This window comes from Heloderma suspectum, chromosome 1, assembly GCF_057233095.1.
Source record: "Heloderma suspectum isolate Gila_16-S chromosome 1, 16-S_ref, whole genome shotgun sequence".
Classification (NCBI taxonomy): Eukaryota; Metazoa; Chordata; class Lepidosauria; order Squamata; family Helodermatidae; genus Heloderma; species Heloderma suspectum.
Genome location: NC_139458.1, coordinates 95,575,170 through 96,728,602, shown reverse-complemented (window position 1 = coordinate 96,728,602; position 1,153,433 = coordinate 95,575,170). Strand labels below are relative to the sequence as shown.

At 42.6% G+C, this 1,153,433-nt stretch overlaps 5 protein-coding genes across 10 annotated transcripts; 4 read left to right on the top strand and 1 right to left on the bottom strand.

Annotated features, from left to right (window-relative positions):
* Positions 1-134,357: 134,357 nt before the first annotated feature.
* ANO1 (anoctamin 1) lies at positions 134,358-312,347 on the top strand. The gene is made up of 28 exons (XM_084852047.1): positions 134,358-134,924; positions 138,681-138,773; positions 193,907-194,085; positions 201,000-201,320; positions 210,228-210,326; positions 215,319-215,470; positions 217,189-217,243; positions 226,838-226,889; positions 231,218-231,283; positions 231,798-231,853; positions 233,893-233,934; positions 240,997-241,061; positions 243,680-243,814; positions 250,875-251,035; positions 269,543-269,625; positions 273,143-273,214; positions 278,221-278,298; positions 280,251-280,325; positions 282,263-282,464; positions 284,300-284,411; positions 285,804-285,861; positions 285,966-286,066; positions 289,083-289,228; positions 292,187-292,339; positions 293,362-293,414; positions 297,392-297,576; positions 302,788-302,893; positions 311,625-312,347. The coding sequence occupies exons 2-28, from the start codon at positions 138,722-138,724 to the stop codon at positions 311,883-311,885; spliced, it is 3,120 nt and encodes a 1,039-aa protein (XP_084708173.1). The 5' UTR covers positions 134,358-134,924; positions 138,681-138,721; the 3' UTR covers positions 311,886-312,347.
* A 25,760-nt stretch (positions 312,348-338,107) lies between these two features.
* On the top strand, positions 338,108-356,795 carry FADD (Fas associated via death domain). Of its 2 annotated transcripts, XM_084852035.1 has the most exons (5): positions 338,108-338,165; positions 338,529-338,837; positions 340,541-340,714; positions 349,244-349,339; positions 355,718-356,795. In XM_084852035.1, exons 2-4 carry the CDS (start codon positions 338,540-338,542, stop codon positions 349,336-349,338), a joined length of 567 nt encoding a protein of 188 aa, XP_084708161.1. In that variant the 5' UTR covers positions 338,108-338,165; positions 338,529-338,539; the 3' UTR covers position 349,339; positions 355,718-356,795. The 2 variants fall into 2 exon arrangements, with proteins under 2 accessions (XP_084708161.1, XP_084708152.1); XM_084852026.1 differs by lacking the exons at positions 349,244-349,339; positions 355,718-356,795 and having other exon boundaries at positions 340,541-340,980.
* An 8,755-nt stretch (positions 356,796-365,550) lies between these two features.
* PPFIA1 (PPFI scaffold protein A1) lies at positions 365,551-456,291 on the top strand. 3 transcript variants are annotated; one of them, XM_084851992.1, is made up of 32 exons: positions 365,551-365,937; positions 366,381-366,805; positions 368,286-368,549; positions 395,835-395,936; positions 400,338-400,502; positions 406,374-406,448; positions 407,748-407,849; positions 408,354-408,575; positions 409,879-410,025; positions 412,389-412,523; positions 413,374-413,457; positions 414,076-414,207; positions 414,709-414,771; positions 416,105-416,184; positions 416,329-416,476; positions 418,188-418,411; positions 421,117-421,351; positions 422,195-422,224; positions 424,277-424,428; positions 426,614-426,786; positions 427,694-427,787; positions 432,885-432,966; positions 433,055-433,255; positions 434,994-435,056; positions 435,798-435,824; positions 437,093-437,268; positions 437,353-437,450; positions 439,281-439,456; positions 439,989-440,057; positions 447,124-447,289; positions 449,567-449,637; positions 454,892-456,291. In XM_084851992.1, the coding sequence occupies exons 3-31, from the start codon at positions 368,286-368,288 to the stop codon at positions 449,623-449,625; spliced, it is 3,744 nt and encodes a 1,247-aa protein (XP_084708118.1). In that variant the 5' UTR covers positions 365,551-365,937; positions 366,381-366,805; the 3' UTR covers positions 449,626-449,637; positions 454,892-456,291. The 3 variants fall into 3 exon arrangements, with proteins under 3 accessions (XP_084708118.1, XP_084708139.1, XP_084708128.1); XM_084852013.1 differs by lacking the exons at positions 422,195-422,224; positions 434,994-435,056; positions 435,798-435,824; XM_084852002.1 differs by lacking the exons at positions 434,994-435,056; positions 435,798-435,824 and having other exon boundaries at positions 365,551-366,805.
* A 7,386-nt stretch (positions 456,292-463,677) lies between these two features.
* On the top strand, positions 463,678-502,479 carry CTTN (cortactin). Of its 3 annotated transcripts, none has more exons than XM_084851968.1 (16): positions 463,678-463,765; positions 468,712-468,795; positions 469,131-469,204; positions 472,391-472,520; positions 476,822-476,932; positions 478,760-478,814; positions 479,440-479,550; positions 481,238-481,348; positions 482,467-482,577; positions 486,224-486,279; positions 487,823-487,892; positions 488,809-488,957; positions 494,831-494,920; positions 496,908-497,091; positions 497,896-497,964; positions 500,624-502,479. In XM_084851968.1, the coding sequence occupies exons 2-16, from the start codon at positions 468,712-468,714 to the stop codon at positions 500,758-500,760; spliced, it is 1,542 nt and encodes a 513-aa protein (XP_084708094.1). In that variant the 5' UTR covers positions 463,678-463,765; the 3' UTR covers positions 500,761-502,479. The 3 variants fall into 3 exon arrangements, with proteins under 3 accessions (XP_084708094.1, XP_084708104.1, XP_084708083.1); XM_084851978.1 differs by having other exon boundaries at positions 463,678-463,857; positions 500,624-502,478; XM_084851957.1 differs by lacking the exon at positions 463,678-463,765 and having other exon boundaries at positions 468,682-468,795; positions 500,624-502,478.
* A 16,442-nt stretch (positions 502,480-518,921) lies between these two features.
* Positions 518,922-1,075,862, bottom strand: SHANK2 (SH3 and multiple ankyrin repeat domains 2). The gene is made up of 22 exons (XM_084851942.1): positions 1,075,717-1,075,862; positions 1,028,726-1,028,954; positions 1,016,257-1,016,460; positions 1,013,915-1,013,986; positions 1,009,287-1,009,395; positions 1,008,961-1,009,112; positions 1,007,541-1,007,708; positions 996,835-996,951; positions 978,397-978,474; positions 941,344-941,410; positions 881,097-881,403; positions 876,248-876,417; positions 859,345-859,458; positions 802,115-802,190; positions 764,650-764,732; positions 762,935-763,059; positions 579,122-579,257; positions 575,282-575,362; positions 547,412-547,542; positions 540,488-540,599; positions 533,920-536,329; positions 518,922-520,572 (listed from the first exon to the last, which is right to left on the bottom strand). Exons 2-22 carry the CDS (start codon positions 1,028,927-1,028,929, stop codon positions 519,999-520,001), a joined length of 5,490 nt encoding a protein of 1,829 aa, XP_084708068.1. The 5' UTR covers positions 1,028,930-1,028,954; positions 1,075,717-1,075,862; the 3' UTR covers positions 518,922-519,998.
* Between the last annotated feature and the right edge of the window lie 77,571 nt (positions 1,075,863-1,153,433).

Here is a 1,153,433-nt window from a genome sequence, read left to right as displayed (position 1 = left end):
TACACTCCTCTCTCTCACACAGACACGCACGTGTGTGTGTGTGTGTGTGTGTGTATGTAGGGAAACCTCTGGTGCTGTGAAGAAGAAAAAGGAGCAAAGAAAGGAGCAAGACCAGAAGCCAGAGTGGACGAAAAGGTGGGGAGGAAGAGAAAAGGGGGGGAAAGACAGAAGAAGAAGGAAGGAAGATTAAGAAAAAATGAAGAATGAGAAATGAGCAGCAGAAAGCAAAGGAAAAAGGAGAGAACAGGAAGAGTATGGGAGGAAGGAGAGGGAAAGACAAAAAGAAGGAAGAGAAAACAAATGGGAAAGAAACTACTGCTTTCTCCCAGCCACACACCCTGGTCTCAACTTCTTTTCCTGCCCGCTACACCCACCTGTCCCCAGATTCTTCTTTCTCAGTCTGCTGCCCAGGCCAACCTTTCCTTCTCCCATAAACCAACATGCTAGTTTGGTGCCCTTCCTTTCTGACTGGGCAGACTCCAGCAGCAACGGACATTTGGATTGGAAGGCATCCTCCCCTTCTCTTCTTACCAGTTCAAACATCCAGGAAGTACAGGAAGCTGCCTTATCCTGAGTCGCCCCACTGGTCCATCTAGCCTAGTATTGTTGATGCTGACTGGCAGCAGCTCTCCAGGGTTTCAGTAGCTCCTGCCCTACCTAGGAAAGTCCCAGTTTCAAGGGATTGAAACTGGGACCTTCTGCATGCAAAGCATGTGCTCTACCACTGCGCCACGGCCCACTGCCCATCACTGCTTGGCTCAGAAGGGAAAGGGGGCAGGTTCAGACAGCAAAGCCCAGGCAAGGATACCTGGGCTGTGAACAAGCAGGAGCAGAGAGACCATTTGGTGAGCAGTCTGATGTGGAGAAGAGGAGGTCACCTGGTGGGCAACATGGAATGCCTCTGTAAATTGGGGGCCCTTGTTCCACAGATTGGCAGAGATCCCCTACTAAAGCAATGGTCTCAGAAGATGCCCAACAATAGTGCCAGCCCTGAAAATACTCTTCAAAGTGGAGAGACCATAGCTCAGGGACAGAGCCCATGCTCAGCTTGCAGAAGGTCCCAGATTCATTGCCTGATATTCTCCAGCGAATTAATCAGGGCAGTTGTGATGTGGAAGACCTCAGCCCAAGACCCTGAATAGCCATTGCCAGTCAGGGTAGACAAATAATCTGAACAGGTCTAAGGCAGCTTCCTATGTTCGCTTTAGTGGACTGTTTTAAAATGGTACTTCAAGAATGATAGATCTCAAGGTGTGTTTTTGTTGTTTATTCGTTCAGTCGCTTCCGACTCTTCGTGACTTCATGGACCAGCCCACGCCAGAGCTTCCTGTCGGCCGTCGCCACCCCCAGCTCCCCCAAGGTTGAGTCTGTCACCTCCAGAATATCATCCATCCATCTTGCCCTCTGCTTTTTCTAAGCACATACTCTGCTATAGGGTTTCTTCACACGGAGCATTTGTCCTGCTATTGAGACTGGTTACTCCCAGAAGTTTGAGGGTCCTTTAGATGACATCACCAACCTCCAGGGTATCTCCCGCACTAAATGACCTTTATTCCATTTTTTAAAAGATCGGAGATAATGAGCTACCACATTACCGTGCTTGAGTTCCGCTTGAGTTCCCGCCGTGAAAAAGGAAAAGCTACAATAAGAGGAGCTAGACCACAGCGCCATCTAGTGGCTGTATAACAAAACATATAGAAGATGCAGATAAGAGGGAAAGGGGGGAAAGGAAATGTGTGTAAAAGGAGTCTGTTGTGATCCTGCATTTAAAACAGAAGCAGAAAGCCCCGTTTTAAATGTAGGATTTTAGGCTGGTGTTGATATGTTCATAGTCTTCACGTTAGTTATATTTTTTAACATTAGGCAAAATCCACCAGAAATTCTCTTCTAGGGTGGCCAGCTCATGCAAAGGAATACCAAGCTCCAGTCCATTGATGTAGAAGAGGTAATTTTGGAAAGTGATGGTTTTTTCACCTCTCCATGATAAACTGAACCTACCAGGATTCTCTTTTCTACACAACCACTAAACCCGGGCTGGGGAACCTTTGGCCCTGCAAACATTGTTGGGCTACGACTCCCATCATTCCTGATTGGCCAATGGCCATGTCTGCAGGGTCTGGTGGGAAGTGGAGTCCAGCAACATCTGTAGGGCCACACATTCCCCAATCCTGTCTTAAAAATCCAGGAGCCCCATCCTCCATTTTGTCTGGTCTATCCTATTTTATCTCCCTCAAGGCCCCTTGAAATTCATTTCAAAACAATTTGCTCAGGGGATTTCCTTCCTTCCAGTCGATTTTGCTCATTTCTGGAAAATTAGTGGAAATGAAAATAACTAGTGGAAGTAAGGTGATTAGGATCAAGATGTAAGAGCCCTGTATTCTGTTCAGCATTTCACTTTTATTGCTCCCCAGGAAGCACTCCAGATTTGTGGCTACCAGTATTTTATCTAAAGACTGCGTTGGTCATTTGCTTTAAAAAAATCCAGATGTGCCTATATGATTAGTCACTGAATCTTTGTACAACTTCCTGTGCTTTTGTGAACAATCTCCTATTTTTGGTACATGCTGCTATTTAAACTCCCTCTTCCCCCAGTCTCTGTTTCCCATTGTTTCTCTCTCTCTCTCTCTCTCTCTCTCTCTCATTCTCTCTCTCTCTCTCTCTCTCACCCTGTTACTCACACATACACATACACAACACCACACCTCATCCACAATCCACATATAATTAGCATTAAAGCTGGGCACATGTTGTCATATATTTTTATGCATATTCACATCTTTCAGCAAATTTGCCACAGCTGTGTTCAAGATCCTGTTCTCCTTACATTCCCAGAAACATTCAAGCATAATATGTTCAACAACTGGAATGTTTGCAGATCCCCTAAAGCAGCAGTGGGCAAGATGTGGTCCACACTACCCCTTGCTGCCCCCCCCCCACACACCCCAAATGATTTTTTTAAAATATGAAAACACTGGCACCTGGAACACTCTGGAGTGGCCAAAAAAGTCAAATTCAGCTTGTTTGCAAGCTAGATTTGACCCCTATGTGGCTCAGTAGCTGCTCTAAGTATGACCTGTGTGCCTTGTTCACTCTGCTGTCCAGGTACTGTTGATGGGCAACTTCAAAGCCCAGCTCCTCCTTCTCATGGTTCTTTATCTTTAGACCAGACTTGGACTGGAAAATCCTTTCAACAGAGAACACCTTCAAAATAGAGGACAGCCCTCTGACAGCCCTTCAGATACAGGACTGCCCTCTGTAAAAGAGGACACATGGTCACTATAGCTGCTTTGATGACAAAGCAATGCAAGAAATAAATGTATGAAGGCATAACCTCCAGTTGCTAGAAACCACGATGGCCTCTAGCAGCTATTTGCTAGAGACATTTGAAAGGGTCATGTTGTCAGGGGCTTTATGAGGATAAGAACAAGAGGGGCAACTGAAATATTCAATTCTTCAGATCAGGACTGAGGGAGAATTTGAGTGGTGTAGCTCAAAAAATGGCTATGAGTTAATACCCAGAACATGAAAGCAAAATCTGCCTATTGAGTCTTCTTAGGAATTTTTTTCTACCTCTTCAGCATAATCTAACATATTCAATGTCCGTTGTCCAGGCAAAGCCTGCTCCATTCCCTCACATGAAAGGTTAAATATATATATATATACACACACACACATATATATATCCATCCATCCTATGAACAAAAATTATCCTTTTTCTCCATGGTAATCTTTTGAGTTGGTAGAATAAAGGCATCTTCTAATGACAATCATAACTGTTATGAGTTCAGTTCTGAAATAAATGAGCAATTCTTTCCTGTGACTTAGGCACTCAGTATTCCATTGCTAATCTTCTAGGAGTTGGAAGCCTACATCTGAGGGGCCTGGAAGTCATTTGGAGGTAGCGTAAACTGACTTGTCATCTAATGTATTGTCGCAATTTTTTATCTATGTGGATTTATCGTCCTACAAAACAAAGTGTCCCTGAATTCACGCATGTGTGCTGTTCAACAAAACTTTTCTGCACAGCTATTTTCCGCATGGGGATGATTCCAACTGCAGTGTTATTTACATTTTCATCTTTCCTTTGATGTCAGAACAAAGTCACTGTATATTACTGCTGGCATTTTCAGTTACTACTTGTTAATGTTCTGCAGTGATCATTGTTTTAGAATAAAGAAAAATATATAGGATATTAAAAGGGGGAAATATTAGGAACCTACACTGGGAGACGAGGGTGGAGGATGACATCAAAGAGAGTTGAAATGAATATTTTCATTGTCTTAGGGCATCCCATCCAATTCCATTAAAATCAACTGCTGTATTAACCATTGGTTTCAATGAGTAGCGGATTGCACCTTTAGTTTTCTCATGGGAAAAGTCACACTTTGCTTGCTTAAAACATAATAAAGGACAACCAGCAGAAGTGATTTGATGTTTGCGGGTCACACTTTGTTTTTGTTCAAGGCATAAACATAATTATTAAAAGACGCGGTCTTGTCTCCCAGAGCACAAAAGTCCCCCTTGCTAATTGCCACATCAAATGACCAGAAAGGTCCCAGTGGAAACCTTCAAATGGCTGTGAAAAAATTCAGGCCATCAATAAATGCTGGGTAACTTTTGGGGGGAAATTTCCCATCCCAGCTTAGGTTACTTGGGTGGGGGCTTATCACACAGGAAGGGTCTGGACGCAGATTAGTTCTGCACCATTGCAATTTTGTAATTCCAGCTTCGTCCAAGAGCCCCAACGACACCTTTATTGTATTTTTTTTCCATGATAGCAAAACACTGGACTGCCTCAGAGACAAAGGAGAAAGCAGAAAAGCGAGCGTGTTACCAAAGTGTAGCTTCTCTCCCTTTGGTCATGCACCAATGACATGAGTGCTAGGTCTCGGACTCTGAACTCACATAGAGCCAGGAAAAAAGCTGTCCATTTCGGCTTGTTCAAAGACTATTCTCTTTGTGAGGGGAATACTAAAGTGGCATGGCCTATATACCTACCAAAGCATGCCAGGAGTCAAAAAGTCTTAGTGAACTCCTTTGTAGTTCTTGCCATTCACATTTTCTTCCACACTTGCTGTTGCTCTAACTTTGTCTTTTGTCAGGAAGCCATGTAGGTTCAGCTAGCATACATCCAATTTGGGTCATGACCCGCTGCATTCAGACTTTTCAGATATAAGTAACAGATCTCTTATCAGTGCCATTGGCTCTATCTACCATTAGAAACCAGAAAAACAGATCTACTTGGCAGGTATTGCTACGCATTCCCTTTTTAGCGGTGACCCACGGAACTGAGCTCTGCTATTCATAGGTAAGTTAAAATATTGGAACCTACTCTAGCCTTTAGGGAAGCCTCAGAAACTATTCGTTCTAAGGGGACTGCTTTGACAGAATATGGGATAGTGTGTTTGGAATAATTGTCTTGGACACACAGAAAATGTTGTGTCAGAATGTGTGATTCACACGTTATGTTCAGTGACAATCCTATGAGCTGAAGCCTGGATTCTTGTAACAAAAAGATAACAGGACCATCCCTGAACAAGCTGTTTGGATGACACAAATCTGTAAGCCAGAAAGATATATGTCATTTCCTTTCCTCCACACCCCTCCTCTCCCAGTTTCACAAACAGTGGCCCAAGTGGGATTCAAGCAGTTGCATACATGTGTAGGCGAAACAGATGTAGAGAAAATGAAATACAGAGGCAGCCCCAACAATGCATGACTGGTCCAAACATGCGTATTTGTTACTTGACTGCATTATGAGGTTGTGATATTCATGTGTGAATAAACCATCACAGATCAAACAATACATTCAGAAATTCCATACCACCTCACATCAGAGATAATGGGGGTATTTGCATGACCATGGGGGTAAAAGAAGGCACTAGGGCTTCTCACTCCACCCTGCGTGTGGCGCATGCATGACCGTCATTTGCATAACTCCCCATGCTGCAGTGCGGATTAATGTGTTGTCCGACCCCAGCACAGCAGGAATGGCTTTGTATCCATCCTACAACCCCTACATGCAAATGATGGTCATGTGGCACATGCAGCGGCAGAGGGAGACGCCATGATGACTTCTTTTCCCCCCATGGTCATCTGAACCTGGACAATGTCTTTCAGTGGAGACAATTCATACACTGAGCTTTGAGTCCTCTAGTATGACAAAAGAAACTATGAGAAACTAAATAAATTCAAGATCCATGATCCAACTGATCATACTGATGTGAAAAATGTTTTCTTCTTCACAACCGCTATTGATTGTTTGTCCATTTATTGATGTGCATGGCAATTACAAAGTACAAGAGGATGAAGCTGTTGTCCTGAGGGGCTTACAATCTATAATTCATTGCAGGGATAAGAGGAAGGGAAGGGAAATTGAGTCAATGATAAACAGTAGAAGTATACGTTTATTTCAGTTCCATGTACTTAAAACCTAGTTACATTAGGGCAGCCTTCCCCAACTTGGTGCCCTCCAGATGTTTCAGACTACAACTACCATCATTTGTGACCGTTAGCCATGCTGTCTAGGGCTGATGGGAGCTGTAGTCCAAAACTTCTGGAGGGCATCAGGTTGGGGGAATCTGCAGTAGGATATGGGGATTAGGGGATTATACCAAGACTTCACAGGAAAGGTGTGTTTTGTGGAGGTATCCCAATAATGTAAGAGAGGTGACATCACACCAGCATTCTGGGAGGCAGTTCCAGGCATCAGAGGCAGCAAAGAAGAAAGAGCAAACTTGTTTGAGGGAGCAAGGGACTGATGGCTGGTGGAGCTGGATGAGCAAAACTTAGAGGCAAGGATTATCAAGTTATAAGCACAGAGAAATAAGAGGGGCAAGGCTACGGGTTTTTTAAAAGTCAGGACCAGGAACTTGTGCAGAATCTGGGATCAGAGAAGGAGTCTGTGTGGGAATTTTAGGAGGGGTGTCATATTTATTTTTTGATTTAATTTGTACCTATCTTTCTACCAAAAATGGCACTCAAGGTGGCTTAAAAGCATAATTAAAATTGATTAAAACAATAAATAAATTAAAATACAATAAAAACGTATCAGTTACAGAAAAAATAAATAAAAACAGCACCCAACCCAACAGACCCACTTATAAGCCAAAGCCCTTCTTGAATAAAGTGGTATTTGACCACTAGTGGAAGGACAGCAGAGAAGTAGCGAATCTATCCTCCCTTGGGAGGGAGTTCCACGGTCTGGGAATGGCCACCAAAAAGGCCTTCTCTCATGTCATCACCAAATGTGCCTCTGATGGCAGAGGTCTCGAAAGAAGGGCCTCTTCAGAAGCTCTTAAGACCCAGGCAGGCTCGTATGGGAGAAGGCGGTCTTTCAGGTAGCCTGGTCCCAAGCCATATAGGGCTTTATAGGTCATAAGCAGCACTTTGAATTCTGCCTGGAAACAGACTGGTAGCCAGTGAGGCTGCTGTAACAAGGTAGTTGCGTGCTCCCCGTAACCGGCCCCAGTCAACAGTCTGGGTGCAGCATTCTGGACCAACTGAACATTGTCAGAGGTAACAGAGGTGTATAATTTTGTCAGCAGAATGCTGGATAGAGGTGAGGGAACAGAGGTAAGATAACAGAAGATCAGAGAGCAGAAGGTTTCAGTAGTCAAGATGAAAGCTAACCAGCCTTCCCCAAAGTAGTGCCTTCCAGATGTGTTGCACCACAATTCCCAGGACCCCCTTGCCTGCATAGTGGATAACACTGACTAGGAAACCTGTGTACCTGCACAGTCTGCTACCCAGCTGCTAGCTGTTGACAGGCAACTTCAAGGCCCCTGCTCTCCTTCTCTATGGTCTGTTGACTTTAAACCAAACTTGGACAGGACTGCCCATCAAATAGAGACACCTTCAAATAGAGGACTATCCTATACCACCTCTCCAAAATAAGAGGACTGTCCTCTGTAAAATAGGACACAGGCCACCCTATCATCAGCAAACAGATGACACGGGAAGCCATGGGATTTGATGTGGTCACCCAGGAACAGAATTCGGCCTATCATTAGGCAGAGTGACAGTTGGGTGCCTCAGTAAGTCGTGAAAGTACGGCAAATGGTTGTGTTATTTAACTTACTATTATTGCATTTTTTTATTGCCAGGAAAGGGGAACAGGTAGTTGTGGGATTTTCTGCCTCAGGTACCAAAGTAAGTTGACCTGCCTTGGGCACTATGTAACTAGACTTGGATTTGTTGTTCTGTAAAATGCCTTGGGCCGGCCCTGTTCAAAGAAGGCCAAGAACAGATCCCGATAGAGAACGAAAGTCAAGGAAGAGTTTACCATGAAGGAAACATGAAAAGAGTGATGATCAGACAGGAAGAAAGGGAACCAACCATAGACAGAATCAGGAAACTTGCAGACACAAGATCTCAGGCATAATTCCTGGCATCTCCAGGTTAAACAATCTCAGGCAGCAGGTGCTGAGGAAGAACTTCTCATGAGATGCTGGAGTGCCACCACCAATCAGACCATACCAGGAGGGGGAAAATTGTGGCCCTCCAGATGTTTTGACCTACAACTCCCATTAGCCTTCCCATCATTCCCATATTCAGCTTGTGATTGACAACAATTCCAAGAGCCTTCTTGCTTGCAGTAGTGTTGACCAAAGTATCCCCCATCTTGTAACTATGCATTTGGTTTCTTTTTCCTAGGTGCAGAACTTGGCATTTATCCCTATTAAATTTCATTCTGTAGTTTTCTGCCCAGCACTCCAGGCAATCAAGATCTCTTTGAATTCCGTTTCTGTCTTCCAGGGTATTAGCTATCCCGCCCAATTTTGTGTCATCTGCAAATTTGAGCAGCATTCCCTGCACCTCCTCCTCCAAGTCATTAATAAAAATGTGGAAGAGCACTGGGCCCAGGACTGAGCCCTACGGTACCCCACTCGTTACCTCTCCCCAGTTTGAGAAGATCCCATAGAGAAGCACTCTTTGAGTCCGATTCTGTAGCCAGCTGTGGATCCACCTGATAGTTGGTTAATCTATCCCACTTTTCGCTAGTTTGCTCATCAGGATATCATGGGGCACTTTGTCGAAAGCTTTGCTGAAGTCGAGGTATATTATGTCCACAGCATTCCCACAGTCCACAAGGGAGGTTACCTGATCAAAAACGGAGATCAGATTAGTCTGGCATGATTTGTTCTTGGCAAATCCATGTTGACTTCGAGTCATCACCGTGTTGTTTTCAAGGTGCTCACAGATGGATTGCTTTATAATCTGCTCCAGAATTTTCCCAGGGATTGATGTCAGACTGACTAGTCTGTAGTTTCCAAGTTCCTCCTTGTTGACCTTTTTGAAGATAGGGACATTAGCCCTCCTCCAGCCATCTGGCACTTCACCCGCCCTCCATGATTTCTCAAAGAGAACAGACAGTGGTTCTGAGAGTTCTTCTGCCAGTTCCTTCATTACTCTAGGGTGCAGTTCATCTGGCCCTGGAGATTTGAACTCATTCAAAGTAATTAGGTGTTCCTTGACCATATGCCTATCGATCTCAAGCTGCAATCCTGCCCCTTCAGCCTGTACTTCACCTTTGCCAGGGGGGTCATAGACCCTCTTTTGGGAGAAGACTGAGCCAAAGTAGGAATTTAGCACTTCTCCCTTTTCTATGTCATCTGTTATCATTTTGCCATCCTTATTTAGTAGCTGAACCACCATTTCTTTCCTCTGTCTTTTACTATGCACGTAACTGAAGAAAGCCTTTTTTGTTGTTTTTAGCATCCCTCGCTAACCTCAGCTCATTCTCTGCTTTAGCCTTCCTGACACCATCCCTGCAATTCTGTGCTACCTGCCTGTACTCTTCCTTAGTAGCTTAGCCTTCCTTCCACTTCCTATATGTGTTCTTTTTTGTTTTCATCTCTAAGCTTTTTGTGAAGCCACATCTGCTTCTTCTGTTGTCTTCTGCCTTTTTTTCTTGTTGGAATTGATTGTAATTGTGCCTTGAGAATTTCATTTTTTAAAAACTCCCACCCATCTTGGACTCCTTTTCTCATTAGAGTCACTTGCCATGGGTACCTTTCTTATCATTGTTCTGAGTTTATTAAAATTGGCTTTCCTAAAATCCAGGGTACATGTTTGGCTACACTCCACTTTTGCTTCCTTTAGAACCAAGTACTCAAGCATAACATGGTCACTTTCCCCCAGAGTTCCCTAACTGCTACTTTATCCACTAAGTAATCTCTGTTAGTAATATCAAGTCAAGGATAGCCAATCCTCTAGTTCCTTCACTTTCTGTAGGAGAAAATTATCAGCAACACAAGTCAGGAATCTCTTGGAGGGGCCATGTTTTGCAGAATTTGTCTCCCAACAAATATCGGGGAAATTGAAGTCCCCCATTACAACTATATCATGCTTCCTTGAAACATTGGCTATTTGCTTTTCAAAAGTTTCATCCTCATATTCTCCTTGATTGGGTGGCTGGTAGTAGACTCCTACCACCATGTTCCTTTTATTCTTTGTTCCATTTATTTTAACCCAGATGCTCTCGATGGGGCTACCAAGCTCATCCTCCTGTACTTCTGTGCAGAGATATGTATTTTTAACATATAGTGCAATTCTACCTCCCTTTCTGTTCCTCCTGTTCTTTTTGAACAAGTTATATCCTTCAATTGCTGTACTGCTGTATCAACATGAAGGAATTAGTTACTTATGAAGAAACAAAGGACCAATGAAGAGTACGAAGCTGCTAAAGATTACTAAAATGTTATGAAAGATGCAGATATTAAAAGCAAAATATGTGTGGGAGATAGAAAACTCAGAAGAAGACGCAATCTCACACCTGCTTAAAATGGTTCTATTAATTTGTTTGGGTCTAAGAGAAACTTTTGCTAAAATATTACATTGGCGGTACAGCAGGTTGCCAAAATGTATACTATTTTGAATGTATGCTAGATGTAGCAAATGAATAATGCAGGGAGTTTTCACATCGGATGAAATTATATGTTATAAGACCTTTCTGCAAGGAAGTGTTACAATGGTGCATACAAATGCAGTATACAGAATACCTTTGCTTCCTGAAATGATCTTGCTTAGATTTTTTTTCTTGTGATGGTTTATGTAAATCCAAAGGATCAGGAATTAGCTGGGAATTCATCAACAGGAGCTAAAATATTGGTTTTAAAAAATGGGAAAGCAATTTCATTCCCAGACAGGCAGACTGGCTTTCTGAAGTCTGGAATCCCCTTGTGTTGGTCAGTGATGTGTGTGGCCCTATTCAGATTCAGCACAGGACCCCTGTGTCCTTTAATTCAGAGCCTGAGCAACCTCATAGCAGGATCTGTGGGTGAGTCAGTTCTTATGGTACTATACAGAATAGTTCTCTAGTCAACTGTGGAAATATCGAGCCGGTAATTTCAGGTATGGAATGGACACTGATAAATAGATGAAGGAAATGTTTTGTTCCTATGGAAATAATATTATAATTATTAATAAGCAAAATGAACAAATTATATTAAAGCAACGCTGGCAAACAATATCAGTCCTTGAGCTAACGGTGGAAACTGTGCATTGTAAGATGCCGTTTAACCTCACAAGCTGTTCTTAGTTATTTTGGATAACTGTGGGTAGTTTATATGACCACTACAAACACTTCCTATCAGAATATCCCCCTTGTGTAAGTTATAATGTGCTTTAATCCTTCAAAGTGCTTAAATGCTAGCTAAGTAATAGAGGAAATAGGATGACTTATTTTAGGAAAATAAGGAACAACCTAGTACTTAGAGTGGATTCTTTACTAATCAAAATTCTTTATTTAGCCATTTATTAACTTTGCTTCACCAGAATTAATGGCTGGGCAGCAGCACTGGTTTGCGAACACATGCAATCTGGTGGCAACGGCAGCAATTTAGGCATGATTAAAGGCAGAGAGTCAAGCTTCCCACTTAAATATATACATGTATATAGAACAAGATGGATGGTATTCGTTTTAAGATCTGAAATACAGGGTGCGATATTACGTTTTTTTCCCAGCCAGCCTCACAAATGGAGTGAAAGATCAGACGGAATGTAACTTCAGCATGGCTAATGAACCTGATGAGGAAATGCCTTATACAAGGTCAAAGGATTCGTTCATCTAGCCCAGTAGTGTACACTAGGGGTGGGCAACCTTCAGCCTGCAGGCCAAATTTGCCCCACCAGGCTGGCCCATTTCACCCACAGGGTCTCAGGTAAGACCCCTCCCCCTCCCTGAAGTCCCACTCCCTCAGAGGGACAGGGGGCAAGAGAGCGACCCCACGCTTCGCTGCTGCTTCCAGGAGCCTGACCTGCTAGCTCCTGGAAGCACCCGCTGTGCGCATCACTTCTCCTTTCTCTTCCCTGGCAAAGGATGAGCCAAGCCAGCTGCACACGCTGTACATGCTGCCAGTGTCCTCTGACTAGCAGCACTTCCCTAGAGTCTCTGTCTGAGATCTTTTTAACTGGAGGCGGCAGGGAATGAACCGGTGATCTTCTACAAGCACTAGGTTTTCTGCTGTGGCACCCCGGCTGTGGAATGAGCTCCTTAGTGAGGTTCACCTGGCACCTACACGGTATTCCTTCCGGCGCCAGGGGAAGGCCTTTTTATTTCCCCAAGCATTTTAGCATGTTAGCTTTCTAGACTGTTTCTAGACTGTTTGCTGTTTTAAATCTGTATTTTAAATCTCTGCATTGCTGCTAGGTTTTATTCTGGGTTTATTCTGGTTGTATTGTTATACTGTGGTTTTAATGTTTTTATATTTTAATGTTTTTATATTTTATATTGTTTTACTGTGCGCTTTTTGGTTTTAATTTTTGTGAACCGCCCAGAGAGCTATTGGGCAGTATAGAAATGAAATGAATGAATGAATGAATGAATAAATAAATAAATAAATGTTTTCTCCCATTGAGCTAAAGGCCGTAAGCTTCTAAACGCATCAAATGCCTGCAAAATGAACAGTCTTTTGGAGAATGGTGTTTAGCCTAACTTTTACTGCATTTCAATTAGTGCAGTGCCAAAAACTTCTCCCGCATTTTTTCGATCATTCTCATTCAATTTGATAGAAAAGAAATTGCTTTTGAAAAGAAATTCAAAGGAGGAGAAATTTTGGAGAAATTCTCATGGGTTGGGTTTGGAGTTCTTGTGCTTACTTTACTTAGGAGGTGGCCATGGAGTGTGTGTGTGTCCTGCCTGTCATTGTACAGTAATCTCTGTGGCAGCCTGTAGCCTTCACGGCTTTCCGCACTTCAGTTAAAGCCATCATGAGGAAGACATCACGAGGCAATTCCTCCCATGGGGCTTTTTCAGTTCAGAAAGTGCAGGTGGCCTGGGATGCTGCAGAGCAATGAGAAGAGGTGTAATAGAGAGAGAAAACACACACAGCATCCTCAGCCACCTCCCAGTGTTTCAGCAAGCTCAAAAATACCACCAAAAGAAATTCAAAATTCTGCCTCAAAAATGTGGAAGTCTCAACTCAGCTGATGCTGTTGCCACCTACAGAAGCAGTGCAATAAACTGAAAACCCTTAGGAAAAAAAGAAAGAAGCTGTGCTACAACCCCTGCCAATAGTGAGCCCTATCTGTGAGAAACTGCTGGAGAATTTCTCCTCCCCTAGGAGAAATTCGGTGAAATTGTCCCCCAATTTCTCTGCCCACAAATAGGATGGAGAATTTTGAGAGGCCATTTGTGCACAGCTCTAATTTCAATACTGAATCAAATTAATTGTTATGACCATTATTCTTGCTAGGAAGACCAATTCATGGAGGACAGCTCTATCAATGTTTAGAAGCAGAGACATCTGGCTGTCCATCCTCCATCGCTGAAATCCCACGTTTTTTATGTTCTTATTCTAGTCATTTTATTGCAGGCTGCAGTATGCAAAGTGCATAGTAATCCTCATTTTATCCTTTTATCCTCAGGCAAAGACCCTGAGAAGCCAATGAAGCTAAGGCATGGGTAGGCAGCTTGTGGCTTTCCAGATGCTGTTGGACTGCAATTCCCATCATTCCCTCCCCATTGGCTATGCTGGCTAGGAATTATGGGAGTTGCAGCCCAACAGCATCTGGAGGGCCACAAGTTGCCCACCCCCTGGGCTAAGAGATAAGGTATAAAGCAGTTCATAGATCTAGTCAGAGTACAGGGGCAACTGTCCAGAGAAGGCCACATAGAGGGAAAAGGTTAAATGCTGAACTATAACTTGGAAAACAGCATTAATATGTTTGTATAAACCACATGTCCAGTCTCACAGCATCAGTTCCTGACAATGGTACAAAGGGCTTGCTATGTTATTTGCATGACAATTCCTTAAATACAAAGCACAAATGCAGCCATGTTGGCCATAAGAAACATTCCAGAATCCATATCATGTAATACCTTTATTAGGCCAACTCAAAGATCACAAAAAATGTGCAAGCTTTCGAGATCCCCAGGTCTCTTCAACAGGCAAGGTGTTACAAAAAGAGGCTGGCAGGGTGGTGGAGAGTGGAGGTGGAGAAAGGCTGACTGGATCCTGATTATAACAGCCAGCCAGCCTTCCCCCCCCACACACACACACACTTATTACACGCACGCACATGCGCACACACACACACACACACCCCAGCCTGCTTTTTATAATATCTTTCCTGATTAAGAGATCTGGAGATCTTGAAACCTTGCACACCTTTGTGATCGTTCAGTTGGCCTAATAAAGATATTATACTGTATGAATTCTGGAAAGTTCCTTGAATGTTTTCTTATTAGATATTTAAAATTGAGACTAAAACCCTACACAAAAGAAAATATAAACAGTACAATGTAAAAATGAGGTCCTTTCTTTGTGCCAGTGGGTGAGAAATCTTTCACGTATATTGCACCTGTAAGGCTGCAATTCTATACCAGTTTACCTGGGAGTGAATCAATGAGATATACGTCTGTGTAAAAATATAGAGGATTGCACTATCAATGGCCTTGGGTCATCTCTGGTTGCACCCTCACACCCAGTGGGGCAAAGAAAGAACCTCAGAGCTCAGTGGATTTTTTATTGGCATGTTATGGTGAGGGATTTTTTTGAATCAGTTTGTCTTTCGCCGTGATAGGCTACGTAGGGATGTAAGAATCCCTTACCTGTTCCAGTCGGGGCATCCACTGGGGGGGGGGAGGCGCTCCGTCTCTCCCCCCAGAATCCTCAACAGGGGGGGAGGCGATCCAGTCCTCCCCCCCCCCCCGGAATCCTGCCTGGCCAGCTCTGCTCTGCAGTGGCTCCACGGAGCAGCCGGCCAGGGCCGTCTGCAGCCGGACTTCCGGCCGCGGATGGGCTGCTGCAGATGCAAATGGCGACCGCCGTAGCAGCCGCCATTTGCATCCTCCCAGGCTGCCGTGATAGGCTACGTAAGAATTTACGTAGCCTATCACAGCATGCCCCCCAAAAAACAAAAAACGGCGTACGCAAATGGCAGCAGCTATGGCGGCCGCCATTTACGTTCCCTATTTTTCGCCGTTTTAGCCTATGTAAATATTTACATAGGCAATTATGGCGGAAAAAAGGGAACCGCAAATAGCGTAGTGGGCACTATTTGTGGTTCCCTTTTTTTCCCCCGCTGTAATAACAGCGAAAAATAGAGAACGCAAATGGTGGCCGCCATAGCCACCGCCATTTGCATACGCCGGGTTTTGGGGGGGGGTAGCCTATCACAGCTCAAAGGACAGCAATGGCGGCCACAGCAGCCTGGCCGCGGCCAGCCAGGAGACCAGCCGCTGCCGCCTCCAGAGCCACCGCCGCCACCGCATCCGCCGCATCCGCCCCAGGTAAGTGACGTCCCGGGGGATTCCGCGGGGGTGGAGGGGGCAGGAGGCCATTCCGCCATGGTTTCCGGCGGGCCAGATTCTACAGAAACCGGCCTCACTGGAATCCGTGGTGGAATTCTCCGCCATCCCTAAGGCTACGTAAATATTTACGTAGCCTATTACAGCCAAAAACATGAACGCAAATGGCAGCCGCTGTAGCCACTGCCATTTGCGTTCGCAGGCTCCAGACACTTGCAAATGCACCCAGCCGGCAGCTCCATGGAGTTGCCACGGAGCAGAGCCGGCCAGGTTAGGATTTCAGGGGGAGGCGCAGAGTGCATCCCCCCCACCGCAAATCACCCCTGCAAAAAGGTAAGTGACTTTCGTACATCCCTATATATAAGTCCATTTGGAAGTGGCACTGGTATGTGACTCTTTCGAATGTTGCTACTGTTGTTAGGGCTTCAATCCATTGCATTATAGGGGATGAACATTTATCCTGTCAGTGTTGTAGTATCAGTCTTTTGGCAATCAAAAGGGTGTGAAAAATCCATTTAGGATTACAACGTGTTAAATTCCAAGAAGCAGGTAAATAATTTAGAAGAACATGTACATCAGTAAATACGAAAAGGTGTTCCAATATGAAGTTTATCCGTATGATAACTTCCTCCCAAAAGGAGGCAACTGTTGTTCATTTCCAAAACATATGATTAAAAGAAGCATTAGCTGTGTTACACCTCCAACAATTAGCCGAGTTAGACAAACCTTTATTAAAGAGACATTTTGGCATCCAATAGACCAAGAACAAGAGTTTTTGCGGAATAAGACATAACCAAAGATCCACAGACACATCAGATATGGGCACCAAAGCGGTGATCCATTAATTAGGCAAAAAATAGGACAATCCAGTTCCCTGTTCCATTCCTGCTGAAGACCCTGTGTATCATATTTATGCACTGATAGTAAGTATTTATAAGCATTTATTTATTTATTTATTTATTTATTTATTTCTATACCGCCCAATAGCCGAAGCTCTCTGGGCGGTTCACAAAAACTAAAACCAAACAACACACATTAAAACAATTTAAAATAAATAGAACATTAAGCATGAATACCTGATCAATGTACCTGATCAGCTTCAATAAATATGTTCAATAGCAAAGGGGTCTCCAAGACTGTGAAAGCAGCAGGACCAAATCTAGATTCTAACAAATGTTGCAGTTGCAAATATTGCCATTCAGCTATAATCAAATCAAATCAAATTTATATCTCAAAGATGTTATGGTGAGGGATGATGAGAGTTGCAGTTCAAAACATCTGGAGGGCCACAAGCTGCCCAACCCTGTCTTTTAGCTTTTTTACATGAGGCCGTTAATCATCACTTAATCCACTATATCTACTTTCTCAGTTCTGACACAGAATTGAGTTCTGAGCGCTACACAAGAGCATTTCGTATCCTGCTTTTCCACTATATAACCTCTAGGCGGCACTGTGGTATAGCGGAATAGCACAAATACACAAGAGGAAATCACACTTTCCTTTGCTTTCAGAAGTAAATGCTGCATTTTCCCTGATCTAAAACACCTCTCCAAAAGTGCTAGTTAGACACAAATAATGCATATGCCATTTGAAGAATCATGGCCAAAAAAATGAGAGTTATATAATCTTGGGCAAAGTACCACAACAGCAGCTGGGTGGCTGGTCTGGTTCTTTTAAGGACTGTACTGCTGTGGACTTAAAATAGCCATAGTAATTGAGTGTTTTCACACTCAAGTTTTAACTGCCATTTTGGTAGGCTTGTATATGTGGAACAGGGGGTGGGGCAGGCATCATCTTGTCCTTTGCCTCAGGGAGCAAAAAGTCTTGGGCCAGCCCTGTTTCGCTTGTGCTTTGCATTGTGATCATTGGTGCAAAGCTGAAAAGATCCCCTCCCCACCCACAGTGGCACGAATGGAACCTTTAACCTATATATAAGAATCCTGCTGGATCACAGTGAAAGCCTTTGTAACCACTGGCTGGTTTAAAAGGACAAGCAGCAGAATTAAGCATAGTTCCTGACAAAATAATAGAGGCATATATAGAGAGTGCAAGGGTTTTACACTAAATGCAAACCAAACATGCTATGTTTACAGGTCGATATGAACTAATATCATCTGGTACAAAAGGCAAATGACCTAGACACCAGCTATAATGATAGCCGTCCATAGCAAATGGTTCTTATTCCCTAGTATAAATCATTGACAGTAGTATCCTAGCCTGGGCCTTGAGGAATGCCTAACAGCTCCCAAATCTTGATGCAAATAACTCTCCAAATAACTCTATACTTTGCCAAATCAACATTTCCATACCAGCTATCCCATACCTTTTAGAAGCGGTTCTAAATTTTGGTTGCTTTCATCCATCCATAATGTTGCTTTCTTGAATTCAGACCTCTGGCAAGTAGATCATTTTGGTTTTTAATTATTATTTTTTAAAATAGAAATTACTGAGCAAGCATTGCTCATTAAGGGATAAGAAGGCATTCATAAGATAGCACAAGCAAAACCCAAACTCATAATGAGTACAGAAGATATTTCACTGGGGCTCGAAGTGGAGTGGAATGCTTGGGCAGCCATTCCATTTCTTCAACTGATATAACTGAGATCCAGTGTGGTGCAGTGGTTAGACTGCTGGACTGGGAGTTGGGAGATCCAGGTTCTAGTCCCCACTCAGCCATTGAAGCTTAGTGGGTGACTTTGAGCCAGTCACTAACCCAGTTCGCACAATCACTACGGTTTAAAGAAGGCATGATAGCTTGTTTAAGCTGCAGCATGTAGGGATGGCGCCCACGCCAGGTTGGGTCTGGGAGTCCAATGGACTCCCCCCTGCTTGCGCCAGTGAGCCACGCTTGTCGAGCCCCTGCCCCCGCTCACCCCCCCACTCACTGAGCCACCCATACTCACCCAGGAGCTGTCAGCGAGCGCCGCAAGTGCCATCTTATGAAAAACAATGGTGCTCGCAAAATTTGTGCGCATCTAGTTGTGCGCAAAAGGGGGCTGTGAACGGCCCATATACGCAAGAATCAGGTGTTTACGCCTGTATTCTTGCATATATGGGCCATTCATCCCCCCCCCCTTTGCACATAATTAGATGTGCGCATATTTTGCAAGTTCCGTTTTTTTTTTTTGTAAAATGGCGCTTGCAGCAGTTGCCGACAGCTCCCGGGTGAGTACAGGTGGCTTGGCAAGCACGGGGGCGTGGGCGGGGAGGTGAGCACGGATCCGGCAGCGCATGAGCGGGGGCAGGGGCTGGGTGGGCACCTGGTGAAACTGGGAGGGGGGTGCCTGTCCATCCCTAGTGTCATGTGCTGACATGTTCTGGGCACCATTTGCCTAATTAGCTACCCGGGTGTGGCTTGTCATGTTGACCAAACCGGGGTGGCACAGCTCGTTTGAGCGGGAAACAACCTTCAAATAACCCATGGACTGTTGTTGGGTTATCTGAGGGTTGTTTTCCCCTCAAACATGCCTCGCTGCCCAAGTTTAGATGACACAAGAAGACACACTCGGGCAGGTAATTAGTCAAATGGCACCTAGTATGCATCGACATGGGCTGCAGCTTAAACAAGCCACTACTTATTTAAGCTGCAGTGATCATCTGAACCTGATCAGTGACTGGCCCAAAGTTACCCAGTGAGCTTCATGGCCAAGTGGAGACCGTGATCATGCGAACCGGGCCACTGACTCTCAGCCTAGCCTACCTCACAGGGTTGTTGTGAGGATACAATGGAGAGGAGGACCAGGTAAGCCACCTTGAGTTCCTTGCAAGAGGAAAAAAGATAGAATATAAATGTAATAATAAATAAAAATAATTGAATATGGTCTAATTTCAAAGAAAGCTACCCCACAGCCTGGGGTGGGGGGTGGGGGTGGCTTTGTGCACTGAATTTCACAAATATTAATCCAGTACATAGGTCTGCCAACCATTAAATATTCTGCACCAATTAATTGAACAACCAACTTCCATATTTAGTTGTTCCATCAAGGATGACTTCTTACAATGCAATACTATGCATCTTTCCCCAAAAGTAAGTCCTTGTTTTAGCAGGTAATTCTCTCCAGATTGCAGCAAGGCAGAACTATGATATGGGGGGGGGGGGGAGCTATGAGAATTTGTGACAGAAGAACTGAGAAACCCAAATTCCTGCCAGGATCATCATGCCTGCCAGGGCAGAAGGACGGGCAGGCAGGGGGATTCTTTGATTTACCGGACTTTTTAAATTTCTGCCCCTATGTTTCTAATGAGAGGGAAAATAACAACGCCACCTCCAAGTAGTGGGTCCAGGGCATCCCCAATCCACCCCAGTATACCCCTTTTCTGCCCCATCAGAGGAATGATGGTAAAGGAAATTTCCACTGCCCGAATGAGGTGTCTTTTAAGGGCAGGCCTCCCTCTCTACCCATGGAGAGGGAGGTCCACATCATCCTCCCAGGGGCCATAGCGCTGCACCCAGAGGAAGCTAGTGGCTCCGAAGTCAGTGGGGCAGTGAATCCATGATGGGTTTCAGTCGGAACCAGTCAGAACTCTAAAGGAGCTATACAAGGTGCAAAGCAAGGTGCTAGGCACCTTGAATAACTCTTCAGACTCCTGACTGGTTCTGACCAAGACCTGGAGCGGATTCACCGCCCCACTGATTGCACCCTCAGGCTACCAACTTTATGGATTTACTCATCCCCCGTACTTTTAGGAACCTTGGCCACGATCTGTTGGATGGCTTCGTTAGTGCTACTGTAAGCAGTAAGTAGCCACCATTAAATATAGCATGAGCTCATGCAAACTTCCTGGTACCCCAGACTTTGTGAAAAGGCACCTTAATTGGTTTATCCATTAACAGGCACATCCATATACAAGCAGCATCAAGTCATTTTGTAGCTGGAGTGAATGTCATGTAAGATTAGCCCAGATGTTAAATGTGGCGTGTCATTCCGAACTGAGAGCTAAAATGCAACTGGGCCAAGGTTTCATTTTTGTTGATGATAACAATGTGTCAGCCCAAGGAATCGCTTGAACATTTAGGAAGGAGGTGCCAGGGTGGAGCAGCAGTACAGATTGAAAGAGCAGTGAAATGCAGCCTCTTTTCATCTTCTGAGTTATATGACTCCCTGAGTTATATTACTCCACGGGACGTACGAGTACCTACCTGCTAATGAAGCATGAAGGTTGCATTTCATGGCAATAACAATGGAGTGGCCTTACCTGTGTGTGAACCAACCCACCCGCTGTAGCAGCGGAGCTTGTGATGGGAACACATGGTGTCATAAACTGATTGAAGTGACATGAACTGATTCTTAGCTAATTATTTTATAGTTCATTGACATTCACCAAATGTGGGAATGAGAAGCCTTATAGCTATGAGGTGCTACAACAGTATGGTAAACCAAAAGGCTTTGATCGGGCAAATGGCATGAGAGGGGCAATTCCACAGGAGCCTCGTGATGTCAAGGCATCGCTGAGAAGTCACTGCCAAAATATAAAATAAAGTTGGCACACAACTGCTCCTTCAAGCCAGCATCCATTGATAATCACTTCTGTATGAAAAGAGCAGTTAGCCTCTTCCCAAGCCTTGTCCTTGTCTTTCTTTACCACATCGTCTATCCCAATCCAGTGGATGTTGGTTGATTCCAGGTAGATATAGCTCTGCTAGATATAGTTATCTTATGGTTGCAGGTGAATCATAGAATCAGAGAATAGTAGGGTTGGAAGGGGCCTATAAGACCATCGAGTCAACCCCCTGCTCAATGCAGGAATCCAAGTCAGAGCATCCCTGACAGACGGCTGTCCAGCCTCGTCTTGAATGCCTCCAGCACGGGAGAGCCCGCCACCTCCCTAGGTAGTGATGTGCTTCTACTATTGTTTCAGCATGTATGCCAATTATCCCACGCTACTGCCAAGCATCCAACACTGGATTGAGTTATGACAGAATACGAACATAGTCGTCTTATACTCAGTTAGACCATTGGTCCATTTAGTTCAGTATTGTCTGCACCAGGAATGGGTAGTCTGTGTCCCTCCAGATGTGGTTGGATGACAACTCCCGTTATCCATGACCATTGGCCATGCTGGATGGGAGTTGAAGTCCAATGAAGCTGTTCTGGTTCTAAACTGGTGCCAGATGTCAGGAATGGACTGGGTGAGGGCAAACAAATTGAAGCTTAATCCAGACAAGACAGAGGTGCTCCTGATCCAATGAAAGGCAGATCAGAAAATAGGGATTCAGCTTGTGCTGGATGGGATTATGCGCCCCGTGAAGACTTAGGCTCACAGTTTGGGTGTACTCTTGGTCTTGGCCCTAAACTTCGATGTACAGGTCTTGGCGGTGGCCAGGAGAGCATTTGCACAGCTGCGCTTGTAGTGCACCAACTGTACCTATTCCTAAAGATGTCTGATCAGGCCACAGTCACGCATGCCTTAGTTACATCCCATTTCAACTACTATAACATGCTCTACATGGGGCTGCCTTTGAGAATGGTTCAGAAACTTCAGCTGGTCTAGAATGCTGTGGCCAGACTGTTGACTAAAGCCGGTTACTGGGAGCTCTTGACTTGATACCACTATACTTGATACCAGTAACTGGGGAAGACAAACAGGAGGGTGCTGTTGCACTCATGTCCTGCTTGTGGGCTTCCCGAATGGTTGGCTACTGTGGGAACAGAATGGTGGGCGTGATGAATCCTTGGCCTGATCGAGCACAGCTCTTCTTATGTTCTGATGTTCTGTCCCTCTGTCCCGGTAGCTCACTTGCTGTGTTACCTATGCCTCTTCATCTCACCCTACGCACTTAGGCGGCTTTCTCGGAACTGACCTAGCTACCATCCCAACTACAACTTCATCTCATCCCTCAACTAGGCACCTGAGCCAGGCTCCCACCGGATCTCTGCAATATAGAACTTCCACCCATATCCCCCTGTACATGGACACGCACACACCTGTCATTATTATGGGCAATTGACTGGTTGGAAGAAAAAAGCTAGTTCAATAGGATCTGTAATTTCTGTCTCATTATACTTGATACAAAGGCCAGGGTCCTCACCTTTCCTTCCTTCCTTGAATTTTATTCTATCTTTCTGGAATGCTTAACATTTTGTGATCTCCCTGAAAATTAGTGTGTGTGATGGAGTGGGGTGATATACAATATGTATGTAGTTGGTACTTTGTCACTTTTAGGGAAATGTTTTCCAGAAATCTGTAAGGGAAATACACAGTGCCACCTTGTGGTGAAGATTATATTCCAATGAGGAACTCTTGGGTGTTCGGTATCTTTTGCTTAGCACCATGAGCATTGTTAAGAACAGCCACCCGGGCATGGCTCCCAGATCTTCTGAAGTGTGCCCCAGATCTTCTGAGCAGCCCCAATTGCCATCATCTGCCTTAATACAAGTCTGCTTCTTCCCTCTAAGCTCAGTAGCCTTGCAGTTAATAAGGAGGCCTTAGGATTCGCTCCCTTGGAAGACCAATAGAGAGTGTAGTCTGAATGCACCAGCCTTTTAAACTAGAGGGGAGACTGCCACGTTTCTTTCCACTCATTGTTTTTTCTCTCTCCCTCTACTTTTCTGTTCTTACATGCCCACTACTGGGAGCTTGCTTGCAATGACTTTTTGTAGAGGGAGAGGAAAGGGCAGGAAGAGCTCCATGTGAAATACTGGTATTTCATTCAGCATCTGAGTTTACTGCCCCAAACTGGAAGCTTTGGCTTCTGCAGAATTTTAGTAGCTTCAGCACAGCAAAAGATTCAGTCAGCATCCACAAATGGCTCTCCCCCCATCCTTCAGTTTAAGTTCTTCTAAATAGCCCCAGGCCACAAGATTATTCCAAAAGGAGGGTTAGCACTATATGACATCATGATAGAGGAAGTGCTGGGGCTTTTAAATAGGTTTTTACAGTTTGAAAAAAAGCAAAAAAAAAAGCCCTCATCTACCTCACCTCATATAGTTAATTTGTGCAATCCTTACAAACCCTCCACAGCCTCCTAAATTCCTCCAAAGTGCTACCACTCTGAAAGGAGACACTTGGTTTGGAGAATTCTCTTCCCCCACCCTTCCACTTCCAATCACCATTCTTCTTGTCTTCTTCTTCCTTCCCCCATCCTGGTCTTTCTATCTCTTCTTTATTCCACCCAGAGCATATCTTGGGGAATTCTCAAAGAGAATTCTCTTTGGTAGGCGAGAGAACTTCTGAAATGTATTTGACTTTATACAAGCATACAAGAGGGTTGGTTTTTCTCCTCCTCATCCAAGTCTTGGAGAAAAGTGGGTTCACATAGTTGCAGAGGAACAAATATGGGGTTCTTTTGTTTGTCAGTTGCCATTAACCAGCAATATGAAGGGCTGTAGCTCAGTGGCAGAGCACCTGCTTGGCATGCAGAAGGTCCCAGGTTCAATCCCCAGCATCTCCAGGGAGGGCTAGGAAAGAATCCTGCCTGAAACCCTGGAGAGATGCTGCCAGTCAGCGTCAACAATACTGGGCTAGATGAGCTGACATTCTGACTCAGTATAAGGCAGCTTCCTATGTTCCTATCAATAGAAAGCTTTAAGAAAAATAGAAGGGGGTTGGAAATGGAGGGGAGATAAATACTGATCAATCATCCAATCCTATGTATGCCTACTTAGAAGTAAGCCCCATTATGTTGCATGAGGCTTAGTCCCAGGAAAGTGTACACAGGATTCCAGTACAAGTTACTTCTGCAGGGAGGTTTGCATGGTACTTCAGGCTTAGTACACTGCACACCCCATTCCAGTCTAATGAATTGACTACACTTTGAGGCCAGTCCTATGCATGTTTTGCCATTTGTGTTTTTTTTCCATTTTGCATGATCTCTAGCTTCAGTGGTGAGGGAAAGGCACTTAGTACATGCTGACAGTTTCTCCATAACTTAGTCCTAGTTTTGAAAACAGACTCATTGGCTGAATCCTGGTGAAGTCTTGGCACAAATGAAGTTGTGCGGAGGAAGATACAATGAGAGCTTGTGTATAACAAAGAGGAGGTAGAGAAGGCCTCTATTTTTATGAAAACATCTGTTTTTATGAAGAGTTGCTGGAGGATGGTCAAATGAGGAAGGATTATTGTATGGAGGGGAATGGAATTGGTAGGGAGAGAATGTAAGTGGTGAAAGAAAGATATATTCTGCATATGCTCAGAGGCACTTTATATTTAAGAACATAAGAAGAGCCATGCTGCATCAAACCAAAGTCCATTTAGGCCAGCATTGTGTTCACACAGTTGCCAACTAGCTGCACATGAGAAATCCACAAGCAGGACATGAGTGCAAAAGTACCCTCCCACCCATGTTCCCCTACTGCTAACATGTAAATATAAATGGTGAAATATAAATTCTAGAAATTCTAAATTTGCATGCATATATGTGCATAATTATATGCAATAATTATATATACATATAATAATTATATATATTATATAATACAATCCATTATATATGCACAGCCCTCTCTCTCTCTCTCTCTATATATATATATATAGAGAGAGAGAGAGAGAGAGAGAGAGACAGAGAGACAGAGAGAGACAGAGATGCATTGGGATGTGCATTGAGTTCGAACCAAGTCTGAAGCCCAAGTAGAATTGGGCGGTCTTTATGTCTCAAATTAGCATATTTTGCTTTTGTTTCGCGAAGAGCTGCAGGTAGGGATGTATGAAAGTCACTTACCTTTTGCGGATTATGTTGATGGGGGGAGGCGTTCCGTCCCTCCCCCCGGAATCCTTGATGGGGGGGAGGCGCTCCGTTCCTCCCCGCCGGAATCCTCCGCAGCCGGCTGTGCTCCACGGCAGCCCCACAGAGCAGCTGGCCAGGCCCAGCCAGGCCAAAGCCGTCCGCAGCCAGATTTCCGGCCGCGGAGGGCTCTGGGCAAAAAACAACAACAACAACCTCGTACAAAAATGGCAGCGGCTATGGCCGCCGCCATTTGCGTTCCTTATTTTTGCCCTCTTAATCTACATAAATATTTACGTAGACTATGATGGCAAAAATAAAGGGGAATGCAAATAGCGTAGCGGGCGCTATTTGCATCCCTTTTTGACTCCCCGTTTTAGCCTATGTAAATATTTACGTAGGCTAAAATGGGGAATCAAAAAGGGACGCAAATAGCGCCCGCTACGCTATTTACGTTCCCATTTTTTTCGCCGTCATAGTTTACGTAAATATTTACGTAGACTAAGACAGGCAAAAATAAGGAACACAAATGGCGGCGGCCATAGCCACCGCCATTTGCATACGTGGTTGTTGTTTTTTTTAACCCACCCAGCCATGATAGGCTACGTAAAGATTTACGTAGCCTATCACGTCATGTTTTTTTTTTTAAACCTAGTCATGATAGGCTACGTAAATCTTTACGTAGCCTATCACGTCTTTTTTTTTTTTTTTTACAAGAGTAGAAATGGTGGCGGCGGCAGCCGGTCAGAAGACCAGCCACTGCAGCCGCCGCTGCCGCCACCCGGAAGATCCGCCCCAGGTGAGTATCGTCCCGGGGGGGGGATCCGCAGGGGGGCGGGGGGTGGCAGGCCGTTCCGCCACGGAGTTTGGGGGGCCGAATGCACTGGCATTCGGCCTCACCGAGATCCGTGGCGGAATTCTCTGCCATCCCTAGCTGCAGGAGGAGGGAGGGAGTGTGGTTCAATGAGTTACAGGTCCATCTTCTAATCCTAGGACACATTCTTACCATGGTCTCCCATCACTGTACTTTGGGAGAGGGCAGGGATGGGACCATGAGATGGCCATTCTTCCAATGCCAGCACACGTAACGATGGAACAGCCTTAAACTGGATTTCAAGCAACATAATTCTCTAGCCCCTCCTCCTATCCTTCTGAAAGTTTGTAGCTTCCTTCTCTGGGGGACACCTCTAATGACCTGTGCATTTTCATACAAATTTACCCAAAAACTATGGCAGGGGGTGAAGGAAAGGGAAACCAAATCACTCCCTCCCCCAATCTGGAAAACTCCCCTTCCACATGAATTGCTGCACTTATTCTTCTGAAACTTTGCTGGTTTCTTACTTAGGGATACCTCTAGCTATCTGTAATTTTCAGAACAATGGACCACAAGGAACATAGGGAGGCAAGTATATCCTCTTTTGGAGACCCTCAAAATGTCAGGCTACCCTTGCACAAAAACCCTTCAGGTTTGGTACTGAGCTGAAGTGGACTGACTCCAAATTGGCCTGAGCAGAAATTAGATGATTTCCAAACTGCTGAATCAAGGGAGGGGGGATCAGTGCACACTTCTAATGTATGTATGTATGTATGTATGTATCTATATACATACACACACACATATATATATATATATATATATATGATGTGTGCACTGACACACACACCTCCCACTTCAACTTGGACATATATAACACTAATTTACATATGAGATAGATAGATGGATAGATAGATCACACATGCAAATTTGTATTATGGGCCTGTGCCCCAGATCTTTTAAGAACCTAGCAACGCTTCCACTTAGCACCAAATTGACTCTTAATGGCATGAGACTGGCATTGCTTTAATTTAAGATGAAAAGGCACAGATGGCACAGCTAGAAACTGCTCAGTCACAGCAGCCATTTAGTATTACAGGATTTCACACTCAGTAAATTACCACCATGATTGCCCCTTCTAGGCCCTATATTGGCTAGGTTTTGTCCTCATGCTCCAATACTGTGTGTGCACCACAAACAAGAAAAGAAATAAGACATTCCACACAAATAAGGCATGTGTTCAAGGCCTCTGATAAATCCCTGAGTTCATATTTTCCCACATATGCAGACAGATACGAAGATTTACATCTGGTAAATGTTGATGTCATGGCAAGGATTATCACTTGGTCTTTAAAAAAAAAAGAAAGAAACAGGATGTTTCAGTTGTTCATAGCTGAGTATTGTACATGGCGGGGGGGGGGGCAAATTCAAGTGCTCCTTCCTGTCCTGACTAACAGTGATCCCTGAAACCTAAATCTGTAAGACCAGGCGGGCTCTTTCCAGACTCTGCTCACCCAAACTGCATGGGCCCTGCCTGTTGCTGTTCCCAGATTATGGATAATAGTACGGTTGTCCTACCTGTTTTCCCCTCTTCCTCATTTTCCCAGTCCCCACACTGGGTGCTGACCAACCACTGCCCCTCTGCGGACAGGAGGCTCTTTGATCCTGCAGAGACTTCTGGGCATTTCTACACAAGGCATTTATCATATGCTCATGACTGTTCACTCACGGAAGTTCATGGGTCCTTTTCACAAAGTGGTCAGCCTCCAGTGCCTTTCTCATCGTTTTTTAGGTTTATTCTGCCATTTTATAAATTGCTGAAAATGCAATAACAAATAAAAACGGCAAAAAAACACCATCAAAGGGGTGGTGTAATTCAAGAATCAGGCAACATTGTAGAAATCTTGCAGCGCCATCTACTGGCTGTATAAATGAAACATATGGAACGTGCCCACAAAGGAACCAGAAAAGGGGGGTGGGAGTGTGTATTGTATTGTGCCCCTAATAAACCTGCAAAGACTCTGGAAGACGAAGCCCTGGTAAGGCTGCAGGATTTTTCCTTAATGTAGAGAGGCCCTCTGTCCAGTTCCTCTTCTGCCTGCAGCCCTTTGTGCCACTATCTGTGCTGTTCCAAAACGTCCCCCCAATCCTCCAGAGCTGATTGGGGGGCATGGGGAACTGCAGGGGGAGGAGGAATCTCCAAAAATCACCTCTCCCTCCACCCCCACTCATTCTGTGGATAGAAACATCCACTAGATCAAAGAGTTTTTTGCCAGTGCAGGGATACCTACTGGATGCAGCCCATTGTTTTAGCTAGCTCCCTCTCCCGCACTTTGTGGGATTCTCTAGACTGGTTTTAGACTCTAGTTTCTCTAGACTGGGGTAGGCTTGGAATTTGCACATGCTCATTTCAATCATCTAAAGCTAGAGATGTGGCAGTTATTAAATGGAGAGTTTGGGCCTTGTATAGCGTGCACATCTACAAGAGTATGCAGTTCAGTATACTAGACGCAGGCTTTCATCACCCTGCCCCATTCCCAGACATTTACCGGGGGTCTAGACAACATCACCTTCTACTGGTAATCTAACCCCCCACACACACACGTTTTCCCACTGCCTCTTCCAGTTTTTCCCGTACTGCAGAAAATCCATTAAGGATAAAAAGATGGATCAACTGCACCATGATTTCTGGTGGATAGCGCTAGGAGCTCTCCATCTGTAAGCACACTGAAAGCCAATTTTGTGTCTTCTTAGATCAGCCCAGTATGTTAGCTCTTAGAGTATATAGAGAGTTTGTAATATCTCTGTAATATGCCTGCTATGGACCTGACACATCAGAACATTATTCCTTTACAGGAAATTTACAGCATAACAAAATGTAGTCATCCCAGGGAGTGGCTTTAGGAACATACTTGCAAATCCTGGAATGTTCATATTTTCTGGAACGCTTACACCCTTGTTGTACTTTTGGAAAATTATATCATCTGTTTGCCAGCAGTAATAACATCATAAAATGTTACTCAGTACTTCTAAGGGCTATGGGCTGGTGCAATATCTGACAACGAGCAATAAATAATCTGAGAGCTACCGCATTAACTTGTTCCACTGAATTGCTTCCGGATAAGAGAAACCTTTTGAAGTCAAGCACAGTGAGGGCTGGCCATTCCATCCGTACGTGTGTGTTCTGTCCAGGTTTGGAACTGACACAGAGCAGGAACCGCTTGAAGCCTGACAGGCAGGGAGAGGCTGCATCCAGCCACTGGCTTTGCACATCTGGGAATGGCTGTGGGGCACCATTCTGTAGGGGTCCCCAGCAGGCAGGCGGTGCTATACAAGCCTTTGCGCCGATGCTGGCCTGATGTGAGGAACACAACAAAATCCCTGTTCCTATAATAGGTTCTGTGCCTAGAGTGAGCACATACATGGCGAGAGGTGTTCAGCTCTCTTCCCTCCCACACACTGGATGAATAGTTGTGGGCACGTCCACCAAGTGCCTATCTATGTGCAAGCACAGGCAACATGCCATGTGATCAGGAACCCTGCTTTTTCAGGGTTCCAGATCATGTGGACTGTTCACTTAGGGTTCCACTGACTTGTCCCATAGCGGTCGCTTCTGCTAGCTTCCTGGGTTGCACCAGCAAGTGCTAGCCTCCCATTGCGCTAGCAGTTGTTCCACTAGCGCAACATGCATAGTGCTGGCAGACTGCCAGTGCTGGATCCTGCCCCTATGGAGCAGGATGGACCATGGCAGGGGCAGGGGCCCTGGGCATGTCCCTCCTTCCCCTCTGCACATAGAACAAACATGTGGAGGGGATGCCGGAAAAGGTCTTCTGCACGCCAACTTTTTGTGCAAATCGCTTTGAGAGCTTAATTTGCTGGAACATGTTTAATTAATGTGTAAAATAAATAAGACATCTGGCGCGCATCCTTGCAGACTTACCCGAGGCATGCTGGCTGCCAGAAAGAAGATGCCAGAGGCCCTTCATCTGATCCAGGAGGGCTGTTTTTCAGATGCCACCAAGGAAAGAGAACGATCACCCGAGCTTGGCCACTGTGTGAACAGAATACTGGACGAGATGGATGCTTGGTCTGATCCAGCATGGCTCTTCCTAGGTTCTGATGTAAGCAGCTGAAGGCCCTGACTGAGAAAGTGCCACCCCTGGTGCAGCCAATCCATGGGTGGATCCAGATTTATGCTGGATCAACTGCACTGATGGAAGTGGACTCCACCCCACCCCACCCCACCCTCCTCTTTACGGCAGCCTCTCCAGCCCCTTGAAAAGGCTACGCAGAGAGACAGGAGTCCCTGCTGAATGGGCTGAGCTGTGGGGGGGACCCCAAAAATTGGGCAGAGGGGCCTTCCTCAAGTGGAGCCCTTCCTTTTGCAGAAGGCAGATCCTAAATCCAATCCCATGTCAGGACTCCATTCTTCCTCCTAGCTCTCTTCAGCTCCAGGTTGTTGTTGTTTAATATGTAGAGCTGGCAAACATTCTGACATATAGGGAATGTAGAAGCAGCTGTAAAGCATGGAACAGCAGTTGGATGGGGCGGGGAAGAGAAATGAACTGAAGTAATACACAAGGCCGCCTAAAGCCCCACCCCGCCCAGACCATTAAGAGCTTTTCTACATGAGGCTTTTAACCCGCCACTTTACCAAGGCTTCTGCTTCCAGATTCTTTGCAGGATTAAGATCAGCTCCTTTAGATTTGTTTTTCTGGGGGTTTCCTTTCTCTGCCTTTCTATATGTTCAATTACACAGCCACTAGGTGGCACTGTGGTATAACAGAATTGTGCAAATACACAAGTGTTTCATGCCGCCATTTACAGAAACACCAGACTTCCCTAGTTAGAAAAAAAAACTGCTATAATGGTGGCAAAGCACGGGACAGGCCCTAGAGGATGACTATATCGTGTAAAGCACTTGCAAACTACCATGAGGAATCACAAGCGCATAATAAATGCCTCGTGTAGAAAGGCTCTAAGTCCAGGGTGTAAAATTACTTAGCTGCACCACAGCTGGGAAAGAGTAAAAAGGAGATCTAAGAAGGTAGCAGCCCATTTCTAAGGGAGAGTTTGATTGATGAGGTTCTTTCTCTCCATACCCCCACCCCACCCCTGCATCCTTTTGTTTCACTCTTGTCTCAAATGTCTTGCCTCCAGTGCTCAAGTGGCATCAAGGGAACTAGTCAATTCGCACTACTTTGTGTAACACTGTTTTTTATTATCCAGAACAAGACCCCAGAAAGGATCATTGTTATCTGGAGAATCATTCCTCTTTTTAAGTTTGAAGAGCACTCAGCTGATGCTACCTTCCTATAATAAGTCATAACATTTCAGGCAAATGCTGGAAATTAGAGACAGATTTTTTTACAAAATATATTCCTGTGTTTTGGTGCACTCAAAATAAGGCAGGCCTAAAAAACAAAGAAAAAATCAGACAATATGAAAAAGATTACCCTGTCATGAAAAAAACAACAACACCCAGTGTTTCTTTTCTTGTATTGTCTTTAATCCATTCAGTGGAATGCTAGCATCCATATAAAGCATGTCAGAATTATTTATTTAGATTTATAGCTTGCCCCTTCTGGAAGCTAAAATATCCTGGATGAACAATGCAGCACATTTAATAAAGGCACTATGGATTTTGGTAAGGCTACTTGCATTTTCAGAACAATTTGTATAAATGCATTTTGATGGCAAACTCTGTTATTAATAAATAGGAAAAATATATTGGGTTGGATCCAGACTTAGTCATACTAAGAGAAGACCCACTGAAATAAATGGGACCTAAGTTAATCACAACTAATTTAGGTCCCCTTGATTTTAAAGGATCTGCTTTAAATATGACTACATCTCCATCCAACTTATAACACTAATATAACTCTATCAAAATAATGTACAAAGGCAGACAAAAGCTGAATCGTGTATTGTCATCTGTTCCCCATAAGAAAATTGGTGCTTCACTTGAATCAGAAAAGAGTAGATTCTACAGTTCAGTGGATATCAGGTGACTTTTATTTTAAAATACCAAAAGTAATTCATTATTTCATTATTCCTAACCTTTGCTCCAAAAATATTCCCCAGAGCTAACACACAGGGAAGCATTAGGTGCCAGATCTTAGCACCTAATGATACACTGATGCTATGAGGTAATTGACTTCATATGACCAGAAATAGCCATAGGCTAAATACTAGCTTTCGGATGTGGCAAATACATAAATGAATGTGATAGATTTCTGCATAGGTCAATGGACAAGGAGAAGAATAAAGCTTTCTTTTGTCAGACTGGAGGTCATAGCATATAGGGCTAGCCTGTAGGTGATGTTGTGAGTCAGAAGTGGAACAGTACTAAGGGCTATTCCAGACGGATGGTTGCGAGCTCCACCAATCATTGAATTCTGCTGTAAAGTACAAGCAGAATTTCCATGTGTACTGCCCACATGGTCTGCCTGAAGCCATAAAAACACGCCCTCAGCAACATCACCTTAACTGTCACCCAGCCACACCTCCACAAATCACTGCAAGCTCCCAAAAGCAGCCATACCACTGTGGGTTTTTTGGGTGAATCATGAAGCACCAGAACATAATTCACAGATTTTTCCTGGTGTGAGAAAATACAAGAGAAACCAGGTCATCTCCACACCAGCCTAAAATCCTGCATTTAAAATGGGGCTTTCTGCTTCCGTTTTAAATGTAGGATCACGACTCCCTTTTTCACCCACTTCCTTTCCCCCCTCCCGTTTCCTCCTTCTCCCCATATCTGAGTCTTCCATTATCTTTCATTGATCTTGCTCCTTTTCTTGCCGCTTTAACTCTTTTCACGGAGGAAACTGAAGCAGAACATAACGGGGTAATTTGATAATTCATTATCTGCAATCTATTTAAAAACGGAACAAAGGGCAATTAATGCAGGAGACACCTTGAATGATCACAGTGTCATGTGAAGAGCCCGCAAGCTTCCGTGAAGGAGCAATCTCAATCACAGGATAAAAGCTCAGTGTGAACGAGCACCCAGAGGGACATATGGGATGACATGGGACGACTGCAGGAAATTAACGACATCATGTAAGCAGTCCAAAAAATCCCACTAACAAGGCAAGCTACACCTTAAAACCCCTGTTGGGAAGAGCCCTAAGAGTGAAATCCTGTTAGCGTACACATTTATTTGGTAGGAAGTCCAAGTTCATTTAATTGGGCTTGCTTTTAATGGGGCTTACTTTTGAGTAGAGATGTATAGGATTGCACTGTAAGTGTACTTACTCAAGCTGTCCTAAGCCAGGTAAATGGAAATATTTATTTATGTATTTATTTAAAGCATTTTTATCCCGCTCCTCAGCCAAAAAGGCTCCTGGAGTGACCTACATGCAAGCAGTAAAACAAGACAGTTCCTGCCTGCAGGCTTACAATCTAAAAAGTCATGACACACAAGGAAAAAGGGATGGGGAGGGAAGAGGAAAAAATCAAGTAGTCTTTCAGCAGGGCTGATAGAAAAGCCCTGCTTCTGCTCTTATCCCCCTCTGTACAGCCTGCTGGATTGGGTGCTGGTGATGACCAGCAATACATAACAATACTGGTGCACCCAAGAAGCATGGGAGGGATCAAAAGATTAAATTTGAGGGTGGGACCATGTAACAGAATTGATCTATCACAGGAACAAGGTATTTAAACAATTATACTGTGAAGTTAAATGTGCAATAAATTCTTTTTGAACATAAATCAGGTGTACGTAACCAATGTGTAATCAGACTAACGTTAATTATTAGATACAGATAAATTAGGGGTCAACAATGTAAATGTAGAATATTGATTCTGGGTTTTCAAAGTGTGAATGCAATCGCCTGAAGGACATGGTGACTTTTCCTAAGCCATGTGTTTGCAGAAGCTGAAAATAAAGACAGGGCAAGGGAAGGGTGGATTAAAAGAAACAAGCAGGAAGAAATAGGGAAAAAAGCAAAAAGGAACATAAAAGATGGATAGCAGTGGATAACCTTTCAGAAAGCATAGGACTGTCATCCAAAAGGGTCACCAGGATCTCTGTTTTAGGATCCTTACATGGAGACACATCAAATCTGAGGTGGTCAAGAATAAAATGCTTTACATCAATTATTGTAAAGAAATATTAACTTGATTTGAATACCAGAAGGTATGTCCATGTGAGTCCTGTTTCTGAGATTGGATGTTCACCACCCACTTACATTTCCACATGGAGTTCATCACAGTCCCTCATTTGTTGGACATCTGAAATACTGGCACAGGATGCATGAAGTGGCTTAGAAAAAAGGTACCTGCCTTTTCCAGAGGCATTTTCTGTGTTCCACAGCGTGTTCCACATTGCCCAGCTGTGAGCCTCTACTTGCAAACATTTCTTGAAGTCTTTAAGTAACAGGGGTGTATTTGAAGGAAAAGCCATTCCGCTGAAGGAACAGCACCTCCACAAAATATGCCATGGAACAGTGGAAAAACTGCTTGGGTGCTGTGATCCTCTGTGATGTGCTCCTGAACCATTTGCAGAAGAGTTTCTCTCACTCTCTAATGGTTATTATTATGACATCACCCTCAAACCCTTAAAAACATACAATTTAAACCAAAACGAACAGTAAATCACAAAGTGAATTTAGTCCTAATTTTTGCTTTATTTACTTAGAGTATTTTTATCCTGCTCCTCAACCAAAACGGCTGCTGGTGTGGCTTACAAATAATCAATAAAATAAGACAGTCCCTGCCTGCAGGGTTACAGTCTAAGGGTGCAACCCTATTGAGACAGACATCAGCCTCTGAACTCAGAGGCTGACACCTATCCAATGCAGGGCGGATGGAACACGGAGGGGCTCCTCTCCTCTGTGCTCCAGCTGCCCTGCATTTGTGGCTAGACACGCGTTTTCAGGGAGGGGGAGGGGGAAGGGAGGGGCCCGGAGAGCCAATTGGGAGCCATCTACAGTGGCTTCCGCGGTCTCCTCCCCTCCCCTGGGACCGTCCTCTTTTCGCCTTCTCCACACTTCGTTTACGAGCATAGAGACAGCAGCGGTGCAGAAAGAACCATGCTGGCTACAAGGGGGAGGGGACGGGGAGTGCAGTTCCTGGATACGGAAAAATTCTATGACTGCCCAGACAGTGAGCATTTCTATACCAGCCTAAAATCCCACATTTAAAATGGGGCTTTCTGCTTCTGTTTGGAATGCAGGACCACAACGGACTCCCTTTACACATGCTTCCTTCCCCTCCTTTCACCCCTCCTTTTCCCCCTTATCTGAGTCTTCAATATGTTTCATTATACAGCCACTAGGTGGCACTGTGGTCTAGCTCCTCTTATTGCGGGTTTTCCTCTTTTCACAGAGAACTCAAGCAGAACTCAAGTGCTGTAATTTGATAGCTCATTATCTCTGACCTTTTAAAAAATGGAATAAAGGTCATTTAGTGCAGGAGACGCCCTGGAGGTTGATGATGTCATCTAAAGGACCCTCAAACTTCCATGAGTAACCAATCTCAGTAGCAGGATAAAAGCTCAGTGTGAAGAAGCCCAGTGTCTAGTGGCCATAGGACTGCTCTCTAAAGGACACAACACACAAGGAAAAAGGAATAGGGAGGGGAAACGGGAAATTAAGTCTTTCAGCAGGACTGTTGGAATGGCCATGCTCTCCCTCTCATCTCCCTCAGCTTATCCTGATGGAATGACTGCTGGTGATGACAGCTCAGAGAGAGGAGGAGGCTTCAGCAGCCACTTTCTTGTTCATTATTGGGCATTCTTCCACATCATCCCCCTAATTTGAAATTTTAAGATAAAAACAATACAAAAATATGCAAAAACAAATAGAAGGTCATCAATACTCATTAAAATACTATAAAAATTATTTAAACAGATAACTCTAATAAAACATATTATGGAAAAGCCAGTGAAAACATACAGTATGGGTCTTCAGAGCCTTCCTGAAGACTTGCAAAGAAGGGGCCTAAGGAACTCCTGTGGAAGCTGATTCCAGAGGTTCAGAGCCACCACTGAAAAGCCCCCCTCCCTTGTACTCACCAGCATAACCACACTTGACAGCGGGCAGGTAAGAAGGGCGTCTGCTGATGACCTCAGAGTGCAGGTGGACTGGTATTATATATTTGATAACATATATCAAATGCCCTTGGAATTAGGTAAAGAATTAGGTGCTGACATCGAACAAGCAAGTCCTTCCTGTTTTAATTTACAAGGTAACAATACAAGCAATAGTATTTCATTTTACAAATAAGCTTATACAATATGAAGTTTTGTATTATACAATACGGAGTTCTGAATGGTGTGTGTATTTATGAGTTCCCTGTGTATTTATGAGATTAAGTGGATCAAGACATCAGGACATCATCTGTCTCCACTATTGGACACATAAGAACGTAACGGCCTTATTGGATCAAGCCAAAGGCCTATCTAGATACCTACAGGAAGCTGACAAGCAGGAAATGAAGACAATAGTCCTAAGATATCTCCTGCTGCTGTTCCCAAACAACCGGCACTCAAAGACCCACTGCCTCTGATACTGGAGGTGGTATACAGCCATCATGACTAGTAGCAATTGATAGCCTTATTCTTCATTAATTTGTTTAATCCCCTCTTAAAAGCATCCAAGTTGGTGGCCACCACCACACCTTGTGGGAGTAAATGTCATAGTTTAAGTATCGGCTCTGTGAAAAAGTAGGTCCTTTTGACTGTCTTGAATGTACCTACACACACACCCTTCCTGTTATCATTTTCTTGATAAATGCCTCAGAAGTGCACTTTTATTATTCCTTAATTATTAGAGGTGGAATTTGCCCACCTTCCGAACTTTGATGACAAGTAGAAAAGGCGTGCCGCTAGTGTCCTTTTCCTTTAATGTGTTTTTCAGATCGATAAGCTGGTAGGAGCCAAGACAAAACTGAAGCACATGTTAGGCATATAGATATAAGTTCATCAGTTATAAAGTCTAACAATGAGCTTTATCTATAATTTACTTCTCACTATCAATTACAGTTTTAAAGCTTGATGAGAACAATATTATTTCTTATTGATAATGGGAAGTGAGTATCAAGGGTGGGGTGCATATTTGCCAGTAGTCACATAAAACCTCCACTATATTGGCACAGCTATTTATTGGGATTATTGAGGGCCAGTAACTATCACTCTCCTAATTGCTAAAGATGGCCTCTGAATAAAAGTCATTAAGGGTGCAAGTTTAGACAGAAAAAAGGTCTACAACTCCCAGCATGCCTCAGCCAGCCATGCTGACTGGGACATGCTGGAAGTTGTAGGCCTTTTTTCTGTCTAGATACGCATAGGATTGCGCCTTAAAATGTTAATCCAGACTCTTGCAGGGACAATATCTGCACATATAGGGATCCTCCCAGAGCATAACAGAATCCTGTTCCCATCCTCCTCCTGCAGCTACATGAGGCTTTTATTGTGCACTCATGATTGATCACTCATAGAAGTTTGTGGGTCCTTTACACGACATCATCAGCCTCCAGAGCCTCTCCCATGCTTTATAACCTCTATCCTGTTTTTTTTTTAAGATAGGGGAAAGTCCGGCATTTTTCTACAAGAGTGACAATGGCTGCTTGTAATTGCACAATTCCACTATACCACAGTGCCATCTAGTGGCTGTATAATAAAACTTACAGAGAAAGGAAATCCTGAAAAATGCACAGGTAAGCACGTGTAAAGGAGCCAACTTAATCCCGCAAAAAATCCAGAAGCACAAGCCCCAGTAAAGGTGTGGGATAAAGCCCTGGTGTAGAGAAGCCCACAAGCAGTGGTGCAGCTAGAGTATACCTTAGGGCAAAGATCCGGGGTCCAGCAGCCCACCCACTCCCAAATTACCACCCAGACAGCAGCAGGTGATGAGGGCAGCAGTAGCAAATTCCATTTTATTCCTGCAGTCATGATGGTGCTCTCAATTAAGTGAGTTTGAAACACATGCTCAGGATATTAGGGTTCACAAACTGCATTGTTGTTTGTTGTTGTTGTTACATCTCAGGAATGTAGAAGCAGCTGTAAAACATGGAATGGTGGTGGTAGGAAGAGAAATGTTAGCTGTCTGCTTCACACCTGAGGCATCTAAAGGGAACTCCCATAAGATCATTAAGTCCAGGGTCTAAAATTACCTAGCTGCCCTACTGCACACAGGCGCGCGTGCGCGCACACACACGCATGTGCACACACACACACGTACCCTGCCAGGCCATTACAGGGAACCGGAAGGCTGTACGTGTTTGAATCAGTTTTTGTCCAATTATGCTAACTTCAGAAGGGTATCTGTCCAATTACATAGAATTGTGGGGCAGGGGAGGTCAATTAGAAATGATATTTTCACCTATAGAGCAATACAGATGCTTTGGGAACTTCCTTGTGGAAGTCAAAAGCCATCTTCTAACACTCCTATAGACTTTCAGATCTTCAAGGGCCTTACATCATGCAACAGAGTCAATTCATATAAAAGTCTTTTAAGGACATGGGGAGAAAACAAAGCTCCAGCATGTCACCGAACCACAACTGCAGCACATTGCAACCTGTGAAATGGTCCTGGAGCATGCTGAAGTTTTCTTGCTGAAGTCATTCTAGTCTTGTTAACTTTGGACCATTTTCCTTTGAGAACGCTCTAAAAGAAAAAAAAAGCCATGGATTAGGTTGGAGCAGCAAGCTACTAATATTGTTATGCTTTTGCAGTCCATTGCCCATGATTGGTGCAAGTACCAGACAAGGGCCATGTAGCATAGTGGAATCCAGACTTTGAAACCGGTGGGCAGGGGGAGTAACAGATGGGCTTTAATCATAATCTGATTTGGTTCTAGTGCCATATTTATTTATACACCTATTTATTTCTGAGTTTACAACACTAATGAAATCTAATCTCATGGAGCCCACAGACCAAAACAACTCAGAAAATGTTAAATAAGAAAGCAAACCACATTTGAACAATACCAACACATCAACTAAAGTCCATGAATAAAGAACAGGCAGAAGAATGCATTGAACTGCCATGCTGGCTAAGCTTGCTTCCCGAAGTGTTTCTCTCCTAGCCCACCTTCCCACAATATGAAACAACTTGGAAACAAATGATTATTTAATGGCCTTGGGAGCTATGGATTGACAGCAAAGGGAATGTTCTCTTGTAAGATAGATCTACAACCCTTTATGATATAATTGTTTTGAGGGAGAAAGGATCAAATTTACTGCTTCAATAAAAGTAGTATCTGATGTTAGTGTACAACACACAGCAGCAGAAATATTTCTGCATAAAAAGTATAATTTTCCTTCTTTCTTTCCTTTCCTTTCCTTTCCTTTCCTTTCCTTTCCTTTTCTTTTCTTCCTTCCTTCATTTTGAGTACTCATGGATGAGAAGTGATTTGGATCTGCAAGACCTGAATTTACGTTCCACCTCTGCTATAGAATCATTGGGTGAGCTTGTGAAAGTGACTACAGCTGCTAAGGAATACAGACTTAGCTGGGAGTAAGTCCTATTGAATTATGTGGGGCTTACCTCTTGAGTAGATAGATATGTACAGGATTGCAGTGTGTAGCACTGTTTGCACAACAAAACACACTCAATGAAGTCAATATGCATAGGGCAGCCTTCCCTGGCCTTCTCGCTGGGGATGATGGGAGTTGTAGTCCAAAACATCTGGAAGGTGCCAGATTGGAGGACACAGGATCACAGTAGCAAGCACTGCACCCTGTCCTACATGTGTTTACTTCTGTTAAGTTCCTTGCTTTAAAAGCAGTCACAATTGGCTCACTTTTTGTATGCCTCAAATCAACAGCAGTTCATAATTGCTGTATCTACTTTTGGTTTTGTCACAGAATCGAGAGCCGAGTGCTACACAAAGCGCTTTTCCTTTCCTGCTTTTCTGCTACATAATCTCTAGGTGGTGCTCCGCTGTAGCAGAATAGCACAAAGAGTCGTTCGTTTACTTTCAGAAATAATATCCCATTTTCCCTGCTCTAACCGCCCCCCCACAATGCTCTTAAAAAACAGAAGCAAAACTGGAGGATCATGACATTGTCTGAAGAACCCGTAAACAACCATGAGTAAGGAACTGCGAGTGCACAATAAATGTCCCATGTAGAAAAACTTTGGAAGTAATGGTAACCACAAGAACAGTTTGGGGGCGAAGCCTTTAGCTCCAACCCAATACAGCAAAGATGTAACCCTGTCATTTCCCCAAGCTACAACTTGACTGTCTGTACTTTGTACAGCCCGTATGTGCGTAGGAAGTGTATGTGTGTAGGCTGTGTACGTGTGGCTGGGAACAAGGAGTACACGAAAGCCACTTACTTGGTCTTGCAGCTTTTCGCGGTGCGGGGGAAGAGCTTCGCTGCTCTCCCCCCGAAGTTCAGGCCAGGGGGGGGAGGCTTCCCGCCTCGCCCAGCCGAAATTCAGGCCAGGGAGGAGGCGTCTCGCCTCGCCCGGCCGCGAACTAAAAAGTAAAAAAAAAAAAACGCCCCCGTGATAGGCTACGTGACGATTAACGTAGCCTATCACGGCTAGATCTGCAAAGTCAGCCGTGATAGGCTACGTTAATCATCATGTAGCCTATCACGGGTGACTTAAAAAAAAAAAAAGCGCGTACGGCTAATGGCGGCCCCCATAGGGAGCTGCCATTCACGTTCCTTATTTGGTCGCTGTAGTCTACGTAAATCTTTACGTAGACTACGGCGAAAATGAGGGCAACGCAAATAGCGTTGCCCTTATTTTCGCCGTAGTCTATGTAATCTTTACATAGACTACAGCGACCAAATAAGGAACGTGAATGGCGGCTCCCTATGGGGGCCGCCATTAGCCGTACGCGCTTTTTTTTTTTTTAAGTCACCCGTGATAGGCTACGTGACGATTTACGTAGCCTATCACGGCTGACTTTGCAAATCTAGCCGTGATAGGCTACGTTAATTGTCATGTAGCCTATCACGGGGGCGTTTTTTTTACTTTTATTGGAATGGTGGCGGCGGCAGCCGGTCGAAAGATTGGCTGCCGCCCCCGCCCCTGACGAAGACCCGACGAACCACCGCCGGGACCCGCCGCCGGGAGGGACATTCGGGAAAGGTAAGTCCCGTCCCGGGGGGGGGGTGCGGGGGCGGGGGGCGGAGAATTTCTCCCCGAAACTTCTTCGGGGGGCCGAACACGTTGGCGCTCGGCCCCTGAGAGTTTCGGGGAGAAATTCTCCGCCAACCCTACTGGGAACCCGCTCCTTCCTCCATGCATTCCAACCATCAGCTTCTGTTCTGTAAAACTGCTAAAATACTGGCCTGCATCAGAGGTTTTATTCCAGGAGCAGCACCTAATAAAGACAGAAAATCATTTTGCATATTAAAAGTAGCAGTGGTTGAGGGCAGGTTACAGAATTACATAACTGAAAATATTTCCTCTTTCCCAAAAGCTCACAGCTGATTTCTTAAGCTAAATTATTTAGGGCACAATCCTGTGCATGTTAACACAGAAGTCCTACAACTCCCAGCATTTCCCAGCCAGCAATACCAAAACTACAAGCACATTTTAGCTTAACCTCTTGCTACCAGGAACTCAGCCTGAGGAGAGGCATTTCAACCTCTTAGAAGGGGGTGGGAATATGCAAAAGCTGGGAAACCACTAAACAATCAGCAGAAGGAGGGGCAAGGGAAGGGTGCATGGCCACCTGGCAAAACCCAGAGAGCCAGATTGTTACCCTGGGTGGGCAGGATTTTACTCCCTGGCCTGAGTTTCAACACCTTTGATTTATAACAATACTAAATTACTCTGTTTGCAGAATCAACTGGCCAGAAATTAAGATGCTCTTGAAGAAAGATTACATATGGTCTAAAACATGAGCCGGGCAATGCTTCCTTGAATAGCATCCCTACCCATAACCAATTCCTGGGCTCTATCTACATGGAAACGGAATGAGAAGCACCTTTTGGTTATATCTGGATTTTCATGAAATCGCTTTGGTCTGTCAGGGGCACATGAAGCTAGAAAAGTGGAATATACACTACCTAAAACCCCACTTTCATGGGTCACACAGCACTTGAAATCCCCACACTTCTGGGTAGAGTAGAACTGAACATCATCAACCCTGTAGGTGCTGCTCAGCGAATGAGGGAGGCTTGTTCCCCACCCTGTCCACGCTCCCCTGCTCGGGGAAATTTACTGGAAGCGCTGAACTAAGCCCCTGTAGTTTCCCCCACACCTCTCCCCTCTCATTCACCATTGGGATATTGTGAAAAGTTAAAAGATAGTGCACTATTCTAATAATCTGAATGGGTAAAGCATCTACTGCACTATTGTGAATGCCTGGAACAGCACTACTGTGCTATTCTGAATGGGAAAAACAGGCTACATATGGTGAATTGGGAAAGCAGCTACTGTTAATATTGTTTCAATACTTCCATACTGTGAATGGGAAAAAGAGGCTAGATATTGTGAATGGGAAAGCAGCCCTACTTTGAACGGGGAAAAAGAAGGAAAGGGGGAAGGGGGCAGCTCCACCCCTTGACCAGATCGCAGAAATAGGCACACCAGGATTTAATGCGGGGGGATGGGGCACACCACAGTGGAACCGCATGGGAGCCACGTTTAAAGAAAGACGCACTAAAAGGACTTTCCAAAAATGTGCCTTCTTCCAGAGGGAAGCTGCAGGGTTGCTGTATATTGCATCATCTGTCACAAATGACCCTGATATGCGCTCGTTCTGCACTAAATCGGAAGTTTACATTGGGCCCAGGTCAGCTCCCGTCCACTTAATTTCTGCCCTGGCCTTTCTTCATTCATAACACTTTCAAAATAATCTCCCCAATCATCCAACAGAGATTGCTTCTGTTGCAAGCGAAATGTCTTCATCCTTTGCTGTGTCTTTTTTCTTGAAGAGGCGAGAAAAGAATCTCTCTAAATCTGCAATTAGTAACAAAGCATTCTGATTTGAAACCATTTACATTCTACTCCAAGCTGCAACCTAGCCAGAGTACCAGGAATTCTGCATCTCATATTATAACTGCTTTTACATCAGCTGGCTGCATGCAACATCAATTGTAGTGGACAGCAGCAGTTGGGGGCCTTGCTTGCTGTCTGACCACAAGGGGATTCATTCTATTATAACCTGTCATCAGACATCAAATGCATCTGAAGCAAGAGCAAAGGCTTCTTGGTCATAATCGGTGATCTTTAGAAGGGGTGGTACGAACCCACAACTGTTATGCATAGCAGTATCAGAGCTGAGCATTATGTGTGCTGACGACAGTGTCAGATCAATTTGCACACTTAATTCCGGAGTCAACTGGGCATATAACACGATGGGCTTGCTAGGCAAATACACACGTGTGTTTCTCTGGGCCAAGGCAGTGCTTTGATAAGCTTGCAAGAAAAATATAATTTTAAAAATCAAATCAAAAATTCCTTTTTTGGATGATTTTTCTCTTAACAATCATTTGAACTGGAAGCATTGCAATTAGCAGCACAACTCTAGGCATGTTTATTCAGGAGTAAGCTCCACTGTGATCAATGGCACTTACTCCCAGAAAAGTGTGCGGAGGATTGCAAATGCACAGTGCAAATCTATGGGAGTCTGCTCAGCAGTAGACACTATTAAGTGCAATGGGACTTACTCCCAGGTAAAAGTGTATCAGACTGCAGTCTTATTAGTGCACAAGCCCCACTGATCTTAATGGAACTTATTTCTGAGTAGACATCCATAGCCTTGCACTACACACAATTTTATTTACTTTAGGCCCAACTTTTGTGTGTATAGATCTGAGATAGCCATTCAAGGATCTCCTCTCACATGCCCCATCCTCAGCTCTCATCCACCATTTCCTTCAAGAATACATTGCAATCAACTGTATAAGGGGGGGGAAGCTGTCTTCCTAAATCTTCTTTATAAGTACCTCAGCTGTTGACATCAGGAAGAAAGTATACTTTGTTCAGGTTTTCCCTAAAACCTTAACATTGATTCCCTCACATTTACATTTTAGAGAATAATAAACAGATTAGCCGAGAAGGCTCTTGGAATTGTTGTTGATCACAAGCTGAATATGAGCCAACAATGTGATGTGGCTGCAAAAAAGGCAAATACTCTTTTGGGCTGCATTAATAGAAGCATAGCTTCCAAATCCTGGGAAGTACTAGTTCCCCTCTACTCAGCACTGGTTAGGCCTCATCTTGAGTACTGTGTCCAGTTCTGGGCACCACACTTTAAGAAGGATGCAGACAAGCTGGAGAGGGTTCAGAGGAGGGCAACAAAGATGATCAGGGGACTGGAAACAAAACCCTATGAAGAGAGACTGAAAGAACTGGGCATGTTTAGCCTTGAGAAGAGAAGACTGAGGGGAGATACGATAGCGCTCTTCAAGTACTTGGAAGGTTGTCACAGAGAGGAAGGCCAGGATCTCTTCTCAATCATCCCAGGGTGCAGGACACAAAATAATGGGCTCAAGTTACAGGAAGCCAGATTCCGGCTGAACATCAGGAAAAACTTCCTGACCATTAGAGCAATACAACAATGGAGCCAATTACCTAGGTTGGTGGTGGGCTCTCCCACACTGGAGGCATTCAAGATGAGGCTGGACAGCCACCCGTTGGGGATGCTCTGACTTGGATTCCTGCATTGAGCAGGGGGTTGGACTCGATGGTCTTGTAGGCCCCTTCCAACCCTACTGTTCTATGATTCTATGACTCTAATGTATAATTAGCAACTACATCTGTTTGATTGTTCTAAAATAATAATTACAGATGTAGGGAAAGACTGGTTTTCTTCAGGACTAGAGTATGCAGGGAGGGGAGGTTTAACCTTCCCTGCATACTTTAATGCTGATGAAAATTGCTGCCCCCCCTACACCTGTACTTTTAAAAACCAAATACTTTGGGCTAATCTGTTTATTATTCCCTAAAATATAAATGTAAGGGACTCATCCTAGCCCACCCACCCCAAATCACAGCTAGGATGCTTAAAAAAAACAACTCCCATAGGTGCCAAGACTGTATTTTGCCAGCCAAAAGATAAATCGTCCTCCTGGAATAGCAGCCTAATCTGTTCCTTGCAACATTTTTTGCTTCCAGAGAAGCCAGGTGAAAAGGGAATATTGCACAGGGCAAAGGGGGATTTGTTGTAATCTGGGCATGAAAGGAGAGTTTCGGGGGTCACCACCAGACCTAGTTTTTAAAAGGTACCAGTTGTGTTGAAGTAACAAAAAAAATTGTGTCCCTTTTGGGAAGATTCTACCAGAGGTTTTCTAGTCCTGGGATGCAAGAGCAACTGCTTAGGGCCAAGCTACACATGTGTGAAGTGTGTCTCTTTTGTGCCGCTGGGAGCTTCCCTCCCAATGCAAATAACTGTTTAGGTGGTTGGGGGGGGGGAGATTTTCATCAGGACCATGGTTATGCTCCCCCCTTCCCCTTCCCTACTGCAGTCCTGAGCCTAATCTCATTTGATCTCTCTCTCCTCCCTGCCTCGGGCAATGCTGGGGAAAAGACAGATCCCCTTGCCAGAAGTCTGAACTGATCACTGGCAGAGGACTTTTGAAATTCGTCTGAGGTTCACATGTGGGTTGCAGGTTGCCCAGCCCTGCTCCATGCAATGTAATGGATAGCAGGTAGATGACAGATAGGTAGATAAAGAAATAGATATTATAAGCTGCTTGGGGCCACTGTCATTTCAACATAGCATGAATTGCAGGCCTATACGAACAGCACACCCTGTCCACATGTCACCGTGGCACTGTGTACACTCAGTGAGCATGCACAAAGCAGAGGTGGTATTGCTGTGGCAGGCTATACCTCTGCCATACACACCTTTGTTGGCACATCCGTCACGTGCCTCTGCGCATATCCTTGCATGCACATAAGGACTCTTCATGCATTTGAGAACCCTGGATGCCACCTCATGCACTCCATGCATTCATTGAGGATGTGGAGTGCCGCTGAAGTGGTAAACCCCATATCTAGGTTGTACCAATTCAGACAGGGAGATGTGGGCTCACATAATTGAATGCCCCTCCCCATACACCCCCCCCCCAATGTCAGGAAGAAGGCCAGACTCAAAACCACTTCTCCCCAACATAGGTGAGCATCAAATACTAGACCTTTACCCAGAGAGGTACTCAAAAACATATATGTGAGGACATGTGATCTGGCTTTGGGAGGGTACAGTTCTAAAGGAAACCAGATGAATTCTTCAAGCAAGGCTCTGTTCAGCAAGAAGATTTGAAGTTTGTGTTGAGGGCAACAGTAAAGTACAGCAGGACAAGACTTACATCAAGGCTTTAGAGTGCTTTCAGACAGAGCTTTCCTAGCACTAACAGTCAAAAAGGCATTGTGCAGCTAGTATTCTGGTTTTTCTTCCTTAACAGATTTTTTTCTAGTAAGAAAAAAGATAAAAGATGATGTGGGAAAACATGGGAAGGCTACAAATAGAAGAAGACAATGTCTGTGGGGCCCATAAAATTCCATGACTGTGGCAGTGAGATTGCACAGTAAAAGCTTCATCTGGAAGCTCCCTTGATTTCCTACAAGAGCTATTATGGGTGATGAAATAATCTAAGATTTGATTTACAACCAACAGATGCACCTCAATACTCTTGTTTCAGAAGGATATTGTCCAGTAAGGCATCTCACCAAGTACATGGCACTGTTGTGATTTTTTGTAAACTATATAATCATAAGACTTTGCAATATAACTGGGGGAACCTCAGCTTTCATTCATAGAGAATAAGTTTCCATCCCTCTCAGTTGTGGAAAAACCTTAAAAACATAAGGTTTGCCATAAAGAGCAGAGACTAAAAAGTGGTCAATGACAAATTATTATTTTTATCATTATCTTAAACTATCTTATGGATTTAAAGCATAACATTGAGTTTTGCACATTAAGACGGCACCTAGAACTGCTAGTGGTGATTTTGATTAAATTAACTCCTTGCAGTGATAACCACAAAATAATATAAGTTTCTGTATGGATAAATATCCAAACAGAATTTCTTCTTTTCATAGAAGTGTGTAAAAGCTGCCACCTTGTGTTGAAACACAGAAAGTGGAAAGTCTAAGTCTCTCTCTCTCTCTCTCTCTTGCTGTGTCCTCTGACAGCAAACATTACATTTCCTATCGCATCCTCCTACCTTACTCTAAAATCTATTGTAGGAAGCCTCACCTCCCATTCATACAACAATTTATCACAAATCCTCAAATTATCGTTTCCACAGAATCCAGTTTCCCATTCTAACATGAAAAATCCAAGATCCCTTACATTTTCTAGTGTTACTTCCTTCCCAACATGCATCATATATATTATTATCCTCACCTTCTACATTTTGCTTAATTAACTTAGTCCAAATATTTAAATCCCCAAAAGTTCCCACTGAAATTTGACCAGTCCTGCCATTAGGCACAGTGAAGCAGCTGCCTCAGGCAACAGATGCCGACGGTGGGGAGCGACAGTGAAGTGTCGGAAGGTAGTGGTGGGGTTGTCTCTGTTTCCTTCTGAGAACACCCATTCCAATGATACCCATCCCAACCATATTTTAATTCTTATCCAGGGCTGGCACTACCATTAGGCAGAGTAAAGCAATGAGCTATGTGTACCACATGGCCTATGCCCCCTAAGCTAGGTGAGGTGGAGGATGCTATCACCAGTGCTGGACTAAGATTAAACTGCCAGTCTGGTTGGCTTCTATACATTGAGTGGGAGGCACCATATTGTCCTTTACTGCAGGCAGCAAAATGTCTTGGGACAGCCCTGATTGGCAAGTCCCCACTTACAACTTAAAAACACAGGATATCACTTCTTTCCCCATTTGTCAATCATATCAGTCATACTTTGCAGTCATTGGCTAGACCACTGGCAGGAGCAAGATTGTTTGTGCAGTTCCATGATCCTTCCTCCCAACATTTTTTTTAACGTAAAAAAGCAGCTGCGGGAAACTGAAATTTGGAATGGAGGACCAGCAGGGGAGGGGCTTTTTTATTCCTTTCCTCCTGCCATTTGCCTCTTCAAAATGGGTGGGGACCCTGTGTTTTCTTCCATGGGTAGGTAACAGCTTGGGGAGAGGGGTGATTTTAAGTCACCAAGGCCCATTTGCCATGCTCCGTGGCCTACTAGGGACAAGCAGGCACCTGTCTTGCAGCTTGCGTTGCTTGTGTTTTGTTTGGGCCTGTAGAAACTGGGGTTGTCAAGCACTTAGTCAGCCATAAATGGGTTACATTTGGCTTTGTAGGTCAACATCGTGCAAGTCTGCCATAAAGCATAGGCAAGAACAATGCTTTGAGCACAGTATTTTGGGTTAACTCTTGAAGTTTCAGTGTCAGACTATATGCAATGTTAAATGTCTGTAAGCGTTTAACATGCACTTCTCTAAAAATTATTTGCATAGCAGCCATGGAGTGAACAGGATTGGGACTGTGACCCATGGGGACGGGGTGGTTGGTGCTAATGTAAGTTTCCATTACTAGACATTTTAGGGTGGGGGTGATTTTTGGCAGGACCACAGCCCACAAGGAGAGGTTTAAAAACCATGTCCCTATGTTCTAAAGTCTTGCTCTTGCTCCCACTCCCCGCACCCCACAAATGCTAGTGAAAATGTGCATGTTACATGTATATGAGCATTTATCTTCATATGTAGTTTTAGAAAATCTTAGAAATTTGTTTCCAATAGAGCTGATAGTTTTGAAAGTATATTGAGAAACGTGACTAGATGCCAACTGAATGGAGTTAGGGATATAGTGACAAAGCAGCAAAAATGGCAAATAGAACTAAACATTACAGGTGAAATCCTAGAATCATAGAATAGTAGGGTTGGAAGGGGCCTATAAGACCATCGAGTCCAACCCCCTGCTCAATGCAGGAATCCATTTTTTCTGATGGTCAGCTAGAATCTGGCTTCCTGTAACTTGAGCCCATTATTGCGTGTCCTGAAATCTGGGATGATCGAGAAGAGATCCTGGCCTTCCTCTCTGTGACAGCCTTCCAAGTACTTGAAGAGCGCTACCATATCCCCCCTCAGTCTTCTTTTCTCAAGGCTAAACATGCCCAGTTCTTTCAGTCTCTCTTCATAGGGCTTTGTTTCCATTCCCCTGATCATCTTGCCCTCCTCTGAACCCTCTCCAGTTTGTCTGCATCCTTCTTAAAGTGTGGCGCCCAGAACTGGGCACAGTACTCCAGATGAGGCCTAACCAGTGCTGAGTAGAAGGGAACTAGTACTTCACATGATTTGGAAGCTATACTTCTATTAATTCAGCCCAAAAGAGCATTTGCCTTTTTTGCAGCCATATCACATTTTTGGCTCATATTCAGCTCGTGATCTACCACAATTCCAAGATCCTTCTCACTTGTAGTATTGTTGAGCCAAGTTTCGCCCATCTTGTAACTGTGCATTTGGTTTCTCTGTCCTAGGTGCAGAACTTGGCATTATCCCTATTAAATTTCATTCTGTTGTTTTCTGCCCAGAGCTCCAGCCAATTAAGATCACTTTGAATTCTGTTTCTGTCTTCCAGGGTATTAGCTATCCTGCCCAATTTTGTGTCATCTGCAAATCTGATCAGCATTCCCTGCACCTCCTCCTCCAAGTCATTCATAAAAATGTTGAAGATCACTGGGTCCAGGACTGAGCCCTGCGGTACCCTGCTCATTACCTCTCCCCAGTTTGAGAAGATCCCATTGAGAAGCACTCTTTGAGTCCAATTCTGTAGCCAACTGTGGATCCACCTGATCATTGTTTCATCTAGCCCACTTTTCGCTACTTTGCTCATCAGGATATCATGGGGCACTTTGTCGAAAGCTTTGCTGAAGTCAAGGTATATTATGTCCACAGCATTCCCACAGTCCACAAGGGAGGTTACCTGATCAAAACATGAGATCAGATTAGTCTGGCAAGATTTGTTCTTGACAAATCCATGTTGGCTTCGAGTAATCACTGCATTGTTTTCAAGGAGCTTACAGATGGATTGCTTTATCATCTGCTCCAGAAGTTTCCCAGGGATTGATGTCAGACTGACTGGTCTATAGTTCCCAGGTTTCTCCTTTTTGCCCTTTTGGAAGATAGAGACAACATTAGCCCTCCTCCAGTCATCTGGAACTTCACCCGTCCTCCATGATTTCTCAAAGAGAATAGACAGTGGTTCTGAGAGTTCTTCTGCCAGTTCCTTTATTACTCTAGGATGCAGTTCATCTGGCCCTGGAGATTTGAACTCATTCAAAGTAATTAGGTGTTCCTTGACCATATGCCTATCAATCTCAAGCTGCAATCCTGCCCCTTCAGCCTGTACTTCGCCTTTGCCAGGGGGGTCATAGACCCTCTTTTGGGAGAAGACTGAGCCAAAGTAGGAATTGAGCACTTCTGCCATCTGTTATCATTTTGCCATCCTTATTTAATAGCTGAACCACCATTTCTTTCCTCTGTCTTTTACTATGCACGTGTCTGAAGAAAGCCTTTTTGTTGTTTTTAGCATCCCTCACTAACCTCAGCTCATTCTCAGCTTTAGCCTTCCTGACGCCATCCCTGCAATTCTGTGCTACCTTCCTGTACTCTTCCTTTGTAGCTTGGCCTTCCTTCCACTTGCTATATATGCCCTTTTTTGTTTTCCTGCTCCTGTTGCAATCTATAGCAAGGCTCCTATTTATTTTAGTGGAACAGGATTGCAGACAAAATCTTTATTAGGCCCTCTCTGCATTTGTAACTAAAGCCATTCACCTGGCATTTTCAAATGCAAGCCAAGCAAATACACTAATGATTAAGCATATAGAGCTCCTTGCCCAAATATATGTTGGTTCTCATCCTCAGTGTACATTGCCACCATTCATGAAAATAAGGGTCTCCTACTCAGTCAAAGCCACCAATTGGGTTAATGCTCCTTATTGTAAATGCCCATGATCCAAAGAAGGGACACACAAACGTGAGATAAACCCATGAGCACAGCCAAAGCTCTGCTTGATGCTTCTGCCACCACAGTTCCTACTGCTGAGGAGATATACTTTTCCCACTTAACTGTTCCGGCATGGTGAAAACTGTAGGATGGCCAGTTACTCATTGCAAAAAAAAAAAGAGGACAAAAGAGAGGATTGCACAAAAATTGCATATGCTAGGTTATAAGTACAGGTGCCAATTTAGAAATAATTACAATAATTTAATATTGTAAATATTGACCATGACATGATCCTGGATGAGGGTGCAGACCTGGCATGTATTACGGAGACCTGGCTGGCCGAGGCTGCTGCTCCAACCCTTGCAGCCATGTGTCTAGCCGGATTTTCGTATGCACAGCAGCCGAGGGCTGGGGATCGGGGAGGGGGAGTGGCTGTTATCTACCGAGAGTCCTTGGTCTTCGCCAGACCCCCTCTCCGGGAGACCAAGGTTGCTGAGTGCATGTACTGGAGGTTGAGCCCGAAGGGCAGTCTGGGGATTCTGCTCGTGTACCGTACACCCCGCTGCACGACTGACTCCCTGGCCGAGGTGCTTGAGGTGGTCTCTGATGTGCATGTACAGTCCCCTAACTTATTGGTGTTGGGGGACTTCAACGTACATTCGGAGGCCATCCTCACAGGAGCACCTCGGGACTTCATGGAGACCATGGCCTCCTGGGAGCTGCACCATATTCTAACTGGGTCCACCCATGTAGCCGGTCATGCACTAGACCTTGTGTTTGTTTCTGGAGAAGCGGGGAGTGATCTGGAAGTCGGGGGTATATCCACCACCCCCTTGTCATGGTCAGATCACTATCTGGTGACTATCGGTTTCACAACCCCTCCGCAGTGGTGGAGGACCCATTAAAATGGTCTGCCCCAGGTGTCTTATGGATCCAAATGGATTCCTGAACGCGCTTGGGGATTCTCTGGGGCACGCCAATGGCCACACTCAGTCGAGACCCTGGTGGGTGGCTGGAATGCCGCAATCACTGGGGCATTAGATCAGGTGGTTCCGAAACGCCCTCTCCCCCTGAACAGGGCTCGGACTGCACCATGGTTCAATCCGCGGTTACGAGCTCTGAAACAGGAGGTGAGACGGCTAGAGCGCCGGTGGCGGAAGTCTCGCTCCAAAGACAATCAGACACTGGCTAGAGCTGTATTTTCAGCCTATCACGTGGCAGTGAGGGCAGCAAAAAAGGAATATTATGCTGCCTCTATCGCGTCTGCAGAGTGCTGTCCCAGGAGGCTGTTCCAAGTAGTCTGGAGCCTGGTCAGTCCTGTGGCTCCTGAACCACTGGAGCATTCTAAGGCCTCCTGTGAGGCCTTGGCAAGGCACTTTGCAGATAAAATTGATCAGATTATGTGTGTTACTCTGCACACTGTGGATACAGTTAGTGAGCAAGAGGCGGCCTGTGGCAAAACGGTTTTGTGGGATTGGTTCCAGCTTCTTCCTCCTGATGAAGTGGACAAGGTGCTTTCATCTGTAAGGCCGACCACCTGCTTACTTGATCCTTGCCCATCTTGGCTAATTATGGGCTGCAGAGAGAGACTGGGTGAGGGGATCAGAGCAGTGGTGAACGCCTGCCTTGAGGAGGGAGTGATGCCATCAGCCCTCAAGGAGGCAGTGATAAGACGGCTCTTAAAGAAGCCCTCCTTGGATCCTCAAGTTTTGAACAACTTTCGCCCAGTCTCAAATCTGCCATTTTTGGGCAAGATCATTGAGCGGGTGGTGGCGATGCAGTTGAAAGCACACTTGGAAGAAACTGATTATCTAGATCCATTTCAGTTGGGCTTCAGGCTTGGGCATGGGACAGAAACGGCCTTGGTCGCCTTGGTAGATGATATGAGGAGGGCTCTGGATAGGGGTGAATGCTCCTTCCTTGTTCTCCTCGACCTCTCAGCAGCTTTTAATACCGTTGACCACGGTATCCTCCTGGACCGCCTGGAGGGGTTGGGCACTGGAGACACTGTATTGCGGTGGTTCCGGTCCTTCCTCTCCGGCAGGTACCAGAGGGTAGCACTGGGAGAGGATGTTTCGGACCCGTGGCCACTCACTTGGGGGGTGCCACAGGGTTCCATCCTCTCCCCGATGCTATTTAACATCTATGTGAAGCCGCTGGGGGCTATCATCAGGAGGTCTGGGGTGCGGTGTCATCAATATGCGGATGACACGCAGCTCTACCTCTCGTTCAAATCTTCACCAAGGTTGGCCATAGAATCCCTGTCCAAATGTCTGGAGACGGTGAGTGGCTGGATGGGGAGGAATAAGCTGAAGTTGAACCCTGACGAGACCGAGGTACTTTTGGTGGGAGACAAGAGGAGGCTGAGGGATGTTGACCTGGTGTTGAATGGGGTACGGCTACCCTTGAAAGACCAGGTCCGCAGCCTGGGGGTCATTTTGGACTCCCAGCTGTCCATGGAGGCTCAGGTGTCAGCTGTGAGCTGGACAGCGCTGTATCAACTCCATCTGATACGGCGGCTGCGCCCCTTCCTTCCCGACCATCTGCTCCCATCGGTAGTACATGCCCTGGTCTCCTCTCGTTTAGACTACTGTAATGCGCTCTACGTGGGGTTACCCTTGAAGACGGTTCGGAAGCTGCAGCTGGTACAGAACGCGGCGGCTCGCCTGATTAAAGGCAGCCGCCGGCGAGATCACATCACTCCAGTGCTGAAGGAGTTGCACTGGTTACCAGCTGTTTTCCGAGCCAAATTCAAGGTGTTGGTTTTGACCTTCAAAACCCTATATGGTTCCGGCCCAGCCTATCTGAAGGAGCTCCTCCAGCAGCACCAGATAGGCCGCTTAACAAGATCAGCCTCGGATGGCCTTCTCTCTGTCCCATCAGCCAGGACAGCTAGACTGGTGAGGACAAGGGAGAGGGCCTTTTCTGTGGTGGCCCCCACTCTGTGGAACTCCCTCCCTAGGGAAGTCCACCATGCCCCCTCTTTAATGAGTTTCCGTCGTGCATTAAAAACGTGGTTGTTCAGGCAGGCATTTGGAGTGGGTTAGGGTATTTTAGAAAATGTTTTTACTGTAGAATTTTATTGTTTTAAACTGTTTTATTCTATGCTGTACATCGCCCAGAGTGGTTGGGTGACCAGCCAGAAAGGCTATTAATAAATTTAATAATAATAATAATAAATACATAAATAAATAAATAGAAATATAATACATTTCTCCCTAGTGGGGAAGACTCTGACCAGGTAACTTGTATGCTAACTCCTGATGGGCAACTCCCTTCTTACATTTTTTTATGGTTCTTTATCTTTAAACTGGGCTTGGACAGGACAATCCTTCAAATAGTGGACACCTTCAAACAGAGGACTGCCCTCTGACAGAGCTTCCAACTAAGGACTGACCTTTGTTAAGTAGGGCAGGTAGCCACCTAGCAGAGAGCAACCAAAGCTGAGGCTGCGTGTGGTTCTTTCCCACGTTCCCAGGTCACTTGTATGGATCACAAATTCTCCTCTTTGATAACACTTCCCTCCCCCATGTCCTCCTATCACCACTGCCAGAAGCCCTATGTAACCATTCCCTGCACACCATTGTGGATGTGGAGACTGAGGCCACACCCACTGGCCTGCCCCCACCATTGCTTCCCTGCTGGCCCCACCTCTCTGCTGACTATGCAGTAGGGAAAATTTCTGTATAGGAGAGCCTGCAACAGGCAAGTAGGCTTCCCCCAAGACTGGGAAACTCTGATTGCAGACCTCCACCCCTTTACAGACGTTTCCCCAAGCTGTGGATGGTGGAGTGGTGGGGATGGGACGACACAAGTGTGGGGGCAGGGCCCGCAGGTGCGGCCCGACTTCTCTCCTCCAACCAGTTACAGTCGCCTGGAGGGAATGCATAGATAGGGCTACAGATGACATAATCTGTTCAGCTGGGAAGAAAAAGAGGGGTTTTGTGTGAAACTTATTGCTGTAGTCCAGGTTTCCTAAATATGGGTGTATGATTCCTGCATCTCAGCTAGGCCCAAATAGGACAAATGAGAGAGGAAGATTACCCCTGTCTTTCTGTGCCTTTTTTTTTACGGGGAAGCACCATAGGTATGGTTTGTGTTTTATATTAGCCTTCAGTATCTGCTGTATTGAGACCTGATCAATTATGACATACAGTTTTAGCTGCCCATCTGCTTTTATGCTACTTTTCAATCCTTCTCCTTTGATTTCATTATATTAGCTGAGATTTAGTCCGTCTTCAGCATACCCAAACTTGCTCAAGACCTCGCAGGAGAGCAAGGGGGTACACAATTTTGGCAGATCCGTCCTTGTCACCTTTTGTCACCTTTTGTCCCATTTTTACTGTTTTAACCATTAATCGCAAATTTGCTGCCCTGGCCCCTGTTCATGCCTGATGACCTCGTGAGCCCTTTCCAGATGTTATGCTATACATACATACATGCCCAATATACATCTGTACCGTTGCATATATGCAACTACAATCAATTGTCCAAATATCCCAATCAATATTCACTCTGAAATAGAGCCATCTACCACCAGCTGCTCTGTGGGAAGGATACCGATGACTTCTTATATATTAATATTGTTTTGGAAGGATTTGTATTCTGAATAATTGTAATAAATGAACAAACCAACAAACAAATCCATGCATTTCCTGTTTCTGTTAAAGTGGTACAAATTAATAATTGCCATTAAATGACATCAAGAAATGATCTTTTAACTATCAGAACACACCACAGCTTCAGTGATGTTGGGAGAGACAAAGCATTGACCCCCTTAAATTTATTTCAAGGGACGTTCAGGCATAAGAGGAGATGCCCATGGGACATTCTTGAAATGCAAGTATTTACTGAAATTTGAGGGTCTCCTGCAGTCCAGCAAGCCTTAGGAGAAATCTATAGAAACAAATACCACATTCCAATGACGGAAAGGATGCATGAATGGGGTATTAGTGAGATACTCAGCAAATTGTTACACTGGCAAAGGAATTAAAGCAGAGATATAGAAGTATAAAAACAAAGAACGTTCCCTCTAGGTGAGAGCAAAGTCTTGTGGGCTGTTGTTGGGACCATGTATTACTTATGGGCCATCTTTTAATGTATTTAATGTCTGGTACACCACTTAGAGAACTTCAGTGATTGGGCAGTTTAAAAGCACAGTAAATACATAAATATATAAATATATATACATTATGCAGGCCTGAACTACAACTTCCTTTATGAAGGATCACAGAAGCAAATAGTGCTGGTGTAGAATTATTTTATGTATTAAATATTAATCACATCTCAGTGCACTACTAGTTTGTAAGATGAATGTGTTGGCAAAGGCTCTCTCTTCAGAGAGATTCTTGCATACTCTTGCAAGCTGTGCATTATTAAGCCATTTCCAGTCAGGATGCCACTTCCAGCCTCACAAATAGATCCAAAAAGTGTACATTGCCTAATGGAAAACAGAAATGAGTAAGCCTGATAGATGTAATATTCCCTGCACAGCTAATATAATGCAAAACTGGGAAGTGGGGCAGGGGGAATGTTTGTGTATTCCTTATCAAGTGCTAATCTCTGAATGAAAGCAAGTTCTGTTTCTGATGCAGTAATCTGCATTTGCAAAGTGTTTTTATTACTCACTACGACTCATATAAAAATAGATAAAATATACAGAGATATCAATATATCGTATTTCATTCTAAATGTATTTATTGTAAATCAACACGAAGTGCATATAATATAAGGGAAGGTTCAAAACAGCAGAATACCTCAACAATTTTGAGAGACAATATGCAGGTACAGTTAAATGCTGGAGTCCGGTATTATTTACTGTTTCATTGAACAAATGTATATCATGACAGAGGTTCATTTCCTGTCCTTAGATAAATACTTTAGGTGCCAGACTCCTCTGTGAGATGATGAATGACTTCCTAGACATCATAGTAAAGGAAGCTGTTCTTTACAACTTTTATAAAATCTGTTCCACATCAAATTTCCTATGCACTGCTGTCATTATATGACATTTTCCACATTGTCTTTCACTCACTGCCAGCATGTCCTACAGCAACAAGACTCTCTTCAGTCACTGGTATAATTCTTAAACATGGATAGCCCTAAACTGGCTTTGTGATTTACTTATTTATATGTTATTACATTTATATTCTGCCTTTTTTTCCTCTTGCAAGGAACCCAAGGTGGCTTACATGATCTTCCTTCTCTCCAGTTTATCGTCATAGATTTGTAGTTGCTGTTGATGATATTTGATGGCATTTATTTATTTATTATTACATTAATATCCCACTTTTTTTCCTCTTGCAAGGAGTCCAAGGTGGCATACATGATCTTCCTCCTCTCCATTTTATCGTCACAACAACCCTCAGTACATTAGGCTGAGAGTCTGAGAATGGCCCAAAGTCACCCAGTGAGCTTCATGGCTGAGTGGGGACTAGAATCTGGATCTCCCAAGTCCCAGTCCAACACTCTAATCGCTACATCATGTGACATCTATCTGCCTATCTAGAGTACACATCATATGTAATAGGTAACCAAAAAAAGTACTTCTTTTTCCATTTTAATGTCCTTTTTCATTCTTTCTGGAATGTAATAATGGTTCATATTAGCCAGGACTATATTGAGCATCCTATAGTAAGATGCAAATACATTTTTCTCTGGGTTGATTTGACTCTTGACATTTCTGTTGACTATGGATTGTATCCATTCTTAACATTGGAAACAACCCTATTTGAGGAGTAGGGGAACCAGGCCCATGCCACTGGCCCCTGCAATGGGAAGCCCAGACGCATGCAACTGTTTGCTCTTAGGCTTCCATGCTACCGTGGCTCTGGCTGTGCCGGGGTCCCCACTGCATGGAAGCCGCTGCCCAAACAGTTGAACGTGTGTAGTCTTCCTTGTTGCAGGGGTCACCCTCAACGCGTGGACATCCAGGGAGAGTGCCAGTGGTGGGCACCACACTGAGTGTGGTGCCATTGGGTCAGCACCACTGCCCCCCTTCTCAAGCCACACATGGAGAAAGTCCAGAGAGGGTTAATGCGATATGCCGCTGTGATCTTTTTCTAACTAATAAATAATACATTTAAAAGAATAAAAATTATACACAGTTCCAATGTGTGATTCATGACATTAAGAGAAAGAAAGAAAATATAAAATATGCTTCACTTTTTAAAATAAAAATTGAGATACCAACGGTCCAGTCGAGTATAGACTGAGCTGGAAATAAAGCTGATACCGTTACATATCTTTTCATATAGTCACATAATAAAAATGAGCATAGCTTGAGTGAGAAGCAGCAACATGTGCATGGGCCCCGTATGCGCACACATTACATAATATGGAGCCAGTGCTGGTTCCAGGTTTTTGAGGGCTCTTGGGCAAGACACCCTCAAGGGGCCCCCTTCTCACTGCCATTGTCACCAGCTGCTGTTGCTCCCCCTCCTTTTTCTCATAGAATAGTAGGGTTGGAAGGGGCCTACAAGGCCATCGAGACCAACCCCCTGCTCAATGCTCGTCATTGCTACCACTTGCTTGCTTGACAGGCAGAGAGCTAGTGAGCAAGGAGGCCATGGCATCTCCTTTTCACCACCACCATTGTCTGAGCCAGAGTGAAAGGGAGGTGAACACGCAAGTTGCCATGGTGAAGAGGAGGAGCAAGTCCAAGGGGCTCTTGCTAGTTGGCCCCTCCTGGGGCATGGGTCCTCAGCAGGTGCCTGACCATACCTACCCTTAATGCAGGCCCGAGATGCAGGCAGGTAATACATTTGTTTTACATATGGAGAACTGGGAGTGATTTACCTAAGGCCATCCAACGAGGCCTTACCTAAGGCCATCCACAGTGAAGGTGGGATTATGCATGGATCTAAGGCCTATAAGTTATCTGCTGCTGCACATATACATTGGACTTGATGGTCTTATAGGCCCCTTCCAACCCTAGTATTCTATGATACCTTCTTTTAAGGATTGCTTTCAGGAGCCAGTGTGGGGTAGTGGCCAGAATGTTGGACTGGAAGTCAGGAGATCAGGGCTCTAGTCCTCATTCAGCTATGGAAGCTCACTGGGTGACTCCGGGCCATTCACAGACTCCCAGCCCAACCCACCTCACAGGGTGGTTGTTGTGAAAATAAAATGGAAGAGGAGTAGGATTATGTATGCCGCCTTGGGTTCCTTAAGGAGGAAAAAAGGCAGGATATAAATGTAACAAATAAAATAAAAAATAAGTAAATTGCTTTCTGTGGCTGTTCTATGCTCACTGAAGTTATTATATTGTTGCTTTCAAATTATATTTTTGTTGTAAAAGGTAAAGGTAAAGGTGTCCCCAACCAGTCGTGTCCGACTCTAGGGTGCGGTGCTCATCCCCGTTTCTAAGCCGAAGAGCCAGCGCTGTCCAAAGACGCTTCCGTGGTCATGTGGCCGGCACGGAACGCTGTTACCTTTCCCGCCGAGGCGGTACCTATTTATCTACTTGCAATTTCTTGCTTTCGAACTGCTAGGTTGGCAGGAGCTGGGACTGACAGTTTATAAATATTTTAATAAAATGAATACTTTTATTTTTTTCTGTCTGCATAAACACGCAAAGTGTTGTACTACACATCAGTGTGCATGCCTTTGTGAATACTGACTGTTATGTCTGAATGTGTGTGTCTTTTAGAGAGATAGTAAGGAAATTCATAGTTAAAGGGAAACAACCATCTGCTGATCATAGGGATGGAAGGGGCCTACAAGACCATCGAGTCCAACCCCCTGCTCAATGCAGGAAGCCTGATTCCCAGGCAGTGTCCCATCCAAGGACTAACCAGGACTGACCCTGCTTAGCTTCCGAGATCAGATGAGCTCAGGCACATTCAGCCCTTTAAGAGAGGGATAATGTGGGGGAGGGGGCAGCTGTGTGAAGGCAGAGGGCATTTAGTGGTGTGATACAGAGCAAACCTCCTGTGGGAAGGAGGTGCAAGTGTAAAGAGGAGTGTGACAGATGCAAAAGGCAAGGGAATAAGTTGCTATTTAGACTTAATATATTGGGGCGGGGGTAGGCAAGTGGGCCTATTAGGCTTTTTATATTGGAGATCTATGAACTTGAGCACACTCTGGGAGAGAGCGGAGGACAGGAAGGCCTGGCGTGCTATGGTCCATGGGGTCATGAAGAGTCGGACACGACTTAACGACTGAACAACAACATTGGAGATTTTATTGTGTCTGCTTTAAGTATTCTGTGTATGACTTTTTCTTGTGAAATGTTTTTAAACAAACTGAGAAATTAGGAAGTCTGCACTATCCTAAGGTTTTAGGGATAATGATTAATCTTAAAAAGAAAAACAAAAAAGACATGGACCATTGTACGTGCAATATAGCCATTGTTAGAATTAGACAAGGAATCTGGATTCCTTAAACTCCCTTTGAAGTTTATGTAACTTTTGTCATTATTTTCTTCCAGATTACTAGGAGAGGCCAATTGTACTTTTTTTGTTTTGTTTTAAAAACTAAGGAAGGGATGAAAATCAGCAACATTGGTAGGACCTGAGCTACTTCCAACTTCTACCACTAAGGGGAGTGTTTTAGTTTTCATAGATCTGTATTTTTTAAATTCAAGAGAAAAAAAGTTTTAAGCCGTTCATTAACACTCTGGCTAATTGCTTTCCAAGGCATTAAAACTATTTAAAAAATGTACTTAATTAAGACTGCAATGCTGTGCACACTTATTTGGGAGTAAACCCTGCTGAACACTATGTGTCTTATTTTTGACTATGACTAAAACAAAACTGGAAAACATCCAAAGTGATCCAATGGAATAAAGAGACGAGGTCTCAGGAGGTTGAAAAAAATATGTAGTTTTATTCCAAGAAGTAGCCCTATGCATTTCAGCCCTGAGTATGGACCTTCTTTGGGGGTCAGTTTTTATAATAAATACCCGCAGAGATCTCTGAAAAAGACCAGTTGCAAGATTTGTCTTGGAGATCTCTGCAGGTATTTGCATTATCCATTATTTCATTTCATTTCATTTATTTATTTATTTATTTCATTTTTATACCGCCCAATAGCCAAAGCTCTCTGGGCGGTTCACAAAAATCTATACCGCCCAACAGCGGAAGCTCTTTGGCTGGATCACAACAATTATAAAAACTGACCCCTAAAGAAGGCCTATACTCAGGCTAAAAGAAGTAGGATTACTTCTTGGAATAAAACCAAATATATTTTTTCAATATCCTGAAGTTTGTCTCTTTATTCCATTGGATTATTTCTGAGCAAACATGCACAGGATTGCACAGTAGGTCTGCTTTTTAAAAAAGATATATTCTATTTAATGTCATGTCATTCAGTGTGGCATGGTGGTATAGTGGTTAGAGTGTTGGACTGGGACACTGGAGACATGGATTCTATTCCCCACTTGGTCATGGAGCTCACTGGTGGACTTTGGGCCAGTCACTGACCCTCAGCCTAACCTACCTTACAGGATTGTTGTGAGGATAAAATGGAGAGGAGGAGGATCATGTAAGCCTCCTTAAGTTCCTTACAGGACGAAAAAGGTACGATATAAATGTAATGTAATAATAAACAAACCAACAAGTAAATAAATGTATTAACAGATTCAACAAGAAAATAGTACCCTGTACCAATCTTTTACACAATGCTATAAAACTTAGTTGGATTCTTTATAAACAAAGACAAAAAAAAAAAATCCTACAGAAGGTATTGAGAACATTTCCCAAACAATGAGAGACTTGGACTGATACCTCTCAGAAACAGTAACTTCCAGCAATTCTTCTCACAAAAGATAACTACCAGGGTAAGGGATTGTCTTGTTCCATAAATTAATATACTTACCTGATCCATGTTATTGTATAAAATAATAATGATAATGATAATAATTCCACTCTTCCACTTGCATAATCAGTGTGATTTACAAAAGATTTATGTAACAATAAAGTATAAAGCTTACAGGAATTTAGGATCCACACTATGTCATTTGGTCAGTTTGTTTTCCTACACTTATTTCACCTTAAACTTTGATCCGGGGCCAGGCCAGAATAAGTCATTTTCAGTAGTGCTAGCAGACTGGCTCTGCTGCTATGCAAAGAGAAGTTGCCACCTCAGGGAACAAAGTTTGGGCACCACTGAAGTGTGGCAAGTAGACAGTTATTTAATTTATTATTGTATTTTTACTGCCATTTGGATTTTTGGTCTCAAATACCAAAATGTCTTGAGTGACAATGCAATGAAGATGATAGTTGTAGAGACAAGGAATTTGCTGAACTGATGAAGGGAAACAACTGTGGTTATATCTGCCTTTTTAATCTTTTTTTTTGTGGGGAGGCTATTCCATTCTCTCTCAGGGCTTCACTCCAAGTAACATATTTAAAACCAGATAACAAGTACACAGTAGAAAGATATAAACAAAATATGAGTTTATTAAAATAGTTTATAAAAATAGCTCTGTACTGATGTAAACTTATACACTGAACAGAAAGGCCCAAGGGCCCATTCACATGGAATTATAGAATAGTAGGGTTGGAAGGGGCCTACAAGGCCATCGAGTCTTGTGGCAGCCGTGGTTTTAAGTCAGTTCCACGGCCTGCGGTGGCCATGGGCCTTTCTTGTCTGCACTTTCAAACTCTGCAAAGCTGAGCTCTAAATGTCAAATGTATAGGTAGATAAATATTTTCAACACAGATAATGGGTTTGCATTGTTTGAAATGTGAATTCTCACCTAGGCGAATACAAAAATATTTCTGAAGAAATTATTAGTTTGTACTACTAACCCCCCTCCCAAAATAAAATAACCTCAGACCACTTTCATTTGCATGTAAGTATATCTAAGTTCCATTTATAATTAGCAGACATTTTTAGCATTCCAGCAAAAAAATATTTTAAATTAAAACAATCACATTTGCATGCTACTCTGTCCTGAAGCTACAAAGCATTGGTAACATTCTGTAACTGTAGGAGAAATCTGGGTGTTCTGCCCAATACATTTCATTATTTTAGTTGAAATATGATACAGTATTTAAGAATATAAACATTCTGACTTGACAGTTCATTGCTGTTCAAATAAAAAAAAGCTCTTTTCTCAAAGCAATAGCAGACATGAACATACACTAGAATATTCTGCATAGTGGTCTAGGCCACCCACAAAGTTTTGTAAATTTCACTTTTCATTCCTGTTTCCCTACAACCCAAGGTAGGCCATGGCAGTTTTCAGCTGAAATAGTTCCCTAGTTGGTGAACATGTTTCTAGACTGTACCACTTAAGACTGCAGATGTGATGGAAGGCTTGCGTGTCGCAACTCCAGGTTTTCTTGTATTAAGCTGATTATTTTGATACTTTTCAGGCGGAGTGCGATTTAGTTTTGGGATGAAAACAGCCTTTTCTCCCCTTGATGGATGACCTCTCAATGGCATTCGATACAATCAATGATAGTATCCTTCTGAGGCATTTGGCTAATGTGAAATATTTCGTTTTACAGTGGTTCTGTTCCTATTTTGTTGGGTATTCCTAGAAGGTCATGCTGGGGGAATCTATGGCCTATGGGATTCCTCAGGGATATACTGTGTCCCCATTATGGTTTTTAACACCTACATGAAACCACTGGGTGAGATTATTCAGACTTTGGTGGTTGGGTCTCATCATTAGGCTGATGATACCCAGCTCTCTCTCTCCTTTTCATCTGATGCAAAGGAAGCTGTGGAAGTTCCAAACCAGTTCCTGAATGCAATAATGAATTGGAAGTGGCTGAATAAATGAAGGCTTAGTCCAGAAAATTGGAGATATCAAGGGAACGTTTTGTGCAAAGACGGGCATGATAAAGGACAAAGAAGGCAGGGACTTAACAGAAGCAGATGAGATTAAGAAGAGGTGGAAAGAATACACAGAAGAACTATACAGGAAAGATCTAAATGTCCCTGATAGCCATGATAGTGCGGTCACTGAACCTGAGCCGGACATCCTCGAGAGTGAAGTCAAGTGGGCCTTAGGAAGCATTAGTAACAACAAAGCTAGTGGAAATGACAGTATTCCAGCTGAGCTATTTAAAATCCTAAAAGATGATGCTGTTAAAGTGCTGCACTCAATATGCCAGCAAATTTGGAACACTCAACAGTGGCCACAAGACTGGAAAAGGTCAGTGTACATTCCAATTCCAAAGAAGGGCAACGCCAAAGGGTGTTCAAACTACCGTACAATTGCGCTCATTTCACATGCCAGCAAGGTGATGCTCAAAATCCTACAAGCTAGGCTTCAGCAGTATGTGAACCGAGAACTACCGGAAGTACAAGCTGAGTTTCGAAGAGGCAGAGGAACTAGAGATCAAATCGCCAACATTCGCTGGATCATGAAGAAAGCAAGAGAATTCCAGAAGAACGTCTATTTCTGCTTCATTGACTACGCTGAAGCCTTTGATTGTGTGGATCACAACAAACTGTGGCAAATTCTTAAAGTGATGGGAGTACCAGACCACCTTACCTGTCTCCTGAGAAACCTGTACGAGGGTCAAGAAGCAACAGTAAGAACCGGACATGGAACAACCGATTGGTTCAAAATTGGGAAAGGAGTACGACAAGGCTGTATATTGTCGCCCTGCTTATTTAATTTACATGCAGAGTACATCATGAGAAACGCCGGGTTGGACAAATCACAGGTCGGAATTAAGATTGCCGGGAGAATTATCAACAACCTCAGATACGCAGACAATACCACCCTCATGGCAGAAAGCGAAGAGGATCTCAAGAGCCTCTTGCTGAGGGTGAAAGTGGAGAGTGCAAAAGCTGGTTTGAAACTCAGCATTAAAAAAACTCAGATCATGGCATCTGGCCCCATCACTTCCTGGCATATAGAAGGGGAAGAAATGGAAGCCGTGACAGATTTTATTTTCTTGGGCTCCAAGATCACCACAGACGGTGACTGGAGCCTTGAAATTAAAAGACGCTTGCTCCTTGGGAGGAAAGCTATGGCAAACCTAGACAGCATAGTAAGAAGCAGAGACTAGGGATGTCAGAGAATTCCGCCACGAATCTCGGGGAGGCCAAATGCCAGCACATTCGGCCCCCCGAAATCGGTGGCGGAATGGTCTGCCCCCCGCCCCCCCGGGACGGGACTTACCTTGGGCGGATCTCTGTCAGGGTGGACACTGAGCCCACAGAATCCCAGAGTAGTTCTGATTCTGAGGAACAGCAGTCGCTCCTGGGAGGGGAGCGCGCTCCTCTTTCCCAGGGCCAACAGCTGATGGAGATTCCTCCCACCAACATTCCTAGCTTAGATAGCAGTCCAGGGAGTAACAGAGAGTAGATAGCAAACTTGGTGGACGCGCAACGCCGACGCAGAGAGCGGCGCCAGATGGAGGGCGCAGAAAGGAGGCGGAGTGCCCGGTTGGCGCGCAAACAACGGCTGCGCCCAGAGGATCCAAGGGAAAAGGGGAGGGACTCTCCCTAGTCCTTAAGTTCAGGGGTCTGCCAGTAAACGGGGACCAACTGTTCCAACTTAGGGCATAGGTTCGGTGCTGCTCAGATCTAGTTGCAAACGGTATAGTGGTTAAGGTGTAAAAGAAGAATAAAGCTTTGAAAAGAATCCCTTCGTCTGTGTCTGGACTTGGCTACTTGATTAGACTGAGAGAGGCCTCCAAGGAGCCCTTGACAATCTCCCTGGCAGCGGTGGCTCCGGCAGTGGCTCTGGCAGCGAGGCGGCAGCGGGGCGGTGGCGGCGGCGGCCGGTCTTACGACTGGCTGCTGCCGCCGCCATTTCCAGTAAAAAAAACAACAATAACGTGATAGGCTACGTAAAGATTTACGTAGCCTATCACGGCTAGATTTTTAAAAAACACCATGATAGGCTACGTAAATGTTTACGTACCCTATCACGGCTGATTTAAAAACAAAAACAAAAACGCGCGTACGCAAATGGCGGCGCCCATGGGTGCCGCCATTTGCGTTCCTTATTTTAGCACGTCTTAGTCTATGTAAACATTTACGTAGACTAAGACGGTGAAAATAAGTGGAACGCAAATAGCATAGACGCTACGCTATTTGTGTTCCCCTTATTTTTGCCATCTTAATCTACGTAAATGTTTACGTAGACTAAGACGTGCCAAAATAAGGAACGCAAATGGCGGCACCCATGGGCGCCGCCATTTGCGTACGCGCGTTTTTGTTTTTTAAATCAGCCGTGATAGGCTACGTAAACATTTACGTAGCCTATCACGGCTGACTGCAAGGACACAAACGGCAGCAACTACAGCCGCCGCCATTTGCGTCCCTGCTAGCCAGTGGCCAGATGTCTGGCCACTGGTGGAGCTGGCCGGCGGCTCCGTAGAATCCCTGCGGAGCGGAGCCGGCCGGCCAGGATTCCGGGGGGGGGGGAGGAATGGAGTGCTTCCCCCCTGGCGAGGATTCCGGGGGGAGGGACGGAACACCTCCCCCCCAACCATTAGCATAATCCCCGAAAGATAAGTGATTTTCGTACATCCCTAGCAGAGACATCACCTTGCCAACAAAGGTTCGTATAATCAAAGCTATGGTTTTCCCAGTAGCAACGTATGGCTGTGAGAGCTGGACTATAACGAAGGCTGAGCGCTGAAGAATTGATGCTTTCGAACTATGATGCTGGAGACTCTTACAAGTCCCCTGGACTGCAAGGAGGTCAAATCAGTCAATCCTAAAGGAAATCAACCCTGACTGCTCATTGGAAGGACAGATACTGGAGCTGAAGCTCAAATATTTTGGCCACCTAATGCGAAGAGAAAACTCCCTGGAAAAGACCCTGATGCTGGGAAAGATTGAAGGCCAAAGGAGAAGGGGACAGCAGAGGATGAGATGGCTAGATAGCATCACCAATGCAATGAATATGGACTTGAGCACGCTCCGGGAGAGAGCGGAGGACAAGAAGGCCTGGCGTGCTATGGTCCATGGGGTCACGAAGAGTCGGACATGACTGAACGACTGAACAACAATAACAATAGTCCAGATAAGACAGCGTAGATCAGTAGACAAAGTGACCTAGACCTGGGAATACAATAGCACTCCCTCTGAAGAACCAGGTTAGGTACCCAGCTTGGGGTTGCTCTCGGACCCAGTGCTGTTTCTAGAAAGTCAGGTGGTGGCAGCCTCCAGGAATCCCTCTGCCCATCTTTGTCTGGTGCTCCATTTATCCCCTTTCCTGGGGAACAAGTATCTGCACACAGTGATTCATGCCTTAAAGACGTCTAAATTATTGCAACATCTTTGTAAACTGCACAGAGAGCTTTGGCTATTGGGCAGTATAGAAATGTAATAAATAAAAGCAAGCAAGCAAGTGAAAAAATAAATAAATAAATAAATAAATAAAATACTTTATGTTAGGAGTCCTGTTGTGTTGAGTGGGTGGCCAGAGGCTTCATGGTTCTGCTGGGAAATTGATGCATGAAGAGACTCAGTGTGACTATTTCCCTGCTAAATCTGCTACCATCAGCCTGGAAGCCACATTTATTACAGGAGTGGGGGGAGAGCAGGACAGAATAGTGGCTACATCAGTGGCTTACAAAGTGTGGCAATGGCTGCACTGGTCAGGCATTGGTGGGGTGCAGCTAAGGCCTAGAGGGCATAGACCAGGTGTTGCCCACCCGTGCTCTGTGTGAAGCTGCCCTTGAAAAGTGTTTGGAAATTACAGCTCATGCAAAATGCAGCAGCCAGACTATTGTCAGGTGTGTGCTTTACAAACCATATAACAACAGATCAACTTCACTGACTTCCCATTTATTTCCAAGTGCAATTCAAGGTGCTGGTTCATCCCTATAAAGCCCTGAACAGTTTGGAGGACTGTCTGTGCCTGTACGAACCTGCCCATAACTTGCGGCTGGCATCAGAAGCCTTGTTATATGTCCCACTGCCTAGAAAGGGATGTAGATTAGTGGGTAGCTAGAGAGCGTGCCCCACCTTATGCAAGCAGAAACAAGGCATTTTCTGTAGCTGCATCCTGCTAATGGAACTCCCTCCTTGTGAAAGTTAGCTTGGCTTCCTCTTTATTATGCTTCAGATGGGCAATGAAGACTGTTCTGTTCCATCAAGCTTTTGTTATCTTTTAATGGTTTTTAATTGTGTTATCTGATTCTACTGTATTGAATGTTTTGCTCCTGTGTTTAATTGTTACCATATATGAGGTTTTTAAAGTGATATTGTATTCAATTGTATATAGCCTCAGGGGCCTAGTAGGTGGAAGGGACATATTCATAAATATGTCTATTAAAGAAATACATGTAGTACCCAAATTTTGACCACTTAAACTTGCACATGAATGACACATGATGAAGAAAATGCAACTGAATTTCTGTTACCAATAATTTCAGCTCCAATAATATCAAAAATTGCCATCTCTGTCCTACAGTTGAGATCAGAGATCAGCTAATTAATTACATTTGTTCCAGGGTCAAAGGCCCTGGCCTGTTTCTTCTATATCCTGTGTCTCTGGCTTAGGATAATACTGACAACTGGTCTGATTGGTCCCACCCCAGACCTACTCTGTGAAAGATGTGAAGTCTTGTAGCTAATTAGTTATCTGTTCCTCCCAGGCACCGAGGGCCACAGAACTATTAACAGTACAAATCTTGAAGGCTCCAGAACAGATACTTGGGGGGGGGGGGGACAACTAACAGAATTAGACTAAACAGAAGTAGATGCTATAGTGCTTGTAGCTTAGTGAGTGATGATGCATAGGCCCTACCTTAATATCCGAGTGATCAATGGTTCTCTTCCAGCACTCATTAAAAACAATGGCCTCCTGCTTAACATCTGAGGCTTACAGCTGCTAATTACACCATGTGGGTGGTCAGAACAGTTTGCTTCAGTTGTGCAACAGACAAGGTGGTGACAGAGCATCAACACAGAAGAAAAAACCAGAATTGCATAAACCTGGCAAACTGGGAACAAAAAGCAAAAGAGCACATATATTTTTAGCTTTCAGTAGAAAAAACACAAAACACATGTGCAACTAATACAAAAGTGCCCATTTCTGTTTCTTCACATGGAGTTAGCTCTGTTTATCACTCACTGGGAATCCAACCCTCAGCTGAAGATCGACATTCTTCTCCTGCTGAGTATCCTAAAATGTCCTTCCTACATCCTACAGCCATTTAAAAAACAATAACAACTTTAGAATTTGTTTTTCTTGGCTTTGTAGAATTGGTTACTCCCCATCCCTAAACTGAATGTCTGAGATTGCAGGAAGACGTGCTAAGACACCTTACTTGCTTAAAAACTATCATTCTCTTGCCAGATATGATTAGTCAGTATTTCCATGTCTGTGTTCACATCCTTATCTGAGATGATAGATTGGATAGATACTGTGAGTCAAGACTTTCTCTAGTCAACTGTTTTTCCATCGTTTGTTTCCTAGGATTGCGAGTGGGTGCTTAAAAATTATTCCTAATTAATTCAAGTCTAGGCCCGTTATTCAAGGAGTGGGATGTATAATGCATGAAATGTTTTGGGAGGGGTTCACTTCTGCCAAGAGCATGCAGTTAGTGGGTTATATCCAACTGTGGTTTTCTGCTACTAGTGGAAAGCACTTCCGCTGATACAAGGCAAGTTACCCAATTTTTGCCGTCCCCCCAGCCCCACTGCATCCCCAACTACTCCCCAAAGCTGCTTCTGAGAGTTGGAGGATGCTCCAGAATAGTATGGGATATGACACAGAGGGCTGCAGTAAACAGGAGAATGCCTCACCTTGCACGAGATTAAGCACTTTCCAATAGTGCAAAGCAACCATTAGATACAAGCCAGAATGTTTAGCAGGCTTAAAGAAATCCTAAAATATATTTTCATGACCTACATAGTCGTGAACATTCTGTCTATACCTTATACTGATGTGCATCTATTTTTCTGACAGAATCAGCATGTTATTACCTTTTAAGTCAATAATACTGCCATTTCGGTATGAACAGGAAGTTATCGTAGGATCTGAGTCTTATGGTCAAGATCTGTATTTATCACATTGCAGGATTCAGGCTTATAGGACAAACTCCATTCATGTTTACTTTATCTTCTGCCCAGGGCCTCTCACTGAGGAGTCCGTGCCTGTTGACGTATTGCTTTAATAAAAGCAGGATGTTCTGACATCAGCTCAATTACCCTTTTGATATATCATCATGGAAATCTCATGGACTTTTTGTCAAGAGCTTTAGCACAAAGCCAGAAGCACAAGAAGTAAGATTTTTAAAAAATATACTACATTGTATGTGGTTATGTGTGTCCTTGTCCAGTACAGACCATGCCACTGAGGCAATCAGAAGGAGAGGAAGCCGTAGTCAGGCACTCTCCATCATGCCTATATACAGGCCTAGCTCAGAGCCTCCCTCAAGTTACCAAGGGCCATTGCTAAGGCCATCAGAGGGAAAGGAAGCAGCAGCCCTTCCACTGTGCTTAGATGCAGCTCCATTACCTGCTTAGGTTTGTAACTATGAATCAAATGCCTCGATTTGCTTTTTTCCTCCCTCCCAATCCCTTTTCCTTTTTTGTCGTATCTTGTTGATCAGGGTGGGCAGAAGGTAGATGTCCAGCTATTTTGGACTTCAACTCCCAGAAGCTCCTGCCAGCATGGCCAATGGTCAGGAATGCTGGGAGCTGAAGTCCAAATCATCTGGAGATCTCCTTGCTGTTCACCCTGTTTTAGATTGTAATACTGCGGGCAGGGATTGTGTTATTTCTGTTAAGCCACTCTGGTCTTGGTAAGCCACTCTGGGAGCCCTTTTGGCAGGGTAAAAATGCTTTAATTAATTAATTAAGTTGACCAAATAATTTCTTGAATCTGTGATGTTGACTTTTTAGGATCAGATTATTATTTTAACTTATTACATCCCCCCACCCCCACCTCTTCTCCCACTCCACCTTATTGTGGTGAATTGGGGTGCCGCACTGAACAAGACCCTGGGCAAATAGATGACTTGAATTCAGGAAAACTATTCATTCAAATATACAGCTGCTTTGCATGTGTTTGACAGGCCATGCCTTTCTCTCAGGGCTCAAGCCCGGCCAGCTCTCTCTTTCCAGAGAACTGAGTGGAAAGCTTAGAGACTGTAGAGTGTGCCATGATATTTTCTCAAGCTTTAATTACACTAATGACAAATTGGGAAGGTACCTGCTCTCACATTAACAGTTGCAGCCAAACCATATTCCCAGTGCATCGATTAAAGTTGCACTTAAGTGAATTCCAACACGGCCCTGACAAAGGTTCAAGTAATGGAGCCCTTGGTAATGCTGAACACTAATGAGGTATTTGCGTCTATGTTATAAGGCACTGTTATTCAGCTTTTCTGAGTAGTCAGGACTTCAGCCATTTTGTACTTTGACCTTTCCACTATAGTGAAGTAGGTGAAACATGTAACTAAAGAAAATGGTAATTCATTGGTCTTTATCACTGAATAAAAAATGAGAGGGTCAACTGCATGCTATGTATTTCATGTACCACATAGTTCAGAGGTGTTCCAATCCAGCCCTCCAGGGTTCCCCAGATGCTTATGCCCCCTTCCCCCAACCGTTCAGTGGTTTCCCGACCTTTGCGCAGTTTTTTCCCCCAAGTCTAAAAGGATGAAATGCTTCCCCTAAGGCTTAGTTACTGGCAGTAAAAGCTTTAAGCTAAAATATACTGATATTCTGGGTATTCTCACCCACCCACCTCACCCCCACATACATGTTGTCTTCTACTCAACAGCTTCATAGAAGTTCTCTGGGCCCACATTCCAGCTGTGACTGGAATGTGGGCCCCAAGAGCTTCTATGAAACTGATTTCAGCCCTGAGGCTGAAAGAAGTTCATCACCTCCTGGTGTAATTTGATCCTCAGTTAATTCACATCTTTGAACAATGACAGAAAATGGGCAGAATTATTTTTGTTCTTCCTGTATGGAGGAAAAACCAGAAACGGAGGGATCATTGTGTACAGAGCCTGGGATTGTGGTTGCGACCTATGGAAGTCTGGGTTTGGGATGTGATTGGCAGAGCTTCAGAGAAGGCAGAGGAAACAGGGAGGGTTCCTAGAGACTTAGTCAGATTCATGAAAATAGCCAGCACTGTGGGCTTCCCTGCTGTTACTCTTCCAGCGGATTAAATCCTGTGGTCTCTTGTATGCCTATTTTTCTTGCATTACCTCAACAGTGGCAGCAGTTCAGTGTAAATATAGGTTCAATTTTTTTTTTTAAGCCAGCTGGATTTAGCGCAGCTCACTAGTATCAAGGATTCCCTGTGGGACTACTTGCTTCAAGTTGTGCATGCATATGAAGACTGTTTATCAAGCCTTCACAGGTATCCTTTTAGGAGAGCATCTTTACTTTTGCAAAATCAACAGATCCCCGTGCCAGTTTCACTTGGTAGCTATAGGCAGTGGAGGCTGGTGGCTCCGATGTCAGTGGGGCAGTGAATCTACTCCGGGTTTCAGTCAGAACTCTAAAGAAGCTATCCAAGGTGCTCTGCAGAGTTCTGACTGGTTCTGACTGAAACCCAGAGAGGATTCCCCACCCCACTGGCTTTGGAACCATCAGCCTCCACTGGCTATAGGAACAGCCATTTCAATCAAGAGTCTGGTGAAACAGCAACTGTGGATTACAACATTGGTTAAATCCAGCCCATTACACTAGTGCAACAGGATTTTCTCCCTCTCCCCTCCCTCCTGTAGCCTTCCACACCACCTGAAAATCTGCTCTGCAGGCTTTCACAGCCCTCCAGAGCAGATTTTGAGGCCATGCCTGGTGCTGCAGGGAAGGGGGAATTGCCTTCCTCCCAGGTCTACTGATGGAACCGGTTCTGCCAGTGGATTAACACTACTGAATCCCGCCAGTGTTTGTTTCTTTTCTTGTTTTATAGGTAATGAGATAAGAATGAATATGTGGACAGTTTTACTTTTAGGAGAGAATCATTGTCCAGTTCAACAAAGGATTAAATGTTTTACTTGCTCACAAAAATATAGGCATGATACAAAAGGTTGCTTCTTTCTCTTACTGAACAGCCAAAGCTTGCCAAACATTTGAGGAAGAACATGCCATGGATTGCTTTTATGATGTATGAGTTATAGACAGCACATTTATGTTATTCTTTTATGGTTTTACAGGTTGTTGACTTATGGTTCTGACAAATACAATTCTTACTCTCCTGCACATCACTGCACTGAAGAGTGAGTGAGCATGCAGCCACACTGGCCTTCAGTGACTGCTGTGTTCTTCTGTTGCTACAATCCTAGGGTATGGTCCCAGGGTATGGTCTGAAGGCACATGAGTCAGCTGTCTTGCTGAAGCTAAGCAGGTCTGGGTCTGGTCAGTAGCTAGAAGGGAGACCACCTGGGAATCCCATGTAGCTACCTTGAGTTCCACACTGAAAGAAAGGTGGAATATAAATGTAATAATAGTAATAATGAGGACCCATGGGAAGGATAAATGCAAATAGGAAGGTGATCAAGGTTACAGTTGCTGGTTCTAAATTCCTTCTCAGTTCTGTTAAGCTCACTTATGCTGCCAACGTTATTCTTTCTAGGCCACTTGTGGCCCTCCCGATTTTTTGGCCTACAACTCCCATGAGGCCTAGCCAGCATAGCCAATAGTGAGGAATGATTGGAGCTGTAAGGAATTATTGGAGCTAAAACAACTGAGCCCCATCTACATGGGGAATTTGCTTGGGCTCTACTGCCGCTTTCCAGCAATTGTGGTGCATGACAGATGCCCCTCTCTGTGGCAAGTGCATATTCTAATGCTATAAAACCCCACTTTTTTGCAAACTCATTTTGGGACGGATTTTCCCATCATGACAGCTTCAGTGCGGTTGGAAATTCAGTGGGCTGGGGGCAGCAGCAGTGACTGGCTGAAGGGGAAGTTGCTATCATGAAAGGGTGGACATGAGAAGAGCAGTGGGCTAAACACGTTTACTCAGAAGAAATTCATTGTCTTCAATTGCATTTTACTGAGTACAGAGCGGAGGGAGGTGTCGGGGGAATTCCTTTGCCTCTTGGTTTAAATCTTCGCTCATCTGAACCAGCGTAGGTGCAGAGAAGTTTAATGAGTTTAAGAGGTGATCGCCCTCAACTGACCCCTATTCCCACTGAGAAAGGGTGGACATGAGGAGACAAGTGGGCTAAACATGTCTAGTTGGAAGTAACTCATCGCCTTCACTTGCACTTCAGTGATCACCAGAGCAGAGAGAGGGGCTGGGAGCAGGCCTTCTCTTATTTGCTGCACTGCACCTATGCAGTAGATGATATTCCATTCTACTCGTGGGACTCTGCCCACCCAATTCTGAACTAGTGCAGTTTCAGGTACTGTTTGCCCCATGAAAGCCAGTTTTTGTCAATGCATACATCACTTTACTGGTCCGTGTGCTGCGGAAGGCACTAATTCAATTCTTTGAAAATCCACTTTTAAATGGAATCACTTTGGAAAGTATCTCTATGCACATAGAGCTGTGGAAAGCTGCAAGTTGTCCACCCCTGGTCTAGGCAATGTGGCAGTCACATAGCCTGGTCCCATCTTTATTTTATTTTCAGCAACAGGTGAACACTTTTTCTTTTTCCCTAGGCCTTCTATATATTTTTTGCTGAAATTTTCAAACAAAAAAATGGTTTGCAATGTTCTTGCTTGTTTGGCTTTATTGTGTTATTACTGATTGTTAGAAGTTTTTTATTGCTTGTATTGGTTTTATGTAAGCCACTTTGGGAGCCAGAAGAGTAAGATAAAAAATACCTAATAAATAAATGTCTTGAAGGTAAAATCCAGATCCTGCTATATACAGTCAGGGCCAGAAATATTGGAACAAGGATAACTGTTTTGGCAGTTGACCTCTGTACACTACCACATTGAAGTTGAAAAGAAACACACTCAGATGGGAGCGAAGTCAGGACTTTCAACTGTAATTCAAGGGGTTTGACAAAAGTGGGGCACTAACCATTCAGGAAGTACAGCCAGTGGCATACCCCCCCCCATTACATTTCATGTAATGAAATAAAGGTCAAACACTTTTCTTTTTCCATGAAAAATGGCCTTGGGAGGACAAAACATAGAGAAGAGCAGCAGGAGAAGAGGCTGCTAAACTCTTTCCCTACCGGCTGTTTTTATCCTCATAATCGCTCCCCTCAGCTGCTTTTCTTCCCATGGGGTTCCAAGTGAGTGTTTACAATGGGAAAACATGCATCTAGAACCTTATGGAATAATGTAGGAGAGGACCTTTGGTGTGATTTTGAGCAGAAAAGCAACCAGTCAAGAAAGTGTTAAGAAGGGCTATCTCTTGCCACTATTCTGCTCAACACTATAACCCTCCCGATACTATTTCTCATGTAGAAATTGTTGGATCTTCCTTGCATGCATTTGCATATAGTGTTCCTAGTTTGCCTGTACCTTTTTTCATGTTCATAATGCTTTTTTTAAAAAAATCAATACATATTTCTTCGCTCGAGGTCCAGGCACCTAATTTTAGAAAACAGAACAATTCTTTCATCATTCTTAAAACAGTTTTAAAGTGCTATAAAAGCACAGTGTAAATAACTCTGTTGCTATAATTTTTCAGTTAAGACAGAGTGTTGCTAGGATATTATCTTGGTCAGGAAGTAAAGCTTGCTGCCATGAAGGAAAATTGACAGCTATTATGATACGTATATGCAAATAACATCCTGCTTTTTTAAAGAATTCCACCAAAGCAATGCTCCTGCCTCTCACACCCTAATTCATCACACATACTTCACTTTATGGAATTCACTGAAACTGAATGACAGGAGGCTCAGGATAAACAAAAGAAAGTACTATTTCTCACAACCCATTATTAGCGTAGGGGATTATTGCCCTAAGATGTGGCAGTGGCCATTAGCTTAGCTAGTTTTTCCCTAGGAAACATTTATGAAGGATAGGCCTATAATGGCTGCTAGCCATGAGAGAAATGAAACCTCTGTGTTCAGAAACATTACACCTCTGTAATGATGTAATGACGACCACATGCTGGGGACAAATGACAGAGGATGGCCATATGGATGTACAAGGGGCAGGAGGGAAGCGTTTTTGTTATTCCATGCATTTTCATTATTAAATGTTTCAGTCATTTTGTTATTCTTTCATAGGGTAGCTACTTACATATCGCCAAAACAGAGGAAATGCATCACAGAAAAAGATTTATATTTAAAAAGTATAAATAATTATACTAATTATTTCTAGACTTGCACCTATACTTATAAATTAGCACATGCAATGTTTATGGAAATACTCCCCCCCCCCACCCTAGTATTCACTCAATCACCACAGTGGGTAGTTGCAGGACATGCAAGCATCTGCTGGGCAGCTTGGAATATTCAAATCGCAACTGCAGCTTGTCATGTCATGCGCACGTGGTGGGGGTAGGTTGTTGGCATGGTTAACAAACGGCCCACAACCCTAAAACAGCCCATGGGCTCTGGGTGGTTTATTTATTTATTACATTTATATCCCGCCTTTTTTCCTTCAAGGAACTCAAGGTGGCATACATAATCGTCCTCCTCCATTTTATCCTCACAACTCCTGTTGTGTGGTACACACCTGTGAGGTAGGTGGGGCTGAGAGTCTGTGACTGGCCCAAAGTCACCCAGTGAGCTTCCATGGCCGAGTGGGGACCAGAACCCGGATCTCCCGACTCCCAGTCCAGCACTCTAGCCACTACGCCACAGTTAACAGTGGTTTGTTAACCAACACCCCACCTCGCTGGGTCCCCGTGACATGGCAAGCCACAGTCTCAGCTTGAATAATCAAAATGGCCATGTACATGTGCTGCTAAGCCCTGCAGGTTAACTAACCCATGGCAGCTTAGTGTGATGTGTCAACTGGCCCATTATGTTACCTAGCAAGCAGCTACATTGCTTGTCTTTTTTCCCCTAGTGTAAGCACAGGGACCTTGATTTGGAGGGGGGGTTAGGAGGCTTTAACACCCCACACACATACACACACACACACAAACTCACTGCAGTCCTGCTCTGTATTGGGGACATAAACCTGCAGTTTATAGTGCCAAATAGTGAGCCTAAATGCAAATAGATCACTATTTGGCACTATGCATTTCAGCCACTGGGCCCCCAATCCAGATTGGGACCACAGCTGAGGAGCGGGGGGAAGGTGGAAGCCCTTCACAGTAGGATCCTGATCTGGATTAGGGGCCCTGCATTTGCACTAGTGTAAAAAAAAGTAACGAACAAAATACGTAGCTGCTTGCTACGTCTTTAACGTAACGTCTGCTTTGGCCTCAGTAACTCCCATTCATTTTTGTTGCCATTTATTTCAGTCAAAACCCCAGGTAGTTTTGTGCCTCCTGTAACTTTATTGCATCCAAATGGCATGGGACTGACAAACATTCTATTACCCCTCCAAGTGGTGAGGTCTGCCAAACTTCAGAGAGATAGGACAAAGGCTCCCCCAATTTATAGACAATTAAAAAGGTTCAGAGATATCGCTTAACTGTTATCTGAACTAATAGAATTTCAGTGTTGCACAGCAGAATAATGACCAGGTGGGCAGATGGATGGCAGGCATGAACAGTACTGCAGCAGAGTGTGGCGTGATGGAGGAATTGAATACCAGAATACAGGTGCCCATCAGTCTTAAGAAGCAGCAGAGGAAGAACTGATCTGTTTTTTGCACAAAACAAGCAGCAAAGGGAACCCCTGCAGGCAGAGGAAGAACTCACAAAGGCAAAAGGAAGCACGTGTTCCTGCCTACTTTGATAGATTCTCTCCCCTACCCCCGCCCTTGCTTGCCATCACCACTGTGATTCAAGGATTTCCAGACCTATTAGGTGGTTGGAGACTTTATTGAAAGTGTTGCTAAAATATTTGTTTATTTATTTATTACATTCATATCCCACCTTTCTTCCATGGTGGAACTCAAGGTGGCTACATGTGGTTCCCAGGGGGCCTCCCCTCCAAGCACTGACCAGACCCAGATCTGCTTAGCTTCAGCAAGGTGGCTACCTCATGTGCCTCCAGACCCTGTTGTTGTTGTTGTTGTTGTTGTTCAGTCATTAAGTCGTGTCTGACTCTTTGTGACCCCCTGGACCATAGCACGCCAGGCCTTCCTGTCCTCCGCTCTCTCCCCAAGTGTGCTCAAGTCCATATTCATTGCATCAGTGATGCTATCTAGCCATCTCATCCTCTGCTGTCCCCTTCTCCTTTTGCCTTCAATCTTTCCCAGCATCAGGGTCTTTTCCAGGGAGTTTTTTCTTCGCATTAGGTGGCCAAAATATTGAGCCTCAGCTTCAGTGTCTGTCCTTCCAATGTGCAGTCAGGGTTGATTTCCTTTAGGACTGACTGATTTGACCTCCTTGCAGTCCAGGGCACTCATAAGAGTCTTCTCCAGCACCACAGTTCGAAAGCATCAATTCTTCGGTGCTCAGCCTTCCTTATAGTCCAGCTCTCACAGCCATACATTACTACTGGGAAAACCATAGCTTTGATTAGACGGACCTTTGTTGGCAAGGTGATGTCTCTGCTTCTTACTATGCTGTCTAGGTTTGCCATAGCTTTCCTCCCAAGGAGCAAGCGTCTTTTAATTTCATAGCTACAGTCACCGTCTGCAGTGATCTTGGAGCCCAAGAAAGTAAAATCTGTCACTGCTTCCATTTCTTCCACTTCTATATGCCAGCTTCAGACTCTGCCCTGGGACTGAGTCTGTTTACTGTTCCTAAAATGTAATTTCATACAGATTGGACAGTTTTCCAAGCTGTTGATTTCACTGCTCCCTCTGTCTTCATCCTTCCCTGTAAACATCTCTGACCTGTACTGGCTGTTCCAAGACTCCAAATAAATGAGAAATGAATGGAATTTAATGGAAAATTCATTCAAAACTGATTCATTTCAATCAATCTGAATTTATTTATCAATTGGCCATAATACATACCAAAAAGGGGACAAGTCAAAGGAAAATATACAGCATATGTACAGTAAGGAAATCGTTTTGCCATGTCTTGACAGCGGGCCTTCTCGGTGGTGGTCCCCATCCTCTGGAAAACCCTCCCCCATGCATTTCGGGAGGTAGAATACCTTGTATGTTTCAAATACCTCCTGAAAACGCACTTGTTCACCCAGGCATTCTCTGGCTTGTAATTAACTACAGTTAATCATATGTTTCTCTGTCTTACTGCTCTTTGCATTGTTTTGTATTGCTATTATAATTGAAATTGTTTTTAATAGTGTATTTTAAATGTGATATTTAATATGTACATGTGAACTGCTTAGGGATGTTATTATATTAAGCAGTATATATAATATACTCTATTATTAATAAATAATAAATACAAATTTTAATTCCCCCTTTAAAAAGCAAACAAATGAAATGAATGAGGCTCATTGGTTTTGTTTCCTACTTCTTTCTAAAAAGAATGCATCCCTGAACACCATCACCATCATGCACTGTTTGCTTACTTCCCTAAAGCCTCTGGATGTCCACTGTCAGTGCCATCCTAAATGTATCTACCAAGAGTAAGCCTCATTGAGCTTGATAGTCTGGCCATGGGCTTTTCTAGGTGAGGCTGTTGATCTGCTGCATATGCTTTCAGTTTTGTTGCAGAATTAAGATCCAAGCACTACACAAGGAGAATTTCCTTTCCTACTTTTCTGCTACATAACCTCCAGGTCACTCTGTGATATAGCAGAACAGCGCAAATACACAAGTAGAAACAGCATTGTCTTCCGCTTTCAGAAATAATACCCCATTTTTCCTGTAAAAAAACTTGCCGAAAGTGCTGTTTACAAACAAGTGAAACTGGAGGGTTACAACATCGCTTAAGGAACCCATAAACAACTGTGTGTAGGGAATGATGAGCACACGATAACTGCATCTGGGGAAAAGATCCAAGACAGATCCAAGACAGAGATCCAAGAATAGTCCTCTGTCTCAGTGCATCCTTTATTTGAAGGGCTGTCCTGTCCAAGCCTGCTTTAAAGATAAAGACCCATCAGAAGGGACGGCCCGGGGGCCTTGAACCTGCCCATCAGTGGCTAGCACCTGGACAGCAGATGGAGCGAGCACACAGGTCACCTGGTCACAGTCTTCCTGATGATGGTGAGATGTGTTCTATTTCTCTTTAAGTCACAGCAATTATTTCCAAATTTGCATCTATAACATATAAATTAGCCTATGAAAATGTGGTGCAAATATGTGTCCTCTTTTTTGTGATGCATTTCCTCTATTCTGGTAAAGCAGAAGTAGCCGCCCTATCAGTGGGGCTTCCTCCCAGGATGCCACTGCATGTGTAGGATTGCAGCCCTAGAGACCGGACTAGATGGAAGTTTGCGTCACTCTAACCCAGCACGGCTGACCTTATATTCTTAGTGCAAATCTCTCTTGCCAACATCTTTGTGCTGGAAGGCTTCCCATACGCCATTTGTCCTTTCTTTTCAGGAGAGGTTGCAACTACAATTTCATCTATACTCAGTATAATTAATTTATTGCTGGGGAAATACATGGCAAAGCGCCATCAAGGCAAAACAGTGCAGTTACTTTTGGCATCCAATCCAGGCACTGAACTTCAAACCATTCCACTAAGGCAAGTCACACTCACTTTTTAGTATTTGGTGTGTTTGTTTTATAGAAAGCACTTTTACATTTAACAATCTTCCTCTAATCTTGATGCTTTTCTCCCTAAAGAGAAGACAACGAGGAAAATTAGACATCGTATTATTTGTAATTAATTGTTGTGAACTGCCAAGACTGGGTGGTATAGAAATAATTTAAAAAATAGTTGCATATCTCTCTGCTGCCTAAGAAAGTAAGTAAAGTATTATCTGCCTTAGATAAATGGGGGGGGGGATATAATCTGATAAGACCACCTTGTGAGAGGTTGTTGTTGTTGTTCAGTCGTTCAGTCGTGTCCGACTCTTCGTGACCCCATGGACCATAGCACGCCAGGCCTTCCTGTCCTGCGCTCTCTCCCGGAGCGTGCTCAAGTTCATATTCATTGCATCCGTGATGCTATCTAGCCATCTCATCCTCTGCCGTCCCCTTCTCCTTTTGCCTTCAGTCTTTCCCAGCATCAGGGTCTTTTCCAGAGAGTTTTCTCTTCGCATTAGGTGGCTAAAATATTTGAGCTTCAGCTTCAGTATCTGTCCTTCCAATGAGCACTCAGGGTTGATTTCCTTTAGGATGGACTGATTTGACCTCCTTGCAGTCCAGGGGACTTGTAAGAGTCTTCTCCAGCACCGCAGTTCGAAAGCATCAGTTCTTCGGCGCTCAGCCTTCCTTATGGTCCAGCTCTCACAGCCATGCATTACTACTGGGAAGACCATAGCTTTGATTAGACGGACCTTTGTCGGCAAGGTGATGTCTCTGCTTCTTACTATGCTGTCTAGGTTTGCCATAGCTTTCCTCCCAAGGAGCAAGCGTCTTTTAATTTCAAGGCTACAGTCACCGTCTGCGGTGATCTTGGAGCCCAAGAAAGTAAAATCTGTCACTGCTTCCATTTCTTCCCCTTCTATATGCCAGGAAGTGATGGGGCCAGATGCCATGATCTTCGTTTTTTTAATGTTGAGTTTCAAACCAGCTTTTGCACTCTCCTCTTTCACCCTCAACAAGAGGCTCTTTAGATCCTCTTCGCTTTCTGCCATGAGGGTGGTATCGTCTGCATATCGGAGGTTGTTGATCATTCTCCCAGCAATCTTAATTCTGACCTGTGATTCATCCAACCCGGCGTTTCTCATGATGTACTCTGCATATAAGTTAAATAAGCAGGGTGACAATATGCAGCCTTGTCGTACTCCTTTCCCAATTTTGAACCACTCGGTTGTTCCATTTCTGGTTCTTACTGTTGCTTCTTGACCCTCATACAGGTTTCTCAGGAGACAGGTAAGGTGGTCTGGTATTCCCATCTCTTTAAGAATTTGTCAGAGTTTGTTGTGATCCACACAATCAAAGGTTTCAGCGTAGTCAATGAAGCAGAAATAGACGTTTTTCTGGAATTCTCTTGCTTTCTCCATGATCCAGCGAATGTTGGCGATTTGATCTCTAGTTCCTCTGCCTCTTTGAAACCCAGCTTGTACTTCCGGTAGTTCTCGGTTCGCATACTGCTGAAGCCTAGCTTGGATTTTGAGCATCACCTTGCTGGCATGTGAAATGAGCGCAATTGTGCGGTAGTTTGAACACTCTTTGGCGTTGCCCTTCTTTGGAATTGGAATGTAAACTGACCTTTTCCAGTCTTGCGGCCATTGTTGAGTGTTCCAAATTTGTTGGCATATTGAATGCAGCACTTTAACAGCATCATCTTTTAGGATTTTAAATAGCTCAGCTGGAATACTGTCATCTCCGCTAGCTTTGTTGTTACTAATGCTTCCTAAGGCCCACTTGACTTCACTATCTAGGATGTCCGGCTCAAGTTCAGTGACCGCACTATCATGGCTATCAGGGACATTCAGATCTTTCCTGTATAGTTCTTCTGTGTATTCTTGCCACCTCTTCTTAATCTCATCTGCTTCTGTTAGGTCCCTGCCTTCTTTGTCCTTTATCATGCCCGTCTTTACACAAAACGTTCCCTTGAGATCTCCGATTTTCTTGAAGAGATCTCTAGTCTTTCCCATTCTGTTGTTTTCCTCGATTTCTTTGCATTGTTCATTTAAGAAGGCCTTCTTGTCTCTCCTTGCTATTCTCTGGAATTCTGCATTCAGTTGGATATATCTTCCCCTTTCTCCCTTGCTTTTCGCTTCCCTTCTTTCCTCAGCTACTTGTAAAGCCTCCTCAGACAGCCACTTGGCTTTCTTGCATTACTTTTTCTTTGGGATGGATTGAGTTGCTGCCTCCTGAACAATGTTACGGACCTCCGTCCATAGTTCCTCAGGCACTCTGTCTATCAGGTCTAATCCCTTAAATCTATTCCTCATCTCCACTGTATATTCATAAGGGATATGATTTAGGTCATACCTGAATGGTTTAGTGGTTTTCCCTACGTTCTTCAATTTAAACCAAAATTTTGCAATAAGAAGCTCATGATCTGAGCCACAGTCATCTCCAGGTCTTGTTTTTACTGACTGTATAGAGCTTCTCCATCTTTGGCTGCAAAGGACATAAAATCAATCTGATTTCGATATTGACTATCTGGTGATGTCCATGTGTAGAGTCGTCTCTTGTGCTGTTGGAAAAGAGTGTTTGCTATGATCAGCGTGTTCTCTTGGCAAAACTCTATTAGCTTTTGTCCTGCTTCATTTTGTACACCAAGGCCATGCTTGCCTGTTATCCCGGTGATTTCTTGACTTCCTACTTTAGCATTCTAATCCCCTATGATGAAGAGGACATCTTTTTTTGGTGTTAGTTCTAGAAGGTGTTGTAGGTGTTCACAGAACCGATCAACCTCAGCTTCTTTGGCATCAGTGGTTGGGGCATAGACTTGAATTACTGTGATGTTGAATGGTTTGCCTTGGATTCGTACTGAGATTATTCTATCGTTTTTAAGATTGTACCCCAGTACTGCTTTTCCCACCCTTTTGTTGACTATGAGTTCTACTCCATTTCTTCTAAGGGATTCTTGCCCACAGTAGTAGATATGATGGTCACCTGAATTAAATTCGCCCATGCCTGTCCATTTTAGTTCGTTGATTCCCAAGATGTCGATGTTCAATGTTGCCATCTCATGTTTGACCACCTCCAGTTTACCTTGATTCATTGATCTGACATTCCAGGTTCCTAAACAATATTGTTCTTTACAGCATCGGACTTTCTTTTCACCACCAGACACATCCACAGCTGAGTGTCCTTTCGGGTTTGGCCCAGCCGCTTCACTCTTTCTGGTGCTACTTGGAAATACCCTCTGCTGTTCCCCAGTAGTATATTGGACACCTTCCGACCTGAGGGGCTCATCTTCCGGCGTCATATCTTTTAGCCTTGTGATATGTTCCATGGGGTTTTCTTGGCAAGAATACTGGAGTGGGTTGCCATTTCCTTCTCCAGTGGACCACATTTTGTCAAAACTCTCTGCCATGACCTGTCCGTCTTGGGTGGCCCTGCACGGCACAGCTTATGGCTTCACTGAGTTACGCAAGTCCCTTCACCACAACAAGGCAGGGACCAAATAGAGCCTCTTGCAAAATATAGCTTCTTGCCATGGCAACTTCATGGAAGTAAATAAGGAGAAGGAGAAAAAGATCTAGTAAAAAGAAGGATGAGTACTTTTAAATAGATTGAACATGGGGCAAACTTTGAACTGGAAAAAGTCTTCCAGATATACTTTGAAACAACTCTTAAGAGCTGATCGCATTTGGTATAATCAGATTGTACAGCTTTGTTAGAACTATATTCTACTTCAGCCTGCAGGTGGGAGATTTCATGTCTGAATGCTCCATTAAAAAAAAGCTTTCTGCACATAGAAAAACAGCATATCAGCAAGAGGGTGAGCTTGGAATCTTTCTCTGTAATGTGCTACTTTTTTAGGTGTAAGGAGTTGGGGTGTTTTCCTCCAACAGTGGGCGTTCATTTGAACATGTCCCACTGGGGCTGTGTTTCCACCAGTGATTTACTCCAACCTGGTTGCGCGGTGACGTCTCTGTGTTTCCATGATGTCGTGGCCATTCAGCCCCGCATTTTAACACAGAAAAACCACTTCTTCTGAGATGGGTTATAGTCCGACTTTTCCAGCTTAGTTCAGCTCCATTACTGACCTGTTTCCACAACTGCACTGGGTTCAGTATCATAGTCCTGCCCATGAGGCATGTTGCCCAGCCTTTGTGGGTGTGTCGCTCTGACCTCAATGACCCAACTCTTTCCCTCCCTCTTTTTCGGAAGTTTCATGCTGTTTTGGAGCAAGATGCCAAGGGACCAACTTTTAAAACGTCATTGAAAATAAGCAGTAGAACACAGCCCATCAGTGAAGGGGTGTTTTCTCCCATTGTGCTGAGTGAGGCTTGCCCTCTCAATGACCACAGAAATAACAGAAGCCCCTCAATTGACACAGCACATATCAAAGCCCTGAATTCCTTAAATGCGATTAAGTGCGATGTCCATTGCCTTAGGACATAACTCCTTCACAGCTTCCATATAGAGATCCTGTGCATTAAAATGGGGGCTGGTTTCAGTCTCTTTCCCACAACAAACCCATTAGTGTCTCAGGTTAATAAGGCTTGCCTGTGAATGCCCACATCAGAACTTACAAAGATTCCCCCTCAATTGAAATGGCATACTTTAAAGTGCAATTCCTTAAGTGCGATTAAGTGACCAAGTGGGATCTAGTGGCTCCGATGAATTGCCTTAGGAAGAAAGTACTTCACAGCTTCATTATAGATATCCTGCAGGTTACAATGGGAGCTGGTTTCTGTCTTTGTGTTTACTGCTCTCTTTCCCAGAACAAACTCATTCCTGTCTCATCAAAAGTAACTCCCATTGTGGTCAATGAGGTCCTCTGGGCTAAAATGGGGGCTTGTTTCCCTTTTTGTGTTCTCCCCCCCCCCCCACTTTCTCACCACAAGCATATGTGTATCTACTCAGAAGTAACTCCCATTGCGCTCAATGAAGCTTGCTCCTGAAATGCAGGTGCATCTGGACTTTCAGGGGAAAGGAGAAAGTGGGGGAGAGGGGGAAAGCCTCTCTTCACAGCAAAGCTGATTCCTTTTTTTAAAAATCCCATACTCCTTCATTAGCATCTCCTTCCATTGTCCTGGAAACACAGCCGAGGAGGCAGGAACACTGATGAGGTAATCAAACCCAAAACAGACTCCACTCAGACTCTACCCAGCCATCAAGAAAATAATTTGATTAGAGCTCAGTGGAAACAGCACAGAGCCCCAGGCTACAGCAATGATAAGCTGGGTCTTTTTAGGGCTGTGGAAACAGGAAAAGGAGAAGACGTGATCGGGGAAACATCACAACAAAATTGCAAACAAAGTGAAGCTGATAGCATGCAAACACGCCCCTAGAGTTTAAAGCAGTACAGTCCCAGCAGAGCTGAATGTGTAAATTGGCCATACCTTTTTATAGGAAGTGAGCTCCTTACTTCTAAGTGAACATGCATAGGATTTCATGGGCAGTTATCACAGGATAACCCCAAATCTTCATTTTTATAAGCAGCTCTCGAATTCTAGCCCATTGCATGGGGGGTCTTTGAAAACTACCCACCAAGAAGATGAAGGCAGGATGTGCTGTAGGACACTCTCTTTTCTTCTTTGACAATTCAGACTTCTAGCGAGATCTGCCCATAGAGAGCTTAGTGGGAATTTACTCTTCCTTTCTTTCTTGGTTTGAAGCAAACCATATGTTCCTACTTTGTTCCTTGTTTGCATGGCAAACACAAACCATAGTGTGCTGGTTTAGATGAAATGGGATCCCAGGAAAGGAGAGACGGAATCACTACCTGTAAGGGGGCGGGGGCGAGAAGATGGAGCACATGAGGCCAAGCTTCCTTGAAGGCTTGTTCTAGTGGCACCAAACCATGGTTTGGTCTTACATCTGAACCAAGAATAAACTTTGATTACTATATCTGCCAGTGGCACAAAAAAGCACACCAGTGATTGAGGTGCCTAGACTCCTAGAAGTGTAGTCTTCTCCGTCCCACTACCTTGCTCAGCAAGAAAAAGGACGTGCTGCAGTCTCTTTAGGAATTTCACATTCAGGACCTGGAATGTCGTTGAAAGTGGTTGGCAAGTTCTCGCAATCTCCACTTTGCTTTGTAGCACTGCCAGATTCATCTAAGCCGGTGTTCAGCTGGGAGGAGAACAAGCTTCACTGAGCAATCAGGGACACGGTCAGGGAGGTCAGTTGCTCTCTTCCAGCCTGAGAGAAAGTTGTCCACTTCTTAATCAAGCACCTCTAGGAACAGCTTTAGGAGCATCCTCCACTTTAGGAATGCAGATGAAGGTTTTACTTGCCACCACACAGCTGAACTCTACTTTCAGGAGGAAGACAGAATTGTTTTTAATGCACAAAATACAAATGTTAGGAAATGAAATATAGGAGTGAATTTGTTAAAAAAAAGGGGGGGGGGAGTTTGGACCTGCCTGGAAGTCATACCTGTGGAGTAAGAAGCCTCAGCTCGTCTTCCCAGATGGGTAGCATCTGGTGTAATGGATCAGACATTTCTCTTCCTTGTTTTGACTTACCTAGTTCCAGGACTGAGTAGATTCTTCAAATTATGGCCTTTAATAGTTGGGGATAAGCAGGAGAGATGGGTCATTTTAACTATTCTCTCCCTTTGTATTTTTATTGCCTTTGTATTTTTATTGAAGGTTATGGGTTGGATCCAACCCTCGCACGAGCTGTACTCCACTCATGCAACGGGACTTCCACTTGTGCAATGGGACTTCCCATCCTCTCCTCCTCCCTGTAGCCCCTGTAGCACCCCAAAACTGTTCCATAGGGTCCCCCAATCCTCCAGAGCAGATTTGAGGGTTGTGCAGGGAGTGCAGGGGGAAGGGAGAATCCACATACTAAGACTGGCTGATATGTACTTACTTACCCTAATAAAAATAGAAATAGAGTAAGGAGAGAGGGTGGGGCATATGAGTGGAATTCTGTCTCCCATGCAGGGAGTTCACGGACAAATCTCAATGCTTTTAACACAACTCCAGGTTGGATGTGAAGTCCATTGAGGCTAAGACCAGATTTCTGCTTCTGTTACTTATAAAAGTAATTTCAATATGTCATTGTCGATGGGACATTTCTTACAAGGTAAATGGGCTTGGACCACATGTTTACAATGTGAAATTAGTTACTTTTTACAATTCTATAATCAAATAAAAAGAAGTACATCAACCATGCATAATAATATGGAAGTGATTGTTTTTGCCATTGTTTTGTAGGGCTTTCAAAAGAAAGACTGCAAAAAATAGAAAAATAAAGAAAAATGAACTATAAGCCTAAAATGAAATCGTTTATTATTTATTAGGTTTATTAAGCCTAAAATGAAATCACTTATTTCAGCCAACTACCAAAAGAATCAGTGAAAGATTTGGTTGCATCTTGGTTGCAACCAAATCTTGGTTGCATTTTGTGTTCTGCAAGTATTTTGAAATGAAAGGAATTTTCCCACTTGAGTTTTTCCATGAGTGTTGTCTCTTGTTTTGCTTTTGAAATTGCCTTCTCAGGCTACAGAAATACATCCTCACTCTTGTAATGTTAGAAATGCAGCTTTATTTATTCATGTATTTATTACATTTCTATACCACCCGATAGCTGAAGCTCTCTGGGCGATTCATAACAATTAAAACCATAAAATACAATATCATCAAACATAGTTTAAAAGTCTAAAACTACAGCATAAAACCCAAATGAAAACTAAACAAACTAAATTAAACCTAGTAGCAATGTGAAGGTTATGTAGTAGCATATATAAAAACGTAGCATATAGTAGCATATACTATTTTGTATATATAAAACAAGTCTATAAATATATAGACTTTCAGTTTCAGCAGAAACTGAAAGTCTAAAATGCCTGGGAAAATAAGGTCTTCACTTGACACTGAAAAGATCGCAATGTAGGTGCCAGGCGAGCCACTCTGGGGAGCTCATTCACAACCGGGAAGCCACAACAGAAAAGGCCCTCTTCTTAATAGCCAGAGAAGTCACTTCTTTTGGTGGGGGTCTTCTTTTAGTCATCTGTGACTTGGTTAATTGTTCTCAGTCTCTCAAGCCCTATATAGGCATTCACTTGAATGTATGAGGGTTCGAAGTGTGTACTGGGACAGGGCATGCTATTATTCTCATCTTCATTGGCAGCCCTGGTGCAAACTCTCTTGCTGCCTGAGGTGGGAGAGAACATCCACTGCCTCTGCCACCACTGCCACTGCTACCACATCTCACCCCTTCCCACATCCACTACATTGCACCCCCACCCACCCCCTTCCCTTTGCCACTGCCATGCCGACTCTATGGAGAGCTGCATGGCCGGAAAAAGTGGCTGCGGGGCGGTCACAGGACCTGGGTGAGTTCTCATGACAGCCCTGCAGCCACTTCTGTCCCTGCAGCTCTCCATAGAGTTGATGTGGCGGGGCAAAGGGAAGGGGAAAGCAGGTGCAATGAAGGCAACGGAGGGCAGGCAGCTGCTCCAGAGAGCCCTGCTGGCTGCTCTCACACTGCAGCAAATGCCATGGTGGGGGTGTGGCTGGCAGGGCTCTCCAGAGCATCCACCGGAGGTGGTGGGGCAGCAGTAGTGGTGGGTCTGCCTGGTGGGGGCAAGGGAGGGAAGCCGCACAATTCACCACTCCTCCTGCTCCTCCCCCTGATGCAGGCATCTCACTCTGCTTCATGGGAGGGCCAGCCCTGTATGTGAAGTAGACTATATCCAACCAGTGTAAAGAGGAGAAACTTCCTGACTGTTAGAGCTATACGACAATGGAACCAATGACCTAGGGAGGTGGTGGGCTCTCCCGCACTGGAGGCGTTCAAGACGAGGCTGGGCAGCCATCTGTCGGGGATGCTCTGACCTGGATTCCTGCACTGAGCAGGGGGTTGTACTTGATGGCCTTGTAGGCCCCTTCCAGCCTGACTATTCTGTGATTCTATATGTAAAGTATGTATAAAGTATGTATGTAAAGTATATGTAAAGTAGACTATATCCAACCAATTGTTTTTATACATACATAAGTCGTTTATTTTTAAGACTTCCATCCTGGAAAAATATAAGAAGTGGCTTGTGCAGAACCAAATGTGTGCTACATGGAGGGGTATTACAACACCTCACTTAAGCATATTTATACAGCTGCTTCACACAAAATGTAATAGTCTTAAAACCAGTCCAACTTGTTTCTCATTCATTACGGCTGCCCTGGAGCTACAACCATTTTTAGCACCCTTTTCAGTAATGGTTGAGCTTTGTTTTTCCTGCTGTGCGAATTTAATTTAAATTGCTATTGTCCTCAGTCAGAATGAACATTTGCTTAGAATGATATCATGCCTTCGCCTGCACCACCCTTTTAACTTCTAGCTGAGATTCTAAGGCTGAGGGCAGAACATAATGTGCAGTTCTATTATGGGTGGGGGGACATTCTTTTGCAGCTACCAAAGCTGCAATTTAAAGTGGGATATGAGTGTAGGTCTTAACTCTTTCCTTCATGCCGATTTCCTACCGAATATCACCTTCCCAAGCTGCTTTTACTCTTGTGAAAAGGTATGAGTATCTTTTCCCTGGTGGGGATAAAAACCTATGGGGAGAGAGAGAATTTTCAGCAGAAAAACAGTACCATAGAGAAGGGTTAAAAAGTCACAGCTCTGCCCCCTGGTGTGACTCCAGTTTCCTAGCTTGTGGTTCCACCTTGATAGCTGCTCATCCCTGACACAGAACCCACGTACCATTTCAAAGCCAGACCAGGCAGGTCAGAGACAGTGTTTGCTACCTCACTGGGCCCCTAGCAAAATGAGAGTAAAGATGGTGCATCTGACTCTCAGTGGGCCTCTTGGGCAGTCTGGATCCGTGACTACACTGAGCAGTGATGAGAACCAAGTGGACAGAGCTCTGTCTTAACATCTACCTCATGTTCCATTTGAAGGCACTGAGGAATATCCTTTGCAGAACTGGGATAAGGTGTTATCAATATACCCAATTCCTGCCATTTTGGTGCTTTTCAATTATGGCCTGCTGTTGTTAGGAACTGACAACAATACATTTGAAGCTGAATCTGGACAAGACTGAACTGATCACAGTCAATAGGGCTTATGACTTGGAATGAAAAGGACACTGGTTATTGAGGGTTTAACTTCCATCCCCTGTTCCTTGGATCCAGGGCCAGCCCTACCATTAGGCAAAGTGAGGCAACCATCTCAGGCAGCAGATGTTGGGGGGACTGTAGCAGCAGTCCACAGCCATTCCTCTATGCCCCTTAGTCATTCCCATCAGCTGGAGGACAGCACTATGTATGCCACATGGCTTGTCCTGCTCCCCTAAACTAGGCAGCTGTCCTCAAGTGCACTATGCAGTGAAGGATGTTACCTCAGGCAAAAGTTGCTGGGGGCAGCAGCTCCACTCTCACTGTTCCCCCTGAGTCCCCTAAACTAGACTACGCTGTGCCCTTGAAGCTAGCCAGCAGCCCTCAGGTACAATGAGGAATGTTCGCCACCAGTGTACATAGTCCGTTTGGCTTCTTAACATGCAGTGCGTGGGAGGAGGGGGACGACACCATCTTGGAAGAGTGGTCTCGGAAGGTGGTACTGGGGGATTTTTGTTCCACCCTATAGCCATTACGCTATGTGGAATGCTGCAAGATTCCATTCTGTCCACCATGCTTTTTACCATCTACTTGAAACCACTGGGGGAAGTCATCAGGAGGTTTGGACTGAAGAGTCACCAGTATGCGGATGATACGCAGCTCTGTCTCTCGTTTCCATCTACACATCCCAGGGAAGCTGCTGAATTCGTCAACCAGTGTCTGGAGGCTGTTTGGGGGTGGATGAGTGTAACAAACTAAAACTTAATCCAGACAAGACAGAGGTACTGTGGGTTGGGAAACCAACTATGCTAGATGGAGGTTTACAACTGATCTTAGATGGGGTTGCATTCCCCCTGAAAGACCAAGAGCATAGTCTGGGAGTCCTCCTGGACTCTGTGCTAACTGACGAAGCCCAGAGAGAGGGCTGCAGTGTCCAGGAGTGTGTTTTACCAGCTTAGGCTGGTACGCCAGCTGCAGCCCCATATGGAGAGGATGAACCTTGGCTCAGTTATTCATGCACTAGCGACATCGAGGCTGGACTACTGCAATGTACTGTAGGTGGGGCTACCTTCGAAGATGGTTCAGAAACTTCAGCTGGAGCAGAATGCGGCTGCCTGAGTGTTGATGGTGGGGAGGTGATTTGATAGTATAACGCCTATACTGCACCAGCTGCACCTGTTACTGGTGTGTTTCTGAGCCCAATTAAAAGTGCTGGTTTTGACCTTTAAAGCCTTATATGGTTTGGGACCATATTACTTGTAGGACTGCCTTCAACCATATCAGTCTGGCTATACCTTAAGCTCAGAAAGAGAGGTGCTTCTCATTTACCCACCTGTGAGAGCAGTTAGATGGGTGACCACACATGAGAGGGCCTTCTCTGCAGTGGCCCCACACCTCTGGAATAAGTTGCTATCAGGGGTCCACCATGCTCCAACACTGCAGGCTTTTAATAAGGCCTTGAAAATATATTATTTTACTCTGGACTTCTCCTAAAATGATTGTTTTTGTTGCTGTTTTTACTGCTGTATTTATTGCTGGTTTTGTTGTTGTTTTTATTGCTATTTTTATTGTGTTTTTAGTGTTCTTAACATCATAGCAGTTTAATGTATTTTATTGCTGTACACCACTTTGGGTGGGCTTCTGCCCTGAAAAGTGGCCAAGAAATATTTTAAATAATAATATTAATTAAAAATAATAATCTTGTGCTTTATCTTAGGTAGCCTTACTTGGATCTACCATTTTGAAATATGCCTGGATTCTTTATAGCACCAGGACATGAAAAAGGTAATAAACATTACTGTCAGCTGCTTATTTATTGAAATTTTGTGCTTCTTACAAATGTTGTATTTTGCTAATTGTTATTTGCTAATTGTTATTGACACATTTCCCCCTTATTGATAGGTTTATTGATATGGATACTTATTGATATGTTATTGTAGCATTGTTTTTGTTAAATACCTTTCCCCATAACTGTGTTTGTTGTTTTTGATATAATTGTGCTTGTTTTGGTATGTTATTGTTAGCTGCTTTGGCTTCCTTTTAGAAGAAAATGTGGGGTACAGATATGAAAATAACTAGCTAACTTCATATGGTGAGTAGTTCTCAAAGCTTCCTTTCTGATGGGGGTACTGTAAATAACAGACACCATAAATACATAAGTAAAAATAACTACTCACACACCCAGGCAGAAGATCTTCACTCGGTTAGGGTGCAATCCTATGCAGGTTTAGACAGAAAAAAGTCCTACAACTCCCAGTATTCCCCAACCAGCCATGCTAGCTGGGGAATGCTGGGAGTTATAGGACTTTTTTCTGTCTAAACCTGCATAGGATTGCACCCTTAATGACTACTAACATGACTTAGATCCATCTTCAGTCAAGTTTATAATCTAGTTCAGCATAATGAATGAGGTAGAACTGCACACAAAATAAGGATATTAAAAAATTAATGATTCACCCATGTAAATATCAAAGCTAATTGAAAAGGAATTAATACTTTATCCTTGGCTAATTCTACACTCCAAAACCATATTTAAAAGTCTTGAGCAATTAGCATCTGTAGCATCTGTAGATGCACAAGTGTATGGTAGTACATTTGCTACTAGGCAAAAAAAAGAAAAAACGTATTTGTACTTACTGATTTTTAAAATGATTAGGGCTGAGAAAGATACATTTGCATATGGTATTACAGGCCAAAACAGTTAAGGCAATAATAAAATTAAAGCAGCCTCCCCTACCTGGTTCCCTCCAGATGTGTGAGACCACAACTCCCAGCCCCTCCAGCCAGCCAACACATCTGGATGGCAACGCACTGGGGAAGGCTGATCTAAGGCCTTCCTCATCCCTGAATCTCATCGTCATTGAAAAGACTTGTTGCAATGATATGCATCCTGAGTTAGTTAATGTAACTGAAATGAAAGGTGTTCATAGTCATTTAAATCTGAATATTCTTCACTAAAGAGTCTTCATTGCAACAGATAGATGGAGACCCTCTTTTTATTCCTTGAGGGTTGCAACCTCAGCTGCTCTTTGAAAAAAATGGCATCGCATCCTCACCAGAAGGAAGACTGGGTTTAAAAAAAAAAAATCCTTTCAAGCAAAATAAATGCAGATTCTTCTGTCCCTTTGAAGAAATAAGTTAAAAGGGACACAAAGGGAGACTGTAAAATACAGTCTCGGCAGAAAAGGAGCAATACATTTGGTTTCAGTACATTGTGCTGCACTTTTATGTTACACTCAACACAAGTAATCTGAAGCCTTAATTCTAATTCTCATTCCAAGAGGAACTGACAATGTATAAATGAAGAGATTCAAGAGAAATATTTTTGTATGTTGTTTATTGTTATTTTAAAGAAAATTATATCGGTCTGTTTCTATGTGAATAGGAAAGACACACCCTTCTCATATAGTCTGGCTTGAATCTCCTCTGTAATGAACGCAAAAGGAGGAGCATTCAGTGTATCCCAGGAAACATTCTCAGTTTATAATGATGGACAGGACCAGCCCTATCATTAGGCAAAGTGAAGCAGTCATCTCAAGAAGCAGATCCTGGGAGGCGGCAGCAATGTGTTGGAGGTGAGAGCTGTGGGCCATGCGGCCTGCTCTGCACCCCTGAAGTTAGCCTGCAGTTTTCAGGGGCAGTGGAGGATACTGTACCATCATCAGTGTTGAAGACAGATCCATCTGCCAGTCCACTTGGCTTTTGTACCTGAAATGGGAGGGGGCACCATCTTGTCCTTTTCCTCCAGCAGCAAAAAGTCTTGGGCCACCCCTGATGATGTGTTATAGTGAGGCCTAACAAGGCCCCCATGAACTGAGTGTTCCCCAAAGCGTGCACAAATTCACAAGAATTCCATGGCAAACAAATCAATGTGTCAAGTGTTTCATGAAGGTAAACAGTATGAAAAATGCTGCTATACCCCATTCCCTACCACCTTTCATATGCAGAGTAAGCAGTCCTATGGATGTTGCCATGGGGAGAGAATCCACGGCAGTTGCTCCACTGTGCCCAAAGCCCTGAGAGCTTGCTGCAGCCAGGGAAGAAGGTGGTGGGGTATTTTCCCTTTAACCTTCCTCTCCCCTGCCCTGCCCCCGCCCCCATTGACTTCAATGGGAGCAAATTTATGCCAAGGCTGGCATAGTTCTGGGCCTGTTTTGGGGGCATGTCAGGGGAATAAAGAGGATCCTTTGGACCCATGACCTCCCCAGCACATCCTTGTAATGGGTGGTTTCTGCCTGCCCACCCCCCTCCAGCAGACCACCGCCTGCAGTACTGCCACAATGACAGACCTTCCCATGGCTGCACCAGGGAGGCTTCCGGTGGCAGACTTTAGTATCAGCCCACAGATCTCCCTCTCTGCAGGTGGAAAGCAAAGCCTGCAACGTCCTATGGCCCCTTATCTGCCCTCCCAGGGAGCATAGGATTGCTCCCTGAATATCATTGCACGTTATCATATTGCCAGATATCACTGGATGCCAAGTCAAATAAAAATATTTGGTTCCTTTTTTCAACCAAGATTAGCACATTGAGAAAATATCTGGACAATATTCAACAGCAAAGAAGAATTTTGTTTCAGCTATGTATCTAAAATATTTTTTCTTCCAATGGTTAATCTTTGAACAAGGCCAGAAAATTTAGAGATCTGTTCACCACAGTTACAACAATTGCAATTGTCACTTAAATTATGTGGTAATAAATACCACTAATACTGAGTTTGGGGGTGGGGTGGGGGAATCTATTTTGTACAAAAAATCTTGGATTATGTTACATAATCCTATACTGAGTTGTGAGCTTCTTGAGAAACATTAGATTCTAAATCAGCAACTGAGACCATGCCGCTACAATGCTTTTCAGTTTGAGATATTCCAAGAGCCCGGAAGGATGAAGGAAATGTGAGGGATCACAAGAGACACTCATGTTGTCCTAGAGCAGCCTTCCCCAACCTTGCACCCTCCAGATGTTTGGGACTTCAGCTCCCAGTAAGCATGGCCAATGGTCAGGAATGCTGGGAGTTGTAATCTAAAACATCCTAGAGTAACTCAAACGCAATAATGCATTATGCCATTCTAAAGTGATCAGATTAATGTTACAGATAGATAGATGCATAAGATTACATGTGATGTACAGATGCTGTGTCAAACATAAGCAAGAACACCACCACCACCACCACCACCACCACTTGTTGTTGTTGTTGTTGTTGTTGTTATTATTAAATCTTGTATACCAACCAACTGGCAAATGCCCTCGGAGTAGTTTACAATCATAAACTTGGTGTGGAGACAAGCCTTCCACATATAAATCCATATATATCAGGGGATTTTGCACTTTGTTGACACCTAGAAGTCTCCAGTTTCACTTGAGAACAATTTCTGTTTTCATCTCTAAATTTTCCTTTTGCTGTCCCCTTCAGGCAAAATTCTGAAAAGTGATTTGTGTTATTATGCAGTTTGAATCTATAAAGGGAAAGAAGCCCCCTGCACTTTACACCCACACATAACCTCTCCAAAAAATAAATCTTAAAGACATAGTGATCCTTACTGCTAAGACAGTGATCATGACAGCTAAAGGCATCAGTTATGAGAGGCGGAATGGCAGAGAACTTTCGTCATGAATTTCCAGAGTAGCCCGTTTGTCATCAAGTGCTTCTTGGCAACCAAAGACAGCAACTCTGTAATGGCCTACTAGACTTGAAGAGGGGACTCCCTTGGAACGGAAATGTACTTTGAAGGAATCATTTCCTCCACAAATTATATCTAACTCTGTGGGAAACTTTCCTCCTATGATGAGTTCTTCTAAACTAGTTTGGAATTATGTTTATTCTTAAACGATGTTTATTCCTGGAAACTCCACCAAGTAACTTTGTGTGCCAGGAAGAAGAACCTTCAGGGTATTCTCTGAAACCACGGTCCTCAGTAGCAATGTTTAGTTGTGCTTACCCAAGTCTCTCTGTTGCGTAACTTTCTTCTTCAGAATCTTTGCAAACATTAATTGTTATAACTAGGCCATCAACTAGGCCATCTTATTGTTGTGAGGGTGGCCTCTTATGCCTCACCAAAAAAGAGAAAATCCATCACCAAAAATGGGGGTCCTTGTTTGCATAAAATTTGCTTGTGCTAATTTATACATATAGATGCAAATTTATACTTTAAAGAGAAATATTATACATTACACCATAGTGTGTGAACTGTGTCCAGGGGACCTGTGCCCCTGCTCAGTTTGAGGTCCAAGTGCTAACTGTTGATGGCCCCTGTTCTCCCTTCTTAGGGTTCTTTGTTAAACCTGACTTTGACTGGACAGCCTTCAAACAGGGCAGAGGTGGGCAACCTGTGGCCCTCCAGATGTTTTTGCCTACAGCTCCCATCAGCCGTAACCGAACTAGCCATTGGTGAGGGATCATGGGAATTTTAAGCCAAAATATCTGGAAAGCCACAACCTGCCCACCCCTGAAACAGAGGATGCCTTCAAAGAGACAAGTTTCCTCTGATAGCCCTTCAAATAGAGGGCTGTCTTCTGTGAAGTAGGACACAATGCCACCCAGTGAGTTTGCTATCAGATTGTTGTGAGTGATTTTGGGGCTTGGACAAGAGAATATTAATGTCCCTTAATGGCAGGGGTGTAGTGGTTGGGGGTTTCACAGGGATGAAGACCCGGGACTTTTTTAACAGCCAGGTCTCAGCCAGGGCCCTCCCACTCCCAGCCTACCACTGTGGGCCAGGCTGTTCCAGCTGTCTCCTCCCCTTCTCTGCCACTGAGTGAGGGTGAAGCTTCTATAGAGTATCATATTTTGAAAACCTAAAATGTTTGTGTTTGAGTGAGTGAGTGAGTGAGTGAAAAAGATTTCAACACCCCTGCATTTTTTTCTCAGACATCCAATTAAAATACCATTGCCTTACTCTCAGCTGCACTGTTTTTGGATCCCAGCTGAAGGTTGTATATCTTACAAGGTTGTGTAATCTTAGACGGGGGCGTGGCTGTGCGGGGGCGTGGCTGTGCGGGGGCGTGGCTGTGACTGTCATGAAGGGACCCCGCACTTCTGAATTTGCCACTACACTACTGCTTAATGGTCAGTGGCCAAGAATGGGAAATGGCATGCTAATGATCCAGGGTGGCCAGAGAATCAGGACTGGCACCATGCTTGCGTGAGCCCTGGGTACAGTATCACTGATAAGACTGGGCCTGTACTTCTTCCCCACCACCCCACCACCCCAGCATTGCTGCTGCTGGCCCCTTCTGTGACTCCCCCCTCCCTCCAGTGGCACTGCTGCAGCTACCAACTTCAGCCTTCCCCGCACCCAGGCAGGAAGGAGGGTTGTATGGCTTACCAGGCATCATTGCTGTAATGGGTTGAGAACCAAGAGGCTGCTCATAAGATGCCAGGGCCCAGGCACTGCATTGTGGGAGGCAAAATATGGTGGCCTTCAGTCTAGCCCATTATAGCAGCTGCTGGGGAAGCTCACAGGGGGTGGGGGGGCTGGCGGCTACAACACAAACAGACTAAAGTCAGGCCAGCCTGGGTTTAATATAAGCCATGTGAAGGCAGTCAAAATACTGTTTAAGGGAAGACAAGGGAGATTCAGATCTCAGGTATGTGGCTGTAATTGTTTTTAATGTGGGCTATACAAGAGCAGAGAGTCATTTGCCAGTGGCATGTGCACTGTGGTAAATTTAGATTTTACTAGTACATTCCAAACTGATAAATGCAAACTCTGCTTTAAGACCTGTGTGTGAAAACACCTTTTGTATGTGAGCTTTGTGTTTTGGGTGGGTTTTTTAAAATTAAAACAAACTTGTTATTTACAAAGGCTTATCTATTCCTGAAAAAATTCCCCAGCCATTGGGAACCATATCAAAGCAGTTCCCTATGACTGCTTACAAAATACACTAAATCTACAGTCCCAGTCATGAATACCTGACCTGCAAATCATGATTAGGCTGGGTCAAACAAATGTCTTCTTTTATTTCATAAACATAGCAGTCTAAACAGGACCAGGTTATGCACCAGTTTCTGCATAATCTTTCCTTCTGGCATTATAATACAGTGGAATTCCGCCCTGCCATCCCACAAACATACTGAGCAGGAATTGACACGTTTTCTGTAATGCCACCTATGAATATGTGTATAATGGTGCAGATTAAAAAGGCAGAGTGTTTCAGAGGGCAACACATGGCCACAGGCTCCATGCAGTTCCCCTGGCCTCATCTGTGGCCCCCACTGCCCTCCCCTGCTGAATTTGCTGCTGCAGCAGCAGTAACAGCAAAAACCAACCAACCCCAAAACAGAGATTTTGCTTCCAAACAAGGCGCATGCTCCCTGTGCAACTTATTTTCAAGGTAAATCGCGAGCAGCCCCTGGTGGAGTCCCGGGGACAATGTGGCCCCCTGACGCCCCAAAGTTGTCCACCCCTGGTTTAACTGGTCCTTTAAAGCTCATTGTTGTCCCACCCATTGAATAGGTAGGCAATTTGTCACTGAAACTGGCCCTGAAAGAGATGTACAGTAAGTAGGGGAAGCACTGAATAACAATAGTAAATTTGGAGTAGGTGCCATGCGGGTGGGAGGAAATGAATCTGGGAAGAAAAGGAGAAGATGTGGCAAAGGAGCCCGAGAAGCAGTTAAAAGCCCTGGCACTGGGATGACAACATTGGCTTGAGCAGAATGGCAGCCTGGGCTGGACTTACTATATAAGTGAAATGGTGGTGTCCCAGAAGGCTGATGTGTTGAAAGTGATGCTTAGGCTGCTCTCCAGAGTTTATGAAAATTAATGCCATGGTAGAAGTGCTCTGGCAAGAACATCCAGCTTGGATTAATCATAGGAGGGGACGACGACAGAAAGCAATATGCATCTTCTGATTGTCATTACTCAATCTAATAGCGAATGCACCTGGTTGAGTGACAACAGGATTGCAGCCAGAATGGATCCACTGAGAAACAAGAGAGAGTTATCAGCATGCTCAGGGGAACCCATAAGTTTGTGGAAGGACATAAATTCTTTAAAAAAAAATAACAAAGGGGGCATCCCCCGCAAGTACAGAGTGAGGCCTGAGCATGCTCAGTAGCCATGGAACGCAGAATGACAATGGAGCAAGGGATGGGGGAAGAGTGGAATGCCCTGCTTACAGGGAATGGCTGGCTGGAACCTGATCAGGAGCATTCCTTTGAGGAGGGTGGATACACTGCACCATGGCATCCCACTTGTTTTATCTGGATTGATTTGATGTCTGGGGTTTGGCACATATTGGCAGGAGTACACGGGAGCTGCTGTTGCCATTATCAGTTAGCAGAGAAATCATGTATGCAGGGCTGTTCTGCTTCTTGGCCTGGTCACCACTTGGCTTCAGGTCCTAATGAAGGGAGAGGACTGCTCTTTTGAAAGTAACATAAAGACTTCTTCTCATTCCCGGATTTCCAGCCATTTTAGAATTATTGTCATCTGGAAGGGCCATGGCTCAGTGGCAGAGCCCATGCTTTGCAAGCAGAAAGTCCCAGGTTGACTCCCTGGCATCTCTGGTTCAGAGGAGCAGGTAGAAGGATGTGAAAGATCTCTGCCTGAGGATCAAACTACATGTTATGCTAAATGCAGAGCATGCAGCTACATCTCTGGCTTTTCTTTAACTAATTACAGGTATATGTGGGGTTCTGAGTTTGATTGGGACTGCAGCACATGGGGAGGAGAGGCAGATGCCTTCCCTCCCTACCCACGATCCAGATAAAAATCTCTCGTTTTTAGAAAAAAGTTCCTAATGATGCCAATGGGAATTTTTCCCCCCAGGCCTCATAGCTGCGCAGGGAGGTGTGATTTTGTCCAGTTAAGAACATAGGAATGTAAGAAGAGACATTTTGGATCAGACCAAGGGTCCCTCTAGTCCAGCATTCTGTTCACACAGTGGCCAACCAGCTGACAAAGGGAAACCCACCAGCAGGACATAGGTGCAACAGCTCTGCCCCACCCAAATTCCCCAGCAACTGGTGTACATAGGTATACTGCCTCTGATACTGGAGGTAGCATGTAGCCATCAGGACTAGTAGCCAATGATAGCCTTATCCATGAATTTGTTCACAGCTGGGGAGGATGGAATTAACCTCCTCTGCCCCTGTGCTACAGTCCCAATCATAATTGAGATCCACCCACCTCCTGCACCTGTAATTAATTAAAGAACAACTGAAGATGTAAATGCACACTATGCGTTTAGCATAACATGTAGTCTGGCCCTAAGACCCTAGAGATCCATTGCCAATCAGAGGAGACAATGCTGGACAAATAGACTGGCCTGCTATAAGGCAGATATTATTTTCCTGCCATAAAGCATACACTGACTCACATTTTAAATGTTAGGCTTGCAGCCAAATTAAGGATGGAACTACATATTCCAAGAAATGTGGTGCTTGAAAAACAGCATCCCCATTTCAAATCATCCTCTCCATAATGGCTGCATTCACATGTAATGCTAAGCAGTTGTTGCTTTAGCCAGGAATTATCTTGCAGACAGACAAACCACAGCTTGTTTTCTCTGTTTTTTGTTTGTCTCCCCTCTCACCCATTTTGCCAGCCTTCAGAATGGTTTTGTTTTCAGGCTGCTCTTGCTGATTGCCTCTCTTTCAGGGCAGATAGCAGTGCAAACAAGCCAGGGATAAGCCATGGTTCTGGATTCAGATATAATGATAAGCCATGGTTTAAACAAGCCAGACTTCATAAGCCAACAACAAACCATGGCTTCTATTTGTAGTGTGTAGCTGGCTAACAAACCATGGTTTGTTTGCAGGGATGGGTTCAGACACAACAACAAGCCAGATTTCAACAAACCACACCGTGACCCGGATCACATGTCACAACAACCCACAGTTGAGAATGAAGCGGAAGCAAATGAGCATGCTACTTCTTTCCATCTGATCGTTACTGCTGCAGCCAAGTGGAGCTAAACAACCCATTCCTGAGTTGTTTATCATGACTTCTGAACCCAGAATTGTAGGTTGTTGGGAGAGAAATAACCCAGTCTTGTGACCCATGGTTTATTCTTCGGTTACTGTATTGTTCCTCCCCCAGCAGCCTACAATTTTGGGTTTGGATGTCACAATAAACAACGCAGGGAAACATCCCTAGATTGTTTAGCTCAGCAGGAGTAGGTGGGTGGGTGCCAGCACACTCATTCACTCACATTTGTTCATAATTAACAAACCCTGGGTTTAAACAAACCCCAAGTAGCCATGACATGCAAACCTGACTCATGGCTTAGCATTATGGGCAAACCAGGCCCCTGTGTAGTGCAACATATCCCATGGGCATCTCTACACTAGCCTAAAATACTGCATTTAAAACGGGGCTTTCTGCTTCCGTTTTAAATGCAGGATCATGACTCCCTTTTTCATGTGCTTCCTTTCCCCCTGCTCCTTCTCCCCATATCTGAGTCTTCCATTATCTTTCATTGATCTTGCTCCTCTTTTTGCCACTTTTACTCTTTTCACGGAGGAAACTGAAGCGGAGCACAATGGGGTAATTTGATAGCTCATTATCTACGATCTATTTAAAAATGGAACAAAGGACATTTAGTGCAGGAGATGCCCTGGAGGGTCACAGCGTCATGTAAAGAATCAGCAAACTTCCGTGAAGGAGCAATCTCAATTGCAGGATAAAAGCTCAGTGTGAAGGAGCCCCATGTCCTCACATGACTGCACTGCATGATTCCTCATCCCTGTTCCACATCATTGGCTACCACTCCTGTTGAGTGTACAGTCAGTGGCAACCTGAGTTTGCCTCTCTGTAATTTGTGAAATGACCTTCAGGAATGTTTGCTTCATGCATTTAAAAATGCCTAAGTAAACACCTCTTTCCCCTTCATGGATCACTGCCTTGTTGTGGTGAAGGGGCTTGCGTAACTCAGTGAAGCCATAAGCTATGCCGTGCAGGGCCACCCAAGACGGACAGGTCATGGTGGAGAGTTCTGACAAAATGTGGTCCACTGCAGAAGGAAATGGCAACCCACTCCAGTATTCTTGCCAAGAAAACCCCATGGAACGTATCACAAGGCTAAAAGAGATGACGCCGGAAGATGAGCCCCTCAGGTCGGAAGGTGTCCAATATACTATTGGGGAAGAGCAGAGGGAATTTCCAAGTAGCGCCAGAAAGCGTGAAGCGGCTGGACCAAAGCCGAAAGGACACTCAGCTGTGGATGTGTTTGGTGGTGAAAAGAAAGTCCAAAGCTGTAAAGAACAATATTGTTTAGGAACCTGGAATGTAAGATCAAGGAATCAAGGTAAGCTGGAGGTGGTCAAACATGAGCTCAAATATTTTGGCCACCTAATGCGAAGAGAAAACTCCCTGGAAAAGACCCTGATGCTGGGAAAGATTGAAGGCAAAAGGAGAAGGGGACGGCAGAGGATGAGATGGCTAGATAGCATCACCGATGCAATGAATATGGACTTGAGCACACTCCGGGAGAGAGTGCAGGACAGGAAGGCCTGGCGTGCTATGGTCCATGGGGTCACGATGAGTCGGACACAACTGAACGACTGAACAACAACAAAACACCTCTTTCCTATAAACCCTGTCTGAAGGGAGGGGGGGAAAGGTTAAAAGAAAGTTTATACATTCAATATATGAAATTCAAACTATTCAGTTGTTCATTTTCAATTGACTTTGGATACATGCTTTATATTTCAACATCACTTAAACACTTGAAGCTTAGACATTTTACACTGTAAGAATCTCACAAACTGTGCTTCTTTTTCATCTAAACAGAGGTTATGAACTTTATCTCTAAACTAATTCTTTCAATATTTGGTTTCAAAAACCAGTAGCATCAGTCTGGTGTGAAAACCAGTGTGAAAACTTCTCATGCTGCAATTAATAAATACTGCAACAATAACAAAAGAAAGACTGTCTGTTCTCTGCCATTTAGCTCATAGTGGGGTATTTTTTACCAAATAAGGCAATAGAGCTTTCCTCTGCTTATAATGCAGACATGAAATATGATGTTTCAAATGGATAGAGAAAACACATTTCATCTTTTCTTGCCCATTTCCAAGGTTCTCCCCCTAACATTGAAAAATCTGGCTATATTCTTGGACAGATTTATAGATATCCCCCCCCTTTTTTGCTATAAAAACCCTTTAATAAAGGTCCAAGGGAAAGAACAAAATATCAACTCAACAAGAATTTGTTCTAGTCACTGACAAAAAAACCCCCTGGAACTCATTAAAAAGTCCCAAAGTGCAAAAAATACACTGGGGAAAGAAATGCATGCCAGTGTTCCCTAACACATCCATCCTGTGGATGGGAGAGGTTTCTTTGTGAGGACAGAGAAAAGGAACAGCCTTGTTGGGTCTCGTCTTTTGAGGTTTCCAGGTTATCATCCAAATCTCATGAAACCCATGGACCCTGGTATCCAACAAGATTTGCAACAAGGAACTGATAATGGGGCCTATAAAAGTCCAAATGGAGGCTAAAGGCTAGCAGAACTGATATCACTAGCTGTGTGGGCTGCCTTGCCTGGACTTGGCTCCAACCTCCTCGGAGCAATTTTGGCACCCAACCCCCCATTGGGGGTGGGGGCATTTGTAACAAGTCCTCTTTTTCAGTAACTACACCTGCTATTTAGTTGATCAGCAGCGAGGCCAACCATCAGATTTAGTACACGTACACATCCAACTTTCTTTGGGGACATGCTATTAGCTGGAGCCCTATGGTACTGGCTCTTGGCTCTGAATTGCCCCCATTTGGTGGGGACTTTAAATAATAATGAAATAAATCAATCTCCAATGTGGTAGGTTATCAGCATTTGTACTGCATCCACTACCACCGCTAAGTATGAGTGGAGCCAGGCAGGCTTCAGGTCAGAGGGTGCCCAGGGCAGGGAGCCCTCCGCTTCCCTCCCGCACCTCCTGGCTGGCCTCCCAAATTTCCTCAGCTCGCTTTTCTTCTCCCAACCCCTGCCACCTGGGCTGACCTCTTCATCCTCCCACCCTCTCCAAGCTGGCTTCCTCCCCATCGTCCCATGTGTTTAGTGGGGGGCCGGGAGAGGATAGAGGAGGATCGCCATCACCTGCACTATGCTGGGCAGCAGCACCTTAAAAAAAAAACCCTGTTAAACATTCTCAGCACTCCAGTGAGCACCAGGGGATATCTCAGGACCAGCCGCAGAGCCCTGAGTAGAACAGGCGGCAGAGTTTCTCCTCTCTTGCTGGCTGCTGGCTGTCCCCACCTGCCTAGAGAGGCACAGGCTCTTCTAAATCGCCACCCACACTGCTCTAGTTGGACGGGGATGGCAGAAGTGGATGTGGGCAGTTGCCTGCAACAGAGAGGCACTGCTCGCTTCAGCCATTGCCAGCTGCCCAGAGTAATGCAGGGGGAAGCACTTTCCTCTGCTCCTGGCCCTGCCTGCATGCAGCGCTGTTGCCACACCCGTGTGGTCTCCTTCTCCTCAGTGCCTCTGGGCTTTGCCCCTGATTGGGGGTAGGCCCAGAGGCATTGAGGAGAAGGAAGAAGATGGCCGCCGCCGCAGCAGCTGCTCCCTCGTCCAGTGTTCCTGTCTCATGTTGGGCAATTTACCAGTCCCCCTTTTTTGTCAGAGGAGGCTGGCAGCAGTCCTGGTGCTCTCTCCCACTTTGAGACCTGACCGTGCTACACCAGGCCTCCACAGAGCTTCTCTCCCTCCATTTGGGATATGTGGCTTCTGGAGGATCCCCTAAATCACTGAAATCAAGAAAAAGGAGGACACATTCTTTAGTGTCTGAGCAGTAAGGGATTTGTTTGGGGCATTTTGCTTTAGAATAAAGATGACATAGGGTGGGGCAGGATAGAAGTTTATAAATGATGGCCGGGGGGTGATGGTGAAAGTGGACATTTTTCTCTGTCTGTCATAATATTAGAACTCAGTGAAATTGGGCGGCACTGGCAGTAGATTTATGACAGATGAAAGAAAGCCCTTCTTTGCACAACACATAATTAGCTGAAGGAATTCGTTGCCACGAGATATAATGATGGCCATTGACTTAGACAGTTTTCTAAAGGGATTAAACAAACTCATGGTGATATGTCTATCAATGTCTATTAGCTATGATAGCTAAATAATCTGCCATGTTCAAAGGCAGTAACGCTACTGAATACCAGTTTCTGGGAGGATAAACAAAAGCAGGGCAGGACTGTCGCCTTCATGCCCTGCCTGTGTGCTCTGCAGAAGCATCCGGTTGGACAGGATGGGCTCTTGGCCTGATCAAGAGCAGGCCAGGGCTCTTCTTTGGTTATTCCAACACAGCCTTCGTCGACCTGGAGCCCTCCGGATGGGTTGGATTACAACTCCCATCATCCCAGGCATCTTGTCCCATGCTGACTGGAGGGCACCAGCTTGGGAAGGCTGTTCTAACAATTGCCATTCTGTGCCCCCAGAGAGAATTGCAGCTGATGCTGCAGGAGAGTACAATCAACAATCAGTGGCTTACTTGTCCCTTTTGGGGTACAGTTGAGGCTTTATGTGGGAGACGGTTAATGTCTAATCCTAACACTGATCCTAACTACTGTTCTTCCACCTTTGCCTCCTTTGCCTCCTTTAATCTGGAGGCTGGAAGGAGGGAGATTATGCTTAAACTTTTGAAACTGGATTGGATAGAGGAACCCAAGCTACTACCCATGGGCAGGGGGCAGAGGTTCAGCATCCCACTCAGCAGAATAAGCAGGAGGGCCTCCAAAAGCAGCAGGGATAGCTTACTCATTTTGAACTAAGGGAAGTAATGCACGTTCCCATCTGAAGCAGGGGTTGGCAATGTATGGCCTTCCAGATGCTTTGGCCTACAGCTTCCATCATCCCTCACCATTGGCTATGTTGGCTAAAGCTGATGGGATTTGTAGGCCAAAAATCTGGGGAGCCACAATTTGCCCATTGTCTAAAGAGAGCTGCTCATAAATCCATTAAGTCCAGAGTCCAAAATGACCTAACTTCACTGCTGCCTTTGCACAGGATGGGAAAGTGATTAGGTACAGTCAGGCTAATAGCTCTGATTGGGGGGCTTACTTTGGTTGACACCCAATATTTTATAGAATTCCTCTTTCTCAAGTGGCTTTTTCTTTTCTTTTTAAAAAGGCATTGGGCCATAGTTATACATTGTGAGTGGTAAGGTGTAGTTTGTCTCTTGTGCAGCGCTGGCAAGGCATGGGGAGATGCTAATGACCTACTGGACCTGGGACCACAGCAGCGCCATGAGTGTGGCACTGTGACCTTACTTCCCAGCTCTGTCAATGTTCTTTCCAACCAGTGCAATGAATCCTAGGACTGAACTTCATATTGTTTAAACAAACAGGAATGCAGAATATAAGCACATAAGAGGACATGATACGTCCACATTTAATGTCTTGAATTTACAAAGCTCAAGAAAATGCTGTTTAAATGATGTATTTGAAAAGCAAGTTACCCAGTTCATGGCCAGTAAGACTGACAAAGTTCCTTTGGAGATCTAGGATCAAACCTTCATATAGTAAACACCCTTGGATTAGAGCAGGGGTGGGCAATCTGCTGCCTTCCAGATGTTTAAGATACAAATTTCATAACTCCTGATCATTGGTAATGCCCGGGGGGGGGGGGGACCAGAAAAATGAGGGAAACCATTTTCTCCAAGGACCTTTTTTTGCTTTTTTTCTGAAAAATGGGGGGGGGGGAGTATGGATTTTTTAATGAAATATTTTCTTTTGGAATGATGTATAATATTTAAAACAGGGTGTTCATATATTGCTATCCAGCCTTTACTCTCCCCAAGTAATTTCTAAAAACTACGTAATAAGAAAGCCTTTATGGGAACACTAGATTAGCAATTTCTGGAAACACTGAAGCCAAAGGCTGGGAGGGAATGCTTTCTTTAATCCTCTGCGTAAACTTCCTAGCATAGTTATTTCTTCAATTCTTTATTAAAATTATTGACCTACTGTATCTTTTAGTTATAGACATTTAGGGTGTAATCCTATGCATGTTTAGACAGAAAAAGTCCTGCAATTCCCAGCATGCCCCAGCCAGCCATTGGATTTAAGGACTGAGCCCTTAAAGGTGCTCCAAGTCATGCTCAGTTTCTCAGCTTGTGACTAGAGTCACCATATCATCATCTGTGAAGAAAATGTGAAGTACCAGAGGAGCTAATGGAGGAGTACAGGATCGCCACCTTGCAATAAACAAGATTTCATAACCAAAAAACCCACTCCAGTGTCCCAAGTTCACTCCCTGGCATCTCAGACACAGGGCAACAAAAATTATCAAAGGGCCTGGGACAACTCCCCTATGAGGAAAGGTTCTTCTATGAGGAAATGTGGGGCTCTTTAGCTTAGAAAAATGGTAAGCAGGGAGTACATGATAGATGTGATGCATGGTATGGTGAAAATTTCTCCCTTGCTCACAATACTAGAACCTGAGGTCATCCAATGAAGCTCAATGGTAGGAGATTTAGAATAGCTAAAAGAAAGTACATCTTCACACAGCACATAGTCAAACTATGGAATTTACTGCTACAAGATGTAGCGATGTAAACCAGCTTGACTGGGTTTAAGAGGGGATTAGACAAAATCATGGAGGATACTGTTATCAGTGGCTACTAGTCTTGATGGCTAGATATTACCTCCAGTATCAGAGGCAGTATGCATCTGAATAACAGGTGCTGGGCAGGGCAGGGCAGTATTGTGCTTGTGTTCTGCTTCTTGGCTTCACAGAGATATTTGGTTGGCCACTGTAGGAACAGAATGCTGAACTAGGTAGGCCTTTGGTCCGATCCAGCATGGCTTTTCTTAAGTTAAGAAATTAAGTACACAAGAAGAGCCATGCTAGATCAGACCAAGGATACATCTAGTCCAGTATTCTATTTGCAAGTAGGACTTGAATGCAATAGCACCCTCCCATTCTTACCTGCTACCTGACCTTTTAAGTGAACTTGGGACCATTTGCATGCAAAGTATCTGCTCTACCATTGAGCTATGGCCCCTCCCCAGTTACATACCTGAGTAACTGCATATTTTTAAACCTTGGATCAAGCAGAATTTTAAAGCATGACTGGACAGCTTGGGAAAATAAGGTGAAAATACTTTACAAATATCAGCATGTGTCACTGACCAATTACGGTTTAAAGTTGTTCAAAAACAACAAAGGCATGCTTCTTTTAGAACTCTGAGCCACACCTTAATTACGTTAAAAAAAATTGAACTTAGTTATTGTCTTTCATTTCTGGAATAGTGTAGTATCAGAAAGGAGCACTTGGAGAGAGCGGACAATTTCCCCGTTCTGGAAATGTATTATACTCACTTGTTAACAGGTAAGACGAGTGTTCCATTGTAAAGTCTTTTATGAATACATGTTTAATATATGTTTTTAAAATATGTTTTCCTAATATATGTGTATATTTTGCCATCATGAGTTTTCATTTGATATTAGGATCCACTTAAAATATTGAGGGCTACACACACTCAACTTCAATCCCTAAAATCACAATTAGTTTACTAGTAAAAGTGTAGTTGTTCTTTGAAGATGAAAGTTCCCAATGTCAAACAGACCAACATAATACAGATAAGAGCTAAACACCATGAAATGGAGAGCTCTTTTCTTCTGACAGGAGTTTTTGGGCTTTAAACAGTTTATGCAGCATTTCAGGATCCCTTAGACAAATGATTATTTTGCTGTGCTGTTTTGTTTTAATTCCAATAGAAAAACAGATTTTGGTTGAAAAAAGAATTTAAAAATGAATGACAGGTTATTGAAGATATGGTAGCTGCTTGGCTAGTAGAAATGGCTTATTGTCTTTAATATCAGGTGTCATCAATTTCAGTTTTCTATAAGAGCACCTTCATAGCCAGTACAGTGCGTATTCCTCCTTTAGAACTAGATCTATTAAGCACAAGGCCGTTTACATTTTTTGGGGATATTTGGATGATACCCAAATTATTTTAATAGAATGATTAAACACTATGTCACCTATAGATGTAATTAAATAATAGGAGGCCCTCTTTTAAAATGTAGGAATTTGCTAAGGTACTCCTGAGATATACAAGGGAATCTGGGAATAGTAAAAAACAAACAAACCCAAAAAAAACCTTTGCACCCCATAATTAACTACAAGTACTTATAGAGGTATCTTGTTTCAAACTTACTTGGTAAAAAAGCGGGGGGGGGGCTATTATGAATAGAGTTCATTCTACTAAGAGAAAAGTCCGAGTCTGTTTCTTTGTTGTGCAACACCAACCAGAGGAAATGGACAGACAGTTATTTTGGGAATTTTAATATGGAATCCTGTAGCAAAAACACCTAGGATAACGGGATATGCCTGAAGAAAAATATTACAAGTCCAATGTGAAAGTGTAAAACATGCAGAAGAAATAACAACAACACCATTTTAAAGCAATTAACTGCAAACCAAAAAGCGGCCCTTGACATTAATTATAATACCACATTGTTCAGAGAACAAACATCTTTTATTAGGAACACTGGAAATAAATGGATACTGTGGTCACGTCCATGTGTAACCTTACAGCCTTTTACAGGATGAGGCAGAAAAAATGGGATGGTTAGGAAAAGATCAAAGTACCACTGAGACATACAGTGCAAAAAAGGACTAAATGTGATTCGGAGCCTCCCTCTTGCTATTGGTGTGCATGTATGAGAGACAGAAATGTAGTTCTCACTGTGCTCATGTCAGATTTTTAAATTGATTTATCGGGATGCATCCAATAGTGCCTGTCCACCAGTGGAATGGACACCACTGGTAGAACCTATTGCCCCTGTAGCCTTCAGTCTGCATGTCCCAAATCTGCTCCAGAAAGTTAGGGGACCCAACAAAAGAGATGGGGGGTGTGGAGATGGGGTGAAGGGGTGGCAAGAAAGGGAAAGTTCCATTGTGGAAGTGAAAGTCGGCTCATGTGACACTGGATGTAGCCCTTGGCCATGAAGGAAGGTAAGATTGTCAATCATGTTTCTACCTTCCTGTCATGTTTCTACACTATTAGTCCTCTACTGAGCATCCCGCCCCCATAGATTTGTATGCATCTGGGAATGGCTTCCCCTCCCTACACATACACATTTTAACCTTTTCTTCATCTATGGAAGTAGGATGGGTGGGAACAGACATCACCTCAAATCTGTATCTAGCAACTATGTCTTTTTCATTTTTACTCTAGAGTAGGCACAAGGCCCCTGATCTAGATCTTAAAATTCTCCCTACCACTCATGCTAGGGTCCCAATCTGTACTGTGGCTCCTGCACCTAAAAAGGTAAAGGTGTCCCCAACCAGTCGTGTCCAACTCTAGGGTGTGGTGCTCATCTCCATTTCTAAGCCGAAGAGCCAGCGCTGTCCGAAGATGCTTCCGTGGTCATGTGGCTGGCATGACTGAACACCCAGGTGCACGGAACGCTGTTACCTTTCCCACCGAAGCGGTGCCTATTTATCTACTTGCAATTTCTTGCTTTCGAACTGCTAGGTTGGCAGGAGCTGGGACTGAAGACGGGAGCTCACTCCGTCACGCGGCACTTGGGTCTTGAACTGCTGTCCTGCCGACCTTCCGGTCTGCAGTTCAGCGTCTTAACCACTAAGCCACCTACTCTAGAGTAAAATGACAAAAAAAAAGACATAGCTGTTAGATACGGATTTAAAGTAGTGTCTGTCTTGGCCTTGGATGTGTAAAAATGTTGTCAGTTTCTCCAGTGACATTTCCTTTACCATCCACCATCTCTGGTGAAACTGAAAAGATCAGGGAAAATCTTTCTCATTTTTTCATTGGGAATATTATATGCAGCACAAACTACAGGTGCAGCCCCACTCCCTGATCTGGACTGGGACAAGATTGGGGGGCAAAGTGTTAAAGCCCACCAAACTTCCACAATGGAATCCCATTCAGGATCAGGCCCCCTACACTGGCAATTTGTGTGTGTGTGTGGGGAGGAAACCTACACTCGAGGTAGAACTACCCAGTTAAGGTCATGTGTAGTTTGGGCCTGATGCTGATTTTCCTCTATTTTCCCCACACCCTTGCTTCTGGGGAAATAATTTGGTCAGAATAAATGAAATGGTCAGTCCATCCTTTCCCCCTACCTCCATTGCTTCTGCTCCAAAGAGAAGGGGAGTTTTTCTGCTTTTGGGGTTTCCTTCAAAAAAGCATGTACACATACCATTGCTGGTGCACATAGCAATACTTTAATGTTGTTTTATTTTCAACAAAAGAAACTGAAATGGAATTGGTGAAACGTACATAGCTTTCTTTTTCCTTTGTCAGTCTCCAAGGAGGGTAGAAGATTGAAGGAAATGATGGTGAGGTGAGGGATTGCCGAGTTCAGCTTCCCCCGACCTGGTGCCTTCCAGATGTATTAGACCGCAACTCCCATATGCTGGCTGGGCTAGTCCAACACATCTGGAGGAGAAATTCATGTCTTTTGCACCAATTTCCGTCTGGTGGAAATTAGGGTCCAAGCAAAAACAAATTAGATCCTGCAAGCTTGGAGTCTGCCCACTACTGGCTTACCTATAGACTTTCCTACCTACTGCTGCCTGAAGCTACATATACTGCGGATATAAGCAGGGTTTACTTATTTATTATTTATTTACAGCATTTTAACCCTGCTCTTCAGCCAAAAAAGCTTCCCAGAGCAGCTTAATCAATGCTCCTGCAGCGTCACCAGCTAACTTTTGATTATGCCGTAAACCAGTGGTGGTCTTCCTTTTTGACAAGTGTGCCACAAGTCAAGTCCAAAGTATGAAATAGTGGCAATCGAGTGCATGCTACAATACAAACATGCCTGCACACACACACACACACCTTGGTATGGCATTTACCTTGGTATGGCATTGCCAACTGAATCAGAGAGATGGTAGCAGTGCAGTACCAGAGAGGTTAGCAGGAGCACTGTAGGAAAGGAAAAGATTCCAAAGCGCCACTGAGTATGGTCTGTAATAATTGTGCATTCATAGTGCCAATCTCTAAAATGCTCTGCTCTGTGCGTTTCGAGATGAAGTCTCTTCTTCAGGAGTAATTCATCTCTTGGTCAAGCCGGCTTCTGTTTCTGTAGGAACTAGTCTGTTCTATCGGCTGCATCCAGCAGAGCATTTTGGAGACTGGCACTATCAATAAACAATTATTATAGACTATGCTCAGTGGCGCTTTGGAATCTTCTTCCTGGTGTTTTTTGTGCACAGCAGCACCTTCCCTTTGTTAGAGAAGTTAAAACACCTTAGTGTTTAACACCTTTGTTAAAACACCTTAGTTTTCTAGCAGGAGCATCAGCCTGCCTGACTGCGTGCAACAACGAGTCCCACCAGCCCTGCTACTCCTGGCCAGAGGAGAATCTGCACTAGAGCCCATTTAGTTTGTGAGGCACTGCTGTGCTGGAACTTTTTCAAAGAGCAATTGCTGCCCCGGAACCACGTCGTAGTGAATATAGCACAGTATCAACTGTATTTATAATTAGATTGAGTTCCACATGCAGTGGGATAGTATGACATGAGCACCTGCGTGCCACAAGCCACAGTACAGTGCTGCAATTGTGGGAGAAATGGGATCATTCGCTGTCATTTCAGTTTGCTTTTCTTCTCCTTTTTGAGTCCAGTGACTGCATGCACACCTTTCCCGCTGTGCAGAAAATGAGGTTTAAAAATGAAGTGTATGGCTATTCACAGTTGCACAGCTGTGTAGGTGTGCGGTGAAAAATAGCCACCCCCACTCCCAAATCAAAATTTCCTGCCCGGAAATCCCATGAAAACCAGTGTGAGGAAAGAGCTGGGGCCAATCTATGTGGCCAATTTAATGTGGTGATAGAGTGCATTGGGGTCGCATGCAACAGATGATGCTGTCATCAGTCCGCTGCCACCTCACAGCATCTATCCTGAAAATGCACGTTTTTGGAAAGTCCTTTTACTCTGTTGTTTTTCTTAAGTGCAGCTCTGGAACGGTTCCACAGCAGTATGCTCTGTCCCCCTGCATTAAATCCTGGGTGTGCCTCTGTGACCTGCCTGTGATCTGCAAGTGACATGGTCAAGGGGTGGGGCTGTCCCTTCTCCCCCCCCCCTTCCCTCTTTTTCCCTATTCGCAATTGGGCTGCTTTCACAATAAGTATCTCCTTTTCCCATTCACAATAGCGGTAGTGCTGTTTCATTCACAATAGTGGAGTAGCCCATTTATATGTGCTTAAGAATACACAGAGCTGAAGGAGAAAGGGGCAGGGGCAGGAGTATTACTGCTCCTCCAGTAGCAGGAGCCCACAGCCACAGTATTTCACAGTCACTTTACTGAGATACATGGTACACCTACAACTTCGCAGTGGCGTGATACATCTCCAACTAAGGAATACCCAGAAAGGAAAGCGAGAGGGCAGCCAGCCTCAGTTGCGATACACCTGCAATTTCTCAGTAGTAATATACCTACAACTAAAGAATACCCAGAAGGGAAAGAGAAAGGGTGGCCAGTACAGCAAGGGAGCATGGACAGGGCTGGGAACAAACCTCCCCAATCATGGAATCACACTGGGTTGCCCCTTCAGAGTAACGCAGCAGTTTGCTTTTTCCATTCGCAGATAGCAGCCAGTGATTCATTCATGTCTCCCCTTCAGAATAATTCCCTGTGTGTGTGATTTTCCTGTTTGTTTGTGGGGAGGAGGAGGAGGCTTAGTTCGGGTTGGGGAAGTGGCGGTGGCAGCGGCAGCAGAAGCTGCTGCCTCCAGAGAGCTAGCAGAGGGAGGCAATTCCAACCCTTTCCCTCCGTGCAGGACATAGGCGCCTCCTGTCTGCCTACCCATTGGTCTGTTCCAGGCTTCAAAATTACTGGTTCACAGACAGTTTTGTGGGTGGAGCATGGAAAGGGGCAGGGAGCAAGCCTCTCTCATTGACTGAGGAGCATCTATGGGGTTGATGATATTCATTTCTACTAGCAGGACTCCGCCTATCCAGCCATAGAGTAAGGCAGATTAAAGTGCAGTGAATAGTGGGGTTTAAGGTAGCGTTTACTCCACATTTTTTGCTCTGTATGCTTTGGATGAACCAAAAACAATTTCATGAAAAGCCAGATAATACCAGAAGCGTTTCTCATTCCATTTCCATGTAGACTCCCTGCAGGACACAAAAGAGGTGGGGGGAGAAAGTGTAGATCCTACCATGGGAGGGTAGAAAGGGTGGGGAAAATGTTGCAAAATAGGTTTTACAGCTTGAAAGCCACTCCCGCCTCTAAGAGTTATAATACTGCTAAATTGGACACACATGTTTTTGTAGTGCACACAAACTGCAAGCAGCACCCCCCCCACACACACACACACAGTGGTCATAAAAAATAGTATGAGGGAAAATAGAATATTGAAGGAGGAAAGGTGACAAGACAACAGAATGGAGAGTGCATTGTTTGCACCCATATCTGAGCCAGATGTTACAGTACTAGGATAGAATGCTAGTGTAGATTCATCCCAAGAATATCACAAATTCTTGTTGCCTAGGACATCTGTGCTGTAGGTTGGCCACCACTGCAACATGTTGTGAGTAGAATCCAGCAAAAACCAATTATGACTAAGTCCAATTAAAATTAATAAGAATTAAATTAGTCTTATGTGACTCAGTCCCATCCCACTGCTTTCAAACTGAAGTAGTAATAACTCAGTTTTGCTGCATCATGCCCAGGATGCATGAATTGGCTAGGGGCAATTAATTCCCTGCATAGGCATTAAAATTAAGCTTCATGTTATTGTTTATCTATAACTATGAATGAATTGTTTACAATCCATGTACAGTTATGTACACTTGGTTCCATTGGTATCCATGTGGCTTAAACACTTAACTCAGGGCTGGATTTCAGCCAATATGTATCTTCTTACTGATTTTTAGGGGTACAAACTTTTCTCTTTCCAGGAAAAGCTGCTGGCCTAGACATCCTTCCTCAAATACGGTGATTAAGTTCATGTTATTGCCCAGCCAACTGGCCGTTACAAGAAAAACGGTTTAAATTAAATGTGCCAGAAATTAATGAAATGTCATGAACCATGTGGGTTTTCCATTGGTTCAAATTGAATTAGTGAAGGACTACCACTTTGGATGTTACTCTCCCATTTTCACTTTTAAAGGTGTTTGAGGATCAAAGTAGATGCCTTTTCTTTTGAGAAGGATTAGCTTTGTAGTGCCCCCTTGTGTTTAAAGTAATGTAAAATATTTAGCTGTTACTTAACTCTCCGAGAACTGACAATAATGAATAAATTTGAGCATATATTTTATCACAAGAAGCTTCTTTTATTTTGAAAAGTTTAGGAGAGATGTGCCTGGGTTTTTTTTAAGTTCATATGTTATTATTTCTCATTTAGGAAACTACAGGACTTCTAACACAGGGGCTGTGGCAAGTAGACAAGCCAGAAAAAATGACTTAGGGCACAGTCCTATGCATGTTTAGACATAAAAAAAAAGTCCTACAACTCCCAGCATTTCCCAGCCGTACTCAAGGGCAGAACTACCCAGTGACTAGGGATAGGGACTTCTCCATGGTGGTGCTCTGACTGTAGAATGCCCTCCCCCAAAATATTCATTTGTTCCTTCCTCTCTTTTGAATTCCATCCAGCAATAAAAACAAAACAGGTTTTTGATGAATGATGTTGCTCTCTGCTACAGTCAATTGATTTGTCTGAATTTGTGGTTTTATGGGATTTGACTATAGATTGTTTAACTTTTTGTCATCGGTCTTGAGGGTCTGGAAATGCCCCTTTCGGATTCCTATAGTCCTAAAAAGTAGGGATGTACAAAAGGTACTTACCTTTCGGGGATTATGCTGATGGTGCGGGGGGAGGCGTTCCGTCCCTCCCCCCCCCCCCCGGAATCCTGGCCAGCCAACTGTGCTCCGCAGTGATTCTGCGGAGCCGCCGGCCGGCTCCACCAGCAGCCAGACATCCAGCCGCTGACTAGCAGGAACGCAAATGGCAGCAGCAGTAGCCGCCACCGTTTGCATCCCTGCAGTCAGCCGTGATAGGCTACGTAAAGATTTACGCAGCCTATCACGACTGATTAAAAAAAAAAAAAACATGCGCGTACGCAAATGGCGGCGGCATGGCCGCCACCATTTGCATCCCTTATTTTGGCACGTCTTAGTCTACGTAAACATTTACGTAGACTAAGACGGCGAAAATAAGGGGAACACAAATAGCGTAGCGTCTACGCTATTTGCGTTCCCCTTATTTTTGCCGTCTTAGTCTACGTAAATGTTTACGTAGACTAAGACGTGCCAAAATAAGGGATGCAAATGGCGGTGGCCATGGCCGCCGCCATTTGCATACGCATGTGTGTGTGTTTTTTAAATCAGCCGTGATAGGCTACGTAAACATTTACGTAGTCTATCATGGTGTTTTTTAAAAATCTAGCCGTGATAGGCTATGTAAATCTTTACGTAGCCTATCACGTTTTTTTGTTTTTTAAACCTGGAAATGGCGGCGGCGGCAGCTGGTCGGAAGACCGGCCGCCACAGCTGCCGCTGCCGAACCACTGCCGAACCGCCGCCGGAGCCGCTGCTGCCAGGAAGATCCGCCCCAGGTAAGTCCCGTCCCGGGGTGGGGGGGCATTCCACCACTGATTTCAGAGGGCCGAATGCACTGGCATTCGGCCTCCCCGAGATCCATGGTGGAACTTTCGTACATCCCTACTAAAAAGGGGTACTTCTGACAAAGCCACATGGTCCTGAGGTTTGCCTGAGGAGTACCTGTAACAGAGCATTTAGTGTTGTAGCACATACCCTCTGGAACACGCTCCGTATTGACATTAGGCAGGTGTCTTCAGTTCTGAACTTTAAGACACCTGCTCAGAACCCACCACTTCATGCATGTTTTCCCTGAAGTGTGACCCAACTAGTATACAGTCAGGGCCAGAAATATTGGAACAAGGATAACTGTTTTGGCAGTTGGCCTCTGTACACCACCACATTGAAGATGAAAGGAAACACACCCAGATGGGAGCGAAGTCAGGACTTCCAGCTGTAATTCAGGGGGTTTGACAAAAGTGGGGCACTAACCATTCAGGAAGTACAGCCAGTGGCATACACCCCCCCCCAATCATTGGTGGCTCATAAGTAATGGAACAAACCAGCATCATTTGAAACTTAAGGATCGCCTTTAATACCTGGATGAAAATCCTTTGCAGTCAATGACTTCCTGAAGTCTGGAACCCATGGACATGACCAAATGCTGAGTTTCCTCCCTCGAGATGCTTTGCCAGGCCTTTACTGCAGCTGCCTTCAGCTGCTGCTTGTTTGTGGGTCTTTCTGCCTTCAGTCTTGTCTTCAGGAAGTGAAAAGCATGCTCTATTGGGTTGAGATCAGGTGACTGACTTGGCCATTGAAGAACATCCCACTTCTTTGCCTTGAGAAACTATTGGGTAGCTTTCGCTGTATGTTTTGGGTCATTATCCATCTGCAATATGAAGTGGCGTCCTATCACTTTGGCAGCATTCAGATGAATCTGAGCAGAAAGTATAGCCCTATACACTTCAAAATTCATCCTGCTGCTTTTATCAGCAGTCAGGTCATCAATAAACACCAGTGACCCATTGGCAGCCATACATGCCCATGCCATAACACTGCCTCCACCATGTTTGACAGATGATGTGGTATGCTTTGGATCATGAGCTGTTCCTTTCCTTCTCCATACTTTTCTCTTCCTATCATTCTGGTACAAGTTAATCTTGGTTTCATCAGTCCGAAGAATCTTATACCAGAACTGAGCAGACTTTTTTAGGTGTTTGCTGGCAAAGGCTAATCTGGCCTTTCAGTTCTTGAGCATTACCGGTGGTTTGCACCTTGTTGTGAAGCCTCTGTATTTACATTCATAAAGCCGTCTCTTGACTGTAGATGTTGACAATGACATGCCTACCTCCTCAAGAGGGTCCTTGACCTGGCTAGATGTTGTGAAAGGGTTCCTCTTCACCATGAGCAGAATTCTGCACTTTAATTGTCTTCCGTGGTCTTCCAGGCCTTTTGCTGTTGCTGAGCTTGCCAGTTAATTCCTTCTTTTTCAGAATGTTCCAAACTGTTGCATTGGCCACTCCAACTGTTTTTGCTATATCTCTGATGGGTTTATTTTGTTTCCTCAGCCTAATGATGGCCTCCTTCACTCACATGGACACCTCTTTGGACCTCATGTTGGGAGTTCCAGTGAACAGCTACCAAATGCAATTGTAACACTCAGAACCACCTCCAGGCCTTTTATCTGCTTGATTGGCCATGGGACACCCAGGAAACAGGCCACACCTGGCCATGCAGCTACTTGTCAGCCATTCATTCCATTACTTATGCACTATCAACGCTGGGGTGTGTGTGTATGCCACTGGCTGTACTTCCTGAATGGTTAGTGCCCCACTTTTGTCAAACCCCTTGAATTACAGCTGGAAGTCCTGACTTCGCTCCCATCTGGGTGTGTTTCCTTTCAGCTTCAATGTGGTGGTGTACAGAGGCCAACTGCCAAAACAGTTATCCTTGTTCCAATATTTCTGGCCCTGACTGTAGTTATGGTTTTAATGCTGACTAGTGATTATTATATTGTATTTTTATTGATCTATTTTTATGGTTATATTATTGTTGTTAACTCCTTTGATGGTTCACTCTAAATCAGTATTTGACTATGTGTAGTAGTAGTAGTAGTAAGAAGTGTAACCCCAGTTGATGTGATGCTCTCAGGTTTCATTTCAAGATTGGGTTAGATTCACTTTACTCTCATTTAAACCAACAAAACACAACATGAGCTTTGGAATATCTCTAGAATTAGTAAATATGAGATGAACAGGGTGAACTATTTACAGGTGAAAGGCAAACAAAAACTACTCATATATATAATGAACATATAGCGACACAAAATACAGGAACACTCAGAGAAGGAAAAGTTAAAAGTACCCATGTGGGAAAAATGCAGACATAAATGATAAATCCACAAATGAAGGATTCTACCACTCCACACTGTAATCCAACGATTACAGAAATCAACCAGTTCTCTCTTCCAAAACTTCCAACCTGATCGCTTCGTCCCCTCAGCAGTCACCAACCAGACTCTTCCAGTCATTCAGTCAGCTTCACCAACTTGACAGTCCCAGCTGCCACTCCAAGATTCTGTGCTCGCGTTCCCCTCTGCCATTCAGATACAATGTTTGCAGGCAAACCTTAGAAAAAGGTGGAGTATAACTGTTTTTAAAGACATATATAGATAGATACATACAATGATCAAACAGCTATTCAAAGGATGAAATATAAGCTCAAAATCTTGATAGCCAATCTGTGTAACCATCCAAGTCATTATGGTTCTCTGCAAAAAGAATACCACAGGACTTTCCAGGAAAATCCTTTTTTTTTTTTTTTTTGTATTTGATCAATATAGGGTGAATGGTTAGATGTCAACTTGGCACTGCAGTCTTATAATTTGTTTAATGAAACTATTTCTGAATACGCAAAGAAATATACTGTATATTTAGGGTGGGGGTCAGAAGCTAAATTCAGGATCTGAAAACCAAGAGGTAGAAATTCCATTAAGGTAGCTATATGCATTTGCAAGGCATTTTCTATGACAAATTGCAGCTACTCAAATGATACTGAATGCTTGTCACAAACTTTGTCAACTCCTTCTGAGACCTCAGAAATGGACACATCTAGTAATGTGTGTGTGCACAGCCACGCACAAGTCTCACTGTCATCTTCCCCTCACACACACATTCATAGAAGAAGAAAGTTAACCCTCCCCTCCCTGCATGTTGTCCTCCCCATATAAATCATGCTTCCCCCAAGCTGGGGGAAGTGAGACTTCCATGGGGAGGAGGGCATACAGGGAGGGTCATTTCTGCATGGTGTCCTCAACTCCACCCTAAGAAAATCACACTCTTCCTAGCTCACCAAACAGCGGGGAGGTGGCCTTGGGGCCATGCAATTTGCAAGGGAATTCAGTGGAGCTGCTGGCAAAACTTGATGGCGTGCGGGGGGGGGAGTCGGTGGTAGTGGCTTGGGCACCTCTGCAGACTGCACTGAAGGCCTCTGAGGGCTGCATGCTGCCCATAGGCCACAGATTGCTCACACGTGGCTATAAATATCTCTGGGTTAGTGCTACGTGGTCCTTCCTTCTTTTCTATATATGGGACACCACTGAGTGGATGACAGTATATAGCAGTCTTCTATGACATGCTCACATCTGCTAGGAGCATTTGATTATGGAAAATTATTCAGTCTCCAAGCAGCACTGTTGCAATTGCTATCCGTACCACACAAATTTGATACCACACAAGAATATTTTTTGTAATACTTTGGTGGATCTTTTGTCATTCTTTTTTTAAGGCCACTGAGGTACTCACTGAGCTTTAGTGTACAAATAGTCCCTTTGAGCTCACTGGAACTATGTAAGGAGAGAAGATAGAAAAAATATGGGTATAAAATATTTATTATGCCAGTAAATCAATAACACACTAATAGCTGTTCCAGCGACCTTTCTTGAAATACATGTTGTGTATCAATTTACAGCCAAGTTGCGCATCTGCATGAATTCTTTCTTGGGTGGGGGTGGGTGTTAAACACATGCCCTACTTCTGTGGTCCATGCTGCATCAGCAAATATGCCCTTTCATCCACACCACGGTCCATGCAAAAAGGAACACCATATTGTTATCACATTGTGCCTTTTAAAAAATGGGGGCTGTTACTCTTGCTTTAGTACTAGAAGCCAAAGTGGGTACAAGGGAAGCTTTCTGTGCAGGCAATAATATTTTGGCTATCGCACACTCCAAGAAATGTTAGGGATTTGTAGAAACACATTGTACAAAAAAGGGTTTTAATAGTCCAGAGTGATTAAAAATAATAAGTACTTAGACTGTGAGACTTTGAGGGATGGATGGAGATGGATGAAATTGCTGTAAGCCACCCTGAACCCATGGGGTAGGGTGGGCTATAAACAAACAAATCATCATGAATCTTTAGAGATTATGCAAATTAGAAATACTGTGGAGGTGCAAAATGTTCAGCTATATAGGTGAATAAATCATTTTCAGTTTAAGCTGAAAAGTACTTGATTCCTCAGCAGGAAAGGGAGTGATATCATTTTGTAAATTGCTTCATAAGGAAGTCATACTCATCAGACATGTAATCATGCCTTTCAGGATGTGTCTGGCATAATCAAAACTACCCGTAGGACTCTTGATTTTGGAGTTAGATTGTACCTCTCACACACGCCTACCTTAAGTTTTATAATATGAGTTACCCAGATTTTGGAGATAGCAAAGCAGCAATGGGCATGTGAAGGTGTGTGGGAGAAGATGCAGAATGGAAAGAAGACTGTTTTCACCTACCCTGGATATCAGCCAGTGCAGCTGGATCTAAACAGAATTTTCCCTGGAATCAAGGATGGCTCTTAGGAGACTATGACTCAGAAGTCTTGAGTCACGGTGTTTCCCATTGTTATTCCTGTGCTGAGTGATTTTTTTAAATCTTTTTTTTACTCTGTCCAAAGTCACAGTTCTCTTTTAGAACACTATTTTAACCACAGATGGCTAGAGCTGATGACGACCTGTGCTTCACCCACAGAAAGAAATGCTGGCCTTTGTGATATTCTAAATCAGCTCTCATTGCTGCCCCTACATTACCATTTTTATCCTTGGGGGCCCCTTCATAAATAAAGGTTTCATATACAGAGATCAATATTGGGGGGGGGGGGATATGTACATTGTAACCAATGTATACACAGAAACAAAAACCAGCAGTGAGGAACCCAAACGGAACATTGGGTTCAAATAAAGAAGTTGGCACCTTTGAGAATATGTTCCCTTTTTGCATTTCAAACCAAAGTATGTAGCAGTATCTTGACCGATAATCTATGTTAGAGTGGTGGAGTAGGATTGGGGGTGCCTGGGTTCAAATCCCCACTCAGCCATGAAGCTCACTGAGTGACCTTAGGCCATCACCTACCTTACAGGGTAGTTGTGACAATAAATATGGGAGAGTGACCACATATGCCACATTGAGCTGGAAAAAGCATCTGTGCTGTACATACACTGTACACACATTTTCCTGCATGAAGACTGATCCCTGTGGTAGAAATAATAAGTATCAAATGCCCCTTATTTACCACTGAGAAAACTCCTAATCATACTGTCATGTGATGTATGTAATATGAAGATATATGGGTGGTCAAGTTTTAATGGCCATGGGGGCTGGAAAATAATCTAGAAAATAATAATTCCATTACTTCTGACAAATATGCCTGTCTATAAGGATGTTAGCGGTGTCAGTGAAATGGCACAAAATGTTCCTGAGCTTTTTTATGTAGCATGTACAGTAGGGGTGGGCAACCTGTGGACCTCTAGATGCTTTAGCCTACAACTCCCATCAACTTAAGCCAGCACAGCCAATGGTGAGGGATAATGGGAGCTGTAGGCCAAAACATCTGGAGGGCCACAAGTTGCCCACCACTGCTGTACAGTATCTGAGCAGTCTTTTAAGCCTTGCATGCTGTCTGGAGATTATATATGCGGATCATCCATAACATTCAAGCCTTATTCAAGGGTTCTCAAATCATGTTGTTTAAACACGTGAGGAGATAGTGTGCTAGCTCCATCCCCTTCATTGTCATTCTCATTGTGCTGTATATGCAGAGGGCGACTTTGTGAAGAGATGACCCTCCTCCATGTACTTCCATCATGGATAATCAGGGTTCATAGAATCATAGAATAGTAGGGTTGGAAGGGGCCTACAAGACCATAGACTCCAACCCCCTGCTCAATGTGTGGGGAGCTCCCACAGTTAGAGGAGTTTCTCCTCTTCACAAACATACAATGTGATGTGCATGACAATGGTGTGTGTGGCTATCATGCTCCCACCCCCCCATGTATTTAAACAATGCAATTTGAGAACACCTGAATGGGGCTTGAATGTTATGGATGATTCATATATATAATCTTCAGACAGCATGCAAGGCTTAAAAGACTGCTCAGATACTATACAGCAGGGGTGGGCAACTTGTAGCAATATGATTTGAGAATGTCTGAATAGGGCTATAGTTGTATGGATATAAAATGTTGTCATCTCCAATTCAGACATGCCGAACCATGGTTAAGGAAGTGGTTTGGTGTGGTTTCTAAGAGAGCAACCCTACACCCCCTAGACAATTTCTGGGATCTGAGGTTGGAACCCCACTCCCTCATAGGTGGCACAGCCTCCTCATACGTCTCCAGGCTCCTTCCCTCCCCCTCCCTGAAGCTGTGGCTAGATGGGCAAAATTGCCTGTCTAGCCACAGCTAGCCCAAAATTCAGGGCAGCCAGAGCACAGAGGAGAGGATCCCCTCCATTCTCCAGCTACCCTGCATAAGATAGTCAGCAGCCTCCAATTCCCAAGGCTGGAAACTATCTGGATAGGGTTGCACCCTAAATGGACAAACCATAATTTTCAGTCAGCAAACTAGAATCGGGATGTTTTGAAGTAGATCTGTAAACTTTGGTTGGCACTCTTTCTAGTTTGGTGCGTTTTCTGAACTGACAGACAATTCCTTACAGATTTTCCTGCACCATAAAAATGCGAATGTTGAGCAGATGGAAAATTAAAGCAGACAAGCAGCTCTAAACCATGGTTTGCTTGTAATTTTGGACTATCAAAGTATTGTTTGGGTTCTAAACTATGGTTAGTGCAAACCAAAATTTGGAGGAATGCCTGAATGCGTGAAAGCAACATAAAATAGATGACGCTGTAACTACTTTGCTGAATGGATAGTTTTGATTTCAGGTAATATAAAGATTAGTGTCAATGAACTGCCTGCTTCAAAAATAATTCATTGTGAGCATTGTACTTCTTTTGCTGGAATACTTGCCCCTTCTTGCACCTATTATTTTCCAGAACTTTGGACAGAATGTCATTAGTGTTTCACATTGTACCCATTAATCCAGAAAAGTGTCACTCTTTTAGTGGGGTTGGGCTTATTATTCTCTCTAACCCAAAAAACAGATCTTTGAATGGGACTTACTTCCAGGTACGTGTGTATAGGATTGCAGCCTTAAGGTACAATCCTATGGATGTTTAGACAGAAAAAACTCTTACAACTCCCAGCATGCCCCAGCCAGCTGGGAGTTGTGGGACTTTTTCTCTGCCTAAATATGCATAGTATTGCACCACTAGTTAATTATAATGATCCCACTTTCCCTTTAGAAAGTTCAGTGCAGCTTAAATTGAGTCTCCTATCAAGACAGGTTCACTTCTTTAATTTTACTGGTTAAATCTTTAATCGCTTCCTACCATTCAATAGCCTAGTTGTAGCTATAGGAAAGCTGTGTTACTCTCAAACAAAACAATAATATTCTAGAAATGGAATCAAGCTGAATCTGACTGTGGCTTGTGAAAAGGTGAATTTTGTTTGAGCAAGGGAGACCTTGATTTTTGCCAATTCCCCTTTTGTGCTCTAGTCCTCTATCCTGTTCTAGAGGGTCCCCCAATTGTCAGGATTTTCAGGGGCTCAGTGGGAACCCAGGTCTCCCAAGTGGGAAGCCCCTTTTCTGCAAGCAGAACTCCATTTACAGAAATGAGGATCCAGCCATAATTTCCCCACAGAAGATAGCGCCAGCTGTTGTGTTATATTATATGAGAAAGTCTTACATGTTTGCTTTATAGCTTTTCAACACAATGGGTTTTAAGGTTATTCTTAACGATTTAAAAAATCATGTGAAAAGCCCTCCGTAAAAGATTTTCATCTACTCAACATCTTATTGCATCTGCCGTGCCTCTCCATCAGGTAGGGATTCAGGCTGAAGAACATTATCTTTGGAACAGATGTCATGATTTTGCATCCGCTCACATAAGAAGGAGCAAAAAGCAGAAAGGCTATGCTTCAATTTATCACAAATCAGGAACATCTCATACTGTACTGTGGCTCTAATAAAGTAAATGCTGTGCATTTTTCAAAGTTATCTAAATCCATATTTGCACAGTGAACCATAAAAGTTACAATGAATTGAATAATGGCTATTAAAAATAAAGTTAAGCACATTTACTCCTTTGCAGAGTCTTTGAGGATCACATTTTGTCAAAAAGAATCCACATTTTAAAAATGTGCCTGATTTATATATTTAGAGGAACTGTCTTTTATAGGCAATTGTGTTGAATTCCTTTTGAAAATGATAGTTTTAAATACCACTGTGAACACAAAAGCTTAGTGAATCAAACCATTTGGATAAAATAAACATAAGATCACACAAACTCTTTCTTTGAAAAGAGAATTAACCATGCCAGTGTGGTGTAGTAGTTAGAGTGTTGGACTGGAACTTGGGAGACCTGGGTTCTAGTCCCCACTTGGCCATGAAGTGACTTTGGATCGGTCACTAACTCTTGATCTAACCTATCTCACAGAGTTGTTGTGAAGATAAAATGGAGAGGAGGAGGATCATGTATGCCACCTTAGGCTCCTTGCAAGACAAAAAAGGATGGGATATAAATGTAATAATAAATAAATGCCATCAAATACCGTCAATAACCACGAGAAATCTATGACAAGTCTTTCTAACGCTCATTCTGATACCAACGTCTTCCAAGGTCCCCTTCTCTGGCAGCGTTCTCCCTCAGGTGGTAAACCACTGCCTGGGCTATAACACATCAAACTTCAGATGAATACTCACTGGACTGAAATTCCAACTGGCATAGCAGGGAGAAACGTAGCTAGAACTCTTTCACTGGCATCTAGTTTTCTAGGCAGAAAGACCTTGTTTCATGTAGAGGAACATCTCATCATGTGAGGCCCCACCTTCAGTCCTGTCCATATTCTCAGATCAGGAAAGCTTCGCAATAGAGCATGGGGTGGGGAACCTCTTTCAGCCCAAAGGCCATTTTTGAGAAGCTCTTGGGGGCCACATTCCAATGGTGGGCGGGGCCAAAGGCAAAAGGGGTAGGCTCAGATACCAGCATATTTTAACTTAAAGCTCTTACTGCCGGTAACTAAGCTAACCTTCCCCAACCTGGTGCCCTCCAAACTTCAGCTTGGCACCTGTTTAAATGGGTATACGTTGATAGCGACCCTGCACCATCACCACCAAACCCAACCTGGTAGACCCTGCCAGAAAGTGCCGCCTTTACAAGAAGGATAAAGGGTAGGAGTGGATCACCATGTATATCATGTCAGTCAGATCCACCTCAAGATATACCCAGTTTGGAATCAAATAACATGCAAAAGCATACAAGGCCTGACTGCAATTACATAGAACTTTTGAATGTTCCAAGCACTCTTTACAGCCAAAAGCCTTGCAACCATTCTGTAAGGGAGGCCTTTATAATTAGCCCCATTTAGTAGACAAAGGTTGAGAGTGCAATAATGACACCCTGCCAGTCATTACACCAGCTCCCTTCTGCCTGCGCAACTGTGCTGCATCACAGACTGCACAGAGAGTTAACAGAGAAGGCTTAGTGTTTACATGCAGATCAGTGTGGCAATCCAGAAGAAAAAGGAAAAGAGAATGTAGCTAAGTTCTATGCTAACTATCCACCGATGGCCAGCAGTTCTCAGCTTCCCCTGTCAACTTTGATGGGAAGTGTTCATTCACATTTTTTTTTTGTAAAATAAAAGAGACATCTTTCTTGATTGCAAACAAGGTATCATTTTTATGATTTATATAGCACCTAAAATGACCAGTTGGTGAAAAATGATTACATAAAACAGGCCCAGCCCATAGGTTTACAATCTAATTGAAGATGAGGCATATTTGGGAGGAATGTGAAGGAAAGGTAAAGGGTAAAAATGACAGTTATGCTAGAAGTCTATACAGTAACAGGAGAACTTCCTTAATCTAAGTCTAGGACAAAGCAGGCAATAGTTTTTCCTTCTCTCATACCATCACTAGTGTTCATGATATCCAGTAGACTGTTGACTCCTTCTGATGTCATTTTCTTTACAGTTCCTGGACGCCAAAGGTGGCAGTGGGAAAACAATGTACACAGTTGTGGCTTGTGTGGGGCGGGGCAGGGTTTGTCTAAAGACAACGCTTTAATCTGTGGCTTGCAAAAGAATCAAGAAACACCCTGGAAATGTTGAGGCTTGTAGTTTGTTGTGAGATCAGAGCTAAAACAAAACAATTGGTCTTTTAAAAGCATTAATATGTGATTAACTAAAGAAACTGTATATACTTAATATGTGCATTCAGTAATACCAAATACTATACTATACCATGATTGCCTTATTCCAGTTGTGGCTGACTGGCATTTATTCATTTTATTGGAGGATTTCTATACCATTTTTCATTTAAAAATAAATAAATCCCAAAGTGATTTACAAGATAAAACCATGATCACAATAAAAACAAGAACTGAAACAATTAAACAGTGATAAAACAATAACATTGCATTAAAATAACCAGCGGTAGCTGATAACGCTAGTTGTCAGGGAAATGCCTAGGCAAACAGATGTATTTAAGTCAGTGGTGGAAATACTCCACACTAGGAGCCCACCTGATCTCAGTGGGGAGATCATTTCTCATGGTGGGCACCACAACTGAGAAGGCCCTCCTCTGCACCACGGCCAAGCAAGCCTCAGTAGGCCATCGTATGGTAAGCAAGGCCTCTCCCTCAGAATGCAGAGATTGGGCCAGCCTATATAGAAGAAGGCAGTCTGAGAAGGCCCTCCTCCGCACCACGGCCAAGCAAGCCTCAGTAGGCCATCGTATGGTAAGCAAGGCCTCTCCCTCAGAATGCAGAGATTGGGCCAGCCTATATAGAAGGCAGTCTCTCAGATACAACCATGGGCCAATCAGGCAGGAAATTCCCCATATCAATCTATTATGTTCTTTCACTTTGGTGCTTCTTGCTCACCTTTTTATCTCGTTTTGCCTTCATATGGTCAATTACATCACACCTAATTTAGAGGTAATATTTTCTAAATTACAGTAAAGAAAAACAGTAGTAGAGATGGTAGAAACTATATCAGATCTTTGCACTGCAAGACATCAAACACACTTTGGATGCACTGGCCTTCAAGCAGATGGATTGGTCAACAACGTGGCCATTGAAAGTTTAGATATGGGCCACTTCTGCCTTACTGCATCGCACTGGTTATCAAATCCTGTGTACAAGTACTTCTACTAATGTTCTGGCTCGATCCTGAGTGAGAGCTCAAGAAGTGCCAATGTGTTTACTAATAATAACACCTCCTGCAATGTGGCTCAGTTATTTATGAAAATTGGGAAGTTTTGGAGAGTAGTCAAATTTAGGCTAGATTAAATAATTAAATAAACAATTAAATAATCCCATGGTAGGAAAAGAGCACAGGAAGATTTTAAATTTCACTGAAATGGGGAGAAATTAGATTTTTTTAAAAACCCAATATTAATAAATAACCTATTTCTAAATGGCATTTCACCGTGGAGATATCAAAATGAACCTTCAAAGCTTTTATCTATAGAACTTCTTAACAACATCTCTTAATTATCTCTCACCCCAAAGGTCCTTAGTGGCAGAATGTATGCACAATCTCAGTTCTCTTAACACAGAGGATGTGGTCCAAAGCCCCACCTCTTTTCCTCCTGGGCTAGCACCCTGCCGTTTTCAGTAGCTGCCTCTTCTCCTGCAGCCTGCTGGCAAAAGTATGTTAGTGACCTTTAAAGAGGAATTCTCCCTGCACATGTCAGCTGCTGCTATCATTCAGGGGCACTGTTGCTCGAATGCCCAAGGTCAGTTCCCCCCTGCAAACTGCTTTGTTTAAGGTAGACTTGGCTGAATTTATTATATTTATCTGTGGATGTCACTGGCCAAGTTTTATGGATACACAAAAAGGCGCCATCACTGTAAGGGATTATTTTCTCTCTCTTTCTCTTAATGTTGTTGCAGCCAAGCTAGGGTGGGAAGTCTCTGGCATCTGCAGAAGAGCCTTGCATATTTCAGTGAGAAATTAGAAAGTCTCCACACAGCAGGGAAGACAGGATGAAGAAAACCAGGTCTGTGCTTACGGCAGGTCTTTGAGATAGGTACAAATGGGAATGCCAGTGTACAGTAGTAGATAATCAGTCATTGGCCGGGAAGAGCTGGGTTCAAATCTCTGCTCTGTCATCTGGGACATCTTGGGCAAGTCATTCTCTTTTAGTCTAACTGACTTCACAGAGTTGTTGTGACGGAATAACGGGGGGGGGGGGGGAGGAGCTCTGCAGGAAAAGTCAGTCTCCTTTGTTCCCAACTGAACCAGTCTGTTTCAGTTATTGTTTTTGAACTGGGTTTGGGAGGTCTACTGCCTTAAAAAACATCCTGTCCAAGCAACCATCAGATTAAGCTCCCTTATTTTAATTGTAAAGACTAAATCCCCTGACAAAGGGTATATACTGAGTATATACTGAAATGCATAGGCATTAAGGATATTGTCCTTTCCTGTTTGTTGCTTCAGCTTTTAAAAAATATTTTCCCTATATATTTTGATCCAGATTATTGTTTTGTTGAAGAGGGGGAAACCCATGTATGCCACCCCTGAACTTCTTGGAGTAAGGATGGAATTCAAATGTGTTAATTAAGAATATGCCATGGTATATGGTTTACCCTGTGGCAAAACGAAACTGGGGTTCGTCCAATGTTGCCTGAGTGGACTTCTGCTTGCATTCCTGTCCTTTCCTGTCATCTCCTCCATTCTGCAGCTAGCCCATGTCCCCAAAAATCTGCTCTGGGGGTTCCCCAAACCTCTGGAGCGGATTTAGGGGGCTGCAGAGGGCAGGTGGAATATACTCCACTGGCAGATTCTATTCCATCAGCAGATGAAACAATTACATTTCACCCTATCGCTGTTGCACTACCTGAATGTTTGTGTCTTGCAAGTTCACTTGAACACTTACCTGTCTTCTCTTCTCCCCCTCTCCCCAGTTTTTTAAGTATTTCAAACTACATAAATTATTCCTTAAGCAAGTGCAAATTGACAACATTACTCATACCTTAAACAAGATGATACTGTGATACAGAGATGTCTTATTAATTTTTCTTCAATTGTAGTACAACAAGCTAAGGAGAAAGAGAAAATTGTCAGGATTGTCAAGAGCCACATATTTTAACCAGTATTTGAAATCAATAGGGTTTGTATTTCAGAAAAAAAATGAATCTCCATAAAACATGATGGATGACCAGTATAGATGGCAACATCTAAAAAAGAAGTCATGAATCCATGCATTTTTCATCTGTTGATTTCTATGGGGCTGCATGATTGTGCATTGTTGTGGGGATTGGGCTAACCTGGAATAAAAACAACCATTTAACACAGGGGCAGGCAACCTCTTCTGGTCAAGGAGCAAATTGCCCCCTGCCCCCTAACCAAGCGGGCATACCAGATGATGTCAAGGGGTGGGGTTCTGCCCCCAACCCTCCTGTGACATTATCCATCCCACCCCACCCATTTAACAAGAAAACTCCCCCTCCCCGTATTCTTCATGGCTCTCTCTGCGTCATACACCTGCCGTACAAAACTGATGTCTCCCACACCACACCAAAGCGTATTCACCTTCTTCTCTCGACCCACCCCGCTATTTATTGTTTATGGAAAATAGCAGCTGGGGTGGGGATTTCTGGCTGGACAACAGCACTGGGAGGAAAGGGTTAAACTGTGTTTGCTGTGGTCATGATCGGGATTTGGCCTCCGCATAGCTTCTTCTTCTGGGGAAAAAACTGGCTGGTGCCAAATATGCTTTTAAAATGTCCGCTTAGAGCAGCCTTCTAACCTGGAGCCCTCCAGATGTTAGATTACAAGCCCTATCATTCCCAGCCAGGATGGTATGCTGGCTAAGGATGATGGCAGTTGTAGTCCAACACATCTGGAGAGCACCAGGTTTGGGGAGGCTGGCTAAGCGTAATGTGTAGCTTGACCATCTCCTAGCAGAATCCCCTTCAAACTGACAAACTCGTCCCACAACTCTTAAACCAGATGCTTTAAAATACACTTGGCCGTGTAACTCCTGTTAGCTGCTTAAGGTTTAGGGTAGCCTTTCCCAATCTGGTGCCCCCCAGATATGTTGGACTACAATTCCCATCATCCCCCAGTCATGCTGGCTGGTCAATTCTAGGAGTTGTAATCTAACACATTCGGAGGGTACCAGGTTGGGGAAGGCTGGTCTAGGGGGTTGAACCCAGGACACCCATGCTGGTTTTAAAATATATGACGGTATATTTATATGTAGCTTTCTTGACTTGGGTCTTAAAACTAGGAGTGGTGCTGCCCCACTGCCTTTAGCAGCTAAAGTTTAGCTCATTTGCAAACCCCTATCCAGGAGCAGAGCAGTCTCATCTGAATAGATGTGAGGTGCAAACTGCAGTTTATGATTATTCCTTCCTCAAGCACCTTGTTGTGTTGTACGTGTGTGTGTATATACAGTACATACTCTTGTGCAGCACACTTGCTATAAACTTAGTATTTCCAGCCCAAATGGTGTCATCAGAATGGCATGTAAGTCAGCCTAACGTGCAAAAGAAACTCAATAGTGACAGAACAGCACGCAACACTTACTTAGAAGCACTTTCAACTTCAACTAGTATATGGATACCAAGGAAAAAAAAAAAAAGCCATCCCAGCTACTCTCTGCTACTGGAAACCCTGGTTTTCATAGAGGTTTTGAATGGATCCAATGCACATCAGACCTCTACAATTCACATATGCCTGGATCTTTAGTCCACACTCACTCGCTGGCCGTTCACAATACAAACAGGAGTGACTGAAAGGCCAATACCACCTATATCAACCTTCCCCAACCTGGTATTCTCCAGAGGTTTTGGACTACAACTCCCATTGGCCTCAAGCAGCATGGCCAATGGTTAGAGATGGAAGTTGCAGTCCAAACGATCTGGAGGGCACCAGGATGCAGGGGAAAGCTGGTCTATACAGTGTGTCACTGGTAAGAAACCCCCTCAGTTTCTTGCTTCAGCTACCCACAACTCTGTTAGTGCTAGAGCACCAAACCAACCCTTAGGAACATAGGAAGCTGCCTTACGCAACGTCGGACCACTGGTCCATTTAGCCCAGAAGTGTCAATACTGAGTAGCAGTGACTCTCCAGGGTTTCAGGTGGGAATTTTTCCAGCCTTGCCTGGAGATGCCAGGAATTGAATCTGGGGCCTTCTGCATGCCAAGCACACACTCTACCACTGAACTTTCAACAAAACTATGAAAATGTTCCCTTTCATTCCAAAGCCTTACATTGGCATCTGAAACAGCATTTGAGTGTTGAGCCAAGCAAGTTTCTCTACAGCTGTGGAAGTGACAGAGCTACTTCAACATAGCTGGAAATTAGTTCTTATTCTGGGTTCCTGTCGGAACACAGGAGAGGGTGGCAGTCCCTATCCCAGTGTCACCCCCTCTTCAGTGTCAGTGGACCCACTGTCCTGATTATGTTACTGCACTAAGAGATTAGCAACAACTCTGAAAGGAACAGCAGGTGGTCGCAGCAGGCGAGGGTGGAAGCTGCCATTTTAGTTTCTTCATTAATTGTTCCAATTTAGCATTGCTCCGTCAGGGACACTGGGGAAGACAGATCCCTCCCTTGCTTGTTTGTTTGCTCGCTCACTCACTCATTGAGTTGCTTGGCCCTCTCAGGGAATTTTTAAGGAGCTCACCAGCCAAATGTGCAGGCAGGTGTCAGCGGTGGTGAGCCCTGCTAGGGCCCAGGGTCGCTGACATTTGCCCAGGCATGCCAAGTGCTGGCGCTGGGCCTGTACAGAACACAACCAAAATATACTCAACACCAAGAAGCAGGAAAGAAATGCGTGTGCCAAAAGGTACAGTAAAATACAGTAAAATAAGGGATTGTGACTATACTTCTAAAGGATGGATGAAAACCAAGGCTGCTCCAACATATTTTGTTGGCTGAGGTGAGGGGCAAGATGATGCCCACTGCAGTCAGCTTCTGCACCTTGACTGGCAGTTGAATCTTACATTTGTGATGGGATAGCATCCTCCACCACACGTGAAGCAGCGGGCTAGTTTAAGGAGCCCAGGACAGGTTGGGCTGTATACACAGCTCTGTCCTGGAGCAGAAAGGAACAGCTGGAGTGTTCATGAGGAACAGCCAGGAGGCCGCTACTGAAGTCCCTAGCATCTGCAGCCTCAGGCAGTCACCTCCCGGGCCTAATGATGGGGCCAGCCCTGATCAGAATATAAAGTCTGAGGTTAATAATAAGCATACAGAAAAAATTATATCACACATTCTTCTTCAAGGTTCACGTGGTGATCGGAGTGCACCTAATCTGGTACTGAGGGATCCCTGTCTCTCATCACGGCCCGCCTCCAGGCTTTGGGTATTATGGGGGTTGCCAGGTTGGTGTGAGCCCCAACTCGCTTTCATTGTACATATTAAGTATTGGCAGGAACTGTTCGCACAGGACGGGTCAGCAATTCCTTTGGCACACTGAGAAGTAGCCCTGCTCCCCACGCAAAGACAGTGCGGCAGCCTTAGCAAAAAAAGAAGAGAGAGGCCCCTGCCTGGTTTGGGCCCTCCCCAAAACCCTGCAAAAAGCCTGCAATGAAGTGACGCACGCGGAGGCAAGCAAAGTCAACCCAAAGGCATTGTCCAGCCGCCCTCCAGGCTAGGCGGTGGCGGCTGGAGAGTCCGTCGAGGCTGCGCTTTGAAATCCCGGACGCTGCCGCCGCCTCCACTGTTCCCCGCCCCGCCCTACATACAGCCTTAAGCAACGAGCTCGAAACGGTTGCATTTGGCGATCGCCCTATAAGAGCGCGGCGTGCGACCATGCGGAGGAGGAAGGCAGAAGTCCTCCGGTGCCCGCAGCCGCCTCCACCTCGCTCTGCTGCCGCCGCTCCCCTCCCCGCCCCGCCGGCAGGAGTCACGTGGAGGGCTGGCTCTTTCCCGCCGCCTCTGGGCTCAGCGGCAGCAACAGGGGAGAGCCCGGCTGGGCGCCCAGCGGCGCTGCTGTTTCAAAGTCAGTTCCGCCTCTCCCGCCAGGGAGTTCCTCCAACCCCGGGATCAGCATCAGTTTCAAATCTCCGTGCGCCAGGCGAAGGTGGCCCCCGCGTGCGCGGCTGCCCGCCTGTGAAAGCAGCGGAGTCTCCTCGCGGACAAGAGCGGCTTGCGAGGCGGGACGCTTCGCCATTGATTCTGTCCCCCCGCCCGCCGCGCTCCGCTCGCATTATTAAGGCTGCCTTCCGTGGATGGAATCGCTAGCGAGCATCATGAAATAGTATGTGCGGGGGCTATCGTGAAGTAGTGGCTCCTTCTTACGAGTATGCTTGATGCCTGACAAGACGGGGCTGCAGCAGTAGTTGGCTGCCTTCTTGAATGAAACTCCTGAGGGGAGAGAAAAAGAGAGACAGAAGATTCCCGCAAGCACTTCTTTCTGTGCGCCAACTTTTCAGCTCAGCCTCCCAGAGTTGGCCAAGAAATGGATGACGAAGGCATTGATCTTCACAGAATCCCCCGCGAGTCGTGTAAGTGTCGTGTAGTTGTAATGGGAAGGAAGGATGGATGCACAGGACATTTAGCGCTTGGACTTCAGGGGTGGCATTATTAGTCCAAAACGTCTTCCTTCTCCTTTAGTCATTCTTCCTGGGTAACAAGTTATTAAAGCCCTCCTCCCATCAAACATAAAAGGCCTTAATCATAAATGGGAAATGATGGTGCTGTTGAAAAGGATAAGAATTACTTCATAATCGTAACGGTCCGGCTAGGATACAAGCACCAGTTTTCTTTAAAATAAATGTAAGAAACCTGATATAGTAATTCAGAGTTCATATTTATTAATCCAGGAGCAGTTTTGAAACCATTGTTTCTATCATACTTCATATGGAACAATGTTTTCATAGGTATGTGTTCTTATGCATGCAGGTATGTGGATATATATGCCACACGCAGATTAATGTTAAAATTACAAAGAGAAATTATAGTTAATGTTATAATTGGCTATATGACATGGACTTATCTGTCTTGGTTCTACTCATCTGGTATTGCCACAGTATTGACTTTTCTTATTATCACAGAGTTCAATTCTTAGTGTTTCAGGTATTGTTTAATGTTTAGGGAGTTGTGTTCCAACTTTCTTTCAACTTTACTTCCTTAAATGTGTGTGCAACATAATTAACAACAGAGGTTGGACAGCGGTTTTTATTGATGACACCATGCATGCATATGATACCCAGTATAATCTAGGTTGGTAATTTGTTAAAGATGTAAATGCCATAACAATTTCATAAACCAAATAAGAATGCAAAGTATTTAAAATTTAGCAAAATGAGTCAGTTCTTTGCCTGTGAAGTGGCTAGATGTTAAAAGCAGGAGAGCTTGGAAAAGAGAGACTGGAAGTTGCTCTAAGTTCCCTTTAGAAAGAGTTCCATTTGGCACATCTGAAACATATATGTTTTTAATGTGCATGTTTGTGCGTATTTTCTATACATATTCTCATGGCTGGACAACAAATGACATAACCAGTGTCTGTTGTGTGGTTCCATTTTCCTTCTACTTTCAAGGGTGTTAACAGAACTGAGCTGTTAAGCTGGGACATGCTGAAACGCAGGGCTGTCCAGCTGAACTGTATACAAATGAAGTAAATTTAGAATGGCACAGTTTATAAATTCCATGCTTTGTAATCAAGATACCAAATCTGACTGTTTGCTTCTAAGAATAGTCCAGGGAGCCCTATTCTTTACTCCCTTCGTTAAAGTTCCCATGAAGTACCACTATCCCAAAGCTGCTTATTAAACTGGACGTCAGCCCATGTCTAAAAGTAACACTGTATGCTCATCAAATCTCTCACCAGCCACAGTGTCTCATTCTGGGGCACGGGAGACGAGGGACACTTAGGAAAATTAGCCTGATATGGATCAGCTGTGTTTTACACCAAAATATTGCTCCTTTTCTGGATATTGTATTCTCTGCAAGCTTCTCATGATCCGTATAAAAAAGGGGGGACCACTTCTACCAAAGTTTAATGTGAGGAAAAGCTTTTAAATCAAATAATCTCAGACCAAACACAGGAAATGGGTTATTAGAGGGCATTAATCAATTTGAGGGCTCAGTGTATAAATGTACTGAACAGCAGAGGCATGTTGGAAATTATCCATCAATACATAGTTCTACATAAGAGACTGAGAAACTACTGGAAAACTTCAAGCAAATTAGGAAGAGGAATGCACTTTTTCACTTTTATCTGATAAAATTAAGGGCTAATGTCAGCATACAGCTGCCAATGTGATTTTGATATTTTCCTGTTATTTATATGGGGTATTTATATATCTGCTTATATACCCACAGATCTATAGATCTACAAATAATCAGACCAGCCATGTGTTGTGCACATCCCTCACATTTATTTCAGTATCAAAAAGGCTCTACAAATTGTCATTTCTTCCACTGTGCACTAGATATTCAAAGTTAAAACCACACACACAACTACGCAGTTCTAGTTAATTTGTAGAACATACTGCCATGGGAAGTTAAATATAATATATGTGCATTTTAAAAGGACTGGCATATTCCTTCAGGATAGTTCTATATCGTTGGCTATTTGCCAGTATCATGACATGCATGCTCATTAGTGGAGAGTCCTTAAATCTTAGACTACTAGATGTCAAGTCCATTTTAAATAACAGACACAGTTTATTCACTTCTGGACTGTACTTTTTCTGAACACTCAGAGTAGACAGAAGACTAAATATGTGGCTAGGCTGGACCACTACTCTGATTTTCTTTATGATTTGCTCTTTATCATAGAGAGATTCTAAATAATATTTTGTGATTACCTCAGTGCTTTAATTACAGAGGGGCCTTTGACTGCTTAGTTTTTATTTATTTATTTATTGCATTTATACCCCGCCTTTCTCCCTCTCGCAAGGAACTCAAGGCGGCTTACATTATCCTCCTCCTCCTCACCGTTGTATCCTCACAACAACAACCCTGTGAGGTAGGTTGGGCTGAGAGTCTGTGACTGGCCCAAAGTCACCCAGTGAGCTTCCATGGCCAAGTGGGGACTAGAACCCAGATCTCCTGGCTCCCAGTCCGTCACTCTCACCACTACACTTGTGATGCATCTCCTTAGCTACTGTTCTTAGAAGGCTACAGGGAAGGCATGGTTAACACTGGGGGTGGTCAAAGGGTAAGCCTTTGTGCTTTTCATTAAGGGACCCCATGCCTTTCCCACCATAATTCGAGCACTGGATTTCCTTCTGTTTTGCCTTCATAACTCATAAACAGAATCCATTCTAAAAGGGATAATTTTTGCTCATCCAAGACTGAGCAAGAATTTAATCCTACTGACAAACCTTGCAACAAACAAATGCCTCTTGGACCATTTTTCTCTGTGCAGGAGACTAAAATAAATAATAACCCCGCCCCTGATTTTGTAGTAAGTCTGTGATTACTTTTGACCGTAGTGAGATTTAACCTCAATACCAGTGGAGGGAAACCTATGGCCCTCAAGGTGTTATTGGACTTCAAAGCCCATCATCCCTGGTCTTCGGCATGCTGGGTGGGACTAATGGAGGCCAGCAACATCTGGAGAGCCACAGGTTCCCCACCCCTGTCTAATACCATCCATATCCTGCCTTGTAGAGAGTCTTATATTCTGAAATATACAGGATTCCTTTCCCCTTTAGGAGCCTTGAACAGGCCAGCATCTAACAGGTGCTGGACTACAGCTCTTTTCCTTTTACTGCAGTCCTGGGATGGGAGAAGTTGCATGTGCTGGAATTTTTCTAAGCTACTTCGATTTTCTAAAGGGACAGAAACGCCCTTTTGAAAACGGTCACTCTGTGCCTCTGAGTCATTGGAATTCTCTTTCATGAGTCTGTGGTTTCACTAAGGGAAAGGGTACATGAGATGACTGCTTGCCTGCTCTGTCATAATCCTTCAAACTCATAGGCATGTTACCCTGCAAGGGAAGCATTACTGATATTTCCAGCACTAGCTTATGTTGATTCCCCTTCTGTTTTCTTGTGAGGCGTGAGCGCGGGTGTGAAGCACCAGTTGGGGGCAGCCCAGAGTCAGCTTTGAAAAGGGTAAGAGTCGATTAAGATAAGGATTAATAAACATGGTTTTGTTTCTAAGGGAACTGCATTGTCTGCCCAGTCAGTATACTGATGTTGTTGTCGCCGCGTGGTAATTCGAAGACAAGTTTATAGCCCCATCAAGTTTGATGGGAAGGGGGGAAATGGGAGCTGCTTGCTTCTCAAACCTACTCACTACTTTCACAGACACACAGTGCTGAACCCGAGAAGCTGGCCAGCTTACAGCAATGTTCGGTAAAGCTGCTAACAAACTGAACCAAACTACCATCATTATGAAAGGCAAGTTATGTGTGGAGGGAGGGCCCATATATTGTACTTGCATGGATGCGGGGACACAATGTTAGGGATGTGAACAGATGTGGCATGTACTGTAATGTTCCCAGGTGCGGCATTTTACTTTTCCCCATTGCAGCCATTCATTTATACTGGAGAAAGTAAAGGGGTACACTCAGGGCACAGTTGAGGCTGATGCTAAGTCTGTTACCTTCCCTTGGAGGATGCAGCCACTGAGAATCAAGCCTGCTCCCATCTGAAAAGCTCCACAGTAGCTTAGTTCTCACTGATGAGGTAAATTTATGTCTGGACTGTAACCACATTAGACTGAAGATGGGGGGATCACATAATGAAATGCTCCTCCATACCAAAAATAGTTATCCCACACATAGAAAACTAGATGTCAGGAAAAGAGGCCTAGCGTCTCCCTGACATGCTAGTTTTCAGTGTGTAGGTGTTTGGTTTTTCAAGCATTCAATCAAATGACTACCTACCTTCAGTCTGATGTGGTACAACCTACCTCAGTTTACCAGCTTGATGAGAACTGGGCCACTGTGTTCTGTTTCTTGGTTGCTCTAGGGTGGGATGGCATGTAAGGAGAACAGGAATGTTGTGAAATGGTAGCATATAAGTAACAACTCAGTTATTCCACAACCATTTTGGCATTCACCCATGTGGTGGGGAATGTTGGGTTGCCCCCAACTATCCACAAGTTGTGGGCTGGATGGCTGTAGAGGGGAGCCTGCTGTATGCACACAGGTTTCCCAAGAGATGAATTTGCCTACAGCAAGCTCCCCTGTACAGATTTCTCACTCCCAGCACATGGCTGCAGGGGGGCAGGACTGGCAAGGGTGTGACGGCCTGATCGGAGAGCACAGGCCTATGCTCCCATAGGGATGTCAGAGAATTCCGCGACAGATCTCGGTGAGGGCGAATGCAAGTGCATTCGGCCCCCCGAAATCCATTGCGGCACGAAGCCCCCGCCTCCCCCAACCCACGAAAGTCGGGCGGCACGAAGCCCCCACCCCACGAAAATAGCGTGAAATGGAGCACTTACCTGCTCCCGTCGGCACCGACTTGCGAATGGCAGCCGCCCTGCGGCCGCCATTTGCTTCCTCTTTCATGCTGTGATAGGCTACATAAATACATACGTAGCCTATCACAGCTAACGCAGGGACGCCTACATAGCCTATCACGGCAGGCTAAAAAAAAAAAACGCGTTCCTTATTTTTGGCCATCTTAGTCTACGTAAATATTTACCAAAATAAATTGGAACGCAATTGGCCAAAATAAATTGGAATGCAAATAGCGTAGCGGGCGCTATATTTACGTAGACTAAGACAGCCAAAAATAAGGAGCGCAAATGGCGGCGGCCGTAGCCGCCGCCATTTGCGTACGCGGGTTTTTGTTTTGTTTTTTAACCCAGAGCCCTCCACAGCCGGAAATCCGGCTGCGGATGGCTCTGGCCTGGGCCTGGCCAGCTCTGCAGAGCCGCTGTGGAGCACAGCCGGCCGGTCAAGGATTCTGGGGGGGGAGGAATGGAGCGCCTCCCCCCCCCCCGTCGAGGGTTCCGGGGGGAGGGACAGAGCACCTCCCCCCCCCACCACGAAGCAGATCCGCGAAACGGTAAGTGACTTTCGTACATCCCTACTCTCCCATGACTGAACACCTGAATGAGGCCCTAGCTTCAGCCACACCCTTGCTGATTGTACTGGGTCATCCACAAATTACTAGAACTGTGAACTTCACACATCAGAGAAAATAATTTAATTATCATTAGCATAATTGTTAATCCTGAAATGCATGATCATTTATCCTCAGGGATAAAGTACATGTTACGTTCAGAGTGTGATTTGCATTTGCATTTTTAAAAAAAAAATTAACAGGAGCCATGGAGTAGTGTGTTACATTCCCATGACTTTCTTTTCATTCATTTGAACCTCTAAGGGCACAATCTTATGCATGTTTAGACCGAAAAGAGTCCTACAACTCCCAGCACTCCTCAGCCAGCCATGCTGGTTGGGGAATGCTGGGAATTGTGGGACTTTTTTCGGTCTAAACATGCATAGGATTGAGCCCTTATTCATTTATGTTAAGAAATCAGAGATTCTATACATTCCAACATCTCACAGAATAAAATGGGGATACTTAGGGATGTTATAAGCATTCCAATCAAGACCTACCCCCATTACACACTCTTACTGATCACTGAACGTACTTCTCTACCATCTTTTCATTTACTTTGCAATAGCCTGTGTTGCACTGGCTTCTGGAGATGGAAAGCCGGTGTGGTGTAGTGGCTAAAGTGTTGGACTGAGAGCCAGGAGAACTGGATTCTAGTCCGCACTCAGCCATGGAAACTCACTGGGTTAGTTACAGACTCCCAGCCCAATCTACCTCACAGGTGGTTGTTGTTGTGAAGATAAAATGGAGAGGAGAAAGATTATGTATGCTGCCTTGGGTTCCTTGGAGGAAAAAAGGCAGGATATAAATGCAGTAAATAAATATATGTTACAAGGCAGACATTTGTCTCATAACAGTAATTCAAGGGCTGTATTTACAGGGGAGAATTGGTAGATGAGGGGGATTGTTTAACGCTTACCCCACACTCCCCCGTCACCTTAATGCTTTTTTTTTTCTCCAGCCAGGCTCCAAGATCAGGAATAATAAGCTTAACATGGGGTGGCAGGGAGAACAACCTGGGGAAGGGGACTGTTCAGGAGAACTGGCAGGTACAGGAAAAGGTTAATCATCTCCTCTGACCCCTGTTTTTTCCTCACAAATGCTTCCCACCTCTCCATTTGTCTTATCTCAGCAAATGCAGGTCTAGGAACATCTGTTGAGGTAGCACACAAGCCCCCTCCAGACTCCACTCACATGCAGGCACATTTTGTGTGATGAAAGGGGCTGTGGGGCCACACCTCTGGCCTCAGCCCCAATGACACATGGCTCCTCCACCCCACTCCTCACCCCCACCTACACACTTGCATGGATTCTGAGGCAGGAACGTGTGCGTGTGTGTGTGTGTGTGTGTGTGTGTGTGTGTGTAGGTTTACATGTGTAGGCTCCCCCACCTCAGATGTCCATGGTAATACATGGATTGTTGGGTAGGGGAAGCTGTGTGTCATCAGGGACCCAGAGGCATGGCTCCTTTACTTGTCCAACACCCCTAGACACAATTAATACATGAAGAATGCTATAGTTTCACCCTGAAGCGAGTGCGTTAGTATGAACCCAACAGTAAGAATGTTTAATTTCACATAGATCAGGTTGTTCTTGGTACAGAATAGCTATAACTCAAACATATTCAGCAACATTTACTATCTGGATAGGTGGTGTTTAGGTGTGGGATAGAAGAAAGCAGTACACTGGTATTATTATTATTTTGTTCATGTGTATGCGTTTACACCCACCCGCCCCCAACACAGAAACAAATATTTTACTTCTAGAGACACAGCAAGGGCAGCTCATACTAATAAAGTTTTCAAGAGGCATCCACAGAGTGTCTTCAAAAGTCAAAATGGAAGCAATGACTAATGTGGGGGCTCTCAGAAAATAGAGAGTAGCTCTTGTATATAGGAACAGTTGGGGTATGTGAGGTTGAAGTGACTTCCAGGGTTGCTTTCCCTGGCCTACATCTTTTGGCACATGACTGGACTTCCATTTGCACAGCAGGACATCCTCTTCCTCTCCTCCTCCTCCCTATATGCCCGTGTCCCTCCAGTCCTCTCTAAAGGGTCCCCCAACCTCCCAGAGCAGATTTGAGGGTGCGGTGGGAGGGAGGATTTGTTTTGTGAACACTGTCTATTCAGCTGGTGGATGGAGATCATTGAAGATCATATTTACCCAGTGGGTATATTTATTTATTACATTTATATCCCACCTTTCCTCCATTGTGGAACTCAAGGTGGCTACATGTGGTTCCCAGGGGGCCTCCGCTCCAAGCACTGACCAGACCCAGACCCGCTTAGCTTCAGCATGGTGGCTGCCTCATGTGCCTTCAGTCTATGCCCTGAATATATGATCACCTTGGGTTGAGGTGGGGAAATTGCTTTGAAACATTTGTTAAAGGATCTTATGATGCTGTTGATAGTGGAAGGCTCCTTCTTCAGCTCAAGGTGAACATATAAATGTAACATCCTTCAGTTCTTGAAGGCATCACATTCATTTTTCCTAACTTTCTCTTTAATGGGGTCTTTATTGGGTAAAAAATCACCCCGTTCTGAATTATAATTTCCAAGGTAGACCGGTAGCTTTATCTTCTTTATTCCATTTCTTCATTTGGTAGCCATTTCCACTGCAAATTAAAGTGATGAAGTATCTCATGCTAATAATTAATCAATAGTGACAAGAGACTAATAACCACTTTGATTTAATTAGGCCTCCTTTCCCATCCCTGAAGCTGACAGTCACACACATCATTAACTTTATATATTAATTTGAAATAATGCTATTCATTTATGGAGATTGGTACATGTTCAACATAGCACTACATATAAGTGTTGAGGAAGAACTTTTCATGGGGCTGTTTACAACAAAGCAGGGTGGGTCACCAGCAGAGCTGGAAAACTAAGAGGGCTTTTGATTCCTTGAGGGTGTCAGTGGTGTTTCTGAGTGCAGGGAGTGGGATAGCAGTTTAGATTCTGAAGGAGAACTGCCAGACATGGGGGAGATGTTTTCCCAGGCTAGACCAGACATCTACAAACGCCCAGCTGGCTGAGGATGAGGGTTCCTCTTCACACACCCCTGTGAGAGACAGCGAACAAAAGGAGGCAGGGTTTGGAGAGTCTGATCTAATAGATGCCAGGTGCAGGTGCAGAGCAAAGAGAGTGAAGGCAGGGGAGGAACTTAGACAGTCTACCCATTTGGCCTTGTGTGAGAAGCTGCACTCAGAAGCCTCATGAGAGGTACCTCCCCCCACAACTTAAGTTAGGCTAGTGAGACCACCTTCCTTTTCAAACAGTGGGAAACTCTCTAAACTTCCTTTTGAATTCCCCTGAAGGCATTCCTTTGTAGACTGAGAGTCACTGAGAATTTGCATCTGTGTGACCCTGTGAAGTAATGGATTAAAAGCTGTAGACTGAAGCGTCTCATCTGTGTTTGTTTTCGGTGTTGAAATAGAGTGGGGGCTAAAGGAATCCTGACAGTGGGTCAGATTAAACATTTTGTTTTAGGATGTAGGAATTTGATATTTTTATTTATTATTTGCGATTGGTGCAGATATAGTTTGTGCCTTTAAAAAATATAAATAGATGTAGGATCCTGAGGAATTTAAAAAAATTATCCTGCCCTAGTCAGTATGTTTTGCAGAAAACTGTGGCCCTAATTGCAATCTATGTGAGGATATCAAATTTGCTGAATAAAAATACTAATAGGTGGGGGAATTAATTGCCAAAACGGAAGTAAGGGTGAGAAATATATTTTCTGTTTTCCAAGATCCAGAGATGAAATTCAAAATTTTAAGAAAATTAGTGCTTTGGGACTTAGTGTAGCTGGGAAAAGTGATACGTTCACCATATTCATTTTTATTGGCCCTCAGAAAGTGGTCTTCAGGAGACAAACAAGAGGAGAACTGACTATCACAGACTTAATTTCAACAGGCGTCACAAAGAGCACATTGTAATTACTGCTGTTCTGAAACATTAAAGTGCATTTCATGAAGATTTGAAAATCTTTTAAAATGTGTCCCCTTTTTGGTTTTCTTTCTCAGCCCTTTGTGAATAGATGTGAAACTCTTTACAAGGTGTCAGAAGGAGGAAAGTTTCCCTATTACCAAAGCAACTGAGTCAGTTTATTTATGAAATTCATTACCTGCTTTTCATGATAAAATAATCCCAAAGTGGGGTACAACTAATAAAACCCAATAAAATCATAAACACTGACTAAAAGAAATTTTGATCCAATCAGACATAGCTGATGAGTTGGCTCAGACTGCGAACAGATTTGCGTATCTGAATGTATGTACATCTCATTAAAAGTAATGCTGTGCGTATAGAGGACATCCACATTTTGGTTGGGTATCCTGATGTAGATGTCATCCATCTGCAATATATTGCTTTCTATGGAATAATCCTTCAAATATGCATCCCCATTCACATTCTGTCCCAGCTAGTCATGTGTAACTATGTATGACTAGAGGCAGACTGGGGCAAAAGTTTTGCCATGTAGCACTGACGGGCAGAGCAACCAGTAACAACGTGACAATACAGGAGCATCAGCATGGTTGCATGTCAGTTGGTGGTATTTCATCTTCGACTCACTCCATTTAGAGGGAGGGTGTTATTGGACCTCAGTAACTGCCACATTTGATTGGCTACGTGATACAGTATTGTCATCATGTTCGCTGTGTGATCTCTGATCGGCTGGTATCATGCACTGAATAAGCCCTTTGAAGTAAAAGCAGCAAAAACAAAACAGTGCTGAAGCAGCAGCAGATTGGGCTGGGAGGTGGGGAAGGCCACAAACGGGTGCAAAAATATGCCAAAAAGTGGATGATCAGACCACCCGCTGGAAAGAGCAACTTTCCCACTGAAAAGTGAAACTTCATGAAATTGTGATGATGAATTCTAATAGAGCAGCACCATCCTATCATCATCTTCATTTATTACATTTCTATACCGCCCCATAGCCAAAGCTCTCTGGGTGGTTTACAGAAGTTAAAACATTAAATACAATATAAAAAATGTAAACTCCATTTACATAAAAGCACACAGACAATATATACAAACAACATATAACTAAAAACAACTTTGAACAATTCTACAATCCTTATTATCAATATATTAAATGTATTTCACATAGCCAGCTTACAGCTATATGTGTACACACACAGAGAGAGAGAGAGAGAGAGAGAGAGAGAGAATATAATTGCTGTGTATTTTAAAAGCCACTTCTCTAGACTATGTGGTTTGAAAGATGAGGAAGTTCTTGGGTAACATCAGTGATGGCCATCTAGAGAGCCTTCCTTTTCATAGACATGAACAAACAATTTAATTTAGCATCCCTTAATATAATATATTTTAATGGCCTCATGGGAATCATGGTGGACAAAAGTCCCATGCACAGATGTGGGAGCCGTTGCCAGTGATCTGGGAAACAGAAACTCTGGCTTTGCAGTGTTTGCATGTTGACTTTAAATAACATCTCCCTGCTTCATGAGTTTTTAGATGAATGAGCAGAGGAAGCATTTTACCTATGTTATCATGCTTAAACATTTTACCCAAGCTAGAGTTGTCCTACACATTCAGAAATACCATGTGTTATAGCCCTCTTGAGACTATAGTTGTTCATACTGCAGATGGGGAGATTGCATGTTCGAATGCTACACACACGCACGCACAAACACGTGTACACACATGCACACACAGCCCTCTGCGAGGAAAACTAGCATGTTAGGGATATTACCCTTTCTACTGACCTCCTTGTAGGGAGTTTCTTATGTGGGAGGAAGCATTCAAACCTTCCTTTCCTTACCCAGATTCTGGAGTGGCACACCCTCAGGAGGGTTGTGCCCTATAATTTTTCTGAACTTGTAGTTTGGCCTTACGTCCATCTGTATGCTATGAAAACATTATTTGCTCATCATTAACCTTTAACTACCACAGTTCAGATAAATAGGAATTATATGTATTGTACTCTGTTTTTTACACAGAAATTGGATTGAAATATTTGCATCAAACTGCCTCCTTACTAATGCTCCTCTGATCCACAAGTTTCTTAGTGCTGTTCATTCAATTCTGCTGAGTTTTACAGTCTCAGCTTGCTGTTTCTTCAGAGCATGAATACTATATCAGAATTCCTGAAATGAGCCCATTTGAAATATATAGAGAAATGAGAGTAAGTTTTAAAATTAATAATGGTGAATATTAGCTATATGCAGTAGAGGAGGACAAAGAAGGGTTGGATCTAAAGGTTCCCTTCTTCTGATAGAAGGAATCTTCCTCCAGTGCAAAGAGTCCTTTCATTAAAAGCCAGCTCCTTCTGTCATAGGACAGGACCTAATATATTTCAGGAGTACAAGACAGGCAAAATATTTGAATAAAGTTCCAGGATCCAAGCTTAAACCGGGCAGAAGAACAGGAAGTTCTCAGGAAATTGTGGGTTTGGGGCTGTAATTGAGGTGTTTGAGTTCGCAAATGGAAAACCACTTCCACATGATGATGCTCTACCTTGTGGGAATGGTGTTGGATCCTTCATCTTTTCCTGTAGGTTTTAAAGATTCAGGATAAATATAGTTAAGGATGGAATAAATTTGCTGCAGTAAATTATTAATCTCATATTATTCTGGGGTTCTGTTTTATGATTCTATTTATCTTAATTTCCTGGGCAGCATCTTTTACAGTGGCACCTTCAATTGTACTTTGAAAAAAGACATTCTGCATTAACAGGACCCTTGAGAAATAGTTGCTGGCTACTATGCTTGGAAAAGGGGAGCAATTAGGGCAACTCTCTTAGAACTGATGATAAACATGGGTCTTTTAGCTAGCACTGTAACAAGTGGTTTCCTAGATTTTAATCACATGAAGTGTGTCTTGAGTACCTCTATGCAAATACTGCTGCAGACATTAGCAATTATAAAAAGTGAGAGAGTAATCACACTTTCACTTCTTTCTTGTTTTTCCAGTAGTGCATCTTTAGAGTCACAGCTCTCAAAGAGGAAGGTTAGGTTCAAAGGAAACACAGGTCTCTTCGTTCTAACCTTCCTCTCAAAAGGTAATTTAGGATTATAACTGGGAGATATGTACTAAAACTCTTTCTTCCTGCTTGATAGGCACAGGCTGTCTAGAAATGCTGTTTATTGTTTTATGGTCTTATTACTTTTTTTGAGTTAGATCCAGGCTAATAGTGCAATCTATACATGTCTACACCAAAGTATGTCCCACTGAGTTCAGTGGGGCTTACTCCTAGGCAAGTGGGTGTAAGATTGCAGCCTAACTTAGTTTCCACTTAGTTCCCATTATAATAAATGAAAAACTTAGTTATAACTTGGTTTCCAGTGTGATCAATGGAACTTAAGTGCAACTAACTTTGTTTAGATCCAGCCCACTGTTTTGTTGCTGTAAGCCCCTTGGAACATGTTATTTGGATGGAAGATGCAATATTGAAGTGATTCTATAAGCTGAATCAATGAATGAATAACTTATGAGGGAAAGGAAGGTGTCTGTCCCCCACCCCACCCCACCCCACCCCACCCCACAGAGCTAGTAACCATTGTAGAATGAGAGAGAAGATTTATGTTGCTGCCAGCCGTCCCCCAAGTGGCTTCATTTTTCTGCGCTAACTTAGAAGCCTGCAAAACTGGTATTTGTGGGTTCATTGCACACGTTCTGCAGTGGGTATTGTATGGCCCTAGCTCAGGGTTGGGCAACTTGTGGTCCTCCAGATGTTTTGGCCTACAACTCCCATCAGCCCTATCCAGCATAGCCAGTGGTGAGAGGTCATGGGAGTTGTGGGCTAAAACATCTGAAGGGCAACTAGTTGCCCTAGCTGGTCCCATGCTTGCTGCCACCTGCAATACAGATGGATGGGAACAGGTGAGGAACCAGTTTTAAATGGAGTCTCTGGTGCATTCATTATGGTCCATATGCACATCTGTCCCCCTTCAAAACAATATTTGGGGCATGTTGTCACCTTTGGAGAGGGTCATGTAGTTCTTTTCTTGGACTAAATACCCCTACTTTAACTTCCATTTCCATCTGACTAATCTCCTTTCTACTTGAAGACCACTTTTCCTAATAAGTGTCTTCCCTTCAATTTGCATTCATGTAATATGCCAGCTCAGCTCCTGTTGCTGCCTTCTTTCAAGAGTGACTCCTTCTCATTTATCACATCTTTCTGTCATTGTGCCAGATAACCTGACTCTACATAAAACTCCTCCTTGTATACACATTACCTCAGCCTTTCACTGTTGCCATCTAGCTCAAATATCTAGCTCATGATTTCCAAATATTTACTCTATTTCTTTACAAAAAGAAAACCTCAACTCTAAAGGGTGATATAAAATGTGATGTATCTTGCAGCGGTGCATTACCATTCATGCTGATATTGTTTGGTCCTAATCTGAAGACAGTCACATTTAAATCCCATTAAAATCAATGGGGCTTATGTTAGTTGTGACAACTAAATTGTCTTATGATTTAAATGGGAATTAAGTTAATCTCTCTTTTCCAGATAAAGTTTGGGCCATAATCTTGTCTATACTTTTCTTTATTGTTTTCCAGTCATGCAGCTTATTTACCTTCAAAGGTGCTTAGGTTTATTTTGGGGTATATTGCTCAGAAAGCTAACTCTACTAATGTTAGCAATGTCTCCAACTTAGAATGTTTCCAAGTAAGCCTGAGGGTGTTATTGGCCCTTTATCCTTCACTGACAGGGCAATCCTATTGGGGTGTGGGAGGGAGAATCTATTTATTTATTTTTATTACATTTCTATATTGCCCAATAGCCAAAACTCTCTGGGCAGTTCACAAAAAATAGAATCTATGGCAGAGAACTGCCATGTCCAAAGCCTGTGCTGGGCAGGGCTGAAGGTATCTGTGGGTAATGGGAAAATAAGTGCACCAGAGCCAGGGCATTTCCTCTCCCTTGGGGAGCATATTGGGGGAATAAAGCCAGGAGGGCTTTGGATCTTGTTGATGCAAATCTGCCCCCAGAATGCCTTCTTTTTCCCAGCAAAGGAGCAACGGTGGGGGACCTTTCTACAGCTGCTGAGAGGAGCCTTCCAAGAGTGAGGGAGATGTGCAAAGTTCTATGGCCACTGGACTGGGACATTCTCTCAGAGTAAAAGGTTGCACCCTATGGATTGCACCATTTTGGATTTTGTTTTTTACACATAAGTAGTGAGGTGCTTTTCTAGCTATTGCCCACAAAGTAACTATATTTTATTAAAGCCTTGACAAACTGTTTCATTGGTAGTACCTAGACTTCATAACTCCTCATTATTGTTCGACTTAACAGTTAGTAGCCTGGTTGGCACGTCATGGTAACTCAGAATTTTTTTAAAATTCTGGGTTTTCGTGAGTGATTGCTCTCGCTTGGTTCCCCCTGGCAACAGCAGGTTCCTCTCTATCCCTGGCTTGGTTAGCATTGCGCTTGAACCAGTAACTATGGCTTGCCACAACCCTGACAAGCCAAAGTCGTAAGCCAAGAACAAACCTTGGGCTACAATTCTGGCTTGTCAGAGGGGAGTTTCCAGTTCAGATGTAACCAAGCCAGGGACAGCAGCAGGGTGTGCCAAGCGGGAGCAACTGAGTTGCATGCAATATCACACTGGCATGCTCACAATAACCCAGATTTTAAATAAATAATAATAAAAAAATCTGGGTTGCTGTGATGTCTGAATGCCATCATTATATCAAAGCAAGGAAGAAATATTTTTCATTTCTCATTCTTTAGCCTGTTTCAGTCAATCAGGTCATAACCCCTCTCCCTATGTTTCTATACTGAAAAACAGGGAGTTGACTATGTGGGGAAAGAAATACTTCCCTTTTTTGTGCTCATGGTCAATTATAGTTAACTATTTATTGTACCACTTAGAGAAGTGCTGCAAAACTGGTTGAATTTAAATGATCATTCAACCTTGTGGGTTGGGTTATGCCGTAGTGTTTTTCCCCTGGTTTTGCTGGCTGTATACACCCTTTTTTTCCACCACAGTCAAAGAAGTATATCTTTTGCTACTAGCTCTCCCTTCTCTAGAAACTTCAGCTGTAACAGAGTGGGTCCTTCAGACCATATTTGTGAGGCAGGACAACTAGAGAAACTCGAAACGTGATGCTAAAGATCACTTATGATGATTTCTACCCTTTTATACTAACAAAGGCTTTCTCTATGATGCATGGTGGCATGTGTGAAGAAAGGAGGACCTGTATACTGCAAGGTATTGCAGCGGATTTTATTTCTCTCTGTCCATGTAATCCCTGTTACTGAGGCTTGGCCACCCAGGCTCAAGGGTGGGAGAGGGCAGGTTTTCCCCTTCATGTATATGGAAAAGAATAAAAGGCGAACTCAAGAGACACCCGTGGGTTGAAAGGTTAAATCTGCTCCATTCCCCCTGGTGACCCCAGTGACCCCAGCCTTTGAAAATCAACCCTGCTCCTAATAGCAACAGCCCTGATTCTTCATCTGCTAAACCCTATCCTGGATTCTGTTTTTCAGACATGTTAATGTATTATGGAATTTGGGGCATTGGGTAATACACAGAAGGATCCTGAGAGGCCTGGGGCCAAACTGGATGTGATTCTTTTTCAAATAGCTTTAAAAAAAGCTTTAATCCCAGGTGCAAGGAGTGATTTTCCAGGACCCCATTGAGCAAGGAGGGGCATTAACTCTTCTCTCCCCAGGTGGGATTCCAATGAAAATCGCCCCCTCCGAATGTAGGTATTAGCCTTAGGAAAGAGACTCCCATTGGCACAAGAGCTAGTCACCCTCACCCCAAGGCTAATACCTGATAGCTGCGGGTGGAGGGCCTGTCAGGATTGCGGATGGGGAGAAAAGGGGTAAAACCCCTCCTTGTGCATGATTATCCTGATAAAAATGGCCTCCTCGTGCCTATTACTGAATTAAACATAAACCTGACATGGTTTCTGTTGATGTGTTTAGAATCATGTTTCATTTGGCCCACATTCATTGGTGAAAATTACTTTATTGCTTAAAATAGCAATTGGCACAGAATCTCCTGTTTGGCCTAAAGAAAGCAAAGGATTTTCTGTATTCTGCACTTCAATGTGAAGCCAAAAAAATCTGTTGTTGATTAATGGCAAGCAAATGATAGTCTGAAGTAATGTTGTCTCCTTGCTTTCATTTGTAATGTTTAAGGCATTTTTCATTCATGTGGCATAATTTAGGTATGCCAAAAATGCACTGGATAAATGCCTTTATTCCCTACCACATATCCGCATATTTAGATTGAACTGTCAGGACAGGGGAAGGCAACCACATTTGCTCCAGGGGACGGATTACACCCTGGACCAAGCAGGCAGAGCTAGATGATGTCAAGGGGGTGTGGCCCCACCCCCAAAACCCAGGCCCCTCCAATAACATCATCCACCCTGCCCACTTTTTTTTCTCTGTGCATAGAGAGGCACGGCAGGGGCTTGCAGAAGCTGGCTCCTGAAAACTCTGGCTGAGTTGGGCTCTTGCTTCCCGCACCCCTTGTGTCCAATCAGGGGTCAAGCAGCAGGGGAAGGGACCTGGCTGGCATTTGCAGGAGCTGGCTAGTGTGAGAGAATCCCCAGGTTATCTCCGATATCTGATCAGAGATAAGAAAGGGATTCCCCTTTTGCCCCGCCCCCTCTTCCAAGCACAGAGCCTGGGGACAATCCGTGCCACCTACAAGGTGGCAGAGGAGGGGCAGGGAGGTGATTTTCTGGGAACCAACCTTGCATCGCAGGCTCCAAGGTTGGTTCCTGAAAACTGAACAATCCTACTGCTGTCTAGCCGCTGTCTAGCAGCCATAGGTTTGCGCCCTAAGGATATTTTCTTGCTGAAGTAGTAAAATGAACTCACATTTTATGAATTGTTTTAGCCTATAGTCTGACAGCAGAATACAGAAATCACACTAATGGCATTGATCATAGAGTCAAGCCACAAAAATGTCCATAAAATTAGAAGCAAATGATCATTCATAAAAAAGGAAGGTCAAAGTAGGTCATACTAAAGAAATTAATTGTGAGGAAGTTCTCTGTTAAATAACGTGTCACTTCTAATTCTGGCAGGACTGTAATCCAAACCAGCAGTTACCCCACTTCTATCCAATTGCACAAAATGCTCCCAAGGGCTTGCAGTAAAAGCCCTTTGGAGGCTTTTATTGCACCATCATCATCATCATCAATGTGTTAATAATAAATAAAAGGGAATATAAAAGGGAATGTGGTAGAAATAAAACAAACAACTAAATAAATGGCTAATATCCTTTAGAAGCCATATCACAACCTTAATACAGAATATAGGTTTCTCATCCCTAATGCTTCTAGTAATATTAAGATTCGTTAGTTGGGGAGAGTAGAGGAAATATATGCAGATTTTCCAAATTATAGAATACCTTGATCTTGATCTCATAAGTCAGTAATAAGGGATGACATAGGACTCGACTTAGGAGCCTGGGGATCAGTGCTAGCTCACAACTGCTGTGGACATGTTTGTCTGATGAACCCAAGCCCGATATGGGTGCTTCCAGATGAAGGGCTCCTAGTCCTACCAATTAGCAGGCATTGTGTGAGTATTCTGTTGTTTTTTTCCTCCATGGATTTTCTGCTGTGAGAAAAAAGATGGAAAAACTAGTGGGCCATCATTGGATGATTACTAGTGAAAGATGATGTCCCCATAAAATTCCATGTATGAGGCAGGGTGATGGCAAGATAAAAGCCTCATCTGGAAGTGCCCTACATAGTTGACTCCTGCTGTATCAGCTTTTGTAAATCTTGGCAAGGCCACCTATTTCAGGGCTGAGCTAGCTCCTTCCACTCAGTTCAATGACAACTGGGGAGGCAGCCATATTCCACCATTCCTGTCTATTATTGCATGACCCAAACAGAGTGGTAAATCCATACCCGAAAGGAAATGTTACAGAAGAAAACAAGGGCTTAAATGAACAGAGAAGGTAAGTACGATGACATATCCAAACTTTACTGAACTCCAATTTTATTTGTGATGACCACACTTAAAAGAGTGAAGGGTGAAATGCAATGTGAACTAAATACATATTTATTTCATGTACATTTATGAAACCTCTCTAAAGTCAGTGTATGTAATTTTTTAAACCCTCAATTTTAGTGATTATCTTATGCTGATAATTTGTAATAGCATTACCCAATGACACAATCTGCCCTCAATATCATTAATGTCTTAATTTTCATCAACAATAACCCCTATTCAGGCATAATGAACATGTGAGGGAGGAGAACAACGCCAAGCATGCTAGCTCCATCTCTCCATCACCATCCTCACTGCCCCCCATATGCCTGCAGTGAGGAGCCTTTTGTTTCCATGTAGGCTCCACACATAATTTTTGAAGCCTTGAGGATGGTGGGCGGGGGAGGGGAGCTTTGTTGTTGTTCAGTTGTCCCGGAGCGTGCTCAAGTCCATATTCATTGCATCAGTGATGCTATCTAGCCATCTCATCCTCTGCCGTCCCCTTCTCCTTTTGCCTTCAGTCTTTCCCAGCATCAGGGTCTTTTCCAGAGAGTTTTCTCTTCGCATTAGGTGGCCAAAATATTTGAGCTTCAGCTCTCAGTATCTATCCTTCCAATGAGCACTTCGGGTTGATTTCCTTTAGGACTGACTGATTTGACCTCCTTGCAGTCCAGGGGACTCATAAGAGTCTTCTCCAGCACCACAGTTCGAAGGCATCAGTTCTTCGGCACTCAGCCTTCCTTATAGTCCAGCTCTCACAGCCATACGTTGCTACTGGGAAAACCATAGCTTTGATTATACGAATCTTTGTTGGCAAGGTGATGTCTCTGCTTCTTACTATGCTGTCTAGGTTTGCCATAGCTTTCCGCCCAAGAAAATAAAATCTGTCACTGCTTCCATTTCTTCCCCTTCTATATGCCAGGAAGTGATGGGGCCAGATGCCATGATCTTAGTTTTTTTTTAATGTTGAGTTTCAAACCAGCTTTTGCACTCTCCACTTTCACGGAGGGGAGCTACAGAATGCTTATACTCATTCATTTTGCTCTCGTGGAGTTGGGCTGTAGCTCAGTGGTAGAGCACATGCTTTGCATGTAGAAGGTCCCAAATTTGATCCCCAGCATCTCCAGGTAGGACAGAAAAAAGTCTTGCTTGAAACCCAGGAAAGCCACTGCCAGTCAATGTCATCAATGCTGGGCTAGATGGACCAATGGTCTCAATCAGTATAAGGCAGATTCCTATGTGTTCATTATTCTCTAAAGCAGAATGCCTGAATAGGGCTATAGTCTTTAATGCTCTCACCATCCCTCGCCATGGCAATCACCACATGTTGTTACTCATTGGAAGCCATTTTTATGACACAAGCAAACTCCTTTATCACAAGGACACCTCATCAGTGACATTGCATATATTGTCAGGAGCAGTTGCCTCATCAGACATAATAGGAATTATTGTCTTATTTTCAGTTTGCTGTCCTCCAGACTGTCTGTAACCATGGGGAAGAAGGAAGTGGTGTTATAGTTAAGGAACTTAGTAACAGGGTTTCTTTCCTTAGGAAGATAAGCCATAACAAGGTTTGCTGACCTCAAGGGCAAAGTGTGGCTCTTTCAGACATTATTGCTGAGTGAAATGAACATACTCGGGGGGGTGGGGGGTGGGAAGCAGCATTATGGGGACAAGCCTCTCCTAACCTGTGTACCTTCATTCGTAGATGTACTTAGAACCCCTGTGCGTACATGCAGGGCTCTGTAGATCTGTCTGTCTGTCTGTTATAATGAACATGCATGGTCTGGGTCTGGGAGAGGACCCTGTTTCTATAATTCCTCTCTCTGCCTACCCCCTGGCAGAGAGAGGAATTGTTTAATTCCCTCAACAGTATCCTCTGAAAAGAGCTTCACTGACTCACTGAAGAACACCTATTTAAAGGACATATAATTGCTGAAGATGGTTGGAATCCACCTCAACCTCTTATAATCATAATAATATTGTGTGACTGATGAAAAGAGCTGTCATATTGTAGTGGAATATGCATCACAGCTAGTGAAATTGGTAAGAATTTATTATATTTTGTAGATGTGATTAGTTTTTTTGTGAATCGTGACCTGTGAGTACTAGAATGTCTTCTTGGAAATGAGGGAAAGAAGGTTGCCACAAGTGGGTTGGAAGCAGAAAGTTGCTTAGCTTAGGAGGGATACCTTCATCAAGGTGTTACTGGTAAACCTGGCTACATTGGGAGAAATAGGAATATTGGTGTGTCCAGGTCTGAAACCTAGGATGAGGTCGTCAACATTGTAGGGGTTACAAAAGACAAGCGTTTGATCTGTTTGGGAGAAAGATCCTGGCAGAATGAGAAACCTGTCAAACGTGCTTATGCTGGCTTTGTCCACCATGCCTTCTGTTTAGGTAACTATGAAATTCTGATATTAACTGTTAGACTGAGAGGAACTTAGGTTTTACTGTGTTAACAATATGCTTCCTAATATTTTCATTATACTTTTAGTGATTATTACTTGCGTATATTTAGGGATGTTTGTGATCTGCGTTATCAATACGAAAGCATGTTATCCTGTTTGAGCAATTATTGTTGTTCAGTTGTTCAGTCGTGTCCGACTCTTCGTGACCCCATGGACCATAGCACGCCAGGCCTTCCTGTCCTGCACTCTCTCCTGGAGCGTGCTCCAGTCCATATTCATGTTTGAGCAATAGATATGTATTAATACCAAATTTATGTTGTCTGGCTTTAGGGACCACTAACCATACATTAATTCTTGAAGCCCAAAACACTCAGTAAGGATTTGTAAATCGTCACTGAGTGGGGTCTGTCCTTAAAGCCGCTGTCTTCTCTCTTGGTCAGGTGAACTCAGATACGCTCATTCAAGTTAGGGAAACAAGCTAGTCAGATGGAGCGAGAAGGAGTTACTTGCCTCAATATATGTGCTTTAAAATTTTTAAAACTGTAGGATATGCCTACAATTGGCTGAAGACAAGGGTTTGCAAAAGTCCTTTGAACACAATAGTGAATTACCGAATAATCCACTGATGCAAAATACAGCTATTGAATTGTCTGGAGACATGTCCTTCTGGCTATTTTGAAATATCTCCTTAATATGATAGAAGACTCAGTAATCTTATGTGTGCAGACAAGGGATTAAAGAAATTTAGACCATCTCTCCTAGAAATATATACAGTTTTGCTGTGTACCCTCTGACCTTATGTGTCTTGCAAGATAAATAAGAACTCTTATCCTTTCCATCCATGCATTCCTTCTGTGGGCTTTCTACAATACAGACTCCTCAGGTTATCTGGTACGAATGGTATGTACTGTGTCTGCGCACTTTAGTCTGCTAGAATCTCCGTTTGGGAATCTGTTTCTTATGAAAAAATCATGTAATCCTTTTCCGGGTAGCAACCATAACTTTGGCCATGGCCTTATAGCTGGATTACCATGTTTTCTAATGGTGCCTTTTGCAATGGAATGAATTGTGTCCCTGAGCAGAACATGTTCAGTTAGACCTGAACTGGAAAAGGGAGGAAATTAAGCTTGTCTGGCGTGATTTAGCTACTTGTTGTAGTGATAGTTTTGTCCTCTTGCTGTTATGCATTCCCCACTTCCCCAAGTGGTGACAACTTCCAGTGGCAGCACTGCTTTGGTTTGGTTTCCTTTGAGTGAAAGACCATTTGAGAGCTATTGTTTTGCCCCATAAAATGGGAGAGCTCACAAAAAATCCTCAATAATAAAATAACAATGGCTTAAAAACAACAGACAACCAATGCACAAGCTCCAAGATGCATGACAAGGAAGAACAGCATCACCTAGTCTGTAAACCAACAGCAGTGTGAACGACATCAGCAAGGGAGCAAAAAGGCCCTCCTGGAGCAGGGAATTCCACAGTCCGGGTGCTGCAATTGAGGAGGCTCCATCCTGCAGATGCACCCAGTACATCACTGACTGATGTACTGTACTGTGATGTACACAGTACTGTTGCATGATGGAGGTACATGCAACAGTACCTCCCCAGAAGTCATGAATGGACTGGTGGAATCATACAAGATTCTTTGTATGATATCTTTGTCCAAACTAGGGCAGGGGTGCAGAACTCTTCTAGGCCGAGGGCTGAATTCCATTTTGGAGAAGTTCTTGGGGGCCACATTTCAGCAGTGGGTGGAACCAAAGCAAAAGGGGCAGGGTCCAAACACCCAAAATACCAACGTATTTTTAAAAAGTCTTACTGCCAGTCTCTAAGTCTTAATGAGCAATCAAATTACCCCATTGTGTTCCGCTTCAGTTCCCTCCATCAAAAGAATTAAAGCGGCAAGAAGAGGAGTGCGATCAATGGAAGATAATAGAAGACTCGGTTACGAGGGAGAAGGAGGAAGGAAGGGGAGGGGGGAAAGGAAGCGCGTGTAAAGGGAGTCAGTTGTGATCCTGCATTTAAAACGGAAGCAGAAAGCCCTGTTTTAAATGCAGGATTTTAGGCTTGTGTAGAAATGCCCTCTGAAGAGGCATTTCAACCTTTTAAAAGAGTGAGCGGGGGGGGGGGGGCTACATAAAAGCCAGGAAACCACCAAATGATTGGTTGGGTGGGGCTGGGGGAAGGAACATGGCCCTCTAGGGAATTGCAGGGGGCTGGATCCAGGCCTTAGGTGGCCAGATTTGGCCCTCCGTTCTGCACCCCTGATTTAGGGCTTTAAAGCACTTGATGCTTTTGTAATATTTGCTTTCATTAAATCCCGCCCCCCATACAGGTAGCACATAAGTGGAGGCAAAGAGGCACTCAGAACCACTACTCTGCATCTGATCCTCAGAGGAAGGACCTCTACCTCTTCCAGACGTCAAACCAGTGTTATGCTCTTGCGCTCTCTCTCTCTCTCTCTCTCTCACAAACACACACAGCACACACCCCTACACAGCCCCTTAGCTGAAAGTCTGTGTGTCATCTCCCCCAGGCTTTGATGGGAATCTCTACCAGGCTTTGATTTCTAACTATCTTCTGACCAAACCATTAGCTCCCATCAGTAGATCATTTTGGGCTGTTAACCAGCAGTCTTGATAACAAAGGAATGGTCAACCAGCGAAGTAAAACTGCCTTGGTTTGTATTCCAAAGGATTCATATTGCGTAGAAGTGAGTCTCAAGGCCACAGTTTAAAAGGGGGATAGGTTTTGTAGAAACTTTGAAAGTACCATAAATGAAATAGCATTATATATGACAGCATCAAAGGTGTCATCAACCCCTTTGAAATATGTTTGGGGATACCTTTAATATCAGTGACAGACATCATAGAAATAAACTCTAGACCAGAATATTTAGTGACATGGCAGCCAGTCGCCGGAAGTAAATGTGAAAGGAAGTGGGCTTAATAAGCAAGCAGAATGCCTAACTAGTTTGTCAGGATTTTGTGCTGATGTTAGCACAGAAAAAGATTTGCAGCATTATTTTGCATTTACTGCCATTATCGGTAATGATATTTGGCAAGTGGCCGGATCTGAGTTTAAATGCATTTCACGATGAAAGCTGAGTCAAAGGCACTTCATTCAGAGGATGACGCAAGCTAAAGACTTTTTTTTTTTTAAAGCTGAAAGGCTTGATTGGATTTTTATTCTGCTCCACTCTGGCAAAATGTCTTATTTCCAAGAGCTGCATGCAGAAGAATTTAGGATAGCACAACGGCAAAAGGAGGAGTACGTGCGAAGCCATAAACTATGCCATGCAGGGCCACCCAAGATGGTGTGGGAACCAGTCCTGCACATACATCTGCAGAAATTTCTTCAACTCTTGCTGGGGTCAACCTGGATTGTTTAGAAGTTCCCTAAAAAATTGATCTTATTCCAATTCCAACTCAAATGTTGAGTAATCAAGTGATAAGAAATCAGGTGGTATACAGGCAAATTATTATTTTATAAGGACATCTATGATTCTGTCTTTGGGGGAGTTTATGGTCAGGAAGGGAGGAAGAAGGCTATGTGTTATCATGAATTGGATTATGAAGTTTTGGAACCCAGAGGATTTGGCCCGAAGTTCAAATATAAATACTTATTTTAAACATTTATATCACACCACTCTAAAGCTTGACGGTGGTACAAGAAAGATTAAAACAATGAAACTAGAGAAAAATTTGAAAAGACGTATGAATACACCCCCACCCCCCTCCCCCAAACAGCAAGAATCATACCATTTATAGCAGTAGCAACAACAGGGGCAAGAATTCATTGGCCTAGAGCCCTTTGGAACAGGTGAGTTTTATACTCTCTCTGGAAGGCTAAGGGAGAGGAACAACTCTCATCCTAATTGAGAAGGTCATCCCACAGCCTTGGAGCAATTGTAAAAAACACCCTTGTTCTTTGTTGCAGATGTCCTCTTGCATGTAGTGTAGGTGCGTGGGAAAGAGCCAATCTGTAGAATGCAGGCAGTGAGACTGATACAGCGCAGGGGTGGGCAGAAAGTAGATTTCCTGACGTTTTGGACTTCAACTCCCAGCACTCCTGACCATTGGCCATGTTGGCAGGGGCTTTTGGGAGTTGAACTCCCAAACATCTGGAGATATACCTCCCATCTACCCCAATCCAAGATATATGGCTCCCTATGCTAACACCAGCCCAGACTTGGGTCAGAATCTAAGTGGCAGCCAGTGCAGTCACCACAAAATACGTCTAATAGAAGGCAGTTAACAGATCCTAACAATAAGAGCTGGCACTATATTTAATAGAAAGTTTCAGCTGTACTAGTTGAAGCTTTCATGTCATCTTCAGGGGTGACCCCATATAAAGAGTGCTTTACAGTAGTTAATCTTACAGGATACAAAGATGTGGATCAGCATGGCAAGGAAGATCTCCTCTCTCCAAAAAGGACAGTAATTTATATAGATCAACAGATAAAATGGATAAAAGGCACTCTTAGGAGCCACCAACACTTGCCTATCCAGGAGTAAGGAGCACCCCTAGTTTCCTAACCTGATCATATAAGGAAACTTTTGCCCCATTTCTCTCAGGAAGGACAACTTCTTCCAGAGCGCTGGGATTTCTCAGCAGCATTACCTTCATCTAGTGTGACTTCGATCTCAGTAGTAGGGAGCCTCCAACAAATCCACTGGCCAAAAGCCAGGAGCAAGAAAGTATTTTGTTTTAGTGAGAAAGAATGCCCAGGAGCCAGATGTCCAGAGGAAGCTTGCATTGCAGCAGCCAAATTGGGCTGCCAGAATAACCTGGTGAGGGTTTGGGGGAGTAGCAGCCTGTGTTCCATTGTTCTCAATGGCATCCTTCCCTACTCTGATGAACATCTTCCCCCTCCAGATTTCTTAATGGATCTCAAGGCATGGGTGATGGGTACATGAGTGGCCTCAGCAGCACTCTTCCAGCATTTTATAGGCAAATACAGTTTTTTTTAAGGCTTGCCTGATAAGAGGAGTACAACAAAAGGATCCCATTCAAGCACTATTAAGTATCGTTTAATTGTCTGCAATGGAAGTTTTGTTTAGGATTAGCTTCCCTTAGGAGGGGAGAGCAGAAGTGTCAAACACAATTCTCCAGTTCCTCTTCCTTGTGTTCTGGCAGTAAGGCACAGAGAAGAGGCAATCTGCACAAAAAATCCTGAGAGCAGCTCCGTCTCTTCTCTCTCTCACACACACACACACACACACTCTCCCCCCCCCCCCCCATGCTGCTGCTGCTGCTTTTTTGGTTTTCTTTTAAAACCTGCTCAGGATAGAGGCTTTGAGAAAGTGGGAAAGTGTGCAGACATTAGGTATGGCTGCTATGCTAGACTCTTAGGCTCTGATATTATGAAGGCTAGTAAGTCCGGACACAATTTGGACACTCCTGGCAGTAAGGCAATTCAAAGACCTCTCTCCTCTAGCTTATGGCGCCTTTTTATTGTACTGAAATTATGTTCACCCTCAAGGGTAAGGCTTATTAACTGATGGCTATCACCCTAGAGGAAAACCTAGAGAGAGTAGCATTTGTGGCAACAGGGCTTCTCAGTAGGCTGCTTAGATGGGTGGAGGATGGGACATTGACCTTCTTCTACCCTCTGCTTCATTCCCAGAGTGGCCTTCCAAGAAAAATAATTGCTGACCAGGGCTGTATGAACACATCTGTGCTACTGAGTTATACTCATTTTATACTAGGGTTGCATGGTTAGTTAAGTAATTTTCCAAAAAGTGTGCTTTCCCCCCATTTAGAACCTTTAGAAAATAACATCTCGCTTTTATTTATAGACAAATGTATGCAAATTTAATCAAAATATCAATTAAAGCTCATACAATTAATTGACTGAGACTTCTTTTTATTTGGTTTAAAACTGACATGGCTTTCACCAAACAACCCTGACAAGTGTAGTTTGCTATGGTGCTAAGGAGTTCCTTTGTCGGCCATTCCTTCCCCCAGTCATAGAATTCTGGGGCAGTACTGCCTTGTTGTGGCGAAGGGGCTTGCGTAACTCAGTGAAGCCATAAGCTATGCCGTGCAGGGCCACCCAAGACGGACAGGTCATGGCGGAGAGTTCTGACAAAATGTGGTCCACTGTAGAAGGAAATGGCAACCCACTCCAGTATTCTTGCAAGAAAACCCCATGGAACGTATCACAAGGCTAAAAGATATGATGCCGGAAGATGAGCCACTCAGGTCGGAAGGTGTCCAATATACTGCTGGGGAAGAGCAGAGGGTATTTCCAAGTAGCGCCAGAAAGAGTGAAGCGGCTGGGCCAAAGCCGAAAGGACACTCAGCTGTGGATGTGTCTGGTGGTGAAAAGAAAATCCGATGCTGTAAAGAACAATATTGTTTAGGAACCTGGAATGTAAGATCAATGAATCAAGGTAGACTGGAGGTGGTCAAACATGAGATGGTAAGATTGAACATTGACATCTTGGGAATCAGCGAACTAAAATGGACAACCATGGGCGAATTTAATTCAGGTGACCATCATATCTACTACTGTGGGCAAGAATCCCTTAGAAGACATGGAGTAGCACTCATAGTCAACAAAAGGGTGAGAAAAGCAGTACAGTCTCAAAAACGATAGAATGATCTCAGTACGAATCCAAGGCAAACCATTCAACATCACAGTAATTCAAGTCTATGCCCCAACCACTGAAGCCAATGAGGTCGATCGGTTCTGTGAAGACCTACAACACCTTCTAGAACTAACACCAAAAAAAGATGTCCACTTCATCATAGGGGATTGGAATGCTAAAGTAGGAAGTCAAGAAATCACCGGGATAACAGGCAAGCATGGCCTTGGTGTACAAAATGAAGCAGGACAAAGGCTAATAGAGTTTTGCCAAGAGAACACGCTGATCATAGCAAACACTCTTTTCCAACAGCACAAGAGGCGACTCTACACATGGACATCACCAGATGATCAATATCGAAATCAGATTGGTTATGTACTTTACAGCCAAAGATGGAGAAGCTCTATACAGTCAGTAAAAACAAGACCTGGAGCTGACTGTGACTCAGGTCATGAGCAGCTTCTTGCAAAATTTCAGCTTAAATTGAGGAACGTAGGGAAAACCACTAAACCATTCAGGTATGATCTAAATCATATCCCTTATGAATATACAGTGGAGGTGAGGAATAGATTAAGGGATTAGACCTGATAGACAGAGTGCCTGAGGAACTATGGACGGAGGTCCGTAACATTGTTCAGGAGGCAGCAACGAAATCCATCCCAAAGAAAAAGAAATGCAAGAAAGCAAAGTGGCTGTCTGAGGAGGCTTTACAAGTAGCTGAGGAAAGAAGGGAAGCAAAAAGCAAGGGAGAAAGGGGAAAATATATCCAACTGAATGCAGATTTCCAGAGAATAGCAAGGAGAGACAAGAAGGCCTTCTTAAATGAACAATGCAAAGAAATCAAGGAAAACAATAGAATGGGAAAGACTAGAGATCTTTTCAAGAAAATCGGAGATATCAAGGGAACGTTTTGTGCAAAGATGGGCATGATAAAGGACAAAGAAGGCAGGGACCTAACAGAAGCAGATGAGATTAAGAAGAAGAGGAAAGAATACACAGAAGAACTATACAGGAAATGTCCCTGATAGCCACGATAGTGCGGTCACTGAACTTGAGCCGGACATCCTAGAGAGTGAAGTCAAGTGGGCCTTAGGAAGCATTACTAACAACAAAGCTAGCGGAGATGACAGTCTTCCAGCTGAGCTATTTAAAATCCTAAAAGATGATGCTTTAAAGTGCTGCACTCAATATGCCAACAAATTTGGAACACTCAACAGTGGCCACAAGACTGGAAAAGGTCAGTGTACATTCCAATTCCAAAGAAGGGCAATGCCAAAGAGTGTTCAAACTACCGCACAATTGCACTCATTTCACATGCCAGCAAGGTTATGCTCGAAATCCTACAAGCTAGGCTTCAGCAGTATGTGAACCGAGAACTACCGGAAGTACAAGCGGGGTTTCAAAGAGGCAGAGGAACTAGAGATCAAATCGCCAACAATCGCTGGATCATGGAGAAAGCAAGAGAATTCCAGAAAAACGTCTATTTCTGCTTCACTGACTATGCTAAAGCCTTTGATTGTGTGGATCACAACAAGCTGTGGCAAATTCTTAAAGAGATGGGAATACCAGACAACCTTACCTGTCTCCTGAGAAACCTGTATGAGGGTCAAGAAGCAACAGTAAGAACCGGACATGGAACAACTGATTGGTTCAAAATTGGGAAAGGAGTACGACAAGGCTGTATATTGTCGCCCTGCTTATTTAATTTATATGCAGAGTACATCATGAGAAACGCCGGGTTGGATGAATCACAGGTCGGAATTAAGATTGCCGGGAGAATTATCAACCATCTCAGATATGCAGACAATACCACCCTAATGGCAGAAAGCGAAGAGGATCTAAAGAGCCTCTTGTTGAGGGTGAAAGTGGAGAGTGCAAAAGCTGGTTTGAAACTCAACATTAAAAAAACGAAGATCATGGCATCTGGCCCCATCACTTCCTGGCATATAGAAGGGGAAGAAATGGAAGCAGTGACAAATTTTACTTTCTTGGGCTCCAAGAACACTGCAGACGGTGACTGTAGCCATGAAATTAAAGGCATTTGCTCCTTGGGAGGAAAGCTATGGCACACCTAGACAGCATAGTTGTCAGGAGCACTCTGGCGGCCTCTCCCAGTAGATTCCAATAGCCAACTCAAGACACAGACAGCGAAAGGATTTCTTTTCAAAGCTTTAATCCTTCTACAACTTAATGACTCTTTCAGATGCTAATCACCAGCGACTAAAGCAAGGAACAGCAGGGTGGCCTAAGCTTCAAGTAGTCAGTTGATCCCCATTTGAAAGAGAGTCACTTGAAGACCCAGAACGTATGGGCTAGGGAGAGATTCTCCCTCTTTCCCTAGGGTCCATGGGAGGCGGCCGTTGCTTGCGCGCCAAACGGGCTCTACGCCTCCTTTCTGCACCCTCCATCGCTCGTCGCTCTTTGCGTCTGCGTCGAGCATCTAAGAAGCCCCCCTCCCACATTCCCTCACTGCCAGGGTCGCTATCTATCTTAGGAATGCTAGCAGGAGGAATCTCTGCCACGTGCTGAGCCTGGGAGGGATGAGCTGGCCCCTCTCCCACGGATAGCTGTTCCTCCTCAGAATCCGAACTGCTCTGAGGCTCTCTGGGCTCAGTTTCCACCCTGACAATAGTAAGAAGCAGAGACATCACCTTGCCGACAAAGGTCCGCATAATCAAAACTATGGTTTTCCCAGTAGTAATGTATGGCTGTGAGAGCTGGACTATAAGGAAGGCTGAGCGCTGAAGAACTGATGCTTTCGAACTGTGGTGCTGGAGAAGACTCTTACGAGTGCCCTGGACTGCAAGGAGGTCAAATCAGTCCATCCTAAAGGAAATCAACTCTAACTGCTCATTGGAAGGACAGATACTAAAGCTGAAGCTCAAATATTTTGGCCACCTCATGCGAAGAGAAAACTTCCTGGAAAAGACCCTGATGCTGGGAAAGATTGAAGGCAAAAGGAGAAGGGACGGCAGAGGATGAGATGGCTAGATAGCATCACCGATGCAATGAATATGAACTTGAGCACACTCCAGGAGAGAGTGGAGGACAGGAAGGCCTGGCGTGCTATGGTCCATGGGGTCACGAAGAGTCGGACACGACTTAACGACTGAACAACAACAACAAATCCAATGGGGGCCTTTTGTGCGTGGCCAGCCCCCCCAAGTTCCAGTCTGTGCGTGGCTTGTGCAACACGATATAGTGGTCTGGGGGCCAAGCCCTCAAAGGAGCAGAAATGCTCATTTTTGGAACAGGGGAAGTCAGAATAAAACCAGTTTAAGTCTGTAGTGAAAATATGCCTTAAGAATGTGAATGTGGAGAAAGAAAATCAAGAGGATGAAGGCCGAAGCCTGAGAGGTTCGATTGAAAGACTCAACTGGGAATTCAGTGCTCTCAGCCTCTTCCCAGACTTTCTTAGCATGCTCCTGGGAATGATTAGAGCCTGGAATGAAATGTAGGATACTGTTTTGTTGAATATACAGCTCAGCTTTCCCAAAACTATTATCTCCAAATGTTTTGGGCTCCAACCCCCAGCATTCTTGACCTGTGGCCATGCTGGCTGGGGCTGATAGGAGTTGAAGTCCAAAAGTCTGTAGGGCAACAGATTGGGAAGGCTAGTTTAGCGGTATGCCTGACTTCTCTGTAATCTAGATCCTTCCTTATTCTGGAATATACTTTGTATTCCTATTTTTCTTGAACCTTCCCAAGGCAGAATGCCCCCTATTTTGGTCAAATATGAATGTGATCATAAATATTTTTACTATCTTTTCCACTCCCCTGGTACTTAACTCTATTGTGCTCCCAAACACATTCACCTCTCCCCAAATTTTCATAGACAAAATCTGTGGGTTTTTCTCCATTATTCCAATTGCAGGCATTGTAATTCATGTTGTTCTCATAATTTATACCAGTTTTTGTTTTCTTTTTTTCTGTGAAAATATTTTGTTGCACTTTGATCTCTTCTTCTCTTTAGTTTGCCCATCTGCTGCTATCCCAATGCTGCCTTGGCAGCACAGTAAACACCCCTGGTCCTCTCCACTGTTGTCTCCATTGGCTTCATTTCTCCTGCATAAATTATTTATTTAGGGTGCAATCCTATGCATATTTAAATAAAAAAAAGTCCTACAACTCCCAGCATCCCCCAGCCAGCATGCTGGCTGGGGAATGCTGGGAGTTGTAGGATTTTTTTCTGTCTAACCGTGCCTAGGATTGTGCTTTTATTCTATTAATTTTTTTATCTTAGCTCTTAGTCTAACCACTCAAGATGACTAATAGCAGTTTAAAACAGTAGACATATCAAAATCACAAGACCCCCAATAAAATCTAAAATGGACTCAGCAGCCAGCAGTAAAACTGCAATAAGTTGCAATGCCGTTATCAGCCAGAGAAAACAAATGCCTTGAACATAGTTAGGGTGGGTGCTTATTGGTTTGCCAGGAGCAGGGAGCTCCAAAGGTGAGGTGCCACAAATGAAAAGGCCCTGCTATGCATTGCCAGCCGCTGCACCTAAGAAGATATGAGCACATATCCATCTTGCTTTTTCATGGCCTGTCTCCACTTTAACTTTCTATCCTTATCTCTTGCAAAAGCTGTGTCCCATCAACCAATCACCTAAATAAACAAATCCAAGGTCCCAGGGTATCACATCAGCCCAGCTTTATTCATCATCATGTATCTGAACCCTTTCCCTCCCCCACCCCCAATTAGAGATTTTTAAATTAACTATCTTGTCCCATATATCTTTAGACAGTACCGCTTCTTTTCACCCTTGCTCTCCGTCCCCACAGTTGTCTCCACATTTGCTGTCCTTTCCTTAGGAATTGCTTTGGAAGACATAACATTTTATTTTTAAAAGAAACAGAGATAGAGCAGTGACACCAGCGCAAGAAGAATATGCATGTTAATATAAACAGGGGAGTGGAAGTTTGTAGTCTGTCCGGAACATGAATAAAGTTTGGAGCAGTGTCATTATTTTTAATGTATCTGTTTCCCTGCTTGGCCCTAATGAGCTAAGGAAACCAAGTTTTTAAAACGATAAAAATAATGAGAGCAATTCATATTTACTGATTGTGTGTATGTGTGAAACATAGAAATATATCAAGAGGTAGTATACAAGTGGGACCTGCAACAGGATATTGCAGTGTAGAATGTTCCTGTTCAGGGTTCCAGTCAGCAGTCTATGTCCTTTTCCAAGACACTCCATTCCATCCCCCCCCATGCGGCGCGCGCACACACACACACACACACACACACTCTCACACACTCAATTTAGCTACGTAAGGATCAGTGCTTGGAGAATGAATTCAGTATTAGTAGATATCATATGACATGTAATATCGTATGTGATTCTGAATATGTAAAAGTGCCCAGACAAAATGTAGAAATGTACACTCTTTAGGCAATAGTTGAGGAAAATATAATACTGGGTGGACCTGGAACTAATTGTGGTATATCTGACTCACAATGACTGTACCCTGTTAAGAAATGCCCAGTCACTTCCTGCAGCTAGTTAGATTGGGCAGTTTGTTTTATGAAGTTGCCTGGATTTGGGAACAACCCTAAATGTATTGATTTAGTAAAGATGATAAACACATAGTTTTACATAGTTTTAAGGTGGCTTTTGTTAATATGCAAAATATTAACAGAAGGTGACAATGGAATGCATGCCTTGAAACTAACTCATGGATTTTTTTAGAGGTTCCCCTTATGTGCTGATGTAGATGTCCACTGAAGTCCTGAAGGTCAGAATTTAACAGATAGGGCTGGCTCAGAACGTAACACCAAATCATAGATTGGCACTATTTGAACAAGCCTTCAAGCATTCTTGAGCTTATGTGCTCCCTGCTTCCCTTCCCTCTCCCCTTCCCTCCCCTCCTTCTTGGTTTGCAGGAAACCATTGTTTCCCATTTTCTCTGAACCAACAAATTGTGGTTTGCTCTTGCCCTGAAAACCAGAATGGAAAACCACAGTTTCATCATGGTTTTGCAGAGCAAGCACAAACCATAGTTTGCTGGTTTTGATAAAATGGCAAACTATGGTTTGTGGCAGACCTGGAAGGAAGAGAGAGAATTGTGGAACATGAGGAGGAAATAGAGTGGGAGGAGGGAGAGCAGAAGTCTGAAGGTCCTTAAAGGCTTGCTCACATTGTACCAAACCATGGTTTGGTGTGACATTTGCATCAGTACACACATGCTCCAATTGGGGAAGTGAACTTTCCTCACCTATTCTCTGTCCCATAGGAATTGAGGGGCCAGAGAATTTCCGAGCCTCCCCCTTTTCCATAGGCTGCAGCAGAGCAAGAGCTACCCTTCTTGGCTCGCCTGCCTAGAGAACTGGCCAGAGAGCTTTGGCTATTGAGTGGTATAGAAATGTAATCAATCAATAGTGATATGTGACACCAATGTAAGGGGACAATTCCCCAACCCGCTTGGGATGGACCTCAGTATTGTGAGGATGATTGTAATTAGCTGATAAGTGAGGAAGAGTAAGCAAATACTTTTTTCTTGAAAATCTTGCAGAACAAACTCTTTATGAAGGTTGCTTTCTTCTAATTCCTTTCTCTGCCCTTGATGCCTTGGCTAGCAACAGGAAGGTCCTTTCGTTGTTGTTTTTGTTGTTGTTCTTAAAGCACATTTCTTATTGGTTCACATGGATTCCTTTGAACTGAATGTGGATGTACTGAGCTATCTGCTCACCACAACTATTCCATTTATAACTATTTGTTCCTTCTTTTAAAAATCAATGTGTGCTTGGGTACCCTGTTGCAGGAGCTTTGTAACAGAATATTCCCAGTTAAACTCAGTCCCATGTGGGATTTCAAAGGCTTCGCCCCCCCCCCCCACTATAGCTTTCTAATCTGGCATAACCTCTCTTTTAATTATAGTACTGAACAGCTCATCTGCATAGTCTTCCCATGGCTGGATCCTTCAGTTTACCAGATATGCTGCACGGAAAGAGAGCTTATCTCCCCTCAAACACTAGAATAATAAATGTGACTGTCCATAATTTCAGAACGGACAAAATAAACTTACTGAAATCATTACTTTACTATAGGATATGAAGATGGTCTCTGTGCTTTCGGAGAGAATATGCTTCTGATTACCAGGTGTTGGGGCATAATCAAAAGGGTCCAGCTACCTCCATCATGCTTTGCTAAGCTGTATGGCTGACTGCTATTTAGACAGAATGCTGGACTGAAGGTTGAGCTTTGGTCCAATCCAACAAGGCAATTTTCATATTTTTAATTAACAAATAACAGAAGGTTGTTCTGGAGGAATACCCACCATATAACAGTGTTCATACTGTAAAGGTGCAGTCCCGTGTATGTGTAGACAGAGAAATGTCCTACAAATCCCAGCATCATAAAATGATCTACCTAGTCTCCACCCTCTTCCTTCCATGCTCACTTATCTTCACTTCTTCTCATCCTGCAGCGTGTACAAATTTTACATGCCTCCGTGGGTTAGGATAAATAGACCAGCGTTGTGTTATAAGCTTTCAATACCTGTGTAGGCAACACTCTTCAAATTACCAGCTTCTACTATGCATGTGTAGAACATTGATTTCCAAGTATTAGGTTCAGTTCCACAAGTGAGTTACATGAAGGTTGTAGGAGAGTTACCTATCTGTTGGGTATTCCGTGGTACAGAAATACAAGAAGTGCTGACTTCTGGACCCGGGAACTTAATTAGGTGCAGGAAATGGGATTGAATAAAGACACTTGTAGATATCCTGCATAAAGCAATTAGAACCACTGGTGCAGAAGCCTAAAGTTTCAGTTTGGTTTGCAAATACCTTCTCAAAAGAGTTTCATTATGTAGTAAGACTTAAATGCAACTTCTGAAAAAGGCTTAGTGTTTGGAAAGTTAATGTTTGTACTGGAAGCCCTTTTTTCCTTTTTTCTTTTAGCATTTAATCATCTGTATTACGTGTTACATTCCATTATTACATGCTGGTTGATCAAGAATGTTTGTTACCCATGCACTTATGGATAACTACTTTAGGCATATCAGTCAGAAATTTAACTTTTGAATGAAACAATCTCATTTTTGTTTGCATTTGCCAGCCTTAGTTGACTTTAGTCATTATGGAGAAGGAAGAAAAATCTAAGGAGTCTGTTTTCAGTCTAAGACTTTCCTCTTTTATAATCCAGGTAAACAAAAGACTATAATCTGGAGGGGCTCAAAATTCAGTGGTGGAAAGTAGTGTTCTTTCCTTCAGCAAATAAATCAACTCCCTGCACAATGCACAGGCTTTATATGAATATAAAAGGATGTGTATGTTAAGGATAAGCAGACCTATCAACAGAGGGAAATCACTTGACAGGCCTTAAGTATGTCCTATGTACAAGTGATGTCTCTTTGTAGACAGGTCTGTCACATTTGTTCCCTAATAACTTTTGACAAGAGGCAGGCCTTATTACAGCGTTCTTGGTCGTTTATCTTAAGGGAGATTGTTTAATTTTTTTAAAAAAACTCGTTTGTGGTTTCTTTATCATTTTTTTTAAACAAAGAAAATCTTAAATTTGTGGGGTGAGTTGCATTTGGATAGCTGGTTACATCAGGGAAATAAGCAAAGGAAAAAGAGGACAGCTGGATTATATTCACAGTGTTCAGTTCTCTGACCCTAGGGAAAGTTCCTGAAACTCCATGGCTTCTGTGTACATGACTCCCGCTGAAACAAATAAGAGCATTGTGCACTCCATAATTGCTGGTCCTGATTCTATATTTTGGAATGTGCATTATATTCTTGTGTATATAACGCTAGTTGGAAAGGAAAAGAAAACACATTTACTTTGATGCTTGTACTACACTTCATTCCTCATTCATTGATCAGATTACTTAAATCCAGAAGTCTCTTTAGAGTCTACCAAGACCTTTTACTCACATGATGATCTTGCTATTATATCCCCCAGATGTAGTGAAAAAAGGACATTATTAGGGCTACAGGCTTAGATCAAGCAGTTAATTAGAGCAATTAATCAAGATGAATAGCATGAATGGTAAAAAGACTGAAAATAAGAAAATGACAAGATTCTAAAAGGAGAAGGTGATGAGAAAACTAAAATAAACTCCCCCAATCCAGGATGAGGTAAATGTAAAAAAGCAAAGTCGCTGAAAGAAAGAGCAGCCGGACTAATTCTATCAAAAGAACACAGTCATGTTCCCATTAAAGCAAGGAAAAAAATAGAAAAAGATTGGGAATAATGGCAAGTTTATTAGACACAACAACCATTCAGAAAAGGAGCTATAGACGGAATGGAACAGAGAAGTAATTAAAATTACACTGAAATGCAAATTTAAAAATTAGGCAAGGAGGAGCAGAGTGAACAGAACTATCACCAGGTAACAAAAGAAACAGCACAACATGCAAACCAGAGAAGACATATGCTTTGCCCAAAAGGAATAGTCTGGGCTTCAGCGGACTAATGAAGGGCTATAACAAAGGCCCTTTGGCACAAATCTTGGGTAGCCCAAAGAAGTAGCCTCCTCAAAAAAGAATGGCTTAATATCAGAAGACAGGGGTAGCTCCATACCACCTGTTTTTTCCAAATGTCCAGGCTCAAGGAGCACGCAGCCTCAGCAATGGAGAATAAGTTGGTTGTTGAGGAGATAGGATAGCTCTACCCAGAGCATTTGGGCTCAAGGAGGAGCACTCACAGTCTCTCTCCAGCTACCTCAGAGAGAAGAGCTTGATGTGAAGAAAATTTCTAGCTCCCTAGGTTTTTCCAGATGCTCAAGTTTGAGAGCACTTATACTAGCCTTACCCAACCTCGTGCCCTGCAGTCCAACACATCTAGACAACAGCAGGCTGGGGAACACTGACTCTTTCAGATGCCTCAGAGAGATGGGGGGGGGTGTTCACCCAACTCTCTAAGTTCCATCTCTCCTGTTTCCTCCAGATAATGATGCTCAATGAGCACTCCCTACTTCTTGCAGAGGAGGTCTGCTATTTGTTATTTTCTGCATTTCACTTTGTGTACAGCATATGCATGATGAACAGCATAATCGGCTTTCTACCAGGAATAGAAATATAGGCCAAGCAAGTAAAGCCTGATATTTGGACAGGAAATAGAATGGAGGTGCTTTTTGAAATAGAGTAGATCAGCCTTCCCCAACCTCCTGCCTTCCAGATGTGTTGAACTACAACTCCCAGCATCCCCCAGCCAGCCATTAGATCATCTAACCTCTGTCCATGTGTCTTGCTGATAACATCTCTTGATGAAAAATCTGACGGTTGGCAGTGCAGCCGTATCTTGGATCTCCATCACTTTTCTCTCTTTGAGGCTTTACACTTGCTTGCTCATTTTCTCATACATTTCATTACATCAGATATATTCACAATTTATGATGCTCAGTGGTGGATCATGAGTCAGAACTGACAGTAGTAAGAGGCTGCTCCTTCTGAATGGCAACTGAAGGCATTGTTTTACCAGTGCTTATCTCTTGGTGTCAGTGGAGACAGAGATGAGTAGGGTAACACTGTGCATGGGCAGGGCTGTTGAATGCCCAAGAATACTCAGTTTAGGACAATGATATTATTGTGGGTCCCCGTTTCCCCTTATTCACCACTTGGCAGTAGCAGCTTTTTACTGTCAGCACCACTTCACAAGCTGCACTGATGAATATACAAAGTCCCTAAAAGCTAATTCCTATTTGAATCTGTCAGGACACAAGTCCATCTTCAGTACTGAATTGGTGGCTTAAGGCAGGAATTCAACTTATGTGTCACCACTGAGCTGTGGCAATGGGAGAAAACAGGCCAGCCAAGAAAGCCTCCTTTCAACAGGACAAAGCAGGCCCAGTGGCTCTCTGACTCTAAACTTTAGAGAAGGTGCCAGAGTGGCGAAGGATGCTTTAGAGCCTAAAACATTTTTCCTCAACCTGGCATCCTTGAAATCTGTTGCACACTACAACTCCCAGCAACCCCAGTCAGCATTGTCATGCTGGCTGGGGTTGATGAGAGTTGTAGTGCAACAGACCTTGAGGGTGCCAGGTTGGGGAAGTCTGCTCTAAAAGCTTCCAAGTCAGGCATGCTCATTGTTCTCTGAGCCGCCAAAAGATCAGCTGCTTGTACTGGCTACAGACTGCCGTGACCCCAGAAGGTCTCAGATCACTGGCATTTTTTTTAAAATGGCAGGTGTCAGGTGATATGAGAAGCCTCTGCCTGAGGCACTGGAGAGCCACTATACTGAGCTAGATGGACAAATAGTCTTACTTGTCTTATGTTCTATCCCACCCCCACCCAGCTGATAGGAGCCAGGTCTGACAGAATCTAGAATTTAACACCATTCTGTATCTTTTTATCTATCTATGGTTTATTGGTCAAGTGAACAGGGTTTTTTGAAGCACATTTTATGAAATGTAAAGGAGAGGGCCTCTCCTACCATTGCGTTTATGAGAGTTCATTCAACAAATTAAAAAAGGGACACTGGACTGTTTCCCACAGTTTACCTTTAGTGCCCTGTGACCATGGCACCTTACTGGCAGGAATGATGGTTAGTGGGACAAGTAGAGGGAAATATCTTCAACGTTATTCATGCAAAATAATAAAAATGTACATTGACTTTGATGTCATGAGCTACACTGATAATTAGTTTGGAAAATATGAGCTCACGAATCAGAGATTTATATCCATATGGGATATTTACATGTTATATATAGTTCTGCAGTTCTTTCTCCTGATAGAGTTTTCAATGAAAAGTACCTGTAGGAAGTTTTAAGTGGAGGATGGGGGCGGGGGTCTGCGTAACCCTTTCCCTGCCAGCCATTTGCCTGTTTAAAATCTCTCCCTCTCTCTCTCTCTCTCTCCTTCTCTCTCTCTCTCTCTCTCTCACACACACACACACACACACACTGCATGCGCACACATTGTTTTCCTATTCTATAACTTGTCCCCAATGAAAAGAAAAGCATGAGATGGGGGTAGGGGTTGGGGTGAGGGTAGGAGTGGGGAGAGAAGACAAACAGCTGGGAGGGAAAGGATTAAGCAGTACTTCCTGCCTTCCGCCACCCCTTTTGTCCTCTGCCAAGAGTCTAGCCTCCCTCTAGTTGTGGGAGGGGAAGTAATAAGGATAGAGAACAAGAGTAAGAATAAAGGTATAAGACTTGTGGAACTACATAACTGTGGCTTGGCCCAAAGGTAACAGGAAACATTAAATGGGAAATGAATAATGACTATACTGATGTCTTAACCATACACTGTTTAATATTTATGATACGTTATTTCCCTCAGTGATTGCAATAATAACGGCTGGATACTTAGACAATTCACTGGGTTGTTTTATTGGGCTAGCGTGTGATATGCCACCCTGTCCAGTTTGGGTAATATAATGAATCACGAAATGCTACAATGTGCACAGGGAAAGGAGCCAAACTGGTCATTAACATAGCCGAAAAGTCCGCATGAGGTCATTCCTCTGAATGGAGTAAGCAGTATAGCTGGACTGGAGTGCAGAATAAGCAGAGTTCTGATATGAAGTCTTCCAAGGAGCTTTGCTTGTAATAGTCATAACGTACAAAAATGTTGTTGCCTGCAAGGTACAAGCAAATTAGAATACTTTTGCTCTTGAATACACCAAAGTTTAAGAACTGATGATCTAAACTTTAAGGGTGCTTTCGGTACAACACTGGGCTATTTCAAAGACCAGAAGAGCTTCCTCTGATGGAAAAAGGGCCAAGCGTGAACTCATTTGGAGTGTTTCTGATTTTGATGGAATTGATTTATGTAATTCATGTTAGCCCAGCGCTTCGAAATACATTCTACACAATGTATTTTACGATGTGACAGTTCAGGAACATAAGGAAAGGAGAGTAAAGTGAAGTACAGATGCTAAAATGATTAATTTGGTGTCCATGGATTGAGGAAACATTGGGTCAATTCTTGGCTGTGACATAGATTTCCTGTATTGTTCCGGAAAGTAACTTAATCTTACTGTACTTCAGTTTACAATACGTGAGCAAAAGGTTTATAAGAATACTTCCTTGCAACCGCTCTTTTGTATGATTTTAACTTTCTAAGAATATAATCCTTTAAGATTAGGGGGTGTTGCATGCTTAAGAGTCTGTACAGTTCACAGTTTACTGGTCCTGCCCTGTGCATTACTGTAATCCAAAGGGTAATCGTAATAAATTAAATAAATATTAAAGAAAACAAGAAACTTACTTTTTAGTACAGTAGCTGTCACTGATTGCAGTCTGTGGATGAACTGCAATTCAGTGAAAGATCTGAATGAGGACGCATGCAGCATGCAAAACTAGGGAGGTTATGTTAGGTATAGTAAATTTTTATTTATTCATTCATCTAACTATCTAATCCATCATGCTTCACATGCTTGGGGTGGGTGAAAGTACAATACACAAAATATCAAAATAGATCACAGTCTCTGCTAAATTCCAGTCATTTTAACTGCAGCTTCTGGAAGTAAGCCCAAATAAAAAGGCCTTACAGTGCTTCCAAAAGATGGTCTGGCTAAGCTTATGGAACAACTGAAAACACCTCTGTACCTGCCCTTCATGTCTGGTCTTTTTATACAGAGGCATAAAGGATGCTCTTGGTTGAGCTGTGTGCTTAACAATGTGATACTGCCATGTATTTTTAGGATAGCAAGCCATGCAATCCAATCCTATGCATATTTGTTCTGAAGTAAGTCTGACTGGGCCTTACTTTCAAATAACTGTGTATAGGAAAGCAGCTTTTTTGCATTCAATACAAATGGATTTAGATGTGCCTACCTTTTCTCTGGATTGCACCATGCTATCCTATTGTGATTAAAACTATGGTACTGTGAATATTTGGGTTTAATGGTTTTAGAGAAGTTTTATTTTAATGTATTCCCTTTATAAACTGCTTAGAGATATTTTAAAATATGGTAAATTGTATATACCCATTCATGGATCACTGCCTTGTTCTGGCAAAGGGGCTTGCCTAACTCAGTGAAGCCATAAGCTATGCCATGCAGGGCCACCCAAGACGGACAGGTCATCGCAGAGAGTTCTGACAAAATGTGGTCCACTGGAGAAGGAAATGGCAACCCACTCCAGTATTCCTGCCAAGAAAACCCCATGGAACGTATCACAAGGCTAAAAGGTATGGCGCCGGAAGATGAGCCCCTCAGGTCGGAAGGTGTCCAATATACTACTGAGGAAGAGCAGAGGGAATTTCCAAGTAGCACTAGAAAGAGTGAAGCGGCTGGGCCAAAGCCGAAAGGACACTCAGCTGTGGATGTGTCTGGTGGTGAAAAGAAAGTCCGATGCTGTAAAGAACAATATTGTTTAGGAACCTGGAATGAAAGATCAATGAATCAAGTAAGCTGGATGTGATCAAACATGAGATGGCAAGATTGAACATCGACATCTTGGGAATCAGCGAACTAAAATGGATATGCATGGGCGAATTTAATTCCGGTGAACGTTATATCTACTACTGTGAGCAAGAATCCCTTAGAAGAAATGGAGTAGCACTCATAGTCAACAAAAGGGTGGGAAAAGCAGTACTGGGGTACAATCTCAAAAACGATAGAATGATCTCAGTACGAATCCAAGGCAAACCATTCAACATCACAGTAATTCAGGTCTATGCCCCAGCCACTGAGGCTGAAGAAGCTGAGGTTGATCGGTTCTGTGAAGACCTACAACACCTTCTAGAACTAACACCAAAAAAAGATGTCTGCTTCATCATAGGGGATGGGAATGCTAAAGTAGGAAGTCAAGAAATCACCGGGATAACAGGCAAGCATGGCCTTGGTGTACAAAATGAAGCAGGACAAAGGCTAATAGAGTTTTGCCAAGAGAGCATGTTGATCATAGCAAACTCTTTTCCAACAGCACAAGAGGCGACTCTACACATGGACATCACCAGATGGTCAATATCGAAATCAGATTGATTATGTCCTTTGCAGCCAAAGATGGAGAAGCCCTATCCAGTCAGTAAAAATAAGACCTGTAGCTGATTGTGGCTCAGATCATGAGCTGCTTCTTGCAAAATTTCGGCTTAAATTGAAGAACGTAGGGAAAACCACTAAACCATTCACGTATGACCTAAATCATATCCCTTATGAATATACAGTGGAGGTGACGAAGATTTAAGGGATTAGACCTCATAGACAGAGTGCCTGAGGAGCTATGGACGGAGGTCCATAACATTGTTCAGGAGGCAGCAACTAAATCCATCCCAAAGAAAAAGAAATGCAAGAAAGCAAAGTGGCTGTCTGATGAGGCTTTACAAGTAGCTGAGGAAAGAAGGGAAGCGAAAAGCAAGGGAGAAAGGGGAAGATATATCCAACTGAATGCAGAGTTCCAGAGAATAGCAAGGAGAGACAAGAAGGCCTTCTTAAATGAACAATGCAAAGAAATCAAGGAAAACAATAGAATGGGAAAGACTAGAGATCTTTTCAAGAAAATCGGAGGTCTCAAGGGAACGTTTTGTGCAAAGATGGGCATGACAAAGGACAAAGAAGGCAGGGACCTAACAGAAGCAGATGAGATTAAGAAGAGGTGAAAGGAATACACAGAAGAACTATACAGGAACGATCTTAATTTCCCTGATAGCCATGATAATGCAGTCACTGAACTTGAGCCAGACATCCTAGAGAGTGAAGTCAAGTGGGCCTTAGGAAGCATTACTAACAACAAAGCTAGCAGAGATGACAGTCTTCCAGCTGAGCTATTTAAAATCCTAAAAGATGATGCTGTTAAAGTGCTGCACTCAATATGCCAACAAATTTGGAACACTCAACAGTGGCCACAACACTGGAAAAGGTCAGTTTACATTCCAATTCCAAAGAAGGGCAATGCCAAAGAGTGTTCAAACTACCGCACAATTGCGCTCATTTCACATGCCAGCAAGGTGATGCTCAAAATCCTACAAGCTAGGCTTCAGCAGTATGTGAACCGAGAACTACCAGAAGTACAAACTGGGTTTCGAAGAGGCAGAGGAACTAGAGATCAAATCGCCAACAATCGCTGGATCATGGAGAAAGCAAGAGAATTCCAGAAAAACGTCTATTTCTGTTTCATTGACTACACTAAAGCCTTTGATTGTGTGGATCACAACAAACTGTGGCAAATGCTTAAAGAGATGGGAGTACCAGATCACCTCACCTGTCTCCTGAGAAACCTGTATGTGGGTCAAGAAGCAACAGTAAGAACCGGACATGGAACAACCGAGTGGTTCAAAATTGGGAAAGGAGTACGACAAGGCTGTATATTGTCGCCCTGCTTATCTAACTTATATGCAGAGTACATCATGAGAAACGCGGGGCTGGATGAATCACAGGTCGGAATTAAAATTGCCGGGAGAATTATCAACAACCTCAGATACGCAGACGATACCACCCTAATGGCAGAAAGCGAAGAGGATCTCAAGAGCCTCTTGTTGAGGGTGAAAGTGGAGAGTGCAAAAGCTGGTTTGAAACTCAACATTAAAAAAAACTCAGATCATGGCATCTGGCCCCATCACTTCCTGGCATATAGAAGGGGAAGAAATGGAAGCAGTGACAGATTTTATTTTCTTGGGCTCCAAGATGACTGCAGACGGTGACTGCAGCCTTGAAATTAAAAGACGCTTGCTCCTTGGGAGGAAAGCTATGGCAAACCTAGACAGCATAGTAAAAAGCAGAGACATCACCTTGCCGACAAAGGTCCGTCTAATCAAAGCTATGGTTTTCCCAGTAATAATGTATGGCTGTGAGAGCTGGACTATAAGGAAGGCTGAGCGCCAAAGAATTGATGCTTTCGAACTGTGGTGCTGGAGAAGACTCTTACGAGTCCCCTGGACTGCAAGGAGGTCCAATCAGTCCATCCTAAAGGAAATCAACCCTGCGTGCTCATTGGAAGGATAGATCCTGAAGCTGAAGCTCCAATATTTTGGCCACCTAATGCGAAGAGAAAACTCCCTGGAAAAGACCCTGATGCTGGGAAAGATTGAAGGCAAAAGGAGAAGGGACGGCAGAGGATGAGATGGCTAGACAGCATCACCGATGCAATTAATATGAACTTGAGCACACTCCGGGAGAGAGCGGAGGACAGGAAGGCCTGGCGTGCTGTGGTCCATGGGGTCACGGAGAGTCGAACACGACTGAACGACAACAAGAAGTTGTATATAAGTTTATTAAACAAAATGTCTTCTTCACACACTGAATATTAATACCTTGAGCAGATATGTGTCTAAGGACCAGTTTATACACTCACCTGGGCATCAATCCTGTTAATGTGGTGAGGGAGGTGGTGTATGTGCTCCTTTCACCATGCACGTTAAGTGTAACATGGGGAGCCGCCACCACCCTGCCCCCCCCCCCCCCACGAACACACTTCTTTTTCTTTGAAGGGGAAAAATTGCACAAATTTGGTTTAGGCCCACACAGACACAAAGCCATCTCGGCATGTTACCTTATATGCATGGTGTGTTCACTCCCACCCTCCCGCCACACAAAGTGAATCAACAGCAAGGTGAGTATGTGGCCCATCTCTAAGCCCAAGGCACTTGAATTCAATGGAGGTTACTGATGTCCTTCAAACTCTTTCACACATGTGTAATAAATCCTTTGTTAATGAATCAGGACTTGAAACACCTATATGTGATATTGCCGATGGAATCTGCTAACAGGATACTACAGATATCTGAAACAGAAGGACGGAGCAGAGAGCATCAAACAGGAAAGGAGAGTCTGTCATGTGTACCTGGGCATACTGCCATTGACCTATCTACATACATTTAAGTCATGATACTTTTAAAGCAGCTGTTCCCCACTAATGCTGCTTAAGTTTTCATCGGAGAAGCAGAGAACTGTAGGCCTCCCACTTTCACTGTGTACTCAGTAATGGTGCCAATATCACACCAGCTAAAGCTAGGAGACAGATAAATACCAGGATGATCATTTCTTTAATAATTCCCCCCCTCCCAAGTGTGAGTTTTTACTATTAGTTCTGTGGCAATCCACTCCCCAAAATGTCTGTAATTGAATCCATTTTTTGTTTCGGTAATAGCAGAGTTGTCGGGAAAAGAAATATAGCTGTCACTGCCAGAAAAGTATGGCCTGTCACAGGCCAAAGTCCAAATAGCGGAGATGTAAGAGGAAGCCACCTGCTTTCCAGCCACCTTCTGTGCCAGAGAATAAACTTTGCTTATATAACATAAGCTTAGTACAGTTATGCACTTTCAGAGTTATCCAAACAAATAACTGCTAGGAGAGAAAGATTTTAAGGTACTGTTTTAGCTTAAAGTGCTCTGAGGATTATTTAGGGATTCCAAAAACTGCTCACAGCAAGAAAAATGGGTGCATATAATGTGTGAATGACTTCTCTGCACCAGCTAATGCAAGAGATGTAGTGACTCAGATTGTTTTGATGATACATCTTATGCGCTCATGGTCCTAAAGTTGTGAACACACAGACAGGCAAAGTTCACAATCAGTGAAAAAATTCCTAATTTCTTCAGCAGCCCCAGGGATGCTTAGAATAAGGAAGGACATGTCACCACCATGCATTGTGCATTATTTTTTTTATTTACTTATTTATTTCAGAGTATTTCTCTTCCGTTTTTCATTTAAAAAAAACCCCAAAGCAGTTTACAAGATTAGATCATGATAACATACAATAAAACCAATAATTAAAACGATAAACAATGACAAAAACAATAACATGTCACTAAAATAACCACGGGTAGTTGACAGTACTAGTAAGGAAATGCCTGAGCAAATAAGGTGCCTTCAGTTGTCAGCAGGAGTACTCCACACCAGGAGCCCACCTGATCTCAACGCGGAGATCATTCTACATGGTGGGTGCCTCAACTGAGAAGGCCCTCCTCTGTACCACAGCCAAATAAACCTCAGTAGGCTGCAATATGGTCAGCAAGCCCTCCCCAGTCCCGAGCTCTTTAGGGCCTTATAAACCAACAATAATACTTGGAACATGCCTTGCTAGCTAATTGGCAGCCATACTAGGAACATAGGAAGATGCTTCTACTCAGTCAGACCGCTATTCTACCTCACTCAGCATTGTCTACATTGGACTGACAGCGGTACTTCAAGGTATCAGACAGGAGTCTTTTCCTGCCCTACTTGGAGATGCCATGCTTCAAACGTGGGACCTTTTGCATGCAAAGCGTGTGTTCTACCACTGAGCTACAGCCTTTCACTTTAGTCATGGAACTGATTCTTGATTTGATCTTAAACTCTGCCTGTAATACAGTGCAAGATGTAGGCATTGTTGAGCTACTTGAACACACCCATCTTTATCTGGTGAGAGAGATCTAGCATGATTATGCTATACGCTATTCTGGGTGCTTTTAGCCGAAGAGCAGCATATAAATATGTAGTGGCTGTTATGCCCTCCTCTGCACACAGATGCACACCTAGGTGCACATCCCATCCATATTGGTCCAAATCTTATTGAACTGGCTAGGTGCATCTTTTGATGCAAAGGGATCATGCAATTGTATCCAGGACTAGTAATCATTACAGTGCTGTCAAATTCAACCTATACATGAGAGGAAAACTGACCAAGAAGTCCAGTGCAGACATACTCCATTTCAAAAAGGAAAAGTTTCGAAAGTGAGAGTATTCACTAAATCCTGGAGTTATAGGTCCAACTTTCCTGGCAGATGGCTGTCTAGTCTCTGCTTTGAAGGAGAATCTTACTGTTAGGATGTCTCTCCTAATGTTTAGCTGAAATCTGCTTCCCTGCAATTTCCACCCACTGGTTCTAGTCTTGCCTTCTGGAGCAGCAGAGAACAACTCTGCTCCATCATCAGCCTTTCAGATATTTCAGGACGACTATCATGTTTCCCCTTAATCTTCACTTCGCCAGGCTAAACGCACCCAGCTCTTTCAACCATTCCTCATAGGACTTGGATTACAGACCCTCATCATCTTGGTATCTGGACATGCTCCAGGTTGTCAATGTCCTTCTTAAAATGTGGTGTCCAGTACTGGATGCACATTTCAAATGTGGCCTGACCAATGCAGAATAGAGTGGAACTATTATTTCCTGTGATCTGGACACTATGCTTCTGTTAATGCAGTCCAAGACTGCATTCACTTTTTAAACAGCTATATAGCATTGCTGGCTCATATTCAGCTTGTGATCCTAGATACACCGAGATCTTTGTCATATGAACTACTGTCAAGCCACGTCTCTCCCACCTTATACTCATGCCTTGGATTTTTTTTGTCCCTAAATTAATGATTTTACATTTATCTCTGTGAAATTTCATCTTGTTAGTTTTGGCCCAGTGTACCAGCCAGTCAAAGGCTTTAAAGCCTTTGATCACAACAAACTGTGGCAAATTCTTAAAGTGATGGGAGTACCAGACCACCTTACCTGTCTCCTGAGAAACCTGTACGAGGGTCAAGAAGCAACAGTAAGAACCAGACATGGAACAACCGAGTGGTTCAAAATTGGGAAAGGAGTACGACAAGGCTGCATATTGTCACCCTGCTTATTTAACTTATATGCAGAGTACATCATGAGAAATGCTGGGTTGGATGAATCAGAGGTCGGAATTAAGATTGCTGGGAGAATTATCAACAACCTCCGATATGCAGACGATACCACCCTAATGGCAGAAAGCGAAGAGGATCTCAAGAGCCTCTTGTTGAGGGTGAAAGAGGAGAGTGCAAAAGCTGGTTTGAAACTCAACATTAAAAAAACTAAGATCATGGCATCTGGCCCCATCACTTCCTGGCATATAGAAGGGGAAGAAATGGAAGCAGTGACAGATTTTACTTTCTTGGGCTCCAAGATCACCGCAGACGGTGACTGTAGCCATGAAATTAAAAGACGCTTGCTCCTTGGGAGGAAAGCTATGGCCAACCTAGACAGCATAGTAAGAAGCAGAGACATCACCTTGCCGACAAAGGTCCGTCTAATCAAAGCTATGGTTTTCCCAGTAGTAATGTATGGATGTGAGAGCTGGACTATAAGGAAGGCTGAGCGCCGAAGAATTGATGCTTTCGAACTGTGGTGCTGGAGAAGACTCCTACGAGTCCCCTGGACTGCAAGGAGGTCCAATCAGTCCATCCTAAAGGAAATCAACCCTGAGTGCTCATTGGAAGGATAGATCCTGAAGCTGAAGCTCCAATATTTTGGCCACCTAATGCGAAGAGAAAACTCCCTGGAAAAGACACTGATGCTGGGAAAGACTGAAGGCAAAAGGAGAAGGGGACGGCAGAGGATGAGATGGCTAGATAGCATCACGGATGCAATGAATATGAACTTGAGCACGCTGCGGGAGAGAGCGCAGGACAGGAAGGCCTGGCATGCTATGGTCCATGGGGTCACGAAGAGTCGGACACGACTGAACGACTGAACAACAACAACAACCAGCCAGTCAAGGTCCTTTTGAATCTTGATTCTGCCATCTGTGGTGTTAGCTATCTATCCCAGCTTTGTGTCACCTGCAGTCTTGATGAGCATCCCTTATATATCCTCATCTGAGTCATTTATAAAAATGTTGAATAGCAGGCCTCCTAGGACTGATTTTTGCAGACCTTCCTCCAGATTGATACAGAGCCATTCTCATTGGGTATGGTTGCTCATCCACCTGTAGATGTACCTAACAGTGGTAGCATCCAACCCACATTCTACCATCTTGTCAACAAGGATATCCTGAGAAGTGTTGTCAAATGCTTTACTGAAATCCGGATATACTATATCCATAGTGTTCCCATGAACTACCAGGCTAGTAAGTATATCAAAAAAGAGATAAGGTTGGTGTCATGTTCTTTCATCCTCCCCCTTCCCAATCAACACACTCCAAGATACCAGGCTTCAGGCTCACTACTATATTAGTTAAGGGCTAGCTTCCTTACAGATGCAAATTCTAGGAAACTCTCAAACTACAATGAAAACAGCTACTCCACATAATTACGGATATCCATAGAGGAGCTGAAGGGAAAGTTAGAGAAGTTGCCAGCAGTTTGAACAAGAACTTCTCGGCCAGACTAGCGCAGGAGGGATGCCCCTCCCTTATGGTGGCTCCCTCTTATGTAGGCTTTCATGCATAGCCAACCTGGTGGAGTGTCTGAGCTCTGCCTCTACCCTCAAGTCATGCCCCTCACTCTCATCCTCCTCTGAAACCTAGGTTCTCATGGAAGATGAAGCGGGGGCCGTTCAGGCTGAGCCATCTGTGAGTCAAGGTCTTGGGAAGAAGGCCTTGCCATATCTGAGCTCACTAGGGAGGGAGCCTCCCCCTGTTCTGGCTGTTCCCATTCTGAATCCAAGCTACTAAGCATCTCTACATGCTCAGATTCATTCCTGACAGTTGGTCTGGCATGATTTATTCTTGATAAGCCCATCCTGGCTCCTAATAATTAATGTATTATTTTCCAGATTCTTACAGACCAACCACTTTATAATCTTTTCTAGAATGTTGCTCAGTATTGACATCAGGCTAACTAGCCTGTAGTTTCCTGGATCTGCCTTCCCTATCTCCCCTTTTTGAAGATGGAGACAACATTTCCAGAACATTTCCTTCTGTTATCTCACCTGTTTTCCAAGATTTCTCAAAGATTACAGCCAGCAGCTATGACATAATGTCCACTTTCAGCACCCTAGGTTATAATTCATCTGGCCTTGGAGACTTGAACTAATTTTAAAGTAGCTAGGTGTTCTCTAACAATTTTTTAAGTTGAACACAACCTTGTGGGAGAAGACTGAGGCAAAATAGGAATTGTCTCCATCTCCTGTTAACACTTCACCATCATCCATAAGCAGTGGACCTACCCCTTGTTCTTCTTTTTCCTCCAAAATAGCGAAAGAAGCCCTTTTTTGGTAATTTTTAGCATCCCTCACACCATTCAGCTGATTCTGGTTCTTAGCCTTCCTGACGTCATCCTTACAGGTTTGAGCTACTCTGTTGTACTTCTCTTTGATTATATATCCCTCATTTAATCTCTAGTATATGTTTTTAAAAAATTGAACTGTACAGGCAGAATGGTCAATTTCTTTCAGGGAATTTTGGGTACGTTTCCTGGCTTTAATGAGTTTTGCAAATACACAAAACTCTAAGCTCTTATACAGAAGTACTCGAAAGGAGGGGGTGACACACACAACTATGAATGTATCTTCTATGTGAATATTTGTGTGGAATTTTTAATCCTTGGAAGCTACCACAACAGAACTCATGCTTCTATGCCCTAAACAATGTTGTTTTTTATTTACTCCTGTGCAAGTACTAGCAAGCATTCTAGGATGAGCGTTAGAGCATGTTGGGAACAGCTGCATCTTCAAATGTGAATATACTTTCTATAATATTTTGCTCATGCAATATTCCTAAACAAAACCCTAACAGTGATAACAAAGGCTGATTAGATAGGAGAAGCCAGCTTCAGCAATGGTCATAGTGAGAGAAAAGTTTCTGCCAGTGGTCTGTTGGAAACTGTTTACATACAGCAGGCTGACTTTATAATATTGTGTTTCATCTGTTATGGATGTAAGGGCTTGTGTGCTTGATTTGTTTGCTTCTCTACCTTTGAATTTAGTGTGAATGCCATATATGTTCAAAGTGTACTAAAATGAAGACTGCCTGCCATTGCAGTGTATTCTGCAACATGCTCTCCATGGATAAAGTCCCAGATTTAATCCCTACCCATCTCCTGTTACAGCATCTCAGGTGGCAAAGCTGAGAAAGGGCTGGAGATTTGCAGCCAGTCAGAGTAGACTGTGCTCAGCTAGATAAACCAATGGCCTGTCAGCCTTTTTATATAATATTTTAATCCTGGGCCACCCAGCTGTGGTTTGAGAGCCACATCATTGGCATTTGATCCTTCCTGCTCTTTCAGCTGAAAGGTAGGCTAAATGAAGAGAAGAATGTTTAACCTGGGCAGAAACAGTGCTGATAGCTTGATGCGTGGGGGTCCTGAAGAAGAAGAGAGTTTTCTCTGAGTCAGACGGTGGAGTGGAAAGGAATAAGTAGCTGCCGAACTGAGAGTGAGCGAAACAAGGGATAATGAAGAGCTTTGAAAGAGCAGCAAGAGGGAGGGACAAGTGGCAGTTTCAGAAACTGGAGAGGCAGAAGCGGTTGGGCATACTGGGAAATGGAGTGAGATAAGCAGGGACAGCCGTCATTCGTTTTCAGCCATATGGAGATTTTTGAATGCAGTAACTAAGCTTAGAAACTGTGCTACCCTTTCTATATTGATTATGCCAAGCAGTAGCCACACATAAACCTGTTTCAGCTTCAAGTGGGTTCAATATATGGATCTGAGTATTATGCATACTTAAAAGAAATTAGCTTTGATAATATTTTGGCATCTCTACTAGGTTACTAATTCCTCAGAAGGATTTTTTTGCCTGATTGAGCTTACCATTACACACACAGTATTCTTCCCCACAGTCCTATTAGCATTGATATAATATGCCTTTGTTAAATTTGGGAGATAACTAGGGAATCTCAGTCCTTTAAAAATCAGGAGAACAGTAATAGTGCATGGTGTCCATATTGCATGGTTTCATAGTCACTGCTGTTGTATCCCATAGTTCATAAAAGTTAGTAGCCCTCAAAGATGTTTTCTAGTTTGCATGCCTGCAACAACCTAAAAGAAAAATGGAGTGAAATATTTTCCAGTTAACAAAAGCATTGCTGCCTGGTCACCTGAACATGATTCTTATTCAGCACAGTTGACCAGATGAGTGGCTATTGGCAACCCGACAGTATGTATAAATACACACACGTGTGGGGGGGGGTGGGGTGTGTGTGTGTGCGCGCGCGCACGTGTGTGTAGAAAGATAGAAAGACTAAAAACAGTATACAAAAAATATGTTTAACCTATACATTTCAACTTCCACCTTCTTCAATAGCTGTGCTGTTAAATGGCTATCAGGAGTGGCAGTTTGGAATGCCTGGAGATGAAAGTTCCTTAGGAGAAAAAAATGGATGTATGAGTGGTATAATGCTTACAAATTTTCCTCCAGATCAAGGCCATTTGAACTAAGAGTTCTTGGTCTAGAGATCCAGAAATTTTCCCTTTTATCAAGCATGTTGCTGTCTTTTGTTTGTTCTATTGAAAGCAACTGTAAATCCAAGAGACTATGTGCAGGAGAGTTGAAATATCTTGCAACAGGCTGCTCCAGGTTTTTGGTAAAAATTTCAGATTTCTGGTTACGGAATCTTGTTCTTAGGTCCATTGTAGTTTTTCCTACATCTTGCATTCAACATCCATTTTTTTACATTCATTTAAATAAATCACATTAGTAGAAGTGCACGTTTTGCCTAATGCAAAAAGTTTGGTTAGGAACTGTGCTCCTGAAATAAGCGGTTTCCTGGAAGTAACTGCAAGTAATGCAGCACGTTGATTTACAGTGGTATGATCCTGAGTTGCAAGTATTTTGTTTAAGTGCAGCTTTAACTAACAATTTATACAGATTGGGTGGTTTTCTGAATGTGATGCATGGTGGAGAATTAATGGCTTCCATTAAACTTGCACAATACGATCTAATAGGGTAACTATCTTTAATTATCTTGTGGTAATTAGGGGCAGCAGGATGGTAGTCCACAATAAATGGAATGTGATTTTCTTTTGAAGAGGTAGCCTTTGAATCACAAAGAAGGGTATCCTCGGATATTACTGATACTCAACTATGTGACTAGGGCATCCACATAGAGAAGTTCTTTAAGTTTGTTTCATCGTCTTGAGAAGTTTTCTTTGTTATTACAAATGTGTTTTATCCTAAGAGCCAAACTATGCATAATGTTCTTCTTTAGATGGTTTGGGTGACATGACTGGAAATTATATATATGGGATTCCTCTGTCAGGGAGCTATTGAATGTTGGCTTTCATGGACGATCTATATTAGCAACACAAAAGTGTTTCATATTCAGATAAACATTCAAATATTTGACTTAGGAAGTGACTTACAATGGAGGGTACTACAACGGCCAAGATTGGAACCTTGCCATTATATTTTCAGACCATTCCCCTACAACCAGGAATGAAGTTTCAGACTTTTCAGATTATGTCCCATAAGAAATGAAGGACCATATTATCACAGTCTTTATAACATTTCATTACAATAACTGGTAACATTAGCAACAGCTTGGCACAGCCAGAAAGAGAAAAAGACAGGGACAATTAATTGCACAAGAGGACATCTGATGACAGTCATTCTCTATCTCAGTTTAGTTCTTCTTTTTCATAATCCATATATTGGTAACTTGCTGGTGTTGCATGCCAGTCTTGAACCACTAGTACTAATTCTCACACCACAGAGATGCTGGGGGATTATAACATAGAGCAGGAGTGTTGGGTCTCAGGCCCGTGGGCCAAATCCAGCTGACTTGGGGTTCCAGTCCAGCCCTCTGGGTGACCCTTCCCCTTTCCACTCCCCTTTTCCCCTGACCATTGATCACTGTGTGGTTTTCTGGCTTTAGCAGTTTTGCCTCCCCTAATGCTTAGTTACTTGCAATAGGAGCTTTAAGATAAAATATGCTGGTATTTTTTGCTCCGCCCCTTTTGCTTTGGGCCCACCCACCCCTGGAATGCAGCCCCTGAGAGCTTCTCTGAAATTGAATTCGGTCCTCAGGCTGAAAGAGATTCAACATCCTTGACACAGAAAGCTTGCTTCATTAAATGGATAAAACTATAGCTGCAAGATACTCAAATACAAGAACTGGTGTGTATGTGTGGTCCTTGAAGAATTAGATAAAGGCTCCCTTTGTGGCTCCACTTTCTTTGCCTGAACACAGACATCCAGCTTGGCCAATTTTATCCTTTCATGGATAAAATTCAGAATACCTAACCTGACAAGGAGGCACAGAGTCACTGTCGATTTTCATAACATTCCCCCTTCTGCTTACCCCTCCTGCCACTGCTGCTCTGGCATAGAAGACAGCTTTTTGGAAGGGAGGGCTATTAATAGCGATCATTCATGCACTGGAACTGGAACCCTTAATGGAAGTTCTCACCAAAGGCACAAGAACCAGGAAATGCCCCTTCTTCTTTAATCATACTGATACTCAGTTAATGTTATTGAATAATTGGATTTGCCTGGCAGTCATCCATAACTTGTGTTTCATGGGAAAAAAGGATTTGAAAAGCAAGCTATGCATGTCTAATCTGGATAGGATATTTTCAAACACCACCCTCGTTTAGACCATCTCATTCTTTATGTAATGGTCAGGACTGTGCCTTCTCTAAAGCATGAGGCAGCCCTCATAGTCTAGCCTGAGTGCTAGAGGAAATCATGGGCAGAAAGATCAAGTGGGTGGAACACTACCTGGGGGGAGGGGGGCACAAACCACCACTGGTAGGTTTTTTTTTACCCATACATTTTCCTATTCTAAAAACAAGCATCTGTTCTTTAAATGGAAGCTGTCATGTCACCAACTGGAAAGCCTTTAAAACAATAAATAAACCTTAGATTAGAAAAAGGTAAGATGAGACAGGCCATCAACACAATTGCTCCTGAGTGCCCTTTGTGGCCTCACAGAGCCTGGTATTCATGGGAACTGTGACTACTGAAATAGACTGGATGGCTATAGCATATTTGGCAATGAATGTGCCACAAAGCTGATCAAACACACACCATGGCATATAACTATACCTGTTGCTTGGCAGTAAAGGCAGTGGAAAAAAAGGTTACTCTGCTGCTTCTGTTATGTCTTCAAGCGGCCACCCAGTGGAACTGTTCCATGTGGTTCAAGAGTTGGGGATAGTTGGGGATAGGGGCACTGTTTTATAATGTTTTTGCTCTTACTTGTGAGGCCGATTGCAGCGAGTAGCATTGGGTGGTTATTTTTAGCTCCTTTGCACTTGTGCCAGGGAGTGCTCACCAGCTACTTTCCTCATCCCAGTGCTATTCAACATCTGGGATGATAACTCTGGGATGATACCTCTTAGAACATTGTACTGTTTAGCTGAGAGCATCATGCAATCCTATCTGTATAATGGACAAGTAAGGTTGCATTATCATAAATACTGGTCAGTTTGGGGGGTCCTAAGAAACACTGAATTTTTTCACACAAGGAATCATCCCAAAAACTCTACTGATGAATCTGCAATGTTCAAAATGGTGAATACTGTTATGAGTTTACTATCAGATTTCTATGAGCAGTACTATCACTGTGGGTTGCCTTAACACAACACTTGACCAGAAGCTTGGACTTGACAAAGGAGGGTTAATAGCCCAGGATATTTTGCCAGTGTGTCTACATGTGAGCTCCTTGTTAAATTATTGCTTCATGATACAGGACCACTCTGAAATATTCTGAATGGGGGGAGGAACAACTAGGGACGGGGGTAGAGGACATGCCTCATTTCCAGCTAAGGATGAAATAATCTAGTTATCTGTGTGTATGTGTGAAAGGGAACAAAGGGGGCAGACCACAGTTTTCCAGTGAGACACAGAGAAAGATACCTTTTGAGAAGCTGCCTCTCTCTTGAGATCTGATGTGGACGAGTGGATTTGGCTGTCTGTTGAAGCTGGGCCTCTATCCGTACTCAACCTGTATATTTGTAATAAACTGAAGTATTATAAAATCCATAAACCTGCAGTGACCTCCTTCCAAGGGAAACCAGTCCTGGGTATGCCCTGGAACTTCTCACTGCTTGGTGAAATGGTGCAGGGATAACACTATGTTAACATGGTACTAAAGAAGTGTGCTGTCTTATATAAAGTAGCCAGAAATAGATGTAATTTGCAAGTTGGTTCTTGTTTAATATATTTTATTTATTTATTCATTCATTCATTCATTCATTTCATTTCTATACCGCCCAATAGCCGAAGCTCTCTCTCTAAATAAGTCTCTTCTTTATGAAATAATGACATTGAAAACTACATACATGAGACAAAGTGTTATTGTGGATATGTTCACAGTACAGCCTGATTCAAATATAATGGTAAATTAAGTTTTAGCATTATGTGCATGAGCCTGAAGCTCATGTGCTGCCCCCTTCCCTTGCTTCTGGTGTGGCTGTGGGGAGATTGGAAACTTTCACTTCTGTTTTCAATTAACTGCATTTTCAGCTTGTGTCTGAACCCTAAACTGTGGTTAATCTTAACTTATGGGAACATGCCCAATTCATAAACTATGATTTAAAGTTGGCTTGTTTCCAGTAACCATAGTTAAGATTAACAGTGGTTTGTCTTGGTTTGGAGAATAGTGCAAGCTACAGTTAATAAATAATAGAACTGAAAGATTCTGAACTTCACCTGACTGCTCTGGAGGAGGAGAGGGAGGGGAGAGCTGAAACCCCAAAGCTTGTTCACATAATGCTAAACTACAGCCTAGGACCCAGTTCGCACATCATGGCAGCAAGTCCTGGGTTGTTTACATTACATTAATTGTGTATCGGGTAGTTGAGAATTAACTTTTATTAACACCAACTGTTAATAAAACTGGCTTTGATTTCGACGGGGACCACCACATAGTTGGAGGAGAGGATTAAACATCCCCGACCATTCCCCCCACCCAATCCGCCCATGGGAGTGTTAAAAAGAAGAAGAAAAAAGAAGTCTCAATTGACCCTAATATTTAGTTTAACCCACAGCCTCCCCCCCCCCCCTTCCAACATTCAGAAAAATAAATTCTGGGAATAAAAATGCTTCATGTAAGTCTTCCATATGTGACCAGTAACTATATAATTCACTAATTATACACATCTAGGGATTTGAATTACATCAGTCTAGTATTCATTGGCACTCTCCTAACATTATACTCACTTGAAGTGGAGCATTAACTGTGCAAGCTTTTATTATTAAAGTATTCATATGTCACATCTTCTCTACTATCCATAACAAACAAGTTTTATGGTTCCCTCTCTATTATGTTGATGTGTTTGTTCTGCCTTATGTCATACATTACCAAGGCTCATGATACTAGAAGCTCAGGTATACACACTGGCAGATGGGCCATTGTTTGAAATTAGACAATAATGGTTTGAAATTAAACAATAGCATTGATTTTTATGAACAGAGTCGAATCCATTCCCATACTTAGTTACTTACACAAGATTGAACATCATAAATGCACTATGTTGGGAACTTGTAAAGAATTTCTTCTTCATGTGAAAACTCATTTGAAATTTTGGCTACATAAGAAGGTCTTTCCCCCTCTTGAGATGTAATTTTGCCTCTGGGTAAAGCATTTTGTGCAAGTGCTGGAAAGTGTGGATTCTTCAGCTTAACAGAAATCAAACATAGAGCCAATCCACACATTACATTTTTCTCCACTAAGGATACAAGTATTCTGTAATGTTAGAATAGCTACACTGGCATGTATTTTCAGTTGAAGCTGATGTAGCCTTCCCAGGTAGTTGCACCTCTAGGCACTAATAGACTGAGGTTGCACTCTTCAAAGCAGACATGTATAGGATTGTGCTGTAAGCGGTAGTGTGGCTAGGGCTAAGCTCCAGGGCTCCACAGCCCAGAGGGCCCCCAAGACTACCCAGAGAGTGGCAGGTGCTGAGGGCGTCAGCGCAAACTCCAATTTCTACCATCATGAAAGTGATATGATTGAAATGAGTTTAAAATGGAAAACTGCACATACTCAGGACAGAGAGAGATATTTTAAAATCCGGGTTCACAAACAGTTTTGTTGTCATTCTAATATATCAGGAATGCAGAAACAGATGTCAAGCAGCAAATGGTGGTTGGCGAGTTGGTAGGAGAGAAAAATCTTAGTTGTGTGCTTCACACCTGAAGTAAGACACATGGACATCTAAATGGCCCCCATGTAAAATAATGAAACTCAGGGTCTAAGCATACCTAGCTGCCCTACTGGCTGTAAGGTATGTTTAGCTTTAACAGTATAACACTGTATGCGCTCAGTAGAACAGCAGTGTGGGTGCTCAGGCCATTCTCTTGGCCAAGTTGCAGTATCCCTGAACTATACTTTGAACAGGTAACTTCTTCCTGTCATCCAGCAAGGTGATCCGCGTGCAGCAGTATACATGCCAATGGATATCAAGTGTGATTTTTAAGAACTTGCATCCGTCACCCAGGCTAAATGATGGGACCCCATTGCTTCATTGATCAGTGTTGTTGAACTGCCAGCCTGTTTGACTGTGAAGATTCTGTTTTCATTATAAAATATAAAAATGATTATATATAGGAATGGCGATGCTCTATTGACAGACTAGCATGCAGTGCATTGTGTGTTAGTCTTGCTTGTTTTGTCATGCATACGTTACCGCTATTTATTTGTAGTATTGAGCACAATGAATTTGCAACGGCTATTACTAGAACAATTAGAAATTTGATTCACTCCGCTGCTAGTGCAATTTGGAAGAGTCCATTGGTGCCTGTACCCTGAGACAAGGAATTCTTTCTGTAGTGCTGATTGGCTTAGCTAATATCAAGAAGGAACCTGGGAGAAAGCAGACAAGTGCTCAGAGGAGAGCCAGGGGAGCATAAGGCAAAGCTGGCAGGGGAGGTACTTACAAAGGGGTGGGAAGACAAAGGATAGGGGCAGATGCAGGCTGGAACAGGATCTGTTCCAGCTGGATAGTGTCCTGAGAGACTGGGGATGAAATGCGATGAAAGGCTTTAAACCAACCTGTTTCTCTTTCCTTTAGACACTGACGGTTCATTTCATGGGGTGGAGTTTCTGCCAGAAGATTTCAGAAACACTTCCAATGAAACAACAATGAGGGTGAATGAGAAATACTCCACGCTACCTGCAGAGGAGAAGGGGATCCACATTATCAACATCAGAGCCATTGAAGATATAGGATATGTTCGCACGGAAAGCACGGTGAGTAGAGGAGCTGCCTTCTCAGCCTGTTTATTGGCATATCTGGGCATTACAGTGTGCATCCATCTGAGTCCTCAATCCCTTTGCCCCTTGTTGAAGTTGTGCATCCTACTGCACACTATTCCTTCCAAAGACAGAGCTGTTTCAGATGTCAGTCACTAAAAAGCTTTGCAGGTTTTCACTGTCTTATGAAGGCTTAGTATGAGAGGCTTCCATTTTGATCAAAGGCTTTTTAAAGGGGATCTTTCTTGATCAATCCGTATAGCTGATCCATGATGGTTTTTGACAACTGTATAGGAAATATCTGTTTGTGTGTGCGTGTGTACAAACATATAAGCAAACACACGCACACAAACATACACACGCTTCATTCCCACTTTTCATTACAGAAAGGATGTCTAGTTTCTGAGAAGTTTTTTCTCTCTGCCTTTACCCTTGCCTTGTATTACTTATACTGTGAAATTTCCAAGAGAATATTAATTTATGTTACTTTATTAAAACGTTTATATTTCCATCAAGATGGCCCTCAAATATTCTTTGGAAATAAAATGTTAATGATGTTGTGACATACATATACACATAGATGCTGTCTAATTTAAGGTTAGGCTGTATATCTTTAACCTTACTCTCTGTGCCTTTAACAGCAGGGAACATCAGAGGGTGCAGCTTTCCTTGGCATAGATATGCTGTGATGGAAGAAAACAAAAGCTTTACCTATTAATTTCTGGCTATTATACAGCCTCTGGCCATGAAAAAAGTGAAAATTCCCAACATAATAAAGTGCTAGATTCAATTTCAAGAGGGATAGCTGTGGTAGCCTGCTGCAGAAAACAACAACAGAGTTTTGTGGCACCATAAAGACCAATTAATTTATTATGGCATAAACTTTCATGGCCCCATGTCCACTTCATCAGATGCATGAAGCATTCTCCAAAGTTAGCAAGTATACACACTCACACATAGTTGCAGAGAGAGAGAGAAGTGTAAGCTGTGAGTTCAGAGGGAAATGAAATGCCAAAAATACAATCTGTGATAATTACATTAAAGCTTAAGTGTATGGAGATGAATTATAGTGACCATTTAGAAAACAATGTTGATATCATAAAATTCTGGCACTGGTAAGCGGATTAACAAAGTTAGGGATAAAGAGATAAAAAGTTGAGAAAACTGGAATTCAAGTTTGTTTTGTTTTTGGTTGAACAACATACTAGAAATAGAACGTTATCTCTCTGTTAGAGATCATTTGAATCGAAGGTACTTGAGTTATTTTTCAGGTATGGATTTTTAATTGTGGTGAGAAAATACTTGTACATTTTCCATTCAAAATGACTTACTGGTGACTGTATTTATAAACGGCATTATGTTCTAGGAGTTACACATTTATTGGAATTATACCTTTCAGCAGGCTTATTCAAATCTTTCAGTACTGGAATTTCTTTATATGGGCAATTTTTTTAAAAAAATGGTTTGCTTAGAAATCTTAACACATGCAGGTTTTCCAGCTAACTAAGCCTGGAGGCATAATGGCATGGAAATAACACAGTTTCGGTGTGTGTCATATTGCAATTAGTTGTTTGAATGAATATTCTTACATGTCACTCCCATGATAAAAACGGTGAAGTGGAAATAATTTATTCTTGAGTCTACCTATGAATTAGTTGGATACATGGCAAGAATCTGGAAGTGGCTCAGTGTGCCTATGTCAACATGAGAATGTACAAATCCCAAGACCAGTCCAATATGCTCCATCTTCCCAAGTACAAGTGTAAGCACTGGGATGACTTCCAGGACCATTCTAGTGAATGAACATTATAATGTGGAGAGCAGCTCTTTGAAAGCATTGCATAAAGGTGTGTCAAAGAAGCAGAAGGCTGAGACAAAACGTTCCTTCATCATCTCATAAATTCAAGGACAGATCTGGGGGGTCTTTGTCCAGAACTGGACTATGGCACACTAATTAGCTATCTAAATTGCAGATTTTGCAACTGGAAAGATCAATAAAGATATGTATGAAAATGCACCATTTGAATGTGAATCCATGAACGAGGTCAAATTACTGGTTAAATCTTTGCTGTATTTCTGGGCTGTGTAAAAACAGGATTATGAACCTGGATTATTAGCACATGCCCGGAATTGAATCTGCAACCTTATATATACAGAACATGTGCCAGTCCACTGAGTTATGACCCTGCCCCTGTAGTACAGCTTCCCTAGTAGAGATGTGTATTTATTTATTGTTCAGGGGGCGGGCGGAGGGGGGACCAAATGAAAATGAAATGAACCTGATTTGTTTCATTTGTTTTATCATGAAAAACAAATGGAAATTTAAACAAATGAACAATCTGTTAGTTTCCCATTCTTTTGATAAGTTAGTTTCTACTGGGGTAAAAACAAGCACCGTGGAGCAACCTGTACAGGTCACAAAAATGTTACAGGGAGGGGAGAAAAGAGAGGGAGGGAACAGGCAGACAGAGGAGGGGAGGGAGTAGTGAAATGGACAGATTGGAAAGCTCTAGTTTAGATATTGGACTATGCCTGTATACCTATTTTAATTACCTATGAAATGGAGACCCTTTGAAATTTCTCAGGTCTGATCCATTGGAGTAGTAATAGAATGCTTGACAAAGTAAATCCTTTTGGAGAACACAGAAGCTACAAGGAGGAAAAATGCAGTTGGGTAACCCATCGAAATCAATGGGGACCTTATAGAATGTCTGCCCTTGTTTAACTGCATATAAAACAGGACACTTTGTCCAATATGTCTGAAATTTGCTAGAAAAATGAATGAAATGAATGCAATTTGAATGAATGAAAATGAAACCAACTAATTTTTGTAACTAACAATGAATATAAGTGAAATTAAGAAGAATTTTCTTGCCTGCGCCCTAGCCTCCTGGGCAGTGGTTCCAGCAGGATTCTTGTAAGGACAGCACTGTGTTCATGGGCAGATAAAGTCCATCATTATTATTACTATGCTTCGGGAGGTGGGACTGTGGCTGAGAGACTTTGGATTATGCCAGCCCTGGAAAGTATAACCAGTGTTGTTATACCTATTTTGCTGCAGGGAGTGGGGGGTAGGGGAGAGTAAGTAAGACAATCCTACAGTGTAGTCTATCAATAGCATACCAGTATTGCAGGAGGTGGGACTGTGGCTGAGAGACTGTGGTATATGAGAAGCCTGCAGTGTAGTCCAGTGTTGTTATCCAGTCTCCTGGTGTGTTGGCTTTTTAAAAAATGAAATGCAGTCTGGACTAGGGGGGCGGGGGCGTCGTGAAGTTGACTGTAGCAGCAGGGTCATTTTCCTGCCTGAGGCAAAGGACAAGGCGCTCACTGCCCTCTCATTTGATGTACGGAAGCTGACCAGACTAGCAACTGAATCTTACATCAAGACCAGCAACAGGGCAGTGTCTTCCACTGCACCTGAGGACAACAGGCTAGCTTAGGGGGCACTGGGCCAGCAGTAGAGGGGCTGTAGTTCAGTAGCAGAGTTCTGCTTTGCATGCAGACGGTCCCAGGTTCAATCCCTGGCATTTCCAGGTAGGGCTGGAAAAACTGCTGCCTGAAACCCTGAAGAGCTGATGCCAGTCAGTGTTGGCAATACTGGCTGGACTGAATATAAGGCAGCTTCCTGTGTGGCACACAACTCTGTCCTCCAAAAACCTGCCACTACTCTCCACCTGCCAACATCTGCTACCTGAGGCAGCTGCCTCATTCTGCCTAATGGCCTTAAACATCAATGCAATGTGTTAAAGGATAGAATGGGTTGTGATACATGTATGTGTGTATAGAGCTTTAAGGAAGGCTGCAAGTTTTAAGTTCTTTCCTGGAGGCCTGGACAGGGCCTCTCCTTCTCACTTTTAGTGCAGGCCTCAGAGCTGAGGCAGTGTGCTATGTGGCTCCTCAGAAGTTAGAATTTTCTCATGTATTGTAGTAATGAAGAACTTTGTTGTGAAGGTACCTGTCTTTTGTGTGTTGCCTGGAGAATAGACCCTAGGGACGGACTACAAACTGAGTGGGTAAGCTCACTGCTATTGATTTATTAACCATGCTCAGGGGCTATTGCAGGGCAAGGGGAACCAAGGAAAGAATGGAGGGTTTCAGCCATGGATGGAAAGACATTGTCTAGACACCAGGTCTATCTATAGAGAAATAACAAAGGGGTAGCCCTAAAGCTTTTCTACACGAGCCATTTATTTTGCACTCGTAATTCCTTACTCAAGACTGTTTACAGGTTCTTTAGACAATGATGTGATCCTCCAGTTTTGTTTCTATTTTTTAAGAGCACTTTCACGAGGGAGTTTAGAGCAGGGAAAATGGGGTATTATTTCTGAAAGCAAAAGAAACGGTAGTTTCCTACTTGTGTATTTGTGCTATTCGGCTATAGCACAGCGCCACCTAGAATTCATGTAGCGGAAAAGCAGGAAATGAAAAGCTGTAGTGCCCAGGCCTTGCTGCTGCTCAGTTACCAGATCTACCAGAAGTGGTAGGCCAGTTCCTTGGTGCTATCAGGGCTTTTTTTTTTAATGTACAACCTGACACAAAATGTGCAGTTCCAAAAGAACATATGCGCAGTTTAAAATTCAAGTGAAGTAAGTAGTCTAGTCTCCTCTATAACCCTAAGTCCTGATCAAGCCTACCCATTCTACCAAATTTTCTCTTTCCACGCACTACCAAACACATTCCCTGCAGATCCTACCGCTACTCTCTACAGAGTGTTCAGCAATGTTTCCAAGATGAAGAAAATTATTCTAGAATATGGGGACCCTTTTCTGATAAGTCATGTGCCGTTTTCAGTGTTATGATAGGGTCAGTGTTTCTAGTGGAGAACTTGAATATAACCATCTTCTCTGTTAGTGCTGTCAAATTCCGCGAATTTTCTGCTGCTCTGTGTAGGTTTCTAAATGACATCAAATGTGATACTAAGCATCAAAGCATATGCCCATACACACAAGGAAAATGCACTGATACGCTGTAGTTATGTGCACTATGTGCACAAATTGCAATCACATAACACTGTGCAAATCACACACACACTGGAAAAATCCCTGTGCTCACCCATGCCCAGGCATCTCCCTGCTCCTTCCCAATAAGCTAAGGATGTGATGGGCAGGGAGATGCACAGTGCAACAACACCATGTCACACATTATTTGTATTATATGCTATAAAGATGATAGAGCAAAGAGACATGGGATTGGTGGCAGCCCCATGCCTCTTAATGTCTAGTTTGGCCTTTAGTACAGTCCTTACGTTTTTTAGTGGCCTGGCACCATTTTTAAAACTCATCTAATTATATCTCTCCACATTATGAAAGCATTTCGTCACTTCAGCTAAGATTGTGCACTAGAATTGATTAAAAGCTCTTGAACAAAACACTTTGCAGATCAGGAGGCCGTGACATCTTTGAGAAATGGCACAAAAAGAAGCAAGAAGCATTAGATTCCCCCCCGCCCTCAAAAGGAAGCATCTGCTTTTTAAACTACAGTCAAATTTATGGAAAAGTGGTCTCTGGAGAGAGACCACACATACAAACTTGGAAGCATCAATTGCTTTGTTTCTTCATACAGCCTAATAAAGGAATAATTCTGAGTTCTTTGTTTAATTAAGAAAAATTTGGTTTATACATGAAGATCCTGATCTGGAACATTAGTAATAGCCTTAACCACCCAAACCAGCCAAATCCTTCTTATATTCCAGTTCCAGTAAGACTCTGGTGGACTTAAGGTGTCAAGTCTACCTAATATAAATTTGTAGCTAGTATCAGTTCACCCTGATTTCTCCTTCCTCTAAATTGCAGGGGGGGGGGGGGCTCCTTCACTGATTCACAATGTATAAAACAAATGCACCTCCCAATGCACAGTGTAAACTTGATTTATCCACACTGTATTGATTTCAGCGGAATATGAACTTGGATACACAACCAAATGTACCATTTTATTTAGAAATGTACCTCTTTAGGAGATGCATCCCTTTTTAACAATGCAAGCCTTAATTGCAATATCAACTTTTCGCTACCGGGACGTTACAGGGGGTAAGGGGTGGGAGATGCATGTCCATTTTAATTTTCCATGAGAAAGAGCCATGAACAAAGCAAAAACTGAACCTTGGTCCCTCCCTGGCTGGGGTCCATTAGCTTTTTTGGCTGAGCTATATAACCAGCTGGCTCCTTTCAGTCTCTGTTAAAACTGATCTCTTTTTCAGATGGTGCAGAGTAGTGACATGTGTTTAAACATAAAATTAATTTGTTTGTCAGTAGTATAACATAGATGTATTTGGTGAAGAAGGGCAGATGCTTTCTGCTGTGTTTACACCCAGAGAGAAAGAGAATGCACAAAGTGGCAAAATGAAGCAGTGGAGCTAAAATTCAGACTGATCTACACGAGTATTTCTAAGGTGGAAAAGTCAGCTAATGATTTTCAGGATGTGGTAATTTGAAATCTTAACATATATTGGGTGGGTGGGTGGGTGGGTGGTGATTTGATGTGGCCAGCTCACTGTACAGAAACTGAGGAGGCAAATCACTTTGTGTTGATCTGTTACCTGAAAATTCATTGTTGGAATTATCCTCAGTCTAGATCAGCCTTCTCCAGCCTGGTACCCCCCCAGATGTGTTGATCTTCAACTCCCATAATTCTGAGCCAGCATGGCCAATGGGAATTATGAGGGTTGTAGTCCAACACATCTGGGCACCAGGTTGGAGAAGGCTGGTCCAGATAGATAGATAAATTTCTCACCACTGAATCCTCTGATTGATCAGCCAACAAAATCTCAAGTACCAAACTGCCTTGTTTGAATATGTTCACAGCCTGATAGGATTGCCCTCAGGTTATTTCTGCTGTGGCTGAAAATAAATATTTAATACTTAACAATTTCCATTTTTAATGTCAAACGTTCTTCCTTTCCTTTTCATTTGCAGTTATTAAATTCGTTCTCGCAAGATCCAGATGCCAACTGCAAGTACGGACTTTATTTTAGAGATGGGAAAAGGAAAGTGGATTACATCCTGGTTTACCACTACAAGAAGTCGTCTTTCAGCAAAACACTGACCAGACGAATCCATTTCAATGACTTAGCGCCTCGAAGTATCAAACAGGATCAGCCACTTCCTGGGAAAGGAGGGCACATGGATGAAGGTGAACCCCACATGGACTACCATGAAGATGACAAGAGATTCCGCAGAGAAGAGTATGAAAGCAACCTTATGCAGGCAGGCCTTGAGCTGGAAAGAGATGAAGATGTAATTACTCTCCCTCTTTTAATTAGCTGGGACTGGGATTATTATTGGGATTGGTTGGCGAGGTGCTGAGAGGTTCCTGGGTTTTGTGCACACTTCATAGCAGGGGTGGAAAACTGTTTGGCCCTGCAGTCCAACGTGCAAAAATGTAGCAAGTGAAGCTTTTCCTAGCATGGAGATCAACTTCTGCTGCTTCATTTCTGCACGATTGAGTGCTATTTAAGACACAGGAGCATGGGTAATAAAAGGCAAGTCAATTCATTACCATTCTAGGAACCCTTATTTCCAGAAATGTTGAGGGTCTATCATTGTCCATCCTACTCAGTTAAGGAACAGGTGTGGGAATACGCTATAGAGACTGGCAGGATACCTATGTAAGATACACCAAGGACTACTTTAGTGTTTCACATTGCATTTTTCTCATTAAAGTTGAGGTGGCTTACTCTAGGGCTCCATCACCATGATCCTTTCAGTTTAGAGCAGCATTTGTATTACAGTAATTTGTTCCTGTTCCTTTAGCAAACACAAACTGGCACTAAAAACAAGGCCCCTGAAAGAGGTGGCTGGAGCGCACAGTAGATAAGGAGGCTTGGAAGATGCAAATGAAAAGAGCTGGAAAGTTGATATGTAACAGCTCCACGTTATCCTCCAGTTTTCCTCCTAGAAGAAGAAAGTAATGACAGCCTGGAGTAGCCTTCCCTAACCTAGTGGTCTCCAGTTGATATGGACTACTCCAGTCAGCCCCAGAATGAGCAATTATCAAGGATGATGTAGTCACACAACATCTGGAGGGCAACAGGTTGGGGAAGGCTGGCCTAGGACTTTAATTTGAACTGGCTCCAAGCTAGAAGGTTCATGAGAGAGGACAAGCAACAGCAAATGTAAAGCAGACTGTAGTACACAGTGCCACCATTCTGTAGATCAGGGATGGATAATACGAGGCCAACAGGCCTCATGCAGCCTCTGCTGCCTCCCGAATTTGGTTCAAAAAATGGGGGGGGGGGATCTGTAGCAGCTGTGGAGCATGGAAAGGGTCAAAACAAGCTAATTTTGACCCAATTTATTTATTACATTTATATCCCACTTTTTTCCTCTTGAAAGGAACCCCAGGCAGCTTACATGGTCCTACTCTACAGTGGCTAGTGTTGGACTGGGAGCCAAGAGATCTGGGTTCTAGTCCCCACTTGGCCATGGAAGCTCACTGGGTGACTTTGGGCCAGTCACAGACTCTCAGCCCAACCTACCTCACAGTGTTGTTGTTGTGAGGCTAAAATGGAGAGGAGGAGGATTATGTACTCTGCCTTGGGTTCCTCAAAGAGGAAAAAAGGCGGGATATAAATGTCATAAATAAATAAATAATACTCTCCATTTTTATCCTCACAACAGCCCTGTAAGGTAGATTAGGCTGAGAGTCAGTGACTAGCCCAAAGTCACCCAGTGAGCTTCATGGCCAAGTGGGTACTAGAACCCAAATCTCCCAAGTCCCAGTCCAACGCTCTAACCACTACACTGCACTGGATCTGTGTAGCCACTACTGTTTTCCAAAAAGGTCAAAATTAGCTTGCAAACAGACTAACTTTGACCGGTGATCCATAGCCGCTAAGACTGCCATTTTGATTTTTTTTTTTAAGGATCCTCCGTAAGGAGGTGCACCCTGCATAGGGCTTTGGGGGGCAAAATGGCCCCCAGACCTCCCACAGTTGTCCATCCCTGCTATAGATCCAGAAAATCACATATCCCTCATCCAGAGTACTATAGGATCTAGCACTTGGTCTGGGCACATGACAGGTGTTCTGGTGGTAGCTGCGCAAGTGAATATATGTGAAATAAGAGACAAAAGTGATGTGAAATCTGTTCCACTCTCCCACTGAAATAGATTGGTTTGGTACATGCTGCAGAATGAAGTGGTAGGATGCTGAAGTACAGTAGCATTTCACTTTGCAGGTGATAGATATTACTTTTCGGTTGTCCCCAATTTAAAAAAAGAAAAGAATCTAGCTCAGCCCATTCCTTGCTCTGCTATTTGTATTTACAAGTTTGTTTTTTACATTTTTGCATTTTTTCCCACCTGCAATCACCTGAAGTGGGTGGGGGGGTGTAAATGTGTGCAGACCTTCTTGTATTAAATGCTGTTGATAATGCACCTTGTAAACATTGGAAGGACAAAGGCTATGCTGACCTTGCTGAATTCAGATTCTCGGGATTTTGTTATTATGCCGATTTTTCATACGGACTGTACTAGCGATAAAATGTTAATCCTTTCAGAGCTCTAACTATACAGCTTACAAAAGACTAAAACTCATTCTGACAATATAAACAGAAGTAGGAAAGAACTATTGTTTCAGGTTCTCCCTTAAGCTACATATTAAAACCCCAGTTTTGTAGGTTAGAGCCCCACCATGGGAACAGCTTTTCTGCAGGTTCATCCCATGGTATGATTGTAATGTTTAAAGATCCATAGCCATGGCTTTCCCACAGAATTGGCATTCTGCCTGGAGGGAAGGTGCTAGTTCCAGAGGAACGGCCCACACAAAGTGTGGATGTGATTACGGGCTTTTAAAGATTACAGCGGTATGGTAGAACGAACCTAGCCTAAGCCATAGACATTTCACTACGAGCAGCATATTGTCAGGAATCTGTATGGCAGGGGAGATAGATAGGTGGAGCATATAGTTTCATTATGGGGCAACGTTCCAAGACAAACCAGTGGAGAGATTCCCACGGAAGTATATTTGACCTTGTCAGTATTATCTCCCACAGGGATGTGTCCCTTTCTGCCAGTGGCCTCGTACAAGGCTTACATGCAAGGGTGAAGATGAGTAACAGAAAAACAAGGATCATATTTACTGAAATAAAAGCAAGGCCTGGGGTTTCACACAAAGATCCCAGTTTTCTGTAATCCCAGTAGAGCTCTTTGTTGACACTCACACTTTTGCAAGCTTTCTCTGCAGATCTCGGAATATTCATGCTTAATCTTGCCAGGTCTGCTTCCTTTCCCTCAGGACCCCAACTATACTCGGAGTGCTGTAGGCCTCCAAGTTTAGCCCTTGTCCTCCAGTAGTTTTCTCTGCACTTTTGATAGATGTTACATGTTTTACATAAGCCTTCTGAATTTAACCTGAACTAGGGCCCATTCTCATGACCATACCTACCCAGGGAATGTTCACTAGCAAGGAGTTTGGCATGTGGCAAAGTGTTTGTGTGATTTGTTCACAACTCAACCCTCAACCTACATTCCCCAAATGCCAGTTTTAATTGTGTGACCTGACCTCAAAGCTTGGAAGGAATCAGATGACCTCTGTATGCTGCTGAATTAACCTTCATATTTAGAAAACTGAGTACAGTTTTAAACAACCAGTGTTGAAAAAACCCTGTTTCAAAAGATTATTATTAAAATGCCTTTATTTGATCTAGATGACTTTTGTTGTAATCAACTATATTTTTCTTTAAATTGATTTAAAAAGGTAATACTGATACTGGTCCCAAATCAAGCCTAGATGTATGATGACAATCCCAGAGGGATTTAGAATGGTCTCAGATTCCACTGGTTTAGAACAAGACTTGCCCTAAATCATCAATAATCACCCCAATTCCAACCTTGCACCAAACATCAAAATTATGGTCCTTTATTGGAGTGGGAGAGAGGATTATGAATAAATCTCTCCCACCCACCAATAAGTGATTGGTGCAGTCAAAGAACTGTAACAATATTATGTCCAGCAATATTCATAGCTGGACATAATATGGAGGAGGAGGGTACAGAATGTGTGAAGAGATGGCGCTATATCCCATTCTGCACCATTTTACATACATGGATCACATCCAAGACGGCAATTTGTATAAAGAAGCAGGGCATAGGATTTAAAACAGAAACCTGAGTAAGATTTTTTTTTGCATTTAGAATTTCATACTAAGGTTTTCCTCCACCTAAACGCTGAACAGTATTCAACAGATACACACATTTCTCGTGTCACTGTTTCTAACAACTATAGGGATTCCAATTCTCTGTCAAAAAGAAGTATTGATACTGCTATTTTAGCTTCCATTTGTACATGGAAATTTCAGCAAATGTTCCAGGTTAAATGCTGGGATCCAAGATGCAATTAGCCTGTGATTAAAGAGCAGTAGCACAGTATAGCTCCTTTTCAACTTTGTAGCCAAAGCAAAGGGTTCTATTAAAAGAGTGCCTATCTTAAATAATTGTGGTATGTGTGAACCAGTGCCAGCATGATTAACTGGGAGAACCTCAGCCGTACTAATTTCAAAGTGAGAGGCTCAGGGCTCCTTCACACGGAGCTTTTATCCTGCGATTGAGATTGCTCCTTCACTGAAGTTTGTGGGCTGTTTACATGACGCCGTGACCGTGCCGTGACTCTCCAGGGCGTCTCCTGGAGGGGGAGAGGGAGGGGGAAAGGAAGCACGTGTAAAGGGAGTCATTTGTGATCCTGCATTTAAAACGGAAGCAGACAGCCCCTTTTTAAATGTAGGATTTTAGGCTGGTGTAGAGATGCCCTCAGTTTCAATTGGGTGCTGCACATTTTGCGTTGCCAGAGGCAATATGGAAGCAGAACTTCTATGTGCTTAATACTTTGTAGAAGGGGAAATCTGGACAGTTCAGCTTTTCTCATTTAGTAATTTATGAAAGACGTAGGAGCATTATCATATATTGGATCTGGCACACCCATGGAGTTGCAAGAATACATGTATATGTGTATTTACAGGGCTGGGAGCTGTATTTGAACTCTGCTGCCTGAATACATAAACCCTATTCAGATTGTAGAATTAACAAATCATCAAGTTTCTTTTGAAATATATCTAAGGAATAACAGCTTTCAACCACGTTAGCAACTGTTAGGACATATTAGAGATTTCCTACTTTGTCCGTCTTCTCAATCTACCATGGCAGCCTTCTCCAACCTGGTGCCCTCGAAATCTGTTGGACTGCAACTCCCATAGTAGGAATGGCTGCACCACGGTATGGAATACATATGCTGGTGTACTTCTGCACTTGTAGAATGAGGCAGATTACAGATGGAGGCACAATTTTTAGTCATTAGTTTTTAAATTGAATTTTGGAAATAGGTTATGCATCTAAAATACAGTAAAGTTGTAAGAATTTCTGCAAATAATTTAAAATATTTTTCCTCATATTAACATCTTGAAAAATAATCATTAGCATTAAGCTGCTGTTTTCCTTTAGTTTAATTTACATTTTGAGATTTTCTTTTAAAAATGTCTTCGAATTCTTTCTGACAACACTTAATGTAGCAATTTCACTTAGTTTGGGATTCATCCATTATTTTATGGGCTGCAATAACCATTTTGGATGCTCTGAATATATTTGTAATTACTGGCTGATGTACATTATGCACAACACTGGCTAGAAACTAGCTAGCTGGATCTAAATGTAAACTACAATGTGTCATTCATTTGGTCTCTTTTACTATTTTAAGCCAATGGATCTCTGGATTTGTTTGGATCCAGTCCATTTGAGAGCATCCCCTGAGCAGAGGTCTGCTTAGAACACTTTGGTCAGTGGAAGGACTGGGATGCAATTTTTGCCAGTTTCTTTATCCCTCTGCAATCCCCAGCACTACCTCCCCCATTGTTTTTGAGGGTCCCCCAACACAACAAAACAGATATGCTGGGGTAAAGGACTGGAGGGTAAAGGAAGAATCTACAAAGATCACCTCTTCCAGTCCACCAATGGAAATGCTTTGCTGGATCTGAAGCCTTCCATGGACAGAAGGAGCCCTTCTGTCCTCAGAAGACAAATACTGGATCTGACACAATGTGTCTGGATTGATGGACCAGTTTCTACCACCTGTGTATAAAGTACTCAAAGTGAATGACTCCTACATTTAAATTATTCTGATTTATACAGCTTAGTAATCTTTTCTGGTCAAATATCAATAATACAGGAACTGTTAATTATCCTTTGTTAAGTTAGCACATACAGATTTGGTTCACAATTTATGACAAGCCATGGGCATATGCATTTTCTCTTCTTCCAATTACAACTGGATTGTCAAGCTATGATTTGGGCTTGCCCTCCAAATAAAAGCTGGAAACCATGGTTTGAACATGACTATCAGCTTTGGTTTGGAGGTCAAGAACAAATTGCAGTGTGCCAGTTTGGATGAAGCATCAGACTTTGGCTTGAACTATATAGGAAGTAAGTAACTGAATTGGGGCATGCATAAGGGAGCAGAGAGTGTGGATGCAAGCTGTATCCAAACTGTAGTACCAAACTGTAGTTTGGAATTATGTGTTAAATAACTCACAAAGTTAGCAGCTTTTTTTTTTTAATTGCTTCTATCAAAACACTGTAATCATACTGTTCAGCATATTTTCCCAACTGAATATAACATTATTTCCAATGACTGTTCATTCATTAAAGTACTCTGATAATATCTTGTTAATAAACCAATTGTTTAATTCTACTAAATTATTTCTCAAATGTATTTAAAGAATTTCTTAAAATTCCACTTCTAATTCCAATGTTAAAATCTCATAGTTAGAAATATTGTTATTCTCTTATTTAAAAATATGGTTATTCATCTGCTGTCTTATATCTTGCAAATTCAAACATGGACAATTACTTCTTGCATACTTTAGTTTCTCTAGCTGAAATCCCAGCTATAAAGCAGTCTTATTATTGATACATTGATAATAAAAGAGGCTAATAGTGATGTAGGTAGACTAAATGAATGATTAATTTTTCCCATAACTCTAAAGATAATATTAAAAGATTATGATACACCACTACATTAAGGCTGCAGTCCTATGCCCACTTCTCTGAGTAAGCTCTGCTGTGTAGACATGGGGTTGTATCCAGTGTTAGTCCTTCTTAGAGTAGTCATTGAAATTAATGGGACTTAAATTAGACTAACATTGGATACAACCCATTGGATACAACCAATGCATAGTATTGCACTGTACCTCATTTAATCCCCATAGTATGACCATGGCATGTATGGAATATGTAAATTATCCTGTAAGAGGTATAGTATTGTGTTTCTGGAGAGAGACTATTTATTTGTTACATTTATATCCTGCTTTTCCTCCAAGGAGGAGCCCAAGGCGGAGTACATGATCCTCCTCCTCTCCATTTTATCCTTACAACAATCCTGCAAGGTAGGTTAGGCTGAAAGTCAGTGACTGACTCAAAGTCATCTCAGAGTCAAAGCTGTGCTTCATGGCTGAGTGAGGACTAGATTCAGGGTTTCTCCAGTCCCAGTCCAACACTCTAACAACTACACCGCACTGGCTCTCACTATTCTTCAGCTTAGTTTGTTTACCATTTTTACAGAAGTGGTGTTATTTCAACATTTTTAACTGACTGGCAGTATGCACGTTTACTTGGAAGTAATATGTGTTCCAAGACCTTACTCCAAGGCACGTGTGCATAGGATTGCAGTTTATGGCTGTAATCCAATACTTTTTTTATTTTATGATTGATTGATTTGGTTTGTATACTTTAATCTGTAGGCTGTAATCCTATATCCATTTACCTGGACCTAAACCTCAGTGGGTAGATATGTGTAGAGTTTCACTGTATGACTTAAAAACCTTTACAAAATTACCTGGAAATAAATTCCATTGAAGTAAACATGCATCACATTGTGTTGTAAGATGCTATCCAGCTATATAATCTTATAAAGTAAGTAAATGTATGAACGTGTTCACAAAAAACTGAATCAAGTCTAGATATAGGGCAAAGGGGTGATGTGCAGTCATTTGATTCGCTGTCATTGAGAGTTCCCTGCAGCCTTACAGCTGACCTTAATATTGGTTAAAAGTAAATGCTTGTTTCAAGGAAGGCATATATTAAGTTGATTAAATTCTCCTCCCTGAAGTAAGCTAGTACATGTTTTTGAAGCTGTGCCATATTGGAGATTGGCAGCTATTTGTGTCCCTTGAGTAACGTATTTCTAGTAAGCAGGTGCACAGGGCGGCAGGATGGAAACAGGCTTTTATTGCCCATGTAAACTAGTACAGCAGCAACAGCAGTAAAACAAAGGACTGGGAGGAGAATCTTTAAGCCTTGGAGCTGGTGTTCCTGAAAATGTTGACTTGCGCATACTTAAAAAAAGTGTTCATCTGAAAATCATTTTTAAAACTGAAGTCCAAATTTGAACATTGCCTAATGAGATAGCCAGTTAATCCACTGACTCTAATACTTCGAAATCTTAAAGAGCATCACTGTAGAACATGCTTTGAAATACCCAGATTTATAACTAGGGAATTAATCAAATATTAAGGCTACCATCTTGCAGGCAAGACTTAGAATTGAAGACAATTGTTAATTTGAGCTAAATAAAGAGATATTCTGATTACAATTAATGGGACTCCTGTGGAGTAAATGAGTAATGAATTGCAGCCAAATGTTTCTGATGAACTGTCACCTTATATTACAATCTTTATCTCGTAGGTTTAGCTATGGTTGCTAACTTTTTAAAGTGGGATTATTTAATTTTAAAACATGACCATTTAGTATCAACATTGTGCCCACAAACTATCTTTAAAAAATACTGAGTTATCCTTTAAAGACACAATCCTATGCACGTTTAGACAGCAAAATAAGTCCTACAACTCCCAGAATGTCCCAGCCAGCATGGCTAGCTGGGACATGCTGGGAGTTATAGGATTTTTTTTTTCTGTCTAAACGTGTATAGGATTGCACCCTACACTTATTTATCTCAAAGTAGCATAAGGGGTCAGTGCATCTCTCCACCAGCCCTGCCTCGTTCTCTCCATGGTCACTATTCTCTCTCAGATATCTCTTTTTATTATTTTAATGCTTGTGTTAGGGAAAAGCTTTCGGGCTCACATGAAATTGAACAACTTTGTGTTTCATGTTATTCGATCTGAAGGTTCCTCTTTCTCTCCTGTTTAAATGTTTTTTAGACAAAAATACATGGGCTTGGATTTGTAAAAATTTATGCACCTTGGAACGTTTTGTGCCGGGAAGCTGAATTTATGAAACTGAAGATGCCCACAAAAAAGGTTAGTTTCAATACTCTTATTAAACAGAGACACATAAAACCGTTATTTATGGTCTATGCTTTTCAAAGGACTCTACACATGTTAATGGATTTTCTCAACCTCCTCATAAAAAGGATTGTCTTTCTATGTAAAAGAAGTGAAATAATTAACTGACTAGGTTGATGCAATTTGCTATACTGTTTAATGTATCTGCATGAGCTATGAATGCTGAGAGCTGTAAATGTGAGTGCATGTTCAGTGCACTGCAACGTTAAAACATGTGCCTTAAGAGGCATAGAGAGGTGGTTGATTCCATTTTCTAGTTTGATTTCTATAAATATTTGTAACCTGTCTTTCCATAAATTGTCCCCAAAGCGGCTTGTGCATGTTTTCATTTGAAACAGCCGCACTTTTCTCTGTTGCTGACTGCCAGCCAGTCCAGAGCTGAGTGCAGTCCTCTTATACAGTCAAGAGACCGCTTGTTATCTTTTCCTGGCTTGCCTCAAAACCTTAATGGGCCAGCATTGCCTTAAGCAGACAGTCTGATAACCAGGTGGAGAATTCAAAATTCCATGTCATCTCCAAACAATCCCTAGACTAACAAGGGAATATTCCTTTCACAAAGAAGCAGCACTCTGCACATGCTTGAGATACTTCGCACTTTTCTGAAAAACAAAAACATTCCTCTCACAGAAATAAACTGTCTACATGCTCATATATGCCAGAATTTTTGAAAACAGATTTGTAACCCTAGCCCGAATGATGCAATTTTAAGGGTGTATTTACTCTACAAACAGAAAATGTTTTTGTACCAGTTTCACTGTCATACCTTCTCCCATGAGAGTTTAATTTTGCTGACCTGCTGTGAAGTTCTTCTCTATTAGAACAGCATAAGCCCTTACAGGAATGCAGTTCTGAGGATCCTTAATGGAAAGTCTTGAAGTAACCAAATTACAATGGGTTGGATGCAGGCTTAGTTATACTTAGAGTAGACCCATTTAAGTCAATGGGACTTAAAACAGTCATGACCAATGGAAGTCCTGGCTTAGGTCTCATTGATTTCAATGCGTTTGCTCCAAGTATGCCTAAATCTGGATGCAGCCCAGTGTGGGTGGGATTTGTTCACTACAGTGGTGGATTCCCAGTCAACTTACTACAGGCCTTGCTGCAGTGGTCCAGTTATGTTATACATCTTCTTGTTTATGACAGTCCCACCCAGCATGCTCTCTTATGCTGTGGGAGGTTTTTGTTGCAACACTGGGAGGTAGAAAAGACCCAGGAAAAGGGTTCCTGTCTCTCTGGGTATTGCGGATTGGGTATTGCATATGCAAATATGAAAAGGGTGGTCTCTGCGTCCTCCAATCCAGTACTGCCTATCACCTCAACAACAACAACAACAACATTATGGCAAGGTATATATGATTCCATATATGGGGGGGGGGGTGCGTGCGTGCGTGCATGCATGAATTTCTTTATGTATGTGAATAGCCCCAGGTCTGTCTGTGTCCAGTATAGCCAAGCATGGAAGGATTGGTAGGATCCAGTCCTAAATTCCCAATGAATATTTGAAGTATCATTATAAAAGTAACAGCAGATTTTCACCAGAGAACCAAGCTTATATGATAAATGTGAACCTTCTGAGAGATGTATCTGTACCTGTTCAGGGTACAAAACTGATAAATGGATCAATATTTAATGACACACTAAGTGCAGAACCCAGACTCTGCAGGGAAATGTCTCTAATGGAACAAGAGACAGCCTGAGAGTGCAAAGTAATTTATTGCAAGTAAAACTAAAATTAAACTTTGGGTTTGAATTTTATATTATTAGCCAGTCCAGTCCTATTTGTCATGTTACGTATTTTAATTATGTTTCCAAGGTTTTAAAAATAGCCTGCCCATTATGCTTAAGAATTTTAAATAATGGAGAAGTAGGATTGGAAAGGATCTGATCCTGCCCTGAAGTTCAGTACTCCTTGACCAAAAATAGATGGAAGCATGGTCCAAAGCCGGAAGATTGTAAGCAGGGGTGTGTGTGTGTGTGTGTGTGTGTGTGAGTGTTTATATAGAGATATCTGTAACCTGTATAAATTATTCTAATTTCCATGATCTCTTATTTGGCATAATTAATTCTGCAATAGTACTATTTACAAAATTCATGCTGGGGAGGAAAGTCATGGGAAGAAGCAAGGAAGCATAGAGGCACTGTAGCCCTACTTTTGTCAAGTGTCATTTTCATTCAGCTGCTCTGGCTTCTGAGATTCCGCTAGGGTTTCCCACATACAACTAAGTTCTGATGTAACCATGAGAGCTAGAAACCGTCTTTAAAATGAGAATTAAGATTCTTAAAAAGATGAATTGCTGAAGCCATTTTTTCTGTGAGGTATTATGCTAATGGTCTGTATAGCCCCGTAGCCTGTCTCTGAGGTCTGCTTTTTAACAGGTTAATAATGTACATTATACTTGATGGGTGTAAACTAGAGGTGTGCACTGACTGCCAGATTTGACATGGACCCTGATTTTGCACTTCAGAAAATGGCCTGATTCTGCTTGGACTGATTTGGAGGCTTCCCACTTCAACTCAGGTACCGAACCTGAGCCAAGATTCATAAATCCAAAGCTTCGTGCCTCCCATTGACTATTATGGGATTTTTTAAAAACAGCTGTAACTTCTTTTCTCTTAATCAGAATTGGATGATATTTGGAGGCATTATAATTTATTAGGAGGGGATTTTAATGGAATTGCCAATAATGTTTTAATTTTTAGGTGGAATTGGATGTAATTTGCAAGGATAGTAGCCCCTTCTGATGGGATTGAGCCCGACAAATTTCAGATCAATAAACACAGGGGGGGTTGTGCAAGAGCAGCCTTGCCATTTTGAGAGTATTCCAAAGAGAACACCATTATCCCCCTATGTTGATTGCAGATCATTGTCAAAATTGCAGGCAGGCTAGAGGTGAGCCTAAGGAAGAAAATTGCAAAGTTTCAGAAGGATAAGAGCAATGGTTCGTGCATAAGGGGAGTTCTCAAATTATGGGGGAGAAGTGATGTGCTTACCCTTCCCTCCCTGCTTTTTTGAGGTCAATTTGCATGAAAATGGCACACATAATAGAGGTATCCCCAGGCAAAAAACCTGCAGAGTTTCAGGACAGCCCCCCTACCCAGGGGCTGGGTAGTTATGATTACCAAAAAAAGTCTTTAAATGGTTTTCAATAGTTAAGCCTGGTGGTGTTGGAAGAATGGCTATCTTATGTTCCCTTCCTTGTTCTCCCTCAAAGCACAGTGATTGGAGCCTGTGGTAAAGTGTGTGCTAGGATTATAAGATGGACTGTCAGACACTCAACTGCATTAATTCACTCCCCCCCACGCTCATCAGTGTTTTAGAGAAACATTACAGAAAATATGCTATTTGGAGAGGAGTCAGAATGTCTGTATCTCTGAGCACTAACCAGGAACAAAGCCTCATTCTGGTGGCTTTGGAAGGAAGCCCGTTTTATCTTTGAAAGCACCAGAAACAGTCCAGTGGAGCCCAGTCCTGCTAGGGCTTCAAGCATCATCCGAATCTGATATGCATCCCTACTGTAAACATAGTGTACAGTGTAACTTTTGACGGGGTTATTCTACCGCATGTACACACAGCAGGAAACAGGTGCATGGCTGAGGCTTCTTAGTGTGTGCACTGAACATACAATCAAATAGGTACATGCACCTGCTTCAGACATGATGAGACATCCTAATGTTTGTAAGGTATGTCCTCTTAATCTTACCTCTTAGCTATTTTTTAGAAACTGATGTTGTGACATTTTGAGTCTTTACCTTTACAGAGGAAGAAGTGCATTCATGAGGTTTTGGGTTGTTTCCTCTTCTCTGTGCATTTCCCTGTTTTACCATATGTTTTTAAGGATGGGGCAGCCAGTACTGCACATAGTATTCAGTGTGTGTACTCTATGGTTTTAATACGTGGACCCTATTCTTTTGATCCCTAACGTTTTCTCAGCCTTTCAATTGCTTGCCTTCACAGTGTGTCTCCTCTTGTTCTTTATACCATCGAGACTGTGAGGACTAGCAAAGTAACATCTGAATATAATGTGTTAGTTGTGAAGGGGGTAACTTTTAGGAGCAGTCTCAACTAGTGGTGTGCCACACTTGCTGGCAGTTCTCATCCAAGCATTTTGAGAACATGTAGGCTGGTTGCTTGGCTTGCAACCATGGAAATCAACCAAGGGGGAAGAAGGAGTTCTCCACTCTAGCAGGAAAAAATGAATAATAGAACAACAATGACCAATTAATTATATAAAGGGATTCATGCAGATCCATTAGTAGAGGTGTCCAGAGCACAATCTGGTCCAGTTTTATTGGATGAGTTTCAGTTATTGAGGCCTGAGGATGTGGACAAGGTGTTTGGCCAAGCCCAGTCAACCACCTGTGTGCTCGACCCTTGCCCTTCGTGGCTTATTACGTCAAACAAGGAGAGGATATCTGGCTGGGTCCAGGAGGTTGTAAATTCCTCTTTGAGAGAGGGAGTGATGTCGGCCTCTTTTAAAGAGGTGGTAATTAGGCCCAACTCCCTGGAAAAGACCCTGATGCTGGGAAAGACTGAAGGCAAAAGGAGAAGGGGACGGCAGAGGATGAGATGGCTAGATAGCATCACGGATGCAATGAATATGAACTTGAGCACGCTCCGGGAGAGAGCGCAGGACAGGAAGGCCTGGCGTGCTATGGTCCATGGGGTCACGAAGAGTCGGACACGACTGAACGACTGAACAACAACAACAATTAGGCCCAAGGTATCAGGGAGGGGTCTGCCCTACTATCCAAGATGCTGGCGATTGAACCTGCGACTAACAGCATGAAAAGCATTTGCTCTTCCACTGAGTTATGGCTTCTTCCCACTTTTAATTGTCCCCTTACAGACGTTTTGTTTCCTTTGAAGTCCATTTTGTTCCCAAAGCCTTCGTATGTTTTCCAAATGACTTGGTAGAAATAAAGATTGTTTCTTTGTTTGGTTCTCAGGTGTATCAAATTCATCAACCCCATGGCCTTTTGAAAAAAATCAATTCTGTAATTCAAAAAATAACAGAGCCTATCCAACCTAAAGTGGCAGAACACAAGCATCAGACAGTGAAACGCCTCTCCTATCCCTTCTCCAGGGAGAAACAACACTTGTAAGTCAAAGTTCATCATCTTTATTTAATGTCATTTTCAGCAAGATTGGCCTCTGGGGATACCACTAGAGGCTAAATCATGAGAATATTAATAGAAATACGTAGGCCAGTGTTTTGATACAACTTGCACTAAAATTATCATTTTTTCCAAATAAACAGGATCTGGCTTAGAAAAGAGCTCTGTCATAGTGAGCTTCCCTAAGGACTTACAGTGCAATACTATACATGTCTGTTTGGAAGTAAGCTTTAGGCTGCAATCCTGTACATACTTACTTTGGATCATGCCCCATTGAACCCAATCGTGTTTGCTTCTGAGTAGACATCTATAGGATTGCACTGTAAAACAAAGACATATTTGTGCCTCCTTACAAAATCATTCTTGTTCTTATCCTAAAGCCCAAAAGGGGTCTGAGAAAAAATGGCTCAAATGTGATTTCATTCCATGGTTCAGTCCTCAGTTGACTAGTTCACCACAAGCAAACTAAATTCCAAACCAGAAAAACAGCAGCCTGTGAAATGGTCAATGTTTGCATGAACCAGGGATGAGAGGGAAAGACTATGTCTCTTGGTGTGCCATAAGGGTCGCAAGGAAAAAGAGGACATAGGAAAATAGGGCACCACCACTGCCAGCTACCAGTGAAGCAAATGAAACAAAATACTGGAGTGACCTGGGCTAATGCACACATTTTGGGGTTAAAATCAAACATTAATGCTATCACCACTTCAAAACCTGCCACACAGTGGTTCTGACCACATAGAGAGCTAGTAAACTGTAGCGGCTAGCAATGTGGTTAACCAAGAAGTAACGCCTTTGCACAACTGCTCGGAAATCCCAGTTGAATGGCTGGAAGAGATAGACGACCAGGTCTTCATTTTGTTAGAGTTGTCGTATGGTCAGTTTTTCGGCAGCCATTGTGTGGATTGGCTCCAAACTTGCGTTAAACATGGAATTAGGGGAAACTTTTGCCTTCTTAGGGAGACCAACCTCTCACAACAAGAGGAGTACAAGATTTGGGTCTCTTTAGAATCTCTGTGTGACAGTATTAATTTTAGCTATCATTACAGGATAGATTGCGATTCTCAGCATAGAAACAAATGTGCCTTTTATTTTGTTGAGATACGTTTTTACTGTACCAATTGTGATTTTACTGTGCAGTTTCTCATAGTAAAAAACAGTAAGTTTTGTAGCTAGGAGTACATGAAATCAGCAGAAAGACATATTAATTTGCAATAGAAGGAAAGAGGTGCTATGCAATATCTAGGAAATAGCAAAAACTTTTGATATTTTTCCCATTGATGCTTGTGAGAGATTGGGCATGAAGGGCCAAAATGGACAGTTCTTTAAAGCCGTATCTACGAGCTATGCCTTTTTTTTTCCATTTTTATTCCAGAATAGGGACAGGGGACCCAGTCTGTATCTTAAAAAATCCCTACCCCCCCACACACGAGGGCCCCCATCCAGATCAGCAGTCCTCTGCCTACTCTAGAGTAAAAATGAAAAAGACCAATTTGTTAGATATAGGTTTAAAATAATGTTTGTTTTGGCCCTAAGTTTGGCTGTAAAAGTCTTTGGAATTCTAAGATTTCTAAAGAAGAATGCCTGCAGCCCGAAGGCTGTGAAAATCAAGGAATGACTTGACCAGAAAATAAGGTTACCTTGTTTGAAATCCACATTACTATACATTGATTCATTTCCCCCCACCCTAATGTTTTGACAGATTTGACCTCTCTGACAAAGATTCCTTTTTTGACAGCAAAACCAGAAGTACCATAGTAAGTATTATAAAAACAATAAAGTAATACCATGTGATAAAGTTATTTTCCCACAGTAATCTGGTATTCCTCTTTAGCTAAACATATTCAGGATGGCCTTGTAGGCCTCTTCCAACCCTACTATCCTATACTATTCTATGATTACTGTTACAATACTTTACCAACTCTGTCCATGCCGATACACACACATACACGTGTTTATGTATACATAATCCATGTATGTATCCTGGTCAGTGGAAAAATGCAGTAGGTTTTTCAACTGATTTTTATTGACTGATCTTAAAACATAGTGCACTTATAAATAAATGATAAGAACAGAGTATATTAATGACTAGGACAATGTGTTACAAATATGTTGACATACTGTAGCAGCAGAAATACTTAGGACTGGGGTATGGCAAGTGATTTAAAGCTTTTATTAGTTCTCACAAAAGTAAGAAATATTCCAATTAATATTTCAACTTTATAAAGAGAGAATGAAAGTAAGAGATATTGGCCTCCTTTCTCTCTCTCCGACGTGCACACACAGGTTCCAAAGTGGCCCCAAACTGGCTTCCCAAGACACATTTTGGCTTTGACATCAGTAATCCTCAGTGAACACTGGGCAACTGTGTGATCAAGTGCGCACAACTGATCCAATAAAAATAAGGAGAAATCACTCACATCCAGGCCTAGTCATACACTGGGAGTAAGTAAAACCATGCCTTCATTTCCAGAATGTTTATACCAACATCCTATGGAAAGACAACTATGTGAAGAATTTCTGGCAAAGAGATAATATTGTGTGTGCTTCCTTTTACATATATCTTTAAATTTGCATATATCTTTAATTATAACTAATTAAAACATGTCGTTCTTCATCTGCTTCTGTAACCACATTCACTCAGGGGAAAAAGGTAAAACATTTGGCTTTCCCTTTTAATTCACTCATTTCCTACCTTTCAGGGCCTCATGATTGTGAGGTAGGTGACATTTTATAGCAAACCTGGGTATGTAAGAAGGAGCCTTTGTTGTTCATTTCTCAAGAGACAGGGAATACCTTGATTCCAAGCTGCTATATAGCAGCACTTGACTGAACGGTTAGCATGGTGAAAAAGCTCTACGGCAGAGGGCTAACTATAAATCACTGTTGATTAGCATCCAGCTTGTGGTAGCTCCTCTTACTCAGCTGTTATGGGCCAGAAGAGGCCTGTATAAAGGCTTTTACAGCCTTCACACAGTTCCTTCATCTTCCTCCCTACCCTAATCTGCCCTCAATAATCCAGTACCCAAATACTTCCATAAATCCTGCTCATGACTCCTATGTTTGCTCATATGATGATCTCACCTCCACTTTGCTGAAATTCCTTCTCTCTTCCAGTTCAGGTTCTTTTCTCCCCAACAGATTCACTCAGTTTTCTCATATCTCCTTCTTTTCCCTTCTGGTATCTGCAAAGAGAAATCTCAAATGTTGTTAAGTTTTAATTTATTTATGTATTTCCGCTTCAGATTTTGTGGGAAGGGGATATAAAAAACATTGGCTCTCAACTGTTTTAGTTTACGTGACTATGAATAATAGTTGCTAATTTGTAAAGCTCATTTTAAGAACAATCCTTTGGTAAGAATGCTTGTCAGGATTCATTATCATATAAGATGCAATCCTATGTATGTTTAGATAGAAAAAAGTACCTACAACTCCCAGCATTCCCCAACTAGCTGTGCTGGCTAGGGAATACTGGGAGTTGTATGACTTTTTTCTGTGTAAACGTGCATAGGATTGTACCCTAATTCTGCATAAAATGCAACAATTTCTCTATAGAAATTCATATAGAAATCCCATAAACAAACTAATATCAAAACTGCTTGCCATAAGAGTTACAAGCAATTATCCTGATTTCCTTAAGCATTCAAATAAATATACAAAAAAAAAATTGAAATGTTTGAATTCATAGTCAAATACTTTACAAATACTGTAGAAAGAAACAAATAACTTTTTTCATCATATCTGATTTTTAAAATGTGAATAGTTATAAGATATTTCTTATAAATATACATTTTCCAAGTTTTCATTTAAAAAAAAATCTCTGAAGGCTGCAATCCTATACAGCTTTCCTAGGTGTAAGTCCCACTGAACTCAGTGGGGCTTACTTCTGAATAGATATGCATAGGATTGTGCTGTTAATATTCATTCTACCTGAAGCACTTTTGCGGTTTTCTTTTGCAAGAAAGGAAGGTAAGTGAAGATGGTACTTACAATTCTTTATAGTTTGTTTCCATGGCTCGAGAATACAGCTGCAGTAGCCTAATTATATGACTTCTACTTTTTGACACACTAACATCCATCTGAAAGATAAACATAGCCACAATGCTAAAACTGTACATGTTTAAACAAAACAAAAATGTTAAGCAAAACAGGAAAGAAAAGGGCATCAGCCTAATTCCAAACGTATACCTAGACTTGGAGGTAATATATGCCACTTTGGGGCTCATTAGAGTGAAAGGGAAGCATACGGCTTTGGAATTTTTTAATTGGCTTGAACCTTCCCTTCAGAAGGCAAGGAACCACAAACATACAGATGATTCATGCATCTCAAGGGGAATGGTTGCAAGTTATCTCTTATTATTCAGGGTGCTCCATATTTACTGCAAGTGGTTATTACAGTCAGATGTTTATAACAGGCACAACTGGTAACTATTTGCCATACATGGCAATAACTACAGTTCCTGCTTACATTATCCATATGTTATGTTGACCAAAATGGGTTTACACAAATGTAAGACTTCAGCATTCTATTGCATAAAATTGTAAACGTAAAGCAATCATTTTTCCTTTTTCGATTCCACTGTTCTTCTTGAGTGTTAGTGTGGAGATCAGCTTGTAGTATTAACCTATATCTGTGCTTATAATAGTGAATTATGAGTGTATTAGCTGATTCTTCAATGATAACCAATCATAATAAGAGGAGTGACAGCCCTCTCTTATTTTTTTAATTCACGTATCTATCTATTCGAAGTTATATACTGTTCTATACATGACTGGAGTAGTAGCTATCTTATATGAATGCAAAAGAGTATGTGTATGTTTGATATTTATAGTTCTTGGCTTATTCATTTTTTGGTTTTGCTTGTGAATCTGAGTGTGTTTATATTGGTTTAAAGAACAATGCTTTCTTTAGTTAAAATAGCTGAGCTTGTTTGTAAATGGTTTTGCTGTTATTTAGTTTTGTTGCATAAAGATATATAGGGTTGTATCCAGCTGTCATTCGACTAGCACAACTGACTAGCGGAAATCAGCTTATGAACTATGTGTAAGGGAAGACTCCAGCTAAAATTCTGCTTGCACAGCTCCTTGCAAAGCATAGGTATACAAAGTGGTCTGCTTGAACTTATGCAACAGGAGTAGAGCAGTTTCTTCTGCTAACCGTACATTGGATTTAGACCATAGGTTTTCTCTATATTTATTGTGTATATTCTATATAAAAATTAAAATTAATATTCAGTTATATAAATATATGTATAATTTATTATTAGATACCATTTAATTAAGATTTAATTAAAAATTAAAATTAGTATTACAAATTCTGCCTGTTGCAGTTCAGAACAATGTGGTTCACAACAATGTAAAGAATAATGATTGTTGTTGTTCAGTCGTTCAGACGTGTCCGACTCTTCGTGACCCCATGGACCATAGCATGCCAGGCCTTCCTGTCCTGCGCTCTCTCCCGGAGCGTGCTCAAGTTCATATTCATTGCATCGGTGATGCTATCTAGCCATCTCATCCTCTGCCGTCCCCTTCTCCTTTTGCCTTCAATCTTTCCCAGCAGTCTTTCAGTCTTTCTCTTTTCCAGGAAGTTTTCTCTTCGCATTAGGTGGCCAAAATATTTGAGCTTCAGCTTCAGTATCTGTCCTTCCAATGAGCAGTCAGGGTTGATTTCCTTTAGGATTGACTGATTTGACCTCCTTGCAGTCCAGGGAACTTGTAAGAGTCTTCTCCAGCACCACAGTTCAAAAAAGAATAATGATACAGTGCAATAAATAAATAAAAATAATTGAAAACATCGAGACATTAAACACATATAAATATAATAGTTTTTAATCTAGCATATTTTATATTTTAAAAAACCTGACACATGACTGCCATACCTGGGGTGTCTCCATCAGCGATCTACTCCGAGCTGGCTGCATTTGGAGGACGTTAGAGATACATGATGTTGTGACCATCCAGCAGCTGCCCTGGAGCTTATCGCAGAAAAACTGGATTTCCTGAGACTGCTGAAAGTCCAATTATTTTCCTTAAGTCTGGTTCTCTGTGATATAGTTGCTGTGTGCCCCAACCCCTGCATTTACCTCAGGTATGCTAGCCCTGCCCAAGGGTGTGCCTTTCACCATGATCCCGGTCAAGGAGTGTTTCCTGTCCCTGTACAAACCAATTAGTGTATACTCAGAAGTAACGCCCATTGTGGTCAATGAGGCTTCTCCCCTGAATGCCCACATCAGAACTTAACAGAGATCCTCCTCAATTGAAATGGCACAGTTTAAAACCCAAATTCCCTAAGTGCTGTAAAACGGTGATCTCAAGGCTTCTATTCTCCCCATTGTTTGATTTATTGCCTTAGGAAGTAACTGCTTAAACCCTTCGTTATAGAGATCTTATTGATCATAAGCTGCTCCGGGAGCCTTTTTTGGCTGAGGAGCGGGATAAAAAATACAATAGATAGATAGAGATCCTGAGCAGCATAGTGGGGGCTGGTTTCTTGTCTTTGTGTTTACTGCTCTCCTTCCCACAACAAACCCATTAGTGTCTCCTCAGAAGTAGCTCCCATTGTGCTGAATGAGGCTTGCCCTCTGAATGCCCACATCAGAAATTACAGAGATCCCCCAGAATTGAATACAGAGTTTAAAGCACTGATTCCCTGAAGCCTGTAAAGTGCTTTACCAAACCTGCATGTGCGATTCTCTGTGGCTTGGTTTATTGCCTTAGGAAGTAACTACTTCGATATAGAGATCCTGAGGTTAGAAAGGAGGCTAGTTTGCCATCCCTGTGTGCCCCCCCTTTCCCAGCACAAGCATGTGTGTGCCTACTCAGAAGTAACTCCCATTGAGCTCAATGAGGCTTGCTCCTGAAATGCAGGTGCATCTGGAGTTTCAGGGGAAATGAGAAAGTGGGGGGAGAGCGGGGGAGCCTCTTTTATTAGTTGAGCAGCCCCTGCCAGTCAGATGATGTTCACTCCAACCCCCACTGGGAAGTATGTTCTGTGAAGCGATTTTTACTGGTGCGGAGCACTTGCTCATGGAGCCCTGCATGGACCAAAGCGCAGCAAAGCTGATTCCTTTTTTAAAAAATCCAGTACTCCTCCATTCGCCTTTCCTGCCATTGTCATGGAGACACGGTCCCTATCTTTAAAGGGTAGAAGAAAAATGTGTTTACCTGATCTTCTAATGCTGCAGCCTGCAGCCCTATAACACTTATCTGGGAGCAAATCTGATTGAAAGTGGGACTTACTTTAAGAAGACATGCATAGGAATAGAGTGGATCTAGCAAACCTCCTGGAGGAGGGAATTCTACAGTACTGCTGATGGGTAAGCTCTCCTAACTCATGTCAGATTGCCTTGGCAATAAAACCCCAAAGATCAGAAAATAGCTTGTCCTATTTCTAAGGCTATCCAAACTTTCAAAATAAGCCTTCTCCTCCCCCTCTTATTCATCCCCGAAACCCCCTTTCTCCCATTGTTCCAGCCTGCTCACCCACGTCCCTCAAACTCCTTCCCTTCAATCCCATTTACCTGGCTGGGGCAGACATTTCTCAGAGACTATGTGTGGGCTGGTATGCTGCTGTGCAGCATGCCAGGTGCCAGAGAGAGGCGGGGAGACCTCCCCCTCTTCCCCTCCCCACAACTTGCCACCATAGTTTCTAGTGCGCTACCACTGGCCACACATGCCAAGTAAATGAGATTGAAGGGAAGGGCAGGGGATTCGTGAGATTGAGGGTGGTGATGGAAAGGAGGTTGGTTGGTCAGGAGAGTGGTATGGGGAGGGAAATATCTCTCCAACTCAGATTAAAATCTAAGCCAAAAAGAATTTGGGGGTCAGCTTTTAGGTGAAAATTATGAGCTCCTGAGACTCGCATTTCCAAGTGCACAAATATGAGTCACAGCAACTTGTATAGGTGCCACTCCCTCATTCCAACCAAACTCATTTTGGATTGTGGTGGTGCTAAAGTATTAGTCATAGTAGTAGTATAGTAGTAGCTGTAGTAGTAATTGGATTTTTTCGTTGCCTTTCTCTTAAAAAAAAAAAAAGTCTAAGGCGATTTGCAACAAGTAGTGATCCATTCAGTGAGTTTAATATATAGGGCAGAATGTTGCACTCATGTCTTGTTTGTGGGTTTCCTGTGGACAGCTACTTGGCCACTGTGTGAACAGAATGCTGGACTAGATGTGTCTGCCAGGATTTGTTGTGCAGCACCAAGCTCGACTAGAGGGGGGTGGTAGCCTTGGTCTATAGGGATTCTGTCCCCCTGGTCAGATTCCCTATCCAACAGTCAGCCAGTTTTGAGTGTCTGTACCTGGTGTTGGGCACCCGAGACAGGATAGGGATTCTGTTGGTGTACCGCCCACCCCGCTGCCCAACAGTCTCCCTGCCTGAGCTGACTGAGGTGAGCTCAAGCGTGATGTTGAGGTCCCCAAAGCTTATGGTCTTGGGGGACTTTAATATTCATGCTGAGACTACTTTGTGAGGAGTGGCTTAGGATTTCATGGCTGCCATGTCAACCTTGGGCCTGTCTCAAATAATATATTGCCCAACACATGTGGCAGGACACACTTTGGACCTGGTTTTCAATGCTGGATTGGGAGAAAATGATTTTCAGGTGAGGAAGCCAGTAGTGACTCCTTTGGCATGGACAGATCATTTTCTGATCAGTTTTGACCTTCAAGCCACCTGTAACCTCCGCAGGGGTGGGGGACCAAATTTGATGGTCCGCCTCCAGAGACTGATGAATCTGGATGGATTTTTGAGGTCTCTTGGGGATTTTCCTGCAGGCTTAGATGGCAGTCCTGCCGAGGTCCTGGTCACTGCTTGACATGAGATGACCTGGGCTATTGATATGATCACTCCCAAACGTCCTCGACCTAGTTGTAGAACTGTGTCAGCTCCTTGGTATTCTGAGGGTGATGAAACGACTGTGTCAACGATTAGAGCGCAAATGGCGGAAGACTCGGAATGAATACAATCGAACACAGGTAAGAATCCACTTGCGATCTTATTCTGTGGTGGTGATAGCGGTGAAGAATTCCTACTTCTCCGCCACCATTGCATCTGCTCAGTGTTGTCCAGCGGAGTTCTTTCGTGTGGTTAAAGGCCTCTTGAGTGTAGGCCTTGAAACACAAGAACTTGAACCTTCAAAGGCCCTCTGTGAACAATTTGCCAGACACTTTGCAGATAAAATCACTCGCATTTGTGCTGGCTTGGATGCTATTGTTTTGACAGAGTCTGATGTGGACGAGGCTGGTGCGCCATCTAGTCATGTTATGGATATCTTTCAGCTTGTGCAACCTGAGGATGTGGACAAACTGCTTGGAGGACTGAGGGCTACTACTTGTTCTTTAGATCCTTGTCCATCCTGGCTCGTGAAATCTGCCAGAGCTGGGCTGGATATCTGGACCTCAGAGGTGGTAAACGCCTCCTTGAGGGACAGCAAGGTCCCCGCAGCTTTGAAAGAAGCTGTGGTGACACCCTTGCTGAAGAAACCAAATTTAGATCCCATGGTTCCAGATAATTACTACCCTGTGTGAAATTTGCCATTTTGGGGGCAAGGTGCTAGAGTATGTGGTGGCCTCACAACTCCAAGCCATTTTGGATGAAACTGATTATTTAGATCCATTCCAATCAGGTTTCAAGCCTGGTTATGGGACAGAAATAGCCTTGGTCACCCTGGTTGATGACTTACGTCAGGGAATGGATGGGGGGAGTACTACCTTGTTGGTTCTTCTGGACCTCTCATGGCTTTTGATACCATCGACCATGGTATCCTTCTGGATCGTTTATCTGGACTGGGCTTGGGAGGCACAGTTTTAAAGTGGTTCCAGTCCTTTCTGGAGGAGCGGTCTCAGAAGGTGGTACTGTGGAACTTCAGTTCCACCCCATGGCCATTAGCCTGTGGGGTTCCCGCAAGGTTCTATCTTGTCCCCCATGCTTTTTAACATGAAACCACTGGGGGAAGTCATCAGGAGGTTTGGGCTGAAATGTCATCAGTATGCAGATGATACTCAGCTGTACCTCTCGTTTCCAACTTCACATCCCAGGGAGGCTGTGGAACTCTTGAAAAAGTGTCTGGAGGCTGTTTTGGGATGGATGAGCGTGAACAAGCTCAAACTTAATCCAGACAAGATGGAGGTATTGTGGGTTGGAAAACCAACTACTTCGGATGGAGTTTTACAACTGGACTTAGATGGGGTTGCACTCCCCCTGAAAGACCAAGAGCACAGTTTGGGATTCCTCCTGGACTTTGAGCTAACTGGGGAAGCCCAGATGGCTGCAGTGTCCAGGAGTGCTTTTTACCAGCTTAGGCTGGTACGCCAACTGCGGCCCTATCGGAAGAGGACGGACCTTGCCTCAGTTATCACATCCAGGCTGGACTACTGTAATGCGCTATACGTGGGGCTGCCTTTGAAGACGGTTCAGAAACTCCAGCTTGTGCAGAGTGTGGCTGCCCAAGTATTGGTGGGAGCAAGCCGATTCGATCATATAACACCTATACTGCGCTAGCTGCACTGGTTACCAGTGCGTTTCCGAGCCCAATTCAGAGTGCTGGTTTTGACCTTTAAAGCCTTAAACTGCTTGGGACCAAGTTACTTGAAGGACCGCCTTTACTCATATCAGCCTGCCCTCACTTTAAGATCAGAAAGAGAGGCCCTTCTCATTTGCCCACCTGTGAGAGCAGTCAGGTGGGTGACCACACGTGAGAGGGCCTTCTCTGCAGTGGCCACACATCTTTGGAACAAGCTGCCGTCGGAGGTCTGCCATGCTCCCTATTGCAGTCTTTTAAGAAAGCCTTGAAAACATATTATTTTACCTTGGCCTTCTACTGATATGACTGCTACTGTTGCTGCTGTTAACATCATTGTTGGTTTTATTGTTGGTTTTAATTGTTTATTGTTGGCTTTTATTGTTCTTATTGTTTTACATTTTTATCCGTTTTAATATTTTAATTGTTTTTATGTATTTTATTGTTGTAAGCCCCCTTGGGAGGGCTTCTGCTCTGAAAGGTGGCCAAGAAATATTTTAAATAAATAAATAGATGGATGGATCCTTGCCCTGATCCAGCATGGGTCTTCTTACGTTCTCATATGTTCTCATATGTGAGAGAGTATGTCATCAGCCTTAAGTAGCAAAGACTCAGTAATGGTGCTCTAGACGTACTGTACTAAACTATGAATTTCTGTGTCGTGAAACAATATCAAGTTCTTCATATGCTACTCTGGTTTTCATTACGTTGCTCAAGAATGCACATGTTATGACTGTTTTAATTTGATCTGTGCACAATGAAAATCTTATAGCTCATTTCCCAAGTGTTACTTGTGGCCTGGTGCTTATGAAACTTTTTTTTTCTATAGGTTTACGAAATATTGAAAAGAACTACATGTACCAAAGCCAAATACAGCATGGGTAAGAAAGTTTATGTAGGTTTCAGATCAGTACTTTTTTCAGATTGAAGAATGTTTGCAACTTATACTTGAAGAGATTGTGAGTTGGTCACAGTTTTCCCTAGTATAGTTCATATAACTGAGTGCAACTGATGTGATATTTTAATTTGGAGAGGTTATGAGATGCTTAAAGTAATTTTGTGGATCGAGGCTTCAGTTTATATAATAAAACTACCTATATAGGTATATAATAAACCTATAATAAATTATCTCTCACACACATGCAAACACACACGTACTTATTGTTTAGACATCTTTGTTTAAGCCAGCATTTATGGATAAATATCATAATCCCCAAGATCTCTGGATGTGGTTCTGCCATTTCTCAAAACAGACTTATGCAGTGCACTCCTATGCATGTTTACTTGAAAGTAAGTCCCACTGTGTTCAGTAGGGCTTACTCCCCAGAAAGTGTGTTCAGGATTGTAGTCTCGGTGTGTATCGACCATTTCACTATTATAATCAAAGTTAATTTTTTTTTTATTTTAGTCTTGTTTATATTCTAGCAAGCCATTTATCCACAGGGGGTTAAATTCAACTGTGGGAAAGTGGTTTACTGCTATGTGTGTGCAAATATTGGAACAGAAACTGATTAAACATCCTTAACGTTCAAACAATGGAAGACAACTTAAGCCTTGATTATTTATCAGCCCCTGCCACATGATCAACATATCCCACAGCATTCATGTACATGTACTTATTTATTCAAATAATTTATACTCTGACTTTCAGCCCTTATACGAGCCCCCATAGCAGCTTACAACTATAAAAAAAAATACAGAGAGCTTTATAAACACAAAACACAGTGAGTCTGACCACAAAAACACAATGAATTAGCAGAGAGAAAACTCAAACCTGATCAAATGCATAAACCTGATTCACACATAATGCCGATTCATGGGTTAAACAACCCATGAATTGGTGAGGCTTCACGGGACTGAGCGAGCAAGCAATTGCACAGCTCCTGCCTGCTCGGCACTTCAGTTTTGCATCTGTTTTGCTAAACAAAGGTGTTAGCTGTGACACCCAAACCTGGCACTCTGGGTTGTTGAAGGTTAAACACCCAGAATTTGAACCCAGCAACAAACTATGAGTTCAAATTCTAGGTTGTTTAACCCTCAACAACCCAAAGTTCCAGGTTCAGACTTCACGGCTAACAATCCAGGAAAGGAGTATTCCTGAGTTGTTTAGCAAAGCAGGTGTGAAGCAGTGAGTGGGTGCGAGACAGCATGCTCGTTCACTCTTGGACCCCACAACCCATGGGTTGCCATCATGCGTGAACTGGGCCCTAGTGAAATAAAGCTTTTTTTACACCCCACATAAAAACTGTAATCGCACTTGTGCAAATCCCCATGTTCTAAGGGGCCAATATTCAACAGGGCCGTTACACATGCTGCTGATTCTCCTGCACCTCACCAGTTTTGTTGTACAAGTGGACCCCACCGCTTGCATAATGGCAATTTAGCACTTCCAGGGGCAACCCAAAATGAGTGGATATGTTCTTTTCAGGAAGGAGACAAGTTGGCAGAGCTCGCATAGAGGAGCTCCGCTGACCTGTCTCCTTCCAGAACAAGCATTTCCATTCATTTTGGGGTTTCCTCTAGGAAGCGCTAAATCTCCCTTGTGTAAGCAGTGGGTCCCGTTTTCACAGCGGAATCGGTGGGACCCACCACTCGTGAAACAGAATCGGCAGGGCAGAAGGGAATCGGCAGGGGCGTAAACACCCCATTGCATACTGCCCAGGGTGAACAACACTGAGGCGCATAGTTGTATGGAGCACTGTCTACATTTGTCATTGAAAGTTGAGTGGCTTCTCCCATGCCTTTAAGATATTGGAATCTAGGGCTTCCTGTGTGCAGAAGCTCTTCCTTCAGTGGTATGTTACTGAGAAGCTTGTTGCAGGAAATCTCTAGAAGCATGTGTTTGAATAAGCGTACGCGTGCAAGATGCTCAGTACTGTGCTTACGAGAAACTAGAGTTTGATGTGTTAATGGCATGTGTTGAGTTGGCCTTGTTCATCTATGACTTGGCTTTACACAATCATAATCATCTATTTGATCCTAAAATCCACCAAAAAACATTTGTGGAATCAGTCCATACCTAAAGCTTGGGTATTAGCTTTGGAAAGCTATAATTTTTCTCTTCCATGAGAATTCAGGATTGAGGCTCTCATTTCCTCTGCCGGTGTCAGATCTGTTTCATAGCATTTACAAAGCACTTTACCGTTGCGGTCGCAAACTGACCTAACAGTCATGGCTACATTAACAGAGAAAGTGGTCTAATAAATTATTTATTCCTTCCATCAGATGTGGATGTGGGTAAAACACTGGGGTGCATACCTTGATTTAAAGAAAAATGCTTCAGTGCTTTCTGCAAATTAAATAAATCAATATAATGTCATTGGGGGTTGTATTTTATATCATTCTGACAATATATCAAAATTTGAAGTCAGTTAGGATCAGCAGTCATACAGATGGCAGTTTCATCTGGAAAAACTCCAATATTCAAATAATATATCTAGCTTTCAAATATGTTTCCAAGATGTCACTATTCCCCAAGTCTGGCTTAAGATACTTCCATGCTTCTCAGTTTTCTGGTGATTGGCACTCAGAACGCTTTTTGCCCTCAGAGCACTCATTCAGTTGGGAGACATAGGTGGATCCCCATTCCAGTGGATGGACTAGCAGCATAAGTGCTATTTAGCTTTTTTTGTGGTCTCTGGGTCCATAGATGTTTCATGGTGATAAAAGTGGCACAAGCCTAGCACTTTTCTGGATCACTCTTTGGCACTGGGTAAACCTGTTATCAACATGTGGGTTTGTACTTTCAAGCTTTTAATGCTGAACAGAACGCTTAGTGATTTGGTTGCTTCCTGTGGGCGGAAATAATTCATGATGTTTGACAGATGAGCAGTGTGGGCATTTCTTTTTTTCTTTATAACCTCATCCAAGCTTCTGACAAACTGAGAGCTTTTAGTAACTCTACTGGTGGTCTTTGGCCTTTTATAAACTCAGACCTTTATTTGCCATTTACAGCCATAAACATAATAGTGTGCCAGCAGCACTGAGGCAATAAAATTGATTATAGTTTTTCTAATGGCCTGATGACATACACCTTTGCTATTTTCAGTATTATAAGCAAATGTTGGCAGAAGACTTGCTTGGCAGAAAGAATTAACTAAGGTTGCTATTTCATTGTTGATAATAAATTGGTTCATGCATGTGTGTATGCTACTCCTTTTATTATGACATAGTAAACAGATTAAGCTGCATGTTTTCTTGACCATTGCAATCATTTGAAAGCAGAGTCCATGCTTTGGTCTTCTAAGTGAATTTGCTCAGGGTATCTCAGTTTCCTGATAGGTTACTTCCAGAGACAAGCTGTCCTGTTGAGCATGAATTCCCTGAATGCCATGCAAAAGATCTATCAACAATACAGAACAGGATGGAATCCCAGCATGCAACTGGAAATAGTATTGTTGCCACAGCAACAAGCAGCAATCATAGACTGTGGTGTGAGGATGTTCCTCAACCAGAAGAAATGCTATTAGTGAAATAACTCTTAGGGGAAAATGAATTGTGTGTCTTAGGGTACAATCTTATGGATGTTCAGGCAGAAAAAAGTCCTACAACTCCCAGCATTCCCCAGTCAGCATAGCTAGTTGGGGAATGCTGGGAGTTGTAGAACTTCTTTCTGTCTAAACATTCATAGGATTGTGCCCTTAATTACCTTAGGGGTGGGTGTGGAGAAACTGAAAATATTTCTCCCACCACAGAATACACCATATCATAGCTCATTGTGTATGTTTTTTTATTCCTGTCCAATGTTTTATTATCATGTCCATATCCACATTGCTTTCTTTCATATTGCTTTTTTCGTATTGGTCTAGAACCAACTCAGCATTAAAGATAGGGTATCAGAATCATCAAGCATGTTTTGTTAGGTAACACCACCCTTTCAAAGTCTGTCAGGTATCCCGTATTTGGAAGTAGCTATGCCAGCAGCTGTAATGAAAAACATATATAGGAATCAAATACTGCAGCCTTCAAGAGTCTATAACTAAGCTAGCAGTCACTGGAATTCTGTTGCAAGCTAAGATTTCTAAGCACATTCTTCACTCATTGCAAAATCCCAGCTATATTTACAGCACCTCCCAATATGTACACTCTCATTCGATTCCAAAATTAAAGATTATGCCCCTGAAGGAATAATATACACTTCCTCAGATTCCCCATCGCAGAAGCGTTGTATCTGCTCAATCATATAACTAATAGACAAATGTGTAAACAGGGAAAGGAGAGGGAAGAAAGAAGGAAACTACCCTTTTAAATAAAAGACGAAAATGTGGTAAATATGGTAAGTATTATGCCAAGGTCTTTTTGAAGGCTTTCCAACCAGCTTTTCTAATCAAGCTTAAATCTGATTTTAAAACTCTTGGTATGAATGTGTGCGTGTATGGTTGTGTGTGTGTATTGCTCCCAATGGTCAATCCCAGCTGAATTCTCTTTTTTTCTTACAACCTCATCTTTTGCTACACTTCCAAATCTGTGGGCTTGCTTTTCAAATCCAACTTGAAGCTTCAGGGTGTGTAATTTATTACAATGACTAATTTCAAGTCATTGGCCTCCAGCTCTTGACTCTGCAATGTTTGACTTCCTCTCATTCTCCACAGCTTTCCATTTCTTAAAATGAATCATGTTTAATAATCTATACAGTCAAAGGATGTGGAGGTAAACAAAATAGATCAAGATTCATTATCTAACAAAATTACTGATGTTTTGAGGGGGAAATCTCCAGAATTGGAAGGTGGGTTTACTTGAGGGAATTCAAACTTGGAAGCATAAATAGATATCCTCTGTTGTTTTTCCAGGGATCACCAGTCTGCTTGCCAATGGCGTTTACAGTGCTGCATATCCCTTGCATGATGTAAGTGGTCTTGGAATATGTTTTATGTTTCTCCAAACTGATACCAAGAATCCTTAGTGCATTAGGTATGAATGGCACTATCCTAAACATCTTCAGTGTTTCAGGAGCTTGGTGTCCTGCTCTACTTTTATATTATGTTTTAGCAATTTCTTCAAGAATACAGCTGCCAACATTTTAAAGGCATTGCTACACATAGAATAACTTCCTTTAGTTTTATATAAAATAGAGCTGTAAAAATGACTCGGCAAAGGACCAACTCAGCAAATAGCCATGCTTTCGACCTTCTTCTGTCAAGGGCACTGGGACCTTTAGGCTACATATTTATCTGTGGCACCATCTAGCTGGTTTCCTGATCTAAATCTCTTTGACATCCTCTGGACAAATGCAATGCATGTTTGTGATGGTGTGGACAATTTTGGTTGGAGAGGTGGATTAGTTATCTATTCTAATTGTTTATAGCCTGAAACATGGGCTATATATTAACTCATGTTTATGTTTATGCAAGGATGGCCAACTTGTTGCTGCTTAATATTTATAGTAAACTACCCCAATGACTGCAAGTAATTTTCATATTTAGAAGTAGTGTGTACCTTTACTAATGTACAATTACTAGCGTGCGTTTGGGTGCTTGGTGGTAATGATGATAATGTTAACAGTAGCAACAACAAAAGCATATGTGTTTATTCAATGATACATTGATTTGGCCCACCAAAGCCCAAATCATACATTTCTGGAGAAGTGTGGGAGTCACTTCCCCTTGGTCTTGGAGCTACATCTGGTCACTAGTTTAGGTTGCCTTCCATTTTATTAAAGCAATGCATGTATATTAATCTTTTTCTGATTAATATGGGAAATTGCCTCTAGGCCTATTCTTTTATTTCATTTTACATTAAAAAAAACCCTTTCTAATGTGTTGGCCCTTTTGAAGTACCAGTTCATCCTCATCGTCTTGTGGATTTTTCAAACCAAGCCAAAGAAACCTGTGGCATCTTAAAAGACTATACAGATTTATTGTAGCAAGAGATTTCATAGACAGCAATCTACCTTTATCAGAGCCTACTGATGGAGTAGGCTCTTGTTGCCTTCAAATACCAAGGAGGTGATTTCTAGCATTACTGCATCACACCTGTCATTAGCTGACACTGGTTAATCAAAAGATTAAGGAGTAGAATGCTGAACAGAGTATATTCTTCAGTCCTTCTGAACTTCGGAGTTGCTACCAGCATTCTCTGTGGGAAAGCAGGCTCAAACTACACATGGTGTTGATTATGTAGTTTTTACCCCAGTGTTTTCTTTGTTATCTAAATCAGCCACTCAAGCTGCACTGTCCAGTGGGAGACCAGAATGGAGAAGGGCATATGGACCCTTCCTTTCTGCCAGTTTTCAACCTCTAGACCACCCTGCCCCCAACTGCATTCAATCCCAGGGCGGGGGGAATTTCTCCCATAGGGCTTGGAGCTGGAAAATCAACACAAAGTAAAGGGTTAATGCACCTTTCCCCACTTCAGTGCTGGTCTTCTGTTGTAGATAGCAGCCTGGATGGCTGCTTTCAGTGGAAGGAAGGAAGGAAGGAAGGAAGGAAGGAAGGAAGGAAGGAAGGATATCAGGCAATGAGAGGCGAATATGTATGATAAATATCACGTGCGGTTTGATCTTAAGATGGTTATTTGGTTGATTACAGTGTGAATCTCGCTAACCCAAGTTGCATCCTGTTGCCAGAACACAGGACTAGACCTTCAAGTAGAAGGCTCTTGCTGAAGCCTTTATGCCCCTTTTGCCACCTTCTATTAAAACATGTAGCGGAGAGAGAGGAGGGATTGTTCTTCCCATAGTCATTGTGTACCCAACACAGCCAGAAATCTTCAATTTCTGTTCATTTGCTTGAACTGTCCAGGACATTGTTTGCTACTTTGAAATTCGTATGTTACTTTGTCTAGGCTACTTTTCTGGCCGTGAACCATTGCCCTGTATGGAAGAAATACATCATATGTAGAATGCATGCCAACTTGTTGATTAATACTGGTTTTCTTTTTTTCAAGGGTGATTACGAAGGTGAACATGTTGAGCCCAACGACAGAAAAGTAAGTTGGTATAGTGGGACTCAGCAGGTTCTCAAGAGTTTCCACTTCAAAGCCACCTCTTGGGATGTGAACGCTTGCCAAGATTTCACAGAGCGGCAATCAGTGCTGTGTAGAAGTGTTGTTTTTAAATGTTACATTCACTCTAGCAGAAAATACAGTATAGATATATGCCAACTGTCAGGGTCAGCCAAGCCACCCAACTGATTGCTTTGGGCAGCAAGTGGGAGGGAGAAGTATTCTGGTAGCACATTCCAGTACCACAGAGTCAGGGTAGGGGAAAGGTTGGTAGCAGCTTGGACATTGTGGCAGGTTGTTTCTGTGCATGTGGGAGCCATCACACTAACACATTTCTGAGCATGTGTTCAGGGTGCAGTTGCACCAGTTTCTTTGTAAATAAGCCCCTTTGATATTAGTGGGACTTATTTCCCAATAAATATGCATAAAACAGAGTTGTAAACACCCTTCCAATATTTACTCAGATGTAAGCCCCACTGATTTCAGTGGGGCTTACTCCAAGAAGATCTGCACAAGAATTAGAGGTGGTAAGGCTGCAGTCCTGTACAGATTGACTTGAGAGTCAACAAGTCTTATTAAAATGTGGGACTGACTTCCAAATAAACATGGATAGGAACAGACTGTAACCATACTTGGAAGGAAATTCCTGTCACAGTCCAGGAGGGATGAGACTGCAGTCAGGTTTCAGGACCCAGGGGGAAACTGGTTGTCAGCCGGATGGGCCAGACAGATACAGGTGATGACAGGAAAGGCTTGCATTCGGTAAGCAGCAGCTGATGATCAGAAAGACCAGAAGCAAGACCAGTGAGCTTTAATGGCAGGTAAGTAGCTCTTTGCTCGCTAAGGGCAAAGGTAGCAGCAAAGGGCAAGGGGATAGAAACATGGCCCTGGTGGCACAGAAGGCACCAGAGTTTAGGTGCTTGGAGCTCCTGTTCAAGATACTCCTCCCTGCAGCTTACCACCTCATTTGAAATCAGTGCCATTTGGGGCTTCTCCCCAACTAAATGTGGTTAGCTGCTTGTTATAAGAATTAAGGCATTTACCTGTTGTTTTATTGTTGTATTTTATGTTGTGATTTAATGAATTGTGCACTGCCCTGAAATTCTAAACAGAATGAAGGGTGGTATAAAAATGTTTTAAATCAAGAAACAGAATGGAGCTGGGTTCCTTTTCCCCAGCCCCAGTTAATAGCAGCAATGCTCAGCCTTACTTTTGAGCTAGCAAACCTGTACGTATCCTTGCTTGCACATGACATTTGCAGTCATATAGCCCATTTTGTAAGCCTTGGGCCAAACACGAGCAAGGATCCAGGAAGAAAATTGCTCTAACTGTAAATGGAGAAGAGGTTTCTTTTTAGGTTTTCTAAGGGCCATTTTATAAATTCATCAAATTCAGTGGTTCATGGACAGTACTAGACTGCCAGGTGTTGGCTATCAAGTGAGGGAGGGAATGCACTCATCCAAGCCACATTATCTTCACAGTCCATACTTACAGATTGGGTTTTTAATATAATAATAATTTTTATTCCGGCCTTCCTCCAAGAATCTCTGAGTAGCTGGCTAAGTGTCAGGACGGAGGGGGGAATTACTGAGACTTACCTATGGATAAACATGCTTAGGGTTAGGCTGAAAGCAAGGTTCTAGCTCCCATGGAACCCTGATTCTGATGCAAGTTGCACCATTCCAGATTAATATTTTGACTGGATCTGTTTTTCTTTCTTCTGATTTTGTAGAGAGAGAGGGGTGGGTGGGGCAGGGGGAACAATGTGCAGGCCTTACTGAATTTGCACTGCCAACTGATCATAAATTCCACTAACATGAGCAAGTGTGTGTGAGTATAGGACCAGGCATTCTGGACGGAAGAGGTCTAAGCTAACTTGTATAATGTAAGGATAAATGTTATTCTAGAATTTATAATCTAGAATTTGGCGCATGATTTATAATCTAGAATCTAGATTATAAATCATGTATAAAATTCTAGATTATAAATCATGGGATCTTTGGTTATGCAGCCAATATTGTGCTGTTCAGATGGCCAGGGGAGGGGGACCGCAAACCTTTATCTCGCCAGACTTTGAGCCTGTCCTGCCATTTGTCCTGAATGTCATAGCAAATGTTACCCTTTAACAGCAGATGTAATATGGTCTGGATCCTCCGGCCTATTTTACATGTCAGGACTCATTGCAGGCCTGTGAAAGAAACAATAAAGAACAGAGTATCTTTAAGAATACACAGAGTGAAGGCAGCTTTGTATACTACATTTTATACTTGGGGCAGATCACTTGAATACTCAATATTTATACATCTTGTCAAATGTGATGGGCACACATATATAAAATTCAGAATATATGCCTTTTATAATATTCAGAAACAGTAACTGAGGGAGGAGCACCCTCCCTCAAGTATTTCAAACAGACACTTGCCAAATTTAGCACATACACATGCTCTTTCCACTTAATGGGATGTATCAGGGCCAGCCCCCCCATTAGGCAGAGTGAGAGGTTGCCTCAGGCAGCTGATTCTGGGTGTCATGAGTGGTAGCAAATTGTTTGTGATTAATTTATTGATGGTTGGGGTTACTCTCAGGGAGATGTGCTTGTGGGATTTTCTGCCTCGGGTTCCAGAATAACTTGGCTGGTTTGGGGCACTCTGCATGTTGACTTGCAAGGGAGGCATCATTTGCTATTCTGCATCAGGCACCAGGCCAGCTGTGGGTGTATTTAGCATTCTCTGTTCTCTATTTGAATCTAACATATATATTATTCTGGCCAAATTATATGTGTATGGGGGGTGTGGGGGCGTGTAGCCCTGGTCATATCACTGGTGATAGCACGAATCATCTGTGTGAGAGGAAAGATGTGAGTGCAGGGAATTTAGGAACAGGATCATAGGAAGCTCCCTTATGGAGGGCTTTTCTACACAAGGCATTTATCATGAGCTCATCATTCCCTACTCACTTTCATTCACGGGTTCTTTAAACAATGATGTGACCATCCAGTTTTGCTTCTGTGTCTAACCAGCACAAGCAGTGAGGGTTTTTTAGTGCAGGGAAAATGCAGCATTTAATTCTGAAAGTAAAAGAAAGTGTAATTTCCTCTTGTGTATTTGCGCTGTTCCACTATACCACATTGTCACCTAGAGGTTATGTAGCAGAAAAGCAGGAAAGCAACTGCTCCTTATGTAGTGCCCAAATCTCAATTCTGCAACAAAACCAAAAGTAGGTACAGTTGATTAACAGCCAATTAACAGCCTTGTGCGGAAAAGCCATAGGTCAGGTCATTGGTCCATCTAGCCCTCTGTTGTCAACACTTGACTGCCAGTAGATTTCCAGAGTTGTCCTGCCCTTCCTGGACATGCCAGGGATTGAACCTGGGACCTTCTCTACGCAACACACATGCTCTACCACTGAGCTACAGCCCCTTCTCTATGCCCCCGCTCTTAATGCAGCAGCTCCACATATGCAGCACCCATTTGCATACACGATTCCTCATCCGCATATGCCACACACTTCACTAGAATAAGTGTACCACCTCTAGGTACCACAGCCCACATAACCACACATTTGAGATTAGGAGTCACCGTTTATGCATCAGAAGTAATGCCGTTGAGACAGGTTTAAGCCCCAGCATCTTTTTTTCCAAATTAAGCACATTCTTTTCACATTCTTGTTTTGCCTTGACTTAATGCTAGTTCCATGTCATAGCCATGTTAAACTACTATGGAAAACTGGAAGTTTTCTGCTGAAAGTACCCTGGGAATGAAAGCAGAGTCACAGCCACCTATTGCCGTAGAGAAAAAGAAAAAGAGGGAGAATAGTGGATGATGAAACCTGGCCGTTGCTAATGTGCATATTTAAAAGAACCATTAGTACTTATTTGAAAAAGGAACCAGTTCTAAAAATGGCAAAACAGGAGGGGAAAAGAAACGGCATGTAATTTGTTTTGTCATGAACCTATGTAAAAAGATAGCCTCCCCTACTTCAGAACTGGGTGTCTACAGTCTGGCATACTGGTCCCAACCTAGAGCTCAGAAGGCATTCATTAGGCATGTTAGAGCTCTGATAGCAAAGGATTCCCAATTCTTCTCTGAGGATGCGGCGGGGGGGCGGTCCTGCGTGCAAGGAGCCTCTGGATCTGGCTGTATGAGTATGTTGGTCCCTATCTGCACGAGAGTACTTGATTAAAAAGTGACTGTCCCCATGCAGCTGGTGCAGAGGCAGGACCTTTACAAACAATCTTTTCCTGCCTGGACCTTCTGAGAAGTTGTCACATCATCCAGAACATCTTACTGAATGTTTTTGAATGGATGGATAATAGTAGATGTATTCTAAATCTACCCCTTTGCTCTCTTTTTTTCCTTTTCTTTTTTACTGTCTTTGGAAAAAGTGAAAGTAAAAGAAACCTTAAATAGGATGAATAATACTCTAACAATATAAAGAGGACCTTGATCTATTCGTATCTAAGTGTAATTCAGCCAGTGATCCAGGGTGAATCAAATGTAAGACACAGGCTCTATCTACACATAGCACAAAACCATAGTTCAGCATTACAATGTTGACCCTGTGTGAGCCTTGGGCTAATGAGCTCCTGCTTCCCTTTCTTTCCCTTGCATGGCCATGAGGAGGAGATCAGAAGCTTCCACTTGTTTTTGATTAACCACTGTTTAGTGTTACGTGCAAACCCTAAACTGCAGTTAATTTTAACTATAGTTTACAAAAACAAGCCAGTTTCATAAACCAAAGTCTGAAGTTGGGTTATTATAATAAACCATAGCTAACTGCAATTTGTCTAGATTGTCACAACAAGCTACAGTTAGTCCAAAATGGAAGTGAAAGTTTCTAGATTTCTCCTAACAGCTATGCTGGAGGAGAGGGGAAGCTCAGGATGCTAACCCATGGCATAACAAGAATATAGTAGAGCCTTCTGAACTTCTGAGTGAACATACAAAACATTTCAGTAATCAAAGGTTTGGCTAAATTTAGAATATTGTTTACATAGAAAAACACTAATGGATGAAAAGGAACTTATATAACTGTCAGATTAGGGCATTCTATTTTGTGTGAACCTCATTCTTCCAAATGATCCTGAAGTAATTTGTTATTACTCTGAGAAGCTCCAGTAAAGGTACAAAGCCTTTTTTAAGCTGAAGGCTAGAACATACTGGCCTTTCACAGTAACTTAAGACCATCACAGACTGTCAATCATGTAAGTTGGGGAGTACCCAACATGATTAATTCATTTTGTGTTTCCATAATAAATAATGCAGGGTTTAATTGACATTGAGTGCTACAGGCAGTTGCACCTGTTTATTAACAGTCTGTGTCGCTGTCGGTCCTTGTGATATTTTGCACATACCCCACAGCTAAGGAATTATATCTGATCTTAGGCACCATAGCATAAATAAAGAAGAGCTCTGTGACCTTAACGATTCTTTTTCAAGTTAATGTTCAGTGCACTTTGATTTGTGAACTTAGGGCTAAAATGTGCTGTTGCTCAAAGTCCCGAAGTAAAGGCAGGAAGCTGATCTGATGTATGCAAGTCAACGTTGCTATCTCCAGAAATAAGCTTGCAGTAGGTCTAATATACCTGATGCAACTCTTTTATCAACCACTTGGGAACTGGAATAAAATCAGTACTCCCCTCATTCATGGTTTTCTTGCACTGATGGGAAGGAGAGTCCCAAAATGTGATGGAATATCTATCCCATTCAGCAAGATTTTTTTACAATATTGACCTGGGCAAGGATGCTTTCATTATCACCTCGTCCAAACTGCAATTTCTCGTCCCAACATCATGTGAGAAGACTTCTCCATCTTCTCCCTGCAACCTCCAAATCTGGTCTGGGGGGGGCAGTCCCCCAGCCCCCCACAGCAGATTTTGTGGGACATGACTGGGGGGACTGCAAGAGGAAGGGGAAATAATGTTTCACTAATGGTGTCAATTCTGCTGGTGGGTGGAGACTGCCAGATTTTACCCATTGAAATCATGTAGTCAGTCCCAAAGTATTAAATATGTTTGTTGTCTCAAAAAACAAGGCGGAAAGCTTCCTTGAAATTTGGAGAATGTGATTATTTCAGAAGTTAAACTTCAGCATAATAAATTAGAGTTGGATTATTGGAATAAATGCTGCAATAGTGAAAACTCCACAGTCTTGCCTCCTGAAGGGGTGTGGTGTGCACCTTCCACTGTCACATATTTGAAACAGCATGCATCCCATGTAAAACTAACCCCTAAATTTGCACCCATGTTGATATACCCTAAGGAGCTTAGGTGCAAATTCAAGATGCTTGGTGATAAGATGCATGCCTCTATAGAATATTTAAAGTTCCTGGCAGTGAGCCAATGAACAAATCAAAATCAATATCCATAATTTAAAGGGGTGGGGCAGAATTGCACATCCAGAAAGGGCCAGTGTAATGACTTACAGCAGCCAACCATTCCCCAAGCACAAATAGGTTTAGTCTCCATCATTACAGTGGGACAAGAAGATTCACTCTAAACGATATAATTTGTCTTCTTTTGCCAACTCAGTTTTTTTCTGTACTAACTTTATGAATTTATACAAACAGTGACCTTTATTTCATTTGGCTAATATCCTGTGTCTAAAAAGAATTAGTAAACATCATGTTGTTCTGCTCTTGGGTTCAGTGTGCATCTTGCATGTAGAGGCATAAAATCAGTTCAGTGATTGAAAGCCAGTTCCTTCTGGCTCACCCACACCGATAACTCAAAGAACAGGCATCCTCCAAATCTATTAAGCGCCTTCCTGGTATATGCAGTGTTACAGATCATAGCATCGGGGCCTCACTTGCTTCCCCCCACCCTTTACGTCTGTCAATTAGCGCTGTTGTAGATTAATACAAGAAGCTGTCAGTGAGGCAAACCACCAAGCATGTTCAATACTTAATGCAAATAGTATGTATCAGTGGATTAAGAAACAGAAAAACCTCAAGGTGGTGACACAGAGGACAGTGAGAACTCTGCAGTGGAGTGGAAGGGAGGAACTGCTTGTTTGTGGTTCTCATGTTCATTTTAAATTTATTTTACAGCTCCTGTGTGAGGAGTGGGCAAGCTATGGAGTCTTTTATAAGTACCAACCAATTGACCTAGTGAGGTAAGAATAATTTGAAATTTAGAGATACTTCTTGTGTTAAAACCAGGATATTACCCCGCTTTTCTTCTCCAAGTGCTTCCATGTTTGTATGTATGCTGGGTTAAAAATCTGATGATGATGACGATGATGAGTATGTGTGTGTGATAGTTGAAGCATGGCTGGCCGTACCATTAGGCAGAGTGAAGCAGTACTTTGGGCAGCAGACGTTGGGACGTGGCAGCAAGGAGTTGGAGGAGAGAGCTGTTGGTCACACAGCCTGCCCTGCACCCCCTAACCTAGCCTGCTTTATTTATTTCGTGTTCAGATAAAACTTTGCTCTGCCAAAATGTAGCCACCGCCACAGCTTTGTCATTAGCTTGCTGTAGATCATCAACAATACAAGACTCCGGCAGTAATCGACACACCATCAGATGCACTGGGTCTTGGGTTTCTCCACATTCACATAATGTATTGTCGTCAACCAGCAACCCCCACTTAAATAAATTCATCTTACATCTTGGTACCCCCACCCTCATCCTATTCATTGTCCTCCAAACTATATAAGGGAGACTATTTCCAGCGGCCATTTCTTCCTTCGTTAAAATACTCAAGTTGGTACCTAGTCTGCTGCCTTAGGGTGTGGTGAAAGATGCTGTCCCATTGCCAATGCTGAAGAAAGATTCAACCATCAGTCCAGTCAACTTTTGTACATGGAATGGAAAGGGGTGCCATCTTGTCTTTTGCCACAGGCAGCAAAATGTCTTGGGCCAGCCCTGAGTTGCAGAGCTACAACTATCTGAAAAACAATACACGTGGTTAGCAGAAAGCTGCCTCTTTGTTCTGCCCAGATATTTATATATTTTCTTCCTTCTTGCTGTTTCCAAAAGCTGTCATTTTGGCTGTGAAACATTGTCTTTGGAAAATGTCATCTAGAAGCTTGGAGTCAAATGAAATGATCCAAAAAAAAGGGAAATTGAACTTGAGGCTCAGGAGGAAATTCCAGATTGCCCAGGCCATATGGTGATCATCTGGCTGTATCTGGTTTCACAACCAACAGCGGTGCTAAACTGTGGCAAAAATAACTTTTCCAAACTAGCATTTATTGGTTTTGCTTTTTCAACAAATGTACTAGAAATACAATACACAGATCTCAGACAGCAACAGAATCAGATCAAGATACTTTTAACATAAATTGTATAATTCCACATCCCACTGCTCCTGTGGTTCTCAAGTCTTCAGAATTTTACTTCCCCTTTCTAAACTTACTAGATCCTCCATCTCCCACTCCTCCAAACCTGGAAACCTTGTTCAATATATCTGCCCAGATCCCTTTCCAAGCCGTCTGCCTGATGATGAGGACAAATAGCCTGCAGGGAATGAGCAGAAGAAGGCATGGCTGCTTCATCTCCCTCTTCATCAGTGAAGTAAAATGTAAAGGATCGATAGCTTTATCTCCAGCCTGAAGCTACAGGGTAAACAGCAGCTACTGTCTTGAAACTCCCCTTTCACTCATTCCTGTGGAGCTGCAACTTTGGGAAACCCTGAATGTGCCTTTATGTTGCTGTTGTCCCCTGCCATCCCCAGTCCCTCAATTCAAGTATCACCACAGTAGTCCAAACTTGGTAATTGGAGCTGATTGTAAGACAGTATCCATTAGCAGTTCACTCTGACTTATTGTAAGCTTTACTAGGGGAAATCAGCAGGAGAAAGCATTTTTCTCTCTCAACTCCCACTTCATTCTTTCTTCTCTTGGCCAGATATTCCAATATACTGCACATTTATCACATTTATCACATTCGTTTACACAGAATAAAGTAAGGCTTTATTAAAGTAAGTCTCTTTGCTTAGAATCAGAATTGCATTTCTTGCCTTTTTCAACAGGAGGGTCTGTACATTAAGAGGAAGGCAAGACATAATAAAAAATGGTTTTTCATTATTAGGATGAGCAGGGATGAGCCTCAAACTCAGGCACCCTCCTCCCCTTCCTCCATGTACCACGGAAGAAAATTAGAAGGTTCTGTTACTTGTTAGTGGCAAACCACAGTTTGCTGCTATGGTTTGCTCAAAGCATAGCTTGCCCACAAACTAGGATTCCAAACGTGGATCAAACCGTTGTTTGGGATCCCAGATTGTGATCAAACCATGATTTGGCAAATCATAGTTTGCTGATTTTCAGATGTACTGGCAAACTGGTTTGCTTCTAACAAGAAACAGAAGCTTCTGATTCCCTCGTATTCTATTTGCACACGGAGGAAGGGGAAAGGGAATAAGAGAGCATGTGAGCCTGAGGCCCATGCCTGATTGACATCGTAACAATTAACCATAGTTTGTCATTACTTCAGAACTGTGGCAGTGTGAAGAGAGCACCATCCTATAGTGACCAGGATAGCTATAGAAACAGAAGGGCAAACCTGCTTGATAAACAGGATTGAAGGACTTACTTGATGCCTTCAGCCCTGGATCTGTTCCAAGCAGTATGCCATCAATATTTCTCAAAGGGGAAATGCATTCCAGCTAATCAGCAGGGCTTATTTGCTCCTTCAAAGTCAAACCTGCTGTGCGATTCATACTTTTAGCCATGATATTATTTAAGAAATAGTAAACATTACACAGTGTTTTTCGTCTTCAATGTATTTCAGAAAGTACTTTGGTGAAAAGATTGGATTGTATTTTGCCTGGCTGGGAGTTTATACACAAATGCTTATTCCAGCTTCCATTGTGGGGATTATCGTGTTCCTGTACGGTTGTGCAACAGTGGATGAGAATATACCAAGGTAACACATACATGCATGGGTTTCCATGCTCCATGTATTCAAAGCTTCCTCATTCTGTTTTATGACAAGGGGAATGTTCAGTGTACTCAAAGGCATGCTAACTTTATTTTCATAGGAGACCTTGGGTTTTATTTAGAATTTCAGCCATAGTAGTCTTGTATGTCATAATACAAAATGCATTTCAGAATTCAGAATATTTTATGATCCCAACCCAGCCCTCACATGAAGGCATAGTTACGTTGAAGTTTCCATTGTGTGTTAGCTGTCACAGCTGTTTACCCATCAATCCTATGTCACACATGATAGCTGTGCACACATGGTTGCTGTGCACACCTGATAGCTGTTTCAGTGATGAGATTTCTGCTGTGTGCAAAAAAGGGAAACAATCAATTATATACATTCTTAATGCATAACATAACACAACTGAGATAACACCATCTCTCCATGAGGAGAGCAGATCCATTCCTGCTCCTTTGACTGCACAAGGAAGTGACCAAAACCTATGTGCTTCCAATCTCAGCAATATGGAGATAATCAGATATTCATTATGAATGGCTATCCATCTCCACTGTATGTCTGTGGCTGCCAACCACAGTTTATGTGCATTGAACTACTTGCGTTGAGTGCCTATATGCACCACACAGTTTTTGGTACATAAGAATATCTGGATTGTGACCAGAGTGTAAATAATACCTATCAATGGGCATGGAGTATTGAACTGTACATGTGTTTTAATTCTCACATGTGACTTACACTGCTATACTCACATTACATGTAAAAGATAAACCTGTAACTAGCATTGTAGCAGAGTATTAGCAGATAAATGTAGACATTATGGAAGATTGCCAAAGATTTAAGAGCAATCTTTTTCATTAGGAAGCAAAATTCATGGTTTAAGATAAATAGACAGACATCCAACTTTAAAATGCATATGTACGATGCTTTTGCCAATAATACAAGTATTAAGGTAGGTGAACACTCATCTACCACAGTCATAATTAGTTCACTGTTTACAGTTATATTCTCCAAGGATAAGGCTGCAATCCTATGTACGCTTATCTGGGAGTACATCCCATTGAAATCAACAGAGCTTACTTCTGAGTAGACCTGTATCTTACTGCACTGCATGAGATGCAAGGCTAATGAGGTGATACCTTTTACTGCCTCTGCTTAATTATCATTTCTTTGTAATTTGAAGTTTTGTCAGCTTGAATACTCTTGACACCAACAGATGATGTTCAAGAAAAAAGGTATCAGCCTACTTGCTCTATATCTCTCAAGAGTCCTAGTTCACTGTAGCTGCTTTTTAAAGCTTTCAGATGTTTAATTGAAAATAGATCAATATAGGCTACAGGAAACAGAATGAAGCTAATAATATATATTAGTCAAATGCCGCAACAGTATGACAGTATTGTGGTTTATGGGAAATGTCTGCTTTTACTCAACATTTTTGCTTCCTTTTGGTATTTGGCTGAAATAATTTCTGAAGAATATAAAAATAAAATATTAAATATATCTTCCAAAATTTTTACCTATTGAGTGATGAACTTAGCATGATTCTACCCTTAAAAACAGCCTATTTTAAAATAAATAGATTTTTTTTAAAAAAAATTATTAAATTTATTAATCGGCCATCTGGCTGGTCACCCAGCCACTCTGGGTGATGTACAGCATACAATAAAACAGTTTAAAACAATAAAATTCTACAATAAAAACATTTTCTAAAATACCCTAACCCACCCCAAATGCCTGCCTGAACAACCACGTTTTTAATGCACGGCGGAAGCTCATTAAAGAGGGGGCATGGTGGACTTGCCTAGGGAGGGAGTTCCACAGAGTGGGGGCCACCACAGAAAAGGCCCTCTCCCTCGTCCCCACCAGTCTAGCTGTCCTGGCTGGATGGGACAGAGAGGCCATCCAAGGCTGATCTTGTTAAGCAGCCTGTCTGGTGCTGCTGGAGGTGCTCCTTAAGATAGGCTGGGCCGGAACCATATAGGGTTTTAAAGGTCAAAACCAACACCTTGAATTTGGCCCGGAAAACAACTGGTAACCAGTGCAGCTCGTTCAGCACTGGAGTGATGTGATCTCGCCAGTGGCTGCCTTTAATCAGGCGAGCCGCCGCGTTCTGTACCAGCTGCAGCTTCCGAACCGTCTTCAAGCGTAATCCCACGTAGAGCGCATTACAGTAGTCTAAATGAGAGGAGACCAGGGCATGTACTACCGATGGGAGCAGATGGTCGGGAAGGAAGGGGCGCAGCCGCCGTATCAGATGGAGTTGATACAGCGCTGTCCGGCTCACAGCTGACACCTGAGCCTCCATGGACAGCTGGGAGTCCAAAATGACCCCCAGGCTGCGGACCTGGTCTTTCAAGGGTAGCCGTACCCCATTCAACACCCGGTCAACATCCCCCAGCCTCCTCTTGTCTCCCACCAAAAGTACCTTGGTCTTGTCAGGGTTCAGCTTCAGCTTGTTCCTCCCCATCCAGCCACTCACAGTCTCCAGACATTTGGACAGGGATTCTACAGCCAACCTTGGTGAAGATTTGAATGAGAGGTAGAGCTGCGTGTCATCCGCATATTGATGACACCGCACCCCAAACCTCCTGATGATAGCCCCCAGCGGCTTCACATGGATATTAAATAGCATCGGGAAGAGGATGGAACCCTGTGGCACCCCACAAGTGAGTGGCCACGGGTCCGAAACCTCCTCTCCCAGTGCTACCCTCTGGTACCTGCTGGAGAGGAAGGACCGGAACCACTGCAATACGGTGTCTCCAATGCCCAATCCCTCCAGGTGGTCCAGGAGGATACCGTGGTCAACGGTATCAAAAGCCGCTGAGAGGTCGAGGAGAACAAGGAAGGAGCATTCACCCCTATCCAGAGCCCTCCTCATATCATCGACCAAGGCGACCAAGGCTGTTTCTGTCCCATGCCCAAGCCTGAAGCCCGACTGAAATGGATCTAGATAATCAGTTTCTTCCAAGTGTGCCTTCAACTGCATCGCCACCACCCGCTCAATCACATAGATGGATGGATGGATAGATAGATAGATAGATAGATAGATAGATAGATAGATAGATAGATAGTTGGGATAAGGAACTCCCTTAGTAACACAGAAGACTTTCCACTGCCTGGAGCTAGTTTTCTATCAGCTTTAGTTCCAAATTCTGTTTCTGAGCTATTCTATACCTATTCTATTGTATATTAGCAAAAATGAGGCAGTAGATTGAAGTGGTGATAGAGTTTTGGGCTGTACCATTTCAGGCTCTGTCTAGGTGGTAATATATCTGAATGTTCCCCTTGGTAAAAAGATCCCTGAATGTAGTAATCTAGCTCATGAGTGAGAGAGCTACATTAAACCTTGCTGTCTGAAGTAGTTCAGTCCAGAATTCTACCGTTCATCTCATTCTGCGTTGTATAGGTCAGTTGTCAATCTATAGCCCAGATCTACTTCTCTGTCCATTCTATGGCCCTCTTTACACATTAATCACTTGAGGGGGCCATGCAATTAAAGGGGCCCCAAGAGTGCAACATTGGCCTGAGGTCACATGGCTTTTTGGGCCCACTGCTGACATGCACATGTTGAGCATGGACATCTGAGAAAGTGAAGCCCATGTGTGTAGGCTTGCACAGGATCTAGATCTCTGATTGTGTAGGGTTCCAACTCCCATGGAGGCCTGTATACTTGTCTACATGAATAGGCATCCCCTTCACAATTGTTCATGCTCAGTGCATGGGGTTGGGAGTGACTCCAGGGATCCGTGCAGTCTTGGAGGTGGGGTCATTGATATGGCCCCACTGTTCCTTTAATCATGTAAACAGTAGGCTAAAGTTCTTAACATCTCTCTGACATGACCCACCATTACAGACTGTTAGCACAGGCTATATGGGGACTCCCTTTTCCCCAAGAAACTGCTTACTGCTTTTTAAAAAGGAAACAAGACTATACCATCATCTAGTTCAGGCAACCTGGTGCCCTCCAACTGGTGGATTCCAGCATGTCCAGTGGTCAGGGATAATGGGAGTTGTAGTCCGACAATACCCGGAGAGCAGTTTATGATTAATCAGGACTTAAGAAACATGTTAAAACAGCTATGGTAGTTTGCTTATGATTATCATAATTCTCTCTATTTCTGATGTTCAGGCTGTGAATGCCATTACTTATGAAGCTAACAATGGTACCGCCATGCACAAGAGGGAGGTCACAGCTGGCTTGGGGGAACCCCAGGGCTTGCAGAAGTACAAAACATTATTCAGGAAAGAAATTAAGTAGGGAACCCAAAACCAGCCCAATGAGGGCTGAGCATGCTTAGCAGCCATATAATTATGAGTGTCTGTTCAGGGAAAAGTGGGGGAGAGGAAATGGAATGGGTGGAATCCTAAACAGCTGCACACCACACTGCAACATTTTGTTGTATATCTCACTTGTCTTTACTACTAAGTTCAAGAAAAACGTTGACAGTTTGGAAAGCGTTCAGGAGAGAATGTGATAAAGTTCCAGAAGGCAAATCATATGAAGAAAGGATTAAAGAACTGTTTATGTTTAGCCTAGATAAAAGGAGTGGGTGATGTCCTTAGATTCTGGAATTATTTAAAAGGATCTGAGGAAGAAGGGGAACATTTCTTCATCCTGTTTACTGAGTAAAGGACAAGAAGAAATTATTTAAAACCATTTACTTGCCACATTGAATCCCATCTTTCCTCCCAGAAGTTCAGAGAAGCATACATAGATATATGCTGGCATGATATTTAGTAGTGGTGTCTTGTTACTTTGTTAAGCTGTGATTTTATTGTTTTTACTGCTTCTGAATTTTGTAAGCTGACTTTTAAGGAGTTATTTTTTATTCTTCTTTTAGAATACTTTTTTTACGCTCTTACAAAAAGGCTTAGGGATAGAGTTAGTTTCAGAGAAAATGATTTCCCCTGTCCCACCCAGTAATCTTCATGCCCAAACCCAGGCTTTTTCAGTCCAAGTCGACTACCCATCAATATAAGAAGTCAAATTCATTAAAATGCCTTCTTGTATGTATTTAATTTAATTCATTTAAAACATTTATTGGCCACCTTTCAGGGCAGAAGCCTTTCCAAGGCGGTTTACAGCAATAAAATATATAAAAACAGCTTTTAGGGCAGGAAAGCTAAACAAGATGACATAGTGTGACATAGCATGTGTTCCTTCTACCTCAGTCATTTTATGATTTTCCTAAAGTAGAGTGAATGCTTTTCTAAAAAGCATCTCCCAATCAGATCTAGACTAAGAGAGCCATCCTAACTCAAATCTGCTGGGGAGGGGGGATTAGGATGGGCTGCAAGTGCTCCTATGCTGTCAGAGAGGAGCTCGCTCTGCCAGTGGGTGGAGGCCCCAGTATGCCCTGGTGTGCCTGTGGAAAGCTCTGTGGTAGACCCCGAAACTAAGCTTTCCAGTGGCATGGTAGAAGCAGCCTTGGATCTGCTGGATCCAAAGCCCCCCTGTTCACCCTAGAGACCCCAAGACTGAGCATATTACCTATAACAGCCTGGAACTCACTTAGGTAATTTCCTCCCTACTGAAATCAAGAGGTGGGAAGAGACAGTTGGAAAAAAGAAAAGAAAATAACTATGGTAGTTCTCTCTGGCAAAAACGTAACCCCCTCCCTTCGTGGCCAGCACAAGCCACCACTTTACCTTACTTCCAACCACATTTAGGATTCTTCTGCCCATTAGTTGAACTTAGTTCACCAAGACTTAATGACTTTCAAAACAGCCCCCCCACACACACACTTGCTTTTGGTAAATCTTGCCTGATGAAGACATCTGGAGATCTTGAAAGCTTGCCCACAGCTTTGCGCACATTTGATTGGCTCTTATGAAGGCATTACCTGACCATGAATTTTGGGATTTTACTAGAGATTGAGCTCCACTGAACCCAATGGGACTTGCATCTGAGTAAACTTGCATAGGATCATGCTGTTAGCGCAGGTTCCTCTTAAGGCTGTTCCAGAAAAAGGCTCAGCCTTGTACCTTGTATACCTTGTATACAGCCTTTGTCACATTCATATAGATGCTAATCTAAATGTATGGGGGGGGGGGTCCCATGAGGGGTAACAAAGCAAGTGTTAGTCCACTTGGGACAAATTCTGTTGCAGTTTCCAAAGCTGCCTTGACCTCATTATTTACTATAATTCCTGGCAAGAGGCAAATTCTAGTTAGAGACAGGTCCTGTACAGAAATAATATCTTAATCATTGTTAAGAGAATGAGAATAGGTTGTAATCTTGCACATTGCCTCCCCACACCCAGTGTGAATTAGTTCCTTCCATGTCATGGCATTACATCTGCATTGTGCTATAAACAAGGTTAACATTACCTAGGATTAGCTTTAACTGATGTCTGAAGACCAGATTCAAACTCTGGTTATCAAACTTATCAAAGAAAGTGAAATTTCCTCTTGTGTATTTGCGCTATTCAACTATACCACAGTGCCACCTAGAGGTTATGTAGTGGAAAACCAGGAAAGGAGTCTCGCCTTATGTAGTGCAGTTCTGTAATCCTGCAACAAAACTGAAAGTAGATACAGCAGATTAACAGCCATTTAACAGCCTCGTGTAGAAAAGCTGAATGTCTCAGGAGATTCAAATAGAAGATCTTAGTGCTCTTCTGCAGTCTCCCAGGCTAATGTTGTCTAAAGCATTTAACAGCCCAAGCCGAAGATACTGCATCAACACAGAAATATTTAGATTAATACAGTATCACAAAACACAAACCAGCAGAGATAACAACAACATAATAGGTTCACATGTTTTAAGTTAACATTTTCCAGTTTGTAAAAAGAAATACATGATAGTACTTCTTTCCTGGCCTTTCTAATCTATCATGTATATTTGTATTCTACGTTTTTGCCAGTACTTTATGCCGCTTTATGTAGAATCTGAAATGGAAAAATCATGAAAAACAGGTTGTGACGGACCTGTCAGATAAATGTGCCTTGCATATAAGTTACAAGTCAGAGGGGAGCACAAGGCAAAACCAAGCTTGAAAAATGGGATGTATTCACTTTACATTTACTGCTTGCTTTCCCTCAGCATGGAGATGTGTGACCAGAGAAACAATATCACCATGTGTCCCTTATGTGACAGCACATGTAGCTACTGGAAATTGAGCTCTGCTTGTGCTACAGCTCGGGCAAGCCACCTATTTGATAACCCAGCAACTGTCTTCTTCTCGGTCTTCATGGCTCTATGGGGTAAGAATGTCTGCATGACTTTCGTAGGCCTGGGCTTTGGTTGGGGTCTTCAGTTTGGTTACATGCATAAGAAAACAAAGTAGGAGGATAAATCAGTGTTTTTACAATTCAACAGTTAATTATATGTAGTCCCTTCTTTTCCTCTTCTCCCATAAAACTGTCATGCTTATATTTATGTTCTGAACTGAAGGTTAAAATGCAGAAAGTTGCTTAGATGAATATAAAATTAAGCATTTGCCATAAAATTGCTGCATGGCATGTATAGATAGCATTACGGGGATTGCATAGCTTGCCAACAAAATCTATTTGCAGACTTGGCTTCCAAATTAGACTATTGGAGAAGAGATTTATGGGGGAGGGGGTTCTTACACAAATGGTCTTTAACTTCTCAGAACAAAGCAAGGTTGAATAATGGCCAAGCTTCTAAGTGCATTAGTGTTATCAATAGGATGGTGTTTGTACCTCTCAAGGTGTCCTTTTATTTTTGAGGGGCATCCCACATTTGCAAAAACTCTTCTGTGGTCTACTATTGAGATGCTGTAGCAATTGAGAATGATGTATTAAATGGACTATGAAAAACCAAGGAGAAAAACTGAGATCTACACATAAAGTCTAAACATAAGTAAGGGTTTTCTTCACATGAACATATGACTTGCACAAACCCTCATCAGAGTTCCTGAAAATGCAGGGTGGGTGGTGCCTGGATGTGCATCCCCACACATGCACCATATGCAAGAAATAACGTGTTATAGGTGTTTTCACATATAAAATCACTTGCATATATTCCAAGGTGATCAATGACTTCTAGTTGTGATGGCTATATATTACCTTCAGTATCAGAGGCAGTATGCCTCTTAATACCAATTGCTGGGGAACACAAGCAGGAGGGTGCTATTGCACTTATGTCCTGCTTGTGGGCTTCCTATAGACATGGTTGCCCACTGTGGGAACAGAATTTTGGACTAGATAGGCACCATGGCTTTTCTTAGGTTCAATCTGGAGACCATGTTTAATGCATTTCATATGCAGAATGCACAACCCAAAGTGCTGATTTTGACCTATAAGTTTCTGAACAGTCTGGGATGAGGTACCTTCTCCACATGTCCCTGCCTTTAGTGGTTAGTCTGGTGGCTACTGGAGAGAAAGCCTTTTCTGTGGTGACATTGCCATGGTTGTGGAATTTCCTTCTCCTACAGCTTTACCTGGCATTGCTGTTACTGTCTTTTAGATGTAAGGCTAAATCTGTCTTGTCCGCCTATGCTTGAACAATATCTCATTTTTAATTGATCAAGGGTGCAATCCTATGCATGTTTAGACAGAAAAAAAGGCTTATGACTCCCAGCATTCCCCCAGCCAGCAATGCTGGCTGGGGGAATGCTGGGCGTTTTAGGCCTTTTTTCTGTCTAAACATGCATAGGATTGGGCCTCTAATCTACTTCCTAATTTAGTTTGGCTGCTGATTTTATTTTGTATATTTTTTGTTGGGATTTTTTACCTTTTTAGTTTTCGTTTTCATTTTGTTTTTGTAGTTACTGGGTGATTTTGTTTCCTTTGATGGTGTATTGTTTTATTGTTTCAGTTGAATTTGTAACGGGGGGCAGTTGGACAATGTTCAGACTATCATATATGAGATAGACGATGCAATAATTTGCACATAGAACTAAAAGTCAACAGTTCTCAAGGTCCAGTTGTTCTGAGATTGCCTCCATTGCTTTAGAGCAGGGGTAGGCAACCTGGTGACTTCCAGATGTTTTGGACTACAGTTTCAATAAGCCTCAGCCAGTTTAGCCAATGGTCAGGAATTATGGGAGCTGTAGTCCGAACATCTGGAGGGCACTGGGTTGCCTACCCCTGCTTTAGAGGAAGAAGGAAAGAATGTGAACCCATCCTGTGTTCCATACTCTCATTGTTTTTCCAGCTATTGCCTACAGAAGATCTACTAGCGCTTGTTTGAGCATGCACTGTCCAAAATCCAGTGCAGGAGGAAAAACCTGTCTTCATTTACTCATGTCCCTCTTATCCTTTGAAACTTGCAAATGTAATCAAAAAACTATGGGTGGTATCCAGTTGGCAACTCTCTGCTGACGGAAGGCATCCATCAGTGCAACAGGGAGGAGAGGGATTTTCAGCAATCCCCCCTGCAGCCAGTGCTCTGGAGGGTTGGGGGACCTTTGGGAACAGTGTGGCAGGTGGTGCAGGGGTCTGCAGTGGGGGCTATGAGAGTTGGTGAAAATCTCTGCCCTCCCCATTCCACCTTCCAACAGTGGAGGGACACCAGTTGGAACTCACCCTTTAACTATTTCGTAAAGGCCCGTAAACCCCAGAGGTGCTTCCTAAGGCTTAATTCACACATTTAATTCTGAGGTGGCAAAGAATACATTTGAAGGGTTTATCATCATATTTTCAAGTGGGGAGATACCTAGTAGTTCTTATATGGTACTCTTCAAACCTGAGTGCTGTTCTGCATAAATGTTCGGAAAAAGAGACCGTAAGGTCATTGCCTACAGATGTTGGAACCTCAAAATCAGATGTGCCAAATAGGCCCACTTTGCACATGACATTTTTTTCAATATAGGTATTCACATGTAGGAGGAAAATTGTGCAGGCTTCTGCTTTGCCATGTGTATGAAACCACAGTTCAGTTCAGCTCCCTACAATTTGCCTTTCCCCAGGAATTTTGGTATATAGTCTGGCCAAGGCAATAAACCATAATTTCAGAAGTAGCAACTGCAGTGCAATGCATTCCAAGCTCAATGAGTCATACCTGCTCCTGCATACCTCATGGCAGGAATCTATGCGCTCAGTCTTGCACTCCGCTGGCTGTGAGGATCAGAGAGTAAAGCTGAAATAGATATGTGAGGAGCCTATCCAAACATAGCAAATTAAAACTTAACTTCTAAAAATGCACTAAGAAATACTTTAATCCAAGGTGCACTGTAATTTCTAAATGTGTTCACATAGGAAAAATAAACGTCGACATTTTTTCATGAGATGATATAAACAGGTGTACGTCCCTTTCCCCCCCTGTATCTGATTCGGAAAAATGCTATGTGACTCAGCTTTCGCGTGCCATTTATGATAGTCTTTCATATGTTTGCATCTATCTTGGGTCACAGATGTGACTTGCAGAAGTGTCAGTGATAAGAGCACAAGCTTTGCATGCAAAAGGTCCCAGGTTCAGCCACACCATCTGCAGGTAGGGCTGGGAAATACCACAGTCTGATTGGAGAGCCACTGCCAATCAGTGTAGACAGTTCTGGGGTGGATGGTCTGACTCAGTCTAAGACAGCTTCCTATATATTCAAGGAACAAGTGTGAGCAACTTCTATTATACCCCTTTATGCTAGTATTACCTCTAATATATGTTGGTGGGATAAATTCTCCCACAGGATGGAAGACTTTTTTCTGCCCTTGAAAAGATGGCCCACATGGATTGATTTTCGACTGTGTCCCAGAGACTATCCAGAAGAAATCTGAGATTAGACTAGAAAAGGAAACACTTTCTAATACTAGGTTTATGAAGAATAAAGTAGCCTTTATTTACTTTTTAGACCATAGAACTTGTAACAATTATTCTTACCAATCTGACCTCCACCTCCTACATGAAATCCTACTGTGGTATTTTAAAAATTAAGATAATTGCCTGCCACATAGAAAATGTTTTCATTAATGATGTCACATTATGCCATTTGATAAGAGAAATACAGTTCAAGTTTCTATTTGCTCAGCTATATAGTGAATCAATTTTTTTTATTAAAATAAATTCCAGTTGAGATAGCCTTTGTGAGAGTTCAGCACGTGGCTTTTCTTTCTTTTCACTCAATCATCACTTTTTATTTTTCTTAATATAAGGGGGGTATTGGGGAGGGGGGTGTAGTAATGGAAGATTGAAAAGCAGAGTGATTGAGTTTAGATTTAATTTTATAGTGCAGTCAGCAGCAGGGAAGCCAAGAAGGAAGGAAGATTAATCTGAACAAAATAACCTATGCCACTGAGATAGATTATTTGTTATCATGTAGAGTGCCTTGTCACATTACATACATTGAGAAATGTGATATATAAGCCAAAGCAGAATGTCATGTCTTTAAATAGTCTCATCTCCTCATCCAATCAAATATCCATTTGCTCACTTCCAACCACCACCACCATCACTCCTTTATACTCTACATTTTCAAGTCCCTTCGTCTAGCCTTGAGCAACTCAAATAGATGATACACTGAAAACAACACTCTGCCCTCTGAATCAGTTAGTTCCTAGTCCAGGGATGTGCAGAAGATAGATCTCCAGATGTTTGGGGCTTCAACTCCCAGAAGCCCCTACCAACATGGCCAATGGTCAGAAATGCTGGAAGTTGAAGCCCAAAACGTCTAGAGATCTACCTTCTGCCTACCCATCTCCTAGTCTATGACCGGTTCGCATGTCCAAACCTGCTGCGGTTTCTGAAGGGTAGCTTATTTTTTTTACAAACAAGCCACCCTGAGAACCCATCGCTTGTTATTGGGTTGTTCAGGGTGGCTTGATTTCAGGGTAGCTTCTTGTGACGTCTGAACCCGGCAGGATGACTTCATCGTGGGTTGTCAGGAACGGCTAGACAGGTGCCTGGCAAGAGCAGGAAAAAACCCTGGCACTCCTCAGGATCTCACTAATGCCACCACCATCCTCCCTCATCCCTTGTCAGTGCCTTCCGCCCCATGCTCCTAAAAATCAAGAAGAAAGGACACTGGAGAGTATCCCCAAACATGTTTGCAACCTTTTCGGGGGGGGGGGTATCTTGCACAAGTGCACAGATATGAAAGTCCACCACTATGAAATCTGCATAATTTTCCCCTCAGCTTTACTTCTTCACCATGAAATTTGCATATTTTTAATGATTAGCATCACTGCTCTGCCATGCAATTTGCGTATGTTTATTAGCCCATCTCACTGCTCTGTAACACATATGTATAAAAAAGGTAAAGGTGTCCCCAACCAGATGTGTCCGACTCTAGGGTGAGGTGCTCATCCCCGTTTCTAAGCCAAAGAGCCAGTGCTGTCCGAAGACGCCTCCGTGGTCATGTGGCCGGCATGACTGAACACCGAGGTGCACGGAATGCTGTTACCTTTCCCGCCGAGGCGGTACCTATTTATCTACTTGCAATTTCTTGCTTTCGAACTGCTAGGTTGGCAGAAGCTGGGACTGAAGACGGAAGCTCACTCCATCATGCAGGACTCTGGTCTTGAACTGCTGACCTGCCGACCTTCCAGTCTGCAGTTCAGCGTCTTAACCACTAAGCCACCGCGGCCCCTTAACACATATGTATATCTGACATCTAACAGTGGAGATCAGTGGAAGGAAGCAACAAGTATGAAAGGGGTGGAGGGAGCCAAAAGCAGCCGGCAGCTGCAAGAGAAGGATCTTTTGGGGCAGGTGTGCTTATTTTGGAAGTAAGTGAAGCAGCCTTTTTTTAAAAAGGTGTTCCCTTGCAAGAGAAGCATTGAAGGGGAGGATGAAATTGACCAGAATATTGACAAAAGGGGGATATCACTATGCCTGGCTAAATAGCGGCAGGCAGTCTTGCCTACTTGCTCAAGACCCCCCCCCACCATTGTGAATGTGTTACCCCTTTCATAAGGTCTGAGAAAATTAATTCCATTTGGCAATCTGATGTGGGAGGAGAGGAGTTTTCCTCATGAGCTGGCAACCCCAGTGGAACAATTGCAGAAAAGGTGCTGACACAGGGACTGAGGAAACGAGGTGTTCTGCCACAAAGGTGCCTGGGATACATGCCAGGAGCCGGCAGGGGGACTGAGGGGGGAAACAAGCTGCAGCAAACCAAAGAGTGCCTGATTGTCTGTCAGGTTAGCGAGCAAAGAACCAACCCATGGTGGCTTATTCTCAGGGTGGTTTAGTGTGACACGCAAACTTGCCTTGTCATTCAAAACAGTCCTGTAGACCCTCTTTTCACTAATACGTATATACCATGGTAGTTTTCAAAATATATTATCCCATAAGCTGTCACCCTTCTTGAAATAGTCTGGTATAGCCTTCCATAACCTGGTACCCTCCAGCTGTGTCGGACTACAACTTAGAGAACACTGCCCTAGGTTGATGCATGTGCACAAACACATAGTGTGATTTGCTGAAGTATCATGTGACTCAGCTGTAGAGGCAGCAGACTCACACAAGACAAGACAGGTGGGCATATTCTGGAAATAATCAGGAGGTGTGACTGGGGAAGGAACATACCAAAACAACATTGATCTGTGAAACCCTAGCTTAGAGCTAGAGTGGCCAGATGCAAAAGAGATGTAAAAGAGGGAATTTCAGCAGGTTTAACTTGCATGACAAGCTACACTTGCTGAAATTCTCTCTTTTACACAGCTATTAAAGAAATTCTCTCTTTTACACAGCTATTAAATGGTGCAGCAACCTTGTTCTCCTTTGCATCTGATCGCCCTACTTGGATCAGGAATCTGGCTGCTGGATGGGTTTAGATCTTTCAAGGTAGGAGAGAGATGGTGTAATAACTGTTGCTCCCGTTCCATATGATGGATATCATATCTCTGACATATGATGGATATCATATATCTGACAGCTCTGTAAAAATAGTTTGTTGGGCAAGGATTGCATTTAGTTACCTCTGGCTCCTGAACTTTCATGGGTTCTCAAACTATCTCCATATTTCTTTTGGATTACTTTCAGGTACACCTCCCCCACCCACTCCAAAATCCTACCCTTCTAGTCTTTTGGAATTTTTTCTGTGCCTGATAGCAGTTATTGTTTGCATGACCTTCTGTAGCCTCAGTGTCTTTTTTGTTTATTTGTTTTACTTGAAAGAATATTATGTACACTCTCTTTTTTCAGCCCCTTTCCTCTGAACTGCTGTGTATGCTAATACATGGAAACAGTGCAATTATATACATACCTACTGAAATGTAAGGTCAGTTCAGTGAAATGAGCCTACTCATAGGGAAATGTGTCTAGGATTGCAGCCTAATCTTAAATACTGAAAACAGCAACAACCTCTAATTGTGAAATCCAATGTCCTTTAAGCCTGTTGCTGCCATCGTAGTGCACATGAAAGCCTGGATTATTTGTTTTATAAAAAGACAAACCTCCCAGCAAACATTTTTGCACCTTCCGAGTCCCCACATAAAAATCATGAAAAATGGGGGGGGGGTACTTTTGAGGGCACAAAACTTTAATGAATTTCCCACACACACGCACACACAGACACATACATACACAGCCATCCAGCTCAAGATTCTGGAGAGGATGTAGGAATTTAAAGATTCGGGGAGAAGAAGAAATGGCCTGTTCCTAGCTCAGTGCAGGTGGTTCTGTCTGATTCCTTGGAGAACCTTGAGGTCACCATTGCTCTAGCAAAGTAAGGAGTTGTGTTTTTAAGGCTTGTATTTTTAAAACTCTAAATTCTACAATTTAGAATGCCCCATGTTATATATCAATTAAAATATTAAAAGCAGGTTATACGCAGATGATACCACCCTGATGGCAGAAAGCGAAGAGGATCTAAAGAGCCTCCTGTTGAGGGTGACAGAGGAGAGTGCAAAAGCTGGTTTGAAACTCAACATTAAAAAAACTCAGATCATGGCATCTGGCCCCATCACTTCCTGGCATATAGAAGGGGAAGAAATGGAAGCAGTGACAGATTTTACTTTCTTGGGCTCCAAGATCACCGCAGACGGTGACTGTAGCCATGAAATTAAAAGACACTTGCTGCTTGGGAGGAAAGCTATGGCAAACCTAGACAGCATAGTAAGTAGCAGAGACATCACCTTGCCAACAAAGGTCCGTATAACCAAAGCTATGGTTTTCCCAGTAGTAATGTATGGCTGTGAGAGCTGGACTATAAGGAAGGCTGAGCGCCGAAGAATTGATGCTTTCGAACTGTGGTGCTGCAGAAGACTCTTACGAGTCCCCTGGACTGCAAGGAGGTCAAATCAGTCCATCCTAAAGGAAATCAACCCTGAGTGCTCATTGGAAGGACAGATACTGAAGCTGAAGCTCAAATATTTTGGCCACCTAATGCGAAGAGAAAACTCTCTGGAAAAGACCCTGATGCTGGGAAAGACTGAAGGCAAAAGGAGAAGGGGATGGCAGAGGATGAGATGGCTAGATAGCATCACTGAAGCAATGAATTTGGACTTGAGCATGCTCTGGGAGAGAATGCAGGACAGGAAGGCCTGGCGTGCCTTGGTCCATGGGGTCACGAAGAGTCGGACATGACTGAACGACTGAACAACAAAATGTATTTGCATTAATTTGATGGGTTTTTCTATGAAATTTTGTTTTGTTTTAAAATGATTTAACCAGTTTAGCTTATATTTTGTGTCTCTGTAAGTACTACACAAAAACAGTGTCTGTTACAGAAGATGCCTTCCTCATCAATGTTAATTGTTTTAAGGAAGCTTATTTCTAACTCTCATAATCATGAAGGATAGCTTACAAATGTATGAGCAAATCCTATTGAAAGCACCGAAGTCAGGAAAATACTGCACAGAGTTCCCGGTAGGAACAAGAATCCAAGGCTGCAGTCCTATACACACTTACCTGGAAGTAAGCCTCACTGAACTCAGTGGGGCTTCTGAATAGACATGTACAGGACTGCACTGCATGGGTTGGATCCAATGGCATCTTTTCACAAGTGGGATGGACACCACTGATGGATCAAGTCCCCCCTTTCAGCTGTACCTTGGCCTGCCCCTCAAATCTGCTTTGGAGGATTGGCAGTAGATTTGGGAGGTGTGAGGGGGCTGTGGGAGGGGGAAGAGAAACTCCTCTTGCACAAGCAGTTATCCACTCACATAACATTGTATTTAGCCTTAAGTTCGCAATGCTAAGCACACTTACGAGGGAATAAGCCCCACTGAGCTTAATAGGACTTACTTCTGAGTAAACATGCTTAGGATTGTGCTGTCAAGCAGTTTAATAATGTGGAAATATATATTCAAAGAATAGGTAAATAAAATATAATAAAGAAGTTAAAAAAATAATCAGATACCTTTATCAAGTCATTAGATACCTCCCTTGCACCCTCTTTCCACACAAGCTCCTCATTTGCCATCTTGCCCTTGTCCAAATGGAACCCTGCTTGCTTTTGCATTTCTTATGTAATGACTGGCCTGGACAGTAATGGCTGGCCAGACGCTGCTGGGTTTCCTGCCTGTGCAGACATAGGAATCTGTCTCATACCAGGTCAAACTGTTTTATCCATCTAGTCCAGTACTGTCTACTCTGATGGTCAGTTTTGGTGTTTGGCATACTTGCTGAATGTAGAGTGAGAATTATGGAAAATGAAAGATTTATTTTTCTTCATTTGCTATCAGAAATCCTTTTTACAGCATCAACTCATAAATGATCTGGAATTAGGAGTGAGCGGTGAAGTGGCCAATTTGCTGATGACACCAAATTATTTAGGGTGATTAAAACAAAAAGGGATTGTGAAGAGCTCCAAAAGGGTCTCTCCAAACTGGGAGAATGGGCACTAAATGGCAAATGCGGTTCAGTGTAAGCAAGTGTAAAGTGATGCACGTTGGGGCAAAAAATCCCAACTTCAAGTATAGCCTGATAGGATCTGAGCTAGCAGTGACTGACCAAGAAAGAGATCTTGGGGTTGTGGTGGACAGCTCACTGAAGATGTCATCCCAGTGTGCGGCCGCTGTAAAAAAAAAGGCAAACTCCATGTTAGGCATAATTAGAAAAGGAATTGAGATTAAAACTGCCAATATCATACTGTCCCTATACAAATTTATGGTGCGACCGCACTTGGGATACTGTGTTCAGTTCTTCTCACCACACCTAAAAAAAGATATTGCAGAGTGGGAAAAACTGCAGAACGGGCAACTAAAATGATCAAAGGGCTGGAGCATCTCCCCTATGAGAGAAGGTTACAACAGCTGGGATTGCTTAGCTTGGAAAAAAGGAGTGTATGGGAGACATGATAGAGGTGTACAACATTATTTGTGGTGTGGAGAATGTGGATAGGGAGACATTTTTCTCCCTCTCTCAAAATACTAGAACCTGGGGTCACCCTATGAAGCTGATTGGTGGGAGATTCAGGACAGATCAAAGAAAGCGCTTCTTTACACAGCGCATAGTTAAACTCGAATTTGCTACCACAGGAGGTAGTGATGGCCACCAATTTGAATGGCTTTAAAAGGGGGTTGGACAAATCCCTGGAGGAAAAGGCTATCAATGGCTACTAGTCTTGATGACCATGTGCTACCTCCAGTACCAGAGGCAGTAAGCCTATGTACACCAGTTGATGGGGAATATGGGTGGGAGGGTGCTGTTGTGCTCATCCCCTGCTTGTGGGTTCCTGCTCAACAACTGGTTGGCCGCTGTGTGGACGGAATGCTGGACTAGATGGACCCTTGGTCTGATCCAGCGGGGCTCTTCTTAGGTTCTTAACTCACAAAACCACAAAGGAAATATATTACCGTGCAGGACGCAAACCTGCTAGGCACCAGAACAGGCATTCCTGAAGGGAACATAGGAAGCTGCTCTATGGGCTGACGCTCAGTGGTAGAGCACATGCTTTGCATGCAGGAGGCCCCAAGTTCAGTCCCTGGTATTTCCAGGTAGGTCTAGGAAAGAATCCTGCCTGAAACCCTGGAGAACTGCTGCCGGTCAGTGCTGACAATTCTGGCTAGATGGACCAATGGTCTGGCTTCGTATAAGGCAGCTTCCTGTGTTCCCTTCAGGAGGACCTGGTTTGGGGTTTGCATGCTCAGTGATGATATATTCCCCTTATGAGTGTGAGTTGATGCTATAAAAAGGATTCCTGGCAACCAATGAGAGAGAAAATAAGTATTTCATTTCCCATAATTCTCAGTCTGTATATGCAGACTACATTCAGCAGGTATGCAGAGCACCAAAAGAGCTATCAACAAGCTGCAGAAAGTCAAAAGAGATACTTTAAGGATTATTATATATAATTATGATGTCCGTTTATAAGGAGCATTTAAGATTTATAGACAGGAGATACAGAACAGCATAACGGAGCTGAATGAAACATGTATACAAATGATTAATGCTAAAAACAGTTGGCAAATTTCCATTGTTGCTACATAATTAAGATACGTGGCGACCTTGTCTAGTTCCTCCCATTTTCCCTGTCTCCGGGGGTTTACTGAAGACCATAGTACAGCTTGTTGATCACATCTGTTAGCAGTCACTTCAGAACTATTCTCATGGGGTTAGACTTTCTCAGTACACTTGCTTCTTTCACAATTACTTATTTACTTTGTAGTACTGGTTTGTTCCCAGTATTCAAATCCATGTCCCTACGGCCTCCCACAACCTCAATGGCAGATAGATTGATGTACACAAACTATATTTATTGCAACTTAAGAATTGTCACTATGCTCCTCTTTTACAGTAGTTTCCCTACTGAAAATGAAATTATAACTGCTCTCTGGGTTCCATTCCAATTACCACTTCAAACCTCCTTCTATACATATCTTCTTGTAATTCATGTGTCCTTTTAAAGTACTTGGATTTAACATGATGGTTTCACCTTATGCAAATCTGTATAACTCCAAAGTAGTGCTATCACAGATTCGGGGAGGGGATTAATGCAGAGGTTTCAAAGGGCTCACATACATTATTGCAGCTTCTGACTGACCATTTCTGTGTTAGACAGATTGCTTGCTTAAGATGGGTGAAAATCCCCCTGTTCACCTTAAAGCTTTTGTGATCATTCCTTGCAAATACTAAAAAAAAAAAAAAAACCCATCAAGGACTTTTGTGACTACCTACAAATCTGCCCAGTAGAGAGCCGGGTTCCCTTCAGCCAATGGGTTGCCCCATTCCTTTGCAGCAATAATGGGGGGGGGGGGTTGCTTGTGAAACAGGAGACTGGCATGGGAGAGGAGGAGGGGTTTAAATCTGTGACCTATTTTATTTATTTAACAAAATGTTTGACTCACTTACATTAAAGAAATATATAAGCAATGTACAAAAACAAGTCTTCATACAGAGGACAAGGTTACCTTCCTGCTGGAAATGGTAGGTTTTCAGTAGGTGCCAAAAACCTAGGAGGGTTGGCACCTGCCTAATTTGTAGTGGTGGGGAGTTTTAGAGAGTGTCGCTATGACAGTCTGTCATGGCCCTATTCTGAGCCATGATAGACTGGACCTCTAAATCTTGGGTACCATCATGAGGGTGTCTCCTGATGACTGCAGCAACTGAGCAGGCCAGTAGGGGATCGAGGGATCTCTTAAGTATCCTCAGGGTCAGCCCTCCCATGAGATAGGGTGAATACCCAGCCTCACCGAGTGGATTGGGAAGCATAGTGGATCCTGCACATTGGCCAGCAGGAGTCCCAGTGCTGCTGCTGCCCTATACCTCTCAAAGTGGGGCATAGGGCAGGCATTCCCGAAAGCCCCACTGGCCACTCTCCTGCTGCAGCAAATGCTGCAGCAGGAAAGCAGCCATTGTGGTTCTCCGGACCAGTTGCTGAATAAGACATAGGTGGGTGGCCGCTCCTCTGCCAGGGCAAAGGCTGCAGCAAGGGAGCACCCGGCATGGCTTGCCACAGAGCCTGACCAGCCCAGCTACCTCATTCCGAGGGGTCCTTTTTTCAGGGCGAGGCATCGGCAGGGAGGTGACCCTGGAGATTGCCTGTGTTGCCGCAGCACAGGCAGTCTCCAGGGCCACCTCCCCACCAATGCCTTACTCTGAAAAAGGGCTCCTCAGAGCGAGGTATTGAAGAGAAGGTGGATGGCGGCTAGCAGGGCCGCTCACACTACTCCCACGCCCCAGCAGTGGCACATGGCAGCAGCTCACACTCCTCCACCCCCAGCAGTTGTGGCATCTCATGCTCCCCCTCACTCATTTAAGCAGCAGCAGCTCATGCTCTCCCCGCCCTGCCCCCCACAATGTATCCTTCCACCTCAGACATGGGATGTCTTGCACCAGCCCTGAGTATCCTGGGGGAGGGGGGGATCTTCACGACAACAGAATGAGAAGTGCGGGGGCGTATTACCCAGGTTTACATAGAATCACCTCTGGTTCATTACACAAAGCAAAATAAGCAGAGTGTAGCGTACCCTTAAACTTTTTCAGGGGTCACACAGCGCTTGAAAGAAACATACTTACAGGTGGGGTGGAGGGAGTAGAACTGAGCATCATCAAACTGGCAGGGGCTGCTCAACCAGTTAGAGAGGCTTGTTTCCCACCCCTCTCCATGGTCCTCCCTGCTACTATGTTATTATGAACAGAGAGCAACTAATTTTCCCCATTTGTGCAGATTCCCCTGAAGAAGCCCCAATCCCCAGTTTTCCAGTGCAGTATCTGAAGGCTTCCCTCCACCCCAATTTCACAGCATTCTAGCAATCTGCCATGGAGTTATTGCTCCCACCCCATTTTTCCCCATTTGTGTACTTTTGCCTATTGTTTCCAACCCCCTGCCCCTTTCTCCTTCTCCTTGCTCCCAATGAGAAGCTCCCATAAACCCGAAATATCTTACTGCGATAAAGCAGAGAAGGGACTTTACATAACAAGGGAGAAATGACTTTATATCAGAGAAACTACAGAACATCAAAGAAGCACAACATCGCAATAGACATTTAAAAGAGCAAACCAGAAGGAAAGAGCGCTTTAGGGCAAGTTTCTAAAGTTAGCCTTTAACCCTTTCACTGCAGGGGAGCGAGATTTATTTCTTACTTTTGAGCCAACATGCACAGAAAGGGGGATTTGATAAAAGATTACAAGCAGGCTAGCTAAGGTGAATGCATATCCCCACGACTGTGATACTGTGAGGGGTTGCTGCTGCGCTCCTAAGGATTTTCTCAATGGGAGAAACTACTTCCATTGGCGAAACAAGAGGGAATGGCATCCCAGCCCCTTGACCATGTCAGTGCCAGGTCACGGACACATGCCCAGAATTTAATGCGGTGGGGACATGATACACTGTGGTAAAGCCACCAGGGAGCCGCTTTCAGTAAAAAAAAAGTCATAGAATCATAGAATAGTAGGGTTGGAAGGGGCCTACAAGGCCATCGAGTCCAACCCCCTGCTCAATGCAGCAATCCAAGTCAGAGCATCCCTGACAAATGGCTGTCCAGCCTCGTCTTGAAGGCCTCCAGTGTGGGAGAGCCCACCACCTCCCCAGGTAATTGGTTCCATTGCCATATTGCTCTGACACTCAGGAAGTTTTTCCTGATGTTCAGTCGGAATCTGGCTTCCTGTAACTTGAGCCCATTATTCCGTGTCCTGCACTCTGGGATGATCAAGAAGAGATCCTGGCCTTCTTCTCTGTGACAACCTTTCAAGTACTTGAAGAGCGCTATCATATCTCCCCTCAGTCTTCTCTTCTCAAGGCTAAACATGCCCAGTTCTTTCAGTCTCTCTTCATAGGGCTTTGTTTCCAGTCCCCTGATCATCTTTGTTGCCCTCCTTTGAACCCTCTCCAGCTTGTCTGCATCCTTCTTAAAGTGTGGTGCCCAGAACTGGACACAGTACTCCAGATGAGGCCTAACCAGTGCTGAGTAGAGGGGAACTAGTACTTCCCGGGATTTGGAAGCGATGCTTCTATGAATGCAGCCCAAAATAGCATTTGCCTTTTTTGCAGCCACATCACATTGTTGGCTCATATTCAGCTTGTGATCGACGACAATTCCAAGATCCTTCTCGCTCGTAGTGTGGTTGAGCCACGTATCCCCCATCTTGTAACTGTGCATTTGGTTTCTTTTTCCTAGGTGCAGAACTTGGCATTTGTCCCTATTAAATGCCATTCTGTTGTTTTCTGCCCAGCGCTCCAGTCTATCCAGATCACTTTGAATTTTGTTTCTGTCTTCCAAAGTATTAGCTATCCCTCCCAATTTTGTGTCATCTGCAAATTTGATCAGCATTCCCTGCACCTCCTCCTCCAAGTCATTAATAAAAATATTGAAGAGCACTGGGCCCAGGACTGAGCCCTGCGGTACCCCACTCGTTACCTCTCCCCAGCTTGAGAAGGTCCCATTGATAAGCACTCTTTGAGTCCGATTCTGTAGCCAACTGTGGATCCACATGATCGTTGTTTCATCTAGCCCACTTCGAGCTAGTTTGCTCATCAGGATATCATGGGGCACTTTGTCGAAAGCTTTGCTGAAGTCGAGGTATATGATGTCTACAGCATTCCCACGGTCTACAAGGGAGGTGACTTGATCAAAAAATGAGATCAGATTTGTCTGGCAGGACTTGTTTTTGACAAATCCATGTTGGCTTCGAGTAATCACGGCATTGTTGTCAAGGTGCTTCCAGATGGATTGCTTTATGATCTGCTCCAGAATTTTCCCAGGGATTGATGTCAGACTGACTGGTCTGTAGTTCCCAGGTTCCTCCTTTTTACCCTTTTTGAAGATAGGGACAACGTTAGCCCTCCTCCAGTCATCTGGCACTTCCCCGGTCCTCCATGATTTCTCAAAGAGAATAGACAGCGGTTCTGAGAGTTCTTCTGCCAGTTCCTTTATGACTCTAGGATGCAGTTCATCTGGCCCTGGAGATTTGAACTCATTCAAAGTAATGAGGTGTTCCTTGACCATATGCCTGTCGATCTCAAGCTGCAATCCTGCCCCTTCAGCCTGTACTTCGCCTTTGCCAGGGGGGTCATAGACCCTCTTTTGGGAGAAGACTGAGCCAAAGTAGGAATTGAGCACCTCTGCCTTTTCTTTGTCCTCTGTTATCATTTTGCCATCCTTATTTAATAGCTGAACAACCATTTCTTTCCTCTGCCTTTTACTATGCACGTAGCTGAAGAAAGCCTTTTTGTTGTTTTTAGCATCCCTCGCTAACCTCACCTCGTTCTCCGCTTTAGCCTTCCTGACGCCATCCCTGCAATTCTGTGCTACCTGCCTGTACTCTTCCTTTGTTACTTGGCCTTCTTTCCACTTCCTATATGTGTCCTTTTTTGTTTTCAGGTCATCCCTAAGCTTTTTGTGAAGCCACATTGGCTTCTTCTGTTGTCTTCCACCTTTTCTTCTTGTTGGAATTGTTTGTGATTGTGCCTTGAGAATTTCCTTTTTTAAAAGTTCCCACCCATCTTGGACTCCTTTTCTCGCTAGCATTGCTTGCCATGGGACCTTACTGATCATTGTTCTGAGTTTATTAAAATCAGCTTTCCTAAAATCCAGGGTACGCGTTTGAGTACACTCGGCTTTTGCTTCCCTTAGAACCAAGAACTCAAGTACAACATGGTCGCTTTCCCCCAGAGTTCCTGTAACTGCTACTTTATCCACTAAGTCATCTCTGTTGGTTAGGATCAAGTCAAGGATAGCCGATCCTCTAGTTCCTTCCTCTACTTTCTGTAGGAGGAAGTTATCCGCCACACAAGTCAGGAATTTCCTGGAGGGGCCATGTTTTGCAGAATTTGTCTCCCAACAAATATCGGGGAAATTGAAGTCCCCCATTACTACTACATCATGCTTCCTTAAAACATTGGCTATTTGCTTTTCAAAAGTTTCATCCTTGTCTTCTCCTTGATTGGGTGGCCGGTAGTAGACTCCGACCACCAGGTTCCTTTTATTCTTTGCTCCATTTATTTCAACCCAGATGCTCTCGATGGGGCTACCAAGCTCCTCCTCCTGTATTTCTGTGCAGAGATATGTATTTTTCACATACAGTGCAACCCCGCCTCCCTTTCTGTTCCTCCTGTTCTTTTTGAACAAGTTATATCCTTCAACTGCTGTATTCCAGTCATGAGAGTCATCCCACCAAGTCTCAGTTATACCTATCAAGTCATAATTTCCCTCCTGTATTAAGAGTTCAAGTTCGTTCTGTTTGTTTCCCATACTCTGGGCATTAGTATATAGACATCGAAGACCATGTGCTTCATAGTCTGGCTTTCTTCCTACATGTGTCTGAAGACTATTATTGGGCGCTATCAGAGCTGTTCTCTCCATTGCAGTGCATGCGCCTATGTCCATTGTTACCCCCAACATTACATCTCCCTTCCCCGTAGGATTCAGTTTAAAGCCCTCCTGATGAAGTTCTTCATGCTGTGGCCAAACACATTCTTCCCAGCCTTTGTGAGGTGCAACCCATCCCTAGCCAACAGCCCATCTTCCAGGAAGTATAGCCCGTGGTCCCAGAATCCAAATCTCTCTCGTCGGCACCACCTTTGTAGCCAGTCATTCACCCGGAGTATTTTTCGTTCCCTTTCTATCCCTCTTCTAACTACTGGAAGGATGGATGAGAAAACTATCTGGGCCCCAAAGTTCTTGAGTTTCCTTCCCAAAGCTTCAAAGTCTGACGTGATCTCTTCGTAGCTCCACTTGGCGGTATCATTTGTTCCCACATGGATGAGAAGAAAGGGATACCTGTCAGTGGGCTTTATGAGTGCAGTAAAAAGTAAAAAAGTAGTCAAAGTAAAAGGAGTTTCAGAAAATGCAACTTTTCAAGAGGGAAGCGCCTGGTTGGTAGCAGATGAAGGAACTCAAATTGCTCTAACTTTGCACTAAATCTATCGTGAAGACAGCCCCCTGGTCCTGAGTTAAGCCTAGATCCAGATTTCCATGGGTCTGGATTAGCCAAAAATGGATCACAACCTTTCATTCTAGCAGGGGTGTTTGCTTTTCAAAGCACCATCACCACCTCCACACCTTGAATACACACCCCAACCTACAGATTGCTGGTTAATAGCCTAGAATGGATGGGTGACATTTCTTCAATGGGTACTAATGGAGATCTATGGTTAAATGAGATACCCATCAAAGTGTGGGAAAAGTGACGCACAATTACACAGCCAAAGGGAGGGACCAGATTGTGTGGAAGAGCCAGAGAGAGTGGTGAGTTGACTGAAGGCATCTTGGGAGTTCAGGGCCTTTCTCTGGCAGTCTGATACATAGTGGTGGGTCTCCTGCCTGGTAGGAGTACTTCTTGGTCCACTGTTGATCTACTTATCTATTTGTAAATAAAGGATTGCAGCTTTAATATTCTTGTTCTAATGTTTTTGTTTTAATTAGTTTTCTTGTAATTGTATCATTTTGTAAACTGCCCTGGGAACTTGTTGAAGGGTATAAATCCAATGGGTGGATGAAGAAATAAATAGATACCATGATCCCAATCTGAATTGACTTCCCCTCCCCCAGAGCTGCTTTTCACATTAAAAAAGAACTCAGTGGGATGACCAACCATGTCATCTATTTTTATCCTTATTGAAAGCAATGAATAAAATGATTTACATTAGGATTATCCAATTCTTTCCTGAACTGGGATGATTTTTTGTTAACTGGATTTTAAGGTGTGCAAAAAATATGATGCCTAGCCCATATTTGGATTTACTAGTAATTTGCCTTTCTCAAATCAATTACTAGTATTTAAGATTTCTCTAGAATCAGCAGTGTTATAGGCAGCAGGTTCTATTCCAGTTTGAGCTCTCTAAGAATCTTTGGATTTATCTTTGGACAAGGCAAAAAAGTAGTGCTGTATATAAGCCAGGCTAATTTGAAAACCACAACAAAATGTAAGTCATGGAATTAGCCTTCTCTTCTAAGGTTTTGGGTGTTTTTTTTACCATACAGCTGCTACATTCATGGAACACTGGAAGAGAAAACAGATGCGTCTGAACTACAGATGGGATCTCACTGGGTTTGAAGAAGAGGAAGTAAGTTAATTTTATCATATGGTATTTCATTGGCTGTTACGTCTGTTGAATGATCTTTCATTTCCAGTTGTTGACCCACTAGAAAGGAAAATCCTGCGCATACACTATTTCTAAGTTTGGTAAGGGTGTGTTAGTGGCATGTCATGTTACCATGGAAGCATTATGTCAGTGTTACAAAATGAAGGTCACGCCTAGTACTGTAGGCATTAAAACATATATAACTCACAAATTATTCCCTTGATGTAGAAAACATATTAAGTGAGCCCACTCATTAAAAGGGATGGAGAAAACATCTCCATCCATTACAGCTAGAACTGTGTAATTTGTTCAGTTTTAAGGCTAATATTCCCATGAATACAAAGTTTGCACGTAGTCAAATTGTTCATGCTATGCAAATCCAACTTTCTGGAAATGTTGCTTATATCCAGCATGTTGATTAAAAGATGAAATAACTCAAGCCACCAAATTATATACAAAATATTAGCACAGGCATACTTAAGAAATGAAAAAAAGGAAAGTATGTGTTTTCATATCTTTTAAAAGTTTATCATTTTGAAAGTATGTGTTCTAATATCTGTGAAAATGTTTCCTTTTTTCTATTCTTTTTGAAATGTACAATAAAGCCATGTCTGTACAATTTGTTAATTTTGGTTTTCTAAAAAAAGTGTACATTCTCCTTAAAATACTCCTTTTAAAAGTGTAATGAGGAGGAGATCAGGTAACTACTTAGTTTAAGTTGTGAGCTTTTATTTATACAATCAGTTATGGCCTTGAAAATTAGAACTGCCGGGAGACAGAGAGTTACACAGTGAGTTAAGTTACTCAGCCAAAAATTTTTGTTAAAAAAAAAAAGAGAGAGAGAGAGAGAAATGTTTGTTTAAAAAAATGAGTGTAAGATGAAAGGGCTGCACCAGATTTAAGACAGAGTTGGATGCATTTATGAGTAATATCTTGTGATGTTTGGATGCCTCAATCACTGCTTGTTACAGTTAGAAAAGGCGTATGAACCTAAGGGCTTCCCTCTTTTCAGAGTTACCAGAACTTCCTCCAAATTTATTTTTGGAAGATTCAGTTGGTGGGTTTTGATCACATTCAATATTAGGACCACATTTTAAAAGTACCACTGAAGGTGTCACTGGAGAAGAAGAGCGGTTAGGGAGAGGCTGCTTAATAATTTCCCTCAGGCTACTCTTTTCTCTGCAGCAACTGATCCAGTTTTGTTCAATTGTCAGTAGATTCATCTACTGTTCCTTTGGCTTTCTTTTTAAATTTAGTATTTAAATTGAAATACTAAAATTAAAATGTACTTTAATACTCTCCAGTATTAGAGTACATATCCATAATATTTTTAAAACACTGGTGAACTGGCAATCCCCCTGCAGCAAAGGTGATCATCCAACCCTTCTGAGCGGCTATGTACTACTAGCATTCATCACAGCTAGTGTAATATAGTACACTACACACAGATGTATATGAATAAAAACAAGAGTTCTGAAACAAACAAACAAACAAAAATGTTGTTTTTAGATTATGAGTGTGTATGTTGTAGTAGGCATCATCTTAGAAGAGGCATTCCCTCCTTTGTGAGAGAGAAGGGAAATACTCTCCCTTTCAGATGGTGTTTGCCATTTGCAGTTAGTTTAAGCAAAGCTATTGGGCAGTATAGAAATGTAATCTTATTATTATTATTATTATTAGCCGAGCAATTAATCAGGGGCACCATTTTCATCAATCAGAAGTTTCTTTATTGATTGATCTAACTCATTAATTTATTAAACTGCACCCCTAATAGTTTTGGCCCATTGTCTCAAAAGTCCTTCAGTGGCATCCAACTATTCTGAGGCCCTGATCCTGTTGTCTGCTCACATAGCACTGTGCTAACATAAACTACATATCTAGGACTGAGGCCTAACCTACTGGATAACAATAGTTGAATGTTTTTATGGATACCATAAGACAACTGTTCTTTATTTTTGGTACCTTGTTGTTAGCTTACATGAAAGTGGGAAGGATTAACTGTATCCTTCTAGTGGCAAATATCTTTCAGGGTTATGTTCAGTGTTCTCTGTAGTGATAACAGCCTGTGACCTGAGATAACTGCTGTTAATAGAGCGTATTTTATTTTTCACTTAACATGCTCCAGTCCTGTTAATTCAGTCCTATGAGCAAAGCACTTGAGCATGCATTTAAATCCTACTGAAAACTGGAAGGGGCTATGAGATAAAATCCCCAAGAACACTTCTGGGGGCAAGTCCAATTAAAATGAATTAATGATATGCTGGAATATTGCCACACAACTGTTCTTTCCTGTAGTTATTTATTTCAGTGAGTGTTGTGCAAGAGGGGATCACATGCCATGTGCTTAATTACTTGACACAATCAGGGGTGTTGGCCATCATACTACATAAACTCATATATAATATTCTGGATCTTGATGCAATAAGAAGTTTCCTACCATGCCATCTGTACATTCTCAGTATAAATGCAAAGGAATTGCATTTCCCGAAAGATACAGCTATATATCTTCTAATTCTTTCATCTACATTCAAATGAATAAAAACAATTGTATCCAGTGTGCAATTTTGCAACAGTGAACTAATTTTAATTTTTGTTTTTTGTGTGTTTTTTATGGTTTCCTGAAGGAGGCAGTCAAGGTTTGGAATTTTTTTTAGTAATTTCTCTACCTTTTAATCTATCTGGTGGTGAAAAATGCCTTTTGATCTCACCTCATTCTTTTTTCTAGTATCTGTTGTCCTTTAGAGCTTACACTGCAATGATTCTTTCTTCCTATATATATCCCTGTGATGGGACTTTTTCATATCCTTTCCCATCTTCATCCAATGCATTTTTAAGGTATTTTCTGAATCTTTTGGCTGTCTCATTCCTTCAATTTCTGATTATTTTCCACATGTTTTTCCAATGTGTTTGGCTAATCTGAAATGCAAGCTTTTTGCAAGATAGATCATGTTAATTTATAGGAGGAGCATCTAAGATATCCTTGAAGTGGATATTTAAATAATGCCATCTTATTGCCACTCCACTTCCTGAGACATGTGCAGTATATTCTGTAACGTAAACTGATATTGCCCCTCTGAAATACCTGGAATGAAACATTTCATTTTGATACACATTTCAAAGCTTCAGACCAAGCACATTCTATAATCTGAAGCCCTTTACTGCTAGATTAAAGTTTTGCAGACTGTGCCTGATCTGATTTATTCCTTCCCACCCCTAGCAGTGAGGTGCAGTGCTGTGCCACATTGGAGACAGGAACAACTTCCAGCACACCAGCAGTTTATCCATCAATGCAATGCCATCAGTTGTGCCAGCATAGCTTTAGGCCCTTAGTTTTAATATAATACCAACAGACAGCATTGGCGTTTGCAACAGAAATTAATGATATGAGGAAACATTTTACATTAAATTATAGCAGAACACTGATTTAGATCTGTTCCTCTACATTTGAACTAGTAGACAATGGGTTTCATGGCTCACTTGATATATGACTTATTTGCAGGATCATCCAAGGGCTGAGTATGAAGCTAAAGTATTAGAAAAATCACTAAGGAAAGAATATAGAAATAAAGAGGTAAGCTAACAATGTATTCTTAACATTCATAGCTAAGGGTTTTCCCATTTATAATAATCATAATGCAATAACAACCAGCTCCTTCCCACCCCATTACCATTCTTTAACCATGTACAAAGAACGAAAAGGTCAAGATGGAGAGGGCAGACACCCAGACATCAGAGAGGAGAGGAAGGACAGAGTAGGAAGAGAGGGCAGCCTCAGTCAAAATAGTCTTGAGTCCTACGGAGTAATGCAGATGCAAGTTCATGACAAATGTAGTGACCATATGAGTTGTTGTAAGTTTCCAGTAATTTTTTAGAACGTGTACCACCTTAGTCTGTTCATATTCTCATAAGTAAGGCACAAATAAGTTCAAGGGGGTTTATTCTCAAGAAAGCGCATAGAATGGTAGCTTACATGTATGAAACAATTTAAATTAGCAGCTGTGAAATGAGCTGTTTCTGAATAGGTAGGTAGAAAGTAAATAATTTATTCAAAGCTGGTAAAATTGTGGAAGCTTGTAATAATAGCATGGCACATGTTTTTTAAAACTAAAATTTAACTTTCATCCAAAATTAGAATGTGATAGAGTAAGAATTACCCTTCCATGAAGAGCCCGCCCGTGTGACCCTGCCTACATCACTGATTGGAGTAACAGTGACTCATTACATGCAGAAATGCCATGGGGAGTCTCTCTGTTGAGGGGTACTTTAGGGACACAGGTGCCTCTATTGAACAGATGTATGTCTCATGCAGCACATAATTTGCAAGTTACACTACTGAACAGTCATTTGGACCTGCTGGACATAAACATACCTTGTGACATTGACTTCTATTCACTAATTATGCACTGTGTGCTGGCTTACCTTTGTATTCAGTCATGTTCTCCAAAGTGATCAATCACACCCACTACTTAGCTGCAGTTCTGACATCAACATAAATAGTACTAGGGTTTTTTGCTTGGAAGGTCAGTTAGTGTCAGGAGTGCCCTAGCGTCCTCTTTCAGTATACTCCAATAGCCAAGTCAAGACACAGACAAAAGGATTCTTTTCAGGGCTTTACAACTTAATGAATCTTTCAGATGCTAATCACCAGCGACTAAGCAATGAACAGCAGAGTAGCCTATGCTCCAGGTAGGCAGTTGATCCCTGTTTGAAGGAGAATCACTTGAAGACTCTGAACTTATGGGCTAGGGAGAGATCCTCCCTCTTTCCCTTGGGTCCACGGGAGGCGGCCGTTGCTTGCGTGCCAAACGGGCGCTACGCCTCCTTTCCGCGCCCTCCATCGCTCGTCACTCTCTGCGTCGAGCATCTAGCAAGCCCCCCTCCCGCACTTTCTCACTGCCAGGATCACTATCTATCTCAGGAATGCCGGCAGGAGGAATCTCTGCCAGCTGCTGTGCCTGTGAGGGATGAGCTGGCTCCTCTCCCACGGATTGCTGATCCTCCTCAGAATCAGAACTGCTCTGGGGTTCTGTCGGCTCAGTTTCCACCCTGACAGTTAGCTCGGCAGAGGACATTCTTTCTATTTTTCTTGCACAACTTAAAAAGTGCATTAATTCTTTCATTGAGCTGCTGCAAGCATGACTACATGGATTTCGCTGTCCTCTGTAGGAAAATTCATATGAAACCTGTGTATAGTTTATTGCATGTTTACATTTACACATATGTGAGTTTGTAACGCATGGTGTGTCTGTACATGGGTTTCATGTTAATTTCTTTTAAAGAAGTGCTTTTTTTTGTAGCTGTGTCACAGTCTGAATTGCTTACTAAATAAAGTGGATTGGTATCTGTGGAGCATCAACAGCATAATCCTGTGTATATTTAATTGGACATGTTCAATTGTGTCCAGTGGGGCTGACTCTCTAATAAGGGTGTTTAGGATTGTGGTCTAGCTCAGAGAAAGGAGATAATAAGGAAGATGCTAACTGTAAATTTGTCCTTTTCTGGGGATTCTATGAGCTTCTCTATACAAGCGATTTATTGCACACTGGTTATTTGTCACTCACAAAAGTTAGCAGGTCCTTTACACAACGTTGTCAACCTCCAGGACATCTCCCACACTTTTCCCCGTTTATTCCACTTTCAAAAAGATCGGAGATAATGCAAAAAAGGACATTATTCCAATCTATCGGCTGTGTGAAATGCCAGCATAGCACTATAACGCGCTATAATGACAGCACCATCTAGTGATTGTAAATTGAAACACACAGAACTTGCTGAGTTCAAACCACATGTCCGTCATCTAAAGGAGCCCATCATAATCCCGCAAAGAAACTGAAAGCAGAAAGCCCCGGTAAGGATGCAGGTTTTTTGCTTAATGTAGAGAAGCTCTATGAGATGGGAGTTCAGTATTTAGCTGATCCTGAACCAGGAGGTAACTCCTCTCATTCAGTTTCCCAAGAACAAAGTGTTACCAAGAATGCAGGTTTACTGACTTCTGGTATAAACACACAGAGATAATTTAACAGGACTCTGAGATCAGGCATGACTTTGTATTTTTTTACTTCAAAGTCTTAAGCAGTTTTTATATTTTCTATAAACTCAACATTATACACCAATAGTTAACCCAGATCTTATTTACTATATATGCTGGGTTCAGGCTAAAAAAAGTCAAACAAAGGTTTGACTTAAATTAGACTGGAGGCAGGGATTTCTCACAAGATAGACTCTGGGTGGACCGGAAGAGATGTGTGGAAAGGATTCAAAACAATATATATCAGCAAGGTAGTGTGACCTCTGTTTGCTTAAATACTGCATTCCCAAGATAGGATCCCAAAAGAAAAACATATCTGACAACTTACATGGTTATTACTTTTCAATATATAAATATGTACGATAAAATTTTGAATGCCTGTTTCTTCCCATTGATTTTGGATCAGAAAAAAGAATACACAGCAATGTTGACTCATAATACCTTGCCAGACCTTGACCTCACCAAATGCTTTGGGACAGTCACTTCCATGAAAGTCAGCTCAGTCCCGTTTGAACTTTATAGTTAGTGCAAGCCCAGCTCTTTCTTCAGGGTCCCTACATGCATGATGGTTTTAGGTGTACACCTAAAAATGTAAAACGTGACTGCAGCAAACTATGTCACACAAGAACACTTGTGATTGGGTACAGCTGGCTGTTGAGTGTACAGTAAGTCTGAGCTTGCCTCTGCATAAGGTATAGAATAGGTCAAATTCACCTGAGCAGAGAATAGCAGACTAGGAGATCTGCATCTGGTTGATTAGGGTTCTCTCTCCTGTCCCCGCAATACTCAGTCCAGTGAGTTCCAAGGAAGCCTCTTTTCTGTTTAGCTGCACATACCAGTCATAAAAGTCCTACGTCCTGACAATTTCCTGTTTAGTCATTAGCTTCCCTTACTTAATTTTCCAGGTTAAAGTCTACTTGACGTATCATTTTCAGTAGATTTATATGTATTGGATGGGCGTTCTAAATGGAATATCATGTGTCTGGATTGTAATTCAAGAATCAAAACCTTTATCAGTTTTCCAGTTTTATAATGCCTAAGGCTTAATCCTTTAAGTCACTGAATCAGCAAACAAACAGTCAGAATGGGACACAGGCATCTTACTGTATTGCACTGTGCTGGTGTCACACTCTGTCCTATCAAGCCACACTAGTGATACAACCTAGATGGATTTCAATGAAATTTTTGGTAAAGTTCCTCACCAAATTCTCCTTTGTAAAGTTAGCAAGTCATGGAATAATAGGAGAGTTCTTCTTATAGATTAGTAACCATACAGGGCAATATCCTATGCTACCTGTGCACCAGTGGGGCCCACTGCTAGCGCAACAGGGAGCTAGCAGGTCTTAAAGCAACCAGAAATTAGCAGAAATGCTCATTTCTGGAATGGAGCAGGTCTGTGGATGAGAGCTCCACTGACCTGTCCTGATCTGGAAACGACCATTTCTGGGCTTGCTTTAGGCAGCACTAACTCCCTGTTATGCTAGTGGTGGGTCTTGCTGGAGCAACAGAATGAGAGGAAGTGGAGCAACAGAACTGGATACTGCCCATGGTCTAACAGGAAGCAGAGAGTAGGAGGAAACAGACCATGTTTGTAAGTTACACCAAATTAGTCAGGATAGTGAAGCAGACCTCAATGAGCTCAAAAGGATATCTCCAAAACAGGGGAACAGGCAACAAATTGATAAATAGGATTCATTGCAAGTGTACAGCAATGCATATGGGGCAAAAAAACAAGTCCGTAACCACATATACACTGATGGGGGCTGAATTAGCATGACTGAAGGTAAGAAATTTGGGGGTTGTGTTGAGTAGTTGAATGAAAACATCCACACAGTATGCAGCAGTGCCGAAATAGTAAATTCGATGGGCTGTATTGGAAAGGGGCTGAAAAACTGCAGTGTTGTTAATACCTTTATATAAATCTGTAGTGCGTTTGGAATGCTGTGGACAGTTCTTCTCAGCCCATCTCAAAAAGGATATCACTGAGCTTAAAAGGGGGAAGAGTAAAGGGCTGATCTCCCAGACCGATCAATCTGGATTTCTTCATGGTGCTTTCTGTTTCATCATACTGATTAATTTGGTTTCACCTGCAAACATGACCACCTCACTGCTCACCGCTGACTCCAGATCATCTCCAAATTAGTTAAATTTGGGCTTTAGTCATCCCGGTACAGGATCTTGTGAGACCTCACTGCTTACTTTCTTCCATGACGAAGATCAGACTTTTACATATTGTGAAAATATAGAATACTACAAATCCTATTTTTTATAATCCCTTGCACTGTTGTTGTTGTTGTTGTTGTTTTGCTAGATAATACTGGTCATTTTCCCGCAATTTTACTTTATATTTTCTCCCTTATAATATAATTTTACTTCATATATGAAAACATAGCATTGGCCCATAACAAGTAACAGGCAGCTTTTATTTACTTTTAAGCTGTAGCGTGTCCATATTTTGCTGAGGGTATAGATTTATTTACCTATATGAGTCAATGCTTTGTAACAACCATATTGCATGATCCTTTTCTGTTTCCTTCAAATGCCATCAGAAGGGCCAGCAATTGCCAGAAGAGGCAGCAAACAAATGGCGACAAAGAGTTAAGAGAGTCATGGCTGGGGTGAAATTGGTACATTTCATTCAAATTTGTGGAAACTTTCTGAACTATGAATAACTATGGAAAACACAAAATGATTTCCCTCCCCTCAACCGTGTCTGTTTTTTAATATTCACATATATGTTTTTTCCCTTCCCCCTCCCCTTTCTTTAGCACTCTTGCTGAGTCTGGTTTTTGCCTCTGTTTGGAATGGCACTGCATGGTTAATCTTTACCTATTGACTGGCGTGCCCCTTTTGCAATGGTGCACGTGCCTGCTGTTGTTTTTCCCCCCAGACAACATGCATGTGATACGCATGTAACATTAAATGCTTATTCTTACAGTGGCCTTATACATGTCATGTCATTACATTATTAACAGATCATTCCGTAACTTCAGGCTTTACAATTAAAATAATCTTAATGACAATATATTGAGATAAAATCACTCAGTGGACCATGAAAATAAACAAACAGATGATCAAATATTCTGTTACTATATCTGAGTCTGAAGATGCTGCCTAAGGGCTTCTCTCCACCAGGCTTTTATCCCACAACTTCACTTGGGCTTCTGCTTCCAGATTCTTTGCAGGATTAAGATTGGCCCTTTACACACACTTCCCCCTTTTTTTCCAGGGATTTCCTTTCTCTGCAAGTTCTATATGTTGCATTATAGTCACTAGATGGTGTTGTGGTGTAGCTGTGGTTATAGCACAACTCCATAATTACATGGAGCAATTCAACCTGCCATTTTAAAATGTTGCATTTTCCCCAGTATAAATAAAGCTGAGGAAATGGTCACAAAGCATGGGAGAAGCCCTGGAGGTTGACAATGTCATGTAAAGGACCCGCAAACTCCTGCAAATAACCAATCTTGATCGCAGGATAAAAGCCTGGTGTAGAGAAGCCCTATACCTTTAAAAGTCCTGGAGCATCAGGAAAGGGTGCAGCCATTGTACTTCCCATTCTCTTTCTCCACCAGTCTCTTCTTTCACCTTTCTTCCTTGCTAGCTGTAGGGTACATTAGATTCCTTCTCACTACAGGGGAAGAAGATGGAGGAAGGGGACCAGTGGACAAACAGGGTGGGAGATGCAGTGGTTGCATTCTGTCCTTCAGCCTCAGAACTCTTAAAGGAACAGCAGCAGTCTCTGGTACAAGACTCAACTACTATTACCAAAAAAGATAAGACTGGACTTTCGTGTTTTATTCTCTACTGGCATTTACAAACACTGAAAGACACATACCTAGACATTATCCTTCATGTTTGTCCAGTCTATGCTACCTGTCCTTGAAATCTTCTGTGGTACAGATGCTTCTCATGCTGGCCAGACTACAAGTTTCCTGGTTTACTACACCTGGGAAAGCAGCTAAGAATGGAATGAGGAAGACAGTGCACAATTAGCACACTCCATATTAGGATCCTGTAAACAACTTATTTTCGTGGTCCCTCAAAATACCTGTTTTTTAAAAGCTGCTTGGCCCATGAGGACTGAATCCACTATTGTCTGTCCACCAGTGGAACAGCATCCACTAGCAGAACAGATCCCTGCACTCTCCCAAAATCTGCTCTGGAGCATTGGAGGGGCTCCCGGATCAGGTTGCAAGGGAGCTGCATGGGGTAGGGAAAAACCCTTGCACAACTGGAAGTCTGCTCGTGTAATGTTGGATGTAGGCCTTACACCAGGGTGCACAGCCCACATAGAATGATACACAGATTAACTCTATGGAAATACAGTGATTTACTGACTTCCTCTATATAGCTATAATTCAACGAAGGTCACTGTATTGACCCCACACTGATCTGATGTTTACGTCTTTTTAAAATGTTTACTTCCATTCCTGTGTCTTTGCACTACTACCAAGTTATGCATCTGATTCCTTTATTACACACCAGAGTTTGGATGACAAGCACAAATGAGAATGTTTAGCCGCTGCATAGTGCTATATTAAATTACACTGTTGTTGTATTTTCTTTCATGACTTAGACTGAAAAAGAAAAACTGACCTGGAAAGATCGTTTTCCAGCATACTTCACAAATTTTGTGAGCATTATTTTCATGGTAAGCATTACATAATAAATATGAATCATTTACTGTACTGCCAGATTTTTCCAATGGCAAGGAAAGCTTCCGTAATACATTGGAGAAGTAGCTGTTTTCCCATGAGTCCTCCTAGCTGTTTTTGGCTATACTTTAATTGGTTCAGGAACTGGAACATTTGTTATTTGGTTTGCTTTTCAATTAATGTATCAATGTATGGTGGCGCTAGTGACCAGTATAGCATCCCCTTATTTTTTGTGGGTTTTGCCCTTCCTTGCAGTAGTCCTCCTTTAGGAATCATATGGACTTCTGTGTGTCCAGATGTCTTTTCTCTCTCCTTTGACTTCCTGCACCTGCGGGTATGCTATTTGAACTTCTCATTTCATTTTGCCAAAGCAACATTTTGAGAAGGTTGAAGCAAACCTCTCACCACACGTGCACACACAAAATACTCCCCAACGCACCTATGACATTTCACAGGACTTCAAGCTAGTTATTGAACACATTCAGTGGAACAACATATGCCTGCAATTCTTTGCATTCCATAGCTGATCATGCGACCCATCTGTGAGCATGGATCACAGCCATCGTTTAATGATATTTCCTTGGCAATCCAAAATTTCTCTATTCAGTACTGATTTATTCACATCAGCTTAGGACAGTGATACAACAGAATTCAGGAAATGCCTAGAATTGGGAGCAGCAGTGTTTTTTGTTTTGGGGTTGCTGTTTTTTTAACTAAGGGCTGATTCACCCTAGGTTGGGAAGGCATGCAGGTACTTTGGCAGTAGGGGCCACCACTGAGCTTGCAGCTGGTTAGTGCTTAAGTATATGTCCATATGTTACAGGGAGCACATGACTCCCTTGTGGCAGCAACTTCACTGGCCTCCGGCTTGTTTTTCAGCCTAATTCAGAGTACTGGTTATGACCTATAAAGCCCTATATGGCTTGGAACCAGGCTACCTGAAAGACCGCCTTTTGCCATACAAATCTGCCCAGGTTTTAAGATCTTCACGGAGAGGCCTTTCTTTTGGTACTGCCACCATCAGAGGCATATTTGGTGGGGACACAAGAGAGGGCCTTCTTACTGGTCACATTTGGACAAACGCAGGGGCAAAGGGACCCTTTGTGAGTTCTGCCCCAGTGCGTGTGTGATCACAATTTGCATAATTACCTGCAATGAAGCATGGGTTGCCATGTCATATGAACTCGGCTCATGGCATGGCAGGGGTGGCTTCTCATCCACCCCACAACCCTTACTGGAAGCCATGGATTGCGGGGTGGGTAAGAAGCCACGTACACCCCTGCGCTGCATGCCAGATTTAGATGACACAGCAATGCGCACTGCAGTGTGGGTAATTATGCAAATTGTGGTCTCACGTGCAGTGCGCACAGGGGCGGGGGGAAGAGCTTACGATGGATTTTTTCACCCCTGCGATCGTCTGAACCTGGTTAGTGGCTGCTCCCAGACTTTGGAACTCCTCCTAATGGAGACTAGGTTGGCTCTCCCTCTGTTGTCCTTCCATTGGCAGGCAAATATGTTTTTATTAAAGCAGGCCTTTGGCGTAGAAGCTTGTCTGTTGGGTTGGGTGCTGTTTCTGTTCTGCTTTGTATTTTAATTGTATTTTAATTGTTTTTTTAATATATTTGTTTATGATTATTTTAACTTGGTTTTTAGTTAAAAATTGTGTTCGTATTTGTTGCCTTGAGGGCCATTTCATTGGTGAAAAGGTGGGCTATAAATCAAATACATAATAAATAAATGTGCATGAATTGGTGCCTACACATGGGGATTGTATGTAGCCACTGCTCCATATTGTTTTTTTGATAGGGAGTGAATCATTCTACTGCCATATCTTGCTAGAATGTAGTTCCTTACAATCTAGATCTGGCCACCCTTTAAAAAATTATTGATGTGTGAATCTTTCTATAACAAGTTACATTCTTTTTGTTTCCAGATTGGACTGACATTTGCTATTGTTTTTGGGGTTATCATATACCGAATCTCCACTGCAGCAGCTTTAGCCATCAATTCCTCTCCAGGTGGCCGATCTAATGTTAGAGTAACTGTCACTGCAACTGCAGTGATTATTAATCTGGTGGTGATAATAATCTTGGATGAAGTATATGGCTGCATAGCCAGATGGCTGACCCAGATTGGTAGGTACAAATCCACAAGTTACTTGACTTAAAGCTGTGGTTTCATTAAACAACCTGTCCAAAGAGCATAATAATTCAATTTTGGCCATGCAAGCAAAACTACATAGCAACGAACCTCTGGCCAATAATGTAAAAACATCACTTGGCATTATTACACGAACATCTTTCAACAACTAACATTGGTTCAATTATAAATGGAGAAATGTACTTAGATTAATCAAGAGCCTCTTTATCTTGGAGAACCAAAGCTTTTTCAAAAGTTGGGTAACAATTCATTTTCATTTCTAGTCATTGCTTACTTCATGGGAAATATAAATCAAGAACTGAAAAATAGACTTGTCCAGACAGTGCTGAGCACGAGCTTCTTGTCGTATCATCTAACAGAATAAGAATGTTCTTTGAAATAGTGCTCTGACAAGATTGATATTTCAGATGCATGTAGTCCACGTATAGCCACTGTAATGCATGCAGCCCTAGTCATGGTATTGTAGGGATTTACTGGGAGCTAGAGGCTTTCCAGTTGCACCTTCAGTGTGCAGACAACATCATCCACATCCAAGACATACAAAACATCAGTCCATGTACTCTGCTACAGTATATTGTGCGGAATGCCAAAAACAAGAGGGACCAACATTTACTTGGAAAATGTCAACTTCAGGGAAAGGTATACTTGTACGTAAACAGATTATTTAAGCAAGCATATTGTGCCCACTCATGGGACTACCCTTCTGCGGAGAAGGGTAGTCCAGTCTTAAAGCTCAAAAAGCAGTTTTCATTGTTTTGCAGCAAAAGCGCATGCTATTCTAGGCATTCAGAGGCAGTGAGCCTATGTACACCAGTTGCTGGGGAACATGGGTGGGAGGGTGCTGTTGCATTCATGTCCTGCTAGTGAGTTTTCCACAGGCAGCTGATTGGCCACTGTGTGAACAGCATGCTGGACTAGATGGACCCTTGGTGTGATCCAGCAAGGCTCTTCTTATGTTCAGGGTAGAATAGGCCAGCTTTGCTAGAGACACCCTGGTATCCCCCCCGCCCTTCCGAAAATAGTACATATGGTTATACCAAGTTACCTTTGTCTGTAGAAGCCAAAAAGCTGCAAGGATGGCTATCTAGAACCTCTCCGCCTGTACATGAATTCCTTGCCACACTCCTGTTATAGAAGTGTGCCTGAATAGCATAGCCATGCAACAGCTGCAGTAGCACTAACAGATGCTGCTATGCTGGGACTGGTATTGAGACCATCATGCCCCACACAGCCGTTCGTGGGAGCCCGGTGAAGGCTTTTGAATATTCTATATAATATGGAGAGACTACCCTTGTTTTCCAGCCAATATCATCTTATCATCTAGAGATCCGTTAGCTTAACAGTTTGGTCTCTAGATATATATAAACAGCTGTCGTAGAGATTGCATGGAGATCAGCGTGGAGGTTTTATAGAAACGCTTATTCACATCAGTGAGGTTGTGATAATTGATTTAAATTTAATCACAGTTTGACTTTAAATAGAACAGGCATATAGAAATATGAAAAACCACTGAGAAACACATACATACATATTGTATGTCGTAATGATTCTTCAGCTTCATTGGCATATTGGGTTTGTATACCTGTATTTGTTTTATGGTTGTCCTCTTTTTATATATATTGCTGTGATTTTTGTAGGAACCATGTTTTCTCCCATTTTCATCTTGAAATAGATACACCCTTTTTTTAAAAAAAAAAAGTATACATATCAGGGGAAGTCTTCCAAAATTGTAAAACTTTAAAGACTCTAAAATGTGCGGTAATTTGAATGCACCTTTCAATCACATTTATATTAATGTTTTTTATATCAGAGGTTCCAAAAACAGACAAGAGTTTCGAAGAACGTCTTATCTTCAAGGCCTTCCTTTTGAAATTTGTCAATGCCTACACTCCTATTTTCTATGTTGCTTTCTTCAAGGGCCGGTGAGTTGTGTAAGAAGTGAATTTAAATGTTTAGCTCTTACTTCAAGCTGACTCTTTGTTCAGATATTGTGACTATCCATGGACAACTATCACTTATACTGTGGAGTTAGCAGAGTATTCACACAATATATTGTATTAGTTATGTTTCAGTTAGAAATATCTTTCCTGCATAATGGCATAAAACTGGCTTGTAATACAGGTGAAAATGGGTGCATGTGTATGTCATAACTGAGAAGGGACACACCTAGATTCTGAGATAAAACATTTCATAGCTTATATCAGTTTATGTTTATACTTTTGTAAACTATCACCTATAGAGGAATTAGCATGAATACTTGTTTTACCATAATATAACATCTACATTGCATTAAGTGTGCTTTCATTTTTCTTGCAAATATTTCAGGTCAAATACTTGTGTATTGGGACAAAACATTAACATGGAGTAATTTTTTAGCTTTGTTTACTAAATGCAAGTAAAATAAACATGCTCAATTAGATCATTCTCTAGAGCATCAGAAAATTAGCACTGGAAACTTTTCTGTTTGCATCAGAAAACTTTTCTGATGCAAAGTGATACATTTCTGGTGCAGAATAGCCCAATTTGTGTAGAAACATCTTCCTGGAAAAAATCCAATGAAAAGTTTTCATGAAAACCCACATTCTGCTAAGAGCCTGTAGCTCATACATGCAGCACAACATGTACAAAATTATATGGTCATTGCAACTGCTTTGTGTTCTCAGACTCCATTAGGAACATTTGCAAAGATGTGTCTATAGCGGCCCTCTCCAACCTGGTGCCCTCCAGATGTTTTGGACTACAACTCCCAGCATGGGCCATGCTGGCTGGGGCTGATGAAAGTTGAAATTCGAAACATCAGGAGGGCATCAAGTTGGGGAAGGCTGGTCTATAGGTTGTCTTCAGAAGTGCCACCTGGAAAGTTTCCACAAGAAGCAACGTGAGGGTTTTGGAACCTTAAAAGGTGACCACTGATACATAGACCTGCGATCAGAATGGGAAACTGGGAAGGCCCAGGTACACGTGTGGAATCTCCTGAGTATGCCCACAAGATTCTTTGTATCCATAATATTTAACATCAATAAAGCTAGCTGAAAAGATAAGTTACTTCTTTATATTGGAAATATTGGTGATGGCTTTTGTTTTGAAAAAGGAGAAAATATTCCAACCCCATTACCTAGGTTTGCTTTTCTGTGCTTTCCTATATGACGGCAGATTATTAGTTGATTGTAAAATGTGTATCCATGTAGATTTTGGATGCATGGGAAAAGTTCCAGAAAGAGTATGAAAGAATGAAACCATCATACTCCAGCAAGAGTATGAAACTATAGAATAGGCAGGACACAACTCTAACCATTGTTTCAAAATTGTCCTAGATTTGTTGGGCGCCCAGGAGATTATGTCTACATTTTTCATTCTTTTCGAATGGAAGAGGTAACTGCAATTTATTTTGTGCATGCTTATTTCCAATCTAGAAAACACCTATGAAAATTCGAGCTATACGGCAGCCCCTAATTTATTTGTTTTTTGTACTTTAGTGTGCTCCTGGTGGTTGCTTAATGGAATTGTGTATACAGCTTAGCATTATTATGTTGGGCAAACAGCTGATCCAGAACAATCTTTTTGAAATTGGCATCCCGTAAGTAGCAAAGGAATTAAAACATATTAACTATCTTCTGCAAAAATGTTTGCATATCAACTCTTGATAGAGAAAACACCATGTTTTTTTCTTGTCTGACATAAAGACAGAATTCAAGAAAAGATCAAAATAAGGCTATACCACAGATACCCTAAAACAGGGGTCTCCAAGCTTTTGGGGCATGTTTGGCATTTTGAAAAAGTATGCTGGGCAGCACCACAAATGGGATGCTGTAGGAGGGGTGGGGAGCCAATCACAAAAATGATCTGAGTGCCCCTCCCCCCTTATCTGTGTTTGTGTGCATGATTTGCACCCTGTGTGCCCGCGTCTCTGTCTCTGGGCAGTACCCAAGTGGGCCATTCCACAAGTGGGGGCCACCACCGATTCCATTCTGCAAGTGGCACCCACCACTTGCACCATAGGAATTTAGAGCTTCCTTTAGGAAACCCCCCAAACAAGTGGGAACACTCATTTCTGGATTGGGGCAGACCCGGAGCAAGTTCTGCTGACCTGCCCAGTTCCAGAAATGAGCATTTTAACTTGTTTTCAGTTCCTAGAGGAAACATGAAATTCCTGTTGCATAAGTGGTGGGTACCACTTGCAGAACAGAATTCGTATCGGGCCTCACTTGTGCAATGGCCCGCTTGGATATTGGCCTCTTTTCTCTCTTTCCTTTTCTCCCCCGCCCCCCTCTCTTTCTCTGGTTCCTCTTTCTTTCCCTCCTTCCTTCCATCCCTTGGAAGGAAGGGCCCCATCTACACAAGCCTTTTACTTCAGGGCGGCTGTGTCTCAAGGTCCCTCAGGACAGATGATGTAGTCGCCACTTTGCAGCCATCTGTGGTTTTCTCCTGGAAAATGCAGCTTTCCAAGGAGGTGTTTTGATGTGATGTTTTTGGTTTGCTGCAGGTTTCCCGCGGTTGTGACCTGTCTGTCCCTTCCCCAAACCGACTTCGCATTTTGGAGTGGGCATATTGTAGACGTGCGTAGTGCCTGCGTCGCTCTGTGACACCCCTTTACTCCCCCACTCCCGTCGCAGCTGTGCAGTTACAGAGGCACAGAGATGAGTTTTCATCTATTTAATTACACTTTGGCACATTTTTGCAGCTTCGTATCTTCGCAATGGTTGCTTTTGGACTCAGTGCCCAAGGGCCAGGGGTGGTCTTCGGGGAGGACCAACATCGCTCTGGCGACCATTTTGGAGTGATGGGTAGGCACGTACCGCTCACGTGAGTGCGAACTATCGCGAGAGTCTCAGGCTGGGGAACTGACAAACACATGGCGTGGAAATGAAGGAGCACAAAACACTCATTTTTTACCTAATGAGGGACAGAAAGACACAGCAGAGCCCCTAAAATACAAAACAGCCACTGAAGTGTCGCACCCCCCCACTCACAGGACTGCACAGCTGCGCATTAGCATATAATGGCAAAAAAAGGGCACGGCGGAGTCTGTTAAGGAAGCATGCAGTAAATCGCAAGTGTATACCACCAGAAACTAATTCAAAGCTGAAATGCTGCGCAGTTGCGACAGAGTGGAGGGGGAAAGCGGTGCCATCTAGATGGGGCCTTGGGCTTCTGTCTCTCTTTGGCTCCTGTTTTCTCTCGCCCCCTTTCTGTCTCTCTGGCTCCTTTCTACTTTCTTTCTCTCCCCCTCCCCAAGCAAATGAATGGAGCAATTGCTCCATTCATTTGCATGGGATGAGAAAAAGTTCCATTGCTGAAAATCGGCTGAAGGCAGGATGAAGGTCACCCCACGCCCAAAGGACCCTGATGCCCAAGGGTTCTTGTTGGGAGGGTGGACTTGCCCCCCCCCCCAGCCATTTTTCGGTAGGGAAATTTTTTTCCTCTCCCTATTTAAGTTAACGGATGAATTGGTCCATTGGCTTGAATAGGGAGGGGGAAAGGGGCCACCCCATCAAAAATTGGCTGGAGGGTGGCAGAGTTCACACCCCACCAAGGACCCTGTTGCTCCAAGGGTCTTTGGTGGGGGGGTGGATTTCACACACACACATACCCTGCAGCATATTTTCAGCAGGAAGGACTTTTTCCCCCCTATACAAGTGAATGAAGGAATCGCACCATTCATTTTCAAAGAGGAAAAATAACTTCATCTTAGCCTGGCCTCGCAGGTGCCATGTTGGAGACCCTGCCCTAAAATAACATGCATTTGCTTTATTATATTATAAATATGTATTATTATTTCAATGTATATGCTGCTTTTCAATCATATGGTTCCCAAAGTGCTGTACAACAAATAAATAAGAATTCTGAGAGCAGATTCAATCAAATTTGTACCTAAACAGGATCGAAAGAGGAAGCTCAAAGTATATTTAACTACAAAAATAAATGAAGGCCTAGTTCAGGGGTGGGTAACCTGTAGCCCTCCAGATGTTGCTGGACTACATCTCCCATTATCCCTGACCATTGACCATGCCAGCTAGGGCTGATGAAAGTTAGACCCCCAACAACACCTGAAGGGTCCCAAGTTCCCCATCCCTGGCCTAGTTCTTACAAAATAGGCCACTATTAAGCCTGTCTTTGCCATCTTTAGGGAATATCGTGAGGAAATGTATTAGTTCCATACCATTTAGGTTTCCTTGGGAATCTTGCAAATATATAGATTGGGATCTAAGGAGCTACTGATCTCACAGTAGGGTTTCTGAGTCCTACTCTTCTACTTTGCCTCCCAAACAAGCCACTCCTGGAGCTCAGAGGAACTTCAGGAAAAACCTTTGCTGCAGCTGTGGGTTGGGAGATTAAACACAGATGCCTAGGTGGGCACACATGAAAAAGCTTGTGCACATCTGAGGCGCATTTTGAATCCTCTACACAAGTCCAACATAATGGATCTCATAATCAGTAAATGCTTGCATACACTCACAAGCAGTTTTTGTCTTTACACGTATAATTTCTTACAGTAAAGTGTGATAAAAGTGGGTATTTTCAAGCCTCCAAATGCTGTAACGGAACTTGCAAGACATCTAAATGAGTTATCTTTTTTTTTTGGTTCCTCTTAGAAAAATGAAAAAATTTATACGATACTTGAAACTGAAACGACAGCGTCCTGTGGACCACGAGGAGCATTTGAAGAAAAAACAACGTTATGAAGTAGATTATAATCTGGAGCCTTTTGCTGGCCTTACTCCAGAATACATGGAAATGAGTAAGTGAAACTTTAAGCATTTAAACTAGGGTTCCAAACTTGAATTCATCTAATCACTGATTAATAAATCAGGGCCAGTTTTAATTGGTTGAAGGCAATTTTAGTCAATGGGCTGAGAGTTGAGGCCGGGCTTGTTTATTGATAACCTATTTTGGATATTATATGTTACAGTAAGAGTGAATGAAGAAGAAACATGGCCTTCTAAGAGTGAATGGTCATTCCTTTTTTAATTGAACTGTAAGATATCCAGGACCAGATCAAGGCCATGATGGGGCCCCTGGGCTAGCCGTCTGTAGCGGGCCCCCTATTCTGCCCCCAATACTGAATTCACACATGACATTTGTGCATACACAGACACACAGTCAACAGTGTACAATAATAATTCAAAGATATTTTTTACTACATATTTTAGTGTAAATAATCTTCCTAGCTTTCCTGGAAGCAAAATATTAATATCTCTCCCATAGTAGAGAACTCAAATAGAAACATAACCTTCCCCCTTTCCCAGCATACAGCACACAGACACAGAAAACATAAACAGATATTGAAGCACTCTTGCTCTGTCTTTCTCACACATGCGCGCGCATGCACACACTCAAGAGACATATGCTGACTCACTGCCTGATTCAGACACAACAGCCAAGCAGGACTCACACATACACAGCCAAGGCTGGCCCAGGACATTTTGCTACCTGAGGACGACCAGCAAATTTCTAACTTGATGTTCTTGGCCTGTCACTATCTCTCAGCCTAACCTATCTCACAGGAATGTTGTGAGAGTAAAAATGGGGAGATCTTTAGTTCCTGGAGTATAAGCAAAACATAAATATAATAAAATGAAGTAAATAATTCTGTACCAGAAAAACATAGTAGTCTTAAAATATGTTCATAATTGCCTCCCTAGTATGTAAAAGGGCCATCTACGCATTGCATTACTGTGTGAACTCATTTATATGCATGTGCAGTAGAGACGAGAGATATAGTGCATCAAATAGTGCACTTGGAATTTTATCTTAGAGACCCTGGGGAGGGAACCTGAAGACTGACACCAACTCTTATAATTCATATTAAATGTTCAAAATTTGAAAAACGTCCTCTTGCTTCTCATATGCCCCACCGGTGTGCATGAGATGGGACCTGAGCTAGAAATAACACGAACGCCTGTCGTTTGTACTACCCACTGTTTGAGGCTAGATGTGCTACTGCCCAGCCACAGCTACACTAAAATTCTGGATTTCCCCATTGTTTTCTATGGGCGGTAATCACTCTTCCATGAGGGAAACAAAAAAGGGGGAGTAGGAGTTCAAAATGAATCAGGAAATCCCTTCTACAGACAAGTCTTCAGTCTATATTTATCTCTGTGGCCAAATGTTTATTATAGCTGCGACTTTGCTGATTGGCTAAACACGCTAAAGAGTGATAGCAGGCTCATTTCTCACAAAACAATTGGGCAAAATTATTGTCCATTTCTCAGAAAACGATTGGAATGTGCCTGAACATTTTGCCTGATATATCAGGTTCTACAAGGACTAGAGACTTGCTTTTTCTTTCTTTTTTGGTTGAAAGCTGGGAAACTGGGCTAGCTAGTGGGCCACCTGAGACGTTGGGCCAAGGCGTCTAGCCCCCTTAGCTCTGTGGTTATCATGTGTTTTTCAGAATCTCAGTGGGCCACCTTCCTTGAGCTTCTGATAATATGCACAATTACATAAAATTACTTAATTAATTGGTTAAAAAGCAAATGATTAATCAACCAAAAATTCTTTAATCAATTGAAAATTCAAGTTTATATTATAAAAATGTGTCCAGGTGAAACAGCATGCTATGAACCACTAGATATGGATTGTCTTAAACTATGCATTTTTTCTCTGTGTATATAATTCTACACCGGCTAACTGGCTAAATTGTGGAATGAATAGCAAGTCTGGGTGTGCCCCATATTGACTTACCAAATCAAAACAGGTGCCCTGCAGAACTGCTCCATATGCTGTACGTTTTTGGTGATAGCAGACAACGATGAAGCCATGTACTTCAGTACAGTGTTGGACTGCCACAACAGCAGGGTTGTCCTTTGCCCCCAAACAATGCTTCCGTACACCAAGGGCTCAGTGCAGCTGCCCTTGCAATGTTTGCAAGGTTGTTCTGCCTGGATCAGCACTATCATATGGAAAGTCCCCACAACCACACCACTCCTTCTGGTGGTAGCTGCTGCTGCCATGGGAATTTTCCATATGTGGTGATCCATGTGAACCGAAGAACTGTAGGTGTTGGATCAGAGCAAAAGGCCACCCAGTCCAGCATTTTGTGTCTGACGGTAGCCAACTGGATGCTTTCAGAAAGCTAGCCATTTCCACCATCTGGGGGCATTTAATCTGCATATTATTCAAAAGTTATTTGCAAGGTGTCAGTGTGGCATTTGGCCTTGACAGAGGGTAGAGATGGAGGCAAGCATAAATGGACATCTTCGGAGATAGAAAGGTTAATTGGAAATACCATAGTCTTGAAAAACAGCTAAGAAATTGATTAAATAAATAAATAAATCCCCAATTTGAGAGGTCATTTTCATTCAGTAACTACCTAGACCCCATTCCCTTCCCTATACTGATCAGCCTGAGGCTGCTGCAATTTTCAAGTACATATTTTTATTTTAAAAAACTTTGCCAAGCAGCTAGCCCTGAAGTCCTTTCCTTATCCAATATATGATTCTAATATTTTTGCACTGAAACAAAACATGTTGTACTCCCCCAAAGTTCCTATTACATAAAGTTATATCATACATAAAACAGCTGGCAAACCTAGATAACATCACGAGCTAAACACCTAGTTACAGAAATGTGCATACTATTTGTGTGTGTTATGGTTTCAGTAGTTATTTTTGACTGTTTGTGGATGCTAGTTTCCAAAAATACGTTCCAGAACAGTATAATATACAAATTACACAATTTCTTTTTACATTTTCAGTTATCCAGTTTGGGTTTGTAACCCTGTTTGTTGCATCCTTCCCACTGGCTCCCTTGTTTGCACTGCTGAACAACATCATTGAAATACGTCTGGATGCAAAGAAGTTTGTTACTGAACTTAGGAGGCCAGTTGCAGTTAGAGCAAAGGATATAGGTAAATTGTCTACTAATGCCACAGTCATGAGTTAATGTTGGATTGTCTCCAGTGGAGGCTTTGCCTTGGCTGAAAGTGCTTCTGCTTGCAGAAGTTGAGGCATCCGATTTTCACCAATGCCCCCTACTTACTTAACTCGCCATCACTACCACCAAACCTGTTCTTGAGGGTTGGGAGTCTCTCTGGAATAGAATGGTGCAGTGCGGCTGCAATGGGTAAGGGGAAAATTGGGTGCCAGGATTTGCAGAAGCACTTTCTGCTAAAGCAAAGCCACCATTGGATGGAACCTATTATTCCATACTGATGTCACCCTGATCTCAGTGACAGGGGAGGAGGGGTTATTATTTCTATTCTGTTTTCCTTGCACTAAAGAAACTCAAAGCAGCTAACAAAGAGATTCAAATAACCAATACAGTTTCAACTAGCATGATTACGTAGTATAATAATGAAATCATGAAACAGGACAAAATATTGGTTTATCTTTCCCGAAGGCCTCCTTAAAGAGTCAGATGTTCACCAGGTGCCATAGGGGGTCATACAGACTTCTTTAGGGAGCGGTTTCCATCAGAGCATCAGTGCCACAACTAAAAAGGCCCTGTTCCTTGTGCCCACCAAACTTCACTCAGCAGGGGACTGATCTCTGGTATAGAATATAATGTACAGGATAGTACATATGGTAGAAGGCCATCCTTAGGGTACCCAGGTTCCAAGCTGTTTAGGCTTTAAAGGTAAGAACCACTATCTTCAGCCTTTACAACACAAAGGTCACAGGCATGGTCTGAAGGCACATGAGCCAGCTACCTTGCTGAAGTTAAGCAGGTCTGGGTCTGGTCAAGGCTTGGAGGGGAGACCACGTGGGAACCACATGTAGCCACCTTCCATAATAGAAGAAAGGTGGGATATAAATGAAATAAATAAATAGGGATGAAATAGGTGATAATGTAGCTGTGATATTATTTATAGTCATCAGTGCTTATGATAGCCATCTAAAAGTCTTCAACATCCCTCTTGTCTTCTCCCAGGAATATGGTATAATATCCTCAGAGGTGTAGGAAAACTTGCTGTGATAATCAATGTAAGTAATTTCTTTGCAAATGGTAATTGATCACGATAGTTCACATTTTCTTTTCAGTTAGTTTGAAATGCTACATGGAAGTAGCTAGTGTGGTGCAGTGGCTTGAGCACTGCGTGCAGCAATGCAGCAATCCTAGATTCAGATTCTCACTCAGCTATGAAGCTCAGCTGAGCAGCTCACTATCTCTCAGGTTAATCTATCTCACAAAGTTGTTGTGAGGCTAAAACCCCACTCTGAACAACTTGGAACAAAGGAACGATAAAACTATAATTACAACAAATGTTTATTTTAGATTTTTAAAATCCCAAATATAAGTTGTCATCTATTGCAAATTACTTTTTAAACACCTTCATAAGCAAAGGATTATTTATCAGTAAAGTAAAATTAATGGTTTTCCTGACACTGTTGGTATATAACCTTCCCATTCAGACAGAAAATAAGGGAACACACAGGTTTTTCACATGAGTCAAATTCTTTAGGGCAAGTAGGAAGTTGCTACAAGACAATCAGAGATGCTCCCAGACACCTCCCAACCCAGTTTTTGTTTTTCTTGATGCAGAGTGTCAAGTGGATGCCTCCCAGTCAATGGAATTTTGAGCAAATACGAACCATTTATCGTCCTCCCTCCCCCTTTTCCTTTTTCCTCCCTTAGGATGTTTTTCCTGCTCTTCCATATTTCTTGAAACATTCTCTTTAACAATGGCAATATCATTTTTGTTCCTCTGAGTCACCTACTCTTATTTTACTTTCATGGAACAAAGTAAACATGCAGTGTTCTAGATATTGTCTCACACACCCCTTTCCCAGGCACAAGAATTTCAGAGCAGGCTTTACAAGCTCAGGTTCCTTTGAAAAAGACAACATGATTGTGTTGTTGTAATTAATATTAGTTATACTTACAAATGTATATAGTGAGCAGGCATTACAGAAACACAGATGCGTGCACACATGAAAGTAGTGGTAGACCAGGAGTTTCCAAATATTTAGGGCCTGTAGGCACATTTGAAAAGTTGAGAAACTATTCTGGCCATCACAACAAAATCGCTGCCATAGAGGGATTGCCTAATAACAAAATGACTGTCGTGGCGACTTCCCTAGTCACAAAAGATAAGTGACTTGCCCAAGAAACTGAGTTCAAGGCAGAGGATGGGTTTCATCCCCAAATACCAAACCACATATTTGCCCCCCACAAAGCAAACAAAATACCTATTTCACAGAAGTTGTACTAGTGATGCTTAGACATACACACACCAGACAGAGGCAAAACATGCACACGCACAAAAAAAACCAGCTCGCTCGCTCTCTCACATTCTCATTCTTTCACTCTCCCTCTCTCTCACACACACACACACACACACACACACCCCACATGCAAACACATACACCAGACAGAACATGCCCAGGCCACTTCCCACTGCTCCTCCAGCCCCAGGTCACTCCCCCCAAGCCTGCAGCCCTCTCCCTACTGTCCCTATCACACAGCTGTCCCCAAGTTGCTCCACATTGCCTCCCAGCACCCAAGCTTAGTACACAGCAGCGGGGTCCCCTTTTTCCCCTTCAAAGGAAGTTTTAGCTGGCAGGCTGGGCATGCTCAAAGGAAAGCACCAGCCTCCAGACAGTGAGGCAACTAAAAGTCAGTGCTTTCCTTTCCAGCACTGCACAAGGTAAAAAACAAATAAAAATAAGTATAAGTATAAGGAGGGACAGAGAGCCTTGGCAGGGGCCACAGGAAATGTCCAAGGTGCCCATGGGGACTGCATTGAAGACCCCAGTTAGACCCAAATCAACAACAATTTCCCCAGACCACAAACGCCTTGGTCACTATACCAGGCAAAATATATTTCATCCCTCACCCTTTCAGGTGAGTGTGAGTCTCATTCCAGAAATTTGCAACAACCAATTGCACAGTAGTGACCATTGTTCTCCATCAACAACCACCTGACAGTAACAAGCTTAAGAAAAACAGAGCAATTCTCTGCTTTGCTAAATAGAATGGCATGACATAACCGTATATTTATCCCATGCCTAATGCTCACTTCTTAAACACAGTGGCAATTAAAAGGGGGAAAGTTGTTGAAAACACATCTGACCTAGGCTTTTTTTTCCCCCTGTGTTATGTGTCTTGCTTATTATAAAACCTCTCAACAAAACTGGTAAAAATCCTTAGGCATATAATATTTATAAAAAGCCATATGGCCCAGTGGGCCAGGTCCTTTTATCTTGATGCTTTTAATAGCCTTGTTAAAATGGATGTTTTTATGTAATGCAGCGGTTGGGTTAAAGAGTTGGTTGGTCTTCAGTTATTTTGCAGCACTTAAAAGTACATCCACAGAGTTTGTCAGGGTTCACACAATTCAGCTGGGACTTGTTGAAGTAGAGGAAAGCATTATGATTTTGCTAGCTTTTTAGTAATTATTTTTGTTAGCACATGAACAACAACAACAACAACAACAATAGAACAGCACATAAACTCTAAGAGACCAACATGTCATAATTTCATACCTTAGTAGCAGGATGCCCAGCAAATGGTGGGAATATGTTTGGAAAAGTACCTATAAAGATGGGCTGAAACTAAAGCAAGCCCCAGCCTCAGCTCCTCTCCCCAGCTGGCTTTGCTCCACCGTCTTCCCCCTTGGCTCCTGCTTCCTCCTCCTCTCTGGTTCTTAAGGGACCCTGGTCTCTGCCCACTGCTTCATTTGCATCCTTACCTGAGGCCCTTGCCTCCTTCCCCTTTTCCCTTCAGGTGTAGCCCATCTCTGCACCCTTGCTAGCAAGATGCTCACTAAATGGTGAGAAGGTATATGAGATGTGGAATAGAGGCTAGTGAGTCTTCGTTTATGGCCAAGCGATGGAGGATGTCCCACTGCTCCTGCAGCTCCTGCACTGTCTCTCAGCTGCGTTTCTAGGCAGTAGCTGTGCTGGTTGTTGCTCACCTCTGTGTCCCCACATTCATTCTCGACTTTTTGCTTCCAGGCCTGTTAAGCATGGTGTGCTTTGTCCCTTTCCTCACTGTGATGTGTGTTAGTTGTTAGGCATGCAAACAGGGCTTGGGATTGGTATGTTGGCTGCTAATAGGCACTGGTGGCTCTCTAAAGCAGGAGAAAACAGTAATATTCTCCCATGGGATTACAATGGAAAAGGATGATTTGAGCCTCTAGGTGAGCGATCATAGGTTCCCCAAACAGAGTATTCTGTCCCCCCCCCCCACCTGCTCAACTTTCTGGTGGTACTTGTCCTGCTCACACCAGCAAATCTTATTATGTAATATTTGTTTTGATTACAAAAGACAAAAAGTCTTGGCGAATTTTTGAACAATTGAGTCTTCCTGAAATGATTTTTCTTGCCTTCCGCTATGCGAAGTTTCTTATCCCCGTTACGTTATCATCAAGCCTGCATTATATATGAGGCAAAAGTATAATAAATGTAGGTGCCCTTGACGAAGTTATCTAACTGGAGCATCTGCACAGCCAGCCTCAAACTGCAGTTGCTTTCGAACCAATAGATGCAAGGTAGTTTGAAATGATTCACTGTGCACATGACAAGCAAGGGGGGTTCTTAACCAATCATTTCCCCTAGTGCATTAGTGCACAGACAGTAAAAAAACACCCATGAGCGGACCCAAAACCAGAGAGAGAACAACATATCGGATGTTGCACCTCTATTGAAAGCATATTATGATTAGAAGAGTAATGTCAGCATTTCCTGAAGGGCCTGTATTGTCTACGTGATGTTATCTCCCCAGTCAACCTCAGCTGCTCGTTCTTAATTTGCTGCAGTGCTAGAGTTTGAGTATCAGACTTCCATGATGTGAAGAAACCCATTGACCTGCAGACCTAGTGGTATGGCCTGAACCAGCCTGATTCCCGGCAATCCATCTACTCATGAGCCCTACTGGGGGAGGATACAGTTGAGTCTGGTTATGTAATCAGTCAAGCGTTGCCTGAATATTGTGCTCATTCTTTACTCTTATGGCTTAGGCATTTGTGATCTCATTCACATCTGACTTCATTCCACGCCTCGTGTACCTGTATATGTACAGTGAGAGTGGCACCATGCATGGCTTCGTGAACCATACGCTATCCTATTTTAATGTCAGCGATTTTCAAGAAGGAACAGCTCCAAATGAAGCTATGGAGCTTGGCTACCCAGTCCAAATATGCAGGTACATAAAGTTATTTCTTTGAAATAATTTTTCCTTAGGTCATCCCCTGTGATGTTGGCACATACATGCATCTCACAAGGTTGCATATGTAAGTTTCCATGTACTGGTCCTAGGCTCTGTATGTATTTTAATATAGACTTGCTGCTACCATCTCCCATTTGTAGGTGAATCTTCCTTCTCGCACCTCCATCTCCTGTGCACACACTGTCTTGTCAATTGTCACAGTGTGAGCCACACCAAGGGTGTAAAACCTCAGTTAGTGGGAACCTCTGGTTTTGAAGATGGGACTTTCTTTCCTTGACACCTTTCTCAGAAGTTGAAAGTGTTGAGCTTCTGTAGCTCTCACAAAATCTCCTCTCCTCAGGATTCCACCTGAGATGTCCCCAAAGAATCTTAATGCCAATTCACTTACTCGCATCACACCCCCAGGGAGAATAATAAAGTAGCCCCCTCACTTCACTGCGAAGCACAGAGCTACTGGCATCCACACTAACAACTCCAGCATGTTAGGGGACAAATGCCAGAAACGTTATTATCCACAGGATTCCCAAACACCATTTGTCTAACACCCACCTAATGCAGAGATCTGCAGAAGGATCCACCTACCCACAGCCATTGCATAGAAAATAGATGCTGCTCCCCTGTGTCCTTACTATGATTCTTTTCCTGAGCTTTCATACACTCAACATAATTACTCCTGCTCCATGGCTAAGCTAGCATCAACCCATGTGATTAAGGGATGTCAGGGAAAGCCTGTTGGTTAGATGGCTGTGGTCAGGAGTGTAGAGGTCCAGTCAACTTCTACACTCCTAGGCTCTAGAAGCCTTTGCCTTTGGTTCAAAGACTGGAGCCTGAAGATCTAAACTTGAGACTAGACCTTGCTGTCCCATCAGTTACCCCAGGAACATACTTAGTTGTAAATATAATCTATAAATATATTCTAGATTATATGCATGAATAGATTCGTAGATTCACCAAAGCTAGCACCCTTCCCTCCCTGCACAAAAGTGCCTCTTCCGCCTCATTCTCCCTCCTGTCTCTGGCCTCACCCATCCCATAAGACAAGCTGCATCAGGATGTCCTCCACTGCACCCCATGCTTCAATGCGTAGGAGGCATGGTAACACTTTCCCAATATATTATACTCCCAGCACACGCCTTTTCAGACTTCCCCACCCTCCCATCCAATCATTTTTTTTAATTGCTGCTACACCCCTTTGCCCCAAAGCAAGTCTTTTCCTAGATATGAATTCCAGTCAGAGCCAGCCATTCCTACTGCAAAATGCAGGAGGGTTGTTTTGTTACGTGTTTTTCTTCAGCCCTTCCAAATGGAACAAGGAAGAGTTACTAGAGTAAGATGACTGCAGCTACTAAAAACCCTCCGTAGGAACTTGTTATAACCCCCACACACATGTAGGGCATTTCTACACTAGCCTAAAATCCTGCATTTAAAACGGGGCTTTCTGCTTCTGTTTAAAATGCAGGATCACCACTGACTCCCTTTACATGTGCTTCCTCCCCCCCCTTCCTCCCCGTATCTGAGTCTTCCATTGATCTTGCTCCTCTTCTTCCCTCTTTAACTCTTTTCACTGAAGAAACTGAAGCGGAACACAACACACAACAGCGTAATTTGATAGCTCATTATCTGCGATCTATTTAAAAACGGAACAAAGGGCATTTAGTGCAAGAGGGTCATGGCAGGGTCATGGCATCATGTAATGAGCCTGCTAACTTCCGTGAAGGAGCGATCTCAATCGCAGGATAAAAGCCCGGTGTGAAGGAGCCCATAACGGTCTACATTCTCTCAGTCCTCTCAAAAAGCAGGGCAGAATCCATGTGTGGCAGCACATCACCCATCAATCATATATTGTCCTTTCACCCCAACATACTCAGCCAGTCACAGCCTAAATTAGTAGCTGTGCTACTGAATAAGAAAAAAAAATTGACTCAGAAAAACTACCATTGCAATGCTCTCAAAGGACATACTAGTCCTACTCATGCAGCCTGCATCTTATTGGCCTTTAGATGGCTGGTAAAAACTATATAGTTCCACTGAGATTTTACTGATTAAGGCTTTTTTATTTTAGAATGTTCCTATTTTATAGTTATGCATTTTATCAGTTTTGTTTTAGTTCTGTTGGGAATTGTTTAATTTTATTGTGCTTGTGGTTTTATTGTAAATCACCTCGAATGCTCATTGAGTGGAGGGGATTCAGAAATAACAATAATGGAAGGCTCCATGCCTTCCTCTGATCGCAAGTCTCATGGAATCCCAGGAGCCAAGCCAGCCCTAGGTCTTGCGAGCCCTTGGTTGATACAGGTATCAGGCTTGCAAGACCCAACAGATCCTCCTCATTTGTTCCCTCTCCCATCACCAGCAACCTTTTCCTCTTCTCCTCGCTTAGGTACAATGGATAGGAGGGGATAATGTCCAGTTATTGGGCATAACCAACAAGGTAACAGCACTTAGGATGCTTCCAAAGAAGGCTTTTATCGCACCATCACCTTCCCACTTTCACAGAATTTGGGGGTCCAAACAACGTTGTCTTCCACTTGTAATCCTGCTGTGTTTTCCCACCGCTTCTTCTGTCTTCCCTCCACACACACACACAAAAGATCCATTCATAAGGAAAAGATGGAATAGCTGCACAGTGCCTTTTGACTGGTAGCACTTGGAACATTCTGTCTTGTAGCAGCCTTAATTTCCAATCTACCGTTACATTTGGAAATATTATTTGAAAGAATCTAACAATGATTTTTTTTTCTGTGAAAGTAGCTCACATCATTACATAGATAACTGATTTTAAAGATAGTGGCTCTCTTCTGGCATTTTATCCCACTACAAACTGACACCTGGCATTTTATCCCACTACAAACTGGTCCTTTTGATTCCAGATCCTTTCCGCAATTTAGACTGGCCCTGTGTACAGGCATCTCTCACAGCATCCCTCCGCTCTATACCTATTCATAGCTGGGCGGAGCTGCATGGAACTATCAGGACAGAGGGGGGCTGCTGGCCCCTTGCTTCCTCCCCTCCCCTGATCATAGGTTCCTGTAACGTGATTGATGGCTCCGCCCCATCCCGCCACTCCTCCACAGCAGGAGGGAAGTCGGAAGCACTTCTAGTGGCCTGGATAGGGGGCTATGGGAGCTGGTCCCCTCCTTCCTCCAAGGGAGAGAGAGTCTTCTCAGTGGCTTACCCCAAGGTTGCTGGCGCTGCCAATCCTTCTCTGTGTCATTGTGTGACAGAATTAAATGCTATATATTGCTTGTACTACTGAGTTTGAAGGTATACCGATTTCCGAGTTCCCAACTACAGAAATAAGAAATCCACATACGGACTTGTATACAGTCAGTGCACCATGCCATCCCTAGCCGCCCCACCCCCACCCCTACCAGGCGACCACTTCACGGGGGACACCTGACCCAGCTTGCTTCCCCCCCCCCACGCTGTTGTTGCTTTCCCCCCTTATTCTGGCTTCCCAACGACCCTGCAAGGTGGGCTAGGAGAATAGATAGTGGCTGGCTAGGTGGTGGGAGGGAGTACTATGGAAAACCACCCCAGCATTACTGTCTTATATGAAACAACTCCACACCCAAAAAGGAAAGCATTAAAAATGACCATTCCAAGCTCTGCATTATGAATTTATTCTGGGGAGGAGAAAAGGCACTTTTAATACCCACTGAAATCCTGTCTGTCAAGTCTTTCTCCTGTGTGGATGAGAAGGGAGACTCCCCCATCCAGCCTGGGAGGAAAAAAGCCCATCAAATCTGGTGAGCAAAAGGGAGACAAAGCAGTCAGTGAAGTCAATGGGAGGGGGAAGGTTCCAAGTAAATGCACTGAAGGGGATGGGAGACCTTAAGACTGCTACTCTAAGTAGACTTACAATGCACTCCTATGCATTCCTACTCAGAAGCAAGCCACACAGATTTCAATGGCACTTACTCCCAGGAAAGAGAAGCCTTACAGCCAATGAGTTTACTCAGAAGTAAGCACTGCTGTGTTCAAGGGGATCTCAGAGCCCGTAGTGGAATGGGAGAGAGGCAGAAACGGTCATTGGTAGCGTGGTCAGTGACCTGCCTCCCCTCCCCTCCAATTTGTTGTCATGACAGTGTTATTCAACACTGCCCAGCAACACCCCCTAGCACAAGCCCACACGAAGCAGGACAAAGCGCTAAAGGGGAAATACACAGAGGGGAAATGGCCATTTCAATCACAAGCGCAGAAAATGCTGGGTTTTCCCCATTCTCAGATAACACGGGAAGAGGGAGGGGCAGTTGTGAGATAGCAGCAGGAGAGCAACAGCGTCATCTAAAACTCCCATGAAAACCAGTGATTAAAGAAGAATGATCCTGCTAAAAAAAACTCAGATGTGCAGAGAGCTAGTATCCTGTATTTTGAGGCTTCAGCCCATCATGGGGGTAGTATACAAGAATAGACATATGCAGACACAACACATTCTCTCACTCTCTCACTCTCTCTCTCTCTCTCTCTCTCTCTCTCTCACACACACACACACACACACACACACACCCTATCTCTATAATGTTTTCAACTGAAATAAGGAGACACCAGTAGGTGGATATGAAAAGAGTGCAAGAAAGCAGCAACACGTCAACAGTGAATTCAACATGCCAAGTGTCTGGCTGCTATCATACTTTTTATTTTCTCCTGAACAGAAAGCAACATCATTTTAAGATTATTTTTTAAACTGAATCAAAACCATGCGTCTTGGCAAACTTTTACTCTTTCTGCAAGAATCACACTGTAGGATATATGTGATGTCGATCTAACCCAGGGGCACTGAACTACTTGCAACTTGAGGGCCGAATTCCATTTTGGGGGAGCTCTGGGGGCTGCATTCCAGGGGTGGGCAGGACCGGAGGTAAAAGGGGGTGGGGCAAAAGGGGTGGGCCAGTAGGCCAAAAATACCAGCATCTTTTAGCTGAGAGTTCTTACTTCCAGTAAGGAAGCCTTAGGGGAAGCATTTCAACCTTTTAGAATAGGAAGAAACTCCCCAAGAGCCTGGAAACCACCAAACGATTGGTAGTTGGGGGAAGGGTGAGGGGCCAGGGCCTTCTGTGGAAACCCAGAGGGCCAGATTTGGTCCCTGGGCCTGAGGTTCTGCACACTGATGCAGCCTTTGATGTCTGATATAATCATGATTCCGAGCTGGAACCTACTGATTCTCAACTCTGTCCTGTTTTTCAGGTACAAAGATTATAGAGAGCCCCCATGGTCTGAAGATAAATATGACATTGCAAAAGATTTCTGGGCCGTGCTTGCAGCAAGATTAGCATTTGTAATAGTCTTCCAGGTAAAGTATGACCAAAGCTTTCTATAACGCAATCACAGTGAAATTAACCAAAAATGGAATGTCATATTTAGGATGGCATGGTATTTTAACAGATGGAGCTTTGAAAAGAGACGTTCCCAGTTCAAATCAAGGGCTTCTCTACACAAGCTTTTATCATGCACGCGTGATTGGTCACTCATGGAAGTTTGCAGGTCCTTTACACAATGTCGTCAGCCTGCAGGGCCTATCCCGTGCTTTATGACCTTTATCCCAGCTGTTTTAAGATTGGGGAAAGTGCGGCACTTGCTCTAGAAGCACCATTATCCACTTTAATGGCAGCGTGAACTTCCGTAATACCACAGTGCCATCTAGTGGCTATATAATGAAACATACATATAATGAAACTTGCAGAGAAAGAACCCCGCAGAAAAACAGTCCATGTCAGCCCATGTAAAGGAGCTGATCTTAATCCTACAAAGAACCCAGAAGTAAAAACCCTGGTAGAGCTGCAGGAAAAATCCCTGGTGTAGAAAAGCCCCAACTCTGTGGTGCTTGGGGGTTGGATTCAGTTGGTCTTGTAGGCCCCTTCCAACCTTAGTATTCTATTATTCTATGCTCATTCGGTGGCACAAGAGACATGGAGCTTGTGTCACTCCGTATTTCTCCCATTTTCCAGGTAACATCTAATATAACACAACATTATTATGTACTTTACATCATAGAATCATTGAATAGTAGGGTTGGAAGGGGCCTACAAGGCCATCAAGTCCAACCCGCTGCTCAATGCAGGAATCCAAGTCAGAGCATCCCTGACATATGGCTGTCCAGCCTCGTCTTGAATGCCACCAGTGTGGGAGAGCCCACCACCTCCCTAGGTCATTGGTTCCATTGTCGTATTGCTCTAACAGTCAGGAAGTTTTTCCTGATGTTCAGCCGGAACCTGGCTTCCTGTAACTTGAGCCCATTATTCCGTGTCCTGCACTCTGGGATGATCAAGAAGAGATCCTGGCCTTCTTCTCTGTGACAACCTTTCAAGTACTTGAAGAGCGCTATCATATCTCCCCTCAGTCTTCTCAAGGCTAAACATGCCCAGTTCTTTCAGTCTGTCTTCATAGGGCTTTGTTTCCAGTCCCCTGATCATCTTTGTTGCCCTCCTCTGAACCCTCTCCAGTTTGTCTGCATCCTTCTTAAAGTGTGGTGCCCAGAACTGGACATAGTACTCCAGATGAAGCCTAACCAGTGCTGAGTAGAGGGGAACTAGTACTTCCCAGGATTTGGAAGCTATGCTTCTATTAATGCAGCCCAAAAGAGCATTGGCCTTTTTTGCAGCCACATCACATTGTTGGCTCATATTCAGCTTGTGATCGACAACAATTCCAAGATCTTTCTCGCTTGTAGTGTTGTTGAGCCACGTATCCCCCATCTTGTAACTGTGCATTTGTTTTCTTTTTCCTAGGTGCAGAACTTGGCATTTATCCCTATTAAATGTCATTCTGTTGTTTTCTGCCCAGCGCTCCAGTCTATCCAGATCACTTTGAATTTTGTTTCTGTCTTCCAAAGTATTAGCTATCCCGCCCAATTTTGTGTCATCTGCAAATTTGATCAGCATTCCCTGCACCTCCTCCTCCAAGTCATTCATAAAAATGTTGAAGAGCACTGGGCCCAGGACTGAGCCCTGCGGTATCGCACTCCTTACCTCTCCCCAGTTTGAGAAGGTCCCATTGATAAGCACTCTTTGAGTCCGATTCTGTAGCCAACTGTGGATCCACCGGATCGTTGTTTCATCTAGCCCACTTTGAGCTAGTTTGCTCATCAGGATATCATGGGGCACTTTATCGAAAGCTTTGCTGAAGTCGAGGTATATGATGTCTACAGCATTCCCACAGTCTACAAGGGAGGTTACTTGATCAAAAAATAAGATCAGATTTGTCTGGCAGGACTTGTTTTTGACAAATCCATGTTGGCTTCGAGTAATCACGGCATTGTTTTCAAGGTGCTTCCAGATGGATTGCTTTATCATCTGCTCCACAATTTTCCCAGGGACTGATGCCAGACTGACTGGTCTGTAGTTCCCAGGTTCCTCCTTTTTGCCCTTTTTGAAGATAGGGACAACATTAGCCCTCCTACAGTCATCTGGCACTTCCCCCGTCCTCCATGATTTCTCAAAGAGAATAGACAGCGGTTCTGAGAGTTCTTCTGCCAGTTCCTTTATTACTCGAGGATGCAGTTCATCTGGCCCTGGAGATTTGAACTCATTCAAAGTAATTAGGTGTTCCTTGACCATATGCCTATCGACATATCTCTGTATATCCCTTCCAACACCAATGATTTATTATTTTTATTAATAATGTGAGGTGGGAGCAGGGGTCTGACATCATCTATTGATTCAGATGTTACCCGGAAGAGGAGACAAACAGACATCAAACAGCAGCAGCTACATGTTCCATCCTTAATCAAGTTACTATCTTTCAGCATCAGGCACTCATCTAAAATACAGGGGTAATTATCCTGAACAACTTCACAGGGTCACTGTAAGGATTATCGAGACAATAATTGTGAAGGGACTTCTACACTCTAAAGCACTACATAAATTTGCTCACAAGGGTGGGAGCAGGTAGGTCAAATTAAAATGACTTTGGAATTAAGCCAAGCTGTTTCCCAGCTGTGGGGTGAGGGGGAAAGTAGCTCACTGTTATTATTGTCACATGGCAGCAGCCCTTCCATCAGGCTGCAGCAGAGGGAGAGATGAGAAGCAGGGCCATTCCATCAGCTTTGCTCAGAGACCTCAGAGATGTAAAATTTCCGGAAATTTTGAAGCCATGGAAAAAAATCCAAGTTTTTCTTGTTTTTTTCCAGAAAAAAATGGAAATTTGAGAGAAAATTGAAAAATAAGCAGCACTCTTTTCATATCTAAAGTCACTTTATTGGTTTAGGACAGCCTTTCCCAACCTGGTGCCCTTCAGATATTTTGGACTTCAGTTCCTATCAGCCTCAGGCAGGATGGCCAATGGTCAGGAATGCTGGCTACTGTCGTCTCAAACATCTGTAGGGCATCAGGTTGAGGAAGGCTGTTTCAGGAATATAAAGCAGCCTTTATGTTCCTAAAGTTCTATTTTGTATAACTTGGTTTGCTCATAAAATTATCATTATATTTGAAAATTTTAAAAAGTGAACTCAGTAAATTTGTAATTATTATCTGAATAAACTATACTTTTAAATTTTAATATACCAAACATGATTAATTTTAGGAGCAAATCAAGTTATACGTAACTTATTTTAGGTTCCTAGTTTATGTCGGACCAGTGGGAAGTTCAGTACGTAGTCCCTGAAACATCTGAATCATCCTAGAAGCCAGAAGAAGCAGAAAGAACTGGAGGCAGAGGAAGACTGGTCCAGAAACACAGCTCTCTGTAGAACTGTCAAGAATGTACATATTCTTTCATATTATGATATAGTGACTCTATTCACATGTTGAGAAACTGAGCATAACTTGGAGCATCCCAAAATGTCTATCAGTAAAAGATATGTTGGTTCAATAATTTTAATAAGAAATACTGTGCTCATAATCTTACAGAGAACATTTATAAACATTTTCTCCCATGGCGTCATTATTTCCAGACATTTTACATCTCTAGTGTTTCTATTAGCATCTCTACACTAGCCTAAAATCCCTCATTTAGAATGGGGCTTTCTGCTTCCATTTTAAATGCAAGATCATGACGGACCCCCTTTACACGTGTTTCCTTTCCCCCCTCCCCTTTCCCCCTCTTTCTCCCCCTTATCTGAGTCTTCCATATGTGTCATTGGTCTAGGTCCTCTTCTTGCGGCTTTTCCTTTTTCATGGAGGGAACACTAGCGGGGTAATTTGATAGCTCATTATCTCCGATCTATTTAAAAACAGAATAAATGTCATTTAGTGCAGGAGACGCCCTGGAGGTTCACAGCGTCATCTAAAAGGCCCGTGAACTTCCGTGAGTGAGCAATCTCAATAGCAGGATAAAAGCTCTGTGTGAAGAAGCACTATGACAGTCTTCTTATTACATAGTTTTTAGAAATCAGTTAAACACCTTATCTTAAATTCTAAAAGAAATTATTTCATAATCCTTTTTTTCGGGAAAAACAAAACAAAAACAGTCCTTGGAAAAAGACAGGAAAAAAAATGTATTTTTCCAGTTTTTTCCCAGGCCTTCACATCTCCTCATCCTGAACTTTTTCTATTCGAGCTGGTCATTATAAAAAATATTATTTAAATTTAAGAATTGGTGCTTGCTTTTTCCTCTCCCTCCTCACCACATTTTCCTTTTATGTCATTTCATTTACATTGTAAACCTGTGGGCAGGGACTGTCTTGTTGTTTTTTATCGTATGTAAGCTGTTGTGGGAGCCATTTTGGCTGAGAAGGCCCTCCTCTGACCACAGCCAAATAAGGTTTGGTAGACTGTGGTATGGTCAGGAAGACCTCCCCTGCAGAACATAGAGACATAGAGCAGTATCCAATTAGGCCCTTCCATGTGTGGCCAGCCCCACCAGTCCCGGTCTTCAAGCGGCTTCTACTGCTTCTGCAACACAAGATAGTGCTTCAAGGGGCAAACCCCGAAAGTAGCGGAAACGCTCATTTCTGGAAGGGGCAGGGCTCCGGCTACCTCCCCTCTTCCAGAAACAAGTGTTTCTGCTCATTTCAGGGCTTCTCCTAGAAGCGTTATATTACATCACGCAGGCGGTGGGGGCCGCTTGTGGACCAGGACAGGCGGGGCTGGCCATGTGCAAACCGGAGGGGCTGGACGTGCATGGAAGGGCCCGATTGAATGCTGCCCATAAAGCCTAAATAGAAGAAGGTGATAACCTGGTCCCAAGCTGCTTAGGGTTGATATACATAGATATATATGTTATGTAAGACACAGGCCTATAAGATTGCTGCCCACTAGACAGAAACCTCCAATCTCGGAGCATCGCAAGTATCCCATGCCCTGCCAGGCTGCTGCCAGCATGGCCAGAGGAGCAAGGGAGGTGATTTTCACCTCTCCATCCTCTTTCTTTCCCCCTCTAGATGGGCATCTGAGCCCGTCTAGGGAGGTCGTGCTGCCAGAGCCAGTGCCTGGGCTGGAGAGGCCACAGGATACAGCAGATCCAGGCCTCTCCTCTCCCTTCCCCTTTGACCTCTGCAAGATCTTCCGACCTCAGGAAGCAATCTACAGCTTCAGGAGGGGGACTTGGACATATCCTATGGTCCCTGTTGCACTCTCCCAGGGACCTTAAGATTGCTCTGTTAAGAAATTACATAGATGTCGGACAATATACATTATTCTTCACAACAAAAAATCAAATCAAAGAAAACAAATAAGGACTGACGTTATCACAAAAGTTATCACTCCATAAAATAACAAAACACTACATCTCTCGATAAACATTTTCAAACGTTTGATCTTCTCTCACTTGTATGTAATAAATTAATTTCATCATTTTGTAGCATCTCAGATCCTAAAGAACCAATGAGACAAGAGAGGGGTGATTCTCTCTTAACAAAATAAAGAAATGAAGAGTTTTGCTGCCTTTCAAAGGCTAATGACTACCTCCAAATCCACCTTTTCTGCCCAATCCTTTAAACTAAGAAGGACCCTAAGAGGATCCATTGGAAGCGTATAGCCCATTATCTGTCCACATTCTTTCAATAAAATAAGTCCAAATTCCAGTAAGGTATGTTCATACAGTGCCAAAATATATGCATATAGTCAACATCTTGGGAGCCACATCTCCAACATCTGCTGTGTTTTAAACCATAAATCTTAATTTTATATGCTATTAAATAGATGTAGCAGTTTAAAATAATTTTGCTTCAAATTCATTGTACCAATCAAATTCATTTTCACCAATCCATTGCAAACTCTAATGGTAGTTCAAATCCTAAATCCTTCTCTCACTTTTTTTGAAAACCTAATCCACTTATAGTCTATTCTTTGCTAGAGAAGCTGAAATAGCATTTTTTCAATAGGAAATTCCTAAAGCTGGGGTCTCCAGTATGGTACCCATGGGCACCGATGTGCCCACGGACATCTCTCTTGGTTCCCACCAGGCTCTCTGTCCCTCCTGATTTTTATTTTATTCCTTAAGATTTTTTTTAAAAAAATATTTTTGTTCTTAACCAAAAGGGTGGCATGCTGTAAAACAAACTGCTACCTGCCAGTACAACCTTTACTTGGGTTCAAAAGAGTAATTTTGTCTTTCAGAGCTCAGAGCACGGATTCCTTAAAAACCTACATATACCTATTTTTTCCTGATACCATAATGCCTGTCCGAAACATGGATATATTCCAGTTTTCTTTTAAGTACCCATTTGTTAATCCAATCATATATTTGCTAATCTATGGGGATCATAATATTTCAAAAATAAAGGGGGGGAAATTCCTCCCTTCGTCCAAAGTAGTCAGTGTAATTTTAGGATGATCGTTTGACCAAATAAACCTATTGCACAGGTTTTGCCATTCTTTCAGTCCAGAGCCATAGAATCATAGAATAGTAGGGTTGGAAGGGGCCTACCAGACCACTGAGTCCAACCCCCTGCTCAACGCAGGAATCCAAGTCAGAGCATCCCTGACAGGTGGCTGTCCAGCCTCATCTTGAATGCCTCCAGTGTGGGAGAGCCCACTACCTCCCTAGGTAACTGGTTCCATTGTCGAAAGTCTTTGACTGTCAAGGGAATATATTTATTAAATTGTTGTTGTTGTTGTTGTTGTTGTTGTTATTAAAATCAAAGTAGAGTTCTTTCCAGATGCTGGAGAAGTAGTTTCCCAGTTCAAATCCAGGAACGGGCCCTGGCTCAGTGGCAGAAGGTCCCTGGTTCAGTCCCCAGCTTTTAGGGTTGGAAAAACTCCTGCCTGAAACCCTGGAGGGCCGTTGCCAGTCATTGTCAACAATACTGAGCTAGATGGACCCATATTCTGACTCAGTGTAAGACAGCTTCCTATGTTCCTAAGTCCACATGACCTAACTGAGCCGTAAGACTAGCGTTGTCACCGAATCTGTACTTCCGGGCTCAGAAGTCTAGTTTCAGGTTTCTCATAATACTCATCTCAATTACGAGGCGAGTATAACAATGCCTTCATTTTTCACCGGCTCAGGTATTAATCTGAGCTAGAGAAGAATTCTCCTTTCACCCCTTCCCACCCAGCTTGGCTTCAAGCCCCCTTTTCCCTTCCCTTCAAACCCACTTCTTAGGCTGACTTAGCGAGCTGTGTGGCACTCCAGTGGTGGCAGCAAACTGCAGGGAGAGAAAAGGGAGTAAGTTCTCTCTCCTGCCCCCAGTCTGACAACTGACCACAAAGTGTAACTACATTTCCCAGAGGCTATGTGTCCCCTTGTGCCATAAAAGGGAGAAGGGAAAAAACTCCCTCCTTTTCCTTTCCACTCCATGCCATGCCAGCCCCCACTGAGGTGTGGGGAGGCATTACAGGGCTCTCTTTTTTTTTATTACTAAAATATATTTAAACTGCCATTCAGCCTTGTGGATACCAGGGCTATCTACAAAGTAAAAATACATTTAAAAAACCTGTATAACTAAATCCTCATGATAAAACAGTTGAGAGACATTTAAAACAGCAGTACAGACTGACCAACAGAGCTCATGGGGGCTGGAGTCAGGCAGGCCAAATTTAGATAATTTGGAAATAAGCCACGCTGTTTCTTGAATTCTGTAGGAAAAGAGCTCGGCTTATATCCAAAGCACTCTGGCGCGAGCTGGTGATGAGACTTGTTCTTCAGTACTTAAAATATTAATAAAATGAATACCCCTTCAATGAGAGCTTTTGTGAACCACTAGTTTTTTACATTTGCATGTAAACTGAAGGCAACTTCGTAAGTTCCCTCTTCCCACATGGAGATTAATGTCTAATAGAAAAGGCATATATTTTGTAACATATGGAGATACATAGATCTGCCTGCATCCTCTTCCCACATCATGAATCCAAGACTGAAAATGGGTTGTGCTCTTAACTTGTTACAAAATACATATATGAAAAAGTAACATATACAAAGTAGAGTCGTGTACAGACATATCAGCAGATTTTATCTGTGGATTGCTGATTTTATCAGGGCCCTTAAAAATGCGTGTTCATGTATGTTATGGAGAAAGACGTAAATTGCACATTAATTTCACACAACTGTGGTTTCTAAAAATTATTTCTTACATTTCAGTCATAATCTTGGAAGCAAATCTTATTGATTTCAGTGGAGCATTTTTCAAAACAAGTTGGTTTAGGAATATAAATTTAGGACAAAATGACCTGGTTCACACAATCAGATAATCTATGCTTAATAAACCATGGATTGTTTGTAAGCACACAGGAGCAAATGAGCACACTGGCTCCTGCCTGCCCACCTGGGTTAAAACTCTGGGTTGTTTAACTATAAACAACCCAGAGTTCCAGATTTGTATGTCACGCTAACAACCCAGGAATGGGGTGTTTCTGTTGATTACAGTGGATTGAAAGCCGAAGTGACGAGTGCGCAGTGCACTCGCTCGCATGGTGCTGTGTGGCCCCACCAATTCCTGGGTTAAACAACCCAGCAACTGATGTGACGTGTGAACCGGGTCATTCTCTAGCCAAAGTTAAGCACTTTTGAAGTTCCATTGATTTCTGTGGGCCAGATCTGTGTGCATACTTAATCCTCCACTGAAATTAATGGAATTTCAATGTGCTTAGTTTTAACTGGCCTTAATTTTGACTTTGCTTAATTTTTCAAACATTCTTATTTTTCAGAACTTGGTCATGTTTATGAGTGACTTTGTGGACTGGATTATCCCAGACATTCCTAAGGACATTAGTCAGCAAATTCATAAGGAGAAAGTTCTGATGGTGGAAGTCTTCATGAAAGAAGAACAGGGAAAGCTGCAGCTACTAGAAACCTGGAGGGACAAGGATAAAAGGAAAGGTGAAAACTGTAACAACCACAGCCCCAGGTCATCAATGAGCCATAGAGGGAGTGTGTCTTCCTGTCATTCATGCCACGTTGATGTGTAGAAGAGGAAGTTGTTTTATGCCTGGGCATTCCATTCATAAACAAGCCATTACTTAAATGATAGACCTTAATTCTTTAACAACCTGGTGCATGTTTAAGCATATGCAACCATTTTGCTTATATCTATGTGGGAAATAATGTTCTTACAAAAATGAGGACCATATTTTATTTCTGACTAGCGGGGGGGGGGGGGGGGGGTTTGCACAAAAAGTAATGCAGGGATTTTTTTACACACACATATAGATATTACATTGTTTGCTTATAATAATCACTGTTTTTATTTTAAAAGCAGATAGGATTCTGTAGGCTGTTATCAGAAAATTTTATTTTAGCTTATTTATTGAAAAATGACAGAGGTAAGAATCAAATTATAAGTATTAGTATAATTATGGGCGCCCCATTCCTGATAAGCTATATGGGAGCCTTACAATATGCAAAACAAAATAAACAGTGTGCTTCCTTGAAAAGCTATGGCTGAAAAGCTCTGGACTTCAATCTGCTAACTTTTTTGAAAGCAGAAATCCTGCTGAATCTCCTTGGCTATCTACTGAAAACTATATTTTCACTATATTTTCTCTCAAGTGAAAGCAGTGGCAAGAACGTTTTATTTTTCATTTGGGGTTCTCGCCTTGGTAGAATTCAGTTCATCACTTCGGTTGCACTTCACTCACTCTAATGAACAAAACAGTTGGAGCAGAGTTGCTACCTTTATCCCAGTGCTAAGGAGAGTGGTTCACCTGAATATCTTTCATTTCTTCTCCACGTGAAAGATGAAGGATTTGTGGAAGGGAGTTTAGTTTAGTAATCCAGAGTGTCTCTAGTGCACATTCCAGAGGGGGTCAAGAGGACAAGAAGGAGTATTAGCAACAGCACAAACTTCCCCAAGCACTGAGGGGCCTTTTTAAAAAGTGCCCTGACTTAAAGAGCACACAGAGAGCTACTAGCAAATCACACTGCCCACCACAAACCTAGAAGCCTTGGAATACCCTGAATAAAAGTATTCCCTGAGTGGTTATGCTCACATGCCATCCCGGCCGATTATAGCCAGAAATCCTATATTTGAAGATGTACCATGGCATACTACCATTTCACTGATCAAAGCACCATCATAGCTCACAGCATCCTTCAGTTCAACAGTTATGACCCAGCAGCCAGATTCCCCAATAAAACCATCGAGATGTTGTTCTTTGCCACTTTTAAAGCCTCCAAGCCCCCTTCTATTCTTATTTATCTTTCTCTCTCTCTCTTTCACAGCAAAATGATCAAAGGACTGCAGCACCTTCCCAATGAGTATTTGGGGAGTTTTCCTTTTTTCTAAAAATAAAAAAGTTGTATGGAATTATACAGTTGTGAATGGCATGGAGACAGTGAATACGCAGATTTTTTTCTCCCTCTCTCATCATACTAGAACTCAGGGTCACCCTGTGAAACTGATCAGCAGTTAGTTCAGAACAGACAAAAGAAAGTGCTATTTCGCACAATAAGTAGTTCACTTAGGGTGCAATCCTATGCTCGTTTGGACAGAAAAAAGTCCTGCAGTATTTCCAGTCTAAACATGCATAGGATTGCACCCTATTATAGAATCCACTACCACAAGATATGCTGATGTCCACTAGTTGAGTTGACTTTTAAAATGAGTTAGACAAATCTATGGGGAGGATAACCCTATCACTGGCTGTTAGCTGTGATAACTAAATGAAACATCCATGCTCAGAGGCAGTATAGCTCTGACTTGTAGGTGCTTGGCATAGTCAACAGGGAAGGGCTGTTGCTTTCATGCATTGCTTGTAGGCTTCCAGGAGGTATGTGGTTGGCCACTGTTGGGATCAGGATGCTGGACCAGGTGAACTCTAGGTCTGATCCAAGCAGGGTGATTGGGTTCCTCTCTCATCTTTTTAAGGGTACCTGCAGGATCTGTGTAAGGGGAAGGTCAGAGTAAGCCCTTGGCAACTATGGTCAGTTGTCAGAACTTGAAATGATCCAGTAGAATTAATAACAATTACAGCTGTCTGCAGAGTAAGGTTCCTCTGGGCTCATCACCAGTGGCTGGGATTTGTAAATAGGAGCCCCAAAAATGGTAATGAAAAGTGTGGGGCCATGGACTTCTGGTAGATCCTGGCTTTGCATGTATTTTTCCTCTTTGAATAGCTAGAGCTAAAAGCCCTAAATTGCAGGGGTGACTGCGTAAAATACATTGGCAGTTGGTTATCCCTTGACAAAAGGTGGCAGGAGAGGGAGGGAATGTGGAAAGAGTGGAAATTAGCGGCATAAAGCCTGGGGAGAAATAGCAAGTCTAGGAAGAAGCAGCCTGCTAAGGGTGTGGGGAGGAAAGCACACCAGAAAGTGTGATGGGCAGTAGTGCCCTTCTGTAAGTGTATTATAGATTCTGGGATGGAGTTATTCCTGGAGATGTGAGGTTCTTTGAGCACTGGTTGTTCTTCTTTTACCAGAAGAAAGATCAAGGTAACCTTCAGAGGTTTGGTGAATGTGGGATAGTATGTCCCCTGTATTAAATTATAAAATTGCATCTTTTGGACCAGGTAATTCTGTGGTAGAGTAGTTCTCTTAATTTTTCGAGTTCATTGGATGATATGCCCTCTTTGACATATAAAGCAACACTACTCCAATATACCCCTCCCTGGCCCTTCTTTATAAAATACATTCAAGAATACTGGTATTCCACCTATCCATTCCAGTGGGTTCAGACATGTTGTTTTTTAGCACCAGGCACTCCAGTTCCCTCGTCTTGGCCTGGAGGCTTCTAACTTCAGCATATAAATGCTTCGTATTGCATCCCTTGTTTTTCTTTTTTTTAAGTGTGTGCAATCTCTTATGACCAAATGGAGTACCGCGATGGAGTACCACAAAGAAAGATCCAGTTTCCATATGCAGATCTCAGACTTATTACAACATGTGTCGCACCGGCCGTGAGCATTGAGCTCTTAGGTTAGAAGTGCCAAGATAGTGATAAATCAGACTCAAAGGTTTGCTTACAAGGAAACTTTATTGAGTAACTTACAGCACACAGGCGTACTCAATGGTTGGATCAGACAGCTTCTCTGAACCCCGAGCCACTGGGTACCATGGGTCTTATACTCTACATGTCAGCAATGAGGCAGCACAACACTAGCAAGCGCCCCTAGCCTTTAATCCCAGAATAGGCTAGGAGTGTTTGGTTCTCAGGCACAGCCACCTGTAAACAGACTTTGCTTCCCAGGCACATCAGAGATAAGACTCTCCTCATTAGCAAGAAATGCACCAAGAGGGCTGTTATCGGCCTTTTGACTCATCTGCACGTGCTCAGAGGCTTACTAGCATGGGAATTGCACCAGCAATGAACTTAAGCAAGCATTATGGATCTCTAGGCCCCTCTAACACTACAAATGACTTGGCTACGCTCTTGGGGCCAATACACAACAACATATAGTAGCTTCATTCCGGTAACATCCATGTCCCAGCAAGCCAGGAACAAAACCCTGGCCAGGAACACCTACCTAGCTCTCAAGGTTGGTTTTCACTTTACATTTTGTACTGGGACATGGATAGCCAAGTACAAAATCCACATGCCTCTCATCACATCTAAAGGGCATGCATTGTAAAATGTAATGCATGCCTCCTTAACGTATTTGGAAACTGCAACTGAGATCAGATGAGAGCAAGATTTACACAAATCATCATCATTTGTATAGCACCTTTGAGTGTTCACAGTTCTTTGGATATATTACCTTGTTGAAAGCCAAGATGAGAAGCAAGTGTATTTTGTACACAGGTATTTGTGCAAATTATCAATGATAGTACTAGCCAGCATGTAAGACTTGCTGCTTCACACAGGCCAAGGGGCTAAGAACCTCCTTTGGTGCTTTTAGACAGCATATATCCAGTTCCTGAGATGGGTAAAGAAAGAGCAGGAAACATCAGTGTACAGTTTGCTAGGCAACCATCACATACACTCCCTGCTATTGCAAAACATTTGGCAGCAACTGGCACTAGTGACAGGTTCTGGGCAGCCAAGGCACATGACAACATTCCTTCCAGTGTCAGTAGCCAGGAAATATAACCCAGGAAGGAGGAGTACAGGTTCTAGACCTAGAACATCACTGCTAGAACCCCACTTAGGTCTAGTGTCAGGCGTACTGTTTAGGATAGGAGTTGCTAGTTGTTGTAACAACATGGTATTATAGAGCATTAAACTCAGAGATGTAGGTGGGCTCACAGTTGACAATAAAAACAAAATGGGGAGATCCAGAGGAGATCCAGTTAAAAATCGTTGTTAAAAACAATTGTGCATATGTACGTGTTCCTAACAGTGCATCCGTTCCAACTTACATACATCTTCTATGCAGCTCTAACTTGGGGAAAAGCCTGTAACTTCAGTCCATGCAAATTTAATGTATAGTATGGTTTAGTTAACTGTCTGCCTAGTTATGAACTGCAGCACATGATATCATATACCAGATTATTCATGTGTCATATAAATTGAGGATGAAATTTAGTTTTGATAGGGAATGGAATTAAACTTAATTTCATTCACAACTGCCAATGTCTGTCAACATATTGCTAGTTAACCTACTGTATGGTTTGTTACAAAACCAAATGTCCAAGACTGTTATATATCAATAAAAAACCTTTTGCTGCAAAATAATTTAAATTAAAAGCAAAATCACCACATAGTTTTTTAAAATATTTATTAGTTTCTATAAAGTATGAATTCAGTCCTTTTTAATATAATTTGTCCAAAAAAACACTTTGTGGAAATGAATTATGTTAACGAAATATTGTCCAAACATGTTTAAAATGTCAATCTAACCAAAGATTGTTCTTAATAAAGGGCTTATTTTGTTTATAACTGCTTCTTATATATTGAATTGCAGGAATGTCACTTTTAACAACAATAACAAAATACGTATAAGTCTTTTATTATAATTGTAGTCAGCCTTGTCTGCCAGATTAAAACACAATAAAATGTATTTTTATTTGACCTGATCCAGCAATTGCCCTTGGCAATGGTAGGAGCTTTTTACAATAAGAAACAGCTTCTGGACATGTAGGCTGGCCCTTCTGCCAACCTGTATGCATGGATTTCGATGTAAATTAGCAGGAACCATGATGCATATTAGATGCAGATGTGACCCATTTGAGGACATTGTATAATGTGGGTGAAAGTCAAGATTCCCGTCCATCACTTGAAATGTGTCTCCATATGCCATTTGGGACATCACATGCAGTTTTTCTTCACATATTATTAGCCACACCACTCCCTGAGTTGGGGTCAAACTGTGTTGCATTAGGGTATAAAGCCCTATGTGTAGTCAACAGAACTAATCTGTTCTTGGTCTCAGTGAGTTTGTTTGATATAAATAAAGACGCCCCCTAAACTGTCACCTAGACTACACAGTCCAAATTTTGCTATGACTGGCCACTCAAAATCTCTAGTCTCAAGATCCTTTAAGGTAGCATCATGTGCAGAACTTCCCACCAAACTGATAGACAGCAGTGTCACCTTTGACAGTGTTCATCATCTGTTAAGATTGAGAGGGAATGCCAGAGAATCCACTCCCTCAGCCCCCAGCAAATGGTCAGTACTTTTAGGGTGCACACAGATGCATATTTTAGCAGTGAGCCTGCTAAGTGCACTTACTGCATTTTGGGCACATGTACAACCTTTTCCCATGGGAAAAACATAGGGAGAACCCCGTTCTTCTGGTTTTTAGTGGAAGCCAGATTTGCACAGAACTGATTGAATGACCTTTGTGTCAGATAAAACCAACTCTGAATTTCTTGCAGCAATTTTTAAAGTGTAAAAAAAAGTGTAATTAAAAAATAATAAAGCACCAAACAAATGTTTAAACAGATAAACATGCAAGGTGCTTGAAAAACAACAACAAAAACAGCACTCTTGAAACCTGGAGCTGGGCCAACAGGATGACATTTTATCTAGAGGCTGTGCATGTGTTCTTTGAGGAGCAAAGGCAGGGGAAGCAGAATTCGCCCTGTAGCAGAGCAACCTGTACCCAATTGTCTTCATTTACATCTGTATGCAACCAGAAGACTTGTTGATAGCATTGAACATCTTGTTCAGTGGTACAGGTACAGCAGGGGTGGACATATGGTAGATCGCCGGATTCTGGGACTTCAACTCCCAGAAGCTCCTGACAGCATGACCTATGGTCAGGAATGGTGGAAGTTGAAGTCCAAAACATATGGAGACCTAGTTTCTGCCCACTCCTGATGAATTCAGTGAGAGCAAGACCTGCATGCATTTTGCTCCCTACATAGATAGGACCATATTTAGAAGAGTGATCTACATGAGGAAGTTTGTTTCTATGTGCAGCTTATATGCTTGTTGGGTTGGGATGAATATGAGGGAAACAGAGAAATAGTAGAACAAGATAGGAGGCAATCGCCTCTTGTTTTCACAAGGAAAAGTTAATCCCGTTGTAATTTTCATCTTGTTGTTGTTCTCCCTAGCTAGTTTACATTCATGTAAAATGTATACTTAGCTATTATACTCCAGTTATTTTCTAGTTATTTTCACTAGATGAATGTACTACACAGCCATAACAATTGTATAGTTCATTTCATGCTTGATCAACTTGCAAATTGAAAAAGTGGATGGATGGCCCAATGTAGTCACATACTCAGAAAAAATAGTGGGAAATAAAGAAATTGTAAAGAATTATCTTGAAATGTTGGCCTAATACTGACATTCCTGTAAATATTAAGACTATATACTTAGAAATGTTCATTATTTTCTGAGATCATTAAATAATAGCAAATGCCTATGCTTGTTTTATAGTTTCTTTTGTACTACTTTTTTTGAAGAAGGGTTTTGTATATAATACTGTATTACTACCTAGAAAAGTATATAATGCTCCTTTTCATGGAATCTTTTTTTAAAGAAAAGTAAATGCATATAAAGCTGCTTTAGTTTTTTTTGTTGAATATTTATTTGTATAACTAATATCCATTCATTTTCCCTTTCAGACAAATGCCATTCATACCACTCTATAAAAAGAAAAAACTCAGTGTTGTTGGACTTGAGACATGTAATAAGACAGTTGAAACTGACTTTGTTTTAAGTTTAAGTATGCTTTAAGAATAATGCTACATCCCACTCTGTTTGGGGATTGTGGAAATTCCAGTACTTCGTATGATTTTTCTGTTGCTATCTGGGGTGTTTCCAGACAAGGCTGTTATCGTGCAATCACCCTGCCTCAGTCACCGAATTTTACAGCAGGTCCAGGCAATGTCATATTCCCTTTGTAACCCTCCCATGTTTTCCCACCATTTCTGTTTTCTTTCCATACAAAAAATTGTTAAGGAGGAAAAGAAAATAGCCGCACGATGCCTTTTGATTGGTAGCGTTAGGACCCATCAGTCTGGAAGCACCCCTGGGGAAAAATCGCTAAATATTATGGCACCTTAAAGATAAACACATTTATTCTGGTATACACTTCCGTAGTCAATGGGCTTCATCACACAGGCGGAGAATTCCACATCAGTGCCAGTTCCTTCCCCATCAGATATCACTGCAGGACTGGGTCTTTCTCTTTAGATGGCTGACCCCATCATGGTTTTTTTTTTTTTTAGTTTCTTTCCTTCTCATGGGGATGAGGATGCCGCTCAGAGGAATCGCAATCTTTCCGCGAAGAAGCATTACACGCGCTCGGGGTGTAGCAATAATTCCTCCCTGGTTTCTGCCCCTTTCCCTCTCGTTGCACGTTACTGGTAGATGGGGACTGACACGCAGACAGCCCCCCCCCGATCTCCCCACCTCCCCGTTCAGTGTTTTTGACAATCTTTGCCGTTTTCTCAGCTGTTTACTCACTGGAAATGCACAGCAGGGGGGTGTCCCAGCAGGTCGGAAGGCTGGCACACCGCCCTGCCACCTTGTTCAGAACACTGCAGGCTGAAAATGGCAGGGACCCAAAATGGCGCAGGTGTGGGAAGGCGCCATGCACCACTGTTGTCACCACTTTCACCATCATGACCACACACCCAACAATCCAAAACAACCGGCCACAGCTGCCAACACAGAGTGGTTCATTCGCGCTAGGGAAGAAATACACAGGGAGGTCATGGCACTCCATTTGCACATATTTGGAAAAAATACCACATTTTTTCTATTTGGTGAAAACATGAGATGGGTGGAAATGGTGGGATAATGTCGTCATCGTCCAGTCATCATGTAACGGACCCGCAAAATTCAGTGAGTGTCTAATCATCAATGTGTGATAAACTGGAGGTGTAGAGATGCCCAGTGAATAAATTAGAATAAATTTAGAATAAATTAGTTTTTAAGGTGCCACAAAACTTTGTTATTTTTGCTGCAACAACACTGGAAATTGTGAGAGGAATGGTTTTGAGTAGAAAGGAACAGAGAATTTGTCATTGATCAAAGATCTGAACAATATGAGTGTAAATACCAACACATATTTCATTCATTTCTTGCTTTTATCCCGTGCTGTTCAGGTGCTAATCTTTGTGAGTTTCCTCCTCCCAGAATGACAGGCATAGATCCTGCTACATGCCCCCCACCTCACACCCTAATGCTGAATCCATGCACTCATGAATGCAAGCATCTGTAGCAAGCAACCACCTTCTTCAAATGCTGCTGCCCTTATTATGAGGATATGGTACTTATACATAAGGAAGTTCCCCCTTTTCTCCTCAAAAATATTACAGTTTTGCCCTGCTGCAGCAATATTACTTACCTGGACCGCTAATAATTGTGGAGTAGGAAAGCAGCCCCCCCCCAAAAAAAAAACCCCCACCCAAGAAATAGTTCACTTCTGGCAACCAATGTGCCTTTTATTTTCCAGTACTGTGACAGTCATAAGAGTCCAAAAAGACCAGGACACAATTTTTCTCCCCATCCTTCATTGCCACTATAGGCCATGTCAAATCTATATAGTAAAATGATGTGTTTGTAGTACACTTACAGATCAAGATCAGTTAATCTGATCTTAACTTCACTTTCAAGGTACATTCAGCTTAAACATGGAAAATTTCTGTTCAAACACTCCGCGCCAGGAGGGGGGCTTTTTGAATATGGGGCATTCCCTTATGAAGTCACCAGCTAGTACAAACGAGCTAGTAAGTCATAAATCAATCCTGACAAGTGAAATAACAAATTTGGTCATGCTGTCCATTCAAGTGCATAATTTAGCCATTTTAGGTTTGTTTATTAGTGAAAGAGTGTAATTTAGGGTGCAAAATTTATATAAATATCTTGCACTTGCCAAGATTGATTCAAGACTTACTGTCCCGGTTTGCGCGTAACAGTGGCAAATCGTGGGTTAATTAACTAACCCACAATTTGCTGCAGCACATGCTGCATGTGCCACCACCATTCTGAATATGCAGCCTCCAATCAGCCCAGTTGGAGGTTGCTCCATAACATCCAAATCCAGGCACTATGGGTTAATCATGGGTTAAACAACCCAAAGTTAACCTACTATTAGTTAGCCTACAATCACCAACCTGTGTTTAGATAAAACTTAGCCTTCAAAGCGTCTCTATACAAAATATGCATTGCTAAGAACATACACACCCCACCTGTACTAACACCTTTGTTCCATTTTCATGCCACAGCCAAGAGGAACAGCCCGCTGTGGATGAGTTTTCAAAGACCCAAATAATGCACTGATAAACTGGTAGTTGTGCTGCTGGCACTGTTGCTATTAGAAGACTGATGACAAAGTGATAGAAAGTATTCTTCAGATAGGCTTCAGTTACTATTCCCCTTGCAAGTGGAGACATGTTTTGTTGTTGCACCTTCCAAGTGCTAGTCTGAAGACTAGTTTGTTTTATAAAATATCACTCAGCAAAATCAATTGAAACCAGATTAAAAACAACAACAATAGTGTTAAAAGACAAACAAAACTTTAAGCTGTGACAGAGGCAAGAACTTGTTCTCCTCTTCACAACATCCCATTCAGTGGAATCTCTACTCTAAAGGGTGCTGTCCGCAGGCCTACCAAAGTCCATGCAACAACTATAATACAAAAACCAGACAATCTGAGTGCAAACTAAAAACTGAATTTGTAAAATGGAAAGAATGAGGTATGCTGGTTTTTTTGGTAAAACCGTCGTGCCGAGCAGAACTTGAAAATGTGGGAGGTTATGGATGGAAATGTCTAGCTGGAACATTTGACTTAAACGATACCAAATATATGTTAACCTACGCCAGGAATGTGGGAAAGGCCCTGGCTTCTGTTTGAATGTTTGACATGAAAAGCACTCACACACCCTATTCTGTTAGAGCTACTTGAGTAACCCTTTTTGATTTCCATGGCACTGTGTTTCTAAGATACGGCTCTACAAATAATTGGCAGCCTTAAATTGTTTGAGAGTAAATAGACTCAATTCAACACAAATACGCGTACATTTTTAACCCTTCCCTGAAGTACGGTATTTATTTCCTGTACTTTTAAACTGTCAAATACCTGAAATTGTCTGGGCGGTGTACAGTACATTAAAACCATACAGCAGAAACATTAAAACAAAAAATAAAACAGCATAGAATAAAGCTAAGATAAAACCAGCAGCAAACCAGTACAACATCATAAAACCAAATTAAAACCAGCAGTAGAATAGAGTACTAGAAGCACTATAAAATAGTTCTTAAAATGACTGGGAGAATATAGAGATCTTCACCTAGTACCAGAAAGCCCATGATGTAAGTGGAAGGTAAACTTAGGGAGAGCATTCCACAAACAGGGTGCCACACTGAAAAGGCCCTCTGTCTTATAGCCATCCGCATAGCCTCATTGGTGGAGGGGGGGGGACCTGAAGGAGTGCTTCAGACAATAATCTTAATGTCTGGGTAAGTAAATATGGGAGAGGATATTCCTTCTGGTAACCTGGCCCCAAGCCATTTAGGGCTTTAAATGTTAAAACCAGCATCAAAGGAGAGCCCCATCTTCCAGTGTCCACTCATAGAGGAAAGGCATGAGTGAACTCACCGGATGATTCCTCTACCAATACAGTAAGGCTCAGATGCTTCATAAGGCAATATAGGACCAGGACAATGTGAGCCAGATTTGCTGGTCCCGGGCACTCCGTCCTCCCCATCTGGATTTGGGCCTGAAAGACCAAGGAAAAGCATGAGTGCATGGAGGGTAAGTTGTAAGCATTTGTGACATTGCACAACATCATCACTGATCACGGGGCATGTCAATTAAGGCTGTTTCCTGGCTTTTGGGAGTTTGGACCAACATGAGATAGCTTTAACACTGGTCTTTTAAACTGGCAGGCTTTTTGATCATTGAATAATAATAAATGTGCCATTCTTCAGCTATTGTACCCAAAGCAGGTTACAATATAAGGATAAAACGGGCATAACACATTCATTTCCTGATTTTGGTTCCAATATTTTTAAGTGCTCTGTCAGTCAGGACTGGCCCTACCGTTAGGCAGAGTGAGGCAGCTGCCTCCAGCAGCTGTTGTGGGGGTGGGGAACATGAAAGGGCAACAAATCATTAAGTACTTCTTGTTGTTGCATTTTTAATGCCAAGGAGGGGGAGAGGCACTTCTGGGATTTTCTCAGGTGCCTGATTTTCTCAGGTGCCAAAATACCCAGTCTGTCCTTGGGTACTATGCACTTGGACTTGATAGAGTTAGGGAAGGTACCATTTGCTGCTCCACCTCAAACAGAAAAATGTCTTGGGCCAACTCTACTGTCAGCGCAAGTGTCTTTGGGTATTACATTTTCTTGCATTCTCAGAATATGCTAAATTGGACCAGCACAAGAAAGCTAATATTCTCAAGGAAAGTAATAATGAGAAAGAACCACAAGGAAAGTTTTAAAACCTACTATAAGACAAACTTCCATCCTAAAGGAAATCAACCCTGAGTGCTCATTGGAAGGACAGATAATGAAGCTGAAGCTCCAATATTTTGGCCACCTAATGCGAAGAGAAAACTCCCTGGAAAAGACCCTGATGCTGGGAAAGACTGAAGGCAAAAGGAGAAGGGGACGGCAGAGGATGAGATGGCTAGATAGCATCACGGATGCAATGAATATGAACTTGAGCATGCTCCGGGAGAGAGCGCAGGACAGGAAGGCCTGGCGTGCTATGGTCCATGGGGTCACGAAGAGTCGGACACGACTGAACGACTGAACAACAACATAAGACAAACTGCAAGCACTCAGTGGGATCACTTCCTACCATGCTCTCAAGTATCCTAGGTTTAGGACTAGATCCAATAAACAAACCTTTCTGTTTAACATTCATGTTCACTCATGTTCCAAAATGCCAGGAAATTACAGCTATTAAGTGCTACGCCCTTAACAGACACATTATTTAGGCAATCTGCATATGGTATGGGATCCTAGGCTGCGGTTAGCAACTGCTTCACAACTACCTTGGAGCTGGATAGCAGTCAGTGGGAGAGTGGTGGATCCCAGTCCCAGATTTGTCTGTTCACTGGAATAAGACACATGGAGTCTATGCATCTGACGCTATCATGCACCTGAAGCTACCATTCCACATTACAAGTGCCCAACTGACAACCAACACTAGCCACATAGAATGATAGAGTTGGCCGTGCTGACTGGGAATGATGGGAGCTGCAGTCCAACACATTGGAGGGTACCAGGCTGGGAGAAGACTGAAAGATGTGCATGGCTTCTAGAGCAAATTCTAACCACAATTAGTTGTACTGAAACTGGTAGCAATAGTAGGTGAGCACATACATTTTTGGCTACTTCCAACATAAGCTTGGAATGCGGGTTTGAACACAGACCACATTTCTTACATCTGAGTTTCAGTAAGAAGTCTGAGATTGCTGGCAAAAGAGAAGAATCATAGAATAGTAGGGTTGGAAGGGGCCTATAAGACCACACAGTCCAACCCCCTGCTCCATGCAGTAATCTAAGTCAAAGCATCCCTGGGCTGTCCAGCCTCGTGTCAGGGGTGTTTCAGAGTGGGATTGCAGTTCAGATTCTGAAGGAGAACCATCAGTCATGGGGGTGGGGTGTTTTCCCAGGCTAGTCTAGATATGAGTAGGCCTGCTTCTCAGGTTACAAACGTCCAGATGGCTGAGCTTGAGGGCCCCTCTTCACTCCCCCACCCCCCCGTGAGAGGCAGTGAACAGGAGGATGACCTAATAGATGCCAGGTGCAAAGCACAGAGAGAGTAGGCAGGGACATAATTTAGACGGTCTACCCGATTGGCCTTGTGTGAAAAGTTGCACTTAGAGGCCTCATGACAAGAGAGGGACCTCCCCCACATAAGTTAGGCTAGCGAGACCGCCTCCCTCTTCAAACGGCGGGCAACTCTCATAAATTCCATTTGAATCCCCTGAAAGCATTCTTTGTAGACAGAGAGTCCCTAAGAATTTGCATCTGGTATGACCCTGTGAAGTAAGGGATTAAAAGCTGTAGACTGAAGCCTCTCGTCTGGGTATGTTTGGGCGTGAAGTGAAGTGGGGGCTAAGGGAATTCTGACACCTCATCTTGAATGCCTCAAGTGTGGGAGAGACCACCACCTCCCTAGGTAATTGGTTCCAGTGTTGTATGGCTCCTGTTTTTCCTGATGTTCAGGAGGAATCTGGCTTCCTGTAACTTGAGCCCATTATTCCGTGTCCTGCACTCTGGGATGATCAAGAAGAGATCCTGGCCTTCCTCTCTGCGACAACCTTTCAAGTACTTGAAGAGCGCTATCATATCTCCCCTCAGTCTTCTCTTTTCAAGGCTAAACATACCCAGTTCTTTCAGTCTCTCTTCATAGAGCTTTGTTTCCAGTCACCTGATCATCCTTATTGCCCTCCTCTGAACCCTCTCCAGCTTGTCTGCATCCTTCTTCAAGTGCGGTGCCCAGAACTGGACACAGTACTCCAGATGAGGCCTAACCAGTGCTGAGTAGAGGGGAACTAGTACGTCCCGGGATTTGGAAGCTATGCTTCTATTAATGCAGCCCAAAACAGCACTTGCCTTTTTTGCAGCCACATCACATTGTTGGCTCATATTCAGCTTGTGATCGACAACAATTCCAAGATCCTTCTCGCTTGTAGTATTGTTGAGCCAAGTATCGCCCATCAATGCACTTGGTTTCTTTTCCCTAGGTGCAGAACTTGGCATTTATCCATATTAAATTTCACTCCATTATTTTCTGCCCAGAGCTCCAGCCTATCAAGATCTCTTTGAATTTTGTTTTTGTCTTCCAGGGTATTAGCTATCCCACCCAATTTGGTGTCATCTGCAAATTTGATCAGCATTCCCTGCACCTCCTCCTCCAAGTCATTAATAAAAATGTTGAAGAGCACTGGGCCCAAGACTGAGCCCTGCAGTACCCCGCTCGTTACCTCTCCCCAGTTCAAGAAGGTCCCATTGATAAGCACTCTTTGAGTCCGATTCTGTAGCCAACTGTGGATCCACCGGATCGTTGTTTCATCTAGCCCACTTTGAGCTAGTTTGCTCATCAGGATATCATGGGGAACTTTGTCAAAAGCTTTGCTGAAGTTGAGGTATATTATGTCCACAGCATTCCCACAGTCCACAAGGCAGGTTACATGATCAAAAACATGAGATCAGATTTGTTCTTGACAAATCCATGTTGGCTTCGAGTCATCACTGCATTGTTTCAAGGTGCTTACAGATGGATTGCTTTATCAACTGCTCCAGAAGTTTCCCAGGGAGTGATGTCAGACTGACTGGTCTGTAGCTCCCAGGTGCCTCCTTTTTGCCCTTTTTGAATATAGGGACAACATTAGCCCTCCTCCAATCATCTGGCACTTCACCCATCCTCCATGACTTCTCAGAGATAATAGACAGTGGTTCTGAAAGCTCTTCTGACAGTTCCTTTATTACTCTAGGATGCAGTTAATTTGACCCTGGAGATTTGAACTCATTCAAAGTAATTACATGTTCCTTGACCATATACCTATCGATCTCAAGCTGCAATCTGGCCCCTTCAGCCTGTACTTTGCCTTTGCCAGAAGGGCCATAGACCCTGTTTCGGGAGAAGACTGAGCCAAAGTAGGAACTGAGCACTTCTGCCTTTTCTTTGTCATCTGTTATCATTTTGAAATCCTTATTTAATAGTTGAACCACCATTTCTTTCCTCTGTTTTTTCCTATGCATGTATCTGAAGATAGCCTTTTTGTTGCTTTTAGCATCCCTCGCTAACCTCAGCTCGTTCTCAGCTTTAGCCTTCCTGACACCATCCTTGAAATTCTGTGCTACCTACCTGTACTCTTCCTTTGTACCTTGGCCTTCCTTCCACTTCCTAAATGTATCCTTTTTTGTTTTCAGGTCATCTCTAAGCTTGTTGTGAAGCCACATTGGCTTCCACTGTTCCACCTTTTCTTCTTGTTGGAATTGTTTGTAATTGTGCCTTGAGAATTTCCTTTTTAAAAACTCCGACCCATCTTGGACTCCTTTTCTCATTAGAGTCACTTGCCATGGGGCCTTACTTATTATTGTTCTGAGTTTATTAAAATTGGCTTTCCTAAAATACAGGGTACACGTTTGGCTACACTCAGCTTTTGCTTCCTTTAGAACCAAGAACTGAAGTGTAACATGGTCACTTTCCCCCAGAGTTCCCGTAACTGCTACTTTATCCACTAAGTCATCTTTCTTGGTTAGGATCAAGTCAAGGATAATGGATCCTCTAATTCCTTCCTCTACCTTCTGTGGGAGGAAGTTATCCGAAACACAAGTCAGGAATTTCTTGGAGGGGCCATGTTTTGCAGAATTTGTCTCCCAACAAAGATCGGGGAAATTGAAGTACCCCATGACTACTACATCCTGCTTCCTTGAAACATTGACAATTTGCTTTTCAAAAGTTTCATCCTCATCTTCTCCTTGATTGGGTGGCCGGTAGTAGATTCCAGCCACCATGTTCCTTTTATTTTTTGCTCCATTTATTTTAACCCAGATGCTCTCGATGGGGCTACCAAGTTCATCCTCCTGTATTTCTGTGCAGAGATATGTATTTTTAACATATAGCGCAACTCCACCTCCCTTTCTGTTCCTTCTGTTCTTTTTGAACAAGTTATATCCTTCAATTGCTGTATTCCAGTCATGGGAGCCATCCCACCAAGTTTCAGTTATACCTATCAAGTCATAATTTCCCTCCCGTATTAAGAGTACAAGTCCGTTCTGTTTGTTTCCCATACTCTGAGCATGAGTATATAGACATCAAAGACCATGTGCTTTACAGCCTGGCTTTCTTCCTACAAATCATTTCCACTTTAAAAAGACAGACAGACAGTCAGACACACACAGAGAGAGAGAGAGAGAGAGAGAGCGAGAAAGTTAAATAGAAAATGTGTTATGAAAGAATAATTGTTTTCTTATTCATATAATTTGAGTAATCAGCCTAGTCATATCCTGTGTCCTGTCCTGTTTTATTCACAAGACTGAAGATAACACACTTCTTATGACAAGGTTGGGCAACTCCCTTTCTTGCAGAATTTTAACAAAGCACAAATCTTCCCATTTCCTGGGAAGGAGAGGTAATGAATCATGACAGAGGGGAAAAAGGCTCTTTAGGTATTGACTTGTATTAGCATTCTATCCATGCAATGTAGAATGCATATCCTAACCAACATTAAAACCAGAATTAGATGGCTTCTATTCTCTGGTTCAGTGATAGCTCCATCTTAACAAGTACAACTGCTTCTGCTGCTGAGGGAGGTGGAGAAAGACCATCACTCAGGCCTCAACAAATAATATATATCAGTGTTGTAATACACAAAACTAGCGAATGGACCCAGCTTTGCACAGGTTAGAATAATCCTCAGTTTGATACAGCAAAGCCTTTAAGCAAATGTACACAGCCGTCAGAGTTGGTCACATTGCGCCTGCCCCATCAGGGTGAAGCCACGCCCCCTGGCACCTCCAGGCATGGCTCCTGCTGTGGTGCACCCTTGTAGCCCCCCCCCCCCGAGAGTGGGGCTCTTGCTATCACACAGCACAAGGAAGGTGTATAACTTTGTCCCTTGTCCTACTCATCTCCCGTGGGATCAAATTGTATGGCGGGAGAGGGGAACCTCAGGGGGCCAAATTCAGCCCTCCATGGTTCCTCAGATGGCCACATCCCCTTCCCCAGGCCCTTCTTCCTTTTCCCCAGCTACCTCACATTTTGTGGATTTCCAGCTTTTGTGATTCCACCCCCCCCCCAGCTCAAGGTTGAAATGCCCCTCCTAAGGCTGTAGTAAGAGCTTTGAGCTATAATATGCTGGCATCTTTTGTATTTTTGGCTCCACCACTTTTCCCTTTGACCCAGCCCACCACTGGAATGCAGCTCCTGAGCTCTTTTCCAAAACTGAATGTGGCCCTCAGGCTGAATGGGCTGCAAAGCTGGTTAAGGACATCTGCCCCTAGTGTTACCGTAGATGCTACTACAGACTTCAGCCACATGGACACATTAGAATTAATTAAAATTAACTGATGTGTTTCAAAACAAAATAACCCTCAGGTGCACACCTCTAGGGACCCATTAGTATGCAAGCCAAGTTTCAGGTGTCTAGGACCCGGTTCACATATCACCACAGCAAATCTTGGGTTAATTAACCCACAATTTGTGTGGACGTGCATCATGTGCCAACCGATTCCAGTTTTCATAAACAACCTATGAATGCCCCATTCATAGATTAGCATGATGTCTGAACCTGTACACTCTGGGTTGTTCATTATGGGTTAAACAACCCAGAGTTAACCTATAATAGGTTAACTCTGGGTTATTCAACTTTGGAGGGAACAATCCAATGGCCCCTCAACAGCGTCTGAGGGGCCATAGGATTGTTTGGAGCCCCCCCTTTGAGGTCAGAGACAACACTCCACCTCAGAAGGAGGAGTCAGAGTTCCACTCCCTGACTCCAACCTTCCACAGCCGGGATGGAAAGAACTGAGCGGGCTGCCCTCCAGAGTTGGAAAAGTGACCTCGGAGAGAGGGAAAAGGGGGCGTTTTGGTGGGCGGGGGTAGGAGGAGACTGGACAAGCCAGGGAACAAGCTATTCTGAGGCCTCCTTCCCTCCTCTTCCGAAGTGCCCCAGCTAGACGGGCAAAGAAGTCCATCTAGCGAAAAATGTAGGGTGGGAGGACAGGAAGGCAAAGATTGTCTCCACTCCTCCTCCCACCCTGCATAGGATGATTGTAAGCCTCCAAGTTCGGGGGCTTATGACCATCAAGGGCTCAATCGATAGGACTGCACACTAAACAACCCAGAGTGTCCAGGTTTAGATGTCATGCTAGCAACCTATGAACGGGGTGTTTGTAGGTTGTTTATGAAAACCAGAAGCAGCATGTATGACAAGTGAACTGGCCCAAGTTTTCACAGTCTTGGTGCTATGGCAGTGACAAATGGATGGACACACACATACATCTATAATAATAAAAGTGAATATCTAATATGTCATGCTTATAGTTCCATATCAAACAAAGCCAAGGATAGCCAATATCTGTATTTTCAGGGGCCATGCATGAAAGCATGAAAGTGGTCCAGGGGTCAGAAGTATATTTTGTTGTATAACCAGTCTCCCTCTTGGGTGGTCAGACTGCTTCTTAAGCCTCAAAGAATCTCTCAACTCAAGAAAAAAACATGCAAACCCCAATGAGCAATACAGCATAGATGTGTAGATCTCCCTCTCTTATGTACTTTAAGAAGCTAATTAAGCATTTTTACTGTCTCTTGATTAAAGGGAGAAGGGTTGTTTAGTATTCTTCCTTGAAGATTTTTTTAAGGATATCTGGGTAGTTCCACTTCAGACAGTAGGCGGGGGAATCACATCACTGAATCCTCCTCTATCCAAAATAAACCCTTGCCCACAGAAAAGTAGATTTCAGCGGGAAGTCTAGCCTATTATTTTATCTAATACACTAGCTTTCTATGCGCAGGTACATATTTTTTGCATGCAGCCCACACATACGCAATCTGAAGTGGAAAGTCCAGGCACAGATTTACTAAATAAGCCCTGAAGTTAAGAGCCCGCTCCTGAAAAAACATTCCTTGGATGCTGAGTACTGTAATAACTATTTGCTGGTCACAAATAGTCTCTTCTTGGGCAGAATGCTTCAGTGGGTGGTTGTTACAGATCTCCAGGAGCTCTTGTATGAAACCACTCATATGGATGCCCAACAGCCTGGCTTCAGGCCTGGTTGGCACAGAAACTGCATTGGTCCCTGTGATGTCCGCCCCGCCTTTTACCCAGGCTTTCCTCTCTTATCCCTTCATGCCCAGGATAATAAGCCTAAGGAGTGGGACATCACGGCCAAATCAGCTGCATCCACTGACCTAGCTAACCTTTTACCCAGCCACAATTAACGCCAAGTGTGTCGAATTTATCACTGTTACTTTTATTCCTAATTTGGGAAGGGGGTGCTAGCTAATATGCATTCATGTATGAGGTAGCATAAACAAAGACCAAGCTGGCACATGGATTTAACTCAAACAAATAAAACAAAAGTGTATTATTTACTTATGCTGTTTTCGTGTTGTAGATATTATTATTAACATAGATTTGTTAAGGCTAAGCCTGCCTCACTACTCCCACAAATCCTCCCTCCCCATTCAAGATGGTGCCCCCCCAAACCAACTGACTTCCCCACCAAAACCCTCCTGTCCCCACTCACTCTCCCACCCGCCAGGTAGAACAAGAACAGCCAATCACACACAAACCCCATCCTGCCCACACTTCACGCTTTGTCACCTGTACATACATTTCCTGCAAAACTAAATAGATTAATATCAATGCAATAAAACAGATTAACATAACAAGCAGGTGATTCTGTCCCAGTCCCCTGGTGAACGACCAGGAGATGATTTGGGGAAGTGCAACCCTGCTAATGGAAATGCTGACGCACAGTGTTTCCGTGGTTCATCTCCTACTGAGAGGGTCAACATGGAAAGGTAGTGCTGGGGGGCTTCTGCTCGACCCCGCGGCACTTACGCTTACACAGTGGGATCCGGCACAGTCCCATCTTGTCTCCTATGCTTTTCAATATCTACGTGAAACTGCTTAGTGCGGTCATCAGAGCTGGCGGGATTGGTGTCATCAGTATGCAGATGACACTCCGTTTGCTCTCTCCTTCCCTGCTTCTTGTGGTCATCTCTAAACCAGGCTTGGCTTGGACAGCCCTTGAAACAGAGGGCTGTCCTCTGTAAAGCAAGACATACGGCCACCTAGTTGTCCTGCTGCTTTTTCCTCCCTGCACAAAAGTGTTTTCCACATAAGAAAAAAAAAGTCAAACATACAGTACAAAGTAGTGGCCCTCATATAAGGAGACAGGAGGTTGCTGGATTTTACTATGGTCATTCTGACAATGGAATGGAATAACGTTCCTGTCGTCTCTGATTCTTTGAGCTCCCTCTGTTGGATTTCAACTGATACTGCCAATTGAAAACTAGCCTTTATTTTCTTATGGAACAGAATCACACTCTGGCTGGAAGATTCCCTTCATTAAATCCCATATGCTTTCTTGACTAATGTGAAGAGGTCTTTAAAAAGTACACATTCTCATCCAACGAAGGTGCTGCCTTTCATGTCGCTCCCCAATGGATCAAGGACCCCAAAAGCCCCCATATATGTAGTTCCCGGTACTGGATTGCCACAACAGCTTTGTTTTTAACTGTTTGAATATTATTAGTGGGAAACAGTCATTTTAAATTGAATTGCAATCCCTATAAATATGACAATTAAATTTGAATGGACATTCCTATGAATGCGGGTATTCTTATGAAAAACTGCTGTCTTAAAGGTAACGTTGATCTTCCAACACCCAGTGTTATAGGTGCGACCCATCTCTGTTCAAGAGTCTAGGCCAGCCCTCCCCAACCTGGTGTCCTCCAAATGTTTTGGACGTCAACTCCCATCAGTCCCAGTCAAGGTGGCAAATAGTCAGGGATTCTGGGAATTGTACTCCAAAACATCTGGAGGGCACCAGGTTGGGGAAGGCTGGTCTAGTCCATCAAATCTATTCTCAAAACTTACCTTTTCATAAGAACATAAGGAGAGCCATGCTGGATCAGATCAAGGGCCCATCTAGTCCAGCATTATGTTCACACAATGGCCAACCATTGTTCACACAATGGCAACCAGGAACCCACAAGCAGGACATGAGCGCAACAGCACCCTCCCACCCATGTTCCCCAGCAACTGGTGTACATAAGCTCATTACCTCTGGTACTGGAGGTAGCACATAGCCATCAAAACTGGTATCCATTGGCCTTTAGACCTTATCCCTAACAGAGATAAAGCTTAGGGATGCAATCCTTAATTCCCTGCCTCTATATCAATTTACCTGTACATCAAGATCTTCTTTGGAGTCTTTCTCCAAGTGCCCTCACCATCTGAATTGAGGAAGCCTTCTCAGTGGTGGCACCCTGACTGTAGAATGCTCCCCCCAGGGTAGTTTGCCTGGCACCTACTTTGTTATCAGTCCTATGCATGTTTAGACAGAAAGAAGTTCTATAACTCCCAGCATGGTTACAACAGAGACTTTCTTTTCTTTTCTCCCCCCCCCCCCGAGTGGGTGTGCAGAATTGGAGGGGGGAATAGTGAGCAGAAGCTTTAACCTTCCTCCCCAGACATGCCATGGACCCAATCCACATTGGGACATGTGCTTACATGAAAGTAAAGAAAAATAGACTGAACTACAGCAACATGACTAGTAGAACGTGTAGTTTGGCCCCGAGAGACCACCGTCTAGAAAGGACTAGATCCACCTTAACACCATGCCTCCAGAACCTAATCCAGACAAGCAATCTAGAATGATAGTCAGTGGTATCGAGAGCTGCTGACAGGTCCAGAAGAACCAACAGGGCTGTATCCCCACCCCGGTTTAAGTTATCAACCAGGGCGACCAAGGCTGTTTCCTCCCAATAACCATTCTATTACATAAATCTTAAACTTGGATTTCCCCCTAGGGCTATTTTGAGGGCAGTGGTGTAGTTAGGGCTGGACTTTGGGGCCAGAGTCAGGGCTCCACAGCCCAGGGGCCTCCCAAATGACAACTGAGAAAGTGGCAGATGACGGGGACAGTAGCAAACAGGCTGGGAGTCAGCACCTGGGCTAGCAGAGACATGCCCAGGACCTACTGGGGCTGGCAATTCTTACTGCAGCACCATTTCTTTTTATTTTAATCACTGTTGGGGCAGCCAGGCAGGCAAATGGTTAGACAAGCTCATTTAATTATTTTCACTTCAAAAATATATGATCCTTTTATAACAAAATGGTGCTTATTCCCAAGAAAATGCATTTAGCATCGGGGCGCCAGAAGCAAGCTCCGTTTTATTCCTGCAGTCATTATGGTGCTATGATGCAAGTTTAAAATGCAAGACTGTACATGCTCAGACCCCTTCATGGATCACTGCCTTGTTGTGGCGAAGGGGCTTGCGTAAATCAGTGAAGCCATAAGCTATGCCGTGCAGGGCCACCCAAGACGGACAGGTCATGGCAGAGAGTTCTGACAAAATGTGGTCCACTGGAGAAGGAAATGGCAACCCACTCCAGGATTCTTGCCAAGAAAACCCCATGGAACGTATCACAAGGCTAAAAGAGATGACGCCGGAAGATGAGCCCCTCAGGTCGGAAGGTGTCCAATATGCTACTGGGGAAGAGCAGAGGGTATTTCCAAGTAGCGCCAGAAAGAGTGAAGCGGCTGGGCCAAACCCGAAAGGACACTCAGCTGTGGATGTGTCTGGCGGTGAAAAGAAAATCCGATGCTGTAAAGAACAATATTGTTTAGGAACCTGGAATGTCAGATCAATGAATCAAGGTAAGCTGGAGGTGGTCAAACATGAGATGGCAAGATTGAACATCGACATCTTGGGAATCAGCGAACTAAAATGGACAGGCATGGGCGAATTTAATTCAGGTGACCATCACATCTACTATTGTGGGCAAGAATCCCTTAGAAGAAATGGAGTAGCACTCATAGTCAACAAAAGGGTGGGAAAAGCAGTACTGGGGTACAATCTTAAAAATGATAGAATGATCTCAGTACGAATCCAAGGCAAACCATTCAACATCACAGTAATTCAAGTCTATGCCCCAACCACTGAGGCCGAAGAAGCTGAGGTTGATCGGTTCTATGAAGACCTACAACACCTTCTAGAACTAACACCAAAAAAAGATGTCCTCTTCATCATAGGGGATTGGAATGCTAAAGTAGGAAGTCAAGAAATCACCGGGATAACAGGCAGGCATGGCCTTGGTGTACAAAATGAAGCAGGACAAAAGCTAATCGAGTTTTGCCAAGAGAACACGCTGATCATAGCAAACACTCTTTTCCAACAGCACAAGAGGTGACTCTACACATGGACGTCACCAGATGGTCAATATCGAAATCAGATTGATTATGTCCTTTGCAACCAAAGATGGAGAAGCTCCATACAGTCAGTAAAAACAAGACCTGGAGCTGACTGTGGCTCAGATCATGAGATGCTTCTTGCAAAATTTCGGCTTAAATTGAAGAACGTCGGGAAAACCACTAAACCGTTCAGGTATGACCTAAATCATATCCCTTATGAATATACAGTGGAGGTGAGGAATAGATTTCAGGGATTAGACCTGATAGACAGAGTGCCTGAGGAACTATGGACGGAGGTCCGTAACATTGTTCAGGAGGCAGCAACGAAATCCATCCCAAAGAAAAAGAAATGCAAGAAAGCAAAGTGGCTGTCTGATGAGGCTTTACAAGTAGCTCACGAAAGAAGGGAAGCGAAAAGCAAGGGAGAAAGGGGAAGATATACACAACTGAATGCAGAGTTCCAGAGAATAGCAAGGAGAGACAAGAAGGCCTTCTTAAATGAACAATGCAAAGAAATGGAGGAAAACAACAGAATGGGAAAGACTAGAGATCTCTTCAAGAAAATTGGAGATCTCAAGGGAACGTTTTGTGCAAAGACGGGCATGATAAAGGACAAAGAAGGCCGGGACCTAACAGAAGCAGATGAGATTAAGAAGAGGTGGCAAGAATACACAGAAGAACTATACAGGAAAGATCTGAATGTCCCTGATAGCCATGATAGTGCGGTCACTGAACTTGAGCCGGACATCCTCGAGAGTGAAGTCAAGTGGGCCTTAGGAAGCATTAGTAACAACAAAGCTAGCGGAGATGACAGTATTCCAGCCGAGCTATTTAAAATCCTAAAAGATGATGCTGTTAAAGTGCTGCATTCAATATGCCAACAAATCTGGAACTCTCAACAGTGGCCACAAGACTGGAAAAGGTCAGTTTACATTCCAATTCTAAAGAAGGGCAATGCCAAAGAGTGTTCAAACTACCGCACAATTGCGCTCATTTCACATGCCAGCAAGGTGATGCTCAAAATCCTACAAGCTAGGCTTCAGCAGTATGCGAACCGAGAACTACCGGAAGTACAAGCTGGGTTTAGAAGAGGCAGAGGAACTAGAGATCAAATCGCCAACATTCGCTGCATCATGGAGAAAGCAAGAGAATTCCAGAAAAACGTCTATTTCTGCTTCATTGACTACGCTAAAGCCTTTGCTTGTGTGGATCACAACAAACTGTGGCAAATTCTGAAAGTGATGGGAGTACCAGACCACCTTACCTGTCTCCTGAGAAACCTGTACGAGGGACAAGAAGCAACAGTAAGAACCAGACATGGAACAACCGATTGGTTCAAAATTGGGAAAGGAGTATGACAAGGCTGCATATTGTCACCCTGCTTATTTAACTTATATGCAGAGTACATCATGAGAAATGCCGGGTTGGATGAATCACAGGTCGGAATTAAGATTGCTGGGAGAATTATCAACAACCTCCGATATGCAGACGATACCACCCTAATGGCAGAAAGCGAAGAGGATCTCAAGAGCCTCTTGTTGAGGGTGAAAGAGGAGAGTGCAAAAGCTGGTTTGAAACTCAACATTAAAAAAACTAAGATCATGGCATCTGGCCCCATCACTTCCTGGCATATAGAAGGGGAAGAAATGGAAGCAGTGACAGAATTTACTTTCTTGGGCTCCAAGATCACCGCAGACGGTGACTGTAGCCATGAAATTAAAAGACGCTTGCTCCTTGGGAGGGAAGCTATGGCAAACCTAGACAGCATAGTAAGAAGCAGAGACATCACCTTGCCGACAAAGGTCCGTCTAATCAAAGCTATGGTTTTCCCAGTAGTAATGTATGGCTGTGAGAGCTGGACTATAAGGAAGGCTGAGCGCCGAAGAATTGATGCTTTCGAACTGTGGTGCTGGAGAAGACTCTTACGAGTCCCCTGGACTGCAAGGAGGTCAAATCAGTCCATCCTAAAGGAAATCAACCCTGAGTGCTCATTGGAAGGACAGATAATGAAGCTGAAGCTCCAATATTTTGGCCACCTAATGCGAAGAGAAAACTCCCTGGAAAAGACCCTGATGCTGGGAAAGACTGAAGGCAAAAGGAGAAGGGGACGGCAGAGGATGAGATGGCTAGATAGCATCACAGATGCAATGAAAATGAACTTGAGCACGCTCCGGGAGAGAGCGCAGGACAGGAAGGCCTGGCGTGCTATGGTCCATGGGGTCACGAAGTGTCGGACACGACTGAATGACTGAACAACAACAACACATGCTCAGAGTAATTTCTTTTTTAAAGTCAGGATTGGCAAACAGTATTATTTTTGTTCTAAGGTATCAGGAATGTAAAAGATTTCTAAAGTGTGGTATGGCACGGCGGCAATGAGAAATGGTAGTTACCTGTGGCTGCATATAACACCCTGCGGCCGCCGTGGCCGCCGCCCCATGAAGCAGTCTAAAATTACCTAGCTGCATCACTGCTTACATCAGTTATCTATTCTTTTTCCCACAGCAGTCAGTGGATGCAATTATTTATTAATTTTATTTATTTATGCCATATATATCCGCCTTTTTCCCTCCTTAAGGAACCCAAGGTGGCGTACATAATCTCCCTCATCCTCCATTTTACCATCACAACAACAACCCTGTGAGGTGGGTAACATGCTGTTTAACATATTTTTAGAAATCCTTTCACTTAAGTTGTATTTAACTTGAAAAGCAAGAGCACGGTTCTCTTCTCCGTGCTTTCTGTGTACAGTTCGTTAAGCGCCGGCCGGCTTTGGTTTTGCAACGGTTTAATGCCGGTTGGCGACTCTGGGCGTCTGCTGCAAAAGCTGCACAAACGCTGCCACCCGGCGGCAAGGGCGCATTCTGCAGTTCTCTCGTTGCAGGAGGCTTCCAGAGAGGGGCCGGCCCGGCTGCCTCCTGGAAATAGTCAAAACTAGTGGGCGGAGTGTCCCAAAGGCAGCCCAGGGACCTCCTTATTTCTCGCGCTATGGCCTCTTGAGACGGAAAGTTTAAACCAGGAAGTAAGTAGCGTTTTCTAAAACTCGCGGTTTTCTTTCCTCCGGTTTCCTAACAATCATTCAGAACGTTACTTGGAGTTTGTCTGAAATAGTTTAGAAAATAAAGAATCTTGTTAACGTTGAGTTCCGGGTGCATTGTGAATGAGGAAGTCAGATCTTTGGCATTGTATTTCCTACAAGGAAGAGATCGCGGTGGAGTTTTATTTAACGTACACGAGTAAAATCTTTAATATTGCTAGGCCAGAAGTTTCTATGCCTATTAAGAATGTGCATATTTAAAGACAGAGAAGCAATGTAAGTGAAGAAATGCCCTGAATACTGGCATCTCGGCTAGAGTATTCTAATCCTCCCTCCTGCTCTTCCTAGGTTTTCCAGTAATGGATCCATTTCTGGATCTGCTGAATGCGTTTTCAAGGGCCGTTACTCCAGAGGAGCTTTCTGCTCTCAAGTTTCTGTGCCAGGATCACATTGGTAAAAAAAAGCTTCAGGCTGTGAAAAGTGGCCACGAGCTCTTTACCCATCTCCTAGAACAGCAAATAATTACCCGTAACAATGTAGAATTCTTAAGACAGATGCTAAGAACCCTGAAAAGAGAAGATCTATTAACCCAGCTGGAACAGTTTGAAGACGTTGGAGTTGGTGATCCAGCTAATCAGCTGGATATTCAAGAAAAATGTAAGTGGATAACTGATTTTTGACCTGATGAAGAGGGCTTTGATCCACAAATGCTGGTGTGCGCACTACTTGGCAGTAAGCCCCATCAAACATAGCAGGAGTTATGTCTGAGTAAACACACACAGATTGCAAGCTGTGAAGCTGTTAGTCTTCAAGATGCCACAGAACTCGTTTCTGTGTGGCAAAATAGTATATTGACACATAGGGTTCTTCCAGACTACCAGTAAGAAAACACTGTGTAGCTATTCTGTCTTTTCTTCCTTACTGGATTTCTATGTGGTCACAAAAAGAAAGAAGTGGTGGGAAAACACAGGAGGATGTCTGCCTGATTTCTGGCAATTCCCAACTGCCCAGGCCTCATATCATTCTGTTCTGGAGGGTTCCCCCGACCAGCAGATTTGGGGGGATTCAGAGGGCTGCAGTGAGGATGAGAGAGATGTGGAAGTTCTATTTCATGAACAGAACTCGAGGCACGCTTCACTGGATCCAACCCATTACTTTTCTAGAAATGTAATTACTGGAAATTTGGGGGAGAGGGTAGGGTTCAATCAACCCATAAGTGCAATCATATGCACCTTTACTCAGACGTAACTCTCACTGTGTTCAGTGGCTCTTACTTCCAAGAAAGTGTGCATAGGATAATAGTCTAAATCCATACACTTAGGAATGTGTACTAGAAATAAACTCTGAATTCTGCATAGACACTTTGCGGCCTGAAGCAAAGCCCAAATGCTCCCAAGCTCAGGCCAGCACTTAAAGACCTTGCTGCACCATTCAGATACCCAGTTCCTGCCATCATCTATCTCCACCTCAGTTGCTTAAACTGGCTGCATAACAGGGCCAGTCCTGGTTCAGTCTTCTAATTTAGCTTGATCTAGGTCAAGCTGCTTTTTTTTTTAAAAAGAAAGATACTGGAGCTAGGGCAGATGAACTGTTGGCAGCCCTAGTAGCAAACTTTTCCTGTCTTTAACTACTCATGGCAGTCAGAAACAGGCATGTCATTTACCACTATATCATCTGCATTCCAAAAAACCTCCAGCCTGTTAAAGTTATGAGAAGAAAAAATGTAGCTACTGTATTCCTATGTCAGATATAGGAATAAGAACAAATACTTTCTATGTTGATATTTACTGTTCCGATAAATCGAAAGTCAGAAGTATCTCTGAGCTTCTTGAATCAAACTGGAGGCATGAGCAAGAGGATAAATTTTCTTCTGGCTAATCCAGTTTGGATTTTTCCCTTCCCTCCAGCAGGCTATCTAGGGCAGCTGAAAAGGAAGAGGAATTAGAATGAAATGAGTTTCCTTGCACACATCCGATACCCAGTCCATCCCTTTCTCTCTAGCATAGCTCCATCTCTTCTTCATTTTGAACCAAGGAAGCTTCAGTGGGAGGGAGGGCTAGCAACTGATAGGGGCTAAAGAGAGCCTACAGGCAGCTAGCTGACAATCCTGAAGTGTAGGCTGAGATTGGTTGACATCTGATGGAATTTGTGGTTACCCAGAAACTCTGCCCACCTCACTGTAAAGAAGACGATTGAGTGGTGGCAGACACTGAGAGCAGCCCCCAAACTGGAGTCTTGCTGCAGTTTGAACCCTAACACCCAAGTGTTTTGGATGATCACCTAGAGCATTCTCTGGAGCACAACAGTAGATGTCCTGCTGTGAGTCAGAGATTTGACCCAAGCAATTATTTCTTTTCTAGGTAAGCTGGACAGAGCTTTTGAGATCATATGTGAACACGTTGGAAAAAACTGGAAAATGCTGGTTCGAAAACTTGGAATTTCAGAAGCCCGAATGGATAGAATCGTAACTGCCAATCCATATAACTTGCGAGAGCAATTGATGCAATCACTTCTGGAATGGCGTAAATTAAAAGGCAAGGAAGCAAAGGCTCACGATATAATAAAAACCCTCAGGGACTGTCATATGAATCTAGTGGCAGACTACGTCGAAGAAGGTTTGCAACCAGAAGTCTGAAACTCAATAAAATAATTGAAAAAGACCATTGATGAGACATTCAATTAAACAATCCCATGAAAAGAGGCTGTTTAGTTGTCACAGAAAACATGGGGTATTTGGCTGTAAGATACAATCCACTTACACTATTGCCTTTGCACATAAACTTGCTTGCTTTTAACTCGGAGTTAAGGGTGCTTAAGTGGTTTTCCATTCTGTCCTTTGTTCCGAGATTAATTTAAAGGGCAATCCTGAGGTCTCAGCAGGCCAAGGACCAGCTTATGCTAGCTAAGCATCAGCATGACTTCGTCGGGCCCTTCCAGCCCAAAATTTGAGGAGAACACCCAAGCACTCCAGCACACGTGCGTGCGCACATAGCATAGCAAACTTGAGACATATTTCCCCCAGCAGACACGGCAAATTAACCAACACCCAGCAATTACGGAGCAGTATGCCAACTCCCTTGCTCACATGGGACAGGCACGTAGAGAGGCAATTCATATACAGCAACAGGAAGACACCTGCATGATATCCCCCTACCCCACCACACACAGTCTGCCAGAGACTCTCCGTTCCCTGTGCTGCATGAGCCACTGTGACACATGTCGTAAGAGCCCAGCAACTGCAGGAATCACTGCACATGGGTTCATATCCCTGTATGCCTCTCACATCCAGCCTGCTAGTAAGCATCCTTTTAACTGCATAGCACAAAGAAGGAAGGACAGGCCGTATAGCAGACCACCCAAGTAGTTCCTTTGAGTAGTTCCTAGCAAAGGTAGGACCCAAGACAAGCAACAACCGAAGCCGCAACTACATTCTTAGATCAACCTCTGTTAGCTTACTGCGTGAAGCACACCAATTGGTGAGACAGGAGGTGCAATTTCAAGCCACACAATAGCAGGACTAAATGCCCAGGTCCCCTGTCTTATGCCTGGCCAGCAACAGTCCTGTCAAGAGGCAAATGAGAAGGAACAGACAGGAACCTACATTGTACATAGAGGGCCCCCCTGTGCTTTTAGACAGAGGACATTAATCATCGCTCACCCATAATGCACCAACACTACATAGGTTATATATGTAACTGGGAAACTTTTATGTAGAACAGCAGAGGCTTCTTGTCTGAGAGATCCCAGGTTTAAGCCTGACTGAGTTACAGGAACTGAAGTCCCTTTCCAAACCATATCCTACGTTTTGGAGGTATGCAGCTGGCTGTCCTGCTCTAGACTGAGTCTTGGCTCTTTGCAAGCAAATACAGGGAGGAATGCAATAGAGTAGTCAAATTGGCAAGCAAATGGTCAAGTACACAGATTTCAGTCCAAGGAGGTTTAGGCTAAGGCAAGAGTGGTCAAAATCCAGGCAGAAGTCAGAACACAGGCAGGCAAGAAGGATCAGGCAACAGCAGGAGTGGTCAAAGTAACAGGCAAGAGGTCAAACACAGTAAATTAGGTATGTTAGTCAGTTCAGAAGCAGGGTCAAGAAACAGTCCAAGGTCAGTAGCACAGAGCATCTCACAAAACAAGGCACAGGAGACAAGGTAGCACATACTGGAACTAGCAGAGGTGTTGCTTCTAGCCGCTCTCAAGTTACCAGTGAGAGCTGATATAGCTAAAGCAACTAGAGCCCCACCCGGTGCTCAGCTGCTTCCTGTTAGAAGCTTGTCAGATGTCCGCATGAGGAGGGCCAAAGTCAAGAGCAGTCCTCTTCAGTAAGTGAGCACTCCTTCGCTTGGCAACCACCCTAACGTGGACCTTAAGGCGCTGGTGTTCTCAGGGGCTAGGTGGCGGATTCAGCATCTTCCTCTGCCTCGGAAGCCAAACTCTCCCCCTCTCTGGGAGGCAGATTCAAAGGCATCACCTCTGAGGGTCCTGGACTGTCCTGGCTAGTTCCAGGGTCTCCTGAGGGTCAAATGGCTCTGACAAATCTGGCTACCCCTCTGAGGATGACTCCAGTGGCAGCATGACACCTGGGGCCATGACATTGGCCACTTCCCCCCCACCCCCAGGCACATGTTGCCCAGAAGTGAAAAAAAACAGGAACAGGACTTTATCCCACAAGGGATGCTTACCCATTTTACAGATGGGAATCACTGATGCTGAGGAAGTCTAGTCAGAACGAGGATCAATAAATCGAATAAGCCAGCAGCCATATTTGTTGTTGTTGTTCAGTCGTTCAGTCGTGTCCGACTCTTCATGACCCCATGGACCATAGCATGCCAGGCCTTCCTGTCCTACGCTCTCCCGGAGTGTACTCAAGTTCATATTCATTGCATCGGTGATGCTATCTAGCCATCTCATCCTCTGCCGTCCCCTTCTCCTTTTGCCTTCAGTCTTTCCCAGCATCAGGGTCTTTTCCAGAGAGTTTTCTCATTGATTTCCTTTAGGATGGACTGATTTGACCTCCTTGCAGTCCAGGGGACTCGTAAGAGTCTTCTCCAGCACCACAGTTCGAAAGCATCAATTCTTCGGCGCTCAGCCTTCCTTATAGTCCAGCTCTCAGAGCCATACATTACTACTGGGAAAACCATAGCTTTAATTAGACGGACCTTTGTCGGCAAGGTGATGTCTCTGCTTCTTACTATGCTGTCTAGGTTTGCCATAGCTTTCCTCCCAAGGAGCAAGCGTCTTTTAATTTTATGGCTACAGTCACCGTCTGCGGTGATCTTGGAGCCCAAGAAAGTAAAATCTGTCACTGCTTCCATTTCTTCCTCTTCTATATGCCAGGAAGCGATGGGGCCAGATGCCATGATCTTAGTTTTTTTAATGTTGAGTTTCAAACCAGCTTTTGCACTCTCCTCTTTCACCCTCAACAAGAGGCTCTTGAGATCCTCTTCGCTTTCTGCCATTAGGGTGGTATCGTCTGCATATCGGAGGTTGTTGATAATTCTCCCAGCAATCTTAATTCCGACCTCTGATTCATCCAACCCGGCATTTCTCATGATGTACTCTGCATATAAGTTAAATAAGCAGGGTGACAATATGCAGCCTTGTCGTACTCCTTTCCCAATTTTGAACCACTCGGTTGTTCCATGTCTGGTTCTTACTGTTGCTTCTTGTCCCTCGTACAGGTTTCTCAGGAGACGGGTAAGGTGGTCTGGTACTCCCATCTCTTTAAGAATTTGCCACAGTTTGTTGTGATCCACACAATCAAAGGCTTTAGCATAGTCAATGAAGCAGAAATAGACATTTTTCTGGAATTCTCTTGCTTTCTCCATGATCCAGCGAATGTTGGCGATTTGATCTCTAGTTCCTCTGCCTCTTCGAATCCCAGCTTGTACTTCCAGTAGTTCTCAGTTTGCATACTGCTGAAGCCTAGCTTGTAGGAGTTTGAGCATAACCTTGCTGGCATGTGAAATTAGCACAATTGTGCGGTAGTTTGAATACTCTTTGGCGTTGCCCTTCTTTGGAATTGGAATGTAAACTGACCTTTTCCAGTCTTGTGGCCACTGCTGAGTGTTCCAAATGTGTTGGCATATTGAGTGCAGCACTTTAACAGCATCATCTTTTAGGATTTTAGATAGCTCAGCTGGAATACAGTCATCTCCGCTAGCTTTGTTGTTAGTAATGTTTCTAAGGCCCACTTGACTTCACTCTCTAGGATGTCTGGCTCAAGTTCAGTGACCGCACTATCATGGCTATCAGGGACATTCAGATCTTTCCTGTATAGTTCTTCTGTGTATTCTTTCCACCTCTTCTTAATCTCATCTGCTTCTGTTAGGCCCCTGCCTTCTTTGTCCTTTATCATGCCCATCTTTGCACAAAACGTTCCCTTGATATCTCCGATTTTCTTGAAGAGATCTCTAGTCTTTCCCATTCTATTGTTTTCTTCAATTTCTTTGCATTGTTCATTTAAGAAGGCCTTCTTGTCTCTCCTTGCTATTCTCTGGAACTCTGCATTCAGTTGGATATATCTTCCCCTTTCTCCCTTGCTTTTCGCTTCCCTTCTTTCCTCAGCAACTTGTAAAGCCTCCTCAGACAGCCACTTTGCTTTCTTGCATTTCTTTTTCTTTGGGATGTATTTAGTTGCTGCCTCCTGAACAATGTTACGGACCTCCATCCATAGTTCCTCAGGCACTCTGACTATCAGGTTTAATCCCTTAAATCTATTCCTCACCTCCACTGTATATTCATCAGGGATATGATTTAGGTCATACCTGAATGGTTTAGTGGTTTTCCCTATGTTCTTCAATTTAAGCTGAAATTTTGCAAGAAGCAGCTCATGATCTGAGCCACAGTCAGCTCCAGGTCTTGTTTTTACTGACTGTATAGAGCTTCTCCATCTTTGGCTGCAAAGGACATAATCAATCTGATTTCGATATTGACCATCTGGTGATGGTCTTTTAGCCTTTGTCCTGCTTCATTTTGTACACCAAGGCCATGCTTGCCTGTTATCCCAGTGATTTCTTGACTTCCTACTTTAGCATTCCAATCCCCTATGATGAAGAGGACATCTTTTTTTGGTGTTAGTTCTAGAAGGTGTTGTAGGTCTTCATAGAACCGATCAACCTCAGCTTCTTCGGCCTCAGTGGTTGGGGCATAGACTTGAATTACTGTGATGTTGAATGGTTTGCCTTGGATTCGTACTGAGATCATTCTATCGTTTTTGAGACTGTACCCCACTACTGCTTTTCCCACCCTTTTATTGACTATGAGTGCTACTCCATTTCTTCTAAGGGATTCTTGCCCACAGTAGTAGATATGATGGTCACCTGAATTAAATTCGCCCATGCTTGTCCATTTTAGTTCGCTGATACCCAAGATGTCGATGTTCAATCTTGCCATCTCATGTTTGACCACCTTCAGCTTACCTTGATTCATTGACCTTACATTCCAGGTTCCTAAACAATATTGTTCTTTACAGCATCGGATTTTCTTTTCACCACCAGACACATCCACAGCTGAGTGTCCTTTCGGGTTTGGCCCAGCCGCTTCACTCTTTCTGGTGCTACTTGGAAATTCCCTCTGCTCTTCCCCAGTAGTATATTGGACACTTTCTGACCTGAGGGGCTTATCTTCCGGCGTCATATCTTTTAGCCTTGTGATACGTTCCATGGGGTTTTCTTGGCAAGGATACTGGAGTGGGTTGCCACATTTTCTGCAGTGGACCACATTTTGTCAGAACTCTCTGACATGACCTGTCCGTCTTGGGTGGCCCTGCACGGCACAGCTTATGGCTTCACTGAGTTACACAAGCCCCTTCGCCACAACAAGGCAGTGATCCATTAAGGGGAGTCTATGTAATATCAAACATCAATTATAAAACATTTTAAATTACTTATTTTATATTTTTTAAAACCAGATTTACAGAGACTTTGGTGAAGGTTTGCTACCAATCAAATCCTGTGATAAACCTTTCCAATAACTGTCCCTACTTTTGTTTGAAATTACCTGTTGAATGATAAATGAACAGTGATAGTAAATACTTGATAATACTGCCTTATCCAAATTCTACACATGAACTCATGTAAACCAAATTTTGTGTATCTAAGTGCATGTTTGTGCATGTGAATACTGATGCAGATGCATGTGTACAAAAACTGGCGCTAAGCACTGAGTGCTGTATGGTATCCCCTAAGGCTGTTTGCAGTGCTGTATATCACATTGTTAATTACACAAGATAATTCTTGGCTATGATACCTCATTTTCATATAAACACTTTAATGAGCTACAGGTCTCCTGAATTAGAATTCCATGCATCATCTGTTCAAAGACAAAATCAAATTCCATGTAATTTACACATTATTAAATTTTTAACTGAAGTTAAGGCCCAGCTTGCAGTCTGATACTTCTGTAGGCTTTCTTGCCAAAACAAGGAGTTACTTTTTGGAAGAAGCCTGGGAAGTTTCCAGCCTCATGGAAACTTTTTTTGTTCTTTGCATTGTGTAGAGCAGGGGTGGGCAAGAGATAGATCATGATCTACTGGCAGGTCTCTAGGAGATTTGCAGTAAATTGGCAGGGATTTCTGACTTCCAATCATTTTAGCAATGGATAAAATCCAATGCCAGCATATTCTCTAATCCAGAGGACATGAGCCTTGGTCCTTTTCTTCATGTGAGCAAATTTATTTATTTGTTACATTTATATCCCACCTTTCCCCCAAAGAGTGAAGGCGACATGCATAATCCTTCTCTCCATTTTATTCCCATAACAACTCTGTGAAGTAGGTTAGGCTGAGAGTCAGTGACTGGCCCAAAGTCACTCAGTGTGCTTCATGGCCGAGTGGGGAGTAGACTCCAGGTCTCCGAAGACCTGGCCCAACTCTCTAACCACTACACCACACTGGCACGTGTCTATTTAACCCTCTCCTCCTTGGCAGGAATAGCAAAAGAGGCTTTGGTAGAGAATGTCAGTTTTTAGTTCAAGACAGAGGGGAAAGGCTCATCAATCCCCTCCTAGAAGTAGAAAGACCTACTGAATTCTCTCCTTATGTGTGAGCCAACACACGCAGAAATGGCCGTGAGAAGCTGATGTGCACAAGAGAACAGATCTGGCAGAACCTTTTGCTCTTGGGCTCTTGGGAGTGAGTCAGTGTGCACAGCCAATGTTTATAGGCCTACATGCCTTGCTCCAGCCCAAATATGGCCTCTGTTAATAATTAGTTATCAGGGTCTTATAGGCACCATGTCTGGCATCTGATAGCGTTTCTTAAAAGGTGTGGCTTTTGTACCAGCCTCCAGGGGGAGTGCTTGCGTGCGTTTTATCTATCAAATTGAAAACTGGCCCAAACTAGTGTCAAATATGCACCATGCTGGAGAGTGGTATGACTTCAAGAAGTACATAAGTGAAACAATAATTCAGAAGAACCAATAGGAACATTGAGGAACTACTGTTGTATGCTGCCATCCACTCAGCCATGTGAGGAGGCTGATGCTTTAAATATCTTGAAATGAAACTGGCCACAAAGTTATTCTCAAACATTTTCTATGCAGATTTTGATGTTTTAAGATTTTCCAAATATTTCTTGGGGTGTGCACATAGTTGTTAAATGTTTGATATTAAACATTAGAATTTGACATCTGAGGATTATGCAGTAGCAGTCAACGGTTGACAGAATCTGATATGTGGAAGCCATGTTTTGAGAGTATTTGATAGCTGAATGTAGTAGTAATCAGTATTGGGTAGTTTCAAACGTGCAGTAGCAGATAATACTTGACAGAATCTGATAATGACTTTAGACATTAGTAAATTTTATATAAATTTAGGGAGCCATCCTACCCTCTTCGGTAAGTTGACTGAGGGGCCTCAGAAGATGGCATAAGTGCTGCTCCATCATCAGAGGAATGCCAGCGGGACAGCACTTTCACTGTTGGAAGCTCCCTGATCCACCCATGGAAAGCTCTGCTGGTATACATGTTCTGCTGATGATGTTCTGCTGCTGAGCGGGGAGAAACGGCGTGCTGGAGGCATGCCAGGGATGAGGGTTTTCCACACAACTTGGAATGCTGGAAAATCATGGCTTCCAATCACATAGAGAGCCTCCACTGATGCAGGTGGTTCTCCTCTTTGGAAAGTTGCCCACCGTGAGTACAATGGAAACATGTGAAGAGAAAGCAGGGCTCCCTCTCCTTATGCATTAAAGGTAGCTCTTTCAGAATGCCTGAACAGGGCTAGTGTGATAGTTAAACAAGACTTGGTGATGGCCACCAACTTAGATGGCTTTAAAGGGAGATTAGAGAAATTAATGAAGGACAAGACTATCAGAGGCACTATGCCTCTGAATATCAGTTCTTGCTGGGAACACCAATGGGAGAGGGCTTAGGGCTCTTGCCCTCACACCTTGCTTGTGGATTTCCCATAGGAATGTTGTGGGAAACAGGATGCTGGACTAGATAGACTGTTGGTCTCCAACAGGATTCTTCTTATGTTCTTCTTAAACACCCAATCAAGCTTATACCACAGTTTTCTGTAAATTACCAATAACCATTTTTCCTCCCCGAAAACATCAAAAAACTTCTTTTGTTGCAGCAAAAAATATTTCTTTCCATCCTGAATTTTCACTTCCTGCCATATGCAAGACTGCTGTTGTCCATTTGCTCTTCCCTCCTCTGACATTATTTTGCAGCAGGATAAATTTAATTTTAGAGTGAACATTTGAACAGAGCATGGCAGTATTAATGATATGAAAGCAGGTTGACCCGAGCGTAGGATTTCTGAAATCGTATGTGTCTTCCTATGCACAGTGAGCTTTTTATGTCAATTAGGAAAGAGGGACAAATTTTCCACAGAATACATATTATCTGACTGCAGCTGGATTTTTCTGATTATATTCAATGATAAAAAACCTGTCAGTTAAGACCAGTTGGCTGAAGCTCAACAAAGCCAGGAAATTGGAAGTTAAGGCTGATGCCTTAATAGATGTGCCCCGTGATCAGTAATGAAGTTGTACAATGTCACAAATTGTGTTCCTTATGACTTTACCCTCCATGCACCCATACTTTTCCTCGGTCTTTCAGGTCCAAATCCAGATGGCGAGATTGGAGTGTCTGAGACCAGCAAAGATTATTGCCTTCCAAAGCATCTGAGCCTTACTAGAGGAATTCTCCTGTGAGGTAACCCATGCTGGTTTGTAGTAGTTCCATCCCTCCCACCCCTTTCACCAGAAATGTAGCTTACTAGACATAGCTTACTGGGGTAGAATAAGGCTAAAATAAAAAGATGCCTCTTCCATGTTTACATCCCACACCACTAATCGGTGCTCAGGTATTCTCTCTGGCACAGTACTGATATGACAGCCCTGCAGTATTTCCAGTTTATGGAAGTGTAGCCCCTTGCAAGATCCTTAGGGCACAACTCTTCGGGGCACTAAAGAGCTGCCACAGGAGATTCTGAGGAGTTTTTGTGAGGCAATTCTGAGGGAGAGTGGAAGATCTGAGAGATGAAAGAGATTGGGGAGACGACAGTACTAAACAGAGAAGATAGTAGAGGAGAGAACTGCAGTCAAATACCCTCACACGGTATTAATCCAGCAGCAGCTTTGAGACCAGAGAATGGCAGGCTGAGGCCTACAGCTGTGTAGCAGCAGACAGGCCTGAAATGAAAGATCTTAATCATTTGTTAGTGATGGCTAGTGTATTGGATTCCATCCCCATCTATTTTTTGTTTTGTTTAGAGACTTAAATTGTATAGTTATAGTTAAGAAAGTAGAATTGCTTTCTTCCCTCTTTCCCCCTCCTTAGTAAATAAATGTGCGTCAGCAAATATTTTTGACTTTCATTGGCATTTTTTTTCAATTTCCAAAGTTTCGTAGTAGTTTTTTAGTGGGTAGATAATTTTGAAAAAAAAAAAAAAACAACCAAAAAAACCCTGTACGCAACTACTGACTTATATTTTTAATAGCTTTGGTAGAACTAGTAATTTTTCAGAGAGCACAATCCTATTCAAGCCCCACTAAACACACTATGACTTATTCCTGTGTAGAGTAGCAATTACAGCAGGGGGGTTAAATTTTTCCACCCCACCTGGCGGGGAGTGAAATTCCACCCTAAAATGCTCTATTGACTCCAATGGAGCTGGGTGTGTGTGTCTTTTCTCTCTCTCTCTCTCTCTCTCTCTCACACACACACACACACACACACCCATGGGGTATGTGGAATCTCACCAAAAAATGGGTGGGGCTGAAAGGTTTAAAACCACCCCTCCCGGAGTGCCATGGTCCCAGTCCAAATTGGGGTCCTGCCTGCTTACATGGAGATAAAGAAAACTAGCACAAATGGCTCCACCATGCATGTTAGACAGAACATTTAGTTTGGGCCAAAGGGACAAAAGCCCAGGGTCCAATTTAGACCAAGCAGACAAAAGAAGGGGAGGTGACTCTGGTCAGAATGGACAATAGCCTCAATAGGGTGGACTCAGGATGGGTTACATCTAATCAAGATAGTACTTGATTGCAGTGCATAAGGGTGGGGAATGTCTGCCCTACCAATATGCAATTCACTAATTATGCTATACCTTGGAGGTATGTGACTCTCCCTGGGGTGTATTCATGCCTAGTTCCCGATTACTATTTTACTATTAAGTACCTGATCTATTTGTGATATATTAACTTGGAGTGACTTCACTGAGTCATAGCACTGAATTTTTGTCTTGAGAATGTCACTAGATGCCAATGGCTTCATGGCACAATTGCTTGCTTTTGGCTTCTTGCAGCTGAAGAAGGCCCCTCAGGCTTGCCTTTACACCAGGTGCCAGGCTGGACATCTGTACGTGACAGCACAGTGTCACCCAAAATACCGGGACAGAGTGTATTATTACAGGCTTTCATGACAAACAACTTGCTAACACAGAGCAGTAATTTCTGCGTCACTGCAATCACATGCAGAATTTGCATACTAGTGTCACCAGTGGCAGAAATATATATACACTCCGCATGCAATTCGGGCAACACATACAGGGAGGAATTTTTAAGCGTTATGCCTGCTGGGTGGATTGTCGCCCTGTGGAAAAGCTTTTAACATTTAAATCAATGTTCAGTAGTTGCTCATTTCCTGGCTGTGGCAGGTCTCCATGTACAAGCAGGCATATGAGTGAGATACTGACCTGATTGCGATAATGCTGTTTGGTGGGTTTCCAGAAGGGCAGAGGTTAGTTTTGTTTATACTCTTGTACATTTGTTTCCCTAGGGCTGACTCAGTAATTTCCCATATTTGCTCTCTGTGTACCTTGAGTAAAAGTTTCTTTCTCTGGATTATTTTTAATTTTTTAAAACAAATGTGTTCCTAGTTTAATCCCTTACACTGAATCAAAAGCAGAGTCCCACCTCTAACGCATCAACACCTTCCTACTTCCAGATTAAACGTTTCCAATACACTTTATTGCAGTGTATTTGTATATTAGGACATAATTGGATATTTCCATGGATATTGTTCAACCTCTCTTAGCCATTATGTTTGTAGATTTATATCCCAATCCATTATCTCTTGAAAGCATGGGGTATGCAGGACAGAAAGAACCCAGTATCTGGCTGAAAGAGCATCCTTATTCATTTCAGTAAAGACTCCAGCTTTGTGTGAATATTTATTTACACACAGAAAGCTGCCTCCTCCAGAGAGTTATTGGTTGGAGTGTCAGACTAGGGCCAGGGAAAACCCACTCAGCCATGTAGTTCACTGGGTGATCTAGGGCCACTCACGATCTCTCAGCCTAACCTACGTCACAGGGTTGCTGTGAGGATAAAATGGATAGTGCATCCATGTACATCACCTTCAGCTCTGCATCAAGGCAACAAGAAAATCTGAAAAATCAGGTACACGTGCGTGTGTGTGAACCAGCCCTAGGGGTGTAGTAATCATCAGAAGAATGCTTGAAACTTGTGTGCATGCCAGCTCCCACCCTATGGCCAGCAGGCTATATACTTGCTCTGCCACGTGCAGCATTAGGTTGTTGGCATACTACTGCATATGCTCAAAAAGCAACATTTGCAGAAGCATGTCAAAAAAAGTAAGTCTCGGTGTGGTGATCAAGTACATGCAGGAATTTCCTATGGCTACCCAATTAGTGGGTTGTTACATTTCTGCTTTGCAAAAGATATATTTCCTCCATCTCTTTCCTTTCACATCTGCTCTAGATTCACATAAACATTCTCGGAGCTCTCATTCTCTTGTTCTGCTGACTATGAATCTGTTGTTTCTGTGATTTTCAGTTGCTGTCTCTACAGGTTTGAACCTGGCTTTAACTCTCTAAAAGTTGTACATATCTGCTTAGGGCAACTGTTAGATAGACCTACTGTTCATTTCACACAGCTGTCATGCATATTAGTCCTTCACGTCAGATCCTGACATATTGCTATCCTTTGTTTTTGGGGTGGGGGTCACAATGCCCATGGAAAAGTACAGATTTAAAGGCAATACCTAGAACTTAGCCTATCCAAAACAGAGTTGCTATTGATCAGCACAAAACAATAATGCAAGGAAGGGAAGCACATTACTGTTGTTGTAAATTAGGTGGCTTGTTTCATTGGGATACTTTCATTCTTATTATTCACACAGATTGAGATAATGGAAATGTGGCTTAGTGGTTGTGTATTATCTTAAAAGTTAAAGAATGACATGTGAAGGGCATGATCCATAAGCTGCAATTTATTATTATGCTAATTTCAAACAATTTAAAATGTTATGTTTCCTTGAAATCAATGGATGAAGTTAGTTTAAGGAATATGCCCAACTGAGCAATTTGTGGACAATACTGTTAAGAATGTTTGTTTATTCGCTCAGTCGCTTCCGACTCTTTGTGACTTCATGGACCAGCCCACGCCAGAGCTTCCTGCTGGCTGTCACCACCCCCAGCTCCCCCAAGGTCAAGTCTGTTACCTCCAGAATGTTAATATTGATTATAATATTAAGAATACTAAGAATGTTACTTAATATAAATCTAGCAGTATCTCTTGTATGATTAGTTCAAATACTAAGCTGCATTCTAGCCCAAATTTCTCCTTTATACCTCAGTATTATATACAGAAAGGGTGTCAAGAACACCGGCCTGCTTTTCCACCATGAAGCTGGGCCTTGCTCTCACGTATGAGGCAACCACCTGTGAGTGCTTTATGGGGGGGCGGGGAGCTCTGTCCTGCTGCTCAAGGGCAGGCACAGTCTTTCTTAATTGGGAAAGTGATAACAGCTGGGCTTGGTGGGAAGCTCCTACCTCCTTCTGGGGTGCTGATTGGTTGGGGGGAATCTGCCTTGGGTTGCCAGGGCTGAGCCCTAAGAGGAGCTGAAGCAGAGGTGTGGTTGTCTCCCCTTGTTATGGCAGTCTTTGGTTAGGTGGCTGGGCTCTGTCCTGGGAGGCTCTTACTTTGGTATGTACAAGGATAGGTTAGCCAGCTTTTGTTATTTTCCTTGGGTGTACTGTTAAAAGGCTCTCTATCCATAAGGGTTTCTTGAGTATTTCAGCTTTGTTCCCCTCTGTACAATTTACTACCTCCACCCCCCTCTTTCTCTCTACCCACTTCTCTAAACAAACATTTATCCAAATCAAGGTTGCTGTAATTCCTTCTGGGTGACCTCAGTGCTAATTTCAGTGCCTATTAGCCTGGAAGGGTGGCTACTGGGTGTCTTTTGGGAACTTGAGGCCAGAAGTGGGAACTAGTTTCAGCTCTCCTTCACAAAGGGTAAAGCTATCATAATAAATACTATAGTGCATTCTAGTGTCTCTGGCAGAGCAGTTTCCCAGGCCTGATACCCAAGGTCCTTTAGAGGATTGAACATGACATCATAAAGGACTGAACATGACACCATATAGGTGCAATATGTGTGTTAGACCACTATGCTGTGACCCTGCCTATATTTAACACCTCCAGTCCTTCAGCTTAAAGGACATAAGCCCTCTTCAGACCCCCCCCCCCAAGAGAGAGAGACTGAATGCAGAAGGGGAAAGTGGGCCACTGAGCTTATGCAGTTGACGTAGTGCTAGCTATGCCCCTGATGCCAGCATACCATTTACTTTTGAATGCATGTGCAAAGAATCAAGCTTTCAGGCATACAGAGACAGAGGACCAGACAAATTGCATAAAGGGTGTCTGTATCTGCATGGTCAATGTTTCTGGTTTGACTGTTTAGTTCATAAGTAAAGGAAGTGCCCCTAAAAAATTAACCCATCTAATGTACCTGTGCAGATCCACCCTGGGACAAACAAACATACATAGATAGATAATAGGCATACGGATAATGGAGCTGGGGCCTGCAGGTAGGAGAGAAAAGGGAAGTAAGAAAGCAAGTGGTGTAGCAAGGACTTCAAAGGATAGAAATTGGGGCATGAGCCAGCAAAGTTAAGCACTTTTAAGGTGCAATCTTATGAATGTTTAGACAGAAAAACTACAACTCCCAGCATTCCTGGTCATTAGGCATACTGGCAATGACTTCTCAGACTTGAAGTCCAAAACATCTGGAGATCTACCTTGTGTCCACCCGTTCCAGAGTACAGCTGATGACGTACAGCTGAGCTTTAGGTGGCGGCTCTGGGAACTCAGACTTAAAAGCCTCAGTCTCTGGCAGAGAGTTGCTCGAATAATGTCCCTGCACCAGTCCTTGTGTGCGTATCCCCTGACTGCCTAGCTCTCTTTACTGGACTCCCCTGGGCTTAGACATTTGGATTGTCTTCAGACCTTGCCTTTGACCTTTCCTGGCTACCTTGTTCCCTGCTTGGACTCTGCCTGCTCAGACTATCTTCTGAACTTTCCTTCAAATTGAACCGTTTCTGATGGCTTGCTCCCCTGCCTTGGCCTCACCTGAAACAGGGCAGGAGTCTACATTACCCCCTAACCCCGAGCTGAGTATCTGGGGGTGGAGCCATATGCCCTGATGTCATTTGGCTTTGGTATGTGCCTGGGAAAGCCGCTGTGCACTGAAGCCTCCCCAGCTCAGGTGCTGGGTGGAGAAGCGCTCCTCTGCCCCATGCTTCAGTCAGGGTGGCTGCCTGCCCTGCACCTTCCCTCATTGGGGAGGACACAGGGTGAGCAAAGCACTTAGCATGCTGCTCCCCCTCCCTATTAGTGTGCTACATAAAGGGAATCCCTGCTGTCATCTCCAATCTCTGATAGAGGTAACAGCGGGGATTCCTCTTCTCACCCCTTCCCAAGTTCCCAGCAGCCTCCAGAGGGTGGGGGCTTGGGAGGAAAGGGTGTGGAGAGAATCCAAGCACCTACGGGTCAGAGCTTCGCCATCCCTGCTGTGTGTGTTACACTTACACAAGGAGAGAGCATCTAAACAGCCCTTATTTCTCAACCTATTGTGAAGATAAAAGGGTGAGGGGGAAGACAATGTACATTAACCAACACTCCTTGAAGGAAGGGTGGGATAAAAATTATTAATACATTGTGTTGCAAAACAAATAGTTGGGTCCTTTCACATTAATCGTTTTGTATATCCCTTCACATAGCTATTTTTTTCCAGTCAAGGCTATTTAAAAAGCAACAACACCATATGGCTGTCTTGCAGGTGGCTACAAGAGAGAAGGCCTTTTCAGGTGTGGTGCCCTGCTATGGAATGCCCTCCCCAGAGAGGCTCACCTGACGCCTATGTCCTTTTGGCATCAGGTGAAGATCTTTTTATTTTCCCAAGCACTTTAGACTGTTTTATTGCTTTTAGATATTTGCATTGTTAATTTTACTTTGGTTGTTATCCTGTGCTGTGTTAGCTTCCTTGATTTCACTTGTATTTTATTATTTTAATCTATTTTGTATTCTGCCCAAACAACTGCAGTTATTGGGTGGGTTAAAAATGTAATAAATACATACATAAATAAAATTAATTAAGACTAGCACTTACCTCAAGCCTTTAAATGGCAATTTCCTTCTGTTTTCAATGTCGTACTTGTGTAAATGAGCTTCAAATGATTGTATTAAAACCTTGTTGTTGCACAACAGTATGACTCACACAGACAAGACAGGAAACAATAGGGCCACAGCAATATGATGAAAAAAACAGTATGCAGTCGGAACAGTCATCATGACTTTCAATGAAACAGTGACTGCAATCACATGCAATGCTTTAGCTACAAAGATTCTTCAGAACTTTTAAAGAACAACAAAACATTTAGAATGTTTCCAGAAAAGTATTATTAATTTATATATACACAATCACAAGGTTGTTGACAGGGGGTGTGTGTGCAAATATAACAAAACCAGTAGTCTGTATTTGCTTGCAAATTGGATGCAAAATAAGCATATGCAAAGCATCCTTATCACATAGGCACAACCCTGCTGGATCAGACAAACAGCCTATCTAGTCCAGCATCCTGTTTCCCCACAGTGGCCAACCAGATGGCCATGGAAACCCATAAGCAGGACATGAAGGCTCTATCTACTAAAAACTTTATCCACAATTAATTTGTCAAATCCCCTTTTAACGCTGTCTAAGTTGGTGGTCATCACCAATTCCTGAGGAAGTGAATTTGATGGTTTACGTGTATGAAGTACTTTCCTTTGTCCTGAATCTCCCAAAATTCAGATTCACTACATGTAACATATGGATGTTTATTTTTTTAAAATAAAGAACACACAGTTGTTTGCCTTTGCCCCGTTTCTTCTTACGTAACAAATGTGACATTAACCCAGTTCAATGTGTTAGATGGAGGGAGCAATCCTATGGCTGCTAGTCAGTGGCTAGACAGCCATAGGATATGTCAGTTTCTGGGAACTGATCTCGGAGCCTGCACTCCAAGGACGGTTCCTGAAGAACTGACCTTCTTCCCCCCGCAACCTCGCAGGCAGCTTGGAAGAGGCGTGCGGAGCAGCGAAAACAGGGTGTTCGGGGGGGGGGAGGCGGAGGTGCCAGTACAACACATCCTGTCATCCGGCAGCCGCCTCCCCGGCTCTGCTGTCCTGCAGCTAGACAGCCGAAATTGGCTGTCTAGCCGCAAATGCAGGGTGGCTGAAGCATGGAGGGGATGATCCCCTCTGTGCGTCTCCTGCCCTGCATTAGATAGGTGGTTGCCTCCAAGTTCGGAGGCGGCCACCTATCCCCATAGGATTGCGCCCTTATTTAGTAAAACCAGGGCAAATAAGGACAGAGGCTACAATCCTATTGACACTTACGTTGGAGCAAGCTTAATTGAACACAGTGGGGCTTGCTTCAGGGTAAACACAGATAGGATTGAGCTATAAGTCTACTACATTTTATAGAAAACAGAGGCGTTCCATGCTGTAGCTTCTAGAAATCTTAACTTCCATAACCAAGGGGATGACATCCATTTGAATGCACATACATAAAACAAATGGGGGTTACCCTTGACATATATCTGTCCTCTTGACTATGGGCTAGCCTCAGGGCCCTCCTCTATCTCTGTGGAGTATGATCTCTCTTTTAACCTGCATCTTCTAATCTAAGGGGAAGGGACACATTTAGGTCACGTCATTGTACTAAGAAAAAAAAGTCAGTGCCACAGGCAAACACCACCCCGCAAAGAAGCCTCTCTTCCCTTGCTTCTCACATTCAAGTTTGCATGCAATGGCCACTTGGAAGAGCATATTTCCCTCATACAGCAAAGTCATCTAGCCAAAGGACACAGTAGAAATATGGTGCTTTAAGCATAGGAGAGGAAGGGGAGGACTGCGCAGGCAATTTATTTTTCCAGTGAGGATTTTTATGCAGTGGTTATGGTAATTTGGAGTAGAAAACAAATACTGGATACCAAAAAAAACAATACACAGGAAGCATCTGAAATAAGATCTGAACATATATAATCTATAGTAATACCCAAGATATATATAGTGCTTTATGGTTTTCATAAAAAAATACTTCACATACATTATCTCAGAAATATCTATATAGGAGATCAGTGTTGTTATCCCCAAATTATGGAGGAAAGGGGAAAAATTAAGCTGAGAGACGAGTGACTTTCCAAAGACTACTGATGAGGCAATCTCTGAACTGGGGCTATCCCAGCATATTGCACTAGCCACTCTTCCACATTGTCCTTAATGTATACTAGTATGAAATAAACCAATGTTAGAACCTGAATTAATACTAGAATTAAAATCCTGTTTCTGACAAGTATCTGTCCTCATATGTCACGATTGCGAAAGAGGAAAGCAAGTGTGTGTGTCAGAAGAATAATATGGATGCAGCTGAGCACAGTTCAGTCCAAGATTACATAAAACAAGCAATATATGTAAGAACAGTTAAAAAGGCTATTCTCCTTTCCTGAGCTTTAAAAATCTGAGTTCCGACACGTCAAGAGCTCAAGAAAAAGACTTTTGATATCTTCCAGTTCATCTGACTTTGACTTTATGATTGGGTTATTGTCTTAGAGGTGTATGCTGGGGACCTTGTTGTGCTGGATGATAGGTGCTGATGACCGCTACCCATGACATAGAGCATGCTTACATGAGATTGTAGCTAAATATATCACGTTATCTTATACGCCATATACAAAGAACGAATCTGTATACAAGTGCAATCTCATAATGAATTTTGGCTGGCAGAAATTAGAATAACAAAGCATCATAAAACCTCTTATCAGCCAGAAAGCTATTACCAAGACATCATTCTTTGCGTTCTGTAATACACCCACAGAGAGGTTTTTCTTTCAAGATAGTAAATTAAATAACTTATTCTTTTATTTATTAATATTTTGATTGAGTTTTGATTTTTGTTTGATATAAACACAAACATTGTTATGACAAAAAAGATGAAGTAAAACAAAAAATCTGGTAGAGGGGGAGGGGAAGCAGTGTGCATCAGTGGAAATAACCTATTCTTAAAATGTATTGCAGATGTGCTGAGGATATCCAAAGCCCAAAATAAGTATCCACTGCATGTTCCCCTATAATGATCCTCTGTGCATCTCTTTAAATATGTTCCTTTTTCAAGTGCACTATCTACCTTTTCGTACTTCACCCTTACAAAACTGGTCGAGCACATCCACTGTCTGCACTTACAATCTTCTAGCTTGTTTGAAGAATGGCAGCTCTTTCCAGTTGAGTTGTTGTGGCATCGTAGGCCCAGCAAAGAAGCAAAGCTGTCAGTCTGTTCACTTGTCTGCCCAAGCATTTACTGCTGAAAACACTGTGGGTGCAAAAGTGGTGCCAGAAAACACAGCTCCTACGAGGACAAAAGACTTCATGCTGCTGCACTGTAGTGTCATTGGTAATCCCATGCCATCTTCACTCCCAGAAGCATGCCATTATGGCACCATCTGGCATAGTAGCACTACAAGGGGGTTCTAAATTATACAAAAAGGAATATTTCTTCATTATAGGTATTTCTTGTACTGAGAATCCTCACAAGGTAAACGCTATGCCCGTATAGCATGGCCACAGTTACGTAGGAAGCTGCCTTTTGTCAAGTCAGTCCATCTAGTTCAGTATTTTTGACACTGACTGGCAGAGGCTCTCCAGGGTTTCAAGCAAGATTCTTTCCTAGCCCTAACTGGAGATGCTGGGGACTGACTAGACCACCGGCATGCAAAGCAAGTGCTCTGTCACTGAGCTACAGTCCTTCTCTTAAGTTTTATTACTTGACTTCATAACATTATATTCACTAAAATTATCCATGTCACATTTTCTTCCACTAAAAGAAACCAACACAAACATAGGACTATGCACAGAGTGTTAAGGAATGTATCCTTTGCATTCCACCATGATATGAAAATCACATTAAAAGGATGCATGTGGACCTATTCATTGGGCTACTGCAGCCTTTAGAGCAGTAGGCAATCTGGTGGCTGTGGGCACCAATGAGCCCCCAAACACCTTTCTTGACACTTGCCAAGATGCCCTCTCCCTTACATGATGGAGATGTGTGTGTGTGTGTGTGTGTGTGAGAGAGAGAGAGAGAGAGAGACCGAGAGAGAGAGAATGAGAGAGAGAATATCTATGAATGCTGATCCAGAGAGAGAGAGAGAGAAAGAGAGAGAAAGAGAGAGAGCTAATGAGTTTCTGGCAGATGAGGCAAGGGAAAAAAAGAGTTTCCCTTCTGTGAAATAGGTTTCTGTTGGTGCTGAAAATTATAGAATCATAGAATAGTAGGGTTGGAAGGGGCCTTTAAGACCATTGAGTCCAACCCCCTGCTCAATGCAGGAATCCAAGTCAAAGCATCTCTGACAGATTGCTGTCCAGCCTCATCTTGAATGCCTCCAGTGTGGGAGAGCCCACTGCCTTCCTGGGTAATTGGTTCCATTGTCATATTGCTCTAACAGTCAGGAGGTTTTTCCTGATGTTCAGCCAGAATCTGGCTTCCTGTAACTTGAGCCCATTATTCCGTGTCCTGCACTCTGGGATGATCGAGAAGAGATCCTGGCCTTCCTCTCTTTGACAACCTCTGTGACAAATGGTGGGATCAAAGGAGCTGTTTAGGGAGCAATCCTATGGCTGCTAGTCAGCGGCTAGATGGCCATAGGTTATCTTGTTTTCCGGGAACCAACCTTGGAGCCTGCGCTCCGAGGTCGGTTCTTGGAGAACCAACCTTCCCCCCATTCCACGCTGCAGGCAGCGTGGAGTAGCCCCATGCTCCACACTCACAAGAGGAGAGTGGAGCAGCTGAAATGAGGCAGATGGAAATGCCGGTATGACGCATCCAATGTGTTGTCTGGCAGCTTCCTCTCCTGCTCCACCATCCCACGGCTAGACAGCCAAAAGCAGCTGTCTAGCCAAAAATGTTAATGTTAATATTTAACAAAATGTTAATTTGTTAATTTTTTAACAATGTTAAAAAATTATGTTAATTTTTTTAGCCTCTTCTGTATAGGAGCTGTATTTATTTTTCTTATATATACAAAATGATTACTATATTATTTTCATCCTCATTCCCATGCCCTCCTGTGACTTAGCCTAAAACTAGGCTTAAGCACATGAAACTGAAGCAATCGCATATTCCTTCTCTATTTACACCTACCTCCACTTCCTTCTCCTTTCTCTGTTGTTTCCCGCATGTTGCATTTTAGACTGTAAGTTCCTCAGAGGAGGGACTTGTTCTTTTGTACTCTCTAAAGCACTGTGTACCCCAATAGGGCTAAATAAATAATTTATGTCATTAATGCAAATGCTGAGTACCAGAATTGTATGGTATGCTGCTTGATTATTCCCCAAGAAATAGGAAATAGTAAAACCCAGTTGTGAAAGAAGTTTGTGTGAGCCATGAAGTATACAAATAACTATGGATCAATTCATTTGAATAAGGTTTTCCAATTAACTGGGTACTACTTCATAGGGGCAATGGTCCGGCTCGCACATCAGGACAACCCACCATTTTTTAGAATACTGGATGGTCCTGAATGCTTCTGTTACATTGCGTCCAAACCTGGATCTCTGGCTTGTTTTTCCCCTGACAAACCTGAGGAAGAACCCACCAGCACATTGCCTCATTCACAGCAACTCACAATTTTAAACATTGTAGGTTGTCATGATATGTGAACCAAGCCAAATGTCTACTTACTATCGACATATAAGAATTTCCAGTGAAACTGTGACAAAAGCCTTTCTTTATGTTCTTCAGTAATCATGTGTCCTGCTGTTTCCTGTATGTTTCCGTTCTGCTTTTCAGGACATCCGACAGCTCCTTATTCATCCAGCTGGCTTTCGTATGAGCCCTCATTATCTTTCCTTTGGATCAGAATAGCCTGAAGTTGTGCTTCTGATAAAATCTCTTTCTAGAGCAACTGTCAGTTTAGACATGTTTCTACCTCAGATTTTTTTCCCCCTTCTGTGAATATCTCTGCAAATCCCCAGCTGAAATCTGCTGTGTGTTTAAAACTTTTTTGTTCTGCTGCTTTCAGACCTTAACTTTGGTAGTTCCATCTTCATGTGGTAAACTAATTCTTCCTTATTTGTCACATCAAAACCAAAACAAATGATCCCCCTTGTTTTGTTCTTCTAAGTTTCCAATGTAAAGCACTGCCATTTATGAACATCAAAAACGTAATTTCTAGGCTCTGTAGTCACAATTCAGCAAGCCCATTTATACTAATTCACAAAAATGGTGCATGCATGATGTTCAAGACTTTGGCTCTCATCCATTATACCATGAAAGATCACTATTTTGACCACTTTGTGTGATTAGGATATTCTTAACATCCTTTTGCTCCTCTCTCTCTCTCTCTCTCTCTCTCAGTGGCTTTCAAACCATCTAATTTTACAGAACTCTTTCCACATCAACTTGTCTCTTTAGGAACCCCATTGCCAACTTCAGGTTTGCAGGGGGAAGGGTCCTTTTGGAACCCCTTCCTCCCACAGTGCACTTACCTTCACTGCTGGCTGCTACTGCTTCTCCTCCTTGCCGCCTGTACAACGGCAAAAGAAAGAGTGGTGGGTGAGTGAATGAGCAGGTGTCAGCAGCTGATGCTTTTCCCTTTTGCTATTTTCAGTGCTCTTTCCCTATGGAGTGGACAGGTGAGCACTGACGACTGCAAAGAGCAGCCACTGCTGCTTGCTTGCTGTTCTCTCTTTTTCTGGACAGTGATGGGAATTGGGCCAAACCTGGGTCCAATCCCAGCTACTACTTAGAAAGAGTGCAGGTGAGGATGTGGTGGCTGTTGTTACTCTTCCTCTTCGCTGCTGTCATTGCTCACCCCTCTTAGCCAGAGGGAGAGTGTGGGTGAACAGGCAGGCAGTAACAGTGAGGAAGACAAGCAGCAGAGGCCAGGCAGCTTTTGGTGGTTAGCCCCTTGCCAGGGTGTGGCCCTTGACAGATCCCTGATTAAGCTGACTCCAGCCTTGAGGAATCTCTATACGCTGTGGAAGATTCCTGGGAGTCACTCTGCTCAAGCAGGGTTCTTCTACCTGGGTCTGTTGGGTTTCATCATTGCCTTGTGTGAACCAAGAGTGTGCCTGGAACATACCCAACACTTGTCTGCAGTTATGCATTGCAGGGAACATCAACAATGGTGGGCAAGGTGGTCTTCTGAGAAACAGTGTCCTCTATTATTGATCTTCTCATAGAGGAAACTCTGATAAGCTTCCAGGGAACACCACAGTTTTCTGAAACACAGTTTTAAAACTACAGATTGATCTGTTTATCTATTTCTCCTAATTGGGTGGTCTATAACAGATTCCTCATCATTATGCCACTCTTCCCAACCACCACCACTCAGTTAACCTTTATTTTTATTTGACCACTTTGAACAGATGTGCCACTCACAATACTACTGCTATTCTTTCCTGAACAGGCTCTCTGAATATCACAAGAGTATTCAGACCATGAGAGCTATCCCATTAGGTAATGATTACTTCAACATAATTAGTTTTCCACACCGTAGGTTTCCTGCAATTGTTTCCCATTAAAAGGTTAAATGGTATTTAATATAACTGACAATGCTATCCTCCCAGGTGTTGAGGATCTAGCCATTAAAAAGAAAAATGCATTTTTGCTAGACTTTCACAGGTGTAGAATATGTAGAAAATGAATAGGTGTGGAGTTTCTGCTAAACTTATCTTTCTTCCCTGTTAATATGACCGCATCACCCTTCTCTGCAAGTGGAAAACTGCACTACTCAGGTGGTATGAAGAAAATTGCCTGATTATGTGGCTATCCCTGCACATATATGGGGAGCAACTGTACAGTCCATTCCTACGCAGTTGGGTGCACCTAAGCCCTTTGATATCAATAGGCTCTAAGCAGGCCTAATTCCGCACAGAACTGCAGCTGAAAATAGCCTTCATGAAAATGGCTATTTTATGTGCAATTTCCTTCCTTGTTCCACATTTATTTTTTCTCTACCCCCGGAATGTCAACTTTTGCATGTTCCCTTTAGCACCTCTCTTTGAGCCCTCTGCCATGCTGCTTCTTATGCTGAGAACAGCTCCTTATTTATTGACCTATTTCCCTCTTTTCCAAGTAAATTCTGAAGAAGACCCACATCTTTAACAATACAGCGCTATGCATGATTACTTGGATGTAAGTCCCACTATGGTCAATGAGGCTTACTTCTAAGTAAATGTGTATAGGATTGCAGCCTATGTCTCTCACCACCACCTAGCCACTTCTTACATCCTCTCTAAATGTTATCTAAGGGCCAAAACAGACATTACTCTATTTTTTCCATCTTTACTCTAGAGTAGGTGCAGGGGCCCTACATAGCTGCTAGACACAGATTTAAAGTAATATCTGTTTTGGTCCTAAATGGCCAACCCACTCCCATTAGGCACTGGCTATCTCTGTCTTCTCCCCTCCAGCACCTCCCTCCCCCAACCTTGACCATCTAATCTAAACTTGGAACCTTTTTGTAGGTGTAAGGCTCCACAGTACTTCTGTGTCCTGTACAACACCCAAGCGCTATGTGAAAGCTTGAAAGCAACAGTAGCGACATGGACTTCTATAAATATATTCCATTCATGAAATCAGTAAAGGCTCAATAACATTTCCAGAGAACAAATGTTCTGAAGTTTTAAAGAGAAAAACAAAAACACTAAGCTCATGAGCCATATACTGCTGGTTGGATTACTCATGCAGCTAGATGTGTATGTACTCAGAAGCCCCACTATTCCTTCTAATCTCATCCCACTCTCAGTGGAGCAGGGACAATTATTATCCCTTCTTTTAAAAATCTTTTTCGATGCTTGCAATACACACATATATACAAGCATGACTTCTGAAAATTAACAACTTTCCACAAGACTGAAGCTATTTGTAAGTAAAAAATATGAAAGAAACTGGAGCAGCTGAACATTGCTCACTGTGTAATTCATTAACTGGTGAAATGTCGTTCCCCCTCCCATCCCCCTTCTCAAAAATGTTAATCCCCTATGGCTAAGCTCTCAGAAATCCTGCTAGGGAGTATGTTTTCTTTTCTCTTCTTAGCCCAGATGCCTGCTAGCCTCTCTGGTGTCTGTCTGTCGCAGCGTCTCAAACTCACTAGAGGAATAATATCATTGGCAGGACAGTATTGTACAACCGCACCGTACGCCCATCAAATGAGAAAGGGAACGGATCACGTCCCTAACGCCAGACCTGATCGCAGACCGCATAGCGGTGGAAGACCATGTGTGTGACGTGTGTGCATGTTAACTCAGAAGCAAGCCCCATTGTGTTCCACGGTGCTTATTCCCAGGTAAGCGTGCGTAGGACTGCAGTCTGATCCCTCGCCCGCATGAGGAGGACCTCGCTGTTCTTCCCAATCCCAGTTGTATTCTCTCAGGAGAAAATACGAGCCCGCCAGGAGAGTTTTAAAACCCGGCAACCACCAGAACTTGATTTAATTTCGCCGGGCTGCGCGGAGGTAGCGCTACAGGCTCGAACCTGCAGTCCCACCTTCTGGGCCGACGGGCGAGGGAGCCACCGGCCAAGGGCCTGTCGCGGTGCATTGTGGGCCACGCACCGTTGTGTGCAGAAGCCGCAGAGGCTGCCGGGAACAGCGGGAGGCGGCGACGAAACTCCGAGCGGCGACGGAGGGCCCGGCTGGAGCCAGGGGCGGCCAGACCCACTCAGTTTCAGCGAGACCGTCTCCTCGGGAGTACTGCGGGACTCCACCGGGCCCGGGCCGCCGCCGCCTCGGGTCGCCGCCGCGGGACAGAGAAGCCCCGAGTGAGCAGCATTTGAGAGCGCCGCCGTGCTGGCCCCCTCGGATGTGGAGGTGGCGGCGGGAGCTGGAGGCGGAGCGACCTGGGCAGGGAAGGCCGGACGTGAGAGCGAAAAGCGGGGAGCAAAGCCCCACGCCGGCGCTGCCTGTCCCCTGAGGCCTCCGGGAAGGGGAATTCCGCCTACTTTCGTCGGTCGGCTCTCCGGTGAGGGGGAACTCCAAGGAACCCACCTTCAGGCTCCCCACCCCCTTCCTCCAACTTCTCAGCCTCTTCTGGTCTTTTAGGTGTCGTTATCCAGCCTCTGTTACGGGGAAGGCGCGTGTGTGAGAGAGTGTGTGAGGGAGGGGGGTGGGGAGGGGAGGGGGTAGGGTTCCCTTGTTTTTCTGTAGGGAAGGAGGATGGTTGGCCCCCAGATCCCACGAACAGTCTTTGTAGTCCCCTAAAGAGTCTCCTCCTCCTCCTCCCACATCAACCTCCCGTAAAACTCCTCGCATAAGAGTAATTATAAATGTGCGAGAGAAGACCCGGGAAACTGAAGGAAGTAAAAGATAATACTCTGCCTAAAAAGAGGCGAAAAAGAGGAGTGCCTCGCAGCTCCTCCGAGAGAAGAGTAATATTCTCAACTTCTCTCTTTTTTTTTTTTTAAGTAATGTTATCCTGACCAAAAGTGAGTTTTCTACACCATGCACTGTTGATTGTTGGCCCAGAAGCACTGAAACTAGTTGGCCTTTTTTGCACATGTTTCTCCCGATTTGGCTTTTGAAAGACCTGTGGACCAGGATTAAATAGGAAGGGTGCTGGAGACTGAGTTGTTTGTATCCATTCGTCTGCTCCGAAGAATTTGTCTAGTTGCTGCTCCTGTTGGACTATCTCCTTTTCTTGGCAAGATTATTTATCGCCTTCTGTGAGTTTCAATGTTGTGGATTATTTAATGAATGGACAATGTAGTCAAGCTGGATGGCTGCTCTACCGCTTGAAATGTTTTTGGAAATTATCATGCAAAGTTACTGAAAAGAGCTGATATTGCTGGAAAACATTGGCCTCTGGCAAAGGCATTTATTTCATCAACAAGGTAAATGAAGAAATGGAAGATTATAAAAGATTTAAGTTTACAGCTATACAACATCAGGGACTACTAGAAAAATAACTTGAAATGCATTCCACTCTGAATCTGTTGGGTAAACCCTGATTATGTTACTTGATATTAAGAGTTTTGTGTATGAAGCGCATTTTCATTAAATAATTATAAACTTATGGGAAGTGGCATTGGTCCCATTGGAGCGCTCTTGAGAAAATTACTTGCTTATGTTTAACTGAATAGTTATGAACATCTAAAGAAGGGCAAAGAACTTTATTAGAAGAATTGTTTAATTTGGTTGGCTTAATAAAAATACCTGTTTAGTTTTTATGGCTTAGTTCAGGGAACTGACAGATTTATTCATGTTTTTTCTTAAGTTTCTAACTCTGTACTGAAAGGTACAAATCCATATATATCTCTATGTAATCACTATTGCTTTTATCATAAAGAATTAGTAAAGAAGTCCCACATCTGTCTTCAGGGGCCTTGTGTTCAGTTCCTGCTGTTAGTCCCTTGTAATACATTGTAGGGCCTAGTTATACTTTAGCTTTACTGCTTTGATTTGCTGCACTTTCTCAAGTTTACTTTCTGCCTTGTACTTTCTAAGGAGTTTCCTCTTATTAACCAGTGGCTTCATCCAGCATCAAAAAGGCTCTAGTGTGCCTCTTTGTCTACTTTTGTAATGACAAATCTCTGTAACAGAGATTATATGGCCACCACAATAAGCCCAGAGTAGTGGATGCAGACAATAAACCTAGCTAGTTCTCATGATGCAGAGTGCAGTTTTAAGAATCTGCAGGTGCCTCTTTCTTCCACACGACTCTAGCGTTGCAGTAGATTATCAATGTTTGGTTTATAATACATCATATGAACAAGTGTGCCTGCTTGTTCTTGAGTCTAGTTCCGCATACAGGATAGCATACAGGATAATGTAGTGGATAACTTTGAATAAATATCTTTGCATTGATCAATAGATACTGCCTGTGGTTCTGTACTTGTAATTACTAATGCAGATGAGAATTCCTTGTTCTCACTATAAGCATGTATTGGAAAGAGCAGAAAGATTCACCCTCTCTCTGACAGGATAGTTTGTTAAACACTAATCCCTGTTAAGTGAGCTTGGGACACTAGAGGCAGTCAATTTTGTCAAGTTATACGTTATGTACACAGGTCTTTTATTATACAAGTTATTTTGCAAGAAAACAAGGTCTCAGGTTAGAAGTAAGTACTACTAATGCCTCTTTATCTTAAAGTTAGCTTATAAATTTCAGTTATGACATAACATTGTTGTAAAAACAGTGATGTGCCTCTGCTGTTATAGCAGCACATTTTCATAAGCGAAGTGAGGAATTGGGGGCTTTTATTATGGAGGTAAGTACAGCCATTGCACACAAAAGCTCTGTTACTTGGTTTGAATTTGTATTCTTTGTCTTTTTAATGGTATAACTATGCAAGTCTTAAATTTCATTTCAAGATGATGTGTGAGGTGATGCCAACCATCAGTGAGGCAGAGATTCCCTCGGGGGGAAGTGGAAGCCATGGTTCAGGTTCTCCGTTACAGTCGGATGCGGATTCCCATTTTGAGCAATTAATGGTATCCATGTTGGAGGAACGAGATCGCCTCCTGGACACGCTGCGAGAGACTCAAGAGACACTAGCATTAACCCAGGGTAAATTGCATGAAGTTGGTCATGAGAGGGATTCTCTACAACGACAGCTAAATACTGCACTTCCCCAGGTATGATTTCTTTGAATGAGATATTTTCTACCATTAAAGTTCAGACTGCTTTCATCACAATTAACATGTAAGAGAAATAAAACACTGCAGAGAGCTTATCGGGAAGCTATACTAAAGTGATTTATTTTTTGTTTAATGAAATCTTCTAGGGCAAAACATTTAATGTGAGTGGCAAAACTTGGATGGTTGCTTCATGCTGCATTGGCATTACAGTGTAGTCTCTCAGACCCTTGCAAAATGGTGGTTCTAATCTTCCTCTGCTAAAGTAACACGTGCTGATCAAAGTGGGCAACAGGTGTCTAAGGCTTGTATAAGCAAAGCTTTTATGTGGTCTTGGTGAAATAGTGGGAAATGGACAAAATTGACTTCCCATTAAAAGTGAAATAGTTACAGTATTTAGGAATCACATTTACACAGATGGGATTGAGTACATAGAGTACCTGAACATTTAAGCAGCAACAGGAGGGATAGTAGTTAAAAAAATAAAATAAAACTAATGCTAATAGAATGGCAATTCTGGGTTGTGTCCCCCACTCTTTTTGGGGAGGAGAAATGGAGAGACTGCAGAGACAGTAGCCTGTAGTGGCTCACTGCTCATCCCCATATGAGGAAATGCAGGGTACTTTGTCACCATGGTCGGTCTCTGTGCCAGGAAAGAGATGAAGCAGTAGCCCTAACTCACAGTCATGTTTCTATAGATGAGAAAACACAGCATATGGTGGTCCTGTCCCTGTAGTCTGTGTGCTTTCTCTCTTGCCAGAGAGACTGAACTTCCGTATTAGCAGTAGCCACAGTATGCTGCTGTTCTCTTAGCCTGGCTGGGAGAATAGTGAGGCACCCAAGCATAAGTGCATATTCTGTCTTTCTCCTGGAAAAGGCCTAGCTTACCTGAAAGAGTAACTGGCCCAAGGACACCCAGTAAACTTCATAGCTGAGTGGAGATTTGAACAGGGTCACTGGTCATCAAACATAGCAGAGTCACCTGCTGGCAAAATTATAGTAAATTTACATTTTGGCAATATAGCACCTCTCCAATTAATGCTAGGTGAAATATGAACAGATACTGATCTCTAATATTTCCTACCTTAATAGAACCATTACAGCTGCTTTTGAGATGTAACTATGGGTAACTGCCTGTTTCCCTTGTACTGCTTCAATGTTAGGTCACTTCAGAGTATTTGAGTGTGTTTTTTAAGCTGCCAGTTAAATAGTGACATGTGTGTCGAGCTTTAATGGAAAGCAGAGTCTGTGGAGAAAAGCTCCTTATTTTGGTAGTGGTTTTAAATGAGAACACTGCATTTGTTGTTGGAGAAGACAACCTTAACACTATTTTTCAGCGGCATCTTCATTTATAAAAAGTGTGGGGGGGGACTGAGTGTGTATTGGTCTTAAGAACTTGCCTTAAGTATTGCCTGAAAGAAAGGCCAGATAAATGTATGTGATTCATACACACTCAAGCAGATGAATGATGGGCAACTTTAGGGCAAGTGTGCCACAGTTTAATTCTACTGTATGTAAGATAGTACCACTCCAATAATCAGCATGATACTATATTACCATATTTAACAAAAAGACAAAGAGTCCCGTGGCAACGTAAGACTAAGATTTATTGTGGTGTAAGCTTTTATGGACTACAGTCCATCAGATGCATGAAGTGTTATCCTGAGTTAGAGGTAGGTGTATGCATGCTGATCTCTCTCACACACACACTCACACACTCTCAGACTCACTCTCTCTTTTGGGGGGATTGTAAACAGTTGGTCAAAAGGAAAGGAAATGGAGAACGTACAAATAGCGACAATCATATTATTAACAGTGGCTATTCTCAAAACAGTTGTTGCTAATAACACAAATATCCTGGCACTGAGTGAGCCAATTAATTCATGTAGTATGATAAAGGTTTTTTTGGTACCAATTCAAACCACAGGAGATGGAATTGAACTTCTTGTTGAAATGCATTTAATTGTCAGTGCTGATTATTAAACACCATAAATATCACTGGGGAAAAAACAGGAAAAAGAAATACAGCTTTCCCTTGAGTTAGATCAGTTCAGAGAATCAATATTCCCTGTAGATTGAACTAGCAATGGGTCTAAAAACCAGTTTCATTGATGATAACTAGATGTTGAAGATTGAACCTAAGGCCTGATGTATTCAAAGTATGAACAGTGACAGTGTGAGGAAGGAATGATGTAATGGAGTCTCATGGCATTCTTGTTTATTGAAGATGCTGTCTACAACAGCTTTTTGTAAAGGAGGAGAGACACCAAATGAGTATTTTCATAAGTAATAGAGTTAGATTAAATACATTGATATATTGTTTGCCAGGCTGTGGCAGTTGGACTTTTTGGGGTATGCATATGGCAGTCTTATTAAAATTGAAGATGTGTAGAGGTAACTGTTCTTGGGGAAGAGGTAATTTCATCCCCTCTTCCCCAAGAATATTCTAAATAGGTTAATGACAGATCTTAAATTTCCTGTGGTTCTGATCTAACAAAATACAGTATTTCCGGTATTTTTGGAGTCATTTTTCAATTACGGTTTTATTCCTTCAGGTTAAACTCTTAATATTTTGGTTAATTCTGTTTGTTTTGAGAATTTGAGGAACAGAGCCAAACCTCTTAGTGGAATATTTTCAGAAACAGCTTATTTTAACTGCAGCCCTAATTAAGAGGCTTGTTTGAACAATCCAGTATATGTAACTTAATTCAAACAACTGTCCTTTTGTCTTAACTGAAATTGTTTGCCGATAAATAGAATATATTGATGTATGGAATGGATTGTGTAATTTTGGAATGCATGTTAAGAGTTATAATTTATGTTAACTTGGCTAATGTTGTAGAAGAGGAATATTAAGAGTAAGCTTGACACAACTGTACCAGACCATGAAGGCAGAGAGGGCTTATAAGTTCTGTAGCGTATGCGTAAGGGACATTATTTCATACTCTGGGTTAGACTTGTGACACTTGCTGAAAAGTTAGCTACAACTTTTCTAAGACTAAAAACATCATGGGAAACTGTATTCAGTTAACATCAGTGGGATTGGATTCCATATGATATATTAAGGGATAAGGTGCTAGTCTTAATCCTATAGCATGAGGCCACAAGGCTCAGTGGTCTGATGCTATCTTATGATCAATTACTTGTTGGAGACATTGACCCGTTCTGCATGATCACCGCAGCCCACTGGGTTGCAGCAGGTGTTGGCGGCTATTGTGAATATTCAAGTCACAGGAGGTTGCTGCAGCTTATCATGATGTCTGAAAACAGGCAGGGTGGGTTCTGGCATGGTTAACAAGCTATTTTAGGGTTGTGGGTGTTTTGTTAACCATGCCAACAACCCACCCTGTGCCGGTTTGGACATCACGATAAAGCGTGGCACCCACTGCTGCTCTTGAATATTCAAAATGGTAGCTGGCACATACTGTAACCCATTGTGGCTTAAATAAGCCACGGTGGGTTGCAGCAATTGTGCAAACCAGTGCACTGACTCATTTCACATGTAACAGCAATTCCTGGGTTGTTTAACCCAGATGGTCAAGCAGAAATGAGCAACCACCCTGCCTCCCATTGTCCTTCCACTTTCAATCAACAACCCAGGAGCAGAGCATTCCTGGGTTGTTGATTGAAAGCAGAAGTGATGAGCACAGGGGAGGCAGCACGCTTGCTCGCTCCCAGTTGTTAACATGATGTCTGAACCCAGGAACTCTGGGTTGTTTAACCCCTAAACAACCCAGAGTTCATGGGTTCAGACATCACGATAACAGGACATTCCTGGTTTGCTAATTGAAAATGAAAGCCATGAGTGTGTGGGAGGCAATGTGCTTGCTCCTGCTTGGCCACAGCAATTCCTGGGTTAAACAACCAAAGAATTCCCATTATGTGCAAACTGGATCAGAGTGTTAGATACAGACATAGTCATACTTCAAGTAGACCCAATGAAATCAATGGGAATTAAGTAGTCTTGACTAACGTCCCATTTATTTCAGTGGGTCTACTCTAGGCATCACTAGGACTGGATCCAATACTTTGTGATGAATATATTTGTGTTAATAATGTTTTTGTACATCAAATATACACTTAATGGAATTTGATGCAAGTGAAGTTGTTACATGTTCTGATTAAACTAATTTTCCTTTTGCCTGTGGCTGCAACTAAAGATCAGTTCTGCTCAGTTCTTGAAGTTTACTAATAGTATAGAAAATAAATATCACTTCTGGATGCTTACTAAGAATGCTAATTGTTGACAAAATGACTTTGTTCATGGTTTGATCCATATCCTAAATGAATTCTGGAACTTTAAGTATTTTGCTTTAGGCAGGATCTGTCAGCAGTTTGTATATCACAATGAATGGGTATGGACAGACTCCTTAGCGGAAAAATTGATGTTGGAATTGGGCTCTGAGGATACTCCTGCAATGCAAAAGTGGAACTGAATCCTAGCCTAGCAAGTTGCTGATGTTCACTCTGGAAATTTTAGTCTAGCTTATTGAAATGAATATTTTCTTGTGGCGCTCATTTAATTATTACACTTGCAAAACACTGTAGAACACATCACATTTGCAAGACAACTGTCATCCCTTTATAAATCATTTTACATTCAGTGTTGCTATGTATATTAAGGCATTTATGTGTATTTAAACCTTGTTTAAGTTTTTATAAAATTAAAGGCAGCTTCCAACATGTATTAAATAAATCCAGATTCTATAAAACAGGCAGCATAAAATGAGAAAGCAGCAATAAAACCATAATAACAAATTTATGGATTAGCAACTCTAAAATCAACATAGCTGTTCATTTAAAGCGTGGACAAAAGGGATGTTTTGAACCTGGGATCTTTTGAACATGGTAACTAAAATTTAGAGTTGGTGCCATGTGAGCATCTTCTAGGAAGGGAATGCCACAGTCTAGGCTTTCTCTGTGGTGGTTCCTCATTTCTGGTTGCCATCTGGCTAACTTCTGAAGGTGGGGGCAGCTCCAAAGTAGGCTGGAGAGATTTGCGCATGAGTGTGTGTGTGTGTGTGTGTGGAGGGTAGGGGGAGGAAGGGTGCTGTCATCCATAAAGAGTCTTTCACTTTCACCAGAAGGCCAGTCTGCTCAGATGCTAGTATTTGAGTGTTTGTACTTGATGTTGGGCCAGAGAGACAGGATTCTGTTGGTGTACTTGACTACTCCACTTCCCATCAGTCTCTCTCTGGCTGAGGTGCTTTCCACTCTAATGTTGGAAAAGTGTTGGAAATCCTGGGGGATTTCAATATTCACATTGGAGCTGCCCTAGGGGGTCCAGCTCAGGACTTTATGGCTGTTATGACAACCATGGGGTTCAATGTGCTTCAGCTATGGGGCGGTATAGAAATGTAATAAATAATATGTCATCAGCCAAAAACATTTAGCAGGAATTTAGTCTCAACAGAGTGAGAGGCTGGAGGTCTGGAATTTGGAGGGTTCTCTGTAACCCCATTGTCATGGTCAGATCACTTAGTGGTGAAGTTTGGATTGATAGTGCCCGTTATCCTTCGCAGGGGCCCATTCAGATGGTCTGCTCTAGAAAGCTTATGAAAACCAAGGGATTCCTGAATGTCTCTGGGGAGTTTCTGATTAACATGACTGACACTTCTATCAAGGACCTAAACTCATTATGGTACAATGAGATGGAAGAGGCTTTTGACACAATCACTCCCAAGTATCTTCAGCACTGTCAACCCCAACTAGCTCCCTGATTTACTGGGTGACTACAGGTTCTGTAACTGGAAGGATGGTGATTAGAATGCAGATGGTATAAATCTCACAGTGAATATGATTGGACACAAGTGAGAGGACACTATCATGCCTATTTGGGGCAGTGCTGCTGGGGAAGCAGCCTTACTTCTCTGTCTCCATTGCATCTGTGAGTACCCATCCAGCAGAAGTTTTCCAAGTGGTGAATAGTTTGTTGAAATCAGAACTATGTGGGGATGTGGTGGAACCCTTGGAGGCCTGCAGTGATAAGTTTGCTAGGCACTTCCTCTCGTACCTGCACTGTTGGTGCTCGTCATGTCCAGGAATTGGTGTATACTTCCTGTTGTAGATGGAGTTTTGCTCCACTGAAAGAGCAGGTGCATAGCTTGGGGGTACACCTTGATTTAGCTTTATCATTGGAGACTCAGATAGCTTTGGTGACTAGGAGTGCCTTTTACCAGCTCTGGATGGTTTTCCATCTATGACCAATACTGACCACAGTGGTTCATGCTCTGGTAATCTCCCAACTGAATTAATGTAATGTGTTGTACATGGGTCTGCCCTTGAACGCAAGCTGGAAACTTCACCTAGTGCTGAATGCAGTGATCAAAATTATAACTGGTACAGCCAGGCAGAATCATTTCACAGATTCTGAAAAAGTTGCACAAACTGCCTATTCACTTCTGAGTCCAATTCAAGGTGTTGGTGCTTATCTTTAAAGTCCTAAATGGCTTGGGACCCAAATATCTGCAGGAGCATCTCTCCCTAGACCAGCCTGCCCTCCCATGACTTCAGATCATTGGGAAAGGCTTTTCTTCAAGTAACATTGGCACATTATGGGGCAACAAATTGGAAGAGCCTTCTCTATTTTGGTGCCCTGATTGTGGAACACCCTCCCATGGAGGTACAACTGGTGCCAACATTATGCTCTTTTCAGCAAAACTCTTTGCTTGCCCAGGCATTTTAAGTTGGTTTATCTTAAGTTGGTCGATGTGAGCCATCTTATGTATTTCCTGTTTTTTATTATTGTATTTGTTTTGTGTTTTATGTATATTGTATTGGATTTTTGATAACATGTTGTATACTGTCCCGGTATTATAAGATGAAGGTCATATAGAAATATTTTTAATAAATAGAAATTCAAATGCTACTTCTTGCTCATTTCTTAATGAACTTTCCTTATACCAGAGAAATAAATATGTTGATGACAGAGTCAACGTTTAATTTTAACTTGGAGGATCAATGCAGTCAATATGCCATGTGATTAAAATACTCAGGTGTTGGTTTCTGGAATACATAGGGAGAAATGACACTTAAGGGTTACATGAGGCAACTTTGGTGCTCACTTAAAATACGTAACAGAGCTGTTACCTACTTCCCCAGTCATGAACATTAAAAAAACTAAACAGGCAGAACTTTGGGCTGCTGAATAACTTGAAACATTTAAAACTGTACCCCTTAACTCTTGAAATTACATTCAAATGTAAACTGTATTTAAAAAAATAGATACATAGATTGGACATTCTGGGTATATCTTTTGATATTTTTCGTCAGTGTATGAAAATTACATAGTTCTTTGGGGTGTGGTTCTACAACTGTGCATTCCAGCACTAAATACTTTTATTAAATCTGCAATGCATGGTATAAGCAACTTACGCTTACAAATCGGTGAAATATGAAAAAATTAATATTAAAGTGCAATCCTGTATTTGTCTACTCAGAAGTAAGTCCCGTTGAGTTCTATAGGCTGACTCCCAGATAAGTGTGGGTAGAATTGCAACCATAATTACCTTGTAGATGTTCAGTGACTAAAATAGGTTTCTGAATTAGTAAAATACCTTGTTTGAATTTGCAGCCATAAGAAGCTGCACAGTTTTATGACTTGCTGTTCGAAAATCACAGGTTGAGTAAGTTCAAGCAATACTGATTAAGTTGTAGAAGAAATTGTCATAATTGCTATTACGTGGCTGATTATAGTGATTTAGCCTGTGACAAATAGCATGAACTCTGCAGAGAAGATTGTTAACATTTAAAAGCCTTGACTGTCCCTCTTAGCAAGATCCCTTCATGTTATTCTGGCAGCATAAAATGGACAAATATCTAATCACCTCTAATATCCCATAATATTGAAAAATTGTGACAGTTCTGTTTTTCAGGCAGTTGTATTTAGAATGTCTCATGTTCGGTTTTGCTGTGTATTTTAGTATCCTGGGTGAAGAAGCGATAATTAAACCATCTCAGTAAGCTCTTTAAATATAGGCATTCATTCTGGATTGGCCTTTGTGGCATAGGTCCCTTAATTTCTTAGACTTCTCTCCCCTTACCCACAAACTCTGATGTAGAAGAAGGCTCTTCTGTCTACACCCCATACCCCCCAGCCATCAGTAAGCAAGTAGCCCAACATTTCTCCAGTCAGACCTGCACCATGCAATCGAGCTGTGAGCATTGCTACACAACATAAGCAGGCTTTACCCTCTTCTGGAACCAATCTGCCTATGTTCTGACATGATGCCCCAGGGAAATATGAATGGAGCTCCCTGCTCTACCTTATAGGTTTTTTAATTTTCTACCTATCTGTTGGTTGTGAGGTGTGCTTTCATGTTTCAGATGTTGTTGATGAAACCAATTAGAAACATCTGGAATAGTACTCCTTTCTTTGTTCAAGAGGTAGGACACTTTCGGAAGGTTTGAGCCTCCCACTTTTTGTGAGTAGATGCAGATGTTTATGAAGAGAGCAATAATTTCCACAGTGCCAGGGTGCATTAGTGCACCGTGAGAGACTGGTTTGTGTATTGTGAGAAACTAACTACTCCTATGAGCCCAAAGAACCCAGCAACCCAATCTCTGGATAATTCACTGCTTTAGCCTTTCCTCCTTCCAGTCTGCCTCCATGGCAGTTGGGTTAATCTAGCACATCTCTGTATTAAGTGGGTTTGGCTAATTCAGTTGCTTCCAATGTGGAGATGCAGCATAATTGTCTATCCTTAGAGAAGGTTTCCTATTGCATCTCTACATGAGTCACTGTACTGGGTATGGCTCCTTCCAGTCAGGTTGTGATCCCAGAATAGTGACTCATGCAGGAATGTATGGGGGCTGGGTTCCACTGAAAATGTGTAATTCTTACTCTAAAAGACAAACTTTTTTGAGAGTTTTTAAGAGGAGCATGCCTCCCAGTTTAAATACTGGAGGGGAAAAACTGGCTCAGCCATCTGAGAAGCACTGGGGGGAAAGTGTTTAAAACACAACATTCTAGCCAGTGTGGGAACTGCATTTTTATTAGATGTGGTAAATTTAAACTGATTCAAGTGGTAGTTGTGATTATGAACAGACTAATCTATAACGCTTATCTTGCTGGTTTAAGACATTAATCAGATGTCACATTGCATAATCTAGACTATATAATCTCATCTTCCAGTAGCAGAATTCTAGATCTTTTGCTTCTATCAAAACAGATGTCTCCAAGTTATTGCATTTTTCAGCACTTCATGAGCAGCTTGGAATGTAAATAATTTAAAGTATTATAGTTGCTTCTCCATCTTTGCTTATGGAAAGTAAATTTTGTTTGGCAAAATTTAGACTTGACAAGACTTTGACAAGACTTTTGTATTAATACAATTTTAAAAGTAGCACCAGGATCCTCATTAGTTCTGTGTCAGGGCCCAGCTTCAGCACTGCAGTAGGCCTTCTAGGCTATAGCAGGATTTGATTAGAAGTAGCCTGGAAGGACTTGGGCCTATTCAGCCTCTGGAATGTCAGAATCTGTGTGAGCTTATCTCTGTCAGTGTTTTCAGAGCAGAGCCAGAGGATTCACCCAACTCCCTGTCCACCTGCTGGTCTGGTCTTGGCAGGCAGGGAGGCTGGAAGCTGTGAGAACCTGACAGAGGTGGGGTGGGGTCTGCAGAAGGGTCACCCAGGTTGAAGCGTCACTGCTGGAGGGCTGAGCAGCGATGCCCTGTTTAGACAAGGGCCTTGCTGAAAGGCTAAAGGCCCTTGTCTGTCAAGGGATCCAGAGGGGGTGTCTTACAGACACACCTTCCCTTTGAAGCTGATGCAAAGGCGAAGAGCCTTTCCTAGGAATATATCGTTTTCATTGCCTGAAGCCTTCTCTGTTTGGATCCGTCATCGTCTGGGCTTTTGGAGGTACTCTACACATGGACTCTCCCTTTTTTGGAACTTTGGATTGTTAAGGACTTGCCATGAAAAGTACTGTGTGGCTTTTCATAGTCTTCAACTCTTGTTTGCTGTGGTTTGTATGTCTTTGTCGTCAGTTCAGCATACTGGCAGGCTGGGTTTGATGTATAACTTTTGGACTTTCTTCTGCCTGGACACGTGCAGTGTGAAAGCGATGGCACAGAACTCCTTGCGTGTCTGGATTTACCCTTCCCTTGATCTTGATAGGCCTTGACCATGTAGCCTGGAGTTATCAACAAGAGATTCAAAGTTGGACTCTCTATGGGTGTGGTTTTGTTTAGGACTTTCAAGAATTTATCCCTTGATTGCCTCAGGAATCATTCCCATTCCTTGTCCAGGGTTGGAGCCTCGTGTATGGATTGCCTGGGTTAGATACGCCAGGAATCCAGAGTCCCTTCCCTTGTGTTCAGAACCGTGGAGATGGCAATGGGGAAATCACGTTGATGAGGATCTCAGTCACAGTAGTAGTGTTTAGCTTTGGACTGTTCTGGAATTACATAGAGCCTATAGCTATTGACCATCAGCTATATGATTTCTGAAGCATGTAACCATTCAGCTTTCGCTGTGGGATTTCCTGCAATAAAGAAATCTGATTTGGTTGCCCAATGTCAGATTGCCTGAGCATGTGCTCTGGGGGGATCGGGAAACCTGACAGCCTATGTCTCTCAAAGTATCATATCAACTGCTCCATTCTTCCTGTTGATGTCTGCTGTTTTATGTGCTTGATAGTAGATGTTACCTAGGATATGTAGAAGCAAAAGGAGCAAGATCAGAAAGAACAATACATATACAATCACTGAAACACTGCATGGAAATGTGCTTGTAGTCGGCAAGTGTTAACTTTGCAGAATGTCCAAATGTTTAATTGTGAAGTGCCAGTTAGCATTATTTCATTGAACAGTATGTGCTTGGCATTCCATAAAAAAGCAAGAACTTGGTTTTTTGCCCAAAGAAGCTTATAGTTCTTACAGTTCAGTAAGATTTGCCTTAAAATAATTTAGTCTTCAATATCCATAGATATGCTTGCTGACTTTTAATGTGATGTCTTAGCAAGAATTGTAATTACATCTAAATAAATTAATTCTTAAACAGCTGGCACAGGAGGAAAAGATATCAGGAGCCATTAACACATGCTATCCCAGAACACTTAATTCCAGTGTTGTCAGCTAGGAACAAAAGGCAATTGACACTTGTAACAACTTCAAAGATTCATTGAAAAGGGGGGGGGGGGTTGTGCTGAAAACCTGCTGTACTGGAAGTACTGGATTTTTCTTTTAATTAAAAAGTATCTTCTACTTTACAATATGTATCAAGAAGAGAGGTGACTTAGGGAAAGGCTTCCCTTCCCCTATGAGTACTGCAGATAAATGCCTAAAGGTAGCACAGCCTTAACACAATCAGTTGCCAACCAAAACACACTACAGGGAATGAATGTTCCTTTTGTGAAATCCTGGCAAGTTTTTCTCCACAGTCCCTGGGACTATTGGACTTGACATAGGGGAGCTGTGGGGGGAAAAGTCTTAATGAGAAATTCAGAACTCTTGGTGCTGAAAAGTCAAATGTAGGCTGTTAGAATATGAAAAGGATACTTGTTTCTAGAAGGTATTCATATGGAAAAATGCAGTTGCCACTGGCATTTTGTAATAAGCTTTCTCATTTTATAAATATGACAATAGGATTTATGAAAATATACAAGTACACATCAAATAAAAGGTCTTCTTCTGTTTGATGGGTCAAATAATGGTTAATGATTTTTAAATCATTGATTTTATAAGAACAACAAAGAAGACATAATTCTGATAATTATGCTAACAACAAAAGCCAAATTAGATAGCTGCTGTTCACAGTGCAATCCTATGTGTATTTACTTGGAAGTAATTCTCATTATGTTCAATGGAACTTACTTCTAGGTAAGCATGCATGGGATTGCAGCCATTTTGAAACAATGACATTAACTTAAAAAAATATTTGGAATGCATTTTGTTAAATTTTTTATTCTGCTCTTTCCCAAAGGAGCTTGGGGCAGTGTACATGGTTCTTCCCATTTCACCAATTTTATTTTATTTATTTATTTATTTCTATATTTTATTTTATTATTATTTTATTTCATTTCTATACTGCCCAATAGCTGAAGCTCTCTAGGCGGTTCACAACAATTAAAACCAAAAAGCACACAGTAAAACAATATAAAATATAAAAACATTAAAACCACAATATAACAATACAAACAGAATAAAACCTAGCAGCAATGCAGAGATTTAACATACAGATTTAAAACAGCAAAGCTAAAAGTCTAGAAAGCTAAAATGCTAAATTGCCTGGGAAAATAAAAAGGTCTTCACCTGGCACTGAAAGGAATACAATGTAGGTTTCAGGCGAACCTCACTAGGGAGCTCATTCCACAGCCGGAGTGCCACAGCAGAAAAGGCCCTCTTCCTAATAGCCACCTGCCTCACTTCCTTTGGCAGGGGCTCACAGAGAAGGGCCTCTGAAGATGATCTTAAGGTCCGGGCAGGCACATGTGGGAGGAGGCGATCCTTCAGATAACCTGGCCCCAAGCCGTTAAGGGCTTTAAATGTTAATCAGGCCCTGAAATGGACTGGCAGCCAGTGCAGCTGAAAAAGTACTGGTGTAATATGAGCTCGCTGGCCAGTCCCTGTTAACAATCTTGCTGCCCTATTTTGGACCAGCTGAAGTTTCCAGACCGTTTTCAAAGGCAGCCCCACGTATAAAGCATTGCAGTAATCCAGACGAGAAGTTATCAGAGCATGGATAACTGTAGCTAGGCTATCTCTGTCCAGTTAAGGACGTAGTTGGTATACCAGCCTAAACTGATAAAAAGTGCTCCGTGCCACTGAGTTCACCTGTGCCTCAAGTGACAGTTCTGGATCCAAGAGCACCCCCAAACTACGAACGTGATCCTTTAGGGGGAACGCAACCCCCACCCAAACAGGTTGAATATCACCTAGCCGGGCAGACGAACCACCCACTAACAGTACCTCCGTCTTGTCTGGATTGAAGTACCCTTAGACAGATGACTCTCTCCAATATGGTGATAGAAAGCGGTGGGAAGCTCATTTAAATTCATTCATCTAGTAGAACTATAATTTTATTGTTGTAAACAACCCTATGATGTAGTTAAAGTGTGTGATCTGCCCATACTTAGGAAGCTTCATTATGGAGTGAGGATGTGAACCTGGGATGGGGGCGGGGGGAGAAAAACAAAATAGGTTTCACATATAGCTTTCTACTATTCTGAATTTGAAAATGTAATCTATACTAGTTCTATAACATTAGACTATGGTCTAATCTTGAGTTTCTGGAATACCCCTTTAGACCCATTCAACAGAATTCTCTTAACCCTTAGGAGTGGCTGCCAGGAGAGGATGTCATGGGAAAGTCACCTTTCACCCATCCGCTTCTGTGGGCTTATCTCTGGATTCAACCTAGGTCTAAGCATTTTGCAGTGCTCCACAGAGTTGTATGCTCCTGCCTCTCCCCATTGGCATTGCCAGTGTAATGTTTAACAATGACAACCCTGATTTATGAGGGATCCCTGGTTAGCTTTAACATAGGTGCTGCGGTGGGGGAGGTTACCTTGTAATCCTGTGGTGTGTTCCCAGTTGCTGAAAGTTTTACATCAACTCTTATTATAGCATTCTAGCTTGTATAAGGCATTAGCTATTGTACTTGGTTTAAGCTTTTTTAAATAGCCCCATTCCTTTTTTATGGGTGAGGTTTAAGGTTAGAGTGTGACGGAAATCTGTATTCATATTAAGTATGTCAGAAAGTATTCTTCAGTTTACTTTTGAAATCATCATCTTCAATAGTTGTTCTTTGTTAATGGATTTATACTTCCCATATTGGTGCCTTTAAAACAATATAGAAGTGAAGATCTTGGCATACTGCTATAGTAACATAAAGTACATATGCTGAAATGTACTATATAAATTAATAACCACAGTGCATCCCTATGTTCTCAGAATAGCTTGGAGATATACTTACTTTTGTCTGTAAGGATAAAGCCAGAAGTTTAATTAAAGAAAAATATGTAAAGCATCTGCAACTAGTAGACTGACACATGGTTCTGCTGTTTGCATCTGGTGTGAATCCAAGAAGTACCCTTAGACAGATTACTGTTTCCAGTATGGTGTCAGGAAGCAGTGGGAAGCTCATTTAAATTCATTCACCTAGTAGAACTATAATTTTCCAGTAATGTATACCAAGCTTTTGTATTGGAAAAGTGAGTTAAGCACCCATGCAAGGAGAAGAAAATCTCCACTCCCAGGGGGCTCAGCTGAACTACATTTCCACTCACTGGAAGCTAGTGCAGACCAGCATTTGAGCCACAGACTCCCTTGCTTTTTAAACAAGGCCCTCTAATCAGATTGGCTGCAGCAGCAGTTGGGGCAAGCAAGTTAGAGCTATTTAAGGAGGCAGACCTGTGAGGGAGCCAGCTCTCTGAGCACAAGGAGCCCCGGTGACAACATATTAGCACACAAGCAAGCTAAGCACCTGTGCAAGTTTAGCAAGAGGGCAAGGAGGCCAGGGCAGCTGATTCTTCCCTGCCTTCATATAGTAAGTAACTATAAATACATAACTATAAATATAAAAAATAATATAAAAAATAACTATAAACATATTCCCCACCTTCTCCTAGTAAATAACTTCATTTTCTAGGTAAACAAACCCAATAATAGCAATAAAAAACGAGCTATGAAGGTAGAAAGCCAGAATGGGTGTAGGGGCTAGCCATTGTATTGCACTGAGGGCCACATCTGCCAGCTGGACAGAACTATGGATGTGTGCTCAGTGTGATGAGCTCCTGGCTCTCAGGGAACAAGCTCTTTCCCTTGAAGCCAAGGTTGTTAACCTGGGGAAGCTAAGACAGGCAAAGAGGTTGGGGGACAAGACCTTCAGGGACCTAATAGTGATGACCCAGCCCTTGGGTGACAGCTCCTCTGCTGTCTCAGAGAATGGGGGTCTTGGGGAAGGAGGGCATCAGTCTGAGGAAGAGTGAAATGGTCCCTTAGAAGGGACCCATTCCTTGGAAGATGAACATGTACCCCTCCTGCCAAGGATGTGCCTCAGGGGGCAGGAGTCTTGTGGTAGTGGGAGATCTGATAATTAAAAACATAGAAATCTGGGTTTGTGATGGGCATGTAGACCCTATGGTAAATTGCCTGCCTGGTGCAAAAGTTGCAGATACCATGCACTGTCTAGATAGCTTAGATAGCGCTAAGGTAGAGTCAGTGGTCATGGTCCATGTTGATACCAATGACATGGGGAAATGTATTCATGAGGTCCTGGAAGTGAAATTTAGGTTGCTAGGTAGAAGGCCGAAACTAGACAGGCGAAACTGAGGAGTCTCAAAGTGTGGATGAGATGGTGGTATAGGGAGGAGTGGTTAGGCACTGGGGAACATTTTGGGACAAGCCAGGCCTGTATAAGAGGATGGGCTCCACTTGAACCAAAATGGAAACAGACTGCTGGTGCAAAGCATTAAAGAGGTGGTAGAGCAGCGTTTAAACTGCTCTCCCTGGTTGAGAGCTGACAGGAGCTGGGAAGCATCCTGTTCGGGTTGAATCATCCCTAGGGGATGAAGACAAAAATGTTTCTGATTGTCGAAATGGAAATGGGGAGGAAATAGGCCATGAGCATATGGTGAAAAATGATGGCCAGTCAAAGAGGCATAAGGACCATAGCAGAAGATGTACACATCAGAGACATCTGGAGAGGGACACCACATGTTGGTGTTTCTGTGTTGATGCAGAAGCCTCTGAGCCAGAAGGGGATAGTTGCAGTGCCTGGTTTTAAAGGAGAACCTAGATATAGTCGGCATTATGGAAACCTGGTGGATGGAGAGAACCAGTGGGATACGGTCATCTCTGGATATAAACTGTATAGGAAGAACAGGGAATGGCGTACTGGACGACATGTTACCCTGTATGTCAAAGAGGGTGTAGTGCTGAGCAGACTAGAAAACCTAAAAGGGGAAGAGTCCTCTACAGAGGTCCTGTGGATGACAGTCCCTGTCTCCAAAACTAATTTAGTATTAGGAACATGCTATCATCCCCTGAATCAGAACACTCTGGGTGATCTTGAGATAGAAAATGAAATCAGGAAGGCCTCCAAATGAGGAAGTGTTGTAATAATGGGTTACTTTAGTTACCCCCACATTGACTGGATAAATGCATGTTCCAGTCACAGCAAAGAGGTTAAATTTCTTGAAGCCCTAAACAACTGTGCCCTAGAATAGTTGGTCATGGAACCAACCAGCGGGGAGGAGACTCTGGATTTAAAACGAAGTGGCGTCGCCCACGATCTAGTATGAGATGTAAGTGTTGTTGAACCAATTGGAAACAGTGACCACAGTGCTATAAGATTTAATATATATTTAAGTGGAAAATTGCCAAGGAAGTCCAACACAGTCACATTTGGCTTCAGAAGAGGAAACTTCTCTAAAATGAGGGAACTGGTAAAAAGGAAGTTGAAAGGGGGAGACAAGAGGGTTAAATCCTTGCAACATGCTTGGAGGTTACTCAAAACCACAATACTAGAAACTCAGATAGAATTCATGACACAGGTTAGGAAAGGTAGCACCAAGTCCATGAGGTCACCAGCATGGTCAACAAATAGCGTCAAGAAAGCTATTAGAGAAAAGAAGGCTTCGTTTTGATGCCTATTCTCTCCAAGCTGGGAGAATGGGCATCAAAATGTCAAATGCGGTTCAATGTAAACAAGTCTAAAGTGATGCTAGTTGAGGCAAAAAATCCCAACTTCAAGTGTAAGCTGATGGGATCTGAGCTAGCAGTGACAGACCAAGTAAGAGATCTTGGGGTTGTGGTGGGCAGCTTGATAAAAATGTCGACCCAGTGTGTGGCTGCTGTGAAAAAGGCAATTTCCATGTTAGGCATAATTAGGAAAGGAATTGAAAATAAAACTGCCAAGATCACTCTCTCCTTATACAAATCTATGGTGCGACCACACTTCGAATACTATGTACAGTTCTGGTCACTGCACCTAAAAAAAGATATTGTAGAATTGAAAAAAATGCAGAAAAGGGCAACTAAAATGATCAGGGGGCTGGAGCAACTCCCCTATGAGGAAAGGTTACAACATCTAGGATTGTTTAGCTTAGAAAAAGGGCAAGTAAGGGGAGACATGATAGAGGTGTACAAAATTATGCATGGTGTGGAGAAAGTGGATAGGGAGACATTTTTCTCCCTCATAATACTAGAACCTGGGGTCATCCCCAGGTTGGTGGGAGATTCAGGACAGATAAAAGGAAGTACTTCGTCACACTGCATAGTTAAACTATGGAATTAACTTCCACAAAATGTAGCAATGGCCACCACTTGGATGGCTTTTAAAGCGGATTGGCCAAATTCATGGAAGATAAGGCTATTGGTGGCTTATGGTCCTAATGGCTATATGGAACCTCCAGGATCATAGGCAATATGCCTATGTACACCAGTTGCTGGGGAACATGAGTGGGAGGGTGCTGTTGCAGTCATGTCCTGCTTGTGGGTTTCCTGTGGGCAGTTGGTTGGCTACTGTGTGAACAGAATGCTGGACTAGATAGCCCCTTGGTCTGATCCAGTATGGCTCTTCTTATGTTTTTAAAAGCATTTTTTCCTCCAAATATTGCCATCCTTTAGAGAGTACTACTGAAGTTTCACTAATACTAAAATTAATTTTCAAAAGTAGCAGTGATGCATTTAGAAGTGGGTGCCATAGATGTTCATACCAAATACCTGTCAGGAAGATGAAAAAAATTCTCTCTTCAGCTACCAGAGCAATTCTATTAAGCTAAATATTTCTACCTGCATATGCCTAAATCCATTCCATACTTCAACAGTTCTCCTTAAGTCAGATATATAGAAGTATATGAATCCAGTTAAGTAACTTTGGATCTACAGTTCTCTTCACTTTCATTATCAAGCTCTTACATTCCTGGGAAAGATCTGTTAAAGCTTGACAATTACTGCAAGGCTAAATGCCATGATTTAGCCAATAAAATCTGTGTGTATAACTGGGCTTGTGTGTGCATGCCACTTACAAGGCTGGTAACCATGGACATAAACTAGATGCACATTGTGATGTTAAACTACTGCTTAGTGTAGCTGACTGACCATTGAGGTCTCCAGATTGCATGCATGGACATATATGTGACCTTAGTTACTACATGTGTAATCAACCAATGTGTGTAAATATAGAACTTAGGCCTAGAAATGAGATGCACCATGGGGAGGTTGCACTTTACACTTAAACCAAAGGGACATTAAGCATTGAACACTGACTGAAACCTGAATCAAATAATACAGTCTTCATTACAAAATACATGAGAATACTCAAGATATGGCTTTGATACAGAATTAAGTTGGTTAGATCAACCCAATTAAGCTTGGACTGGCAGCTCTCACACTGGGTATGTAGAACCAAGAAGCAGACAGAAAAAAAGAGCAGTAGAGGCAGAGAAGTTATGATTGTCAAGTAAGGAAGTGAGGAAGGTTATAGGGATTTGGTAGACTGTGCTGAAGGCCTAGACACAATGGGGCAAACTTGGAAAGTACATTACACAGTTGGTCAACATGAGGAATAAGATGGAGAGTTCATAGAGAAAATGAAAAAGTAAGAAGATTGAAGTTCAGATATTTACCTGTTCCAGAGGAAAAGGGATCTAAGGAAGTATCAGTACAGGAATTTGTTAAGAGGGGATTGACATTTCATGAAGTAATGGTGGGACCAAAACACCCTGCCTCTCCAAAAGGAATTTTTGTTTTGTTCCCAGAAAGACAAAAGCTGTGTTGGGGGATTGAAGGCAGGCACACCTTGGGTTGGACCTAATGCTGCTGTTCCATTGATAGAAGCAGTTCCATCAGTGAAACAGAGAGAGGAGCAATTCCCCCCTCCCCACCCCCATGTGAACTCAAAATCTGCTCATGAGGGCCAGAATCCCTCTAGAGCAGATTTTAAGGCAGCACAGAGGGCTGGAGGAGAGAGGAAGAAAGTTGTGTTAGTGGAAGCCTGTTAGTGCAACATTAAATTTAACTCCTTGTTAGGTCCCCTTGAGCCTGCAGGGTGTGGCAAACAACTGCCCCTTCCTCCCACACAGTGGTTCTCCTTGAACCTTCCTGAGTTAAATATAGGCATGATTGGCCACTTGGATGAAGATAACTTGAGTTGGAAGAAGCCAAGAAATGAACTTGCTGGTTCCTGGTTGGGAAACACCAGGCTATTGTAGAGGAATTTAAAAAGAACAAAAGGGGTTTCAGGTTGATCTTGACCTTTGCTGTGGTGTGCAAAATTGAACAGATAACTAAGCTGAGTTGGTCTTTTACCACTGATAAACAGGGAGTTGTGAGTGCACAATAGTGTAGGGATTTTAAATTGCAATAAACAGTGTGTAAATGTTGGGTGGAAGTTCCTATCTTTAATGTCTATAAACAGCTGCAGACATGTTTAGCAGTAGTCCTGGCAGTATTTTCCCTGCAGGGCTCTGGATGGGCCAGTTCAGGATGTACTTTGGGTAGAGTAGTGACTCAGCAATCAGAGGTTCACGTGCAGGTTATACCAGTGAGGATTGCTCCTAATGATGTGATCAGGTTAGAGATCAGCAAGTGTAAATTAGTTTTCTTGTCCCGGCTGAACCTAAGCCTTTGCTTAGCCGGCCTTCCAGGACAAAAATGGAAACTCCAGAGTTGAGGTGTATGAGGCATACCTTAAATATAACAGTGCAACTGAGCTCCTTGGTAACACCTTCCATGGCCCCATCTGTAGTAATGTCAAGGTGTTCATTTTTTGAGAAATTTGCCAACAGACTCAAGCAACCTGGAGAACCCAGAGGGTGAAGCAATTCCTCCCTGCCATGGGCCTGTGAGGAAATAGTGCAGCTAACCTCTTCCTTATAGCAAGATGTCCTAGAGGAACTAAGGTACTCTGTTATTACTAGTATCTTTCCTTCCTTCTACCACACTGGGTATTGCTTCTTTATGACAACCAGTGTTGTGAGGAAGAGAACTAAGCCCACAACATATAACCAAATAATGGAACCAGCTAAAAAATTTCCAAATGGTTTTAAGTGTCCCCAGTTAATTGGATGCCATTTTAGATGAGGCATTCCCCACCTCTTCCAAATATGTGCCTGCCATTTCCCTTCTTTTCCTTTCCTCCTCCTACAATCTTGGGTGACAAAACAGGTTGAATGAGTTTTTAGATGAAGGAATTGTCTCGGTGACATTGAGTAGGCCATTCTCCTTTATGCTACTGGCTTCCATTCATCCATTGAATCCATTCTGGCTTCAAGTCATCACTGCATTGTTTTTAAGGTGCTTACAGATGAATTGCTTTATCATCTGCTCCAGAATTTTCCCAGGGATTGATGTCAGACTGACTGGTCTGTAGTTCCCAGGTTCCTTCTCTTTGCCCTTTTTGAGGTTAGGAACAACGTTAGCCCTCCCCCAGTCATCTGGCACTTCACCTGTCCTCCATGACTGCTCAAAGAGAATAGACAGTGTTTCTGAGAGTTCTTCTGCCAGTTCCTTTATTACTCTAGGATGCCGTTCATCTGGCCCTGGAGATTTGAACTCATTCAAAGTAATTAGGTGTTCCTTGACCATATGCCTGTCGATCTCAAGCTGTAATCCTGCCCCTTCAGCCTGTACTTTGCCTTTGCCAGGGGGATCATAGACCCTCTTTTGGGTGAAGACTGAGCCAAAGTACAAATTGAGTAGTTCTGCCTTTTCTTTGTCATCTGTTATCATTTTGCCATCTTTATTTAATAGTTGAACCACCATTTCTTTCCTCTGCCTTTTACTATGCACGTAGCTGAAGAAAGCCTTTTTGTTGCTTTTAGCCTCCCTCGGTAACCTCCGCTCATTCTCAGCTTTAGCCTTCCTGACGCCAACCCTGCAGTTCTGTGCCACCTGCTTGTACTCTCCCTTGGTAGCTTGGCCTTCCTTCCACTTCCTATATGTGTCCTTTTTTGTTTTCAGGTCATCTCTAAGCTTTTTATGAAGCCACATTGGCGTCTTCTGTTGTCTTCCACCTTTTCTTCTTGTTGGAATTGTTTGTAATTGTGCCTTGAGAATTTCATTTTTTTAAAAACCCCACCCATCTTGGACTCCTCATTAGAGTCACTTGCCATGGGACCTTACTTATCATTGTTCTGAGTTTATTAAAATTGGCTTTCCTAAAATCCAGGGTACACGTTTGGCTACACTCGGCTTTTGCTTCCTTTAGAACCAAGAACTCAAGTGTAACATGGTCAACACAACAACACAAGTCAGGGATCTCTTGGAGGGCCCATGTTTTGCAGAATTTGTTTCCCAACAAATATCAGGGAATACCTCTGGCAGCATGGCCAATGGTCAGGAATACTGGACATTGTAGTCCAAAATATCTGAAGGGCACCAGGTTGGGAAGTTTGCTTTGTTGTTCAGTCATTCAGTCATGTCCGACTCTCCGTGACCCCATGGACCATAGCACACAAGGCCTTCCTGTCCTCCGCTCTCTCCCGGAGTGTGCTCAAGTTTATATCCACTGCATTGGTGATGCTATCTAGCCATCTCATCCTCTGCCGTCCCCTTCTCCTGTTGCCTTCAATCTTTCCCAGCATCAGGGTCTTTTCCAGGGAGTTTTCTCTTTAGGTGGCCAAAATATTTCAGCTTCAGCTTCAGGATCTGTCCTTCCAATGAGCACTCAGGGTTGATTTCCTTTAGGATGGACTGATTTGACCTCCTTGCAGTCCAGGGGACTCGTAAGAGTCTTCTCCAGCACCACAGTTCGAAAGCATCAATTCTTCGGCACTCAGCCTTCCTTATAGTCCAGCTCTCACAGTGATACGTTGCTACTGAGAAAACCATAGCTCTGATTATACGAATCTTTGTCGGCAAGGTGATGTCTCTGCTTCTTACTATGCTGTCTAGGTTTGCCATAGCTTTCCTCCCAAGCAGCAAGTGTCTTTTAATTTCATGGCTACAGTCACCGTCTGCCAAGAAAAATAAAATCTGTCACTGCTTCCATTTCTTCCCCTTCTATATGCCAGGAAGTGATGGGGCCAGATGCCATGGTCTTAGTTTTTTAATATTGAGTTTCAAACCAGCTTTTGCACTCTCCACTTTCACCCTCAACAAGAGGCTCTTTAGATCCTCTTCGCTTTCTGCCATGAGGGTGGTATCATCTGCCTATCTGAGGTTGTTGATAATTCTCCCGGCAATCTTAATTCCGACCTGTGAATCATCCAGCCCGGCCTTTCTCATGATGTACTTGGCATATAAGTTAGATAAGCAGGGCGACAATATACAGCCTTGTCGTACTCCTTTCCCAATTTTGAATCAATTGGTTGTTCCATGTCTGGTTCTTACTGTTGCTTCTTGACCCTCATACAGGTTTCTCAGGAGACAGGTAAGGTGGTCTGGTACTCCCATCTCTTTAAGAATTTGCCACAGTTTGTTGTGATCCACACAATCAAAGGTTTCAGTGTAGTCAATGAAGCAGAAATAGACGTTTTTCTGGAATTCTCTTGCTTTCTCCATGATACAGCGAATGTTGATGATTTGATCTCTAGTTCCTCTGCCTCTTCGAAACCCCGCTTGTACTTCCGGTAGTTCTCGGTTCACATACTGCTAAAGCCTAGCTTGTATGATTTTGAGCATAACCTTGCTGGCATGTGAAATAAACGCAATTGTACGGTAATTTGCACACTCTTTGGCATGGCCCTTCTTTGGAATTGGAATGTACACTGACCTTTTCCAGTCTTGTGGCCACTGTTGAGTGTTCCAAATTTGTTGGCATATTGAGTGCAGCACTTTAACAGCATCATCTTTTAGGATTTTAAATAGCTCAGCTGGAATACTGTCATCTCCACTAGCTTTGTTGTTAGTAATGCTTCCTAAGGCCCACTTGACTTCACTCTCTGTGATGTCCGGCTCAAGTTCAGTGACCGCACTATCATGGCTATCAGGGACATTCAGATCTTTCCTGTATAGTTCTTCTGTGTATTCTTTCCACCTCGTCTTAATCTCATCTGCTTCTGTTAGGTCCCTGCCTTCTTTGTCCTTTATCATGCCCGTCTTTGCACAAAATGTTCCCTTGAGATCTCCAATTTTCTTGAAAAGATCTCTAGTCTTTCCCATTCTGTTGTTTTCCTCGATTTCTTTGCATTGTTCATTTAAGAAGACCTTCTTGTCTCTCCTTGCTATTCTCTGGAACTTTGCATCCAGTTGGCTATATCTTCCCCTTTCTCCCTTGCTTTTCGCTTTCCTTCTTTCCTCAGCGACTTGTATAGCCTCCTCAGACAGCCACTTTGCTTTCTTGCATTTCTTTTTCTTTGGGATGGATTTCGTTGCTGCCTCCTGAACAATGTTACAGACCTCCGTCCATAGTTCCTAAGGCGCTCTGTCTATCAGGTCTAATCCCTTAAATCTATTCCTCACTTCCACTGTATATTCATAAGGGATATGATTTAGGTCATACCTGAATGGTTTAGTGGTTTTCCCTGTGTTCTTCAATTTCAGCCAAAATTTTGCAAGAAGCAGCTCATGATCTGAGCCACAGTCAGCTCCAGGTCTTGTTTTACTGACTGTATAGAGCTTCTCCATCTTTCGCTGCAAAGGACATAATCAATCTGATTTTGATATTGACCATCTGGTGATGTCCATGTTTAGAGTCACCTCTTGTGCTGTTGGAAAAGAGTGTTTGCTATGATCAGCTTGTTCTCTTGGCAAAACTCTATTAGCCTTTGTCCTGCTTCATTTTGTACACCAAGGCCATGCTTGCCTGTTATCCCGGTGATTTCTTGACTTCCTACTTTAGCATTCCAATCCCCTATGATGAAGCGGACATCTTTTTTTGGTATTAGTTCTAGAAGTTGTAGGCCTTCATAGAACCGATCAACCTCAGCTTCTTCGGCCTCAGTGGTTGGGGCATAGACTTGAATTACTGTGATGTTGAATGGTTTGCCTTGGATATTCTATCGTTTTTGAGATTGTACCCCAGTACTGCTTTTCCCACCCTTTTGTTGACCATGAGTGCTACTCCTTTTCTTCTAAGGGATTCTTGCCCACAGTAGTAGATAATGATGGTCACCTGAATTAAATTCACCCATGCTTATCCATTTTAGTTTGCTGACTCCCAAGATGTCGATGTTCAGTCTTGCCATCTCATGTTTGACCACCTCCAGCTTACCTTGATTCATTGATCTGACATTCCAGGTTCCTAAACAATATAGTTCTTTACAGCATCGGATTTTCTTTTCACCACCAGACACATCCACAGCTGAGTGTCCTTTCGGGTTTGGCCCAGCCGCTTCACTCTTTCTGGTACTACTTGGAAATTCCCTCTGCTTTTCCCCAGTAATATATTGGACACCTTCTGACCTGAGGGGCTCATCTTCCGGCGTCATACCTTTTAGCCTTGTGATACGTTCCATGGGGTTTTCTTTGCAAGAATATTAGAGTGGGTTGCCCTTTCCTTCTCCAGTGGACCACATTTTGTCAGAACTCTCCACCACGACCTGTCCGTCTTGGGTGGCCCTGCACGGCATAGCTTATGGCTTCACTGAGTTACGCAAGCCCCTTCACCACAACAAGGCAGTGATCCATGAAGGGGGAAGTTTGCTTTAGGAATGTAAAAACGGCCTTTATGTTCTTAAAGTTATATTTTGTATAACTTAGTTTGCTCATAAAATTATCATTATATTTGAAAATTTTTAAAAGAAAACTCAATTGGTAGACTTGTAATTATTGTCTGAATATACTTTTCAGTTTAATATACCAAACATAATAATTTTATGAGCAGTCCAAGTTGTACATAACACACTTCAGGTTCCTATTTTATGTCTGGCCAGAGGGAACTTCACCAAGGAGTCTCTGAAACATCTGAATCATCCTAGAAGCCAGAAGAAGCAGGAAGAACTGAATATAGAAGAAGGCTGGTGCACAGCATCTGTTTCTGTTTGTAAGGAAGTTTAGGGAAATTCCTAAACCTATTCCTGTTTCTGAGGTGGAGCTTAGGGAAATCTGATCTGAAGGAAAAGCTATTGAGATTTTATTTAGCTGGGAAGGACTCATCTTAGGAATCCACCATATTTAACTTAAGAACCTTTAAGCGATCTCAACCTGTTATTTGAAGAGTGACATTTTATACACTTTTGTAAATAATTTCCCTTAATTAGTTCCGTTAAAATCTTAGTTTTTGTTCATTTTGAAAGATTGTCTCTATTGGTAGTGTCAGTCCCATGCCTACACCATAGGCACCAGGGTACTGAGTTTCTTTTAGGTAGAGAGGGTTTATTCTAGTGGCAGCAGTTAAAAGGCTTTATAGTTGAGGCAGCCTTCCCTAGTGGTGTGATCTAATTGAGAATTTTATTAAAAACTGGCAGTGAGTTCTATTAGATTCAAGCCTCAAAGTTAATTTTTTAAAAAGTAAGGTAGGTGGCATAACCCACATCCTGTTTTGTCGCATCTGATGACAGTGGTGGGATAACCTACAGTGTTTCTTTCACATGTGGGTTTTACATTAGAACTACATTAATTGATTGCTATAACATCTAAAACCAGAACAAGCCCAGAAACACAGAACACAGAACCCCATGGAACAAAACCCAAACTGTCAAAAATACACACTGTCTTCTATATTCCGTTTTGGTGACCCTGCTGACATGCTGGGAAACTGAGTATGACTTGGAGCATCCCTAAATGTCTATCAGTAAAAAATACATTAGATCAATCATTTTAATAAGGAGTGGAAGAAATAACTATGCTCCTGGGAATCTTATAGAGAGGATAAAAAAATTTTTTTCCCCATGGCTTTGTTATTTCCAGATATTATATATCTCTAGTCTTTCTATTAAAGTCGTCATATTATATAGTTTTTAGAAGTCATTTGGGGGAGTAAAGACTGGATAACAATATATAATATTGTTTAATATTGGGTAACATTGTATAATATTGGGTAACAGTGTATAATATTATATTAATAAATGTTTCATATATTTATGAAATATTTATGAAATATTCATATATTTATGAAATGAAATATTTCATAATCCAAAGCTGTTAAATATTTACAATTTTTTAGAAACAAACAAAAATGGTCCTTGGGAAGAAATGGGTAGAAAATGGTTTCTTTCCTAATTTTTCCAGTTTTTTTCTTGGGCCTTCACATATTTGCTTTCCTTCCCTTCCTCCCTCCCAATCCCCTTTGCTTTTGTGTTGTCTTTTAGATTGTAAGCTTGAGGCAGGGACTGTCTTAATATTCATCTTTGTAAGCCACTTTGGGAGCCTTTTCCAGCTGAAGACTGGTGTAAAAATGCCCCAAATAAATAAATAAATAAATAAATAAATAAATCTCTACCTCTAGATCAGCCTTCCCGACCTGGGTCCCTTCAGATGTTTTTGACTGTAACTCCTATCAGCCCTAGCTAGTATGGCCAATGGTCAGGGATGATGGGAGCTGTAAGCCAAAAACTGGAGGGAGCAGGTTGGGGAACACTGGTCTAGGACTACTGCACACAGAGAGAGGATGAGGTGAGTAGAGCCTGCTGCTCTTTGCTCTTTTAGCTGCTTGCTTACTCGGAGAGCGAAGGTGATCAAGCAGCAACAGCGAAGAGGAGGAGGAGGGCCAGAGGGCTCCAGGGTTTGGCAATTGGTCCTGTGGTAAAGCATGGGCCTCAGTGGGTGCTCAGTGATACCAACCCCTAACAATGGCCCTGGGTGGAACAGCACACTGTACTTCCACCATATATCTTCAGAACCCAGGAGCTACTTCTCTGACATAAAGCAGATCAAGAAGGGCATGATGTCAAGAAGGGCATGATGTCAAGAAGGGCATGATGTCAAGAAGGGCATGATGTCCATTGGGCAAGTAGCGGGCAAAAGGAAAGGTGTTAAGCTTTTTCTTGCTTGCCCCTTTGTTCTTCCCCAGCAAGGGTTCCAGTGTTTCCATCTAACTACATTCTTCCTGCATGCCGCTTCTCTGCAAGAAATAACACCCTTCTTTAAAACAGAGGACCTAAAGCTGCATTTTGCAGACAAGCAGTGGAGATGGAATAGGCAGTTCTGCCCTGAGATATAAAGGTTGGACTTAGTAGGGTTATTAGCTGGACCAGAACAATGCAGGCCCATGTAAGGAAATTTAGTTTACTTAGTGTTATGTCGCAGTGGGACAAAGGTGTTACGCAAAGTTTATTACTAGCGGTATTTTATACCATAATCCTTATAATGAGTAATTGCTAGAAGAAGTGACAGTAGGACTATTCCTGCATAGTACAGCTTCCCTTTTTTTCACTCAGGATTTATCCTCGGCCTACTGTGTAATACATATGATTGGATATATTTATAATGAGTTCATTCTTGTTTGCCTCTATTCTAGGAGTTTGCAGCACTTACTAAAGAGCTTAATGTATGCAGAGAACAGCTCCTAGAAAGGGAAGAAGAAATTGCAGAACTGAAAGCAGAACGAAACAATACAAGGGTTAGTTCATTATCTGGGATACTGTGTGTTATGATACCAACACACAATATTGTTGGTATTGTGTGTTAGGAATGGTTTTTGAGATGGATTCTTACATGTAGTATATTCAGTACTCTTGCCTTTGTTTTCAAAAAGGGGGAAATGAATGAACAGAATCTTTAGTTACTTTTTTTGTTTCTGAATACTATATACCCTGTGTGATGCGTACACTATGACTGTGGATGGTTTGAATGAATTCTACATTCATTAGAACTGAAGTGCTATAATTCTAAAAATTCTAAAAAATATAAGTATACAACAAAAATCAACTGAAAGTCAATTAATTCATAGCTCAAACCAATAATGCAACACAAATTGCAAGCAAGATGCCATATGTACATTTGTTATTAATCAAAAACATAATGGGTTGGATTCAGAGTTGCACAAGCAGATAGATGGCTGTTCTCATCCAGTGGGGAAAAATTGAAAGTATTGAAGACCATTGGGTTTCACCATCCTCCTAGATTTAGTAGTTAACATAGCATAAATGGCCTTTGCCCAGATACGGTGGTTATTCAACCTGTACACCACTCCCAGTTCTTTACTGTTGGAAGGACTTTGAAGCTCATAGAGAACCCTTTTTATTTTTTGTAGGCAAAGTCTGCAAACTATACCTCTCCAGTTCCATAAAAATACAACCTCTCAGCATCCTAGTAACACCTTTTCTAAAAACAGACAAAAAGCTGATTCACTCTGTAGCCCAACACCTTTTATCCAGCCTTTATTACACAATGCATGTGGAAGAAAGGTCATCTGATTTGTCTGTCATAAGCACAAGCTGTCATCTTGTGCACCACTACTTAATCAGCACAGGATAGTTTAAAGTCATATGGCAAAAAGGTAGCAAAGAGTCCTCTTAGACTATAACAATTAGAGCTGATTCACACTTTCTAGCAACATGTTTGCTGCATTTACAGAGTTCTTCAGAGAACCCTGAAAGTGTAAAGGGTTCATGCACATCTCCAAATGTTCAGGCACACTGTATCCGTTAATGTGTAATGCCAAATAATGGGTTTCTGACATTAGTTTCGCATGTATTGGCTTCATAGTTTTTAAAGCAGTTCCCCATTTTGGTTTGGAGGCAAACTATGGTTTGGAGGCAAACTGTGGTTTGCACAAATTATAGTTTGCCATTGTATCCAAATTGGACAGACCGTAATTTGCCATAAACATGACAGCATGAGGAAAAAGTAAAAAATACCCCCTTTACTCACTTTACCTCTCGGGTTCAGGGTTAGATTAGCAGTTTTCTGCTTACTTAGTTCTAACTGCACCAGTTAGTGCTGTAGCGCTAGGACAGTACTTTTTGTGTGTTGTTGTTTTTTTTCTAAAAGGACAAAAAAGCGAGAGCGCTAGCTTAGATCCTCATAACATTGAATTTTTTATCCACTACTAAATCCCATACTTGATATAAAACCTTGAGCTTTTGGAAGATATGTTGAACGTATGTGCATAACAAATCTGTTACATATAGTCACAGAGAATCAGATGCAGTAGTGATGCTCACATCTGCTGTTGCCACTAATAAAGTAACATCTAGATTGGCTCTGAAAACCTAGAAATACTGAAAATGATTTATCCTTGTGGAGTAGCCTTGTAAGAAAGTAATCCTGTAGCCCCTAGACAGCATCTTGGAGCCATAGGATTGTTCTGTTCCCTGGCTGCAAGATCGGAGACGGGGCTGTGACCTTGGAGACAGGGCTCCGACCTCAGAGACAGGAAACTCTGATCCCCGCCCCCTCCTCCTTGAGCCAGCACGGAGAGAACTGCATAAGCTACCTCTCCACACTCGGAAAAGGGGGCATTCCCAGGGACAGCAACGAAGGAGATGGGAGTGGCAGCAATATGACGTATTTTATTGCCGCCCCAGCCTCCTTCCTCCCCTTCCAAAGTGCTTCTGCTAAATAGGCGATAGAAATGCAGGGTGGCTGGAGCGTGGAGGTGAAGATTGCCTCTGCTTGCTGTCCTCCTGCCCTGCATTGGATACTCAGCAGCCTCCGAATTCAGAGGCTGCCAGCTACCCACGTAGGAATGCATAGAATTTAACTCACTGTGGATGTGGAACCTGTGCTGGGTGGTGGGAAGAGCATCTGGGGAAAGGAGTTTACTAGACAAAAGTGGTAAGTGGGGGCAAGGTCAAGCACCTCTGCATCTCCTGACACTACTTAGTAGAGAAGAAACAATGGGGTTTCAAAATATGATGTGGAGGTGGAGTGTATAGTTTTATTAATCTTGCCAAAGAATCCTTATAAAAGGCTGAGCCCACAAAAGTGGTAGTCATTGTGGACCTGGAACATTAACAAAGGTAAAAATAGATTGCTGACTGCTGTCTGGGGTAACCTATCTGGCTTGAATGAAACAAACGACGTTCCCAAGTTTCTTCTATTTTGTAATTGCTTTGCCTCTTGCTTTGAAAAAGAAATAAAAAAGGAATAAAAATGGCTTGATATGTTTTTATTATTATTTTTACTTAACCAAGTATCTTGCTTTTTGCAAAAGTCAAATTTGTAAAGAAACGTTTTGGATTGCACAATTTTTCAGGCCAGCAGAGTTTCAAGAGACAACTTTTAATATCAGCAGAATTACAGTCAGGGCCAGAAATATTGGAACAAGGATAACTGTTTTGGCAGTTGGCCTCCTTATACCACCACATTGAAGTTGAAAGGAAACACACCCAGATGGGAGTGAAGTCAGGACTTTCAGCTGTAATTCAAGGGGTGTGACAAAAGTGGGGCACTAACCATTCAGGAAGTATAGCCAGTGGCATACACCCCCCCCCCATCGTTGGTGGCTCATAAGTAATGGAACGAATGGCTGACAAGCAGCTGCATGGCCAGGTGTGGCCTGTTTCCTGGGTGTCCCATGGCCAATCAAGCAGATAAAAGGCCTGGAGGTGGTTCTGAGTGTTACATTTGCAATTGGTAGCTGTTCACTGGAACCCAACATGAGGTCCAAAGAGGTGTCCATGTGAGTGAAGGAGGCCATCATTAGGCTGAGGAAACAAAATAAACCCATCAGAGATATAGCAAAAACAGTTGGAGTGGCCAATGCAACAGTTTGGAACATTCTGAAAAAGAAGGAATTAACTGGCAAGCTCAGCAACAGCAAAAGGCCTGGAAGACCACGGAAGACAATTAAAGTGCAGAATTCTGCTCATGGTGAAGAGGGACCCTTTCACAACATCTAGCCAGGTCAAGAATGCTCTTGCGGAGGTAGGCATGTCATTGTCAACATCTACAGTCAAGAGACGGTTTTATGAATGTAAATACAGAGGCTTCACAACAAGGTGCAAACCACCGGTAACGCTCAAGAACAGAAAGGCCAGATTAGCCTTTGCCAGCAAACACCTAAAAAGGCCTGCCCAGTTCTGGAATAAGATTCTTTGGACTGATGAAACCAAGATTAACTTGTACCAGAATGATGGGAAGAGAAAAGTATGGAGAAGGGAAGGAACAGCTCATGATCCAAAGCATACCACATCATCTGTCCAACATGGTGGAGGCAGTGTTATGGCATGGGCATGTATGACTGCCAATGGAACTGGGTCACTGGTGTTTATTGATGACTTGACTGCTGATAAAAGCAGCAGGATGAATTTTGAAGTGTATAGGGCTATACTTTCTGTTCAGATTCAGCCGAATGCTGCCAAACTGATGGGACGCCGCTTCATAGTGCAGATGGATAATGACCCAAAACATACAGCAAAAGCTACCCAAGAGTTTCTCAAGGCAAAGAAGTGGGATGTTCTTCAATGGCCAAGTCAATCACCTGACCTCAACCCAACAGAGCATGCTTTTCACTTCCTGAAGACAAGACTGAAGGCAGAAAGACCCACAAACAAGCAGCAGCTGAAGGCAGCTGCAGTCAAGGCCTGGCAAAGCATCTCGAGGGAGGAAACTCAGCATGTGGTCATGTCCATGGGTTCCAGACTTCAGGCAGTCCTTGACTGCAAAGGATTTTCATCGAGGTATTAAAGGCAATCCTTCAGTTTGAAATTATGTTGGTCTGTTCCATTACTTATGAGCCACCAACGATGGGTATGTGTGTGCGCTGTCCTTCCTGAATGGTTAGTGCCCCACTTTTGTCAAATCCCTTGAATTACAGCTGAAAGTCCTGACTTCGCTCCCATCTGGGTGTATTTCCTTTCAACTTCAGTGTGGTGATGTACAGAGGCCAACTGCCAAAACAGTTATCCTCGTTCCAATATTTCTGGCCCTGACTGTATATAAGGAATCTATAAGAGATGTGGTCATAAACAATCCATCGTGCTTGGAGCATATTGTTTGAAAATAAAACACTTCTGTTTAGTTGTTCAAAATGGATGTCAGCTCTTTTCCTTATTTAATTTTGATTATTTTTCAGTTGCTGTTAGAACATCTGGAATGTCTTGTCTCCCGGCATGAGCGGTCTCTTAGAATGACTGTAGTAAAGAGACAGGCCCAGTCTCCAGCAGGAGTTTCTAGTGAAGTTGAAGTTCTCAAAGCACTAAAGTCTCTATTTGAACATCATAAAGCCCTTGATGAAAAGGTAATGGAAGGTGGCTGCTGAAGTACTGAGTACACATCTTATTATTTGTGATTTTTTTATTAAAGGGTTATGATGAGTCAATTAAGAGCATACATGTAAAATCAGTAACTCACAATTACTGTCATTGAAGTCATTAATGCAAGTGGAAAATTAGCTGGAGAGCACAGACTAGTTAGGCTTGTTTTTCTTGGTGTAACTTGCTTGCCTTTGTAAGTAATAGCAGAGGGAAGTTGAAAGTAGGTGTTGGCCAGTGAGCTGAGCTTCTGAGGGGGTTCCCTTAATAAAACCAAAATAATAAGTGAAAAAAATTGCCTTCTACCTCTGTCCGATTGAAGCTTGATAGCACTGCTGCCTCTTCCAAAGTCTAAGAACAAGGAGAATAGTGGCTCTTAAATTGAAGTGCAGAACATTGTTATAGTTCCTTCACACTCCCTTTTCGTTCATTTAGTTTAGGGGTGCACAACCTTTTCAGTCCTGAAGGCTGCATCAGATGTCTGCTGGGGTCCCAGGAGCTGCATATGAGTGTCCTCAGATGCACCCACACACTTTTCAAGTTAAATACCCCAGTCAAGCAATTATTTCATTTTCCAAGTTAAATACTGCTAGTCATTACATTTCATCTCACCCCAACACCACTCTACTGCGCTGTTGTTTTCATTTTTTAAAAAGCATCAGCCATTCCTAGAAAATCCTTCAGGAATCAGGAAGATGCTTTACAATGGACTGAGAAAGATTGTGAAGGAGGAGACCAGTGGATTACTGGTGGTAGCGGGAGGGCTTTTCAGCAGCAGTTCTTCCAGCAGTGGCAGTGCCACTATAGTTTCTGCAGCTGAGAGTTGGGGGGGCCACACAGCAAAGCTTGGGAGGGCACAGTTTTTGAGTAAGTGATCTTGCTTAATGTGGTTTTAATTTAGCTCTCTGCAAACATGGCAGCAGATGCACACCTGAGTTTTAAGCAAATACCTCTGTAGCACAAAAGACACACAGCCTCTATAGCTTGGATCCTATAATTGGAAATCTCATGGAATGGGACTTACTTCTTCCTCTCCTCCTTTGGCTGCCACCATTTGTTCCCCCAATAAACAGTCTGATCTTCAGATCAGAGAACCTCTGGAACAGTGTAGGAGGCTCTGTGTATATGTAGCGGGGGCGGGGGGGGAGATTATGGAAATAAGAATCCATTTGCATGATTAGCAGTGCCTTCCTCCTGCACTTGGGTTTCATTGGAATAAAGCCCACATGGTTTAGTGTGTGCTTCTGGGTAATATAAAGGCTTTATTTAATCAGTATTCTATTACTCAGTATTCAGTATTAATCAGTATTCTACTACTTCTTATGCCAACCAATAAGTATGCATGCTTGATCAGGAAAGATGGATGACAAAATAACAAAATTAAATCAAATCATTAAAATCAATTCACCCAACCTAACTATTTGAACTCTGACTTTATTATCATAATCACAAATTTCTGTGGTGACAGCTAGTGCTATTTTCTCATGCTTGTCTGATCCAGAATCCATTACTAACAAATTGGAACTCTAAATGCATATTGTCTCCTCATTGGTCTTGTATAAGCTATTTGTTCTGAGTGGTTCCTGTTACATGACAGAAATGTGTCAGTGACAACTTTGTTGTTTCTAAGAATGAAAAGCGATGTTTTGCATTCATTGTCAGGAATAAACATATACGACATGTCAGACAAAACCTTTTGATATTTCAGCTTTACTAATGCTAGCAGAATTGCATGCTATTTCTCCTTTTCATCTTCTTCAGGTGAGGCTGTGGATTGGCTGCGACAGTGGACTAGATGAGGGCTAATAAATTGAAACTAAATCCAGACAAGACTGCGATGCTGTTAGTGGGTGGTTCTCCTGACCAGATGGAGGGTGCTCAACCTGTTCTGGATGGGGTTGCACTCCCCCTGATGGAGCTGGTTCGTAGCTTGGGGTCCTCCTGGAGCCACCTCTGCCACTGAAGGCTCAAGTACGCTCAGTGGCACAGAGTGCCTTCTACCAGCTTCAATTGGTGGCCCAGCTACACCCCTATCTGGACAGAGATAACTTGGCTTCAGTTGCCTCTGGTAACCTCCATGTTAGATTATTGCAATGCATTCTACGTGGGACTGCCTTTGAAGATGGTTCAGAAGCTGCTGCTTGTGCAAAATATGGCAGCCAGATTGATAACCGGGACAAGAAGCCCTCTTCTGGCCCTCTTGTACCAGTTGTCTGTATGTTTCTGAGCCCGATTCAAAGTGCTGGTTTTGACCTGTGAAGCCTTACGTAGCTCAGGACTACAATACCTGATGGAGCACTTCTCCTGGCATGAACTGACCCATACACTGCGCTCAGCATCCAAGGCCCTCCTCCAAGTTCTACCTCTAAGGGAGGCTTGGAGGACAGCAGCAAGGGAGAGGTCCTTCTCGGTGGTGGCCCCCAATTGTAGAATGATCTCCCTGACGAGGCCTGCCTGATGCCAGCATCGTTGTTTTTTCCAGGGCCAAGTTAAAACTGCACTCTTCTCTCAGGCATTTGGCAGCATATCATGGAATCATAGAATAGTAGGGTTGGAAGGGGCCTACAAGACCATCGAGTCCAACCCCCTGCTCAGTGCAGGAATCCAAGTCAGCGCATCCCTGACAGATGGCTGTCCAGCTTCATCTTGAATGCCTCCAGTGTGGGAGAGCCCACTACCTCCATAGGTCATTGGTTCCATTGTCGTATTGCTCTAACAGTAAGGACGTTTTTCCTGATGTTCAGCCGGAACCTGGCTTCCTGTAACTTGAGCCCATTATTCCGTGTCCTGCACTCTGGGATGATCGAGAAGAGATCCTGGCCTTCCTCTCTTTGACAACCTTTCAAGTACGTGAAGAGCACTATCATATCTCCCCTCAGTCTTCTCTTCTCAAGGCTAAACATGCCCAGTTCTTTCAGTCTGTCTTCATAGGGCTTTGTTTCCAGTCCCCTGATCATCCTTATTGCCCTCCTCTGAACCCTCTCCAGCTTGTCTGCATCCTTCTTCAAGTGCGGTGCCCAGAACTGGACATAGTACTCCAGATGAGACCTAACCAGTGCTGAGTAGAGGGGAACTAGTACGTCCCGGGATTTGGAAGCTATGCTATTAATGCAGCCCAAAAGAGCATTGGCCTTTTTTGCATCCACATCTCATTGTTGGCTCATATTCAGCTTGTGATCTAGCACAATTCCAAGATCCTTCTCACTTGTAGTGTTGTTGAGCCACGTATCCCCCATCTTGTAACTGTGCCTTTGCTTTCTTTTTCCTAGGTGCAGAACTTGGCATTTATCCCCATTAAATGTAATTCTGTTATTTTCTGCCCAGCGCTCCAGTCTATCAAGATCATTTTGAATTTTGTTTCTGTTTTCCAAAGTATTAGCTATCCCGCCCAATTTGGTGTTATCTGCAAATTTGATCAGCATTCTCTGCACCTCCTCCTCCAAGTCATTAATAAAAATGTGGAAGAGCACTGGGCCCAGGACTGAGCCCTGTGGTACCCCGCTCGTTACCTCTTCCCAGTTTGAGAAGATCCCATTGATAAGCACTCCTTGAGTCCGATTCTGTAGCCAACTGTGGATCCACTGGATCGTTGTTTCATCTAGCCCATTTTGAGCTAGTTTGCTCATCAGGATATCACGGGGCACTTTGTCGAAAGCTTTGCTAAAGTCAAGGTATATTATGTCCACAGCATTCCCACAGTCCACAAGGGAGGTTACCTGATCAAAACATGAGATCAGATTCGTCTGGCAGGATTTGTTCTTGATAAATCCATGCTGGCTTTGAGTCATCACTGCATTGTTTTCAAGGTGCTTACAGATGAATTGCTTTATAATGTGCTCCAGAATTTTCCCAGGGATTGATGTCAGGCTGACTGGTCTGTAGTTCCCAGGTTCTTCCTTTTTGCCCTTTTTGAGGATAGGGACAACATTAGCCCTCCTCCAGTCATCTGGCACTTCCCCCGTCCTCCATGACTGCTCAAAGAGAATAGACAGTGGTTCTGAGAGTTCTTCTGCCAGTTCCTTTATTACTCTAGGATGCCGTTCATCTGGCCCTGGAGATTTGAACTCATTCAAAGTAATTAGGTGTTCCTTGACCATATGCCTGTCGATCTCAAGCTGTAATCCTGCCCCTTCAGCCTGTACTTTGCCTTTGCCAGGGGGATCATAGACCCTCTTTTGGGTGAAGACTGAGCCAAAGTACAAATTGAGTAGTTCTGCCTTTTCTTTGTCATCTGTTATCATTTTGCCATCCTTATGTAATAGCTGAACCACCATTTCTTTCCTCTGCCTTTTATTATGCACGTAGCTGAAGAAAGCCTTTTTGTTGCTTTTAGCATCCCTCGCTAATCTCAGCTCGTACTGAGCTTTAGCGTTCCTGACACCATCCCTGCAGTTCTGTGCCAACTGCCTGTACTCTTCCACTGTTGCTTGGCCTTCCTTCCACTTCCTATATGTGTCCTTTTTTTTCCAGGTTATCTCTAAGCTTTTTGTGAAGCCACATTGGCTTCTTCTGTTCCACCTTTTTTTCTTGTTGGAATTGTTTGTAATTGTGTCTTTAGAATTTCCTTTTTTAAGAACTCCCACCCTTCTTGGACTCCTTTCCTCATTAGGGTCGCTTGCCATGGGGCCTTACTTATCATTGTTCTGAGTTTATTAAAATTGGCTTTCCTAAAATCCAGGGTACGCGTTTCGCTGCACTCGGCTTTTACTTCCTTTAGAACCAAGAACTCAAGTATAACATGGTCACTTTCCTCCAGAGTTCCCGTAACTTTATCCACTAAGTCATTTCTGTTGGTTAGGATCAAGTCAAGGATAGCTGATCCTCTAGTTCCTTCCTCTACTTTCTGTAGGAGGAAATCATCAGCAACACAAGTCAGGGATCTCTTGGAGGGCCCATGTTTTGCAGAATTTGTTTCCCAACAAATATCAGGGAAATTGAAGTCCCCCATTACAACTACATCATGTTTCCTTGATACCTTGGCAATTGCTTTTCAAAAGTGTCATCCTCATCTTCTCCTTGATTGGTACCCAGCAGTAGACTCCAACCACCATGTTCCTTTTATTCTTTGCTCCATTTATTTTAACCCAGATGCTTTTGATGGGGCTACCAAGCTCATCTTCGTGTATTTCTGGGCAGATATATGTATTTTTAACATATAGTGCAACTCCACCTCCCTTTCTGTTCCTCCTGTCCTTCTGAACAAGTTATACCCTTCAATTGCTATGTTCCAAGCTTGAGAATCATCCCACCAAGTCTGTTATACCTATCAAGTCATAATTTCACTCCTGTATTAAGAGTTCAGGTTCATTCTGTTTGTTTCTCATACTTTGGGCATTAGTATATAGACATCGAAGACCACGTTCTTCGTGGTCGGGCTTTCTTCCTACATGTTTGTGAAGACTATTATTGGGCGCTGTTAGAGCTGTTCTCTCAGTTGCAGTGCATGAGCCTTGGTCCATTGTTACCCCCGACTTTAAGTCTCCCTTCCCTGTAGGATTCAGTTTAAAGCCCTCCTGATAAAGTTCTTCATGCTGTGGCCAAACACATTCTTCCCAGCCTTTTTGAGGTGCAACCCATCCCTTGCCAACAGTCCCATCTTCCAGGAAGTGTAATATAAATGAGTCTTAGTAGGTCGTGGATTGTCCTTGGCTGATTGTTTAAAAATTGTTTTTGGATATATATTGTCTCTGTGTGTGCTATTTGTTTATATGTTTTTACATTTTTCTACTTTGTATAATGTATTTTAATGGTTTTTAATTTTTGTGAATTGCCCAAATAGCTTTGGCTCGGGGGCGGTATAGAACTATAATAAATGAAATGAAATGAAATTATGTTTACAGCTTAGCTTTATCTTTTAGGTAAGGGAAAGGTTACGAGTAGCACTTGAAAGATGTAGCTTGCTGGAGGAAGAACTGGGTACTACACACAAGGAGGTAGGTCTTTTCCTTTAAGCTAAAGCCAGTTTATTAGCTTTGAATGGGCCCCTAACTGTCTGGGAAAAGACTTGCAGGAAACAGAAGGAACTGTTGTAGAAAGGTAGGCAAGGCTCAGAAGCCATGAAAGCTCCTGCTGCAGCATTCTTGAATTCTGTAAGATTGAGACTATGCAGTGGTTATAACATTGGGAATCCATTTCCCATTTATCCTGTTTCTAAATGGAAGCAATTTCAGCAGCTAACATGTCACTGTGGGAATGTTTCAACTGGTCCTAAGAGCCAATTAACTCAATCATGTTCACAGTTGAACATGACCATCACAGTGTGATTATTATGGATAGAGTTTTCTTGTCTTATAGACCAGTATGCCTCAAAGACATGTTTATTGCTTGATAAATATCCTCTGAATAGATTATGGGAATTGGTCCTAACTCTGTTTTAAAATTGCAGGCAGTAATAGATAAGCTACACTGACCTGGCTCAGACATAATGCTAACCCGTGGTTTGTTGCCCTACACAGGGCTTGTTTGGCAGATGATAAAACAAACTGTGGTTTGTTTTTTCAAGTCCTGGGTTGTTTGTTTCCCTCCTTCTTCGCCCGCTCCCTCCCTATATCCCAAATGCCTTTTTGGTGCTGTAGTACTGACATGTAAAGTGTCTGGGGTTTTTGACCACTCTTTCCCACTGCCTTTGTAGCCTGGTGAAACAACCCCTGAACAATCCACGGTTCTGGGTTCACGTGTAATGACAACCCATGGTTTTAAACAACCCAGAATTCACAACCCAACAAAAAACTGTGACCTTGTTTGCACGACACGTCTGGCTCACCATAGGTTTTTCAACATTTGGTTTGTAGTAGGGTTATGTGAGGATTGATTAACCCTCAAATAATCTGTGGTGGCAGGGTTTGGATGATATGGCACAACCTCATTGGGGGTTGCATATTCATAATGGTGCCCACTATAACCCATGGTGAGTCTGGTGTGTCATGCGAACCAGACCCATGGGTTCTCTTTTTGGCTTGTTTGTGGTTAACAAACCATGGTTTGTTAGCATGGTTGTGTTCGCTAATCACAACAACCCAGAATTAAACAACCCATGGGTTAAATAAACTATTGGTTAGAGTTATGTCTGAACCAGGTCACTGTTTTATCTGTTTATTGGTGAATGCAGTCTTCTAATTTTGGAAATATTGTTACTATAAATTATTAACATTTGCTAAGATTCCTGTTTCTATTTCAAAATTAATATCCTTTTTTCATGGCAATTGATCCAGTATTTTAATTTTCTTTTTCAGTTAATGATTTTGAAAGAACAGACCAATCAGAAAAGAACGCAAGCTGATGGGATGCCTGATATTAATCATGATCTGGAGAATACTCCTAGCACTAATGGGAAGGTAGGTACAAACCCTTTGTAGTAGGGTCATGTGAGGTTATTTCTCATAGGGCATGTTCACTCATCACTTTTGGGAAAGAAATCTGGACATGGTATAGGTAGGTCTATGTACGTCAGGGGTGCATGTGTCTCTAGTTCATTCCAGTGAGAACAAGTGAAAGAAGCTATGTAACACATTAATTTGGATATGTTACTTCCTTGATCACCTGATCAAACTCTATTCTTTCCAGGTGATGATTAGGTGGTAATGTAGTGCCATTTTCAAATAAACATGGTTTAGTCTGGTTTAATTTTTTTCTTGAAAATATGGCAGTGAGAGCGAGAGACTCACTCTAAATTGAAACTTTTCTTCCTGAAAAGTAGTAAGTGAACAGGTCCTTAGTCATGACTTTTCTCCTCACTTGAATCATGATGGCTGAACTTGAAAAATTATGATAGTGTGTAGTCAACCATCTTACTGTACTAAAAGTTTTTAAAAAATTAAAATAGCTTTTTTTCAAAATAGAGATCTTCCAATGGCTCTCTGAGTCATGATGAAGACCTTGCTAAAGTAATAGAACTTCAAGACATCATAGAGAAGCAAACTAAGGAGCAAGCCCAAATGAAAGAACGGATCACTGCCCTTTCTAACAGAGTAGCAGAACTGGAAGAAGACCTTGACACTGCTAGAAAAGATCTAATAAAATCTGAAGAAATGAATACGAAGTTGCAAAGAGATGTACGAGAGGTGAGAATGTCAGTTCTAAGCATCTAGAGTCTCTTAAATTCATGTTCTGTAATTGTGTTTGGCTTATGGTCCAAATTATTTATTTGTGGCTTGATGGAAGGATTGAGCCCATGGGCCAGTTCTCATGACTTGGCTCCAAATCGTGGGTTAATTAATTAACCCACAATTTGGTGGGATATGCACTGTGTGCATGCCATTCCATTTTCAGTAAACAACCTCTGATCGACCCTATCGGAGGTTGTGAGCATGATGTGTGAATCCATACTGATGGGTTGTTTAGGGACTAAACAACCCAGCCATTAACCCAACAACAACCCAGTGGTATGGGTTCACACGGCACACTGACAACCTCTGATTGGGTCAATTGGAGGTTGTTTACAGAAACTGGAAGTAGCTCACAGGTGGTACATGTCCCCATGAATCATGGGTTAATTAACCCATGATTTGAGCCATAATGCGCAAACCAGGTCTATGTGTTTGGGACAGGCTGTGGCTCAGTACTAGTGCATTCCTGCCTGAAATCCTGGAAAGTTTGTGCCAGTCAGTGTTGACAGTACTGGGCTAGATGAACTAATGGTCTAGCTCTGAATATGGCAGCTCTCTACGTTCCTAGAATATATCCATCAGTTATTTTAAGTGCAATTATCAGCTTGCGTTTATAGTTGTCAGTGTTTCTTCTGATTAAAAACTCAGTTTTTCTAGATTTTACAGGCAGTATGAATTTTAGTTTGGCTACCTATAAGTTATTTAATGTTTGTTTTTTAATTCAGTAATTCAATATTTTCGTGTCCATTGATCAACTTCAGCATGGGCCAGCTCAATAATATAATTACTTACGGATCGTAAAAGGAAAAGATCCTGCTACCCTTCTATTAAGAATAAATTGTCCCAGCGTGTACTTTAGTACTGGATACATATATAGGCCAATGGTTCAAAGAGCTATTTAGGATTGGATAAGCGGAATTTCTGTCTTCGATTTTCTTTGAACAGGCAGCTCCCATTCCTTCTCAACTAGTTTTGAAACTCTCAGTATCAAAAGCAAACTATCACAGATTTGAAACCTGTAGATCTTAGTTTTGAACATCTTGAGATAAATAACAATTCATTGTACTACTGCCAACTTGTACTATCAAGACACATGAAATAAAGGGAATCTTCAGTTATTACAAATATTACAAATGGATCTTGTGGTCATTCACTTATGTTTCCATGCCCAGTTTTCAAGACAGCCTATTAAACATAGAATGCATCATATCTAGGAACCATGTATTTCCTCAATCTCCTTGCAATTTTCATAACTTAGGCAATGGCTCAAAAGGAAGATATGGAAGAGCGAATCACAACCCTTGAAAAACGCTACCTCGCTGCACAACGTGAAGCTACATCTGTGCATGACCTCAACGATAAACTTGAAAATGAAATTGCTAATAAAGATTCATTGCATCGACAGGTAGAAATTGTTACTGAAATGAATAGTATAAAACTTCCTCAAGCTGTAGTAGCACCTAATAATCCGCTAAGTGTATTTGATTTTGAGGAATATAAAAGGGATACCTTTGCATCAATGGAAGTAAAAGGTCAGTCGCACTTCAGAGATTTAAATAATAGGTGGTATTCAACAGTTATGCAATGGGAGGACTGCTCGCATAATAGGGCTCTCCCAACATCTGTATCCTGCAAAGCCTCTCCTGGGGTTGGTGGACCCTCAGGAAAGGCCTGGGATAGAGCCTGGGGTGTTGCAGATGTGGGGGGCACCTTGTACTTCCGTAAGTGGCTTGCAGGATAGGTCAAATGTTCAGTTTGCAGCTGATACAACTAGTTAATTGAAAGGCTTAGTATATATCTGGTCGTGATCTGAATGATGATTTATACATTGTACCAGTTGTCACTGGTAAACTCATTTGGACAGAATTTAATGTCACATGAGTAGATATCTACTTGCGTGACAGGACACTCTTCCTCCCTTCTCTACTCTGTAGTTCCCCACATCCCCTGAACATCTGCGGCAGAGGGTCCCTCAATTCTCTGGAGCAAGTTTTGAGGGGGGAGGGGGAATTGCTCCCTCCTGTTTCCACTGACGGAAGTAGCTCCATCATTGGGTTCCGCCACTTATTTCTAATCTTAAAATGAACCTCTCATTTGTGGTAGTAGTCTATCCTTTGCTTTGAAAATTTATCTTCTGAACTTCTCTAAGAAATAAAGATAGAGGATATTCAACTGCAGGTGCTCTTGGAGAATACTGATGATCTAGACCCATTCCAATCTGAGTTTTGATCTGGTTATGGGACGCAGTCAGCCTTGGTCACTCTGACGGATGAACTTTATAGAGAGAGGGACAAGGGGAGTGCAACCCTATTAACTCTGCTCGACCTCTCATCAGCTTTTGATAGCATCGACCATGGTATCCTCCTGTATCGACTCCGTGGGATGGGTATCAGAGGCACTGTGTTATAGTGGTTCTGGTCCTACCTATGGGGCCGATTTGAGAGAGTAACATTGGGTGACCATTCGTCAACCCCTTGGCAATTGAGCTACAGGGTGCCACAGGGTACCATCTTGTCCCCAGTGTTGTTTAATATTTATATGAAACCGCTGGGGGCGGTCATTAGGGGATTTGAAGCTAAATGCCATCGGTATGCTGATCACATGCAGCTCTATCTCCCTGTGACATCTGAATTGGGAAACTGTGCAAGTCCTGGATCAGTGCCCAGACACAGTAATGAGCTGGGTGAGGACCAATAAACGAAAGCTGAATCTTGGCAAGATGGAACCCCTGTGGGTGAGTGGTTCCTGGGTCTGGGTGATAGGCTCATTGCCTGTTCTGGATGGGGTCACACACTCCCTCTGAAAGATCAGGTTCGTAGTCTGGGGATATTCCTATATCCATCATTGTCAGTGGAGGCCCAAGTGGCCACTGCAGCTTGGAGTGCCTTTTATCAGCTTCAGCTGGTTTCCAGCTACGGCCTCTCCTGGAGGGATAGCTTGGCCTTATTAGTAAGGCCTTAGTAACCTCAAGACTGGATTACTGCAATGTGCTCTATGTGGGCTGCCCTTCAGTCTGATCTGGAAGCTGAAGCTAGTGCAGAATGCAACAGCTCGGCTGGTGTGAGGAGCTGCCCCTTTTCAGCACATAACTCCTTTGCTGAGGGAACTGCACTGGTGCCTATTCACTACCAGGCCACATTTAAGGTATTAGTACTAGTGTACAAAGCCCTAAACAACTTGGGACCAGGATACCTGAGAGAACGCTTTCTTCTTTACCAACCTGCCCGGTCACTGAGGTCATCAGAGGGCATGTCCCTGGTGGTCCACATGGACCCATGGCCCAGCTGGAGTTCACCAGGAAAAGAGCCTTCCATGTGGTGGCCCCTTTCCTGTGGAACTTTCTGCCCTTGGAGGTCAGGCAGGCGCCAGCGTTGTGTTGCTTTCGGCGCCTCCTGAAGACATTGTTATTTCAAGAGGCCTTCCTTGAGTGGCCAGCCACAGTTTCTTAAGTTCAGAATCTGTTTCTTTTAAAATGTTTTAATTGTTTTAGTATGATGTTTTATTCTTTTATCTTTGTTGTTCACCACTCCGAAATCTTTGATGTGGAGCGATATATAAATATTGTAAATAAATGTTACTCATGGAAATGTATGGGAGTTAACTTGCATAATCTCTGAAGCCCATGACATTTCTCTACAATTTCTCACATTAGTTTTCTCAAAAGCTGACCCTACCACCACCACCAGTGAAGAAAGCTATTGAAAGTAACACCTGAAATATTATCTGTAGTAGTAGATATAAGCAAATTTATTATATTCTTGCCTCTAGAGTGAAGACAAGAATAGGCAGTTACAAGAACGACTGGAACTAGCTGAGCAGAAATTGCAGCAGACTCTTAGAAAAGCTGAGACTCTGCCAGAGGTGGAGGCTGAACTGGCTCAGAGAGTTGCAGCACTTACTAAGGTAGGCATACAGTGTGTAGGTCTGAGAAACCTTCTTCTCTTCAGGTGAAACCATTTGTTCTTAGTAATGCAGTTCTTCCTGTATTCCTGATGCTTATAAAATGGCCTGACATCATGCTGAATTTTTATATAAACCTCCAGCTCTGTAATATAACAATTCATTTTTCAAAATTGTTTGTAGGTTGCTTGAGCAGTTCTTGTGTCATCTCTGTGTGGTGCATTATAAAATTGTCTTCCAATTCCAAGTGGAGAAAATTATATCCTCAAACAATGTTATGTCTAATTATTTACAATGGGTACTTGGCTGCCTTAATTTTTGTTTCTTGTTACCTTTCCTATTCCTTACTGGCTTTTTTAGCCTGACCATTTGCCTTCTGGGAATTCTGCAGCTAAAGATGCTATACTGTTGGAACATACTTCCAAGCACAGGAAGGTGGAATTTGCACAAAGGACACTAGTCCTTATTTTTGCCTGCTGCTTGCTTAAAACACATACACACATATTAAAATGAAAGTGGGGAAGAATTTAAAGAAGAAGCAATGTTTAGTATTTTTTCTTTGGTTTCAAGGGGAGTGAATGCGATATTTTGCATTTTTTTACTTCTTTTTTTTTTTGCTGAGTCTTTCAGTTGCCATCAGTCACCAAAACAAGTTGTCCTGGGGTGAGAGAATTAATTGCTCATTTTACACATGAATCCATCTACTATGTTTTTGTTGGAAATTGGCAGTAAAACATCTCGCAATTGGTGAACAAAAAAAGCAGTCTGCATAAAGCATGATATGCTGTTTTGTAAATAGCTTTTCCTAATACATTCTCAGATTTTAATTACCAATATGATTTTAAAATGGCAGGCTGAAGAAAGACATGGCAACATTGAAGAACGATTGAGGCAAATGGAAGCACAGTTGGAGGAGAAAAATCAGGAATTGCTAAGGGTATGTCAAGGCCGTTATTACCAGTATCTCACTATTTCTTTCCCCTTCACCCCAAACACACCAACTTGATGAAATGGCAGGTTGGTAGTGGAAAGTATATCTTTATATTCCACATGAAATTAAACTGAGTGTGTAAGCTTTACCTAACAAGATACTTGAAATACCTGCATAAGGCTAGAATGTTCTCTGGCACTGGTGGGTGAATTGGCTTCTTAGAACAAAATTAGCTGTTTGTAACTGAACATTAAATGGTTAATTGGAGTACATTATTAGTGAAAGGACTTTGTGTGCAGCACCTGGCAAAATTACTAATGGCTGGAAGTTCTGGGAATCATCATTCCCCAAAATCACATTGCTGGTTCAGTGTGCTGCATCATGGTGTAAGACTTGCTAGCTGTCAAATCTTGAAGGCTTGCTAGCTGTAAGATCTTGAAAACAAAACACATCTTGCTATAAACGAGAGAAAAATGCAAATATGTACAGCATAATCATTTTAGGATCTTCATAGAAAAAGTGTGAAAAATGCTTGGCTTAGGGGTGTTTTCTGTATGCAAAGTATTGGGAAAGTAATATTGCTAATAATGTTATTTCTTACTGCCCCCCGCCTCACCAATGTAGGCTCGCCAAAGAGAGAAAATGAATGAAGAACATAATAAACGTTTATCTGATACTGTTGATAAACTTTTGTCTGAATCCAATGAGAGACTTCAGCTTCACCTTAAAGAAAGAATGGCAGCTCTGGAAGATAAAGTAATTGTGAAGTCTATGGTTGTTGCTTGAAATGCTATAACAAATTTAGTAATACACTTTTAAGAATTTGATACATATTTTAATGGACATGTATCCAACTGTTTATGGTGAGACAGAGAACCAAGCTAACGACAATATAGATAGTGGAGAAGATCTAGAGTACACAAGTTCCAGAATCTCTGCTTTGTGATTGCACCAAAGAATATACTACTTGTTTTTAAATGTGTTAAACAGTGGGTTGAAATTGGCTGATCCAAGTCAAAACAAGTGGAAAAATGAGAACCTCAGAGATTGATCTTGACAGGTTCCTAATCCTAACTAAAGCCAAAGGGGAAAACAGTGTAATAAAGTAAGCAGGCATGTTTCAAAAGAATACAGATGGTTTTATAAGTTGTGGTATAAATACTACAAATTTGTACCACAGATATAAATGTTAAATATTAAAAAGTGAATGTTTTCATTCTTAAGTACTAACGCACTTTTGAACTGAATTTTATTTAGAATGCTCTTCTTCATGAAATTGAAAATGCTAAGAAACAAGTTGATGAGCTTCAAAATGAAAAGGTATCAGCTGAAAATAAAATGTATCTCTTTATACCACAGCTATCATCTAATTCAGATGTGGCAATGAATAATCTTATTAATGTTTTTGAAGTTTCAATAAATTACCTCTGTCATTTTGTCTCTCTCTCTCTCAATCAATCACATCACAGGCTTTGAACGTATTTTTCTTGAACTAATTATTTGTTGTAGTAATTATGAACAACTGGACAAGATTATTTCACCTTCACTAGGTTTGAAGGCTTATTGCACCACTGAACCTCATGCCATGCTGCAACAACCCAAAGATCATTAGCACATGAAAATAATATATGTTTAATAGATTATTTTTGTTATTAGACAATAATTCCCAGAAATGTGGTCATTTTCTCTTTACAGTAAATCTATTGCTGCTATTGGGGGTGGGGGGATGGAATCTAGCCTAGCTTCTTCAGAGGTAACCCTTGTGGTTCACTACTCTATCCTCACAATTTATGCTCAGTACACCAATTGATATGGGCTGCCATAATTATTCAGTGCCATTCTATAAGTAATAAACAAATGAAGGATATTTGGATGACAACAAAGGTATTTTTGAACCTTTCATTCAAGTGGGCATTTGACACTGGAATTCAGAACTCTACTAGCTTTGCGTCCATCAGATGTGTATGAGCGTGTAGTACTGCTGCTGCACTACTGGCCAGGTGTTGCTCCAACAAGCTGTATAAAGATTTTATAGCTCTTCCTAGAAACTTGCCCCCATATTTGTCTTTTATCTGCCCATAGTTTTAGATGGCTCTTAACTAAATGCAGATTAAACACACTGCAGTTAATGGAGATTACATCCAATGTATAGTGGACAATTTAGGGTGAATAGGCATTGTCCGGTTGGATGCCAGAAATTAGAGGATCTGGTTCACTTTATCTTAGAATGCCCATTATATCTCGATCTGAGGACTTGATACCTTAATTTGCCTTACTATTGGTATTAGAGAACTCCTCTTTAAACAAAATCTTATTTTAATTGGCTGGGACAGATTATTTTGTGTCATATCATAAAGTTAAATTTGTTAAATTGGCTCTAGGGGAGTTCTTTTATCTCAACAGATGATAGTATAGGCCACTGAGCTATTTTAGCTAATTTAATAGTTTTTATGATAATATCAGTTGTTGACAGTTCGTTAATTTATCACTTATTTTCCTATTATATTTAGCCTGATTTATTTGTATGTTGACACTCTTTCTTTTGTGTATTTAATCTCATATATATGCACAGATTAAACTAAAACTGATTGTGTTTGAAAATAATTAATAAAATGAATGTATTCAAAACTTTTGGTATCTATTTTCTTCGTAGGATCAGCTGGTACTAAGCATTGAAACAATGAGAACTGAAAATGACCAGATGAGGATCAGAGGCCCTTCCCTTCAACACAGGTATAAATTGTTACTGAAGATAGCTCTGTGCTAAGTTATAAAGAAGTGCTAGATGATTTATTTTCATTGCCTGCATCTAAATTACTGAAATCTTTGAGACAGTGTCTCTTATTAATGCTAATATGATATCTGCTCTTGTTTTAGTCGGCCACATTTGGGTAGTGTACCGGATTTTAGATATCCAATGGCACCTTCAGATATAGCTGACAATCAAATGGATTCTTATAGCACCTCAGTTTTAAGGCGTCCGCAAAAAGGACGTTTGGCAGCTCTGCGAGATGAACCTTCAAAGGTAAGAGGGCCTTTAAAAAAAAATCACTTATAGAATAGCATGCTTTAAAACTTACTTTCTTGTCTTAAAGCTACAAGAAGCTTGTGGAATTATTTCATATCTATGTACAAGTGAAGTTCTATATGAAAATGTAGGGTTCTGAACTTCTATCTAAGCCTTAATGGTGGTAGGCAGACCAGAAGTACTAGCTGCAAAAAAGCAAGGTTTTTACAGAGTACTCATTTTATTTCCATCTTGAAACTAAACAGTGCTGTGTGGAACTTTGACCTCTTAAAAGTTTTATTCTGGTTCTATCAATTGGACTAAGTGACCTGTCATGATGATGTGCATAAATTACCCTGCCCCTACGGTCACTATGGAAGTAAGCTCTATGTGGATCTCTTTCTGGACAGGGAATCACATAGATCCCTGTATCGAATATCCAGAGCTGTGCATCTGGTTCCAAATGTTGGATTGGACTGTGTGTGCAGCACTAAACAGATGGGCCTGACATTTTTAGTCAACTGTGGGAAGAGCAACAACTGAATTTAGGATGCCCCCCCACTCCTGATCACTGGGACAGTTCTAACCAACTATTGGGCTGATGCACATGCATATGGGGTTGGATCCAGACTTGTTATTCCACAAGTTGAAGGGGTTCTTACATGCACAAACCAGACTCTGATACAGTAGAAGCTTCTGCTGGAGAAAGTGTGCATGTTTGATTTTTAGCTAATTCCCTCTTCCCCCAACAGCACTACTATCTGCACTGTTCCGAAGGGTCTCCAACCCTCCAGAACAGATTTTCGGGCACCATAGGTGGCTGCAGGGGAAAGAGGAAATCAACAAAAATTTCCTCCTGCCCACCCCCATTTTTGCTAATGGGGACATCCCCTGAGCCAGACTTTCTTAGGGGAAGTCTGGATTTAATTTGTAGGTCTCATTCGCTCAGAACGCATATCCAGGATTCTGACAATCCTGTCTTGCTATAAAGAAGCATGCAGCCTGTTTACTCCCACTTGGCTTCTCCCTCTAGCACAAGCAGCTTAACAAACCAAAAATGGTTTGTTCATTAGGTTGTCCGAATCAGAGATTCTGATTTGTTGCTGCCTTTATGAACCAGGATCCCAAACCACAGTTTGTTTTTGGCTTACGAATCGTGGCTTGTAAAGGGAGCAACAAGACAGGATACTGGATTTGTATGTCACACTAAGCAAACAATTTCTGGTTTCTTTAGCTGCTTGTACTAATGAGAGAAGCCAAGCAGGAGCAAATGGGCTGTGTGCACCAGCCTGTAGCTTGCTCACAGTAAGACTGATTCTCCAGAATTCTGGTTTACTAGTCCCTGAGAATGCAGCCGTAGTCCACTACATTGTGCACAGACCTATAGAATAAGGCTTTCTCTGTACTTAAAAAGTACACAAACAAAACCTCGTAAGAAAACCTTTCCAAAATTACTGATGTAACAAGCAATGGAGTTATCTTTTGTTGCACTTTCATAATGTTGAATTTATGTATTCTGATACCTTGATTTCTGACCATATATGTCTTACTAGAAAAAGTACCTGTGAATATGATATTGTAATGTTTATTATTTTGGTTTTACTGCATTCTAATTATTGCTGTCTTGATGGATTACTGCAGCATGTAAGTGAAGTCATATTGACTATATTTTCTATATTTTTAATTGGAGAGTAATCTGCAATTAAAATTGATCGTGTATGTTAAACAGGTTCAGACACTTAATGAGCAAGACTGGGAGCGTGCACAGCAAGCAAGTGTGTTGGCAAATGTTGCACAAGCTTTTGAGAGTGATGCTGATATCTCGGATGGTGAGGATGACAGAGAAACTATATTCAGCTCGGTTGACCTCTTGTCACCTAGTGGTCAGGCAGATGCCCAGACTTTAGCCATGATGCTTCAGGAACAGTTGGATGCCATTAACAAAGAAATTAGGTATAGCGTATATTTTTGTCGTTAACTTCCAATGTTATATTTGGAGACAGTATTTTTTTTTTTTACTATAGGCTAACTTGTTTAGCCTCATTTCTCTTCATGGAAGATATACTTAATTTACACAATACTTTTTATCGTGTGTGTCTTGATATAGATCTGATTGTTGCAATTTGCCAGACTTCTTGAAAAATCGTTTCTGTCTGTCATCATCGTATGGTTTCCTTCAATAGCTTGGATTGTAACTTTTGCTCCATGAAGGACCACTTGCATGCCTGTAGTTCTCCTTATATGAACAGAAACTCCTTCAGTTCATGGAGCAAAAAGTTAGGGTCCAATCCCATATCTGCTACTGTTCAGTTCTTTTGTGAATGTTAAAATTATTGGCCCTAATGCAAGCACCAAATTATTCTTGATGAAGAAGAGCTAGTAGGAAGTGTTATTAGCTTTAATAGAACGTCCCAAAAGGGGCACAGCTTTATCCGGTTTTGTGCCTGTGTTTGTGTCAAGGCAGTATTTAAGACTGGAAATAGGTATATTAAGGGCAGATCTGAACATACTTTTAATCAGACACATCCAGTTAAGTTAGTCACACTTTAATCCTATTGAAATCAATGGGAATAAAGCAGGGGTGGACAACTTAGCCCATCATCCCTCACCATTGGCTGTGCTGCCTAGAAATGATGGGAGTTGCAGTCCTCCAACATCTGGAGGCCCGTAAGTTGTCCAACCCTGGATTAAAGCATGACTAACCTACTCTGGATCCAACTCAGTGACTGGGATCACACGACATGGTAACCTATCGTGGGTAACCCATTATAGGTATCATCCCATCATGGGTTGTGGTGATCAGGTAAGAGCTGCTTGGCAAGAGCAGCAAAAACCCTTGTCGCTCTTCCTGATCATGCCCGTCTGTGTCACCTCAAGCTTCTCCTGCCACTGACAGCAATGTGACATCAGTGCCCATATGGCATTTTGGAGGGGCTATCACTCATTTGCCAACCCAGACCATTGCGCAGATGGGGCTATAATATTTTTAAAATTATTTTTTCCACCCCAAGAATTTGCAGAAATGTGTTCGTAATTTTATTATTATTATTTGTCAGTTTTTACAAGTTGCGCAAGTGCGCACTTGTCGTTGTCAGATATGTGTATGAGTAGCCTTGCCTTGGCAATATCCTTGTATGTTTCAGCTGTCAAAGGGAATGCCATGTGGTATGAAACATACAAGGAAATTGACAAGATGAGACAACATATAGGCTAGTTTGCACATGGTTTGACAGTGACAAGTCAGAAAAAGGGGACAAAAGGTTGCCCACTTAGCAAGGTGATCATGAAGGTTTTAAGTGTTGAAGTGACACTTGTGAGTGTCTTGCTCCCATTCCACACTTCCCGGAGTCCCCAGCAAGTCCTTTTAAAAAAGATCTATCCCCCCACCCCCCTTTGCATCTACCATGCGGAGGAGTTACTGTCACAGTTATTGTGAATAGGAGTCCCCAGTTCACAACCCAACAACAAACCATAGATTCTCTTCATGAGTTGTTTGTGGTTAACAAACCATGGTTTGTTAGCATGGCTGGGTTCAGACAACACTATTTCAAAAAGGGGGCAAATATGCTCATTGAGTGAGGAATCGTCACCTTTATTCTCTGTTGGCTTCATCTTCTCCTTAGTGATGTTGCTACACAGCCAACTCTAATTGGCTGCATAGCATTGTGATGTTGACACATTCTCAACCTGATATTCAGTTGGCTGGGACTGTCTGGTTTGCTAATTCCAAGAAGAAGGCCTTGTTTAAAAAAAAAAAAAAAAGCGAGAAAAAATGTGCAGAAGCAACAGCGGCAGATCAAGGAAACAATGACTGTGAATGGGTGCAAAACCTGGCAAATATTCATAGAGGTAGGGTTTGGGGCATGCATGTCAGCTGCCCAAATACTATTTTTGCTTTGAAAATCAAAATGACCTCTGTTCATACAGCCCCAAAAGCAATACAAAAGGATGTAATTTACCATAGCATTCATTAGGACTTGTAAGAGCACATGTGAACCAATACAATGAAATCGTCCTCTATAGTCCTCTTCATATTATAACTTAAGTTATTAAATTGTAAATAATAGGTTGGATCCAGACTTAGTCCTGCTTAGAGTAGACCCACTGAAATCATTGGTTTCAATAGGTCTTCTCTAAATATAACTAAATCTAAATCCATTCCACTTGCTGCTTGTTGGCACCCATATAAATGTCAATGTAACTTTGATAGTGACACCTAAAAATCATTTTGAATTGCAGTCATTTGAATCCAGGCAAACATATAGAAGTATATGGTGTTCCCATGCTTTTACAGCAAGAAAGAGGCATTTTTGCTAGAAAATTAATTTCCATTTTAAATTCTTCTTGAATTTAAGTGACATTTTGCACAGCGTGGAATAGTTTAAAACCAATGGTCCTTCCCTGAAAGCATTGTACCTATATTCTCCTTTTCATCCCTGCTACATTGCCAGACAATGCTGCACAGGCTCCTTAAATTAATCCTGCAGAGTGAGTGAGTGAGTGTGACTTCCCCACCACCACTGTGTATAGTAGGATTCTGTACAAATATTTATGCAGGTGCACTGTTTTGCTTGGTTGGTTGGTTGGTTCCTGGTTCATGTCTGTCTTGTAGCACATATGCTTGTATAAATGAATTGCATCATTTATCAATTATTTAGATTGATACAAGAAGAAAAGGAAAACACTGAGCAGCGAGCAGAGGAAATTGAAAGCCGTGTTGGTAGTGGAAGTTTAGACAACCTTGGTCGATTTCGTTCAATGGGCTCTATTCCTCCTCCCTTTCCTGGTGGCTCCCTTTCTGGTTCTTCTCCACCTGATAGTGGCCACTCTACCCCACGACGAATGCCACATAGTCCAGCTCGAGAAGTGGACAGACTAGGCATCATGACACTAGTAAGTATCTCCATTTTCCTCTCTTCTCCCCATAGGAGAAAAAGGCCAATAATTAGCTCTTGTTTTGTTCCTCATTTTTTCCATTTTCCAAAATTTTCCAAGACTTTATCCTGAAGCATATCTTATTTGTGTTCAGAATAGGCAGAAAATTACGTCTAATGAGAGGTGGCTCACTTTCTTTCTCTTCCGATCCCAGCAGCCATTCTATAGTAAATTTCATCTTATAGGAAGATCATCAAACTACCCTTTTATTACTTACTCTAAACTCTGGTTTGTAAATTATTCAGATGAGAACAGTTAATTCTGTAATTAAAAAGTAAAAAAAAAATACTTTGGTTTTTTCGTTTGCTATCTAGCTTTCAAAACAGCCTGATAAGAGCCGAAATACCTCTATGTCATGTCCAAAATAGCATGTATTTATAGAAATGCTTAGTTAAAATTAAGAATCCAAATATATTTTATGGTGACAAATGTACTAGTGCATCAACAAAACATGAATGAATTCACACTCCAGAGTGATCCTTCACTCTTGGTTAAGGAATTCCCACTATTACTTTCTGTACCAGCCCTAAAAGCTGGCCTCCAAGGTTGGTTAAATTTAAACTATTCTGGAAAGCAAACAGTTACAAATGAGGTACTTTGACCATGCACACCTTTTTAGGAAGTGTGTTCTAGTTTGAGCAATAGTTTAATGGACAGGTTAATTGGAAAAAAATATGTCTTGGCTTCCCCCAGAGAATGTTATAACAGATAAAATATTTTCCTTGTATTAATGCTTTCCAGTTTTGAATCATCAACAAATCTGCTTTATCTTAATTTCTCTTCTTTGCATGCATCTGTCAGCCTAGTGATTTAAGGAAACACCATAGAAAGGTAAATCTTCAGCAATAAATATATGTTGACTGTTGTAAATTAATGATGTAGTTTTATAATACATTAAAAAATACTGTAATTAGTCTTTGGTCAGCATGACCAAAAAGACTGGAGTGGTACTATGCAGAACAGTTCTTCATGTTCACCTCCACTGTTTGCTTGCTGTCCTGGTAGGCCTGTCCCACTGTGCTCTTTCAGTGGTAACACTTCCATATTGACGAGTGGAGGTAGAAACTGGGCAGTGCATGACTACATACTTGCCATTCAAAAAGTAAGGTCTTCCCTTCCAATTTAAGAGCTATGTGGGCTGGGACTGTGTTCATAGTATTTCCCTGCATTCTCTTTCTATGCCTGATCTTCCCCATGATCTCACTGCAGCAGTGATACTGCAATCCAAGAAGGCAGGGATTCATTCCTGTGTTTCTACATTTGGCTCCTGCCAAAACCAAAGTGGAAAGGAACCTGAGCCGTGCCAGGCTACTGCAGATAATTGGCATAGAACAACAGTCACTCATCCTTGCTCACCATACTCATGCATAGCTAGCTAATCATAAACATTTCAAACATAATTGCATATTATCCTCTAAAGCGGAATAGGGCAGATGCATCTCTTTAGTGTGAGTACTTAGGGAACATATGCATTCTAATGGTGTTGTGTGGGCCTCCCTCTTCTGTTTTAGTGGTCCTCAAAAGCTTGCCATAACTGAGCATACTTTTACTTGTGTAAGTTGTTATTTCATATTTAAACTTAGTACTTACAATAACTTTTAGATATTTTAGAATATTAATATACTGCTCTTCAGCTGAAATGTATCAAAGAAATACACATTCTAAAATAGGTTTATTCTAAAGGTTTCCACTACAGTTTCATCAGACCTTAATGGGCAGATGGCATCAGCAGCTCCTGACTTTCATAAGTCTTAGTGGAAGAGGCTGGTAGAAGCACTGGTGGATCAGTGATGTAACGATCTTCTCTTCCCCAGCCCTCTTATTCTTTGTTTATATAGTGCCATCAGTGTACATGGTTCTTTAGAGTATGAGAGGACAAGTCCCTAACTCAAGCAGCTTAAATCTTAACAGTATGAATGTCTTGCTGGCCCTGGAGCAGCTACTGGGGAATCAGTCCCCTGCACTGATAGTATATTACTGAACACCAGGCCTCAGTAATTCAAAGACATTAGCATCACAAGAGAGCAGGGACAGCTTCTCACTAATTAATTGCTAATTGACCACATCAAATTGCACTTAAGTCCCATTGAAATCAAATTTGTCAAACCTTGACAAACTTTTCACATAGATTTCAATGAGACCTAAGCGCGACTTACTTAATCTATATTCCCAACTCACTAAGTGGGTTAAAACATTGCGGTAAGCGTGAATATTGCATCTTATGCCAGATTCATAGTTGTGTCTCTTCTGATGCATCAGCAAATCATAAAAACATGGGAACCAATTTCTGTGCCCCCCTCTGTTACATATTGACAGTGCCCTGCCCAATCTCCTTCTCCACAAACTTTCAACCCACTTGCATTCCCAAGAGTTCAAAAAAGACTTTAGATATTAGGGCTTGTCAAAGGAGAAGTCTGTAACAGCGGTCTTTCCCATTTTGAAAAGGTATTTCCCCAAACCCTTACATTTCTGTTTTGAACAAAGTTTATAGAGCAGTACTGGGGTACTGAAGCATGCTTTTGGAAAAGGCAAATCTGGTGAAATACCCCTCTGAATTCCACCCCTTAACATTGGAATTAGTTTGATCGGTTTCACCAAAGTCAATTTCAAATGTTTATAATTGCAAGAAATAAGTGTTTCTTGTAAACTGCCATACCCTCCACTAGGTAAACAAAAATGGACAGAACAAGAAAAATCTATCACTACATCTCTAACCTGCATAGTCTTCATGTACTTTTCTTTGTTGAAACAGGATTACATCTATTCACATGTGGAAATGGCAGTTGTTGAATTTATAAAATCTGTAACACTTAGAACTCTTTAATGGGATATTCTGCCTCTTTGTTGGACATGAAGTAATACTCAACTTGCATTCCTTCTTAGTCTCCAGTTTCTAGAGAAGAAGTTAGAGATGACAAGACCACAATTAAATGTGAGACCTCACCACCCTCTTCACCTCGATCTTTGCATTTGGATAGAGCCTATAAAGGAGCCTTGCATACTGTGAGCCATGAAGATATAAGAGATCTCAGAAAGTAAGTGTTTTTATGAATATAGTTAAAGCTAAAGACCTGCATCCAGAGTTTAGTCGGGTAAGTATATGATATTGTAAATGCCGATGCCCAGCTTCAATGGCCCCTTATTGGTGTACTTCCTTCCTGCCACCCTGTATTGTCCATAGACTCTGCATTTTCTGAATTTACCCTTTCTCGGCCCCCTCCCTTCCCCAACTGCCATTCCCCATAGGCCTTTATTTCCTCTTCCCCTCAGGTCCTTATTTCTCATTCTTCTGGACCCCTTGTCTTTTTTGTGTCTGTGCTTTCTGAATCCTATTCCCTCCTTATGTGCCCAGTATCACTGTCCTGCCCTTTCCTGAACAAACACATCACATTTCTTCCTTGCACTATTTGAAAAGATGAAAGAGATGTGGGTCTGCTGCTTTTGATAGCAGCCACACAATCTCCGACTCCTAGTTTCAGACTAAAGCTGCAGTCCTAAGCAGACTTACTAGGGAGCAACTTCCATTTGACTACTTCTGAGTAAATATGCTTAGGATTGAACTGCATTTGTTTAAAATGTCTATCCTGTCTTACAGTCAAAAAGAATTCTTAAGGAGGTTTGCCTGGTTCTTGCCTATAAAGCCTTAAACAGCTTGGGGCCAGGATATTCTGAAAGACAGTCACCTCCCATATGAACCTGCCTGTAGGTTACGTTCATCGTCAGAGACCTTTATATCCCATCTCCTCAAGAGGTTTACTTAGTTGGAATGCAGAGGCAGAAACTTTTCTGTGGCAGCACCCTGATTATGGAGCTCCATAAAGAGGTGGGAAAGAGGTTAGAAAGAGGTGGGAAAGAGGTTAGACTAGCTCTCTCCCTGATGTGTTTTAGGTGGGCAGTAAAAGTTTTTAATCTGTCTGGGCTTCAGTGGTTTGATATTCAAGTTTTAATATTCTATCTTCTCTGGCTTCTTAATTTTTGTCTTTAATTCTGGTTAATATTGTTTTAGTGATTTTATTGGTTTTGGTTGTATTGTAAAGCACCTTGGAGCCTTTGTTAGGGCTGAAAGGCAGTCTATACATGTTTTATAAATTAAAAAATGCTACATTTATAAACTGTAATAAAATGCTAAAACATATCAAAAGTAGATAATTTCCTACAACCATCTATAATGATAAAAGAGGATATGTGTCTTTTTGTCTATCAGCACCATAGCACCAAACCCATGAAACCTAGACACTGGAAACATGGCATGCATTCTAAGGGGACCTTAGAGGTGAACACCTCAGGGTTATTTATTTATTTATTACATTTGTAATCCACCCAATAACTAATGTTATTTTGTTGTTAAAGTGCATTAATTAATTTTAATTGTGTCCATGTGTTTGAAACGTGCAGTACCATCTTCAATCACTAGGTGGCAGACTTCCCTAACCTGCCCATAGCTTTGCAGTCAAGACAGTTTGAAACCAGGGGGGAGTAGTCCATATGGCTGCCCCCTCCCCGCTGTGGGGCAGACCCTCCCTAAGGGGAATTTAGTTGGCAGACCCCCTTCCTTGGGGGGCTATATGGGTGTATTATGGCAGGGGCAGTACCTAGGGGTGCCAGCAAGTATGACTTCACTCAGGTGGGGCAGGTGCAATGTGTCCAGCTCTGGCAGCTAGGTAACGTTACTTGAAGGCTTCAGTGTATAAAATTAAGGGCTATTTACCCACTGTAAAGCCAAATCCATTCACTAGTTCACCACCATCGAGCTAGATCACTGGATCACTACCGCATTACTTTCTACTATGTCTTGCACTTAATAGCTGAAGTCAGAAGCTCAGAAACCTGTACTAATTTAGATTGCTGTTAATTCAGTTAACTATCTATTAGTTAATTAAAACCAGTGCATAACTGTATTAATAGCAATCCACATTAGTACAGGTTTCTGAGCTTTTGACTGCAATCATTAAGCATAAGATAGTAGAAAGTAATGTGGTGATAGTGATTCATTGCCTTTAAAAATCATGGATATGTTCTAGAGGATTCCTATTTTCAATATGAGCAATACTATTATAAAAACTAGGATAGTGTAATAAAAAGGAGATTGACAACCCTCCCTAGCTTTCACTTGAACCACAGGTTGCTCCCAAAAGTTTAGTGAAGCTTGAAAATTCAATGTGTAATTAAAATGTGTATAGTGCATGTTTTGTAAAAGACTGAATGGTACTTGTTTTATAGTTCCACAGGTTCTCAAGATGGACAAGTAAGCAATCCCAGCAGCAGTAATAGTAGCCAAGATTCCCTTCATAAAGCCCCTAAAAAGAAGGGAATCAAGTCCTCAATAGGTCGCCTGTTTGGTAAGAAAGAAAAAGGTCGACCTGGACAGATCAACAAAGACAGCTTGGGACAAGGTTGGTACATTATTGTACCCAAAGCGGAAGGCTGAGCAATTGTTAACAATAATTACTGTATAGAGTACAAAGTAAAGAAAGATTATTAATTTCTAGCTGTGTAGTTTGCAGATTGCACCTACCTTGTACTATCCTAGCAATATAAGTAGCATACCCTTAACAAGATGTAGGCTCACTTGTGTACACAGATGAATGTGTACCTGCTTCTTTCCAAATATTTCATTCTCCTATGGCTCCTAGAGGGCATTCCAGAAACATTGGCATAGTGCTTCATCCTAGAGCATCAGGCAGGGTCTAATTTCTGTAAATCTCTTCCATGGGGAGAGGCTACCTTGCCTTCCCAGACCAGCCCTGCATAGTTGCAGTGAAGCAGGGGGTTTGGTGAGCTCTCCAGAACTCCCTCTTCTCTCTCTCTTTTTTTTTTTTAAAGAAGGATTTTTCTGATCTTCTCATATTATTTATTATAATTATATTTGTGTACCGAAGCATAAGCCGAAGCTCTCTGGACAGTGTACAAGATAATGACATGTTGAAGCTAGAAAAGTTTAGTCTTCAGTGTCACACACTGAAGAAGTGCGCCATTGGCTTGGCTTTGTTGCAGCAAGAGCAGTGACTGGCCTTCATATACCCCACACGGATCTTCACACCTACCCTACCATGTTCGGGTCAGACCACCAGCTTCCGTGATTCTCAGATGTTGTGAGGTTTCAAGACTTTTGATCGATATAGTCATGTAGATTGTCTGAAGTCAATTTATGTATGTAGCTTTGAGGTCACTAAATAACTTGAGGCATCTCTATACACTGATAAACCTGTATGCTGAAACAGTTGGCGAGAAAAACACAAATGTCATAAAATATTCATTACAGTAATTATTGTATGCTAACAGCTTCTTGAATTATTGCAGTTAGTGTAATAGAAGCAGAAAGTTCAACTCAGGATGGCTTGGGACTTGGAAAACTCGGAGGACAAGCAGAAAAGAGTAGAAAACTACAAAAAAAGTAAGCTAAAGAAACTTGCACATAGACCAGATTTTTTCATAGTTATGTTGATTAAGAAGTGTCTGTTTTCCTTTCACATCTTTTTTACGGAACCTTTAAGTATGTGTATGAATGCAAAATCATTATAGTATGACTGTCATAAATATCTATGCTTGATGCATCTGTCTGCAATTTTTCTGTAATATCATGATTTGTGGCATGGCTCTGAGAGAGTAGTCAGTAGTCATCATGAGTGCTTATATGTGTGGTTGCTGTGGAGACAACTTGGAAACTTCAGCAGGGCTAGAATGCAGAGGCCTAGAGGCAGCATGCAGGGAGTAAATTACACCAACTCTGCAAGAGTTACACTGACTTCCAGTTTGTTTCTGGGTAAAATTCAAGGTGCCAATTCCAACCCTTTAAAGGCCTAAAAGTCCTGGTTCCAGGATACTTGAGGTAACACCTTGTCCCATATGAACCCCCTCCCAAGAGCTAAGAGTGCCTATCAAGGGTTTCACAACCAAGGGAAGTGAGATTACACTATTGATAACAGACTCGGTGGTGGTGCCCTGTACTTGTGAACCTCCGAAGGGAAGCCCATCATATCCCCTCACTTGATTCTGTTAGAAGTAAAACCATATCTTTAATTCTGTCCTGCTTTTAAATTTTTACTTTGTTGAACATTTTTATTGTACATATTTTATGATGCCTCTTTATAGTTTTATCTGTTTTATTTTATGCAAAGTTTACAAACAGCCATCAATTGAAATAATAAAATACATATATGCTGCAACAAGCCTTAGGACCTGAGTAAATAACATGGATGTAGAGACAAAAATGTAAAACATTGGGGTCAAAATAGCATTTCAATGCAAAAGGTAAGGCCAGTGTCAATTCAATTAAGTCTTTTTAAACTTAAATGTATACAAAATAACCACAGTGACTATTGACAACAGCAGTTAATGATGTTTGCTTTGCATACAGTTAAGCTTTACTTTGTCACCCACTTTATTTTTTGCATTTCCTTGCTATTTGACCAATATATCTATCAGGGCAGTGGTATATTCGCATGTAACAACAATCTATGGGTTATATAACCCATGTGTTGTCAAGAGCGAGCCGTTAACCTACAATTTGTTCTTGGGTTAACTCTGGGTTGTTTAATCCAGAGTTTGTGGAATTCCCTCCCTAGTGACCACCTCCATGCCCCCTCTTTGATGAGCTTCCATCAGGCTTTGAAAACCTGGCTGTTAAGGTGGGCATTTGGGGTGGGTTAGGCGTTTTTTAGAGCAATGTTATTTTGTTCAGTTGATTATGTTGTATTTTGTGTTGTTATTTGTACTGTACGCCTCCTGGAGTGGCCAGGTAGCCAGCCAGATGGGCGGCTAATAAATCTAATAAATAAATCCCTAAATAACCTGAATTTGGACATCACGCTCACAACCTATAAACAGGTGATTGTAGATTGTTTACAGAAAGTGGAAGTGAGGAGCACGCCAGAGACAGCGCACTTGTGCATCCCTGACAATTTGTGGGTTAAATAACTCATGAATTGGTGTTATGTTACGTGCAAACTAGCGTTCTGCTGGCACCAAGTCTTGTAGCTCCTCAGCTGGTATAACTCGATATAGGAGTGTGCCCTTAAATCCATTGTGCTTCGATCCTTTCTAAAATTTAGATTTGAGGAATGTTTGGGGAGAAATCTATTTCATGTTGTACTATATGTAGAGAACTAAATGAATTCTTCATCTTGTCAGTGTCCTGTCGGTCTTTCTTCATCCATAGTGCATGTCCATTTTCATTTAAAAAAATCTGTAGTAAGTACCGTGTGTTAATCTCATTTTTACATTTTATTTCCTTTATTTGCTTTATTCCCTTTTTAATTTTCCATTTGGTGTGGTAGTGCAAAATCAGGGTAAGTTGATTTTAATTTAACTTATGCAGACTGTGGAAGTGTGATGTGTTGGGGAAATAAGATAGACTTGTATTAAACACTGTTGATCTTCTGATGACCAATCAAGTTGGGATATATAGCGTTAAATCCAGTGTCGCACTAGGGGACATCTGCTAGCACAGTGGGACTTTCTCTCCTCTGTCATGCAGCCCTCTCCACCACCCAAAAATCTGTTACAGCTTGGAAGCCCTCCAGAACAGATCTTGAGGGCACTCAGGAGGCAGGGGGAATCACCCCCTCCCAGTTCCACTGACAGAACTGCTTCCATCAGCAGACTGACATTATTTGATACAACCCATAATATCAACAAAATAATGAATTTCACAAACACTTTACAAATAGCACATTTTATAGCTTTTTAGGATTAGCCTTTGGTTTGGCAAATTTTGTACCCTGGCTGTAAAACTTGTTTGAATTTGTAAAGTGTTTGTGAAATTCATTTATTTTGTTGATATTAAGAACATAAGAGCCATGCTGGATCAGACCAAGGGTCTGTCTTGTCCAGCTTTCTGTTTACACAGTGGCCAACCAGCTGTCAACAGAAAACCCACAAGCAGGACATGAGTGCAACAGCACCTTATATTTCAGCTTTATTATTAATCCTTTGTTTTTGTTGTTGGGTTTAATTTCCTTTTCGTTGTTCCATAAATATCAGTGATTACATTGATAAAATGTTTTTTCTTGCAAGATGGGTATGAAAGAACATTCTGCTGAAATACTTTCAGCAACAGTCTGTAAATATCTTCATGAATTACACATAACATTATTTGTCAGTGGGCTGCCTAACATCATACTATAAATATTTAAAAACTGATTGTGTGGTTCTTAACTCACACAGTTAAGCTTCCTAGCATTTGATTTTATACTATTTGACTTGCTTTTTAGAAGCCATATTGCAGTACTCCATTTTTGTAGGGGTGGTGTTGCCAACATTGCAAAAGAAGAGTAAAATCTGCCTGTGTACTTGGATGTTCAGTCTTCAGAGTCATTATAGCAATGTTCTTCAGTTCATCTACCATCCCACTCCCTATCACTTTCACTTTATTCCTCCACAGACTCTAAGGGGGATTGCTGCCCATTAGACAGAAGCCTCTGAACTTGGGAGCCTCTGAGCTTCCTCAAAATGTTGTTGGGGGTTCTTCCATTAGAAGATAAGTAGTGATGAATAAATTTTCCTAAGAGCTTTCCAACCACTACCAAGCATAGCCTAAAAATCACACCCCAAGAGTATATTCTGGGGCATTAGTTCTTAACTGGTGGATTGGGACCCAAAACTTGGTTGTGGGCCAATCTAAGTTGTGTTATCTAGTGGGCAGAAGCACCCCTATTTTAAAACTTTTAAAAATAAAATGTAAAGCAGAAAAATGGATGGGGGCATAGAGAAATATAGAATGTGGAAGGGAGAGAGAAGCAGAAAGATCAACATGTATATTAAAAATGAAAAGTGATTCCTATGTAGTAGGATTGGGTTAAAGGTTGGTCCCAGATCAAAAAACATTGAAGAATGTTGCTTGGCCAGTTGAGGGGTGGAGGCACACACTTGCTTCATGGTAAGGCAATGGTAAGGCCAACAGGGCTGCCCATCACCCAACTATGCACATTAGACTATTTCCCAGAATCCTGTCCAACATGTAGTAAGTAGCTCCATGAGAGATGTGCAGTAGTTCCTTGGTAGTGCATTGTACATGTAAATGAATCCCGTAAGCTAGGAAGTTTGAGAATGCCTGTTTTAGAGAGCAACACAAGACACTTGGATTATACTGCTTCAAGTCTTTCCTTACTCTGTCTACACAGCAAATAAAATGTGAACACCATGAAGGGCCATGCAAAAACTGTAGAAGGGAACCATGAAGGAATTGTGTGCCAATCTGAACAGTTTGGTGTGTGTGTGTTCAGTCCCATGGAATGATGCTACGTGAACTGTTGTGTAAAAACATGGAAGGCAGATCACTTTGCCTAGCATATTTGAATAATGTTTTTCATGAAACATGAATATGTAGAACATTATTTGGAAACATAAGTATGGTGAAAAGATGCTTCCTGTGAAGAGTACAGAAGTGATGATGGTGTTGTCTTCTTTTATTTTATTTTTTGTGAGGCAGATTCTTTCAGTATCATAGGAATACAGGAAGCTGCCTTATACCATTGGTCCATCTAGCCTTATATTGTTGACAATGACCAGCAGCAGCTCTCCAGGGTTTCAGGAGTTTTTCAAGCCCAGCCTGGAGATGCCAGGGATTGAACCTGGGATCTTTTGCATGCAGTGCACATGCTCTACCACTGAGCGATGCTCCCTATTGTGTGGGTGGAGTAGAGAGGACTTAAGTTTTGTTTTAGAGGTCCAATTGAAACTTAAGCAAGCACTGCTATATACCTCAAGCGTACTGGCCAAAATTAATATGCCAAAATAGCTGCACAACACATAAGCATTTATTTCTTCTAAAACCTTCTAAACCATTAGTACAGAGTTGTGGAACCTCTGGCCCACAGACCAAATTCAGCCTGTTGGGCCACCCCATCCAAGCTGCAGAGGCCTTGGGTGAGGCCGCACTGTGAAGCCCTGGCTCCTCCAAGGGAGGGGGGCAGGAGAGTAACTGTGCTCCAAAGAGCCCATGAAGGGAGGGGAGTGAAGCTGGCTTGGGACTCAACTAGCGCCTCAAGAAGCCAGCTGAGTCCACTTTGCTGAACCTGTGCCTCTCTTTGCAGAGAAAGGGAAAGGGGGCTAGATGATGTCAGGCAGAAGGGCTTGAGGGAGGGCCCCCTCCCCTCTAACATTTCCAGTCCCTAAGAGGTATTCCAGCCCTCAGGGCCAATCTGTTTCCCCACTTGCCAGTGTTTCTCAGTAGCAGTTACCACAGGTTCTCAAACCATCTTCATACTGGGGCTGTACTTTACTATGTTTTTCTAGCACACCTGTACATGATAAATAATTTAGGCTAAGAGCCTCTGCAGTGTGATGGATTCTGCTTTCAGTAGGATGAACACAGTCTATTATTCAAATAGTTTTACCATTCTACTAATCTTATGCAGTGTGTTTATCATAGCCTTGTGACTCTTGTGAATATTGTGCTGCGTTTAGAATTGTTGAAAGAAGGGAAAATTACCAATGAAGCAAATATGTTGAAGTAACCACTTCAGTAGTATATTTTTCTGGGTTTTTTTAGGCATGAACTGCTTGAAGAAGCTCGGAGGCAAGGTCTACCCTTTGCTCAATGGGATGGGCCCACTGTGGTTGTCTGGTTAGAGGTAAGGACTCTTTTGCAATATTGGACTCGGCACAATATTACTTCTAACTTGAAACTTATAAATAATTCTCTTTTTTTCTCTTGGCTAGTTGTGGGTTGGGATGCCAGCCTGGTACGTAGCTGCTTGCCGTGCAAATGTGAAAAGTGGTGCTATAATGTCAGCCTTATCTGATACTGAAATACAGCGTGAAATTGGCATCAGTAATCCTCTACATAGGTTAAAGCTGAGACTTGCCATTCAAGAGATTATGTCACTAACAAGCCCATCTGCTCCTCCTACATCAAGAACGGTAAGAGAAATTGGAAGAGAATTACTTTATTTGAGTAATGAGAAACTAGCAAATCGTTTAGAATTTTACCTTGTGTAGACCTGCATCAAGAAGGCCAAATATTCTAATAGGAAAAAAAATGAGGTCGAGGAAAGTAAGTAAAAAAATGATAAAGTGAAATGAGCTGTCTAAATAAGTTTGCAACGCGTTATAGTAACATCTGGCTAAAGGTGATTACCTATTTAAAGCTGGCATATAGTAAATATTAGACTGAGAAAAGAACATGCCACTTACTCTCTCTTTGTCATCTAAATGATGATGATAATTAAACAGGATTTCACAATTCTGCTGAACCTGACAGGTGTCCTGTCTCCCTTTGGCAGGCCTCCATTCCAGTGCTGGGTACGGCCAAAGGCAAAGGGGTGGGGCCAAATGCAAAAAAGAATTGGACAAAAATACAAAAAATACTAAAATATTTTAGTGTAGAACTCTTCTGCCAGTAACTGAGCCTTAGGAGAGGCATTTCAGCCTTTTAGAATGGAGAAAAAAAAACTTCACAAATGCTGGGAAACCACCAAACAATCAGTAGTTGGGGGAAAGGAGGTGGGGCCATGGGGAGGAGGGAGGGGCCATCTGGGAAACTCCGGAGGGCCAAACCGGGACCCCAGGAGGGCTGGATTTGGCCCCCGAGCCTGAGGTTGTCCACCCCTGGATTATTGTAACTGTGGCTCCTATGAATATTCTGCTGCGTTTGTACGGTGGTTTCAAAGAAAACTATCTGACAAAGAGTTAGCAAGCATCAATAATGTAAAAATGTTAGGATCCAGGGTTCCTGTTTCCATGGAACCAATATTTATCTTGTCATATCATATTATGAATGAATTTAAATCTGATTACATTTTATTTGAAAAGTAATTTGGTGGCAAAAGCCACCTACTTAACTCAGTCCAGTTCACATATAATACTGAATCATGGTTTTATGTTACATGGCTGAGTCTTGTGTTTGCACATTCCACTTAATTATTTCCTGGTTTGTGATAAACCATAATTCATTGTTTTCTCCACAGTAGCAAACTGTGATTTGCACTTGCCCTCCAGACAAGGATTGCAAGTCGGTTTCTGGCTTGCAAATTACAGTTTTACTGTTAGGACGTAACAACAAACTATATGGTTTACCACAAACCAGAAGTGTTTAATTAGATGGGGTGCACAAGGGGAGGAACTGACCCTCTGTATACTATGGTGTAGTATAGAATCATAGAGTTGGAAGGGGCCATTTAGTCCATCGAGTCCAATCCCCTGCTCAGTGCTGGAATCCAGTTTAAAGCATCTCTGAAGCATAGCTGTCCAGTTCCTGCTTCAATGCCTCTAGTGACAGAGAGCCCACCACCTCCCTAGGCAGTTCCTGAACATTCATAATCTCTGATCAGAGGGATAGATGAACTGTAAGGAACTAAAAGCAAATGAAATATCCCCAAAGATGCTTATTTGGAGTCGCCAGATGGCATATTGTAAGCAACTCTCAAAACTTGCTTAAATACTGTGTAGTTCTGTATGCATTAACTTATTTTTTAAGGCAAATGTATTTGCTTGCAGGGTTGCATCTTACATCAATCTATATTTAACAGTCTAGAAACCATTGCTTTTGCCCATGCCTGCTCCTTATATGTACCTGTTGCTTATATATTCTGCAACCTTTCCTCTTTGTTACTGCTTTCCTTTCACTGGATGTGATTGGTTCTCTGTGGGGTCATATTAGACCACAGGAAATGTCTGGGTAACACATGAAGAAATGGAAAATCTTACCTCTACACCACAAACGGTTAGTTGTAGCATTGAAGCTTCTGTTTTTACAGTGCTTTCCCCTCTTCTTGAGTGCTTGAATCATGTGCTTCATTAGTCTCTGCAAAGAGTAGAAATATTAATATTAACTAAATCTTCCTTGGGTTTGACTGATTTTAATTACTAACCTCTATGAAATCTATATATCATGCTGTAAGATGTTTTTCCACCAAGGTCATTGGGTGGGGGGTGGGGATGGGTCTGGAGCTGGAGCTGGAGATTAGGTGTATTGCAGGCAAAACCAGTGCACTGATTTCTGAACTGTATGAGAACACTGCTTAATCTTTCACTTGGGTTTAAATGCTGCTTCTTGTGTGGAAAAACAACAGTATGTGGTGGTTAATTTCCATGAAGGTATGAAAATATAAAGAAAGATGCATATATACATAACTTTGGATGCATGATGCTTGAATTCTTAGATGATTAGCATGATGTTGTTTCACCTTTGCAATATGGCCACAATCCAGAGGAGTCATTTTATGCACAGAAAGGGCTACGTACAATGTACACATACTAAATATGCCACAGTCCAGGCACCGATAACACCTCTATTGAGAAGTTTATCTAATTCAAACCTTAACTCAGGTTTGCACATTTCATCAGTTATGTGCCTTTCTCTGCATGCTGGACTGCGGCCATTACCTTGAACTTGCTTGCATTACTAAACTTGTAAATACTAATATTTGTGTGTTCTTTTGCTTTTCTAATAACGTAACATCAGGAAGATGAGGAAGGAAGCTGGGCTCAGGTTGGAGACTTCTTTTAAACCTTCTGTATAAAACACATCCATTAAAGATTTCTTAAACCATAAAACCGAATTTAATATATGCATTTGCACATTTGAGGGAAATTTAATGAGCAAACTTTTACTCCTTTCAAATTTTCCCACCCAAAATAAATGTTGAAAAATTAATTTGGCTTAGAAGTTGGCATTATACTGACTTCTACTTGAGGCATGTTCTCTAGGAATTTGTCACAGGCATATGAAGAAATTGTCTTCCCCTGATGCTAGAATAAATAGTCAAAAGTCCTGCTGCAACATGGAGCTAAAAGCACAACTCCTTGGATCGCAGCCAGTGTGGTCAGTGGTCCTACGGACTTCAGACTGCAATGCTATACGCACTTACCTGGGAGTAATTTCCACTGAACTCAATAGAGCATACTTCTGAGTAGACATGCATAGAATTGCACTGCGAATAGCTATGTTTGTGCCAAACTGGTGTTCCTTAGAGGATGTGAATTTTGTGTAAAATCAGCAAAAAGTCATGAAAGTATAACCAAAGATCAAAATGTGTGCCTGCTAATTCTGACTTTTACTCCCCCCCGCCCCGTTCCTGGCTAACACATTCATATTCAAATATTTGACTAAAATTGTTCTAGTAACGATTCCTACTTTGTGGCAGCTGGTGAGCACCAGTAATCTAGTGGTGTCTGATGTGGTAAACACATGAAGTATGAAAGGGTGATGCATGCCTCTACATGAGAAAGGGTGATGCATGTCTCTAGGTGCAGCTCCCTGGCATGGTCTCTGAAAATTTGGAGATTCACACACCACATGTTTACATAAACACTTGTAGCTATATTAAGTGTGAAGTGGATTTAAGTTTAAGGCATGGTTTTGCCTTTTCAGTAGTTAAAAACTGTACCTAGTATGAACTTCGAGCACAAACTATGGGTTGGGTCCAGCAAAAGCCTCATGTGGATGGAAAGGCTCCCTTCATCGGGAGGCTTTTGATTCAGCCGAGCTTTTCTGCTGGCTGAACAGGGGAGGAGGTGATATTTGCCCATTCCCCCATCTCCCTGTAGTCCTGTATGTCCCCAAAAACCTACTCCAGAGAGTTGAGAACGCTTTGGAACAGTGGGGGTGGTGGCACTTGGGGCTGCGAAGGGAAGAACAAATAGGGAAAATCACCTCTGGATGCTCCTGCCAGCAGGATACAACTCTGGATCAAACCCCCACTTTATATTTAAAAGCTCCTTATTTTAAATTGCACTTTAATGTTTTTCTTTAAATAGACTTTAGCCTATGGTGATATGAACCATGAGTGGATTGGCAACGAGTGGCTTCCCAGTTTGGGGCTCCCTCAGTATCGCAGTTACTTTATGGAATGTCTTGTTGATGCTAGAATGCTGGACCACTTAACTAAAAAAGATCTTCGTGGTCAACTTAAAATGGTTGACAGTTTTCACAGGTAAATATATTTGAAATAGTCATTATTAACAAACATTTCAGTTGCACTTCCTAATGCCCCACCCTCTTTTTAAACGCTTTACAGAAATAGCTTCCAGTGTGGGATTATGTGTTTGCGGAGATTAAATTATGACCGAAAAGAACTTGAAAGAAGAAGAGAAGAAAGTTTGAATGAGATTAAAGGTAGCCATTTGCTTTCCTGGGTTTGACACTACCTCTTAATGGTATATGAAATCATAACATAGTAATCCTTTATGGAATATTTTCCATTGGCTGAAAAAATGCAAAAGTGAAAGTCTTTTCAATGTAAGATAGATATTTCTCTTAGGTTCTGTACAGGGCCTGTGATGTTCTTTTTAAGGTGCCTTAGTATTGTTAGGCCCTGTGTTCAGTACTTTTTAACTACACACAAGATTTTGCGTAACATAGATTTTATGTGTCTGGCTAAGATGCCTACATTAAACAAGTCCCAAGCTTTCTAAAGAAAGATTTGAAGTGTGAACCAATATTGCTTATGTTTATCTTCTTCCATAAAACCTTGTACATGCTGACTACTGCCCCTCCTTATTTGAAATTGGTGTGTGTGTTTTGGGGTTAAACAACCGGTGCAATTAAGAACTAAGAAGCGTATGTCTAATCTTACACATATAGTCCTACCCAATGGGGCAAAATGCAGGTATTATAAATTATCTATACTAAGGTAGAGAAGTTGCATTTCAGTCCCAAATACTATCTTGGCTGGGATCCAGTAGGCTGTGCACGATGTTGTGCATGAGTGCCAGGGTTTTTCTTCTCCTGGGGACCCCCCAAAAGCAGTTCCTAAAGGTAAGGGGACCCTCTGGAACAGTATTCACAGTATTCAATACATCCAAGGGGCTATAGCCAGAAAGGGAAGTCAGCACATGCAAGGAGCCACATGAAGCTCTTTGGCTTCTGACCCTTGACTTTTGAGTACCTATGTCCTCCCTCATGCTTGACTCTGTACGCTTTAATATGTGCTATATGATCACTAACCCACATGCTTTAAAAAGTGATACAGTGAAACACGTAGTAGTGGTAGTAGCAAGGCTGATGAAACACCATTTGTTGTTGTCGTTCAGTCATGTCCGACTCTTCGTGACCCCATGGACCATAGCACGCCAGGCCTTCCTGTCCTGCGCTCTCTCCTGGAGCGTGCTCCAGTCCATATTCATTGCATCAGTGATGCTATCTAGCCATCTCATCCTCTGCCGTCCCCTTCTCCTCTTGCCTTCAGTCTTTCCCAGCATCAGGGTCTTTTCCAGAGAGTTTTCTCTTCGCAATGAAACACCATAGCACTTACCAATTATGAATGTTCTTGTGTCTTAATGGGGGTACTTAAAACTTGCTAAAATCTGTTTTAGAAATCTTTGTAATACAGATATATAGATATAGATATACTTAAAATATTAAGTCTATAATCAATGCTGGAAGAACATTTCATAGCCCCTCTGTAGCAGCACCAAACATTTAGATGACTTTATCTCTAGGATTTTTCCAGTCCCATCTGTATTTGGTGCAATAAAACACAAACTTTGGGCAATACTAAAATTAATATCAAGTAAAGTGTACTATATGTCAGTGCAGGGTCTTAATACATAATACTGTTATTTATGAATTTTAATTCTACTTGGTACTGGAACTACACCCAAAAGAAACTATGGGTTGGATCCAGACTCCCCAGGTGGAACTCCATGGGACTCTCCTACTTGAAGAGAACGGGAGGTGATTTTCACTGACTCGCCTTCCTCCTGCAGTCCCTGTGCCCCCTGAAAAGCAACTCTGGAGAGTTGGGGGTTTTCTGGAACAGTGTGGGAGGTGGCGTTGCGAACTGCAAGGGGAAAAGGGAATGGGTGAAAATCGTCTTCTCCGAGTGGGAGCCTCCACTGGATCATGGTCCCTTCTACAAATGAAAGGGCAAGTCTGGATCAAATCCTCTGTCTTGTGGTACTACATATATTAAACCGTTTTGTGGCTTTACTTTCCCCCCTGTAGATGTCCTTGTCTGGAGCAATGACAGAATGATTCACTGGGTGGTGTCAGTTGGTCTTAAAGAATATGCAAATAACCTCATAGAAAGTGGAGTTCATGGTGCGCTTGTGGCCTTAGATGAAACTTTTGATCACAATGCATTAGCTCTTTCTTTACAAATACCCACTCAGAATACACAGGTAATAACAATAAAATAATTTGGGGAATGTTCCTTAACAGGCATATTTAAAACACTGTCATATTTAATGTTGGGGCAGTGAATAAGCTTTTATAGAGTATGACCAATTTTAACATTGAAATATTACTTTGGTCTCAAAGAACCTAGGACTCTCAGCAAAACTTTTCACGTTTTCTAAGGCATACCAATTCTGGCACGCCTATTATGACTGATTTTTTCTCATTAAAATTAATTTTCCAAATGTATAAATTTTGTCTGAGTATTATCATCTGAAGAAGATTCCAAAACAATGTTTTTAGTTTGGCACAGTGACTTCAGTGCAAATTTACAAAGATGGTGATGTGTAATATTTAATAGTGTTTTGGGACATTCAGAAAATAAAGCAGACCCAGTGGTAGTAATGCTATATTGTTGTCATATCACACATATGTGTGACTATTGTTAAAATTGTATTTTACAAATCTGGATTCTCAAAATAAATTCCAAATGTTTGAAATATTTTGAGTTTTGTTGATGATTCTTTTTTAATTTAGGCTCGTGCTGTGTTGGAGCGGGAATTCAATAATCTTCTTGTGATGGGCACGGACAGGAAGTTTGATGAAGTGAGTTTTACTGTTCTTTGTTTTTACAATTCTGCCTAGCCTGTTATGATTTGTGCAGACAGCCACCCTGACTTAATGGCATCCTGCAACAAATCTTGAGCTAAGGTTACAGAAGTCTTTTAACTATGGTTGGTTTATAAAGCACTCTCATCCTTACCCACTCACTGCAGTAATGGACTTCCTAGATAACTGAGTGACTCATCTTTTCTCTCTGCTGTCACAGCACCTAGGATTAACAACCATTTCCCTGTGCAGACATAGCTGACTCACTAAGATCAAAGATATTTCCACTAGTTCTGTTTCTTTATCTTGAATTTTGAGAAAGGAATTCTGTATAGTAGTTTCTTCGCTATTATATGTCCAGCATGTATATCTCTCCAAGAACCTTTCATTTCTCCCCTCTTTATGTGTATTGGTTATGATTCACTTTAACACAGCCATCCACAATTTCATTTGCTAGCAACAAGTGCCTCTAGTGAGGAGGACTCCTAGCAGCCCTCTGCACTGCATCATCTGCAAACTGCATTGGGATTTCATAGCTTCCATAGGCCTATCTAAAATTATACTGGGCACAAAACTAGTGGCAGGGAATATTGTAGATCTGGTTTCCTGTAATGGACTAGGGGAAATGATATAAGAATAGAGGATTCACTGACCCCTTCATAGATCACTGCCTTGTGGCGAACAGGCATGATAAGCTATGCCGTGCAGGGCCACCCAAGACGGACAGGTCGTGGTGGAGAGTTCTGACAAAATGTGGTCCACTGGAGAAGGAAATGGCAACCCACTCCAGTATTCTTGCCAAGAAAACCCCATGGAACGTATCACAAGGCTAAAAGCTATGATGCCGGAAGATGAGCCCCTCAGGTCGGAAGGTGTCCAGTATACTACTCGGGAAGAGCAGAGGGAATTTTCAAGTAGTGCCATAAACAGTGAAGCGGCTGGGCCAAAGCCGAAAGGACACTCAGCTGTGGATGTGTCTGGTGGTGAAAAGAAAATCCGATGCTGTAAAGAACAATATTGTTTAGGAACCTGGAATGTCAGATCAATGAATCAAGGTAAGCTGGAGGTGGTCAAACATGAGATGGTAAGACTGAACATCGACATCTTGGGAGTCAGCGAACTAAAATGGATAAGCATGGGCGAATTTAATTCAGGTGACCATTATATCTACTACTGTGGGCAAGAATCCCTTAGAAGACATGGAGTAGCACACATAGTCAACAAAAGGGTGGGAAAAGCAGTACTGGGGTACAATCTCAAAAACGATAGAATGATCTCAGTACGAATCCAAGGCAAACCATTCAGCATCACAGTAATTCAAGTCTATGCCCCAACCACTGAGGCTGAAGAAGCTGAGGTTGATCGGTTCTATGAAGACCTACAACACTTTCTAGAACTAACACCAAAAAAAGATGTCCTCTTCATCATAGGGGATTGGAATGCCAAAGTAGGAAGTCCAGAAATCACCGGGATAACAGGCAAGCATGGCCTTGGTGTACAAAATGAAGCAGGACAAAAGCTAATAGAGTTTTGCCAAGAGAACACGCCGATCATAGCAAACACTCTTTTCCAACAGCACAAGAGGCAACTCTACACATGGACATCACCAGATGGTCAATATCGAAATCAGATTGCTTAAGTACTTTGCAGCCAAAGATGGAGAAGCTCCATACAGTCAGTAAAAACAAGACCTGGAGCTGACTGTTCCTCAGATCATGAGCTGCTTCTTGCAAAATTTCGGCTTAAATTGAAGCACGTAGGGAAAATCACTAAACCATTCAGGTATGACCTAAATCCCTAATGAATATACAGTGGAGGTGAGGAATAAATTTAAGGGATTAGACCTGATAGACAGAGTACCTGAGGAACTATGCATGGAGGCATAATGTACCATTGTTCAGGAGGCAGCAACTCAATCCATCCCAAAGAAAAAGAAATGCAAGAAAGCAAAGTGGCTGTCTGATGAGGCTTTACAAGTAACTGAGGAAAGAAGGGAAGTGAAAAGCAAAGGAGAAAGGGGCAGATATAGCTAACTGAATGCAAAGTTCCAGAGAATAGCAAGGAGACACAAGAAGGCTTTCTTAAATGAACAATGCAAAGAAATCGAGGAAAACAATAGAATGGGAAAGACTAAAGATCTTTTCAAGAAAATCGGAGATCTCAAGGGAGATTTGCGTTTTGTGCAAAGATGGGCATGACAAAGGACAAAGAAGGCAGGGACCTAACAGAAGCAGATGAGATTAAGAAGAGGTGGAAAGAATACACAGAAGAACTATACAAGAAAGATCTGATTGTCCCTGATAGCCATGATAGTGCAGTCACTGAACTTGAGCCAGACAGCCTAGAGAGTGAAGTCAAGTGGGCCTTAGGAAGCATTACTAACAACAAGGCTAGTGGAGATGACAGTATTGCAGCTGAGCTATTTAAAATCCTAAAAGATGATGCTGTTAAAGTGCTGCACTCAATATGCCAACACATTTGGAACACTCAACAATGGCCACAAGACTGGAAAAGGTCAGTTTACATTCCAATTCCAAAGAAGGGCAACGCCAAAGAGTGTTCAAACTACTGTACAATTGCGTTCATTTCACATGCCAGCAAGGTTATGCTCAAACTCCTACAAGCTAGGTTTCAGCAGCATGTGAACCGAGAACTACCGGAAGTACAAGCTGGCTTTCGAAGAGACAAAGGAACTAGAGATCAAATCGCCAACTTTCATTGGATCATGGAGAAAGCAAGAGAATTCCAGAAAAACGTCTATTTCTGCTTCATTGACTACGCTAAAGCCTTTGATTGTGTGGATCACAACAAACTGTGGCAAATTCTTAAAGAGATGGGAGTACCAGACCACCTTACCTGTCTCCTGAGAAACCTGTACGAGGGACAAGAAGCAACAGTAAGAACCAGACATGGAACAACCGATTGGTTCAAAATTGGGAAAGGAGTACGACAAGGTTGCATATTGTCGCCCTGCTGATTTAACTTATATGCAGAGTACATCATGAGAAATGCCGGGTTGGATGAATCACAGGTCGGAATTAAGATTGCCAGGAGAATTATCAACAATCTCCGATATGCAGACGATACCACCCTCATGGCAGAAAGCGAAGAGGATCTAAAGAGCCTCTTGTTGATGGTGAAAGAGGAGAGTGCAAAAGCTGGTTTGAAACTCAGCGTTAAAAAAACTAAGATCATGGCATCTGGCCTCATCACTTCCTGGCATATAGAAGGGGAAGAAATGGAAGCAGTGACAGATTTTATTTTCTTGGGCTCCAAGATCACCGCAGATGGTGACTGTAGCCATGAAATGAAAAGACGCTTGCTCCTTGGGAGGAAAGCTATGGCAAACCTAGACAGCATGTTGTTCAGTCGTTCAGTCGTGTCCGACTCTTCGTGACCCCATGGACCATAGCACGCCAGGCCTTCCTGTCCTGCGCTCTCTCCCGGAGTGTGCTCAAGTTCATATTCATTGCATCCGTGATGCTATCTAGCTATCTCATCCTCTGCCGTCCCCTTCTCCTTTTGCCTTCAGTCTTTCCCAGCATCAGGGTCTTTTCCAGAGAGTTTTCTCTTCGCATTAGGTGGCCAAAATATTTCAGCTTCAGCTTCAGGATCTGTCCTTCCAATGAGCACTCAGGGTTGATTTCCTTTAGGATGGACTGATTTGACCTCCTTGCAGTCCAGGGGACTCGTAAGAGTCTTCTCCAGCACCACAGTTCGAAAGCATCAATTCTTCGGCGCTCAGCCTTCCTTATAGTCCAGCTCTCACAGCCATACATTACTACTGGGAAAACCATAGCTTTGATTAGACCGACTCTTGTCGGCAAGGTGATGTCTCTGCTTCTTACTATGCTGTCTAGGTTTGCCATAGCTTTCCTCCCAAAGAGCAAGCGTCTTTTAATTTCATGGCAGCAGTCACCGTCTGCGGTGACCTTGGAGCCCAAGAAAATAAAATCTGCCACAGCTTCCATTCCTTCCCCTTCTATATGCCAGGAAGTGATGGGGCCAGATGCCATGATCTTAGTTTTTTTAATGTTGAGTTTCAAACCAGCTTTTGCATTCTCCTCTTTCACCATCAACAAGAGGCTCTTTAGATCCTCTTCGCTTTCTGCCATGAGGGTGGTATCGTCTACATATCGGAGGTTGTTGATAATTCTCCTGGCAATCTTAATTCCGACCTGTGATTCATCCAACCCGGCATCTCTTATGATGTAGTCTGCATATAAGTTAAATCAGCAGGGCGACAATATGCAGCCTTGTCGTACTCCTTTCCCAATTTTGAACCAATTGGTTGTTCCATGTCTGGTTCTTACTGTTGCTTCTTGTCCCTTGTACAGGTTTCTCAGGAGACAGGTAAGGTGGTCTGGTACTTCCATCTCTTTAAGAATTTGCCACAGTTCATTGTGATCCACACAAGCAAAGGCTTTAGCGTAGTCAATGAAGCAGAAATAGACGTTTTTCTGGAATTCTCTTGCTTTCCCCATGATCCACTCAGCTGTGGATGTGTCTGGTGGTGAAAAGAAAATCCGATGCTGTAAAGAACAATATTGTTTAGGAACCTGGAATGTCAGATCAATGAATCAAGGTAAGCTGGAGGTGGTCAAACATGAGATGGCAAGACTGAACATCGACATCTTGGGAATCAGCGAACTAAAATGGACAGGCATGGGCAAATTTAATTCAGGTGACCAACATACCTACTACTGTGGGCAAGAATCCCTTAGAAGAAATGGAGTAGCACTCATAGTCAATAAAAGGGTGGGAAAAGCAGTACTGGGGTACAATCTTAAAAACGATAGAATGATCTCAGTACGAATCCAAGGCAAACCATTCAACATCACAGTAATTCAAGTCTATGCCCCAACCACTGAGGCCGAAGAAGCTGAGGTTGATCGGTTCTGTGAAGACCTACAACACCTTCTAAAACTAACACCAAAAAAAGTTGTCCTCTTCATCATAGGAGATTGGAATGCTAAAGTAGGAAGTCAAGAAATCACTGGGATAACAGGCAGGCATGGCTGTGGTGTACAAAATGAAGCAGGACAAAAGCTAATAGAGTTTTGCCAAGAGAACACGCTGATCATAGCAAACACTCTTTTCCAACAGCACAAGAGACGACTCTACACATGGACGTCACCAGATGGTCAGTATCGAAATCAGATTGCTTATGTCCTTTGCAGCCAAAGATGAAGAAGCTCTATACAGTCAGACAGCATAGTAAGAATCAGAGACATCACCTTGCCGACAAAGATTCGTATAATCAAAGCTATGGTTTTCCCAGTAGCAACGTATGGCTGTGAGAGCTGGAATATTAAGAAGGCTGAGCGCCGAAGAATCGATGCTTTCGAACTGTGGTGCTGGAGAAGACTGTCGTGCTATGGTTCATGGGGTCACGAAGAGTCGGACGTGACTTAACGACTGAACAACAACAAGGGGATTCAATGATGACTCCATTGTCATGGCCAGAACATTATCTGATAAAGTTTGATCTTCAAGCTACTAGAAAGCTTTGCAAGGGTGGGGACCAGTTTTAATGGTTTTCCCTGAAGACTGATGAATCTGGAAGGTTTTCTGACTTCTCTGGGGGATTTTCCTTCAGCTTTAGCTTGCAGATCTGCTGAAGCCCCAGTCTCTAGTTAAAATGAGGGGATGACTCAGGCCATCAGTATGATCATTCGAAATGTCCCCAGCCAAAGCATAGAGCCATATTGGTTTCTTGGTGTTCTGGGGAGCCGAAGGTGATATAACCATCAGGTAGACAACTTGAATGCTAGTAGCAGAAGGCTCATAATGAATATGACCAAACACAAGTAAGAACCCATCTTCAGGCTTATTCTGTGGTGCTTATGGCAGCAAAGAAACGTTACTAATCTTCCATTATGTTGAAATAATTTGGTTCAGCCATGCTGTTTCATGTGGTGAAGGGTATATTGAATTTGGGGAATCAATGGTAGAGCCTTTGAAAGCCTGCTGTGACCAATTTGCATTACATTTTGTTGATGAAATTTTTTGTATCCATCCTGACTTGGATGTCATAATTTACAGAGACAGGTTCAACTAGGGCATTGTGGGTCCTGTTACGGATATTTTTCAGGTTGTGCAGGTTAAGGATGTGGACAAGCTACTTGAAGGATTGAGGCCGCCTACATATGTCCTGGACCGTTGCTCATCCTGACTGCTGTTTAGAGAGGGGTAGTTCCTGCCACCCTCAAGGAAGAAGTAGTGAGACCCCTTTTGAAAAAGTCTTGATTCTAATATCAAGGATAACTATTGCTTAGTGTCTTCCATTTTTATCAAGGTTTTGGAATGGGTGGTGGTCTTTCAAATCCAGGTAATCTTAGGGGAAACCATTAATTTGGATCCGTTCTAATACAGTTTCAGGCCTGGTTTGGGGATGCAAATAACTTGTTTGCACTGGTGAATGACATACGCTTTGGAATTGATGTGGGGAGTGCAGCTCTGTTAGTTCTCGTGGACTTCTTAGCAGTTTTTCATACTATTGACCATGGTATCCTTTCTGGGGCAGCTGGCTTGGTTGGGTTGGGAAGTATTGCAGTGGGTCTAGTCCTTCTTGGAGGGGTGTTCTCACTGAAATTTTTCCACTGACAGAACTGCTTCCATCAGTGGAACTAGAAGGGCGTGTTCTGCCTCCCCCCTGCAGGTCCCTCAAAATCTGCTCTGGAGGGTTGGAGAACCTTCCTGAGTAGATTTTGAGAGGATGCTGAGGGCTGCAACGGGGAGGGAAATGGCCCCTTTCCCATTCCACGGACAAAAACAGCTCTGTCAGTGGAAAAACTTGACTGGATTTCACCAGATGTCTTTGAAAAGCAGGCATGGATATCACGCTTTCAAAAGATCATGATTTGCTTGATAGGCTCATTATCAGTCAAAGGGCCAGTAGCATGCCAAATGTATGGTTCAAAGACATGTATACCTACCTGATTGTGAAGTTCTGAGCCCTCTGGAATATTATGGTTGTGTTGTATGTTAATCATATCTTAAAAGTGTATTGTTAGCTTTCTTTTTGTATCATGTTCAACTCTTGTTATGCTTGCTTTGACAGGATGATGATAAAAGCTTTAGACGAGCGCCTTCATGGAGAAAGAAGTTTAGACCAAAGGACATAAGAGGTTTAGCTGCTGGATCAGCAGAGACTCTCCCTGCAAACTTCAGAGTTACCACCTCAATGTCTTCACCTTCTATGCAGCCAAAGAAGATGCAAATTGATGGTAAGGTATTGCTTAATTATTTAAGCATGATGATTATGCCTGTTGTACATGAACTAAGTAGCTGAAGCATCTGTTTTTTTTGTGAGCTGGGGAAAGAACTTACTTTGTGCATGACTTACGGTATTGCTTTAGTTACTCGGAGAATGATGGCAATATTTGTGTTTTCTATTTCGGCAGTATTAACAACTGGCTTTCTATGAGTTCTAATTAAACAGACTTTCAAGTTGTCTTCAGATGATCATTTAGAAATATTTCAAAATACTGATCTTTATTTGGAAATAGAACACATATGAAACAATGTTGCATGCAAGTCACAAAGTGTTGGTGTATGTAATCCAATTTCAATTGACCCCTTATGGGAAACTGCTCCAGTCCACTTTGAAATGAATACAGATATTCAGCAACAGTAATTGGTAGATTCCACCAACTGTCTTCGCTATGAAGATCTTAATTACTTCGTCTGACAACCTGTTTCTTATCTCTCTGCATCACCTTTATTTCTTCTTTTCAGTTACCTTTTCCCACTCTTTGTCAGTATTCCTCCTCCTCCCAGCTATAATGATTTCTTCCTCCTTCTTTCCTAAACTGACTGAACACTTGTTTCATACCTATTTCCTTTGCTGCTTGATCCCCTGTCATTGTCTTTGACAATCTGCAATTGTGTTCCATAAATTCCACCTCACTGAAGCTGCTCTTACCATAACTAGCTGCTGTCTTCTGACATAACATAGGAGATTCTTCTCATTCTTCATGACCAAATGATATGATATACATGACATACATATTCTATCCCAGGAGCTAAGAGCACTTAAAACAGTTCTTCTAAAAGTTAATCATTCTGTCACAGCCTAAGGAAATGAAATAGTCTGAGGGATAATTAGCTAGTCCAAAACATCATCCAAAGGATAGTGCTTTTTTCAGGCAGTCACTTGTTAAATGCCTATTAGTTAAAGAGATGCTGCGGAGTGGGCAGGGCATGGCAGGGAGCAGTTCCAAGGTGCGATGATGTTTGGAACTCTGCCCAGGAAATAAGTAGGTTGTTACTGGCAAGCTCCTGCTCTGTAGCAGCAGCACCAACTATCAGTCATGACTGCTATAGATTTGGATGGGCTGGGTAAGGAGCAAACCTTAGTTCCACGGGTGATGGAGATTATGTCTCTGGATATATGCTGCAGCTTATTCATAAACTAGGTAAACTGGCAGGCTTGAGATTGTATCCAGTGGTATCTGTCCACCACCAGAATGGACACCACTGACAGAACATATTCCTCCTCCCTCCTTCAGCCTCCCCACATGCCCCCAAATCTCCTTGCCTTGGTCTGTAGAAGAAATGGATAAGCAATATTGATGGATTTTATTTTATTTTATTTTAGAAATGGCAACCTTTCATTATATACTGGTATCAGCATTGTAGTTTATAAAGTTTGTTTTTTTTCTATATGTAAATTATGTACTTTTGAGGGGGGGGGGGGGAGAGAGAGAGGAATACATGTGCCACAGTGCCATCTCTAGTTTCATAGAACTTTTCAGTATCTATTAATTTTTGCCTCCCCTATTTTGATTAAGTTCTGGTTCTTCATCAATCAGATATGAGGAGGAACTGGCTCAGTATCAACGTGCACAGGACCGTAGTGGTAGGAGGCACCTGACCTCAAAACACCAGAGGGAGACATTGCCATATAAATTGAAAGCTAGTTTGTAGACCATATTGCTAATAGGAAGCTTACAGATACATGACCCCAAGCTCTCCACTGAATGCTATTCTAGGGACGAAGCTGTTAATTAATGTAAGAAACTGCCTTATACCAAGTCAGACCATTGGTCCATTTAGATCAGAGTTGTCCACAGTGACCGGTAGCAGCTCTCCAGGGTGTCTTTCCCCAAACCTCCCTGGAGATGCCCAAGATTGAACCTCAGACTTTTTGCATGCAGAATATGTGCTCTACCACTGAGCTTCAGCCCTTTACAAATTTGGGATAGTTAAAGGGATTGTTCTGGCCTACTTAGGAGAATGGAAAGTATATACTGGTATGGTTCACTGGATGAAATCTCCTTAATTAAACATGGCCTTCAGTATGTACCAAGTCTTCCCACTATGTTAAAAAGTGATTCTAAAAATACATTGAAAGTAGAAGTAAATATGTATCCATTCATTCACTTTATATCCTGTGTAGCTAACCTTTTGTAACTTTATGGTGTTACTGTAACTGCATTGATATGTGATTCTAATGCTAACTGCATGCTGTATTCTGCATGTCTTCCTGATTGTTGAAATAGGCAATGTATCAGCAACACAAAGATTGGATTCTGCTACAGTAAGGACTTATTCATGTTAAAGCCTTTCATTGGTAAGTAAGAGTTATAATGGTGATTCTTATCATTACAGTATAGGAAGATAGGAAACTATTGTTAGTAACTAAAGTGAACTCATACTGGCTGCTATCTGTGGCAGCTGGGATCCAGATCGTGCTCCTCCAAACCATAAATTGCTGTCCAGCCTCGTGAATTTAAAAAGCAAGTTACGTATTACACAGAGTAGCTGCTCAGAGAAAATTGATGAAAATACTTCACATCCACCAGCAATAATTCCCTTTTGAATAGTTCTCATGCCTAATCTCCAAACTGTTTTTTTTTTTTAACCCAGTAGTTTAAACGTAAGTTTGCGTTCTGAGAGGGCACCTTCTGAAAGGCTCTTGTGGTGGGAGTCCTGTAACCCCCTTTTGAATTCTGGCCAAAATAAGATACCAGGGTTACCCAATATGAGGTGAGGATAGAAATTTAAACCCAAAATAATACGAGAATTGGGAGTTGTTGTTCAGTCGTGTCCGACTCTTCGTGACCCCATGGACCATAGCACGCCAGGCCTTCCTGTCCTGCGCTCTCTCCCGGAGCGTGCTCAAGTTCATATTCATTGCATCCGTGATGCTATCTAGCCATCTCATCCTCTGCCGTCCCCTTCTCCTTTTGCCTTCAGTCTTTCCCAGCATCAGGGTCTTTTCCAGGGAGTTTTCTCTTCGCATTAGGTGGCCAAAAAATTGGAGCTTCAGCTTCAGGATCTGTCCTTCCAATGAGCACTCAGGGTTGATTTCCTTTAGGATGGACTGATTTGACGTCCTTGCAGTCCAGGGGACTCGTAAGAGTCTTCTCCAGCACCACAGTTCGAAAGCATCAATTCTTCGGCGCTCAGCCTTCCTTATAGTCCAGCTCTCACAGCTGTACATTACTACTGGGAAAACCATAACTTTGATTAGACCGACTCTTGTCGGCAAGGTGATGTCTCTGCTTCTTACTATGCTGTCTAGGTTTGCCATAGCTTTCCTCCCAAGGAGCAAGCGTCTTTTAATTTCATGGCTACAGTCACCGTCTGCGGTGATCTTGGAGCCCAAGAAAGTAAAATCTGTCACTGCTTCCATTTCTTCCCCTTCTATATGCCAGGAAGTGATGGGGCCAGATGCCATGATCTTCGTTTTTTTAATGTTGAGTTTCAAACCAGCTTTTGCACTCTCCACTCTCACCCTCAACAAGAGGCTCGTTAGATCCTCTTTGCTTTCTGCCATTAGGGTGGTATCGTCTGCGTATCTGAGGTTGTTGATAATTCTCCCGACAGTCTTAATTCCGACCTGTGATTCATCCAACTCGGCGTTTCTCATGATGTACTCTGCATATAAATTAAATAAGCAGGGCGACAATATACATCCTTGTCGTACTCCTTTCCCAATTTCGAACCAATCGGTTGTTCCATGTCTGGTTCTTACTGTTGCTTCTTGACCCTCGTGCAGGTTTCTCAGGAGACAGGTAAGGTGGTCTGGTACTCCCATCACTTTAAGAATTTGCCACAGTTTGTTGTGATCCACACAATCAAAGGCTTTAGCATAGTCAATGAAGCAGAAATAGACGTTTTTCTGGAATTCTCTTGCTTTCTCCATGATGCAGCGAATGTTGGCGATTTGATCTCTAGTTCCTCTGCCTCTTCGAAACCCCGCTTGTACTTCCGGTAGTTCTCGGTTCACATAGTGCTGAAGCCTAGCTTGTAGGGTTTTGAGCATCACCTTGCTGGCATGTGAAATGAGCGCAATGGTGCGGTAGTTTGAACACTCTTTGGCGTTGCCCTTCTTTGGAATTGGAATGTAAACTGACCTTTTCCAGTCTTGTGGCCACTGTTGAGTGTTCCAGATTTGTTGGCATATTGAATGCAGCACTTTAACAGCATCATCTTTTAGGATTTTAAATAGCTCGGCTGGAATACTGTCATCTCCGCTAGCTTTGTTGTTACTAATGCTTCCTAAGGCCCACTTGACTTCACTCTCTAGGATGTCCGGCTCAAGTTCAGTGACCGCACTATCATGGCTATCAGGGACATTCAGATCTTTCCTGTATAGTTCTTGTGTGTATTCTTGCCACCTCTTCTTAATCTCATCTGCTTCTGTTAGGTCCCTGCCTTCTTTGTCCTTTATCATGCCCATCTTTGCACAAAACGTTCCCTTGAGTTCTCCAATTTTCTTGAAGAGATCTCTAGTCTTTCCCATTCTGTTGTTTTCCTTGATTTCTTTGCATTGTTCACTTAAGAAGGCCTTCTTGTCTCTCCTTGCTATTCTCTGGAACTCTGCATTCAGTTGGGTATATCTTCCCCCTTCTCCCTTGCTTTTCGCTTCCCTTCTTTCGTGAGCTACTTGTAAAGCCTCATCAGACAGCCACTTTGCTTTCTTGCATTTCTTTTTCTTTGGGATGGATTTCGTTGCTGCCTCCTGAACAATGTTACGGACCTCCGTCCATAGTTCCTCAGGCACTCTGTCTATCAGGTCTAATCCCTGAAATCTATTCCTCACCTCCACTGTATATTCATCAGGGATATGATTTAGGTCATACCTGAACGGTTTAGTGGTTTTCCCGACGTTCTTCAATTTAAGCCGAAATTTTGCAAGAAGCAGCTCATGATCTGAGCCACAGTCAGCTCCAGGTCTTGTTTTTACTGACTGTATGGAGCTTCTCCATCTTTCGCTGCAAAGGACATAATCAATCTGATTTCGATATTGACCATCTGGTGACGTCCATGTGTAGAGTCGCCTCTTGTGCTGTTGGAAAAGAGTGTTTGCTATGATCAGCATGTTCTCTTGGCAAAACTCGATTAGCTTTTGTCCTGCTTCATTTTGTACACCAAGGCCATGCCTGCCTGTTATCCCGGTGATTTCTTGACTTCCTACTTTAGCATTCCAATCCCCTATGATGAAGAGGACGTCTTTTTTTGGTGTTAGTTCTAGAAGGTGTTGTAGGTCTTCATAGAACCGATCAACCTCAGCTTCTTCGGCCTCAGTGGTTGGGGCATAGACCTGAATTACTGTGATGTTGAATGGTTTGCCTTGGATTCGTACTGAGATCATTCTATCATTTTTAAGATTGTACCCCAGTACTGCTTTTCCCACCCTTTTGTTGACTATGAGTGCTACTCCATTTCTTCTAAGGGATTCTTGCCCACAATAGTAGATATGATGGTCACCTGAATTAAATTCGCCCATGCCTGTCCATTTTAGTTCGCTGATTCCCAAGATGTCGATGTTCAATCTTGCCATCTCATGTTTGACCACCTCCAGCTTACCTTGATTCATTGATCTGACATTCCAGGTTCCTAAACAATATTGTTCTTTACAGCATCGGATTTTCTTTTCACCACCAGACACATCCACAGCTGAGTGTCCTTTCGGGTTTGGCCCAGCCGCTTCACTCTTTCTGGCGCTACTTGGAAATACCCTCTGCTCTTCCCCAGTAGCATATTGGACACCTTCCGACCTGAGGGGCTCATCTTCCGGCGTCATATCTTTTAGCCTTGTGATACGTTCCATGGGGTTTTCTTGGCAAGAATCCTGGAGTGGGTTGCCATTTCCTTCTCCAGTGGACCACATTTTGTCAGAACTCTCTGCCATGACCTGTCCGTCTTGGGTGGCCCTGCACGGCATAGCTTATGGCTTCACTGAGTTACGCAAGCCCCTTCGCCACAACAAGGCAGTGATCCATGAAGGGGAAAGAATTGGGAGTAGTGTATATTAAAAACGGGGGCAATGCCACTCATGGCTTCTGAAGGTATGCCAAAGTTAAGCCAAGTGTCCTAATCCGAGGAACAGATTAGTGAAGAAAGAGCCACTATTTGGATTATTTATTTACTCCTCTTTAGTTACTAGGACTTGAATGAGATATCGAATGAAGTAACAAAATGTACTAAATACAATTGTAGACCATGTGTTATGCATAATTTATGGACTCTTGTCTGTAATAAACAATACATCGTTCCTGATTGCCTTCAGGTTCAGGCACAGATGAGCCTTCGTGTTTTGATTTAAAGCAGGAAAAACTTCAACATTGCTCAGATTCCAAATTTATTTATTAATTACAACATATTCAACTCTTTGGTAATGGCACTTTGTATTCTTATATCTGAATAAAACGTTCAGGACTGGCTCAGTCAGATCTCCTGATTTATATATTCAAGATTGGGAAGGGTGGAGGAAAACCATTCTGCAGTGCATATATATAACTTACATTGGATTGCATCCAGGCATACTCAGCAGAGTTTTGTTCACACAGCAAGGATGGGGTGGTGCTTTTCACCAGTTCCTCCTCACCCCCTGCAGCCCCCTGAGAAGCTGATATAGAGGGTTGGCGGACCCTCCGAAACAGTGTGAGCAGTGGCTGCATGGGGAAGGGGGAAATTGGCAAAAATCACTGCCTCTCCCCCTTTCTCCAGTGGGAAGCCTCCGCTGGATACCAGTCCCCTTCACAATCAGAAGGACACCTTCTGTTTCATAGGGTCAGGTCTGGATCCAGCTTATATATGTGTACATATAATGCAACAAACACATAAATTTGTATAATGCCTGATTTATTCTGCTGTTGCTAGTTAAGCTAATAAACAAAAGCTGTGTAGGCACTGTTTCATATCCTTAGATATTCTACACAACTCTTAAGGGCTGGAATCTTGCTTTGGAAAAAAGGACCATCATAGCTGGGTCAACCTCTATAAGTAAAGTGGTGATTTTTTAAAAGACATGTTTATATTATGTGTATATTTGGGAGGCAACAAGGAAGAGAATATAGAACATATTCTTGCTATACAATGTTTGCTTTAACTTAAAGGCTGGTTCATATCCAAACACATTTCTGTGTGTAGCCTGTCAGTGCTGTCAGATTTCCACAGAACATGTCCCAACCATCCCCAAAAGATGTACTGTATTCAAGATGACATCTTATCTTTTTGTGTATAAAATTTGTTGGTTCTTCAAAAGCCAACTATAGGGAGGAACTCCACAAATAACTGTGTGTATCTGATACAGTTGCCATGGGGTGTGGGGGGAGGGAGACCTGTGAGTAAAGTCTTTCATACTACTGATAAGCTGTTGTAAATCTGTTTGTTCCTTCCCATTCCTTTGCTTAATAGCCATTTGGCACTAAGAGAGGCTTGTACCGCCTGCCTTGATTTAATGCGGTAAAAATGAGTGCAGCAGCATGTACTCTCCCCTTTGTTACACTTGCTGTTCCCTGGATCAGGGAAATGGTGTGTAGTGCTTCCTAGATTTTTCTTCTGACACTAAGAGAATTTTATTTTATTTTCAGTTTATCCCCACTATTTCTACAGATGATCTGAAACATTTTGAACTCAAAGACCATATTTTGGAAACAACTGAAATCTTTAATCTGTTAATACGTGTTAAATCAACACTTTGAAATATTTTATTACAGAGTTTTTAATTAGCAGATAAATTTGTGAGTACTATAGAGAAAGTATTTTAGAATTAAATGTTCTTATATTTATCTAAGTGTATGTGAGTCCCATTACTTAACTTTCTGTTAGTATTCAGTCTAAATCAAATTATTGCTGATTTGTTAATTTTAGTTTTTTCATTGGAATGTACTGTAATGCTTGTATTTTTCTGCCCCTATAAACAATATAGGGTTTTTGTAAATTATGCGGTTATTGTAATTATCAGCAATGGTTTTTAATAAAGTGAAGGTGAAAAGGATTTTGCTATCTTTGTAAAGGTATCATGACACCAAGCAGTATATATATATTGCCATTTGGAAAATGCTATCTCTAAAATTTAAATCCATTTTTTTCAGAGAAGCATATATGTGTTTATTAATAAAACAGGCATGGTACCTGATTCTATTTCCGTTCATAACTGTACCTTTTCCACATAGCATATGATTTTAGTGTGGATTTATTTATGTCTTTTGTTCAATATAACTTGCATTACATTCTAAAATGTGGGAATTATTAGGACACTATGAAATGTGTGAGGCCTTTATAACTACTTTTTGTGGCTGTATTTGTACAGTCTATGTTCATTGACTGAGCATAAGCCATAAGTGAAAATATTTTCTTTTAACCAAGAATAGCTCCTAATAGTACTCAACGGGCAACAAAGAGTGCTCTTCTGTATTTTGATGTGAAAATGTTTGCAGGAAGATACTGATGCAATTCTTTTAAGTGGACCAATCATGATGCACTGCAGTCTCATGGCAAAGATGCTGATGGCACAACAAGCTGAAGCATGTAGTAGTGCAACTATTACAAAGGCCTTACTTTTCTTATGTCATCTTTTGCATATATTTATAAACACATTTTAAATTCTGGACAAAGTTTTAGTTGTTAATAGTTTTAGCCATTTCAAACAGTTTAAGTACAAAATGCATCATTCAGTTTTTAAAAGCATCTTAAGAAGCCAGCAAGGAAGACATTCAGATCATGGTGCATTATTTATTATGCAATAATATATACAGCATGTCTTTTTCTGTTTTTAGTTTTGGCTCTTTTTAATTGTACAACTGAAATTCATTGTTACTGTTTTTTTCTATTAACCTTGTATGTATACTTCTGATTATGTAACAAATTATGTACAGTCTAAGTACTTTGAACTATTTTTATCACAGTATTATTTATTGCTTTCTTTCAATAAAGTACTGAAGCATTTTTTCCACTGCCAATAAAATGCTATTACCTTGTGATGGGATTTGAAGTGTTTTAAAGCTGAGATTTCATTCATTAATGCAAATGGGAGTTCATGCTTTCCTTCACCTAAACCAGACATGAGCAACCTTTTTGCCTCCGAGGGCCACATGTGCCAGTGGTAATGGCTCAGGGGCCATGTGCTAGTAACTGAAGGTAGCAGTGGGCATGGTCAGCATCCTTTCACCCATTCTGTCTCTTGTGTGCATATGTGTAACTTATACTCTCTCTCTCTTCCCCCTTACTCTCCCCAAACAATAAAATACCAATAGAAAAATCATGCATTTTTTTAACTATTCATCCTTTGCTCATTTCCACTTCCTCACCTGAGATACAGTAGACTGTCTTAACTAAAAGCTGGGCAAGGAAAACAAGCATCAACCAAGCTCAAGGTTATATCCAACATTAAGCTTGCAGAAAAATTACAAGAGTTGGTGTTCTGCTAGCACTTGCACAACTGCTATTAAAATTAGCACAACTAGTGCAAGCAACACCTAGCCTACTGAAGTTATAATGCCTTGTGCAGCAGCTTGTGCAAGTGGAATCAAAAGTATTAGATTTGACACTTGTGCAAGGATAGAAATAGGGTTTCTGCAAGTGATAGAAACATTGCACTAATGGAATGACACCATTAGCTACAACCCTCAGATTTAACCATGGCAATTTCCCCCCTTTACCTACCCAGTTTAAAGATGAAATAGACAATCAGGCAGAAGCAAACATTTTTGCTTTACTTTCCACTCAGACTGCCCTCAGCACATGCTTACCCAAAAGTTAGTCCTGCTGAGATAATGGTAGGCCAGGCACAGCAAACATGAACCAAATAGATTTTAAAGAGCACTAATTTTCTTTGAGTCCTTCCCCTGCCACACCAGCAATGAAACCAGCACTCAGCAGCTATAGTTTGATTTTTGTTTTGTTCTGGTTCAAATACATACTCTCCTGTCAATTGCAATCATGGAGGATACTAGCAGCAGCTAAGAGCTGATCATAGAGCCCTTGAGCCAGAGCACCTTCCCCACTCAAGAAGGCAAAAAAACCCCTCAGAAGCAGCAGAGATTGGTGGCAGGCAAAGGCCTTTTTGTGCCAGGATGAATGGTGGCAGCAATAAAAACAGCAACAGCAGCAGATATTGGCAGTAGAGGTTGGCAGGGATGTGTGTGTGAAATCAACAGGAGGGATGCTGAGGGGAAGCTAGGCCCTTAAGCTGTATGCTAGCTATGGATTGATGCAGTACAGCATGCGCATTGAACTTCTTTCAGCCTGATACCCGAATGCCATTTTGGAGAAGCTTTGGGGGGGCTGCATTCCAATGGTCAGGCCTAAAATGCTAGCATCTTTTAGTTTAAAACTCTTACTGCCACTAACTAATCCTTAGGAGAGGCATTTTAAATTTTTACAATGGGGAAAACTACAAAAGCCAAGAAACCACCAAATGATTGGGGGAAAGTGGGTGTGACCATCTATGGAACCCTGGAGGGCTAAATTTGGCCCCTGGGCCCTCTGCAACCCTGAAGTAAACTCATTGTGATGTGCACCCCATAAATTCCAAGTCTATTTTCAAAACCATGGATGTCAAGGCTTTTGATATCTCTGGTTAATCATTCCAACATAAGAATATTGAAGAAATGGGAGTGACATCCAAGTAAACTTGCAGAACAGCTCTCACCATTAGCAAGACACCCAGATCCTTCTCACATCTACTGCTAGGTCTGGGGTGTCCATGCACCAGCAAGGCCAGGATGAGGCACCCACAGAGCTATTTTCCCCCGTTGCAAGTGAATGAAACAATTCCTCCATTCACTTGACTAGGGAAGGTAAAAATTCTTCCCTGCCCCCCCCAAAATGACTGGAGAGGTGTGAAGCCCATGCCCCACCAAGGACTATTGGGGCAACAGGATCCTTGGTGGGGGTGAGCTTGGCCCCCCTCCAGCCAATTTTTGGCAGGGAGGACTTTTTCCCTTCCTATTCAAGTGAATGGGAGAATCATTCCATTCACTTGAATAGGGAGGGGGGAAAGCCTCCAGGTGAAAAATGACTGGAGGAAGATCAAACCCATCCCTGTGCCATGGCCCCTTGGGATAACAGGATCCTAGCCAGTTTTCAGCTGGGCAGCTTCTTGCCCCATGCAAATGAATGGAGAAATTGCACCCTTCCATTACATGGGGATGGGGAGAGACACACCAGAGAGACAAAGAAAGAAAGCACTCCCAACGTTTTTGTGACTCCCCCACCCCAACAGCAGCCAATTTGTGTGGTGCTGAGGACACTTTTTCAAAAGGCCAATGTGTCCATGGACCCACAAGGGTTGGTGATCCCTCTGCTAGGCAGTTAACAATTGTCTGCAAATGTACAGTATAAAATAATTAAAACACTGTATAAATTAATCTAAGATAAATTAAAAAGACTCTCATGCCCTCAAGAAGCTTAACGTCTAGATCTCAGCAGTAGAGGAAAGAACAAAGGAAGGGAGAAGCAAAGATAATAACAAGCAGGCTTGGCCCAAAACTGCCCCCTTCCCTTCCACATACTGAAGCTGGTCAGAATGGCACTGAATCTTACTTAAACACTGATGAAGCAGTATTCTCCACAGCTGAGGGAAAGGGATTAACCTGGAGGGCAGAGACTGCACAGCATATACAGCTCTGTATTCCAACCTTGCTGCTGCCCACTCACCCCTCTCTAGGGTCTGCACTGCCCACTCAAATGCAGCAATGGCAACATATGTCACATGACCAGACTAATGCAAGTGCATGCATAATACCTGCTATAGACCAGGCTGCCTGCCTCTCTGCCCACTCAGCCAGGGACTTTGCCAATGTCAACGAAGTTTTGGGAGAAGGCAACTAGGTGAGACATCTGGCAAGGTGAGGCCAGCAGCAAGCAAGTATTGCTGTGTTGGCTCACAAGGATGGGAACAGACTGAGGCAGCCACCCCACTCTGCCTAATGATAGGCAACAAGGGACAAATGCAAACAAATGCAGTTACACTTTATCTTAGTTTCAGGTGTACAGGAGGACTAAGGAACTAAGCCAGAGGGCACACTGCTTTGCTGAGAATGACCAGAGTGAAGCTACATAAGAAAATTAAGAACACAGATTACTTCAGATAGCTTTGCCTGTGTGTGTGAGCACGTGCATTACGATTCCCTGAGTATCACCAGTTTACCTTCTGTGAAATGGGTATTGTGCTTTGTTAAGGCAAATATATGATTTGCCATTTGGAGATCAGACCTCTGCCTTGTATGCTGTTCCTCAGCCAAGTTATTCAGATCTGAGCCTCATCAGTTTGCATCTGTGAAATGGGTACTGGAGCAGAAAACTGTGGGTTCAATGAGTGGGTTAAAAAATACAAAGTGGTTTTGTACTTTGGAGCTCAGAATCCATCTCTGCCTTGTACTTAGGTTCTTGGGCAAGTTTCTTTTAATGTTATAAATTTGTCTTCTGGGAAATGGCTATTTTGTGACATGTGCAATCCCCCCCCCACTGCCTCTGCCCCCATGGCAGCCATTTCTGAGAGTGCCCATGACACTCTATAAAAATTCCAAATGTGCCCCCTGAAAAAGGGCATTTAGGAATCCCTTGGATTCTATAAATCTCCTAGAGCTGACCATCTTAACAGGACCATCACCCCTGAAGAGGGGAATGGGCGCTGTCAGTCTAAACCTCAGCCAGCTTAGACAGGGCTGGAAGGTCGTTGGTACACCAGCAAAATCCCTAACCTGTCTCTCTGGTCTAACAGCACTCAAGCCTGGCACCTGAGTGGACTGGTCTCCTGATGAGGGGGATGGATTTCTTATAGATGAAATCTGGGGGCTTTCCCCTTTCTAGTACTTTAAAGTGGAGTGGGTTCAATGTTTCTGGTAACTATAGAAACTATGTTAGATGTACTTTTCTAATGCTGAATATTAATAGGAATCAGCCTAGGTCTGCATCCATTTTGACAGCAGTGTTTCATTATAGAAGTTTAAATCCAGTGGTGTCCTTCCACCAGTGGAACAGACACTGGTGGATTTAATCACACACACACACACACACACACACACACACAGTATAACTCCTTTCACCACCACCCCAAATATATGCCCCCCAAATCTGTGTGAAGCAGATTGGGAACGCTGGAAAAATGAGTAAATGCACACAGAAAGATTTTGTCAGGTTCAGCTATTTGGATCAAGTTATCCAGATTGCACTGCCTGCCTGATACCACTTGATACTTGGCCAGCTTATTCTTCTCCTTGGGAGTTATATATGACCCTAGGGCTGAACCTGAGTGGAAGAATAGAAGCTTCAATATGGAAGTCCCTGACTAAGGGTAAAGGTAAAGGTGTCCCCAACCAGTCGTGTCCGACTCTAGGGTGCTGTGCTCATCCCCGTTTCTAAGCCGAAGAGCCAGCACTGTCCGAAGACGCTTCCGTGGTCACGCGGCCGGCATGACTGAACACCGAGGTGCACGGAACGCTGTTACCTTTCCCACCGAAGCGGTACCTATTTACTTGCAATTTCTTGCTTTCGAACAGCTAGGTTGGCAGAAGCTGGGACTGAAGACGGGAGCTCACTCCGTCACGCAGCACTCGGGTCTCGAACTGCCGACCTTCCAGTCTGCAGTTCAGCGTCTTAACCACCGCGGCCCCTCTGACTAAGGGACAGGTTGCCAATTAATCCTTTGGGCTTGAAACAGAAAAGAAGCCTGTATCCGAGTAGCAGTAGTTTGTCACAACAAGGGAGCCAAGACTCACTGAAGGCATGTCTCCTCTGAGCCTGCTGGGTTTCACAAGCTGTATGAAAACTGCCTCAGTCCTTCATTAGCTTACATGTTGGAACAGGGGAATCCCAGGGCTAACACAAGTGGCAGATGGGGAAATGTGTACTACAGAGGAATTTTTGCAGTCACACCTTTCCACACTTCTGGTTTCATTATAAAATTAGGAACCAAGGTTGACATGTGAACAAGTGCAGTAGCAACAAGGGGGAAGTTGGGGAAACCCAGTTTAGGAGGCTAGTAGGTGCAGCTGTGGGGATGGGGGGATGGGAAAGACCCTGACAGGGCCAATAAGTCACAACACAAAGCAATGTGTGTGTGCAGGGAAAGGCACACTTAGAAGATACATGATCAAATGTGGGGTTGGAAACAACGCGAATAGTGGCATTAGAATCCCTTCAGCTGGCCCTAAGCATATCTTGAGAAACACAGACTACAAGTGCTACCAATCAAAAGGCCTTGTGCAGCTGTTCTGTCTTTTCCTCCTTAAAGGATTTTTTTGTGGAAAGAAAAAAGATGGAAGAAGCAAGTGGGGTTACAAGTGGAAGATGGTGTTTGGACCACCCTCACCCTCATAAAATTCTGTGAATGAGGCAGGGCAATTGCATGATAAAAGCTGGAAGCACCCTATATTTCAGATTAAATTAATCATGTTAATATACAATGTTGCTAGTGTTTCATTTAGGATAATCTTATATAAACAGAACAATTTTTAAATTAACAATTTAATTAGAAAGTAGAGAAAAGAGGGAAAACTGCACAAATTTTCCATATTATAATAGACAAACTATCTTGTTGGAACAATTTTATATTCTCATATTGATTTTAAAAGGTCATTTATTTCCCAGTGTGTGTGTGTGTGTGTGTGTACAGATGGATGGATGGATGGATGGATGGATAAACAGAGGAATATAAGCTTACGGGCGCAATCCTATGCAGGTTTAGAGAGAGAAAAGTCCTACAACTCCCAGCATTCCCCAGCCAGCCAGCCAGCCAGCCAGATAGATAGAGGAATATAAGCTTAAGGGCACAATCCTATGCAGGTTTAGAGAGAAAAAAGTCCTACAACTCCAGCATTCCCCAGCCAGCCTAGCTGGCTGGGGAATGCTGGAAGTTGTAGGACTTTTTTCTCTCTAAACCTGCATAGGATTGTGCCCTTAAGCATTCAAAAACTAGCACATAACCACTGTATTATAAGTGCTATTCAGCTACTAACTCCACAGATGGAACCAGTTTGCCTTTCAAGAATCTTCCTCACGTTTTTGCTGCCATTAAACAGAATTAGTGATTCTTCTCTTGTTTTCCCCGATGTCATAATATCTGAAATTTATCCTAACAAATTAACACTAGGTGGTTCTAAGAGCAATTGTATCCTAGAATATTTTTTTTTAATCATTGGTTTCTAAAAAGGAAAAAGAAAAGTGTTCCTTTATGAGGGTATTATCCAATATTAATCCTGCATAGAGCAGACCCATTGAAATGAACTAACTTAAGTCTTATTAATTTCAACGCGTCTATTCTACGTAGGGCTAACACTGGATTCTACTCCATGTTTTTCTAAAAAGTAATTGTGCCTCCGACCGTTTCCAACATTTATCATCGCTATCACCAACATGAATTTTGACTTCTTAAAATGTTAAGATACCAGCGGAGTGCAGCTTATAAAAGATTTGTTTCTGAAACTTATACACAGGCTCGCAGCTGAAATTAGTCGTTGCTTTCTGCGCATGCCTGGCTTAAAGCGTGACAGCGCCTCACCCTCCCTCCGCCCGGAGCCTGGCCAGGCAGAAGGTAGATGCCCGAGGGGGTAAAGTGGCGGCAGCGCCCTTTATTCGTTCCCGAGCTGCCGCTTCGTCCGTGGCCCCCACCCCACCCCATCCCTTTCTTGCTCATTCATGATGGCCCTACTCGGTATACACACGAAAGGGCACCCCGGAGGTGCCCGTCCCGTGCCCACTTAGCCGGGAGCAAACCCCATTGGACACAGTGGGGCGTACTTTTGAGCGGAGCGCCCCAAGCCCCGACTGGAGCGAGCGCTAATCAGCTCCTTTCGCCGCCATGCCTCCCGGTTCACGCTGTTAATCTAAGCCAACCTTCCCCAAACTGGTGTCGACCAGATGGACTACAACCCCTAGCATCCCCCGGCCAGCAAGGCTTTTGCGGGATCCAACCCTTTGGCTTGGAACAGCCCTGACCCACAAGGGCGTCCTCCAGATGTGTTGGCCTACAACTCCCAGCCAATGGTCAGGGATGATGGGAGCTGTAGTCCCAGACGCCTGCAGGGCATCAGGTTGGGGAAGGCTGGTGCAGGTTTTTCTTTTGTGAACGGCAAAAGCGGCTTTGCATCGCACACTACAGCAGAAGCCGAGATGCTCCGCGAGCGGGTCGGGAGGCCACCAAACGCGCGAACCGGAGGACGCCGCCGGGCGCCTGCAAGGAGCTTTTTCCTCCTGTGCAGGAAACGGGACGCGATCGCCGGGGCTGTATAGGAGGCAGGAGCTCGCCTCTCCGGGCTTGCGGCAAAGCCCCCGGGCGCCCACCAGCGCCCGATGGCTCTGGCCCTCTCCCACCTGATGACGCGCCGTGATGAAAAACAGGAAACGGGATCTCGGGAGAGGCGGAAATTGCAGCACCAGCAGAGCGAGGAAGCCCGAGGAGGGGGAGACGCTCATCGGGGAAGGAAGGCGCCTGGGCAGCCAGGAAGTGGGCTGGGGACGAAGTAGGTGCAGGAGCCCGCTGAGCTGCTCGTGCGGGGCTCCCTTTGCGGGAGCGCAGGAGGCTCCTTGGTCCCCTGGCAGGCAGAGAGATCAGGCACGGTGGGCAGCGAGAGGCGTCCGTCCTCGCTCCTGTTGCTCGTGGCTCTCTCTGCCGGCGGGATGGCGCAGCCGAGACGGGCTGGGCGGCTGCGAGAGTGGGGCTGGGGGAGCTTGGGCTGGGCGGCTTGGGCTGTGGCCTCTCGGTCTTGCTGGCGTTGCCAGCCTGGCGATCTAGCTGGGGCGGCGGCAGCAGGAGCACGGCGCCGCTGCAGGCTCACGGGGACCAGGGGGGCCCGCACCTGGAACAGCTCAGGCCTTGAGAACGGGGGGCGGAGGCGGGGAAGCCGCGGGCCGAGCAAGGCAGCGGGGCGGGGGTGGGCTGGAGGGCCGCATGGCATGGCATGGCATGGCATGGCATGGCTGGGCGGGCCGGCTGGCTTCCTCCCCTTGCTCTGCTGGCTCTTTGTTCTCCAGTGGAGAGGCAGCTGATCAAAGAGCGGGCTGAGCTGTTCATCCCGCCCTTCCTTGTCTGGGACACTCATCCGCCTGGTAGGGAGGGCGCGACTTGGCCCTTTCCCCGGTCTCTCTCCCGTTCTCCGCGGCTGCCCACTCTCCGTACTCTAGGAAGGGTGAGGATTGGCTCCCTCCTTCGCTCTGTATCCTGATGGTTTAGAGATCGGGAAAAAGGACTGACCTCCACCCTTGGCAATGCAAGCTCCTGGGCAGATTGAAGATGCTAATTCACACTTGTGGCTGAGAATATGAAAATGGCGCGCGGGGCGCGGGGAGTTGATGGATCTGGAGTGGAACGGGGGTGGGGGCCGCATGGCCATGGGAATGTTCTTGGACTGCAGCTCCCAGCATTGGCTATGCAGGCTAAAGCAGGTGGGGGTTGCACATCTTCCCCACTCCTAGAGCAGAGGATTGTCCTTTTTTTGTATGTTTGGTTGTGTCTGTTTATAGCAAGTGAAGGTGTATTAAAGCTCTGGGAAGGGGAACTGGGCAGCTTCCTCTCTAAAGATCTGCCTTGGAGGTACTTGGTGCTGCAGCCTTAAAGCCAGGGGGAGTCTTGTCTGGGTTACTGTCAAAATAACACCCAAAAGCAGCCTTCCCCAATCTGATGCCCTCCAGATGTTTTGGACTACACTTCCCAGCATTCCTGATCATTGGCCATGCTGGCTGGGACTGGTGACAGTGGAAGCCCAAGAGATCTGGAGGGCACCAGGCTGGGGAAAGGTGTTCAAGTCTTTGCCGTGAGATTGAGTATTGAGGGACCATCGCTCAGTGGTGGACCACATGCTTTGCATGCGGAAGGCCCCAGGTTCAATCCCCAGCATCTCCAGGCAGGGCTAGGGAAGAACCCTGCCTCATACTCTGACTTGGTATAAGGCAGAAGGGTGACAGCAGGCTGGGGAGTGGGGGTTCCGTGTACATATTTACAAAAATTCTACGATGTATGGACCAGTTGTTCATGGAGGCCAACCATGGAAATGTGTGTGATCTTGGACATGCTGTTTATTTTAGCACCGCAGATCACAGACCTTGCCAAAGTTCATATCTGCAAACTGCTCCCTAGCCTGTTCGGTTGCTTCTGTGAATGCAGATGCAAGAGTTATGTGTAAACCTGCCCCATCATAATGTGAGAACCTGCTCTTGGAATGCAGTCAGGAACACTGGTCTGTCCCACCAGAAGTAGGAACAGTTGTTTGGAAATGAATCGTAATGCTGGGATATTTTATTGCCTGTGATTCAGTAAGTCACATAAAATCTTACTCATGGGTTACTGCTGTGGGCAGAAGCTTGATTCATTCAGACTGAGACTTGCATAGCACTGGACTATCCACCATTTAAATACGTATATAAAGCATAAAGCTGTTCAACATTAAGATAACACTGCTGAAGGAAGGTGTTTATTTCCAATGTTCTCACTGTCTTGCTTTCTCGGGGTTTCACAGTTGGCCATGGACCTGTTTGCATGAGCTTTTCTTTGTCCCGCATGACAATGTAGGATTCACTGCCCCACTCCCAGGCCCATGTTTTATAGGTTTACTCATAATTGCTCACAATACAGATTCCTTGGCAGCTTCCAGTCTTCTTTGCAGTAGCTTCTGCTTGATTGCACTTGGACTACCAAGTGTCAATAACCTTGATATGTGATGTTAAAATATCAACGTGAGTAGTTTGGTGCAGGTATATGCTATCTCATGGCCAAACCATGGTTTACTAATCAGGAGTGTCCTGCAGGATTGCTGGGATTCCTCTGTCCTTTTCAGTGTGGGAGATTAGTGTTGCATCTGCATTTACATTTCTGCTGTTCTTGGTGCCAAACCACAGTTCAAAACCATGATCAGAAGTGAGTTTGCAAAGTGCAGTTTGGACCAACTATGCTTAATAAAAATGTTGGTACTGGTATAATGTTTTGATGTGGAGCGGTATATAAATACTGTAAATAAATAAAATAATAAATAATGCTAATCATATTCTTTCTCTAAAATGGAAATGAATGTGAACGGGGGAGAATACTTGTGCAAGAGTGGAGGAGAAAAAAAGAGGCAGATCCATGGTTTAGCAATTGGTCAGCATTGTGACTGCTTTGAGCTTCTATGACAGGCAGGTTTAAAATACAGCAGTATGCATATTAAAAACTAAAGCCAGTGAAAATAGTACAGTACTGTATTATGATCATAATACCCAGTTCCAGTCAGTACCCTAGCTGCCATATTTTGTGCTAATCGAAGTTTCCAGACTGATTTCAAAGTCAGTCCCACATACAATCTATTGCAGTAATCCAACTAGGAGCACTGCAGTAATCCAATTAAGTTAATTACTAATTTAATTGCAGTTAACTGGGACTGTTGGACTTCTTTTTAGCCCTCCTCTTGTGCTTTTAACAGCAGCTAGGCATGCCCTCTGGAAGTTTTGGACTACAGCTCCCAGCATTCCTGACCATTGGTCATGCTGGCTGGGGCTGTTGGGAGTTGAAGTCCAAAGGAGGGCACCAGATTGGAGAAAGCTGGCAAATGCAATACATGGCTAATGTGAAAGACTTGCTCTGACATAACCTGTGTTGACTTACTATGCCATTTCTCACATTCTCACGTTACAGAATAGTGTTTGCACCATATGCCGTCCTCCTTTCTTTACTATAGTCTGGATAAAATCTAAAATCCTCTGTCTGCTGCCGAATCAGTAGGACAAAGTAGCCAGAGTCTCGGGTTGTTTCTAAATTCTCTATTCTTTCCCCCCACCCCAACCCGAAATTGCTGTGTGAGTCAATGACTCATGGGTACGGCATGGATAATGTTTCTCTCCAGCCTAGTTTGAAAGAAATCAGCCAGAACAGCAAACTGCATAGGAAATGTAAAGCTGCTGTGCTGCTAACCATGTCCAGTGGAAAATTAGAAAGATTATAGCTGGAATGGAAAATTCAGTATCTCTTCGGTGCTAAACTAAAGTCCTGAAAAGAAGAAAGGCTAAAATGTTGCATACTGTACAGCTCCTCCGATCCTTTCTTTTGGATCTTTTGAGTGTTGATGGGCCTGTGCTGCATTTTAAGCTGTTAGAGTGTAATGCTAAGCATGTTTACTTGGAAGTAAGTCCCACTGAATTACATGGGATTTGTTTTCAGATAAGTGTATATAGGGTTGCAACCTTCTCTTTGGAGGGGCCGTAGCTCAGTGGTAGAGCAGCTGCTTTGCATGCAGAAGGTCCCAGGTTTGATTCCTGGCATCTCCAGGTGGGACTGGAAAAACTCCTGCCTGAAACCCTGGAGAGCCGCTGCTGGTCAGTGTTGACAATGCTGGACTAGATGGACCAAGGGCCTGACTCAGTATAAGGCAGCTTCCTATGTCTGGTATGCGTGGGGGAGAAGTACTTGGGCTTCATCGTCGAGCTTTATGGGAGTTGCGGCGTTCTTAAAACTGTTTGCGGAGAGACAAGGAGTTGTGCCAGATTTACCCACATGGCAGTACTTAACATTGTGATAGCTTTTGTCTTCAGCTTTTGTCTCAGCTGGAAATGTGTGAAGAGCATATGGAGCCTACCTTTTTAAAAACCCTTTTCCACAATCATAATGCATATTGGCAGAAACTAAAACCCTTGCCTTGCTGTAAACGTATAGAGATGAGTTGGCTGAACAGCTCAGCCCATGAAGCGTCTTCTCTGAATGGACCTGTCTTTCTGTGGTTTGTAATGTGTTTCGGATGAATGAACAAACCAAGCATGTGCACTGCAGGTTGACTCTTAACCAGAGTAAACTTCCTCTTTTTCTTTGAAATGATGCCAGTAGCTATTTCTAGCTGCTGAATAATGGCGAGAAGATTTTAAAAATGAAGATACCTTCTTCCTTTCCCCCAAATTAGTCTGAGAATTTTGCTTGCATCCATCTGGGGTTGATTAAACCCATTGTTGTTGATGGGTATTTTGACACTGTATTTTATTGTAACTGGTCTTATTTAAAATTGTCTATATATCATTTTTGCAATGAATATGAACTTGAGCACGCTCCGGGAGAGAGCGCAGGACAGGAAGGCCTGGCATGCTATGGTCCATGGGGTCACGAAGAGTCGGAAACGACTGAACGACTGAACAACAACAACAAATATATCATTTTATTATGTTAGCTTTGGTTTTTATACTGTAAACTGTGTTGGGAAGACCATGGTCTTGAAAGGCGGCTAAGAAATGGATTAAATAAACACAAATAAATAGGTTCTGCCACTGGTTTCACTGGGATTAGATATTGCTAACAATGTCCAAGCTCTCACTGGGCTGAAGGGCATAGGATGGAATCCGAATATATTTCTTAGCATTGTAATGTATTTTTTGTGGAACCTTGGACCATTTTGTAATGCAGTGGATGAGTTTAAGTTTTTATCTAATGTCACTGATGTTTGTTCTGATATTTCAGATGTGGAAAGCAACCGCAGGTCACACCATCTCTGTCAGCCAGGATGATGGCGCTGATGACTGGGAGACAGATCCTGACTTTGTGGTATAGTTACAAACTATTTATATACTATCCAGGCTACAACGATATACATGCTAGCACCACAAGAAATGTAGGGTTTGCTAAGCCAAAGTTTGAGAGTTCCTGGGAGCAGGGCTCATGTGTGTGCACCCAGTAATACATGTTCAACTTTGGGGTTTCTCAAAGTTGGGTATGTCTAGCTGACAGGCTTGTCTGAAGAGGGTGGAATGTAAAAGTGAAAAGGGAATGTGAGTGCAAGGAAGATGGAATCATGGGGCTAGCTTAAAGTCTCCTTCATCTCTGAACTCTTTGGTTCAACTGTTAACTGCTATGTAATCTTTTTTCAATATGCTTTACAGAATGATGTGAGTGAAAAAGAACAACGCTGGGGTGCTAAAACGGTGCAAGGATCTGGTCACCAAGAACACATCAAGTAAGCTACTTCTTCATTGTCTTAAAACTGTGACTATGCTGATGCACAGTGATAGTTTTGGTGCATTATCCATTCACTAGAGCAATAGGGGCTGTTAACCAAGGGCTCTTAACCAGAGTTTGAAGCTGGTCAAGAATCCTTGATTAAATGGGGACTCTAGTTAGCCTTAATTGCAGGTAATGTCACTGCTGACATGGCTCTTAACTTTGGAAAGGCAAGGGGAGGCTTTGCCCTGGAATCCTTCTGCCCACTCCCGATCTTTTAATTGTGGTTTAGAGACTAATTCATAACTGTACCAGCCCAGTGCATCATTGTAGCTGCCATTGTTAGTGCTCAGCTGTTTTTTGTTTTTGTATGTTTGGGATTCTTCAGTGAAGTGGTAAATAGTTCCAACTACCATCTTACCTGCTAGAGATAAAATGTCTCTGATCAGGAAAGGCAGATTCCAGGTCTTCAGATCTTCTGATCTAAGTGTTGTATATGGTGGTTATTCCTAGTTCTCTGCTAAGCATTCAACTTGAGTCCAAAGGTGGGCCAATGGCTGGTTATACTAAGACCAAAGAGTTTTCAAGTTTTTAACTTACCTTAATAGAAAGCAAAAGGGTTGTTTTGAAGGCTAGCCTCATGTAGAGAATATTGCTGTAATGAATTCTGAATGAGCTGAAGGCACTGATTGTTGTTGCTTGGACTAAATATTTCAGTGGAAATATTGTTTGAGAATATGACATAGTTGAGAAACCAGTTTTTCTACTTTGCTCAGGTTAACTGGTGTGGTTTGCTTCAAAACATAGTTTGGGAAATTTTATAGCAGTTACTCCTAAGGGTATGTTTAAAACACTGCCATTGTGAATATTTTAGTTGCATAGGTTCTAGTGTTTTCCATCTAGTCTTGGAAGACAGCCATCCCTGGAATGGTACAGAGATGCATTTTGTACTATGTGGCATTTATTTGGGGAAATCTCCAGCAAGTATTGCCATTGTCAGCTGGGAGCTCTGTCAGCTGGAAATTGCTTAGGAGGAATGAGACCTTAATCCTCTTCTGATAAACCTCTATTTTATAACCCAATGTGATGTTGCTGCAAAAATTCAGTTACTGGAGTAATTAGTGAAACATTTCAGGTGAGGATAGTGGAACATTGTATCCCTTCATGGTACAAGTCACTAAGACCATATCTGGAATAGTGTGTTAAGTTTTAGGCATCCATGTTCAAGAAGGATGAATTAAAAGTGGGAATAGGTGCAAAAAAGCAGCTAAGGTCACAATAAAACAGTGGCAGAGAACCTCAATTCAAGACAGTGTGAGACACATTCTTGGAGAATAGCATATGACTGCTTGTACTCCAGTCAAGACAAGAAATACTATTTTTGCCCTGAATGTTGTCATCCTTTCTATCTTTGTGGATTCATTAACAGTCATAATCAGGAACAGGTTGTTGGATGGTGAAAAGCTGCACCCAATTAAATGTCACTTATGATTGCCTAAGAAGTAGTTGCTTTTACTTGCTGTCATCAGAGGCCCATAAACTCCTCATCAAGAGAAGGGGTGTGTAGCAGTTGCTGCACTAGGACCTGGTTCCATTGCCAGTGCAAGGGAACCTTCCATACCAACTCATAGGATTGATTAGTTAATGTTTTATGAATACTGTTCTCCTTTTTGTCAGTGACAAATTCTGTACAAGAAAGGAAAAGCACATAATTAAACTATGGCATTCACTACCGCAAGATGTAGTGATGGCCACCAACTTGGATGGCTTTAAAAGGAATTAGACAAATTAATTGAAGATAAGGCTGTCAGTGACTACTGGCCATGATGGCTATGGATTATCTCTAGTATTGGAGGCAGTATGCTTCCTTATACCAATTGCTGGGGAACATGGGCAGGAGGGTGCCGTTACACTCATGTCCTGCTTGTGGGCTTCCCACAGGCAGCTGGTTGTTCACTGTGTGAACAGAATGCTGGACTAGAGAGGCTTTGGTCTGATTCAGCATAGCTCTTCTCATGTTCTGAAAAAGCCTGTAAATCGAAGCATATTTGCATGTTGGGGGATGGGTGTAGGTAGTACAATACAGTATTAGAATTTGGATTTCCTGGTTGTAGATTTCTAATTTTCCTTCTTTTTTAAAGAAGAAAGGGGGAAAATAATCTGCAATAGACACATAAATAGTGCGCTGGTTTGGCCATAATGCTATACCATTATTTGGTGTTACACGAACAAGCCTACCCTACCCCCCAGGTTTATGCAGTCCTCCAGCATGACCACAAGGAGGAGACCGGAAGCATTTGTTTCCATTTTAGATGAACCATAGCTTGCTGCGCCATCTGCACTTGGACAAACTGTGATTAATCATGACTATGGTTAGTGAAAACAAGCCAACTTCAAACCATTGTTTTATGAATCTGGCTTGTTTAGGATGTGGATGGTATGCTAAACTGCAGCTAATCTAAAATGGAAGCTGAGGCTTCCTATCTCCTCACAACCACATCAGAGGAGTGGGTATGAACCCGAGTGGTAGACTGATTACCATCATGTTAAATCACGGCTTAGCACGCCTGAACACAGCCAGCATTTTATTGATTATGGGAGGGATTTCGGTAATTCCTTTCTTCTTTCCCTATATATAACTTAAAATGTTAAAGAAAAAAAATGGCCAGCGGGACATAAAATTTTCCAAAACAGGTTTTTTTCCAGAAGCTTTTCCAGTGCTTAATTTTTCCACAGAAACATTTCCATTTCACAAGTTCATTAGTAACAATACATTCGATGCCAATTACAAATCCAATATTAGGCAAGCCTGGCAGTTTCAGAGTTGTAATTAATGTTTCCAGGTGATTATTTCTAGCACGTATTTGAGAGAATGCACGCATGTCATTGAAATACATAAATGTCTCGGTGTGAAATGGAACTGGAATGTAGTGACGGTGAACTGAAGGTGCTCCAATAAGCTCTGTTGAAATAGATGTGTCGTTGTCAGCATATCATGCACAGTTCTTTGGGTTGCTAACATTTATTAGGATGTCAACGGTTTTCAGCATCTTGTTTTTTTTCTTAAATGTAAACAACGGGGGGGGGGGGATATATACTATTGTCTTTCTGTTGTTACAAGTATTCCAGTAAATATTCTACATAATATATAACGTTTATGCATTCGTGCATTCTGCTCGTTTTACTGGTTTATCTTCAAAAGCATTCATCAATTGAGAGAGAATGTATTCCAAGAGCACAAGTCCCTCAAGGAGAAAGAACTTCAAACAGGACCAAAAGCTTCCCATGGCTATGGTGGGAAGTTTGGTGTGGAACAAGACCGCATGGACAAAGTAAGTGAAGAAGAACCTGCATGTCTGACATGCTGTATATGGGCTTGATTTGTCAAGTCATTAGGACGATGGTCACATTTTCTTACATCCTGCCACATGTGCAACTCTGCTGTCCCTTTTTCTCCCTCTGAGGGTATTCTGCTGCTGTATGCCGTGTCTCAAAAAAGATCCTGGCTTGGTAGAAAAATTGGTTCAGCTCAACTTAGCAATCTGTCCAGCTCTCACTTTTGTCCCCTGATTATAGGATGGTAATTTAAGTCATGTGCTGTTCCTTCTTGCTTTCTCCTGCAAAAGTGTTTAATATTTCCAGTATACTTTCTAAAATGGAGAGAATGACTACACTGCACTAGGTTGGATCCTAATTTCCCTTCCATTTGTGGAACAAGACTTTGCCCCCTGCGCTCACCCCAAACCAGCTTTTGTGGGTGGGGGGCCCTTGAGATTTACTTACTTACTTACTTACTTACTTACAGTATATACGGGCTGCCCTATAACAAAGCTTCCAGGATGAGAAATAAACAAGAAATAAAACTTAAGATTAAACAACAATAGAAACAACAATGAAAGTATAAATAAAGCAAAAAAGAACTGCAGAGAGTAAAAACAGTGTAAAGTTAAGACAAGTTAAAAAGCCTGGGAAAATTTTAAAAAAGGTCTTTTCCTGGTGCTGACATGACCCCACAGCAGGTGCCAGACAAGCCTCTTGAGAGAGTGTTCCACAGCCAAGGCTGTGAAAAGGCCCTCTCTCCTGTATCCACTCATTGCACCTCACTCTGCGGTGACATTCGGAGAAGGGCCTCTGAAGACCCAACCGTCTGGGTAGATGCATGTGGAGAGAGGTGAACCTTCAGGTCCCAAACCATGAAGGGCCTTAAATATCAAAATGAGCACCTTGAATTGGGCCCAGAAATGGACTGGGAGCCAATGAAGATGCAGAGCACTGGCGTGATGTGCTTGTATCGCCCAGCCCCCATGAGCCATCTCAGAGTCAAATGCTGAACCAGCTGAAGTTTCTGGACTGTTTTCAAAGGCAGCCCCACATGCAACTAATTGTAGTAATCCACATGGGAAGTTAGCCTTCCTCCAGTGATCCGTGCTTTGCTATCTCTGTTCAGGAAGGGCTGTAGCTGAGGTACCAGCCTATACTTGCGAAAGGCCACAGAGGCTCCTTGTGCCTCCAGTGACAAAGATGGAGCCTGAACACCCTCAGGGTATGAACCTCATTATTTAGGTTCCCCCTCTAGAAATGGCTGAACACCAGTTACCTGTGCAAGCAAACCACCAGTAAAAGCACCTCTGTCCTGTCTGTATTGAGTATCAATTTTTTGGCACCCATCCAGCCCATTACTGCTTTCAGATACTGGTTTTGCACTCCTACTGCCTCATCTACATTAGATGAAAAGGAGAAGTAGGTTGGGTGTCATCTATATATTGATGAGACATCACTCCAAACCTTCAGTTGACTTCAATCAATGGTTTCATGTAGATGTTGCAAAGCATGAGGGATAAAATAGAACCCTGTATCACCCCAAAGCCTAAAGGCCAAGTAGAAATCCCCTAGCACCACCTTCTGGAATCTGCCATCCAGGTAGGAGCAGAACCACTGGAAAGCAGTACTTCCAAAACCCAACTCGGACAGCATTGCCAGAAGGATACCATGATCGCTGGTATTGAAAGCTGATGAGATGTTCTGGAGAATCAACAGGGTTGCACTCTCCCCTGCCTCTCTCCCAGCAAAGGTCAATCCATAGGATTACCAAGGCAGTTTCCGTGCCAGATCCAGACCTGAAACCCAGCTAAAATTGATCGAGAATGGTGTGGAATCTGTTAGACGGAGATGGAGGTTAAGCTGGTGGAAATGGCCTCCTCTTGTGTTAGCAGAAAAGCAGCATGTGAGCCAGGCAGTTTAATGCCTAGCTGGTGAGGAGTCTAGTCTTTTAAAGTTATTAGTACTGAGTGGGGAAGAGAAGCAGAAGCCCGAAATAAGAATTTCAGAAGGCCATGTTCCAAACTTACTAGGGGGCATTTGTCTCCATTAAAAAAAAACTTCCACTGATGTGTGTCGCTGTGGTTTAAGGTGGAATGTGTGCACTACTATAAATCGATCTGGCTTTATATCATGGTATGCAGCAAATGGCCACTGATCCTTAACAATTTATGAAGGAGAATTGTATTAGTAAGCATACACGCTGCTGAAGCAATCACCGAGTCCTTATTCTCACTTCAGTGCAAGGTTGGTGAAGATAAGATTTCCCAAATATATTGATTCCAAATGCAGGACTTGAGGAACTAGCCCTTCGATGGAACTGAAACCTCCTGAGCTGATGAAATAGGCTGTGATTTTCTAGAATGTAACTTGACTCTTTTTAAAAAATTGGATGTGCTGACTGACTTTATATAAGCCAGGAACTATATGCCACAGTCAAATAGATTTTGTTTCTCTTTATTGAAGTTTAGAACAGAAGTCTATTCTATCTCCCTCCTCTCCCGTGCCTGAAATAGAAAATAAAAATTAGACACAAAAATGGTAAATCATGCACTAGAAAAGCTGCTATTTGATAAGGGATAGTCTGTACTTTGCTTCTCTGTCTTCTGCCCTGCAGCAACAAGAATATGCAGACCAAATGTGGAAGAAGTTGTTAAAAGAGACTTTGAGAAAGGAAGAGTATCTGCTGGCTTCCTGTAGCATAGCTACACAGCACGATCTTGCTCTTTGAGGGCACAATAATCTGAATGCATATGCAATTTTGAAGATGCCTTTTGGTAAAACAATGTGCCAACAATTATGGTAGTTAATTGTTTGGAATAGATTAAATCTATGGTTGGTAAGGCAAGGGCCCCCAACACAGCACCCACAGGTAATATGGCACTTGCAGGGCCGTTCAACAGTGCCCGTGAAGCTCTCCCCTCCCTGCCCCTTTCAAAAACATTTTTTTTTATAAAAAAAACCTTGGAAAATGTTAGGTCACCCTTCTTTCTCTTCTTTTCTAAGCCCTCCTCTTTCTTTCCCCTCTACCCCTTTGCCTTGCTATTTTCCCATCACTCCCAGCCTCTAGCTTCTCTATTTCTCTCCCCACATACCTCCTTAGCTCACTTTTGACTAGCCAGGCCCCCATGGCAGCCATTATGTGACTAGCTGCATCCTCTGTGGGAGCCATTTTGTTGTGGTGCCCATAGCAGTTTCTCAAGTTCCCAAATGTGCTCAGTGGTCCAAAAATTTGGGGTCCCCTGCATTAAGGGATATTCCTCTGGCCTACTTTCATCTCTAGCCAATGTGCAGTGATATGCTAGTGCTCTGACTTTTTTTTTTTTTGCCACTGACAGTTGAAAGCTGGTTATGGCTCAGTGAATGAAGTGCTGATCCCTACAACCTGGAGGACAGGTTATTTAAAGGATCAGGCACCTTCCTGTCAGTCTCTTGCTATGGTTGTTCGAGTTGAACCTTAAATACATTTTGAATTTGAGAATATATATATATATACACACACACACACACACACACACATACACACACACATACACACACATACACATGCACAGCGCATGTATATATAAAAACAGAAAAAAGATGTTCAGATCATGGGCAGCATTCCCAGTCATGCAGAAAAAGATAACTGCATCAGTCTTCAGACCTTCCTGGTCCTTATGGGGAGATCAAGGGTGGAGGGGATGGGGCGGCATGTGGGGTCCCCATGTCCCCTCCATGCTTTCAATCTTGTAACACCTCCATAGGTCTAGTGTCTTAACCTACTTATCCTATATGGCAAATGTGAGGAGACAACGGGAGAAAATCCATACATCACCCCCTGAGCTCTTCCGAAGTAAGGTTGGGGTAGAAACGTGATATATAAATATGTGTGTACTTAAGCCTCCTGATATGCAGAATGCTACCTGTGTTGTGGATAATATGATATCACAGTGGGCACCATCTTATAAGAGACATCTCTTTATGTGTGAAATTGGATAGAATTCCTTCTCTTAGGTGGCCTATGCCTTCTATAGTTTTAAAAATAAATGAGTATTTATATTAAACATAATTGCTTTAAAAACATGTTACTCAATTAATCAGGGGTGCCTTGCTGATCAAAAGGTTTTCAACTAGCTAATTAAAGAATTAGTTAGTTAAATCCTAATTAAATTTCGTTGGCTGGGCCTGAGTGAGAGGGAGGAGTATTGGGAGTAGTGATATTTTTTTGATGTATGTAGGTTTAATCTAAACTCTATCATCAGTATGGGGTGGAGATTAAAGTCCAACCAGTATATGTATAATACAGTACATGTGTGTCTTTCTCTTCTTTCAGTCAGCTGTTGGTCATGAATATCAGTCTAAGCTTTCTCAGCACTGTTCCCAGGTAGACTCGGTTAAAGGTTTTGGTGGGAAGTTTGGTGTGCAAGTTGATCGGGTTGACCAGGTAAGCAACCTCTTGCATTTCTAGAATTTCCTTCGGTGGCTGCCTCCTACATTTGCATGTGGTATACTAGTGTAATCACTGCAGATTCTACATTTAGAATATGTAAATAATTTACCTAGTTATTCTGTTTTTTTTAATATTTAACTAGTGCTCTACTTCTATTCCAGTCACATATGTTGAAAGAAAATAAAGGCAAGCTTGAGTTGAGAAAGGAGCTTTTAAAAACCCACAAACTGTATATTGGGTTGGCAATGCAGTGCCTGCAGGCACGCTAGCACCCACCAAGACCCCCAAGTGTGTCTGCCAGACCCTCTTGCTCAGTATCTCCCCCCCACCCCCAGCTTCTGCCACCTACCTCCATGTTCACCTCAGCAACCCTCACCAGGAAGCAGGAAGCTGGAAGATCAGGAGACTTCTGTTGCCTAATCTGCTAGCTTCCTCACTAGGACGTGACCTTCCATCTAAATTTATGTCAAGGGAATGTAGTTGGACAATGAGTCCAATTTTTCCTGTCACTGGGCAATGTTCGAAAAGGGGTTTTCTCATCATTTCAAAGTGGCTGCTTCCCAGCACTTCTTGGAAAACCCAAGGAAGGAAGGTCAACGTGGAATATGTGTTTGTGCAAGTTGGGCCCTGTAAAACAGTAATGGGTGGGATAGGGGTAGGTTCAAGGCTGTAATGTGAGGAGGTGGAAGACTTTCCCTCTCACTTTGCCTGAGGTAGGAGTATGGAAGCCTGGATATTTATTTTTTTATTTAAAACATTTGTATCCTGCCCCATATCATTAAGGTCTCAGGGCGGCGTACGGATAAAATAAATGTAAATAGTATGAAACAATGAATCATTTGAACCGCTAAAACCATATGAAACTATTAACAAGCTAATACCAATTAGAAAATCTAAAACCATAGAATGGTTAAAGCAGTGTGGAACTTTAGGGAATTCAGTTCGCCCCCGAATACTCCTCAATGAACACTAAAGGGTACTCTGCAACTTTGCTGGTGGCAGCAGCCAGTTTACCCTCCTTAACACTGAGGGTTAAGGAGGGTAGGGAGAGAGGAGTTGAATGGGAGGGCAACGCTGGAGCTCCCTGGAAATAAATAGGAACAATTTGAATGGAATGGAGTGGGGGAAAGATGAATAAACAGCACCTTGCTATAGAAGTGAACAAAATTTGACTGTCTGGGGTTGGGCCTCCAAGGCAACTGAAAGTATGTAGTTGAGTGCATCATATGGGGTGCACTCCATTCCTCATTGAAATCGATGGCAACATTCCCATTGCTTTTAATTGAGTTGGACGGCACCATAAACTTGCAGGCTGCCTACCCCTGATCTACTGAGTAGAGAAAGTCACAAGAAAAGTCAGAATCCAGAGAGGATTCTCTTGTGGTGGTAGCCGGGATATGTTTAAAAAATGGCACATATCCCTACAGGCTCACAGAAGTTTGCCTACCCCTGCTGCATGTAGTTCGATTAAAGAATATGTAGAATGTGATACATAGGATTGATTTGGGATAGTGCTGGTGTATTGCAGTTTGACCCAAGAAGTTGCTCCTAGATATACAAACAGTCATGAAACTTGAGTAGAACTTGCTTTGGAAGTGATTGGCTGAGATTTGTAATGCACATTATGTTTGGACAGGGATTGTGAGATACTGCCTAACGGGCTTCATCTAGTATCTTTAACATAGTGTAGATGTTGATGTGCCAGTATTAAGATGGCTAATAAGTAGCTCTCATTCTTTAGAGACATGCTGGGGTGGTCTTCATTTAGAATACTCTTATAATGTTATGCTTCTCATTCAAGCCATTTTTTCATTTCTGCAGTCTGCTGTGGGATTTGAATACCAGGGGAAAACGGAAAAACATGCTTCTCAAAAAGGTAAAGCATTCTGAGGAATGTGTGTATGATCCCCCACTTGCACACTAACAAATGCTACTTGACCTTGAAGATTCTGTTCCGTTCACATAATCACATGAAGATTTATGGGGAAGAGCTGTCAAATCTGTCCAAGATAGTTGTTGGTGAATGACGTGGATGGAATAATTCTTCTCTCTAAGAATATGCCTTGGCTGCTTCTTCATATTCTACTGTGATACTAGTTTGTGGCACACAGCTGCTTCTCTACCATGCATTTTAACTTGCCTCTCAAGAATGTTCCTGTAGCTGTGATTATCCCTTAATGCCAAAAACTTACTCTTTAACCCACTTCAACTGCTCTGTCATATGTATAAGCAGTGTAGCTGAAATAAAAGTGAATGTCTCCAGCATTTTGAGTGATTGTTTGTAGAAGGTGGAGTCTGTAATCTGAGTTAGTGACTTTGAGTGTAAACCCATGGGATGATAACTATGAATCGAGGCCAGATACAATGTAGTATATCTATTCTTGACCTGTGTACTAGACATTATTGAAGGAAATGCTACTGATTCTCTTCCTATTTAGATTGTTCTACTAGTACCGTGGCAATTTCTGATAGTTTCAATTTGCTTGGTTTTCTGTTTGCAGACTATTCAAGTGGATTTGGTGGGAAATATGGAGTACAGGCTGACAGGGTAGACAAGAGTGCAGTGGGATTTGATTACCAAGGAAAAACAGAGAAGCATGAATCACAGAAAGGTTTGTTGCATTACATTGTCTTCTGTACATTTTTGTTCTAGTCACTTGCGATATGCTAGCACATTTGTAAAATATTCCTTCCCTTCACAAAATGGGGCAGAGATTCGCCTCATTGTTATACTGCCAACACATTCTTGAGGAGAATCAATTATCATAGTTTAGCTAATGCAGAGAGCATCTCCAGTCTAAATGTAATTGTTATTAGTGATGGGAAAATCTTATCAAATAGATTTTATAGAAACTCTTAATACATGTAAGTTCTGAATTCTGTCTGCAATAGTGGAAAAAACAAGAAAAAGTGCCTCTAAAACTCACACCTTGGTAGGTAACGGTTCAGTAAATCCACTCTCCTCCTTGCTGTAGGTGAGTGCCTCCCATATCTGGTGAGCACCTGAGCTTCCACCAAAAGCCCTGTGTGTGGGGAAACTACTTTTTCTTCCTGGTTCTATGGGCAGGAAGGAAAGATGCATTCCTTCCTACAAGTTCCAGTATCAGAAGCAGTATGCCTGTGTACACCAGTTGCTGGGGAACATGGGCAGGAGGGTACTGTTGCACTCATGTCTTGCTTGTGGCTTCCTGGTTGACAGGTGGTTGGCCACAAGGGGTGATTGCATGCACATCACTATGTCTCTCTCCCATATTTAAGCATTAGGTAGCAGGCTATGGCATCATACCCTTCCTCCCCTGGCCCTTCCTTTTTGGAGCACAAACACCCAAGCCCTTTCGTGGTTGGCTTTAACCGTGGTTGTTGGTTGGCAGCAAAGCTGACCATAATTAAGGGTAGCCTGAGCTCCTGCTTAACCAAGATCTGACGCTGGCCTGGAGCCAGCTAAGACAAACTACTGAGAGCCGAACTACACATTACGGTGATCATGTAGTGTGTAACTGAGGCTTGCCTCTTGTCTTACTCTTGTGTAAGCGTGTGTGGCCCCAATTTGAATCAGGACCATGGCACTCCAGGAGGGGAGGGTTAAATCTTTTCCCCGCCCGCCCATTTTTCCCTGAAATTCCACCCCCCATGGCGGGAGGGTTAAAACAAGAAAAAAGTCTCCATTGGAGTCAATGGTGACTTTTCTCTCTCTCTTTTTAAATCCCCCATTGGGGGTGTGTTTGCATGGAATTTCATGGGGAAGAAGTGGGTGGGGGGAAGGTTTAACCCTTCCCTCCCAGAGCACTGTGATCCCACTTCTAATTGGGGCTGCATGTGCTTACACAAGGGTAAGAAGTAAGACCAGCTTTGGCCACCTGCTACATGATTAATGTAAATTGTACTTTGGCCCTGAGCTTCGGCCTTGAGGTGGGCAGTGGGAATTTACACTCCAGATGGGGCAGCGGATGTGCAGAGGGATCTTGGCAGCCTGCTCCCAGTTGCTTGATGTTGGTTCGAAGTGTCTCGGCACTTGATAACTCACAGCTGCATGCACAACTGCCTCCATGAGAAAATATGATTTGACGTGATGTCAGGCAATATGAAAGCTCTGTGGGGGTTTGACCTGTGATGGTTCTTTCACACTTGCAAGTCAGCCCTCGAGGTTTTGGTTAGAGCGATGAGCATGACTGCGTGAACTGACCCCTAGTCAAATAGCTGTGCTATTTAGAAATATATTTATTTGTAAATTTATTTAGAAATAGTCTAGTGTCTTCATCTGTACTATTATGAATGATTTTTTTTTACTCCCATCTCCAGATTATTCCAAAGGTTTTGGTGGTAAATATGGTGTGGACAAGGAGAAAGTGGACAAAAGTGCCGTTGGCTTTGAGTACCAAGGCAAAACTGAAAAGCATGAATCACAGAAAGGTCTTTATTTTAATTTTATTCCATGGAATTATGTGTGAGCGATCTTCTTTAATCCTGACCTATTAGTAAAAAAAATTCTGTTCTGCTCTATGTCCATAATATATTTTATTTATTTATTTATTTGTTATACTTGTACCTAGAGATGGGAAGGGGGGGGCAGGAAAAAGGGGGTCACACAGGAAAACACTTTTTCTCATACTTTTGGGAAATTGGGGGTCCTGGATTGTTCTGTCCCCCCCCCCATTTTTTCTGTTTTTTCCCCAAGCCTTCACATCTCTACTTATACCCCGCCTTTCCATAAAAAACACTCAAGGTGGATATTAACAATAAAATCCACAACAGATTGCTTAAGGTGGGCCTGTATGGTAATACAGAGCCCTGTTGAAGTGTGGAATTTTATAACTAACTTTGCAGTACCTAAGGTCCTTTATATTTACCTCAGGCTGATATTTATTCTATCCAGTAGAAAAGCTGGATGATAAAATTGGTAACTGTTGCTATGGCAGAAGCCTGCTAGTGTTTGTTGTCTGTTATAAAAAGCTGTCTAGCAAGCTTCTATTGCATTGGATTAGCAGCATCCACACTTGTGCACTGGTGGTTTGTGTGAATTAGGCCATATTAAATATTGTTGAGCTCTGTGCAGTATTTTTATTTATTAAAATATTTATAAGCTGCTTTTTTGGACCAAGTAGCAGGCTAGAATTGCAAAATTAATAAAAATCCTCAGCATGTTTATTCTATAGTTAATTCTTCTGGGTGAAATCAGCACTGGGTGAACGCAAGTCCGCTCCCAAGACAGGACTTTTTCCTCCCTCCACCTGTGCTTCCCCACACCCCTGAAAATCTGCTCCAGGGTGTCCCCCAGCTCCCTGTTCCACTGATGATGCAGGTCCATCAGCAGAACTTAGTTGGATACCATCCTCTGAGTTCAGTAAGTGCTTAGGATTGCAGCCTTAGTATGTTAATATTTTCTTGCATGCTTAGGACTCCAAGAAAAGGCATCTAGTTGGACTTCTAGCTAATTGCTCTTGTTTATTCAAATCCACCTTAAACTGTCTGCTTACCTCTAAGACAAAAATGAGGTCCCAGAAACACCTTGTGAATTTTTCTGTACATAGACTATACAAAAGGCTTTGGTGGAAAGTTTGGCGTACAGACGGACAGACAAGACAAATGTGCACTTGGCTGGGATCACCAGGAAAAAGTACAACTGCATGAATCTCAGAAAGGTATGTTTATATACTTAACCAACACCTAATGCAGATTGGTTGCACATACTGAAGGACAAAAGTTAGTGCAGTGTGTAATGCTATAGTTGGTTTCAGCTTATAAGGTGGGTATCTGAAGATCACATGATCTACAGTCTATCTTTTTGGTGTGTTAGTCAAAATCATAATATCTGCTTACTTAGAAAAAGAAAGAAAGGGGGAAAGCAACAAAAAGAATGAAATGATTTGCTGTATGCATAAGCTGTTATGAGGTAATCCTATTGAACATAGCTGGGCAATAAAAACTGCACTGCTTTACTCGGTCTTTGATAGATGTTAATATTGTCCTGGCTTGTTTTAAATAATATTTTGTTTTGGATGTTTTTCTGTTTTTCAATTATTTTTATTTTATTATTTTACACTGTATATTACTTTAAGGGCCTTAGTGGGCAGAAAAGCGATTTATAAATACTTTGAATGAATGAATGAAGAATGAGGCTAAACTAAACAGATGTAGCCAACTATTTCTTGCAACAAAGTTGCTTCTGCTTTTGCATGACACTATTTCTGCGAGGGTGTGTGTGCCATGTTACATTTGACACTATCCTGGAGTGTCAAGTGTAACTACATTTGGCACTGTTTTGAAGTGTCAAATATTTTGGCATAGGTTTTCAGGGGGCTGCAGCCAGGAAGGAAAAGTTGGTGGATCCACCCCATTGTGTTCCACTCATGCATGGGGAAACTTTGGATTCAAACCCGAGCCTCCTAATTCCGTTAAAAGATTTTTCAAGTTCTTTAAGATGCAAGGCCTTGTTAAACACTTGTTAATAAATAATGAGAGATATGCAGAGTTCATGCAAGGATGCTCATACAAGGGGAATTCTCCGTCCTTCCTCAGTGCAGGCCCTCATGGCCTCTCCTCAGGTCCAAGGGGCCATAAGGAAAGGTCCTAGATGAGGCACATGGGAATGGGGAATTGGCAAAAGTTGGGCAGAAGTAGCTTCCAGGAGCTGTCTCTGCCCAGTTACTAACAGTAAGTACCTTCACATGGTCAAAGAATGAATTAACCATGCAGTCCTTTTTCTGACATGGGATACTACATTCCCAGTGCAGCGTTCCTCAAGGTGGATTGATTGTGGAATATTAAATGCATAGTAGGTTGTGATAAATCAGCAGTCGCAACCATTTTGTTATGGCCTGAGCTGCAGCAAGGATCAAGCCAATCTATATTTCATCATGCAAAAAGTGTCTTGTGAATAAGCAGTTGTTTGCAATGCGGAAAACTCAGGTTAATGGATATTACATATGTGTCAAATTTGCACTGAACTGTGAGTAAAGGTACACAGGGTCTGAATGAAAGTTCAAACTGTAACATGCTTTAGTCTATCTGCTGTTCATATTTCTCTTACTAAATGTGAGTATGTATATACTGTTTTATACTCAAGCTTGGAAACATTTGTATGTTGTGTGGAAACTTGTGAAAGCATTCTTCCTAGTTTTGGAACCAAACTATGCATTCCAAACTATTACATGGGACTGTACCATTTCAGACTGCAGCAGGGTGGGGTGGGGAGAAATTGCATGTGTAAGTGCTTTCCCATGTCACAAACTTTCTCTGCTTGTGGGAAACTGGTATATTGAAGAAGGTTCTAACACAGCCTTCTCCCTGATATTACATATTTTGGCTTCATGTTACATGTTTTGGCTTCATATATGCAGGAAATCTCTTGGCATGGGGGGAAAACATTAAAACTTCTGATTTTTTCCTCAGGTCTAGTGTGAAGTGATACAGTCTAGAAAGGGCTGTACCATATGATATGCCTTAATATGTAGTTTGGTTTTTAATCGAAGTGATCTATTAAAATCTTTATGTAAGAACTGGTTTTGAATTCTTCCCTACCTAGCACTCTTTAGAGCTGCTGTTAAAGAGTTTTGGTTTGGGTTAATATATGTTGTATCTAAATATGTTCCTCTTCCCCCGCCCCTTCCTTCTCTACTCTTGGTTCTCTTCCCTTATACCCTGGATTTCTTACACTATAAGAGTGGTTTCGGAGGGAAATTTGGTGTTCAAACTGAGAGGCAGGACCCATCAGCTGTGGGGTTTCACTACAAGGAGAAACTAGTGAAGCACAAATCACAACAAGGCAGAGATTCCAGTTGTAGCTCTTTACCCAGTGCAGCCACTTCTAATGCAGATTTAAGTTGCTCACTTTGAATGGCCTGCACACACCACAGGAAATTCATGGCAAAAAAAAATCTCATTGAATCATTCTGTGCAAAAACATTGGGCAATCTTTAACTGAACTTGAGTGATTTAAGCCAGTGGGCAGCCAACCTTTTTGGCAAGCGTGCATCACATCAGAAGTATGAAATAGCATCACCTGAGTGTGCACTGCACAGTATGTCTGGAGTGCCTCATGCAGTTTGCTTCTAGCCTGACTGTTAAGACTGCCTGTTTGCCTGACCACTGGCCATTCTTCCCCTGTCCAGGAGTACCACCTGTGGCACCCATAGTTTTAGCAATGGACTTCAGGTTTCTTCAGTTGTAACAAGAAGCCAACATTTTAGGTGCTCCGTTATGATCAAGGTGATTTGCTATTTCAAAACAAAAATATAAATGCCCCTTTCTTTAAGTGCAGTTGTTGAACTAGCATTAGGGGCAGCATTATGAGGAGCTCTGCTCCTTCAGCATCTGCTATACAATAGGCCTTGACACAAGTCTCTAGCTTTCCCCCCTTTTGAAGGAAAAATCCATGCATGTGCTTTCCCTAAGATTAGTAGTCATACGTTGCAACATTATACTAAAGTCATACTCATTCTCATAGAAAATATACTGGTTTGAAACGTTGGTTTTTGGAGATTATTGTTTCATGCAGTATATCCATCAATATAAAATATGGGGATTAATAGCTGTATTTAAAATTGTAGGCCAGGGAATTTGGTTCCAGTTTTCTGGCATACCCACACATTCACACACCCACATGAGCTCTCTTTACATAGAATTCCTTTGTTGAAATAAGGCAAAATAACCATGAGACAAAAAAGAAGTCAGAAGTAACTTTAAAAAACTTGTTTCACTCTGTATGTTTTTCTGCAGTGTGTTTGTCTTATAGAAACTTGTCTGTCCTGCATTTAATTGTTGTTGGCAATCTTTAACGAGGTAATATGGCCAATATTTCTGTGTCTTTGTGGCATTTAAATTCCTTTTCCTTTGGAATGGTAAATTCTTGAAGTGGCTTGTGGGGCCCTAACATTTCAGCATTACTGAGGTTATGGAATATCCGGATTTACAAAGCTTGTATAATGATGTGGCAGAGTAATCAAGGCTGTGCTACAGAAGTGGTGTGAGGCAGGGGTGGTGGGCTGCAGTGGGCTGAGGGAGAGCACCTTTTTCTTTGCTTGGTTCCTGCCAACCCTCATCCAGTTTCATTTCAGCCAGTGAATGTGGAAGTATGAATCTGGGCCACTGTATTATCTTGCACACCTGCCTATGCGCCTATTGAAGTCTCAAAGTATATAAGCTTCTTTTTGCATCTACTTATTTTGCTTGGCCGCAGTCATTGGGAACTCTATGCATGCAGCTCCTTATAGTACTCATCTGTATTTGATAAAATGTAAAAGGAGGATAGAAACGACCACCTACAGTGCATTTTTGTCCTCTTTTTAGACTATTCTAAAGGATTTGGAGGAAAATACGGTGTGCAGAAAGATAGGATGGATAAGGTATGACTATACATTGAAATTTGCTTATGGATTTAAATTTTTTTTCCTGCTCTGCTCTTAGAAGCCTGTCCCTACAGTGCTTCTTAAACAGAGGGACTTTTTGTGAAGTGGATCCAAAGCCTGTTGTGCTGTACCCATGGGCCCACTCCAGGGCAGGCACACTTGCCCCTCGCTAGCAGAGCCTGTCTCTGCCAGTGGAGGGGGACCTCAGCCACATCCTCCACTCCCCCCCCCCACACAGCCATCCTAGGAGGTTAGGGTTGCCCTGTTATTCTGTTGGTAAATATGGGGAAACGGTGTATATTCCAAGTCTGCCTACTCCAGCACAGCACCCGCAGACATTTTCCTTGGTCCCTGTGAGGTTCTCTGCCCCTGCTAATTAAAAAAAAAAAAAATTAAACCGGTGGTGGACAGGTATGTTGCAAAGTGTCTTCAGCTCCCTGCCAGCTTTGTTTCCCCAAAATGCCTGTGGGCCCCACATGGGTCCAGAGCCATTTTTCTGACATGAAGATGGTGGGACGCTGGTACTTCATTTTGCAGTGTGCCTGACTACTTACTTGAAAACACTTGAAAAAGGGACCCAGCCACTGCTTGTTAAGCTTGGTGGTTGGAGAGGGCAGCAGGGAGCAACTGGGGAGAGGCTATGTCTTTTCTGCAAAACACACACACCTAGACAAAACATGCACATCGAGAGAGAGAGAGAGAGAGAGAGAGAGAGAGAACGAGAACAGAAACACAAACAACACCCACAGGTTAAACAGACACACCCAAAATGTTTGTGTAGTCTGTGTTTTGTGTGTGAGAAAAGACACTCAGACAAAACGCAGAGTAGAGGAACACTCCCAACATGGTGACTAGCCATTTTGTGGTCATGCCCAGCAACAAATTTCCAAATTTGCCACAGGCCCAAAAGCTTTGGGCACCTCTGCTCCAAGCTTGAATGGTGGTCAATAATGTAAGAACCTTAGATATTTGTGGTGAATACATCTATTCTCTTTGCTACTTCACGTCATTGTGCAGAGTTAAAGCTACTCTACTGGCTGCTGGAAACAGGTGTTGCTGACTTTTGCATTGGTTTGTTTTTGGCTTGTGAAAGCACAACTTCAGTTCTCTCCTGTGTGGAAATTTACCTTTGTGTTTCCATTCTTATTACATATTAGTATTATAAGTTAAAAACCTCCCTGTGTCCAGGCTGGCATCTGTTACTAGTTTGCCAAATGTCAGGTGACATTTTGGTTTCTCTGTTTGGATATCTATCATGACACACGATACTTTTTTTGTTTCTGTTGAATTGAGTATGCATCTCACTTCTGAGCACACCCAGCTTGTATATTAAAAGGGTCTAAAAGGATCATAGCTTGGTGAATTGAGCCTTTTGGTCATATAGCTGATGCATAAAAGTGACTTATCTGAATAAAACGTGTATGTGTGTTTCTGACGGCTTAATGCAAAATGGAAGTAAATGATTACACACATTGTCTAATTTAGTAATGTAATTTTTGTCTCTTCTCTGAACCTGACTCCGTCTGCTTCTTATTGAAAGAACGCATCAAGTTTTGAGGATATTGAGAAATTGTCTTCAACGTACCAGAAGACCAAGCCAGTGGAAGCTGGTAAGACTATATTTTAAAGTACCGAAAATATCTCTCTTTAATCTTTTCCATGTTGGATGGTTCAGCTTACCTTGGGAGCTTAAAGATCACCAGGCAGTCATGATATTAGTACTGAAAGCTCCTAGGTGTCTTTTAGGTTTTTACACTTGGAAAACTGAAATTGCTCTCCCCATGGTCTGTCAGTTCAATCTTATGGCCCCTAGACAGAGTCTGGGGGGCCATAGGATACTTCAGATTCCTGGAACTGAGGTCGGAGACACTGCTCCAACTTTGGACCCAGGAGTCTGAGCTCCGTGCCCCCTCGCAGCTGGCGTGGAGAGAACTGTGCCGGCTGCCTCTCTGATCTCCCAAAGGCGAACTCAGAAAGGAGGGAAAGGGAGGGGGTGCTGGTGGGCGGGGAGGGGCCTGAGGAAGTGGGGATATGAGCTTTCCCCAGTCTCCGTCCCTCCCCATCCACGACGCCTCAGCTAGACAGGTGAAGATTGCCTGTGCAGTCCTCCCGCTCTGCATAGGATCCCCATCAGCCTCCGAACTCGGAGGCTGACGAGAATCCTGATAGGACTGCGCCCTTAATGTAATTGCTTTGTGCCTGCAATATCTGAGGAAGAGAGCACCATTTAAATGGAATGTATCAAATTGTCTTTAGCCATATTTCTGGAACTCCTGAATTCCTAATTTTAAGTCACTCATTGAATTCAAACTTTCAGTTGGTGCAGATATTCGTAGCACCTGTTTCTAGTAGGAAGATGAAGAAGTTATGCTCCTGAGTGAATTACATGACTGTAATCATTTATATGTATAGAGAATTTGCTTAGTCTGCATTTTGATTACCACTTAACTCAGGAACTGTATGTTGTGGCGAATTGCTTAAGAAAATACCCTGTGAAATGAACATCTAGTATTTCTAATATTACAGCAAATACCAAAACCAGCAACATCAGAGCTAACTTTGAAAATCTGGCTAAGGAAAAAGAGCAGGAGGACAGAAGGAGGGCAGAAGTTGAAAGAGCTCAAAGAATGGCCCAGGACAAGCAAGAACAAGAGGAAGCTAGGCGGACGCTGGAAGTCAGTGAAATTAATCTTAGCTTTTCTCCCCTCCCCTCCCGGCTGAACAGGACACTTGTGAACAGGATGCAGAGCCTGCTTTAGAGAAAAATTAGGCCTGTCCTTTGAAGAGATTTGTCAGCTTGCTTACACTCTATCTGATTGCAATTTCAGTCCTAATTAGGCAGTAATTCCTCCAAGACTGAACATTATTGGGCAGAGGGGAATCTGCTTTTAGATAGCAATATGTGTAGAATCCATGCTTCCTAACTGCCACAGCGACACACATCATATAAAATGGGAGGTGTTGTCAGTCTGTTCCCATTCAGCATAAGCAAATGGGACCAGATGGCTTGAGTGTTACCCAAACTTCAAAAGACATTTGCTAATGAGATTGATTTGAGACAGGGTCACCAGGTGGAGTGAGTTCAGCTTTATTTCTTGGCTAACTAATATCTATGCTGAAGAGGTCAAAGACCAGATTGTGGGACTGACTTAATGAACCATCTTTTCCCTATGTTATCTTATGATTGTGAGAAATTAAAACAGCACAGCTTGTCATTATATGTCTACAGTGTATTAACAAACTGACTTACAAAACAAACCCCTTGTTAGAACACATCACCAAAATACGTGTCATTATTAGGGATGCTACTGAAATTCAGATTTCAGTGATGGATTTGGGTTCTGATTTATTGAACCACTGGCAGATCAGATCCACAGTTTATTAGAATTCATAAGGGAGTCCAGCAGGTTTTGAACATGTCTGGATCGGGTCTTGCTGTGCATGTGCAGAAACATCTTAGCGTGTGACACAAAACTGTTGCATGGTAGACATACATGGCTGTGTGATGTGCTCTGAGAGGCCTCTGGGCTATAAGTCGAGGTCTTGTGGCCATTGTGGCTTCTGTTTCTGAGCCAAATTTGCCTATTCCAGAACCAAATTGGAAGTTTGGTGCAATCCAAACTGAAAAATGAATTTCTCGGCTTCAAGAGGTTTTGTGCATTTCTAATAATAATGCTAGAAGCCAATGTTGTCCTAATACTACATGTGATCAATATATTCTGGTTGTCTACCTAATATGTTTAGTCAGACACCATCTGAGTTACCCAGGATATCAGATGGTCTTTGTAAAGCCCACTTATTTCTGTAGACTTGTGGGGAAGAGGAAAGAAATGCATGAGCGTGATGCAGCCAGCACCTACAAATGCAGCCACCCAACATGAGATCTGGTCAGGGAGATGGTCAAATATTCTAATCGCTTGGCTAGCTCCTCTTTCAGGGCCCAAACCAACATTACTTTAAATGTGTGTCTAGCAGCTATATCTTCTTTTTGTGTTTACTCTAGAGTAGGTGCAGGACCCTGATTCCGGATCTTAAAAGCCTTCCCTCCCCCGCACTAGGGTACCAATCATGATCAGGCCCTGTGCCTAATCTGGAGCAAAAATGAAAAAAGGACATAGCTGCTAGATGCATGTTTAAAGTAATGTCTGTTTTGGCCCTCCTTCACAAGCCCCACAGGTATCCTTATTTCACATCCGAGTTGGGTCAAAAGAACAAGCTTTTTCTCACCACCTGCCCTTCCCCCCAACTTCTAATTCCTGGGTGATTAACTCAGTTCTAGACTGCATACCAAATTTCGGATATGTAACAAAGATAACTGCATGCCATTTTTAAAAAGAATAGTGAAGTTTGGTTCTCCCTTTCCCCCCAGTGCTAGCTCTACTTTTTATGATGGATATGTTCATTGAATTCCTCTCTTCCAATTCTTTGTTTGAACTTGCCGATAACTTGAGGTCTGACAATTGCAGCCTGTTTTCTGTACAAGACTCATTATCTTGCCTCTTTTGAATTGTCCCACTGCTCACTCGCGCTGCCTCTCTCTCTCTAGGCCTCAGCCAGTCTTGCATTAGTACAGCCTTCCCCAACCTGGCACTACCCAGATGTGTTGAACAGCACATTTCCCATATTTCCCACCCATTGGCCATGCTGGCTGCGAATTATGGGAGCTGCAGTCCAACACATCTGGAGGGCGCCAGGTTGGGGAAAGCTGCATTAATAGGTTGCTTGGAGGACTGAGCAGTCAATTTCCCTTTGTCTGCAATGATTAATCTTATGCTTCATCTTATGCTTCCTAATCAGGTCTTCCTTGCACACAGGCTAGGCAGCTGATTGGTGGCGACCCCCCAAAAAGACTCAAATTATTTTAGCTGTTGCACAAAAAAGCTCTGGCTTTGTCAGGAGTCCAAAAATGATTTAAGCCACAGCCTGGCATGTATGGAGTAATTTTGTGGCCATTTAACTCCAAAGTGATTCTACCTTGAGCAGCTGAAAGTGTTATTGTTGCAGAACCCAGAGTCAGAGAGACCATGGAGTGAAGGAAAAAGAGATTCTTTATTTAACGCGCGGGCTTAAGGCTGGAATCATTTCCAAAGAGCCAGAAGCCCCGAAATACATCAGCACATTGTTTTTATAGACATTGTGACACATATGAAACGGCTCCTCCTCCCCCTCCCTCCCGTGTGGGGTTGCAGTCCTCAACATTTCTTCTCCTAGCACCATTGTTTATAATACAAGAACTGGGTTATAAGGTAGCCATGATAAGGAGAGAACAGGAGAGAACAGCAGAGAACAAGATATACAATTGTATGACCTTTGACAAGATAAGGAATTCCTGTGTCTCGTCAGCTTACAACAATATATTCAAGGGAGAAAGAGCTCAGCAAGAACATGAAGCATGAGACTGCATGAGGCTACTTAGTCTGACCCCCGATATGGCTGCTACATTATAATAGAGGAAATTTGAAATGTTGCCCTGAGCATGCTGCAGTGGCTTTTAACCAGGAAAGCCAAGTGATATTAACATCCATTCCCACATCCGTTTCTTCAACAACAACAACAACAACACAAATAAGGAGGTACCAGAGTGAAAAAAACTGCAGAAGTTCACAAAGCTGAGTGATTTGGACATAAAATAAGAGAAGATCAAGTAGGCAGAGAGCCAGAAAAAGAAAAATCAGTCAAAAGGGTGATCTATGCCACATGAAAGGGTAATTTATGCTGCATACTGCCTGAGCATTGTTTGGATGTCACACATGAGATGCTAATCGTTCCATGTCGTGGTGTTTAAAAAACACCTCTAAAATTACCTAATTCACCCAATCCCTAGCGTACAGCCCTAATTCTAGGCCCAGCTCTGTTAAATAGTCACTGGGCTGGTTCAGATGCAAAAGCTAAACCACAGTTTGGCCATCAGGTCTGAGCCTCAGGCTCATGTGTCCCCTCCTCCCCTTGCTCTGATTCTGATTCCCTCCCTGATTTTCTGGGTTGCCCAGATTAGTAAATTATGGTTTGCTCTTGCTCTCCAAACCAGAACTGAAAATCCGGTTTGGAGGGCAAGAGCAAAGCATAGTTTGCCAGTTTGGATATAACTGCAAACAATGGTTTGCCAGTACCTGGAAGTCAGGGAAGGAGGGAGTGTGTGAGCTTTACAGTCATACCTGGTGGCCAAACAGTGGTTTAGCTGCTACATCTCAACCAACCCAGTGACTTTTTAAAACAGCATGACATAGAATGATTAGCATCTCATCTGTGACACTCGGAACAACATTCAGGCAGTTTTTTCTTTTTTATGTAGCACAAATCACCCCTTCAACCATTTTTCTTTTTTTAGATCTTTGCCTATTTGATTGTCTTTTATTTATATAGGACTCCTCAGTTACATTGTCTTTTTATATTAAGGAGAGACTTATAACAACAATGCAAGTGATTTGATTTAATATATCAGAATTTGGTAATATACATTGCAGGCATCCCCTCAATCCAGATTGGGACCACAGTGGGGGGGGGCTAAAGTCCCCCCTACCCCCCCCCATGCTAGGATCACAATCCCGATCACTATCTCTATGCTTTCTCTAGAGTAAAAAAGTAATGTGTGTTCTGGCCTTTAGAGATGTGCTGTTATTTCGTTAGGGCAAGCAGTGGTTCTGCCCCCTGTCAGGGGCCCCACCCCCTACGTTGGGTCATTTTATTATTGAACCACTTGGAAATGCTGATGCGCCCTCAGTGTCACGACCATGAGAGATTCAGCCCCCTCCCTTCAGCACTCTGGGGTCGTGTGTGTGGAATCCTTGCCCAGCATGGATTACTGTGTGCACGATCCATGTGCTTGAACTGAGTCCTGATTGGAAAGCAGCAGCTGGGGCTGCTCTGGCACCCTAAAGCTTGAGCCTGTGAGTCAATGTCCAGAAAAACAGGTCAGAGAACTGTGCTGCCCAATTAAGACTATAGAAAGGCAGGGCAGCTGCCAAGTTTGAGTTAAGTAGCTGGCAAAATGCAGAGCTGAGTCCTCTGTAAAATCCTCAGAGCTAGCTGGAACGGATGTACTGGATTTTTATTTTTTTATAGAAAGTGTCAGTTTCTCTTTGCTGCATTCCATGAATGAAAATAATTTGGCTGTATCCGTGTGCCAAATTGATACCTTTTATTCTTTTCTGTGTTCCTGAAAAGAAAAGTTATTTAAATCTAAGAAAGAGAAAAGCAAGGTGGTGGTTTAGTGTATATTTCTAATGAGAAAAGATATATTGGATTATTGCTCTTAGATGTCTACCTCTTGGAATGTCTTTAGTCATAAAAAGAGCCCTGCAGTTTAATCTGGAGAAAATTACAGGCAGCACCTCCCAGCATGGGCCTGCCTCATGCCACCCACTCCGACTCCTGACTTTGAGCCATTAATGTAAAAAGGAATGGCCTGTCTGCTGCAGAGCGCACGTGCTCTGTGAAACCAAGTGCACCAGTACTGTCACGCTCACTTCCAGCACACATGGTAACAATTCAGCGTGCCAGACCGCAGCTCTGGGTCTACAGATGGGAATTAGTTCTTCTCCCAGCTCTGTAGTATGTCTTGCCTTGTTAGCGGGTTAACAAGACAAGGAAAGACTTTTACAGACTTGGTCCTCACCCGTGATTACTCCCTCTGCATCTTTTCTCTATGGTAAGCAATTTTTATAGTTAACATTTCTGCACATTATGATTCATAATCAAGATAATGCACAATGTATAAAATTTCAGTGTAGGTGAAATTCACTGCTAGCTCAGTGCTAGAGGAGGAGGAGGAGGAGGAGGAAGATGGTTTGGTGCATTTGACTGTCTGGTGTGTCATATTTCTTGAACAAGTGCTAAAATAGGATCTTGAAACCAGCGTGGTGTAGCGGCTAGAGTGCTGGACTGGGAGCCGGGAGATCCGGGTTCTAGTCCCCACTCGGCCATGGAAGCTCACTGAGTGGCTTTGGGCCAGTCACAGACTCTCAGCCCAACCCGCCTCACAGGGTTGTTGTTGTGAGGATAAAATGGAGAGGAGGAGGAGAATGTAAGCCGCCTTGGGTTCCTTGCAAGAGGAAAAAAGGCGGGATATAAATGCGAGAAATAAATAAATAAATAATAAACAATCAACCTGGTTTCTGAATTAAATTCTGAATTACTTCTGGGAAGTAGCATGGTGACATGGGTTCATACGTTGCTTGCTACTGGTGGCTGTAGTCGCAGGGCAACTCCTCATGAAAGGCTTAAAAGCATGTGAACCAGCCCACAGGGTGCTAAGCTTTTCGTTTAGCATTCTCTCTATGTTGGCTGCCTTTGGTTTTAGACTATGGCAGTGCTAATGCGGATCCACAAGTAACTTTGATTAGGGTAGCCCAGCTGCAGAAAATCAGCTTCCGACCCTAGAAATCTCCACTTCTAAATAAAGGGGCTCTTGAGCGTGCATGCGTGTGGGTGCGTGTCAGAAACTGCCTCTCATCCGTGCTACATTTCTTGTTTTGATGTATGTGTATTTGCTCTTTCTTTTGTTCTTTTGTTTGTTTGTTTGTTTGTTCGTTCTTTCTTTTTGCAAAAGGAACAAGCCAAAGCCAAGAAACAAACTCCTCCACAGTCTCCCGCTCCTCAGCCAGTGGAAGAAAAGGTGCCTTCCAGTCCAGTCTATGAGGTTAGTTTAGTAGTTTAAGCAGAACAAAGGTGCAGAACCCCAGGCCCAGGGGCCAGATCTGGCAATCCTGGGGTCCCAATCCCACATGAAAACGTCCTCCAGAGGGCCGTGCCCCCTTCCACCCAACCATCGATCATTTGGTGGTTTCCCGGATTTTGTGCAGGGTTTCCCCATTCTAAACAGTTGAAATGCCTCTCCAAGGCTCAGTTACCGGCAGTAGGAGTAATAATTAAACGTATTATAGTTTAAGCTATAATACGCTGGTATTTTTGGCCCTTCCCCCTTTGCCTTCGGCCCTGCCCCCCACTCAAATGCAGCCCTCAAAGCTCCTCCAAATGGAATTTGGCCCTCGCATTGGAAGAGGTTCTGCAGTCCTGAAATAGAAGAAGTCTTGCTCCTGTGCCTTTTATACAACGAACAGGCTTTTAATGAACAAATTAATGGAACTAGTAAGTGTGTTTTGGTTGGTATCTCTTAAATCAATGCTTATTAGTTTTAAAAAGTCACAAAAATTGTTCAGGAACATTAAGTATAACATAGATACATTGTTTAACCAAATGGGTCATATGTAACCACACAGGATAGAATACCGTAAGGCAGGACCATAAGCCCATGATTTTGTTGTTGTTGTTGTTCAGTCGTGTCCGACTCTTTGTGACCCCATGGACCATAGCACGCCAAGGCCTTCCTGTCCTGTGCTCTCTCCCGGAGTGTGCTCAAGTTCATATTCATTGCATCGGTGATGCTATCTAGCCATCTCATCCTCTGCCGTCCCCTTCTCCTTTTGCCTTCAATCTTTCCCAGCATCAGGGTCTTTTCCAGAGTGTTTTCCCTTCGCATTAGGTGGCCAAAATATTGGAGCTTCAGCTTCAGTATCTGTCCTTCCAATGAGCAGTCAGGGTTGATTTCCTTTAGGATGGACTGATTTGACCTCCTTGCAGTCCAGAGGACTTGTAAGAGTCTTCTCCAGCAGCACAGTTCGAAAGCATCAATTCTTCGACGCTCAGCCTTCCTTATAGTCCAGCTCTCACAGCCATACATTACTACTGGGAAAACCATAGCTTTGATTAGACGGACCTTTGTCGGCAAGGTGATGTCTCTGCTTCTTACTATGCTGTCTAGGTTGGCCATAGCTTTCCTCCCAAGGAGCAGGCGTCTTTTAATTTCATGGCTACAGTCACCGTCTGCGGTGATCTTGGAGCCCAAGAAAGTAAAATCTGTCACTGCTTCCATTTCTTCCCCTTCTATATGCCAGGAAGTGATGGGGCCAGATGCCATGATCTTCGTTTTTTTAATGTTGAGTTTCAAACCAGCTTTTGCACTCTCCTCTTTCACCCTCAACAAGAGGCTCTTTAGATCCTCTTCACTTGTGTTTTACTTGCAGAAGTAACTTGCTTAATCCAGTTGAGACAGACCAGGTAGTAGGTGATGTGAAAGTCCTTCACCTGAGACTCTGATGAAATGCTGCCAATCTGAGTAGGCAGTACTGGACCAGATGGACAAATAGTGTATGTTCCCAGCTTGCCTAACAGGTCATGATGATCACATTATAATCAGATTTACTAGATTAAAATCAGTACATTTCACAGGGAATGTAACAAGGGGGGAAACTGACAATACACTGGAAAGAACCATCATGGAGTAGTGAAGTGCTGACTTCCATCTCTGCAATAAATAAAATGCTGTGCAATTTCATTCCCACAGTGACCGCAATGGGGCTGTTGCATTGCACAATCCCGGGTTACATTTCAGCGTGCCAAAATACTTGCCCAAAGTGCTGCTGCGTTTGCTATATTTGGAGGAAAGCCACATGCAAAATGTAAGAGCTGGGACCAAGAGTTGGTTCAGCAGGGTGATTTAAGATTTGCCTCCACCTTGGTGTTCACTGTATCCTATAGACAGGCAGCAATAACGGTCCACTTCAGTAGTGCTATCAAATATTAAGGTCTCTTTGTGTTTGTGTCATGGCTGCCTTTTGCTCCCTTAGGATGCTGTTTCCCTCGAGCCTGGCTACAAGGCTTCAAATACAAATTATTCAGCTGTCCCGGAGCCAGAAACCAACAGCAAAGCTGAAGAGTCTGACTATCAAGAAGCGATCAGTCAGCGGGAGCCAGAGTATGAATCTGATACAGTTTATGAAGTGGCTGGGGCAACAAACCAGTATCAAGCAGGTTTGACAGCTTCTGTTTCTAACCAGAGCCCTTTCCGTTATGGTGTTAGGCAACAGAGGGTTATATCCAGATCAGTGCATGGCGGAGTTCTGCTTGTGCTGGAGGAAGAGGATGGGGAGGCGGTCTTTGCAATTCCTCCTTTGACTTGTGCCTCGGGGTGGGGGGCCCCCTTTGGAGCAGCATGAGGGGTGATGCAGGGAGAAGGGAGATTCAGTGAAGATCGCCTCCCTGCCCCTTCCTCTTGGTCTGGTATCTGGCAGTTTGAGATGTTGAGGCTAGACGGACTGAACACCAGACAGGACCCATGAGATAGCACTGTGAGTAGATGTTCCCCTATCTTTTAAAGCTAAGCGGTGTCTGGCCTCTGTGTGCTGCCTTAAGCTCCATGGAGGAAGGCCAGCATACAAATGTAATAAATAAAATATTCCTGGGCAATGCTTTCTGAAAAAGGGAATTAAGAAAAATGCTTACTAGCTTGACTTGCAAGGCTTCACTTGTTTAATGGTGAAACAGTAATGGCACAAATCTAAGCACCTGGAAATCAGTTCCTCCCATATTCATGGGGCTTACTGCGAGGAAGTGTGTTCAGGATTCTGAACCTCAGTCTGCCAGTTCTTGACTTCATGCAATACAAACTGCTGTAATCAGTGCTTGGAAGCTGTGCTTTTGAGCCACCAGGGGTACAACAGATTACAGCGGGGACTTATTTTAAGTGCCAGACCACATGCTAAGAAGATGAGTTAAGGAAGCCATATATTCATATGTTGTGTAATGTACAGTAGTAATGTGTCTCTTCCTCTTTAGATGAAAATACTTATGAGTATGAAAATGACCTCGGAGTGACAGCAATAGCCCTCTATGATTACCAAGCGGGTGAGCAGTCCTGCATGTTGTGAAGGGCCACCTTCAGTTTATACAATGGGCTTGAACAGCCATTATCCTGTATCGACAGAACTGCACAAAGCAGAACATTTTCACGGCTCTGTAAATTTTGCAGTTCTCTGAATACAGATGGCTGGTGGGGCAGCTAGGGCTAGACTTTGGGTCCAGGGCCCCACAGCTCAGCCTCTCCCCATTCACCACTCAGAGAATGGCAGGTGATGAGGGAGTTAGAACAGCAGAGACAAAGTCTTATTTTAATCCTGTAGTCATGATGCTGCTGTGATTTAAGTGAGCTTAAAATGCAAAACCGCACATAGTCAAGAGTATTTTTTTAAATCGGCGTAAACAGTTTTCTTGTTGCTGTTACAACATCTGGCATGTAGTAGCAGTTTTAAAGCCTGGAAAGGCGGTTGGAGAGATGGGGAAGATAAATGCTAGTCGTGTGCTTCAAGTGAAGTAATACACAAGGCTGTGCAAAGGGGGCTCCCATGAGACCATTAGGTTCAGGGTCTAAAATTACCTAGCTGCACCACAGCAAATGGCAAACACAGAATTGGCACTGGACGTTAATTCCACATCTGAGAACTTCAGCTTTCAATTTTCTTTTTACAACATTTCTAACCCTTAAGACTGCTGAGAAGTGTGTGGACCATGCCTGGTAAAATCTCAGAAGCCAACAAGGTTGGGTGAGGCTTTAGTACCTTGCTTAACTCTTTCTCATGGTTAGCAAAAACATTTATTTATTTATGAAATAAGTATATTCAGACATGGCTAATCTGCACAATTTATACAGGAAGCAGAATTACAGCTGAGCATTTACACAGCCCTAAATATTTCTCTTCCAGTTGTTATATGGTAGAGGAGGCTTTTCTGCTTAAATCAGTGTTAACTGGGTGCAACTGTTGAATTTGAGTTTGTTGTAATTAGTCGGACAAAGCCATTGGGCACTATAATGCACCAAATCGGTGCGGAATCCATATTGTTTTTTATTTGGGCCTCATTTGCTAGCTCCACCTCAGGGCCCAAAAACAGGTCTCACTCTCTGTGACTAGAATGGTCAAGAGCTAGAAAATAGCATGCGGGCAGTATCCAGTGCTGCCTGTCTGACAGCGGAGCCCAGCACCACTTCTATTCCATGAGCCAGCCCCGCTGATTCCGTTGCACAAGCAGCACCCGCTCTTGCAGGATGGAGACTTAGCGCTTCCAGGACAAGCCCTGAAATAAGCAGAAACACTCATTTCTGGAACGAGGGGGTTCCTTATGTCAGTTCTGCTGGGCTACCCCTTTCCAGAAATGAGCGTTTCCACTCATTTCAAGTTGGCCCCGGAAGAGCTAAATCTCCATTCTGCAAGCAGTGGAAACCGCTTGCAGAAGGGAATTGGTGGGGCTGGCCACTTGCGGACAGTCTCCATCAGATACCTCCCTAAGAAACTCTCTTTCTCTTTCAGGAAGAAGGATACAGTATCCAATGTAAACATTTGTGTTTTGCTCTTTGAATATGAATAAGCCTTTCTTCTGCATGTTTTCTGGCATCCACCAAGAGTATCAGCTGGCCTCCTGCTATGCTTAGTATATCCAGCCTTCTCCAACCTGGTACCCTCCATGAGTTTTGGACTACAACTCCCATCAGCCCCAGCCAGCATGGCCAATGATGATGGGAGTTGCAGTCTAAAACATCTGGAGGGCAAAACTCCCATCATCCCTCACCATGCTGGATGGGTCTGATGGGGGTTATAGTCCAAAAGTTCTGGAGGGCAAAAATTGGGGGGAGGCTGTCCCAGAATCTTTGTGAACTGGACCATGAGAATGTCCTGATCCATTGCTGGGTCCTCGCCCCACTTTTTAGATTCTGCTTCATACGTGTTTCCTTTGAGTACTGGTTTCACTGCAGGATTGCTATCCAGTGTGGCCTGAAACACGGAGCAAGCCTCTTGGGATTTGACTGATTCTTCTACTAGCTTCTGCCTATAAGTACATCATGCTGGCGAAAGGATCAGCCATGCTTCCTATGAAATACGATACATGCGTGGAAGGCCCATATCTTGGGTGGAGCCTGAACTTTGCACCCACGTGCACGCTGCGTTCCAAGCCCTCTGATGTTCCTTTCCCTTCCCTGAGCTATCAGTGGGGGAATGCTGCTAGAGCAGCGGTCCCCAACCTTTTTGGCACCAGAGACCGGTCTCGTGGAAGACCATTTTTCCATGGACCGGGGAGGGGATGGTTTCGCTGGTGGACTTCCGGCCACAAATGGCGTCCCTATTCTTTGCAGCAATCAGCTATATAAATATTTACATAGCCTATTACTTGAAGAACAGGGACACAAATGGCGTCCCAGCGGCCGGAAGTCCGGACTTGCTGTGGAGCGGAGCTGGCTGGGGCCAGCGAGGATTCTGGGGGGCGGGAATGGATCGCCTCCCCCCCCCAGACCCCCGCGGACCCAAGGTAAGGGTCTGCACACCCCTACTGTGGCCCGGTTGCTAACAGGCCACGGGCCGGTACTGGTCCGCGGCCCGGGGGTTGGGGACCCCTGTGCTAGAACATAGGGAACTGGCTTGCTGAATAGGACACACTAGTATGAACCTACGACCTGACCACAGTTAAAAGTTCTCATGAGATACTAACCCAAAGATTGCATCTGCTCTCTCCACAGCTGGTGATGATGAGATTTCCTTTGATCCTGATGACATCATCACTAACATTGAAATGATTGATGACGGCTGGTGGAGAGGAGTGTGCAAAGGCAGATACGGGCTGTTCCCTGCTAATTATGTGGAGCTGAGGCAATAGAAAATGCTGCCTGCCATTTATGCCTTAATACCGTGATCATTCATCTGATTTCTTACACTACAAATCATGTTCTTTTGGGAGGGGGAGGGGTGGATGGAGGGGTCTATACATATTGCTTTTATATTTAAAATACCTTGCTGATGCTTTTACAGATGTTTTTGGGCTCAGAAATCGCTAATATATTGTAACTCTTACGTTCCCCACTACAGCCTGTTATCATAGGTTTTTAATGCGTTTTGAAAATTGGGCTTTTCCTTATTCTTTTGCCAAATTGGTGGTGGTGGTGGTCATAATTTTTTTGAGGAGTTTTTAGCTCTTTCTGACAGTGATGCATGTTTCATTTTGTATCTGTACGTATACTAAACTCCCAAGTGATTACGTCCAGCTACTCTTGTACCAAACATTGTCAGTTTCCCCACATCTTAGCTGTGTAAGCTTATATTGCATTTCCCTATATAGGGAAACACTGCCAGTATGGATGGGGGAAGATAGTAGGAGGCCCTGAGGATTACAGTGATGGCAATTACTCAACAGGAAAAGTTCTTCATTTACATAGATAGATAGATAGATAGATAGATAGATAGATAGATAATAGGAAGAATCCATTGCAGGTATTTTTTTTCATTTTCTTGAGAAGCAAGTGTGCAAACCAGTAGAAAGCTCTCTTGTGCATCTTATCTCTAGTGGGGCGCATCCAGGAGATGTTCTCATCAGGCCATGCCAGAAGCATTTGCTGCCTGTTTTTTCCCCCTCCAAAAGAGGCCTCCAACATCATAATTCAGCTTTTGCTTGTGTCACTTTTCCCAGAAGGTTGTTGGTCCCAGGTTTGTTTAGAAGTTTCTATTGTCAACTTGAAAAGACCCATTGGTCTCCCTAGGACCCTCTTGCTGGCCTTCCAGACTGTGCTGCTGCTTGCAGATACCACTGCCTTGAGGATAAAGAATGGGCAGTGGAGCGTGTACATGCATCATTGTTTCTACAAATATTGGTTCGTATGATTTGGGGGAAGGAGGGTTGCGGGGAGAAAGACTGCTGTGTAGTAAACCTGTTATGCAGTCATCTATATTTCAGTCAAGGAATGTTAATAAGGGTAGCTTAAAACCATGGAGATAATCTCTACTTCTAAGCAATGTGCAGAAAATTACTATGTTTTTATATGTTCAGCTGAAACTTCCAGTAACAGTACAAGTGTCACTGCCTTTTGCCAAATGTGAAGCTGAAGCTCTTGCCGCTCCACTAACGGAATATGTGAAGAACCAGTGAGTTATTTTCACCAGTAAGCATCCCTACCAAAGACAGTATGTACATGTGTTCAGTGTGTGTCCTGTCCATTTTTATTTGAAAAGAGAATTTCAGGGAGGAACTGAGTGAGCAAAAAAAACACCCACACACACAAAAGAGAAAGAGAGACTCTTAATCAAGCCCAGTGGGATATAAAAATATTTATATGAAATGGCAGTGTACAGTGTATCTAGGAAGAAGACATGGGGGAGGGGGGACAATCTTTAAGAAGGATGTCATTTTTACCTTATCTTTCCCACTGGTTCCTTCCTGTCTCACATTGCATTAATAGTATTATGTTGGGTTGGGCTGGATTTTATATGCAGTTTATCTTATCCATTTTTGCATAGGACACCTCATAGGATACATGATTCTTTTTCTTTTTCTTTTTTTGTAAATTAAATATTCAAATAAACTTTTGGAACCATTTGCACAGGATATTCATGTGTCTTTTAACTATCCTTAGGTGTATGTATAGCAGGGCCCTGGGGACAAATTTCATTGTGCATTAATTTGATTATCGTTATTGGGTAGAACGTCTTCTGTACTCTTAAGATCAAAAACTTGTGGTGGTTAGCGATGTTGAACTCCAGTGGTGAAAACTTTGCAAGAATATTCCTGCACCGGTTTCTAGACATGATCAGAGCATCCCGATGACCAGACTATTCCTGGCATCAGGTCTTTCATCCAGGCTTACCTTGACTATCTGTTCACTCTTTGGTTTGCTCCTAGGCCACATAAAGGTGCCCTACACATGGCTTTGGCCACTGCCATCACTCAACATCCAGGCTGCCTTCAGACCATCCACTGGGCATTAACTTCTTGGGCTTTACATTCAGCAACCTGTGGTTTGTGGACAAAGCCATGCTGATGGGCTAACCCATTGCTTGTGCCACCTTTGAGATGATTAGCACATTTCTGGAATGGGTGGCCACAGATAGGGTTGGACATCCCCCCAATTCCCCCAAATGTTTGGAATTCCTGCAGTCCTTCTAAGTCTTGGCACATGACTTTGGTGAAAGGTAAGACAGAAGGCCCCGATACCCTGCTCAGTTACTTGGGTATTCAGCTTGATTCAGTGGCCTGTACTGCTTGGTGATCTGATGACAAACTGAGTGCCCAATGGGGCTAAACTGCCCCCCCAGCACAGCAAGTGCACCTTGATGGACTTGCAGGTGCTGCTTGGCTATAGACAACATCACCAGTGGCAGCTTGGTGGCTCCAGTTCCAGAGGGGCTGTGATTTCATTCAGGCTTTTAATCACCACCAGCCAAATGGCTAACTGCGCTATCCAAGGTGCTGAAAGGCACTGTCCAAGGTGATGAAAGGCGCTGTCCAAGGTGCTGAACCCATTTTGAGAATAGGGTTCAGCACCTTGGATACCTTTCAGTGCCTTGGATAGCGCCTTTAGAGTTTGGGCTGATGATAATTAAAACCCTGAATGGAATCACAGTCCCTCCGGAACTGGAGTCACCAGCCACCACTGAACATAGCCAATGCCCCATCTCTCTTTCTGGAGGAGAGCTTCAGTTCTTTGGCACCCAGGATGAGACAACTCAAACCCCTTTCCAGAGGCACTATGGGCTCTTGGAAGTGCTCAAGAATGCTGAAAGTATTGCATTCCATCTGTTTTTATGCTGCTCTTACTCAGTTGCACCCCTTTCTTTCCAAGCCTTTTTCAACTTCAGAAGGGAACCCTAACACCTGGCCTCTTTCAGAGGTGATAGTGCTACAGTGCTTAGCTTCCCTTAAGGACCATGGCTATTCACCTGGTGACCATTTCTTTTTTAAAAAAAGCCTCTGGTTTTGCTGACCCCCTGGAGTTGCTTGTATACTTGCAAGGCACTTGAAGGTTGATGCAAGATGTAACCTGTTAGCCCAGTCTTAGGAGGCCTATAATGTTTGACTTGCTTTCCAGTTGGCCACTGCCCTGGCTTCACTCTGCTGGTCCCCCTTCGTGGCTGTCCTTTTCAAAGCAGCCCTTTCCCTGGCTGCTTTTGGGGCCCTGAGAGTGGGTGAGTTGGTTGCATATGTGGAAGGGACAGCTCAGCACAGGCCTTGGACTTGTGGGATGTCCCCCTATCTTGGGGTGGGATCGGCCTTCACATCCAGCAATCCCCAAAAACAACCAGAAGGGGACTTATATCTGACTTAAGGTGCCCTTGCCTTATGTGGGACTTTCAAACCCTTTTTGCAGTCTCGCCAAGCCGCCCAGGTCCTGCTCCTCATACATGCAGGTGCTCCAGCCATCATCAGGTATCAATTTATTGTTTCAGCCATAGGGCTCCTTCCTAATTAATTTTAAGACCTCTCTTTCAGGCTTGGGGTATCACATCAGATCACCACCTTCTGGGATTCAGGCCACAGGAGATGTCTGTCTACAGATCTTACATCTGCCCACACCAGTTGACTCATTTTTAATCTCTTTCTTACCCATAGGGCCAGGACTTAAATTGGTGTAGATCTTTGGGCACAGCATTATCCATTGGGCCCAAAGGTACTCCGCATCATCCTGAAGGGGTACCCACTTGAGTCTGGAGAACTTGGGAGAAGGGGTTATGCTATGGGAAGGGCTCATCCTGATGGCACTGGTACTTTGCACAGCCACCCAAACAGTGTGGTCATCCAACTGGACAAGAATGACCTTGGAAGGAGAAAAAGGCTTCCGCCATTCTTGTGCTGCCAGGGTGGATGCGGGTGAGATGCTAGTCCAGTTTCAGGGATCTGTCATATAGTCTGTCCTCTTAGAGAGATGGGTGTGGTGGTGAGCCACAAATCCTGCAAAAGTGGATGGAGCCAGGAAGAAAGTGAACAAAGGAATAAGCGGCTTTCTGTCAGCCACTGGGGGCCACGTGATACAGCAGCCTGCCATTTAGGCCTGATGATGTCCACCTCTCTGATACTGACAATGAAGTGTGGCTCCATGACCTCCAAAGGGGCCCATTTGATTGGCTATGGCTGCATTAGGTTTGGCAGTGCATTGGGTATGCTTTGCTGCCAACCTATGGTTCTGGAGGTGTTGGGATGGATCTATTTCAGGTGTAAGCAGGAATTGGTGGCACTCTGCTCCCTAAAAGGGGGAGCCCCACAAAGGAACTTTGGGGAGGTCTTTAAGGCACTAGCCCAGTTTGAGGGCTGGCCTGCTGGCCATTCACCCAGATTGCAGGAGGGGCCTATTTATCAGTCCATGCTGTGATGATCCTGAGACGTCTGCCACTCCCAGTGATAGCCCAGCACAGCCTGGAGAACTGGCCAGCAGGCAGGCTGCCCAATGACTGGATCCTTGCCCGATGCAATCCCAAAGCTGTATAACCTGTAGCCAGTAAAAAGTGTGGCCATTTTTAACCCAGTCCTAATAGTAATGTGGTTACTGCCCCCTCCATCCTGCTTCCCCATAGATGCTGCTTGTGCAAAATGGACTATGAAGCGCTCATACCTGGTATCATAGCAGCCAACAATCCCAAACTGTAGCCTCACAAGTGAGGCCCCTGAAAATGTTAGGTGTGTCTTCAACAAAACTTGCTTTATTTGCTAACACTGAGACTTACAATGTAGGAAATCTCTTTTCATTATTTCCTGTAAAATGGTAAAAGCAACCCCCTCTGCTGCTTCCAGTTTTCCAGTACAACTGCTCACTCAGCCCCCCCCCAAATAAACAGCCAAATAAAACCTTGAAAATGTCAACACCTTGTGATGAAAAACTGAAAAATGTCATGATAGCGATACTCAGTAGTGGGAGTAGCCTAGGAGGTATATTTTTTAAAGAGTCCAGCCAATCTTAAGGCGTTTCTATGCTGCGTTTTACAAAACCCCTCTTTAAGCTGCTAGTTTATTTTTAGCTTGCACAGATGGCAAGCTTTAAGAGCATGGTGAAGAATGTTGTTGCCTCCAATTTATTGTATATAAAGCTCTGAGGCTGAGGGAGACGAATAAAGGGGGTGGTCCATTTCCCAATGGGTTTAATTTTTAATGCGCCATTCAGTAGTGGGGATAAATCTAGATTGCTTTGGGATTGGGAATGAACGAATGACAACGAATAGTTCAGCGATCCCTCATAGTGTAGTTTGCTTGTTTTTCCTTGGGTCACGGCTACGTCTTGCTCCTGGTGTTGTCTTCCTCCCCCAGGAAACAAATTTCCGATTCTTCAGGTGCTTCCAGACGAGGTTTTTAACCCACCATCACCTTACCTCATTAATGGAATTTTATTGAGCGGGGGGGTCCAGACAATGTTGTCTTCTATTTGTAACCCTCCCACATTTCCCCCCTCACCCCCCACCCCCAGAAAAGAATCCATTAAGGAGGAAAAGACAGAATAGCTGCACAATGCCTTTTGATTGGTGGGTCTAGGAGCCCTCCATCTGGAAGCACTCCTAAAGTGATACCCTTGAGGCTGGTAATTCTGGGACGGACTGCTTATAAATGTTTCCACCGCAAACTCTTTCTGTGTTAGAATATTCTGCTTTGGTGGATAGAAGTAATTATTCCCTATAATAGCAGGGGTCTTTTTTCAAAGCCATTTTGTTTCTGTTTAAAAGGGGAGAAAAATGAACTAATTCAATAAGTAAACACATTAAATACATTGGATTTTAACAAGATAGCCACTAGTGAACAGTGTAAACTGGACTGTGGGAAGGGAATGAAAGCTCATAGCTAGTACTACTACCTTTCCAAACACAAATATTAGCTTCCATAATGTGTTGTAGGCTTATTTTAAAATTAATGCTATCAAATGATTTGTGGATTTTAGTTATGCTTTTAACCTGTTAAGTTAGCAATTAATTATGTACCCAGCACTATTGCTTTTCAAAAATTAGGAGCTTTAAATTGCCTATAACAAGAGGTATGTAGAATGCTTCTCAGTGGACTGTTTAAAATAATTTAAGAGAACATATTCTAATATGGCAAGTGGAGTACAGGGCAATCTTACGATTCAACTACATAGCTTGGTGTAGGGTTTGCACTTAGAGCTGGAGCATTTTGGAGATCTGGCTGAAATTACCAGGGACTCTATGCTGTTGGATTGTCATGGTGTAATACTATGCTAGCTGAAAATGGTTGGCACTGGAGATATGTTGGTGTGTATGTAGTGGGCAATCTTAGTCTGAATCCTAAACTCCCACTTCCAGACCCTATGTTGGCATGTTGCATCAGCAAAAGAGTTCATATATGTTACATTTTGAACTCAGTGGGGAGACGAAATGCATTGCCCTGGACTACTTCCCCCTCCACGCACAGAAAGGTCGCAGTTGGACTTCTCTGTTCTCTCTGCATCCCACTGCAGCACACCAGCATCAGTATCTAAACCCCTGATAGGGAGCCTGTAATTAGATGATAGGGCATGTGGCATGGGACTATATCACTTTGGTTTTGGGGTGTGCACACAAGTGGGACTTCGATGATGGGAACCATGGTGGAAAGGCATTTTGCTTGACTTGGGCCAGTCATTTACTCTCAGCTTCCTACCTCACAGGGCTGTTGTGAAGATCAAATGGAGAGGAGGATAATATAAACGGCCTTGGGATCCTAGAAGGAAAAGGCAGGATATAAATGTAACAAACAATATATAAGAGCACGTTGCTACCACTTCTCAGAACCCTGCTGGCACTCCTCATTCTAATACCTCACCTGGAGATTCAAGGCCAGTGCACCTGTTACCAAGTCTCCATTAGTATTAATACACATGTACACATTCAGACATGCAACTCTGACACTTGGAAGGATCTTTTAAATGTTGAGCACTGAGCTTGGCACCTTAAGGATTGAGGGGATCTGTAGATTAAAAGACACAATTCCTTGACCACAGAGTAATTCACTTGAAAACAATTTAGAACATACATTCATAAGGTCAAACTAAAGACATTCATAGGATTAAAGTGAATTCATACAAACTAATAATTTAGTCTGAACTAATTCTGGTCAAGGACGAATTCTAATTATTAAGACAACCAGTAAAAGCAATGGTTTGGTGTACTGTGTGTGTGTGTGAAGCCCCAGGAGAAAAGGGGAGGAGGAGCAGCAGGATAGATGTGAAGAATGACATAGGAGCAAAAGAAGAGTGGTAATGGACCTAGCTGAGCTTGTGATCAAACGGCAGTCTTCAGCAAGCTGCTTACCTCCCTGGAGCTGTGCATAAACTGGGCAAAAGGTAGTATATACGGCAGGCAAAAGCTGGCTGGATTTTCCAAAAAAATGGGGTTAATGAAAGAAGGAAAAGGGGGGAGGTGTCTGGCAAGCTAATGGACTTGATGGAGAGAGGTTGGTGTGTGTATGGATACCTCTGTTTCATCTGCACCATTTTGAGTATAATGATGGTAGAAGCAATGTTGCCTTTCAGCAACAGAGAAAGGGGCAGGGGGAGAGGGAGAAGGGTCCCCCCCCCCAAGATTCTTATTGTGGGAGAGAATGAGGCTTCTGTGTATCAAAAGGCTCCTAGCTATTGGGCTGTGTGGTTTGGTGTGCTGTCAGTTCCTTCTTAGGTGGGTGTGCATAGGAACTTGACTAACCTACACTGCCATAGTTGGTCACGTAAGTTCTCCAGCTGACCATCATGCTGAGAGTCTGACCTGGTTCACATGATTTGTGGCACCCACCATGGCTTTAAATAAGCACCCTGGGGTGGCTTGTTAACTATGGGGTTGCACATCATAAGCTGCAGCGACTGCCCACCACAGCTTTAACATTCACAATGATAGCTGGCATGTGTCACAACCCACAATGGCTTATTTACCAACTCTTGTGTAACAGCTGATGGCTGGGTTCAGACACCACACCGCACCCCTATTCCAGGTTGTATATTCAAAATAGTGCTAGACACATGCTGCGGCTCATCATAGGTTAAATAACCCATGGTGAGCCCAGCATGATGTGTGAACCAGGTCATCGTGTAATGGATTTCTGTCCAGTATTGTAAAACTAAAGCAGAATAAAAATAACCCAGTATGTCTTCAAGTGTGCTTTGAAATGCTCAGATCAAAGGTTCCTGGAAAGTATAGGATATCACTGCACATACTTTCCTAATTTTGTCCTACCCATCTCTACTTTGTTTACATCAGTTATGCTTTTGTAGAACAAATTATCCTAGCATCTGGTCTCACATGTCCAGTTGTCCTAATCCTCACTGGTGGATTGCACCCTCAAGGCATTTTTAAAAAAAAACCAGGATTAGCTACAACCTATTTTGTATTTTATAGATAACTAAAGACCAGCAGCTACTATTTAGTCTGAGCCTATGAAGAGTTCAGTGCATCAAACCCATTTTTATTCAGTGGGCTTGGGGACATCTAACTTTGCATTTGATCAGTTTGTTTTATATTTAAGAATTTGTATTCCCGCAAAGCCTGTATCTTTTCCCACTGACAACAGCTATAGTATGGATATAGGAGTACTCCCTCCCATTTGGATAAGTTTTAAATTACTAGAGTAACAGTAAAACCTCCTACCGTAGAACAGGCAATTGCACAGCATGAAGGCAGTGAGTGCTATCCAGCTTCTGTCTTGAAAGAAACATTGCAGCATTTCAAGATAGAAGTATTGGAAGGATTCTTTTTGATACATCTGAAGAAAGATAAAAGGGCCCCAGAGGAAGGAAATTTCTGAAACAAGTTACGTGGAATTTTAAAATAATTCAGGCACCTGAGAACTTTGTCTCTTCTGTTTCATGTTGTAAAAATGCATCAGTAAATTAACAATCATTAGATTTTAAAGCGGCACCTACAAAGATGGTTTTGAAAGGGATTACTGCTTCTCAAGAAGAAAATATTTTGCCTATCTTATGTTCACATGAGTGTAGTGAGTGCCAATGTGTAGCCTGTTAATGCAGTTCTTTTATTCACTATTAAGTTCAGCAAATCTCTTAACGGGTACTACAAAACAACTGGAACAGATGTTACATTATACATTTTCAAAATTAGTTAAGTGTTAGGCTGAAAAAATGTTAAACTTGTTTATCAAACTTTTCAGTAAAAGGTGATGGCGAATTTGTTTTTATTGTTCAGTTCTGGGATAATACATCTGGAAGTTTTCAGTTTCTACTAGGTCACTGCATAAGATAAAGGAGAGCAAGTGGGTGCTTGCATATGCAGATATAGTCTTTTTGGCTCCTAGAATGCATGCCTATAAAATGCATATAAGGAGAAACAGACTTTTCAAACTCTATGGGTCACTCAGATCAAGCTAGAGCCATATGCCTCTAGAACAGGGATGCAGGACCTCTGGCCTGCAGAAATTCTGCATTCGGCCCATGGAGCCTCTGTGGGTTCCCCCAGGGGCAGGGCTTAGCCTCCAAGCCCTGACCCCTGGAAGAATCCCTGCTATTATCTCCAATCAGATATACTGTAACAGCAGGGAGGCGGGCAGCAAGTGGCCAGCAGTGGTCGGAACTCAATGATACTTCTGCGGAGTCATGTAGTCAAAGATTAAACTGTAAGTTACACAAATGAACAAGACGAAGTATAATGCACTAACCAAGAAACTAGGTGATCTTGGTCCAGTCATTCTCTTCCAGCTTAGCATACCTCACAATGGTGTAAGGCTAAAATGGGGGAGAATCTGCTATGCCACTTGAGTGCTTTTTAATTTATGAATGTGCTAAACAACTTTAACATGACTATGACAGTTTCTCCTGGCATTTACACTAGTTCAGTCTCATTCCCCCCCCCTTTTTTAAAAAGCAACAGCTTTTACCCCTTGCTTGACGCTGCCCTCTTGCCTTTTCTCCTCCTCCCTTGCATGGCAAAGATGTTGCTCTAGGAGTGCTATTAAACACACATATGGGCCCTATGTTTGAAATGGGCCCTAGAATTTCATACCTAAATAAAACATAGTATCTGAAAAAAACCCCATCTCTTATGATGTTTTAAGTGTCAAATGCATGGATGTTTTAGAGAGCAATCCTATGGTCCCTGGGGGAGCGTCCCAGGGACCATAGGATTGGATGGAGTCCCCCTCCCGAGGCTGTAAACACTGTTACGGCCTCTGGAGGGATACTTTGAGTTCCGATCCCCCTCCCTTGCAGCCACCACAGAAAGGACTGTGCCGACCGCTTCCTGAGATTGCAAATGCAGCCTTGGAGGGAGGGAAAAGGGGGCATTCTGGTGGGCAGAGAGAAGAGAGGCTGGGATACGAGAAATCCCATGACCTCCCCAGCCCCAGCCAAAAAGGCCCATCTAGAGGAAATACATTCAAAAGGAGGGCGGAGAGGTGAAAATCCCCTCCATCATTCCTCTCATCTTGCCAGCAGTAGCCTGGCAGGGCACTGGATATGGGGAGGTTTCCTGCTAAAGTGATCGTGGAGGCTTCCTCCTAAAGGGAGCACAACCTTAATGAGATAGAGGCCACTTGGTATAACAGACTTATAGCAATGCTAAATACACACTCAAGGCCAGCCACCACCTGTGCATTCTATATCTGTTCAACGGCCAGCTTCCAAAGAATTGTGAAACTAGTTTTGTTACCCAAGAGGGCTTTAGACTGTTTTAGACCCTTTTACTGCATGGCAAACTGGTTCTGAAACCGAACAGCTGACTCCCACGTACTTTGAAACTCTCCTCAAATAAAAACATCAAAAATTGGGCTGAATGATTGCAAGCCCCTTGCATAACTCTAAGCAGCTCTTCAGATCTCTGGCAGTATCTCCCATTTGCTTCAGAGAAACTGATCCCCAACAATGCACCTAGCCAGCCTTCTGCAAAATTGTATTTGTTCTCAGTGGTGTAGTGGTAAAGTTTGAAGTGCAGGCACTCATCATGGCAGTTCCCATATCCACAGCCCCAAAGAGCTTCCAAAAATGCAGGCAGTTGTGTTGATCCGTATCCAGCAGTTTTCATTTCCACCAGGAGATCCTTTGTAAAGCTAACGGGTCTTAATTGCCCATTCAAGACTATGCCATCCCAATTGCAACAGGTATAGCTCACAACAACATATTGTTGCTGGGAAAATTCATTTCCCTCAGGTACTGGGAAGACAGCAGCTAAACTCAAAGGGAACAGGGAAGTCTGTGGGATGTGTGGGTGGCAAATGATGATAAGCATCTCTGCTGAACAAAAAGTATCCTTGCAGCGTCTCTGTGAGCCCTGGCTCACCTAGACTGTTGTCTGCTCCTACCAAACTGCTCTCATACTGCACACCACCACATTAGAATGGAGAGTTTATTTTTGGAACGGAAACTTGAGACGTGTGTTCCTTTGCTGTTCCTAGCCCTCTCCCAACACAAAATGGAAAGATATATACAACATGAACTTTCAGTAATGTGCACACAATCCTATTCCAAGGTTTCAGACTTCAGCATTTTCCTCAAACTTGCCTTAAACGCCAACTTCAGTGGGAGATTCTTAAACATGTATTTAATACTCCCAATTCAAACAGATGAAATTAAAGCTACAATCCTGTACTCACTTGTTTGGGAGTAAGTCACCTTGAATCCACTTCTCAGTAGACATGTCTGGGGTTGCACAGCATGGACTGGATCCAGTGGTGTCCTTTCACAAGTGGAATGGACACTGCTAATGGAGAGAGTCCCCCCTCTCAGCTGTACCCTGGCCTGCCCCTCAAATCTGCTTTGCAGGGTTGGGAGATGCTCTGGAGCAGATTTGGAGGGCAGGAGGGGGCTGTGGGAGCGGGAAGAGAAACTCCTCTTGCACGAGCAGATGTCCACCCACATAACGTTGTATTTAGCCCTACGGCTGCAATCTTAAGCACCCTTGTGAGGGAATAAGCCCCATTGAGCTTAGTAGAACTGAGTAACATGCTTAGGATTGTGCTGTCAAGCAGTTTACTAACATGGAAATATATATTTAAAGAATAAGTAAATAAAATATAATAAAGAGGGTTTTAAAATAACAGATACCTTTATAAATTCATCTGATACCTTTATATACATTACACACAGGGATGTTCCCCAGCAAATGCCACTAAGAGTCAGCGTAACTATCTGTTAAGATCTGGTGTCTGATACATAACAGCATACACTCTCGCATTTATATCTGGGTTAAAGTACAGAAATTATATCTTTATGCACTGAACAGATGTACAAATTTATTCCTGGGAAACAACTGAAAAACAATTTTATTTGAATTTTTTATTTCGCTTCGGTGACTCATCAAGTCACAGTTTCGGTAGTAAGAGAGGACTGCAAAATCATATTTTGATATTTTTCAACATTAAGAAATTTATTATTTTTTAGCTCTGCACTGATGGACTTCTTAATTCATAAAACAAGGCACTGTAAACTACAATACATTGATGCTGAAATGGTCCTTCTCATTAAAACATACATCATTTTGTTACATGATTTTGTACAAGTCAGGTTTAAAGCATCCAAGGCCCACACTTTGTTCTTCTGTTTACTGTGCTTTGATGTGCAATTTCAGTATGACCTGTGCTGGTACTGTTTTTGAGTACTATTCCTGTCTTTGATCTTTGCAATTGGATGGAAATATTGAAACAGAGGAACCACCAATACAGCTAGGAACATCTCTATGTTAAAGCTTGTTGATTCAGGAAACTGGTTAAACTACTACATGGAACTCTACCTCGCAGTTTCATAGCATGGTGGGAGTCCTTTTTTTTTTTTTTAACTCACTCTTTCAGGGCACAGTCCTATGGCTGCTAGACAGTGGCTAGACAGCCACAGTATTGTTCAGTTTTTGGGAACCAACGTCGGAGCCTGTGGTTCAAGGTTGGTTCCTGGAAAACCGCCTCCTTGCCCCCGCTGCCTTGTTGGTGGTGTGGAGAGTCCCCCAGCTCCTGCTCAAATGAGCAGTGCGGAGTGGGGCAAAAGAGGGAGTTCCCAGGAGTGGCGGGGAGTGCGGATGTGCCAGTACGATGCTTCCTATGCGTCATCCGCTCCCCCCGCTCCAAAGTCCCTTGGCTAGACAGTCAAAATCAGCCGTCTAACCACAAATACAGGGTGGCTGGAACACAGAGGAGAAGATCCCCTCTGCTCTCTGCCCACCCTGCATTGGATAGGTGGCTGCCTCTGAGTTTGGAGGCAGGTGCCTATCCCAATAGGATTGCTCCCCCCATGTATGCAGTTATGACTAACTCTAGCTATATAAAGATCTCTCGGTTCTCGGAATAACTGAATAAAACATTTGATAAAACAAGGCTACTGAATGTCTTGAATATTACACACAATGGAAATGTATCAAAAAGCCACACATGGAAGAAAAGTAAAGCTCCAAACAAATCATGAAACATAAATTTAAATGGTGGTTAAGGCATTTGCTTCCAGAAATTTTTAGCATTTAAACCATGGGTGGCAGGAGAGAATCAGATGAAGAAACAGAGAATTTTAAATATTCAACATTTTTCTCTTGGAGAAAAGAACAGAATCATTCCATAGGTATTAATACACTTTAATTGCAGAATCCTAATAACAGGAAGCATAGCCCTGACAAAGGCATCACCTTCAGACTGATGAGTGAACAGCATCTGGAAACAGGCTTCAGTAGCCTCATTCCTCCTTCAGAAAGTATTTCCATATATGTAAAAATTTACTGCACATGTGTGTGTGTGTGTGTGTGGGGGGGCAATAGCTCCTCTTTCAGCACTGTAGAAGTCTACTGTGGTCCTATGCTGCAAATGCTCTGAAAAACAAGTGCTCAAAATGATCCACTTTAACAGTTTTCATTCCAATGGGTGCTTGCAATCCCTTCCTTCTCCAACTAGCGATCAGCACTGTCAGAGGTTACAACAGAGATAAGCCATCTGTGTGGTGGTGCTGATCCTCATATGCAGCCTGAGGATTTCTTGATCAGTGCCCTTGCTTCTTCTCTGTAATGTGTATTCTCATACAACTTTGTAGCAATTCACCAAACTAATGATTTAATGACTGGAATGACAACCAATATTCCTTTGGGAAGCTCAGAACAGAGAAATCCGCATGTTTAGAAAAAATGCTTAAGAAAACAGCCCTCAAAGTAAGAAATCAAATGAGTCCAACATAATAGATGTTTTCTCTCATGTTTTTACAACACACATTTCTCATCTGACTTATGAATATGGAATTCAGAATGATACATTTCAGTATGTTTTAACTCTGACACCAATTCAGCTATCTCATAGGAGCTAATTTAAAGGTAAGTGTGGTTAGTTTTTTTAACTGTTTAATATTAAATAGCAAATTTGGCAACTCTTGAAAAACAAAAGATTCAGACTGCATTTACTGTTTATAATCAGATCCACAACCTTAGTGCAATATTATATTTATTTCTTACAGTAATTTTGGTTGCCATACAAGAGTAGTAAGGATTAGGGAAAGTGCAAGTTACAGGAGCTCGATTTTGTTTTAATCAATTTGAAATAAGAGGAATTAAAGCACAAAAATTACAGCAACATAGATAACGTGAACACAAGTTGTTACACAAACCATAGCAAAAACATTACTATCTAGAAAAAAAATAAAATAAAATGTAATGGGAAATTATCAGTATTAGAGGCTCATACAAGGAGTCATTGCCAGATCAACTGGGTAATGCTTGTTTGTAAAGGAACTCAGAAAATCACTTTTATTAACTTAAGTACCACAAATAGTTAGCTTTTGTGATATGTAAATTCTGTAAATCAACAGTCACATATAGTCATTTTATAATATATTAATTAAAACTTAAATGTTCCTAGACACCCAGGAAAAGGAGTCTGTGCAGTTATACACAATTTACATCTTGTGTGGTTTTGGTATTGTATACACAAATATTACAGAAACTAGGCATGTAAATGCAATTTATTTAAATTACAGTATATAAACAAAAGCTGTTCCTAAAACCTGGAATATTGTAACAAGATTATCTCTAACACCTTATTTTGCACCATCATAGTAGCAGGACATTAAAAGGGCCATCCCTGCCCCCCACCCCCACGTTTTCGAAATAGAGAAAACCATTAGGAGGCAACTCTGTATCTGTTACTATTGCTTTCTGTGATAAAACCATCAAACAGTGCTAAAGACTACTTTATCTTGGCAAAGGTGTATTTTATTGATAAAAGCAGTTTCTCGTAGGCTCTATTACTCTTCAGATCATAAGACACAATGTAAAAATAAACTATTTCATTAGCTCTTTGATGTTTAAATCTCTTCTCTAATAATTATATTGTACCTACTATTTAAGTGCCTGAAAAAGATACATATGAGACCCCTTTTAAGCAAGGGATTACTATCATCTGTAACTTTGTTTACATCATCATATATTAAACAGTAAAAGGTTATGATTAACAGCAGCTTAAACATAATATCCCCTATTTTCTTTTCCTATCATTTGTCCTAATGTATTTTCTGGCACATATTATAGAGGTAACACCAACTGCATTCGAAGAAACAAAAAGGAGCATGGCGTTCATGGTTAATTTACTGAATTCTGCAATATCACCAAATGGAAGACAATGATGGCTGAATTATCTGTGTGTTTTTTTACATTCCCCCCACCCCAAATATTTGATGGCTTTTTGTAGCCACCGAATATTTGAATGTCGTCCTCTACATAAAAATCCATGTAATTATGGAAATTTCAGTACTTTTGCATTTAAACTAGATTTTAATTACAAGGTTACTTGGAACTTTCAAATGCAAATAGAAACCTGTGAAGGGTACAACAACAGATGTTAAGTCAAAAGACCAGTTTTTGCAGGAAGTGGGGAGGGGAGAGAGAAAGAGAGATGAATATTAGTTTTTCATAATTAACCACTGCATTGTTAATTGTAACCATGTTTGAAGAAACACGCATCTTCTGAAGAAGAAGTTCTAGCAAAGATAGAAAATATAACACAGCTCTGCTGGTTCAGATGCATCCAAATGAGGTTGATTTAAAAAGGTCAAGACTTAATAATTATTCCACAGAAATAGTAGTAAACCACAAAAGTTTTATTTTTTTAAATTTCTAGCATTGAAGTGGCACAAAGGCTGCCTAGTAGACCAGCCACTTATATTCTTAAAATATTGTGCTTATAAACTATCTGTACAACTATTTAAACTTGCAGTAAAGAAAGATATTGAAATTGCTAAACTTTATGTACTAATCCTAGGGCTGTTGCGGACCTAATTAGACACTTGATTGTGAGAAAATAAAATTATAATTAGAGATAGGCTGGAATATATTAAAGAAAGAATTTAGATGCCTTCCAAAAATAGGAGGCCTTCTGAAAGTTAATTGATTTGATGATTGAACAACCATGCACCATTTAACCTTCTAATACAGGCTAAACTCTCCAGGAAGTTGGGACCTACAACATTTCAAATGTGAATTACTTATTGTGGGAGAGAGGGTGAGGGAATATTGTTAATTTTCATAAGAATTACGAAATCTAGAAATATACATCCCACAAAAGACTGCCATTCTAAATATGCACTCTGGCCTTCATAACCAGTTAACCAGCTTTGGACACAATCTCATGTTAACCCTGTCATCTTTATCCTAACACATGTTGTGAGAAATGAGTGAATTCTCCTGAAATGCTGCTCTAGTTCAATTGGCAATGAAGTACTAAACTGCAGAATACTTCGTTTTATGTCAAAAGTTAATACATGTTTAAACTGAAGCTCTTGATCTGTAATAGCTATCCACCATTTTTATAAAACTACTTCTCAAAAACACAATGTTTCGATTTTCATTTTAAAATTTGTTTTAGACTGCAGGCAATCACTTTTATACGGTCCTTTTCCTAGCACATCAAGCGTGCAATCCTATGCATGTGTAGACAAAAAAAAGTCCTACGACTCCCAGCAAGCCCCAGCCAGCCATGTTGGCTGAGGGATGCTGGGATTGTAGGACTTTTTTCTGGCTAAACAAGCATAGGATTGCACCCTTGATGATTGTAAGCCCCGAATGCAGAGGCTTACAATCCCCCTATGCAGGGATGGATGAGCAGGGGAGGTCATCTTCGCCTCCCTGTCCTTCTACCCTGCATTTGTTGCTAGATGGGCTTTTTTGCCTGCCTAGCAATGGTGTCTTGGAGAGGGAGGGAAGGATGCTGGCAAAGGCTCAGGATAGCTTGTATCTTGGCCTCTCCTGTATCCTCCCCTCCCCACCCACCAAAATGCTCCCTTTCCCCCATCTTTGAGGTCAAGTTTCAACCCTGGAGGCCAGTGGCCATGGTTCTTTTCGTACCAGCTGTGAGGGGGAGGAGGGTCAGAAGGGGGGGTCAGATCTCCAACTCCCCCTTCCGAGGTCAGAGTGCTGTCTCGAAGCGCTGACACTGAACAAACCTATGGCCCCGCAAACACTGTCTAAGGGCCATAGGATTGCTCCCTCCAAGACTAAAGCCAAGACCTAAAGATACATGTCGGCATGCGAAAACATGTGGATTCTGCAACAGATAGCTTCCTCATGCAGGTAAGGATGACCAGGCAACATCTAAAGATTTCTTCAAAGAGGAGAAGCCTCCTGAGTACAGTTAATCAAACACATATCTTGTGCAAGGATTTGTGTACCCACTGACAGAATAGCAGAAGGAATATTTATTGTTCTTTTTATAACCTTTTGGATCATAGATGTAATTGATCACCCCACCACATGTGATCACTTTGATCTAGCAAGATCAGTCTATGCATTGCTATTTAAGATTTGGAATTAACTGTGCTTGGGTAAGGAAACCACCCACTGATGACCTCTTTAAGGCAGACACACTGGATCTTGGTACCCATCCTTACCTCCAACAGGATATCTGTCAGCACTGGTCTTCTATTTGGAGGGAGAAGAGTGGAGAAGAAAGAGCACTGAGTGTGGTAGTGGGCATACACCCTGCTCCTGTATGAGAGAATCTCTGAATTGGGGCCAATATCAGAATCTTTCACTTCTTTAATACTAGAAAGCTGTAAAGGTTGCTTCCTGCTATATTCCTCTAGTTCCCTGCTTTTTAGAGCCATTAAAAGACAGACAGGTAGAAGGAAACAGCGTTTGGAAGTGTTTACTATTTTGAAAATGTGACAATAAAAGACAAAAAATTACTTATCTATCATCCAAATCCAGTACAAAGAAACATTGAAAAAAATTGAGTTGAATTATCATCTAAGTGTGAACAGATGTCTTCCACTGCAATCTTTTAGAGATGTTTTATTCCCTGTCCTAGAAAGCTAGGATAGGTCTCTTACATAGCTTCCACATGTCCTACTGCATCATGTATGAACAGAAACCATGCATGAAAGCTGTTTGGCAACTTGGAAAGGCACTAAAGATAAGTGGAAAAATAAAGACTTAGAAGTCATACAACACAGGTACATTGGATGACAAGAACTAACTTCATTACTGAGAAACCAAGAAATATAATAATCAGGCCAATAAGATGTCAGAAGGTAGTTTGTGAAAACTCTGTTCTGAGAACCCTATGAATGTATAGATTTTCTTAATTAAAAGCAATAAATATATCATGAAAAATGTGAACATTAGTATGAAACACTAATTGGCTGAACTGAGAATCAGAATGGGAAAGCCCACTGAGAAGTTAACTTACAGAAGCAGTGGCACTGAGCGCAATGGGCATGTGAAGAGGAAGCAGATATTACAAAAAGGGCTGGACATAACACTTTATCGTGAGTGGGGAAACACTGCAGGTTTTAAACCAAAAAGAAACTGGCACATTATTGTTCAAGCGGAAGGGCATTTCTGAAGGGCAGAACACCAAGGGATGAATACTATGCCCTGTTCCCCTCTCCTCCAATAGTAAAATAGGAATTTTAGAAATAATTTCTATGACCAGTGCATACATAACTTTTGGAAGTTAGCAATTTTTCCTTTCCTTATCCTCTCCCCCACTTTTCTCCCTCCTTTTTGTAAGATATAGTCCCATTAATAAAAATTTACTCAGTGTTGCTCCTGAACTACGATCTACACTGTTGCAAATTAGAAACTACAGGGACTAACTGATGCTTTAATTTAGTGGTACTCTTAGGGAGTCAAGGCATTTGGGGTGTTTCAGTACCAGCCCATCTCTATTTATAACAAAGGTTTGTGAGGCAAGAGCAGCCATTCTTATCTGTCCAATAGCTGTTTCAAGGCTCTTTCTATGTTCATTCTGTGACCAACTCTAGTCACTCCAAGGTCTATCAAGTCTTCCTTCTGAAGGTTTGGTAAGTGAGTGCCATCTATTTCATTATCCATAAAGGTCTCTTTATGTTCACCTAGGTTTAAACTTTCCAACCAATCTGCCACATCTGGTTTAGTCCACAGGTGGACAGGCTTAGTTGTAAAAGGCTTATTTGAGATTGGCTGTTGCAAAATTGAGGGAGAAGGAGACCTGCTGCGCCCTGTGTTCAAAGCGAAGAGGTCCCCAGAAGGAGGTTGGCTGGGTAGGCTAAAAACATCAGAAAGAGTTGGAGAAGGAGATGCAACTGGAGCAGAAGCAGTCAGAGGAGCTGGCATGATGTCTTTACTTATCTCTGTGGGAGACACCACTGGGCTTGGAGCATGTCTTGCTCCTGACGTCCTACTATCATAGTCTGGGGATCTGCTCTGCAGTGTGATTGGCTGGCTAGTCCCAGGTCGGACAGTAAAAGTGATGGTTGAACTTCGAGTACCTGAGACAGTGCTCATGACTTCTGTGCTCCTGAAATCATAAAGGAACAGGAGATATTCAGACTTTTCATACATGGCACATATGATTCACTTTATTGCTAACTTAATGGCATTTCCGTACTATACATAACATATGAAAAAGGCATAAATGCAAAAGAAATCCCATACGACTTTATGAAAGAATAATAGCAGAAAATTATGAACGACTTTTTAAAATATTTTAAAAACCAAAGGCAATCTTAAATACACTATTAACATCTGCATTACTAATCTCTGGCCACTGACACTTACTCCAAACAGAAGAGAATTCCAAACTCAGACACAATCATGCAGCCTTCTTTGTGTGTCACTGCTGTTCTAACTTGTTGCAAGTAAAGTAAAGCACGCTCAAGCCTTCGTCACATGGAGCTTTTGTTCTGCTATTGAGACTGCTCACTCACAGGAGTTTGCAGGTCCTTGTCATGACACTGTCACCCTCCAGGGCACATCCAGTGGTATTTCCTGGTTATTCCATGTTAAAAAGATCCGGAAAAAATGAGGTATCCCCTCCAAACAAAAAAACCCAAACCCCAACTTAGATTGTTACACTATTAAAACAGCCACAAGATGGTGCTGTTTCATTGAGTTCTATGGAACCTTGACAATTAAAAGCTTCCCCTCTCAGCAAGCACATGGTTGCCCTGTGGAAGCCGGATGTACGCGCAGAAAGGCTCCACAATGGTAGGGCTGCAGATTTTTTCTTTAATGTAAAGGCAGCCTCAGTACATCTAAAAGATCACAGCAGGATGGAAAAGAGGAGGCAGTCCCTAAGATATATAGTAAAAAGGTAAAGGTGTCCCCAACCAGTTGTGTCCGACTCTAGGGTGTGGTGCTCATCTCCATTTCTAAGCTGAAGAGCCAGCGCTGTCCGAAGACGCTTCCGTGGTCATGTGGCCGGCATGACTGAACACCCAGGTGCACGGAACGCTGTTACCTTTCCCGCCGAAGCGGTGCCTATTTATCTACTTGCAATTTCTTGCTTTCAAACTGCTAGGTTGGCAGGAGCCGGGACTGAAGACGGGAGCTCACTCCGTCACGCGGCACTCGGGTCTCGAACTGCTGTCCTTCCGGTCTGCAGTTCAGCGCCTTAACCACTAAGCCACCGCGGCCCTAAGATATATAGTGCACACTTTTAAAAAGCTTAGTATGTTGAAGTCAGTGATTTTCAGGAAGCAGATAATTGCATTTTGCACAAGCAGAACCTTCTGAACGCAGTGAACTCCTTGCCTCACCAAGGGTGAACCGACATACAGTACATTACAGCAGTCTATCTTTGAGGTCATAGTCCATGAATGATTGGTAATTGGGCGAAAACTGCAAAAACAGGCTGCGGTGGACTTGGCAAAAAATACTTCTGGCTGCTGTATCTGGAGCATCTAGATGCAGGACAACCTCAGGCCTGCAAGTCTGACGGACCAGAGGAGGCTGTACCCCACCCAGATGTCCCCATCTACCCCAAGTCACAGTACATGCAGGTCTTCATTACCTCAGTCTTGTCTGGATTCAGCTTCTTTAGATCTCCAAATTTCCCAGTAAAAGAGCAGTCTATCAGCATGAATCCATACTAAACTATTTTGAACCATTTTAACAGGATCTAAACAAAATGTAAGTTTTCAGAATATAACAAAACATTACTGTTGGACAGCTTGCTACACTATACCCTAGTTTGTTCTGCTGAAAAGCTATGTGCTCATAATCAAACTTATTGCCCCAAATCTGCTTTTGCAACAAAGTATTGTCTATATTCTTTTAAGAGGCGCAACGTGATCCTAAATATGTTTGCTCAGAAGTAAGTCCTAACTGAGCTCAACAGAATTTATTCTTTAGTAAGTGTGTTTATGACCACAGGCTTAGGGTAAAACTAGATGCAATGTTAAATTTGTCTTTGCATGTTTAAAAAACAAAAAACAAATAGCAGCTCCTGGGCTGCGTGTGTGTGATAATTATCGGGATTGCAGCTGGCAAGGAGAAGGGGTTACTGGTTGTATGGGAAAGAAATTCTGCATTGGTATTAGAGGGTTAAACTCCCTTCCTCACCTGCTGCGATTCTGACAATTATCTTCTTCCTTCTAGCAGCTGCTATTTGCATTTTTAAAATGTGCACTTGAAAAGCAAGGACACATTAAACATCATGCCTAGTTGACCTTTCGTGGTGCTATTTTTAAGATGATAAAAAATCACGCCCAGCACCACCTCCCCCACTGATGCCGATGGTCCCCCAAGCCTCTGAAAAAGATTTTCAACAGACATATTGGACTGTAGGGAACTTCCACCCCACCAGATTGGAACATCTGGCCCTCCAGGCCTCAAGCACTGCCCCTCCCCCTCCCCCAAAGCCCTGCTCCCTCTAGGGTTGTGGGAACAGAAGTCTCCGCTGTTATCTCCAATCAGTGATCAAAGATAACACTGGGGATTCCCGTGGGTGTGCTCCTCTGCTGGTTGGGGAAAGCCTGTGCACAGCAAAACCATCCCTGTTGAGGCATTGGCTGGAGAGGATAACAGTGGGGATCCCGTCACTGTCCCAACTGGGGGTAATCTTCTGATCTTCCCCAATGAGGAAACCCCCTGCTATTCCCCAATGGGGGAAGGAAAAGAGCACTCCTCCGCCCTATGCCTTCATAGGGGATGGCTTTGCTGGTGTGGGCTTTCCCCAGCCAGGGAAAGCCTGCACATAGTGAAGCCAGATCCCCAGCTGAAGCATTCCAGTTAAAGCTTTGGACGGGGACCAAAAGATGTCAGGGGGCATGGTCCTGCCCCCTGCCATCATTCGCCCTGCAGAGGGGCTGGCTGAGGGGTCATTCAGCTCCCCGCCAAACCAGTTCTTCAACCCTGCTGCAGGAGGGGGTGGGAATCAGCAAAGATTGCTTCCTCCCCCACTCAGCAAGCAGAAAACTCTGCATGGTCAAAAGCCCCCCCACTGTTGGAAGGAGGCTTTTGCAGGATCCAATCCATAGTGTATCAACAGCAAAACAAAGAAGCTCAAGTTAAGCGGCTATTTTTCATGCGCTTGGTACACTTTATTCAGCTGTTCCCTCCTTCAACCTCATTAGGACTGCATATTAATGAAATATTAATTAATACAAACTGCCAAATTTCACTGTACCTTTCTCAAATGTGAAGAGCACATCTGTAGATGCATATGCAATTAAAACAAACTAAGAACTCTGGGTTAGATCCAGCCTGAGTCATACTTAAAGCATACCCACTGAAATTAATTGCACTTAAGTCAGTGACCAATTAAGCCCCACTGATTTCAATGAGTCTACTCTAAGTATGACGAATGCTGGTACCACCCCTCCATCTTCCACACCAGCATCGTGGCACCTTAACGTATGCCTTTCCGGTGCCACAAGAAACTTTGGGTGCTTCCAGACATGGGATCCCTAATGCTAGCAATTCGAAAGCATTGTGCGGCGATTCCATCTTTTTCTCCCTAATAAATTTTCTGTGGTAAGAAAAAAGATGTAAGAAGTGGTGGGAAAACACGGGACAGTTACAAGTGGAAGATGATTCTGGGCATCTCTACACCAGCCAAAAATCCTGCATTTAAAACGGGGCTTTCTGCTTCTGTTTTAAACGCAGGGTCACTGCTGACTCCCTTTACACGTGCTTCGCCCCCCCTCTCCTCGGAAGTTGAGTCTTCCATTATCTTTCATTGATCTCGATCCTCTTCTTGCTGTTTTAACTCTTTTCACGGAAGAAACTGAAGCGGAACACAACGGGGTAATTTGATAGCCCATTATCTGCGATCTAGTTAAAAACGGAACAGAGGGCATTTAGTGCAGGAGGGTCACGGCAGGGTCACGGCATCATGTAAAGAGCTGGCAAACTTCCGTGAAGGAGTAATCTCAATCGCAGGATAAAAGCTCCATGTGATGAACTCATCTGTCTGGACCTCTTGTAAAATGTTGTGGACGGGGCAGGGCAATGGCATAATAAAAGCCTCGTCTGGAAGCACCCTTTGTTGTTTTTGTCTCAACAGACTAACATAGCTACCCATCTGGAAGTTACTAGATAAGTTAGGAAACTACCAATTAGACTTAAAAGCTAAAGTGGCACACCAGTGAAGCTGAAGTACTGATAATTCTTGCTCAGAGGGTTTTCAATCTAAAGGCAAAACCCACCAAAATATTCTCCTACACAAGTCCTGTTGAAAGAAATGGGAGTTGCGCAAAGCCTGGTGGATTATATCCTAAATTACATGGGCATAAATAAAGTGTTTAAGGAGGACAGCAATACAATTTCAAAACAGATTATTACATTAGCGGCTATCAGGGCCAGCACCAAGTTTGACAGGTCCTCACAGGTGGGCCCTCTCCTGGGTAGACCCCTCAGCAGTGGCACCTTCTCCTCCCCTCCCCTTGGTGGTGGTGTGCGGGTGTAGCAGCAGCCAAAAAATCCAGTTTAGCCAGCAAGTGCTGCTACTAGGACAGGGCATTTTAATTCCCATACAATGCCTCTAGAGTCCCAGTGTAGAGCAAAGCTATGTTGGGCCCCCAAAAGCATTATGGGTGAATTAAAATGGTGGGCCACATCCACAGACCACCTGATGTGACTGCTGGGCCTGGGTGGCTGCAGCCAGCATTTAGGAATGGCAACAGGGTAGGTGGTGGGCCCTCCTGAGGGCTAGGGCTGTTGCAGATGGTGCCAACTCCTGACACTGAGCCTGGCAGAAATATTAGACCTAGCTATAGATGTAAAACCCCCTCAAAAGCACTGTTAAACAAAAATCTGTGTGTCCCCTGCCCTTGTTTTTGAAAAAAATCAACAAATACCCCCCCCCCTTTTCTGGATATTCACCTCTAGTCCTACCAAACATGGGATTAGGTTTAAGGCACCAATCCATGTAAATGCAAATACTTCATTAAACTGATTTGAGTAGTGATATAATATTGAACTACTGTTAATTATTTCCAGAAAATTTTTAAGGAGAAACATTATATATTTATTATATTGGTGTCCTACCTTTCCTTCAAGGAATTCAGAATGGAAACTGAGATTCACAACAGCCCAGTAAACTACTAAGCCAGGGGTCCCCAACCTTTTTGGGCCTGTGGGCACACTTGGCATTTTGAAAAAGTACCCTGGGCATCATCAGGAATTGGATGCTGCAGAGGGGCGCCAATCACAACCACCTTCACAAAAATAAGGGCAGGGCTTTGCTTATCTGTTCTGAGAAACTAATGCGAAAGAAGGTCTTGAACTGCAGCAACTGCTTGACTGGGCTTACAAGGTTAACAAAAAGGGAGAACAAGAGGTATACTTCTAAATGCTCTCCAGAAATCCTAGGATCATGCTGAGCCAGCCACAATAGGCCTATGACTAAGACACCCCTCTATAGCATCCAAGTTGGGGTGATGGCTAGGGTGCCAATCACAAAAATGATGGGAACGTCCCCCACCCCTTATCTGTGTGAGTGTGTGTGTGTGTATGTATGTTTGTGCACCCTTTGTGTGTGCTACACATTCTGGCTTCTCTCTCTCTCTGACCTGGCTTGCATGTCACATTGCGCCATGGTGGGTTGTCACCATGAGTGGTTGCAGGGTGGCTTACGTGTGACATTCGAACCTGATGTGGCTTTTCCTTCATGGCTTGGAGGGTTTTTTTTTGCAAATAAGTAACCCCTAAAACCCATGGCTTGTAGTAGGTTTTAGTGTGGCTTGTTCTCAGGGTGGCTTGTCATGATTCTTGAACCCAGCAGAGTCGCCTTAGCGTGGGTTGTTTAAAATGGCAAAAGAGCCGTCTGGCAAGAGCAGCTAAAAACCCTGCCAGCCACTCCTTGCAATCTTGCTAATGATATCCCCTCTCTTCAAATGACATTAGTCAATATACTCCTCCAATTCATCTCCTCCCTAGACAACGACACTGTTTTTCCCTCCAACTTTGACGAGATTCGCACAAATTTAACTCCTTTTTTCCACAGTTGGGGAAATTTGCACCTATTTACCTTCCCCCACATACACCTTTGAGGAAATTCGCACCAATTTAACTTTATTATTACTGTTTTTAAAAAACTTTTGCACAAAACCACTAAAGCGCAGTTAGCCCCCCTTACTAAAAATTAGCTGGGGGGAGGGTGAAGGTCCCCACCACTACCACCAACAAGGACCCTATTGTCCCAAGGGAACTTGGTGGTGGTGGGGTTGACTTTGCCCCCCTGCAGCCATTTTTCAGCAGGGAGGTTTGCCCCCTCCTGCCATACACGTGAATGGAGGAATCGCTCCATTCACTTGAAGAGGGGGAAAATAGGTTGGTGGGTGCTTCAACCTGGCCTTGCAGGCACAGTAGTGTCTATGGATGCTGCATTAGAGACCCCTGTACTAAGCTAAACAGAGATTTGAATTGGATTATTCTAATCCAAACTCAATTCTTTATCCCTCTACACACTACTGGGTTGCTTTTCTACAGGTTAGGTTTCTAGGTGGAAGATTTCAAGGCACAAATCATGTGTGCCAGACATCTCAGTTGCAACGATATCTACAGAAGTGCTTAACTGTTCTTTGTACCAATGAAAATCTCCTCACCTTTCCCCTGACTGAATCACTGCTGACACTCTGTGTATTTCTGTATTTAATTTTCTACTCATTTTCACATATATCTTACCCTTCTTGCTGGTTATTATCAGATATGGGTCTGTCCAAACACTTTGAAAATAATATCCTAATAGGAACAAAAACATGGTCATAACTGCAGTTGATAGGCAAATTAGTTGTAAATTTGGGCACAACTCTGCAAAGGTTAACTGCACCTAAGGATATAAGTAGGCATTTTAAGACACTGGGCCAGTGCCAGGGCCCTCGGCAGCTTTCCCAGGTAGGCCTCCCAGTGGCAGAGCCGGTTAAACTGCATTGCTCAGCAGTAGTGGAGAAAAAGCTAGTGTAGCCCTCCTGGGGCAGCAACAGCAACTGCAGCTTCACTCAGCTCCATTCCGGAGCTGGTTGAATCCCTCCCCTGTAGCTGCAGGAAAGTCTTTTTTGAGTGTGAATGGCAGCTCTGCTTGGCACGTCTCCCCTTAGGTGCCAGCAGTAGTAAAAGTGCTTCTGCTGGTGCCTGCCATTTTAATTCCCACACAATGCCTCCAGGGCTCCAGCGGAGTATCACTCTGGAACATGGTTCCATCAGGGCTCCAGAGATGGTGGTGAAATTGAAATGGTGAGCACCAGTAGCCCCACTAAACCAGCGTTCTTCCTGCGGCTGGGGTGGTGGGACCGCCCGGAGGACTCTTGGGCCATCAGTATTTGCGCAATGGAACTGACTCAGGATGCCAGGCTTGCTAAGGGACAGGGAGTTGTTGCTTCAAGGTGTTGAGGATCCCAGCTTGGAGGGACTATACCTCAGTGATAAAGCATGTGCTTTGTCTGGCTGAAAGGAATCGGTAGCACATAAAGTGAGAGGCCTTGGAAAGCTGCTGCCAGTCAGAGTAGGCAATATTGGACTAGATGAACAAGTAGCCTGACCTGGTTAAAAGCATCTTCTTATTCTCCTTGTTCCCTTTTTCTCATAATGCCTACTAACTAGAACATGTGTGATTCAATGCTGTGTCATTCAGCGTTCGCTGAAGGTGCACAGAAGTACAGCATGATGATGTCACATCTTGCATATTACATATTATACTATTACATATTATGAGAAGAAGGGGACCAGAGACACAGTGTGGTGGCAGCTCTGTGTCTCTTTATAATGCTTAGTTCTGCCTTAAGTCCCCCCCCCCCCAAATCAATAGAAACTAAAAGCCTTCAGCCAAGAAAATGGCTGGTTAGCTCAACCAGTATGTGAAGTTCAGTTCCCACTCCCCTACCCCAACTTCTTGGCCTTCATTGCCCCATAAGTCGCAGTGCTACAACTGACACATTTCCCCTTCTAACTCACAGGGCCAAAACAGATAGTACTTTAAATCTGTGTCTAGCAGTTATGTCTTGTTTTAATTTTTACTCTAGGGTAGGCTCGGGGGGGGGGGCAATCTGGATATTAAAAGCCCCCTACCCCCATGCTAGGGTTCTGATACAAACTGGCCCCCTGCACCTATTCTAGAGTAAAAATAAAAAAGATAAGCTGCTAGGCACAGATTTAATATGTTTTGGCCCTTAAATGAACAGCAGCCCTCTAGAGTAGACCATAGGCCTAGCAGCCGTAAGGTCTTTGATTCCCTGGCCCATTGTCTTTAGCCCTCCACAGTCTTCTTGACTCTTCCACTTCCTTCTACCAATAGTGCATAGTCTCCCCTGTTCCTATGCTCTACTTGAGCTTTTGCCTAAATTTTCCTTTGCTCTTTATTTCTTCTTTATTTCTCCACCACTCACACAGCTTTTCAATACAAGGCTGTTAATCCACTGTATCTACTTTTGGTTTTGTCGCAGAATTGAGATCTGGACACTGCACGAGAAGCATTTCCTTTCCTGCTTTTCCACTACATATATGTAATAGAACAGCACAAATACAATCACATTTTCTTTCACTGCATAATACTGCATTTTCCCTGCTCTAAAAAAAACTTGCTGAAAGTGCTGTTTAAAAACAGAAGTGAAACTGAAGGGTCATGTCATTATCTAAAGAACCTGTAAACAACTGTGAGAACGATGAGCACACAATAACTGCCTCATGTAGAAAAGCTCATAGTTTACTCAGATCCCTGCTTTTTACTGCACTGTCTACTTTGTCCCACTTTCTTTAGCCAAACTGTCTCTTGGCTAGACTCACAACTTCTGTCTGCCTCCCCACTTAACTCCTCCTGCCCTTAAGTACTATGGGATTTCTTCAGAGCCCCTTTTTGTCTCCTTAGTAAACGTTCTGACAGCTTTGTTTCCTTGGCAGTTTCGAAAGTTCATGAGTTGAAATGCTTAGCCAAACAGTATCAGAGGCTTTACCACCATGTGCAATGCAATGATAAACTAAAGCCTTCAGCAGAACAATTGGCTAGTTAGTTCATATCAATATGTGAAATTCAATCACCCCCAGTGCTTCTTGGTCCTTGTTGCCAGATCACAATGCTGGAGTAATGGCAGAAACCACAGCTGGCAGAATTCTCCTGGCAAATCTAGATTCTTGACCACTTTTTTGCCACACTGTCCCTTAAACTAACCTAGCGAGCACGCATTCTCCCTCCCTCAACCTCCATAGCATGTCATTCCTGACTTAAGCAATGTGAAATTTCTTCAGAGACCCCTCTCTCATTAGCACTTCTTGTCACAATTCTGTCACCTCTGCGCCTTTTCTCAAGCATCACTCTCCAGTTATTCTTCCATCAGGTTCCTCCTTACCAGGCCCTTGGCTGCTCTGCAATCTTTCTCCAGCCTTCTTGCCTCTGGGCTTCCTGTCCTTATAGCTTCTCTGCATCTCATGACCTCTTTCCAGCCTTAACTCTGCCCCTGTATGAATTAGTAATTCCAGCCAAACTAACTCTCACTTCCTCTCACAGAAATTGGACTGAAAACGTTTCAGTTCACAGAACAACTGAACATTTCATGCCACCACACTAGGTCAGAAGCTTCATTTCCACAAGCACAATGCAGTATATATCAAGTATTTAATTCCGCCATTGATTTCAATGGGGCTTCGCTAACCTTTCCTAAATGTATCCTTTGCATCAATTCCCCATACTTTAATTTAAATTCCTCTACCACACAGCAATAATTCCTACAGGAGAGTGTTTACTGAGTGCCACTGAAACTTATAAAAGAAAGCATCTAATGTTGAAGACGCAGAGTTTATTTTACAGAATGGCTGCTAATTCCGGATAGGAGAATGATCTGATCTGAATTACAAATTAAAAAACAAAAAGAAAAAATAACAAATAACAAATGTGATTTAATGCATGGATTTAAAAATCAACCTAAAACACAGAAGGCACAATGTAGAATATTCTTTGCCTTTTGGCCGTCACTTACTTCATGGCACTTCAGCATAACCCTCTTCTGTTAACAGCAGTCATGACAGCAAATAAAATGACAAAATGGAATGACTGAGACACAGTAAAATTACAAAGCAAAAACACCCGCAAAATTGGTCGACAAACAGTTAACAAGATGAAGTGACAGTAATGGATACAATAAAGTTTAACTTAAAGAAATACCTAATTGTTGGCTTAATTATGAAGTTCAAAACGGCCAAATCCAAAATGTCCCAGTGCATGCCATCAAGGTCTTGATTTATCTTTCACTTACCTGACTGTGGTAAAATTATGTTGACACTGAGGACCTCACAGTGCAGTACATTAATGAATGATAATTAATTAATGATAATGCAGTACATTAATGAATGCAATGCCTTGAATACTCCCTGGGTTCAGTAAAGACTGAGCATAGGTAATAGGGAGAAGAATTCCTAACATTCACTAATGGGAATCAAAAAAATAGAATCTACCCTGAATGAGTTATCAGTTAACAGTTTCAGGATGGCACCACTGTAACTACTGTTAAAACTCATTAGTTCCATTGTTAGAGCAGGAATAACATTCTGGATTAAAATGAAGCAATAAACCCCCAAGATGAACTAATGCTCATTCTCTTCTAAACTGTTCAGTTGCTTTTTCTTTCACTCTTCATAGCCACTTGCTTTATTCCCTTGATACTGCCATTATCCACTGTATCCTTGATTATTATGTTACCAAGCAACGATCTGGTTCAGAGGCAGATTAAACATTTATCTATTTACTTGCTTATTTGGGAGTGGAGGTACAGAGTTTATAACAAAGGGTGGGGAGAAGGCACTCAGACAGCTGCTCTTTGATAATCAGTGGCAACATTTTTGAGCAAGTTTTCACAATTTGGTGTTTGCCTAAGACAAATTTAACAACTATGATGTGGTAGAGACACTAGATTTCATCCCATAAAGAGATTAAAGCAGGTTTGGAGCTCAAAGGACAAAAAAACTAACTCATTTATTTTTTATACTTATAGATTGAATTTAGCTATGAAATTAATTTGTTCTTTTATCCAAAAAATGAAATAACATTACTACCCATTTTGTTTCCGAAGAACGAACTTAATTTCAACAAACATGAAAAAATATGGGCTCGGAGAGTCACAGTCATTGATTAAAGATTAATTTTGCAACGGGTGGTCATCCAAACTTAAGAATGGCATGAAGGTAGAGTAGCTATATCTGATATAGAACAAAAATTAAGAACACTGAAATTTTCCAAAAATATGTGTGCTTATTCTTGCCTGTATCAGGATTTTGACAAATGAATTTTTAGTAAGGGTGCAATCCTATGCATGTTTAGACAGAAAAAAGTCCCACAGCTCAAAGCATGACTGGCTAAGGGATGCTGGGAGTTGTAGGACATTTTTCTGTTGCAAAGTTGCAAAGTTAATCTACAGCAAGCTACAAATTATGTTACAGACAAATATGTATCATGGGAAACACTCTGCAATGAACCTCACAACAATAAAGTATAGGTTAGGTTTTTAGCCTTCACTCACAAAAACAAAGCACAAAGTGTAGTATTCACATCTGTAGGTCAAGTAGATAGCTAGCCATGTTCTAATTATTACTTAATCACCCTGATCCAGCAATCTGTTCTGGATATGACTCTGATGAGTCCTTGGCTTTCCCCCTATCCTGTGCTCTAAGTCCAGCAAAGAGGGACAATCTTCCTGTACACTCCACTGGCTGCACAGATTGGCTCCTTCCACTGAAACAAATGGGAACCACCACATTTAGGTATTCCATGTACACCTCTGAGTGTGGACAGATTTCTGGAACAAGGAGGATGTTTCTACAGGATTAAAAAAAGTGTGCTTGATGCTTTACAGAGTAACTGAAGCCTTTGACATTTTGACTTTTGGTATTACAAATCTAACATTAGATTGGGGTGGGTGGGATGGAAATAAATACACATACTTAGTATGCCTGCAAACAAATGCAGACACATCCATAGTTGCTGAAGTTATTGTGGACAAAATTGTGTGTGTGTGTGTGTGTGATGAATAAAATAGATACTTTATACAGAAAATGCACCTTATGAACCCTTCTCTTTTTTCTCTATGGGAAAACAAGTAAGAACTCACAGAAGGTTCATATATAGAACATATATAATTTTAAGGTATCCATTTATAGCTGAGATGTTTACTGGGCAGCAACAGCCTTAATAAAGTGATAGAGCAGCTCAAATGCCATGTCTTCCATCCCTAAAAAAACTTGTGATGTTGGAGCTCCACACAGAGGCCTGTACACACCTTTGCACAATGTCAACTTTAAAAATAAGCAGGACAAATGAAGGCTTTTAGAAGTAGTAGTTGTAGGGCAGGTTGGTTGAAGATGGGACACAGTCCAATAAAAAACCCTCAGAGGGGAAACAGCTGGCCTTGCCCTCCTGTTCCATCGATGTGATTAATATTCTTTAAGGAGTAATGCAGTATTAGCCATGGAACTTTTATGCACTGAGGAGGAGGAAAGGACAGGCCTCCCACATTCTTAATAGCTGTGTAGAAAATGGCATTTTTCAAAGTGCAGCTGTTCTCACCCCTCATGACAAGCTGCACCTGCCAAAATTCCACCTTCTACACAATTATAAGAGGTAAAGAAGCCCTGTCACTTTTTGCCTCTGGCCACACTAGAAAAGGTTAAAGGGCAGGTTTCACTCCTACTCTTCTCCAAAATTAAAACCAAATAACTCAAACCACAAATCATTAATGTATATTGCTCACTTTACTGAAGTACCCGAACTGACTAGACTTGGACAATTCCTAAAAAAAGAAGAAGGCTGTGCCTATTTCTGCATCTTCCTGCTTTCAGATACTGAAGTCCATGCAATAAATACCTATTTCTGATATTTAAAGGTGTGATCATTTAAAGAAGGTAAACTGCAGTGCAACCTTTGCATCAGATAGAAGATAAATTTCTTTTACTAAAAAAAAGCAAAACAAGATTCTGGCTGGGATCCAAAGAGCCCCAGGTGTGAGCAGAAAACATATGAGGTTGCTGATTTCCCTCCTCCCCACAGCTGCATCACCCCATGCTGTTCTGGGGAGAGAGGTGTCTCTGGATCCTCAGGAGTGGCTTTTTGGTGGGTGTGACACAGCAGAGAAAGCAGAAAAATCCTGGTACATGTATGGAACACAATATGAGGGCTTTGTATCTCAGCCTCTATGTTGTCCACCAAACATTTATTATCCATCCATCTATCTATCTCATAGGGAAACATAGAAGGGCAAAATTTAGCCACTTCTGTAGATTTTTAAGAATGTAAAAAATAATACAGGAGCATTAGTACCATGTATTTTTAACAGAAGGTTGCATGGTGTTTAAAACAATTACTTATTCAGTGCTTGATGAAAGCAAAGCTAATTGAAACTTATAAGCAGTACAGACTTCAAAAATATATTTTAGTTGCATTTACCTTGTACTAAGACTTGCAGTTTTTGTTCCTGTAGGTGACTCCAATCCTTCCCCTGGTTTTGAGGATTTCTCTCTGTTCATTTGCTGTAGTATTGAGTTCAACTCACTAATAACATTAGCCTTAGGGCCTGAGAGAACTGGGCTTTTAACCTCCGTTACATCACCCCATAGCTTAGAGGTCCTTTGCTGTACAACTTTAGCCATACTGGGCTGTGCGCTGATAGGAGGTGGGGGTGGGGCAGGTGGAGGAATAACAAAACTATCTACAGTTTCTTCAATTAGCGCATCTTTGTAAAGTGCATTGCTTTTGTTGATTATGGGCTTCATTTTTGGCTTAGGAGGTACTGGGGGTTTGTCCACCAGAAATGTTTGCCCATCTGCATAGACTGTACAAGTATCCAAGTTCTCACCACCTTCAGAGGACAAGGTAGAGATGCTGGACACAGTTGAGATAGTGCTGGTTGTCTCTAGGTGATGGTCACTACTGCTTCGACTGTCCACCTCTTCAATCCCAGAGTCGGTGACATTATCAAAATTTTCAGGGGGTGGTAAAAATGAAGCCGGCAAACAGTTGGAAAGACCCACTGGTTTCTTAATGTCTATTGAATTTGAGGACTGAATGTGGTTAAATGAAGTGGATGGAGTTCCATTTTTTCTCTGTTTGAGCAAGTCTGTTAGTGCAGAGCCTGGAACTGAATGGTCATCAGGGATATCAAAACTGTTAGCAAATTCTAAAGGAGGAGGTAATGGCTCAGTAAAGATGAAATCTTCATCAAGATCAACAGACGCTAAAGGGGGTGGAGGGATACGGAATGGCAAAATGATAGGATCATCGACAGAGCCAATGGCTACAATTGTTTTGCAGGGAGATGCTGGTGGCTCAGGAACGCCAGTGTCATCCAGTCCACTTTCTGCTGTTTCTGTACTTTCCTGAGCTTCTGGTAGAGGCTTTTCAGTATTCATATCCATCTCAGTACTTTCCTCTTCATTTTCAGGGGTATCATTGGATTGCACTGTGTCTACTGTATGAACCATGAGCAAACCAGCTGATTTTTGTTGTGAGGTATCCACAATATTTATCAGCATGTTCTTTTTTTCTTCTGGCCTCCTCTCTTTTGCCATATCGGTCTCATATTTGTTCTCCGTTTCCTGCCTTCTTAGTGGACCACGTGTATTTTGCCTAGCAATTGTAGCTGTCACTGGAAATGTTGTTTCTATATTGGACCTCATCTTTGTATCTATGTAAAGTGGTTTATTAAGGTCCGCTTTGCCAGGTTCTCCTTTTCCTGGAATTTGTTGGGTTTGCTCTTTCATGGCCCGATCTCTGGCAGAAAGGGCAAGGGCTAATGGTGAATTTGGATCCAATAATTTCCCTGTGAGTGGATGAACATAGTTATCCAAACTTGACATACCAGAATTCTGAGTTGCTAATGTGTTGTTTTCAGAACCCGCTGTTTGGGCTGAAGAGTTAGGTGTCCTTGCATCACTTTGATTACTTGATTCATTACTATTAAAAATGTTTTCAGACTCTCTAGGTGCTGGGATAGGAGATGCTGATACAAGTTGCCTAAAACTGTCTTCATTACCAAACACGACTTCATCGCTAAACTTAGACTGTCTCATACGTGGTGTTGGAGGCATTAGCCCAATGTCCTCATCTCCCAAATCTGTGGAAAGGAAAGCTGGAGAGTTACGTCTAGCTTCTAATCTTTTCTCCCTGTCCCTCACTGCTCCAGCAATGGCTGCTGCAAATGGACTACTGACAGTCAAATTATCTTCAGGTCTGAGTTGTCCTGGTTGCTCTGAAGACTGTGGGTCAATTTCCATGCTGCTTCCTTGACTACTTTTCCCACTACTGCTGGTAGATGGCTCTTTAACAATGATGGTTGGAATTGGAATGGAGCAGGTTTTTTCTGGACTATCCTCAACATTAGATTGTTTCACTAACATTCCCTTCCGTCTAGCTGGTTTGGCTGGAACATACACTGCTTTGCTTGCTATTTTTCCAACTTCGGAGTATGGGTTCTCTGGCATATGACCTCTCTTGTTTCTGAAGTTTGCCTGAGTTGCGGCATTTCTGCTATATAAATCCTCAGAATCTAGAGAATAACGGTCCATCTCTCTCCGGTAATATATGCCTTTGTCCCTTATCACTGTCCCCATATTTTCAGATCTAACTGAAACAGCCATTTTTGAACCTGAATTCTGATTAAATGCAGGCTTAATAGTTCCATATATTCTAGACATTGGAGATTTGGGAGAGTTGTAAAGAGAAGGAGAAGGAGGTGGTGGTGACGGAGGTAAAGACTGTGGTGGAGGAGGAATATCTTCAGAGGTGTCCGGCATGGATAGACTTCTGGTAAATTTTAGCATGGGGGGAGCCAAAAATTGTCGTTCTTCCTCTGTTATCCCTTAAAAAAAAAACCAAGCTACAATGTTTAAACTGTCCTTTAAGTAGAATGCATTAATCACCAAAAACATGGTAAAAAGGGTTCAGGAAATATTGTATTACATATACTATGCATTGCATGGTGTTAAATTATATCTACATTAGTGCTTTTCTTCTGCAGATCTTGATTTTATACTTGGACTTGTCTAAGTGTCCCTTTGCTACTTTTTCTTATGTTTACAGACAATTGTGCATCCCCACAGACAGTTGCGCTTTTCTAAAACGTGCCCAAAAAGGAGGAAGTACCAGCCAAGGATCATGCAAATTTGGAGAAAGAAAGAAAGAGCGTGCATCTATCCATTAGTGCACATTTGTGAACAGGTAACCATGCATGAAATAAAATAAAATATTTCTGCATAGACAAAAAGGGTGGGTTGAGAGGCAGTGTGAAATGTCTGTCTAAATAAGCAGTGATAGCTTCCTGTTGTATGAGGTACTACAGTTCATGCTGGAAAGCCAGAAGCACGAATCATGACAGGACATGATATGTTGACTTCACAAACTACTTGTGGTATTTTCTAGTGCAATTAAACAGAAACTAGCTGTTGCAGAGACACATTCTCCACATAAGCCTACTCTCCATAGGAAATTTACTATGGTGCTACTGCGCATCACACATGGGCATGACACATGACGTTACCCCCAATCTGTATCAGTCCCAGATTTTCTTGTCATAAAACCCACATTTTTGGGAAGTCCTTTTGTGATAGATTTTCGATCTACTGCGACTTCCCTGTGTTTTGGGACTCAGTGTGTCCTAAGCTTACAGTACTACTCTGGGGGGAGGGGGAGTGGCTTCAGCGCTGTAAGGACAAATGGAAAGTTGTGTCAGCAAAGGGTGGACTCAACAGGAATGGAAGGAGTTAACCCTTCCTGTTGGCTTCACCTGTCAAGATCGGGTTGTATGTCTTTTAATACTGTTTGCTAATGCATACCTGTGGAGATATGAATCTATGAAAAACAAACACACATTTCTGCTGCCTTCTCTCTTGCTCTTTCAATCTCTCTGCCCTGCCCAGTGAACTGAAGAGTTAATGCATGAAGCTTACTCCCAAAAGAGTCAACACGTTGCTTTTGGGATGACTTTCTTTTAAAATTTTTTTGACTCGTTCACATCATCACATCACATAAGCTTAATGAACATAAAAATAAGGGAAGGAAATCTGTTGATGTCTCTAGACAGAGAGAAGTTATTAACCCATTCCTAGCTGAAAACATGCTAATAAACATGTCTGCTCAGAAGTAAATCACATTCTCTTCAATGAGGCTTTTCAATGAGGCAAAGTGGGCATGTTGCTTTTGGTAGGACTTTGTTAAAAAAACAATACCCCACTCCTCTGCAATCCATCTCATCTGCACGTAAGCTTAATGGATGTAAAGCGGGGAGAAAAAGGAAGGAAACTTGTTGATGTCCCAAGAGGGAGAGGAGCTAACCCCTTCCTTTCAGCTTCACCCTCTGCTGACCAAGATCAGGTGTTTTGTTGTTTTTAATAGCGTTTGCATAAGCTTAATGGATGTAAAGAGAAAAAAAAAGGAAGGAAACTTGTTGATGTCCCAAGACCCTGCCTACTAGGGATGTACGAAAGGCACTTACTTTCGCGGATTATGCTGATGGTGGGGGGGGAGGCGCTCCGTCCCTCCCCCCGGAATCCTGGACGGGGGGGGAGGCGCTCCGTTCCTCCCCCCCCCGGAATCCTGGCAGGGATTCTGCGGAGCAGCCGGCCGGCTCCGCCAGCAGCTGGACATCCGGCTGCTGGCTAGCAGGGACGCAAATGGCGGTGGCCGTAGCCGCTGCTGTTTGCGTCCCTGCAGTCAGCCATGATAGGCTATGTAAATGTTTACGTAGCCTATCACGGCTGACTTAAAAAACAACAACAACAACGCGCGTACGCAAATGGCGGCAGCCACGGCAGCTGCCATTTGCATTCCTTATTTTGGCACGTCTTAGTCTATGTCAAGATTTACGTAGACTAAGATGGCGAAAATAAGGGGAACGTAAATAGCGTAGCGGACGCTACGCTATTTGTGTTCCCCTTATTTTTGCCATCTTAGTCTACGTAAATCTTGACGTAGACTAAGACGTGCCAAAATAAGGAACGCAAATGGCGGCAGCTGTGGCTGCTGCCATTTGCGTACGCGCGTTGTTTTTTTTTTTTTAAACTTAGCCGTGATAGGCTACGGAAACCTTTACGTAGCCTATCACGTTTTTGTTTGTTTGTTTGTTTTAACTGGAAATGGCGGCGGTGGCAGCCAGTCAGAAGACCAGCCGCCGCAGCCGCCACTGCCACCGCCGAACCGCTGCCGGAGCTGCCGCCACCAGGAAGATCCGCCCCAGGTAAGTCTTGCCCCGGGGGAGAGGGCGGGGGGGGCAGACCATTCCGCCACCGATTTCGGGGGGCCGAATGCGCTGGCATTCGGCCTCCCCGAGATCCGTGGCGGAATTCTCTGACATCCCTACTGCTTACACAGCCAGATTCATGCAGTTAAAATTACACATTTGCCTCACAAAAGTGAGATTTATATCAAGTCTACACCACATTAATGGGCTAAGTGTGCCATTGGAGGAATAGATGTGAATTCAAGTAAATGCATTTTTAAACCGAATCAATATTGGAAGATGCCTCGGTGTAGACTGGGCCACAGACGATCTCTGAAATAATTAGTATAGCTAGCTTGCTGAGGTATGCTCATTGCACAATACAACTAAAAAACTGGACTAAGGACAGGTTGCCATTCCATCTAAATTCAGAGAATATATATTTCTTTCACTACATGATCCTTAGCTACTTTTATGCAGAGAGCTGCAAGGAAGAAAAACATTATTTTACCAAAGAACTGAATATTCCCTCACATCAAAAGGAGCAGAGAGGACAAGAAAAGTGTTGTCTCTCAACAACTAAATCTTATTAAAACATTTTATGAAGTACCTCTTTCAGACCTTGAGTGCCATTGCTATTCTGGCAAAAATAGCATGTGCAATAGTGGGGATGAAAAATAGAACTAAGTTTCCAATATGGCTAAAACATTATTTACAGAAAAAGTCATTCTTAAAGAGCAAAATATAGAATTAATTTTGCTATATATACAACTTGCTTATTATATAAACAAGTACCTCTACAATAGATAAATATTAACAGAATTAGTATATATTTATATCAATATACACCTCAGCAGCTCACTGTCATTATTTTGAATAGATCATAAAACACAGTACAAAGCACAGAAGAGTGATTTTATTTAAACAGCAATCTGTGTGACTAACTCTTATCAATAGTCATTCTTTGATTCTTATTCCTCTTTAATTTGCAAGAATTTAGCCTTGTGAAATAAAACAAAATAGAAATGGAGATTACAATCCTAAAACATCTTCAAATATGCAAGTGCAGGTGCTTTTGTTTCAAAGAACTTATAAATTAAAAATGTATATTCAACTTGGTTTGGATCTGGAAGTTCTTGATAGGGACAGTCTGCCTATCAGGTCTGTTACAGTTTCCCAATCAGGTCTGTATGTTTTAATGCCTTTTTGTACACTGGTGTTTGGATGACTATATTTATTTACTGAAGAGTGCCAGTGCTCAAGAGATAACATTATAAATTACTAAAAGGACTGTATATTGCAAAGACTATAAATTCCATTTCATATATTCCATAAAGTTTGCAGATAGACACACAACACAACAACCCACACTCAAGGTTGAGTGTGGGTTGTCGTTGAACCATGGGTTGTTGTGTTGTGTGAACCTAGCTGTGCTAACAAATCATGGTTTGTTAACCAGAAACAACCGCAGTTCACAACCCAATAACAAACCATGGGTTCTCTTTGTGGGTTGTTCATGGTTAACAAACCATGGGTTTGTTAGTGCAGCTGGGTTCACTCAACACAACAACTCATGGTTCAAGAACAACCCACACACAACCCATACGCAATCTTGAGTGTGGGTTGTCGTGTTGTGTGAACCCAGTCACTGTGTTCTCATGTAATGGTTGTTACATGCAATTTTATCAAGGTTCAAAGTTAATTCAAGGATAAATGCATTTCTAGCAAACGATGGAAATGCTACAAGCAATAGTTAAAAATAAAAGAATCTATCCAGTACATATATAGAAAGTGATACTTCACCTATTGATTTTTGTCTTCTCACTGTACCTCGTGGTATACCCAGAAATGGGCCTTGAGGGCTCCCAGGTACTGTAGGTGGCATCACAGCAATCCCTTGTCTATCATACATAGACTACAAAAACAAAACAAATAATTATGTCCAAAGGCTCAAATATATAACGTCCTGCTTTATTCTTACGTATCTGTCTGGTTTACATGATCTCTTGACAAGCATGGTTCCATACCTTCACTGTTGCTGCCATGCCAGTTTGGAAATGCGTGTCTGACCATGTGGCTAGAGCAGACTGCGTGCTTCAGTGATCCCCACTGGGCCAGATATCAACAGTGTGGCAAGCAACGATGTAATCTGCCCTAACCAGATGGGTGGAAGATATAGATGTTATTGGACCAGCATGGGAGCAGCCACAGAAGGTAGTGGCAACCACACTGTGCAAGGTAAAATGTACCCCAGTCCAGACCATGGTTTTGATATTCACTTCAAACTATGTTAATATAGAAAAAGATACAAACACATCATTTGGCCAATAGCGTAATTTTTCAAACATTTGTTCCAAGAGATGTTTGGGAATTTGGAAGTACTATTTCTATATTACGCATAGCCAGATAGCAACACAAGGAATACCTGGTAAACCGGTGAATGAAGGCAGCTATGAAGTTTAGCTATGGGTGTGTGTGTGTGTGTGTAAATATAGTATTTCTATATAACTGCACGTTACCTTCAAAAGAAAGAAAACCGTTATCTATGTATACAAGAAAACAGTTTCATACCTATAAGTGTCATTCTTCAAGCGTGGACCATACACATTCTGTAACATATGGATGGCTTGCTACTGGGCAAAAAAACCTTTCAGACTTGCATCAGGAGCTACTAGGAAGCCCTTTTCAAACTATCAACTGCTTGCAGTAGCAAGGCTATGCAGAGGTGGGAGCAGTTCAGAACCTGACGATTGGGATGAAGGAAAACCTGGTTAATGGCTTCAAATGGATTGGAGGGCCAGTGTATGTCTAAGGGTACACCACTCGCAAAGAAAAGCACGTAAAAGTAAGGAACTGTTCACTTTTTCCAACGGTGCCACACACTGGCTTGGTTCACAGTTGAAATGACCCATGGTTTATTTAAGCCATGGTGATTGTGCAAACCAGGCCACTATGTATGACAGCGATTGGCTTCGCGCGATCAAATGACCCATGGTGGGTTAAATAAGCCACTGTGATTTCTGGGTGCCCAGTCTGTAAACCAATCCCCCTCACAGGTTGCTGTGTCATGTGAACCTGGTGAGGGTGGGCTGTTGGCATGGTTAACAAACCACCCTCAACCCATGGGCTGTTTTAGGGGTGTGGATGGCTGTTAACCATGCCAACAGCTTACCCTTGCCAGGTTCACATGACATGACAACCTATGAGGGGTCGGTTCGTTTACGGAACGGCCACTCCCAGGCACCCACAAACCACAGTGGCTTATTTAAGTCACCATGGGTCATTTGATCGTGCAAAGCCAACTGCTGTCATACATAGTGGCCTAGTTTGCACCATCACCATGGCTTAAATAAGCCTATTGTTGGGTTATTTGACGGTTGCTCCCCCCTCAAATAAGCCATGCTGCTCAGGTTTGGATGACACAACAAGCCACACCTAGGCGGGTTATTAGGCAAATAGCACCCAGCATGCACCACGGCTTAAACAAGTTACCATGGCTTGTTTAAGCCACAGTGATCATGCAAATTGTCACACATGACTAGCAAGTTCCCAAGGGTAGGAGCCATTAAAGTAGAACCGAGAGAGACAGAGAGAGAAAGAAAGAGAAAGTGAAAGAGATCAAGAGACAACTCCAGATTCTGACTTGTATCTAAGATATGTATCTGATCATTTATCCTGTACGCCTCCCCTGAATAGATGAAGGTAGGAATAAGGGGTATACACAAATAAGCTGTAAGGTGCTATCCAAAAGAGACAAGAAGAAAGCAACAGGTACACAGCCTTTAAGTGTGATAGAGTCCAACGTTGGTGAAAACAATCTCTTTTTGCCTTTTTAAAAAGCAAAAGTATATTGTTCATTCCCCCTGCCCTTGACAGATATGGTTTCTTGGGGAAACAGTAGTGTACAGAAATTCAGGTCACATCCACAGGACTGTGGTACTAGTTGATGGATGAGGGCACAGCACAGGACCACAAACCCCCAAAGAAATGCAGGATAGGCAGAAATGTGTTAGGCCTCTCCCCATGCTAACCCTGTATGCCAGCCTGTTGCCTATGACCACGTCCATGCTCCACATGTTGGTACAACCACATCCCCCTTGACTTAGAAAGTTTAGAAGCGCACACAAGGACAAACAGGATAAGGTAAGTCAAAACGCAATGCAAAACCATATAATACAATGACAATATAATACAATGACATCTATTTAGAATACGGCATAGGACTAGGGACTCACCCCTCCCCTTCCCTCTTTTTTTGGGAAAAAAACATTATCTAGGTAGCGGGAGTCACAAAGAGACAGCAAGCCAATATGTGAGTCCTTTCTGTAGTAGAAATGCATTTAGGGAGGCAAAAGAAAGAGAAACCAAAATACATTCTTCCTTTAGAAGATCTCACTGGTCCCCTCAGTGACAACAAACAACACACTGAACATTTATGAACTGTCCCTGGCTAAGATCTGGATGTAATGTGATGTGCCCCTTCCTTTCTTAAGCAGATACTCTGAAATGTATTCCACCATTTGGGAGACTCTTTGGAAGGCTTCCATGGAACCTCTGGGTTAAGTTGGGTTAGAGGGAGGCTGTTCTTCAGATTCCTGCAGAGGGGAAAACTATGTGAACTATGAACAATCTTATTCAGCCTTCTTGTTTTAGGAGGGGAGAGGGTGATAATGCCTCTATTTCCAATTGGATGGGAACATTCAATGGGGCTTCACCTTCTAATAAGTGTGCAGAACCAAGGTGGGACAATAGGAAGAGACTTGTTGGGCCCTGTTGGATATTAGCCTGGCTGTTGGCCATCCATCCATCTACACTTGTGTCCACGGGAGCAAAGGAGCCCGTGAGCCAAAAATTGCACAAAAGAGATTGTGTAACTCCTTTTTTGACAATTAATAGTCAGAGCCTTAGTCCCTTGATCACTTGCTTTTACTGCTGTGCTCCCATTTGCAGTGGTAGGCCTTTGTTGGCACCTGGAAGAAGTTCATGCTGTCCAGGGGACATAACATTGCTCCCTAGGTCACCTAGCTAAGCTAGTGTCAGAAGCAGGAAGGTATCACTTTTGTTCTGCCTTCTTTCATCCCAGAGAAGAGGAAGTTCCCATTTGTTCAAGATATCCTTCTGATCCTGAGTGAGAATACCCCCCTCCAGTGTAGCTTTCTCCCCAGAGCAATTAAAAACACATATGTACACACAGTTTGAGCTACACATGGGGAAAAGCCATGCACGGTGATGTGGACTGGAGGAACAGCAAGCACGGAAAGGATTAGGTACTGTCTCTCTACCACATATCTCTTCAACATTCTCCCTAAATCTGTTATTTGGTTAGCCTTATAGTTACTGTGACCAAGCTTTAAAAATATATAAGTTCAGCATTAGCCCAGACATGCAATAGTGTAAGGATACCTTCAGAATACCTACAGATACCTTCAGAAACAATGCTAAATACAGCATATCTACAGTTATCCAAGTGTCAGCAGATAATTGGAAAGCCTGTGATCACACAAAATTAAGTGCATATGTGGGGGAGAACTATCCACAGCTAGAGGTTTATTTGAAGTTTCTACTGCAGTGGATCACACTACTGAATCTGAGAACTTTTCAGTTTTAAATGCAAGTTGCCTCTTCAGTACTGCAAGCAACCGTGGGGGAAATATCTTTCATAGTTCTCTGCCACACATATGCATAGCTTTATTATGTGACCTGAGAACAGTTCACAAATGTTTCATTTTAACGATGGCTATCTGGCTGTCCTCCAGCCCAGAAACTAGACTCAGTTCTTGCCTTAAAAATCAACACCCATAAACCCCCAAACCAATAAATGTATCCACATTCGTTCACCACCTGATATAGTATATCCAAAGAAGGTACAAAATGCTGTTGGGGATGGAAGAAATTGGTCTTAAACAGTTGGGATTTGTAGATGAGAAGAAACAAGATCATAAAAGAACATAAACATCTATTGTATAAATGTAAAGAGTAGAGTGTGATAGGGAAAATGACCTTTTTTCAAATGAACAAAATAATATATTATCAAAAGATGGGTAGTTTCCTATAAAATTGATAGTCAGCAGGTTATTCAAACAAAGTGAATTTTTTTTTTTTACAAAACACATAATCATCCTATGAAACCCATTTTCATGCTGCCATAGCTAGGTCCAAATGTCCTCATGCTTTTATCCAGAAGCAGATTTCCATTGATGGTGCCACTTGGGGTACCTATAGCACAGGTTGGCCAGCCATATGCTCATGGCTGTGACAGGTTTCATGACAATTATACTTGATCAGCTGTTCTCACTTCCATTTGTCTATTTCACTCTAGACTGTTTCTAAATCCATTTTTTCCCCAAAAGTAGAAAACATAACAGTTTCTCAGTAACAGACTCAACACAATAATCTAGACAGCAGGGATGGGGAACCTCTGTGGCTCATGGGGCTTCGCAATCTGGACTGCTCTCTCCCAAGGTCATGCTCCTTCCCCTCACCCAGCATGATTTTTAATTCACATCGCAGCACGCTGGAGGGAGAAGTTTAAAACTCACTGATCAGGGCTCAATCTACACTGCAGTGCCTTGAGATGCGTTTTCATCTTCTACCCGCTTTTTCCTGAAATTAGCTTAGCTCCATCAGGGGCACACGAAACAACAAAAAGCAGACTATACACCTCCTAAACAAACCGCTTTTACGGGTCACACTGCAATTTTATCTGCCTTACTCTAGGGTTGGTTGGGCGGAGTCCCACCAGTTGAAATGATGTCATCAACTACCTGTGAGAGCCATATTACACACCACCCTTGCTCCCTGAGCACATCCAGAAAAAGCAACAGAGCATTCTGACCCCAAAATTTACTACATTCCCACCCAGTGAAAGTGTGTCACCAAGAGGTTTACTTGTCTGCCTTCTTTCTGCACAGAAACAAGCCTTCCACAGCTAGGCAGAGATATACCATGATACTGCCCACACAGAATAGCTCTAAATCGCTATGGCACTATACCAGTATAGCAATATAGAGCTATTCTCTATGTGTGAAAATGCTATCATGGAGATTCGGAACTGCAAATTCGATTGTCTTTAGGGTTTCACTTGTATTTTGTACTTCAATGTTGTACTTCAGTTTTTCCCGTTTTTCTCCACTTTTGGTTCCCTGCCTTCTTAAGCCCCTGAAACAAAAAGGTGGTGGCAAAGGACCCGTGGCCCTGATCCCGCAAAGCACACTGTAATGAGACCCCAAAGTAGTGTGATTTTGATGTCGTGCTATGGCGATTTACTGGTTCAGCGCTATCGGGAGATTTGGGGGGATTAAGCTGGGAAATACTGCAAGATAGAAGAAACAGCAGAGAAGAGAGCTGAAGGAGAAAGCTCCGCTGGTCTTGATCCCCAAAGGATACACCACAGCTCAGGAAGGAGCAAAAGGAAAGGGGAATACAGCCAGAAAGTTCCCACTAACAAGAAGCTGTAGTAGAGCTATTTTGATGTTGCAGCACATTGCAACATTGATTTAGCAATTTTCTGGGATTTCAGGGGATTATAGGGTAAAAAAAGATTCAACCAGTGGTGGTGGTGGTGGTGATGGTGGGGATAGATTAAGGAAGACACAGAAAATGAAGCCTCCAAAGCGAGCTGCTGGAGGTGTGATAAAACAGGATAGTGGGGGGAAAAGAGCAAAGGCACTATTACTTCGAAGCTGCACTATCTTGGGAATGTGGTCCACTACCGAAGAAAGAAGATGTGAAGTACAGTGGATGGCAAAGCAGAGAGTACAGAAACGCTGAGAGAGGCAGAAACACTGGTAGGGCAAATAACTACTGTGGGGCAAGGAACCAGACCTGTCTCCTCCACACGCTACTGTGAAATGGCAGCAAATCAAAACAATACTGGGAAGGGGGAAAGCATCACCACTTGACCGAGGTCACAGCTAGGTGAAAGACACACCCCTGGCACACCCACCAGGCTGGATTTAATCTGGAGTAATGAGGCACTGCAGCTGAACTGCTTGGGAGCTGCATTTAAAAGATCCCAGTAAAATTACTCTGAAACTGCGGAGTTTACAGAGGGAAGCAGTGGCGCTGCTGCAGATTGGTGACAACATCATGTGTCACACGCAACCTCAAACTGCTTTCCCTCTGCACTAAATTGCACATGAAGATTGGCCCCAGATCTGCAGTGTGGATTAAAACTGGGTCCTCTCTGATCCTCAGCTGACCTGCACAGATCAGCTGAGAGGACCTGGTTTTCCTCCTCATTGTGGAAGGCTGGACAGAGTAGAAGGGCCGCAGGTTCCCCACCCCTGCAATAAACTATGAGCAAGATTTTGATGTTGATTTCAAAGTTCTCTCCAGAAGTTAACCACCTAGTTAAACCTGAATGTTATTGCTATAGATGCAGTTCAAGAATATCATGCAACAAAGGCTTAATTTTACAGGACATAGAGAAGTGAAAACCTAATGCATCATATTTAAGCAGAGGTAACTCCCACTGACTTCAGTCGGACTGGCTTCCAAGTACGTTTGCATAGGATAGCAGCATTGATTCCTTACTGTGAAGAATCTCACAGTGGAAGGAGATCATAGGCACAAACTGGAATAATCAGGGATAACAGCATGAAGAGAAAAAAATATGAAAGGTTGGAGGATTATCCTGTACTATACACTACTATTCAGAATCTAGAAATATATTTATTCAGTCAAAGTATCACAACATTAAGGACATTTATTACAGCCATCACTCACATTCATATCTGTAGCTGAGGGAAAGCATCTACTAGAAGGTCGTTGTTTAATTGTTGCCACTCTTGAGTCCACAGCTGCATTGTCTGCAATTCTTGATGGCTTGGAAACTGGCACTATTTCATCAACTTTATCTGTAACACAGAATTATTTGCTAAAATAAATATAATTTATCCAAAGAATGAAAATCTAAATATTGCAATGTAAAATAAAGAGTTTAACTTTTTAAAAGATGCAAATAAAAAGGGGATTTTGGCATTTTAACAAGGCAATGCTTGAGCATCGTAAGTCGTGCAAGCCAAGCACTTTTATTGCTGCTGCGTAACATGCATGCTTTAGTTTTAAGCCTGCATGCATTTAATGTTTACTTAGTGTGACTCGAAAAACAATCCTCTTCTTCAAACCTTCAAAATGTGAAGGGAAAATATCTATACAGAAATGGAAAGAAAACCTTTAGAAATAGTACACCTGCAGAGCACTGTTGCACACAGCAGTCACTAGAATTGTTGTGATATTTTAAACAATAAAAAGTATTTTAAGTGCTCTTTATACTATTACTTTGTAATCTCCTCTTGATGTCAGGCTGTTAGACAAAATGATCTGGCACTGCTTTAACAGCACTTTTTTAGTATCTTAAAAATGGAAGTATTTCATAATTTCATTTTTTTCTGACTTCCAAATATTAATTAGGTGCATTATATTTGGGTCAAATGAGGCAAAATTCAAATCTTCATTAGAACATTCATAGAACCCTGGTAAATAATCTCTCAGGGCTGATTCTCATCACCACATTGCTAGTAATGAACCATTTTCTTTCAGCCTGGAGTATAATATCCCTGTATTTGTCTATGAGGAAATATTCATGGAAGACTTCCACCATGGACTCCGATTGTGTTATAGTGTGCAAAAATTCTTCAAAAGGTGTGATGAGTGATGGCTATCAAACTGTGATTTGAGATCATAGTGGAAGTCATGGTATGACCACTTCAGTATGGACAAAAGATAGGAAAACTAATCTGGGCTGGAGAAAAGAAAGTAGCCCACCATGGACAAAATTGTGGTGAGAATCAGCCCTCAATTTTAAATGCACAATAGAAGCCAACAACACTAATTTTATCTACAACCTTTGTAGCTCAGGAAAATTTGGACACAATAGGTACAATATAGGACATACCTAATTACAAGCACAAACCAAAATATATGCAGCCTCTATTGAATGTTATTCTTTTTTAAGACGCAAGAGGAATTTTCAAATGAAGTCTTAGACTGCAACTGGATTACAGCATTACAGTTGTCCACTACCATTCTCTTTGTATTAATGCTGAAAGCGAGTCACTTTACTCATCTAAGATCACACATCAATTTAGTCTCTGCACTCGGAGAAGGATTCAACCTATGCTAAAATAAATAGTCCTTTATTCTTTCTTTGCCACACCTTCAGGATCAACATTTATATCATGCAATCAGATTAATTATATGCACTATTTACAGATGTCTTTAAAAAAAATCTAGAGTATCATAATAAAATTAATGAAACATCCCTCCTAACCATAGGGCTCTGGATACACAGCAAAAATGCATACATAAAAAGTTGTGTAACAGCTGGAAACAACTCCATAGTCTGCCAGTATTCTTTTTTCCTCATCTTCGACAATTGGAGTCTTAAAGACATCATAGTTTCCCGGTTAACTTCCCTAGAATTAAGTATAGCATACCTGCATTGCAAATTGCTTTAAGAAGAAAGAAAAACTGGTTCATTAATTATCAACTAAATACAGCCACCTCGATTTTCTACAGGCAATTCCACCCATGCAGAGTGTTGGAACTAGAGAATGATTATCACTTTCTCACTGGAGAAGAGCATATTCAGCCTCTAACAGTCTGGTTTAGAATGGGATAATGGTAAAAGGAAATGGCTTTTAATATAGCACATCTAAATAAATGCAGAGATGCACCCCAATCCAGAGCACATTGCTGGCAATGTGCACAAGGGGCCCCCACACGTATGGGCATCTCTCAATTCACTTCAGTGGAAGGAGCAGATCCATGTGCATATATTTTTACACACAAGAGCACAGGTGTCCCTACCACTGAAGTGAACAGGGAAGATCTTGTAGCTGGGTGAGTTCTGTGCGTGCATCAGAGCCCTTCTGCCCACGAGGGATAGCTGGATCAAGGCAATGGTGTTTAAAGCAGAGGAATCACAGTTAACTTCTCTAGTTGAAAAGATAACTGTCCTGGAAAAGCAGATTCTTAAGTCATTTATAAGGCTCTAGATCAAGTATTGATGTTATGGAATTGAACAATGCAGCTGACAGGATTATTAGTAAATATTAATATTTGCTTCCTATATTCTTTTTTTTTTTGCTTGGTATAAACAAAATTAAAATGATGTGATAACTTTATAGTCCATGTATCAATAATCCAAAAAAACTGTCTTTGTCAATCTATGACTGAAGCATAAACCTTACTGGTTTAATCTTTGACATTTGGGTATGCTGGTGTATTCACCACCAAGAACATCAAGAGGGAAGATTTCATATTAAGCCTCTCCAGCCCTGTAAATGATCCCACAAAAACCTTTTGGGATCAACTGTGAAAGATTTTGGAGATGGGAACTATTTGTTACTCAATGTCTGTAAATTATGTAAAATTCCACATAAAAATTCGTAACTCTTTTAACTAAACAGACACACATAACTATACACTAGCCAGACAATGAGAACTACAGGGAAAGGATGAAGAGGCTTTGACAGACACTTGGAAAAGCATGGAAATATTCACTTTGAAAATGATAAAAACCATGCGCACCTTCAACTATTGATCTTGCAATACAGTACTGGAAGTCTGATCCGAGCACTGGATCAGACTACAATATCAGTTTGGAGGTATTTTCTAACAAAATCTGATATTGCCACTATACAATAGGTTAGTGGGAAGCTCTATCTTTTGTTGATCTTATAGCCTTATTATTGTCAGCTCATTTGTCCTTGCTCTATAGCTTCTCCCATTCAAATGGTAGATATTGTGACCCTTTCCAATCATAGATAAGCATAGCTGAAGCAAGTTGGAATGGGAAGTGGGGTTCTATATATTACTATAAAGAATGAAGGGGTACATCAATTCAGCAGAAATTATAACAGCAGTTCTGACAGCATTGCTAGATGCCTATAGGCTTGCAAGTTCGTGCTGTTTTTAAAAATCAGCATACTGAAGTAATACAATGGAATGTAGTAAATCCTGATACACTCAATGTATTAAATTTAGGAGGGAAATCCAGCCATTCAAACAATAGTTATGTTCTATTTGTTCGAAGTTACTGAAGAATAATTAAAAATTACAGCAGCATTTTGATAGGTTCTGCAATATTTGCCAAATTCTTAAAATCCTACAACTGCCCCCCAGTTCCACCACACTTTTAGAGTGACATAATGCAAATAAAACATTTCATTATATTGCACAGCTAGGCTGAAACAGTCCTATGGGTGTTTGTTGAACTCAGTGTCTTTCCCTTTTCAAACATACAAAAATGTATGAGGGAAAGACATATTTAGGGCTAATTCTCAAAGAGCTGTGTAACTTGTTTCTGTGTAGGAGTTTGAAAACAATGTTAGAAACTTAACAAAGGCTGTCAAATTGGACTTGTTTGTCACACTTGCTAGTTGACATTTCCCCCTTGATTTTAATACTATGTAATTTTGTAAAAATGTGTATTCTTGCATCAGTGAGAATGACTCTTACATGCTTCAAATTGAAACGTATTTATTTATGAAGGTATCTATAACATGTTAAACAAACAAACAAACAAACAAACAAGAAATTTAAAAAAAACAGGCACAGATGGGGCGCAAGTGGTATTGCAGATGTGAAAGGTCACATCTGGCAGATCGGATGTGTTTGAGCATATGGACAAGGTAGCCTGCCCATGGAAGTATCCTTAATAAGAGTACATCTAGATCTAGTTTGTCTCAGGACAAATATTTTGAACCCAACGTTGCGCCTGCAAAGTGCCTGCATCAGAGTTAGCCCACACCAGCTGCATTTCATCATTAGCCCAGTCATTTAGCAAAAAGCAGCCACAAGCAAATCTTTCACTAAGGAGCACATTATGGCTGGTTTGTACTGCAGCAAAATGTTTCCTACTCCCATTTTTCTTCAGTCTCAAAGAGTGGGGGTGAGGTGGGGTGGAAGTGACGGTCCACAGACAGCTCAGATATATCCACAAACTTAGATTACGTCATGGGTTTGACAAATACGTTCTTATAACTCTTTAAGAAAGTTAGTTTAAAAGTGGAACTGGAAAGTCAAGCAGTAACTACTCTGTGCCTGTCACAGTGGTAGCAGCCACTGCCTAGTTTGCTGGTGAAACAGGAGTTTAAACAATAATCCAGGATACCACTTAGGTAGCCACTCTGTACTCCTCACATGCATAGAGATGATTTTGAGTCCCACTGCGTTAACTGTCCCACAGAGGCAGTCCCAGCATAATAAGAAACCCCCTCCCACTCCATAATGCATTGTTTATCTGCCTGGCGTGCTATATTCACCCTGGTTCCATTCAGACCACTCAAGCACCAGTAAAAGAAGTGGCCTAAAAGGAAAGGTGATTCTATACTATTAATGCATACACATCTGTGATGCAAAGCTGGTTTTCAGACATTGTGGCACAGTACCCAACAGCATGTCATGACTCTTAAATTCTGAGGAGGTCTGGCTATAAGGAAGGTGATAGCTTTGGCTTGCATAATTAATATCTGTGACATTATTAGGGATAGTTTCACTAACAAATAATATTTCTTTATTGCAAGAACTGATTGCTATACAATAAACACATTACTATTTTCTCTGTTTCTAAATCTCCAAACTCTCTCACAGGATAACTATGTTACCCACCAAGCCCCAACAAGAAAGAAGCTTTTGAAAGTGTCGTTCATGTGCCTAGATAGATCTGCTGGCACATTTTTGTACAAGTCACAAATGCTGCAATATCATCCTGGCATGTTGCATATTACACAACCCAGCCAAGATATGTTGGTTATTTCCACACAATGGGCTAAGAACTAATCTGGTCAGACCCACAGAGGATAAGAATGATCATGATCCAAAAAGGCACTTACAGGCTAACCCCAACACCTCAGGCCAGCATGCCAGAAACACCAGGCAGAGACTGATTGAACACAATTTCTGAGGCGAATATTGCCAAGACCCACATACTTACCAAGAACTTCAGTATGCTTGCTCAGAGGGAATGAGGGGAGGAGGGATAATGGAAAAAGAAAACTCAAAAAACAGCTGTGTCCAGAAATGATTTGTATTTGTAAGAAAAGCAATGAATGTCTGGCACAGAGTAAAAAAATGCTCTCATGAAGCTAAAGTGAAAGAACAGAAGCAAATGTTCTTCAAATACCAGCAGCACACATTGTTAACAATGCAAATATAAACTACAAAATGTTAGACTAATCTAGTCAGCCAGAATACAATGTTAGCCAAATGTAGAAATGGTCAAGTTCTGCCATTCATGGCCTTATGGCTAAGAATTAAAAGGACAGGCACATTAAAAAAAACCCTTAAAAATACTATCACGAGTGTGATAATTTATTTCTTCTTCCCTCCCCCTTTTGCCTGACGCATGGGCATGGGCAATGAGGCCCTCTCTGTTATGGCTCTCTGCATTCGGCCACTGCGCCGAGGCACTGTGGCTTGTGGTGATTCTTGAGAGTCATTAATCCCTTCATCCCCTGGTAAGTATCCAGTGGGCATTGCCACTGCATCCTCACCAGTCCACGTTGAGGCACTAGTTAACTCAACATGAGGGGTGGCTCTTTGGGAGATACGTGTTTCAAGGACCTGCGTCCTTGGCTGTTTGAGGAAAGCTAAAATCTCAGACAGGTAGTTATGGATGGCTCTTGTGGACGTTGCCACAATGCCTAGCTGCAACTCCATTCGCCCCATGGACTGTGACATGAGACCCATGGACTGTGCATGCTCTCTCTTTATGTTTTCCAGCAGCTGCACAATCCTACTGTTGGTTTCCATCAATAACCTCTCCCCCTCTGTCAGCTGAGTTTGCCCCCTCCAACCCCGATCTCTAGGGACAGGCTGAACACCGTGGTGCTCTTCGTTCATTTCATCATTTCCCTCCTCAGGAGAGTCACTTTCATATTGGGGAGTTCTACTGAGAGACTGATCGCCAGGAGATTGTATGTCCATTGTACACTGTGGAGTCCGCTCTGGTGTTGGAAATCCCTCAAAATCTTCCCCAACATTGCTGTGCGTATCGGATGATGACAATGGCCATGGCCAACTCTCTGTAGTTCTGGCTGGTGAATCTTCATCAGAAGCTGGCACGGAGGATTCTTGCTCTTCTGCGGGTGTGGATGGTGAACTTCCTCTCTGGTGCCTGGGTTGCCCCGAAGATCCAGGAACCTCCCCATCTTGCTCCCCAGTGACATCTGGCAATCAAATAGAGGAGCAACAACCACTGTATCTGAGGCCAGGAAGATGGAGGAATCTACATACATTGGACAACACACAGAAAGAAGCCAGTTGGGAAACCAGAGTGTTTGTGTTTGGGCAAACAGTAGGGCAGACTAAAATTTAGAGACTGAAAAGTGGAGATGCCAGTTGAAATTATTAATACTTTATACAATGCACACTGTCCTGCACCCATAACACATACAACTATGCTGGATCCCAAGGCACAACTTTCAATACACCTTTTTGTGATTGTGACAGTTAATGTCTGTGAACCTATCAAAAAGCTCACCTATGCATTGTAGTGATGTCACAGTCAGAAATCTCTGTGATGAACTTTGGGTCAATTGTCCAAGCGACCTGAGCTTCCTGTAGTGTCAGATGTGCTCCACCACTGGCTTGTGTGGCAGCCCTTGAAGCACTGGTTGCTATCTTCTCTTTTGTCCGGCGTTTCATCTCACCCCTAAACCCCTTCCAGAACTATTGCCACTAAGTCAGTGTGACAGTCAATCAAATTTATCCTGTGAACAATGTCTCTTAGGTCTTTCATTTTCTATATGCATCTATTTCCTTGCTGCTACTTCTAAATTGAAGGTAATTATACACAAGGGCATTGTTCACCAGGATGCTTTTTGTTTGTTTGAATACAATATTTGCCTTGCGCCTGCTGACTTCCTGCTCGCTTTTATAAGGGAAATATAAACACATGTATTTCCATGTATGTTATAGCTTACAAAGAAAGATTAAGTATTAAATAAGGGCATTTAGCCATAAATTCACATCTACGCTGAAGCAAATGTTTCCCTGAACATGATTATATATTGCATGCATTTTCTAATTAGATTGTCATGTTCTGCACTTCTATATCTTATGCAGGCAAGTGAAGAATGAGAAAACGTCCTGTGTTGGAAAAATAAAGCAAGCCTTCTGCCTCTGGGACAATTTAGCCATTTACATTAATCTGAGATATCCACTGGAATGATCATAATAACCACTGCTTCAAGATACCACACTTTCCACTCTCAAGCAAGAGTTGTGTGTGAACAGCATTATCCTTATTAAATCTAACTATTAAACAACAGTAACTACTTCTGATCATTCCTGGTGAACTGATTGCTCTGTGTGGTTGGTGCTAGGTAATTAGCACCTACTTTATATAATCTCAAACATTTGTATTTTGTTGGGTGTAACTCCTGCTCATTGACACACACCACATGCTGCTCTTATTAACTTTATCTGGAGTTGTGTATTTGCACGAGAGGGGCATGGGTGTATGTACATGTTAGATTATAAATACAATGTTCTTTTATTGATTGTTCCTTGAGATAACCCCTCATATTTTAGGATGGGGAGAGGCATGTTAGGGATGATTCCCAGATAACCACAGTCTACCTCACCACCTCAGGTCCTGAACCCACTAGCTACATAATCTAAAGGACACTGTACATTTCGTGATTCAATGTAACTGAGTATTTATCTCAACAATAATGATGCTGTAAGTACTAATTATTTCTTTCTCTAATGATTAAAGTATTCACATTCAAAGTATTCATGTTCTGTTTGTGTTGGGTTAGACTGTCCAGTTGCATGTTTATGGAAAGTGATAATGAAGTTGTGTTTATATAAGATGTATGAGATCCCTATGAAAATGGATGTGGGGACAGAGTGGCATGCAAGCATTGGATCTTCCACTGCATGGATAGTTTGAAAAGGGACTTCTGAGGTAATTTCAATATAATACCTGCTGCTTTTGCATTTTTATTCCCACCTTTGCTCCACCAGCACAGCAATCGCTGTGACTAGTGATTCAAATATTCCTTAGACAAAGTTGCAGTGTAGGACTACAGCATTCATTTTCCAAAATTCTCTGCTAGGGTACACATATACAACTGGGATGTTTTTAACCATCTAAGCAAATATCACTTTCAAGGTTCTGACTGATGTTTTGAGCAGGGATGGCCAACTGATGGCTCATGAACAAGATGTGGCCCAGAATAAAATTGTCTCTGCACAATTCCATTGGCCTACCAAATTTATTAAGCTGTAAAATTTTATATATAAAGGAAATTTGCTTTTAAAATGGCTGTGTGAGAGGCCTTCTATGCTGTTACATTAGATCTCTCACAGTTTTGAATGAAACGCTCCGAGTCACTCTTCAGCACATGTGCGCTGTAACTATGGAGTCCTTTCTGCTAGGCCATGCTAAATTTAGAGTCTGACTAGCTATGAGAGGGTCAGATTGGACATCAAAATATAGTTCTGACTCCTTTGAACAGTGTGTGGAGAACATAGCGGCCTCTTACAATACAGAAGTTGGCCATCTCTGTTTCAGACAAGGCATTTTATTATTGGTATGTCATTGGTCATATGAAGTCAGACATTTTTTATATTTGAAAATTATCTTTTTCTGAGCATTTAGAATGGAACCAACCCAATATCGAAAATAGCAGAACTCATAATATAATCTATAAGAATAAAACCTATCCCTCCCCCAGTTGATTTGTGAGTAAAGTTATCTTGATTACACAAGTAAAGGTATAGTTCAGGAGTGTTTGTTATTTATGTTTATGGTTCATCTGCCAGTTGCTTGTGAATCCAGTTTCACAAATTTTAAAATAAATGTTTATTGCTCAGAAATACCATGATTATTTGCTGTAATCTCTTCCTATGTAAATACTTTCAGCCTCCTAATCAGAGAGAAAACACAATATTATATGGCATGGGTGGCCAATCACACAAATAACAAACAGGGTAAACAGTTTATAAACAGTCAATGGACTTAAATTCTGACACTGCTATTGAATACTTGTGAATCATGAATACATTCAAAGATGCTGGGATGATTTGTTAAACTGACTATTAACAAAGAAGGGGATAAATCAAGAGGTAACATTAACAGTAACAAAGAGTTCAAGCACCTCCAATAACTAGAATTTGCAGCCTTTATTTAATATTAATATGGGGCACAGAGAAGAAAAATAGTATTGTGTGCATGACCTTAAGCTGATTTTCATTCAATGCAGAGAGGTTGTGGCAACTTGAGATAATGGTGGACATCACTGTGTTGAATGCATCAGGCTCTGCTTGAGAGATCCTTTTCTTGCTGTCTGCAAGTTGGCCTGAAAAAATTCAGGACTTGAACTGGTTAAGATGATGGCACCAGCTGCTATGCTGGTGGTGTGGAAGAAGTGCATTTGGTAGAATGGAGGCAATGGAGGTTTGGTGTGCCTAGAAACTGTGCTGCTCAACAGCAGGACTGGATGATCCTTAGAAAGATTAAAATCAAATCAACCTCTCCTATATTAGGTGTTTCAATCTCACATCATTGGCTGCCTCTTCACAGGGGCATAAATCAAGGCATACTACAAGGACCAAACATACATACACACACACACACACACGTGTGTGTGTGTGTGTGTGTGTGAATTGACCTAAATATTTTTCTTCCTCAGATTAGGTTTCACTACAAGGACATAAACACTAACTTGTAACCAGACTCAGTGGGATGTAAAAAGTGAAGTGAATATTATAAAGCAACTACTCATGCGTAATGCAGATACAACACTGCTGATCTCTTAATTATGGTTAAGAGATTGGGAACAAGCTGTGGGCACATGAGCTCTCTCACACTGACTTTAATCAGTTTATCTGTGGTTTAGTACAGGAGTTTGAAGCTTTTTCAGCCTAAAGCCTAAATTCCATTTTGGAGAAGCTCTTGGGAACCACATTCCAGTGTTGGGTGCAGCAAAAGGCAAAAGAAGCAAGGACAAAACCAAAGGGAAAAGGGCCAAAATACCAAGAATACCAGCATATTTTAGCTTAAAGTTCTTACTGCCAATAACTAAGCCTAAGGAGAGGTCTTTCAGCCTTTTAGAATGGGGGAAAACATGCAAAAGCCGAGAAATCACCAAAAGATCAGTGGTTGGGGAAAACAGAGTTGGAAGGGGGTGTGGTTATCTGGGAAACCCAGAGGGCTGGACTGGGAACCCTTGGGGGTTGGATTTGGCCCCTAGGCCTGAGGTTCTGCACCCCTGGTTTAGTGTTACATTTGCACAGACACCTAAGCATGGCTAATGCTAAACAGCTTCCATCTTAACCAGGGTTTGCCAGCTTCAAACCTGGTTTCAAATCCTGATAGTAACTGGAGTTAAGCTTATAATCATACTTAGTGCCTCTGCAGAATAACAACAACAACAATAATTTGAAAGTAGTTCACTTTCTATAGGAAAGCAGATGTACTATACAAAAACACATTAATACAATTACAAGCAAAACATAACATTCTAAAATGAATTAAAATAGTAAATATTAGAAACAAGCAAAGCAAACCAGATGTAGTACTAAAACATGGTTAAAGCTGACAAGGGGAGACGGGGGAAATAATCATACCTGAGACAAAAGGAGAGAGAGGACAGAGTGTATGTATCCATGGCCAACACCTACTCTCTTAACCATGATTAAGAAATCAACAGAATTATGTCTGCACTCTGTCTCAGACCTCCATCACCTTCACTTATTAGTCTACCTAACTGAGCAATATATTTCCCAACAGCTACCAACTCGACTGTTCTTAGAAATATATTAATGAGTTCTATGATATCTGGATCCATGGCTTCCTAATCAATATTCCCTATTTTTAATTTGTTCTGAACTGTCTTTCAGAGTTCTTAACTAGAAAAATGTATTTGAAGACAGATGGGGAAAAGGAAAGAGAGAGGACTGCACCAAGGATCTGGTAATTTTGGACCCACTGGTCTTTTAGCTTTTCATCCCATAATGTTAATTGTTTTTTGAATTAAAAACAAAAAATCCAGACGGTGTAATTATGGTCTTTTCTGTTTCTCTAATGATGTTATTTTATTTGGAAACAACTAGACTGTTAAAGTGCTCTATGCAAAGTGGCAGTGTTAAGACTTTTCACAGTCCCTCTCCTCTGTGTGATCAGATGTCTCCATTTCTGTGACGAAGTAAACAACTGGTTGTACACCTGGGTATATTGTTCTGACACCTTCATGTGCATGATGCTTTCCTGAAGTGGTGATCTGCATCAAAAGTTGTAACTTCTTCTGGTGAGCAGGGTGACAGGCTTGACATAGGTTTTATGCGTGTGTTCATTATTCATAGTTTGCTCATTCCCTGCCCTGAAGAGTAAGCTGTCTGTTCTGGGCAGGAAGTCTGTCAAATGTTGCCAGAAGTCAGAACTACACCAGCTCCATAGATGCATGGGTAGGATCATGGTGTTGGAGTACTGCTGGCTCCTTGCATCACGGAAGTCACTGTCACACTCATATGGTTATTGTGCTTCGGGTTTCTCAGTAAATGCAGGATAGAATTTACTGTTTATTTTTAGTTTAAAGTCCACAGAAAAACAGCAATGACAACCTAGTTGTGGAAAGTCTATGGAAAAAGCACAAACTACAGTACATTTTAAATAATAATCAGAGGTTTTAGCTAGAAGAAAAATATTTAATTTGATTCACTAAGAATAGTTGACTCATATGCTCATCTTGAGTCTTACCTGCCACTTGTATTGGCAGCTGATCCCTCCCCCGAGATGTGCTGCTCTCAAAGAGTCCCTCCTTTTGAGATCCCATAAGTTTTTTCATCTCCACTATTGGATTGCTTTCTTATATATTCTTCCCTTTCCCCCCATATGAACAGCAGGATTGAAGGAGTAGGTATGATCTTCTTGCTGCGAGATACATGGAGAGTTCTTTGGGCACAATAAATACAGCTAGAAATGCAACAGCCGTGGTAGCACAACTGAGGAACTTCTTGGGGCCTTGAATTGTTCCTCTACATTTGGACCCATGTTTGCATCATGCCACTTCTTCTTACACTATTCAAGCTGCTTCAAATACGATGAAAGTTTCTGAATACCTAAGACAGATACAGATAATACTTTGCCAGGCACAATACATAACACAAAACTGGGTGCAATATCCATTGCACCTTCATACTGTGGCTTCCCAGTGCACCCACCCAATGTACTGTACACAATTGGGGACAATTCATGCACATATTATTCCACTGCATGTTGATGTTTTGCAAATACAGTAGGGTTCCATTTAGAAGTTGAACTTGTGAAGGGATCTAGCATGTGTTAATTTCTCCCACCAGCACACTTGGATGCTGACAACCTGAATCTTGAGGCTTGCTGAACACATACTGCCCTGTGAGCCTTTCATGACATAAAATGCTTTGTACAAATTCAACCCTACAGTAGTGGAAAAATGTGTATGTGGTGAGGAAATGTGTGAAGCAGAATACAGGTTCTAGACCCCATGTCTCATGTTAGTGTAACAACACAAAACCCAATCCCCCCCACCCCATTACTACAATTGAGGTGTGCTTCCTACTTCTTCACAAGTTAAAAAAATAAGTGAACTAATGAAATCTCTAATGTTATTTATTATGTTCCTGGAACAAACTAAAGCTAAATAAAATAAAATAAAAACTACAATACAACAACCCCACATAACTGCCATTAATAGAATACTGAATTATACCTAAATATAGGAACACAAGTGCACACCTAAAACTCATTGCAAATTCTGTGCATATTTTGTTATCTATGGCTTTTAACAACACCCTCATCATTCTCCTTTTCTGGCAGACGTTTCAGTTTCAAAGCAGTATGCCGGAGCATATACATCACAGAAGAAGTAAGCCACCTCTGAACAGTAGGGATGAACGACCCTTGACAGTTTCAGTTTCTCCCCTATTTGAATGTTTTTTAAAAACACAAGTTCTTTCAGTCCCATTTATGAACAAATTTGCAAATTATGTTACGTTCTTCTGAAAATACAAACCAAACTAAATTCTCACCTATCTGCACCCACCAATACGATACAGCTATTTCCAGCACGGAGCATAAAGCTATTTTCAGCATTGTACTGCCTGCCAGTAGCTGTTAAAGATGAGGAGCCTCTCATTAAAAAGTGGTGGCAATTCTAATCCTGCACCACAAACATGGTTGATTATACAGTGAATTAAATCTAGACTTCTAAGAGCTAAGCACGCAAAGCCCTCTCCCTGGATGAAGAATCTGCCAGTTTTGTTTTCTCCTACATTCGATTTTTTAACATTTCAAGTCCTTTCCATCCCATTTCCGAATAAATGTGTACATTTTAGTAAGTTCTTATCAAAACACTAATGGAACAAACTTCTCACAGATCCCTACACAACAGATTAAGTAGGGAGGAGGGAATGGCATTGTTTTTATTTATTTATTTATTTAATTTCTATACCGCCCAATAGCCGAAGCTCTCTGGGCGGTTCACAAAAATTTCATTGGAAGAGAAAAGGGCACAGGTTACATGATGAAGAAAATGTAGCCAGTCCCAACCAAAGTTAAGCATTTTCAAGTACCATTGATTTCAAAAGAGGAGACATACAGCCCAATCATATGCATGTTTATTGGGATGCAAGCTCCTCTGAGTTTAATGGGGCTTACTTTTAGGAAAGTGTGTACAAAATTAAATGTCCTTAATTTTCCCACTGGAACCAATAAGATCAGGGCTGTTGATAGGCCTAGGCCCATGAGGCCCTGAATCTATTTCCTATGGCCCCAGTTCTATTCCCAGGAGCCCTAGGTGTCCATTGGTGCCAATGGAGGGTTTTATTTGCTTAATTGTCATGTAGGGTGTGATTTTCAAGGTGGATTGCAGCTTGGGAGGGAAGGGTTAACTCTCCCCTCCCCAGAAGCTTGAACACCCTCTGAACAAAACCTCTCCCTGCATGGCAGTTAAAGAAAGAAAAAAAACACCTTTTCCTTGGTTTGGGATGATCTGGGGCATTTACTAAAGAATTCATTTTATTTGGATGATAAATGAGTTGGGTGGTTTTGCTTCCTGTGAATTTTAAATAAACCCATATAATTATTTCTAATTTTGCATATATAGATATAAATCAAGATATGCACATTTTATACAGATTTGTGTCCTTTGGGACTGAGCTCTGAATCTTTTAATTGCCTAGTAACACCTCTGAATAGGACCTACGTTGTTTTATTTTGGCTGGTTGCACTTATAACATTTGTAAGACATTTTACATTTATAATGATTTTAATATTGTTGATATGTTATGAAGGCATAGGAACCTTAAGATATCTTCCACAATACTGAAATACTTTTTTGTTAGCAATTCAGAGAGACTAATAATCAAAATGAGGCTTCAGGATTAGTGCCCCAAAAGGTAAGGTCGACATTTGCAAACTAGTATTTTTACTCTGGAACGATTATGGCTAAGATCCAAAGAGACCTATATTGTGACTGAAATGCTTCCACACACATGTGGAGCATTGTTAATTTTTGCTTACAGCTGCAGCCTCTCAGACTATGTCTGACGCTGCACTGGAGAGTGTCCAAACATCGTAAGAGGCTTTTCAGGGAGGCACAGTGGGATGCTGTGGGGAGTGGAAACGTGAAGGCTCCTGGTGCACACAGGGAAGCAATCCAGCAGTTCCTTGAGTCTCAGTCCAAAAATATTAATCTAAACAGGTTGCAACATGCTACTTACTGACCGAAAAATAATTGATACAGACAATATAGTAACGCAAATTATTAGCACTCAATGCAAACAAGAGCCAGATATAACTGTAATAGCTTCAACTGGAAATCCATTAAGTGTATAATGCACAAATAATTTTATTTGGAGTAGCATTTTTTCCAGTCCTATATATGTCTAATCCAAGTCTCCTCTAGAATACATTGTTTGTAGACTGCATTATGCATATGCATACACCTTTAATTTTAAATCCAAATCAGATGAGCAAATTAAGGCAGTTTCTCAATGCAAAAAAGAAATATAAGACATTTATATAAGACATAGAACAACTCTTAAACAGATGCCTGACATTAAGCTGTAGTTTACAAAATCAGAACAGGCATTTTAAAGCTAGTTCTATAACCCTGCAAAAGCCCGAGTACTTGGATTTCAGCCAATATGGTTCCAATGATTAATCAAAAGGACAAAATAAAATCAAAACCATGTGTTTAATGTTAGGTGGATTATGGATCAGACTGCTAATTACATTTACTCATCACAAATAGCCACTGATACTATTTTAGGTTTCTAGCTAATTTACTTAACATTTGTATGCCTTTTATAGATGCCAAAAAGGATGTAATAAAATTCTTATTCTTTTATATGGCATTTTAAGATGCAAAACACAGATTCTCTCCTTATGTGAAATCTACAAGTTAAAAACGTTTAACCTAGAGGGAGTCTGAGATTTTGTCAGTAAAAATTCTGTTCCTAAGTTTAACAAATAATGCTCACATAGATGAACTTCTGTAATCAAGATAAAATAATCTAAATCTGGAATCAAACATGGCGGCTCAAATTCAGACATCATAACAAACCATGCCTATGAAAGCTTATCTATGGTTTGGTGTGATATTTGAAGTAACAATATAGAAACCATGGTTTGAACTAGGTTTGCTTGTGCTATTATAGCATAGCATGATGTGTAAATTGACAAACTATAGGTATAGATGTTGCTCTGCCTCTACAGACTGGAACTGCTGAAAAAACAAAAACAGGCAAGCAGTTCTAGCCATGGTTTGCTTCTATGTTTGGAAGCTCAAACCATGGTTTGGTTTTAAACTATGCTGAATGCAAAGCATGCTTTGGCGTGATGTGTAAATTGAGCCAAAATGTAGTACTACTAAAAACTACAAGGGATCTGTAAATTATGCAATCATCCAGCCCAGCATAAAGTATATGACAATTTCAGATTACACAAGAGATCATCTAAACTGTATCTTCTGTTTCAAATAACTGGAAAGAAATGCATATATTTCTTGGCATATCTTAGATAAGATGTCATTGTACAGAATATAAAAATACTGTATATAAAAACTAATACTAAAAACCAATACAAAAGCAATAGATTTACCAGTCCTGTAGGCTACCATATTAACATCTATAAACATCACATGACACATTATTTGGCACAGGTACAAATTAAAAGGGTAACTGGCAAATATTATGTATGCTTTGGTAACCTAGTTTCACCTTAATGCATGAAATACTATATTTACATATTAGTTAAGTATCATACCATTAGAAGGTAGAAACTGATGAGATTCTTTTGGGAATGTTGGATACATACAGCTGCCATTTTCAAAGACTAGTTCTTAATAAAAATGTTTAAGGCTTAGGGTAGCACCAACACCCCACAGAATGATTTAAACATCCTTCCACTTGATGTTCATTGAATAATATCCAGAGGTAGCAACTACTCCTTTGCTGGCCAAACCTAAAGTTGTCCACATCTTTAAAATATTTGCTAATATTGCTCGCTGTTTTTACTCTACTGGGAAATTTTATTAACATGCTGTCCTTTAATACCACTCTTACTTTTTGACATGTGGTTTGTATCTAAAGATGCACCAAGGGAAATTTGATACCAAATTAGGAAACTGCATTTTAAAAAAGCCTGCTAACAACAATAAGATAACATCATGGTAACATTATTCTTGTTATGTAATGCTAGATTATACCTTACTTATCACATACAATATCGATCCAGATCCCCAAAGGTAGATGAAAAAAACTGTGTTATGTGAATATACCCTCAGATGTGTCATATGTTTGTAGTCTTATAATGCAAGAGATATTTTACATTGTAGATGGAACAGATATTTTATAATTATAATATTTTTGTTCAGGCAAAAAAAGAAAAAAAAAGAAAAAACCCTTTTCATTCTGAAAACAAGGTGAGTTTTGAGAAATGAGAACGATAAGCAGCAACTAAATATGCTGGATTTAAGACATTTGAAGAAACCGAATTTAGAAATGGGGATTAGTTTTCCAAACAACACAATAAGTTATATTTATAATCCCACAATATTTGAACTGATTTGTAGTACTGAACAAGGGAAATAAAAACAAACCACAAGATGCCTAGATGTATTTATTTTACAATTTTCATCAGAAATGAACATGGAGTTACTAACAACTGAAAAATAATGTGAAATGGCAGGAAAAGGGTGTATTTTTTTTAAGATAGGAGAGAATGCTGTCCACATCCCTGGTACCTGAAAGGTAGGCATATTGAAGTTAATGGCACAGCCGCAGCTAGACTATATTTCACCATGGTACCTGAAAAACAGAAAGAGATTAAACACATTGAAAATGCATTACATAGGCAATCCTTACATTCTGAAAATCTTAATGACATCATACATCCATTGGGTTAACTGAATTACTATTTTTTGAGCCAACAATTTGAAAAGTTGTTGCTCAAAAATGCTACACACAATGGCCACAGAATTACGATTCTCATGAACACTTACGATTCCATTGTTCTATTTTCTCCTGCAATGCTTCTTCACTGGGATGGCAAAATCACCCAAAATTATTTTTCTGTAGTGAAGAAAGACAACTAAGTACTTCACATGTGGGATGCATGACTACTTATAATTGTATGAATATTTTGTTCATAATAGCAATAACAATGCCAACATGGAAGCTTTAAAACCCCATGGTTATCTATTACTGCTAACATTTTCAGAAGTATTATTGATTTTCACCACTGAATGTTGGTATTTCAGGGTTACTCAGCACCTGTACCCATTATCTCTCTGAGACAGAACTGGAAATTCTGGGAATTCCCAGAATGTATTGAACATATTTGAAAATTTTATCCCTTGTATTCCCCCCCCCCATCCCCTTGTTCTCTTGTAGTTATTTGAAAGATAACATTCTCACTGGCATATATTACAAAACGAGTTGGAATCGGATTCTTTGCTAAACTCATATAAACCTGGCTTTACTTCATCGGGATAAATAATAATAATAATAATTATTATTATTATTATTTAATAAATTAGCTAAGAGAAGACAGAACAGTGACCTAGCACATCTCCATCAGACCTTAATACTACACAGCTGAAATGTTGTAATACTAATTTAAAGATTATCGTTTGGTGTCACCGATTAACACTTACACAAATATCCTTCAGGGGTTCCATGTTAAAATCGGTAGCTTCAGGAATATTTATCGATATCTTCTACTGTAAGGTATCTGATGGCTTGAAAACTTCTGTCCAAAACGTCTTCCAAAATTATCCATAGATTTGAAGGCATGAGCTCTACAGAGCTGGTTCTGTATTTGTTTTCACTCTATTTCTGTTGTGAAAGCTCTGTGATCTATTCCATAGTGTTGAAATAACCAGATCTGCAGTGTGCAGCCTTTTCACATATGAGGCCACATTTTAGTCCCAGTTATGTTTGGAATTCATGTACTGGATTTACTTTATGTCTTCATTGTTTCAATGCCACTATTTCACACTTTTTTCCTGAAAAAATTGACATTGTAAATTGAACGGACTATAAATATTACTCTTGGATGTCACCAAGCGATGCTTTTCTTTCAAGAGATACCAGTATTAAGCATTCTTCTGTTTGGGGGTGCTTCATCTCTTATATAAAATTGCACCGTAATCTAATATGATATTTATACATCTGTAAGTGATACCTTACTCATTCTTATGGAATGAATATTTATATCTTCAAGGGCAAGATCAACAAAAATAGAGAAAGGCTTTTCTTTGAAACAGATAAAAATATTCCTGTTTCAGACCTAATAATCTTTGGCAATCACCAATCTGGCATTTAAAAAAAGAAAAGAATGTATTCTTAGTTACTTATTTCACACATTAAATCAATGAACTTTGGGAGGGCTTGTAAATGAAGAAGTTTAGGCACAGTGAAGCTAGAGCTGTTAAGCTACTTTTAAAGCTACATTTAAGGCCTCAAGAAATAGAATATTGTGCGCTAAACCAATTTTTTTGCTAGACGAAAATGTGGCACTGATCGAGTGACTCCAGAAAGCAAAATATAAATCATTAAAAATATTCAAGAGTAGTTCTACATAAAACCCCCACAAATCCAATGGCTAAAATCAAGTATTCACTGAAATTCCATAAGCTCTCATTGTCTCAGGATTTCATTTGAAGAATCTGTAGAGAGACCCACTTATTTAGTTGTTTTTAAGATGAATTAATATTATGGAACTCTTCCATTTCAAAAATTCTAGTCCCATTTGTACTACTGTTGGTGAAATAATTACATTACTAGCTGTTTAATTCTTTTGAATGATCCCAGACCACCCCAGATATAAGGATGGAATTCACCATTAATTTCAATGGAGGCACCCTAACTACATATGCATTCTTTTGTGCATGTAGACTGGAATTTCTCCACTAAAATGAATGAGGAAATCTTTAAAAGTTGGGAGAATGCATACACATACAGGACTTCCTATGCTTATAAGTAATCTCTGGATCAGGGCAAAGAGATATAGGCATTATACAGAGGAAATACATTGATGTGCAATGTATTCCTCTCAAACTGTGTGAGATACACAACATACACAAATGTTTTATCTGAACTATACCAAAATGCCTCCCTTTTACTTGATATTTTGCTCCTTTTCAAGATATTTTTAGCACTGCTCTGGAGCGCATGGCCTAGTAACTTCACTGGCTATTGCCTCCACATAGATGAATTTATTAGGTCACAGGCTGTGACAGGTGTCAATTGTGTAATGATTTTTCAAAATATTTTCACCAAAAGAAAGGAGGCCTTTTTTAGTCGGCAAGTGTGCATTTTGAAAACTTCCTGAGTTCAGCAAAGACAAATGAAAGGGAAAATACCAATATAAAAGGGCTTATTAATGTCTGAAATATTATTTTTAGTAATACTGTGTACAGCACAGAAGAAAAGTTAAAAGTAATAAAAGTTGATTTTTTTAAGGACAACTCACTGTTCATTATATGACAAAACCATAGCCCTGATCCAGTGGCTCCATTGTCTATACAGGGCTCCAATTCAGACACGGAGTTGGATGGAAACCTCCACATGGGAGAATGTGTGCACATGGAGCTATGCCTGCCATTGAATGAGTGGGATAGCCCCTGCATATACTGAATTCTATGCAAAATACAGTGGAGCTTTGTGTAAGGTTAATTCTATATGTGTCAGGCCTGCTTTACATATAACAGGATACATCTGTGTTTTAAAGTATAAGGCATGAGTGAATTACTTTTACATCAGAGTACGCATCTTTCAAAACCGACGTTTTTTAGTGTGTTCTTTAGTGTGTACACTGCATATAAATGCTAACATGTGATGGCCCTGGATGTGCATGGTTAAACATTGTCTTTGACTTTAAGAGCTGTATCAAGGGCATTTACGTTCCCTTCAGCAAAATAAAACAAGCAAGCAAACACACATTATATTATCAACTACACTACAAAGTCTTCAAGTCACTGGAGCTCACAACTGGTTAAGAGATTTTATTCTATATTAGTTTCTGTAGAACACTTGGAGGGATATTGCACTGAGGGAAAGCTGTCACTGGAGCTCTTGGCCACTGTTAATGTGATCAACAAAAGGAAGAGAGTGTGCTGGTAAAAGATTTAAGTGCCAAACAAAAATAAAATTAAGAAAAAATAATTTCAGCCACTTCACTTCACTGTTGTACGATGGAGTTGAAATTAATGCTTTACACAACTCTGTAACCTATACTATTTGCCCTTAATTTCTTCTACCCCATGACACCTAAAGAATTAGTGGTGTGCTGTGCAATCACACATGGAAAAAAAAAATCAAGTTCCCTGCCTGGTGACAGGTGACATACAAAGGGTGGGGAAGAAAAGGGATGCAGCAAAATATATGCAGTTTTTATATACATATATTTAATTTTACTACAAAATGTCAACAATCCCCATCTGTCCTTTCACTTAGCAATCAGTCATTGCAAGTTGTGCAATAGGCTCAGTAGGCTTTGCAGCAGAGGTGGGTCTCAAGGAGATAAAGGAGAGGAGAGTCGTGACCTTATGGATCAGTTCAGGGAGGGCATTCCATGCATACGGGACAGTGTGGAAGATGCTATGTTAAACCTGAAATTATGCAGAGCAGCAGTTCTCCAGGTAAAGGCTCAAGGTGTGTGTGAGGTGCCTATTTCTTGAGACAGAGGCAGTGTGGTTCTATGAGTAACAACTGGCCATTAAGCAGGCAAGTGAAATAAGTGATGCAGGACTACACCAAACTCCTGTTACTTGCCACTGTTTCTCATAGGGCTGCTTCACATGTGATGTTCTGACATGAAAGGAACCTCAGTGTAGGAAAAGAAATATGTACACCTATGTATAGTGTCAGGCATGAAAACGTTGCAAAGTGTCTATTTTGCCTTGATTACACATGTTGTGAAGCTGCAGCAGGAGGTTCCAAATACATGTAACCACAGCAGAAGAGACATACAATGCAACATGGGTGTGCATATTTTTCCCTTACAAGGAGGCTCCCTCATATAAGAAAATGCCATGTATGAAACAGCCCTAAATGGTTGCCAGTTAGCACAGTAACCTTTAGGTAATGACTGGGGAACGACTCGAAAGGATCTTAAACAGATAAAGGGAAAGGAAGTGGGGATGAAGAAGGCAAGACAAAAGAAAGAAATGGGATCATTTATTTCAAACATGATTTCCTACGGAAATTAGTTATTTTATGCGTTTGCAATTCATTATCTAAATAACTAAAAACATATTCATTAATTATTTAATGATTGACAAACTGGACCATTGACAACTGTGTATTCTCCTTTAATATGAGAAGGTGTAGAAGAAAAAAAAAAGAAAAACAAGAGACAAAATGCTTCCCCTTACCCTTCTTCTTCCGTACTGAAGCTTGGAAATAGAAAGGGAATGAATGGTAAATCAAATCTGAAGAGAAGCTTGTTCTAAAATGTTAAGTCCCTGCTTGAGTCTCAAGTACCAGCACTGAGTATTGTGCCTGCCCTTTTTCAAACTACAATTTGTATTAGCAATTCTGGCACAGGCTGAATTTAAACTCTAATTAGGAGGCCAGATTTGGGCTAAAGGTAGGATATTTTTTGCTATGCCTAAAAGCAAGATCTAGTTTCAAAAGTTAAACAGCATAATTGGGATTTAAAAAATATCAATGTAGTATGGAAAAAATATATTTTAAGACACTTGTAATTTAAAAGGAAATGAATTGTGATTACTTGTTAGGCCATTAGTTCCTAATAATCTTTCTGCAGATTCTAAAAGGTATACATAAATTAGAGGAGGATTAACAGCTATGTAATATCCTAGGGGACGGAGACTTATGGGCATGAGCCATCACCCCAAAGAACCATTCCATTAGTTCCATAAGCCCAATGGACTAGTGTTTCTCAACACAGCAACCCCCTAACATGCCAAATAGCACAATGGTTTTGAAATTGATGGGAGCTTCAAAAACAGTCTGTGATTCAGCAGGGGAAAGAGGTGTTCAATGTTAAAAGGAAAAAGAACCCCCCCCACCCCACTGTACTACCAGAAGCTGCTTGCCTGAACTTAAGTAACTCTTTGGGTCCCAGCCATTGTTATCAATAGTGGGGCCTGGAAACAGGTAACAAATGTTATTGGACATATCTATGAAGAGGTTAGTGCTGTGCTGAAGTATTTGATGGTGTTGGGGCAAAATGTCCCTCCTCCCCCCACCTCCAAATTGCAGTAATCTTCAGGGACAGGCAGAATCCAAGAACTTTCAAGTGGGAGGTAGGCTGATCTTAAAGACAAGGTGGCTGAGAGCGTGTGTGTGTTTTACCACAAAAAAAACCCACAACCCAACCAAACCCAACAACCTTAGGGAACCTCGACTTTAAAGTACGTCCCCCCCCCAATATTTAAATTCACCCATCCTCTAAATATTGGTGATATCCCCTGCCCACACCCCCAGCCTTAGAAGAGACAGCAAAAAGAAAAAAAGGAGGAAAATAGTAAGAAGAGGCATAATACAAACACACTGTGAATGATATATAGTGAGCACATGTTCTGCATGCAGAAGGTCCCAGGTTCAATCCCTGGCATCTCTTGGTAGGGCTAGGAAAGACACCTGGAATCCTGGAAAGCCGCTACCCATCAGTGTAGACAGAACTGAGCTATATGGACAATACCTTCCTAAATTTGTTACTTTCTTATAATAAGGAGATAAATAATAAAATATTTTAAATTATTTAAATTAAGAAATGAAATACAGAATATATTTAGTTCATGGAACTATTTTTTTTAGATTTGATTGATTAAATGAATTTGATCAGTGAACGTTAGATTAAGGGTGCTGTTATGCTGATCCAAGACAATGAAAATACAAAAGACATAAAGAGATATCTTTTATTGGGTCAACTTCTGCTGATAAAAGAGCATTCAATCCTTATCAGACTACAGACTACAAAGAATTCATTATTAGACAGAGTGGTCTTGGTTTCCTAGAATATCACAACCGTCTACAACGTCCTGCTAGTTAATGTGTATTATATCACACTACATATTTTGGCTATCCAAAACCTATTCCACCAGTGTTATACACAAGTGGATGTGTTAACCTTGCATAACTCCAAAGCTTTAAAAGCCCCTTCTGATAGAAACAAACCACATCGAATCAGCCACATGAATCCTAATGTGAGACTAACTCTACAATCTTTATTTTATTTTGTTTGTTTGTTTGTTTATTTATTTCATTTCTATACCGCCCAATAGCCGAAGCTCCCTGGGCAGTTCACAAAAATTAAAACCAAAGAACACACAATAAAACAATACAAAATATATAAAACATTAAAACCACAGTAAACAATACAACCAGAATAAAACCAGAATTTAACCTGTGCTAGAGTGGTTAAAATATGTTCATGCATACAAACTAATTTTCCACTATACATTCTGTGCAACATGAAAGCTTGTATACTCTTACCAACAGAAGGTAGTCTACTAAAAGGCACTCTTGCGCTAGAGCCCAACCCTGTGCATGTTTTCTCGGAATTCTGTGGTACTTAATCCTGAGCACGTCTGCATAGGATTGGAGCCTTAGTATATATATCAGCGGTGGTAGGTATACAGGGATACTGTATGCAGTGTACATTCTTTCCCTGTATGATCAGGGCTGCACTCTTGACTTCAACAGCAGGGAAAAATTCTCACTTGCAAACCATGTGTTTGAAGTGAGTGGGGCAGCCCGTATTCATGCTAAGCTTCCTGTGTACTTCCATGGTACTTTGGATCTCATCGAGAGTGTGTATCTGAAGCTGTTAGACAAGATTTCATCATGTCAAAGTACCTTATTTATATAAAAATAACCTCTTACTTAAAGGGAACCCCTCCCGCCTGAACTTCTATCTTAAAATGATCAGGAAAATATTGTCTTTATAGTCAATTCTATTCGATTCCTTGTGCCTTCCTTTAAAGTCTTTCACTGTTAACCTTCTCAAGAATAAAATAATGAATCTCTATGACCACTAGTTTTAAAAGTATAAAAGCTTTTGGTGCTTTTATTTAGGACAAATGTGAATGAATTAGGAGCAACACCTGTGAAGAGAGGCATAATTACCAAGCTGACTCATTTACAGTACCAAAATGTATAGTGATTGATTCCTTGCATAGCTGCCTTTATAGGTCTTACCATCCTACTCAGGAACTTTTTTGAAACCGAAGAAACGGTTTGCTTCCGTGTTGAACTCATTTCTTTCCCCAGGAAAAACCCTATTCAGACATTCACTGATCAGGTAGATCAAACATGTAAGGAGGGAGAATGCTCCAGCCCCACTCCTGTCCCTCGTTGTGTTTGTTGCCCTCTACTCATGGAGGGCGACTGTCTGAACAGGAGAGTCTCCTCTATCCATGGGCACTCTCCACGTGAGCAAGAACATGGATTTTCCAGCATTCTGGCTCACATGGAGAAATTCCATGGACAGAGGAAGCTCTCCTCTTCAGACAGTCACCCTCCATGAGTAAAGGGCTATGAACGTCATGAAGTAGAGGTGAAGAGCATTCCCTCCTTGCATGTTTGATCTACCTGGTAAGTCAATGCTTCAATAGGGCTAAAGTCATACAGGAAAAAAAAACTGCCCACAAAATTAAAAGCAGATTCTCTAGGACAATCCATACCAAACATTAAAGAGGGCCTGCTTTCGATTGATAGGCACAAGAAGAAGTGTCATTATTTCAGGATGGTGTGATTTAGGGGGGAAATGAAATGAGTTCAGCAGAAGATGCAGGTGTTGACAAAGGAAAACTGTTTCCTAGTTCTCAAAATAGTTCATGAGTAGGATGCTAAGACCTATAAAGTCAGCAATGATACTTAAATAGGTCAGCCTGGTGATTACCTTCTCTGCCTAGGTGTAAGACATAATTAGCTTATATTGGGTTGGATCCAGACTTCCTGTTAGCAAAACTCTGTTGGTTGGGGATGACTTCTAATTCCTCCTTCACCTGAAAAGTTGCTCTGGAAGGTTGGGGAAGACCATCTGAACCGGTGTGGAAGCTGGTGCTGGGGGCAGCAAGGGAAGCAGGAATTACCTCCCCTCTTTCTCCAGCAGGGAGCTTCCACTGCATCTCAGTCCCTTCCATGAATAGGCCTTCTATCTGTGGAAGTGCAAGTCTGGATCCAAGCCATTGTCCTGATAAGAGGGGGAAAAAATCCCCCTCTCAGAGATGGCAGGAAGTTTTCTTTAGCTGAACAACAAAAATTGGTCCTGCCTATCAGAAAATCTTTATTTTTCTGTTTGTATGGAAGTCTTTTCCATTTTTCCATGATGAATTAAAAACGGCTGTGCTATGATAAAAATCTTCACAATATTTCCAAAGAGTAACATGGGAACTTTGAGGCTGGCAAAATTAAAAAACAAAACATACTCATATAATAAGCCCCCTATTATCTATTTATTTAAAATTATTTTTAGGCTGCCTGTAAGGGTAGAAAACAACCACTACCACCCAAAAACCTAAACAGTTTTTATTGCAATTGGTTTGCTGTCTTAATTAAAGCAAAAAATAGCACAAAGGAAAGGCATATTTCTGGGGGGGAAATGCTGATACTTCATAGACAGTAAATACTTAAACTTAAGCAACTAAATTTGTGCAAAAAGTAAGTCCTATTTGAGGGAACTCTTTCTTTGAACATGAACATTTATTATCCAGAAGCCTTGGTTTCTTCCTACAGACTTTAGTCTAAATGAGTGTTAACATGGTTAAATGGTTAGAAAATAGGTGTTATTAACACCATATAGGCTCACAATAAGAGCCTCTGAATGAAATGATCAGATATTAATTAGTGACACTCTTAATGCTATCCAGACATGCTATCTTATATTTAAACCAATGATCATGCAACAATTACTTAAAGGTGGAAAAGCTTCAAACTTTTTAAGACTTTGTATCAGAAACATTCCAACTGGAATATTGTACAAACAGATCGTACTACACAGCTATATTTTCATCATTAAAGAGGCAAGCCAAAGGATAAATAATTCTCATATTCACGTAAATCCCTCAAAGATAAACAAATTATTATTATTATTTATTTATTACATTTATATCCCACCTTTTTTCCTCTTTGAGGAACCCAAGGTGGCGTACGTAATCCTCCTCCTCTCCATTTTAGCCTCACAACAACAACCCTGTGAGGTAGGTTGGGCTGAGAGTCTGTGAGTGGCCCAAAGTCACCCAGTGAGCTTCCATGGCCGAGTGGGGACTAGAACCCAGATCTCCTGGCTCCCAGTCCATCACTCTCACCACTATACCACACTGGCCATCATCAAATAATGATGGACCGCAAACCAAGAGGACAGTAGAAGATGACCTGCCATATGCTACATTCCTTGAACTCTGCCTTCCATTGCCTTACAGCTCTAAGGTGCTCAGGAGAAGAGAAGGGCACCCTGAAACAATTCAGCCCCCCAATTCCCCTCCCTCTGCTTTACAACTGATTGGGACTGCTAGAGCTAATAACACTGGTAATCTCTTGGAGCTCCTACACCTTAAGTTGTGCATTTCTCAGATGCTGGATGGGGGTTTCCCCCTTTGAAAGTATAGTTTTTAACTGTTCGGGCAGATCTGAGAGCAAAAACATATTTGCACTCATGAATTGTTTTTGCTGGATTGGGGCAAAGGACTCCAGTGAGAGCTAGCTGCCTTACAGCTACAAAGCTTTATTTCTGATCAGCTTTTAAACAATGAGGGCTAGCAGCTTACCTTTATCCACTAATGAGAGGCCACAGAAATTTAAAATAAAACAATATTAGATAAACTGATTTCTCAAAAACCAAAAGCAAGCTAATAAAATATGCTATAGCTTTTAGTTAATGTGTAAAATAACGATGCACATAAATGATAAATACATTCTCTCGCAGAGCTGGAAACAAAAATAACTAAAAACAAGATCATTCATGCTCATCATGCACACTTGGAAATATCCAGAAATGCAACATTCCCATGTAATCTTTTCAGTACAACTTTCTGTACAGAGTGCAGTTCACTTTCAAACAGTGTAATATTGTGTTTACATCTCCATTATTGCAGCATGCTCATTAAAAAAACACTTTCTTACCAAGCTCTTCAAGCTCTGAGGTCATTGATTTAGACCGCAAGGTCAGTGCAGTTGTTGGAGCCCGTTTTGGAGGTGGTGGGGCTTTGCATTAAACAGAAGGACATACATAATAAGTAAAAGCACTCCAGTATACTGTATGCTTATATATGCATCATTCGAATTCAACCCAAAAATGCATTCCTAATTAAATAAAAATGTGCTTTTCTCAATGTACCAAAAATAATCAGCTAACTGATCTCTAGCAACAATTAGCTGCTGCATACAGTAGTTTCTACACATAAGAAAGGAGCACACCACATTTCCTTAATATATATTTTATTTTAGGAGATTTTTATGCCTTGTGTTCTCAGCTAAACTTATGTCACTGTATCTTAATTGATAAGTCTGTAAGCATATGAGATATGGTATTGTAGAAGCCTGTAAGCCTGTATATTTCTATATCACATGTACAGCCTCATATCAACAACTTATGTGACAGCAAAAAATTAACTGAAAATTATGTGACTAGCAAGTGGATTCGACCAAAAAACATGATGGGACACAAAAATAAACAGAAGAACCACAGACAATGACAGTTTTATAATACTGCTTCCAAGTCTTGCAAAATAAAAAGAAAAAAGAAACTCAAAAGAAAATGATCCAAACTACATTCAGTGATAGTCTGAATTAGACATATATGTCATTGAAGCTTTCAAGACAAGGCTATAATTTTATGTCTGTACCTGCCATATAAAAAGATCACCATTCAGCACCCAGATGTACCTAAGAGATTTTCAGTTATATATTTGCTGTGCTGAGCTCATAGCAGTAAACCATTTCAGAACTTAAAACCAGAGACAAACGCTCAGCATTGTCATGCCAAAAGCCTATCATGCTGATTTCCTGCTACACTGCCAAAATCAGCTTCTTGCAAATAGGCTGTACTATGTTATTGCAATTCACATATATAAAACTGGCAGCCATTTGCAAAGCAACATTTGCATAGCTTAATGAGTCATGCACATTCCAGTCACACAGTCTAACTGCACAACAGTTTTAGGAATCTTAGAAACATAAAATGGACAGCAATTTTGACCAGACATATTTATAGGTGGAGAATAGATACAAACGAGCAGGCACACCATTATCTGGACAATGCAAACAACAAATAAATGCCACTAGCCAAGATGAGAATGTCAAAAATAACACTGTTACTTGGCTCCTGGATTTCCTATCATCACTTTCAAAAATTTGCAAAACACACACACCAACAAAGAATCTTGCGGCACCTTAAAGACTAACACGTTTATTTATTCTGGCATAAGCTTTCAGGGACACTGTCCACTCCAGATGCATGAAGAGTCAACCTCAAATTGGGTGATCTATATACGTATGTGGAGTGGGAGGGGAGATATGAACCATGAAGTCAGAAGGAACTGAAATGCCAAAAAGTACAGGCAATGATATTTACCTTAATGGTTGCCATTCACTGGATGTCATTGGGTGATGACACAATAATTGCAATGGTGAGCCGATGAACATACTGAAATGCAAAACTGAAATCCAGGAAAGTACAGACAGTGATTATTATCTTAACGGTTACCATTCCCAAAACGTTGTTGGGTAATAACACAGACATCACCGCAATGGTGAGTTGATTAACATATGTAGTGTTGCTAAAAAACCTTTATCCCTATTCAAACCATCGGAAATAGAATTGAATTGCTTGATTAATTGTACTTCAGCAATTTCACATTGGCATCTATCTTTGAAATTCCTTTGTTCAAGAATGGCTACTTTAAGGTCATTCACCGAGTATCCTTGGAGGTTGAAATGTGGATGGCATTATTAGGTCTTGTAATAGTGTTACCAGGGTAATGTTGCCATCTGGGTCTGCCACAGGGTCTGGTTTCTCTGTTTGTATCTCCGTTACAAGGTCTTTCCCTCTTTGGCCCTGGGTGGTAGGCCTGTACTTATTTACAGAGAGCTTCCCAACCTAAAAAAGCTTACTCACCATCAGTGACAGACCATCCATAATATCAGGGGTTCACACATCTGCTCATCCTGCAATGTGATATATGTCATCTTTTGCCAGCAATGCCCCATTGTACTCTACATAGGACAAACAGCTCAGTCTCTACGCAAAAGAATAAATGGACGCAAATCTGCCATAAGGAACGGCAATGCTCAGAAACCAGTGGGGGAACATTTCAACCTCCAAGGATACTCTGAATGAGCTTAAAATAGCCATTCTTGAACAAAGGAATTTCAAAGACAGTTACCAATGTGAAATTGGTGAAGTACAATTCATTAAGAAATACAACTCTATTTCTTGTGATTTAAACAGGGACAGGGTCTTTTTTTAAATCATGCTACATATGTTAATCAGTTCACCACTGCAATGATGTCTGTGTTATCATCCAACACCATTTTGTGAATGGCAACTTTTACAGTAATAATCACGTTCTGTATTTTCCCGCATTTCAATTTTGTATTTCAATATGTTGATCAGCTGTCAATGCAATTATTATGTTATCGCCCAACAACTTCTTGTGAATGACACCTGTTAATGTAATTATCACTGTCTGTAGTTTTTTCCATTTCAATTCCCTCTGACAACACTTTCTCTCTCCCCGGCTCTCCCACAGGTGTATAGAGATCTGCCAATATGAGGGTGACACTTCATGCATCTGATGAAGTGGCCAGTATCCACAAAAGGTTATGCCAAAATAGATAAATCCATTAGTTTTAAAGGTGCCACAAAACTACTTGTTGTTTTTACTACTACAGACTCACATGGCTACCCTGCTGGAAACGGTTGCAAAACAAAGCAAGTATCATGAGCCCTGACAGATCAGAGGATTAGAAAAGCCTGAGAAAAGTAGACAAAGTACTGATACTTTGGACAAGATTTTTTCCCTAATGTTGGTAATATATGCTGGAATGCTCTAATTTTAGGACTGTCATGTTGACATATGACTAAGATAGAATGCTGAGTGCACACCGACTAAAGAGACAGCAACTCCAGCTCTACAGCCACTTAAGATTACTCTGCCCCCCACAGTATTTCAGAGTATTCTGTAATTTGATTTCTTGTTATTATACACTTTTGACATCGAACTTTCATCAAATACAAAATTCTCCCTGTTTCAATAGGGTCAAGTTTTGGCTTATTGTGAGAGCTGCTTCTTAATGGACTTCAGATGCATGGAAAACAGAATTGGGTCAGTGGACTGGCAACATAAAATATCAATAATTTAAATATATGGGAAGAAGGGGGATATATGTCTTTTTCACAACAGTGGCAAACCTCTGGAAATTGACTGGGTGAATTCGAGACAGCAAAAGATGCAAGATGCCTGCATGCATCTTAAAACCAATATCTGATATTAAGACATGGGTCTTTAAGAAGCAATGCAGGAAATGGCCTGAGTTACTTATGCCTTTGTCCTCTTTTACAAAGATGCTCAGCACAGTGGCAACTGCTTCCCTGAGGTACAATCCCACATCTCTGGAGAATGCCTGTGAATTCTTCTACCCATGTGGGATGGGATGGCACCCTACAGGAGAAAGGATACTAATCAACAGGGAACGAGTCTCACCCACATAGTTGGAATATTCACACAAACTCTCCAACAGTGTAGGATTGCACTAGAAGGAACCAGCTTCCATGCCACTGCATGCCTCTTTAAACAGGGCCTTTGTGCTCCTGGAATTTAGAAAGTAACCCTTTTGATGCATATTATAATGGAATGACACACAAATTGTGCAGCATGAACTTAAATGATGCTAAATAATTATTCAAAGCATTCTCTTTATGAAGAAGCATGAGAAATGGTTAAAACAATGAAAAGAATGTACCTTTCTTTCTGGCTGTGTCATCTGGATCAAGATTCCTGGTTACTGTGACAACTTTAAGAACTAAGTGATTGCCTCCTTGCCGAATCATGTTCACCACCTGCCTGTGGCCAACCTTTACTACATTTTCATTATTAACCTGAAAGAAAAAAACAAGGGACAGAATTAAATTAAAATATGTGCAGGATAATTTATTTAAAATTGCTATAAAGAGAAAAAGATGCTCTGTAACATAAATGTAGGGATGCTTGAAGAAACTGACCTTTGTGAATTCCAATACAAACAGAGCTAATCCACATCTGGACGAATGTGAGAATCAAAACTTAGTTATCCACTAGCTTGCTAAATTTTCTCATGCAGTTCTCAGCTCAAAAAGTGTACCAAAATACATTTTTAAAAGACTTTTGAGAGAAAAATATGTTTAAAAATACATATTTATATATGTATTTAAATGAAAATTTTGATGCAGATTTTTTTAAAATTACAAATTCTTGTGGAAACTGGATAGAACTTATAGGCGATCATATGCAAAAATAGTGGTATTAACTGGAAATAGGATGATTCCTCCATCCCTAGGTAAAAGGTATGAAATTGGTTCATATTTAAGAAGTTATTAAAAAATCTTCATGAATCAGCAATCACTGATAAATATATTTTAAAAAACCCTGAAACTGAGAGATTTGGTTACCTCATTTTGTGTCTGGTATGTAATACCATCATTTCTGCCATCATACAGTCATATTGATTCAGAATCAAACTATTGACATTATGCCCATTAAGCAGTTACCATTTTTCCCTTACCAAGCCATACATAGGGTAGGCATGAGTTGGGAGAGAGGGAAGGAGGATTATTCAAAGTCTCATACAACTATTTATTTCATTTTCAGCTTTTGTAGAGATGTATGGCATTAATTCTCCAGCAAAGGAGAGCATTACCTTGTTGTGGTGCTGGAGCTTGAACACCTCAGTGACACCATGAGCTAAACTGTGAAGGGACACCCAAGATGGGAAGAGAGGTCAGACTAAATACGATCCCTGGGGAAGGTAACAGCAACCCACCCCAGTATTCTTGCTGTGAAAACTTAATGGATCAGTACAACCAGAGATATGTCGGTATACCATCGGAAGATGGGACTCCCAGGTTGGAAGATGGTCAAAATGCTACTGGGGAGGAACAGAGGATAAGTTCAACTAGCCCCACATGTGATGACGCAGCTAGCTCAAAGCCGAAAGGATGGCTAGCGGCCAACGGTGCTGGTGGTAAACGACGAATCCGATGTTCTAAAGAACAACACACCATAGGAACCTGGAATGTAAGATCTACGAGCCAGGGCAAATTGGATGTGGTTATTGGGGAGATGTCAAGATTAAATATAGACATTTTGGGTGTCAGTGAACTGAAATGGACTGGAATGGGCCACTTCACATCAGATGACCACCAGATCTACTACTGTGGACAAGAGGACAACAGAAGAAATGGAGTAGACTTCATAATTAATAATACAGTGGCTAAAGCAGTGCTTGGATTCAATCCAAAAAACAACAGAATGATCTCAATTCGAATTCAGGGTAAGCCATTCAACATCACAGTGATCCAAATATACGTCCCAACCACAGATGCTGAAGAAGCAGAAGTAGATCAGTTCTATGAGGATCTGCAGCACCTACTTGATAATACGCCAAAAAGAGATGTTATTTTCATTACAGGAGACTGGAATGCTAAGGTGGGTAGTCAAACGACACCTAGAATTACAGGCAAGCATTTTCTGGGAGAACAAAATGAAGCGGGACATAGGCTGATAGAATTTTGCCAAGACAACTCACTGTGCATAACAAACACTCTCTTCCAACAACCTAAAAGACGACTATATACATGGACTTCACCAGATGGTCGACACTGAAATCAGATTGACTACATCCTTTGTAGCCAAAGGTGGCGGACATCTATACAGCTGGTAAAAACAAGACCTGGAGGTGACTGTAGTTCAGATCACAAACTTCTTATTGCACAATTTAGAATCAGACTACAGAGAAAAGGGAAGACCCACAGATCACTTAGATATGAGCTCACTAATATTCCTCATGAATATGCAGTGGAGGTGAAGAATAGATTTAAGGGACTAGATTTAGTGGATAGGGTCCTGGAAGAGCTATGGACAGAAGTCCGCAACATTGTTCAGCAGGCAGCAACAAAAAACGTCCCAAAGAAAAAGAAAACCAATAAGGCAAGATACTGGCTGTATGCTGAGATGCTGGAAGTAGCTCAAGAAAGAAGGAAAGCAAAAGGCAACAGTGATAGGGGGAGATATGCCCAATTAAATGCAAAATTCCAGAGGTTAGCCAGAAGAGATAAGGAATTATTTTTAAACAAACAATGCGCGCAAGTGGAAGAAGATAATAGAATAGGAAGGCCAAGAGGCCTCTTCCAGAAAATTAGAAACCTCGGAGGTAAATTCCAGACAAAAATGGGTATGATCAAAAACAAAGATGGCAAGGACCTAACAGAAGCAGAAGAGATCAAGAAAAGGTGGCAAGAATATACGGAAGATCTGTATAGGAAGGATAATAATATCGGGAATAGATTTGACGGTGTGGTCAGTGAGTTAGAGCCAGACATCCTGAAGAGTGAGGTTCAATGGGCCTTAAGAAGCATTGCCAATAACAAGGCAGCAGGAGACAATGGTATCCCAGCTGAACTGTTTAAAATCTTGCAAGATGACGCTGTGAAGGTGATGCGTGCCATATACCAGCAAATTTGGAAAACACAAGAATGGCCACCAGATTGGAAAAAATCAACTTATATCCCCATACCAAAAAAGGGAAACACTAAAGAATGTTCAGACTATCGAACAGTGGCACTTATTTCACATGCCAGTAAGGTAATGCTCAAGATCTTGCAAGGTACTCCAGCAATTCATGGAACGAGAATTGCCAGATACAAGCTGGGTTTAGAAAAGGCAGAGGAACTAGAGACCAAATTGCCAATATCTGCTGGATCACGGAGAAAACCAGGGAGTTTCAGAAAAACATCTGTTTCTGTTTTATTGACTATTCTAAAGCCTTTGACTGTGTGGATCATCACAAACTGTGGCAAGTTCTTGGTGGTATGGGGATACCAAGTCATCTTGTCTGCCTCCTGAGGAATCTGTATAATGACCAAGTAGCAACAGTAAGAACAGACCACGGAACAATGGACTGGTTTAAGACTGGGAAAGGAGTGCGGCAGGGTTGTATACTCTCACCCTACCTATTCAACCTGTATGTAGAACACATCATGCGAACATGCTGGGCTTGATGAAGCCAAGGCTGGAGCTAAAATCGCTGGAAGAAACATTAACCTTCTCAGATATGCAGATGATACCACTTTGATGGCTGAAAGCGAGGAGGAGCTGAGGAACCTTATGACGAAGGTGAAAGAAAAAAGTGCAAAAGCTGGGTTGCAGTTAAACCTCAAAAAAACCAAGATTATGGCAACCAGCTTGATTGATAACTGGCAAATAGAGGGAGAAAACATGGAGGCAGTGATAGACTTCGTATTTCTAGGCGCAAAGATTACTGCAGACGCTGACTGCAGCCAGGAAATCAGAAGATGTTTACTTCTTGGGAGGAGAGCAATGACAAATCTTGATAAAATAGTGAAGAGCAGAGACATCACACTGACAACAAAGGTCTGCATAGTTAAAGCAATGGTATTCCCCGTAGTAATCTATGGCTGCGAGAGCTGGACCATAAGGAAGGCTGAGTGAAGGAAGATAGATGCTTTTGAACTGTGGTGTTGGAGGAAAATTCTGAGAGTGCCTTGGACTGCAAGAAGATCAAACCAGTCCATACTCCAGGAAATAAAGCCAGACTGCTCACTTGAGGGAGTGATATTAAAGGCAAAACTGAAGTACTTTGGGAGATAATGAGAAGAGAGGATACCCTGGAGAAGATGCTGATGCTAGGGAAAGTGGAAGGCAAAAGGAAGAGGGGCCAACCAAGGGCAAGATGGATGGATGATATTCTGGAGGTGATGGACTCGACCTTGGGGGAGCTGGGGGTGGCGACGGCCAACAGGAAGCTCTGGCGTGGGCTGGTCCATGAAGTCACGAAGAGTTGGAAGCGACTGAACGAATTAACAACAACAATTAGTCCTGGAATGTTAACGTCTGTATCCTTTGCTGTATAAATATATTTATGTACCTTTTGTTCTCTTGGAAAGAATCCACCGTAATGGAAATGAGGAAGTACAGGCCAAAAGATTCAGATAGAAGAGGCTCTCTGCTTCAGACAGTTGCCCTCCATGCATTCAGCGTGACAAGAGTGACGGAGCCAGATGGGGCTGGAGCACTCCCCTTCCTTGTGTGTTTGAGCCATACACTTTATTAAACACCCAAATAGGGCACTGGTTTTCCTTTTTTACCCTATCCAGCAGTCAGCCAGAGTTCTGTGCTCACTGAACACTGGGCTGGTTTTGGGTCCCCTTAATTAATTTTGTTCTAAAGGTTATTTTACGTACTTTTGCAAATATTGGGGTTCCTCCAAGCCTGCTGATGCCTCCCTCTTGTGCTTGGATGCTGCTGTTTTGGCTACATAAGGACTAGCATTTGTAAAACCGAGTTTGCTATTAGTATATATGATGGTATAGGATATAGCAATTTGATCCCACCTGCTGCCTCCTCGTCTATTGACTTCCCAATACAGTGGTGAGGGACGACTTCCTCTTGCAGGAAGCATGTTGATTGTTTTCAACATGGTATGTTTAAAGGGGCTAACTACATGTTACTGACAAACATCTGTAAGCGGTGCAACACTGTTTTTATTTTTAAAAGGTAGCTTTGAGAGAAGGAATTAGAGAAAAGCAGTAGTGTGTGTGTGAGTGAGAGAGAGAGAGAGCGAGAGAGAGAGCTTCCACTATACAGTGCTTCTCTTCTCCAGCTGTACAAGCTGCATTTGGAACTCCATGAGGGAGAGAGAGATGAGCTGCAGAGCTGGTGAACTGAAGTGGAGAAAAAGTTGGGTAGACAAAGGGTTATGAACACACATATGCCACTTCTCTATTCCAGATTTCCCCTCCCAAAGCTGCTTTTCTTTAAAAACAAAAACCATGTCAAGGCTCAGACCCGGTTCGCACAATTGCAGGGGGGTTAATAAGCCACAGTACGCATGCCAGTCGCATGCTGGGGGGATTAGCATAATTATCCTTGGCTGCACGTCTTGTCATGCCATGTGAACCCAGCCAGGGTGGGTTGTTGCCATGGGTAACAAGCCATCCAGAACCCTACAACAGCCCAAGGGTTCTGTGTGGCTTGTTACCTGGTCAAGTTCGCACAACATGACAAAATGTGCTGCTGAGCGTACTTATGCTAATCTCCCTGGGTATGTGCATGGGTTTTTTCGGGGGGGAAATAAGCTTATTTCCCCAGCTGAAATTATGTGAACTGGGTCTCTGTTTCACATGTGAGGTGTAGTTAGCTTCTAGGAATTCTATGTTTAATAATGCTTTCTACCAATTTACATAGGGCTGAAGTTAAGACTGATGACTTTTATTTCGGAAACTGATATTAACTTAGCAACCTTCCTGTTATCAGATATGAAAGCTAACTTTTGAATTAATTATTTTATTGAAATGTTAATAATAGTCAAATGAACCAACCAAAGGAAAAAAAATCCTGTTCTTTCCACCAGTGGAAAATATAAACAATAATAAGGTTTTATACTGGAAAAACAGATACTTTTCTAACCAGTGCACAGAAAGAAATATGAGTGAAATATTAATATTGGCAGGTTTTAATGCAAGAATGATTCAGTGATATAATTTCAATGGTAATTCTGCCAATGAAATTGGCTTCAGTTCTGCCTAGCAATTTTAATGTGATGTTATTACTGTAAGGCTCCTCCACATATAAGTGATTTTGTGATATTTATTTTTTGCTGCTATTCCAAAGTCCTGGAAACCACAGATGACTACTGCAGCATTCCACACTTTTTCTTACATATGAAATGAAAGATAATTATCATAGCTAGTAGGATATTTTAAAACATATACTGTACTTTTGTTAAAAAGAACAGAAGAGCCACAATAGATCAGACCAAAGGTTTATCTAGTTCAGCATTCTGATTGCACAGTGCCTATGTCTACATGATCACAATTATAGCACCTTCCTGCTTGCGTTCCCTAGCAACTGGTATTCAGCGGCATACTGCCTCTGATACTGAAGCTAATATATATTCATCATGACTACTGGTCATTGATAGCCTTATCCTCCACGAATCTGTCTAATATCTTTTTAAAGGCCTCCAAATTTGTAGCCATCACTACATTCTGTGGTGGTGAATTCTATAGTTTAACTATGCACCGTGTGAGGTACTTCCTTTTATCTGTCCTGGATCTTCCAATATTCAGTTTAATTGGATAATCTGGGTTCCAGTGAGGGTTGGGAGAGATGATATATGAGTGATGGAGAAAATTTCTCCCTATCTACTTTCACCACACCATGTATAAATTTTATGCACCTTTATCATGTCCATCCTGCGATCTGGGTATGCAGCCCCAAGCTAGGCTGGAGTCTGGAAGCCCCACCTCAAGATCCTTTATGGGGTGGGTTTTTGGGGGGAACACGGTGCTCCAACCCTTACTTACTCCTTGAAATGGATCTGGCCCTATGCCTCCAAGTGCCTACAAGGAACAAGTTGTGACACAGATAGCAGAAAAAGGTAAACAATAACAGAACAATATTGCTATGAACACACAGCCCAATCATGCAAGCAGGTAAAATACCTCTCAGCCCTGTCAGCTGGTGGCTAACTTCTGACCACAGCAATGAGAGAGCATGTAAATAGGGAGAAAGGTTGGGAATTTGGTGCCTGCAATGGCCGGAGTCATGTGAAGCCTGTTATTTAAGCCCCATGAACAGACCAGCAAGAGAACTCTTGCTACAAGATCTTCCCCCCAGGCCCCATCCCCCAGAAACCAACTGGCACTTCTGATTGGTCCCCAGGAGTGCCCCCAGCCTGTAATGCAGCTCTAATCAGATTGGCTGCAGCAGCCGTTGGGCCAAGCTAGCCAGAGGTCTATAAGGAGACAGGCTTGAGAGGGAGCCAGCTCTCTGAGTGCGAGGATCCCAGTGATGAAGTGTCTCAGCCCAAGTGATGAAATGTCTTAGCCCCAATGACAAAGCATCAGCAAACAAGTGAGTTAAGCATCCATGCGAGTGTAGCAACAGGGTGAGGAGGCTAGGGCAGTTGACTCTTCCCTTCCTTCTCATAGTAAGTAACTGTAAATAAATAACTACAAATGAATTCCCCACCTTCTCCTAGTAACAATTTAGTTTTCCAGGTAAACAAACCAAATAATAGCAATACAAAACCAGTTATGAAGATAGAAAGCCAGCAGGGGTGTGGGTGCTATCCAATGTACTGCACTGAGTGCCACATGTATGACTATCTGCCTGCTGGACAGAAATGATGGGTGTGTGTTCAGTGTAATGAGCTCCTAGCTCTAAGGGAACACGTTTGTTTCCTTGAAGCCAAGGTTGCTGACCTGAGAAGTTAAGAGAGGCAAAATAGTCCATAATGTCGAAGTGGGCAAAAATCTATATATTTTACAAAATGATTTACAAATAAAAAACTAAAAAGTCTGGATTGCATAAGTATTCACTCCCTTTGCTGTGACACCCCTAAATAAGGGGTGCAACCAACTGCCTTCAGAAGTCACATAATTAGTTGAATGGAGTCCACCTGTGTGTAATTCAAGTATCACATGATCTCAGCTTAAATACATTTGTTTCTGGAAGGCCCGAGAGTCTGTTAGAGAGCATATCTAAACAAGCAGCATCATGAAGACAACGGAGCTATCAAAACAACTCTAAAGTTCTGGAGAAGCACCAATCAGGGTTGGGTTATAAAAAAAAATCCCAAACTATGAACATCCCCCGGAGCACCATCAAATCCATTATTACAAAATAGAAATAATGTGGCACAGCCACGACTCTGCCTACAGAAAGCCATCCACCAAAACTCAGTGATTGGGTAAGGAGGGCATTAGTCAGAGAAGCAACCAAGAGGCCAATGGTAACTCTGAAGCAGCTGGAGAGATCCACAGCTGAGATGGGAGAAACTGTCCATGGGACGACTATCATCTGGATGCTCCACGAAGCTGGGCTTTATGGAAGAGTGGAGAGAAGACACTGCTGAAAAAAAGCCATATCAGGTCCCATTTGGATTTTGTCAAAAGGCATGTGGGAGACATGGCAAACATACGGAAAAGTTTCTCCAGTCTGATGAGACCAAAATTGAACTTTTTGGCAAAAAATTTACTGCAAAATGCTATGTGTGGTGCAAAGCCAACAGTGTTCATTGCCCTGAGAACACCATCCCCATGGTGAAGTATGGTGGTGGCAGCATCATGTTGTGGGGATGCTTTTCATCGGCAGGGACTGGGAAACTGGTCAGGATTGAGGGCAAGATAGATGGAGCTAAGTACAGGGCAATTCTAGAGGAAAACCTGTTTCAGTCTATAAGGGTCCTAGGACTGGGGCAGAGGTTCACCTTCCAGCAAGACAATGACCTTAAACACACAGCCAAAGTTACAATGGAGTGATTTAAAAACAAGAACCTGAATGCCTTAGAATGGCCCAGTCAAAGCCCAGACATCAATCCGATTGAGAATCTGTGGCAAGACTCAAAAATCTTCACCAACGGTCCCCATCCAACCTGACAGAGCTTGAGCAATTTCGCCAAGAAGAATAGGTAAAAATTGCAGGATCCAGATGCACAAGGCTGGTAGAGACTTACCCCCAAAGACCCACAGCTGTAATTGCTGCCAAAGGTGCTTCTGCCAAGTATTGACTCAGGGGGGTGAATACTTATGCAACCAACAAATGCCAGTTTGTTTTTGTTTAATTAACTTCTGTTCCACAATAAAAATATTTTGCACGTTCAAAGTATTAAATATATTGTCTAAATCAAATGGTACAAATGCCAATTAAATCCATTTTAATTCCAGGTTGTAACACAACAAAATGTGGAAAAATCAAAGGGGGGTGAATACTTATGCAAGGCACAGTAAGTGCCATCGCAAAAGATGCACACTCCAGAGACATCTCGGGCGGGACAGTATGTATAGGTGTTTCTGTGCAAATGCTCGAAGCCTCTGAGCCAAAATGGGAGTGTTGGAGTGCCTGGTTATAAAGGAGAACCTAGACAAAGTGGCCATTATGGAACCTAGTGGAATGGAGAGAACCAGTGGGATATGGTCACCTCTGGATAGAAATGTTACAGGAAAGACAGGGGGAGATGCTGCACTGTACATCAAAGAAGGCATAGTAGAGCAGACTAGAAAACCAAACAGGGGCAGATTCCTCCACAGAAGCACTGCAGGTGACAATACCAGGCTCCAAAACTAATTTAGCACTGGGAACATGCTATTGTCCCCCAGACCAGAATATTCAGGGTGATCTTGAGATGGAAAACGAAATCAAGGAGGCCTCCAAATAAGGAAGTGTTTTAATAATGGGTGACTTCAATTACCCCCACATTGGCTGGATAAATGCATGTTCCAGTCATAACAAAGAGGTTAAATTTCTCAATGCCCTAAATGACTGTGCTTTAGAACAGTTCATCATGGAACCAACCAAAGGGGAGGGGTGCCTGGATTTTAAAAAGTGATTTTGCACAGGACCTAGTATGAGATGCAAGTGTTGTTGAACCAAATGCAAACAGTGACCACAGTGCTATCAGATTTAATATATATTTAAGTGGAAAATTGCCACGGAAATAGACAGGTTACTTACTACCTGTAACAGTAGTTCTTCAAGTGGATTCTGTGCATTCACACATATGGGCTCTACACCTGCGTGGAGCCTTGATTCGGTTTTATAGCTGAGGAGTTTGGCAGGAACCCTTCCCCAACCACCTCAATGCACATGTCACTAGCAGGTTCCCACTTATTCTCTCATTTTCTTGAGACCGATATTGTAGCCTCAGAACTGAGAAGAAATACCTTCGGTACCCAACATCAAACTCGAGTATGACACCAAAGACGGGAAAGTGGGTGGTTTGTGTGAATGCACAGATGTCAACTTGAAGAACTACAGTTACAAGTAGAAACCTGTCTTTCTTCTTCATGGTCTCTGTGCATCGCACATATGGGCGAGTAGCAAGCTAACTAACAAGGTGGCAGGTCAGTGTCCTATTACAAAACAGAGGAAAGGACAACATGATTAAAAGTACAGTCAGCACTAGCCTGAACATCCAGTCTGTAATGTCTAACAAAGGTAGACAGTGTTGACCAGGTCACAGCATGGCACAGTTCAGAGATGGCAACCACTCTGTTGAATGCGAGGGATGTCCCTACCACACAAGTAGAGTGAGCTTGGACTGGGGCAAACAGTTTGGGTCCAGCCAGCTCATAAGATAGCTTGATGGTCTTGGCGCTGATCCAAGGGAGGCTGGCCCTTGGGTTTGCCACCATAGCAGACAAAGAGGTGAGCCGAAAGTCTGAACTGCTCAGTCCTCAACTTGTGGAAAGCCAAAATGCAGTGCACATCGAACGTATGCAATGTTGACTCCAGAGATGTAGACAGGGAGGCAAAGAAAGCAAGCAGAATAATGACCTGATTCAAATGAAAGTCCGACACAACTTTAGGGAAGAAAGAGGGGTCATGTTTGACAACCACCTTGTCTCAGTGAAAAGTGAAGTGAGGCTGGGCTACTCTGAGTGCCAGAGTTCACTGACACAAAGTGCAGAAAGAATGGCCACCAAAAATGCCAACTTTCAAGAAAGGAGGAACAAGCCTGTGGTCACCAGTGGCTCGATGGGCTTGGACAAAAGTGCATTTAACACTACCAACATGCTCCAGCTCGGTATCGTGGAACAAACAGGTGGTGCTAGATTCCTGATGCCCTTTAAAAATCTTTTCACTGTTGGATGTGAGAAAACTGAAAACCCCTCAACAGGAGGCTGAAAAGCAGAGACAGCAGACAGATATGCTCTTAAAGATGATAGTTTGTGTTCTTTATCAAATAGGGATGAGATAAACTGAAGGATCTGATTCAAGGAGCATTGGAGTGGGTGAAAACACTGTGCGTGAGCGAAGGAGGAGAAAGCGTCCATTTCCTTGTATAAGAGTGCTGTGTGGAAGGCTTACGAGCAGGAACAAGGATTCTCTGTATAGACTATGGGGTCGGTTCAGTTTCTGTCACCCAGTCTTCTGTGACATCAAGTGAAGGGTCCCTAAGTCTGCGTGTTGTACTCTCCCATTCTCCCTGGTGAGGAGGGACAAGTGCAACAGGAGACAATGGAATTGACCTTGTGCCATTCTGTGCAGCAGAGTGAACTGAGGCTGACGAGGCCTCCTCAGGGTTATGAGTATGCACTCGGTACAGTCTGTCCCAAACTTTGCCAGGTCCTTTGTAATCAGTGGGAATGGAGGGAAAAGGTTGTCCAACACTCCCGTCCATGTGAGAATGAAACGTCTCCCAATGAACCCATACTGTAACCTGCCCAGCTGCAAAAGGCTTGACAAACAACATTGTGCTTTGTGGCAAAGAAATCCACCTCCAGTATGCCCCAGTGCTGAAGAGGTGTCCTCAGGATCAATCTGTCCCACTTGTGGGAGGTTATCCTGGTCTGACTGAGTTGGTCGGCCAGGACATTGCCCACTCCGGCAACATGGATTGCGATGAGTCTGATCAGACAAGGCACACACCACTGAAAAGTCTCAAGCATCAGGGTGAGGAGTGGAAGCGATCTTGTATCTCCTTGTTTGTTTAAGTACGCAACCGCAGTAGTGTTGTCCTATGTGACCTAGACCTGTCTGCCCACTAGGTCCAGCTTGAATTCCCAAAGGGCTTTGTCCACTGCCCTGAGCTCCAGGAGGTTGATGTGTTGTTTTGTCTCCAACCATCATCCATGGACTATGAGGCCCAAGCAATGAGCTCCCCATCCTGAGAGTGATGCATCCATAGCTAATACTCAGGATGGAGAAGATGGAAGAAAGGGCATGCCCTCTGACAGGTTGGCTGGTACTGTTCACCACTGCAGGGAGTCCCTGATGTTCTGTGGAAGCTGCAGACTGGTCCAGGAAGCGTCCTGCTTGGTATCGAAATTGTGTACGAGCCAGTTCTGGAGAGGCTTCATATGCAAGTGAGCATAATAAGTGACAGATGTCGTTGCACCCATCAGGCCCAATAGATACTGGATCTTTAACGCAGAGATGGAACTGCGAAAACTGATCTCTGTCACAAGTGAAGTCAGCACCTTCAGACTTGCGGGAGAAAGTCCCAACCTGACCGGGAGTTCAGCAATGCCCCAATAAACGGAAGACTTTGGGTAGGCTGTAAGTGAGATTTTTCTAGGTTGAGGCAAAGTCTCAGGCATTGAAGGGACACCTCTTTTGACCAAAGGAGATGATTCCTTGTCAACACCACCAGCAACTAATCATCTATGTACGGGTACATCTCGACTTCTTGCATCTGAGGATGGGAACAGACCACCACCATATAATTGGTGAACACTGTTGGGGTGGTGGCTAGACAGAAGGGTAGCACCCAGAATTGGGTGACAAAGCAGAAGTAATGCTGGTAAGCATCCTTGAGGTCAATAGAGGCAAAACTACCTCCTTGGAAGAGAGGGAAAATGGATGCCAAATAAACCATGTGGTAGTTACCAGGGTTAAATGAACAGATTTTGGTCTCAGAGGTCCAGGATCGGCTGGTGCCTTCCATCCTTCTTTGGTACCATAAAGCACCTTGAGTAGAACCTGTCGCAGAGATGTGAGCATGACATGGGTACAATAGCTCCCTTTCTGAGGAAAGTGTTGACCTCTTGGTGGAGAATAGGAGATGGACCTGTGACTTTTACAATACCAAGTAGGGGAGGGTATCAAATTCAATCCTGTAACCCCTCCGTACGATGGAAAGTACCCAGGAGTGATATTAATCCAGGTGAATAGAAAATGGGACAGAATAGTGCCAAAGATGGGAGACTGAGCAACTGGATGAAGAGAAAGGGGGAGACAGTCAAAGATGCTACGTACTTCCTCCATCACCTGGGCAGGTTGTTGGTGAGGCTGCTGTTGCTGAACGCCAGAGGATGAAGCCTGGTACAAACCCATGGTAGGTCTAAACCAGCTTCGGTGTTGAGGAGTTGGAAGCTGCTGCCGAAACCCCGTCTTATGGGTCCTGGCCTTCTGAACAGAGTCAAGCGCTTCATCCATCTGGACATTGAATAAGCCTTTACCGTTGAAGGGTCAAGACTGGGCCTCTTGTGAAAGTCCTGCTGAGTGCAGCCACATGTGCAGGCCAAGGGCAATGGAGCTAACTAGGAGTTTGGCATCACAGTTCACCTGATTCCTGGAGGTGTTTATCTGTTGCCTGGAAAGCTTCATCGCCTCAGCTTGGAAGACACAGGCTACATCTTTCTTGTCCTCAGGGAGGTGTTCCAACAATTTCCCCACTTTGTCCCAAAGGAACAGCTGATAGCCTGACATGGCTGCCTGGTAGTTTGGGACCTTCAGGCTGAGAGCAGCCGAGGAATACAGCCTCCTTCCAAGGAAATCAAGGCACCTGCCTTCCTTGTCCACCAGTAAGGAGTGTACTTAGTGAGATTTTCCCTGGGCCACCTCAACCACAATTGAATTCAGGGCAGGCTAGTTAAACAAGAATTCAGCATCCACCTCCTGCACTGGATACATCCCCTCCAGCTGCTTTAGACATGGGAGGCATGGTGGAAGGGGTCTTCCATGACTGTCTAATAGTGTCCTGTAAAGTGGGGAGAAGGGGGATAGCCACTGGTCATGATGACTCCATGATGACAGTCAAAAACTGGGTCCTGCACTGCAGTGGTAGCTTGTTGGATGGCAAGCCCCAGTGACTGTCCTAGCCTCAGTATCTGATCGGAGAACTGTCCAAGATCCTTCAACAATGAAATTGCATCCTGAGACCTGACCACCACATCCAGCGTAGACAAAGGCAGGTGGTGTGACGAAACCAAAGTTGAGTCAGAATCATAGCCTTCCATGACTAACATGGGAGATCTTGTGGAGGGGCGACCTGCTCAGTGGCCTGTTGTAAACGCTGTGGTATTTGCGGGTGCAGCAGTAGCATGGCTGAAGGTGAAATTGGTGCCCGAGGATAAGGTGGTAGCATCTGATTAACCAACAGGCTGCACAGGTCCTTCAAACCAGTGGAGGAGCAAGGAATGTTTCTTGAGGTTCAGGAACTCTCAACACCGTAGGCAATGGCTGGCCTCAGTACTAAGGAGGTGCCCAACCTGAAGGGCAGTCATGGCCACAGTAACAGTGTCAGGTGTAGGGATCATCCTGATGCTCATCCCAAGCTCTGGGTCTCCTGTATGCAGCTCCCAATCGTAGTGTCTGCCCCACTCTGAAATCGGAGACCTGAACTGCTCCCGTGGCCACTCATAGAGTCTAGGGAGCTGACTCTGCCTGACAGAAGCCACCAAGAAGAAGGAGTCTGAAGAATCTGGACATCTGTCTTAAAATAGGTCACCCCTCAGGGAACAATGTGAATGAGGTGGAAGAGCAGGAGGTTCAGGAGGGAAGAAAACTCAGATCTCGCCCTCTGACACTGATGTAATTGTAATCGGATCTGATCTAGACATCAGTATGGGCATAGGAATTGGCAAGAGGAGTACTGTTGGAGCAATGAGTATCACCTTTGGTACTGAGGATGCCGGTAGATCCGGAGTCCTCCTGGGAATAGCTAGGGCAGCTGTCAATGTCAGTGACCTAGACTGATCCCAAGGTGGGGAGTGTGGTCTGGTTCAATCTTGGGGCGAACCTACTGGTCTCTTAGCCTTTTTCTTATTATTTTTTTTAGGTCTGAAGAGGCATTTTGGCCATTTTTATGAGCTTCTTAGCCAATGAAACTCTCAGCACCCTCCCTGGAGTAGGGAGATTACTTGCATTCAGAGATGTTTGTGACAACCCCCGACACTTGTACAGCCTGAGGCAAGGTAGGAATATCCCCAGCTGGGGGGTTAGAGAGCCATCAGTGGATCCACCACTGCCTCAAGCGCTTTCTTCCAAAGCGCAGCTTTCAGCAGATCAGCCCAATTTTGTCTGGCTTGTTTAGCGAATGCCTGGCAATGAGGACAAGCCTCAACAATGTGGCCTTCACCAAGACAGAAAAGGCACAAAAAGCGTCCGTCGGATGGCAGTAATGTGCTCCTGCAACAGGCACACTTTCTGAATGGAGCCTTGAGGGACACACACCTTTCAGTGTGATCCCAGATCATGAAAAACAAAACAAACAAAACAACACAAAACATAAAGATAGAAATATAACAGTAGAGTCAGAAAGAATAAACCCCAGATTTTTTTGTGAAAAAGATCATTTTCAGACAAACTGAATGCAGGGGAAGTTTCCAAATGAGACTGCCACAAATGGCGGTTGAAAGAGAACTGAGGGAATAAGCAGGAACTTGCCAGGGATATGCACACTGGGTAGGTGGGGAAAGCATTCCTGCCCAAACTCCTCAGCTATAGAAGTTTCCCAAATCGAGGCTCCACTCAGGGGCAGAGCCCATATGTGTGATGCACAGAGACCATGAAGAAGAACCATCACAATCACCTTTGACTTCAAAAAAGGAAACTTCTCTAAAATGGAAACTGGTAAAAAGGAAGTTGAAAGGGGGAGTCAACAGGGTTAAATCCATTCAAAATGCTTGCAAGTTACTCAAAACTACAATAACAGAAGTTCAGCTAGAATGTGTACCACAGGTTAGTAAAGGCAGCACCAAGTCCAAGAGGTCACTGGCATGGTTAGTGAGTAGTGTCAAGAAAGCTTTTAGAGAAAAGTCAGCTTCCTTCAGAAAATGGAAGTCTTGCCCAAGTGAGGAAAACAAAAGGCGGCACAAGCTTGCACAAAGGAGAAGCAAGCAGATAATAAGACATGTAAAAAAGCATTTTGAGGAGCATATTGCCAACAATTCCAAGGCCAACAATAAAGAATTCTTTAAATATATCGGAAGCAGGAAACCAGTTAGGTTTGCAGTTGGACCGCTGGATGACAAAATCCCAAATTCAAGTATAAACTGATGTGATCTGAGCTAGCCGTGACTGACAAAGAAATCTTGGGATTGTGGTGGACAGCTCGATGAAAATGTCAACCCAGTTGTGGCTGCTGTGAAAAAGGCAAATTCCATGTTAGGTGTAATTAGGAAAGGAATTGAGAATAAAACTGCCAATATCATACTGCCCTTATACAAATCTATAGTGCAACCACACTTGGAATGTTGTCTACAGTTCTGGTCACCACACCTAAAAAAAGGTATTGTAGAGTTGGAAAAAGTGCAGAAAAGGGCAACTAAAATGATCAAGGGGCTGAAGCAACTCCTCTGTGAGGAGAGGTTACAACATCTGGGATTGTTTAGCCTGGAAAAAAGGTGAGTAAGGGGAGACATAATAGAACAAAATTATGCTTTGGGTGGAGAAAGTGGATAGGGAGACATTTCTCTCTCTCTCTCATAATACAAGAACCTGGGGTCATTCTATGAAGCTGATTGGTGGGAGATTCAGGATAGATAAAAGGAAGTACTTCTTTACACAGCGCACAGTCAAACTATCGAATTCGCTGCCACAAGATGTAGTGATGGCCACCAATTTGGATGGCTTTAAAAGTGGGTTAGACAAATTCCTGGAGGATAAGGCTATCAATGGCTACTAATCCTAAGGGCTATATGCTACCTCCAGGATCAGAAGCAGTATGCCTATATACACCAGTTGATAAGGAACAAGGGTGGAAGGGTGCTGTTGCACTCATGTCCTGCTTGTGGGTTTCCCATGGGCAGCTGGTTGGCTACTGTGTGAATAGAATGCTGGACTAGATGGACCCCGGTTCTCATCCAGTATGGTTCTTATTTATTAATTTATTAAATTTCTGCACCATCTAATAGCTGAAGCTCTCTGGGCAATTCACAAAAATGTGAACCTATGAGAGGTTCCTATGAAGGAGAGAAAGAGAACTGGATCTGTGGCTTTGGGGAGGGTGGTTAACCCTCCCTCCTGTGCCCACCCCCAAGTTGCTTGTACGCCATTACGGAAGGCACATGAATACATGTATGTTTCACATAACCAGACAATAGTAGGTTTCTAGTGTGTGATTTAAAATGAACAAATGGCATGGGGAAATGGTCCCCCGCCCCCCATGGCACAGTCTTAGTCCAACTCACTTTTGCTGACACCAGCTTCTATGGCTGCTTTTAAAATAAATTAAGAGGTGAGAAATCCAGTCTTGACTGGTTTGGTACTAAGCCTACTTGAAAACATCATGGACACAGCAGTGGCAGAGAAATATGAAGACTGTATGCCAAAACAGTAGCCTTATAAATGCCAGTGACAGAAAAATAAAGAAGCAGTAGCATACTATGAAGGAATCAGTCTGCCAGAAATGAAGATGAAAAGTGTGATCTCTTCTGCAGAAGCGTGCAGCTTAAACAACGTATTTGGGGTCCTCCTTTAGAGACCATCCTAAAGCTTCATCTTTACATGGCAAGCTATCTAAAACCTCTGCGTGTGAGACAGGAAAAAGCTACCAAAACAGGCAAATGAATCCAGGAGAAGGGATTTCCTCAACCTTATTCACCATCTGTGAGGTAGGGGGAGAGGGTGCAGAAATCGGTCAGTTGAGTTTCATGGTGGGAAGCTAATGTAGATGGCTAGAACAGATGATGTGGGTTAGACTTAAACTGCTATTATGAGCTCTTACAGTGCCTGTCAACTGGGAAACTGGGCAGGAAGCTGCAATTAGGTATAGACCAGATATATTTAGAAAATCAGTAGACAGACAGACATTTGGAAAGTGGCATTATACCCAGAGAATCATTACATTTGGAGGGTGTGAGAACTGTGTGGGGGGATATTTTTCAGGCTAGATAAGGAGTTTTGATTAATACATTAATGCATCAGCCCACACACAAAGCAGTTGCTATTACAGCTACATTTTCCTTTCTCCCCCTCACCAAAAAGATTAGCTGGAAATGGCTCCCCAAATCTGAGAACAGCTACTGAATTTACATTTGTAAGTAGTGGCGGCAAAACACTTTCTAGAAAAAGTAAATATTAAAAGCTTCACAGAAAATCTTTTAAAATGATATCCTGTTGCTATTGATGTGGAGTTTCTTAACACAGTAGGAACACAAAGAGGTTTTGTGCTGTTATAGGTAATTTTGAGAAACACTGAAAAAAGAAAGAACCCAATAAGTTATAATATTAAAGGGCAACAGATGGATGAATGGAGTTTGTTCACAAATGGACTGCCCTTCATAAAGGTGCCAAAGATACCCCCTGTGAGAATTTATTCTATACAACATCCTTGAACAACATATCATTTGAGCTGCATCTGAGATATGGGGAAAAGGCAGAAGAAATATTTGCTTTTAAAAGCAATTAGCCATTTTCTAAAGAAGCAGCACGTAAATGTTACAGTCAATTGCAGTCCAATGTCAATGTGGATCTTGTCAAATTTCTGCCACAGCCACCTTATCACCTTCAAGACATAAAGCTGCAGAACAAGAGTGGTTAATATTATGAATTACCTTGATCCATTTCAATTTGGTTTCAGGCCTCGGTGTGGGACAGAGACAACTTTGGTCGCCTTGGTGGATGACCTACGCCGGGAACTGGACAGGGGGAGGGTGTCCCTGTTAGTTCTGCTGGACCTCTCAGTGGCATTCGATACCATCAACCATGGTATTCTTCTGGGACACCTCACTGGGATGGGACTTGGAGGTACTGTTTCACAGTGGCTCCATTCCTTCCTAGGGGAGTGAACTCAGAAGGTGGTGATGGGGGATGCCTGTTAGACTCCGTGGCCGTTAGCTTGTGGGGTCCCTCAGGGTTCTGTTCTGTCCCCCATGCTATTTAATATCTACATGAAACCGCTGGGAGAGGTTGTCCAGAGTTTTGGAGTTCAGTGCCACCAAGCTCTTCTACTCCTTTCCACCAGATTCCAAAGAAGCCATTTCTGTCCTTAACCAGTGTTTGGCATCAGTAATGGACTGGATGAGGGAGAACAAATTGAAACTTAATCCAGACAAAACAGAGGTGCTCCTGGTCAGTCGAAAGGCAGATCAGGGAATAGGGATTCAGCCTGTGTTGGATGGGGTTGCACTCCCGCTGAAGACTCAGGTTCGCAGTTTGGGGGTGCTCTTGGATTCAACCTTAAGCCTAGATGCTCAGGTTTCAGCGGTGGCCAGGAGTGCTTTTGCGCAGTTCATACTAGTGTGCCAACTGCGCCCGTTCCTGGAGATGTCTGATCTGGCCATGGCGACACATGCCTTAGTTACATCCTGTTTGGATTACTGCAATGCACTCTACGTGGGGCTGCCTATGAAGAGTGTTTGGAAACTGCAGTTGGTCTAAAGAGCTACTGCCAGACTGTTGACTGGGGCTGGCTACAGGGAGCATACAACTCCCTTGCTAAAACAGCTTCCAGTCTGTTTCCGGGCACAATTCAAAGTGCTGGCTATGACCTATAAAGTTCTATACGGCTCCAGTCCAGGTTATCTGAAAGACCATATCCTCCCTTATGAACCTGCCTGTGTCCTGAGATCCTCTGGGAAAGCCCTTCTCTCAGTCCCACCACTGTCACAGGCATGTTTGGTAGGAACCTGGGAGAGGGCCTTCTCAGTGGCTGCCCCATGGCTGTGTAATGCCCTTCCCAGGGAGGCTAGGATGGCTCCCTCCTTGATGTGTTTCCAGAGGCAGGCTAAAACATTCTTATTCCAGCAGGCCTTTGGGACATAGATGGAACCTGGGGGGAGGGCTGCTAAAATACTGTTTTAAAATGCTGTTTTAATGTTTTTAATATAATTTTAATTGTATTGTCATTTAATTATATTTTATCTTTTGTATATTTTCATATGTTTTAATTGTATATGTTTTAATGTTTGTAAGCTGCCTTGTGTCCCAGTACTGAGGGAAAAGGTGGGGTATATATAATAACAACAACAACCATTTCTCATCTGTTTATGGAAAACATTGTATGCTTTCAATCACCTCAGAAAGATTTTATAACAAAATGCTTATGGTAACTTTCCCACTTTACTGATGGGAAACTGAGATAATAAATACAGTGGTGAGAAAAAGTTTGTGAGCCTTAATTATAATTACAAATTCCATAGTTTTACCATGATAAGCCTTCATGAATCAAAACCAACCCTTTTCTAAATATCCAATAGGGTTTATATTAACTAATTCCATGTCTTGCGAAATAAAACAATGTATAAATTAGGCAAACAGTGAGTACTTAAGAATCAGGGTATGTGCAAAAGTAAGTGAACCTCTGGTTACATCAGCTCAATTAAAGGGAATAATTAGAACCAGGTGTTTAAGTAATTAGGTAGATCTTCATGGGTGAGTTTGGGAGGCCCCAGCCTTTAAAAGGATCAGAAACTTTGTGAGTTTGGTCTTCACCATACAGTTGTTTAGAAACACATCATGCCATGATCAAAAGACATCTATGAGGACCTCAGAAAAGCAGTTATTGCTGCTTATCAGTCTAGAAAGTGTTAGTAAAGCATTTCTAAGGATTTGGGGCTCCACCAATCCACAGTCAGACAAAGAGTCTACAAATGCAGAAGGTTCAAGACCACAGTCACTCAACCCAGGAGTGGTCGTCGTACCAAAATCTCTCTAAGAACAAACTGGTGCATCATCCAGGAAGTAAAAAAGAACCCCAGAGTAACATCCAAGGATCTGCAGGCCACTCTCACCTTGGCTAATGCAAGTGTTCATGAGTCAACAATCAGAGAAAGATTGAACAAGAATGGTGTTCATGGGAGGATAGCCAGGAGAAAACCACTGCTCTCTAAAAAGAACATTGCTGCCCATCTGAAGTTCGCTAAAGATCACATAGATGATCTCCAAGACTTCTGAAACAATGTTCTCTGGACAGATGAGTCAAGGGTGGAACTTTTTGGCCTCAGTGAGAAATGTTATGTTTGGTGAAAAACAAACACTGAGTTTGAGCAGAAGAACCTCATCCCAACCGTCAAGCATGGTGGTGAGAATGTCATGGTTTGGGGCTGCTTTGCTGCCTCAGGACCTGGACAGCTTGTCATCATTGACACAACAATGAGTTCTGCAGTGTATCAGATGATCCTAGAGGAGAATGTCAGGCCATCTGTCTGTGAGCAGAAGCTGAACCAAAAGTGGATCATGCAATAAGACAATGATCCTAAACATACAAGCAGATCTACAAAAGAATGGCTGCAGAAGAAGAAATTCCATGTTTTAAATGGCCTAGTTAAAGTCTGGACCTAAACCCAGAGCTGATAAAAATCTACATTTTTAAAAAATATAAAAAAATCAGGTTTTTAAAATTAAATCGGATTTTAAAAATTTAAATCAGATTTTGAAATTTTCTTCAATCAATTAGTAAAAGAAGAGCCTAGGTAAAAGATATCATCATGAATACTCATTATACACTTCTAATTATATTCTATGAATATTTTAACAGCAATTTATGGAGATGGGAGATAACATGATCAGTCCTATTCTGCACTGCAGGTGGTGTACCGAAGTGTATGCGCTCTCTCTCTCTCTCGGCCTTGCCTCTCTCTAAGTGCAAAGATAGAGAAGGTAAATGAATAGAGGGTTTGGGGAGATGGAGTAGATCTGAACAAGGAGGAGTCGGAGTCTGGATATACTGTAAATGCAATGGATAGAGGAGGGGAATAGAAAGTGAAACCAAAAGTGAACAGACATATTCATGCAGACCTGACTCCGGAGGAAACGTCTGCTGCATTTATCCTCCACATGTGTGTGTTTTGTTAATATTGTTATTTGTTGAAGAAGAAAACTAACCTGAAGAATAAACAATCTTATTAGTACAATTTAAAAGCCTGTTTGGTGGTGGTGATTCTGGCACATCATGACAAAAATATCATGATTAATTGAACAGTTGGAGTTGGTTCAACTCCTGAACAACTTCACAAGTTCATTTTGCTTTATTACTAAAATGACCAAATTATCATCCCATTTTTGATGAAAATTAATCTGAAAACAATTCAGAATAATTGCTTAGTGTGTACCTACCTTGTAATGAAACCTACATCTCTGAACATGTATTAAATTTATATTAAACAATAATGTACTTCTACTAAGAAATGATGATTAAATAGAATTTTCTTCACTAGTGATTTAAACTGTGATTTAAATAATTAAAATGGAATCCTTCAGAGAAGCGATTTAAATCATGATTTAAATCAAATTGATTTGATTTAAATCAACCCTGCCTAAACCCCATCAAAATGTTGTGGCAGGTCCAGAAGTGAGCTGTTCATGCAGGGAAGCCCTCAAATGTCACTGAGTTGAAGCAATTCTGTAAGAAGGAATGGGCCCAAATTTCTCAAAACCGATGTGAGAGACTGACCAATAGTTACAGGAAATGCTAACTTGAAGTTATTGCTGCTCAAGAGGGTGCCACCAGGTACTGAATATAAAGAGTCACATACTTTTTTCACACTTGGATATTGAACGCTGAATCAGTGGTGCATAAATAAATGTGGAAAAAACATCACGTTCGTGTGTCATTTGTTTACTCAGGTTATCTGTTGTTCTTTATCTAGGATTATGGGGTTAGATTAAGATCTAATAATGTTTTAGGTTGGAAATATGTGACAAACATTTTCTTGCCACTGCACAAGGCTTTCCCTTAAAGTGTTACAAGAAGTATGTTTCAGAGTAGCCAATAAATATTATTTCCTGTTGCATCAATTTCCCTGATTACAAATGCCTTTCCATCCACAAGCAAAGATGACTAGGGTTCCATCTAGATCTAGGGCAGAACTACATGATGTGCACAGGAACATAATGTTCCAAATCCTGCACCTGGATACATAAATGCTTGTGCACCAGTGGGGCTCCACACGTGCTGCTGTATTTATGTAACATGAGGTAGACTCCAAATATTAGGTTCTAGACTTGTTACGATAGAAACAGTTCCTGAGAAGAGTGAGTTTGCACGTAAGGATGTCGCGAGCATCTGGTTGGGGCTTGAAGCCTGGCGCAAAGTTGCCGGTTCAGCCCCCCAGAAACCAGCTCGCAGACTTGAGCTCTTGCCCGACTTGCAGCGTGCTGAGTGAGGCAAGAGCTCGGGCACCTGCTCCCTCAGCAAGTAGAGGGGAAGAAGGCAGCGCCTCTCCTCCTTCCCCCATCCTTGCTACAGTGGCAGTGGCGCATCTATCCTCTTCTCCTCCCCCCACAACCTGCTAGAGGCCAGGGTGAGAGGCTGGGGGCTGGCTGCGCTGAGGCCCCTCTTCCCTGCGCTGGCCTTTGACAGCCGGTGCATGGAAGAGGGGCGACGGCAGCATTTATTTATTTATTTAATTTAATTTCTATACCGCCCAATAGCCGAAGCTCTCTGGGCGGTTCACAAAAATTAAAACCAAACAGCACACAATAAAACAATTTAAAATATATAGAACATTAAAACCACAATATAAGAGAAGGCCAGGGGGAGGGGCTGGGGGCTGGCTGTGCCAAGGCACTTCTTCCCTGCACCAGCCTTTGACAGCCAGCGTGAGGAAGAGGGGTGGTTTGCACAGCTCGCAGGCAGGTGGGGCGAGCAAGGAAGTTTGCTGAGCAAGGAAGTTTGTCAAGCTCCCTCACCCTGGACGAGATGGGCTCGTCCATCTCTGTTTGTATGTCACATTAAGCCACCCTGAGAATAAGCCACCATGGGTTGATTGTTGGCTCACTAACCCGACAGATGATCGGGTGCTCTGTGGCTTGCCATGGCTTGTTTCCCCCCTCAGTCTTCCCACTGGCTCCCTGCATGTATGCCAGGCATTTTTGCGGCAGAACCCTCGTTTCCTCATCAGCAACCTTTCTGCAATAGATCTGCTGGGGTTGCTGGCTCAAGAGGAAAACTCCCCCCCAAACACACATCAGATCACCAAATGTAATTAATTTTCTCTGTCTTTATGAATGTGGTAACGCATTAGCCATTAAAAAAGGGGCTCTTGTGCAAGCGCACAAGACTGCCTGCCCACTATTTAGCCAAGCGTACCAATATCCTCCCCTTCATGGATCACTGCCTTGTTGTGGCGAAGGGGCTTGCGTAACTCAGTGAAGCCATAAGCTATGCCGTGCAGGGCCACCCAAGACGGACAGGTCATGGCAGAGAGTTCTGCCATGGATCTCAACAAACTGTGTGGATCTCAACAAACTGTGGCAAATTCTTAAAGTGATGGGAGTACCAGACCACCTTACCTGTCTCCTGAGAAACCTGTACGAGGGTCAAGAAGCAACAGTAAGAACCAGACATGGAACAACCGATTGGTTCAAAATTGGGAAAGGAGTACGACAAGGCTGCATATTGTCACCCTGCTTATTTAACTTATATGCAGAGTACATCATGAGAAATGCCGGGTTGGATGAATCAGAGGTCGGAATTAAGATTGCTGGGAGAATTATCAACAACCTCCGATATGCAGACGATACCACCCTAATGGCAGAAAACGAAGAGGATCTCAAGAGCCTCTTGTTGAGGGTGAAAGAGGAGAGTGCAAAAGCTGGTTTGAAACTCAACATTAAAAAAACGAAGATCATGGCATCTGGCCCCATCACTTCCTGGCATATAGAAGGGGAAGAAATGGAAGCAGTGACAGATTTTACTTTCTTGGGCTCCAAGATTATCGCAGACGGTGACTGTAGCCATGAAATTAAAAGACGCTTGCTCCTTGGGAGGAAAGCTATGGCAAACCTAGACAGCATAGTAAGAAGCAGAGACATCACCTTGCCGACAAAGGTCCGTCTAATCAAAGCTATGGTTTTCCCAGTAGTAATGTATGGCTGTGAGAGCTGGACTATAAGGAAGGCTGAGCGCCAAAGAATTGATGCTTTCGAACTGTGGTGCTGGAGAAGACTCTTACGAGTCCCCTGGACTGCAAGGAGGTCAAATCAGTCCATCCTAAAGGAAATCAACCCTGAGTGCTCATTGGAAGGACAGATCCTGAAGCTGAAGCTCCAATATTTTGGCCACCTAATGCGAAGAGAAAACTCCCTGGAAAAGACCCTGATGCTGGGAAAGACTGAAGGCCAAAGGAGAAGGGGACGGCAGAGGATGAGATGGCTAGATAGCATCACGGATGCAATGAATATGAACTTGAGCACGCTCCGGGAGAGAGCGCAGGACAGGAAGGCCTGATGTGCTATGGTCCATGGGGTCACGAAGAGTCGGACACGACTGAACGACTGAACAACAACAACCAATATCCTCCTCTTGTCAATGTCCTTGTCAATTTCATCCTACCCTTCCTCACTTCCCTTGATAGCAAACACTTTTTTAAAAAGGCCACATCACCTACTATTGAAGTAAGCACCCCCGCCCAATCCTTCTCCTGTAGCTGCCGGCTCCCCCCACCCTTCATGCTTGTTGCTTCCCTCTGCTGGTCTCCATCATTAGCTGTCAGATACACATGTGGGTTACAGAGCAGTGAGGTGGATCGGTAAACATACACAAATTTCAAGGTAAATATATGCACATTTCAAGGCAGAACAGTGAGGAAGATTGCTAAAAATACACAAATTTCATGTGAGCATTAAAGCTGACAGGAAGTTACACAAATTTCATAGTAGTGGACTTTTGCATCTGTGCACTTGCACAAGACTGGGAAAAAAAGGTTGTGAATGTGTTTAGGACACTCCTTGGTCCTTTCTTGTCCTTTCTTCTTGATTTTTAGGAGCATGGGGCACAGGGCACTGAAAAGGGATGAGGGAGGATGGCAGCAGCTCTAGTGAGATCGTGAGGTGCAGCAGGGGCTCTCTAGCCATTTTTGACAACCCATGATGAAGTTGTCCTGCTGGGTTCATACGTCATGATAAGCCACCCTTAAAACCAGCCACACTGAACAACCCAACAGTAAACCATGGGTTCTGAGGGTGGCTTGTTCATGAAAATTAACTCACCCTGAGGAAACCATACCAGGTTCAGTTGTCACGACAACCCACCATGGGTTATCACCCATGGTGGGTTGTTGTGTTGTGTGAACCAGGTCACTGAAAATTTTTGAGAGAAATTGTCTACATTTTTTGAAAATATTAAAATTAAGAAACAAGTCTGAAATTGTTATTTAGCTAAGATGATTTGTACTCTTGTTTGCAGTTATTGCTGTATTGGCCCCAGGCTTGTAACCAAGTCGCCTATAGTTTTAGAGGGGCCTAGAGATCCATAATGCTTTGCTTAGGTTCATTATTGGTGCAATGTCCTTGCTAGTGGGCCTCTGAGCATGTGAGATGAGTCAAAGGTCGATAGCACGGCCTCAGCACATTCCATGCTAACGAAGGCTAGTATCTTATCAGGGCCTAAGATGTGCCTGAGAAGTGAGGATATGTTTATGCCGAGTTACAGGTGGCTGTCCTGGGAAAGTTCTGCTTCTTTTCCTTCTGAACAAGCACTGTTAGTCTATGCTAGGAATGAACGCTGATTAACATTTGCTTCTGTCATGCTGCCTTACTGCTGACATGTATGGTATAAAACCCATTTTACCTCTTGGCTCTGGGTTCAGAGATGCTATCTGATCCAACCATTGGGTACACCTGTGTGCTGTAAGTACTCAATAAAGGCTCCTTGTAAGCAAACCTGGGTCTGGCTTATCATTATCTCGGCACCTCCAAACCTTAGCAGCCCATGGCTGGGGCATACAATTGCCCATGTCAATTAGATAACAATCTAATTGTTACATGACAAGTGACAATTGACTTTAACAATTCCAGAAATAACAGAAAATATGGCTTGGGATACCACAAAAGTTGCAAGGTTTGGAGTTTGAGGAGAAAGACAAGTTGCCAGCTGTAACTGTAGTTCTTTGAGTGGTCATCTATGCATTCACACATATGGGCTGTGCCTATGCAGAACCTTGATTCGGGAAGCTTCTATAGCTGAGGAATTTTGGCAAGAACCCCTCCCCCGCTGTCCTACTGTGCATGTCTCTAGAGTGTTCCTGTTTAGTCCTTCAGTTCCTCGAGACTGACATTACAGCCTTGTAACCAAGCGAAATTTACACAAAGAATACCTTCAGTACTCAGCACTGAACTTCAGTATGACACCAGCTTACAACGTAGGTGGGTTGGTGTCCTACTACAATATAGAGGAGAGAATGGCACGACCAAAAGTACAGTCAACTCTAGCCCGAATGTCCAGTCCATAACGTTTTACAAAGGTGGAAGGTATTGACCAGGTTGCCACGTGGTACAGTTCACAGCGATGGCAACCCCCCTGTTGAATGCGACCAATGTTGCTACCATATCAGTAGAGCAAGCACGGACTGGGACAGATGGTTTGAGTACAGCCAGCTCATATATTAAGGCTTGACAGTCTTAAGGACCCAAGATGCGAAGTGCTGAGAGGCTGGCCCTTGTGCTTGCCACTGTAGCAGACTAAGAGGTGGGGTGACAGTCAAAACTGTTCAGGTCCTTGACTTATAAAAGGCCTGGGCATGCTGAACATTGAGTGTATGCAGGGTCGACACCAAAGGAGTAGAAAGAGAAGCAAAGAAAGTAGGCAAAACAATGTCCTGATTTAAATGAAACCCAGACACGGCTTTAGGTAAAAAGGCAGGGTCAGGTCTAAGCACCACTTTATCTTGGTGAAAGGTGAGATAAGCCTGGTCTACCCTGAGTGCACAGAGCTCACTGGCATGGTATGCAGATGCAATGGTTACCAGAAACAACACCTTCTATGATAGAAGGCGTAGGTCTGTAGTCGCCAGCTGCTCAAAAGGCTTTGATGAAAGTGTCTTAAGCACCACAGAAAGACTTCAGCTCAGTACCATAGAGAGAACTGGTGGCACCAGATTTCTGTTCCCTTTCAGAAAACTTTTTGCTGTTGGATGCGAGGACATGGAAAATCCCTCAACAGAAGGGTGAAATGCAGAGATAACAGAGAGGTAAACTCTGAGAGACAACAATTTGAGCCCAATCTCAAAAAGGGACAAGAGAAACTGGAGAATTTGGTGCAAAGAACATCGGAGTGAGTGAAAACCCTGCTCACGGGCAAAGGCAGAAAAAGCAGCCCATTTTGTTGAATAAGAATGCTGCATACATGGCTTTGGGGCAGCATTGAGAACCCTCTGAATTGCTGCCAGAGCCAAAGTGGCATTCGTCACCTGATCTTTCATGCGGTCATGTGGAGAGTTGTTAGGACCAGGTGTTGGATCTGGTCCTTCTCTCTCATGGGGAGAGATGGTTGCACTGGGATCTGTCATTACTAACCCTTTGCCAACCTGAGTAGTGAGGCAAACCAAGGCTGACGTGGCCACCACGGCGTCACAATGATGCACTCAGTGCCATCCGTTGTGATCTTCACCAGGACATTGGTCATCAGTGGAAATGGGGGAAACAGGTAGAACAGTGTCCCTGTCCACTGAAATAGGAAAGCATCGCCTATCGAGCCCGGGCTTAGGCCCGATCTGCTGTAGAATGTTGTGCAATCTGCATTCTCCCTTGTGGCAAAAAGGTCAATTCCTGGCATCCCCCAAAACTGGAGCAGGCTGTTCAGAACTGTTACGTCCAATTCCCACTTGTGGAAGGTCAGCATGGTCCAGCTGAGCTGATCGACCAGGACATTGTCAACACCATCCATGTATCGCCACAAGTCTGATTCGACAAGCTACGCACCAGTCGAAGATCTGGAATGTAAGGTTGACCAATGGGAGAGAACTGGTACCTCCTTGGTTGTTCAAATACACGACACTTGTGTTGTCCGAAGTGACCTGGACCAGTCTGCTCACCAGGTCCAGCTCGAACTCACGAAGCACTTTTTCCACTGCCCTTAGCTACAGAAGCTTCATTGGCCACCCATCTTCCATGGACTGTGAGGCCCTGACCGTGAGCGCCCCATAGGGGTGTACAAAACCCCTTACCTGGCTCCGCTGGGGTCCGCAGGTGGGGGGAGGCGATCTGTTCCTTCCCCCGGAATCCTCGACGGGGGGAGCAATCCGTTCCTCCCCCCCGGAATCCTGCCCGGCTGGCTCTGCTCCACGGCCAGTCCGCGGAGCCGCTGGCCAGGCCGATCCGCAGCAGGGCCTCCACCTGCTGCCAGGTTGCTGCAGATGCAAATGGCATCCTGCGTAGGGGATGCCATTTGCATCCCTACACTAGCCCATGATAGGCTACGTAAATATTTACGTAGCCTATCACGGGCAAGCATAGGGACGCAAATGGCAGCCGCTATGACAGCTGCCATTTGTGGCCGCAGCAGCCTGGCAGCGGCCAGAGCCGCCACTTCATCTGCCACTGCAGCCACTGCTGCCACATCCGCCACCAGGTAGATCCGTCCTGGGGGGATTCCGCAGGGTGGCAGGGGGGGGAGGCTGTTCCGCCACAGACTCCAGGGGGACGGATTCTAAAGGATTCTAAAGAATCTAAAGAACTTGTTCGAAAGAATCCGGCCTCGCTGGAATCCGTGGTGGAATTCTCTGACATCCCTAGCGCCCCACCCCGAGAGTGACGCATCCATAGTCACAACCCTGGATGGAGAGGGCTGAAGGAACAGCATGCTCTGGGTTAGTGTCAAGAATGAATCTGAGCATGTAGAGAAGTTTAGCAGCTCAGATTCAGAATGGGAACAGCCAGAACAGAGGGAGGCTCCCTCCCTAGTGAGCTCAGATATGGCAAGGCCTTCTTCCCAAGACCTTGACTCACAGATGGCTCAGCCTGAATGCCCCCCCCACTCCTCCATGAGAACCCAGGTTTCAGGGGACAAGGAGAGTGAGGGGCGTGACTTGAAGGACGCTAGGGTTCATCACAGAGTGAAGCAGGAAAAGTTAGAGGCAGAGCTCAGACGCTCCACCAGGTTGGCTACGCATGAAAGCCTACACAGGAGGGAGCCACCATAAGGGAGGGGCATCCCTCTGAAGCTAGTCTTGCCGAGAAGTTCTTGTTCAGAATCCTGGCAACTTCTCTAACTTCCACTTTGTCTCCTCTATTGATATTGGTTATTGTGTGGATTAGCTGTTTTCATTGTAGTCTGGGTATTTCCTAAAATTTGCATTTGTACGGAAGCTAGTCATTAACTAATAAAGCAGTGAGCCCGAAGCCTGGTATCCTGGAGTGTGTTGATTGTGAAGGGGAGGATGAAGGAATGTGACAGTTAAATGGCTCAGTACCGACCCCCATCAGAGAGAGTCTCTGATGTCTGGGGCAGATAGCAACTGGTTCAACAGGCGTCCTGATTGGTTCTGAAGTTGCATATGAGCCAGTTTTAGAGTTGTCTCATATGCAAACGAATGTAGTGAACAACAGCCATCACTACAGCCATGAAAACCAGGAGACGTTGGACCTTGAGTGCCATGGCAGATCTGCTCATTTGCAGTTCTGATGCCAGGGAAGTCAGCACTTTTACCCTGGTGTCAGGTAAGAAGGTGTGGCCCAGTTGGGAGTTCAATAATGCCCCTATAAATTGGATCCGCTGTGTTGTTACAAGATACAATTTCTCTGGACTGATATAAAATCCAAGCTCCTGAAGGAGATTGCAGGTCACCTCTGCCCACCAAAGATGTTGATCTTTTGTTGACGCCACCAACAGCCAATTGTCTATGTATTGATAGACCTCTACACCTTGCAGTCGCAGGTGCGAACAGACCACTGCCAGGATGGTGGTGAGACTGAAGGACAATACCCGGAATTGGTAGACGTAGTACCGATGGCAAAGTGGAGGTAGCGTTGGTGTGATTCACCTATGGCAATCTGGGGCAGGACAGACATCAGAGAAAACATGCAAAATGTCCTGGGCGAGATGAACAGGTTCAGCTGTCAAACGTATATGATCAGCCAAAGCCCTCCATCCTTCTTTGGTACTGTGAAGTACCTCTAGTAGAAACCTTCCCAAATTTGAGCTTGCATGAAGTTTCAATTGCCCCTTTCTCAAGAAGGGTCTGAACTTCGGTGTGGAAGACCGGGGATGGAGCGATCACCAACACGGTATCGATCAGAGGGAGAGTATCAAACTCGATCCAGTTGTCAGGATTCCTTTAGCCCCCACTTTACTTTTAAGCCCAAACATATACAGATGAGAGGCTTCAGTCTACAGCTTTTAATCCATTACTTCACAGGGTCATACAGATGCAAATTCTCAGTGACTCTCAGTCTACAAAGGAATGCCTTCAGGGGATTTAAAAGGAAGTTACTAGAGTTGAAGGCTGTTTGAAGAGGGAGGTGGTCTGAGTAGCCTGATTTAAGGGAGGGAGGTCCCTCTCTTCTCATGAGGCGTCTAAGCGCAGCTTTTCACACAAGGCCAATCGGGTAGTTCCACCCCGGCCTTCTCTCTCTTTGCTCTGTGCCTGCGTCTGGCATCTATTAGATCATACTCCCCAGACCCCGCCTCCTCCTGTTCGCTGCCTCTCACGGGGTGTGTGTTTGAAGAGGGACCTTCATCCTTAGCCAGCTGGACGTTTGTAACGAGGGAAGCCAGCCTATTCATATCTGGCCTAGCCTGGGAAAACACCTCCCCCATGTCTAGTGGTTCTCCTTCAGAATCTGAACTGCTATCCCACTCCCTGTGCTCAGAAACACCCCTGACACCAAAAGCCCTTCTGGACTATGGCAAGGACCCAGGAATTCTATGTGATGTTGCACCAAGGCAGATGGTAAGCGGACAGACATGTTCTGAAAATGGGCATTTGGGTCACTAGTTGAGGAAGGATGGCAGGGAGCAAGTCAAAGCCTCCACTTGCTCCTACTGTTGGGTTTCCTGCAATAATTGCAACATTTTGAAGTTGAAAACGATTTCCTCAACTGCCATGCCTATGACTGTTGTTGCTGATGTTGTAGTGGTAGTTGAGTACGTTGCTACTTAGCGGCTGATGACTGGAACCAGTGTCAGTGTTTTGGAAGTTGTTTGGACATAAACCCCATAGGACACATCGAGGTACAGGCCTTCTGTACCAAACTGAGTGCATGGTCAGTCTTTGTATTGAACAAGCCTTGCCCATCAAAGGGTAAGTCCTTGATATGGTTTCCTGAGGAAGACCTGATGACCTCAACCACGCATGGTGATGTAAGGCTATGGACCCAACTGGCACCTTCAAGTCACAATCGACTTGGTGGCGTGATGTATTTATTTGCTACCTGGACAGCTTCTGAGCCTCCGATTGGAAGAGGTGATCCAACTTCTTGTCATCTGGAAGATGCTCAAGGAAACGGCCAACTTTGTCCCATAGCTGGAACTGGTACCCAGACATGGCCACCTTGTAGTTTGATATTTTAAGGGCCATCACTGCAGAGGAGTACAACCTCTTTCCAAGCAAATCAAGGTATTCGCCCTCCTTGTCAGTTGGAGAGGAGTGAGCCCTGCGGAGCTTTGACAACCATAGAATTTGGGGCAGGGTGTTTGAAGAGGTAATCATTATTAGCCTCTTGCAGGTGGAATATACCCTCCAAACATTTGGAGATTGGTGGCATGGTGGAAGGAGCTTTCTAAGTAGGGATGTCAGAGAATTCCCCGCCACGGATCTCGGTGAGGCCGAATGCCAGTGCATTCGGCCCCCTGAAATCTGTGGCAGAACGGCTTGTCCCCCCCGCGGATCCCACCTGGGACGAGACTTACCTGGGGCGGATGTTCTGGGCGGCGGCGGCTACGGCGGCGGCGGCTGGTCTTCCGACTGGCCGCCACCACCGCCATTTGCAGTCTTGTCGTTTCTTTTTTTTACAGAGGCATGATAGGCTACATAAAGATTTACGTAGCCTATCACGGCTGGGTTAAAAAAAAAAAACACGTATGCAAATGGCGGTGGCTACGGCCGCCGCCATTTGCGTTCCTTATTTTTCGCCGTCTTAGTCTACGTAAATATTTACGTAGACTATTATGGCAAAAATAAAGGAGAACGCAAATAGCGTAGCGGGCGCTATTTGCATCCCTTTTTGATTCGCTGTTTTAGCCTATGTAAATATTTACGTAGACTAAGAAGGCGAAAAATAAGGAATGCAAATGGTGGCGGCCGTAGCCACTGCCATTTGCGTACGTGGTGTTTTGTTTTTTACCCAGAGCCCTCCGCGACCGGAAATCCGGCTGTGGACGGCCCTGGCCTGGGCCTGGCCGGCTGCTCCGCGGAGCCACCACGTAGCACAGCCGGCCATCGAGGATTCCGGGGGGGGAGGAACGGATCGCCTCCCCCCCTGTCGAGGATTCCGGGGGGAGGGACGGAACGCCTCCCCCCCACCATGAACATAATCCGCGGAAAGGTAAGTGACTTTCGTACATCCCTATTTCTAAGCCTGCTTAACAATGTCCTCTAATGTGGGTAATAGAGGAATGGCTACTGGGCTAAACAATTCAGTATTTAACATGTCAAAGACCAGATCTTGTACTGTGGAAAGTACTGTCAGGTTTTCTGATCCCCCCAGCGCACAGGCTCAGGCAATCTGACACCGGACCCAAATCAGTTAGATTTCTTTACTGCAGGGAATCACATGGCAACAGCTTAATGGTTACACTCTGTAGAAATCATATATAGCTGATGGTCAGTAGCTATAGGCTCTATGTAATTCCAGAGCAGTCCAAAGCTAAACACTAGTACCGTGACTGAGATCCCCATCAACGTGGTTTCTCTGTTGCCATCTCCACAGGTCTGAACACAAGGGAAGGGACTCTGGATTCCTGGGTACCTAACTCAGACAATCCTTTCACGGGGTTCCAATCCCGGACATGGAAAGGGAATGATTCCTGGAATGAACCCATCCGGCAATCAAGGGTAACTGCTTGAGAGGCCTAAACAACCCATACCCATAGAGAGTCCAACTTTGAATCTTTTGTTGATAACTCCAGGCTACATGGTCAAGGCCCATCAAGATCAAGGGAAGGGCATACTCACACATGCAAGGAGTTCCAGGCCACCGCTTTCGCACTGGCAACTCCACGCTGCATGAGTTCTGGCAGAGGGAAGTCCAAAGGTCGTAGATCAAACCCAGCCTGCTGGACAGGCTGACTACAAGCTGACTACAAACACAGACACACAATTCACAGCAAATAGAGTTCAAGTCTATGAAAAGCCTCACAGTACTTTTCATGGCAAGTCCTTAACAATCCAAAGTTCCAGTCCATGTGCAGAGTGCCTCCAAAAGCCCAGATGATGATGGATACAAACAGAAGGCTCTGTTTGGGCAATGAAGATGAGATGTTCCTAGCAAAGGGTCTTTGCCTTTGCATCAGCTTAAAAGGGAAGGTGTGACTGTAGGACAACCCCTACAGATTCCTTGACAGACAAGGGCCTTTAGCCTTTCAGCAAGGCCCCTGTCTAAACAGGGCAGAACTGCTCAGTCAGCCCTCCAGCAGTGGCACTACAACCTGAGTGACCCTTCTGCAAACCCCACACCACCTCTGCCTGGTTCTCATGGCCAGCTTCCAGCCTCCCTGCTTGCCAAGGCCAGACCAGCAGGTGGACAGGGAGGTGGGTGACTCCCCCGGTTCTGCTCTGAGAACACTGACAGAGATACTCTCACACAGACTCTGACATTCCGGAAACTAAATAGGCCCAAGCCCTTCCAGGCTACTTCTAATCAAATCCTGGCATTAAGCTACATGGCCCACTGCAGTGCTGAAGCTGGGCCCTGACAAGTACCTGCTGAGTCTCTATGCCCAAAGCCTGCGCCATTCTGAGGATTTGGTTAGAAAATTGACCTAGATCCTCCAACGGGGATGTAGCTTCAGTGGAGCCAACAATCGCATCTGGCGAAGAGCTGGAAAGATGGCAGGACAACCGGGACGTAGTGTCCAACTGATAACCCTCCATTCTGGACATTGGAGATTCCCTTGCAGGGACCTGGCATGGTAAGTGCTTCTCCCTTAGTTCTATGGGGAGTGATTGAGCACTGCCTGCATCAAGCTGCGCACCAAAAGGTAGTGTGGATGATGGCTGAGTAGCCAGCAGAGTAGCATGTAATTGTGCAGACTGTGAATGTGTTAAAGTTGGCAGCACAGTCTGTCGTTGATTCACCTGTGCTTGCTGGAGAGGCAACAAAACTGCTTGCATTTCCTGCTGAGCTGGCGGTGGCCACTGAACGGGTGGTACTAATGGTGCCATAGGGCGAGGATCTCCCGGTTGATCCGGAGGTCTTGAAACCATAGCCGATGGATGTCAACAGTATCGATTTTCTCCCCAAAGGTAGAAGCAGGATAGCGAGGGCAGTACTGGCCATATGGTTTGGTACAGTAATCAACCCAATCCTGGGATCTCCTTACCACATGTCCCATGTTGAACATCTGTCCCATTCAGAGAATGGTGATCTGGATGTTTCCCAATATTGGCTTCACTCATAAAAACTAGGGGCATGACCTCTGGCAGTGGAGGCAAATGACCACACCAAGTCCAGCGAATGTGAGCACTGATCATGGCCTGTTCCCTGGCTTTCCACCCCACAATGATGAGGTGGACGAGGGATCGGTTCCATCAAAGATGGGTCCCAGATCTCTTCTTCCAACATAGATGTTAACAGAATGGGTTCCCCTTGCTGCATAGGATTCACCATCGAAATGGGTGAAAATAACACTAGGTAAGGCTGCTCCTACAAGCAACTGCTTTCAAGCAGTAGGCATTGGTGCAGCAGTGAGAGAAACGGCCGGTATTGATGGTCACTGTCGATGCCTGTACTGAAACAAGTGGAATGGTTGGCTCTTCTTCTCGAGTTGGGGTGCTGTCCGACACCACCTGTATGGATCAATCCCAGTCACGATACACTTGCACAGAGTCAGAAAGGCCTGAAGGTCCAGGTGCTCGATCCCAAGCAAAATCATGTGACTCTTTAGAAGTCTTTTTCTTCTTCTTTAAGTGGGAAAAAGACAGACTAGCCTTCTAGAAACTTTCACCTTTTTTGTTAGTCTTTTTGCCAGTGTTACATGCCAAAGATCAGCCCAGAGAGGGGAGATCTTGTGTACTTGGTAGAGTACAACAGTGAGGGGAAGATGACCCCAATACTGGAGCAGGCTCCTGCATGGCAGTTGGGTTGTGTGAGGGCAAAACTGGCTGGTTTGCCATATCTTTTGGCTCTTCTACTGATTCCAGCGCCCTTTTCCAAAGTGCAGCTTTTAGCCAATCTGACCTGTTTCTTCTCACTTGCTTTGAGAAGCTTTACAATGAGGGCAAGCCTCAAAAACATGCCCGTCACTGAGGCAGAACAGGCAGAGAGAGTGCCTGTCTGAGGGCGGCAGTTTTGCCTTGCAGTGGGTGCACTTTAGAAAGGGAGCCCTGAGGACCCATATGCCCATGAGGGCGAACGTGAAAGTTGCAAAATTAAAATAATTAAATAATAAGGAGACAGTGAGAAAACGTTTGCTACAAGAAGAAAGAAAAAAACTCAGCTTTTCCGAAGAAAAAATGCTTTGAACAGTGAAAGAACAAGAGAGCTTTCCCTACAAGGCACATGCAGTGGCAGTCGAAAGAGAACTGAGGGAATAAGAGGGAACCCACTAGGGACATGCGCACTACGGTGGGGGAGAGGTTCCTGCCAAATCGAGACTCCATGCAAGTGGAGAGCCCGTATGTGTGATGCATAGGACCATGAAGAAGAACAGCATATTTTCACTAGGGATGAATACAGGCAATCAGATTTCTTTGTAGTTTCCACCCTGACAGTGGTAAGATACAACAATAAGATGGTGCTGATTTACGATTTAAAGACATATGCTAGCCTGTGATTTTCCACTGTACACACTGAATAGCTTTAATATACTATGTATCCTCGGTTACAGTCTTCTCTCACAACAACTGTGAATGCAAAATGTATCTTTAGTATAAAACACAAAATCAATATCGATAAAAGAAAACCAAAATTAAGTATCATTCTAATATAAAAATAATACAATGGTAAAAGACTTAAGCTCAGGTTTGGTCTGGGTGCTGGCAGTGTCACTCTGAATTTGATCAGTATCTCTTTCCCAAACTTGCACCAACAAATTTTGAACTGGATCTCACAGCTATAAGTTGTAAGAGAAAGAAAGGAATGATGGTGTTACCGAGGAGTTGTTGGGGACTCCCAAGATGGTGGTCCTGAAGGACCGCAATATTCATGCTGGGGCCACCTTGTCTGGAGTAGCTCAGGACTTCATGGCTGCCATGACAACCATGAGGCTGTCCCCACACTCATGATTTGGTTTTCTCTACTAGATCGGAGGATGGTGGTCTGAATGTGGTGGATTTTACATTTATTCCCTTGTCGTGGTCGAATCATCTCCTGCGGATGATCCAACTAAATGTTGTGTTAATTACATACTATGCTGCTGATTCTCTTTGTTTTTTATTCTAAAGTGAGTGTGTGGGCCCCAGTCAGGATTGGGACCACTGTGCACAGGGAAAGGAGATTTAAATCTCCCCCCAGCTGCTTGCTTCCCAAAACCCCACCCACCCAGTGCAGGGGTCTAAAACATGCATAAAAAGCCTCCATCAGGGCCCCACATACTTAATTTAGAGTAAAAACAAAGAGAGGGTGAGCTGAATGCCATATATTTAATGTAACATGTAGTTTGACCCTGAGATTTAGGCTTATAGTAACTATACTATAAGCCTATAGTAACTTTAAGAAGGATGCAGACAAACTGGAGAGGGTTCAGAGGAGGGCAACAAAGATGATCAGGGGACTGGAAACAAAGCCCTATGAGGAGAGACTGAAAGAACTGGGCATGTTTAGCCTTGAGAAGAGAAGACTGAGGGGAGACATGATAGTGCTGTTCAAGTACTTGAAAGGCTGTCAGAGAGAGGAAGGCCAGGCTCTCTTCTCGATCATCCCGGAGTACATGACATAGAATAATGGGCTCAAGTTACAGGAAGCTAGATTCCGGCTAAACATCAGGAAAAACTTCCTGACTGTTAGAGCAATACGACAATGGAACCAATTCCCTAGGGAGGTAGTGGGTTCTCCCACACTGGAGGCATTCAAGATGAAGCTGGATAGCCATCTGTCAGGGATGCTTTGACTTCAATTCCTGCATTGAGCAGGAGGCTGGCCTTGATAGTCTTATAGGCCCCTTCCAATCCTACTATTCTATGATTCTATGATACCTCTCTGCTAGCCTGTAGGACATGTTAGGATGGTCTGCCCTCAGAGGCTAATGGATTCCAGAGGTCTCTAGGGGATTTTCCGGCTAGTATGCTGGATGCTCCTGTTGAAGGTCACTATGTTGAATCTGGAGATGACTCAGACAGTTGACACTCCCCCACATTGCAGAGCCCTGTCTGCTCCCTGATATACATCTTAGTTGACAGCAATGAAGCAAGCTGAGAGATGACTGGAATGCAGGTGGAGGAAAACTGACTGAAACTGGGTGCTATGATCATATTATGCCAGCACTGTATCACCTTCACTGGCTCCTGGTTTTTTTCTGGGCTGAATTCAAAGTGCTGGCTTTGACCTATAAAGCCGTTCACAGCTTGGGGTCACAGTACTGGAAGGACTGCCTCTTCCAAATACATGCCCAGAGACCACCACCAGAGGCCAGCTCAAAGTGCCCGTGCATAGTGAGATTTGATGGGTGGCTACTCATGAGTAGGCCTTTTCAACAGTGGAATACTCTCCCTAGAGAGGTCAACCTGGTGCCTTCCTTGCTGATTTTTTGGCACTAGGCACCCTTTATCCTCTCTTGCTATATGTTTTAACTACCTAGTAGTACTGCTTTATTTCCATGGATATTTTAGATCCGTTAGTATGTGTTACCTTTGATCTTGGGGAGCAGCATAAGCATGTTCAGCCAAATGCGTTTACACTCCCTGCAGAACTTCCCCATCAACATAGGGAGGTCAGGAGTGGAGGGAGCAGGGCTGGACTGGGCATCTCTGACTCCTCCATGCTTACAGCAAAGCAAAGCAAAGTCTTCTTTGATGAGTGCCTGAAGCAGGCTTCGGTCTATGTGCATTCATACCCGATTAGTACATGTGTCTGACAATCCTACTTAATCGAGGATATTGATCATGCCTACAGCTGTCCATGCAGTAAATGAATTGACACACAGTTGTGTGAACTGATGAACACATCACTTTATGTAACCCTGTAAAGTCTAGCCTCCTGCAAGATGCCTGGAGTGCAACCCTTTTTGGCCCTAAGAAACTGCCATATGAGATGGAAGAAGGTTTTTGTCAGGCAATTTTGAGGGAGAATGGAAGCTCTGAGAAAAGAAAGAGACTGGGCAAACCATAGGGAAAGTGTCTGCGTAACACACTTTTGTGCTGGGGGCTCAGGGTTTTGGGAACTGGGTAGGGACTCTTTCAACATCAGAGGTGGTGTGGCCTTAAGGGGCACAAGCACACTGCTTCCAACTGTACACCACTTCCAACTTCGGGCTGGGTCAGATTCTCCTTCACTGTGGCAGTGAGGTTGCTAGGCAGCCCCCCCCCCCCCTTTAGACAATGCCCAGCACAGTTCGAATAATCATTACAGGTCTCCTTTTTTGGTTATTTTTAGTAACATTGTGGCCCTAGTTAATGCAAGCAAGACAAAATATATCAAAATGAACTTTGTGTTTATAAAGTGAGTATAATTACAAATATAACGCACTTGCTGTAGAAACAGTGGTTACAGTTGTGGTAAGTTGTAGTCAGAAGCTGGAGAATAATTCCAGCTGCCCTCCATGAATGAGAAATGTTTTGTTTTCACTTTGGTTTTGACAAAGCAATGAAACGGATTCAATCTGGAGATTTTGTCAACAAACAACAATCTTCATTCCACTTACCATTTGGAGCATTTTAAAACAGTGGAACTCCAGCAAAGGAGATCATTACCTTGTCATGGTGCTGGAGCTTGAGCACCTCAATGACGCCATGAGCTAAACCGTGAAGGGACAACCAAGACGGGAAGGTCATGGCAGAGAGGTCAGACTAAATACGATCCCTGGGGAAGGTAACAGCAACCCACCCCAGTACTCTTGCCATGAAAACTTAATGGATCAGTACAACCAGAGATATGTCGGTATACCATCGGAAGATGGGACTCCCAGGTCGGAAGATGGTCAAAATGCTACTGGGGAAGAACAGAGGATAAGTTCAACTAGCCCCAGATGTGATGACGCAGCTAGCTCAAAGCTGAAAGGATGGCTAGCAGCCGACGGTGCTGGTAGTGAACGACGAATCCGATGTTCTAAAGATCAACACACCATAGGAACCTGGAATATAAGATCTATGAGCAAGGGCAAATTGGATGTGGTTATTGGGGAGATGTCAAGATTAAATATAGACATTTTGGGTGCCAGTGAACTGAAATGGACTGGAATGGGCCACTTCACATCAAATGACCACCAGATCTACTACCGTGGACAAGAGGACAACAGAAGAAATGGAGTAGACTTCATAATTAATAATACAGTGGCTAAAGCAGTGCTTGGATTCAATCCAAAAAACAACAGAATGATCTCAATTCGAATTCAGGTAAGCCATTCAACGTCACATTTAACATCACAAATATATGCCCCAACCACAGATGCTGAAGAAGCAGAAGTAGATCAGTTCTATGAGGATCTGCAGCACCTACTCGATAATATGCCAAAAAGAGATGTTATTTTCATTACAGGAGACTGGAATGCTAAGGTGGGTAGTCAAACGACACCTGGAATTGCAGGCAAGCATGGTCTGGGAGAACAAATGAAGCGGGACATAGGCTGATAGAATTTTGCCAAGACAACTCACTGTGCATAACAAACACTCTCTTCCAACAACCTAAAAGACGACTATATACATGGACTTCACCAGATGGTCGACACTGAAATCAGATTGACTACATCCTTTGTAGCCAAAGGTGGCGGACATCTATACAGTTGGTAAAAACAAGACCTGGAGCTGACTGTAGTTCAGATCACAAACTTCTTATTGCACAATTTAGAATCAGACTAAAGAGAATAGGGAAGACCCACAGATCAGTTAGATATGAGCTCACTAATATTCCTCATGAATATGCAGTAGAGGTAAAGAATAGATTTAAGGGACTAGATTTAGTGGATAGGGTCCTGGAAGAGCTATGGGCAGAAGTTCGTAACATTGTTCAGGAGGCGGCAACAAAAAACATCCCCCAAAAAAAGAAAACCAAGAAGGCAAGATGGTTGTTTGCTGAGATACTGGAAGTAGCTCAAGAAAGAAGGAAAGCAAAAGGCAACAGTGATAGGGGGAGATATGCCCAATTAAATGCAAAATTCCAGAGGTTAGCCAGAAGAGAGAAGGAATTATTTTTAAACAAGCAATGCGTGGAAGTCGAAGAAGATAATAGAATAGAAAGGCCAAGAGGCCTCTTCCAGAAAATTAGAAACCTCAGAGGTAAATTCCGGGCAAAAATGGGTATGATCAAAAACAAAGATGGCAAGGACATAACAGAAGCAGAAGAGATCAAGAAAAGGTGGCAAGAATATATGGAAGATCTGTATAGGAAGGATAATAATATTGGGGATAGATTTGACGGTGTAGTCAGTGAGTTAGAGCCAGACATCCTGAAGAGTGAGGTTGAATGGGCCTTAAGAAGCATTGCTAATAACAAGGCAGCAGGAGACGACGGTATCCCAGCTGAACTGTTTAAAATCTTGCAGGATGATGCTGTGAAGGTGATGCATGCCATATGCCAGCAAATTTGGAAAACACAGGAATGGCCAACAGATTGGAAAAAAAATCAACTTATATCCCTATACCAAAAAAGGGAAACACTAAAGAATGTTCAGACTCTCGAACAGTGGCACTTATTTCACATGCCAGTAAGGTAATGCTCAAGATCTTGCAAGGTACTCCAGCAATTCATGGAACGAGAATTGCCAGATGTACAAGCTGGGTTTAGAAAAGGCAGAGGAACTAGAGACCAAATTGCCAATATCCGCTGGATAATGGAGAAAGCCAGGGAGTTTCAGAAAAACATCTATTTCTGTTTTATTGACTATTCCAAAGCCTTTGACTGTGTGGGTCATAAGAAATTGTGGCAAGTTCTTGGTGGGATGGGGATACCAAGTCATCTTGTCTGCCTCCTGAGGAATCTGTATAACGACAAGTAGCAACGGTAAGAACAGACCACGGAACAATGGACTGGTTTAAGATTGGGAAAGGAGTACGGTAGGGTTGTATACTCTCACCCTACCTATTCAACCTGTACTCTCAGAACACATCATGTGACGTGCTGGACTTGATGAATCCAAGGCTGGAGTTAAAATTGCTGGAAGAAACATTAACAATCTCAGATATGCAGATGATTCCACTTTGATGGCTGAAAGCGAGGAGGAGCTGAGGAACCTTATGCCGAAGGTGAAAGAAAAAAGTGCAAAAGCTGGGTTGCAGTTAAACCTCAAAAAACCCAAGATTATGGCAACCAGCTTGACTGATAACTGGCAAATAGAGGGAGAAAACGTGGAGGCAGTGACAGACCTTGTATTTCTAGACGCAAAGATTACTGCAGACGTTGACTGAAGCCAGGAAATCAGAAGACGTTTACTTCTTGGGAGGAGAGCAATGACAAATGTTGATAAAACAGTTAAGAGCAGAGACATCACACTGACAACAAGGGTCTGCATAGTTAAAGCAATGGTCTTCCCCGTAGTATCCTATGGCTGCGACAGCTGGACCATAAGGAAGGCTGTTAGGGATGTCAGAGAATTTCTCCACGAATCTTGGGTGAGACTCCCCCGAAATTGGTGGAGAAACGGTCTGCCCCCCCGCCGCCCCCCGGGACGGGACTTACCTTGTGCAAATGTCCCTGGCGGCGGCGGCGGCTCCGGCGGCCGGTTTTCCGACCGGCTGCCACCGCCGCCATTTCCAAGTTAAAAAACAAAACAAAACATGATAGGCTACGTAAAGATTTACGTAGCCTATCACGGCTAGATTTTTAAAAAACACCACGATAGGCTACGTAAATGTTTACGTAGCCTATCACGGCTGAGTGAAAAAACAAAACAAAACCCCGCGTATGCAAATGGCGGCGCCCATGGGCGCTGCCATTTGCGTTCCTTATTTTTGCACGTGTAGTCTACGTAAACATTTACGCAGACTACGGTGAAAATAAGGTGAACGCTATTTGGTATGTTTATGTAGACGACATGTGCCAAAATAAGGAACGCAAATGGCGGCGCCCATGGGCGCCATTTGCGTATGCGCGGTTTTTTTTTTTTCTCCAACTTTCGGTTTCAGGTAAGGGACGTTCGTACATCCCTAAGATAGATGCTTTTGAACTGTGGTGTTGGAGGAAAATTCTGAGAGTGCCTTGGACTGCAAGAAGATCAAACCAGTCCATACTCCAGGAAATAAAGCCAGACTGCTCACTTGAGAGAATGATATGAAAGGCAAAACTGAAGTACTTTGGCCACATCATGAGAAGACAGGATACCCTGGAGAAGATGCTGATGCTAGGGAAAGTGGAAGGCAAAAGGAAGAGGGGCCAACCAAGGGCAAGATGGATGGATAATATTCTGGAGGTGACGGACTCGACCTTGGGGGAGCTGGGGGTGGCGACGGCTGACAGGAAGCTCTGTTGTGGGCTGGTCCATGAAGTCACGAAGAGTCGGAAGCGACTGAACGAATAAACAACAACAAAACAGAGGAAGCATTGGAGGGATTTTCTGTGACATATTTGGAGAAAGATAAGTGGCCCCTGAGGAAGGAAACTCCTTTCTGAAATGCATTGGGCATAATAAAAAGTTTTTTCAGACACCTGATAATATTTTTTCTTCTGTTTCGGGACAATATATGCTCCCACCCCTCATCCCAGTTAACTACCTGGTGGCTATGTTCTAGACTAATTGCAGTAAAGCAGCCCTCTTTATTTTTTACAGTAACTTATATCTCACCTTTCTATAGAAACCATACTCAAGGTAGCTCACCATTTAAAAATAAATAAAAAACCTGCAAATAAAACAAACTGTAAATTATTTTAAAAGCAATAGTTAAAATATTAAAAAAATTAAAAGAGGCAGCATGTAGCTAAAAGCATGCTGTAATAGAGCAATCTTCCTCTATTCCCTCAAATAAAGAAAGTTAACAACTTCCCACCCTTCCCTTAACCTTTACAAGAAATTTAGTGTAGAAGCTACTTTAGAATCTTAAGCTCAAAATTTCTGTTTCCCTTAAGCAGCTCTTTGGACTTGTTGAGAGATGGATATACAAATATGCTGTGCCAGTTGATATATATGCCTAATTATGTCTCAACACAATAAAGGTTCTTGGCTAATTTAAGAAAGAGGTGGCCTGAACCCTTGTCTGTATGTTCTAAATTGCTCATCTAAAGAAAGGGAAAAAATTGAAACCAAAATCCTCTGATTGTTAGATAATTTTAAAGTGTCCAGTTAGATCTTTTAAAAACGGAATTACACAGACAGTAGAACTGACATTGGCCCTGTTCACATGTACTGCTAAGCTATGATGGTTAGGCTTTTTTTGCTAACCATGGTGGCTCAGCGGGTCATGTGGAGGGAGAAAACCATGTTCGCCATGGTTAGTAAGCCACCCCCAGTAGCCACCCCCTGCAAAAGGGTTAAAGGGCCCCGGGGTGGCGTGCCGGGTCATCTGGCAGGCTCCCCAGTGGTTAAAATGGGCTCCAGAGGACTTCCAGGCCATGACCACAGAGTCCGCCAGCTAGAGCATCCACTGCTGTGGGTGATACTCTAGCTGCTGTGGACTTTCTCTATGGTCGTCCAGCCATTTCAGCTGCCAGAGCAGCCACTGGGAGCCTGTTTGCGCTGCGGAGGATGACGGGATGCTTGGTAACCATGCCAGGAAGATCACCATTTAACTATGGTGGGGGGGTTCCACATGGATTCCTGGTTCTGTGACGGACATGTGTGCTGCTGTTTTGCTACCCCCCTCCCTATCTTACCCCTGCTTCTCGATTACGACATTCTATAATCAAATGCCTCCAAGAGAACTCTGGAATTAAAAATGGGAGTCCAACGCCTAATGTCACCCAGTATGGTCTTTTTGCCCAAACGTAATTAAAATGTCTTAGCTCTGAGGTTTGTCAGATGAGAGACAATTGTACCAGGCGATTAGAAATAGATCATCAGATCCTTTTACTGCTTAGAAAGAAATCCAGATAAGGAGGTGTCAATGTTAAATTTAGGTTTATGACTTTGACTTAGTAGAGTCTCCTAAGTTTATTAGGTCAGATGGGCCATCAGATAAGTGACAAAGAGGCCTCACTGGAGACAGTAAATATGTAAGAAAAAACAAGCTCACAAGACAAGATGATGTCAAGTAAATATGTTTGTGTCAAAAACATACCTGTAACATGTCAGAAAAGGCTAAAATATTTCGATTAGTATATTGGTATGCACATTAATCTTGGTAAGAAACTTCAAAATTCGATAATCTTATTTAGACATATGAAGATTTGGAGCAGAAAGGTGATCTTTGGAATTCTTAGATAAGAAATATAAACTGTAGGAAAAATAGTTTGGACATATTTTATAGCATCCAAAAAGTATATAAAGGAGACTCAGAACACACAACCGTAGAAGCTATCCTTTAGCATCAGCTTTCCCTAATGTGTTGCCTGTAGAATCAACCTGGTAAGCTTGATACTGATTGTCACTGAGAACTAGCAAATGTACTTGACACTGCTTAGAAGATTTGTTTAAGAATGATGTTAGATGTTTCATGTGTTTGAACTTGTGCATGCGTAAGCTCTTGTATTTAGTACTGTTATGCTAATACTTTGTAGTAAAAGACAAACAGACAAATCTTGTCTGAGAGAGTGTTACTTAACTAGAATTCTGTATTACCCATATCAGAGTGAAGATTTGAACTGGCTCTAGATGCTATCTGGTTGTAAAAGCAATCTGACTGTATACACAGTAGACACGTGATCAGGGGGTGCCAACATACTGACATATAGTTTGAGAGAATCTCTGAACCAGGGCATATGCCACAATATGATGTGACATGCCCAGTCCTAGTTGCAACTAATAACAAAAAAAGAATATTCCTCAAATCACAGCCTATTTGGCATAAGTTTAGTGGTTAAGACGCTGAACTGCAGACCGGAAGGTCGGCAGGACAGCGGTTCGAGACCCGAGTGCTGCGTGACGGAGTGAGCTCCCGTCTTCAGTCCCAGCTCCTGCCAACCTAGCAGTTCGAAAGCAAGAAATTGCAAGTAGATAAATAGGTACCGCTTCAGCGGGAAAGGTAACAGCGTTCTGTGCACCTCGGTGTTCAGTCATGCCGGCCACATGACCACGGAAGTGTCTTCGGACAGCACTGGCTCTTCGGCTTAGAAATGGAGATGAGCACCACACCCTAGAGTCGGACACGACTGGTTGGGGACACCTTTACCTTTTTTTTTTAAATCAACAATATAGAATTCTAAAAGTTCTAGGCTGCTTTTGTCTTGCTAGCATCAGTTTATGCATTATCTTTCATTTCGGAACAGTCCCTCCACACATGAAGTCCAAGTATAACTAAATATTTCCAAAATATATTAGGGTGCTATCCTATGCATATTTAGACAGAAAAAAGGCCTACAACTCCCAGCATGCCTTAGCCAGCCATGCTAGCTGGGGCATGCTTGGAGTTGTAGGACTTTTTATGTCTAAACATGCATAGGGTTGCACCCTTAATCTTCCAGTTAACCACACTCAGTCGTTGGGTGTAATGGAGGCTGTACAATAAATAAAATTTTATAAATAAATAAAATCATTTATTTTCACACACTCTAAACAAAGCGTATACATTTCGGATTTAACAAAAGAGCCCTTCACATGCATAGAACTGTCGTTTCAACTGAAGCAAATGGGGAATTGTTTTTGTGTTAGAGATCCTATGCCCATAAAAAAAATTCACAACTCCATCCATCTTCCCAGGCCTGGCTCTTTTGGCTAGATCATTAAATAATTGAGTTCCCTCTTCCCAAGGTTTGTGACAAACATTTGCCCCAGAAGTCTTTGCATTCTAATCTAAGCATCTTGCAAGACTCTGGCACCAACCTGCATAATAAGCTACTTTGCAAACATTTATCCTAAATAAAGATACTGGTCTCTAAAATGCTTATATGGGAGCACATTAAATATTAAAATGCATTTTATATTAAGTTTGAATCAGTTTGATTCTAGCAAATCCATCCATGCTGACATCCTGTAACTTTTCACTTTTCACGAAGTTAGCTAATTGTTAACAGCTGCATTTGGATGTCACTTTAAGGCATGGTAGCTTAATAAGCTACTCACAGTAGTTTATTTTTGAAATAGTCCACGATGCCCTGTCACACGATCGGGCTAATAAACTACTGTGCATCAGTTATTAAGCTACTGTGCCTAATCTGACCCATCCCCCTACCCCCTGTCCTGCCGCAGTCCTCCTGCCAGAGAAGTGGCACTGTTTCACCCATTGACAAAGAAGCAAAAATCCTGGGGACTCACAAAGTAGCGAAAATCCTGGGTGCACCAAAATGGTTCCCCCTAGCCAGAGTTTTGCACCATCAAAACCCTGTGCGATCACTCACCAAGGAACGAAAATCCCCATGTACACCAAAAAGGGGGTGGCAGCTATAAAACCTTGAAGGCTTGCATGATTGAGGCGAAACTTGACACACAGCCTGCCCTAGTCAGGAGGCATCCGATTCACCATCAAACCCCTGCACATTTACCCCAGAGAAGTGAAAATCCCGAGTGCACCAAAAAGGGGGTGATGACTATAAAACCTTGGAGGTTTGCAGGATCAGGACCAAACTTGAAACACAGCCTCCCCTAGGCAGGAGGCACCTGTTCCACTATCAAAACCCTTGGAAGTTTGCAGAATTGGGAATTGTGCATTCTCTCCTACCCCACTTAGGGAGGATGACTATGAACTTTTGTACCAATCCTGCAAACTTCCAAGGGTTTTGATGGTGGATCAGGTGCCTCCTGACTAGGGGAGACTGTGTGACAAGTTTGGTCTTGATCCTGCAAAGCCCCAAGGTTTTATAGCCACCCCCGCTTTTTGTTGCACTCGGGATTTTTGCTTGTCTGGGATAATTTTTTGCACAGGGTTTTGATGGTGGATCTGGTGCCTCCTGACAAGAGGATGATGTGTATGAAGTTTCGTCCCAATCCTGCAAACCTCCAAAGTTTTATAGCCACCACCCCCTTTTTGGTGCACATGGGATTTTCACTCCATGGTGAGTGATTGCTCATTTCTCCCCATAGACAGTGACAGAATAGATGATTTCAGGTGTTTTCATTATACAGAGAATGCCTGTGAGTGGCAGCGATCTGAATTGCTCTTGCCGCACAACTCTGTAGGCAACCAAAATAATCCACGGTGCCCAACAGATGACATGATAATCCACAGTGGGTTAAATAACACCTACTGCAGACTGTGGGTTATCAGAGTGGGTTATTTTGGCCAACTAAGCAATTATGGGTTAAAAAATGCCTGACAGACAACACGCTAACTCATGATGGGTTAAATAAGCCATTGGTTTATTTAACCCATTATGGGTTATCATGTTGTCCAAACCCAGTCAATTCGTGACATGGGAAAGACAATGGTGAACCATTTTCCCATCTGCGCTCAGGAAAAGCAACATATGCTTCAGAGAAGGAGTTTGAAGGAAGGAAGGAAGCAAGGAAGGAAGGAAGGAAGACTGCTAAGTATTGTTCATATGTTCTGCTTATCACATAAATAGCGATGATGTGAAATGTTTTGGGAAGAAAGTAGACCTGAAAAACACTTCAGGGGGAAAAAAAGTCCAAGACAATTGCGGAAGAGAGCACAGATGGGACTTAGAATTAAGTATCCTTTTTGGGAATTTACAGAAATGTGTTGCTCAAGCAGTGCTGACAAGGACATGAAATAAATATATTACTCCCAAATCACAGGGAATTATGGAAAAAATCATAATGCATTGTTAAAGTGTACCGAGCTGAACTTCCGTTCTCTGTAAAAACACCATGTAAGCAGCTCATAAGAAATCATATAAATATAAGAGGCAGAGCAGAGAAACTTCAGGACAAGACAGCTACCCTCTTCTTGACTTTCTACTCTTTCTACTTCAGCTCAGAAATGTTAAGTGGGTAAGATACTTTAATCTTTTAAAAATAAAGTCATGCTCCTGAAACAATTATTAGAAAGCTTTTAAAAATGTGTTTTGCTTATTACAACTTTGCTCCTATATAATATTTTCGAAAATGTGAAGATTTATTTTAGATTTTGAAGTAAAAAATAAAAAGACATGCCTGATCTCAGACTCCTGTATAAAATAATCTCTGTGCTAAAACCAGGAATTTCATGAACCTACAATTTTCATGGTGGCACTTTGTTCATGAGAAATGGAATGGGATACATTCACTGCTGATCCATGATCCAGCTAAATACAGAAGTCTTGTCTCATAACATCCCTAGAACAAGGACAAATTTGTCACAACTTCATTGGGTATGCTCTACGGCTTGATTAGGAATTCCACTGTTCTAAAACTTGCTTGCTTCTCAAAACTTTTCATCAGCTATCCAGGAGGATAGCAAAATATAGAAGCATTAATCCCACATCAAACTGGAACTATTGCAGTGGCTCCAGCTCATGTCTACTGTCACCCAATACTAAATCACTCTAAGTCTGTGGACTTACCTAGACCAGTGGTCTTCAACATGACCAGACCAGAGACCCATCTCTGATTCCCAGCCTACCACATGGGACCCACTTTCATACATACCCAGCCACCCCACAGACACACACACTACACCACACACACGCTCCACTCACAAAGACAGCCATCCTACACAGATGACACACAAACACACACAGCCACCCCCACAGAAAACACACATAAGCCCCAATCACAAAGACACACAGCCAGCCTACACAGATGACACACAACCAACCAGCCACTGCACACAGAAAACATATATACAAACCCCATTCACACAGACACCCCAAACAGATGACACACAAACACGCCCCATGCACCTCACACAGAACATACACAAACACCCTTCCTAGCCCCTAAAGGAAAGCAAAATGCCCCCAGTCCCAAAGGAAAGAAAAAGCTTTCAGTAGCTTGACCCCAGGCTCAGCCGCTCTGTCCCCTACCTGAGACTCCTGCCTCTTCCTCTGCCACCAGAGCCCCCACCTGGGAAGGTGCTGTGCATATGTAAAAGTGTAAAGAAGAGTGAGAGAAAGGGCTGGGAAGGGAGAGAAAACAGCAAAGCTATAAGCTGGGGGTGGGGAGAAGCAAGGCTAAAGGCTGGGAGGGAGGGGGAAACAGTAAGGTAAAGGGGTGAGGGACAGAAAGAGCAAGGCTAGAGACTGAAAGTGGAGAGAGAGAGAGCAAAGGGGAAAGGTTTGTGTGGGCAGAAGATTAGGTAGGGCCAGGAAGCAACTATTTCCGACTCTTTCTGCCCATAGAACAGCTGATCAGAAACAGGAAGGAGAACCTGGTGCCCTAACTTCTGAAGGGAGCTGGGAGTGGAGAGCTTCGCAGGCACAATCAAAAGTCCTCAAACAGGCCTTTGTGCCTGTGGGTGCCACACTGGAGACCCCAGACATCTCCTTTAGTGTGGCCCATTGAGGTGGCCTTGTGATCCACTGCTGGGTCTCAACCCACTGGTTGAAGATCTCTAATCTAAACCATATTTTTCCAATGTACAAGCAGATGTTCAACTCAATAAAACTGCCTAAATTCACATTTGCCACCACTTTCATGCTAAGCAGCTAACATGATACTTGGGGACTACAACAGTATAACTGCTTACATACATCATAAGATTAGCTTACAGCAGCTGCTTCTGTTAGGCTGCCTTTTATTCAGTTTAGTGAAGTAAACCTTTCATGTGCGTCACAGCTGGGTTCATCCACAGGCAAAACCTTTTGTTATTCCAGATTTTACTTGTAAACCATTTGGAAGTGAAATGTTATTTTAAAAGGAATGTCATGAACCACAAAACATGATGAATCGTGATGGCCTTCAGTATAACCTTCGCTAACTTATGAGGGAATAATATTACAAGCAAGCCGTCTAAGAAACATTTGGTCTATGTTTTATTCCTTCAATTTGTGCGTGTGAATCTAACGCCTCACTTAACAATGCCAATAGGATGTTATAGTTTGCCCTTGGGGAGGTTTGTTCCATAGCAACGTATTCAAGCTCTGTATTTAGTGAAGCTAATGCATTTATGAAGTCTTCTTTTAGCTTGGGAAAAAGAGAAACCACACACAAAAACCCCTATGCTCCCCCTTCACTAATAGTTAATCAGAATGAAAGTTATTCAACCGTCTGCCACACTAAGCACAATCATTTTTTTATGCAATGCAACATATTTAAAAGTATCAGTTGTATCATCAGTTGGCAAGTTTTTGGAAGGCCACCGAAGAAAAAGGTATTCATCAATAAAATATATTCAACCATCAAAAAACCTGCCGGTTTAAAAGACCAGACAATAAGGCTATCCATGTTAGTCCAAACTCCGTAAAGCCAGGAAATTGGAAGCTAAGGCTGATGCCTTATCTGACATGCCCCATGATCAGTCATGATGTTGTGCAATGTCACAAATTGTGCTTGCTTACAACTTACCCTCCATGCACCCACACTTTTCCTGGGTCTTTCAGTCCCAAATCCAGATTGGGAGGATGGAGTGCCTGGGACCAGCAATGATGCTCCACGTTGTCCTGGTCCTCTATTGCCTTATGAGGCATCCCGGCTTTTAGCCTTGCTTTTTCTCCCCTCCTTTTCTCTCCTGCTCTCAGCCCAGCTATGTTAAAGGAGACACCCATCTCTCACTATAAACTCACCCAGCAGACATGGGGCGACTCACAGAATAAAGGTGTGAGTCATCTCACAGTAGGATTCCTTTAGCAATACAGTAAGACTCAGATGCTTCATACGGCAATACAGGAACTGGACAACATGGAGCATCTTTGCTGGTCCCAAGCACTCCATCCTCCCAATCTGAATTTTGGACTGAAGGACCAAGGAAAAGTGTGGGTGCATGGAGGGTAAGTTGTAAGCAAGCACTATTTGTGGCATTGCACAACGTCATGACTGATCACAGGGCACGTCAGATAAGGCATCAGTCTTACCTTCCCATTTCCTGGCTTTATGGGGTTTGGATCAATGTGAGATAGCCTTATCGTCTGGTCTTTTAAACCAGCAAGCTTTTTGATGATTGAATTTCCTTGGTTTTTGAAAAGCAAATGTCTCCACAATATATACAGTCAGGGGCAGAAATATTGGAACAAGGGTAACTGTTTTGGCAGTTGGCCTCTGTACACCACCACGTTGAAGTTGAAAGGAAACATACCCAGATGGGAGCGAAGACAGGACTTCCAGCTGTAATTCAAGGGGTTCAACAAAAGTGGGGCATTAACCATTCAGGAAGTACAGCCAGTGGCATACACACACACCTATCGTTGGTGCCTCATAAGTAATGGAACAAATTTATGAAGTCTTCTTTTCATCATTTCAAACTTAAGGATCAAATCCTTTGCAGTCAGTGACTGCCTGAAGTCTGGAACCCATGGACATGACCTTTGCCAGGCCTTTACTGCAGCTGCCTTCAGCGGCTGCTTGTTTGTGGGTCTTTCTGCCTTCAGTCTTGTCTTCAGGAAGTAAAAAGCATACTCTATTGGGTTGAGATCAGGTGACTGACTTGGCCATTGAAGAACATCTCACTTCTTTGCCTTGAGAAACTCTTGGTAGCTTTTGCTGTATGTTTTGGGTCATTATCCATCTGCAATATGAAGCGGCATCCTATCAGTTTGGCAGCATTTGTCTGAATCTGAGCAGAAAGTATAGCCCTATACACTTCAGAATTCATCCTGCTGCTTTTATCAGCAGTCAGGTCAGCAATAAACACCAGTGACCCGGCTCCATTGGCAGCCAGACATGCCCATGCCATAACACTGCCTCCACCATGTTTGACAGATGATGTGGTATGCTTTGGATCATGAGCTGTTCCTTTCCTTCTCCATACTTTTCTCTTCCCATCATTCTGGTACAAGTTAATCTTGGTTTCATCAGTCCACAGAATCTTATTCCAGAACTGGGCAGGCCTTTTTAGGTGTTTGCTGGCAAGGCTAATCTGGCCTGTCTGTTCTTGAGCATTACAAGTGGTTTGCACCTTGTTGTGAAGCCTCTGTATTTACATTCATAAAGCTGTCTCTTGACTGCAGATGTTGACAATGACATGCCTACCTCCACAAGAGTGTTCTTGACCTGGCTAGATGTTGTGAAAAAGTTCCTCTTCACCATGAGCACAATTCTGCGGTCATCCACTTTAGTTGTCTTCCGTGGTCTTCCAGGCCTTTTGCTGTTGCTGAGCTTGTCAATTAATTCCTTCTTTTTCAGGATGTTCCAAACTGTTGTGTTGGCCACTCCCACTGTTTTTGCTATCTCTCTGTTGGGTTTATTTTGTTTCCTCAGCCTAATGATGGCCTCCTTCACTCGCACGGACACCTCTTTGGACCTCATGTTGGGAGTTCCAGTGAACAGCTACCAAATGCAAATGTAACACTCAGAACCACCTCCAGGCCTTTTATCTGCTTGCTTGGTCATGGGATACCCAGGAAACAGGCCACACCTGGCCATGCAGCTGCTTGTCAGCCATTCGTTCCATTACTTATGAGCCACCAATGATGGGTGCGAGTGTAAGCCACTGGCTGTACTTCCTGAATGGTTAGTGCCCCACTTTTGTCAAACCCCTTTCATTACAGCTGAAAGTCCTGACTTCACTCCCATCTGGGGGTGTTTCCTTTCAACTTCAATGTGGTGGTGTACAGAGGCCAACTGTCAAAACAGTTATCCTTGTTCCAATATTTCTGGCCCTGACTGTATGTATGTATGTGTATGTGTGTGTGTGTATATATATATACACACATACACACACACACACACACTCTGTCTCTCTTTCTCTCCCTCTCTGTCTTTGCAATAAGAGTACAATGCTTCTGAACACTGAGGTCCTATCTCTAATATGAATTAAAGAAGAGCCATTCTGGATAAGACCAAGGATCTAGCATTGTGTTCACACAAACATTCTGTGGCAGCACAGAACATTCTATGAACATTCTGTGGCAGCTGCCCAGGAGAAACTCACAAGCAGGACATGAGTGCAACAGCACCCTCCTGCCCATGTTCCCCAGCAACTGGTGTAAACTGACTCTGATACTGAAGACAGCTATAGCCATCATGACAAGCAGACCTTGATTCCATTATCCTACATGAATTTGTTCAATCCATCTTTAAAGCCACCCAAATTGGTGGCCATCACTACATCTGCTGGCAGCGAATTCCATAGATTAACTATGTGCTGTGCGAAGAAGTACTTCTTTTTACCTGTCCTGAATATCCCACCGATCAGGTTCATGGGATGACCCTGGGTTCCAGGATTATGAGAAAGGGAGAAAAACATCTCCCTATCCACTTTCTCTAACTGTGCATAATTTTAAACACCACTATCATCCAGTGGAGGCCGGTGGCCTGTCTGAATGGTGGGAGGGAGGGCAAGTCAGCAGAGGTATAGCCAAGACCTCATGAGAGGCAGAGCCAAGGGGGATCAGTGGATGAGGAGCAGTCTTTGAATCCCCGACCCATACCACAGAAGGAGAAAACTGGGGCACAAAACATGCAAAGGGGGGGGGGATTACATAACAACACAAAAGTACTCCTTTGCATGCACATTCTCCTGTTCTAGCAATAACTCCCATTTCACAGAGAGTCAGGTCACTTTAAGATGATGAATAGGAGCAGAGAGTCCACACAGCCATAATAACAATGATAATAATTAAAATAAGATGTGATTCTCTCAGAGCCACATAGAAAAGCAGGCTTTGGAACATAGGAACAAGTTTTGAAAGCCTCCCAACATCCATGCTTTTGTTCTGAAAACATCCAAAAATCCATCACAAAGCATTCACCAAAGCAGGCCTACTCAGAAGCAGCACAGTACATATTTATTCATTTCATTTCATTTCTGTACCACCCAACAGCCAAAACTCTCCACATTATGCATATCTTACTTGTAAGAAGTAAGGACTGGACTGCTCAGGAGAAAGTATAGGCATCCCTTTGTATATAATGATGATTATATCCCTTGGAAGCCAGCAGAAACCTGCAACTCCCTCCCCCTTTTACACATACACAAAAACACCCCAAACCATAACATCAATGATAATGATGACAATTAAAATAATACGTGATATTCTCATAATCACACAGAAAAGCAGCCTTTGGAATACAGGAACAAGTTCACACCCCTGCCTCACCAATCCATGGTGCACCATTGTTTGCCAACCTTGATTAAAAAATAATAGTACTCTGAGCATGTGTAGTTTTAACTCACTTAAATTATATCACAACTATGACAGCAGAAATTAAATGGAGCGGCTTTTGCTGTCTTGATGCTGAACACATTTAGTTCAGAATCAGCACCATTTTCTTGTAGAAAAAGTTAATCTACTTCAAAAATTGAATGTTTATTTTAAAATTGTCCATTTATATGGTTTTGTATTTTTTTATCCTGTAAGTTCTATCCTCGTAAGTTCTACCCTTAAAAGCAGTCTAAACATTCCATTCCAGAGGGCTGTGCTGAGGGAGATGAGAGTGAGAAACAGCACCATTCCTACTGGAAGGCTGCCTGGGGAATGCTGGGAGTTGTAAATCTTATTTCTGCCAAAACGTGCCTAGGATTGCATCCCATTCCTCCCCCCCATTCTTTTTTCCTTGTGTGTCATGTCTTTTTAGATTGTAAGCCTGCAGGCAGGAATTGTCTTCACTTACTCTTTATTTTTCAACGTGCATGTGGTTTGTTGGGTTGTAAATTTCATTTGTCCAAAGCCTTATAGCATGTTTGATTTGATGATTCTCCTTTTGCATTGTGTTCTTGTATGCACCATGCAATGTGTAATGAGAAACAGCTATGCCACATGGCTTCTCCATCTTGGCTCTGTGTTTCCTCCTCCCTCCCAATCCCCTTTCTTTTTGTGTTATGTCTTTAAGAATGTAAGCCTGTGGACAGGGGCTGTCTTATTTCTTATCTTTGTAAGTCGTCTTGGGAGACTTTTGAGCTAAAAGGCAGAATAAAATGCAATAAATACATAAATAGGTCTGCATACAATTTCAATCTATATCTCTCATTCAAAAGTGGTTTTGAAAAAGTGACTGGCAGTGTGGAAGCTTCTGTGATAAAAATTAATGAAAATTTCTGAGTGCATGATACAACATACTTCTGATTCTCTTGTACAAAGAATCCTGCGAAACTGGGAAGTTTGCACTTTTTAGCCCCTTTGAATCCACAGAAATTTCCCTGAGAAGATGTGAACTTTACTGTCCTTACACAATATTTGCCTGACTAGAACCAGAAAGGCATGGGGGGGGGGCTTTAAGAGTGTGTTGAAACATCAGTGCCTTGCAGCATTTTCCTATCCCCTCAGCCAAGTCGATTCCTTTCCTAATTATGCCTTAGAATACATGGAATGTGCCTTTTTTTCATAGCAGCTGCACACTGGGTTGACACTGTTATCAAACTGTCAACCATAAGCTCAAGATCTCTGTCTTGGTCAGTCATGAGCATACAGATAAAATTGGGATTCCCCCCCCCCCCCCATGTGCATCACTTTACACTTGCTAATGCAGAACTGCATTTGCCAGCTTGATGTTCATTTTTCCACTATGGAATGATCCTTTTGAACTTTCTGCAATCCCTCTTTGCTTTAACTACCCTAAATAATTTGGTGTAATCAGTAGACTTGGCCACCTTGATGCTAAGTCCTAGTTCCAGATCTTTATTATTACTATGATGATGATGATGACTACTACTACTGCTGCTACTGTTATTACATTTGTTATTATTGCATTTATATCCTGCCCTTTTTACTCTTGCAAGTAACCCAAGGCAGCTTCCACGGGCATCCTCCTCCTCCATTTCATCCTCACAAGAACTGTGTGAGGTAGGTTAGGCTCAGAGCCAATGGGTAGCTCAAAGCCACCCAGTGAGCTTCATGTCCAAGTGGGGACTAATTGAAAAGCACTGGTCCCAGTACAGATCCCTGCTATTTAAAAAGCTATCTAAAAGTTCAATATGTTTGAAAATGTATTTTAAAACTTACGCAGGAAAACAGTGAATACCCTTTTAAGTTGTTAAACACACAAGAAGTCTTAAGATATGAATGGTTTACAAAGAAAATTAAATGCAGAAAATCATATATAGAAGTAAAATGTGAAACATGCAATGATTACAAAGAAAAACATGTAGACACTAAGAAAAATACACTACAGTTTAACTCTTGCTAAGGCCTATAAACAAACAAACCAAAGTTAGTAGGCCCAGTAGGCCCAATGTTATTAGGCCCAAAACAATGTTAGTAGGCCCAAGTAAGCCCAGCAGCAGTTTCAATTGTACTTTGTTGTTGTTGTTGTTCAGTCGTTCAGTCGTGTCCGACTCTTCGTGACCCCATGGACCATAGCATGCCAGGCCTTCCTGTCCTGCGCTCTCTCCCAGAGCGTGCTCAAGTTCATATTCATTGCATCCGTGATGCTATCTAGCCATCTCATCCTCTGCCGTCCCCTTCTCCTTTTGCCTTCAGTCTTTCCCAGCATCAGGGTCTTTTCCAGGGAGTTTTCTCTTCGCATTAGGTGGCCAAAATATTGGAGCTTCAGCTTCAGGATCTGTCCTTCCAATGAGCACTCAGGGTTGATTTCCTTTAGGATGGACTGATTTGACCTCCTTGCAGTCCAGGGGACTCGTAAGAGTCTTCTCCAGCACCACAGTTCGAAAGCATCAATTCTTCGGCGCTCAGCCTTCCTTATAGTCCAGCTCTCACAGCCATACATTACTACTGGGAAAACCATAGCTTTGATTAGACGGACCTTTGTCGGCAAGGTGATGTCTCTGCTTCTGACTATGCTGTCTAGGTTGGCCATAGCTTTCCTCCCAAGGAGCAAGCGTCTTTTAATTTCATGGCTACAGTCACCGTCTGCGGTGATCTTGGAGCCCAAGAAAGTAAAATCTGTCACTGCTTCCATTTCTTCCCCTTCTATATGCCAGGAAGTGATGGGGCCAGATGCCATGATCTTCGTTTTTTTAATGTTGAGTTTCAAACCAGCTTTTGCACTCTCCTCTTTCACCCTCAACAAGAGGCTCTTGAGATCCTCTTCGCTTTCTGCCATTAGGGTGGTATCGTCTGCATATCGGAGGTTGTTGATAATTCTCCCAGCAATCTTAATTCCGACCTCTGATTCATCCAACCCAGCATTTCTCATGATGTACTCTGCATATAAGTTAAATAAGCAGGGTGACAATATGCAGCCTTGTCGTACTCCTTTCCCAATTTTGAACCAATCGGTTGTTCCATGTCTGGTTCTTACTGTTGCTTCTTGACCCTCGTACAGGTTTCTCAGGAGACAGGTAAGGTGGTCTGGTACTCCCATCACTTTCAGAATTTGCCACAGTTTGTTGAGATCCACACAATCAAAGGCTTTCGCGTAGTCAATGAAGCAGAAGTAGACGTTTTTCTGGAATTCTCTTGCTTTCTCCATGATGCAGCGAATGTTGGCGATTTGATCTCTAGTTCCTCTGCCTCTTCTAAATCCAGCTTGTACTTCTGGTAGTTCTCGGTTCGCATACTGCTGAAGCCTAGCTTGTAGGATTTTGAGCATCACCTTGCTGGCATGTGAAATGAGTGCAATGGTGCGGTAGTTTGAACACTCTCTTTGGCGTTGCCCTTCTTTGGAATTGGAATGTAAACTGACCTTTTCCAGTCTTGTGGCCACTGTTGAGTGTTCCAGATTTGTTGGCATATTGAATGCAGCACTTTAACAGCATCATCTTTTAGGATTTTAAATAGCTCAGCTGGAATACTGTCATCTCCGCTAGCTTTGTTGTTACTAATGCTTCCTAAGGCCCACTTGACTTCACTCTCGAGGATGTCCGGCTCAAGTTCAGTGACCGCACTATCATGGCTATCAGGGACATTCAGATCTTTCCTGTATAGTTCTTCTGTGTATTCTTGCCACCTCTTCTTAATCTCATCTGCTTCTGTTAGGTCCCTGCCTTCTTTGTCCTTTATCATGCCCGTCTTTGCACAAAACGTTCCCTTGAGATCTCCAATTTTCTTGAAGAGATCTCTAGTCTTTCCCATTCTGTTGTTTTCCTCGATTTCTTTGCATTGTTCATTTAAGAAGGCCTTCTTGTCTCTCCTTGCTATTCTCTGGAACTCTGCATTCAGTTGGATATATCTTCCCCTTTCTCCCTTGCTTTTCGCTTCCCTTCTTTCTTCAGCTACTTGTAAAGCCTCATCAGACAGCCACTTTGCTTTCTTGCATTTCTGTTTCTTTGGGATGGATTGAGTTGCTGCCTCCTGAACAATGTTACGGACCTCCGTCCATAGTTCCTCAGGCACTCTGTCTATCAGGTCTAATCCCTGAAATCTATTCCTCACCTCCACTGTATATTCATCAGGGATATGATTTAGGTCATACCTGAACGGTTTAGTGGTTTTCCCGACGTTCTTCAATTTAAGCCGAAATTTTGCAAGAAGCAGCTCATGATCTGAGCCACAGTCAGCTCCAGGTCTTGTTTTTACTGACTGTATGGAGCTTCTCCATCTTTGGCTGCAAAGGACATAATCAATCTGATTTCGATATTGACCATCTGGTGACGTCCATGTGTAGAGTCGCCTCTTGTGCTGTTGGAAAAGAGTGTTTGCTATGATCAGCGTGTTCTCTTGGCAAAACTCTATTAGCTTTTGTCCTGCTTCATTTTGTACACCAAGGCCATGCCTGCCTGTTATCCCGGTGATTTCTTGACTTCCTACTTTAGCATTCCAATCCCCTATGATGAAGAGGACATCTTTTTTTGGTGTTAGTTCTAGAAGGTGTTGTAGGTCTTCATAGAACCTATCAACCTCAGCTTCTTCGGCCTCAGTGGTTGGGGCACAGACTTGAATTACTGTGATGTTGAATGGTTTGCCTTGGATTCATACTGAGATCATTCTATCATTTTTAAGATTGTACCCCAGTACTGCTTTTCCCACCCTTTTGTTGACTATGAGTGCTACTCCATTTCTTCTAAGGGATTCTTGCCCACAATAGTAAATACAGTGGTCACCTGAATTAAATTCGCCCATGCCTGTCCATTTTAGTTCGCTGATTCCCAAGATGTCGATGTTCAATCTTGCCATCTCATGTTTGACCACCTCCAGCTTACCTTGATTCATTGATCTGACATTCCAGGTTCCTAAACAATATTGTTCTTTACAGCATCGGATTTTCTTTTCACCACCAGACACATCCACAGCTGAGTGTCCTTTCGGGTTTGGCCCAGCCGCTTCACTCTTTCTGGCGCTACTTGGAAATACCCTCTGCTCTTCCCCAGTAGTATATTGGACACCTTCCGACCTGAGGGGCTCATCTTCCGGCGTCATCTCTTTTAGCCTTGTGATACGTTCCATGGGGTTTTCTTGGCAAGAATACTGGAGTGGGTTGCCATTTCCTTCTCCAGTGGACCACATTTTGTCAGAACTCTCTGCCATGACCTGTCCATCTTGGGTGGCCCTGCACGGCATAGCTTATGGCTTCACTGAGTTACGCAAGCCCCTTCGCCACAACAAGGCAGTGATCCATGAAGGGGTCAATTGTACTTAGCTGTATTTAAACTTCCACCAATCCAAACTAGTTAAATGCAGTGTTTGAAGCTGTCAGCTATATAGCAGTGGTCCAAACCTTTAGAGAAAAGGAAGGGGGCGGGGATTACAAGGAATGTATAGCTGCTTCTGCAGAACCCAAGCTGGCATCTGAAGATCAGGCTTTCGTAGACCCAGAGGAAGGTTGAAAGTGACCTCTCCTAGAATCCAGAGTGTAGAACTCCGCGAAGTCCAGGTAGGGAAAATTAATCCAGGTAGAGAGTGAAGACAATATTTTAACTTGAAAAGTGTTGTGAAGCCCATGCTTCACCAGTGAGCAAAATAAAATAGCGGGCAAAAACTACACCAGGGTGCTCAGGCGCCAGGCACCTGGCTCAGAGAAACTGGCTTGGGGAAAGATAGCCCAAAATAGTCTCAAGGCCAAGAGAAAACATGTCCAAAAAGAGAAAAGAGGACTCTTCTTCTCCCAGAAGGGAGGCAAGAACCAAAAAGCTCTCAGAACAAATCAAAATCTGCTAATAAAGATCAGAGTTAAGCAAAAGGTAAAAATCAAGCAAGCCAGGTTGGAATAATGGTTCCATTATAGAACCAAACATGGTTCTTGTCTTTTTCACAGGGCACTGTTGCTTTCTTTAATCCCTGACAGCCCTCAATTTTCTACTTTTTGACTGGCTCTCTTCTGTAGTTGCTAACTGGAAAATTTGGTTCTGAATGACATGGGGGGGCAGAAACCTGCAGAGACAGTTTCTCATTGTCTTAGGCAGCTGATGTTATTCTAGGCCTTACCAGGGTAAGTGGGAACACTCCGGACTCGTAGAGTTGCTAGCTGCAGGGAGTAACAAACATAACCTTTTCTCATACTGCTCCATTGTTCCATGGCTTGACCACAACTTTGGCACTCGACTGCCCGTTTCTCAAACTCCAGGCAGCAAAACTTTCTGTGCTCAAGGAAAGCCAGGCCTGCTTATGAAGCAAAGTTTCACTCCCATTTCATGCCATAGCTTCCTTCTCAGGCCTCTCTTCTCAGGACTTGAATCCAAAAAGGGACCTTGGTAACCCAAATGATTAAGGGGAAAGGGGGGAGCAGAGGAAGAAGGGGAACGGCTGGGAGTACAGGCCAGTAAACAGAAGCAGTGGGGTCTGGTTATGCTGAGGGAATTGCTTGTCTGTGTACACACACACACCATGGACCCAGAAACTCAGTTAGCTGCTGCTGCTTTTTCTCTACACAGCAGTTATTCCTCTCCCCACCACCCTCAACATGCCATGTGCCGTGTTATGAAATCTCATAAGGATCAATTATACCAATAAAAATTATTTTTAAAATAAGCAAATTGAATAAAAAAAAAAGAAATTCCACTCCACCAACTACAATAGAAAGGGAACAGGAAAACATATATGGTTTTCATATATAGCCTCCAGCTTTTGGCAAATAATGGACACAAAGGGTTGCCAACACATATTTTTAGTGCCAAAACTGTGTGACCGAGTATTTATTTTATTTTTTTCTGTTAACTTCCCTTTCTCCCTCAATCTTTAACCAATCTTCCTGAAATTTTCAGGTTATATAAAATAGACATTTCTGTCTGGTACAAGCGATTTTCAGGAAGGTTGGTTAAACCCTTTCAATGTTATTAAGGTTAGAATAACCCAGCCCCCTGATTTTCATTTAACACTGCAGAATCCTTTTTGACTGATCGCCTCCAACAACTGTGCCTCCAATAACATGGACTGAAATGAAATACAAAACCTGAAACAGAGAAGGGTGAAAAAAATACATGCTTGTTGTTACTTTAGAATGATGGGGAATTGCCAGTCCATGGTTGTTTCCCATCCAGACTGTGGCCTCTCCTCTCCACTCCATCACCTTTCCTGTTGGAGTCTTAGGGAGGCGCCAAAGCAAGGATATAGAGATCACACTGGACCTGCTCAGGAAGATCACTTGGCTTCTATGCTCCATGAGAAAAAAAGTCTTCTCTTTCTCCTCATTCAGTAAAGAAATGAAGTGACTGATCTGTCTCTGCTCTGACAGCTCAAATAGGTAGGTGAATGAGCACATGTGTGGATGAATCCCTGCTGTCACAGCTCAAATAGGTGTGTGAATGAGCGCATGTGTGGATGAATGTGTGTGTGAATGAGATACAAACTTTCTGTCTCTGTCTCTCTCAAGATCATCACCCCTTCCCCTCTAAGGTTCTTATGACACTGAGAGACCTGGTTCACATAACACAACAATCCACCATTGGTGATCAGCCATGGCAGGTCGTGACGTCCAAATCCAACACGGTTTCTGCAGGGTAGCTTATTTTTGACAAATAAGCTACCCTGAAAATCCATGGCTTGCTGTTGGGTTGTTCAGGGTGACTTGTTTTCAGGGTCGCTAGCTGTGACATCCGAACCCAGCAGGGCAACTTCATCATGGGTTGTTAGGAACGGCTACAGAGTCACCCGGCAAGAGCAGTAAAAACCCCTGCCAGGCCTCACCATCTTGCTCATGCCACTACCATCCTCCCTCATCCCTTGTTAGTGTCCTCCACCCCGTGCTCCTAAAAATCAAGAAGAAAGGACACCAGAGTGTCCCAAACCCATTCTCAACCCTTTTTTCTGGTCTTACGCAAGTGCGTAGATGCAGAAGTCTGCCATTATGAAATTTGCATAATTTTTTCTCAGCTTTACTGCTCCATCATAAATGGGCAGATTTTTAGTGATCCCCTTCACAGCTCTGCCTTGAATTGTGCATATGTTTACCTTGAAATTTGTGTATGTTTACTGATCCACCTCACTACTCTGTAACCCATATGCATATCTCATAGCTAACAATGAAGACCAGTGGAGGGAAGTGACAAGCATGAAGTGGGGGAAAGCCAAAAGTGGCCAGCAGCTAAAGGAGAAGGATTTTGGTGGGCAGGTATGATTTCCTCAATAGTACGTGATGCATCCTTTTTCTTATTTTTTTTTAAGGTGTTTGCTATCAAGGGAACCACAGAAGGGGATGATGAAATTGACACGGATGTTGACAAGAGGGGGATATTAGTATGCCTGGTGAAATAGCAGACAGCCTGTGAGGAATGATTCTGAGCATGTGGAGATAGTTAGCAGCTCAGACTCAGAATGGGAACAGCCAGAACCGGGGGAGGTTTCCTCCCTTGTGAGCTCAGATATGGATAGACATTCTTCTCAGGAACTTGGCACACAGATGGCTCTACCTGAAGCACCCCCCCCCTTTCCTCCCCTGTGAGAACTCAGGTCTCGGAGGAGGAGAAGAGTGCAGGGTGTGACCTGAAGGATGCTAGAGTCCGGCGCAGAGCGAAGCAGGAAAAGTTAGAGGCAGAGCTCAGACATTCCACCTGGTTGGCTGTGCGTGATTGCCTATGTAGGAGGGCACAGCTGTAAGGGAGGGGCATCCCCCCCTAACTTATTCTGGCCGGCAAGTTCTTGTTTCAAACTGCTGGCAATGTCTCTGATTCCCACTTGGCTCCTCTATTGATATTCGTAATTGTGCAGAGTAGCTGTTTTCCTTTGTAGTCTGAGCGTCTCCAAGGATTTGCATTTGTAAAGAGCCTGGTTGTTAACTAATAAAGTAGTGAGTCTGGTACTCTGGAGTGTGTGTGATTGCAAAGGGAGAGGACCAAGGGACCTGACACAGCCAGTCTTATGCTCTTATGCAAGACCCCCACTCCCAAATTGCAAATGCATTACCGTGTTCATAAGGGCTCAGAAAATTAATTACTTTTGGTGATCTGATGGCAGGGGGAGGGATTTCCCTCGTTAGCTGGCAACCACATGAGACCAATTGCAGAAAGGGTGCTGCTGACACAGGGACCAAGGAAATGAGGAGTTCTGCCATAAAAATGCCTGGGATACATGTGAGGAGCCAATGGAAGCACTAAGGAGGGAAACAAGCCATGACCAGCCACAGAGCACGCGATTGGCTGTTGGGTTGGTGAGCCAACAACCAACCATGGTGGCTTATTCTCATGGTGGTTTAGCAAGACATGTGAACCTGTCCAGTGTGTGTGTATGGGCTGGCTCTGGCCCCACCCACCACTATCATGAAACCACTGAAACTTTACCCACAAGGGAATGTGGCCCTCCATAAAAAATAAAAAAGGTTATCCACTTCTGCTTTTAGAAAATTATTTATGGGATGTTTCTCTCTCTATATTGAATATATCATTACATGGGGAGTTAAAGATTAATATTATTAGAATTGATTCAGATGATCACTTTATCTATAATTAGGGGGATGTATGGATTTCATTAAAACCGTTCTGTCTGTGTTTCGCAGATTATCAGGCATCTTTTGTTCCATCATTCGCTCAATGATGGAATTGGGGGTTTTTTAGGGACGTACAAGAATTTTGTTCCTGTTTGCAAATCTGCATTTGCACTTATTCACATTTGTGCAAGTGCGCACTAGCACTAATGGGCATCAGCGCAAGTACACATTAGCACAAATCCCCCCCCCCCGCCAGTAAAAAACTTGTTCACAACTCCATCAGAATCCATGCTGGAAAAAGATGGTCCACTGCGGAATCTGCAGGTCGAATTCATCGAAATCTGAATTCATTTGAATCTGTTGCAGTTTTCCTCAGCATCCCTATCCACAGTGGCTTTTACATTAACCACAGTATAATTCAGATGGAACTAAGTTCCATTTGAGAGACCAATATATGATGGGCTGCTGGCTTCTGCAAGCCCGGTTATTGCAGCTTGTTGAAAGCATGATAGTACTGGAGCCCATAGTCTACAATAGGGGTCGGCAGTGCAGCGCTTGCCAAACCTCTTGAGTGTGCCTACCAGTGTGGCATTACAGGATGATCTTTAGGTGTCAATATCCAAAAAGCAAGGCATGGGCAAAGAATAAGTGATGTGGGTGGTGGCAGGGATCAGCAATGAGCTAAAAAAAAAACCTTTAAAGGAATAAGCTCTTATGAAATTAGTTCTTGTAAAGTGACATGCTGTGTCAAGAATTCAGAAGTGGTGCATAACTGAGTCCCTGCAGACATCCCCAAGTCCAGGAACATTTGGAAACTTGAAACCTTGACGCTACTATGAAATAAATAAAGGACACCATTCTTCATTAATAGCTATGGCTGACTCAAAAGGAGAAATTACACAAGAAGATTTTCTGAATCTACTATTGACTTCATCCTACTTACAATTGACAAATGATAATGAAAAGCATAATATAAAACTATTCATAATTCTGATTATAAATGTTGCAAGTGTCTCAGTAACTGAGAAAACAATAGAAATTGTGCTGTCTATAGAGTAAGAATAGTATCCTTCCAGAATAAATATTTTGACACGAAGGTTCCATGAAATGTGCTTTGATGCACAAGTTGATGCCAACAAACATCTCAAACAAAATATTCCATTATATTTGTTATAGATCACTGGCCTAAGAAATTGGATTTGTCCTTCCCAGTAAAATGCTATCTAATATTCTTTCTTATTCTTTGTACACAAAATGTTTCAGACATTTCTGGGAACTGAAATACTGAGTATATCAGTCCTACAGAAGAAAAGCTGTACCACCTCTTTGGCTGCTATTGCTGAATATATAATATATAATTACAACTACAGATTAATATAAAATGTATTTTAGACTCTACTGGGGAAATCCAGCTTGAAAAGCACAATCAGTGGATGTTAAAATACACTGAGTTAAGCAAAATGATGTTCAGCTTCAAAGGGAGCAAAGAAAGTGATCTCCCATATATGTAGCCAACAGTGGTAGTTTACATCTCATTCAAATTGTATTAAGCCATTAAAGTTGTATTTTGTGTCAAGTATTTTAGAATTTTTAAATTAATCAAGTGCTAATCCAACTCAAGACAAGTGCAGTGTTTTTACAATCTTTATGGCTATGACAGACAGCTGCAGTCAGATTATTTTCATCTGTTCCTCATTTCAACCACACTAACTAGAATTATTTCTACTTTATGTGAGCATAGATACAGTAAATTATCTCTGATTCTGCCATTCAAGTCAGAGGGAGGGGAGCATTTCACATAACTGGGTTAAACTGCCAAAGAGAAATAACTGTTAGGCAATGTTTTAGGCAATGTTTTACTTAAGAAGAGGGACTGTGGCTTCCAGCAGGCACACGGAGTAGAAAAAAAATACAAAGGATCCAAGTGACAGCAAGCAAAGAATTGGATTAACTTTCTTTCTTAGGAAAATGACAACCAATTTTGCTAATATGTCACTTGAATGCAATTAATGGGAAATTATCTTCAAAGACTGATTTTTTGTTTTTTAACCCAGAACCCTAGATGCCCAATTATTCCAGTCCTCAACTCAGCATTATGTACTTAGTCTCAGTTAAACAACAGCATGGTTCCCCTCATGATTGTGAAGGAAAGCACAATTTTCAGCTGGATAGGTCACCTAATAAGCTTTTGAATGTGATTTTTTTTGTCAGTGTTGCTTGCTGAAATAAATACAGATTTTTCAGCTCATGTGTCTGGTTATTCTTAAAACAAGCACCGCCTGTTCAAGTCATACAGACTTATCTCATTTAAAAATGTAAGGTGGTCTGCCACCAAAGCAGCGTTGAGATACCTCCCTCTCTTATTCATATTCCCCAGATGAGCAGGAGCATCCACCGCAAAACACATGGAATTGTAATTTTTTACTTAGTATAAATTCATATTCTTCTAGGTATCCAGAGGGCAGATTTTACACCTGGGACAGAACAATTTCCTGGTTGGAAGACAGACTTAGTCTTCTGACTTTACCAAGGGGAGGAGCTCTCCACCTTCTCAGAACAGAACTGGAAGAGCAGACAAAACAACTTCCGCCAGTGGAATAAGGACTTCTGGGAAACCTAAAATGGCACCTGCCAGCCTGATGGAGCTTTGAAAAGTCTAGTAAGTTTCCCTTTGAAAATCACACTCCAAGACTATGGAGAATATGAAAGAGAGGAGGCATTTTTGTACCCTCTTCTGGGGCTACTTTTTTCTGCCTTTCAGAAGTTCAACCCAGCACTAGTTTTAAGTATATCATACTCTTTGTCAGAGGCAGTAGTCACTGTGTGTCTGTTACATAAGTGCTTTCCCAAGTGACTGCCATCTCTGAGAAAGAGTACAGAAATACTTAAAATGTGTTAGGCAAGGAATTGGACTACTTCTGTAAATAGACATATTGGATTGCCTGAACATTCAATACTGGGTAGGTGGATTGACCTCTGGATACATACAAGAATGAAATTTATGGTAAGTAAAAATGTACCCTTCTGTCAGGTGTCTGGATTGCAGTTTTATCATCTGGATGTTCAAAAGCATAACATCCTCAAGGTGGAACTCCTATTGTCTAGAACCCATTTCAGGAAACCGAGACACTGCAGAAGCCTCTGGCTAAAGGCTGGATCAGCAGAGTATCAAGCTACAGTCAAGCATGCCCTTATATTAACTTTACAACCTGCTTCTAGAGCAGGGAAGGACAATTTGTGGCCATTCAGGTGTTTTGGCTTAGAACTCCAAATGGGTATGTTAGCTAGGGTGATGGGGATTTCTGGGCCAAAACATCCAGAGCGCCACAAGTTGCCCACCTCTGTTCTAGAGGAACCATTCCCGAAAAGGCTGCTGTGGTCACCATGCCTCTCACCAAATGAGTTGCAATCTAGTAAATTGGAACCTTCGTCACAGCTTCGAGGCATCCAGTATATCTTCTTTTAGCGATCTAGATGGATATGCTCTATCTCTCCTGCCCCCCAAGATGACTGCTGAAAGGACACCATAAAGCCTGCATGTTACTAATATCTGATGTTCTCACCAATTAGAACTGGAAGGCTCTCCTCTCATCTAATTTGGGCATAGGACTGCACAGAGAGCATCTGGGTCCATGTCACAACTCCTCAACCAACTATTCATTTGTATGACTATGTTGGATGTCACAGCCTGCTCTCACAACTGAAACATATCCCTGTATTCATCTGAGATTCAATCAGCAAGGCTACTGTGAAGAAAACCATCCTTCAGATGTCAAAATGGTTTGGGACATTGGACTTCTGATATTATTCCTCTTCTGCACAAAGGCACATGGAGATGGCAAATAGGAAATTGGTGATAGAAGTTTGCGCTGCTATAGCCCCACTCAAGTGCAGTCTTATTTTTCATTGCAAGAATCATTGAGCAATGCTACTCTATCCACTGGAGTAAACAGAGGGTGTCAAACCTGCTACAGATGCATTTACCCAAGGAATCTGAAAGCAGTTCCTTAACAGAATTGGACAGGGTGTAGGCTTTACTGCTTTATTTGGGGGATAGCCTTCCCCCAACCCGCTTGATGAGACTACTCCAGTTGCACTACACATCAAAATAGAAACCTGCACTTGGAGCTGTGGATGGCTTTGATAGCCTCTGGGAGAAAAAGGATTTGACAGCTTTGGGTTGAGAAGCAGAGGCTCTTTCCTGTGCAGTCTCTTCCCCTTGATTATTTCAGAAAGCTGTAGAAGACAAAGGTGTTGATCAAAGGTTTGGGGAACAGCCCTGTTGGAAGCAGCTTTTTATGCCCCACGGTTGAATGGGGCTCCATTTCTTACCCCCAAACTCCCCCTCTTCCTGGTGGAATTTAGGAGATTTCTCCCATTAAGGGCCATAGGCACTGCTGCAATCCTAGAACAGTATCTCCTGCATGGAAGGCAATGATTTAAACTTCTTGTGGACATCCTGCCAGATCTCAGTTCGCTAAGTTCAGACAGTAGAAACACAGTTAAAAAAAAGAGGCTAAATAGTTCCAAAAAGCATTGTTTATATTCATGTGTTGAAAATTACATAATTTTAAAGATTATATCAGTCCTGTAAATATGTGGATTCTGTGCTTTTATATGACACAGTTCAATCTTATTTTGACAGTAGTACTTGTTATACTTGGAACTGCATATGTTTGTCTATCACTCCAACCCTTTTCTACAGGAAGAAGAAAGAAAAGATAAAAAAGTATTTTTAAAGAGTGTAAAAATCCTGCTTCCTTTCCAAAATATATGTCTACTTTTGGAGCTTGGGGAGCTCCTCCCCATGGCAAAGTAAGATGATTGACCCTTTCTTCCAATGAGGAGGTGGCACTACCCCAGATGTGAAGACTGCCCTCTGGACACCTAGGAGAGAACCAGAATTTTTCTCTGTCTTACCCAAGGGTTACCATTAAATTTAACTAGGCAAGGAGTTGGATTTTGTTTGACATAGTGGAAACCCATCTGGAGGCTTGCAGGAGATCAAGAAAGGCCTATGGCAAGGACTTAAAATTGTGTTACCACAGCTACTAAAAAAAGCTCACTGAACCTACATAGTTTTTTCTTTGTACACAATTTATTGCATCAAAGTCCTTCTAGCTATTATATTCACCTTCACAACTCACAATTCTATATGTATAATTAACATTTATACACTGGCTTGAATCCAAACATTCCTGCGCACAAGCAGAAGGCACGTCTGTGCATGCATGGAAGACGATGTCTCAGATGCATGCTTCTGCACCCCATAGTGCAAGGGTCCTCTGACTTTTAGGATTAATTTTTCAGGAAATGAGAAGGAGGGCTAGAAAAATCTTAAAGGGTTTGCAGAAGTGCATTCCACCAATGCACACGTGTCTTTGGATCAAAGCCATAAGATTTATTTATTTATCGTATGTCACATTTACATTGCATTACAATAAAAACATAGAGCAAAATAAATATGAAATGTAAAATATAAAATATAGACAGGAATATTACAAACGTATGTCTAGATTACAGATATAGTTTTTTACTTCAGTTGTCACAGCCAGGAAATCAGCAAAGTCTCCATTGTAGGCTCAGTTTTGACACTCTGTCACTGTATGTTGGATAGTTTGTTTTTCAGCCCCACAATCACAATTTGATGATGTTGTTTTGCCCCATTTATAAAGGGCATCTGCACATCTACCATGACCCGTAGATAAAGCCATAAGAACAAAACTATAAGAAGCAGGTTTCTTAATTAAGGACAAAAAATTGAAATAGGTCTTCCAGGGTGCTGTATTAATTTTTTAAAACTGAAAAACATGTACCATGACAACTCATAATTACATGGAGAGAGCAATCCTATGGCCGCTAGTCAGTCGCTAGATGGTCATAGGATGTGTCGGTTTCCGGGAACTGACCTGCCTGCGCTCTGAAGTCAGATCCTTGAGAACCGACTTTCCTCCCCTCCCATGCTGGCTCACAGGCAGCTTGGTACGGCCCCGCACTCCACGCTTGGAAGAGGAGTGTGGAGCAGTGAAAACGGGGTGTTCCGGGGCGGGAAAGGTGGAACTGCTGGTACGACACATCCTATGGGTCATCCAGCAGCTGCTTCCCCTGCGCTGCCTTCCCGCAGCTAGACAGCTGAAATTGGCTGTCGAGCCACAAATGCAGGATGGCTGAAGCACAGAGGGGACGATTCCCTCCGGGCTTCTCCTGCCCTGCATTGGATAGGCAATCGCCTCTGAGTTCGGAGGTGGCTGCCTATCCCGATAGGATTGCACCCTTATTTAATTATAACAATATTTTTGTAAAATTATATCATCTTTAAGTGTCTTTGCATAATTCTGACCTGCCCAGAATGAATGGATGGGCAAGATAAAAATGCTGTAAACAAAACAAATGCAAACTCTGATGTCCAACATACAAGCCATGTATTTCTAACATGAAGATTCATTGCCAAAAATGTATTAGAATCCAGCTGGAACATTTCCATCTCTTTCAAGTCCTGCATCACTGCCATGCAACTTCCATACTCTGTCCTTCTCTCTGCTTTGCTGTAGTTCCTAGTCAGACTGTTGCCTGCTAGAGATATGTGAACATGATCACTTAGCACACTTAGTAAGATAAACACAATTGCCCAGTTCCCTCCTCCTGCTCGGGAGTTTTACGAAGGAAAATTCTTCTAAACATCATTCTGAATACATAGTGAGGTTATTTAATTTGAAGGTTTCAAAATATAATTAGCTGGTTATCACACTTCACTCTGAGGACAGGGCTACACTCTGGTGCACTACGCAAAATAATAAAATGGTACTTTCACTGATGCTCCCCAATTTCTCTATGGAATCTACCATTTTTTCTCTTCCTTGGATGCTTTTGCTGAATTACTGGATTTGGTTTTACATACTTTCAGTGCAATCCTAACATGTTTACTGAGGGTGCTTCAAGATGGATGGCCCTAGCGCTACCAATCAAAGGCACTGTGCACCTATTCCATTTTTTTCCTTCTGAACAGATTTTTTTTTGGTAAGAAAAAAGACAAGAAGCAGTGGGAAAACATGGGAGAGTTACAAGTTGAAGACATCATTGTCTGGACCCCCAGTAAAATTTCATGAATGAGGCAGGGTGATGGCAGGATAAAAGCTTCATCTGGAAGCACCCCAGGAACCTGAAATTTGTTTCCTGAGGGGAAAAAGGAAGACCATGCCAGGGCAAGTTGCACAAGAACCAGTGATGAAGTGGAGAGGGGGGAGCTCAGAAAAACCGGCAACCTATACCACAAAAGATCTCCCAACTATTCATTGTCATTTATTTGTTCCCAATTCCAAACCAAACTAGATTTATCTCCACTATCAAATAGCCCATTGAAAATTAAAAACAATAAACTGGATGCGATAATGTTCTTCACCATGCTCTTAAAACTTGCCATCAGGTTTTAACAGATTTAACAGATTTTTTTCTGGTAAGAAAAATCATAACTGTCCAGTCATGGGAAAGAAGCAGTGGGAAAATAAGGGATGGTTACAAATAGAAGACAACTTTGTCTGGAACCCATGTAAAATTCCATAGTTGAGGCAAGGTTATTGAAGAATAAAGTCTTGTCTGGAACCACCCTCCAAATTAAGTCCCAATAAGCTCAAAGGAGCTTACTTTCTGGTAAGTGTACTTAAGACTACAGCTTTTATCTTGTTTCTGAATTAGTAAGCAAATTCACTTGAAAAGCACAGTCCACCAAGAATTTCAGTTGCTGTCTGCAAGAATGCCCAGTGAAAAATAGTGATTGAAATAGAGTACTTTACACAATGTTCACATGGGTTTATTCTGTAACACCCCCCCAACACACACACACACACACACACACTGTTGCTACTAAGCAACATTAGTGTAGCAATACTTTTTATCAGTAAAACAAAAGGGGTGCGGAGTGAAAAATGTTTGTTTCAAGGCATAACAGGAAAGTACCAGGGCTGGAAGCTTTTTGTCTGCCTTTCATGTATTGGCGGGACAAATCCCATTGATATGCTTTCCAAAGAAGGGTAACCTCTCTGAGGCACCAGAGGATTGTCACTTTTATCTTGATGTCTTCTTTCAAATTACAAAGATAACCATATATAAACATGTCATAGAACATTTATTTATTTAATTCAGATCCTTTCTATCCACTAAAAATAGTGCTCAAGGTGGCTAACAATAAAAAACAAATGAAATGGCTAAGTTTTATTACAACATGAAAACAGATCCAATTAAAACACATTCGGTAGTATCCTAGTATGCCTGTGTGCTCGTGGGGGCAACAATAGGGCTTTCGTGCTTCTAAAAATAACCCGAAATGAGCAGGTCAGTAGAGCTTGCAGAAGGGAGCACAATGGAAACCGCTGAGGCAGAGCAGTCTTGTTGGATACTGCCCATCAGTAAGAAATAAATAATAGCACCCACCAGATTGAAACCTATTCCAGCAGCAAGTCAATTAAAACTTCAAAAGCCTGCCTGAATAAAAATGTATTTGCCTGCTGGTGGAAGGCGACCTAGCCTCCCTTGGCAGGGAGTTCCAGAGCCTAGGAGCAGACACCAAGAAAGCCTTCTCTTGCGTCCCCACCAAAGGTCTCCCGGTTGGTGGTCGGACTGAGAAAAGGGCCTCCCATAAAGATCTTAAAACTGGGCAGGCCCATATGGCAGAATGTGGTCTTTCAAATAGCCTGGTCCCAAATTGAGCAGACCTTTATAGGTCATAACCAGCATTTTGAATTGTGCCCAGAAATGGACCAGTAGCTAGTGAAGTTCTTCTAACAAGGGATTCACATGCTCTGTAAAACTGTCCCATCAATAGCCTGGCTATTCTGGACTATCTGAAGTTTCCTAACACTTTATAAAAGAAGCCCCACACAGAGTGTGTTACATTAGTATGAATGGAATGCAATTAAGGCATGTATCACTGTGGCCAGATCTGACATTTCCAGGAACAGGTGCAGTTAGCATACTAGCCCCAACTGTGCAAACACACTCCTGTCCACCATTTAAACCTGGGCATTGGATTCAGCCCTGAACCAGGTTCAGCGCTGAATCCAGAAATACATTCAAACTATGAACCTAAGTCTTCAAGATTCAAGGGGAATGTAACCCCCATTCCATGTTGAATCCCTCTGAATATACATTTGGGGGGGGGGGGTTAGAAGATAAATGTGTGAGTTTATGATGGAAGGTAATGGAATGGAACTTTGGGAACACAACTGGGAACATGACATGATACAAAGCAAGAGAGATGTGCTCATCTCTAATCTTTGAAAGATTGAAGCTCACTCACCCAGCAGACTGTACAGGACTCTGGTGCTTTCCGTATTGTAGTCAATCTATACTAGAGGGTTCGAGGTTCAAGGTATCCTATAGTTATACTTTTCTGTTGCTAAGTTCTGAGTCAAAAATAAGCTAGAAGTAGTATTTGAAAGCATATGGAAAAGGTGTAGCAAAACAAACTGGGAAACTCAGTATAACGCATACAAATGATCGTTTTCGGTGGCCCAATGATTACAAAAATATGTTTCAGTTTTGTCCATAATTTGAAGACAGCACCTGTGAAGATATACTACCAGGAAGTATCAGCAGAACAACTGAACTCATATTAAAAAAAAGTAAATTAAATTTTAAAATAGGAATTATAGAGGAAATGAAAGATAATTTCAATGAGAATGGTAGGGGTTTCATCCATTATTCAAATTACAAATAAATACATGAGCCAAACATTTTGTGAGAAAACCCAAAATCAATATTTACTCACTACAGATGGCTATAGCTGTTTTCATTAATCAAACTCCAATGTTCAGAAGCATTTTACAACACTTCTTTTATATATAGTTTCTATCCAGTATTATCCTAAATCCAATGCATGTGCTAAAACAACAGTACTCACCAAGGGCCAAAGGATAAAAAATTTACAAGTTGTAAATATTAAAATCAAGATGTAATTTAAGGACAGAGATATTATTTTAATTAAATTACTAGCTGTACCTGTTGCAATTTTTTTTTGCAACCATGTGTGTAACTTATGATTTAGTAACTTTGTTAATTAGAAGTTTTACCTGATCTTGAGATTTCACAATTACATATTAAATTTGTATTAAAACTGTTAGAGATGGACTGGTACAGTAAGCAAGAAAGTTGTTCATTTTTGAAAGATTTTATTTTTTAAATGGAAATTGCTATGACCCACAGTTTTGGAGTTATACATAACAGAAAAACATACTTTTCCAATTATTTTGATTAAATTAGTTGAAAAAGTGATTTTCAGTACTTGTCACCAAATCTGTGTGGTAAATGCTTTAATTTTTTTAAAAAATATATGGTAATCAGCTGAGTGGAACTTGAGATATTGATTGCTAAAGAAATTGCTTCACGTTTTATTACATATCATGTGGTGAAAGATTTCATAACGGAAGTGCATGTAAAGAATTCAAAGTGCTAATTCAAGTACCAAATGTCGATTTTATCATTATTTATTGCCATTTCGCATCTTCAATTAGTAAATGACGTGCTTGAGCTGCTTCTTTAAACGTACCATAAATGACGAAAGCGGTCTTGCACACACATTGGGGAAGGAGAATGCCTGGATGCAAATGTCTCCCCCCCCCCCCAATTGCTTGTTATATGTTCTGATATTATATGTTCTGATATTATATGTTCTGATACCTTCATAACTGGTGGCATCAGCAACATGTAGTAATAGTAATTTAAGAAAATATCTCTCTGTACCTGAAGGAGATACACCATACTTTCTCCCTAGACAGGGACAACCCAGGGGCGCTGGGGATTGCATACATCAGGGATGCAGAATCTCAGACCCAGGGGCCAAATCCAGCCCACTTGGGTCCCAATCTGGTGCTTCAGGGTTCCACAGAAGGCCACATACCCTTTCTTCCAACCACCAACTGTTTGGTAGTTTCTTGGCTTTTGTGCAGTTTTCTCCCCATTCTAAAAGGTTGAAATGCTTCTCCTAAGGCTTTGTGACTGGCAGTTAAGAGCTTTTAGCTACAATATGCTGGCATTTTTGGTCTTTGGGGCCTTCCCCTTTGCCTTTGGCTCCACCTGCTGCTGGAGTGCAGCCCCCGAAAGCTTCTCCAAAATGGAATTTGGCCTTAGGCCTAAAAGAGGTTCAACACTCCTGGCACGCATCCTATAGCATGCAGTAGAGTTAGGGATACTGAACATCTGGTCTATGGGCCGAATGCAGACCTCCAGGCCTCCCAATTCAGACCTCCAGGCTCTCCCAACATGTCCCTTCATTGGCCCCACCCCAGATTACCAATATTATTTACTCCAACTGCAGTTGATTCCTTCCAATAACAAAAGCGGGCTTGAACACACATTGGGGAAGGAGAATGCCTGGATGCAAATGTCTCTCCCCCCCCCCCCCAATTGCTTGTTGGACAAGAGTCACTTCTGTAGCTCCACCCATTTTTGCTCTGCCCCCAACCACTGCTGGAATGTGGTGAGGGGAAAACCCCAGTCAGATTGTGACTGAGGTAACTTGGGGAGCTTTAGCAATAGTGGGAAGTGCACATAGATTGGCATTGCAAGGTAATCGCACTGCAATACAGAAAGAAGTGAGATCGTGTCTAAATTAAAAACTTTAACACTAAATTATCGACGATTCAACTAATGTTTAAAAGCAGAATTACTTCTCTGCAGTTGTAAACATCAATAGCGAATGCATACAATCGTGTATTGCATACCCGTTCGGCTCCACAATACAAGTTATTATAAACTTTAACAAATGAATTGCAAAGCTGTCAATTTATTTTCAGAGCTATGATTCTTTTTCTGCAAATCTAGGCATTGGCAGCTTTGAGACCATTCCAAACTTGATGGGAAAATATTTAGGGGTCGAAACAGAGTGAACAAAAATCCATGCTCTGTAATAATATACAGATTATTAAATATCTACCATCAAAGCTTTATACTACAGCAATTTTTGTGAAAACAAGATTTGAGAGTACTCATATAAGCTGAAATGGGGAAATAATAATAATTTTAGGGCACTTAATGAGTATCTGTATATTTCAATCTTATACATAATTTACTGATGGCAGCCAATGTCAATTCAGCAAGGATGTTGAATGAACACCTCTCAATACTTTAAATTGTTACATGGGTTAATTTTTCTGGTATATTATGGAAATGTATATAATTAAATAATGTAAGGTACAACAAGCAACAGGTTAAAGAAATAATATTAATTTTATATGGACTTGTTTACTGGAATTCATTTCATCCAATTTGTCATAAGGTTTACAAATTTTATTCATATTGTGACTCTGGACATGACCCATAGTTAAGACTAAACACAGTCTGATCAGGTTCAGACATAGTAATAAACCACAGTTAGTTAAAAATTGAAGCCAAAGCTTCCAACATCCTCTTTACAGCACAGCCAGAGGGAGGGGGGAGCACATGAGCCTAAGGATCATTTATGTAATGCTAAATTGTAGTGTCCCGTTAAGACATCAGGATGTGGTCAGTGTGTTTTTTGTTTGACATATTTAGCTGTGCTTTGTTTCCTATGCACTTGTCCTTAAATGAAGAGATTTCTTTTTAGAAGCCCTAAGCCATGCAAACTACCTGAACATTTTTAGGTATTTAGGAAGAAAGTGATAGCAGGTGTGTCTGTGAACACTGACAGTTACCAGCACTGTCAATGAACCACAGTTGCTTCAGAATTTGTAGGTAACTTGCACTACATAACTTAACTACACTTGGCTCACCACTGTATAAACTGGGCTAATATATAACCCCCTAACTATAAAACTACATAAGGGATATTCCTCAGACCAGCAAGAGAGATATCTGTGCAATATTCTTAATGTTCTGATACAATATAAACCAGCAAAAGGGAAAACTGAAGATATATATTGGGTGGACAGTGAAATCATTGGAAACATGGGAGACTTGCATGTCAATTAAAAATATCAAATTCCTATTGTCCTGGATGGGCTGGAGGACCAGGGAAAGGGGAAAGCATGAGCACTCATGGATGGTTCTATGTCATGTAAGGTAGAGAGGGGTCACAACAGGTAAAGCTGGGTTACAACAATGCAAAGAAATGTCAATACCTTAGAGAGCATACTGCAGAAGGTACAGGCTGGAGTATTCCCTTGACAAGGACAGCTGTTGACCGGATTTGCACAATCAGCAGGCAGTTAACAAACCATGGTGGCTTGTCAACTACGCTGTGCTTCCCGGTCACGTGCCGAGGGATTTGCATAATTACCCTCGGCAGCACAGCTTGTTGTGTGTGTGAAGCTGGCCAGGGTGGCTTGTTCCTATGGGTAACAAGCCACTCAGAACCCTACAGCAGTCCATGGGTTCTGGGTGGCAAAACCACTCTGGCTAGATTCGCACGACACAACAAGCTGCACTACCGAGGAAATCTTCCCAGCATGCAGCTAGCATGCGCAACATAGTTAACAAGCCACTGTGGCTTGTTAACTGCCTGCCAATCATGCAAACTGGGCTGTTGTCTCAGCAAGGGATTGCAGGAAACTGAGTCCTTAAGAAGGCTGGCAGAGCCAGAACTGTTAGAAGCCTCACCCCTGCTGGATGTGGTTCTTAAAGGGTCCATGGCTATTTCTGTAGCCTTATGCTCCTGTGAAGATGAGGGACAAGAGAAGTGGTCAGAAGTCATCATCAGAGACTGGGGTTGCAGGGAGGGCTACATTCTCAGGCTGGGAAGGTATATAAGGGGGTGCTAAGGGTTCCCACTGAAGTGGGGTGACCAGAAGCTTGGACTCAGAGTCCTTCCTGGGGTAATGCTAAGCCTCTGAGCATGGGGACATGACACCTATAAATTCAGCAACTTCATTAGATTTTTGAGATTTAGGGCTGTTATACTGCTCAGCAATATAAATTTCTGTTTGTTAAGGCAAATTGTCTTGATGTTATAATAAACAGATTTGGCACACATTATGATGGTAGAAAAACACAGCAGCCTCAAGTATGCACAGCTGCTCTTGTAGCTCTGCTATAAGCTTAAAATCTTGTTTAATTTTCACTTTGAAGCTTTGACCATAGGGAAAACAAATCTTTATATCCTGCATTACATTTTTTTCTACATCTTTTTTTCTAATTCCTTGAATTGAAACCAATGAGCTACCATCTGGAGACTTCCAATTGATCTTTGGCAATGTGACAGGATACAGATTCTTAAACAGATGGGTGATCTGTTCATGCAGATCTCCTAAACAACATGTGCACTTTAAATACCACTTTTAAATTATGAGGATGCAAACTGCTGCAATACAGGTACTTTGTTAATAGTGCCAAACCAAAAAAAGGGAATGTATGACACACAATGTATGACACAAAAAGGGAATGTATGACACACCTTGACACACAATATGCAACAACCAAAAAAGTCAAAGGTATGCCAGTATTATCACAACTTCAATGTAATGTAATAAAATATCAAGCACAAAATTTATTTAAACTATGGTACAATCCCCAATTATTTAAAAAGCACAACACAAAAATCAAAGTCTGTACAATACAATGTAACAGGTGCTAATAGAGCCCAGCACAGGCTACACAGGAATGAAAAAAATCCATATATACTTCATAAGGTAAGAATGATGGAATAGTAGTTCATATCACTCCTTGCTGGATGCTCAACGAATTGGTGAACAGAAGAAAATACTTGTTGATCTCAAAACAAAGCAAATGTATTTCAGCCTATATGGCCTTCCTCTGTGGCTTAAATCAAAACAAAAATGATTAAAAACACACACACAAATCCATTAATATACACTATTTACAAATTATTATATTTCTCATTAATACATAAAAATCTACCTCACCAGATTGAATCCAGATGCTGCTTATAAAATTCTTAATATGCAGACCAGCTATCCAGTTTTTTGGTGTATCAATTTCAACAGTGCTCTGTAAGGAGTACACCTTCTCCTAAGACCCAATCTGCTGTGAGATTGGCACTCCAGGCTTATATGATGGGGTATGGTTTAATTGATGCTTCGAGAATTTTACATCCTGCGGACAGAGAGTATACTTTTATTTTACTAGTTCACCATAATTGCTTTAGATTAGACTTTTTTTTTATTTCTACATCTTTAGTATGTCAAATTAAAAATTACAAGATTGACACATTGGTAGTGTCAGATCATGCCCCAGTATGTTTGGAACTGCAATTTTCTGACACTCCTAGGGCCCCTGGTCTTTGGTGTTTTAATGTCTCTCTTCTCAGTTATGAGAAGTTTAAAACTCAGATGTTAGCTCAACTAACAGATGTTAGCTCAACTAAAATACAATTAAAATTAGTATTTTAATACTAATGAGGGTAGAGCGGGTTCATGTGCAATTGAGTGGGAGGCCAGTAAAGCTTTTATAAGGGGACGAATTATTTCTTACGCTTCTTATTAAAAAAAACTTAAAAAAAACCCTCAACAGACGTTTTTAAACAAGAAGCTGAAATCTCTTATAAATCAGTTTGCCACTTCCCCCACAGCACAACTATATCAAGAGCTACAGAACACTAAGCATGAGTTGAATAATATTTTTTCACAGCAGGTGGAATTTGCTCTGATCTGTCTACGACAGAAATATTGGGAAAATGGTGAACCCCCTAGTAAGATCCTTGCACATCGTCTTAAACAGCATCAATATCAAAATGTCATTTCAGCTATTAAAGATGAGAGTGGCAAAGTATATACCTCTCCTACAGACATAAACTCACAGTTTTGAAAGTTTTATCCTGATCTTTACAGTACCGGTAACAAGATACCAGAGCAAGATATGGAAGCATTTTTTCTCAGATTAATCTTCCATGTTTAGATTTTTCACAACAACAGCTCCTTTTAGCTCCTTTGTGTTTAGAGGAAAGTATGAATGCAGTAATTAAAATAAACACTGGAAAATCACCCAGTCCGGATGGATTCCCAATGGAGTGGTATAAACGTTTTTTAGTCCCAAAGTTTTTTAGCCCCAAAGTTGTATTGCCTCTATAACCACATTTTTGAGGTGGGCTCCCTTTCTTCATCGTTAAATGGTGCTTATATTACCATAATTCCTAAGCCAGGATCATACCTATTGTGCTATTGACCTATATCATTAATTAATGTAGATATCAAAATATTAACAGCAATCTTCGCCGACAGATTGAAACAAGTTGTGGCTGTATTGGTTATACCAGATCAAGTGGGATTTATTAAGAATAGACAGGGGGCTGATAATCTTAGATTAGTCAATGATCTGACCCGGCGGCCATCATTTTCTTGGATACAGAAAAGGCTTTGACAAAATTCATTGGAAATTTATTTTTACCACACTGACTAATTTTGGTTTTCCTGTAGAATTTTTGAAATGGGTTAAAATCTTATACTTAGCTCTGAGAGTAATGACTAATGGTTTATTTTTGGCTTCTTTTTTTACCTGGGCAGGGCACCAGACAAGGTTATCCACTTTCCCCATTGATAATCAACTTATGTTTGGAACCCCTGGCATGTGCTATTAGACAAAATAGTAGTATTTGGTTTAGAATTTAAAATTAGCCTTTCTGCTGATGATCTTTTGTTGTTTATCTAGAAACTCCTGAAATGGATTTAAGACTTCACAACGCTAGCAACGTTTGAAAGTGTGGTATATAGAAGTAATTTGCAAATGGACTTATATTTGGGTATCTGGTCTGCTTTTACTGAAGTTTATGTGTAACCTATTTTTCCCTTTTTTTCTCCCTAGAATATTGTAATGTTTGAAACTGAGGATTTTAGAATATGTTGTTATATTTTTAATTTTTTTGTCTTTTTTATGTTTTGTTTGTTTTGCTTTGTTAAAATTCACAAAACTGATTAAAAAAACAATAACAACAGTGCTCTGTAAGAAATCATATACAGAGCAAAAGTGCCTTAGCTTACATTACACTATTTCAGATGACAAGGCTTTGGGGGCATGCACTCTTGTCCACATTAAAAGTCTGAACTATGTCTTCCTATCAGTGATGATAATATAAGAAAGTCTGGACAAAATGAGGCTTGCAATTTTAACGAGATGTTGATTTTATTGATGTAGTTTTACTGCAGAACCATAGAAACTTTTAAAGTTCAATTTAGCAGTTGTCTTTTTGAGCAAATCTCTTTTCACAAGGCTGACTGAGAAACCTCTATCTGATGTTTCAGGACTTGTATATTTACCCTGTGCTTTCTGTCTTAGGGTGCAATCCTATGCATATTTAGACATTAAAAAGTGCGACAGATCCCAGCATTCCCCAGCCAGCTAAACACTTCACTCTTGTAAGGCATATTGAATTGTAGTCAACATGAAAACCTTCAGGAATTTTGTTGCATCTGGAATTCTCTGAAAGGACTGTATCACATTTTTAATATAAGTGTGAAGCAGGGGAGCCCAAATAATCGTCCTTTGAAGCACAATCTGCCACAGTAGTAAGCTGTATCCCCAAAAAGAGGAAAGGAAAGGTTCCTCTTGTGCAAGCACCAAGTCACTACTGACCCCTAGAAGGATGCCATTTTTCCTTGGTGTTTTCCTGGCAGACTCTAGCGGAGTGATTTGCCATTGCCTTCCCCAGTCATGATTACCTTTCCCCCAGCAAGCTGGGTACTCATTTTACCGACCTCAGAAGGATGGAGGGCTGAGTCGACCTGAGCCGGCTACCTGAAAACCAGCTTCCGCTGGGATCGGACTCAGGTAGTGGGGAGAGTTTCGGGAGGGGACTGGAATTGCAAAGAAAACACAAGCTACAGATTAAGGACACAATCCTATGTATGTTTAGACAGAGAAAAGTCCACCAACTCCCAGCATTCCCCAGCTAGTCATGCTGGCTGAGGAATGCTGGAAGTTGTAGGCTTTTTTTCTGTCTAACCATGCATAGGATTGTGCCCTAAGTTTCAAAGTGAGTTGTAAACAGAAAAAAATGTTATCCCAACATGCATTGTTCAACAAAAGTGAATAAAGTTAAACGCACTAGGAAAGAAACTATGAAATAAAGGTTAATAGACTTTGTGCTTTGCTTTCCTTCTTGAGGCAAATAAAATGTTAAAACAACTAATATTTAAAGGACAAATACTAAATTTTGGCTGCTACACTGCCTAAATGGATTCTGAAAATAGGATCTTCTACAGTTAAAATATGCAAAATGTAAATGACACTGTGGCAGAGAACATGTGTAGGAGAAGCTGTTAAGGTCTCTGTTTGGGATCATTTGGGTGCCTGTAGCAGTATGATATGCGGAAATTTAGCACTGCAGAAATTAGATACACTGTCTCATTCATAACACCAAACATAAAATATTTATTTATACTAAGATTTATTGAGTTAACTGAAAAAATATTTTGTATTACTAACACAGCATCCTTAAGAGAGAGGAAGCAAGAAACAGAAGAGGATTTCAATGCTATCAATATTTTCTTAAAAAAATAAATTCTACATAATTCATTAAGATATGTAGGTATTTCTACTAGGCACCATCTTTCTACTGAAGTAAAACAAAGGCCGTATACAATGATTATCACAACTGTTATATCTGTTGAATGGGATACGCTTCTAAACGGAAATCTAATTCATAATCTCATTTACAGTGCAATTCTATACATGTTTATTCAGACAGAAGCCTTTATTCTAAGTGTGTGTACAGAATTGCAACCTGAATGTCTTCTCATCATAAGGAATATTTTAATTCTAGCTATTATATACCTACCTGTCCTTCATAGCTTCTCATGTTCTTAATCTTTGAGTTATGTTTTATTGGGTTATAGCTGTGTAGTTTTAGCATGTAACTGGTGCAAGGCAAATGTTATAGAAGCCCGGGTCCCCTACTCACCAGGTGTCCTAGTTTGCATCGCACCGCAGGTGATAAGTCAGAAGGGCTTTGAAGGAGGGGGTCTGGGGCTGCAGCCAGCTGCTTATGGCCGCACTTCCCTCAGCCCAATCAGAAGCACTGTCTGGGCTTGCGGGGTGTGGGGCTGAAGGGGCGACCTGGAGGGATGAGTTTTCCCTCCAGTCCGCTCCCTGGCTACTTCGAGAGGCCATGGCTTGGGCCTCTTCCACACTCTGCTGCCTCGGACTTGGAAGGAAAACAACACATTGGGTGCAGCTGGAAGGAGGCCATGCCGCCGTGAGAAGAGGGAGCAGCCGAGCGAGGAGAGAAAGTGGTGGAGAAAGAGAGTCGAGGTTCCTGCCTGGACCAGCACCGACCAGCCCAGTAAAAGCAGTGGGGAAAAGTTTGGAGCTGGTCATGGAGGGTGCATGGGGGTCTGCTTGCTTGGGATGGGGAGACAAACGGGGGCGGTGGGGGATAGGAGTGATGAAGGTGAGAGTGGCAACTGCCTGGGACTGGGAATGGTTGGTTGCCATGTGGGCCGGGGGAGACCCTGGTGGCTGAACTGAGGCACAGAGACCTTTGGTGGCCAAAAAGCCCCCCCCCTTCCCACTTCCAGTGAGGCCTACAACAGGGCAATCGGGTGCTCTCACCCAAGGCAAAACTTATGGCCCAGGCAGAGTATGCTGCTCCCCCCCCCCAATCTTTGTCAGGGGAATGCTTATCTCTCCCCCATTCCCCTCCAGTAAGGTCCCAAACAGGGAAATCACTTGTGTTCATCCAATGGGTGGGGGTGAAGCATAGGGACCCCCTCCATGCAGCCTATGAAAATATTTACATATAATAATGATAATGAAGGCTGGGCTACAGGCATGCTAGGCTCAGCTTCAGGCCAGAGCAATGATGGTGATAATAATAATAGTGAAGGCTGGGCTGCAGCTCAAAGCAGAGCATGTTGGTGGCAGGCTCAGCTTTATGCCTTAATGTAGTAGTAATGATAATGAAGGCTGGCCTACAGGCACGCTAGGCTCAGTTTCAGGCCAGAACAATTGATGTTAGTAACAACAGCAACAAGAACAACAACAACAACGATAATGAAAGCTGGGCTACAGGCTCAGAGTGGAGCAGGTCAGCTCTAGGCTCGGCTTTATGCTAGGCTATTGCAAGGGGCAAGAAGAGGCTATTGCCCTCCCCCTTACACAACAGCAAGGGCTCCCCCCCACTCCCCTCCCCAAAAGGGCATACAGGGGACAGACCTTTAGCAAATATGGAATGGGGGCAGAATGCTGTTGTGTGCATATTACTGGGTGCAACTATGAGTACCAAAAGGGGGGACTCCCAGTAAGAGACGCATACACAGTTCAAGGAGCTACTGGAAAGTCCGAGTTCCAAGGGGCATGAATATAGAACTAACAGTTGACTTCTATCAGGCTCTCAGTTAGGGGAGGTATGCCACCCAAGAAGAAGAGCACAAGTGTGGAGCAACGTCCAGCTATGTCCCCACCATGGACGTGTGGACAGGACAGCCGCCCCAGAAGATCCCCAGAAGAAGCATCACCAGCAAGGCAGTAGGCTGCAAGCAAGAATTCACCCCAGGCAGGAACAACAACAGTGAATACCTGCTGCAGAGCATATCTGAAACCCTGGCTTAGGTAGCAGCAAGTTACAGGAAGCCAGATTCCAGCTGAACATCAGGAAAAACTTCCTGACTGTTAGAGCAATACGACAATGGAACCAATTACCTAGGGAGGTGGTGGGCTCTCCCACACTGGGGGCGTTCAAGATGAGGCTGGACAACCATCTGTCAGGGATGCTCTGACTTGGATTCCTGCACTGAGCAGGGGGTTGGACTCGATGGCCTTGTAGGCCCCTTCCAACCCTACTATTCTATGATTCTATGATTCATCTATGGAGCAATTTAGCCTGCAAGTACAGCAGGCGCCAGCAAGTCAGGGACCAGCAATGGTGCAGCCCGCTGAGGAAGATGCAGCCAGGCAAACCAAGCAGAAGGGTCACATGGGCAGAGCAAACCGACCACAGCAGTGTCAGCAAGACTGGTCAGTGAGGAGCAGCAGTGAGTCAAGCAGCCAAGTGACCAAGGAAGGCCATCCTGCCAAGAGAAGGAGCAAGGGAAAAAGACGCACCAGATGTGCTGCCAAGAAGCCGAGAGAAGAGTCAGACAGTGGTGGATCTTCAGGTGAGACCTCCTCCTCTGAGTGGGAATCCCCTGAACCAGCAAAGAACTATTGGCTGGTTGATGCCCACATCCCAGGCCTACCCAGGTGGGCCTTAAGGAGGAGGGTTAGGAAGCCCCCATCTGGCTCAGGTCCAGAAGAAGTCTGGGTTTCCAGCCAGGGTGCTACTGATGTGGAACCAACATCCTCTACATATAAGAATGAGGAGGATCCCCCGGGCATACACCTCCCACAAAAATTAGAGAGCTGATTTTGAATGGCTATTATGTAGATGTCTTCGCCCTACTAAAACCGGAGACAGAGGAAGGGAGGGGGGAAAGCAAGAAAATGAGAGGTAGTAAAGGGGACAAGAAAGAGGGAGCTGAGAAGACTGGTGGGCTACTCAACGTACATGGGGGTAGTGTTGCCAGCATACCCCGAGCACCAGACCATATTCCTAAGGGCACGAGCCCTAGCTGGAGAGAGCCCTGCCATAGATTATGATAAGGCATTCAGAAAAAGAGCCTCCCACAGCCCTAACAGCTTGTTATTGTGGGCCCTCATATATGGAATAGACTGGGGTTCCCCAAAATGGCCAAGGGCACGAACAGGAGGAAGATACCTCAGAAGGTTTTCTCGGAATACAATTAAGGGAAATGCCAGAGGTTCCGCTGCAAATTCAATCATGATTGTGACAGCTGCATGGGCCCACATCTTAAACTTTCCTGTCCCATAGGAAGGGTGGGGCAGAGTTCCTTTCGAGGCAACTGTCCCACCAACCTACTTGTCAGTAAGAGAGAAGGAAATGCAGCTGGAAACCAGGCATCCCCAACTTCCCAGAGAAAACAGTGGGGCAAAGGAGAGGAAGAAAGGTCTGGGGACGGCTAGCACCCCTATATGCCCAGAGACCCTGTTGCCAATCCTCGAAAGTAACCCCAACAGGGAAGCGGCCCAATACTTGCGGGAAGGTTTCATCCAAGGATTCCGGATCCCCTTCACGGAGGAACAGGTCAGCACAGACTCAAACAATCTCAAATCAAGTTTGCGACATGCTGGAGGTGGCAGAGGCAAAAATAGCCAAGGAATGTGCAGCAGGTAGAGTGGCAGGACCCTTCCTCACCCCACAACTCCCCAACCTCAGAGTCTTTTCACTGGGAATAGTGCTAAAGAAAACACCAAGTGAGAATCGGCTTATTCACCATTTGTCATACCCCAAAGGGTCCTCTGTTAATGATGCCATCCCACCTGAGCTCACAGCGGTACGTTATGCATTGTGTGATCATGCAGTTGGCTTAATCAGGGCATGTGGGACTGGGGCCCTGATGGCCAAGTGTGATATCCAGTCAGCTTTTAGGCTACTGCCAGTTCACCCAGAAGATTTCAACCTGCTGGGTTTAAAATTCAACAACAAGCAGTATGTGGATAAGGTAACGCCGATGGGATGCATTATAACTTGTGCTGGTTTTGAAACATTTAGCACATTTTTGGAATGGGCCGTCAGAATGAAGCCCCATACATCACCCATTATTTGGACAATTTCTTGTTTGCCGGTCCACCAAACTCAACAGCCTGCATTTCAGGAGGGCCAGCACCTTGGAGTCCCTTTGGCAAGTGACAAGACTGGGGGTCCCAATACAAGTTTGGTTTACCTTGGAATTCAGCTGGATTCAGAGACCGGCAAATCACAGCTGCCTGAAAATAAGCTAGCCACACTCAGGTCTCTCAGCCAGGGCTTCCTCAAATGCAGTAAATTGAGGGAGCTGCAGGTGCTTATTGGCCACCTTAATTTTGCATGTAGAGTGGTCGCACCAGGCAGGGCCTTCTGTGCCCGGCTTGTCAGTTCAAGGACTGGCATGTTGGTGCCACTCCCAGGGAAGCATGGGGGAAACATGTGAATGGCCCATGCCGTGGCATAGTCAACCCCATGCTCTGGCCAAAACCTCATCTTTGGGGCCACCCAGCACTCAGGCTGAGATGTGAATCGGTCAGCAGGCAATTGGCTCCATAGCAGTTATGCTGTGGGATCTCAGAAAGTTCCACCTTGTTTCCAATGCTATTTAACATCTATAGGAAACCACTGGGGGGATCATTTGGGGATTTGGAGCATGGTGTCACCAGTATGTGGATGACACCAAGCTCTATCTCTCCATATTATCTGAATTAGGAGAGGCTGTGCAAGTGCTGGACTGGTACTGAGAGGAGGTGATGGGCTGGATGAGGGGCCAATAAACTGAAGTTAAATCATGAAAAGACAAAGGCTCGGTGGGTAGGCAGTTTCCGGGTTTGGGAATTGGGTAGACAACCTAATTTTTCTCTGGATGGGGTAGCACTCCCTCTGATGGAGCAGATATGTAGTCTGGAAGTGCTCAATCATTTAAATCATCCCAAGGGAATGAAGATGAAAATGTTTTTGATTGCCCAAATGTAGAAGGGGAGGGAAAAGGCCATGAGATGCCCTTGGCCGCGGTGGCTTAGTGGTTAAGACGCTGAACTGCAGACTGGAAGGTCGGCAGGACAGCAGTTCGAGACCCGAGTGCTGCGTGACGGAGTGAGCTCCCGTCTTCAGTCCCAGCTTCTGCCAACCTAGCAGTTCGAAAGCAAGAAATTGCAAGTAGATAAATAGGCACTGCTTCAGCGGGAAAGGTAATAGCGTTCCGTGCACCTCGGTGTTCAGTCATGCCGGCCACATGACCATGGAAGCGTCTTCGGACAGCGCTGGCTCTTCGGCTTAGAAATGGAGATGAGCACCACACCCTAGAGTCGGACACGACTGGTTGGGGACACCTTTCCCCTTGACTTGGATCCAGGCCAGTGCCATCCGCCACAAATGGCAGGCATTGTTTCCACCTGCCTCACCGCCAAACTCACTGCAGCTGCAACCAATTCAGGAGTGTCCTATGGATGTTGCGAAGCCAGGCCTCCTGGCCCAAGTCCGAGAGGTGAACTCCATCAGGACAGAACAACTCTTGTCAATTAAAGGTGATGTCTGGGTGCTGAATGGTGTAGCCTCTCAACACACAGTGGCTCACAGTCTTGTTGACCTTCTTCCAGGTTCCTTCCGCTTTCCCCCGATCTATGGCTCCCCGCCACACCTGCCGTTGCAACAGGTTAGACCACATGATGTCATTGCTAGGGAATTGGCACCATATCTCTGCCAGGTCTTGCCTTGCCTCGCATGTGAGGTTCAAACCCTTGAACTGCCCCAAGTCAATTCCTCCCAGCTATATGATGACCAGATCTGGTGGGGCTTGCCTCTCGGCTTGTTGGCACAGCATTGGTTGGAGTCCTTCCCATAGCACCTCTTGTCTACCCAGCCATGTGACGTTCACTCTTTCTTCCAGCCTAAGGTGGCACTCCACTTGGTTTTCAGGCAGTACTTGTGGGCCCAGTGGACAATGCAGTACCTGCAGACCCATACCATCTTGAATCTTGGACCTACAGCTTAAAGAGAGATTGCTGGTAAGCATACGGTGAGGTCTTATGTAGGATTTGAATGCTGTGGTCCTCCACCTTCCAAGTGCCCTGATATCTGTGTCTGACATCCCCATTTCTGCCGCTTCTCCTCTTTTGGCTCAGAGCCTTCTTGCGTTTGTATAGAAATACCTATTCACGGTGTCCTTCCCCAGAGGTCTCTGGCATGTGCATCTTTTGCTATAGCACTTAAGCCACCTTGATTGGTAAGGGGGAAAGGTAAAGGGCAGACTGCCTTATATGGAGGGATCAAGTAAAAAAAGAACAAGGTGCCCTTCATCCCCGCTCCTTAATTCCAAAAGCCAAACGGTCTAAAATTGACTGGTACATAGATAGAAATCTTAATTTATTATGCTCTGCCCCATTACAAAATCGCTATAATTTACCCAGGAGAACCCTCCTGATGGTCCAAATAGTCATGGGGTTGGTCATGTAGCAACCCAAATTGTCACCCCCTCCTAGCTCATGCCCCAGCTAAAGGAAATATTTTATATTAAGCAAGTTGCAGAGCACTGCACTTTGGTGTCCTCTACACTGGCGGCAGTCTTCAAGGCTCTCAATCAACTTAAAGCAGAAACTGTCTACGCTTGAGCAAATCTCAAATCATGTGGAACTACTTATAAGCATAAATGAACAGGATCAAACCCTAAGCAAAGGAAAACCTGCATCCCACAATCTAGTGATGCCTGTTACTACTTCAAGGACTGATTTGAATCCTATAGATTACAACCTAGTAATCTCTTCATGTCATGTGGCCCTTGATGTCTTCCCTTTACAAAATGGCTCCCTCCCTAGTTGGCAAGGGAAATCTAGAATGCTGTCAAATAATTTGCTGAAGCTGGGCCTAACGATGGGAGACCTGAAATCTTTTCAGATACTCCCAACGTTACAACACCAGAAAAGATTGGTGCTGACCCTTTCTTCATCTTGGATTGTGAGCAAAATGATGGCACCTGAGGGTATTCAAAAATTTAACATCAGAGCCAGATGGGTATTCCCAAACAGGTAAGTACAACCCTTATTTCCATCTCTGGGCCAAGCTAGACTTTTGCTTCATAAAACATAAAATCTATTTAATGGGGCACCATTGATTGATTTAACTCTAGATCCAGTACAAAGTAAATCACTAACCAAAGATCCTGTACCCACTAGCTCTTTTAATGCAGTACCAAATTGTGACCCTATAATTGCATTTTTTTCTAATGACTCTCTGTTGCAAGAGAATCCTGCACACAGCAATGCTCAGCCTGCTCAATATATATGTTCAAATCTAAGAGAGATAACAGCAGAAGTAAATTTTTCGGCATCCACAGAAAAAGCCCTCTCTTAACAAATCTTCATTCCTACACCACAGCCAAAGAATGGGGCCATTTGTTGTGATGTTAGATTCAATGAAATTACTTCTATTCCCTCCCCTTGGCTAGTAGGAAATAGAGCCCCATTAACTTCTTTGGTGCTGTCTTTAATTTCTTGGTATATAATGGGATGGTCAAACAAGCTGAATGACCCTTCTTTTTCTAGGGATGTCAGAGAATTTCTCCACGAATCTCAGGGAGGCCGAATGCCAGCGCATTCAGCCCCCCGAAATTGGTGGAGAAATGGTCTGCCCCCCCGCCCCCCCCAGACGGGACTTACCTTGCTCGAATGTCCCTGGCGGCGGCAGCGGTGCGGCGGCGGCAGCGGCCAGTCTTCCGAACGGCTGCCACCACCGCCATTTCCAAGTAAAACAAACAAACAAACAAACAAACAAACGTGATAGGCTACATAAAGATTTACGTAGCCTATGACGGCTAGATTTTTAAAAAACACCGTGATAGGCTACGTAAATGTTTACGTAGCCTATCACGGCTGACTTTGAAAGAAAAAAAAAAACGCGTACGCAAATAGTGTTGCCCTTATTTTTGCCATAGTCTACGTAAATGTTTACGTAGACTACACGTGCCAAAATAAGGAACGCAAACGGCAGCGCCCATGGGCGCCGCCATTTGCATACACGCTTTTTTTTTTTTAAAAATGGCCGCCACCATTTGCATCCCGGCAGGAGACGAGGTTTCGTGGCCGGAGGGACGGGGCACCTCCCCCCTGGCCAGAATCCTCCCCACCGCGAAGCAAGCGTCAGCATCAGGTAAGGGACTTTCGTCCATCCCTACTTTTTTCGAGCTAATTACTTCATTTAAGATAATTTTGCTTCAAGAGACCTGGCTCTTGAAATAAATATTATTAGATGATAATTTTTTATAACAACACATGCCAAAGTTCCAACTTCTAAAGGCCGTCTATGGGGTGGTGTTGCTTGTGGAATTGCAACATCCCTTGACGTACACCCTGATGAGCTGATTATCCACCCCCCATGGTTTCAAGCCATTCGTCTTCAATTTAGAGGACTACATTTGATACTGATAAATGTTTACATTCCTCCAACAGGCTTGACTCATTTTTCACCAAATGGGGCAATTGCTGAGCAAATCAATTGGGGCCATCCAACTGAAGTTCCCAAAATCCATGATCATCTTGGCTGGTGACTTATAGAATCATAGAATAGTAGGGTTGGAAGGGGCCTACAAGACCATCGAGTCCAACCCCCTGCTCAATGCAAGAATCCAAGTCAGAGCATCCCCGACAGATGGCGGTCCAGCCTCATCTTGAATGCCTCCAGTGTGGGAGAGCCTACTACCTCCCTAGGTAATTGGTTCCATTGTCGTATTGCTCTATGATACCATTGGGTCACCTTGGGATCTGGTCCAAAATAATGGTGTTGGACAAGTGGAGTCCAACTTGGGATTTACCCACAAGACAGTCCAAAGACCACTCAGTAAATAGCCATGGTCATTATTTTTGTTCGCTGATAAGGGAGGCAGGTTTAATCCCATTAAATGGTTTATCTTCTAAAGATCTTGGGGGTAGCTTCACCTTCTTTAATCACTGGGGGACAAGTCTGATTGATTATATCCTGATTTGGGGGGGTTGCCTAGACAAGGTCAGGCACTTCTCAAATGGTTCTTATCCAGAGCTGGACCATCAACCAGTGAGGTTAGCAACAGACATTCATAACTCCATGAAGAGAGGGGAAGCCAGGACTAGACTCACAGGCCCACTCAGGAGTACCAGAATAAGGATTCAATGGCAAAATGTAGATCAACAGGAATTAGGACAAACACTTGCTTCCAATAAAAGAAGGCACCTATATGATCTAATATGATTTAAGTGGAAAATTGCCCAGGAAGTCCAACATAATCACATTTTACCTCAAAAGAGGAAACTTCTCTAAAATGAGGAAACTCGTGAAAAGGAAGTTGAAAGAAGTCAAGAGGGTTAAATCCCTTCAAAATGCTTGGATGTTACTCAAAACCACAGTAAGAGAAGTGCAGCTAAAATGTATACCATAGGTTAGAAAAGGTAGTACCAAGTTGAAGAGGGCACCAGAATGGTTAACGATCAGCATCAAGGAAGCTGTTAGAGAAAAGAAAGCTTCCTTCAGAAAATGGAAGTCTTGCCCAAGTGAGGAAAACAAAAGGGAGCACAAGCTTGCACAAAGGTGATGCAAGCAGACAATAAGAGATGCAAAAAAACATTTTGAAGCGCATCTTGCTTACATTATCAAGGCCAACAATAAAGAATTCTTTAAATATATCAGAAGCAGGAAACCAGCTAGGGAGGAAGTTGGACCATTGGATGACAATGGAGTTAAAGGAGTACTAAAGGAAGACAAGGAGATTGAGGAGAAGCTGAACGACTTCTTCACATTGGTCTTCACTGCAGAAGATATACCTGTGCCTGAACTGATGTTTTCAGGAAGGGAGTCTGAGGAACTGAGGCAAATACTGGTGACAAAAGATGAAGTTCTCAACCTTATTGATAAATTGAAAGTAAATAAATTACTGGGCCCAGATGGTATCCATTCTAGAGTTCTTAAAGAATTCAAATATGAAACTGCTGGTCTTCTAACCAAAATATGCAACATGCCCCTAAGATCAACCTCTGTACCAGAGAACTGGAAGCTGGCCAATGTAATGCCAATTTTCAAAAAGGGATCCAGGGGAGATCTGGGAAGTTACAGGCCCGTTAGCTTAACATCTGTTCTGGGTAAATTGGTTGAAAGCATTAGTAAAGATAAAATATAGTAAGCATTTTGCAGCATTGCCCTGCTGCAAAAAAAATCAACATGGCTTTCACAAAGGTAAATCCTGTCTCACTAACCTTTTAGAGTTTGTTGAGAGTGTCAATAAATATGTAGACAGGGGTGATCCAGTAGACACTGTTTACCTGGATTTCCAAAAAGCTTTTGATAAAGTCCTTCACCAAAGACTCCTGAGCAAACTTAGCAGTCATGGAATAAGAGGGCAGGTCCTCTTATGGATCAGTAACTGGTTAAAGACCAGAAAGCAGAGAGTAGGAATAAATGGTAAATTATCCCAATGTAAATAAGTAAGTAAATAGTGGGGTCTCACAGGGATCGTTCCTGGGACCGATGCTTTTCAACTTCTTCATAAATGATCTGGAATTAGGAGTGAGCAGTGAAGTAGCCAGGTTTGCTGATGACACCAAACTATTTAGGGTGGCGAAAACAAAAAGGGATTGTGAGGAGTTACAATAGGATCTCTCCAAACTGGGAGAATGGCAATCCAAATGGCAAATGCAGTTCAATGTAAGCAAGTGTAAAGTGATGAATGTTAGGCAAAAAAAGTATAACCTGATGGGATCTGAGCTACTGACCAAGAAAGAGATCTTGGTGTTGTGATTGACAGCTTGATGAAAATGTCAACCCAGTGTGTGGCCACTGTAAAAAAGGCCAACTCCATGTTAGGCATAATTAGAAAAAGAATTGAGAATAAAGCTGCCAATATCATACTGTCTTTATATAAATCTTTATATAAATCTATGACCACACTTAGAATACTGTGTACAGTTCTGGTCACCACACCTAAAAAAAGACATTGTAAAGCTGGGAAAAGTGCAGAAAAGGGCAACTAAAATGATCAAGGGGCTGGAGAACCTCCCCTATGAGAGAAGGTTACAACATCTGGGATTGTTTAGCTTGGAAAAAAGGAGGGTAAGGAGAAACATGATAAAGGTCTACAAAAGTATGCATGGTGTGGAGAATGTAGATAGGGAGACATTTTTCTCCCTCTCTCATAATACTAGACCCCATGGTCATCCCATGAAGCTGATTGGTTGGAGATTCAAGACAGATAAAAGTATTTCTTCACACAGCACAGAGTTAATCTATCGAATTTGCTACCACAAGATATAATGATGGCCACCAATTTGGAGGGCTTTAAAAGGGGGTTAGACAAATTCTTGGAGAAGTCTATCAACGGCTACTAGTCCTGATGGCTATGTACTACCTCTGGTACCAGAGGTAGTATGCCTACGTACACCAGCTGCTGGGGAACATGGGTGGGGGGGTGCTGTTGCACTTGTGTCCTGCTTGTGGGTTCCCAGTCGACTGCTGGTTGGCAACTATGTGAACAGAATGCTGGACTAGATGGACTCATGGTCTGATCCAGCATGGCTCTTCTTATGTTCCTATGTTTAAAGCTGTTACTGGAGGCCCAGGTAGTCTCAGCTAGTGAAGAATTCTGCGGCCTGTGTGTTGACAGGGCAGCCAGGTATGAGCATTTCACACCAGTTTTGAAATCGCTGCACTGGCTGCCAGTGAACTATCAGGCCCAATTCAAGGCGTTAGTACAAAGCCCTAAATGCCTCAGGACCCAGGTACTTCAAGAACCGCCTTGCCCAATACTGACCGACCTGGGATTTAAGATCAGCCAGGGAGGATATGCTCGTGGTGCCTTTGAGGAGTGGAGGTACTACATGTGGCAGAGCCTTCTTGGTGGCAGCAACCTGGCTATGGAGCTCCTTTCTGCTAGAGAGTTGGCTGCTCCCTGCTATCATTTAGGCACCACTTAAAAATGTATTTATTTGTGCAAGCTAATAAATAAATACATAAAATACATAAAAATGTATTTATTTGTGCAAGCAATTACATACAATTATTTGTATAATTATACAAATAATTGTATGTAATTGCTGTGCTTGTTTTTCTATTGACTGTGTTGATGGTTTTATTGTATTTTATTATATATTTGTGTTTTTAGAGATTTAATTTTAATGGTGTTTATCTGTTGCATTTTGTCTTATGTAGGTTGTTAGTTGTCCTGGGCTCTGTGAGGAAGAGTGAGATATAAAATAATTAAATAGAAACCATTAAGTAAATAAGAGTTGTAAAGTCTTACAGGTATGACAAGAACAGTTGTGAGACATCATAACAGTAATATGTGCAGGGAGGTTTTGTTTTGGTGGGTTTTTAAACTAATTTCCCTCTGCACCATGGCCTGGTGAAAATCACCTACCCTGCAACGTGTTCTCCCAGGGAGAATACCAGCTTAGTGGGAAGGCAATTTTTACTGGGGCTACAGTGTGTATGTGGCAGGAGGTGGGGGAGGACAAACATCCCCTCTCTGTGGTCTCAATCCTGATTCTTTCCCTGAATTTATTGTTTTTAAAGTAAAAACAAGACAAGTTAAATGAATACAATTAACGCATGATGTAGTTTTGTCCTGTAGTGCATAGCAGGAAGAACTGAAAGGCAAAGATGTTTTTAACAAAAGAGCTGGAAGAACTACAGGAGATCCATCTGCTAAGCTTCCCCCCTCCTGTTTTTGTCCCAGGTGAAATGGGGAGGGGGGGGGTATTAAAAAAAAGAAAAGAAAAAAAACCCAGGTTTGCCAGAATTCTGGACCAAAATAACTCAATGAATGCAGGGAGATAAAGTGATTATGTGATGCAATATTTGAAATACTTCAAAGGTATAGGGAGTGCCAATAAGCCAAAAGGACAAAAGGGAAGAGAAGACTTGGGAAAGGGCAGAGGAACAGCAATGAATTGTACAACTATGAATACCTTCCTACCTCCACCTCTGAAGATAGTTTCACACAGCTGAAGTAGATTCCAAAAGGTTTCTTTCGACTGTGAAGCTCACTGGCAGTAGTGTTAACTAACCAGTTTTGGTGACATGCTCAGCACGGTAACTCAGGTTTTATCCTTTAGCAGCACCATCCCAGTCTTTTCTGTCAGGGCTGGTCTCTTTATCTGGATGGCTTTGTCCTCAGTGGCCACCCAATCAGGCATATCAACTTTATATATAAGGGCTACTTATCATCTTTAGTCACACTCTGAATCACAGGCCTCTGCTTTTTTTCTACTCAGCCAAGACACTGAACCCTGCCCTTCCTGTACTGCTCAGAAATGCCTTGGTTGCCTAGGTTACAAGGAGGTCATCACCTGTTGTCTCCTGCTTTATATTCCAGCATTATAGTACTTGCTGTGAAAAGGCCAGTCTACACTTTTAAGAAAAAGCACTCCCATATAAAGCTGTAACATGTTTGTCTCTTTAAGGTTAAATCAGGAACACAACAATATTTTGTCACCACAGCAAAAGCATATTAGTATGGCAGCTTGAATGCAGGTCTTGGAAGCTGCACAACAGTATGTTTTGCTTCGCATTAGTAAAAAAAAAAAAAAATGCTAGAAGTCTTCTGAGTTATGCTAGCGTTAGTTGGCTAATTCTGACAAGAGCCTTGAAAAAGATGGCATTGGGGGGGATCCATAGAAGCGGTAAAAAAGGCATGCTCAAGACGCTAAATGTCTTTGCTAAATCTTGGCTATCACTTTGCTACGTTCCCATATATGGGATTTGATAATATAAGCCTTTGCAAAATACATAACGACTATTCATCTCGTGACATGATCTAGTATATACATAGGGTTATCCCATATTATCCTCACAATAAGTAAAAGGTTGGTTATCTTTCAATTATTTGTGAAATGCCACTCAGGGATCCCCCCTGGTTGAAGAGGAATCTGAACCCAGGACTCTTACACGGTAAAAATGTGACACACTAGCCACACTGGGTCTCTTTAGCCTCAGAAATGTACTTGCCACTGTGGTAAGTATCTTTGAGAGTGTGCTATTCCGTAAAAAATAGTTTCTCAATTGTGTTTGTGCCCTGGCAGAAGTTACTTTTTAGGAGAATTTCTAGATAGCTGGGAATTGTGTCTGTTCCGAGTAATTTTTGTCTTAATGTAACTTAATCATTTTCCCAAACATCCTCTCTAGCATTTCTTCTCAGAGATTTCTTCCAGTTCTGAGAGCATACCCTCCTCCTAATGGAAGATCTAAGGAGAAATCTGGAAATTTTTCAGTGCAACTTTATTCTCGGGTCAGACCGATATTTTACCTAGAGTTCAGAAGTTTCACAGGTTCCAACTCAGAGTAAACTTTATATTAAGTCTGAGTGATTTGGGCCCTACTCCTCAGCAGATTCCTGCCAAGATGAGTCAGTTCTAAGAAAAGCAGCGTGCGGGGGGGGGGGGGTTGATACTGCAGAGACCTTTTGGGAGGTTGCTTGCATTTTAAGGAGTCCAGTTCAAATATCCAGGGAAGAGAATTCCTTGTACATTGTAATGGTTTAATTTCCAATGAAGTCACTGGACCTGTTTCCAGCATTTGTTTCCACTTCTGGGCAGCAAAATTACTTTTATCTCAGAAGGGGAGAAGGTTTTTTCGGGGGGGGGGGAGACTGAGGGCCAATATCCCTCTCCAGCATATTTGCAATGACACTGAGAGCATCACTATACCAGCCTAAAATCCTCCATTTAAAATGGGGCTTCCTGCTTCTGTTTGAAATGCAGGATCACAACGGACTCCCTTTACACATTTCTCCCCCACCTTCTCCCCCTTATCTGAGTCTTCCATATGTTTCATTTATCTCACTCCTCTTCTGGCAGCTTTTCCTTTTTCACAGAGGAAACTCAAGCAGAACACAAGCAAGGTAATTTGATACCTCATTATATCTGATTTATTTAAAAATGGAATAAAGGTCATTTAGTGCAGGAGACGCCCTGGAGGTTAGCAACGTCATCTAAAGGGCCCACAAACTTCCACAAGTGTGAAATCTCAATAGCAGGATAAAAGCTCCATGTGAAGAAGCCCTGAGAGGTACTGATGGGAGCAACTACACTGCTGGTAACAATGCTGAGGAAAACATGGTTGATAGGAGGAGAGGTTTCATTGTACCTGGGATCCTAGCAGTTACCTAGAGCAGTGGTGGCGAACTTCAGGCTTGCAGGATGTACTTTCCTTTTTTTTTTTTTTTTTAACTAGAGGCCCACCAACTGAAGCCAGGTGTCACACAGTGGTGGGTTAGGAGAAGGACACATACAGAACTAAGGAATAGTGTACCTCTGAGGACATGCTCATCCCAGAAGGTTGTTTGTGTATCTGAACTGAGTTCACAGTCCTTTTGTGCAAAAATTTACTCCTAGTTCACCTCTCCCCAAACCAGTTTCGTTTCAGAAGCCCAATCTGGGGTGTGTGGGAGTCTCTTTCTTGCTAGTACTGTCAGAAACCCTTGCCCATTTATTGCAAATCACTCCAATCCTGTAGATCCCAATCTACTTTCTCCCCACCTCTGCCCTAGAGGAGCTGCTATCCTTGATGTGACAGCTGTCTTCTCCAGCACCTCAGAAGAAAATACAGTTACACTGCTTTTTTTACATATGGTTGGGTTCTGTCACATTTCCAGGGTCTGAGCCTTGCAGTTGCAGGTTCAAGGGTCCACAAGTTCCAAGATGATCAACACAAACAAGGATCAGGTAAAAGGCAAGGTCTCCACAGTCCAGGTCACAGGCAACAAGTTTCCAAGGCAACACAGCAGACAAGGGGCAGGCCAGCCGGCAGAGTGTCAGAATCCAGTCCAGGTAACAGGCAACAAAGTCTCAAGGAGCAGGCAGAAGGAGAATCAGAGTTCAGTCCAGAAGGACTCATACCAGGAATCAGTGAAGGAAACAGTCCAAAGGTAAAGGAAGCTGGATTCAGGAATGTCTGGTCAACATTATTTCTAGCAACCCCCTCAGCCTTACACTGTTGTTTTTATGAAGAGACTGTCAGAGCCACACATCATCCTCAGCTGTGAACTGTTAGTGACTGCAGCTGAAAAGGCCCTCCTTTTGGACAGGCCTCGTAAGTGCAAGTAGACCTTGTCTTACAAGGAGGCCTCTAGTTCAGTCTAGCACTCTTTCTGAGCGCCTGTCTTTTCAGGCAGTATCTCTATCAAGGGCTTGGGGGTTTCTCTGCCTCCACCTCTGAGGCAGAGTCCTTGTCCTCCACAGGTGATGCCCTTATGGTAATCACCCCTGAGGGCCCAGGCTCCTCCTAGTCTACTGGCAGACCCTGGGCACTGCTGGTGGCAGGTGGTTCCTGGTCTTCCAGCTCTTCATCTGAGGAGGAGTCTTCCAGCAGGGGCATGATGGTGACAAAGTTTTCATTTAAAATACCAATAAATCTTGTGGATTTATATTCTTTAAGGTTATATTAAACAGATCATTAAAAAAAAACCTCAAGGTGACTGCCTGCTTTTCATCAGTTTCTTTTTTTTATCATCCCCAATTAAAACAAACACAGTATGGAAGATGTATATCCTTTAAAAGATGCATATTGCAACACAGTCCGTAGGGAATATTTTAGATTTATATTCCATAAAGGTATATACTTTTGTGACATTGTAATATCTTAAAAGCTCAGGTTTAAAACAGTAACTTTGGGCAAGACCTTTTTCAGTCTGAACTCTTTCATTTTGCTTAATTGCTGTAGATAAGCAGAACCAAAATCTGTTGACTTTCAGTACAGTCAGCAGCACTGATTCATTGTTTTTGCAGGTGTTTAAAATGGGGTGTAAGTAGATTGTGTTTGGCCATTCAGGGTCAACAATTTCAAATACATGAAAATAAATATTTTAAATGTGCATTTTTGTTAGACCAGAATAACTGAGTCATGGCTAATGTTCACTCCTAGATCCAGCACAAACTCCTTGTCCTTTCCTACAATGCCCTCCATGGCCTTGCCCCACCCCCCGCTTATCTCTCCCCACTTAAATCCTGATACATCCCTGATCATGACCTTTGCTCTTTGAGCTTCACCATCCACAGCTGTGCAACGGGCTCCTCCTCTTATTAATATAGCACCATCAGTGTGCATGGTGCACAATTAGTGTTCCAAATTGCATGGGGAGCCTCTACCCATAGACCAGGCTTCCCCCTTCAAAAGTGTCCCCTTTAACATGTGGAGGGTGATGGGGCCAAGACAGAGCGGGTGGGGCCCGCAAGTGCAGCCCCACTCGGGGAATACTCAAATAAGACTGTGGTGATCTAGATTTGTATGAGATATGATTACAAAAAAGCGATCATTTCAAAAATATAAGCAAGGGAAGTGCTGAGAAATTTCAATATTATGAGAAACTGTACTTTGATGCTGATGCAGTTTGGGAAAAATACTGTTCATTATGTATGTGTGTGTGTATGATATAACGTTCAGAAAAATAATCTTCACTTTTCTTTTCATGAGTTCTCATGAGTTATGATGGCTTGCATACTTTGTACAGACTGCTTCTGGTTAATTAAGTATTTCTAGACCATTGTGTTAAGCTGGAAAGGAAAGAGTGACACTAAAAGAGAAAATGTTCTTTCTCTAATATGGCAGAAATTGTTGTATACAGTAACTTACTGTCTGACTGAATATTCGTGTCTTCTCTATTGAGTGTACATATTCTGTGAAGACATAATCTTGTCTGCCCTCCCTGCAAGGAAATTAATTCTGGCACCTGGCTCCGGAATAAGAAACACACGTGTTTACCAGCTTCTAGCCCAAGGCATCATATGGCCTTAAGAGAGAAAACTCTGGTTCACATAGTAACTTCCACCTCCTGAAAAAGGGTATGAAAGTATCATGTCAGCAACTAAATAACCCTGGTAGAGGCTCTGACACACTGGACTTTCTTCTGACGGAAGGGCTGAAAGAACAAATATAAACTGTATTTAAATTAAAATGAATTAACACCTCTACTGAGGAAGAGAAGGACCATTCCTTACACAGCATGTTGCTCATACAAACAAGGCATTGTTATCCTGAGTTACTGGGCAAACTCAAGATCCATATAAAAAATCTATTTATGCCTTTTTGCCCATATAAATGGATTATATAAACATATTGGCTGGAAGAATTGGGGACACCTAATGGAACAAACACTCAGTCCACAGATCTAAATAAAACATCTGCAATTGCATCTAAAGTTGGACTTGTATCTAATGTGAGAAGTCATAAAAATAATTTTTAAAAATGGCTAGCCATTGGAGCCAGTGACCCATTTCACATGATCACTGCAGCTTAAACAAGTCACAGTGTGATACCTACACCCTGTTCAGGCATTCTTTTCACCAGTTTTACCGAATGTCCCCGCCCCGCCCCCCTCTGTTGTTTCATCCATCGCCCTATACCTGTGGAGAGCAACAGTCTGAACAGGAGAGCCTCCTGTATCCATCGAGAGTCTCCATGTGATCCAGGAACCAGATTTTCCATGGTTCTGGATCATATGGAGAAGTTCCACAGATATGGGAAGCTCTCCTGTTCAGGCCGTCACCCTCCATGCATAAAGGGCAATGGAAATGCATGAGGAGGGGGCTGGGGCGCTCCTCCCCTCATGCATTCAGTGAAACTGGTAAGAACGCCTGAGTAGGGCTCTAGTAGAGCTTAAACTATTTAAGTCTGTGTATCTTCCTCCACTCCATCTTAAGACTCTGATCTTGCAGATGTCTTGACTTCAGCATCAAGTCAGCTTTGCCCTAATAATAACTTTGGCTAAGTATGGGCCTTCATGGTCCATGGCAGAAAACCCTTACTGGAAGCAATATAAACATGGAAATGTAGTGTTGTATCTTAATTCATTAAGGGCTTATATTAATTTGCTGCAGAGGTTTAACACTCATTTTGAAGACATACAAAGCTTATTAAATTGGATTAAAAGAAGGGGGGCACTGTTGCCATAGCTATAATTTCTGCAGTCTGCAACCACCTGCTCCACATCCTCCTACTCTTTCAAATGCTAGTATTCTAAACCTCCTGCTCTTTAGAAAAAGCCACACATAGAATGCCACCTGCGCAACTGATTATGCATGTTCAAAGCACTCAGGCTGAAAGGGACTAATCCGTCATTCCTTAATTAAAAGAAACTTGCCATCCATCCATACCCTCATATTTAATTACTATTTCAACAAAGGAATTCTTCAGAATCAATAGGCAAATGTATATTTGTTTAAAATACCTCATGCCACACACTTATAAATATAATACTTAAACTGCAACTAAAAAGTAATACAATAAATAGCAGTATTTACTATTTATAAAACACCTCAAAAACTGGATGCCCCAAACTGGATAACACAAAGTATGTTAACAAGAACAAATCCTTGTCTGCTGGCTTACAATTTGACAAAAAGGAAAAAGGAAGAAAGAGGCTTTTAAAAAAAAGCAATTATGTGAGATGTCCAAGAGAAGAAAATTGTTGATTTTCCCATAACACTGGGTATGGGGAATATGGTGCCAGAATTTCAAAATATTGGAGACAAATACCATTTGGTTTGGTAACTGCTAGTCAACACAATACATAATGCTCCTCAATCACTTTTTTTTACATTGGGTTCTGTCATATTTTCCATAAGTGTCATCTGCCTGAAACTCTTTGGAAATTGAAGGCCATTTTTGGGGGAAATATAAACCAAACTAAAGGAAAGGGCAGGGTGGGCTAAAATATAGAGAGGGGTCTCACAAAGAGCTTATGGCAGGCCTGGATAATATGTTATCTACCAAACCTAAGTCGATCTCAATAAGTCACCTGTTTTTGCTGACCTTGAGACTGCATTAACACGGAGGCTGATAAACTGATAAACTCAAGCATCCGACAGCCCACAATACATGGCTGGGGCGTGGGCTGAGTGAGGGTTAGTGGGTCACGAGTTGTACAGGGCTGGCCTAGGGCTAAAAAAGGGCTGTATGCTGTTAAGGAGATAGATAACCAAGGAAGCCAAGGAGGCTGATGGAATAGGAGCTAGAATCCCAAGAAGCATGGAAGCTATGGATATTAGTGGGGGAATTCAAAACTCTATTTCACACAATACTTTGAAATAACTAGTGGATAACTGCATCAATATTAAACAAGACCAATAAAATAAATATTAGCCAGAAATATATTGCTTCAAAGGACTAGACAAATAAATATAAGCACTGATATAAAATGGATTAAATCATATCTAAATTAAGATTTCTGTTTTACTATGAGTTATGAGAGTAGCTAAACAGTATTCAGTCAAGACACAAGTTTAAAAAGAGAAGGTCAAACCAGCAAATTTAATACACCACCCGGTTCCCCATGATTTTTCTTTTACTTTGGAGGAACTATAGAAATCAGATGACTATCCAAGCATATGAGTTATTTTGAATGTTTAAATTCTATCTGCAGCTCTTCCCTCACCATAGGCCAGTTCTCTCCAGTTGGAGCGCAGACTAAATAAAAGCTAATTAATCGCTGGCTTCTCTTTGACTGGAGCACCAGGGTACATATGTGGGTCAAAAGGAAGAGAGCAGGTAAGGGTGCAATAACCTTCTTGAACAGGGCTCTATTTTTCTTTGTGTGTTATCTCTTCTTTTAAAAATCTGCTCTGACAGTGTGTCACAAAATTAATTTAGAGCCTGTGAAAGTGTGAATGCTAGGAACTGATATCTTTTGCATGATGAATGAAATGGAATTATAAAGTAAACCAGAAACCATCAAATAGTACTACTACAATCCTATGCCTGTCATGAGAGTTCTACAAATAGGCAGTAAAATATAAGAATCAATGTAAATTGCTGCAGCTAATATTAATGGCAAATACTTCTAGACGGATTCATATCCCCCAGGCTCACCGCAGCTCCCAGAGAGAAAGAGCAGCAAGAGGGCTTCTGAGGGCTGGGTGGGAACTTTTGTTAGCTTAGTTCCTCCACTCCCCTGGCAGCAGCACCACGAAGGGGAAGAGGAGCTCCCAGGGACTACTGACATTGGTTACTGATGTTAGGAACATGGAAAGGTGCCTTATACCAACTCAGACCACTGGTCTATCTAGCTCAGTATTGACTACTCTGACAGGCAACAGCTCTCCAGGGTTTTACAGCGATCTTTCTCAGCCCTATCTGGAGATGACAGGGAATGTGTTTGGGACATTTTGCATGCAACAGAAGTGCTCTACCACTGAACTATAGCAGCAACTTCCAAGCCAGGGTATATCCACCAGGCTTACCCTGGGCAGTGGTCTGTTGCTCTGGGGTGGAGCAAGGGCAGCAGCAATACCCTCTGTAGCTGCTTCACTCTCGCTGAGGTCTAGTTTATGTATTTAAAGCACAATCCTATGCATGTTTAGAGAGAGAAAAGTCCTACAACTCCCAGCATTCCCAGGACATTATGCTGGCTGAGATTGCTGGGAGTGGTAGGACTTCTGTCTAAACATGCATAGGATTGCACCCTTAGTTGCTCTTTGGTGAGAGGAGGGGTGGAAAGTTACAACTCTGTGAGAGCCTTAAGTTTGTTGATGGATGGGAGAGGGAGAGAGGTCAGATCCTCGTGGCAGAGAATTTTGATTGGTAAGCCTGATAAAGCAGTACAGTTCACAGTTGTTTATACATTTTAGAAAACCTATTTTTATATTTTTTGTCTTTGTTCTGGGTTTTAGTACAATTATTTCTAAACTTTTAAAAATGCCTATGTAAAAATGCACTTGCATATTTGCATGGAAGTAAGTCCTATTGTATTCAATGGGACTTACTTCCAGATAAGTGTATATAGGGTGGCATCGTAAGCCTCTTTGGGTGCCAATACTGGTAGAAAGGTGGGGAACCTTTTTGGTTTGAGCACCACATTCCTTTTCAGGGATGCCAGGGGTGAGCACCTCCAGCAAAAAGTGGGCAGGTGAAAACTAAAGTGGATGGGGCCACCGCACTCACTCTTTCACTCTCTCTCTCTCTCTCTCTCACACACACACACTCACATATTTCAAGGGGGGGTTACAGCTCTCAAGGAGAGGAGAGTTAGCCCTTCCCTTCCTGCAGTGACCTCCTCCAAAAATGCCCCCCATGGAGCAATTAGGCACCAATGGAGGCTTTAACAAAGCCTAATTTCTGCATGGGTGGAGGGAGCCCATGGGCCAGATTGGGAGCTGGAGGTTCCCTGTCCATTTTAAATCGAACCAAGCCAAAGCCAACGTGGGGGTGGGCGGGCCATGTAAACCTTCCTGAGCTTTATGAACAAAGGATGGGATAAATATATAAGTGTACATAGTGAAATGTACATAGAGAACGTACACACCTCGGGATTGTGCCTTAGACTCTATTATTTCATTTTAAAATGGAATAATTAGACAATGTTTAAAAAAACGTTTTTGTGTTTTACGTGTGGATAAGTATTACCAAATGCCTTTAAAAATTAAAATACTGAGAGTGCAACAAAACATTTCAGATATGGAATTACTGTATCGTTACTTCTGTTAGTATCAGTAAGTTGATGGCACTATGAATACAAACTTGAACTAATCATCTGAACGTAATAGTTCATTAAGCTAGGAGTAAACTCATGGTTCTAAAAGGATTTAAAAGATTCACAAAGTCCTACTTTTGTCATATCCTGATAATTATCAGATTGTTTTCAGAATAGTATAGAAAATAGGGCTGCACCAAATTTTTGTAGGGTTTGATTTTAGAAACACACAGTGGGCTTTTGAGGTGTGCAAAATGTGCCTCAAGAAGCCCCATGTTTTAGTGGTATTTCACTGTTTCCTGCCTGTTTGCAGCCCCAATATGCTGCTACTTTTGATGCCATTTTTAGAGCTGCTTCTTCATTATGAGAAACCAATCAGAGAACAGATAATGAAAAAAGATTACATCACAGTGCATAGCCAATCAGATCTGGGTATGTGAGGAAGTCACTAAAGGCAAATAAACCCCTCCCATTTTCCCCACACTGCAGTGGGAGAAAGAATTCATCATCATTGCCCAGGCAACTTGGCAACACTCCTTAACTTCTAATGTTTCATTGGAGGTTTCATTGCCCATCAGTGCTGTGTAGCAAGACTTTTGCCCCGATCCAGCTCTTGTTATGCATACTTTCACATGACTAGTTGAGGCAATATATGGATAGGCATTTGGATATAAATCCAGATGTGCACTGTACTGGAAGAAATGCAGCATGGACAGACATCCACATCCAAATATGCATATCCATTCCCATTCTCCCCAAACAGACAACAATAGATAACCGGATCATGAGAGGGAGTGCTTAACAGACTCCCCCCACCCTCTCCCAATCCACTTCTAGTTTCCTGAATAAAAAGTGGGATATAATGGGAATAAATTAATAATTAATAACTTTGCTCCACTGAATAAAATCATTATGGGATTGAGACAATGGTTTCTACTGGTTTCTATAAGGCTTAAATGCACTAAACATTCTATGGTTTGTGTGCCACATATATGGGAGAACACAAATGCTGTGTCAATTGCATGATATGCTTCTTGAATGCCAAAACCTGCTTTCACAGCAGGTGCAGGATTCAATTCTTCTAACTGAATGCACTTGTGCTGTCTCCATAAACCCTATTTTACTTGCTCATGAGTGTGTGGTGTACACATCATGCTTAACAGAGTATATACAACTCCTCTAAATAATTTTAAGAGACATGGAAATCAACATTTTTATATTAAAATGGCCTTAACTTTTACACACACATATAATCTTAAATACATATATATTATATAAATAATAAAATAAATTATATACCACATTTAAAGAAACATCACCCTACATAAAAGCTGACCATATTATTACTGACTGCTAACCATAACTTGTATGGATTGAAGAACAGCTGCTCACATCCACTCACTTTGATTCTTTCTGAATACATTCAAAAAGAATCAGTGCCCATTTTTAGATTGAAACCCTACTCGTAACAATTTAAATTACTGCTATAGTCTATGCAATACGTGTGTGTGTGTGTGTGGGGGGGGAATTACGCACACTTCCAGTGAATTTCATGTGCTGTGCCTAGGGGAGTAGCCAGAAGCTTGTTCTGATCTAGTGAAGTGTATATCATTATTGAAGACGATTAGCTATTTTTATTTCAAGTTCATTATGTTCACATCTGTGAAATAGTGGATGGCAGAACGGAATCAATTTTTATCATACAATTCCCTCAAAATCCTTTTCACAACTAGTAATCTATTATACTTCAAATTATTACATGCTACTTTTTATTATTGTTTAGAAAGTGCAGCAGGCAGAACACCAACAGAAGAGTTGCATCTCTGCAAAAAGTGAGAAAGCTATTCACATGTGGGATAGAAAACAGCAATCTTTCTGTTCACTGAAACACGCACACCAGGTGCATTCTCATTACAAAGATGGCACTAATGATACATTTTAAGTGCTGGTGCAGTTTTATAGGCTACAGTGATACCTTTGGATTAATCTCCTTGCCAGACATGTTTTGAGGCTTCAAAGGTTTCTATTGTTTTTCCACTACACCTTACCTAGGTTATACTTCATAAAAGCAACAAAAGGTTGTAACGATTGGAAGCAAATTTAAAACTTGGCAGTATGATGCCAGTTCTCACAGGAAGAAAAGGTGCATAAAATAATGCGCTACACTCGGATAAGGCCTTATGAACCTTGTGTAATAAGGAAAAAACATGAATGGAGATGGTCATGGCGAGTGTCTAAATGGGTTAGATCACAGAGGACAAAAGACAAGGGGGAAATTAGGACTATTAAATGTATGATGTGAACATGCCCAAGACTAAGGCACATTATTTTACTTAATTGTCACCAAAATGAACTCTTATCATTTTGTTCATATTATCTTCCCTATATTTGGTACTGGTGTGTATTCAATGACAGATTGATGTCTAATTTCCATTCATTCATTCATTCATTCATTTATTTATTTATTTTATTAATCGCCCATCTGACTGGTCACCCAGCCACTCTGGGCGATGTACAACCCACCATAAAACAATTTAAAACAATAAAATTTTACCATAATTTTTTTTTTTTTTAAATACCCTAGCCCACCCCAAATGCCTGCCTGAACAACCACGTTTTTAATGCACGACGGAAGCTCATTAAAGAGGGGGCATGACGGAGTTCCCTAGGGAGGGAGTTCCACAGAGTGGGGGCCACCACAGAGAAGGCCCTCTCCCTCGTCCCCACCAGTCTAGCTGTCCGGGCTGATGGGACAGAGAGAAGGCCATCCGAGGCTGATCTTGTTAAGCGGCCTGTCTGGTGTTGCTGGAGGCGCTCCTTAAGATAGGCTGGGCCGGAACCATATAGGGTTTTAAAGGTCAAAACCAACACCTTGAATTTGGCCCGGAAAACAACTGGTAACCAGTGCAACTCTTCAGCACTGGAGTGATGTGATCTCGCCGGCGGCTGCCTTTAATCAGGCGAGCCGCCGCGTTCTGTACCAGCTGCAGTTTCCGAACCGTCTTCAAGGGTAACCCCACGTAGAGCGCATTACAGTAGTCCAAACGAGAGGAGACCAGGGCATGTACTACCGATGGGAGCAGATGGTCGGGAAGGAAGGGGCGCAGCCGCTGTATCAGATGGAGTTGATACAGCGCTGTCTGGCTCACAGCTGACACCTGAGCCTCCATGGACAGCTGGGAGTCCAAAATGACCCCCAGGCTGCGGACCTGGTCTTTCAAGGGTAGCCGTACCCCATTCAACACCAGGTCAACATCCCCCAGCCTCCTCTTGTCTCCCACCAAAAGTACCTCGGTCTTGTCAGGGTTCAGCTTCAGCTTATTCCTCCCCATCCAGCCACTCACCGTCTCCAGACATTTGGACAGGGATTCTACGGCCAACCTTGGTGAAGATTTGAATGAGAGGTAGAGCTGCGTGTCATCCGCATATTGATGACACTGCACCCCAAACCTCCTGATGATAGCCCCCAGTGGCTTCACATAGATGTTAAATAGCATCGGGGAGAGGATGGAACCCTGTGGCACCCCACAAGTAAGTGGCCACGGGTCCGAAACCTCCTCTCCCAGAGCTACCCTCTGGTAACTGCCGGAGAGGAAGGACCGGAACCACCGCAATACGGTGTCCCCAATGCCCAACCCCTCCAGGCGGTCCAGGAGGATACCGTGGTCAACGGTATCAAAAGCCGCTGAGAGGTCGAGGAGAACAAGGAAGGAGCATTCACCCCTATCCAGAGCCCTCCTCATATCATCCACCAAGGCGACCAAGGCCATTTCTGTCCCATGCCCAGGCCTGAAGCCCGACTGAAATGGGTCTAGATAATCAGTTTCTTCCAAGTGTGCCTTCAACTGCACCGCCACCACCCGCTCAATCACCTTGCCCCAAAATGGCAGATTTGAGACTGGGCGAAAGTTGTTCAGAACTTGAGGATCCAAGGAGGGCTTCTTTAAGAGCGGTCTTATCACTGCCTCCTTGAGGGCTGATGGCATCACTCCCTCCTCAAGGGAGGCGTTCACCACCGCCTTGATCCCCTCACCCAGTCTCTCTCTGCAGCTCATAATGAGCCAAGATGGGCAAGGATCAAGTAAGTAGGTGGTCGGCCTTACAGATGAAAGCACCTTGTCCACTTCATCAGGAGGAAGAAGCTGGAACCGATCCCACAAAACCGGTTTGCCACAGGCCGCCTCTTGCTCACTAACTGTATCCACAGTGTGCAGAGTAACACACCTAATCTGATCAATTTTATCTGCAAAGTGCCTTGCCAAAGCCTCACAGGAGGCCTTAGAATGCTCCAGTGGTTCCGGAGCCACAGGACCGACCAGGCTCCTGACCACTTGGAACAGCCTCCTGGGGCAGCACTCTGCAGACGCGATGGAGGCAGCATAATATTCCTTTTTTGCTGCCTTCACCGCCACGTGATAGGCTGAAGATATAGCTCTAGCCCGTGTCTGATCGTCTTTGGAGCGAGACTTCCGCCACCGGCGCTCTAGCCGTCTCACCTCCTGTTTCAGAGCTCGTAACCGCGGATTGAACCATGGTGCAGTCCGAGCCCTGTTCAGGGGGAGAGGGCGTTTCGGAGCCACCCGATCTAATGCCCCGGTGATTGCGGCATTCCAGCCACCCACCAGGGTCTCGACCGAGTGGCCGTTGGCATGCCCCAGAGAATCCCCAAGCGCGTTCAGGAATCCATTTGGATCCATAAGACGCCTGGGGCGGACCATTTTAATGGGTCCTCCACCCCTGCGGAGGGGTTGTGGAACCGAGAAGTCCAACATCACCAGATAGTGATCTGACCATGACAAGGGGGTGGTGGATATACCCCCGACTTCCAGATCACTCCCCGCTTCTCCAGAAACAAACACAAGGTCTAGTGCATGACCGGCTACATGGGTGGGCCCAGTTAGAATATGGTGCAGCTCCCAAGAGGCCATGGTCTCCATGAAGTCCCGAGGTGCTCCTGTGAGGATGGCCTCCGAATTTCCATCTATACTTCTCAGTCTTCCTAATTGGATTAGATTCATATGCTCTTTTTCTAATCAACAAGGCAATTAAGAATGGATGCAGTGAACACATTGGGGGTGTTCAGATGATTGAAGGGGGAATTAAGCCATCGTGGCTTCTCCCCTTGCCCCCGTGTATGCTGCGCACGTGCCCATTATTTACATAATTACCTGCTCTGCAGCATGAGTTGGAGTGCTGTGCAAACCTGGCACGCAGCAAGGCGGGGATGGCTTCATACCCATCCTACAACCCCTACTGCATGCACATTGTGGGTGATGCAAGTGGGTGCTCCAGAGAGCCCCACTGGTCCCACTGTAGCAAGAGTGCCACAGCAAGAGAGTGGCAGGCAGGGCTCTCCGGAGCAAACACCCAACCTCTGTTTCACTCTGAGGGCATCCTCAGGGGGAAACAAAGGAAAGGAGGCTGCTCTTAGCCACCCACCATCTGGCTTGCATTGAGAATCCCCTCAGTGCAAGCTAGAGGGCAGGCTCTCTGGAGAGCCACATCAGCTGAGGAAGCAGGTGGCACGGTTCTTCAGAGATGTGGCCAGGCTGAAATGCCAGGCACTGAAAGGACCCTTCCTCAGAGCCAGGCATTGTGGGAGGGTGTATTGGCCCCAGGCCTGAACCAAACTATTAGTAGTTTTAGAGGGGCTTAGATGATCCACAATGCTCTCTGACTTTGGTTCAGTTGGCTGCTGTTTTCCCTAACAGGACTCTTGATTTACCAGGATGAGTCAAAGGGTGATAGAGCGGCTTCAGCACATTCCATACTAACACGCTGAAGTGTCTTATCAAGATGTGCCTGGGAAGTGAGGCTTGTTTGCCTTAAAGGTGCAGGTGTCTGTGCTGGGAAAGTTCCCTTCTGACCAAGCACTGTTAGTCTTTGCTGGGAATGAATGCTAATTAACGCTTGCTGTTGTCATGCTGCCTCACTGCTGACATGTATGGTATAAAATCCATTTTACCCCATGGCTCTGGGTTCAGAGAAGCTGTCTGATCCAACCATTGGATAAGCCTGTGTGCTGATTGTTCTCAGTAAAGTATCTCTTTGTAAGTAAACTTGGATCTGATTTATCACTATCTTGACACCTCTAAATTAAGAATTCGAAGCCTACTGCAGGGGCAATACAGAGGGGTGTCCCAGGAGATTGCCTGGGACACGCCTCCCATGCCTGGCTCTGAGGAAGGACCCCTCAGAATAAGGCATTTTGGCTGGTTCTCTGAAGAGCCCACCTGCCCTCTGGTGCAATGCTGTGGCAGAAAGGGGAAGGGGTGGTGCAATGCGGTGGCAGTAAGGGGAAGGGTTTGGGGTTTCAAGAAGCAATGGCAGGAAGGGGGTGGGGTCTCAACATGGTGGCAGGAAGGGACAGAGGGGGCACAACACAGTGGTGACAAATGTGCTCTCCCGCCTCAGGTAAATACTAGTTTGCATCACATGAGGGCATATTAAAACATCATGCAAAACTGACATACTAAACCATTTTGTCTAGAAAAGTAAATGTGAATCATCCAGGTCCTGTTCTGCCATGGGTCCATGTAATTAGTTCAAGATCTTTAAAATATGGGCTGGCATTGAATGAGTTCAAAGTGTGTACCCAAGGGCATCCACAAGACATGCCCAGTTTCCTGTTCCAACTGCAGATTCTTGCGCCTGTTCTTCAATGCTGTTCCAGAAGAATTCCCAACTTTTAGGTCTAAGTGGGGTGTGTGTGTGCCTTTCCAAGTACATAGAGCCTGCAGTAAGAAGGGGAATCAGAAGAGAGCTTCACAGATTTATGTATTTCATAGAATGCCATTCAAACCCCTGCACAATTGCTCAGGGCACACTGAGAAATGTAAACTCAGTGGTTGTCCCATTCTCCTCTGTGTTTCTGAATGGCTGCAGGATCCCCATTATGCACACAGAAGATTTCCTGAAACAACTCAGGGGTTGTCCCATTCTCCTCTGGGTTTCTGAATGGCTGCAGGATCCCCATTACGCACACAGAAGATTTCCTGAAACAACTCAGGGGTTGTCCCATTCTCCTCTGGGTTTCCGAATGGCTGCAGGATCCCCATTATGCACACAGAAGATTTCCTGAAACAACTCAGGGGTTGTCCCATTCTCCTCTTTGTTTCTGAATGTCTGCAGGATCCCCATTATGCACACAGAAGATTTCCTGAAACAACTCAGGGGTTGTCCCATTCTCCTCTGGGTTTCTGAATGGCTGCAGGATCCCCATTATGCAAACAGAAGATTTCCTGAAACATATAATGGTGAAAACGAAGGGGAGTACTCAATGGGGCCATTGTGCAAGTGGCTCCTCCTGCCGATTCCATTGTGCAAATCAGCTTCCCGCTGATTCCGTTGCGCAAGCTGGACCCACCACTTGTGCAAAAGAGATTTAATGCTTCCTATAGAAAACCCCCAAATGAGTGGAAACATTCATTTCTGGATTAGGACAGGTCTCCAGAGCTCCCTTATTCGAGCTCTGCTGACCTGCCCCATTCCAGAAACGAGTGTTTCCGCTTATTTCCAGTTCCTCTTCGAAGTGCTAAATCTCCGCTGCACAAGCAGTGGGTCTTGCTTACAGAACAGACTCAGCAGAGGTGCAATGGAACCGTTGGGGAGCAGAGCTCCATTGGATACTGCCCCATGGACTTGGGGAGCTCCATATATGTACATGAACTGGCAGAAAGTGAGAAAATCACATTCTGTATTTTCCTTAAGACCAATGCTCTTGACTTTTATAGGCTTTACAATTTATTTAAAAACACCACTTCTAACTTTTTTTAAGCAGTAACAGAGAGACTTGGAGTAACATGAATAATTATTCAATTTCAGCAATCAAATCAATGCGTAGTATAAATCTAATTTCATTTGGAACCAAGAACGGGAAGCTCTGTTGATAAGCAAAGGTTATAGTAGAAATTACGAAGCTGCAGTTAAATGAACTGTATATGATGACTGACTTTTTTAAAGCAAAACTGTGAACATGCCATATCCAACGCTATCATTGTACACTTACAGTCAGTAGTGCAGTAAGGCTTTAGGTTATATACTCTGGGAGCGGGGTTACTTTAGATGATACTATCTTTCAAATGAACAGGTAGATAAAATGCAGATGGGGGAGTCATATTCATTGTTCTAAGACCCTCGGAGGAAAGAAGGGATACAATATATATGATAGCCTTGACTTCTTTCAAGGGGTCCATGAGCATGACCTAGCAGACAGTTACATGTCAAAAGTGTGTGGACAACACAAATTTTTGTACTGTTCTGTTTCACTGGGTACTGCATCCCACGTTTGCAGACAAACCTAGGTATATGAGCCTGACTGAGACATCGGGCAGGGTGACGTTGTCCCTCCTTTACCACTGTAGTTATGTTTCCCTGTGCCAGGCCAGGTCTAGCAAGAGAGTGAAAAAGCAGGATAGCCAGTGATCTGGGCTAGTGTGACAAGAACGGAATGTTCTGTAAAGATAACAGAACCTTCCTGAGCCCAGCATCCACTCTGTGCACTGGATCTCTATACCCCCAGTAATGGAATCTATAGGCAGAACCACTTCTCCTGAACTCTAGAGCAGTTCCTGCACCTGCTTAAGAATGGACACTGCTCTTACCAGCAACCTCCATTACCATGAGCACAGAGATCAGATTACCCTGATCTCTACTGCAGTTCATGTCTGACCCAGCTGAAGCCAACCTGCCCTAGGGAATCTGAAAGAAAGAACCTGCTGCTTGTTTTAGGGCCAAGCTACACATTGTGCTTAGTTTAGCATGCAACTTCACCATCTGATTTTATTTAAACAATTACAGACATGAGGGTGAATTTGAGTGGCTGCACCTCCAAAAGATCAGTCCCCACACATGCAGCATATTCATTTAAAAATTCCCATTGGTGAGAATGGGGACTTTTTAACTAACATTCCTAGCCATGTACAGAAGGTGTGATGGGGGGCAGGGGGATGCTGATGGAGAGAGAAGGGAAAAAACCCTCCCCTCCTTGCACAGTGACCCCCTCCCCCGCAAATTTCCCCTGCTCTTGTAGTTACTTAATGAAAACCAGAAGGTGAAGTTGCACACTCCAAATTAAGCCTAACATGTCATTTGGCCATTAGCCTGCACAGCAGGTAAAACTAGGGGTGCTTCCAGATGGAGGGCTCCTAGTGCTAACACTCAAAAGGCATTGTGCAGCTATTCCATCTTTTTTTCCTTAACATATCTTTTTCTGTTCTTCCAGAAGAAGTAGTGGGAAAATATAGGAGGGCTACAAATGGCACATGACGATGTTTGGACCTCCCATAAAATTATGTGAATAAGTCAGTGTGATTGCACAGAAAAAGCCTCATCCGGAAGTACCCTAGGTCCCTTAAGAGCAGTCCAATGAGTGGGCATGAACATATCCATGAAATCAATGGTTTTCAAACATTCTGCTTTGAGGGAACTCTTCCATGTCAACTCTGCTGCTGAGAAAGCCTTTAGTACTTACCATGGAACCCCTGTGTACTGCAGAGGATTCTGGACATAGTCCAGGGTACTCAGTAAACATGCGACACTGGTCAGGCTTGCTGGGTCACACCTTTTCTCTGCATGAACTCCCTAGAACAGGGATGGGCAGAAAGTAGATCTCCAGATGTCTTGGATGTCAACTCCCAGCATTCCTGACCATTGGCCATGCTGGCAGTGGCTTCTGGGAGTTGAAGTCCAAATCATCTGGAGATCTACCTTTTGCCCACCCCTGTTCTAGAACACCAATCCACAACTGAAAATCCACAGTGGTAGGCAAGCTCTTTTTCATGAATGTTTGTCTTCCATCACTTACCTTTTCATTGAGGAATCCTAGTATGCTTTTGAGGAACTCTAGGATACCAGAACACCATTTGTAACCAGTGTGAAACAGCAATGGGACTGAAGAGAAAGAGAATGTCTCCTACCTTTCCTTTTGGAGTTTTTCACATTCTGTTTAGGCTTATCATTCAAAATAAATTGTTGCATTTTGCAAATGAATACCTTGCTACAAGTGAAATAGTACAGGCCTCTGACACAGATCCACCTCCATTCCTGTTTATTTTCCTCCATTACACACATACACATTCTGATTGTTTAACTAGTTACTGATCCATAGAACGACCCATCTTTTTATGTCATGTCTGCTAAATTTCTTCATAGGAATTCAATGAGGAAGTTTGTCAAAAGCTTTCTGAAAAGTCACGTATTCAGTGTATCATCTTGAAAGGCTCCTAAGGCAAGATTTTCCTTTGAAAAAGCCATAGTGCTTCTCTTTCAACAAAATTGTTCCTTAATAACAAATCTAGCTTTACCAATTGACGAAGGTCAGAAATTAGGTGGACAGCCCTGTAATACCCATACAATTCCTTGATTATTTTAAGATATATTTGTTACACTGGCCACTTTTCAATTCCTGTCAGAGGCTGATCTTAGTCACTAGCTAATACTTCACTTTTCTACATTTTAATTTATTCAGTCCTTTCAGGAGAATCCATCTCCTTGCCAGATAGTTATATTTTTTCCTGAGTTATCAATTGGTTTATTTATAATCACACTTCTAACCTGCTTGTCCAATGGAGATGCATTAAGTGGGTAATAAAATATAAAAAGTAGAACAACAGCAACAGAAAAATAATCAGATCATTAAAAACAAATAGATAGACAACAACACACTAAAACAGCATTAAAAAAGAGAGCCAGAACTAACACATAGTAACTTTAGCAACAGTAAAATAAAAGGCATATTGAAAACAAAGGTTTTTAAATGCTGAAACACAAACAGAGGGAGATGATCTAACTACAGAGACTGCAACATATAGGGTGCCCCACAGAGTAAAGCCTCTCACGTGTTCTCATCAAAGGCACTTCAGAATGGCATGTGCAAGAAGGCCCCAGCAGCTGAACTTAAAGGATGAGCAGATTCATATGGGAAGAGCTAGTCCTGCAAGTAGCTTTGTCACAAGCTATTTAGAGCCTCAAAGGGTGATAGCGAGCACCTTGAATTGTACTTGGAAAAGGACCAGTCAGCGCAGCTGATATAATAAAAGGGGCACATGTTCTCAACACTTTGCACCAGTCTAAATCTTAAGTGGCAACACCCTGAACGAACTGATCTTTCTGAGTGGTTTTCAAGGGCAGCTTCCCATAGCATGTGTTAACAGTAGTCCAACAGTGATGCAACAAATGCATGTATGATCGTGGCCAAGCCTGACTGTGCTGGGAATGGGTGCAGCAGGCACACCAGCCACAGCCGAACAAAAGCAGTCCTAGCTACTGCTGCCTCTTGGGTACCCAGTCGGAAAGCTGGATCCAGGAGCACTCTCAAGCTAAGGAACTGATCTCCAGAATATGCTAACATCCTATTTCTGGATTTGCAGGCCTCCTTGACCAGTAGTAGCTCTGTTCTGTCTGAATTTTATTTCAGTTTGTTTACCCCCATCCAACCCATTATTGACTCCAGGCACTCCTTGCCTCCCAGAATGAGATGGCAAGGAGGTATAGAGCTAGGTGTCACTGACATACTGACGGCAACCCATTTCATACCCCTGCATGCAGTGGCTGCATGTGAATGTTAAAGAGCATAGGCGGGACAAGATCAAACCCTGCAGGACATCACAGGCAAAGGGGTTAAGCAAAAGTCTCCCATCACAACCTTCTGAAACATTACCTAAAGGAAGGACTGATTGCCACGAAAGAATGGTCTCCCCAAGACTAAGCCCAGAGGAGTCCATGTTTGATGGTATCAAAAGCTGCTGAGAGTTCCAGCAGCATCAATCGGGACATACTCCTCCTATCGAGTTTCCAATTTAGATAATCTGCTATAGCAACCAAGGCAGTCTCTGTCCCAAACTTGGGATGAAATCCAGACTGAAATGGGCCATGATAATTAGTTTTATCCAGAAATTTTTAGAGTTGGGTTGCCACCACACACTTAAGTGCCTTATCCAAAAAAGATGTTTGATACTGGCTGGTAGATAATAAATACATAATTCATATTTACCACCTCTATTTGACATGGCTCCTTAGATAAACTTGAGGTAAAATATGGTTTTAGGATGGGTGTCCCTCCAATATTTTTCACAATAAATACATATATGAAGATTTCACCCAGTTTCATTGTTATTAGTTAATAAACAAATTATCAAAATTTTGATAAAGTTGTCCTTTTATAAATTTAATTTCCCCCATTTCTGGTTAATTATTATGGCTGCAATCTAATCAATTTACAGTTAAATCTACACATGTCTACTCAGAAGTAAGCTCCATTAGGTTCAATGGGATTTCCCAGTAAGTACATACAGAATTGCAGCCCAAATCATTACGTTAAAAGACTAAACTTAGTTCAGCAGAGGACTTTTTAAATGCTGGGACTGATACTAAAGGAAAAATTGGCTTTTTAAAAAACTCAGTGTTGGCTTTAGTGTGTTTACTGTAAATGAGAAAGGAAAGAGTATTAAAGATCATTTTTCCTTCTAATATTAATTGATAGTTTAAACAAAATAAATTATTTCACACTTTCTTTTGTATCCTCAAATAGGCATATATCTTGAAGAGCTTATATTGATGGTAATATGCAACTTTGTTCAAATTTAACTGTATAGTAATCAATGCAGTTAAAGGGAACTAATTAACTAGAAATGTAGGGCCAAACTACATGTTATGTTAGCTACATGATTTGCCCTTGAGTGCAGTTTCTTTCTTTCACAAATCGGAAGCCTGATGTGGATCTGGACTTTGATGTGGGAATAGAAAGGCTTTAATGCTTTGCCCCTGCTATGGTCCTGATCCAGATCGTAGGCCTGTGCCTGCTATTTGTATGTGGGGGGAAACCCACATATTTACCACTGAAGCACTGAATAAAAGCACTGAATAGGAGCTTTTATTCCCATCCAAAGAGAAGGCATGAGGAGTCCAATCTGGATCAGGACTGCAGAAGAAGGCAAAGGGCTAAAGCCCCTTATTTCACACACCATGGTCCCTGCCCCATGCTCGCTATGTGTAGTTTCACCTGAACAATTCACATCTCAGAAGTAAGCCATGCTGTCTTCAATTGAATTTACTTCTAGGTAAGTGTATACCAGATTGCACCCTTAGGGAGCAATAATATGGCAGCTAGACAGCAGCTAGATGGACATAGGATTTTTTGGATTCTGGGAATTAGCTCAGAGCCAGCACTCCAAGCTTGGTTCCCAGAAATCTGACTCTCCACCCCTTCCCCCGCCACCTCATAGGGGGTGTGGGTTGTCCCCAGCTCCACAGTCGGAAGAGCAGCGTGGAGTGGCTGAAAGGGGGCATTTCTGGGGGCAGGGTGGTGACTGCAAAACCACCAGTATGATGCTTCCTATGGGCTGTCCAGCTTCTCCCCAGGGCTCCGAGGTGACCCAGTTAGACAGCTGAAATCTCACTAATTAAAAACCATGCTAGTAATTGATATGTATAAACTGCAAATGAAATACAGTGTATAAAAATTAAATATAGTAAAGAAAACCGGATAGCATATAGCATGTACACTATTTATTACACTGGTATCAGTCCCCACTTTCTACAGGGAGCTCAGGGTGACATACATGTGCTTTTTATGTTTCATCCTCACAACAAACATTTCATGCAGGTTAGGCAGGGAGATGATGACTGGCCCAAGGTCACTCCGCAACCTACATTATGAAGTGGGATCTGTCCTGAGTGCTACTTAAAGAAATATTATCCTTCTTGCCTAAAATTAACAAAATAATACAAAACATAATTGCATAAAACTGGATACAGAGGAGCTTTCAGAGCTTATAAGGAAATGATGCATAACCCAAATTTTGGGGACAGTATGCAATTTCTGTTGTGCTAGCAGGACCCATCATTTGCGCAACAGGAACTAGCAATCCCAGAAATTAGCAGAAACACTAATTTCCAGAATGGGACAGCTCAGTGGAGCTCCCTTCTGAAAGCTCTGCTGACCTGCACTGTTCCAGAAATGAGCATTTTGCTTGTTTCTGATTACTACAGGATCTGTTAACTTTGTGTTGCACTAGCAGTGGTACCTGCTAGCACATGGGCAGCATTAGATACAGCCACTGGTATACAGCAGCTGTGACACACACACACCACCACCACCACTGCCACAACAGAAGACAAGGTTACAGGAGCCCCATAGTCATCTATAGAAAGGAAAAATATCTACCCAAGCTCCATATGAACATACATCTTTTCCTTTCCATGTGTGATTCTGGAACATCTGTGTGGTCTTGACTTCTCAGAATCATTATGTTACATGTGAATAAGTAGAACCTTTCTGGCATACTGCTGAACATGTTTTTTGTGAAATGCTGCATTTCACAGAACAGCGTGGTGCTACAAACCTATAATCATTTTATACATAAGAAGCAAAAATGCAGGTTGCTTACCTGTAACTGTAGTTCTTCAAGTGGTTATCTGTGCATTCACACATATGGGCTCTGCGCCTGCACTGAGCCTTGTTAGGGAAATTTCTACAGCTGAAGAACATTTTGGCAGGAACCCTCCCCCACCATCCACAGCACATGTCCCAACGGGTTCCTGCTCGTTCCCTCAGTTCCTTGAGACTGCTAGTGTGGCCTCAAATCGGAGGGAAAAATCACACCTTGGTACCAACATTGAATTCGACATTGACACGAAAGTGGGGATGGTGGGTGGGTTGTGTGAATGCATAGATGATCACTCGAAGAACTACAGTTACAGGTAAGCAACCTGCATTTGTTCTTTGTGGTCTCTGTGCATCACACATATGGGCAATTAACAAGCTCACCGGTGGGGGGTAGGTGTCTCATGACAAAAGCGATGACAGCATGGCTAACTCAAAAGCACAATCGAAACGTGCCTTGATATCCAGTTTATAATGCTTTACAAATGTCAAAAGTTTTGACCATGTCTCTGCTTTACATAAGTCTTGACAAGGCACACATTTGTCAAAGGCTGTAGATGTGGCAACCCTTCATGTGGAGTGTGCCCAAACATGAGATGGATGCTCCAGGCCTGATACATCATAGGCTAAATCAATAGTCTGCACAAGCCATATGAGAAGTTGCTGCCTCTTACTTATTAAAAGTAACCTATAAAAAGCCAACACCCTCTTTACATCCAGATCATGCAACTTCTTTTCCAGGTCAGAAGATGGGTCCGAGAAAAAAGTCGGAAGTGAAATGAATTGATTGACATGAAAATCAGAGACCACCTTTGGCAAAAAATCAGTGTCCAGTCTCAGATCAACCTTGTCCTTATGGAAAATGAGATAGGGATGATAAACCTATAAAGCACAAATCTCACTGACACATCTGAAGGATTTGATGGCAACCAAAAAAGTCACTTTCCATGATAATAATCAAAGATCCATTGTGGCCAGAGGTTCAAAGGGTTTTGAGATAGGATAGCATGTAAAATGACAGAGAGACTCCACTGAGGCACCAGAATTCTCATCAGAGGTGCTAAATTTTTTAGGCCCCACAGAAACTGATGAGTAGTAAGATGAGTGAAAAGAGAAAAACCTTATAAAATGAAAGGGCTGCCAGATAAACCTTTATGGATGACAGCTTTAAAACTTTCTGAAACAAGTGATGCAAAAAACAAAAGAACATGTTCAATCGATCCCATAAGGGGATCGAAACCATAGAGAGTAGCAAATTTCAAAAGTGACAACCACTTAACCGCATAGGATCAACATGGAGCCGGCTTCCGAGCTGCATCCAAAACTGCCTGGATTTCCAAAGGGAGCTGAGTACTGTCACTCACTGTCGAATCCTCCAGGCCTGAGTATCAGGGTGTCAAGATCCGGATGCTGAATCCTGCCTCGATCCTGAGAAATCAGATCAGAGGAGAGTGAAAGGCGAAGGAACTGCCTTTTTGACAGGCGCAGCAGAGCTGCTAACCACGGCTGCCTTTGCCACTACGGGTTGATGAAAATGCAGTCTTTCTTATCATCTGCAACCCTCTGAAGTACCTTCAAGAGAAGGGGATAAGGAGAAAACAGGTAGAACAGTTCCCCGTGCCATCGAAATTGAAAGGCATCGCCCAATAACAACTGACTGATCCCTATTCTCATGCAGAACCTCCTGCAAATCACATTTGATGTGGTCGTGAACAAATCCATCGATGGCCAACCCCACCTCAGGAAAAGACAATGCAAGATGGAAGTGGACATCTGCCATTCATGGGACAATTTGTACGACCATCTTAGAGTGTCTGTCAGAACGTTGTCTTCTCCAGCAATGTGAAGAGCACTCAAAAGAATGTCCTGTTTAATTGCCTACTGGAATACATCCAGTTGTGAGACTGACAAATTTGGACAAATGCATGCCTCCTTGCTTCTTGATGTGCCACAACACAGCCATATTGTGACCATATTGTTGGTCAGAATTTGCACATGCCTTCCTGAAGGTAAGTCTTGAATGCGCATATTGCTTTCCAAACAGCAAGAAATTCCAGGTAATTGATATGCTTTTTCTCCACTGCAGACCAAGTTCTCTGAATCCAAAGTGGATCACGATGACCTCCCCATCCCAAAAGAGAAGCATCTGTTGTCAATATCTGCATAGGGGATGTCTGAATGAAGGGAATGCCTTGACATAGGTTGCATGGCCGCATCCACCAGAGAAGGGAATCTGCAATTTCATCTGGAACCCTCAGGCGACACCATCAAGTGCCAGTGGTAGAACTGAAGTTTCAGAGCAACCAGTTCTGTAGTGGTTGCATTCAATGAACAATGGTGACTGTAGCCGCCATATGCCCCAGTAACGTTTGAATAGTGTGGGTGGTGACCTGCCATCGAAAGTAAATGGTCTCCACAAGAGCAATCAACTGATCTTGCTGTTTTCGAGGGAGATAAGTGCGTGCTACTGTCGAATCCAGCAGCGCCCCTATGAATTGAAGCTGCTGTGTTGGCTTCAAAGTTGACTTCTCCCTGTTGACGTATAGGCCCAACGCTCCCAAAAGGTTCAGAACAGTCTCGATGGCATGACAGAGGGAATGTTCGGAGTCCAAGATGAGAAGCCAATCGTCCAGGTAAGGGTAGACTTCGATGTCCTGAAGTCAAAGATACACACACACAACCGCAATGCATTTTGTAAAAACTCTCGGCATGGTTGCGAGACCAAAGGGCAGGACCTGAAACTGGAACATGTCAGTACCAATGATGAAATGGAGGTACCTCTGGTGGACCTCTGTGACATCGAGATCATTCTGAATTTTCTGGGAGTAATAAACTTGTTCAAGTTCCTCAAATCCATGTTGGGACGGAAGCCTCCGTCCCGTTTCGGTATGGTGAAATACTGGGAAAAGAGGCCGTCTCCTGGCTGGTATGGAAGAACTCTTTGAATTGCTCCCTTTTGGAGTGGAGTGGTCTTTTCCAGGAGAAGGGCCTGTAACTCAAACAATACCCAGATGGGGAATGGTGTGAAACTCCATCATGTAACCCCGACTGATTATACTTAACACCCATCCATCCATCATTATTATTTTCCAGGTGGGCAGGAAACATGCCAGAATGGACCTGAAAAAAGGATGGCTGGGGAGACCGGGGATGGCAAACATCAGCCAGTCTCAAAGCTGCTGCTTGGAAGAAGCAGCAGCTTTCCATGACCCTGATGATACTTTGAAGAAGCTGTCTGCTTCTTTTGCTGCGGAGGAGGCTGGCATCGTGAGTAATTATCAAACCATTGCTTGGTCGTTTAGGGTTGGTGATTGAACCAACTGCGTGACTTATATTGGTGTGGTGGAGGACCCAAACCCATCTTTCAGATGGCTGTCTTCACCTTCTGAACAGAGTCCATCTGCTCATCAGTTTTAGCATTAAAGAGCCCTTCACTGTCAAAGGGCAAATCCTCAATTCATGACTGAGCCTCAGGAGTTAAGCCTGCAGACCGCAACCAAGCTTGCCTCCAGAGCGCAATTGCGCCCTACAACTTATCACTACAGTCAGCCTCATGATGGGAACTGTTAATCTGTTGCTGAGACAACTTGACAGCTTCCACATGAAATACTCTGGTGAGATCCCTTTGGTCCTCTGGGAGATAAGCAAAGAGAGAGTCCATCTTCTCCCACAGAAACAGCTGGTATCTGGCCAGCATGGCCTGATAGTTAGCCACACAGAGACTGAGAGCTGCCGAAGAATACATTCGCCTCCCTAGGAGATGCAGTTGCCTACCCTCCTTGTCAAAAGTTGAGGCATGAACCTTCTGCAACTGCCCTTGTGCCAATTCCACAATAATGGAATTTGGTCGTGGATGTGAAAATAAAAATGCCACATCTTTCTCCTGTACATGGTAGAGGGATTTGAGCCATTCAGACGTTGGTGCCATCGAGGATGCCTTCCATGACTGCTGCACCATTTGGAGGAGGGTTGGGATGAAAGGAACTGCTACCAGTTTCAACGATTCATTATGGACTGCGTCAAAAACTGCCCCCCTGAACATGCTGCTCTGGCTGGTGCACTTCAATACCCAGGGAACAGACCATCCTGATAACCTGCTCAGCAAAATTAAACATGTCCTCTGAAGGGGATGCCCCCTCTTGCACCCCAGCTACCTCGTCTGGAGAGGGAAGAGAAGGTGGAACGGAAGAGTATGAGGAGGAATCAGACTGGTAATCATCAGCCAAATTATGTTGTGAAGATTGTCCAGGAAGCGAGACTGGAAGAAGGATTGGTTGCACCACAGGTGAAGGTGGCAACTGTGTCAGCTTGGTTGCTACTGACCAATGATGATGAACAAGGAGGCGCAGGCAGAAGTAGAACAAACTCATCTCCCACAGGAGGATGAGAAAGAGGATGATGGGCGAGGATGGCACTGATATGTATAACCAAGGTATCTAGTACGATCATAGTAATATCCTCAATCCTGAGGATAAGACCAATGTTCAAAAGCATAATGACATGGAGGTGGGTAAGACCACTCAGAGCTTCTATATCAGTTGTCATGAGACCTGGACCTTTCCCTGTATTGGTAGTCATAACAATGGTCACCACAGGGAGATCTGGACAGCTCCGTAGGAGGGCAATGGTGTTGTCAATCCCAAATGGGATGATGGCTGTTGTCGAGAAGTCTCATCTCTCACTGAAGACACCAACTGGTGATTTCCTGACAGAGAAATTTCTCAGTCCCAAGAAATGGGCTATGGAGGTGATGTCTCCAAATTTCACCTTCTGATACCATAGAGAATGGCTCGACAGCAGGAGCACCCGGTACCAACGAAAGCACTCGGATGGGTGAATTCAATAGAGGAGGGGGTGTTGGAACTTTAGGCTTCAAAGCCTTCTTCTTCTCTTGTTTTTTACGGCTATCCGATCCTTACTTTGGAACTTTAGCCTTTTTTGAAATCTTCCTAGCTATCAAGACTGTTAAAGAACACCCTGGTGTCAGAGGATTGGCCTGTTCAGAGGAACCCAAAGGATGAGGAGATGATGGCTTTGACAAAGACATAGCTGCTGCTGTCTTCTCTGTTACACATGAGTCAGCTGACTTCCTCGGATCTGTAGCCAACAAAGCCCTTCCCCACAGCTCTGCTTTGAGTCTATCAGATCTATTTTTCCGTGCCTCTTCAGTGAACAACTGGCACAGAGAACAAGCGTTGGGTACACGGCCTTCACCCAAATAAAAAGGTCAAAGAGAGTGAGGGCCTGTGGGGGGTAACTTAGCCCCACGTTTGACATTTTTGCAGAATGGGGCCTTTGTGGCCATATGAGGACTGCAGTCTTGGTAGACGACAGACAAAAGAACCGATGATGGATCTTTTTTTTTAAACGACAAAGAAGTAGGAAGGCAATGACAAAATGAGGAAAAACAGGAAAAAAACAGCAAAAAGACCTCAGCACCAGTGTAAAAACACTGACAAAAAGTTCTCCACACATGGAGCGAGCTCCCGAAGAGGCTTTCAAAGAGGGGGTTGAAAGCTAAACTGAGGGAACGAGCAGGAACCCATTGGGACATGTGCAATGGATGGTGCAGGAGGGTTCCTGCCAAAACATTCCTCAGCTGTAGAAGTTTCCCGAACGAGGCTCAGCACAGGTGTAAGGATATATCTATATAAGGATATACAGTCAGGGCCAGAAATATTGGAACAAGGATAACTGTTTTGGCAGTTGGCCTCTGTACACCACCACACTGAAGTTGAAAGGAAACACCCCCAGATGGGAGTGAAGTCAGGACTTCCAGCTGTAAATCAAGGGGTTTGACAAAAGTGGGGCACTAACCATTCAGGAAGGACAGCCAGTGGCATACACTAACACCCATCATTGGTGGCTCATAAGTAATGGAACAAACCAGCATCATTTCAAACTTAAGGATCGCCTTTAATACCTGGATGAAAATCCTTTGCAGTCAATGACTGCCTGAAGTCTGGAAGCCATGGACATGACCAAATGCTGAGTTTCCTCCCTCGAGATGCTTTGCCAGGCCTTTACTGCAGCTGCCTTCAGCTGCTGCTTGTTTGTGGGTCTTTCTGCTTTCAGTCTTGTCTTCGGTAAGTGAAAAGCATGCTCTATTGGGTTGACATCAGGTGACCAACTTGGCCATTGAAGAACATCCCACTTCTTTGCCTTGAGAAACTCTTGGGTAGCTTTTGCTGTATGTTTTGGGTCATTATCCATCTGCAATATGAAGCAGCGTCCTATCAGTTTGGCAGCATTCGGCTGAATCTGAGCAGAAGGTATAGCCCTATACACTTCAGAATTCATCCTGCTGCTTTTATCAGCAGTCAGGTCAGCAATAAACACCAGTGACCCGGCTCCATTGGCAGCCAGACATGCCCATGCCATAACACTGCCTCCACCATGTTTGTTTGACAGATGATGTAGTATGCTTTGGATCATGAGCTGTTCCTTTCCTTCTCCATATTTTTCTTTTCCCATCATTCTGGTACAAATTAATCTTGGTTTCATCAGTCCACAGAATCTTATTCCAGAACTGGGCAAGCTTTTTTAGGTGTTTGCTGGCAAAGGCTAATCTGGCCTGTCTGTTCTTGAGCATTACCAGTGGTTTGCACCTTGTTGTGAAGCCTCTGTATTTACATTCATAAAGCCATCTCTTGACTGTAGATGTTGACAATGACATGCCTACCTCCGCAAGAGCATTCTTGACCTGGCTAGATGTTGTGAAAGGGTTCCTCTTCACCATGAGCACAATTCTGCGGTCATCCACTTTAGTTGTCTTCCGTGGTCTTCCAGGCCTTTTGCTGTTGCTGAGCTTGCCAGATTCCTTCTTTTTCAGGATGTTCCAAACTGTTGCATTGGCCACTCCCACTGTTTTTGCTATCTCTCTGATGGGTTTATGTTGTTTCCTCAGCCTAATGATGGCCTCCTTCACTCACATGGACACCTCTTTGGACCTCATGTTGGGAGTTGCAGTGAACAGCTACCAAATGCAAATGTAACACTCAGAACCACCTTCAGGCCTTTTATGTGCTTGCTTGGTCATGGGGTACCCAGGAAACAGGCCACACCTGGCCATGCAGCTGCTTGTCAGCCATTCGTTCCATTATTTATGAGCCACCAACGATGGGTGTGTGTGTATGCCACTGGCTGTACTTCCTGAATGTTTAGTGCCCCACTTTTGTCAAACCCCTTGAATTACAGCTGAAAGTCCTGACTTCGCTCCCATCTGGGTGTGTTTCCTTTCAACTTCAATGTGGTGGGGTACAGAGACCAACTGCCAAAACAGTTATCCTTGTTCCAATATTTCTGGCCCTGACTGTATGTATAACCTCATTTCTTCCATTCATTCAGAAGTAACAGAGCACTGACAGCATCCTCTTGGAGTTAATATAAGTCCAAGATGTTTCACAAACTAGCAGCAACCTATTGTATCTACTATCTTATGTATATAAATAACATATAAACTTGCTCATCTTCTAATGTGATATATGCTATCTTCTGTCAGCAATGCCCTTCTAGATTCTACATGGGGCAAACAGGCAAGACTCTCTGGAAAATAATAAATGGACACAAATCTGACATCAGAAATGGCAGTATTTAGAAACTACTGGGAAAACACTTCAGACTCCCACGACACTCTATCACTGATCTTAAAGTGGCTACTGTGGAGCAAAGGAACTTCAAAGGGAGATTAGAGTGAGGGACTACCGAGATTCATCAACAGGTTTAACTCTATCATCAGAGGCTTGAATCGACATAATGGATGTTTTTCACTCTACATGTGTTAATTGGCTTCCCGAGCAAGATGTTTGTTACTAGCAACAGCTGCACTGTAAATGACCACTGTTAATAATGTGATTGTCACCATCAGTACTTTTTGCATTGAATTTGCTTCTACCCTCATTGTTGGCAATTCTCCCCCTCCCAGCTTCCCTGTATGTACTGTATTAAAAAGGGGGGGGGGACTCCAACTAATACCTCATGTATCTGATGATGTGGACTATAGTCCATGAAAGCTTATGCCAGAATAATTTTGCTAGTCTGAAGTGCCAAAAAACTCTTTCTTGCTTTTGCTGACCCAGCTACCCTCTAGAAATTGTTGCCAAGATTATGAAGCACCATAGGTATTAGAATTACTTAAACTGTAATAGCATCACATTTGTCACCATGCTCCTTCCTCACCAATTTGGAATGATTAATGGACATACATTTTAGTTCACACCCAACGAATACCAGATTGTTTTAAGAGATAGAAGTGGAAAGACGATTCAGTATCTGTATATTTTGAGGGTCCTGTGATAAAATGAACATAGAAGAATGGTACAAATGTAAAAATGAAAAGAAAAAGTAAATCAAACTCTCAAACAGGATCTTCAAATTCATAGTGAATTAAACTGAAGCATTTTAAGAAATGAACAAGTCTGCACTTAAATTACACAACAGTTCATATGAAGAACAGGTAGCATATAATGAATTCATCATACTCATTATGAGTTCATTGTATCCAACCTATTGCACCCAGGGACAGATTATTCTGCAGCTTAACTTCTCTTGTTCATTGAAATCATTTCCCCAAAGGCTTAGTTCTTCAATATGCAGGAAAAGTGACCTTATAAGTGTCAACAGGGAAGGGTCATTAACAAGAATCAAACTGCTGCCTGGCCATCTAATCATTTTAAGGAACCTGCCTGGCAGTGCCCTACACCAGTCATTTGTTCCTTTTCCTTTCACAGGTGAGGGTTCTAGTACAGCTATAAAAAAACAGAGCTGGCGTGGAAGGTGAGTTTCTGCAAACCTATTTTAGACTACAAGCTAAGTTGGGGCAAAACTACAAAGCTCCATGTGTTATTTCATGTGTTTTGAAGGGGGCAGGAAAAGGACACAGCCTTCTTTATAAATATGTATCTTCTCAATCTATACATAGTCTAAAATGAAAGTACCATCTTACTATACACTCATTACAGCAGGTCTTAGTGTATTCAAATTATATCCTGAAGGAATTTAATGGCAGAAGCTAGTGATATGCTAGATGGAGAGAAGCTGTAGCAATTTCAATCAGTGTAGCATTTTCAATATAAACAAGCCATATAATCTTTAATTGAGGTAAGAATATTCCCTCTTGAAAACAGCAGTACATTTTTATACAATAAGGGACATTTCACACACTGTCCTGGGATTTAGGTTGTTCATGTGGTGGGATGCAGGAGCAAGCCTTGATTTTGTGTGCCATTTTCAACCTAGCATAGAATCTTGAATGTGAGTAGGACACCATGAACACAAATGCTTACCTGCATTTAAACTTATATGTGTAGGCTCTGGTTCACATTCAGGATTCTAAGTAGGGAGGTGGTGAGAGGAGTGACGGTCCTGAAGCCTAAAGAATGCCCCACTGTATGTGCAATGTGTACAGTGTATGAACCAGCCATGCCAGAGAAAGCAGCTAACTGAGAAAGAGATCTAGGGGTTGTGGTAGACAGCTTAATGAAAATGTGTGGCTGCTGTGAAAAGGATAAATTTCATGTTGGGCCTAATTAGAAAAGGAACTGAAAATAAACTGCCAATATCATGTTTCCCTTATACAAATAGCTGGTCCAACCACACTTGCAATACTGCTGTGAATTCTGGCCAGCCATATCCTTTGTTAAGGAAAATGTTGTTAATGGCTCAGGACATCCTCTTGACAGGAGCTAATGGTTGACATTTACAGAGATCATCCCTAGAATGTGAAAGCCATCAGAGCTGCCATCAGACCTTGACTCATCCTTCCCCACACTCAGCCAAGGGACTGGTCTTAAGGTCTTGTGTGAAAGAAACTGCAATTTCAGAAGGACAGAATCAGACAGAGAGGGGGGTGGCGCGCGCGCGCACACACACACACCGTGCTATAAGCTGAAGTCACCTTGGAGTGCAGGTATCTCTCTCTGGGTATCTATGTCAGTGCATGGATTATATGCATGCTAGGAGTGTTTATGCTATTTGTCTCCACCTATGCTCTGCTTGTATATTTGTAAATACATAAAATATTACAGAAAACCACCATGGTGATCTTTCCTCCTAAAGGAAGCCAAACTGAGGTAACACTGCCTTCAGAACTTCTCACTGCTTGGGAAAGTGGGAAGCATACAGCAACAGACCACTGTACAAATGTTTTGGTTTAATTCAGCTTAGTGGTTTAATTAAGCACACTTAAAATTACTCTGGACTGTGCTCAGATCTGTTTGTGGGGGAAAGTTGATAGAATGAGAACTGATGTTGAGTTGTTGAACTGAGAAAAGATGAAAGAGATGTGTGGGCAATCTTACATAATGTGTGTGATACTCATACAATAAATGTAGTGCTATTTACATGCAGCGATCCGAGAGCATTGTATTTGTGTGGACAAATTAAACCTTGGCTCCATGAAAGTTTTGCTATGGGTTGCTGCTGATGTAATGCATCCCGTGGTTGTTTGTACTTTAAAAGATCAGGGCCCACCCTACTGAATAAACAGTGCTAGACTGAAGGTTTGAAAAAAATCTACTTTTATCTTAACTATTCTTCAAAATATGTAAATAAAAATCCTTCAGTGGAGGTATTACAGGTCCATCTTCATATGTAATGTGTAATGACCTCATTGCTTCATCTGCATCCTGCTTCAAGTGATAATGTTTTCTGGGGAGAGGTTCTCTTATGCTCAGTACAACTGAACAACTCTGGAGAGATTCTGAAGAAATTTTAACCTGACAACAGAACATAACTACTTGTACCCATACATCCCTGGGGGACACACGATAACTTCTAAGGAACTGTTGACCGGATATTGCAGTGTAAGAAACACAATCTAACACAACATTAGAAAACCTTAGGCATGACCGTAAGTTATGTAAAAAGTAATACTGCTGCAAATGAGGATAAGGTAAAGATGCCTCCAGATTCTGATTATTTAAATGGAGATGGATTACTCTACCAATTGAATCAATGTATTGATCAATATACGTTTGCTATTTTACACATGTAATGTGCTGCGTCTTGTCCATTTTCAAAGCAACTTAGCTATAATCTACAAGTTCAGTGGGTAGCATTAAAAGCTATAACAGCTGTCCTATTCCCCCCCCCCTCCAAGTTTTATATTTCAGCTAGTGACACAGCGCAATCCTTGTTGCTAGGAGACTGTTGCTCTGAGTTACTAAACTAGCAATGCCGAATAGTGCTGCTAGCAAGAATATTTGTTATAGTCTATTATGCTCACATTTTGCTTGTTGTCCAGTCACTCTTATCTTCTTACACATACATTATAAAGGATTTGTGTATTTACTGATGACTAATTTGAAAGCCCCTTTAAAAATATTTTGTATTAATAAGATTGGAATGAACTTCTTACAGTTTGTTGCAAGTTGTAAGACAGGAATTGTTTATAAAAAGTCAGTGCTTATATCTAATAACAACAAGATTAGAACTAAAAATAAAGTCAGTTTTGCTTGTCTAGCACTACATATATATACTGCAATTTAGACACAGATTTAAAGACCCCAGATTTTCCCATAAATGCCACCATATATGATTTCAAATTAATGTACTGCTTTCAGTCATTCCCAAGTGCATGCACAGTCATCTTTGACATGTCTTTCAAAGTTAGCCCTGAAGCACAACTACACATCCCTGAACAACTGACTTCGCAGAATGAAACAGGGTAAAAACAGAAAATAGATCTAACAGATTCTCCACACCCTGCCCCCCAAAACAGTAGCATTTGGAAACAAATATTTATTAAGCATCCCTTATACCAAGTATTTATTTGTGGATACACACATCTCATTCACATAGCAATTGGTTTCAAATAAGCATATAAGGCATGAGCTTCCTCTTCCTACTTAATGGTGCTGGCTGCACATGATGGGAAAATATGTCTTGGTGAAAGCTCATACTATTATTAAGTAGCAGTAGTAGTATTTATAAGTTGTAATTTATAAATTTATAAGTTTGATGCTCTGACTTGGATTCCTGCATTGAGCAGGGGGTTGGAGTCGATGGCCTTGTAGGCCCCTTCCAACCCAACTATTCTATGATTCTACCAGGGCCCTTAGAGTGATATACAATTAAAGCAACAATAAAAGAACAATAGACAAAAGTATTTAAAATAATCCTACACAAATTCATCAAAGGCCTGGCAAAACATAGTAGCATTTACTGTCTGTCTCAGAACACAGGAAGCTGCCTTATACTGAGTCAGATCACTGGTCTATTTAGCTCAGTACTGTCGACACTTGACTGGCATCGGCTCTCCAAGGTTTCAGGCAGGGGTTTTTTCAGCTCTACCTGGAGATGTTGGAGACTGAACCTTCTGCATGCCAAGCGTGTGCTCTACCACTGAGCTACGGCCCCTCCTTGTTAATCCTATCTGTACTTTATAAATATAGGAAGCTGCCTTATACCGAGTCAGACGATTGGTTCAGTATTGTCAATGCTGGCAGCAGCTCTCTAGGGTTTCAGGTAGGAATATTTACAGCCCTACCAGGAGATGCCAGGGATTGAACCTGGGACCTTCTGCATGCAAAGCAGGTGCGCTACCACTGAGCCCCTCCCCTGCCTAAAACTTGGTAGAGACAGAATCAACCTAGCTTCCATCTGGAGGTGCCCATATGCCATATTTAAATGTTTAAGGGTGCAATCCTATCGGGATAGGCAGCTGCCTCCAAACTTGGAGGCAACTGCCTATTCAATGCAGGGCAGGAGCAGCGTGGAGGGGATCGTCCCCTCCGTGCTTCAGCTGCCATGCATCCGCGGCTAGACAGCCAATTTTGGCTGTCTAGCTGCGGGAAGTTGGAGCAGGGGGGCGGACGCTGGAAGATGCATAGGAAGCATTGGAACGGTACTTCTGCCCTCCCCACCCCACCCCCAGGAATGCCCTGTTTTCACTGCTCTGTACTCTTCTTAGGAGCACAGAGCCGATCTGTGCTGCCTGAGGGGGTGGAGGTCAGTTCTTAAGGAACCGACCTCGGAGCACAGGTTCCAAGGTCGGTTCCCAGGAACTGACCTATCCTATGGTCGTCTAGCCACTGACTCCCCTTCATGGATCACTGCCTTGTTGTGGCGAAGGGGCTTGCATAACTCAGTGAAGCCATAAGCTATGCTGTGCAGGGCCACCCAAGACGGACAGGTCATGGTGGAGAGTTCTGACAAAATGTGGTCCACTGGAGAAGGAAATGGCAACCCACTCCAGTATCCTTGCCAAGAAAACCCCATGGAACGTATCACAAGGCTAAAACATATGACACCGGAAGATGAGCCCCTCAGGTCGGAAGGTGTCCAATATACTACAGGGGAAGAGCAAAGGGTATTTCCAAGTAGCGCCAGAAAGAGTGAAGCGGCTGGGCCAAAGCCGAAAGGACATTCAGCTGTGGATGTGTCTGGTGGTGAAAAGAAAATCCGATGCTGTAAAGAAAAATATTGTTTAGGAACCTGGAATGTCAGATCAGTGAATCAAGGTAAGCTGGAGGTGGTCAAACATGAGATGGCAAGATTGAACATCGACATCTTGGGAATCAGCGAACTCAAATGGACAGGCATGGGCAAATTTAATTCAGGTGACCATCATATCTACTACTGTGGGCAAGAATCCCTTAGAAGAAATGGAGTAGCACTCATAGTCAACAAAAGGGTGGGAAAAGCAGTAGAGGGGTACAATCTCAAAAACGATAGAATGATCTCAGTACGAATCCAAGGCAAACCATTCAACATCACAGTAATTCAAGTCTATGCCCCAACCACTGAGGCCGAAGAAGCTGAGGTTGATCGGTTCTATGAAGACCTACAACACCTTCTAGAACTAACACCAAAAAAAGATGTCCTCTTCATCATAGGGGATTAGAATGCTAAAGTAGGAAGTCAAGAAATCACCGGGATAACAGGCAGGCATGGCCTTGGTGTACAAAATGAAGCAGGACAAAAGCTAATAGAGTTTTGCCAAGAGAACACGCTGATCATAGCAAACACGCTTTTCCAACAGCACAACAGGAGACTCTACACGTGGACATCACCAGATGGTCAATATCGAAATCAGATTGATTATGTCCTTTGCAGCCAAAGATGGAGAAGCTCTATACAGTCAGTCAAAACAAGACCTGGAGCTGACTGTGGCTCAGATTATGAGCTGCTTCTTGCAAAATTTCGGCTGAAATTGAAGAACGTCGGGAAACCCACTAAACCATTCAGGTATGACCTAAATCATATCCCTTATGAATATACAGTGGAGGTGAGGAAGAGATTTAAGGGATTAGACCTGATAGACAGAGTGCCTGAGGAACTATGGACGGAGGTCCGTAACATTGTTCAGGAGGCAGCAACTCAATCCATTCCGAAGAAAAAGAAATGCAAGAAAGCCAAGTGGCTGTCTGATGAGGCTTTACAAGTAGCTGAGGAAAGAAGGGAAGCGAAAAGCAAGGGAGAAAGGGGAAGATATATCCAACTGAATGCAGAGTTCCAGAGAATAGCAAGGAGAGACAAGAAGGCCTTCTTAAATGAACAATGCAGAGAAATCGAGGAAAACAACAGAATGGGAAAGACTAGAGATCTTTTCAAGAAAATTGGAGATCTCAAGGGAACGTTTTGTGCAAAGATGGGCATGATAAAGGACAAAGAAGGCAGGAACCTAACAGAAGCAGATGAGATTAAGAAGAGGTGGAAAGAATACACAGAAGAACTATACAGGAAAGATCTTAATGTCCCTGATAGCCATGATAGTGCGGTCACTGAACTTGAGCCGGACATCCTAGAGAGCGAAGTCAAATGGGCCTTAGGAAGCATTAGTACCAACAAAGCTAGCAGAGATGACAGTCTTCCAGCTGAGCTATTTAAAATCCTAAAAGATGATGCTGTTAAAGTGCTGCATTCAATATGCCAACAAATTTGGAACACTCAACAATGACCGCAAGACTGGAAAAGGTCAGTTTACATTCCAATTCCAAAGAAGGGCAATGCCAAAGAGTGTTCAAACTACCGTACAATTGCGCTCATTTCACATGCCAGCAAGGTGATGCTCAAAATCCTACAAGCTAGGCTTCAGCAGTATGCGAACCGAGAACTACCGGAAGTACAAGCTGGGTTTAGAAGAGGCAGAGGAACTAGAGATCAAATCGCCAACATTCGCTGGATCATGGAGAAAGCAAGAGAATTCCAGAAAAACGTCTATTTCTGCTTCATTGACTACGCTAAAGCCTTTGATTGTGTGGATCACAACAAACTGTGGCAAATTCTTAAAGTGATGGGAATACCAGACCACCTTACCTGTCTCCTGAGAAACCTGTACGAGGGTCAAGAAGCAACAGTAAGAACCAGATATGGAACAACCGAGTGGTTCAAAATTGGGAAAGGAGTACGACAAGGCTGCATATTGTCACCCTGCTTATTTAACTTATATGCAGAGTACATCATGAGAAACGCCGGGTTGGATGAATCACAGGTCGGAATTAAGATTGCTGGGAGAATGATCAACAACCTCCGATATGCAGACGATACCACCCTAATGGCAGAAAGCCTCTTGTTGAGGGTGAAAGAGGAGAGTGCAAAAGCTGGTTTGAAACTCAACATTAAAAAAACGAAGATCATGGCATCTGGCCTCATCACTTCCTGGCATATAGAAGGGGAAGAAATGGAAGCAGTGACAGATTTTACTTTCTTGGGTTCCAAGATCATCGCAGATGGTGACTGTAGCCATTAAATTAAAAGACGTTTGCTCCTTGGGAGGAAAGCTATGGCAAACCTAGATAGCATAGTAAGAAGCAGGGACATCACCTTGCCGACAAAGGTCCGTCTAACCAAAGCTATGGTTTTCCCAGTAGTAATGTATGGCTGTGAGAGCTGGACTATAAGGAAGGCTGAGTGCCGAAGAATTGATGCTTTCGAACTGTGGTGCTGGAGAAGACTCTTACGAGTCCCCTGGACTGCAAGGAGGTCAAATCAGTCCATCCTAAAGGAAATCAACCCTGAGTGCTCATTGGAAGGACAGATACTGAAGCTGAAGCTCAAATATTTTGGGCACCTAATGCGAAGAGAAAATTCTCTGGAAAAGACCCTGATGCTGGGAAAGACTGAAGGCAAAAGGAGAAGGGGCTGGCAGAGGATGAGATGGCTAGATAGCATCACTGATGCAATGAATATGAACTTGAGCACACTCCGGGAGAGAGCGCAGGACAGGAAGGCCTGCCGTGCTATGGTCCATGGGGTGACGAAGAGTCGGACACGACTGAACAACAACAACAACAGCCACTGACTAGTGGCCATAGGATTGTGCCCTGAAACATGAGATCAGTGTTTGCTAAATGATTGCTTGGATTGTTCGACTAATACTGATTTTATTAGTTTTATTTTAAATTTAATTTGATTATGCTATCTGGATTAACACTTTATGATTTTATGCTGTAAATCATTTGTAAAACAGTTGTTCAAAAGTGATATAAACAAATAAATCTGTAAATAAAATAGAATAAAAATAGAAATCATCCAGAAAATTGCACAACTATTATTTTCAATTAATTTACACAGAAAAAAATGGGAGAGGGGAGGAGTAAGATGAAGGTGAATGGTGACATTATCATAATTATTTATTATTACATTGGTATCCCATCCTTTCTCCAAGGAGTTCATGGTAGATTACTTGGAGACTTTCCCTTTTTTTTCTTGGAGCAATCCTGTAAAACACCCAGTGCGATGAACAGCTTCTCCACACTGGGCTTTTTATCCTGCAACTTTACCAGGGCTTCTGCTTCTGGATTCTTTGTGGGATTAAGGTCGGCTTCTTCACACACACTTCCTGGGGCAGGGGGGAGTTCTATATGTTTAATTATACAGCCACTAGATGGCACTGCTGTTATAGCACAACTCCCTCTTTACATGGACAAATTCAATTTGTTTTTTAATTATCTCATTATCTCTATTTCAAATAAAGCCACGGAAATGGTCGGAAAGCACAGGAGAGGCGCTAGAGGTTGATGACATCATGTAAAGGGCCCACAAACCTCTGAGAGTAACCAATCACAATAGCAGGACAAAAGCCCCGTGTGGAGAAGCTCATAGTGGTTACAGTGTCAGATTAGGACCGGGGAGACCTGGGTTCAAATCCCTCCTCAGCATTTACCTTGGGATGGTCATCAGCTCTCAGCCTAACCTATCTCACAGGGTTTATCTGTTAAAAAAAGTGGGGGGATTGCTTTGTACATTGTACATTGTACATCACGTACATTGCTTTGGGCTCTTGAGAGAAAAGGCAGAATATACATCGTTATAAATAATCATTATACATAAACATTTATAAGTCAGGTAAAACTAAGAGAGAATTAGTCGCTTGAGGTTACTCAACTGAACTCCATGGCTTAATGGGGATTCAGATGAAAGCCTTCCTGGTCCCAGTTCAAGAGTCCCTCCACTTCATCACATTGGTTCTCATGAGTAGAAAAAAACATGTCAACTATGACAGTTTTTGAACTTGTTGAATTTAAACTGATATATTCAAAAAGGGGAAGAGAGAAACAAGCATCAACCCCAAACATGTCAAACATATGACAGAAAAATGAAACAGAGCAGAACGACAGAGTGTATAAGGTGATGCATGAAGGGAGATTTTAATAATCCTGAAAGAAAATGAATGAACCTATCTTTGAATATAATCTTCTCATGCTTCACATTTCAAGAGAGATGTAAGTTGTTGTTTTTTAATATTTTGACACAATAAGGAAACTATTCTTTGCTGTACGAGGCATGGTGATAAACTGGCAGAAGTATATGTTTTTAAAGTGAAGCAATAAAGATAGTCTAGAAAGTGTACAAGTTTGACAACAGTCAAGAAGATTATACTGGCACTGTAATTGAAAAAGACAATGAAGTGACAAGCTTGTGAAGGGAGACAAGTGCAAGTATGTTCAGTCAAACTATGAACTAAGTGGAGTAGTTTGGAGGGTTGAATTACTATGGGGATGAAGGGAGAGAAAGGATTAGAAAAGTGAGCTCACTTGTTTTTTTCATCAGCATCATTCCAGAGTGGCCCCTTTTTTCTTTTTAAAAAACAAATGTAAAGAGCCTTGCACTTTTTGAGTTCCAGAAGAAGAAAAACAGCTCCTGGAACACACTGAAATACTCAGAGAGTGAAAGGAGGTTTTGTACATGACTGGTATTCTTTTAACAATATGGGATTCTTGCAGCAACGTGTCTAGAATTCAGTAATGGAAATTCCTATCTTCCCATTTACTATGTTGCAGTTTATTATACTGGATACATTCCAGAGTTTTTCCATGTACACAAAAAAAGAAAACTTGATTTTAACCTTGTCACCCTTATCCATGCAATTCGGGTATTATGGTCTTGCAAAATGTAGAGCAAACTAACACAGACTGATCATAGCCAGCATGAAAGCAACCCATAAACCATAAAAGTTGTCATAAAGAAAGGAAAGACTGAAAACGCATGATGATTTTCTGAAACTGGCAATGGAACGTTGTCTCCTAGTAAACCAAGATCTAGTTACATCCCATAGCACAGTGAAAAAGACTCCAAAGAAACCATGGTCTGAGTGCTCGAGCCATACACGTGCTAATATCAAAACTCAATTTATTCTTTCTGAAAAGCAACATCCAAAGCTAGTTATTCTGTCAGGTGACATCTGGTCAGGCAGCAATGAAAACTCACTGAATGCTGATGCAGCAGTGACGTATCTTGTCCTCAACTCTATGCCACACAAGGGCATATGCAAGTGCAAGAAAAGTATGGATGGCTTGAAGAAAAAGAAATTTAAAATCTCCCATCAAAAACATAAGGACAGCGTAGGGAGTGAGCAGGCCAAATTTCTCTGTAGAACTTGTAAAATGGAGGGAAAAAAGGTCTACAAAGGAGAAGTTCCTTCTCAGGGTATTCTGATGAGGAGGACGTTGGAATATTTTATGGAGTATGTTACTCCTCATAGTACTCAGTTAAATATCAAAAGTGGCTTCTACTGAAAAAATGGGTAATGAGTACTTTAGAAAATACCCAAAAGCAAAGAGAGTCCTATGGAGCAACAAGTAGAGGTAGCTGACCATCAAATAACTCCAAGGGCATATTTAGGAAAGGCAGAAGCCCTGATCTCATCTTCAGTACACATGTACAGAGAAAGTGTGGAGCGGGAGCACAACTGTAATTGTACCCACTGGCCCCACTATCAACATGGACTTGAATCCAAAGGCTTGAGCTGAGGCAGTACCTGCCTTCCATACTCAAACCAATAGTTCCATATAGCAGAGGAATATAAGCAACTGGACTGTAGAATGCTACCAGCAGAGCAAAGGAGGGATAGGACCAGTCTGAGTTAAACCAGTCTAATTTATGAGCCATGATCTTATGAAACAAACTATAAGGGAAGGGCCAAAGAAGGAAACAAAACTAAAGTCATTTACTATCTCATGTGAAACACTCCTGACTCAAAAGAGAGCAATTAATTACTGAAAGTAAAGAATGCATGCAAGCTCAGTCTTTCTGATCTACTATTCCTTTCCTCAATACAATTTATTTACACTTATGCAAGTTGATCTTATCTATAGCCCATTTCCAAGAGTGCTTAGCTAGGGAGGCAGCAGGACTGTTGGATGGCAGCAGAGTTAAAGGGGTAGATGAAAAGAATGAGTACTTTTCATCTGTCTTCACTGCAGAAGACATAGGGCAGACCTGTGCGGGGTGACCTGGGAAAATATATGTTTTAGGGGGGAAATGGCATCTGTAGCTGCTAGAGAGGGCTGGAAGGGTTGAATGTAGTTTGCATGTAAGCTAAATTTGACCCTTTGGGCACTCCATAGCAGCTATGGAAGTCATTTCCCCACAATATTAAAATATTATTATATTTTAAATATTATTATTACTTTTTCAGGTTGCCCAAAATTCAGTAGGGTGGCAGGGGCTGCATGTCGGTGGGGGACGCATGTGGTCTGTAGGCTGCATGTTGCCTACCCCTATTGTAGACCTTATTGACAAATCGAAAGCTAACAAATCACCGGGTCCAGATGGTATCCATCCTAGAGTTTGTAAAGAACTCAATGTGAAATTGCCAATCTTCTAACAAAAACACGTAACATGTTCCTAAGATCAACCTCTGTACTAGGGGACTGGAGAGTTGCAAATGTAAAACTAATTTTAAGAATGAATCAATGGGGATCCAGGTAATTACAGGCCACTGAGGTTAATGCCTGTTCTGGGTAAATTTGTGGAAAGCATTAGTAAACATAAAATTACCAAGCATACAGAAAGACAAGTCTTGCTGAAAAAGAATCAACACGGCTTCCACAAAGGTATGTATGTCCTGTCTCACTAACTTTTTAGAGTTCTTTGAGAATGTCAATAAACATGTAGACAAAGGTAGTCATTGTTTACTTGGTCTTCCAAAAGGCATTTGACATAGTCCCTTATCAAGGTCCTACATGGACCCAAAACATCAAGGACTCCTGAGCAAGCTTAGCAGTCAGGGAGTAAGGCGAGAGACCGTCTTATGGATCGGAAACAGGTTAAAGAGCAGAAAGCAGATAGTAGAAATAAATGGTCAATTCACACAATGGAGGGATGTAAACAGTGGGGTCTCACAAGGATCTGTACTAAGTCCAGTACGTTTTAACTTGCTCATAAATTATTTGGAATTAGGAGTGAAGAGTGAGGTGGCCAAGTTTGCTGATGACACCAAATTATTTAGAGGGGTTAAAACAACACAGGATTGTGAAGAGCTCCAAAAGTATCTCTCCAAACTTGTCATTAAAATGACAAATGAAGTTATGTAAGCAAGTGTAAAGTGCTGCATGTTGGAGCAACCCCCCCCAGCTTCATGTATACACTGAAGATCCATATTAGTGAAGACTGATCAATAAAGAGATCTTGAGGTTGTGGTCAACAGCTCAATGAAAATGTCGACCAGGTGTGCAGGTGAAAAAGGCAAATTTCATGCTGGGCATAATTAGAAAAGGAACTGAAAATAAACTGCCAAGATCATACTGCCCTTATACAAATCTATTGTGAGACCACACTTGAAATCATGTTTACAGTTCAGGTCACCACACCTAAAAATGGATATTACAGAGTTGGAAAAGGTGCAGAAAAGGGCAACTAAAAAGATCAAGGCCTGGAGCATCTGCCCTATGAGGAAAGGTTATAACGTCTGGGGACTGTTTAGCTTTAAAAAAGGGTGAGTGAGGGGAGACATGACAGAGGTGTACAAAATTATGCATGGTGTGGAGAAAGTGGATAGGGATACATTTTTTCTCCCTCTCTCATAATATTAGAACTCAGGGTCATCCCGTGAAATTGATTGGTTGGAGATTCAGGACAGATAAAAGGAAGTACTTCTTTATACAGTGCATTCAACTACGGAGCTTGCTACCACAAGATGTAGTGATGGCCACCAAAATGTGATGGTTTTAAAAGGGGATTAGACAAATTCATTGAGGTTAAGGATATCAGTGACTACTAGTATTGATGGCTATATGCTACATCCAGTATAAGAGGCAGTATGCCTATGTACACCAGTTGCTGGGGAACACAACCGAGAGGGTGCTATTGCCCTCATGTTCTACTTGTGGCAGCTGGTTGGCCACCATGTCGACAGAATGCTAGGCCTTTTGCCTGATTCAGCATGGCTCTTCTTGTGTTCTTATGTGGCTCCTACAGAATAAAAAACAGAACACAGAAGAAATTAACTCTCCAATGCACAGAATTGGGGATACGTTTCCAAGCAGAAATACCAAAAAGGAAAAAGAAAAAGTTTAGCTTACAGAGTAAGTGTGAATCAACAAAATAGACACAAAAAGTGACTGCAGTTCTGTAATAGAAGAGATACAAAATCGTATCCAATGGTTTCATGAGCGAAAGGCTGTTTGTGCAACAGATCTTTTTTCTCCCCTCCTTCCTCCTGCAGTCCCCTAAAACCTTCTCCAAAGGAACGGGCGAGGGGGGGGGGCACTCCTGAATAGTGCAGACTGTGTTGTACAGGGCTGCAGCGGAGGAGGGAATCACCTAAAATTGGGTGGCGGGATCCTATGAATAGAGAACATTTTCGTCAAGCAATATTCAGATCTTACCTGAACCATTGCTAAAACCATGAGAAAAATGTTAACCAAAATTTCCGAGAAAAGATGAAGATAAATGCATTTATTATGATAAAAGACCTTAGAAAGACATTTGATGCTATTGATTTTTTTCCTGCATCCCAGACAAATGAATGCAATTACAGTAATGCAAAACATGTCCTACTCTATCTAGAAAAGGCAAGAAGTTAGTTCATACATTACAACAAATGCATACAAGAAAACCACACTGTGTGTCTGCTAATCCCATGGGAGTCTTCCCCTTCCACAAGCATTCAGTAAACAGGACAAGGATCAAATGCCATCTTATCTCATAAGAATTCAATAAGGTGCAATGCATTTAATTTGGATAAAGTGAAATTTAGGTTAAATATAAGAAATACCTTCACAACTGGAAGAAAGAATGTGCAATGAGGTGAGGATCCCTAAGAAATTTGACTTTTTCCATTTTAAAAATGCATATTTTGTGAGGAAAAAGTCAGAATGAATATTTCAGTAAGTATTTAAATGAAGATTTTCACGCAGGTTTTTGAAAAAAAAAATGCCTCAGATTAATGTGGAAACTGGATGAAATGGACTAATAAGTGAACTTATGCAAAAGAAAGATGGACTAAAAATAGACTGATTCATCCATCCCTAACGAGAAGTAACCAAAAAAGTTGTGGAATCATCGTAAGCTGCTAAGGAAACATATATCATGAACAAACAGTTGTCTGTACTGGATATTACTTAATTAATTCTACCTCAGTGGAAAGGGGTAGAGGAGGCGTCTCCTGAGGGGTCTTTGAATTCTATAGTGATGAGATTCTATGATAAGTGACTTCTGCAATTATCAAATCTCTGTCATTTTACCTTTTAATCAGTTGAAGCCATTTAATATAATATGCACTACTCCATCAGTGTACTGTCTCTTAAATAATTCCTTTAGAATTAATGGTGCTCACATTAATACTTTTCAGTACCAAAATTGATTCACAGTAGGACTACAGAGAGTAAATGGCTCTCTAGCATTTTCTTTAATGGTGCCAAGTCTAAAAGCTATCAGTATTTAAATGATACATGCACTTTATTTTGTATCAGGAATGCAATTCAGTGTATAGAATTTTAAAATAGCAGACCATGGACAAAATAGCGGACTAAGGACATATATTTACTATTCATACTGAGAGTAAATTAGATTCCTCTTCAACACTAGCATATTTTCACATGGATTAATTTATAATTGTTCCAGGAATATAGGATAGTCTTATTTTGCTCACCTAAAAGCCTTCATTTTACTGTCCCATAGCTGACCATTAATAGCCTGCATGCATCTATCAAGCAGCTATAACATATGGATATCAAACAACTAGCAGTAGCCATCAGATAGCCAAATAAGGCCAGATAGAGAAATAAGCCCAGTGTATATTATTAATAATAATTGCTTTGGTTCCTTCAGAGACACAGCATTTCATCCTAGATGATCATACTACCCCTTATTTTATGTACCTATTCATAAATTGGTGCAAGTATTCCTTTCAGCTTCTCAGAGGCAAGCACAAAACAAGTCTGTCCTAACGGAGCAGCCTACCACTTTCCAAGAGGAACAAGCATAACTCAAGATATATATATACATATAACTCAAAAATTCATGGAAGATAAGGTTTATCAATGGCTACTAGTCATGATGGCTATATGCTACTCCAGTATCAAAGGCAGTATGCCTATGTATACCAGCTGCTGGGAAACATGAGCAGGAGGGTGCTTTTGCACTCATGTGCTAGTTGTGGGTTTCCCACAGGCAGCTCGTCAGCCACTGTGTAAACAGAATGCTGGACTAGATGGACCCTTGGTCTGATCCACCATGGCTCTGTCAGGATCATTCATGGAACTGCCAGCTCTGCTAGGGTCCACTGTAATTTAGAGATTAAAGGCAGATGTTTCAGGGCTCAAACTCTGGAATTTTGTGAATTCTTTAATATAAACCATTCTGGGAATTTCTGTTGAAGGCCAGTATATTAAATTTCTATAACAAACAATTCAATTTGTCACACAAACAAAACGAATTCACTATGGCAATGGACAAATTTTGTTTCAGTTGGGAGCGAGTACAGCAGGAGAGGAGATACACAGCAAGGTCAAAGTCCACTCTTGGCTATATTCAAGTTTATAACATATTTGAAAATGCTGGGTTGTAAGTATGTGTATATACAAATTATAGTGATATCTACCTATCTATACAATTCAATCATCAAAAAACCTGCCAGTTTAAAAGACCAGACAATAAGGCTATCTCATGTTGGTTAGTGAGATAGCCTTATCGCAGCAATACAGTAAGGCTCAGATGCGTCTTAAGGCAATACAGGACCAAGACAATGTGGAGCATCTTTGCTGGTCCCAGGCACTCCATCCTCCCAATCTGGATTTGGGACTGAAAGACCCTGGAAAAGTGTGGGTGCATGGAGGGTAAGTTGTAAGCAAGCACAATTTGTGACATCGCACAACATCATGACTGATCACGGGGCATGTCAGATAAGGCATCAGCCTTAGCTTCCAATTTCCTGACTTTGTGGAGTTTGGACCAACATGAGATAACCTTATTGCCTGGTCTTTTAAACTGGCAGGTTTTTTGATGGTTGAATTTCCTTGGTTTTTGAAAAGCAAATGTCTCCCCAAGGTGTGTGCACACACACACACACTGCTCTGTCTGTCTGTCTCTGTCTTTTTCTCTTTCTGTCTTATTTTTTTATTATTTTATTTATTACATTTCTATACTACCCAATAGCAAAAGCTCTCTGGGTGGTTTACAAAGATGAAAAACATTTAAAAATACAATATACAGATTTTAAAAGCCAATTTCATAAAAAGCACATGAACAGACAATATACACAAGAACATATATCTGAAACAACTTCAAACAAGCAATCTCAAAGCAAACAACCATATCCATAAGCCATTCCAGGATCAATTAAAACTTATAACGTACTGCCAAATGCCTGGGAGAAGAGGCAAGTCTTAACCCGGAGCCAAAAAGATAACTGTGTTTGTGCTGGTGGGCCTTGTCAGTGTAGTGTAGAGAGCCAGTGTAGTGTAGTGGTGAGAGTGATGGACTGGGAACCGGGAGATCCAGGTTCTAGTCCCCACTTGGCCATGGAAGCTCACTGGGTGACTTTGGGCCAGTCACAGACTCTCAGCCCAACCTACCTCACAGGGTTGTTGTTGTGAGGATAAAACAGAGAGGAGGATAATGTAAGCCGCCTTGGGTTCCTTGCAAGAGGAAAAAAGGTGGGATATAAATGCAATAAATAAATAAATTGTCGGGAAGATCATTCCACAATTTGGGGGCCACCACTGAGAAGGCCCTCTCCCTTTTCGCTATCTTCTGAGCTTTTCTCGGAGTAGGCAGCTGGGGGACAGCCTTAGATGTTGAGTGTAGTATATGGGAAGGTTCGATTCGGGAGAGGCGCTCCGTCATATATTGTGGTCCCAAGCTGTGTAAGGCTTTATAAGTTAAAACCAGCATCTTGAATCAGGCTCGGAAACATACAGGCAGCCAGTGCAAGCAGACCAGAGTCGGTCTTATATGTGCGGACCTGCTGGTCCCCGTTATCAATCTAGTTGCCGCATTTTGCATGAGCTGTAGTTTCTGAACCATCTTCAAAGGCAGCTCCACACAGAATGCATTGCAGTAATCTAACTTGGAGATTACCAGAGCGTAGAAATCTGACACCAGGTTATCCCTGTCCAGGGTTCCACACTGACCTAAAATTACTACGATTTTCTGGGTCCAGGGAGGGTTTCTTTAGGAGTGGTCTCACTACCGCCTCTTTGAGACGCCCCGGGACTACTCCCTCTCGTAAGGAGGCATTAATCACCTCCCTGGCCCAGCCAGCTGTTCCTTCCCTGCCAGTTTTTATAAGCCAAGAGGGGCAAAGATCTAGTATGGAAGTGGTTGCGTGAACGTGTCCAAACACCTTGTCAACGTCCTTGAGCTGTACCAGCTGAAACTCATCCATAAGAACATGACAAGGTTGCACTCCGGATACCTCACCAAACTCACCTGCTATAACACTGGATTCTATGTCCTGGCGGATGCAAGAGATCTTACCCTGGAAGTGCCTAGCTAATGCATTATAGTGGGGCTCAGAGCAGTCTACAGTGTCCATAGGGCTGGCATGTAATAGCCCCCAGATGACTCTGAACAGCTCTGCTGGGTGGCAGACAGAAGGTTCAATAGAAGCAGCAAGGTGATTTTTTTTTGCTGCCCTCACTGCCCCTGAATATACTTTACTATGGGCACATACCAGCATTCGATTGCATCCACTAGGAGTTCTTCTCCATCTGTATTCAAGCCATCTCCTATTTTGTTTCATCGCTCTCAGCTCTGGGGTATACCACAGAACAGTACGAGCTCTACTCAGGACAGGGCGCAATCAGAGGTACAGTGCTCCTGCCTCTAATATGAATGTAAGAAGAGCCATGCTGGATAAGACCAAGGGTCTAGCATTCTGTTCACACAGTGGCCAACCAGCTGCCCAGAAGGAACTCACAAGCAGGACATGAGTGCAACAGCACCCTCCTGCCCATGTTCCCCAGCAACTGGTGTAAATAAGCATAATGACTCTGATACTGGAGATAGCTATAGCCATCATGACTAGTAGCCCTTGATACCACTATCCTCCATGAATTTGTCCAATGCCCCTTTAAAGCCATCCAAATTAGTGGACATCACTACATCTTGAGGCAGAGAATTCCATAGTTTAACTATGCGCTGTGTGAAGAAGCATTTCCTTTTACCTGTCCTGAATCTCCCACCGATCAGGTTCATGGGATGACCCTGGGTTCCAGGATTATGAGAAAGGGAGAAAAACATCTCCCTATCCACTTTCTCTAACTGTGCATAATTTTAAACACCACTATCATCCAGTGGAGGCCGGTGGCCTGTCTGAATGGTGGGAGGGAGGGCAAGTCAGCAGAGATATAGCCAAGACCTCATGAGAGGCAGAGCCAAGGAGGATCGGTGGATGAGGAGCAGTCTTTGAATCCCCGACCCATACCACAGAAGGAGAAAACTGGGGCACAAAACATGCAAAGGGGGGGGGTATTACATAACAACACAAAAGTACTCCCTTGCATGCACATTCTCCTGTTCTAGCAATAACTCCCATTTCACAGAGAGCCAGGTCACTTTAAGATGATGAATGGGAGCAGAGAGTCCACACAGCCAAAATAACAATGATAACAATTAAAATAAGATGTGATTCTCTCAGAGCCACATAGAAAAGCAGGCTTTGGAGCATAGGAACCAGTTCTAAAAGCCTCCCAAATTCAATGCTTTTGTCCTGAAAGCATCCAAAAATCCATCACAAAGCATCCACCAGACCAGACCTACTCAGAAGCAGCACAGTATTTATTTATTTATTTATTTATTTATTTCTGTATTCCTGTATTCCTGCACAGCCCAATAGCTGAAGCTTTCCAGATTATGCATATCTTACTTGTAAGAAGTAAGGACTGGACTGATCAGGAGAAAGTATAGGCATCCTTTTGTATGCAATGATTATAAAGATGATTATATCCCTTGGAAGCCAGCAGGTACCCTTTGCAATCCCCTCCCCCTTTCACACATACACAAAAACACCCCAAACCATAACATCAATGATAATGAGTATAATTAAAATAATACGTGATATTCTCAGAGTCACACATAAAAGCAGCCTTTGGAATACAGGAACAAGTTCACACCCCTGCCTCACCAATCCATAGTGTACCATTGTTTGCCAACCCTGATTAAAAAATAATAGTACTCTGAGCATGTGTAGTTTTATACTTTAAACTCACTTAAATTATATCACAACTACGACAGCAGAAATTAAATGGAGCTTGTTTCTGCTATCTTGATGCTGAACACAATCAGCACCATTTTTTTGCAGAAAAAGATAATCTATTTCAAAAATAAAATATATTTTTTAAATTGTCCATTGTATAGTTTTGTATTTTTTTATCCTGTAAGTTCTACCCTCGTAAGTTCTACCCTTAAAAGCTGTCTAAACATTCCATTCCAGAGGGCTGTGCTGAGGGAGATGAGAGTGAGAAACAGCACCATTCCTACTGGAAGGCTGCCTGGGGAATGCTGGGAGTTGTAAAACTTAGTTCTGCCAAAATGTGCCTAGGATAGCATCCCATTCCCCCCCCCCCATTCCTCCCTATTCTTTTTTCCTCGTGTGTCATGTCTTTTTAGATTGTAAGCCTGCAGGCAGGAATTGTCTTCACTTACTCTTTATTTTTCAATGTGCATGTGGTTTATTGAGTTGTAAACTTGATTTGTCCAAAGCCTTATAGCATGTTTGATTTGATGATCCTCCTTTTGCATTGTGTTCCTGTATGTACCATGCAATGTGTAATGAGAAACAGCTATGCCACATGGCTTCTCCATCTTGGCTCTGTGTTTCCTCCTCCCTCCCAATCCCCTTTCTTTTTGTGTTATGTCTTTTAGAATGTAAGCCTGTGGACAGGGGCTGTCTTATTTCCTGTCTTTGTAAGTTGCCTTGGGAGACTTTTGAACTAAAAGGCAGAATAAAATGCAATAAATAAATAAATAGGTCTGCATACAATTTCAATCTATATCTCTCACTCAAAAGTGGTTTTGAAAAAGTGACTGGCAGCGTGGAAGCTTCTGTGATAAAAATCAATGAACATTTCGGAGTGCATGATACAACATACTTCTGATTCTGTTGTACAAAGAATCCTGTGTAACTGGGAAGTTTGCACTTTTCTTTTCTTTTGAATCTGCAGAAATTGCCCTGAGAAGACGTGAAATTACTGTCCTTATATAGTATTTGCCTGACTTGAACCAGAAAGTCATTGATTGGGAGTGGGGGGACTTTAAGAGTGTGTTGAAACATCAGTGCCTTGCAGCATTTTCCCATCCCCCCAGCCAAGTCGATTCCTTTCCTAATTATGCCTTAGAATACATGGAATGTGCCTTTTTTTAATAGCAGCTGCACACTGGGTTGACACTGTTATCAAACTGTCAACCATAAGCCTAAGATCTCTGTCTTGGTCAGTCACAAGCATACAGGTGAAGTTGGGATTCTCCCCCCCCCCCCCCATGTGCATCCCTTTACACATGCTTACATAGAACTGCATTTGCCATTTTGATATCCATTTTTCCACTATGGTGTGATCCTTTTGGAACTCTTTGCACTTCCTCTTTGTTTTAACTCCCCTAAATAATTTGGTGTAATCAGCAAACATGGCCACCTTGCTGATAAGTCCTAGTTCCAGATATTTTATTGTTGTTGTTGTTGCTGCTGCTGCTGCTACTACTACTACTACTACATTTGTTATTATTACATTTATATCCTGTCCTTTTTCTTCTTGCAAGTAACCCAAGGCAGCTTCCACGGGCATCCTCCTTCTCCATTTCATCCTCAGAACAACCGTGTGAGGTAGGTTAGGCTCAGAGCCAGTGAGTGGCCCAAAGCCACCCAGTGAGCTTCATGGCTGAGTGGGGACTAGAACCCAGATCTCCCCAGTTCTAATCCAACACTCTAACCACTACACCACACTGTCTTTATGAACAAATTGAAAAGCATTGGTCTCAGTACAGATCCTTACTATCTAAAAACCCACCTAAAAGTTCAATATGTTTGAAGATATATTTTAAAACTTAAGCAGGAAAACAGTGAATACCCTTGTAAGCTGTTAACCAAATGAAATCATGCCACACAAGAAGTCTTAAGGTAGGAATGGTTTATAGAGAAAATTAAATGCATTAGAACATCATATACAGAAATAAAATATGAAGCATGCAATGATTACAAAGAAAATACACATGTACATTATGCAAAATACACTACAGTTTAACTCTTGCCAAGGCCTATTAACACCCCCCCCCAATGTTAGTAGGCCCAAAACAACGTTAGTAGGCCCAAGTAAGCCCAGCAGCAGTTTCAACTGTACTTAGCTGTACTTAAACTTCCACCAATCTAAATTAGTTGAATGCAGTGTTTGACGCTGTCAGCTATATAGCACTATGGTCCAAACTTTTAGAGAAAATGGGGCGGGGATTAAAAGGAATGTATAGCTGCTTCTGCAGATCCCAAGCAGGCATCTGAAGACCAGGCTTTCATAGGCCCAGAGGAAGGTTGAAAGAGACCTCTCCAAGAATCCAGAGTGTAGAACTCTGCAAAGTCCAGGTAGGGAAAATTAATCCAGGTAGAGAGTGAAGACAATATTTTAACTTGAAAAGTGTTGTGAAGCCCATGCTTCACCAGTGAGCAAAATAAAATAGCAGGCAAAAACTACAACAAGCTGCTCAGGCGCCAAGGTCAGAGAAACTGGCTTGGGGAAAGATAGGCCAAAATAGTCTCAAAGCCAAGAGAAAACAAAAGAGAACTCTTCTTTTCCCAGAAGGGGGGCAAGAACCAAAAAAGCTTTCAAAACAAATCAAAATCTGCTAATAAAGATCAGAGTTAAGCAAAAGGTAAAAAGCAAGCAAGCCAGGTTGGAACAAACGTAGTTCTTGTCTTTTTCACAGGGCGCTGTTGCTTTCTTTAATCCCGACAGCCCTCAATTTTCTACTTGTAGTTGCTAACTGGAAAATGTGGTTCTGAATGACATGGGAGAGGGGGCAGAAACCTTCAGGGACAGTTTCTCATTGTTTTTGGCAGCTGACGTTACTCTAGGCGTTATCAGAGTAAATGGGAACACTCCAGACTCGTGGAGCTGCTAGCTGCAGGGAGTAACAAACGTAACCTTTTCTCATACTGCTCCCTGTTCCATGGCTTGACCACAGCCTTGTCAGCATGATTGCCTGCTTCTCAAACTCTGGGCAGCAAAACCTTCTGCCCTCCAGGAAAGCCAGGCCTGCTTATGAAGCAAAGTTTCACTCCCATTCCATGCCATATTTTCCTTCTCGGGCCTCTCTTCCCAGCACTTGAATCCAAAAAGGGGCCTTAGTAACACAATTAAGGGGAAAGGGAGGTGCAGAGGAAGAAGGGGAACAGCTGGGATTGCAGACCAGTAAACAGATGCAGTGGGGTCTGGTCACACTGAGGGGATTGCTTGTCTGCATACGCACACACACAGAGGACCTAGAAACTCAGCTGCTGCTGCTTCTTCTCTACAAGGCAGTTATTCCCCTCCCCGCCTTCAACATTCCGAGTGCCGGCTTATGAAATCTCACAGGGATTCATTATACCAATACAAATTATTTTAAAAATAAGTAAATTGAATTAAAAAAAAAATTCATTCTACCAACTACAATAGAAAATAGGAAAACATATATGGTTTTCATATATAGCTTCCAGCTTTTTGGCAAATGATGGACACAGATGGTTTCCAACACATGTTTTCAGTGCCAAAACCGCAAGACTATTTGTTTTATTTTTTCTGTTAACTTCCCTTTCTCCCTCAATCTTTAACCAATCTTCTTGAAATTTTCAGGTTATGTAAAATAGACATTTCTGTCTAGCAGGTGCGATTTTCAGGAAGACTGGTAAAACCCGTTTGACTTTATTAAGGTTAGAATAACCCACCCCCTGATTTTCATTTAACATGGCGGAATCCTTTTTTGACTGATCACCTTATCTATTAGTGGCGCAACTGTGCCTCTAATAATATGTGTGTGTGTGTGTGTGTGTGTATGCAAGTTTGTGTATCAATCATAACAATGTTGTTATGAATGCAACTCAAAACAATAACTCTATGTTTTTATAAATTATTGCCTATTACTGCCTTTTGTATCTACAGCTCATCCACAGGCTCATTTAATTCCACACTTTTGAACCAATATGCAAATCAAAAGTCAGTTATCCTTTCAAATTTGCTATTCTCCAAATTTTTCAATGGATTTCTCCAATCAAAAAATGCATACAAAATGGTTAGAATAGTGGGAAGGAGTCACAAAAATGCATATATTAATAAAAATAACATTAAATGAATTATATTAGAAAAATTGCTTGCAAAAACTGTGTATATTAGGCAAAATTGCATACAAATGCACATATTCGAAGACCTGCACACAAAATGCATATGAATTTTCCTGCAAACTTTTTAAAAATTCTCATTGTTCAGAATGAATTTAAGACTGGAAAAATGTGAAACTGAGAGAAACTGAAGTGGACAAATTGTTCATCCCTAGCTGCAACAGAGTAACAGATTTATTGTGCCAAAAGCTTTTGTGGATTACATGCACACAGACACAGACACACACAGAGACACACACACAGGGAAGGAATAGGAAGAGACAAAAGTTATTAGTTGTAGTTTCTGTGGTAACTCATCAGAAGACCTAACCCCTAACTTCCACCATGCCCAAACAAATCATGCCCTCCATACTGTTCTAAAAAGAGTTGCGTTATAAAAAGAGGACAGTCAGCTCCCTTCTAATTCAAGTACTGGTAACTATATGCATGGAATCCAGTGGTTAGGCAGTTGAACACCATCCATAGAATTTAAATGTTTTCTAAACACATGATGCCTAGAAACTTCACTCTTTTAAAATATATATATCCTAGTTAAATTTCTGCTTTTATCAAGTAACTACAGATGCTCTACATTTACAGAGATCCAACAATACTTTTCTCTTCAATGATTTCCACAGAACTAACAGTTCATTTTCCAATCACATCAGCAAGAAAGCAGAACAAGCACATGTTAAATATAGCAATTTAGGCTGCAATCCAAATACACCAGGTATAGGAAACCTTTAGAGCCATGGGCATATTTGGCGATTTTGAGAAACTGACCTGGACACCACCACAAAATGGCTACCATGGGAGGTGTGGCAAAGGACAAGTAATCTGCCCAAAAGACTGAGTACAAGGCAGAGGTGAGGTCTGAGCCTCAACACACTAAACAACTCCTTTGAGCCCACAGTTTTCAGCACCAGCAGAAACCTATTTCACAGCAATCCCAGCTGTGGGTAAAAATACGTTGTTTTTTTTAAGTGGGCAGGGCACCTTAGGGGTTGCCAAAGAATGTGCCTGTGGGCACATTGGTGCTCACGGGCACTATGTTGCCTACCCTGTAATACACATTTACCTAGGAGTAAGTCCCATTGAATGCAATTGGACTAACCTCTGAGTAGTCAGTCATGCACAGGACTGCACTGTTAAATTAACTTTTCTTTCAGAAAGCATTTATTTCTTGAATTTATATATTACTCCACAGCAAAGCCTTCTGCACAGGACAAAAATTGACATGGGTTCTACTGTATGCTAGAATTGCCACAGAGAGAGCAAAACTATTTTTAAAAACTGAGACAAGAAAGTGATTTTGGTGCATCTTAAAAGGAGTCAATCTGCTTGTGACACCAACTCAGGCAAAAAGTATACCAGCAATAGCTATCATGAGGTTTTGCAAAGACAAGGGCTTCAAATGACTGTCGCACACCTTTTCAATTTACCATTCTCAAGAGTCAAAGTGCTAAACTAAAAGAGATCTAAAGTGGCAAACTCAGAGAGTGTCACATGAAAGCAACTGAGAAGCCATTTCTGAGTGTCAAATAATATCATCATAAAGCTTTTTAAACATGTATATTGCAACACATTCTACTCCTTTTAATCAAGAATCTATTAAAGTTTTGGAAGACTTTATTTATTTATTTATTTATTTACAATATTTACATACTGCTCCATATCTAGAACAAATTTCGGAGCAGTGAACACAAAAAATAAAACAGTAAAAGAATAAAAAGATTAAAATACCACATTCAAATTATTCCTGTTTAAAAAACAATACCAATAAAAACCATAACTGGTCAATTAAGGCAGCCTTCCCCAGCCTGATACATTCCAGATGTTTTGGTCTTCAACTCTCATTAGCCCTAGCCAGCATGGCCAATGGTCAGGAATGCTGGGAGTTGTAGTACAAAACACCAGGTTGGGGAAGCTGAATTAAGGAATGCCTCCTTGAACAGTGCTGTTTTCAAGAGGCGCCAGAAACAACACAGTGTTGGTGCCTGCTTGATCTCCAGGGGCAGAGAATTCCAAAGAAAGGGGGCCGCAACACTGAAGGCTCTTCTCCTGGTGGAATCAAATTGAGCCATAGGTCCATGTGGAATCACCAGAAGCAAACATTATCAAGCTAATAAGCAAATAAGAAATGTTAGATAGCCCTTGTTACTTTTGGACAATGCAGCAATTTGTCTGTATTCTTTTTATGCAACAGACTTAACACAGTTTAATATACAATTACTAATCATTTATTGAAAGTCTCTCTAAACTAGGTCTGCAGATTTACTCAGGAAGTAAACAAGAATCCAGCAGGGAGTAATTGAAGCCTATGGTTGCAGTCCTGCGCCCTTAAAATCAGAAGGAATTGCACTAATCACCCACATTTCTAATGTAACATCGGGATATTTGCCTCAAAATGGTGGAGAATGCAAAAGCCTTCAATACGCTTAAACAGGGTTGTTCAGTGATTACATTAATTTATAAGGCTGCCTACATTTTGTATCACTATCATTATTAGAAATTAGAGCAAATCGTAAGGGCCTACTCCTACAGCATGGCAGTGTGGGAATTGCTATAGCATGATTATTTCCTCCACACTGCTCTGCTAACTGGGTTGACACTGTTATCAAACTGTCAACCATAAGCCCAAGATCTCTGTCTTGGTCAGTCACAAGCATACAGGTGAAGTTGGGATTTCCCCCCCAATGTGCTCACTTTACACATGCTTACATAGAACTGCATTTGCCATTTTGATATCCATTTTTCCACTATGGTGTTATCCTTTTGGAACTCTTTGCACTTCCTCTTTGTTTTAACTCCCCTAAATAATTTGGTGTAATCAGCAAACTTGGCCACCTTGCTGATAAGTCCTTCTGTTGTTCAGTCATTAAGTCGTGTCCGACTCTTTGTGACCCCATGGACCATAGCACGCCAGGCCTCCCTGTCCTCCGCTGTCTCCTGGAGTGTGCTCAAGTTCATATTCATTGCATCGGTGATACTATCTAGCCATCTCATCCTCTGCCGTCCCCTTTTCCTTTTGCCTTCAGTCTTTCCCAGCATCAGGGTCTTTTCCAGTGAGTTTCTCTTCACATTTGGTGGCCAAAATATTTGAGCTTCAGCTTCAGTATCTGTCCTTCCAATGAGCAGTCAGGGTTGATTTCCTTTAGGGCTGACTGATTTGACCTCCTTGCAGTCCAGGGGACTCGTGAGAGTCTTCTCCAGCACCACAGTTCAAAAGCATCAATTCTTCGGCGCTCAGCCTTCCTTATAGTCCAGCTCTCACAGCCATACGTTACTACTGGGAAAACCATAGCTTTGATTATGCGGACCTTTGTCAGCAAGGTGATGTCTCTGCTTCTTACTATGCTGTCTAGGTTTGCCATAGCTTTCCTCCCAAGGAGCAAGCATCTTTTAATTTCATGGCTACAGTCACCGTCTGCGATGAACTTGGAGCCCAAGAAAATAAAATCTGTCACTGCTTCCATTTCTTCCCCTTCTATATGCCAGGAAGTGATGGGGCCAGATGCCATGATCCTAGTTTTTTTAATGTTGAGTTTCAAACCAGCTTTTGCACTCTCCACTTTCACCCTCAACAAGAGGCTCTTTAGATCCTCTTCACTTTCTGCCATTAGGGTGGTATCGTCTGCATATCTGTAGTTCCAGATAATTTTATTGTTGTTGTTGTTGTTGCTGCTGCTGCTACTACTACTACTACTACATTTGTTATTATTACATTTATATCCTGTCCTTTTTCTTCTTGCAAGTAACCCAAGGCAGCTTCCACGGGCATCCTCCTTCTCCATTTCATCCTCAGAACAACCGTGTGAGGTAGGTTAGGCTCAGAGCCAGTGAGTGGCCCAAAGCCACCCAGTGAGCTTCATGGCTGAGTGGGGACTAGAACCCGGATCTCCCCGGTTCCAATCCAACACTCTAACCACTACACCACACTGTCTTTATGAACAAATTGAAAAGCACTGGTCCCAGTACAGATCCTTGCTATCTAAAAACCCACCTAAAATTTCAATATGTTTGAAGATATATTTTAAAACTTAAGCAGGAAAACAGTGAATACCCTTGTAAGCTGTTAACCAAATGAAATCATGCCACACAAGAAGTCTTAAGGTAGGAATGGTTTATAGAGAAAATTAAATGTAGAAGAACATCATATACAGAAATAAAATATGAAGTATGCAATGATTACAAAGAAAATACACATGTACATTATGCAAAATACACTACAGTTTAACTCTTGCTAAGGCCTATTAAAAACCTCCCACAATGTTAGTATGCCCAATGTTATTAGGCCCAAAACAACGTTAGTAGGCCCAAGTAAGCCCAGCAGCAGTTTCAACCGTACTTAGCTGTACTTAAACTTTCACCGATCTAAATTAGTTGAATGCAGTGTTTGACGCTATCAGCTATATAGCAGTATGGTCCAAACTTTTAGAGAAATGAAGGGGGCGGGGATTAAAAGGAATGTATAGTTGCTTCTGCAGATCCCAAGCAGGCATCTGAAGACCAGGCTTTTGTAGACCCAGAGGAAGGGTGAAAGAGATGTCTCCAAGAATCCAGAGTGTAGAATTCCGCAAAGTCCAGGTAGGGAAAATTAATCCAGGTAGAGAGTGAAGACAATATTTTAACTTGAAAAGTGTTGTGAAGCCCATGCTTCACCAGTGAGCAAAATAAAATAGCAGGCAAAAACTACAACAAGCTGCTCAGGCGCCAAGGTCAGAGAAACTGGCTTGGGGAAAGATAGGCCAAAATAGTCTCAAAGCCAAGAGAAAACAAAAGAGAACTCTTCTTTTCCCAGAAGGGGGGCAAGAACCAAAAAAGCTTTCAAAACAAATCAAAATCTGCTAATAAAGATCAGAGTTAAGCAAAAGGTAAAAATCAAGCAAGCCAGGTTGGAACAAATGTGGTTCTTGTCTTTTTCACAGGGCGCTGTTGCTTTCTTTAATCCCGACAGCCCTCAATTTTCTACTTGTAGTTGCTAACTGGAAAATGTGGTTCTGAATGACCGGGGGGGGGGGAACGGGCGGGCAGAAACCTGCGGGGACAGTTTCTCATTACTTCATTTTTTGATCAAGTAACCTCCCTTGTAGACCGTGGGAATGCTGTAGACATCATATACCTCGACTTCAGCAAAGCTTTCGACAAAGTGCCCTATGATATCCTGATGAGCAAACTAGCTCAAAGTGGGCTAGATGAAACAACGATCCGGTGGATCCACAGTTGGCTACAGAATCGGACTCAAAGAGTGCTTATCAATGGGATCTTCTCAAACTGGGGAGAGGTAACGAGTGGGATACCGCAGGGCTCAGTCCTGGGCCCAGTGCTCTTCAACATTGTTATTAATGACTTGGAGGAGGAGGTGCAGGGAATGCTGATCAAATTTGCAGATGACACAAAATTGGGCGGGATAGCTAATACTTTGGAAGACAGAAACAAAATGCAAAGTGATCTGGATAGACTGGAGCGCTGGGCAGAAAACTACAGAATGACATTTAATAGGGATAAATGCCAAGTTCTGCACCTAGGAAAAAGAAACCAAAGGCACAGTTACAAGATGGCGGATACGTGGCTCAACAACACTACAAGCGAGAAAGATCTTGGAATTGTTGTCGATCACAAGCTGAATATGAGCCAACAATGTGATGTGGCTGCAAAAAAAGCCAATGCTCTTTTGGGCTGCATTAATAGAAGCATAGTTTCCAAATCCCGGGAAGTACTAGTTCCCTTCTACTCAGCACTGGTTAGGCCTCATCTGGAGTACTGTGTCCAGTTCTGGGCACCACACTTTAAGAAGGATGCAGACAAACTGGAGAGGGTTCAGAGGAGGGCAACGAAGATGATCAGGGGACTGGAAACAAAGCCCTATGAAGACATACTGAAAGAACTGGGCATGTTTAGCCTTGAGAAGAGAAGACTGAGGGGAGATATGATAGCACTCTTCAAGTACTTGAAAGGTTGTCACAGAGAAGGAGGCCAGGATCTCTTCTCGATCATCCCAGAGTGCAGGACACGGAATAATGGGTTCAAGTTACAGGAAGCCAGATTCCGGCTGAACATCAGGAAAAATTTCCTGACTGTTAGAGCAATACGACAATAGAACCAATGACCTAGGGAGGTGGTGGGCTCTCCCACACTGGAGGCATTCAAGATGGGGCTGGACAGCCATCTGTCAGGGATGCTCCGACTTGGATTCCTGCATTGAGCAGGGGGTTGGACTCGATGGCCTTGTAGGCCCCTTCCAACCCTACTATTCTATGATTCTATGATTCATTGTTTTTGACAGCTGATGTTACTCTAGGCCTTATCAGGGTACATGGGAACTAGGGATGGTGGAGAATTCCACCACGGATTCTGGGAGGGCGGATTCTAAGAATCCGTCCCCCCGCCGGAGTCCGTGGTGGAACGGACCCCGCCACCCCATGAAGTCCGACCCGGCCAGATCCTACCTGGCAGGCTGGCACCACTGGCTCCAGCCCGGTCCATCTGCGGGCCGTAAAGTCTACATAAAGCTTTACTTGGCCTATCACATGTCAGGGTGAAAACTGAGCCGATAGAGCCCCAGAGCAGTTCTGATTCTGAGGACGAACAACAATCCGTGGGAGAGGAGCTCACTCATGTCTCACAAGCACAGCAGCTGGCAGAGATTCCTCCTGCCAGCATTCCTGGGATAGATAGTGACCCCGGCAGTGAGAGAGCGCTGGAGGGGGGCTTGCTGGACACTTGGTGCAGACGCAGGGAGCAACGACAGATGGAGGGTGCGAAACGAGGCGTAGCGCTCGTTTGGCACGCAAACAACGGTCGCGTCCTGAGGACCCAAGGGAAAGAGGGAGGATCTCTCCCTAGCCCATAAGTTCAGGGTCTTCCCGTGATTCTCCTTCAAACAGGGACCAACTGCCTTACCTGGAGCTTAGGCTATTTAGCTATCTTTCCCCAGGGCTGTTCCTTGCTTTGGCGCTAGCGACTAGTATTCTGAAAGAGTCATAAAGTAATAAAGGAATAAAGTCTTGGAAAGAATTCCTCGTCGTCTGTGTCCTGAGTTGGCTATTGGTGGGGACTGCAAGAGGCAGTTAGGGCGCTCCTGACATCATGGAAGGGGAAGGGATGCAAATGGACAAAGGGATGCAAATGGACAAAGGGATGCAAATGGCGTCTGCTAGGCCGGACACCATTCGTCTCCAGAGACCAGCCGTGGCCAGAAGTCTGGCAGCGGCCGGTCCTGGCCGGCGGCTCCGCGGACTCGCCGTGGAGCAGAGCCAGCCGGGGAGGATTCCGGGGGGGAGGACCGGATCGCCTCCCCCCCAGCAAATGCAAGGTAAGGGGGTTTCGTACACCCGTAGTGAGAATACTCCAGGCTTGTGGAGCTGCTAGCTGTAGGGAGTAACAAACGTAACCTTTTCTCATACTGCTCCCTGTTCCATGGCTTGACCACAGCTTTGTCAGCATGATTGCCTGCTTCTCAACTCCAGGCAGCAAAACTTTCTGCCCTCCAGGAAAGCATGGTCACATGGGAGAATAGAACAACTGATGGAGCTCTTCGTTTTCAAGAACTACAATACACACACGCACAGAGTAATTAGCATTGTGTATTTTCAAACAGTAGAATATTTGCAGAGCCACACCCTGCATGCATTATTAAACCTTGGCCTCTGTAGCTTCCAAACTCCTTGACAGGTCCATTACCACCACTGGGTTACATGAATGGACAAACTCCATTGGGGAGACACAGTGTATCATTTTTAGCTCCAAGCCACCAATCTTCCTCTTCCATCCAGTCTTTTCATCCACGTATGTGAAGGTGGCTCCAAGACATACAAAACAGGTTGTGCTATAGGGCCAGTTCAATTGTCTATACCAGACATTCACATTCATAGGAAAGTATGCGGCAGTATTTAAAGGAGGTATCTTGCAGGTAACAGAAGGTTCAAAATAGTATTGAAGACTAAATGGACAGGGAGTTAGATGCAGCAGAGAGAGAATAAAGAGCCCGTTAGACCTTTGAAAAATCTAGATCTGGCAAAAATCTAGCAGCTTGTTGTTAATTGGGTGATAATATGCTGACAGTGTGGCTAAATGGATGTTAAGTGATGTGGTAGGTATACTGCTGTCTTTCAAGTGTAAGAGATAAGTAAATATGTCCTTAATTAGAGTTTCCAAGGAAATACTGTGATGGGGCTTGGCTAAAAGCAAGAAATGTATTCCACTTTGTAGCCTTTCAAGTACACCATAACCAAGGTTCTCTTGGCTGTATGTAGAGAGGAGAGAGAGAGAGAGAGAGAGAGAGAGAATTTGTATTTATTTTTGTAGAGTTTCTTAGATTTCCACCTGTGCTTGCTGACAGTCAGAGAGAGCCTGTGGAGTGTTACAGATATCCTTCCCACACCAAACTTCTGCAACTGTCTTTTAAAAAATCTGAAAGAACAATTGTGCAACCATATGTACAATGCAGTGTAGGATAAGTGCATGTTTGTTGGCACTGTACATGTGAAAAATTTGGATTACCTAGTTCCTACACAAGGCTGCAAAACCTATGGTGAAAGTGACAAACATCCCCCTATCCCACCTATGGAGTGAGCTGGGAGAAGCCCTTTGCTATAGAGATGAAATTGAGAAGAGGTTTCAAACCCCTCATAAATGTCATAGCTACAGTGATGCAACTTTTCTGGAATCACTGCAAAGGTGAGGGGAAGCTTGTCACTTTCACCATAGCTATTTGCACTCTTTACACAAAATTCTAAAGCATTCGAAAGAGGAAGTGCATCCAGTTGGCAGCACATTTTTCCAGACAAATTAAATTGAATAGCCTTGGACACACATGAAGAGTCCAAGATAATTATCTGCACAAGTGAAAACTATAATATCCATGTCAGGAATTGAGTATGGTAGATTACCAGAGCACCCCTACCCTAGTCCTGTTCTGCTCCTCTTCTAAGGCCAGTATGAATTAGAACCCCAGTCAAACAGATCCTTGCATGTAGTATCAGGCTGTATCTACACATGAAGATTCTCATCTTCACCTATGGAACTCTGTTCACCTATGGAACAGATGATGGATGTTTTGTTACTTGGGCTCCAACATACAGTAAGTTCAGAAAAGGGACCCAACTTCAAAAATGCTTGAGAACACTGCATGATTATGGTTGATATTCTGAAATTTCCAATTAAGTATATTAGTTTATCATCAAATAAAGAAAATTTGGATGCTTGAATAAGAATGGGGAAGTTCAAATTCATTAATTAAAAATAGATAAGCAAAACAAAATTGTGAAACCAAAGTTTGGATTGATTGTTAATAATGTGTACATGAGCAATCTATTTACACAATTCTACAAGGGTGATCCATGCACAGAAGCAGTCAGTGTTGCAGGGAACTACTTGCAGAACTGAGAAATGAGTGCTATGCATGAGGTTCCGAATGCTGGATTGTCACACCCAGCAATAGAGGCTTTACACATACTTCTGGTCCTAGAGTAGTACAGCACTTTGACAACAATGAAAAACTGTCTGGGTGTGAGGGCTGCTAATCTCAAAACCACTAAATCCACCCAGCCCCCTGAGCATCTGTCTCTCTTTCTCTGATTCAAGAATACATTAAGCCATGCAAATACAATATATTAGATGCATCAGGAGCAGTATGACAGCATAAAGACAAAGTTTCTACCAGTCTGTTATTTCCTGGTATATGTTAGTGCATAGTAGATATTCTAAGGATGACATGCTGTAGTGAAGTTATGAAGTACAGTGAAATTCTGTGCATTTCATAGTTGGTGAGGGTATAAAAAAATATACGATTTGGGCACCAGAATGTGGACAAAAAGAACCAAATACCGCTGCAACAAATATTCTGCAATTTGCTTGAAAGTAGCGTATTTGACTCAGCAGAAGTTGCCAGAAAGCCCCCTTTAAAAAAGCTAACATTGTTTCAGAGCTACTGGAACTCTTTTGCTCTGGCTGTTGCTGATGTCTGGAAACAATTTCCTCCCTCCTCTGCCCTCTTACTGTCATGGGCTTCATATGGCTACACTGCTATTTAATTCAACTGGTTGTGATGATCCACATGATTTTGTTTAAGAATATCTGTAACATCACTGCATCAGCCACAACGTCATGAGGTCATTGGTCACCACATCCAACGGGATTAAATGACACCATGGGGAAAATAGGGAAGAAGAAAAATGGTGTGAAAAGAATAACACAGAACTTCGCAGGAGTACAGGAAACAACAGGTGCTGTTTGACACTGATGAATACAAAACAAGGCAAATAGTGTTAGCTATTAATAATTTGACAATTTTATTTCAACATAAATGAAGATAATTCATTAGTGATAGTGAAAGAATTAGGCTAGGTCTGTCTTCTGCAACCTGGTGCCCTTCAGATGTTTTGCACTACAACTCCCAGCATTCCTGAACAATGGCCTTGCTAACAGGGGCTGATGGGAGTTGAAGTCCAAAATATATGGGGGGCACCAAGTTGGATAGGGCTGGGCTAGGTGGTAGACCACCTGTTTTACATGCAGAAGGTCCCAGGTTCAATTCCCAGCATCTCCAGGTAGGGCTGCAAACACCCCTGCCTGAAACCTTGGAGAGCTGCTGCCAGTCAGTGTTGACAATACTGAGCTAGATGGACCCATGGTCCGACTCGGTATAAGGCAGCTTCCTATATTCCTGAGCAATCCTATGCATTTTTAGATAGAAAATGGCTGGGGCATGCTGGGAGCTGTAGGCCTTTTTTTCTGTCTAAACATGCAGAGGACTGCACCCTAAACAGATCTTTTAAAAAAACAACCCCAGACAAGGTATTTATTAGCAATTGGTATTTTTGAAGACAGTGTTTAAAATGAATGAACCAAAAGGAGCTTGACAATTATCTTAAGCCCTGTTTACACTATTTGGAGATTGCTTACTCATGTTTCTGACCCTGAAACAAAAGCCCCCCCCCTTTTTTTTTACAGAGGCACAGAATTACAGGATGGTTTAGCAACATATTTTCTCAATATCTCTTGTCATGGTGCGTTTGTAGTGCAGTCTGAACACTATCAAGCTCTCCAATGCTGGCATATTTTAGCTTCTAGTAATCCAAAACTTAGTCTTTTTTGATAAATCAAATACTATGAAAATTTACAGAGATGGTAAGGGGATATGGCAGGAAACAGCAGAACGTTGCTTTGCAGACTCAGCCCCAAAGTAATCTTGCAAAATTAAGATAAAGGCCTAGTTTGCATGATCATGGAGGGGAAATAAGCCATGGTGGCTTATTTCCCCTCCCTGAGCGTGCCAGTTGTGTGCTGGCGGGGGGGCGGGATTAGCATAAATACCCCTGGCAGTGTGCCTTATGTCACACGAACCTGGGCAGTGTGCCCTGTTGCCATGTTGTACACGACAAGCCCTGCTTCCAGGGGTATGCTAATCCTCCCTGGCACATGACTGGCATGCACAGGGAGGGGAAATAAGCCCCCATGGCTTATTTCTTCTCTGTGATCATGTGAACCAGATCAGTAATATAAATGTACCTGTTATTGTTTTGAAACCAGCAGTACCCTAACTGGACACTCACTGTGCAGATCAGTTGCTTGATCCATGTATATCACCCATCCCTAAACACATCTGAAGTGGCACCAGCAATATGTACAGGTTTACTTAGAGTCTGTAATATTCTGCAATTCTAAGAAATGTGCACTCTCTGATATGTGTATACTAGGTACTTTCCAGAGCCAAGTAATCTCTGAAAATGCCCAATCCAGCTTCTTAAATACATTTGCTTACATATCGACTATCCACAATTGTCACGTTTCTCTGTGCCCAAAAGTTCACTTCAGCAATCAGATGAATAGTAGCTGTGACACTGGATCAATCTCTCACTCAGACAGTGTCTGCTCTCAGTGGTCCCCCATGAGTAGAAGCAGTGACCTTCCACAACTTTAGCCCTGGTTAACTGTGAATATCTTCATTTTAGATTGTGAATAAACCTAAACTTCTTACATTTTTTTTGCAATTTAGGGTGAATGAAAATGTAAGATGTAGTACTACATCAGCAAGAAAGACTGCATTTCCTTTTCTTAATTGAAGTGACATACCACTGGTTTGCACATATGCCCTTCATATTCAAATATACAAACAAGAAATGCATCCCAGCTTGAATGCTCTAAAAATGCTAGCATTTTTTTTTTAAAAAAAACCCACACTTATAAGACACAACAACAAAGACAATGTCGTTTGTGGTAACTGGAGAACCTGACAGCAAAACTGGAAAAGCATGGGAGCATCCCTGCCTCCACAACACTTGGGAGCATCCCTGCCTCCCCTTCTGGCAGCTGGGTATAACACTGCGAAAGGCAAGCAAGGGCTTTATTCCATTTTCTAGGTCTACTTGGGAGGAAATCCAACCCAATAGCCCCTCTTTACCTCTCATGGCAATTAAATTTTCCTTCTCAGTGTAATTGGTTCTACAGGGGCTGAGACCATATGGTGAAGCTCCTACCCTCTAACGCTAGCATTTTCACACACTAAATAGCCCGATCACATTTAGATGGAATGTAGCTATGCCCCAGGATCTGTTTTGCTGCTGTACAACATACAGATTTCTATGGTGACCAGCCCATCTGCTCTGTGGGAGATACAGTTTCCTCCTCTAAGCTCTAGGAGGCCCTTCTCTCAGTCCCACCACTGTCACAGGCACATTTGGTGGGAACCAGGGAGAGGGCCTTCTCAGTAGCTAACCCACAGCTGTGGAACACCCTTCCCAGGGAGGCTAGGATGGCTCCCTCCTTGATGTGTTTCCGTAGGAAGGCTAAAACATTCTTATTCCAGCGGGCCTTTGGGACATAGTTGGAACCTGGGGGTAAGCTGCTAAAATGCTGCTTTAAAATGATGTTTTAATGTTTTTAATAATGTTAATTGTATTGTTGTTCAATTATATTTTAACTTTTGTATATTTTCATATGTTTTAATTGTATATGTTTTAATTTTTGTAAGCCGCCTTGTCTGCCAGTAGTGGGAAAAAGGTGGGGTATAAATAGATATAACAACTAGGGATGTACAAAAGTCACTTACCTTTTTGAAGGGTGACATTCGTGGTGGGGGGGAGGCGCTCCGTCCCTCCCCCTGAAATTTTGGCCGGGGGGAGAGGCGCTCCGTCCCTCCCCCCCGAATCCTGGCCGGCCGGCTCCGCTCCGCAGGGATTCTGCGGAGCCGCCGGCCAGCTCCGCCACCGGCCGGACATCCGGCCGCTGGCTAGCAGGGATGCAAATGGAGGCGGCCATAGCCGCCGCAGTTTGCATCCCTGCAGTCAGCCGTGATAGGCTACGTAAATGTTTACGTAGCCTATCACGGATGATTTAAAAAAAACAAACCGCGCATACGCAAATGGTGGCGCCCATGGGTGCCGCCATTTGCGTATGCGTGTTTTTTTTTCTTTTAAATCAGCCGTGATAGGCTACGTAAACATTTACGTAGCCTATCACGGTGTTTTTTTAAAAATCTAGCCGTGATAGGCTACGTAAATCTTTACATAGCCTATCACGTTTGTTTTTGTTTTAACTGGAAATGGCGGCGGCGGCAGCCAGTCAGAAGACCGGCCGCTGCAGCCACCGCCACCAAACCGCCGCTGGAGCTGCTGCCACCAGGAAGATCTGCCCAAGGTAAGTCCCGTCCCAGGGGGGGCGGGGGGATGGCAGACCGTTCCGCCACCGATTTTGGGGGGCCGAATGCACTGGCATTCGGCCTCCCCGAGATCCGTGGTGGAATTCTCTGACATCCCTAATAACAACAACAACAATAACAGGCAGGATCACAATCTCCACCTGAAAGAGAAGGGTGACTTGAGAATGCTTTTGAACCCAGCTTTGTTTCTGGATTTCCAATTGGTGGCTGATGCCAGAGATGCTTTGATCAATAACATCCAATACACTACAGTGCCTTTTCTAGAGAACTACCATCATTCTTGTCTTCTAACCTTACAGATTGACTACTGCAATACATGGGGTAGCTCCTAAAGACTGCAGCTTGTCTCCTGAGAAGAGCTGGGTCTATGGAGTATATTTCACTTGTTCAGTTCACTGAGGACCACCAACAACGACTTTGCTTCTGAGCTCAATTCCGGTTGCTGTTTTTAAAGATAAAGCCCTACACAGGGAAGACCTAGTACATTGCTAGGCACATTTGTTCTCGTCCAGTGCATTATGTGCTTCCCCACTAATATCAGCATATGAGACCTTGTTCTGGTATCCATGAATGCATGAGGTTAAGGGCTGAGCTAGATGTGACATTAATTGAGTCTTTGCATATAATATGCTTTTAAATTGGTGACAATGGGTTAAATTCCTTCTCCCTGCTGCTGCAATCCAAGTATTTATCAGCGCCTGCCCCCAGCAGCTGCTTTTTGCATTTTAGAACATGCATATTAAATGCAAAAATGCATGTAATATCATGGTTACTTTGGCCCTTAGTCTGCAAGTGTAATTCTCTCTCTCTGGAAAATTGGCTAGGTGAGAACTCTTTATACCTTCACATGGCTGCTAGCTAAGACACACATTTTACAGGCCTTTTAAATTTCTTGGATTTGAACGTTATATGCTACAATACTGCTTTACAGCTTTCAGTGGTTTTATTTTGTCTTTTGTGTATTTGGTGGTGCTATTTTTATGGCTTTATAACATTTTTTTTTGTTGCTTTATTATTTATTCATTCATTTTATTTCTACACCACCCAATAAGCAAAGCTCTCTGGGTAGTTCACAAAAATTACAAGCTACAACTACAAGGTAATAAAAATATAATATAAAATCTTTAACATTTAAAGATGTTTAAAATTTAAAAAGCAATTTAAAAGAGCTAAAAAACAGTTAACAGTAAGATATTGGTCCTGATAAAACAACTGACATAAATGCCTCATCATATGCCATCAAATGCCTGGGAGTAGAGAAAAGTCTTAAGCTGATGCCAGAAAGATAACAATGTTGGCGCCAGGCAGACCTCAGTGGGGAGAGCATTCCATAATCAGGGGGCCACCACCAAAAAGGCCCCCTCCTTTGTTGCCACCCTCTGAATCTTTCTTGGAGGAGGCACTCAGAGGAGGGCCTCAGATGTTGAACATAGTGTCTGCGTAAGTTTATATAGGGAGAGGCGCTTTTACAGTTGTAAACTGTCTTGAGCATTTTTGAAAAAGGTGTTCTATAATTTTTTTTTAAATGAACAATTATTTCATTCATTTTAATATGATTTCTACAAAATGATGGGAAAACCCTTTTTATTTAGACTATTGAAAGGTACTTGTAACTTCGCTTTGCTATATCAAAATGCAAGCAACTCTCTTGTACTGGCATTCACAAACGGTAAATTATACATCCCACCCAACCTCCCTCTCTCACCAATTTGCAAGAGTTAATATTTCAGCAAGAAAATAGTTATATGTGAAATGGCCTTAATGACAACTTCTAGCATCATCGTTTCAAGATATAAATCATAAGAACACTTTTTAAGACACATACACAGGTCACAAAGAAGGCAGAGAGAGAGAGAGAGAGAGAAAGGGGGAGTTGTTGAAAAGCAGCACAACAGCAAAACAACAAGGAGGCTCTGTATCCACTGTGGATGCAGTCATTCTTAATGTAAAATATATTATAGACTTATATTGTAAACCTACAGATTCCCACCTGTACCTTAATTTCCAGCCATGTCATCCGAACCATCTAAAGAAGAACATTATATATAGTTTGGCTCTTAGGCTAAAATGCATTTGTAATAACAAAGAAAACTTCTCAAGAAGATGTAACAAACTTAAAGAACATCTCCAACAATGTGGATACCCTAGTCACATCATTGACTACAACATCAGTCAAGCATCAGTAATATCCAAGGATACCCTTCTTTGTGATACCAAAGGCTAACTCTTCGAAAAAAAATAGCATTCCATTTGTTGTGGACTACCATCCTGCTGCCTCTAATTACCAGAAGATAATTGAAGATTGTTGTTCTTCAGTCGTTAAGTCATGTCCGACACTTCGTGACCCCATGGACCATAGCATGCCAGGCCTTCCTGTCCTCCGCTCTCTCCCGGAGTGTGCTCAAGTTCATATTCATTGCATCGGTGATGCTATCTAGCCATCTGCTATCTAGCCATCTATGATAGCGCTCTTCAAGTACTTGAAAGGTTGTCACAGAGAGGAAGGCCAGGATCTCTTCTTGGTCATCCCAGAGTGCAGGACACGGAGTAATGGGCTCAAGTTACAGGAAGCCAGATTCCGGCTGAACATCAGGAAAAACTTCCTGACTGTTAGAGCAATACGACAATGGAACCAGTTACCTAGGGAGGTGGTGGGCTCTCCCACACTGGAGGCATTCAAGACAAGGCTGGACAGCCATCTGTCAGGGATGCTCTGACTTGGATTCCTGCATTGAGCAGGGGGTTGGACTCGATGGCCTTGTAGGCCCCTTCCAACCCTACTATTCTATGATTCTATGATCTCTTCCTCTACCGTCCCCTTCTCCTTTTGCCTTCAATCTTTCCCAGCATCAGGGCCTTTTCCAGTGACTTTTCTCTTCGCATTAGGTGGCCAAAATATTTGAGCTTCAGCTTCAGTATCTGTCCTTCCAATGAGCAGTCAGGGTTGATTTCCTTTAGGATTGACTGATTTGACCTCCTTGCAGTCTAGGGGACTCGTGAGAGTCTTCTCCAGCACCACAGTTCGAAAGCATCAATTCTTCGACGCTCAGCCTTCCTTATAGTCCAGCTCTCACAGCCATACATTACTACTGTATAGCTTTGATTATAACCATACTATGCTGTCTAGGTGTGCCATAGCTTTCCTCCCAAGGAGCAAGGATCTTTTAATTTCATGGCTACAGTCACTGTCTGCGGTGATCTTGGAGCCCAAGAAAGTAAAATCTGTCACTGCTTCCATTTCTTCCCCTTCTATATGCCAGGAAGTGATGGGGCCAGATGCCATGATCTTAGTTTTTTTAATGTTGAGTTTTAGTTACCCTATTATATCCTATTGTGCTCGTTTAACAGAAGCCATTAATTCTCCACCATGCATCACATTCAGAAAACAACCCAATCTGTGTAAATTGTTATGGCTGCACTTAAATAAGATACATGAAACCCAGGATCATACCTCCAGGAAACCACTTCTTTCAGGAGCACAGTTCCTAACAAAACCTTTTACATTAGGCAATTGCTAACATGCACTTCTACTAATTTGGTTTATTTAACTGAATGTAAAAAAAAAAAAATGGTTGTCATATGCAGTATGTAAGGAAAACTACAACAGACCTAAGAACAAGATTCCATAACCACAAAATTGCGATTCTTACCAAAAAAACTGGAGCGGCCTGTTGCAAGACATTTCAACTCACCTTCACAGAGTCTCTCAGTTGCTTCCAATAGAACAAACAAAAGACAATGACATGCTCAACAAAAGGGAAAAATTCTGGATCTATAGACTGAGAACTTTTAGTCCGAATGGCCTTAATCTGGAGGACAATTCACAGGCATTATACCATTCATACCTCTGTTTTTTTCCTCCTAAGGAACTTTCATCTCCAGGCATTCTGAACTGCAGCTGTATCTACACATAGCAGCTATACCGTTATCATACCATTATCATAACTATTGGTACACATGACACCAATGGGTACCAATAGTTATGATAACAATATGATAATGGTGTAACTGCTATGTGTAGATTCAGCTTGCCACTCCTGATATCCATTTAACAGCATAGCTACTGATGAGGGTGGAAGCTGAAACATTTAGCTTAAAATATATTTTAATACTCTGTTGTTAGTTTTTCTATCCTTTTTATACATTTTACCTTAAGACTGACTGCATCCACAGTGGATCCAGAACCTGTTGCTTTGCTGTTGTGCCACTTTACACCAACACACACACACACATATATCACAGCAAAACACAAGCCATCTATTGGAAGAACACAATACTTACAATTTCGATATATGCATAACATATGTATACATGTGATATCTGCACGCCTTTAGGCAGACTTCAAAGTTGTGCCTTTTAAAATAAACTTCTGAAACGAGCCTCCAATTGTCTTGGTGAGCCACCAAGTTTCCTGTCAAGGAATAGATGAGTAGAAACAGTACTGCCAACCTCTTTTAAAATTCAAGAGAAGCTTGCTTCATAAAAAGGAAGGCAGCCAAGTTGGCAGCAACAGAAATTTAGTAAGATATTGATTTAGGGTGGATATTAACATATAAACTCTGAGCCTTTTATTGGTAAGAGAATAGGAAAAACAAAAAGGATTTGTCCCCCTACCCCCACAGCACCATCTTCCCCTTGCTTCTTCATTACCATTTGTCAGCCAAGATACTGAGGATGCCACCCCGCCCCCAACTGTGGAAGACCCTAAAATCATGCCATAGGTTTCTTTTGTTTCAGCCATTTCCTAACCAGCTAGGTGATTTTGCTTTGAGCATTACCCAACATTGTAACGAGATGCGGCTTAATTAATAACTAGATACTCCCAAAGACAGCCTCTGTATTTTATGTAACAAAGTAATTCTTTCTGGGCCTAAGCCACATGTGAACATATCTATACAGATCATGAAACGATGAACAGTTTTACAAACAAAAATATATACAAGTGAACACTGTTCTCTATTGGCCATTCATCCAGTGAAAAAGATTCAGAGAAAAGTATGCAGGAAAACTATTACAATTGCTGATACTTCTAAACATTGCAGCAATCACTGCTGTGATCTCAGGAAGTCCTGTGTAGGTACAAAGGGTGATGGCTGCCAAGATTCCTAGGTAGAGATCAAATAGTCAAAAAGTTCAGAAATGAAGAGATAATGAGAGACAGGGCGCAAGCCTAGAAGAGGGAGTGGTCCAGAAGGCGTTTTAATGACAGCAAATATGTAATTTGAATTGAAAGATCCCAAGATCGAAGAGGATAGGTAAGGGAGAGATGGAGGTGCTAAGGTGAGGGCCAGAGTCAAAAGCAGCAAGTCATAGGATTATAGTGGAGAAGAGATGACCTATTTAGAGTGGGATAGGGGGAGAAAAGAAGAAAATTCCTGAATATTAAACAATTGCCTGATTGCCAAGCTAACTCTTTAATTAATTTTATTTTCTTCTGGTTATGACAATAAAACTAGCACTCTACTTAAATTCAGGTTTGCCTATAGCCATCAGTACTAATATGATAACCTGTATACAGAGGGAAATTGAAATGCAGTAGTGTAAATCTGAATGCTTCACAAAGCAATAGAGGAGAAACAAAATCCTATTAATAAGGCACTCTTGAAGTAGCTGTCCTTGTGTAATGGCTATGATTTGAATTTGATTAAGGCATTATTCACATGTTCTGTCACTAAAGTCATGAATGCAGAGACAAATAAACCTTTAGACTGAATCACTTGTAAAATAGCCAGATTAACTAGTTACTTAAACCAAAAACAAGCAAGGCAAATTTAATTTTTACTGAGACTGAGAAAGATGTGTTCTCCTCCACATGTTGCACTTGTTGCAGACACACTAGGGATGACCTATGTGGGGAAATCTGGCCCTCTTGGGGCTCGACGGATTTGCCTGGGAACCACTAGAACTCAGGGCTTGTGCAAGGCAGCGGCAGGCAGCAGGAATCTCCCCCCCTGCTGTCACCTGCCACCCGCTGCTGCCAGCACCGCCACCACTTTATGCAAATAGCTCCTTGTCCTGCTCCTGGGACCCGGCAGGGTCACTGTGCACGAGTCTCTCCTTCACCTCCTGGGCCCCCACTGCTGTCCACAAATGGCTTCTTTTCGCCATTTGCGCACAGGAGACATTTGCACATGGTGGCAGTAGAAGGTGGTGGGAACACCTTCTGCTGCCACCGTGTGCAACCCCTCGTGCTCTCCTTGCCGATGTAGGCAAGGAGAGTGTGAGGGGTCTGCATAGCCTCTGCCAGTGATGACTGCGACTCCTGCCCCACCTGCTGCCACTGCCATGCGCAAACCCCTCACACTTTCCTTCCCAGTGTCAGCATCGACAAGGAGAGTGTGAGGGGTTTTGCCAGCAGCAGAAGTCTGCAAGCTGGCCTGTCTTGCACAGGTTGAGTCAGGCCAGCTCGCTGACAAGCAAGCTGAAGTCCAGGCAGCTAAGCCACCAAAAGCTCGGTGGACCTGACCTGACTTCCCCCGCCCCCCATGGATAAGACACCTAGCATATAATCAAAAGCTTGCCTTTCCCTAATGTATGAAGCAGTCCCCATACATTTCTGCTTTGGCAGTATTAGAAAAATGTTTAGTGAAGTAATACTGTATGTTCAGGCTAATTTTCATTTTAATTCAGAATAAAGTCTTCTTCTTCTGATATAACAGGCCATGCTCCCAAGGGACATGCACACTGCGTGTAAACTCATATTAATTGCGAATGCAGTGTAAAGGCTGTCAACACATGACTGGCATTTATCCCAGTTTTTTTATTAAAATGTTCATGACAAATCTGAGAATTTGAAAGTTGAAGCTTCCAAACAGGTGAGAGAGAGAGAGAGAGAGAGAGAGAGAAAGAAAAGAAAGTCACACTTTAAAGTACTAACACAGAATATATATATTGAACTACTGTGCTTATTCTCTTTCCTTGAAAGCATGAATATATATATCTCAAATACAATACCATAACATAACCACAAATTGGAAAAATTCATCCAATGATATGTTGTAAAATATCTAAAATCTAGATCCCTCAGCTCAAGAGGCTTCAGGGTATTAGGATCGCAGGAAACATTTGTTGCTTCCATACAGCCCTTTAGCACTGCTGAGGCATAGCGTTTTCTCAGTTGGCTGGAAGAAGAATTAAAATGGAGGTTCCACACAATCACTTAACAGAGAACTATATTTCTCCATAGCCAAATTCCCCCTATAATGTTAATTCTAAAGTAAGCTTGGTTCAAGAGAGGATCCCAGCAACCTTAGTTAAAGGTTTCGTCCTTACAGGTTCAGCCCATGTTATTGCTTCCCAATTAACATGGGTGGGATATTCGTAATAAATAATGTGTCAATTGCTTTTTTATCGCTCCAGTGACAGTTTCATTCATGTGGGATGGAGTGGGGTAGGGGGCTGGGTGAAGCTTCAGTTATGCTTTTTTCTTCATAGGAAAACACCACTCTTTTGCTATAAAGGGGTGGGGGGTCGGGAGAGTAGAAACCACCCACACTTATCAGGATGCAATAAAAGGATTAGAGCCTGGAAATGGAAGTATATTTTATTAAAGGCACAGGAAGCCTTAAAAACCTCAATAGTGCTTTGCCTGTCTACAGTAAACAGGGTGGAGCTACAATTGTGATTGATGACAAAAAATTGCCAAAAATCAGGTCTGGAGGAAGGGGGCCAGCATAGAAAACACTGGAATTCAGTAGTCTCTGACTATACTGTTTGGATATTCCATAAAAGCGAATGAACAAAAGATAGTGATTCTAGTCAAATGGCTAGAGAAACCACAGTGCACATGCAATTAAACACCTGCATATCATGTGAGCACCCATGTACAAATACCTAGGAACCCTGTTTGGGCTAAGGCTGCACAGTATTTGTAAATTGGTTTTTGAGAACATCTATCTGTTATTCACACATTACGTGTTTGCTGCACGAAAACACTTGTGAAGCACACACCAGTGTACATGGGCAGACACAATGGTCATATTAAGCATAAAATGACCCTGAGGAATAGTGTGACCATGAGAAAGAATCCATATTGCTCTGCTGGGCAAAAAGACACTATCAAATTACTAATTTTAATTTTTCCTCTGAATCCCACAAGTCTGTGGGACGGCCGTGAGGAAGAAGACCTTTTCAGTGGTGGCGCTCCAATTGTGGAATGCCCTCCCCTTAGAGAGGCTCACCTGGCACCTACATTGTGGTCTTTTCAGAACCAGGTGAATACCTGTTTAGTTTTCCAGGCTTTTTAGTTTAAGTGTTTTAAAAATTCTTTGCACTATTGTTGTTTTCTGTTGCTTCTTTTATTCTGGTGCTGTTTTAACTGTTTAAGGTATTATGTCCGTCCTATTTTTATACTTCATGGTCTTAACTTTTATTTATGAACCAACCAGATATTTGTTTGTTGATGGGTGATATAATTTTTTGTAAGTAAATAGCCAAGTAAGCAAGTAAGCAAACAAACAAACAAGCAAACATTTCCCTATTACTCTGTGGTCCAAGGCAAAGGAGGGGAAAAGAAAAGATTCTCTCTCATGGGATTGCATCCAATGTTAGTCCTACTTAGAGTAGATCCATTGAAATGGATGGGACTTAAGTTAAACTAACATTGGATACAACCCAAGTGTTTTGCTCCTCTCTGAGAAACTACCAAATCATCTAGAGATAACATCTAGAAGACAGGCTGAAAACCCATGGAATGATTATTATTTTTTGCCTATTTCTATAAACCAAGTACCTATACAACACAGACATAATTAAGAACATTTTGATCCAAAGGCATGAAATGTATTTCTATACTGCAAACTATAAAATCACAGCAACGGAAAGTTAATCCTCTTTAAAATGAGGGCTTAAAACCCCCCAAAATAAATATTCAACAATTTGGCATGAAATAACATTGCTAGATGAAATTACAGAATACTTTTCTTTAAGAAAAATGGCAGCTCAGTCATATGCCTAAAGGAAATGGTTGAGCTGCAAAGATGTAATACTGTAAATGTCTGAGTCACTGAAGATTTTTTTATCACTTGGCAACAAGAGAGAAGGTCAGCTACATCCAATATCATCATAATCAGGTTTCACAGCAATGAAAAGTACATGCAAACCTTACTAATTCGTCTTATTGCAAAATAGCTGTTTCTGACATACAACGTATACATACCACATTACAATTCCAGAAAAAGTTAACAGTAGGTTACAAAGGAAGAAAACAAAATCTAGTCTCTTTACAGAAAAATCCTTCAGTAACAACATGATTGAAATGATAATTCTTATGCTTCCCAATATACAATGGGAATCTGTAGCATCAATATAGTTAGTCAAAGATGCAGGTGAATTGTCATATCATTATGGACATTATGTGGTATCATGTAATGGGTTTTGCTCACAGAACACTGCCAGTGTTCTTTATTTCACTGACAAAAATGGAGTACATTTTTATTTTAAAGATGGCTGAAGTGGCAGAAGTTTGCAGAGCTCTCTTGTCAGAGTATATACAAATCAGTGCAACCTGGTGCTCCCCAGATGTGTTGGACTAGCATGGTGGTCTGGGGATGATTGGAGATGACTGGGGAAGGAGCCTGTGGGAAGGAGGACCAGCCAGCTGTGCCAGGTGGATCTTGAGCCTGCTTCTGCCCCCACCAAACAGGTAATTAAGGCGGGGCTGCCAGAGGCAGCGCCTCGGCGTGCGCCTGGGCGTTGCGCCAAGTGCAACGCTAAGTGCGCACTTAGCGTTGCACTTGGAGTCGCATGGAACAGCACCTGAAGACCCACCCACCGCCTCTCCAGAGACACCAGCAGCCACAGATACCAGCAGCAAATAGCAGCAGCAGCAGCAGAGGGCAGCAGCTTTAAAGACCAGGGAGAAAGGGGCAAATGTAGATTTTATCTGCTCCTTCTTAGCTGCTGCTCTCTTTTATCTCTTATATTCTTTTATACTGTTGTATATTTTATATCTTAACATTTTAATATGTGCCTGGGAGGACTATTGAGCAACTTAGGGGGTCGGGGAGGTACCACCATAACTGTGGTCACTGGCAGGGGGAGGTATGGCGTTGGGGGATTAACAGGCCAGCTGAGGAGAAGAGGGCCTAGACACCTTACAGTTGTCCCCTCTTCTGGTTCTTCCCCCAACCTGATGGTTCCTGGCAGCCTTACCAGTCTGCCCTTGGGCCTGGTGCTGCTGCTGCTGAATGCCAGGTCGGTCCAAAATAAAATCTCCCTCATCCTTGATTTGATTGTGGATGAGGGGGCTGACCCGGTATGTATTACCGAGACTTGGGTGGGGGAACTGGGAGGGGTCACTCTCTCCCAGCTGTGCCCTCCTGGGTACTCAGTGCAGCACCGACACCAACTCAAGGGTCAGGGAGGGGGGGTTGCCGTGGTCTATAGGAATTCAATCTCCCTCTCCAGGCTTCCTGCTCATTCGAGTGCAGATCTTGAGTGTTTGTACCTTGTGTTGGGTACCCAGGACAGACTAGGGATTCTGTTGGTGTACCGCCCACCCTGCTGCCCATCAGACTCCCTGCCTGAGCTGATGGAGGTGGTCTCGGACTTGGTGTTGAGGACCCCTAGGATGATGGTCCTGGGGGATCTCAACTTCCATGCCAAGGCCACTGTATCCGGGGCGGCTCAGGACTTCATGGCCACCCTGACAACCATTGGGCTGTCCCAACATGTCATCAGCCCAACACATATAAAAGGACACACGCTTGATCTGGTTTTCTCGACTAGGCAGGAGGATGGTGATCTGAAAGTGGAGGAATTAACATCTGTCCCTTTGTCATGGTCAGATCACTTCCTGTTGAGGTTTAGACTCCTGGCAGCCTTCCCCCTCTGCAAGGGTGGGGGACCTATTAAAATGGTCTGCCCTTGGAGGCTAATGGATTCCAATGTATTCCAGAGGGCTCTGGGGGATTTTCCTGCTGGTATGGCTGGTGCTCCTGTCGAAGCCCAGGTCGCTCTGTGGAATGCAAAGATGACTCGGGCGGTTGACACGATCGTGCCCAAGCGTCCTCTCCCTCTGAGCAGAGCCCGGCCAGCTCCTTGGTATACATCTGAGCTGAGGGCAATGAAGCAAGAGGGGAGATGGCTAGAACGCAGGTGGAGGAAAACTCATGCCGAGTCTAACCGAACACAGGTAAGAGCTCACTATCAAGCCTACTCTGTGGCGGTGAGGATGGCAAAGAGACAGTTCTTTTCCACCAACATTGCATCTTCTCAGTGTCGTCCAGCGGAGATTTTCTGAGTGGTTTGTGGCCTGTTACATTCTGGGCCAGGGAGAGAGACGGTTGAACCCTCGGTGGCACGCTGTGATGAGTTTGCAAGGCACTTTGAAGATAAAGTCGCTCAGATTCGTACTGAATTGGACACCACGGTTAATGCAGTTCCATTGGTAGAGGCGTTCAGAGCACCATCTGGTCCAGTTTTCTTGGATGAGTTTCAGTTGCTGAGGCCTGAGGATGCAGACAAGGTGCTTGGCCAAGTCCGATCGACCACTTGTGTGCTTGACCCTTGCCCTTCATGGCTTATTAAATCAAACAAGGAGGGGATGTCCGGCTGGGTCCAGGAGGTTGTAAATTCCTCCTTGAGAGAGGGAGTGGTGTCTGCTGCTTTAAAAGAGGCGGTAATTAGACCACTCCTGAAAAAGCCCAGCCTGGACCCAGAGGATGTTAACAATTATAGGCCAGTGGCCAACATCCCCTTCCTGGGCAAGGCGCTTGAGTGGGTGGTTTTAGGACAGCTCCAGGCACAGTTGAATGAAACGGATTATCTATATCCATTTCAATTGGGCTTCAGGCCTGGTTTTGGAACAGAAACCACCTTGGTCACCCTGTGGGATGACGTCTGCCAGGAGAGGGTCAGGGGGAGTGCGACCCTGTTGATTCTCCTGGACCTCTCAGCAGCTTTCGATACCATCAACCATGGTATCCTTCTGGATAGGTTGTCTGGGTTGGGAGCTGGAGGCACTGCACTGCAGTGGTTCCACTCCTACTTGGATGGCTGACTCCAGAAGGTGGTGCTGGGGGTTATTGCTCTGTGCCATGGCAATTGTGCCATGGGGTCCCACAGGGCTCTATTTTATCCCCTACGCTGTTTAACATCTACATGAAACCACTGGGGGAGGCTATCCGGAGGTGTGGGCTGAGGTGCCATCAATATGCAGATGATACCCAGCTCTACCTCCCTTTTTCATAAAACCCAGGTGAGGCAGTGGCTGTTCTGAATCAGTGCCTGGGCACGGTAATGGACTGGATGAGGGCCAATAAACTGAAACTCAATCCAGACAAGACGGAGGTATTGTTAGTGGGTGGTTCGTCTGCCCAGCTAGGTGATATTCAACCTGTTCTGGAGGGGGTTGCACTCCCCCTAAAGGATCACATTTGTAGTTTGGGGGTGCTCTTGGATCTAGAACTGTCACTTGAGGCACAGGTGAACTCAGTGGCACGGAGGACTTTTTATCAGCTTCGGCTGGTATACCAACTATGCCCTTATCTGGACAGAGATAGCCTAGCTATAGTTATCCATGCTCTGATAACTTCTCGTCTGGATTACTGCAATGTGTTATACGTGGGGCTGCCTTTGAAAACGGTCTGGAAACTTCAGCTGGTCCAAAATAAGGCAGCAAGATTGTTAACAGGGACTGGCCAGCGAGCTCATATTACGCCAGTACTTTTTCAGCTGCGCTGGCTGCCAGTCCATTTCCGGCCCCGATTCAAAGTGCTGGTATTAACATTCAAAGCCCTTAACGGCTTGGGGCCAGGTTATCTGAAGGATTGCCTCCTCCCATATGTGCCTGCCCAGACCTTAAGATCATCCTCAGCGGCCCTTCTCCACGAGCCCCTGCCAAAGGAAGTGAGGCGGGTGTAGGGGTGGACGAAAGTCACTTACCTTTCCTCGAAGGACGTTCGCAGTGGGGGGGAGGCGCTTCGCTGGTCCCCCCGCGAAGTTCCGTCCGGGGGGAGAGGCTTCCCGCCTTGGCCCGGCCGAAATTCAGGCCGGGGGGGAGGCTTCCCGCCTCGGCCCGGCCGAAATTCAGGCCGGGGAGGAGGCTTCCCGCCTCGCCCGGCCGTGAACGCGAAAGTTAAAAAAAAAAAAAAAGCCCCCTGATAGGCTACGTGACGATTCACGTAGCCTATCACGGCTAGATCTGCAAAGTCAGCCGTGATAGGCTACGTGAATCGTCACGTAGCCTATCACAGGTGACTTAAAAAAAAAAAAAGCGCGTACGCGAATGGCGGCCCCCATAGGGAGCCGCCATTCGCGTTCCTTATTTAGTCGCTGTAGTCTACGTAAATGTTTACGTAGACTACGGCGAAAATAAGGGCAACGCAAATAGCGTTGCCCTTATTTTCGCCGTAGTCTACGTAAATCTTTACGTAGACTACAGCGACCAAATAAGGAACGGGAATGGCGGCTCCCTATGGGGGCCGCCATTATCCGTACACACTTTTTTTTTTTTTTAAGTCACCCGTGATAGGCTACGTGACGATTCACGTAGCCTATCACGGCTGACTTTGCAAATCTAGCCGTGATAGGCTACGTGAATCGTCACGTAGCCTATGAGGGGGCGTTTTTTTTTTCCCCTTTCATTGCAATGGCGGCGGTGGCAGCCGGTCGAAAGACCGGCTGCCGCTCCCACCTCGCTCGAACACCCGCCGAACCGCCGGCCGGACCAACCACCGGGAGGGACATTCGGTTAAGGTAAGTCCCGTCCCGGGGGGGGGGGCGGGGGGGTTGAGGATTTCTCCCCGAAACTTGTTCGGGGGGCCGAACACGTTGGCGCTCGGCCCCCCGAAGTTTCGGGGAGAAATTCTCCGCCAACCCTAGGCAGGTGGCTACTAGGAGGAGGGCTTTTTCTGCTGTGGCACCCCGGCTCTGGAATGAGCTCCCTAGTGAGGTTCGCCTGGCACCTACATCGTATTCCTTTTGGCGCCAGGTGAAGACCTTTTATTTTCCCAGGCAATTTAGCATTTTAGCTTTCTAGACTTTTAGCTTTGCTGTTTTAAATCTGTATTTTAAATTCCTGCACTGCTGCTTTATTGTGGTTGTATTGTTATATTGTGGTTTTAATGTTCTATATTTTTTAAATTGTTTTATTGTGTGCCGTTTGGTTTTAATTTTTGTGAACCGCCCAGAGAGCTTCGGCTATTGGGCGGTATAGAAATGAAATGAATGAATGAATGAATGAATGAATAAATAAATAAATACGATGATTGCCCGAAACTTTTAGAAGGCATCAGGCTGGGCAAGGCTGCTTTAAAACAACAACAACAACAACAACAACAACCAGTTTATTTTATCAGTTATAGTAAGCTATCTTTTTAAAATAATCTAGTTTAAAAGAAAATCTGAACTTTATGCAAAACAAAAATATGAATATCTTAACGTTGATACAAAATAACTTAAAACTGAGTCAAGAACCATCAACACAAATATTGAGTTAAAGGTTGCTTTTCTATGCCAAAAAAATCTGACTTTTAAAATTTAACGAAGTCATATATTATTTATTATTGTGGGCTTTACACTAGACCCAGAAATTAGCATGTCATTACAGACATTGGTATCCAAGAAATATGACCCTGAGGATCATCCTCTGAGCGCATCTGAGTGATCTTGTATTCTATGTTTATGCCCTCCAACTACTTGAACATTACAGTCTGTTCAGTTCTAAAATTATGAATATTTATGACTCCACCAACCAAACAGAATGGACATTTACTTTCCATCTCATGGAGAAACACTATTCTGTTCAGTGAATACCAGCTCTTTCTTCCAGAAAGTTCTGGATACTTATAGGCTACTCCTATACAAATTTACATGGAAGTAAATCCCACTTTTTTCAACAGGACTTGCTTCCAGATGAGTGCACATAGGACTGCAGCCTTAACGTTCAAGTAAGCATTTTTGCTTGCTATCCTTGTATGTGAGCCAAAGAGAGCTTTGGCTATTGAGCGGTACATAAATGTAATAAATAAATAAATGTGTACAAAGAGAATTAAAAAGGTCTGTATCTTGTTTCTAAAATATGTAATTCCACAGTACAAAAGGCATGTGGGGCTACAAGACCAAAGGCTTTGGATTATGTTCCTAGATTATTTAAATGTATATTTAATTGCAAAAAATATATGTTTTATTTGTTACTAGCGAACGTACCCATCTTTGCACCACTTGGAATAGCCCTTAGTTTGATACAGTGGAGCTTTCAAGCAACATTATGCAGCTGTCAGAGTTGGACACATTCTGCACACCCTGTCTGAGTGAGGCCACACCCACTGGTACCCCTAGGCATGGACTGCCAAGGTACACCTCATACCCCCTGAGGGAGGGGCTGGTCCCCCCCATTCCCTGGTGGGGAGGGGCTACTCTGCAGCAGGCGGAAGGGAGGCAGCAGGTGGAAGCAGGCCATACAACTCTGTCCCTTGGACTATTCCCCCCTGGCTTCATGGGCTGGTTAGTGAAATCTGCCACCTAATGACTGAAGATGGCACTGTAGGCTTCAAATACATTTAAATTAATTAAAATAAATTAATACATTTTAAAAAATAACCCCAAAGTACACACTTTCCTAACCCTTAGTATAAAAGTTTCAGATGACTAAGTGTGATGTTCAAGGAGCTATGGTGCTAACAGACAGTCAGATACATATCCTCTTTTCTTATTAAAGATAGCCACCAGTAAGTACACATGCTTGTTCAGGAAATAAAGGAATTTAAAAATTGGAACCTTGTTTTAAATTGCAGCTGATCTTTGTTCTTGGCGATTTAGATCAATCCACCCTGGTTTGTGTGCATACACCTTTGGCATAACTAAGGGTGCAATCCTATCCAGATAGGCGGCCGCCTCCAAACTCAGAGGTGACCGTCTATCTAAAGCAGGACAGGAGAAGCACGGAGGGAATCGTTCCCTCTGCGCTGCTCCTGCCCTACATTTTCGGCTAGACAGCTGACTGAAGCTGTCTAGCCATGGGAGGGTCGAGCAGGGGAGGAGGCTGCTGTACGACCCGTAGGATGTGTCGTACTGGCATTTCCGCCCTCCCTGCCCCGGAATGCCACCAGACACGCCCCTTTTCGGCTGCTCCGCGCTCCTCTTGCGAGCGCAGAGGGTGGAGCTGTTCCATGCTGCCTCCGAGGCAGCGTGGATGTGGGGGGAGCTTAGTTCCCAGAAAACAGGATATCCTATAGCCGTCTAACCACTGTCTAGCGGCCATAAGATTGCTCCCTAAATAATATATTACTTGTTTATATCAAAAGACCTCTGTTTGACCTGTTCAAAATCCCCTATGCTTTCCTAAGTCCTGTTAATTCCTAATTTGCCATTCTATCATTTCTTGGCACCCTAGCTCTAAATATTTGTTCCTATGAATCTTCTAGCAACACTGGAGAAGCAACACTGCAGTGCTGACACACACTTACAGTTTATAGCGTTGGCCGGCAGCCAAAAAAGCAACTACTTCCATAGATGGGGGGGGCGCTTTGGGCTTGTGTTTCTTGAATAGTAATCCATCCATTCCACAAAGCAACCTCATTTTGAAATTGTGAGGGCATTCAAAAGCAGTTTGCATGTCTGTTACTCAAAGAAAAAAAAGTGTGAACATCCAAGTGGCCATGATAATCCTTAGGGTGTGCCAAATGTAGCTCTTTAGATCATGACAATAGTGATAGTGAATTACTTGTTATATGCCCAATAATAACCATGTATTGGCTGGCAGCAAGATCAAAGGCTTGTGACTTAGAAGTTATCCTAAAGTTTAATCTTAAAGCTTTGAAAACCATGCAATAAACTCTCAAGGAAGTACTTTATCAAATTATCGGTCATATACAAGTCACTACTCAACAAAACATATAACACAATTATGCAGAAAGGCATTATATTCATAAAGCAAACTTCTCATATGTTTTGTTTTGCATTATACTATTCCTAATATATACCTGCTGACAACTATGCAACCAAGAAAACACTTGACCCTATAGCCAAATGCTGATGTAAATGCACAAGGTTAACATGAAATATAAAGAAACAAGAAAGTTCACTAATTCTGTCTAGGAAGTCTGCTCGTTCACTGACAGAATGGGGGAAGATGACCAGATCTCCTAATCCAGCTGTCACAGATAATGCACAAATAAGCACACAACTTGAGAAAAAAGGACTCTAAATTTTTATGCCATATGTACCAAAATAACTTTTGTCTCCCAGCCTTAAGTTCAACAAATAAAACTCTGTGAATTATATGAGTAAATAATTGTTCATGCAGTAGGGTGTATCACCACCATTCCTTGTTTGATGAACAAGGTAAATACCAAAATAACAAAATTATCTGTATTTGTTCAGATATATGCTACAAACCAAATACAGTAATAACAGCAATAATGCATTGATGTGTGATCATCTCTTGAAACTGATGAAAGGGCCATCCAAATCATAGTTTCATATAAGAATCTTCACTAGTAGGAACATTAAATCAATCTCCAGTATCTTCCTTAAGTCAAAATGTGAAATCAAGGCTATCAAGGAAACAAACTAATGCACTTCAATTCAGACTCCCCCTCCCCTTGCTCTCCCCTTTTAGGATCTGCATTTACATATTTTGTCACTCATATTTTACTCTCTGATACCTAATCGCTTGATGCACTTTTAACTGTTAAGTGACTACAACCAACCAACAATCTAGGTTATTATCCATTAAAATGAATATATAAAACCAACCTATGCTGCTGGGGCAAGGAAATAATAGAATCCCTGTCACCATAGAGATAGAATTACTATCTCTATGAAAGGTGGATATCACCACACCACCACCTGCTGCTACATACATGATGGATCAGGCTAGTAATTAAAACACAACTTTTTAATGTAATTATGCAGTGCTAAACATTCATTCAATTATCTTTAAAATTATATTTAGCCAAAACTACAAAAGCCAGAATTAATCTAACCACCTTTCTCATGGTTGTTTCTCACATGTAATAACGTACTGCCTAGAAGAACACAATCTATATTCATACAATCTTGTCAATTTGGCAAAAAAAAAGAGTTTAGAATAATGGAATCTCAAAAGAATATGTAAATAGGAGTTGTACCAAACTGCTGAATCAGCCTCTCCACCAGTAGTTAAAATGACTAGTTCGTCAGAGAAAGTTTTGCAAACTGATTAGATAGTATTTTCCATGAAAGGGAACACTAACCACACTCCAAATTCTCCTACCTCAATCAAAAAGTCTCCTGTCCTCAAGCCAGCTTGCCATGCTACCCCGCCTTCATCCACTGATTCCAGGTACTGCAAAGCAGGAAAGGCTGGAGTTGGGGTGAATTCTTCAATAGGTGTATCAGCTTTGGGAATAATAAATTACATATTTTTAATATAGGAAAATAAACCTTTAAAATATAAAATTTAATCATTTCATGAACTGATTTATGCAAGGATAGAAATTAACTAAGCAAGACACTCCCCTGCCCTATAGATCTCCATCTTTTTCTTGCATATGTATGATCACTTGGATTTGGTCAGCAAATGAATGAAACTCAGCCTTTAACTGGTATATAACAAAAAATGCAACCAATTTGATGAAACAGGAATGGAATTTGAAAACAGTAACTTTAATTTTTAGATAGGTGCATGGAGAAATAAGGCATTTGAAAATTTTCAAGCCTCTCTAGCAGCTACCACCAAAAATGGTATTAAGCCATTAAATTTCAATGCATAATGCTGTATTTGTTTGTGCATCAGGTACATATTTATATATTGTATGATCTGCCATGTCTATACATTACAAATATATACTGTGATATGCTTTACAGATGTATGGTTTGATACATATCAAGCCACATGTGTAATATGTGATACATGAAGTTTGACATAAGCATATGTTTAAAAGGGCACTTGAATATTCCACCTGAACAGCTCAGTCCATGTGAAATTAACACATATAGCGGGGGACCTCTGTTTGCTGCATAGATAGCTCAGCACCAGCTGATTGACACAGTGATGAAGTCACTGGGTTTCCAGAAGACCCCATCAAAACATGCATTTAGCCAGGAGGGTTAATCAAAACTATTACATAGCTAGGAAAGCCCAATAGGTATTCGCCATTCCAGCAAGGAATTATAAAAATGGTATTCCCAGAGGAAGGGTGTGGAGGATCCTCCATAAAGGACATATGGGCTAGCCTTTCCTTGAAGCCAGTCAGTGTAAGGGAGAGCCCATCCAGCAACTGAGGGGTGTTAGTTGCAGGCATTGGGACATACCATCACTTTAAAAAAATGAAACCCAAAATGAATACAGTGAAGAACATTAAAAAGATACCTCTCATTTTTTTTTTAACAAAAATATACTGAGTAGATTTGGCATTAAGAAAAAGATTAGCACATTACAACACATGAAGCCACGCAGCACTCAAAACAGAACACATAGACTAAAAGGCCATTCAACATACATGCAGTTCCTGAAGATATAACAACAATCTGATTTTCATACTAAAACTGCAGTAGTTTTACCCTGAACAAACTACAAACCTATTTCAAACAAAATGTCAATATGCCTCTTCACTTGGCAAATAATTTTAATAGATTAATGCTTTAATTGAATCTATTTTGTCATTTGTTTCAGCAAGGATGATACAGTTTGGATAAACTACACAGTAAGACATAGGAAATATCTAGGCAACTTCCCCTCTCAACATTTTTCTGCAAATCTATTGTATATATATATTTAAATACAATATATATATATAAATATACACACACCCTTCCAAACTGCTCAATCAGAAACCAGTAAAATCCATGTCAGTACTACTGCACAGAGAGAACACTGTTGTCTAGCAACCAAATGCATATGGAATAATGCCTGTTTATTTTCAGAAATGCATGCCATCTTTCACATAGGCAGTCACCCAACTGCATAGACACAGAAAATCCACATACCTTTGGCCCCTCTGAGCACAAACCCAAATCCTTCATTGTCTTTTTTCTGCAGGACCACTGCCTTTTCTTCTATAATGCAGTCACTGTAGAGAGAATTCCGAGGATAGCGACCATTATTACATCCCTTCATCACCACTGTAGTAGCTGCTCCTCCAGTGTGCAGGTTCATCATCATCACAGCCAGTTAATCAAATAATATTGCAGCAACCAAACATGGGAAAAATATAACAGCAAACAGAAGAAGGAAAGAGACAAAGACAAGGCTTAATGGCAAAGGAGAACATGACAGTGCAACTTAACAGAGGGAATAATGCAGAGAAAGCAGAGGAAGAAACCATGCATGGTGGTGGCTGAACAAATATGTGATCATGTCATCTGTGTGCTAGCTAGGAGTCTAAAAGAAAAGAAAGTGAACTGAACGACAGTAGCATTAATAAACTCCTCAATCGTGGATGTACCAGATGCATCTTCTAGTGAAGCCAAAATGAAACCAACCAGGAGAAAAATGAGGCAGCATTTTAAAATTTAAAGTTAGCTTGGTTTGCTGTAATAAGTAACTAAAAGGCACAAATATATTCAGAAGCTATGCCTTGCATCAAAAGCCCTTTTTCAATCCTCTTGAATGTTGCATGCTGCAAGAATCCCACATGATCATCTGACAGCCTACAATGCTAACAACGTGCAGCTGCCTTGGCGTCATCAAGCACAAATTTTCACAGCATCAAGAATCTGCATAATTTAAATAGTAACAAGGCAAGTATGTTCATGATCACCTTTTTCCATAAAAAAAAAATTACTGTGCCTTCCTCAAAGTTAGCACAACGAAATGCTAATGAGATTTGATTCTTTAAAAAAAGAAAAGAAAGGAAGGCAGTTTCTTAAAAATTTCTCTAATAATTACTCTTGCATAAATGATGCTTTTTGCTTTTTAAAAATCCATTTGTTCAAATAATAATAGGTTTAGTTAAGTTTCTAAGCCAAATTATGAAGCTTCAAGGTATTTCAGCTGAAATAACTTCAGATTTTTATAATAAAATGGATCAGATAAAATTATGGCTATATTATTTAAATGGCAACTCATTTTCGAGAAATTATTAATGCACAGCTTTCACGTACACACTAGTTTATTTTATATAGCAGGCAATGTTCCCTTTAGAAAAAGGCAGTAACTGCTACAAAAATATGGTGGTGCAGTGGCATAAAACCACTGCTTTGGTAATTACAGAAATACAAGGAAACTCTGGAATCTCTCTTGCAAAACATAACCAGCTGTTCACAGTTCTGATAGCTAAGAATACAATCCTGCACCAATTTACACGTACTTATTTAGTTAAGTTTCCATCATATCCCTAAGGCTTGGGTCAGCTTGCACAACTATTTCTAAATTCACAGTTGAAAGATGGAAAGAAATAATGGATAGTTCCTTCAACATTCCACAAACAGACCCAAAATAGCCGGCACCCTTTGGCAGAAATCCACAGAGTAGCTGGCAGTTATGATGGAATTCGTCCTGGAAGAGAAGCAGGGCAAGTAGCCAGCCACCATTAGTCCCCCAGCTGCTGGTAGGGGCAGAGTTTCCTTCTTTTTGTTCCTAATTGATGGTACAGAAGTGCTTGTTAATAGGGTCTAGATTAACAGCTCAGGAATAAAATTTTAATCCTGCTGGATTCCAAGCAAAATCTGCATCTTAAATTAGCAGGATTTACAGCAGAGTTGAGGAGCTGCAAAAAACACTGCTTCCACACACCCTTACCTCCTCCTTTCCTAGGTATTCTGTACTTCTTTCCCTAGAGAGCACTGTGCAACATTTCAAAGCAGTTCCACCAATGGTTCCAAAGGAAGTCTGGACTCTTTTGCCTGCAAAGCTCCTTTATCTTCAAAACAATTTTTGTACTTTGGGGGGTGGGGTCAGGGTCCTATGGACCTGGAAGGGCACTGTACCAACATCTGAAATGACCTCTATCATCCAGACGATGCAATGGTTAGCACTGGTTAGGCTGGTTAGGCCTAACCAGCACTGGTTAGGCCTCATCTGGACTACTGTGTCCAGTTCTGGGCACCACACTTTAAGAAGGATGCAGACAAACTGGAGAGGGTTCAGAGGAGGGCAACGAAGATGATCAGGGGACTGGAAACAAAGCCCTATGAAGAGAGACTGAAAGAACTGGGCATGTTTAGCCTTGAGAAGAGAAGACTGAAGTGAGATATGATAGCACTCTTCAAGTTCTTGAAAGGTTGTCACAGAGAAGAAGGCCAGGATCTCTTCTCGATCATCCCAGAGTGCAGGACATGGAATAATGGGCTCAAGTTACAGGAAGTAAGATTCCGGCTGAACATCAGGAAAAACTTCCTGACTGTTAGAGCAATACGACAATGGAACCAATTACCAAGGGAGGCAGTGGGCTCTCCCACACTGGAGGCATTCAAGATGAGGCTGAACAGCCATCTGTCAGGGATGCTGTGACTTGAATTCCTGCACTGAGCAGGGGGTTGGACTCGATGGCTTTATAGGCCCCTTCCAACCCTACTATTCTGTGATTCTAATCCCTTTGATTATCCTGTCAGTCGCTAGCAGCTCAGTTAGGATATACAAGTCTATCTGTCATTCTTTATAACATGTGACTGGGGCTGGTCTAGTAGTAGCACTGGCAGCACTTACTCCTGAGGTCTGGGGTTAGATGACCAGGAAGCTGCTCATCTAGCCCAGAACCTAGGGTACAGTGTGAGGGAGGGGAGTAGTTTTTCCTCTTCTTTCCCACACTCTATATGGGAGTTTTTTGAGTGGGGGTGGAACTGGAGTCAGGCGATGTGTGGCTCATCCCCTGACCCAGATTTCATTCCCATTCCAGAAGACGTTAAGCCGCTAGGTGGTCTGTCCCCTTTGCAGCTGAAAGTCCTCAGAGGAGAGGGTGAGAGGCATAAGAAGTGTTTGGCATCCTGGACTGGAATTGGAAATAAATATAAATCGTTAGGGCTCAAGCAGGCCTATCCCCCCACCCCCGGTCGAAGCTCAACTGCCCTCAATATTCTGTGGCTCCTGGAGGACAATGAGCCTCCTCAGTCCTCATCTGGACATGTTTGGATTTCTTTTTCTGTTTTAAATGTACACACTATTTTTCTGAATAACTGCAGAATCCCCATGTATGCAGAAACCCTATCCTACCTTGTCTGTGGACGGTCTTTTCACTGACTATCCTGCTGAGTCATCAAGTTCAGTATTAGCAGAAATAAGGATGGATGATGATAAATTTGTCTTCTCAGCTCAGTGATAAAATGGAAGGAGAAACTATACTTTTGAAGTAGAATGCATGTTTTTCATGCATAACCTCAGACAAGCCCTACTTCACAGAGGATGCAGGTTTACTGAGCAACTCTGGCCTAAGAACAGCTTCACAGGTAATATTTGAGGGAGCAGGATACTAGAAGAGAGCAAGTATTTCAAAATGGCCTATTTTCTCCTTCCTTTGAGTACACTGAGGTCACTCTTAACAGATGCACACAACTATTGAAATTCCAACTCTGGCAGACAGGTAAGATATGGTAGGAGACTTTGGTTTGTATGCAAGAACCCGCCATTCTTCACTACAAAGAAAGTCAATACAATGTTCTTACTCTTTTTAGCTCAATCAAGCCACACATAATACACATCATGTATGTAAATCATAGAATCAATCAAAGAACAGTAGGGTTGGAAGGGGCCTATAAGACCATAAGACTATAATACTGAATCATGATCATCAGTATTAAGAAAAATATTATGCCTCAAGCAACAGAAAAATCATGATACAATAGGGTTAGTTCTGACACCCAAAGTGAAAACACTCTGCTTTAATTTGGATACACATTTTTCTGAGGTATTTTGAGATCAAGTATTGTTATCCTATAACAGGGATTCTTAATGCAGCACCCGCAGGCGCCATTGCATCTGTGAGCACCGCAAATGGGTTCCCAACATGGTGCCTGTGGGCGCCTAAAAATATATTTTTGGTTTTTTTCCATTTTTAAATATACATACATGGATTTGTGTGAAATGCATACAACTTTCTAGCAATTATACATGGAATGCAACAAAAATGGACCTAATATCCAAGCAAGTATCCATTTGAAGATGACGTCACTATGCCACCATTTCAAATACTGAAGGTGTTGTAAGATCTTCAGTCCACCGCATTATAGGAGAGTATTTATCCTTCCAGTGTTGTAATAATAGTCTTTCAGCTGTCAAAAGGGTGTAAAGCATTAATTAATGCTGACCATTTGTTCATTTCCATGAAGCAGGTAAATAATTTAAAAGAGTGTGTACATTAGTGAGTATTAAAGACTGTTCCAGGGCAAAAATTTTCTGTGTAATAACCTCACTGCAAAAAGAAGCAACTACTGGAAATTGCCAAAACGTATATTTAAAAGAAGTGTTAGCTGTATTGCACTGCCAGCAAGTAGCTGAATTAGACAGTCCCTTATTAAAGAGATGTTGCTGTGTCCAACAGACACCAAGCAAACGTTTTTGCTGTATAAGACACAGCTGAAGATCCATAGATGTGACAGGTAGAAAGTGGCAATCCACTGATTAGGCTTTTTGTGGTGGTGCCCACAGCAGTATCTCAAATTCCCAAATACACCCATGGGTCCAAAAAGGTTGGGGACCCCTGTCCTACAACACTTAAGTTATCTTTAATCAATAAAGGTCTGATAACAGAACTATTCAATTGTACCATAAGACATTGCAGGAGAAGCAAGGGATGCAACACTGCAGTCCCCTAACTTCTTCTGGTATGTTTATAATATGATATGGTCTTGGATAACCATTAGAGAGATCTTTGGTATGGGTTTGCAGCATTCTGCTCTCCATCAACATAAGGACACATTTATATTATAATCCGACACAATCCATGTGGCTTCACAGCAAGCTTAGAGATTACCTGAAAACAAAAAAGGACACATATAGGAAGTGGAACAAAGGCCAAGCTACAAAGGAAGAGTACAGGCAGTTGCCACAGAATTGCAGGGATGGTGTCAGGAAGGCTAAAGCCCAGAACGAGCTGAGGTGAGCGAGGGATGCTAAAAGCAACAAAAAAGCTTTCTTCAGTAGTAAAGGACAGAGGAAAGACATGGTGGTTCACCTATTACATAAGGATGGCAAAATGATAACAGTTGACAAAGAAAAGGCAGAAGTGCTCAATTCCTACTTTGGCTCAGTCTTCTCCCAAAAGAGGGTCTATGAGCCCCCTGGCAAAGGCGAAGTACAGGCTGAAGGGACAAGATTGCAGCTCGAGATCGATACACATATGGTCAAAGAACACCCAATTACTTTGAATGAGTTCAAATCTCCAGGGCCAGATGAACGGCATCCTAGAGCAATAAACGAACTGGCAGAAGAGCTCTCAGAACTGCTGTCTATTATCTTTGAGAAATCATGGAGGACGGGTGAAGTGCCAGATAACTGGAGGAGGGCTAATGTTGTCCCTATCCTTAAAAAGGGTAAAAACGAGGAACCTAGGAACTACAGTCAGTCTGACACCAATCCCTCAGAAAATTCTGGAGCAGATTTTTATTTATTTATTTATTTATTTAATTTAATTTCTATACCGCCCAATAGCCGAAGCTCTCTGGGTGGTTCAGAAAAATTAAAACCAAACAACACACAATAAAACAATTTAAAATATATAGACGATAAAGCAATCCATCTGTAAGCACCTTGAAAATAATGCAGTGATGACTCGAAGCCAACATGGATTTGTCAAGAACAAATCCTGCCAGACTAATCTGATCCCATTTTTTGATCAAGTAACTTCCCTTGTGGACTGTGGGAATGCTGTGGACATCATATACCTCGACTTCAGCAAAGCTTTCGAAAAGTTCCCCATGTTATCCTGATGAGCAAACTAGCTCGAAGTGGGCTAGATGAAACAACGATCCGGTGGATCCACAGTTGGCTACAGAATCGGACTCAAAGAGTGCTTATCAATGGGATCTTCTCAAACTGGGGAGAACTGATAGTGGGGTACCGCAGGGCTCAGACCTGGGCCCAGTGCTCTTCAACATTTTCATTAATGACTTGGAGGAAGAGGTGCAGGGAATGCTGATCAAATCTGCAGATGACACAAGATTGTGTGGGATAGCTAATACCCTGGAAGACAGAAACAAAATTCAAAGTGATCTTGATAGACTGGAGCGCTGGGCAGAAAACAACAGAATGACATTTAATAGGGATAAATGCCAAGTTCTGCATCTACGAAAAAGAAACCAAATGCACAGTAACAAGATGGGGGATACTTGGCTCAAAAACACCACAAGCGAGAAGGATCTTGGAACTGTTGTCGATCACAAGCTGAATATGAGCCAACAATGTGATGTGGCTGCAAAAAAGGCCAATGCTCTTTTGGGCTGCATTCATAGAAGCGTAGCTTCCAAATCCCGGGAAGTACTAGTTCCCCTCTACTCAGCACTGGTTAGGCCTCATCTGGATTACTGTGTCCAGGTCTGGGCACCACACTTTAAGAAGGATGCAGACAAGCTGGAGAGGGTTCAGAGGAGGGCAACGAAGATGATCAGGGGACTGGAAACAAAGCCCTATGAAGACATACTGAAAGAACTGGGCATGTTTAGCCTTGAGAAGAGAAGACTGAAGGGAGATATGATAGCGCTCTTCAAGTACTTGAAAGGTTGTCCCAGAGAGGAAGGCCAGGATCTCTTCTCGATCATCCCAGAGTGCAGGACACGGAATAATGGGCTCAAGTTACAGGAAGCCAGGTTCTGGCTGAACATCAGGAAAAACGTCCTGACTGTTAGAGCAATACGACAATGGAACCAATGACCTAGGGAGGTAGTGGGTTCTTCCACACTGAAGGCATTCAAGATGAGGCTGGACAGCCATCTGTCAGGGATGCTCTGACTTGGATTCCTGAATTGAGCAGGGGGCTGGACTCGATGGTCTTATAGGCCCCTTCCAACCCTACTATTCTATGATTCTATGTAGGAAACATCAAACTCAGTGTTGGAGATGACTCAGTTTAAAGGAGTACATACGTACTAAAGTACATATTGGAACATGAAGAGCATTTTCTGCCACTTCTGAGTGGGGGAAAGGTGTCTATTTGTAGCTTTCCCCCTATTGCAACTGACTCAGGAATGAGTGTATAATCCTAGTAATTAACAACTTCACAATTAATATAGACCCTGCATTTGATTGATTGCATTTCCCTGGGCACAGATCATCTAACTGCATGATCTGATTATATAAAATGTGGCACTGAAATAATTCAGGAAGGAAATGTTAATTATTTCTTGAATCCCAATAGTGCATTCAGCCCTGCATTAAAATCACTCCCCTCACCACAGAAACACAGCCCCTAGTCCTAAACTGGAAATAAAGTCACAATTCTCCAACTGTTTAGAAACTCCATTACAACTAGCAAGCTTATAACAGCTTCAGGTATGCTTTCAGACATCAGTGTGGCCCTCATGGCAGTCTGGGTCTAGCTGACCTGAGTTGCTGCCAACATCGCAGCACTGAATGAGATGCAAAAATAGGAATCCTATACCGTGTCAAGCTATTCCTTTATAAAGACTCCAGCTGACCTGGAAACATGCTTGGTCAGCTGGAGCTGACAGGAAAGAAAGGCTGACTTGATAAAGGAGCACTGTATTTATATGGTCTCTCCCTTCTATCTTGTGTTGGTGGTAACATGGTTGACCTGGATCCATGCTGCCACAGGTGCTTTGAAGGGTATCTGAAACCATTCTGAATAAATTAGCAAAGTATGCATAATGACATTGCAATACTTATTATTTAGTTAGTATTTAACATATTTTCTTCATTGCATACATATGACAGGGAAGGAAATCATTCGATTATGTAGGGTTTTGTTTTTGTATTTTTGAAAAAATTCTTGTTGGCTTCTGGAAATCTATTAAGAGTACAAATCTTTACTGGAGTTGAGAATGGGGAAAAGAGAAGCTTTCATTATTTAACAGCAAGCATTGCATGCATGTTTTTACCAGCATTTTAGAAACTATTTTATTGTTAACAATTGCAATTTTGCATCTGGGAAAAGTAGGAGTTTATTTTTCTTATTAAAACATGCTATTTTTGGTGTTAAGCAGGAATGGTGAACCAGCATTAAAATATCCTAACTGTAGTATCCAATTTTTCCCAAATACTGTGTGATAAAGTAATTTGTCAAGGTAATATTTTAAAATGAACATTTCATGAAGAAAACAAACCACAGACCACAGATAATAGTTAGGGCTGACACTCTACTGGCAAACAGCTGACCTGGAAAAGAGGCAGACAGTCGTGCTAGCCAGTAGGTAAGTAGGAATGAACACTGAGAGCACATCAGTCTGTATCTGAGCAACAGCTTGTTCAGACTGAATCAGGACCATCTCACAGGTTTTACTTGGTCATCTGGAACCTTACTGGTGCTTGTGTTACCTAATCCCTTCTGTACGCGTAGCTGCATTATCACCCCCTAGGGATGGTGGAGAAATCTGCAACGGACTCTCATGAGGCTGGATTCCAAAGAATCCAGGCCAGCCCTAACCCCTGGAGTCCATGGCAGAACCGACTAACCCCCCCGCCACCCCCCGAAATCCCCCCCTGGGACAGAACCTACCTGGCAGCGGCTGGTCTGGGTCGCCGTCTTCATCTGCTGCCAGGCTGTGGAACAAAATGGCGTCCAGCGCAACTGACGCCATTTGCGTCCCTGCCGTTGGCCGTGATTGGCTACATAAATATTTACGTAGCCTATCATGGCAAAGAGCAGGGACACAAATGGCAGAATCTGCTATGCCATTTGTGTCCCTACCATTGGCTGTGATAGGCTACGTAAATATTTATGTAGCCAATCATGACCAACAGCAGGGATGCAAATGGCGTCCCCTACACCGGACGCCATTTGCGTCTGCAGACTGGCCATGGCCGGAAATCCAGCAGCGGCCGAAGCCAGCCAGCGAGGATTCCAGGGGGAGGGATGGATCGCCTGCCCCCCCCCAGTGGATGCCCCGGAATGGAACCAGGTAAGTGATCCACCCACCCCATCACCCCCTGATGCTGTAGTGATGGCATGGATGACAGCAGAGGAAAGGGCAGCATCTCCTTACTCATATAAGTTACTATATTTGCACAGAGTGTAAAGTACCTGGGTCCTGCTGCCAGTTCTTGATCAAGATTCCCCCAGAATCTTGGGGCATCTGTAGACATAATTTTCTTCTCAATGCAGCTGGAGGGGTGGACGTTTTGGGTTAGGCTGGCCACTTATGCATTGCATTTCCAAAAAAGAGGATATACACTACCAAAACAAGCGGCAAAGGAGGACATATTTGCATAAATATTGTATGTGCTCATTGATATGTATAGATGCAAACGACAGATCGTTACCTGTAACTGTAGTTCTTCAAGCAGTCATCTATGCATTCACACATATGGGCTCTGCGCCTGCGTGGAGCCTCGATTTGGGAAGCTTCTACAGCTGAGGAAGTTTTGGTGGGAACCCCTCCCGCATTGTTCCAGTGCACATGACCCTAGCAGGTTCCCACTTAGTCCTTCAGTTCCTTGAGACCAACACTGCAGCCTCATAATTGAGAGAAATTTACACAGAAAAATACCTTTGGTACCCAACATTGAACTTGACTATGATACTGAAGAGGGGATGGTGGGTGGGTTATGTGAATGCATAGATGACCACTTGAAGAGCTACAGTTCCAGGTAGCAACCTGTCTTTTTTCTTGGTGGTCTCTATGCATCACACATATGGGCGAGTAGCAAGCTAACTTACAGCTGAGGTGGGTCGGCGTCCTACTACAATACAGAGGACAGGATGGCAGGACCAAAAGTACAGCCAACTCTAGCCTGAACATCCAGTCTGTAATGTTTCACAAAGGTAGATAGTGTTGACCAGGACAGCACAGTTCAGGGATAGCAACCCTCTCTCGAATGCAACCAACGTCACTACTGCACGAGTAGAATGAGCTCCGACTGTGCCAGACAGTCTGTGGCATTTCTGCCACTTCCCAGTGGGAATACCCTTCTCTAAGGCCTTTTTCACCTCAAGCAGAGAACACCTTCCTTACACACAATCACGCTACCACCAGGACCTTTAAGGCGCAGGTCCAACCCACACTCAGTCTGTGAGGACACACTTGTTTATACTATCACCTGTATTGTTTTCTATATTACCTTCCTGTTATGTAGCAGAAGAGCAGAAGGCATAGGATTTGGTTAAACAAATAAGCCTTATTAATTACAGCAAATAAGTTGTTGAACAATAAATAAGCTACTCTTAATGGTTCTATGAATGTATGTTTCTCTCATACACCATACACCACATCACACTCTCAAATCAAACACTTCACAATCACCTCAGACCTCTCTCTCTTAGTTCTAAAATCTTAACACATCAATTCTCTATCTCTGATCCCTATCTCTATCTCTGTTCTAAACCCTGTCTGACTCACACAAGCACAACACCCAGCTTTTATAGCACACACACTTCACTCCCCCACCTTACTGACTCAGCCAATTATCTCATGCAAATCCACCATTATTCTTGTCACTCATCCTACTTGCACCCTAGAGATACTCAGCATAAAGACAGTCTTATAACAGGAATACATTATTATACTTACAAACTCCATATATGTGTGTGTGTGTGTGTGTGTGCACGTGTGTAACACCACAAAGTTCAAGCCCAACCAGCTCACACAGCAGCTTGACAGTCTTAATGACTCGCACCGCGAAGCGCTGATTTGAGAGAGGTTGGCCCTTGCCACTGTAGCAGACAAAGAGGCGAGGTAACAATTGAAATTTTTCAGTCCTCGACTTATAAAAGGCCAGGGTGCAATGAACACCGAGTGTGTGTAAGGTTGACTCTAGAGGTGTACATGGAGAAGCAAAGAAGGCAGGCAAAATAATGTCCTGATTTAGATGAAACTCAGACACAACTTTAAGTAAGAAGGCAGGGTCAGGTCTGAGCACTACTTTATCAGAGATAGGGCTAGTCTGCACTGAGAGCACAGAGCTCACTGGCATGGTGTGCAGATGTAATGGCCACCAGGAACACTACCTACCATAAGAGGAGGGGTAAGTCTGTAGACGCAAGCGGTTCAAAAGGCTTTGATTTAAGTGCCTAAAGCACCACAGAAAGGCTCCAGCTTGGTACCGTAGAGTGGAGTGGTGGTGCTAGATTCCCAATCCTTTTCAGGAATCTTTTTTCTGTCAGATGCAAGAACACGGGAAACCCTTCAACAGGAGAGTGAAATGCAGAAACAGCAGAGACGTAAATTCTGAGAGATGACAGTTTGAGTCCTTTCTCAAAAAGGGACAGGAGAAACTGGAGAATTTGGTGCAAAGAGGACTGATATGGGTGAAAACCCTGCTCATGAGCAAAAGCAGAAAAAGCAGTCAATTTCCTTGAGTAGGAATGCTGTGTAGACAGCTTATGGGCGGCATCAAGGATCCTCTGAACTGCTACCAGAGCTGAAATATTGTCTGTCACCTGAGCTTCCATGATGTCATATGGAGAGTTGTTAGGTCTGGGTGTTGTCAGATTTGGCCTTTCTCTCTCATGAGGAGAGAGGGATACAGTGGGAGCCATCGGTACCAACCATTCGCCATCTTGAGTGACAGGGCGAACCAAGGCTGGGGCAGCCACCACAGTATCACAATGATGCACTCGGCGCCATCTACCATGACCTTTGCTAGAACCCTGGTTATCAGTCAAAAGTGGGTAAACAGGTAGAATAATGCCCCTGTCCACTGAAAAACAAAGGCATCGCCCATCAACCCCAGGCTTTGGCCTGCTCTGCTGCAGAATGTTGTGCAAACTGCATTTTCCCTTGTGGCAAGAAGGCCAATTCTGGCATCCCCCAAAACTGGAAGAGGATGTTCAGAACTGTTCTGTCCAACTCCCACAAGTGGGAGGTCAGCATGGTCCAGCTGAGCTGATCAGCCAGCACATTGTTGACACCAGCCACATGTATCGCCACAAATCCAATTCAATGGGCTATGCACCATTCGAAAATCTGAAGTGTAAGGTTGAGCAATGGGAGAGATCTGGTACCTCCCTGCTTGTTCAAATACATGACAACAGTCATGTTGTCCGAAGTGACCTGGGACAGTCTGCCCACTAGGTCCAGTTTGAATGCACAACGTGCTTTGTCCACTGCCCTTAACTCCAGAAGATTGATGTGCTGTGTGGCTTCGTTGGCCACCCATCATCCATGGACCATGAGGTCCAGACAGTGAGCTCCCCATCGAGACAACAATGCATCCGTAGTTACAACCCTGGATGGTGAGAGATGGAGGAACGGCAATCCCTGGGTTAGACTGCTTGGTACCAACCACCACCGGAGGCAATCTCTGAAGTCCGGGAGCAGACAGAGTCTGGTTCGATGGGCATCCTGATCAGTATCAAAATTGCATATGAGCCAGTTTTGGAGTTGTCTCATATGCCACCGAGCGTAGTGAATGACAGCCACTGTTGCAGCTATGAAACCCAAGAAATGTTGGACCCTGAACACTGTGGTAGATCTGTTCATTTGCAGTTCCAATGCCAGAGAAGTCAGCACTTTTACTCTGGTGTTGGGTGGGAAGGCATGGCCCAGTTGGGAGTTCAATAACACCCCTATTAACTGGATCCATTGTGTTGGTACAAGATGCATTTTCTCTGCACTGATATAGAGTGCAAGCTCTTAAAGGAGATTGTGGATCACCTCTATCGACCGAAGAAGTTGCTCTTTTGTTGATGCCACCAACAGCCAACTGTCTATGTACGGATAGACCTCTACGCCTTTCAGTTGCAGATGGGAGCAGACCCTTGGGGTGGTGGCGAGACCAAAGGGCAGCACTTGGAATTGGTAGGCATCAGTACTGATGGCTAAGTGGAAGTAGCATTAGTACGATTTGTCTATGGTGATGTGAAAGTAGGCACCTTTGAGGTCAATAGAGGCGAACCAATCTCCTCAAGAGAGAAGCAGGATAGATGCCAGAGCAACCATGTGGAACTTCCTGAGTGAGATGAACAGATTTAGCTGTGAAAGGTCCATGATCAGCTGAAGCCCTCCATCCTTCTTCAGTAACGTGAAATATCTCGAGTAGAAACCATCCTGAAGTTGAGTTCGTGGGACAGATTTGATTGCCCCTTTCTCGAGGAGGGTCTGAACTTTGGTATGGAGAACTGGTGATGGAGAACCAACATGATGCCGAGCAGGGGGAGGATATCAAACTCGATCCAGTAGCCCCTCTGGACTATGGCAAAGACCCAGGAGTCTAATGTGATGTGCCACACTGGATGGTAAGCAGACAGGCTTGCTCCAAAAATGGGCATTTGGGACACAAGGCAAGGGAGAATAGCAGGGAGCGAGTCAAAGGCACTGCTTGCTCCTGCTGTCGGGTTTCCTTCATTAACTGCAGAATTTTGAAGATGGAAACTATTTCCCCTACTGACCTGCCTGTGACTGTTGTTGTTGATGTGCTTGCTGATGAAGTGGGCACCAAGTGGCGGATATCTGAAACCAGCACCATTGCCTGGGAATTTGCTGCAACGTACGACCCATACGATGCGCCATGGTACCGGCCTTCTGTACCGAGTCAAGCACATCACCAGTTTTTGTGTTGAACAAACCTTGTTCATCAAAGGGCAAGTCTTTGATTCAGTTTCTGGTCTCCTATGGATGGCAATATGGAGCTGACAATTGTGTCTGGCAAGATGGAGAGAGGGCATGAAGATTGAGACAAAGTATCTGACTGGTAACTTTCTGTTCCAGACATTGGAGACTCCCCTAAAGGGACTTGACATGGTGGGTGCTTCTCCCTCACCTCTGTGTAGAGAGACTGAGTGCCACCCATATCAAGCAGTGCACCAAAAGGCAGTGCAGACGGTGGCTGAGTAACCAGCAGGGCGGTCTGTAACTGTACAGTCTGTGGCTGCAGCAAAACCGGCAACACATTCTGTTGTCGGCTCATCTGTGATTGCTGGAGAGACAGTAAAGCAGATTTAATCTCTTTTTGCTGGACTGGCAGTGCTAATGGTGCCAAAGGACACAGAGTGATCAGTTGGTCTGGAGTGTCGATGGTACCGACTCTCTTCCCAATAGGGAGGCTCTTGATGGTGAGGGCAGAACTGGCTGTATGGCTCATTACAGTACCGTACGTCCCATGTTGAATGTCCATCCCACTACAAGAATGGGAACCTGGACCATTCCTGGTATCGGCTTTGCTCACAAAAACTAGGGGCATGACCTCTAGTAACAGAGACACACAACCACACCGACTCCAGTGAGTGTGGGCACTGTTCATGCCTGTAACGTAGCCCTCTAAGCCATAACAATGAAGTGGTCGACGGCTTGGTTCCGTTGGAGATGGGTTCCATATTTCACCCTCCAATGTAGACGTAATCGGAATGTGTTCCCCCCCACTGCATTGGGCACTATCAGAATGGGTGAAAATAGTATTGGTGGAGCAGCAGGTAAGATTGCTGGTACAGGTGACTGCATCCAAGTGGAAGGCATTAGTGGAGCAGCGGGAGACATGGCTGATATCGGTGGTCACTGTTGATCTGGAGAAGTCTGTACCAAAATGAGCAGCACAGTCAGCAATTCATCTCAAGTCAGAGTGCTGGCCAACACTGCCTGTATGGACCAATCCTGGTCACAAGGTGCTTGCGCAGAGTCAGAAATACCCAAAGGTCCCAATGCTTGATTCTGAGCAGAATCATACAACTCTTTAGAAGTCTTTTTCTTCTTCTTTGTGTGTGAAAAAGACAGACTGGCCTGGTTAGAGAGTTTTGCCTTTTTTGTTAGTCTTTTTGCAGTGTAAGTGCAGAAGATCAGCCCAGAATGGGGGAACTTGTGTAATCGGTGGAGTATGACACTGAGAGGATGACACCCCCCAACACTGGAGCAGGCTGGAGGTTTTTCCTTATCTTTTGGCTCCTCTACCAATTCCAGCACCCTTTTCCAAAGTATGGCTTTGGACCGATCTGACATGTTTCTTCTTGCTTGTTTTGAGAAGGCTTTACAGTGAGGACAAGCCTCAATGACATGCCCTTCACCAACACAGAAAAGGCAGAGGGACTGCCCATCTGGGGGGAGGGGCAGCTTTGCCCCACAGCGGGTGCACTTTTGAAAAGGGGCCCTGAGGGCCATACTCCCCTGAGGGTGATTGTGAGAGTCACGAAAAAATAAAAGAAACTAAAATATAAGGAGACAGAGTGAAATACTTTGCAGTGAAAAAGGAGAAAGGAGATAACCTCAGCTTTTTTGTGGAAAAAACACACACTTAACAGCGAAAATTACAAGAGTGCTTTCCCTATGAGGTGCACGCAATGGTGGTTGAAAGAAAAGTGAGGGAATAAGTGGGAACCCACTAGGGACATGTGCACTGGAATGGGGGGGAGGGGTTCCTCAGCTATAGATGCTTGCCGAATCAAGGCTCCACGCAGGTGCAGAGCCCATATGTATGATGCACAGAGATCACAAATGAGAAATTCAGAATAATAAGCATCTTTTAAATAGAAATAAAATGCATTTCACTATAGTGGGGAATACTGTGGCCAGGTGGTCTGTGTCTGCTAAGTCTGACTGGCACTAGCAAGAGCCCAGGGATCTTGCTTCTTATCATTCTATCTTTAAACCACACTTGGAATGGATAGCCCTTCAAATAGAGGACTGTTCTCTGACAGCCCTTTAACCTACCAACTGTCCTCTGTAGAGGAGGACACATGGCCACCCTAGTAAGCAGAGCCAGCTCCACCATTACGCGGGGTCAAGTGCCTGCATCAGGCAGTGGAGCAGGAAAGAGCAGCGAATTGTGCTGCTCTCCCCACCCCACCCCTGCCAGGAGGGCCTGCTGCTTCTATCATAGGCAGGTGCAGCTGGAGCTGCGCTGCCACCCACCTGCTTGCTTGGCCAGCTGCTCCATCATTTACTTGGGCAGCTGGCTGGCCACTTTCTCTTGCCTGCCCGGTTGGATTGGCCAGTGAAGAATTTAGTTTGTTGCATCTTATTTTGCCAAAAAATAATAATTCATGAATAAAATAATTTTAATTGGGCTAATCTGGTAAAAGAGGCCTACAAATGGAGTGCCTTCTGCCAACAACCCAGAGTACCTTCAGAACTGCCTCCTCCAAGACAAACCTGCTCAAGAACGATGCTCTACTACGAAGGCTCTGCTTTGTCTTCCTTGCTATCCAAGGGCCCATCTACACAGGGGATTTACTCCGGCTCTACTGCACCTTACAGGCGTTTGTGGCACATGACGTTTCCTCCAATCTGCATCTACAGTGCGGTATCTTGTGGTAAAAAAGATGCATGTTTGTAGTCCTTTTGTGACGGATTTTTTGCTTACCGCAACTTGCCTGAGTTTGGGGACTCAGTGTGTTGTACGCTTGCATTACTACTCCAGGGGAAGTAGGGGTGGTTTCAGTGCTGTGGGGATGTCAGCTAAGGGTGGACCCAATGGGAATGGAAGGAGTTAACTCTTCCTGTAGGCTTCACCCTCCCCTTTTAAATCTCCTGGAGCTGTGAATACCACACACATCTCACATGGCTCTGCTCAGCAGAGCGAGCTCAAAATGCCAGATGAGATTGTCTACTCAGAAGTAAATCATATTGACTTCAATTGCACTTACTCGGGTGGGGAGAAAAGTTTGGGGAATTGAGGATTGCTTTGCCCTTTGTTATCAGTCTCTGCTTAACTGCTGCAGTGGACCTGTGCTTAAATTTAATGACGTGACACCTGCTGGGGAAAGCAGCCCTGAAAGGGGGAAGGGAAATGAGCCTTAACAGACCACTAAACATGTCTACTCAGCTGTAAGGAGCACAGGGGAGCAGAGACAAGGGGTGGGTGCCTTTTCCCATAAGGACAAGGAGCAGAGAGGAGGGGTAGAGGAGCCCTGTTAGGAGGAAGGGAAAGTTGCGATGGGTGCTTTGCAAGCATATGCAGATGTAAGGAGCAGAGGCGAGGAAGCAAGTGAAAGGGGAAGCGAAGGGGTGCCAGAATGAGCCACCATTCTGCCGCTGCTCCGCCTGCCCTCCCGGTCACTGAGCAGCAGCGCAAACAAGTGGCTGGAAGAGAAGAGGGGAGAGAGAAAGAGGCGGCAGCCACTTGCCACTACAAGCAGCTGCCTCTTGCTTGTCCCCTCCTGCCTGGCCAACAAGGAGGTTACTGGAGGGAGCCTATTGTTCCAAGTCTGTGAAGGTGGCTACCTACTCCCTGAAACAGGGGGTTACTGGACATTTAATTCTGTGGGGAGGGAGGGGTGGAGAAGCAAGGTGCATAGGAGTGGACTTGAGCAGAGATAAGGCATTGGAAGACAATAGTATTAAACCTCACTTTTCCAGAGCTGCACATGAGCAAACATGTCTACTCTGATGTAATTCCCATTTACTTGCACTGCACTTACTGAGTACAGCAGGGAGCAGAGAGAGGAGTGGGGAACTCTTTGCATACCTTTAAGGCTGCCACCATTCAGAGATTGTAGACCAGGGAAGAGGGGGAAAGAGAAAAAGATGGCAGCCTCTTGCCATTACAAGCAGCTGTCTCTTGCTTGTCTCCTTGAGCTTGTTGATGCAGTGAGACTCCACCCATATAAGCCCAAACTAATACCATTTCTAGTGCAGTCTGCCTTGCAAAAGCAGGAGTTTTTTTTCTTTTTCTTTTGGTATATGCCGCTTTAATTGCCTACGTGTCCCACAGAAAGAGGAAATTAGAATCCATGAAAACACGGTTTTAAAAGGAATCACGTCAGAAAGCATCTCCATGTAGATGGGGCCCAGGAAAGTGTGCTTGGCCCTGTTACAGCCTGAAGATGGAAGTGAAGATGGTTTTATTCCAGCAAGTACTCTCCTAATTTGGCTTCTTTAATGTTTGATCCACTGATTTTACTGTTTTACTATGGGCTTGTATTGATGATTTTGTAATTTATTATGTTTTATTGTAATAAATACACTTGAATACACTTCATTGTAGAAAGGCGGGATAGAAATTATTTATAAGTACGTAAATAAAATAAATAGACCAGGTTTGATGTTGTGTTTTTCAGAAGAGGGGGGTTTGTGACTCCCATCTATCTTTTTAACCTCTAGAATTTACTGCTATAAAATGCACTGGCTATACATGGGTAGATGTATTTGGTATAACTGCTGCAAAATGTATTAGTCTACCTATGGTAACATATGGGATATCTAAGCAGAGAATGTGTAAAACCCCTGTTGTTTTTATGGATATTTCAGTGTTGCTGAAAACTGATCTTGTATATTTATCACATTTATCCAGAAAATTAGATATGCAGTCTTTGCAAGGGCAGGGTTTTCCACCTGTTAGTTTGCATGTTCTCATGGATCCTAGCCTTAGTGAGTCTTATTTCCCATTCATTTAAAGACATAAATAATGGAGGGAGGGACGCTGAGGGATTGCCATGTGACTGTGGCGTGAACCTCCCAAAGGGAGGCCTGAAAGCATAACAGTGTCCTGGGCACAAAAGATCATATTGGCAGTCCTGACTAGTCACTGATGACATCTCATGCCAAGCTTTGTAGAAACTTACCTAGAGGCTTCATACAGATGTGTCAGATAACACAGGACATTTGTTTAAATCCCCATTCATAAGATCCCACGTAACAGAGTGAATAGACATCTATGGAACAACTAGGGCAAGACACTTAATGCCAAATAGACAATTTGCAAGATATTTATTTATTTATTTATATTTATTTATTAAATTTCTTAATCGCCCATCTGGCCAGTCACCCGGCCACTCTGGGTGATGTACAACAGTACAACTGAAAGCAGGTTGAAATAGACAGGGGAAGGATGTCTAATTCAGGAAAAACTAAAACTCCTCTACAACATGTGTTCAACACATGCTCCCCCCACCCACCCTGCAAAAAAAACAACAACTCGTTAGAAACCAGCCTCTCTTCATAAGGATGGTTTCCTGAATTGGGGTACAATGGCTGCCTCTTTACAAGGAGACTAACCCATCTCCTGCTCAAGGAGGCACTGAAAATACTGACCCAAACAAATTCATTCTCCCAGAAAGCCTTCAGGAAGAACAAGCTCCATCTACCTGACCATATCCTCATGGACCCCAGGCTGGGACTGACCCAAGCAAAAGCAAGCGCAGATGCTCTGGCCTAGATTCTGTTCCAGCTTTGGTATGCAAGACATGCTGGATATGAGGGATTTTAAATCAGCCAATTATCTGGCAAAAATGTCATAGCAAACTATAAATGATTCCTTACTTGGGATGGGCTATGTATAAACCACGGCACACTATATGCTAGATATAAACCACAGCATACTAGGCCCCTGAAAGCAGGCATAGAAGTGCAAAGATACTATCAAAGTGATAAGACTTGTCATTGGAACATGCTCTCAGGTGATTTATATTAATTATCTGCAGAGACTTCATTAAATTGCCATGTGAATACATGGACAAATAGAAATGGTCCTAGAACTTGGTGTTCCAAGAAAGCCCACAAAAATGAACTGATGATCCTTTCTCCAAAGAAGCCCATCATCACAGATAACATAAGTGATTATAACTGAGCTGGTATCATCTCGCTAAATATAAAGAAAAGCAAGATTTGGAAAAGTTCATAGAAAAATATCATCCAGAAAAAAAGAGAGCTTGAAGAACTCATACTGCACTTGCATTTGATTACAAGCATATTTAGATAATACAAGTTCTCTTTAATATGTATATCTTTATCCATCTAATGTTATACTGAAAGGATTGAAATACCAGTTTATAACAATGCAGAAACCACTTATTGGGCAGATCCAAAAGCAGCTGTCCAATTACAAAATACAACAGCAAAGTCTGTTTCCTGCCTCCCAGCTGAGCTGAGCAGAGCAGAGCAGAGCAGAGCACAGCACAGCACAGCACAGCACAGCACAGCACAGCACAGCACAGCAGAGGAAGCTGCTCCAGCTGGTCCAGGGACTACAGAAGCAAGCAAGATCCCAGAGAGCGAGCGACCAGAGTGAGTGAACAGGGGAATCAAAGAGAAGTTGGCCAGGGGAGTTTGGCAGGGGAGGTCAAGGGGAAGGCCCCTAACATTGTTTTTATTATTTTTTTTCTTGTAACACACACTTCCACACCAGTGGGACTCTGCTTTTAACCTCTACTGAGTAGAGGAGCAGGCACAGGCTAGTCTAGAACAATCAGAAAGCTAGACACAAAAAGGGAAAAGAGGCTATGGAAGGACAACACTCTCCAGTGGTGGTGACCTGCAAGGTGTGTGCAATGTTTGTTTTCTTGCCTGAGAACAATACAGTCTACACCTGCAACAAGTGCAAGTTGATCACGCTGCTGGAAGAAAAAGTAAGAGGACTGGACCGGCAAGTGTCAACCCTCTGGGAAATAACAGAACACGAAGAGTTCTTGGACAGAATGGTGGAACTACAGCAGCAAAGTGAAGACCAGAAGCTTGAAGTGCAACAACAAGCTGAGGCAGAAGTGGGAAATGCTGAGGTGAGGAAAAATGCAGTAGAGGATACTCCTTGGAAAATGGTGACAGTTAGGAGAAGAAGAACTAGATGCCACTCTGCACCAGTGGAAGCAGTGGAGCTGTGGAACCGATTCCAGGTACTTGCAGATGAGACTGGAGGACAGCCTGCAGAGGAAGAATTACAGGGGAACCTGCATGAGAGTGAGCAAGAGGCTGAAGGTCAGTCAAGCAGAGGCAATGAAACCCAGGCATACAACAAGAAGAGAAGAGTAGTAGTAGTGGGAGACTCCTTGCTGTGTGGGATCGAGACCCAAGTATGTCGTGAAGACCCGTGGACTAGCCAGGTATGTTGTCTCCCGGGAGGATGGATTAGAGACGTGACTGAGGTTGCCTGCACTCATAAAGCCCACTGACAGGTATCCCCTTCTTCTCATCCATGTGGGAACAAATGATACCGCCAAGCGGAGCTACGAAGAAATCACGTCAGACTTTGAAGCTTTGGGAAGGAAACTCAAGAACTTTGGGGCTCAGAGAGTTTTCTCATCTATCCTTCCAGTAGTTTGAAGAGGGACAGAAAGGGAAAAATGCTCCGGGTGACTGACTGGCTACGAAGGTGGTGCCGGCGTGAGAGATTTGGATTCTGGGACCACGGGTTATACTTCCTGGAAGATGGGCTGTTGGCAAGGGACGGGTTGCACCTCACAAAGGATGGGAAGAATGTGTTTGGCCACAGCATGAAGAACTTCATCAGGAGAGCTTTAAACTGAATCCTACGGGGAAGAGAGATGTAAAGTTGGGGGTAAGAATGGACGAAGGATCATGCACCGCAATGGAGAGAACAGCTCTAATAGCTTCCAATAATAGTCTTCAGACAAATGTAGGAAGAAAGCCAGACTATGAAGCACATCATCTTGGATGTCTATATACTAATGCCCAGAGTATGGGAAACAAACAGAACAAACCTGAATTCTTAATACAAGAGGGAAATTATGACTTGATAGGCATAACTGAGACTTGGTGGGATGACTCTCATGACTGGAATACAGCAATTGAAGGATATAACTTGTTCAAAAAGAACAGGAGGAACAGAAAGGGAGGTGAGGTTGCACTGTATGTGAAAAATACATATCTCTGCACAGAAATACAGGAGGAGGAGCTTGGTAGCCCCATCGAGAGCATCTGGATCAAAATAAATGGAGCAAAGAATAAAAGGAACCTGGTGGTCGGAGACTACTACCGGCCACCCAATCAAGGAGAAGACGAGGATGAAACTTTGAAAAGCAAATAGCCAATGTTTCAAGGAAGCATGATGTAGTAGTAATGGGGGACTTCAATTTCCCCGATCTTTGTTGGGAGACAAATTCTGTAAAACATGGCCCCTCCAGGAAATTCCTGACTTCTGTGGTGGATAACTTTCTCCTACAGAAAGTAGAGGAAGGAACTAGAGGATTGGCTATCCTTGACTTGATCCTAGCCAACAGAGATGACTTAGTGGATAAAGGAGCAGTTACAGGAACTCTGGGGAAAGCGACCATGTTATACTAGAGTTCTTCGTTCTAAGGGAAGCAAAACCTGAGTGTAGTCAAACGCGTACCCTGGATTTTAGGAAAGCTCAGATCAATGATCAGTAAGGTCTCATGGCAAGCAACTCTAACGAGAAAAGGAGTCCAAGATGGGTGGGAGCTTTTAAAAAAGGAAATTCTCAAGGCACGATTACAAACAATTCCAACAAGAAGAAAAGGTGGAAGACAACAGAAGAGGCCAATGTGGCTTCATAAAAAGCTTAGAGATGACCTGAAAACAAAAAAGGACACATATAGGAAGTGGAACAAAGGCCAAGCTACAAAGGAAGAGTACAGGCAGGTAGCACAGAATTGCAGGGATGGCGTCAGGAAGGCTAAAGCCCAGAACGAGCTGAGGTGAGTGAGGGATGCTAAAAAAAACAAAAAGGCTTTCTTCAGCTACATGCATAGTAAAAGACAGAGGAAAGAAACGGTGGTCCAGCTAATAAATAAGGATGGCAAAATGATAACAGAGGACAAAGAAAAGGCAGAGGTGCTCAATTCCTACTTTGGCTCAGTCTTCTCCCAAAAGAGGGACTATGAGCCCCCTGGCAAAGGCGAAGTACAGGCTGAAGGGGCAGGATTGCTGCTTGAGATCGAGAGGCATGTAGTCAAGGAACACCTAATTACTTTGAATGAGTTCAAATTTCCAGGGCCAGATAAACTGCATCCTCGAGTAATAAAGGAACTGGCAGAAGAACTCTCAGAATCGCTGTGTATTCTCTTTGAGAAATCATGGAGGACGGGTGAGGTTCCAGATGACTGGAGGAGGGCTAATGTTGTCCCTATCTTCAAAAAGGGTAAAAAGGAGGAACCTGGGAACTACAGACCAGTCAGACTGACATCAATCCCTGGAAAAATTCTGGAGCAGATGATAAAGCAATCCATCTGTAAGCACCTTGAAAACAATGCAGTGATGACTCCAAGCCAACATGGATTTGTCAAGAACAAATCCTGTCAGACAAATCTGATCTCATTTTTTGATCAATTCACCTCCCTTGTGGACTGTGGGAATGCTGTAGACATAATATACCTTGACTTCAGCAAAGCTTTCGACAAAGTTCCCCATGATATCCTGATGAGCAAACTAGCTCAAAGTGGGCTAGATGAAACAACAATCCGGTGGATCCACAGTTGGCTACAGAATCGGACTCAAAGAGTGCTTATCAATGGGATCTTCTCAAACTGGGGAGAGGTAATGACTGGGGTACCGCAGGACTCAGTCCTGGGCCCAGTGCTCTTCAACATTTTCATTAATGACTTGGAGGAGGAGGTGCAGGGAATGCTGATCAAATTTGCAGATGACAAAAGATTGGGTGGGATAGCTAATACTTTGGAAGACAGAAACAAAATTCAAAGAGATCTTGATTGCCTGGAGTGCTGGGCAGAAAACAACAGAATTGCATTTAATAGGGATAAATGCCAAGTTCTGCACCTAGGAAAAAGAAACCAAAGGCACAGTTACAAGATGGGGGATACGTGGCTCAACAACACTACAAGTAAGAAGGATCTTGGAATTGTTGTCGATCACAAGCTGAATATGAGCCAACAATGTGAGGTGGCTGCAAAAAAGGCCAATGCTCTTTTGGGCTGCATTCATAGAAGCATAGCTTCCAAATCCCGAGAAGTACTAGTTCCCCTCTACTCAGCACTGGTTAGGCCTCATCTGGAGTACTGTGTCCAGTTCTGGGCACCACATTTTAAGAAGGATGCAGACAAACTGGAGAGGGTTCAGAGGAGGGCAATGAAGATGATCAGGGGACTGGAAACAAAGCCCTATGAAGACAGACTAAAAGAACTGTTTAGCCTTGAGAAAAGAAGACTGAGGTGAGATATGATAGTGCTCTTCAAGTACTTGAAAGGTTGTCACAGAGAGGAAGGCCAGGATCTCTTCTCGGTCATCCCAGAGTGCAGGACACGGAATAATGGGCTCAAGTTACAGGAAGCCAGATTCCGGCTGAACATCAGGAAAAACTTCCTGACTGTTAGAGCAATACGACAATGGAACCACTTACCTAGGGAAGTAGTGGGCTCTCCCACACTGGAAGTATTCAAGATGAGGCTGGATAGCCATCTGTCAGGGATGCTCTGATTTAGATTCCTGCATGGAGCCGGGGATTGGACTCGATGGTCTTATAGGCCCCTTCCAACTCTACTATTCTATGATTCTATGATTCTAAGAACAAACTAAAATATAGTAGTGGTGGTGATGGTGGTGATAGTGGTAGTAGTAGCCCTAAGGCTATATTTTGATCACTCTTGAAAGAAATGTACATTTCCATGTGACCGAGTACATGAGCGCATGTATTCAAATAACAAGAATACAGAAGTCCAGGCTCCCCTCCTTTCTTCCACCTCCTACCAATGATCTGGACCTAAAATAGCACAGACATTATGAAGAATGGAGCACAAAGCCAGGCAAAAGCATTTTGGGTCCCAGATTCAAACCCAGTGCTGACATACTGGTAGGCCAACTCATCATTACTCATTTTGAACTGCATTTCTAGATGGCATGCACTCATTTTTCCCATCTTTTATTATCCAACCAACCATTACAGTCATCCACTGTGTTACAAGAGTACCATATTCTAAAAATAAGCCACTTTGCCCAAGTTATCTGGACAAAGATGACACCAACTGTAGACTTAGATGACACCAGTGGTGAATGTGAGTGCAATATCTTCATGTTTTCCACCTTCCCCTCTGAGCAATCCATTTAAATTATGTCATCAGACACACACTCCTTTCTTTTGTTCCTTCCTGGCTGCAGAAAACAGCAGCAACTATTTCACCCAACTCTGGTTTTCACACCTATGTCACTTGATGTACTGTCAACAACTGAACTTTGCCATTCTAATACTGAGCATTCCAGCATAGTCTTCTGCGCTGCCCTTATAATTATTTGGGAATTCCATAGCACCATACAGTACCCAGCAGTTGAAGGGTACCAATGGGAGCTAAGTACTAATACATAAAACACCCATCATCTCCAGCAACTGACAGCTTCACTGTTCCATCAGGCCCTAACTTCTTTAATCATATAGAAAAAACAGGGTTGTACAAATCTGCAGTCACTGGAATGCCAATTGAATATTTTCTGAAGGCTCAACACTTGGCTTTAACTGAAAAATGAACAACAAAGTACTGACTAGCCAAAAGAGACTATGGAAGGAGCAACACAATATGAAAAAAATAAGCAAAAAAAAGACATCCTGAAGTGAGACATATAAGTTGCAAATACAGCCTCTCCTACTCTGTCAATGTCACACACCTTTGTATCACTAATGTAAGCGACCATTTGTAGTCTCATCAACATAAACAGTAGTAGTGGAAACCATGTATGAATAATCTCTTTCCAAGTATATCTATATTTGGAAGAGTTCTGTTGGGGTACCTGTTGCCATCTTTGTATAGATTGCCCTAAAAGACCTGGATCTTTTTAAAAAGTCCAGGGATGATCTCTGAGATCAGCACTCAAAACGAGATTAACAAAATAAAGGAGAACCACAAGTACAAGATTACACTGGAACTCTTGTTGTTTGCAGGCTTTAGATTTCATATGATCTTGCATTCCTTTGCTGTGCCACACCAGCAGTAATGCATACATCCCCATCTGTGGCCACATTAGTTCACAGTCCCAACTCAACTTTCAAAATTTCCAAAAGCAGAGTGAAATACATATTAGGTATCAGATACCAACTGGCATGAATTAACTCTATATTTCATGAAACTGGTGAACATTATTTTTTCTCTAACATTTCTCCCACTGGGGGGAAATTCTTAGGTTCGAAAGATGTGGAATTTTGTTCCTGTTGAGTAAATTTTAAAGCATTTTTGTGTTTTGACATTATGATGTTTGGAAAACACTCTCTGAACAATTTGGCCATTATAGTATTCTGCTTTCCCCCCAAAGCAATAACTGTCAAAATCATAGTGATATCAAATACTTGTCTTCCAAGAGGGCTGCCATTGCTACAAGCCTACTTATCCATTTCTCACCAGTACTTGGCTTTTTTTGCTCAGCTGCAGGGCAAGATATGGAACATCCTCCTCATGAGAAGAAGAAACAGATCTAACTTGTAAATGAAGCAGAACTTTATAAACAATGAAGTAGAGTGATCTTTGCAAATATATATTTATTGCTTTCGGATTAGACAGCCTAAAAGAACTTAAACAGCTGAGAAGTAGAGCAGAACTGCTGACACCCTTACCTAGCTAAGAGACACCAGACCCATCAGCATGCTGAAAGCAAACCCAGAAGGTCTAAACATATAAGACCGACTCTGGCCCACTTGCACAGGTTGCCTGTATGTTTCCAAGCCCGATTCAAGGTGCTGGTTTTAACCTATAAAGCCTTGCACCGTTTGGGACCACAATACCTGACGGAGCGCCTCTCCCGACACGAACCTACCCGTACACTACACTCAACACCGAAGGCCCTGCTCCTGCTGCCTACACCAAGAGAAGCTCGGAAGACGCTGACAAGGGAGAGGGCCTTCTCGGTGGAATGATCTCCCTGGCGAGGCCTGCCTGGCGCCAACATTGTTATCTTTTTGGCGCCAGGTTAAGACCTTTCTCTTCTCCCACGCATTTGGCAGCATATGATAAATTTTAATCAATCCTGGAATGCCTTATGGTTAAGGTTGTTTGCTTTTGAGATTGTTTGACTGAAGTTGTTTTAGATATATGTTCCTTTTGTGTATATTGTCTGTTCTTGTGTTTTTTATGTAAATGGTTTTTAATCTCTGTATACTGTGTTTTTAATGTTTTTAATCTTTGTAAACCGCCCAGAGAGCTTTGGCTATTGGGCAGTATAGAAGTGTATTGATTGATTGATTGATTAAATTTATTAATTGCCCATCTGGCTGGTCAGCCAGCCACTCTGGAAGATGTACAAATGTGTAAATCCTCCTCCTCCTCCTCCTCGTTAGCTCAAAACGCTTAACCGTCACTGCTTACCACTATGTCTGAACAGGGCCACATAGTTATAAGTTTTCTCTACATGTTTCCTGTTTTCTATATGTTATCTAGAACCAATCGCTCTCTAGGACTGCATTCCTTCCATATGAAAGTCCTGTAAGCTACAATTATCACTAAAGGCCGTTATATATCCCACCACCTTGAGACAGGGGCTTTTCAGTAGCAGTACCCCAAATGTGAAATCCCCTCACGAGGGAGATGAGATTGGCTACTTTGTTTTAGACAGGCGGTAATGACTGTTCTGTTCCATCAGGATTTATATAATGTTTGTTACTCTTCCATTTTAATTTTAATGCCACTTTCAAATTTTATTATATGGGGTTCCTTTGTTTTTTTCTCCTGGTGTGATTTTGCTTCAGGTGCAGAGGGTGTGCTTTTGTATGTATGTATAAAAATCAATCAATCTACCTGCAGCATTCTAGACCAGTTCTGGAATAGATTTCACAAGGGGGATTTGCAATTAAATGTTGCAATGTATCCTCATTCCCTATCAGGAGTGCTCCAGTTCGGGGTACCAGCCAGCCTTGCTCTCTTCCATTCTAAAAGCTACAAGGGGCTCAAGCAGGCAAATTCACTCTCCCCCTCCCCAGTTTTCCATTTTCCAAATGACACTTAACATTCCAGGGCTCCTAGAGGTCACTAAGCATGCACAGTCCTCATTGGGCTGGGTTTTTTTGGGGGGGGGGTTGTTACTGCGTTTGGGGTTTTAAAAAAACAAAAGGAGAAGGAAGGAATGCTCCCACTAGCAGAAACATTAAAATAATGAATGACATATAACACACAAATGATACGTATTATTATAAATACTTGGTAGAATTCAGTAACCAGTAACAGACATGAATATGCATCATTTGTGGAACAAACATACATTTTGACTACTGGAAGATGGTAATTATAACATCTTGCTAAAATAAGTAAAACAAGGGGCAAGTGAGATAGCCATTTGACATGGTCTTAATCATAAAAATGGAGAACAATCTTTACGTTTGTATATTTGTTGTATGAGAGGTTAACTGCCTTACTAAATGTTGGTTTCTGATAGACACTTAGTAAGACATGAAGCTACTATGGTATAATGCCAAACAATGGCTTAGTGTTTCAAGCATGAAGAAGAATGAGCATCATGCTTGTGTGCTTCTTCTTCCTATCATGCTGAAATTAAAAACTCAATAGATTAGCTTGAATTCTATTTTAGAAACTGTGGTTTGAAATCCTGGTTAGCCAGGTTCAGACAAACAGAAAACTGTGGCTTGTCACAAACTGGGATCAGAAGTTTCTAATCTCAGCCTGTGACTGGTAGAAGAGAGCACACATACCTGAACTCATAAGCCGAAAATACTCAGACTCTTTGATAAATTATTTTAACTCCTAATGGAGATAATTATCAATTTCAGCACATCACACTGTCATTCCAAGGGCAATTTTCACAGTAAAAGTCCCCCTCCCCACAAATCTTCTAATGTTCATTAGCATGTGCTCTCTACTGTAGCACATAAACACATATTTTCTGTTTCTTGTTCTCATCAATGTATTTTTGCTTCTAAGTACAGCAATTTTAAAGAGTTAAAACATGTTTATATTACAAGCCTGAGCAACTAACACTGAAAAACAAAACGCTTTTCAGTTGTTTTTTGTCTGCTTCGTTTACTGCAGGAATGGCTTTGACGCATCTGTGTTGGGCTGCCACTGAAAACGATCTGCACCCGGTACTTTCTTTGTACCGGTGCAGACTTTCTTTTACCACTTCATGACAACTACAGGTTCCCTAGACAATTGACTGCTACAAAGAACAGATACTATTATGCAAGAGTACATACCATAGGCGGAATTCTGAATAGTTTGATATTTCCAGGGGGATAATGAAGATCTCCCCTTCATGGATCACTGCCTTGTTGTGGCGAAGGGGCTTGCGTAACTCAGTGAAGCCATAAGCTATGCCGTGCAGGGCCACCCAATAAGGACAGGTCATGGTGGAGAGTTCTGACAAAATGTGGTCCACTGGAGAAGGAAATGGCAACCCACTCCAGTATTCTTGCCAAGAAAACCCCATGGAACGTATCACAAGGCTAAAAGAGATGACGCCGGAAGATGAGCCCCTCAGGTCAGAAGGTGTCTAATATACTACTGGGAAAGAGCAGAGGGTATTTCTAAGTAGCACTAGAAAGAGTGAAGCGACTGGGCCAAAGCCAAAAGAACACTCAGCTGTGGATGTGTCTGGTGGTGAAAAGAAAATCCGATGCTGTAAAGAACAATATTGTTTAGGAACATGGAATGTAAGGTCAATGAATCAAGGTAAGCTGAAGGTGGTCAAACATGAGATGGCAAGATTGAACATCGACAAATGGACAGACATGGGCGAATTTAATTCAGGTGACCATTATATCTACTACTGTGGGCAAGAATCCCTTAGAAGAAATGGAGTAGCACTCATAGTCAACAAAAGGGTGGGAAAAGCAGTACTGGGGTACAATCTCAAAAACAATAGAATGATCTCAGTACGAATCCAAGGCAAACCATTCAACATCCCAGTAATTCAAGTCTATGCCCCAACCACTGAGGCCGAAGAAGCTGAGGTTGATCGGTTCTATGAAGATCTACAACACCTTCTAGAACTAACGCCAAAAAAAGATATCCTTTTCATCATAGGAGATTGGAATGCTAAAGTAGGAAGTCAAGAAATAACCGAGATAACAGGCAAGCATGGCCTTGGTGTACAAAATGAAGCAGGACAAAGGCTAATAGAGTTTTGCCAAGAGAACACGCTGATCATAGCAAACACTCTTTTCCAACAGCACAAGAGGAGACTCTACACGTGGACATCACCAGATGGTCAATATCGAAATCAGATTGATTATGTACTTTGCAGCCCAAGATGGAGAAGCTCTATACAGTCAGTAAAAACAAGACCTGGAGCTGACTGTGGCTCAGATCATGAGCTGCTTCTTGCAAAATTTCGGCTGAAATTGAAGAACGTCGGGAAAACCACTAAACCATTCAGGTATGACCTAAATCATATCCCTTATGAATATATAGTGGAGGTGAGGAAGAGATTTAAGGGATTAGACCTGATAGACAGAGTGCCTGAGGAACTATGGACGGAGGTCCGTAACATAGTTCAGGAGGCAGCAACTCAATCCATCCCAAAGAAACAGAAATGCAAGAAAGCAAAGTGGCTGTCTGATGAGGCTTTACAAGTAGCTGAGGAAAGAAGGGAAGCGAAAAGCAAGGGAGAAAGGGGAAGATATATCCAACTGAATGCAGAGTTCCAGAGAATAGCAAGGAGAGACAAGAAGGCCTTCTTAAATAAACAATGCAAAGAAATCGAGGAAAACAACAGAATGGGAAAGACTAGAGATCTTTTCAAGAAAATCGGAGATCTCAAGGGAACGTTTTGTGCAAAGACGGGCATGATAAAGGACAAAGAAGGCAGGGACCTAACAGAAGCAGATGAGATTGAGAAGTGGTGGAAAGAATACACAGAAGAACTATACAGGAAAGATCTGAATGTCCCTGATAGCCATGGTAGTGCAGTCACTGAACTTGAGCCGGACATCCTCGAGAGTGAAGTCAAGTGGGCCTTAGGAAGCATTAGTAACAACAAAGCTAGCGGAGATGACAGTATTCCAGCTGAGCTATTTAAAATCCTAAAAGATGATGCTGTTAAAGTGCTGCACTCAATATGCCAACCCATTTGGAACATTCAATAGCGGCCACAAGACTGGAAAAGGTCAGTTTACATTCCAATTCCAAAGAAGGGCAACGCCAAAGGGTGTTCAAACTACCGCACAATTGCGCTCATTTCACATGCCAGCAAGGTGATGCTCAAAATCCTACAAGCTAGGCTTCAGCAGTATGTGAACCGAGAACTACCAGAAGTACAAGCGGGGTTTCGAAGAGGCAGAGGAACTAGAGATCAAATCGCCAACTTTCGCTGGATCATGGAGAAAGCAAGAGAATTCCAGAAAAATGTCTAGTTCTGCTTCATTGACTACGCTAAAGCCTTTGATTGTGTGGATCACAACAAACTGTGGCAAATTCTTAAAGAGATGGGAGTACCAGACCACCTTACCTGTCTCCTGAGAAACCTGTATGATGGTCAAGAAGCAACAGTCAGAACCAGACATGGAACAACCGATTGGTTCAAAATTGGGAAAGGAGTATGACAAGGCTGCATATTTTCGCCCTGCTTATTTAACTTATATGCAGAGTACATCATGAGAAACGGCGAGTTGGATGAATCACAGGTCGAAATTAAGATTGCCGGGAGAATTATCAACAACCTCAGATACACAGACGATACCACCCTAATGGCAGAAAGCGAAGAAGACCCTCTTGTTGAGGGTGAAAGTGGAGAGTGCAAAAGCTGTTTTGAACCTCAACATTAAAAAAACTAAGGTCATGGCACCAGGCCCCATCACGTCCTGGTATATAGAAGGGGAAGAAATGGAAGCAGTGACAGATTTTATTTTCTTGGGCTCCAAGATCACTGCAGACGGTGACTGTAGCCATGAAATTAAAAGACCCTTGCTCCTTGGGAGGAAAGCTATGGCAAACCTAGACAGCATAGTCAGAAGCAGAGACATCACCTTGCCGACAAAGGTCCGTATAATCAAAGCTATGGTTTTCCCAGTAGCAACATATGGCTGTGAGAGCTGGACTATAAGGAAGGCTGAGCGCCAAAGAATTGATGCTTTCGAACTGTGGTGCTGGAGAAGACTCTTATGAGTCCCCTGGACTGCAAGGAGGTCAAATCAGTCAATCCTAAAGGAAATCAACCCTGACTGCTCATTGGAAGAACAGATACTGAAGCTGAAGCTCAAATATTTTGGCCACCTAATGCGAAGAGAAAACTCCCTGGAAAAGACCCTGATGCTGGGAAAGATTGAAGGCAAAAGGAGAAGGGGACGGCAGAGGATGAGATGACTAGATAGCATCACCAATGCAATGAATCTGAACTTGAGCACACTCCGGGAGAGAGCAGAGGACAGGAAGGCCTGGCGTGCTATGGTCCATGGGGTCACAAAGAGTCGGACACAACTTAACGACTGAACAACAACAACAACAACAATGAAGATCTACGGGCTGTATCTAGACTAAGTTAGTTGTACTTAGGTACCACTGAAAATCAACCTATGATAGGGCCAATCTACACATTCTGCTAATTGCACAGGTGTAGCTGAGCCTGGCATTTTTCTTTATTCAGTGAAACTGCGCATTTGGATTGGGACCAGTGATCACCAGAAGGGAAAGATTACCCCCCACACACACACATTTTTCCCAAAGTTCTACACATGCCCCAGAGTCTCTATTGAAGTCAACGGAGAATCTTTTAAATGGATATAATTTGGGGAAGAGGAAGGTTTAATCCTTCGCTTTTGGAATGAGCTGGTCCTGATCCAAATTGGGACCATGTGCAGTTACAGTGAGTAAAGAAAAAATTCAGGCTCAGCTACACCTACACAATTAGCAGAATGTATAGTTTTGCCCTCAGTCATTACATTTATTTCAAAAGCAATTAAGTACAACAAATTTAATCTGGATCCAACCCACTGCATACTGAGTTCTGTATGTGCTGTCTTGTCTTACACAACCACCAGCGCTCATGATAGCAGCAGCTCACTGTCAGTGCAAATACAGCAATAATGCTGCTCACTAATATGGACTCTAAAGTCTTGTTTGATAAAAGAATCCTAAGCAGACTCTCATCTGCAGCTCTTAATAGAGAGAAGGGCTGGTATTTTAAGGAAGACAAGAAGTAATGCTCCTGTTCAGGGTTCCAGGCAGTCAACCATGCCCTTTTCTAGGATACTCCATTCCCCCCCCACACATACACACAGGTTTTCTTTCTCCCCCACCCCAACAGCATTTCATAGTCACTGACCATGCTCAGTCCTCAATGGGCTGTTTTCAGGATTCTCCCACTTAGGTTTTTTTTTTCAAATACAGACGGTTTTTTTGTATTTCTGCAAAATCTAGTCTCCTGATATTTCCATCTTGTATGCGGATGTCACCATTTTGGCTACATAGGGATCCACACTCAGATAAGGAATTTACTCTTAGCAAATTGGATTTTAGTATTTCCAGAGAAAACTAATTATAAACAGATTGTTTTTCAAATATTAGACTGAGTCTAAAAGTCAGCATCCATCTGAAAATATCAAAACTAGGGATGTTGGAGAAATCCGCAATGGTTAAAAATGAGTTTGGACTTCTATGAATCTGACCTGTGGATTCTGCAGCGGACTGGCTTTTTCCAAGTCGCACGGATTCCATGGTCTTGCAGATTAGTTTGTTTACTTTTGGAGGGGATTTGCACAAGTGTGCATTAGCGCAAATGCGCATTTGCAAACAGGAACAAAATTCTCGCATATCCCTTAAAAAAAATAATCCAATTCCATTAATGAGTGGACAATGGAATGAAAGATGCCTGACAACCCATGAAAGACAGACAGAATAAACTGAACAAAATCTGTACATCCCTACACAGAACACACTGCAAAACATAGGCTGAAACATCAAAATAAATGACTTCTTAAAGTAAAAGGCCATAAAAACAGAATAAACATTGTAAGTAATAAAAGGTATAGAAAGCAGTCAGTTTCTCCATATTATCATTAAACAAAAAAAGATTGTATTGAACAAATATATGCTTTTAAGTATTCATTAAAAAGTGGGACAGACATGTGACCATAGAGTTCATCAAGAAGCTCTCCTCCCAACTAATAATACTTTTCTTACAAGCCTAACTTTGCAGGGCTACAGCCGGAAGAATCCAGATAGGTACTACAATACAATGCTTGAAGCAATACAAAGAACCCCTGGTGGGCATTTAAACATTTTTCTGCTGTGAAGGCCTCTAACAAACTCATGCTCCCTGAACACTTGCTGAATGGTAAATGAAAGGAAAAGACTGCATTTCACCAGATAAATAAATATAGAAAAGCTAAGGGTGTTTCCAGACAAAGTTTTTATTGTGCAATCTCACTGCCTCATTCGCAGAATTTTACGGGGGATCCCGATGACGTTGCCTTCAATTTGCAGCCTTTCTGTGTTTTCCTGCTACATCTTCTATCTTCTTTCTGATCAGAAAAACTCCATTAAGGAAGAAAAGATGGAAAGCTGCACAATGTCTTTTGAGTAGAAGCCCTCTATCAGGAAGCACACTTAGTCACATTTAAAAAATCATTAAAATCTGCGTTGCCTTGTAAACACTCCACCATATATACCTTTACAAATATACCGCTGAAGAATTAAGACAACAAAGAGTGCACAAGGGTAAAATCCAACAGTCTAGGCTTCCCTCCCACCCACCTATCTCCTGAGGAGCAACCTCTGGAGCAGATTTGGGGGGTGAGGTGCAGGGGGCAGGAGAGAGAGGAAAAATACATTCTGCAACCATAAGTCCATTCATGCAATGTTGGATGTCACACATGAGCACTGAAGACATTGAAAAAGGAACCTTTAAAAGAAATTACAATCAAATAGTGCTAGGGTAGCCACTTGAACATCACCTCCTCCCCCACAACAAAAAAAAGAGGGCAAAAGAAGACACATATTAGCATAACAGATAGACAGCAGTCTCTGTGAAACCACGGGGCTTCCAGTTACAGGCATAACATGGACATTCCTGTAGCCCCAATAGTAATGGCTTTAAATCAGGGGTGGGAAACTTTTGGCCATCTAGATGTTTTGGCCTACAACTCCCATCTTCCCTCACCATGGGCTATGCTGGCTAGAAATGATGAGAGTTATAGTCCAAAACATCTTGAGGGCCGTAAGTTGCTCGCCTCTGCTTTAAACAAAGTTAGATAAATCCATGTAGATCTACCAACAGTTATTAGCCATGATGGCTAAATGAAAAGGCTGATCCCCTTTTTCCAGTTAACCAGAAACCCCATGCTTACAGAGGGACACTCTAGGCTTTAAAGCTCAAATTTAGTGTGTCAACCCCTTCAGCTTTCATAGAATCATAGAATAGTAGGGTTGGAAGGGGCCTACAAGGCCACCGAGTCCAACCCCCTGTTCAATGCAGGAATCCAAGTCAGAGCATTCCTAACTGTTGGTAGATCTACATGGATTTATCTAACTTCGTTTAAAGCAGAGGCGAGCATCCCTTTCCTTTCTTAGGTCTGCAAATATATCACAACTCTGATTACAGCATCCTTTTCTCTGACTCAACTGGAAGGTTGTGCTATTTGCATAACTGGGAGGGTGCTATTGCACTCATGTCCTGCTTTGTGTTTCCCAAAGGCCACTGTGAGATCAGAATGCTGGATGAGATGGATCTTTGGTTTCATTCAGCATGGCTCTTCTTATGTTCTTATGACTTCTTACTCTTACTGCACTGAGTTTTGCTGTCACAGCTCCCATTTCCTTTTTCCTTTCCAAGTGATGGTGGACTGACAGGGCCTTTGGAAGGATAACTGTATTACAATTTACATCATATCCCCAACCTCTGCATTTTTCAGGCCGTTCCCTGTAATCTAGAGTCCTTACTTCTATGTTAAAATACTTTTTAAAGGCAGCATTTAGATATATTATACTGTATTTGAAATAGTGGAATTTTAAGACTGGAAAGAGACCCAGTTTTAGGGTGCAATCCTATGGGGATAGCCGGCCGCCTCTGAACTCAGAGGCAACTGACTATCCAATGCAGAGCAGGCAGAGCATGGAGGGGATCTTCTCCTTCACGCTCTGCCTACCTTGCATTTGCAGCTACATGGCCAATTTCGGCTGTCTAGCTGGGGTGCCTCGGAGAGCGGGGGGGGGGGCAGACGGCACATAGGAAGCTTTGTAATGGCACTTTCACTGTCCTCTCTACTCCCCACCCCCAGGAACACCCTCTTTTTCCCCACTCCACGCTGCTCTTACGAGCGCAGAGTCAGGGACAAACTGTGCCACCTATGGCATGGCAGCAGAGGGGAGATGGTTTTCTGGGAGAGCTGGCTCTGAGCTCAGTTCCCAGAAAATGAAGAATCCTATGGCTATCTAGCCGCTGCCTAGCGGCCATAGGATTGCACCCTAAATGTATTACTATCTTACTACTGCTTGTATCATGCTTCCCCACTGTGGCAGTTGACCAAAAAGGTATTCCATGACTCTGTATCTATTCTGAGCATATATTTGTTCTGCGACCCCAAAACAATATCTCATTTCCAGTATTTAAAATAACCAACAAATAAAATAAAATGAAAATTCTCTCATACATACAATAATATGAACTGATTGGAGTAAACAGGACTAAATCAAGCCTGCAGAACTTGTGACCCACATCTCCCTCATTCTACAGTAGCCAAGTATGGTGTCACACGAAAGCTCAATATACCTTTTTCGCTTGCCCAGCTAGAATTGCAAACACAATGGGGTTGTCAAAACATTAATCAGGCCAAAATATATCACTGGAGGGCTGCACTCAGCTTGGTGGGTCAGATGTTGTGCAGTTTGAGGGGGATGGATGGAAGAATATCAACATAACAAATGAATAATGGACACAAGAGGTATTTTGAATTAAAATTACATCTGGCAATTTAATAGTATCTCCAAGTGTACTTTGTAATAGTTGCAAATATTGTTGTTATGTGCAAAATGTTGCTGTTGAAAGAGAACGAGATTACAAATGCTTTGTACAGCCAACCTACTTTGAGCAATAATTGCCATAAATGTCACATGTTGCAACTGAACTGCACATACAGTGAGAACTTCAGCTGAATGATAGGTTATCAAAGCAACACCATTAATTTCTACATCATTAACTTAAATAACTGTAAAATCACTCAAGTTTCAGAATTTGAATTATCTTCTCTTGCTTTTATTGTGTGGTTGCCACAACCCAAAAATACACAAAGGAAGTAGTAGGGACAGATCAATGGGACCCTTTAGACAGACTGATGGAATGTCAGCAAAACAAGCATATCAAGCTGCATAGAAATCTGATGGTTTCAAATGGCATTAGGATGCAAGCCTAGGAGAGGAACTGACAGAACAGACAACAAAACAAGGCTGAAAGTGAACGGCAGTTCTCTGACTACCGAGAGAGTAGTACTGTAGGCTCAGCGTTTCTGTCGCTCACATGAACTATCTACAAAAGAGTTACTTTGCTAAATTTCCAAGCTTTCATATATAAGAGACTACCAGGAAAGTAATCCTGCGGACATCATTACTAGAAACTACAGACTGGTACCCCACAAGTGCTTAGCTATTAAGTGCCTGAAGAAGTAAGAGGGATTCTAGGCAAGACAACCTTTATCCAAACAGGACATATTAAAGGACATATTGGGATCATCCTTTGCTCACTTTGGAATGATGTTGGGCCACCTTCTATTCTAGGGAAAAGTGCCATGGAACAAAAACAGAGAGTGGAGGCCACACATAGCTTGAAGACCAAGCCTACACTTGAAAATGAAGATTACTGTTAAGTATGAAAAAAATATGTAATCCTAATATTGTGAAATGAAAGAAAGGCACCTTACCTTGAAGCATCAAAGCTGTCATATGATCCAACAGTATAGTGTCTAAACAATTTCTTTGTTCGATCTGCTCGAGTTTCTGTTCAAAATGAAGACAGAATATGTTTAATAAGAATTTTCTATGGCCAGAAAAATAATAATAATGTGCTCTTGTTTTATAAATTGCCATTAAAAGGGGGGGGGGAGAAAATGCTGTTAATCATCAGTGCTATTTTCCAAATATTTACTATAACTCACTATTATTAAGACTAATGAAGACAAAGAAATGCATTATTTGTAACATTTATACACAATTCTATAATAAGAAATTCCAAGTATTTATTTAAATTAAATGTGCAGTAGGTGAATTCATGGCCTGGCAGCCCTTTCATAACAGATGTCCTTGAGACTGAGGCCAGAACCAGATAACATTTTACCACCACTCACTTCCTGCATGATAGTAGCAAAAATACATCACAGTGTACACCAATGCTAAAGAAAAGTCTTTCATCCTTGTTCATCAAGGGAAGGCGTTTCACGTGTTAACATGAACCACAAATTTTGGATTCATATTACATCTCAAATTTGGCTCTTTGGCTCAGACATATGTAACTATAATTTCTAAGTTTTTACAAGATTAAAATTATCCAGACAGTAATGTATGGCTAATTAGGTCATCAGTTACTTGCATCATATGTTCCTGAGTGTTCACTGTATGTTAGTGAGTGAACATTCAAGTGCATTCAAACCACATACTTTCTCACCCACCATAACTCCCCTTAACCCCACCCCCACTCCTACTCATGCAAGTGATAGGCACTCCACTTCCCCATAGCATCTGGTAAGGACTGAGAACTACTTCTGCTGATTCTGAGAAACGAACACACACACAGAAAATCCCAATTCCAGCACTCAGTATAACCTCAGATATAAATGGCTCCAGCACTGTACACCCATACAGTTTTGACAGATAAGAATAAGAACGCAGGCTACAATAGCTTAAGATTCTTCATTTGGTTTTAACCCATTGTAATGGCCCCAGGCCTGTAACCAAGTCACCTGTAGTTTTAGAGGGGCCTAGAGATCCATAATGCTTTGCTTTGGTTCATTATAAGTGCAATTTCCTTGCTAGTGGGCCTCTGAGCTTGTGAGATGAGCTAAAGGTCAATATCGCCGCCTCAGCACATTCCATGCAAATGAGCTACCGTTTACCTTATCAGGGCCTAGGAAGCGCCTGAGAAGTGAGGCTCTGTTTACAGGTGTTTGTGCTGGGAAAGTTCTGATTGTTTCCCTTCTGAACAAGCACTGTTAGTCTAAACTGGGAAAGTTGCAGATGAACGCTAATTAATGCTTGCTTCTGTCATGCTTCCTCACTGCGAACATGTATGGTATAAAACTCATTTTACCCCTTGGCTCTGGGTTCAGAGAAGCTATCTGATCCAACCATTGGGTATGCCTGTGTGCTGTAAGTACTCAATAATGTCTCCTTGTGAGCAAACCTGGATCCGGCTTATCATTATCTCGGCACCTCCAAACCTTAGCAGCCCACAGCTGGGGCAAAACACCCATTGACTCATTGGTCCATATTTTATCCTGACTCCCTAGTGTGGGGTTTGTCAGGTCCAGGTCCAGTTCCAGCACCAACATCTCCGAGGTCCAGTCAGAAAACAGGTAGATATTGCAAAGCCCTGGCATGCCATCAATATATATTTCAACTTTCCTAACATATTTTCACTCTCTCTCTCCCTCTCTCTCATGTGTGTGCGTGTCTGTGCAAATGCGTGTGTTAGGAAAGTTGGAATATATACTAATGGCATGCTAGGGTTTTGCAATATCTACCTGTTTTCTGACTGAAAACACACACAAACGTGTGCGTGTGTGTGTTTGAACGATTCTGGATAGCAGAGATAGGTGAGCTCACCCACACCAAAAAATTGAGAAATAGCTTGCCTAATTTCCAATCCAATCCAAATTAACATACCCTACACCCTTTTGAGTCCCTTAACTCCCCCTCCCACCCACTAACTCACCCCTCTCACACCATCCCCAAACCTCAACTCACCTCTTCCCTTTAAACCCCCCTCAGAAGCTTGTGCAAGTGGGCATGGCAAGAGGGAAGGAAGGACAAGAAAGAAGAGGCACCACTGAAAACTGGAAGTGGGGCAATAACCGCCTCACAGGGATCCTCTTGCCCCAAGGGTCCCCTATGGGGGTGTTTCCCCCACCAGCACTAATCAAAGAATTTGCAGGTAGACAGAAGTTTGAGAGCCTCCATACACTCCAACCACAATAAACTGTCAGGCAGGCAGAAACTGTGGCTTATCCTAGCCACACAAAGCTGTCACTTGAAGTTGGCAATTGTACATGCTTTGAATACCCCATAATCCCTTGCTGCAAATACTTCCTGCAGCCAGAAGAGGCCTCATGTAGTCAGTAGGGCCCCCATGAAGCTGTCATTTTGGGTTTGGGGAGGAAATTTAATCTAAGCCAGAGAAGAATTTAGGAGCCTCATAATGCTCACCTTGTAACTGAAATGAGCATTACAATCCACTGAAGCTCATATCCAGACCTAGGCCCAGCACGTTTCACTGGCATCTGTCTCTACATGACATACTCTTAATGACCAAAACAAAAACAGAAAAGTTCTCATTCCCTACCAATTATCAAAATGCCTCACTTGCAGCTAGTTGTATAGATCAGGAGTTGCCTCTAAAATGTTTGCTCATACAGTTGATCATTCCTAATTGAACCAGTCAAAGTAGTACACTTCACAAATCTTACAGAGTCAGTTATTCGGTTCTTATTCTTTTAGAGCTGTGAGCCACAGGTAGGAAAATCCTGTCTTGGAATAACACTAAACAACATTCATTGGACATTTTAGCTGTGTTAATTTAAAACGAAGTACCACTATTTATTCTGATATTTCCTGCTCAGAAATTAATCATCTCTATTTTAAAGATGGAATATGAAATAGATTTATTAGTATCCCATTTGTCTACTAAAAGTACACAGAGCGACTTACAATCTAAGTATGAAAAACTGTTCTATTCAAAGTGTTGCAGAAATTTGCAGGTAGGAAACAGACAATTGTTACTCACATTTCACCTAATATAATGGTCAACTTTGATATCTACATTTGTCTCATTATACTTTTAAACTATAGATGCTAGTTATACCGTATTTAAAATGAAGCAACAAAGCTTTTAAAACTTTGTCAAAGCACTGTTTCCCAGTAGTAATGTATGGCTGTGAGAGCTGGACTATAAGGAAGGCGGAGCGCCGAAGAACTGATGCTTTCGAACTGTGGTGCTAGAGAAGACTCTTACGAGTCCCCTGGACTGCAAGGAGGTCAAATCAGTCAATCCTAAAGGAAATGAACCCTGACTGCTCATTGGAAGGACAGATACTGAAGCTGAAGCTCAAATATTTTGGCCACCTAATGCGAAGAGAAAACTCTCTGGAAAAGACCCTGATGCTGGGAAAGACTGAAGGCAAAAGGAGAAGGGGACGGCAGAGGATGAGATGGCTAGATAGTATCACCGATGCAATGAATATGAACTTGAGCACACTCTGGGAGAGAGCGCAGGACAGGAAGGCCTGGCGTGCTATGGTCCATGGGGTCACGAAGAGTTGGACACGACTGAACGACTGAACAACAACAACAAAGCACTGAGTGCAGTAATGTAGCAGTTTAACTATTAGAAGATACAACACAGAAAACAGTCAACTTCTCAACCTGGATAGTTTAAATTAAATCCTTTTAAATGTTTGTTATTAATGTGCCTTAGTTTCAAATGAGCAAAAAAAGATTTAAATGTAGGTTTGGCCTCATACAAATGTAGCAGTGCTGTTCTTTTAGCCATATTCAAGAGATTGGGAATTTGTCCAGCTGGTAACGCTTGGGTATATTATTGTCACATTCCTACATGCCCAGTCAGTCTGAGCTAAGCAGGCTGCTTTGCACAGGCTGTGCAAAAGTATGTTCAATGAAGGAAAACTTTTCAGTGGATCAAAGCAAATCACACAAAATTTGAGAGTACTTTATCTGCTTTCAGTCCATGTCTATTTTTTATCCAAGTCCTCAATATTCATCACAGCCCAAAGCTGAGCAAAAGTCCCCAAATTTGTAAGGCTCCAGGGAGATTTTCTGACTAAGCTCAGGGAAACTCTTGAACGACCAAAGCTCAGGCAGTCAATTTATATCCTTTCTTGAAGCCCTCCCTCAGCCCATATGACTTAGAGCAGGTGTCGAGGCTTTTAAAGACACATAGCCTAGGAGGGAAGGCTACTGCAGTATCTAAAAGGGAGGATACCCAAGCTTTAATTCATTTGAATATGGAAGATTCTTGAGCTCGGTCAGGCACAGTTCCTTTGTTCCCAAGTCTGAGGAGTTTTCCTAGCCTGTGCCCCTTAAGGCAATAGGTCAGGGACTATACCATTCCCTAGACTCTTAAAATCAGCCTTTGCAGACTTTCAGGGCTGTTCCTGTTCCAAGACATTTTGCTGCCTGAGGCAAAAGACAAGATGTCTTTCCCAGCACCACCCATTCCAAGTACAGAAGCCAATCAGACTAGCAGCAGAATCTTACTTCTACACTGGTGGCGGGACAAAGTCCTCCAGCAAACCTGAGGGCAGCAGGCAAATTTAGGAATGCAGAGCAGACCACGCAGCACACACAACTCTTTCCAACACCTCCCTGCCACCTTCTAACATCTGCTGCCTGTGGTGCTTGCCTCACTCTAACTGTAGGGCCAGCCCCGAAGGCTTTTGCACTGCTATGTCTGTAGGGATGTTGCAGGAGTCTGAGGAGGGGTGGAGTCCAGTAGACTCCCCTTCGCTCGGCCTCCCGGACCCCGTTTGTGAAGCTGCCATGCTTACCAGAACCTGGCAGCCACCTGACCCCTCAGTGAGCTGTCATTTTGCAAAACAAATGACAGCTCAGGCTTTTCCAATGGCAGCTGTAAAGGGGCCATTTACAAAACATTACAGGCGTAAATGGTCCATTTACATTACATTTATGCAAAAACCCAAGCCTGGTGGTGTGGATGGAGGTGAATCTGTCCATCTCTATATGTCTGGGCAATGATTAGTGTCCAGGACTTAGACTAGAAATGGATCAATATTTTTAGGAACAGTTGAAAATAAAGAAATATGAAAAAAGTGGATCAGTATACAAGTGCCAACATTATGAGCAGGGAGAGAACCCTTAGAAGAGTAAGATTTTGGGGGAAGAGTTCTTGAAAAAAGCTCATAAATACAAAGCTAATTCTGAATCAAGTCCAGTGGAATTTGTAATCATCATTATAATGTGTGGAGCCACTCAAAGACCAATCTTGAAGGTGAATTAAAGACACTGTATACATTCTGACAAAGCTTGTAAACACTAAAATTATTATTTGAGTCTTCAAAGGAGTCAGCTGCAGCAGCAAACTAGTTTCTAAGGTATGATCTCAGAGTTCTATTATCGTACTGAAAGTGGGTGGGAGGAAAGGCAAAATGCAGTTAGAGGCAACACTGTTCAGCTACCTAACATGCATAAAACAAGTGTTCCATTGCGATAATTTCAGTCTTCTTCCTTAAAGTGCAATTGCAGGACACTATAGATTACCGGGGAGGGGGGGTGTCAAAAAGATGAGGCAGTATCAGTATCGCTCATGCTCAGTATAAAGGATTTTTTTCCCCACTCAACACATTGCAAGAATAGATAAACTTCCTATCACCGTCATCAGAAGAGGTGGCAAAGAGACAAGGGGACCTGAAAATGATTTGTATCCCATAGAAATAGTTCCTGAATAAAATAATCTCTACTATTGGGTGTGGACCAGAAATCACAAGAAGGCCAGAAAACATAAATAATTTAAAGCATTTTAAAAATACCAACAGCAAACATCTCACTGGAAAGTGTTCCTAGTCTTTTAAGTCAACTCACTTCATGTTTAACAGTTTGTCTAAAGAAACCTTGTCAAAACCACCGAGCACCAAGACTAAGGTATCTCTTCTCCAATGTTCCTTTCTTTTCTTTTGTTACATAGCTCTGATACCTCTGAAATCATATAGTTGTCAAGACACTAAATTCCTCCCCTGTTTTTCCCCCTACTACAATTAGTCGTCCTCTTTCTTTCGTCCTTCCTTCAACACTATGGATCTAGAAAGGCCATACTACCCAGCTTCCACTTGGAGCTGGAATTTTCATTTCACATTTTGTAAGAGGCAAAAGTGCAATATGTCTGCATGCAAGTCAATGGACCACTACTGCACCTGCATTGAGTTGGGTTGGATTTGAAAAGATGCTTGAGGGAGAAATGTAACTAGAATTACCTTTGCTACAACCTGTGTCATATTTTGTGTGGGAGAATCTTTGTTTTGCAGAAAATCCCGAAATAACCACTGACAGAAAGTGAGCAGGTGCAGGTGATCAGGGTATAACTTTCACTGCAGCAGTTTTTGTCAGGGTGGACACTGAGCCCATAGAATCCCAGAGTAGTTCTGATTCTGAGGAAGAGCAGTTGCTCCTGGGAGAGGAGCGCGCTCCTCTTTCCCAGGGCCAACAGCTGACGGAGATTCCTCCCACCAGCATTCCTAGTTTAGTTAGCAGTCCAGGGAGTGACCAAGCACAGATAGCAGACTTAGTGGATGCGCGACGCAGACGCAGAGAGCGGTGCCAGATGGAGGGCGCGGAAAGGAGGCGAAGTGCCAGGTTGGCGCGCAAACAACAGCTGCGCCCAGAGGCTCCAAGGGAAAAGGGGAGGGACTCTCCCTAGTCCTTAAGTTCAGGGGTCTGCCAGTAATTCCCTTTCAAACGGGGACCAACTGTTCCAACTTAGGGCATAGGTACTGTGCTGCTCAGATCTAGTTGCAATCGGTATAGTTGTTAAGTTGTAAAAGAAGAATAAAGCTTTGAAAGGAATTCCTTTGTCTGTGTCTGGACTTGGCTACTGGTTTAGACTGAGAGAGACCTCCAAGGAGCCCTCGAAAGCTTTGAGCTCTATTTAACAACCTTAAGAGTCAAACCAGACATTACAATAATTCCGTAGCATGTAGTTGAGAGCTGTCATTTTCTTTTCTTTTTTACTCTAGAGAAATTGTGAACCGCCCAGAGAGCTTCGGCTATTGGACAGTATAGAAAAGAAATAAATAAGTATGCGCAGTCCTTATTTGGATCAGGACCACCATGCACTGGGAGGGGAGGATTAAACCCCTCCCTGTTTGCTTCGTAAAATTGCCACCACCACCCCATGCCAGGATTAAAAACAGAAAAAAGCCTTAATTGATGAAAACGGAGACCTTTTCCTTTTTTAAAAAATCCGGGTGGGGGGAGGGGGATTTTGGCAAGCAAATGCTGTCATGGGGAGGTTTAATCCTCCCCTCCTGGTGTTTGGAGGTCCCAATCTGAATTGAGCCTGCATATACTTACTCTCCCCTTCATGGATCACTGCCTTGTTGTGGTGAAGGGGCTTGCGTAACTCAGTGAAGCCATAAGCTATGCCATGCAGGGCCACCCAAGACGGACAGGTCATGGCAGAGAGTTCTGACAAAATGTGGTCCACTGGAGAAGGAAATGGCAACCCACTCCAGGATTCTTGCCAAGAAAACCCCATGGAACATATCACAAGGCTAAAACATATGACGCCGGAAGATGAGCCCCTCAGGTCGGAAGGTGTCCAATATGCTACTGGGGAAGAGCAGAGGGTATTTCCAAGTACCGCCAGAAAGAGTGAAGCGGCTGGGCCAAAGCCAAAAGGACACTCAGCTGCGGATGTGTCTGGTGGTGAAAAGAAAATCCGATGCTGTAAAGAACAATATAGTTTAGGAACCTGGAATGTCAGATCAATGAATCAAGGTAAGCTGCAGGTGGTCAAACATGAGATGGCAAGATTGAACATCGGCATCTTGGGAATCAGCGAACTAAAATGGACAGGCATGGGCGAATTTAATTCAGGTGACCACTGTATTTACTATTGTGGGCAAGAATCCCTTAGAAGAAATGGAGTAGCACTCATAGTCAACAAAAGGGTGGGAAAAGCAGTACTGGGGTACATTCTTAAAAATGATAGAATGATCTCAGTACGAATCCAAGGCAAACGATTCAACATAACAGTAATTCAAGTCTAGGCCCCAACCACTGATGCCGATGAAGCTGAGGTTGATCGGTTCTATGAAGACCTACAACACCTTCTAGAACTAACACCAAAAAAAGATGTCCTCTTCATCATAGGGGATTGGAATGCTAAAGTAGGAAGTCAAGAAATCACCGGGATAACAGGCAGGCATGGCCTTGGTGTACAAAATGAAGCAGGACAAAGGCTAATAGAGTTTTGCCAAGAGAACACGCTGATCATAGCACAAGAGATGACTCTACACATGGACATCACCAGATGGTCAATATCGAAATCAGATTGATTATGTCCTTTGCAGCCAAAGATGGAGAAGCTCCATACAGTCAGTAAAAACAAGACCTGGAGATGACTGTGGCTCAGATCATGAGCTGCTTCTTGCAAAATTTCGGCTTAAATTGAAGAACGTCAGGAAAACCACTAAACCATTCAGGTATGACCTAAATCATATCCCTTATGAATATACAGTGGAGGTGAGGAATAGATTTCAGGGATTAGGCCTGATAGACAGGGTGCCTGAGGAACTATGGATGGAGGTCCGTAACATTGTTCAGGAGGCAGCAACTCAATCCATTCCGAAGAAAAAGAAATGCAAGAAAGCCAAGTGGCTGTCTGATGAGGCTTTACAAGTAGCTGAGGAAAGAAGGGAAGCGAAAAGCAAGGGAGAAAGGGGAAGATATATCTAACTGAATGCAGAGTTCCAGAGAATAGCAAGGAGAGACAAGAAGGCCTTCTTAAATGAACAATGCAAAGAAATCGAAGAAAACAACAGAATGGGAAAGACTAGAGATCTCTTCAAGAAAATCGGAGATCTCAAGGGAACGTTTTGTGCAAAGACGGGCATGATAAAGGACAAAGAAGGCAGGGACCTAACAGAAGCAGATGAGATTAAGAAGAGGTGGCAAGAATACACAGAAGAACTATACAGGAAAGATCTGAATGTCCCTGATAGCCATGATAGTGCGGTCACTGAACTTGAGCCGGACATCCTCGAGAGTGAAGACAAGTGGGCCTTAGGAAGCATTAGTAACAACAAAGCTAGCGGAGATGACAGTATTCCAGCCAAGTTATTTAAAATCCTAAAAGATGATGCTGTTAAAGTGCTGCATTCAATATGCCAACAAATTTGGAACACTCAACAATGGCCGCAAGACTGGAAAAGGTCAGTTTACATTCCAATTCCAAAGAAGGGCAACGCCAAAGAGTGTTCAAATTACCGCACAATTGCGCTCATTTCACATGCCAGCAAGGTGATGATCAAAATCCTACAAGCTAGGCTTCAGCAGTATGCGAACCGAGAACTACCGGAAGTACAAGCTGGGTTTCGAAGAGGCAGAAGAACTAGAGATCAAATCGCCAACATTCGCTGCATCATGGAGAAAGCAAGAGAATTCCAGAAAAATGTCTAGTTCTGCTTCATTGACTACGCTAAAGCCTTTGATTGTGTGGATCACAACAAACTGTGGCAAATTCTGAAAGTGATGGGAGTACCAGACCACCTTACCTGTCTCCTGAGAAACCTGTACGAGGGTCAAGAAGCAACAGTAAGAACCAGACATGGAACAACCGATTAGTTCAAAATTGGGAAAGGAGTACGACAAGGCTGCATATTGTCACCCTGCTTATTTAACTTATATGCAGAGTACATCATGAGAAATGCCGGGTTGGATGAATCACAGGTCAGAATTAAGATTGCTGGGAGAATTATCAACAACCTCCGATATGCAGACGATACCACCCTAATGGCAGAAAGCAAAGAGGATCTCAAGAGCCTCTTGTTGAGGGTGAAAGAGGAGAGTGCAAAAGCTGGTTTGAAACTCAACATTAAAAAAACGAAGATCATGGCATCTGGCCCCATCGCTTCCTGTCATATAGAAGGGGAAGAAATGGAAGCAGTGACAGATTTTACTTTCTTGGGCTCCAAGATCACCACAGACGGTGGCTGTAGCCATGAAATTAAAAGACGCTTGCTCCTTGGGAGGAAAGCTATGGCAAACCTAGACAGCATAGTAAGAAGCAGAGACATCACCTTGCCGACAAAGGTCCGTCTAATCAAAGCTATGGTTTTCCCAGTAGTAATGTATGGCTGTGAGAGCTGGACTATAAGGAAGGCTGAGCGCCGAAGAATTGATGCTTTCGAACTGTGGTGCTAGAGAAGACTCTTACGAGTCCCCTGGACTGCAAGGAGGTCAAATCAGTCCATCCTAAAGGAAATCAACCCTGAGTGCTCATTGGAAGGACAGATACTGAAGCTGAAGCTCCAGTATTTTGGCCACCTAATGCGAAGAGAAAACTCTCTGGAAAAGACCCTGATGCTGGGAAAGACTGAAGGCAAAAGGAGAAGGGGACGGCAGAGGATGAGATGGCTAGATAGCATCACCGATGCAATGAATATGAACTTGAGCACGCTCCGGGAGAGAGCACAGGACAGGAAGGCCTGGCGTGCTATGGTCCATGGGGTCACGAAGAGTCGGACACGACTGAACGACTGAACAACAACAACATACTTACTCTAGAGTTAAAACAACAACAACAACCCTCAGCTACATGCTATGTAATTAATGTAATGTGTAGTTTCACCCTACAACGCAAAATACACACGATGCTGGGAGATCCAGTATGAATCTCCTGTTGTTGTTTTTTGTGCAGGCTTCGGGTGAAATGCAAGCTACCAACTTGACTGCAATAGGGGCACAGGAGGGTATAGGGAGAGGTAATCCTTTTCTAGTGCAATTTTTGTTTTAATCAAAACCACATTCACAAGCTGTCTTTCCATCCTTGAGATGGGAAAGAATTAGGGGGGACTCCCTCAGGTGGGAAAGCAGCTTGGGAAGTGGTGTGGTGATTTTGATAGCAAAGTTTTCTTGCAGGGACAGGGTTAATCACCCTCTTACCCACCACCATTTCTACAAACTTTGTACACCCTCCCCCCACATTCCTTTTAAAAAAAAAACCTGCCAGATCAATCTTAGATCTTCCAATATCATGTATAGTTTGAACAGGATTGTTGTACAACAGCATAGCTAGAACATATTTGATATAATGATGCTGCACTACACTGCAGGACTGTCAAACTTACATTTCTCTCAATTTCTCGCCCCTGCCGAAACCTGGGGACACCAATGGAAAACATTGCAAGGCTGTTATAAAGCACTCTCTTGCAGCTTCCCACCCACCTTTACTATAAAATATTAACAGTGAACCATAGGACAGGACTATTGTAAGCCACTCTCTCAGCCTCAGACACTCAAGCAGCCATATGTGGGTGACAATGGACTGTCTTTGCATTTGTAGCACAGTTTTTAAAATGTTTATAGAGTTTTTAAGTACAAATTCCACATAAAATAATACTTGTGTTAGAAAATGCATGAATACCTGTCTTTATTTCTACATTTTGTGGGATTTTTGTAGTATTCTATTTTATTGTTATTTTTCCCTTTTTAAATTTTTGAAGAGGAGAAAGCACAAGCTGCTGTCTAATTGCAGCTATGCTAAAATCCTGGATTTTTCTATTGCTCCCTATGAATAGCCGCTGCTTTTGTCTTGTGAGTATCATTCACACGCACGTGCGCTAAAGTCAGTCAGAAAGTAAAAAGGAAGTCCCATCTGCAGACTGTGGAATTGTCAACCTACTTGTTTCTTTGTTTAGGTTTATGTCAAGACATAAATCTTCCCCCATCCCATCTCCCCTTATCGCCAGACTGATGTCACATGACCCCCCTCATCAGCTGACCTGAAATGTACAACACAGTTTTTCACCCTCTCCCTTCTCAATCTTCTACTCTTAAAGCACATGCACAGCAACCTGCTGCACCCTTCTCCACACAACGGGATTGTGAAAAATGGGACATGCACTGTGTTGGCCAAGTATCTTACCAGAATAGGAAGCATCAGACAAAGTAATTCTCAAAATGCATTTGGAATAAGTAACATCTTGAATCTTCCACAGGCAAAAAGCATACCATTCCGTTAGAGAAGGTATGTGTTCAGATTAAAAGGAAATTATATCTAGCTCATCAAAAGGTATCTTAACCATAATACTAGTAATGTTTTCAAACATTTTGCTTCTGTCCTTACAATTTAAACTCTTGTTAAACCTAAAACTGGGGTAATTCACTAGCAATTCCGAAGATAGAACATTTGTTGAAAAGTATTAACTACAGCAATTGACATCCAGAAAGACAACAAACATTTACATTTGTAGAATGTATAGAGGCAATTTACTTAAGAAAATAGTGAGTGCTGGTGATTGTTTCCTTCTTTGGTTTCCCCCTTTCTACCATTTGCACTGCAGTCCATTTTAGCAGCTGTATGCTAGTCACCAAGGAAACTACTGTGGGCTGATCTTTGATTGGATATGTTGCCAGAGTTGTGGGCAAAGTTTAGTGGTTTATTGTGAATAAGAACGCTGCAAATAATATTCATATTTTCTGCTGCTGCAGGAAGCAGAATATTAAGAATCACAATGGGGAGGAATAAATAAGCCTTCCCTCCCCATGCACTGAGTTCCCTGTAAGGATTGCCCCATCATACGCCTGTAATTTAGTAAGAAAAAACAAGATATGAAGCAGTAAGCTACCCATCTAGGGAATGTCTAGTTTGGCCCTAAAAGCTTACAAATACAAAACACATTCTGGAGGATGAGGTGTTCTCAGAACTGCCCAATTCTGAGGGTCTAAATTTACTGGGGCAGGATCTGATCAGCCAGCCCACTCACCTGACCTTTCTCTTTTGGATCAGGACACAAGACTGGTATCAAAGGTCTAAGCTGGGCAGCTTCCAAAGCTCTCAGTGCAGTGTGTGTGAGATACATGACTTTTCCTAGCCAAACTGATTGCTTCAGTTAGGACTCATATGCCAGGATATTGTTCTGCAAATTACATACATATTTTAAAGTTCAAGTCAATCAGCAATCAGTGAACATACACCAACACAGAAGCTGTATTTCTGAGTGCCTAATCTAAAGCATGCAGACTTTATAGCAAATCAGCAATGGAGGACAGGTTGCTTACCTGTAACTATCGAAGCCATGCAGATGGGGAAAACAGTTGAGAAGACTTGATAGAGCTCTCATAACACAGTACCTTTGAGACTTTTGAAAGGGAGCTGTGTGGTCTAGGTAAAATGCCACAGCCTGACAAACATACCATTTATGGAGTGAAATCTCTAGAGTTGAGAATGGGTCTTGAAAGAAAACTGGCAGAGTATGTCTTGGTTGCAGTGGAAGGATGACACCATGTGGGGAAGGCAAGCATATCTGGTCAGAAGACCACCTTTTCTCTATAGAGGGCCAAGTACAGTGAGTCTATCTGAAGAGTGCAGAGTTCAGTTGCATGATGGGCGGATAAGACAGCAATCAGGAAGGCTACTTTCATATTTAAAGTTGTAGGCAGCTTTTGGGTCAAAGGGCTTGGGCATCGATGTGGTTAACTGCGCCAAAGACCTTAACATAGGGAAAAGTGCTGTCTTTGGAGGGTAGCAGTTGGAAAGACAGTTCATGAAATATTTAAAGTGGTACAAGAAAAGAACAGTAAACCACAAGAGTGGTATGCTGAAATTATTGCCAAATAGACCTTGAGGTAGTAAACGACAAGGCCATCTGCCCTGAGAGCTAGCAAAAACTATAGAACAGCCTCCAACAGGAAGCTAACAGGAACAACTCCAACAGCAGATACAAAAGTAGTGAAGTGGGCCCACTTCAGGTCATAGGATCAGCAGGTAAATATCTTCTGTGCCACATCTAGGACTCAGTGGAGGCCCAGCCTGAAGGCAGCGTGAGGTATATTAACCAAACTGTAAGGCAAAGGGACTGCATATTCAGATTATGAACCCACCTATGATATTGAGAGATCAAGCCAAGTGCATGCAGCAACAGGTGGTATGTCCTGTGAGGCAGGGGGAGACTGGTAAACCAAGTTTGCTAGAGCCACCAAGCAGGTGGTCCTGTCTTGCAAGGGCTTCGCAATCATCTTCATTACTGACGGAATCAGGGGAAAGGTATACAGCAATGGCCCCTCCAACCTGTAGAGGAATGTATTCCCCAGCAACGTAGTGTCTTCTCCTGCTCTGCTGAAATAGTGAAATAGTGTGGGCACTGGCGATTTTGAGTGTAGTGAAGTGAACCATTTCCAGCATCCCCCAACAGCAGAAGAGATGATAAAATATCCTTGAAGCTAACATCCACTTATGGGGGCTTGCATGAATAAGGCTCAGGAGATCTATGGATGAGTTGTCCTTCTATGCTTAGTGCACCTCCAGTAGGGATATACACCAATCCCAGAGGGCTAACGACAGGTGCAACACTGTCATGGATTGTGTGTCCCTGTTTGTTCAGGTAAAATATGGTCATGAAGTTGTGACACATGGTCATGTACATGTGTCTGTGGTGATGATACGAAATGGGGATGGCAGTGTAAATGGGAGCCCTTTAAGGCAATTCTCGTGGCTGGCCAACCAAGAAAGAAAACAATGGACCAACTCTGAAAGAAGGAGACAGATGTACTGTAAATCTACATGATATCGAAAAGTGCCAAGAAATCAATGCTGTAGAATTCTCACGCACAGCCTGGGAAACAGGGCAACTGCAGTGATAGCCATCACCATGCGCCAAAGTTTCTGAATGGGGACTGCCAATACAGAGCTCCTTTAGAAGATGTTGTGTCCCATATCAATGAAAGCTGGGATACTGGCAAGTAGGCTTTGCTGGAGATGTAGACCCAGGTGAGCTCTGATGACAGTACAAAATGGGACTTCTCCATGTTGAGGCCCAGGCAATGCAGGACAGCAAAGGTGACCTCAACGTAACATATAAGGTGGGTCTGGGAGGACATGATCAGGAATCAATGGATAATGTTCATAGCAGTGGGGAGAAGAGACACAGCTGGAAGGAGGCTCAAACTGATGGTACAAGGGTGCCTTTAGGTGCCAAGCTATCAGCCACTTGACGGGCTTGCCTTCAAGGGCCTCTCTCAGCTGAGAGGAATAACTGCAGCAAGCCTGCTGAGTGAAACTTGGGCAATGCAGGTACTAGCTGACTAAGTGGCTATCCCCAAGGCACAATAGTGACAGAGACTGCATGTCTGCAGGGGCAGTTTGCTCCCACAGTGTCATGTTCTGGTCATCTTCAGCTCACAAAGCTCAGTGCAAGGCAACAGGGCAGCCTTGCACTGGAGAACTCTGGATCTAACAGTATGTCTTTTTTTGTATTAGCAACTACAATCTAAGCTGAAGGCACCGAAAGCATGGAAGTCTTACTCCTATAATATTGGGTACTTATTTATTTGATATATTTCTATCCAGCCTCTTAGGTCAAGCCTCCACAAGGCAGCTTACAATAAAAAACATTAAAAACAAAACAATTGAACAAACATAATAAAAACAATGTTAAATTAAAAATATACAGGGGTACCATATATTATTTTATATGTATTTTTATCATCATTGAAAAATGCCTGGAGAAATTTATTTTATAAGGCATTTAAAAAAATTAATAAATTTCATATGGATAACCATGTCTCACCCAAGTTCAACCCAATCAGTTTAGAGAATTCTATCCTGACAGGATTTATCCAAGACGTCAGAGAAGGAACTTCCCTTAAAAAGCAACTATTCTGATTGGCATTTTTCATATTAGTTCCGATTCTGAAGCAACACATTGTGTGCAATTGATTTTCAGCACCATATGGTTTTGGTACAGATAAATGCACAATAACCAAGATAAATATTTGCTTGATTAAGAGACGTAAATTTTCTACACATACTTTCTAACCTAACTCATATAATCTCCATAGTGGCTGCATTTTCCTATAATCCCCACAATCTGTGTGGTCCAGAAGCCCAAAAGCTGGCTATGTTAATCTTGTAAGTTATAACGGAGCATGTGTGCTTTTTAATTTAGTTTCAGCACACTCAACTGTACCTGAATGTGGCATTGGTTTTGATATACAAAAGGATAATGCCATCTATTGGATATTAATATGAATGAAGTGTGCACATTTAAGTTTAACTCCCACAATCAATTCATGTCTCACATACCACCCATGACACTACTACTCTGTAGAGTTGTGCTCACAGTAAGTGATCAATTAATAGTGACATCCTGTTATCCCCAAGTCAAATGTGTTTCAAATTGAATATTTTAATTATTTCACTGACAACCATCAAGGAGAGAGAGAGAGAGACAAAACACCTACAACTAGTTTTAAAGTATTTTGAAAAAAACAATCAAGTTTATATGGACATAGCACAAGGACGGGCTATCATTAAAAATAAAATGGAGGAGAGCGAGAGAGCAGAGATTTTACCTTTGTCATCTAAACTACTACCACACCATCTTACTCCTCATTTGGAATAATGGCAAACGTTTGATTAGAGATACCAAGAATCAAAATATCAAAACTCTAATCTATTTTACCATCAACTTTATTTTAAAATAGTGGGAAGATCAATTCTTATACTACATTTATTGTACTTGGTCAATTGCTTTCCCTAAATATGGCCTTTTCATATGAAATTCTGGAATGAGGCTTATCATATCTAGAGCCTCAAATGATTGCTTTTACCACACATACATAGGCCATGGATCAAATAGGGCATGTAGTGGGTCATTTTCTCTCTTCCCCCTCCCCTTTCACCACTGAGCACAAATGTCCTACTCCATAACACAAGCACCATTTAAACTCAACAAACCATGGGGAGGGGATGAAAAAGCCTCCTATGCCTGTACATTTAGAATTTGCCATAATATTGGAGTTTAAAAAACAAACACCCAGTAGTATTATTTCAAAATGAAAAAGCACTTTAAAATGCTTCGATAATTATTAAGGTATAAAATAAAGATGCGTAGAAAAAAAGTACTATTTAATAATTAAATATCCAACAAATGCTATCTAAGTAGAGAATCCTTTAAGCGAGTTAACATGATAGGGTTTATGAGCACTTCTGCCATAAAACTGCATTTCTTATTTAAAGTCTGCCTGAAAACCTCTACAAAGATAACTATAACACACTTGAGTGTAATTGTACAGCTAACATGATGTAACTACTATTTAACTCAATGAGCAGTAATAATTATTTTCATTAGAATTATTGACCTTAATGGTTTTTGTATATTTAAAGCACAGTGCTCTACATGTCTACTCGGAGGTACATTCCATTGGGGCTTACTCCCAGGTAATTGCAGCCTTAATTATACATATACTATCCACTATAACAATACTTACAATTGTTACAGTGTAACAACAGCATTGTAAAACTACATATTGATATGTAATGTGTTACTGCCAAAATGCCAAGAATTAACTTATAAAATATGTTAACTTTAATATCTGCTTTTGGATCCTTTGATGTTATAAAAGGGTGTTACGTTCTGAAAACTGGAGTAAAATGGAAACAAAAGTATTTATTGCCTTTAGATTTTCATCGATCAAGGACATCCCAAAATTATTGCTTCTTTATAAACCAGAATACTCTAAATGTTGACTAGTCAAAGAAGAAATGGTTAGTGTGAATGAAATACTATTGGGGGGAAAAAAAGAAATGGTTCATATAAGAATTGAGAACTATTTCAGAAGTGATATTGAGTTAGTTTAACAGACAAATCCAATACAAGTAAGACATACAAAAAAATGAATTCTTGCATGTATTTCAGAGCTGGTAACTACATCCTCACTCAAAAATATAATGATCACATGGAGTCATAAAACAATATATTTGTGATTCTTTCCAAAACTGTGATCTCCTACAGTTTTAAGCATGAAGTTGAAAAAAAAATTACACAACCTCTGTTTTAAAAATGTTAATGTGTCTTGACAATGAAGGATTGCGTATATTTCTCCATTTATTAAAAATTCTATATTTATATATTTATTTTATACTGAAAACAATTATACCAAATCGCTTAAAGGAACTATGACTACAATCCTAAAACTGAAAATCACATGGAAATTAATGGAATTAAGGAGATTGTTGGGAGTGGACTGCAAGTCAATATGAAACATACACAGAATATACATATTCATATTTTCATATATTATATGAATGTAATATATTTCATATATTTCATACAATATTCATATACATATGAAACATACACAGAAGGAGAATACAACACTATGATACTTTAACATCTAGTTTTCAGAACACCTACACGTACACACACACAACTTATACTTTTCAAAGTTACACAATACCTCCAAAATGAACTTTCTTCTTGAATCTTGAATTTTCAGCCATGATTTCTAACCTAGATGTAACCATCTCAGTTGTATTTGTTGTGGTTTTGCATCACCAGCAACATACAAAGCATAGTTCCCGGTTTGAATTCAATTTCTCAGCCTGACTATGAAAGCTCTTTTGAAAAGAAGGAGAAAAGGCTTCAAACTTTTAAATCCATCATGATGCTGAATGTGAGAAGAACTTTCAGAGATCAAAACATCAGCGTAAATCAAGATCTCTGTTATTTTTTACAAGTTATAGGCTCAGCAATAGAGTCCATATCCTTCCAGTTCCACACTGTACCATGAGATCCCCCCCTCTTTTACTAAAGGTTTCCATGGAAATGCATCAGTCACTAATCTAAATAAGTGCCGGTGAAGGATGCCTGAAAACCTAGAGCAATTACGCATGCCATTAGAGAGGAAAAAGAATGATTCAGCCCAGCTGTACTGTGTTACTAATAGCTATCGTTTCTACATTTTAGTTGTTCGACGCCAAACAAAATCTGCTCTAGCAGCTTTGAAAACCCACTCTGCTTGCCCTGTCTCTAACACGCCCATAATAAAAATAACCTTGATGAGTGCACGCTAGGAGTTAAAGCACTTCAAATGCAAATCCTCTCTCCTCCCACAAATGCCAAATATGCTTGTTTTGCCATGGCTTTAACACTATGTTAATTTCCTCTGAAACACGAGGTTATTTTCAATCCACTAGTACTATAAGAAAGGAGGTGTCTGCCTCTTATCTATTTAAATTTTCAAATCTGAGTTGCAACAAATATTATTTCTGAGTTTCAGTCAAATATTATGGTTTCTGATTGTATCTAAGCATAATATAGATGGGTTAGATTTCAATATATGTTTAGTACAAGGGCATAAGAGTGCATCCTGCTGTATCTTATGAAGAGTAGCTACACTTGCTTTATTAAGAGAATGAAGAATTTACAGGATGGCAGTGAGCAAAAATATGTACCAAGACATTTATATGGCCTCTAGCAGTGTATCTCACTAAATAATAGTTTTCAAATGATTCTTTCTTTCTTATGATCCAGGAAACACATCTCCACGTTTAGCTGTTACACGAACTGCATGCCTTGTATTGTTGTTGTTGTTGTTCAGTCGTTAAGTTGTGTACGACTCTTTCTGACCCCATGGACCATAGCACGCCAGGCCTTCCTGTCCTCCACTCTCTCCCGGAGTGTGCTCAAGCATAAAACACAGAGCTAGTGTGTGATAGTGTGTGATGAGAGCTGGACTATAAGGAAGGCTGAGCGCCAAAGAATTGATGCTTTCGAACTGTGGTGCTGGAGAAGACTCTTACGAGTCCCCTGGACTGCAAGGAGGTCAAATCAGTCCATCCTAAAGGAAATCAACCCTGACTGCTCATTGGAAGGACAGATAATGAAGCTGAAGCTCCAATATTTTGGCCACCTAATGCGAAGAGAAAACTCCCTGGAAAAGACCCTGATGCTGGGAAAGACTGAAGGCAAAAGGAGAAGGGGACGGCAGAGGATGAGATGGCTAGATAGCATCACGGATGCAATGAATATGAACTTGAGCACGCTCCGGGAGAGAGCGCAGGACAGGAAGGCCTGGCGTGCTATGGTCCATGGGGTCACGAAGAGTCGGACACGACTGAACGACTGAACAACAACAAAGTGTGTGATACAGTAGCTAGAATTAGACTTTGCTCCGAGATACCTGGGTTTACATCAGTTTTGATCTATCCTATGTTTACTTGGTCTACTAGCACTGTACCAGTCTCTCCTCAACTTTTATGGAAATAAAAAAGTGACCTATCAGATATGTTATGTGAAAAACAAAGCCTCTAAAACTTTATACTTCAAAAGTGATAGCTAGGACAAGCAAGGGGCACATTCTGGACGCACACATGATTTCACTTACCCCAGATTTTCCCTTATAGGAAGTGGCCCAAGAAACCACAAAATGCTCTTAAGCTCTCCCAAGTTCAAAAGTACTTTGTGATCAGGTGCAAGAACAGTTTAAAGGAAAATTACTGCTTGTACACACACCAGCCCAATCTACAGGGCCGATTTAGTGCGGAGCGAGAGCACATCGGGGTCATTCATGACAGATGACACTGTCGCCAATCTGCAGCAATCCCACAGCTTCCCTCTGGAAACCGTGCATTTTCACAAAGTCGTTTTAGTGCATTGTCTTCCTTAAATGCGGCTCCCACGCAGTTCTGCTGCAGTGTGCCCCATCCCCCTGCATTAAATCCTGGGTGTGTCTAGGGGTGTTTCTGTGACATGGCAGTGACAGTCAGGGGGTGGGGCCGCCCCTTCCCCCTTCCCCCCTCCCCCCTTTTCCTCATTCACAGTAGGGCGGTTTTGGACACAGGTTTCCTTTCCCTACAACTTCACAGTAGCATTGTTTCAATCATTCACAATATTGAAGTAGCCTGCTGTACCCATTCACAATCTATAGCCTGTTTTGACCATTCACAATAGTGCAGTAGTGCTGTTTTCCCATTCACAATAGCACAGTAGCCTGCACTGCCCAGCCTGCATTACCCATTCACAATCTGTAGCTGCACTGTTTTTACCATTCACAATATCGCAGTAGTGCTCTTTTAACCTTTCACTATATCCCAACGGTGGAAGAGAAGGGAGAGGTGTGGGGTAAACTAGAGGGGCTTAATTTAGCACTTCCATTAAACTTCCCTGAGCAGGAGAACATGGACACAACTGGGGAACAAGCCTCTCTCATTGGCTGAGCAGCACCTATGTGGTTGATGATGTTCAGTTCTACTTGCTGGACTCTGCCCACCCAACCCCGAAGTATGGTGGTCTCGAGTGCTTTGTGACCCATGAAAATGAGTTTTGGGGTAGTGTATACTCTGCTTTTCTTGCTTTGTGTGCTGCTGATGGACCAAAGAGATTTCATGAAAATCCGGATATAACCATAAAAGGCTTCAGAAACTGACCATTCAGAAACCCCACCACTTATTTGCCTCTCACTTCCCTTTAGGCTGTAATCCATTGCAGCAGACTATCAAGACAAATAGCCTGGCAGAGGTAATGGGAGAGAACAGCTCATGTCTAATTCCTAACTCCCTTTTGAATTCAAGGGGATGCATTCTTTAAAAGAGCACTCTGAAAAATATGAAGGGCATCCACAGAGCATGGACATCTGCCCCAGTGTAACCCAGTCTAGAATGCACAAATGAGATCAAGCTCTATATATTGTCACACTGTTCTCCTGTCCACTTGTTGGGATGATTTCTGGGGTCCAGTCTTGATTTTATTTTTAAAAAATAATATACACTATTTAGTTCAAACAGATTTCTTTCAAACTATACAGAAGATGCATCTCCACTGTGATCTGGATAATATATTTGTGACATTTCTTAATTTTAGAGTTGCACCAAGTGGTAAATGTCAAGGTTTTAATAGTAGTCATATATGAGGTCATCATTACTGCTTGGAGCAAGAAAACCAACTCATGCTAAATTGATTTAAGAGAACCCAGCACACTATGCATGCTCCAATTTAAAAAAAAAAAAAAACTTTCACCAACACGTTTTGCTATATTCTTTTCTATACATATTAAAAACTATTTTTGAATGGATGATGGTACAAATCAATATTGTAAGTAATTTATGGGTAAGAACATAAATCCCTATGGAACTAATGGGGTCCAACTGAATCTGAACAGAATCACACACACTGCCTGCCAAAGAAAATATTTCAGGTTAGCAATAGAAGTTCAACAAGAACTGTAGGAGTACACTCACTAGTTTCAACTGCAATGATTATGAGCATATATAGCAAATAGATTATTTTAATACATATGGGGTTTCTACAGGCTTATGTACCCTGTACTCGTCAAGAGCTAGAACATAGCAGATGCCTGCTGATTTAAGGCTACAGTTCACTGTAACAAACCATCTGACAAACAGCCTCAGGGAGGGAAGGGGAAAAAACAGTGCCTTCCCCATGCTACAGTGCTGTGGTCCAAAACAGAATTACTTTAAATCTGTATCTTGCAGCTACACTTTTTTGTTCATTTTTACTCTAGAGTAGGCGCAGGGGCCCTAATACATACCTTTAATGCTCCTCTATCCCCCACACACTTGGGTTCCAATCCAGATCGGGGCCCTGCACTTACTCCAGAGAAAAAATGGAAAAAAGACATAGATACAGATTCAAAATAATGTCTGTTTTGGCCCTGAGTGGAGGCAGAATACACATTTTATAATCAAACAAGTCGTTCCCAAATAGATATACTGCTTCTCAGGTGGTGCCTCCCAGGGGTTAACTACATGTTACACTCAAATGTATATAACTTGGCATTGCTGCCCCCCCCTTTTTTTAATGAAAAGCTGCTTTGGATGATGAGGGAATTCAAAGTGGAGAATTGGCCAGGTAGGGGCATTAAAGTTTTTCTGATGCACAGTTTCTGTGCTCCAAATCAACCCTTGAGCAAAGCCATCGCACATACATGTTATGTCTCCATGAATCTGAAGTTTTCCCAGCAAAACCTGTCTTGATCTAACAACTTTTCCCTATCGCTTGAGTTCGTAATACCATTGCCAGATAATTTTATTATGTGGTTCACAGTGTAATCCTATATGCCAGCCTATTTCATAATATTAAAACATTTCCACATGAACTGAAACTGAACCAATGAAATGCAGCAAATGGGTTAGAAAGCCGTTATTGGCCTAAACCAGAACCAAAAGAATAACTTCAACCACAGCTGAACTCAAACTGAAACTAAACCAAAATGTTGTAGTTTGATTTTCTGCTTTTTAGGGTAGCCTATAAGTATAAAAATTCAGATTTTATGTAACCATTTATCGTGAGCCTGAGATAAGAAAAATGTATAAGTTATCTTGATGCCACTCTCAAGGTTCCCGCATAATTAAGAATTTTTTTGGTGAGGCTGGGGAAATAGACAGGGGAGAAGGCAACTCTAAAGGCAAGAGAGGAAGGATATTTCATTTGGGGAAAGGAGCTAGGTTAACTAGAAAAAGCTACTTGCCACACCAGAGACCATTAGGGCTGCTGACACATTGTCTTTATTATGCAATCACCTGGAAATGAATATAGCTCTTTTTAATCCAGCAGTGTCCATCCATATGGCCAAGATCCATCTGTAATGTTTGTTCAGAAGATCCTGTTCAGCAAGGGTCTCCTACAACATTAACTGTAATTAATAGTCTCCTTGTTGCAGCTTCTGTCAATTTTATTACTTTCCACTAAGCAGGGCAATTAACAGGTTCTTCACCAATAATCTCTGCCATGCTCAACAGGAAGCAATAAAAAGGGACAGGAACTGCAAGCAGGAAGCTTTTAATTAAGGGCACAGAGACTCTAAAAAAACCTCAACAACACTTAACAAGGTCATATTGCACAGGCGGAGGCTGCAACTTCATTTTAAGACCAAAGAATACACATTGTTACCAGGTGGGTAAAGGAATTAAGATTGTTTTAAACATTGACTGATAAGAGAATGTGGATTAATGAAGTGGAAGAAGATAGCCTTCTATCAAACATAGTTTAAAGAAGTGATAGTGATGTACACATTTATACAGAGGCTTGTTTACAACTTTGCCACTGGATCATAGCTTTCTCCTATGAACTCTACTTGAGAAGGTTTCTTTCACTACCACAATCATTTTCGCCACGATAATCATAAACATATATATGGCCTGCCAGTCACTGATATGATAAGCACATGATGTACTTCCTCTGGTTGAATTCCTCTGGGGTGGGGGAATTTCTAAACACAGATTTACCAACACTAATTATGCAACTAAATGAGACAAAGGGAAATATGTGATTGGATCTCCCACATCGTTTTTAAAGGGCTAGATATAGCTTCTGGGTCTCCCAATTTGGACTGGGACTGTGATGCTGGGAGATGGGACTTAACCACCCCTTTGGGGCATTTACTCTTTCAGAGCTGCTGTTTGCCCTGCTATCTGCAGCTAACCAAAGGGCATGGGAGAAGGAGCAAGGCAGGTAGATTGGCCTATCTACCCCAACTGCTTTAATTCTGCATGGAACAGAAGGAGAAAGAGACATTTCCATTGGCCTGTTTTGACAGATATTTGCCTTAGCTTTCCCCAATTGAGTCTCCTTCACCTTTAGTCTCCTTCCCTGCCCCCGCCCCCATGACTTTACCTTTAGATTCTAACCCTGAGGACAAGGCTTGTGTTATTTTTGTACAGCATCTAGCAATCTTAAGCATTTTATTAAGAACAACAAAACCAACAAGACTTCAAACTGTTGAAGTCTTGCTGATAAATACTGGGAATGGCTATAGTAGCCATGGAAACTAGAAAACACAAGGAGAGGCAGTTGAACCAGTAAACTGATTGCAGGCTACATGTCTTAGCCTACATGTCAGGAAAAAAAGGAATTACTGGATACAAGATAAAAAGCAATTAGAAACTGATACCAAAGGAGTACATGAATCCAGTTTGAGTTAGGGAAGGTCAGAGCCTCCAGAGGGCCAGCAACTTTGTACAGACCATCTCAGAGGGGAAGGCTCTTGCTACTCTCACCATGTGGGGAAAAGATACAGATGTTAACTGGAATCGGACAGGAGCAACCATGAAGGTGGCACACTCAACAACAGCATTCCATTCATAGTAGAGAAGGTAAAGGTAAAGGTAACAATGCTTACTCAGAAGTTCTACTATATTACTGGGGCTTGCTTCCTGCATTTTGCCCTACCATATCCTTCTCGAGAAAGAGGCAGGTAAGTAGTCGATATACTGAAATATGGCACAGCACCAGCAAGGTTTTACTGTGCCACATGCTAGTCTTGTTGCAAATGCACTTTTCATCTAAGTGAGCCTTTGTGTTTTAAAAATACATTTAGCTCCAGCAACACAATTAATGAACGTAGATCAGCAAATATGTAAGTTCATACAAGTGACAGAGGAGCTACAGACACACTTAATAGCTATCAACCAGTAAAAGCTGTCATTACATAACACATGGCTTTGTTTAGTGCATTAACAACTTACATGCCAAAGATCTGAATGTAATCTTAGACGATAAGGGAGGACTAATGTGAAGACAATATTTCAACTGAAAACCCATATTGTGGGGTGGGATTTCTGAAAGGCTAGGCTGCTAGAAGCAGCTGGGAGATACATGGTTGTATTTCTCAGCTCCTTGGGGAGGGCATGGGGCAAGCACCAATTCATAATGCTGTTAAAGATATATGGAAATAATTTAAATCCCATGAGGACCACAAAATCCAAAGCAGCTGTTCCTCAGCATATGGCCCATTGGAGTTACCACTGATAAGAAATCTTAACAGGGCCAGTAGAAAATGTAGAGTGGCAATCATTAACTTACGTTACATACACTGACTCAGCATGTATTCTGAGCATTTAGGTTCTCTTCTTACATTATGCGGGATAGTGAAAAGCATGATTTAAGATGTCTGAGGAAAAGGGTATAATGATTTCACTACTAGTTCTCATACAAAAAACAAGAGAGAAGCCAATTTAGCATTTGGGAAATGACTTTGCTTTCCTAAAGGCCTCAGATATTAACAACAAATATAAGATCAGTACTCACTCGTTATCGTTCTCATATGGCAAGCGGTGTGAGCCTCTTTAGGTATATCATTTCCAACCAGAGTGAATGTAGGATAGGCAGCACTGATCTAACGTAAAAACTCGGGGTGACTAAAAGTGGCAGGTCTATACAGATCAACAGGAGCAGTGGATTCTTCAGGACCACTGCTGGCTCTGGAAAATTGCTTCTTGCCTTCAGCAGCCATGGCAATATCCCTCAGGCAGAACTGTTTCTTTAGCAGTAGGAGCAGCTCTGGCTGAGGGACGCGGCAATGGCTAAGGGAAGGGAGCAAAGAAAGGCTTGTATCAAGTAGTAACACTCAAAGCAGGGGCTCAAAGCAAGGTGCCACCAACAGAAAGGAGCAAGAGGAGCAAGGTCCTCTTCTTCTTCATAGTAGCAGAAACAGCAGGAAAGGCCAAGTCATGGCAGCAAGATCACCATGGAGCAACCTAGTCCAGAAGTGAAATGAAGCAATTCTCTCAGGGCTGGTGTTGGTATGAGAACAAAATCTGTACTCAAGACTGGTGTCTCTAGAAAAGGAAGGTTTTCCCCAAGCTAAGTAGCATCCCTGAAATAAGTAATTTATTTCTTTGAATTCAAGTGACTGGCATCCGCTTGATTTGTATAGGTGAAAACATGTTGCTCTTTCAAAGAGTGCTGTGGTTGGGGCAAAGCATGTCCTCTGCTGCAGCTATTAGGCAGTCTAGCCTCTGCTGACAGGATTCCCCAGGGTACATTCTGTCTTTGCATGCAGGGCAGTATCGTATTGCTCATTGGTCTCTGCAATATCCGAGACCTTCCTCTGCTATCTCCACCAGAATCAGAACAATTTTGCAGGTATTACATGTACTACATTCAAAATACAATTTGACAGGTATGTAATATGACTCACAGACTATTTGGTTGATTTGGCATTCTTCGAGGTAAAAATGTCTACAAGGGAACCTCCTTGCATCCTCTTGCAATGCAGGCATACTGCATAGGTAGTATCATTCAGAGGTTGTTACTGGCCACTGAAATTGCAGTTGCCATATGAGAAGAGGCAGTATGCTAGGCATGATAGGCTCTAGAGTCAGTACTGACACACAATTGCTCACTCCTCTCAGTAGTCATGTTGCTATGTTCTGCACCAGGTATATCCCCTGAACATTCCAGAAAGTTTCAGGATTACACAGATATGAATTATGGTCACATAATTCTTAGAAAACAGAGTTGATGAAAACTTGTCATCAACATCACCACATAATATTTCAGGTAGAACAACAATCTTGGCATATTCAGTTTCTGTGCATCTGAACAAGACCAAAAGGATGAGACAGAGATTCTGAGAATTCTTATCTGATCCAGGAACACTCCAGATCACATTAGCCCTATTCAGACATTCACTTGAACACGTGATGTCTTAAAGTGTGTACTGGGATGGGGCCATGCTCTTTTAGTAGAACTCCCTTTTAGACCTTGCTGCTTCAACACAACAAGGTCCAGAATGAGAGGGGCAGGGCTGGTACACCCAGTGGCATTGGACCAGCATACATGGTTCCATCCCAGTACACAGTATATGCCCACACACATTCAAACAAACGACTGAAGAGGGCTACTGCTGCACCCAAGATCACTGAAGTACTCTCAAATAACTCTTTAAAGCAACCTTTTTTCTGTTTCTCTGAATATGAAGTTCTTCTGTCCTCAGGGAAACCACTCATAACAAATGTCGGATATTTCCACCACACTCCAAAGCAGATTCATAGAGGCCAATCATCATCTTAGTTTTGTTTGTATACAAATGGACTATCATCTAGAGGCAGAAAACACATTATATTCACCATTCGGATACACTGATAAAGCATTCCTGTGGCAATGATTTCTGTACCATTCTGCTATGCATTACTGCTACATGCTATGGTTGCCTAGAATATGGATCAGAAATATGAGAATTCACTATATACTGGTGGTGATCATCATGTTTAGTCATTCTAAGTGTTAAAGCTGGACCAGGCTTTTTTCAGCAGCATTCCCATGGCAAATGTACTCCAGCTGTAGGCATCATAGATTTGTTGAAAAAACATCTAGAGAGCAATCCTATGGTCTGGGCAAACATCCCAGGAACTACAGGATATCCTGAATTCTCCCCTCTGAGGTAGAAGACAGTGCTCCAACCTCAGAAGGGGAAGTTGGAGCTCTACCTCCCTCCCACCCCACCCAATCTCACCCCCTCGCACCCAGCATAGACAGAACTGTGCCGGCTGCCTCTCCAAGGTCAGAAAATAGACTTCAGAGAGCGGGAAAAGGGGTGTTCTGGTGGGCAGGGAGACTAGAGAGGCCAGGTTATGATTTATTCTGAGCCTCCTCCAGCCACCTTCCCTCCCCTTCGAAACTTCCCTCATTAGATGGGCTAAATAGCCTGTTTAGCGAAAAAAACAAAGATTAGAGGACAGGGAGGCAAAGATTGCCTCTGCCACTCTTCTTGCCCTGTTGGCTTCAGCCCAGCAGGGCATAGGAATCTCAGAAACTTCGACGGCTTCCAAGCAGCGAGGGCACAAGCCATAGGGTTGTACCCTTAATAACAATGCCCAAAAGAACCAAGACCACTAATAAGTAATTGCAGATGTAATACTGGGTCAATGCATTGCAGATATATTCTGCCACACTGATCTTCTGAAGGTCATACTGTTCCAGCAACAACAAATTATATGCACCTGTATCTGTTCCCCATGCCAACCTGCAGTTCATATCAGCCTACCAACAGGTCAGCTATGCAGAAGATTAATGGCTCCATCTTCCAGAGGATTTTGGAGTGTCTGGGGGGCGGGGGAGCAGCTAGGAGGCAGAATTTTTCACCAGAAAAACAGCATGGGCCCTCAATCTGATTCAGGAGCACATTCCAGATCAGGGCCTCATCACTGCTTTTATACCGTTGCAAATAAAAGCAGCCAGGTTAAGCACATTTGTTTAAACATGTGACTAACATCACATGTAGTTTATTCCTCAGAACTTGACCCGGAAGAAGACTGAGGGCCAAACTACACATGAGTTTTCATAACAGCCCCGCTGTTCTAAAAATGTTGTGTCTTTACTTACAGTTCAGTTTCTCTTGCCAATGAACAGTCATTACCTGCTAAAAGCATAGGTTATTGCTACTGAAGTCAAACACCTTCACAGCAGTGGGGTGCTGCTCTTGGAGATGTATGGATCCAGTTGATTCCAAAACTCTCTGTGATAATTTTAGATAGACATACATAATTGTCTTCTGATATTAATAGCAGTGTAGGTGACGGCCTGGTTGACCTAGGACCTGGAAGGAATTGCTCTTAGATATCTTCTCCCATGACAGCATTCACTGGGTTTTAATGACTGGGTTTGTCATTGTTGTGACTGATTTTTAAAAGGTCTCTTCTCTGTTGTCTAATCAAAGCAGAAAGAAAACAGTCTGTACACCCAGTAATTATCCACAAGCTGCCCTTCTCAAAGTCAGTAACCTGAATCCCTGTTCCCAAAACATTTTGTGTGTGTCATGGCAGGGAAAGTAGATGAACCAATTTGTCTCCAACTTTGTTCAATCACACTCACAAATTAGAAGGATACTTTGAAATTAGGACATATTGCTCTATTTAGCTTTGCTCTATTTCCCTGCACCAAGACTCTTCTACCACTAAAGAGGCAAGCATAAATAAGACACAGCTATTTTGATCACTCCAAAACCTAGTTCAATATTTAAACACCTGGGCACATTAATCTTTTGTATAATGAAATGCAATGCTGCAAAACAACAACAAAATTCCATACATTCTGTTTAGCTATGAAAGATAGAAGAACTCAGTATAACGAGGACAAAACTCCATTCTCATAGTCTGCTGTGGAGAAAGGCAAACTAAGCTGATGGAAATGAACACTACTGTGCACCTGTAGTAGACTACTGCAGGGATTCAGAGGACGAAAACACGATTTTCAATAGAACCTAGAAACCAATTAGAATCCAATGCAGGTGCTGCAACGCTGGCCTAGTTTTCACTAAGATGGTAACATTGAGCCTGGGCTGTACCATTTCAGACTGCAGGTGGGACTCACATGACTTGAATGCTCCTCTGTACAAAGAAATCTCTCCATGCAGAAAACTAGATGCCAGTGAGAAGTTACTAGCCTTGCCTCCTATCTTACATATTAGTTTTCCATGTGAATTTTGTTTTGAAAGGGAACATTCCATCATGTGAGCCCCTACCTAAAGACTAGTTTTACTGCCTCGTTGAGAACAAGGCCACTGGTTCTATATGTTCCCCGCACCTCATATCCTTAAAATAAGAACATGTTAAGAATCGCTTTGCATTATTTCCCAGAACTGCAAAATCGTGAAAATACAACTTTTTATAGATCCTTATTTACTACACCCCCTTCATGGATCACTGCCTTGTTGTGGTGAAGGGGCTTGCGTAACTCAGTGAAGCCATAAGCTATGCCGTGCAGGGCCACCCAAGACGGACAGGTCATGGCAGAAAGTTCTGACAAAATGTGGTACACTGGAGAAGGAAATGGCAACCCACTCCAGGATTCTTGCCAAGAAAACTCCATGGAACGTATCACAAGGCTAAAAGATATGACGCCGGAAGATGAGCCCCTCAGGTCGGAAGGTGTCCAATATGCTACTGGGGAAGAGCAGAGGGTATTTCCAAGTAGCGCCAGAAAGAGTGAAGCGGCTGGGCCAAACCCGAAAGGACACTCAGCTGCGGATGTGTCTGGTGGTGAAAAGAAAATCCGATGCTGTAAAGAACAATATAGTTTAGGAACCTGGAATGTCAGATCAATGAATCAAGGTAAGCTGGAGGTGGTCAAACATGAGATGGCAAGAGATCGACATCTTGGGAATCAGCGAACTAAAATGGACAGGCATGGGCGAATTTAATTCAGGTGACCATCATAACTACTATTGTGGGCAAGAATCCCTTAGAAGAAATGGAGTAGCACTCATAGTCAACAAAAGGGTGGGAAAAGCAGTACTGGGGTACAATCTTAAAAATGATAGAATGATCTCAGTACGAATCCAAGGCAAACCATTCAACATCACAGTAATTCAAGTCTATGCCCCAACCACTGAGGCCGAAGAAGCTGAGGTTGATCGGTTCTATGAAGACCTACAACACCTTCTAGAACTAACACCAAAAAAAGATGTCCTCTTCATCATAGGGGATTGGAATGCTAAAGTAGGAAGTCAAGAAATCACCGGGATAACAGGCAGGCATGGCCTTGGTGTACAAAATGAAGCAGGACAAAAGCTAATAGAGTTTTGCCAAGAGAACATGCTGATCATAGCAAACACTCTTTTCCAACAGCACAAGAGGCGACTCTACACATGGACATCACCAGATGGTCAATATCGAAATCAGATTGATTATGTCCTTTGCAGCCAAAGATGGAGAAGCTCTATACAGTCAGTAAAAACAAGACCTGGAGCTCACTGTGGCTCAGATCATGAGCTGCTTCTTGCAAAATTTCGGCTTAAATTGAAGAACGTCGGGAAAACCACTAAACCGTTCAGGTATAACCTAAATCATATCCCTGATGAATATACAGTGGAGGTGAGGAATAGATTTCAGGGATTCGACCTGATAGACAGAGTGCCTGAGGAACTATGGACGGAGGTCCGTAACATTGTTCAGGAGGCAGCAACTCAATCCATCCCAAAGAAAAAGAAATGCAAGAAAGCCAAGTGGCTGTCTGATGAGGCTTTACAAGTAGCTCACGAAAGAAGGGAAGCGAAAAGCAAGGGAGAAAGGGGAAGATATACCCAACTGAATGCAGAGTTCCAGAGAATAGCAAGGAGAGACAAGAAGGCCTTCTTAAATGAACAATGCAAAGAAATCGAGGAAAACAACAGAATGGGAAAGACTAGAGATCTCTTCAAGAAAATTGGAGATCTCAAGGGAACATTTTGTGCAAAGACGGGCATGATAAAGGACAAAGAAGGCAGGGACCTAATAGAAGCAGATGAGATTAAGAAGAGGTGGCAAGAATACACAGAAGAACTATACAGGAAAGATCTGAATGTCCCTGATAGCCATGATAGTGCAGTCACTGAACTTGAGCCAGACATCCTAGAGAGTGAAGTCAAGTGGGCCTTAGGAAGCATTAGTAACAACAAAGCTAGCGGAGATGACAGTATTCCAGCCGAGTTATTTAAAATCCTAAAAGATGATGCTGTTAAAGTGCTGCATTCAATATGCCAACAAATCTGGAACACTCAACAGTGGCCACAAGACTGGAAAAGGTCAGTTTACATTCCAATTCCAAAGAAGGGCAACGCCAAAGAGTGTTCAAACTACCGCACAATTGCGCTCATTTCACATGCCAGCAAGGTGATGCTCAAAATCCTACAAGCTAGGCTTCAGCAGTATGCGAACCGAGAACTACCGGAAGTACAAGCTGGGTTTCGAAGAGGCAGAAGAACTAGAGATCAAATCGCCAACATTCGCTGCATCATGGAGAAAGCAAGAGAATTCCAGAAAAACGTCTAGTTCTGCTTCATTGACTACGCTAAAGCCTTTGATTGTGTGGATCACAACAAACTGTGGCAAATTCTGAAAGTGATGGGAGTACCAGACCACCTTACCTGTCTCCTGAGAAACCTGTACGAGGGTCAAGAAGCAACAGTAAGAACCAGACATGGAACAACCGATTGGTTCAAAATTGGGAAAGGAGTACGACAAGGCTGCATATTGTCACCCTGTTTATTTAACTTATATGCAGAGTACATCATGAGAAATGCCGGGTTGGATGAATCAGAGGTCGGAATTAAGATTGCTGGGAGAATTATCAACAACCTCCGATATGCAGACGATACCACCCTAATGGCAGAAAGCGAAGAGGATCTAAAGAGCCTCTTGCTGAGGGTGAAAGAGGAGAGTGCAAAAGCTGGTTTGAAACTCAACATTAAAAAAACGAAGATCATGGCATCTGGCCCCATCACTTCCTGGCATATAGAAGGGGAAGAAATGGAAGCAGTGACAGATTTTACTTTCTTGGGTTCCAAGATCACCGCAGACGGTGACTGTAGCCATGAAATTAAAAGACCCTTGCTCCTTGGGAGGAAAGCTATGGCCAACCTAGATAGCATAGTAAGAAGCAGAGACATCACCTTGCCGACAAAGGTCCGTCTAATCAAAGCTATGGTTTTCCCAGTAGTAATATATGGCTGTGAGAGCTGGACTATAAGGAAGGCTGAGCGTCGAAGAATTGATGCTTTCGAACTGTGGTGCTGGAGAAGACTCTTACGAGTCCCCTGGACTGCAAGGAGGTCAAATCAGTCCATCCTAAAGGAAATCAACCCTGAGTGCTCATTGGAAGGACAGATAATGAAGCTGAACCTCCAATATTTTGGCCACCTAATGCGAAGAGAAAACTCCCTGGAAAAGACCCTGATGCTGGGAAAGACTGAAGGCAAAAGGAGAAGGGGACGGCAGAGGATGAGATGGCTAGATAGCATCACGGATGCAATGAATATGAACTTGAGCACGCTCCGGGAGAGAGCGCAGGACAGGAAGGCCTGGCGTGCTATGGTCCATGGGGTCACGAAGAGTCGGACACGACTGAACGACTGAACAACAACAACAACAATTTACTACACATATATTTGCAGCATCAGTGATTATAGCATTGTCTCTCCCTATCCTGAGTTGTCAACCTTTACTTCAAAAGATGACTAGCTCTTTAGTTTTGCTAAAACACTTTAGATGAGCTATCACTGCCTTTTATGTGCACATGGAAAAAACTAAGAATGCTCTAAAGAACGCCATTGTATTAGGGATGTGTGAATCAGCACAACTTGAGTTCGCCAAAGTCCTCCAAATTCCATCTCGAAGCTTGTTCTGACTCAAGTCTCTATCAGATTGTGAGCTTTGTTTTTTCCTTTTCACATGAAAACCCATGTGTGTTTCTGTGTGGATTTTTCCAAATGTACACATCAATTGTGCACACCTTTGAAACGTATGCGTTCTTCTCTCACAGATTAAAGAGTGTTTGTGTGCATTTTTCAAAATTACGCATGCTGACGGGTGCATTTGGGGGGGGGGGGTGTCCGTGAATCACATTGCAAGCTCAGAAACATGTGGACTTCAACCACAGACTGCATTCGAGTCCATGTTTACTCCAGAAGGTGTGAACTGGGTCAATCCTGATCAAAAACCAACTGAAACTAGTTTCTCATACATCACTACATGGTATTGCTTTGCTTCTATTTTGTATATACCCAATGCCATCTAGTGATCATCTATAAAATTGAACTGTTAGAACAAAATATATTTGTAACTGCAGCTACACATCTGATGAAGTAGAGTTACAGAATCTTGTGCCGTAATAAATTTATTAATTTTCAAGAAGCCACAGGATTTGTTCTTACTGCACAGTAAAGACCATGCAGCAGCCTCGTAGAATTAGCTGTTTTACAATGTTATACAAAGCTGCTGAGGTATAATGTTCTGGTGGACAACTGAAATGAGAATTAAACAACCAGGGCACAGCAGATGGCACCCCTAAATGCCTTAAATCCAGAAGATTGTAAAGAGGGAAAGATAGGATGGGAAAGATTTGCTTATCATTACAAGATCACAATCCAGAGATTTCCACATTCATCTTTAAATTTGCTGCTCAATTAGGAGACAGGGCGGCTTCAGTTTCACCAGCTCTCTATTCCTGCCATCTACCATCCTCCCAACCTACTGCAATGAAGAAGACTCCAAGTGTGCAACACTGCAGGCAAGGAGAGGAGATGGGTGACAAAACTAGAGGAAAAATGGGTGCGAGTAGCATTGCTACCTTACCTTCCAATTCAGTAGCAGATATAAAAGTCAGAGTAATCTCTGGATTGCAAGCTGACAATGTTAACTTGCTCCCAGACTGAAGAGCTGCTCTGTTACCTTCTCTCTGCTAGGAGAGAGAGAGCAACGGAAAGGAGGAGAAATCACATAGGCAGCGTTCTGGACATACTATCTTTCTCCTTGGTCCTCTTTTATAAATGGGGCCATACCTGGACGCCATGTTTGCTCAATTCAGGTCAGCAGGAAAGTGGCCAACTGTGAACTGCACTAAAGTATTACAAACTATTTAAATAATAAGAGGATTATTTTTTTATTTCTGCTTGACTGATATACAAGGTGCAAACTAAACATTATGCCGGAGATCCACAATTGGATTTGGATCTCCCAACTTAAAAATACACAAAAACACTCATGTGTAGCCACAAAGGGCTGCCAATTTGCTCACCATATTCACGAAGGGGTGCCAAACTCTGTATCCCCTATATGTTTTCCTGATCTAAATTGCTCCCATCCAACAGCTGTTAGTCCCACAAAGGGGGGGGGGAATACAGGTACACGTCTCACTGCTGCACTGGAGTGGTTGTTATACACGTGTAAGTTTTATCTTGTCATGTTAATGAATCCAGAAGGAGAAATGCTCATTGTGCCATTATTACTGGTACTCGACTGTTGTACAACACAATTTCCATTACCCAGCAGATGAAATCCCCAACATCTCCCAGGCTTAATGAATTCTGCCTTAGTGCAAGCGGCTGGAAATCATTCTAATGAGGGCACATATGTCTGGTTTATCATCTGGTCCACAGCTAAACTTTAAGCACTTATCAAAATTTACCCATAATATCTTAATTAGGGAAGCTGCAATACTAGATCCTAAGGGTGCCTCCAGATGGAGGGCTCCTAGACACTGTGCAGGTATTCTGTCTTTCTCTCCTAGGGATGTCAGAGAATTCCGCCACGGATCTCAGTGAAGCCGAATGCCAGTGCATTTGCCCCCCCGAAATCTGTGGCGGAACGAAGCCCCCCACCACCACCCCACGAAAGGCGCGCGAAATGGAGCACTTACCTGGTGCCATTCGCGCTGCTTTGCGAATGGCGGCCGCGTCTGCGGCCACCATTCGCTTCCCCATTTAGGCCATGATAGGCTACGTAAATACTTACATAGCCTATCACAGCTAACACAGGGACGCCATTTGCATCCCTGTGGAGGCTGTGATAGGCTACGTAAGTATTTACGTAGCCCATCACGGCAAAAAAAGGGAATGCAAATGGAGGCCGCTGTAGCCGCCGCCATTTGCGTTCCTGTTTTTTTGCCATGATAGGCTGCGTAAATATTTACGTAGCCTATCATGGTAAAAACACAGGGGCGCAAATGGTGTAGCGGCCTCCATTTGCGCCCCTGTCTTTTGCCATGATAGGTTAAGTAAATATTTACGTAGCCTATCATGGCCAAAAACATGAACGCAAATGGCGGCCGCCGTAGCTGCCACCATTTGCGTCCTCAGGCTCCAGATGCCTGCAAATGCACCTGGCCGGCAGTTCTGTGGAGTTGCCCCGGAGCGGAGCCGGCCGGGTTAGGATTTCAGGGTGAGGTGCGGAGCGCCTCCCCCTCCACCGCGAATCACCCCTACGAAAAGGTAAGTGACTTTCATACATCCCTATTCTCTCCTTAACAGATTTTCTGTGGCAAGTAAAAATGCAAAAGCAGTGGGGGAGGGGGAACATGGGACAGTTGCAAATGGAAGACAACAACATCTGGACCACCTGTAAAAATCCATGAATGTGGCAGGGCAATTGCAAAATAAAGCCTCACCTGGAAGCACTCTTTGCCTCATCAAGATGCTTTCCTTAAGATGGGGTTACTGGTTCTGCTTTTTTAGGACTCTAGTACATGGCACTGTCCTGTGTTCCAAAAAGCAGTGCAAGGCTATTGGGGCTGGCTCCAATTCTCCAGCTTCTAAAACAGATCCCTAGTGCCTGCAGTTTTGCCTCTACCTCCTGCCACGGAAATAACTTGTTCCACTTCACAAGGAAGCATTTGGACACCTGAGCAGGTTGGGACTGGTATGGAAATTTACTTCTTCTTCTACTGAAGGACAAGCAGTGGAGGTGTTACATAAAAAGGGACTATTTAAACGTAACAGTGGCAAATTGTGAGTTAATTAATTAACCCACAATTAATTTATTAATCAACCCACCATCTGCTGGGTTGCATGCCATGCAGAAGCCGCTTCTAATTTGAATATGCAACCTCCAATCGCCCCAACCATAGGTTGCTTTGTGATGTGCGAACCTGGACACTATGGGTTATTCACAGCTTAAACTAATTATAGGTTAACTCTGGATTGTTGTTGTTTTTCAATTTTTTATTGTGAATTTATTTATTTATTTATTAAATTTATTAATCGCCCATCTGGCTGGTCACCCAGCCACTCTGGGCGATGTACAAAGCATATAATAAAACAGTTTAAAACAATAAAATTCTACAATAAAAACGTTTTCTAAAATATCCTAACCCACCCCAAATGCCTGCCTGAACAACCACGTTTTTAATGCATGGTGGAAGCTCATTAAAGAGAGGACATGGTGGAGTTCCCTAGGGAGGGAGTTCCACAGAGGGCCTTTCAACAATTTCAACAAACAAAACAAACAAAAAAACAACATAACAACAACAATAAAAGAATAACTACATTCTAAAACCCTCCATTTCGAATTATTACAATATTCTAGAAAGAGTTAAAAAGGGGGAGGAGGAGTATAGGTTACACATAAACTTCAGTAAAAGCAGACTGAAGCATATCCACATATAAGTCCATTTGCAAGTTACGCCTATATACCACTCTTTCAAATGTTGCTAGCATTGTTAAGTCTTCAATCCACTGCATTATAGGCAGTGAGCTTTTATCCTTCCAGTATCATAGTATCAGTCTTTTAGCAACCAAAAGGGCGCAAAAAATCCATTTACGCTGACCATGTGTTACATTCCAAGAAGCAGGTAAGTAATTTAAAAGAACATTTACATCAGTAAATATTAAAGAGCTTTCCAATACAAAATTTATCTGTATAATAACTTCCTCCCAAAAGGATGCAACCATTGGGCATTTCCAAAACATATGAATAAGAGAAGCATTGACTGCATCACACCTCCAACTATTACCCAAATTCGACAAACCTTTATTAAAAAGACATTGTGGCATCCAATAGACCCGAAACAAAAAAAATTGCTGAATAAGGCATAACCAAAGATCCGTTGAAATGTCCAATACAGAAGCCAAAACAGCAGTCCATTGATGAAACAAAATGGGACGTTCCAATTCCCTTTTCCATTCCTGCTGTAAACCACTTGTATCATATTTATTAATTGATAATAAATATTTATAGACATGAATCGTAAGTCAATATATCTGATCAGCTTCAATTAGTATTTCCAGTAATGAAGGAAACTCTGAAGCAGTAAAACCAGCAGGACTGAATCTAGATACCAACAAATGTTTCAATTGCAAGTACTGCCATTCTGCTGTAGCAGGCAAGTCAAACTGATTTCACAAAGTTGAAAATAACAAGAACTCATCATCAACCCCCACTAATTGATCCAGGGTAAAGATCATTTTATCTGTCCAGGTCCACCATAAAACATTTTTTTTCCAGTTCTTAAATCTGTATTTCCCCATAAAGTCAATTTAGCATGGGAAAATGGGTTAAACTGTAATTGACATGACATTATATGCCACACTTCTCTACCCACCAAAATTGTAGGAGGAGCTCTGTCTGCCTAAATATGCTGAGAACCTAATGCCATCCATTTAAAGAGAGGCTCCAGACAAGAAGATACCAGCACTGACCAAGGTGGAAAATCTAATCTAAGTGGAAAAGACCAACATTTAGTACAAGTCAGCAAATAGGCCCGATGGTACGTAGCTAGATCCGGAAAACCGAACCTGCCTTCATTAATTGGAAGTTGCATCCTTTTCAAAGATATCCTTGGTGGAAAGGACACACACACCCTCAAATTTACAAAACAAAGCATTATATCTGTGGGAATATTTGCCGGGTATAAGTATAGGGATCCCATGTATAACATAAATAATTCAAGGTATGGTATTCATCTTACCCCTTCATGGATCACTGCCTTTTTGTGGCGAAGGGGCTTGCGTAACTCAGTGAAATTCAATTTAATTCAATTCAATTTAATTCGAAATTCAATTTAATTTTGGCTTAAATTGAAGCACGTAGGGAAAACCACTAAACCATTCAGGTATGACCTAAATCATATCCCTTATGAATATACAGTGGAGGTGAGGAAGAGATTTAAAGGATTAGACCTGAGGAACTATGGACAGAGGTCCGTAACATTGTTCAGGAGGCAGCAACGAAATCCATCCCAAAGAAAAAGAAATGCAAGAAAGCAAAGTGGCTGTCTGATGAAGCTTTACAAGTAGCTGAGGAAAGAAGGGAAGCGAAAAGCAAGGGAGAAAGGGGAAGATATATCCAACTGAATGCAGAGTTCCAGAGAATAGCAAGGAGAGACAAGAAGGCCTTCTTAAATGAATAGTGCAAAGAAATCGAGGAAAACAATAGAATGGGAAAGACTAGAGATCTTTTCAAGAAAATCGGAGATCTCAACAGAACATTTTGTGCAAAGATGGGCATGATAAAGGACAAAGAAGGCAGGGACCTAACAGAAGCAGATGAGATTGAGAAGTGGTGGAAAGAATACACAGAAGAACTATACAGGAAAGGTCTTAATGACCCTGATAGCTATGATAGTACGGTCACTGAACTTGAGCCGGACATCCTCGAGAGTGAAATCAAGTGGGCCTTAGGAAGCATTACTAACTACAAAGCTAGAGGACATGACAGTATTCCAGATGAGCTATTTAAAATCCTAAAAGATGATGCTGTTAAAGTGCTGCACTCAATATCCCAACACATTTGGAACACTCAACAGCGGCCACAAGACTGGAAAAGGTCAGTTTACATTCCAATTCCAAAGAAGGGCAACGCCAAAGAGTGTTCAAACTACAGTACAATTGCGCTCATTTCACATGCCAGCAAGGTTATGCTCAAAATCCTACAAGCTGGGCTTCAGCAGTATGTGAACTGAGAACTACCAGAAGTACAAGCTGGGTTTTGAAGAGGCAGAGGAACTAGAGATCAAATCACCAACTTTCGCTGGATCATGGAGAAAGCAAGAGAATTCCAGAAAAAACTCTATTTCTGCTTCACTGACTACGCTAAAGCCTTTGATTGTGTGCATCACAACAAACTGTGGTAAATTCTTAAAGTGATGGGAATACCAGACCACCTTACTTGTCTCCTGAGAAACCTGTACGAGGGACAAGGAGCAACAGTAAGAACCGGACATGGAACAACCGATTAGTTCAAAATTGGGAAAGGAGTATGACAAGGCTGTATATTGTCGCCCTGCTTATTTAATTTATATGCAGAGTACATCATGAGAAACGCGGAGGTGGATGAATCACAGGTCGGAATTAAGATTGCTGGGAGAATTATCAACAACCTCAGATATGCAGACGATACCACCCTCATGGCAGAAAGCGAAGAAGACCCTCTTGTTGAGGGTGAAAGTGGAGAGTGCAAAAGCTGGTTTGAAACTCAACATTAAAAAAACGAAGATCATGGCATCTGGCCCCATCACTTCCTGGCATATAGAAGGGGAAGAAATGGAAGCAGTGACAGATTTTACTTTCTTGGGCTCCAAGATCACCGCAGACGGTGACTGTAGCCATGAAATTAAAAGACGCTTGCTCCTTGGGAGGAAAGCTATGGCAAACTTATACAGCATAGTCAGAAGCAGAGACATCACCTTGCCGACAAAGATTCGTATAATAAAAGCTATGGTTTTCCCAGTAGCAACGTATGGCTGTGAGAGCTGGACTATAAGGAAGGCTGAGCGCCAAAGAATTGATGCTTTCGAACTGTGGTGCTGGAGAAGACTCTCACAAGTCCCCTGGACTGCAAGGAGGACAAATCAGTCAATCCTAAAGGAAATCAACCCTGAGTGCTCATTGGAAGGGCAGATACTGAAGCTGAAGCTCATATATTTTGGCCACCTAATGTGAAGAGAAAACTCACTGGAAAAGACCCTGATGCTGGGAAAGATTGAAGGCAAAGGAGAAGGGGACGGCAGAGGATGAGATGGCTAGATAGCATCACCGATGCAATGAATATGAATTTGAGCACACTCTGGGAGAGAGCGGAGGACAGGAAGGCCTGGCGTGCCATGGTCCATGGGGTCACGAAGAGTCGGACACGACTTAACGACTGAACAACAACAACAATTCATCTTAAGTGTATTCACCTTACCACATAAACTCAGCTTTAAAGATGCCCATCTATCTATATCTCATGAAATATCCTTGTTTAAATTTAACCTAATCATTTGAGATGTATCTCTAGGGATAATTATTCCCAAAGAAGTAATAAACTCTGGGCACCTTCAAAACTGCCAATTGGCTAATACACTAGAGTATACCATATCTCCAATTGGCATTATTTCTGACTTTGACCAATTAATTGAATAGCGTGACAATGCACCAAAGGTATTAATCAACTTAATCAAAGCTGGAATCAACGACTGGAGTCTCGAGATAAACAACAAAAGATCAACAGCATAAAGGCTAATTTTAAATTCTAAACCAAAATGGAGAAATCCATGAATACTATGGGTTATTCACAGCTTAAACTAATTATAGGTTAACTTTGGGTTGTTTAACCCACCACCAACCCACAGTGTCTGAGTTCACATGTGACAAAGCAACATACAATTGGGTCAATAGGAAGGTGCATATTCAATGCAGCCGCCACAGCACATGCAAATCATGTGACCTGACAAATCATGGGTTAATTCTCTTTTCAGTTTGAAAAGAAACAATGTAAAAGGAGTGGGGGGAGAATAGAATGGTAATTCAGGGGAAAGAATGGCTAGCTGGAACCCTGAACAGGAGCACTCCTGTTATATATTAGGGGGTAGAATTCTTACATTTTGCTGCAAGTCCCACTAGAGCTCCAAATGTTTGATCATTTGGTTGCCATTTTCTAACAAAAAGGATTATATCCTGTTTGAGATGGGAAGATTAGTACTGTACACACCTCTCCAAAGGAGGCTACGCTGTAGATTAATATAAAGGTATGATGATACTGTCCATTTTGTTTTCTCCTCATAGTCCCTAACAGATAATCTTCTTTCACTACCACTGTGCTGATGTATTCACTGAGGTATCCACCATAATCTCAAGATATCTTTCCTGCATAGTTGCAACCAGTTCATATCTCATTGTATATATGTGGATGTTTTGCTCCAGCGTGTATCGCTTTACACCTCCATTGAATCCCATTTACTATTTTGTTGCCCATTCATCCAGTTTGGAGAATTCTTTTGAAGATTTTCAAAGTCAATTTTGAATTCCGATGGATTCCGATGGATTCCAGAGGACTCTGGGGGATTTTCCTGCTGGTATGGCTGGTGCTCCTGTCGAAGCCCAGGTCGCTCTGTGGAATGCAGAGATGACTCGGGCGGTTGACACGATTGCGCCCAAGCGCCCTCTCCCTCTGAGCAGAGCCCGGCCAGCTCCTTGGTATACACCTGAGCTGAGGGCAATGAAGCAAGAGGGGAGATGGCTAGAACGCAGGTGGAGGAAAACTTGTGCTGAGTCTGACCGAACACAGGTAAGAGCCCACTATCAAGCCTACTCTGTGGTGGTGAGGGTGACAAAGAGACAGTTCTTTTCCACCAGCATTGCATCTTCTCAGTGTCGTCCAGCGGAGCTTTTCCGAGTGGTTCGTGGCCTGTGGGCCAGGGAGAGAGATGGTGGAACCCTCAGTAGCATGCTGTGACGAGGTTGCATGGCACTTTGAGGATAAAGTCGCTCAGATTCGTCATGAATTGGACACCACCATTAATGCAGTTCCACTGGTAGAGGCATTCAGAGCACTGTCTGGTCCAGTTTTATTGGATGAGTTTCAGTTACTGAGGCCTGAGGATGCAGACAAGGTGCTTGGCCAAGTCCAATCGACCACTTGTGTGCTTGACCCTTGCCCTTCATGGCTTATTAAATCAAACAAGGAGGGGATGTCTGGCTGGGTCCAGGCGGTTGTAAATTCCTCCTTGAGAGAGGGAGTGGTGCCTGCCACTTTAAAAGAGGTGGTAATTAGACCACTCCTGAAAAAACCTAATCTGGACCCAGAGGATGTTAACAATTATAGGCCAGTGGCCAACATCCCCTTCCTGGGCAAGGTGCTTGAGCGGGTGGTTGTAGGACAGCTCCAGGCACTCTTGAATGAAACGGATTATCTAGATCCATTTCAATCGGGCTTCAGGCCTGGTTTTGGAACGGAAACTGCCTTGGTCGCCCTGTGGGATGACCTCTGCCGGGAGAGGGACAGGGGGAGTGCGACCCTGTTGATTCTCCTGGACCTCTCAGCGGCTTTCAATACCATTGACCATGGTATCCTTCTGGATAGGTTGTCTGGGTTGGGAGTTGGAGGCACTGCACTACAGTGGTTCCGCTCCTACTTGGAAGGCCGATTCCAGAAGGTGGTGCTGGGGGATTATTGCTCTGTGCCATGGCAATTGTGCCATGGGGTTCCACAGGGCTCTATTTTATCCCCCATGCTGTTTAACATCTACATGAAACCGCTGGGGGAGGTTATCTGGAGGTTTGGGCTGAGGTGCCATCAATATGCAGATGATACCCAGCTCTACCTCTCTTTCTCATCAAACCCAAGTGAGGCAGTGGCTGTTCTGAATCAATGCCTGGGCACGGTAATGGACTGGGTGAGGGCTAATAAACTGAAACTCAATCCAGACAAGACGGAGGTACTGTTAGTGGGTGGTTCGTCTGCCCGGCTAGGTGATATTCAACCTGTTCTGGAGGGGGTTGCACTCCCCCTAAAGGATCACATTTGTAGTTTGGGGGTGCTCTTGGATCCAGAACTGTCACTTGAGGCACAGGTGAACTCAGTGGCACAGAGCACTTTTTATCAGCTTAGGCTGGTATACCAACTACGCTCTTATCTGGACAGAGATAGCCTAGCTACAGTTATCCATGCTCTGATAACTTCTTGTCTGGATTACTGCAATGCGTTATACATGGGGCTGCCTTTGAAAACGGTCCGGAAACTTCAGCTGGTCCAAAATAGGGCAGCAAGATTGTTAACAGGAACTGGCCTGCGAGCTCATATTATGCCAGTACTTTTCCAGCTGCACTGGCTGCCAGTCCATTTCCGGGCCCGATTCAAAGTGCTGGTGTTAACATTCAAAGCCCTTAACGGCTTGGGGCCAGGTTATCTGAAGGATTGCCTCCTCCCATATGTGCCTGCCCGGACCTTAAGATCATCGTCAGCGGCCCTTCTCCGTGAGCCCCTGCCAAAGGAAGTGAGGCGGGTGGCTACTAGGAGGAGGGCTTTTTCTGCTGTGGCACCCCAGCTCTGGAATGAGCTCCCTAGTGAGGTTCGCCTGGCACCTACATTGTATTCCTTTCGGCGCCAGGTGAAGACCTTTTTATTTTCCCAGGCATTTTAGCATTTTAGCTTTCTAAATTTTTAGCTTTGCTGTTTTAAATCTGTATTTTAAACTTCTGCACTGCTGCTAGGTTTTATTGTGGTTGTATTGTTATATTGTGGTTTTAATGTTCTATATATTTTAAATTGTTTTATTGTGTGTTGTTTGGTTTTAATTTTTGTGAACCGCCCAGAGAGCTTCGGCTATTGGGCGGTATAGAAATGAAATAAACAAACAAACAAACAAACTTGCATTTTCATCACCTTGAACAATTTGGTGTCAAACCCGGTCACTTCAGTGCTAAGCCCTAATATCATATCATTAATGAAAACTTAAGTAACACCAATACAGATCTTCCAGGGACCTCACCCTTTAATATAATAATCGCCCACTTGTTCAGGTGGAAGTCTGGAACTGTGTACATCACATTTACAGAACAACACTTTACAGCATAGGATTGGAAACATTAATGGGGAAAACCATTATGGCTCATTCTTGACAGTATGCCTTCTGTTTTCTCAGATAAGCCATCAAATGACAAACTGGTGTTGTTAATATATTCTAAAATAATATAATATTGTTTCTTTTGTGCCTTCAGTTCAGTTTGTTTTCTCCTGCAGTCATTCAGAATGGTCAGCCTATCATAATTTGTCTCAATGCCAAATGCTGCTCTGCAATGCCAGGTCTGTTACCCAGAAAACCTCCCTCATCCATGACATGATCCTGGATGAGGGTGCAGACCTGGCATGTATTACGGAGACCTGGCTGGCCGAGGCTGCTGCTCCAACCCTTGCAGCCATGTGTCCAGCTGGATTTTCATATGCACAGCAGCCGAGGGTTGGGGATCAGGGAGGGGGAGTGGCTGTTATCTACCGAGAGTCCTTGGTCTTCACCAGACCCCCTCTCCGGGAGACCAAGGCTGCTGAGTGCATGTACTGGAGGTTGGGCCTGAAGGGCAGTCTGGGGATTCTGCTCATGTACCGTCCACCCCGCTGCATGACTGACTCCCTGGCCGAGGTGCTTGAGGTGGTCTCTGATGTGCATGTACAGTCCCCTAACTTATTGGTGTTGGGGGACTTCAACGTACATTCGGAGGCCATCCTCACAGGAGCACCTCGGGACTTCATGGAGACCATGGCCTCCTGGGAGCTGCACCATATTCTAACTGGGCCCACCCATGTAGCCGGTCATGCACTAGACCTTGTGTTTGTTTCTGGAGAAGCGGGGAGTGATCTGGAAGTCGGGGGTATATCCACCACCCCCTTGTCATGGTCAGATCACTATCTGGTGATGTTGGACTTCTCGGTTCCACAACCCCTCCGCAGGGGTGGAGGATCCATTAAAATGGTCCGCCCCAGGCGTCTTATGGATCCAAATGGATTCCTGAACATGCTTGGGGATTCTCTGGGGCACGCCAACGGCCACTCGGTCGAGACCCTGGTGGGTGGCTGGAATGCCGCAATCACCGGGGCATTAGATTGGGTGGCTCCGAAACGCCCTCTTCCCCTGAACAGGGCTTGGACTGCACCATGGTTCAATCCGTGGTTACAAGCTCTGAAACAGGAGGTGGGACGGCTAGAGTGCCAGTGGCAGAAGTCTCGCTCCAAAGATGATCAGACACGGGCTAGAGCTGTATCTTCAGCCTATCACGTGGAAGTGAAGGCAGCAAAAAAGGAATATTATGCTGCCTCTATCGCGTCTGCAGAGTGCTGTCCCAGGAGGCTGTTCCAAGTGGTCCGGAGCACGGTCGGTCCTGCGGCTCCAGAACCACTGGAGCATTCTAAGGCCTCCTGTGAGGCCTTGGCAAGGCACTTTGCAGATAAAATTGATCAGATTAGGTGTGTTACTCTGCACACTGTGGATACAGTTAGTGAGCAAGAGGCGGCCTGTGGCAAACCGGTTTTGTGGGATCGGTTCCAGCTTCTTCCTCCTGATGAAGTGGACAAGGTGCGTCCATCTGTACGGCCGACCACCTGCTTACTTGATCCTTGCCCATCTTGGCTCATTATGGGCTGCAGAGAGAGACTGAGTGAGGGGATCAGGGCGGTGGTGAACGCCTCCCTTGAGGAGGGAGTGATGCCATCAGCCCTCAAGGAGGCAGTGATAAGACTGCTCTTAAAGAAGCCCTCCTTGGATCCTCAAGTTTTGAACAACTTTCGCCCAGTCTCAAATCTGCCATTTTGGGGCAAGGTGATTGAGCGGGTGGTGGCAGTGCAGTTGAAGGCACACTTGGAAGAAACCGATTATCTAGACCCATTTCAGTCGGGCTTCAGGCTTGGGCATGGGACAGGAACGGCCTTGGTCGCCTTGGTAGATGATATGAGGAGGGCTCTGGATAGGGGTGAATGCTCCTTCCTTGTTCTCCTCGACCTCTCAGCGGCTTTTGATACCGTTGACCACGGTATCCTCCTGGACCACCTGGAGGGGTTGGGCACTGGAGACACCGTATTGCGGTGGTTCCGGTCCTTCCTCTCCGGCAGGTACCAGAGGGTAGCTCTGGGAGAGGAGGTTTCGGACCCGTGGCCACTTACTTGTGGGGTGCCACAGGGTTCCATCCTCTCCCCGATGCTATTTAACATCTATGTGAAGCCGCTGGGGGCTATCATCAGGAGGTCTGGGGTGCAGTGTCATCAATATGCGGATGACACGCAGCTCTACCTCTCGTTCAAATCTTCACCAAGGTTGGCCGTAGAATCCCTGTCCAAATGTCTGGAGACGGTGAGTGGCTGGATGGGGAGGAATAAGCTGAAGCTGAACCCTGACAAGACCGAGGTACTTTTGGTGGGAGACAAGAGGAGGTTGGGGGATGTTGACCTGGTGTTGAATGGGGTACGGCTACCCTTGAAAGACCAGGTCCGCAGCCTGGGGGTCATTTTGGACTCCCAGCTGTCCATGGAGGCTCAGGTGTCAGCTGTGAGCCGGACAGCGCTGTATCAACTCCATCTGATACAGCGGCTGCGCCCCTTCCTTCCCGACCTTCTGCTCCCATCGGTAGTACATGCCCTGGTCTCCTCTCGTTTAGACTACTGTAATGCGCTCTACGTGGGGTTACCCTTGAAGACGGTTCGGAAACTGCAGCTGGTACAGAATGCGGCGGCTCGCCTGATTAAAGGCAGCTGCCAGCGAGATCACATCACTCCAGTGCTGAAGGAGTTGCACTGGTTACCAGTTGTTTTCCGGGCCAAATTCAAGGTGTTGGTTTTGACCTTTAAAACCCTATATGGTTCCGGCCCAGCCTATCTTAAGGAGCGCCTCCAGCAGCACCAGACAGGCCGCTTAACAAGATCAGCCTCGGATGGCCTTCTCTCTGTCCCATCAGCCAGGACAGCTAGACTGGTGGGGACGAGGGAGAGGGCCTTTTCTGTGGTGGCCCCCACTCTGTGGAACTCCCTCCCTAGGAAACTCCGTCATGCCCCCTCTTTAATGAGCTTCCGTCGTGCATTAAAAACGTGGTTGTTCAGGCAGGCATTTGGGGTGGGTTAGGGTATTTTAGAAAATGTTTTTATTGTAGAATTTTATTGTTTTAAACTGTTTTATTGTATGTTGTACATCGCCCAGAGTGGCTGGGTGACCAGCCAGATGGGCAAATAATAAATTTAATAATAATAATAATAATAATAATAATCAAGTCTCCAGAAATAAATAGATCATTCTACTTCAAAAGCTAAAAAGGTTTTTTAAACACCAAAAAACAACCATTTAAGGACATGAGTATTTGACCTCATACTTCAGTAGTAAAATTTCCTCATGACCCATTTATGGCTTTTCTGTTGGTAGCATATGTGAACTGCATCGATGTAATAAAAGTTTTCAGTACAAGTGCCTTAACACTTCTTTCATGGATACAGCAAGACAAGAGGGTTTTTAGTGTGTGTTTTTAAAAGCACAAACATTTACCTGTTTTAAACATTTTTTTCAAACAAATCATAACAGCCACCTGTAGATGAAGCTTCAAGTCTTCCTCATAATAGCATTTATCATAAAAAATACTGTTAAAAATTAGTAGCCTTGATATCTAGTCCTCATAGGACTCTGAACCTGAAAATTCAGGAAAAATACTCATGTCTTTGCAAGATGGTAGTAAGGCTGCCACTTTTTATGCTGACAAAATCTGTGTCCTTAGCAGCTGTGTGATAGAATGTCAACAAGTGCAGCCTTGGAGAAAGCTGCATGTGTTGAATTTCAGCCTCTCATGCATCTCTGTTAAAAGCACAGCTTCTCTCTGGCAGGAAGGAAAAGGGGTGATAGCCCTAGATATGGAGAGCTTTGTTCTTTGGGGGCCTTTTTTTGTTCCTTTTCTCCTGTGTTCCTCTGCGGTTTTGCATTCTTTGTCTTCATTTGTTTTTATCTGTTATTGTCAAGGGCTCCTTGGAGGCCTCTCTCAGTCTAATCCAGTAGCCAAGTCCAAACACAGACAAATGGATTCTTTTCAAAGCTTTATTCCACTTTTACAACTTAACAACTCTACTGTTAGCAACTAGATATGAGCAGCAGAGTACCTATGCCCTACGTTGGAACAGTTGGTCCCCGTTTGAAAGGGAATTACTGGCAGACCCCTGAACTTAAGGACTAGGGAGAGTCCCTCCCCTTTTCCCTTGGAGCCTCTGGGCGCAGCCGTTGTTTGCGTGCCAACCGGGCACTACGCCTCCTTTCTGCGCCCTCCATTTGGCGTCGCTCTCTGCGTCGGCGTCACGCGTCCATCAAGTCTGCTTCCTGTGCTCTGTCACTCCCAGGACTGCTATCTAAGCTAGGAATGCTGGTGGGAGGAATCTCCGTCAGCTGTTGGCCCTGGGAAAGAGGAGCGCACTCCTCTCCCAGGAGCGACTCCTCTTCCTCAGGAACAGAACTACTCTGGGATTCTATGGGCTCAGTGTCCACCCTGACAGTTATTCTGTTAAGATCCACCACAGCGAGTTTCTTTCTCCTCAGATTGTAAAAATGAAAAAACCCAACCTTTGCACGAAGATTGCTTTTAAAGATTAAAACATTTTTGGTAGCTAACAGGACACAAGATATTCAGATCAGCTGCTGACTTGTCAGCAGAATATTGTTTAGAACTCCAGGACAGGGAGAGTGCGACCCTGTTGATTCTCTTAGACCTCTTGGCAGCCTTCGATGCCATCGACCATGGTGTACTTCTGGATAGGCTGTCTGGGTTGGGAGTTGGAAGCACTGTGTTGCAGTGGTTCTGCTCCTACTTAGATGGTCAATTCCAAACAGTGGTGCTGGGGGGTTATTGCTCTGTGCCTTGGCTGGTTTGCTATGTGGTTCCACAGAACTCTATCCTATCCCCCATATTGTTTAACATTTACATGATATGGCTGGGAGATGTTACCTAGAGATGTGGGCTGTGGTGAGACAGTGGCTGTTCCGAATTAGTGTCTGGACATGGATGAGGGCCAATAAACTCAATCCAAATAAGATGGAGGTACTTTTAGTGGGTGAATCATTTGCCTGGCTAAGTAATATTCAGCCTGTTCGGGGCGGAGGGGGGGAGTTGCACTCCCCCGAAAGAAGGGGTGCAGAATTGTTGGCAGTGGGGGCTGGGACTCACCTGCACTGGGGGAAGAGCATCCACTTGTTTACACATGCAGATGTGTCCCAACACCTGCCACCTTTCAGACCTGCTGCTACTTCTGAGGTTGGAGATATCAGCCGGGATGAGATGTGGTGGGACTTGCCTACCCGTGGGGACGAGCAGCCACTCTTTCCACCCACATGGGCAAGCCCCAATCCCCGCCACCTCTCATCCCTGCTGTTACCTTTGAGATTAGAAACAGCAGTAGGGATTCGTGGCTGCTCTTTCTCCCACGTGGATGAGTCGCAGCCCCCACAACCTCTCATCCCTGCTGCCACTTCCGAGATCAGAGATAGCAGCAGGGATGAGAGGTGGTGGAATCCATCGCACTAGGCGAAGAATGCTTGCTCGCCCCTATGTTCAGGAAATAAGTCCTAACCCCTGCTGCCAGGCATCCCTGCTGCTACCTCAATCTGAGATAACAGCAGGGGTTCTGCTGCTGCCACATGCTAGATTGGGATGCCCCATGGGCTGGAGGTTCTTCACCCCTGCCCTATAGGATCAGATTCGTAATCTGGTGATGATCTTGGATCCAGCATTGTCACTAGATGCACAAGTAGACTCGGTGGCACAGAGCACCTTTTATCAGCTTAGGCTGATACACCAACTACATAAGAACATAAGAGCCATGCTGGATCAGACTAAAGGGCCATCTAGTCCAGCGCCCTGTTCACACAGTGGCCAATCAGCTGCCCATGGGAAACCCACAAGCAGGACATGAATGCAAAGCACCCTCCCACCCATGTTCTCCAGCAACTGGTGTACATAGGCATACTGCCTCTGATCCTGGAAGTAGCATATAGCCATCAGGGCTATTAGCCACTGATAGCCCTCTCCACCAGGAATTTGTTGAACCCCTTTTAAAGCCATCCAAATTGGTGGCCATCACTACAAGTTGTGGTAGAAAATTCCATAGTTTAACTATGTGCTGTGTGAAGAAGTACTTCCTTTTCCATGTCCTGAATCTCCCACCAATAAACTTCATGGGACGACCCCAGTTTCTAGTATTATGAGAGAGAAAAATGTCTCCCTATCCACATTCTCCACACCATGCATAATTTTGTACACCTCTATCTTGTCTCCCCTTACCCTCCTTTTTTCCAGGCTAAACAATCCCAGGTGTTGTAACTTTCCCTCACAAGGGAGTTGCTCCAGCCCCTTGATCATTTTAGTTGTCCTTTTCTGCACTTTTTCCAGCTCTAGGTGCGGAGAACAGAAATGTACACAATATTCTAAGTGTGGTCGCACCATAGATTTATATAAGGGCAGGTTGATATTGGCAGTTTTATTCATAATTCCTTTCCTAAGTATGCTTAACATGGAGTTTTCTTTTTCTTTCTTCTTTGTGAAGTCAAGTGGGCCTTAGGAAGCATTACTAACAACAAAGCTAGCGGAGATGACAGTCTTCCAGCTGAGCTATTTAAAATCCTAAAAGATGATGCTGTTAAAGTGCTGCACTCAATTTGCCAACAAATTTGGAACACCTCAGATACGCAGATGATACCACCCTAATGGCAGAAAGAGAAGAGGATCTAAAGAGCCTCTTGTTGAGGGTGAAGAGTGCAAAAGCTGGTTTGAAACTCAACATTAAAAAACTAAGATCATGGCATCTGGCCCCATCACTTCCTGGCATATAGAAGGGGAAGAAATGGAAGCAGTGACAGATTTTATTTTCTTGGGCTCTAAGATCACCGCAGACGGTGACTGTAGCCATGAAATTAAAAGACGCTTGCTCCTTGGGAGGAAAGCTATGGCACACCTAGACAGCATAGTAAGAAGCAGAGACATCACCTTGCCAACACAGGTTCGTATAATCAAAGCTATGGTTTTCCCAGGAGCAATGTATGGCTATGAGAGCTGGACTATGAGGAAGGCTGAGCGCCAAAGAATTGATGCTTTCGAACTGTGGTGCTGGAGAAGACTCTTATGAGTCCCCTGGACTGCAAGGAGGTCAAATCAGTCCATCCTAAAGGAAATCAACCCTGACTGCTCATTGGAAGGACAGATCCTGAAGCTGAAGCTCCAATATTTTGGCCACCTAACGTGAAGAGAAAACTCCCTGGAAAAGACCCTGATGCTGGGAAAGATTGAAGGCAAAAGGAGAAGGGGACGGCAGAGGATGAGATGGCTAGATAGCATCACCGATGCAATGAATATGAACTTGAGCATGCTCCGGGAGAAAGTGGAGGACAGGAAGGCCTGGCATGCTATGGTCCATGGGGTCACGAAGAGTCGGACACGACTTAACGACTGAACAACAACAACAAATAGATTTAAAGAGTACAGACGGTAGGTATAAAAAAATCTGTCATTTTTAAAATATTACTGAATCTCTTAACCACAAAGGGGGTATTTGTAGCTTCAGGATAACTGTGTTCCCAAAACTCACAGTGTTGAATAAATCATAGACATTATGATCACATGGAAATATTACTGTGGTTAAGCTGCTGTTTATAGTCACAAAGAGATTTTTTTGATGCAGAATGTTCCTGCATGTGGCTACTTATGCTCCATGCAAATGTTGTCTGGCTGATGCTTATTGTAAGGCTGTAAGTATGGATACATTTAGCCTGTTCATGAATTTTGCACTATTAAGTGAATAGTTTATGCTGTATCTGAATTCTTCCAAAACATGTGGACACAGCATCACTTGGGCCTTTTCTACATAAGGCATTTATTGTGCGTGCTTACAGATAGTTTACAAGTTGTTTCCTATTCACAGGTGCTTACAGGTTCTTTAGACAACGTTGGGGCCCTCTAGTTTTGCTTCTGTATCTACCGAGCACTTTCACCATGTTTTTTTAGATCAGGGAAAACATTGCATTTAATTGTGAAAGTGTAATTTCCTCTTGTGTATTTGTGCTATTCTGCTCTACCACAGTGCCACCTAGAGGGTATGTAGTGGAAAAGCAGGAAAGGAAAAACTCTTGCGCAGCGCTTGGATTTTAATTCTGCAATGAACCGAAAAGTAGGTATAGTGGATTAACAGCCGATTAACCACCTTGTGTAGAAAAGCTCTTGATCAAGTGAAAAGAAGATATGCAACTGAAACAATGGTTTTACAAGGAATTCATCTGTATGTACATGACTACCTCCAATATCAGAGGCCATGCCTAGGCAATCTAACATAGATGCCTATGTACACCAGTTGCTGGGGAACATGGGTGGGAGGGTGCTGGTGCACTCATGTCCTGCTTGTGGATTTCCCCTAGACGGTGGGTTAGCCACTGTGTGAACAGAGAGGTGGACTAGATGGACCCTTGGTCTGATCCAGCATGGCTCTTCTTATGTTTGTATGACAAGTCAGCTAGTAGTATAGGATGGAAAGCAGTATTTTTCCACTCAATCAAAACATAGTACCTTTTCTTCAAAACAATTGCAGAAAGAGCTGACAATGTCTGAAGAAAGCATTCAACTATTGCTATTATTGTTAGTGCTAGTTAATATTTGTTTTACACTAATTAGTATTGTCTTACCTTTTGCTTATAACACCATTTGAGGCAAACTGGGAGGGTTCTGCTCAAGTGAAGAGGTGAACCATTCATAGGAATTTAAAGAAACTTGAATGAGAAATTTGTAGACATGTTTAAGCAGAAACTTAATTTTGTCTAAAATAAAATTTTAAGCTACTCTGGAATCCTGCTCAAGCAAAACTGTATGAATTACAAGGTAAGGCAAAGGAATCTAGTGCTAAGGTAAAATGCCTCCCACAATACTGCCATCCTGATCACATGCTACAACATTGGGGGTAGTAGTAGCACTACTGAAATTATTTTTTTCAAGGTAAGTATTTACAACATTTATCAAAGTTTTATAGATATTGAGAGTAATTTTTTGTCAGGCACAATACAGCACATAGCGATGTGATAAAAAGTTAGACACCATTTGTTTGTGCATGTTTTTTAATCCACGGTTATTGGAAATCCCATAATTATTATTTGGGATGGTGGTGTACTAGAGAGATAGGTGGAATGAGAACCAATACTTTGCAAGAACCCCTGATGTACAACACTTCATTTTTCTTGTGTAGTTTGTATTCAGTGGCATTCTTGGGGTTTGGGCTAATCCTGCCTGTTTCTTCGAAGCCCAATTTCTTGGAAGCCAAAAAATGATTTTTCAATTGACAGTTACAGCTTGCTTTATTAGCATAGTCCCCACCAGTTTCCATTTCTACAGCCCAGTTCTCACTGGGCTATACCACAATTCAGACTACAGGTGACAGCTCAATCTGACTAAATGCTCATCCATTAAAAAAATTCCAGTCATATAGGATTTCCAGAAAAAGGGTAGGGTAGAACCCTTCTCTTCAACATCAAGTTTTCTGTCTGGAGGACTGCGGGGTGGGGGGGAGGTATGGAGGAGCATTCAATCACACAAATTCCCACCTGTGTATTCTACTGAAACTTTAGCTCTGTTTCAACAATAAGCTTCCCTGAGCTTGGTCAAATTCAGGGATGGCACAAGTACTTTGTTCCCAATTTTACAAGGTATAAACAGCAGTACATTTTAAAACCACTAAACACCTCAGTAAAAGTGAAATAAGTAAGAGGAGCCAACAAGAAAATTAAAACAGGTCATACAGCCAGTAAAAAACAATAAAACCAAATAAATAAATACAGCTATAACCATATTGTAGAAACAGCATTTCGATAAAATCAGTTAAGAGAAGGCAATCGTAAACAAATGGGTCTTTAGGGCCTGTTTAAATACCAGTAATGGTGGTTCCTGATGTACCACCACTGGAACTAAGTTTCACAAATGTGGGGCCAGCCCTGAAAAGGCTCTCTCCCTCTTGTCTGCCAATCTAATTATTTTCAATGGCAGGCACATATGTAGGGCCACAAATGCTGACTTAAGAATGCAGGCAGGCTGAATAGTGCCCTGTGAGCTGGTTGTTCAGATACCACACAGTTCCCTGGAACTTAAAAACTAGCTTGTGGGGGTGTTCACACAGTTCTGTTGGAGGGGTGTCACTAGTGTTTCAGACATGGATGAAAAACGGATAGAAATTCAAAAGGGCAGTTGAAAGCACACTGAAAACTATAGCCAGTTTTAAGAGATAAGACAAATGAAAACAAAACTAAAAAAAGACTGCTTTGTCTCAACTCTATTATTAAAACTAATATTCTGGCACAAAAAATATATGGACTAATACATAGTTGTATGTGGAACAGCTCTTACTGGGCTGTACAACCTCTGATTAAAAACTAGGGGGAGACATGTTTGCATACTTTCCCCAGACCAAAAATAATTCCCTACACAATAGTTTCTATAAAAAAGTAGCATATTGCAGAGGACTGTCCCAACCATAGAGGAAAGCTAGGCAATCTCCTGGGTAGGAATGAACACATGTGTGTGTTTTGCTTTATATAACATTTGCATCTTTACAAGCACAAGTTTGTTCCAGTAAGTTTCCAACATGGATTTACTGGTGTTTTTTTAAACGTTCACACGAAACATTTGTATGCATTTTTATGTGCACTTTCCCCTAATATATTCATTTTTTGAAAGCACTATTCCCCTAATATATGCCTTTTTGTACACTATTTCCCCTAATTTACATATTTTCCCCTAATGTATGCATTTTTGGATGCATTTTTTAATCAGAGAATTTCATCACAAAACTTGGAGAAGTGTGAAAACCAAAAGATAATTTCGTTCCAGTTCACATAATTTGGGAAGTGAGCATTAGTGTGGTATATATTAAAATGTGAAATGAACAAATTTCCCCCCCATCCCTACTCCTGGGTTGCCTGCTTCCACAACTTAATATATATGTCTGAGAGAGACAGAGAGAGAGAGAGAGAGAGCATTTGCCTGCATTTTTGGAAGAGGAGCATAGGTTTGTGATGATATTTGAGCATTTAGCTAAGCAACTATTTCAGTCAAGCTTCCAACAGAAGTGACAGGAAAGGTTATGTCATTATACTATTATAGCAAATTAGAGTTGTAGCCTGATAGCCACAGAAATATATGCTCAGAGGAGAATTTAACATCAGTACTTCAAGGATGACCTATTCATACTGCACCCTGTTTTTCCTTGTTTGTAACTTGATAGTCATACTCACCTATATTTAGCTAGAAAGAGGTTTTTTTCCTAAATGGAAAGCGTTTGGGCTCCACTTACAGAATTATCTAGAAGACAATGAAATTGCTGTGCTAAAGAAATGCTGAATGTTAAAGTTTTATTTGGGACTCTCACAGTGTTTATTTCTACCCTGTGTGGAAGCTTTGATACACTGCAGAGACCCTAGTGTGAATTCTCTCAATGTATGCATGTTTTTGACACTTCTCAGCTGACATCCTTTTAATAGCCCGGATAGACGACATTTAATCACTAATCCCTTCGCTATTCTTCTTAATTCATTTCCCAGATTTCTTTAATATATTTAGTCCAGTCCAACTGATTGCTTGAAAACAGATTACGTGACATTGCAGTTTCTTCTAATGCAGGAAACAAATAATTGCCATGTGTGTGAATTAAATCATGAGCTACTTCCAATTCATATCCTATTTTTCACAACTTTGTCTCAGTTCTCAATTATGCTAGTTCTCAATTCATGCCTTAAAAAGATTAAAATACCAACAAGCTGCTTCAATTTAATATGAGAAAAAGTGACAAAACCAAATACCATCTAACTGGAAATATGTGGGAAATATGAATGCAGAGATATTTCTCGATTTTAACTACTATATATCTGTGACATTCTTGATTGGAGGGGAGGAAGCATATCTTAAAAAGAACAACCAAAAGTGAAAACAACCACCAACAAAACACTTTATATGCCACACTAATCTACAAAGTTCCAGAAATTCAAGATTACACATCACATTTCCTGCCATTTATCCGCAACAACATTTAAGATAAACTTTGTTTCAGTCTCATCTTAACTATAGCAATTGCCATAATGATACTGGCATAACACAGCCAAAAGTGAAGCAGTTTCGGAGCTACATATGTGAGTAACTCTTTCTGATTGAAATCAGTGGGACAAAAAAGTACATCAATTTGGCTGGATTGTGCCTGTTGTATCAAACCTTTTGCATAAGGCATGTTTTAAATATCAAAGGAAAAATATATGTCATTTTAAAGTAAAACTTCCTATCTTATATTTCTGTTGTAGATGAAACATCAAACTTTCCCGGTGTGTTTAGCCAAGCCTTTAAGGCTGGGAGTAAGCCCCACTGATCTCAGTGAGACTTAATTCTGAGTAGACACACACAAGATTGCGCTGTAAGTTGCTGTCATATACTGGTAGAAAAAAATATACTTATAAAGCTGCATCTTAAAAAAAACCCAAACCCATAGAGCTATTCTTTTTTTAAGGCTAAGCTCTACTAATTTCAACGTGACAAACTCATATCGTCAATAAAATATAAACATACATTATTTTTATGAGGAAAAAAATAGATAACATATTTATTTGATAGGCATTACTACTTAATTGCACCATCTTACCTGGTTTGCTTTCATTTGGTTTACACTGCACTTCCTCAACACATTCTGCAGGAAACCATCCAACATGTCCTCGCGTGCTTCCTTCCCAGAATCCTCCCTCACCAATACTCAAAACTAGGAATAAAATAGGAAGACACCATTAGGTTTTTAATTCTTTCATAGGTTTCCTTGATGCACAAGCCCAAATGGTAACTCACAAGCTTAAATAGTAACTTAACAACCAAGAATCGGTTTGCACCATCACAGACTTCATCTGTCTATGTTGGAATAAATACTTAACAGATTATGATAAGCAGTTGTATAAATGTATAACATTTAGACTGAACAAAAGACAGAACAAGGATTCATAAAGGACTAGCACAGAAGTAGCAGATACGAGGGAGGGGGGAAGAAGAAAAAAGAAGTGACTAAACTGGTGCAAAAGTAGCTTTTGAACAGGCTTACAAACTAAGCATTTTTCCAAAATGAACAGGATTCTATGATTATACCCTAGGATTCTGTTATACTTAATATGTAGTTCTGTTTTAATAAGGGTCAATAGGCAAATAGCACGTTCTGATGCATCAGTGAATCCTGATGATGGAATCCAGAAAACAAGTTAATGCACAATAGTATTGGTAGAAACTTCCATGTAAGCAGAGAAACTACTCCAAATTATGTGCTGCATGAATTGAGGCCTATGAGTGCTAAACCTATCCTAAACGGGGTTGCAAGTTTTATTACTTAGAGATTAAATACTACTAAAATAACATGTAGTACTTAATGGTTAATGCCAGAAACTTGGAATCTGGGTCAGTTTCTGTAACTCCAATAGCCTTGGTTGATAAAAGATCAACCCACTGTATACTTAACCCATTGTAAGTATACACAGCTGGAGTATGTTTTTCAACATTCTGCTGATTTTCACAGCAGAAGAAAATGACAACGGGAAGTCTATGACCTTTTAAAAAGAGCAAAGGTACAAATCTGCAACGGTGCTCAGTTTGAAATTGATCCTGACTTAGCAAGTACTGGGAAACTGAGAGCTGCAAGAAAATATAGGGAAAAAACCCTGCCATTACCAAGGATTTTTTTTTTTTTTTAAGATAAATTAAGATAACCTAAAAAGCTCTTCTAAAAGTTAGGGAACACTCTAAAATTAGTTCCCTGCCACTTGCAGCATGAAAGTTCCTCTTAATGGCGCAAATAGTAGCTTCAGAAGTAGGGCTGACCCTACTACTAGGCAGAGTGCTGATTTTTGGTGCCATTAAAGGCAGCAAGTGGTGGTGGTGGTGGTGGTGGTGGTAGTATCGGGTTGGATCCAGATTTATTCATACTTAGAGCAGACCCACTGAAATCAACCGGTCTTAAGTTAGACATTATAGACCCTGTTCAGATGCACATTGGAGCAGGGTGGTTAGGTTAACCAGGGTGCAGTGTGGTTAGCACTAACCGCTGCGAAAGCCCCTGCCACATGTGCAGCTAGCCATGGCCCGCAGCTAGGGTTGGCGGAGAATTTCTCCCCGAAGCTTCGGAGGGCCGAGCGCCAACGTGTTCGGCCCCCCAAACAAGTTTCGGGGAGAAATCCTCCAAACCCCCCCGCCCCCCGCACCCCCCCCCGGGACGGGACTTACCTTCACCGAATGTCCCTCCCAGTGGCTGGTCCGGCCAGCGGTTCGGCGGGTGTTCGAGCGAGGCGGGAGCGGCAGCCGGTCTTTTGACCGGCTGCCGCCGCCGCCATTGCAATGAAAGAAAAAAAAAAACGCCCCCTGATAGGCTACGTGACGATTCACGTAGCCTATCATGGCTAGATTTGCAAAGTCAGCCATGATAGGCTACGTCAATCGTCACGTAGCCTATCACGGGTGACTTTAAAAAAAAAAAAGTGTGTACGGATAATGGCGGCCCCCATAGGGAGCCGCCATTCCCGTTCCTTATTTGGTCGCTGTAGTCTACGTAAATGTTTACATAGACTACGCTATTTGCGTTGCCCTTATTTTCGCCGTAGTCTACGTAAACATTTACGTAGACTACAGCGACTAAATAAGGAACGCGAATGGCGGCTCCCTATGGGGGCCGCCATTAGCGTACGCGCTTTTTATTTTTTTTCAAAGTCACCCGTGATAGGCTACGTGACGATTGACGTAGCCTATCATGGCTGACTTTGCAGATCTAGCCGTGATAGGCTACGTGAATCGTCACGTAGCCTATCAGGGTTTTTGTTTTGTTTTTTTAAACCTTCGCGTTCACGGCCGGGCGAGGCGGGAAGCCTCCTCCCCGGCCTGAATTTCGGCCGGGGCGAGGCGGGAAGCCTCCCCCCCCGGCCTGAACTTCGCGGGGGGACCAGCGAAGCGCCTCCCCCCCACCGCGAACGTCCTTCGAGGACAGGTAAGTGACTTTTGTCCACCCGTACCCGCAGCGTGGTTAGCCTCACCACTCTCTAACCACCCTGCCTCCTGCAGTCCTTGCACTGCTCCCTCATGCATCCCAGCAGCCTCAGCAGCTCACACAGCCGTTACAGGAGCGGGGCTGCTGATGACGGCCATTTTCTTCCTTCTTTTTGATTCCATTACAAAAATAAGTTAAAAAAAAATATTGAAAACTTGTGCAAAACTCGGCATATTGCTAAAGTGCGCATTTGCACAAAATTGCTATATTGATATGCATATCACAATTCTACTGTTCCCATTTTTCAGATGCACAATGAAGCAATATTCTTTGGTTATGCCCAGAGTTAAGATAATTGTAGTTCTTTGAGTGGTCATCTATGCATTCAAACATATGGGTTCTGTGCCTGTGCAGAGCCTCAATTCCGGAAACTTCTACAGCTGATAAATTTTTTGGCAGCAACGCTCCCCACACTGTACCAGCGTGCATATTCCCTCATTGAGACTGACACTGTAGCCTTGGGACAGAAAAGAACCTTCGGTACCCACATCGAACTCGAGTATGACACCAAAGAGGGGATGGCCGGTGGGTTGTGTGAATGCACAGTTGACAATTTGAAGAACTAGAGTCACTGTCTTTCTTCTTCATGATCACTGTGCATCACACATATGGGCGAGTAGCAACTGACTTGCTGGTGGTGGGTTAATGTTCTTCTGCAAAACAGCGGAAAGGGTTGCATGATGGAAGGAACAGTCAGCTCTAGCCTGAACATCTAGCCTATAGTGTCAAACAAAAGTAGATGTCTTTGCAACTTGCAGCACAGCACAGCTCAGGGATGGCGACCCACTGTGACAGACCAACTGTGACTGATGTTGCTAGCTACAAATATTTTATAGTGGATTGGAAATCCAGGAAATAGGAGGCTGGTAACAGAGATAAGCTAAACCTGCTGATATCGGTTTGGAATGGGCTCATTTTTTCTAAGAACAACAGATGTTAAGAAGCAAAAAAAGGAAAACCAGCTGCAGGGGCTCCTCCCCTGTCCTGCATCTGGCTTACCTTTCCCTTATCAGCTTAGGCTGATATACCAACTACACCCTTATCTGGACAGAAGTAGCCTAACTACAGATTACTGCAATGCTTATCTGTGGGGCTGCCTTTGAAAGTAGTCTGGAAACTTCAACTGGGCCAAAACAGGGCAGCATGTTAACAGGGATTGGCCAATGAGATCACATTACACCAGTACATTTCCAGCTGCCCTGGAACTAGTCCATGTCCAGGCCTGATTCAAAGTGCTGGTATTAACATTCAAAGCCCGAAACAGCTTGGGGCCAGGTTAAGGGAATGTATTTATTTATTTAAAACATTTCTTGGCCGCCTTTCAGGGCAGCAGCCCTCCCAAGGTGGCTTACAGCAATAAAATACATTAAAATAGTTAAAATATTAAAAGTGATAAAAACATAAAAACAACAATAAAATCCAACAATAAAACCAGCAACAATGATAACAAAAACAAAAGCAGTCATATTGAGAGAAGGCCAAGGTAAAATAATATGTTTTCAAGGCCTTCTTAAAAGCCTGCAATGACGGAGCACGGCGGACCTCTGATGGCAGCTTGTTCCAAAGGTGTGGGGCCACTGCAGAGAAGGCCCTTTCTATTATCTTAAAGTGCAGGCAGGCTGATATGGGTGAAAGTGGTCATAGAATCATAGAATAGTAGGGTTGGAAGGGGCCTACAAGGCCATCGAGTCCAACCCCCTGTTCAATGCAGGAATCCAAGTCAGAGCATCCCTGACAGATGGCTGTCCAGCCTCGTCTTGAACACCTCCAGTGTGGGAGAGCCCACCACCTCCCTAGGTAATTGGTTCCATTGTCGTATTGTTCTAACAGTCAGGGAGTTTTTCCTGATGTTCAGTCGGAATCTGGCTTCCTGTAACTTGAGCCCATTATTCCGTGTCCTGCACTCTGGGATGATCAAGAAGAGATCCTGGCCTTCTTCTCTGTGACAACCTTTCAAGTACTTGAAGAGTGCTATCATATCTCCCCTCAGTCTTCTCTTCTCAAGGCTAAACATGCCCAGTTCTTTCAGTCTCTCTTTATAGGGCTTTGTTTCCAGTCCTCTGATCATCTTTGTTGCCCTCCTCTGAACCCTCTCCAGTTTGTCTGCATCCTTCTTAAAGTGTGGTGCCCAGAACTGGACACAGTAATCCAGATGAGGCCTAACCAGTGCTGAGTAGAGGGGAACTAGTACTTCCCGGGATTTGGAAGCTATGCTTCTATTAATGCAGCCCAAAAGAGCATTGGCCTTTTTTGCAGCCACATCACATTGTTGGCTCATATTCCGCTTGTGATCGAGAACAATTCCAAGATGCTTCTCGCTTGTCGTGTTGTTGAGCCACGTATCCCCCATCTTGTAACTGTGCATTTGGTTTCTTTTTCGTAGATGCAGAACTTGGCATTTATCCCTATTAAATGTAATTCTGTAGTTTTCTGCCCAGCGCTCCAGTCTATCCAGATCACTTTGCATTTTGTTTCTGTCTTCCAAAGTATTAGCTATCCCGCCCAATTTGGTGTCATCTGCAAATCTGATCGGCATTCCCTGCACCTCCTCCTCCAAGTCATTAATAAAAATGTTGAAGAGCACTGGGCCCAGGACTGAGCCCTGCAGTACCCCACTCGTTATCTCTCCCCAGTTTGAGAAGGTCCCACTGAGAAGCACTCTTTGAGTCCGATTCTGTAGCCAACTGTGGATCCACCGGATCGTTGTTTCATCTAGCCCACTTTGAGCTAGTTTGCTCATCAGGATATCATGGGGCACTTTGTCGAAAGCTTTGCTGAAGTCGAGGTATATGATGTCTACAGCATTCCCATGGTTTGGTCCTTCAAGTAACTTGGTCCCAAACCATTTAAGATTTTAAAGGGCAAAACGAGCACTTTGAATTAAGCTTGGAAACACACCGGTAACCAGTGCAGCTGGTGCAGTGTAGGCATTATGTGACTGAATAGCCTCTCCCCACCAATACTCAGGCGGCTGCATTCTGCATGAGCAGGAGTTTCTGACCCATCTTTAAAGGCAGCCCCATGTATAGCACATTACACTAGTCCAGCCTGGACATCGCTAGTGCATGGATAACTGAGGCAAGGTCCGTCCTCTCCAGATAGGGCTGCAGTTGCCATACCAGCTTAAGCTGGTAAAAACCACTCCTGGACACTGCAGCCGCCTGGCCTCCCCAGTTAGCTCAGAGTCCAAGAGGACTCCCAGATTACGCACTTGGTTTTTCAGGGGAGTGCATCCCCACCTAATACCAGTTGTAAACCTCCATCCGAAGTAGTTGGTTTCCCAACCCACAGTACCTCCATCTTGTCTGGATTAAGTTTCAGCTTGTTCACTCTCATCCATCCCAAAACAGACTGCAGACTGGTTCAAGAGTTCCACAGCCTCCCTGGGATGTGCAAATGGAAACGAGAAGTAGAGCTGAGTATCATCTGCATACTGATGACATTTCAGCCCAACGCTCCTGATGACTTCCCCCAGTGGTTTCATGTACTGTAGATGTTAAAAAAGCATCACCTCCTCTCATATGTACCTGCCCGGAACCTAAGATCATTTTCAGGGGTCCTTCTCTGGGAGTATCTGCCAAAGGAAGTGATACGGGCGGATACGACGAAGAGGGCCTTTTCTGCTCTGGCTCCCTGGCTTTAGAATGAGCTCCTTAGAGAGGTTTGCCTGGCACCTACCTTGTACTCCGTTCTGCACCAGGTGAAGACCTTTTCATTTTCCTAGCATTTTAGCACTCTAATTTTTTAGCTCTGCTGTTTTAAATCTGTGTTTTAAATATCTGCATTGCTGCTAGGTTTTATTCTGATTGTACTTTTATATTGTTGTTTTAAGCTTTCATATTTTTATATTATTTTACGTTGTACTTTGTGGTTTTAATTTTTGTGAACCATTCAGACAGCTTCAGCTATTGGGCGGTATAGAAATGAAATAAATAAATTATGGGAAGATGTCCCCATCTCCCAGTCTTCTTGCAGGTCCTCCAAATCAAATTCCTTTTACCAGAACTTACTAAAGATCCAGAAACCCTGACAAACTAAAATGGTTAGGGATCTTTGCACTGGCTAAGCCTTTAATGCAGGGCAGGAAACATTTTTACTGTTGAAGTCTGCATTACCTTGGTCAACAGAGCCGGCCCTACCATTAGGCAGAGTGAGGCAGTTGCCTCAGGCAGCAGATGCTGGGAGGCAGCAGCAAGGTGATGGAGAAGAGTGTTTTGTGCCATGCGGCCTGCCTAAGCTAGCCTGCTTCCTTCAGGTGTGGTGGTGGGGCTGCTGCTCCACTGCCAGTGTTGAAGAAAGATTCATCTACCAGTCCAGTCAGATTTTGTACATGGAATGGTAGGGGATGCCATCTTGTCCTTTGCCTCAGGAAGCAAAATGTCTTGGGCCAGCCCTGTTGGTGAGGATTTGTTGGGATCTACATTCCAGCAGTGGGTGTGGTCAGAGCCAAAAGTGAATGAGTCCACATCAAGTGGGTGAGACAAACGCAGGATATACACACACATCCATTCATACACATCTGTATTTATTTTATTTATTTAAAACATTTGTATCCTGCCCTATCATTAAGATTTCAGGGTGGCGTACAGATAAAATCAATTTAAGTATAAAACAATAAATAATTTAAACACCTAAAACACATTAAAAGAATTAAACACGCTAATATCAATTAAAATCTAAAACAATAAAACAGTTAAAACAGTGTGCTACTTTAGAGAATTCATTTAGCCCTCAAAGGCTTTGGTAAAAAGTCATGTTTTTACTTGGCGCCAAAATGAAATCAATGTATGTGCCAATTGGGCCTCCAAGGGGAGGGCATTCCACATCCAGGGTGCCACAGCAGAGAAGGCCCTCTCCTACGTCCCACCATAGTGTATGTATTGCACTGGTGGGATGCACAGAAGGACCGCTCCAACAGATCTCAGTCCTCAGGCAGGCATATATAGGGAGAGACGCCCCCTCAAATATCGAGGTCCCAAGCCGCTTAGGGCTTTAAATGTCATCACCAGAACCTTGAATTCTGACCAGAAGCATACTGGCAGCCTGTGCAATTACTTTAAAACTGGTGTTATGATTTTTATGAGCTGTTCCAGTCAGCAGTCTAGCTGCTGCATTTTTCACTAGCTACAACTTCCAAGTTGTCTTCAAGGGCAGCCTCATGTAAAATGCATTGCAGTAGTCTAATGGGGACGTTACCAGCGCATGTACTACTGTGGCTAGATTTTCCCTGTCCAGAAAAGGCTGTAGCTGGCAGTTCAGCTGAAGCTGGCCCCAAGTACTCTGAGCCACGGAGCCCACCTGGGGCTCCAGCGACAGGAATGGATCTAGGAGTACTCCCAAGCTACGCACCTGCTCCTTCAGAGGCAATGCAACCCCGTCCAGGACAGGTCGCTTACCCAATTCCTGGACTCGGGAACCACCAATCCACAGAGCTTCTGTCTTTTTAGGATTTAGCTTCAGTTTATTGGCCCTCATCCAGCCCATTATAGCCTCCAGGCATTGGTCCAGCTTTCACTGCCTCAGCCGATGACAAGGAAAAGTAGAGCTGAGCGTACTGGTGACAGACTGAAATGGGTCCAGATAATCAGTTTCCTCCAAGAACGTCTGAAGCTGCCCAGCCACCACATGCTCAAACACCTTGCCCAAAAAGGGGATATTAGCAATGGGGCAATAGTTCTCACATACCTCTGGATCCAGGGAGGTCCTCTTCAGGAGAGGGTACACTGCAGCCTCTTTCAAGGTGTGTGTATACACACACACACACACACATTCACAGATACATACACACACATACTCCCTCTTGCCTACCAGCCTACCTTCAGTCTCTTTCTCTCTCTTTCTCTTCTAGCCTCCATGTGTGATTGCCTGCCACCTGATCAGCCTCATTCTTTTTTGTTTCCTTAGAAGGTAAAGGACGAAGAGAGATAGACCAGAGGCAGGTTGGCAAACTAGTTTAATGTCTGTAGTCAGGAAGCCTGCATGCCATGGCTTGCCTGCCTCGTCAGCATCTCCTTCTCTCACATTCCCTGAGACAGAGGCACTGACTGGGAGGCATGCAGGCACACGTGCAGCCTTGAAGTGTGGCACCGAAAGTGTCTTTAGGTGCTCTAGATGCCATGCTCAGTAACCAGCTTTCCAAACTCCTACATTTTGCCTACTCGCCTGTCTCCAGTTTCTCATTTTCCTCAGTTTTGCAGTGGAAAATGAGAAAGAGAGAGACCAGACGTAGGGAAAGTATCAGTCAAACATGGCAGTTTGGAAAGCAAACTGTAACGTACAACATTCATATACAGCAGGAGTGTCATCAGGTGGAGGCATGGGTTAGGGAAAGGAGGGTAGCCTGAGGAGACTCCCCATGGTCCAGATTCTTAGGCCTGGTGATCTGGATTAGGATTGTGGACCAGAGGTTCCCCACCCCTGTTTCGCATCCTAAGGAAGGTCTGAGGAGAAACACCCTCCCTTTCCGGGGGCTCCTTCAGCTGTGGCTGTGGAAGGTAAGAAAGGGAAGAGGGCAGGGGCAGTTCAGAATAGATTGAGCTAAAATTCAAAGAGGTTTTGGTTCCAAATGTAAATAAGCTTGTTGTTTCTGAATCCATTTCCATGACATCACTAAATCCAGTTGGTAAAGATGACAACCCATACCATGTACTGTATGTACAGACAGCTTGTAAGCAGTTACAATATTGTTCCTGGTTAACTGAATCCTCCTAATTTTATGGGAGGTATCTAACAAAACACTCTTAACAAATATAACATAACATCTACTAGGGCATTTAACAAACCAGTACAACATGTCACTATGGGTCTGGTTTGTCTCACATGTCTCACAGGTTTGTCTCACATGCTCACATGACAGGCATAAGCTATATACATCTAATAGGTAAGCAGCATATTATTAAAAAAAATAATTTAACAGGGCAACACAGTAGAAGGCCTACTGAAGTTAAAGATGCTGCAGTAGCTGAAACAAAGACAGCTGTTAGACCCTTTCCCATCTAGATTACGAATATTACTTGGAAAAAATAATAATATCAAGTTTATTTTTAGAAGTTAGCTGTGGTTTTCTTTATATCATGAGTGATAGACACAAATGATGTCAGTGGGCATGACTAATGGTAAAAAATGAAGAGGCATTTTTAGCAAGATTACATAATATTCTATTAATACAATTTCATGTGTATTTTACATCTTTACCTGAACTTGACCCACTTTCAACTTTCTTTAAATAATCTTTGTATCCCATATCATTTAATATGTTCATCCCATAACAACTGATTAGGAAGAAAAACAACAACCAAGTTAAATTATTCTAAAATGTTTATGAGAAATATGCTTTGCACTGATTACACTTTATATTTGTTATATATGAACCAACCTAGCCATCCCTGCTGAGAGATGTCAAAAAGGTGGAGTGTGGTTATGAGCAGTGTGGTGTGAGCAAGTGAGAGACAGAGAGAGAGAGAAAGGGGGGAGGAGGGGGAGGAGGAGGAGGAGGAGGGGATTCAAACCCTATATGTTGTGATGCTTGGTGGCTCTCAGTTTCTGGCCTTTTCTGCCTGTGCCACACTGGCTCATGCAGTGGAGGTTTTGGCCTCCTTGTGTCTGGTAGGTTGTGTAATGTTTGTGGGGTGGATGACATCATGGGGGTGTCTCCCCATCACCTTGATTAGACATTAAAAAGGTGGCAGAGCAGCTTTTAAACTGAACCCTGGGGAAAAGCTAACAGGAGCTAGGAAGCAACCCATTTGGATTGAATAATCCCTAAGGGATGAAGATAAAAATATTTCCGGTTGCCCAAATGGAGAAGGGGAGGAAATAGGCCATGAACATATGGTGAAACATGATAGCCAGTCAAAGAGGCCTAAGGGCCATAGCAGAAGATGCACACGTCAGAGACATCTGGGGAGGAACACCGTGTATAGGTGTTTCTATGCAAATGCCTCCTAGCCAAAATGGGACAATTGGAGTGCCTGGTTTTAAAGGAGAACCTAGTTATAGTGGGCATTACGGAAACCTGCTGGAATGCACAGAACCAATGGGATATGGTCATCCCTGGAGGTAAATTCTATAGAAAGGACAGGGAAGGGTGTACTGGATGAGGTGTTGCTCTGTATGTCAAAGAGGGCACAGTGACAAGCAGTCTAGAAAATCTAAAAGGAGCAGACTCTTCCACAGATGTGCTGTGAGTGATAATACTGGTCTCCAAAACTAATTTAGTACTAAGAATATGCTATCGTCCCCCAGACCAGAATGCTCAGGGTAATCTTGAGATGGAAAACAAAATCAGGAAGGCCTCCAAACGAGGAAGTGTTGTAATAATGGGTGATTTCAATTACTCCCACACTGACTGGATAAATGCATGTTCCAGTCATAACAAAGAGGCTAAATTTCTCAATGCCGTAAATGACTGTGCTCTAGAACAGTTGGTCATAGAACTGACCAGAGGGGAGGAGACCCTGGATTTAAGTGGTGTCCCCCAGGAACTAGTACAAGATGTGAATGTTGTAGAACCTAGTATGAGATGTGAATGTTGTAGAACCAAATGGAAACGGTGACCACAGTGCTATCAGATTTAATATATATTTAAGTGGAAGATTGCCAAGAATTTGCGCTTCCTCAACTAATATGCAGATTGGAAACATTTATCCTTTCAATTGCACACTTCTCCAGATTTTGCAATGCAGTTCTCAGTTCAAAAGTTGCATACAAAAATATGTTAGAGAATATATGTATACTGGAGAAAACTGCATATAAAATGTGGATGTTAGGGATACTTACATACAAAAATGTGTATATTAGGGGGAATTATGTACAAAATGTATATGTTACAGGAAATTGCATACAAAAATAAATGTGAAATTTGAGGCATTTTCTTTTTAAATCGGACTGATGCAGAAATTAGATGGAACAGACTTATGGCTGAATACATGTGAAACTTATGCAGACTGAAACGTACTGATTTGTCCATTCCTTCTTCCAACCACTGTTCTATTACTGTTTCTTTTTTAACACAGAGAAAAATATTCATGCTTGATATTTTCAATGAATATTTTCAGCACTAGCTGACCCGTGCACTGCTTTCCCAGCATAGCAGCCACTTGCAGTATTAACAACCCCCTTAACTGGTGCAGCTGTTGGATCTCCATTATCGTTGTAAATACAGGAAATCCTCATACATATATGCTGCTACCCACAGCACACAAATTTGCTGGTAGGCACAGTGGATGTGCTTCAACTGGACACTGTGCTGAACAAGGTTGTCATAATAACGTATTACAAGTAGAATTCAACGTCTCCCCTACAGCGCTACATTCCTTGTGGCAAAATGAACCTTTGTCTATACATAGTGTTACGGGATTGAGGTTGGACTAAATTATCCCATAGGTGTCCCTTCAAAAACCATGATTCTTAAAGGAGTAGGGTTTAAGAGGTTAAAATCAGTTTGGCTAGGTCTAGCTGTGGATATCCCCTGTGAGATTCATTGATACATATTTGCAGATATTTCATTTGTTAAGGAGATTAGCTTATGGCCCAAAATGACTAGGAAATGACCAAGGAGAGAGACATTTGGAGAAGAGGATTTATAGAGAAGATGGGGTGTGAGGAAAGATTTGAAGCAAGTGAGGTGGCATCATATGCTTGGAACTCCCTCCTTCTGGGAGGCAGTTCTAAGCATACAGGGCAGTGAGGAAGAAAAGGGTGGAGTCTTTTGAGGCAGCAGGAGAACTTCAGATGGCTAAGCATGGTGGTGCTGGAGGAGTGAAGATGTATCAGGATACAGGAGTAGAGAGACAGGGGTGGGGGCTTGGCCATAGAATGCTCTGAAAGTAAGGAGAAGGACCTTGTGCTGGATGTGAAAACAGGCAAGAAGCCAGTGAAGGGATTTAAGGAAGGGTGTCATGTGCCTATATATGCCTGCCCGAGAACTGAGATGTGTTGGTGGGGCCCTCCTCTGCATCCCACCACTATGAGCCATACACTATGATAGGATGTGGGAGAGGACCTTCTCTGCTGTGGCACCCCGGTTGTGGAATGCCCTCCCCCTGGAGGCCCGATTGGCGCAGACATTGTCTTGTTTCAGCGCCAAGTAAAAACATGGCTTTTTACCAAAGCCTTGGAGGGCTAAATGCATTACCTAGCACATTGTTTTCACTGTTTTATTGTTTTAGATTTTAACTGGTATTAGTTTGTTTAATAGTTTAATATGTTTTAGGTGTTTAAACTATTTATTGTTTTATACTTTTTAAATTGATTTTATCTGTACGCCACCCTGAGATCTTAATGATATAGGATGGAATAGAAATGTTTTACTTAAATAAATATAAATAAATAAATGTGATCAGAACAATAGAAGATGTGAATAATTTTGGCAGCAGAATGTATAATCTGCTGTTTAGGCTTTGGATACTAACAGTGGATACTAACAATGGGAGAACAAATTAAGGACATTTTTTTTTTCCCCTGAGCAGGTAGCAGCAGCAGCTTTCTCACAGAGGACACATGAAGTTGGATCAGACATTTGTGAAGAGAATTCTGTTCACAAATTGGGGCTTTCCCACTTCCTCCTTCCCTCCACAATTCCGTGTAATCCCTAGAAATCCACCTGATGGATAGGGACTATCTGCAATGGCATGGGAAGTGGTGCAGGGAGCTGAAGCTGGAGAGGGGAATCTGCAGAAATCAGCTCCTGCCCTCAAGCAGCCCATTCAGTCCAGACCACATTAAGTGCAGTGCACAACAGGCAGTCATTATGGGCAATGAATCGCAAACACTAGGTAAACTCTCACCATAAACTTAAGAATGGAATGAGAAGCACAGAATACAAAATAAGCTTCTTCTATGCCTTTTATATGAACTTGAGCACACTCTGGGAGAGAGCGGAGGACAGGAAGGCCTGGCGTGCTATGGTCCATGGGGTCATGAAGAGTCGGACACGACTGAATGACTGAACAACAACAATGCCTTTTACACTTCCTGCAATGGTCCGTAGTGGGAGAGGGAAGGATTGTGGAAGTAGCCTTGATGAAGTAACACTGCCACGTGTTGCTTGGTTGTTTCCCTGGGGAGTCGCTACGGTAATTACAGGTGAGGCATTGTGACTGGAAGGAAAGTTGGATAGTTGCTATCGTCTCTTTGTGAATAGTTCTTCTTTTTCTGCATTTATCGTTCATTTAGCATTATAAGAATGTTTCTGAGTTGACTGCAGAGTGAAAATATTATATTGTCCAGCTTGCCCTGGGGCAAACAAGGTGTCCTTTGGCAGTAGCTGTGGCCTCAACATAGAATTGTGCTACCTAAATCTGTTTTTGTTTTTCTGAAAGACTTCTTAATGTGGATCTTAGCAGCATATGGGGGATTTCCTCTCCCTAGCACTGCCACCATCTATGGAGGAACTGCTCCTTCACTGGGCAATCCCACCTATGGGGTTTCTTATTTATAGCAAATCCTTATTTTTCTGGGCCTAAGGAACGCTCTGCTACTATAACGCAGAGTTCCAGAAGCTGATCCTTTTCTGCTGCCACCAATTCTCTTAGAATACTTTAAAAAACCCTAGCAGCTGGTATAAGAGGCTTAGGCATGAGATGGGCACCAACTCTAGAGACCAGTTGAACTATTAAACAAGTAATTTTTTAAAGGGATATTTTGTACATAAGGGATTACTAATACTTTGCGGATTTCAAAAGACTGCTTAGCGACAATTGTTAAGGACTCAAGAGACACTGTTGCTGCTCTTAATGACTTCTTTTACCCCAGGCCAAATTCTCTAAGCCTCCACCCCAGCCAAATACACTTACAACCAAGTCCAAATCATGGGTACAGTCTTCTCTGACCCCCAAGCTCCTCCTGCTGTATTACTGGCTGCTTGGACCGTTTATCTTGGTTTTTACTGCCTGCTTGTATAACCTTCTTCTGGCAAGATCTTAGATCAGCGTCCTGCCATAACACAGCCACTTGCTCCCTACGCCAGATCTTCACCAGCCACAAATGGGTTCCTTCCAGAGAAAGACTAGGTTAATATCCAGGCCTTAGCTGTTTCTCCTCAGCTTCCTCCTAGTCCTTTAATAATACCACACACCAACCAGTAAACCTTCTCCCTCTCTGAGTCCCACAGACTAGGACAGTCTCTTTCAACTGTCAAACCTTAATGATCATTTCCCAACCATTCTTTTCCATTTAGCTAGACTCCCCAGCCAATCAGAACTGAAGTTACCTGATCCAGGCCCCATCTAACAACATTCAAAGTGATTCTCTCTCTCTCTCTTCTCCCCCCCCCCATTCAAAATGCCCCCAAGCAACTACTACACAGGCCTTTGACAATAACAAAACAAGGCCTCAAGCCTACTTGAATACATTGTAACTTCACAGAAGCCACACAAAGTAAACATTACATAACAGTAACCATCCTATACAGGCCTTTGTTTACACAGCCACACAGTTTCATTGCCATATTGCTTGCAGTCCATTACAGATGCAAGAACCTCCTAAGTTTGGCTAGAACGTATTAGTTCCATCCATCTGTTTGCAAGGAGCTTTAATCAAGTCTTCCTTCTATTAATATAGGTCTTTCCTCTCTGTCTGCTACTATGATTTTTAGAGATTAAGTTTAGCTGACCATCCTTCAAGTCAGTACAACAACTATCCCCTCAGCAGTGCTGTTCTTTATGCAGTCTTGTTTGGTCATTTGACCTCAGTTTTGGCATCTCTGGGGAGAAAATATATAGCCACAAAAATATTTTTAGGCTCTTAATCAAGAAAATATTCAGTTAAGAGAGGCTCTCGTAGAGGAAAAGGCTTCTAATGCAGTATCATGGGATGCACTGGAATTTGCATATTTTATTTGCACATAAAAATGTAATTTTCATGAATGTGGTGAATGATGGGTCATTCATGGACTAATCTTCCACCTTGCCAGCATGGCCAAGATCCCCTAGTACTGCTAGTGCCACATATCCAAACCATGAGAAATTACACTGCTTTGACAACTAAGTAAATGTGGTTTGTATTATTCGTCATCTCCTAACACAACCTTTGAAACACACTGCCATGACCGTTTCAACTTTTACCCTAATCCATATGTGCACACCAATCTTTTGTACTTGCAGGGGTCTCTGCTACTCTTTTCAAAATGCCCATCTATGCAGAAGCACCGCAAGCATATTAACTCACTTTGGAGGCTGGTTGGGTTTGCATTTAAGGCATCTCTGCCTTCCTCAAGGGTTAGTAAGCAGCAGCTATGGGTGCTGTTGCTTTAAGGTCATTGTCCAACAAAGTCATAAAAGTGAAACTGAAAGTAAAGAGCTTTCACAATGGATCCCAGAAGAGGATGCTAGGGTAATAGGTTGCTTAGGAACAAGCACTACTGATATATGCAGGTCAGGAGATCCTGGGAACACATGCAGACCTCCACTACCACTGTAGCAGGGGAAAAAATGGCTGTCTCAGGCTCTGACAGTGATAAGACAGTTTGTCTTTTCTTTGTACAGGCTTCATGAAGCCTGACGGAACCATTCAGTCAGCACAAGCAATAGGGACCACAGCACATGAAGGCTTATTGGATATAGTGTTCTAGCTTTGGATGTTTCTTGCCAGTGCTTAACGGCCAAAATTTGATGACAAACCACTCCTTGTCTTTCTGTCTCTGCTAAATCTTGGTGGCACAGCAGCAGGCAGTGGGGGCTGCATAAAGGCTGGGAGGGACTGTAGCAGGGGACTGCATGCGGGTTGCAGGCCATGCGTTGTCTGTCCCTGGTGTAGAAGATTGCATCCGTAGCATGTTTTTACTTGGTAATACCATGTTTGGGATACAATATTTTAATAGTATTCCTGTGAACTGTTTTTCCTTTTAATTGTTTTAAGTTGCCTCTTGCACATAAATTATAAGCATTACATATTTAGTGTGGCCTAATTATTGATTCTTTAATTGAAGGCATGCTTCACAGTGATAAATCTAGATCCATTAATTTGCTCCATGCAGCACAAACTGGCATTGTTGTAATATGTTCTTATTGCTACGGGATGCAATTCAAATGCATTTGATATCAAACCAGTATCACCTGAACTGGAATTAAACTACATTAACCTTTGTCCTAATGGGTTCAGAACTGGAACTGAACCACCAAATTGATGTGTTCAGATCCCTGTTTAAACTATGAAAAAATGGTATGGTCATTGTTATAGGTATAATTTTTAAGCAGAATGGGATTTGAAGTTTCTGTGTAATGGAGTTTAAATTTAATTTATTTGAATAATCCTTTATATTTTTTTTTCATTTTTTCTTCTCCTCCTCCTCCTCCTTCTGTTTTCTCTTTCTTTTTCGTTATTGCTGTGTCCTCTTAAGAATAATGTATTGTTGGGAAATTGTAGTTATTGATTAGGTTGTTGGTATTGTTTATTTCATGTATAAAGTTAAAAAAAAGAATTAAAAGTATTTTTAAAAAAATGGTATGGTCATTAAGGAACATTTGAAAAGACTGACCTTTTACCCTGTCCCCTTTGTGCAAATGAATCTCCCCATCTCCTTGAGGCTGATATGGCTTCACGACAATAAATAGTCTTCCAGGTACAGCGCTATAAAGTTTGCGTTTTGGACCCTGAAAATCCAAGGCAGATATAGTATCCTTGTTGGCACTGGGGTTATAACTGGCACTAGAAAGAGAGCAAAGTGAAAAAGCATTAGTTTACCTTTCAGACTAGAGATCGTCACCACCACCCCTCACCTCTTCATGACATAAAGCCACAGAAGGCCAATGCCTTCTGCTGCATAAGCACCATGTGTCTGGTAATCTAGACATCTCTTTTTAACCCAGATAAATAAAGTGGAAAAGGTCAGTTAATTATAAGAATTTTTTCACTGCAAACACAAAAAGGCAAGAACTGACTCCAGGTTTCCAATCTACTGGTTAAGGGAAATGACACACACAGGGAGAGAACATGATTAAGGTGCATGTAGCACTTAATGGTTAACCTACGTCAGAAATATGGTGGGTCGCAAAACTGTCAAGGTCAGACAAAGTTGAGTGCCTAGACCAAAATTTTAATAGCCCTACCTTCTAGAAATGTTATCTACAGGTTTCTAAAGCCAGCTACATTATTGACCAAAATGGCTTCCATAATTCAACTGTATGCTGTGAAAAAACATTTCTTTTATGCACTAGTTCAAGTGATTTCACTGATTAAGGGGAAATGTAGGGGCAAACTATATATTACATGCAGTTGTGTATAATAAAGTCCCACTATTTCTTTTTAAAAATTAAAAGTAGCCTGGGGACGCTGCAGCATTTGAGTAGAAGAGTAACAGCTTGCAAGGAGGTGCCTATCACATTCCCCACTGGCTGTTTTGTGCTAATATTTTTTTTTCTCCAAGCAGCTTTTACACCACCCCACATGGGATTCCAGAGGTGTGTCTGCACTTGCAAAAAAGCAGCTTGGGGAGCAAATGAGTGAAAAATTGCTTGTGGGGAAAGGGTTAAGCACCCTGTCTCCCCCTGCTACATCTCAACTCAAAACTGCAGCCTCCTGCTTTTCATTCTAAACTGTTCATGCTTCATTATATACATTCATTCATTCATTCATTTCTATACCACCCAACAGCCGAAGCTCTCTGGGAGGTATACATATTTGTATATAACATCCAGTTTGCCCCATATGTGGCTCAACTAAAGCAAATCGATAATGTGTGCACAGGAAGCCAGGAACTAAAACATCTTGCAAAGGAAGCTAGTAACTATAGCAATTATTTAGGAAGCAAAGGATCTCAGAAGCTGAGCATGAGAATGCTTCATGAATCAATCATTTTCCAAAATTTAGGTAACTATACACTCTGTACATTTTAAAAACATTCATCGATTTTACAATTCCTGTCCTGTTATTTTTCTATTTATCTTCATTGCCTTGCAAAATTTTATCAGGCAAGATTATTTCCAGATTCTGTTTTGCTTCTTAAAAAAAATGTGGGGGTCCCACTGTACACGTTCCTAATGTCTGATTTCAATTACAAACCGGAAAGTAGTAGGTGTCAGCATTTGGAATGTTCTGATTACATTGCCTAACAACTGGAATTTATGTGTAGACTTTATGTAATTCATCTAGAGATTGAACAAATTTAGAACATTTGGACCCATCATCCTGATAAATTATTACTGTTTATTTTCTGTAATTATAATTGGCACAGGAGGGGACTTTCAAAAGTGTTTATATAAATGCAAAATGCAGCTCACAGAGAATCTGAACAGATGTTAGGTACCTAAGCTTAGGTGTTAGGTGCCCCTTCATGGATCACTGCCTTGTTGTGGCGAAGGGGCTTGCATAACTCAGTGAAGCCATAAGCTATGCCGTGCAGGGCCACCCAAGACGGACAGGTCATGGCGGAGAGTTCTGACAAAATGTGGTCCACTGCAGAAGGAAATGGCAACCCACTCTAGTATTCTTGCCAAGAAAACCCCATGGAACGTATCAAAAGGATATGACACCGGAAGATGAGCCCCTCAGGTCGGAAGGTGTCCAATATACTACTGGGGAAGAGCAGAGGGTATTTCCAAGTAGCACCAGAAAGAGTGAAGTGGCTGGGCCAAAGCTGAAAGGACACTCAGCTGTGGATGTGTCTGGTGGTGAAAAGAAAATCCGATGCTGTAAAGAACTGTATTGTTTAGGAACCTGGAATGTCAGATCAATGAATCAAGGTAAGCTGCAGGTGGTCAAACATGAGATGGCAAGATTGAACATCGACATCTTGGGAATCAGCGAACTCAAATGGACAAGCATGGGCAAATTTAATTCAGGTGACCATTATATCTACTACTGTGGGCAAGAATCCCTTAGAAGAAATGGAGTAGCGCTCATAGTCAATAAAAGGGTGGGAAAAGCAGTACTGGAGTACAATCTCAAAAAAGACAGAATGATCTCAGTACGAATCCAAGGCAAACCATTCAACATCCCAGTAATTCAAGTCTATGCCCCAACCACTGAGGCCGAAGAAGCTGAGGTTGATTGGTTCTATGAAGACCTACAACACCTTCTAGAACTAACACCAAAAAAAGATGTCCTTTTCATCATAGGAGATTGGAATGCTAAAGTAGGAAGTCAAGAAATAACTGGGATAACAGGCAAGCATGGCCTTGGTGTACAAAATGAAGCAGGACAAAGGCTAATAGAGTTTTGCCAAAAGAACACGCTGATCATAGCAAACATTCTTTTCCAACAGCACAAGAGGAGACTCTACACATGGACGTCACCAGATGGTCAATATCGAAATCAGATTGATTATGTCCTTTGCAGCCAAAGATGGATACGCTCCATACAGTCAGTAAAAACAAGACCTGGAGCTGACTGTGGCTCAGATCATGAGCTGCTTCTTGCAAAATTTCGGCTTAAACTGAAGAACGTAGGGAAAACCACTAAACCATTCAGGTATGACCTAAATCATATCCCTTATGAATATACAGTGGAGGTGAGGAAGAGATTTCAGGGATTAGACCTGATAGACAGAGTGCCTGAGGAACTATGGACGGAGGTCCGTAACATTGTTCAGGAGGCAGCAACTCAATCCATCACAAAGAAAAAGAAATGCAAGAAAGCCAAGTGGCTGTCTGAGGAGGCTTTACAAGTAGCTGAGGAAAGAAGGGAAGCGAAAAGCAAGGGAGAAAGGGGAAGATATATCCAACTGAATGCAGAGTTCCAGAGAATAGCAAGGAGAGACAAGAAGGCCTTCTTAAATGAACAATGCAAAGAAATCGAGGAAAATAGAATGGGAAAGACTAGAGATCTTTTCAAGAAAATCGGAGATCTCAAGGGAACGTTTTGTGCAAAGACGGGTATGATAAAGGACAAAGAAGGCAGGGACCTAACAGAAGCAGATGAGATCAAGAAGAGGTGGAAAGAATACACAGAAGAACTATACAGGAAAGATCTTAATGTCCCTGATAGCCATGATAGTGCAGTCACTGAACTTGAGCCGGGCATCCTAGAGAGTGAAGTCAAGTGGGCCTTAGGAAGCATTACTAACAACAAAGCTAGCGGAGATGACAGTCTTCCAGCTGAGCTATTTTAAATCCCAAAATATGATGCTGTTAAAGTGCTGCACTCAATATGCCAACAGATTTGGAACATACTTCCAATAGAACATCTGTAATAAAATAACTAATTAGAGAAGAGCACATTATAGCACACGTAAGAATAATTGGATGGACAGCAATTTGCAAATGGGATGCCAGTATTACCCCTGCAGTTAAGATGCGGGTAGGTAAGGGAAGCACCCTATGGGAGAATAAGCCACATTATATAGTTCCTACTCAAGCAGCGATGAATTTAACAGAGTTTTATAGCAAATCTACATGGATGTAACTTTGAAACTTGCCAGTAGTGGCATGTATTTTATTAATATGGAGTACAGTAGGCATTCTCTTCCAATGGCTTTATATAAGGGCTGGAAGATAAAGTAAGAATGAAAAGTTATTCCCCTTCATATGCACTCTTCCTCTCTCTTCTTAATACATTATTGGATGATTCTCTGTTTATGACTTGACACTAAGGTAAACATAATCCTTTTGGATGTCAAACCTATAGAAACCTACACATAGTTGTGGCACACCAGATAAATGTTCTGTTTTATGATGTGCTGGTGCAACACCTAGTGTTCCATACCCTAAGGTGGTATTTGTTAGCTCCACAGCCCAAGCAAGCATGGGGGAGACAGGACACATTTACTAGAGGTCCCAGGCCTGGTCTGCAAGCTTATGAACATGTGGCGGGGGGTAGGGATGGGGCTAAATTATAGATTGCACCTGAGAAAGTATATGCAAACTTATTTCTATGTATCTATATGGGGTGTCTAGATCGTATAAGGTGTTGTGAAATCTGAAGCCAATCAGCAACAGTGTTAGACAGATAGTAGTGATTATTATGTCCTAATACTAGTATCCATATAGGTACAAAGAACTATACACAGAGAAACACAGAAATAGCCTGGGCCCTCCTCTGTATAGGAAAGGTGGAGCTTTACAGCAACCTACAAGTTTTCATCTGAGGACCAAACAAGGTGTAATGTAAAATGCATGAATGCATTTAATGTGTGTAGGCTGGTGCTGGTGGTGGGTAATCCTTTCCTTCCCAGCCGCAATCCAAATAAAAATTCTCCCCCAAAGCTACTATTAATCCCAAAAGGGTCTAATTAGGGCTGAGAGAAGGCAATGGGAAGAAAAAAGGGACATGGTAGGAGGACGGGTAGGAGACATGAGGCGAGGTTAAGCTGTATTCAAACTTGTATTAGAAACCATTAAAAAACAACAACAGTGAAATCAAAATTTAAAAATTGCATATTGAAAAGTCACCTGATGTGCCGGTGTTGCTGCCACTTTGCATCCTCTCCTAACCTATTTAATGATGGTGAGCGGCTCCGAGAGGTTGAAGTATAGCTCCCAACAGTTTTCACAGTTCCATTAGGATTATTCTGCATCTGTTGGAGTAGGTGAGGCGAAAGGCTACGGTGTGAAGAAGCTAAAGAGGAGGCTGACCAGTCAGGAATGTTGATGTTCAGATTGTTATCACTATTGGACCGAAGCAAAACACGAGGTGTTGCCAAGGTGGTCTGGGGCCTCCGTCTTCTGTTTGAGTATGTAGGAGCCTCTCTAAATGGCACTGAATTGAAAGGGGAAAGAATACAAAATTATTCTCTGGTAAACATATCTGATTTTAGGCATATTTATCAGCACATTTAAAAATTCAGCAATATATGGTGCCCTTTCAATTATTATGTGAAAAAGAGAACAACTATGCTTCAGCTGATTGTCTAATCAAGATGAGAACTAGAATTATATTTAAATGGCAATTAAAATTAAATATAATTTCCACAGGAAATCACTTTTTAAAAACTAGAATTAGTAAGCGATAAAGCTTCACATTACTGAGTAACATCATAGCTCACTGTAAGAATCCAGAACTGGAAATTGACATTCAACAGTGAATGCCATCAGTCTTTGACTTACGAACAATAAGCAATTATTGGAACTCACCAAGAAATGTGTAAAATATAATAAAAAATCATATACTGAATGTTTTTAGTATGGTAAGAGCAGTTTTTTCATACTAGAACTAGAACCTTCCTTTCTTTCTCTCTTTAGCACAAGTTTAGAGATTTATATTACCCTAAACACATGAAAGTGGCAGAGAAATGCTTTCTTCCACATGGAACTTACAATATATTCCCATTGTATCCCAAATGATGGAGAATCTCTGTGCCAGCACCAGTGAACAGTCAAGGAAACACATTAGTAAGAATGTCTTATTTATTTATTTATTTGTATCCCACCTTTCTATCAAGAAAAATGGCATTCAAAGCAGCTTATTCAAGGTGCATACACCTTACAATTCAGATCAGGGAACTACAGACCATCTGGAGCCACAGTGGAACCTTCTAGATCCTGCTAAGCCTGAGTTCTGGACTGCTGCAGGTGGAACCACAAATGTGTCATCGCATTCAACTTGTTTCAGTGTTTAAATAAGCACAGATATATGAAATAAAATCCTGCTAATATATTATTGTAAAGTAACACTTCATTTTTATTATAGTAAGTGAAGACAACTGCATCCATTCTGGCTGAATATTATTCTGAAAAAGATCTTCTCTCTCTTTCTGTCCATGGTTATTCAGAGGTTGTTAGGTGTGTTGAGCCCCTGAACCCTTTGGGGTGTGATTAGCAATGGCCCGAATGACTGTAGGAAAAAGTATAATGGCGTCATTCAAATGTAATGCTAAACTATGGCCACCATGAGGAGATTCGAAGCTTTAATTTCTGTTATTAGCTAACTGCAGTTTATCATGATGCCAAACTTTGGTTAGACTTATGTATGGTTTACTGAAACAAGCCAACTTCAAACTGTGACCTGTTTCCCTAAAGCATAGTTAAAAAAAAAAAATCACAGTTCTAAGGTTTGGATGTAATGATAACCTGTGGTTAATTGAAATGGAAATGAAGACTTCCGATCTCTTCCTTGCAGCCACATTGGAAAGGAGACGGGGGAGCATATGAGCCCAAGACTCATGCACATAATGCTAAACCATAATTTACATCTGAAGCAGGCCACTGAGTAGAAGAGCAATGTGACTTCCTGCTGCTGGCCGAGTTCCCAGTCTTTGAGCAGAGACTGAATGTCAGAATGCTAATGGCCTGCAGCCATGTGCACTAGCGTACTGATTAATAACATGACCTATGGACTGCAGTTCAAAACTCACCTCACCCATAAACTCACTGGGTTGGCTTTAAGCCAGGGGTGGGGTGTCAGGAGCGCTCTGGCGGCCTCTTTCAGTAGACTCCAATAGCCAACTCAAGACACAGATGAAAGGATTCTTTTCAAGGCTTTAATCCTTTTACAACTTAATGACTCTTTCAGATGCTAATCACTAGTGACTAGGCAAGGAAACGCAGAGTGGCCTATGCTTCGAGTAGGCAGTTGATCCGCATTTGAAAGAGAGTCACTTGAAGACCCTGAACTTATGGGCTAGGGAGAGATCCTCCCTCTTTCCCTAGGGTCCATGGGAGGCGGCCGTTGCTTGCGCGCCAAATGGGCGCTACACCTCCTTTCCGCGCCCTCCATCGCTCGTCGCTCCCTGCGTCTGCGTCGAGCATCTAACAAGCCTCTTTCCCGCACTTTCTCACTGCTAGGATCACTATCTATCACGTGGCGGTGAAGGCAGCAAAAAAGGAATATTATGCTGCCTCCATCGCGTCTGCAGAGTGCTGCCCCAGGAGGCTGTTCCAAGTGGTCCGGAGCCTGGTCGGTCCTGTGGCTCCGGAACCACTGGAGCATTCTAAGGCCTCCTGTGAGGCTTTGGCAAGGCACTTTGCAGATAAAATTGATCAGATTAGGTGTGTTACTCTGCACACTGTGGATACAGTTAGTGAGCAAGAGGCGGCCTGTGGCAAACCGGTTTTGTGGGATCGGTTCCAGCTTCTTCCTCCTGATGAAGTGGACAAGGTGCTTTCATCTGTAAGGCCAACCACCTGCTTACTTGATCCTTGCCCATCTTGGCTCATTATGAGCTGCAGAGAGAGACTGGGTGAGGGGATCAAGGCGGTGGTGAACGCCTCCCTTGAGGAGGGAGTGATGCCATCAGCCCTCAAGGAGGCAGTGATAAGACCGCTCTTAAAGAAGCCCTCCTTGGATCCTCAAGTTCTGAACAACTTTCGCCCAGTCTCAAATCTGCCATTTTTGGGCAAGGTGATTGAGCGGGTGGTGGCGGTGCAGTTGAAGGCACACTTGGAAGAAACTGATTATCTAGACCCATTTCAGTCGGGCTTCAGGCCTGGGCATGGGACAGAAACGGCCTTGGTCGCCTTGGTGGATGATATGAGGAGGGCTCTGGATAGGGGTGAATGCTCCTTCCTTGTTCTCCTCGACCTCTCAGCGGCTTTTGATACCGTTGACCACGGTATCCTCCTGGACCGCCTGGAGGGGTTGGGCATTGGAAACACTGTATTGCGGTGGTTCCAGTCCTTCCTCTCTGGCAGGTACCAGAGGGTAGCACTGGGAGAGGAGGTTTCGGACCCGTAGCCACTTACTTGTGGGGTGCCACAGGGTTCCATCCTCTCCCCGATGCTATTTAACATCTATGTGAAGCCGCTGGGGGCTATCATCAGGAGGTTTGGGGTGCAGTGTCATCAATATGCGGATGACACTCAGCTCTACCTCTCATTCAAATCTTCACCAAGGTTGGCCGTAGAATCCCTGTCCAAATGTCTGGAGACGGTGAGTGGCTGGATGGGGAGGAATAAGCTGAAGCTGAACCCTGACAAGACCGAGGTACTTTTGGTGGGAGACAAGAGGAGGCTGGGGGATGTTGACCTGGTGTTGAATGGGGTACGGCTACCCTTGAAAGACCAGGTCCGCAGCCTGGGGGTCATTTTGGACTCCCAGCTGTCCATGGAGGCTCAGGTGTCAGCTGTGAGCCGGACAGCGCTGTATCAACTCCATCTGATACGGCGGCTGCGCCCCTACCTTCCCGACCATCTGCTCCCATCGGTAGTACATGCCCTGGTCTCCTCTCGTTTGGACTACTGTAATGCGCTCTACGTGGGGTTACCCTTGAAGACGGTTCGGAAACTGCAGCTGGTACAGAACGCGGCGGCTCGCCTGATTAAAGGCAGCCGCCGGCGAGATCACATCACTCCAGTGCTGAAGGAGTTGCACTGGTTACCAGTTGTTTTCCGGGCCAAATTCAAGGTGTTGGTTTTGACCTTTAAAACCCTATATGGTTCCGGCCCAGCCTATCTTAAGGAGCGCCTCCAGCAACACCAGACAGGCCGCTTAACAAGATCAGCCTCGGATGGCCTTCTCTCTGTCCCATCAGCCAGGACAGCTAGACTGGTGGGGACGAGGGAGAGGGCCTTCTCTGTGGTGGCCCCCACTCTGTGGAACTCCCTCCCTAGGGAACTCCGTCATGCCCCCTCTTTAATGAGCTTCCGTCGTGCATTAAAAACGTGGTTGTTCAGGCAGGCATTTGGGGTGGGTTAGGGTATTTTTTTTAAAAAAAAAATTATGGTAAAATTTTATTGTTTTAAATTGTTTATGGTGGGTTGTACATCGCCCAGAGTGGCTGGGTGACCAGTCAGATGGGCGATTAATAAATTTAATAAATAAATAAATAAATAAATAAATAAATAAATAAATAAAATATCTATCTCAGGAATGCTGGCAGGAGGAATCTCTGCCAGCTGCTGTGCCTGTGAGGGAGGAGCTGGCTCCCCTCCCACGGATTGCTGATCCTCCTCAGAATCAGAACTGCTCTGGGGTTCTATTGGCTCAGTTTCCACCCTGACATGGGGAACCTCAGGCCAAGGGGACAAAATCCAGTCCTCCGGGGGACCTAACCTGTCCCTCCAGGGTTCCCCAGATAGCCATAGCAACTGCCTCATGCCCCCCTTTCCCCCACACACCAATTCTTCAGTGATTTCCCAGGTTTTGTGCAATTGTTTCCTATTCTTAAACATTGAAATACCTTTCCTAGGGGTTAGTTACTAGCAGTAAGAGCTTTAAGCTACAATATGCTGGTATTATTTTTTGTATTTTTAGCCCCACCTACTAGAATGCAGCCCTAAAGAGCTTCTCTGAAATTGAATTCAGCCCTCAGGCTGACAGAAGTTCCCCACCCCTGCCTTAAGCAAACCACTCTTTTAAAGTCTCAAATCCCTACCTGTGATATGGTGGGTTATAACACTGGCTTAGTTTACAGGATTATTGTAAGATTCCTAAGATGATGAGCACTTAGTAAAAGTGCTAAATAAATACCAAACATTATTACACCAGTCCCTAGCCCAGGAGTGGGGAACCTGTGACCCTCCAGATATTGTTCAGCTACAACTCCCATCATCCCTGACTACTGGAGCAGATGGGAGCTGGAGCCCAACAATATCTAGAGGAACCTCCCCAAACTGGGGAGGGGTAACGAGCAGGGTACTGCAGGGCTCAGTCCTGGGCCCAGTGACCTTCAACATTTTTAGTAATGACTTTTAGTAATGACTTGGAGGAGGAGGTGGAGGGAATGCTGATCAAATTCGCAGATGACACAAAATTGGGCAGGATAGCTAATACCCTGGAAGACAGAAACAGAATTCAAAGTGATCTTGATAGGCTGGAGCGTTCGGCAGAGAACAACAGAATTAAATTTAATAGGGATAGATGCCAAGTTCTGCACCTAGGAAAAAGAAACCAAATGCGCAGTTACAAGATGGGCGATACGTCGCTCAACAGTACTACAAGCAAGAAGGATCTTGGAATTGTGGCAGCCAATGTGAGGTGGCTGCAAAAAAGGCAAATGCTATTTTGCGCTGCATTAATAGAAGTATAGCTTCCAAATCACATGAAGTACTAGTTCCCCTCTACTCAGCACTGGTTAGGCCTCATCTGGAGTACTCTGTCCAGTTCTGGGCTCCAAACTTTAAGAACGATGCAGACAAACTGGAGAGGGTTCAGAGGAGGGCAACGAAAATGATCAGGGGACTGGAAACAAAGCCCTATGAGGAGAGACTGAAAGAACTGGGATATTGAGCCTTGAGAAAAGAAGACTGAGGGGAGATATGATAGCGCTCTTCAAGCACTTGAAAGGCTGTCACAGAGAGGAAGGCCAGGATCTCTTCTTGATCATCCCAGAGAGCAGGACATGGAATAATGGGCTCAAGTTACAGGAAGCCAGATTCCGGCTGAACATCAGGAAAAACTTCCAGACTGTTAGAGCAATATGACAATGGAAGCAATTACCTGGGGAGGTGGTGGGCTCTCCCACACTGGAGGCATTCAAGACGAAGCTGGACAGCCCTCTGTCAGGGATGCTTTGACTTAGATTCCTGCATGGAGCAGGGGGTTGGACTCGACAGTCTTATAGGCCCCTTCCAACCCTACCATTTTTTGATTCTGTGAATGGAGGTTCCCCATCCTTGCCCGAGTGAAAGAGCAGAATAGTCAGTTCATGCATAGGAGGTGTATCAATTCTGGGGGCCTAGTGTTGTCAGTTCCCAGTCAACCCAGATTCAAAGATTGCCAAAGTGAAACGAAGTCATAGATGTGTTAGATTAACAGTTTATTGATTATACAGATGATAGATGGATGCAGAAAAAAATGCAAAGATAGCTCACACGTCCCTTCAGCTGATCAAAGCAGGCCTTTGTCACAGCTGGCTGTGTACTTGGGTCCCCACAGTACAGAAGCCACCACCCCCATGGATCAACAGATTTCTCCAGGCTGGTAGTGCACATTTTCCCCCTTAGAACAAGACCAAATTAATTTGCTCTTGGTATAGACTTATATAGTACACTTCTCCCCTTCCAATTGAGTTGCAGCCTCGCAGCTGTAAGATTTGTTGACATATGGAGCTGTACTTGCTTGCTACCAATTAGCTTATATGCGAGGCCCAATAAAAAGCTGCCCTTTATATGAGAAGCCTACTTGGTTAGCTATATGCCCATTATGTCAAGCTATACAAGCCTCTATCCACTCAGCATGCTGTGTAGGACATGGCTATGGGAGCTCACTAAACTCCTTGTCAGTCTTCCAGTGTCAAGCCCGCTACAGGAGGCTAGACCTCATGATGGGAAGAAGAGAACACTTCAAGAAAACACTGATTTCCTTTACCAAATCTTTTGTGTATAGGTAATGTCACTTTTTTTACATGCTCCCCCTTTTGATGTGACTTCAAGTCACACTACAGGCATGCACCAGTCGGCATTGCTGAGAAATATTTTTTTCCGGCACAGTAAAAACTGACTGATAGATCATAGAACAGTCATAGAATAGTAGGGTTGGAAGGGGCCTACAAGGCCATCAAGTCCAACCCCCCAGATCTTCCTGCCAGAGTGACTATCCATGGTTATCCTTTGGCCATGAAGCTATGATATTTTGCTTTTTTAACTACAACATAACTGGGATGGAATGACGCATTACAGCCCATATATATGTCTCCTCAAGAGGAACAGAGTGAAGGGGAACAAGATGCTTGAACCCTCAATCAAGGTTTTTAATTCACTGTTCTTTTTGAAAGACCAGAGGTAGTTAACTTGCATATGCCTGTTGAGGCTATCAGACTGAGTTTTCATCCCCAGAATCGCAGATTATAAAACTTGCTGGTTGTTGCCAGGATGACCTATGCCCTAGAAGCCTTTGAATCAAGGAAGGGTTCTCACTTCTTTTGTAAGTACAATATTGGATTTTCTGCAGCTCTTGTAATTAAGAGTTTATTATCCAAGATGCTGCTTAAAAGTTATGTAAATCTGAGGCCCTCTTTAGAACAAACTACAGTGTTTATGCATTCCCATCTGTCTCTCTGTCCACAATGACACATGGCAGAGGATTTCACTTACTGTCACTAAATCATCACAAATCGAATTGTAAAATTCATACTCACAGTATTGTTTAGCTTTAAAAAATTACATATGCCAAAAAAAAATTCCAGTTATTTCCATATAAAGTTGTTTCAAAGACTTAAGTTGTTTTAAAGACTTCAGCTAAACCATAAAGTGCTGCATTGGGCGAAACTCTTCCATCAGTGGTTTCAAATGCAGGAACTAAAGTCGAATCCTAAATTTGGCAAGTGGGGCAGTCATCCAGCATTGATATTAATCCCCATTACCACCATCATGCCTGGCACAGATCACAGCCCACCATGCGAACCAGGATTCCATCTGCTACTACAACTCCCCCTCCCTGATCTGAGGATGCTTCAAATGTATGAAGGGAGAACTTCTACTGCCCAAATCCAGTTCCATCAGTGCTTTGTCTTGCTCTGTGCTGGAATGCTGATCAATGTTATATGTCACCAAATTTTGAAAGAGAGAGTTTAAAGTGTCCTGTTTTTAGATTTTTTTTCATATTTGGATGACATATGCATCATGTGTTAGTTTTTTATCTCTTACGGAAATAACTGTTTTTCTATTTCCACTAGTGAAAGAGACAATAAGGCCCAAGTATGTTTTTATAGATAGCTATAACTGTCAGTGGGACAGTTAGGCACAGTGTTTTTTAGGTGTCATAAACCAGAAATGATTTACATTACTTTAGAGAAAAATCGTAAGGACACCTTCATTTTTATTAAGGACTTTCTAGACAGTGGCACCAGTTGAGAGAATGGAAAACAGTGAAGAAAGCTGTTTGCCTGTTCCTACAGGCAAAATACAAGCTGGGCAGAAAAAGCCTCACACAGCCTCAAGTTAAATATCCTGCATGTGGTATATTGTGCCAAGGGGGCTCCTGGAATCAATATGCAAGCCTCTCCTGTTCTACTCTCCAAAGCAGATCAATACTAAAAGAGTTTTCCAAGTGAACTTTGTAACTGTGCTGTTACCAGCTAGGCTGTGAGGTTTATTTATCTACTTATTTATTTACAACATTTGTGTACTGCTCCACATCTAAACATATTCCAGAGTGGTGAACACAACAAGAGATAAAATGAACAAAAGGTAAAAAGAATGAAAAATGATATTGAAATTATTCTTTAAAAAAACGGAGTGTAAATAAAACCGGAGCTGGTTAATCAAGGGGGAAAAAAGAGCTGTTTCTTTCAGGAGTCACCGAAAACAACCCAGTGTTGGCACCTGCCTGACTTCTAGAGGCATGGAGTTCCATAGGAAGGGAGCCACCACACTGAAGGCTCTTCTCCGGGTGGACTCCAGTCGGTCCATAGGTCCACGTAGAATTACCAGGAGCATGCCCTCTGATGACTTCAGCAATTGGGCAGGTTGGTAAGGGAGAAGGCACTCTCTCAGGTATTCTGGTCCCAAGTTGTAAGGTTCACTAAAAAGCTGCTCAGAAATCTGCTGCACGGAAGACCAAAACTAAGCCTCCCCATGTAGTTGTGGTGGGTACTTAACTTGGCTGTTTGATGTGAAACTTACTTCCTCCAACACAGCTGGAATGTATTTATGGGGTAAGACTGATCTGCATAGTTGTTTATGCATATAGACTGCTGTTACTTGACATGAATGAGGAGATGCAGTTCACATCCTAGTGAAATCAATGTCAAAAGTTCTCATTGACTCAACAGACCTAGAAACTGTGAATGCATCTACTAGCTGCAAGTGAACTACCAAAATTAAATTCAGAACATGTTTTTTCATCCCTCCTTCAGTATTTTAAATAAGAAAAATACTGCTATCAGGTATTCCAAAAACACAAATAAATTTTGTAGTGATGAAAGGAGTGAATTACAATCAGTATGATTACTTCACTTCCATTTGATCTGTTAACAAACCTCTATTTTAGCCAGTTGGCAAATTAAGGAAATTCAGGTTGGGTTGGGTTTTTGTTTAAAAAAGCAAAGAAAAATTCTATTTGTAAGTTTGAAGATATATTTGAATATGTAATGTATACCTGTTTGTAAGTCTGTAGGCCTAGCAGGCTGAAATGTGGGGTATACATATATAAATGAATGAATTACAAGCTATATGGCACTAAACATACACTTGGTTTCAAATGGATATATATGTACATTATATAAAAAGTGCCCTTCACTGTAGTTTTTACCGATTATCCTATTGTTTATTTAACTACCTGTGGTCTATATTTCATGACATATTTTATGTGGTATGTTACACCAGCTTTTCAAACAGTATTTTGGTAAGGCTCTTGGAATATAGACCGCCAAATTATTACTGCTGGTATTTCAAATCTGTGTAGGAGAACCCTCATCCCCTGTCTGTTCTGCCTTAAATGAAGTTTCCATTGATGCTTTGGACTAAGCCCTAGAGCATTTAACCCAGATTTTGACTCTGGCCTACTGAACTCAATGGGTTGGAGCCAGGCTTGCACTCCGTGGAGTCTACTGACGCTAGAAGATGTTCCGCTGGCACTGGAGGAATTTTCTCCAATTCCCCATTCCCCCTGCAGCCCCCAGCACCACCTTCCATGCTGTTCTGGAAGGGCCCTCCAGAACAGTGTGAAAGGCGGTGCTGGGGGCTGCAAAGAAACAGGAAGTCAGAGAAAATTGCCATCCCCTTCCTCCAGCAAGAAGCTTCGGCTAGATCCCAGTTCTCTCCCATGCTCTTCCATTCATGGAAAGGCAAGTTTGGATCCAACCCTATAGAAGGATCTCAGCTTAGGTATAGGGCAACCAAACATACAAATGAGATTAAAGGGTTTTATTCTAAATCCTCCAATTTAACTTGCTCATGGACTGTACTATATATTTGACTTCCATATTACGACTCCCACATTTCAGAAGAAACAGAGCCACACCAAAGTGATTTCTATATTTTTCAGAACTCAGATTTCCTTTTCTCACCTTATGGCAAGCGTAAAGGTCTTTTAATAGTTTCTGAGTTAATTTTCACTTGATGTTAACAAAACATTCTTTTAAAGACAAGGTTTAAAACAATTACATTTTTTAAGGGAAGGTGTAAATACTATGAATACTGTATGGAAAATTAGTGACACAAACAAGATCTCCCACTATACAATTGCTTTCTTCTCTTTTTCCCATGTCAGTTTGCACACTGCAAGTGGGAAGATACTTCCAATATGCTTCCTGTATGCACTATTTATTTTATTTTTCATAATAAGAATATAACTGTATTTAAAAAACAACAACTATAGAACAAGAGTATATATTCTTTAAGCTCTGCCGCACTGATTTCCATTTTCATATTCAGTTATTTTCAAAATAAATTATTGTTCAGATGAAGAGATATAATAAGAACTAACAGCATGCTTCTACGTAATTATCACCCCTTATGAATTAAATACTACTATATCATAATCTATTGGAATGTTTTCCCATCAAACATTCAATAATAATATAAACCCAATAAATTCCTTATGTTTACTCAAATACATATAGAGCTTTTTCTGTAAATGAAATGCAAGGCTTCTCTGAGATCCACAGAATGAACAAGTCACACACAAGCCCTTATAATGAGTTGTCTAAAAGGACAGCCTAACATAAACGAATTCTGGAAAAGATACGGAAGGAACTTAGTATAATTGTACAGTAACTAAGCAGATCATATTAAGCGTGCACAAGAAAATAGCAGTTCTCAAGCATCAAGTGCTTTGCGCTCAGTGCTTACCTTCTTTCTTTGTTAAGGCATTTAACAAAGACTTCATTTTCTCTTTTACTTTAGCGGCAATCCCCTCATTATATAACCTTTGCTGAAATGAAAAATGAATAAAGGCTACCCAGTTTCTATGTGTTTTAACTGCCTGCACCCTGACATAAGCAGCAGGTTTCCATGCACTGTATAACTACAAGCATAGCTGGGCATCCAGTTCCCAGCATTCTGGTGACAAAGCCCACCCCACATTCTGTCTGTCAGCTGGGAGCCAACTGTGCGCAGACTGGAACTGCTCAAAAATCTTGCTATCTTTCATAGTATTAGTCATGTGAACACCACCAGCACAGTCTCTCAGACATTCCCCTGCTTTTGTAATTGAGACGTTTATGAGTAAGAGAATAGGGATGACTGAAGCAAGGAGAAGCAGTGCAAGCTGAGTAGGGTCAAAATTAACATTTGGAGGGGGAGGGGAGCATAATTCATCTTATCTCATGGCAGAATTTCACAGGCTAAAGGAAAAATCTTGAAAGAGGTGGGAGTTATGGACCTGGTGAAGCTTAATCAGCATCCTGCCCCCAAGTGTTTCCCAATACTTGTTTGCTGGTTTCTAGTAATGCTTTCTAGACTCCACTGGTTAGTCTCTGTGAGTATGCAATTAACTGCTTCCAAGTCTCACACCTTTCCTAAACATTTGAACAAATCTCTCAATCCAGATTATTTTTAAAGTACAATTGCTTCTTATTCTTCTCTACTTTATGAAAATATCTTAACACATAGTAACAAAAATGCGCTTTACTATGAAAACTACTATAGCTTTTCAAAAGCTGCATTTGGAGGAGGTTTCAATGGATGCATTTGGATGTATACGCAATTGTTACTAATAGCTCAATCATAAAATGCTCACTTGAAATATTACTGTTTTCAATACAATTATCTTCCAAGTAAGTTTACTTAGGCCTGCAACCTAAGAGATAATGGCAACGAAAATGAAACTGGAAAGAATATGTCCCTTTACATGTACAGTGTATTAGAAGTGACAGACTGTATTTTACTATTCACAAAACTGAGGGATAGTTAGATAATAAAACTTAAAATTTCAGTAGTACCATATACAGAATCAGAGTTGTGATCTGATAAAAACAGCTATCCTAAATGTGGATAAATGGATCAGTTACTAATAATAGTGTACCACTGCAGCGGTATCAGCCTGTTGTTGGCAAGGTATCTGCAGTCTGGATCTCGTAGTTGCTAAGAACAAATCCTTCATGAATAAAAAAAAGATAGATAAAAGCCACTTTTACTTTCCTATGCATCTCACAAAATAACTGTAAAGAATTAGCAAGCATACATAAATAATGAAAACAGTTTAGGATTCATTTAATATTACAGTGTTTATGTCGGCCTTCATATTCAATGGAAAAAGCCATTCCCCCAAACAAGATATAATTAAGTTTGGAATTTATTTTAAAGGTCTGAGTTGATGTAAAATTCAGCAAAATGATTTTGAATAGGATGAAAAAATACACACAGCATAGCCAGAGGAAATTAGAGATCATAAATATACAAGGAAATCACTTGAACCATCAAAAGGCACAAACACTTCCTTATTATTTGTTACAAATATGTGCATGTCATCCTTATCCACTGTATCACCCAAGCTAGCTGGGACAGCCACATTTTTCAGACCCTTTCCTGTATAGTCCACATCTTTCACTCATTCCTATTATAAACAAGAAACTGTTTCTTTCTACCACCCTGCCCCCCTGGCTAGGTTATCTAAAGCCTAGGGAGTAGACATCACAAACGTTCTATACAAACCTCTATATTGTTGATATATTTCACCTTATGGCAATGCCAAATGCTGTAATTGTTGATCACGTAACTGTAAGTTGTCAGTGACAAAAGCAAAGAAACTGGCATGGATGTATTCTTTTCAAGGCAAATACTGATTTTTTTTCTTCTCAACTTTCCTTCTGAAAGCTTCCATGATAAGTACAAATGAGATGTTTTTATTAACAGCTACTTTTCCCTATTTCACCCAGTCCACTAAGACTGGGAAAAACATACAGAAGGTGAAAGACAGAGAATGTAGTGCACAGCGGGAGGGGGGGGACAGGGGGAGGTATAGGCTGACTATTAAAGGAAAGGAAAGAGAGTCAGAGCTGAAACTGACAGAGAGGAAGGGGAGGCGTTTGGGCAAGGAAAGTGCTTAATTCAGCCCTTAATTTATTGATAAACTATATCAGCAAAATACAATAGGAGAAAATATACATTTTCTTCCCCTCCTAGTTTTCATGCCATTGTCTACCACACCATGCCACACCGCTAAACTGTCAGACTTTACCCCTACCCCCACCCACTATGCTTAGGAGTGTCTCTATTTTCAGCAAGATACTGGTACAAATCAGGAGTACAATCCAGGCCAGGGCCCCACAAGTGCTTCTTCTTTCCAAAAAAAAATAATAATAATGGCCAATTTAAGCACACTTTTTAAAAAGCATGAATGTAACATGAAGTTTGGTCTCTCAACCCTAATTAAAAAAAATTAAAGTATGCCCTGCTTTAGATAATCAGTCATGGAGGATGAGCTGCTGGGAAACCATCACCATTACTGAACTTCCCCTGCAAAATGCTACAAGGGAGTGCTGTGCAAACATAGCACACGCGCAGGGTAAGGTAGGCACAGAACCAACATCTGCACCCAGGGCTGGCCTAAGACATTTTGCTGCCTAAGACAAAGTCAAGATGACACCACACCCATTCCCCATACAGAATGAGATTTAAATCTTATTTCAGCACCATACCTGAGGGCAGCAAGCTAGCTTAGGGGGACACAGGTAAAGCAACGTGACACACACGCTCTGTCTTCCAACATTTTGCCACCAGTCCTTGCCCTCAAGTAACTGTCACCTCAGTCTACCTACCAGATGTATTTATTTCCAAAAAACAAATAAATCTGTAAGATCAACCTACATGAGCTCAAAAATGAGAAATAATACATATTCTCACTCTCTTTTTGCTTTGCGAATTTAGCAGTCATATGGACAATCAAATATAAGTTCATTAAGATTAGGGTTTTAAGATACAATCTATGCATGCTTAGACAGAAAAAAGTCCTACAACTCCCAACATTCCCCAGCCAGCATGGGGAATTTTTTCTGTCTAATCATGCATAGGATTGTGCCCTTAGTATTCTGTAAAACAGTAAAGAAAAACAAGATAAACAACCCATTTTCTTAATAACATATTAACATTTGGAAACACCTTCATCTTTAAAATAGCTCCTTGCAAGAGTACAGAGCTACACTAGGTATGTGCAGAGAGTTAAGAACAGCTACAGTACTTTGCAAAGGAAGAAGCAAGAATGTCCCCTATCAGAAGATGGGCTTATATAGTAAGACTGAAATATAATTCATTCAGCAGTCCTATACAGGTTTATTCAGATATAAATCCCACCCAGTTTAATTAGACTTACTCTCAACTAAGTGTATACAGAATTGCGGCATATGTGTGTGTGTGTGTGTGTGTGTGCACGCGTGTGCGCGCACGCCCATCCTTTGAGTACATACACCCCCTATCATATATAGACATATTCCCTGATCAAATGGTAGGACTGCATCTGGTTTTGTCACCAAAAGTATGCGATTAGCTTTGGGGTGTTTTGTGCTCTTAGGAGTGACTGGGTTGAGAGTGAAGGGAAAGGCGATATCGGATGTGCAAGGAAACGAACAAATTGAGAAACAAATGTACATTAATTTTACATTTGGTATCTTCTCTTATGTAGACATGATCTTACTTTCATTGTCACTGAAATCCATTGTTGTTGGGTCCATCTTTGTCACTAGAGGGCCAGGTGACATCAGTGGTTCAGAGTACCCATTACCAACTCTGGTTGTTGCACCAACTACACCCATTGCTGTACAGGGATGACCTCATGACTAGATTACTGTAATGCACTCTATGTGAGGCTGCCCTTGCACCTGATTTGGAAGCTGCAGCTAGTGCAGAATGCAGCAGCTAGGTGCTCAATGGGACACCCAGCCATGTTCACATAACACCTATGCTAAAAGAACAGCATTGGCTGCCTATTAGCTACCAAGCCATTTTCAAGGTTATGTTGCTGACATACAAATCCCTAAACAATTTGGGATCAGGATACTAGCAGACTACCTTCCACTATATATACTCAGCTGACCTTTAAGATCTTCAGAGGAGGCCTTGTTGGTCATTCTGTGTCCAACAGATTGTCACCATGTAATATCTCAAAGGTGGGCCTTTTCAGTGGTGGCGCCCACACTCTGGAACACTCTCCCCTGTGCAGTCTGAGAAACAGAAAATGTGATATGTTTTAAATGTCTCCTGAAAATGTACTTGTTTACCCAGGCTTTCTCTGGCTTGTTATTAATTGCTTATATGCTGTTTCATCTTACTGTTCCTTGTATTGCTTTGTATTGTTATTATCTCTGAAATTGTTTTAAGAATGTATTGAAATGTGATTTTAATGTTTATATGTAAACTGCTTAGAGATTTTATTATATTAAGTGACATATGAGTATTATTAATAAAATAAATAAATAAAAATTATTTGTTCAGGTATTAAAAAGGCCTTTTAATATTTCAAATATGGTGCTCAGAGTTTATTCTGTGTTGCTTGATGGCATGCCATATTGTTTTACTTTATGTGTGAGGCTGGTTGGTAAATAATTGGACAAAGCATCTGCGCTTCAAAATGTTGGTAGAGTCAATTTTATTTGAAAGAGTAGCACTGTTCTGATGGTTGGTAACAGCATGCGGTATTAAAAAGGAAGACTGTTAAAAGCCAGTAGCCTACCAGAATCTCGCAGGCATATATTAAAATGTTAGAGATGTTGAGAAAAGCATAATTCTGGGATATGAATACAAGTTCCAGAGGTTCAAATAAGAGGTGAGCATTAGGGACCCCACAATTTTTCTCCAGTTTGGATTAAAATCTGAACCAGAGAGGAATTCCTAGACGACCCTCTCCCATCTGCCTAAGCTCTCCTACTGAACTTCCCATATTCCCCAAACACCCTTCCCCTTCCATTTAAACCCTACTTACTAGCTGGACCACCAGCAGCAATGCCACTCCAGTTGTAGGGGAGGGGCTAAGAAGCTGTTATCTCCCTCCCGTCTCCAATGCCTGCTGTTCTATGTAGCAGTGCACCAAGACAAGAGGTCCCAGCAGTCCTTGGGAAATGTTGCTTTCCTACAGTCTACTGACACAGTCTTTTTGTCCTGATATGATGGCAACAGCAACTGTAGAAGGGGAAATTATTTATTTATTAAAAATATTTCTAGGCCACCTTTCAAGGCGGAGGAAGCCCTTCCAAGGCAGCTTACAACATTACAATTCAAATAATAAAAACCCGATATATACTAAGAACAACTTTCCTGCTGATTTCTGGATCAAAAGATATAATTGACAGACAATACTTAGCATAAATAATAGTATGGTTGGTGGCAGCAGAGCACCCAGGTTTCACAGATGCTGGTATTTGCCTTAGATCACCCAATGGAATCAAAGAATGTGCACATGGGGTATCTGCCTACCTCTATACACACATAAATAGGCAAATTATAGATAAGGGTGGATATACACACAATTACATTTTTAACACAGCCTATTGAAAAGAGCTTCTTTTTCTATTACAATTAACAGGGCTTGATTATGGACAGCAGACAGAGGTGAACCAGGAGCCATGGGACAAGCTTGCAGTCAGGGCTTAAGAACCAGATCAAGATGAAAGGGCAAACTAGAAGGTAGGGTTGAGGAGCAAGCCAGAAGTCAGGACCAGAGGACAACCAAGGAAGCAAGACTTGAGGGGCAAACCAGAAGTCACGATCAAAAAATAACCAAGGATATAGGAACATACCAGAGTTCAGGAAGACCTTATTGCTCAAGTTGGAACAGGAATCCCTTCATACACCTGCCTGCCCAGAAGTCAGCCTGGGTGGACAGAGTCAGTCCAAAATGTTCTTCACTAAGGTTGTTCCACATCTTGCCCATTTCCTCAGCAGCAAGGGCAGATGTGCCTCTCAGAAGACAGAGCTGCCGCACCATATAAGAAGGAAGGTAAAGTGAAGCACAAGGCTGCCACTACTACCTACTATGATGCTCTCTCACGCTCTTTTGAGGGAGTTTGCTTGGGTTTGCTTTACTCTCTCCCTCCCAGGCAGCTTGGGCTTGTTAAATCAATTTATGAAATTCAGCCCTCCCCTGACTCGAGGATGTGGGGTGGGAAAGCCTCTCACAGTACCAATGGCTTGTTGCTATGGATAGGCAATGGAGTCTTGGATAGGCAAGGGAGTCTTGGCACCTTCTCTTTGGTCAAGAAGGCTAATGAAGTCCCAGAGTGGATTCAACACGATCTCCCCAAAGCTTTTGTCTTCCAATCTCAAGTTGTATAATCACAGCTTAGTAGAAATTCACTTTCTTGGTGAGTTCCATCAAATAGAAAGGACATTTGAGAAGGAGAAGAATAAGATAGCTGGTTTTTGAGAGTCAAGATTAAATATATATCAGGTTAGAATCACAAATGTATCTTTCTTTAGGAAACAAATATTGGAGGGGGGAAACGCCTGAGATGCCGGCCTTTCTGATCCTTAAAATAAGAGCATTTTAAATTGTATTAGTAGGCTGCATTTCCCCTTTGCTCATGAATCATACTTGTATAAATAACATGATTAAAAAAAGAATCTCACAGCAGTATTGCGGGGTTATCTTTGTACAAATATGTAGGTGTTGGTTGGTAGCATTTGTAATTTTCTATACGGTCAGCTCCATTGAGAGAAGGAGGAAGTGAAGAAATTTGGGATGGATGAATAACTGAATTGAAATTAAACCTATTTATAGTAGGAGGCGCTGTAATTTACCTTTTACCATATGCAAAAAGATAACTTGTCTGCTTTTCATTTTGCTCTGCAAATTCTCAGATCTGAAATGCTGCATATATAAGAAAAATGGAGAGAGTATTTTATAGGCAAGAATATGGAATATTTCTTATAATAAGAAATAAATGAGCCTATAAAACCCAGTATAAAAATGACTTTGTATACATATTGTTTTTAATACTTTTCTGCTCCCTCTTAAATGTTCATAGTGGGAGAGACAGGGAAGCAACAATTTCCATTAATTTCATGGGGCCATTTGGCTACAGTTAGTGCACTGTTGTGGGAAAAAATCAGGACAGAGAGGGAACACAGAGGAAATCTGCACAGGCTGAGCTGCAGGCCTGCCTGCCATGTCACCACACCCTCACCATGTAAGAAGCACAGAGAACCAGGCAGAGGCAACAGCCAAAGCCAAGGGAACCCTGCAGCACGTTCTGCTAAAGCACAAACAGATCGTACTTCTTGAAAAGCTCGCAAGGGGGTTGCAAAACCTGCAGATGGGAATGAAGCACTGTGCATGGGGGTGGGGAGAGAAACAACACACACACGCATTACTTCTGCGCGAAGCCCCTCCCCCAAATCCTGTTGCACGGTACCAGTGGTTCACTGTATACAAGCACTGCATCCAACCCACCTTTCACAAACACTTGCAAGCTCTCTAGGGCAGCAGACACACCCACACCTGCACCTGAATCCTCCCCAGGCCATGCTGGATGGCTGCCAGACCCGGTGGGCACTGGCACTGCCTCTTGTCACTACACTCAATGTGGGGGCGTGCCACACAGCCCCAGAGCCCAGATACCAATTTAGTCCAGGGCTAAGAGGTGGGCAAGAGGTCATGTGTTTGTGACAGCAGAGCAGGCTCGGGCACGCTCCTGACTCTGCCACTGGACAGGGGAACGGCCGCTACTGCCTGGGGTTGCCTCCCCAGGCACAAGACCTAGCTCCCCTTTCTGCAGATCAGGCAACCCAACAGGCGGCAACACAGTACCAGGAGAGGCAGGCAGTGCTGGCACCTCTGCACATGGAATCAATGGGAGGGAAATTTGTGCCAGATCGGGGGGGGGGGGATCTTCACAACAATGGAATGAGAAGTGCACTGGAGCATTACCCGGGATTTTCATGGCATCAGCTTTGGTCTGTCAGAGCACACGAAGCAAGATGAGCTGAGTGTAGCATACCTTTAAAATCTGATTTTCAGGGGTCACACAACTGGGGGAGGTGGGGGAAGTAGAACTGAATGTTATCAACCTGGCAGGGGCTGCTCAACCAGTGAGAGAAGCTTGTTTCCCACCCCTGTACAGGCTCCCCCGATACTACATTATTATGAACGGAAAGCAACTAATTTTCCCCATGCGTGCAGATTTCCCTGAAGAAGCCAAAATCCCTGGTTCTCCAGTGCAGCATCTGAAGGCCCCCATTGAGAGCAGCTCAGCCCCTCAATTTTGCCCCATTCCAGCACTCTGCCCTGGAGGTATTGCTTCCAGTCCCCCTTTCTCCTTCTCCCTGTGTCAGGCCTTGTAGGCTATAGCCAGGATTTGATTAGAAGTAGCCTGGAAGGGCTTGCGCCTATTCAGCCTCTGGAAAGTCAGAATCTGTGTGAGCGTATCTCTGTCAGTGTTTTCAGAGCAGAGCCATGGGAGTCACCCAACTCCCTGTCCACCTGCTGGTCTGGTCTTGGCAGGCAGGGAGGCTGAGAACCTGACAGAGGTGGGGTGGGGTCTGCAGAAGGGTCACCCAGGTTGAAGCGTCACTGCTGGAGGGCTGAGCAGTGATACCCTGTTTAGACAAGGGCCTTGCTGAAAGGCTAAAGGCCCTTGTCTGTCAAGGGATCCAGAGGGGGTGTCTTATAGACACACCTTCCCTTTTAAGCTGATGCAAAAGCGAAGAGCCTTTCCTAGGAATATCTCGTCTTCATTGCCTGAAGCCTTATCTGTTTGGATCCATCATTGTCTGGGCTTTTGGAGGCACTCTACACATGGACTGGAACTTTGGATTGTTAAGGACTTGCTATGAAAAGTACTGTGAGGCTTTTCATAAGACTTGAACTCTCATTGCTGTGGATTGTGTGTGTCTGTTTGTCATCAGCCCAGCATACTGGCAGGCTGAGTTTGATCTATGACTTTTGGACTTTCCTCTGTCTGGACACGTGCAGTGTGGAGTTACCAATGCGAAAGCAGTGGCACAAAACTCCCTGCATGTCTGGGTTTACCCTTCCTTTGATCTTGATAGGCCTTGACCATGTAGCCTGGAGTTATCAACAAAGTTGAACTCTCTATAGGTGTGGTTTGCTTAGGCCCTTCAAGAAGTTATCCTTTGCTTGCCTGATGAGTTCATTCCAGGAATCATTCCCTTTCCATGTCCGGGGTTCAAACCCCGTGAAAGGACTGCCTGGGTTAGGTACCTAGGAATCCAGAGTCCCTTCCCTTGTGTTCAGAACTATGGAGAATGACAACGGGGAAACCACGTTGATGAGGATCTCAGTAGGGTTGGCGGAGAATTTCTCCCCGAAACTTCGGGGGGCCAAGCGCCAACGTGTTCGGCCCCCCGAAGTAGTTTCGGGGAGAAATTCTCCGCCCCCCCCCGCACCCCGCACCCCCCCTGGGACGGGACTTACCTTTCCCGAATGTCCCTCCTGGCGGCGGGTTCCGGCGGCAATTCGTCGGGTCTTCGTCAGGGGCGGGGGCGGCAGCTGATCTTTCGAGCGGCTGCCGCCGTCGCCATTCCAATAAAACTAAAAAAAAACAAACGCCCCCATGATAGGCTACGTGACAATTCACGTAGCCTATCACGGCTAGATTTGCAAAGTCAGCCGTGATAGGCTACGTAAATCATCACGTAGCCTATCACGGGTGACTTAAAAAAAAAAAAAAAGCGCATACGGCTAATGGCGGCCCCCATAGGGAGCCGCCATTCCCGTTCCTTATTTGGTCACTGTAGTCTACGTAAAGATTATTACAACTTATTTTCGCCGTGGTCTACATAAATCTTTACGTAGACTACAGCAACCAAATAAGGAACGCGAATGGCGGCTCCCTATGGGGGCCGCCATTTGCGTACGCGCTTTTTTTTTTTTAAAGTCACCTGTGATAGGCTACGTGACGATTTACGTAGCTTATCACAGCTGACTTTGCAGATCTAGCCGTGATAGGCTACGTTAATCGTCACGTAGCCTATCACGGGGGCGTTTTTTTTTTTTTTTACTTTTTATTTCGTGGCTGGGCGAGGCGAGGCGCCTCCTCCCCGGCCTGAATTTCAGCCGGGCGAGGCGGGAAGCCTCCCCCCCAGCCTGAACTTCGGAGGGAGAGCAGCGAAGTGCCTCCCCCCCACCGCGAAAAGCTGCGAGACCAGGTAAGTGACTTTCGTGCACCCCTAGATCTCAGTCACGGTAGTAATGTTTAGCTTTGGACTGTTCTGGAAGTACATAGAGCCTATAGCTACTGACCATCAGCTATATGATTTCTGAAGAGTGTAACTATTAAGCTTTTGCCATTGGATTTCCCACAATAAAGTAATTTCACTGTTTTGGGTGTCCAGTGTCAGATTGCCTGAGCATATGTGCTGGGGGGATCAGGAAGCCGGACACCATTCTCGCTGGGACTTCACATAACAAGGGAGAAACAACTTTACATCAGAGAAACTACAGGACATCAAAGAAGTGCAACGTAAGAGAGTGTTTCAGGGTGAGTTACTAAAGTTAGGCTTTAACCCTTTCACTGCAGGGGAGCAGATTTATTTCTTACTTCTAAGTAAACATGCACAGAAGGGGGGGATATGTTAAAGATTAAAATCAGGCTACCTAAGGTGAATGAGTGTCCCCATGACTGCAGTAATGTGAGGGGTTGCTGCTGCGCTCCTATGGAGTTTCTCAATGGGAAAAACTACTTCCATTGGGGAAACAAGAGGGAATGAGGTGTCCCACCTAGTAGTGTAGTGGCAAATTCTGAAGTGCAGGGTCCCTTCATGATAGTCACAGCCACCACCCCCCTTCTAAGATTGTACAGCCTTGTAAGATATACAGCCTTCAACTGGGATCCAAAAACAGTGCAGCCGAGAGTAAGGCAGGGGTATTTCAATAGGACGTCTGAGAAAAAATGCAGGGGTGTTAATTTTTTTCACCCACTCACTCACTCACTCACTCAAACACAAACATTTTAGATTTTCAAAATATGATACTCTATGGAAGCTTCACCGTCTCAACTCAGCCCTCATGGACAGATCCCTTCTCATTTAAACAGCCCCCCTGCACACTCCCTTAGCGCCCCAACATTACCCATTAGCCTTTCCTAAGCTCCTTCATTATATCTCTCCCCTCCCCTAAAAGAAACGTCCACACACCCACATACACACACACCTTCTTTCTCCCCTCCCCCTAACTGATTTTCTTTTGTTTCCCTCCCCTCCACCAGGGTTTGTTTGCCCAGGTACATGTGTACCAAAAAAGTGTAGCTGACTGAGCAGGCTGCATTTGGCAATTCTGCTTACTGTAGAAATTAATGTTCAAGAATTAACAGTGCAATCCAATGGGTGTTTATTTCGAATTAAATTTGCCGAAATCATGGGAAGGCACCTAAGGCTGCAGTCCAACGCACACTTACCTGGAGAAAGCCCAACTGGCAATTGAACATAGTGGGAATGACTTCTGAAGAAACATGTATAGGATTGTGTGGTGAATCCTAAAAACTGGCACAAACCAGCCACCTGCCCTGCCCCATAAGTAAATAATGGTGGCGGCGCTGCCCCCAGCAGCAGCCCTGAACAGGTGGCCGGTGTTGCAGGAGATGAGGCCAGTGCTGGGCGTGCAGGCACAGAGCAGGGATGGGTGGAGAAGCCAAGAGCTGAGGAGGAGAAGGGGCGGGGGTGAGAAGAGGCTGCAGAGCTCCCTCAGGCTCCCTCTCTCACTCACTCTTTGTCTGGCCAGCTCTGCGTAGTAGACAAGAGGCAGCCAAGAGGCAGTCTCCTGCACTCCCTCTGCTCCCCTCTCCTTCCCTAGCAGACTGCAACCTGTCTGGGGGCTGGCTTCAAAAAAAGTGCCGGAGCAAAGCCCCGGCGCGACCTGCCACCACTACACTGCTGGTCCCACCCCCTTGACCACGTCACTGCCAGGTCATTTCCCCCTCTTTTGTAAGCCGCCCTAGGAATGCTGACTGGCCACTGAAAGGCTGGACACACACACACATACATACACACACAATCGCACCACTAAGGGGGAGGAGGGAGCATGCAACCTTACAAATAAAAAGGTGATGATATTATTCAACAAAAGACATTGAGGTTAACATGCACTCTGAATTATACAAAAAGTAAAATAGATTTGCTTAGCATTGTTTTGAACAATCCAGCTAGGAGCTCTACATGCACAGAAATATCTGATTGGCGGGATCTTAAGTTTTTAAGAAAGATTATGCAGATGTAGTCCCATCCTGTCTGACTGAGGCATCCATCTGCTATAAGAAAAGGGGCAAACCCAGAACAGACAATGTACTGATTTATTGATATATTCATCAACCTTTTAATTTGTGTATTTTCTTGTACTTTTCTTTCTAACATTAATTCTAGAAGATTATGAGTTGGACAGGTTGGCTTTCTAAACTAGAGAATAATCCTAAAATTTATACATTTGTAAGTCAGATGAAACATCTGGGTAAGAAACTAGAAATGCACATCAGTTTATTCAGTTATATAAAAGTTTTGATACATACTGAGAAAATGTGAACCAGAAATGAATCTGCCAAAAAGGAAAAAAATAATTGCTCAGAGCCAAGGATCATCTCTAAACACAACAGACATACAGATAAACACCAAAATATAAGTCCACTATTCATCTCAAGATGCTACAGATTATTGCACTTTAAAAAAAAAGTATTTAAGAAGAAACAACTAGTCATTTAAAGAGAAACTGGAAGGGGAGAAAATGAGCTCTGAGGATATCTGCTATATATAGATATCTATATACAGGCACCCATGCTATATCATAAACTGTTTTTTAACTCTCTAATAGAGCAATCCTATGGTCCCTGGAATGACATGCCAGAAGCCATAAGATACTGTAGATCCCCACCACCACCACCACGAGACTGTAGAAACAGCTACAAAATCCAAACATGGATCCCCCCCTCAAAAAAAAAATCCTTGCAGCCACAACTTCCAAGGTTCAACAGCAACCTTGCAAGAGGGTCGAGGAGGAAGAAACAGGGCAGAACAGTGGGTGGGAAGCAGGGGGAGAGTCATGGATCCAGGCTCTTTATTCTTGTCCTCTGAAAGGTAAGTTAGCTAGATGGGTTCAGAGGCCCATCTAGCTGAAAGTAATAAAACTGGAGAAATGAGAGGCTGTAAAAGCCTCAGTCCTCCTCCCGCCCTGCCTGGCTCTTGCTGGAAAGTTGTTGGGTAGACAGAGGACTCCGATATCAGACGCTCTAAGGCTGCAATTCTATACCCAGTAACCTAGGAGTAAGCCCCATTGAACTCAATGGGATTTACTTCTGAGTAGGTATGTATAGGATAGTGCTGTAAGTTCACAAAATATTTGTTATGTGGCCTGGGGCAGTGCATAGGGCTGCTGCTGTTCAAGAAATAAAAGTCCACATACAGCAACAACTGATGTCATGTAATCCTATGCATTTTTACTCAGAAGTTAAGTTCAGTTGGAGGTTATTCCCAAATCAGTGTGCACAGGATTGCAGCCTAAGAATCGTCCTAAGCCAAAATGGTCTTTTTAGCTTTTATTTTCGCTTTCATTGTTCTCAAACAGCACCTATATTTTTCAGTGTTTTTAAATTATGATCGCCTTGAAATTGTTTTCTTCCCCCACCCCATTTAAATCCGTGACACTAATCACAGCTCAGACAGAGCGGTGTAAAAGAACTCAGGGGCTGCTTTTTGAAGTTGCAGGAAACTGAGCTATCGGCCCACATGGCACAGTTTAGAGAAGCTCTTAAACCTTGGGAATAAGGGACCTGTGTAATCCCTGAGCTTTTCTGACCAAACTTGAGGAAGCTCCCCAACCAGAGTGAGCTAAAATTTAGGTACACTTTCAGTTATATACACATGCTAGCGCATGTGACTGGTAAGAGCCCTGCCCAAGTCCTGCACTCTGCACTAATTACAATGACATGGGCTAGGACCTTAAAAATCAGCCCTTGGAGGCCACTGAGGGAAGTGTTCTGGACTTGAGGCTTCTTCACACTTTTTTTTTTTTTTTGGTGTGATCATCATTCTTTACTCACGGTATCTTCCGTGTGCTTTACACAATGTCATTGTCCTGCAGCTGCTGTCCTGCATCTCCCCCCACCCCCCGTTTCCCCGTGTTATTTCTGAACTGGGAAAATGCAGTATTTTCTGCAGTTGTAAAATGACACCGCGACTGCCTGCCTGTGTTCTTCTGATACTGGGCTGAGATCCACTATGTGTGGGCATGATGTCAGCAATGAGAGGGTGGTAGGAGTGTCCCCCACCTCCACCTCCCCCATCCAGCACTTCAGCTGCAGGTGCCACCTCCTCCATTTCTCCTTCTTGCCTGCTCCAACCTCCTCCCTGGGGGCCCCAGCAGTGCTTTACAATGGGATCAGAAATGGTGCTTTGCTCTGTTCTGCAGTTGCTACTTCCTAGTGAACCAGCTGTGGAAGCGGAAGGCAGGCAGGTGGGAGCAAGTGAGCAAACTGGCAGCATGTAAGGGGCAGGAGCAAAATGGAGCCAAGCTGTGCTCAGTTCCACGTCTCAAGGATGCCAAAGCAGCTGGGCAGCAGCTGGGAGGGGGGTTGCAGTGGCCCCTACATGATACAGGTAAACGTTGGCACTTGCAACCCCTTTCCACTCAATCTCCTCTCCCAGTGTATACTCAAATGAGAAAAGTGTTACTGCTTGCTTGTACAAGGACAATACTGATTTGCACATATGGTGGGGGGCGGGGGAGCAGACTTCTGAAATTGCAAAAGTACTGTGGATGGACTCTCCCACACTGGAGGCATTCAAGACGTGGCTGGATAGCCATCTGTTAGGGATGCTCTGACTTGTATTCCTGCATTGAGTAGGGGGTTGGACTCGATGGACTTGTAGGCCCCTTTCAACCCTTCTATTCTATGATTCTATGATTTGCATACGCAAATGAGAAACGTGTTACTGCTGGCTTTTATTGGGACAATACTGACTTGCACACATTGGGAAAGGGAGACTTCTGAAATTGCTAATGTACTTCCACTTCTATGATTCTATGATTCTATAGAAGTTGCCAAGGAAGGAATCAGAGGCTGAGGAAGTGAAATAGGGAGGCAAGGAATTTCAAATGGAAAAGTTCATGCCGAGAGTAGGAAGCAGGCATACAATGCTGCTGACATCCGATGACATCTTGCCAGGCTCCATCCACCTGTGTAAATGGCAGGTTGCATTATGAAAGAAAAACCAGCTGTGTAAAGAACGGATTTAAATCCCGCAAAGAATCTGGAAGAAGGTGTGGTAAAGGTGCAGGATAAAAAACCTGGTGTGGTGAAGCCCTTGGGCAAAAAACAGAGCAACATTTTTCCCATTCACCAAAAGAGTCCCCTTCATTGAACATGCAAACAAACTCACAAACATTTGGCTCAGCTCTAATTAACAGATGAAAGGAAGATACAAGATCTAAGGTGCAGGACTTTTCTGGATATGTCATCAAAGTGGCTGAATTAGGTGTTTGGGGGAAATCAGCACAGATGTAGGGATGAATAATAAGTGGGGGAGAAGCATATGCCTGGAACTGATTTGATGACATACTAGGGATAGCCTTCAGAAGCTGTTCTCTAAATTGAAGTATATTTTTGGCAGCTTTCAAAACAGAGCACTTTTACATTAGTATAGAAGGCTATATCCTCAGCTCTAGTTCATCCTGACATCAGGTAGCAGAATTTATCACTGATCGCCTCAGCCTCAAATGTCACTGTAGCAAGAGTAGAGGACTGTAGTATGCACAGAACTGAAAACAAACACTGGCATGTGGAAGATGACTAAAGTGAAGAAGAGATGCAGAGTTAGGCAGCAGCATCTCCCTGACAAAATATTTTAATATATGTCAATAAATAGTAACTTCATTCTATTAGAAGTAACTTGTTAGCACTTCTAAAGGAAATATGGAACACTATATTCTATCATACTGTATATTTATAAGAAACTGTGTTTGCAGCCTTTCTTTTATAAAAACAGCTTTTCTTCGTCTGTGTTTAAAGCAGTTGCACATAAGCTTGTCTATCTAAACCAATGTCTAATTTGCATAGTATTTCAAGAGCTGTAGAAGAAAATCAACATGAAACTAATGTACAATACATTAACTTCCATTTTTCCTTAAATTTCAATCATTTTAGTTCATCCTAAGTTTCAATCACTGTATTTTTAAAAAGCCCTCATGGATATGACATTTTACGTAACTGAATGGTTTATCTAAAAAGCCATGATGACAATACAACTACTTTGTTTTTCCAGAAGAAATACAGTGGATTGGATCCAGAGTTCTATTCTGCAAGTAGAGTTATGCTTAGAACCCATCTGCTAGTGGAAAGAGGCAGCAGTGATTTTTGCAGATTCACCCTCCTTCTGTACTCCACAGTACCACCTCCCACACCATTTTGGAGGGTCCCCTAACCCTCCAGAGCAGATTTCTGGCACACTCATGACTTGGGGTGAGGGTTTTTAGGTCTGCTGACCATGCTCAGAAAGAGTGACCACCGTTTGTCTCAGCAGTCTGAAACACTGACTTGCATTAGGTGCAAGAAATGAAAAAAAAAAGAGACTGAAATATGTCTATTTGCTATTGTGAGAGGACAAATACAGAATGCAAGAATTCCTTCCACAGTAACTGCTTTTCTTGTTTACATCATCTTTGTTAAACTGAAGCTGCTCCTTGCCCTACCTCTTCTGCAGTGTACTTAATAATTTGAATCATGGGAGCAAACAAATTGATAGTATTAGAAACGGAGTTCCCTATCTTAGTGCAGAATGTGTTGCAGTAGATGACTTAGGGAGCAATCCTATGCAATTGCCTCCTCCCATATGTGCCTGCCCGGACCCTAAGATCATCCTCAGGGGTCCTTCTCCAAGACCCCCCACCAAAGGAAGTGAGGCTGGTGGCTACCAAGAGGAGGGCCTTTTCTGCTGTGGCCCCCCAGCTGTGGAATGAGCTCCCTAGAGAGATTTGCCTGGCGCCTATGTTGTTCTCCTTCCGCACCAGGTGAAGACCTTTTTATTCTCCCAGTATTTAGCATTTTAGCTTCTTCATCTTTTAGCTCTGGTGTTTTAAATCTGTATTTTAAATCTCTGCATTTTATTCTGGTTGTACTGTTATATTGTATTTTAAGCTTTTATATTTTATTTTGTTTTATGCTGCACTTTGTGGTTTTAATTTTGGCGAATCGCCCAGAGAGCTTCAGCTATTGGGCAATAAAGAAAGAAAGAAAGAAAGAAAGAAAGAAAGAAAGAAGGAAGGAAGGAAGGTTGGTTCTGTTTAGACAGAAAAAACCCTACAACTCCCAGCATTGCTGGGGAACATCTACTGCATAGGATTGTATCATTAAGGTTTCTTCCAGCTCTACATTTCTATGAGTTTGAGACTAAATAAGGGGGTTTGCCTTCTATGAATAGATGCTGCTGGCCTACAATGAGTTTTCTATCAACAAAATCCTGATGAGATAGATTAAATGGAACAGACTCATATAATTTTCCAATGAGGCAACCCCATACATCCAAGCATCACTTCTCCTCTGTTCTCTATGGAAGGTTGATCAAAGGATCTTCTATGAGCCCTCCTCATTTGTTTGTTTAATCAGTATCCTGCCCTGCTCTTACAAAGAAAGCCAAGATGGTTCAGCATGTGTGAGGCTTTCACCTACTGAAAGCAAAATCAGAAGTGCAAATTTTACCCAAGGACAAAGGTTAAGGATAAAACCGATCAATCACATACATTAATGTATTATAGCAGGCTTCTCTTAAGCATCCACAGCATACTATTTCCAATCAAGCTGGTGTATCAACCAGTTAAAAAGGAGTTCTATTTAAGGAGACTCAATCTACTGAAATTAAATTAGATGTGAATGGCAGCCTATAATTTTTATTGTCATGCCATATCTGTTTCAGGAATCATTTTCCAGTCCTGCCTTTATGGCTCAGCTGAGACTAATTTGTCTGTTCTGACCTCAGCCTCAGCTTCTCAGCAGCTCCTCTAAAAAGAAGCAGGACAAAGCTGCTAGCAGGCTGGTCAACAGCTTGAGTTTGAAGCTCTATAGCTAGGCCTGCCTGTGTTCTGTATCCTGTACCTACCGTTTTTGTTCCTCTGTTTCTTCTCTGAATCTTGCAGGAAAGCAGCCAGCAGGGCTCCCCAGAGTGCCTGCCTGCCCTGGTGCCTCACGAGGCAGCGTGGGGGCCCTCCTAATGGTGGGGTGTGTGCAATCTGCCACTACCACTCCTGATCTGCCACCTGAGGTGGTGAATTCACCCCAGCCCCACATTTTATCACTGAAAAACCGCTTCTTCTGAGACTGCTTATAGTCCAACTTTTCCAGCTTACTGCAGCTCCATTACTGACCTGTTTCCACAATTGCACTGCATCCAGTATCATAGTCCTACCCATGGGGCGTGTAGCCCAGCCTTTGTGGGTGTGTTGCTCTGACATCAGTGACCCAACCCTTTCCCTCCCTGTTTTCCGGAAGATTCATGCTGTTTTGGAGCAGGATGCCGAGGGACCAACTTTTAAAACATCATTGAAAATAAGCACTAGAACACAGACCATGACCCCAGTCGGGCAGGATGTGTGTGTCTCCCACTGTGCTGAATGAGGGTTGCCCACTGTCAGGAGCGCCCTAGCTGCCTCTTACAGTCTACTCCAATAGCCAACTCAAGACACAGACAAAAGGATTCTTTTCAAGGCTTTAATCCTTTTACAACTTAATGACTCTTTCAGATGCTAATCACCAGCGACTAAGCAAGGAACAGCACTGGGGAAAGATAGCAGAGTAGCCTATGCTCCAGGTTAGGCAGTTGGTCCCCGTTTGAAGGAGAATCACAGGAAGACCCTGAACTTATGGGCTAGGGAGAGATCCTCCCTCTTTCCCTTGGGTCCTCAGGACGCGACTGTTGTTTGCGTGCCAAACGAGCGCTATGCCTCCTTTCCACGCCCTCCATCTGTCGTCGCTCCCTGAGTTGGCGTCGAGCATCCAGCAAACCCCGCGCCAGCACTCTCTCGCTGCCAGGGTCACTATCTATCCCAGGAATGCTGGCAGGAGGAATCTCTGCCAGCTGCTGTGCCTGTGAGAGATGAGCGAGCTCCTCTCCCATGGATTGCTCAGAATCAGAACTGCTCTGGGGTTCTATCGGCTCAGTTTCCACCCTGACACCCACTCAGTGACCACAGAAATAACAGAGAAACCCCTCAATCGACACAGCACATACCAAAACCCAATCCCTTAAATGTGATTAAGCGTGAACTCGAGGCTTCGGTTCATTGCCTTAAGATGTAACTCCTTCACAGCTTTCCTATAGAGATCCTGTGCATTAAAATGGGGGCTGGTTTTGCTCTCTTTCCCACAACAAACCCATTAGTGTCTCTTCACAAGTAACTCCCATTGTGGTGGATGAGGCTGAGACTCCCCCTCAATTGAAATGGCACACATTAAAGCCCAATTCCTTAAATGATGCATTTAAGCGACCAAGTGAGGCTCCAATGAATTGCCTTAGGAAGGAAGTGCTTTGCAGTTTCGTTATAGCTATCCTGCAGGTTACAATGGGGGCTGGATTCCGTCTTTGTCTTTACTACACCCTTTCCCACAACAAACCTATCAGTGTCTCCTCAGAAGTAACTCCCATTGTGCTGAATGAGGCTTGCCTTTGAAAGCCTACATCAGAATTTACAGAGATTCCCCCTCAATTGAAACGGCACATTTTTAAGCCCAATTCCTTAAATGCGATTAAGCGCAATCTCGAGGCTTCGGTCCATTGCCCTAGGACGTAACTTATTCACAGCTTCCATACAGAGATCCTGTGCATTAAAATGGGGTCTGGGTTCCCTCTTTGTGTTCTTCCCCCCTTTCCCAGAACAAGCATATGTGTCTACTCAGAAGTAGCTCCCACTGTGCTCAATGAGGCTTGCTCCTGAAATGCAGGTGCATCTGGTCTTTCAGGGGAAAGGGGGAGAAAGGGGAGAAGCCTCTTCACAGCAAAGCCGATTCCTTTTTAAGAATCCTGTACTCCTCCCTTAGCTTCTCCTTTGTTGTCCTGGAAACACGGCTGAGGAGGCGGGAACACTGATGAGGTAATCAGACCCAGCCCAGACTCCACTCAGACTCCACCCAGCCATCAAGAAAATAATTCGATTAGAGCTCAATGGAAACAGCACAGAACCTCAGGCTACAGCGATGATAAGTTGGAACTTTACGCACTGTGGAAACTGAGAAAGGAGAAGATGTGATTGGGGAAACATCGCAACAAAGTTGCAAACAAAGTGAAGACAATAGCGTGGAAACACGCTACCAGTTCAGTTCATGAGCACCAGAACAAAACCTTAAGAAGCCCTGGATCAAGCTAGCACAATAAATCCCATTAACTTTAGAGAGTCCAAGAGAAAGTGGGGAAGCTTTGCAGGTTATCCAAGCATTGTTTCTAGCAAAGTCTACTGCCAAGGGCTCTGGTTTAAATACAGGGGAGTGGCCACTAAAGGTCAATATTGGGCATTCAGTCTTGGCAGGGAAAACTGCCTCTCAGGCGATTGCTGTGTCTCACAGGATGCTCTGCTCCATCCTCTTTGATTGATGATGCAGGGGTGAGACTCCCCTGAAACACTCTCTCCTGCAGAGACCTCCTTCTGCTGCCCTGTTCCCACAAAAGGTTCCCCTGGTCAAGAAGCAGGGGCGTCTGCAAGGTCAGGTCTCCCGGCTGTGGAGATAGGTAGGCTGTATTAGCATTCTGCACCTCCCCCCATTCCCAGCTGGCAAGCCAGTGGGAGGCCTGGGAGAATGGAGTTCTCAGGTTCCTGGCTTCCCACAGCTGGGTCTGATTCTACAGCATCCCCTTCTGACTCAGAATCAGTGTTGGAAGCTATAGCTCCCCCTGAACTTGGGCAAGGCCTCACACTTTCTTCCATCGTGGAACTCAAGACAGCTACCTACGGTTCCCAGGTGGTCTCCAGGACCAGAAAAAAATTGAGCAGCAAATTGCTAAAAGCAAATAAATGGACATATATGTATGAAGAGGGATCCATATGATCAGAGGGCAGTGGGGCTAAGCTACTGGCCCTGTTCATAAAGTGTCATGGCTTCTCCTGCCTCCATCATCCACGCATGAAGCACCCTTCAAATGTTATACACATGAAGAGAGCTCCATGCGATCAAGGGGCAGTGGGGCTGTGCTGCTGGCCCCACCGCCATGGCCACATGGCTTCTCCCAGCCCAGTCTCTGTCATCTATGTGTTAAGGGTGGACTTCTGCGGGGGTAAAGCCATCTCTGAAAACAAAGGTTCAGATGTGGGTATCTCTTCAATGCTTTCCACAGTAAAGAGTGATGCAGAGAATTCATTTAGCCTCTGTAATCTCCCTGTCCTCCTTCAGTCTTCCTTTCACAACTTTGTTGCCTAAAGGCCCTATTGCTTCCCTGACTGATGTATTTAAGTAAATGATAATTTATTTGCTTTGAGGAATTTACTACTCTTCTTTTTTTTGCTTGTCTTATCTCCAACTTACATTTGTTTTTTCTGAGTTGTGTCCTCTTCCCATCCAACCCCAACCATTAGGGCAAGACTCCCCCATTTTAAATGAAAACGTTTTGCCTTTTATGGCTTTCTTAACAGTACTACTTAACCATGCATGCATTCTCTTGGATGTGCCCATACCATTCCCAATCTGCTTTATGCGTTCTGTCCCAGTTATGAAGTGGGACTTTTAATTTTTGGACTGGATGAACACCATCCAGAGCACCAGTTTAGTGGTGGTTGGGGGGGGATGCTTGAGTTCAAATTCCCACTCACTCACTGGGTGACCTTGGCAAGTCAGTACTTCTCTGCCTAGCTTACCTCACAGGGATGTTGTACAGATAAATGGAGTAACTAGTTGTGCCACATTGAGCTCATTGGAGGAAGAGTGGGATAAAAATGTAGCAATAATTCTAATCTCTTAGCATATCCAGTGAAACTATTTTTGCAGTACAATGCTAGATCTGAAACACTAAATATTTCAGTGATCAGATATAGTTCTTTCTTTTTGTATATATATATTCAATACTGACTTTTATTATAGTAATCTCAACAATAGATTATTTTTATCTAAAATACGACATTATTCACCCAAAGCAAAAGGCCAACAAGAAATTATTTTCAATCAGAATTGAAAATAAAACTTCCAATATCATGCTCCCCTTAGATCCCCTTAAATCTATGGTGTGACCACACTTCAAATACTGTGTATAGTTCTGGTCACCACACCTAAAAAAGGATATTGTAGAGTTGAAAAAATGTTCAGAAAAGGGCAACTAAAATGATCAGGGGCTGGAGCAACTCCCCTATGAGGAAAGGTTACAACATCTCGGACTGTTTAGCTTAGAGAAAAGATGAGTGAGGGGAAACATGACAGAGGTGTACAAAGTTATGCATAGTGTGGAAAAAGTGGATAGGGAGATATTTTGCTCCGTCTCTCATAATACTAGAACCCAGGGTCATCTCATGAGGCTGACTGGTGGGAGATTCCAGACAGATAAGAGGAAGTACTTCTTCATACAGTGTATAATTGAGCTATGGAATTCACTTTCACAAGATGTAGTGATGGCCACCAATTTGGATGGTTTTTAAAGGGGATTGGGCAAATTCAGGGACGATAAGGCTATCAATGACTATTAGTCTTGATGGCTATATGCGATCTCCAGTTTCAGAGGCAGTATGTACACCAGTTGCTGGGGAACATGGGCAGAAGGATGCTATTCCAGCCATGTCTTGTTTGTGGGTTTCCTGTGGGCAGCTGCTTGCTGTGTGAACAGAAGGCTGGATTAGATGGACCCTTGGTCTGATCCAGCATGGCTCTTATGTTTTTATAAGTTGGAATTGAAAGTCACCTCAAAGAGCCATCTAATTCAACATTTGCACTAAAGCAGGATTAACTATATTTAAATGTTCTGACTGAGACAGATGAAAACTAGTACCAGGACAAACTTAAATGAAATGGTATTTTTATGCAGCACCACAGGTATACATAGTGCTTTTCCAAATGTCAGAAGCCAAAAATAATAATACTCAATACATGTATAGAGTTTTCAAGTGTTCAAAGTGCTTCATATGCTTTAATTGTAATTCATACAACAGCCTTGTAAGGCAAGACAGTATTATCATTACCCATATGGCAGACTGAAGCTGAGAGAGAGTTGGTTCCCTAAGGCCACCTAAGGAGTTAATGGCAGAGGTGAGTTTCAAACCAAGGTCTTCTTGATCCACAGCTTAGTGTCTTTAGCCACTACGCCACACCAACTCCTAAACAGACATGGACCTATCCACAAAAGGAGTGGGGAAGAAAACAGTGTAATCTATGAACACTCTGGACCAAGTCCTATGAGAAAAGGTTGGAGGATTTGGGTATGTTTAACCTGGAGAAGAGGTGATGATAGCCAACCCCAAATATTTGAAGGGCTGCCACAGATGATGGAGCAAATTTTATTTCTGTTCCTCCAGAGCAGGGGTAGGAAATGTGATACCCTTCAGATGTTTTGAACAGCAACTCCCATAATCAGTGGAACCAGGTTGCCTACCCCAGCTCCTGTGGGAATGACCCAAACCAATGGATTCAAAATATACGACAAAACTTCACAAAGAACTGCCTGATGGTACAGGCTGTTCAACAATGAAACAGACTGCCCTGGAAAGTGGTGATCTCTCATTGGTAGGAGGTATTTAAATATAGGCTGGATGGCTACCTATCAGAATATTAGCATCAGTAGGGGGTTGGATTAGATTACCCCTGAGATCCCTTCCAACTCTGTGATTCTATGAGTCACCCTCCCTTTGTGTTTCTGTCAGGCCCCCTCTCTGATGTATTTTAGAGAGAATTTAAAGATGCTGCTTTTTAAACTGTTTTTAACACAATTTAACACCTGTTTACCTTGTCTTATTTGACTTTTCTTGTGGTTTTAGTGGCTGATTGTGATTTTTGATCTTCTATATGTTGTGAGCTGCCATATCAAGCTTTCTTCATTAAGAGGTGGGGTAGAAATATGATAAATAAATAAACAAGGGGAAACCTTGTCTGCTGAGGTTTAGACTTGCATCAGTTTTTCCCCTCTGAAAGGGTGGGGGACCTATTAAGATGGTCCACCCCTGGAGGCTAATGGATCCAGATGATTTCCAGAGGGCTCTGGGGAGGCTTCTGGCTGATATGGCTGGCTCTCCTGTCAAAACCCTGGTTAATCTGCACAATGCAGAAGTGACCCAGGCAGTTGACATGATTGCTCCTGAGAGCGATGAAGCAAAACAGGAGATTGTTTGAATGCAGATGGGGGGGAAAACTTCTAGTGGATGCAATCGAACACTGATGTATGCCTACAGTCATGTAGATTCAGGGGCAGTAAGGGCAGCAAAAACACAACATCTTGCTGCCTCTACTGAATCCTCTGTGTGCCACCCAGTAGAGCTTTTCAGGGATGTCCGGGGCATGACATGCAGCTCTATTTCTCCTTTTCATCTTTATCAGGTGAGGCTGTGCCTGTCCTAGATCAGTGCCTGGCTATGACAATGGACTGGATGAGGGCTAATAAACTGAAACTCAATCTAGACAAGACCGAGATGTTGTTTGCGGGTGGTTCTTCTGACTAGATAGAGGAGCTCAACCTGTTCTGAATGGGGTTGCACTCCCCCTGAAGGAGCTGGTTCATAGCTTGGGAGGTTCTCCTGGAACCACCTTTGTCATTTGAGGCTCAGGTGGCCAAAGCGGCACAGAGTGCCTTCTACCAACTTCAGTTGGTGGTCCAGCTATGCTCCTATCTGCACAGGGATAACCTGGCTTCAGTTGTCTATGCTCTGGTAATCTCCAAGTTAGATTACCGCAATGTGTTCTACTTGGGGTTGCCTTTGAAGACAGTTCAGAAGCTGCCCCTGGTGCAAAAAGCAGAGGCCAGATTGATAATTAGGACAAGAAGGTCCAAACATATAACACTGATTCTGGCCTACTTGCACTTGCTGCCAGCAAGTTTCCAAGCCCAATTCAAGGTGCTGGTTTTGACCTATAAAGCCTTACACATCTTGGGACCATAATACCTGATGGAGCATCTCTTCCAGCATGAACCTACCCATACACTATGTTCATCATCCAAGACCCTTTTCCAGGTGCATCCTCCAAGGGAGGCTCAGAATGCTGCAACAAGGGAGAGGGCCTTATCCATGGTGGCCCCCCAATTTTGGAATGATCTCCTCAATGAGGCCTGCCTGGCGCAACATTGTTATCATTTCAGTGCCAAGTTAAGACCTTCCCCTTCTCTCAGGCATTTGGCAGTATATGATGAGGTTTTAATCAAGTCTTGGATTTTTCATATTATTGATAGTTGGTTTGAAATATATGTGTGCCTCTGTGTGTGCTGTCAGCTTATATGTTTTGTATATAAAAGGTTTTCTAATTTACTTTTAACAGAAGTGTACGGATTACTTACCCCATTCCGCTGGGGCCGTCCGCTGGGGAGGGGAGGCGATCCGTTCCTCCCCCCCAGAATCTTCCCCGGCCAGCTCCGCTCCGCAGGGAGCCCACAGAGCCGCCGGCCGGGGCCGCCTGCAGCCAGACTTCCATCCGCTGCTGGGCTGCAGCTGCCATTTGTGTTCCTGCGGTAGCCATGATAGGCTACGTATATATTTATGTTGCCTTATCACGGCAAAAGGCAGGAATGCAAATGGCGACCACTATGCCATTTGCATCCCTGCCTTTTGCCGTGATAAGCTACGTAAATATATATGTAGCCTATCATGGCTAAAGTAGAGAGGAAATGGCGGCTGCAGACTGAGGCAGCCATTCGTGGGGCAGCAGATGGCTGACAAAGGCAGGCTCTGTCCTGGGTAAATTTTGCGGGGTGGCAGGGGGGATTGCTCCGTTCCACCATGGACTCGGGGGGGCTGGATTCTTTAGAACTACTGGAGTCCGTGGTGGAATTCTCTAACATACCTAACTTTTAAGGTTTTAATATTTGTAAACTGCCCAGAGAGCTTTGGCAGTATAGAAATGTAATAAATGAAATTAATGACATGAAAGAGGAAAACACAAGAATAGTAATGGTTTAATGTGAGCACAGATGCAGTTACACATGTAGTTAATACATGCAGATACTTAAACATGGCTGGGTATGAGGATGAAATGGTTAAACCAAATACCACATAGGTGAGTTTTGAGGATAAATCTGAAGAGGAAGAAGTGGCATTAAAATGTGACAAAGACATCTAAGTAAATAAAAAAGCAAAGGCCAGCAGACGGAGAGGAAGCAGCAGTCAAGCACTCCTCTATCATGACTGGATACAACTCCCTCCTGCTACCATCTGCCACCACTGAAGTTATCAGAGGAAGAGGAAGTACCAGCCCTTCCACCGTGTTTAGATCCACCTCCATGAGCTGCTGAACTTTGCAGCTAAGAGTCTAGTGCCTGAATTTGCTTTTTTCCTCCTTCCTCCCAATCCCTTTTCCTTTTGCATTGTTTCTCTCAGATAGTAAATCTGCAGGCAAGGACTGTCTTATAGCTGATCTGTGTAAGCTGCTCTGGGAGCCTTGGCTGAAGAGTGGGATAAAAATGCTTTGAATGAATGAATGAATGAATGAATGAATGAATGAATGAAGTTTAACATAGGTAACCCACAGTCTTACCAGAAGAGTTCTGAAGATCAACGTTAAATATATCAAGAGAAATTACAGGGGGATTTCAAATACTGTAACAAAAATTATTTAGTTTCATTAGTATGGTTGTAACATATTATTGGAAGTAGTTAACACTATTTAATTATTCAGCAATCCTACATCAACTGAGAATACATGCTATTGTTTCCTTCTTCTGAATGTCAGCTCTCCCAGTTAGTGTGACTTAAATACCCTAGCATCCCAGTCCTTTAGTAAGGAAGATGAGTGAAGAAAATCTTTTTTTTGAGGGGGGGGCAATACCTGGAAGAACAACACTGTGGTCCTTACATATTTAAAAACTGTTTAATGAGTAGAAACAATTAACAGAAGTACAAGCTGCCAAACAGGTGTAGGCAGATCTAGTTTTTTAGTACTGAAGTAAGTTCCAGCCTGTCCCTCTAGCCTTAAAAAACTGTTTTAGCACTGTACTATGCTATAAAATAAATAAAAAGCTATTTGGGATATAGGGCAGGCTTGTAAATAAGACCACAAAATGTACTAGCCTATGAAAAAATAATCACTAGCCTGCTGGAGGCTGGCAAAGGAAGGGCAAAGAGCTCTGTCCCTCCTGCAGCAGCCCTCTGCATTTCTATGCTGATCTCAAAGAGGAATACTGCACTCTGTCTCTCATCTGCCAGTCCACTCATTTGCTTGCACGCAATTCCTTGTCATCTGCGGGTGACAGGCTAGTGCTTAAATATAAGGCCGATATGGTGCACTTCAAGTGTTGAAAGCATTTCACATATATCATCTTATTGATCTTTACAAATGTGAGACTGACTAGTATTATTATTCCCATATTGCTGGTGGGGGTGGGGGACTGAATCTGAGAGAATACCGGCTTGGCAAAGACTACCTAATGAGTTTGTTGCGGAAGTGAGATCTCAACTAGTGACTTCCCAGCTCACAGTCTCAGCCACTATGCTATACCAGCTCATCAGAGAATGGTAAAAGGTATCTGATGTAGTTTCATTTCCAAAGCTAAGCTGGTCTATGCCTAGCTAGTATCTGAATGGAAGATAACTTGCTCTGAGCTTCCTCGATGAAAAGTGGGATATAATGCAATAAAAATATATTTAGGGCACAATCCTATGCATATTTCGAGAAAGAGAGAAAAGTCTTACAATTTCCAGCACCCTAGCCAGCTATGCTGACTGGGGAATGCTGGGAGTTGTAGGACTTTTGTCTAAACATGCATCAGATTGTGCCCTTAACGTATTGTCCCTGGGAATTCTAGGCAAAAGGGCTGCAAACACTTGACGCTCAGTTAAATGCTGCAGAGCATTAAAGTTTTGAAAAAAATGAAACAAAAATCAAAGCATAATCATACTACAGTTGTCTTAATATACCCACTCTATACTCTTAATATAATATAAAGGGTTGTCAGTGCAAGTATGCAGATTGGTATTATATTCCAATCCACAAAATATTCTAATCAAATCATCATTACCATAGCAACCATTGTACACAGAGATAGTGATCTGAAAATCTATATTCAACATGACAGATGTTTAAATAATTGTAGTGCTACCTTACAATTTTATTTTAATAATTAGAAATTTGGAAATTTGGTGTGAAAGAAAAATATCATTTTCTACTCTCACCCCAAAATTTCTTATCTGAAAAGTTCTAGAATAAAAGTGCATATGCAGAGTGCACATTTCCTTCTCTCTTGATCATGGCCACCTTTTGGGTCATTATTCTAAGCTATGTTAATTAAACAAGTTCTGAAGATACATACAAGTGGCCATACAACAGTTGCCTTATAATGGTCAAAGTAGAACCTTCTTCTTTCGAAACAAATTTAATCTTGCTTTGTATTCAGGTTCAAATACGAATCCATTGCTAGCAGCACATTATCATTATTTATGATAAAACTGTGGCCAAAACATCTGTCAATAATAATCACAGAATATTTCCATTTTGCATTATAGAGTCATTTGGTAAATTATATGCCAACTATACCTTAAATTAATAAATTAAATCAGGTTCAACCCCATGGAGACAGAATGGCCTAATCTTGAAAGACAAGGGCCAGGAGGTAGCGCCAAAGGGGTTCAAGAATGGGTTCAAGATATGGTAGGCTCAGGATTCAAAGCCAAGCAGTAAAAGGGCTGAGCCCATATACATGGGGGTGGAGCCCAGCGCTAAAGAGGAGGCACCCACACAAAATGCTCTGCTCAACCAAGGTGTAGAGGTATTAGATGTATTCACAAGTCTCCTTCCACCAAGCAATACTTTTATACATATCAGTCCAACAGAGATCAACCTAATAGAATCCAGACTCCAAAGGTATCACAAGCACAAAGCAAAACTAAAAGAGCACAAGTCAAGCAGGTAAGCACAGTCTACATGTCACGCCACATGTATAACACTCGGATGTGCAGCAGTGGCGGCTTGTGTCCACTGTGGCTGGTTTGGCCTAAGGCAGAGCAGCTAGCAGTAGGTGGAGCCAGAGTTAATAGACATGGCCAGGGGTAATAATAGGTGGAACTCATAAAACCACTCCTTTGAAGCCACATTTTTCTTCTGTGACAGAAGCCTATTCCACAGAAAGGCAGACTGAGGACCAAAACAGACATTATTTTAAAGGTGTAGCAAGCAGCTACACCTTTTTCATTTTTACTTTAGAGCTGGCACTGGGGGCCCAATCTGAATCAGGAATCTAACATGAGGGGTAGAGGGCCTTTAAACGTTTGCTTTATGGATCAGCATTTGCAACAGAAATTGCAGGTGTGAGGCACCCGATCCGGATACTATCAGAGAAGACCTTCAGTATAATTAGTTATTTATTACTATTAGAAGGCCTCCTAAGTAATAGGGAGGTGTTGCATGTCACACCATGGAAATTTCAAACTCCTCCCAGATCACCCAGAGTTCCAGCTAACAACATCTCTATCTGTCATGGTTCAGATTCAGCCTCTTTTACTGACCACAGCCCTTCATCATGGGACCAAAAGTGCTCGAGCCATATCACTTTACACAAAAACGTAGAATTAGTTATCATAAACTTCAGTCCGAAGTTACAACCCAACAGAGTGTGTGCGTGTGTGTGTGCGTGTGGGGTGTGTGTGATATAGTTTCATATATTATCCAACTTGGGTGGTAAAATCAACTGTGGACAGTTTCCAAGGTGCTGAACGGAATTTACCCAACTTCACCTTCTGAATGATTTTTTACAAAATGAATGGGGCCAATTTTAAAGCTGTCCCTCAGATGACACTTTGAAAGTTGATCCAAAAGTATCTGATGGCACAAAGAAACAGAATACATAGAGTCTAGAAGAAACAATGAGACATCCCCCTTCTTAATTGTTCATGAGGACAACTAAGATGCTCTTAATTCTGAGGCCACATCAGAAGCCAGATTAAAGTTGCTCCAGGAAGGCTGCCTTGTCTTGTCTCATCCCAGAAAGCTGCACTACAACCACCCACTATATATATATATATATATATATATATATATATATTTGTTGTTGTTGTTCAGTCGTTAAGTCATGTCCGACTCTTTGTGACCCCATGGACCTTAGCACACCAGGCCTTCCTGTCCTCCACTCTCTCCCGGAGTGTGCTCAAGTTCATATTCATTGCATCGGTGATGCTATCTAGTCATCTCATCCTCTGCCATCCCCTTCTCCTTTTGCCTTCAATCTTTCCCAGCATCAGGGTCTTTTCCAGTGACTTTTCTCTTCGCATTAGGTGGCCAAAATATTTCAGCTTCAGCTTCAGTATCTGTCCTTCCAATGAGCACTCAGGGTTGATTTCCTTTAGGATGGACTGATCTGACCTCCTTGCAGTCCAGGGAACTCGTAAGAGTCTTCTCCAGCACCACAGTCCGAAAGCATCAATTCTTCGGCGCTCAGCCTTCCTTACAGTCCAGCTCTCACAGCCATACATTACTACTGGGAAAACCATAGCTTTGATTAGACGGACCTTTGTCGGCAAGGTGATGTCTCTGCTTCTTACTATGCTGTCTAGGTTTGCCATAGCTTTCCTCCCAAGGAGCAAGCGTCTTTTAATTTCATGGCTACAGTCACCGTCTGTGGTGATCTTGGAGCCCAAGAAAATAAAATCTCACTGCTTCCATTTCTTCCCCTTCTATATGCCTGGAAGTGATGGGGCCAGATGCCATGATCTTCGTTTTTTTAATGTTGAGTTTCAAACCAGCTTTTGCACTCTCCTCTTTCACCCTCAACAAGAGGCTCTTGAGATCCTCTTCGCTTTCTGCCATTAGGGTGGTATCGTCTGCATATCGGAGGTTGTTGATCATTCTCCCGGCAATCTTAATTCCGACCTGTGATTCATCCAACCCGGCGTTTCTCATGATGCATTCTGCATATAAGTTAAATAAGCAGGGTGACAATATGCAGCCTTGTCATACTCCTTTCCCAATTCTGAACCAATCGGTTGTTCCATGTCTGGTTCTTACTGTTGCTTCTTGACCCTCGTACAGGTTTCTCAGGAGACAGGTAAGGTGGTCTGGTACTCCCATCACTTTAAGAATTTGCCACAGTTTGTTGTGATTCACACAATCAAAGGCTTTAGCGTAGTCAATGAAGCAGAACTAGACGTTTTTCTGGAATTTTCTTGCTTTCTCCATGATCCAGCGAACGTTGGCGATTTGATCTCTAGTTCCTCTGCCTCTTCGAAACCCAGCTTGTACTTCCGGTAGTTCTCGGTTTTCATACTGCTGAAGCCTAGCTTGTAGGATTTTGAGCATCACCTTGCTGGCATGTGAAATGAGCGCAATTGTGCGGTAGTTTGAACACTCTTTGGCGTTGCCCTTCTTTGGAATTGGAATGTAAACTGATCTTTTCCAGTCTTGCGGCCATTGTTGAGTGTTCCAAATTTGTTGGCATATTGAATGCTGCACTTTAACAGCATCATCTTTTAGGATTCTAAATAGCTTAGCTGGAATACTGTCATCACTGTCATCAGAAGCATACCCAATAGCTATTTCATAATAATATTGATGTGAATGGTTGTTTTAGCAACAATCCACATCTCCCCAATCACTTCAAGTTTGCAGCAGAAAGTGACACAAGGGACAACCATCTATGTGATTCTCCAATTCCACCTCTTTTTACAGAACAGGATTCATGATGGCACAGAGGCTATGAAGCTGAAGTTGCAGCAACAGCAGCTCAAACAGGGAGAAGGTTCAGTGTTCAGTTGATCAGCTGGTGGCTGCTTTGGGTTGCATTTAGCCCAGCTTGTTTCTTAAACTGACAGCTACTCAAAAAGATGCCCATGGCCTATATTGCAGATGTACAAGTGTGCAAATCCCTTGGCCCATTTTTAAGGAAGTACACTGTTACATTCTGTGGATTCAGTCTCAACACTATTCTTCTTCTTCTTGCCCTTGTTCAGCAAAATGATACATAAATATTTAGATATCATGTTTCCTAAAAAAAATCACAGAAAACCATGGCCATCAAATCCCTCCACCATGTCCTACTATGACATGATTTGAATGGGTTGTGTCAATGTAGTGCTTCAAAGACTGTCCAATAAGAATACTAAGAGTCATTGAAAAGATACACTGTAAGTATGCCCCTGGTAATAAAAAAATAAATTGAGATAATACCGCTCATTTTATTGTTATTTTTACCCTACTTCTATCTCTCTAGATTCATTCCCCTTCATCTCACTACAAATCTCTCCCACCTCATTTCTTGTACAAAGTCCATTTTTCTTGGAAACAAAAGCCAGGAAAGGTATTCATTATTTCATATGAAGTTATTACTCTCATGCGCATAATAAATTACAGAAAATAATAAAAATTTCAAAACAGCACAAAGCCCCAAATACAATGTCCTCAGATAACTGCAGCCCAGAAATTCCATTGTTACTACTCCTGTGTTCTCTGAAGTCAATGGACTATCACGAAGCATAAAAATGTGCCTCACAACGCAGAACTTTTACTGTCTTGCCATCTCAAATTTCCCCATGGGACTTGATGGTCCTTTTAAAAGTATGTAACCAGAAACCTAAACTATTCAATTGTGACTGACAGATTTCTTTAAAAATCTACAGTCACAGACTTTTTGGTTAAATGCTTTCCAATAATTGACTGTGTGTTCACTAGAGGCTTTTAAAATATTATGCACTCATATAGAGACTACATAATAATAAATTTGAGTTTGAAAGCTCATATTTAAACAAGAAATTAATCTATAACTTTAATAAACATCACATGCACATACAATTTGCTATTTAGTTAATTTGTTTTCATTGGTTGTTATGCTGATTATTTTTCATTTTTTCTGTATCTTTTTATTTGTAAGTAACCAAAGTTCAAACTATACAGAATAAAGTACCCCGCCCCCCGTAGTGTACTATTAAACAAAGAATTTTTACAGCCATTGATTACATGAGAGAAAAACAGTTTATATTTTTACTGGACATTATTTTCCAACAGGGAATATAGGAAGATGACAATTTTTCTGTGTTCCTCATATTCCTTTCAACATTTTGTTATACTTTTGTCTAGAGCAGCCTTCTCCAACCTAGGGCCTACCATACCTGTCTGGGGATGATGGGACTTGTATTCTACATCTGGAGTGGGAACTGGGTTGTGGGACGCTGGTTTAGAGATACACAAGTCATCTCCTTGTTCCAGAAAAAGTCTTTTGTGCCTTAATTTTCACATATTATTGTTGAGGCTGCACTGATTTTTTTTTTTACAGGACACAGAGAGTAAGGAATCTTAAATCCCTCTTGCTTCTTCTGTGCATTATTTATTGCCTGTTGCATCTGATTCTTTACCTTTTTTTGCAGCTTCACAGCAACTTTATTCTATAATTAATGTAAGGTACACATATCGTAAAAACAACAACAACCCTAAATTTAACAGAGCCAGTAAGAAAAATTATGCTTCTGAAAATCCTTGTTTAATTTTGACCAAAGCTCTATGTTGGTAGAACTAGGAGCTAAATCAGCCAGCTGATCAGCTACAAGAATATGTCTGATGAGATCATTAGCAATTGTAGGGCAACTAACTAGTTACAGCAAATTCTGAGGTATAATCTCAGGTGGGTCTACAAACCAACAGGCATCAGAATAAAAGAGGTTAGAGAACTGAGGATAGAGCCCAGAGCAGGCAGAATAGACGGCACAAGGATGAGCTTGAAGACCACCACATGGAGCTTAACAAAGAAGTCAGAATTTCAGGTTTCAGATATGGATCACTGAACAGAAAAGATACCTGAGAGTAAGCCGTCTCAGTATAGACCCTCCATTCCACCAAACAAGCAACACAATACTTTGTGTTATCCCAAGAGGAAAAATCACCGAGGAAGGATTTTGTAATAGCTTTAGAGAAAAGCTAAGGGCCAAGGGAGATGTGACAGCAGCACTTCTATGTGTTTAAACATAGCACTGCCCCAATAACACAGAATCAGTTAAACGAAAAAGGGGAGTGTGGGTAAAGGGAACTGAATCATCCCAACTCCAGGAGCCTAGCTCCCTACATCCCCTCTCCCAAAGTGTTTTTCTCTCAGCCAGAATCAATTTCAGTATCAGAGTCCTTGCTGGGAGAAAGGTGCCAGGACAGAGGGCCTGCAAGGAGGTAAGGTAGAGGAGGAAAGAGGGTTCCTCCTCTGTAGACCCCTTTGGATTTAAAATTGGATCCAACTCCTACTCTCTATGTGACTGGGACAGTACCATGTTTAAACACAAAGGAGCTACAATGGCACATATAGTTTGATCCTATTCCTGCTGACTTCCAACCCACCAACCTGCATAGAAAGGGATCACTTTTTCACTTGATTGGAGTCTGTTACAGCGAGAGAAGTGAGAGGTGGCATCTATGGAGCCTGCAGTGCCCATGGATACATCTACAGACTTAATTTGTAGGAAGGAATGATTGTAAGCCTTTACATGTTAGAAATAGAGGTTTAATGGTTCAGTGGGTGATTTTGGACAAGCCATTTGTCCCCCGCCTAACCTACCTCACAGGGTCCTTCTGAGGATAAAATGGGAGAGGGGCATGTCCACCATCCTGATCTGTTTGAAGGAAGAAGGATAAAAATGTAATAAAAGACATGAATAATACAGGACCAGGGCAGGACAAAGGCTAATAGAGTTTTGCCAAGAGAACACGCTGATCATAGCAAACACTCTTTTCCAACAGCACAAGAGGAGACTCTACACGTGGACATCACCAGATGGTCAATATCGAAATCAGATTGATTATGTCCTTTGCAGCCAAAGATGGAGAAGCTCTATACAGTCAGTAAAAACAAGACCTGGAGATGACTGTGGCTCAGATCATGAGCTGCTTCTTGCAAAATTTCGGCTTAAATTGAAGAACGTAGGGAAAACCACTAAACCATTCAGGTATGACCTAAATCATATCCCCTGTGAATATACAGTGGAGGTGAGGAATAGATTTAAGGGATTAGACCTGATAGACAGAGTGCCTGAGGAACTATGGATGGAGGTCCGTAACATTGTTCAGGAGGCAGCAACTCAATCCATCCTAAAGAAGAAGAAATGCAAGAAAGCAAAGTGGCTGTCTGATGAGGCTTTACAAGTAGCTGAGGAAAGAAGGGAAGCAAAAAGCAAGGGAGAAAGGGGAAGATATATCCAACTGAATGAAGAGTTCCAGAGCATAGCAAGGAGAGACAAGAAGGCCTTCTTAAATGAACAATGCAAAGAAATCGAAGAAAACAACAGAATGGTAAAGACTAGAGATCTCTTCAAGAAAATCGGACATCTCAAGGCAACATTTTGTGCAAAGACGAGCATGATAAAGGACAAAGAAGGCAGGGACCTAACAGAAGCAGATGAGATTAAGAAGAGGTAGAAAGAATACACAGAAGAACTATACAGGAAAGATCTGAATGTCCCTGATAGCCATGATAGTGTGGTCACTGAACTTGAGCCGGACATCCTCAAGAGTGAAGTCAAGTGGACCTTAGGAAGCATTAGTAACAACAAAGCTAGCGGAGATGACAGTCTTCCAGCTGAGCTATTTAAGATCCTAAAAGATGATGCTGTTACAGTGCTGCACTCAATATGCCAACAAATTTGGAACACTCAACAATGGCCACAAGACTGGAAAAGGTCAGTTTACATTCCAATTCCAAAGAAGGGCAATGCCAAAGAGTGTTCAAACTACTGTACAGTTGTGCTCATTTCACATGCCAGCAAGGTTATGCTCAAAATCCTACAAGCTAGGCTTCAGCAGTATGTGAACCGAGAACTACCGGAAGTACGAGCTGGGTTTCGAAGAGGCAGAGGAACTAGAGATCAAATCACCAACAGTCGCTGGATCATGGAGAAAGCAAGAGAATTCCAGAAAAATGTCTAGTTCTGCTTCATTGACTACACTAAAGCCTTTGATTGTGTGGATCACAACAAACTGTGGCAAATTCTGAAAGAGATGGGAGTACCAGACCACCTTACCTGTCTCCTGAGAAACATGTACGAGGGTCAAGAAGCAACAGTAAGAACCAGACATGGAATAACCGAGTGGTTCAAAATTGGGAAAGGAGTACAACAAGGCTGCATATTGTCACCCTGCTTATTTAATGTATATGCAGAGTACATCATGAGAAACGCCGGGTTGCATGAATCACAGGTCGGAATTAAGATTGCCAGGAGAATTATCAACAACCTCAGACGATACCACCCTAATGGCAGAAAGCGAAGAAGATCTAAAGAGACTCTTGTTGAGGGTGAAAGTGGAGAGTGCAGAAGCTGGTTTGAAACTCAACATTAAAAAAACTAAGATCATGGCATCTGGCCACATCACTTCCTGGCATATAGAAGGGGAAGAAATGGAAGCAGTGACAGGTTTTATTTTCTTGGGCTCCAAGATCACCGCAGACGGTGACTGTAGCCATGAAATTAAAAGATGCTTGCTCCTTGGGAGGAAAGCTATGACAAAGCTAGACAGCATAGTAAGAAGCAGAGACATCACCTTGCCGACAACGGCCCATATAATCAAAGCTACGGTTTCCCCAGTAGCAACGTATGGCTGTGAGAGCTGGACTATAAGGAAGGCTGAGCGCCGAAGAACTGATGCCTTCGAACTGTGGTGCTGGAGAAGACTCTTACGAGTTCCCTGGACTGCAAGGAGGTAAAATCAGTCAGTCCTAAAGGAAATCAACCCTGACTGCTCATTGGAAAGACAGATACTGAAGCTGAAGCTCAAATATTTTGGCCACCTAAAGAGAAGAGAAAAGTCACTGGAAAAGACTCTGATGCTAGCAAAGATTGAAGGCAAGAGGAGAAGGGGACGGCAGAGGAGGAGATGGCTAGATAGCATCACCGATGCAATGAATATGGACTTGAGCACACTCCAGGAGAGAGCGCAGGACAGGGAGGCCTGGGGTGCTATGGTCCATGGGGTCACGAAGAGTCGGACACGACTGAACAACAACAACAAGGAGGGTACTATTTATTTGTTCAATGACACTGAGGAACTCCTGTACCTTTCTCAAATTCTGAATTCTACACAAGATAGGAACAAGTAGCTTATCTACCTTCCAGCTTGGTTATTTAACATGCATGTTTTGGCATGTCAAATAAGTTGCTCCATATTTAAAATTACCCTATCCATAGCTGCAAACATTATCATCTTTATCTATTAATTAAATACAGAATAGATTTAGATATTCAGGTCATACTTCCCTGTGGATGTTAATTCTTTTTGAGAGGTATTATTACTGGACCCAAAATAAAAGTTGTAAAGGGTTGTTCCTACAGAACTACAGATGACCGAATTCATAACATTTTTGGATTCATAATTCCTACGCTTAAAACATAAAACTATGAAGATCTCAGTACCACTCTTATTCTGGTTATTATTAAAATAAAGTTGTCCTTTGCCATGAAAAAATCACTGTGGCATATGAATAAAGGTTAAGATTACTCATAACTGGAATGGTGAATGAATATGGCTATAATACATGCTTGCTCTTTGCTACCCTTTTTAGTTCTATTAAGTAAGACAAGATAAAAATAGAGCAACTCATACATGCTGCTCACTGGGTTAGAGATTTATATCCTTTATTTAAAAACAGTGTTACTGTTTTTCATTAGTTTAAACCTGGGTGGGTTGGGGCAGGGGGATGAAACATATGCAATAGTCTGCAAGAATGTGATTTTTTAAAAAATATCACTGCTGAACAGTTCTTTTTTTAAAGCTATAAAGAAATGAACAGAATTAAACCGGATGGTAGTTAATTTAAATTCTTGCTCAGAATCCAACAATATTGACCTGAATCACACCAGTTTCAAAATAAGTCCTTAAAAAGCAAATGGGCATAAATACCAGCAATTTCTTCAAAATATAAACAAAAATCAATTTTTCATCATAGGCAGTATGTATACTGCCCTGATTTCTGGGAAACAAACATACTTTTCTTTATTCTAAAGCAAATGCCACATACTAAAGGCACATAACATAAAGAAAAACCTTAATGCATCAGCAGTCATTTGGTATCCACACACACAGAAAAATTAAAATACAAAAAATATATATACTTGAAAACACCCACAAACCATCACAAATACACATCTCTGCATAATTATAGAGGAATACAAGAACTCTAACTTGAAGCCTAGCAACAGTATCCAAGTATTAGTTAGTCTGCTAATCAACTACCAAACTCGCACACCACCACCTCAATGTGTTTCATATTTAAAAATAAAATCCCTCTTGTTTCTATCTTCAGAGCTGCTGAAGGAGAAGGTATATGATAAAACAAACCTTGTTCATTTGAGGAGGAACAACCCATGTCATTTAATCCATCTGATAATTCATCACATCACAAAGAGCCAAGGCAAAACAAAATAAAAAGAAGATTTAAAAATAGGTTATCCAAGTCAAAGGATCCTCGGTATTTAATCTGTGCATAGCTGTATTTAAAGAGACCTTCAAGATTCCTATATATATTATTGCTGTTTTTCTGTATCTCCATCCTATAGAAGCCATAATAAATGCTGTATAGCAAATGCTTTCTAAATCTTCTGTGCTCATTTACTCGCAGACAGCTGTAGACTGGATGAAAACAATCAGGGATTAACTTTTCTATTCATCACAGCTTTTAATCCATTACTTTCCCTTCAATTTTCATGAAAAATAAATAAATAGATAAATAAAAATAAAATGCTACAACTAACTGCAGTGAGAAGAGAAAGAGTAACATGTCAATCAATGAGGTTTATCTACTGGACAGTTAATTAAAGATGTGCACTATTTAAAAAATGCAACATTTGTGCCAAAATGTAAATAAAATGAAACCATGCAGGCAGTGAGTTTTAAAATATCTGAAAATGTTTCCAGATCTCAATAATAATTGGCAGTGCCTAGTTACTAAAGAAGATACTCTGATGCATTTGTAATATTTATAAAAGCCTATTATTGGGAATGTGAGATTAGAAGAATTTAAGGTGACAGGTCATACTTAGTGTGATGCTTAAAATACAAACACATGTAAAAGAAATGTGACAAATTGACAGGATGTCTTTTTTGCTCCTTGAATGACAATAAACAAAAAATGACTTGTACTTTCAAAACCATTTTATAAAATAAGTAAACTTGAAATATGCAGTTCAGCCTTAATATTTCCTTTTTTTCTCTGAAGCATATATTTCCAATGAAGAATATGATCTTCTAATATGAAGCTGACAATATCATAAATTATTCACTATAATATATGGGTTTCTTAACAAGGGCTACTTTCTAGTGCAATCTTTAGTCCATAAATAGCTACAACAGGGCACAGCAAATATTATGTGAAATGTCACAAACCAAGGGCTCGTTTGGATGTTATTTCTGCTTATAAATGAAGAGACTGCAAGCAGGCCTCAGGCTCACATGCTCTCCTAGCCTTGTTTCTTTCTCCATAGGACAGTTTAATGACCCACGGTCAGGGAGACCCCACATTCAGATAAGGAGCAAGGAGTATGGGAGTAGTGTGCGAGCCTGAGGCCTGCATAAGATCTCTTTCACAGAGCAATCCTTTAAGGGTGCGGGCAGAAATAAACCAAAACAGGCCCTCAGTTGTCATGCCCATGTTACAGAAGGTTTACCCTTGGTGTTACAGGTTGGCACAAATGTCTAAGATGAAGAGTTGCTATAATCTGGGGTTATTTTTCCTGGCACAAAGGGTTGGATCCAGGCTACCCATGAGCAAAACTCCACTCATGGGATGCCCTCACTAGAGGAAGGAAGGGATTTTCTTTGAAGTCCCCCTTCCCCTTGCAGCCTCCTTTGCCTGAAGGAAACCTCCACTGGATCTCAGACCCTTCTGCAAATAGAAGGAATCCTTCCATTTGTGGAAGGGCAAGTCTAGACCTAACCCAAACATTTAAAAAAAAAACAAACTGTAAGCCTTACATATATTTCTTGGGTTGTAAGCCAATCTCACAATATACAGACTATGATACAGGTCTGATTGAAAATAACTGTCAGCAGGTATACAGGAAAGAAACAATGGGTCTCTATTTGCAAGTAAGAAAAATCTATCAAAGAAAAAGTATTCAGAACGTATATACGGTCAGGGCCAGAAATATTGGAACAAGGATAACTGTTTTGGCAGTTGGCCTCTGTACGCCACCACATTGAAGTTGAAAGGAAACATACCCAGATGGGAGCAAAGTCAGGACTTTCAGCTGTAATTCAAGGGGGTTGACAAAAGTGGGGCACTAACCATTCAGGAAGTACAGCCAGTGGCATACACACACACCCATCGTTGGTGGAACATAAGTAATGGAACAAACCAACATCATTTGAAACTTAAGGATCGCCTTTAATACCTGGATGAAAATCCTTTGCAGTCAATGACTGCCTGAAGTCTGGAACCCATGGACATGACCAAATGCTGAGTTTCCTCCCTCGAGATGCTTTGCCAAGCCTTTACTGCAGCTGCCTTCAGCTGCTGCTTGTTTGTGGGTCTTTCTGCCTTCAGTCTTGTCTTCAGTAAGTGAAAAGCATGCTCTGTTGGGTTGAGATCAGGTGACTGACTTGGCCACTGAAGAACATCCCACTTCTTTGCCTTGAGAAACTCTTTGGTAGCTTTTGCTGTATGTTTTGGGTCATTATCCTTCTGCAATATGAAGCAGCGTCCTATCAGTTTGAGGTCGGTAAAATGAGGACCCAGCTTGCTGGGGGGAAAGGTAGTCACGACTGGGGAAGGCAATGGCAAACCACCCCGCTATAGTCTGCCATGAAAACGCCAGCATAAGCGGCGTCCCTCTAGGGGTCAGCAATGACCCGGTGCTTGCACAGGAGGAACCTTTCCTTTCCTTTCCTTTTCCTATCAGTTTGGCAGTATTCGGCTGAATCTGAGCAGAAAGTATAGCCCTATACACTTCAGAATTCATCCTGCTGCTTTTATCAGCAGTCAGGTCAGCAATAAACAACAGTGACCCGGCTCCATTGGCAGCCAGACATGCCCAGGCCATAACACTGCCTCCACCATGTTTGACAGATGATGTGGTATGCTTTGGATCATGAGCTGTTCCTTTCCTTCTCCATACTTTTCTCTTCCCATCATTCTGGTACAAGTTAATCTTGGTTTCATCAGTCCAAAGAATCTTATTCCAGAACTGGGTAGGCCTTTTTAGGTGTTTGCTGGCAAAGGCTAATCTGGCCTTTCGGTTCTTGAGTGTTACCAGTGGTTTGCACCTTGTTGTGAAGCCTCTGTATTTACATTCATAAAACCATCTCTTGACTGTAGATGTTGACAATGACATGCCTACCTCCACAAGAGTGTTCTTGACCTGGCTAGATGTTGTGAAAGGGTTCCTCTTCACCATGAGCAGAATTCTGCGGTCATCCACTTTAGTTGTCTTCCGTGGTCTTCCAGGCCTTTTGCTGTTGCTGAGCTTGCCAGTTAATTCCTTCTTTTTCAGGATGTTCCAAACTGTTGTGTTGGCCACTCCCACTGTTTTTGCTATCTCTCTGTTGGGTTTATTTTGTTTCCTCAGCCTAATGATGGCCTCCTTCACTCGCATGGACATCTCTTTGGACGTCATGTTGGGGGTTCCAGTGAACAGCTACCAAATGTAAATGTAACACTCAGAACCACCTCCAGGCCTTTTATCTGCTTGCTTGGTCATGGGGTACCCAGGAAACAGGCCACACCTGGCCATGCAGCTGCTTGTCAGCCATTTGTTCCATTACTTATGAGCCACTAACAATGGGTGTGTGTGTATGCCACCGGCTGTACTTCCTGAATGGTTAGTGCCCCACTTTTGTCAAACCCCTTTCATTACAGCTGAAAGTCCTGACTTCACTCCCATCTGGGGGTGTTTCCTTTCAACTTCAATGTGGTGGTGTACAGAGGCCAACTGCCAAAACAGTTATCCTTGTTCCAATATTTCTGGCCCTGACTGTATGAATTCTTAGAACGTAGTTTTTCACATTGTTAGCAGGATACTTGCATGAAAGCCTGAGAGACAATCTGGGATTCATTACACGGAGCTTTTATCCTGCTATTGAGATGGCTCTCTCACAGACGTTTGCGGGCTCTTTAGATGACGCGGCTACCCTCCAGGGAACTCCTGCCATTTTTCCCGGCCTATCTCACGTTTTCCCCAAATGCAATAAATGTAGTATTTTTTCCAGCCACGGAACAGGAGCAGCATGACCTCCCCATGAAATTCTCCAATAGTAGAAGAAACCGCTCTACCTGACTGCTGTGGGAGTTTGTTTTCAGTTGATGGGGGCACATGTGGACAGGATGACAAAAGCATTGAGGATAGGAGCAGGGCATGTAAGACCAGATTTGACAGGAGAGAGGGCAAGAATCGCCTGCCAATTGCAACTCCTGCCTCTGCTCAAGTCTTGCTGAGGAAGGACTTTCCTTGATTCCCAGGTGTCTGCCATGTAAATGCTTGAGTGCATTTCTCAGTTGGAGGGAGAAGAGGGTAAAATGCCTCCCTGCAATGAAGGGAGACATATCTTATCCCACACCCCACCAAGCTCAGAAGCAACGTCCTCTGTTGATTCAGAGAACCCCATTAAGTTCAATGGGGCTTACTCCCAATTAAGTGTGCAGAGGGGGTGCAGACTTACAGGGCAATCTTATGTTAACTCAGAAGTAAGTCCCACTGAGTTAAATGGGGTTTACTCCCACGTAAGTGTGCCAAGGGTTGCACACTTATGGCAGAATCTTATATTCTACGTCTACTCAGAAGTAAGTCAGAGGTTTCCTGGTGGCTGCAATAAAAGAGTACAGTACAAGTTAAGCTACGAAAACAAGAACCCCAACCCACACCCCGTTCCTTTGAACACATGCCAAGGAGGGAGGGAGGCACTCCCTCAGTTCAAACCACGTGGCTGCCGTGTAAAGGAGCCCTTCCTAATCCTGCAAAGAAAACGAAAGCAGGAAGCACCGGAAAGGATGTGGATTTTTGCGGGGGGGGGGGTGTTTAACGTAGAAATACCGTCTGCTTCAGTACTTTGAGTGACATGGTACTGTCACTTTAAGATGTTCACCCTGGCATCCAGTGTAAAAACCAGCCTGAAAATACTTATCTGGCTAGAATGGGTCAGGAGGGCAAAGCAAGCCACTCTAACACTTTCAAAAGTTGTAAAAGCCAACCTGTGGGGAGGGGGGGCCTGACGGCACCGAATTCAGGAGAACCCATAAACTACATACCTGACTCATTTAAGGTACTGCATCCCCATCTAGAACCAGTTGTCCATGTCCATCCAGATCAGCAGATTTCCTAATCTACAGCACTTCTGTCTTATCAGAATTTAGCTTCAACTTGTTTGCTCTCATCCATACTAAAATTGACTCCAGGCACCTGTTCAGAACTTCCACATCCTCCCTGGGATCAGATGAAGGAAAACAGCTGTGGCAGAGCTATGTGTCATCCTCATATTGATGACACTGCAGCCAAACCTCCAGATGAATTCTCCAAACAGTTTCATGTAGATGTTTCAAAAGCATGGGGAATACAAAAGAACCCTGAAGCATGCAAGAGCAAAAGGGTAGAATTGAAGTTCCCTAAAACCATCTTCTGGGCCCATCAACCCAGAGAAGACTGAATACCATGCCTCCAAGTCCCATCCTGATGAGACAACCCATAGAAGGATACCATGTTTGATAGTAACAAAAGCCGCTGAAAGGTTTAGGAGAACAAACAGGGCTACACTCCCCCGATCTCACCCTGTTGATTCCCTGGTGCAAGTCATCCATCAGAGCAACCAAGGCACTCTCCATTGCAAACCTAGGTCAGAAGCCATATGGAAAGCACAGCTGGGCAACCCATAGCCCTTGGCCTCTCTCCATACAACCTGCTAGAACCCAGGGGAGCCTCACCTACTCTTTCCTGAAGCTCAGCTGATTAGCAGTGAAAAGGTCACTGTTCAAGCCCTAATAGCAAGAGGGAAATAGCAACCCCAATCAGGATAATGAAGAAGGGAAGAGGTTTAATGATCCCAACAATCCCAATGCAGAGATCGCTGTTTTCTCACTGGTAATAGTGTGTGTACATGTGCGTGCATGTGTGTGCGCATGCCTTTGCCGCCCCTGACCTGTGATCTGGCACCACATATGGCCCTTGGGGCCAAAAAGGTTGCCCACCCCTCATCTAAATAATCAGTGTCCTCCAAGATTAACTGAAGGTGAAGATACAACACTTGCTCCAAAACCTTGCAAATCTGACACCAGGTGATAATTTTCTAAGATCAAAAGATCTAAGATCAAACTCAGCTTCTTCAGTAGCAGTTCCATCACTTCCTTCTTCAGGGCAGAAAGAACTATACCTTCCTTTTGTCTGTCCTGAATCTTCTGTCAATCCGTTTCACTGGATTACCTAAAGCAGCCTTCTCCAACCAGTTGCCGTCCAGATGTTTTCAACTATAACTCCCAGCATTCCTAACCATTGGCCGTGCTGGCTGGGGCTGGTAGAAGTTGAAGTCCAAAACACCTGGAGTGCACCATGCTGGAGATGGATGGCCTAGAATTCTAATATTATGAGAAAGGGAGAAAAACTTCTCTCTGGTCACTTTCTTCACACTGAATAATTTTTATAAACCTCTATGATGTTCACCTTTAGTACATTTTTTCTAAACTAAAAAGCCCCAATCATTGTAGCTTTTCCCTATAAGGAAAGTTTTCTACCCGTCTGATCATTTTGGTTGCCCTTTTCTGCACCCTTTTCAGTTCTACAATATCCTTTTTGAGATGTGGTAGCCAGAACTATACACAATATTCCATAAATATGTATAAGGGTATTACAATACTGGACAACTCTTTGCATAGAATTCATCTTTTTCACAGCTATTGCACAATGGATCAATATCTTTACTGTGCTATCCACCATGACCCTGTCCTGTTACTCACTGTCAGTTCACATCATCTCAGTGTATATTTGAAGTTAGCAGTTTTCCCTTCAATGTCCGTAAGTTTATCCTTACTTACATTGTACTGCATTTACTATTTTTATCCATTTTCCTAGTTTGGAAATAGCTTTTGGGGTTCTTCACAGTACACTTTGATTTTAATCACTTTGAATAATTTGGTGTCATTTACAAACTCGGCAACCTCATTCCTCATTCCAGATCATTTATAAACACTGAATTTAAAAGCACTGGTTCCAACGTAGATGCTACTTCCTTCTATTGAGAGAACTGTCCTGCTCTCTCTTTCCTGTTCTTTAACTTGTTAAGGATCCATGAGAGCAAGTCATCTTATCACATGCTTGCTAAGTTTTTGCTGAAGGACATTGTCAAAAGCTGTCTGAAAGTTCAAGTTTACAATCGTTCTCAAAGAACTCTAAACATTAGTGATGCAGGACTTCACTTTGCAGAAGCCAGGCTGATTTTTCTTCAGCAAGACTGGTTCTTCTATGTGCTTCATAATTTTATCTTTACTAATGCTTTCCACCACATTATCCAGAAGAGCCATTAAGTTAACTGTCATGTACTTTTCTGGATACCCTGCATCCCCTTTTTTAAAGTCGGTGTTATATTGGCTAGTCTCCATTCATCTAGTATGGAGAAAATGTTAGCGACAAGATGCATATTTTTGTAAGAAGTTTGACAATTTCACATTTGACTCCTTTAAGAACGTTCAGGTGGATGCTGTCCAGACCCAGTGATTTGTTATTTTTTAATTTGTTCATATGTCTAAGCATCTCTATATGACTCTGTTCTTCAAACTTGTTCAGACTCATGCCCCTACTATAAGAAACCGCCTAAAAGATAGAACATTGGAGAAGCATCTCCCCACATTATATTTCAGCTGTTGAGGATGGAAGTCATAAGAACATAAGAAGAGCCATGTTGGATCAGACCAAGGGTCCATCAAGTCCAGCATTCTGTTCACATAGTGACCAACCAGCTGTTGACCAAGAAACCACAATCAGGACACAAGTGCAACAGCAGCCTTCCACCCACATTCCCCAGCAACTGGTGTACATAGGCATACTGTCTCTGGTACTGGAGGTAACACATAGCCATCAAGCCTAGTAGTCATTGACAGACTTCTCCTCCAGGAATGTGTCTAACCCCCTTTTAAAGCCATCCAAGTTGGTGGCCATCACTACATCTTGTGGTAGCAAATTCCATAGTTTAACTATGTGCTGTGTGAAAAAGTACTTCCTTTTATCCATCCGGAATCTCCCAGAAATCAGCTTCATGGAATGACCTCAGGTTCTAGTATTATGAGAGAGGGAGAAAAATGTCTCCCTATCCACATTCTCCACGCCATGCATAATTTTGTATGCCTCTATCATGTCTCCCCTTACCCTCCTTTTTTCCGAAGCTAAACAATCCCAGATGTTGTAACTTTTCCTCATAGGGGAGATGCTCCAGCTTCTTGATCATTGTAGTTGCCCTTTTCTGCACTTTTTCCAGCTCTAGGTGCGGAGACCAGAACTGTACACAGTATTTTCAGTGTGGTCGCACCATAGATTTATATAAGGGCAGGTTGATATTGGCAGTTTTATTCTCAGTTCCTTTCCTAATTATGCCTACCATGGAGTTTGCCATTTTTTACAGCAGCCACATGCTGGGTTGTCATTTACATTGCACTGACAACCACAACCCCAAGATCTCTTTCTTGGTCGGTCACCGCTAGCTCAGATCCCTTAAGCTTATACTTGAAGCTGGGATTTTTTGCCCCAACGTGCATCACTTCCTTACACTTGAAACACATTTGCCATTTGGATGCCCATTCTCCCAGTTTGGAGAGATCCTGTTGGAGCTCCTCACAATCCCTTTTTGTTTTAGCTATCCTAAATAATTGGGTGTCATCAGCAAACTTGGCCACTTCACTGCTCACTCCTAATTCCAGATCAATTATGAACAAGTTGAAAAGCATTGGTCCCAATACAGATCCCTGTGGGACCCTACTATTTACATCCCTCCATTGAGATAATTTACCATTTACTCCTACTCTCTGCTTTCTGTTCTTTAACCAGTTATTGATCCATAAGGGGACCTCTTATTCCATGACTGCTGAGTTTGCTCAGGAGTCATTGGTGAAGGACTTTATCAAACCCTTTTTGAAGTCCAAGTAAACAAAGTCTACCGGATCACCCCTGTGTACATGTCTATTGACACTCGCAAAGAACTCTAAAAGGTTAGTGAGACAGGGCTTACCTTTGCAGAAGCCATTCTGATTCTTTTTCAGCAGAGCTTGTGCTTCTATATGCTTACTAATTTTATCTTTAATAATGCTTCCAACCAATTTATCCAGAAGAGACATTAAGCTAATGGGCCTGTAATTGCCCAGATCCCCCCAGATCCCTTTTTTAAAATTGTTGTTACATTGGCTGTCTTCCAGTCCTCTGGTACAGAGGCTGATCTTTGGGATATGTTGCATATTTTGGTGAGAAGATCAGCAATTTCCTATCTGAGTTCTTTGAGAACTCTAGAATGGATACCATCTGGACCTGGTAATTTATTTCCTTTCAATTTATCAATAAGGTTGAGAACTTCATCTTTTGTCACCAGTATTTGCCTCAGTTCTTCAGACTCCCTTCCTGAAAACATCAGTTGAGGCATAGGTATCTGTCCTATGTCTTCTGCCATGAAGACCAATGAAAAGAATTTGTTGAGCTTCTCCGCAAACTCCTTGTCTTCCTTTAGTACTCCTTTCATTCTATTGTCATCCAATGGTGCAACTGCCTCCCTAGCTGGCTTCCTGCTTCTGATGAATTTGAAGAACTCTTTGTTGTTGTCCTTGATATTATTAGGGTTATGCTCTCCAAAATGTTTTTTTCCATCTCTTATTGTCTGCTTGCATCACTTTTGTGCAAACTTTTGCCCCCTTTTGTTTTCCTCACTTGAGCAGGACTTCCATTTTCTGAAGGAAGCTTTTTTTTCTCTAATAGCTTCCTTGATGCTGATCGTTAACCATGCCTGTCCTGTTGGACTTGGTGCTACCTTTCCTAATCTGTGGTATACATTTTAGCTGAGCTTCTATTATTGTGGTTTTGAGTAACCTCCAAGCATTTTGAAGTTATTTAACCCTCTTGACTCCCCCTTTCAACTTCCTTTTCACCAGTTCTCTCATTTTAGAGAAGTTTCCTCTTCTGAAGTCGAATGTGACTGTGCTGGATTTCCTGGGCAATTTTCCACTTAAATATATATTAAATCTGACAGCACTGTGGTCACTGTTTCCAATTGGTTCAGCAATATTCATATCTCATACCAGTTCCTGAGCAACACCACTAATGATTCCATGACCAACTGCTCTAGTGCCCAGTCATGTCGGGCACTGAAAATTTAACCTCTTTATCGAGACTGGAATTTATCCCGTCAATGTGGGGGTAATTGAAGTTGCCCATTATTACAAGACTTCCTCATTCGGAGGCCTTCCTGATTTTGTTTTCCATATCCTTACACTAAGTTAGCTTTGGAGCCTGGTATTGTCACCCACAGCACTTCTGTGGAAGAGTCTACCCTTTCAGCTAGTCCACTTGACACTATGCCCTCTTTGATGTACAGAGCAACACCTCCCCCAGTACACTCTTCCCTACTCTTCCTGTAGGTCATAGGAAAGAAGGTCCTCCCTAAAATATGCTGGTCCCAAACAACTCTAATTCAAAGTCATATTTTCCTAGTACTTTAATGGTTTTGTTATGGATCTATGTTCCTTAAAAATGGCTCCATTTGATGCGGGGGGGGGGGATTAACTTCTTTTCCCTGTTCCTTCAGATTTCAAAAGATGGAAATGACTTGTGTTTCCACAGGAGCACAAATATACTACATTCTTCACTTATAACTAGAATGCCCTTAATGTACATGTAATAACTTCTATACAATATTGAAATTCTAGTTTACATGTTGATATATATATTACATACCAATATCAGTTTCCTTGTGATTCTTGATATATTCAGCAAGCTCAAAATTTCCAGCAATTATTGCCACCTGAAAGATGATAGAACAGGATACATTTAATATTTAATATGCATCCTATAAATGATATATGTTTCAAATTCTAGGAACAAATACAGATACGCATGAATCAGATACTTCTTCAATATCACATCCTTGGGTGACTACCTATGTTTTTGCACCTTCCGCAACTCATCTTTGTGCTGCCTGTAAAACAGATGCTTGGAATTTCTATAAACATTATTTTAACAACACAGAACTCATTTGGTCAAATGGTGATTCATCAAAATAGTTTGCCTCTGTTGGCCACAGAATTAACACGAACACATTTGGCAACAACATCTCCAAACATTGATATATTTATTATTCCATTGATAAGCAACAATATTCTTCTATCAATAGACAAGCAAGTAGCAAATTACAATCAAAAAACAAAGTAAGAAAAATTCACTGGAGAAGGACATCTTACTAACTCGCACATAATCCACATAATGCTAACCTATGGTTTATTTAACCCATGGTTTGCTGCCCTATCTGGAATATGACTGAACAAACCATGGTTTGTTTTCTCAATCCCTGGGTTGCTTGTTTCCTTCCTCCTTTGCCTGCTCCCATCCTGTAACCTACAGCCTTTGCAGGGCTGTAGTACTGGCATGCAGAGTGTCTGGTTGGTTGGTTTTTTACCACTCTTGCCCACCATCTCCATAGCCTGGTGAAACAACCCATGATTCTGGGTTCACACATCATGACAACCCATGATGTAAAAAACCCAGAGTTCACAACCCAACAACAAACCATGGGTTCTTTTTCTGGTTTGTTCACAGCCAACAAATCATGGTTTGTTAACAGGGCTGGGTTCGGACATCATAACAACCCAGAATTCAACAACACATAACGCTGACCCACAGTTTATTTAACCATGGGTTAGCATTATGTGCAAACCAGGTTACTGCAAAAGTTTAAAAGTTTTAGTTTCAGTCTGAATTTTATAATGTTGTGGGTTGAGACACAGGGACTGGCTCAGGATCATCCAGTTTAAGCTTAAAATATATGGATTGGATCAAATGCTGGCCATCTGCCAGCAGAACACAAATCACTAGAAGAACAGTTTGCCCCTCCTGCCTGGAATACATGCCCCCAAATCCACTCTGGAGGGTTGGCGGACCCTCTGCAGTGAATTGGGGGGGGGGTGATAGGCTGCAGGGGAGTGGGGAAAGGAAAAGTCCCATTACATGAGCAGAAGCCGTCTTGCATGATGTCGGATTTAGCCCATAATATGCTCTTACATAAGACACATCATGCTAAATTTCAAGCTAAATTACGAAGACTGCAACATTTAGTCAATCCGTTAGATTAATCAATTAAAAACCTTTCAACTGACTAAAAAGTGTCTCTATTAATGGAAAAGCAGTTTTAAAAAGTAGAAGAACTTTTAAAAACACAGATTGCTTACCTGTAATTGTAGTTTTTCGAGTGGTCATCTGTACATTCAGACATATGGACTGCACCTGCGCAGATCCCCATTTGGGAACCTTCTATAGCTGAGGGATTTTTGGCAGAAACCCTCCTCCACCATCCCAGTGAGCATGTCCCTAGCATGTTATTGCCTATTTCCTCAGTTCATTGAGACTACCGATTACAGCCTCAGAACCACAGGAAACCAAAGTAGACACCAAAGTGGGGATGGTGAGTAGATTGTAAGCAACTGTCTTTCTTCTTTGTGGTGTCTGTTCATCATGGATATGGGTGATTAGCAAGCTGATTACTGGATGTGAGTTCAGTGTTTTATTGCAGAACAGGTGACAGGACAGCATGTCCAAAGAATCAGCCAGCTTTAGCCCTGACATCTAGCTTGTAGTGACTGATGAAGGTCAAAGGTTTCAATCAAGTAGCCTGATGACACAGTTCTAGGAGGGCGACTCCTTTTGTGAATGCCACTGATGTAGCTACTGCCTGAGTGGAAGGGGCCCTGATAGCATCCAAGAGCTAGAGACCTGCCAAGTCACAGGCCAGTTTGATGGTATGTATGACCCAGGAAGAGTACCTTTGGGAGAAGACAGGTAAGGCCTGTTGTGGGCCTTCACAGCAGAGGAACAAACAAGGTGACAGCCCAGTAGCAGCCTCTAGACACAGACACTGCATCCAGCAGCCTCATAGAATCATAGAATAGTAGGGTTGGAAGGGGCCTATAAGACCATCGAGTCCAACCCCCTGCTCAATGCAGGAATCCAAGTCAGAGCATCCCTGACAGATGGCTGTCCAGCCTCATCTTGAACGCCTCCAGCGTGGGAGAGCCCACCACCTCCATAGGTCATTGGTTCCATTGTCGTACTGCTCTAACAGTCAGGAAATTTTTCCTGATGTTGAGCTGGAATCTGGCTTCCTGTAACTTGAGCCCATGATTCCGTGTCCTGCACTCTGGGATGATCAAGAAGAGATCCTGGCCTTCCTCTCTGTGACAGCTTTTCAAGTACTTGAAGAGTGCTATCTTATCTCCCCTCAGTCTTCTCTTCTCAAGGCTAAACATGCCCAGTTCTTTCAGTCTCTCCTCATAGGGCTTTGTTTCCAGTCCCCTGATCATCTTCACTGCCCTCCTCTGAACCCTCTCCAGTTTGTCTGCATCCTTCTTAAAGTATGGTGCCCAGAACTGGACACAGTACTCCAGATGAGGCCTAACCAGTGCTGAGTAGAGGGGAACTAGTACTTCATGTGATTTGGAAGCTATACTTCTATTAATGCAGCCCAAAATAACATTTGCCTTTTTTGCAGCCACCTCACATTGTTGGCTCATATTCACCTTGTAATCTACAACAATTCCAAGATCCTTCTCGCTTGTAGTATTGTTGAGCCAAGTATCCCCCATCTTGTTACTGTGCCTTTGGTTTCTTTTTCCTAGGTGCAGAACTTGGCATTTATTCTATGTGCAGAACTTGGCAGAAGTGGCATAAATTTCATTCTGTTGTTTTCTGCCAAGGTCGCTATCCTATCAAGATCACTTTGAATTTTGTTTCTGTCTTCCAGGGTATTAGCTATCCTGCCCAATTTTGTGTCATTTGCAAATCTGATCAGCATTCCCTGCACTTCCTCATCCAAGTCAGTAATCAAAATGTTGAAGACCACTGGGCCCAGGACTGAGCCCTGCAGTACCCCGCTCGTTACCTCTCCCCAGTTTGAGAAGGTCCCATTGATAAGCACTCTTTGAGTCCGATTCTGTAGCCAACTGTGGATCCACCGGATCGTTGTTTCATCTAGCCCACTTTGAGCTAGTATGCTCATCAGGATATCATGGGGCACTTTGTCAAAAGCTTTGCTGAAGTTGAGGTATATGATGTCTACAGTATTCCCACAGTCTACAAGGGAGGTTACCTGATCAAAAAATGAGATCAGATTCATCTGGCAGGATTTGTTCTTGACAAATCCATGTTGGCTTCGAGTCATCACTGCATTGTTGTCAAGGTGCTTCCAGATGGATTGCTTTATAATCTGCTCCAGAATTTTCCCAGGGATTGATGTCAGACTGACTGGTCTGTAGTTCCCAGGTTCCTCCTTTTTACCCTTTCTGAAGACAGGGACACCATTAGCCCTCCTCCAGTCATCTGGCACTCCACCCATCCTCCATGATTTCTCAAAAAGAATAGACAGTGGTTCTGAGAGGTCTTCTGCCAGTTCCTTTATTACTCTAGGGTGCAGTTCATCTGGTCCTGGAGATTTGAACTCATTCAAAGTAATTAGGTGTTCCTTAACCATATGCCTATCAATCTCAAGCTGCAATCCTGCCTCTTCAGCCTGTACTGCGCCTTTGCCAGGGGATTCATAGACCCTCTTTTGGGAGAAGACTGAGCCAAAGTAGGAATTGAGCACTTCAGCCTTTTATTTGTCATCTATTATCATAGACTCATAGAATAGTAGGGTTGGAGCTTCTGGAAGCGTTTACTGGGCTTTTTATCCTGGATCCGACAAGAGCCCCATCCAAGCCCCAGCTGCAGTTGTTCACTTCCACTGCAGAGAATCCTCCTCACAAGGAAGGCCCTGCACTCATGAGGAGCCCGTTTCCCCCAGAGTAGACCTCTGCTTCAGCCTGGCACTTTGTCAAGGTTCTCTGAATTGGCCCTGCCTCCTCTGGTACCATCACTCCCTGGGACTTGGGGGGCACTCAGCCTCCTCCTCTTGAGGCAGACTCCCCCTCTTCTCAAGGGGCTGGAACTTCAGCTGGCTCCTCCACAGGCTCAGGCCCCTGTTGTGGAGCAGGTCCTGGCAGGGCTTGGGCATCATCCTCCATTGGTGGTTCTAACTCTTCTTCCTCAGAGGAGTCTTCTGAAGGGGGCATGAAAAAAACCTTCTCATGAAGGGAGATAATGAACTAAGAACTTGTTGCAGTGGACACTGAACTGGATCAAACCTGTGAAGGTCCACAGAACTGCAGAAAGAGGCCCATGTGTGCGCATACAGCTTCCATGTAACTAGCTTATGCGCCACATCAAGTACCCGCTGAATAGTCTCCGGGATACAAATGTGTGGGGGGGTATTCATCTAGTCCCCCATGCTGTAATGCGGAGTGTCTCCAGATCCAGATGGCAGATTCTGCCTCAGTCGCATTTGAGAAGATTCAGGATCGATGGCGGGCAAACATATTCCCTGAAAGAGAGATGGAGAACAAGTGCAAATCAGGGTTGCTTCAGCCACTAGACAAGCAGGTAATTTGCCCTGTCCACTCAGATCTTTCTCCCATATACTTTGGTGAGGGGGGGAAAGGTGGAAAGGCATAAAGGAATGGCCCTGTCCAATGATAAAGGAAGGTGTCCCGCAGTGATCCCTGGTCCACACCTGCCCTGTTGCAGAGAAAACCAGCACTTGCTGTTCTCCACTTATGCAAACTAATCTATCTGAGGAGTGTCCCACCTGCAAAATAGACTGTTCACCACTGATAACACTACTGTCCACTCATGGGACACTGAACAATTTTGACTCAGGTAGTCTGCAAGGAGGTTCTCCACTCCTGCTATGTGAATCGCTATTACAATACAATGAGAGTACACCAGTGGTAGATCCTAAGGTTGAGGAGCGAGAGGGATCTTGTTCTAACGTGCTTGTTCAGATAAGCTGTAATGTTGTTGTAGAATCCTATCTGAAGCATCTGCATAGCTCCATCTCGAATGTTTTCAAGGCCTTCAGAAGAGGTCCAGCAGGTTGATATGAAGCCAAGACTCATCCTTGGACCACATTCCATGCATCCTTAGAGTCCTGCAGTGCGCACCCCAGCCCAGCAAAAAGGTATCCATAGTCAGTACTCATGATGGGGATGGGAGAGAAAACAGCACACACTCCTAAAGAATGGAGTGTCAGGAGCACCCTAGCTGCCTCTTGCAGTCCCCTCCAATAGCCAACTCAAGACACAGACGACGAGGATTCTTTCCAAGGCTTTATTCCTTTATGACTCTTACAGATACTAATCACTAGCGACTAAGCAAGGAACTGCACTGGGGATAGCAGAGAAGCCTAAGCTCCAGGTAAGGCAGTTGTTCCCCATTTGAAGGAGAACCGTGGGAAGACTCTGAACTTATGGGCTATGGAGAGATCCTCCCTCTTTCTCTTGGGTCCTTGGGACGTGACCGTTGTTTGAGCGCCAAATGAGCGGAGCACCTCCTTTTGGCGCCCTCCATCTGTCGCCGCTCCCTGCATCTGTGCCGAGCGTCCAGCAAGCCCCCCTCCTGTGCTCTCTCACTGCCAGGGTCACTCTCTCTCCCAGGAGGAATCTCTGCCAGCTGCTGTGCTTGTGAGAGATGAGCGAGCTCCTCTCCCATGGATTGCTGTTCTTCCTCAGAATCAGAACTGCTCTGGGACTCTGTGGGCTCAGTTTCCACCCTGACATCGAGATGTCTGTTCACCAAGTTGGAGAGGAGGCCATGGAAGTGAGGATGTGCAGATACATCAGACTGAATGCACAGATAAATCAGTTTTGAAGAGTTCACATCCAAAGTGAACACCTTGTTTTGAAGAGTTCACATCCAAAGTGAACATATGCACTAAACTGATCGTGGATGTGGTAGCTGCCATAATGCCAAGCAGCCTCAGTATCCGCATAGCTGTAACATCCCTTTGGACAGCTAGCTCTCCTGCCAAGCATGCCAATGTTGACGTGTAGTCTGGGAGAAGAAAGGCTCGACTTGCGCTGGAGACCCAATAAATTGGATGCACTGAGTTGGTGTCAAGTTGGACTTCTCTGCATTGACTTCTCTGCTTCTCTGTTCGCGAAGCAGGCAGCAAGTGGTAGACAGGGTACTCAGGACTCCTGTCCTCAGTGAAGCTACCAGAAGCTAGTAATTTACATAGGAATAGACAGGTACCACACACACACACACACACACACACACACCCTATATGAGAAGGTGGGTTGCAATGACCACCATGCTTTTGGTGAATACCCTTAGCACTGTCACAAGACTGAAGGGCAACACGCAAAACTGGTACGCTTCTGTAATGATGGCAAAGCGGAGGAAACATCAATGGCCGGCATTGACTGAGATGTGAAAGTAGGCATCTTTTAGATCCAGAGACGCAAACCAATCTCCCTCTTGAAGTAGGGGAAGGACAGGTAAGCGTGACCATCTGAAAGTGCTTATGTGCAATATAGGAATTTACCTCTCTGAGGTCCAGAATTGGCCAAAGTCCTCCATGCTGTTTCAGGAAGGTGAAATAATGGGAGTAGAACCTGTTGTGAACCTGTTGTTCTGGAACAGCCTCTATCAGTTCTTTCAACAAGGGTGTTAGCTTTGGCTAGTACTGTGGCCAAGGGTGCGGTAGTCCCGATGGTGCCTGCCATTAGGAGGTCATCAAACTCAATTCTGTAATTCCACTGGAGACTGGAGGAGACCCACATAACCATTTATTCATTCATTCATTCATTCATTCAAAACATTTGTATCCCGCTCTATATCATTACGATCTCAGGGCGGTGCGCAGATAAAATCAATTTCAACAGTATAAAACAATAAATAATTTAAACATCTAAAAGCATATTAAACCATTAAACAAGCTAATACCAGTTAGAAAATCCAAAACAATAAGGACGCAATCCTATTCAGACAGGAGGCCACCTCCAAACTCAGAGGTGACCGCCTATCCAATGCAGGGCGGAAGAAGCACGGAGGGGATTGTTCCCTCTGTGCTTTTCCTGCCCTGCATTTTCGGCTGGACTGCCAATTGTGGCTGACTAGCCATAGGAGGGCAGAGTGGGGGAGGAGGCTGCTGTATGACACACAGGATGTGTGACACACATTTCCGCCCTCCCCACCCTGGAACGACCTCCGGGAATGCCTCTTTTTGTCCGCTCTGCACTCCTCTTGCAAGCGCGGAGCTGCCTCTGAGGCAGCGCGGAAGTGGAGGGAGGTCAGTTCTCCTGGAACCGACCTCAGAGCATGGGCTCCGAAGTTGGTTCTCGGAAAACCAGATATCCTATGGCCCTCTAGCTGCTGTCTAGCGGCCATAGGATTGCTCCCTCCCACAGTGAAAATAGTGTGCAACTTTAGGGAATTCAACTAGCCCTCAAAAGCCTTGGTGAAAAGCCATGTTTTAACTTGGCGCTGAAATGAAACCAACATCTGCACCAATCGGGCCTCCAAGGGGAGAGCATTCCACAAACGGGGTGCCACAGCAGAGAAGGCCCTCTCCCACATCCCACCATAGTGTATGTCTCGCACTGGTGGGATGCAGAGGACGGCCCCTCCAACAGAACTCAATCCTCGGGCAGTTACGTATATATATCTGCCTTTCTGTTATCTGTCTCCAAGGCTGGAGATAGTGTAAATGATAGCCAAAGTTGGGGTGTAAGACAGAGAGACAAAGTGGAGAACAGGGGTAGTCGAAGGAGATATTTGTTGATGGTGTTTTGCTTCCTTCAAGTGTTCCTGAATTTTGAGAAGTAGAACTGGTGCTTCGGGGTTGGAGCTGGTGATTGGCAGAAAGCTTGTCCCACTGGTGAATTAGATTACTTGTAAGAAGATTGCCTAAATGAATGTTGCAGCTGATTGAACAGGAGGTCCTCAATCCTGGAATAGAATTCTTGTGACAATCTTGCCAACTTGAGCCATGTATGTCTTTGCAGCACAATAGAGCCAACTATCACCTTTGTATCTTAGTCCGCCATGTGCCAGAAAGTTTTATTTGTTGATGACAGAGGCGTGTTGCCTCAATTTGGAAAATCTGAGCAAGTTCGCAGTTGTCCTGAAGAAGGTGGTCAAAAAGAGACCCCACCTTTTCTCAAAGGAAAAGTTAGTATCTGGCCATTACAGCCTTGTAAACTCAGCACTGTAGAACAGTAGATGTGGCATCACATCAGGTCCAATCATCTGCCTTATTTGTCCACAGAAAAAGAATGGACCTTTGGTGATTTCCCTTGCAGCATCTCGACCATAATGGAACTTGGAGTGGGATGGTAGAACAAGAATACTGCATCCACCTCTAGAACTTTATACATGTGCTCCAGGCCCTTCGATGTGAGACAAATGGAAGACGGAGCCTTCCAAGACTTGGCTTGCAGTAAAGCAAGAAGCACAGGGATCACTACCTGAGAAGAGGCTTCTGATTGTACAGCATCAAACACTGGAACTTTTATCTGAACCATGGGTTGATTGGTTTTGAGATCCAAGGATTGAGCCACATGGAGTGCTTGTTCTGAGAATGGTCTCATGTCCTCTGATGGAGGAGGAGGAACTTGATCCTCCACAGCCCCATCCAGGGATGAAACAGATGAGATTGTGGAAGAATAGGATGTTGAGTCCAACTAGTAATCTGCCAGAGCCAACGGTGGAGAAACCCTTGGCTGTTGTTGGAAGGTTTGCCTTGTAGGATTTTGAGCATAACCTTGCTGGCATGTGAAATGAGCACAATTGTGCGGTAGTTTGAACACTCTTTGGCGTTGCCATTCTTTGGAATTGGAATGTAAACTGACCTTTCCAGTCTTGTAGCCACTGTTGAGTGTTCCAAATTTGTTGGCATATTGAGTTCAGCACTTTAACAGCATCATCTTTTAGGATTTTATATAGCTCAGCTGCAATACTGTCATTTCCGCTAGCTTTGTTGTTACTAATGCTTCCTAAGGCCCTAAGACTTCACTCTCGAGGATGTCCGGCTCAAGTTCAGTGACCGCACTATCATGGCTATCAAGGACATTCAGATCTTTCCTGTATAGTTCTTCTGTGTATTCTTTCAACCTCTTCTTAATCTCATCTGCTTCTGTTAGGTCCCTGCCTTCTTTGTCCTTTATCATGCCCGTCTTTGCACAAAACGTTCCCTTGAGAGCTCCGATTTTCTTGAAAAGATCTCTAAAAGATCTCTTGAAAAGATTTCCCATTCTATTGTTTTCCTCGATTTCTTTGCATTGTTCATTTAAGAAGGCCTTCTTGTCTCTCCTTGCTATTCTCTGGAACTCTGCATTCAGTTGGATATATCTTCCCCTTTCTCCCTTGCTTTTCGCTTCCCTTCTTTCCTCAGCTACTTGTAAAGCCTCCTCAGACAGCCACTTGGCTTTCTTGCATTTCTTTTTCTTTGGGATGGATTGAGTTGCTGCCTCCTGAACAATGTTACGGACCTCCGTCCATAGTTCCTCAGGCACTCTGTCTATCAGGTCTAATCCCTTAAATCTATTCATCACCTCCACTGTATATTCATAGGGGATTTGATTTAGGTCATACCTGAATGGTTTAGTGGTTCTAAACTACCCTACATTCTTCAATTTAATCCAAAATTTTGCAAGAAGCAGCTCATGATCTAAGCCACAGTCAGCTCCAGGTCTTGTTTTTACTAACTGTATAGAGCTTCTCCATCTTTGGCTGCAAAGGACTAGGGATGGCGGAGAATTTCTCCCCGAAACTTCGGGGGGCCGAGCGCCAACGTGTTCGGCCCCCCGAACAAGTTTCGGGGAGAAATTCTCCGCACCCCCCCGCACCCCGCACCCCCCCGGGACAGGACTTACCTTTGCCGAATGTCCCTCCCGGCGGCGGGTCCAGCCGGCGGTTCGGCGGGTGTTTGTGCAGGGCGGGAGCAGCAGCCGGTCTTTTGACTAGCTGCCGCCGCCGCCATTCCAAGAAAAGAAAAAAAAAAAAACGCCCCCGTGATAGGCTACGTGATGATTAACGTAGCCTATCATGGCTAGATTTGCAAAGTCAGCCGTGATAGGCTAGGTAAATCGTCACGTAGCCTATCACGGGTGACTTTAAAAGAAAAAAAAAAGCGCGTATGGATAATGGCGGCCCCCATAGGGAGCCGCCATTCCCGTTCCTTATTTTCGCCGTAGTCTACGTAAATCTTTACGTAGACTACAGCGACCAAATAAGGAACGCGAATGGCGGCTCCCTATGGGGGCCGCCATTAGCATACGCTTTTTTTTTTTTTTTTTAAGTCACCCGTGATAGGCTACGTGACGATTAACGTAGCCTATCACGGCTGACTTTGCAGATATAGCCGTGATAGGCTACGTTAATCGTCACGTAGTCTATCACGGGGGCGTTTGTTTTTTTTAAAAAAAACTTTGGAGTTCGCGGCCGGGCGAGGCGCCTCCTCCCCGGCCTGAATTTCGACCGGGCGAGGCGGGAAGCCTCCCCCCCCGGCCTGAATTTCACCCGGGCGAGGCGGGAAGCCTCCCCCCCCGGCCTGAACTTCACGGGGGGAGCAGCGAAGCACCTCCCCCCCACCGCGAACAAACTTCGAGGACAGGTAAGTGACTTTCGTCCACCCCTACAAAGGACATAATCAATCTGATTTCAGTATTGACCATCTGGTGATGTCCATGTGTAGAGTTGCCTCTTGTGCTGTTGGAAAGGGTGTTTGTTATGATCAGTGTGTTCTCTTGGCAAAACTCTATTAGCCTTTGTCCTGCTTCACTTTGTACACCAAGGCCAAGCTTGCCTGTTATCCCGGTGATTTCTTGACTTCCTACTTTAGCATTCCAATCCCCTATGATGAAGAGGACATCTTTTTTTGGTGTTAGTTCTAGAAGATGTTGTAGGTCTTCATAGAACCGATCAACCATAGCTTCTTAGGCCTCAGTGGTTGGGGCATAGACTTGAATTACTGGGATGTTGAATGGTTTGCCTTGGATTCGTACTGAGATCATTCTATCGTTTTTGAGATTGTACCCCAATACTGCTTTCCCCACCCTTTTGATGACTATGAGCGCTACTCCATTTCTTCTAAGGGATTCTTGCCCACAGTAGTAGACATAATGGTCACCTGAATTAAATTCACCCATGCCTGTCCATTTTAGTTCGCTGATTCCCAAGATGTCGATGTTCAATCTTGCCATCTCATGATTGACCACCTCCAGCTTACCTTGATTCATTGATCTGACATTCCAGGTTCCTAAACAATACAGTTCTTTACAGCATCGGATTTTCTTTTCACCACCAGACACATCCACAGCTGAGTGTCCTTTCAGCTTTGGACCAGCCGCTTCACTCTTTCTGGCACTACTTGGAAATTCCTTCTGCTCTTCCCCAGTAGTGTATTGGACACCTTCCGACCTGAGGGGCTCATCTTTCAACGTCATATCTTTTAGCCTTGTGATACGTTCCATGGGGTCTTCCTGGCAAGAATACTGGAGTGGGTTGCCATTTCCTTCTCCAGTGGACCACATTTTGTCAGAACTCTCAGCCATGACCTGTCCGTCTTGGGTAGCCCTGCACAGCATAGCTTATGGCTTCACTGAGTTACGCAAGCCCCTTCGCCACAACAAGGCAGTGATCCATGAAGGGGGGGGGGGCAGTTCATTACCCAATTCTAAACAGGACTGGTTTAATCCAGACATTTTAGGAACTGTTTTTAGTGCTTTCAGTGTTTTATTCTGCTGCTGGTTTTCATTTGGTTTTATTCTTGGCTGTTCTTATTTTTTGTTTTAATGTTTGCATTTTATGTTTCTAATTTATTGTACATCACCCAAGAGAACTTTGCTTATTGGGTGGTTTAAGGGTACAGTTAATACATAGAATAAAATAAATATGAAGTATGCTAAGCTTCTTTTACCTTGAAGACTACTTCAAGGAACACTTAATTTCTTTGTTACTTTTATCTTCTGAGACAATGTAACGAAGAGCATTCATAAATATAAGAAAACCAAACCTGTCAGCCAGGAACCATATTGTCATCATAAAGACTGAAATGCTCCATGTTTATATATGTACCATTCCCTATAGTGCAATGTAGATAATACACCAATGGGCCACATACATTATGCTTAAGGTATAGAGAAAATAAACTATTTGGCAATACCCACTGCAACAGGAATAATTACAATTTCACTCACTGTGATAGTTTTATACATGTAGCCAGGCTAAATAGGACTCTATTTCACAAATATATTAATTAACCTCAATAAGATAAGTAGTCAGTCAATATAAGTATATCTGTAACTGACCTTTAGCAATGAATGTATCATAATTTTAAAAAATACATCATGATTTCTTGTGGGCTGCAAGCCGTATGTAGCGATGGAACTGTGCACAATAAACATGTTTTAATTCAGGCTGTTTTTGGCAGGCTCCATTCACACAAGGGCAAGTACTGTGACATTCATTTAGAGATAGGAAGTATGGGCTCATCATCACCTCACACTCATCCAATGACAACAATTTATTTTAAGTAACATGACCTCTCATTCTTAACACCCAGAATACAAACAGCAAAAGAGGTACAACTATAAAATCTGAGACATGTTATTAAGAATATTTTATGTGAAGCAGTGAATCTCAGCCACAAAAATGGTGAATATGTTTTATACCTCCAAAGAGAGGTATTTTTTAATTAAGACTGCTCAAAGATTTAAATGGAAGAACTGTAAGTGTTCCTTGACAGCCACTCTCATTTCCAAAGGACTCATCAATCTCAGTATAATTCATTTGAATGTGACTGCAATAGGTTATCATGGTGTGATGACAAAAAAGGTGAAAATATTTTCACACTTTTTGACAAAACATGAGTATTAAGTGTAATTAAAAATGTAATATTTTAACATGATTAATTCAGTGTCTGTGCAACTTGGAGACACATTTGAAAAAGCCTATGTTCCTCTGTAATTTAATTATTTATTAAAAGCCTGCAACCAAATCATTGGCTGATTAGATCAAATCTATCTCCATGTTTCCACCCATGTTTTTCAGACCCCTGCCTACTTTGTCCCATTTCATTATGCCATCCTGACTCCTTGCTAGCCTCCTTGTAACATTCCTATCTCCCCATGTGCTCCACAGCATACAGATCCTCCTGACTTTAAGCACTGTGAGGTTTCTTCAGAGCCCGCTCCTTCATTTCCCTCAGTCTCCTTTTGCCTGACCTTTTACTCAAGCCTCCACTATGGCCTGCCCCTCCTTTAGGTTTCTGTTCCTTAGTGAACATTTAAGGGGAGAGTGAATTACACCAACTGGCCAGATTGTCCAATGCCGATATGCCAGGTGGCCACGCCCCTCAGTAACATCACATCTCACATTAGTGAGAAAGGGATGGGGTGGGAACACCAAGGGCTCCCAGTCATAAGGAAGTGCTATACATGCATAGGGCCCTTCTGCTCTAATGCTCAATGTGGCAGGGGTGGCTAGAGGGCACAAGCTCACTCCCTTTGGGACATGGGGGGTTGGGATATTAATGCAATTAAATCACAGCCAAAGATGTAGTTTTCCCTTACTTTTCAGAAGCTGGACTACAAATATTTTGATAGCTTCCCCTTGACCCCCCACCGTGCAATCAGAAGGTTCTTGACCTTTCGGTACATCACACCAGTTCAGCCAAACTGTGTCAGAAGATCCCTTGCCACAAGCCCAATAAAACATAGGGCAGAATCCAATAGGGGTCTTGCACGCATGGCCAGAACTGCCAGCCGCGGTCTGCATGCAGCCTCTACCGTTTGCAGTTGCAATGTTGCGCTTCCAGGGGGAAGCCCCAAAACAAGCGGAAATGCTCATTTCTGGAAGGCACAACCTACCCCTTCCAGAAATGAGCATTTCTGCTCCTTGTGGGGCTTGCCCCCGGAAGCACTAGATTGCAGCCACAAGTGGTAGGGTCCACATGCACACCAGGACCACCTGTGCTGGCCACACGTGGAAGAGACCTGTTGGATACTACCCATAGATTGTAAGCAATTTGAATGTTTAAAAACGAAACCCTATTTCCATGTCATGTCATGAACAAAGAGGTTTACATAATAAATTAAATTGAATAAAATAAAATAATACCATAATATATTCAAAGAGTGTGTGTGTTTGTTTGTTTGTTTGCAGGTGGCTGTATAGTATTGGCAGGGTCTGAAATGAGAAACAGGTTTTGTCCTCAGTCAGACTGTTCCAGACTGACAAGCAATTGCTTTGTTCCCTAGAATTCAATAGGTGACGGACAAAATCAGACTACTGCTACCTGTCCTTTCTGCCCTCAGCCATTAAAAAAATACCTCATCAGGAGCAGAACCATGTGCAGGGCTGAGACTTTCATTTAACATGCCTCATATTGGTGTCTCCAGCAATCCACCCTGACCCTGGCCACGCACATGGATTATTTACACAATTGTTCTTACAGTGAAGACTATATTATTATGTAAAGGAGAGCAAAGGGTTGAAAAGGAAAAGCGACAGTCATACTTTATGGCTTAAGAAAATTAAACATCACTCAGGTGACTGGTAGAATAGCAATTTTGCTCCATGGGGGAGGAAGGAAGAGTTGCCTCATCTCCACCTTCACAATTTGTCCTGGTTCTGTGCTAATGTTTGTTCTAGCGGGGCATATTATTCCATGAAATTATGCAAATATTTTATGGGAAATATTACTTTCTTTGAAGTATGGGAAAGCAGAGTAAACATATCTTTGTATTGTATGGTTCAATAAACTCTAAAACCTGTTAAAACCCAGCTGTATGCAATTTGTACAGCGTCTAGTAAAATGAGCTCAATCCTATAGTGACTGATTACAATAATACAGTAAAATGCCACATGTTCCAAGTGATATCTATCACCAGATATATAAGAAGAACAATTTCAAGAATACAAATTGGGTATTGTTTGGTGATCATTGAAAGTATTCTTTGTTTCCAATCTCTATGGCTGATGTAAAAGATACCCCCTTAAAAGGCAAAATAGAATTAAACAAGCTAGTGCCAGGCCTCACATAATTTCAGATCATTTTAGTGTTAATGTATGTTTGTTCAATAAACAAAGAACATATATCTGACTCAGTAATTCTGAAAAATATAATTTGTATGTCAAAATTGTTTTTGTATTCAGTATTTTTTTCATATTAGAACTAGAAATGACTTCAATAAATAAAGCAAAATATTGTGTGGTGAAAAAGTCAATGCCTTTTCTAAGGTAGTGGTCAGGAGGCACAAAAACAATTCTCAGACAGCTATGTTTAGGGTGACCAGATGTAGAGGACATCAGGGGTCCTGTATTTTTAAAATCACACTATAGCACAAGGAATTTTAACAGCAGAAAAGCTGTATCTGCTCAAATTTCCTCTGTTGCCCAGAGGTACAGGAGTCCCATCCTCTTTGCCTCACAATACCTATACGTTATGATGCCAACCTAGTCTCCAGATATGGTAAAAGAAGTGGAGTGGGATTGTTGGGGCAGAAACCAGGAATAAAAGCTAGGGAGGAGGAACAAGGATTCAAACCATACACTGAAACCCAACAACCCTCATCCCTAAAACATTGTTGTTGTTGTTGTTCAGTCGTTCAGTCGTGTCCGACTCTTCGTGACCCCATGGACCATAGCACGCCAGGCCTTCCTGTCCTGCGCTCTCTCCCGGAGTGTGCTCAAGTTCATATTCATTGCATCGGTGATGCTATCTAGCCATCTCATCCTCTGCTGTCCCCTTCTCCTTTTGCCTTCAGTCTTTCCCAGCATCAGGGTCTTTTCCAGAGAGTTTTCTCTTCGCATTAGGTGGCCAAAATATTTCAGCTTCAGCTTCAGTATCTGTCCTTCCAATGAGCACTCAGGGTTGATTTCCTTTAGGATGGACTGATTTGACCTCCCTGCAGTCCAGGGGACTCGTAAGAGTCTTCTCCAGCACCACAGTTCAAAAGCATCAATTCTTCGACGCTCAGCCTTCCTTATAGTCCAGCTCTCACAGCCATACATTACTACTGGGAAAACCATAGCTTTGATTAGACGGACCTTTGTCAGCAAGGTGATGTCTCTGCTTCTTACTATGCTGTCTAGGTTTGCCATAGCTTTCCTCCCAAGGAGCAAGCGTCTTTTAATTTCATGGCTACAGTCACCATCCGTGGTGATCTTGGAGCCCAAGAAAATAAAATCTGTCACAGCTTCCATTTCTTCCCCTTCTATACGCCAGGAAGTGATGGGGCCAGATGCCATGATCTTCGCTTTTTTAATGTTGAGTTTCAAACCAGCTTTTGCACTCTCCTCTTTCACCCTCAACAAGAGGCTCTTTAGATCCTCTTCGCTTTCTGCCATTAGGGTGGTATCGTCTGCATATCGGAGGTTGTTGATAATTCTCCCAGCAATCTTAATTCCGACCTGTGATTCATCTAACCCCGCGTTTTTCATGATGTACTCTGCATATAAGTTAAATAAGCAGGGTGACAATATGCAGCCTTGTCGTACTCCTTTCCCAGTTTTGAACCAATCGGTTCTTCCATGTCTGGTTCTTACTGTTGCTTCTTGACCCTCGTACAGGTTTCTCAGGAGACAGGTAAGGTGGTCTGGTACTCCCATCACTTTAAGAACTTGCCAGAGTTTGTTGTGATCCACACAATCAAAGGCTTTAGCGTAGTCAATGAAGCAGAAATAGACGTTTTTCTGGAATTCTCTTGCTTTCTCCATGATCCAGCGAACGTTGGCGATTTGATCTCTAGTTCCTCTGCCTCTTCGAAACCCAGCTTGTACTTCCGGTAGTTCTCGGTTCGCATACTGCTGAAGCCTAGGTTGTAGGATTTTGATCATCACCTTGCTGGCATGTGAAATGAGCGCAATTGTGCGGTAGTTTGAACACTCTTTGGCGTTGCCCTTCTTTGGAATTGGAATGTAAACTGATCTTTTCCAGTCTTGCGGCCACTGTTGAGTGTTCCAAATGTGTTGGCATATTGAGTGCAGCACTTTAACAGCATCATCTTTTAGGATTTTAAATAGCTCAGCTGGAAGACTGTCATCGCCGCTAGCTTTGTTGTTACTAATGCTTCCTAAGGCCCACTTGACTTCACTCTTGAGGATGTCCGGCTCAAGTTCAGTGACTGCACTATCATGGCTATCAGGGACATTCAGATCTTTCCTGTATAGTTCTTCTGTGTATTCTTTCCACCTCTTCTTAATGTCCTCTGCTTCTGTTATGTCCCTGCCTTCTTTGTCCTTTATCATACCCGTCTTTGCACAAAACGTTCCCTTGAGATCTCCGATTTTCTTGAAAAGATCTCTAGTCTTTCCCATTCTGTTGTTTTCCTTGATTTCTTTGCATTGTTCATTTAAGAAGGCCTTCTTGTCTCTCCTTGCTATTCTCTGGAACTCTGCATTCAGTTGGATATATCTTCCCCTTTCTCCCTTGCTTTTCGCTTCCCTTCTTTCCTCAGCTACTTGTAAAGCCTCCTCAGACAGCCACTTGGCTTTCTTGCATTTCTTTTTCTTTGGGATGGATTGAGTTGCTGCCTCCTGAACAATGTTACGGACCTCCGTCCATAGTTCCTCAGGCACTCTGTCTATCAGGTCTAATCCCTGAAATCTATTCCTCACCTCCACTGTATATTCATAAGGGATATGATTTAGGTCATACCTGAATGGTTTAGTGGTTTTCCCTACGTTCTTCAATTTAAGCCGAAATTTTGCAAGAAGCAGCTCATGATCTGAGCTGTCACAGTCAGCTCCAGGTCTTGTTTTTACTGACTGTATAGAGCTTCTCCATCTTTGGCTGCAAAGGACATAATCAATCTGATTTCAATATTGACCATCTGGCGATGTCCATGTGTAGAGTCATCTCTTGTGCTGTTGGAAAAGAGTGTTTGCTATGATCAGCGTGTTCTCTTGGCAAAACTCTATTAGCTTTTGTCCTGCTTCATTTTGTACACCAAGGCCATGCCTGCCTGTTATCCCGGTGATTTCTTGACTTCCTACTTTGGCATTCCAATCCCCTATGATGAAGAGGACATCTTTTTTTGGTGTTAGTTCTAGAAGGTGTTGTAGGTCTTCATAGAACCGATCAACCTCAGCTTCTTCGGCACCAGTGGTTGGGGCATAGACTTGAATTACTGTGATGCTGAATGGTTTGCCTTGGATTCGTACTGAGATCATTCTATCGTTTTTGAGATTGTACCCCAGTACTGCTTTTCCCATCCTTTTGTTGACTATGAGTGCTACCATAATAATGTCAATTGGTTTAAAATCCAAGATGGTTCTTAAAATAACAAAACAGTAACAACAACCTCAGAGCCTTACAATCTCAGATGTAAAAAAATACTTCAAAAACATGTCTACAAGTCTGCAGGTTGGGCATAGACAGGATTCTCTTGGTAAAATGTTGAATAATTTTTGGGACCCTACTGAGAAGCCTATGCTTTCCACTTGCTCTGTACATACCCCAATGACGGCATTCTTAGTACGGCAGATCCTAGTGAGCATAAAGATCATAGGGGCTCACAGGGGATGAAGGGCTCCCAAAATATGATTAGCCTAAGCTAGAAGGGCCTTTAAAGGCAAAAACAGAACTTTGAATGGTGCTTGGAAGCTCACTGGAAGCCAGTGCAGTTGCTTTAGAAATGATCAAATATATTCCTACTTCTCTACATCCATAGATGGGCTGCCACATTTTGTGCCAGCAGTGAACAATTAAGAAAAAAGTATTTGTGCTGTCAGTGGGTCACTAGGGAGGGGCATGTCAAACTCCCCTCCTCCCCCAGCTTTGTGGGCTCCATAAATCTCTAGGTCAAAATATGCTCAAATTAAGGTTTATTTACTATTTAATGCCGGTTACGTCACTGGTAAGTTCAATCAAAAGAAAGTAAGAAGTCTTCATTTCATCTCCTGCTTCTTGTGGCAGAGATCCTCTTCATAGACGAAGGTAAGCATCCACTCCAATTACCGTGGGGAATGTTTGCTAGTGGTTGCAGACCCTAGGCAATCAATTGTTTTGGTTGCAGTTTTCCTGATGTTTCTGGGGAGTCTCCAGTGTCTCCAGACTGGCTCAAAGGGAGGAGATGTGCTGCTATTCAGGTTATCTCTAGCAGCCCCTAGTTCTGGCATTTCTGTGACTTGCAGTCCTAAGGCCAGAGAGGTATTACCTCCGAGAGCTTCCTCTGCTTCTGTCTTGAGCCAGCTGTTTTCTCTCCAGGGACTAAAAGGAGAGCAGCAGAGACCTCCCCCTCCTCTGACCAGATAAGTGGCACCTGGAGCTTGTTTTCCTCTTCTCTAGGCTCTTCACTCTACCCTCTCCCTACTTGGTATCTCCTCTTATCTCTTGCACTTCCTCCCTGCCTTCTCAGGGTCCAATCCCTTTCCAAATCCCTGTCTCTTCCCTCCTGCTCTCTGACATTATTCAGTCTCCTTCCTTTGCCGTTTCTCTTACTGTCTTTCACCTCTCCTTTTCTTTCTTCAATGTCCCAGTCTCCTTCTATACCATATCCACCTTCCCGTCTCACTTCCCCACTTCTCTTCCTCCTTTTATACCCTGTACCTACAGCTTTATTTCATCAACCATGCCTGTCCTCAGCCATGATGCAGAACACCCGTCAGAGTGGGCTGCGGGCAAGTGTCAGCTACCTGAGTAATTATACTGAGCTGTCTCCACCCGTAACTGTCCCACCCCAGCCTCCCTCAACAGTATCAGTTCAGAGGGGTGGCCAACCAGCCCATGATCCTCCTTTACCCCAGCCAGAAGAGGCGGCGAGCCCCAACAAGTCCTCACACATGCTGTGTGGATATTATAGTGGATAAGAAGTACCCAAATAGGATATTGAATCAACAGGAACTACAAATTATTATCTGCATGATAGAATTGCTAAACAAAAAGGAAAAGATAATCATAATATCCAATGCTGGGTGTAGTAGAAATCAACATGGCCATGGATACACTTGTAATTCAGTCCAAAATCCAGGCAGAAAATCCTAAATCCACAGTCAGGCAATACCTTTCTTAGGACCAATCAAAATGCCACAAAAGATTGTCCAAGCTTTCAAGTTCTCCAGAATGTTTCATCAGATCAGGTGGTATAAGAGGCAGGGGATGGAGGAAGGAAGAGAAAAGTTCAAAATTTAGGCCAGATCTTGTTGCCATGACATCTGTAGTATAGATTCGGTTTCAAAACTGACTGCAGACTGAATGAGTTACTGCATGGTGTTGCAGGTATCAGGTAACATCTAGCATTCTGGGAAAAAGAAGCAATGGCTGACCCCCATTTCTGAAAATATAAAGGCCGCCTGCAACTCAGATCCATACCTTGCCCTGGCTGAGACACACAGTTAATCCTAGTCCTGAGTACATTAAAAATAGACCATGACACAGAAAGAATGTGGTATAATAAAACTGTTAGGAACAAGAAGTGGTGACCAAAGTGACTTCGAAATAAATAACAAGATCATTTCAAATAAATATCTCCCCAATCCAACATGGATTTGTTAGTTTATTGTCAGTTTAGGAAAAGTAAAACGGTCATGTGTTAAACTAGGTAATAATACAGCAATCTCCGGCTGGTTTCCATTGAACTCCAGAATTTGTGGAGGAGGTTCAGACTACTGAACAGATGATGAAAGACTAGAAAGACGGTTAGATGAAAGCTTTTATGCAATTATTTCTCAAGTATCTGGATCCATTTCAAACTGATTTCCGGCTTGGCTTTGGGACATTAACTTCTTTAGCCACCTTGGTGGATAACCTATTTCCTGAACCTATGCCAGGAAAGGGACTGCAGGAATATGACCCTGTTAATTCTCTTGGACCTCTCATTGCCTTGCAGTACCTAAGGGACCACCTGTCTTGCTATGAACTTGCCCGGGTATTAAGATCTGCATGAGAAGCCTTTGTGAGAGCACCGTTATCTGCTTGGGCCCATTTGTCAGGCACTCATGAAAGGGCTTTGTCCTGTGTTGCCCCTAAACTATGGAATGCCCTCCTTACTGATTGGAATGCCCTCCTTCCTGATTGGCCTCCACTCTCTGTGTCTTTAGAAAGGGCAAGAAGACACATCTTTTTAAATTAGCTTTTTACAATGTGTCATTTTAATGTGTTTTTGTTTTTAATGATCCTGTTTATATTGTTTTAAGGTTTTATTGTTTTAAATTGTTGTATACCGCCTCAATGGCTTTTTTTTTGCTAAGGCAGTATATAAATGTTAATAATAAATAAAAATAAATAAATATCAATGCCCACTGCATTCTTCTAGACCACCTTTCCAGTTTAAAGTGTGGGGGTCTGTACTTCATTCTCGTACTGCTCCTTTTTCAAACACAGGTTCCAGAAGATGATGATGAGAAACTGTTGTTCCTGGTGCTAGAAGTTATCCTACAAGGTTTTTCAGGATTCAATTCTGTCTCCCAGGCCTTAACATCTACATGAACTCATTGGGAAAGGTCATCTAGAATTATGGTGTCATCAGTATGCTGATGTCTGACTATTTCTTCTGTTCATCTGCTCTAGATGTATGTATTTGTTTATTTAAGTAAGTCCACCCAATATGGTGAACTTTGCCCTCTTTGTCCTTGCCTTCAAAACCTGGGTAAGTATTAAAGAGTGTACCTGCTGAGCCAAATAATAATGCAAGCCACTGAAAAATCTACTGGCACCTCAGGAGCTCCTCTGCACATGCTAAAGACAAACAGTTCACTAAAATGTTCTGTAAAAATGTGGTAATATCTAGGTATTCTCCAAGCCCCTTCTTTTTTATGCTGAGCTACACTGGAGGAGCCGTATAGTAGGTTACCATGTTAAATCATGACAGACCAGCTTGCAAGGCTTATGCCTCAAAAATAATATAGCCATAGAGATGAAAGTGTAGAATTTCATATTTCACACTTTCATTTCAGAAAGCAAAGTTCAACTTAATTTGGTAAATTTTATATCTTATCTTTGTATTTTTAGTGTACCTGAACTTCTAGACATATTAACTCAAAGTGCATATCTAGATTATATTCGAAGCTGTTGCAATATAGCACTACATTTATTCAACACAGTAAGCAACCTGTTTGTCTAAAAAATATCAATTGGCATAAGGCAGCTAGACTTAGCTTATATCTACATTTTAAAACTGCAGTTTTAGACTATCCTAACAAAATAAAATGCTTATACCTGTAAACTATTTTGCATATAACTTTAAAGATTCATCATTGTGTAGTTCTTATTTAGCAGCTACATTTCCTAGCATAATACATGTTGAATCCCAATGACACATTACAAGTAGAACATACAAGGAATATCTGAAAACCAATTGATCAGCTGAGAATTATGTTTATCTTAGGTATTCTACAGCTCCTATACATGTAAGTATTTGCAAAGTTTTCCAACAGTTTTCAAAACAAGAAATTCTACTATCTTGTCCTAATACATGGTTTTGATGATACTCTGTGACTCTAATAATGTTTATATTCTAGTCCCAGGATATTTTACCAGTGTGGTTCTTAAACAACAGTACTAAACAATACTCAACATTTTTTAACATTAAACAGCTGGCTTCATGGTGCAAACTATGCATCTCAACCAGTGAAATGAAATCACTGAAAAAAAGTTTACAGTTTTAAAATATTTGATTTTGACATAGACATGTAACTTTTTCTATGAATATCATCCAGTGAAATGAAAACTATTAGCAATTTGATTAACTTATCATCTGTTAGAGACATAGTTTGCACAATCACCCCATCCCCCATCAAATTACATTTTCATTTCTGCTGAACAGTCCTGGTTCTCTTGCCTGAACTGCTGTTCTCTTGGTATTTACCTTTTGGATGCTTTCAATAGGCTATCTGGCTGAATGTAATTTCATCTTCTGTCCTTGATAATACAGAGCATGCTAGTGTTGTCTTCCTTTCACTGGTCTTTTGAGTGTGATTTTTTTCCACCACCGAACATTTTTCAGTCAGAATGCATACTGATACTGTTCCAAAATTTAACAGTACATGTGGTATACTGTGCACAAAAATTCTCCTAGCAACTCTGGCTTAGCATCTAACATTTTCTTTATTCAAGCTATGATTCATGATGCCATCTGTAGTCAGATATTGACAGGCAGTAGTCTCAGAATAGCTATTATACATTTGTTCAACAACTAGTTTTAGCATCTGCAAATATAAATCATGGGAAAAGTCCAACATTTATTTATCAAACTATTTTACATTTGCTAAAATATTACATTATTAGTTATTCAAAGAGCTGCCTTTTCACTATGTAATTCTGTGAAGATAAATATGTACTATATTTCAGTAGTGTACAAAGATACTTTAGAAATACAATTACTGCCAAATGTGATCCAAGGACTATCTGAGAATAGCCACTTTTGGATGCCGTAGAGCAGAAGTTTTCAAACTAAGGTTCATCAATAAGAAGATGAGTAATGGCAGACAAGCTTCCTGTCCATCACAACAAAGCTTCCCAGCAGGCTATACACACACACACACACACACACACATATATATTGTCAAGGGCTCCTTGGAGGGCTCTCAGTCTAATCCAGTAGCCAAGTCCAGACACAGACAAAGGGATTCTTTTCAAAGCTTTATTCTTCTTTTACAACTTAACAGCTCTACAGGTAGCAACTAGATCTGAGCAGCAGCATCCCTATGCCCTAAGTTAGAACAGTTGGTCCCTGTTTGAAAAGCAATTACTGGCAGACCCCTGAATATAAGGACTAGGGAGAATCCCTCCCCTTTTCCCTTGGATCCTCTGGGCGCAACCGTTCTTTGAGCGCCAACTGGGCGCTACGCCTCCTTTCCGCGCTCTCCATTTGGCGCCGCTCTCTGCATCTGCGCCGCGCATCCAACCAGTCTGCTATCGGTGCTGGGTCACTCCCTGGACTGCTTTCTAATCTAGGAATGTGGGTGGGAGGAAACTCTGTCAGCTGCGGGCCCTGGGAAAAAGGGGCGCGCTCCTCTCCCAGGAGCGACTGCTCTTCCTCCGAATCAGAACTACTCTGGGATTCTATGGGCTCAGTGTCCACCCTGACATATATACATATACATATACACATATACATATACATACATACACATACACATACATACACACACACGCGCGTATATATACATACATACATATATATATATATATATATATATATAAAGTCTGAAGATAACTAGTCTGAAAACCACCGTTTTAGAGGGAATGGGACAAACTCTACATTAACATTACATGCATGATCGCATGTAATGTGTCTGTTTTGTTGTTCTTAAGTAGCAGCTGCAGGGGGTGGGGGACAGTACTGCAGAGCACAGGGGGTCCATCCTTTCCCCCTGTGCCCCAGTCTGGACAAAAATCTCCCCAGGCTGTGATTTGATGGAGGGAAGCTGCTATACACACAATCTGATCTCCCCCACTTCTGTGCATGGCTATTTAACAGCAACACCAAAAGCCCAGACACATGCATATCTACACAATACGTATTATGCAGTTTGACCCGCAGAATGATTAATCCTCTCATTTTTATTCCAACCTTCAATAAAAACGAAGTATTACAACATCTTGCACATGACATTACATCCCAAAACTTGATCTATAATTCATTAACTATCTTTCAAGCACAACGCTGCATACTGGTTTTCATTCATAATGCGCTACATAGCCCAGAGACTGCTGCCACCTCTACTGTCCTACCATGAGTGACAGAGGGCACCCTCTTAACAATTCTACCTCTATATTCCAGATGAAAAAAGCAAGGGAAGACAGACATTCTAAGTGACTGTCCTACAGTTATAGAACCCTGCCCTGGAGACTTGTCAACTCCTAAGTATCTTTTGAAAGCGCTGTAAGCGTTTGGCTGTTAAGCCAGCAGAAGGCTGAAAAGGGAAATGTATTTCAACTGAATCTTATACTGATTTAATCAGGCCCGCTGCCAGGAACTGGCATGGCTGGGCATCTGCCAGGATCAACTCTTTGGCTAGAAAACCACCATCAACCACAGCCAACTAGTGATACTGATTTTGAGGTGGATTTCTGTCTGGGGGAATCTTTTGGAAAGCCTGCTGGCCACACCTGGGCAATCTCCTCCATAGCTCAGACACCAGCTGCTCAGAAAGCCCAGGCCTTTCCCTCTGTCTAGATGCACTGCCACCTATCTGTGACCTAAAGCCATACTGCACCTTCCTGGGCAGCTGCTTTCTGAAAAGCAAAATCAAAGATGAACACAAAAAAGTCTCTGTACACCTTCATCAACACAGGTGCAGGCCAAGTACAATGATATATCAATCACATATGGCCTGTAAACAAATCATGAAGAGATTAAGAGACATCTACAGTTAAAAGTAACCCCGTCAAAGTTTAGTTATTGCTCAGAAAGGAAGTCCCTAGCTGTTAAATTTAACAAAATAACATCTAAAAGTCTCTGTACACTTTTATAAATACAGCTGGAGGCCAAAGTGCAATGATATGCAAGTAACATACAGCCTGTAAACAAATCAAGAAAGGATTAAGAGACACCTACAATTAAAAATAACACCATCAAAATTTAGTTATCGCTCAAAAAGGAAGTCCCTAGCTGTTAAATTTCACAAAATAACATTTATACATTCCATGCATTACTAACACGCTTAGACATCAGATGTTTACTGGTAACAGAAACCGGCAGGCAAACTGCAAGTCTCAGCACATCTCATGCCACCACGCTAATTCTATCCCTCCAGGCCCTAGAGAAGAAGCTTTGTGCCCCTGCCTGGGTGCTGCTGCACCCGCCTCGGCAACCCTGCAGATGCAGGTGAGCCATTGGTCTTTTGACGACAGTGAAGTTCTGGCTGGCCTGGCAGTATCTCAAACCAGCCCAGGTGTAGGAGGCAAACTGTCATGTGCCTGTCGCCATACATCCTGCAACCAATATCAACAGGTTTGATATCAGCACCCATGTCAAGGTCTATGAACACTGCAGCGCCTTACTTTTCTATGGTGAATCGTCAGCTCTTTGCTGCCATGGTGGAAAAGTTTCACTATCGCTGCTCATGGTTCTGGACTTCATCTACAACATTGTCACTGACAGCTCCGCCCTTGACAAGCAATTCCTGAAGGACATACACAAGTACAACAGTGCCCTACTCAAGACGGCACAGCTGCAAGGTCCTGGTCCATTTGTGTTCAAGGTAGAAGGCTCAGTTTACCATCTGATGGGCACTTCGTAGTCAAATGAGACTCCAAGCTATGGCCAGCTGTACATTCTTGACACCGACGAGGCCGCTATAGCTTGCCTCGAGCAAGCAAAGAACAGCAAAGAACAGCACACTGGACCGCACCTTGCTGGAGACACTTACTAACTTGCTACTTAATGTTAACCCATAAGCTAATGCGTACTGGCATGTTAATGAAATCCTTGAGCACGAGAATGCTGCTGCAGTTTCTGTTGGATGTGCACCAATGGACATATCACTTGCTTCTATCATGACCACAGAACGATGAACACTATGGCTCACTTATAACGTTCCCCATAACTCTGAAATTGCTGCTGTGTTTGTTACCTCAGATGGCTTTCCTCTGGCTGATCGTTGTCTGATAGTATACCCTAAAGGTGGACAGTGCCGCAAGATCTCCTACATGGAGAGTTATGGTGACCCCTTGGTTTACCCTTTGCTGCACTTTCATGGTGAGGCTGGATGGGGTCCTAGCATGGCGCATGTTGTAGCCAGGCAAACCAAGTTGGCATCTATCTGCCTACACCTGATTTCTTCCATGGACAACTCTACACTGACATGAGTCATGTGCGCTCACTGATAAACTTCAAAATTCAAGTCGTCAATGGACCAGAACAAGGAAGTTACAGTGGTCACCCTGGAGTTTACACCAAGAACATTGGAGGTTTTGTAAAGATAAAAGGAGGTTTTGTAAAGATAAAAGATGTAACACTTGGAATGTTTCAATAAACACAGTTAGTTAAGTTAAACCTTTTGTTAGATTTGATTTTTCTCTGCAAACTGTGTTCACAGGTACCCAACTTATATTAAGGAATTTAACGTCATTTTCAGTTAGCAAATCCCAAATCAATAAATCCATTACTAAGATCATAGCTTACATGAGATTTAGATTGTTCCCCATACTGCATATGGTTGTACAGAATCCTGTTCCTTCACAATTCAGTGTATTATAAAAATATTCTATTTCTCAACAAACTTGTAATCCAGTTGTTAAACATCTCGAACAAAATTTGTTAGTTTGTCCATATATAAAATATATAAAATATCCAAAATATTTATTTATTTATTTTGTTATTTTTATCCCACTCCTCAGACAAAAAAGTCTCCTAGAGCTACTTCTATGCAATCAGTAAAGAAAAAAGAAAAAAGACAGCCCCTGCCCACAGGTTTACCATCTAAAAAGACTCGACACACAAAGAAAAAGGGATGGGAAAGGGGGCGGGGAATCAAGTAGCCTTTCAGCAGGCTGGTGGAATGGCCCTGCTTCCTCTCTCATCTCTCTCTGTATAGCCTGCTGGATTGGCTGCTGGTGAGGACAGTTAACCAATCCAATATTGATGAGTTATCTTTTCCCCCCAATTATATCTGATCATCACTCTTGCCAAGGTAAGAATATGAGTAAAGTTTTCCCAATCCCCTACCCGAACTGTTAATCTCACATGACACAGAACAATACAGTTAAAGGTACCCAGGATAGACTATGGCTTGCAATTTCCTCTATTTGAACCGGGGCTGTCTTCCAGAATTCTATAATACTGTTCTATATAACACAACAAATAAATATGAGTAATATTTGCACAAATCGAGTTACAACTTGCCTATCTCTTGCATGAGGATATACCATTAGGCAACATGAACAGTTTCAAATAATCCCTTTATACCGATTTTCAGTGTAGGAAAATCTGTGGTCTTGGGCTGCATATGTTAAATCAATAAGCAATTAAGTGCGCTTCCAGATGGAAGCTAACCATCCAAATGCATTGAGCAGCTATTCCGTCTTTTTAACCTATGTTCCACTGGAAGAAAAGAGACAGAAGAGGTGGTGGGAAAACAGAGGAAGGTTACAAGGAGAAGGCAACATCTCAGTCCTTCCAAAATTCCATGAATGAGGCAATAGTGGGATAAAAACCTTGTCTGGAAGCACCCTAAGAATGGTGGACCATATCTTGGTTCAGAACTAATATATTTATTTCCCCAGATATATTGGGGTGGGTGGGTAAGTACAAACATTTTATCTTAGGTTATCCAACTTTAAAAAAAAAAACACCTTTATGTATATTCCCTTAAACACCAAGCTTATGAAACACTAATGTCTGCTTAATTAATTAAATATGAGAAGCATAAGGCTCTATTCCTATGCCTTCTGCTGGATTAAAATGTCACCTAGCAAACCATTCACAAGAAAAATGCATTCTGAAATCCCTTATGATTTGATTTTAATCACTGAGATGTGAATGAAGGAGCAAATACTGTAATGTATGTACAATTAGAACTACAGGGTTTTTTGTGGAGAAATCTAGTTCACAATGAAAAGAACTATCAAGGCAAGTGATTATATAATCCCCATTACTACTTACATGACTGAACAGTAATTTTAAAAGAGGGTTAATTGAAATGAAACAATGTCTGGTTGCAATTCAAGATGAAACACAAAAGAGACAGACAGCTAATAAGAAAATACATTTTGTCTTTAACTTTCCAATTTTTGTCTGTTCTGTGAAATGTATCTTAAAGCAAAAGAACATAACATGCAGTTTTACTCAATTTGGTTCAAATGAAAATATAAGCATTGCTAAATGAAACTTCCTTTAAATTCCCTTTCAGTGTATATATAGTAAGCCAATTCATACAACCAGGCCCAATTTGTAGTCACCACAACCCACATTTTTAAAAAATTGTGGGTTATTTTGTATAAGGCAGCATGCTCCCACTGCAAGCAGGAGGGGTGGCTAAACAATCCATGGACCTTCTGTCCATGGTTTGGTTAGTGTTATGTGTGAACCAGGAACTCTGGTTTGTCTCTCCCCCAACAAGCCAAAGAAATAACCCAAGAACAAATCATGTTGACATAAGCTCTCTTCAGTAATTTCTGACTCACTCAATGAGCAACTGCATGACGGGGCAAGTGGGGCTGCTCCCATACTCCCAACCCTCACTGTCACATCCTCAGTGCCATCCATGCTTTGGGGGTTGTATTGGCCCCAGGAGCGTAGCCAAGTCATTTGTAGTGTTAGAGGGGCCTAGAGATCCATAATGCTTGCTTAAGTTCATTATTGCTGCAATTCCCTTGCTCGTAGGTCTCTGAGCATGTTGAGATGAGTCAAAAGGCCAATATCAATATCTGCCTGGGAAGCAAAGTTTGTTTATCTGAGGTAGCTGTGCTTGAGAACCAAACACTTCTAGCCTATGCTGGGAATGAACGCTAGGAGTGCTTGCTAGTGTCGTGTTGCCTTATTGCTAACATGTATGGTATAAAGCCTATTTGACCCAATGGCTCGTGGTTCAGAGAAGCTGTCTGATCCAGCCATTGGTTATGCCTGTGTGCTGATGGTACTCAATAAACTATCTCCTTGTAAGCAAACCTTTGAGTCTGATTTATCACTATCTTGGCACCTCTAAATTAAGAGGTCAAAGCCTACGGCTGGGGAAACACAGGAGTATGTCTGCAGAGGCAGAGAGGAAGCCTGCCAAATGTGCTTAGCCTCTCCCATAATCCAGAGCCCTGATTGTGTGAGGGAAAAATGTCTGAATGGGGATAAGGAATTGTCTAAAGATCTATGCCTTTTCCACAATTGGCTATTAGTGAATTAGCTATTAGTACACCCTTTGTACTATAGCAATTAATCTGACACATCTGGGAATGTCACTGGGCATTATAACATAAACAGTCAAAATGGTTTTAGTCTCTAACCCAAACTCTAACAATGGATATAGCTTTCAGTTACTGACTACTATTTCATATATGGGATCTAGTATTTCAGATACATACTTCTGAGTATAATTCTCACAAAAGTTAAGGAATGTATGAAGTGTACCGCTTCCCCACCGCCCCAATTCCCTAATAATGGTGAAAGATCTGAAAAGAACATAAGAAGAGCCATGCTGGATTAGACCAAGGTTCATCTCGTCTAGCATTCTGTTCACACAGTGGCAAACCAGCTGCTTGCGGGAAGCCCACAAGTAGGACATGAGTGCAATAGCACCCCCCCAATCACATTCCCCAGCAAATGATATACATAGACATACTCTGCCTCTGATACTGGAGGTAGCATATAGCAATCATGACTGGTAGCCACTGACAGTATGTAGACAACACACAAAGAATGCTTACAATTCCCCCTCATGCAGCCTGATCCTATGTATTTGCATTCACAATTAAACCCCACTGAATTCAATGGGGCTAATTTCCAAGTAAACATGTTTAGGGTCAAACATATCAAAGCCTTTGAAGTTTTCTATACACAGCCTTAGGAATCACTGTATTACCCGTATATATGCAAACATAAATGCAAGGCTTATTATTTGGAAACCTGACGGAAAAAGGATCTGAAACACAACTATTTCTATAAAAGGACATGGAGGAGAGAATCTGGATATGGAAACATTCTCCCACATAAAACAATGTCTGGTGCAAATGAACTTTAAAATCCTATATTTCAAAAGCTAGGGAGAATTTTTCATAATCTTGAGAAATAAGTTCAGTGTACACAGTTTAAGAATAAACTCCAATGCCGAATACATACTTTTCCATACAGTTCAACAGGTAAACATCTCTACATGTACACTCTCCTGACAGTGAAGTGAATGGAGAAGGTCTTATACATGCACGCAGAATCCCCATGTGTCCTGCTGGACTGAATTTAATTAAGAAAGAAAATTTTAACTGATAGATTGATCAGTACATTTCTTGGTAGATTAATCAGCGATTAACCAGCGGGAAGAAATGTCATTGTTAGGGCTGCAAGTTAAGCAGGGCCAGCATCAGGGGTTGGCATCACTGGGCACCTGACAAGGCCCTTACCACAGTAGGAGGAGCCCTAGAAGCATCTGGTGTGTGGGGGGGTGCCTATTGGGCACACAGGAACAGGTGAGTGAATGGGTAATAGGCATCAATGGTGAGGAGAAGGGCTCACTGAAAGAGGGAGGCTCACTGAGTGCATCTCACCAAAGGTCTCTTGAAAATCTGGAATTGGCACTGAAATTAACAGCACATCGGTTTATTTTTAGCCTATTTTGTTTCTGGTGTGCTACTGTAATATGGAAATGTTACATTTTAAAGAAAATGTTAAAATGAATGGTATCTGCTGCTTATAGAATTGTAAATTATTCTGCACATCTCTCAATTTTCCAAAAAGACACCTAATATTTAGGTTTGGGTAAAAAGGTAAAGGTGTCCCCAAACAGTCGTGTCCGACTCTAGGGTGCGGTGCTCATCCCCGTTTCTAAGCCAAAGAGCCAGCGCTGTCCGAAGACGCTTCCATGGTCATGTGGCCGGCATGACTGAACACCGAGGTGCACGGAACACTGTTACCTTTCCCGCCGAGGCGGTACCTATTTATCTACTTGCAATTTCTTGCTTTCGAACTGCTAGGTTGGCAGGATCTGGGACTGAAGACGGGAGCTCACTCCATCACGCGGCACTCGGGTCTCGAACTGCTGTCCTGCCGACCTTCCGGTCTGCAGTTCAGCGTTTAAATGTAATGGATGCATCAATCAATTTATTAAAAGGTTAATTAATCAATTAACATTAAGTAATTGGGTGACAGCCACAGATTTAACATCTTTTACATCGAGAAAGCAAATATATATTAGGTACTGTACAAAACCAGAAAGAAACTAACTTCTAAAATGCTAGAGATACTCTTTGAAATACCTGAAATGAAGCTCCTCAACATCAGCATCTTTTTTACTGTCTGTCATCTCATCATGGTCAGAGGCAATTTCAATGCCCTTCCATTTACAGCTAGTGGTAGAGAAAACCTACTATCGTGACCTCATCTCATCAAAGTAAGTGGAACCCTTTTATCTAGTATGGCATTTTCTTCTATTATGATGGTTCTATTTTCCAATTTTAGCAGACAACACAAAAGTGATCTTCCCACAGACACAGAAACACCCAATAAAATTCAGCCTTTTTTCTCTTTTCTTTTCAAAAAGGGTATTTTAAATTAGAGGTTGAGTACAAATTAAATGAAGTATTTGATAGCAGCTAATGAGTGTGGGAACTCGATATGTTACAAAGAGTTTACTGTTATAATGTTCTGATCACAGGAGTATCACTTTGGAATGCAAAATCCCATTAACTCAAGAGGATCCCATGTAATTTTGTAATAGTATCATTTGCATCGAGTGGGTTAGTAAGATAAAGCAGATGGCAATGAATTGAAGAAAATAGATGGAATCTAAAAAGGGTGATCACTGGTCTGCAAATAAATCTGTGATGTAGTACCTACAGCAAGCAAATAAGTATACTAATCCATCAACCTTATTCCTCCCTTCTCACTCCCTTCTTCTTTCACTGCTGTCTCTGCCTCCTCATCTGCCTCCTCCAAGGGAAAATTAACAAATTGCCCTGCAGCAGGTTGACTGAGATGAAACGCTTCACATTTCAAGTTTTGGTGGGGAAATGCAAGATTGACAGCTTGCACCAGAGTACCATGTGCTGGTATGCTTGTCTGTCAGTTCGGCTGTGAAGACAGGTTGGCAGAGTGTCTGGAGAACATGCTGTGAACCCCCTTTTTATATTACTTCTGCCATCACCCTAATTGTATTCCTTTGTTGTACAGTTGCCACTATAAATCTACTTCCCCCATTTACTACATACAAAGCTTCTTCTCTTACAGCTACATCACCTGGCGAATCATCTAAAACAAAAAAATGTGTGATGTAGCATCGTCTCAGTGAACTGGTTGACACATCGAAAACTACTCACAGTTAACAAACTGATTTCTGAAAATGCAATAGGAGTGAGCAACTGTACAAGCGTGTTCTCCCATGCATGCTTCTGCTATAATAAACAACCCAAGGACGCTCCATCACTGGGTTGTTTGCATGATGTCCAAACCCAGAACTCTAGGTTGTTGAAGGACAATCAACCCAGAGATTAAACCCATAGTATCTGTGCAGTATCTCTATGTTCAGGGTACAAGTTGGTTTATATATGGCTCTCTTTTACATAATTACACTTGCTTTATCTATTGTTTCCTTTCCTAACACAATGGCAAAATACTGTGGGGTTTGAGAACAATTATGTCTTTCCTGTCTTATTTCATTCATATTTATCTCTGTAGTCACAACATAAAAAACAAGAAAATCAAAGAAGCTCATCCTGGTGTTCTATACAAGAAATATACCATGAACATTTCACACATATGTAAACACTATCAACCATCTCTTAGGAATTTTCACATATGAGATCAATGGTTTTTGCTTTATCATGAGTCTGTAATGCAAATTTAAAACCATTAGCTACAATATACATTCAATTTTTAAATGGCTCTCTGCAAATTCTTATCTTAACAACATTAAGGTCTATGTATAAATAGCAGGAGAGATCCTCAAAGATACTGGCCGCACTCAGACATAACATTCAAACAAATCCTCACCACTGGTTTGATATCCTGATTTGCTAATTAATATGGTTTGCACAAATTAGTTTCCCATATTCAGACAAAAGAAGAATGTGGAATGTGGAGTATGATACCAACAGTGAACAGAAGTTTCTAATCTCTTCTCTTTATCTACAAAGGAGGAGGAAAGTGGAAGGGGTGAGCCTAAAGCATGTTCTCCTAACAAATCATGGTTTGTTGTTAGTCTGAATGCGACCACAAAATGCCACGTGTGAAAAAGCGTTTAAAGCGGCAGGCAACAACTTATACGCTCCTTTCTGAGCATGCAGATATAAAAGAAGCAAAATTAGGGGTTCTGCAAGTTTGATATGGGTTTCTACTCACTGTAGAGACTCCTCCCTTGAGGAAAAAAAAGGGGGGGATGAAGCATTTCCTCCCCCCCTTCTGCTGCCTCAAAAAACTCTGAAATTTCCTGAGAGCCAATGATTATGTATGCACTTTGATAGCAAAGTGCAGTGTTCAGGCAGAAGACTTCAGTGAGTGGGGCTGGAAATTTGAGGATGAAATGCCTTGGTTTTGCATGAATGTGACAAGTTGTGTTCATCCACTAATCCCAACCATCATTAGTGACAGGGAATAGAGGAAATAATGTACATAGTACTTCCTTTTTTACACCTTGCACAATACACTTGCTTTGTGTCCTTCATGTTACATCACAGAGAGCAAAACCGAACGTTACTCTTGCTTCTATTTACTATTCATATCCCTCTCTTTAAATTCTCTGTACCAAACTGTCTCTCTCTTAAACTGTTGACTTCAGTAAGAGTCAGTGCTAGACAATGGTTGAAGTGTGAGTTTCTGTGTGGGAAACCCAGGCTCAAATCCCTGTTCATCCTTGAAACTCAGGGGTGGTCTTGGGCCTATGCTCTCAAAGCCATTTTACATATTATGCTAAATGAGATGGTAGACCAAGGTAGTAGAACTCTAGATGATACCACTTCAGACTGCAGGTGGGGGAAGCATTTTAATACCTCTTCCCCACATAAAAACACATTCTTCCTGTGAACTGAGACAAGCCAAATAAATGCAAAACTATATGTTTGTACTAATTGCTTAAGAAGATACTGCCTTCAGTTTTTATGCTAAGTGAATCCATCAGGGAAAGGAAGAGTACTTGTAACTGAGCAGGTGGTTGCAGGACAACTCCAGGCACTCTTGAATGAAACAGATTATCTAGATCCATTTCAATCAAGCTTCAGGCCTGGTTTTGGAATGGAAACCACCTTGATCACCCTGTGGGGTGGCCTCTGCCAGGAGAGGGACAGGGGGAGTGCAACCCTGTTAATTCTCCTGGACCTCTCAGCAGCTTTCGATACCATCAACCATGGTATCCTTCTGGACATGTTGTCTGGCCTGAGAGTTGGACTCACTGCACTGCAATGGTTCCACTCCTACTTGGATGGCCGATTCCAGAAGGTGGTGCTGGGGATAATTGCTTTGTGCCATGGCAATTATGCCATGGGATCCCACAGGGCTCTATTTTATCCCCCATGCTGTTCAACATCTACATGAAACCACTGGAGGAGATTATTTGGAGGTGTGGGCTACGGTGCCATCAATATGTGGATAACACCCAGCTCTACCTCTCTTTCTCATCAAACCCAAGTGAGGCAGTGGCTGTTCTGAATCAGTGCCTGGGTACGGTAATGGACTGGATGAGGGCCAATAAACTGAAACTCAGTCCAGATAAGACGGAGGTACTGTTACTGGGTGGTTCGTCTGCCCGGCTAGGTGATATTCAACCTGTTCGGGAGGGGGTTGCATTCCCCCTAAAGGATCAGGTTCGCAGTTTGGGGGTGCTCTTGGACCCAGAACTGTCACTTGAGGCACAGATGAACTCAGTGGCATGGAGCACTTTTTATCGGCTTTGGCTGGTATACCAACTACGCCCTTATCTGGACAGAGATAGCCTAGCTACAGTTATCCATGATCTGATAACTTCTCGTCTGGGTTACTCCAATGCGTTATACGTAGGGCTGCCTTTGAAAACGGTCCGGAAACTTCAGCGAGACCAAAATAGGGCAGCAAGATTGTTAACAGGGACTGGCCAATGAGAGCACATTACACCAGTACTTTTCCAGCTGCACTGGCTGCCAGTCCATTTCCAGGCCCGATTCAAAGTGCTGGTATTAACACTGAAAGCCCTTAACAGCTTGGGGCCAGGTTATCTGAAGGATCGCCTCCTCCCATATGTGCCTGCCTGGACCCTAAGATCATCCTCAGCAGTCCTTCTCCATAAGCCCCTGCCAAAGGAAGTGAGGCAGGTGGCTACCAGGAAGAGGGCCTTTTCCGCTGTGGCAACCCGGCAGTAGAATGAGCTCCCTAGAGAGGTTCATCTGACATCTATGTTGTATTCCTTCCAGCGCCAGGTGAAGACCTTTCTATTCTCCCAGGCATTTTAGCTTCATAGTCTTTTAGCTTTGCTGTTTTAAATCTGTATTTTAAATCTCTGCATTGCTGCTAGGTTTTATTCTGGTTGTATTGTTATATTGTGGTTTTAATGCTTTTATATTTTATACTGTTTTATCCTGTGCTTTTTGGTTTTAATTTTTGTGAACTGCCCAGAGAGCTTTGGCTATTGAGTGGTATACAAATGAAATAAATAAAATAAAACAAAATAATAATAAATAAATAAACTGTAATTATCATTACAGTTGTCTGTATGGAAGGGGGAATGGTTCTGTTTATTGTTTTCAGTATTACTTCCCATGAAAACTTACTAAGTTCCTTCATTCCATGAAGTAAACTAACACATAACTGGGAAATATTAAATTCAGCCTTCTCCTGATGTAGTAGTTAATGGGAGGGGCTGTAGTGGTAGAGCACACGCTTTGTATGCAGAAAGTCCCAGGTTCAATCCCCAACATCTCCAGGTAGGACTGGTAAAACTCCTGTCTGAAACTTTGAAGAGCCACTGCAGTCATTGTTGACCATACTGGGCTAGATGCACCAATGTTCTGACTCAGTACAAGGCAGCTTCTTATGTTCCTATGTACATGTAGAGATTTTATTATGTAGACGAGCATTCAAAACTGTAAATCCCAACTTGCAGTCAGAAGTTACAGTCCAGAATTCTACCACTTCAGTCTGCCATTTCATTTCATGCCTGATCTACAAGATCTGTAAAACAAAATAAGTCACGTAAACCACCTTGAAGGAAGAGTGGGGTACAAATGTGACAAATAAATAAATACTTTACCATGCACTAATTTGATTGCTGCATTCATACTTTTGTGCCCCATGTTGTCCCAAATGCATACACAATTATCATCGATACAGATATATACACAGGAACATTGCATTTTGAATTTGTTTTTACCTGAAATGGAGATTGGCTGTTATAGTTCTTTAACTCCTTGTTGGCTCCCCGCAACAACAAAACTCTTGCACAACTATCCTGTAAATAAAATAAATAATCTGTTACAATCTTGCAATCATGTACACTAGCCTTCCCAAACCTGGTGTCCTCCAGACGTTTTGGACTAAACTCCCAGCATTCCTGATCCCTTGCCATGATGGCTGGAAAGCACCAGGTTGGAGAAGGCTACTGTTTTTAATCACATAACACTAGTGATATTCAATGCATGATTAGAGCCAAGTGAGTCATGATGCTAAATGCGTCACTTGAAGTTGCACTATTGTAAAAAAAAACTATTCATAACCCCCTACTGTGGTCCAGATGTTATTCACCCTTTTGAGGTTGGTATTAGCCCAAGAAGAGAAACTTTCATTTAAGCCTACAGGAGCTTCCTCCTCCTTGGCTAATAGCAGCCTAGGGTGCATTGTAATCATCAGGGGAGGGAAGGATTAAATCCCCCTGTCTGTGTGCCATTTCCACAACTAACATCCCGCACATAGTTTGACCCCTAAGAAGACTCAGTATTTCCCCCATCCCCTGTCTATGGCTAGCCCTGAGAGCACAGATTAGTTGGGATTTGGTCCTGAAGCAAAAAAAGAAGGAAAAAGTATCTATACTTGATTTATAACTTGATTCACTCATGATGTGCATTTACATGGATAAATGTAACATGTAAACTAGGTGATTATAGATATAGATACAGATACCCAAAATCTGAGGAATTGTTTTGCACTAAGCATGATTGCTTAGTGTCAATTTCAATGTAATTTGTTCTGAAAATCATTTGTTTGAGGTGTTTGTCAAATGAAAATTACTGTCCCTTGCCAAAACATTTACCCCTCCATTATCTTAATGGCCAATCCATACCTTTGAAGGATGTACGTCTACACTGTTTACTCTTATAAGGAACATTAGATTAAGAATCATTTTCTAACCACTATTAATATATTGTGAAATTTGGGGGCAGTACCCTATACTGTTGCGGCAGTTCCGCTGTTTCTGTTGCAACATTGGGACCTATCACTAGGTCTACAGGAAGCTATTGCTTCCTAAAGTAACCCTTGAAATGAGCAAAAATCCTTATTTCCAGAATAAGGAGGAGGTCTCTTCTGCAAGCTCTGCTGACTTGCCCCATTCTGAAAATGAGCATTTCAGCTCATTTCCATTTGCTTAAGGATGTGTTAGCTTCCCATTGTACTAGGGGTGAGTCCCACTAGCACACAGGCAGTGTTGGATACTTCCCCTAGCATCAATGGAAGTCCTAACATGGTCACCTGATCTCAGGAGTCTTGTTAACATTGGCTGATCTAAAATTAGCATCTTAAATTAGTCCAGCCAACTGGATACTGATTGGATCAGTGCCCCAGAAGCTGTATCATTCTTTCCTAGCAATCCCTTTAAGAAGAGGCATGGGTGTTTTGAAAAATGTCAGATTTTGCCCTTTCTTGAGAAACTGCTGTCCATTATATCAGTATCTGGATCCTACCCCTAGCACCTTTTCAGAACCAGCTGAACAGAGTACCAATGAAGAAGAGCTAGACAGAAAGGTTAGAAGTACTTTCACTTTTATTTTCTTGACCACCTCTATTCTTTGATTTTTAAATCTCTTTATGTCAATACAAACGTATTTTCCTAAATCAATTTAACTAGACTGGTGTGATGCTGCAAGCTTAATCCCACTTCACTTCCCTCACCATTCCAAAATGTAATTGATCTAGAGGGGCAGATATAGGAAAGATTGGGAAGACTCCTGTGCTGGAACATACCCTCCTCAGCAACACCTGTAAGGGTCTTGTCTGTCTTGTGAAGGGAAACCGTTCAATGAGAGAGTTGGTGGCCACCCAGGGGAATCATGGAATAGTAGGGTTGGAAGGGGTCTATAAAACCATTGAGTCCAACCCCACAGGGGAGTATGTTTTGTTAGAAAGTGCAAGACCCTATAAAAAGGGGAAATTCTAACCACCTCAAGGGAGGTGTCATGTGACAGACACACTGATGTAAAATTGGAAGAAAACTAGCAGAACTGCTGGGAAAGCACCAGGCCTATTCCATAATATTCTATATTCCAAAAAAAAAAAGACTTTTTAAAAAGTCTTATATTGTTTTATCATGTTGCATTTTATGGTTTTAGTTGTTGTGAATTGCCCAGAGAGCCATGGCTGTTGGGCAGTATATAAATGTAATAAATAAAATAAAATAAAATAAGAGTTAAGTATAGTACAGAGTGATTGTCTAGGATGCAGCAATAGATTACATTCAAAGACCCACTACAGGTTTTCCCATGTCTTGGACTGTCTGCATTTACTACACTATATCTGCCTCCACTTTATGCCCACATTGCAGTTTTAGTTTCCATAGAAAAACAATATTTTACAATGTTGTAATAATCTGTAATACTTGTTTTCAAATTTTACACATTCAGTACACCCTTTCACACTGCTACAGAATCCCTACACATTACAGATGATTCTGGGTAACGTTCTAGGGTATACACGTATATCAGATGAGGCGCTGGGACAATCCTCTTTGGCTACACCATTGCTTTATGTGTACATAGAGAGCATCCTAGATCAAAATCAACACTGCCTTACAGCTGAAGATTACAGAGGAATATCTGTATTGGTGGAGAAGTTGCCCTTCAAAACAGCTGGTCTGCCATTACTGAAGAACCCTGATAAACATCCAAACAACACCATGAGTTTCTGGAACCCAGTTTGAAAATTGCTGCCATATAATGAATCTCTATTAGTATCAAGTAGCAACAGCTCTAAATATTTTGCTATTAAATGAAAACATCAGTACAACAAAAACTGAGCTTATATTTAAATGTTTAAATATAAACATTTGGTTGGTCCAGAGAAGACTCAAACACAGTATAGTTCTCAACAGGACCAACCTTTATTCTTTCTCTCTTTTTTTAATACTTTTTATTCTATTTTTTATCTTTATAAATGAAATAAATAGTACCAACAACCTAGTCATTATCTACAGTTTCCAGCAATACCGTATTCTTAGGAGGACATAGCAATAACACCCCCTTCATGGATCACTGCCTTGTTGTGGCGAAGGGGCTTGCGTAACTCAGTGAAGCCATAAGCTATGCCTTGCAGGGCCACCCAAGAGGGACAGGTCATGGCAGAGAGTTCTGACAAAATGTGGTCCACTGGAGAAGGAAATGGCAACCCACTCCAGTGTTCTTGCCAAGAAAACCCCATGGAACGTATCACAAGGCTAAAAGACATGACGCCGGAAGATGAGCCCCTCAGGTCGGAAGGTGTCCAATATGCTACTGGGGAAGAGCAGAGGGTATTTCCAAGTAGCGCCAGAAAGAGTGAAGCGGCTGGGCCAAAGCCAAAAGGACACTCAGCTGTGGATGTGTCTGGTGGTGAAAAGAAAATCCGATGCTGTAAAGAACAATATTGTTTAGGAACCTGGAATGTCAGATCAATGAATCAAGGTAAGCTGGAGGTGGTCAAACATGAGATGGCAAGACTGAACATCGACATCTTGGGAATCAGCGAACTAAAATGGACAACCATGGGCGAATTTAATTCAGGTGACCATCATATCTACTACTGTGGGCAAGAATCCCTTAGAAGAAATGGAGTAGCACTCATAGTCAACAAAAGGGTGGGAAAAGCAGTACTAGGGTACAATCTCAAAAACGATAGAATGATCTCAGTATGAATCCAAGGCAAACCATTCAACATCACAGTAATTCAAGTCTATGCCCCAACCACTGATGCCGAAGAAGCTGAGGTCGATCGGTTCTATGAAGACCTACAACACCTTCTAGAACTAACACCAAAAAAAGATGTCCTCTTCATCATAGGAGATTGGAATGCTAAAGTAGGAAGTCAAAAAATCACCGGGATAACCGGCAGGCATGGCCTTGGTGTACAAAGTGAAGCAGGACAAAAGCTAATAGAGTTTTGCCAAGAGAACACGCTGATCATAGCAAACAGTCTTTTCCAACAGCACAAGAGATGACTCTACACATGGACATCACCAGATGGTCAATATCGAAATCAGATTGATTATGTCCTTTGCAGCCAAAGATGGAGAAGCTCTATACAGTCAGTCAAAACAAGACCTAGAGCTGACTGTGGCTCAGATCATGAGCTCCTTGTTGCAAAATTTCGGCTGAAATTGAAGAACGTAGGGAAAACCACTAAACCATTCAGGTATGACCTAAATCATATCCCTTATGAATATACAGTGGAGGTGAGGAATAGATTTCAGGGATTAGAGAGTGCCTAAGGAACTATGGATGGAGGTCCGTAACATTGTTCAGGAGGCAGCAATGAAATCCATCCCAAAGAAAAAGAAATGCAAGAAAGCCAAGTGGCTGTCTGAGGAGGCTTTACAAGTAGCTGACGAAAGAAGGGAAGTGAAAAGCAAGGGAGAAAGGGGAAGATATATCCAACTGAATGCAGAGTTCCAGAGAATAGCAAGGAGAGACAAGAAGGCCTTCTTAAATGAACAATGCAAAGAAATTGAGGAAAACAACAGAATGAGAAAGACTAGAGATCTCTTCAAGAAAATCGGAGATCTCAAGGGAACGTTTTGTGCACAGACGGGCATGATAAAGGACAAAGAAGGCAGGGACCTCACAGAAGCAGATGAGATTAAGAAGAGGTGGCAAGAATACACAGAAGAACTATACAGGAAAGATCTGAATGTCCCTGATAGCCATGATAGTGCGGTCACTGAACTTGAGCCGGACATCCTCGAGAGTGAAGTCAAGTGGGCCTTAGGAAGCATTACTAACCACAAAGCTAGCGGAGATGACAGTCTTCCAGCTGAGCTATTTAAAATCCTAAAAGATGATGCTGTTAAAGTGCTGCACTCAATATGCCAACAAATTTGGAACACACAACAGTGGCCGCAAGACTGGAAAAGGTCAGTTTACATTCCAATTCCAAAGAAGGGCAATGCCAAAGAGTGTTCAAACTACCGCACAATTGCACTCATTTCACATGCCAGCAAGGTGACGCTCAACTACAAGCTAGACTTCAGCAGTATGTGAACCGAGAACTACCAGAAGTACAAGCTGGGTTTCGAAGACGCAGAGGAACTAGAGATCAAATCGCCAACATTCGCTGGATCATGGAGAAAGCAAGAGAATTCCAGAAAAACGTCTATTTCTGCTTCATTGACTACGCTAAAGCCTTTGATTGTGTGGATCACAACAAACTGTGGCAAATTCTTGAAGTGATGGGAGTACCAGACCACCTTACCTGTCTCCTGAGAAACCTGTACGTGGGTCAAGAAGCAACAGTAAGAACCAGACATGGAATAACCAATTGGTTCAAAATTGGGAAAGGAGTACGACAAGGCTGCATATTGTCACCCTGCTTATTTAACTTATATGCAGAGTACATCATGAGAAACGCCGGGTTGGATGAATCACAGGTCGGAATTAAGATTGCTGGGAGAATGATCAACAACCTCCGATATGCAGACGATACCACCCTAATGGCAGAAAGCGAAGAGGATCTAAAGAGCCTCTTGTTGAGGGTGAAAGAGGAGAGTGCAAAAGCTGCTTTGAAACTCAACATTAAAAAAACTAAGATCATGGCATCTGGCCCCATCACTTCTTGGCATAGAGAAGGGGAAGAAATGGAAGCAGTGACAGATTTTATTTTCTTGGGCTCTAAGATCACCGCAGATGGTGACTGTAGCCATGAAATTAAAAGACGCTTGCTCCTTGGGAGGAAAGCTATGGCAAACCTAGACAGCATAGTAAGAAGCAGAGACATCACCTTGCCGACAAAGGTCCGTCTAATCAAAGCTATGGTTTTCCCAGTAGTAATGTATGGCTGTGAGAGCTGGACTATAAGGAAGGCTGAGCGCTGAAGAATTGATGCTTTCGAACTGTGGTGCTGGAGAAGACTCTTACGAGTCCCCTGGACTGCAAGGAGGTGAAATCAGTCCATCCTAAAGGAAATCAACCCTGAGTGCTCATTGGAAGGACAGATACTGAAGCTGTAGCTGAAATATTTTGGCCACCTAATGCGAAGAGAAAACTCCCTGGAAAAGACCCTGATGCTGGGAAAGACTGAAGGCAAAAGGAGAAGGGGATGGCAGAGGATGAGATGGCTAGATAGCATCACTGATGCAATGAATATGAACTTGAGCACGCTCCGGGAGAGAGCGCAGGATAGGAAGGCCTGGCGTGCTATGGTCCATGGGGTCACGAAGAGTCGGACACGACTGAATGACTTAACAACAAAAGCAATAACAAAAAAGAAAAAAAACAGAAGAAGGAAAAGGAAGAAGAAAGCAACAAAGAAAGAAAAAGAAAAAATATTTAAAAGTTAATATTTAAAGCTCCATTACACACAAACTTCAAATAACATTCTACTTAAATGTTATACCTATAACATTGCCAATGTGTTCAGTACAGCATAGATAATCAACCTTACATTTCGATATCATATCATCAGTTTTAGCAAGGGAGCAAGCCTACAATTCATTTCCAATAACCATATATTGCCCTTCAGTTAACATATAATAGTAAAGCTTAACAATTTAACCAGCCAAAAATATTACTAATCAAAGTCTCATAATAATGATAGTAATGATAATAAAAAGGAAAGAAATTAAAAAGGATAAGTAATAATAATAACAAATCACTAATAAATTTTATGCTATCTATATTTTAGATAGTGTCATTTCTAAATCTATATATGAATGTATACATATCTATACACACACGAACAGTAATTTTATTATACAGTATATCATGTCTAATGTAAAAAAAGAGGAGGTAAGAAAAAGAGAGATAAAAAAGGGGGGGATATATGTAAACAGTCCTCTGTACTGGCATACTGCCCAGATCTTATAACCGAAACAAATACGAAAAACAATAATAATTGAAAAGTTCCCAGCTCATGAGGCTGGGGAAGATGTCTCCCGTGCCTTACTTTGAACGCCAGCTAGCCAAGCCTCCGCCATTTCATGATTTAAAAACTTTTTCATCTGGCCTTCAAAAAGAATGCAAAATATAGCAGGATATTTGATATGATATTGCAGATTCATTTGTCTTGCCTGATTTCTCGCCTTGGTAAATTGCCTTCTTTTGTCAGCGATTTCTTTAGTGTAATCCGGAAATAACATAACTTTGTCTCCTGTTGGCTCCCCAAAAAGTTCTCCCACTTCTCTTGCCAAGCGCAAAATATGTTTTTTTGTAGAAACTCTTGCAAATTGAACTATAACAGTATAGGCAGTCCCTTTGATGCCACGAACTGGAACACGGTATGCGTGCTCAATATCTAGTAAATAATCAGATGGCAGAGTGAGTAGCTTGTGTAGAAATGTATCTAAGACTTTAGACAGACTTATATCAGCAGGCAGATCATTGATACCAAGGATACGCAGATTCGCTCTACATGCATGTGCCTCCAGTTGGGAAATTCTCGCAGACAGGATATTATGGGAGGCATGCATAGCCATCTCTTGCGCAGACACCTGGTCTTGGAGAGCATTAACCCTCAATTCCATCTTTTGCAAAGACCTATTAATTAAATCCACAGCCCCTTGAAGGTTAGTAATAGAATCTTGGATTGTATCCAGCCTCTTAGCCTGTTCTGCTAATTGAGAAGACAAAGTTTTTATCAGAGCCAGCAACTCCTCTACATCTCCGGCATCTCTAGAAACCTTTGCCAAGGGAGGGGTTGCGGGAGTTGGAGGTGGTCCTGCAGCTTTTTTCCTTCCCCTTGATGCTTGCCATCCTCCTCTTCCGTAAAGAAAGCAAGTAAGTTTAATTACAAACAAACAGTCACTTCAACAGATTTTGCAGGTCCTCAGATATTGTAGGTATTTTTAATTCATAAATACTTTTGGAACTCATCAGCCCTGAAGTCCCCTAATTGCATAGGAGTTTCAAAATGGCTTTGAGCAGATGACGCTCCAGAAAACTGACCTTAGAGTCCAGCTCTTCTGCTGCTCCACAAAAGGAGTTGTTCTTCCAAGATCTTATCCAGATGGTACTCTAGCTTCCCCTTTTAATTCCAGGGGAAGATGAAAAGGTTTTTCAAACTTTTAAAAGCTGTTTGAAGAGGCGACCTGCAGAGCCTCCACAGGACGCTTGCCAGGGCAACATGGCTCCTACCGGAAGTCAGGACCAACCTTTATTCTTTCCAAAAAAATTAGCACCACAACATCTTTGTAAGGAAATCAAGAACATGCAACGAAAGACCCTCCTCTCTTCATTTATGTGTGCTTTTGATATGTGTTTTGTTAACTATTTTTATTTATTTATTATTAAATTTATTAATCGCCCATCTGGCTGGTCACCCAGCTACTCTGGGCGATGTACAACATACAATAAAAACAGTTTAAAACAATAAAATTCTACAATAAAAACATTTTCTAAAATACCCTAACCCACCCCAAATGCCTGCCTGAACAACCACGTTTTTAATGCACGACGGAAGCTCATTAAAGAGGGGGCATGACGGAGTTCCCTAGGGAGGGAGTTCCACAGAGTGGGGGCCACCACAGAAAAGGCCCTCTCCCTCGTCCCCACCAGTCTAGCTGTCCTGGCTGATGGGACAGAGAGAAGGCCATCCGAGGCCGATCTTGTTAAGCGGCCTGTCTGGTGCTGCTGGAGGCGCTCCTTAAGATACCATATAGGGTTTTAAAGGTCAAAACCAACACCTTGAATTTGACCCAGAAAACAACTGGTAACCAGTGCAACTCTTTCAGCACTGGAGTGATGTGATCTCACCGGTGGCTGCCTTTAATCAGGCGAGCTGCCGCATTCTGTACCAGCTGCAGTTTCCGAACCGTCTTCAAGGGTAACCCCACGTAGAGCGCATTACAGTAGTCTAAACGAGAGGAGACCAGGGCATGTACTACCGATGGGAGCAGATGGTCGGGAAGGAAGGGGCGCAGCCGCCGTATCAGATGGAGTTGATACAGCGCTGTCCGGCTCACAGCTGATACCTGAGCCTCCATGGACAGCTGGGAGTCCAAAATGACCCCCAGGCTGCGGACCTGGTCTTTCAAGGGTAGCCGTACCCCATTCAACACCAGGTCAACATCCCCCAGCTTCCTCTTGTCTCCCATCAAAAGTACCTCGGTCTTGTCAGAGTTCAGCTTCAGCCTATTCCTCCCCATCCAGCCACTCACCGTCTCCAGACATTTGGATAAGGATTCTACGGCCAACCTTGGTGAAGATTTGAATGAGAGGTAGAGCTGCGTGTCATCCGCATATTGATGACACTGCACCCCAAACCTCCTGATGATAGCCCCCAGTGGCTTCACATAGATGTTAAATAGCATCGGGGAGAGGATGGAACCCTGTGGCACCCCACAAGTAAGTGGCCACGGGTCCAAAACCTCCTCTCCCAGTGCTACTCTCTGGTACCTGCCAGACAGGAAGGACCGGAACCACCGCAATACGGTGTCCCCAATGCCCAACCCCTCCAGGTGGTCCAGGAGAATACCGTGGTCAATGGTATCGAAAGCCGCTGAGAGGTCGAGGAGAACAAGGAAGGAGCATTCACCCCTATCCAGAGCCCTCCTCATATCATCTATACTACCTGAGGGTAATTTCCTTAGTTCAAAGGGAAAAGAATGGGGGTCAGGTGAGCCCATCAGGTATTACTTACCAAAGAGTAGTCTCAGCCTCATAAGAAACTTTAACTTTTTTGCACCCTGCCCATGCCCCTTTGATGCAGAAACCCTGTGCAGGCATTCCCCTGAATATGGAAGGGCTAAATGTGTGTAGGGAGCAGAGGCACCTGTACCAGGGTACCCAATTGTTCTCAGGCTTCTAAGCATGTTAGCCAAAACAAACATTCCTTTATATCCGTATCCAGCAGTTACGTCTTTCTTTCATTTTTATTCTAGTGTAGGCACAGGGGCCAGTCCAGATTGGGACCGTAGCACAGGGGTAGGGGGGCTTTTAAGATCTTGATCAGGGCCCCTGCACCTACCCTAGAATAAAAATGAAAAAAAGATGTAGCTGCTAGATACAGATTTAAAGTAATGCCTATTTTGGCCCTTAGAAATGCGGACAAGGTGCTTGGCCAAGTCCGATCGACCACTTGTGTGCTTGACCCTTGCCCTTCATGGCTTATTAAATCAAACAAGGAGGGGTTGTCTGGCTGGGCCCAGGAGGTTGTAAATTCCTCCTTGAGAGAGGGAGTGGTGCCTGCCGCTTTAAAAGAGGCAGTAATTAGACCACTCCTGAAAAAGCCTAACCTGGACCCAGAGGATGTTAACAATTATAGGCCAGTGGCCAACATCCCCTTCCTGGGCAAGGTGCTTGAGCGGGTGGTTGTAGGACAGTTCCAGGCACTCTTGAATGAAACGGATTATCTAGATCCATTTCAATCGGGCTTCAGGCCTGGTTTTGGAACGGAAACCACCTTGGTCGCCCTGTGGGATGACCTCTGCCGGGAGAGGGACAGGGGGAGTGCGACCCTGTTGATTCTCCTGGACCTCTCAGCAGCTTTCGATACCATCGACCATGGTATCCTTCTGGATAGGTTGTCTGGGTTGGGAGTTGGAGGCACTGCACTACAGTGGTTCCGCTCCTACTTGGATGGCCGATTCCAGAAGGTGGTGCCGGGGGATTATTGCTCTGTGCCATGGCAATTGTGCCATGGGGTTCCACAGGGCTCTATTTTATCCCCCATGCTGTTTAACATCTACATGAAACCGCTGGGGGAGGTTATCCGGAGGTGTGGGCTGAGCTGCCATCAATATGCGGATGATACCCAGTTCTACCTCTCTTTCTCATCAAAACCAGGTGAGGCAGTGGCTGTTCTGAACCAGTGCCTGGGCACGGTAATGGACTGGATGAGGGCTAATAAACTGAAACTCAATCCAGACAAGACGGAGGTACTGTTAGTGGGTGGTTCGTCTGCCCGGCTAGGTGATATTCAACCTGTTCGGGAGGGGGTTGCACTCCCCCTAAAGGATCAGGTGCGTAGTTTGGGGGTGCTCTTGCATCCAGAACTGTCACTTGAGGCACAGGTGAACTCAGTGGCACGGAGCGCTTTTTATCACCTTAGGCTGGTATACCAACTATGCCCTTATCTGGACAGAGATAGCCTAGCTACAGTTATCCATGCTCTGATAACTTCTCGTCTGGATTACTGCAATGCGTTATACATGGGGCTGCCTTTGAAAACGGTCCGGAAACTTCAGCTGGTCCAAAATAGGGCAGCAAGATTGTTAACAGGGACTGGCCTGCAAGCTCATATTATGCCAGTACTTTTCCAGCTGCACTGGCTGCCAGTCCATTTCCAGGCCCGATTCAAAGTGCTGGTATTAACATTTAAAGCCCTTAACGGCTTGCGGCCAGGTTACCTGAAGGATCGCCTCCTCCCATACGTGCCTGCCCGGACCTTAAGATCATCATCAGTGGCCCTTCTCCGTGAGCCCCTGCCAAAGGAAGTGAGGCGGGTGGCTACTAGGAGGAGGGCTTTTTCTGCTGTGGCACCCCGGCTCTGGAATGAGCTCCCTAGTGAGGTTCGCCTGGCGCCTACATTGTACTCCTTTCGGCGCCAGGTGAAGACCTTTTCATTTTCCCAGGCATTTTATCATTGTAGCTTTCTAAATTTTTATCTTTGCTGTTTTAAATCCGTATTTTAAACGCCTGCACCGCTGCTAGGTTTTATTGTGGTTGTATTGTTATACTGTGGTTTTAATGTTCTGTATATTTTAAATTGTTTTATTGTGTGCCGTTTGGTTTTAGTTTCTGTGAACCGCCCAGAGAGCTTCGGCTGTTGGGCGGTATAGAAATAAATAAATAAAATAAATAAAAATAAAGAAATAAAATAAAGAAATCCTTTTCAGACATTTGTGCTAAATGTGCAAAGGTTCGTAGAGAAGCCTGCATGCCTGGAAAAGCTGGGGGCGGGCTTGAATACCTTATGCCAACCTGTGTTCAGGCAAATGCCTAAACAAGGCTAGAGAAGAAAATAACATCTGACCCAGGGTGTCTATTTATTTTAAGGTGGTATCTCCATTACAACTTGATCCATCCCTGGTAATGTTTCTTTCTTTGCAGCATCAAGAATATAAAATGTTCTAATGAACATGGTACAGCTTGTACCAGACCTTATTTCCTCTCACAACTGAGCAGGCACATGCACCCAAAAGATATTTACTAGGCTGAGATTTCTCCCTAAACAGGGCCTCAGACATTCAAATAAATAGTAGAGGATGTATTCAAAATAAGATTATGGCTCCCAGTTGAAACAACTTCCAGTTTTCATTTCAGATTTCTTAAATTCCATTTATATTCTGCTGAGTGTTGCACCAGGATTACCTACAGAGAGGCGAACCAGGGATGTTTGAGCTTGTTGAAATACTCTGAACATCACACCAAAGCTCAGTTCAGCTCAATCCCATTTTTGTTTGCAACGTGCAAATAGGAAAAGTGCACATTTTGAATGAGAAAAGTGTGCTTGTCAGTGCAGATTTTTCAAAAGGGTGCACTTCCCCCGTTGGCTAAAGTGTGATAATGCATTTTTTTTTTTTTAAGTGCATTGCAAAATGCTTGGTTATTTTATTTCACTTACTTTCCTGCAGTGTCTCAAGTAATGATATGTGCTACCTACCCCAGTTCTGGATCAGATTTTTAATAACTAATATCAATTTTGACACACACATCTTAGCATTTTAAAAAAGCATACTGCATTGCATATTCCATATACCAGTCCCTTCCAAAATTAAGAGATATTTTAGACATACCAAGGAAAGGAAAGATATCTGCTTTGACAGGCTTCTTACAACTGAAGTAGCAATTAATTAAGAAGCAGATGCTTTAACAGATGTTACACTAGTTATAACAGGCCTCATTACTTGTGTATTTCTAATGCAGTGCAGCATTGAAGTGTTGTAAAACAATCACATGCTAAAATAAACTCAAGCCTTGTTTGTCATAAGTTTATGAGTATCAAACCTATTGGTTTTAGCAAATCCAATAGTGCCTGATGTGACACAAGTAAGGATTTATCTTTTTAGGTATCACATCAAAATGATCTGTCATTTTAAACAATCTCACTGTACATGTCACTTATACAAAACATGCTTGTTACAAGCAAATTGCCAACTTGGTTTCCACTAATTTCCTTCTAAGTTTGTAAATCAGTGACTGGGGAGAACCAATAACTTCCGCTTCCTCCTATATAATCACCATGCTGTGCTGTGTTCTTCATTCTAAACAATCCCTAACCAAGTTAAGTCACGAGGAGGGAGATCTTATGGTCCCAGGAGGGTGTCCCGGTGACCATATGATTCTTTAGAGTCTCCTCTTCGAAGCTGTAGACACTGTTACGATGTCGGAAGGGGGGCTCTGGAATCCGATCCGTCCCCCCAGCCCCTCGCTGCTACCGCGGAAAGAACCACTCTGGCTGATATCCAAGGTCACAAAACCAGCCTCAGAGGTCCTTGGAGAGGTCAGAAAGGGGGCATCTGGTGGGCAGGGAGGGGAGAGGAGAGGAGAGGCCTGAACATGATGTTTCCTATAACTTTGCCAACCCCAGCCCCACCTGCGTGCCTCCTTTAGATGGGCTCAGAGGCCAATCTAGGAAAAAAACGTAACAGCAGGAGCATGGAGAGGCAGAAATTGCCTCCATCACTCCCCCACCCTGCTAGCAGCAGCCCAAGGAGGGCACTGGACATGTGGAATCCTCCAAGCTGCCATCTCACAAGGCCACAACCCACAGGACTGTGCCCTTGGCTTCTCAGCACTTCCTTCCTTCCCTTGTCTGTCTGCTTTCTGTGCCTGTTTGCTCCTCAGTGTGTCCTTCCCTGATATGTCTTGCCATGTACACTGCCCCATCCCTTTGCCCAGACTTCTACTCTGATTTCGGCATTTTGCCTAGCTATAGAATTGACAACTGCTTAGCCCATCAATTTCTGCTGCTTTAGCTTCAACTTGCCATAGCCCAGGGATTATTCAAGCACCTGGCACTACAGGAAAATAAATTCCACTGAAACCAAGAGGTTCCACTTTCAAACAGATGTGTCCTGGGCCTGAGTTTTAGACAGCTGGCTCCTATGGTCTTGCAGTGGTAACAATCAGCTGCCAGAGCCCTTGAACCAACTCTTGCATCCGAACACTGCATGCACTCACTTTTTGCACACTGGTGTAAGTGTTCAAAATGCCTGCTTGAAGATCTGCAAAATGTCCATGCATGCAGACTTTTATGCATGCTATTGGGGAAAAAATCAAAAACATCAGTGCTCATGTTCTGTTTAAGGGTCATTTTAAAGCTTTAGGCTGCACTCCTATACAAACTGGCCTTGAAAGCAAACTACAAATTATGTTAAATGCATATTCACATTTGCATGTGTGTGTGAGTTTAACAGGAGCGCCAATCTGGATAAGAACTACAGTGTGGGTAGACAGCATTCCTAGCTCCATAGTAATAACAAAAAACACCCCCCTCTGAAGTGGCTCTTTGCCCCAGGAGGGAAGCTGTTATTGACACCAGGGAAGCACTAGAGGAAAAAAGGAGCATAAATCTACTTCCTTGAATCTGTGGAATTCCTTCATTTGTACTCCATTTCTATGAATCTATTAAAACCATGCTGTGTCTTTATCTAACAGTCTCAATCATACTGTAGTAACTGATAGGCAAGAAAAGATGCATTGTTATTACATTAAGTAGCTCACAGAACAGCATGAGCGACATACTTCCAAAGACCTCTAGCAACATGCCCCATAGCACTTCTGAAATGTTAACTTCAAACATATATTTTCTGATATTGTAGAAAGCACATACTTATGTTTAGGTATCTCAGAATAATATATCACATTAAAACACACTTCCAAATATTAAGTGTTTAAAAATATATTACACATAGACAAAACCTTCTAACACCACAAGACAGATAGTATTACACCAGTCAAACAAGTAACATTACAGAATGAAATACATCACTGCTTATCTAGGAGTTTAGTCATGAATGGTCCATCTAAGACGTTAGGTTACAATTATAGTTGTCTTTCAGCTTCTCTTAAAAAATCTTTGCAATATTATTGTAAACCACTGTGAGAACCATATGAGCTAGTCAACAGAATATCAATTTTAGTTAATAATACGATGGTAATAACTCATTATACATAGAGAACAGATTATCAGAGTGTAGATCCTTATGTAGCTAAAAAAAAGCAGCAGCATTGTAACAACAGGAAATAATCAGCAGGACTGAGGAAACCACAAGGTTTTAGGAAGTACAAAAACCTTCTGGAACCCCCCCCCCCCCCATGACGATTGAGTATGCTCATGGACATGGAATGCTGGCATTTGGGGTGGATGGGAAACAGAATGGAGTATCCCGAAAAAGGGAATGGCTAGCTTCCTAGAATCAGACTAAAGAGAATAGGGAAGACCCACAGATCACTTAGATATGAGCTCACTAATATTCCTAATGAATATGCAGTGGAGGTGAAGAATAGATTTAAGGGACTAGATTTAGTAGATAGGGTCCAGGAAGAACTATGGACAGAAGTTCGCAACATTGTTCAGGAAGCGGCAACAAAAAACGCCCCAAAGAAAAAGAAAACCAAGAACGCAAGATGGCTGTCTGCTGAGACACTGGAAGCAGCCCAAGAAAGAAGGAAAGCAAAAGGCAACAGTGATCGGGGGAGATATGCCCCATTAAATGCAAAATTCCAGAGGTTAGCCAGAAGAGAGGAGGAATTATTTTTAAACAAGCAATGCGCGGAAGCGGAAGATGATAACAGAATAGGAAGGACAAGAGACCTCTTCCAGAAAATTAGAAACCTCGGAGGTAAATTCCAGGCAAAAATGGGTATGATCAAAAACAAAGATGGCAAGGACCTAACAGAAGCAAAAGAGATCAAGAAAAGGTGGCAAGAATATACGGAAGATCCGTATAGGAAGGATAATAATATCAGGGATAGATTTGACGGTGTGGTCAGTGAGTTAGAGCCAGACATCCTGAAGAGTGAGGTTGAATGGGCCCTAAGAAGCATTGCTAATAACAAGGCAGCAGGAGATGACGGCATCCCAGCTGAACTGTTTAAAATCTTGCAAGATGATGCTCTCAAGGTGATGCATGCCATATGCCAGGAAATTTGGAAAACACAAGAATGGCCACCAGATTGGAAAAAATCAACCTATATCCCCATACCAAAAAAGGGAAGCACCAAAGAATGTTCAAACTATCGAACAGTGGCACTTATTTCACATGCCAGTAAGGTAATGCTCAAGATCTTGCAAGGTAGACTCCAGCAAGTCATGGAACAAGAATTGCCAGATGTACAAGCAGGGTTTAGAAAAGGCAGAGGAACTAGAGACCACATTGCCAATATCCGCTGGATAATGGAGAAAGCCAGAGAGTTTCAGAAAAACATGTATTTCTGTTTTATTGACTATTCTAAAGCCTTTGACTGTGTGGATCATCACAAATTATGGCAAGTTCTTGGTGGTATGAGCATACCAAGTCATCTTGTCTGCCTCCTGAGGAATCTGTATAAATAGCAACGGTAAGAACAGACCACGGAACGATGGACTGGTTTAAGATTGGGAAAGGAGTACGGCAGGGCTGTATACTCTCACCCTACCTATTCAACCTGTAGGCAGAACACATCATGTGACGTGCTGGGCTTGATGAAGCCAAGGCTGGAGTTAAAATCGCTGGAAGAAACGTTAACAATCTCAGATATGCAGATACCACTTTGATGGCTGAAAGCAAAGAGGAGCTGAGGAACCTCATGACGAAGGTGAAAGAAGAAAGTGCAAAAGCTGGGTTGCAGTTCAACCTCAAAAAAACCAAGATTATGGCAACCAGCTTGATTGATAACTGGCAAATAGAGGGAGAAAATGTGGCGGCAGTGACAGCTTTGTCTTTCTAGGTGCAAAGATTTCTGCAGACGCTGACTGCAGCCAGGAAATCAGAAGACGTTTACTTCTTGGGAGGAGAGCAATGACAAATCTTGATAAAATAGTGAAGAGCAGAGACATCACACTGACAACAAAGGTCCGCATAGTTAAAGCAATGGTATTCCCCGTAGTAACCTATGGCTGCGAGAGCTGGACCATTAGCAAGGCTGAGCGAAGGAAGATAGATGCTTTTGAACTGTGGTGCTGGAGGAAAAGTCTGAGAGTGCCTTGGACTGCAAGAAGATCAAACCAGTCCATACTCCAGGAAATAAAGCCAGACTGCTCACTCGAGGGAATGGTATTAAAGGCAAAACTGAAGTACTTTGGCCACATAATGAGAAGACAGGATACCCTGGAGAAAATGCTGATGCTAGGGAAAGTGGAAGGCAAAAGGGCTGACCAAGGGCAAGATGGATGGATGATATTCTGGAGATGACGGACTCGACCTTGGGGGAGCTGGGGGTGGCGATGGCCAACAGGAAGCTCTGGCGTGGGCAGGTCCATGAAGTCACGAAGAGTCGGAAGCGACTGACCGAATAAACAACAAAAAAGCTTCCTAGAACCCTTAAAAGAAGTGCTCCACACTGCAACATTTTCTTGCAGGTGTGACTTGTATATATCCTATATACTAATAGGAACTCAGTTGGATCCTTATGTAGCCAAAATGGCACCATCCACAGACAACAGAGAGGTATCAGCAGACTTGAGAAATCCAACAATTTGCAGGATTGCAGAATTTTTTTTTAAAGTTAAGAAAAAAACCTAAGAGGGAGGCAAGACAGCCCAGTTAGGAGTGAAAATGTCAATAGAAGAGGAAATGGAATGGAGTATCCCAGTAGAGAGCATGACTGGCTCACTGGAACCCCAACAACAGCACTTCTCATCACTTGTAGTAGTAGTAGTAGTAGTAGCAGCAGCGGCAGTGGTGGTGGTAGTAGCAGCAGTAATAATAATTATCATTATTATTATTATTATTATTATTATATTAGTAGTAATAAGAGGAGGAAGAAGAAGAAATCTGAGCTATTGGAAAGTCAAGGCTTTCTGAGTGTTCCACTCAAACACCTGAAAGAACCCCTGTAGCACCCAACAACATCTTCTACTTGGGGTGTGTGGGAGGAGAATGACATGCAGAGCATCTGTTTCCCACCAAAGATTCTGGGAATTTTAGTCCCAAACCATACTGTGGTGGAAAAAGACCATCCGCTGTGGACTAGGAATGCCCCTCTGTTATCCCCTTTCCCAAGAAAAGTTTTTTGACCTTGGACCAAGGGGAGGAGTATGGGGTTCAAAAGGGCAGTCTGTGCCTTCCTCAATTCTGCTCACAAGGATTTGAGAGTTGTTCAAATTCTTGTGACACCCCTAGCAAGTACCACTCATATCACATAATGGATGACAAATCAGACCAATGCAGTGGCTGAGCACAGCACAGCCTTGTCTGAAGAATTCACAGTATCATGGCATGTTTCTAGGGAATAATTTATGTTATGTCAGCAGTGAAATTATAATAACTAACCTGGTTATAAAGTGCACAGATGTGCAATGCTGTGTTTCCAGAGGCATTTTGTGCTCCCATGTCTGCTCCATAAAACAGAAAATGTTCTAAATGCTGGACATGCCCATATCGACAAGCCTAAAAAGATAAACAGTTCCTGTTTTAATTATAAAATCTGCACTTTGCAACATAGTTTATCTCCATTGTATATTCTATAATATACTCAGAAGCTTTGACTACTGAGTATTATGAACACAAGTTCTTTGCACAGTGAGATGCATATTATAACCAAATGTGTAGTAAGTTGAGACTCCATACTGAAATGATTATCTGTTGTTGTTGCTTTTAACAGTGGCACATTGCACTTCTGGTTGGCCGACTGCACTTTCTGTATGGCTTAGTGGTGAAACAATTAGACAACCCATAGAAAGTCAACATCACTGTTTCCTTAAACAGTCTAGAAAATACAATAATGTATAAGCCAAAACTAAACAAAAACAAATACAACATCCTGGTTCGTCTTATCAGGAAAGCATGTGGAAGTCAATTTATAAATGAATGACCCCTATAGTCAAGATACATTGATGGGAGTCCTGCTTAGCAATAAAACATGCAGAAGAACTCAACTGAAAAAGAGATACTAACTCTCCATGTTAGTACCCTAAAAACCTCACTACCAAGGGAGATATATCCATGAATCTAAGCTATTTCTGAAGTTTTGTTGTGCCCATACTCCTCTGGATAACAGCTAAAGGGCCCACACAATGATTGGGTCCACACAACACAATAACCCACACTCAAGGTTGAATATGGGTTGAGTGTGGGTTGTTGTTGAAACATAGGTTGTTGTGTTGTCTGAACCCTGCTACACTAACAAACCATGGTTTGTTAACCATGAACAATCCATGAAGAGAACACGTGTTTTTTTGTTGAGTTGTGAACTGCAGGTTGTTCATGGTTAACAACCATGTGGCTGGGTTCAGACAACACAACAACCTACATTTCAACTACAACCCACACTCAAGCTTGAGTGTTGATTATTGTGTTGCATGAACCCAGTCACTGACCCTGTTTGGATGTAATGACAACCCATGGCTTAATTAACCCATGGCTTCTTGAGTTAAACCATGATTTAGCCGTCAGACGATCAAGTACATCATGGGTTGTTTTTCCTATTCATGGGTTGTTTTGTTCGGCCCACCTCACTGGCTTCCAGCCCATATCCCAGGAGTCTTTGTGACACCAAAGAGCTGCCTCTGTACCTGATGAAACAACTTACACACACCCATGATTCTGCGTTCAGACACAACAACAGCCCATGGTAGTTCACAACTCAACAATTCATGGGTTCTCTTCATGGGTTGTTCATGGTTAACAACCCACAGTTAACCTAGTGTCAGATTCAGATGTAACTATGACGCATGATTCAACAAGCCATGGGCTAATTAAGCCATGGGTTGCCATTACGTATGAATAGAGTCAATAGGAAGCCCATCATGTGAGAGTTTGTTATTTCAACCACTGGCCTAAAATGGCAGCATCACTAAATGCTAAAATTAACAACAGCAACAATGATGTGGGATTTGTGTGTCTTTTTTATTCTGGGACTTTAGGACAGTTGTTCGAACTTTTCTCCACAACCACAGAAGCCAGAATATTCCATATTTCCTAAACTGAATATATGATTTTTAGAATTTTAGTAACTGATACTAATACTATAAATAAATCTAGAGCTGTGTGATTTATGATAAAGCTGTAAGAATATTTGTTATTCCTATAATAATAATAATAAAACCTTAGGTATATGTGTGAGCTCTTTAAAATAAAAAGTATCTATGTACAAAATTATAATTACAGATGGTAAGTTATTATGCTACAAATTGAGGCTGAGATACATTTCTTATCCGCTCATGAGCATGCATTAGGAAAACACCAGGGCCACCAGATGGCACTAACAATCACATTTCTGAATCACATTTTTAAAGAGGGTTGTTGAGAAATAGCAAAATGTATTTAAAATAAAAAGTTTATCATTATGGCTTCCCTTACAAATACAATTATCTGCCTCACAACCAAAATACAAACTACAAAGATGTTCATGACAGCATTTTACTAATATGCAAAGGAGTTGTACATGTAACAAATTCATAATAATTATGGCAAGTAAAGTGTGTTTTTATTAGTGATGTACGGATTTTGTTTAATCTGTTTTGTGTGTATTCTGCAGATTTCCAGGCCTCTTTTATTCTGTCAACCACTAATTGAGGGAATTGGATCCCACTGCCCCGCTTCAGAAAAAGTACATAAAAATATACACTGCAATTTACGTAACTTTCGCTAGTATGCACTATTTTGCATATTTTTCTTAGTGCTACACAGCAGAGGCTGAAGTTGAAGTTGTATAAAACGTTTGTGTGTTGGGTTTGTTTGTTTTTTTAATGAGGCATATATATTAATATATTTTCCAGTAACTTTCATATAACTAAATAAATTTGCATATAGTTCCAGAAAGTAAAAAAACTGTCCACAACTGCACAGAAACCTCGCAACTTGGCAGATGCCAGTTTGCTGTGGAATCCACAGGCTGACTCCATAGTAATCCAAAGTCACTTGAATCAGATTACTCTGACATCCATGCATGCATATTTATGGCTTTTCCTTACAATTGCTGGTGGTGGAGGTGCTACTCTGTCATGAGAGGAATCAGTTTACGGAACCAAAAAATACTTTGTACTACACTGAAAAGAAATAATGTGGTGCAGAAATGGTCTCTCCCAGCATTATTCCATTTCCTACTCAACACAGACTGCAGCAGGCATACATCTAATCTGGTTGAGGTCTCTGAACACCTACTGAGGTACCTGCTAAATGCGGTGATTTTGTATAGGTTTTCTGGCATGGTTGCAAAGTTTATGTGCAACTGCCACAGAAAAATCTGGTCTTGGGAACGTAACTACAGAGTGTTTCTTTTAACAGACTATTTCAGGTGCTGCCCCTCTTAATTAGCATGTGCTAACATGCTAACAAATTATTTTCTTGGAGGTTTTTATGCAGCACCATTCACTTAAAATTTGCTGCATTTGTGGAACAGTTAAACTATTATTTGCACCACATACCGGAAAGATTAACTCAGTCCAAATAAATAATGCCACCTTTGAAATTAAAAACTATCCTCAATTTCTCCTCCAGTATCCTCAGCCCTGAGGTAAAAATGCCATTCCTAATTAAATAAGCAGGAATTAAGATGGTCTAAAAACACCTAAGTGTGGCCCATTGTGTCCTATTCATCATTATGTAAAATGAATATTGGAAAGCTTCCTACAGAAAACTCTGAATATGTATCAGTAAACAATGGTTTTAGTAAAAACCAAGTTGTGACTGATGGCTTCTTCACTGTGCCAAGATATTTCACACTTTCCACAACTGATGAGAAAATGGGATTGTTTTACAGTGTTCTGAATACTGACTTTGTTCTTATTGAACCTGTACTGCTCAATTAGCCTACATTCTTGATGTAAACCAACCTGATTTGTCTCCGATTACAAGCACAAAAGACTGCTTTCGAATTACTGTGATACTTCCCAGCACGGAGACTTTTGAACAGAAAATAATGAATAAATGTATCAGGTTCAACTAGTATAAGAATACACAGTGAAGCAAACACGCACACGCGCACGCACAGATCTAACTCAAAAAAGACTGCTAATCTAATTTAAGTTCTGCATCATTCTCTATAGAGGGGTCACAACTTTGACGCTTCCACTTTGGAAGAGCAATGAAGCAATGTCATCAGACAAAATATTGGTAACCATGATTTGGACTGGGCTAAAATTGTGGCATGCCAATCTATAGGTGTTGAGATTTAAGAGGGTTGGATCCAACACTGTCATTCCACTGACAGAAGCAGTTCAATCAGCAAAACTGAGAAAGGGGGATCCTCCATCCTGCAGGCATGGAGGACTTCAGCGGGGAGGAGAGAGGGAACACAGGAACATAGGAAGCTCCCTTATACTGAGTCAGACCATTGGCCCATTTAGCCCAGTACTGTCGACACTGACCAGCAGTGGCTCTCCAGGGATTCTTTCCTCACCCTTCCTGGAGAAGCCAGGGATTGAACCTGGAACCTTCTGCATGCAAAGCATGTGCTCTATCACACTGAGCTACAGCCCCTCCCATTTTCTCATCAGTTGTGGGAAGTGTGAAATATCTTGGCACAGTGAAGAAGCCATCAGTAACAACTTGGTTTTTACTAAAACCATTGTTTATTGATATATATTCACAGTTTTCTGTAGGAAGCTTTCCAATATTCATTTTACATAACGATGAATAGGGAGAAAGTCCTGTTGCCCTGGTGGATGTCTGCTAGCCCAGCATTGGATTTAACCAAGAGTATTTAAGCAGACAGAGGTAAAATGCTGTATGGGTCTAAAATAAGGGTCTTTTTACAAGGAGTAAAAGTGTGTAATACTGAGGTTCCATTACATGAACTTGGCCTATCTTGGTTGAAAAGCATTATGAGCAGGCCCAATGTACCGTTCCACACTATGTCGTTTTCCAGAGTAGATCATCATAAATAAATTAATCCAGAGGTCTTATCAGTCCATTATTTTTTCAATCCTGACAAAAAAAAACCTCATACACACTTTCACAAAAACACACAATACACAGAACAGAGATGAGTGAGACATAAAAAGCTGTTTTACACCAGTCTGCTCCATAAAGTTTGAAGCTACCCTAAGGGCCAAATTATATGGTACCTTAAACATGTGATGTCCACATCAAATGAGTAGCTAAAACACAGTTACCCAAAAGACCACCTGCTTCCCCATGAAGCTGACCAACCATTAAAATTAGACACAAAGTCCCCACACTGTAACCCACTGTCATCTAAAGCAAGTAAGGTCGTGGTGAATGGAGACTGGTGTTTTCCCACCGTGGCACCCCACCTTTAGAATTCCCTTCCCAGAGGTTTGTCTGGCATCGTCCTCATTCTCTTTTCGATACTGGATGAAAACCTTTTTATTTGCCCAAGACTTTTAACAGTTGCAGTGAAGTTATTTTATGCCAGATTTTTAACGGCCTACTAGGATATGTTTCTTTTTTATTGTATTTTTAGGGTTTTATCTTTAATCCCCTCTGAAAGCCACAGCTGAAAAGTACCTAACAAATGATCGAAATAAATAAATTAGTAGTTTGGCCTAAGGCTACCACTACAGCATGAGTCCAACAAACAAAATGACTCAGACTGTTCCCTTACTGCCACCTATAGCGTTGTAAAATTATATAAATCTGCTGCCCTCATTGACTAATCTAACTAGTTCCTACTGCAGGACTATCTGCAATTACTTTCTAGAACTTAAGATCAATTTAGTGGAAGAAATAGGGACTGGGGAATGTGAAACTGTTACTGATTCCCTTCAGTGGAGCAGGGTAGCACTAGTTAGAACATGTTGGCACTCATTTAAGCATATGGACTTTCCAGACTACAAGCATTTACAGCACTAAAAGCAGTAAAGACACCCTGAGTGGTGGAAGTCATGGAGCTGAGCAAGCTTTAGCATCGCCTAATGAATATTGAGTAATTCCACTGGGTAGCTCAAGAGGGCACCAGAACCACTGAGATGAAGTAAGGTTCAGTTCAGATTACGCTTTATCATTCTAACCATATAAATCAGACATTTCCAGCTGCTAAATATTGAAGCATACTCAGTTGTTACAGTAAGAGATCCATTTACAAAGAAAGGGACCACATGACACTTACAGCTTCACTTAACTTTCTGCCACCACACATGGGTTCAAAGTTGATTTGTAAAAATGTACCAAATGATCACCTTTCACTGCAGCATAGAAAATGAAAACAGCATCTGGTATGTCAGGAACTGTGTGTTATCCCATTATTTGTATATGTAATTCCATTTGATATATCTATACCACTTTACCACCATAAATGAGATTGAGATTGCTTTTTTCATTCTGTTGAGAAAATTAAGATTTATTATCTAGAAAAGTGGACCAGGGGGGAAAAAGAAAAAGCATTTCAAACTAGGGCTGTACCATATAGGCTCTCTTCACACCTGGCATTTTTTCCCACTACAATCCGGTCCTTTTGATTCCAGGTCCTTTCTGCAATTTAGACTGGCCCTGTATACAGGTATCTCTCATACTGTCCCTCCGCTCTATACCTATTCATGGCTGGGCGGAGCTGCATGGAACCATCAGGACAGAAGGGGGCTGCTGGCCCCTTGCTTCCTCTCCTCCCCTGATCATATGTTCCTGTAACATGATTGATGGCTCCACCCCATCCCTCCACTCCTTCACAGCAGGAGGGAAGTCAGAAGCCCTTCTAGTAGGCTATGGGAGCTGGTCCCCTGCCCCTCCCTTCCTTCGACTTTGTGGTAAGGGAGAGAGAGTCTTCTCGGTGGTTTACCCTGAGGTTGCTGGCACTGCTAGTCCTTCTCTGTTAAATATGTCGGCATGTGATGGAATTACATGCGGTATATTGCTTGCACTACTGAGTTTGATGGGTATATTTATTTCCGGGTTCCCTGCTACAGAACTAAGAAATCCATAAATTGACTTGTATATGGTCAATGCACAAAGCCATCCTTAGCAGCCCCCCCTCCCAGGTGACTGCTTCATAGGGGACACCTTCTTCATTAGACCCAACTTACTTCCTCCTTTTTCTGGCTTCCCAACAACCCTGTAAGGTGGGCTAGGAGAAGAGATAGTGGCTTGCTTCCCCCCCCCCCCATGCTGTTGTTGCTCTTCCCCCTTATTCTGGCTTCCCAACAACGCTGCCAAGTGGGCTAGGAGAAGAGACAGTGGCTGACTAGGTGGGAGGGAGTACTATGGAAAACCACCTCAGCATTACTGCCTTATCTAAAACAACTCCACACCCCAAAAGGAAAGCATTAAAAATGACCATTCCAAGCTCTGCATGATGAATTTATTCAGGGGAGGAGAAAAGGCACTTTTAATATCCACTGAAATACTATCTGTCAAGCCTTTCTCCTGTGTGGCTGAGAAGGGAGACTCCCCCATCCACCCTGGGAGGAAAAAAGCCCACCAAACTGGTGAACAAAAGGGAGTAGAAGCAGTCAGTGAAGTCAATGGGAGGGGAAGTTCCAAGTAAATGTATTGAAGGGGATGGGAGACCTTAAGACTGCTACTCTAAGTAGACTTACAATGCACTCCTATGCATGCCTACTCAGAAACAAGCCACACAGATTTCAATGGCACTTACTCCCAGGAAAGGAAAGCCTTACAGCCAATGAGTTTACTCAGAAGTAAGCATTGCTGTGTTCAGGGGGATCTTGGAGAAGCATTTGGGATGGTTAACCACTTTACAGTTCAAGTCTGTGCATGTCTACTCAAAAGTAAGCCCTACTGATGTCAATGAGACTTAACCCTCACTGGAAGTGCAGTCAGTGACCTGCCCCTACCCTCCCAGTGATTTGCTGTCATGACAATGTTATTCAACACCACCCAGCAGCACCCCCTAGCACAAGCCCACACAAAGCAGGACAAAGCGCTAAAGGGGAAATACACAGGGGAGAAATGGTGATTTCAATCTCAAGGACAGAAAATGCCAGGTTTTCCCTGTTCTCAGATAACACAGGAAGAGGGATGGGAAGTTGTGAGACAGCAGCAGGAGAGCAGCAGCATCACTGAAAGCTCCCATGATTGTGCTAAAAAACCAAGGTGTGAAGACAGCCATATTCTCTACATTTCAATACTGAATTTGAAAGGAGAACATTTGATGCAGCTGAAGGAATTTGTCAAGGGCTCCTTGGAGGCCTCTCTCAGTCTAATCCAGTAGCCAAGTCCAGACACAGACAAAGGGATTCTTTTCAAAGCTTTATTCCTCTTTTACAACTTAACAACTCTACTGTTAGCAACTAGATATGAGCAGCAGAGTACCTATGCCCTAAGTTGGAACAGTTGGTCCCCGTTTGAAAGGGAATCACTGGCAGACCCTGAACTTATGGGCTAGGGAGAGTCCCTCCCCTTTTCCCTTGGATCCTCTGGGCGCAACCATTGTTTGCACACCAACCGGGCACTACGCCTCCTTTCCGTGCCCTCCATTTGGCGCCGCTCCCTGCATCGGCGTCGCACATCCAGCAAGTCTGCTTCCCACGCTCTGTCACTCCTAGGACTGCTATCTAAGCTAGGAATGCCGGTGGGAGGAATCTCTGTCAGCTGTTGGCCCTGGGAAAGATGAGCGCGCTCCTCTCCCAGGAGTGGCTCCTCTTCCTCAGAATCAGAACTACTCTGGGATTCTATGGGCTCAGTGTCCACCCTGACAGAATTACTCAAAGAGCTTTTCTACATCGAACATTTGTATTGTTCCAATGTTGTTTTGCACCATTTTGTTCCCCTGACTGCTGCTGTTTCTTCTGGGCATCATTCTCCTCTTTTAATGGTAGTGTGGTCAAAAGAGGCTGAAGACAGTAAGTGCAAAGAAGAAGGAAAATGACACAGGAAAGAACAACACTGAAGCAACATGAATGTGTTTACAATTAGTGCCAAAAATCACCAAAAACAGATGATGTTTTTCAACACTCATGAAAATAAAACACAAAGCAAGCTAAATAGTTTCAGCTCTGCCCTAGCTGAAATAGCTTTCTGCTCTAGTGTAATGCCAATACAAAACTAAAGAAATGAGCATGTACTAAAATAGTATGCTGTTAAGCAGACCAATGAAGATCCAGTGTCTGTACTTGTAACAATAAAAATAGTGTGAGTTTGTATTGTTTTATATCCTTCATGACTTTAGTAAAAGATGGTTGGTTGGTTTTTCTAAAATTAACTTTCATAGTAGCTAAGAAGAAACATAGCTGCCATGAGGGGAGTTTTCCAGCGGAATTGGAAAATGGCTAGAGGGAGAAGCTAACTTTGTTTGGACTGGCCAGATGATTGACAGTTAGAAATACCATAAGGAACATGATACTAGTCAAGAGATTTCAAAAAAAGGTCAATTAGAACTCTGTTAGAGTCAATGTCAATTTGAGAGTAGGGGACAGAATGGTTATTTACTGAAGGGAGAGTGTTCAAAGCTGGGGAAGGAAAAAGCTCATCCTGAGGGCCAAAAAGGCATTACTTTAAAGACATAGCTAGCAGCTACATCTTTTTCATTTTTACTCTAGAGTAGGCACAGAGCCCCCTGATCTGGATTGGGAGCTTAGTTTGGGAAGTTACGGGGGCTTTAACCAGATAAATTGCACCTGCAATTTCTACAGCAAAATACTAATCCATTTGTTTAATGGATCACTGTTTTGCAACAGAAATTGCAGGCCTAGGCTCTGATCTGGATCGAGACCACAGCAGAGGGAAAGGGTTAAAAAAAAAAAACCTACTGGCCAAACTGAGGTCCTGATCCAGATCAGGGGCTCTGTGCCTACTCTAGAGTAAAAATTTAAAAAGTAGTAGCTGGCAGCTACATCTTTAATGTCTGTTTTGGCCCTGAGGGAATCCAGCTGGAAGGTCTAAATACAAGCGCTAGTGGCTGAGATGATCGGGAAACTGTGAGGTTGTGGTTAAGCAGGTGGCAAAGCCCAGCACCAGAAGGATTCAGGCAGAGGTCTGAGAAGAGGTGGCTTCAGCAAGCAGGCCAACAAACAAAAACATCCTAGAACCCAGAGGAAGACTGCTGAACAGCATCTGTCCCTGGTTGTGAGGGACTGGCTGGGGTGGAGCTTAGGGAAACCTAGTCTGAGGAGAACGCACTTGAGAGCTTATAAACTAGGGTAGACTCTCTTACTTATTAGGAACAGTAACCAAGGATATTTAAGGACATTTAGGTACAATCTGATTGAGATAGTTGGCAGCCTCCTAAGTCAGGGGCTGCCGAGTATCCAATGCAGGGCAGCCATAGCACAGAGGCATCCTTGCCTCCGTGCTCTGTCCGCCCTACAGCTTTGGCTAGATGGCCGATTTTGGTTGTATAGCCACAGGTTTGGGGACGGGGAGGGAAGGAGACCGCGCAGCACATAGGAAGCTGTGTAACACACTTCTCCTTCCCCCTCACCCCCTACCGCACCTTTTCCCCCATCCCCACACTCTGTTTCCAACAGCAGTGATGTAGCCAGCACGGAGGGAACCACACCAGCTACAAGGGGATGGGAGAGGGGGCAGGGAGCATGGTTTCTGGGAACCGCATTTGGAGCCCTGGCTCTGACCTCAGTTCCCAAAAACCACAAAATCCTATGGTGTTCTAGACAGTGTCTAGTGGCCATAGGATTGCTTCCTTAAACAATCCCATCCTATTATTTAAAAACTAACACTCTATTCGATTGTGTATATAATTCCCTTAAAAATATCTTAGTTATGTTCATCTTGACTTTAGTGGTGGTGTCCATCTGATGCCTACAGCATAGGAACTGAGCAACGCAGGCACAGAGGATTGATTTTTGGTGGCAGCAGTTAAAGCATTTTATAGTTGAGGCCACCTTGTGGCATGAAGTACCATAGTCCCAAGTTTCAACCTTTTAATAAAAGGAACAGTGGTGGCAAAACTTTTGTGGTTTTTCCATATTTAGGGATATGGGCAGGATAACCCACAGGTTGTTCTTCCACAGTAGCAAACATTTTTTTAAAGTACATTAATTCAACAGATTCAGTACAATAAGTGTTCAGAGTCCTTCCTTCCTCACTACATAGATTGTTATTGATTACAAAAAGAAAAATCTCACTGAACACATACACTTTTCTTAAAACATCTTTCCTACCTGGTGAATCTCTTGCCATCCATTTTCATCTTTGCAATCAACAGTAGCATGTTCATAAAGTAACAGCTCACAACAATATGGATCCCCTCCAACTACAGCGGTGTGATACAATGGTGTCAGTCCACAGCTATCTTTGTAGTTGGGAGATGCTCCAAGCTCTAAGAGGGTCTGCAAGTAATTGTATGTTTTGAAGAATGTATGAGCATGTAAGCTAATAACGAAACAAAAGTGATCTTTTCAATACATAGTTGTAAGATGCATACTAAGACTTCAGTCCTATGTATACTTAAGAATAAGTCTCATTGAACACAGTGAACCACACTTCTCACTGAGTAGACATGCAATTACTGAGCTGTAAGACTGTTTACTTTGGAAGTACATTGCACTGAAATCAGTAGGACCTACTTCCAACTACATATATTTCAGATTAGGGTGCCAGGCTGCAATCATAAGTTCATTTACTTGGAAGTAAATTCCAAATACATCAGTAAAACTGATTTCCATGTTAGTATGTTTAGGCAGGAGTGGAGGGGAGAGAATGTATTTATCTGTTCTTCTTTCATTACAAAGACTGGTCACTCTGTAGTGAAATTGACATAGTAAAAGGTAATGTGAAGGACTTGTCCACTGTTCAGTGGTAGATCAGTAACACTATTTAATGTTCTAGTTTCTAATAATTCAGGTATTCAAGAGACCAATATTCCTAGGTCTATTCAAAATTCTATTGGCTGGATCCAGGAACTGCCTTCCACAAGAGGAAGGGACCTTCTGTGAGAGGAAAAGCTCCAGTTGCAGAGAACCCTCTGCCTGATTTTGGGGGATTCCCCTTCCCCCTAGACACTACAGTTCACCCCATTCAGCACAGTCTCCGGACTCTCTGTGTAGCATTTTCAGAGAGCTGGAGAGGCTGCCACGGAAAGCAGGGGGCAGGGAAATCCACTTCTGTCAGCACAGTTGATCCAGTGTAAATCTGGATCCAACCCATTTGCTCTATTACAATATGACTCATGTCAGATTTCAAACTCGGACAAATTAAGGAAGCAGAATAAATTAATAAACACTACATCTGAAAGGCAAAGAGAACAAAAAACACTGTTAAAGATGTGAAAAATGGTAGCTCACTGAAAATGATATTCACATTCAAAGTCTGATAAGCGGCTATTGTATATTCCTATTTCCGACAGACAGATATTACATTCTCTGTCAATTAACAAGGCAACGTTTCACCTCCATTTTTCTTCCTGCCATAATTAATTCCTTGTTGAAAGATAGTCTTGAAAGTCAAAAGACAAAGACAAAAATCTCTGAGCAAATGCAGATTAAAAGATCCATTAAGGACACTGATAATTACCTCAGAGCATTTTCCTTCATACACTCATCTTCATAAAACAACATACAATATGCCTCCAAAAGAATTTACCTTCAGGGTTACTTGGTTCTTGGCTCTAGCTGCTTTGTGTAAAGCTGTCATGCCATCTTTGGCTCTGAAATCTAAATGAGCTCCACCATTTTTCAGAGCTTTGATCACTTCAACAGTGTTGCTAAGTTGGGCTGCCAAAGTCAGTGGGGTTTCTAAAGTGGACAAGAGTGGGAAAAAATTCTAGAATTCATATTTAAATAGCATTTTATAATGTTTCTCTTCCTTAGGAATATAATGGATTATCATCAACTCCCGTCATACAACTTAGCATTTCTTGTTTGTAATTAACTAAACGTGTATATTGTCTGTATATGTTTTTTTCATACCTCCACTTTCTAAGTCATGATAGTTAGGATCAAGTCCTCGGTCCAGCATCTTTGTTAGTTTTTCAACTGAGAGGTGGTGAACATGGTCCATACATTTTCGAAAATTAGTCTGGAAAAAGCATTATGCAAAACGTTATTACCATAAAATATACATTTCAGTTATAGGAAAAATTCTCAGCTGTATAAAGCTGCATAAAATTGTGCATACTGAACATATAGTAGAGTAGAGAGATTGCACATCTTCTCAGTTATTACTTATTGCCACTTATAGTTGGACTGCATGTTTCAAACTAATGTGCAGAAGGGTCTATTTCATACATAGTACGTACATATACATCCTGGCATATATGTACTGTATCAGCAAGTTGTTGCCTCCACATATTCAATATACACAATTTTGCAAATATATCGTACAGGCTTAAAATGCCTCCACTGTGCCATTTTACAGCAACTGAAATCATGTCCTAATGTTTAGTTAGGGTATATGCTAAGTATATGCTAAGTCTTTGAGGACATACCATAAAGATAATTATTATTTGAAAATTGTGCATCTGCAATGTATCTGCAATATTCACAGAAACATGCCTTTGGAAAAAGATTGGTGATGGCCACCAATTTGGATGGCTTTAAAAAGTGATTTCAAAAGGGGCTCCCTCATCAATGGCTACTAGTCATGTCTATATATTACCTCCATGACAACATGCCTCTGAGTACCAATCGCTGGGGAACAAGAGATGGCTATTGCCCTCATGTCCTGCTTGTGGGCTTCTCATAGGCATCTGATTGGCTACTGTAGGAAACAGGATACTGGACTAGATAGGCCTTTGGTCTGATCCAGCAGGACTCTTCTTATGCTCTTGCTTTTAGTACTTTGGGGGGTGGGGGGACTATATATAGACAAAAGGTCAAATATTTAGCTTTCTGTGAAATATCAAACCCATCTAAGTATACAGATACTTGTACAATTGCTTTTACCTGAATGGCACATGACGGAGAGGAGAGGATTCATATTCAGACTGAATTGGCATACATGTAAGTGGAAATTCTATTTACAGCACATGGCTGGAGGATTTAGGTGTGTCATGGGGCTCTTTCATTTCCTTCAGAGTCCTTGGATAGGGCAGGGTCTGTAATTAATGAGCTAAATAAATATGAGGGCGAGTTAAAAGGGACCTATTTCCTGCTTATATAGAGGATATTTTCAAAGAATAGTTTCCCCGTGGATTGGTAAGTAGGAGGAGACTGGGAATGGACCTTCAGTTTTAGCACACAGGGCCAGGATCTTAGAAAGTGGATGTTTTTTCTTTCAGGGTGAAGGAGATCCCACATTCAAATAAATGCAGGATTCTCGGGCTCAATCGTTCATTTTTCTCTATTGTGACAAGAGCAGAAGAAAGGCTGGGAGCAGGAGTGGAATTCAGTGGGAGGAGCCTACCTAGTTATTATCATCTTAGTGTCTCAGTAGTTAACCTTGCAATGAATATGAACTTGAGCACGCTCCGGGAGAGAGTGCAGGACAGGAAGGCCTGGCATGCTATGGTCCATGGGGTCACGAAGAGTCAGACACGACTGAACAACAACAAGTTAACCTTGGAGTTGTGTTAGATTAATAGAAAACTATATAAAATTTAGAAAATTAATGTTCATTTTATTTTTTATTTTAATCAAAACATATATATGAGGGAAAAGACTGGCAGGGAGCAGAGCACGCTCCATATGCAAACTGCTGCCACTGGTGACAAAGTCTGGACACAGCATGTCTGTGGATTTTCTATTCCCTGAGAGAAATTATTTTCAAATCCATACTTCTCTCTTGGAGGGAATAGCCTGTTCGTTTTTTGGTGCAAGTGTGTGATGAGGGTTGGGTGTATTGCCTTTTTGTGTACTTATGTTTCTCTGACCACCACCAAAATACCCGTTTTACCTTTAGTGAAACGGGTATTTTGTTGTCCTTTGTGGGGCCAAATATGTGATTTACCATTTGGAGCTCAGACCCCACCTCTGCTTTGTACTCAGTTTCTTGTCCAAGTTACTTGTCTCTGAGCCTCATCAGTTTGCCTTCTGTGAAATGCATGTTGGAGCAGAAAACTGTGGATTCAAAAGAGTGGTTTAGTGTTTTGGAGTTCAGCCCTCACCTCTGCCTTGTACTTAGTTTCTTGGGCAAGTTGCCTTTCTTTTAGTTTCACCAGTTTGCCTTCTGGAAAATGGGTGTTTTGTAATTCGCCATGCCCACCATGGCAGCCATTTTGTAAACGGGGAGCCCCACAGCAGCCATTTTGTGAGAGCACCCATGACACTCTCAAAATTCCAAATGTGCTCACTGACCCAAAAACGTTGAGGACCTCTGCCTCCTTGATAATATGCGACATATACAGTCAGGGCCAGAAATATTGGAACAAGGATAACTGTTTTGGCAGTTGGCCTCCATACACCACCAAATTGAAGTTGAAAGGAAACACACCCAGATGGGAGCAAAGTCAGGACATTCAGCTGTAATTCGACGGGTTTGACAAAAGTGGGGCACTAACCATTCAGGAAGGACAGCCAGTGGTATACACTCACCCGTCGTTGGTGGCTCATAAGTAATGGAACAAACCAACATCATTTCAAACTTAAGGATCGCCTTTAATACCTGGATGAAAATCCTTTGCAGTCAAGGACTGCCTGAAGTCTGGAACCCATGGACATGACCACATGCTGAGTTTCCTCCCTCGAGATGCTTTGCCAGGCCTTGACTGCAGCTGCCTTCAGCTGCTGCTTGTTTGTGGGTCTTTCTGCCTTCAGTCTTGTCTTCAGGAAGTAAGAAGCATGCTCTATTGGGTTGATATCAGGTGACTGATTTGGCCATTTAAGAACATCCCACTTCTTTGCCTTCAGAAACTCTTGGGTAGCTTTTGCTGTATGTTTTGGGTCATTATCCATCTGCAATATGAAGCAGTGTCCTATCAGTTTGGCAGCATTTGTCTGAATCCGAGCAGGAAGTATAGCCCTATACACTTCAGAATTCATCCTGCATCTTTTATCAGCAGTCAGGTCATCAGCAAACACCAGTGACGCGGTTCCATGGGCAGCCATACATGCCCATGCCATAACACTGCCTCCACCATGTTTGACAGATGATGTGGTATGCTTTGGATCATGAGCTGTTCCTTCTCCATACTTTTCTCTTCCCATCATTCTGGTACAAGTTAATCTTGGTTTCATCAGTCCAAAGAATCTTAATCCAGAACTGGGCAGGCCTTTTTAGGTGTTTGCTGGCAAAGGCTAATCTGGCCTTTCGGTTCTTGAGCGTTACCAGTGGTTTGCACCTTGTTGTGAAGCCTCTGTATTTACATTCATAAAGCCATCTCTTGACTGTAGATGTTGACAATGACATGCCTACTAATGCAAGAGCGTTCTTGACCTGGCTAGATGTTGTGAAAGGGTTCCTCTTCACCATGAGCAGAATTCTGCGGTCATCCACTTTAGTTGTCTTCTGTGGTCTTCCAGGCCTTTTGCTGTTGCTGAGCTTGCCAGTTAATTCCTTCTTTTTCAGGATGTTCCAAACTGTTGTGTTGGCCACTCCCAATGTTTCTGCTATCTCTCTGATGGGTTTACTTTGTTTCCTCAGCCTAATGATGGCCTCCTTCACTTGCATGGACATCTCTTTGGACCTCATGTTGGGAGTTCCAGTGAACAGCTACCAAATGCAAATGTAATACTCAAAACTACCTCCAGGCCTTTTATCTGCTTGCTTAGTCATGGGGTACCCAGGAAACAGGCCACACCTGGCCATGCAGCTGCTTGTCAGCCATTTGTTCCATTACTTATGAGCCACCAGTGATGTGTGTGTGTGTGTGTGTGTGTGTATATGTGTATGTGTATATATATGTATGTATGCTACTGCCTGTACTTCCTGAATGGTTAGTGCCCCACTTCTGTCAAACCCCTTGAATTACAGCTGAAAGTCCTGACTTCGCTCCCAGCTGGGTGTGTTTCCTTTCAACTTCAATGTGGTGGTGTACAGAGGCCAACTGCCAAAACAGTTATCCTTGTTCCAATATTTCTGGCCCTGACTGTATGTATGCTGTATGATTTGTGAGTTGATGTGTAGACTGTGAATAAGATTATGTGCTTTAGTTATTGGCTCTGCATATATTTCTAGTTCTTTTGTGCTTGTGTTCCATTGTACAAGTCTGGATTATGGCAATGAGAGTGCACAGTGACCTCATACTATCTCTAGGGGCCAGCTGACGCCTATCTTCTTCTCAAGTTAGAGTACCTTCCTGAATGAGAGGAGCAAATGAACATACAACCTGCTCCCAATCTCTTTCCAGGTACAACTCCAGGGAGAAAATGTTGTCTAAACAGGGCTATAGTGGCGGAGAAATCTGTTAGAATGTTTCAGAATTCTTGAATATATTGATTAATGTAGCATCTTTACCTATTTGACTTCATATCAACTATATGAATGAATGAATGTGTACAGGATCAGATCTTATTAACACCAAGGTTGTAATCTGTACTGTATTTTTGTTAACTTGTTATTAAAGGTAAAGGATTTTAATTAAAGGTCAATAAAATGCACCAGAGACTACTATGCTTTCTGGTAGTCTCTAATACATTAAATGCTCTGCACTTGGACATACCTTGGTATGGAGCTTAGCTAGATGCTTTTCATCAAGATTCATTTGTCTGTATACCCTCTTCTTGTACTGAAACTGAAAAGGTGACAGTATTAAAATATTACTTTTCATTTCAGAAATAGGTTGGGGGAAATAGTTAAAGTAACTATTGTTAAAAGCAAGAGGTAAATCATAAAAGACTTTGAGGGTCAGCTCACATAAACATCAAGATATCAGGACAACTAACAGAAAGCTTATGGCTTTATCACACAAAACAATGGTCTGCACTAACTGTTCTTTAGAGCCAAAACTATAGTTTGAGCTTCTATATTTACAGGCAAAATATAGTTCAGAACTGCTTGTTTGCTTTCGTTCTTTTATCTGATTCCAGTTTCTAGATGCATTGGTTTCCAGGGGCAGAGAATCAGTCATAATTATGGACTACAGACATCATAACAAACCATAATTACAACAACCCATGGTTTGGAAACAAACATCAAGCCATGGTAACCAATTCTGGTTTGCCAACTCATCACAAACCATAATTTGTCAATTCAAACATCACTGTAAACTATAGTTAAGCTTCCTTAACTATGGTTTGCCTTGAACTGAACTTAAGAATGTCTAGTATCATGGGTGCATGTGCTTAACTCTTCCATTAAAAAAGTGGGACTTAAAGGTGCTCAACTGTATCTTTTATTGGATAGCTGATGGAGAATGTATTTAGACTTTCATACTCTACAGAGCAATTCATGAGGGATTCTTGGGCACGAAGAACTCTGTGAAGCTTCCAAGTCTGGGTATTCTCCTCAAGCAGAAATGTATGAAACCATCACAATAGCACAGGGAAAATGCTATCAGATGGGTTCAGTTGTTTTCAGTTCTGCTTCTTGTTTCTCAGCATTAACCACAGGCTGTGCGCCAAATGAGCCAAACAGTACTATCACTCCAGACCAGAGGTAGGCAACCTGGTGCCCTACAAATGTTTTGGACTACAATTCCCACCATTTTTTACCATTAGCCATGCTGGCTGGGACTCATGGAAGTTGTAGTCCAAAACATCTGGAGGGCTCCAGGTTGCCTACCCCTGCCTATAGAAACAAAGATTGGGGCTCCTGCCCAATTTTGAGTTCCAGCTCCAAATAGATGGCAGCATGCTGGTCAACTGAAAAGAAATAAATAGTATGTGGCCACACAGAGTAAACCTATTCCTGTTAAGAAGAGACAACAGCACTGGCCCCTTCAGCAAAGATGAATGAGAAGGGGGAGTTGCAAATTTTTATCAGCCTGTACTCTCAGAGCTGATATACTTTTAAATACACCTGCACTACTCTTTTGAAGGGGAGTACATCAGCTGCCATAATTATATCTGACATTTGAAAACAGTGCAGTTCTATATTCTTATCCCATTCTTCTTTTTAAAATAATCTTACTTTTCTTTAAAGAATTCTTCATTAAAATTCTACTGCCAACTCTGCTCATACTCTCAATGTGCTACAATTTCCACTAAACTAGTAATTATACATTGTGACCCAAGACGAAAATAGACTTCTGTTTACTAGATGGGATTCAAAAAACACAATGTATTGATGAGGAAGAAAGACTATGGTTCAAAATGTTGGCTGAGCAATATCCTTATAATTTTAAAACCATGTACTTGAATGTGGAAGATGGAGGAATGACCACTACAGTGCCACCTTTTCCTTTTAGAAATAAAGTCTTGCTACCCTATTACTTTTTCTCCCCAAATCTCTCCCCACTTGGATATGAGACTTGGTCCAGCTGTTCTCTCCTCACCCTAACAGATTAACTGTTGCCCCTAGAAGGAACACTACCAAAAGGTAGATTAATTATTAGGGAGGAACTAAACGGTCCAGGCAGAACTAAACAGTCTAAAGAGTTGCTGTCAGAATAACTAGGGAAGGATTAAAATGTCACCTCCCTCCCTCCCTCATTGCAGCCACCCATTGTTAACTTCAGTGCCACCACAGCTGCTGCTCATTCCCATGCCTGGTACAATCATCTATGCGGCCAGCTCACCAACATGGGGGGCTCGGGCACCAAAGGCACTTTGCCCAGGGCCCCCAAAACATGAAGCCAGCCCTAACAGGCACTATATAATTGTCAATCATATGATCCATTACATAGGAAGAGTTATTGCCAATCACAAGCTCTCCTTTTTCTCAGATGTAACTTCCACCAGATCTTCTCTTCTTCCACTGTCCTAGTTCTAGCTTAGAACAGCTCAAAAAGACATTGTAACTCACAGGATATGAGGTTTTTCTTTGTCTGCTATCTACATTATACAATTATTTTGAATGCTGCTGGTCTTCAAACATTAAACAAAAGATTGTTCATTAAATTACCTCTAAGGATGGAACACCTTTATTTACAGGTTGTGGATATTCCAAAAGAAGTCGTTCCTCATCCAAAAATTTCCCATCTCTTCCATTGTTTGCAGGCTGGAACAACCCATAATTGAGAACATCTTTCAAACTTTGATTCAATGTGCAAAGAATTCGTTGTTTTGCTACCCACACTGAAGCTTCAGGATTAAATCTAATACATTTCTGTAAAACAATACACACACACACACACACACACACACAGAAACAGTAAGATTATGAGTACAAACAAGACAGAATAATTCACATGAATAACATCAGAATTCCTCCATCATAGGAGTAGTTATTTTGATTATTTAATGCAAATGCTGTTGCTTTATATAAAACAGATAATTTTGCTTATCCCTGTAAGATAAATATTTCATAATATCTTTTCTCCTTTACATAGGCATACTGTATTCATACTTTTTAGCTGAGTATTTTTCATTTTAATTTATTTATTTATTTATTATTAAATTTCTTAATCGCCCATCTGGCCAGTCACCTGGCCACTCTGGGCGATGTACATCAATACAAACAGTTTTAAAACAATAAAATTTTACATTAAAATATCATATTTCTAAAAATATCCTAACCCACCTCAAATGCCTGCCTGAACAATGATTACAACCACGCATGATCCATTACATAGGAAGAGTTATCGCCAATCACAACCTCTCCTTTTTCTCAGATGTTACTTCCGCCAGATTTTAATGCGTGGCGGAAGCTCATTAAAGAGGGTGCATGGCAGAGTTCCCTAGGGAGGGGGTTCCACAGAGTGGGGGCCACCACAGAGAAGGCCCTCTCCCTCATCCTCACCAGCCTAGCTGTCCTGGCTGATGGAGCAGAGAGAAGGCCATCCAAGGCTGATCTTGTTAAGCAGCCTGTCTGGTGCTGCTGGAGGTGCTCCTTGAGATAGGCTGGGCCGGAACCATATAAGGTTTTAAAGGTCAAAACCAACACTTTGAATTTGGCCCAGAAAACAACTGGTAACCAGTGCAACTCCTTCAGCACTGGAGTGATGTGATCATGCCAGCGGCTGCCTTTAATCAGACGAGCCGCCACGTTCTATACCAGCTGTAGCTTCCAAACCATCGTCAAGGGTAACCCCAAGGGTAACCCCAGGGCAGTATATATTAGAGATGTCATTAAAGACAATATATAACCATTTATACTTCATTCAAACTAGGCTAGAAAGCCAGTGTGATGCAATGGATACAGTGTCAGCCTTTGTTAAAGAAATGTGGGTTCAAATCCATGTGCAGCCATAAAGCTTATTGGGTGATCTCTCACTGCAAATATACCTGTTGTGAGAATACAAGTGACTTGTAAAGTCTGGGACAAGTTAACAGTAGGAGACCATTAGGAAAACTATTGATGAAATTCTAATTTTCTATGTATATCACAGTTACAGCTTTTTATACATATCACATATAAGTGAAGGAAGGCTGCCCATTCTACACACAAAATCTGGCAACATAAGCAACTTTTCAAAGAATAAGAGAGAAGCAACATTATTTTCTAGCTAGCATAGCCTTGTGCTGCTCTTTCCAGCCAATCAGTGGAATGGGCAATCTTGCAACCTCATTCGGTCTGTGCAGATGTTTTACAGGCATGATTACTGAACACACAGAGAGGGAAGAGCAGGATCATGCCTGCTGGTCCTACCTCCTTCTCTATGCATATTCAATACAATGTCTATCCCCTTTCACAAGTTCTAATAAATGTATGTGGGGGTGGGGTGGGGAAGCAAGATTACAGTGGCAGGCTCTGCCTCCCACCTATAGGTCCTCTGCACATACAATAGTACAGCCAGAATGTACAGGTTCTCTTCATCTTCACTCGTTACAAGTTCTCTATAAACATTCTAATAACTATACGCAGACTGGGGACAAAACCTGCTGCCATGATTACATAGCCTCCCTCCCTCCCTCCCTCATACACACGCACATGCACGGATTAGATTGTTCCAAACACAGAGATGTGTATAAATTTTACATGTATGGGCTCTGTCTGTAAAATCAGTAACTTGGAATCACATTTACAGGAGTCCTGACCACATATACAGAGTCTACATGCATACAGTATGTTATATGTGTGTGTGTGTGTGTGTGTGTGTGTGTGTTTTCTGAGGCATAGTGGGAATGGGACGGAGACATCAGGTGTGATCCAGCTCCCCACTCTATGCTTCTTCAATAACTATAGTAATAATGTGTTCATGCTCATGTAGGAAGCATATAGACAAAATAAATAAAAAATAAAGATTTAGGAATATAAAATAGGTGAAGGAACATGGAAGGAAGAAAATAACATTACTAGATTCTTCAACCGAATAAAATTACCTACCATAATTTCCTTAGTAAAACCAAATGGGCGATTTAAGTACTGAATCCTGGCATTTCATGCAAACTACATAAATAAATCAATAAAGCTACTACGGTGTTCTTTCTGTAAAGAAGACCTAAATTTTAAAAGATCAAACAAAATTAGCAGAGAGTGCTCAGAGAATTCATTGAGAGAAACAACTACAACTATGTTTTCTAAAGTATACACACATAGGCTTAAACATGTTTAAAATAAAGGACAGAGCAAGTCTTGCACAAGCTGCCATATATATAATTTAATTGTGCAGATAATATGCACAAGGGGGTCCACTTTCACATGTGGTAGGGAGTTTGAGGGTATGATTTGATCTTCTCTGCATAAACTACTTGTATGAGCTACATGCAAAAAGAAAATAATATGAAGAGGAACTTTGTATTGATTCCTAGCTTATATGCATTTATTTTCAACCTTCCCCAAATATGATTTTCACCTTGGCATACATCTTGAACAGCCTTATTAACCTCCAGGTCAACAGCCCATTTAATGTAGTGATATATGAATATATTTGCTGGCAGGCATAACTCGTCCATGGAACAGATGTATCTAAACTAGCCCTCTGAGCCACAGAGAGAAAAGATTTGTTTTATATAGTGAATGAACTATCATTACTGTCTGCAGGCCAAAAGAAGAGCAAAACAATGTCAATTAGGGTCCAAAGAGGAAGTCACAATGTCAGTAAACATGCCAGAAGAGTTGGGCTAAGTTGTTTTGAGTATGTTGGATACTAATATTCAAAAGAGGAATACAAAAATTGAGCTATGTGAGTTGTTCGTCTTGCTTGAAGAACCTCTGCGGCAGGACAAATAAGTGGCCACTAAATGCCCAGTGTGATAGCTTCTCAGTCATAGCCACTGTGATTTAGAGAAAGTGTATGTTGAATTACAACATACTGTATAGGAAACATATAGCCTTTTAAAAGATTAACCCGGATGCAATCCTATACCCCCATACCTGGGAGTACGCCCCACTGAACTCAATGGGCCTTACTTCTGAGTAGACACATACAGGATAGTGCTGTAAGTACAACTGATTAAACTATCCTTGGGTTATAAGAAACTGCGAAATAAAAAGGTAGATCAGCATCAAAACTTGTAAAATGTGGCATGGACTGAATCCTCACTGAAGATTTTTTAGACTGGTGGAAAAAGCATATAGCATGGTTCAACTATTGCTATTAAGGAATTCCTAAGCCCAAAACATAATGAATATGTGGAGATGCACACAGGCTTTCTTCTAATAAGTGGCCAAATGAGAGTCTGAGAGCAGTCAAGCTTCTAGAAGTCCCATTAACCAATGCAGCAATGATCCGATGATATCATTGGGCCACGATGGCCTCCAGCTCCACTCCAGACACCTCACTCCCAACGGCTCCACAGTTTGGTTCTGCTGCAAAGGGGACCTGACAGCTCCTGCTGGCAAACACAGATTGCACCATGACAACCAGTCTCCAGACTGGAATAGGTTGCATACAGAAGCAGCCAAGTATTTGGGTCTCAGAATGCCTGGTTGTCAGAATGGGAATTAATTTTTCAATGGCAGTCTAAAATTACACCTGGCTTGGAATGCACAGTGCAGTTTCATACCAGACTGGGATCAGCAGCACTGAAAGTACTATTCAACTCCCGGTGTCTTTGACTGTCAGTCCCAGGATCAAACCAGAAGACCTATGGATCATACACTGTCTTTTCTCTTCACCAGTGAGACCAATGGTCAGAATTACAGACAGTTCCAGCTAAGGAATTTACAACACAGCCAATAATACTAGCTAGGGTGGTAATTTATTATCACAAAGAAGGAAGAAATGCACCACCAAAAACAGAGGACAAATGTGGACAGATCAGCATAACATTTGCATACACTAATTAATGTGTATGTGTAGATGCAAACTTTAAAATAATTACTTTAATTTAAATAGAAAATACCTCACTGTAGCGGGGAACCCTGACCAGGTGGTGACATGTGTGCCTGCTCAGTCTGCTGTCTGATGCACATTGCTGATGGGTGGCTTCAAGGCCCCTGCTTTCACTTCTGGTAGATCTTTATCTTTATACTGGACATGCATTGGGCAGCCCTTCCAATGGAGGGCACCTTTAAATAGAGGGCTGTCCTCTGTAAAGTAGGACACTCTGGGCCTGACAAATTAGGTAATACCACAGGGCCAATCTGATGTCAATGACTGATATAATGCTCTCAGAACTGCTGGCTTTTATATTTTTATTTATTATATTTATTAAAAGATTGCTATCCCACCTTTTAGGGCAAAAGCCTTCATTCTGTCTGGGCAATTCGTCACTGACAGAGATCCTGAGATCCTCTTTCTGCACTATCAGACAACCAGCCTTCATCATGACTTCAGCCTATACCTGCCTATCTTCAGATTTCAGCTTCTTTCCTACCTGACTTCAGGCTACAGCCTTCAGCTTACCTGCCTGCCTGCCTACTTACTGCCTCCCTATCTGCCTCCTACTCAAAGTACCTTCCCTTGGGTTTGAATGTCTTTGGAAAGCATGCAGAGCTTCTGCGCCTGTGAATCAACTGGGTGAGATGTATACTTCTGGGGTAATAAAATAGTATATTTCTCTGTATAGGCTGTAAAGTTGCAATTTTGACCAAAAACACATTTTTAAATCTTCCTTTTTATCAGATACTTTGAGGCATCATAAGCTTCTTTGTAAAATGTATTATTAACTTATTTGCATCCAAACAAGCCTAAGAAAGCACAGTTTCATTTAACTACTAAAGGCTTTTTAGTTGCCAGAATATCACATACGATGTACTTTTCTTCCTGCCATGTTTATGGGCCCAGCATTTCACTAGTCTCCCATTAGTTGAAAAGTCAGGATGTGATTTTAATTAAAGCCCATCTACACAAGATAAGGTATAGCAGATGAGTAATTAAAAAAAGATCATGGCATGGCCAAGAGGACTGATGTCTGCCCTGACCTAGGCCCTCCTGTTCGCTCATGTCCCCCGCCTCAGTTTTACCAGGCACTAGGTAGTTGGGAAACCATCATTTTCACGTTTCCACAATACCAGGGGCAGCACTCGATCCAGGTAAAATGGGAATGTGAAAATGGCAGTTTGCTTAAAGGCACTTGCCATGGATTGTGGCAGCGCTGCTCTCATTGTTTGCCAGTGTCAGAGGGGGCCTGCTGGAAAGTACTCTTTCAAGGTCACATCACACCTGTTGACAACTTTGGCTATATACAAATAAATCAGTAAGAGAAGAATCTGGCCTTACTTATTTTAATTTATTACATTTTTATCCCATGCTTCTTCCAAGGAGCCCAGGGTGGCATACACTGTCCTCCCTCCACCCATTTTCTTCTCACAAAAACCATGAGAGTTTAAGCTGAGAAATAGCTGGTAGGGAGCTTCATAGATAAGTTGAAATTTGAAGCCAGTTCTGCCCATTCTTGGGCAACACACTAACCACTCCACCATGCTGGCTCTTGCTTATAGGCTGGAATTGTGCTTAAGGGTGCAATCCTATCCAGACAGAAACCAGCCTCCAAAATCAGAGGCTGCCGACTATCCTATGCAGGGCAGCCGCAGCACGGAGGGGATCCTCTCCTCCATGTTCTGGCTGCCCAGGATATTTGGCTAGATGGCCAATTTCAGCTGTCTAGCCTCGGATTCGGGGAGAGGTGAGGGAAGGAGGCTGTGCAGTGCATAGAAAGCTGTGTAAAGAGGCTTCCGCAGTCTCCTCCGCTCTCCGCCCCCAGGACTGCCCCCGTTTCCCCATCTCCGTGCTCCGTTTCTGAGTGCAGAGATATAGCTGGCTCGGAGACAACCGCACCAGCTACAAGGGGGGGGGGAAGGGGCAACGCTTTACGTAGACTACGGCGAAAATAAGGGCAACGCAAATAGCATTGCCCTTATTTTCGCTGTAGTCTACATAATCTTTACGTAGACTACAGCGACCAAATAAGGAACGCGAATGGCGGCTCCCTATGGGGGCCGCCATTAGCCGTACGCACTTTTTTTTTTTTTTTTAAGTCACCCGTGATAGGCTACGTGACGATTTACGTAGCCTATCACGGCTGACTTTGCAAATCTAGCCGTGATAGGCTACGTTAATCGTCACGTAGCCTATCATGGGGGCGTGTTTTTTTTTTTTACTTTTATTGGAATGGCGGCGGCAGCCGGTCAAAAGACCAGCTGCTGCCTCTGCCCCTGTTGAAGACCTGCCGAACCGCCGCCGGGACCCGCCGCCAGGAGGGACATTCGGGAAAGGTAAGTCCCATCCCGCGGGGGGGCGGAGAATTTCTCCCCGAAACTACTTCGGGGGGCCGAATACGTTGGCACTCGGCCCCCCGAAGTTTCGGGGAGAAATTCTCCCCCATCCCTACTTCCAACTAGGAAGGAGCACTGCTGGAATCCTTTGTCCTTTCCCCACCCTCTGGCAAGTCAAGGAGGTTGATTTCCCATTAAGTGGAAATATCAGCGAGATGGCTACTTTTCATTCATTCATTCATTCATTATATTTCTATACCACCCCATAGCCAAAGCTCTCTGGGTGGTTCACAAAAATTAAAAACCATTAAAATACATGATATAAAATATAAAAACCATTCACATAATGACATAAAACAAGTAACACGCACACCAACAACATATACCTAAAACCATTTTAAACAATCAGCCAGAGACAATCAGAGACTCATTATATGCTGCCAAATGCCTGAGAGAAGAAGGCAATTTTAACCTGGTGCCAAAAAGATTACAATGTTGGTGCCAGGCAAGCCTCATCAGGGAGAGTATTCTATAGATGGGGAGCCACCACCGAAAAGCCCTCTCCCTTGTTGCCACCCTCCAAGCCTCTCTTGGAGGAGGCTCCCGGAGGAGGGCCTTGGATGCAGAGCACAGTGTAAGGGTCAGTACATGCCAGGAGAGGCGTTCTGTCAAGTACTGTAGTCCTGAGCCGTGTAGGGCTTTATAGGTTAAAACCAACACTTTGAATTGGGCTCAGAAACATATAGGCAGCCAGTGCAAGCAGTCCAGAATCGGTCTTATATGTTCAGACCTTCTGGTCCCCATTATCAGTCTGGCCGCCACATTTTGCGTAAGCTGCAGCTTCCAAACCATCTTCAAAGGCAGCCTCACATAGAGTGCATTGCAGTAATCTAGCTTGGAGGTTACCAGAGCATAGACAACTGAAGCTAGACTATCCCTGTCCAGATAGGGGCATAGCTGGGCCACCAACCAAAGTTGGTAGAATGCACTCCACGCCACTGAGGCTACATGAGCCTCAAGTGACAAAGATGGTTCCAGGAGGGCCCCCAAGCTACGAACCTGCTCCTTCAAGGGGAGTGCAACCCCATCCAGAACAGGTTGAGCAGTGTCCGTCCTGTCAGAAGAACCACCTACCAACAGCATCTCAGTCTTGTCTGGATTGAGTTTCAGTTTATTAGCCCTCATCCAGTCCATTGTCGCAGCCAGGCACCAATGTAGCACATTCACAGCCTCACTTGAAGGAGATGAAAAGGAGAAATAGAGCTGGGTGTCATCAGCATACTGATGACAGTGCAGTCCAAAACTCCGGATGACCGCACTCAACCGTTTCATGTAGATGTTGAATAACATGGGGGACAAAGCTGACCCCTGCAGAACCCTGTACTGGAGAGTCCAGGGGGCCAAGCAATATCCCCCAAGAACCACCTTCTGGAGCCAACCATCCAAGTAGGAGCTAACCTTCTGCACCACAGTGCCTCCCACTCCCAACTCAGACAATCGCCCCAGAAGGATACCATGGTCGATGATATCGAAAGACACTGGGAGATCAAGGAGAATCGACAAGGTCACACTCACCTGGTCTCTCTCCTGACAGAGATCATCATACAGGGCAACCAAGGTTGTTTCTGTACCAAAACCCAGCCTGATCCCCAACTGAAATGGATCTAGATAACCAGTCTCATCCAAGAGTGCTTGGAGCTACAGACTAGTTGTCCTCCCCTTCTCTCCAGCTATATCACCAATGTATTCTAAAGCAGAGGAGAAAGAAAATACTAGATGGTATATCTCTACTAGCAGCAGCAACTGAACAATCAATTCCATCTCAAGCAGGAACCTGGGACTCCCCTTTTATCTCTGGGGAAGACATTGAACTTTCAGTGTCAAACCAGCCATGACAACAGCAGCCACATTTGTTCATATTTGTGTGTGTCCCATTCACATGCAACACAGTGAGGAAGTCGGGGAGGGGGTTACAGTAAAAGGAATGCACAGGTGGATACTCTGCCTCCCTACCATACCTGATGTCAGGGTGGAAACTGAGCCGATGGAACCCCAGAGCAGTTCTGATTCTGAGGAGGATCAGCAATCCATGAGAGAGGAGCCAGCTCATCCCCCACAGGCACAGCAGCTGGCAGAGATTCCTCCTGCCGGCATTCCTGAGATAGATAGTGATCCTAGCAGTGAGTAAGTGTGGGAGGGGGGCTTGCTGGATGCTCGATGCAGACGCAGGGAGCGATGAGAGATGGAGGGCGCGGAAAGGAGGCGTAGCGCCCGTTTGGCGCACAAGCAACGGCCACCTCCCGTGGACCCAAGGGAAAGAGGGAGGATCTCTCCCTAGCCCATATATTCAGGCTCTTCAAGTGACTCTCCTTCAAACGGGGATCAACTGACTAGTCAGCGCATAGGCCACTCTGCTGTTCCTTGCTTAATCGCTGGTGATTAGCATCTGAAAGAGTCATTAAGTTGTAAAAGGATTAAAGCCTTGAAAAGAAACCTTCTGTCTGTGTCTTGAGTTGGCTATTGGAGTATACTGAAAGAGGCCGCCAGGGCGCTCCTGACACCTACGCACACCATCGATCGGGAGAAAAGTGCTGAGGCAATCGAGTATTAGTAGGTAAATCAGTGGGAGGATTCAGCTCTCCTCACCAAGGATGCTTCTGATGTAAAAAAAAAATTTTTTGAGATTCCTCCCACTTACCCCACTGCCTTATACATTAACATGAGAATAAATGAATATGGTTGCAGCAATCATGTCCAACTGGACTTTCAGATTTTGCCACACTAAATGCTAAAAGCTGATTGCTGCATTTAGACAGTGGGGTATCTACATGAGGCTTTTACTCCAGTTGTACTCCACCCCAAGTCAATCATGTCAGATGATACACGCAGCTAATGCGGCATTTCTTGCCCTAAGTCCGGGTTTTTTTCATACTCATTTTGTGACTTTTTTCCATCACAGTAGCTTCAGTGCAATTTGGCAGTCTGTGTGACCTCAACTGGCTTAGCTGCAGGCTGGTGGAAGCAGCATCTATTGGCAGAAGGGAAAGTAGCATGGAGCGAGAGGAGAGCAGAGGGCTAAATGTCTCCCCAGAAGTAAATCATTGCCCTCAATTGCACTTTGTCTACAGGACCAGAGGGCTCAGGAGAATTCCTTTGCCGGCCCTTTTTCTTAAAACTGCTCAGTCATTGCCTCTCCCTTTAAATATTCATTCACTGAGTGCTGGGTAGGATGAACCAATGTTTGCTTTTTCTCGAGGATTCAGGATGGGGATTCACCCCAATGCTGGACAAGAGAGAGGTGTGGGGTAAACTACAGGGGCTTAATTCAGCACTTCCAGTAAACTTCCCAAAGCAAGGGAGCCAGGGGCGTGGAACAACTCTCTCATTCGCTTAGCAGCACCTAAGGGGTTGATGACATTTTTCATGATGAAATCGGCTTTGGCCCATGAGCAGCATATGAAGCAGGTAAAGCCCGGTTTTAGGTAGTGCATACTCGGCTTTTCTTGCTTCGTGTGCCACTGACGGACCAAAGCCAATTTTAGGGAAAAAGTGAAGAAAAGCTGAAAATGCTTCTCTATGTGTTTCCATAAAGACTGGCTCCAGAAAGAGAACTGACTCTGACCGTGTGTCCACGACAACAGAAGGCGAAGGGAGGAGTGGCTTACCCACATTTTCCTAGGAGCCTCTTTTGGTCCGGGCAAGGCTCCATACAGGTGTCCATCGCACCATTTCAAGTCACATCACATAACACACTTCCAGGTAGGGGATGGGGGTTGGAGTGAACGTCATCTGACTGGCAGGGGCTGCTCAATCAATAAGAGAGGCTTCCCCCCTCTCCCCCCTTTCTCCTTTCCTCTGAAGGTCCAGATGCACCTGCATTTCAGGAGCAAGCCTCACTGACCACAATGGGAGTTACTTCTGAGTAGACACACATAAGCTTGTGCTGGGAAAGGGGGGGAAGAGTACAGGGATGGAAAACCAGCACCCTTTCTAACCAAACTGATACTGCCCAGGATCTCTATAACGAAGCTGGAAGTAGTTACTTCCTAAGGCAATAAAACAAACAATGGAGAATCAGAGCCTCAAGATTGCACTTTAGAGTATTTAGGGAATGTGCTTTAAACTGTGCCATTTCAATTGCAGGGGATTTCTGTAAATTCTGATGTGGGCATTCAGGGGACAAGCCTCACTGAGCACAATGGGAGTTACTTCTGAGTAGACACTAATTAGTTTGTGCAGGGATGGGAAACACACAGGACCCCTTGACCAGGGTCACAGTGAAAGACACACCCCTGGGCAGGGCTAGCATACCCGAGATCAATGCGGGGGTTGGGGCACACAGAAACTATACCAGGGAGAACCCGACTTATGGAAAAGAAACAGACTTTAAGCAGTCTCAGGAAACCCAGTTTTTCCCTGATAAGCTCCAGGGTGGCTATTATATGGCCACGATGTCATCTGTCCCTAGCAACCTCAACATGCAGCCACCTCAGAGTAAAACGCTGGTGGAGACACCCCCGCCATCTAATGTCACCTTTCAAACATGATTTATATTATCCCAGGTTGGTAATTTTAATCAAAAGGAAAGGAAAATGTAGTTACATATAATGAAACAAACTGGTGAAACAGCAAATGAGCATTAAGATAATGCATGACATCTCCCAGAAATTTGTAAAATGCAAATATAGGCAATTGGGAAACTGTTTCCAGAGGATTAATCATGATCTGAGACAGCTCACATGTCCAAGTAAAGGCAATCATTAACTCCTGGAAAATGTTCAAGGCTAAAATCATTAATGTGAACTTACAAGGTTTGGGTGATGTAGTTATTTTGCAGTCCTCAATAATAAGGGCGTGATTCAGCCAAACTTAAGCATTTTAGCATCTAATTGATTTCAATGGAAGAGTTAAGCACATACTCTCTCACTGAAATCAGTGACACTGAAAAATGCTTGAATTACGTCCTAAATTTCTTTTCCACTTTTTCTGAATCTACCTTCAAGTCCCTAACCATGCCTACACTGAATTAAGCACTTGAGTAAAATTTTACTGATGACCTAAAAACATTTCCCTGATTGCTTTCTGATATATACAAGGATAAAACAAATGCTTAAATCTAATTAGTCTTGCAACACTATGGGCAATGAAAAATAGAAAAAGCACATTATTGAAATAGAAAACTGGGGAGATCATATACACATTTTAGTCAGCCCAAAGTACCCTTTCATCTCATCTGATGGGCCGTGCACAGCCCAGTGCTTAGAAGAAAAACACATTACTTGTTTAGTTTTGTTAACTTTTATTCAGTTCCAGTGCCCCCAAACAACGGTTATGAGAAACAGAGTCTTTATTAAAGATTCAGAACACACTCCCCTTTTATTAAGGATTTTAAAAAGAGCTCAAAATCTACATCTCAATCTTTTAAAAAAGATCCTGAAAAAAATGTGTTAAGGAGCAGAGGGAATATGCACATAATAAAGCCACAAAACATGAGGATTTCCTCACTCCCCCTGTATTGTAGGTAGCTATTCTGTTGTCCTTGGATATGAGTGAAAGAATGCATGCCGGTATGCTGTAATGACTTTCAGTCAACTTTTCAAAGTACCATGCACAAAGTACATGACACATTCCAACTTAATGCAAAAAACAAAGTCTGCCCAAATTAATTTCCATGCCTTTTAGCTTCAATGTATGCTTCTATGATTCTATATTTCAGAAATACTACATTCATGCTTTTATCATTACAAATCCTTACAAGACTTTAACATATTTTAATTGACTATTTCAGTTCAGTCTTGGTCAATAAACTTTTTAATGGAGTTCTCCTTACCGTTTGCTGTAGGTCAGGTATTATAATCCGTATCACTAATGTGTTGTTCTGGGTGTCTTCCATTCTGCTGCTTGGCTTCTCCGCTGTTGCCCTGATAGTATCATAAATGGTTTCTTCTTTGGAGCTGTCCGATTCAGATTCCACTGAATAATCTGAAAAACTCTGAGCCATCTCATCTTCACTAGATGTAGGACTGCGAGGCATGTTCAGTACCTCTTACTGCATTTGGCTGAAAATGCAAAGGACAAGACAAAAGCCATTACACATAGTTCAGCCAGCAGAAAAGGAGGGTTGTTCATTTTTTTTAAAAAAATCACTAATCCATTCAAACTTATTTTTATGAGATAGGCACATGTCACTGAGATACAAAAATATTTACAGTTTAATAAAATATGGGAGACTCTGTCATTCACAAGTCTTCAAGAGTGGGGATGGGGAATCGGTATATAAACAGCAGGACACCAGGTTTCCTTCTGGTAGACAGTGCTGGAGATTAGATTTAGATTTCAGCCTGATTTGTTTAAGAAAAACATTGTAAGAATAAGGAATGGCATATATAATGCTATACTTGCCCTTCAGAAAGGGCTAGCTATGAAAAGTCCACACTCTCCTTAATAACTATTGGGGCAAGCAACTCGAAAGCACATCATCTATTCAAATATTATTTCAAACGGGGAAAAATCATAGGATTAGTTCAATTAGTTCACACATGTCCCATGAGCCAGTGTAGGCTAGTGGATAGAGAAGCAGATTTTCATAGGAACATCGGAAGCTGCCTTATACCGTCAGACCATTGGTCCATCTAGCCCAGGATTGTCTACACCAAATGGCAGCAGGTCTCTAGGGTTTCAGGCAGGATTCTTTCCTACACCAAATGGCAGCAGGTCTCTAGGGTTTCAGGCAGGATTCTTTCCTACACCAAATGGCAGCAGGTCTCTAGGGTTTAAGGCAGGATTCTTTCCTACACCAAATGGCAGCAGGTCTCTAGGGTTTAAGGCAGGATTCTTTCCTACACCTACCTGGAGATGCCAGGGACTGAACCTGGGACTGGCCTACCACTGAGTCAGACCCCTTCATCCCTCATTTCTCTTATGACTTCATTGTGTAGTCTTAGGCAAGTTATAGTAGTAGCCCCTTCCAGACATTCAGTAGACATACTTGGGGGGGGGGTATAATTCTGGTGGCAGACCCCATCCAGACCTCCAACCATTAATTTTAAGGTCTGCATGTGAACAACTGCACATGATCTATGCAGACATTCAAAATGAACATGTATAGGCCAGGGGTGAGGTCTGTGACCATGATTCTGCTCCCGCTCACACACATGTGTTCACTGAATATATGCAAGGAACTAGTGTGTCAGACTCTTTTCCCTGTTTCTAAAATGTGAATAACATTTTTTTATGAATGGTGGCACGACTAACTATAGCATCCTCTTGGAAAAAGGAAATAGCAAACCCAATGCCAATATGGAGAAATAAGTTATGGTCCATCGTGCTAATGGAGAAATTAACAAGTCAGGTTAGACAACAAAGGTCTGAAAACTAAAAGGATAGCTTCTATGGAAATAGGGCAGCTTTCATACATTTTACAAAACATTCAAGCAACACAGAACCTCCATATTTGCATGGATCTTGTTGGAAGGATGTCTAGCTATAAATAAATGAAGAATGAATTGCAAATAGAGGCAAAAGGTTATCTAAAAAGTTAAGGTGAAAAATAACTCTATTCTAGGAATGTAATGTATCCAGTGATGGTTTTGTTTTTATGTTACTGGTTTATATGTTTATAATGAAATATTATATATTATATTAATTGTTATATGAAACTCAATAAAAATAATTTAAAAATAAAAAAATAAAATGTGAATAAATTTATAAGGTTGTTGGGAGTGAAGACAAAATAAATGCTGTAAAATTAAATTAACAGTAGCAGCTGTTTGCACGTACTTTGCTGATATTGTAAAATGACCTTTTCCATGATAGCAGTTTCACATGTCCAAGCAATGATATTCTATATGCAGTTATCACAAGGGAAGCATCTTCTACAGACTCTTCACTGATGCTGGAATATTGTTACTTCAGATATTCTAAAACCATATTTAATAATGAATGTTAAAATACTGCTTTGAAATGCCGTATTTGAGGAGAAGCCAATTTACAATGGCTTTCTTTTAAGCAGAGCGATCCTTGAGGGAGTATTTCGTCTTCTTATGCTTCGCTGAGCTGTGGATTAACACAGTTTTCCAAAGTACCTTAAGTCAATAAAAAGCACAAACACTGCATTGGCTTCCCTATCCTCCCGCTGATGCCAGCTTCACAAATGAACATTCCTGTTGGTCGGTATGAACAAAACAAATTTCAAAATGGGTGGTGTTCAGGTGATATTTTGAATATCAAGACTTTTTTCCCTCCCTAACAAACAATCCTGAGTGAATATTTCAACAGCATTTCAATAAAGAGCCGGGTGAATTACATTTCCAGAGCTGAGCTGTGCAATAATCCTCCGTTTTGATGCATAAATTATTTGAGGAAGGAAACACTTCTTTAAATTCCCAGGAATCAAGTAAGCAAGTTTATTTTTCACTTAATACATTTATACCCCACCTTTCCCATTTCCATGAACAAGATTGATAATATTATAATATTATGCATGGTATAATATTATGCATGGAGAAAATGGATAGGGAGAAGTTCTTTTCGCTCTCTGATAACACTAGAACCCAGGATCATCCAGTGGATTAGTATGAGGATCAGGCCAGACAAAAGGAAGTACTACTTCAGACAATGCATTGTTAACTGATGGAATTCTCTCCCACAAGATGTAGTGATGACCACCAACTTAGATGGCTTTAAAAGGATACTAGACAATCTGATGAAAGACAAGTCTATCAGTGGCTACTACGGTCAAACAAAACTGCAGAACATCCAAAATAAGCCAATGAAATAAAGAGACAAAGTCAAAGGAGTTGAATATATAGTTATATTCCTTGAAGTAGCCTGATGTATTTCAGCCCTATATGATATATACGGGCCTTCTTCATGCTGTAGGATAGTGTAGTGTAGTGGCTAGAGTGTTGGAGTGGGAGCCAGGAGTTCTGGGTTCTAATCCCCACTCGGCCATGGAAGCTCACTGGGTGACTTTGGGCCAGTCACAGACTCCCAGCCCAACCTACCTCACAGAGTTGTTGTTGTGAGGAGAAAATGGAGAGGAGGAGGATAATATACGCCGCCTTGGGTTCCTTAAGGAGGAAAAAAGGCAGGATGTAAATGCAATAAATAAACAAACAAACAAACTTCAAGGAATAGAACTATGTATTTTTTTCCAACAGCTTGAGACTTTGTCTCTTCATTCCATTGTATCAAAAGCTACAAGACATAATGGCTATATAACACCTCCAGCTTCAGAGGCATATTGCCCTCATGTCCTGCCAGTAGTCTTCCCAGAGGCATCTGGTTAGCCACTGTGGGAAATAGGATGCTCGATTAGATAGGGCTTTCGTTTGATCCAGCAGAGTTCTTCTCAATTTATCTGAGGTAGCCTTCACTAAGTTTAATAAAAAGAGAAGGCGGTATATATATGATTAAAATAACTAACGACTAAGTCATATGTAATTATGTTAGACGAATTATGTGAGACCTTCCAATATTTGACAAATGATAATAAGGACATTCTTAAGTATTTGTAAGCAATCCTATTCCAATACCAAGGATTCCCCTATCTACTGCAGCCCTCTGCACCATACGGCATGCTGTTCCAGGGGATACCCAAATCCCTGGAGCAGCCTGGGGTGGGTTTGGCTGGGCGGGATCAACAAAAAGTTGCTGACCTACTTTGCCTAAGCAGAAGTGAAGGGGAGGGGAGTCCACACAGTGCACAGAAAGCTGCATAATGCAGCTTCCATGGTCTCCTTCCCTCCCTGCCCCCTGAACTGCCCCCTTTTCCCCATCTCTGTTTCTGAGCACAGAGATGTAGCTTGTGCAGAGAGAACCACACAGGCTATGAAGGGGCAGGGGAGGGGGCAGGACGCATGGTTTCTGGACTCCAAGATTGGAGCTTTGGTTCCGACCTCGGAACCCAGAGACTGAAAAATCCTAGGTCCCTTAGACTCTGTCTAGGGGACATAGGATTACTCCCTAAATAGTCTGACTTTGCAGAAACATCCTTTTGTCGTCCCCCCACTTATGAATGTTTCCCTTCGTTACCTAGGAAAAGCACGTTATCTTTCAAGTCCGTGCTCTTAACCTCTGCTTATACTTGGATATGCAAATATAAAAAAGGCTTTAATATGCTGGAAGGGAAAGGGCATTTCTAACACAAAGAGACCAACAAAAGCTTTCAGACGTTATTCTGCTCAAGTCCAGCTTCCCAGTGTGAAAATAACAAGGATTGCTATTTGTGATATCTACTTTGCTTTACGCTTTTTCCAACAGGGAATTATTTATGATAGTCCTGCTAAAAACATTTTATCAGTGAGCCATACTAGACATGCCTTCTAAGTACAGGAAAGCAGGGTATGTATGGGAATTTTTCTTTTTCTTTTGTTTTGCTTTTAACAGAGTATACATTCCCAGGGTCCTCTTCATCCTCCGTCACTTAGGACTGGTCTTCATATGCAGCATTAAGAGGAGAGAGAAGCCCTATTCAGTCTTTCTTCATGCATAGAAATTGCAAACATTAACAAACTAGAACATACCCAGAGAAGAGCAAGAAAGGGTCTGGAAACCAAGCGAGGAATGGTTGAAAGAGCTAGGTATGATTTGTTTAGCATGGAGAAGAGAAGATTGTGAGCCAAACTACATATTATGCTAATTGAATAGCGTGTAGTTGAGGCTTGATTTTTTATTTTTTGTTTTTACTCTAGTGTAAGTGTGTGTTAGTGATGACAGAGAAATCCGCACTGGAATCAAATGAGTTTAGATTTCTATGAATCCGACTCACAGATTCCGCAGCAGACTGGCTTTTCCCAAGTCACACCGATTCCGCAGACTTGCAGACTTTTTTTTTTTTTTTTACTTTCCGCAATTTGTTCAAATGTAGTTGTAGAAAAATATGTAACATCTAAAAAAACACGGGCTGAAAATATGCATTTTCCCCATAGGCTAAAGCATGAAAATGCGCATTTTGAGGGGATTTGCACATTTTGGGGGATATGTGCATATCTGCAATTTAGGGGGTTGATTTTCAGATTTGGGCAAATGCAAATTTGCACGAATTCAGGAAACTGGACAAAATCCATCAGTGAGTAGACAAAGGAAAGAAAGGCACCTGACAATTCGTGAAATGCAGATGGAATGGATTTTACAAAATCCATACATCCCTAGCGTGTGCAGCCCTGATGCAGACTGGGAACACCATGCTCCAAGAGAGAAGGGTTAAATATTCCCCACACACACACACACCATTCCCCCCCCTGAAATCTCCCTCCCCACTCCACTGATGCCAATGGAAAAAAAATGTTTTTAACCCCCCCCCCCAGGGGGGGAGTATTTCAGGAAAAAACAGGGGGGAGGTTGAACCCTCCCCTCCCGGCGTGTGGTGGTCCCAATCCACTTACACTAGATTTTTTTGAAGACATGTCTCAGCTACACACTACACAATTAGTGCTCTGTGGAGAGACATGAGATCAGTCTTCATGCAGAAGATGGTGCAGAGTTCTCTGTTGCTCCAGAGGCCAAGACTAGACCCAAGGATTTGAAGGTACAGGGAAGCTGATTTTGACTCTCCTTCGCTGGAGGTATTTAACCAGATGCTGGATGGCCAACTGTCAGGAATGCTGTAGCTTTATCCTGCATTGCAGAGCCTGGACTGAGGAGGGGCTCTCCTCCTCAATGCAATGGAGAATCCAGGCTCTTCATTTGCAGAGCCTGGATTGACCAGATTATCTCCAAGGTTCTTCCCTATTCTATGATTCCATAAAAACAACACAGCACATCAGAGAGAAAAATTCTAGACCAGCTCTCTCACTGTCCAGTACATATGAAGTGCCTCTCACAACAATACTCATTTCTTCTTGCAGATTATATATATGGAGCTTTCAAAACTGTGGTTCCAACCTGAAGACTTTCTACCACCTCAGGACTCTACTACCTCATATTCCCCTGACCAGTATCTTCCTTTATTATGTGGTTTTACAGTAACTTCAGAAGGTCTCAGGGTTTTATGCTCCTCTGGATTTGTTTCTACATGTGGGACCCGCAAGAAATTGTTACAGCATGGAGTGATCCTTTTCAGGTTCCTAACCAGCCAGCTAGTCACACCGTCTTCCAGAATATTCCATTCCATTCCAGCTTCCCACACCATTCCCACACACGACCCCCCCCACATACACACACAACAGACAGATAGACAGCTGCATGCTCAGTCATAGAATCATAGAACAGTAGGGTTGGAAGGGGCCTACAAGGCCATCGAGTCCAACCCCCTGCTCAATGCAGGAATCCAGGTCAGAGCATCCCTGGCAGATGGCTGTCCAGCCTCATCTTGAATGCCTCCAGTGTGGGAAAGCCCACTACCTCCCGAGGAAAATTGGTTCCATTGTTGTATTGCTCTAACAGTCAGGGTGTTTTTCCTGATGTTCAGCCGGAATCTGGCTTCCTGTAACTTGAGCTCATCACTGGGCTAGCAAGGTATGCCCCCCCTTTTTTTCCTAACTGTTTTTGTACTTCTGCAAACTTTGGAGTTTCCCCAAGTATGGCAGTATCTCTTGTTTCTCAGTGTCCACATATTGGATATAATCCTATTAGCATTAAGACGCTAAGTTAAATATTAGTGATTTATCAACAACATTTAAATTTTGACTTTTGAAATCCATTTCAACAGTGCTCCTGAATGAATGTATGCGTTTACAGTAACATTTATGAAATATTATGATAAATAGCCTTTTGTGGGTTGCTGTATCTTCTGCAGATTATACACTTCATGTATGTTATAATCCTTCTTACCTTTCCATGATACTAATCTGCTTCTCAGATTGTTTTGTGGTGAACTCGGACTTCCTTTTTTGTTTCTTCTGTAAATTCTTGAATTTACAGACACTGGATCCAACTGTTCCCCTGCACTAGCACTAATGATGTTGCACTAGCATAAACCAATGTTTGCTCCATGTAACTAGTGTTTGCTAGAGCAATGGGAAAAGTAGCGATTTGCCACCAAAATTTGTCATTAGCGTTAGCGCTGGGGCACAGCTGAATATTTTGCCTGTGTTGACTGCAACATCAAGCAGCAATATTTTAAGCATGTCCTAACTATTGTAGTTAGCTTTACAAAGAAAGAAATTCACATATGATGTACTTCTCACATATGGTAAATGATCACAATGATAACCTACAGGGAGTATCCTGCTACAGCAAGGATGGGGTGGAGCTATGTCAAATCTACATCGTTCAATCTCACAACACAAAGATTCTGTTGATGGACTGTGGCTAAATTGAAGGGCAAGGACTCAAAATGGGTTTCAAAACAGCCCCTGAATAAAACCTTCACTGGATGGATGAAATTGACACAGTGAGATAGTAGCAAGAAAAGCTCTGCGCTTTAAAAACACCACGGTTCCTGTCCCAGCCAAAGCTGGTCATACTTTAACAACTGTATTGTTTATGTACAACACACTTCAAGGATTATAGATAAAAATTATATAGGGTGTGAGGTATATTTATTTAAAATGTTAATCTATTTCCCTCCAAATTATGAGCAGGCAACACTAAATAAAAGAGACTGGGATTGAGAGTATAAAGGAAAAAATGAGTTTGCTTCTCTCCACATCTATTTTTGGTATCCATCACAGAATTTGGAATGTTGCCTTCGTGGGCCTTTTACTTATGACTGGAAAGAAAAATAGCTTAAAACAATGGACAGTATCCTATACTGCTGTTGCGCCTCTGCTAGTTCTGTTGTGCTAGCTAAACAGACAACTAGTGCAATAGGAAGTAGCAGCTCCTAAATTAAGCCTGGAAATGAGCAGCAATACTCACTTCCAGAATAGGGCAGGGCAGCAGAGCTCCTTCCAGTTTTTTCAGGAACCACTACAGGAATGCACCAGTTGAAAGAAGAACATGAGATGACACAATCCAGCACCAATACCGCTCCAGACGTAGGGTAAATACCAAAGCTTTGACTGCAGAAGTAGTCATACACATCTGCTATACAGATGAGCTAAGAAAAGGGGGTTAAATGAAAGCATTCAGGGAGCAGCATTGCAGGAGCAAACTCCTCCCCCACCATATATGTGTTCATTATGTGTGTACGAGCCCCATGTGTACAGAAGAAGCTCCCTATATACATTATAATGAATGTGCAGAGGGAGGGGAAGGAGCCTTCTACCATGGTGCACCACCGTGTTCATTTAACCCCCTTTTCACAGGCTAGGTGGTTGTCCAATAAATTCCAAGGGTCGACTGCACATTCACAGTCAAACTCAGCTGCATATTTGCACTGGTACACATAGAGCAGAAATGCTACAGTGAAATCTAAGGATATAACCAACCATTAAGCACATCTTTCAAATGATATAGGATATATTCAGAAAAATATCCCTTACATCTTAATTAAGGTGTTTATTCATTTACTTGAAAATTCACTGTCTCGGTGCCACTGCTCTTCTGCTAGCACTAGGCTTGCACCTTCCAACTAGCAAAAACAACAACAACGACCATCCGCCATTCTCCTACTGACCTCTTTTCCACTTAGCACAGCCATGGAGAGGACGGGATAATTAAGTCAATTTTGTAAATCATGTCCACTGGACCATATCTATTCCTGTGATTTACTGATTTCAACCTCTGACTTGCTGTTAGAGGGAGTAAAGGACACAGTGAATACAAAAAAAACCCAACTTCAAAGTCAATACAAAGTTGCAGAAAAAATTTCACAACTGACATTTATAATACAAGTTCACTTTCACAAACAAACAAAAAAGAACAGTGCCTCTGTTAAGAGAAAACCTGGTGGTGTGCACTACTTTTTCATTTATACTAAATAAAGTTCATTCTCATCCTAAAATAACATACCTTTGTAGCATAAATGAGTCAACTAGAATCTATATGTAATACATTCCAAGGCTGCAATCCAATACACATATACCTAGGAGTAAGTCCTATTGAATTCAATGGGAATTACTTCAGAGTAAATATGCATATACATATGAACTCGGTGGGGCATATTTCTGGGTAAATACATGAGATTACAGAGTTGGTTGTATTTGATGTTAGTCCTATATGGAGTAGACCCACTGAAATTAATGGGGCACTGGATGCAATCCATTGGATACAACCTTATGTCTAGTGGAACCAAATATCACTGAAACCAGAAAGCATATTTCATACTTTTTGTATGTAATATATGTAAAATTATTTCTGTAAATTTGCCATTTCCTGCTATATTAATTGCTTGCCAGTTTTAACATAGCATTCTGCTTCCTGTGGCTCTTTAAAGCTTACAATAATACCATGACACCTAAGGTGAAAAGGAAGATTTATAACCCATCTCGGACATTGCTCCATCCACCCATTGCTTCTGATTAAGAAGCAGCATGGTGTTCTCATTTGCAGCAGCCTTTCCCATTTGCAGGCTCCATAAATTTCAGCAACGTAAAAGAAAAAAGGCATTCTGGAATGAGAAAGCAAGATAAAACTGTACACCATCATGAGTAAAAGCCTAAAAGAACTACAGACAATAGGGGTTGAACTGTGCTGAGATCTATTCCTGATGATTAAGAACTATTAAACTTACATATAGAGTAACTTCAATACATCATGCCTCATGTATATGTGAAGTATAGCTAAATGATGTAGGTTATTCACTTAGATATATTTTTTACACCAGTACAAATTGAAATATACCCTTGTTGATGCTTTGGTATTGCCCTCAAGAACCTGCCCCATGTCCTGTTCCATTTTAAGCAACCAAGATAGTCACAATTGGTAATAGATCATTATGCAGGATGATCTAATGCAGAATATCTCTGATTAAAAGATTTGTAATTTTGCTTGAATATTCTGTACATATAAATATCTACCTTTTGCTTATTAAATAAAGTAAATGTAACAAAATAGACTGTATACTGCATGATCACTACGAAACTCGGTAGTGCTTGATATTTGGAACGTTCAAAACACTTTAATATATTCATAACCCTTACAACAACCCTGTAAGGTAGATAATTCTTGTTATCTCCATTATGCAAGCGGGGCATTATTTTCTGCAGCTGAAAATAGCACCTTGTCTAAAGCCACCTAGAGGATTCATGGCAGAAGCGACATTTGAACTAGGCTCTTCATGATTAAGATCAAACTGTCTTTCCCTACTCCACCTTCTATGTTTCACTGTTTGAAGCATGAATATGGCCAACTACACATTCTTTCTCTGGATTCAGTTCTCAGATATTAAGACTACATTTTGCTATGAGGGAGCATTGTCATTTTTAATTATTTTATTCACTAGTCGGACTATTCTAATGCATTATATGTGGGGATGCCCTTGAAGACAGCCCTAAAACTACAAAACACAGCAGCCAAATTGTCAACTAGGATTGGCCACCCTGAGCATATTATTCAAGTACTAAAACTCCACGAACTAGTAGTGCATTTCTGGACTACTGAACGTACTCATTCTGGGCCTTTAAAGCCCTAGTGCCATCTTGCATCAAACGTATCTTGGAACACTGAAGACCTTGCAACTAGGTTCCTTAAGGAGGAAAAAAGGCAGGATATAAATGTAATTAATTAAGTAAGTAAAATAAAATAGCAAACAATACAGACACTATATCAAAATAAATTCAGCAGAAAAAGAAAAAGAAAAAAAGAATTCAGAGCAGCTCTCAAAAACTACCCAAAACTGGCACTTTTGAACTCCATAAAGAGGTCGTTCCAGAGCTTCAAGATAATTATAGTAAAGGTCCTGCTTTTACCTACTGTTGCTTTTACCTCAGATAATGAGGGTAAACAGAGTGATAAATCATTTGAATAAGTCATATGTATAAATGCCTCCATTTAAAAATAGGTGTAACTCCTCTTTAGTTTAGTTAGTTACAGCTAACTAATAATATAAGGTGGATAAAAAATTCAGCAGAACGAGTCCGTAATCCAACGTACACTTACATGGGACTAATTTCTTGTTGTTCAGTCGTTTAGTCGTGTCCGACTCTTCGTGACCCCATGGACCATAGCATGCCAGGCCTTCCTGTCCTGCGCTCTCTCCCGGAATGTGCTCAAGTTCATATTCATTGCATCGGTGATGCTATCTAGCCATCTCATCCTCTGTCGTCCCCTTCTCCTTTTGCCTTCAGTCTTTCCCAGCATCAGGGTCTTTTCCAGAGAGTTTTCTCTTCACATTAGGTGGCCAAAATATTTCAGCTTCAGCTTCAGTATCTGTCCTTCCAATGAGCAGTCAGGGTTGATTTCCTTTAGGATTGGCTGATTTGACCTCCTTGCAGTCCAGGGGACTCGTAAGAGTCTTCTCCAGCACCACAGTTTGAAAGCATCAATTCTTCGGCGCTCAGCCTTCCTTATAGTCCAGCTCTCACAGCCATACATTACTACTGGGAAAACCATAGCTTTGATTAGACGGACCTTTGTCGGCAAGGTGATGTCTCTGCTTCTTACTATGCTGTCTAGGTTTGCCATAGCTTTCCTCCCAAGGAGCAAGTGTCTTTTAATTTCATGGCTACAGTCACTGTCTGCGGTGATCTTGGAGCCCAAGAAAGTAAAATCTGTCACTGCTTCCATTTCTTCCCCTTCTATATGCCAGGAAGTGATGGGGCCAGATGCCATGATCTTCGTTTTTTTAATGTTGAGTTTCAAACCAGCTTTTGCACTCTCCTCTTTCACCCTCAACAAGAGGCTCTTGAGATCCTCTTCGCTTTCTGCCATTAGGGTGGTATCGTCTGCATATCGGAGGTTGTTGATCATTCTCCCAGCAATCTTAATTCCGACCTGTGATTCATCCAACCCGGCGTTTCTCATGATGTACTCTGCATATAAGTTAAATAAGCAGGGTGACAATATGCAGCCTTGTCATATTCCTTTCCCAATTTTGAACCACTTGGTTGTTCCATGTCTGGTTCTTACTGTTGCTTCTTGACCCTCGTACAGGTTTCTCAGGAGACAGGTAAGGTGGTCCCATCACTTTAAGAATTTGCCACAGGACTTACTTCTGAGTAGACATGCCTAGGATTGCACTGAAAGTCTAAAAGTAGATGACACCTAAGAAACCCCTCCTTTGACAGCATAGCTATCAAACAGTCTTGCTTTATAAATTTAAAGAGAATCCTCTTGACTCGATTTTTCACTGCAATATCTACATTTCAAATTTTCTCTTGCATGGGTTTAACATGTCCACTACCCTTTTTCATATTTAGTAAGGTTTTAAGAAGTTACCTCGTGCAAGCAATTGAGATAACTAAATACACCAAGAACCTAATACAAAATATACCAACTACAAGCCTATCTGGGCAAAGCTAGTCTTGCAACAGTTCTTCAGGCTCTGATAACCTCCCATTTGGATTATTGCAATGTGATATATGTGGGGATGCTTTTGAAAATGGTCTGGGAACTTCAGTCCAAAACAGGGCGGCTAGATTGTTAATGGGAAACTGGCCGATACAATCACATTATGCCAGTACTTTGCCACTTGCACTAGCAGCCAGTTCATTTCCTGGCCCAATTCAAAATGCTGGTCTTAAACTTAAAAGCCCCAAACACCTTAGGCTCAGACTACGTGAAGGAGCATCTCATCCAATATTTACCTACCCAGACCTCATCATCTCAGGCCCTGTCAAATAAGGCAAAGTGGGTGGGTGCAAGAAGAGACAGCCTTTTCAGTGGGGGCATCCCATCTGTGGATTGTCCTCTACAGAAAGGATCTGCTGGGACCTACATTACAGTATTTTCAGCACCAGGTATTTTTGGAAGTATTTTTGGTGCTTTTATATCTTCGTAGTGTTTTATTCCTGGTGCTGGTTTTACTTTTGGTTTTATTATGTACTGCTGGTGGTTTTATCCTGTTTTTATTTGCTTTTTTATTGCCATTGTCTTATGGTTACAGTTTATATTTTTAATTTGTATATGGCCGACAGTTATGTCGGCCATATACAAATACAATAACCATATTGTATATGGTTACTGGGAGTTTTAAAATGTAATAGCTAAACAAATATACGTAAATACATAAATATAAACATAACAGAGTTAACTCAAAGCTAATCAGAGTCAACTGAATGATTTAAAACTCAGAACATGGCTGACAACTCAGGGTGAAAACCTATGGGATTATTTTCAGTATGCAAACATCAAACCTGCTGAGGAAAGTTTCATACCATTATTTTATTTTATATCAGAACAAGTGATATGGCATATTCCAAATAACTTGGTTGCAATCCTATACATATTTACCTGCTAGTAAGCCTCACAGAACACAGAAGGACCAAATTCTAAGTAAACATCCAAAGAACTGGGCTACATATCAACTGTAGACAGTATTGACAAGATGTCTGATCTTGTTTTTAATTTTCTGTAGTGTGAATTTGCCAATGCAATTCAAATGAACCACCTGTTTTCATTAAAACTAGGCTGATCACATTCTGGATTTATCAAGTAAATTATTCTAAGTACATCAGGCCATAAATATGGAGAAGTGCTATATAATATCTGGAATGCAATCAGGCTTCTTAATTTTATGACATGCAGGTTCTCTTTATATGGCAGATAATTACTAATAAAAGTGTGTTTTTTAAATTGCGCATAATTAAGAAATCCTATGCACATTTACTTGAAAGTCAATCCCACTGAACTAAATGAGACTTACTTCTCAGCAAACATGCACAGGTCTGTAAGAACACTTCTTTTCAAAATATCCAGTGTATGCCAGGTCAACTAGCAATTATTATAAGGAAGAACTGGCATCCCAAAATAGTATTTTCTCTCTAGGTAAAATTTCACATTCTATCTGTGAGAAAAGATGGCTTATTAAGCACAGAAACTGTGAATTGATATTTCTGCAAAAGGGAAGCCTCTTTTTCTCTTAGAACATGGAAGGAACAATCCTATGGCCCCTAGATAGGATCTGTAGGGATTATAGGATTTTTCAGATTCCTAGATCCAAGGTTGGACACAGCCCTCTGGCCTCAGACCCAGGAGTCCGAGCTCCCCGCCCCCTCCCCATCGCAGCCAGCACGGAGAGATCCGTGCTGGCTGCCTGTCCGAGGTCGCAAAAGCAACTTTGGAGAGAAGGGAAAGAGGGCAGTTCTGTGGGCATGGAGGGGAGGGGACTGGGGAGGCCAGCTTATGAAGAGTCCTCCTGCCTCCCCAGCCTCCTTCTGCTTGCTCTGCAAAGCCCCAGCTAGATGGGTGAAAAAGCCCATCTAGCAAACAAGCAGAGTGGGAGGAGCTCAGAGGCGAAGATCACCTCCATGCTTCTCCTGCTCTGCATAGGATGCCCGTCAGCCTCCAAATTCAGAGGCTAACAGGCATCCTGATAGGGTTCCGCCCTAAGTCACAAAGGTTGTAAATGTTTCCTTTTCAGGTCTGAGAAAATTAATGAATAAGATGTATAACAAGTAAGGAAAGAGCCTTCTCACTTTTGTGGAACACTGTCCCTATGGAGGCACAGCTGGCACAGACTTTGTAGTCATTTAGGCTCCGGGCCAAACCTTTATTGTTTTAAGCTTCTCAGTCTGTGTTATGGGTTTTTTACACTCCCTTTTATTGTTAGGACTGTAATTTATTGTTCACCATCCCGATATCTTTTAATGAGGGATGGTTTATAAATATCCAAATAAATACCATGCACAAACTAACATCTCAAAATCATGATAGGAAGTAAAAAGTTCCATGGTATCTAAAACTATGGAGCTTAGGTAATTTTTCCAATATTTCTTGTTAATAATTGGCAATGGTTCCCCTTTATTTACAGCATCACTGGGGGGGAAATCAATTGGTACAACATCTTACATAATGGTAGATGTAATACATGTTTAAGTTGTTGCCACCTAGTGGTAACAAGGCAAAAGTGTTTCTTTTAGAAAAGTTGGAACTCGGCATGTTCCAAGCCTCTGCTTTTGGCTGGAGTTCCAACACGGATGCCAGAATGAGAACTGTATGAAGAAATAAACCAGTTATTGTTTCACATTACTGGTGTAGGCTACCTACGTTACACTGCCGACAAAGGTAAACTGGATACATCAGTCTCCTTTGGTTCTTCACACATTGTAAGTAACAGTGTGGGTAGAAAATGGCTGCTTATGGGATTATGAAGGAGTCTGAAGCTGATCGGGAGGCCTGGGTGCAATATGCAGACAGACTTTCCCAGTATTTCATTGCTAATAATATTGATGATGATAGCAAGAAGCATGCCATTTTACTGACTGTTTGTGAAGCAAAAACATAGGGGCTACTGATAAGCCCAGTGCCAAATCATTTGAGCAATTGACCGGGATTGTCTCGACCCCTTGTCATCGGAGATTGTGCAGTGACTTAAGTTTAACAGTTTCTCATGTTCTTCTGGGATGTCTGTGGCATTCCATGTGGCAGAACTGCATCACATGTCAGAGCATTGTGAGTTTGGAGATATCTTGAATGCCATACTGAGGGATTGGCTGGTCTGTGACATAAATGATGACAGTCTACAGAGGCGTTTATTGGCAGAATCCAGTTTATATTTTAAGAAAGCCATGGAAATTGTGCAAGGCATGGAGGTGGCAGCTCAGAATGTTTTAGATTTGCAGAGGGTCTCTACACCCCCCAGGGATGCTGAGGCACTCTCTGCTATTATGCAAAAATTGTCCAAGCCAATATTGGCTGAGAAGGATTGGCTGTTCCAGGGGAACAGAGATACCACTTACATAGCATAACTCCTTGTTTTTGATGTGGAGGGAAACATGATGGTCACCCATGACCCCACAGGAATAATGAGTGCTGGTTGTGCCTGAACCAAGGCCATCTAGCCAAAATGTGTCATACAAGGAGGACACAGAAAAAGGGACAAGACAGTCACAACAAGAAGAAGATACACCAGATTGCAAGTGCAGGGCAGAATGCTGAGAGCACAGATGATGTATACACCATGTATAATATTTCTAGGGAAAACTATAAAGAAAAACCACTCCAAGTGGATGTTACCATTAACAGACAGAGCATAACCATGGAAGTGGATACAGGAGCTCCTGTGTCCATGATCAGTAAAGCCACTTATAACTGTGGCCAAAGGATAATGGGCCACAGTTAGGTACACTGAAAATGGTGCTATGTACATGTACTGGTCAACATGTCCCAGTGAGAAGTGGTATGAATGAAGAGGTGAAATATGCAAATGAGACTTTATAATTACCCTTACTTGTAGGAAAAGGAAAGGCCCAAGTCTTATGGACCAGGACTGGATAATGTTGCTGAACCTCAACTAGGCAAACATCAATAATATTAGTTTACCAGGGGCAGAAGCAATCCTTGAAAAACACCTAAAGATATTCAAAGAGGTTCTAAAATGGGTAGCAGGCAGGACTTGTGTGGATCCAGATGCTAAGCCACTCTTTTTTAAGCCCCAGCCAGTACTATATGCTGTGCGGCACAAAGTGGATCACGAATTATATAATCATAGAATAGTAGGGTTGGAAGGGACCTACAAGGCCATCGAATCCAACCCCCTGCTCAGTGCAGGAATCCAAGTCAGAGCATCCCTGACAGTTGGCTATCCAGCTTCATCTTGAATGCCTCCAGTGTGGGAGAGCCCACTACCTCCCTAGGTGATTGGTTCCATTGTCATATTGCTCTAACAGTCAGGAATTTTCTCCTGATGTTCAGCCAGAATCTCGATTCCTGTAACTTGAGCCCATTATTCCATGTCCTGCACTCTGGGATGATCGAGAAGAGATCCCGGCCTTCCTTTCTGTGACAACCTTTCAAGTACTTGAAGAGTGCTATCATGTCTCCCCTCAGTCTTCTCTTCTCAAGGCTAAACATGCCCAGTTCTTTCAGTCTCTCTTCATAGGGCTTTGTTTCCAGTCCCCTGATCATCTTTGTTGCCCTCCTCTTAACCCTCTCCAGTTTGTCTGCATCCTTCTTAAAATGTGGTGCCCAGAACTGGTCACAGTACTCCAGATGAGGCCTAAACAGTGCTGAGTAGAGGGGAACTAGGACTTCCTGGGATTTGGAAGCTATGCTTCTATTAATGCAGCCCAAAAGAGCATTTGCCTTTTTTGCAGCAACATCACATTGTTGGCTCATATTCAGCTTGTGATAGACAACAATTCCAAGATCCTTCTCGCTTGTAGTGCTGTTGAGCCACGTATCCCCCATCTTGTAACTGTGCAATTGGTTTCTTTTTCCTAGGTGCAGAACTTGGCATTTATCCCCATTAAATTTCATTCTGTTGTTTTCTGCCCAGCGCTCCAGTCTATCCAGATCACTTTGAATTTTGTTTCTGTCTTCCAAGGTATTAGCTATCCCACCCAATCTTGTATCATCTGCAAATTTGATCAGCATCCCCTGCATATCCTCTTCCAAGTCATTAATGAAATCTGTTGAAGAGCACTGGGCCCAGGACTGAGCCTTGAGGTACCCCGCTCGTTATCTCTCCCCAGTCTGAGAAGATCCCATTGATAAGCACTCTTTCAGTCCGATTCTGTAGCCAACTGTGGATCCACTGGATCGTTGTTTCATCTAGCCCATTTTGAGCTAGTTTGCTCATCAGGATATCATGGGGCACTTTGTCGAAAGCTTTGCTGAAGTCGAGGTATATTATGTCTACAGCATTCCCACAGTCCACAAGGGAGGTTACTTGATCAAAACATGAGATCACATTCGTCTGGCAGGATTTGTTCAGACAAATCCATGTTGGCTTCAAGTCATCACTGCATTGTTTTCAATGTGCTTACAGACTGATTGCTTTATAATCTGCTCCAGAATTTTCTAAGGGATTGATGTCAGACTGACTGGTCTGTAGTTCCCAGGTTCCTCCTTTTTACCCTTTTTGAAGATAGGGACAACATTAGCCCTCCTCCGGTCATCTGGCACTTCACCCGTCCTCCATGATTTCTCAAAAAGAATAGACAGCAGTTCTGAGAGTTCTTCTGCCAGTCCCTTCATTACTCTAGGGTGCAGTTCATCTGGCCCTGGAGATTTGAACTCATTCAAAGTAATGACGTGTTCCTTGACCATATGCCTCTCGATCTCAAGCTGCAATCCTGCCCCTTCAGCCTGTACTTCGCCTTTGCCAGGGGGGTCATAGACCCTCTTTTGCGAGAAGACTGAGCCAAAGTAGGCATTGAGCACTTCTGCCTTTTCCTTGTCATCTGTTATCATTTTGCCATCCTTATTTAACAGCTGAACCACCATGTCTTTCCTCTGTCTTTTACTATGCACGTAGGTGAAGAAAGCTTTTTTGTTGCTTTTAGCATCCTTCGCTAACCTCAGCTCATTCTCAGCTTTAGCCTTCCTGATGCCATCCCTGCAATTCTGTGCTGACTGCCTGTACTCTTGCTTTGTTGCTTGGCCTTCCTTCCACTTCCTATATGTGTCCTTTTTTGTTTTCAGGTAATTTCTAAACTTTTTGTGAAGCCACACTGGCTTCTTCTGTTGTCTTCCACCTTTTCTTCTTGTTGGAATTGTTTGTGATTGTGCCTTGAGAATTTCCTTTTTTAAAAGCTCCCACCCATCTTGGACTCCTTTTCTCATTAGAGTCGCTTGCCATGGGACCTTACTGATCATTGTTCTGAGTTTATTAAAATCAGCTTTCCTAAAATCCAGGGTATGCATTTGGCTACACTCGGCTTTTGCTTCCCTTAGAACCAAGAGCTCAAGTACAACATGGTCGCTTTCCCCCAGAGTTCCTGTAACTGCTACTTTATTCTCTAAGTCACCTCTGTTGGTTAGGATCAAGTCAAGGATAGCCAATCCTCTAGTTCCTTCCTCTACTTTCTGTAGGAGGAAGTTATCCACCACACAAGTCAAGAATTTCTTGGAGGGGCCATGTTTTGCAGAATTTCTCTCCCAACAAATATCAGAGAAATTGAAGTCCCCCATTACTACACCATGCTTCCTTGAAACATTGGCTATTTACTTTTCAAAAGTTTCATCCTTGTCTTCTCCTTAATTGGGTGGCCAGTAGTAGACTTCGACCACCAGGTTCCTTTTATTCTTTGCTCCATTTATTTTGATCCAGATGCTCTCGATGGGGCTACCAAGCTCATCCTCCTGGATTTCTGTGCAGAGATATGTATTTTTCACATACAGTGCAATCCCCCACCTCCCTTTCTGTTCCTCCTGTTCTTTTTGAACAAGTTATATCCTTCCATTGCTGTATTCCAGTCATGAGAGTCATCCCACCAAGTCTCAGTTGCACCTATCAAGTCATAATTTACCTCTTGTATTAAGAGTTTTATTTATTTATTTATTTATTTATTCATTCATTTCATTTCTATACCGCCCAATAGCCGAAGCTCTCTGGGCTGTTCACAAAAATTAAATCCAAGCAACACACAATAAAACAATTTAAAATATACAGAACATTAAAACCACAATATAACAATACAACCACAATAAAACCTAGCAGCAGTGCAGGAGTTTAAAATACAGATTTAAAACAGCAAAGATAAAAATTTAGAAAGCTAAAATGATAAAATGCCTGGGAAAATAAAAAGGTCTTCACCTGGCGCCGAAAGGAATACAATGTAGGCGCCAGGCGAACCTCACTAGGGAGCTCATTCCAGAGCCGGGGTGCCACAGCAGAAAAAGCCCTCCTCCTAGTAGCCACCCGCCTCACTTCCTTTGGCAGGGGCTCACGGAGAAGGGCCACTGATGATGATCTTAAGGTCCGGGCAGGCACATATGGGAGGAGGCGATCCTTCAGGTAACCTGGCCCCAAGCCGTTAAGGGCTTTGAATGTTAACACCAGCACTTTGAATCGGGCCCGGAAATGGACTGGCAGCCAGTGCAGCTGGAAAAGTACTGGCGTAATATGAGCTCGCAGGCCAGTCCCTGTTAACAATCTTGCTGCCCTATTTTGGACCAGCTGAAGTTTCCGGACCGTTTTCAAAGGCAGCCCCACGTATAACGCATTGCAGTAATCCAGACGAGAAGTTATCAGAGCATGGATAACTGTAGCAAGGCTATCTCTGTCCAGATAAGGGCGTAGTTGGTATACCAGCCTAAGCTGATAAAAAGTGCTCCGTGCCACTGAGTTCACCTGTGCCTCAAGTGACAGTTCTGGATCCAAGAGCACCCCCAAAAGTTCAAGTTTGTTCTGTTTGTTTCCCATACTCTGGGCATTAGTATATAGACATTGAATACCACGTGCTTCATAGTCTGGCTGTTAGATCGATTACAGTCTAAAGGCATTATTGAACCTGTCCAGTTCTCTGAGGGGGCTGCTCTCATTGTTCCTGTGTTGAAGCCAGTTGCAAAGCTGGACACTTATCCAGTTCCTAGAACTGAAGATCGATATGCTACCCTTGCTGGAGGAAAAAACATTACTTAGATGCACACCTTCAAATTCCTCTTGAAGAAAGTTGTAAATATTATGTAACAATAAATACTCCAACAGGACTGTTTCATTAAAAGTGGCTCCCTTTTAGTGTTTCCATGGCCTCTGGAATCTTTCAAAGGGCTATGGACAATTTGTTCCAGGCATGCTGCATGTCTATGTATACCTTGATTACATTCTGATTACAGGAGAAACAGAGGCAGCTCATTTGCACAACCTAGCCTGAATACTGTCAAAGCTATCATCAGTGGCCATGCGCCTCAAGGAGGAAAAGTTCACTTTTCACGCCACAGAAGTTGTATAGTTGGGACAGAAAATTGATGCAGCCAGTGTGCATCCCATGGAAGAGAAGGTGTATGCCATTACTGAGGCACCTACACCAAAGTCACTGTCTGAACTTACACTTTTTGGGGGGGGGGGTTCCTAACCAATTATGGCAAATTCTTACCAAATTTGGCAACAGTATTGACTCCACATAAGCTTTTCCCAAAAGGGGTAAGATTCCATTGGCATCAAGAACAGGTAACAGCTTTTGCAGCAGCAAAGAACTTGTTGAATTCATCTATGCTCCTTAGTTATTATGACAGCCGTAAATAACTCCTTTTATCTTGTGATGCCTCTCCATATGGAGTAGTCACAGTGTTAGATCAGAGTGCCCCATTAGTTATACATCAAGATCACTAACTCCAGCAGGGGGAAAAAAAACTGTTCACAACTAGGACGTGAAGGGTTAGCAGTGGTTTTCGGGGTAAAGAAATTCCATTCATATCTATATGGCAGAAGTTTTGTCACACTGTCTGTCATAAACCCCTTCAAGGTCTGCTTGGAGAGAACAAGCCAGTGCCCCTATCAGGCATCTGCTAGACTCCAGAGGTGGGATTGACATTATCTGTTTACAACTACAAGTTTGAATATAAACCAGGTCATGCCATGAGTAATGTTGATGCCCTTAGTAGACTTCCTTTACCTAATAGCCCAAAGTCAGTACCCCAGCCTATTGAAACCATTCTTCTTACTGAACTGATGATATTAGTTCATCCCTAATAGATGCAGCAAAGATTAAACAGGAGACTGACCAAGATCCTCTGTTGTCGAGAGTGCAAAGAATGGTCACAAATGGATGGACTGCAAGGGAAGGCACAGATTTGCAGCCCTACTCTCAACATATTTATTTATTGCATTTATACCCTGCCTTTTTTCCTCTTGCAAGGAACCCAAGGCGGCTTACATTATCCTCCTCCTCTCCCTTTTATCCTCACAACAAATAACCCTGTGAGGTGGGTTGGGCTGAGAGTGTGTGACTGGCCCAAAGTCACCCAGTGAGCTTCCATGGCTGAGTGGGGACTAGAACCCGGATCTCCCGGCTCCTAGTCCAACACTCTTGCCACTACACCACACTGGCTCCTAGAGTCCTTGAGTATCCAGGATGGAAATTTATTATTGGGATCTCAGATAGTTGTACCACCAGGGATTTGGTCTGCTGTGCTAAAGTTGTTGCATGAAGCACATCCTGGCATTGTACAGATGAAGTGCTATATATAGTTATGTGTGGTGGCCAGGGGTAGACCAACAAAGTTGAGACAGTGGTGTGACAGTGTAGTCCTTGTCAATCTACTTGCCGTGCTCCTCCAAAAGCACCCTTACACCCATGGGAATGGCCACAACAAGCCTCGGCAAGACTTCACATAGATTATACTGGTCCATTTATGGGGAATATGTTCTTAATAATAACAGATGCACATTTCAAATAGTTTGAAGTTTACATAAGGTCATCCACTACCACTGAAGCTACTGTTAATAAGCTCCGCCTTTCTTTTTCTACTTTTGGATTCCCAGAGGTGGTGGTAAGTGACAATGAACCTCAAGTTTACAGATTCAATTTTCCAAGAATTTTTGGAGGAAAATCACATCAGGCATGTAAGAATTGCACCACATCACACAGCTTCACCACTCTTGCCCAACCAAGACTACACTGTCCACTTACTACAACCAGAGAGACTGAAAGGACCACAACCCCTGCATCAGATCATACCACTGCCTTAGGTATGTCTCCTTCAGAGACAGAACATCCAGTGACACCTGTGGATGAGTCAGAAACACCTGCAGTTACTCTACGCCATTCAAAGAAAACCCCCAAGCCCAGGGAGAGGCTGAATTTGCTAAGCCAAAGAAATTTTGTGGCTTAAAACCAATGTATCTATTAACTTGTTCAGTATATTCTAATATTAATTTATTTTCTGTGTTTTCATTTTCTGTTGTTCTTATTGCATTTATGTTGATAGTATGCTGAAGCTACAGGGGGAGGAGTATAATATATGCTTAAGTTGTTCCCATCTAGTGGTAAAAAGGCAAAAATGGGTTTCTTTTAGAAAAGTTAGAACTGAGCATGCTCCAGGCCTGTGCTTTTGGGTATGGTTCCAGCATGGATGCCAAATTGAGAATTATATGAAGAAATAAACCAGTTATTGTTTCACATTACTGGTGTAGGCTACCTATGTTACAACAGATCCATGTCATGTATCTGGGCCAGAGCTTCTGTCAAGACATTCAAAATGGCAGCCTTATGCCTCCTTCAAATTTTTGCAGTCAATGAAAAACAGAACCACCTTGGGACCGAGACATAGGAAAAGCTGTTTACACAAAGCTTTTGTGTAAACACATTAACACAATAATGTTAATGTTAAATAACCACATTATTTAATTAAAAAATTAGGATGGTTGGAAAAGATAAAAGTATATCAAATACACTTCAGTTTTTTCTTAGCATGTATTACTTAACCATTCTCCTTCATTGTTCATAGACTATATAATGTAGAGGGTTCTCTCCACTGACTGGTTATAACCATGAACACCGCTGCACTACTGAATTTTACTATGTACCATCCATCACAAATGAATATGTGATAAGTGCTCATAGCAAAGCAGAAACCAAGTATGAATAAACTATGCAAAATCGTTTCAAAGGGAAAAAGTAAAACCCATTAAACGTTTCATTAATAAAAGCATTGTGTGACAAGGGAAGTAAAAATATTGCCTTGTTGAGCTTTTAGCTTTTATATGGAGTAATTTGTCTATAAGGAATAGAAGACTGGCAGGGCAATCATGCGCATATCGACTCAGAAGTAAGTCTCCCTGAGTTCAGTGGGACTTTCTCCCAGGTAAGTGTGCATAGGATTACAACCTAAGAGAGCAAATTGTTTCGAATACAAGCTATACATGGCTTCGTTTGAACCCAATTTTGGCAATACTTGGTCTTCTACAACCAGCAAACAAGTCTGGAGACTAGATCATCTGAATTACATAAGATGGTTTGATGCAAACAATATTTAATATGAAAAAAATATGTAAACTCTCTCTCTCACACACACTCACACTTCCAGGATTAATCTGCACTGTGGGGTTTGATCAAAGTATTCACTCTTACAGTTGTTCCTGGACATGAATAGCTTGGCCACATAAATCCATGCTGTGGTAACCTCCCAACTAGACTATTGTAATGCCATCTACATGGGGCCACCCTTGAAGACAATTCGGAGATTGCAGCTTGTGCAAAATGCAGCCTTGAGGATGTTGACTAGTTTAGCAGTGTAAGGCCATATAACATCAGTACTTAAAGAGTTGCAATGGATGCCTATTTGTCACTAAGACCAATTCAAGGTGCTGCTTTTGACGTATAAAGCACTAAACAGCTTAGGACCTGGCTATCTAAAGGAGTGCCTCTCCCTGTACCATCCTGCCCATGGCTTGAGGTGTTCTAGGAAGGCCCTTTTTGTTTTACTATCACTAAACAAAGTCTGGACTTCCAGAACTCATAATATGGCCATCTTGATGGTGGCATCCCAACTATGGAATTTCCCTCCCCCTGGAGGTTAGAATGGTGCCAACATGGGTTAGTTTTAGGCACCAGGTAAAAACAACTGCATTCTTCCAGGCGTCTTAATTAACAGTTGGGCCTATGTGTCACAGTGGGATAGTTGAAGGGCAGTCTATATTGAATTTGACACTGACTCTGTCTATTTTCTAATGATGATATATCATATATTGTGCCTGCCCTGGGATTATTTTATGATCAAGGACAGATTATAAAAACTGTTATAAATAAATAGAATTTCAGTACAGCTAACAGAATCTTCAGAATATCTGATAGAATCATAGAATCATAGAATAGTAGATAGACAGACAGACAGACATATACCTTTATATGTTACCAAATGCGAATCCTTAAACTGACAAGGCAAATACCTGAAAATCTATAGGAAAATGTCCTTCCATGTAGAAATAGCACATGTCCATATGCCCCAAGCCATATGTCACCATGCTTCCTCAAAACTGAGGCGCAATCTTATCTAGCTAGGCAACCGTCTCTGAACTCGGAGGCGACCGCCTATCCAAAGCAGGGCAGGAGAAGCACAGAGGGGATCATTCCCTCCGCGCTTCTCCTGCCCTGCTTTTTCAGATAGACAGCCGATTGCAGCTGTCTAGCCGTGGCAGCACGGAGCAGGGAGGGAGGCTGCTGTATGACACACAGGATGTGTTGTAGAGGCAGCTACGCTCTCCCCACCCCGGAACACCCCCAGTCATGCCCCTTTCCGGCGGCTCTGCGATCCTCTTGTGAGCATGGAGGATGGGGCTGTTCCGCGCTGCCTTGGAGGCAGCGTGGAAGTGGGGGGAGGTCAGTTTTACAAGAACCAACCTCGGACCACAGGCTCCAAGGTCAGTTTCCGGAAAACAGCATATCCTATGGCCATCTAGCCGCTGTCTAGCGAACACAGGATTGCTCCCTCAGTGAATTAAAATTCTTACAGAAATAAATAAACAAGAACACATTCATATTCTTCTCTCTGTTCCATCAGCCAGGACAGCTAGACTGGTGGGGATGAGGGAGAGGGCCTTTTCTGTGGTGGCCCCCACTCTGTGGAACTCCCTCCCTAGGGAACTCCGTCATGCCCCCTCTTTAATGAGCTTCCGTCGTGCATTGAAAATGCTGTTGTTCAGGCAGGTATTTGGGGTGGGTTAGGGTATTTTAGAAAATATTTTTATTGTAGAATTTTATTGTTTTAAACTGTTTTTATTGTGTGTTGTACATCGCCCAGAGTGGCTGGGTGACCAGCCAGATGGGCGATTAATAAATTTAATAATAAAAATAAAAAATAAATAAATATTCTGTTCATATTCATATTCTGTTTCAGTCAGTGAAATAGGACAACTAGAAGCAAAATGTGATTGGAATAGCAATATCCTGCTGATAATATTTCCCCCACCCCCTTTAATACAGAGGAGTACATTGTTTTTCATATTGTATATGGAAAAGTGGTACACAAATGATATTTTTAAAAAGGAATGTGCTGTATTCAGAAAATCCTGAAGTGTTGTCAACAGTTCAAAGGTGACAAAGTAAAAAAAGAGGTAGACAGCCCAAATTTAAATAGCATTTACATTAAATCCATTCAACTTCAGTACTAAGGGTGCAGATATAATGCTGACCACTTTCTAACCTTGAGTAAACGAATGGGAATAGGCCAAGAGATAGAATACTTCCTCCCATCAGGAAGGGATGCATGATTTTTTATTTATTTAATTTCTATACCGCCCAATAGCCGAAGCTCTCTGGCTTTGCCCTTCGTGACTCTGCTGGCCATCAGCGTACATCTTTGAACAAGATGGTTAAGGATAACTGGATGCTGCTATTGCCCAGGTATCAAAGCCAGGATTTGAAAGTGGATTCACATCCATGGCTAACAGAAAACCCTGATTAGCATCAGCCATGGTTAAAGTTACTCAGAGCGCAATCCTATGCATGTCTAGACAGAACAAAGTCCTACAATTCCCAGCATTTCCCAGCCAGCATGGCTGCCTGAGGAATGCTGGGAGTTGTAGGACTTTTTTTCTGTCTGAACATACATAGGATTGTGCCTTTACTGACTTAAGCAATTGCAGTGGCTGTTATTCACTTCTATAGCAGAAAGTTATTGGGAAGAGCAGATTCCGTTCCTAACACAACAATATACCTAATATCAATACCTCATTTTCTACCATAGAAATAACTGCCAGTCAGTTCTGTAGCAGGAAATAATGGGGTACACTGAGGGACATAGATAGGGTCACAGGACAACCTCCATCCAACCTTGATTTAGTATGAGGCAGGGGGCAACTGCTCCTCCACCCCACCCCCAGCCATTTCTGTGGCAGTAAATAAATTGGTAGTGTGTGTGCATCCCACAGGAAGGCTCAAGACATTGGGCAGAATGCAGTACTGCCACTGCACTCCCACGTGATCTGTTGGTACAAACAGGACTCACCGCTCAGGTAACATAAAGCTAGTGGTTCAAAAAAAAAAAAAGCCCAAACCCTAGAAACAAACAGAAAGATTATTTCTTGATCAGGACAGGTCAGCTGAGCTTCTTCTTTAAGCTCCGCTAACCTGCCCCATTTTGGAAACAAGCATTCACGCTCTTTCCAGCTGCCCCAGAACTGCTTCCTTCCTGTTGCGCTAGTGGTTCATCCCACTAGCATGGAAGAAGGATTGGGTATTGCCCATTGGAAGCCCAATGTGAGCAACACATGAAAACACCATCATAGGCAATGCTAAATGAGATTCAACACAGAGTGCTAATGCAATCAGCATAAAAGTTTCATTAGCATAAGAACAAAATAATTAATCTTGCAAATGGCATGAAAGAATAACTTTTTGTCATTTTCCATTTATTAATGATTGAATACATGAAAAATAAAACTCCCTGCATGTTCAAAACCAGCATGTCAGGTAGAAACCTAACCGAGAACCTTCTCCTTTGTATGCTATACTTCAGTGTTCAGACATTAAAACATTTGATTCCCCCTCATCTGCAGTATGAAGCGATACATCCAGCAACAGCTATATAAATGGATTTGGCTCTGTACAAAGGCAGTGGTGCAGATATTTCTGGACTTCAGGGCCAAAACCCATGGCCCTGCAAACCAGGGGGCCTCAAATGACCATCCAGAGTGTAGCAGGTGATAGGGTTTGCACCAGTGATCAAAGTATAAAGAGCTAGGGAAAGTAATATATGGACCAGCTCTTAACAGAAACACTAACACAATGTATTTAGAATAGTGAAATTGGTTTTAAGGTGTCTCACAGCATTCAGTACTAATGTACTTTCTCCCCTCCTGGGATGAGCTCTGCAAAATGGTTCTGCAAGTTTGCAACATGGTTCTGCTTAAACCAAAGTATTGTGATGTCACCAACACACCTCCCCCGAACCTTCAAAGCAGATTTGCAATTATTTTTAAAATGTTTGTGCACATGCGCTACTATAAAATCGTTTTTAAAGACAAACAGAGCTCCTTAAGCATGAGGAGAGAGGCAAGACTGGCAGATGACTCAGCATACAACTTGCTGATATGTCAAATAAATGATGAAGGTAGAGTCACACTACAGAACTATTCTTTAAATACTTTGCTTGTCCTTATCCTTAGTCTTTGTTTCTGCAACAGAATGCTGAGTGCTAATTCATATAGTGGTACAGTTTTCCTGTGTGACTGTGCCACCACTTCTCATATGTAGAGTCAATATTTGCAAGAACCTCTATGTAACATGTATGTGGGAAATGGGGCAAATCTTCCATATCTGCACCACTTTGCCCCAGCTATACAATTAGGAAATTCAATAATCAGATGCCACCAAGAGAATTCTGGATTAAAATATGGGATTCCAAAAGCCAATGCAACTCAGCTTAGCCTCTTGGAATGAGAGTGATTAAAATGTTTACTTACCCCACCTCCTCTGTTCAGCGTTCTAGTGGGGCCAGGGCTTGCAGGGATGAATTGCCGACACACTCTGATTAGTAGGGACGCTGATGTCATCTGTGACCCCCACCCCGCTCAAGCTTCCCTGTCCCCTATGAGCTTAGCTGCAATCCTCACAGTAGCTGGGGGGAAATGAATTTTCCCAGCAACAATATATTGCTTTCTGTTGTAACACAAAGTGTTTTCAAGTGGTTTGGTCTTGGATGGGCAATAAAGGTCTGTTAGCTTTACAAAAGACCAGGTCCTAGTGAAGATGACAACTGCAGAACCTTTTTTGCTGACATGAATCAATACAGCTGCCTGCAATTTTGGTCTCTCCTTGGGGGTGTGGCTACGGGACTGTGATGATGAATGCCTGAACATCAAAATTTACCATTATACCACTATCTCTGTTGTGTCCCAGTCACCAGCCCCACTACCCTCCACACACTGGAGGGTTAACTGTCTGCAGCAGAGAGCATGCCATACTCATGTGAGTTAGAATGCTGACACACAAGGGGGAACACATGAATAGAGCTATAATCTTGGAGCCCAACTAGATATTGTGATAAACGCATCACTGGGAAGCAACTCATGATTTTCTTTTATTAACAGCAGACACTATCCCAATTAAAATTGTTCCACACTCACACACATACAGAGACACTGATAAAAAAGGTTCACATTGGACTGATAGCGCATGAGGGGTGACTTCTACTGGGATCACAACTGGGAACAGTTGAAACTACCCTACCTAGGTGCTGTGAAGCTGATGAAAATTGGACACCCCAAAACACCTACCGTAAATGAAAAATAAAATCCTGATGTGCTTGTCTAGTTTGGCCCATGGACCATACGTTGTGCCAACTTTTAGCTGTCTGGGTGGCCAGGAAATATCTTAAACACTGAGAGTACAATTTGAATCCATTATCCTGAAGAAGAGATATGCAAATGCTCCATTTTCAGATTTCTCTAGAAATCAGGGTGTTTTGAACTACACATGAAACGTATTTCAGGACTCCAAGTCTTTGGTTAGTACCCTGATAATGTTGTTATCCCTGTGGGTAACTGAGTGAATGACTGAGTGACCGAGTGAGTGAGTCAGTGATGCCCAAACATTTTTATATGTAATACTTAATTTCCTGCATCACAGTATCTAACCACTTCTCCATATACTGAGTCAGTGCCATAATTTACAGGAGAGAACCACGGTAATCATTATTGCTGTCAATAACATTTACATCCACATATATATGTTTACTTTGAAATGCAATTCAACAAAAGAGCCCCTAGAGTAGCCATAAAGACTTTCTTCAAAGAAAACAAAGTATGTTTTGTATGAAGCTCGAGTTAAATCTAGGGGAGAGAAAAAATTATGTGCGCTTGTAACAGTTATATGACAACATAATTTTACATCTCATTCCCGAAGTGAAACGTTGGCTGTTGATCATTTTTGGGAGCAATCTTATTAAAATTACAGTAAACCAGAAATGGTTGTATATGATAGAATTAAAGGTTAGAAAAAAAGATCCTAGGACAAAAACACGTAACATACATATTAATACAACATGATAAGTCAATGAAACACAGGACAAAGGGGAGTAATATGATTATATTAGTGAGATCAATCACGCAAGCAGATAAGTTTGGAACAGAAACAAGATGAGGAAGCACGAAGCACGAGTCAATGTCTTTGTAGAATTTATATCCATTTAGAAACTCAACAGGGTTGGTTGATTTGGTATCTACAGATTCTTTCATGAGTACTTGGGGTGGGGGAAGCACTGTGCATCAAATACATCTTTGGGGATTTTCTGTGGACGTTATTGCTGTTTTTGGATATGAGAGAGCTAAGCACGCATCAAGCGAAAACTCAAGGGTATGGACTTAGAAGAGCTGAAGGCCTCTTCTGTCAGAACTTGCTCCCAGCATACTTGGTAATGGATAACTGAAAAGTGTATCAGATTACTATGTACTTCAACTTTCTTACTCTGCCTAAATTTCGAATAACCTTTAGTGCTGGTGCAATGGCTTCATCACAGTCTCTTTGCCTGCCACATGGTGAATTCAAAGCAGGGAAAGAGAGGAAAAAATAAAGTCCCATATGCCTACCTTCTACCTCTGTGTGTGTGTATATTTAAGTGTAAATGCAGACACAAACATATACTCTAGTAAATGAAGCTGGAATCCAGCAGGCATAGATCTTTGATTCCAGATGCAACAGGTAGTAACCCTTTTCCAAATCTAAACCTGAAGAGACAACAGAATTCCCACAACCCAATATTCTATGCCATGGGTAACTTGGCTTTTTCTGTGCTAGCAAGCCAGTCTCTATTATGAAATAGACATCATGCTCCAAGTTTTGACATTTAACAGCAAAGGTGTCCCATTTTCACACTTTTCTAGCAGACAGTGTTTCTTCAGCTAGGTGGCTGGAAATACCTTAACTATTTAGAAGTATAGTTCCCACCTCCCATTTCTAGGAAGAGATTTACACATTTCCCCCTTTTAGACATTTCCAGTAATCAGCAAGGACCCACTGCGATTCACATAATTACTCACGATGAAGCACGGGTTGCTGTATTGTCCAAACCTGGGGTACAGCACTGCAGGGGTGGCTTCCTACCCACCATGCAATCCATGACAAGCACCGGGTTCAGGCAACACAGCAATCTGCGCTGCATCATGAGTAATTATGTAAATTGCAGTCAGGCAACCAGCACACACGGGGGCAGGGAAAGAACCCACAATGGGTTCTTTCACCCCCACAGTTGCCTGAAAGCGTCCCTTCTGTTTTGTGGTAGAGATGTAAAAATGTCCCATTTGCAGGAATCAGAGAGCAATATACCAAATTTCAGGGATCCAGCTCACTGGGAGGTACTCAGACCATTCAGATACCACTATGTTCAGGCCAGTCTGTTTGGGACACCTAAATATCTTTTTATATAGAATATTTTATATATACCAAAAACAGGATTAGAAATTAAAATAAAGACATTTTATCCCAGTCTCTGACAGACAGGTATATCAGAAGCTAGGATAGTACCCCAACAGACAGAAAGCTCTAATTTGTTACACACATAGTACAAGACACCCTGGTTACTAAAATATAGATCTAAAAGTTGGGCATTTCATATCAATCTATGCCACTTAAACACTTCACATGGCACCTATAGTCCCCTGTACACAATGATATTGAAGTTGTTGTGTCTGTCAGTTAAGAAGCTTCTACAGAAAGTAAAGATCAGAAGTGAAAGAATGAAGTTAGAAATGAGAGTATGGCTATAGCCTAAAGGGTCTGAGACAGGCATTGCTGGCAAATATTCAACAACATTAGATAATTTAAGGTGTTCTCTTATAGCTTATGTTTGAAGTTTATTTGTCTTGGGTGTGTGGCAGAGAATAACATACATACACTAATTTGGCATGGATTCTACAAAGTCAGGGAGGGAGTCAATAAAGAACTGTGCACACTGTGTAAAACAAAGGCTCTCTCTGTTTGGAGGTGTTTGAATGCCTTCTGTAATTATGAAACCCAAGAAGTGTTTAGACACACAGAAATGTGTTCCTCTCTGGACTTCCATTGGGAAATATGGCTCTGCGTAAAGAAATAGACAGGTTTCACTTATTATTATATGTTATGTGCTCTTCTAATAAGCCACACCAGATATAGACATGTATATGTACATATAAAAGAAAGTACTAAGGATATTCAGTTCTATGTTTGACTTTTCTTTCTCTTTAAATAGACAAGCTTTTTTCAATGGGGTTTCATAAATGAATAACAACTTGCATTTTGTCAAGAATGGAAAAACAGGTTAAATAAACAGTTGGAAAAATTAAACATTATTAATTTTAAAAAGTCAAGTAAAATAGGCAAATGGTGGTGCAGTTTTGTGAAATGCACTTTAGATCATAATTCAGGAAGAAACACATTGCTCCTTGATGCATTATAAAGCAAATGGGGAGCCTTTTTCCTTCCTGGGAGGCACAGAATTCCTCATTCCCATGGTACAGGCATAAGAAAGCCAAAGCATACACACAAGGTCTTTTGAAGCAAGTGAAAGGGCAAGGTGTTACTCAGAAAATAAAAGAATGGGGAAAGGAGGAGAAAGTGAAACATGAGTTTCACAACAAGAAGTCCAAATGGCAGATATTTTGGAAACAATGATTTGGAGTTATATAACAATTCCAGGCTAGAGCTATCTCCCAAAAACATTTATACAATGATACTGGGCAAAACGAAATGCTTTGTGTTGCATCAGGAGTGTTTCTTCCTGAATTATGATCTAAGGTGCATTACACAAAACTGCACCACCAATTGCCTTTCCAGAATATAAAAATGTCCAAACTCTGATATAGCCCTCAGAGTGTTTTAAATAAGACTATAAAGTTCTTGTTCAATAAATTAGCAATGCATAGCTCTCTTGATTTTGGTGGGCCTGCATTGATCAATTGCTTTATTCTGCCCGTTGATTTTGCACAGATGGCTAACAAGTTAAATAGCACGCATACTGTTATCAAGAAGTATGCCACATTCAAACCCCAAATATTTTATGGTAAAAAAACCAGGACAGAGCAAGACACAGAGTTTATAAAAAGCTAAATCCTGCTCAGATCACCATTTCAAATATTTGGTGAAAGTCTTTCTTACTAGTGTGAATGATGGTTAAATGAATGGTGGGTAAATGGTTTTGTTAGTCTTCATAATATTCTGTGGACTTCCAGATCTATTTGTATCAGACCACACATTCAATTGCATTGAAGATGCAGGGGCTGATCCAGCATGCATAACTGAGACCTGGGCAGGAGTGTTGGGTGGGCCAAACTTGGTCCATCTCTGTCTGTCTAGCCACTCGGTGCAGCACCAATCCCAGTCAGATCTCAGGGGGGAGGTGTTGCAGTTATCCACAAGAATTCCATCTCTCTCACCAGGAAACAAGTCTGCTGAGCAACTGGATGCAGGAGTTTGCATCTGGTGTTGGGTCAGAGAGACAGAACAGGGATACTGTTGGTGAACTGCCCACCTCACTGCCCAACAACCTCCCTAGCTGAGCTGGCAGAGGTGACTTCTGGTGTGATGTTGGAGAACCCCAGGAGAGTATTCCTGCAGGACTTCAACATTCATGCCAGAGCTGCCTTGGCTGGATCAGCTCAGGACTTCATGCCCGCCATGACAACCATGGGGCTGTGCCAATACATTGCTAACTCAACACTTGTGGCAGACAATACTCTCAATCTGGTGTTTGCTATAGGGAGGAGTGGGAGTGAGCCGGTGGTGGAGAGGGTGAATGTGACTCCATAGTCTTGGACAGCTTGCTCCCTGGTGAAGTTCAGATTGGCTGTGACTAACATTAGGATGGTCTGCTCTCGGAGACTTATGTAATCTGAAGGATTCTTGAATGCTCTGAGGGATTTTCCAGATGATATGGCTAGTACTCCTGCCAATGCCCTCATCCCACTGCGGAATAGTAAGATGGGTAAGTCTATTGACACAATCACTCCAGAGCATCCTTGCCAGCCACATGGAGTACAGAAGGCTCTCTGGTTTACCAAGACCCCCGAGCAATGAAACAGACTGGATGGTGGCTACAGCGCAGCCTCAATCCAAATGTGACCAAACAAAGGTGAAAGCACATAATCATGCCTGCCATGTGACAGTAGTGGCAGCGAAGAGATCTCAGTTGTGGCATTTTAAAAGGCTTTGAAAAACCACCTATTTTCAAAAAATGCTGTTCTTTTTATTTTATTGCTGGGAATATTTTCTCATATTAACTGAATATTTTAATGTATTCTTAGATTTTTGTAGTCTTGTTATAATATGAAATAGTCTGAAGTTTAATTATAATATATTATAGTATTATAGTATTATATTTTTATTTTTATACTTGTACTTTGTTCACCGCCTTGAGTTAACTTTATCCAGAAAGGTAGCTTATAAATATTTAAATTAAAAATAATAAATACTATTGTTGTTGTTCAGTCGTTCAGTCGTGTCCGACTCTTCGTGACCCCATGGACCATAGCACGCCAGGCCTTCCTGTCCTGCGCTCTCTCCCAGAGCGTGCTCAAGTTAATAAATACTATATTCATATGGAAATCCTGCGTGATTCAGCTCCAACCAAATAATAAATATTTTATTTATTTATTTGATTTATATCCCACCTTTCCGTGCAAAGAGCCTAAGAAGGCTAACAACCCATATAAAACAGTACAACATATAAACACAATTAAAATAATATCTCTAAAACAAGAACATAATAAAATACCATAAACCGTCACTAAAACAAGTAATACACTCGCCACCATCTGATCCAACAGCTTGCTCCAAAATGGAAGATGGAACACTGAGCAGTAACTGTTTTTGATTATAGGAGTTCTCTCTTGGCAGAGGCCAGGCTCACCACTCCAAACATTGCCACTGATGGCCAAATAATCATGAGTATTCTTGTCTTGCAGGATCACATCCCAAATGAATGGAGCAGAACAAGCCACCACTGCACACTCAGTGTTTCACTACAGCCCCCAAGGGTGAAGTACACTCATAGTCACTGCAGTCTCTCCTCCACCACCACTACCACCATGAAGGGGAGGGCTGAAGTTGCAAGCACTGGCTGAGCACCCAGCTGGCACCGTGACGCCTCTCTCTCACTCATTCACTCACGTCTGTCACTTAGTCTTTCCTCTTTACAAACACACGTTGTACATCCTGTTCCAACAACAATGACCGCTAGCTGCTGAATATTGCTCCTTCCTCTCTTTTGTGTGTTGTGCTCCAAGACAGCATTTCTGAGCAGCATAACCAGTATCTGCCTGTGTTGGAGGCCAGAGTCTCCTGTTGTGGGCGAAAAAGTATTAGAGCAATACAGTTCAGACAAGACAAGCCGTTCACATATAGCAAACACCTTCTTGTATAGATGCCTGAGAACTTAAAGTAGCAGTGTTATTGCTGGCTGTGCCGACAAAGCTGACAGAGTTGGGATACACTGGTGCTGCAGCGCGAGTTGTGATACAGGGGAAAGTGATAGTGGGGTGTCCCCATCAACATGAGTTTATTGGCTCCTTCCATGTCTGTGTTACATGTGAGTATTGTCCCCGATTGGTGGGCACTGGCAGTTTCCAGGGACGCTGTAGGTGTGTCTGTAATTTTAAGTCATTTTTGTATTTTCTGGCTATGTATTTTTCCCTCCCCTCCTGTGGTGAGTATGCATTAGTTACAGCAGCCATTCTGCTGATGTAGCAGTGGCCTATCTCTAGTCCTGGCATAATGTGGTATAGATTCACTCTGCCAGTGTAGCTCAAGAGGTGATCAAAATGTCCACTTGGTTATTAAGATATACAATTTGTTTTCCATCCTGATCCCATTTTGCTAAGTATATTCATTTACTCATGTCATCTTAGTAGAAAGTAAGTTAAAACAGGAATGTGGGTCAATATTTGTTATTTTTTATTAAACCATAATTTATCTTTGAAAAGTAATTAAGGTCAATATCCCATGTGCAACAGTAAGCAGCTTGCAAAAATTAAAAAGCACAATGTATTATGAGCCATGATGGACTCAGAAGTTGTTTTTGGATGGATGAATTAATTCTAGCATTCTAGGTTAGATTTCCCCAAAGATGACTTCAGTAAATTGTGATATATAAAAAAAAAGATTTAAGTCTCTGCTCCACTTCTTTTAATCTGTGTGTTACATAACTAATAGTGTTTTTCTGCTCAAAGTATAATACTCATTTAACCTCAACAATTACAATGTTAAAATTAGGAAAGAAGCCAGCCAGCCAGAAAACAGAACTACTTTGTATTCCTTCAGAAAATAATTACTTTCATATAATACAATTTCCGTTATATTAACCAAATCATTTAGTAAACTAATCAATCTTCCTTTAAAAAAAAAATCTATTGATACTGGAAGCGGATGAATGCTAAAGACCAGGCTTTCTTCCACCAACACACACACATAAATACACACACTTTTGAAAAACTCAACAAAGGTTCCATCCCTCTTCCAATACTCATCTCCAAGATACTCTGTAGCAGTTACTCTTGGCAGGAGTATCTTGTGGGCCCTTATACTGGGAAGGAGAGAGTCAGGTAGATAACTGTATGATGGTGCACACTGACCTCCCATTCAGTGTGTAAGAGTTGGTACACTGTACTCTATGTGCATCTGTGCATGTGTGGCCAGGGATGCGAAGGGAGAGAATAGGAGCTCTACCCCAACCAGCTCCCACAAGCATAGCTATTTCCACAGAGAGATGATTTGTATGGAATGAAATTTATTATTTATTTAATGTATGTACCACCCAACTGGCAGATGTCTTCAGTTTACAATCATAAAAAACAATAAAATAACAGCCGAAACAATAAATACAGCAATTAAAATATCAAAATATTAAATGTTTAAAATGTTTAAAATATTAAAGAACCAGCTTAATCATCAGAGCATCAGATTAGAAATTAAATGCCTGCTGGAAGAAGAACAACCAGCTTGTTGTGACTGACTCCATTTCTAAGTATGACAGCATCATTTATAGATACAGGAGAATCTAGTACATTAATTTAATATGTATTATTTTAGAATGATTTCAACCAGTGGTAGCGGAAAGGGGGAAGGTTGGTTCTCCAGGAACTGGAGCTCCAAGGTCAGTTCCTGGAAAACCACATATCCTATAGCCATTTAGCTGATGACTAGCGGCCATAGGATTGCTCCTTCCATATCTAGATTGAAAAGGTCTTCTTTGAAATGGTCAAGTGATTTCCTTGTTTGCCCACGTGATTAAGACTGGGGGGCTGCAGGGGGGGTTAAGTTTTTAAGTTTTAAGACAAACCATTCTCTCAATTGTTGGTCTGCCTCTGATATTATTTTCTATACAGGCTTGTGTAAAAAAGTTTCTGGGTGGATGAGACACTGTGACTGGGTTCACATGACGTGACAACCTACCATGGGCAGCCAGCCATGGTCAGTTGTTGTGTTGTCTGAACCCAGAGCACTCTCTGTGGGGTGGCTTAATTTCGGCAACACGCCACAGCGAGAACCCATGGCTTGTTGTAGGGTTATTCCTGCCTACAATGGTTTATTGTACTGTCTGATCCTGGGAGAGAGATTTTATCATTGGTTGCTGCGATAGGCTATAGAGCAACTTGGCAAAAGTGGCAAAAAAAGCCCATGCCGCTTGCTTTTCACAATCTCACCAATGACTGCCCTTCCAAGGTGACCAAAACAGCACTTTGGAGGGACCTTCACTCATCCTCGGCATTTTTAAAATTATTTGGATCCTCAAACATGTGCAATTCAGGTTGCAATTGGGGTGGATGGGGTTGGCCTTTCGCAAGAGTGCAAGTGCGCTCTTACAGCTACCTGATAGGTATAGTCTTAACTGGTCAATTTCCTTGTCTGTTTCAGCTGTCAAAGAGAGCAAGGAAGAGGAGCAGGTAACATACAAGTAAATTGACAAGATGAGGCTGCATAGGCTAATTTGTGCAGGGCGAAGAAATAATACTGAGGGGAAAGAGGGACCCAGTAGTGCAATTCAGAAGCACCAAAAAAAGGGGGGAGCCAAAAGATTAGGTGCACCAAAGGGGGGGCAATATCTCCCCCTTGAAAACATGATCCTCTTGATTTTAAGTGTTGGACTGACACTTCTCAGTGTCTCCGCATTTTCAACTCTTCCCCAAGTCTCCATATTATGAGATATTAACTCCCTACCCTTTTCACGGCTCCATTAACTGTTCCATTACTGCAGGTGCACAACTTTCCCCTCCATTTACTTCCCAGCCATTTAATATGCACCAATTTTCCCTCCATCTATTTCCCAGCCATTAAAATTTGCGTATATTTTCATGTCCCAAAAAATGCGCAAATTTCTCTGACATATTTACTTTAAACTCTTAGATGGTGGCAGAACGGGATGGAGTAAATGGGACATCAACACCAACAATACTTACACCAGGCAGTTGACCAGGTAAGACTATACAGATCAGACCGCCATAAGAGCGCACTTGCGAAAGACCAACAAAAACAATAATAATTTTAAAATCACAAACACAACTGCACAATTTTGTGAGGCTGAAAGAAAAACAACAACCGTACTTCTGCATTTTTGAGGCTCCAATTTTTTTTTTTAAACCAGTGGCGAATGAAAAGGGGTGGCAATCATAGCTGGGAGAGGGAGACAAGCCAGTTTCTGCCATGAAGAACACTGGGATACCAGCTGGAGAACCAAGGGGGAAGGAGGGGAGAACAAGCTACAGTGAGCCCAATTGTCCATTGGGTACACTGTAAGTTGTTCTGTGCACTCTGTAGCTTATTTGCAGATTGGCTTAGCATGATGTACAAACACAGCCAACCTTTCTTGTGGTGTAGTGATGGCCACCAATTTGGATGGCTTTAAAAGAGGATTGGACAAATTCATGGAGGAGAAAGCTATCTATGTCTACTAGTCCTGATGGCTATATGCTACCTCCAGTATCAGAGGCAGTATGCCTATGTACACCAGTTACTGGGGAACATGGGTGGAGAGGATGCTTTTGCGGTAATGTCCTGCTTGTGGGTTTCCCACGGCCAGCTGATTGGCCACTGTGTGAACAGAATACTGGCCTAGATGGACCCCGGCTCTGATCCAGCATGGCTCTTCTTATGTTCTTCCTCCCCATCACAGCTATTCCAATATCATATATTGCACAAATGCTTGCACATGTCCCATAAAATATATGGTGGAAATCAACCCTATATGCCTTTTTGAAGTAGGCTTCAGGATATTATGCTGCTTGGTAAGTAGTTAAAAGAAATTTTTTAAAAGTAGATGCACACTTGTTCTCTATGGTGTTCACAACAGTAGTTCTAGCTTAGCTATCATCCATAATATTCAAGGCAGTCCACGATACATGGTTTTTTTGGCAAGATAGCTCTGTAATTCTCCTTGCCCTGGTTAAAAGTTAAAGTTAAACATGGCACAAGTAAATAATTTCAATGGCTGGGATCCAAAGAACATAGGTGTGTGCTCAGGGGCTTTGACATTCCCAGGGAACATTTTTACTGCTTTTTCTTTGAAGAGAAGGCCATGCATTTGAAACATTACTCCATTTCAAACATTGCTTACTATGCAGCACTGGAGGCGGGGGGATGGGGACAGGACATTTTTGTGAAACGCCTGGAGAACTTCAGCTATTGGGCGGTATAGAAATGTAATTAATTAATAAATAAACTGCTGTTAGAGAAACAAAAAACCCAAACGCCTTTGGGTGCAAAGAACTGGTTGAGCAGTTCTTTGGATATAATTAAAACATATTTTTCTGTTTTAAATATATTATGTTTATTCATCAGTCTTTAGATATTAACAATGTAATAAAATTGCCAAAGGCTATACTTTCCGAGGGCATGAAATTAAGGGGCTTCTGAAAAGTAATTACAGCTTTTGATTTTTTTAAACCATCACTAATATCTTTTGTCAGAACAGGTAGTTTTCAAAAGCACTTCATAATGACTTTTCATTGTACGGCCTCACAAACACACAAATGAGCATAAAAGAAATTTCAAACACAAAAGCTACAGTTAACCAAACTTACAGATGTGATAAAATCTCAGTATTTCAAAGAAAAAGCTAAAGCCTTCTGTAACCTTGATAAATGTTGGAAAGAAGTCCACCTAAGTGGAACCTCTGGCTGATGGAGCACCCCAATCTGGCCTGCACCGCCTCTTGGTGACCCTCCAGGGGGTGGGACGTAGGTTCCAAGGCCTGCTCCCTGGAGGAATCCCTTCAGAGGGCATCCCTGCTGCTATCTCAGATCAGAGGTTGGAGATAACAGCGGAGATTCTCTGCTGGCACACACATGTCTGGCTTGCCCATGTCAGCGAGAGTGGTCTCTCTTCCCTGCAGAGGCGAGTCCCAATGGCCCTCTGAGATCAGAGAGAGCAGCAGGGATGCAGAGTGGCCTGTGTGGCAAACTCACCCACGCAAGGGAGGAACGAGCAATTTTCCCCATGCACAGATGAGTCCCAGTCACTGCTGTTCCTGCTCTCTCCAATCTGAGAGTAGCAACTCTTTCCTGTGCAGGCAAGACCCAGCGCTCCATCCCAGAGACAGCAGCAGGGTTGTGGTGTGGCCTGGGCTTTCTCCGTGCTGGGAGGATATAGAGTTCTGTGCCTCCTTCCAGAATGAAGAAAAAAGAAAGCAAAGGGAAGTTGATGTCAGGGGCGGGGCTACACCACTGACATAATCCAGCCCACAGGGTGCAGAGTGGGGGACAAACCGCCCCCCCACCCCAAAACAGTTCTGCACCCTGCACTATATCTTAATAGTGATATTAAGATACCACTTATGCATTGAGCAGGGGGTTGGACTCAATGGCCTTGTAGGCCCCTTCCAACTCTACTATTCTGTGATTCTATGATATGGTATTAAGCTCAGCATGGTATCATTAAGCTTAGTGTACACCTAAAAATGTAAAGCGTAAATCAGACAAGCCTGCTTGAAAACACATGTATCACACAAATACACATCAGTGAGACAGGACTGGTTGCAGCTTTATACTCAGTGGCTAACCCAGGTTTTTGTTGTTGTTGTTTATTCGGTCAGTCGCTTCCGACTCTTCGTGACTTCATGGACCAGCCCACGCCAGAGCTTCCTGTCCGCCATCGCCACCCCCAGCTCACCCAAGGTCGAGTCCGTCATCTCCAGAATATCATCCATCCATCTTGCCCTTGGTCGGCCCCTCTTCCTTTTGCCTTCCATTTTCCCTAGCATCAGCATCTTCTCCAGGGTATCCTGTCTTCTCATGATGTGGCCAAAGTACTTCAGTTTTGCCTTTCATATCATTCCCTCAAATGAGCAGTCTGGCTTTATTTCCTGGAGTATGGACTGGTTTGATCTTCTTGCAGTCCAAGGCACTCTCAGAATTTTCCTCCAGCACCACAGTTCAAAAGCATCTATCTTCCTTCGCTCAGCCTTCCTTATGGTCCAGCTCTCACAGCCATAGATTACTATGGGGAATACCATTGCTTTAACTATGCGGACCTTTGTTGTCAGTGTGATGTCTCTGCTCTTCACTATTTTATCAAGATTTGCCACTGCTCTCCTCCCAAGAAGTAAACGTCTTCTGATTTCCTGGCTGCAGTCAGCGTCTGCAGAAATCTTTGCACCTAGAAAGACAAAGTCTGTCACTGCCTCCACATTTTCTCCCTCTATTTGCCAGTTATCAATCCAGCTGGTTGCAATCTTGGTTTTTTTGAGGTTGAACTGCAACCCAGCTTTTGCACTTTCTTCTTTCACCTTTGTCATAAGGTTCCTCAGCTCCTCCTCGCTTTCAGCCATCAAAGATATCATCTGCATATCTGAGATTGTTAATGTTTCTTCCAGCAATTTTAACTCCAGCCTTGGCTTCATCAAGCCCAGCACATCGCATGATGTGTTCTGCGTACAGGTTGAATAGGTAGGGTGAGAGTATACAACCCTGCCGTACGCCTTTCCCAATCTTAAACCAGTCCGTTGTTCCGTAGTCTGTTCTTACGGTTGCTACTTGGTCGTTATACAGATTCCTCAGGAGGCAGACAAGATGACTTTGTATCCCCATACCACCAAGAACTTGCCACAATTTGTGATGATCCACACAGTCAAAGGCTTTAGAATAGTCAATAAAACAGAAATACATGTTTTTCTGAAACTCCCTGGCTTTCTCCATTATCCAGCAGATATTGCCAATTTGGTCTCTAGTTCCTCTGCCTTTTCTAAACCCAGCTTGTACATCTGGCAATTCTCGTTCCATGACTTGCTGGAGTCTACCTTGCAAGATCGTGAGCATTACCTTACTGGCATGTGAAATAAGTGCCACTGTTCGATAGTTTGAACATTCTTTGGTGCTTCCCTTTTTTCGTATGGGGATATAGGTTGATTTTTTCCAATCTGGTGGCCATTCTTGTGTTTTCCAAATTTGCTGGCATATGGCATGCATCACCTTGACAGCATCATCTTGCAAGATTTTAAACAGTTCAGCTGGGATACCGTCATCTCCTGCTGCCTTGTTATTAGCAATGCTTCTTAAGGCCCATTCAACCTCACTCTTCAGGATGTCTGGCTCTAGCTCACTGACCACACTGTCAATCTATCCCCAATATTATTATCCTTCCTATACAGATCTTCCGTATATTCTTGCCACCTTTTCTTGATCTCTTCTGCTTCTGTTAGGTCTTTGCCATCTTTGTTTTTGATCATACCCATTTTTGCCTGGAATTTACCTCCGAGGTTTCTAATTTTCTGGAAGAGGTCTCTTGTCCTTCCTATTCTATTATCTTCTTCCGCTACCACGCATTGCTTGTTTAAAAATAATTCCTTCTCTCTTCTGGCTAACCTCTGGAATTTTGCATTTAATGGGGCATATCTCCCCCGATCACTGTTGCCTTTTGCTTTCCTTCTTTCTTGGGCTGCTTCCAGTGTCTCAGCAGACAGCCATCTTGCCTTCTTGGTTTTCTTTCTCTTTGGGACGTTTTTTGTTGCCGCCTCCTAAACAATGTTGCAAACTTCTGTCCATAGTTCTTCCAGGACCCTATCTACTAAATCTATTATTTATTTATTTATTTATTTATTTATTTCTATACCGCCCAATAGCCGAAGCTCTCTGGGCGGTTCACAAAAACCGCAAAAAAAAATATTCATTAGGAATATTAGTGAGCTCATATCTAACTGATCTGTGGGTCTTCCCTATTCTCTTTAGTCTGATTCTAAATTGTGCAATAGGAAGTTCGTGATCTGAACTACAATCAGCTCCAGGTCTTGTTTTTACCGACTGCACAGATGTCCGCCACCTTTGGCTACAAATGATGTAGTCAATCTGATTTCGGTGTCGACCGTCTGGTGAAGTCCATGTATAAAGTCATCTCTTAGGTTGTTGGAAGAGAGTGTCTGTTATGCACAGTGAGTTGTCTTGGCAAAATTCTATCAGCCTATGTCCTGCTTCATTTTGTTCTCCCAGACCATGCTTGCCTGTAATTCCAGGTGTCGTTTGACTACCCACCTTAGCATTCCAGTCTCCTGTAATGAAAATAACATCTTTTTTTGGTGTACTATCCAGTAGGTGCTGCAGATCCTCATAGAACTGATCTACTTCTGCTTCTTCAGCATCTGTGGTTGGGGCGTATAATAGATTGGTTCAGATGTAGTGTTACAAGAACAAGCTTCGTGTCACCCTGAGTTCATGCACTCCCTCATACCCTTCCATTAAGGCCATGAGGATGGGTGTGAAAGCTTTTACCTCCACTTTTTATTAGCCACAGCTGTATTGTATAAACCCAGACAAACTGTGGTTAGTGGAAACAAGCATTTCAAACCATACTTTAGGAAGCTGGCTTGTTTTCACCAATCGTAGTTAAGATTACCCACAATTTAGGGTTTGGATGACACACTAAACTGCAGTTAATCTAAAATGGAAGTGAAACCTTCCAGTCTCTTCCTCATGGGGGAGGGGGTGGAGAGGGGAAGCACATGTGTCCAAGGAAAATTAGGCTCATTCTTGTAAGACTGTTAAACATCTAAAGGCAGGCAATATGTCACATGGCCTTTATATGCAACACCTAATACACTGTAAGGGCTCCAAATATGTTGTACAAATATATGCCCTATTGCAGAAACTCTCAAATATATGAACATATGAAGCTACCTTATAATGAGTCAGACTATTGGTCTATCTAGCCCAGTACTGTTATATCCAACTAGCAGCAGCTCTCCAAGGTCTCAGGCAAGGATCTTTCTTCATCCTGCTATCTGAGATACTTTTAAATGGAGTTGCCAGGGATTGAACCTGGCACCTTCTACACACAATGTATGTCCTATATAACTGAGACATTCCATTAAAAAGGCATGTGGAGGTCTCACACAGGTAAATTGGTGCCACAGTGGAGGCTTGTCCAGGAATTTTTCACACAGCACATAGTTAAACTATAGAATTCACTTCCATAAGAGGTTGTGTTCGCCACAAATTTGGTTGGCATTAAAAGGGGACTGCACAAATTCATGGAGGAGAAGGCTATCAATGGCTACTAGTCCTGATGGCTACATGCTACCTCCAGTATCAGAGGAAGTATGCTTATGTACACCAGTTGCTGGGGAACATGGATGAGAGGGTGCTGTGGCATTCATGTCCTGCTTGTGGGTTTCCTATGGGCAGCTAGTTGACGACTGTGTGAATGGAATGCTGGACAAGATGAACCCTTGGTCTGATCCAGCACAGCTATTCTTAACTGAATTTTGAATCCCTCACACTGAAGCAAGAATCAAACAACCAATTCAACAAGCTTCTGTGCAGCAATAAATAGCAAAATCTATCTGTCTGTCTTTGGCCTCACAATTTCCATACCATAACTGCCTTCTCCTGCTGCCTAATATCATTCAAGGATTGTTGTTAAAGGATCTCTGACCAAAAGAGTTGTTGCTGCCATTAGAAGTACAACGGCCACAACCTTCTCACTGGTGGTTCTATTCCTGTGGAACTCTCTTCCCAGAAAAGACAAACCCAATGAAGGTTTTCCACTGACAGAACAGGTGTAAGTGGATACGGAAGGGGGTGATTCCCCCTCCCGCTGCAGCTTCCACTGCACCCTCAAAATCTGCTCTGGAGAGTTGGGAGGCCCTCTAGGTCAAACACTGGTGGGAGCACAGGGGCTACAGGAGAGAGGGAGAAAGTCCCGACATATGAACATACTTCAGCCCACATAACATTGGATTCCACCCAATCTTGCTAGTTCACTGCCATCCTTTTGGACAATGGTAAAGGCTGCCCTCTCCAGACAGACTTTTTTCTCTTAGTACAGAGTGACTTAGAGCTAAAATTAGTGTTGTGGTTCTCTGCTGTTTAATGATACTGTTGTGTCTTTTAATATTTGTAGATAAACTGTAATGTACTTTTGCATGATTAGTTTTGTAAGCTACCTCAAGAAGTGTGCTGGGTAAAAAGTTTGGAAGATACATGAAACAAAACTCTGATTCAGGGAATAGTAACACAGATTCCCACTAATAACAAAAATAAATGTATTTTTTTGTTCTGTGCAGGACAGCTCCTTATAGCTGTTTTTACACAGTGTGAAAGAACAATCTAGTTATGCAAATGTGCTGTACCTTAAGAACTCTGATTCTTTTCTAAGAATTCTGTATACAAATCAATCAATATGATCTTTTTCATTCTGCTTGTAAAACATAATATAAATGAATTACATTAAAATGGCTGGTTGGAAAATCACTGGGGTAACAAAATGAAGCATACAATGCAAAACCTTTAAAAAATACCAGAGTAAAACATTCAGTGTCACTGATCCCTTCGGTGTTGATTATCAGCATGAATCATGATACAGCATACATTCAGTTTCACAGGACGGGTGCTGAATGATTCATCAGAAGGTTACAAGACAAAGCACAGGAAGATATTCTATCAAAAAGCCAGACTCCTAGAAACAAGAGTTGCTTCAAAAGAGAAAGGTCAAATGCTCACTGACCGGACTGAGAGTCCAGTTTGCACCACAGATATCATTTATTACAAACACAAACTGGGATTTCTACATGTCATCAGAAACCTAACTTAACACTGCACCAAGATATGGGCTGAGTGGATCCATGTTACAGTAATGTGGCAAAGTGATCCAGCTCAGTGGTTCACCATGTATCAACACTGCTTAGAAAAGGGCTTCAATTTTGCCAGAATCAGCTATAGAATCTGCATTCAACATCAGTCTGAATACTGGAATATGTGATACTGAATAATAAGGGGAAAGTGCTTTTTGAGCATGTGGAGTGATTTTCCCCACACCATCATGTTATCATAGCATATCCTCATACACTTAGGATGGAAACACGGGACTTCTATGAAAGATTGCATGGCTTCCAGTCAGGCTTCCTCTCTACTTATATATTAGACGGTGGCTACGTTTTACTCATTTCATCATGGGAGATGAGTCATTTGATCACATACTAACGGATGTAACTGGAGAACCATCAACACACATTAAACCATTGGCTATAATGCAGATGAATTAAACCCAGATCTGGGCATATGGCAAAGGGGACTGTGTAAAATGACTGACTGTGGAAATACGTTAATTCCTGATCAATTCAACTTAACTAGAAACTGACCTTAAACAGAATCAGCAGCAACTGACTTGTCATAAAAGTTTTACACACAACAAAGAGAAAACTAGATTAGTAAAGCTAAAAGTCTGAATGAATTAAAAACACTGTGTTATGTGTACATCTCATGCTGAAGAGGAAAAAACGTTTGAGTCAGCCAAAGGAAGCAATGGTCACCTTTAGCAACCATTGGTTCCATGCGGTTGGAAAACCAGCAAAGTCTGAAGAGGAAAAAAAAGTCACAGAGAAATATTTCCCTCACCTTTTCTCCTACTAAAAGATTAAACACTTGGCAGGGTTGCAACCGTTCTTTATTCCAGAAAGAAATGCAAACAATCACATGGTTTTTTTAAGGAACTTTCTTGAACGGAATCAGGAGTTTGCACAAACACTTTCAAAAGGGCTTCCAATCAGTGAAAAGGCACCAGACACACAAGCACTCTATTCTGACACACACAAATCTTTAAAACAAAGGAAATTAAAATTATCAGTGAAACAGAAGCCAGGAAGATCAAGCTGGTGCTGCTTGTATAATGCATTTGTCCCTTCTTCAAATACACTTGCTGAGAGAAGGAATGCACATCTACTCCCCCTGCACCTTTCAGCTTCCTCGTCCCAAACAACCCATCTGATATGCAGAAACCTTACCTGTGACATGTCTCAAAGAGATAAATCTTCAAACTATTAATTCCTACCAGAGCTGACACAAGGAAGAGGAAAGGCATTTATAAAAAACAAACTTTCCGGGGACTGCTCTGACTTCCAGCTGCGAACACAGAACAATGAAAGTGAGCTAGCTTGTCTGGCAGCCCAGCCTCCTCTCTCCTCTGCCAATCACACAACGCAACAAAGCCAAGTGATACGTAGGACTAGAAGGAAAAGGACTGTGGGGAAAGTGCAGCTCTTCTCAATGGAAACACCAAGGGAGGCTAGATAGTGTAGACTGTAGAATACTGTCTTTGGAAATAGAACAGGGTAGTGGAGAGAGGAAACAACTGCATCTAGAACTGCAGAAAGGGAAGGAAAGAAAGAAGGGAAGGGAAGGGAAGGGAAGGGAAGGGAAGGGAAGGGAAGGGAAGGGAAGGGAAGGGAAGGGAAGGGAGGTTGGTAAAGTACCAAGAAATGGAATTCACCTTAATATGAACCTGAGAGGCTTGCTTGCCAAAAGCCCAGTATAAACATGAGATGGGTAGGCCAGAAGAACCTACCTGTGGAGCATGCACACACCCAGTGTATCATTTAAACTGGGCCCTCATACACTGTTAGAACACCAGGGATCTGTAGCCTGAGTAAGTGCTACACTGGCATGCTAACATTTAATGCATAACAGTAGAGGGCATAGTTTAGATGAGATGACAGGTGCATCCAATGGCACACAGCTAAGATCTTTTTGCCCACCCACATCACGTTTAAATAAAGATAGGCAGCATAATGCGGTGGGAATGAGGTACCAGAATGAACTGTACCACTTCAGCATACAGGGGGAATATCCATTTTGAATGGTCGCCATTATTTTAAAAAATTAGAAAACTAGCACCTCAAGAAGGTTCTAGACTACCTCATAGCCTTCTCTGCAGAGTTTCTATATGAAGGGAGATTTGAATGTGTGGGACCATTAAACATGTGATTCCTACTATCCACATTCTGAAGCAGTGCAGTCCATTTTATCTTCTCAGCACTTTGCTGCATTTTGTAGCACTGGGCCTTAGGAGTTATAAGATGGACCAAAATATGCATAATGTCATTTGTGAGAGGCTTTTCATCCTTCCCTAAATGCTTTGCCTATAGCATGTGGGAAATTTGGTATCAAGAAGGATGCACAGACTGATGCTCTTTACCTGGCTCCAGCATATCAGTACACATAACAGAAGAAGAAGAAGAAGAAGAAGCAGCTGCTGCTCAACAACTACTTCCTTATTCTCTCTCTGGGCTAAACTACACATTCCATTATTCACATTTTTTAAAACAGCATGCTTAAAATAGCTGCTTTTATTTTTAAGAAAAAGCAGCTGTAGACCCTAATCTGAAATGTGTTCCAATCCAGATTGGTGGGCTGCACCCTAAAAATACAGCAGAGAAGCCTCTTGTCTTTCACTGTCTCTCCTCTCTCTCAGCAGCTTACTGCACTTGCTTGGGGCTAGATGGATGCTTGGTGTGATCCAGCATGGCTCTTAGGTTCTTAACTCACGAGCTACTAATGTGGTGTGTGGCATATGGCGGGCTTTCCTTGGGGGACAAAATGTAATAGCTCTGAGGCTTAGATAAGGTTGGGGCTTATCTTTGTCCCATCAATGCCTAATTTATAAAAAGAAATCTCAATTCTACTCTCAAATCTCTAATCTACTCTTAAAGCAACCCATGCTTTATTTCCAAAGTGAAGGGCACCAAGTCTGCAACATAGCTGGAAGCCACACTCTCCTCCTCTTAGTACTTTAGATATGTGTCGGCCTGGCTGTGGTTACTCAATTGGGGGTGGGGGGACCATTCTGCATATGCTCAGATACACTCACTTCTTTATGACGACTTTGGACATCCAGATACAAATTATGGCACTAATCCCTAGAGCGCTAAATTCCTGAAGCACTTAAGACCTAGATTCTTCCTATGACAATGGTTATTCTATGGCAAAGTCTCTTGTTCCTCCAGCCCAGTGGCAGGCAACTTGTTGCCCTCCAGGTGCGTTAGCCTACAGCTCCTATGATCCTTTACCATTGCAAGGGCTGATGGGACTTGTAGGCCAAAACATCTGGAGGGCCCCACTCCTGCTCTAACCATTAAAATCCCTCCTGCCTGACATGACCCACAAAGATGGAATCAGTGATACAGCCAAGCCAAAAGCTGGGTGGAGGACGTAGGAGGGGAACATGTGGAAATAGAGTGTTGAGGTTCCCATCACTGTAAAGTTTCATCATCCAAGCATCTGTCCTGTGTTATATTACACATTAACCAGGGCATGACCTTTTTTGTCTGTTTACTTCTTTGTAAAGGAAGCATTCAAGAAAACTGTTGCAATACACTGTGTTGATTTTTTTCTCTCCCCTTCCTAACAAACCTGCATAACTGCACAAGGTCAATCAAGGACACAGAAACACTGGATACAAGAGAAATAAAGATAGACAGGAAAAGGTAAGAACAAAAGATGAAAAACTGACCCAGAGGAATATCCATAAGGGAGAAAGAAAAATAGAGACAAGGAATAACCATAAATGACCACATGTTGAGGCATTTTAATTATACGTAGAAACACAGGAAGGCTACAGTCCTATAGACCCTGGGATACCATCCCGGGGGCCGTAGGTGTGTCAGATCTCCCCCTCTAAGGGCAGAGAGAGGTCTGCCCCTTAGAGGGGGAGATCCAACCTCAAAAATCCCACCCAACCACCATGGAAAACACTGCGGTTGGTGCTTCTTCAATGACAGAAAGAGGTGTTCTGGAGGCGGGTTGGGGCATTCTGGGAAATGCTTTGAAAACTTCTTAACCTATAGGATTTCTCTGCTTGTGTAATAAGTTGCACTGCTTGTGTTTCTGTATACCATTAATATTTAAAGTAGGAAAATTTATGTACTATGTTCACAATTAGAAAAATAACTTCCTCTGCAAAAAAAATGTGGGGGGAAACACGAGTTCCCCTTTGGGCTTTCATTATATATACATGAATACAAGAAGCACAACTCAAGCTTTCTTGCATTAGCATGTATCAATAGTCCTGTTCAACAATAAACGTGTAGAGAATGAACACATGGAGGGAGAAGGGGGATTGCTCCCACTGGCTCCACCACACTCCACAAATTCATCTGGAGCTCTGAAAAGAGCCTAGATCTTCTATGAAGGCAGGATCTGTCTACACAGTCAGGGACCCTGGGCTTTTTGCAAGGTGCCCAACTACATGAAGTGAATCTACATGCATACAGTTTGTACATGTTGTGGGTCTGTTCAGACCTCCAGATGGAATGCGTGGAAGTCAGGGCAGAGTCAACAGGCACAATACCAGTCCTCCCTCCGCACATTCATTTCCACACACCTGTTGTGTGAACAGGGCTACTGTGTGCATGGATAATGGTCTGAAGGCACCATTCTGTGCTAAAAGGAAATTGGGCCCTGTAAGCTATCTGGGAACAAAATGAGCTCCTTGCACCAGAAGTGGATTGTAAGTTAAGAAATTAAAATAACACCCAAAACTACTCAAAGAGAAATTCTAGATTACATGGATGTATTGTTTTTGATAGTAGTAAAATTTCTTTCCTCCTTCAGAGAGAAAAGGGTTTTTTTTATTTGAGCTTCATTACTATCTCTATTTTTTCTTCTTCTTCTTTTTGCATTTAGTAGTGCTGAAAATCCCCCCAATGCCAATTTTTGTGACAATCTATTCAAATCAAGTATTTCCTACCAGTTTAAGAACATAGCCTCTCTTTTTACTTTCAGTTTAATATGCACTCAAACTGTAAAATCCCTGAGGAGGTATGTCATGAAAATCCACTTCAGAACAACTGGAACTTGAGGACAACTGTATGCTTCTCACAAAATTATACATTTTAGGTCAGTCTTCCCAATCTTGTGCCCACCAAATGTTTTGGACTACAGCTCCCAGAATTCCTAACCATTGGACATTCTAACTGGGGCTGATGGGAGTTGAAGTTCAAAACACCTAGAGGGCACCAGATGTTCTAGGTTATCAGATTTCTTTTCCCATTGTCACCTGTAGACTTGTGTTAACTGTGCTGTTTTGTCTTCCTAATTGGTATGGAAGACTGTTAGAATTTAGAGCTGTAATAGCCTTACACATATACCTGGTCATCCGAGGTAAAACTTTCTTCCAAGTAAACAAGCACATGCCCTATTGCCGAGACATCTGAGGGCCATAGTAGACGTTCTCTTGTTACATAGCATGCAGCAAAGTATCACATTTTTCCTTACCTAATTAAAGGCACAAGCAGAGGAGGATCCTTACAAAGCACAGGAAGGGGAGGTTTATCTCTTCCCTCCCCAGAGCGATCAGAGTGATCCATTTCACCACTTCGCAACTAGAAAGCTTAGGAAAACAGACCCATTGGCACCAGTGGGGTTTTCTTACCGAAGTGTTCTAGCCGTCTGTGTGTTTGTGTGCAAAACTGGCTCTGATCATGTTGGGGAGGAAAGAGTTGAGGCTCCCTGCCCCCATGCACTCCATTTCCTGTAAAGATCCCCAACCCGCATGCCTGTAATTAGCCAAGGAAAAACGTGATACATATCTGCGTGCAACTATGAAAAGGAAGTCTAGTTTGGCCCTGACGCAGGAACCACATTGCTCCACTTTGCTGTCCTAACAAAAAACACATACTGGAGCACTTTGGCTGATGCATCTGTATTTCCCTTAGGGCCCAGAGCGCTGCCATGGAAACAACCATGTCATTGGTCAATCTCATGTGCTACCTGTTTATTGATGTCACCGGTGCAGCATGCAACTGGACCACGCAGAAAGGGTAGCCATGCTGCACCAACAACTTTCGAATCAGTCCTAAGGAGGACATTTCTAAGGCAAGTTCACACAGAACAAATGCGAACGCCGGCCTTACCCTGGGCTTTTTCTGCAGCCCCAAAGGTCTGAATTGGTTATGGAAATAGGTAGAGTATGTTTTGAGGGGGCCCATATAGAAAAGTTCTATAGAAAAAAAAACCAAAAACAATCCTCTGCTGAGATTTTCCACAATGAAATTGGCTACTTGCAGAACGCAGTCCAGAGTATTACCAGTTCTCTCTATGCACCTAGTTCTTCAACCCAAAGTAGTGTATGCATTCAGGCTACATATTCCATCATCACATCGCTATCTTTTTCAATCAATGGGCTTGAAAGATTACTCATTATGTTCCCCTCCATCAAAACACTAAGCCAAAAGTTGTCAAGGGGTAGACAAAGCATGTTGCAAAGATGGACAATAAGCCCTATTATTGCAGCATCCACATGAATAAATGATTCAGAAGTAGCATTCCCTACTCTTTAAGGGAAGTCTGGGTTCCCTATATTTCCCTGATCCAGCCCTTTTCAATCTATAAAGAATACAAGCATTATGAAACAGTACTTAAAATGTGTTTGTCAAACTGAAGTAGCTGTTCCTGTAAATAAGGCAGGGCCAACACCAATGGTTGGCATGGTCAGGCACCTGCTGAGGACCCACACCTTGTCAGAAGACCTACTGACAAGAGTGCCCTCAAGATGCTCCTCTTCACCACTGCAACCTGTTTGATCACCCACCTCTTTCTCTGGCCCAGAGCAGTGTGAGTAAACAAGCAGGCAAATAGCAGTGGTGAAAAGCAGCAGTAGTAGCCACCACTGCCTTCTTGCTCAGTGGCTCTCTGTTGGGCAAGCAACCAGAAATGATAAGTAAAGAGAAGAGGAGGAGAAGCTGGTGACAATAGCGGTATGGGAGTAGGCCCACTGAGTGAGGTAGGCCCATTGAGGATGTCTTGCCCAAGGACCTGCCAAAAGGCCTCCTCTATTGTTCATACTGAGGCAGGAGTTAAAAGCAGACAAGTTTTGATCTATGAAGCCCACAAGTCCACAATGTGGCCTGCCAGTCTCCTGAAAGTAGAACAAGCAGGAGGTTTATTGACTCCCTGATTTACTGCCAGTGTAAGAAGACCCATGAAGAACTCCATGTTATCTCCATTGAATGTAGTACTCTAGGGTGCCTGTGTGAACATGGTTAGGTAGCTGTGCTTAAAAGGAGTGTGAACAGCATAGAGCAGGGGTGTTGAACTCTTTTAGCCTGACAACTGAATTCGATTTTGGAGAATTTCTTGGGGGCTGCATTCCAGTGGTGGATGGGACTGAAGGCAAAAGCAGTGGGGCCAAATTACCAGCCTATTTTAGCTTAAACCTCTTAGTGCCAGTAACTAAACCTTAGGAGAGACATTTCATCCCTTTAGTATGGAAAAAAAAACTGCACAAAAGCCTGGAAACCACCAAACAATCAGTGGTCAAAGGAAAGGGAAGGAGTCGTGGCTATCTGGGGAACCTGGAGGGACAGATTGGGACCTCAGGCCTTAGGTTCTGCACTCCTGGTATTTATTTAATTATTTATTTTTATAATATTTTCATTATATAATTTATATAATTATTTGTTTATATATCTATTACATATCTATACCGCCCAATAGCCAACGCTCTCTGGGAGATTCACAACAATTAAAACCATAAAATACAAGATGATAAAATACAATATAAAAGTTTAAAACTACAGTATAACAAATAAAAATAATAATCAAATGGAATTATGGAAATTAGGCACATCTTCCTGATTAATTGCTAAGAATTACAAAGGCACCTTGGTATGGAAAGAATGGACAAACGGTGCAGGAGTTAATATGTTAAACCTTTTTAAAAAGGAGTCCATACTTTTGTGTCTGCCTCACTAACTTCTTTCTCACACCTGCAGTCTGAAGTCATCCTGCCCATTCTATCACTCCAGAACTCTTCCTCCTTCCCCTTCGTTCTGTGGCATGTATAGGGAGAGGCCCTCAGTTTAACCAGTGCAAGAGAACTGAACACTTAAGCAAGTAAATGTTTGTATGAATGAGGCCAATATCAATAAATATACCTCACATATGTGACATTTAGACTGGAGGACTTGTTAAATCCTCAAGGCAAGGTTTAAAGCTCTTTTTCTGAGTCCCAGTCAGAGATTTCCAGTCCTCATGAGGGATTTTCCCTGTTCCCTCTATGTGCCTTCCATACATAGGGATGGAGCGAAGGTTCTAACTGAGTAGGGAACTCAGGGTCCTCAGTCTGTGCATCCTCTTGAGAAGCCTTTGGAGGGAAATGTGTCACGATTTGAACTCAATCAGGGCATTCTTCATATATCAGGTGAAGTGATTCATACACATTCATTTTGTATGGCCTTCTTCGGGGACCTGGTCATACTGGCTGAGAATGATGAGAGTTGTAATCCAACACATCTGGAGAGCACCAGGGCTAGTTCTACACTAGTGCTTTTTACTGGTATTGAAGTCCACTGATAACTGTTTGGGCACATTACACATTCCATATACTGCTTTTCTAGCATTATTTCCCACTTTTCATTCTGTATTATCCAAAATAACTCAACAGGTGTCATTGTGTGTGCTATGACATATAAATGCACAAGAGAGATATAGCATCACCATAACAGGATCGTATCGTATACAACATGAGGTGTAGATGTGGCCCAGGTGTGGGAAGGTTGGTATAAGAGGTGGCCAATATAATTAGTACTCTTAGAAATTGTCATTTCTAGCAAATGGACCAATTTTGTTTCAGTTCTGAGCAAGTTGTCCATAACAAAACACATTCTGCGGAAGTTGAGTGCATTGATGTTCCAACTTATTAGCCACTGAACCATACCGACCCAGCCTAAATCTCAATGGTTGTTTAAAGTATGGATGTGTCCATTGGTTAATGAGAATGATAGCAGCATCGATATATGCAATTAATGCAGTACTGTGACCTGAAAATATCAGGAAGTTTTACTGCTCACAGAATTGCCTGTAGCCAGGCAGTGAAGCAGAAGCAAGATTTGAAGGACTGTGCAGAATTATAACTTTCTCTTGTACAACTTTGCACTAGGCTTAGTTGAATGGAAAAGACACATACACATACACACACACGTTCCAACATCCAGTACCACCCCTCCATGTTGCTAAACTGGCTGCCATATCTAGATCAGGGAAACTCCAAATTTCTTGACGACAAATACCAAGCTTTTCCACTTGATCTAGTGAGGCAAAAGAAACTGTATTAGCAGTGCACCATGAAGATGGGGCAAATTGTTTGCCTGCATTTCTCAGAATTAAAGCCTCTGCCCTAAACACAGAATTTTCAAGTGAGAGTTCAAATGAATAATTTCTCTTTGTTCTCATGTACCTCTCCTTTCTTCTAAAGAAACTACCCTGTAAGGTCAAAATGGAAGACCAAACTTTAGTTTCTACTGTTAACATGACAAGATAGGTTTGGGAGCTCGGATTGCTACACTTTTTTCCTGGCAGAGTACTTCAAATATTTCTGTGTGACAGGAAGAAATTCAACAGGTGCAAATTTCCCCAGCACTACATTTCATGATGGCAAAACCTGCACCAGTCTAATTTCTGCATGTCGCCCAGCCGTTAAAGATTCAAGAATATTGCCCGAGAAAAATTGGTAGGAACCATATTGGGAGTGCCCACCATCTTCTCCTATGTTTACAACCTCCTGACATAAACTATGTACCTTAAACAGCTATATAAGAGGCAAAAATCCAACAGGTAATGCTTCCCCATCACTGAGGGGATGAGGAATCCAATTCTCTCCTTGTCAAACATTTCATGTATAAAATTCTACACAGCTAAAATTATACACCTTTCAAGAGGTGCCACCTGCTGTTTTCTTACCGTGTAGACACTGTATACTCCCTGTTTATTCTTTTATCTGACTTACTTCCAGAGGGTCTTATCTCAGAGTACAATGAATTATGCGCTTCTGATAAAGCATACAGGGTCCATGAAACCGTATATCAGAATAGATTTCTTAAGTCTTTACGGTGCCACAAGACTCTGTTGTTTTTGTTGCAACAAGCTAACACAGCTACCCCTCAGAGAAATGAATTGTTTCCAAAACAAAGGCAATTGGTAAAGACAACTTAAAAGGCAAGGAAGAATAAACATGGGATGAAAGTTTTCCTCTTATTTAATTTTTCAGCCTTTCTTAGTAGGTGAGGGAAAATGTGTTCATATATTTATAGATATATTTTAGCATATATGTTTCAGTCAGAAATGTGCTATGCCATTCTCTTTCGTGTGGACCTTAAGCACAATTCAGTTTTAATCCTTCTTTATATAGCGGTCAAAGATGTGTATTTCAGAGGCAGCATCCATACATTAGGTTATAAGACGGTATATTAAAAAAAATTAATATAGCTTTATTACTCCTCCCATTGACAAAGTATAGTCGTGACTTAGTCTGTGTACATACAGCACACTCTTTCCAGAGCATGGATGGACTTCCTCTTAACAACCCTGAGTAAAAATGCCCCAAACACGGTTTCTTGCGACTTGAAATCGATGGGACTTGGCTTCCCCAAAGTAAATTTGTTTCGCTATTCCTGCCCTGAAAAGAAGTCCGACTAATTTCAACCACGCTCTCAAGCAACTCTGCACAGGTTTAAAAACTGAGGCGCCTCTTTTCAATTGTTATAAATAAGTTCTTTTCTTGTATTCTGTTCATTCTTAAATATAGTCAAGAGGGGCCGAAAATAAATTCCAAACCGGGGGGAGGAATTGCACTGCCCGATTACACATTTTTACAGGGAAATCAGTCTCACTAAATCCAGTAAGGCTTATTCCCAAGTATGCGTGCACAGAATTACGGCTCTAGAGTCCACAGAGGAAATTAGGAGGGGGGGGGATTAATGTTTTGAAAACTGAGAATACCTCAGTTCTCCCCGAACACCAGAAGCGGAAGGCAGACAGGCACACTCCACGAACATACCCCAACAAGCATTTGTTTACTTAGCCTCCAGCAGCGGGGCGGGAGAGCACAACCCGAGGGCTTCAGTGCAGCAGGAGCTGCTGCCGCTTACCAGTTCTAGCAGCAGCCTGGCTGGCGTGGGCTGGGTTGGCGGTCTTTTCAGCGGGAGACGGTCCCCCGCCCTCCTTTCCCGGCCCTCGCTCACAACTACCCCAGCCTCAGTTCAGAAGGGTTGGCTCGGCTGCTCCCTTCGCCGCAGCTTTTGTAATCCGTCATGTTTTCCTAGCGCACCAACAAGGTAAAAGTTGTGGGCTGGGGACGTGGAAGGATCCGGTGCAAACGCCGGCGCGCCTTGCAGCTCGCTGGGAGCGCTCGCCTGGGAAAGGGAGGGAAATGAGAGCGGGAGCGGGAGAGGCCGGGTGCTGCGCTTCCGTGCACACGCTGCGGCGTGACGATGGGGGGCCGGTGCCCGGCGTCTTCTCCCGCCTGCGCGCCCTGAGGCGAGAAGAGCGCTGTTCACGCCTCGCTGCCAGCAGCTCACCCCAGAAGAAGGAAGGCGCACGCAGAAGGGCTCTGCAGCCGAGGTGAGCTTGTCTCTGCCGCATGCGAGAGGCTACATTCCCTGAGGGTACCGGTGATGACAAGAGGAAGCCAGCCTGTCTCTCTTTTCTTTCACGGACACGCACACAAACACAGACATGCAGCTCACAACAATTATTTCTCCACAGAAAGTGCAGCGTGAGTAAGTGGGAAGCGGCTCTCTTGTTTCCGACTCCTCGCCCCAACTAGGAACAAAAAGGGTGGAACCGGTCAAATGGGACTGACCGTTTATCGTTGATACAGGCCTTATTTACTTGTTTGTTTCATAGCCCTTCTTTCTGCCAAAAAAACACAACATGGCGCTCAAGGCAGCTTGTGCACAGTCCTTTCCTTACCCCCTCTGTGAAATAGGCCAGTATTCACAATATGGTATATATAGGTAGAAGCCAAAGGTGTTTTCCTAAAATACACTTTTCCGGGGGGGGGGGGGGATTCCTGCAGTTGTTTATAAAGACTACACGGACTTGTCTAGAACATCTATGTTCTCTTTTTTTATGGTTAGCTTCCACTTTCTGTGCAGATTAACAACATTCAGCGAGACATTGCAGACTGACACCTTTACCTTTTTAGTGCCTTGAATTCATATGGTAGAACCTGAACTGGCTGTACTTTTAGCTTAGAATTAGAAGTCAGCCTAAGGGCCTTTGCTCAGTGGCAGAGCACATGCTTTGCATGCAGAGGGTGCCAAATTCAATCCCTAGCCTCTCCATTTAAGGCTAGGAGGAACAGCCCCTGCCTGAAATCCCAGACAGCTGCTGCCAGTCAGTGTAGATAATACTGAGCCAATGGTCAGTATTATCTTATAGCTATAAGACAGCTCCCTAAGTCCCCATGACTATATCCTGCATTCGCAACTGATGTATTCAGAGTAATAGGTATCCTTACCATCACAGTACATCCCATAATGTAATTAGGGATGGTGGAGAATTCCACCACAGATCTCAGTGAGGCTGAATGCCCGTGCATTCAGGCCCCCAAAATCTGTGGCGGAACAAAGCCCCACCACCGGCGAAAGGCTCATGAAACGGAGCACATACCTAGTGCCGTTTGCGCTGCTTTGCGAATGGTGGCCGTGTCTGCGGCCGCCATTTGCTTCACGATTTTTCCCGTGATAGGCTACATAAATACTTACGTAGCTTATCATGGCTAACGCAGGGACGCCATTTGCATCCCAGCAGAGGCCGTGATAGGCTACGTAAATATTTACATAGCCTATCACAGCAAAAAAAGGGAATGCAAATGGCGGCCGCCGTAGCCGCCGCCATTTGCGTTCCCTTTTTTTTGCCGTCATAGGCTACGTAAATATTTACGTAGCCTATCACGGCAAAAAAAAGGGACGCAAATGGCGGCAGCCACGGTGGCCGCCATTTGCGTCCCTGTGCAGCCCAGCAGCAGCTGGATGTCGCTGTGGGCGGCCCCAGCCAGCGGCTCCACGGAGTCACTGCGGAGCACAGCCGGCCGGCGAGGATTTCGGGGGGAGGGACGGAGTGCCTCCCCCCCACCGTGGATGTCATGAAACGAAACAGGTAAGTTGTTTCGTACATCCCTAATAATGCACAGAGATGGGGAACCTCTGGCCCAAGGGCCAAATTTGGCTTGCCAGACTGGCCCATCTAGCTTGTGGGGCCTCGGGTTATGCCCCCCCCCATGGCCCTTCCCAAAACCCTGCCCCCTCAGTAAAGATGGGAAGACCTGGGGGGGGGGATGGAAAAATTCAGGGGAAAATGATTTTTTCCCCCTGTGTATTGTTTTTGTTTCCCCCCACCCAAAAAAATTGGAAAATTCAACAGTTTTGGATTATGGAATATTTTCTTCTAGAAAGCTGAACAAATTATTTAAGACAATGTGTTTTATATTGTTACCCAGCCTTTACTCTCTCAGATGATTGCTAAAAAATATGTAGTAAGAAGACTTTTATAGAAATACTAGAGATGTAAAATGTCTGGAAATAATAGAGCCATGGGAGGAATTTTTTTTTTAATTATCTCTGTAAGATTCCCAACATAGTTATTTCTTCCATTCCTTACTAAAATTATTGATGTAATATATGTTTTATTGATAGACATTTAGGGATGCTCCAAGTCATGCTCAGTTATCCAGCATGTCAACAGAGTCACCATATCATAATATGGGGAAATAATGTGCATTTTTGGCGGTTTGGGTTTTGTTCTATCAAGTCCTGTATTCTTGGGCTTGCTCTTGTTAGATGCTGTAGCAGCCAATTAATGTAGTTCTAATCTAAAATCTACTTGTGAAAGTAACACTGTAGGTTATCCCACCACCAGATGAGACAGAACAACATGTGGGTTATCCCATCTATCTTTCTTTTTTTATTATTAATTTTGAGGCTTGGGTCTATAGAACCCACTGCCACAGTCAATTAGACCTCACCACTAGGGAATGCTGCTTCGTTTATAAAATCTTTAGAGCGCAATCTTATCAATTGCACCCTCAGTGATCAGAAACCCCCAAACTCGGAGGCATCTGATCATCCAGTGCTGGGTGGGAGGAGCAGTATAGGTGATCTTCGTCTTCCTGCCCTGCCCTGCCCTGCCGTGCCCTGCAGATTTTGCTAGATGGGCTTTTTAGCCCATCTAGCAAGTCTGCTTCAGAGGGGGAGAGAAGGAGGCTGGAAGAGGCTCAGGATAACTAATATCCTGGCCTCTCTGGTCTCCTCCTCTCCCTACCCACTGGAACACCACTCTTTCCTCCTTCTCTGAGGTTGCTTTTCTGACCTTGGAGGGTAGCTGGCATGGTACTTTCTGCACCAGCTGCAGGGGGGAGAGGGAGGAGCATATCTCCGATTCCTCATTTCGAGGTCGGAGCACTGTTTCCTCCACCAGGGGATATCCAAACAACCCTATGGTCCCTAGGACACTCACCCAGGGACCATAGGATTGCTCTCGTAAACTGCTGTCAGCAGAATAAATCCTCTCTACCTAAAAGAGACACAGTAGCCTGGTTCCTAGGGAATAGGAACCACCACTAGAGACAACTTTTCAAAATGAACAAAAAATAAGATGATCTTTAATGGAAACTATTTACAAAAGCGAATAAAATGACACTCTTCAAATAATAGGTTGAGGTTGCCTAAAGGTTCTTTAAATATGCTTGCTTACCATTCCTACGCTGAGTCCTTCCCAGCCAAATAAAATCTCACTAGCTTTTCCTTCAGATCAGATTTCCCTAAACTCCACCCGAAAAATAGGAACAGGTTTAGGCATTTCCCTAAACTTCCTTACAAACAGGAACAGAAGCTATACATTAGTCTTCCTCTGCCTACAGTTCTTGCTTCTTCTGGCTTCTAGGATAATTTAGATATTTCAGGGACTACTTGCTGCATTTTCCTCTGGTGAGACATAAAACAGGAACCTAAAATGTGTGTTGCAGCACTTTCCTTGCTCATAAAATTATCATGTTTGGTATATTAAATTTAAAAGTATAGTTTATTCATACAAAAATTACAAGTTTACTGAGATTTTTAAAAGCTTTTTTATTTTAATGACAATTTTATGAGAAAACCACCATACTATAATTTATGTTCCTAAAGCAGCCTTCCCCAACCTGGCACCCTCTAGATGTTTTAGACTGCAACATCCAGCAACCCTGACCATTGGCTATGCTGTCTGGGGCTGATGGGAGTTGAAGTCCAAAACATCTGGTGGGCTGGGAAAGGCTGTCCTAAAGCAACAAAATGACTTTGGATCTGTAAAGTTCTAAAAGAAGTCTTTCTTATTTTTCTGTTTTTCACAAAATTTCCTGTTTTTCCATGGCTTCAAAATTTCTGGAAATTTTACATCTCTCTACCCCTCAGAAGGGAGAAGGGGCAGGAGAGTGACTGAGCTGCAGCTCTGTTGTTTCATTCTAGCCAGGCCAGGTGATGGAGCGGCAAACCCAGTTGCCACTTTGACGCTTCTCTCCTCCCCCACAGTCCATAGCCAGCAAAAGCCCAGGCAAAGCAAAGCCACGTCTCCAACGAAGGCACCGACTAGAGAAGCATTCCTATATAAAGCAAATACAAATTGTACGCAAAACGATTCCCTGGTCGTAAAAAACTAGCACGACAGGGAAAGGCCTAGGCTGTAACCCTTTCCGCTACCATGCAGTTTTCTATGTGCAGGGAATTGTTTTGCGTGTAGAATATGACTGAGCCCCTGTCTGTAGCCTGAAATTCTATAGTCAGTACACAGGTTTACCATCTTTGTGACCACTGTGCCTTAATCGCCCTTATAAAAACACACACACACACACACAAGTTTAAACTTATAGCAAACTATATATGGATAGTGAGTCCAGAGATGAGGAGAGGTGGAGCAATTCAGACAAGTGACCTGTCATTCCTGCCAGTCGGCTCAGGGGCTACTAGGTATATAAACCTGATACCTAAGTGGACCGTCATATTCAGAAGAGATAAGTAGTACCTCAGAGTACTGGATTATGGGGACAAATGATGGAACAGCCCTCCTTTTGAGCTTCCAAGGACATTTGGATGGCTGCTGTCAGAAAAAAATAATGCTGGACTAGATAGATCTTTGGTGTGGTTAAGCAGGACAATATTTCTGTTCTTATGGGGCAATTTTGAGTGGATATTCCTGCTTGAGTAAATTGTAGAATTTTCTCACATTGGCCTGCCAGATATACTTGTCTCTGCCAGAGAGGGCAAATGTATTATAAATGCTAATCTTATTTTACACATTAATTTAACTACCACCCCTAGGTGGCTGAGTAGTAATCGTACTGTAACAGCAGCATCAGTAATAGTAATAGCAGCATTAATTACTATTCCACTTCTATAATTTTGCTCTTATTTCCTATCTCTTCACTTCTCCAACACTACCCTGTAGCTTCTTGCTCTCTTAAATGTTTTCACCATTTTTCCACATTGCATATTTTGCCTGGAAGTCCCTTTTAGAACATCTACATGGTGCCACATCTCTTGTCCTTCAATATCCTTCTCAAATTCTACCTTTTCTGTGGAGCCCTTCTTTACCCCCTTCACAGCCTTCACTCCCAACAGCAGTAAAGTTTATGTGTAATTCAGTGCCCAAAAAAGGGGCGGGGGAAGGGAGTAGGATGCTTTGGAAATCAGTGGGATGGTTTCGAAGTGGCAGAAAAAAGAAATGGGATGTTTGGGACGTACTCAAGTTTTGTCTGCCTGAAAAGAAGTAGGATGGCTATAGGTCTGCCTGAAACAAACAGGGATGACATCCCACCCCATTTCTCCCCACTTTGAGCATTAGTATAATTGTATTTCTTCTTTCTTATCCTTGCTTCTCTCCACCCTCTGTAACCTGTTTTTGTTTTTCGTTGTTTTATTTCGCTTATGCAAAAATGGAGAGCAGAACATATACATAAAGCACCATGTATATTGAAGACAATAACAATCATAATTACTATAATAATAAATGTTAAACGATGAAGTGATCAAAGTAAGTTGCAAAGTAAAGATACCATTATAAGTACAGACAGAGGCATTAAATCCATTTGCATGTGTTCCCACAGTTTCCACATTCACAATTACAGGCCATTGGGACAGCCTTCCCCAACCTGCTGCTGTTCAGACAACAACTCGCATCTTCTCCAGCCAGCATGCTCATTGGCCATGCTGGTTGGGGATGATGGGCAGTGTAGTCCAATACTTATGGGGGGGCGCTTATGTCGGGGAAGGCTGTATGAAGTTGTTTCATATCATTTCTGCATCTGCTGTTGGTTGTTCATTTCTGTTGCCTGTTAAAAGTAAAAGGGTAGCTTGAAAATTTATCAGAAATCATAAATAGAAAATAAAAGACTGGATTCCATTTCTATATTGAAGATTTATATTCCAACCATAAAGTGGTTTATAAAGGTCTTTAATTTTTAAAGCATCTGAACATTTTTTTTCCTTCCAGTTGACAAGAAGAAACTGACTGGCTAAATCCTGTTTCATAACTCTAGGGATCCCACTGAAAATAGGACAGCATGTCTCATGAAGATGGATTCCTTGTATTCCATTTTCAACAACTGCCTTGAAAGCTGTGAAGGGAGGAAAAATTAAAATCCTAAATTCTTTTTTATTCTGGTGGAACCTGAAGTGCACTGTAATAAAATGCAGAAGATTTAGAAGATATATAAAACATAATCACATGCCCGTGTATATAGATATAAAGATAACGTTGAATAAAGTTACAAATGTAGTCACATGCACACGACTGTATTGTCCAGCAGTTAAATAAAAGCTTGCATTCAGTTTGCAAGGAAAACTTGTTAAAGTCTACATCAAGATGCCATCTTTGCCTTTCAGGCCTTGGGATATTGTTACCTGATGAAGTCTTAATGGATATGATGATAAAGGAAATTATACCATTGTTTTCACCTTTTTTTAGTTCAGTCTGAAAATGCTTGGCAGGATTGTTGTTTTTTTACCATCACACAATTCAGATACATTCCCAACTTCCCAGATGATAACTAACAGCACTGTTTTATTTGTTTGTTTATACATTTCTATATCAACTTTCGACATTGTTTTCCAGTTAAACTTATGGATAAAATAATAAAATGTAATTATTTAAAAAAATAGAACTGTTCAGAAGGCCATCTGAACATGTACGGAAGGGAGTGTAGGAATGCTCATTCATGCCCCCTGGCCCCACCCTGCCCCCATGCGCAATCAGCATAATGTCTGAAAAAGCCTAAACCTTTGCAACATGTATACTTGGAGGTTTGGAGACCCTGCTTATTCAAAGGTTTCCCAGCCACACAAATTGACCTATACATATAGGTCCTTTCAGACATTACACTGAATGCACATAAGGAAGGGGCAGCAGGGCTAGTGGACACAACCACTAACCTTCTCCTCAAGGTCAGATGAACAGGTCTTGTCCAGATGAAAGTCTTGTCCAGATCCAAACTTTAAAGCTTACCCAGGGCTGGCACCAGGAAGCAGCATCACTGGAGATTGGCAGAAGTCCTCACCCAGTAGAGGGCCCACTGATGTCAGGAATCTCTTGGCCCTGCTAGGAGTGCACGAAAGCCACTTACCTGGTCTCGCAGCTTTTCGCGGTGGGGGGGAGGCGCTTTGCTGCTCTCCCCCCGAAGTTCAGGCCGGGGGGGGGAGGCTTCCCGCCTCACCCGGCCGAAATTCAGGCCGGGGGGGAGGCTTCCCGCCTCACCCGGCCGAAATTCAGGCCGGGGAGGAGGCGCCTCGCCCGGCCGCGAAATAAAAAGTTAAAAAAAAAAACGCGTACATAAATGGCGGCCCCGATAGGGAGCCACCATTCCCATTCCTTATTTGGTCGCTGTAGTCTACGTAAATCTTTACGTAGACTACAGCGAAAATAAGGGCAACGCAAATAGCGTTGCCCTTATTTTCGCCGTAGTCTACGTAATCTTTACGTAGACTACAGCGACCAAATAAGGAACGTGAATGGCGGCTCCCTATGGGGGCCGCCATTAGCCGTACGCGATTTTTTTTTTTAAGTCACCCGTGATAGGCTACGTGACGATTTACGTAGCCTATCACGGCTGACTTTGCAAATCTAGCCATGATAGGCTACGTTAATTGTCACGTAGCCTATCACGGGGGCGTTTTTGTTTTTTTTGTTTTTTACTTTTATTGGAATGGCGGCGGCGGCAGCCGGTCGAAAGATCGGCTGCCGCCCCCGCCCCTGCCCCTGACGAAGACCCGACAAACCCCCGCCGGGACCCGCCGCCAGGAGGGACATTCGGGAAAGGTAAGTCCCGTCCCGGGGGGGCGGGGCGGAGAATTTCTCCCCGAAACTTCTTCAGGGGGCCGAACACGTTGGCACTCGGCCCCCCGAAGTTTCGGGGAGAAATTCTCCGCCAACCCTACCTGCTGCTGCTGCTCCTTGCTATTGTTGTATGTTCACCCGCCATCTCAGAGATTGCAAGCCCTATATATACCCAGCAGACCTTTAAGATCTTCAGACGAGGTCTTGTCGTTCCACGACCAAAAGAATATCACCACGTAACATAAACGGGGCTTACTTCTGAGTAGGCAGGTATAGAACTGCACTGTAAAATGTATCAGATTGGAAGGCAACCAACATTCTGTTCTTATAAAAGTTATAGTTCTTATTTTGAGCTATTTGAATGTACTGCTGATCTCTGATTTCAGTGCAACTTACAACCAAGTAAATACACTTATGACTGGGGATTTTCTAAAATGTTTCTAGGCCTTTGCCTTTGTAATATTTTGCTTGATGTAAATTCTACAGATAATTGTGTATTTAGTAAGTACTTTCTGACACATTACCTCTTACATTACAAAACAGTACAAAACATATTTTATTCTTCATATAGTTCCTCTATTTCCCTTTCTCCAATTTGCAATTAAACAGCTCAAGTCATTTGTTCACACATCAACATATTCCTCTTTTTGCTACCTTTTATATGTTGTTGTTTAGTCGTTCAGTTGTGTCCGACTCTTCGTGACCCCATGGACCATAGCACGCCAGGCCTTCCTGTCCTCCGCTCTCCTCTCCCGGAGTGTGTTCAAATTCATATTCATTGCATCGGTGATGCTATCTAGCCATCTCATCCTCTGCCGTCCCCTTCTCCTTTTGCCTTCAGTCTTTCCCAGCATCAGGGTCTTTTCCAGAGAGTTTTCTCTTCGCATTAGGTGGCCAAAATATTTCAGCTTCAGTATCTGTCCTTCCAATGAGCACTCAGGGTTGATTTCCTTTAGGATGGACTGATTTGACCTCCTTGCAGTCCAGGGGACTCGTAAGAGTCTTCTCCAGCACCACAGTTCGAAAGCATCAATTCTTCGGCGCTCAGCCTTCCTTATAGTCCAGCTCTCACAGCCATACATTACTACTGGGAAAACCATAGCTTTGATTAGATGGACCTTTGTCGGCAAGGTGATGCCTCTGCTTCTTACTGTGCTGTCTAGGTTTGCCATAACTTTCCTCCCAAGGAGCAAGCGTCTTTTAATTTCATGGCTACAGTCACCGTCTGCGGTGATCTTGGAGCCCAAGAAAGTAAAATCTGTCACTGCTTCCATTTCTTCCCCTTCTATATGCCAGGAAGCGATGGGGCCAGATGCCATGATCTTCGTTTTTTTAATGTTGAGTTTCAAACCAGCTTTTGCACTCTCCTCTTTCACCCTCAACAAGAGGCTCTTGAGATCCTCTTCGCTTTCTACCATTAGGGTGGTATTGTCTGCATATCAGAGGTTGTTGATAATTCTCCCGGCAATCTTAATTCCGACCTGTGATTCATCCAACCCGGCATTTCTCATGATGTACTCTGCATATAAGTTAAATAAGCAGGGTGACAATATGCAGCCTTGTCGTACTCCTTTCCCAATTTTGAACCACTCGGTTGTTCCATGTCTGGTTCTGACTGTTGCTTCTTGACCCTCGTACAGGTTTCTCAGGAGACAGGTAAGGTGGTCTGGTACTCCCATCACTTTAAGAATTTGCCACAGTTTGTTGTGATCCACACAGTCAAAGGCTTTAGCGTAGTCAATGAAGCAGAAATAGACATTTTTCTGGAATTCTCTTGCTTTCTCCATGATCCAGCGAATGTTGGCGATTTGATCTCTAGTTCCTCTGCCTCTTCGAAACCCAGCTTGTACTTCTGGTAGTTCTCGGTTCGCATACTGCTGAAGCCTAACTTGTAGGATTTTGAGCATCACCTTGCTGGCATGTGAAATGAGCGCAATTGTGCGGTAGTTTGAACGCTCTTTGGCGTTGCCCTTCTTTGGAATTGGAATGTAAACTGACCTTTTCCAGTCTTGCGGCCATTGTTGAGTGTTCCAAATTTGTTGGCATATTGAATGCAGCACTTTAACAGCATCATCTTTTAGGATTTTAAATAGCTCAGCTGGAATACTGTCATCTCCGCTGGCTTTGTTGTTAGTAATGCTTCCTAAGGCCCACTTGACTTCACTCTCTAGGATGTCCGGCTCAAGTTCAGTGACCACACTATCATGGCTATCAGGGACATTCAGATCTTTCCTGTATAGTTCTTCCGTGTATTCTTTCCACCTCTTCTTAATCTCATCTCCATCTGTTAGGTCCCTGCCTTCTTTGTCCTTTATCATGCCCGTCTTTGCACAAAACGTTCCCTTGAGATCTCCGATGTTCTTGAAGAAATCTCTAGTCTTTCCCATTCTGTTGTTTTCCTCAATTTCTTTGCATTGTTCACTTAAGAAGGCCTTCTTGTCTCTCCTTGCTATTCTCTGGAACTCTGCATTCAGTTGGATATATCTTCCCCTTTCTCCCTTGCTTTTCGCTTCCCTTCCTTCCTCAGCTACTTGTAAAGCCTCATCAGACAGCCACTTGGCTTTCTTGCATTTCTTTTTCTTTGGGATGGATTTCGTTGCTGCCTCCTGAACAATGTTACGGACCTCCGTCCATAGTTCCTCAGGCACTCTGTCTATCAGGTCTAATCCCTTAAATCTATTCCTCACCTCCACTGTATATTCATAAGGGATATGATTTAGGTCATACCTGAATGGTTTAGTGGTTTTCCCTACATTCTTCAATTTAAGCCAAAATTTTGCAACAAGAAGCTCATGATCTGAGCCACAGTCAGCTCCAGGTCTTGTTTTGACTGACTGTATAGAGCTTCTCCATCTTTGGCTGCAAAGGACATAATCAATCTGATTTCGATATTGACCATCTGGTGATGTCCATGTGTAGAGTCGTCTCTTGTGCTGTTGGAAAAGACTGTTTGCTATGATCAGCGTGTTCTCCTGGCAAAGCTCTATTAGCTTTTGACCTGCTTCATTTTGTACACCAAGGCCATGCCTGCCTGTTTTCTCAGTGATTTCTTGACTTCCGACTTTAGCATTCCAATCCCCTATGATGAAGAGGACATCTTTTTTTGGTGTTAGTTCTAGAAGGTGTTGTAGGTCTTCATAGAACCGATCAACCTCAGCTTCTTTGGCCTCAGTGGTTGGGGCATAGACTTGAATTACTGTGATGTTGAATGGTTTGCCTTGGATTTGTACTGAGATCATTCTATCATTTTTAAGATTGTACCCCAGTACTGCTTTTCCTACCCTTTTGTTGACTGTGAGTGCTACTCCATTTCTTCTAAGGGATTCTTGCCCACAATAGTAGATATGATGGTCACCTGAATTAAATTCGCCCATGCCTGTCCATTTGAGTTCGCTGATTCCCAAGATGACGATGTTCAATCTTGCCATCTCATGTTTGACCACCTCCAGCTTACCTTGATTCATTGATCTGACATTCCAGGTTCCTAAACAATATTTTTCTTTACAGCATCGGATTTTCTTTTCACCACCAGACACATCCACAGCTGAGTGTCCTTTCGGCTTTGGCCCAGCCGCTTCACTCTTTCTGGCGCTACTTGGAAATACCCTCTGCTCTTCCCCAGTAGTATATTGGACACCTTCCAACCTGAGGGACTCATCTTCCGGCGTCATATCTTTTAGCCTTGTGATATGTTCCATGGGGTTTTCTTGGCAAGAATACTGGAGTGGGTTGCCATTTCCTTCTCCAGTGGACCACATTTTGTCAGAACTCTCTGCCATGACCTGTCCGTCTTGGGTGGCCCTGCACGGCATAGCTTATGGCTTCACTGAGTACGCAAGCCCCTTCGCCACAACAAGGCAGTGATCCATGAAGGGGACCTTTTATATGAGTCATACTGAAATTGCCAGCATTTGATTGTGAGGTTGTTTGTTTGATTTGTAGTTATAATGTTTTAAAGTATTGCTTTGGATCCCATACCTTATCCAATCTCTAATTCAGTTTGTATTTTTGTAGCCTGTTTAGGGATGGAGTTCGTAGGGAAGCTTCCTTTAATTATTTCTTATTTGGCAAGAAAATCAACAAAGATGTGTATGCTAAAAATGTTAAGAGTTCTTCAAACTAGAATGTATTCGACTTTTAATTTACAGCCATTATTACCAAAGTAATACATTTAATTTCTCTATCTTTGTAAAGCACCATGGACTCCAAGGCCAGATCTACATGGAAATGGAATGAGAAGAGCTTTTCTGTTATATCCGGATTTTCATGAAATCACTTTGGTCTGTCAGGGGCACACAAAGCAAGAAAAGCAGTGTATACGTACCTAAAAACCTGCTTCCACAGGTCACACAGCACTTGAAACCCCTATACTTCAGGAGTGGGTGGGTGGAGTAGAACTGAACATCATCATCCCAGTAGGTGCTGCTCAGCAAATAAGAGAGTCTTGTTCCGTGCCCCTGTCCACACTTCCCTGCTCAGGGGAAGTTTACTAGAAGCGCTGAATTAAGCCCCTGTAGTTTACCTCGCACCTCTCCCCTCTTACCCATCATTGGGATATTGTGAAAGATTAAAGATTAAAACTGTGCTTTTAAGAACGGGGAAAACTGGTTGCATTCTGTGGATGAGTAAAGCCCTTACTGCCGTGTTCTGACTGACTGGAACAGTGAAACTGCAGTTTTCACTATGTGATCCCAATAGGTAAAGCAGCTTGTAAATGGGTAGTAGTGCTAAGTGGGAAGAAGCCAGTGCCCAAAAGCACTACTGTGAATGTAAAGAAGCTACTTTGCTATTCTGAATTATTGAAACGGCATTACTACAATATTGTGAATGGGGAAAAGAGGCTTTTCTGAATGACTGAAACTGCTAAGAGGCATTACTGTCCTTCACAGCTTCATAAGAGCTGAGCTTTGAAGCAACAGGCTTGCCCACTCCCCCTTTGGCTTTTGAGGATCTCTGAACAATGAAGGGAAGAAACTGCCAAGAAGCAAGGAGGCAAGAGGAGGGGGAAAGAGGAGAGTGTGTGGCATCCTGCCCCCACCGCCCAGCCGACTCCAGGGAATTGTTAGCTACCTGTTCAGGATGAGGGTGGGCAGAGGGGATAAGACAAGTCTTCCACTCCCTGCTCTCTGGTCAGTGGTCTAAATGCTGGAAAAAAGACAGGAGCTGTAAATGCTCCTAGGGGAGTCCTGGCTGTGCGCCTCCAAAGCAGCTGCTGCCACAGCAAAGAAACAGGCAGCTGAGAAGAGTCAGAGGCAGTGGGAGACTTCTGCGTACATTTGCTGATCCAGAAATTTTAATTTTCCTAACCCCTGTCTGCTCCCATACTCGGCAAAGTGCAATTGAAGGCAGTGAGTTACTTCAGAGTAGCCATAGCCTCGTGTCCGGCCATTCAAGATGTGAGTGGGGAAAAACCTGTGTCCCAAAAGCACTCTACTGCCAATGGCGGAAAATAAGGAAAGGCGGGGGGGCGGGCTGGCTCCACCCCTTGACCAAAGGTTACAGCCAGGCACAGACACACTCCTAGGCACGCCTTGCATGCAGGATTTAATTCAGGTGAATGGGGCATACTGCAGCTGAAGCGCACAGGAGCTGCATTTAAGGAAAAATATGCACTAAAACGACTTTCAGAAAATGAGAGTTTTCTAGGGGGGAAGTTGCAAGACTGTGGCAGGGTGGCGACAATGTCATGTGTTGCAAATGACCCTGAAGTGCTCTCCCTCCACACTAAATCACATGTGTAGATGACCCCCAAGACAGTAGTCTCATACTACTCTTCATCTTCCATAGGTAGTTGAAAATCACACTCCCATTCCTCTTGTGATCTCAGTTATTCTACCATACTACCAATGTTTCCAGCACACAGAAGCTAAAGGAATGTCTATTAAAATAGCACTCAGAGGCCCACTTTCAAGTTTATGATTAACTCTTTGAACACAAGTGCATTATTGTAAACACGCATCTCAGACCTCAACTGAGCAGATTGCCGCACTACATGTTTTGATTGTTGTGTGAAACTTCTACGTTACTCTGATGTTTTCTTCAGAAAATGTGTGATGTGTAGAAGTAAAATATGACCTTTAAAATGTGTGCACATGTGTCTGACTGCAGGAAACACACTGATATAACACCCATCTTCCCATAACAATCACAGCATGTAGCACTCACTTTATTCCAAAGTAATCATCTTTAGAATTGCATAATATGTTACCAGCAGTGGTAATAAAGTTTATTAAGCTGTAGTAAGATAATTAAGCAGTAATATGAACTCAGTGACCAAAGTATTAACTGAGATAGTTACTGGTATAAAGAGAAAGATATTAGTAATGCTGCAAACTCGTCTTGTTTGATAAAAAGATGGGCAATTCAAATAGAAGCCTGTTTATTATTCTATATTATTCTACTTTTACTAGAGAAAAGTCAATAACCATTTGCCATATATAATAATAAACAGGCTTCTATTTGAATTGCCCATCTTTTTATCAAACAAGACGAGTTTGCAGCATTACTAATATTATTGACTTTTCTCTAGTAAAAGTAGCTATCCATACAAAGCATGGGTAATATATGCTGAGTACATTTTACGTAGGGTGCAATTCTATGAATGTTTAGATGGAAAAATGTCCTTCAACTACTAGCATCTCTCCAGCTGGCCATGCTAGGAACTGTTGGACTTTTCTTTTGTCTAAACGTGCATAGGAGGCGACCACCTATCCAAAGTAAGGCAGGAGAGGCCAGGGGGATCATTCCCTCCTCGCCTCTCCTGCCTTGCTATTTTTCGCTGTCGTTTTCGGCTGTCTAGCAGTGTGGGGGGGGGGACTGGGATTGGATGTGTCATACATGCAGCTCCACTGTCCCCGCCCTGGAACGCCCCCAGCCCTGCCCCTTTTCAGTCGCTCTGCGCTCCTCTTGCGAGTGCAGAGGACAGGGCACAGATGAGAGGGGCGGTCAGTTTTCTGGGAACCAACATCAAAGTGCGGGCTCCAAGGTCAGCTTCCAGAAATCAGCATATCCTATGGTCCACTAGACAGTGTCTAGCGGCCATAGGATTGCTCTCTTAGTCATTCAAATATTAATTCAGTTAAGGTGCCAAACATCTGCAAAGATCAGTAGAATGTGTATCCATGTTGAATTTTATTTCCCTGCACTGTCATCATCATCCTATATTCTAATTTTAATTCCAATCTTCGTGCCATCATTTACATAGCCAAAACAGCAACAGTCAAACAAAAGAGGGAGTTATCAGCAGACTCAGGGTAACCCTGAGATTTAAGTACAAAAAATCTTCAGAAGAAAAGTGGGGGTAGGGAGAAATCCCTCCAAACAGTCCAATGAGGACTAACCATGCCCAGTGCTGATGGAGAGCTGACTGACTCTTGGGGGAAGGGGAATACTGGAGTGGCTGGAATACTGAACTGCGGGATTCCACGCTACAATATTTTTACTTGTAGATTTGGTGTGAGAAGAGGAAGAGGACATTTCTTCACCAGTTACAGAAAATGCCCTCTGAGCCATAAAGGTTTGATTTAACATCTGATGTTCTCTGTGCAAAATAAATATTTGTTAATGAATTCAACATTCAAGGGATAATGTATGACTTTTAGTTCATGCTGTTTCTGAGTGAGCACCTCTGAGGTCAACTACACGGAGTTCTGTGTGCTCTGAATTATTCTGCAGCCCATTTATTCAATCCAATATTTTTAACAGAGTCTTATTTGTTTCCAGTAACTAGGCTGAAAAATGTGGCACTGAATGTGCCGTCACAGGCCTGGTTTATCTTGGGGGGTTGAAGAGAAATAAGTTGAAAATCAGGTGAAAGGTGAAACTGAACAGAGTAGCTGGAGTACGTACTTTTAAATGTCCCCAAGGATGGAGTTGGCCCATAGAAATCAAAGTAGAAATCCAAGATTTTAATATAGCTGGGACTGGGCATCAGTGTGTCTAAAAAAAAAAAGCTAAAATAGAGAAAAGAAATCCCAAAATGAAGATGTGGGACTGGAACAGTAATAATGATTATATTAACTTACTATGTAAGAGCTAGAGAAGAACAATAGTCTGAATACAGTTTATTGAAAGATGGAGTGTGTGCTTTTATTTTTCGGAACAATAAATTAAATGATAACGTGTGACTGTACTCTTTTTTCCCCGTTGATTTGAACTCTTTAGCCCTCTTCGGGCGTTCTTCTTACCATGATGAAAGAATGTGTGAGGAGAGGAGTGCCCCCATCATTGCATGAGAGCATCTCTGCACCAGCCTAAAATTCTGCATTTAAAGCAAGGCTTTCTGCTTCCATTTTGAATGCAGGATTAGGATGGACTCCTTTTACACACACTTCCCCGCTCCTTTTCCCCCTTATCTGAGTCTTCCATATGTTTCATTGGTCTAGCTCCTCTTATTGCGGCCTTTCCTTTTTCACAGAGGGAACTCAAGTGGAACTTCAAGAGCTGTAGTTTGATAGCTCATTATCTCTGATCTTTTAAACAATGGAATAAAGGTCATTTAGTGTGGCAGATGCCCTGGAGGTTAATAATGTCATCTAACGGACCCGCAAAGTTCTGTGAGTAACCGATCTCAATAGCAGGATAAAAGCTCTGTGTGAAGAAGCCCTCAGTGTCACCCTGTATGTGTGGAGGCTGACACTCTGAACAAGAGAGCCTCCTATGTCCATGGAAAATCAGGGTTTTTAATTGCATGGGGAGCCCCCACAGACAGAGGAGGCTCTCTGCTTCAGATGGTTGCCTTCCACACATACAGGATGACAGGATACGATGGTAGAGGGGGTGCTCCTTTCCTCATGCGTTCTTTCAACATGATAAGAAGAATGGCTGAAGACAGCTATTGTCAAAGGATAATGTATATTGCATTATATCTATTTAAGTTTTGATATGATTAAATACATTTAAACATCAAAACAACCAATGGGGACCAAGGATGCTTAATGGACACAGAGTGTTGATTGACTGTAGAGGCAGGTGTGGAGGTAGAAAACCCATTGCGGTAGAGGGAATGGAAGAGAATGGCTGAACACACATACTCTGCAACATTTTGTTCTCTCTATTTCCAAAGGTCAGTTGTGAGTATCATTGCTTATGTAGTTAAAATGGCACCAACTACACACAAGAGAGATGCATCAGAAGGCTTGGGGGAACTCCAAGGGTTGCAGAAGTACAAAAAAAAATTAGGGGGGGACTCCAAAAACAGCTGAATGAGGACTGAGCATTCTTAGTGACCACAGAATGTTGACTGACTGGGACAGTCAGGGGATGGAAAACTGGTAGGGAGGGGACATGAAATGATGTTTTGTGGAGGAGGACATGGATGGCTCACTGGGGCAAAAAAAATGAACAGAAGCACTCCAGACATTGCAGCTGGAAACCTGAGCAGCAGCATTTCACATCAAAATATTCCCAACTGCAGATTGGGAAGCTAAGAACCTCTCTGGCAGCCTGACAGCATTTTCTAAGATCCCATAATATTGTACCAGACATCTGATTTCCCAGCTAAAGATTCTTAATTCAAATACAGATAACACACAAGCACTCGTAACTAGCAGGACAGGCCTATCATGATGCAAACTGAGGGACTTTTGCAGAAACGATTTATCTACAGTAAAGGGTAAGGGGAGACATGCAATGCAAGGGAAACAGAGTGGGTGGCTGCTCTAGAGAGCCCGGGCAGCCTCTCTCCTGCAGTGGCCTTTTCTGTAGCAAGAGAGTGGCAGAAAAGGCTCTCTAGAGCAGCCACCCACCCTGTTTCCCTTGCATTGCATGCCTCCCTTTACCCTTAGCTTGGCTACTGCAGAAGGGGCACAAGGTGGCAGAGGCAGAGCGGGGGAGGGGCATGAGTTGGAGGAGGAGGCGGTGGCAGTGGTGGGAGGTAGGGGCACAAGACACCTTGGCCCAGGGCTGGTAACGGGGAGTGGGAGCATAATAATGCATGCATCATCCCTTTACCAAGATCAGCTTCCTTCACTTTCACTCTTTCCCTAAAACATGCTTATTTTTAAGCATTACCAACTTTTTAAAAAGGCATTCCCTCTCCATCCCTGCATTTTCCTCTTAGGACAAAGGCAGGGCAGTGGACCACTTGCAGGGCAAATGTGGCAAACAGAATGGGTTGCTTGATCCATCCTTCATCCCCAACCCACAAATTATTCTCTGCAAATGTCCACCACATTGTTTTAAATAATTTTTCACCCAGCTAGGCTGTGCAATCCAGTAAACCCAGCTGGTGGGGAAACAGCCCAGCAGGATGGGTAAGTGGGTGTATTTGTTGAGAGCATCAGCAGGCATGCAAGGCATTAAGCCATGCTCTCCTCCTCCCACTGATATTCCCCTGAAAGTGTTCCCCATGACTGCATTTACGATATTTCAGCAAATGCAAGTTTGGGAACATGCATTTGCCAATAGGACATTTTGTTCCACCCTTAGAAATTCATAAAGAGAGAAAAAGAAAACAAGTGAGAGATGAGGTTATCAATCTGATGTCGCCCGTTTTTGCCATATATAAAAGATTAACCCTTATGTAATGAGAAAAGGGTATGTAATGGCATGTGAAGAGAAAAAAGAAGTAACAAAAACAGCAAACAAGTTGCAGCATTAATTTCCCCTTACATGGCTTCCTGAAAATAGAATGGCCATGAGAGGCAGATTTTTATATACTTTCATTCACTGAAGCATTATTTGTATTTTCCTTGGGATAACAATTCATAGGGACTCATTTCCACTTAAGATGCAGTATCTTTAATGTTCAACTACATCAGCTGTTGTGAATCAATTTACTGTAGATAAATTGTTTCTGTAAATATTACGATTCCCAACTCTGCTTTGTACCAAGCATGCAGATTAACTTTCTTAATTTAATAATGCAGTATAAAGTCTGAAAATGTACCTAGGAGACTTACCTTTGTTATAGTGTATAAACAATTCTATAAATAGGATTAAACTGGTCCTGTTACCCACATGTAATTAAAATATGGACACTGCTCTGGTTAGACTGGGGACAGGTGTTCTGGCTTAGAAAATGGCTCAGCTTGGTTTCTCTAGGAGTCTTTGGAAAGCTAATGCCTAAAATTACCTTTTCTGCAGTGCCACAGCATCTGTAATACTAATAATGTATGTCTCTCCATCTGTCTGTCCATCAGTGCCATAGCACCATGACTGTGAAACCCAGGGGGGATCTTCACGAGAATGGAATGAGAAGCATGTTGGGAGTATTATCTGGATTTTCATGGAATCAGCTTTGGTCTGTCAGGGATACACAAAGCAAGATAAGCCAAGTGTACTGTCCTTTTAAAATCCAGTTTTCATGGGTCACACAGTGCTTTAAAGCAACATACTTCTGGGTGGGGTGGGGGGAGTAGAACTGAACATCATCAAACTGGCAGGGGCTGCTCAACAACCAATGAAAGAGGTTTGTTTCTCACCCCTGTCCAGGCTCCCCATGCTACTACATTATTATGAATAGAGAACAACTAATTTTTCCCCATGTGTGCAGATTTCCCTGAAGAAGCCAATATCCCCAATTCTCAAGTGGAGCATCTGAAGGCTCTCCCTGAAAACATCCCCCCTCCAATTTCGCCACATTCCAGCAATTTGCCAGAGTTACTGTTTCCATCCGCCCCCCCTTCTCCCTTTCACCTTCTCCCTGCTCACAGTGAGAAGCTCCCATAAACCAGCAAGATCACTACTGCAATAAAGCCTTTGCACTGGAGAAGGGACTTTACATGACAACAGAGAAATGACTTATCAGAGAAACTACAGAACATCAAAGAAGCACAGCCTTGAAATAGCAATTTAAGAGAGCATCGGAGAAATGAAAGAGTGCTTTAGGGCAGGTTTGGGAAAGGCAAGTGAGTTACTAAAGTTAGCCTTTAACCCTTTAATGCTTTAGTACTTTAGCAAAATACCGTGGCTCCGAATGCATAGAGATATGTTAAAGATTCACTGCAGGGGAGTGAGATTTATCACTTACTTCTGAGTAAACATGCACAGAAGGGGGGGTGCTTTACAGAGACTCTCATACAGCATTGGGATATGTTAAAGATTCACTGCAGTGGGGCAAGATTTATTTCTTACTTATGAGTAAACATGAATGGGGGCAGGATATGTTAAAGATTAAAAGCAGGCTACCTAATGTGAATGCGTGTCCCCACTACTGCGGTAATGTGAGGAATTTCTGCTGCACTCCTACAGAGTTTCTCAATGGGAAAAACTACTTAGACTGGGGAAACAAGAGGGAATGGGGCATCCCACCCCCTTGACCACGTCACTGCCAGGTCACAGAAGCATGCCCAGGATTTAATGTGTGCGGGGGGGGGGGAAGGAAGATGGACGGACATGGTACACTGTGGTAGAACCGCCAGGGAGCCGCTTTCAGTTAAAAAAGTTGGAGTAAAAGGAATTTCAGAAAATGCGACTTTTCAATAGAGAAGCAACTAGTTGGCAGCGGATTGGTGACGATGTCATCTGTCACGAAGGACCTCAGACTGCTCTAACTTTGCACCAAATTGCTTGTGAGGACAGCCCCCTGGACATCTGAAATTTGACATGCATACTAAGGGACCCCTAGGGGTGTACATCTTGGGGTTATTTTGTTTTCAAAATGTGTTAATTAATTTCAGTTAATTTAAATGTGTCCATGTATTTGAAGCCTGCAATAATATTTTCAGCCTATAAGGGCAGACTTCCCTAACCAGCATAGGGATGTCAGAGAATTCCGCCATGGATCTTGGTGAGGCCGAATGCCAGTGCATTCGGCCCCCTGAAATCCATGGCAGAACGAAGCCCCCACCCCACCCCGTGAAATGGGCCCGGAATGGAGCACCTACCTGCTGCCGTCTGTGCTGACTTGCATTCGCTTCTTCCATGTAGCTGTGATAGGCTATGTAAATACTTACGTACCCTATCACGGCTAATGCAGGGACACCATTTGCATCCCTGTGGAAGCCGTGATAGGCTACGTAAGTATTTACGTAGCCCATCACAGCAAAACTAAGGGAACGCAAATGGCGGCACCTACGGAGGCTGCCATTTGCGTTCCCTTTTTTTTTGCCGTTTTAGCCTACGTAAATATTTACGTAGGCTATTACGGGGGGGGGGGGAGGAACGCAAATGGCAGCCACGTCGTAGCCGCTGCCATTTGCGTTCGCTGTTGTTTTTTTCTTTTTTGCCATGATAGGCTACGTAAATATTTACATAGCCTATCACAGCAAAATACAGGGATGCAAATGGCGGCAGCTACGGCAGCCGCCATTTGCGTCCCTGCGGGCTGCCCAGCGGCCAGATGTCCAGCTGTGGGTGGCCCCGGCCGACGGCTCTGCGGAATCTCTGCGGAGCGGAGCCAGCCGGAGAGAATTTTGGGGAGAGGGACAGAGCGCCTCCCCCCCACCGCGAATGTCACCCTTCAAAAAGTTAAGTGACTTTTGTACATCCCTATTTGCAGTCCATACAGTAAGAAACCGAGGGAGATTAGTAAGCCAGGGGACAGAGTTATATGCATGACCCTGCCCCCCTATTATGAGGCACCCCACACACACACACACACACACAGGAATGGAATGGACAGACTCTGCCAACATTTTCAGTCACTAGGGGAAGACTTCCCTAACCAGTGCATAATTTTGCAGTCAAAGTTTGAAGCCAGGGGAAATTAGTAAACCCCGTGATAGACCTATATGCCTGCTCCTTCCCCCATGCTGTAAGGCAGCCGCCTTTCAGGGAAATGGTGTGGGCAGGCCCCTTTCTTAAAGTGCTACAGGAGTGTACCTGGCAGGGGCCATGCCAAGAGGTGCTAGTGGATGTGGTTTCACTCAGATGGGGCACGCACAATGTGTCCAACTCTCTGACAGACATATAGGTTTGCTTAAAGGCTTTACTGTATAAGGGCTCTTCCCCACCCATGCGAAGCCATATCCATTCACTAGTTGTTGACTTAAGTAGATTCATTGAGACTATTTATTTATTTATTTATTTCTATACCGCCCAATAGCCGAAGCTGTCTGATGCCATATCTGAGGGGTTGGGAACCTGTTGTTGAACAGCAGCACAGATCATCTCTGACCATCTGGGGGCAGGGGGGAGAGGTTTCCCATTCCTGCCATAGCCCATTGAAATGACTTAGTATTTATGTACATCTCAGCCTTCTAGCTACTGCAGGGCCAAGTACTGTGAACTGCCCAGACAGCTTCAGCTATTGGGCAGTATAGAAATGTAATAAATAAGTATGACAAATGCATTTGTGTTCTGAAATTCCTTGGGTTTTCTTCGGGATGGTAGAAGTATGGTGGTCAAAATTTTATAATATATTTTATAATATAAAAATAAATATTTTTATTTATAATTTTTTTCAGTATTCACCTCTATTCAGCAAAGAACTCCCTCAAATCAGCTTCTGTACCAGAGGACTGGAGAATGGCCAATGTAACACCAATTTTTAAAAAGGGATCAAGGGGTATTTGGGAAATTACAGACCAGTTAACTTAATGTATCTTCTGGTTAAATTGGTTGAAAGCATTATTAAAGGACAAGCCCTGCTGAAAAACATGGCTTCTGCAAAGGTAAGTGCTGTCTCACAAATCTTTTAGAGTTCTTTGAGAGTGTCAATAAACATGTGGACAGGGGTGATCCAGTAGACATTGTTAACTTGGACTTCTAAAAGTCTTTTGAGAAAGTCCCAAAAACTCCTGAGCAGAACAGGGAGGGAAAAGGAAGTCCCTTTGTGTGACCAGGAGCTGTGCTCAAGTGATGTTGAATGTAGCCCAATATTATTGCTGCAACCTAGAAACCATTTTTATGTGATCAAGTTGACAGTAGTCTGATGCACATAAATGGCTCAACTTGTTTCCATATGTCAATGTACCATGTATAGATCCAAGCTCATGTTTCTGAAGATAGTAAGACATGATCTGGAAATGTATTAAATGATTGACCTTACTGGTTCAGCACAAACATATTGGCAGTATCTTATGCTGTCTGCATGCCAGCAAGACACACCACTGGTGCAATCAGGAGCTAGAAGTTGTTAAAGGACCGGAAAGGAGCAAGCGTTTCTGCATGTTTCCAGGTTTCCATTACAAACCCTGTTGCTCAAGTAGTGGTCCCATTGGCGTAACACAATCAGCAGGAGCATAGTGGCTCTGTTGGATGCTGTCCATTATAAATATTAATATTATTAAGCAATGCCACTTTACAAATTGAAGGAAAGTTCACAGAGAATATAGCCAGTGCCATGCAAATTAATTAAAATCTGTGCTTCCATTGTGAATACAGATATGCTATATCTGGAGAGAGAGAGCCAGTGTGGTATAGTGGTTTGAACATCGGGCTGGGACTTGGGAGACCCAGACTCTAGTCCCCAGGGTCTAGTCTCTACTAGGCCATGAAGCTCACTAAGGGTGCAATCCTATGCATGTTTAGACAGACAAAAGTCCTACAATTCCCAACATGCCCCAACTGTCTAAACATGCATAGGATTGCACCTTCAGTGACTTTGAGCCAGTCACATACTCTCAACCTATCCTACCTCAAAGGACTGTTGTGAAGATAAAATGGAGAGAGGAGGACGATAATGTAAGCCACATGGGTTCTTTGCAAGAGGGGGACAAGGTAGGATATAAATATAATCATCATCATCCAGGCAAAGTAAGGTAGCTGCCTCAGGTGGTAAATTTGGATCAACATGAAGGGCAGCATATTGTTAGTTATTGAGTTTAGGAGTGTCATCTCAGATGACAGGTGCCATAGTGTCTTATGCTGGTCCTGCCACAAATTCTGATATTTGTTACAAGTTGAATGGATGTGTTGTCTTGTTACTCTGTTTCCTAAGGATAGTAAACTAACAACTGGCACCAGTCATTTATTTAAATTTGACCATTTCTTGAATTTTATTTAGCAGTTATTAAACAGGAATCTCCTTGAACTTTAAGCAGTTCTTCTCAGTTTTTTCCTCCTCTTCTTTAAATAAATGCTAATTAACTATCCTGCATTTTTACATTCAAGCAAAGAATATGAATACATAAAAAGAATGCTTTGATAAGTTCATATATTGGTAACATTTTTCTAGAAGGTAGTGGTGATACTGACAAGGCATCTTATTTCCTCATGCTCTGAAATGGGAAACACAAATAAAAGCATAGACATCTTGTGAACAGGTTTGCAAACAGCTTGTCACAAGGAAAAAAATATAATCAATGTGACATGAACATTCTACTTTGGTTTATTATTGAGCCATAATTCTACCAAAGGGAATTCACTCATGTGAACGATAAAACACAAATCAGCTGTTCACTTTCTATAATTTACCCATGAGGTTTGGTTTGCATGAGGTTTTCCTTTTAAGGAGAAATGGCAAAATGCAACTGCCTTTCAACAGCTTTGAATAAACTGCCTCCTCCTTCATTTAAGACTATCTTCTTAGATACATACACATTTCCAAGCTATATAGATAGTGTAGGCACATTATAATTTATTGTGGCCAATATGTAGCACTAAAAGGTTCGAAATTAGCTTGCAAACAAGATAATTTTGACCCTTTTTGCGTACCGTAGCTGCTACAGATGACATTTTTACATTGTTATTTTATTTTATTTATTTTGGGCACCTGTAGGGTGTAAGTGCAAAAATGTGTGTGTGTGTGTGTGTGTGTGAGAGAGAGAGAGAGAGAGAGAGAAAAAATGGTTCCCAGACCTCCCAAAGTTGCCCACCCCATCCTATTGAGTACTGATATTGTATTGTTAATTGTTTTTAGCTGTTTTAAATGGTTTAAAATTTTTGTATTATAAGATTTACATTATTTTTTTCTCATGTTGTATTTTAGGGCTTTTATTTTTGTGAAATGCCCAGACAGCTTTGGCTTTTTGGGTGGTATAGAAATGAAATAAATAACAATAATTAATACTAGCATCAGATACAGTGCAATGTTGGTACTGCAAGTCAAGTCTTTCCTACTTTGTCAGTTGTCTCTGTGCTTAGTAGACACACTTATGTTTGTGCTGGGAAAGGCAGGGACAGGAAACAAAGGGATGGGAAACCAGCCCCCTTTCTTACCTGATGCTGCGCATAAACAAAGATCTGAGTTAGTTACTTCCAAATGGCAATAAACCAAACAGTGTAGAATCGCAGCTTCAAGAAAGCGCTTTACAGCCTTTAGGGAATTAGTGCTTTGAAATGTGCTATTTCAAGTGGGGGGGGGGGTTCTCTGTAAATTCTGATGTGGGCATCCAGGGGACAAGCCTCATTGACCACAATGGGAGTTACTTCTGAGTAGACACTAATTGGTTTGTGCTGGAAAACACAGGGACAGGAAACACCCCTTGATCGGAGTCATGGTGAAAGGCACATGCCTGGGCAGGGCTAGCATACCCGAGGTCAACGCGGGGGTTGGGGCACACAGCAACTGTACTGCAGAGAACCCAACTTAAGGAAAAGAATCAGACTTTCACCAGTCTCAGGAAAGCCGGTTTTTCCATTATAAGCTCCGGGGTGGCTGCTGGATGGCCATGATGCCATTTATCCCTAACGACCTCCAAATGCAGCCAGCTCAGAGTAAATCACTCATGGAGACACCCCCCAAGTTGTAGCATGACACTTTGAATGAAAGTGAGAATTTGGAACAGTTTATGACCTTAAATAGCCCTCTACTGAATTTTATCATGTGAAAACAAGGATGGAAAGCTACTTCTGGCTTTTCTGGATGTATGACACTGGTGGCTGTGGGTCTGTGTTCATCCTTGCCAGTACAAATGGCAGAGCAGAGACTAGCAGGGTGGGTCCATTCAAAACAGTAACTGTAGCAGTGGCACAAATACACAGAGTTTGCATCTCCTGCATACAATAACCTTTTTTCAATTTATGGTTTAGGACTACAAAGGTAATCAACCATAATGGATGCTATTTTCTTAACAAATCCTAAAATATCTCTTTAGCATCAGATTGTTGCAAGAACCAGGGAAGTTGTAAGAGCACATATTGCAACTAGCTTTGCCTCAAACATAGGGAAATGTGCAAACCAGTTGTATCCCACCTGTTGTTCACATGAATTCTTTTTGAAAATAAAAATCTCACATACTTGCACATAATCTCTAAATGTACTGGTGAAAAGCAGGACTGATGTATAGACAGAACTGATCACTTGGTACTACACGTGCAAAATCTACAAATTTCAGTGGAGTTGGATATCGAGTAGATTTTTTCTCTCTTTTTTGGTTAATTGGGAAATGTATTACAATTATACCAAGCTTTGTACAGTATATTGGCATATGGTATGTTTTCAATGTACTGTATAGAGAACTTTGGTTACTGGGCAGTTTAAAAGTACAGTAAATAAATAAATAAATAAATATTTCCTACCACTATGTTTGATTTGCCCAAAGGAGCAAAGATCTGAGAAAACTGTTTGGACTCCACCACTTAAGAAGGAGAATATGCAAAGTTCTTGAACCCCTAAATCTTCAGCTTCTGCAGCTAGGCTTGGGCAGAAGCTGAGCCATGGCCCTTTATTGCCAGCTCTGCCGTGATGTCACAGTTACCTTACCAGAATTCAAATTCAGTTCAACAAATTGAATTCTTGTGCCCCTCATGAAGTCTTCTACCAAAACACATTCAACAATGTAATATTGCATTAAAGTCCCTTATTATTTTTCAGTACCATTCTGATGCTTGCCTTTCTCTTTTTTTTTGCTCTTTTGTATTTAGTGCTGCCCTCCCCTGCTTTCTCTCTCTCTCTCTCTCTCTCCCTCTCTCTCTCTCTTTCTGTAGATCCTTCAGGCACAATCTGCTTTTGAGGCTTCTCAGCCCTTTCCCTTGTTTCCAAACTTCACAAATTGAGGATATTCTTACAATGCCTCCATCTGGCTCCCTTGTTCCAATTTTGGCAAGTTTTGTTCTCTGGAGATCCAGTGTACCATAGTAGATATAATGTCAGATTTAGAGTGCTTCCAGACAGAGGCTTCCTAGTGCTACAAATTAGAAGGCATTGTGTCTTTTCTTAACAGATTTTCTGTGGAATGCAAAAGATGGAAAAATGTGGAGTGGTATACAAATACTGTAAATAAATAAATAAATAAATAAGCGGTGGGAAAACATGGGAGGGTTACAAGTAGAGGACATCTAGACACCACTACCCCATAAAATTCCATGAATGAGGCAGGTTGATGGAATGATAAAGGCCTCATCAGAAAGCATGCTTAGACTAAGGACGGTGAGGTTAATGTCCCTGCTTAACCATGGAACTCACTAGGGAACTTTGGGTAAGCTACTATTTCTCTGCCTAACCTATGTCACAGTGATACGGGGGCGGGGGGGATAAAATAGGACAAGCTCTAGATGTGATGGAATTGGCTGGATTTCTAAGTCCGATTAACACAAGTGGTCCAGCTTTATATTTTATAAAGCCAGAGCCTCTTCACAATCTCAAAAATGTTTAATAGTATGACTGTGTACAGTTTCTTATGGAAGAAAACCTGTCCCACACAGGTATTCAAATGTGTATTTAAGTCATGAGGAAAGAGTACAAATAATACCCTCTATTCTAGATCATATAGGTAGAGTAAAATCACCTTCTACGTCATTTGCATAAGGGTTTAAAACTCAGAACTTCTCAGGTTGTCACATCATGTATACCTTGATTTTTGGAGGATGAATGGGATATAAATGCACTAAATAAATAAAAACAAGGGCTTCCACAGATCTTTTGTATCTTTGAAATTTTATTTGATATATGCCATAGTCAATCAATTTAAAACAATAATAATTAACAATATTAAAATTGGAACTAATTTATTTAAATGAACTTTTCAATGCCTCAACCCAGTTACAGTGTGCACTCAGGAAAAACAAGCATACGACTAACACAATCTTATTCTGCATTAATGGTTTAATTCATAAAACATGTAAAAACACTTTGAAACTCATAATATTATGATATCATTAACATATTAAACACTACAGAAAAATATCTGCCATGGCAAATTGGCAAATCAGAGTATTCAAGCACCTCGTTCAGTACCCTGGCCTTGAGGACAGCTAATATTTACTAATGTATTAGAATTTGGATAACAGACCAAAATGCAAGGCTAAGCAATAGAAAGTATGATAGCCTCATTAATGAATGCAGTCAGCTGAGAAGTACAAGTATGTGTTCTGTGTAAACCTTCATGTCTGAGGTATTATTATACTAATTGCTTCAGCATCCATATCTAGTTAATATTAGTGACCATAATAGGTGCAAAAGAGTCTATTGCAGTCAATGACAGAACTGCTATTGAGTTTAATGGATATGGAACGTGTCCAAAGTATAATATAGAACTGGCTCTTACAGCTATTAGCTTGTCTGTTAACAATCCAAGCAATTAAGCATAACTGTGGAGACAGATCTGTGCTTCACATACAAAATAGGTAAGTAAACGTTGTACATTTTAGCCTTGTTCATAAGAACAGTTTGTTGTTCAGTCGTTAAGTCATGTCCAGCTCTTTGTGACCCCATGGACCATAGCATGCCAGGCCTTCCTGTCCTCTGCTCTCTCCCGGAGTGTGCTCAAGTCCATATTCATTGCATTGGTGATGCTATCTAGCCATCTCATCCTCTGCCGTCCCCTTCTCCTTTTGCCTTCAGTTTTTCCCAACATCAGGTCTTTTCCAGGGAGTTTTCTCTTCGCATTAGGTGGCCAAAATATTTCAGCTTCAGTTTCAGTATCTGCCCTTCCAATGAGCAGTCAGGGTTGATTTCCTTTACGATTGACTGATTTGACCTCCTTGCAGTCCAGGGGACTCGTAAGAGTCTTCTCCAGCACCACAGTTCGAAAGCATCAATTCTTTGGCGCTCAGCCTTCCTTATGGTCCAGCTCTCACAGCCATACATTACTACTGGGAAAACCATAGCTTTGATTAGATGGACCTTTGTTGGCAAGGTGATGTCTCTGCTTCTTACTATGCTGTCTAGGTTGGCCATAGCTTTCCTCCCAAGGAGCAAACGTCTTTTCATTTCATGGCTACAGTCACCGTCTGTGGTGATCTTGGAGCCCAAGAAAATAAAATCTCACTGCTTCCATTTCTTCCCCTTCTATATGCCAGGAAGTGATGGGGCCAGATGCCATGATCTTCGTTTTTTTAATGTTGAGTTTCAAACCAGCTTTTGCACTCTCCACTTTCACCCTCAACAAGAGGCTCTTTTGATCCTCTTCACTTTCTGCCACTAGGGTGGTAAGGTCTGCGTATCTGAGATTGTTGATAATTCTCCCTGCAATCTTAATTCCAACCTGTGATTCATCCAACCCAGCGTTTCTCATGATATACTCTGCATATAAGTTAAATAAGCAGGGCGACAATATGCAGCCTTGTCGTACTCCTTTCCCAATTTTGAACCAATCAGTTGTTCCATGTCTGGTTCTTACTGTTGCTTCTTGACCCTCGTACAGGTTTCTCAGGAGACAGGTAAGGTGGTCTGGTACTCCCATCTCTTTAAGAATTTGCCACAGTTTATTGTGATCCACACAATCAAAGGCTTTAGCGCAGTCAATGAAGCAGAAATAGACGTTTTTCTGGAATTCTCTTGCTTTCTCCATGATCCAGCGAATGTTGGCGATTTGATCTCTAGTTCCTCTTCGAAACCCAGGTTGTACTTCCAGTAGTTCTCGGTTCACATACTGCTGAAGCCTAGCTTGTAGGAGTTTGAGCATAACCTGGCTGGCATGTGAAATGAGCGCAATTGTATGGTAGTTTGAACACTCTTTGGCATTGCCCTTCTTTGGAATTGGAATGTAAACTGACCTTTTCCAGTCTTGTGGCCACTGCTGAGTGTTCCAAATGTGTTGGCATATTGAGTGCAGCACTTTAACAGCATCATCTTTTAGGATTTTAAATAGCTCAGCTGGAAGACTCTCATCTCCGCTAGCTTTGTGGTTAGTAATGCTTCCTAAGGCCCACTTGACTTCACTCTCTAGGATGTCCAGCTCAAGTTCAGTGACCACACTATCATGGCTATCAGGAACATTAAGATCTTTCCTGTATAGTTCTTCTGTTTCTTCTTTCCACCTCTTCTTAATCTTAATCTGCTTCTGTTAGGTCCCTGCCTTTTTTGTCCTTAATCATGCCCATCTTTGCACAAAATGTTCCCTTGAGATCTCCAATTTTCTTGAAAAGATCTCTAGTCTTTCCCATTCTATGGTTTTCCTCAATTTCTTAGCATTATTCATTTAACAAGGCCTTCTTGTCTCTCCTTGCTATTCTCTGGAACTCTGCATTCAGTTGGGTATATCTTCCCCTTTCTCCCTTGCTTTTCACTTCCCTTCTTTCCTCAGCTACTTGTAAAGCTTCATCAGACAGCCACTTTGCTTTCTTGCATTTCTTTTTCTTTGGGATGGATTTCGTTGCTGCCTCCTGAACAATGTTACGGACCTCCGTCCATAGTTCCTCAGGCACTCTGTCTATCAGGTCTAATCCCTGAAATCTATTCCTCACCTCCACTGTATATTCATAAGGGATATGATTTAGGTCATACCTGAATGGTTTAGTGGTTTTCCCTACGTTCTTCAATTTAAGCTGAAATTTTGAAACAAGAAGCTCATGGTCTGAGCCACAGTCAGCTCCAGGTCTTGTTTTGACTGACTGTATAGAGCTTCTCCATCTTTGGCTGCAAAGGACATAATCAATCTGATTTCGATATTGACCATCTGGTGATGTCCACGTGTAGAGTCTCCTCTTGTGCTGTTGGAAAAGAGTGTTTGCTATGATCAGCGTGTTCTCTTGGCAAAACTCTATTAGCCTTTGTCCTGCTTCATTTTGTACACCAAGGCCATGCCTGCCTGTTATCCCGGTGATTTCTTGACTTCCTACTTTAGCATTCCAATCCCCTATGATGAAAAGGACATCTTTTTTTGGTGTTAGTTCTAGAAAGTGTTGTAGGTCTTCATAGAACCAATCAACCTCAGCTTCTTTGGCCTCAGTGGTTGGGGCATAGACTTGAATTACTGTGATGTTGAATGGTTTGCCTTGGATTTAATTTAATAAACTTTTAACTCCTGTTGCACTCTCACTGAGGGTGAATAATGTAGGTCACAATTTTCCAAGCAATATCTACCACAGACACATTCAAACATGTAGGGGATCAATAATCTCCAGACTCTGTGCATACGGAAGGCAAATGTTATACTATGTTGCTTTCCTAGATTTTTTTATTAGGTATAAAAGTGTTGTTAAGTTGTCCTCACTAAATGGACAGACACTACATGTGGGGGTTTTTTAGCATGCACTTGGACACAAAATGTGCAGTTGGGGGGGAAATGTGCAGTTGGAAAGCTGATAGATGAGCAGTTAGAAAAATAGGAAGAAATTAATGTTATGCACATGTGTTTATTAAATATTTAAATGAGAGGAAATGTCAGGGATGGTATGTAACAGAAATTACTTAAGGGTACAATGCACTCAGCTTAAAGCAAATTGCCCAAACCATATTAAAACCAGTTCTTCTTTTTGGCCGAACCTCCTCTTCTTCACCTTCATCTTCAAACAGGTAACTCTTTATAGCATCCTTGTATATACCCTTAAAGTACTTCTGTTCTTGCATCTTAGTTAGGTCTGTCTTGTACCCTATATTCTTTCTTCTGCAACCAATGTAAACATCTGGTCTGGGGGCTCAGTCATCCAATGTTGACATATTATAGTGGATGGACAGATGTAAGTTTTCTTCTTCCACAGAGACTCAGGCCCTGCTTTTACTTTTGCGTGCAAGACTTGCACTTATGAGCCTCTTGATGTTGATGCTGTAGGGTTTGGTGGAAGTACGCAGGAGATGATTGTAACAAAGCTCTAATTTGGTGACACTGCAAAGAATATGGCTTTGTCCCCTAAAGCCATGGCACTTGTATATTATCAATACACTCTTCCCTAACCTATACCCCTCCTAACAAAAAGCATACATAACTGATGGTGTCACATTCATACACACCAATTATAATTGTGGTGCTCTCTGTGATAAAATGGGTATTGTCCCTGTAAAATATGTTGAAGATTCTGTTATGGTATATTGGGGTTAATGGGAGCTGAGTCCTTCACAAAATGGCTGCTCAAAAACTGCATAGTTGTTGCCTGTAATCAGGAAATTGTGTGTTATTTACAACACTGTCTGAGGTAAGATCTGGGGCACAAATGTACTAATATCAATATATCTGACTGTTCAGTTTGTCGGGAGGCCTTGTGCTTCTTGGCTTACCTAATTCAGCCTGTAAAGCCTTGCACGATGTTGGGCCTAGTAGCTGAGGCCTTCTCTCTGTTATTCTGGGAGTCTCTCTGAGCTTGTACTGCAGCTGAAAGAAGATTAGAAGGCTGGAGATGGAAGGATAAAGAAGCTGCAGACCTCGCACAATGAGCTGTAAAGAGAGTTGGCCTGCCCTGTGATATTTTTTCCAAGAAGCCTGCTGAAACAGAGAGAACTAACTGTGCAATCATGGCTAGGTTCTGCTGAAGAGCTGAGCAAGGAGAAGTCACTCAAAGCTGAGGAGAACAGAAGCTGCTAGAGGCAGTTTTTGGAGTTCCTCACTGGCCAGGATGAGACCAAGACACGGTCTGTGCCTGACTCTGTACAGGGGTGCTTTTAGGCAGGGACGGAGAGGAAAAAGTTATTACCCTGCTTTCTTTTAACCCATATGTGTGCCTTTCACCCCTGAACCCACAAACATCCAAACAAAAATACCACGTGGTGTCAGGAGTTGTTGTGTTTCCTCTGTGAGTTAGCAGCAGCCACTATTGAAAGTCTGCAGGCCCTATTGACAGCAGTGTAACATGGATCAATGTATGCCACTCAGTACCGGCTCCAGGTTTTTTAATGGGCCCCCTCGGTGAGTTTACCTTCTCACCACCATTGTCACCAGCTGCTATTGCTCCTTATTCTCTTTCTCATCATTGTTACCACTTGCTTGCTTGCCAGGCAGAGAGCCTGTGAACAAATAGGCAGTGGCATTTGCTGCTCCTCTTCTCACTACCACTGTTGTCTGGGCCAGAGTGAGATTCTGAGGTGAAGACACAGGTTGCAATGATGAAGAGGCGCAACTCGAGGGGGCTGTTGTCAGTGGGCCCATGTTGGAGTGTGGGCCCTTGGCAGGTGCCCAACTATGCCTAACCTTAACACCGGTCCTAACGCCACCAGCTGAATTGTGCCTAACAGGCAAACATGGTGAAACTGGAGAAGGTGGGAGCAGAAAGTTCAGCTGTATTTAACAGTCACCAAAGCAACCACTCAGCTTAAAGATTTAAAAATTGCCCTTATGCTTTAATTGCACTGGGCACAGAGCAATGGGATGGACATGTATAGCATCATGAGCATGCAAAAACCTTGCAGAACTGTAAAAGCAGGCAAGGGTGGCTGCTTGCACGTCATCAAAAAAGAGGACATCGATCACTAAAAAAGAGGACAAAGAGGACATCAATTTGCATAATATTTACATATGATAATTTATATGTGTAGATGCACAGTTTGAAGTATTTACTATAATTTAAAGAGAAATACAGTCTCTGCTGTCCAGGTGCTAACAGGTGATAAGCAAAGTCAAGGCCCCTGCTTCTCACTTACAGGTTTTGTTTTACTTTTTGCTTTAAACTGGGCTTGGAACAGCCAGACAATCAAAAAGAGAAGTATCCTCTAAAGTAGGATACACAATGACCCAATTCAAGAATTATTGTGAACCTAGAAAAAGCAATGTTTGCAAGGTACCAATCGTGGCAGCACAAGTCGGATGAGGCAGCAGGAATTGATACAGTACGTAACTTTGTTACTGAACTAAGGCAGATTCATACATTGAATCCATAAATTGATTCATAAATTGAAAGATTGCCACTGTGCAGTAGAGAAGAACTACTGACTCCCATTGAGAAACTGATAGAGGGTGCAGACAAGGAGCAAAGCACACTCTATGTTTGTTTGGCATTTCTTTTTCTTTTTTAGTGTGGGGTGTCTGATGAAGCATTTGTGCAGTTGAAAAATCTGCTTTTAAAACCCTCTGTGTTTCCCCATGTGGTTTTATGTCTGTTACCACAGTAAGTTACTAGTTACCATGTGTGGAGTGAAAAAAAGAGGGACAGGGTATTGTGGCTCTGTAAAAAGAAACACATTCCTAAGCTATGTATTTATACAAGTGTTACTAGAGTAACCTCTGAGCTTTCATGAAATCCAGTGCACCAAAGTCTGCTTTCCCATCCCAATGGAGGGGTGAACATTCCAGGGGAGTTGGAGGAGAGTGAGTGAGTTCCAAAACAGCTGAGGGGGAGAGTGGAAAAAGTAAAAAAGAAAGAAAAAGGATTGTTAAACTGATTGGATTAGCATTGTATATGTTTGTTAATTATTTCTTTTTTCCAACAATTGTTTATATGTTTTTATAAACACCTGACTCTGCCTAGTCTATGCCTTGAGTGCATAGACTTAATGCCTGCTAGGCTGTTGAAGTTAAGGATGAAAAAGAACCCAGGCAGTTGGCCCACATCAATAAGAGATAACTGGTGAACATTATTACTAAGTTAGGACCCTCTCAGCTTCTTCTCAGATTGCTTTGGTCCACCAAAGAAAGACTAAATCTACTCTCTAAGAAACAGAGCAGATAATGTAGGCTATCTTAACATGCATTCACTGGACATGAGCATCTTTGTGGAGAAAAAGAGAAACAGTGAGCCAAAAGAGATGTGACATCAAATGTGTGAATGCATTTAAAGCAGGGTAGGGCAACACATGGCCCACGGGCTGCATGTGGACCCCACACCCACCCCTGGTGTGGCATCTGTCTTCCTGCTTCCCCCCAACTTGCCTCACGTTGTGTGTGTGGGGGGAAATAGAAACAAGATGGCGCTGTGAGGCAATAAAAGGGACAAACCTAGCTTGCTATCAAGCTAAAAGTGTTCATTTTAGCACTCTATAGCCACTATGGAGTGCTAAAAGGGTCAAAATTATCTTGATAGCGAGCTAATTAAGCCCTGTTATTGCTACTGGGTGCTATGCGGCAGTTAGCCATTGAATTTTGGCAGCAAGCAGGCAATTTTTAAAAAAATCCCCTCCCAGTGTGGCCTGTAGGTCTGTTAAATGTACATTTATCACATCTGTTTTGGCACTGAGGAGAAGGTTCTGCTGATCATAGGGAGCACGTGATATATACAGAAGAAAGGCAGTTGTTTCTGAATAAATCAACAATTTATTCAGAAGTCTAGCAGTCTGATCCTTTGAATGTTTTCTCATACCTAAACCTCAGTAACTATTATGGGCCTTACACCTAAATAACTGCGCATGGGATTACAGTTGTGCATAAGCCTGTTTGGTTTTGTTCTTATGAATGTAACTTTATTTTGGAACAGAAGACACAAACTTTCAAGATACACAGACCTCTTCATTCAGTGGTATTTAAATACTGGTTCTCTTGTCTGAAACCCCAGTTGCGGCCACCAATTATGATCCAAATTGGCTATGAAAACAACAGCAACCAGTTCACTACCAGTAAGTAGTGAATGTTTTTGGTGTGGAATCTGTGGACAAATGATAAGAACCAGAAAAGCAGTAATGGAGGTAGCAATCTTTATTTTTAGATGGATATTATTTCTCCTTTTTCCTCAGAGCCTACATATTTGAGGAGTTCTAAAACACTTGGGCATTATCCAAAGTTGCCTGTGTACAGGAACACCCTGTTGTCTTCTGTGAAGAGAAACACATTGGCTCTATTTGGATGATCAGCAGGGGAAGCCATGCACTATGGGTGGTTTCCCCTGCCCCTGCAATTGCTGCTTGTGCAACTGCCATTTCCCTAATGACCTGCATCACAGGTTGCCATATTGTCGAAACCTGGCACATGGTGAGGGTGGCTTCTAACCCACCCCATGTCTACTACAAGCCATGCATTGTAGGGTGAGTTAGAAACCACCCCCGCTACACCTCGCTCTGGGTTCAGATGACACAGCAACCTGCAATGTGGTATGGGAAATGCTGGGCAAGCCCAGGAGCGGGGAAAACAACCCATACTGCATTAGTCATCCCCCCCCCCCCCCGATCATGCAAACCTGGTCTTTGTGTGCATAGAGGACTCTCTCATACTCTCTTGGTTATATGTGAGTTTGGGGAAGGGCAAGATCAGGACAGTCTTGAATCTATAAAGTCTATAAAGCATTTATTTATTGTATTTATTTTATTTCTAGACTGCCCAATAGCTAAAGCTCTCTGGGTGGTTCACAAAAATTAAAGCTACAAAGTACAGCATAAAACAATATAAAATATGAAAGATTAAAACTACAATATAAAAGTACAACTAGAACATGGTCCATAATCTATAAGGGTGCAATCCTATGCATGTCTAGACAGAAAAAAGTCCTACAATTCCAAGGATACTCCAGCCAGCATGGCTGGCTGAGAGATGCTGGAAGTTGTAGGACTTTTTTTCTGTCTAGACATGCATAGGATTGTGCCCTAAAACATAATGCGTACTGCACCTATTACAGCATCCAATATTGTATTTAACAGGAATTTTAAAAAACCAAACAAATGCTTATGTAAGCACAAAACATTTACAATTTCAGTGAACAAAAAAAAAAAGCCTAATTCCCAGAGGGTAGCTGTATTAGTCTATTGCAGAAAAAACAAACCAAGCATTTTAAAGACCAATATATTTATTCTGCCATAAGTTTTTGTAGACTATAGCCCTCTTCATCAGATGTATCTGATCGGATGTATCTGATGAAGTGGACTGCAGTCCACAAAAGCTTATGGAAAGAAACAAAACAACAAAAACAAAACAACAATCCGTAATGTGAACCCTTTCCTTGCTGTGAAATGCCAATATTATTTAATAATGAAGGACCCTTTCAGTTGCTTTAGTCCACTTCACAATTCCCACTACTGCAGTTTAGTCATTGGTTCTGGCCAATGCAATAAATAGGGTTTCTGTGCATGTATATGTAACTTATACTTGTTATATTAATGTATGTGCTTGCATTGTTAAGTGTAACCCAGGTAAGATAGGGTTAAAAGAATGTTTGAGAATTTACTGAGAGTTGAAAGTTGCCTGCAGTTTGAAAGGGCAGCTGTCTGACTAGGCTAACTTAGAGAGGGAGGTCCCGCCCCTCGCCTGCGGCTCCCCAGTGTAGCCTCTCACGCATTGCTAACCGGTTTGAACATCCAAGCTCTGCCCCTGATGTTTCCCTCTTAGCTCTGCATCGCCGCCTGGCGTCCCTTAGGTCACACACCTCAAGCTCCTTCTGCTCGCTGTTTCTCACAGAGGGGGGTGAGGATGAAGTGTCATGCCCAGCCATCTGGGAGCTGGTAACCTGAGAAGCACACCTATCCATATCTGAACTGGCCTGTGAAAAAACCTCCCCCAGTTCTGGCTGCTCCTCTTCTGAATCTGAGCTGCTAACTATCTCCCTGCACTCAGAATCAATCCTGACACTCCCAAACCTCAGACCTGTTCCTTCAGAGGTTGTGCAACCCAATCCAGAACAGATAAAACAACCCAGTTCCTGGACCTATAAACCACCAACCCATAGGTCCTTTGTCTTATCAGGATTCAGTTTCAATTTATTGGCCCTCTTCCAGGCAATGACTGCATCCAGTCACCGGTTCATAATGTGCATGGCCTGTCCTGCCTCAGACGTTACAGAGAAATAGAGAGGTGTCATCACCATACTGATGACTGCTTGCCCCATATCTCCTAATGACTGCTCCCAATGGCTTCATATATATGTTGAACAACACTGGGGACAAAATAGCTTCTGAATGAGGTGGAAGGGCAGTCTCACATAGAGCCCATTACAGTAATCTAAACATGAAGTTACTGTGGCTAGGCTGTTCCTGTCCAGGAACACGCATAATTGGAGCACCAACCAAAGTTGGTAACAGGCAGTCCAGGCGACCTAGGTCATCTGGGCCTCCAGTGACAAGGATGGATCCAGGAACACCCCCAAACTACATACTTGCTCCTTCAGAGGGAGTGCAACCCCATCCAGAACAGTAAAACACCCCAAGCCGCGGACCTGAGAACTGACCACTTGCAGAGTCTTAGGGCTCCTTCACACGGAGCTTTTATCCTGCAATTGAGATTGCTCCTTCACGGAGGTTTGTGGGCTCTCTACATGATGCCATGACCCTGCCGTGACTCTTCAGGGCGTCTCCTGCACTAAATGTCCTTTGTTCCATTTTTAAATAGATCGCAGATAATGAGCTATCAAATTACCCCGTTGTGTTCTGCTCTGGTTTCCTCCATGAAAAGAGTTAAAGCGACAAGAAGAGGAGCAAGATCAATGAAAGATAATGGAAGACTCAGATATGGGAGGAGTGGGGAAAGAAAGCATGTGTAAAGGGAGTCAGATGTGATCCTGCATTTAAAACGGAAGCAGGAAGCCCCATTTTAAATGCAGGATTTTAGGCTGGTGTAGAGATGCCCAATGTCTTATCAGGTTTCAGCTTCAGTTTATTAGCCCCCATCCAAGCCATTACTGCATCCAGGCACTGGTTCAGGCTGTGCATGACCTCTCCTGATTCAGATGTCACAAGGAAATAGAGCTGGGTGACATAAGAATGTAAGAAGGTCCATCTGTTCACAGAGCTGCCAACCAGCTTCCTGTGGAAAACCCACACGCAGGACTGGAGTTCAATAGCACCCCCTCCCTCTCATATTCTCCAATAACTGGTGCGTATAGGCAAACTGCCTCTGATTCTGGAGGCAGCATATAGCCATCAGGACTAGGAACCACTGATAGCCTTTTCCTCCATGAATTTGTCCAATCTCCTTTTAAAGCCATCCAGATTGGTGGCCATTGCTACATTGGTAGCAAATTCTGTAGTTTCACTTTGTGCTGTGTGAAGAAGTGCATCCTTTAATCTGTCCTGAATCTCCCACAAATCAGCTTCATTTGAATACCTCAGTTTCTAGTATTATGAGAGGAGAAAAACATCTCCCTATCCACTTTCTCCACACCATGCATGATTTTGTACATCTCCATCATATCTCCCCGTATTCACCTTTTTTTCTAAGCTAAACAATCCCAGATGCTGTAACTTTCCTTATAGAGGAGATGCTCCAGCCCCATGATCATTTTAGTTGCCCTTTTCTGCACTTTTTCCAACTCTATAGTATCCTTTTTTAGGTGTGGTGGCCGGAACTGTACAGTATTCCAAGTGTGATCACCCCATAGATTTGTATAAGGGCAGTATGATCTTGGCAGTTTTATTCTCAATTCCTTTCTTAATTATGCCTAATGTAGAATTTGCCTTTTTCACAGCAGCTGCACACTGGGTTGACATTTTCATTGAGCTGTCCACCACAACCCCAAGATCTGTTTCTTGGTCAGCCACCATTAGCTTAGATCCCATTAGCTTATATGTGAAGTTCGGATTTTTTGCCCCAACATACAGAACTTTACATTTGCTTACACTAAAGCATACTGGTGACACCTAGCCCCAAATCCCCTGGCGACCACTCCCAACAGCTTCATATAGACATTAAATAACATTGGGGGCAAAATCATTTAAACAAGAATTAAACATTGCCACGTTTTTTCTTGAAATTCCAGCGGCAGACAAAATAGTGCTTCCTTCATGTTAATATACAATCCATCATATGCATCACCAAGATCTAGAATACTTTTCATCACTAAAACAGTTACAAATTACACAGATTATTAATTTTAAAAAGAGTAAATCACAAATTCAGTTGATCCTAAAGGAAATCAACCCCAAGTGCTCATTGGAAGGACAGATACTGAAGCTGAAGCTCAAATATTTTGGCCACCTAATGCGAAGAGAAAACTCCCTGGAAAAGACCCTGATGCTGGGAAAGATTGAAGGCAAAAGGAGAAGGGGACGGCAGAGGATGAGATGGCTAGATAGCATCACTGATGCAATGAACATGAACTTCAGCACACTCTGGGAGAGAGCGGAGGACAGGAAGGCCTGGCGTGCTATGGTCCATGAGGTCACAAAGAGTTGGACACGACTTAACGATTGAACAACAACAACAAAATCACAAATAGTAAGTTCAACAGTGTTCAAAATATGAAATTTGGCACATTCTTTCTTGGGTAATTTTTTCTTTATCATATTAAATGTTTAATTTCGCCTTTTTTTCTTTTAGATCATCTTGTCCAAAACTTTGTGTATTTTATTTTCTGATTAATGCAGGTATTTCATTAGTCTGATGCTATACTTCCAGTAGATGTATCTCCTCCTTACTTTTTGGACTTGTGTACATGATTATAATGCCTGAGGCTAGTATTCTTACAAGGATTAGTTCAGGATTGCTATCTCAATCAACAGCCTCTGTTTTTTAAAAGAATGCATATGAACTGTGTTTCTCAGGTGTAGTCCTTAAGTAAGCCTGCTGGCTGTCTTCACAATTTAGTGTCAAGTTGAAGCACTCTGAATTCCTTCGTGACAAATGATGTTGTCACCAATATGCTGCCAACCAGCTGCTTCCCTCTTGAAAAGCCACATTTTCTGAAACTCCTTTTACTCCGACTTCTTTATGGAAAGCGGTTCCCTGACAGCTTTACCACAGTGTGCCATGTTATTGTTCCCACCCCAGTTTTCCCCATGTGTGCACTTTTGTATTGAGAAACCCAAATCCCCAATTCTCGAATGCACCCCCCACATTAAATATTGGTCAAGGGGGTGGGATGCCCCATTCCTTCTTGTTTCCCCAATGGAAGTAGTCTTTCCCATTGAGAAAATCCCCAGGAGTGCAGCAGTGACCCCTCACATGTTCAGCTTAGATAGCCTGATTTTAATCTTTAACATATCCCCCCTCCTTTTGTGCATGTTTACTCAGAATTAAGAAATAAATCTCATTCCCGGCAGTATTAAAGGTTAACTTTAGCAACTCGCCCTAAAGCACTCTTTCATTTCTCTGTTGCTCCCTTAAATTACTCTTGCGATGTTGTGCTTATTTGATGTCCTGTAGTTTCTCTGATGTAAACCTGTTTCTGTGTTGTTATGTTAAGTCCTTTCTCCACTTTATCGCAGTAACGATCTTTCATTTCAGGTTACCGGAGCTTCTCATTGTGAGCAGGGAGAAGGAGAAAGGGAGGGGGGTTGAAGCAATAACTCTGGGGCAGAGTGCTGGAATGGGGCAAAAATGAGGGGCGGAGCTGCTTGGGGGGGGGCTTTGGATGCTGCATTCGAGAATCGGGGATTTGGGTTTCTCAAGGCAAAAGTGCACACATGGGGAAAACTGGGGTGGGAACAATAACTCCACAGCAGATTACTGGAATGGGTCAAAATTGTGGTGAGGAGAACCTCTCAGGGGGAGCCTTTAGATGCTGCACTGGAGAACTGGGGATTATGGTTTCTTCAGAGAAATATGCACACATGGGGAAAATTAGTTGCTCTTCCTTCATAATAATGTAGTAGAAAGGGGGCGCCTGGACAGTGGCAGGAAACAAACCTCTCTCATTGGTTGAGCAGCCCCTGCCAGTTTGATGACACTGAGTTCTAGTCCCACCACCCCACCCAAAAGTATGTTCCTTTCAAGCACCACGTGGCCCCTGAAAACCAGATTTTAAAAGTACGGCACACTTGGCTTATCTTGCTTCATGTGTCCCTGATGGACCAAAGCTGATTCCATGAAAAACAGGGTAATACTCCAATGCACTTCTCATTCTGTTGTCATGAAGATCCCACCCCCCTGGACCCTAGGCTGCTCAGGAGAAAAAGATAAATGAGATCTTCACAAGAGGTGTTCCCTAAAGGGGATCCTCTTATTTCTCCTTCCAGTATGCTGCAGACAAAAACCCCTTAGGGTGCCATCCTATTCAAGTTTAGACAAACAAAAGTCCTACAACTCCCAGTATTTCCAAAACATAGGACACCTTTATTCTCACATTAGGGAGTCCCTTTTGAGGGGAGATGTAGGGGTCTAAAGTTTCTACTGCGCCTAAAAAAGAATATTGTCGAGTTGGAAAAGGTGCAGAAAAGGGCAACCAAACTTATCAGTGAGCTGGAGCAACTCCCCTATGACGAAAGTTTAGACTGTTTCGCGGAGAAAAAAGGTGAGCAACTGGAGACATTATAGAGGTTATGTATAGTGTGGAGAAAGTGAATGGGGAAACATTTTCCTGCTCTGTCATATTATTTGAATCCACAGTGATCCCATGAAGCTGATTGGTGGGTGATTCAGGACAGAAAAAAGGAAGTAGTTCTTCACACAGTGCATAAACTGTGGAATTTACTACCACAAGATGGTCACCAACTTCAATGGCTTCAAAAGGGGATTAGACATATTCATGAAGGCAAAGGCTATCAATGGCTACTAGTCCTAATGGCTATATACTACCTCCAGTATCAGAGGCACTATGCCTATGTACACCAGTTGCTGGGAACATGAGTGGGATGTCCTGCTTGTGGGTTTTTCCACAAGTTGGCCACTGTGTGAACAGAATTCTAGACTAGACAGACTTTTGGTTTGATTCAGCATGCCTCTTCTAATGTTCTAAATAAAAAATAAAAACAGCTCAAATTGCTCTGGTGGGAAATGGTCAAAAAACCCTAATAACATCCCTAAACCAGCCTAAAATCCTGCATTTAAAACGGGGCTTTCTGCTTCCATTTTAAATGCAGGATCACAATGGACTTCCATTACACGTGCCTTTCCCAAGTCTTCAATATGTTTCATTACACAGCGACTAGATGGCACTGTGGTCTAGCTGCTCTTATTGTAGGGTTCTGCTTTTCATGGACAGAACTCAAGCAAAACTCAAGCGCTGTAATTTGATAGCTCATTATCTCCTATCTTTAAAAAAACAGAATAAAGGTCATTTAGTGCAGGAGATGCCCAGGAGATTTACGACATCATCTAATGGACCTGCAAACTTCCGTGAGTAACCAATCTCAATAGCAGGATAAAAGCTCCATGCAAAGAAGCCCAAAGAGTGATGCAAACACATTAGGGGGTGCACAAGTGCTCAGTTGGTATGCAGATATTTTTACATGGTCAATAATACCATGATGGTAATAGAAATAAGCTCCATTTCATTCACAGCATACTTTCCTCATTCCAGTTTTTAATCTCAAATCAACATCAGACTTTATTCATCACAGACCATCTATAGCCAACCTTTTGAGCCTAGAGAGCTGACTGCGTAGAAGCGATAGCATCCTCCTTAGTGTTTGTGCCATAGCCAGCGTCCCCATGCAAGAAGGATTAGGAGCCTTGCCCATCTAAGTTGAAGAATCCTGCAGGCACCCCTTCCATCAGAAAGTGAAATGTTGGCTCTGAAACCTCTGCAAAGAAGCAGCTGTCTCTGGAGCTAGACAGCCTGTAATTTCCCTATGGGAGTGGAGCATGCCAGAATGAAAGCAGTACACCATTCCATCATATGCCACTTTTGGCCTGGACAGTTTCAGAGCAAAATGTCTCCCAGTTAGGGTTGAGGGCTACCTGCCAGTTAAAAGCAGGATTGTCAGTAAGAAGCAGTTTATGCATCCAATATATTGTGGGAAGGGGCTGGAAAAGAATCAGGACAGGGGCAAAATGTGGCCTGTGGTTTGCGATTTGGTCATTGCTGATATAAATTTATCTGAAGCCAAAGCAAGAGGAATGAACAGCTTGAGTGTTTTCCATATACAAGCCTTGTATCTAATCCATATGATAAAAGAAACCCTGTGAGTAGCTATTGGCCAAGTATGGTCTGTGTGACCTCAAAGGATAAGGGCTCCTGCTTTTAAGGACTAGTGCTCACTGAGATGGTAAATCTATGTCAGAGCAACTCTACAAGCCTAAAATCTGGCATTTAAAACAGGGCTTTCTGCTTCTGTTTTAAATGCAGGATCATGGCAGCCTCCCTTTACACATGCTCCCATTCCCCCTCCTTTTCCCCCTTATCTGAGTCTTCCATATGTTTCATTGGTCTAGCTGCTCTTATTGCAGGTTTTCCTCTTTTCACGGAGGGAACTTAAGCGGAACTCAAGCGCTGTAATTTGATAGCTCATTGTTGTTGTTGTTCAGTCATTCAGTTGTGTCCGACTCTTCGTGACCCCATGGACCATAGCACGCCAGGCCTTCCTGTCCTGCGCTCTCTCCCGGAGTGTGCTCAAGTCCATATTCATTGCATCGGTGATGCTATCTAGCCATCTCATCCTCTGTCGTCCCCTTCTCCTTTTGCCTTCAGTCTTTCCCAGCATCAGGGTCTTTTCCAGAGAGTTTTCTCTTCGCATTAGGTGGCCAAAATATTTCAGCTTCAGTATCTGTCCTTCCAATGAGCAGTCAGGGCTGATTTCCTTTAGGATTGACTGATTTGACCTCCTTGCAGTCCAGGGGACTCGTAAGAGTCTTCTCCAGCACCACAGTTCGAAAGCATCAATTCTTCGGCGCTCAGCCTTCCTTATAGTCCAGCTCTCACAGTCATACATTACTACTGGGAAAACCATAGCTTTGATTAGACAGACCTTTGTCGACAAGGTGATATCTCTGCTTCTTACTATGCTGTCTAGGTTTGCCATAGCTTTCCTCCCAAGGAGCAAGCGTCTTTTCATTTCATGGCTACAGTCACCGTCTGCGGTGATCTTGGAGCCCAAGAAAGTAAAATCTGTCACTGCTTCCATTTCTTCCCCTTCTATATGCCAGGAAGTGATGGGGCCAGATGCCATGATCTTCATTTTTTTAATGTTGAGTTTCAAACCAGCTTTTGCACTCTCCTCTTTCACCCTCAGCAAGAGGCTCTTTAGATCCTCTTCACTTTCTGCCATTAGGGTGGTATCGTCTGCATATCGGAGGCTGTTGATAATTCTCCCGGCAATCTTAATTCCGACTTGTGATTCATCCAACCCGGCGTTTCTCATGATGCACTCTGCATATAAGTTAAATAAGCAGGGTGACAATATGCAGCCTTGTCATACTCCTTTCCCAATTTTGAACCACTCGGTTGTTCCATGTCTGGTTCTTACTGTTGCTTCTTGACCCTCGTACAGGTTTCTCAGGAGACAGATAAGGTGGTCTGGTACTCCCATCACTTTAAGAATTTGCCACAGTTTGTTGTGATCCACACAATCAAAGGCTTTAGCGTAGTCAATGAAGCAGAAATAGACGTTTTTCTGGAATTCGCTTGCTTTTTCCATGATCCAGCAAACGTTGGCGATTTGATCTCTAGTTCCTCTGCCTCTTCGAAACCCAGCTTGTACTTCCGGTAGTTCTCGGTTCGCATACTGCTGAAGCCTAGCTTGTAGGATTTTGAGCATCACCTTGCTGGCATGTGAAATGAGCGCAATTGTGCGGTAGTTTGAACACTCTTTGGCGTTGCCCTTCTTTGGAATTGGAATGTAAACTGACCTTTTCCAGTCTTGTGGCCACTGTTGAGTGTTCCAGATTTGTTGGCATATTGAATGCAGCACTTTAACAGCATCATCTTTTAGGATTTTAAATAGCTCAGCTCTGCTAGCTTTGATGAATACTGTCATCTCTGCTAGCTTTGTTGTTACTAATGCTTCCTAAGGCCCACTTGACTTCACTCTCGAGGATGTCCGGCTCAAGTTCAGTGACCGCACTATCATAGTTCTTCTGTGTATTCTTGCCACTTTTTCTTAATCTCATCTGCTTCTGTTAGGTCCCTGCCTTCTTTGTCCTTTTGCACAAAATGTTCCCTTGAGATCTCCCATTTTCTTGAAGAGATCTCTAGTCTTTCCCATTCTGTTGTTTTCCTCGATTTCTTTGCATTGTTCATTTAAGAAGGCCTTCTTGTCTCTCCTTGCTATTCTCTGGAACTCTGCATTCAGTTGGGTATATCTTCCCCTTTCTCCCTTGCTTTTTGCTTCCCTTCTTTCTTCAGCCACTTGTAAAGCCTCATCAGACAGCCACTTGGCTTTTTTGTATTTGTTTTTCTTTGGGATGGATTTCGTTGCTGCCTCCTGAACAATGTTACGGACCTCCGTCCATAGTTCCTCAGGCACTCTGTCTATCAGGTCTAATCCCTTAAATCTATTCCTGACCTCCACTGTATATTCATAAGGGACATGATTTAGGTCATACCTGAATGGTTTAGTGGTTTTCCCTATGTTCTTCAATTTAAGCTGAAATTTTGCAAGAAGCAGCTCATGATCTGAGCCACAGTCAGCTCCAGGTCTTGTTTTGACTGACTGTATAGAGCTTCTCCATCTTTGGCTGCGAAGGACATAATCAATCTGATTTCGATATTGACCACCTGGTGATGTCCATGTGTAGAGTCGTCTCTTGTGCTGTTGGCTCATAATGATAGCTAATTATCTCTGACATTTTAAAAAATGGAATAAAGGCCATTTAGTGCAGGAGACACCCTGGAAGTTGATGACATTATCTAAAGGACCCTCAAACTTCTGTGAGTAACCAGTCTCAAGAGCAGGACAAATGCTCCATGTGAAGAAGCCCTCAGTGTCTGGGATGTACCACTGCAGAGAGCAGGCTGAGGCTCACATGGCTGAATTCATCTCCATTCAATAACAAAATCCCTCCTCATAGAAAATGAAGTGTCAGGATGAAGAGTTAGCCTAGTTTTATGAGTTTGGACATTGGTGTATGTGTATGTTGTATAGATATTATAGAGGAACATTGTCATGGGAGCCCCCACCTATAGTCTGAACTGCAACTACATTCCAGTCACAGGTATACCACATAGTGAGACTTAGACTTAAGATGCAGGTGGGCCTCAGGTAGCAGGTTTCACACTACATTATGCTGAAGATGTAGTTGATGTTCTATTTCTTGTGTCCTCATTTCTCAAAATATCTAGACATCAGCACTACAACGTGCTAGTTCTGTCCCATTTTGTAACTTACCAGCCTAGAAATAGGCCCTTCTTCATAGCTAACTTGGTTATTCATGTGAGTAGATCCACGAAGCACTCTCACATCTGCTGCAAAATGTAACCCTTTGCCTCAGTTCACCTTTCAGTCTACATGTAATGTTTAGCATGAATCTCACATCATGTAGAAGAAAGCCAGGCACAACTTAAAACTGAATTTATGTGAAGCATGCTCCAATTTCCAGAACAGCTGCAATGTATTTCCAGAACTTGATAAGTGATAACATCCCTGTAATTACATATTAATTATGCCTGTGACTCAGTATGCACTGTAGTTAGCCATCTTGATAATGTTGTGCTATAAATTAGCTTATAAACAGGAGGGCAGCATTTCCAATTTAGCTTTCCTGTTTGAAATTGTACAAAGAAATCGTATTTTCTACTGCTATATTAATCAGATAAATGTTATGCAGGATCTTTGGGGAAGGGTCTTATTTTCTTCCTTATTACCAAGCATTTCCAGAATTATAATTCTAGTAAGCACACATGCTATGTCGGTAAGGGAAAGTCCGTGGGTGAATCTTAATAAACAAACACGGGGGTAAGGGACATTTGCAGGTGAGAATCCTGGGAGGGCAGGAAGGTGCTTAACTCTTTCTAAACACACCTCCAAAGGCGGTCTGTTTTTCTTGCCAGATAGGCTTCAAACAAGAAATAACAGGGAGCAAAATAGGAAGGAGTATTCCTTGGAGGAATATTTACAGAGGAGAACCTGGAGACAGACAGACAGACAGACAGACAGTTAAACATCCCCTCCCATCTGCCAATTCTCCCTTGCAAGGCTGCAAGCAAGCACCCTCCCCAGTCCCTGTAGTAATATTATGACAAAACCAAAGCCTTAGAAACCCTGTGTTTTCCTCATAACATGTACTTCTATCCTAAGGCTATTTCAACAGATATTTAAAACATGATTTTCTTTTCAAGGATGCTGTGTGCAGTTATGATGTAGCCTACATGAAAAAATTGTGGACCACAATTAAGAGTGGTTACAGCACATGTTTATTGTGCTTTCTCTTTGCCCACCCCACCCCTACCCCAAGCAAGCAGCAGTTCAGGTTTCTTTAGTAATATTTGTAAAAATCTTTTCCTCTCTTAAATAAAGAACAAAAGACCTGCTTGAACACATTAAGGCATACACTTTTAAACCACAAAGAAAAGTGTCTTGAGTACACAGTGAACTGCAGCCTACATTTCATAAATAATGTCACCACTTTATTGCTTAATCCACAATTGTTTTATGGGAGGTTTTAGGTTTTGGTTAATTCTATGCATTCTTCTGCAGTAGAGGCCCCACCTTGAATGCTGGCCATAATACTCCATGCAGCAATGAGGACCCGCTTCCCTGGCACACCGTAAGAGCAAATTTGCAGCACTGGCAGCCACCACAAGTGCCCGCTCCAGGCTTTGGAGAGCCCGTGGGCAAGACGCCTTTAGTGGCCCCCTCCCTCAGTGATTCTACCTTCTCACCGCCATCGTCACCAGCTGCTATTGCTCCTCATCCTCTCTCTCATCATCGCTTCCACTTGCTTGCTCGACACCCAGACAGCCAGTGAGCAAATGGGCATGGCATCTGCTGCTCTTCCTTCTCATCACCACCATTGCCTGGGCAAGAATGAAAGGCAGTTAAACAAGCAAGTTGCCATAGTGAAGAGGAGGGGCATGTCCAGGGGTCCAGGAGACTCTAGTCAGTGGGCCCCGCTAGGTGTGGGCCCTTTGCAGGTGCCTGACCATGCCTACCCTTGATGCTGGGCCTGACAATCAGAACCACTACCTTTACATGGCATCTATGGGTCCTTTGTGCTCATAGGAGTTGCTAGTACAATAAAATTATCTGGGGAAATATTTTGTGTTTCAACCCACCTTCTAATCCAAACAATACTGTGAAGTAACTCTTAAGGCCCAGGCCTGCCTGCTCTTTCACTGGTGGCAGCAGCAGCAGTGTTCTGATCAGTACTGTAACAATTGGCAAGTGGCAACTTTACTTTTCCACAATACCCAGGAGCATTGGGGGCATTGTGGGAAACTGAAAAAGCAGCTTTAAGAACCAGCTATGGAGCACAGGAATAACAAATTTAAAAGGAGGTCTCACGGTAGTTTGATCAGTGGGCCCCAACAGCCCCTTGAGGACACTGTGTGCTGACCGCAGACATGCTAAGGCAAGTGTCATCTGTATATCACCTTATAATAATGGATGTATGAAGCTGCCTTATACCAAGTCATACTGCTGGACCATCATCTAGTCCTGGATTGTTTACTGTCACTGGGCAGCAACTGTCCCAAATCACAGGCAGAAGTTTTTTCCACATCTGCTTCCTGAGGCCCTTTTAAACTGGAGATGCTGGGGGCTGAACCAGGGACTTTGTGCATGCAATTCTTGGGCCCCACCACCATTTTTTTAAAAGAACATGTTGATTTCATTTTTATTCTAAGGTACATAACATTCATACACACACACAACCAACAGTACACAAGAAATGCTGTTCATTTTGCCCAGTGCAAATTGTTTGTTTGTTTGTTTGTTTGTTTTTAAACTCTCAGAGAATCACATGTAGAACTGGGCAGTTGAATAACATTTACAACATTTGATTGACACTTACTTGGATCTATGGAGTTTAGAACTTTGTCTATTACCTTTAGGAGCCCTTTTCCTTATTTCCAAATATGTTTTCTCAGACTCTTTCTTTCTCTTTTTTTAACCAAATTACAATTCAGGTCAGTTATATTGAAAATGTATATTATATGCTGAGGACTTGTGTGTTATGTAGCCCAAAGGGGCTTGTTATAATAAGACTGTGAAGGAGGCTTATTAAAGGCTCCAAAAAGAAAGACTGACAAATCTTTAATCAGATCTCTTCTGCATACCATTTCTGCTACAATACAGCAGGAGTGGTGAACCTAAGGCCCACCAGATTGTTGTTGTTGTTGTTGTTGTTCAGTCGTTCAGTCGTGTCCGACTCTTCGTGACCCCATGGACCATAGCACGCCAGGCCTTCCTGTCCTGCGCTCTCTCCCGGAGCGTGCTCAGGTTCATATTCATTGCATCGGTGATGCTATCTAGCCATCTCATCCTCTGCCGTCCCCTTCTCCTTTTGCCTTCAGTCTTTCCCAGCATTAGGGTCTTTTCCAGAGAGTTTTCTCTTCGCATTAAGTGGCCAAAATATTTCAGCTTCAGCTTCAGTATCTGTCCTTCCAATGAGCAGTCAGGCTTGATTTCCTTTAGGATTGACTGATTTGACCTCCTTGCAGTCCAGGGGACTCATAGGAGTCTTCTCCAGCACCACAGTTCGAAAGCATCAATTCTTCGGCGCTCAGCCTTCCTTATAGTCCAGCTCTCACAGTCATACATTACTACTGGGAAAACCATAGCTTTGATTAGACAGACTTTTGTCGGCAAGGTGATGTCTCTGCTTCTTACTATGCTGTCTAGGTTTGCCATAGCTTTCCTCCCAAGGAGCAAGCGTCTTTTAATTTCATGGCTACAGTCACCATCTGCGGTGATCTTGGAGCCCAAGAAAGTAAAATCTGTCACTGCTTCCATTTCTTCCCCTTCTATATGCCAGAAAGTGATAGGGCCAGATGCCATGATCTTAGTTTTCTTAATGTTGAGTTTCAAACCAGCTTTTGCACTCTCCTCTTTCACCTTCAGCAAGAGGCTCTTGAGATCCTCTTCTCTTTCTGCCATTAGGGTGGTATCGTCTGCATATCGGAGGTTGTTGATAATTCTCCCAGCAATCTTAATTCCGACCTCTGATTCATCCAACCCGGCATTTCTCATGATGTACTCTGCATATGAAGACTAGCCATTTATTAATGCAATGGTGCTTTACTGAATCAGTTAGGAGGACAAGATTGTATTTACTACTTTATCTATTATTTATACTTCCCTTCAATCACATTACAAGAACGAATAAAACAATTCCGAGTTCAGAGGTGGCCGACTATGCCCGATTGTGCCCTCCGGCTCATTGAATACGGTAGACTTAATTACAAGTAAACATGCACAGGATTGTGATGTAGAGCATGCAAATTACATACATTTATGCAAGGATGCCCAAATTGCATAATTTATTTATAAATAATTTATTTATTGATGTTCCAAACATCAAATTTCTGGTTGCAAGAACTACAGAACTACCTAGAAAATATATATATATATATTTACATTTATATCTTGCCTTTTTTCAGTAGATGGTTTTACAATTCTTTTACTTATGACAGATAAGTGGTTCTTACAGTGATGTTTCTCACAGAGAAGCTAAAAACTGAAGCTTAATATGAGATTTGGAAATAGTTAATTCATATGAATCCATTACTGTATTTAATCTGACTGATGCAGCTCAACACCAGTCAGATTTCAAGTGTCAGATTCTAAGGGTTATACTCAGCTTCTGCTGATCACAGGGACCTCAGCTGCTGCTTTCTGTGATTTTAGCTTTGGGAAAATAGTGTTCCAATTTCACTCAGCATTCTGGGACAGGTAACAAAGGCCAATTAATCACTTTTCAGTTCTCTCAAACAGTCTCACCTTCTTTTGTCTTTGAACTGAGTGATATGCAAAACTAGGTCATAATCATATCTGCAGAAGTCTGTGCCTCCTCTTATATCCTTAAACAGCTGTTATCTAAACAGCTTCTCTGCGGTAGGAAAGTGTTTCCCCAATCCAGAGAATGGAATTCACTCATGGAAGTGGGGTTTCATACAGATATCAGCTGTGCCATTTGTGAAAAAGGCAACTTCAGCGTTCTACATACACAACCCTTATCCAGCAGTTTTGTAGCACTTATACATCATGTGCATTCATGCTGGAAACCTGTGCCTTGTGCCTGTGAAAATGCTGCTCCTGAGGGTCGGGAGACCTTCCAGAACTGCAATGTGGCATGGAAGATGGTTGCTGTGGTGATTGTGGTGGTGGTGATAGTTAACCTGGCTGAAATTGACCTTGTATCAGATTAACACAATAATGGAATGTCCGGAGGCTGACTTTTATTTTTGTTTTTTGTCTTGTGTATCTATGTATCGATAAACAGGGAACAAAGAGTAAGCAGGTGATGACCGTTAACTTTGGTGTTTTTGGTAAAACATGACTGTCTTTTACATGACTTCAAACTTGCTATTTATTTACTGAATACACATGAAATACAATCAGCAATGGTCAGCCCTCTGGCAGTCATAGACTATGGTCAAGTATTTAAGGGCAAAGGAAAATGAATAAGTGTAAAGAACTAAAGCAAATGGTGAAATGGGTAAAATGGATAAATTGTAGAGAATAGGTGTAGTTGCACAGTTTAGAAACACATTTTCCTTAGAGAGAAATGAAAGTAGTTCATAAATCAGTAATTAGTAGTTCTTCTTCATGGTCTCTATGCATCACACATATGGGCTCTGCGCCTGTGCGGATCCTTGATTTGGGAAGCTTCTGTAGCTGAGGATGTTTTGGCGGAACCCCACTATCCCAGTGCGCATGTCCCTAGCAGGTTTCCTCCTATTCCCTCAGTTCTCTTTTGACTGCCATTGCATGCACCTTGTAAGGAGCTTCTCTTGTCATTTGCTGTTTCAAAGCATTTTTTTTTACAAAAAGCTAAGGTTTTCTTCTTTCTTACTGTAGAGTATTTCTCTCTGTCTCCTTATATTTTTTTAGTATTCTTTAATTGGAGGACACCACAACACTCTTCAGAAATACTTAGCCATGGTGATGAATTGGTAAGCTTCTGGTATCAAGGTTTCAATCCTAATCATACTTACTTGAAAGTAACTGGAACTTGCCTCCAGATGAATGGGTTGGATTGTAACAACAACTATCAGATTTCTGCTTATAGAACAGAGCTGTTCTCCTACTACAGCTCCTGTCCCCCCAAAACTACTCCAGAGGGCCTGGATACCATGTGTTCAATGCAGCGCTTGGGGGTAAAATGGTGTTCAGTGTAGTTCATGGGACTTCAGCATGAGGGGTCATTTGGCCAAAATTGGGGGTTCCCTTTCCATAAGCAGAAATGCCTTCCATTCATGCATAAATGTTAGGAGGCTAGAAATTAATAATGGGATAAGCAAGCATGGTTAATTCAATAACCGGTGTCTGTTTCCATTAATGAAAATGAAGAGCTCTGTGTAAATGCTTGACATTATTATATCTGAAGGATAAGAAAACAAGAGAAGCTGGACATTTCCATTTCTATGCACCACAAAATTGTAGAGAAAAGTGCTGCACACAGGCACAAAGAATTAGACAGATAAAACAGAAAGGATCAACATGTAGTATTATAGCCCATTAATAATAATCCATAATAAAACAGCTCCTAGCAGGTTTTTCACAGCCTTTTTATCTTTCTGTCTGTATTTGTTCTACATGTAATTTTACTTTATTTACAACTTTCACTGAATGCATTTGTTTGTTATATTATCAAAGCTGTATTGTTTTAAAAGACAAAAAGAAAACCAGTGTTTCTGTTGCAAACCTGGAAGAAAGATCCAGTACAGATAATAGGTGCTGACAGGGCACATCTTGCTGATGCTAGTTCAAATTTTGATGAAATTCCCTGAAACAAAAAGCAGCTGAAGTAGTTCCATCTAAGCATCTGTCACAAATCCTTGAAGCAAAAGGATGCTCACATTCGAAGTTATTTCCTTTTGCAAAGGAAGGATCTGACCGCCTAATGATAAGGCCCCAATCATATCAGTGCAAATGCATGGGCAAAATTATTGGGACCTGATTTCAGTGTCCTCCACTGATGTAGTACCCCAGAGCTCTGATTCTGACAACCCTCACCCCTGTGCTGCAATTACTCTTAGAAAACCAGTTCTCATTGGTGCCAATGGGAGCTTTTTTTCCTAAGGGTAATTGAAGTACAGAGACAGGGGCAATTTTCATCTGGATCATGGCTGGGGAAGGATGGATTGAACTTCCCTTCCCCGCACACTGAAGCCCTGATAAAAAAAATCTCTCCCCCCAGTGCTTATAGTTAAATACAGAAAAAAACTGAGATGTGGTTGCTAGCCACACATTTCTTGTAACATCTACTTTGACCTGTTTTAGGCTGTTAGAACCCTAAAATGTTGTGGGATGAATGCATATCATAAGCCTCCAGCACTGCAATTTGATGGGTCCCAACAATGATTTTGCCACCATGTGAGAATCACTGAGCTGTGTAGAAGACACAGTGGCTGGGTTCACTGAACCATGGGTAATTGTTGAAATATGAGTTGTTATGTTGTGAGAACCTTGGTTCGTTAACCTCAAACAACCACAAACAATCCACAATTCACAACTCATCAACAAACCATGGGTTCTCGTCATGGGCTGTTCATGGTTAACAAACCATGTTTTTTTAGTGCAGCTGGTTCACACAAGAGAACAACCCATGGTTCAACCCATACTTAATCCATACTCATGTTGTGTGAACCCAGCCAGTATATAGACTCTCCCAGAGCCAATAAAAAAATTAACAACAACATAAGAACTTGCAAGCAATATGAATAATTGTTGATTATTCAGTACACATAGGAATGCAGCATTATTCATCCACTGAAGAATGTAAGATATTTTACACAATGCAGCAACGTAGGGTTGAGAATGAAAATAGAACCTTAGAAGTGTTGAAACCATGGAGGGAAGACTAGAAGATATATATTTTAGCTAGAGGGATTTACACTTTAAAAACTTGGTGAGCTTTAATGGAGTAAGACAACTGAAAAACAAACAAAACACAAATGGATATGCTTTAAAAACCTGAACCAACGGGGGGATCTACATGGAAATAGAATGAGAAGCACTTTCTGCTTATATCCAAATTTTCTTGCAATCGCCTTGGTCCCTCAGAGGCACACAAAGCAGGAAAAGCGGAGTATACAGCACCTAAAAACCCACTTTCATGGGACAGACAGAAGCACTTCTCATTCCGGGTGGGTGGAGTAGAATGAAATGTCATCAACCCTGCTCAGCGAATGAGAGAGGCTTGTTCCCCGCCCCACGCTCCTCCCTGAGTGTGTGTGTGTTTGAAGGAGGAGGAGGCTTTCCTGCAGAAACAAGAGTTTGGGGCTGGGGAAGCGGAGGCTGGCAGAGAGAGGCAACTCGAGCCCTTTCCCGCTGTGCAGTATGCCTGTCCCCAGGCTAGCTATTCACAATATGCCGTGCACAATAAAGAATACACAGACAGGAAGGCGAGGGGGCAGCTGATCTGCTGAAAAGTAAGCTACAGGAAGCAGAATGAGAAAGGGGGCAGCACTGGGAGCCCCCCCTTTAGTTCTGTGCAGGTCAGTCCTATGTGTGTGCTTACTCAGAAGGAAACCTCACGCTGTTCAAGGGAGGCAGTATGCCTGCGTTTTGCAGCCATGAAGTGTCATCCTGGGCCTTTGTACTTGGGAACAAGTCCCATTTTATTCAGTGGGACTTACACCCTGGGAAGAGTGCAGAGGATCGCAGCCTTGCTATGTCTGCATTCCCTTTCCATGGCTGGAACTTTATGGCTGTTTTTATATGAGGCATTTATCATGCGCTCATGATTGTTCACTCACGGAAGTTCACGGGTCCTTTTCATGAAGTTGTCAACCACTCCGAGGTCTTTGGTCACCGATCCAAGGTCTTTGGATGTGAAGCGGTATACAAATTCTGTAAATATTTGAGCTTCGGCTATTGGGCAGTATAGAAATGAAATAAACAAACAAACAAACCTCCAGGGCCCGTCTCATTGTTTTCTAGGTTTATTCCGCCATTATAAAAATAATTGAAAATGCAGTAACACCCCCACCCCGGCCAAAAACCACATCAAAGAGGTAGTGTAATTCAAGAATCACATGACATTTTAGAAATCTTGCAGCGCCATCTACTGGCTACATAAATGAAACATATAGAATATGCCTACAAAAGGACCGTGAAAAACGGGGGAGGGGGAAGGAGACACGAAGCACGTGTATTGTGCCTATTACAAACCTGCAAAGACTTTGGAAGATGAAGCCCTGGTAAGGCTGTGGGATTTTCCTTAATGTAGATGCTCTATGTATCACGAACCTTCCCCCCCCCCCGCCCCATTTTCTGTATAGCCTGGAATTGCCAGGCATATGTGATGTTGCTCAATCTCATACCAGGAACATATTCAAACTTAACTGACTGGAGGCTGATTGGGGGAGGACAGGAAGAGCTGAAAGCAAGCTCAGTGAGTGTCCCTCCCCAAATAAACTGCTTCTCCCCGTTGGTGAGAGGTGGCACTCAGTGAATAAGAGAGGCTTGTTTCCCACCCCTGTCCAGGCTCCCCCCTCCTACTGCACTCTGAAATAAGGCAACATACTGTGACTCACGAAAGCTACTACTGCACAATTGTGAAGGCTAGAAACAGCACTGTACCACTTTTATGAATTAGAAAGGCAGGGTAGTTACTCTGACTGGCCAAAGCAACAACTGCATAATTCTGAAACCTCGCTGTCACATTTTCATGAATGGGAATGGCAAGTTAGTTACACTGACTGGTGAAAGCAACTACTTCACTATCCTGATTCCTCAAAAATGCGCAACTGTAATATTCTGAATGGGAAACACAGTTTGCAGACTGTGCCCTACAGCCAATGGGGAAAAAGAGTGTAGGGGGGGCAGGGGGGGCCTTGACCACGTCACTGCCAGCCACGTCACAGAGGCATGCCCAGGATTTAATGCGGGGAGATGGGGCACACTGTAGCAGAATCACCTGGGAGCCACTTTTAGTAGAAAATATGGACTAAAAGGACTTTCCAAAAATGCGGCTTTTCAAGAGGGAAGCTGCTGGTTGCCTGCGGTTTGATGACAGTGTTATCTGTCAAACAACCCTGATGTGCTCTCCCTCTGCATTAGATTCACTCCCAGACTCTCTCAGCCTGAACTCTGTCTCCTGTAATGTAGATATAATAATGATGAACTTTATCTGCCTGCATTGTCAGGGTAATTTTTTTAGCTGTTTACAAACTCAGATTTTTTTTAATTAATAGAATCTGAGTTCGAAAGATCATGAATGAGGCAAGATTATTTATGAGGCAGCAATCACTTCCCATCAGGGAAGAGTCCCCCCACACACACACACTCACACAGTCCCAAAAGGCTTTTCAAGGAACCAGGAAGTACCTTCTCCAGACAGTGGGTGTCTCAGTCATTGCTATAATTTCATTCATTGGCTAAAAACACTGACAGGCAGGAGCAAGTTATTTTTGCTTACAAAATGAATGGGCAGAATAGTGGCTGTCTGCGTGCTGCAAACCTGGGAATGATGGCTCAACTGCCCCCCTCCCCACTCGCCCTCTGTTCTGGACACCATGGAAGGTGGCATTCTTTCAGGACCCAAACCATTAATGGTTTAAAAGGTTGAAACCAACACTTTGAAACAGCCCTTAAACTAACTGGTAATCTGTGTGCCTCTTTGGGGACCGATGTTACTTGGCCTTTCTAATTTATGCCTGTCAGCCACTTTCGTGATGCATTCAGGATCAGTTTTCAAAGGTTTTCAAAAGTTCTTGAGATGCAGCCATACATAAAACTCGTGTTTCAGTAGTTCTAATCTTGAAGTTACTAGGACACCTGTTAAATGGTTGCCTGCATACAGTGGTCCCATTATTACTAGCAAACAGACCCAGCATTGCACAGGTTAGAATAGCCTGTAGTTTGGTACAGCAAAGGCTTCAAGCAAATTCACACAGCTGTCTGTTGTGCCCGCCCTGTCTGACTGAAGCTATGCCTGCAGCACTCCTAGGCACCATCCCTCCGAATCCTCTTCTGAGAAATTTCAGCTCAGCTCTAGATTAGCCTCTGTGTTTTAAAAACTGTCCTGTATCTGGAGCTGCCATGAAGAAGTGGATGGATCCAGAAAAATGGCAAGGAAAATGTGAATGCATATTCAAGCAATTTAAACACAGCTGATAAAAATTGACAGCCTTTGTAAACAAGCAAACACCAGAGTGCTCCAGGAGCATGTTTTCCTAAAATCACAGCCAAGCTTAGCTTCCATCCTCTGCTGAAGCATCTTACACAAATCACTTTCCAAACTAGCCCAGGGGCAAAGTGGGGCCTTAGCTTACTTCTGCTTGGTGCTACAAAATTCCACGTGTCAGCGCTGACATGTAAATGTACGCTCTCAATCAAATGTAAGCATGTAAAAACGTTAAAATAGAAGAGAAAAGTCACTGGAAAAGACCCTGATGCTGGGAAAGATTGAAGGCAAAAGGAGAAGGGGACGGCAGAGGATGAGATGGCTAGATAGCATCACCGATGCAATGAATATGAACATGAGCCCACTCTGGGAGAGAGTGGAGGACAGGAAGGCCTGGCGTGCTATGGTCCATAGGTTCACGAAGAGTCGGACACGACTGAACGACTGAACAACAACAACAACAACATTCACTGAAAGAAGCAGTCCAGGATGAGTTTGCTTCTTCTGCCAACTTTGTATAAGTCTGACACCTGCTGGTAGGTGGAAGGAACTAAAACATATTTTTAGTTGTTTTAGTTCCTTCCACCTAGAAATGTCTGTTGTTTGAGGGGTGAACTGGAGAATATACAAGAAAAGCTGCTTCCAGACAAGAATTCATCGTGGAATTCTCATGGCTCACTCATATGTTACAACCATTTAGATAATGTTGTCATCCATTTGTAATCTTCCCATGTTTTCCTAGTGCTGTTTTCATCTTTTATATCATACTGCAGAAAGGCTGATCTTTTTGAGAAAGACAGAAGTGTAGAAAAATAGATCACCATAGGTGTAGATGCCCTTAGCACTACTCTTCTGCCTTTCTAAAAGAGGTGCGGTTTTGACATAGGCAGTGACCAATCAGGCAGGTGAACCTATTATAGCTCAGACCACGTTGAGTACAGCCTCTCTGGTGGTTGACATTTTTATCACACTTTTTTTTCTCTTTTTAATCAGTGTTTGAAGTAGCATTAAAACACCTTTAAAAAAGCAATTTATAACTTAAATGAGTGTTATAATGTTATACTTCTATAATATTATACTATATATAAAACCTGATTTTAAGAAACACACTTTCCATTCATTGCCATATTAGCAAAATGGTTAATGTCAGTGACCAGAAAAGTATTTTTAAGGGTGTGTAAAAAATTAGCATTATAATGGTATAGAGCTATACCCCTATGATGCTCCTTTTGAAAAATCATAAAAAAACAACAACACCTTTCTGGTCACTGCCATTAACCATCTCACTAAAATGCTAATCACTGGAAAAGAGCTTTTTCATATGTATGTATGTATGTATGTGACATCTCACTATATAATAGTGATATCTCACTATATAATAGTGATATCTCACTATAATGTTAATATTTTTTAAACAAAAAGTGGAAAAGTGTTTAAGCACTACTTAAAATAATAAATACATAAATAGAAGAGTGAGAAAAATGGCACCCACCAAATGTGTCCTGAGCTGCAATAGGGTCAGCATCCTACCCACATTAAAACCACATCCCTTTAAATAGATGAAAGAGTAGAACCAAGGGCACTGATTGTCATGCCCCCATTGGAGGAAGCTAGAGCTTCCAGAGATGGATAATGCCATGGAACCACCCATATTAGGATACCTGGGGGTGCCTGGGCCCTCAGGGGAGGAGACTATAGGTCCATCCTCATGGAAGAAGGGGAGTTCTGCTTCAAAGTCAGAGGCTGAATGACTACCCAGTCCCAGAGAGTGTTATCACTTTAAGAGGCAAATCAGTAGGGCTCCTGTAAGAAGATGCACCCAACTCTAAAGAAGGACTCCTCAAGAGAAGGGAACTCCTGAGGAACAAGGCTTGTAATGTACTGCAACTGAGCCTTTGGTGGGGCTCAGGAGGTTCTGGTAACATAAGCCTGCATGCTCAGTCTAGCCTTTGCTAGAAACAATGCTGTTCCTGCAGCTCCTGTATTTTGTACCCTGACCTTGACTTGAGTTTGGAATGCTGTGATATTGATCTTTGGAGTTCTGCCTGATGCTGCTTTTTGGAGTTCTGATTATACTTGATTGATATCCTTGCGGTTGATGTTGGCCACATCTCTGAGTTCTCTCTGGAAAATCCATGTTTGCCTGGTAAAATGTTCTTGACTATTCGCTTTCTTTGACTTTTCTATTGCAGTTAGTTTTGTGTTTGCATAACAAAGAGATGAACTTAGCTGAGGCAGAACACTGACGTAGATGGACCATAGTGGGATGCTCTCACAGTATCCACTGATAATGTGGAAAGTCAATTGCGATTCTGCTTGTAGCTTATATAGGGATGTCAGCGAATTCTGCAACGGATCTCGGTGAGGCCAAATGCCAGTGCATTCGGCCCCCTGAAATCCGTCATGGAACGAAGCCCCCGCCCCCCCCATGAAAGGCGCATGGGACGAAGTCCCCGCCGCCCCCACCCCATAAAAGGCGTGTGAAACGGAGCACTTACCTGCTCCCGTCTGCACTGCTTTGCAAATGGCAGCCGTCCTGCGGCCGCCATTCACTTCCTCCTCTTCATAGCCGTGATAGGCTATGTAAATACTTACATAGCCTATCACGGCGGGGGGGGGGGGACCCAGCATACACAAATGGTGGCGGATACCGCCATTTGCGTACACTGGGTTTTTTCCCCCCTGCCGTGATAGGCTATGTAAATATTTACGTAGCCTATCACGGCTCAATACAGGTACGCAAATGGCGGTGGCTACGACAGCCACCATTTGCATCCTTGCAGGGCTGCCCGGCGGCCGGATGTCCGGCTGCAGGCAGCCGGAGCCGGCTGGCAGCTGCTCGGCTTGGCCGCGGAGCGGAGCCAGCCGAGCAGGATTCTGGGGGGGATGACCGGATCGCCTCCCCCCCATCGAGGATTCCGGGGGGAGGGACGGAGCGCCTCCCCCCCACCGCGGAGTGCCCAGCGCGGAGCCAGGTAGGTGTTTCGTACATCCCTAAGCTTATAGTGCAGGGGTGAGCAACTTGTGACCCTCCAGATGTTTTGGCTTACAACTCCCTCACCATTGGCTGTTGGCTAGGGCTGATGGAAACTGAAAGCCAAAACATCTAGAGAAACACAAGTTGCCCACCTCTGTTATAGTAGAACAGCAATGATTTATTAGCGCTAGGTGCCATCTGTCTGGAAGGACTCTTGGAATGTCACAACGAGAAACCTTGCCCCTTTTTTCAGTGTTTGACCTTCAATGGTTAATGTTTTCTATTTTTTTTATTAGACCTCTGGCCAGTTTGTCCAAATCTGAAGAAGACTGCAATATTCGAGTCTTAAACAGGGCCATGCCAAAAACCAAACTGAATGTGAACTGTAGTGGTACACTGCCTAAAATTCCTGTTCATAATGGCAGTATTCACATTTCCTACACCAACAGTTGTGCCACATCCTTCTCCTAAGGATTGTCATCTGCAACCTAAATTTGCTGGCTAGAAGCAAAACCACTTTAATCTACAGAACTCTTTTCTCCCATGCTACTGCCACCTTCTCACCTTCTACTTGGAATAGATGATAAAATGTTATCAATGCATCAGGAAGGAGAGATGCATACGGTGTTATGCATACCCACGTCCAGTTTATAGAATCATAGAATAGTAGGGCTGAAAGGGGCCTACAAGGCCATCGAGTCCAACCCCCTGCTCAATGCAGGAATCTAAGTCAGAGCATCCCTGACAGATGGCTGTCCAGCCTCGTCTTGAATGCCTCCAGTGTGGGGGAGCCTACTACATCCCTAGGTAATTGTCGTATTGCTCTAACAGTCAGGAAGTTTTTTCCTGAAGTTCAGCCAGAATCTGGCTTCCTGTAACTTGAGCCCATTATTAACTTGAGCCCATTATTCTGTGTCCTGCACTCTGGGATGACCGAGATCCTGGCCTTCCCCTCTGTGACAACCTTTCAAGTACTTGAAGAGCGCTATCATATCAGTCTTCTCTTCTCAAGGCTAAACATGCCCGGTTCTTTCAGTCTCTCTTCATAGGGCTTTGTTTCCACTCCTCTGATCATCTTTGTTACCCTCCTCTGAACCCTCTCCAGTTTGTCTGCATCCTTCTTAAAATGTGATGCCCAGAACTGGACACAGTACTCCAGATGAGGCCTAAACAGTGCTGAGTAGAGGGGAACTAGTACTTCCCGGGATTTGGAAGCTATGTTTCTATTAATGCAGCCCAAAAGAGCATTTACCTTTTTTGCAGCCACATCACATTGTTGGCTCATATTCAGTTTGTGATCGACAACAATTCCAAGGTCCTTCTCACTTGTAGTGTTGTTGAGCCACGTATCGCCCATCTTGTAACTATGCATTTGGTTTCTTTTTCCTAGGTGTAGAACTTGCCATTTATCCCTATTAATGGTCGTTCTGTTGTTTTCTGCCCAGTGCTCCAGTCTATCAAGATCACTTTAAATTTCGTTTCCGTCTACCAAAGTATTAGCTATCCCGCCCAATTTTGTGCCATCTGCAAATATGATCAGCATTCCCTGCACCTCCTCCTCCAAGTCATTACTAAAAATGTTGAAGGTCACTGGGCCCAGGACTGAGCCCTGCAGTACCCCGCTCGTTATCTCTCCCCAGTTGGAGAAGATCCCATTGATAAGCACTCTTTGAGTCTGATTCTATAGCCAACTGTGGATCCACCGGATCGTTGTTTTATCTAGCCCACTTTGAGCTAGTTTGCTCATCAGGATATCATGGGGCACTTTGTCGAAAGCTTTGCTGAAGTCGAGGTATATTATGTCTACAGCATTCCCACAGTCCACAAGGAAGGTTACTTGATCAAAACATGAGATCACATTAGTCTGGCAGGATTTGTTCTGACAAATCCATGTTGGCTTCGAGTCATCACTGCATTGTTTTCAAGGTGCTTACAGACTGATTGCTTTATCATCTGCTCCAGAATTTTCCCAGGGATTGATGTCAGACTGACTGGTCTGTAGTTCCCAAGTTTCTCCTTTTTACCCTTTTTGAAGATAGGGACAACATTAGCCTTCCTCCGGTCATCTGGCACTTCACCCGTCCTCCATGATTTCTCAAAGAGAATAGACAGTGGTTCTGAGAGTTCTTCTGCCAGTTCCTTTATTACTCTAGGATGCAGTTCATCTGGCCCTGGAGATTTGAACTCATTCAAAGTAATTAGGTGTTCCTTGACCATATGCCTATCAATCTCAAGCTGCAATCCTGCCCCTTCAGCCTGTACTTTGCCTTTGCCAGGGGGCTCATAGACCCTCTTTTGGGAGAAGACTGAGCCAAAGTAGGAATTGAGCACTTCTGCCTTTTCTTTGTAATCTGTTATCATTTTGCCATCCTTATTTAATACTTTAGGGTGCAATTCTACTGGATCGACCCTTGATACTTGCAAACCTCTGAACCCAGAGGCTTACAAGTATTCAGTGCAGAGCATGAAGTGTAGAGGAGGCAATCCTTGCCTCTGCTGTGCCTCCCACTCCGCAATTTAGCTAGATGGGCTTTTTCACCCATCTAGCTGAGGCGGTGGGGAGGGAAGGAGACTGGGAAGGCCTGGGGATACAGTGTCAGCTGTCTCCTCCCCTCCCCGCCCACTAGTATACCCCCATTCCCTCCTCTCCAAGTTCATCTTTGTGACCTCAGAGAGACAGCCAGCATAGTTCTCTCCATGCTGGCTGTGAGGGGGAGGGGCAGGGCACTCAAACTCCTGGGTCCGAGGTCAGAACACTGCCTCCGACCTTAGATCCAGGTATCCGAACTATCCTGTGGCCCCCCAGACTCTGTCTAAGGGCCATAGGATTGCTCTCTTAAACCTTTAAATGGTGGTCACCAGGAAATTTTAATTTTATGGAGTCTGGGAATATAGAAGATGGGATCCAGTCCAAAATGCAAATATCCCAACTAGAATACAGAAAGGTGACTTAAAAGTAAAACTTATCAAACTGGTTTGAAAGTTTAGTGGCTTGGGCAAAATCTGACACAAAGGGTTTAGTGGAAAAATGTACAAGTTGTTAAGTGCTATGGTTATTGATAAGTGCTATGGTTATTGATAAGGAAGAGAGAACAGTGGCATGGGGAAAAGTCCTGAAATACACTGTGTTCTAAGGCCCCCATTAAATCTGTGTCACATAGAGTGAAAGAAAATCCATAGAAGGTGAGGCACAGATGGTATGTTATGCCAATAAAGCAGAGCTATTTTAATTGTAATGTGAACCTAGTTGTTGAAGGTGTGAAGCTACCAGAGGCACCTACCTGCAATATGTGGTGGCATTGCCCACTGGTGCAAAGGTTTTGGGTCCAGGTCTTTGCCTTCACCAGTGAGGTCACAAAACAAGATAAAACATTATCTGCAAAACTGGGGCTACTATCTCTTTCTATGGACTCTAATACACATATATGCATAAAGAGTTGCTGACCTTTTTCTTGACAGCAGACAGGTTGGTCATAGCTGCTAACTGGAAATCAGCAAATTAACTTTCTCTTATCATATGGAAACAGAAAATGTGGGGGCTTGCACTAATGGAGAAACTCAATAAACATCTTCAGGAATAAACAGGCAAAATTGAAGTCGATACTTTTTAATGGAATATGGTATCCATTTATTGGATTTACTAATACTGCGAAGAATAAATGACAACCTCCTAAAACACACAAATCTCTATGGCGTGATCTATTAGGATGATGAATGATAACTTTATCAGATAATTTTGCTTGTACCAAATAGAGATCCTGAGTGACCAGAAAGATTGTAAAGAAATTGACTCACATGTGATGTACTTAAATTTGTTACAGTTCATTGTTACTTTGAAAAATTCAGTTAAAAAACAGTAAAACATATCCTCACCTGGGTAATCATCTTTGGGCGTCATCATGACTTTTCAAAGCATGACTTGACATCCCATCACATAAAAATACTGAAGTTGATTGTTTAATCACTCTTCCACAGATCACTTGGTCTGACTTGGTTTCCTTTGATCAGCTCTGCAACAACCACACTGCTGTCAGATATTATTAGTAGTTTCCAGCATTATCTGAAGTAATTAAAAACCTAATTTACACATTTGGCAGCTTCCCATATAAACTAAAGCAATTTATGCAATTAATGAATTCTGGCATGGATAGAATAAGAATGATAAATTAAAATTGCAGTATGAGTTAACAATAAATGAATTTGCAACAGAAGTTGAAACTTATCCTCATTGCAAGGATATGGGGCAAGGATGCACTGAGAATTCAAGAGGCAGGAACATGATGATGTAAAAGCTTTGTCTACATGACCATCATCACCATGATGCAACATTTGGAGCAAAGTTTAGAGGACGTATCTATAATCCACTTCTGTGTCATTAGAAAAATGACTAGAGGCAGATCTCACTTATTTTTGTCTTCAGGTAGAAAAATAGGGTCAAATGCCACTGCTGATAATCCAGGACACAGAACAGAATCTGGGATACTGGAGTGGTATGCCTTGCTGTCACAAAAAGTTCCTTAGCAATGCAAGGTAAGCAGACTGATCTGTATCACATATTCAGAAGCAAAGTTATATTTATCCACCATATGTCTATGTTTTGAAAATCAAAGCTTAGAGAGATCCTATAAAGTTTACTCAGAAGTGGGTTCCACTGTGTTGGCTGGGTAAGTGTGCATAGGTTTATAGTCTTATAATACTGAAATGCTAGGGTTTATGGAGTAATATCACTGTATTCAAATTTGGGCTGTAAATTGAGTTGCCTGATCATTCTGCTTTTAAAAAGTGTGTGGCTGGGACTTTATAGGAAATTTGCAGGGTTTATGTTTGTAGGGTTGATTCACATTATGCTACCTTAAATTCTCCATAGCTTAAGATTTATTTATGTATTTAAAAATATTTATTGGCCGCCTTTCAGGGCAGAAGCCCTCCCAAGGCAGCTTACAACAATCCTTAAAATCCTGTGAGGCCCTGTTCTATTACCTTTCTCTGGCAGATCCAGACTGGGCTAAAAACAGGGTCTTCTTGGTTATGACACCCTTCCTTTGGAACTCCTTTCCTTAAAAAGCGACATAGGCCTGGTTCGCACCTTGGCAACAATCTGTCTGTGTGTCAGTTGAAAATGCAGTGAGAGGGTGCATGCATGCTATTTCCCACTGGAAGTTGTAGGACTTTTTTCTGTCTCAGCATGCATAGGATTGTACCCTTAGTCATTTTTATGCTACGGCATGCTTTATATCCTAAAGTTTAGGAATTCGTTTAGAAACTAGTTTTGTGAATTAGTTTTTTAATGGTTTATATGGATTTGCTTTATTTACTAGATATTTGTGCTGTTGTTGTTCTAACACCATATTTTTATTATGCTCTGCGTTTGATGATCTGTTGGGAAAAACATGCATTAGAGATGTATGAAATATTTAAAATATGAAATAAATCATTACGTGATGCTTTGTTCTATATCCCAATGCAGATTTATCAACAGAGTAAGTTAGCATAAGCTGGCATCTGGCAGTGATTTCTAGCACCGTTTTACACAAATGACCTTTAGCGGTTAACCAAAGCCCTCATCACTCTTCCTATTGTAAGTGCCCCTTCAGCTGATTTGGATGGTTAGTGCCTTTCAGCTGACATTTATTTTTCATTTGCAGTAACATATGCCAGCCTGTGAGGTAAATATTAATTAGAGGGATAATATGTGAGTTGTCATTTGTCCCCTTCCTGTGAGAATAATAATTGTTGTTGGGTTTTTATATTTTCTTTTTTGAATGAAACATTAGCAAATAGTGTTCGTATTATTGCCTCAGTCTTACATTAAGTTTTTTTTAAATGGTCATTGTCATATATTTTTTTATTGGGGGCCCTGAAGAAGACTTTGGGTTGAATTCCAAGAACCACATGTGGATTTCTGTTTGTATGAAGTCATGGGAGGGGCTATAGTCCAGGATTAGACCACAGGTTTCACACGCAAAAGGTCCCAGGTTCAATCCCCAGCATCTCCAGGTAGGGCTGGATAACACCTGCCTGAAACCCTGGGCAGCTGCTGCCAGTCAGTGTCAACAATACTAGGCTAGATGGACCAGCAGTCTGACTCCGTATAAGGCAGCTTCCTGTGTTCCAATAAAACGGGGCTTTCTTACCTCCTCCTCCTCCCTACAGGATCAAAAAGCCACTCCTGAGAGCTGGGGGAGCCTTGGGAACAGGGTGTGGGATATAGCATATAAGGCTGCAGCTAGAGGGGAGAATTGGCAGAAATTGGCACTTCTGCTCAAACCAGCAGCCTTTTGGATTCAACGCTTCTGCTTGAGATGGGTTAGGCATTCTACACCCCTTCACGGATCACTGCCTTGTTGTGGCGAAGGGGCTTGCGAACTCAGTGAAGCCATAAGCTGTGCCGTGCAGGGCCACCCAAGACGGACAGGTCATGGCGGAGAGTTCTGACAAAATGTGGTCCACTGGAGAAGGAAAGGGCAACCCACTCTAGTATTCTTGCAAAGAAAACCCCATGGAACGTATCACAAGGCTAAAAGAGATGACGCCGGAAGATGAGCCCCTCAGGTCGGAAGGTGTCCAATATGCTACTGGGGAAGAGCAGAGGGTATTTCCAAGTAGCGCCAGAAAGAGTGAAGCGGCTGGGCCAAAGCCGAAAGGACACTCAGCTGTGGATGTGTCTGGTGGTGAAAAGAAAGTCCGATGCTGTAAAGAACAATATTGTTTAGGAACCTGGAATGTAAGGTCAATGAATCAAGGTAAGCTGCAGGTGGTCAAAGATGAGATGGCAAGATTGAACATCGACATCTTGGGAATCGGCGAACTAAAATGGACAGGCATGGGCGAATTTAATTCAGGTGACCATTACATCTACTACTGTGGGCAAGAATCCCTTAGAAGAAATGGAGTAGCACCCATAGTCAACAAAAGGGTGGGAAAAGCAGTACTGGGGTACAATCTCAAAAAC

What these genes read in the sequence shown, in the direction of transcription:
- FADD (XM_084852026.1), top strand. Translation starts at nt 338,540, where the DNA reads ATGGATCCATTTCTGGATCTGCTGAATGCGTTTTCAAGGGCCGTTACT. An exon ending in GCTGGATATTCAAGAAAAAT is followed by an intron (nt 338,838 to 340,540) that starts GTAAGTGGATAA and finishes TTTCTTTTCTAG; the next exon opens with GTAAGCTGGACAGAGCTTTT.
- SHANK2 (XM_084851942.1), bottom strand. Translation starts at nt 1,028,929, where the DNA reads ATGCCTCGCAGTCCTACATCTAGTGAAGATGAGATGGCTCAGAGTTTT. An exon ending in GATGGCAAGAGATTCACCAG is followed by an intron (nt 996,952 to 1,007,540) that starts GTAGGAAAGATG and finishes TTATCTTTTTAG; the next exon opens with GCTTGTCGATATGGGCATGT. An exon ending in GAGAAGACAAAAATCAATAG is followed by an intron (nt 536,330 to 540,487) that starts GTGAAGTATCAC and finishes TTTTTTTTTAAG; the next exon opens with GGATAACAGAGGAAGAACGA.
- ANO1 (XM_084852047.1), top strand. Translation starts at nt 138,722, where the DNA reads ATGTTCGGTAAAGCTGCTAACAAACTGAACCAAACTACCATCATTATG. An exon ending in ACGAAAATGTGGTAAATATG is followed by an intron (nt 231,284 to 231,797) that starts GTAAGTATTATG and finishes TTGTTTTTCCAG; the next exon opens with GGATCACCAGTCTGCTTGCC. An exon ending in CATTTGTAATAGTCTTCCAG is followed by an intron (nt 302,894 to 311,624) that starts GTAAAGTATGAC and finishes CTTATTTTTCAG; the next exon opens with AACTTGGTCATGTTTATGAG.
- CTTN (XM_084851957.1), top strand. Translation starts at nt 468,682, where the DNA reads ATGTCACTGATGTTTGTTCTGATATTTCAGATGTGGAAAGCAACCGCA. An exon ending in GACCAAGCCAGTGGAAGCTG is followed by an intron (nt 487,893 to 488,808) that starts GTAAGACTATAT and finishes CTAATATTACAG; the next exon opens with CAAATACCAAAACCAGCAAC. An exon ending in CCTCTATGATTACCAAGCGG is followed by an intron (nt 497,965 to 500,623) that starts GTGAGCAGTCCT and finishes CTCTCTCCACAG; the next exon opens with CTGGTGATGATGAGATTTCC.
- PPFIA1 (XM_084851992.1), top strand. Translation starts at nt 368,286, where the DNA reads ATGATGTGTGAGGTGATGCCAACCATCAGTGAGGCAGAGATTCCCTCG. An exon ending in AAGATTCATTGCATCGACAG is followed by an intron (nt 410,026 to 412,388) that starts GTAGAAATTGTT and finishes TCTTGCCTCTAG; the next exon opens with AGTGAAGACAAGAATAGGCA. An exon ending in ATGGTTGACAGTTTTCACAG is followed by an intron (nt 437,269 to 437,352) that starts GTAAATATATTT and finishes AACGCTTTACAG; the next exon opens with AAATAGCTTCCAGTGTGGGA.